This window comes from Sparus aurata, chromosome 14 (assembly GCF_900880675.1).
Source record: "Sparus aurata chromosome 14, fSpaAur1.1, whole genome shotgun sequence".
In the NCBI taxonomy this organism is placed as follows: domain Eukaryota; kingdom Metazoa; phylum Chordata; class Actinopteri; order Spariformes; family Sparidae; genus Sparus; species Sparus aurata.
Genome location: NC_044200.1, coordinates 15818919 through 16972351, shown reverse-complemented (window position 1 = coordinate 16972351; position 1153433 = coordinate 15818919). Strand labels below are relative to the sequence as shown.

The following is a 1153433-nucleotide window of genomic DNA, read 5'->3' as shown; positions in this document are numbered from 1 at the left end:
TTTCACTTTTACAGCCGGGCGAAGGAGCGCGCAGACGGACCGCCCTTCAACCATCATCAAACGAGCTGCTACATGATAGTATGATGGCAATGATTTCACAGGCTTTCTGGATGTATGTTTTCCTCGCAGCAGTGTGAAAGTCTTGCATCGGACACCTCCGGCATACCAAACGTTATAGATTTCACTGCATCTCTTGCTTTGAACGTTTTTTCCCCAGATAGTGAGTAAAAAAAACAGCCACAATGTCAGAGGGGTCACACTTCAGGGGCTAGATAATGTATCACAAAGTCATTAGGGAGGTTAAAGTGTCATATTATGCAACCACCCTCATTAAAATGGTGTCGTAAGCACCTTTTGTGCATTTTTTAATTTTAGACTCAAAGTTGGAACAGAGGCAAATCCAATAAACTCTCACTTAGCAACAGTTGTTGCCACAATGATGTAAGTCGTTACTGCAGAGAGAAACATCACATACTGTTCTTCAGTTACCTTTGCTAAGGGGGCGACCGTTATGTCATCATTACCTGAGTCATGTTTTATTATACCTCAGTGTTTTCAAAGCAGGCTGTATAAAAGGGGAACAAAAAGGTAAAGCGAGATGCCAACTGACTAACACTGGCATTTTTTCAGAAGTTACAGTCACCATCTCTGTGATCGTGCGGTGATTTGAAGCAGCGTATTTGTTATGTTTTTTTTCTCATGTCTTAGTATATCTCAGCAACTCTCCGAAAACTCTCGGTGCCAAAGTACTGTGAATGTAACACCTCTGTAGAGGTGTGAGCATCAGAGCAGATCTTACTGGGTCAGAGTCAGATGAAGTCGGAACACAGCATGAATAAAATATTTAAATCTCCGCCTCGCAAAAGTTTGCATTTGTCAGAGAGAAAACGCCCTCGGACTGATGCAGTGGCGGCCCAAAACCTCTAGTAAACCACGACGCAACATCTGAACGTTCCATCTGTGAGAATTGATGCAAATAAAGTGTGGCAGAGAGAAGTTTGGGATTTTTAGAGACATATTTGGGCAAAATCTCCAAATGTGACATTATAGCACATTTATGCACCATCTGTGCCATTTTAGATTGCTCATCACAGCCACTCAAAACTTTCTTACATTTCACTTTAGGTTTTCATTCCATCTAAATACCACTGTGTTTGGCCTTGAATCTGTGGTGTCAGCTCTTATATGTCAAATCTATTGTACTGTTAGCATGTATTACTAGTATATACCGTTTTTGTTGCTTCAGTTGCTCGGTGATGGAATTGCGTTTCATTGAGGTACACATTCTTCTTATATGCTTTTACCTGAGCTCCTTCCTGTTATGTGGATATTCAGCTTGACTATGTTGTGACCATGCCGTATCCCGGTTCTAGAGGTTGATTTGTCTCCAAGTAATGCTGTTATTTCTTCGTGTTCATCTTTCTGACATGCAGTCAGTTTTTCTTCTAATGGATTTATCTTACCAACTCTGTTTGCTTTAGCTTTTGTTTGATCATAATCTCGGTCAGATTGCACCTGATGAGCCCTGCGCCGCTGACACGCATTCGTTGTGACTTACAGATGGAGAAAAGAAAAAGAAAAAGAAAGTGTGCTCTTGTTGTAAATTTCTGTTTTTTTTACGAGCTCGTTCCGTATCCCTCAGAAGTCTTTGTAATTTTCCGCTGCAGCGTTGCAGGATGGCACATCAACATAAATGCAGCGTTGTGACACCACGCCTCTGCAGGGGCCTAGGTAGCGTGCGAAACCCTGAGACGGCTACTCTGAGCGGGGAATTACATGCCTGGTCACACACTGCACATGCTGCACACACACACGAGCTCACCGAGGAGTCCGCTAGCGTGTTTTGAATATGCATACAGAGTGCGTGGGACACCTACACCGCGTCCTGCCGCACCGTGTCAGACAGCAACTTAGAACAAAAGGTAATTCAATCACAGGCCTGCCGATTTGAAAAGCCTCCTAGAGTCTTACTGAGAAAACAGCAGGTCCACGCGCCTGTAATCCAATTGTATTACTGACAAAAGATGCCTTGGCTTCACACGACTACATACACGCACGGACATTTGCATACACACACTGATTTTGTGCAAGCGAAACACACAATCTCCTGCACACAAAGCCACATTTTCTGGCCAAAACCATCTATTTTCTCAGCCTGTGGCGGAGAGGAAGGGGAGATAAGCGTACAGAAGAAGCGAGAGAAGGGAGGGGAAAGAGAGCGAGAAGGGGGTGGCAGCGGCCCAGCGAGAAAAGGGAAAGTTGTTCTGTTGGTATTACAAAGTATTAGGACTCAAATTAGAAGACGAAGGAGAGGGATTTCGCCACATATGTGTGTACAGTTTTGTTCCGTGCACCAGTATTCCTTCAGCTGTGCATGTTTTTTTTATAGAGATTTGGGATTTGAGGCCCTGGTACATTTCAAACCATTGAAATCTGAGGGGGAAAAAAAGACCTCTGACATGGAAAAGTGCTGCAATATGGCGGCACGCACTGTCGACAGTTGTTACTTCTCCTTTTCCAGTCAGCTTGTGCTTGATGTTAGTCTTTGAGCCTGCAGTACTACCCTACCCCTCCTGCCTCTTAAAGTTTACTGTATGTTTGTGAAGTTCAGAGACTTGCCGTGCAAGCATCAGATTGCTGGAGACCTCCAGATGCTCCACAGCAGATGCACTGGGACGCGTTTCGTGTCGGAGGTCAAGGGAACCTGACTTGAAACGATCGATTTCTGACTTGCAATGCAGTGAGCTGATTTTCACCGCTCTCTGCAGCCAAATGTTTTTTCCTTTGTGATTCTCTCTTTTTTCTCTCATTCAACCATCTTGGCGAGAGTAAAACTTTATCCAGCCACCTCATCTACAGGTAACAAACCTCCAGTGGGAAAACCGACTCCGCTCCCCCTCCTACTGTTTCTGTCGTTTGACTGCGGTCGCCACTGTCACAAAGACAGCATTAGCAACATGGCTACGTAATAATAATCCTAAAAGAGTGGAACATCCAGTTGTATTTATGAGTAAGCAGGTCTCAATCCTTGCTGATTAAGTGGAAAGAATAGCATTTTTGGATCATCTAGAGTCACAACAGTAAGGGGAAACCATTGAGTGAAAGCTGATTTTACCTCAGTTTCTGTCACTCACCCTCTTCGCTTTCTATGCCTCCTCCATCAGCGGGATTCACAGTTCTTCCAGCTGTAATTGTAATTTAACCTTCAGCCCAGTGGCAGACCAAATAGCAGAGCAAGAGTGGGTTAAAGCAAACATGTTGCCAGTTTAAGGTGCAGACAGAGATTTCAGTCTGTCAGATTTCTTCCTGACATGCTCTTATTTTTGGCGAAACTTTGGTCAACCAAACTTTCTCTACTGCCAATTAATTTTCCCAGGGTACTTCTCACTCTTTCTTTCTGATTTCTGATCCCATCAAAACGTGTTAGAGTGCGTCTTTTATCTTTGTCTATCTTTGTCAGCAGCCAAGTCAGTACGAACTAGGGAACAGTTCAAACACATCGAATCTTACCTTATATCACCCGTTTGCTCAGAAGTCTCAAAGGAAGAAAAAAATCAATTCCTGTGCATGAAGTGAAGCGCTCACTTTGTCCAAAGTACAAACAGACTCTTCGAAAATATACATGATTGGACAAACTACAGCACAAAGGACATTCTGATATTGACTTTCTGCGCTTCAGATGCCTCAACCCCGAGATGTATCCTTGAACTCTTCTGCTTTGCTTTATTCGCACCTTGCCTCTCTTCTAAATTGTGTAGATTTAGCAATGCAAAATAAACAGTATGTAATAGCTTTATCTGCAGCCGACTCCTCAATGTACTACTGCATTCAAGACTGGGGGATCTTTCTCTTCTTTCCATTTGCGGTCACAAAGTCACACTCAAGAAATGCGCAGACTTTCGACTAATTGACATGGAAGGAAAAACCAACCAACCCTACATACTGGAGCAGAACAAACCCCCACAACATGAGACACATAAACAAACACACACCTGCCCCCTGAGGGGATGCACTGGGGGCTGATGGTCAGCATGGATGGCAGCTGTAATTACACCGGAGCTTTGTGTGAGAAGTGTGTCTGAGAGATGAGATCAAGCCTCTGCCCTTATCTACTAGGCTGCTCCCTCAACCAAGGAACACCATTGTCCCAGGGAGAAAGACACTGTGTGTGTATACGTACGCACGTGCATGTGATCTGATGCTGAGATAACACAAAAAGGGCTCCGATACAGAGAAAAGGCTTGAGATACATACACCTGGAGCCTAAGATAAAGGAAATTGAAGGAGAGCAAGTGTGTGCAGAAGACTGGGGGAGACGCGGAAGGATAGACTGTCCATTTACAAAAGGGATTGCACAGGTAATTTTGCCGTTTCCCCTTGCTTTCGCACAGAGAGCCGCACATGCTCAAGCACAATGTCTGGCATTTGTGCAAACAGATTTCATTTCACAGAGCTTGTTTGCCCGACCAAATCCAGCTTAGAGGACCCTGCTTGAATTCTTTGTGTGAATATAGACAGATTAACAGCGTGCTGGTTCCTTATATTTACCTGCTGTTATGAACAAGAATGCACAAGTTTAGAAAGGCCTGTCCAACCTGAGAAACGGAATAAGTGACCGGCTAATTTCTGCTGCTGTCTGTGTGAGAGTGGAGAGGCTTGGAAGGTTCCCTGTGGCGTTTGGAGTGCGTCCACTGACAGCGCACGGGGCCAGAGGTTGAGCCAAGGTGACATCAGAACTATAATGAGGTGCCATCTTTTCCAGGCACAGTGTGGCGCAGACACACTCGGACACATATAATTTTCATGCCTGTTTCTAGGTTTCGCGACAGCGGCAAGTGGCGGTAGCGGCACCGGGACGGATGAGTGTTCATCCTGACAGAAGTTTGCAAATGTTGCATATTTGAGCATCCTGCACTCAACGTCTCATCAATAATAAAGCCAAACACTGGGAGAAGTTTAAGTAAAGAGCCGGGACAGCCCGCTGAATCATTTAACGGCCGGTCCCGAAGCAGTGACACGGTTAACTGAAGGACACTGAGTATATCGGGTAGCTGGGCTGCTGTGGATGTACAGTAGCTGTAACTGTAACATGAACTCGAGTGCTGCGGTTGTTCGGGAGTTGAACTGTTGAAATGAAAATGTTGTATGATGGGTAGAGTCTTGTTTGTTATGACGCCGACGTTTCCTGTGGGAGTGCGGCCCACAGGCCAATGGCGGCCCTCAGGAATTATGTATGAAGGGATTGCGATCTTTTTGGCTGACTTGCCGACTGCAGATTTAGATTCAGAAATCAATGTATGGATTAGAACATGTCAGGAATTCAGATGAGGGGCGATACTCCTTTCCCAATTGTGCTGTCAGGTCCTCAATTTAGCTGACAGTCATTGTCTTGCAAAAAGAAGGGCGACGTCAGTACATCTCCAAAGAATCAGTTATCTCTGACACTGACTGGCCGGTCGTTAGTCATGGCCAGTGAGGCCTAATACCAACCAATTCTCGTCCCAGGCCATTCAATTGATCGAAGCCACTGAGAAAAGACGCCGTATGGCAAATGGATCAACCCTTCCTTGTCGGATGATCTGCCTTAACTGCAACCCTATGAAATTGGTGGTCAAGGAATTTATTGTTAAATGCCATTACGAGACGGATCGCTAATCCTACAACCAGGTCACAGGTTTTTCCTTCTTCTCTCACGCTGGCTCCCTGAATTGTCACTCAGTCATCAAAACTTTGAGAACCCCCCCGTTGCAGATCATTCATGTGGTAAATGACAAAGTGTGGAAACTCATGTCCATTTCATCCCTGCGGAGCCCGCTCTGTTATCTACTGTACATATTTTACTCTGGCTACCATCCTGATAATATGACACTACATTTTGCCATTTGTGAAAAATGTTCTGCATGGTAGTTTTCTCAAGTTTTAAACAGAGTTTATCTTATCCCCAGGTTTCCACTAGAGATAGCCTCACCAAACTTATTCCACCACATGCCTCTCCCTGGATCAAGTTTTTGATGAGTTGGCCCTGGCGAGGTGCTGTGCAATCAAATGCATCACTGCGTAAGCCAGCGTAAAATGTCCTAGGAGAGAGGGAGGGGAAGCAGGGAGAGGCAGGAAGAGAGAGAGAGGGGGTGTGCGTGGATCGATCACACCACAGCATTTGGAGAGGCTAGAGTGACCAGCCATGAAATGGCTGCTGTCCCCCGGAGTAGGTGCCACCATTACCCATAGTTCCCCTCACCCCGGCTCACAGATATGCATACAATACATGATGGTTGGTGTCAGTATTTGTGTGTGTTTGTGTCCTAACTTGAGAGTCCGTGTGATCCTGCCTCAGGATGCAGAGCCCCGCTGGTTTTAATTGTAGCAGGATGAGGTCTAATCAAATCAGGATTAGTTTAACACCTGGGGTTTCAGGTGAATGCAATTAAGTGTAATTAACCGAGTCACCTCATAGATGTTACATGGATGATGCTGCATACTGGTAGTTATCTCCTCAGTTGTGGGCGCAAATGTAATCGCCTCCAGATGGAAGAAACCCGCATGTTCAATCAGTGGTGAGTGCACATACTGCTGTTTGCAATGTATGCCTGACCTCCACTAATGCCCATGTGTGTGTAAAGTCTCAGTGTGCTGTCAGGAGTATCCGTGGAGATCTTCTGTCTTGATCTGACAATAAGCAGGCACTGTGGAGTGGGACTACGGTTTGAGTCCCGCGTTCTCTGCACTGATCAGCCTCAGTCTGTATTGTTGTTTGCATGTGTATTTTGAGATTGGGTGTTGCATCTCAGATGGATCTGTTACAGAAACCTTCCAAACCATTGAATCTTCATCAGGAATGTGGAGGCTGATATCATGACTTAGAAATGCTGCCTGGATATAGTGGTGCAATAGAATTTCTTTGCATTTCCTTCCCTTTGCACATTTTTTGTTTTACATTTCTTTACAAATCACTCCACCAGTCATGGGTGGATCTGTCCATGCCGCCAATTATACACCAACCATCAGAAGTACTTGGTTTCCAGTCTACAAACAGAGTTATCTACGGGGCAGGGACGGCCTTACAAAAACTTGCCATTGGTTGCATTGTGGGATATTTCGGATCCAGTATTTTTGGCCCATTGCAGGGACTACAATTTGATTTTGACAAGAGGACTGCATGACTCTCTTAGTCTGTCAGTCTGTGATTGGGTCAGCACTTTGGTAACTGGACACGCCAGATGGTAATTGGTTTGTTGCACAGAACCACCTGGAAAGGAGCTCCTAGAAACAGTTTCGAAAAAAGGGCAGGCGCTTTTAAGAAATATTCGGCAGGTGATTTGTTGAGCCATCTTAGTATCACGGTCTTACGCGGAGTAACTTTGACCAATCGGGTCAACAGTACCAGGACAATTTATCTAAGCAGTCAAGAGAAAAATCTAAAAACATGTCTGGGCAAACAGCCTTCAGTGCTATTCTTTGATCCTCTCTCAACAGAATATACTCTCTAGTTCTGATATAACAGACGCTTCAGCAGCATCTATGATGGCCTCTTGAGGAGCTGCTCCTCTCAAGAGTCGTCACACTTAAACCCAGCCACTGATAACTGTTCAACACCTGTGTGCTCAGCCACAAGCACAAAGCTTGAAGCGTAGCAGGATGTGTTTGCAGGATCAAATGATCTCTTAAGTCCTATTGGACAGATTGCTATGAGATTTTGTTCATTGTCCCCCCAGAGGATGAAACCTAATTATTTTGGGACCATGGGGATTGCCCTTTTACATTAAGGATGACTTTGTTAAGCTTTTAACTTCTAGGATGAAATGTTGTCCAACTCCTGATAAACTACTGATATTTCCACCATCCTCAGCTGTAATTTGCGATAAAATGTAAGCATGTCACGAGCTTAACATCAACATGTGAGCATTTTCAGTCAGTATGCTGACCGCGGTGCCGAGGTACAGCCTCACAGAGCTCCTACATGACTGTAGCCTTCTTGCGAATTTCCAAAACTTAATGGAATTGTAATTCTGACTTCCTGCTTTAACCCCATAACACTCCTTTTGCTGTTTTATCTCTGTAGCCTATCTACATAGCCCGTGGTACCAGTTTTAAAAGAAAAAAAGTACAGACGAAAGTCTTTGTCTTCTACGTATCTCTTTCTTTTGTTTGCATGAACTGAAGCTTCGGGCGGCACATAATAATGTGCTATACCACACGTTAACATTTCTTTTAGAATGCCCTTGGTGGGAGGCCGGGCCTCATGTGTAGATAATCTTCCCCTGGTACGCGCACTATGCTATGAATAAGTCATCTCTCGCCAGGACACAACCCTCAAGTTCAAATGATTGAGTTTTCACCCGCCTGCTGTAGCACAGGAACGACTTCTTGGAGCAATTCTGATGCATATTATAGCAGCGAGCTTTAATGGAATGAAGGAGAGGCGGTGGAGGAGAAGCCGTGGTGGTAGGAGTATTTTTAATACCACAGAAGCCCCCCCCCCCCCTTCCCACAATCATACACTCGCTATCAATAATCTTCCCCCGGCGGAGGTGTATTAGAAGATATTCACCCTGATGGGAACATTTGCGTTCCCTTCTGTTCGCTCCTCTTTCCAATGCCTCCCATTTTGCCTCGCTCTCTCGTGCTTTTTTCTCTCACTGTCTGAGGTCATTGTAATGAACATTTCATTTTTTCAATCATTTCATATTATTTATTGTAAAGAGGCTCTCAGGGGCAAAGTGGGGCCACATGAAGGGGGTATTCTGCCCTTTATTCTCCCGTGTGTTGTCGATGTATTTGTTCTGGCCGCCGTCAGTGTCTTCAGGACCGTGGGCTCATAGTTATTCACGTCATCGTGTTGTGGAAATTACAAGCCCGGCCGAGTCCCCGAGCGAATCACCACCAAACTTTTCATTAAAATAAGCCCGCAGAAAAGAATGAGGACCACAAAAGAAAAGGGGGAGATAGCGCGAGAAGAGGGGGGGGAGACAGTGAAATAGTCTTTCCATCAGCGGGAGTTCTCATAAATATTGTAATTGTGTGGTTATAGAAAAGGAGCGGTTGTGAGCCGCCGCGCTGTGATTGACTTTGAGTGAATGCTGTCTCACCTTTTTGAACGAATTGAACATGAACGCTGGTGACGGAAGGAAGAAAAATAAATAAAGGCCTTTGTGAATATGACATGAAAGTCATCAGATTTCAGAAACAAAACACACATCTTCTTTTTTCTGCCTCTTCCAGAGCTCCCAGCATCATTACTTGCTGATCTCTGCTGTTTTTTTTTTTCCCCCCCCAGCCCAGTCTTAACAACATGAACTGTGTGAACCCCATGAGAGGGCTGTTCATGTAATGGAACGCAGTAATGCAGCACTCCTGAGGCAAATTAATCAGACCGAGCCAGCTGGGTTCCCAAGGAGAAGCCAGAGAGTCCGGTTGTTCTTCCCCGGCCATCTCGACTCCTAATGTGGCTTAAATTCGTACCAAGGGCCTCTCCAGTGTCAGGGAGCCTCGGGCGCCGGCAATTGCCTGAATGAAGCCCCAGTCACCCAATTTCTTTTCTCTCCTGCAGGGCTCTGCTTTCACACCACTCCGGCATGTTATTTGCCCGCTGACGAGCCAAGCCCCGGTGAGTTTCAGCCACAGAACAAGAGACGGAGAAAAGGGCTCGACTTGAAACTTTTTTTTTTCCTCCAAAACAGACATTGCTCTACTATGTCACACTGTCAAGCACTTGTTTTTGTACATTTCCTCAGAAGCGCCCCAAGAGTTTAAGAGTTTAATGGTTGACTTTGGGGCAGAATAAAAAGACATACAAAATTTAAACACTACAGCTCATTGTGGGCAGTGTTCAGCAGCTGTGTGACATCCGTATGTGTTTCGTTTTACAGTGCAACGTGCTTTATGTAACTTCAGTAGCTGCTTATTTCTCTACTGTGTGTATGTGTGTGTGCTACTGTGTGAGTGTGTGTTAATGCAGCACTGATTAATGAAACCCATTAATAAACCAATTAAGATAAAAAATGCTCATTTAACCAGTTTGTGGCAAACATGTAAACCAGTAACACTGCTTATAAAGCACCTTCAGATGGGTGATCTGAATAAATGAGTGGAGAAACATTACAAATGGTCGCTCTGTATGCTACAGGGCATGTTAAACCAAGAATGTCTCATATACATGTCGCCTATTAAATATTTAGCAGCGTTTCCTTCACATATACACTACTTATTATTAAATACGTGCAGGTCTAAAGGACTAATAGGTACAAATAGGCAGCCACGCAACAAGATGCAGTGTTTCCCACACATAGACTTTACTCATGCAGTCCGCCCAGGTACAGTAACGGCTGCCAAGTACATATTGTGACCCATTTTCGCATTTTACACTTTCATATTATTCTTTGTCTGTCCAAGAGAACAACGCCGTCCTCAATCGCTTTACTGGTGGTCAGTCTGCCCTCACTCGGTCCCTCCCATCTACTGTCAATCACACACACTCTGCAGAGAGACAGTCTGTTATCACGTCCCTCCTCTAAATGCACTGGTTGTGATGTGACCTATTTAATGCAGGCCTAATTATGCCTATTGTGCAAACTTGTACGTGCACCTAGTTGGTGAGATGTCGTTGCTGATGCATGTCTGGCTGCTGATTAAAGACTAGCTTCTTCTACTTTAAGCAAACTCTTAAAGCAATTCTAATTCCAGTTCTTAATATTGGAGAGTCTTTCTCAGGTCTTCCCTCCAGTGGAATTCTAGAGACATCTAGAGTCAGTTCCGGTTGCACATGGAGGCCCAATACCCAATTTAAAATCTTTTTTAGTTTTTTTCCCTTTAATTTGTCACCTTCATATTGAGAAATAACAATTCAGACCATGTTCAAAGTGCACAGAGCAAGAAGAGATGAAACAAAACAAAGCAGAATTCCTTGTTAACCTAATCGAAAGTACTGTTGAGCTTGAACACAGTGATGTCAACGCTTCTTAATTGACAGCTTGGCGACATTCATGACACTAACGTTACGAAAAAGAACAGCCGCAACAGGAAAATAAGTGGCGACATTAACTCTAATGACAGTAATCATCAATTTGACGAGAACAGCACTCCAGTCGAAGAGGGCAAAGTCCACGATTAAAGGTAGAAATTCAACTTTTGATAAAAAAATATTTCATTTTTAATCGTTGTCCCTTTGGATTAGACACACAAAGGCTTAGCCAAAGATAAAACAAATTAAAAGATTCAAAGGATGACCCCAGAGCATGACATGACAACCTTATTTCTCTAAAATAATTGGACTACAAGAGCCCAAGAGAGGGGCAAACAAATAAACATAACTGAGGCACATAGCTACTCATCGTCGTGGTGGGTCTTAGAAGTCTTCGCTAACACAGGCTGCAAATTGCTTGAGAAACTTCTCATACAAAATTGATTACATTTCTTTCTGACTAATGCAGAGTCTGATTGCTTATGCTCTTTGATATATTTTCATCCATATTTAAATCTCTCCATTCCTAAATTATGCTCTGATGTCATGACAGGGACCGATTAAGAAAAAAACCTTCAGATTTCAACCCAGTTGCTTCATCTGCGACCTACTCCCCTTAAAGAGCATCACAAACCGTCAATTTGCAGGATCTTAGCCAATTTAGCATCAAGTGAATTTGACTCCGGGCCCATGAATATTGCACGCGCGTGTTAGGGAACCGCGTGAAATGCCGTTTCGTCGTGGCGCGCGCTTATTAATCCAAACATCCGTGTCAGTGTCCCGGAGGTCTTGAGGTCCGGACTCAACGAAACATGCAGGCGAGGACACGTGTTGGTACAAACAAGACGCAAATCCACCCAGGCGCACGCTTAATCATGAAAAAAACACATAGACAGACGCTCAGAAGTTCGTACATGTATGTGCAATATTAAATAAAAGCACATATATACATAAACATTGGCATATCTACGCGAGCAGAAAGTGTTTTGATGTTTACATGCCCTCCCCGTTGAATCTGCGGATCCACCATTCTTAATTATTTTAATATCCACCACTGCGAGGCTCCGAGTAAAGCTCCATGTCTGTGCTTAGTGTCTGCACCCTGCATGACAATTAGCGCCTTACATAACCACGAGCCGGCCACACGCCCACATGTGTGCGCCGCGCAACATGCACCCGCACACTTCCCCATGCAGAAATGCAAAATGGGAGATAAAAAAACCACAAACATTCAAACTACAAACCCACTTCACGCCTTCTCCTATCCCGTGGGGACATTTCAGTGGAATTACCTCATACTCCTGCTCCTCAAACCTCCATTCCATTCCTTTAATCACCTTTCCTGCAAATATGTGCGTGTGTCCCATCTCTGTGAATTACCACCGGCGACCCCGCGACATCACAAAATATGAATGTATTTGTTGACTTGTAAACACCTTCACTTAGTCCTGCCTCTCTGTCCTTGGTGCCTGCCGCGGTAATGGCCGAGGTGATGAGATGCTCGACTTTCTAAACACAAACGGCGCAGCCCATCACAAACACCAATAAAAACGGAGAGCGGTAAATCCGGCGACGGGCCTCACCCTTGCCCCAGGCCAGCCATCAGCATATTAGCACAAATGCATGTGGGTATACGTATATATATACCATGTATATGTATGGGTGCATGTTAGGAATGTGCGTTTTTCCCAGCCCCGTCAAGCGTTTCCACGCAATCCTGCCATTAAGGCGCGGTCGCTTCTTCTGAGAGGATTCCGATAGGTTTACTTAGATGAGGGGGGCTTGATGGGGTGCGACGGCGAGGGGGGAAGGGGGGCTACTGATGGACACAAAGGCAGCCAGAGGTAATGAAAAGAGGGAAAATGGAGGCAAGGACAGGACGAACTTGTGGAGAGACAGTCAGAGAGGATTCGAGCAGGGAAAAAAAAAAAAAATTGAGATCTGCTCTGTTCCCTTGGTGATCTGAGTCATCTCCACTGGCTGGGTACGCCGCTATGTTAGTGATGATTAGTCTCGCTGTGAGACTCCGAGGTGTGTGTGTGTGTGTGTGTTTGATATAGCAGGAAACCAATATTAGATGTATAATCACCTCCAAAATTACCGCAGGAACCGTTCGCACACATCCACAAGCTTCTTTTCCCACTCGAGGACGTGTGTGGCCGCGCACGCCCGTTGGCGCCGCATCCTCCGATAATACCCTATCAGGCGACCGTCTTACCTTTTAACCAGGAGATCTGCAGTCAAAAAGCCCCGTTGCTATTTTGGGTTTCGCCAATAAGTTTTGCTGAAAATTGGATCCAGGGCTAAAGAATTGAATGTGATGAGCGCCACAGCTGAAGCAATCCGCGGGGCCTTGAATGAACGTATTTACGGGAAAATGACAGATCAAATCCAATTGCCTCTTCTCTGACTTTAGACAGTCCCTTATTCACGTCAAAGAGGTAGGAGTTTAATGAGGTTTTTGACTGCCGGATGATTTTTCACAGATGAATGAGTTACAGAATGTAGAGGCGCTGCGGTATGCGAGGCTCAAGAGCGCGGAGCACGGTGATTCAGCGTGTATACATTAACACAGCTCGCTCTGCCTCGATCGCAGCGAGTCCCTTCCTGTCTACAGAACAGGAGATAGCGCGCCGGAACATGAGGTCAGCGTGCGTTTTAGCTTCTGACTCCCAACAATCGCCGTTTGGGTAAACAATGCGAGGGGTCTTTCCCTCGCTCTATCTCCGTCCCTCCAGCGGCTTACTGTCAACCGGCTCTCCCAAATAGGATTGTCTTAGTTTGGGAAAAAAAAACAAGTTGCGTGATGAAGCCAGACGCAGAGAACAACAACCAAAAGGATAAAAGAAACAAAGTGAAAATAACTTTGCCGGTTTGACGCCCACCCTCTGCTCCTCTCCTCTCTTTTCTCCTCTCTGAACATAAAGTAGGTCTAATAGGAAAATCAGCTCAGCCCCCTTCATCCTTTCGGAATTCATTTTCTTTGCGGACTGAATTATTCTTTCTTTTTTTTTTTTTGCCTACCGCTGCACTCTTTGACCAGGAGCAGAGGGAAATAAGAAAACTTTATCTCATATATCTACATCCCAGCTTGTCTTTTTAAACTGTTTTTTTTTCTATAAGGGCTCTAGAAAGTTTAATCTGCATCAGCTGCGAAGCAGAAACGGTTTAATCTTTGTCATCTAATAGGTCTTGCCTTTTGAACGCTTTAACATATATTGCGGAGCTGACTGTTGTGTTTTTTCTGGCCTGGCAAAAAAAACAACAACAAAAAAAAAACCATTTGAAATGCAAATCGATGTTTTTCAAATGAAGCAGGCCCCTTTCATATTTAGCGCACACATTATCTGATAGCTATTTGATTTCACATGCAGGGGCATATCTAAGTGAAATCAAATAATCTTTTTTAAACTCCCCCACCACCCCAAACATGAGCCATTGGATTCTACGGCAGGGGGGCTGAGTGGACTACTAATGGGCAAGCAATTGAGATCTTAAGTGTCCTTTCACACTCTAATCAAATTGATAAGGTGGTCCTATTGCAAGGGCAATCTGGCCGTCCTCTGCTTTGAAAAATCCTTTAGCCTTTAGTTTTCCCCGTCTCTTCTTCTCTGTAAATCTCTCTCTCAGTGTGTCAGTTCCATTCAACTTCAGTCAGATTCAATTCAATTACGTTTTAATTCCGTTGAGGCTAGTAGCCTTTGATGCTAAAGCGATGACACACACTAGTAACGACACAATGCCGAGATATGACAGCTTAAGCCAACTATAAAAAAATGACTGGAGATGGCGATCAAATAGATAAGATATGATAATGGAGCAAATACGTGCCTATAGTGGAGAACTTCAGTGGTCTTGATGTGTTGCCGTTGAGAATCTGGGTTCATTTTCGGTCAGTTTGAACAAAAACAAAGTATCCGCAATCTGTGGGGAAAGCAGATATTATTCACCTAATTTGTCTTTGGAGCCAGTAATTCAGTGGTTAGGGCTTCTGTGTGAAGCTGTAATCAATATCTATCTATTGAAAGTAGATTGGGCCGATGGGGTAGAAGTGGCCTCTCAAGCTCAGGAGCCCACAGAGAATTTCTACCCATTCCTGCAGTTCCTCCTAATCTTTATGGACAGTTTTAGTGTCTTTCAGCTCATTATTTTGATTTTCTGCCCACTGCATTGCTGTTTTTCATTTGCTTAATCCAACAAGTAACTCCATAACTAAACGACAGAATAGGTCAGTGACTCCCAAAATTACATTTATGCAACAACGAACAGCATTGTTACTGTTTTGAAACAGTTCCAGTTTTGGTTACTTGTTGGTGAGATTAAGACTAAATCACGTTTTGGGTTAACATAAGGATGGTTGTTGCTTTTGTTAGATCATGTGCATCAGTTCAAAGAGGTACACAATAAGTTTTGGTTTCATGTGGGAGATAAACAGCGGTCTCATGGTGGGTTAAAGAACTTTCCATCCTTCTTCCATCTTTATACTTCCTCAACTGACTTCCTCCTCTGCTCTTGTCATAATCACTACAGCCACTAGAGGTCGCCGCCTGACAATAAACGTAAAAATGGGACGCAATGTCTTGCTAGCACGCTCACACGGGCTGTACGACAATGTGTTTGGGGAGAGTAGGCTGAACTATTGACAGGAAAACCGCAACAGTGAATAATAGACTTACATGTCTTAATTGTGGACTGCCTGAAACTTTTGGATTCTGGATGTGTAAATAGGCAACTGTTTGCTAACACATTAAAAAAAGTTGATATTTCAGAGTTGGGTACACAGCTTGCATCTGCTGCCCACAAATGGCCTTAAAATCGTAAGTTACTATACGGATCAGCACCTTTAACCTTCCTTCTGGCGCACAAATTGACGACTGAGCCCGCCTTCCGCTGTGACGCGCCAGGTATGCGGAGGTTTGACCCTTAAGGCAGGTTTTGATCCTCCCACTCAAGCTCTTTTTTATTCCTCACTGCTCTCAACATTTTCCAACACGTGAATTCCTTTTGAATTGCTGTCAAAACGCGTGCGCTGTTCTGCCCATTTGAATGATTCATCGCGTCAAGGCCAACGAGACCTCCGAAATACAAAGACTCCTTGCATGGTAGCTCAGGTAGGCAGCGTGATGCAGCCAGGAGGAGGCTATTTGACGATTTGAATCTCTCTGTCTCAATTCATATAATTCAATTTGTCAGCCCTATAGTTGGTGCATGATTCATATTTTCTCTTGAATACAAGTGAATGAGGATCTTTTCTGACTTACCATTTATATTAAGAGTTATGTTTCAGTGTTGCTATGAATTCGAATGCAGTGCTCTCGAGATACGTGTACACTATAGATGTAATATTCTTGTTTGAACACCTCGGTAAATATAATGTTTTTGAGCCAGGTGTATAGCACACTCCCTTTCTTCCCTCCTTCAAGGGCTGACTAATTTCTTTCAGTTACTGTATGCACCCACCCCGCCACCCCCCGCCTCCATCTTTTTCTATTCTCATCCGGATTTCTCTGAGGTCTACCAAGTCTCTGATCGCCTGTCTCTGTGTTGTTCTAAGATAAAGCCACCTTTCACTGTTTGAGATCAAAGACCGAGTTTGCATAATGGGAAGGGAGAACGGTGAGAGTGGTGGTGTAAAGCGGAGAAGGGAGGGGACTGTGGATTCAGTTGAATAATCTAAAATGGAATCCTGACACTTTCCCTGAACCCTCGCTTTTAAGACTCTTTTTTATGCGCCACCCCAACCATGACCAAGTAAATCTTACAGGCAGTTAGGATTTTATACTCATTCACTCCCTCCTGTATTTAGAGCATTTGGCGGGAAAAATAACTCTTCCATTTGATATCACAGACCTCACAATTTTGTGCATAGCATCATTTTTTCTTCATTGGGGATTTGCTTTGTCAATCTGTCAAATATCTCAAGCATATACAACTTTATCAAAGGCTATACAGTAACACATTAATTTCTGTTCCATGTACAGCAACATAAATACAATCAGGGCTAGCTGAAAAGCTTGTAACACATTTCCATGTATGCTTAACACAGTCAATTACCACAGGTTAGCACTCGATGCTAATTACCAATAAATCAGCAATTTCCCCATGGGACTTTTGTATTGCGGCAAGCGCTATGCCAACAGGACCAACGCAAGCAAATTACACCACAAGGTATGCTAACAGGACTTCTTTAATATCACTGCAAGACAAATATAAGAACAATACATGCACAACTCACCGATGAGAGCAGAGAATCTCGAGAAATTGTTATTTTTTTGAGGCCGACCACAGAGAGTAGGAAGAGAAGTGATCTCGCCTCACCCAGATATTTATGTTTTGCAACCTCTCCAGGATTGGATAGGTGGTTCAGGTCACCTGAATGTTATTGGTCAATAGTTCTGATTATCTCTCTCATACTGACTGATTTTTCTGTTTCTGTTCTATGAGACGGATCATATTCCAGCTAATTGTGAATACCTGCCATTTGGATCAATGGCTGCTGAAGCTTCTGATATTGTTTTCTTGAAGTTGAAAAAAATGTCTCTCACTGCGAGATCTCAATGCGGGAGCATCACTTTGGAGAGAAGTTGTTGTTCTACAGCAAATGCAAATTAGAATTGAGTCACGTAGGGAATCAAAGAGTGAATTAGTAAATAAACGTGGGTTAACAGGTTTTATTCCGCCTCGCCGTTGTCTATCTGTCGACCTTGGCAGGCATTCACAGCATGCTGACGGTATTAGCACTTGTGTGGCTGCGTGAGTGCTTTTGTACTTTGAGGACGTTGAGCACAAACCCTCTGTGCACAACAAGCAGACGTGCAAAAACTCGGAACAAAAAAGCTTTTGTGGAATATTTCATTATATCACTCAACACTTTAATTACAACATTGTGCTTCATAGTTGATCATACTGCTCGTTTATTATTTGTTCACTTCTTGAAGGTTTTCACCAGTTTTCACCAACGTCCGGGTTTTTCGTTCAGTCATTTCCTGTTTTTATTTTATTATTTCATTTTGTAAGTCCCTCCTCGTGTCATGTCTTCATTTCCACTTCCTGCCTTTTTTGATTGCCCTATTAGTTTCATCAGTGTATTATTAGTCGTCCCTCTCTTGTGTACTGAAGTCTGTCATTTCCTCCATCTTTGGCAGTTTGTCAGTCCTGTGTTCCTTGTGGTCCTGCCTGTGTCCCCAGTTTCCAAGCAAAAACTTTTGTTTTTTATTTGACGGTTTGTTGAACAAAAAGAACCAACTAGCTGTTTTACTTTTCCCCGCTGAACTTTGTCGAACTAATTCTTTCTCATCAACTGAAGGTAGTATTTATCGGATGGATTTCCTTGAAGAGGTGCAGCCATTATTGCTCACTGTTCTGTTAATATCGGCTGACCAAGACAAGTGGGCAATTTCCTGCGAAGCTGCCTTCAGTCAGCAAAAGATCAAGGTGTCCAAGGTCGCTGCTGAATTATTTGTCTGAAGAATCTGTGCAACCTCCCCCTCCCCCTCGCGATTTTGGCTCGTTTCTTTATCCTGATAGAAAAATAGTTTTTGAGCAATTTATTGTCAAATCTGTGTTATGAATTGGAGACCTCTTGAAAGGGGTCAGTTTTCCTCAAACAAAACAGTAAATGCAACATTTTGCCTTGCTACATCGGAAGGCACTCGAAGGCAGAATGAAAAGCCTGGCGTCACGGCCTCATCCTGAGTCATACTTCCTCCCGTCTTTCACGGATTTCTGTTTCTTTTTAGTCTTGATGGGACAAATTGTACAAGCGGGCGCAAGGGTGCAAAACTTTAGTACCCGTGTCTCCCCTTGGGTGTTCATCAGGAAATGAATTCAGCATATCATCTGAAACCTGTTGGGCCATACGGAGGAATCATGAAACCGCAGAACTATGAATAACTCAACGCGCACCTTGGGGACGTCACAATGGAATCGTTTTCATTCTGCAGCAAAAACCTAATAAAGTAATTGAGACTTTAATATTTCCTGGCAAGCCTAATCATGGTATAATGAATTATAAAGGTGCCGGAGGCAGTCAGGTATCGCCAATAAACACAGTGGACAGGAAAGGACGCGGCTCACGCTGCCACGAGCAATATTTCAAGGCAGATTTCAATCTCAACTGAGCTTTATGGGATCCAGGCTGTTAAAAATGTACTTATTTAATTTCACTTACCTGCAAATATATTTTCTGTGTGATTTACTGGCCCATAAAAACTGTAAGGCATCACATTCTTATACCGAAGTAAAAAAAACCACGGAGGCCGCTTCGGATTTTGATTGTGCTGCGATGTGTCATTCACGTCTCAATGCGACAACGAACACGGTGTGATCGTTCCAGCACTGAATATAGGGTTAAAGTCCGATGGTAGTTCAACGCCTACAGCGCATGACGAGGTTTGTCTCTTCTCTGCCATTGGAAGTGCCGTGAACCGTATTTCTTAATTGTTAATGGGCCACTGTCAGACATTTTGGAAAGGGGAAAGTCATAAGTCTCTCAGGGCAATGAGCGGCGGGATGATTAAGAATGCGATGTGCCGAGAAACATTTCCGTCCTTGGTTTAGGCCCGTAGCCTCCATAATGGGGGTCAATCAGCAAAACATTTAAATTCACAGTTTAGAGTAATGCCCAAGGAAGGCAAGCACAGCTGTCTTTAGATGTTAAACCCCCCCCAAAAAATCCTCACACCTCCCTCCCTTGCACAACCTTCGCGTGAAAGACTTTCGAAGTTTGTAACTGAATATCACTTCTGACTCCAGACCGGCTTATTTACCTTCACCTAATCTCACATCTTCACCTTCCTCGGCAAGGAAAAAAAAAAAAAAGCCACTTACAGCAAATAGATGACGAGCTGTGTGCGGCTCAGCGGAGTGGTTTATTTTCGATTCATTGGCACTGAAGCAAGAGTGATGTGCAGAGTAATACCTGTTATGGGATACGGCTGTTTTCCCCTAGTCCGACACTAAAGTGACTTCGCAGCTGAATGTCAGCCACCCTGCCAGACGCGTAGTGGCACAGACAGCAGCAGTGAAAGTAGGGAGAGAAAAGGCTGCTGCTGTGGATAGAGCTTGATAGGGAATAAAAAAAAAAAAAAAGAAGGAAACCAGCATCCAGATGCCTCATCCGAATGAGCGCGAACGGGTAAAATATCTCATATTTCTGCACCCGGCGGTATTCTGACATCAAGACAGGTTTATGCGAGGGGGAAAGGACCGCAATAACAGTACAGTAACTCCCCTACCACATTTCAAAAAAACAACTCCCAATTCCCTTCCTCCCCTACTCTCATCCTCCCTCGCTTATCTCCCTTTTTAAAGCACTAATAACTAGGTCTGCGGGCACATCAGCAACCCACACTCTGACATTAGCCCCAACAAATCTTATCTCCGTTTTTTTGCTAGTGGGGATTTTGCACTGATCATTGGGCGTGTTTATTGTTTATCCCAGTTTGGAGGGCGGGGGCTGCTTGTATACACTCGCGTTAGCATGTTCGAGTGTGTGTGACATGTGTGCGCAGGTCCTCACGTGTCAGCTTCATTGCTCTTGGCGGACGCTACCGGAGCGATTTACAACTCTGGTGGGACAAGGTACTGGAGGGGGGAGGGGCGAGTCGGTGGGGAGGGGAGAGGGGGAAAAAAAGGGAGGAGGGGTGAAGCAGAGTAGTAGAGACAATCCCCGGGCCCGCTATCAGCAAGGCAGAGTTATGGGCCGCGTGCGTAGATGCCTGAGACACTTAGAGCCGGAGCCCCGGGGGCCGCTCAGCGCTGCAGCGGGTGTCTCTGAATGTCGTCATCCTCTGCAGTAGTGCGGAAGTGTCACTGCTCTGCGTATGTATGTGCAGTTGACATTCGCTTGACAACGTTTAGCGACGCTCTAGCCTCGAACAAAATAACTTTAATACGTCTACGTGCGCGTGGCCGTACACGGCGGACTGTAATCAAAAACGTCGCCACAGAGAGTAAAGCTCAATGTAGCGCAGGGTAGATTATTCAGCATACTTGCCTGCCTGACACAGAGAATTGCAGTCATCAATAATAACAGCCACATACCTTTACAGGAAGTGTTTATTGTGACAGGAAGTCGGCCGAAGTGAGTGGCACTGAAATGACAATTTCCAGTGAATGCATCATTTTGCCCTTGTTGATCCAGCGTAGACATTCATCGTGCATCGTGTGTAAGGGCAGAGACCAATCAGGCGACACGATGGGGCAATGTTAACTTCATTATTAAAGGTTCTATTTGAAAGAAAAGTTGTCGTTTTTTTCTCTGAATACTTACGGATGCAGACAAACAGAGCAGTGACACTGGAAATCGCGGGGCGAGTGCTTCCGATAGTTCACGCGAGATCACTATAGGAAGCAAGAAGAGGTTTGAACAATGGCGGACATCCAAACGTACTTGGAATGACGTTCATTGACACAGTGTTATATGATTATTGGCCTCGCAGATCACGTCTGTCTACAATGTGACGTCAACATCATTCTTTTAATAGGTAGACTGTCACAACATCCTCCACCGTCGCCATGTTAGTTGGTGTCAGACGCTCCCTCTTCTGGATGTTTTAATCAAGATCCATTCTAACATGAAGGATGCGTGCAAGTTTGTAGGCACGTGTTCCATTTTTTCAGATGGACATGTTTTTTTTGTACGTAAATGGGGCATAAATGAGCCTCAACTGTCCTGTCAGCAGTCCGCCTCTCCTCATCCTGCCCTCCTGCTGGCACCGAACAAGGCCCGCCCGTCGAGCGCAACAGCTCAACCCAGGATGTTGCGATGAAGGCAGGTCTCTGTAAAGACGTGGGCACGCCAGTCTCTGATTTCTCGTCGCTTGGCCAGCCAAAAAGAGTCACATTTCATCCATTTATTTTCTCCTGCGACCAGACAATAGCCAGGAGCAGCCTTAAATCCAAGCTGCATTAGTATTGCTCTCATCCCAGATCCCTCCTTCCCCTCTCCGGGGTGGGCCGGCTCGTCAGGTTTAGATGGTTAGAGAGTTGCCGTGGGCAGTGGTAATCACAAAGGCTGCTGCTTTTAATCCAAAAGCTGAAAAAAAAGAACAGCTGAAAGAACAAAAAATGTAGCAAAATGTGTTCATCTGCATGCGCCGCCGTTCTGACAAGACAAAAGGGTCATGCAGTTGCAGAAATAAACGTACATTTATTGTTGAACAATATCTGTGGCCGTAAACCAACGCCATTTAACAGGAAAGGGAAGGAAGCCTCGCAGACCATTCTGCCAGGCGGAAATCGAAATGGACTCTGTCACAAACACAAGCTGTTGCCGCAGAGAGCAGACGGTTCTTGCCCTCAATTGTTGTTTTTCCCCTCAATCAGACCAGACCAGACATACCTGAGGGGAGAACACAAGCACATCATAAACGGCAGTGTGACGGTGATTCAGCTTCGTTTCACCGAGTTACCAATGTAACTTTTTCACATTACGTCCGAAAACACAGCCATAATTTAACTTGCATAGCCGGTGCGAGGCTCTGGTTGGCTCTAATTTACAACGCTACCTGCCAACGTGGACTGGGTCCCTGTAATCCTGCAGAAGCACCGAGCTTATCTGAATGGTTAAAATGTAAAATGTCAGTGCTCTCCAATTATCCGGACCTATTGCCACGGTGTGATCGCTGCTACGTGTACAGTAGTTAGCATTTTTAGCCCCGGGGCAAAAAAACACCCCCACCTGCCTCTGTTCCACGGGAGCGGCTCCATCAGTCGCCGAGAAAGTATATGAGAGGCATCGGTGCCAGATCTGATTAGATCGCCTTCTAACTGCTCACCTTTTGGATTTGATAAGCTCACCTTTATGTTTATCCAGTTCCGCCACCTATAGATAAAAAGATCTGTTATTTACTTGACACCGGTTTTAACGAGGGAGCCCATTTGGCTTTAACAGCCTCTTACAGGGGATCAGATGGATGGGGTGGAGTGTCATTGATGGTAATCAGAGCTCTCCAGCCAGCTTCCCGCAGCTGCGAAAAGGAGGTGCGAGATTTGATGACACGCTTTAATCACCTGCCTCTTTGACTCTGAGAGGCTTTTGGGTTTTAGCTTCTCATCGAACCCCGCAGTTAAATAATCTCGAAGGTTCTCTCTCAGCCTCTCCCCTCCTCTTCACAATCGAATTTGAGCTGATTGCCTTACGGCCCTTTTAAATGAATGTTCGCGCCGTGAAGTGAGCCAAAGGTCAAGGAGGCGTCGCGGCGATCTTGGGATGCTGATGTCTATGCGCGTGATCGTGGCTGCGATTGCATCTTGCAGTATTCACGAGCGCGGACGCAGCAGCGAGCTCGACCCGAAAAGCAGCGAGGCGACGATGACACAATCAAATGAAGACAGAGACAACTGTTTTTTTTTTTTTTTTGGGAGGGGGACAGGGGGCTGAAAGTGTCTGACAGGAAAATCAAAGACTCCAGTTCTTCTGAGTTCACACCGCTTGTCTGTCTCTCTTGGGATTCCGGTGGGACAAGCTTACCGCCGAGTGTCAGAACCCAGTCGGAGTGGAAGAAGAAGAAAAAAAAAGTCGCTCTCTTTCAACACATGAGTGGGCGGCGTGCACGAGCGTGCGCGCCTGTATATGTGACATTGTGCGTGCGGCTTTTGTATTGGCGCCGCGGCGTGATTTTTGACAGTAATGATGTGGGGCCTTTACAAATTGACAGACGGGGAAGGACAGAATGAGAATGGGAGACGAGGCAAGAGGAAAATGAGAGCGACGGAGTCTGAGAGGAAGAATTGTCACACAGCGAAGCGGTGGACAATGGGAGACTATAGTTCTGTAGACTACATTTCCTGCTCCATCTGTCTCTTTCCCTTTCTCTCTCCCAGCCTGTCTCTTCCACTCCTCTCTCTCCATCCATCATCCGTCTTTCAATCCGGGGTCACGGGCCGGTGTCATTTAACACGGCGGGTGCCGGGTTTGCCCTCGCTGAGGAAATGGGGTCAGGTACCTTTAACCTGCGCCTGGAGACAATCCACCGTCCAAAATAAACACCATTCATACAATTACAAATGAGATACACAGCCATCTTTTCTTCCCCCCCCCTTACAGTCTACAGGTTAAGAAACACACCCATTATTCCATGTAATGTGTTCGGAGAAAAAGAACACATTACATTTTCTTTGCTTCCTGGAAGAGCCTGGAAAGGCGCCGCACTGACACTTCCATTGTTGTCAAGGTGGCGCGGTGTAATGGGGAATTTTGCACAATGGCGCCATTGACTTGACTGAGATTAATAGGCGACCCAAAGAAGGCGATAGAGTGACTTTACCATAACAATGGCTGTTATCCATCAGTAACGCAGCCCAATTGCATGTTTGTATGAAATAATCCATTACAGGCAACAAAGGGAGAGCCACGGGGACGCTCTCATCCCTGAGTGCATCCCCGGGGACCTAAATACTTCCCTCCCCCCCCCCCCCCCCCCCACTTGCGCGAAAGACAGAAACATGTCGCGGACAAGGACGATCGTGTACCCCCGACGTGCTCCGTCGCCTCGTCTCTCGCAGCAGATTACAGCACTGCATCAGTTGTGACGTCCGTAGGTGTAATGGATTAGCTTGTCGTGGCGTATTATCAGGCTTGTCTATGCACATGAGATGTGCACACATGACCTTTTATGATCATACTTTAGCATAAGGATGAAAAATAGCAACCTTCCCCCAGTGATGCAAAGCTAAATTGCTCCTTTCCTGACATTTTTATTTTTTATTTGCTGCCTCTCCCACCAGGCTGACGTACCCTATGAATAAGAGATTGTGAAGAACACCGACATTCTCTGGAGGATTACGGTGCTGGATTAACCTGCTGACCAGTTTGGGCAGGAATGGTTGATGCAGTATGTGACAGGATAAGAGGAACCTAGTATAGATAGTTGATAATAATGTAAGCTGATATCATACAAAATAATTGATGAAAGGTGATGATGAATTATTGTATGTTTCTTCTAAAAGGGACAGCATGTACTGTACGTAAAATGTATACAAAGACTTGACTTGAGTAAAAGAAAATATATTGTGTTAAAGGGGCAATATGTAGTTTTGGAGAAACAATTCAAACTAAGAATTTTTACATTTAGAATATTAATGAGTTAATAATGCAAACTCACAGATATTTATTTTTTTCCATAACTGAATCAACAAGCTGTTCTCAGAGAAAAAATAAGGTCTCCAGAACACTGTTTGAAGCTAGAAAGGTGGCAGGGTCCGCCACATACAAACAAAGTAAAGCAGCATGAAACTGTGTCGTCCTTTATGGTCATTTTGTTTATTTAGTTTGTTTAGGAAAAAAAACAGGCGATGAAGATCTTTCTCTTCTGATGAAAATGTATTCCCATAAACTACATAATGCACCTTTAACATGTTACTTTGGTAAAAGTCAAAGTCACCCACATGAAAGTATCTGATGAATTATCTGATATGAAATGTACTTATGTCTACTTAAGTTAAATAAATTAATATTTACATGTATTTTTTGTAAATTGTGTACTTGGTGTTGGCGTTATCCGCATTGGCGTTCAATATTCACATTGTCCTTCGATATCGGAGTCAGTTTTTATGTATTAATTGAAAAAATGTACCACTCTGGCTCTGATGCAGCATGTAATCTGCAAGTAACTAGTAACTAATGTTACAGTAGATTAAAAAGTACAATATTTGCCCCTATATTTAGTGGAGTGGAGGTATAAAGTAGAGGGAAAATTGATATACCTAAAAGTAAAGGACTTGAGTAAATATACTTCTTCACACTATAGTATAGACTATTACTGTTTTGATCCACACGCCAATCCATGAAGTGGAAAATTCAAACTAGAACCTACTTCTTCAGTGAAATACGACACGATGAGACGATGAGAAAAATAAAAACATGATCAAATTCTGATTTCATTACTTTTATTTTCAAAGCAGGCAGGCAGAAACCATGTGATGCATTTTCTTTTGGATTCCATTTTTTTTTATACATATATATATAAATAACCTCGCCAGTGCTTCAAGTGGATGCCAGTTTGTTTACACTGGAGAAGAGGCTTACGGGCAGGAAGCCGTGTGTGTTTGCTGGGTTCGGGGGTTGTCTTTTTGGAGAGGGTTTCTGTCTGTGAGGTGCCTGGGCTCTGGAGAGCTCTTAATGAGAGCTGATCGTGTTAGGCATGGCGTCATGAGAAAAAAAAAAAGGGGGGGGGGGGGGGGGGGCGCTTTTTCGCTGCTATGTATTCTCGCCCACATGCGCGGGGAAAAAAAAAACAGACGTTACCGAAATACACATGCAGATATGCGTTTTAAAAATGTTGCGACACTGTACGTCCTCACATCTGTGCGGGGCCGCCAGACGGAGCAAAACTCTCGCGCCCTACTAATAATTACATTTCGCCTCTTTTTTAGGTGTGTGTGTGTGTGTGTGTACCTTAAAGGGGAATGCTGAAGCTTTTATATCCCTACAAATCCCTCCCAATCCTTTCTCCCTGGGTCCTTTCTGCTCATATCTCTTACCAACCTCCTCCTTCAAACGGCTCGTATCTCCCACACTGTCGATCTCTATCTGTGTTCACTTTGCTTCATCTTCCCTTCTCATTTGTCTTTCGTGTGCTCTTGTTTTTTCCCCCCGCCTCCCCTCCCCTCCCACATCTGTCTCGTTATCAGTGTGCTTCTGTAAACCCCCTCTGTACTTCCCAATTGTTGCATTAATTTCACAAATACGAGAGAGGGGAGAAAGGTTTTAAAAGGGAAAGGAAGAAACCTCAAGCGCCACTGTCTCTTGGGGGGGGGGGGGTTTCTCCCAGTTGTTGCCTGAGTTCCAGAATGCATCTGTTTCACTAAACGCCGGCGCCCAAAGTAATTAAAATGTTGCTGGAACAAGTGAAGTCCTTGAACCTCCGCCTCTCTCAATCCTTTTCTCTCTCCCTGTTGCCATGGTGCTCCAGGCGAGTGCAACGTGTGGTAAGCCACCCGCCACAGCGTTCCATTACAGAATGAGAGCCGCCGCTTTTGCGCTCTCTCCGTTTCACTCCCCGCTCCCTCTCTCCGCTGCTCTTCAGAAAGTGTGTCATGATTTCTCTCTCAGTAGCCCCCCCCCCCCAACACCTCCTTGACTTCAAACGTGGCATCACAACTCGCGTGCTTATTCAAGCACCTCGTTTCCGAAGAGCCAATATTGTCCTAACCTTAACGCGGTTGAAAGGTTACCTCCCTTGTATGTGCGCTTGGAGATGCACTCCAATTAACACGTGGGAAAATAGAGAAACAAACCAGACCGCCGTTCTCAAGGGCTGTTGCGCAGACGGGCGGGTCGGATCACGTCTTTTTGTATTTAGTTTTCTTAGATAAATCCTCAGACGGTTATCAAAGTTGAACCGAAAGTGATGCAATAATTCTGCTTTTAACAGTAGTGTCTTGAAACAGGTAGAGCACACAAGCTTCTGTTTTCAATAGTACTGAAATCAAAATTGAGTTGGAGTTTTGTATATGTCTAATTATAGACAGGTGTGACCAATTTAAGTCTAAGTAAGGAGTGGGGTCACCCTGAGCTGCCATGACAGCTTCAGTTCTCATTACACACTAATTCTAAGAGCATGTAACCCTACTGGAGGAATAAACACAGTTTTTCACAAGAAGTGGTGTGTGGTGTCTTGGTGATGGGGTTAAAGAGTCCTCTCTTACTTGTCAGCCCAAAATCTCCCAAAAGTGTTCATTTGGATTGAGATCTGGTGGCTGAAAATGGCCATTCCGTATGAATCACACTCTTTTTTATTTCCATTATCGTAAAAAAAGTTGTGTGGGAACACTTTTGGCCAACCACAGAGGAAATTCTACAACTTTTGCAGGAAATAAGCAAAAATAACTACCTAAATCCATGAGCATCGTAATAAACATGTGGCCCCTTAGCAAAAAGTAGTTTATTCAAGTGTACTACAAGTATACTTATTTTATACTAAAACTGAGGCAGCATACTTGAAGTGTACTTTTTATATACTACATTTTATATACTTAAGAAAAGTATAGTGAAGTATACTTGGCTTAGTACATTAATACTTAGACTTATACTTTAATACTAAAGCTTATACCTGTACTTTAGTATACTGTGGACTGTGGCGCAAAGACTTGGTATTCTGTTGTTGTTGGTGTAATTATGGTTGTGAATGTGTTTGTGAATAAAATGATGTGTAAGACGGTTGTGGGTTAATTCACATCCTTGTTCTGTGGTTAAATTGTGTCGAATTAACAAAGACGATAAAAATGTTGGCACCGTGAGTGAAGGGGTGTTTTCCGGGAGAGACTTCCCGTCTCTAAAACTGTGGGGATGTATGATAATAAATGGTGAATCTCTTGCTAGAGCTTGTACTACAAGTACTAATACTTACAATATCTTGATGTAAGTACAGAAAAAGGTTGAGTCATTGAGTTGTGCTTACATATAATTTAGCGGAATAAAAATGTTTTTCACTACACACATTTGCTTTGAGATGTTACTCCTGTTATAAACTTACATGTTAATAAACTAAAATGTGGACTAGAAGTATATACTTAGTATACTAGTAGTATATAGATGAGTGTACTTGTTGTATACTTGAAAGTGTACTTCTGTAAACTTAAAATGACCTTATAAAGTATACTTTTTTAAACTTAAAATGTTCCAATTTAGTCCGAAGAAGTATTAAATTAGTATACTTTCTCGTATGCTACAAGTACATGGTCCATAGTATACTTGCTATACTTGTACTTATACTAAAGCATACTTAATAAAATGAACTTCAAGTATACTACTTTTTGCTAAGGGGCAGTTCAGTACTTTTGTTTGTTCACCAAATATACATTTTTGCACGAAAAAAAAAATGTCTGCCTGGTTCGGTTTGTCCACCAAATCCAGCCCTGCCCACTATTAAACACCGTGACGTTGCTACGATTCAGAAAGTGCGTCGGCAAACTTGTAGCAACACTTTGAGGCTTAAGCTTTGAATTAACCCCCCCACCCACCGTCTTCCATTCAGCCCCTCTGTAAACCCAGCGAGCACCACTGCACCCACATGGACTGATGACTTCGCGAAGGTAACGCCACTAATGAGCTGACATCAGCAACCTACGAGCATATAGCTACATAAGGGATCCACTCCTAATACCCATAAGATAAAATACACAGCCATTTACCCCATGACCCACTTTGACCTGAGAACATCCCTCTTCAAACACCCACAAAGCACATGACTCATCATCCCCCTCCGAAGCGGCATCTGATTAACTCCCATACAGCAGCCACGGATGCTGGCAATGAGAGGAGCCTGTAACTCTTACAGCCTTGGGCACGCTTTCCACTACCTAGAGTTAGATTTGGGAGCGCTAGCCAAGCCTGCTTCTGTTGGTATTTTATGGCAGTGCTGGCCTCTTGATCATGGGCTGGGTGCAGCCGAGCAGCCTGCCAACGGCCCGCGTACGACGCCCAGAGCTTGGAATCTGCACGCGAAGCTCCACTTGGCAGCATTTAATTGAAAGCAGAAAGCATATTCTCCTGTGAGCTCTCTCGGCTGTCCGCGGGGGGTCCGTTACCTCGGGACGATCTCTGTTTTTATTTCTCCGCAGAATGAATCTGAACTGTACCTGCAGAAAGGAAATGGTGACACTCTTAGTACGATGCAGAATAAACCAAACAGGGGCCAGTTGTTTTCACGCATTTGCTTCATAATGTACTGATTGTCTGAATTGCAGCATTTCCTGTCTTTGTCCCCTGTTTGCCTGGGGAGATTTTAGACCACCACTTGCCTCTCTCAGATGTGTCACCAGTTGCCGAGCCAAACTGGCGGCGCCATTCCTAAAATGAGATTGTTTCTCTGTGGTGGTTTGCCCGTAATCCACCTGGATGTCCGTTTGTTAATGACTTTTGAATTTGTCATTGGAGACGTTTAAAATGTAGCGTATTAGCATCAATAAATCACTACCACATTAATTTTGAGAAATTGGTATAATTACTGTGAACGAGTGAGAACATCACAGAGAGAGCTGGCTGAAAGGCCGGCCGTTAGACTGTATTTGCATTCCTCAAGACATCAACTGGATTGCTTAACAGCATGAGACAGAAACCATTACAGTTAGCGAATAAAACCAGCTGAGTTTGTTTTATTAATTTTCAAAGCACCGCACACACACGCCGGCTCCGCAGAGGGAGGACAAGCAGCTACATCCTCGTCAACAGCAACAGTTGACGGGAAACGTGGTCGTGATTTCGAGAAATCAAGCTCTTCTCTTGCCGAAAGCGATGTAAATTTGAGCCCGCCTAATCACAAGCCTCGCTACACACTTGCAGGCCACGGCCAGGTGTGTGGAGTGTGCGATGTCAACCAATTTGAAGACGAGGTCAGGGGTTGATGCAGTACAAAGACGTAGCTGTCTCATTTTGGTCGGCGCGGCCCTATTGAGGGCTCCTCATGTTTTATTCACCGCGCTGTCGGTTCACCTCTCACTTTCCTCCATTCAAGTGCCACTCATTCCAGCCACCTTATCTGCAGTCTGACTTTGCTGTATATCTAGTTTCAGTAGATGTGGTCGGTTCTTGTTAAAGCAGTAATTGAGACAGGGATATTCAGATCGCCAGAGCTGAATTGACATAGTTTTATATCTGCGAGCTCATTCTCCAAAAACTGTACATTTAAAAAAATGGCTATACAACTATCCTAAAATGCCTTTTCCAGTTGAGCCCAAAGGGTATTTCTGATGACCTGTAACTGCCCCGATTTGCTGGAAAAGAAAATGGGTCCACATTATATAGCCTCATATTTCCAAGTTCAATTTTAATAACAATATCACTGAAAATGGTTAATTAACACTTTTTTCTGAGGAAATATTCACGCGCCTGGCAAGAAAATGCCAATTTATTACCTAAAAAAATACCCCTGCCTGAGACTAATGGGGACAAAAACTCATTATAGTTATTTATATCCTTATTTACTTTGTGCATATATGTAATAGTCACAAACAAGTACTCTTAGGTGGAACGGCCTGTTTAAAAAGGACATTGGACAACTTGAACTTGCATCATTTCTAAGTTTATTGCTCTAAAAAGGTAATAAAGGATATTGCACTGGATTTGAAATCTCATTGGTTACACGATGCAACAGTCATCCCAGTCACTTGTCTTCATTGGCTGTTGTAGGCTCTAGAACAGGCATAGAAGCTCCTATCCGCTCAAATGAGCTATTATTCAAACGGCTCCCATCTCAGGATCTCCAGTGTAGAAATATAATAGCATCTGCTGTGAGATACAAGGAGTTTTTTCACAGGCAAAAGCACGAAAAAGCATCGGAGTTTGCCATTTTGTCACCATTCAATCAGTAAAACATGAGCAGATTTTCTTGAATATAAAACATTCGAGGCAGATTATCAAACACCCTGACAGAAAAGGCACTTTATGGCTGAAAGGCGTTTACCCCCCCTGAGAAAAACTCTTAATGGCAGGCTTGGTATCCGTATGTGCCTCCCAGATATGAGTCCCGGTGCACCGCCATCCTGCTGCTGCTGCCTCCCCTGGCCCTCCGCTGCCCAATCCACTGAGCTCGTAAACCTCCGTCTCCCAATTTACTTTCCCTTTATGAGCCATTACCATGTCACGTTATCTGCGAAAAGAAAAAAGAAGTTTTAGCGGCTCCCTCCCTTTATCTCTTGTGTGCTCCCCCCAATATATGGCACAAATCAAATATCTGCCTTCCTGCATGCCTGCCCACTCACCCAGCTTCTCTCACAACGTCTCTTGAATATGTAAAGAGGGGTATATACTGGATCTCGTGTAACACGGAGCACACAGTGGTTCCTTGAGCAAAGTCAATGTTCTGTACAGTATTATTTCCTGACTGTCACAGAGAGGACCCCAGACACAACGTGAGAGAGAAAATACTGAGAAAGAAAATACACAGACTAAGGTTTCAGTTGGCTTGTAGAACTCACACAAGGGAGTGTTTGCTTAAATGTGTCTGGTCTGCCTTTTTTCGTAGCGAAGCTCCCGGAAGGAGGGTGTTTTTATTTTTTCTTGTTCGGGCCTCCAGCTTGCTTTTCCATCAGGTCTGCTTTCTTTTGTGAGATGTTTTCTGCTGTGCTGTGAGACTGTGAATGGGTAGGTTATACAATCTGAACTGCATTGAATAGGAACTGTTCCACGTGGACCTTTCTTGCGGATGTAGCAGAGGTTATCTTTTAAAGTACAGAACAACAAAAGGCGCCTCTCACCTCCGTCTCCAATCTCCGTGCCTTAACTTGTATCCAATTCTGCCCACGCCTTCACTTCACCTCCTTCACTCGCTTCTCCTCCGTGTTTTCTGGTTTTCCCTTGCGTTTGTTTTGTTTTTCAGACCATCTTTTTTTTTTGTGGTGAGCGCCAACCGCCCCTGCCGTAGATGGGGTCCACGCCTGCAATGACACGAACATCGATTTAATTATAATAAACAGGTAGGGGAGCTTGCCAGTGACTAATCTTAGTCAGCTTGATTAATGATGTTTGTGTAGCCAGGGTCTGAAATTAGCCAGAGATATAGAAGAGTGGTTCTCTCTGTGCATGTGCGCGCATACATATGTGTTCGGTCTACTGTAAGTGTTGCGCCTCTAAAATGGGTGCACTGTAGTTGAGTGCGCACGGGCGACTCCCCTCCCCAATCACAATACAATCTTTGTGCATCACCGATCTCTGAAAAACAATCCATGAATCATCATTAGTTATTAGGATAATTATGCCCAGCCGCTACCAAAAAGGCAGTCGTGGCTCTCCCGATGCCTCATAAATTCTCCTCTCAGTGTAACCAAAGTGTTGACAATGATTTTTTTTTTTTATTCCCTGTCATGCACAACTCTCACCTCTCGTGCTACATTCCCTCAGAGATGATTTTTTTTTCGTAAACATTTGTATTTTCATGCAAATGAAAAGCTCTTCCTTTCCAGCGACTCATCTACTTATGTAAATGATACATAATTGCGGCACACATTTATTGTTCCTTCCATTCATTTCTTTTCAGCATTCAGTCTTCTACTCTCCCTCTTGGTATTCAAGAGTTTTGAATGATCTTTAAATAGCGTGGAACTGGAAACAGTAAGAACCTGAAGAGGATAACAAATAACATATTGCAAGTTACCGAAGTGAAAACTTGTTTGCCGTGAGCAAAATATGGATTTGAACTTTCTTTTTTGAACGCGTGTGAGAGGACAGTTCTGTTGAGCAGCACCGTGTTAAATTGGATAATGAATAATAAGGTGGTCTCTCTAATAACTAGCAGCTCCTGTTGATGTCCACAAGCTGAGTGCAAGGTATCAGCACTCAAATTTGAAACTAGAAACTCGGTACAGCTGCTCTTTTGAATTACAATAATCACTATCACTATGGCAAAACGCAATATAGAATAGAATAGAAGAACAGAAGAATATGCCTTTATTGTCACTATACATATGTACAATGAAATGAAATTATCTTACTAGGTTTCATATATGCAGATGATGCAGTGGCATGTTTTAGAGTTGGGTAGGTTTTCCGGTTGTGCAGGTCGGGCCTTAATGCCAAATGACAGCATTTCAGGTTAAGGTGGAGAAAGCTAGCAGCATACACCGAGCTAGCAGGAGTCCATCGATAGCCAGCTAGCTTAGTGCCACGGGGGGGGGTCCTTCCATATGTTTTGTTGAGAATTGCTAGAGTTAAGAATTGTGCACACCAAACTGCTATACTACTCTTCCGGGAATGGCTAAATTAGGCTAGAATTTTGTATTACCAGTCCTACCCAACGCTTGGGTTAATGTCAAACCATTTTGAAAGTTTGTACAGGTATGTGTATGTACAATGAATGTAGGCAGGTGCATGTTTTTTTTTAATATATGCAAATGGAAGCCCATATGATCTCATGTTCTGTATATAAAGAACAGCAAATGGTACTCAGTGGGTACACTCATGCCTGGTGGAAGGCCTGCACATGTGCTTATGCTCAGCAGCCTGCACACATCCGTGCTGTTCATGTGCACTTTTAGTAGCACTTGAATTATCCTCCCAGGGCAGTTAATGGAGGAAGAAAGTCAAAGAGAGGACGACCCATCCTGTCTCTCTCCCTCTCTTGTCCTACAGTAAGATAAGGAGATGCTGTACGCCAGCCTAATGTAAGCCCTCAAGATATACTCACCATTTCCCGCTAATGTTCCACCTATTAGTTATTAATGGAGGCGCTACACACACTGAAAGTGAGCTAGTGAGCCCTGGGATTGGCTGCTGTGTCCCAGCCCTGGCTGCGTTTTCACTCTGTGAAGCGGGAAGAACAGATTACATCCCCTGATCCTAATCCTTCACATTAGTACAGCCATTTGACAAAAACAGTTTGAGCCCAAGTTCATGTTCGCCGCGCTCTAAAATGCTACATGATAAATACTTTATTCTGTGCGCTACATGTACGGCCTCAAACAGCACCATTACCACTCCACTCTTGGTCCGTCTCTGTTTCTGCATCACTCTGTCGCTCTCTGAAAAAGAAGAATCTGCCTTGCTGAGTGGGGAAGATTATAGCTTTTAGAGATGCGAAGCAGTCTTTTTTGTTTTCCGCTCCCCGGAGGATTCCATCTGTGTACAATAATGTGAATGAAGGTCAGTCTCAAGCCACAATGGACCTCCGTATCTCTTTGCCACCTACCGCCCTGCCCTTCACCCACTGCCTCCTCTCCGAGCCTCCCTTTGCTTATCAGAAGCGCTCACACCTGTGGCGAGCCGGCTGCTCTCTCCAACTCTCGCCAGAGGCCCCAGACAGGATGGTTGCAGATAACCTTTAAATCCAAGAAAAAAATATGGTGGGGACAGAGTTGGAGGGAGAAAGCTCTCCATCCATTGCTAGGGATTGTGGGGCCTGCTGGCAGGCGGCCTGGCTGGGGATATGCCCAGGCTTAGCTTCATCCCAGAGACTTGGGCCATGGGCCAGCCCTGTCGCTTGACCTAGCAGTATAAGAAGGGCCAGAAAATAAAGGGGCTGGACTCTGTCTTCCAGCTTTTAGAGTGCAGTGTTCGAGATGGTAAGCTCGTGCATCACATGCATTAAGGGAGTTGTGAAGATGGGACTGTGTGTTCATCTCTGCTGGCCTTTGTGTGGAGCACGGCGCCCTGTGGTTCTCTGTGCAGCACCAAACAATCTGTTTCAATTGTCAGCATCCACTTAGCCCATACCTGGCCAGGCAGGAGGGGAGAAACAAATGAGAGAGCGAGAGCGAGAGGAAAGGAAAAGAGAAGTTAAGGGATGCAAAGAGCAGTTTCTTTGGCCCCTTGCTTTAGAATTACTTGACTTTTTCAGCAGGAGGTACAGGCAGCAGCATCATACATTTTCGGAGGAAGGGTTGCTGTGATGACAGCCCCAGGGTGAAATGTCCAATAGAAACAACAGCCCAGTGTGTTTACTTCCTCCGCCTCTCAATTTGGCGCCATTACTCATCCTTCTCAGCGTGCGCCTGCCAGCCTCACCACCTCCAAACTCGCACAGAAAAATGCAGATGCTCATGAAATTCTAACCAGTGATTTATCAGGCCCTCCAGAACACATCCATATACTGCTGCTCTTATTTAACTTGAATGAGACAAATTGATCAGGATGTGTGAAGGACATAATCATATGTTACAGCGGATACGGCGGATGTGAAGGTGCAATTTTTTATCTGTTTACGGAAAAGGTCTCCGTTAGCAGCCGAATTGACCCTGGACTGTGAACATCAGGGATGCAGCCTACAGACTGCCACAGGCTGCAACATACAGCAATGTGGGAAGTGGCTGCACGCCAGGAGAAGGCTACCAAATATTGATTCACTACAAATAAATCAAGTCGGTGACAGCTCCTCGTGTCTTATATCATTATGGTGCCTTTTTAATAATCCGTTTAATTAAAAAGCCATCCCGGATTAGCTCCTCCAAAATAATTAATGCGTGTGTGTGTGTACACCAAGTAGCACACACGTCAGTGTCTATTCACATTGATCCTAAGCATACCGTGGCAATGAAAGCTTTTGTTGACATGTCCCCCCGCTGAAATGTAATGAATACATGTTTGTGCATGGGCTTTCCAGCACATCATGTGTGACCGAATGTTTCATAATTCGACGACAGATTCTTAAATTATTCATCCGCCCGAAAAACTAATTATGCAGAACACTTGAAGTGTTAAGGACAGTCCTCCAGGCACCGCGTCTTCCCTGTGTCCTTCCAACGAGGTTTACAGGTGCTTGAATGGCGGCTCATGTTTGCTCATTAAGCACCGACGTGTCGACATAGCAAGGGCTAAGTGAGTCCCAAAACAGCGGAATTGAATCGGGGCGAAATCAGGCGGCAACCTCCGTCGTGTAGCATCAATATGCACGGTGAAGTGAGGCCACCAGGTGATGGCGAATGGCTAATGAGCACTGCGGCTGAACCTTGAAGCAAACTTAACAAGTTGTTGCCAGACTCGACGGGGGCTCAGCGTGCCGCCACTCTCCGCTGTGGGAGGGATGAAAGAATCTGCTCGGGGGAGGAAAAGATGGCAGCGACGTCTCTGTGTACAAGCCCTAATGAATAGAAAAATACAGGGAGTAGGATGGGGAAGATAAGAGCGCCCAGACTGTCGGCATATATGTATGACAGAGTGCATGTGCACAGACTGAACAATCATAACGTTTTCTTCAGCACACGGCTTCATTTAAAAGATCCCGTCAGACATTTATCAAGGTATACACAAGTATTTCTTAAGTGAGTCTGACATGTTGTTTTTTTACAAGAAAACAGTATAGTCACCAAATTAAAAGCCTTAAAATGGCACCTTCTCCTTCTACCTTATTAAAAATGAATATGTAAATACACACAATGTGTCTCCTACTTTGCTGCAAAATCCATTCTTGGTGTATGTGGTGAAATTGACACGTTAAGCAATAAATACAAAAACACCATCTAGTAAAACTCTGCACACACATCATTCTGCACAGTGAACATTCAATCGCAGGAACAAGAAGACACACATTTTTGACTGGTGGGGGACTCAGAGGAACAAGAACAGTTTTGTGTATAATGTATCTGTTATAGTAGGAAGGATGTGTACTGAAATATCATGTTTCAATAGCTACAGTGAGTATGTGTCACAGTTCAAAAATAGTACCCAAATGCAGACACAGAGGCAGGCAGGTTGGAAACAAAAAGTGAGCTTTGATGCGCTGATCAAAAATCCAAAGCCCCAAAACCAAAAAGCACATAACAATGGACAGGTGAAAGAAAGTCCAAGGAAAAAACTAAAGAGAAATACACATCTGAGGACAATATACAAACATGTATACGTATATATTCATTGCAGCAGCTTGAAGAGTGCCATGGTGAAAAATTCAGTATGTGTTGATTGTGTGCTCATTGAGCCAGTCCACAATTTTGTCCACACAGGGCTCCCCTTGTAACAGGCTCTGTAGCAGGGGTGCCTAAACCTTTTCCCCTTGGATGGCCAAAACTTAAAAACAACATTGGACCACAGCCCAAAAGCAGACACCAATTGTACTGTATTGTTAAGAGAAACAATTGTGCTAGGACAGTCCTGCTCTATAGGCTCACCGGGGCATAGCTGTATACTTTCGCTCCTTGCTGTAACACTAACATGTCAAAATAATGGATTGAAACAAGGGGACCTACAACTAAAGCACCTGTAACGAGCTCTAAGCTCCAGCGGGCTGATTTTCCTGCTTCCACCAAGCTCGGTGGCTGGAAGCCAGTCAGAGATTACAGTGTCCTCCACCCACAGCAACCTAACAGCATAGCCACAGGTGGGAAAAAGTGGTACCATGTTGCCTCACTCTGATCCACACCTGGATGACCCAAGTCTGCTGACCCATAGGTGCATGAAAATGCCATAACGCAGCCAATGACCATTTTGCTATCGGCCCATAATCATACTCCCGCTGTGAGCATCTCAAACTGATTGGATCTGCCACATGCCCGAGCACACAGCAGACACAAACAATCCAGACCCCCACCACCTACTGCAGAATGAGGCACTGATTTAAAAAAGAATCGCTGTGCTGCACCACCCTGAGCCCAAAATTCAGGTGTATTTGATCTGCCCAACACCACAAGGTCACTGTGGTCTTTACAGGGCCAGGATGATTACAGTTCTCAAGCCAGGTCAAGCTATCTGGAGACGAAAAGGAAAACTCAGAGACCTTTGCACACAAGAAAGAAAAAGAAAATGGGATGTTCTTATTTACTCTACAAACAAGGGGCTGGGCCAAAGCAAATCCCCAAGTTAGTTCTAAAACAAGCGGACGGCCAGAGTTGACCATCAAGGCACTTAAATCACTCACCCAGTGAACTGGAGTCAATGGTAACTACAGTGCTATCTTCAAACACTGCAGATTAGAGGAAATCCCCTCAATGGACTCAAACAGCTCATGGGAGAGTCCTGAGCTCCACAGGAGGCTTGTGTTGAGGCACAGATAGACAGCTGGTGTGGATCATCATGATGATTGAGGAAAATCTGCAGGGAGGTGAATGTTCTGCCCCGAGGAGAATAGATCCACTCCTGCTCGCCTGTTTCCACATCTAGTTCTCATCTGGGGGGGATGTTTGGCCTCTGGGCACGTCAGCGCTAACCAGATAACCTGAAGTCCCCGAGCGCAAATCATGCAGAACGTGAATGAATTCCGGGAAACTGAAGAATACAGAGTCTTAACCTAAGAGGCACTCAGCTTGTCTGTCACCGGCCTTGGGGTTTGGCCTTGGTGGAGAACTGGGCAGCAGCACAGGGAGGCTTAGTGTCAGACTGGACCATCTGACATGAGGATTATTTAAACACAAGGAAGAGACTGCATTTGTAGAATTGGGTTAATGTTGGACAAGGTTAGACGGCTAGAAAAAAAAACATCGGATGGCTGGCCAGCCACCAAATCATTTAGTTCATATCCAGCCTTGTTTATCCTTCGCTGTTTTGTCTCAGATGCTCTTGTTTTTCACACGACTACTCAATTTCCTGGCAATACCGGCACAATGAAGAGGGGGAAACCCTGTGCCAAACCAATATGAATCCTCACAGGATTAATTTGCAGCTGATCATGTCTGTAGCTTGGCAAACGGTCACATAATCTTCCAACTTCCAAACAAACAACAAAACATAATTGACTTTGCTGATTTGGCAGCAGTCAACGTATATTGGACCATGCTTTGCTTATACAGGCTACGTCATTCCAGCGAGGACAGGGGGAGACGGGAGTGAAACAGTCATAAAGCAGCCACAAATAAAACCGTAAACAGATGGAGGTTGTCAAAACCGCAGTGACCGCCGTTAATGGGACACTCTCATGCACCATTCAAGGCTGTTGGTTAATATTAATGAAAGGTGCGTGCTGTGCAAGAGGCCATATTTATTCTCATATTTACGCGGTGAACCAGGCAACTGTGGACGAGCCTCCATCAATATCACTTTGCCCCACCCGCAGGGCTCCGCTCTCTTCTTATTGGATGTTAACGACGTCTACACCTGCGCCTGTGGCGGACGGACCCCCGCTTTGGACCGCGGCCATCGCTCATGATGGTGCTGGCCCACAGGCCGGGGGAACGCAACTGGCAGGCCAAAACTAGCCAGCATCTGTTGGGGGTCGGCTGGGCCACAGCTCCGAAGAGCCCGGCTGCCTGTGGCGATTTATTACTGGACACAAGTCGCCTCTCAGCCCCCCCCCCCCCACTCCACCCCTGCCCAGGAGCTCTATTCTACAGGCTGAGTGCAGGCTTAATCAGAGCTGACATGCTGAGTGTCCTTGGGTGGACTGACATAGCTACTGCAGGTGTGTGTGTGTGTGTGTGTGTGCGTGTGTGTGTACGTTGCTGTGGCAGTCTGGAGGCAGTGAGAGACACTTTGTGTATTATAAGCAGCAGTGTGAGGTGGGTACAGCAACAAATGCCTCCTCGGCCGAGCCAGGAACGCAGCAAGCGGAGTTATGGCCTGAAACACTATGCGATGCAAATCAGACCGCTTTTTGCGCCCGCGTTTGTGTGAATAACCCGCGTTTGAGCCCGCGCAATGTAAACACGCATGCAAATATATTTATAGCTCCGAATTAGCATAAATGCGCGCGCTTAATTGATGGCTGCGCTCTGCCTCCATCCGAGTATTTCCTTCCTGTCTGTTATTGTTGCGCTTCCTCCTCCCCGCCCCCCCCCCTCGCAGAAAATCACACACTGCAGCAGAGAGAATACTTCTGGGACGTCTTCTAACATCTGCCTGCGTTTCTCTGACCTTCCCCTCAGCGCTCGAGGACTTTCTCTCTTCTGTCATTACTCTACTTCCCTCCCTTCCCCCCCCTTTTTTTTCTCCGTCACCGTCCGTAATTGAGTGTTTAGTCAGAAACATTCTAAAAAATTCATTTGCTATCCATTTTTTTTTTCCATCCAATTTGATCTCCGAATCATGTTTTTATTGTCTGACAAGTGGAAAAGTTTGCGTTTTTTAAACTTTTTTTTTCTCCTCTCACCTCCACGTGAGATAACATGGGAAAATGAGTCAAAGTGAGTTTTGTGACTGTGGTCCCAGAGGAGTTGCTTCCCCAGTTTAAAGGACAAGTTCAAGAAAAGTTCATTATGTACTCATCCCCAATGCAGATGGAAGGTCGGGGAAATGTGGTAAGACCCAAAACATTTCTGGAGCTTCAGAGCGAAACGGCGCTGTGGCCCACGAGATAACGCATTGATTTGACCGGATGTCACACCATCAAAACGTGGGCAAGCTCCTTCCTCAGATATGGCTTTTAGCTTTGCATCTACAGTGAAGGTTTCGGCTTAAAAAAGGGCGCACAAGACATCGTTTCAAATCAGTGTGCGATCTCAGGGATTCTGGAGACCTGACTTGACAAGCTGTATGGAGCCATGACACGTTCTTCTTCTTTGTTTCTTTAGATTAAAACAAAACAAAAGTCTTTATCTACTTGAGCTGGTTGGGAGAATGCTGCTAAGCTGTTGTGCTGTGAAGCTTCTGAAATGTTTAATGGATTTCGAAACTTTACACAACTTTCCATCGGCGTGGGGGTGAGTAGACAATGACTGAATTCTCATTTAAGTTGCAGGAGTTGCTGTTGCATGCCAGTCGAGTCGCCTGCTGTTTCTGGCATTTGCTCAAGCACGTCGAGTGTGGGCTCTGCACTCCGACAAGGGTGCGGCCCGTGTCACCTTTTATGCTCAGGATATTAACACACAGGAAATCAAAGTTTTTCTGACAAGACACTGTCTCTACCCCTGAGCCACAGCCGGCCACATCACAGCTCAGACAAGGCTGACGACATTGACATTTTCATATGTAACGTCGCGAGCCAGAGCCTCTCGTCCGTCCCTTAAAACTCTGCAGCTGGCGGCGAAACGCTCTAGATGGATAAACAGCACTAGAGGTGAATGGAAATATGTGTATTTTTTATTTTGGTGTTGAACTGTTTCATCATGCCAGAGAGCCAATTAGCGTCTCGCGGTTTGACTGGACAGTGTCCAGTTGGATGACATTAAGGCGTCTCTGTTGTTTGTTCGATGCTGTCCTTTCTGGCTCCGTCAGATCGTCACCTTCAAACATGGTGAGCCGGCTCTGGGTGGTTTACAGAGCGGGATGCAGTCAGCATTAGAACAAGCCCCTGCAAGTCTGAGATCACAGTTCTGTCACCTGGAAAGGGGTGCATCGCTCGGTCCTCCACGTTGGAAATCTTCAATCAAGCTTTTTTCTTATATGTGCATCACTGTTGGAGACGTTTTCGCTTTAATAAACTTCCTGCAATGCTGTGCTTCTCCTCTCACGTCCAGTCTAATTAGTTTTGCCATCTAATCTCACACGATGAGCCACTTTACGTCTGGATGTTTCTTCTCCAGAGACTCCGTCCTCTTACATCCAATTCACTCCAGTAACAACTGTGACCAACCATTTTCAATAGACCAGTCCGATGTTCACACCTTGAATCAAAGCGCCTTTTTTGTAGCTCTAATGGCAGGCATGTAAGAGTCAAGAATTACCTGGCGTCCAGGCAGCTAGCTTTTGGGCTCAACATTGTATAATTTAGTTAAACCTTTTTTTTTTTTTTTCTTTTTTTTTTTTACAAGGCAGTGACTTGAAAGTGCCCTCAATACAGATTTCAGATTTCTTTCATCTTATTTGAACTCTGAATACTCTCTCCGTTATCCTTTTACGTCTGAGTTGTAGTTCTACATCCAACTGCTAACTTCTTTTGCTCCTTCCCTGCGTGACCTCATGTCCCATCCCTTCCCGACGTCATCACTCGCGTTCCTGTTCCTCCTGCCAACATCCACATATGTTCTCGTCTTTTCTTTTACATCGTGTTCGTCACTTTTATTAAAGTCTGTCATTGTTGCCTCTGCTTCCCCGACTTGTTTTCTCCCCAGTGCCCCTCTGCTCTGCTCTCTCTCTCTCTACTCTTGTGGCGTTTCGCTGATGTTGCAAGTGTTCCCTGCCAATATGGGGGCACAGCTATCAGCACAGCTTGATCGCACTCATCTGTTGTTGTTCTTTTTTTTTTTTTTTTTTTACTAAGATTACCAAGATGTGCCAGTGTAACAGAATATATCAAGTGTTTTTCAGACATCTACAATGTACTTTTCAGGCAAACTGTAGACGTTACGATATTTTGTCCTCTGACTTCTGTTTCCACAATTTACAGAACCTCATTAACAAGTAGATCTGCGCAATGCCAACAGAGCGATCTAGCCAACTAGACGGCCGTGCTGTTACCATGGATTGCCAAGTCTCTTACGAGATAAGTTCAGGATGACCTGGAGGCAGCGTTTGTGTTTTCCAAGTGGCGGCCTACTCAGTTCTTTCATTTCATTATCGATCAGCTTTTACTAGAGGGTCATTCCTTACCGGGTTGCTACCCACCGACTGCGGGCCGGATGGAGTGAGAGAGAGAACAGGTGCCTCTGAGAGGTAGGGACAGTGGGTGGGGTTGAGTGGGTGACTCTGACATTCTGCCAAATCAGCCCCCTGATTGTTAGCTGCATGTTGTCGCTGTAATGAGGCGGCTGAATCCTCCACGGCTGTTAAAAAGGACCACGATTAACATGTGTGAGCGCGCTGGTCGTGACGAGACGGGTGTCAAACCGGGAGACGCTAATTGGCTCCCTGGCATAATGAAACAGTTCAAGCCCCAAATCAAAAATACACATATTTCTATTCACCTCTAGTGCTGTTGATCCATCTAGGGTGTTTCGGTGCAAGCTGCAGCGTTTTAAGGGACAGACGAGAGGCTCTGGCTCGTAACGTTACGTATGAAAACGTAAATGTCGCCAGCCTTGTCTGAGCTGTAATGGGGAAGGTTGCTGGTTCGAGTCCCCTGTTCTGCATGTGTATGTGTCCTTGAACCCCAAACTGCTCCTGGTGTGTTGGCCGGCACCTTGCATGGCAGCCACCGCCATCAGTGTATGAATTCCTGTAAGTTGCTTTGGACAAAAGCATCTGCTAAGTAAGTAGGTTAGTTAGCGGGGCGCTGTTTAGCTCAGTTGGTAGAGCGTGCGCCCCATGTGCCGAGGCTCTGCAGCAGACCTGGGTTCGACTCCTGGCCCGGGTCCCTTTGCTGCGTGTCACTCCCCTTCTCTCTCCCCCTGTTTCCTGTCACATCTTCAGCTGTACTTTCAATAAAAAGTCAAAAAATATATATATATTAAAAAAAAAAGTAGGTTAGTTAGCTAGTCTGTTGTGAGTTTTGGGTGAACTGTCCCTTTAAAAAAATCTCAAAATAATCATTGCCTCCTCTCACCCAAAAATTAGCTAGTAATACATTGTCTAATCTAATATGGGTACAGGTTAGCTCGGAAGAACACCTTCAAGTTGGGTATAAGGGCATAATAGTTGCAGCGGATGTCGGAAATAGTTAAAGCTCCGTTAAAATCCACCAGCAATTGCCTGCCATAACCCCAGGCTGTTTTGTATGCACACTGGGAGCAGCTCCATCATCAAATCTGGCCTCAGCACAACCGACTCAGCACAAACAATGAAAAAGGTACTCCGGTGGGTGACCCCTGGACAGCGCGTAAGGGTTTTGGGGACGAGGGGGTTTGGCAGTTTAGATTTAAAATGGGTCTTGAATCGCATTAATAATCAAAAGGTCTGCACAGTGTATTCAAATGTCGGTTGCACGTGTTTCTATTAGTCAGTGTTTGTGCGTGCACCAGTTCAGGGAGTCTCCCTTAACCCACCTCCGCTCATATTTATGGCGCCGGGCAATCCTCCATTAATTAGAAAGAGTGTATCACCAGGATTAATGCCGCTGATAAAGGAGTTAAGCTGATGACTCTGTGCGCGAGGGAGGCAACGTGGGTTTACACGGGGCTTGAACTACACCCCTGAGATAAATGAGTATTACCAACTCGGAGCTGAATACGCCAACAGCAACAAATCAAGGCATTTTCTTATTTAGCTTATTTTGGGAGTGAGGGGGGGAAAAAAAAATGTTTACACAGTTTCAACTGTGATGAAAAGCTGCGGTGTGACATGAAACCAGTTGCTCCAGGTTAAGGTGACATTCCTCTAAGCTCACGGGGAGAGATATTGTGCCTGCTGGTGGATTCGACTGAATATAGCAGAAAAAAAATACATATATTCAGTTTGTGTTTTCACAGGTTTTGGATGCTTTCCAGTTTTGAGAGCAGGGGCAGCGCGCTGAGAAGTCAGGGAGAGTTTTGGCGTAAACAGACGTGACTCTCTCTCTGACTTCTTCTCCTGTTTTTGTTTTCATTCGGATTTGAATGTTTATCCTTTTGTCGAATGTATTTTTACCCTCAGCCGTGCCACGAGGTCAGGCTTTTTCAAATTACCGGTTCGAGCTGGAATTTTTCGAGGGACGGGCGGTCGACGCACTATCTGCGCGCACAGATTGGGCTTACAATTTATGCGTGCGTGTGTGTGTATTCACGTTTGTGGGTGCGAGGCAGAGTATGTATCTGTGTAAGGCAGCGGTGGCGGCGGCGGCGTGCCTGTTTGTGCGCTGCTCGTCCATCTATAAAAGAGACAGACGGCGTGGTAAAGAGAGCTGGGAAAATGAAAAGTGGCCTATCAAATGTTTTCAGTCATCCATTTCCAAATTGTTGCATGCTTTGATGCCTCACCAATCCCCCCTTTCGAAAAAAAATAAATAAATAAATATGAAAAGACAGGCACAGAAATTCAACATTTACTTTTATGGAGGCCATTACGAGCCGATACATTTTTGTGACTGTGATACATTTTGATGTATTGTTTTATTTCCTGTTGTACTTCTCACACCCTCTCTTTTTTTTTTTTCATATTCTCAGTCGCACAGCAAGTGTCCACTTATCTGATCCTTCCTCCCCCTCCACATTTATCTCATCTCTCCCTCTCTCTTCTTCCCCCTGTTCCTTCCCAGAAGCCGGGGCGCCCTCTCTCCTGCTCCTGTGCCTCCGTGGAGTTTTAAACAGATCGCTAAGGAAAAGTTTAGCGTGCCTTTAAGGGATAATTATCAAACAGTAAAACTCCCACGCAGCTCTCGCTGGGTAATTACATTTCCCCCATCTCTCCTCTGTTTTTTGTTCTTTTCCTCAAATGAAACTATCAGTTTTTTAAAGCCTTGGCAATCGACAATTCCCCGGCGCCGTCGCCCCTCAGACTTCTGAATGAAAACTGTAAGTGTTGCCCATTATGTCGCGGCTTAAAAGTTTCCCTCCACTCGCACATTTTTTGTTTTTCTCTCGCTCTTTCTCTCTCTCCCTCTCGCCCAGTCTCACATTCGCACAACACAGCAGCCCGGCCCATTTGCATTCTGGCCAATTACATTCAATTTGTAAAGCGGCGCTGAACTTTAGTAGAATTAGATTTTGCTAACAGGCCTAATGACATTTAATGGAGCATGATTTATTCATTTTCTCTTTTTCGTCAGGTCAAGATAACGCCCCAACTGGGAATTGAATGATAGCAGATGTTTTTGTTTGTGGTATTTTTCTCAGCCGTCAGGCGCTCGGCAACGTTGTTCACGGACCAGCGAACTCGGAGCTACCGAGACTTTTACCCAGGCTGCGCCCCGATAACCTCCCATTGTTTATTGATCGTGGCGATCCAATACGGAGTAATTAATTAACTGCAAAATGAATCTCAGTGGCCTCGTAAATCGTTGAAACCTTGAGGGAAAGGCTTCAAAAAGTCTGCCAGCTGAACCCTGGTATTATTTTTTTCACTTCCTCTCCGTAGTTACGATCTATGACGAGGCCGCTGTTTGTGGCGCCACGTGTGTTATTAGCGACGTTCAGATCTTTCCGAGCACTCGCGGTTCCTTCGCTCGCTCCTCTGTTGTCTTTAACTTCAGGTATCAATTTTGCCCGTTCAGCACGGCCTTTTGAAGAAAACGGTTATTTGATATTTTTGCCTCTTTTTAAATTGACTCAGTGTGTCATTATTCATAGATCTGTGTGATCTATCATTCCCTCTGAAGAAGTTTGTTTTTTTCCCACTTTCTCTCACACTGTCACATTGTCTTCATCCTGAAGGACTCGTTCTGTTAAGCCTTGCGAAGAAGACAACAGGTGATCGTACAGCAACGCCCCCTCCCCCATCCCGGATCTCAAGGCTGCTTCCTCAAGCACATTTCTAGCGAACAGATGGACCAAAGTGCTGTTTAAAGAAGAGAGAGAAAACACAATAAACCAAAGGAAAACATGACAGATTGATGATGGAGCCGGGATGAAACAACGCAGTGATCAGGTGATTCTTGTTGCCTCGGCCCGGCAACAAGAGCCAGGCCAGTCAGCACACAAATGCATCCAGATTTTATTCTAGCATCTGTCTTTGAGATTTTTCCAGCACAAATCAAGTATATTAAAGAGCGATATGCCTCCCTCACTTCCTCTCATTCCCCCTGTGTGTGAGCCCCCCCACACACACACACACATATCCTCTGGTGTTTTGTATACACATTTCAATTTGGCGCAGCAGCTTTCCCTCTGAAACAATAGACTCTTTCAGATTCTTTTGCGTCCCCGCTCCCTCCCTCTCTCTCTCCCTCTCTCTCACTCCCCATCACCTGCACCCTCATTCATTTTCCAAGGTGTTCTTATTTAGGGAGACGATGGCGCCGTGGGACATAGTCGTGCAGGCTGCGAGACAGACAGAACAGGTGTTTTTTGTTTTTTTTCTTCTTTCCTCCACTTTCTACTGAATGAGTGAAGTTCCTCGCCACAGATCATCACAGCGCCTGTCAGCGTCGGCAGGATGATGAAGAGGCGTCGGGGGGTGGGGTTGTGTCTGCGGTTCGCTATCTCTATTGTGTTTTTCTGGGCCGTTTGTGGAACTTTGCCTATCAGATCGGAGAGCAGTACCCTGGCCGACGTCTTGGGCAAAAAAACTGCAAATTGATAGCCATCATAGCGGTAAGCGCGGCCTGGCAGGGTGGAGAAATGGTTGCGCTTACTGTCGGGAGGCGTACTGTGTGTTCTGCGCGTTCTCTTTGTCGTTTTTTTTCCCCCCGCTGATTGAAATTGCTTTTCTTTCTCATTCCCTTCAAGATTCACACTTTGTGTCCGTATCCACACACAGTCGTTCGTACGCTCTTGACTTCTTCACTTGAATCACGATGTCCCTCCCACACACGCGCTTCCATGCGCGCCTTTAATGCACATACATTAATTCTCTTCAGACTTTATCCCTGCAGCCTCTCATGCAGCAGTGCAGAACATTCATCTACACTGATCAAGGCGGCCTATCTGCGCCGCTCTTCGCCCTTCCCCTCTCATGCTGCTTAATGAACTTGCTGGGGCTTAATGCAGTCGAACGGCCCACTATGCTCATACCAATGAGACACCTATAGGCCCCTCCGCCATCAACTTTTTGATGTGGTTACGCCGAGATGTGCTCAGGTAGCCTCCTCCCGGGCCGAGAATTCAGCACCTTAAGGCGCCGTGATTGGCAGATGAATTTAAAGCTGCTCATTAAGTCCACATCAGCGTGATTGGGACAGTTTAGCTTTCGCTTCATTCCGTGGGATTGGGCAGACCTCCGTGGAGAGAATTCTTGATCGTGACTGAACTATTTTATCTCCACCTCCATCTGATTGTCTTGTCAGGAGTAGAGACGGCATCTCAGCCAAAATGTGAAAACCAGCAGCACTGTGTAGGGCGATATGACAGTTTGCTGTATATTGACAGTAGAGCTGAAACCACTGATCACTTCATCGATGGACGGAATATTAGCTGGCAACAATTCTGATAAATGATCTTCGATTCAGTCATGTATTATTTAGAAACACCTAATATCAACATGTTCCACCTCAAATCACTGTAAAGTGGATATCTTTGGGTATTGGACTGTTGGTAGGAGGAAATTGACTGTGCCCTTGGATCTTTGGAAATTGTGTTGGGCATGTTCACTATTTTTGACATTTTGTGACAAAACAATGATTCGATTACTTGAAAACAAATATGCAAAGTTGAAAATATGTTGGTTACAATCCCTCGCGAGAAACCCTAACTCCAACTGTTAGAAATTGTAATATTATTTAAAGGGGAGCTGTGTAGTTTTGTGGAAGGAATTCAAACTCCGAATTTTAATATTTACAATATTGATGAGGTAATAATGACATTTTTCCCCCAAAACAGAATAAAAAAGTTGTTCTCAGAGTAAAATAAGGTCCACAGAACCCTGTTTGAAGCCAGAAAGGTGGCAGGGTCTGCCACATAAAAACAAAATGAAACTGTGTTGTCCTTTAAAGTCAGTTTGTTTATTCAGTCAAGGAAATATTACATATAATATGTTTTACTTATTAGTTTGTTTTGGCAAAAAATATCAGTCAATGACAATCTTTTTCTTTGGATTAAAATTTCTTCATAGTGAACCTTTAAAATCTTTGTTATTGGGCCATCACGAAGAATATTGCTCCCTTTATCTTTCCTAATAAGTTCTCAAAAGTTTTCTGGAAAGACTTCTTTAAAAATAAAAACATGAATAGAAACTTCTGAGTTGTGAAAGTTCTGAGTCTTTAGTTTTAATGAGTTTCAGTCACTCATTTCCAGTGAACATCCTCAGAAGTTATTAGAGAATTTATGAGGAATAGAACAGTAAAAAGAAATATTCCCCAAAATTGAATGTTCATCAGCGAGATAATCTTCTTCGGCCTGTTTTTACGTGAATCTAAATCCCATAAAACATTAATTTGAATGTGATTATTTGATTTCGAAGCTGTTTCTCGAGTGATTTTGCAATTGAAATCGGTCGCAATATATTTCACATTGCTTGTGATTTATGAAATAACATATTCAGAAGATTACATGAATGATGATTCAGATGCAGATGACCTTCACCTGCATCAGTCACAGCCAGAAGGGGGCGATTGTGTCTGATTGAGGAAGGTTGGCAGGGAGGTGGATGAGGCCCACGGCAGCTCATCACTAAACCGGAGACATAATTACAACACATCTCCATTGCTCCCAAGGCCGTGGCAGTGTCCATTCACTCTGGTTATACAGTTGTCTGACCTCTCTATGTGCGTTCCTACCCAGGCATTCGTTATCTTTGACGTATCGCAATTAGCTTTGTCCACCGGAGTGATATTGATGACGCGCGCAGATGGAGGAGTCGGCGCTTTTTTTTTTTTTCACGCACAAAACAAATTGTACACGTGCGCCGAGACACAAATAACACATACAAACTGTGCTGTCAGTCTGTGGGCAGTAACTGCACCGGATGATGGGTCTTTCTTTCTCCCACTGTCTGCCTCTCCATTTATATCTCCCTCAAACACCACCTCATTCATCCATCTTTGACTTTTCTCCTCCCCGTCGTCTACTCAGTCACTCTCCCTTTGTCAGCCAACATGCAATAAGTCTAGCGTCCAGGTGTGGGGGAGATGAAAAAGCACTTCATAACTTTGGCAAATTAAATTGTGCAAATGCGTGTGCACACGCACCTGATTGATTGGCCGGCGTGTGTGCGAGCACACGGGGAAAGTTAAAAGAGAAGGGAGATTCACTCGGTTCCTTTTCCATTATCGCCTCATTACAAGGCTGTGGGGTTCTCCGAGTGTACGGATGAACTGCGGCGAGTATTCCATCTGAAAATGGAACTAATGCCCTGACTCAGACTGCAAATTACTCTGCAGATTCTCATCACTGCTGCCGAGCAGCCAAGATTTGAGGCAGTGAACTCTGGCCCGCTGGACAAGTCCACATTCCTGTCTTGTTTCAAGATGCATTGACATTTGATTCTTGCTGGAAAAAGTGGACAGCCTCCTAACGATGTCCCAGTCCAGTTAGGATACAGATCCTTAAGCAGAGTTTTCCTGGTAGACCTCTGCTGAAGCTTCTCTGATGCAGGTAGTCTTTTGTAACATATGAAAACAACGTGCTCTTTCATCTGCGAGTATTCACAAGTCCCATCGTTATTTGAGCCAGATTGTAAGTGAATGTTTGTAGATTTTTGATCCAGGAGACATGAGATCAGGCAAAGAGGCATTGTTGCCAGCATTCCTTTTTTATGTTTTTAATTGGCCATTTGTGTGTGACCCTCTTTTAAAGCTGAAATAATGAATGGTACGTACCATTGGTTGCATTTGTCAGCCAGATATTTTATTCCCTCTATTCGCTCTGTGCTTATCTATTTCCACGCTGTATCTATTCTTTTCTGCAGTAAGGACCTAATTTTCCCCACAGGGATCATTAGAGTTTAATCTAATCTCATCAAATACAGCCATTTAGATCCAAAGGTATTTAGTCCTAAACCGTTTGGGGCTCATCGCATGTTTTTCAGTTCTAATATCCACTGTGGGATAAACACAGTGAACGAATTGCCATCCAGAAACATACTCGACCATTTTGTTATGTGCTAACTGATCATGGAAGGTGAACGGTGCTGCGCATTATTCTCGTTTTAACTAAGCATCATCTGAGGTGATCCTGCTCACGCCCTGAGTACAAACTGATTTCCCCACCCGGACCGCTGTCTTTGTTTCTCTTACAAGCTCAACAAAGCGGCAGGAGGACCAGACGGTGAGAGGTAGAGTGGGAAAGAAAGATGAGGAATAACACAGGAGACAGCGAGTTAAAGTGCACGGCTGCAAGATAGCAGGAGGAAGATGACTGCGCGATAAAGACAAGTGAAAAGAGTGCCGGAGACGGACAGGAAGAGAAAGTGATGGCAAACACTAAAGCAAGCAGTGGAGCAAAGATAAGAGCAGACTGAATAAGCCAGCGCAGAAGTGTCTAAAACCTGCTTTCTTTCTAATAGCCATCAGGGGGCGACTCCACTGGTTGTATAGTAGGTATGCTTATGAGAAATTATCCTACTTATCAGATTTATTACATCAGAAAACAGATTTCTAATGAGTTTATGGTTTCGGTTGCTAGTTTCAAATCTTGGTGGGTTTCCTTTAGAGTGTGGCTACCTTGTGATTGAATACCATCTTGTATTTTCATTTAATTCCGGCTTCTGGGTAAGATCCATCAGGATATCTTCCGCAGCCCCACCCTCTCGTCAAAATATGGTCACTCCTGGCTCCAAAAAACCAAGATGGTGATGGCCAAAAGTCCAAACTCGGGGTTCAAAAACCCTAGTCCACTGGTTGTAAAAGAAGTTTGATTCTATGCAAGCTTATGAGAAATTACTTCCCACTTGATTTATTACCTGAGTAAATGATTTCCTGATGAGTTAATGGTCTCAAGTCTTCAATATAGCATAATATTCAATTTGACCAATTATGGTCCAATTCAGAGTCAAGTAAACAGAACAGCAGGGTTTGCTTTAGGCTCTAACTATCTTATAATTTACTACCATGTTGTGCTTTTTGGGTTTTCTGTCAGATCCAATCGCACTTATCCTCTCTCCAATATACGGTCACTTCTCGCTATAAAGGCCAAATTGACAAACTGGCAGCTCGAAAACCACAGTCTACTGGTTGCAAAAGAAGATTAATTGTATATAAGCTTATAAGAAAATGACCCTTCCTCTGTTTTGATTTATTACCCCAGCGAACAGTTTCCTAATGATTTTATGTTCTCTTTAGGATAGTGTGATGTTTATTTCATAAATGATGCTCCCATTTAGAGTGAGAAAGACGAAAAAGCAGGCCAAGCTTTTGGCCGTAGCTTTTTTATTATTGAACACCATGGTGTGTTTTGGGGTTTTCAGTCAACTCCAATCACGAGATCCTCCCCCAGCTCCATTCTCTTGTCCCAAGTATGGTTAATTCTCTTCTAAAAAACCTGGAGTACAATGACCAAAACCTCAAGGACCCAACCCATAGTCCACTGGTTGCAAAGAGCAGCCTGATTGTATGCAAGCTTATGCGAAAATTACTCTAGTTCTCACTTGATTTACTACCTCAGTAAACAGTTTAAGGTCTCGATCGCTAGTTTCAAGTCTTATTCAATACAGAATGTTGTAATTTTTGTAAATGATTGTCCCATAAACAGAAAAGCGGGGTATGTCTTACAGTGTCACAACCACGCCATATCCTCATATGGTCACTTCCAGCTCCAAAAAAACCAAGATGGTGACGCCTAACTTGAGGGTCAAAAAAAGTAGAACGCAAACCAAACGGTTATGTCATGGTGCCTGCAGTCCATGAGAAAGAGAGACGAGGCAACGAGGTGGTGAGGAAGGGGGAAAAAGCAGGCAGGTATGGACAGAGGCAGAGGAAAAAAGTGGAGGAAAATGGGGAAGAAGAAAGGGAGGGGTGAGAGGGAACAACAGTGAAATTCTGATTGGTTCAGAGACTTTTGACACGGGGGCGGTTGGGATGGCTGTGGGGACTTATCAGGTGATTTATGGCTAGGTAGCCAGGCACTCACAGTCAAGAGGCCTTACTCATTCCTCCTCTAATCTAGCTCACACCAGCCAGACGTGCTTAAGGTAATGGGCACAGCTTGCTGTCTGCAAGGCCACCGGCACCAACGCAGCCAGGCGAGACCTCTGCACACCGAGGCGAGGGGGGGAGGGATGAGACCCATATGAATAAAAGGCTATAAAACCACCTAACAATAAGTGCTTAAAACAAAGACAATGCATATACCGTTCCATCTCAATGTCGTTTGCATGTACAAACGCAGTAATCTCCTATCGCAGGTGTGTCAATGTGTACATATGAAATGTGTTCGGTGCAGGAGGGAGGTAACGGAGACCAAGAGGTGATAAAGGAGTATGACTCAGGAGAGAGGGAACCAATTTGAAGAATGGGGGTTTAGGTGGAGGCAGAAGAGGGCAAGGGAGTGAGAGATAGATTGAGGGTAGGCAGATAATCAGAACTGGAGGAGGTGGCAGAGGTTGCTCGGAGATGAATGCTTGCGGTTTCGAGATGCATGCAGATCCTAGAGAGGGTGTCAGGGGCCTATCTCTGCTGCTGCCGCTCATAAGCGATGATTCTCTGGCGTCTTTTTTTTTTGTTTTACTCGAGGCTTTCACTTTAACTCCGAGTGCATCTGTTCACCTGATTGAAGAGGTTGGCAAAAGAAGTCCTACTGTTTTTCCTCTTTGTTCCCCTTTTCTCCCCTTGTTTTTCCCCCCTCCTCGCTCTCCATTTGTCCTCTTGTTTGTTTGATTTGCTCCCCGCCAGAAGGAGGGACAATATTCTGGATGAGCCCAATGCTGATAAATTGATGCCAGCGGCCGCCCTGTAGAGCATACTCTTGTTCGGAGTGGCAGATCATTTTGTGCCACGGAGAGAGTGTGTGAGAGGAAGAGGAGAGTCGGGGGGAGGAGGGAGAGAGAGAGATGTTGGCTGCCTGTCCGTCCTTGCTTGTGGCATCTGTGATTGCAACAGCGAGCCATTTGCATCGATCCACTTCAGAGAAGGTCTGGCATCTGGGCGGTTATGTTTTCCAAATACTGCTGGAGAGACACATGTGCGGACACAAACACACATGCCGCGAAAGGGAGTGTGTGCCTACAGTACGATATACATACAGACTAAAGCCCATTTTATGGAAGAACTTCCCTAAAACCAATTAATTTTTTGTGATATTCCTATGAACCCAGCCGATTTTTTTCTTTGTGTTTTTAACAGGCTGCTGGGAGACAATAATGGATATGCAATTTGAGGCTCACAGTCAGAGATGAAGCTTGGTATTTCGATTACTTTGATTTCGGAAGGCCAGAACAATGCCACTGTCTGGATATTATTTATTGCACAGCGGGGCTCATTATACTGATTCTCAAGTGAAAAATAACAGTCTTTTCACAACAATGGAGCCGACACTAAATGTGCGCCTCCATTGTCTTCTTAATTATGATTTTTAACACAATTAACAACTAGAGATTGCATTAACGCGTTGCGGCTGCGTAGACAAATTATTGAGCTTAATCATTTGTAGCCGTGTGTGATTCATTTTTTTTTAACAATCTGCAATGTACACTTCTGATAAATCGTGTGTGGAAAACGCATTTGTGAATTTGCATTTGGACCGTAACTTGTAAATTGCCTCACGGACCTTTTGTGTGAGGTCAGTGAAAGATTGAGTTTGTACATCATTTACTCCAAATGTATACTCAATAATATGTGCTTGAGCAAATCCCTTGTGATAAAAAAAACGTTGTCGGTTCTGACTGAGCTTTGCTCTCTCTTGACTGAGTGCAGTTAGGAAGACTGCAGAAAAGAGACTTTTCCATTGTCTGTTGCCGAAAAACCTGGTATATTTTGAAAGGCTTTCTGTCTCTTTGTCATGCATTATTTAAAGCCCATCTCAGTGAGAATTATCCCTTAGAGTCCACTTATAAAGCTTTACGTCTTAAAGTATTACCCAAGAAGCAATTAAGGATTTGTTAGAAGAAAAAAAAAGGTTAGAGTTAAGGTTTTATCTTGCATGCCATTTTTTAAAAACACGGCCTTTCCATCACACTCCTAACCCAAAATGAACTGTATAGTAACACCCAAAGGGATGATGGGGAGGCGTGTCCCATCTTTTATATTTTGATCTAGGTACTGCTGGGCTACTAGGAATGAGAGCAAGTTTAAGAAGACCTCACCACCTCTTACTCAAGGTTAAACATACATCAATGTTTGGGTTAAACTGCTTTGTTAAGGTAAGTCGACCTTTGCCGCCATCGTTAAAACATTGAACACAGGGGTCGAGGTTGTGGAACAAACATGATCATACTTTCAGTAACAAAACATTGACTGACAGTTAAAAATGGTTGCAAACAGATGTTCTACCCATCAGCTCCAACCTTCCCCCCATGTGGTCTTTGTCGCTCTGTAACAACGTAACCTTACTTCTGCTATAGAGAACTCCTTCACTCAAATATTTAAAAAATAAAAACCTTTGGGACGCTTTTGTTTCTTATTGGCTGGACAGTCTTGGATTCCCCACGGCCACTTAGTCCAGACTTGTATTGATCCTGGTTTAGTTCAGACTTGTATTGATCCTGGTTTAGTTCAGACTTGTATTGACCCTGGTTTAGCGGTGGATTGAAACTAGAGTATCTGCCTGCCTCTGTTGCACACTGTTGCACAATGAACCTCATTGCACCAAAGGACCTGAGGCAGAATTCATCAAGTCAGTCACTTCAGAGTGATAAAAACAATATGATGGAAGTGTGTGTGCTCAAGCATCACGCAATCTTAGTGTTTGGGGTTGCAGCTGAAGTTATTGTTTTTGTCGGTCTGTCACAGTCTCTTGAGTCTTGAGTGGCATATGGACAAATTTTGTCTTCATTTGTCATTTATTCAAAAGTAACTGACCTTGCTGTTCGGTTTTGAAGGCACCGTGCCAGTCAAGAGGCTTAATCCTCTCTACTGGCTAATGGGAGAGTCCCAGACATTTTGTTCGAGGTCACATGCGAGTTGTCATGATGTCAAATGGCAGTTCATCAGAGTCGCATGGATTAAGGTGTGAATTGGTGTGAAACCACCTGGGAGTAGATGGCAGGAGAGCAATCTAAGTTGGTGATAAGTGGTGTTGCGGCCCCCCTCTTCTGTTCAGGAGTGGTTTGACGTAGATAGCCTCCTTTATTCCTTCAAGTCAGCTTTGTCTTCATTGCTTTTGACAGTGTTTACTACCTCGCCCTACCATCTGTTCGAGAGTTGTCTTTAAAGTGGATGGGTGAGGGTACGTTGATTCATTTATTGATGAGACTAGGATTGGATTCAAAAAGACGATGCCATTGGCTTACAGTCATCGACTTCTAAAGCCCTGTATCATTAAAACACCAGGATTTTGGCCACCAAGAGAGCACAAAAAAGCAGTGTGTCTCTGCAAAGAGTTGTTGGCTAACTTTGTTTCAAGTTTCTGAGGCTAAACACAGCTAAATTATGAACATGTGGTGCAGAGACAAGGACACTGTTCAACCTGTCATGGGGATGTATTTTGTTCTATCACTCGGCAGGGATGTTAGACTTGATCTGATTTCAGCTGTTGATGGGAGCCACCAGCAAGGGGAGCTGGGTGAGATCAGTGGGTCGGAGTGAAAACGATGTCATCGTCCGTCGTGATGTTTCACTGCAGACATCGCTGTATGCTAATTTGGTGGACATTGCCCAAGCCTAGGTGAATCTTGGTGAACGTCTGATCCATGGCACCACCACCCCACCAACTTACAGGCATGTATGGAATGACAACATTTTGGGGCTTTGTGTTTTGCTTCCCTTGTCCCGCCAAACTCTCATGTAAGCTCAATTCATGAATGACCCCTACTAGTTAAAACGCCTCCAACTCCAAACCAGTTTGTGGAACTGACACAGTGCTATGCGTTGGTTGTCTCTGTGGCTCTTTTCCACCCACTACAATCATGCAATGCAAAGCTTATATATAATGCCCAGCTTATTATCATGCCTTACACACCACAATAGTCTCTTCTCAGCCAATGAGCAGTTTTACTGCAGCAGCTGGGGGTTCAGTTTTTCCACTTGCGTTTATCAAGCGCTATTCATTCACTTCCTGAATTCTTTCTGGGCTGATTAAAACCATCAATCTTACAACAGCAAAAACAATTTCTATAATCTTCTTTCTTTCCTCGAATACACAGTACAGTAACTACAGCATTTGTGCTTTTTCCCCACATTCGCTGTCATGCCGGCATTCATATCTCATAAATGTGTTAACTCTGCCAATCATTTAATGTGTGTTGAAGGCTCATGTATCAGCCTTTAATGGGAAAGCAATATCCTCACTGTATGTACACATAAAGCGACAAGCATTTAGTATTACTGACATAATGGAAGTAACATTAAAAACCTTTTATGGAGCTTATATTTAATGCATATAGGATATGTGTCTATGCCTATCAAGTGTCAGCCTAGCTCATATCTCATCTGGAGCGCAATCACTGTTGACACTTGCCCTACGTTATTAATAATCCTTTTAAGCATCACCCATTTCACACTTTAACAGTCATCCATACTTTTGTTAAAAAACATCATCTTGACTCAAATGAAAGTTTGTAATTCCTGGAATGACGGTGACCCTCCGACTCACCCATTGTTCTCACAACACTGCCAAACAATTGCTCTGTCAGACTTTCCCTTTCCCCATTAGCCTTGCATGTCAATGTCTCTCAGCATGGTTTTCACCAACTGTATCGAAATTAGCTTTTTATGTCTTCTCCGCGTGATTTATTGTTTGAAGGAAAAAGCCGAGCTATGAGAGAACAAGAAACAAGAACAACTCTGTGCGCGAGCCGTGCAATGAAGGTAATGAATCTGAGATGCGTTTTCTTTGATAAACTTTAAAAGATTTGACGATTAGCGAGCACCCTGCCGAGCAGAAGGCTGACGAACGAGACAAAAGATGCATTAGGTTTGTATTCAGATGAGCCGGCTGAGAAGCTTTTGTACCTCTTTTCTCATTTTTCTGCTTCATTATGAAGGGGCTGATTTTCCGCACCGGCGTGAAAGAGAGAGAGGATGGATGCAGATTGGGCCCTGTTTGATAGTGAGCCACGAATCTCAAAGAAGTCATTTCAAAAAGTTTTTACCTTGGCATCCTTATCACAGGAAGACGAGGGAAGGGAAAGGGGGAGGAAAGTGAATACGATTAGTCATTCTATAATGGACTTGGAATGGGTATCATGGAGTATAGGGTCACGTCTCTTGTTCAACACACAAAGGACAATGTCACCTTTTCAAGAAAGAAGAAAAGAAGAAGTGAAAACCACTCACTGTTTTCCCCATCAAACAACACTTCTGCTACAGAATACACTTTAGGAGAAATTGCTGTTCAGAGGTACTTTATTATAATAAATGTGCTGCTTGTTATTCAACATCTTCTGAAGTAAAATAACATTCAATCATCTTCAGTTTGAAAGTTAAAGGTGTGTTTATGCTTTCACCGACGGGTCAGTCTTCTCAGATTTACATAATCATGTGATTTACATCCCGGTTTGCAGACACCGGCTTATTTTTAGCCGAAGCGTCGCCTCTCATCCTCTTCCGCACAATTAGACGAGCACGTAAAATGTATTTACTGTATAAGTATCTCTTTCTGGGTCGTAGATAAAAAGTGATGGCAGCTAATTAAACAGGACATGATTTCAGGATTGCCGCTTCCCTGACATAAAACTCTCCCGAAATACGACCATAAAAAGATTTCACTCAAGCAGCGGAGCAACAGAGGCTGTTTCAGGTTTGGCTGAGCCGGCGTTCTATGTTGAGGACAAGTTGTGAAATTTAATTAATTTGATTAATCGCATTCATTTTTTTACCTTAAGGCTGTCTATCTGCGGGCTGCGAAAACTGGATGTGTCATCAGACTTATCAGGTGTGACATGAAGGAGATCATTTGAGAGGAAATGATTAATCATGGAAACTACAAAAAGAGGGTGCAGATGAAGAGCACACACTGCTTCTTATTCGCACACTAGAGCTGCAACAATACCGACCAATGCTCAGTTTTTGGGGGCTAATACAGATATGAGGAAGTATGAAATGGAGGCAGGATATTTTACAGTTAAATAGTAAACTTTATTGTCGAGAAGGACATCAGTGTTTTAAAACAATGAACTTTGGGAATTTGATAATTAATAAGCACCCCTGCATATAATATAGAAGTTTTTATATCAGCACATATTGGGCAACATATACGCCTGTACTGATATATTTGTGATAGGCCAAAATGGGCCAATAAAATCATCCAACCAATATTTTTTTGATAAACATTTAATCATAATTTCTTAAATGTTAACTCCCTCAAGTTTCCACATAAAAGTGAGTTTACAGGTCTTGGCGAGTACTACTACTACAAATGTGGGAAAAAGTAGTGTAGAGTCTTTTGTGGCTCCAGAAGAAGCTACATGTAATCTGAGGAATTGCCTCCAGTGATGTCACTCACACGCTAAATTGCATTGTGGGTAATGTAGGCACCAGAATAAAGTACATCGATAGGTCTCGTTCTGCCGTATTGATTTTAAGGATTTGTTTATACGCTCTTCATAAAGGGTCCAACAGTGCTTTCAAAACATGGTGCCCACATTACCCACAATGCAACTTTCACTGAGTGACATTACTGGAGGCGATTTATCAGATTACATGCAGCTTCCTCTGGAGCCACAATAGGCTTTATGCTACTTTTTCCACATATGCAGTAGCACTCCCCAAGGTCTGTAAACACACCAAAATGTGGAGGAAAATTGGTGTAATTACCCTTTTAGGAGAAAAAACATTAAAACATCTGTGATTCCAGCATCTTGAATATAAATTTAGACATTTAAAAAAAAAAATGCACAAAAATAGACATTTCCTGGCCTTATTTTGGGCTCTGTGGAGCTCTGATTGATATTTTCCACCCTTGTTTGACATTATAAAACCAAACAACTTATCAATGCATTAATTAAAGAAACTAATCGACATATTAACTGACAATGAAAATAATTCTGCCACATCTGCTGCTGAGCGTTGCATGGTGCAGTGTTGCTCCGTGTCCTATTTCCAGACACATAGTGAGTATTATTATTATCACAGCCGTGCCATCCTTCACAACCCAAGAGGCTCCCATTTTGTCATAGGTACACAGCACATTCCATTACCTCCCTTAGCGCTGGCGCAAACACACCATCCGCGTTTCCCCATAGAGCACGCTGGCGGTGCGTTAGCGTTCCTGAATGTAACCTAGCCGGCCCGCTATCGCCTGTCTCATCCGTTACACTCTGCTCCCATTCAATCAGAGCCCCGTGCCTCAGAGGAGCTGCAGATAAAATTCTCATTATCTTAGCTCACAGAATTAAAGGGACCAGGACCGAGAGGGGGGGGGGGGGGCGAACACACATATACAAACACACTCACTCTCTGAACAACGCAAATCTCACAGAAAGAAGTACAGTACAGGCTGTTATCTCACTCCCGCAACCAAATGCACACACACATGCTCTGAACAGTGACGTCTAACTCATGCAGAGTCTCTTATTTTAATTTGTGCACCAAGGGAGGCTTTATTGCAGGAATAGTATGTTTCCACCTCGGTGCTCTCTTAAGGAAAAGTCTGCCTCAAATAGATTGTAACAAAGATCTCTGCTGCGGTGTACTTCCAGGCTGTTTGTGTTTCTCTCTCTCTCTGTGTATTGTGTGTGTGTGTGTGTGTGTGTGTGTGTGTGTGGCTGTATGTGTGTATTTGTGCGTAAGACCATTATCCAAATTTGTGTTCACAGCAGTTTTCACTGTGACACTATACTCTGCTGTGAGCAAGTAATTTTGTGCTCCCTATCACCCCCCATAAAACTATGTGGTTGGCGAAGTCTGTGAGACACTGTGTGTGTCACTGTGTGTGTGTCACTGTGTGTGTGTGTGTGTGTGTGTGTGTGTGTGTGTGTGTGTGTGTGAATGAAACCCAGGCAACATTTTTTTTCATTTTTACTTTATATGTGTCACCGTACCCCTGTAAGGGAAAGTTAGTGATTTGAGAGATTGCCTGCGTGTGTGTGTGCGTGCGTGTGTGTGCGTGTGTGTGTGTGCGCAGCTATATCACATCCAGTCAGTGTTTATGGGACCAAATATCTGTATCAGTATCTGTTCCACAGAGCCTCTGTGTGCGTCCCGCAGAGCCGGCGCGGAGTTCCACATGTACGCAAAGCGTATCGGCTATAGAGTGTGTGAACGAACGCCGCCAGGGGAAATTTCTGCAGCACATGGAAACCCCATTGTTTATTCATGCTTTCTAAATTGAAGTGTGCATCCCTGTATTCTCCAGGCTGTGCTCTCTTGTGTATAACAGACAGTGAAGGAGGGAGCAGGAGCAACACAGAGGAGGGGAGAGATGGAGAGGCGCTCTTGAATCAGATTTCCTTTCTTAAAGGCCCACTCCAGTCACTGGTATTCAATAGAGAAGAAGATAATGAGAGTCATTTGTCCATATTAAAGGTGATTCAGAGAAGTTCTCTCTACTCCAAATAAGAATCCAATCCAGGCTCCAATTCAGAGCGTGGCTCTTTAGCTCCTAAGCTCTCTATGGCTGCCGGTATTGGATTGGCACATACCTCAATAGCAATCTGAGCTAGACTGTGCATCGGATTACTTTCTCTCATGACCCCTCTTTCCAGAATGCTACGCGCAGTAGATTGTTTCCATTTGCAATCGTATCGATGCCTTGCCTTCCATTGTCTCCGTCCCACGTCATCTCCAATAGTCGATGTTCATGCTGTGCCAGGCCCTTGATTTCAAGCAGGGGCTGTTTTCCACTTGAATGTTCAATCAATTGACGATGGCTGCACTCATCAGCGGTTCAGCGATGGCGCTTTCAGAAGGTGTTAGGTGATGAAAATGTTCATCGGAAGACCATAATATGATTAGGGGTTATAAACATCGTCTGGTGCGACAGGGAGGCAAACTTGACTTGTTCACGGCGCTGAATGCAAATCAGGCGCTTCTGATGAATGCCTTTGTTACCGCAGCTGACGTGTGAATTAAATAAATCAGCCGGGGCCTAATTTAAAAGCACGGCTTTCACCTGGGGATACCGACGGGCTCTGTAATATTTGTGCCACGCTATCTTCTGAAGGCAGAGCAAGGACAAACAGCTCTCTTTGGCAAGGCCCCCCTAAAACCCTCCTCACATCCCCTCATTGCTCTATTCATTAAAACAGAAGTAGGTCACCTACAAAATGGCCGCCACTTGGCCACCCTCTCTGTCCCCCCATCCTGTCAGCATATGTTTCTCTCAGGCCTCGGCCAACAAGAGGGTCCTGAATAATACACTCAAACAAAGCACCCTAAAGACAGACAGGCAGGAGATTTATAGCCCATATTTGAGGCCCTTTTCAATATGCATTCCTCAGCCAATTTTCCTTTGCGCCGCCTTTAATTACCTGTCTTAATAGGATCCCTGTTAGAGTGGCGGGATGTCTTCACTAATGTCTACTTTAGAACGGAGGGATAATTACGCAGCCCTGAAATTCGCAGAGACGCCTTTCAAACGCGAGAGGAGAGGAGAGCAGCGAGGGGGGGGAGGGGGGTGTAGGAGGGCGAAAGTGTCCTCACAATTTGCATTGTCCAATTTGCTGAGCGTGGCGTTTAATTAGGTAAGTCATATTACTGGTGTTTGGCTCCGTGTTGCGCGAGTGCTTTTGGATGTGTGCAGTCTATCATTGTGCGTGTCTCCATATGTGTGTGTGTGTGTGTGTGTGTGTGTGTGTTTGTGTGTGTGTTTGTGTGCTATCGAGGATCTCTTGTGACTCTTTCTTAGATGCCCTCAAGCAATAACCTAAATTCAGACTCCAGCTAGCAGAAACATGGCACACAGGCCCTCTTGTTCATGTTTGTGTGTTGATTAATTTTTTATTTAATCGATAGCCACCTTCCTGACCCAGTTTCCTTTTCTCCGTAAGCTCCACTAGCATATATAACCGCCCACACATGGCAGACTACAAAGACGTGCCCTGAAAGGACTGTGTAGTTATTTCATCATCTGACCATACAGACTCTCTATCAATATGAGCTCAGACTCTACAGATAGAAACTGTCTTATTCAATTGCACACTTCGATGTAATAGGAGTCACAACTTCCCCCAAAGAGAAGTCTGCGGCGCAGTGGCAGGGCTCTGGTGGCACGCGGGAAGACAGAGGCAGCCTGTTGCCCTCATCCTGACCCGTTTTGGTTCTGTCATGGCTGTGACAAGCCCCAAATCCCCTCGCTGGTGTGATCCGACCATGACAGGCCTGACCTCTGTCTGACTGCTCTTCCCACTGGCAGGCTGACTGACTGACTGACTGACTGCCCGCCCACTGACTGAAACCAAAGCCCTTGTTTCCTGCCAAAGTATCCAGAACTTTTATTCCCAGGTGTCACTTTTCAAGGGAGTTAAAGGCTCCTTCAGCCCAATGTTGTCTACAACTCCACTGTGGTTGAAAGACCCATAGAGATTAGGCAAAACGGTTAATGGCAAATGAAAAAGCTAATTCTTACGCTACAATAGCGATGCTAGCCGGTCTATCTGTTGAACGATTTTGTTGATGTGTTTAAAAAAAGTATAAAAAGACAAAGAACAACCTGGGTTGTGGCTGCAGATTTTCAAAGATGGAGGCAAAACAAAAAGCTGTACTGGACTTGTGCAATCAGGAATGTTGGGTGCTTCAAGCCCCACACCTAAAGTTCCCGTCCTATTGAAAAGTTCTGCTCCCCTGAGCTTTGCATGCACCAACTCAGCAGCAACTTTCCGTTTGTTTAGTTTGAATTTTCCATTTGTCTCTTGTCACAATTCTGTACTTCTGCTCTGTTTAAGTTTAGGCACAAACTCCCCTTTGGTTAAGCCTAGTAAAGGATCCTGGCTAGGTTTGAAATACCCATCATGGTCGCCAGGCTGAGGGAAGCAGATGGTCCGACTTCCTGAGAAAAATAGTTGTTTTTTTTCAATGTCTCCAGGTGTCCTTAAAAACATCCAGTGTTGGGACTCAAGCTGCTGTCGCCCATCTGACAGAGCCCTTGTTGTCATGTGATACGTCCCCCCCCCCACACCTCCTGCTGAGACAGGTGGCTCATAATCATATACTGTGAACGTGATATGCCACATTTGGCTCACATGTCAAGCCTGGACAATATAATATTCTGGCGACTATGCTGCATGAATCCTTACTACTGTATGTTTCTATATATTATCTACATATGATTAATGCGAATGAGTCGTAGTATTTAAATATATGAAAAAAATATTTACACATACAGTAAAAGAAGATCAGGCATCATAACGAATGCTGAGTTGCTTCATTGCGAGTCATTTTCTCTTCGAGCCTCACCCTTGGAAAAAGCATCTCATCTGCCCGTGCATAATCACCCTGTCCTCCCTGCATATGCTCGACATTAACGCAGAGATTTAACGTAACCAGCCGGCCTGCAGACAGGTGCCATGTTCCTCCTGCAGCATGAATATGTATAAGACACTGTTGCGGCACTCAAACAATTTACATAAAAGATGATGGCCGCATAACGTAAGCATGATTTGCAATGCATAGGGAGCATATAGAGGTTGCGTGCTTCATCTCCCCTCAGCGCACTGAAGCGCACTCGTTTTTCTTTATATTCTACTTCCCCCACCTTCCCTTTTCCCTGTCGCTCCTCTTCTTCCTCTCCTCTTTCAAGCCTGTTGATAACAGCGAGCAGATGGACAGGGGGAATTAGTCTCGAATTGCGCTGTTTTGTTACATTTTCGATTTGTTTCGTTTTGCGTGCAGCGTCACAACTTCCTTCTGGTTAGATGTGGAAGCAAGGAGTTGTTTTTTTGTCTTATTTTCTGAGCACAGAAGTAGTTTATAAATGAAGAGAGGTGAAGAGCACCATTTGCAGTGTTCACCGGGGCCGCTGGCAGGACGGCGGGTAATAAATTGGGGTCTGAAGAAAGCCAGCCGACCTGCAGGGGATTAAATGTGCACGAATGGGAAAGCACATGTAGACCTGTATATATTGTATGTATTAGGGGTGTGAATATTCACAGATAGCACCTCAATGTGCAATGTGTGATGTGATCTTAAAGTTATTTATTGGTTGACTGAAGCATAGCTTCTAATTCTTCACTGCGTCCCCAGTCTGGTTTAAGGTTAAAGGTCAGAGCAAGACCCTCGTTCTTCTCTATCAAGAGTTACGTTGGCCCACCGCCTCCGTTACTGTTAGATCCATGCTTGCGAGGGATAAACCAAAAACAACATTTCAGACAATTCCAACTTGGTTTTTGGTTGGTCATTCGGGTTGGGCTTAGGGTTGGAGTTATTGATCGATTTACTGACGCTTAGCTGCTAATGCTGCACAGTGCTCTACTCAAATCTCATTTAAGGTTAAAGGTCAAAGCAAGACTCTCACAGTGTTCTTACAAGAGTTACATTAACGCACCGCCTCCATTGCTGTTAGTTCAATATTTGAGAGCGATAAACCAAAAAATAAATAAATCTGACAGTGTCAAAATGGTGTATAGTGCAATATCAAATACACAATTTGGAAGACATTTTGGATTTTTTTTTAAGAACGAAGGAAAAAGTGTGGGCATTTGTAAGGTCTGAAGAACAGTGATTAAGTGCTTTTGTAGTGACAAATGTTGAACACCGTATTAGATATATCACCTAATCGAATTGCATCGAATCTGCCCTGAACATATCGAAGCCCATGTATCTAGATCTGTACCTAGTCGTCTTGTAAGCTGCACACCTAGCTATAAGTGTGTGTCAGTGGATCTGACCAGAAGTCCCCACTGCTCCCCTGGGAGGGGAGCGCCTGATTTGAGCCGCACCATATCAGGAGTGGATGCACACCGAGGTGGAAGTGTGTGTGAGTGTCTCAGTTTGCTCGGATTTGATTTCTACTTTAGATGTATTGATTCTGTCAGAGCTCCAGAGACACACACAGAGGCTTGGTGCAATCACACCTCAGCTTTACAAAATAATCGCCTGTATCTGGAGCCGGAAACTGCAAAAGTACAAACACACAAATAACAATACACGTCAAGAATCCGATGACTCCTATCTGTTGAACACTGACTATTAAATAAATGTATTTACAAGGCAATATTCACACTAATATATGCTAACCAGTAGCTTCACAGTTACCAGAATACCTAATTTAAGGTCATGCACAGTCCCAGAGTGTTCTCCACAATTAGACAGAACAGCTGCAATTGTACAACAATTAGTTCTGAGTGCATGTTGTTGTTGACAGACGTTTCATTAGTGCCTGCGATCACAATAGAGCACCAATAGGTGACTCGAGTGCTATCACTCCCCTTTGTTTACATTTAATTAATACAATTCCTCAGGCTTGCTGCACATTTTGTGTCAGAGAGAAGCAGCCAAGATGGCTTCGTCAACATTACCACCTGGGTGTAACAGGAACGTATTTCCTGTCCCTTCCAGCCCCGATAATTGTCACTTCCTCCCTGTACTGATAATTGTAAACTGTGAGGACCGAGCGCACAACCAACAATCTGACAGTTAAATGACAGATAAATCTAACACAGGAGAATAAGCCAAAGGCGGGAAGAGGAAGAAAATGAACATGATTTTTTTTTTTTTCACAGCCACTTCTAAAGTTAGCCTGTTAGTAGACATCCCACAGTATCAGAGTTGGTCTTGGATGAACCTGAGCACATTCAAATAAATGTCAACAGTAAGCCGCAGGGCTGCAGGAACACAAAGGGATATTGCTCAGCATCAGGGAGCGTTTTTTTTTTTTATTATTTATTTATTTTTTTTCTCTGCATAGGATTTAAATAAATGTGTCAAAGGAATACCTTACCTCCTGTCTTTGCCTGGGTAAATGTTGGATAAATGCACAATTTTCAGGCAAGAAAAGTAAGTGAGCAGAATTAAATCTACTCAAGTATTGTACTGAAGTAAGATTTGGAGGTAGTTGTAGCTATACTTATGCTACCCTTTACTTCTACAGGTGAGAATATCTTACTTTTACTGTTACGCAGCTTATCTATGGTTTCATTAATAAAGCAACGATCACAGATCGTGGACACAGTGCCGATATGCTACTCAACCTGCATCCACAGGAGAAAACCTTCTTGTATCCATTTCAAATTAAAGGTCCCCTACCATTGCAGTGAACAAAGTTACTGCCTTTCTTAACAAGGCTTTTATTGTGAAACATTTGCAGGATTCACATATGTGGGTTACTATTCTCCAGTTTCAATAATTTCAACTCTTATTTTATTTATTATTTTGATATTGAATACAGGACTAAGAAAAGTTGAGTTGAATTGTTGTGAGAAATAAAAATGCATGGGCCACAGTTGGCATGATGGACTGTAGTGCTTCTACACTCTCATTCTTGGGCTTTTATTGTGTTCCTCTTTGGAGCGGCTGCCACACGTGCAACAGCTAATGGGTTTATTCATTATTACTGATCAGGTCTGGCGTTAAGCCTCGTATCAAACTGGTTTGAACATTTCTATACTGGCCCACCCCTATTCCCTACCTCATTAACCATCTCACAACCCCATTATCCTTTTCAGAGTTTTTATTAAAATTTAGGTTGGACCATTGGACTGAATTACCAAACTCTATATAAAGTAGTTTTAAACTAGCTTCACCTTGTCCAGCTGCAGCAGTCAGAGATTGCTTTTGCATGAATTAATTAATACCAGCTTGATTGATATGATACATTATAATTATAGGGCCATTTAGCTGCTGAAGAGCACTTATTCTAAGTACATTATGCTGTACCACTTAAGTAGGATTTTGAATTCAGGAAATTGTATTGGTAAGGTCTACCATAAGATATTGATATTGCTGTAATATGGCTGTGAGTTAAAGCAGCAGTAGGTCTCAAGCCTGTCGTCAATTTCTTATTAACATTCAAAGATTCAGCATCGGTGAACACTGCGAAGAGAACACAGGCCTCAGATGCAGCGTGTTAGCAATAACCACAAATATTTTAGCTATTCTTTCAGTCAGCACTGAGGGGTTCCTCCCATCCTGACGCAGCAAATCATTCGTTAATAAGAAAATATGTCAAATCATCGTCTCCATTTGGATCAGGGCCAGAAGGTTTTTTTTCTGTAGTTCTCCTCAGCTGCAGACGAGCTCCCTTGTGGGAAACTAATTTAGAGCTCACACAGTACGTATACGCTCTCCCACCAGGCTGTCTAAATTATTGGGTCTATTTTCTCTTCCTCACTCAGTCACTTTTTCTCTAACATGCTTCAGCGGTATCCAGCCTGTCTCTTTCATTCTTCTCTTGCTCTTTGTCTTCTCGTCATGGCATGTTGCTTTCTCTTCGTCTTGCTCAGAAGAAGTATTTTAAAAGCTATACTTATCAACACTCTTTCCTCGCTTTTGTCAAACTAGTACTTTACGTCTTACTTCAGTCATCTTGTCTCGTCTTTATGCCTCTCTTCATCTCTGCTTACTTTTTCCCATCCTGCAGTGGCTCCACCCACCATCTCTCGTCGTTCTTCTCACTTACTCAGTAAGCAGCTTGGGTTTTTAAACTCTAGGCTATGGCAATAGCACACTGCCCATCTGTCACGGCGGAGAGTTGCCATGAAATGGCCAACTCCTCAGCATCGCCGTGTGATCTTCTTATAGGCTGTGAGCATGGCACTCACCCATCTCCCTCTGGGAAGAGGGGGAAAAAATGCTTCCCCTCCTCACCCTGTAAGGCAAAGAGAGACTGTCAGATTTAGACTGAGCAGTGAGGAGATGGGCTTTCTCATCCTCTCAGGCTCATACTAGAGGGCACAGCTTAAGGGGAGCAGGCAGCCCACGGTTATGGAATTATAAGAAAGACACCCAGCACATCAGGTTAAGTCTTAGGCAGAGGATTATGGGTAAACAGGAAGTGTCTCTTTGCCACAGCGACCAGTCTTGAGTTTCATTCCCTGGCTGGCAGGCAAACTGAATGAACCCAACTGTAACTCATAAAGAACTGCATCCTTTACATAAATAATCTCAAAGTACACCCAAATAGACTTTAACACACACAAACGGACATTTAAATCCGAGATGTGGCAAATCTCACCACAGATAGCCCGCCGGGCTTGTCCCCTTGTGAGTAAATCTGACTGTTAGCATATGTTCCCGCAACTGACGGTTTATGGTTTATGACTTGAAAGTTTGCTCTCCGCTCACATCGCTAACAAAACATGATTACCCACTCATGTGTGGCTCGACTGGAATAAATTGAAGTCGTTTTTTCGTGCATGTGGAGAAAATGATTCAGAATCAAATTTGTTCCCTGATTTTTTCTTTCAGCACAAACATTATTCCCAGCTGGAATTCTGCACCATTTTAGATGATTATTCTTGTCCTACTTGCTTTCCATTTGAGTGGGCACCTGGGAGACGCTGGAAGCAGGTTTGTGTGACAGGGGACGAACAGAAATGTAGGGGAGATCAGAATGATTGGCAACGAGTTAGACGGTAAATACGACAAAAGATAATTGCCTGTTTGAGGCGCGGAGAGTTCGAGTTGGCATGCTTGCAAGGGCCTGTTTTCCATTTTCAATCTCTGCAAGCACACCCAGTGGCTTATTCAGGAGCCTAATAGAGTTTAAATTGTTTGTCCAGAGAAAATGGATATAAACACATTCAGTTAGCTCTGATTCATGTTCAAATGGCATTATGTGCCATATTTACAGGGAGCTGGATGAAAAAGGAACACTGGCTATGTGGCAGTTAAAATTACCGCTGTGTTTTAGCACACAAATCCACATTTACGAATAATTTCATTCAAGCTGATATTTACACAAGGTCAATAATATCCAGCTCCATGCTTTGGATGCCATTGACCTTTACATCAGTTTAAACTGTACATTGAATTCTACCATTAGGTACATTGCAAGTCTGCCCAGGAGATGCAAGTCTTCATTTGTTGGCTGCTCCATAATTTATAACACTTGTCTTGCCGTGAACTGTGGCTGCATCTGATGTGTAATCTAGGGAGGATCGATGCCTGACAGCAGAAGTTGGGGCAAAATACCTGTCCCGTCTAACCCTCAGACGTCCGGGGGGAAATACGCCGGAGACATTTTGAAACTGCAAATAAAATTTGTTGGCACCTTAATCAAAATGTCAGCTCGTCCCTCTCTGTCTGTCTATCTGTACGTCTGTCGCTCGCTTTAATTCTCTGCAATAAAATGTCCTGCAATAAACTGGGCAAACTGTAAGTGATGCTTAGCACGTACGCCTTAGTTGGATACAAGTATTAATAGAAGTGACTGCATGTGGAGGTATCACAAAATATCAATATGGCAATACATTGTATTACATCCTCTTGTGAGATATTATCGATACGCCAGTGCCAAATATCACATATTAAACATGCAGGTGCTTCAGACAGAGTCCCCTCAGTTTAACACATGGGAGTCATTCATGAATCCTCCTTAGGGTAAAGTGAATAAAGGTTAAAATAAAAATAATAATAATAATAATAATATTAATAATAATAATAATAATAATAGAAAATCTTGAACTATTGAACAAGTTATTGAAGAAGAAGAAACAAACAGTAGGACAAAAGCAGACAGTGCACAGTTACACAGATTGAAAAGATTAAACATGCGAACTCCCATAACTGTTCAGCTTTCTGGCAGTTCAACTTGGCTTGTCTCTCCACAACCACCTCATTTGGTCCAAATAAAGTCATCCATTCAACGAATGAGATGTGAAAATATTCCAGCTCTCCATGCCAATTTTCTCGTTTTGTCATCCCCCGAAGTCATAATCCTTTAAATCACCTCTGTACTGCATCCCCTGTTGTCAAACTGACCTCAGCAGTGTCTTGGAGGCTGTGGTCAGTCCCCGTTCAGTGTGCATCCGTGCGTACTCTAGTGTCGGACAGCCAAGTCCATCTTAGCTGAGTCCCATCGCCCATGGTGACTCCCCTAGGGATCCTGGTGCAGACAAACTCAACAGCTTTCCGGCAATTCAGTCTTTTGCCAGTTTCATGGCTATTTTACATGCACACGGACATGAGCAAGATGCAGTCAGCATTATAAAAAGGCACTATCCTAAGACTCATCTTGTTTCATGCTGTGTATAAATACATAATTCCTAATTGTACCTTCTTCTGTTACTGAGACATTGTGATGTATTGTGGATTATGGTCTTGCACTTATCAAGTTGGCCCTGCGATGAGCTGGCGACTCATCCAGGGAGTACCCTGGCCTTCGCCCATAGATTCACTGGATTTGGCCCCAGCAACCCCCGCTCTACCTTGAAAAAGGTGGCATAAAGCGGTAACATCGCCTGCAACCCGCATGGAGAAAGCGGAAGAAAACGAAACGAAACGAAAAACTTATCAAGTTTATCTGAATCGCTGTTTTGTTATACAATCCTTATCGTGGGCAATGAATCATGATAGTACTCTGTGAGCCCTACCTCTTATTGTATGTCATAAGCATGTAGCTGTAAGGGCATACACACTTCTTGCAGGTCCTTTTGCATGTTATAGGTGACACACTTTCAGAGTGGAAGACATGCACCATCAAGGGTTGATTTATGCTCAAAGTATAGTGCCAGGTTATCTGTTTTAAATACAATAGTTCTACGTCGAGGAAATGCTGTGCCCAGAGGACACACTGTTGTGTTTGTATTCACAGTTTTAAAGGAAAAAAATATAACTCGGTCATTGGAATTTATTACCGTAGACCATTTGTGGTATTTTCCCCTGTGTCCTAATTTGGTTCTGATGAAAAAGGGCTTGTGTGCCTCCACCATTTTGTTAGCACTGTTCAAAAGCAAAGTTTATCAGGTGGACTGGCAAGTTTGGGGAATTGGAGTGCTGCTTCTGCAGCTTCCAAACTCATGAAGAAAGCCTTGAAGCTAGAAGCGCTAACACTCAGCCTCCTTGCTGTGCTCACACATTCATATGTGAATCCATATTTTCCTTTGTTTTCTCTACCTGTGCAAATGTGTGCTGGTGCCCGGATTGGTTGATTTCTGAGGGAAAATTCTGGAAAATGACCAGAGAAGTTTTTACTATTTTCTACACTGACAGGCAGAGCTCTGTGTAGAAATGTCCTGTGAGGTGCTACAGTTAGTGTATTGTAATGCTTCCAAGCTTGGCAAGGTACTTTGTGCTCCCCTGGAGGGTGCGAAATTGCAGAGATAATATTGATATAATATTGCTATAACCTTAATTATGCCCAGGCTAATTCTTTAAAAAAAATTTCTGACAGGTATGTGATCTCATAAATTAATATCATGAGTATTGTATGTCCTGGCATCGTCGTTTTGTAAAAATGTTCTGTCGCTTTTACTGTTCGCCTGGCCTCATAGAAAACGCTGTCCAACATAATCCATACTTACACTGCTGCTTAGTCAAGAGTAAGCTGCGCCTTTGCTATAAACGCCGTCTTTCGACACAATAACCACAAGATTTTCTATCTCCAAAGCCCCTTAACGCCTCCTGCCATGTCTCTGTTTCAGCCCTAGTTGGCAAAGGGCTTGCACTCGTAGCTGCAGGCCACAACACACTGCAGCCATAATCTCCACGGTGGCCTGATCAAGCCCAATTTCAAAAACACCACGCTCTAAGATGCCACGCATTCATTGCCAAGCGTTTGTCCTGGGCGCAGAGCTCCTGATGTGGTGGAAATGAGAGGAGCAGAGCTAGTAGGGGGCTGAATATGTCCCCAGGTACTTCCTGGTCTTGTGGTTATCTAAGTTTGGTTTTTGCATCATTTCTATTTCTTCTATTGGTTCAAACTTTGGTCAAACTTATTTGTCCCAAACAAGAAAACTTGTATCATTACAATGTTAAGTATGACCCTTTTTGTACTCACACAGGCTGAGAAAAATCAAAGAACAAAACTGTGTTATTCAGCAGGGATTGAGCGCTCCATCCCGAGAAAGCTTGACTCGTCGTCATTACGATGTCTGTGTCTCATCTCTTTGGTGTCCTTTTGGTTTAAAACAATCAAAAGCTTAGCAACATGAACATGCTGTGAGCAGTTTACTGGTGTCAAATTACATGTTTTCTGGGTCTTGAAATTCAAAAGAAAGAAATTGGCAGCTTTTGCTGCACTAGTTAAAGGCCACTGTGCAGTCAGGGAGCGATGTCAGTCAGCGTTTTATCTGGGTATGTACTTAAAGAAGATTCTTTCAATGTATGATCAAAGGTAACATACATTTAAGTGGCTTTTTCTCTCCTGAAGCTAATTCCTTTATCTAAATTCTGACTACACATACTGGCCCAACATCACAGCTAACTTTTCCCAGATTTAACATACTAGTGTAGTGTCCATTTAAATCATGCTGTTTTGCAAAGATTATCTCGTAATGTGAGGGGTTTACAGATCCAGGCTTAAACCCCCTGATCAGATCAAGTCTTAAACCTCCTGAACTGCACACAGATTCAGGGCTGTCGCTATAAAATCAAACATATTTGATGTTATGATGTGAAAACTGGACGATTACTATAAGCACTTTCCAAGCCAGACCTCAACGATCAATGAGAGAGGGATTCTGGAGCAGCTTACAGCTGCCAGACAGTGGTAAACATTCAAGCCCTTGAGGCTAACAAAAACTAGCTTATTAATTTTGACAGTGACTTCAAATCTCACCTCAAGCTCTCGCTGAAGAATATAAAACCTGTGTTGACCGCTTCTCCTCACTCATCCAGTCTCATTAAACCTTCTGCTTTTGTTATTTCTCTTGCAAGTTGTTGCACCACGCTCATCTCCATTTTGTTTATGTCTGCTTCCCCATGAAATCACGTTAGAGGGATCACTTCTGTCTGCAGAGCACTGAAGCCCGGGCCCTGCTGCTGCACAGAGCTGACTTCGCTGTTTAGTCAAGATTTATTAATATTGAATGTGTTGCGTGTCCTGCACCGAATCTGACACTGCACTTCGTTGGGTCCTGTGTGAAGTGGAACAGACGAACTGTTCCTGAGATACAGAAAAACAGACAGACAGATTCCTTGCTTTATAATTATACTATCAGTGTAATGTGGATCAGCCTGGGTTTTGTTGGCGATACCCGCTCTTCCACAGTAAATTCAGTATCGCGCCTGATCCTGATCCAACAGATTGGAATCGGTGCATCCTTTGACTTTGTTCATGCATGTCATGATTAATTAATTTTAGGCTTTATTTTTTTGCAGTCTTTTTAAAGATTAATTTAGCTGCATATTTTTTTTGTTTAGTTGACGGTATACTGTTGAGAGGCAAACACTAAATGTGAGAAGAGAAACAGAGGCATGGCACGACAACAAAGGACCCCTGCTGTTTTCAAAACCCAGGAGATTACAGTTGATGTGATACATGTCTGAGCCCCAAGGCCACCGTGACATCCGCAATTCTTCCTTCATTTTATTTAGTTTCCTTGTGATTCTGTAACAGTCATTCTCTCTCCCCAACCCTGCCCCTCCACCTCCTTATCTTTTACCTTCCAACCTTCCAGTGTTACTGTAGCGCAGAGGGGTAACTGACCATGCCCTGTCTTACATGTGTGCCGCCTCACTCTGCAGTTTCTCCTCTCCCTCTTTTCTCTCCTCATTGCTCTCCTCTCCTCCCTCCTCTCCCTCCAAGCTAAACAGCCGCCACCTCCCTCCTCTCTCTCCAGCCTGCCATGCTTGGGTAGCTGCTTGTGTCCCCACGGGGTGGTCGATCAGCCCGCGTTGCTGAGCCCTGACTGGGCATCAGTGCCTGGATGCCTCACCAGTAGAGTTCAGGTATCATCTGTTAGCACATCAGAGCCAGAGTCACTCTCTCACAGTCCCACAGCTGCCGGCCCAGTGAATCAATAAGGAGACTGTGTCCTGGATCTGCTTTAGAGGGGCCAGTACCACACCGAGGATGGTTAAGTCCGAAACAGCTGTAGTTTGGCAGCCTAAATGTACATTTCTGCACATATAAGTTCAAGCTGTATGTTGCAACTTTGCGTTTGTTTAGGTTACATGTTCTATTTCTCTCTTGTGACAATGCTGTGTTATGCTCTGGTTAGGTTTAGGCACAAACACACTTGCTTGTGGATAGGAAAACATCATGCTTTTCTTTATTATACCTCTTCTGGTCACCACAAACACCACCGGAAATGTTCGAGGTTTCCTTCAAAACAGCCACTTTTGTCATAAAGACAGCTATGAATGTCATGAGGTCCCCTTCAGAAGACCAGCTGCTGTCGCCATGAGAACTGCTTGACATGGCCAAATTTTCTGGGAAAAATGTCCAGTTTCGGTTGCCACAAACATGGATGGAAATGTCCCGAGGTCTCCTTCAAAACACTGGCTTCTGCCACCACAAACATAGCTGGAGAGGGCTCAACTTTTGGTTTTGGTCGCTCTATTTCTAAGTTTGATGACACTGTGGATGAGTGTGGGATCATGGGGGAACACAGAATAACAGATTTCTCAGTAATTGTTTGAACATTTGGGATAACTTTAAGTACACAACTCAACAAAATGTAGTTGATTTTAGACACTATAGCGCTGAAATTCTTCATATTATATCTTTTTACACTGGACAGACTTTCATAATGAGACATGCACGGCTAAAGTAGAGTGCTGTGCAATCTTTTTTAACAAATTAAGTGTTCAAAATTCTGTCTGTTCCTTTGTGATTCGGAATAGTTTATGATTGCACTTTTACTCCTTTTGAGAAAATGCCAAAGGAAAACAGATCTTATTAGGACACCTACACATCATCATTGTTTATAATTTCTTGTATGCGATGTGATTCCCACTGTTTTCCTTTGATGACTTACAGTGCAATGACCCAATTTCCCCCAATAAATCATGCCAGCCCTCCCACACAAACACATACACACACACACACAATTTGTGTAAGCCTCGCTTTTAATAGAATCCACCGATGGAGTGTGGTGCATTTCATCTGCCACAGGACCCCGCTCTTGACCCAGAGTTAAAACATGAAGGTTGCCAAACAGGGTTGCCAATAACCTCACTGTATTAAAGCAGCAGCGCAGGTGGAAATTCCATATGAGCAGCGTCGTAGAAAGGTCTTAATCAAAAGCTGCCCTTCCTCAGACCTTGTCTGGTACCTCGCACTTTTCCCACAGTGCTCATACCATCCTGCTGTGCCCAGCTCCCCTTGACCCACAAAATCCACAGAGGCAGCACTAACACAGATCTGAAGGACTCTTGGATGCCTTTCACACTATTTGGCTGAGCAAAGTTGACCTGAATTGCATCAAAATTTGCACTTTTGGTCGCGGAGGAAATAAAATGTGTTTTCTTTGCTTTTTGGTGCAAAATGCACATTTTTTGGGGGGTACATTTCAAACTCTACGGACGCAAAATGCACAAACTAATTTTCCATCTCAGATCATCAAGAGCACCCACGACTCACATCTACAGGACTGTACAGACTGTACCGTAGCAAGGTTGTCCCCTGATTGATTCCTTCATGACCGCGTGTTCTGGTAAAACATTCAACACGGTCCATAAATTTCACTCACATTTACATGATTCCAGCAAACATATCCATCACTTTGGTTTAAACCGCCGCATGCCATTACTCTCTGCTTATTTAAGGGCTGCAGCAACAAAAACAAATCAGTTAAAACAATTGGAAATGATCCAAAGAATTGCATTCTTTGCTCTTTTCTCTCCTTTCCGCCGTCCTGAAAAATGATATTTCACGCATGATAAGCCCCAGCAAATGATATTATGTTTGTATATCATCTGTTTCTGGCGTGTGCTCAGATCATAATGACGGATAGCTCCTTAGGAATGCCAAGGCTCTCTCCCCTCTCGCCTATTCTCCAGGCTAAGGGATTTTTCTAACAGATTCATCTGCGGGTGTCAGTTTGTTGGCATTGATTGGGCCTAACGGGCTTTACGTGGAGCTAGAAGTTTGTTTGGTAAAATTGCAAATGCGGGCTGACAGTTTATGTTTACTGCCTGCTGAGGAAGAGTGTGAAGCCGTTTCCTTGGGGGAAATGAAAACAAGAAGAAATCACGGAGGGTGTAATTTTCTCAGAGTCGTTTGCACATTTGCGCGTCGAGAAAGAAAAAAAAAATTCAGAGATTCAGCCCTCAAATGATACTCAACATCATTCAGCTAAATGCAATAATACATTCAGCCCGTGCACATTATAATCAAGCCTCCTGAGATGAAAAACGCTTCTTCCTGCGAAAATTATCAGTGCAGATCATCTCACCTGACTTAATGTGCAGAGCTCAGCTCAATTAAGGGTGCATCCCATTTACCACATTAACCACATAGTATACCTCCCTGCTTATGAGAGGTCATTAAAACATTCACCTTCACAGGTCAATAAAGATTTTAAAAGCCCTGTAAGAACGCTGAAGGGGCCCACCACACACACACACTCACAGCCCAAAACAACACACACGGGCTCACTAAAACAATTACACTGGTCTTGCTGGGATCACCCCCCTGACCATTTCGGCTCCCCGTGGGAGGCTGTCCATTAGGCGAACAGGTTGATCTCATTAATACTGCTGGGATCAATGAAGTGTACGATTGGTGGCTCTAATGACCTGCCTTCTCATCTGCAATGCAGTAAATGATGGCAGATCTGATTTAAAGGCGCAGGCTGCGGAAAATTTAGATTGACTCCCTCGCACTGACACAGCGAGAGGGATGTAACGCGGCTCCCTCGCCTCCGAACACCTCCTCCATAATTCACTCAAACACTGTGTCGCCATGTATTTTTTATTTTTTATTGCATTTTTTAATAATCGCTAACGCTGATGAATGGCCTCCCATAAACATATTTAAGATTATGAGAAAATCATTGGATGTATTACACATTTTCTTTTTCTCTTTTTTTATCTTCAGGGCTTGTTATCTCCTCGGCAGTAATGCAGGCATGCATTTTTCATCTCCCTGCACAATGCCAAATAATAACCATCACAGGATAATAAGCGGCTTTGCAAGTCTTCTGTCTAGTGTGATATTAAAAATGCTCAAAATTGGCAGGATGCGATTATTCAGGTGTGGAAACATGGTGTGTTTGTTCACATTCATACTTCCTGTGATCATTTTTGGTGCACCGATATACTGTAATATCAGAACAGGTATGCTTACAGGTAGGCTGAACACCAGCCACAACTTATTTATCTTCTTTCTTCCGTCTGTCTCCTGCGTATATGCCGAGCTGGCTTGCTTGAGCCCCCGTGTGTGACTGCTAATGTTTTCGGTACCGCCAGGTTGTGACACCGGGGGAATCCATCATGCTTCTCTGTTTGTTTTACGTGGCCGGGCACCAACTAATCAATCACCCCACGTTTGTTCTCTAACCTTGGTGCAATTACCACACTTCCCACGAGAGACTTTAATTGATCCGAGGATATCAAAGAGAGATTGTGACAACACTTTCCAAAGGTCAAAGGCCATGGGCTTTGATCCCGAGACTAAAAATGCAGATCATGGAGGCTGCTGAGTTGGGTCTATGATTCTCAAGGTGATATCCATCTCACATGATGATGTTGTTTGCCATTAGCCATTAAAATGCAGATAGCATTAAATAACATTCTAATTATATTGCTTAAGGATAACTCATTTTACACATTAAAGTGTGTTTACAGGTAGTATAAAGTAGTATGAAACTTCTTGTGGCTCCTGAGGAAGCTGCATATAATCTGATAAATGGAGTGTGTTGAAGTTGCATCTTGGGTAATCATGATCACATAACTAAATATATACAATAGTCACAGATCAAAATTAAGACCAACTATAATGAAGATGGACCAAATCCCAAACTTTACCCCTCGCCACTGCTGCAACAACACAATTACAGAGAAAACACTGCGACTCTTACAAAAATAAGCCCTTCCGATGATCACTAATGAGCAACTAGAAGTGTGTGGCGGTATTGGCACAGTGTTGGCTGATAATGTATTCACCTCGTGAGTCTGTATGAGTCACCATGGCAAACTTTGAGCACTTTGCCTGGCGTTTGTGTGTTTTATGTATGTGTTTTTGTCAGCACAATTAAAACCAAGATTGGTTTGAAGATGGGTGCGGTCCTACCAAGTAGGTACTGAGTACTAACGTAATAATATAGTAATGACTATTGAGAAGTCATTGCTCAGAGCGTGATCATGTTGTAGTTGATTATTTTCTGTTGTTTGGAGGGTTTTTGTGCATCAGAATTTCCTGGAAAAAAATTGTTGATTGTTGAGTTGCAATCATGAGGACCTACAAACCCTCCTTAACTACTGACGCCTAAAGTCAATCGCTCACCAATCCAATTCTGATGACCTTGGAATGAGAATCCAACAAACCAAACTCCTCCACATTCTTATCTTTTTCACCTTGATACTGAAAGGCCAAACTCCTCCCAGCACTGGCACCGCACGTAGGACATCAGATTGAAAATCCTCAGGATATTTGGCAAGATTCATCATGTGTGGGTTTTGTGACTTTTGTTTACGGACAGAAAATTCCCCTGATTGACCAAAAAACCTTTGCTCAGGTTTTTCCAATTCACTGAACATCTTATTTTTCAACCAGCAACAATGAAGATGAAAACAATCTTTGAAATTAGACATTTTTTTTCCCGTGGCTCCTCCCACTCTTCTCAGACCTCTCTTTCATGGTTTCGACTCCTGTCCAATGGTCCTGACAAGCCCTGAAAAGAAGACCCCGCTAATCTCTCCTCTAGTGTCAGCTCCCTCCTCTGTTCTTCTTCTGAAAAGATGCTGTTTATCTGACCAAAGCCCTTCGCAGTGCCATTTGCGCTGTGGGGTGCTTATCGACCATGAGATAATTCAAAAAGCCCCTCAGCCCGCTTCTTGTTCATTAAAAGTTTCCTCAGACTCCTCTTCAAAAGTGCATCCATCTGTCTGGTAGGAGAGACGACGGAGGGGAATGTGAAGAAGGGATGTGTGTGTGGATGGGTGGAGGGGGGGTGCGGGCATTATCTCTCTATCTGAGTCTTTGTGTTGTTCCCTTTGATTTAATTTCCTTTGACGCTCCTCCTCTCGTCCTGTTTCGGATCCCTGATGGATTGGTTCTCGGCCCTTGTTTTAAGATTTGTTTCTCTCCTGCTCGAGTTGGCTCGTTATTTGATCAGCTTTGTTAACTCTGATCAAATAACGATGGTGGATGTTAAAAGGGTGTCTGTGACCTACATAGGCAGTTCCGCCACTAATTTGCCACGGTAGACCTGACCAGTTTTTTTTTACAGTCAAAACTTTGACTTTAAGGACGTTCTTCTGCATTAATTCCACTTCGATCCAGCGGGCTACATTTGATTGCAGCCAACCAAGACATCAAAGTGAGCTAAACACTGGCTCCGAGTTTAACAAGAAGTTCCAGTCCAGCGACTCTGTGAACTTTGAAAAAGGCTTGTTCTCATACGACCTTGAATTCTAATCCCGAAACCGATGTTTGTAGACGCCAGTAAAACAAACACAGACTTTGGTGGCTTAGAAGCTGACAGTTCTTCAAACCACCACTTCAGATTAGCCCCGAGGAATGCTCAAGGATGGGAAAAAAAAAAAGCTTGAAGAGGAGTTGAGAGATTTATGCTTTTCATGCGGCCATCTGTTTAATTTATCAATAAAGCTGTCAGGCCTCCACTAACCTGGGCGGGTGTGCCCTGGCATTAATCAACACACCAGCATCAATCTGTGGGTCCAGAGCTGCCGGCCGGCACTCCATTACATTGACCGTAGCAAGGTTGTCCCTAAGCCAAAGTTTGATGACTGATGTCTATCTTGCTGAACAAGATACAACGAGGGAAGCGTTTCGAGGGCTGCCCACGACTGCATCCACAGCGAGAGGAGGGCATAACGGAGACTGAGAAGCATGTTGGAGTGGAGGGGCTTCCTCCCTCGGTCCGCTGTGTTCTCTCCTGTTAACAAGCAGGTAATTATGGATAGTGGTTAGGGCCATCCGTCAGGGGCAGGCAGCGGGCAGATTGATACCAGCAGAGCCCCATCCTGTTTTCATCCCCCTTTGCTTTTAAGATCCTCAGGACGTGATTTGGGAAATGGCAAGCTTCGGCCCACTCATCCATCAATTTCCTGCTTGTTTCCCCAGTGGAGAGAACCGACATAACCCAACCTGCGCGCACAAGAGCCAAGAGGGCCGTGGGAGAAGTGGAGGAAATGGTTAAAGTGCGTAAAGCGGGGAGGAGGAGGAGGAGTGAGTTGATGTATTGTGATAGGATGTGCAGCACAGCCTCTCCGAAGGATTTAGGGCACAAAATGGGACAGTAACAGCGAAGAGAGACGGAGGCAAGAGGATGCTGCTGATGGTGGTGATGATGATGCAAGAGGAGAGGGGGAGGTGAACACTGACTTAAACTTAATTAGAAGATAATAACCAGTTGCAATTTGCTTTACTTAATTACTAGCGGTACACTAGCACGATAATGACTTCCTCTATCTTTCATAAGTGGATTTTGCACCAGGTTGACAGCCTTCCAGTGGGCTGTAATTGAAATAATGTCCAAGGCGCTGCTTTTAAACAATAATTGGGCTGTCACGCGGATTCCAGGCCGCGAAGACGTCAAGCAACGGCCGGTGTCAAGTTAATGTTTGTGTGACAGGATAAGCTTCTTACCTGTCATGTGAAAAACAATTAAGTCCCACCGAGTCTGGAAACAAACACGGCTCTGGCACAGTTTTTCAATTAACCGAAAAAAAGCAAATGAAACATTGTCCGTGTGCTTATTGTTGCCTTAACGCTACAGTTTTGGATCTCGACTGTCTCCAAGGCAACAGGTTGCGGTGAAGCCTCGGCGTGGAGGCTGGAGGGACACAAGGGAACGAGGGTTGATGAATAAACTGCACTTGAAAGCCATCATGTTCGAGGATTATCAGGCAGGTTTTTTGATTTATTTTTCCGATTCCAATCGTTGTCATTTCTGATAAGATACTTGTTTGTTCATCATCCGTCATTCCGCCGCATTAATTTCCTCGTCAAATAACGCAGATACCGGGACAACATTGTTTACTGGCAAGGCTTGTTAGCTCGCTGTGAGTCTTGGCATTCTCTCACATTTCACGCCTTTGTTGAGTGTCCTTTTTGTCCTTGTCAGTGTTGCTCGATTGATGACCAAGACAATTATAAGCCAGTCAATCACCACCTCGCACATGAAACCCATCCGAGAAGCTCCTGAGATCTATCTCATGAATATTGCATGTGCATTTCTGTCACCATGTTAAAGCTCCTTTGCACAAATATTACCACGGGTGAATTGTTTTGACACCGGCCTGTCATATTTCTGACTGTTGTTTCTTTTTCTGTTTTTTTTTTCCCTTTTCTTTTTGACATCTCTTTCATTCTGGAAATCTCTCCTCGAGCAAGAAAGCTGGGGGAGGAGGATGAGCGGGAAAAAGAGGGACAGTAAGGAAGATGGACTCTTGCTTTTCCAACCCATGAATCACCAGTGGGGGGGGTGAAAGAATGACGGCGTGACGAAAATTTAATTAATCGCAATATCTGGAGCCCCATGAACAAGTATTGGATTTTCAATTTGGAGGAGAAGTCCGCGGTTTGATAGACAGCAATGCATCGCGGCTCAAGCCGAAGCCCAGATTCTCTGCGAGTGCTGGCAGGTATCGATCAGTTATCATTTACATATGCCCTTAACTTCACCAGCCGTCAAAACAAGTCCACAACACAGCGCCGACACTGGGGAGCGGAGAAAAAAAACGCCAAAAATCTGTGGATGTCACGGCGGCCCCCGCATGTCTCGTTAACATCGCACTCATTTTCACAGTTTTCTCTGTCTGTGTGGGGCCCTCCTCTGCCAAGTGGATGTTGATGCACGAGCTCCAAACTTAACTAAGCCCAGACAGAAGTGTTGGCCCGCACCCAGGGGAGTCATGTCCAATTTTGCACTTCATAGCCAATAAGCTTCACAGATAAGGCTGTATTCAGAATATCTAATCGTCTGTCAAGAGACGACTTTGTGCTTCACGAAAACAACAAGCTGCAATAAAAGAGAGGCATGAAAAATCAAGACAAGTACAACATGGTGTAATCCAAAGAAATATGCCAATAGTTTGAGAAACAATTGACAGTTTTGGGTTTTTTTTCGCGGAGGCCCAATCTGTTTGGTGTAATGGAACTGCTTTACTGTAGTCCTTTTTAAATCATCTTATTTGTGGCATTACACTGTAAAAAAAAAAAACCTTGTGGAAATCCAGAACATTTCAATTAATCAAGCACAGCAGGTGCAGATTTTATCTGTCTTCCCTCCCAAAAAAAGTGCAGAGGTTGGATCTGGAGTGCTCATAGCAGTGGCCAGCTCACCTGCCAAAGAGCTAAGTGGAACTGAAAGCCTCTTGTTTTTTTATTTGATTATAGTCGAGGTTATTTCCCGATGGCTAGTCTCCCTGCACTTGTCAAACGCTTCATGAAATCTGCATTTAGAGTGGATCTCAGAAGTATCTTCACTGCTGACAACAATCCTCATTCGTAGAACGCAGCCCTCCTCCTAATGGCCAACAAATAATTCACACACCTTGGGGTATAGGAAGTGCTCGGTATACGAATGCGTGCTCAGTGATGATGAGGCATGACGGGAGAGTTCAGAGCAGGAAGTGTGTCAGAGGGCTCCTGTGTGCAGAGGCTATGGCGCGTGATGACGTCGACCATGTACACTGATTTTATTTTTACTCCTCACGGTGGGTGAATGAAACGGAGATATTTCTGGAAATGTGACTACCGACGTTAGCGTGTGGAGTCATTCTCCTAGGGGCATGTGAGGATGAGTCTCGCATTGGTACGAATGACTGGACAGTAAACGTAACATTTCCCCTAAAAAAAAAAAGTAAAAAAAAAAAAAAGAATCTGCACAAATTGCTGTTGAATCGCTGTCAATTCTCTCCTGGGCTTCTTTTGTAGGGATGCCACTCATAGCGGGTGACTCACTTTTCAGATGTCAGTAGCTGGACGAAATGCCATCACAAATTTGGGCACAGAGTCCTTAAACTCTTTAGGAGTGTTCCCTCCTCATGCTGCGGAGTCCTTCCCTGCAAACTTTTGCCCCAGTTTGTTCCTTTTATAGCATCGGGTTATGCAAGAGAGCTGCAGAGTCGCTTGACGACGTGGAGTGAGCTGATTGGCATGTTCCTCACAACCGCACAAAGTCGGGTGAAAAATAATGATGCACTGCGTAATGGCGTACTTACAATAATGCGTGGGTATCAGCTCCACTCGCCCGATTAATGAAAAACCATATGCACACATTGGGGATGAATGTACAGCCGACATTTTGTAGCAGAGCACTTAGTGCATGATTATGCAAATGAACCATGATCCCGACAATAAAATTACAACTTCGAGTTATTTAAGGTCTCCTAATCAATAAAGGAAACATCATTTTCATTCGCGACGAAGCCGAAGTCACCCATGCGAAACTGACTCTCGGCCGCGTCTTTTCAAAGTCCCACTGTAAAATGGCTGTCATTCATTTTCATTAACTGCTATAAATGAGGCTGACATCTGCTGTATTAAAAATGTAATTATCAGAATACATAAATATGTAATTGCTGCCACCTGCATAATTGATGTGCACTAATGCACAATGTTGAAGGTATAAACCTCCACTTAGCAGGCGCATGCCACCTGAACAATAGGTGGGCTCCTGAGTGATAATTGAACCCACAGACGATTCCCGGGCCTGGGAAAATGTTAATCACAGAAGATGGATCCTTCATTAGTCGGCTCATCCATAAAAGCACCATTCGTATCTGTGAAGTAGAGAGAAATGGAGGCAGAGAGAGGGAGCGCGGGAGTCATTCCCAGCGCAAGAAGAGGTGAGGGATAGCCCCGAACTCTTCCCCGAGAGCACATTCCTGCCGGGCGATCGGTGGAGAGAGATGACCTCAAATTCACACTGAGGAAAGTGAAACACCAAATCAGGCATGCACTGGGGGAAAGAAATCTAATTATATTTGAGTCATCTTTATGGTGATTAATATGTTAGGTAATGCATGATACATGACATCGCAACCAAAGGACAGCCGGTTCATACCGTAGAGATGTGTCTCTGTATCTAAATGCAACCAGGAACCAGGGCACGGAGTCTCTCCGGCTCTCAATTAATCATGCCATGCATTAAACTAATATCACTCCATGTGCTTGATGGTTGCGCTGGTAAGCATTTTTGAGGCTTTTGCGGAGATCTGCAAGAAGCTCTAGGTTATAAATGTGTGCATGCTTGCAAGATCCTATCACTGAGTGAGGAGAAGGGCATGTACAGTGAAGGGTGACCAAGGACCAAAAAGTATATTTTCTTGGCATGGATGTTTTAGAAATTGCATTTTTTAACCTTGGGCCCAATTCCAGTGTGCCCCCTTTCCCCTTAGAACAGTTACAAGGGGTAATGGATGAAATGGTAAATGGACTCATCAACGGTCTTTACGTAAACAGACACAACCGGACATTTCCAGTATGCCATATGACAATGCCGTTTGACATTTATCTGACAGAGATAGAGACGAATGGACCCTTGCAATCTGTTCACAACTTCACATTATCGATCAAGTCATCAAAGAAACAAGAACACTGATTAACAGTCGGCCCTGCGCTACCGAGTGCAATAACTTTGCTGCTGAACTTTAGTTAAATTTCAGCCGTGGTATGCTATCAAAGGGGGGAAATGCACTCTGAAACACATCAAAATGCACCCTGTCGTTTGAAAGTATTACGCTCCTTTCTTGAGGGGTTGTCTTATTGCATAAGGGGGGATATCAACCACTGCCCCTTGTCACTGGGGCAAGGAGTTTCCAGTGGTAGTAAAATTGGGAAATGGTATTGCGCCGGGAGCAAGGTGATCAGCTCGGCATTCCTAAAAGAATTGATATACATAAATGCATTCACACAATCACAAATAAACACAAATAAAACACATGCTGCCACAATTGCCTGGAGGCTTTTATTGGAGAGATAAGAGGATTTGTGTAATGACTGCAGATGATGCCTTCACGTAATGATGGTGTTAATTTCATCAAATTATCATGGTGACACACAGACCTGAACCTGTTGACTTTATAATCTTGCAAAAAAAAACAAAAAAAAAACAAAAAACATCCTCAGTTAAAATGACAGCCTGAAGTGAAATAGTAAGATTTTGCAGGGAGACAAAAGACAGTTTGTCTGTTTGGAGACGGAAGACAAGATCTTGTCCAAATTTAGTGTGGGAATGAGCCCGCGCTATCGCCCTGCTGTTGATAAATACCGTGTAGCTTACTTTCAGATGCTTATCGACCTCAGTCTGAGGACAAACCTACATAAGCTGCGATCTCACAGGCTGCCTCCAGAAAACGCCGCGGCCAATCAGGAGCCTCTGTCGCGACCCATCCCCCCCCCCCCCCGCGAGCTCGTCGGGCCCAATCAGAGCAGCCAGTCAGGGGGCCAGTGAGCTGTGGCATGTCGGACCGCATTACCCAAAATTCCCTGTGTATCCCCAAGGCTGTGCTGTGTTGGGAGTGTGTGGTGTCGTCTGAGGCCTGTCTGCTAGGAAGCCTCATTTTTCATCTGGTGTTCTCACTTTCTCTCCCGCTCCATCCCTTTTTTTTCTCCCCCTCTGTCCCTCTCCCCCTCTCTCCCTCTCTCTCTGTTGCCTCTCAGCCTGCATCCCTCTCGCTAACTTTGGCATATATCCCTTATGCACATGCCTTCGTGTCCCGGTGTGTATGTTCGTCTGTGGCCTGTTGTCCTTTCGCATTCCCCTACAGTACATTTCTGCTCTTCCGTCTGACCCCCCATGGGACGCCATTGTTGGTGTTTGTGCGCATGTTCTGCCGCTCTGAGTACGCGAGCATCTCTTTGAAATAAACATAGCCACACACACATACATTGACCCCCCCCCTCTGCTTCCCAATTATCTGTGTCTTAATTAGACCCTCATACTGTGCGGAGACGCTCCCCCGGTGACTGTGTGTATGTTTGCAGGAGCAGCTTCCCTGGTCTAATTCAGCCAGTTGTCCTCACATGCCATGGGACGTTCTGTCAGGCTGACTAATTACCAACTGGTACATGCGTGTGCGTATGTGTGTGTCTCCGTTCTTGTCTATGTTTGTGCACGCGCCGGGCAGTAATGCAATTCAAGGCACCCACTCCGCATTAGCGAGCTCTGCTCTCACTGTAGCCCGGGACATCAATATTGATCACTGTCCTGTCAACACAGCCACTCAACTTGGCCGCAGTCAATGATTTCTTATATTTTAAGAATTAATGCACAATTGAAATGTGCACGCGGGTGTGTGTGTGTGTGTGCTTTTGTGACATGCAAACTTAGCAGTAGACACGCGTTTTGCAGTGTGCAAAAGTGTCTGTGAATGTATGGCCCTTAGTGGTTTTTGCTCTTCGATACAGCACTCCCCCAGGCAGCTGATTGACAGCAAGTCGCCTCCGTGGCAGAAAATCCATGGCCTTCTAGCCTCACCTTTACTCTGGCTGCTGTCTCTCCACTGCTGATTTATTGTGATGCTAATTTGATTTTGGCTCCTTGGCCTCCCACTCCGTCTGCTTTCACCTTCAGGATGCTCAGATAAGGCTCCTTGGGCTGGTTGAGATATCATATTTGTACAGGGTAGCCTGAGAGTTTTGGGAAAGTGACTTGTATTTGTACTTGAATTCAACAAGGATTTAGTTTAAGTGAATTCGCGAAGTTGAAGGTGTTGCCATTACAACTGTAGTCCCTTTATGCAGAGATTTCCAATCAGGGGTGGTTATGCTGTTACTAGTGGGTACGTAGGGGATTGTAGGATAGCTCAACTAATTTGGAAAAATTGTAGTTAATGACTTGAGTATTAAACACATCCACATATTGAGTCAGCTATAACAATTAATTTAGGTGTTATTGCAATTTAGAGTGCAATAAAACTAGTTAGCAACACCAGTTAGAAATTAGGGATGTAAGATAAATATCAGACGGATTAATTAACCAGCCTGATATTGGGAAAGTGATATTATCAGATCATCTTCGGTATTGTTGAAATTACAGCTGCTACAAAGAGCCAATAATATGAGGCCATTAGTTTAATTGACTTAAACAGGGGAGCATTTACAAAGTCCAGCACAGTAAGTGACTCGTTGCACCTTTATTAACTTCTTTTTAAAAGAAGAGACAGACAATTATCGGTTATCAGTACCACTTCCTGTGCTTGTCTTTTTCCCGCCCTATTCCCTGTTCACCTGCCTCTCATTATTTAAGTTCAGTTATACGCTCATGTCCTGCATGTTTAAGCCTTACCCTTACTTTTTGTTGGTTTGTGTTTCAGCCCTGTTCCCTGGTCTTGTGCTTCTCAGGTCTCCTTGGTCTGTACTGCTTTGTTTAGTTATTTGCGCCCTTGGATTCCTAATTTTGCTGCCAGACTTTTATTGCCTGCCTTCTGTTTTGTGGACTACAGCTTTAGTTGATTAAAGCTTGCCGTCTGTTTTTCAACCTGCCTGCCTTTGTGTCTTGCATTTGGGTCCTTTTTTAATGAACCACGGCCAATATATCAATAGTATATTGTTATCCTCATAATAGACTATATGCAGGCTTTTGGTCTATCTTGGGAAATATACTAGTGTCTTTTCCTGGTTTTAAAAGCTGCATTATTATAAAGTGACATTGTTTCCTGAAATGTAACACACTGTTTGACCGGTTCTAAAACTTGTCTTTGCCCACTTAGTCATTCTGTCCACGTTACTGATGATTACTGATCAAAAATCTTAATGTCATTATATTGTGTAGTACCAATAGTCATCCCTACAGTATGTCACTATGTCGATGTAGAGGTATTTGGTAAGTAAATATCAAGATATTTGATTTTTTCACCCAGTCCTGAGGAGAAAATATTAAGACATATATTGGCGATATAGTCTAAAAATACTGAAATATTGTTTTGAGCCCTATAAACACATAGGGTGCATAAATGGTGGTGTTGATGAGGGGCACTTGAGTTCATCTGCCTTGGCTCCAGAGGTACATCTTACAAACAAAGTTGGGAACCACTATTTTAAGGGATCGAAAGTTAGAAAATAAAAAAATGTTCTATAAAGTCATACCATTTTATGGTTTGATGGACAAAAGTAGAAAAATGACAGGAAGCAATGGGAGAAGTATGGGGAAAGACATGCACCAAAGGGTAACCAGCCAGACACAAACTAGGTGTGCTGCAGTTTAACGTCTGCATGTTAACCCCAAGGTCACCAGGGTGCCCCGTAAGTCATGATATTTAATATTTGCTTGCAAACCCCTAGCTGGAGTCTGTGACCCCGAAACATCAGCGGATAATTGCTATTGCGCTTGGCGAGGCTCAGCTGGGCCAGCACAGTCACCGTGCACTTATTGTGTTAACTTCAGACGTAAGGGAGCGAAACACATGCCCAGTCGGACATGAGGTCAGAAGAATTACTGGGCCAGTCAGCTGTACATTCTACTGATGACTCTGAATGCTTTGGATTTATTTAGGATCATTGTTCTGCTGCCTTTTTCCCTCCAGTGGGAGTCAGTGCACAAAAATGCCACAAGTCCTCCAGTCTTCATTTAATATGGATGTGAACACCCTCCAACACCCTCGAAGCTTAAAGTCGGCAGTTTAACCTCATTGTCATTGTTACATTTCAAATCCAGTGAGCTGGATTGAAGCCAAGACAGTGAAAGGAAGAAAAATGTTTCACTGTTCAAATACTTACAGTCTGCACTGTATATCCAAGGAACACATTAGTAAATAACAAAAAAAAATGAATTATGTTCCAGCTGGCTGCAACATAACTTTGTAATCTGTGGTATTGTGCTTTTAAGGGGGCTCTCTTTCACCAATGGTAAAATGGTGACATGTGACCAATGGTATAAGTACTTCTACTTCGGTAAAGGCTCTGAATACCTCCACCAGTATTCTTCCAGTGGTGGTACGCCCTCCTTGGTGATCCTTTGCCCTCTATGCATCATGTGTGTTGCATCATGTAGCTCAAAATTCCCACTGGGTGACAGACCTGTGTGATATTATTCATGACTGTCCCATTTGTATTCCGTGCCATCAGAGCCATGCGACTGTAGTGCTGCCGTTTTTTAGATAAGTACATCCATGATGGGGGTCCCATATAAGAGGCAACTGCAGGGTTCCTCCTCTCCCTCTCCATCACCCAGTATCGCACTCAATCTTTCTCCCACCCTCTTTGTCAGTCTTCCAGTGGTTTGATGGTCATAGCTGACAGATGACAATCTCATTTTCATTCAGGCGTGGTTCCCTGCTATCTGGGGGCTAAGCCATGCAATAGCTATAAGTGTCACATTAAATCCCAGCCAGGGAGATGGGGATGGCAGAGTGACAGAGAAGCCATTCACAACCGCCATTATCTGCGTCTCTGTGGGTGACACCCACAGATAGAAATGTGCAGCTGTAGTGTGCCTGTGTGGAAGCTAAGACATGTTTAGGTAGCCATGATCTTTACAATGTCCCAGAGCAATCTCCTGGCTGACACTGACTGTGATTCGCTTCACAAGTTTAAAGTGATGCGAGTCCAACACTTGACAGCAGCAGCGATGGTGACAGCAGCAATGATGGTGACAGCGGCGACAATGACAATAATTATGATGGTCATACCAATACTGATCAATGAGGACGATGATTACAGGACAAAATATGGTGATCACGGTAACAGGAATGATCAATGTTGGTGGCCGTGCTCGGAATAATGACCGTGACGTATGTACATATTAATCGTGATGGATTTGACTGGAAAATTGCCCCCAACCATCAAGGGGGTGAAAATAAGTTTGAACATGTTCAATCCACGTCCATTACATCAACAGTACAGTGCGATTACCTTTGCTCAGATGCACAGATAAGAGGAGGCATCAAGCAATTGAATGAACTCATTCACACAATGGGCGACTGTGATTAAAGCCACCATCCAAGTGACGAAACGGAAGACCTGCTATAATTATTCCAGCTGGCTCACATGGAGATCCAGGTCCACTTACGGGCTGCACGCATTAGGTTTCCAGACCTCTAATAGGCTTCATTATAGCAGTGGGGATAAATAGCATGCCACCCTTGTTGTCTGGCACCCATACACTCATCTCCTTCTCCCCCAAATTAACCGGCCCAAAAGAACAATACCAGCACCTGGAAAAGGGCAGCGAAAACTTCACATGGCAGTCGAAGTCAATTACCCCAAGAAGAATGCTCTCCTCTGCATTTAGCTGATGAGGTTTTGGTGAGGTGCAAAAAAAAAAAAGAAGAAGAAGAAGTGGAGGGCTAAGGAAAAAAAAAATCCCAGTCCAATTACTGCGACCCTGAAGAGATTTGGAGGCCCTCTCGATAGCGTGTGAGGGGTTGTTTGAATGGAACGGTGGCAGAAAAGGGGAAAATGAATTATCGATTCTAATTACACAGGCCTGCGATTCTGCGCTCGCCGTGTGACAGGCCCCTCTTCGGCTCTGTCAGTGTAGACCCTGTTTATGGGAGAGGCTGAGACATTAACATTGTGCTCTGATTGGGGTTGTTAAGTGACTGAAGTTGTTAACATTGATTATTTGGTTAGTGTTTGAGTTGCTTGATGGTCCGGGGTTTTTAGGGTTAACCTGCAAGAGCAGTCCTTAAATTCTCCAGTGACACATTTTCCGATACTGTCACGGTGGGTGTTTTAAACAGGACTCCACACGAACGTTTTTCACAGAACCGCCCCGAAAAAAGATTTTACATATCCTGGAAATCAAAATCTTTACATTATCATTTCTAGTTTTTTGTTAAAAGTATTAGTAATTTTAAAAAGTAATGTACTTTTACATCAAAACTCAGCTGATGTATTTAGGAACATTCATTTACAGTAAAATTGTTGTCTTGTCACATTAAACTGCAGTTCAGTACAATTTGTAGCAATACATTCACTTTCCTGTTGGCTAGGTGAGCAGATTGTAGCGTCACAATTATAACAGTGTTTAAGTTGTTTAATGCTAGTGGACTGGACAACAATCAACAAGCCAAAAGACGTGACTTTACCACATTCTCAAGTGACTCGTCTCAGTGCCGCTTTCCGGTCCGCTAACAGAGAGCAACAACAGCTAACGTTGGAGTCGTTTAGCATAGAGTAACAACCAGTTTACAGCACAAGTGCTTATGCTTTGTGTTACTCATAACAATATCTCTCAGTCCTGCTGTGTGTCTAGCTCCGTTAACTGTGTACTCAGTGAGCTCTATAAGCTCAGTTAGCTGTGAGCTATTAGCTCGAGAGATGTTAGCCTCCTTTGCGAAATCCGTCGCCAGACTCTGCTGCTAACTAGCCTCTGATGTCAACACAGATTTGTTGTTTGCGATGTAACGTTGTCGGGGCAGAAACACGTTGTGTACTCTGTCGATAGCGACTTTACTGCGTTTTTTTTTCTTCCGATTTTAACGCGTAATAAGGTCCCACGTTGAGCAGCTAGGCAGTGTTGACCCAGAGCTGTGGAGAGAACGACAGTACAGAAAGAGAAGACGTGCTCTGTTGTAGTCGGCCCTTGTTTCATTTTGACATTTGTTAAGTGATCGTCACACATACCCGTACTTACAAAAATCCTTTTCATCCCACAGGGGTCCGGTAGAGGATCTCTGTTCATCCCAAACACATTCTCTGTTGCTGACACCATTTGTCTCGGCGCCCGGGTTTAACCACAGAGAAAACACTGCTGGTACAGTGCAGCACTTCCTCTTTGTAAAGAATACAGCATTTCTGCAAATAACTGGTTAGAGATATAACGGCAGTTTGAGCATCAGGGTTCTGAGCTTTTACAGCTGAGCTCAGCTGTGTCTGCCTTGTATATGTTATTAGCATATGTATGGTACATATTTGCATGCTGTGCCTTTCAAAAAAGTTTACCAACAAACTGCTGGGAACTCTACCTGGGTGTGTGTTATATAATCCTCAGGCTGAATCTGAAAGTGAGAGATTTAAATGCAGTCGTCTACAGGTTTCAGATCCATGGCGTTTTTTAGGCACAATAAAACCTCAACACAATATTTCTTCAGCTGCAGACAACGAATGCAACATCGGCTTTCCCTAATGTCTTAGTTATAATCGCTTTGCGGGTATAAATTACAGCCATACTTTGTGCTTAAAGGCCTCATTACTGCCTTCATCATATTATAGTTTTTGCACTCATCTCAAAGCCGACTTTTAAGCACACTTTCCGTGTGTGTTTCTTTCCGAGCATGGACACACACGTGCTTTGCATCCTTGAGATGGGAGCTCGGGGTGGGCAGGAGGCGTCTGATGGAAACAGGACGCACTCATTCAGAATACTGATGAGACGCGGTGCAGATTACTCAGATGCGCGATTCAGACACACACACGCGGTCATCGGCACATATACACAACCTCCACCTTTGTGATCCCTGTCACGACTTGCTCTCGCTTGCATTTATCGCTAATATACTTTGACACAAAGTCCATTGTGGTCATGTGAATGCCGACTAAACTCAGAATGCCTGCAGTAGTAGCCTCCCACACCGGAGATAAAAGAGAAGACGGTTTTACTTCCTCTATTCACCATAGTGTGATAGAGCTTTCACCGCTGAAGTCTTGTTGGATGTGTGCTGAATGGGGGCGGTTATATTTTACAAGCCGGTAGAAGTTATCCTTATATTTTATTATGAGTCCTGATCATATTTCCTTTCACAAAGAGCAGTGTTTTAGAGCAGATGAATAATATGAAGCCATTAATATTATCTCGGTGGAGACATATATGCTGTTTCGTAGGCTTTACAGTAAATCCTCTTTGCCTGCCTTTATAAGTGCGAAAGATTAAACCAAGTTTCTGTGTTTGCTGCACGACCAAGGTTTCTTTGAACGCCCAAATGAAACTGTTTAGACTGACTGAGATAAATGAAGGCAGAGATCAGTATGCAGTGCAAGACACTTCAGTATGTTGGTATCGATTAACTCTTTTCCAAATAGGAACTTTTTTCAGGAGCCCAGAAACCTTTTGAGGTATTCAGCAACTCTCTGAATGTTTACTTTGGAGAAATATGGCTGGAAAAAACATTCCCTGTTCTGCAATTTCTGACAATTTGGGTATGATTTGCAGTGCTACTGATCAGCCACAACCTTAACATTTCAAACAGGTAAGTGATAACGTTGATCAGCTTGTTGCAATTCAACCCTTCAGTCCTGGCATTCACGTGACAGCCACTTGACTTGCAGAAGCCACTCAAACACCAGTGGTAATGGCGTTCCCTGACTACAGTGGCCTTCTCCAGCAGGACGGCGCGCCCTGCCACACAGACAAAAATTGCTCAGGAGTGACTCGGGAAACACGAAAAAAAAGATCTCAAGACTCCATCAGATTCTTGATGAGACTCCTCAGACCTCAGATTATCTGTGGGACATGCTGGAACAATCCATGGATGCCCAAACTCACTACCCTTAGGAATCAAAGAATTGGATCGGGTTGTGATCAAGGGATTTTGGAGGCTATTGCTATGGGGAAGTGTACTCAGTCTGCAACAGTGATACACATTACTCCTGTAAGACATTTAATGTTGAGAGTGACTGGTGCATACCCTTCACCATCTTCAGTGTGTAATTTCTTGAAGCGGAGGCAGAGTTTACTTTTGCCGAAAACTTGCCGAAATGGATGCGACAGTGTCTGAGACTCTTGCTTTTGGAATTTGTTTGAGGTGTTAGTCAAGGAGTGGAGTTTCGGTCATTGGTCAGGAGGGTCAGCATGCTGCTGTTTTTTCAATCAGCCCTTTTGTCTTTGCAGGAGCCCTTTACAATATCAGCCAAACCTCCCGTTGTCTTTTTTTAATGTATTGCATAAATAAAAAAAGAGAGACAACAAAGTCTTCGGGGTGATACAAAAAACGCCTCAGATAAAGTTTTAACAGAACACTGTGCTGTATATCTAAGCCAGTTAGATGTTTGATTCATCCCAATTTGTAACATATGTGAAAGTATGAATAATATATATCATATCTGCATACCATCATTTACTGTAAATAATTGTAGTCTAGATGACCTCTGCAGTAACATAGTCAATAGTATACTGTTTTTTTAAGAGATTTTTAAATCGAATGCTGGGTCCTATCTGTGGTTTACACCCCTACATTGTGAGGACCCCAGTGAGATTCTCTCTTCATCCTGTATGAAAATTACCTCTGAAATAGATGTTGCTTTTTCACTGTCATAAAAATGGGGGATAGGAGACCTGATTTATTTCCTTAATAACGCGTTTCTGCCGGATTTACTGTTATGCTCATTCGCGTCTTGGCTGTCCTGACAGTAGATGCACTGATTCGGTCACAGTTGTAAGCATGTGCTCTGATGCATGTGTGTGTGTGTATGAATAAGAGTGTGTTGCTGTAGCTGTGTGATTCCAGACAGCGCATGGAACAGTAGGGGCACAGAAACAACCAATACAGAACAGAATGTGTGTGCGCAGTTGTGTGCGACTAACACAAGAGGAGCCATAATGGAGAACACCATGCAATGATAGGTGGGACGGAATTGTGTGTGTGTGTGTGTCTTCGGGGCTATATGATGGGATAGGGTGGATAAGATCTCATTTCTATTTCTTGGCAGAGCATTGGTAGAGATTGAGCAGAGCGAGCGGTGCGGGGATGTAGCCGGGGGTTTGTCAGGTTGCCAAGCACAATTCCAATCCCATATTTACTGTACCCACTGATTCATTACATCACATGCGGTACTGTATAATCTGAGAATGAAGGAAGGGGAGAGGAGAGGAGCACAGAGGAGGTAAAAAAGAAGTGAAGGGAGATACGAATGAGGAGCAGCAGCCCCTCTGTATCTCTGTGACGGCACTTTTGAAATGGGGGGGAAAAGAAGACGCTCCTTTAAAAAGCATTCAAGACATATTGAATATCAGCAGTGCGGGGCTCTTGTCAGATTGAATGTTTCCTTATTATTTCATTTTCTGTCTCTTTTTCTCTCAGTGTATCTGTCCTCACATATCAATTCCCCGAAGAAAATGTGCAGAAGGGGCTGGCATATGAAAAGAAATCAGACGTCCCCCGTGCCAGTGCGCTTACATGAACAGATTTACTAGTTTCATGACCTCCCCTCCACCCCCCCACCCCTCACCACCTACCGCTTGCTCTCTCACTCTGTCTTGCTCAATCTTTCTATCTCTCTCTCTCTCTCTCCCTGCCCCTTCTCTCCCCCAAAATTCAATCTTGTATTTGCTAGTGATGGAGAGGAGCTCGGCAGTTTTATGCCAGGCGCAGTAGAATATATTAAACTGCAGGGGGAAATATATATATATATTTTTATATATATATATATATATATATATATATATATATATATATATATATATATATATATATATATATATATATATATATATATATATATATATATATAGAGAGAGAGAGAGAGAGAGGGGTCTATCGGTCCTAGTTTCTCTTCATTGAATGAGCATGATTTGGTCAAGCATGCGGTTTCATTTACTTTATTTATTTTTTCTGGCTCCCTCCGAATGCAATGCGGTGTTCACTACAGTTTGGAGACAAATATTGATATTGACCACCTGAGGCTTGTGTGGAAGGTGATGATGATGGGGGGGGTGTCACTATGCTGTCGAGTAAGTAAGGACTTTAAGTTATGTAACGTAATCTCTGCCTCTGAGCAGCCTGAGAACCAGACGAGTCTGTTAGCTCACGCTTCATTTGCTCTGGCAGATACGTTTGCGACAGTTGCACCAACAGTGTGTTGCATAGATTGATAGCAGTGATGTGCACAAGGGGGGGGCAAGGGGGGCAGTCACCCCCCCTCGTGGCTCAATTGTTAAAAAACACGCGCTAAAGTGCCCTCCTGGGAGCCAAAACGTGTGCTAAAGTGCCCTCTTGGGAGCCAAAAAAGCGTGTCAAAGTGCCCTCTTTGTTGGCAAAACACACTAAACTGCCCCCTTGGCTGGTTAAAACATGATAAACTGCCCCCTTGGGAGCCAAAACTCATGCTAAAGTGCCCTCTTGGGAGCCAAAACTCGCGCTAAAGTGCCCTCTTGGGAGCCAAAACACGCGCTAAAGTGCCCTCTTGGGAGCCAAAACGCGTGTTAAAGTGCCCTTCTTTTCGCCCCTGCCCTTCAAAAAGTCTGTGCACGCCACTGATTGATAGACAGCGAGACTGTAACACTAACCCCACCATATCTTAGTGTTCATAACTACTTTAATTTGCTAAAATCGGCTGCCAACTGTACTTCGGTGGCCGTGAATATATCTCTGCAGCTGGCCAAGGGACAGTCATGTCGGAAACACTATGTCACGAGCGCCCAACAAAGGGAGAGCGCGCGGCTAAATGAACGGGAAATCAATACGTGACGGCCGATGTTGATATTGTGGTGGGTCGCCACAAATAAATTAATGTAGCCTCTCTGTACTGTGACTCAGTGGAAGCTAACAGGTTTACATTTCATCTGCGCCCTCTTGCCGTCAAGTTCACTACCTGAGCGCTACGTCACACGTTTCACGGCTCTGACTGGTTTTAGTTCCTTCAAATTGCATTTAGCTGATATTACCGAATACACTTTATATCTAATAAACTTTTTCTTTTACAGGCTAGAGTCAAAGTAAGGTTTCTCAATATGAGAATCATTCCTCCCATGTCTTTTGTAAGGTAGGTGATACATTTTTCAGGAAACCGAGGATCAGGATACTGCATCTTTCCCCACACTTAGTGTAACTGTATGGACAATTGACATAGACTGCCTCAGACTTGTAATAGGGTTCCAACTATTGATCATTTTTATCAGCGATTCATTTAGCGATTGTTTAAATAGTTCTATCTGTAAAATGGCAAAACAAAGTGAACAATGCCCATCGTAATTTCCCATAAGCCAAATAGGTTTTTGCTTGCCGGGCCAGCGGTTCAAGACCCCTAAAACACTGACTTTTAGTCCAAAGATTGATGTCAGTGTTACACATTTTCCCTGTCTCTATATGATATATTTATGTCCACAAACCACCACTAAAAAATGATCCCACCGACAACCGTTAACTGTGTAGGCAAAGCCCGGATATAGCTCATTCCCTTTGCACCACCGACCTCCAGTGTTGTCGAAATACTATTAAAGAAACACATCAGTGAGACACACTGGTTCACCGGCTGGCATGTTTCTTTTTGACGATGAACATGGGCGCCGTAGTTTATTTTGAGTCCGTCCCACACACATCCTCCTGCTGCCCTGAATACTCGCTGGAGCACCAAATCCTCGGCTGAAAATAATCTCCAACAAAATGCATTATTTACACCGATTTGAGTGACATTTGCTTAGAGTCTACAGTGGCCAGCTCCTTTTAAAAATTGAAAGTTGGTAACCTGTGGTAGTAGGGGAAATGGATTTTGGCCCACCAACAGGGTTAATTTGCAAGCTTTGGCCTTGAAGCGATTGGTTATCAGCTGGACGTGACCTTTCAACATCCGGCCTGTTAAACCAGAGTGTTTGGCGTTACCTAGCTTGCCACAGCACACTGGCACCTGTCCAAGCAAGACCGGTGACGTGGCGACACCTCTTCTGAGTGAGATTATAACCCTTACTTACGCAGCGGAGTTAGAAAAAGGATCACCTTGACTCCGTGTTTTTTCGAGGCTTTCAGAGGATTCGCTTTGGCACAATGCAGCGCTTCTTCTCACGCTTTGTGAAGGCATGAATGAACAGGTCACTTCTGCGTGGGCCACTGTCTCTCTGGCAACAAGCGCCGAGCTTCACAGAATCTTTCTTTTCGCCGTGGATTGGACTGGCGGATGCAGCCGATGGAGAGATGAAAAAGAGGGGGAGGAGGGGAGAGAGCAGGAGGGGAAAGAGATTGAATAAGGGTGTGAAAGCCAGACGGCAAGGGGAGAGGGAAAGGAAGCTTCTGAAGCAGGCTGAAAATCAGGTGCGTGCGTCTGATATGTGTTACGGATGATGGAGGGAGAGAGAGAGGGCGAAAGAAAAAGAAAGGGAGAAAAAAGAGAAGAGGCAGAAACAAACGGGCGAAAAGTACAAAAACTCGGCTGACGGAGCTGATTGATGGAGACGTGCTAGTGGGAGATGGGTAGCGGTTATCGAAGGAGAGTGCAGGCAATAACCTCCCGTGGGTCTGTTGTGTCAAGCCCATATCCACAGCCAGCAAGGCAGCAACTGTAATAGGAATTCCCTATTGACCGCTAGACGGGGAGGCAGGTGGGAGGCCCGGGATCTATTCTCCTAGCCCTGGTAGGAGGATACCACCAGCTGACAGCAACTGAATTTATCAGATTTTCCAATCTAGCCTTCCTTTTTTTTTTTCCCTTTTCCTCTTTCTCCCTGTCATCCCTTCTCCTCGTTTCCCTTCCCCTCTCGCACCTGACAGGCCCCGCTCCTCCCTTTTCGCCGCCGACACGCAGCCACGGCGAGAGGCTGTGATCAGTACCTCGTGCGTCTTTTGCCGCCTTGACACCGCTGCAAAATGGAGGGAAGCGGCGAGAAGCCAGACAACGAGAAGACAGACAATAGCTGGCGGGTGAAGAGTTGAGGGTGTCCGTAAAAGGTGTCACGGCTCCGAACCATACTTCGGCGTTTTGATCTACCTCCATTCCTGGAAATCCAACCCCCTTTTTTTCATTTTTTTAATGCGCTGCATCCAACTGAATGTTTCATGAATCCCCTAAGTTGACTGTCAGTCAAACGTCAATACATGCCCACTCACTCCTCCCTCCATCCTTTTCTCCTCTTTACTTGACACAGAAACCTGCCGTCCTACGCGTGTATACATGCAAACGCAATTCCTCGTCGTGCTCAAAAAGTCCGCCAAACTTCCGGCGCTCTCTAGTGTCAGCTCTCCCGGATGCGGAGATCGGTGATTGACGCGCTGGGAGTATCATGGCTGACATGACAAGTGACACTCTGACACCCAACTCTCACGCCAGCCATGACAGGGGCTTCATAGATGACAGCACACTCTTGCCCAAAAGTCTTTACACGCTGAGACACAGGCACGAATGTAGATATTTTTGTTTAAAGCGTATATATCATTGGTATCATACAGAGCCCAGTACTCCCTGTGGAACAGTCTCTGATGCTCATATGCACAAGTCATCTCTCTTTCATATACTCGCACACACACACACACACACACATAGGAACACACACACGCAAACACCATCCCATCTTCCAAATCCGTCTTTTGCACGGCTCATTTCCTCCCTCCTCTCCGCTAAAAATGACAGTGGCAGATATTTCCACTCACTCGGAAGGAAAAAGAGGAGATATATCTAGTTGAGTCACAAAATTGGGTTCAAATTATATTGCTCTGTCAAGGCAGCCTTGACTTCTTCTTACCAGACCTGACATTTGGAGTGTATCCGCAGGATACCAATTTTGGTCTCTTCCTCCCATTCAACACTGGGCTGACTCACTTTGTTATGTATTTTCGATGCTCTCACGGCCTATTAGATATTGTTTCACTGGCAGGATGTTTTCTTCGAGCGGATACTAGACTGGTTCACACCTCTCCTGAGGTCATAGGTAGGTAGTACATCTCATAGACTGCAGATTGCTGCAATGGTGAATAATCTGGCTTTTTTTTTTTTTTTGCTTTGCTGTCTTTTCTGTCAAGGTGTATGTCATGTAGAGCATTTTACTGTCTATACAACGTTTGATAAGATCAGATTTGATTAAAGCGCATTGATCTTAGTGGGTTTTTGCAGCTGCAAAGGCAAGGATATAACAATAGTTAAGGTATATTACCCAGCCCGAGCTTGGGGAAGATTTTAAAGGTCATATCTTATGCTCTTGTCCAGGTCCATACTTTGATTTCTTAAAAAAACACATTATTTTTCTCATTGTCCATTGCTGCATCACCTCTATTCACCCTCTGTCTGAATGCTCTGTTTCAGAGCCTGTCTCTTTAAGGCCCCCCCTCACAAAAAGCCAAGCCTGCTCTGATAGGTCAGCTCTCACAGGCCTGAGCAGCATTTGCTAATAGATAGATAGAGTTAGCTGGCTTGATTCTCTTTGTGGAATAACAATTGGGGTTCTTCACTTCACAGACTTTCAGCACTTTGGACACAGATGTTCATACTGCCTTGCTAACCTGCAGGGCTGCAGCATGTCACCAACTTTTCTCTAACTTCCTTCCAGTTCAAACCACCGCTAAATACTCTTTTCCTAAGCTAAGATTAGCGTCAGTGACACTCCTGAGCCTGTTTGACAACACCTAAAGGAAGGAGCCCAAGAGAGACAGGCTAATTGAGAAAAAGCAGATCCCCTCCTCGGGATAGGCTAATGCTAATTCTTGCGGTTTGAGTTCAGAAAGGGAACAGATGACATTACAGAACTGATTCCTCCCTATCTCCTACCCTTTCTACCACTCCTCTAGCTGTGTCAGTATTATATGGTGAACTCGAACTCATTGAATTGATAATAACAATCATGTTATATCATGTGATATCCAAAGAGACAAGGGAAAGGAAACAGAGAACATGCGTTGCAAATGGATGGATACACAGAGGCGCTTTTGTTTTTATTTTTATTCTTTTAAGGACAAGGATCAAAACAAGCTGCTGAAGTGGTGAAAAACCACCTTATATAAAACCAGCAGGCTTTAGCCCGGTATTGAGAGGATGCAGGGACTTACTATACAGCACCAAAGCTGTAGGCGAAACCATACATTTACTTTGATTTTAGATCCGCTCCTCATAAAAACCAAACTTAAAGTTAAGTAGGTAATAGGGTTTATACCAATCTTTCCACTATTACCTTCAGACAGTCTTTGCATTCTATATCGAAACCTCCAGCCCTCGTCCTCCTCCTGTGGAACGAACCGGTCATAACCCAGGAACAATTTAAATGTTGCTCGTAGAAGGCAGTCTCAGAGGCAAAGTAAAAAATACTAGCAGTGAAATCTCAGCTCTGTAAAGTGTCTGTGGCTCAGCGAAACTCTCTGTTGCGCTGCCTTTCACGACCTTTCCAGATTCTCAAGGTCAAAGCGTTGAACACATGATGGCAGATTTAAACAGCTCCATTTGCCTTTGAACGTCACTCTATTTTTGCATCCCCGCCGAGATGACAATGTTTCGCCTGTCCGACACAGTTGTGCCTTTGAACTCTCTCTGGTACTGACTCCAGCTGAGGAGAAAACTGCTGAGTCGTCGAGACCCGGTAAACAGTGTGTGTGCGTGCGTGCGTGATCTGTGTGTGATGTGTGTGTGACAGCAGAGGAGGCTGTTGGACAGCAAGGACGTGGCATAATGACAGCTCCATTAGTGGCCCTCCTGGGGCTCTATAGGGGCCTTTTGATCAATCTGGACCCTGCTTGGCCCTTGGCCTGGCTCTATCTGTGGCCCTGGACTCACTGCTGCACGCACACACACACTTTATTGGCAAGCGTTATTGATACAAGGGCAAACACACACGCACACACACAGCGATACAGATGCATTATGCATGCATAGGCAGGCACTTAAAGGCACCTGTGTACGTGCAGACACAATCGGTATTATGAATATGCACATATACATTTCCATGGTAATTATCATGCGCAAACGCAGGCTTTTAGATGCACACACACACACACACACTCACATCTGCACACATAGAAACGTACACAAACAAATAGCCGACAGCATTCCCTCGTGGCTGAGCTAGTATGATAGAAGGTTATTCGCACGGTTGCCCATTCTTACACACACTCACACACACCTCTTACTGTCAGCGTGAGGCATTCACAAATGAATTGTGGCTGAATCATTTGCATCGTACGTGATTCACTGGCGGGGCTGTTGTTGAAGGGAACTCGCGTGGGATTCACTTACAAACACATCTTTTCCTTTTTGTGTGAATTGTAGTAACCAGCCATCAGGTGCTGTTTCCCCACGTGAGTATTTTTAGTACCCTGTATCCAACCATCAGTTGTTCGTACGGATCAATCAGTCTTTCCCTGTTTGACACCATGTATCATAAATTTGGTTATAATGATGTACATTGATTGAGGCTATGACTTGTAATGGTTGTAGAGTAATGACACCATCTGTGTTAAAGGTCCTTTTTTGATAATAGTATATTTTTTAGGCATTTCCAACCAGTCAAATAGTGACGCCATGGAACGGCGACCGACCCGACCTACAATCCTAAAGCGCCAGTATTTAACGAGGTCAGAAAACCCATAGCGTCAGTTTTTGAATAGTTCTGAATGAGGCCTTCTTACAAATAGGACCTTTAAGATCGGTTACCTATAACCCCGCTTCGCAGTTTTTGAAGTCTCCCAGGAAAGATAAAAGCTGACTGGTGATCCAGTCTGACTGGCAGCTTGGCACCATTACCACTTCTATAAGCTCAGCTTTTATGTCCTGTCTTGTTGGAAGTTGCTTCTCTGAGGTAAACAGGAATGGTTCAGTTGTATTTGCGACAACAGCGCCACTGATAATAACACTTGGAAGGGTTAGGGTCGGAAGTTGTCTTTTTCTACTGCAGTATAAGTGAATGTAGCAATACCACGCTTTAAAAGCCAAGTACTGTACCATTACAGATAAAATACCTCCAGTCTTACCCAACTTAAAGACTGACTGTGGTAGTTTAATTTCTACACATGCATCACATTTTACACACTCATCATATGATCTGTATCTAAAATCTTAATTTGAGGGGTAACTAGTAACTGTCGGTGTCAATAAACATTCTGGTGTCATCCACGTATACGTTTTCCGCCACTTATCCAGGGCCAGGTCACGATGACAGCATGCCAAGCAAGAAAGCCCAGATGTTCCTCTCGCCAACAACATTTTACAGCTACCTTGGGGGATGAGATATATAACCTCTCCAGCATGTTCTGTGTCCACCCGTGGTGCTCCTTCTGGTTGTACGTGCCTGGAAAACCTGTTTACCCCGTGTGTGAGGGAGAAGCCCAGCCACCCTATGGAGGGAAAACTCATTTCGGGCCACATTCTTTCGGTCACTACCCAAAGCTCATGACCACAGGGGAGAGTTGGAGCATCGATCATATGATAAATCGAAAGCCAACGCCTTCCAGTTCATCTCTGTCTTCACCACAACCAGCATAACGTCCGCATTCCTGCTGATATCGCACTAATACGCCTGTGCAACATTTTTGCCGTATTGTCATGGGATGGAGGTGAAGAAAATGAGTGAAGCGAAGTAGAAATTCCTCATCAAAGAGGCGCTTGCGACACACTGGCCATTTGACCAGAAGTGTGACTCTGGAAAGCGACAGGAGATGATCTACCAGCTTGCTCTGACCCCACATTTGTCAAGCTACACTGTGTGCTAACAAGGTCAAAAAGCACAGGTCAAATGTCACCTGGATCGATAACAATGTGGATTCCTGTCCCTGTCTCATTGTTTGGCACATGTTCGGCCGCTGTGTGTGTGTGTGTGTGTGTGTGTGTGTGTGTGTGGGTGTGTGGCAGATTGATCCCCAGAAAATGTGAAGTTGTCAACCGCTGCGTCCGTCAAATTGCCTGTTAGAGCCATTTGTCTTGTTTTTATGTGTCAACAGGGGACACTTGTAGACATAGGCATACTCGCAGTCTCTGAATTGCTTGAGTTCCGGGATTTCCTGCGGTGGACGGCTGTTTGCCGATGTATTTGTATCGATCATACCTGCGCCCGGATTGGTCAGTTTATGTGAGCGCTAATACCGAGTCAATAAATAAACACAAATCCTGCTGTTTACTCGCAGGAAAGGGTATAATGTTCTCAGCAGGTATATGCATGATGTATTCGCAGCCTTATCACATCTATATCAGCCCAAAACTCGGCTGTTTGTGCACTAAATCCCTCGAGGGGCTTACTCTCTCATTACATTTGCTTCCCCCCATTCCCACGTCTTTCCCAGGTTACGGGGCTAATTCCTCACGTCTCCCCCTATATCTCCAATCTGCTTTCCCCGGGTGTTAAATTATGGATGAAACTTACCTGACAAGGCACCGAGTTACATAAGCCTCCTTCCGTCCTCTCACCTGGATCCCAGCGGCTTCATTATTCTGTGTGAGGATCATTTGGCTGTGAGTAAGCCCTGCCCCGCCACATGGGAGCTGACATTAATATTTATTAGAAAGGGCTTTTTGGAGAGAGAGGAGATACGGGGGGGACACAGAATAGATGGGCAGGAAAGAGAGAAAGAAAGAGAAAGTGTGTACAAGAGAGAGACATATGCAGTGTGTGCGCACATGTACAGGCAGTTGCTGTAAGGTTCAGGCCGCAGCCAAAGGTTGTGAGAGCCGGACAGACCTGACATATAGAGGACGATGCAGCCATCTGTTTCAGGGAATGGTGAATAACATAATGGTTCTTTTTTTTCTGCTTTTTTTGGGGGGGAAGATAGCTAATAGTGTGTGTTTTATCCCCAGGCTAACAGCATGTTGGGTTATTTATTCATAATTTGATGCCGTGCGCCAAGAGTTTACCCCATTTTTTTTCTGCAGAGGCCGGCACTATCTTTTGGCTTTTCTCCTTGAGCCGAGCATATGGAATAATGAAATTTGGTGCCGGCGAGATTAAAACGTAAAGTGACATTAAATTAAGATAAAATAGAATGAAACACGGGGTGGGGGAATAGAAATTGATTTTCCTGTTTTAAACGACCGCCTTGCCTCGCATGTGCGTTAAAGCTCTGTTAATCTTATCTCGACTTTAAATTATTTAGCCCAACACATAATGAAAGCTTACATCTCCTTTATGTATCATCAAAGATGTATTAATATGAATCCCAATTCATTCGTTTTTCTTTATACCAGTCGTGTTTAATAGAAGCCTCGCCGAGGGATCTGGTCTTGTTTCGTCTTGTCTGAACATTTGGTTTTCATCGAGGTCTTGGATGACAAAATCACGGACAATCACTTTAGCATCTCTCGGCCCTGCCTCTCCGCGATTCATAATCACCTCATGTTGGGAGGCATAATCGCCTGTTTAACCGCAACGGCATTAAGTCTCGCCCCAATGTGTTCGCGGTGGCTCCACACCGTGTAATCCCATTTGTTGTTCGGGCCCATCGGCTCTCCGGCCAGCACATATCCAAAGCAGACCTCGTTTTAGGCCTGTTGTGCTTCCCTTTGCATTAACAAGGTTCAATTGCCGTTCACAGAGAGCATGATTACATTTGAGTATGTTGGTCGGGAGCTCATGTTGTTGCTGTTTCTCAACCAGGTGAATGTGTTTATGCATATCCGGTCAAGGTAACCTTCAAAAAAGATTGGATGTTAGACGGAAACAAAGAAACCAAGAGTTCCTGTCGCAAACTCCATAAACAAAGGAATCATGCAAATTAGCCTACAAAACAATCTGTGAACAAATGTGATGTATTAGACAATTGTGACTCAACTCTACAGCTCCCCTGAGTTCTTTGCATTGCCTCAGTGTCTTTCAGCGCATTGTTTTGATTTTCTGGCCTGCAACTATACCGTTTTGGTTCATTCTCATCTTTTAGCCTCATTTTCTGCTGTAGCAGGCGGCTGTTTTCAGCAAGAGAGCTATGAAAAACACACTCTGCGCTACCTGACGTCCTCCAAAGAGCAGATAAAAGTCGCTGAAGAACACAGGGGTTTGACTTTAAATTTTTTAAGAGGTCCTCATTTAAACCGTCCAACTGGACAGATTCTCTTTTTAGTTTTACTTCAGTTCTCATCAATTTAAAAACCTTGCTGGGCAAATTTGAAAAAAAACAAGAAATTCCTCACTTGGATCACAAAGCCTCTGAACATTACTATAAATGCGAGTGATGACTCATTGGGAAGCCAACGGGGGGAGTACAGCAGGACAGCTTTTAAATTGAGTCTCTGGACCAAACTCTGGCAGCGGCATTGAACTGAATTCATATAAATTGATACGACACTTCCGACCCCGCTGGTGTAACATTCATATCAAAACAACATGAAATATTCAAGACGTAAGCTATCGGATCTAAATTCTACCAGGGTCATGGAATAGTTCAGTTTAAAATCAATATGTAATGTATGTGAAAACACCAACACTAATCTGTTAAAGAGCAATCTGTGCTGGAAGACGTTTTTTGAGGTATTTGCAAGCAAAAGAGAGAACTGGTCATTGGGATTTTTTTTGTCATACACAGAGGCATTCGTCCTCCCTCACAGATGCCGGGACATATGGCCGACCCAAGCAACAGCCATCTTTTCTCAGGAGTGATGTGTTTCCTCTCTCCCAGCTGCTTGGCGTAGCACTCTCCCCCCCAAAAAAAGATGACAACAAATCAACACTGAATCGGCTCTTACGGAGCAACCCTTGTCAAGCAGCCTTCAAAGAGACTGCTGAAAAAAGCCATTTTACCACTTTACCTGTAATTCCAGGTCCATTTGTGCTTACCTTTAAAATTCTGACACTCAAACAGATTGATTGCATTTCGAAAGTTTATATTTTATCTGTTTTTCAGCCCATGTGAGTCACAGATGATTGCAAACAACGAGCACTCAGGTTCGTGGATGCCGATGCATGACTCATAGTTTAGCAGGGTGATTTGCTTGATAATTGGCTGGATATACAGTAAGGCAGCCGGCACATAGACCTGGCAGAGAAAACAAGCTTGTTCTACACAAATTACATTAGCATCCACCCCGGAGCTGTTTATCTTTTTTGAGTGACACTTGTAGCTGTAATTAGGGCTGTTAACCAATGATGTTCTACAACACGTCCCGCACTAACGAGGTAGAAACGATAGAGACTCGTTGGTACAGTGCTGTATTTACCACCTGTCTTTGGCTGGATCCATTTTAAATCATTTTACAACCCAGATTCTAAAAACGTTGCTGTGTAAAACCAGAAAATAATGTAAGCACTTGGAGTGGCTGTGGCTCAGGGTTAGAGCCACAGTCTTGTTATTAGAAGGTTGCTGGTTTGATTCCCCTGGTCGAAGGGCTAGATACTGAAACCCCAAACTGCTCCTGGTTGGCACATTGCATGGTAGGTCCATGAATGTATGTATGAAATACTGTAAGTCACTTTGGACTAAAGCGTCTGATAAATGCCCTAAATGTAAATTTGCAAATGAACGCCAAAGTCCAATGTTTGAGTATATGTCAAAAAGGATTAACACTTTATCACAATTTGTCAGCAGGATTACACAGAAACTACTAAATGTATTTCTTAGAAACTCAAATTGAGGATGTGTCTCGACCAAGAATAGACCCCATTAACTTTTGGTGCAGCTCCAGGTTAAGGGACGGACCAATGAATTTCTTTAACATTGCGATTTTGGACATTTTCATAAATTTCTAAGGGAATAATGCATGTGCCTTGATTTAAAAAAAATCAGGTGTATGAAGGTGTCCTGTATCAATGAGTCAGTACCACTTGATGGAAATAAAAATGACACTTGGCCCTCTGCCGAGTACCATTCTCGTTGTATTAATGTTTGTTTTTGGAAATGGGGTTGTATTTTATATAGAGTAGAAAAATTCCAACTTTTCTTGAGGTTGAGATGGTTCAGCAGTACTATGATATAAAGTTTGTTAAAGTGACAAAGTTTCCTGTCACTGTATTCAGTCTTCCTTGGTCGATATGCTGAGCTTTTTTTATGCTTTGTTACTCATTATGCTATGTTTTTATCATTTCACAGATCAGCATTAAAATAGTTTTATCACAAGAAGAAACACTGAAATGTTAAAGGGGCTCTGTGACATTTTTAAACTACCATTAAACCTCAATTGCTCTCCGTTAGTGGAGCGGGTAGAGGCACCAAGGCGAGGCAATTGATAAAGCTGTGAAAAATCCGTCACTACAGCAGCATTAACAGACGTGAACAAATCGTCCACAGGCTTGTATAGACAGTAAGCAGGGACGAGGAAGGTCTCATTTTTTACGTCCCATTACAATCCGCTAATATTGCTAATAAAAAGTGAATAATTCAATTAAATTGCAGCAAATTGTAACATAAAGCCCCTGTCATCTATGGCATCCTAACATGTAGTGTGATCGTAAAGAGGAGTCATAAACTTATCTTAATAATCCATCAATATTAGTTGCACAGAAATATCTATCCCACAGTACGTTCGCCGACATTATCTTATATTAGCACCAAAAGCTACTGTAGTGAAAGTAAAGGAGTGCATTGACTTGACGAATTTTGCGATTTGTCACTTATGAAGTCAACTTTAGATTTATAAAAGGAATAAAGTGTTATTTCATATTTTTAAAAATGACAGTATTGCTTTGAAAAAACATTCTCAACCTAATCTCATGCCCAACAATTTTCTCAACTCTGAGACTACCTTGGGGAAAGTTGCTAATTAATTCTGATGCTCGCTGCTTTACTAGTTCTGTAATGTATAAAAGAGCTGTACCACCTTGGGGTTCAACCCATATTTATGCAATACGAAGAAGAGAAATTATTATGGATTTGACACCAACCTGACAGATTGAGGTTAGACCTTAAGCTATGGCTGGGCTAAAGACTCGTGCAGAACTTGCAGTTCAATTACTCGTATGGAGCGACGCTGTCACAGATGAAAATAGGATTTCCGGGGAGTGTTTACATTACCGAATCGACTCCGCTGTGCTACAACTTGATAAAATGTATATTGCCTATTCCATAAAAATCCCTCGAGCAAGTGGGGGGAGTGAATGCAATATGCGCTCAAACACCTTTTTTGCCAGGTGGAAATGAATACAGATGCAGTGTGGCGTGTTGGTTCAAAGGCCCCTCTGTTGATAACTAGTGGCTTGTGTCAGCGCACCATCCGAAGTCCTTTCACTCGCACATATGTCGGGCCGATCTCTGGAAAACTCCTTCCCCTGCAGTCACCAGCCTGGAGGCCTGTAACACTCAGAGTCTCATTAAAAAGATATAGTAGGTTCACGCCACCGGGGTTAGGGGAGCACTCGCTCCACTTTAGGACTATAAACATCCAGTTCGTCCCTGTGAGCCCTCTGCCGATTGCTTTGGGACGGTCGTGCCAGGTTTTGCCTTCGAAAACACTGGCAAACACCTGCGAGGGGGATGTGTGGAGAGAGGTACAAAGGAGGGAAATGAAACAAAAAAAGAAATAAACACGTTTGAGATCAACGAGGCTTTTGGTGGGTGGTGCGAGCTTTAGAGGAAAAGTTTTTTGTCCAAAGTAACTCAGACAGTCCTCTGAAATAAAATGAAACCCCAGTGGAAAAAAAAACAAAAACATGTTAATGTATGTACTGCACACACACACACACACACAGACACACATCCATACTTCACTCACACTGATGAGCTTACAAATTGATAATTTGTGGCTTTCTGTTCAAGCTGCTCATCAGCACCTGTGGGTTTGTTATGCAGGTGCTTTCCTCTTCAATCAGCTCCCTTCCTGTCAGATATCCTGCAAAAGTTTCTTTTTTTTTTTTCAACTGAGGATTCATCATTTCGTTTTCTTACATGTTCCTGCAGCAGCCTGTGGTGCAAATGTATAGAGAAAAAAAAAAAAACTCTGGAGGCTATCGGTTGTACCAGACTTCGAGGAAAAGATGTAAACACACGTATTTGAATGGGCGCGATGTAAATCTGTCCGCCTTCAACCCTTTCTTTTCGACGCTGTTTTCATTTCAAACAACTGACCATGAAAAGCTCTATGAAAGCATTATATACTCCACTGTGCCACAGCCAAAAAAAGGCACCTTATTGTTGTTCATCAGCATGTAGATGAGAGTTAAATGTATTCATCTCCTACCGAGAAGAAGCCTGATCTGTATTCATACCCCGATTTGCATATTTCCCAATGATGTCTCTTCATCTACTCCCTCCTCCTCCTCCTCCTCTCCTCTCTCGCTCTCTGTTTGTTTTATCACAGAGGACTGACAGTGAATGTGCTTTTTCCTCATTTTACCCTATTTAAAAAGTAATAAAGTTTGATATCCGGGGGGCATGGAGTTTCTCTGATAGAATACATGTTAATTAAAGTGGAAACATTCGTAGTCCAGTGGACTGGTGGACGTGGAGGGACGAGGGTGTCACGGTTCTGCCTTTTAATTTCAGCGGGGCAGGCGAATTCGATCAGGCGTCCGTCAAATAGAAATTGTAGCATTAAAGCCACTACGGGCATATAAATTCACAAGCTGAGGTCTGGTTTGTGCGTCATTACATATATATGATTTCCTTTATGTTCTTGTTTTAGATACTGGATCGATAAAGGCCATTTCTACCTGATGGATCTATATACTTACCACCTTTTCTTCCGTTCCTCCTCTTCTGCTCCACTTTGAGGTACAGTACTAGTCTTAACACATTCTTCTTAACTTCTTATCTCCGTTATTTCGCTATTAATAAATGCATGCAGTCAGGTGACACCACAAAACTCCAACTGCTCCCACGTCTGTGGATTTTTTTTAACATATGAGAGGCTCTGGATTCACATCAAAGATTTGCCACTGTGCCCGACAATGGGAGCTCCGCCACCACCACCACCACCACCACTAGCACTATCACAGTGAATGTACCTGAGTCCGATACATTATTCAAGACCCACACTTATACATATTCACCAAACTGGAGTCAATTGAGCAGCAATGCGTGTGCGATTGCAGAGATGTTCCCAGTCAAGCAAATGAAAGAAAAGTGCAGACAATCGGAGACGAGCTCGCCGCGAACAGTCAAACAGTGAAATGTTTCGACTGTTGCGTGAAATTCTATTCAGAAGTGGTGTGTGTGTGTGTGTGTGTGTGTGTGTGTGTGTGTTTTGTGAGGCTTTTCTTCAACTACTGGCCATGAAATATTTTCATTTAAACTTTTAAAAGCTTCAGTTATGTAGTCAGGAACGGCTTTCATAAGCTATCCTTGAAGGCGTTTATCCACTGTACACTTTCTCTTCACCTTTGTGTGCAGTACAAGGCACAACACATTCCAGAGGTAAGTAAAGAGTCATTTGTGATCCTTCTTTCCAGGACGGATGAGACTTTAAACGAAAAGCCCCTAACTTTAAATAAATAAATAAATGCAGATCCGCTGACTGCAGTTTGTTCCCATTTTGCACCTTCTACCTCACACTTGAAGTGGCCGCGTATACCCGCTCCACTTCCCGGCATAAATCAATATACTTTGAGCCAAATGTCAACATTGGTTCGGGAGGAAAGCGGCAGGCAGAGGAGACAAAAATACAGAGAGGGCACATTGATTCATTATATAAGGTGGTTTGTGACATTATACAGTGTATCTGTGGTCAAAAGTGTAAGTCTCTGAAAGGGCATTCCGATTCATTTACCGGTGAGACAGGAAAACTTCTGGTTATTTTGGTCCGTGTGTCTCATACATCATATATCACATCCGTCTGTATGTTTCTGAGCTTCTATCTTTACCTGGAAGGGGCACTGTGTAGTTCTGAAGAAAGAATTCAAACTCACAATTTTAATATTGATAGTATTAATGAGGTAATAATAAAAAATCTGAAATATTTATTTCTTCCATAACTGAATAAACAAGCTGTTCTCGGAGGATAATAAGGTCCCCAGAACACTGTTTGAAGCTGGAGAGGTGGCAGAGTCCGCCAAATATAAACAAAGTGAAATAGCATGAAATTGTGTCAGTTTGTTTATTCAGTCACGAAAAAAAAGAGTTTGTGTATCCAGTTTGTTTGGGCATCAGTCAATGACAGTCTTTCTCCTCTGGTTAACATTTCCTTTTCCAAAACCACACAGCGCCCCTTTAAATATCTCAGACTCCGGCCTATCGATCGCCTCGTCTTCAGTCGACTTCATTAAGGCACTGCTTACTCGAAGAAGCGTGTTTTCGTTTGATCAGTCATTAGCGACTAATCATTAATGTGTCTGAACATTTCCCCTTTATCTTTTTTGGACGGACTTATCCGGGGAGACGTCCAATAAGTTGAACCTGTGCTTGTGCTTTCTTTTTGTTGGTATCAGAACGTATTATCTCCCATCCTTGCGCATCCTTTCCGAGTGCGCTCTTGCAGGAGAGATCTTAAGCTGGTTGAGATAGAGCCAGTCAATGAAAAGGTGTTGAGAATCAAAGATTATTTAGTTGGGAGTGGAAGAGACGGAGGCTCTTTGTGTGTCTTATCAGCGGAGGATGAAATCTTTTTTTCCGTGTGCCATCAGATTTCGCAAATGGCGCTTGTGAGCCCAGACAATTGATTTGTATCATAAACCTCTTCTTCCCCGTTGTACACGGCAGATCGCAGATCAGTTATGCATGGTTTCTGTTCCATATGTGTCGAATGTTCTTTTGAATAAATCATTTTTTGCGGTGAGGTGAGGCAGACAGAGAGAAAGACGTGGGGGTAATTAATTAACTCACTTGTAGTTGACATTGACACACCAGTAATGCTCAGCATTAGTAATGTGATGTTTAACATTTGTAGCAGGATCATGCATGCGTTATTGCATGTTGACTACATCTACCCCACCTTAATTGGCTTATGTTTCAAAATGACAGCATCTGGAGCACTGTGTTGTATCAAATGCATTCACAAATTGCTTCCTTTAATGATTTTTCTCTCTGGCTATTTCTGTCTTCTTTCTCTCCAAACATTTTTCTTTCCTCTGCAATCCTTCCTCCTCTCTTGCAGCTTAGTCCCCCCCACACCTTCTTTCATCATGCCTCCCCCGACCCCCCCCCACCACCACCACCACCACCACCCATCCATCCATCCATCCAAAGATATTTCCCAGATATTTAAATCTCTGTTTACTCTCCCGTTTTCTTCATCACATCGTTCTCCATTTTTAGAAAAAGCACAGGCAGGCTAAGTGAGCAAAAGCTGCAGCCAGAGACTCTGTGATTGATAAATCCCTCTTTGCCGGTGACAGGGGGCTCCTCAGCTCCAATCACTGTACAAATTGGCTAAAATGCCTGCTGGTGTTTATGCGCAGCCGGAGAGCGAGTCAGAGGCTAAGAACGAATGGGAACCTGAGCCAGTAATGTCGAAAGGTTTGACCGGCTAGAAATCTCCATTCGAAAATAACTCTAAATGCATGGTTGACTTGGGGTTGAGTGTTGATAAGCATGCAATCACAGCGCAGTATATTTGATGGGGCATCATTAATAAGGCCGCGGCAACACAAAGAAGACACACTTTCCATGGTGAGAGCCCATATCAGAACAATTGCCACGCATCCGTAAACTGGCATGTTAACAGAAAGCCCTCTGCTCTGCCACACAGTGATAGGCTTTATGGGAAATTTAATAAGCCCCTATCCGTGTATTGCCCACATGCCTTATCGCCGCCAATAGAAAAATATCCATTTGGCCTCTGACATCTTCAGAATTATGAGCCCGCGCTATTTATGAGCCCATCACTATTCTTCACCCCACATCCTGCACTGCCACCCGTCCAAATCACATCCTGACGCATTGCATCTGTCCTCCAGAACCATTCTTTTTTTCTCCTCCCTAGTGGTGTAAGGGGCCAAACAGCAGCATTAGCTGTTTGGCCAGTTCGGCCGAGGGCCCTCAAAGTGGGGTGCCTCTGATCTGGATCTGCTTTGGAAGATGTGGTTTATAATATCTTTTGAGAACAGTCGCTACCAGCAGGACCTGGCACGGCCTCTTCCACTGATCAGCGTCGTGGGGGGGGGTTTGGGCGAGGTGAAGCAGGCATGAGCGCAGGCAGGGAAGCAGCATTTAAATACGTGTGTGCCAAGAGCTGATATTTAATTACCAGCCTGCCAAGATGGTGGGATCGCTTCTCGTGTTGTTCCATTTCTGATCGTTGCCATCTCGTGGGACCTGCTGCCTTGCAGGAAGGTCCAAGGACTCTGGCAAGCAGAACACCACAGCAGGCATGAGCTGCTGGTGCGCACATGTGTATGTACCCAACACAGCGATTTTGTAGCAGTTATATAATTATGAATCATTCCAGACCCGAGCTTTCAGTTCTGTTCCATTATTGGAGCACGGTCTTTATTCCCTTCCACTCATGTGTCACTATGCGTTTTGTCCCCCAGTCCTGAAAAAGTAATGAAAATAGTCTCCGGTATTTTGAATACAATTTCACAAGCTCTATGTCATTGTCAGTTCATCAAATCAGGTCCCATTGTTTATATGTGACAGCAGCAGGTTTGAGTTGTTGCCTTCAGGGCAGAGTCTTCTCTTTGGATGAAAATATACACATTCACACACTCACACACACACACACACTCTCACTCACTCTTTCCTCTGTCTCGCTCGGCTCCTTTGCCTGTGCAATGACGCACAGAGCCAAAAATGCCAAGAATAGAACAGATCAGTTGCATTCTCCCACAGTCCTACCGGGGTTAATGGACTCAATTGGGCAAAAACAATGATGTTATGTAGTTCACGATAGTTAGCCAGCTTTGTTTTTTGCCTGGGTGGCACTAGTATCGAGCACAGGCTCACACAGAAGCATGAATTCACTGACTTCAGTTGCTAAAAGAGTTGATAAGAGGTAAGTCATTTAGTGCTAATTGCTCCTTCTACCTGAGAAAGGAAACAATCTAAACTTTGCTACAAGCTAAACTGTTTCCTCGGAGTAAATGTTATTCATCAACAAAATAGTTGCAGTGCTAAACTCTTCCTTTCCCCATGAATGCCTTTGGATCCTGGCGACATTGGGACGATCACATCAAAATCACTTCAAATAGCTCTACCGCTCTGTTCTCATTGGCTTCTGTTTCCCCTGAGCGGAGAGACAATCAACCATTCAGGGCAACCAAGCTACAATCCTGAAAAACCACCACAAATAATGTGAAAAGTTTGGAGTTCTATACATAACTACTCTTAAACTGCCCTATAACTGTCATATATGCCTAATGAAAACATTAAGTTAACTGCTCCTAGCAACCACTAAGGCTGCTTCCATGGTAAATCAAAATGAAGGTGGTGGAATATGTCACTTACCGCTGATTTCTTGTGGGCTAGGCCATAAAGAAATCATTTAACAGGATCTCATTGTCAAGCTGAATGTAGTGAAATGAAACGAAATGGGAAAAGGGAGCGCAGCCAAAGTGCCGCTGCTTCCTGTACCGCGGATTCACCAAAACCTCAATGAGACGATCACTTTTTCCAAAGAAACCTTTTAAAATGCTTTTAGAGATGAAACTCTGCCTCGTAGGTTCAATAACGCTTTTTCTTTGTCTTCTTAGGACATCATTTTGATGGTGCTGTGTCTTGTAATAGGATGAACGGTGCCTCTGTCTCAGCCACTCCAGCCCCTATCAGTTATTTCTGCACTATGTAACTCCAGTGAGAGTTTAGTGTCACAGCATTACACACGTTTACTTCAACACAGTTTTCAACATATACCATTGTTATGACGTAATGGGTTTTGTACATGGTTAGCACCTACATTATGTCTGACAAGTTGTTACAGACCTGGGATTTGTATTTATGACAGTGGTGTTGCACTCAGAAACTGTGGGAGGGTGCAAAATCACACAAAAAGTCCAATTTCTACATAATGTTGCTTTTCATGACAGAGGAGATGAGTTGATAAAAATCTGTCCTTCTGTGATGCCATTTGTTGTCACTGTGGGCTCATAGCAACGAGCTTTAAGAGCAGAGCACCTTATTTGCCCTGGGCTTTGCCTCTCAGGTTATACAGAGGATTTAGCTCTCTCCTCTTGTTGCTGGAGATTATTAGGGCCATATGGAGCCTTAGAGGAGGACTGTCATTACTACTCTGGGCTGTGCAGAACTACTGCAGCATCTTCTGCAGGTTTTTTTTTAATAAACAAATGCATTTCTAAGATAGGAAGAGATGGTAAAGGCCCTGTTCTTCTGGATTAAAAGCAAACACATTATTTATCTATCATAAAAATCCAATTTCACTTTACACTTGAAGTCCATCAATTTCCATTCCATTCCAATCATTAGTTCTGAATGTCAGTGTTGAATACTGACATTCTCTTGCCTTGCTCTTGCCTGTCATCAGTTTGGTCATTTGGCAGTCAAAGATGTGTTTCATTCGGTTGATCGTCGCCAAAACTTTTGCTAGGGAGTCAGAGGGTGAGGGGAGATGTTGGCTGATGTGACTAAATTGTAACGTGAGTGAAACTTTAAATCATTTTCCTCGTCTAGGAACGTTTCTGCCGCTGGCGCCTAGACATATCTTCATCAGCGGTAGTGGCTGTTTAACGATGAAGATACCACGTTACTCACGACTTACGTCTTGTTTTGATTGAAAGAACCCATCGCCGTAGAAATTAAATACTCTGCATGCACAACTTTTCTTTTTCTTTTTCTTTTTCTTTTTTTTTTTTACCTGATCCCATGTCACGACAAGCCGTAGACAAACCTCAGCAGTGTCCAATTAATTTTTTCGTCAGGAGCTGATACATTTTGGAAGCAATGAGGGTAAAGGTCCTGTAATCAAGCAATAAAATCCGTCAAACAGGACTAGATGGAAAAATCGCTGGGGTAGAAGGGTCAGGAGGGCGAGAGGGAAGCAAGCTGGAATTGACGTCCTTACTCTCATTATACAAGGGTCTTTTTTTTTCCCCTTCCATCCAATGACATTAATGACTCCCCAAAGTCACAGCGAGAAATTCAATTAAAGTCCTTTTAATTTCGTAATTAAATGGAGATGTAAGCAGAGCTGGATTTAATTTGGCAGTCGAGTGAAAGTTCAGTCCAGAACCCAGAAGCACTACATCCGGGACGCGATGGGATGCAGATGGGGCTGGAGATGAAAATGCGGGGCGGCTGGGGAATTGTCCACTTTAAGCGACATTTATCATGATCAAAGTGGAAGATCTTTCATTAGCGTACTTATTTACTTTTCCATTACATCTTTTACTTCATTTTAGTAACCGAATTGTAGTGCCTTTTAGTGGGGAGATAAAATGCATAAAGTTGATTTGCGATTAATTATGTTGCATTTTTCAGAAAAAAGCACTGCTCCAGTTTAGTTTCCAGTTCTTTTACTTTTTTTGAGTAGGCAGAATTAAGCGCGTTGACCAGGACATGACAGCACACCTGCACTTTTCACAGAATAGTGAAATGTTTTTCATGCTCGGCACTAACAGCGAATAAATTGGAGGTTTTTCAAATGGAGTCTGGTATTGTTGCACCGCTGTGAAAGACTCCGCAGAAGGTACTTTGCCCCGATCAAAGGACTTTAAAGCAAGCGCTGTAAAGAAATAAATAAAATGTCGACATGTTTTTGTTTGGGAGTCTTCCACTGTATACTGAAGCCTACATTTCTAGCCTTTTGGGGGGGAAAAGCACCCGATGCTTCCTGGTAGAAGAGTAATTTAACACTTAATCACACAGGGTTGAATACTGATGCTGCACTGCTTTTTTTGGGAGTTTGAGCTTTCGAACAAAGTGGCGTTTGTGAATGTCCCAGCGCTTATTTTACCTTTGACATCACTGATTGGTTGGGTGTGTGGACGGATGCTAACGTGCTTAAAAGTTTCCAGAGTTGCAAAGCAGAGAATCAGCAGTTTTTTGCTGCTGTGATTCGTTTGCACTTCACACATGGTTAGCGTCATACTCTATGTTTCTTTGCTGATCATATTTCCCTTGGTGTAAAATAATGCACACTATGTTGTCTTGCTCCAATATGATGGCGGGAGAAATGGTTAGAAACTGGTATTAATATTGATTTCCGCCCCTAAAACCCACATGGGTTGAGCGCTGCTGCTCATTGATTTTGTGTATGCTTATTACGGCCATTTTCTTATTGGATTTTTGTGTGTTTTTCCACATGCATCCAGATGTTTTGTCCGTGCACACTTCACTTGTATCCGTGCCATCCGCTGTCTTGGGCGGTTTCTGTTATTTTATCCTGCAAAAACGTGAGTAGGCAGATCTGACGGGGCCGGACAGAGCTGGCAGCTAGCCCGTGTATCTTAGTTAAAGGGCAGTGTGTGCATAATGCTGGCGCGGTGGAGTATCAGGGTCTATAATCTCTTCTGGAGCTGTGTCATCATGGCGGGGTCAGAGTCCCCTCTCCCCGGCACAGAGGGAGAAGGAGAGCGGAGTGGAGTTGACAGTCTGGACACTGTGGGCCATGCTCAGCGGAGCTGCAGGCCAGCGAGGCACAAGGACAAATGACATATTGCAGCACACATTAGCATTTTTAGTCTGGCATAGCATTTAGTGTTAGGAGTTAGGAGATGATGCAAATTTGCCATATGCATGTGATTGGAGCGTCGGAATTAGCATATTAGCTTTGTATCGGGGTAGATTTCCAATGACAGTCGCTTTTCAAAAGTATCAAAAAGAATCAGTGACTTTTTCTCAGGTGGGCCCATTGTGAATGTTAAACCGGCGCACTGCTCAGGGTGGCGTTGAATAGGCTACTGCTACAGAGCTTACTCCAACAGCTTACTCTTGCACTTAGCTCAGCGCAACCCAAAAAGAAAGGCGGGGAAAAAAAAGAGGGCTCCGGAAATAGAACTGCAGCAACTGCAGATGTTCGAACAATGTCAAGAAACCGGCCCCCGGGTTGCCATATTTGTGTTTTCTCTTCTTCAAATGATTGCCCCAATAAGCTGATGGTGCACTCCGCCAGGAAGGGGAGGGTGGATGTACACAGAGGCAGGCTTGAACACATGCCGTCTGTTCATGTACTCTGAAAAACTCCCCTTTCTGCAAGTCAACAATTTGAGCCGTCGCTACTCGAGCTGCTTGTTTTTTTCCTCCTTACTCTCTCTTACTCGTCTTGCCCCTCCTTGAGAGAGCTTGCTTCTTAAAATATTCATCCCTTCTTCTTTTTTTCTCCCCCCTCTCTTACTTCTCAACTAACTTTTTGTCAGGAGAACAATTTTCAGAGCCCTTTTTTCTTCTCTGTCTTTACATCTCTATCTCTCTCTCTCTCTCTCTTTCTCTATCTTCTGTGTGGACTGTTTTGTTTGCCCCTCCAGACTTCAGCTTTTTTTTTCCTGTTGTTCTTATCTGGGTCAGTTTGCGAGTGGAGTTTCTCCTCTTGCTTTTTAGTTTTTCCCCCTTTATTTACCCACCCTCCCCAAAAAACAAAGGGGGCTACGTCTATTCTTAGCGCTACACCAGTAACAGGGGTTGTCCTCCTTTTCATTGTGCTAGGTGACATGAATATTGCAAACAAGAGGACTTACTGTGTGGGAAATGAATTAGCGCTATTTTTCCACATGAAAGGGGCCTGTCACTCTCTGTTACACATGTGCACCTGATTTTCTTGTGCTGCCTTTTTCCCTCTCCCCTCCTGCTCTCTCTTTCCGCTTTTTTCTTCAACCTCAGCATTACAAAATGAATGATGAATGTTTTATTATTTTGCCTGAACAGTTGCTCCCACAGTTGCCAGGAGGTACACGCGGGGAGGCATCTCGACAGTGCCTTTGTGACATTCCCCCAGGGTTCTGCCAAGGATTGAAGCATAGCAGAGAAGATTAATGCTTGCATGTTATGTATTATTCCGCTAAACCCTGGAAGGTGAATGCAGAAGGTCACCATTGTGTACTGTATAATACAAAGCACGCGTGCCATTGTCGAGGATTAGGGCCTGTCCAAAGGAATTGTAATGGTTGCCATAGTGTGACATACAATGTGATGTCTTAAAGACAGCAATCATGAGGTTGTGTGGCATCAGGGAATGCAAGTCGGTGTGGTTGTTGCTCACGCTGTGGTTCAGTTTCTGATTCTCTACTTACCGCTCGAGCACAAGTCCTGCACATGTAGGGCTCCACCTTAAAGTTAGCAATAAATATGCAACGTCAAGTTAGACTTTCTTTAATCATTTTTAATTACTTGGACTGTTAACTTTTACGATTGTCTTGACTTAAATCCTGTCACAGCAGGACATAGTCACAGTCACAAATTCAGGTGCTGTTCATGTCCCCCACCGAGCAACGGCCCTTTAAAGGTGCACCATGTAGTTTCAGATTGTCATCGACTGTTTTTTATTCCTTAAAAAATAAACAAACTCGAATACCGAACTGATAATTTCATGATGTTTTACTTTGTTTGTATGTGGCGGACCCTGCCATTTATATTTATATAAATTCAGTATTCAGACATGAGAAAAAAATATTCCTGAGTTTGTATTATAACGTGATAAATATTGTATATATAAAAATTCTGAGTTTGAATTTCTTCTCCAAAACCACATAGTGCCCCTTTAATGTTATGCGAGACAGCGGCTGTCAGCCGACTCTCGTCCGGCTTCCTCACGCCTCAAGCACAAAGAACATACATTGATTCCTAATCTAAACTGTCCATATACTGATTACTAAATCTAAAATGTTCAATTCCCACAGGGTTAAAATAAGTAAGTGAGTTTAGCTAAGCTGCAATTTTACGATTACTGCCAGTACCAATTAATCTGACACTCATTTTCTCAATTAATAGTTTTAATTAAGGTTGTTTGACCCATAAAATGTTTGAAAAAGATTAGAAAATGTTTACTTTCACTTTTTCCTAGCGCCAATGGGTTGTCCTCAAATGTCTTGTTTTGTTGCTTTAACCTCAGGGGGTAGAGTGGGTCGTCCAGCAATCAGAAGTGCACTGGTTCGAATCCCTGACTCCCCCCGGCTGCATGTCGAATCATCCTCGAGACAGATACTGGACCCCTGAATTGCTCCTGATGAGCGGTTGGCATCTTGCGCGGCAGCCTCTGCCATCAGTGTGTGAAAGTGTGTGTGAGTGGGTGAATGTGACAAGTGTTGCAAAGCGCTTTGAGTGGTCAGTAGACTAGAAAAGCGCTATAGAAATGCAAATCTGTTCCATTTGCCCTTTGACTGTTGGTTACACATGGGTCTTAAACTCAGGTCTCAGACATGGAAGTCCTCTGTTTGACCCAGCACAGCAACAAACCAACCACTGGAACTGTATCGTCCTTTATATTACCAAACAAGAGGGGCGCCTCTAGCATTGCCGAGCTGCTGTAATCGCTGCTCAACTGAGAACGGGTTGTATTTTTCATATATTGAAAGTGATGAATGCCTCGCCTGAGTGTTGGTTTGGTGAAGCTAATGGCATTTCAATCAAGGAAATTGGAAAACTCGATTTAAAAAACTGTTTTATCATCATTCCTCGTAATAATTTAGAGCCTGCGCAGATTTCTGGGATTAGCTTAATGAAAGGTCAGCCCTCAAGGTCAAACCATTTTAGATTAATCCCGCTCTGTTTCACTGCCTCACCTGCGCCGCGGCTGATCAAACGCCCACCCGACGCCTCGGCGCATCGCGTAAAAAAAAAACCCAGGGTGACGCCGTCCGATTGATTGTGCTTATCTCCTCTCCTTCGCTCTCGTTTTCTTTTTTCCTTTTTTTTATACTCCCGACACCTCCTCCCTTATTGCCTGATTGCCTCGCCTCACTTGATAGGTTCTGCGCACGTCAATATTTTAGTCAGAGATTAATTTCACCGCCGAATCTAGGCATTGGAAAGCTCTCAGCAATCAGATAACATTTATAAAGCCATGCTTGACCCTGAACGTGGAGGATGAAGGGAGAGAGAGGCGGAGAGGGCAGGAGAGTTGGGGAGGGAGGAGGAGGAGGAGGAGGAGGAGGGGGGCATTATTGAGTCTCGCAGCTCATCACATTCACCTCAGACTTTTTCAGGCTAATGGGCTCCTCATCGTCTGGTTTGACAGAATGACCCGCTCGTCCACGTTAACTCATTACAGCCGCAACCCCAACCTGTCTGGCCCTAAAGTTCCTGGTCGTGTCAGATCCCCAAAGCCCCCTCCACCCGCCCGGCGGTCCCCTCATCCCACGTCTGTTTCATACCTATAAGCATAATGTTGACTCCTCTCGTTGTCGGGGAGCATTAGGACAACATCGCGTTAATCCTTCGCTAAGACCGCACGTTCAATCATATTAAATCCTAATACTTTCAAGGTGACCCCGAGCTTGGATTCGCCGGGCATATGGTCCCGTTTTTTAAGCCTTGAAACAGCAACGTGCGTCGGAAGAGTGGAGGGGAGAGGACTTTATCTTTTCATTAAATTTAAATCAACACAATTTATGGACTTGGAGCTGCGGATCATTGTGAAACCACTTCTCTCTCCGTCTTTCTTCCCTCAGACTGAAAAAGCGGTCGCTCCGGTCGAGGGCTGCATTTATTTATTTATTTTTTGCCCCATTCTGCGTCTTTTGTTAATTGTTTTTCCCCCGAAAAAAATAAGTAGCGGGCGGATTAGCTCGAAGATCACACAATGTTGTTCGCTGATGGAAAAAAAAAAAAAAAAGGCGGTAAGCCAATAAACGAACACACCCTTCCAGCCACCACCATCAGCCTCAATTAGTTGGCTTTGAAATTGAGATTTTCCTCAATCACGGCTTTATTTGTCAACCTGGAGCGGAAGAAATGGGATTTCAAAGAGACCTATTATGGCAAGAGAGTGCATATCCAAACAGGCGAGCAAAATGTACCCCCATTACTGCTCTTTGACTCATTTATTATGGCTGCAAAGTGTTGTTAGCGCACCTCGCCCAACAAAAAATGCTATATGGCACTGTGAAGAAATATTGATTGCGTAGGCAGCTATACATCATCTAGTTTCATTATTGACAATTTTGTTCAAGGAGAATTGTCCATATTTGTGGAGTGTAAAGCCCAGTGTGGGGTCTTTATCCCATCGCGGTGTGGATGATTGAGGTGTTTTTCTGCACACAGTACAGCTGAAGCCCAGGGTGCTTCTACTGGCTGTGACTAAGATGATATGGTGTTGCAGAACGCAGTGTACCGTTGCTATATTCATTGATTTCCGAACATGATTTATGCTCATTCGGCCTTATATAATCGTTAGGAGACACTTGAACATTCGCAGCCTTTCAGGTCAGTAAATCAGTTCTCCTTGCAAGGAGGTGGCACCGTGCAACACAAGCTTGGGGTTGCTCTCCTCTCACAATAGGTGAGTGTTTGTGTTGCTGGGCACATTGCGTTCCAGTTCTTCCTTTGCATTTATTGTCTTCTCCTGCAAAAATGAACAGAGTTGTATTTTTGATGGGTTCATACTGTGGTCTTTTAGTTTTCATCTGTACAACAACAAATAAGGAGTTCATTGGACTTTATGGTTGCTTTGCCATCAATCAATCCAAAGATCACGATTGAAATAAAAAAACACTTAAAATAACCATCAGTTTCCACTAAAAAGAGAAAAAAACAGCACCTGTCTCTGTTGTGCAGGCAGCAATGCAGTCGCACTGCGGCGCTGCTGACAAAATGGACAGATATGGACGGTGATGAATCAATAGTGAGTTGACCACATCAGAACGCTGTCCCACTTATAAATCAATCAATGGCCTACAAAAAGGCCATCACACAGAGCCTCCACCATATAATAATACCCGGTCAACTCTCAGTACACTGGCTGATCAATCAGATTCCCTGCAGATGGAAGCAATGACCATTGAGATGATGACATTTGTTGTCCCAACAGACCACATTAGAGGAATTGAGGCGAGAGGCTCAAAAATGTATTATTCCAAACTATCGATGCACCGCTGACAGCCATGCCAGAGGTTATAATTTCACACCTTCACGCAGGTCTGTTGCCTTGGTATCGATCAGCTTTCATGTGCTACCAGTGGTTAAGTGCGAATACCTACATGTTTGAATCCTTGTCTGCGTTAAATAGCATCATTTTCATTGTTTTCTCTTCGTCAGATTGTACAGCAGATTTACTTTTTCTTATTACATTTTGTCTGAAACATAATCCTGGTTATCTGATTTTCCCGACCCCCATTTTTCCTGAATGTCATTGAAACTTTCCCCAACTTATTTACCTGATGAAATCAGCTCTTGACATTTTATTTCTTCAAAATCAATGAAGATAAGGCAGAGGAGATAAGTAAAATTACCCAATTTGACTACAGTGCAGTCGGGTGGGGACAGGAATTTATTAACATTTGGATACTTTATATTTGTCAAAGAACTCTTTGCTCCTTCTCTTTTGCTGATATTTTTGCTGAGGACTTTTTATGATATTTCCAGAAAGTTAGCCTTCAGGAACTGACTACTTGAATAGAATGGAACAAATAAAACAAAATGGTACAGAACAGAACGGGAAAAATTATTTGTAAAGGACAACCAAGAACAGAATGTAAAAATATAATCTCACCACAAGGCCCATTTGCAGCTGTTCTGGAGCTTTTCAAATTTACTTTCACGGTGAAGATGTATCTGATCTCCACAACAAGAACAAAGAACAAACTCTGAAAAAAGAATAGAAGCGTTTTATGACTTATGATTGGTTAAAATTCTAGTCAATGTGATGTCATAGTGATGTGAGAATGATATCAGCGCGATGACCGCTAGATGTCATGGTGATGTGAGAATGATGTCACGCTGATGTCAGGGTAATGTCATCTTAATGTCAGAATGATGTCAACATGATATCATAGTGATGCCATAGTAATGTCAGCTTGACGTCAGAGTGATGTCAGTGAAAATAGTTTTGGAGTAGAAATCCAAACGTGATAATTCCAATATGAATCAGGTAATAATACAAACTCATAACTGAATAAACAAGCTGTTCTCAGAGGAAAATAAGGTCCCCAGAACACTGAAGCTAGAAAGGTGGCAGGGTCTGCCAAATACAAACAAAGTAAAACAGGATGAAATTGTTGTTTGTTCAGTCACAAAAACACAGTTTTTAATTAAGTTTGTTTAGGCGTAAAAATCTATCACTGAAGATCTCTCTCTTTTGATTGTTGCCTCCCAAAACAACATAGTGCCCTTTTAAGTGTTCAGTTTCATCAATTAGTTCCATCTGTGAGCTGTAAGAACCGCCTCCAGAACTGATGCAGGGTTGAATGGGTTAAACGCCTAATGGCGGACAATTACAACAGCTACATCTGCACATAGTCCTGCGATCTTTCCAGGATGGATCGGGAATGATTGCCTTGGTGTAAAGGATTCTCGGGAGACCTTTTCATCATGCGCACACACACGGACTAATAGAGTAATCTACACCAGCAAGTAGATGACTGATTGGCCTTCCCATCTCCTCATCAGGCCTAAACAACAGCACATAACTCAGAAATCTCATACACGCCAGCTAAATAGCGGATGTACACGCCCATGATGCATTAGACAACCATTAATGATTACTGACCCACTGTGATTTAGATCGCTGAAAGAGTGATGAGTCATCACACTTTAGTATGATGGATTAACTAGTTGCATAGATCAGAGCATTGCTCGGCACTTAGCGTGCACACACCTTATGTTGCTGTGTTTAAATGAAATGTAATTGACTTTAAGAAATGTGATCCAAGTGGAGAAAGGAATTATGGGAAACAAAGATTTATCGTCTGCATGTGGTCGGAAGCTCAGAACTGTACGTGGGAAGAAACTTTTTAACACCATTAGATGCTTATTTCAGATGTTTCCGGGCATAGTTTTGTCCACCACATTGGTATTTAAGCTGCCACAGTTTAGGCAAAAGTGTCGTCACTTGGTTTACTTTAATGAATCACGCGGTGAAGCCAATTATGCACTGTGGTCGAGGCAAACTGTAGCTATACAAAACAGAGAGCTTTAGACTAGCACAGCTGGCAGGGAACCCACTACCCACTTCCCACTATGACTGGGCCGCCGCCGCCACCACCGACGCTGCTCCCCTCTCACTCTGAAACGCTGAAGATTGATGTGTTCATTTAACATTAGCCTCCAGCACCACAAAGAGGATAAGCACCTGGGCTCTAAAAATACCTCCTTTTCAGATTATGTGAGGGAAGAGAAAATCAGATGAGTGGAAATTACACTCCAAATGGAACCTCATTCATATTATGGCATGCTCCTTGCCAGAGATCCACTGTGTTCACAGAAACGCCTCACTTGCTGCTGAAATATTGATATTCATATGGAAATGCTACCCTTTATTAACATAGTAACATAAACAAATTGGGGATTTGATGTGGGTCCAGGGAAAGAGGCGATGGGGCACTTTTGGCAAGCTCACCAATCAACAGCTGTGCATCTCAACCTAGCGTGATGTGTGTTGATACAGCTTCAATCGGGAAGCTTTTATGGTTGTGTATTTGTCTATAAGTGAATACATACGTGTGTGTGTGTGTGTGTGTGTTGGTGGTTTCTTGTGGGGGTGAGTGGAGTGTGATTATATATCTATAAGCTTGTCGTCATAGTAACTGTGCCAGGCAGGGCTTACTCTCATAGTCTAAGAAAAACAGCCCCTGGGAATCAAAAGCCAACAATTAACCGAGCTGCGTCAGCCATTTGAGGCTCTTTTTAAATTGCGTGTTAATGAAAAAAACTATCAGAGGGGCTAACAAAAATGGCTACTGTTAAAGACTTGTCCTTTTGACTGCAAGGGATTTGCATTTATGCAAATAATCCTTCTTTTAATATCAACTCATTTACATTAACAATTTGCATATGTGTGTGTGGGTGATTATGGTGCATAGAATATTTTAACCGCAATTCAACAAGAGCACAAGTAGCCACTATATTGCTCAATAATCCTCGATTCCACTCACTCCACTGGAGATGAGGTAGCTGGTAAAGGTCACACACTTAAAATAGATCCTACCTAGTATGGGCAAACGGCGGCACAAAAAAAAAAAGGTTTAATGAGTCTAGTGTCGCTCCTTGAAACAGCGTGTTTTTATCTTTTTATGGAGATATTATTCGGCCGCCACGTCCCCTCTCATCACTCAGTGCTTCTCTCCATGTAAGTGAGATGGAAAGAATGGGGATGTGGTCAGTCAGTCATGTCTAAGAAGACCTTGGAGGACCAGAGAGCTTCACCGCCGGGACTTGACAGCACGCTGCTGATGGATTGGCTCGCCCAGCAGACAAGCTCAGGTAAAGAAAAAAAAAAAAAAGCAAGACACCATGACCACACCTGGGACATTAAATCACACTGGAATATCATTAGGTTGATTCCTCTTGGGGACGGATTGCTAATAGGTCCATTTCAAACTGAAACAACTTGTGGGAAGAGTGTCACATTGAGGTAAAATCAGAGGGAGCATGCCATATGGATTCCCGGAAAAAAAGGAAAAAGAAAACGCTGAAATGTAATCACACTGAAGATGCTCTGGGAGGACTGCATGTAGAGAAAGTGTGTCTGCATATGGCAACACCATGATGAATGTGCAGTCCCATTGGAACTGGGAATAGATTAGAATAGAGTGGTGAGGTTTCGGACTATTTCTCTTCATTAGGGCTGAATAAATCAGATGAATCCGTCAATTATTTTCTCGATTAATTGCTTAATCATTCTAAGTAGCAACCAGCAGCTCTATAGGTCGCTCTGTCGGTCCACAAAAAAAAACTCCCCACCCTCTGGCGGGCACGGTTTATGCTCTAGGAGGCGGAAATTTGGCACGGAGGTCAAGTGTGTGAGTGTGTGGAGGTGTGTTTGTGTTCATGCCAATTGGCTTGAAAGGGCTCATGGCAATGAAAGATGCCTATTGTAAAACCAGCATAACTTCAAATGGATTGCACAATTTTTTGTGGAGGGTTGCTAATAAACCAAAGGACAGCTAATAAATGTTAATGTCGATAAGCTACTTACATTAATTTCCTGAAGCCTTGACATAACCATAACCATAACAAATATGTGCCTAATTCTAACCCTAACATTAACCCAAGCCAAAACCACAGAATTAAATGAGTATGTTATGAGGTCCATTATTTTGGTCCCCACAAAGCTGTCAGACCCCACATCTTGAGCGGGCTTTGGGTATTTGGACCCCGCAAATATTGAAAACAAGACTACAAACACATACACACACACATAATTTTTTGCTGACACTTGTGTGATGCATCATTCAACTCAGCAGGGTTTCTTTTTTCTTTTTCCTTTTTGCTATATCTCTTACTGTTGTTCCATCGATTTATCGGTTCGCAAATCTCTATCTAGAGATGTGCCCACCCTACATCAACTGCAACTTCCTATCAGTGAGGCTGATGTTTGAGGAAGTGAGGAAGTGTTTGTGACTGCATGTACCTGGTTGCAGTTGTTGTAGATGTGCTCTTGTTCCTGTACAATGACAGACAGTCGTGAAATATGTCCATAATAATGTCTCGCAGGCCCCAGTAACGTCTTGAAATTGCTTCTTTTGTCCGAAAACCCAAGGATGTTCAGTTAAACGTGAGAGAATAACATAAAAACCTCCATAGATCAGCTGGAGCTACAGATTGCTTGACAGAAAAGTGACTGAGCAAATTAATTGATTGCGCATTATTAGACTGATTGGCCCATCAACTGGGTATGTGTCCTCGAGCAAGTTATTTGTTATGAGAATTCAAATCACCCAAAAATTACAGACTGGTTCTGAGCTTTCAAAGAGAGATCATTTCTTTGTTGCACATATGAAATGACACCAGTGACTTTGTAGTCAAGCCACCCCGCAGCTTCCTCTGTGTTCCCATCACTCTTGCATACCATCATTTGGCGGCCATCAAACAGGCAGCAACAGACGCAATTCCATCTGCCCCGATCGTGAAGGACAAATCACAGGGGTGCGTTTGATTCATGTGCCCTCTGGTGAAAGAAGCCCCTGCCGTTCCACCGTTTATCCCGAAATCTTTTCTGTGTCATGAGCTCCAGGGGTACCGCTGCTCCTTCTATACTCATCAACGCCTGTGGCGTCTAATAGAAGGAAGAAAAGTGAGGGATCAGATTAGCTAATTAGGCTGATTTTAGCATGTTCCTGTTAATCGAAGCAAACGCTGTGCTGCATGCTCCAACCAACAGCTAAATGACCTGTGCAGAGGTATTAATTGCAATCTCTGAGTTAAACATCTTAATTAACCCCCACCTCACGGTGCACCACCGCCACAACACACCCCTTTTCCTGATAAGACTGAATTTATGGCTGAGAGTGCCTCTTTTTATACTCAGAATGAGCATGTTTTCCAATTAATTGGGAGATGTTTGAGAGAGGCATCAAATCAGAACTAATAAATGTAACAGCAGGGAAGGCTTTACTCTATTTTCAAGAATTATTATGAATTTGACTATAAATGGGTAGAAAAACAAACTCATTTGGTTAATACAGAGATTTTGCTCTTAATCTGTCTGATTACTCTCTAATAAAGCATAAAATAGACTTCCTCCGTCACAAAATGCAAAACATACTTTGCATTCAGACATTGCTGTTGACTGAAGATGATCCTTGTAGCTGTGTAGAGTCTGAATGTCTCCAAAAGCGACTGAACTGAAGACGTTCTCCAACCAAAACTGGAGTAATTACTCGAGTTAGGAGTTGGCAACGCAAGAGCCAGATCATTTCAGATTTGGAGGATAATCAAAGGGCTGAAGAGATTAAGGATCCACTAACCTAACCTAATTATTCGTGACTCCGACAAGCAAGATGAGGCCTTAAGACTTAGGAGGAGAACAACAGAGTTATGCGGTGCGATTGCAAAAGAGATGTTTCCACATTCAGCTGTGTGGACAGGTCGAGGCCCCTGTCAAAACAGAACGCGAGGACTGGTATTCAGGCTGACAATATGAGGTCCTCTTGACATTTCTGATGGATCTGTGTTGTTCCCTGAATGTTTAATCACTCACCCACAGTGTGGCACAAAGTAGATGGATAACGGGCTCGCATTTCATTGAAGACTCTGTAGTTAAATATCAAAAGATTGATTCCGGCTGCGTGCTTGGAGATAATTAAATCTTAAAGAAAATAGCAGTGCGGGGCTGAATGACAAGCACCACATGGGTGCTGAGTTATTTGTAGCGGTCGCAATTTTCGTTCCGAAGCGTATTACTTGTAATGAAATATCTGAAATGAGAAAAGACATCACACAATGACAATGAAAGCATCTCTAAGTAAGAGGAGGAAGAGTTCCAGGTGAGACTAAAGCACAATATTCATGAGGGAGTGAATTTGTATGCAGAACGGTCAAAGAGCGTGGATAGAAAAACTGTAAGAAAAAAACAACAAAAAGTCAAAATCAATAAAAAAAACACTGCTGAAGGCTACATTCAGATGGGCCAACACAATATTTCAATATAAACCTCTTCTTCTAACAATATGAATAAACTGTGAGACTTTCCGAGTCTTACTCACCGCTGAAAGCACTTTACAACACAATTCGGCATTCAACGATTGACATACGTTCGCGGGGGGGGGGGGGGGGGTTTCTTGCTCAAGGTCACCCTAACATGGAGAGTGCAGGCACTGGAAAAGTAACTTAAGTATAATAAGGTAAGCATTGATAGTAGTAAGAGGTTATGATTTCATCCATTTGTTAGTTTGATTGGTTGGTTTTTCAGCAGGATTACACAGAAACTACTGGATGGATTTCCATGAAACGTGGATGGAGGATGGGTCTCAGCCCAGAATACCCCGTCAACTTTTGATCCAGGGTTTTTAAATTTTTTGTCTTTCACTGTCTTAAATATTGTGATTTTAGACATTTTTGTTAAGTTCTCATGGAGTTATGCATGGTGGCTGGTATCTATGTATCTGTGTATGTATATATAATATAATAATAATAAAATCTGGATCTAGGGGATTTTAATATGTTTTGTTTTTATATTAGATTATATTAGATTCGAGTAAAAGGTACTGTTGGGCCTTGGTGGAGGCTGAGTGCCATTCTAGTTACTGATACATTAACATGCAAGAAAGATTTTACTGTCGTTTTCACATTAAAGTAAACTTTAACCATGATGCCATATGTTTTGTTTGTACAATAATATTCTGTTATAACCACAGCTATATTGTTTCGGAAAAGAAGAATTGACTTGAAATGTAAATGTACTTCCACCGTTTCCCTTTCCCTACATAATGGACAGCTTTATGATGTAAATACATATATACAGAGACGTAAAACGTATACAGTGTAGCAGATAGAGCTGGTAAAGATAGTCTTATATTCTGTAAATCAGGTCACCCAAATGACAAACTTACAAATACAGGAAACAGCCTGAATTATTCAGACGACTCGCATTGGTGCGGCAGGGTTTTTTGGTTCAACCCACATTGGCATAAATCATCCCTGCATATGTGTCCTTGAGCAAGACACCGAATCTCTACTGGGGTCTGCTTGTGTACAGCTAAAGCTAGCCTCTAAAATCCCTGAGCAGGGAGGAAGTGGTAAGAGATTTTCTCAGTGGGATCAATACAGTATCACTTTATTTTTATGAAAGTTGCCCGGGGCTTTTACACTGGAAACTTGTTCTCAGCATCAGTCGTAATGGAATATTTGCTTGGTCGCTCGCATTCCTGTCGTATGCAACATTGGCATGCATGGCAAACTGCCCGACATAAATGATTCCATCAATTTCCCCTCTATTGCTGTGGAATTTTTGCTTAAAGAGTGCATAAACACGCTGTTTGTCAGCCGGCGTTTATCAAGTACATAATTGTGAAAGATGTAGAAAAGTGGAGTGGAGAGTTCGAGGGGTGTGCGGGGCTGTTTCTGTAAAAACAGATCAGTGGTGAAGTGAGTCTCCTGCAGTTCTCTGCCATCTCAGTAACACTGTGTAATTGAGAAGTGTTCACACGTTTAAGGCTCTGTCTCTTTTTGCCGTGTCGGGTCGTTGAATTCGAGGGAATTGGGAATGGAAAGCCGCCGAGAAGTCATTGAATTTAACGTGTTAGGAGGTGCGGGAGCCCTGTAAAGACACAAACAGAAACACGACAGCGACAACACTAACTATCATGGGACAAAATACAGAGTTGAGGCCTTTGCACATGAAGGATGTGACAAATAAACACCATGAAAATGCGATATACTCGCTTGCGTAAATGTCACACCACCGGTAGCGATGCAAATATGCTACAATGTGAGAATTTGTGACGCAGGTATATTCATCGCATTACAAGGATAGCAGGACAGGAGCTGGCAGGAAATATGGCGCATGCTTGCCGAGCTCAGAGAGGGCGCCGAGGGGAGAGAAGGTTCACATTCACCCGGGTCACCTCAGCTGCCTGTCCCAAGGCTCCAGTCTGGTGAGATGTATTGATACGTTAAAACACCAAAGTCACAAACAAACTCACCGATGGAGGCTCCTGTAGATAAGCTGCTCCCGCGTTCTCCGACTTAAAATTACTGTTTTTATCAAAGTAGTCTGGTGGATTCAAAGAGAAGCACAGATGGACACAACAGCTTCAGTTTTCCCTCAGTAAATCCCACGTATACTGTTTATAGCAGTCTGTCTGCGCAGAGAGCCACTGAGGTTACTCATCCCGTATCACAAATTTCTCACATTGTCTTTACAAATGTGCTACTTTTTTTATATATATATTACAGTGTGATGACAAACATAAAAATCAACAGGTCTACCTTAGAATAAACTTAATTGTCCAGCTGAAGTGGTAAAATGACGCGTGAATCAGTCGCAGAAGAAACACCTCCAGTGTATAAAGGCCTCTACAGACATCACGACAGATTGAAAGATGAGTTGGCCAAAAGACCGGTGCATGTAAACACGTCTTAAGCCGTGAACGTAGAGATGTCGACAAAACAGACAACACAGGAAACACAAGCGAACACAACACCGGACAAACACACCGTACCTGACGGGGCCGATGACAGACCAACAAACACACTGGCGCCATCTTGCACCATCATCCCCACTACTTGGGGGACAGAAAAACAGCTTTCTATTAGCTAAGTACAAAGCAAAACAGACCCTGGCAACACATCTTGACGCCGGGCCAGTTTCAGCCCACAGAGAGAAGTGTAACAATAATTTTCTAACCTTACAAGTAAAGGCTGGATGTAGAGGGATAAATTGTTTTGTTTTTTTTTAAGAAATGTGCTTGTTTTCTCAAGCAGTGGTTAAAATGAAGGGTTTTTCTTTACAAGAGCTTGTAATAAACAGTCAAATCTGTTATAAAACAGTGGCATAATTACAGTCCTTAATGCTTTAAGATGATGTTTACATTACTATCCTTCTGTGTTTGGTATACATAGAAATATGCCCTGATTAATGCACGGACCGGCTACACTACCTTAATTGTCCTCATTAGTATAAGTGGTTATGTTTAATGATGATTATGGCAGCACATCAGGCCCATTTTATTTTTTGTGAGTCATACCTTGAAGGTATCTCAACTCTGCCTTGTAGAAAAGAGAGCTTTTGTTGTTAGCTCGGGTTATTCTCAATGACACCTGATAGTAGAATAGATGGCGGTCGTGACTACTGTGTTGCAAAGAAAAATAAAGAATAATCATGTTCCCTGAAGATGGATCCATTTCTTCTAAACAGTGTTTATCTGTGGGCTGCCTGTTCCGTGTGTGTTTGGGCACTGGTGTCATGTGCACAAACGTGGGTGGATTCATGAGTTTGTGTGTGTTTTTCTCAAACGTGTGAGATTATTATTTTTTTTCTTCTTCATATCAGTCTGTAACTTAAGTTTGAGAAACTGACCTTCTCTTGCAATCGCTTTCCTTTTGTAGGGCCCGGGCTGTGTTCACAGTCTGTGTGGAGGGGTACGCATATGCGCATGGTTGAGCGTGTTGAAACGAGGACTCGTTGTCTCCTCGGCCGAGTGTCGCTCCTGCTTATACCCCATTTGAGCTCAATCCAAAGCGAGCAGTGCTGGCCCATTCTGCAGCCTCAGTTCCCGTGGTAAATGGCTGGCTGAGTGGCGGTAATTGCCTCCCGCCCCTGCCAGTTCACGCTCGGAGCAGCCTCACAGAATTTAGCGCTGAGATTCGAAACCCTAGCTCCCCTTTGGATTACACCGAGCAAGGTGGGGTGTCCCGGCTGCCACCCCATACCTCGCGCTCGCAGTCTGAGGCTCGGTATCCTAATGCGTGGAGACACAGGGCCGCAGACATCAGGCAAGGTCATTTTCCAATGAGACGCAGAGTAAGAAGAGAGATGTTTAGTTATTTAAACAGAAAGGTCATTAGCAGGAGACGTAAAGAAGCTCCGACAAATGAAGTCAAGCCCAGTTAATGTTCCGTTCTTGGAAAGAGGAGGAGGTCGCCGATAGAAGATGAAAAAATAAATGGAAAAATTGCCTTAACTGTATATCTCCATTTCGCTCAGTTAGAGAGGAGCCTCTGCACCAGAGCAGGCACCTTGAGAATGGAGGAAAAGAATAAACAGAAGTATAGAGCGTAAATACACAGTATTTTTCTTTCATATGCCTTAAACTGCCAGAATTTCACAAACAGCCCTCAGGCAACAACTCATTTGATTTCCCACCAATATTGCATTCTCAATATATGATGGTGTGATGCGTCTTTCTTGCAATTCCAGCTCAGACATCTGCTTGTATGGGCGAACAGATGGGGGGGCAAGAATACTCAAGAGGGTCGCGGCTATTGAGAAAAATGCTTGCGTGACTTCCCATCCCCCTAACACTCTTGCTTTCTCAGTACATCTTGCCCTGGAGGACAGAAGCACATAACTGGCACATGCGACTATCCCACCTACAGTGTTACACTGTAACACACGCGCACACACACACACACACACACACACACTTTCATACCGTATATGCACACACATACGTGGCTACACGCATGGACACACATATACAGGCTGCAGGCCAGACTCGCATGCTAGCTGGTGGCACTTGGTCACATGTGTGGTTCAGATATGTGTGAAAGGCACACGTGCATGTGTCAGTGTGATTTCTTAATTCGTGCAAAAAGATATGAAAGCGTGTGTGTGTGTCTGTGTGTGTGTGTGTGCATGTGCGTGTGTGCATGCATGTGCGTGTGTGACAGAGGGCAAAGACAAGAATGTGTGTACAGGAGGAGGAATAACCTCAGTGCACCAAAACGAGACATGCGTGATCCTGTTAATGTGCAGATCTGCAGTATAAGAAGTGGCTGCTAACCACATGTCGTAGTATATAAGAGAGCTGAGTGGAGATGGTCTCTGTGTGTGTGTGTGTGTGTGTGTGTGTAGTCTCAGGGGAGTCCCCCACCACCACCACCACCACCACCAGCTCATCAAAGTAGCATATTAAAATGAGATGACTCAGACTGATGATGACGCTGTGAGACCCGCTGCGCCAGCAGTGTAGCAAAGGATAACGTGTTTGTCTCATTCTTGTCTCCCTCTAACGCTGCTCTCATTCTTGGTCAAATGAGGAGAAGACATCGGTTCTAGTCGGACTCACACAATCACACACGCTCCGAGAGTAACAGGATATTCTGACGGTATGCGACCTGGCCTTTTGCTGCTCGGAGAATCACATCTGTACGGTTGTCAAAATTGGTGTTAGGCCAGCAGTCGAGGGTGAGAGGAGGGTGAACTGTGGCTTTATTATAGCTTTCAGTGAAAATACAGCCAGGGTTAAAGGCAGAATGTGCAGGATTTGATGGTTGTTGTTGGGTCTTATTCCCAATTTGTGGAATACTTTGGGTTGTATCCTACTTTCTGGGAATGGGACTCAACAATCGACTTTGTCTCTCCAGAATCGCTTGCCCTCAACACCCTCTCTGCAGACACCAACACACTTATAGGGGTCATCAGTGATGATGAATAGTATACCTTTAAATTGTTTTTGTATTTTTGCCAAGCTAATGGCAGGAAGCTCTATGTGTAATGCTGTGTTCTGGGTTGCAATTCCATTATACGTAGGGAATCTGAAAAATAGTTATCATTTGTATGTATCGCTTCCTGATTGCTCAACAACTGATATAAAATAGACGGTGAAAATCTGAAGGTACATCAAGCTATATGTCATGGTTAAACACCATATTTGAAAGCTAAGTAGCTTGCATTTGACAACAGCTAATGTTAGCTTTCATTGCATTCATTAGCGTTCACTTCCTAGCTAGAATTTCCATTTGATGCATAAAACAGAAATGTAATGTTTTATAGTAACTATCATTTAATAACCTTTACATTGATGTAACTTAAACTAGAGGTGTAGTTGAATGCTAACCTTAGCCAACGGGATATGTTGTTTTAACTCAAGTTTATCACTATGTTTTCTGATTCTGTTCATTTGGGAAGCTGAGAAATGATAACAATCTGCGAAAATGGTGCCATGTCAATATGGTCAAATAGGTCAGCGAGTTAGCTCGGTTATGATTAGAACTGCATGCAGCAAATATAACTAGTTGATCACTATGGCTAGCCAATATGAGCTAATTTCCTAAAATTTCTAAAATTTAACACTCATAATCATGCTGTCCATTGGAGCAAGACTAGTTATTTCCAGTTTGGTGCCGGGCTACACTAAGCATGCCTAGTACCACTGTACTGAAAGCACAGTATAAATGGCATAATGGTATCTTCTCCAACTTCGGCTAAGAAAGCAAACCAGCGTACTCCCCCCCTAATGTCAGGTTGTCCTTTAATGGTGTCTCTCACCACTTAATAGAATGTGTGCGAAACACAGAGAGTAAGCAACCATTACATAACAGCAGCTGCACGGCAGATGTTGTGACCCACTTTGTCAATTCACTTGAGTGTCACGGCAGTGATTGGTGTGGATTTAAAGCGATTATTCAATATTTAATCAGATTTGCATGTGCGATCGCAGACAGGTGTGAAAGAGAAATGGTCTGCCAGCGTTGAAGGTGGATCATATGTTTGCAGAAGCTGGAATGTGGCAGGATGAGTTGTGGGGATGCATGAGGGATTTCTCCCAGGATCAGTCAACCTTTGAATTGTTATTGTGCAAAAAATAAAAAATAATAAAACACCAAATTGTTTGACAGATGCTTTTGATGACTCTGAGAAACCTCTAACCATCACAGACCTGTCACGCTATCATTTCCTCCTGTTAAATCTGCACGCCTGGTAGCATCATGGCCTGGCAGAATGCTCATCTAGCACAAAAGAGAGCTCTCGCCGATACACATTCAAAAACAGCACTTTTCAAAGCGTAATTACATTTTCCTTTTGCAGTTTACAAAAGACAGTTGCCTAGTTATTGAGTGTGAACTTTAGCAGAAAGATTGTGCAAAGGGAAATCTTTAGTTTGAAGAAAAATACCAAGCAGGAGAGATCAGACCTGAAAAATTATATATATTTACATCTTTTTTTTTTGTATTTTCAACTCATCTGCCCTTCTGGAAAAATGCTTCAAAAATCAACTCTGACAACTTTATTTTTGTCTATTTTTCCGTGTGACTTCTGACGTTTGCCACCAGCATCGGGGCTCTCTAGCAAAGCCGTCACTGAAATAAATCGTTAATGACCTTTAGTGCCTGAGAGGGTTTCCTAACCACGGCCGGGGACCCAGGGTGATGGGCACTGAGCACCGGAGTGAGTGCAGCCGTTCCACACTGATAGTGCTGAATATATATGCCCTTGCCATGACAAAGAGAGGTGGAGGGCTGAACGTGGTCACATTGCATTAGCATCGAGCAAGCTTGACTGGCTGACAGGGCGGTCTGACTGGAGCCCAGTGGTGGTTAAGGCAGTGCCGAGGAGGTGAGGGGCAGAGGGGTCTACCATCCTTGGGGGCATTTCACAGGACAGTCAGATGGGGTCAGTCAGCAAAACCAAGCAGCCACCCATCAATAATTAAATCAGTCACAGTCAATATATTTTGGCATGAGCGCCTGAGCACTTTGATCACAACAGAGGACCCCACAACTGGCATCAAAGAGGAGAAATCAGGCTGCTTGTCTGACAGAAGTAGCTGCTACATGGACGCAGTGATCCGTGCACCTGCTTTAAGGAACATGTGCACATTTGGAGACACAAGCAGGGAAGGCCTTGTCTAGCTAGCTGCTTTTTTTTTCTTCTCATTTCAAAGTGAGAGTGTGCACAGCGAGCAGTCCATTGCTCTTTATGGAGAGGATGGCTTTTCAGCAGAGCTGTGGCCCCTCTGTCAAATTAGATTAAGGGCTGCTTACTCATTATTGACAGGAGCCGCTTGCAGTAATGACCCATAGTGAGAGAGTCATTTACTTTGATGGTAAGAACACAGGCTACACTGGACATTTCCCCCAGCACATCTCTTTAGGGGAAAAGGAGCCCTTTGATGGCCATTAGATTTTTTGTGAATTATTCCACATCGCAATCCTGTTTTCTGGCCAACTTTGATCTAAAAAGCATCTGTCTGATGTGTTTTTTTTTTTCCCACTCCTCTTTTTTTGGCCCACCCTAAAGTCAGTTGACAGGGAGGTTAGACTTCATAAAGGCCCCTCAGAGTGTGTGTTGGCGTTTCATTTGTTTGAGTTGGAAAGATGACAGAAGTCACATTTAATTACAGGGTTCTTGTGTCAACTGCAGAGATAAGGGGGTATGTTGTGAATGCATGCTGCATACAGAGCGAGCACGGTCTGTTCTCTTGCATTTTCAAAAAGATATCTGTCCATTAGACTGCACTGTAGAGCAAAGCATGAGTTTTTCTGTGCGCCGGCATTCATTTCTTTTCCCCACGCTGTATGCAGCTATGTTTGTGCAGCCATGCATTGTGTTCCCTCATGTGTATGTTTACAGTGTCTGTTTGCAAACCTGCTGCAGTATGTGTTGTGCAGTTCTGATTGTAGACCATTCCAGAGCCCCGGAGCTGTGCAGCACACCCTGTACAAATTGCAGTGTGCCCAATCAGATGCTAAAGAGAGAGAGCCTGATGTTGTGGGCAGCATTATATGATTAACATTAGCCAGACTGCCATAGCAGGCAGGCATCTGCCTCTGATTAGCTTTTACATGTTTGGAGCTCACACACAATCTGATATGACCGTGTTGGTGTGTTTCCTTAAACATCACAGTGAATGTTGCTCATTGAAACGGACCAATCACGTTTTGTAATGTCATAGTTAAGTGACTTGGGGGGAAGACCCGCAAAATCTGCACATGGGAGAAGTTATACTCAGCGTGATTTTTACGTTGTGAACCGGTCTATTAATCCAAACCATGTTTCTCTTAACCTAACCAAGTGTTTTAGTTCCCTGAACCTAACCAAGTATTTTTGTTGCTTAAAACTAACAAAGTGTTTTAGTTCCCTAAACCTAACCAAGTGTTTTAGTTCCTAAACCTAACCAAGTATTTTTGTTGCTTAAAACTAACCAAGTGTTTGAGCCCCCTAAGCCTAACCAGGTATTCCAGTTCACTAAACCAAACAGTGTTTTTGTTCCCTAAACCTAACCAATTATGTTTGTTGGCTAAACTTAACCAAGTATTTTAGTTCCCTTAAACCTAACTGGATATTTTTTGTTTCCTGAACCTAGCCAAAAACAGACACAAAAAATGTTAAAGGGATGTTCCGGTGTAAGTTTAATCCATGGTCTAACACACCGTGACACCGAGTAAGACCCACTATCGAGAGATCAAGTTTTCCGACCGCTAGCTTATGTAGTTTTGTAAAACTCAGAAAAGACTGCATGATAACAATACTCTGTAGTCTATGCCTCCAACAAGAAACCACCATCAAAAAAGCCACTCATAGCCACAAATAATGCTCAAAATGGTACCAAACTTCAGCAACAGTACAAATAGGGTCCCAGCACATAGTTTGAGGCATCAAACATCTGCTAGATTTGCAGATAGCTTTACAACTCACCACTCTCCTGCAGCAGCTTGCTCGTTGTGGGGAAGCCCTGATGAGTCGATTACCGAATGCAGTTAGAAATGCTCAATTCTGTTCTTTTCCCTGTCAGCTCTCGATAATAACTGTTATAAACTGGTAGGCAAGACACATATGAACTTTGATTGCATTTCCATGTAGTAATAATCATACATTTTCATCCTTGAGCTGCGGAACTCTACTGCACTCGGTAATCGACTCGTCAGGGCTTCCCCACGAGGAGAAGCTGCTGCAGGAGAGTGGTGAGTTGTGTTCTGTTTTCAATAGAAACCCGGCAAATCTAGCAGATGTTTGATGCCTCGAACTATGTGCTGGGACCCGATTTGTACTGTTGCTAAAGTTTGGCGCTGTCCTGAGCATTATTTGTGGCTATGAGTGGCTTTTTGATGGCGGTTTCTTGTTGGAGGCATAGACTGCAGTGTATTGTTATCGTGAGGTCTTTTCTAAGGCTGCTAGAACTACTTAAGCTAGCGGTTGGAAAACTTGATCCCTCGAGGGGGGGTCTTACTCGGTGTCACGGTGTGTTAGACCATGGATTAAATTTACGCCGGAATATACCTTTAAATACATGGAAAATAAGTTAGTTTAAAGTTAGTGTAAAAATAATAAGTGAACAGTATAATAATACGTCCCAAAGTCCCAAACATAACCCACTCTGCCACAATCTCCCTTGATTTAAGTTACAGTAATGGTCCTGGAACAACATTAAATGTGATGCTCACGGAACAACACCATCACAGCAATATCAGTTAAACTGGGAGTGCACTCTTAACAAACATACAGGCTCACATTTCCATTAGGAGCCAAGTTAAACGAGTGCAAAGTCATTTTCATCCTGTTGTTAAACTCCAAGTCAGATAAGATCTACAGAGAAAATAGTGCAGTATTGGTTCTGGCAGTTGGGCAGAAGAAGAAGTTGCTAATCACAGTCCGGCATCCAGAGCTGACAGAATGCTTTACTACCAGTGACAGAGACGGATCTGCTGTGCAGCCTTGGTACCGTACGTCTCTGCAGCTGTAGATTTAAATGTGAGATTTGAGACGACCTCCCTGTAAGCCCTTGGCCTGCCCAACCTGTCACGACAACTTCAACTCTGAGCCTTGAGTCATGTGCCATCTCTCCTCATCTCGGCACATATGCTATACCATTGACCTTTATAGGGCACGCGTGACGGAAACATTCCACAAGACAGCACGGTAACATTTTGCATGATTTATTATGCTTAGCAATAATGTCTGTCTTTTTGCCCCTAGGGTGTATTGATAAAAGCTAGTATGCACCTATAATCCCTCCGGTGGGATTTAGAAATTGGGTTTTGCCCTATTTATGTCCCCTACAGGAAAGCATGCTTAAATATTGCCCCAAGTGACAAATGGCAGTTAATAGGTGCTCTCAGGATTATGTAATCATCCGTATTTACTGAGTGGGTGTGTCCTGTGTGGCTGCTATAATCGCTGACCCACTTACATATCTCACCATGATAGTTGCAGGTGCTCATCCCACATTCAGTGGCTTGTTCCTTCACATTAAGAAGCAAATGAGGAACTGTACACAGCTGTTATGTCACTTAGCGCAAACATGACTTCTGGCAGTGTTAGACTTTGCAAGTTTCCCGTGTGCCGTCTGAGGCGGAAACAGATTCTGCAGGAAGAGTGGTGGTGGTGGTGGTGGTGGAAGGGTGGAGGTGGGGACCGGTCCACTGCAGCTATAGAACAAATGACCTCAGACCATTTCTCGCCCTCAAACCGCGGTAGCTGTATCCGGCCCCTATGTGGCCCAGTTCAAAGCAATCTGGCAGGTGGAGTTAGCAAAGAGCACAATGTTGTCAAACAGAAATCAGATTTGCTCCACTCTCCATTAGCCTTAGCCCCTTCACTCTCCCCCCTGGAGATCACATTAAATGACATCTGCTATCATCAGGATAACCTGTGTCAGCTCCGTGACGAGACTGCAGATGCCCGGCCCGCAGATTTTGAGACAGATGAAGGAAAGAGTATAGAGATGGAGGAGATACGGCGAGCTTAGGAGTCCTCACACTTACATTAAGGCTTGTTAAATCTGTCGCAGGATATAATTAACATATAAATCGATGCTGGTTCATAAACCAAGCATGGTGCAGTCGAGGGCAGCTTTACACCACTGGCAGGATAGAAACGAAAGGATGCATTCAGGGGCGTATGGCTGCAGCTCACATCACCGCTTTAATAACGTACTGTAGGACACGGAAAATGTGATCAGAAATCATGCATGTTTCACAGGAGCGTCTCCGGGAAAATGTGGTGGGCTTCCACAGACGAGCTTACTTCCCGATAAGGAAGTCCGCTGAGTGACAGCGGACTGAGTGGTTGTCAAAAGTAGCGATGCGTGACCCCGGCTCTGGAGCATCAGCCACAACCAAATAGCTCTCCTTATCTCGTGACAGTACCATTTGGAGAGCTCGCACTCTTCTATCTGCCTCTTATTCACGCTCTTTCATTGCCATCGCCCCTCCCCTTTCCTCTTGGCAGTGCAAACGGGCCACTTCTGTTGACTCGATAATTAGAAGATGGGTCTCTTTGTCACGCCGCTCCTTTAGCTTCCACTGCTATTTAAGCTGCTCCCCTTTGTTGGCTTTTTGAACATCTGTTTTCTTTCTTTTTCCGCCTCTCAAAGGAGCGTTTGTGATCCAGCGTCACCTCTTTGACATCAGTGGCTATCTTAGCCAAGCACATTTTTTCATCTTTGAAACATGTATGCGTTGGGTTTTCTGTTGAATCATCCAAGCCGCTAACCTCTTGAAGCCCTCTTTGAGCAAGTCCATGCAAACGCTCCCTAATTGTATGTATTGTGCGATATGGTATGCACGCTTTGTGGCTCTCTGCCGGATGTAACACTACCTCCAGGCTCCTGTCCAAGATGGTCCCATTGAGTACTAATCATCTTGCAGAATGCGAATTCTGCTTTTCTGGAGGAAATCATTATAGAGCCTTTACAAAAAAGGCAGCCTCCGAATAGGGCCCAGATATTGTTGGACTGAGGCGTCTGCACAGGCGCCTGATTAAAAAAGAAGCATGGGCATTAATTGGCCAGCTGATGTTAGGTTGTCAGCAGTAGCTGATGGCTCATTATGCTGCCTGAGCAGAATAGGAGGATGAGAGATGAGCGCGCCCCCTCACACATTCCATTTTGGCCATCCTTAAACCGCACACACCCTGTAATTTCAGCATCAACACATCACTCAGAGGGTCTGGGGTATTAGATAAATAAAATCTGTCATTCCTTTAGATACAGAATCGGTGGGCGCTGCGATGGAGAGATTGCTATGATTGTGCGTGTGTGTCTGTTTGTTTGTGATGCAGGGATTCATGGGGACAGTTTGCTTGGCTAATGGGGTTGGCGGGCAGCACAGTGCTCTCTCAGGCGAACAGCTAATTATCAGGAGCAGATGAGAACATGGCGAGTGTGTGTCCAGGATCCGAAGACACACTGCTCGACCAACCAGGAGCACTTTGTTCCCCCGTCTGTCCAATCAGAGGCTCGGAGCGAATACCTCCTTTCCTTGTTCAGTGTCCATCCAGCCAATCGCTGACATCTTAACCTTTAACGGACTCTCCCACCTTTCCAGCAAGGCTTCAATTTACCATGGCAACGGCATGTGTCAAATGGCTACTTAGCCCGGAGGGAATCTCACAAAAACAGAATCCATCAAGTTCAGGGTCATTTAACGTTCATGTTCCCCATTGCCGCTGCTGCAGATGAACAATTGGAGTGTGAGGAGGACTGTCCTTGAGATGGAATTGAGATTTTTTGTGCAATAAGAGAGCATGTAGGAGCACAAAGGCTGCATCTCTTTGGCAGCACATGGCCATGATGGACTCCTTTCCTTTTACATATGAGATAAACAAGACCTTGTAGCTCCAGGCAGGAAATATTCTTCCAGTAGCAATGGAAAATATTTTATCACTAAAGATTTTAGTGATACAGTGCCATTATCAAATCTGTTTTCTGGTCCAATTCTTTACCAATTCTTTTATTTATTGCTGTTGAATTTGCTCCGTGGAGGCCTAGACAAGTTTTTCAGGGCGGGCACAACTGTTTATTCCTTATTACTAGAATTCCTTATTACTAGAATTTGGTATTCAAAGGCCTCTGTCACCTCATGAAACCATAACCCAAGAATTCATGCGATAACTGAGACACATTTTCACACAAACGTCTATTAAGATGAATTAATAAAGTGATAACAATTTATGTCCTAAAAAGGTCAAAGGTCAGCCTCCATGTGGCATCGCGGTGTTCTGCAAAATCAATTTCCTGGCCGTTATTCAACCCATAACATAGAAAGAGAAAGGGAGGATATGACCATATTTCACATATTGGACAGATGCTCAATTGGTGACACTTATCGTGGCTTGCCATCTTGAAACTGAGGTGATTGAACAGATCTTCTGCTCTGCTGTGTTGAACCGCGAGGTGGCGATTTCGTCATTATCTCTGAGTCTGAACAAAGTGTTCTTTTTGAGAAAAGACGATGCAAATTAATAGAGCAAGTGGTAATAAAGTAGTAAAGATGCCAGACTTTTTCCATAACATTTATATTATTTTTGTCACTTTCTTAGGGAAATCCATGTTTTTCCCCTAAGAAATTGACACAAATAGTGAAAAAACATCAGTCCTATATAGGTGGATTGAGCACTGAAGAGGACGGTTTTGTCGTCGCAAAGAAAAGAATTATAGTTTTAGCATGATTTGGAATTGCATTCCACTCTCTAGAACCTGCGTGAGACCAGCTCGACTGACTAAAGATAAAAATCCGTATCTGATACAAAGCAGAACAAAAGGCACCCTTCTGACTCAGGTAGCTAGCTGTTGCAACAGTCTGAGTCATCATGTGAATTGGATGAAACGAGAATATTTTGTAAAGCATTGTTTTCATTTAAGAAGCAGGGGTACACCACGGTGAATAGAGAGATGATTCAGCGCATTGCTTGCGAGAAATCATCATTTTGCAGACATAACAACCGGCACTGTTGCCATCACTTGAGACTTCTTCCTGTCCACCTCTCCTTTTTGATGCGAACGTTGTTGCGTAAGTTTGACGCGCAGCTGTCAGAAAGTAAACAACCACCTGCACTGATTGATACTGTAAGCTCTGGGGAGTATGCTTTCTGTTGATCAGAACTTGATCCTCGATCCCCATCCCTTATTAAATTTGGCTTGTGCCTTTGAAATAAATGAACTGCGCTCACTAAAACAGCAAAATGCCAATTATAAAATCTTCCGAGATCAGGTCTCCACACTGAACCATAGGATTCCACTCTGCCGCCACTCCCCGAACTCACTGCTCGAGGAGATACAGTATTTTTAAACTAGACTTCTTATACTGTCACAGCACCGAGATGGTGGGTCACATCTCAGCATCTTTCCAGACAGTGATTATACCGACACGGGAACGGAAAAAGGTAGAATATGTCTCACATTTCTTGGGTAACCATGGCAATGACTGCTGTTTCTATGAAAAGGCTGAACAGTCTGTACAGACCAGCATCTGCTGCAGACATACATCATCACTTATTAGCAAAGGAGATGCTGGTGCTGAATGGTTTAATTACAATGATTGCTGTGATTGTAAAGACCTTTTATGGACGAGGAAGTGAGAAGTTCTGTGTTGTTAGTCGTGTACAGCTGTTCTTTGTATGTGGGGAAAAAATTACCTCTGGAGGTTTTAGTGTTTTGTTTTCCGCACAACAAACCTGTGACAGTGGCTTACACGGACAGTTGTGATACGGGTGAAGGAGGTTGCACACAAGACCTCGGCTTTTCAACAGCTCGTTTGTCATTCGTCCGAGGTTGTCCCTCGGCCTCCCTGGCGCGCTATCTCGCCGCCGCGTGCACGTGCCGCCGCCAGCAACACCATTTTTATCCCCTCGCAGATACGAACATAGCTCAAAACTACACCTTTTATCGTGGAGCTCGCCCAGGCGTCGTCAAGCCGGCGCTTTTCCAGTTTTTTTGTATTTTTAGGTTCGCGCACATGGAACCCCCAGTGTTATCTGAAACAATAATCAGACCATTATTCTATCCGATGTTAAAGATAATGGGTGATAAGGGGTATAGTGCATGCTATGATTCACCGTGTTATCCGGGGATCCGCTGTTAAAAATAAGTTTGATGTGCTGGTTTGCTTTAAAATCACGAAAAACGGGTCCAATAGGGCGTTCAGCCTCTATAGCACACTACACTGGCCCAGGAGTAAAAATATCCCATCATTATTATTCTCTCCTGTGTCTGGCTCTGCTCGTTTTTCGTATGCCTCTCATCTTTTCCAACCATCTCGGCAAAGAGAGCATAGTTGAGCAGGTTATACTGTACTACCAACTGTACTGTGAAGGTAGCTTTGATTAGTGCAAGATCTGAAAAAAAAAAATACGACTTTGTTCGCGCTTCCCAAAACTTGCAAGTCGATGAAAAAAGTCTCGCATGTGAGGAAGTCCCAGTTTAGATGCGGACGAGATGAAGACGCATCAGCGAGCGATGGCCCACTCATGCAATCTGGAAGGTGACGCGTACTTGATGAGTGTGTAAGATCAGAGACAGCCTCGTTTCATTCACGGTAAACAAATCAGAGTACATGTCGGACTTTCCCCAACGGGGTACGGTGACTCTTACAGGAAACAGCGGTAAGTGCCACACACAACACACACGCACACACACACAGGGTGAACCACGCTGTCGTCACAAACCATCGTGTACGTTACATCTATATTTAACCGGCTGGAGATCATGATGTATATTTTAGCGCTGAGAGGTTTCTTGATGGTAACTTTTGCAGCACAGCGGTCAAAGCAGTTCAACAGTGTATCACCCAGCATGTCATCCAATCACGGAGCCGTTTTCCGTCCCCCCCCCTCCTGCTCACACGCCACGGGCCGAAAATCAGCGCCGCTTCATCCGCCCTGAAGACAGAGCAGGAGCGAGAGAGACGCACATCTATTATACATGGTATATGTGGCTGTGTGGAATGAACCGGCCGCAGCAAATTGGGCACATTTTGCTCCGACGCTGGCCGGTCTCCGAGGGGAGCCAATTACCACGTTTTCTCCTTCAGAGCGGGGCCAAAATAACCGAAATTCCCCCATCTTCCCTTGAGCACGGACAAGGAGCAGCGAGGAAAATGTCCACTCTCTAGTTCCCCATTCGCTTAGCCCTACAGACACTTGCTGAAATCACACACCCCCCCCTGCATTCATTACCTGCTAATGACTCTCTGTGCCTCAGAGACCATGTAGAGGGAGAAAAGTGAGGGGGGGGGGGGAAATGGTTTAGAGGTAAAAGAAGTATAGATGGAAGGAAGATGGGAAGGCCCATCATCACGGAAGATGGATGTGTCCCAGGAGCAGGTGATTTCCAGACTGGAACACTGAACATTGGAGACATGGAAATATCCGATACGGCTGGTTAGTCCGTGTCGGCTGGTGGCCGAGGAGCGTCCAGAGAGGCCTGGCACTGAAAACTGAACTGCCCACACACCTGCGCTGACCTTCACCTTGAGTGGTCAACGCGGCGAGCAGGTGCTTAGCTTAATGTCTCGAATCACACAGCAGTTTTATGTGTAATTACGGAGAACGCGCACCGGATTTACCAAACCAATTTCACCAATTTACCAACAACGCGGCCGGCGCAATCTGTTGGGAGAATCCATCCGTCGATAGCTGCTTTTTAATTCATACTCGGAGCGGACCGCTTCAGCCTCTTTTTCGAAATAATGATTCTGTAAAGTGCTTCCCACTTTGGCTGCGGCAAATGGAACCCTCAACACTCTGAGAGACCTAAAGACAAGCCAAACAGTGCGGTTAATCCTAATGGTTTGTATTGTGATCACACCACTACAAAGAGAATAACTGAACGGAAAGTTTGAAAGATGTACAATTTTGGCCTCGTGTCTGCCCCCCTATTAGTGGCGTTCTGCTCTTTTTTTCCCCCTTATCTGATAGATATTTATTCCAAGGGTGTCCGGTCCCATGATTTAATTTTTCCAGCCGTGGCAGCCAGCACTGCTCATGCTAATTATCCCTCCTCTCATCTTTGTATTCCAAACAAAAGAGCATGCCGTGAGAATATGTGTACCTCCGGGCATGCCTTACAGCGAGCATAAATGAGTTTACCAGAGCTGACGTGTGATTTTGAAATACAGCGACAGACGACAGGAGGCGGGGATAATGTCACGTCAAGTGTGAATTAAGGTGTTTTATTCAAAGTTCCAAATCATTTGAACTCATCGGTAGAAAGCGGCAGATCGTATTCGTCATCAGCTTGCACCCAGAAGACTGTCCTGTGATTAATAATGTTCTGAATAAGTAGTTTTTCAACGGAAGCAGCTAAGGAGTGAAAAAAAGGTTAGACTTGGGTTTGGATTCAGCGCTGGCTGGACGATGCTTGAACAGAATGACCTCAACATCAACACACTTCATAGCACCGTGCCCCCCCCCCCCCCCCATTTCCATCTTAGCAGATTGGAGCTTGAGCATTAAAGACAAAAGCCAGATTTAGTGGCTGGGGTGCATTTTTTTCTCCATTGTGAAAGGGGAAATAATTTGAATAATTTGAAGGTGTTGCTATATTTTAAAGATAATTGGGGACTTGTTGTTTCACTTTATAGCCCAGGAGCCGCATGCTCAGGAATTTATGAGTTGTTGTTTGTTTGGAGGCTGATCGATTTGAAAACTTTAGCAAGCTTTGAAGTTGGTAAGTTGAGTTCTTGAAGGGTCGTGTTGCTTTACCGATGATCACGGCTGCTGTGCCCGACCATGCTATCCTCGAACTCGGGCCACAACAACTGTTTTCATTATTGATTAATCTGCCATTCGTTTCCCTAATTAACAGTTTATGAGAAAAAAAAAAGTTGTTTAATGGCTGTTTAATCGGCTCATCAGTCCAAAATAACTGGTGAGGAAAAGCAGCAAATTCTCACACTGAAGAAAAAAAAACTGACATCAGATCTCATTTGGCATTTTTTCAGATGACTTCCTGTTGACCAGTGATGTGCACAAGGAGGGGGCAGTCGCCCCCTTTCATGGCCCAATTGTTGAAAAACACGCGTTAAAGTGCCCTCCTGAGAGCCAAAACACGCAATAAAGTGCCCTCCATAAATGAGTTTACCAGAGAGCCAAAAAAGCGTGCCAAAGTGCCCTCTTGGTTAGCAAAACACACTAAACTGCCCCCTTGGCTGGTTAAAACATGATAAACTGGCCTCTTGGGAGCCAAAACGTGCGCTAAAGTGCCCTTTTGGGAGCCAAAATGCGTGCTAAATTGCCCTCTTGGGAGCCAAAATGCGCGCTAAAGTGCCCTCTTGGGAGCCAAAACGCGCGCTAAAGTGCCCTCTTGGGAGCCAAAATGCGCGCCAAAGTGCCCTTCTTTTTGCCCCTGCCCTTCAAAAAGTCTGCGCACGCCACTGCTGTTGACCAATCAATCAATCGCTATATTGGCTAATTGTCTATTGATTCATCTTTAATGCCCACTTGCTTACATACACTGAAGAACATTACTGCCTAATGTGCTCACATATATACATTTCACTGTCCTTAAAAAGCAACGTAATTGTAATCCAGTCCCACCGCTGTCTGGCATTATGTGGCGAAAACAATTGTTTCTCTCCATTATCTCTATAGTAGTAAACTAAAAAGGAAGCCAGCGAGTGTTAAGCCCCGACAAATTGAAACACAGGCCGCGTCTCGAGCTAAAAAATCCAGCCAGCTGTGTGTTTCTGCAGGAGCCGAGATGAAACGCGCAGATTCTAATTACTCTGCGGCTTCACGGCAAGTATTAGCCTCTTTGCTCAAAATCATTGTCCCAAGTCCAAAACCACAGAGGGCGGAATTATTACCCGGGATTTTCTGTGTCATCAAATGAGTGTGTTTAGAGAGCAAAATGGTCTTCTTCTTTTTTTTTATTTTGGCGGGGCTGACTCACACCCCGTTCCCTTACAGCAGGAGATAAGGTGGGTGACTGCGACATGATGAAATGATTGTATCTTTCCTGTAAGAGGTCCGCAGGGTGACTCAGAAAGACATACGAGCATTTACTGTTTCGCTATCTGACTACCTTTTTTTTTTTTTCCTTTTCTTTGTGTTTCCTGCACACACGCAGCTGGAGCATGCGCAGAGAGAGAGAGAGAAAGTGTTTCTCCAGATCACCCCGTGGATGAAGTACAGAGACTGTGTGGTGTGAAACCGTGGCCGTCTCCAGACTGGAAAGTTTTGCCCCCCGGGCGTCTCTCTGTCCACTGTCACTCACAGAGCTCTAACCTCAGAGGACAGAGGCTTCTTCAGCCACGGGGCGCCCTTCACTACAAAACCCTCGGCTGATAAACTATGACTGCTTTCTTTGTGAACCGCTTCCGTGACATCACAAACAGTCATGCTTCACATTTTTACATTCCCTCGCCGCAATTGAGGGACCTGAACACCCTCTGTTTGTGTTCGCTGCGTCACAGCACCTCCGCTTTCTAAAGGAATGGCTCCATGTATCTGTTAAAGCGATGGTACTTTTGGCCTGTGTTTCCTGACGTTACGGTTTTATTCAGACATTTGCGAACATGTGAACAGTGGCAGTTAGTTAGAAAGACTTTCAAACGTGAGTTCTCAAAGTGAAAATTCTGCTACCTATATCACAATGTCACACGGTGCAAAGGCATAAACCAGTAAGACTAGAGCTGAAACCATAAGTTGATTAGAGCAAAATATAATCAGCGACAACACTGATAATCGAGGGATCACTGTCGGGAGTTTATTTAACAAAACAACAAAAGCTAAACATTGGAATCAATCCCAGCGCCGCAAAATCGAACATTTGCTCTGTTATAGCATTGAAAATAAAAACAAAGGAGATGCAAAGGAGTTCCAGTCATGTGACTCATTAAAGAAAAAGTTCACCCGAAAGTTAAAATTCCGTCATTATCTACTACATTATCTACCGATGGAAAGTCAGGTGGAGTTTTGTGGTTCAAATTTCTGGAGCTTCAGAGCAAAAAAGCGTTGCAGCCGTGTCCTCAACAAATGAAATAGATGGGGACTTGTTTCGAAACGTGAAAACAACTAAAAGAAAAGATAAAATCGCTGCTTTTACAGCCCGTTTGGCGAAAATCAAAGTCTCAGGAAGCCCAGAGACCAGAAATTGATTAGAAAAGACTGTATTTACACTCTTTTTAAGCCATGAGCTTCACTGTAGGTGCTAAACTTGAAGCGTATTTACCTTCTACTTCAGTTAAGAAGAATGCTGCAGCGCTGTTCTGCTGTGAAGCTCCAGCATTGCGGTGAGTACATAATGACTGAATCTAGATTTTTGGGTGAACTTACCCTTTTGGACTTCAACATTTGAGCGTAGTCATGCATCTGCTTTACAGACATACCGATCCCGCTCCATGCATAACAGAATTTGGTGTGCCTCTAACCGGTCAAACGCTACTGCATGTACCTCACTGTTAGTGCCGTCATTAATTCTTTGTTTCCCGTCCCCTCTCTTCTTTTACACAGTGGATTAAGGAAGTCACGATATGTCTTCAAATAGAGGATTACCTGGTCACGCTTTATTGATTAAGTGGAGAAGCTATCCCTCCCAGCAGTGTGAGCTCACGTGTTTGCCGGTTTTTCTCAGGCCTGATTGTAATCTGCTCTCATTTCTCCTCCCTCTTTTTCTTGACTGCGGATAACTTACATACGTCACCTTCACTTTATTAGTGTGTTTTTGTTCTTTGTGTTCTTTTTATGTTTTTTCTTTGTTCCTCTCCTTCCGCTTGTTTGTCCACCGTCGGGTTTTGATGATAACGCTACAAAGCTATTGTGGCTCGTTGCGCGGGGGAAAGTGTCTCAATCCCCGCTGGTTTGTTCATTTATTCATCTATTTATTTATTTATTTATTTATTTACGAGACAGTGAGAAAAGTCAATGTGCATTAGTTTTTTCATCTCTCAAATTAAGAAATCGAACATCTTCCGGCTTTGGTAGGGGGGAAATTCTGGCGGGACTCCTGAATTTCCGGAGACCGGATGATTTATAAAACCATCAGGCTGATCGATGATGAAACGCTAGATAAGACGTCGGGACTTGGCACCGCCACATTTGGCCTTGCTGCTATAATTCCAATCATTCTTTTATTTTTTTTTTATTAGCCTTGATGATGCGGAGCTGCTTTCTTAAAGGATTGCGGCGTGCGTCACTATGCGGCGCAGTTGCATAAAAGACATCTAACTTCCGTGACACCACTTTAACGGCCGAAAAAACCCCACCAATATCTTTTATTAAAGGCAGAGCGCATCTTCTATTCCCTTTTCAGTCTCTTCATCAGAGGGGGGGGGCCGCGGTTTCCGGGAGCAGCAGCCAAGGTGAAACAGAGAATGGACACAAAAAGAGAAATATCTTCCATTCCGGCTCACTCCTCTTGATTTTTTTTCAGCGAATCAAGGCTCCATCTGTTTAAACAATACGCAATTACCAGCATTTAAACAGCTAAACTTGTTAAAGTGATTAGCCGGTGTTTACCATAAGCAACATTTTGTACACAAGATAACGGCGCTCATTTGCATATGCTAATGCTCGGTAATTAGCCATGCTCCGCCGGGTAATTCATATTCAGCCCCAACCTACGGGCGATATTTAAAAAAAAATTTTTTTTGGAGCAGATAAAAAAAAAAGAAAAGCAAAATAATGAATTAATTCGATCAATCATGTAAAGGCTAATATATGCGCAACAAATGGCAAGGGGACAGTTTTAATGTCAGATATCAAAAAGGCAAAGATCCGAGGGTACTCTAAAGGCATGAAATACGGAGCCGCCGCCGCCAAAGGTAGATTTAATTGTGTTTCTTTGACAATTCACAATAGCACAAACACCTTGTTTTCCGGATTGTGGGATGGTGATTGTAATGCTCAGTATTCAGCGGGGGAACATCAACAGAAGCACTTCCTTCCCTGTAATCGCTTGCCCACACAAACCTGTTGATGTTGTTTTTTTTTTTTTTGTTTCTTTTTGTTTTTTTGTTTTTTTTAATACAACAGAAGAAGAAACAAAATGGCTTTTGGAATTAAGGTAAACCTCGTTCCCCCTCCAGGGAGACATGCCTTTCGAAAGTGGTGAGGAGCGGGAGAAGACGCTCATCTAATTTAGGTTTAATGTGTGTTTGCGCTCCCAATTTTCACCCCCTCTCTCTCCCTCTCTCTCCTCAGACATGGGAAGGCATGATAAACTCGGAGGCCGTCGGCCGTGAGGCGAGCAGGCGGCACCTCTGCTCGTCTCTCTTGTCCCATTACCTCAGACTGCGCAGGTGTATTAGGTCGCCCAGTAATATATCCATTCCCATCAAAGCTGGGGCCAGATAGAGGGCAGGAAATATTTTACCCCCGCAAAACAAATGCCGGCGACGTTTGTGTGCGCAGTTTATATTTAGCTCCGAGTTCCGCGGCGTCCTACCGAGACAGACAGAGGGTATAGAGGCCGCCGTGTCGTCAAACAGTCACTGTAATGATTTATAAAGGAGATTATCTGCCGCTAGATTGGAAATGCAAATTATTTCTCTTGTCGATTCACCACCTGGCGCTGTTGCAGTGACGTCTTTGGTTGTTGGGGTAACGTTACTGTTAGGAAATGTATTTTCAAAAGGCACCAAGCAGCCAAACTTTTGACCAAAGACTTCTTACGGCGTTGAATCCAAAATGTTTCCACGCGTCACATCCTGAACGGTTTGGTTTCATGATAAATCCGTTCAGCAGAGCGTGCTAGTTTCTAGGGCAATCATTTATCGCTGATCCCCCTGGTATCCTCACACTGTGATTTAAAAGGCCCGCACGCCCACTCTCAGTTGACCTAAGGTTGTTAATGCACTAACATTACGTCTCCATGTCCCGTTTATTGTTTTTCTTATTAAATCTGCACCAGTTTGGCAAACACACGACGCTCTGAGACTTGTGCCGGCTGTGTTTCTTATCTCCTGGCCGCTGTTAATGGGTTTCTCACAATCGCGCTGTTGTCAATGCGTTTTTTGGTTTGTTTGTTTTATTTTTTTACTTGCTAGTTGGCTCACTCTGTTTCTGAGCTTCTGAGGCTGAACACAGATAAATTACAGACATGTGGTGCGAAGACGAAGACGAAGACACTTTTGAACCCAGATGCTCGCCAGGCAGCGATGTGAGCCTTGATCTGACTCCATTCGCTAATGATGGGAGACGGTTTTCCCGGCTGAGTGAGACAACTGGAGGGTGACACCGGGAAACAGACGTGTCTACAGCGGTGTGGCCCCCCCACCAACAACAGTGTCACCGTCTATGCCGATGTTGGACTGTGGGTATCGCCATTTGTCAGCTTGGTAAATATCACCAAACCCTACAAGTTCTCAGTTTTGCGTCAACCCTCCGATACCTACGTGGTTAGAAATGATTGCATAACTCCGGATACGTTTATCATAGCGTCTGTAGAATTGTCATCGGAACTCAAGACTGCTATGATGATAGTACAGTACAAACAAATTGCCAAAGCAACAGGTGGCGATACAACCTCTGCCGCAAGGCCACGTTGGCCAATCAGAAGACCAACCAAACAAAGGAGACGAGCCAACAAAAACTCTCCCGTCAATACATAAACACTGAAAATGGTGTTTCTGAATACTTTCACGTGGAAGCTCCGAGTGCAGTGGACCTGAAAACGTAAAAGTTTCACACGAGAAGAAAAAGTTTGGAAGCTTCCAAAACACTGTGAGATCTGTTTTTCTCATATCAAATCTCCGCAGACCTTCATTCCTCTTCATCTTTTTCCCCTCCAGACTGTAAATAAGCAAAAATCCCATTTCTTTAAATATTCGAGACGAGAAAGACAAACTCTGTTGCCATGACAATGGACATGCCAGAAAACAGCCACACTCACAGTTTAAAACTTTTCCTCGGCGGAAAATATTCACTCCGCACTCTCGGCTCGACGAAACTCAGATTTACTCAGAAGTAGTTTGTTTTGTCACACACAACTTTCTGCCCGCTCGTCGTGTTCGAGACACACAGTGACATTTAGAGCCCTCGGCGAAAAATTAAACGGTGTATTGTATTTTCGTGGAAAGGCGTTTTAATCATTACCTTGACATCAAACCCGTCAAGCTTAATATTCACTTTCAGTCATATCAGGTCGCTAGCGTCTCTGCAGATGAAACCCTGTGCGTGTGTGTGCGTGTCTGTGTGTCTGTCTGTGTGTGTGTGTGTGTGTGCGAGCGTGTCTGTCTGTCTGTGATGGATATAATTGAGCACAAGAACAGAGGAATGCAGCAGACCTGCTCTGTGGGCGGAGGTTGCCTTGGAGAAACAGACAAGCTGGTGGACTTGCTATTTATGTAAATTGGTGATAGCCATGGGTGGGGTGTGTGTGTGTGAACTCGCACACACACACACACACACACACACACACACACAGACATACACCTGACAACAGAGCTTGTTGCCATGGTGACCAAGAATTAAAAGTGGATCAGGAGGGGGATTACTGCAGCCACGCAGGATCCAACAGAAAACACATGTGACCAGCTGTGGATGGTTACATCTTTAAGAGAGATTCTTTTTCAAAACTGTGAACTGGTGTGATCCGCTAGCCAGTATCAAGGAAAGGAGCAAATGAAGAATTGAAGACGCATCCAGAGTCGCTGCCTGGTTACCTGGGTCCCCGCTCAGTCAGAGATAACAGCCTCCGGTGTGCAATCACACATTCAGACAGCGAGGCAGGTCGCATTAGCAGACGGAGGAATTACAAGGAAGCCACCATGACAGGATAAATACAATAAATCTAATGCGCTCTTGTCAAATTCATGGCGGGCTAATGAGTTCTGGAGGCTTAAACAGTAAACAGCAACTTCTCATCTCAAACAAACGGAAGGGTATGTCCTCACATTACTGCCAAGGCACAGTGAGTGATACCACAGATGGGAAACCGTAAAGAAAAGTTGCAAATCGGCGTCAAGTCCGGAGATCAGAACATTGCCATGTGGGTGTTGGCATGGCGCTTATGAGGTGATAATGCTGGATTTTGAAAAAAAAAAAAAAAAAAAAAGGGTACGGTCTTCCAAGTTTTTACAGATCAGAAACTGGAAAAAAAAATTTAATAAATTGTAATAACTAGGAGCTACAAATCTGCTGCGTTCAGGTCACACTTCTTCGTGGAGTATCGCAGAAGAAGAGTGTGAATCAGAGCGTTTCTGCTGACAAGTGTTGTGGAGAACCTGTTATGCAATCGTACCATGTCGGCGCGCTACATTTCAACATGCAGACTTCCAACTAACAGGCTCACTTGAAGGCCTGTGATGTCCCCAGCTGCCACCTGCCGCGGCAAGCGCCATCTCCACAGTTGCGGGGCATTAGCATGGCATGAATCTGGCACAGCACAACAAGAACTCGCACACAACCCTCCCGGGGGGAGAGAGAGGGGTGTTTTTTCTTTTTCTTCTTTTTTTTTTTTTTTTTTTTGAAGGGGGTTGGGTGTGTTCCTGGGCAGGGGGCACCCTCAGAGCAGTAGGACGTACAACGGAAAACTTGCAAGGCACAGCAGGCAACTGAGGAGGTCTGGCGTAACGCTTGATAATGCTGTGTCCCTTGGGTGGACTGCGGGAGTCGGCGAGCTCATGCAAGCTTGAAGCGAAGGCACTCGTAGAAGGGATGTGGAGAAACAAACGCTGGCTGCGTACTTTGAGGTAGATGTGCGGTGAGGGTACGGCACCAGAATGTGAGCGTGTGGTGGACTGGAGTGAGAGGAGGCGAGCGTTAATGTACGTATGGTACAGTACATGTCAGTTAGAGCTGGAGGGCGGGCGGAGAGGGCGTATGTGTCCTTGTGCTGCGGTGTCATTGAGCGATACGCCTTCCTTCGTGTGTGTGCGAGCGCGTCCTGTACATGCAATTGTGCACGCCTGGCTTGCCAGTGTACCGGAAGTCCAAGGCTGGGGGAAACAGGCTGGCGTTGCGCTCTGGCGACGAGGCTCACACCCTCTGGTGTGTGCTGTCACTTCAGTGGAGGAGTTTCCTCCAACAAGGTGCAAAAGGGGGGAGACAGCAGAGGAGAACTGGCGCCGTTTCCACTGCGTGGGTTGGAGATGGGTCTCCTTTGTGCGCCAACCATGTCTTCTTCCTCCCGGTCCTCCCTCCTTCCTTCCTCATGTGTGTTTTAGTATTCAACACAGTACGCTTACAGCTCTCTAATCAAACAAAGGTTAATTTGTGTTCTCAAGCCTGAAAGTCTGTACAGCTGCTTAAGGTATATTCTTTTACATTATACATGAGGCAGATAATTACGTCTACCTCATGAGATGTCATGGAAACCTCTCTAATCAGCTGTGCTGCATATCAATACCCTCCTGTGGCCCTGAAGAATAAAGGTTTCAATCAATTGTAAAATCCGCCGTGATGTCACTCATTGGTCTGTGGTCTTCCGTTTTGAAGGCATCGGCGTCAGACACCATTTTGGGTTTGTAAATCCAACTATAGGATCCAAAAAAAAAGAACATTTGACACTTGGTGTGACTGGAATTTCCCAAAAAGTAGAAATATAACTAAATGTTTACCTGTGATAGCGTAAGACATCGGGAAGAAGATGCAAAGACATTGCTGAACCAACCTATGAAGGAAGTGATTCGACGTAAGGTCAAAGTCAGGATACTGAGTTTATTCATTTTTAGGTGATTTTGAGGTGAGATTTCTCCACATCTCTACAGTGAAAAGTGACCAGATGTGTACCTGTCATAGATTTAGACATTGGGAAGAAGATGGAATGATGATGAGGAACTAACCTATGAAGGAATTAGTTTGTGTCCCAATGCAAAGTGAATAGGATCGATCAGAGGTGAAATTTCAAATGTTCTATTTCCAAAAAATGCTCCTCCAGAAAGTTTTAGGAGTGTGTTTCAGACTGTTTGGAGTTGGCTGGTACGTTTTTGTAGTGACACGCTTTCAAAAGTCTCACATAGTTGGACATAGGGTTAGGGTTCGTTCTAGAGACAGGACCGCAAAGTGAATGGGGTGGATCAGATGTGAAATGTCAAATGTTCAGTTTCCAAAAAGTTCCTCCAGAAAGTGTTTAGCAGTCAGTGACTGAGGGTTGGAACTAAGATATTTGTGAAAAATAGAAATTCCAGCATAATCCAGTAAAAACAGGTGTGTCTCATTCAACTAGTAACCAAAGACGTTTTGGCATTGATTTTGCGTCAAAAGGTGAAAAGACCTAGAAGCAATTGAGTAAGACGTGTCCTTATGTAAAGTGAATGGGACACTTTTTCTTAAAGGTTTCACACAGCTGGTCTCAACTATGTTAGTTATTGACACATAAGAAATAAAGCACCAATATTTCTTTTCTCAAAAACATTACCATTTTTTTTTATATGCGTCAGGTTTTTTCATAAAAACAGTCAATGACAAGACATAAATTGAGCAATGACAAATCGTTTTCCTGTTCCATTCCTTCCCATCTGATGAATATTTGAAGCACATTTTATTCCTTACCAAACACATTTTCTTACAATAAACACTAGCGTCAATTCGAAACCCATCTCGTGGAGCAGTTCCTGGTCTCGGCGACACACAGAAACATCTCTTTAACTCGATGATTTGCACCGCTCTGTACCTGCGACAGCATTTCATCAGCCGGCAGCAGCTTGAAATCAAAATGCTGCAACCTCTCCTTGGCAGGACTCCCAGAGGCCCGGTTATCTGACCTGTGCTGGATCCAGCTGTTTGTGGCTGCCAGATCAAAGAAATGCAGGCTGGTGCGGACAGTCAACAGCTTTGTGTGGCTTGACACTGACATAATCTCCTCCTGCCTCACCCGGGGACCCTTTTCTTGAAGTATGGAAAATGGTTGACAGTGAGAATTAATTTACACTTCTTAAATCATAATCGGTCAAGACTCTCGTTAAAAGCAACAACGCGGCTGTTACGAAGAACAGACGTTTCTTTGTGAATTCGATCACCTGAGGCTCATACGGCCATTATGTGCGTTTGCTGTCATTGCTGCCATTTTGAAAATACACACTGGCCCCGTTGGCCATCTCCCCCATGTGTGTGTCCTGATTATGAAGTGCAGGATGTGCTTTTCACAGTACATTAGCACTTAATTAGACTGCATGTATAGTGTCTGACGTAAAGGCCTCGGTGTCATGTCACAGCGCAAATATGACAGCATTGTACAAAGAACGTATGTAAATCTGAACTGATTAAGTGAACGGTGAGTGAACATAATGTGCTCATACATTCAAGGGCGGCGCAACGCGATACATATTTATAGATAGATATTTTTCAATCGACATAAACGCGCAGTGATCTTTCTCATGGACATTTCATGTTATTGAGAGAGGAAAAAAAGCTCTCAGGGCCTTTGTTGAAGAGCTTTGTGTTCGTGGAATTCATTTAGCTTTCATTACGATTATGATTTGAAGAGTTCACGAGCCACCATGGCAGAAATTCTGAGAAAAAAAACATTACCCACTGTGCGACCGAGGGTGATGGTGGTCTTGTCTTTGTATTACACTGTTTGTCATCATGGCTCAGCTATTGTGTTCTTGAAGGCTGCACAAACTCTTGTGACAATCCACGAGTCATCCAAACCTACCAAGGTGAAACTTTCATACGACAGGAGTTCTCCTCACTCACCAACTCGATTTGCCATGTATTTCTGCTGATTTTTGCCATTTCTCCGTCCCTTTGGATACGCGGGATGTAGTCCACCATGTGCAAAACTAGCTTTGTCGTCCGTATTCATTATTGTTAAATGTATATATGTATTTAGAGACATAAAACCTGTTTTTAGATAATTTCCCCACACATTACTTCTCTGTGGACTCTGCTGTAAAGTTCAGATTTATTTAAATAAATTTCATTTTGATAAACATTTTTATGCAGACAAATCATTTTTTTAAACATCAACACATCGACGGAGCTTGCAGAAAGGTTCAGAAAAAAAGTATTATTAGTGAGTTAAAACGTTATAATGACTGTGAATTCAATCATTTAAAACATTTGTCTGGTCCAGAATTAATTTCTTTACGTCTGTGTAACAACTGGTTCCAGTTTTTAACAAGGTTTGTCAGCCAATAGTGTAACTCTGTTGGTATCACGTGCTCTCTGTGTTTCCTCAGTGATCTTAAAGTCTTGCCAGTTGGAAAAAAAAAACTGTAAAAATGGCAGAGTTCTTCAGTATGAATCCAGCATATTGTACTGCCCTAGTTAGCATTACTATGATTAACATTGGCGAGCTAGTCAGCCTCACCAATGTTAACAAATGCAAGCTAATGTTAGCAACATCAGCTGCATTAGCCAATGCAACAAACTGGCGACCACTTTGGGGGAGCAGATGTTTATTTTGTATACAACATTTGTGTGTCAATGAATAAAACCTAATATCGATATGTTGACATCACCTTCAGTGTTACCAAAATAAATAGAGAAGTATATTTGAATTAACACAGAACATCTATTTAGTACCAATCTATGAGTTTGATGATGTCTTTAAAAAAAAAAGTTTAAGTCACTTTTTTTTCATCACAAAAATATAATCAAAGCACATAAATGTACCAGACAGGACGACAAAAGGACAAAACTTTATTTTTTGGGGTTACAGAAAGTTCATAATAGGAAACATGCTGAAATAAATACTCGTGGACGTCGTGCTGGGTCGGGCAGAACAACAAACAACACAGTTCCCTCCCTTTTTAGTGCAGATACAGCACAGCGTGAGTCGCGTTCAAAGACGAGCCATGCTGCTGAAAAAATAACATGTCCGGGCAGAGATGTCCTGACATACAAGTACACACTCACACACACACACACACACACATATAAAAACACAAAAGAGTTCAACAAAGGTGTCTGGGAGACGTCCGCGGCGTCTGAAAAGCAGCGCAATCTGACAATTCTTATCAGGATTATTATTGCTTATCGGGGGCCCTCAGAGGAATCTTTGCCCTATTGGATACATGATTAATCTGTGAGCAAATTATCACTCAGCATCCTCGGAGGCTTCATTTTTAAATTGCAGCGCTGTGTCCCTCAAAGAATGCCAAAACCTGATAAGGCTTTCTTTATTCACCGTTTCTTTTCAGAAATAGAGTTATTCACTCGCCCACTGAAGACGTTCGGCGTATTCACAGTACAAAAGAACCAACACCTGTCTCGCTGACATTTCACTGACAGCTGATGGTATGTAAGCGTATTACGTAAAGTCCAAGACAAGCCGATGCGTTAGCTTCACGCGCATGCCGTGACAGACTGGTGTAACTGTATCATCTGAGTGGATCAATGTGTCTACGTGGCTCATAGCTTAATAGCTCGTTGAAGACTCCGAAGTTTCCCCCCCCCTCTTTAAATTCATGTCTAATTAATGCGGAGTGGGTTGGACTGACAGTGACAGCGTGGCTGTTTAAATCACTGGTTTCCTTCCCCCCTCTGACACTCGCCAAGCGGTTGTATTTTAGCAATACTCTGAGTTACAGTGATTAAATAAGTGCATGGCAGAAAAAAAACAAAAACATTTGCACCATGTAATGTCGGGCTATTTGTGCTCTTATCTTGCAAACAAGTACCAAGAAATACCAAGTGAGTACCAAGAAATAGTTCCTGGCATCAATTGTCTGGTCAGATCGAAGCAAGTGGGCAGTGCCTCAAACGTGCAGTTCTTCTAATGGCCACCAGGTTCCAAAAAAGAAGTCCAATTATATATAAGCTTATGAGAAAATGACCGTGCTTCTCATTTGATTTAGTGCCTCAGTGAACAGTTTCCTGGTGGGTTTACGGTCTCAGTTGCCAGTTTCCAGTCTTCTTCTATCCAGCATGATTTTCTTTTTTTTTTAAATGTTGATCCCATTTGGAGTAAATGAGCCATTTAATGTCTGGTTTCTTTTATTAAACGGAAAAAAGACATTTGTTTGAAAAATTTTAACCAGGCCCCTCACATGACAACTGCCCATAGTTGTCTATTCTCACCTCACACTTTTATAAACTGCCCGGAAATTAAACTCTGAATCGGAAAGTTCCCCTTGTATTATGTCAGTGGCACTAGCAGTCGCATTCCTGCTCCACATCATTCGCTCAATTATCTACTCTTTGGCTACCAGCCGATTGATAACATCCAATCATATTAAGCACGGCCATTATAACCCGCCACTTCCCAGCATTACTCCTCTGATGGGCTCATGCCAACACAATTTGTCTCTGCAGCTCCCACCTCCTCCTCCTCCTCTTCCTCCTCTCTGTGCGCCTTTTTTTTTTCTTTTTTGGCATTGTTGATTTTAACTTTGATTTAGTGCTCATGTGTGGTTTTTACAAACGGCCGGATTAGCTCCCCCCCCCCCCCCCCCGACTGAAATTTTTTCCGCTGCTCAGATCCTCGGAGAGCTTTCGCCTGCAAATCCGGCTGTATAACCGTCAATTCCTTGACACGAGTTTCTCTGCCAGAGCTGAGCATTTGCATCTAAAAGCCCTCAAACTGGACTTCCAGTTTCATCAAAAGCTACGCCCACACCGAGGCTCAACACCAACACAGCGATCGTTTGATTCCACGCCGCTGTCGGTTTGAACGTGGCCTTTGGTGGTAAGGGGGCACCCAGATGGGCCAGTTTACCGACTTCCCTGGTTCAGATGTCAGCGTCACACTGGGCAGCTGTGCTCTAACCCCCTCGTCTTTACTGTTCACTCGAAGAAAATACAGAAATATCTGCCTGACAACTCGCGCTGGAAGCCTTTGGTTTTGATCACTCGAGGTACAAATCACAATCACTGTCTGTGGGGAAAGGAAAAAGCCCCGAACGCAAATCTCAGATAGCTCAACCGCCTTAATTCAATTAGTCTGCAGGATCAAATCCCCTTATTTCTGTGTCCACTAACAATAACTTCATCGCTATCTGGAACCTACAATGGAGTGGACGGTTGTAATAGGAGCTTACAGGAGAAAAAAAAAAATACTCCAGGGTGCGGGAAATGTTAAGAAGCAGGATTACACTGAAAACGGGCAAAAAGGGAATTACATGTAAATCTATATATTCTGGACAATGTCTACCTAATTAAACTTGAATTCGTGCTCTCGGGGGTTTGAAAAAAAAAAACGAAAAAAAAAAACGGTAATTCTTCAAGTGCACAGTATTTTTAAGGATTATTTAAAGGCTTAAAATCTGCTCCTTCGCTTCCTTCCTTTGTGTTTTCAAAACAGTAAATTCGCCTTCATAATAGAATTAGGAGCGAGCGGCCTGCGAGGGGAGGGGAAAAAAAAAAGTGTGTCGTATTAATAAATCCACTTCTGTGAGCGGCAGTTAAGACCACTGCGGGTATGAATTTGTTTAAACATGATGAACGATAAGACGAGCGGCTGAAGTCTGCGGGCCGGATGTGGACAGTGACGGCCCGGTGGGATCATTAATAGCGGACTAGGATCCCGGGGGCTAAGACAAATACCTCGTCCTTTATTAACATCACGGCTGCGAGAGTGTTCAAATATAATGGCCGTCGTCGGGAGAAGTTCACAGATGGCGGAGTAATACTGATGAGATTGAAAAAGGCAAACACCTCTCGTGATTATTACGGATTTGACTCCCATATGTGCATCATTTAAAGCCAGTTTAATTAAATATTCAGTCGCTAATGATAAAGATACGGCCATGTTTGAAGCATTGACGACTTGAGTTAGTGTTTTTCAGGGAGATCATTTTTTTAATAATCCCATCACTTTCGGCCTCGCCGTTACAGAGCTGACACCAGTAACGCCGAGGGAAAGTTCAGCACCGTTTTTTTGGTTTTTATTAGCCGTGTCGAGATTTATCTTGAGAGCTAGCGGAAATATTAAGCGGCGAGTGTTGCCTGTAGACGCGCATCTAGGTGAGGTGGCGACAAGGTGTGTTTTTCCTCAGCGATCATAGTGAAGAGTCTGCTGGTTAATAAATGATCTAGCGACAGCTGTCTGCGCGCATTAGGGTCGACTGGCATGGATTTCTCACCGGCTGATACCGATATTGATTATTAGTAATCAAGGAGAGCGGTAATCTATGTTTGGAACTGATTTGCGTGTGCAGAAAAATGAAAAAAATGTTGTATCTAAATTTAAAATAACCAGCGATGGAATGTAATTATGTAAAACATTCAGTAGTTTCGAAGGGTCGGCCTAACAGCACCATAAATGACTTTAATGTAACCAGAATAACAACACTTTTGACTGAGAGCTGCGTACAGGATCAATTCAGAGGATATTAGGCTGTAATTGTCTGAGGTGGAGGACCAGCCGGCAGTCATCGCTTAACATTAATGCCACTTTGGAATGTGATGATTAGAATAATGAATAATGGAATCGAATCAAATGAAAAGCTCCTCTTCATGCATGCATTATGAAGATTAAAGGGACAAAAAGTATATATATGGCAAATGTAGCCGGTCACGATAGTCATAGTCACAATATAACACGCCCGAGCACGACCGGTGAGCCCGGAAATGAAATACCCAAAAGTTTACAGGTTAACTTTGGAGTTGATTTCAAGTGTATTTCTAATATCTAAATTGTTGTTTGATTTCACACTGTTCTGTAGCACCGTTTCACTTGAATGATGCAGTGACGACCTAGAAAAGTACCACTTGACCCCTTTGACCTTCTCCCAGGCAAAGATCTCAACCACTTAAAGATATAATATCTAATGATTTCTGCACGAGAATGTCTAAAAGTGACTTCACCAAGAGAAATCCACAAGTGTACTCAAGCTAACGGTGCGTTTCAGTTGGTTCTGAAACAGGCAAGTTGGTGAACAAGGCTAAACTTGATACAGATAAAACTTTTCTAAAAATGTCCATAGTTTGACCGCTGAATCATTTGTTTTGATTCACGTGACTGAATTCGCCCGATAACTTACCTGTGCAGCAGCCGTCAGCTTCCACTGAATTCAGCACTCACCAGAAACTCCGGTTCTCTGTCATCTTTTCGAAAATGTCGATGTGACTCTGGGTGTTTATTCTCCCAGGAGGTCTGGCTCTGCACCTGACTCGGCTCCCTCCCGCTCTGCCCAGCCCTCCCCCACACAACAAATTACACATTGTGCGTTTTAAGCGCTGCTTTAGCGACACGGGTTTGGTGCCAAAACGCTCTTTGTGGTTTGGCCCTCGTAGACATCGTCTGAGATGACGAATACCTGTGTTTGTTTGGACCCCACTGCCATCTAAATTGTCAGGATAGTGGAATACACAAGCTGAGGAACAGAGACCTCCTCTCAGAGGGACACAGTTTGTAATGTAACCACCGGACGCGGATTGTTTGCCGTCGGTAGAATAACTTCGAATCAGACGGCAATTTAATCTAAAGACACTGCGCTGTTTATGCAGGCGGGAGGACAGAAAAACATAAACAGGCACTTGAAGGCAGCTCGGTGACATGCTGAACTGCTCGCACAATACACAGGGGGGGAAGGCGGCTTGTATCTCTTCTGGTTTGTACAGCCGCGTGTCTTATCGTTGTCTGTGGCGTAATGTGATGAAGTCTAACGCTCCTGAAACCGCTCAGGGATGAAGCGGCTGGCGTCCCCTCCTCCCCCCCGTAAAAAAAAAAAAAGCTTTTTCAGGGTAGATTTCATCCGTGATGGTGGAAAAGTTATGTTGATAAAAAAACATTGTGTACTGCAAGTCAATAATATGCCACATTATGTTTTACTGCGCCGGCTTATAGCACACAAACACACACAGACACACACACACACACACACACACACACAGTATGCTCCAGATGTAGTAGATGTACAAAAGTGAACATTACACACACTCGCTCTTTATTCCTCCACCATGCAGAAGCTCATTAAAAAAATAACGATTTTAGACTTAATGCCTTTCTATTCTTAACCCTCTTGTGTGTGGAGCACGGAAAATTACACAACCATATTTAAAGAAAGGATAATCAGCAGCCGGCTGTAGAGTTTTTTCCGTTTTATGGCGGCGTTTTCCCCCCCCGAATGCTTTCAACGCTGGCTTTGGTGTTCGGTGGCTGTAAACCCGGAAATCGCCGTTCCAATCATCCGCTCGTACATAATGACTGTGACCTTCTCCTCTGCGAGTCCTTTTAGTCGTCCCTGCAGATGCCGGATGCTCTTGTAGTAAAAACCTTGTGAATCAGATTAACGCGACAAGCCGACGCTTTTCATCTCGGTGTGTCAGATTTTTTTAAACATTTTGGCATGATTTGTTAAAAGATTACTAACTTTTCTCTGGCAGGACTCACAGTTTGCACGTTCACTGTTCCCGTGTCGCTCTGCTCTGGAGTAGGAAAAATCTCTTTCCTTAATAAACACATTAGTCATCAACAGTTGAACCACAAGCTGTTGTTCTCACTCGGCTTTATTTTAGCTGCTCGTGTTTCACACAGCAGAGCAGAAGCTGTGCTCGCTAGTAAAAATACTCACCAGGATGTAAGGTCAGCAGTTAACGCCTTCGAACCCACTAATGCGTCCGAGGTTGACAATTTGTACAGAACGCTGCACGTCGTCTTCACATCGTATGCTTGTTAGCTCCTATTTCGAATCGGGAGGTGGCGGGGAAGGCAGCGGCTGGGGACATTTCCAGCTGTTTTGGTGCCGACCAAAGTTTTCTCCAGGTGTTTTTCTGGCGACTTAACAGGACAATTACGGACATTCTCGTGGCAACAACAACCAACTGATAAGTTTTAAACATATCTGTCGTTTGGCAGAAATGAATTCTACTGACATTTACTCCGAAAGTTGGGTTGAAATACTTTAACGTCCTGGGTTGAGCTCAGAAATGGATGAAGACTACACTAGTGCTGCGCTTGCTCAGCTCTCAACCTAATGTCTTCATACACGGCAGCATGTTGGCCGTCCTGTTTTCGTAGTTCGTCCAAGCTGCTGCATCTCTTTAAATATTCAGTGGGACTCTACAAGCATATCTGTTACTGCATTCCAAGACTGAAAAAAGGTTACCTCGGGTTTTGCTCCTGTCAGTGGCAGAAACGTAATGTTACGTAATGCTGCTTCACGAGGCCACAAGTCAAGCAGCAGTAACGGCAAAATCAGCCTCCGGAGAGAAGCTATCCGCGTCCGAAGATTCTCGCCACGTAACTAATTCCAGACAAGCCGGCGTGCATTTTTAAAAAACTTTTGATTTTCGAGTGCGCTGTTGATTGCCACTATTCTCCCACAAAGTGATTCCAAAAAGGAAATTGAGGAGCCGCTCACAGCGGGAAAGATATTAACCTGATTGTGGGTGGTGGTGGGAAAAAAAAAAAAACCAGCAGGAAACAAACAGAGCAGAACAATGTCATTTTCGGGGGGGAAAAAAACATCCGCTCCATGAAATATTTAATCATTCGAAGTTAATGTGAAACGGAGACATATTTCTTTTCTGATAACTTTCTGTCTGATAAAAAAAAAGTAGCATACGATATAAAGATAAACAGTTCTTGTTTTTAAAGATGACTTCTTATTCAGTTAATTTAGGTTGTTTTAATTATATATTTAGACATATTTCCACTGCAAATCAACAGAATAAATCAGCTTCTGCCTCCCAATAACTGAGTGATTGCTCTCCTCTGATTCAGAAGCACATGACGTTCATGTCGTTGAGGTTTTCAGTGCCAGACGTGTCTGCAGGACAGACGGGAAGAATCCCTTCCGGACAGGATTCCATCCCTGCAATTGTAATTGGAAATAACAAAGTAAGAGCTGACGGGACGTGTGCGTCGGCCTCGTGCGGGGGTGGTTTGGATCCTGTCGGAGGCTGAAGCAGGTACATTCTGGATTCAAACCGCACCAGCTGAGGACGGAGGGCAGGACGCGAGCGGGTGTTTGGAGAGATAAGGGAAGACAGGGGAGCGACGCCACGTTTTTTTTTTTTTTTTAGGGGAATTAAGTGAGCGTGAACGATAAATGAACAATTCAGAAGAGCTGATTGACATTATAAATGGAATAAAATTAACTTTGTCTGCCAAAAGTGCAAATTTTATCCCGCTGACCTCAGCCTGTTAAAATAGGAGTTGATTAAATACCCAGCCTGTAAACATTTAAAAGATTATCCGGCTTTGGAGCGATCCATGAAGAATTTTATATACGTTGGCATTGGACTTCAGAGCTATTACATATACACTTTTTCAAATATTAGTGCCGTCACCTGACTTTACCATATGGAAAATGTGTTGGTCACTGGTGCTTTCCCAAAAATTCCCAAACCAATTAAATTCAATATCGTGTCTTCACTGCTACCTTGCACCCAGAAGCAGCAGAGTCAAGCCGGGTCACATGCTGTCACCACAAAGCGCCTCGAACAAAGAGAGTGAACTAGTTGGGAAGAAGAGGAAACATGACAGGAAAGAGGAAAGTAAGATGGCAAACGTGAGAAAGAAATGAAGCAAATGAAGAAGGAACCAATGAGCTACAAAAGAAAGGATGGAGGACATTAAAGCAGAGGGAACCTCCAACTGTGAGCCTTTATTTTATTATTATCATCTCTTAATATCTCTACAGTCTTTTAATTGTAACTGCCGTGCCACCATGACATTAGTTGGTATAACCAGGCCCTCGATACGTGCCAGGTTATGTAATTAATTTAAGAGTCTTAAGTCTTTGTTGGTGAATAATTGTGCCACAGTAATTCAGATGTTTAATTAGATTTTCTTGTTCTTCCTCAGTGTTGGATTTTAAGTTATTTGCTTTTTGATAGCATTTATATTTTTAGCCAAAAAATGGTATATATCAGGGGCTCACACATAAATCTCTAGACTTTTAGCGTCTTTAATATCTTCAATTGTGTGTCTGGATGAAAATGCTCCCTTCTTTTCCCGTCCCTGTTTAAAGGACACGCTTCCTGTGCCCATGTGACTGTGGTTGCGTCTTATCTTTATAGAAAAAATACAATAAAATCCAAGAGAGGCTCAAAGCGGAGCGAACGGTAAAGAGCAATTCGACAATTCTGATCTGTGATCAGCGGTGCGGTCACTGATAAACTTTGTGCACACAAGCCTCTGAAATCAAGTCCTACGTTTTTTGGTGTTTTTTTTTTTTATCAGCTCTCAAATATGTTTTAAAGGGTTTTTTCTCTCTCTCTCTTCGGCTTTATGAATTATTGAGACGGGTTTCGTTTCCTCCTAGAAACCCTCGTCGGAAGCGATACATGCCTTGGGTTGAAAAAAAAAAAAAAAAAAGGTATTTCCTTTGCCGTTTCTTTTGTTCCCTACACATCGTGTTTTTTCTGGCAGTCTCGTAGCCGACACATGTAAACACGTGGATAGATCACAGGCGAACGGCGCTTTTCCTAATTGAGAAAAAGAAAGGGAAAAAAAAGGGAGCACGGGTGGCGGGTGCTTTTCTCTTACAAATCCCTCACAACGAGGCAACATTTCACGGTTTAATTGTTGTTGACACAGTTTTGATGCCGCGGAAATGGCCGCCGAATACATCGGCATTTCCAAAGCAAGCAATTTGCAGACAAACAGCGCTGTAATCAAAAAAACCCTGTCGGCTTTACAAACAAGTAGAGCAGATGACACCAGAAGGCCCCGCGCTTACGAGTCAAACAACCACTTTTCATATCGCCCACCGTCGCTGTCTTTCCCCGCGCCTTCTCTCTTCTGTCTCATCGGCTCGGAGAGGAGAAGCGATGAGAGAGCTCGGAGAGACGGGAGGACGATGGATCGCTTGTGACAAAAAAAGACAGAGAAAGGACGTGGATCTGTGAGACAAAGTCGTCTCACCGAGTCCATGAGTCGAGTGACAGGACAGACAGGGTTCTTAATTGCCTTTAGAGCATATTTCTCATCCAAAGCTCTGGTAATTGGACATGAACGTCGGTGATAAATTGCTCAGGGGGGCCATCTTTGATTCGGTGGCTCCCGACTGCTGCGTGGCACATGGAATTAAGATTGGCAAACCACGTGGGGGAGGGGTGTTTGCAAAAGTTTCTCTATTTTTTCTTTTTTTGTGTGTGTGTGTGTCTTACTTTAAATTCCAGAATCGCTTCACGACACCTTTTTTTTTTTTAACACCTTCATTTGAGTTTCATACCAGATAGGACACAAAGCTCCAGCAATGAATATTAATTCACGCCTCTGGTTCCCGACCGGGGTCATGCAAAAACCTCCTGTCATCTATCAACCGCGGAGAAGAGTCACGGAAAAAATAAAAGTCCTCCTGCCACTTCTAATTGAAAAACATGTCCTCGAGGTTGGAAAAGAAATAAAATAATCACAATTTGAATTTAAGTAGGTACATTTTCGTGTTGCTCCCACTCCTTTCAGTGCAGTTTGCAATAACAACCTCTGGTCACCTTCAGTGTTTAATTTCAAAAGGGAAAACAAACCAGGCTCTCCTTTTACCCTTGGCAGTTTTTGTTTTTTCCCTCCAAATTTCTTTCAGCTACCGGTCTTTAAATCGCACATCTTGTTCTCTCATTTGGTTAAAAAAAAGAAAGAAAAAAAGAAATCAGCACCAAAAGAGAGAAAGAGAACTTAATTTGTTTTTCTTGTTTTTCTTTTTCTTCTGTTTAAGCCTCCTCTCGTTGTATTAACCAGCCAGAAAGCACTTAGGTTACATTTCTCTAGATAGACAAAAAAAAAAAAAGAAATAAAAAAATCCAATCCCTTTCATTTAAACTGTTTTTGTACAAAGCAGTTCGTCGGCAGGCAATGACAAGTACTGCCAGGTAGCCTGCTACAATTTTTCACAAAAATCGAGTCCGTTTGAACTTGAATCCGTGCAGGTCCGTCGAGGGAGGACGCAGGAACGGTCGGCCTTCAGTGTCTCACTCTTACTGTATGTATAGTCTGCTTGCTTGTGTGGCTCCAGTTCTGCAGCCGTCCTAAACAAAGTAAATAAAGTTCTCCAATTTGCTGCTTTGAACCAAGTCGGTAATTTTGACGTCTACAGTACGGTGTAGATTGTGTGCTATGCCCCCCTCACTCCACCTGGTCCTTCCCACGCAATACTTCAGACCTTAGTGGCAGAAATTACACAATGTGTGTTTAAGATTGTCTTCTGCTAGCCCCGCAAAGCAAAGTACTTCAAATGGTCTCTTGCCGGTGCTCAGCCTGTCAATCACACGCTCAAACCAACACCACTCGTGTCAAGTTTTCTCAAGAACTTTAAGGTTATTTCCCCCCAAAGATTGCATTTCTTCCTTTATAGAAACAAAAAAAAACTTTTGAAAGTCCTCTAAAATTACTTTCTTTCAGTTAAATGTCGGCAGTCGGCCTCAACTTTTTGGGGTATTTTGCAATCCACAGGGTAGGATGTGTGCCATGCCCCCGTACTCCACCTGCCTCGTCCCAAACAGTGCTTGATATTTATTTTGATTTGTTTTGATAGAGACCCTAGCAGGTAAAAATTACATATTGTGTGTTTGAGATGGTCTTCTGCTGGACCACAAAGCAAAACACTTCAAATAGGCCTTAGCCACAGATTTTGGTATTGGTGTGTCTTTCAGTCCCTTGCCGTTGCTCAGCCTGTCAATCACACGCTTGAACCAACAACGCTCTTCTCAAGTTTTCTCAAGGACTTTTATGATATCTCCCCAAAGACCTCCTTTTTGTTCTTTTTTAAAAATAATTTTATGAAAACTTTCTTTTACTTTACTTTCTGTCCGATAAATGAAGGGCTGTCCTGGCTGCGCTGTATTTCGCAACGATGAGCGCCTTTGCTGTGCTAAATTGGCGGCTGATGTTCGTTCCATATGCTACGTAACATGGTGATTTGTTATGGTATGTGTAGCTCACTCGTCAACCCCGCTCTGAATCTTCCATCATGGGCAGAATTGCGTTATCTAATTGCCAGGCAGTGAATCCAGCGCGGTGTGTAAGCTGACTTTTAGACGTCTATTTTCGGAGACAGTCGCCGTGGCTGCCTCTCACGATGAGCTGTCATTCAACGTACTTTTGAACCGATAGATATCCGCCAAGGTTTAAAACATCTGCCGTATGTCACCCGACGTGAATGAAGCGTCGGCCTCACGCGTGCCAAAAATAACTCGAGTCGCAGAATCTGCCGGTTCTCTTTTCTATGCTGGTAAACACAACGTACGTATACGCGGGAGTCAGTTTTTCTTCAAGGTGACCCTGATGATGTGAGGCACTTATGAATACTGCAGTACGAGGCGGCATTGTTGTATTCTTTCGCCGCCGTATCCTCCACGGGTTCAACCGAGCGTGCACGGTTTCATGAAGCAAGCTTTAAACTGTATAAAAGTGACGATAACGAGGAGGCAGCGATGTGCTTCATGTCAGATTTGGCAAAGCTCGGTCGGCTCTATGTTTTTAAACAGTCATTTAACGTGGAACGGAGCATTTATTTATACGGCAGGAGGTGTTAAATGTTTATGAGCACTTCATTACAGCCCCCCCGAGTTTTCAACCGTACCGCGGCAGGATGCGACCGGCAAAGATCGTTGAAGACTATGACCCGGAAAACAAATCACAACCCGTGCTGCGGTATATTTAAACGCACGGCGAGCGAGAAGAAATCACAAGATGTACCTTACTACACTTTTAATGTGCAGCTGTAATGAGCAAACCCACTAAAGTAACGTTACTGTACACGCACATAAACTTCCAGCCGACGTAACATCCACATTTTAACTCCTCTACCTTAAAAGCAATGATCTAAATACACATAGTTCACGAGCTGACAGTGATGTTTCACTCTGCATATTTAAATCAACTTGGGGAATATAGAGCTTTGGCAAGTATTCGCTCGAGATCTGAAGACAAACTAGAAATATAAATGACTTCATTCCGTGTAAACAAGTTTGCCTTTTCTTTTAAACATCACCTTTGGTTGATCTCATTCCCCGAGAGTCATGTTTTATTTTGTTTCCTGGCACCGAGATCGCACAAACACATTTCAGACGTGCACTCTTCAAAAACACCCTCCATCCCCCCCCCGCCGAAAATGATCACCTCATGTAAATTCAGCAGTTTGCCCTTCTGCTCAACCCTCTATATTGAAAGTGAAAAGTGAAAGTAGTCTATTATACGCTTATTGTTTGGTCGAAGTAGATGATTAGAACTACTGCGAACTAGTGATAAATGTTTAAAGGTTTCAGAGGTGAAGGTTAAACTTTTTCAAAAACTGACACAGGCTTCTAAACATTATGTGCCAATTTCAGATTCTTTAAAAAAAACAACAAAAAAACCCCCAAAAAACAGGCCAAGCTTTTAGTCAAAGGCCTTCGTCAGAGTGTTTTGTTTTACAGGTAAAACAAAACCTTTTATCAGTGAAGAAGTACTCTCCTACTTTAGCGCAACTGCTTTGTTACAATCAAACTTGAATACTGATCAGAACTCAAAGACCTCGCTGTCGATCTGTACATTAACAATATTCCCCAGTTTTTAAAGCAAATAACGACAACAAAACACGTTTAGTTTGCTTATTTTTATTCAGCAGATTTTTAATAGAATGCAAAGGTCCATTATGTGGAAACAAATTCAAAAACACCGTTTCTGCTATGGCATACAGAGACAGAAAGAGAAGAGTCTGCCCGAGACAGGATCATAACCATTATTAGAATGTAAACTTTACAGAAGGAGATAGAGAGATGATAAAATGCCACGTGATGGCATCGATGTTTTTTTTTTTTTACTGGTCATAAAAGTGTGACATGGTGAATAAACGACAAAAACACTCCCCACAAAAACATCTGCAAATGTCATCATCACACAGATATACATCGAAAAAGACAAAAATAAACTCATCCTTTTTTTTTTTTCTTTTTTTTTGTCTGTGTGGCTCCACCTACAGTATTTCGCTAAAATAAATCCATTTACACTTTTCAACATATCCTCACATTTACATGAAATCTATAAGGGAAGCATTTGTTTGCAAAAAAAAAAAAAAAAAAAAAAAAATATCAAGCGTCTCCCCCAGAAACAACCAAGTCCCTTCCTGTACAGAGGAAAAAAAGCAGGGATTGGGCTATAGCATCAGAGAGCAGAAAGGATGATTGGCTGAAAACACGTACACATTATTAAGTATCATAATTATTATCATTCACACAGGAAGTCTGCTGAAAAGTTAACATGGCAAATAACAGATTGGCAATAGTGCAGGCTGCTTGAGCTGGCAGTGGCCCATCAGGAGAAAAAAAAAAAAAAAAGGATGAATAAAAAAGTGATTCTCAAATGATTTTTTTATTTTCTTATTGTTAGCATTTCTAGCATGCTCTATTTGGAGCGAGAGGGGCGAGCTTGAGGTGGGGGGGGGGGGGGGGGAAAGAAAAAGGATTAAGCAGAAGAAAAGTCAGGACCGGAGGGATGAAATGTCAAATATAAAGGAAAGTGAGTCAATGCTTGTCGTTAAGTTTTCTTTTATTTACTTTACGTTCTGTCCAATAGCTTCACTCGCCGTCCATGTTGGTCTTTGGAATGGTGTTGATAGGATGGTCGGTTTGTGTTTTTCTTCTTCTTCTTCTTTTGTTTTTTTATTTTTTAGCGCCTGTAACCAAACTCATCGGCGTCGTCTGCACGGAAGTCTCCGTAGCGCCAAATGTTGAGCTGTTGGAAAGACAGGAGACAGATTTTATTGTCCATAATGAAACAAATAACTAGATATGTTTCCCAATCGCTTTGAATGGGGGGGGGGACGACAATAACATCTCTAGTGCATTACATGTTAAATGGTCAAGAGAAAAAAGGGAGGGAGACGGAAAGTCATCATTGCACCGCGGAAAGAGAGAGAGATCACTGCTTTTACAGCCCGGTGTGAAGGCGACTGTGTCATCATCATCATCACCACCATTTTAATCCAACTCTTTGTGCTTGCCCATCCAAGCTGGAGGCCCCACAATGCCTCAGATACCACCCAGCCTATTACCTCTCCTATTCCATTACATTCACATTCCCGCGTCGCCTCATAAACCATCACATGGGTTACCCCGGCTAAATGCCGCCTTTATTACAATGCTGTTGGCAAAGTGTGTGTGTGTGTAGTTTGGATCAGCATCCAGTATGGCAATTGGTTATTTAAATGTGATGCAGTCTGAGGGGTGTGTATGTGTGTGTGTGTCTTTGTGTATGTATGAGGGTCTCCTGTGTGGGATGTTTCTTTTTTGGCTCTCGCAAAGCATGCGCGCTCAGCTGTTAATGCCGTGATTCATACCTAATTAGCGACTGTGCTAATTAGCACTAGTTATTAGGATGAATGAATGAATCAAGCCATTTGTACGCGTTGCCATTTCCCCGTCTCCCACCTCTTTTTTTTTTCTCTCCCCCTTTCCAACACCCTGAAAACAAGGTTGTAACTCCAATTATGATTGTTGAGTCAATACCACCTCTGACTGGCTCGGTGTCTGAGCGCGGCGTGTAACTACGGGGTAATAGCAGAAGAGCACAAGAGGGACGGCTTACGTTAGGATTTTGAGCCATCGTGCTTGACATTTACATGAGCAAAAAAAAGCCAAAACAAAATAGGATCTGATTGTTTGGAGCGTGTACGCAGGCTTGGCAGGGCTCTTGTGAAAGACGGCTTGGATATGAACAAAAACTTTCCTGTCAAAGTCTGAAGACAAAAACAAAAGAGATCCAGCAAACAAGGGTTTGACACTTAAGCTCAGGCTATTAGACAGTGACATCTATTGTTTTTTTCTTAGAGGATAAAGCGGGTGGTATTTCGATGTTTTTGTTATTGTCGAAATATCTCATGAAAAGACAAAAAACACCCATTTATTGATCCCATTCGCAATGATTTCTGCTTTCCTGGGCCTATTGTGGCACTAAGACCCAAGCCCAATGGTTCCTTTATGATTAACATCTTTAGGAACAGATAATAAAGCTATAGTTTTCTTAGACTTTTTTTTATATGTTTTTACATGTTTTTAATAGACTAATAAACTTTACCCAAATCAGGAGTTTATACAGCATTTGTTTTTAATAATAGCTCAGGCTATTCACCAATGACATATTTTGCTGCTAACAGCTGCTGATATTCTATATTTTTTACAGTTAAATGTCCCATGAAACGACCAAAAACACCAATATAGCCTGACTTTTTAAAAACACGTGACAAAAATGAAGTTTTATTTAACGGCGCAATATGTAAGAAATGCCCACCACAAACTGGCTAGAGGGAAGCTGACGGTTGGGCTAATTTTTAGTAGGTAGCTCTGCAGCACAGTACATAGATGTCTTCAACATTATGTCAAGTGTTATTTCTTCATATTGTGTTGATAATTGCAGTAAGTTTTTAAAAATTCTTACATATTCCACCTTTAAATAAGCCAAATGATGTCTAAAGAGAGCTGGATGTTGCAGTCTATAGGAAACGCCAGTCAAACAGGAATGAATACAACATTCACTGGGGACTATTTTCAGCGATGGATTTGGCACTAACGAGTATTTGTGATTGACACACTTGTTGATTCGTTAATTCGTCGACTCGTTGATGTTTTGTAACAGTGTTCGGAAAACAATGGAGCTAAATGAAAGCGAGGAATGAGCTATATCAAGCTTCGACTACACACTGGGATCAATTCAATGTTTGTTTAGTTTTGTTTTCATGGGATTTGTTGACAATAAGAAAAATGTATCCTTTAAACATGGCCCCGCTTTTTGTATAATGAAAATGACTAAATTCTTAATGACCCACATTATTAGATTCTTTCATGTGTTTGGTTTTTTAAATTCCATTATTTGCTGCCAGTTTCGCTCCGGCCAGACGGTTTTCTGGGCTTGAATAAAGTCATTTTCACTGGACAGTGTTGTGTTGGATCCCTGTGACTCGACTTATTGCGTCAAAAAAAATAATAAATAAAGCGGGCTCCCTGTGTGTTATATGGTGCTTTGTATTCACTCTCCATTTTCTCCCTTCTCTCTTTTTCTATCCCCCACTGTACACTTTTGCACACATCCCCTCCCCCCCTTTTTCACAGTATGGACCTGCACAGACTGTGGGCAGCAATCCATATGGGACAATGGTGACTGCCAATGTAATGTGTCACATCTTGAGAGAGAGTGAAAGAGAGGGAAGCCGCAAAAGAGAAAAGACGCTTTCTCCCTGGTAGTTGGTGTAGAAAAGTAATTAGTGTTGTAATGTATTCTTGTTTTGGCGATATTAGATTTCTCAGTGAGAGGCAGACAAACTAAAAATTGTAAAGAGGAGGCGGCGAGGGAGGAGCTGATGAAAAGAGAGAGGGGAAGACAATGAGTCGGGGACTGCCGGGTCTGGATGACTTACCCTGGCACTCTTGGCAGATTCTTGACTGTTCAGGTACTCTGTCACCTAGAGGCAAAAAGAGAAGAGCCATTAGCATATCACATCACTGCGTCACACACGGGATTTGAGAGGATTAAGGTGATTCAATGCATCCTTTCAACCTCCTCTGCCCCTCCAGACATTTCTTTTACCTGCTTACATGGAAATTCACAAGTTTTGTGGTTTTTTTGGACTAAGTTCACTTTTTTTTGTTTCTCCACTTGCTCACCCTCGCAGCAACACTAAATTTGTGAAAGAACACTGTGTTCTCTGAAGATCAACGGGATTCAAGATAACACACACGGACGCGTGGTGCTTATGTCACTGCAGGGGATGTGGAACACGAAAAAAACATGTGAAGGAAGCATACGGAGTGCGGTACGCCACATTATGGTTCGCCGTTTGGGGTCAGTGCTTTATCCGCCGCGTGCAGGGGCATCACTTCGCGCTTCATGCTACAGCTCACACTAGCGAAGCCACTCCAGCTGAGAGGTTCTCATGGCCCCTCGTGTCTGCTAGCCCCGGGGCCAACACCTCGCCAGTTTGTAGCAGCAATTTATAATCAAGTGCATTCACAGGACGCCTTAAGGGAGCCACTAGCTAAAAAGGGAATGAGCCCCAACTTCCGCCTGTGTTGATGGAAAAAAATTAGAGCGATGGTAAACAGTCACGTTGAACAGTTTGTCAAAGGGCTTTACATAGATGAGTACCATTTTTTTTAATGAATGGTATAGATGGTTGCCGATAATTTCCTTTTATAACTGCAGCCTTTCTAAATTGAAACCACCTTTGGACTTCTACAGCTGTGGCCTTACACGATTGGTTAAGGGCTGCGACTAATGAAACTTTCAGAACTGATTAACACAGACTGCTTTCTCGATTTGTCAATTAATCTGCCCGAAGTTAATAAAAAAAAACGCCTCTTTCGATTTACCACAGCCCGAGGTGACACCTTTAACTCACTGATACGCCAAGACTCAAACATGATCAATTTGCAAATGTATGAAACAAAGAGCAGAAAACTCTGAACATCTGAGATGTACCAGCGGGAAACAATTAATCTATCGGGAAGATGGTTGAGGATTATTTTTCTATCATTTCAAAAATTGGACTTTGAAAAAAATTGAACTTAATGTTTTACATGCACAAGAACATATAAAACGCACTAAAGGAAAGGAAATGATAAACTAACTATAATTGTATGATGTAGTAACTGAGTGACAACATCTATCTAATATTTCCTTATGTTGATCAAGTACAAAAGTAAAATCCTGCACACATTGAAATAAAACTGCAATCAAGAGACAAATAAGATTACAAGCAAAACTTTCTGATAAAGAAACTAATAGACAGTGGTAAACGCAGGAGTTTTTAATCTTAGTCACACTGCGCTGCCTCTGTACGCATCTATCACATGTCTAAAAATGTGATGCGTGGTACACATGCAGTTGTTTGATTTGCTTGACGCAAACAACTGGACATACTCAATATGGATGTATAGAGAGGATATAAAAGAGTTGGAGGGGGGGGAGAGAGAGAGGAGGGAAGCCAACGTGCAGAGTTGAGCATATTGACTGCTTCTGCTAGAACAGCCACTTAGCCTCATTGAATGAACCAGTGATGAGTCATAGGGCAGGGGAGGGAGGGGAGGGAGGGGAGGGAGGGGGGGAGGGAGCAGAGAGAGTGTGAGAGGCGGTGTTTGGATAGATGGGTACAGCGTAAGTGGATGTATAGACCTTGGAAAACTCAACGGGCAGACCAAATCTGAGTGGAGCTGGAGTGAGAACAGACTGATCAAGCTCTGCACGAGGCCTTCGCACACACACACACACACAGTTCACCTCACCTCCACCATGTTTAACCCCGCACACCCATACCATTCACATCCTGTCTGCACAAGGTGGAAATAAGGTTCTGTAAGTGAGTGTTGTGCGGCTAACACTTGAGTAAATTCTGCTGGATTTGGATTAGCGGAATAGATTTAAAACGGGGGAAATGTTCGCAATGGCGGTAAAAAAATAAAAACAAGTTGAAGACAAAGCACAAAGAAGGCTAAACTCGAAAGGAGGAGAAAGTGAAGAAGGGTCATTGTGTTCTCGTAATGGATTCATTGTGCGCCGTGTTTTGTAGCTTATTATAGTAGCAGATGAGCTGGCTTTCACACTCAGACGCACACAAACACACATACACACACACCAGAAACAAGGATGCCAGATGTTAAAACTGTCGAGTGTGGATGGGGCTCTGGAGTTTAATTGCTTTGCTAGCTCGTGCACGTAGGTTGATTTGATAGCTCCGCTGCACATGGCACCGCCAAGATAACAGACCCGCAGCTGGATGGTACAGCCACTCTGTCTGAGGCGGTGCACGTGCGAGCGTGTGGCTGAGGGGGGAAAGTGCAGTGGCTGCACAAGTCATCCATCAAAGCCAACTAAAGGAGAGATTTTTTTGGAAGGCGTCGGGATATGGCATCTCAGTCCCATCAGGCAGATGTCACCATATGGAGGAACCAGCCGACGATATTTCACCGACACAAAAGGCCAGTGATGCCATTTGGGCTTTGGAGGGGGACCTATCAGTGCCTGTAGCAGTTTTAGCTGTCTTTGCTAGTGCTGCATTTGGAAAAGCTCGAGGAAGACTAAAATGATGTGGAGGAGGGGGTTTCAAAGTGGCTCGAGCGATATTTGAGCAGAAAATTACATTTGTTGCGAACCTGAGCTCGACTTTAAAAGGGAAATAAAAAAATATATCCAGTCTTCACTTTTGCCAAACTCGACACAGCTGAGCGCCTCCATCCAAATGCAAAGCATTCTGTGAAAGATACCAAGTCAAGAGCACTACAGCACAATATGCACAGATGATACGCTGCCATATTGGAACTATCACGGTGAGCCTCTTTGTACTCTGGTCGGGAGGGGGCCTTTTCCCCGGCTCGCCCTCGTCTTTCACCGTTCTGCTCACTTCAGCTCGGTGTGACACAACAGCCAATCAGTGTGCAGCTGAACACCGATGATGACTGCCTACGGATTTCTGAACAGCTCCGCGTATCCTGTACCGGATCCCTCTTTCACAGCTTTTCTATTGGCTCCAGGGGGGAGGCATAATGGCTCATTTGCGACAAAAACAGAGGCAAAAAACTCATGTGGAGACTTCAAGTGGCAAAAGGAAAGGAATGTTTCTTGGGAAACAAGTACGATGTTAAATACGGGATGGAAAAAAGAGGGATGATGTGTGTTGCAGGAGTGTTAAGACAAAAATAAATAACGTTCAAGCAAAGGAGAAAGGCCAACAAGGATGGTGCTTGGAGCCGATTATGTGGAGGAGGAGTTGAATATGAAACACACCAAGAAGACGATAATGAATAAGGGGACAAGGAAAAGAAAATGCCATGTTTGGAGGGAGTTTGGGCGGCAGAAGGCAGCGGGTGACCGCGTGCTCGTCTGGATGACCCTACAGAGCTCCCATATGCCAGACAGATGCCATGTTTGGTAAGCAGTAGCCATGGACACTGGCAGAAGCAGAGAATATGCTGTTGGGCGAAGGAGGAAGCTGCATGTGGTGTGATTAGCATCCATTTAAACTCCACTCAGAGTCTGCAACGTGCAACGAAACAACTATCAGAGAGTTCACCGATTACAGAAGTCAATTTATTATAATTTCACGCCGACAGATCACGTTTGTGTGAATTTATCGGAGCATACTGAGAAAATAACTATCTGATACTCCAGGCACATTCAGGGAAAAACAAAGATATACAACTTCTGTCTGAGTCAATTTTATCGCATGCAGGTAAACTTTCTAGTTGGAGACTTGGAAGACTTCGTGTACGTGTGATGCTTTTCATAAGATGAACGACAGGTGGTGCGGGTCTGGTGTTTTGGCACTGGTCGGTGTGTCTGCCTGGCTGTGAATCTGTCTGCCTGAAGGCGAGAGAGTGAGACCGTGCATTTCCCAAGGATGGCCGGCACATGTCATGCCCAGGTGGCGTTCTGGTAAGCATGGTGCGAAAGTGACGGATCTGAGCGAGAGCTAACGTGGCAGCTTTCTGACAGGTTGTGCGCGTCTGGTGCGTAGGTGCGCTGCCTTTTTTTCCCCCTTATTTTTTCATTTCACAGTGCGCGAAAAAAAATTGCGAAGTGAAACCAGATTTCGGATGGAGTACACATCAAAAAGCAAGTGACTAATCAAAGTTTGAGCACTGGGTGGGCTCTCTTGGTCCTCTGATGCCGAGATGGGATGTCAGGCGACGTAAAACCACTCGAGTGGAAAGGGAACAATGAGGCTTGTCCTCCACGCATGTTGAGCTTTTCTCATTAACAGCAATGACTATCAGACGCACAGCCTCCCAGTCACACAACCACAAAAAGAAAGCGAAAATTCCACCAACTCTCTTTTGTTTCTGCATTCGTCTTGTTTTCTGTACTGCTCTCTCAATCCAAATGACATCTTGTTTCTCCCTCCGCCTGCCATCACCGTCTCCTTTTGACTCCACTGAAAGCAGATAACTGCGCAAGACAGGTTGTCGTCGGAGTATTTGCCGAAACATAATGGCTTTTATGTCTGTAACTCACACTGTTTCGAGTTGAGTGTACTTGGCTGAGCTACGGATCGTGGTCCTAAGAGATGTATCTCATTCAACATGTCAGTGCATGAATACTGCATGGCTGGTGGAGAGGAGGCCATGGTTTTGGGAAAGTCTCTTCAAAATGTTCGTGTACAAGTGGTCTGATAGGGAAAGGCTCATCACATGAGCGCCTTAGCAAACCTGGGAAGGAAAGGATCGTTGTGTGTAAGCGTGCAAAATAAAGTTAAGTGTGTTTGAGATAATGTAGGATGAAAAGTATGACATTGCCTTTGCTCATTTTACGGATGTAAAACGAACACATGTCCAAAAATGTGAAAATCCAGGAATAAACCTAACAAGGCTGAAAATCTAATTAAATCTAACAGAAATGTGTGAAAATCATCACAAATTCGTGTTTCTTTTTATTTACTTGTATAATCAGCAGCTGATTTGCATGTGCTCCCAATTTTTTCTCTTCACTTCAATTACTTGAAGCATTTTCTGAGTCCTCAATGATGCAAGAGAACCTTGTTTACTGTAAACTGCAGCAATCACTGTCTGCCTTTTGCATGAAACAACTTTTGGACAACAATTTGAGTTCAAATCGGTTCAAACCAATTTGTTCCTTTCATAAAAGATGTGGGTGTTTTTATTGAAATCTGTTTAAAAAATTTAAAAGACGAGCTTACGTGTACATCATGTGTGTGAGTGTCATTGTCCCTATCGGAGGTAAACTGGGATTGCGCCATGTTGCATGCTGGTTCCCCCCAGCATGGCTGTCGGAGGAGATCAGGCGCTCTGGCAGAACATGGCATGACAAGCCCACCAGCATGGGTTCATGGAGTTAAGGAGGATGCACACATGTGAAACATGTGCACACGCACACACAATAAATGGGAGGGCTAACAACAGATATCACAGAGAACATTCTCCAGTGCTCTCCCAGGGGCACTGGTAAGAAAACAAGTCTTACATAAACCACTAATGTATCATAGAAGTACATCACAAACACACACGCACGCACACACACACACTTTTATATAGGCTGTGTCAAGAGTTTGCCCTTCTTTTTCTCCAATATCTTTTTTTCTCTCTCCCGCGAGGTCACACAACTCAAAATAATCTAAGTTTGAACAACATGGTGTCTCTGCTCCCTTCCTGACTGTTCTCCACTCACCCCCAGGGTGTGTGTGAGAGGGAGGGTATAATGTGTGACTGTGTGTGTGTGTGTACATCCACAGAAGATGGAATGGCATTTGGGAAGTGGCGCGTGTCAGCTAGGACATGTCAAAGGGGCCCTCAGAGCAGTGGCAGCAGGGGAGGCAACTGCCTGTGCAAGTCTGTGTGTGTGTGTGAGAGAGTGTGTGAGTGTGAGTGTGTGTGAGTGTGTGTGTGCAGTCAATAACAGGGGAGCAGAAAATGTCCATTAAAAGGCTCCATCTCTAACTCTACTTGTAAATTAGGTATTGAGCCACTGGTGGGGAGCGGTCATGCTGTCACACTCCCATGAAGCTCAGTGTGTGTGTGTGTGTTTATATGCACCCTGTGGTGGGTTTTTGTGGGATGAGGTAGAGGGTTCTTGATGGGGTGTGACAGGCGTCGGGGTTGAACAGGGAGGGCAGCAAAGTCAGTCAATTGGTGGTCAGAATTCTGCTTAAAGCCATTTATAAATGACATGGTGAGGAATATTTTGGGTTGGGATCATGCCGATATTTGCTGGCTCTGCTCGGAGGCAAACACAAACCTCTTGTCGGTGTTGCTCTTTTACACACTGTTATTCTTGAGGGTGTCCTCTCACGTATTGTCTCATTTCTCGCTCTCTACATTTCAAAATAAATAGTTGAAAGCGAATGTGTGCCAAAGCTCATGAGGGACCCGCACACATGTTCCATGTCCGTCCTCCCTGCTTGGGGACAGCTCATAAGCAACAACAGTGGTGCTACAACATGATGTGTTGTTTGCCCACAAGGCCTCATTTTGTTAGAAGTGAACCTTCTGTATTGAAACACTGACACTCCCACGAGGCTCATCTTTGGAGTCCGAACCACTGGCTTACCAGTGTGACAGCATCCAACTGCATCCCATTAGCCACCTAACTTTAAAATATGTGTACCGTACAGCGCTACTGCACACTGATAAATGGAACAACCCATCCCTGGAGGCATCCTGTGTATGTGTGCAGCCCTCCTTCCTGGTTTCCTGTATGGATTCCCATCACACAGCTGAAGGTGAAACTACACCATTTCATCTTCATCTCCAGCTTCAACCCTCATTAACACAATTACTGCGCAACGTAGCCGCTGCAGTATCAACTACACACGGGGGTCTCCAACTGCAAGCTGTAAGAAAACTACACTACCCATGAGGATGCTTCTGTGAAAAGAATAAAAAAACAAAAACCTGCATCTCATGTGAGCCACCACTTAAAAGCTGCCCTTCTGGCCCGTCAAAGCTACTTGAAAGTCCTCTGCTCGACATTCATCCATGAAAAGCGAGGCCTCGCTGCGATATACAGCAACAATACAGGCAAAGAAGATAAAAGGAAGAAATAAAACTACATTTCCCAGGAGGCAGCTGGGTAATTAAAGATTCCAGGACTCTCATCTGCAGCTTTCTCTCTCAGGGAACCTCACAGCTGTTTTCCCCATAGCCTTCTGCTGAAACACACGCTCAAAGACACACTGTTAACATTTTAATAAAGATCTTTACAAACATTTGTGTGAGGTGTGTGAATTCTTTTATGACTTTATTTCTTCAGCAGGAGACGAGAAGGAAATCGGGCTTAGGTCGATACAGCGGGCCCTATTCCTGGTCGTGATTGATAATAATTGTGCCGGCGAGGGAGTGACAGAGACTTCGGTGTTTGTAATTGACTTGTAATTAGCAAACAGGAGATTATTAGCTTGTAACGCTAATGCACTTCGGGGGCTAGCTACGATGTCAGTTAGCAGAGGTGACTTGGCGAGACCGCTCTACCCCGGTGGCCTGCCAGAGTCAGAATCAGTCATGTTGTTTGGCGGCGGTGGCTGACAGAAAACACTGGTGGGAAGCAGCCGAGCACAAAGGATAGTGCTTCTAACCACACAGCCATCTTCCAATTGAGCTGTCATGACAGACTCATTTCAGCTACATCTGCGGTCACAAAGTATCACCCTGGGTGTGTACTTGTGTGGTGGTCAAAGATAGCAGCTGCAGGCACTTGTTACTTGTGGACCCAATCAGGTAGAAAAAAAAAATTTCTAGTGTATCTATTTATATGTTGAGCACTCTGCCTTCTTCACCTTCTCTTTCAAATATTAGCCTTCAGAAACACACACACACACACACACACACACACACACAGTATGCCTTCACAGAAAATTTGAAAAGACAGGCATTACTATCAACGCGCGGTTGGTTCACAGGGCAGAGCTGGCTGATGCAAGGTGCAAATGATTGCCGATAACAGCGTTTTAAATCACAGCTCATTATGAGGCCAACGGCAGGTCTGATCTGAGTGCCTCTCCACTTGAATTCTTTGGGATTATTGTTCATCGTGACCGAAAGACAAAAATGCAAATTGAGCAGTCACACACACACACACACACACACACACACACAGTGTGCCGCCTCCCCTACCGCTGCCTTTAGGAAGTGCTAGAGCTCAGTTTGAAGAACATGAATAGGAAAGGTAAAACAAAACAAAAAAAGGCAGGGAGAGGATGACAGCTGTATGAGTGAGTGAATGTCTGAGTGGAGAGAAAAGTAATAATGACAAGTAGGGTTGAAGCTGCGGGAGTGATGTGCAGAAGGCGGAGAAACGGAGAGTACAGAGGCAAGTAAACAAGAAAGAGGTGATGAAGAGGAGAGCGTTGGACAGATAAGAGGCGATAGGACCGGGAGATGGAAATAATGGTAGAAATCAGACTCTGAAAAATGAGCGGAGAGAGACATTCAGAGGGATGGAGGAAGAGCAAAAGTGCTTTAGTGAGTGAGTATGTGCCAGTGTGGCAACTTGCCATTCTAGCAGTGGATGGTTGATGGTGCCAGGACAATTTAAGGATGGCTTAGTATATCTACTGTGCCTGGAGGTGGAGAAGTCAGTGTGTGAGTCTTGAGAGGTCTGAGGAGGAAAGAAGAACTCCGAATGTGGTGTAAAAAAAAGACTACAGCTTGTTTGGAATCCAATAGAAGGTTTTACATTTCAAATCTGGCAAAAATTCATAACTTTTTGGTTGCCAAAGCTGGCAGAAATGCCATATGTTGTTGGCTGGTTACAACTGGAGTGGTAATATGTCAATACAAGTATCCTTAAATTATAAGATATACTTGGAGTTTTGATTATGTTTTCACTTCTCTTCTCTCTGGGCGAGATAATCTCAGCACTCTCCATGTGCATGCTGATGCCCTATTGATTAAATTCAACACTTACTTTCATTCTCGGGATTTGAGATGGAGAAAATCAATGCCCTCTTATTCACGCATTTGCTAGATTTGATACTGAGGGGAAGAAATACCGATCTTTTTCCCCCCCAATTTAAGAACAGGAGCTGCCAACTGGGGCAATCAGAGCAAATGACATGGTTGACACTGCTCTAAATCTGGCTGCCATTACCGTTTAGCTTTGCTAAAAGCTTTTTTTTCTTTTCTTTTCACCAACATGATGATAGCATGTACCTGACAATCGGCAGAGTAGAGCAGTGCCGAGCCTCAGGGACTGACAGGATGAAACATGATCATGCACTCTCTTTTGTTACAAGTTGATTTGCACAGAAATCAAGCCTCTTCCTCGAGCTCTGTATCTGAATTTAAAATGCCCGAGTGGTGACACATAAAGAGGAAGAGCAGACAGAGGAACAAAGATATTGGTAATGTGATTCTGTAAAACAGAAAAACACAGTAGAGAAAGAAGAAAACTAAAAAGCTCCAGGTTAGATTTGAAAACAGCGCAAGTAATAACTGGCCCATAATGCCTGATAAACTGTAGCTACTGTATATTATGTAATATTGTAGTTTATAATGTCCCTTCTGCTATCTAAGCTTTGCAGATGATAAATCAATGATATCACTCACAGATGAGGATCTAAATATCATAAACACTTGTGCAATTGGATTTCACATGATATGACAGATGCATGGCAGATTAAACTTTATACTATGACATTAAATCTGCCCGACTGTCGGTTATGCGTCTGAACACCCGGTATGTGTAATGAATCTACAGACATACAGTAACTATATGGGTGCTCTGATTCTGTGTTTTTGGGTCAATACATTCTATAGGACAAAGAGGTTATTTGTACTTTAATCCCACGCTGTGTTGTTCACTCACACATCTGGGTCACCCTCTAAGTTTCCCCTCACTAAGTACAGTAGGCTACATCAATCATAATTTGGCTTACTGGTTTTCCAGCCGCCTCCTGCTTCCTCTGTTCCGGCCTCCCTCTTAATATCCCACTCCCGTCCAATCAGATAACGACAGCTGGCAGGCATATGATCCATCTTTTCGCCTACACTTCCACAATGACTGCTTATCCCATACTATGATACTGCTGTATAGCCGCGACAGTAGCCAACCATATGGTGCACATAGTGGGCATTGGTGGATGTAGGGCTTAAGGCAGAAAAGCACTCAAAAAAAGAAATAAAATCTCCCAAATGGACTAATATCCCTCTCTGCTTTTCCTCTCTTGGGACAATGCCATCCTCAAAGACTGGTGTTAACCTTAACCTTATGACTGACTATTGACAGTCACTGAAGAGCCAGTGAACATTACAGCCCATCTGTTACAAAATGCTTAGCACTATAGTACAGATCACAATGACCATGTTCCAATCCCCCCAGAATGGATAATGAATAAAGAATAGAGCTAAAATGGAGAAGATAGGAAGGACAAAAGTCACTTTTACAAGGAGGCTGATAGGTTGGAGGAGCGAGAAGAGAGAAAGAGCTTGGGGTGAGCCTGCTAGGATACTGCACTGTCATGGGGAACTTTCTATAAAAGAGGGGGAAGAATAGGGGCAAGGATCCAGAGGTCAACAAAAGGTTGCACTTTAACATTTCTTGACAGTTCTGCCCTCGAAAGACAACATTTTCTGTTGTCACACTCAGCAGCTGCAGTGCTGCTCATGAATCTTTGAGCCAGAGATGCCTCTTGCTAACAAATGACTCTGATCCATTCGGGCTGGCAGCCTGGCGCCATTTCTATCTGCTTTTACATCTCAATTAGAGACTGAGTGAATGAATGGCCTCAGCCTGTGTTGCTGGTCTTTCATATTTTTAGTGCAGCAACTCAGTTAATCTTCCTATTATTCCCTTTATTAACCTTTTGTCTTGTTTTTTTTAAAATTTCAATGTCTGATAAAGGTCAAAAAGTCAAAGAAATTTAATTTGTGAGAGAAAGGATGTCAAATTTTAGATTTTTTTTTTTTTAATTTAGCTTAAAAAGTCATTAAAATGTTTAATTGATTACCAACATAGTGACAGTACCAAGTTAAAAATGTTGTATGATCTCCAATAAAACCTTTCAGACCAGAAAATAAATCATTTAAAAATCACTGTTGGATATAATCCACCTTATACTTGGTGAACTTGAATCAGCATCGAGCTCTGCAATTTAGTACCCGTATACTGCATAGAATAAGCCTACACATTCCATGAATCTGGAGCACATTAACTCTATTTCAAGGTTTGAAAAGTGGCCTAATCACACTTCAGCGCGTTCAGCTTTAAGCTGAAGCAGACTCGATGGCTGGAATCATCAACAAGAATTGCTTTAGAGATAACTTTAACACTCACTCTAAGCACAGTGGCAACACTGCTGCTTGTAAAGCTTTCTCCAGATCAAAATATTCCTCTGCAGACGCGAGGAACAAGCGGATGCTTGAGACGCAGCTGGTGAATACTAAAGAGAAACCGTTCGAGCCAACAAAACCTACATCTGTGCGGTCTATAAGCCTATTAAGGGTATGGCAAGAAGGTTTTAATCACTGTCCGTTGGCTATAGGGTCCATTACCCAGAGACTGCATTAAGGTCCTCGGCCACTCTTAAGAGGTCAAAGGTCAAAATGCTCTTACAATGATGCACAGTGCTTTATTGACCGAACTGGAGGCGCAAAGTGCTTTTATCGGTGTGGTTTAGTGTGTACAAAAATGAGCTTCCTCGTGCAAGGGAATAAATCGTGGGAAATAATGTCTCTACAAATGTGTTCTTCCCACCGAGGCCTCTCTACACTCTGATTATGTTCGGGAATTACACTTGTGTGGACATATTTCTCCATTGCTTTGTGCGTTTCAGTTTTTAAATAAAGAGCAGAGTGACTAATATCAGGGTTGTGTGGAAGCAGTAATTGCAGCAGGAATAAATATCCCCCATTTTTCTTTATCTTTCACATACAGAGCGGCTTTGAGTCTGCTGGGATGAATTAGTATAATGAGACGAAGAGTAAATGAGCGACGCTTCATGGTTTGACAAAATGGCCACCAAATTGTAGAGTAGCATAAGCGTATGTTGTGTGGTTGAAGATTGACAAGCAAGGAGAGGTATTATGTCTTTTGCGCCACAGTGTTAGTACATTAGAATACCTAGAGGCGGTCCGTGTAATGCTAGCTTCCATTTTTCAAAAAGAATCTATAAATGACAAATGCAGAGGAAATGAGTAGGTAGATGCATGCTAACATAGAAATGTGGCAATTATCGGACTGTCATAAAGCCATAGGCGGTAGATGGACCTTTTAACATTAAATAATACACAAGGGGTCCATTTGCCATTAAGAATGCGAAACATTTACCGTGTGCTTAGAGTTAAGTAGCACCTGCTACCGTTTGATCAACAGGCACCATTGTCTGTTTAGAACAGTGGTGGCACAAATAGCTATTGATCCATACTGTGCATCGAGCTGCTGAATAACAAGCGGTAGGTAGAGATAAGTATTTTCTAAGATTGATATTTGGATTTGCTGTTTGGCACTACAGTAAAATTCCAGCTTGGAAATCAATAAGAAATGTACTTAAACTGATATTATGACTCTTTAACCGACCTGTTTCCACAAATTAATTCTTTCACACTTCCCTTCAAAAGCGACTGGAATTAAAAACTACAATTCACATCTCAACCCAGGTACGAACAACAAATCACTGTCAGTCAGCATTATACTTTCTTGATCCAGTTTTGAGTGATATATTCAGCCACGACTGCCTCAGTGAGACCAGACAGTGTCATGGACTTGGACAGAGAAAGTTGTTTACAGATCTATTATGCTTTTTTTCTTTTCCTTTTGTTTTACATATGTTCTTCTGCATGTAAAAGCTCTTGAAAGTTAAAAAGGTCAAAGTCTGCACAAACAGAAGCTCCTCTCTCCCACAGAAAACACTGCTCTCGAAACGCCTCATCAGAAGCCCCATCCTCAAATTCCGTGACTTTGTGACATCATGCTATGTCACGTAGTCACAGAAACGGTTAGTTTGGCACCTGAGAATTGATTTAGTACAACTGCTCTGTTGTTTTTAGTGACGTTGGGTCAGGCATGTGTGAGCTGACCAATCAGAGGAGACTGGGTAGTAGTAACCCAAACCTGAAAATTAGTACAATATGTCTTCCTTTAAAAACAACCAAGCAGCTATAACAGGCTTCAAGATCTACCGTTTTAGGTCTTAAGAAAACTGAATTTCATGATTTCACTTCACTTACCATCTTCTGCAGGTGCTTCTCCTTGCGAACGTCTACCATCACCAGGCCCTCCTTGACCAGACCGAGACCCACGTCATCCTTGGTGTCCCCAAACTGTATTGTGACGAGTGGGCAGGTGGGGCCCTGGTACTCCACGTTCAACAGGCACTGGGTGTTCTGGATGTCCTTCACAATGCAGTCCACCACGTCCGCACGGGCATCCTCCTGAAGAGGCACGGGTTGATAAGGGAGGGAGAGAGAGGGGGTGAGGAGGAAGACAGGAAATGGGGCAGTAATGGATGGTGAGATCGAAGAAAGAACAAGATTGAGGAGATAATGGGGGAGAAAGGAAAGGGAGGGAAAAAAGGTGATAGGGATTATTAATATGTTGCTACTGATGGTTGCTAAACATATATGCATACACATACATATATGTCAAGAGGCTGATAAATACACCCCATCTTTGCATTCCTCTCCTCAAATTATTCACCGATCGATCGCAGTTACATGATCACTCACACAGTAATCTGTCAGTCATGTAGCAAAGCAATAATCAATTCAACCAGTTCAAGAGATTCTCATTTGACTGAACTATCTAATGGTCTGACTGTCATCCACCCTCCTCCTCCTTCACCCTTCCCCTTACTTCTCCTTTCTTCTCATTCTTCAGTTAGTTACCTCACTCTCTCTCATTCCTAACCTTCTCGAATGCGAAAGGGCAGCGTTTGATTGAACACACGGTGGAGAAAGGAGGTGGAACAGCTGCAATACAATCCTGACCTTACGTCCTCCCAGCAGTCAGGTCGAAAAAAGGAGGAGAAAAAAAAAGAAAAGGTAGCTGCATCTTGAGAGGTAGGGAGACACTTAAAAACAAAAAAAATAAAATCAGTCCCTGGCCATCATCCATCCCTCCCCTACACCATCCATCTCTTCGCTTCCCTTCTTTCTCGCCCTGGTCTTGTCTCCATGGCAACCCCCTTCGAGCTAGCCGCCCTTGGGTATGTGCGTGTCTGAGCGTGTGCGTGTGCGAGTCTGTGTGGGCAGGGAAGCTTGTTCAAGGCACAAAACTAAGGGCCTTTTTTGTCCCCGTGCTCCCCCTGGTCAACTTGTCACAGGCGCTGCAGGGGAGCTCAGGGCGAGAGAGAGAGGGGAGAGAACGAGAGAGAGAGAGTGTGTGTGTGTATGTGTGTGACAGTGAGAGTGAGAGAAAGGAAGGGGGTAAGAGAAGGTGGTGGAGAGATGAGACAGAAAGGCAGGGAGAGAGTATTACAGAACAAGAATGCCTTGACACTCGTGTGGGGGCAATACAAAATTAATGAGAGCCTTCTAGTGACCCTTTGCTTGTCTACCATATGTGCTGAACAGACCTGGTTCAATGTGTTAAGAACACGATGAAATATCTGCGTTTTGCTTACAGTAAGGCAATAAAGTTGGCTGTGCAGCGAAGTATTTAATTGCTGACTTTAAACACTACTTTTAAAATAAAAAATACATGTATATGGTCTTTTTTGGAATATGAATATTTTACTACAAAAACCTTTTTTTCCCAATTTAAGAGTATGAGCCAAAACTTCTGAAATGTGCATAAATGTTAATTTTGTCTTAACCACACAGGAACTTTGCCTACATAGAATACTGTCTGATATGAGAGAACTAGCATGATTAAATCAAGATTTTAACATTTCAGTAATCAATACTGTATGCTACAGACACATTTAAGAGGTCATACTCAAGACAAAATTACATTTGGTCAATAATATGTCAATTAGGGATGCAACAATAATGTGGAAAACACTCAGGATAAGTTGATTGTGTATAATTTCCATTATCTGAACAACTGTGATTCATGATTATTGTGAAAATCCTCACAAAAGACGTGTATAAAAGTGACTAGTTTGCTGATGTAAAGTTCTTTAAGCATATTTTGATGATTATAGGGGAAATATTGTGAATCGCAATTATTTTGGCTGTCATGGCATAAACGTTTCAAATCATCCCATGCCTAATATAAATAAAAATATGTTAATAGACACTACTATGAAAATGTCAGGATGGATGTGTCAAAAGGTGTTTTAAAGCCTTTACTTCAGCCAAATGGTAACAAGTAACCCCCTGCTGCCAGTGAACTTTTAACATGACCCATAATAAGTAATGCAATTAGGTAAAAAGGAATTGACACCTAACAAACACCTGGTGCAACCTTTTCATTTTCAATTGTCAACAAACCACTACCATGAGGGGAAGCGGGCATCAGGTGGCTCAACTTTTTGTGTGGCTTGTGTTTTTGTTTGTTTTTTTTCCAAGAATTTAATTTGTTGTTTACCGTTTTTTACAGGTGCACTTTTGGCATATACTACTTCCTTTAATTAGCTGTCCAGGCATTGTAAAGCGGTGGCAGAGTGCTGACAGCTTTGAGTTCACAACAGCTGCAATAAAACCGGATTAAATAGTGTTAAACACGTGGTAGCAGTTGTTGCTCTGTTGCAGATGTGATGGAGATAACATGTACAGTTTCTTCTACACGCATTTATTTTTTAGGATAGTGATTTTTTATTCTTTTTTTTTTTTTTAAGATATGGAACATTTACAAAAAACTGCACTGAAAAGCAGCAGAATGATTTCGTCCCACTGGCAGGATGTTGGTGTTTACCACTCACTATGAAGCCAAAGGAACTTGCGACGACAGACATTTTATGCAGGGCATCAGGTGGCAGGTTAGCGAGACAAAGCAACAACCTTTTCCGATGTGCAGCAGCAAAGGCGCAGTGCAAGTGGGGCACCGTGCTGTCAGCATGAGTGACACAGTAAAAAGCTTCAGAGGAAGCAGACAGAAAAAAAAAAACATGAGAGCAAAAGCGAGAGGAAAACAGAAGGAATCAGGAAAAAGGGTTAGAGGGATGCAGCATGACAGGGAGAGTGAGAATGACTGAGAGAATGAGAGTGTAAGGTGCCTGGCAGCTTCCAACATGTGGTAAAGCTGCGTGTCTGTGTGTCTCTGTCTGTGTGTGTGTGACTGGGGGCTGTAAAGTGTAGGTGATGCTTCTGTTTTCCTGGGTTGGACCAACAGATGGGCCACTTCATCCTTCAGGAGAGACTGACTCATGAGACAGGTGACAGCATTTGTTTAGGCACTACCAGCTCTGTCCTAGAGAATGGGCCAAAGTGCTGTAACATTTATACACTGCGCATTGCATTAACTATACCTGACATCATGTTTTCAAACAGAAGAAAATAAACATTACAATATTTAAGAAACTCATGTATGCAGCCGTGTTGAGCCGATGACATGACGGCCCAAGATTGCTGGTTGTCATAGAAACGCAACATGCTCTGCAGCTGGAAGGTGACAAAAAAATTCCTGTGAAGTGGTGGCATGGTTCTAAACCATTCTGGGAACCACTGCTAGACACAGAATACACTAAAACAAACACTTAAAATGAAAAAATCTGTAAGTATAATGCTGTTAATCCAACAGCACCACAGACTGCAGCCTCTAAACTAAATATAAGACTGTGTCAACACATGTCCAAACCATTTATCAACAGCAATTGAACATTATAACCTTAATCAAGGTTTACTGTAGAACTATTGTATTAAACTACATTAGCTTTAGTAAGATTTATCAATAGACTGTTTGTTTGTTGCGATCTATTAGATTAGATATATTAGATTGTTTATTTAGCTGCCAATGTCCGTTCCTGTTATTCATAAGGAACATATGACATTACAAACCTGCAGATGCTCTGCATCTTATCTATGTTAAGTGGAACAAATCTGCTTTATTAAACCAACACGCTCTCAAACACACACACACACACGCACACAAAACCAATTAATGATGGAGCTTAGGTATTGTGCCAATCAGGCACATACCAAAAGAAAACATGTTTTTATCTGCACAAACTATTCAGGGTGCTGCCGACTCAGGAGGCTACCAATGAGTTGACCCCACCTGACACACAGAAAACGCAGTGACTCGCATGAGCGCAAGCACGCATACACAAGTGGTCACCGGAGGTTGAGTAAACACACTCGGATGTAAACAAGAAGATTAGGGCTGCAGAAAAAACAGTAACTGCTGCTCGCCTATCAGATGGACGTTTATATGCACAGACACATGCACATAAAGTATCTGGATGGTTTGTATTCATCTTTAGAGTGTGTGGGCTGTAAAAGAAATATAGTTTACGTTATCAAATAGTTCCTAAAAAATTCATGTATATCTGCTACTATGTCAATTACCCTCTAATTTATTGCAGCCAAGTAAATCAATGGCTTAATGTTTGTCATTGCTCTGTCTTTCTCTGTTCCGCATGCATTATGTATGAGCATAATTTTCACTGGAACTTGCTTGGAATGAAAACTCGACCCCGTCTGTCAGTTACAGACTTATCACCTCATGCGATAAGTGAAACTCAAACAGTTTTTATGTCTTGCCAGAAAAGTCAACTTTCAAAAGCTGGCAGAAAATGAGACTGAAGATATCGCTAAAGTTAATTTTGAGGCTCTCCGCTGTGACACATATCTCTAACTCTGCACGTGTGCAACCCCCTTCCGTGCACTTACGTCCTGTGGGATCTGGATGAAGGCGAAGGCGTACTCGGTGGCCTGTGCTGGCAGGTTCCTGGTGCTGAAGGCTGGGGGGATGGCAGCCAGGCGAGTGGACGGCACAACTTCTCTCTGAGGGAGGATGAACGGAGGACAGAAATCAGACCCAATATAGGACATTTTCCCAGACAGTCTTCATGTTTTTTTATCTTTGCAACCACAAAAAGACACAGTGACATTTGTTTCTTTTTGATTATCAATTAAAAAGTCTGAATGTTGTAGTGTGTTTGTGACTATCCAAGCAGACATGACAGAGACATCATTTTAAATAAAGGAAGCCAGCAGAGAATAAGGCAGAAAATGTCTGGCTTGTTCAGTCATGATAAGGATACATTAAACAAGGTTGTTGAAAGCTTATGATGAAAGTTTACTTTCGGAATATTCCACACTACAGAGTCCGTCTCTCTCAAATCAAACGCCTCTCCAAGTGAAGGACATCCTCAAACAAAATGCAGCAAGTACTCAGGCTGCAAGTCCATTCTATTCCCTGTAATGTATTTCTATTTTTCCTCGATTCTGAATCAATTCTCAAATCTGGATGGCACTTTAACGGTAACAGTTTACACCTGGTCATGAGGGACAGATGCCATTTTGTAGCTTAAGGGCCGCATGCTTGGCTATGTCACCTTAACAATCATTTCACAGCTGTTTCTCCAGCAGTACTGAGGCCCCTTTCACTAAGCCCCATCTGCTCTTTAACTCAGCTAAAAGCCAAGAGTAAAGATGACAATAGGCATCAATCTGATAGTCTCCAGACTCTTGTCAGATTAGAAATACACAGCAAGACCAGTAAAATGTAGCAAAGGCAACACTGCTTGCCAGTGTGTACTGGGACAGAACGAGGTAGGGTTTTACTGCTACATTTTATCTCCTCATAGGGATCAGAGATGTGTTTTCCTGCTCTGACAACCTCATAATAAAAACAAAAAATGGTGCGGCAGCTAGCATTTTATTTCATTATTGACAAATCCAGAGATTTTTTAATAAAACCTAGCAAAAGTAATCGTCAAAAAAATTGTCATCAATTTCCTAGAGCCAAGAGTGAGATCTTCAAGTTGCTTCTTTTGTACAAAACCAAGACTCATTTACTTTTTTATAAATGACAAATACAACCTACAAATCCTTATATTCAAGAAGATGGATACATTATGGCTTTTTTGCTTGAAAAATGACTGAAGCAATAAATCCATCATCAAAAGTTTTGTAATAAAACTTCTTTCGATTTACTGATCAAACAAAAACATTTAAAAGTTGCAGCTCTAAACAAAGTAGTGCTGATTGCAAGTTCTGCTCTCTAGTTTGGCTGCGTTCCCAAATTTAAACAAAATACACAGTGTTATGTCTGAAAAGTATCTCTCACATTTCACAGATACGAGGCAATAAAGTTGAAGCTTCCTGACAGGTATAAAGCCAACGTGAGCATTGACCAATCAGTCATCGTGCACGGGCTGCCTCAAGGGAGAAACGCGCTGACGGAAAGTCAGACAAATACGGCCGTTAGAAGTGGGGAGTTAATTTAATGACCTCCATATCTTAGGTTAATGTGTTCATTGGACTGTACAGTCTAGACAGACAATACCTTGAACATTTATTATGGCCTTGAACGTTAAGATTTATCAGCGCCATATTAGATTTTGACGGCACTGTAAATGTGGGCTTTTAAAAATGAAAGACAAAAGTGTTCTGTGGTGTTTGCTAATGACCACATAATAATTCAGGTACTGACCTGTACTTGAGACAGGTGGCAATATGGCCGTCTAATAGCTGTGTCACACAGGCATGAAATCAGGGCCTGTAAGTGACTCGACCAGAACTGACGCAAAAACTACAAAGGGTGAGGTAAGATATCATTTCAATTTTTTTTGTGTGTGTATGCCAGGTCGGCCTCGGAGAATCACACTTTCAGCAACATGCCAGGACGCATCGCATCTGCCAGCCAAACCTCGAGCCGTACCTCACCCCCCCCCGCGCGTGCTCTAAGGTCAGTCACACACTGTGCCGCTCCACTGCATCATGGGAAATCTCCCGCGGGCCGGGGGGTTGGCTGCATGAGCCACTTGGTGATGCAAGCATGTGTACGCACGTGGGTAGACAAATAACGCACTCGCAATGATGTAGTGCTTTCGTCATCATGGGATTTTTTAAAAAAAAGAAAAAGAGATCTGGAGAGAGGGGGAGTTCTGCTTTTGTCGTAAAATGATGCACTCAGTTGCACTCTTTGCTTCAGTCACAAACAACAAAGGGAAAACAAACAAGCCTGCATCATATTTGTCCTAAAAACTGCAACTGAAAGGATACATTAAGGCTGTTTGGCTGCCCTGAACGTAGTAAAAACAGCAAACAACTGGTGTCTGAATAGGTGCAAGAAATCCCTCTTCAAATACAGATTAAAGGTGGGTCAAGTCAGGTCGAGTCCTTCGTAAACTCAGTCCGCCCCCCTACCCCCAAGACACTCGTCTTACTTCCAGTATTCAGTCTTTGTGTAGAAAAAAGACAAGATATTAGTACCTGTTTAAAAATTAGATTATTGGCCATTTTATCTAACCTGCTCAAAGAGCCTGACAAGGAATTTAATTTGGATTATAATCATTGATATTCAGTGAAATAAATTAAATCAAATAAATAACTTAAATCTATAATTTATACAACCTCCTCACTGATTTATTTCTTCGTCACTCCCAGTGACTTTTAAACTGAAAAAACTGAAACACTGAAAACAAGTCATCGACTCGAGTCACCGTGTCTCAAATTGAGTCACAAATATCTAACTTTGAAGCAGAGTCTTAAGTCATCCATTTCCTGTCAAGGAAAGTTGCAAATCATCATAACACGATCATTCAAGTCCATGTCTGGCAAAACTTGACTAATGAGTGTTTTTAACGTCTTAACAGTGACTAAGACTCATTCAACACTTCTATCACGAAGTCAAACTCCACAAAGTTACTCACGTTGCCGTAGTCGATGTAGAAGACGTGAACCTTCGCCGGTGACTCAACTTTCTCCACTCTGGCTCTGTACCTGCAGCAGCAAAAGAATAATTGAGAGAGAGACAAAGACAGTGAAAGGGGGGAAAGAAAGAGAGAGAGAGAATAGAGCAGTGGGAAAAAGAGATGAAGACAGAGGGCACAAGAGGAAAAGGAGATGAGTAAATGATTCCGTGCTTATTTCCCTGGGGAGAAGGTGTTGGAGGATCTGTCTGTTGTGATCGGGGGAGAGGAGCAGGAGAGGATGAGCAGGCTGGGGGAGTGGAAGGGGGGAGGGCAGTGGGGATCTATCAGGACATGGCAGGGCTGCAGAAATTGCACCGAGGCCTCCTTGCAATAAAGGACAGACATTTTAACCTATTTTTTCCTCGTAGCAAATAACTTTAGTGCATTAGCACTAATCAAAAAAAACAAAAAGCCAGCGGTTTTTACTTCATAAAGGTTTGATTTTTTCCAGCACATTTGACAGTTTGAGCGCAAGCAAAACGAGGAAGCACAGATCAGTGACAAATTAAAAGAAAAATCACAATATTATGTGTCTGAGCAGGAGCCCAATCCAACTCAAGAATTCTTATAGAAGCTACAGACGAGCATGTCCCTCCTCAGACTCAATTCAGGAAGTGTCTTTTTATCTGACCACCAGTCGTCTTGAGTCTCAACTCCAGTACAAAAGATGAGAGCGGGGAGAACAAATTGGCTGGGAACCAAGGATGGCATGAGAAAGCCAAATAATTAGAGGCACATGGGCAAAGAAAGAGACAGGAGAACAAAGTTAAAGCTAAATAAGTGATTAACAGGAATACGTAAAGAGCGTGCGACAAAGTGTGAGCGACTGATGAACAGAGGTTTTTCCTTTGTTTACTTTCTTTCTGTGGTGTTCTAAAAGGCCTTGAAAGGCAACGGATTTCTAATTAGCCCCCTTACGAAACAAGCCCACATTCCACATGCATCACAGAATACAAAGATATGGAACACAGAACAATGAGAACATGAACATAATTAGCTTGCTGAATAATATATGTCTGGTAAGGGGGGGGACAAAATCGCGAACATTTGCTACTTGGAGCAGGATTACAGGCAACACTTTCCTTTACAAAAACAGCAGAAGAAAGTGAAGGTTAACAACAGATGGTCTGTTTAAAAAAGCCCAGTGACTTGCGATGGTGGCTGGGGTAGGAGAATAACTTTGGTTTCGCCCCTTAAAAACCTGCAGAGGAGGATGGAGTGAAGGATGGAGGAGAAGAAGAAGAGCACCTGTGTCTTGGGAACATTTGGTTTTTTAATCAGTTTCCTGATCTTTTTTTCGCCGTCACCTCCTTGACATAGACACCCCCTCTTCCCTCCCTCGATCACTGTGACTTTTATCTGTCCCCACGACCATCTGTAAACTTCCACATCCGGTGCGGAGACAAGATGAAGAGAGGTGTGTGTGTGTGTGTGTGTGTGTGTGTGTGTGTGTGTGTGTGTTACTGTCAAGCGACTGCTGATTCTAAAAGGGCCAAAGCAATGGCAGTGAGCTAATTACACCCTGTGGGTGTCTGCAGTTAATGCATCACAGGCTTGAATAGAAAATGAAATGTCAGGTTTTCTTAAGAGGGGGAGGAAAAAAAAAAAACATGCAAACGTATATCTTAGAAATGATGCTCAAAGTGGTGGAAAATGTCCCAGTGGCAGTGGGGGTCGTTTCAGGTTTTCATAATTAACCATAAGAAACTTTGACTATTTGCCTTAAGAGAAGCTTCTTGATATGGGTTACGTATAGAATCTTGCTCATTAATTAAGGTCACACTAAGATAAATATCAACATTCCAATGTTTGCTTACCACTCGCCATCAGCAAACTTGGCTATGCAGTAGTCCCCTCGGCGTGGAGCGTAGGATCCTTCCACTGGTGGCTGGGATGCAATCTCTGCTCTCATGGTTTCCATCAAGCTCTCCAGCTGGCCTCCTGAAAAAAGACACAGACAATGAGTGAGATGTGGCAAAGCTCAGTCTACGATACCAGTGCAATTAGAGGTTTGGTTCATTAATTTATGTGTCATTTCATTACATCACTATGGGCTGTTTTCAGCTCACTTTTGACGCTGATGTGTTTGCTGTTTTTGACTGGGAGGAGTGATTGACGGAGGGTGGGTCCTGAGGCAGCAGCAAACAAGAACACCTTTGAGTCTTACCTCTGCAGAACTGCTAACTAACTGCATCAGTATAAATAAAATAAAATCTGATGCAACTTTGCAAAGTATGACTGTGTGCTTCAGAGTAAGGCCTTTTCTGAAGGTTGCTTATGTTTGTTGTTACTGAATGGGAGTGCTTCCCTTCTTTTTGTTATGAAAAAATAGGATTAATTACTGCATTGCATGCTGTAACATGGTTCATTATTAAAAAAAAAGGTTCAGGTTAAATTGCATCACTGCCTCAGAGAAGGTACTTCAAACCTTGACTAAACAAACGAAAAATACAAATCCTTGTTTGTAGGTCACACAGCTCTTATCACAAACTATAAAGGAATGATAAAGAACTTAAGATAAGAAGATCAGACAAAATTATTTACAGATGTTTTTTTCTCAAATGCTTCAGTGCCAATGGTATGCCACAGCCTACTCAAAAACATCAGTAAGCCGACAACCCTTTGGAGACTGAAACCAAAAATCACAATAATGTGTGGTTTTTCGTAGCTGTTAGCCCATTAGCACCCCACTGCTAATGCTGGTTTGACCCTGTCGGAGAAATGCAGCTGTGAGTAAAGCAGCTGCTCCAACGGACCTTCATGGCCTATCAAGCCATTATATCATGCGTGGCGGACCTATTATGGTGGATTCAAGGCGAGTATGTGGGCTGTCGATATGGCAGGAGTTGGGACAAATCAGATAGAGAGTCAGCGCTTCATGGAGTCAATGGCAGCGCTAAGTGGCAGCCTGATTTGTACCCATCAGTTGCAATTGGGGGGGTGATTGTGAGCGCTACTAAATTTGTGCATCTCCAAGAGAGCCACTTCTTGGTGTTTGTGTAATATCTACAGTATATTTGTTTGTGTATGGTTGAGTATGTTTAAGCACGCATGTCTATTCGGGCTTACAAGTGGCTATGTGCGTGTGTATGTGTGGGGCGTATGAAGTGTGCGGGTGCAATTATCTCAGCTAGTTCAGTAAAGTGGCCCACATGAAATCCCACAGCCGTCTTTTTAGGGGCTATTTTCACTGATTTACCACCTGGGGGAGGTTTAGTTGGCAGGCCAGGTCGATCAGTAATAGAGCACCTTTAACCGCACATATTAAAAAGGTGCTCCGTGGAACTTCTGTGTTGTCTTCTGTAACCCTGATGTTTGTTTGTGTTAACACACTCCATTTCTAAACTAATGTTAGATACTGTTGCCCTCACTGCATCTAGTGTCTTCCAGCAATAGGCAGATTTCTTAAACCCAAAGTCAAAGAAGAGTCTTTGTTTATCACACAGAATGTACAACGTAGTGAAACTGGTTCTCTACATCCCGGAGGAGTAGTGGGCAGCGTACGTCAAGCCCCCAGGGACCAACTCCTGATCATAGCCAGTGAAGGCAAACTCTGAGGAACCCACGCAAGCACAGGGAGAACATGCAAACTCCACACAGCCAGGATTCCCAGGATCTTCTTACTGCGAGGCAACAGAGAGAATCACTGCACCACTGTGCTGCTAAGTTCACAAGAATCCAGGTTTTCCCTAATTTCTCAGCCATGTAATACCACGCGGTTCCATACAGGGTTTTTAAAATGTTTTGTATGTTTTTGAAGACTTTGAAGTTTGGACTGGGCAAATATCACTGATGCAATGAACGGACATAAAGACATGGCGATGCTACTTTGAATAACAAAAAAAAAAAATCAGCTGCCTTCAAAAAGGCAGTAACTAAAACCAAGTGTAAAACAGAACCTACCACACTCAAAACAATTGATGGATATAGACAGGGAAACGCTTGTTAAGGCCAAATAGACTTAAACCTGAGGATAAGTCATCAGAAAATATGGATCTTAAGACAGTAAAAGAAGAGATTAATACACTTAAAGTCAAACTAAACTAAATGACACAAGATTAATGAGTCTAATTAAGTTGGTTTATGACAGATGAGCAGTGGAATATTTGTAAAATTCAAGTATGTGCAAATAGTAGGGAAACACTGTGTGCTCTCACACTACAGAGAGTCTGTCCTCTCACTGTGTCATCAGTCCAAATGCTCCAGCGAGGGGGAAAAAAGAAAAAAACAGCTCTTTAAGCTGCAGCTTGATGCATCACTAATACACTTTGAATATTCCATATTTGGAAAAAACCAAGAGCATCTGCATCTAAACTTGGTGTTTACAGTCACCAGGTTCTTGCAGCTCCAGTTTCCTGTGTTAACATGATTTCTCCCACTAACCTGGTTTCTACGCGCGAATGCAGTCAGTCTCAGTGTAAAATTAGCAAGTTCTGCTTACTATGCATGTTATTGCACTGTAAAGCAAACAGCTTGGAGGGAGGCAGTGCAGCACGACCGCCTCACCTCTGAATACACACCTTGCTTTGCTCCTTTACTGCTGTGGTGAGTCGCCTGTAACACCTAATATTATTTATGCTAATAGAAGAACAAGAAAACATAAATAACGATGCTGTTTTCCGAGGGTTATCTGTGCTGAGACAGCCGAGCAGCTGCCAACCAACATCAGACAGGCAACCTTCATTAGCACGATGTCAAACTTAAAGAAAAACACCGGCAAAGGGCACAAAGGGATTTATAGTGTGAATGAGAAGCTAGTTAGATTGTGAAGGGGGGGTCAGGGGCAGGAGGTATGGGGGTAGGGGGGCGTCCAAACACCTTATTGGCCACCCACTGCTCCACCAACTGCTGATGAATGCAGCGAGGGGAATATGGGTATAAATACACACACACACAAAAAACAGACTCATCCTCTGCGTTTTGTAGAGAAAGCAGTTTTGGGAAAAACATGTCAGATGAATTGCTTCCCGAACTCCTTGCCTCACATGCACGCACATACACGTGGAGGTTGTGTGGTTACATCATTATGCTCTAGCTTTTGCCACGGCGGCTTGGTGCAGACTTACTGGAATGGCGTTGGGCTATAGCCGTCACAGCCAGCCACCTCCTTGATTTATTAATCTAATTAAAAAAAGTTAGTGTATGCCTGCCTTCCTTCTCAGAGTGTGTGCATTTATGTGTGTATGTTTACACACCCACTTATATATTTATTTCCATTCCTGGGCCATGTTCCACTTACGGTCCGGAGAGAAATTAATAAATGACACATGAGCTTTGACACACACACACACACACACACACATATATATTTTAAAGCTTGTGTGTGTCAAGTAAGTATATATATTCACACGCACGAAGCCTTAATGGAGGGAGTCTCTTAGCTCAACCTAATTAAAATGCTTTATTCATGCAAATGGTAAAGCAGGACTGAGCGTCAGTATGGAGGTGCAGCTGTTATATCTGATACATTAAACGGGGGTAGATTTCTGACATGCCACATCAGGAACAGTGCCCTGATTAGCTGACGATGAGCTGATGTGACTGCCAAATCTCTGCATCTTACGCTCAGATCTCTCACTTTGAACTGCTTGCAGGATCTCCCAGGGCGTTCATTTCTACCTCCAGCCTGTGAATAAGGCTTGTTTACTCCATAGCAGACTTCTACTGAAAAAAGAACCTGGTTACTTAAAAAGAGCTGACCAGGATTGTACAGAATGTTCCCAAGCATCTAAAATATGTTGTTTACTCCTGCGAGGAGATACAAGATTTGTGGTTTTTAAAGATGCCTCCTTAAATAGAACAGCTAAAAACATTCTGGCAATGCATATTTGACATGTACAGGCTCGCTGGTGTAAAATGGTTAGCTAAGAAAAATATATCTCTATGATCTGATGCCTTAATGTCTACTGATGTTTGGTGCAGCTTGCATTACAAATCTTGAGAGTTCATTTTGTTCTGTCCGATTCAGTCTGTTTTTCTGATTTTATCTCTCACGTCTCACCGCAGGCTGATAAAAAAACAAGTCTGATTCAATGTGTGTTTGAGTGTTACTTCTCTATAGGTTTGCTTCGTGGTTGGGAATTATACGCCAGGTTCCCTATAGGCTCTGGCCGGGGTTATGCAGTCAAAGGGCACCGACAGTACAGTGTTATGGATCAGCAATTTTAACAAGCTGATTTATGATCTGCTGTGACCCATGGATTCACTCCAATTACTTCCAAGTCAAGTCCAGTCACACTTTAACAATAAATCCATGTCCATCCAGTGACTGACATGAATCCTGGCCTTTTTCAGGTTATTCTCCTCACGACCTTCAGTACCGTCTTTTATAATTTGTTTGTTTGATTATTACAATAATCTGCAATAGAAAAAAAATCAACTCCTGATGCTTCTAATGAAAATGTTAACGCTTTACACCAGGGTCTTTCTAATTAGTGGTAATTAATAGTTAATAAGGCCCTTTTAAGTCTTCTAAGATGCTTTTAACATTTTATATTGTTCATACTACCTTCATAGATACTTTAATTTTTAGATTAGACATTTATAAGCAATTATAAGAAGAATTTTAATAATTTATAGACTGCTAACAATTTTCAACATCTAAAAATAATGAGATTCCTAGTAATTACAAACACATCTAAGTGAAACTACCAAATCTATTATGTCACTGTTAAACCTTAATAAGCTTTTTTGTTACACTTATAAGATAAATTCACACTTAATTATACCACATATTGCATCTTTAACTCTGCTTTTTCCAGCTCCCCAACGTGAAATGAGGAATACATATGATCAAGGTTGACCGACTACATCTAATTCGCTAATCTATCGCTTCATCACATTCACCTCAATGGCAGCCCGACTCATGAAGTCTGGTAGTTATTGTTGCAGTGTTTTAATGTTGTTGTTGGGGCTGCTGATGTTGTTGTATAGTGATTATGTAATGTCTTGTAACCGTTCTTTATAGTGTGGTGTTAATTTCCTTTACAGAGCTTTGTCTCCGTCTCCTGCCCAGGGACTAGACATGTAAATTAGCTTATGGCACACTCTGGTACAGCTAAGCAGCTGTGCACTCTCCCTGTCAAACAAACAACTAAATAAATAAATAAACTTGTGGCCATGAAGTGTAATATAGCCTCAAACAGGCCCATGAAAAAACAGTACAATTATTAGCGAATCTTTGAGGTAAATTGTACAATCTCAAAGATATTCTGCAGCATGATATAAACATCACTTATTGCTTTCACACAAAAAATAGTGCTACTGTAGTATTATAATGAAGGTAGACAGCTTTAGCTCTTTCTGGTCTCAGGCAGCATCCTCATTGAAGTAAATTGACACATTTTAATTTATACATGTTTCCTCTCTGTGCGTTCCTGAGCATTTCATAACATGCACGACCACATTTGCAAGGTGCTTTTGATTTAGTATGCAGAGTGTGCTTCAAGGATTATCATTACTCTCTGCTGGGATTTACACATCCATTTTGCTGTGCAGGCCTCTTTGGTTGAACGTGAAGTGGCTTTGGGGTTACAAATTCATCAGACACTCATCATCCATGTGTGCAGGTATAAGTCTAGGTGGCTCCCTCTCTACAGAGCAATGGTCAGGGAACTATTTGTGTAAAAAAAAAAAAAAAAAAAAAAAAAAGCATATCACAACACAAAGAGTATCAGGGATGTGGAATCACACAGAAGAGACACTACACTGAATCAGCTTGGAAGAAAACTGAAATGAGCCTTTACATGCTGCAGGCGAGCTCAGAGAGAATATCTGGGCCCTCTGGGGTCAATTGAGCAAAATTGTATGCGAGCGCAGCCTCTAAGCAAAATTCTGAATGAATGTGAACATTAGGAAGGAAGTGGTGCTAGGACACTGTGCATTACAGAGGCAGAAACCTATTTAATGTTGGCATGAAGACAACTAAATATCTGCGTGCAGAAGGGGTAAACCATGTCGAGCGTGAGTGCTCATTTTGTGTTGAAGGCAGAGCCAAAGCAATGATCCAAAAAGCAGCCAAATCCACTGACTGTGTGTGATGCTGGCCAATTTCTCTCTGTCTTCATCTCTTTATTCTGTGTTCTCTCTCGTTCTGTAATTTGTTTATACACCATTATGGCTGCAGCTGTTTGTAAATCATATATAATTACATTGTGAATGCCCAGTGCAGAGTGAGCGAGCGATTAGGCTTAAAAACACAAAAACAATGGAGAAGGAGAGGGAGTGAGAACGAGGATAGGGAGACTGACAACATTTATACAGGTCGGTTATGATCATATTTGATTATATTGTGGCGCACGGTGTGTGAGCAGAGACAAGGGGGAAACGAAAAGCCAATGAAAACAGTGAATCATGTGCCCTTTCGCCACGCATCCCAAGGCCGAACCGAATTCTATTAAGCCGTTTACGAAAGCCATTAAAGCACAGAAGGGTAAATAATCACAATATGACAAAGGCAGAGGCCAAGAGAGCCCCGGTTGCTTTTGAAAGCATTCTAATTTTCTGGCTTATGAGAATGGAGAAATTAAGAGTTAAAGTGTAGTTCATCTATGAAAAGGACACCTGCCGAGGAAACATAAACCCGACTTTAACTGCAGATAATTTATGAAGGAGGAAGGCGACATTTAGAGGAGTGATAAAAATGCAAACCGGGGCAGATGCACAACCGTTTTTTGTGTCAACGTTGCCGTTCGTCTTTATATCGCAAAGCCTTTGCTGTACGCCCCGGCCGCCCGGTCAAAGACTGTGCGGACACACGGATGGCGCATCATCCACCATCTGAGAGTTTCAGAGCCGCTGAACAGAGCTTTGTGCTTCTGCTCACCTGTTAGTTCCGAGTGTTAAATATGCATAAGGTCTGGACGGGGGCTGTATTCTCTGGGGTAGAGGAATGGCTGCGTTTCAGGACATGCAAGCAACACTTCAAAGGTAAAAGGCCGCACTGACAGACAACAAAAACACAGGCGCAGGGTACAGTATGTGCTGGCTCGCGAGGGGCTGTGTTCGTGTGTGCAAACAAACACGCACAATAACACACAGACACACACACACACACCTCGTGCACCCTGTGGTTGGTCAACAAAGAACCTGGCGCTCACCTGGGGATATTTGTACACTTTCTGATGACAGTGTGACAAGGAGGGAGCTGAGACAAGAGGAAGGGCCATTTACTCCCCTTCCTGAGTGATGTTTAAAGTGGTGTCAGCATCTGCCGAGCATTAAGGGAGGCCACTATAAAAAACAAATGATCCCCCTGCTTGACTAATGCTGCTCCACTCCCACTGGAGAGTGATATGGATTATATCTCATGCGATGCCGCCCCAACCACCCACCACTGCCACCAATTACCCCGTTCCATTCTACCCTTCCCGGCAGTCTGGAACCTTTTACAGCAAATTACTGTTTCTGTAATTGGAAAAGCCATCAGTGAAAAATTTAAACAGAGATGGCATCTGTGGCTCTCTTTTTGCATCAGTCTCTCCTGCTCCTCTCTCTGCCACCTGTCGAGCCTCATTGACTGCAGCTAATGCCCTGTTTTGATTGTGAGGAGTCCAAATATATTCACAAGATGGCCCCGTGCAACATTTGGGGAAAAGAGGACCGCGGGGGGGTCGCTGAGCCTTGCCAATTTTGAAGAGAACCCCATTTGGACCTGTAAGTGGCTCACCACTGCGAAAAGTGTCGTTCAGCCATTCAGTATTAGGTAATAGACCGAGAAGTTTGACATTAGTGCAAATCATGCTCGCTGGGATGGTGAAGAATGCGGAGGACAGTGCTCATTTTCTGCCTGAAAATCAAAAGCACCCCGCCTCAAACCGACAGGTGAGCTGACCTTTTAGAAGCTAAGTTGCGTATCTGATTTAATAATGAATGCCTTGGGAGGGGTTGGGGGGGTGAAATCATGCGGGCAGGGTCTGACCTCTAAATATTGCATCTGCTGCAGTGGCAGGGAGATGGAAAAGTGAAAAACAGAAGCATTGACTGCAACTTTCACTTGCTTGTTTGATTACTTTGTTCACTGTAGGTATTTGGTCCGATGCCACCGCAAAGGATCGTACACACTTCACTTAATAAAACATGAGACAAAAAAGACTGATGGACAAAGCTGCATCTAGTTCAAGTACTTGTTTTTTTTTTTTTTGGCTTTCTTTGCCTTCTGTGAGAGACAGCAATTGTTGCGATGGTAACTCATTTTATTCGGGCTGAATGTAAAATTAGAAATAATATGGTGGCACAGACGAGCAGCTTTAGCTCTGAGATGATTGCATCCACACTGCGAGAATAGTATAGCAATTAAAACTGTTCTCCCCTAATCTGAAGAGGCCATTAAACTATTCAATATAATCATGAATACAATTGTCACATTTGGCATTTTGTTACACTTCTTTTGTCTTTTGCATGAAATGCGAGTTACTTTTTTTTCTCCTTTTCACAATCAGTTGCTTGGCTTCATTGTTTTAATTGGACGGTTCAACAAAGAACAGACATGATTAACAAAAAAGTACTTTCTGAAAAAAAAAAAGTGTTTCATAACCCACTGGTGTAGCAGTTACAGTAATTATCTCCACCCCTGACTGACTTTGGCTTGATGCCTACAGTGCCACAGACAGATAATTCAACCAAAATGGAAAAAAAAATAAAAGGAGCAGTGCAGGCAGCATTGTGACGATCGTTTCTAAATGTGCACCCTTGTTTTTCGTATTAAGCTCTATTGTATAAAGTAATCATCACTTGGCTGCCTTGACATGACATCCAATTAGTGGGCTACTCACCCGGATCAATATGAAATGCTGCAGTAATTCTCATGTCCTCTTATTAAAATCAGAACCCTAAATACCACTGTTACTGTGGCAAGTCGCCTCCACTTAAAATAGAGTTGGACTTGAAAAGAAAATAGATTATTGCTGTGATGCTATCAGATCACTGTAGGGAGGCCATATTGGCTGAAGTTGTCTTTGTGTGGGAAAGCATACATTAAAGAGGACTGCTACACGAAGAGAGAACAAGTAAATACGCCAACATGAATATATGAAAATCCTCTATTGGCAAAAAAACTGAAAAAAATAAGATTAAAACATTGCAACCTAATAGAATTAGATTTCAAAAGACAGAAAATGGCCTGGTTTGAAGTGTAGCCAGAGAGAGAACCGGTCCCTGCCCGCCTTGCTCCATCAGTAGCTGGGTCCAGCTTCATTAGGTGATGAACAGCTGCTGTGTGTAAAAGGTAGAAGTGTGAATAATGTGGACGGAGTGGCACCTGGTTGGGGGGAACGACTCCACTCATTATGAGTCTGTAAGGGTGCCAGGAAACAAGCAATAGACAGGATGTGCCGCCAACTGTGCCGCAGCTGAGGCTTGCGATGGGCGGAAAACGCGTGTTTGTCGTACGGGGCCGGGCTTAACAATCCAATCCCACGGAGGTGACAACTGAGTGGGGTCCAAATCAGAGGGAGCTGCTAGGACAGGGCAGCCGAGGCAGGCTGGATGCAACATGTTTTGCATGGTTAAAGAAGGGGATATGGAAAGGTCCAATGGTAATTGAGTAGCTGCCATTTTATTTCACACCTATCTCTATGATGACTCCACCCGCTGAGGAAGCTCATGAAATAAAGTTGAGAGCTCAGGTAGAAAGCTGGCAGGTAGACATTGGTTGAATACCTCATTTTCACTGGATAGAAATGTTCTTCAAAAGGGTAACGCCACCAATTTACACGTTTAATTTGTTTACAGATCTTAGGGAGTACTACGGCAAATGTGAAAAAAGGACTCCCCTCCAATGATGTAATTTAGTGGATTAAAAAGGTGATATCACAGGTTCTGCTATATCAATTTGTATCATTTGTTTTCAAACTGGCCATAATGAGTCCAACATCACCCACATTGCAGCTTAACCACGAGAGACATCACTCAAAGTAATTTATCAGACTACATGCAGTCTCCTCTAGAGCCACAAAAGGCTTTACAACCACTTGTTCCACACATGCACAAGACTTTTAAGGACACTTTAATGTTTTATTACATTGTATTTATTGTTGGAGTTAAACACTCTACATTTGGACTATTTTTACGTATACTTAACTCTGTCCAGATAAACATCTCAAATATTTAAAACGTGTGTTTTTGGCCAAGCAAATATCATTTGACTTCCAAAAATATCAATCAATATTAATTTCTTTACATAAACACATGACCAATATCTTGAGATTTTTTTTTAATTTTTTTAACAGTTGAAGGCTCCTTTATGTTACAATATTTTTCAAATGATCTTGAAACATGCAGTTTTTGGGCATTTCTGTACAGCAATTATCTGTTGCGTAAGTGCCAATATGTGGGTCGCAACCGTGTCTCCCCTCTAGGTTTATTCAAAACATTCCTTAACTACTACGTACTATGGAATTGGGACACAGTTAATGGGCTTTTAGGGAAACTAATACTCCCGTACTTTATGTCTTTGATTAAAAAACATTAGAAAAGTGGCAGTGCATCCAGTACTCAGGTTGCAGCCATTACAGCTACACACCCATAAAGACTTAAGGAATATATCTAGCAAGTTTTTAATTATGTCCACTTTCCAGTAAAGTGGTAAAGCAACAACAGTGTACAGACCAGAGTCACTTCCTCCCCCCTGTGCCTGGAGTGGCCTTTGTCTTTTAGTGTCCAAGGTCACACAGATCTATGCAGGTCCCCCTCTGACAGTAATTACATATAGCCTCCAGAGAGAGGGCAACACGCACAAGGAAAATAGGGAGAGGAAAAAGAGAAAGCGGTACGGCGAGGAGACAATGTGTGCAGGGAGAAAAGTGAGACAATGAGAGATAAACGCATACAGCAACAGATAAAGACCCTTAAAATAAACTGAGGATTAAAGAGCGCAATCCCTCAAGCTTCTCAGTGACTTGGAAAAAAGCGTTCCTAACGTGAAATTAATCACTTATCGAGCTGGTGTAAAGATATCCATATACGAAAAAACCCACACTTAGGAGTAATTAAATGTGAATAATTAAAATGGGAAAAGGGGTAAAATACAGAGCGCTTAGGACCCCCAGAGAATAAAAGATATTACAAACTGCATTTTCTCAACAAAGTATGAGAAACGCTTGGAAGATAAAAGCGTAGAGACCATTTCCTGGGCCCTTCATATGTTCGGCTAAGAGCAACAGCAGCTGTATGGACTTCTCAATCACTATTGCCCTCAGCAGACCACAATAAGTAAGTAAGTGTATCCTGTTCCAGGAGATAGCCAAAACTTTCACTGACTTAATGGTTTGGAAACACCATCTAAATATTAATAGATGTAACCATAATGTTTTTATAGGTTTTTTTGTATTCTTCCTCTTGTTTATTCTACTGTAACAGATGTACTGTTGGACTGTTTGCTATTTACAACATCTGGTGTCTTGCTCAGATGCACTGCTCATTGTAACTACATTGAGCTGCTGCCAACTGCCTTAAACTATATATGCTTGTATCAATTTTAAGGTCAGCTTTCATCATCCCTTTTGTTCTACTGTCGGTATATGGTATTAATTATACACACTTGACCCAATCTGCCATATCGCATTCTCACTGTGGAATAACTTTTTCGTTTCTTTTAGTGCCATAAAGCACACTCAAAAAAACACATTTTCTACCTCACGCTCCATATTGTTAGTATCATCCTGCTACCTGATATAATTCACAGCTTTTTTTTTTCTTGCTGCTGTGACACTTAATTTTCCCACATCGAATCAATTAAGTTAGTCTTATCTTACTGAAGCAATGGTGGAAAAAAAAATGTGTTCTTAACTGCAGACAGAAAAATGACTCTGCCAGTCCCAGCTGTATTTTAATCATTTTTGTTTCTATAAATACACTTTTATGATTCGTGTTACACCCACAATAAAGAGCTGTGGATTACAGAAGTTAAGTAAATGGGCTCGCACCTATCATCATTATGATGTCAAAAGCAAGGCCTCGGCGGTATAGACAAAGGAGAAATGTTCCCCCCTCCTTTTCCCCTCATGGCTACCTTATTTCAGAAAAAAATTAATGGTGTTTTTTGGTGAGAGACGAGTAATTTTCTGTCTTGTTTGAATTGTGCCATGAATTCCACATAACTGTTTATTTGAAGATGATACTGCAGGTCAGGAGAGTCACAGTTTTTTATAAAGTGCTGCGTGCTTTGAGTGAAACCTCTCAATGAACTACACTGCCTCGCATGAAAATGAGAAAAAGTATGAAAAAGAGGTCAAAATCACAACAAGTTAGGCCATGATGACGGCAGCAGTTATGTGAATGGAGGGTTAGATTCATGACCATGTTGTGGGTTTTGAGAGGATGTTACTTACACAACTGTTGGGTTTGTAGTCCTAATTGCTGTGTAATCAGACTTACACAGTTGTACGACAAATAACTTTCTTTGAAAGGTGAAAAATTATCTTTTGATTTGACAAGTCATATGGAAATTTAAGCCACAAAACCAAATGAGTTACCTCTTGCCATTAGCTACTGCACACAGTTTATTTTTCTCATGGTGGTCCACCAGAAGGGGAGGGTCTTCGGCTCTCCATAGTTAGACTCCCATGTTCAAGTTACTTCTAACGAGGCTTGTTCCTGGCTTTCAAGCTGAACATCAGGGAAAAGATGGACCAGGGGAATGCCAGTTAGCTTCCAAGGGTGTTACACCTCAATGATGGTCAAGGAGTACTCAATGAGTGTTTACTCCATCTGGCAAATTGAGAGCGAGCGATAGCTGCCAAAACACTGACTGAACTCTAATCCTATCGAGCAAAATTGCAACAGAAGAGGAGAAACTGGTTGTGTTAGTGAACAATCAAACTCCTGACATAATGTAGGACCATCATCAGGAGTGTTTAACATTGTTGGGACTTAAAATGAACTGTTTGGGGTTGAATGCTAATATATACACAGTACAAGGAGGGCAAATGTTCAAACAACACATTGAGTAGTGCAAAATTTCAACTAAACAATTGTAGGTGTCGCAGAGGTCATCAGTGCCACTGTATTGTTAAAGTTCCGTGATGTTCACAGTGTTGCATCCATCTCGTGCTGTGTGTACTTTGAGTGGAGAGTTTGAGCATTTGTTTCTGTTGTAACTCAACAAACTGACGTACACGATTTGTTAGAAGTTTATCCTCATGGTGCGGCACACATGGGATGCGATCAAATATCATATGCATTAAAATTTCACATGGCCTGGAACATTAACTGTGGCAATAAACACATTATAGCCACTCTATGGTTTATGTGAAGTGTTATGTTGTCACGAGGTGCAATCACAAGCTTATTTATAATATTCAGCCTCTGCTTCCAAGCTTATCTGACTATATAAATTCCTTCACTCCAGAAATTGGGGGAAAGGGAGGAGAGAAGTGGAGGGGGGGTTGAAACATGTAATGATATTGCAAAGCACCCTGCTTGTATGATTTTACAGGCAGTAACACTTTGATGTGCTCTTCAAGGGGCTGGTATGACTTAATGTAGCTTTGAGGAAGCGTCAGCAAAAATGAAAGAGACCAAGGGAGAAAAAGAGATGGTGGAAGTTGGGGAGGGGCAAACAAGGTGATAGAGAGGGAGATGAGGAGAGGGAGGCAAGGAGGTGAGGACCAGACAGGTTTTTACATCCCTGCTGAGAATAACACTTTTTTTTTTTTAACTGGCACGTGAGCCTCTTGGTGGAAGAACATGGCCCAATTAAAGGAAACAAAATGTGAAATAGAAAGGCTGCAGCCTTGCTGGATCATCTGAAATCAAGCCTTTATATGAGAAAGATTAAATAACGCACAGCTATCCTGTCAAAACACACTGAGAGCAGCATTATAAAAAATGCAGTTTGTGTACAATTTCTTTAAATGCAACACTTAAGTTGCTGCTGATAAAAACTTGTAAACGGTGTGCATATTGCTGTTTTCCCAGGTTCCTTATAGATATAACGGAGATTCCTGAAAGTCCCCACAACTCTGACTCCCTGAGATACTTCGAACAAAGGAACGATTTCACTCCACATCTCGCCCATACATTTTCTCTGCTGACAGTAAGTGATGCTGAAGGCATTAACCCCAGCCTCAGGTTAACACGTGCCATGTGCTGTACAGTTCAACCTCTACACAGTGACACGTGATTTCGATCAGTGATAAAACCTTGCACATAACCTCAACATCACTCCTCAACTTGCAGGGGAGTGAAGCTCAAGTAGCCAGCGGACATGTAAGGGCTTTAGATTTGAATCTACAGCTCATGGCAAAGACATGAATAGCAGATTGTCTGTGCACATTTCTTAACACCTGGAGCTTTCAAAGAAGAGCAGAGGAAAGAAAGGCCGGGGTCTTGAAAGAACAATTGAGGCCAAATGCTTTCCACACCCATATGTGATTGGATTATTATGGAGTGAGTGATGCTCAGGCTCAGATTGGCAGTAAATGAAGGCAAATTAATTAATTACGGCAGTGAGGCAAATTAAGAGGTGGCCAAAGTCAATTTCATGGCCGCTGACAGTCGACTGCCAGTGACGCCAGATGTGGGGGGCGGCTTTGAGGGGAAGACCTTCGCATCCCGCACTGCTCCCACACACAAACTGGCAGAAGATGAAGGGACGGTGACTGGCATGAAGGCTTTGGATCTGTTCCAGCCGGTTTGTGAATGCAGGTTTCGGTGTTATTGTGCCTTTCTGAATGTGTGATTTCGTCAGACAATAATTGTGTTACAAAATCAAGACAGATTGGGTCCAATTCTGGCAGATGGTGGTTCAAACAATTCAGTCAGGATGATTAAGAAAAGGTAAAAACCCACGCTTGGATTGTTTCTAAAAAGATGATTTCAATTAGTGATGTACTGATCAAATTCTTTCCATCACCTGAGTACAGGTATTGGATCAGATTGTTCATTCTCTAATTCTAGTCTCTCATTATTTGCACTGAAATAATGGCAAAGGTGTTGCTAAGCGCACTGGGGCCTAAGCATGAGATCTGTCTGGCCTTAGTTACTATTATTAGCCTCAGACATCTTAGTGGCGACAAACTGCTGCGTGTATTAGCTTGTAATTAAACACAGATACATATGTATACATATACACACACCTTGATATTGCAGAGGATGGCCCATTAAGTATACAACCTAAAAGATGGGCCGTTACTCTGCACAAGACAGAAGAGGGGGAGGTATTATGTGTGCATTCATTCACACACACTCGCAAACAGAGCTCGTCAGAGGGAGCAGCCATGCGGGAATACCAGGGATTGTTAGTTTTCCCATCTCCAAACTTTCCTCTCCCTTCCTCCCCCTGTCACTGGTGACAGGAGGGGATGGTGTGATTTATTCCCGTCATTCAGTAGTAATAACAAGTAGGACGTCCTTTGTTTTGTCTCTGTTGGTGGGAGGAATGCTGCAGCAAGGGATGAGGTGAATGTCAGAGTGGTAGAGATAATTGACATTCATAAAGTCAGTGTGGTGTTAAAAGGGAATAAAAAGTGAGAGAGCGAGAGCCCCTCGCTCGCACCTCCGTGTGAAGAGACTGTTGATGGTGGGTAATTTGTGTAGGAATGCTTAAGATGATGAAATAATCACTGTAGCATGAAGCAATACAGCCATTTCAAGTTTTGCTAATTCACATTTGATCTACCCATGTAGTCTGCATATGCTTAATGACTCCATCAGGCAACTGTCGTTCACGCATTCCTGCACGCACACGAGGCACGACCTCACGTTACCTGTCTCTACGTCCTGGGTGTAGAAGTGCAGGGTGTCGCAGATTTCGGTGACGTATACTGCTCTGTAGTTGGCCACTCGTTCCTTCTCCTCGGTGACATGCACGACCTCCTCAACGGGTTTCTCCTCATAATTGGCCCAGACCTACAATATGAACACAGGTGACAGAGACAGGTGAATGACTGCAAACAGACAACAGACCTTTGTACTAGCCATTAGAGCTTATTCTTTGTTTGATTCAAGAAAAAAATCATCTAAATAAGAACAGATGTGTGTCAGAGAGGAGAACTCTTGATACGTCCATATAGAAGTAACAGCAATTCAAACATTTTGCACTACTATCTGATTTGGTCACATATTCATGAGTGCCAGATAAAAAATGGAATAGACCTTAATATCATACAGAAAAAGGGGTAATAGCAAATAAGCATTATTTTTTCTCATCATCACCCATGCAAAGCCCAACCACCATGATGCTTCAACCATATTCCAATTCAGAGGAGATAAGTGTGAAGACCCTATGTGACAGTCTTATCAACATAGAGATATGAGTAATAATAAAAAAGTAATATGACAACCCACTGGTCCACCACTCATGATGTGAAAGCAATAATGGTTGTCACAGAACTTTCTATTAGTCATAGAAAATGAAGCCAAATGATATCATCTTAAAATGAATGATGAAACAGCAGACAGTGTGATAGAGCCAAAACATTCCATTAGTAGATGGACACAAATGTAACTGGCGACTACTTTGATATCCAAGTAACCAATTTAAGTAATAATAGCAGAGATTTCCTGGTTGAAGCGTCTTAAATGTGAGGATTCGCCTTTCTCTGTCCCACATGAAAGTAAACCAAGTATCTTCTTATTTTGTTTAAATCAAGTTGAGATTTAGACTTTTAAAGTGAGGACATTTTGGCTGGTCCTTGCATGTTACACGGCCAATTTGAGGGTTCAGTCCTGGGTTAAGGGTTAGAACTAGTTCAAGATAACAGTAAGACTGAGGTCAGACATGTGGTGTGGGGGAAAACATGACGTGTTTGGGAAATAATAATGTTTGTGTGTGTTCGAGCATAGTGTTTTGTGCTTGTGTTCGTATGTGTGTGTGTAAGCAGGTTTCATCCTTTCCATGCTGCATCAAGGTTAGTTCGCTTTCGGCTCCCCAGGAGAAACAGAGGGCAGGAGGCTCATTAGGGAGAAGTGCTTTGCCTTGGGCCACATATCAAACTGCATGGATGTCAGTAGATGTGTGTCGTGTGTGTGTGTGTGTGTGTGTGTGTGTGTGTGTGTGTGTGTGTGTGTGTGTGTGTGTGTGTGTGTGTGTTTACAGAGAGCAAGGGATGCGGAAGAAAGAGTGGGTGGTTGTCAAGACTGAAAGCAGCATGTTTGTATAGAGCTTCAAATATAGTAATAGTATTAAACACGGGCACCAACACAGGATGGTCAGGATGAAAGCAAGCTCATCAACTCCCTGCAGATGAAATACACAAGAGGGGGAGTGCAGGAGACATAAAGAAGAAGACAAGGAATCAGGGAGGGTTGGGGAGCTCAAAAAGTCAAAAAGTGCTCCAACTTCTTTTGCAGAAAACAGCAGCAGCGGGGGCACAGCTTGTTACCGCTCATTTCTGCAGGCTATTTGGGAAGTGTTTACTTTGAAAGGTTAGAGAAAGAGGAGGAAAAGAGGCAGACAGATTTTATAACAGCACAGTGATATTAGCCAATTAGGTTTTGGCTAATTATTTAACTGCATGGTATCATCGAGCTAATTAGATTAACTAGTTTTAGTGTTGTCATTTTTTTTTTCACTCGTGCCTTGGCTCATCTGCAGAGCTTCGCTAGTGTTAAGGCTCAGTTAATCATACCCCAGGCTTTCTTCTTCTTTTTTTTTTTTTAATATGCTGGCTCTTCAGCATGATTAGATTATCCTTTTACCTCATTGATGTGGTGATGTACACTGGTAAGAGTCTTACGGCAGTGAACTGAGTGTTCATGTGTGCGCATGTATGTCTGTGTGCAAGAGACGGAGCAATTGGTGAATGAGATTTGTTGGGGAAAAAAAACAATTGTCACCACCATGGAAGAAATGTTTCCAACTGTTAGCCACGAAACGAGTGACCGAAGAACTGAGCAGTGCTGCCCTGCTTACCCGCCAAGAAAAGACAGGGTCATACTACCCAATTACATTCAATTATTCATCCATCAAATGCTGCAAATAAAAGGAAAAAGAGCTGGAGAAGAGAAGGGGGAAAGGAGCGAAGAAGGGAGGAAAGGAAAGCAGGTAGATATTGTGGGGATTGAGGGCGAGCAAGGTTAATGAAGACCGAAAATACAGCCACGCTTCGTAAACCCCGAGATCAACCAGGATTTTTTATTTTTCTCTGTACGGGGTTAGACAGGCACGTGCATTATTAGCACATTCATATACAGCCACACGCTCATATTATATGCACAATCACAAATGCAGGAATACACAGCATCAGCTAATAAACATGCTTCCCACATTGCAACCGAGCTGACACGGCGTGGCTTTTAATCAAACCTGCAGCACCAATTAGGGATTACAGAGATTAGAGTGTCACCATTCATTAGCCTGGTGGGGTATCACTGTGCCACTTTTAGGGCTGTGGCAAGTGGGTTGGCTTATGGTGGGATTGGACACCAAGCACATCAACAAAGGAATGCCCTTGACCTCTGGCTTTGTGTCGAGTACGGATGTCACAGTGACAAGAGACGGTTGCGGAGACAGAAAAACACATTTGCCTCCCCTATGAAAGTTCTCTCATGTGCCGAAGACGCAGCTAGACTGCAGTCAAAGCAGTCGGTCAATTGTTGCAACCAACATGAGAGATATTGCTACATTTGAAGTCGAACCTTTTTTGCCATTTTCCATCTCCCCATCCCTGACACTGACTCCCTGTACAACCGCCTTCAACTGAAAATGACCGACATCCTGCTGCCTCTTCGGCTCCCTCTGTCACTGCAATTGTGTAAATCGGGGTTAATATTGCGTCTACACAGGAGGCGCAGTGTGAACAGCACATGAGCAGAGCAGCGGTTTCAGTCCTCTGACTGCACAGGATAAGTTCAGACACAGTTTTGAGGGGTAGGTTTATCCACATTTTGGCAGCGCACAGAGCCCAACAAGCAATGACTGTAGTTAAGGGCATACAAAAATGGAAGAAAGAAGACGTCAAGAGTAAATAAAAAAAAAAAAAATGCCATCTTGCATGGATTAAAAAAGAAGCATATTTGTTGTGTCAGACGTTGTAAAACATCTCTTGTATGTACACACTGTAAGATGCACACACTGAGTTTAGGTTGTCTATGCATGAGTTGATAATGTTTAAGCAAAGATTCTGTGGTAACCCCAAGATGAGCATTTGCTTTGCATTGTCTCCTACCACACTACAAATACTGGCGCTTCAACTGTTTTTAAAGCTCAAAAAAATGCGAAGACGCACGCACGCGCCTGCACACACACGTACATGGGCTGCGCCCAGGGCTGATGACCTTCCGTGAGCAGCCAACCATCCTGTTTGTTCCACTTGAATGCAGGTATGTGACTGCTGCTTCTGCTGCTGCTCTGCAACTGCAGCCAGACGCTAGAGCCACCAAGCTGCCAGAGACAATGAGAGCGAGGGCAAGCAAGAGAGAGAGAGGGGAAGGGGAGAGAGCGATGGAAAGATGGGAAAAAGGAAAAAGCGGCAGGCCATTAAGCTCAGGCTGAAAGGACAACAAGTCCTAATAATGGAGGCCAAGCTGAGAGAGATGGCAGGTTAGGCTGACCTTCACTCCTGAATGACAATACACAAATAGACCCAAAAGAAAGTTTGGAGACGTGCTGATGGGGCAGTGCTGCTCTATTGCTCCATCTGGTCACTACAGGAACCACATGGAAAAGGCTGAAAGAAGAATCTTCTCAAATCTGGTTTCTTGTCGTTCAAATTCTCTTAATCTTCTAATTCCTCTGCTGCCTTTCTCTAGCTAAACCTTTAATGCTCTCACTGTTTCATTCCATCTCTTTATCTGAATCTGAAATTATCTGAATTTTATTCTTCCAAGACTACAATGAGGAAAAAAGAAAAAAGAACAGTTAACAACCGAAAAAAATATTTTCCGTCTTAAAAAATTATGACAAAAACTTTCACACCAGCTGCTGCAACTTTTAACAGCCAAAGTGGTTTCAAGTGAGACTTGGAAGAAAATGGCTACCTCAGACGAAGAAATTTCTGGTTAGGGCCAATTTTTTTTTGCAGCAATTCACTGGTAGCGCGTCTTAATTACCCAGCCTGGCATGCCGAAACCTCGCTGATGGGAAGAGTAGCTCTCACACAGTTGGTAAGTGCAGCTCTGCTTTGGAGAGCTAAGTGGGCTGCTGATTAGCTTAGTGTTGATTTGTCTGAATATTTCTAATTTGATGAAGAGTGCGGCTGTTCAGAAAGACTGAGCAATTGTGCTACATTCGTAGATTCACACAGACAGGCACAGGTGGATGAATACACAGACAGATGGATGACTGAATACACACATAGTGCCAGAACGAGGGGGTGAGGGCTGGTTTGAACAGTGATTAAAGGTGGCAGTGTGTCAATTTGAGTAGTGTGTGTGTGTGTGTGTGTGTGTGTGTATGGTGTGTTAATACAAAAATTGTCACTGCCACCAAAAATACATGTTGAAAAGATTGTTAGCAGGGAAATTTGTATAAAATTTGGTTTGGTTTGAAAGGGGATCTGTGGAATGTGTGTGGTGCTGGGAATTTTTTAATCCTTATTAAAGTTTTAAGATTTTCGCCCTCACACACATTGTTATAGTTTTGTGTGGGATTTGTCAACCCACACAGGGGGGAATATATTGAGAAATCTGGCCTGACTAAGTGACTGGTATTGAACTTTAAATAATGTGTTATTCTGTACTGGAGCCTGAGACAAACAGAGATTGAGAAACACTGATAACATCATACACAATGTACACACACACACACACACACACAGTTAACCACATGGAGTTGCCAGAACTTTCCAACACCAAGTGACAAAAACAGGAAACCTACACACCAAACCAACCAGCAAACAGAACAGCACACACACATACATGTGTGAGTGAAACACGTATACATGCACACAAACTTTGGAACGATTACTGGAAGTTACATGATATTTAGAAAAGATAGAGAACTATAAGACACTCAACATCTTGACATTTTGGTGGTGGTCCAGATCATCACTAAGAAACTGTGTAAACAACTGAGGTATAAAGGCTTGGTAAGCCCAGCAATAAACGGAACCCACTTTTTGCAACCCTGTCTCTGTGTCGATTCTTCTCAGAGTTTTGCATGATATACATTTTGTATACATTATCTACCACATTTGCAGAACAAGAGTGAGAGGCACTGATTCGAGGCATTAGAGAACATGAAAAAGAAACATCCCTACGAGTCCTTCACAAAGCCAAGAGAGACGAACTTTAATAGATTACCTCATTCGTGAACATGTCATCGCCAGATATGTTTGCCTCGGCAGTGGTGGCAGCTTGACAACGAAGACGGCAATTCCCATCATTCCACACTGCTTCGATATATCTAACCATTTCTTTAATTTCATTTTTGTGGGATTGACAGTGTGGGCTTGAGTCTTGTTTTTTTAAAAGTTGTTTTTCATCTGAATCTCTAAAACTGTCTATGATTTGAGAAAGTGTGTCTTATTTTTACTCTATCAAATAAAGAACATATTTCATCCCTTCTCTGATTAATCCTACACCCTCAGAAGACAGTGCTCCCTGAAAAGAACATTATGAGCACTACTTTAAATACAGTCTGCCTTCACAATCTCTCATTAACCTGTCTTCGCATGCCACACCGACACCGACAGCTGCGGTATGCACATGTCGCTGCCCTCTGATTCAGGCACACCTCGGTGGACAAGGCTACTCAGTCCTCATACCCAGTCACAAATTCCAGTTCAGAAGCAATATCGCAGAGTCGCTGAAGCACTGATAATAGTAGCAGGATCATTTCGACTGATGGCTCTTCTTACATAGGATCTTGCATAGTCTCGTTGTTAATTCATTACCCAATCACACTTGGAGAACAACTGAAATCAATAAGAGCATGTTATTCATAAGAGTGCACTTTGTAAATCAATTTAGCCCCTATTACATCCCTGATGAAACCCCTTTAGAGAGAATTGTTAATTAATTCAATCGAGGGCATGTTTTTCTCTATTTGGTCCCACTGTGTTCACTTGAAGCCTATTTCTTTTTTTTTTTTAGAAACTAACATCAAAGGGCTTAAAGCTACACGTAAGGGTAGAAAGGGACCACATTTACTTGTGATTTATTTTTTTCTGTGTAGATGCTAGATGGGGGAGCTTCACTTAACTTCAACGATGATACAGCTGGTATCAAAGGGAAGAACTGGAATGCCCGTAAAGGATGCATACTCAATGAAAAGTTAAACACTGCCTGAACTCTTTTCGCTGTAAATCCAGTCTCTCTGGTACTCAATGCATGCTCGCCGTGAATGCTAAACTCTACCCAAAGGGTGCTGCCGTATAACTCTGCATTGATGTTCCATTTCAGTATTCCTCTGTACAATAATGTTCCCTTGTAAATAACACAAAGCTCTAGAAAGCAATTTGATTGGCATACAAAATGAGAAAGAGCTCATTAGAAATCTGCATCAGAGTCGAAAGGGGAAGGACAGGTTGGCGTGGCAGAGAGGTGGACGACCTGGATTTCCTGGTGCTTGACGATGTTGTCTGTATTGACGAAACCATTAGAGGTGGAGAGTGATCAACAAGACGGACAATTACTTCACTGAGGGCGAATCTGCCATATCGCAGCTTCTATGATCACGCTGCCTCCCCTTAAAGTCACATTACACGATATATGTTGTGATATCTTCTATTTAGCAATCTTCTCAAGAGCACTTAATGACTGGTTGGAAGAATCACTCTTCGCAATATTATTAACTCAATAGGCCCTACTTTGATTGATATTACAACAACAATGTACAGGTGACTATTGGTGCTTTGACAAAATATTAATAACAATGAGATCTTTGATAAACAATCATCAGTAATGTGGATATACATCAAGATCCCTTTACTGTATTGCAGCCTTTAACAGCACAAAAGACAACACTGATGACATAGCACCATATAGCGATATCCAAAATATGTTCCAGTAAAATTCCAGTGTCCTTGAAGGAAGGATGAATAACGGTTCACTGTTTTGGTTGGGTCAAAAGCAGCGAGAACTTCAGGGCCAAGCCCACAGAACAATGAAAATTCTCTAATTAGGGGCCAAATAATGTAGCATTAAGAGTTCTCAACCAACATTCAAAAGCCAAAACAAATCAATCTTACACACAATAAAAGTTTCATGGCTGATGAATGGTTGTGACTAAAATCATCATTTCTAAAAGATATAGGAAATATTCTCTTGTATTCATGTCACCATTTCAATAAAATTATACATCAGAGTGGTGAAAAAAGTGGTCTTTTCTCTGCCATGCTCCTAAGTGCATATGCTCCCTTTTCAACTCTGGCTTTTTAAACCAATTTGACTCACTGCCAATAACTGATATGAAAAAAGGTTGGTGTCAGGTAAATGCTTGGAGCTGATGGAAGGTACCACACAACTTGACTGACTGAATGGTGGACTACCAGTGTCCATTCATTTTGGTTTATTGACTGCCTGTTATACAACAGGCCAGAGGCCACTTCAGTTTTCTTGACAACCACCAAATCAAATTGAGTAACCTCTATGCGAAAAACAGTCATCTTTATTGATCTTGATTGGACAGCGAGTTAAGTGACAGGTGTCAGGGTGGTACAATCGCTCATGTACAGTAAAGTGAAAAGACATCAACACGATGCAATCGCCTGGCCCTTAAGGGCCCGCCTCCAAGGTTAAGAGGGGTTGTTGATGGTACATTAACCCTGATGGCTCACCTTGTCATAGTGGGAAAAGTAAAAGACGTGTCTGTGGTTGTGGAAGAACTGATTTACAGGGTCTGTGCGCAAGCTTCCTTCTCATTCCTTCCATGCTGTCCTCATATTCAGATTTAATGCATCATAAAACATACAGACTGGGCTTAGCACACACAAACATATATGTGCACAGAGGCAAGATTGTGGCCTTGGGAACAATTGGTCCAGGTTGAGCTACGATGTGATAGCGACATTGTCTCTGCCACAGTGGGCTAATAGAGTACGACTGCTTATGGGGCTGCAAGGCCACACATGCGGACATGGTAACAAAACATGTCAGCTGCACACAGGTATATTGGGCAAGCTGTAAAAACTGAAATCACACAACACCAGTATATCATGTTTGGGGAGGCAATTGGTTCAACACAACAAATTCCAGGGGAAATTCTGTTAGATAACATTTTTTTATCTTCAACCGTGTAAAACAGCCAAAAAAAACCCTAAAACATATGTATATAAATATATATAGTTTGCTAGGGATGTTTCAGAGGGAAAACAAAGCAAAGAAAAAAAAGGTTTCTTAATTTTTTTCCAATGACAGATACAAAAATAAAAAGGATCTAGGTTCAAACTGAGGCTACACTGACTGGGGATTTCAACTCTTGGACACACCGCTCACCACTGGAACCCAATCAAACCTAATCCTCTTAAATAAGAATATTAGAAAATAGGTGTCCACTTTCATGTCCCAAGCCAAACACTGAGAGGAGAGCGGGAAAAGCAGGAGAGGGGTGGAGGGATGAGTCTCTCGGATGTGGTTACTTAGCAGATAAATTATGCATTAAAACTGCACAGGTGGCGCGGGACAGGGTTTTTACGTGAAGGGAGGGAGCTGAGCAGCTGGGGATAACAGAAACGGGAGAGCAAGCGAAGGAGAGAGGGGGAAGAAGAAGAAGAGAGAAAGAGATACTCCCGAGCTTCATATCACAGCCAACAGATGTTCTCCCATCACAGAGGCGGCAGGCAGGCGGGGGGCGACTCAACCCCGGCTTACACGGCTAATATGACCCCCCTTTAAGCTGCCACACATACACGTACATGACAGTCGAGGGCTTGGAAACGACCTAAGGCCATCTTGGTGGATACTTGTTACACTTTTTAAATTGGCACAAATTGATCCACTTAGATGCGTTGATGTTGGGTGAGGGTGGAAGCAGGTCTGTCTGGCTATTAGCAACATGTACGTTATATCAGAGCAGACGTCCCAAAGTGCCCCACAGTGAAAAACACAAAAGAAAACGCAAGACGTAAAATGCAGACAAAAAAACCCAACTAAAAACATAAAAAGTGCTAAATTAAATAACAAGCGCTGACTTGCACCTGACAGAGATTGGTGGTATGTGCATGTGAACTGAAGGGGGGCATGGTGTTACCATGGAAACAGCAAATGTGGGCGCATATGTAATCGGGTCGATACGTGCGCACACAAACCTACACCTGTGCCCCCGTCCTCATGGGTGCCACCCTACTTGGCTGGTATGGAGAGCCAGAAGGCTGAATGTACGGACCAGGCATTGGTCCACACAAAACCACACACATCGTCCCTGGAGGCAGTCACTCCAGCATATGGAGACTTATGTCAAGTGGGCTGTTTTTTTTCTTCCTTCTTTTTTTTTTCCAAATCGAAGCAGTGACTCTGTCTGTCCACGGTCATTAAAAGAAGATCAAGCCGAGCGCGATGTCGTCGGATCAAAACAAATGCAGCGGTGTGGGAATAGGCGTGCAATTTAAGACGACCAGCTGCAAGTGCGAGGGCACACGATACCGACACTCTATCTTCAAATGGCTAAGACAGGGACAGAAAAGAGAAAATAACTAAGCTGTAGCCAGGAAAAACACTTTGTCTGATTGTGTATCTTGATAACCTTGATAAAAAATGAGGTGCTGCTCGATGGAGGGCTGCAGAGACGGACACAAGTACTTAGAGGTTCGCTTGATTTGCGTTTGATTACTATGCTTGTTTGTCCTACGCTGATTTTTGCATTTGTATGTGTGATCTGCTAGTGGACTCCCCCTCCCTCGCCGTCTTTGTCCTTCACAATTATTCTGTCTTGATTCTCCCTTCAAAATCTGCTGCTATGTCTCACCTGTATAAAAAGATAAAAGTGGGCTGCAACTGAAATGAAAGCACGGGATTCTAGCCCTCTGTTTTTCCTTTCATCCTCTATAAGATATGTTTATCAAATCGCGTGGATTACTGTCCATGAGAACACGTTCTGTGTCTGATCACTGGAAATTAGGGAGGAGCTTAAAGTAAGGAAGAGAAGAGCGGGTACAAAGTAGAGTGATTAAGAAATAGGCCTACCTCAATGCTACAATGTATAAGTATGCAATTAAAAGGCAATTAATCAACTTTTTAATTAACAGGCTAGTCTGTCCCACACAATGTTGCCATGACGACCGGTTTTCCAGGGTGGTGTTATCTCCTCTCTACCCTCCGTTTCTCCGTGAAGAAATCCTGATCATTTTTCTCACAAATCACACCTTTGATTCTTGTTCTTCCACTCCCTATTGCTTCCCTGCTTTAAGAAGAAGCCAAAATAATAAGAGGTATGAAAAGGAGGAGAATATTGAGTGATGGAGGGGATAAGGGGATGGGAGGGATGCAGGATAGAGAGTGGCAGAGAGGTTAATATAGATCTGGCGAGGAGCAGCGATGGGAAGCAGGAGGAAGAACTAGAGGGAAGAGGGGGAAACAGAGAGGGGGGAGGGGGAGAGAAGCAAGGGGAGAAAAAGATGGCAATATTATCACATCAGAGGTAAAGCCCCTTGAAGTTTTTTGAATCGCTTCCCACATGTCATAATTTGTAGTGTGATTCAAAGCCCTGGCGTTGCTCTTGAGAAAAGCTTCGTTCCCAGGTGAGGAACAAGTTTACTAATCAGCGTCCCTGTAGGAGGGACTAAGGTTGGCAGAGCACAGACACAAACTAATGTGGCGACAAAGGCATGAAACAGACAGGCTTCCAGCAGGCCAACTAATCAGAACGCAGAACACTTCAGGATATGTCTGTCAGTTTTGAAATATTTAAATTTACTTGGAGATGGTTCAGAGGGACTCTGTGCTTAATTCTTTGATTGGATTGATGGATGTGGAAATAAAGAAGGCCTGCAGTAGTAAAACAGTCAGTTGCAGCATGGGTACTGCTCAGCATGTTACATCTGGTAATTAGCAACTTATTTTCAAAGTAAACCAGTTCCCTGTTTGCTATGGGACTGAAGAATCATTCTCTATCGTTATATAACAGTGACTCAACTGTCTCAAGTGTCAATTATCTCAACGACTGTATATCCACATGCTGCACCCCCAAATGACACACTGGAAGCGAGCAAAAATGCTTTGGTGAGACTTATACTGACACGCAGAGGAAGAACGAGAAATAAGTGGCAAGTAATGTGGCAAATGTGGGGAAAAAGACAGAAACTAACAGAAAGAGAGAGACGAGGGCTGAGAGAGACCGGTACAACAGCGGGAATCGGAAGTGCAGTGATGACGAGAGCCTGTTTATGTAACTGTCTGCCTCTCCCTAAGGCATGTGAGAGAGAAGGGGGGAAGAGAGCGACTCTGTAAAATGCACAAAAACACACTAGCAAAACTAGCAGAGTGGTCCCATTCTGTAGATTGAGAGTGTTTTCTGCAGGCTACCCAACCAGGAGACTGAGAACAGTAAGAGGTGGAATGACCTAAATTACAAGAGGAGATTCTCCGAAACTAAAAATTTCTCTCAAGCCTGGCTTGTCACAAAAAAAAGTGTCATGATGGTGAACAAGAGATAATAGAGGAGGACATACGCAGAGTTATTTCGGCCACCTTGCCCGCCTTGTTAATAAACCCTTCCACTTCCCTCTTAGTTTGACTGATGAGATGGAATAGGCCAGCCACACCTCTAATGGCCAGTCAAAGACAAACACACAATGTGGAGAATACAGAGGTGAGCACATAAACAGCAACACGCATGCTCTCAACAACTATGGCAATACAATGATCTTTAAACCATGATGGCATCACTCACACACACACACACACGATCCAGTTGGCTAATCCTCATATATAAAGCAATCCCTCCAACCCTCTCCGTGCCTTATTCGTCTATTCCTCTTCCCACGTGTCATCGTGCTCCCAAGGTTGACAGCCCATGAAAAAGGACCCATCAGTTTTCCATTAAGGGCGAGCATTTCTTTGACAGTTTAACAAACATGGTGAATGCCATTCCACAAACCAACAATCTGCAGTGTTCTGGCATTTTATAGCTTAACTAGGGCCACGAAAACATATTTTATTTTGTTGGGACAGTGTGATGATCCCCGTAGGCCACTAAAGACACTAAAATATGAGTCCCACAGTTAAAAACTTGAGCTGACAGGTACGGTGCTTTGCAGTAGGCAGAAAACCATCCTCCAGCTGGTAGAATGCGGACTACAGGAAGCCACAAAAACAAGAATGTGAGCTACAGTACAGCGGCTTGCCATTGTTAACATGTGAGCAGGTACAGCGTCTGCTTTGTCAAACATCCACTTTAAGTTAAATGAGCAGAAGACGTTTCCTCATGCCAAAAATGTGAAAATGTCCTTTTTGAAAAACCTTTTTGAAAAAGGCACTTCGAAGAGGTGCCTTTAGAAAAACCAGGGGATAGTAGAGGAAAAAAAATGCATCAATGAATCAATGCACTTTACATTCTCCTCACACAGACAAAGCATTACAGAGCATGTAAAGTAAGGGGAGAATAACAAATACGACATCTAATTCAGGGCTTAGGTTTGGAAAAAGGCGGAGGGGAATTACGGGAGCCAGAAAAAGGTTGAATTAAAGAGCAGATGATGAGGAAAAAGAAAGATGGGGATGATGAGGTGAAGGTACCAGAGCAGGAGCAAATGAATGAGAGGGAGAGACAGTGGAACAGGGGGGAAAAGGTAAGAAGAGCGGGAGAATGAGAGGCCGTGGGGGAGCCGTCAGGAGACGGATGGAGGAGCAGAATAAGCAAATGAATTTAGGAGTAGAATTGGCTGCTCAACCAAGACCGGCCTGCCAATGTGAGGAGGATTCTGTGTCTGTGAGCAGGTAATAAAGAGAACTGATGAGGCGCTAGCTTCCGCACCGGTTATAAGCTTCTTCTCTCCATTCTGGCAAAGAGTACACTTAGCCTAATTTGCCTTTCTATAGTCGATGCTAGAAGACGGCATGCATAGTGCAGTAAACTGAATAACAGCAACATTACAATCAGAAATAATAAAGCATATTTGAAAAGGTCAGGGGTGTCAGAGGTAACCAGCACTTCATACCTCTTAGGTGACAACAGGCCAGTGAGGCAATGTCAACAAGGTCTGATCTTAATGCCTTGGAACTAATAAAATGGAAAGTCATTAAATGGGGCAAGGTTTGAACCGCCAACCAGTGGAGAGAGCATTTAAATGGTGCCCTCAAGAAACAAATATTTAGCATTTCATTAGACAGCAGAGAAAAGCGAGGGGAAGCAGGGAGGGGTATTTCACTGCCGACCCATATTAAATGGAGTTAAGTGTTGCTCCAAGCAGGGGCCCTAAAAAATGTCAAAGTGTGTGTAAATGACTGTAACTTCCGTGTGTCTTATTTTTAGTGCGAACGCGAATAGCACACGCCGTTTTCTTTTTTCCCCTGATTAAACAAGGACGATTAGAGAGGACACCTGAAGCAGGGTGAAAAGTGTGCAGACTTGACGCTTTCACAGCATCTGCCTGATGACTCCGAAAATAAATAAATGTCAGTTATCTGCGGGGGAAAATGTCATCACGGCTTCTAGCCGTAATGGATGTTCACATGAATGGCGTGGCCAATGCATCATGGCAGGGTTGTCTGTGCAAACTGCTGCAAGGTGACAGGAAAGTCAGCAATGCGAGCTCATTCAAGCCGAACTGATCAAATCCTTGAAGCCAACAAAAGCATTTAAAGACAATGTTAACTAAATGACATTTTATGAAGGATAAACAGGAATAAATACACACATAAAAGGGAACATTTTCAAGGATAAGTAGTTTTAGATTAATATGTTCTGCGTTTAAGTAAACACCCAGAATACTGCATCAATTAACAGCTGTTGCACAAGGTAATAACCTTTGCAGAGACTGACTAATCAAAGCTCTGCAGTGTGAGGTCAAATGTGTCCGTGTTAAAATTCAAGGCTCGCTGCTTGTATTCCATGCACTCCTTTCTTGTGGAGGTAGGAAGCAGTCAGCCACAACCAGTCCTCAGCAAACCAAGTGGAAAAGTGTCTCCTTACAGTGTCCCAGGAGGGACAAAACCATGGGAAGAAAAAAAGGAGAACAAATAATCCACCAACAAAACTCCAGTCAGTGCACGTCCTTCACACTCACTTTCATCAGCAGAGATAGTGGAGAAATTGGGGCAGAGGAGGAGAGAGAGAGAAAGGAAAAAAAAAAGAGGGAAGCCCCAAGATATAAGAGGCAGGGGGGGACGGAGAAAGGCACGCGGGCAGACCTAGAGGTTTGTGTTTTCTATTGCGGGTGGCGGGCTGAGCATGTGTTAATCAGCCATAATGCAACGCGCTATGTCATATCAAATTATGCTCTCTGCCAGCGTTTCACCTCCTTTTCACTCTTTTCAGCCCTCCCTCTCCTCCCGTGATCTCAGCCCATCCTTCCCCAGAGCAGGCCGAAGGGGCGGGGGGGTGTACGGTGGGGTGGGGTGTGCAGTGGAGGGGGGACTGCCTGAGTTTTTCTCCACTGATGAACCAGAAGCAGCCACAAACCTGCCCCTGAGGACCTCTGCTAAGAGCCCGCAAGAATCCTGTGCATGACTGGAGAAGGGAAAGCACAGGGCCAAGGACACAGACAAATGCATATGCGCAGGATGGTACACATAACAATGAACATGCGCAGAGAGCAAGTTAAACACGTAAATGCAAACATAACAACTTGGACGGTAAGGCAGCCCTAGTACACAGGCAGGATGTTGCGGCAAACAAAAAGGCCCACTTCCTGTTTTTATGCTTCATCAAGTAGAATATTTCATCTGAGAGTGTGTGTTCCTCAGGACTGTCCTCATGTCCTTGTGGCTGGATGCATTTTTCAGATGACATTTTCAAAGTCAGCGTGTAATCCTGCAACTCATGTAAATGTATAATTCAACATGCGTAAGGTGAGACTGCTGAGACGGACTCGCTCCGTTGAGTGTGTCTCGGTGTGTCTACTTTTTAAGTTTATTGCTCATCAAAAAGAGTTTGTATGCATCACTCCGCAGATGACCGGCATGCAGAGCCCGCGTGTCAGACGGAGAACGAAGCAAATAAAGATGGAAAGAATGTTTGCATGTGTATTCACAAGACTGAGAGAGGAGCTGACAGACTGCTGAATTTGCAGCTTGGAACCAGGAAAAAGGAGGATGAAGACAGAGAGGGAGAGAGAGAGAGAACTGGGGGTTGGGGTGTAAATAACACACACATCATTGGGTCCACTGATCTCTTTCTATGTCTTTCTGTCTCTCTGCCCTGGGGCACGTAGGGTCCAGCTTGCTGGCTACAGTGGGGGTGGGGGGTGGGGGTGTCGCCAGAGAGTGTGTGCGTCTGCACTGTCTGTCGGTCTGCACATGCTCAAAGTGTGTTTGAGTAAGCAGGAGGGAGACAGTGAGAGTATGGTGTGTGTGTGTGTGTATGGTGCCTCCCTCCATCTGCAACCCAAGTTTGTGTGTGTGCAGATGTGTACACAGCACACAGAGTCATATTATGTAATCTCTTAGCCATATGAAAAAAGCCTCCGTCAGCGCTTTGCTTTTGTGTGGTAGGTGGTTCATTTTGTGCACGCTGCGCTGAGAAGAAAGATGAAGGCAGGAGTAAACTCATGCACACGCGAGGAAGCGTACAGACATTATGGCATAATAAACAAAGAGAGAGTATGCAGTCGCACACACAAATACACGCCCATGTGCACATATAAATGCAAAGACACAATGCAGACACACAAACTGAAGCCAGGGAATCTGTGGTATATAAAAGAGCCGTACAGTCCCTCTCAATCTTTTCCAGTGATGTGAGGTCTCACACGGGTCACCTCTCTCATTGTGGCCACCCTGCAGGCAATAATGTCCCCTTGCTGTGATCCCGCTGTCCTCTCACACTTGCCAACAAACCCTGCAACCTTCATCTTGCTTGTGTATTGACACGCTAGCAATGGGGCCAAATGTTCTCGTACTGGATGTGTTGATGATTTCCAGCACGGGATAGGGTCCCCCGAGCCCCTGATATGAGAGGTGATCAAAAAAGTTTATCGATGCTAGGTACTCCCTACTTGAGTATATTTACATTGAGATTGGACTTTAATGAACCACTGCCAATATACTTATCTAGCAATGAATGAGTGGACAATTAACAAATCATATCACAGCTTTCTACTGCAGATTAAAAAGAACATATTAAGTACTTTATTAAACTAATGCAAAGTAATAACCCTGCCGTGGTATCACAATGTATCAAGCGCTTGAGGCAAATTCATTAACAGTTTTAATCGAACACACTGTTCGTTAGCTTGTGCTGCAGATGCATTGTGCCGTTTTGTGTTCTGGTGTCTGAAGCGGTTTCTGAGGATTAATACTGTAAAATACTAATCAGTAGTAGTGGTAGTATTAGTACTACATTGTTAAATATCTATAAAACATAGGGACCCTTGTTTTGAAAAACAGCATATAAATAGATGGTATCTCAACACCTGGGCAGGAAGGATAATTTGACCATAGTAGGCTGCGGACTGCTGCATCATGAGTCATCCATCTGTACTAACCTGTTCATTGCTACCCACAGCGACAACACTGTGCTCTAGTGTGCCAAAGAGAAAAATGTTGTCCAAAAAAGAAGCCAAGACCTTGGAGATTAGTGGTTATTTGACTAGTGATTGCTGTTGTGCCGCACTATGTCATACTGTGGACGATATATTCGGAATAAAAGCACGACTAGCATGAATAGATTGCCCATGGGTGAGGTGATGTACTGTGACTTTTGGCACAGTTTGAGCCACTCATCTCCTATAGGGCAAAAAAATGCAAATCAACCAGTGACATAATGATACTCCTGGCCCTCAATCTTTGAGGTGGTGGAGCAAAATGCTGCCACTGACACCATTTCATTCTTCCATAAGCTTCCTGGCATTTAAAAAGACTTCTGCACGTAAGCTGACAGTATACAGTATATCCCCTAAAACCGTTATGTAAAGAAATCAGATCACAAGAGAAACTAATAGGGGTTTTATCAATACATGAATAATGGCAGAATTCTAACCACTGATCTACAGGCAATTTAAAATATGTAGAAAATGTATTAATCAGCCCTGTCATTTACAGGTACATAAATGAACAACTACTGGATGGTGTGATATGAGTTACCTTCCATCAGCAGTTTTAAATACAACACCTGCATTATGCATGGTCTGGAAGATGCACGCAAATGCGTTCCACAAAGTCTTGAGCAGAAGTCCAGGTTTATCAAATTAAGATGAGGGAGTTTGCAGGAGTTGGCACAATATGACCAGACAAGTGCCTTTATGTTTTATCCAAAGTTCCCCCCATTTGAAGCATCACAATAGGCTGTTCTGAACTTGTTCCAAAAAAACAGCTGAAGAAATGCAAACAAGCTGTGCACGCTTGTGACCCTGAGAATATAACCAAAGCTGCAAAGATGTATTACAATATATTGAGTAAAGCTTTTCTATTATCTCATTATACCATTCAGAAACCTACAGGGGAGAGGGGTTTTGCACAGAAAGAAACAAAGCAGTAAAAGAAGCAAATAATTACAGACCAATACAAATCCATGTGTTGAGAAGGTTTTAAGGTATAATGGGTAATCAGAGAAACCTCTCCGGCATTTCCTGACTCATTTTAAAAAGGCAGCTGCTTCCACTTAGAAATAGGCCATGTGATCTCAATTTTTTTAAAAAGGTGACCAAGACTGGAGTTACAAAGGATTTGAAGATAATAAGATGAGACTTCTCCATGAAATTATGGAATGGCAGTAAAAGGGGAAAAGGGAAAAGCAGTGCCAAAGAAATCTCCAATATGGCTGGTAAGTCTAAAACCTAAGCACTTTGCTTTAGAATAACTTCCCTCCTTTCAAACATATCTGGGACATTTCATTTTCATCCAGGCATGAAAAGCAGTTTCCACAGCAGTTGTTCCTGTTACCTCTCAAATGGACTAGACATGTTTCTTGCTCAGTGATTAATTTAAAATCACTTTCTGTGATTGTCATGGACATTGCTCTTGTCTCAGCACCATAGAGCTTCCATTTGTTAAATCAAAAGGCAATGCCGAGAGCAGTAAGCAATAGATGGGTGAAATGGAAAGGGATGACGGAAATGGTAATACAGGCGCAATCATCCTGTTTGCCCCAGAACACTATTAGCGCTCAGTTCTTCACAAAGCCTAATGTAATTTGTGTGAGAAAAGTAATAAGGCAATGATTTCATTTTCGTCAAAACTGTCTCCACGGAGTGAGGACAGTCGGGGACCAACACCAAGTTAAGAGGAGATAATTTGCACAAGCAGCAATGGGTTTTGCCGAAAAGAAGGCTAAATTGGTGAAACAATGGGTTGAGTCAGAAACGGAATGAGTCAAATGTACCTTTGTTATTTCACTCGAAGCCTCTATAAATGATCTACTTTCATATTAATCCCCAGAATTGTTCCATGATATTGTCTGTGCCTACCACAGGTTATTTCACTGTAAGAGGCCAAGAGAAACAGGAAGGGAAGGAGAACAAAATTACAACCCTAAAAGCGTTTCAACGCCTCCAGGGCTTGGGAAAGCATCGAGCATGGGATTAATAGAAAAGGGACTGTCATCCGTGAAAACCAAACAAGCATGTATGTAATTCTACAAAGACCGTTTACAGCGGACCAAGAGTCAGCATGCCTTACACATAACATGAAAAGGTCCTTCACTTTACAAATTGTGCATTTCCTTGAAGTGTATTCAATGAAAATCGCTCCGGGTAATACATTCGGTACCATATAGATGTTAATAGAAATACTATAATTTTATCAGGACAGAATGCAAACCACAACTGACTCTTTGGGACTTTTCTACCTGCACTTGTGGGTCAAACGTTACCACCACAGTCACCCAATTGTTGGCTTTGTTAGCGCTGTTTCTACAATAACACTGGAGGAAGAGAAGGAGTATCTATAGCCACTATCAACCACTACTCACAAGTTTGTCATCGGTTAAAGACACACTTTTAAGCAGGAGGCCCTGTTGTAATGAAAATGCAAATCTCTGCCACGCTGGGCTGACGTGCCAGCTCAAACCAAGTAAAGCCGAGCCAGCACACATGTGTAGAAAAAGCCCCAGTTGAGATTGAAACCAGTCCACTAGTGGTAAACTTCCTTTACCCTCAACTGGGACACACAAGCCTATTAGCTTTGCTAAAAGACCAATTATCTCGATTCATCCACAGCGTGTTCCCGTTCAGCCAGGTGTGTGATGTGCTGACTGCTGAGACGACACAACTTAGATGGGAGGACAGGGAGATGTTTTCTCTTTTCGCACACTTTTTAAAAACAGTAGGGAATAGCTGATAACTAGAATTACTGCCTCAGGGTTGTTTACTTCCACCACCTAAGTCAAGCTGTGGTTTATATCCATGTCTGTCCAGTATTGAAGACTTTAAAATATTTTCATGAAAAGGTTTAATGGTGATTTTATAATTTTTTTTGCTAAATGGAAGTTATCACTATTCACATGTATGATTGCAGAAGAAGTGAGAAATATGCTACCTTTTCTTGGACACTATTCTACTGAATTTGATGTTAAAGCTAAAGATCTGTTATGTGAGGTCAGTGACCATGTTTTTTTTTTTTACATTTGACTATCAAGATCTACTTAGTTTATCTACTTTATCCAGCTTATCTACTCAGTCCAAGTGGACATTTTTTTACAAATTCAAAGAAATTTCTTGCAGGTTTTCATGAAATACGGCAGTCTAAGAAAATGGGACAGACATAAGGTCACAGTGACATTGACCTTTGACCACCAAGATCTAATCAGTTCGTCCTTGACTTAAGGTGGACTTCTGTGCAAAAAGTAATAACATTCCCTCCAGTTGTTACTGAGATATGGCGTTAATGAGACTGAGACAGACATAAGGTTACAGTGACCGTGAGCTTTGATAGCCAAAATCTAATCAGCTCATCCTTCACCCTAAGTTAAGGATTCTGATAAATTTGACCAAAGCCCCTTAAGGTGTTCGTGAGATATCCCTTTCACAAGAATCTGACGGATGGATTGAAATACGTACTTATGGATGGACAGACAGATGGAAAGTCAACCCAAAAGCATGATGCCTCCGGCCGGGGCTACCACTGTCGCAGAGGCATAAATAATGGGTGGGAATTCCTGTCTAGGTGTCAAAATGTTTGGCTTGCGAGACAAGCCACCAGACCCTTGAGAAAGCAAGCCAGGAGCAACTGAAGTGAAATGAAGGGGCAAAAATTGCCTATAATGCTTACAATGTGAGTAAGTCAATCATAGCAGATCCAAGTCCTTTGATTTGCCTTGCAGTACAAAAATGGTTGGTCTGGCCATGTGTAAATGTATCATTGTAAACGGGCCATTGGGGCCAAGTGAGAGTCAAGTTGGCTACTCTGGATTCCACCCAAAAAGTAGAGAAAGCTGAAACGAGATTTTGTACTTATGTACATGTACACGTCACAAAGCTAAAGGCTTAGACGAGTGTCGTTGATGGACGGGTCAAGTATACAGTAAGGAACAGCAGCACCGGATCCTGGGTTTACGGTTCAGAGGGATTCTTTGTCCTCTGATAAAGGGTACAAATGTTGCAGCTGCCTGACTCACTCTGACCACAGTCAAGGCCAAGGAAGGAGCTGTCCTGCACAATCCAAAAAACTGTAAAGCAGCAAAGGGGAACAAGGGCATGACTCAGGGCATCTGAGAAGACATTAATCCGGTTAATAAGAAAGGATTCAAAGACGATTAGTAGGAGGAGGAAAGAGAAAAGGAGAGGGGGAGCAGATGAAGAGGAGGCAGACTGAAGAGGTTAAAAGAAAGACCATGGTCTATAAGGAGGGCTGAACAAAATTGAAGGAAAGGGGCGGGCAGTGATAAAAGGAGGAGAGTCTCGTGACATGAAATATCTTTAACAGGGGTTGTCATATCCTCTTTCTTTCTCCACTCTCTCTTTTCCTCTCTCCCTCTCTCCCACTCTCCCACTCTGAGACCCATCAGAGTGTGTTAATCTCCTTCAAGGTTGGGTAATTATAGAAAAAAAGAAAAAAAAAACCCTTGCTCAACAGAAAGCGCACTCTGGTTATTATTAAGGGCCGATTGTTGATTCACCTCTTCATAATTGGGCTATTCCAATTACTAGAATGTTTCTTCCCTCTGTCTGCTTACAGCTATTAGGTTGCGATTCTTTTAAGTAGATACACAGTGCACAGATAGCATTCAGACCCCTTCACTTTTGTCCACAGTTTGTTATGTTGCAGCCTTATGCCAAAATCTTTTGAATTAATTGTTTCCCCTCATTAATCTACTCTCAGTACGGAAGGGCCTTTGTAAGAAAGGTGACCAAGAACCCAATGGCCACTCTGGCTGAGCTCAAAAGATCTTGTGTGAAGAGTGGGAGAAACTTCCAACCATCACTGCAACAATCCATCAATCTGGGCTTTATGGCAGAAATTTGCATTGGTGGATGGTTAAAGAAGCAAGAGTATTTTTTTTGTTTCTGAATTAAAAGAAAATGACAGTCTCTTGAGACCCAACCAAATATTGACAAACCACACCGGTTCACTCCTCGGGGAACTTAATTGAAAGCTATAGCCAATGTCTCTGCAGTACAAATCTCTGCTCCCAATCCACTTTGAGCCAAACTGCTGCTATCTTTTCAAATTTATTTCTCTCAGCAGCAGTTTGGGAATACTGGAACATCACATGAATAGCTGCATTGAGCTGTCTCATATTACAATGACAAAACACAGTGTTTTTACAACAAGTCTTGTTTACAGAGATGCCTGGTAAGCAAGAATTTGTTTTGCTACCCCTAGGAGGATCCAAATATACACAAGAATGCTTTGCAAAACCAGGCAAGAGATTTAAGAAGAGGGCATGAGCACTGCTTGGCAACTGTCGACTCATTGTTAAAACATGAAATAAGTATATACAGTGTTCCGAGTCTGTCTTACAGCTGAATCACGTAAATGTTATCGCTGAAAGCATGACAATAGGTGCTGACAGGGCGACACGAATTAAAGAGATTTATGTAAACAATAGCTTAGCCATAAATAACTAACTGGGAACGGAATTAAGAATGTGCGCAGGACTACAACTTGAGCCTTCTGCATGAGGGGAGAAATAGGTTTGCTGTGAGGACTGTTCCAAATATTGTTCTAAGAGATGCTGATACGCAAGATCAAAACATGCTGAGCTCTACAAAAGGCTCTTCTTCAAACCCTTTGGAATGCTTCATTTAGAACACAATCACTTTGTCCCACTGGTCTCATTGTAGCAAAAACTCATATTCACTTAAGTCACTCGAACTAAGCAGTTTTGGTCCAGGATGCTACTGCAGAAAGCCTCAATCCCCCTTGTTGTCCTGGGTCCCTGCTGGACCGCCAACGCAAAGTTTTCTTTAATGAGCATGCGTGTGCGAGTACACACACCCTCCGACTTCATTACGACAATCTTGTTTTTCTTGTAGGGGGCGCCTGACACAGCAGTATCCACTCATGTCTTCCATATCCACAGCCATAGGGACAATAAAGGGAGGGGGGAATGAGAAAAGAGGAAGAGGGGGGAAGGAGATGGGAGGAGATGCGATCTACCCTACCTAGCCTCAGCCTACACGTAGACAAAGACCAGCTATGACTTCAAAAGAGAGACAGAAAAAAAAAAGCCAAGCACTCAGCTTTTCTCAAGATGGTCTCTACGGGTTAATTAGAACACCAAGTCCCACCTCATCTGCCTTCAAGTTGCATACTATGCATTCACACACACATACACAACGCGTTGCCCTGTGCTCCATTAACGCAACACACTATCCACTACACACACCCACACACAAACAAATCAGGCTGTGGTTGATCTGTGCACCGGTGCCTGTGGCAAACTAACATCAAACATAATCACCGTCTGTCTGGTCTACTCAGGGCCCCATTCTGTCGTCTTTCCTCTCGGCCCTGTCCGCACTCAGGTTAGTTCAAGTCAAAACCTTGTGGTGAAAGTCAATCTGTCTCGACGCTGCAAAGGGGGTCAGAAAGCGGTAGTGAAATTGTCATCAGAGGTGTCAGGAATGTGCCTTCTTGCTGCGGTTAGATTTAACATGGCAGGGTCGGTGTGCTCACATCGCTGGCCAGATTGCTGCTTTTTTTTCTTCTTTCCAAGACAGAAAAGGTTCACCTGCGCGGTGGTCTCTCTTCAACCGCTTTGAGAAAAGGAAGACACAGATTGAGAGTATATGTGAAAAAAAGGCTGAAGCAAAGAGAAAGAAAAGACGGGCAGGAACGCACTGACTACAAACATGATAGATTCAGAGACGGGAAGAAGAACACAGCCCCCTCTTGGCTCCTGTAATACATCACGTTTATATGGGAAAAGAAGGCATTTGTGTCTCCTAAAGGACCCAAATAGGTAGAAGTGAGTTCTAAAGAGAGAGTAAGAGAGAAAGAGGGAGGTGGGGAGGGAGGGAGAGGGTAAAAGAAATAAGTAACAGAGATAGAGAGGAAAGAGGACAAGGATGACAGCTGGCCGGGCACTCCATGCATCTGGCAGGGGTGACTCGTGGAGCCATAATGAAAATGCAGGGCGAGATCAGGATCAGTGTGAGAGAGGCCTCCATCCATCAAAGGACTCCCATTGAGGAAAGGAAGCTTCAATGATAATGGCAAATATGTGGCTATTCTCCACCCCAGATGGAGCATTATTGTAGCTTTTACTAAAAGGTACAGCCTGCATGCTATTAATACATGAATACATGACTTGCTTTTGCTCATTGCTGAGTGGTGTGTCGTGATAGATATATCGACGTGTCCCTGTTCTACCTTCATACGGATGGACTTGCCGGTTTAGTAAAAAAGCTCAGTTTTGTATTCATGAAAGCCAAAGGTCATAGCACCACCTGTCCTTATTGGCTGTCAGGCTGGTGAGGGGGATGGGCTTTGCCTTTGACAAGGGCAGTGTGTGCAAGTTCAGGAGAGAGAATAGTGGAGTTGCTGTTGGGAGAAGAGTTGCATCTGGTAGCCAATGCCTGGAAGAATGTGTTTCTGTGTTCTCTCATTTGAACAAACAGCTTTTTATGTTTTCTCCTCCGAGTTTTCAAGGGTGGTCATTCCAGTTGACTGCATCTTTACGTCTACTGATGAACTACTAACAAGTACTGATTCTGAAGAGAGAAGTTACAAATAAGTTCAAAGGTCATCCGGTTTGTAAGGAATGGACCTGACCAAACCAAAGTAAAGCCTTTCTCAGGATGTACAGTTTTTGAGGCTCTGGCAGCGTAAAATGAGACCTACCTTTTCTTTCCTCTGTCGGCATCCCTCCTCTGCTGAAACCAAGGTTTTGTAGTAGGCGCTGCGCTCTGCTGTAAAGTGGACCTTGGACAGAGCATTTTCTACCAGCGCCACTGACAGATTCAGACCCTCGATGTGCAGCCAGCCAATGAAGTTCCCCGCTTTGTCCATGCTCTCCACTTCAACTTCCACCTGGTACAGAGGAATAGAAGGGGGGAGGGGAGGAGGGAAAGGGAGAAAAGAGTTAATGTTCTGTATCCAAGATTAGGTTACGAGATTCCATTATGGCAATAAAGTGAAGGTGTGTGGGGGCGGTCTTGTGAGGAGACACCACTGTTCTTCAATAGACACGTCAATGAAGGCCCTTGAGCTGTGTATTGATTTGGTAGGACACACACACACACACACACACACACACACACACACACACACACACACACACACACACAGATCCTGTTTCACTCCTCTTTTGTGGACTTCCCAATCAGTAGTATCTGGTCTTGGTCAGCATGGCACACCCCAGCAGTGTGTACATTAAAGCCAACTTGTCCTTGACATTCAGACTACTGTCACCTTTTATCAGATAAAAAGTGTACGTATATTTGCAAACAATAAGACTTTTAAATTCCAGGGCCAGCACAAAAAAAGTATGAGTGGCTTTAAATTAGTGTTGCGTTTGCACTTCAACCTTAATTAAGACTCTAAATATTGTCATCCTTCTTTTTTGCAATGTAAATCATTAGCAATTAGTGACACCCAAGTTGCAATTCCCTTAAGTTAACAAATGAGGGCACTGAAATAGCTAACCCTGCTGACAAAGTAGGAAAGATCTCACAACATTTCCCATGATGGACTATAACCAAATTCTGCCTATTCAGGCTAATTATCTATTCATTACATTTTGTTTCATAAGTGATGGACGACCGGGGAAAGAAGGGGAAAGGAAAAAAAAAAAAAAAAAAAATCAATCGATTTTTTTCCCTACTCTAAAGCCTCAGTCAGCGAGAAAGTGAGAGGGCAGGTGTGCTGAAGAGATAGGGAGAAGTCAAGCGATTAAGACTCGAGGCTGCTTAGCCCTGCAGCCACAAGGGAAATCTGAGGGGAATTAAGTTTGTAAACTGCTCTGCCTTGTTCTCAACTAAAGTCAAAAGCTTTTATTAATGAATGCATAATATGCTCTTTTATTAAGCAGAAAAATTGACAACCTTGGCATACAGTGCCAACATACATGTATTTCAACTTTCTGGACACGTTACCATTCCAAAGAAGCCATAGGCAGTACGGAAGGTGGACTGTGGCGCATTAATGCAACTCTGGCCAAAAGAAGACATGTCCCACAATTTATGTCATGTATAAAACTTGTTATTGTCTATTAAATAATAACAACCACTCTAATAATTACTCTACATATCTCTGACATGTAAATCGGTAATCAAAAGGCTCCATAAAAGGCATTTGTGTAGCCTTCCAAGACCCCACTGTGATACAATCATTCACTCGTAGCTCATCTGCTTTCTCTTACTCTCCATCTCTCTGCGCTATCTCAGATACTCACCCCATTTTATCTCTCTTCGTCTCTAAGTGCAGAAGCAGTTACGTAACTAGGCTATTAGAGCACCACTGGTCCTCTAAGCACACCCAAATGTCAAATGGGGAAGTGGGCGAGTGCTGGGAAAAGGCTAGAATGGCTGGAACTAACTTAACTGTCACAGCTACCACTAAGGATGCTCGAACGAACGCACAACAAAAATGAAACACTGACAACTAATAATAACACTCTTGTGCTGGGAAATTTCCAATTTGGAGAGAAAATTGAAAGCTACACTTCCTGACTAAATCTGTTCCACAAGATGTTATACAATTGTATGCACAAATTAGAACAATGCATTCTGCACACTGAAAGCTCTTGAACCATAACAGGGCTTTCCACTAACACACAGACTAGCCAGCCATAATACATAAGTAGCCAGCCGGGGGGGGGGGGGGGGGGGGGGGGGGGGGGTGGGTAGTACGATCTTATACACTGGTCTAATGTTACATTATTAATATTATTATTACATTATTATTATTATTATTAGCCTAAGTGTGCCTGCAGAACAGGCAGCCTATATTAATTTCTCAGACATTTGCTCTATTATTATTATTATTATTATTATTATTATTATTATTATTATTATTATTATGATCAGCATCAATATCTACTCTATATATTATATTATTATTATTACAAAATATCGCATCTTCTTTTATTCATTAGTGTAACTAAGTATGCCAGACGCTAATGCACCAATAAAAACTGTGATTTGCGCACTGAAAATAATGAATAATAGGCTATACAAGCTCACATAATATTGCATCATGAGGCGTTCTGGGCTTGTAAATATCTTATTGTCGGTGCATGACACCTTCACAGTCTGCAGTGGTGGCTACACAATTAAACACTCAGTGAACGTTCTCCCTTAGCAACTAATGAAAATACACTCTTAGAGTCCGTTTGGTTTCATTTGTACAACCGACAGTGTTTTTTGATGCCAGCACGTGTCGCAGGTATTGCTAAATGGACGCTGGAAGAGAAGAGTGGATTACCGGTGATAAAATAAACGTATTATGGTGAGCCCTGCTTCTCGCCTACGACGGCCGACACACTGACTCCGCTAAGTGCGCGCGCACACACACCGCGTGTCGGGGCCGCGGATGAGTTTCTCTCCCTTGTGATCAATGAAGTCGGCGATGATCGGAGTAATTTGTGATTATTATCAGTACAAGCACAGCGAATCACAATTTTAATGAGTGCGGTTCAGTTTGACACTATTGTCAGTCTGTTAGAAAAACATTTAACTTTATTAAAATCGAAAAATAATAGTCATTAAAGTAGCCGGCTGGAGTTAACTGTGTAGTCGGCTATATGGCCGGCAGCCGGCGCTTGTGGAAAGCACTGCATAAACTAGATAGGATAAATTCCTTTGTTAGACCTCCCATGCAAGGCAAAAGGCTGATCAGACTAAAAATAATTCCACAGTCATTCACTCGCTGAATAATACCTGAAAGACAAGAAATCACCTCAACACATCTCACGTGTCAGCCAGTCTCCACAGAGAATCATCTTGGGTGCAGAAAGCTATCTCGAGGTCAAGGAGACACTCTCTCACTCCCCGATATTTCTGTATACCAATCGTTTACTTGAGGAAAATACAATTCCCCTGCCCATGTAGCAACTAGATAAATTTGATTAATGTTACAACCATGTGGAGAAATCACAAAGCAGAGCAAGTCATATCAATCATGCCTTTATGAGGCGCCATGTAACCATGTGACCATCCAGAGATGGCAAGATAGGGAGGAAAAGATATGCTGGGGGTGATATTAAAGTTAAATAACAGGCATCACAGACATGTGGTCTTACACGCTTTTGATCATAACAGAACAAATTAGTCTGTGTTTTCCCAGATCACTTACAGAAGAAACCCCATTTACCACATACTGCCAACCTTATGGAAAGAAAAATTTGCCTGCTAACAGTACAATATTACCAGAGGACTGTCGTGACCGCACAGGCACTGTGATCCGATACAGTAAGATCAGCCAAAATTCAAACTAAAATAGTCACTAATCAAATCTGCTGTCATTGTTTTCATTATAGGGAGCGTGGGATACCGAGACTGAAGTCAAAAATATGTCCAAATTATTCACCTTAGGAGACCGAGATCTTGAACGCATCATTAAATAAAAAGAAACCTGGCATTTCACGGGCCAACGGGTAAGAGATGAAAGAGGCTAATAGAGAGGTCAAATGTGAAATTAAGAAGGACAAATTAATTCATAAAAAGAGAGCCGAGGCCCAATTTTACACTGGCAGAAAAAGATCAGCTTGGAGAGGCTTTAAATCCATGGCAGGATTGCAGAGTAATACCATCGTTGGTACAATATGTCGCACTTAATATGGAAAACGGACTGATAACAGCTCGTTTATCCAGTGAGCCATCATTGCCAATAATGAGAACTTCTCTGTCTTGGCGATTCAAATTATGCTTTATTTGATATGTTTTTCATATATTTTCAAGACATATTATTCTGCTGTTTAGGAACTGTGTATATGATCAAGTTACAGACTCTCTAGGAGGCAATATATATATATTGTGGCAATGTATTGTTAGCATTTGTCCAATGTGTGAATTGATAAAGAATAAAAAAATATTCAAGGAAATAAACAGATTAATCTATGTATACGATAATAATCATCAAGGATTATTGAAGCACAAGAGGATCTGCTCTAATATCATGTCCTTGTTTTCTAACTTTGAGTGTGCCACTTCAGAACCAAGGAGCTCGTCGTGCAGACTGAATTCTATAGCTTTACACATACACACATGAAATTTGAGTTCCTTCTCCCTTTAAAGTAAATAGCTTTGGTCACAATGTGGAGAGGACAGGGGAGGCGGAGTGGAAACTGCTTTGAGTAGAGCCCAGATGGTTCCCAGTGGAGGCCTCCTCCGAGCCAAGATGGCTCCCGCCGGAACACAAATGGGCTCTGGTAATCTCATAAACGCTGGGATTGTGTCGACACAGTGGACGGGAAAGAGAAAAAAGGCTAAAAAAACCCCACATACACTCAAAACCATGCGTGTGTATGCACAAGCACATACACATGCGTAGTCATTCAAGTACAAAAGACAAAGCCATTTGGTACCATTGAAGTGAAACCTGGCCCGAGGGTATGTTTTAAAACTGCAGCAGATTTAATTCACTTAGCTGTTTGAAAGTGAGCAAAAAAATCAAAAAGGCTGCGGTAGGTGACACGTCATGTCAGAACCAAACCCTGCACTAAAAGAAAATGAAAGAACACAGTGGGGTTGGCAATCTAAAAATTGGCAAGCAATAGGATTTCCTTTTATAACCACATCCAAACAAAACAAATATTGAATACCTGGAGGGGGAAGCAAATGGATATATGACCTAAAGTTACGGAGAACAGACTTGAGTGTCCGAGCCATTTCAGAACCCATGAGGTCCGACCTGGCATGCGGGTTCGAGGCTCGATTCAAGTATTGCCCTATGCATACATTACGCGCTATGCATTCTCTCATCGAGAAAAGAGAGCGGACTACATACATAATGCAAGGCTTGGAGGATATGAATCTGTCAGTCAGTGCTTTCAATCATCACGGACGGCAACTCTGCTGCTATTTAAATCTGAGTTTTACTGCGCACTCCAATTACTGGGATCGCGGTTATCACCATAGAGATTTAAGTTTGCATGAGTCAAATTACCAGGTCTGGTCGTAAAATTTTAAAGGCTTTGACGGTGGCAAACATAGCATTTGTTCAGAGTGCACTGCAGACTCCAGAAGGAGAGGGAGCGTGAAGAGAGATGGAGACATTTTGGCATGTCTTCATTCATTCTCATTAAGCAACAAGGAGGCAGCTGCTTTTATGGCTACTGTACTCCGTCACTTAGCTGGGCTCTTTCCAGTCTTTTGTCTGTCTGCGTATATAAAATCACATTAAAGTGTAAATATAAATAGTTTTTAAAGTAGCAAGTGAAAATATACTGCAGGATAATATCTATGTAGGTGCGTTTGTGCATTTGAGTGTTAATGGATTAAGCGTTCATTACATTATTGAAACAGGGTGCATCTGTGTAAGCGTATCATGTGTCAGCGCACACAGCTGAAATGACAAGGCAGGGGAAGGCCAGGCGGACCTTGATGTCACAGGGAACAAGCATCGGTTTGTTTTCTCTCCATTTCTGCCATACTATCTGCTCATCTCCCTCAACACCCTGACTCAGACAAAAACAAACAAGACTGGCAGATAGACGGACAGAAGAGAAATACAGACACAGAAAAAAGAAAGAAAAAGATAGAAAGACTTGAGTCACTCCCACCTATAGCCCTTTGCTCATCCAGCAGAATAAGCCATTTATCAAACTGAGCCTAGGAGAAGATTGAAGGAGTGATGTGGAGGTGTGGAGTGTGTGCGCTCTTTTGTGTGCTCTCGCATAGAGATCAAACCTCCTCTGAGCAATGAGTGATCCTAAGCCTTGGGTTGAGGTGCAAAGTGGGGGAGAAAGGCGAAAAAGAGTGAGAGCAATCAGATAATCTCCAAACCTTAATTCATATTCCTAACCTTCCCTATTCACTTAACAAAAATCAATGGATACTTAATTCAGAGTCATGAATGCCACATGAGAAGGACAGTTTGTCCCACATGAAAGAAAAAAGCTGAGCGTCGATGGGTCAGCCTCACTGCACTAAGACCAGTCTTGCGTGAAAACTCCATTTGGGGGTATGAACGGCCCCATCCAACAGAAGTCCATCATCTCTCAGCGCTGCCTGTGACACTGGCTTATATGGATCATTTTTCTAAGTGGACACGCAGAGTTCCTTCAAATGATACATCTGTATCCCCCAAGCAAGATGCACATCCACAACTTTGATCAGATCTCGACCAAAAATCAATATCTTGTGGAAGGTGTTCCTGGTGGGCGGAGATAATTAATCAAAGCCAAATTGAAAACTGAATCAAAGTGTCCGGGACGACAGATGAACGGGGAGCAAAAACAAATAAACTGACAACTACTGCTAGGTAATAAATATGCTATCAGTGTGACAGAGGTGCTTAAAGCCATGACAGCCATGTGCAAGACAGCTTATTACAGTGATCCTGTGATGTGTGTGTGCATACAAGAAAGGTATTTTAACGTGGACGTGTTTTAGATGTAGCACTGTATGGGACATTCTCTGTTTTATGTGTGTGTGCAGATAGGCATTTAGAGACAACTCCTGGACGTGTATGTTGGATAATATTTTGCTTACAAAAAAAAGGGCAGATAAGAAAAATGTCAAGCTGTTGAAGAAAAATGACTTGCTGAAAAAAAAAAAAGCCCCAAAGCTGTTTACGCAGAAGTAAAGAGTGCTGTCATTTGGTTGAAAACCACACATAAGGCACATGTTCTACGACTACCTTTCACCCTCTAAAAATCTCCCCACAGCCTATTATCAATAGTGCACCCATTACTAAGGTCCATAAACTGCTGTTAATGGAACACAGTAGAGCACAGCATGGCCAGAAAACCGGGTCATGTGCTGCATTTGTCAAAATAAACATTAGCTATTTGATTGTGGTAACAGGCACTTTTTCAGGTGACGTCCTAGATATAAAGAGACCTAACTCTAAGAAAGGAGCCCTCTCTCTCTTAAGTGCTACATTTGTTTAGCACATATCTCATTTCCCCAGAACAGGGATACCCAGGCATAAAACGGCAAAATGTGTTAGCATGTCACTTTGGTCGAATCGAGAGGGGAAAAGGCCACTCCATTCCGAGAAAAATCTATAAATATAGATCACCTTTAAAAAAAAAAGAGAGAGGGGGGGGAGACAGACAGAGAAGAATAAATGAATGAATTAAACAAACCGCTATTGATCCCTTAATGGCATAGATCAGGCAGGGATGTAAATAGTGTGTTAATGGGGCCGGTAATTAAAAAAAAAAAATGTTTGCATGGGGAGAACAGCTGCAGCCAGTGTTAAAGAGGTGTGAGCCAGCAAACTGGTGACCTGTGTAGTCTCCACCACAAAGGAGGGACAGAGTGGGTAAAACAGGTCACCAGTCATCGAACGGGAGTAAAAATGTGGGCAGTGAGACTGATCCTGTTTTTATTGATAACAGCTAAAATGATTGACCTATTTTTTCTTTCAAGCCCATATGAGAAAATATATAAGATCAGTGAGACATTTTCAATGTAACAGGTGCTGTTGAAAGATATTGGGTGTTCTCAAAAGCTTAGAAAGAAGTCAGTGACAAGCCTTGTCCGAGGCAAGAAAAAAAAAACATTCTCTCGATCAGATAAACACTGCAGGGAATTGTCTGCTGGCATTTTGATTCTTGGCTAGCTATGAGATTACGTTTATCACCATGTCCACACAAAACATATTTCAAAAGCCTGGAGGATACAGACTACAATATCAGCACCACCAAAACACAGGGACTTAAAGAAATGAAAAAGGTTGGGTGAGGTGACGCTTCCGTGTCTGTTATTCTAAGCCAGTAGGATACCTGGGTGTGCGGGTTATTGACTGTCCCCGCTTTGGTGAGCCAGCACAACAGCTAAGCTTCAGGCCAAGGGGCAAACCTCTGGCACCAGCCAATTCCAAACTAGGCTGGTTCATTAACTATCGGACCACGGGGTCAGGACAGACGGTTATTAGTCACATGTTGATCGAGTTAAGCATGAGCAGGGGAGGCTTTGATATAGTGGATACAAACATCTGTATAATACAAAAACAAGTATTTCTAGCAGTTATAAGCAGTTTACAAAATGTAATGTAGTTGAGTGGCAACAAAATATGCAGATGTTATAGTTGCTGATAATTACTGGTGTTACTAATTGTTTAAAAGTGTCCTAATATCTGTTTACAACTACATTACAGAGTGATGAATCAACTGACTTGATTATGTATACTGCCTATAGTGCAGATTGCAGTTGCATTAGAAAGACCTCTTCTTTTAAAGCGTGGTTTATGGTGAGGACTGACCTCACCCTGGCAAGATACTGCTGTCCACGGTGCTCACTGCAGCACTGAAGTGTGTCTCAATCTGGCTGTCCAAACACATTAGTGGCAAAAGGACAGTTTTGGGACCCACATCACTACCTCCATGCCCAGAGTCTGCAGTTACAGCAGCAGGTGCATTGAGCAAAACAAATCTTTTACTGGCACTACAGCAAACTAACTAAAGTACCCTCCAGTGTTGCAGATTTGGGGTGATTTATCTCAGCCTGTTCACCTGTTTCTGCTGCAAACAGTCCAGTTTTTAACATTCTTGCAAAATTTGAGAAGTTCTCAAAAAGACCTTTTATGAACTCTCCAAAAATTGATACACTATTACTCGGCTCTTACATAAGAGGTGAGATATTTTTTGAGAAAAACAAAATCTTAGGAATAAAAGACTAAATTGTTTTTCAAGATTTCAAGAGTTCTGACCAATTTCAGCGAAGGTTGATGTTGCTACCAATGGAGGACTACCATGTGCACTTGATAGGAATGTGGTTGTGTGGGTGCCTGTGTGTGTATGGACTCCCAGGGTGATCAATGTGACTCAGGGGGTCCCATGCATCACTGTCAGGGGCAGGCTGCTGTCTGTCGGTGGCAGGATGGGGAAAAGTCAAACGGCTTCTCTAATGGCCAGGGCCATTAACGGTGAAGCAAACAAGCATGATCTCCACCATTAAACCTGCCTGATGCCCATTAATGAGTTTTTCTTTTTATCAATAGATAATTGACGCTTGCCCTGCATCACTGTTGTGACAGAACAGGTGAATAAGGAGGGTTGGATGGAGAGGGTTAAGGGAAAGAGATGGAGCAGCGGGCAAAGACTGAATAAGTTGAATTCTAGTTAATGCAGCTGCAGGGGATAAAAATCCTCTGGCATTGTTATCTTCTAATCATTTTGAAGCTGTTACACTGGGTAATTGCAGAGAATATGGTAAACAAGTGACAACAGCAAAAACTGAAATAACTAACTTGTGGTCCTCATTATGAAGAGTTGAGATGTTGACATCTACAAATGATATAAATATTAGCTTTGTCAAACCTTGACAATGTGCCCTGTCCTCTCGCCCTCACCACATCCACTCGATTCTTATTGTAATGCATACGATGTCGATCCTCAGACAAGAGCTTTGAAAGACTTCTGAAGCCTTCGCAGAATACGAGTTAGAGCAAAGATGGAGAGGGAGCGAGAAAGCAGAGGTCAATAGTGAGTCGAAGCTGGCGTTGTCCTCTACAAACGACCTACAGCAGATTATCTAACTAAAGCAAAAAATGGAGAGATCTACTGCTGGAGGGGTTTCAAGACTGCACGAGGCAATTTAAGTGCCCTATTGTCAAAACAAATATATCCGTTTGGTGATGACATACAGTCTGAAACAAGCGAATGACTTTGCATGATTTTATGGCTGTTTATTGAGAGGTATGGACACTGGGAGTACTATCCATTAAAGCCAATGATCTAGTGAATTTACCCATTACACTCTAGGATTAAGCTTGCAATATTTTTTGGCATTGATCAGACACAGTTGTAGCCCATTAAAAAGAACACATGAGCAAGGTCATGCTGAATCATGTAAAAAATAAATGGACTCTGGTTGGAACCTGCAGGCCTCTGCGATGCTCACTGACCTTTGTGAGCTTACTTTTCTGTCATTTCTCCCCCAAAGCCACAACATGTACAACAATTGGACACCATAGGGGTTTTACAAGTCCCAACACAGTGAAAGGGTCAGTGACATCAAGTAATGCAGGACCTGTGGCGAAGTAATGACCGACTAGATTCAAAATCAGTCAGTCTCTTTCTATCTGCCCCAATGGATCAATACTGTTGTGATGAAGCTTGATCCTGTTACACACTGTGCCTTGCTAGGGCCTCCCATTTTAATCCATTACCCCAATAGTCCTGTGATCTTGCATCATATCAGCACTGTTTAATTTGATCGGGGAAGGGGTACAAAGCACATATCATAAAACTTACTATTTTAGGGAGGGTTGGAAGAAAAAAGAGAAAAACTGACAGAGTCAGCAAACCTAATCATGCTAAACCTGTAGTTAAATTAGTTTATAGATCCTTTGTTAGCCTGATGAAAGACTAGCTCAGCCCGCGCACACAGCACCAGAGGTAGCCGAGCGAGAGCAAGGATCTGCATCGGGCTTTAACAGCCTGGTTATTAAAATCAATAATGGCAATAACTACAATCCATCTCATTTTTAAGAGAAGGGTGACATGACACGCCGGTCGATGAATATTGAGCTACATTTGTAATATTACTAATATCAAATAATTCCCCTTAACTGGATGGTGTGGGGGTGAAGGTGGGAAAACACAAATTGAACGAGGCTGTAAGTTATTGAATGGCTGTTAAGAACAAATGTCACACAGCTCAGTGAAAGTTATTACTTTGAAACGGTTTTCATTTTTTGTCAATAGCAAAGCTTGCTACAACAAATCTAAATGGAAAAAAGTAGGAAAACCAAAAATTAATTGCAGCCCTTGACACATGAATGGAGACTGTAATTTGATTTTTAAGCATTTTTCACTTGGCTCCCAGAGGTACACTGTGTTCTAGGTTGAGACACCCAGCGTCTCGCGGCCCGAGGGTATTGGAAAGCAATGAGAGGTAAGAGTCCAAATCTTCAAATCGCTGCCTGGAGCACTGAATGCTTGGTGGGAGCAGTCAAGCCACATTGAGCACATTTAGGGGTGGTCAAAACGATTGGAGAGGGCATTGAGCCACATTACCTCTCAAAGTGACAGCGTTGCTTTCCTGCAGATCCATTTACAGTTATACCTTGGAGTACATGACCAATAAAGACCGGCCATTACTTTGCAGTCACTGTGCAGTACAGCAGCAATGCAAACATGGAGAAATATGAAATAACAATGACATGTTTTTACTACCAATTTTACAACCAACACAGCTTCACCTGGAAAGCAGCTATTCTCTGGATACCATGAGAATTGCTACTGTCATCAAATGGCCACTAGCGATTTATAGCATATTGTGGTGAGTTAAGTATTTTATTCATTTCTAGGTGTAGAAAATGGTCGCTATGCATGGTTCATACAAAAAGGATCCCAACAAACTGGGCAATTGCTGCTGCTGCAAAAAAGTGTGCGTTTCCTTTTAAATGCGGTTACCAGTTGGTACAGGCAGCCATATTGGTGGGGGAGAGAAAACCACACTGCCTCTCTGGTTTGGGGATATTAAAATAGTGTAGCTTACAAGGTGAACTCATAAACAACACTCTTACAAAAAACTAACTTTAAACGATTACCATCTAAATGAGGATTGTGACTGTTTAGGTGGTAAGACTAGTGCAGGTGTCTAGACACTTTCTGCCTGTCAAACCTTTCCAGAGTGATTCTCCATAGCGACATCCACCACATGAGCAGCTGTTTCTTCAATCATGCTTCATTTGCCACAGCATTATGAATCAATTTAAGATTTCATAATGGAATTTTAAATATTTATGATCCTATGGCTGCAATGACCAAACTATATTGGTGCTCCATAGATAGATACGTAGGGAAAACGGTGGAGTTGGATGATTTCTTACTGGACATTCCAGTGTGCTGACAGCAGTAGCTGATGAGGGTGCATAGAACCCTTTGGGTGGAGCTAGACAAAACCCAGCTGGAGATTTGTCAAAGACAGGAGAATGAGAAGTAAGGACTGACTCATAACATCAGAAACTGAATTAAGCTAAAAAGATTAAGATTTTTTTTCCCTCCATTTGAATTAAAATGCTCCCAAGAGAGGAATTAGGCAAAATACTCAAAATCTGGTATAAACGGACAGGAGCTGTGATGTGGACCGATTCGTTGTTGATCACTGACTTACAATATCTCCTCAACTTTCCACTCACTCCCAGAGATAATTCATTAACAAGGGAAATCTAAACACAGGCACTGTGTCTTTGGTGAAATAACTGTACAAAAAGAAGAATCATAGCACTGTGGAAAACATTTCCACAACTCCCTGCATTGTGGTAATGTTATTTGGACCTCAATGACCTCGGGGTGAAAAGATGGCGGGTGAAAGCGAGAGGGAGCACGGGACAATCATGGCCGGGCCATCATCATTTGTCTCCACCTCCTTTTCTATCCTCTTTCACCAGTTGACACTGCAAATGGCATAGCCAGCCTGTGTCACTCAAAAAGCCATTTCTGTCCTCCTAGACCCTGCCTGTGCTGACAGAGTGAGAGAATGAGGGGGGAGAAAAGAGGGAAGGAAAAGAGCCGACAGAGGCATTTTTCAACATGGCTTTTTGTCAATTTCTGTGTGCTTGTCAAAACGAGAGGCAGTGCCCAGTTGCTAGGCTAGTTGGAGAGTTGTTAGGCAGGGGTTGGAGCTGGAGTGTGGGAAAAGTGGTGGAGACAAACCACTGAAGAGGTCCTCCATGTTGCTAGAAAGTAGCAGTTATGGTAAAGAGTCTACATTGCAGGCTGGAAGCTGCCAAGCATCTGTTAGAAGCAAAAAACATTCAGACTCCACCCAACTGAACTCATTCTCAGTTAAATATGTAATTTCCAACATGGTTGGTTAAAGATATCAGATCCAGGAATCTAGAAGAATATGCCTCCTGGTTAAGTGGAACATTATGTACAAGACACCCAACAGGTACCACTAAGAGAGTATTACATTTAGCTGAAATGAATCTTTTAAGCCACCAGGTAGCTTGCAGATCATGTAATAGGTAAGGATGATATGACCCCAGTTGGCAGCAAATGGGATATAAAAAATCCTTGCGACAAATCATTGTATAATCATTCTTCAATTTTGGCAATCCAATTCAACCTCTCCACACGTTCAATCACATTAATGGCAGCCGACGATAAACAAATGAGATCTGGGATTGAGATGGGTGGTTGGTGTGTGTGTGTGTGTGTCTGTAAGGATGGAGAGGGCAGGCTGATTGAATCAAGTCATGCCAACTTAGGAGCCACACAGTCAGTCTGTTGTTGGACTACAAATGAAGATTCATTGGCAAATACAATTCCCCCCCCCCACTATATTTCTTCACCCGCAACACATTTTGACCAGTCACAAGCACATGATAGTTACTCTAATAAGTAGTGTAAAATAAATGGGATTATAGCCACCTTTTACCTGTCTTTGGTTGCGAGCCTACCTTTGGGAACATGCTATCAATGAAACACAGGTCTATTATAGGTTTGAGGAATGAAAAATTAGGTGGGTGGATGTTATCATCTCTTGCTAGTAATTTCCCTCAGCCAAGTGTGGGTATCCAAACTGAATATTTGGGCCACAGTCAGAGAGGCAAGGATACCTGGACCATAATGGACTGGTTAATGGAGTGCTGACTTTTAAACTAAAGAGAGTTTTCTTTTTGGCTTTAGCTTTTACTGCATTTTGGATAATGACAACACTTCTGGAGATACTACTTAAGCATCAGAAGATCACCTATACTGCATTTATTTCATTTGTCAAAGCAGCCATGCTAATGGAAGGCAGATTTGTTTTCCTTTATTGTTAATATTTGAAGTGAGCCTCTAGCTCACAACAAATTACAAGCATGACACCCTCAGTTTGTTTTCACTTTACTCTGTAACTTTGTTCCAATCATCCCTCTCCTTTGTTTTTCGCCCGCCATTCAGTGGGGAAACGGAATAAGAAAAAAAGAAAAATCAGTGTCAAAAACAAGACTGGGCCTCCAAACACCTCCATAATGAGGAGACAAGGGAGAGAAATGGGGCTAACATTTGCGGAATCAGATTGAAAGCAAGTAAGAGACAGACAGAGAGAGAACGCTAGAGGGGAGGGGGAGAAGACAACGAAAAATTAGAGGCCACAAATGACGAAAGAGTGTTGAAGGCGCACATTTGTTTTATTTTCTTCCCCGTTCCTCCTCCTCCTCTTTCTGCCCCACAAGACTCTGGAAAGGCAGATGCTGCTCATCAGCACTACCTCAGAGAGGACATGCTGCAACTAGGGAATCAGCACAGAGAGAGATGGAAGATGCGTTGAAACCAATGAAAGAAGCTCAATAATTTGGCAATTCATTTATCACACGGTAGGGCTCGGCTACATGACCTGAAATTCATATCAAGGTAAAATCTTAGAAAGTAAAATAATAAATCATGTTAGTTAAATCTAAATGTGTTACAAAACTCCAGAACAGAGGTAGCAATAAAAGGGACAGATGTCTGAACATGATTCAACATACTTCAAGTAAAAGCTGTTAAATAACATCCATTCTGTTACACCAAATAAGTTAATTCCACAGCTGGGTTCTCTTAGCATGAGCAGAGCGATGAGTCAGTCATGCATCAGTCAACGATGTCAGTATTGTGTTTTTTCAATTTCTTTTTACAGCATCTCTAGGGCGCGAGGGCTTGTGTTAGAATTGCAGCACATTCGTAACTGTTCTTTTTAATTGTGAACTAACCCAGGCAGGATCGTGAAGCATGTTCACAGTAGACGGTGGCTCATTCACAGCTCGATTCATCATACAACAACCAAGTACAATTGACAGGAAGTTGAGTCATTCATGAAGGCACATCAATAATAGTGGTGTCGATGTGCCAAGTGACGTCACCTAACGCTGTCAGTGTTGGTTAATAACAGTTTGATGGATACGTGCATGATCAGGTAAAAACTTTATATGGCGACCGCTGTCACTATCTTTGGCTGGCGCCGTCACTGTAACTATGGTTACAAGTGTTACTGTCTATCACAGCATCAGCTGGGAAGTAGCTTTTTTTTTGTAACTGGATCATATAAAGCCATTTTGGTGAAGAATGTCAAACACTTGTACAAATGTACATGCATGAGTGAACACAAGCACACAAAAAAATTGGCACACTTGCACTGTATCAGATAAGATCTCTTCAACCGACACAGCCATAGCAGAATACAAAAAGCATGAGATCATGTACTTGATACATTTGGCGTAGAACCCAGTTCCCTGCAGGAGGGCTTTTAACACCACCAGGTGTGTGATATGACAATTGTTCTTAGGATGGAAATAGGATGGATAACACTCACTTCAAAAACAGCCGCACACAGACTCTCTTCAAATTCAATTTCAACAATAAGGCCACAGGCAAAAGCAGATACCCCACTACTGTTCATGGAGTTACAAGCTACAGCAACCTTGTGGCCAGCTCAATGCTCCAGTTGCCCAGAGTTACTGCCTGGATACCCAGTGGGGCACCTTCAAGAAGTAAAAAACCTGCTGTCTAATGGAATTTCAACTGAATTAATAAGTGGAGAGCTCAATTATTTCCTCAAAAGAAGATTTAAACTAATGTGTCTCAGTGGTTTCATCAATTCTCAGTCATTTATTGCTGTGCACAGCTGAGCCACTAACAAATGGGTGGCAGAACAGTGATAGGCGACAGGAAAAACAAATGGCAGCCCTTGAACAAGAGGGTCTAGACAGTTAAGTCAGCAAAGCAATCTCCAGACAAAACATGCATATTAAAATGCGTACGCAGGCACTGCAAGTTTTGCGAGCACTGAGTGTAGCTGAAAAACAATCTGAATCAACTTGCAGCACATCTGAGTCAACACTTAAGAGACAGTATGTGTGGAGCAAAACATAAAACACCTGGCGGAATCACTGCATGTGTAATACATACTAATTTGACTGGATACGCTTCATGAATTTTGGCATTTTCACTCAGATTACAGGAGGCTCCATTATAAAGATATGTTAGAGAGGCACAGAATTACAAACTGTTACTGCATATAAAACTAAAAGTGCAATTCTTATTTGAGTACTATGGCAGCAATTGCAATCAATGTCATTTGTTGTTTTGCAAAATCACCACTCAACACCAACCCTAAATTTGGTTGCTTCATTGTTAGTTACTGTCGATCACTAGAAATAAGAAAGGCAAAATGAGCCATTGAGATACATAAAAGGCTTCCAAGTCAAAATAATAATTTTCAGCAGGATGTCAAACACTGAGTGGCAGGAAAATGAAAGTGAAATCAATGTCTGCCTTGGGAAATTACCACTGTTCATCCATGTGTCAAGCCGGTCCTATGTGTGGGGTGAGGGGTTATTATGGAAAAAAATAACCGGGCCACACGCCAATAAACACAACTAGAGTGCAAGTGACCTAGACTGATGCCATCAGTCAGAGAAGCGGGAAGCAGAGAGAACAGAGAGAGAGAGCACCAGCAGGAGCACCAGTAGGCAGCAGCAGCATGGATCTATAAAATATCTACCAGCAAACAATTACAGAAAGAACAGAGGCTCAAGAGACACAAAGACGAAACATATGGAATGCACTCAGCTACTAAACATAAAAGCCGACAGCTTTTAATGTGTCGTGACAATGCAAGGGGAATTTCTCCACATGTATGTTTAGGAAGTTAAAGAGTCCTGTGGATGAAGAATGGCTTCACGCTTCATTTAGTCCATTCCGTTGATATCATGTTAAATTTTAACAGCTCACAGCATCATAGTACACAACATTTATCTAAGTATAAACGTACAGCATGTGACTTAGTGTGCAGGTCTTTCTGCAGATAATGGGGTTTCAGTAGAAACAAAATGACAGGATAGTGTGTGACAGTAATGAATCCATCCCTTAGAAAATTTGCTGCAAAGAGACATATTCTCTTGCACAAATACTTAACAAGTAGCATTGACACACACACACAGGTGCTCAAAATCCTTGCATGGCAAGATCATAAAACTGCATTTGCCTTTGAAAAAACAACACACATGAGCGTGTCAGCACACTAGCGGGAACAGAGTATAAAACTGCAGCCGATTGACTTTTTTGGCATTCGGCTCAGCAGAAGTAAGCAAAAAGTGCTAGCTCCCCCAAACGAATCATGCCTGTTCCATGCTGTGCGGATGTGCCAGTAACAATTACCTAGTCGTCATCAGAATCAAATACAGTTTATGGAAGGTTCCCGCACATGCATCAAGACACAGGCAAACTCATGTCAGCCGGATGTCTACCGTCTACAAGTCACTAATTTCCTCCCCTACTCCTGGCTCAGGGCAGGCCAACCATACCAGTTTTAATCCCCAAAGCTATGTAGAATTGCTAACACGCAAAAAGGGATTAAAGGCAAAATAAGGCTGTGTCTGCATGTGTGTCTCAGATATGCCTGCATTAGCAAGATTTCATACAACAGCTAGATTTAGAAGAAAAGCACTTCTGTGTGGCAGGCTCAGGGCATTTGGTCAGGTTTGCTTAATTCATTCCAATCCCAATGTTTCCAAGAATGTATTTTTAATTTTATTCAGCTGCTTAAAATTCAGTTCTTGTTTTTGGATTGTCAACCAGACATGCACGTGGCAAAGAGAGTAAAAATTAATGTCCGGTCCTTTAAACACAGACGTTTAGAAGTACAAGTTTATGAGGTGTACAACCCCAATGCCACGCCTCCCTGCCCTGACACCGCTATTTCTCCTCGTGTGCGTTCACCCACACAAACACATGTTGCCATGTGTAGTGGTACTTTGGAGAACTCAATCGACATCCTACCCTCAGCTCTCCTTAGTGACTGTAAGCGGACTGTGTGGGAGGACTGGCTCTGATAGAATGGACTGCTGTGTTATTGACTTCAATTTAGAAAGTGCTGCCTGCTGCTTCCCCCCCTTGCTTGCCTTCATAGCCAGGACCCTGCTGGCCCCCAGCCGCAGTCGACCTCCGGGGGATATCCCTGATTGCACTGCCACAGAAAACACATTTAAGCAAGGTCACAGGGTCTGGACTTAAGCAGAGGGGGGGCGGTTACTGTTTTTCTTCAACCCATATTTCATATCCATCCTTCTTTGTGCTTTCCTTCAACCCAAAAGTGTGCTTTTCCCTCACATTACCGCCTTCCTCAAGTCTTTTCCATAGACATTTAGCAATATTGTCAACTTCCACTCGGGTGTGTTTCTCTCAGCCTCCAGCCCCATCCCTATCCTGCATTGTCTCCTACCTGCTTGGATGGACAGCTGCTGAAGTGTTGTATTGTTGGAAGCTGCAGGTACATCGGCACCAAACATTTGACGCTGTGCTGGCTGCGCACATAGATTAGACACACTTAGCTTGGCTTCTCAAATCCCCAGTATGGGGAGAAAAAAAAATGGAGGCAGAGAGACAGCGGATATTACACAGGAAAAATAACTGGCTGGGAGGCGAGTTTTCGCATTAGAGAATAGACACACACACACACCCACACACACACAGACACACTCCTACCCTTTCTCTGCACGTATACATATAATCATAGTTTCAGCAGTCACCCTACATACCTCAAAGTGTCTTTGACTGGTGAGTTTTTCTCTTTTTTAAGATCACACTGGAGAACAGATATCTCATTCGAACGCAGATAAGATAGAGAGGCAACTATCAGTAATGAAATCCAAATTGGAAGCATATTAAAAAAAAACACTGTAGGAAAACCATTGGAATGCAGTTTGAAAGATGTGTAGTGCCTCTTCTGAAATATCTGGCACAAGGAGAGGCAGGCAGTAAGACACAGAAATAGGCTTAAAAAACACACAAACACAAACAAAGATTATTGGCAAGCGGACAATCTATGTGCTGGACGATGCTGCTGTAATCTGGGTGTGGCCCGGTGGATTTGAAAAGATGAAAAGCTGTTTCATTCTTAGCTTCCATCCCTGGGTCTGTGCAGTAACAGGCCTCTGTAGGGCTAATCCTTCCCTACATGAAGCTTGATGGAGATTCTGGGATTAACAGTTTCACAGAAATAACATGGTAAAGAAGGTAATTGTTGCCGAGATTTTAGGGAGGGGAGGGTACTTGAAGGTCAGGGCATCATAGTTTAGAAAGAAAGGAAGAAAGAAAGACAGAAAGAAAGACAGAAAGAAAGACAGAAAGAAAGAAAGAAAGAAAGAAAGAAAGAAAGAAAGAAAGACTGGGAGTATGTTATGTCAGTTCACCACCCCGGGGATGGATAGTTTAAGATGGTCTACATAGGGAGATTTAGTTTTAGAGGCAAACTAAGAGCTTTTTGCAGTGCTACATGTTTGATCCAATTACCTCTAGCAGCAGAGCTTTCATATTTGTCACTGTATAAAGGCGACACAAAAAGCTAGCCAATAATATCAGTATCAAGTGAGACAAGACAAAGCTTTTTTTAGTATGCACAATAAATCACTGTTTCCTCTCCGATTCTATCCTATGCAAACATTTAGGTAGACGATGAGTGTGAGGATGAGGATTAAAGCAGCCGCCCAACATAGGACTAATGTTGCATAAAAATGTTGCAGAGTAAACAACTCAGTGGTTAGGAATTTTGTTTTGACCAAGCCAAGGACATTAAAGCAAAAGGAGAGGGAGGGGTGGATCTGAATGAAGACGGCATCTTTGCTCCCCAGGAGCTAAAAGTCCAGAAGATTTAGCTGCTCTCTCTGCGGTGAATTACTATGTTTTTACCTTCACATTGCTCAGAGAATGAGACATCCATTTCCTACGGCCTGGCAGTTGGCAAGGCAACATTGTGATGAACGCACATACAGGGATGCTCCATGAATCCTAATGAGGCCAGCTGACCAATGACGTGGCCGGGGACAGACGGGGGGAGCATTAGCATACGGTGAAAAAGGACTTTATTTCACATGCCTGGCCCATTAAAAGACAGTGTCTTGGGGTAACACTTGATTAAAATCCCATACTCAGAAAGGAACGAGGTAGTAATTGGTGAAAACTATGTTTAAAACATTCAAAAGACCAAAGTGAAAACACTCCTACTTCTCTAAATATGCATGGAGCACTTTCTCCTATCTAGCGATCTTGGCTCATGCTGATTGGGTTAACAGTGCTAACCTACTTGTATCTTTCTTCTGCTTCCAGCTAACACGGCGCTAGGGCTAATCCCTGCTCTGGCAGCCAGTTTGAACACAGCTCAACATAATGAAGCCCATTAGTCTGGAGACAATGGCTGGTAGCGAAGCTCAAACACTGAATAACACCGGATGAGAGAAAGAAAAAAAAAAACGCTCATCTTTTACTGTGTGTCTTTAGTTGCCATGGCCTAATATTTCCTTCATTTGAGAGCACACACAAAAACATATGGTGAATGAGCAAACACAATTAACTTGAGACTGGCCTGCAAATAGTAGACCAGAGGAACACTGTAGGAAGTAGCAATTTAGGGAATGAGAGTGAGGGCATGGAGACAGAGGGGAGGACAGAGGAAGAGAAAGCAAAAGAAAGAAGGGGAAATCTGTGCAGCAAGAGCAAAAGGGAAAAATGAGTAAAGAAAACATGAGTGGGAGAAACAATGAACGGGGACATGGACAAAGGCAAAGTAAGAAGAGTAACAAAAATGCAAAGAGGCCAAAAAGGAGGAGAGGGGGGACAAAGAGAAAAGAAGAAAAGAGATGAGTTTAGAGTAGGGAGAGGACAAAAAATAAATAAAGGTTACTACAAGACCACCACTCATTATCAGAGTCTAGATTAAAACAAATACTTAATTAGCATTAAACCCTGTTTATTGATTAATTGTTTGACAAACCTAACCGGCCAAAGCTGCTCTAAATAAACATGACTGTTGTAGTAATATCAGAATGCTCCATGAAGTAGAGGCCACACAAGGTCAGTGAAAGAAGACTAGCAGGGGTGAGCAGGTATTGGGATAAAACAACAACTGGACACACGGAGGCCACTAATATATCCTATTGCCTTTTATAATCCGTTGATATGCTGGCATATGATTGGTGTGTGTGTGTGTGTGTGTGTGTGTGTGTGTGTGTGTGTGTGTGTCTCTGTGTGAATGTGTGTGCGAGTGTGTGATGAGAAAAATGATAAACAGAAAAAATCCCTACCAAGCAGTTTAAGCCTTTACTGGGACACCGATAGCAGCTTGTCTGTGTGTCGGTGTGTGTGCGCGCGTTAGACGTAATCTCTTGCAGAATTAATTCCTGGAAATTGAAATGAAAATGGGAAAGAAAGTGTCCACTAGCAGGTCCTTTACCTCAAGGTCAGCATCATAGAGTTTGGGATGTCTGTGTTGGTGTGTGTACACATGTTTAAAGTACGGTGGCCTGGAGAAATTGGTTTAAGATAACATTTTGTCAGGATGGGGGACAGGTATGCAATCGGGCACTGGGACATTACAGGTTGCTTAGAGGGCATCCTCACTCACACATACACACATAACCACACATACAAATGCATACAATTTGTAATAGCTCTCAAAAGCACAAGACAAGCTCAAGAAAAGGGTGTCTCTTGTAAAGTATCGCTCCGTCTCTTTTAAACACAAACATGCGCACAAAAATACAGATACACACAAACACTAAAAAAAACAAAAAACATATATGGATTGCCAAAGGACATATGCTGTAAATCCTTGATCATGGCAATGGCAGAGGCAATGAAATTATCATTAGATCTATCATTCGATTGTTCATTCCACAACTCAGAGTGTCAGTGCTGCTATATCACACTGCAGGCTATTCACCCAAATGGAACTACTGACACGCACACACATGCAAACAGACACAGGCTGCTGACCTACATGTGACTGGCCGCAGCCCAGATTTGCTAGCATTCACCTCAGGGGATGGGTTCTGAAATGTTTGCATATACCCATTGAGCATGCTGGCTGAATGGCGGAAAGGCCGCACCGAAGTAGGTCGTCTGGTACCCCCAAACTACCCCCAGTGCCCTCCTGGCGTGATGCAGGAGGGGTGCCTCAATAAAGCCTTGGGTAAAGCAGAAAGGGCAGGGGTTGCACAGCAGGGGCAGAGGCTGGCATGACCGCATGAAGGTCCCACGAATCTGACAGCTCATCAAGCCGTCATTGGTGGGTACGTGCTGGAGGCAAAGCCTGACAACACTCTTCTTGTCAAGATAGTGTAGGGATATACTGGCATAATTTAAACCTAGAAAGACACTCCAAATCAAACAGTGAAGCCAGGTTTGCAAATTCTGCATTGGCCTGAAACACACAATCAGATTTGACTTCAGATACACCCCTAAAAGATGGCCACAAGCTGATGGCTTTTCTGGTTCACCTCACTGCCAATGTCAGGAATGTCATGTGAGCAGAGCACACACAGACACACAGACATATTGGACCTTGAGAAAACCTTGTCGTGATCACAGAGTTTGGCTGACCATCAAGCCATGTTGGCCATTCCGGGCCAGGATCAAACTATAACGCAAGGGGTTGACCACATTTGGTCAGTGGAGCATTACAGAGTTTGGCGGGCCGTGACCCAGGCTTCATCAGTAGTGGGAAAGCTGAGTGTCCACTGACAGACAAAAATAAAGTGGGAATGGAAAAGACAAGAAAGAGAGAAATGAACAGGGTGAGGGCCAAAATGAGAGAGCTACCCTGGCAGCGTCGGTCATGTTATGGGTCAGTGGATGATTTTGGTTAGATAGTGGTCTGGGATGCACTGTGCCGGGTGGGTAAAACACAACCTGAACTCATTCGGGGTCACTTGCTCATCAAATGGTGGCACAGCACACCGACAGAACAGTGCAATGGCACCATCTGACAGACAAACAAAGCTAGCAGTGCCAGTGAGCACACTGTACTAGATCGGATTTTGTGTATGATCAATAACCACACTGAGAACCACAAGCCTTCATTTGCAGCTGGCTTAACTGACAATAGATCAATAAAATGTTGATGTTGTTTTGAGCAGCTCGTTTTCCGCACATCCTGCATTTGTATAATAGCCTGCTTCTTCATGACTGCTTGAACATATGCCTGCATTATCTCATGGTTTCACATGCTTGGAGAATGCAGTGAGAAGGATGCAGCAGTGCAGCACACCTTTGATATCACTCTCAATTTGGACGCGGTGCTAGGGAATCCCTGTGGAAAGGAAAGGAAAGGAAAGGAAAGGAAAGGAAATAGCCTCTTTCTTAACAAAGGAAAATCCCCCCTATACTCCTGTGGCTGCCACCTCACTGTTACATGTGCTTCATTGAAGCCCATTCGTATTCAACCGCAGAGAAGTCAAGGAGAAAGTATGTGTGTGTATGTGTGTGTATAATATAGGAGTTGGCTCTATACTCCTGTGCCGGTGGGAATAACGTACTGCGCTACAGGCAGTGTGACCTTTTCTAGCTGCCGTGCTTTTTCTCCTCCCTCTCTCTTTCACATGCTTACTCTCTCGCTCAGACACAAAATCACACACACACACACAAAATCACACACAGACACACACGCAGCCCCGTCACAGCTAGCTTTACCTACCATCAATTACAGACAGTGCTTCCTAGTTTAATGGACATGAGGCTTGTACAAATCATTGGAGATAGAGGGGTGATGGGACAGTAGGGTGCATTTGTTTTGCCTATTCTCATGCGGCAGGAAGGTAAAGCATGTCTTGTTTTCTCCTGTTCTCCTTCCTCAGCATGACCTTTATGGTTGTGTGCTTCTTGAAGCGACAGCTTGTGCTCAAATTGAGGGTTAAGGCCCGCCTGTTTAGAGTGCTCTAACTACTTGCAAAGGCATACATGATGGAAGGGTGGGGGGACAGAGAGTGTAAAAAAGCCTAAGGTATAGACACAATATAATGGAAGGTATTAAAGCAGCTTTATGAAATTGTTACACTCTAAACTTTTAGTTCTGTTGCTCGGAGGAGAGATTTATATGGATATGGCCAAAAGTGCACTTAATGTCCTGGCAACCCCAAAAAACAAAACTGGATACTGGATTTGGTGAAGATACACCAGTGACAAAAGTGGCTGCAAAATGCAAGCTTGTAGTCACAAGGATATAAAGAGATAGTCAGAAAGAGATGAAGTAAGAGTGACACAGTGACGGATGAGAAGAGGAAGAGTGAGCAGAGAAGGAAAGACGGGGGGGGGGGGGGGGTTAATGCACAAAACACACTGCATCAAACCAAAGCACTGCTTGGAGCACGATGCGTCAGCAGCCCATTCATGCTCCTCTATTTTCCACTAAAGGACAAAACGGAGCAAAGGGAGATAAGGTGAAAGAAAATCCGCGAGAGAGAGAGAGAGAGAGAGAGAGAGAGAGAGAGAGAGAGAGAGAGAGAGAGAGAGAGAGAGAGAGAGAGAGAGAGAGAGAGAGAGAGAGAGAGAGAGAGAGAGAGAGAGCATAGAAGGGGAAGAGAGAGGGCATCATGAGAGAGTGGGGAAGCAATAGAGTGAGAAAAACAGTGTCCCATCTGCCTGCCTTTGCCACTACAGCAATGCTGGAAAGCTTTGCCAGACTCATTCGAATGGTTGGATTACTGCTGGGGAGGAGGGGGTTAAAATCTGGTTGCTGTGGGGATGCCACTGTCCATCTCTGTCTTTTGCTTGGATTGCCCGTCTATTCCCCTAAGCCACACAAAGCCCCAGAAAGCCACAGAACAAGAGACTGTGAGCATTAAAAAAAAGAGAGTAGAGGACAGCAAGAGCAAACTGGTTTTTGAAGAGGTAGATCTCTAAAAAGGTCTGAGTGCTTTGTGCTCACCCAACTACCTTAGGACACTGCAGAGAGAGCAGGAGGGAGGCAGGGAGAGAGAGAGCGAGAGAGAGAGAGAGAGAGCGAGAGAGAGAGAGAGAGAGAGAGAGAAGGAGGGAGGGAGGGAGGGAGGGAGAGGGAGAGAGAGAGAGAGAGAGAGAGAGAGAGAGAGAGGGATCCAAGCCGGCGCACGCTCTCTCTTTTGCTGCTACAACGGATCCTTTCCACATCGACGCTACTGTTAACGTCACGCCTGTAAGCCGCGCGCTCGGCCAGCGCTTGCCTTCCCTGTCTTGCTCCTCACCCCAGTCGGACGCTGCATTAGCAAGGGAGTACTGATCACCACGAGGAGAGGAGGAGGAAAAAAAGAAGTGGAAAACAAGAAGAAAAGAAGCCAGAGAGAGGAAGGAGAAACTGCGCACCACCCCTCCTCCCTCTAACCCACCTCGATCAACCCAGCTACAACACCCCCACTCCCCCCAGCACCCCCTTCCATCCCCCACCCCACTCCCTCTCTGAAGAAATTGACGGATTATTGGGAAGTGCAAGGGAGGCAGGCTGCAGCTGCTGCTGTGTGTGCTCGCTACTGCTGCTGTGTGCTTCGCAGGGATGGTGTGTGTGCATTCGCAATTGCTGCTGTTGCCACCGCGGTTGCCGAGGCTGGAGCGTGTGGCTAGTTAAGAGGAGGAAGAAGCTAATGAAGGCAGTGTGTGTCGCCTAGCCTTTTCAACCCCCGCCGAGCATTCCTGGAGGAAAAAAGAAAAAAAAAGAATTTAAAAATTCAAGCGGACACGACGCCACATTGAGAGGGGGAGCACGGGGAAGAGAGGGAGAAGGGCTGTCAGACTGACCAACCGACCAACTGATTGACCACTAAAAAGTGAACAGTGGAATACAGAGAGGAGGGGGGCTGTTTTTTATCACCGTTTGTCACTCTCTCCTCCTAACCGTTGCAAAGAAAAGGCAAAGAACATTGGAAAGGACTGTGGAATTTTCAATCAATCTTCTCCAATCCTACCCCCACCCACATCCCTCTTTTTGTCCTTTCAGTCTTGGCTTTTGGTGCACAAAAAATTGTGCATGTGTGTTTGTGTGGTCGCCTGTGCTATGGAGACCTGGGTAAGGTGTCTAGCAGGGGGATCAACTGTCGGATTCCAAGGACAAGCAAGAGAAGAGGAGCCGACAGCAAGAAGCGAGCAAGGGAGCACTGCTGCGTTGGGAGCCTGACTGGATTCCTATCTGCAATCTTTTTTTTTCTTTTTTCTTTTTTCTAATTAACAAGGAAAGGAAGAAAAAAAAAACATTCACAAAGGGCCTTTCGAACCTTTCTCTTTGGATGTGTGGATTTACAAAATAGCTCTGGTTAAGCTCTTTGGCATTGACGCCTGTTCTGACAGAGCAAATATAAAAAGGCTTTCTTTGCTGCTCTTGGGAATACATACATCTGATGTGAATACCACAGCTCTCTCTGGTTGCAAACAGGAGGGAAGTTATATATCTCAGTTCAAGGACCTGTAATAATAACTTGAGGTAGGTGTCTAGTGTTTCAACCCCTCTTTGCATCAATTTGTAACACCCTATCCTCCCTTCTGTCTTGTAATACGATTTTTGGTTGCTTAATTTACCATCATGTCCTTCTCATACACATGTTTCAGAAAAGGCAGCCCTGTTAACCCTCCCCTCTCTTTTTGCCCCTGAGCACAGTTCATGGAAATAAAGGCTTTGCTTAACTGAGGATAGGTGAAGCCCTATTGCCCCTTAGCAAGCACCCAAAACCCATATATCCTCCTTGACCTCTTCAGTTTCCTTAACCTCTTTATTCTGGTCCCCTTAACACCACAACCAGCAAACCAGCTACCTTTCCTGTCCCCCAAGCCCCCAAGCACCACCCCCAAACACCCCCAACCTCCCCCCCAGATGATGCTGAATTATGAACGTGCCACATCATGAGTCTCCTGGGGCGGGTAGCTGTGCATCGTGCCAGGAAAGCCGCCCTGCTCTGTGTAGTCTTCCTGATGGCGCGAGCGTGGAGCAGCGCCTCCCTGGCCTTGGCGGGGGCGGCGGTGTCTCAGGGACCCCAGGGCTGTCCACCGCAGTGTTCCTGCAGTAATCAGCAAGGGAAGGTGGTGTGCACCCGACGTGGCCTCACCCGTGTGCCCCCTGGCATTCCTGCCAACACGCGACACCTCAATCTAATGGAAAACGCCATCGAGGCGGTGCAGGCTGACTCCTTCCGCCACCTGCACCACCTTGAGGTGCTCCAGCTTGGGCGAAATGCCATACGGCAGATTGAGGTGGGCGCGTTTAATGGACTTACCAGCCTCAACACACTGGAGCTGTTCGACAACCGGTTGACGGTGGTGCCCAGTGGGGCCTTTGAGTACTTGTCTAAACTTAGAGAACTGTGGCTGAGGAATAACCCTATTGAAAGTATCCCCTCCTATGCCTTCAACCGGGTGCCCTCCCTCATGCGACTGGACCTTGGAGAGTTGCGAAAACTGGAGTACATCTCAGAAGGAGCTTTTGAGGGCCTACAAAATCTCAAGTACCTCAACCTGGGCATGTGCAACATAAAAGGTGATCTGCCAAACCTGAGTCCCCTCAAGGGTCTGGAGGAACTTGAGATCTCTGAAAATCAGTTCACAGAGATAAAGCCAGGCTCCTTCAAAGGCCTGCGCTCACTGAAAAAACTATGGGTGATGAACTCACAAATCACAGTGATAGAGCGCAATGCTTTCGACGACCTCTCTTTATTGGTGGAGCTAAATCTCGCCCATAATAATCTGAGCGCTGTGCCACATGATCTGTTCTCCCCGCTCAGGTACTTGGTGGAGCTCCATCTCCACCATAACCCTTGGAACTGTGGCTGTGATGCTGTATGGTTAGCACGCTGGCTAAGGGAGTACATCCCGACTAACTCAACATGCTGTGGACGCTGTCACTCACCTGCCAGCATGAGAGGTCGACAGATGGTGGAGGTGGACCGAGGTGAGGGCGCTGCAATCCAGTGTTCTGCCCCATTTATTGCTGATGCGCCAAGGGACTTGAACATCTCAGCAGGGCGAGTAGCCGAGCTCCGTTGCCGCACAGCCCCAATGTCTTCAGTGCGCTGGCTCCTACCTAATGGGACTATCCTGACACATGCCTCTGGACACCCAAGAATATCAGTGCTCAACGATGGTACCCTTAACTTCTCAAATGTCCTGGCAGTAGACACAGGCACTTACATCTGCATGGTGTCCAATGCAGCTGGGAACTCCAATGCCTCGGCCTACCTCAATGTGAGTGCAGCTGAGCTTAATACATCCAACTTGAGTTACTTCACCACAGTGACTGTGGAGGTCTTGGGGCCAACTACTGAGATGCCCAAACCTAAAACCACCACAAACACAGCTGCTGCTGCTGCTGCAGGAGCTGGAGTAGCTGGAGGAGGAGGAGGAGTAGGCATAGGGACAACAACGACAACAGCCTCTCCTTCCGTCTTTCAGCCAGTCTTTATCTCCACACCAACTGTGCTGCTGCAAAGCACTGATAGCCCACCAGGCGCAGCAAAGCCATCTGTGGCACCAGGACCCCAAGGTGCCACTGGCAAGCCAGCTAAATCTGGTCCAAGCCTGGACGAAGTGATGAAGACCACCAAGATCATAATTGGTTGCTTTGTGGCGGTGACTCTGCTGGCTGCTGTCATGCTCATCGCCTTCTACAAATTGAGAAAGCGCCACCAGCAGAGGAGCACAGTGGCAGCTGCTCGCACTGTGGAGATTATTCAGGTGGATGAGGAGGACCTTCCACCACCAGCGTCTGCAGCTCAAGAGACAGCTCTCACATTGCCTGAAATACGGGACCATAACAGCATACACAAACTGGACTTTATCAGCCACAAGACTGACTACAGCTTTCACAAACCCAAGGCTGAATACAAATCCCAGCCTGATTTCACCCTTCACAAGCCAAAGGCGGAGTACACCACATATAAGCCAAATATGGACTTCAGTAGCCACAAATTCATCCCAGATTACAGCACTCACAAATCTACACCAGATTTTAGCCTTCATAGACAAAAGCCTGACTACAGCCCATTTAGACAAGACTACAGTACTCACAAACCTAAAGCAGAATACAGTCCATTCAAACCAGACTTTGGCACTCACCCAAAAACTAGAACAGATTACAGCCCCTTCAAACCAGATTACAGCACTCATCCCAGGCAGAAATCTGAATTTAGTCCATTCAAACGAGATTACAGCACCCAACCAAAACCGAAACACGACTACAGCCCATTAAAATCGGACTACAACACACAGCATAAGCCCAAGGCTGAATACAGTCCATTCAAACCTGACTTTGGCACTCATCCAAGACCTAAACCCGATTACAGTCCATATAAGCCTGACTACAGCACTCAGCCTAAATCCAAAACAGACTACAGTGCCCAGAGATCTAAAACTGACATTACCTACAAACCCAAGGACCCTTACGCCCCCCATAAGACTGCAGCCGATTACAGCGCCTTCAAGACCGACTTCAGCCCTCACAAAGCGGATTACAGCGCCTTCAAGTCTGACTTCAGTCCACACACTCAGAGACCTAAACTTGACTACAGTCCACACAAAATGGACTACAGCCCGCATAAGGTGGACTACAGCACTCTAAAGCCCAAATACAACACCTACAAGCCAACTGGCCATGGGGCTAAATGGACAGAAAACAATGTTGGGAACTCTTTGCCTCGAACCTTGCCCAGCACCATCACAGCAATGGCTGAGCCCTTTGTCATAAAAACTCACACCAAGGAAAAGGTACAGGAGACTCAGATTTAAGAAGCCCCCCCCCCCCCCCCCCAAAAAAAAGACCCCCACTCCTTTCCCTAGGCCCCTAGCTCCCACCCACCCCTGTCCCACGCTCCCCTTTATCATTCCCTCATAAAATCATGCAATAGAATGCACAACGAAAAAAAGGACAGGAACTACTTTTTTGTACAGAGTGCAAACTTAAAAAGACTGATGATTTCTTGTTGTACATGCTTATAAATAAATATATATATATGGACAAATTGAAACTACCATGGGCTGGTGATAGAGAAACATATATTAAAAAGAAATTGAAACTATTTTCTAACTTGTAACTTCTATTTAAAACAATGAGTTGTTTAAGATGCTGTCTTGACTTTGACAAATGAGGGTAGTCTTGTTTTAAAAAGGGGCATTCTGTGTGATTTTTACACCATGCTACAGAGAATGCAGTGATGAGAAAATATTTATACTGAAAAGACTTTCTTTAACAAAAACCGAAAAAAGGTCAGTGTCGATCTTTACAGGTTTATCTTGTAAAAGCACCAAGAATTTGTACTGTGCCAAATGTTATAAAATGCAATAAAAAGGATTTTTGGAAGAAAAAAGGAAGTATTAGAGAGAGATGTTTTTTCCCCTTTGCTTCTTCTCCTAGCGTATACTGTAACGATCAGCCAAATGCTTTAGACACTGCAGTAAGACGCTGCAGCTATACTTTAACCCTACGTGTGCTGAATGACTCAGGCAGAATGAATCACAGTGCAGAAGTGGATGGTGCTTTTTTTTTTATCTCTTAACACTTTCTTTTACTATATTCTTTATCAGTAATACAATAGTTTGATCAGTTTTTATTTTACACCACCAGTGAGTGTCATGGTGCTTCATCAAGGTGTGGCTGATCAAAAGGATGTATTTAATCTAAGTTCTTGAGTTCTACAAATGCGTCAAGATGTTAAATTCTGGAGCAATGTTGTGCCCACAGCCAAGTATAGCAGTGCTATCATAACATCTAATGTTAACGGAAATGCTCATTACATAATGCTTTATAATGATGCAAGCTGATTGCGTTACCTAGCTCATTTTCCACATTATGAAATGGTATTATTAATCATGTATCTAATGAGTGAAAAAGGTGATAAATTAAGGTGAAATACTGTTTGGGTGTTAACACTGTCTTGCACTTTGCCAAAAAATATAGATCCTCATTTCACTTTTCATTGCATTGCCAGCTGTTGTGCCCTCATCAATCAGTATGGGGGCTTTTTATGGTGACAAATGCATTTGGGTCTCGCTGTTAACTCTGCATTTTTCATCTTTGACAATATCACCCCTCTCGATCATAATATAGCTTCACAGTTATCTGCCTAACAAAGGAAGATAACATACAACATACACAATGGTTAGCAGACATGTATTAGACAGGTAAGATTGTTATTTTTTTAAAACCATAGTATATGGGATTGACCAAGCAATGCTGTGCTGTCTACTATAACTCTCTCCACTCACTTAATAGGGGGCGGTTTTCCTTAAAATGCTAAATGAGACAGAAAGGTGATGTAAACTACCTAATAAAAATATTTGGAGTGGGCAACATATAGATGAGATGAAAAAGAGAACGCTACAAAAGAACTCCAGGGGAGTGATCGGAAGCTGTGTGGGCCATAATCATCAGAGCCAATGCGGATACTCCCTTCTCATTAACCTCAGTAAATCTGTACAATAAATTGACAATCAGAACACTCCTGTAACTAGCCTCGAGTCATCTATTACATTATCAGATCCACAATCACAGTCCTGTGCAGGCAGGCAACGCTCTGGCCTAGTAGTGTAGTTGACGACATCAGTTTACACAGCCAGTATTCAGTGTGGCAAATGGAGACCTGTGAGGGCTACAAGAACAATACCAATGTTTGCTTTTCCAATGCTGTAAAGTTTCAACATTTGAGACAGCAGGGAAGGAAGAAAAACTGGAGAACGCAAGGTTGACAGGGCACACCACAAAAAAAAAGTGTAGCAGGATATGTGTGCTTTTGAGGGTGACAGTACAGCTGAGAAATTAGGGATTGACAAAAAAAAAGGGAGTGAGAAAAATAGAGTAAGAGATGGAGGTTAAAGACGATAGCTGAAGAAGGAGAGTGAGTAAATCCATACATACTAAGTGGTCAAGACTGCAACATGTCTTGTCATCATCTCAGAAAGACAGTTCACCATCCTTCACCAACGGCTAGCAAATAAGGGTAAAAATAACTTACTGCAGTGAGCCAGGGTTGTCATAATTGGTCATTTTAGCAAAGAAATCAGACAAAATCAAATCAACTACAGCTCTCGTCATCCTCCTCTTTAAGCCGAATCTGTTGATGACTCTGCCTTCATTTTATATATTGAGCATTTTCTGTAGGTGCAAGAATGAGCTGGATAGATCACAAATGCAAGTCTGTCTGTCTGTATGTGTCCATGTACTGTCTTGTGCCAGTTATGCTTTCTGTTGTGCGTTGGGAAACATCGAGGATAGAAAACGATGACAGCTACACAGAGCAGGAGACGTAACGTGTTAAAAAGTGGAATAGAGGGCAGAATTCATATTCAAAGTGTACCCTGAATGGTCGAGGCTTGTACCACATAACTGCTTGTACCACATAACTGCAGCATTCATAGGTCCAGCCTGCCTGCCTCTCTACAAGCAGGCTTCAAATAAAGACATTTTTTCTTTTCTTTTTTTTTTTGAAGGGGGGGAATAAAAGGAAATGAGCCCATTTCATACTGTACTGACCATTTGTCACTACGCTGACTCATACATCAGGCAGCATGCCTTTGTCTCCCACTCCTGCTTACTTGTAATTGTTTTAATAACATAGATAAGCAAAGACAGGCGGTGGTTTTCCAATTGTCTCTAATCCGAAGCAGGTGAGAGGAATGTTCAAACAAGTGAAACTGAGTTGATATCAGTATGTTGCATCAAGATGGATAGTGTAAATGGGTTAGATGGAGTGGAGCAGTTGTATGAACAGATGTATGCACTGTATGGAGCATTACACTGTGTTATGGCATTCTAATGTAAGCTTCCCCGTACTTCCTTTGCCACAGTATGGTGTGTCTTGTGCTACGTGTATGTTGTGCTATGTGGGAGCTCATTAAGATGCACTATGGTATAAACGGCTCCTTCATACTAACCAGTCAACATGGCTACAGGGTCATCAGTCAGTCAATCAGCTAGCCAGCCGCTGAGGGGACCGTCTCCGTTTGAAACATTCCCTCCATCCCTGCCTCCTCCACATCATGGGGTTGTTTTTTTGTCTGTCTGTGCTTCATTAGCAATCATGAAGCCATTTGAAAGAGGAAGCAAGGCAAGATGGACCTACTCACTGACAGCTCATAGAGCCTGGGGAGGAAGGGAAAGGAAAGGACACAAGAAATATAGTTATATAGAAATGAAGATGTAGAAAAGAAACTTGGGAAGGAAAGGAAGGTAGATTAAAGATAGAAAGAAATTATTAGGGAGCAAGGAAAACAGTAGCAGACAGAGCAGATCTACGAAGGAGAGAGCAGTCAGCAATGGAGAAAAATAAAAAAAACAAGACATACACAGAAATGTGGCAGGCCTGAAAAAGGTAGCTAATGGTACAGAAGTGTTTCTGGAAGACTAAAAGAAAAAAGATATGATAAATGAGTGGTGAGGGAGAAGGGGGATGGAATTAAGGTAGGATCAGACTCGCAAGTAAAAGATAAGTATGAAGGGAGACGCAGAAAGAAAAAGGCAAAAAAAAACAAGTAAAAGAAAGAGACAGAAGTGAAAATTGGTTCAAATAAAACAAAATAGGAGAACAAATAAGAGCTGGAGCTACTAGAAGAGGGGAAAGAGACCTAGTGAGAGTGAAAGGAAGAGAGAGCAAAGGCGCTTAGTAGAGGAGTAAGCAGAGCAAATGTGATGCAAGAGTGCCAGCTACAGATGGAATGGGGGATATATAGCCAGGCCATCATGGCTCCTGCATGATTGGTGAATGGCCTATACTGCACCGCAAGGGGTGTGGTGGTAGTGGGGGGAGATAAAGTGTGATGTTACCACAGCACAGTGCCGCAGATAAGAAGCGCTGATACCAGTAATGGACTGGACTACTGGGGGTACTTCAGGAAGGGAGACCGGTGAATATGAAGGCAGGGAGGATGGGAGGATCAAAAGGTCAGCACAAATGGAACTGCAGGGACGATAACTGCCACAGTGCAAGCGTGTGCCTGCGTATGTGTTTTTTCGACGTGAGCAGGATGACACTGAATTTAACAGGCCAAAGCCCTCAAACCAGCAGCAAAAAAACAAACAATATTCTTTCCCCTTCCATTCAAAAGGAGCTCATTCTCAACTTAAAAGGGTTCGGAGGACATTTTGAAACCCAATTATTTTGATGCAATCTCTTAATTAGATTTTTTTTTTTCCCCCTCATTGTAAATTACTATGCACTGAGGCACAGAAGAAGGCTGTAATAAAATGTTATTACATTAAAACGACCTAGACCAATAGGCACTGTAATCTCAATTGCATCAGCCATTTATCAACTGTTTTACATTGTGCTAATCAGTGTCTCCTAAAATGTATATTAAAGTGCTAATGCTGGAATTTCAAAATCATGATTATACACATTATAAAAAAAGTGCTTCTTAGCCCATTATACATGCAGTTTTTTCGGGATGCTTATTCCATTAATTGGAAGTAGTACCTTGCATGTTGAATTTCATGTAATCTATGTTGAAAAGGAACGCTTGCAAGTTGTGCATAATCATGTTTAATGCTGGAACTTTCTTTAATGATTTTCTGAATATCTATGGAGAGTTTTGAGTGGCAACATTATATGTTGCCGCAAGAATATTGCCTTAATTGTGTTTTTATGCATTCGTATTTTCCAAACTTCTACTGATTTATTGATCATCAATAATTAACCCATTGTAGCCAGCAATCGATTACAGAAACCGCCTATATCCGCTTCCCTAATTCAACAAGGGATGTGTGTTACACAGTGCATGCAGTAGCATTTTTTGTGTGAGCACTAGCCAGTGTGCTAGTGGAGCAGACAGGAGGCTATTCTAAGCAGGCCTGGGAGCGTGCTGCCTTGTGAGTCAACATGAGTCAGGGCCAGAGTGTTGTTTGGTCCTAATGTCAAATAGAAGTACTGGACAAGATGCGGAGTCAAAGGTGGACACAGCGCATCATCTGTGCAGAGAGCGATGCAGTGCTCATTATGACGAAGCTGCTAACTCACCCCACCTTTAATATCTGGCACATTATCTTTACTAATTAAGTGATTAAATAGACCATCTTTTCTTTACATATAAATCATTTTAAATACACTGCATTATCCATGTGAATATCCTTTGGAATATCTAGAAACATAAATCAAAAAGATAAAGCTGCCGGAGGTGTTGGTGGACTGGAGGAAAAGGTGAAGGGCGAGTCCATGTTTGCTGTTGCATCTGACTTCGACCGTGTGAAAACCGATGCAAATAGCCATATTCAATGACCAGCTGGTGGTTAGATTTGTTGTTACCGGAGGTCAATAGAGGCAGAAGAAAAAATTTCATCACAGTACACTGTTGGCAATGAGCCCAGTGCCGTCAAGGCTGTAGTGTTGAATAGGTGCATGCCAACACATTTTATCGGATATATACCGTGGTCAACTATCAACATAGATTTTGTTGCTAAAACGGAGACTGAATGGCAGGTGGGCTGTGTGAGCTATTTCTGCCATGCAGAGGCGACCACTCGAGTGTGTTACTCCCTGTGAGACAGAGTTTATCGCCCTTTTGGTGGGTGAAAAACATCCATGTGTTTTTTTTAGCGGCCAGAGACGATGAAGCCTTACTTTTATGATCCCGTCCAGTAGTTGAGGGTGAGGTGTGTGTGTAGTAAATCAAGTCCACTGAGAGCAGCAAACAGGAGGGCTGAGGCAAACGTGTGGAGGGACAGTGTGTTGTTGTAGGTTTTGTGAGCACACAAACGTATAAAAATCTGACACGTGCATGTGCACACACAGAGCAAAAAATGAAGCCATTGACCATTAATTTCACTGCTTTTGTTGAGATTTACAGCCTGTGGAGAAATCATGATCACAGGCGCAGCATCACCTAGGATACTGTGCTCAAGCCACACGGTTAAAATCCACTGAATGCTGCCATTTCAAGTCAGAATGCATTTATATGTTTCTAAATAACTGAAAAAGCACACGCTGCCAAATTCTGCTTGCTTAATGAAACCTAGGCAGCTTATTAAGCCTTTAAAAAAGTACAATAAGCTAACTGCACCGACTATAAAAAACCATGACATCAGAGATGTCTATGTATGTTCTTCTGAAAATATCAATTTACATTGCCTTTATTGAGTGCGTCTTCTCGCCTCAGGTTTGAACTGCGTTTAAGCTGCCGCAGCTGAAACCAGGCTTTGTTACGCGCAATTATAAATATTTAAAAAGTAATACCTTAATAGGGTCCTGGAAGGAAAAAAGCAGTTAAGTAATCGTTGAATGATGTTACTGCTTCAAAAGTCTTATCACCTAGCCACAGAAATAGCAGTACGTGTGTGAAGTAAGTGTGAACCCCCACTACCATTTCTCTATTTCCTTCATTGTTCAAACATTTGCAGCCATGTTCTCATATACAAACTCCCGCTTGAAAAGAAGGTGCACAGAAGTGATTTCTCATACTACTCCTGCAGTTTCCATGGCACTCCTGCATGTTCCCATGCAAATGCAGGGTCCAAAAAAGATGTGAAAAGACATGTAGCGTGTGTGCTGATAAGAAAATCTTTGCTTCTATGGTGCATGTACAGTATAAGGAAAGAAGAGAGGAAAGGGAAGCTTTCCTACAAACACAGTGACTGATATTCCATGAAAAATGCAAGGGTGGGTGGACACAGGGAGTGATCTGGGATTTCATCTTTGCAAGGATGAGAATAAGTGTGTCTGGGTGTAGACATTTTGCTGATAGCGGAGGGGTGGAATTGGGGTGACAAAATGGCCTCCTGCATTGCTCAAGACATTACACAAAGGAGGCAGTGAGACACACGGACAAGGGTAAGAGAATTAACTGAGGTGTATGGCGAGGTCGACACATTATCTATGACACCCTGATTTAGAGTGTCAGCGGATGGCAGTGCTGGATGGAAAGAAGAAGGACACGTTGAGAGAGAAGTGGGCGAGAAAAGGAGAGTGAAGAAAGGGAGACGAGGGGGCAAGGATGAGGAAAAAAGCAATACAGACCAGAGAGAAAGAGAACTGAAAAGGTGATGGCCATAGATAAGAAGCCCCCAATCTGGCACATTAAGAGGAGCTCGGTATTCGTTCTGTATTAAGTGTAGGATCATGAATTTACACTGATGTGGACTTCCAGATGACAAGCAGTGCGCTAATGTCAAAGACTTGCTGAGAGAGTGTGCACCGTTGAGCACAGAATGGCACATGAAAGCAACGTCGAGATGAAAGCCCTGACGAGCTACGTAGAGCATCGACGGGTTGAAACAGTTTTCATGCGGTGGCAGAATTATTCAGCCGCTGCAGCAAACTGCTGTGTGTGTTTAAATGGGTGTGTGTGCAGTTGGGTCAGCAGTGATCTTTAAAGATCAAACAAATCAATAGCCAACTTCTGTTTGCTGTGGACAAACAAAGCCTTGCTGCGCTGTAGGTAGTCAAGTCGTTTTGCCCCCACTAGAGGTTTCATTATTTAGGGGGCATTTGGAGATCTGTTATTTAATCTAATCGGAATCAAATGCAGATGAAACTCTAGTATACTCAAAACAGAAAGGGAGGGGAAATACGCTCAAGGGCTGTTTTTACGAGGTGGAAGGGTCCTGGCGCTGATCCCTGCCACAAGTTTTAATGGATCCCAAATAAATGGCATCCTCAGAAGTGCCTGCTTAAAATACAGTCCTTATTTAATAGGAGAGGATGTGGGTTTGTTGGCAGATCTAAGGCAGCAGTGGAACAACAAGACTGTTGGTAAACATTTAGCTCGTTCCTTTTTAATTCCGTCTTCACATAAATCCGGTCGGACTTCATCATGAAGAGGAAAAGATGAGAGAAGTGCTGTGAAGTGCTCTGCTTGTGGATTTGTGTTTGGTGTAGGGCACGTAATTGTTTGAATTTTTGCATTGCACAAGTAGAAAAACAAACGTGTTCCCTTTGCAGACATATAGTAGTTACTGTTGTAGAGTTATTTTCCAGTGTCCAGTGGTTATTTTGGCAGTGTCTTTAGTTTGGATTCAACCTTGTTGAAAACACTTGGAACACAGATGTGTGACTGCATGCCATCTATGTGAAAGAGCTTGTGTAGGAGTCACTGCAGGTGACGCTGTGCCAGTCTATGCCACCTCCGCAGAAAAACTGATCAAAGCTACCCCAGAAAACAGACAGCAAAGAGCATTTAAATCCAGCAGCTGCTTATTTATGTCAGACAACTTTAACTTTGCAAGATTCTCTAGAGCTGCACCGGGACAACCTAAAAAGTAAGTCACTGGGAGCGGAGGAAGAAATTATAAATATGAAGATGTAGTTAATTAAATGGAAGTCGGAACTTTCAAAGTAAACAACGGCTGAAGGCCCCGCCGCAAGAAATTAAACTAGGTCGATTATAATTGTTTTTTTTTCAGAAAATTCAATCAACCAATCATTCAAGGTCAGGGCAGATCCCTCATCAAATCATGTTAATGCAGCGATGTGGGCATCAGGAGGGACTTATTCCAGACACTTATTATCATTAGAAGTGTTCTTTGAACAATAACTCCTTTCATGGCCCCCGCGTTTCAGAACCAAGAATTTTTCCGACAAGAGGTGAATCAGAGGCGCCGCGTGGCCCCAAGCTGAGCGCGACCTCGTCGGCCCGGCTGATATAAGAGTACCTGCCCAACGGGGGAGCCGATAATTAGACAGCCAGTTATACTGCTCCTCTCCCCTCACCGCTCTCTTGTCCCTCACTGCAGCTAATTAAACACGACCAGACACATCAAAGAAGTATATGTGCGAGCAGGCTTGTGTTTGTCCATCAATTACAGTTTTGTTGTTGCCGCGGCGGTGAAAACTACTTCAAACCAAGTTGCGGGGCCACAGTTTGGGATGTGCTGGAAGAGTGCAAACATGAGGGACCGGTGCCACAAGAAACAAGTAGGTGGTATCATGCACGAGGGATGTATACTATTGAGTATTGGGGAGGAAAGATGGATGTAAGGAGAGGAGAGGAGAGGAAAGATGGATGTAAGGAGAGGAGAGGAGAGGAAAGATGGATGTGAGGAGAGGAGAGGAGAGGAGGCTCATGGTAGAGGAGACTTGGCAAGCAGTCACCCTCCCACTCTGTTGGCAGCAGAGGCACGAACTGTTTGCTCACAGCAGTACATGCATCTATTAGTATTGTTCCAGGAGATAATAACTCTGTATGTGTGATTGTGCGAGTGTGTGCGTTTGTGTGGACGTACACGTGTGTTGGAGTATCCGTATCTCGGCCAAAAGTGGCCAACGAGTTGCTATGAGGTGGTAGACGAACAATATGGAGCAGCCACATAAAATGTATGAGGAAGCGAGCATTTAGTCTGTCTGTGGGTGTGTCAGACTTCGGTGCTAAATGTCAGCACTATACAAACACCAGGGCCCGTGGTGCCAACAACAACACAGCTTCTGACAACTACAGCTTCCATGAGTCTTAGCAGCAGAGGGCAACGCTATCACAACCTTACTTGTAGTTAAAAAGAAAGGTTAGAATGGTGATATCTGCTAAAATCTTGCACTCCTTGGCACTTCAAAGTTAATGAAATTTACCGAGGGCCTTGGAAGTATTGATCACTTAACTGAGCACACTTATACAGCAGCACACACTCTCGCTTTAAGAGAGATTCAGCTGGCAACGAAAGCATTTTTGAGAAACTGCAGTGCCCCGGCCAGCCTTTCTTGGAACTTCCCCTGCATACACCCCTGCACATTCAGAGAGAGATTCAGCCAGCAAAGGGGTTTAAAGAAACTACATTTCTATAGCTGGCCTCAATTGAAGCTATGCTCACGCACATACACACACACACAGACACACACACAGCTCCCTGCCTGTCGCCCACTTCTGCCATTAGCTTTATCTGTCTGAATTCAAAGCTGAGAGCCCAATCCCCGTTGGTTTTCAGAAAAGATTTTGCCAGGCTTGTTCTTCCCTTTATGCCCCCGACTCTCCTCTGGGAAAACATAGAAAAGCGGAGAGGGGAACGGCGGGGGGGTGGGGGGTAGTGAGACGAGATGCCGATCGCTGACACAGCCGCTGAGATAGCCTCTCTCTTGTTGGTGAGGGATATAAAGAATTGGAATGAGAGGAGAGGTGGATGGAAGCAGATGCTGAGATGGGGATAAGGGTGTGGGCGTGAGGACGTTGTGCTGGGGTAAGCTGGCGACGGATTACCGCCTCAAATCTCTCCTCGTTTTGGCCTTTACTCGGCTCTTATTTATTCAAATCTCTTAGGCTATATTCCCCTCCTCACACCAGGTACACTCTCTCACACACACAGACACACACACACACACACACACACACACACACACACACACAAAAGGCACATCTTGTGAAAGCAGAGGTAAAAAGGTGAGAGGAAAAAAGAAAAGGACAAGACAAGAGGAGATGGGAGGTCTAGGTGAGGCGTGCCCTCTACGAAGCACAGGCCACACGTTGACAACTCAATGGGCGAGCAAAGTGACGGAGGACTGACATGATACGCGGAGATGTGCACATGGACGACGCCAGGAAGGGGACAGGTGAAGACGTAGGGTGTATGTGCATGAATTGTATTTTAATTCTTCCATCACAGAAACAGAGGGGAGACCGGGAGCACGGGGCGGACACAGGCGACAACCGACTCATCTCATCGTGACAGCCGATTTCAGTGTGCTCATGTGCAAGCTCAAATGTGTGTGTCTGTGTGTGCGTCTTTGCGGTGCGTTTGAACCCTACAGCCAAGACAACACTGATGTGTAGCAACTGCTGTGTTGTCAAGGGAACCATTAGCACGACTGAAAGGCTGGTATCAGCTCTGTGACTGCCTGCACACACACACACACACACACACACAGACACACGCACACACACACGCACGCACACATGCACACACACACACACACAGACACAGACACACACACGTTGACCCTCTTGCATGTGTCTTTGCAGTGATGATAGAAATGCAGGATCCCAGGCTGTGAGAGGCTACAAGTGGAGCTACAATTAAGACTGATGTAAACAGCATCACTATACTGCTTAATCACATCCGGTATATCTATGCATTTGATGTCGTAGGGCGGAGACAAACAAAGAGAGATGAATGTGTGTTTGTCAGTTAAAACCGTTAATATGTTGTGTCCCAATCATCAACAGAATTGGATCAATGTAAGCATCAATAAAGCAGAGAGGCTTCCAGCTATTTCCTCAAGCGGGCTCATCAAAGATTCAACTACTCCACAAAAAGATCTACAGGGGATCTTTTGTTCGCAGTGTAATAGGAAAACAGCACATATCTGCACTCCTGTGCGTCAAATGTTTTTCTGCATTTTGTGTATGAGGTACAATAGTTGTGATACGATGTTTTTGAACTGTATCTGGTGAGAGCAAAGGTGATTTTCAAGAATGGATGGACAATAAAGTTGCACATATAGTGAAGGACAGACTATACACCACTTCTAGTACTGTGTACTATCTAGGTCAAGACTGGTTTCAGTGAAAAGGCATTCAAATCCAAGTGGCATTCAGGCCTTACATGTCAATAAATGGCTTGTCACCCAGTATTAATTTTTTAATTCTATTAATCAACGACAGCGTCTATTTAAACAGGTTCTTAATTGTACCTCTGCTGCCAGCTGCTGCAAGCAGTTCAGAAGGTGACGTAGCAGGGAGATTTGTTTGGGTATTGTGTTTGTGTGTGCAGCTAAGTGTAAGAATATTTTTTTTTTCCTGGAGGTTACTGAAAGTACAGAAAATGTACACAAACTCACACAGGGGGTTCACGCCATGGGTAACGAAAGCATGGAGAGGAGGACAGAAGTGTGCAAATACTCGCACTGATTTAGCGAGGAACATAAAAATGGCATTCGAATGGGAGGACTGGTGAGGCTTCACAGTAATAGCAAATTTAGAAATAAGCAATAAAAAGGAAGCCGCCTCATGTGGCAGAACAAGAAATGGAGGACCAGCTGACTGGATTAACATGATGACATTTGAGGAGTAAAAACAGCAGTGACAACATTTTTTCAGCCGATATTTAATTACCGAACAGAAATTAATTAGCACGATTTTAAGCAGCCCTTTAAGTAAGTAAGTAAGTAACTAACAAACTAACAGGGGCATTTAGTTTAGTGATAAAAAGCCAGCGCAGGACTAAACTTGGTCAGACTGTCAGGCGAAAATTGAGCTATTGCGCGTGCCCTACTAGACTGGCTTCATTCAATAGCCAAGTCGATATTTTCTCCCACCTCTCAATTTAACATTAATTATTTGTCCCAGCTTTCTCTGTCGTAATGCTCCATTTGTCAGCTCTGGTCAATTGCAAGCTGAGACTGTGCTGACTGATGGCATGAAGTAAACAGAAATGTTCTTTATTAGAACAACAGACTGGTAGAAAAACAGGAGAGCCAAAGGAAGAAAGAAGAGCAGCGGCCAAATAAAAAGACAGGTAATGACGTGTCCATTGACACAACCACTGGCTATCTGGCTGGATGCCTCCAGTACTCTCACATGGACCAGAATTTGATATGTAGTTTGGCTATTTCCTTTATAAGTGAGGGGGACCAGAGGATAATGGAGGAAAAGGCAGAAAAAGACACAGCAGAGACAATGCCTTTACTCCTTCTTCTGCTCCTTCAATCATTTATCAAACATGTTCAGTCTTCTTGCCTCAGGTTCCACAACAATTTAATAAATGTGTTTGTTGAAGAGTGTGAGCGCACATACTGATGTCCATCATTCTGCCCATTCTAAGTGAAAGTATTCCTCTTAAAAATCTAGTGGAGAAGCAGCAAAAATGTGGACCATTGGGGAAAAAAAGAAAAAAAAGAAAAAGAGTGGACTGCAAAAGAAAGACGGCGAAAGAAAGAGAATTAAAAATGAGATGAATCCGGTGAGTGATATACTGTGAGACAGTACAGTGCGAGTGCGTGAGAGCATTATACTATTGCCCTCATTGATGTGGAAGAGTACTGCAGTGCCCTTCATGTAGAGGAAAAGGCTAAGAGGATTCAGCTGGTCCCCAAGCACAGTGTGTGCCTGTGTCTGCACAGTTTCCAGGGTATGCTTATCAGTGTGGACGGTGAAGTTGCAATTCCATAACACACACACACGCATAAGCACAAACACGCGCACAAACACCAACACCGACACACACACACGCGTTAAGCACAAGGTCGCCCTCGTAAACGAGTTGGGGCGATAAAGCAGTGAGCAGGTTTCTCCCTTCCTCTCATCGCTCCATCTCTATTCAGGCCCATCTATCTCTCCGTCACTGCAATGGGGTGAATGCATTTATGTGGGTCGCTCTGTTCACCTTCGGGCTATAATTCACGATTTTCAAGGAACGGCTTTGCCCGACTGTGACACTGATACACACAAACAGGACTGAGCAGCCCCTTTATTTGCAAACTGACGTAAAAAAAAACTAACTCTACTTATGACACCAATTAGCCGAGTTATGTGGGCAGGCTTATTGTGAGCATCGCAAATTTATGGTCAGCTCTCGGCCCAAGCTACTATTAATGGCACCGTGCTCACAAGGTGGGTTTCAAGGTCAAACTTTGAATAACAAATTGAATCTATTTAAATTGCAAACTAGCATGCTTTGCCCGTTATACTGCCGCCAGTGCTCTATTAAGCGAGACACAAGTGATAAGATTATGTTTATTTTTTCCAGTCATGTGGTATGGAGGACAAACGCTCTTAAAGAAATTAATAAATACAAATAAATGGGGAAAAAAATAAATCAGTTAATTGAAATTAAGGAAATAAAACAAATATCCATTTATGTCACAAATTCTGAATAAATGAATGCCTTCATTTTTTTCACATTATTTTGGTGCATTTATTTGCAAATTGATTTGTTTATGGATTCATTAAAGCTGCTGCTCTTACTTCCTGTTTCTTCCTGTTCCAGTTAGTAATCCCTTCCTCCTCTCTACATCACCACATGAACACACTGTAATCGCCACGCATAGCAGCCAAGACCACCTCTTCAAGGGGTTCTCTGTCCTGATTGGATAAAGTGGGCAGGGATACTGGAAGATGTCAATTCTCTATAACTGCATGAGCAGCTGGAAGAGAGACATGGGTTACTGACCGAACACTCTATTGATGTTGGTATATAGAGCTATTTAAGACTCATCTAAAACATTTTAAAAATCACCTGCAGCAGCTTTAATTCTTCAAATGAAATATTCTTTATTTATATTTGATTCAGCAGTTTCAATCCTCTTTACACTGGAGTTTGGATGAACATCAGAATAAATGCGCAGATTAAGTCACATCTGTGACTGTTTGCGGTGGGGTGGGAGTCAACTGACAACGGGGCAACAAGAGACACGATTACAAATATCTTTATTTGCCAGTGAGGATTTATTTTAGTGTTGTAGCTCAATTGAAAATTATTAGAAGTCCCATCTGGGCCATAGTGCTCAAACACAGCAAACACACTTGTAACTGTTGGTAATATCATCAGAAGAATTAGTAACCATATGATGGTAAAAAGTATTAAATATTTCAGCTGCGGGTGTAATCCAAAGTGGTCATGCTGTTAAGCTGGTGCCGCAGTTATGAATGGATGGGGACTGATCCTGTCTGTGGCTATAAAGCAGCAGTAATGTGGATATGGGGCTGCTTCCTGCACTTGTGGTTTGTTTAACTACAGTGTGGTGGGGAAAAAAAAAAAGAAAAAAAAATGGACCCGAGGGGCAGTTAGCCGTCCCCACCGTCTGTCTCGCTGACCAGGAAACCACACCATGCATTATTCATCATGTGTACCCATTCTCTCTCCCCCCCCGCTCTCATACGTTCACACACATTCTGCATGCTGAAGTATGAGAGAGAAAACCAGAGTCAAAAATAGACGCAAAAAGCAAAGACACCCAAATGCATGTCGACGCAACGGAGCAACATGAACAACAGAATGTGAGGCGAGTGTGTGAGGGGGGCGCGGAGAGGAAGAGACGTGGTCAAAGACTGCGAAATGCGGTACTTGTGTAATCGGCCTCACGCCAAAATAATTCAAGCGTGATCGGAAATCAATGTGAGAGCATGGAAGCTGGGGAGAAATCCGATGCCGTCCTGCGGCCCTGAAAGGCAAAATAAGATGTATAAAAGAGTCTCAAATGCATGAGGGATGCTTTCTGCGTGCCTTTATGTGTGTGAAGAATGCTAAATGAATTGATCCGAGTCGCACTGACCACAGATGTGCACAGAAACAGATTGAGGAAAGGACAGACAACTAAACAACATTTGATTATCCAATTGTCAGTGTGCCTATTTATACTTGTGGCGGAGGTACAATAAGTACTACCGCATACAGACCAGCGAGCCAAATCCGCTTGATATTTCAAAAGGTGTTGAACGTATTAGCATTTAATTAAAATGCTCACCAAGAACAGTTATTAAAGAAGAGAGCGGGGCATCTGTGATGCCACGCCGGCACACTGACTCATCAACGCTCCAACAACACAACCTCCTGCAGGTCTGAAGACAGTCTGTGCCAACCTCCCCACCTATGGCAGTCTGGTGCACATAGTGTTCACGTCACAAGGTGGACTACGTGGGTGCGAGGTCCCATTTTAAGCACGTCTTGGCAGGGGAGCAACAAGCGGGACACATGACACTGAAAACTGACACTCCGAGACAGAGGTAAGTGCCTGGCTGTGCAAGCGTCTGTATTAAGACCATGGCAATTGTGTTTAAATGCTTATCATATGTTTATCATATATCTTTTTTCCTGATTACTGCAATTATCATTTCTTTCATCTTTTATTTTTGTTAACTACAGGTGGAATTTGAAAGAAAAATTAAGCATTTCTAAATTGTTTCAAAAGGATGGCATGACCTACAACCCATCCAACAAACTTAAAAATAGTAACTCCACCAAGGCTGCTCTTGCATTGTTTCCCTTCTAAATAGACTGTTGACATGTTTTCAGAGACTGGAGGACTTAGAACAATAAAGGCTGGCTACAAAACGCCATTTGTCGCTTTATTCCTCAGGTGCAGTCGAATGTAACATAATGCCTCACAAGTATATAAAATGCAATTTAAAGGCTGTTCAGACCTGCCATCAACATCTGCCTTGGGTGGTTTGATTATAATTTGGCAGCTTTAAGGAGAGATGAACACTTCCAAGGCACACTGAGGAAACATTTGTCTATTGAACACAATGTTTTAACCCATTTGATCATTTAAACAGTATTTATGAAAGAAAACATCATTTTATTGATAGCTAACATGTCAAATTTCACAAATACAGTCAACAGTAACCAATAAAGACAACTTCTTTGACGCCCGTGGAGACAGTCCCCAGACTCCCTTAAAAAAATTGCTTGATTTTGTGAGTTGTGGAATTGGGAGAAATGTTATAAACTTTATGAAAAGCTGTCGACACCAAATTCTTAACTAGTTGGGCCATATTGATAATTTGGCAAATGTTTCATAAAGATATTTCTTCATCAGTATTAAAAAAAACGAATTTAAACATAGTGCATCTTTTTGTTCCATCGATCTGTGTGTTTATTTGCATACAAGAGATTATGCTGAGACGCATTCTGTCCACGGATCACTCAGGATGGATGTAACTACCGAATGCGAGATCCCTTTTATCATCTGACACCAAGCTCAGTAAAGGAGCTCAAAATGCTTTACTTTAAATGCTAACAAGCAAGTAAGAGAATGTAAAAGACGAGCATCTCTGTGCGATATAGAGAGTGAAAACTGGCAGTGAGTAGGCAGTCGAGGCAGTACAGTAGATGAGAGACCACCCAGACTGAATGAGGTCAATAGGAGTGACAGCATACGTAGGTGGATCAGTACACCGCATATTACTGTCCACTTAGCCTGCTCTCGTCCCTGCTCAATCAAACACTCCATCCCTGCTTTACTCTTATTTCTTATTCTTGCATCCGCTGCGGCCGCGTGTGTATGTGCAGTTGTATAACCGATCACAAAACGGTGCTTCCAATTAGTGGACGGTTCAGATCAACGCAAACTGAAATAAGTTTAACCTAAAATACTAGATTCACAAGTAGATACAACTGGGAACTGTGTTTGAAAATCGCACTTTGTGATAAAACCATCCTGAGAACAACTATGTTTTAAAGCAAATGTCAGCTTGTAGCTTTTAAGTATGATGCACATCACTTAGCGGCCAGAATCATGCCGTTATCATGCGAGTCACCTTTTTCACTTCGCAGCCATCGCCTTTTGAGACGACGCTCATTAAAACAGAAACACATTTTAATAAGGATTTGGGACTACTTTAAATATTGTTTTACCGACTTTCTCTGCTTAACTAACACTCTGCCTATAATTACGTCCCATCTCTAGCTGACTCATCCCTGATAAACACGTCAATGCAGTAAGATTCTTCCCTCCTGGTTAGGCTGAGCTTTTGAAGTTGCCACCCAAAAGCATAAAGGGAAAATCAACAGAGAGGATCAGTGACTGAGAGTCTGAATGGATGTTTTTTTGTCAATGGAAGGTGGGAGGTGAGGGAAATTAAATGGAAGACATCAAAAAAAGAAAAGGGAACGTCTTGGGAGTGGTGTTTACCGATGTGTTTTCTTTTGCCTCAGAATTTAGTGCTGCTGTTTTCGGTTGCATGCTGGGATACGGGAGCAGTGTCTGTCAGAGATTAACACTACACAGGGAGAGAGCAGGGAGGAGAGAGAGAGGCAGACAGACAGTAAGAGAGAAGGGAGGATGGGAGGGAGGGAGGGAGGGATGAAGGAAGACAGAGCAGATAAACACAAAAGTGTTTGAGGGAGTCTGAAACTGAAAGAAAAATCTTTTGAAAAGCGGCAGAGAATCACCAGCGAGACAGAGAGAATGAGGGGTGCCAGGAGGGGAGGGGGGTTATAAATAGAGGAGACAGAAACCAGGGCCTCTCCCCTCACTGGATGCCACATTAATTATGTGTGTCTGCATCAGGAGAAATTAAGACGTGGCTGTGTGTCAGTTTAGAGGGAGAAATTGAGGAGGGAGGGGACGGGCAGAAATGGCAGGCGTGGAGGGAGCTAGAGAAGAGCAAATGTCAGTCAGAGATTTAAAACTGGACACCAAAGATGATGAGGGAGGCGAGGGAGAGGCACAAAGACAGAAAAGGCTATCAGACAAAGCAACTGAGGCGCAAATGGCAAAAAAAAAAAAACAAATGGAGAAAAGGGCGCTCAAGTCCGCATCCAAACTCCATGTCAATAGGAGACGAGAAAGACAGAACGGCTAATTACAGTGTAGTGAAATATGGAAGCGTGGTGAGGGGGATAAAGCATAGAGACCATTGAGTCAACATGTCATTAGATCAACAAAGCGAGAGCGGGAAAAATATTTTATGAATGCAAGTGAATACATAACCAAAACCCCAAATCAAATGTCATTCACGTGAAGCCATCTTAGGAACGTCTTCAAGAGCTCCCGCAATCAGACGCCATTCAGACGCAAATCAACGGCACAAATCTCATGCTCGTGAAATCAAATGATCCATATTCACGTTCGAGTGTGACACACCTAAATAACCCGTTTCGGTCACGCTCGCTATGCTGTGCGGGGGATGAGGGAGACACGGAGAGGAGGGATTGATTCGAGAGCACAGAGAAGTTTTCTTCGGCTCGAGTCTTTGATTCCGACGCCTCTCTCTCGCCGTCTTTCTTGTAAGAGCCTCTGAACTTCCCGTCACCTCTCTGCTCCGGCTTTCTCTCATGCAACTCTATCCCGTTTTAGCGTCAGGCATTGTATAACATTACACTATCATTTGACTAGATGTGTGGGTTTTCCCTTGTCGTGTTCCAATTTGTCTAGTGAGCATCTTAACAAAGCCAGTGAACCAGAGGGAATGATACACAACCACCAACTTTCTTTTTGGATAATCATGTAGGCTTTTTTTTTTTTTTTTTTTTTAAAACAGTGACAGCTCTCATGTGTGAACACTTAACTGTGTTATCATCATTAATGTGTCCGTTTGAGTGCATGTGTGTTTGTGTTCATATTAGCCCATAACAGCAGGTCAGTGCAGCTAGCCAAGCAGCCCCCGCACTGGGCTCGGGACTCATTATATGGCTCGGTTCTGCCTGCTAACTCCCACCTACCTGTGAAAAACTTGCTGACACCACTGATGACTGGCAAGGGAGAAAATGTGTGAGAAAGTGTGCGTGCGTCAGAGTGCGTATGGATGGAGGAGGTTATGTGCATGGTTATAAATTCTTAATTTAGTCTGCGCACGTACAGGAATCACTAAGACGAGTATGGTGAGGCACGAGTCATATAAGTCTGATTAATTATGCATTTTTGTTCGTATATGCATCTGTAAAAAATAATGAAAATTCATATTAACGTGCAAGTGCTGGAGAGAGACTGCACTGACTCATGAGGGGAGGTTTGCATGCCCTGTCAATCAAAATCCCCTGTTGCTTCCATCAATTATTTAACAGCCAGGGGTTTCTTGGTCCAACCTATAACCCTGGCTCGCCACACACATACACACACACAGACACACACACATTCTCTCTAACACTAGTCCACCTCCAACGCTGGCCAAGGCTACATTTCCATGACAATTAAACACCAGAGGACAGTGGAGTCAGCCACCCTACGCAAAAAAAAGCCCTTTTAAACGGAGATAGGAATGGAGAGGGGGAGTAAAGGAGAGCAAAGGAGAGGGAGTGTGTGGCCTGGATAAGTGGTGGCAGGATTATAGCTAGTTCCATCATGGCTTTGGTCCGTTCACTGCTTCTTATAAAAACCTATTAGCATGTGAATGAACAGGCACACAGTGGATGGGAGTTTTCTAAAGCCCAGGAGCACTGATCCACTATCAGGTGAGCTTTCTATAAACTGGGAGTAGGAGGGGGAGGATGGTGTGTGTGTGTGTGTGTGTATGTGTGTTGGGGTCTGCTTGATTGTGGCCCCTTTTGTCTGGATTTTTGTGGTGATTTCACAGCACACCAGGTACGAGTACAGTGCTTTAACTGCCGTAACAGAGCTCATTTGGGAGTCAACGATTTAATCAGCTTATAAAAGTCATTGACTCCATCTTTGTACAAACTGTCTTGACAATATAAACAAACAGAAATTTGGTTTGATGATTGTCTGTTTTCTCCCCTCCATTTATGCAAAAAAAAAGTCAAATCAAAAGGGGAACAATGTAGTTTTGGAAAAAGAATTTTAACACAGAGCTTTTATATGTACAATATTAAAAAGGTGATGATACAACTTTAGAAATATTTTTATTTCCATAACTGAATAATCAAGCTGTTTTCAGAGGAAAATAAGGTCCCCAGAACACTGTTTGAAGCTAGAAAAGTGGCAGGATTCGCCACACATACAGAAAGAGAAAACAGTATGAAACTGTGTTGTCTTTTAAGGTCAGTTTGTTTATTCAGTCACGGAAACGAAAAAGAGAGTTTGTTTATCTAGGCATAAAATTCAGTCGGTGAAAATCTCTCTTTTCTGATGTGTTTTTTTTTCTCAAAACGGCACACTGCACCTTCGAATAAGGGAGGTTTTTATGTTTTGCTCCGATAAAATGGATCTTCACAAAAATGAAGCCAGACTCTTTCAAGCAGCTTCTGTGGTTTATCAGTAACTAGTATTGAAAGTATAAAAGATGTTATTCTTCTCGCGTCTCTGAACCAAAACGATCTTGTGCTCAAAGAAGACTAAACTTGGACTGCGAGTGTGAAAATAAAATGCAGCGATGTGGGTGCCAAAATAGCAGAACACCAACGAAGTTACCAACACAGGAAGGGGGTACTGAAACACTTGGAAATGATGAAACCGGGGCCAGAATGCCCTGCTGTTTTACTTACCTCTCTTTGCAGCACCAGCTCTTTGGTGAACAGCATGGCCTCGTCACTGAAGGGCTCCGCCACCTGCATCCCTCCGGGCATATTCCTGGAACTGCGTGGACATTCAATACCTAACCAAAGACAACACAGTTGCAGGAGTTAAAGGTCAGCACAGCGGCTAATCAAAAGAACAGCAAGGCATCCCGAATAGTTTTAACTTTTGGCTTAGATAAATCCAAAAAGACCAGTACACACAACTCGGTATGCTTGTCAAAATAAATGCAGAAAACAATTTGAATTGATGTATATATATCCAAAAGACACGTATCAAGAATTTGGAGGACCTCCTGTGCTCCAAACCACATCGAGAATCCTCCTCATTCCTCTTAAAAGGTCAAGGTCACAATAGCTTAGCCACACTGTTTTACAAAAGGTACGTCAGTGGCTTGACACAGATTATCCCCGCTACATTATCATCTGCACTCAATGGATAATTGGTCATGAGGAGGTCAGTCCTGAGTGCGTAAAGTGCTTCTATATAACCCGTTTCCACACAAAACAAATCTTCGGAACCCTTCTACGTCAACTTTTGTTCGTTTTCAGAAGCTGCATGTAGAGTTCAGGGACGAATGGATAAGCTTCAGGGGAGAGGAATGAGTGGGAATAAAGGAGCTACGCGACTGTTACTTTTCTACATGTTCACCCTGTTTGAAAGAATATGCCGTGATAAAAGGAAGTGAACGCAATAGAGGTATATATGCATCACAGAGAAGAGAGTATTTCTGTATTCGACTGGGCTGTAAGGTAGTGCGAGTGCATGTGTCGATCTTAGAGAAAGTTTTGGGCTTGGAAACACAGTGTGAATTTTGCATGTAGAGACTATTGGAATTGTTGGAGCATACCTTACTTCAATAGAGACTCTCTTCTTTGTCTCCTACACCCCTCAGGAATTGATAGAAGGTGTGTTCATGCAATGTGTGCTAAGGTGTGTCCATGCCTGTAATAAAATGTTGAATATAAAGGACTAGTAGTGAAGTAGCCGTATGTTTATCCGTCGTGTTCTTGACCTCTTCACATTCTTGAATTAATAAGCGCGCTAGCAAGCCGGTTGGTGCTGTATAGATTTATGCAGAGACATTTAATGATAGTTTCGGTTGGGCAATAAACCCTGCGGCATTCTACTAATAAAGCTCTCTCTCTCGTTGGGTCTTCCTTTCCTCCATGTTGAATTTAATGACTCGTCCTGCCATTACAGATACATGCACATACTGCCTCCGGATGGATCCATGACAGAGGTATGATCAGGCGTGTTAGGGCATTCGGTTGGCTCACTGGTTAATGTGGTCATCCTGCAAGAAGATGATTGTGGTTTTGAAAATTGCCATGTTTTCAACTGAGGTTCGGCAACGTTCCACTAGGTTTCCTTGGACTGGTGATGTATTCATATACATAAAAAGTGCTTCCCGGACGTTTTGCTCAGGGGAATGCTGCTGAGCTCTGGCTCAGATGGGACATTGTGGTAGAAAAGAGTGCTTAACACAGATGTGTGTACCCAAGATCACATGAGTTGATGTGTTTCTTAGATTTGTGGATGACATTTCATTTCACATTATTACACCTTTAAACTCATCAATGTAGCAGAGCCCGACTATGACATTAATCTGGGACAATGTACCTGGTGATTAAACCTTGGCTGTCGTTTTCTCTAGCTGAGGATTTCTCTTTTGATCAGTTCTACATGCCACATTTGTATCATTATTGTTCTCTTTTTATTTAATTCCTGATGCAAAATTCTTGTAGGGGTCTTATTTCAGGCCTCTTCACATACGTAACTGGACTTTTAACCAAGCAGGTTAGGGTTAGGGGTTAGGGTAAGATGGGTAAGATGGGTTTTGAATGGTTCAATTCTTTTTAATCTTCTACAGAAATATGAACTCTTTGGAGTGATTTTCTGGGTTTTCTGTGCTCTAGATGTTTTGTCCTTTTTAGTTCATTAACAGTAATTAAAAGGATCTAGATTAAGTAACCATCAGTCCCAGGTGGTTACAAAAATACCACCAGGCCACCAGCTAACCTAACTGATAAACATTAGTTTCCTTGCATGGTTTCATAACCATCCAAAAGAACCTCCTGGCTTTTTTTTATTTTTTTTTTAGCTGTTTTTGTTTTGTACTTTCTGTTCCCTACGGAAACCTCTGCCGCCCATGTCTGTTCCATTTATGAGAACAAGAACAGGACACATCAGCGTATTCACACTGGCAGAGGAGAGAAAATGACCCAGGAAAGGCAAAAATGAGTTCACAGGACAGTCAGCAACACAGTTATGAAGAACTGTTGAGTCAACTGTCTGTAAGACATAAAGGTCCTCAGAAGACCACGGGGAGCATTAGAACAAATTAGTCATGCAAATTTCCATTTTGTGCTGAACTTTTTGCACCTTTTCACTCTAGCTGTAATATTTTTGCAAAGTGGGGAATGTAAAATGCCAAGGAGCTATAGAAAAGATTTGTGTGCACAGGAAATAAGAAAGAATTGGGGTAAAGAACAAGCCTCGTAGTAACAAACTGATTCAATAAAGAACTTCTATTTTAATAACTGACATAAAATGTGCAGAAAATGTTATTGCAAATGTTATATCAGACTATAATGAGTGTTATCTTATTGTAGATATTCGGTAATATACCCTACTATATTCAAACATTTAATAAAACATAAAAAAAAGGAGGAGCCGAGAGACTAAGGAGGAGGGGACACTGATGCCCAAGATCATCTGAAAGTATTTATAGAAGTGGACCAGGACAGGGCTTCCACGTGGGATACTGAGGCTTCAACCGTGCCAGAAGAAAGAGAAGGGGAGGATGCGAATAAGAGGAAAAGACGAGAGAGGAAAGATAATGGGAGAGGTAAATACTGCACGTGGCAAAAATGGTGTATGCGGTAATTGCAGAGAGGAAGATGGGTTGGCCAGAGCTATGATAAGCACTAGAATTGTGTTTTTTGAACAAATGCCACAGAAAAGACTACACGGGGATGCAACACAGAGAGAAGTCAAGTTTAATTGAGCAGCACATCCTGTAGAGTGTATCAAAAGGGTTTTCAGGCCCATGTCAGCAATAATTCATGAGCCAGGCCAAGCTCTCTTCAGACAAAAACATCCCAAATATACCAAAATGGGGTGATAACAGGTCAAATATGCTATATATAAAGTCTAATAAAACAAGTCAAAGATATAAGCCCAAATGCACATGGGAGCACTCTCCTCAGATGACCTACGGCTTTTCCTAACTGCACTTCCTGAAACTCACACACACACACACGCACGCACACACACACACACGCACACCCTTACTGCGCTGTACTGTGGCCTGCTCCCTGCAGCATTCAAATAACGCAGAGGAGTCAATTAGACAACCAATTTTAACCTGCACTACGACACATAACTCACTCCTGACACCGAGATAAACATCTGGGTCTAACAGCAGGATATTCATCTTATCTGGTGTCAGAGACTAACAAGACACACAGAGATTATTAACGACATCATACACACACACACACACACACACACACACACACACACACACACACACACACACACAAACAGGGCGCTGGTGTATAGCAACCCCAACCCTAGCACGTTCCCCAAACAAAAATATGCATGACCGAAAGATTAGAGAATCAATTTATGTTGTTTCCAAATTCTGCAAACCAGACTCCAAAAAGGCAGCAACCTAGCAAAAATAATTTGTTTGTCCCACCATGCTTTTTTTCCCCCCCCCAATTGCTCTGTGTGGATTCAAATCAATTTGGGATATCTGGGCTTCTTGCTTGGGTTATGCCAGACAACCTTAATGGAGCCATTACGTTTTTTTCCCCCTTTTTTTCCCTGTTGGTTTTGTTTACATTTTAGTCCCAAGCCAATTCAGTTTTGCTGTGAAGCTCGAGGAAAAGTTAAGTGGCCTACAAAAAATCACCTAACTTCATCTTCATTTGTGGGTGAATTTTACCTTCATTCTAAAGCTTCGAAACTTAACCTACCACTTTCTGGTATCTGAACGGATTCAATAAATTAAGATAACGTGAGCTTAAGAAGAAAGGCTAGCTGGAATTTTGGACAGTGGCCAGGCTAGCCTTTTCCCCCTGCTTTCAGTCATTGTGCTAAGCTAACCTCCTGATTCTCAAGCAAAAGAGCAAATGTTTATTTCCAAAAATGTCCAATTATTCTGCCAACTGTTGGCCGTAATAAACCTGTCATATTATTCAACAGGTACACCTAGTCATTAAGATGGAATGTCACAAACAATGTCAGTAAGTGCCATGCAAATACAAAAGCAACACACACGGAATGGATGTTTTCAGCGAGGACTGATTCTCACTCTAGTTGTAATTCTTCTCAGAAACCAGCACTAATTGGATGAATTCATATGCATTCACTTCCCGGCGCGGCTGTTTCTTTTCCAATACATTTTTCATACGACATAACTGAATATGTTTTCGTTCGGCCCGACATACAATCGGAACAGGGATTGAGTCGACCTCTCCTCCTCTTCCAACCATGCCGAGATAATGAGCTTCATCTCGTAGGAATGGGGTCTGGAGGGAGAAATGTGGCAACGTGTGGCTGCTGTGCATTAATGTCATCGCTGCAATTTATACATACACGCATCATGTCGCAAATTCCTATACTAATAATGTGCATATTGATTAGCCTCTGACTTTATGCTCATAACCTGCCAGACGCCTCGTGCTCCCAGTTCGGTATGTGTGCAGGTACACATGGATAGTTGCAGAATACAGTCAGCTCAGTATGAATGCCATTAGAGTCTATCTTTTTAATGTAATTAAGTTACTAATTCTTGATTTTTGACAGGCTGTCGACAGGGTGTAATTAGCGCTGCGACAGGAAAACAAATAAAGACTTAAAAGCTGGAGGAGGGAGTGAAAGTGTGCATATTTGTGTGTGACTTTAGCTCCAACACGGTCATTCCTCCATCACCCATATAATTTGATACTAAATTTGTTCCACCCCCGTGAATATCCGAGCAAGAAGTTCAACAGTGAGTTAAAGGTGCAGGTGGATATAGAAGCAAGAGCAAATTGGAGGCAGACGAAGAGAAAGCGCCGTTAGGGAAAATTCTAGGATTGTGCGACTACCCCCCCTTTTATCCTTTCAATCCATCCTTCCATCACACCATTATCTCGCCACGGATGTCTAATGCGAGGCCTCATTACCTCAGATGAGGCTTTCGGCAAAACTACTCCCATTTGTCCGAAGCAGACAAAAGTGCAGAAAGGAATGGTTCGAAACCACAGATTTGTAATATTTGATTTGCCAAAGCATGAATGAGGACTGTATGACTTTCATTGTGTCTGCCAATTTCGAGGATACTGTCCATGGCATAAAGAACTACCCAGTAGCATGGTCTGTTGTGTACAGTATATACACCAATAAGGCACAACATTAAAGTGAGTGACAGGTGAGGTAAATAACATCGATTATGTCCGTATGACAGAAAGTTCTGCTGGGAAACCCTGGGTCCAATGGAAATCTTTTCAGTAATTCTTTGTTTAATCCTGCTGACCCACCAACCAACAAATAAATAAACAATCAACGGACTTGGGTGAAAACATTACCTTCCTTGGCGGAGGTAACTTTAATCAGTTTTCTTGCAGGCCCCAATTCACTGCAGAACATGTCTGATGTAACTTTCACTAGACAGCAGCATAAGAATCAATAATGAAATTCACATTTCATTATTTCTCAAGAACAGCAAACTCAATTTCTTTATTTTTTTCAATTAAAGTATTTGTTATAGGTTAGATGTGAGAGCATTTTCCCCCTCCAGTAACAGCAGCTGTGGCTGATGACTGCTTTGTTGTAGGCTGATGCAGCTCATGCTTAGACGCAAGATTATGTCTTACAGTGTAAATATAACGGCAATAATGTTTTAATGACTTGATGAAGCTATTATTTCTCCTTACGGGGAACTTTATCATGTGGCGGGGCCTTAAAATGTGTCTCAAGGCCTCAAAACAACCCGGTCCGCCTGGATTCTAATAGATGTGTGAATCTCAATGAGATGCAGCACTGCAGTCACGCGCAAGGACAGCGATACGGCGGTCGTAGCAGAGCGCAGTAACATTTTATTTGCAGACTTTTCCTGACTGACTCGCTACGATGCTAAACTTGTTTGTTTTTCTTCCACAGACATATATTTTTAGCGAACAAGTCGACAAATTTTCTGCTCCACTTCACCGACTTTCCCCTCTCCTGCACTCACACACTGCAGGAAGCTGTGCCAGCACACAGATGTACACACACAGACACAAGCGTACACACACTCATATCAAAAATCAGACAAATGGCACCAAGCCACACACTGCGATTGCTAATGCGTCTCGCTGACACTGTAAATCTTTGTGTCCGAGTGATGGGCGTTTCATCTTTTTGACAGACTGCTGCTCGACATACCTTTCTGAGTAACTTTGAAAGTACACTTCACCTGCTGTGGCCTCTGTCTGAAACTCTGAAAGCTATTGGAGCTAGTAAACTTTTACAGCCTTTTCACTTCTTGGTGTCCCTTGGCTGCAACAGGCCTTTATACCCACGTACTGCACATCAATTGTACTTTTTTTTGTTTTCTCTTTACCCTCCCCTGTCCTTTCTGCCTCCACAGCTCTTACTTCACCTCCTCCTCCTTTCATCATCTTTCTACCCCCCTCCACTATGCTCTGAAATCCCTTTCCTGTGTGGAAGGGCATTTTTTCCATCTTCAGAAACCGGATGACTCCTTTACCCTTTATCAAACTTGCATACGGAAGTGACACCACGCAGGCCAGCAAGTGAGAGGAGAAGAAAGGGAAGGTGATGTGGGAGGAGAAGGAAGGTAACTTCCCTTCAACTCCTGAAGCACCTCCGGCCCTCTTTGAAGCACGGGCTTCCCTCGCTACCCTTTGTTTCCTCACTTTTTCTTTTTCTTAAAGCACTGTCTTTATAAATCAAGGAAACTCTGCGAAAGGAAGAAGAGTATGCACAGGGAAGATGCAGAGGCTTTGAGGTGCCTCGCTGGAGAAGAAACGTCTTTCCAATGGGAGGGGGGGAGTCAATTTAAATCAGGACAAATAACACGTCTAAGGCAAGGGGAGAAATGCTGCTCGCTAAGCAAAGCTAGTAGTTCAGATTCAGAGATGCCTGTTTTGTTTTTGTTTTTTTTGTCTGTTTTTTGGTATTATAATTTTGATTCACTGTGTTACATCACGTACCGCCTTGGGATTATTTCATTCGCAGCTCTACTGTAAACAATTTGTTCTTCAATGGCCTCCCACGACATTGTTTAAGAATAAAAATTTGGCCATGATGAATACAGTGTGAAGAGAACGCGACTAATGAAACGGATGACTAATGCGAGACTTGTTTTAACAGCAGCCTTTGAATACATTCTCCATTTGTCTGCATATTGTCAATATTTACTCAGAGACTGAGCTCAGCTTGTGGAAAACATTTTTTGACCTTTAATACAAAGTAAATTGCAAAACTACTGCTTGCCTGGGCTTGTTAAAGGGATTAAGATCATACATTACAACAATGTCCATTAGTCATTATGCATTATAAAGGCTTTTAACAACTATTCGGATGCATTCTGTAAGTATTAAATTCAGTATGACATAAACACAGTACTTCCAATGCTGCTATCTCTATAATGAGAGGCTTGGTTAACTTTAAAAAGTATCTGAGATCAGCTCTCTCAACTCACCTCATTATCTTTCAATGCTATGTGATAGTTTAAAGAAGACAAGGTCCAAAGGGTTTCTGCTGCTTTATATACAGATAAACACAAGAGGCTCGGGGCAGCCAATTTATCATGTATGTGTCATTTCAAAACACAGCCCATGGTGCAGATTGGTGAACAGAACATGGAAAGATAACTTTGACAGGGAAAAGAAAAGTGGAGAGAGATATGGAGCGCTCTGAGATTAGAGTCGGAGAGATAATAAGGGCCTGTTTGTGCCCGAGGGCTTCATTTCATGTGTGGTTAAAGGTTTAACATCACTTGTCGTGTGAAGAAAACTATGCATACAACAGCATACATGCACAGAAACACAGAAGCCGCGACCCACCAGACATCATATTTTTATCTCGTAAACATCCCATCTCTGAAAGAGCAATAACATGGAGGAAGCTATACAACAGGAAAAAGCACTCACATACCTGAAGAGAGACACACACGGGGGAACTCATCAAGTGATACAAAGAACTCGTATTGGAATAGGAGTTAAAATACACAAAACTGGAAAGGGGATCATTTGTATCAATCAGAGCTAATCCAGCCTAATGTGTATATTAAAGACGATACTTGTCGTCTCATTTCCAGCAGATGAATCTCTTCTTCTGGGGACGACTTTAATCAAATACGCTCAGGGGCCATCAGCTCTAATGTGCTTCTTACAATTTGCTAATAAACTTTGATTGAATAAAATCTGAAAGCAGGGCGACTATGTAAACACCATCTCGCACACACCTGACATCTCATTAGGGAGAATTGTCAAGCGCAAACCAGCGCCACAACAAAAAAAAAAGAACAGTCCTATATGCAGATTGCATATTGGCAGGGGTCATGTCAATACATCTTGTAGTAGACAGTGGACAAAAAAATGTAATTACAAAAACCATCAGTGGATAGCAAAGACAATCAGAGGCAAATTGCAAAATTAATTAATGCATCGACGATGCAACGCACCCAATTTAGCCACGCGTAATTAAACTGAATTTGAGTGTTTGTCAGAAATATATGGAGTTAGTCCAACTGGAAATGGAGAGGAACTGTATGGCTGGCAAGTGTCGCACTGAAATGGAGATGGATTGAAGCGGATTTTTATTGCAACTATAACAAAGAGTATCATCTGCTGTGGAGGGGATAAACATTCTCACCATTCCCATGATCTGGAAAGACGTGCAAATCATTGGTGGCTGCCAAAGATACAGTCTCAGTGTTTTTATTACTGGCGCAAACTGTCAAGACAGTCGGGGAGCGGAAATAAATGACTAGACCCGCTATCAAACAGTCCGTATTTCATCCCATCTGCATCTTGCCTGGAACTACTGCTGTTTTCTCATGCTGAAGGGGAAAGCTAAAAGAATAGATCCCTTCTCGAATGGATTTATTGTATTATCTATTAATCTGCCAATTGTTTTCTCTATTAATCGATTTGTCTAGGAAATAAAAAGGAAAATGGGAGGAAATGATCAATACAATATTCAACAAGCCCGGGTGTTGTATCCAACATTTTCAAAGCTGGAGCAAGTGCATGTTTGACCTTTTTTGCTTTGAACTAAAAAGGATGAATTGATTTGTATCCATATTAATTACTGTCATGTAAGTAATCAATTAATCAGCTTAAGGTTGCAGCTCTTTATATTTCCAATTCATTATCGGTCCTCTGTGCCCCTTTACCCATCAGATGGAACAACAAAAACAACCCAGGAAGGATAAAATGACTGGTGTCGACGGCAAAAGATCCAGCGTCACTTTCCGTGAACACACAGTTTTAACAATGTGACCTTGTCAGAAACTTTGTTTGAAAGAGAGATTGAGAAAAGGCAAAAAATACATTTCTTCTACCAAGTTCTACGACTATCTTGTTAAAAAACCTTACAATACCTGCCCATTCAATGGAGTTAAACCCTCCCTTTACCTCGACACAGTGTCCAGTTACTAATGAAGATGACTGCTGAGGTAGAACAGAAAAGACGTTGAGAGCAGAACGAGTCTATCTCAAACTTGGCAGAGAGCCACCGAGGGGGAAGGTGAGGTCAAAGGGGACACATGCTTCATGCCAACCCCAGCGTTTTGAAAGAGGGTGGGCTGTGGTTGGTGCAACATACCCAGTTACACCCTCGGCCCTGTCAGGGTTGCCTGCTGAGAGGTGTGAGCAGGGCTTAAACTCTGATCTCTAAGCTGGCAGGAGTCTCAATTTGGCAAATATGTCTTTGCTCCGATACACACAAACACTCTCAGGATATGCCAATTAACTTTCGCGTGGCAGCAGCTAATGCCTGTGCTGACACAGAAGTGAGCTGGTTAAAGGACACAGAAGGAAGCAACCTTCGCACCAGGAAGGGGAAAGAGCTCTACCCACCGGCAAGGAGGAATGTGATGAGGCAGGTTTCTTTTGGCATGTACAGCTTGAGGCGGGAGCCGCTGAAGACATATTCTACCACGGCTTCTGACCGGCCGGCCCTCTGCAGGAAGGGCAGGAACTGCTTGGCTTTCTGTGTCTCCTAATGGATGAAAAGAAAACATTAGGTTTGACAGTGATATAAACAGGTGATCCAAGTCTAATGATACAGTGGTTCAGTATTTGCTAACATAACAGCTGTAAAGTAAAGATGCCACCTATGCTCTATCAAAGAGGACCTGTTATGGTATCTGATGCATTATGGAGAGAACAAAATTGTGAGCGTTTTCATACCAATTTATTTCAAGTTAACTGCCTCGGTGAAATAAACCATTAAAATATCTGTTACAAAAAGTGTGACAAAATCATACTGGATGCAGCATGACAAATCTCAGCCAAATGAAAAGTAACCAAAATAGACAAGACAGACTAAATGGGTTTATTGACGGCAGAATCTGTGGGCTTTTTCCAGACATCTTTAAATCTCGGTCGGGCCTAATGAAGTCCGCTCCGCTTCTCCGTGACACGTCTGGAAACTCGTGCAATCAAAAATAATTCTCTCCCCTCCTTGCCTCCATCTCTGTCTGCAAAGGGTGAGTCACGAGCTTATTGTTGTGCCCGGGCCAAAATTACAAGCAGAGTTAAATCATGTGTATTCAAGCAGGGCTGGTGGTGCAGTGGCTGGGGAGGATTCGTAAACGATAAAAAAAATTATTTAATATGCGCCTACTCCAGGCAGGAGCGTGTAGGCACAACAGACCACTCGGTCAGTGTGTAGCATGTGTGTGAGTTGCAGCGTGGTCATTGGTGTAGGAAGGCGAAAGCTCGGAAGGAAATGATGGGAGTTCAAACAAGAAAGCATTCTCCATCTTCTACTGTGCGTAGATGCGAGTAGTGATGGCATGAGAACTCGTATACTCAGGGACTTGATTTGGTTGTCAGTATTCGTTAGACACAGAGTAAGCATGTTTCTTATAAAAGACATATAAAAGTAAATAGATTTTATATCATTTTATATCAAAAAATAAAACATTACTTGATCGAACCCCACAGTCAGAATAGTGACCGCCAGGTATAAGACTGTTGTTAGAAAGTGTTTTGACAAAATAGTGTTGAAAATACTGTCAAAGCTGTTTTCACAGGACATAGACAATGTGGTGGCAACTTTGGGTTCACAATGTCGCTAAAAACAGAATGTTAAATATGTTTCTGAGGGCACTTTTAGGTGAGAAATAGGCTGCGTATTAACAAAATCTTGGTTTATAGTTTGGTTTACACCATGTCTCCATGGATGCATGCTTAGAAAATGTGGAACCGCAATATTTGGTTGATGCAACAGACCCCAGCTGCCAGATGACACGTATTTGATGGATGGATTGTTGTTTTTTTTTTTTTTTATAAATACTTGAATATGGAAATCACTTAAGAATGCGTGTGTTCGGTGTTCAAGTTGAGACATGCGACACACAGCGTCGTCATCAGTGGGACTCAAGTGCATGTAGCTGTGAGTAAAGGGTATGTGCTTTAGCCATAAGATGCAGCACCTGAACTCCGCCCGCTACAGTCCAAAATAGCCCCTTGAGTGGGAGACAACAGAGCCAAACATTCTGTCGTTCACACAATAACATTTGCAGCACCTGCAGTGAGTGGGCTGTGCAGTCTAACTTGGTTCAGAAAAAAAAAAAAAAAAAAAAAAAAAAAAAAAAGAGACATGAGAGAGGACCTCATTATGCAACCTTTAGAGGTATGAGGTGAGTCAAGTGCTTTATCCACTATCCTCCCACCACCTCTGTTCATCTCCTACACTATATGTTTATAAACCTATCTCAGCTCTATTTGTGACTGCATCCCACTCAATGTACATAATCCCTTTCGGCAAACCTTTACCGGTGAGCTAAAGGGATGCTGACGTATAGAAGTGTGTGTTTCCATGTGTGTGCGGGGGGGGGGGGGGGGGTTGTACGCCTGTGCACGTGTACAGCTGTGTGTGGGTGTGTATCACAGAGGAGAAAAGATAATAAGGGAAGGGGAGAGAGGAATAATGCGAGGGGAGGGGGGCAATGTTGCTATTTTAGTCCTTTAGAATGCTCATTACATTAGCCTAGCCAAACAACTGGTGCATGCGCGTGCACACACGCCTACCGGCACTGACTGGCAACGATCCTGGACTGTGCTGAGAATTCTGTGTGTGTCCTTATTGGGACCTGCCAGAAATGCTAAGAGAGGGAGGGAGTCGCAGCTGCATGTACTGGCGCTGACCTAAACTACTGACACGGTGGCGCTAATAAGGGTGTGTTTAGAGGGGCTTCAGAGCGCTGATGTCACACACACAGATGACACAGCACAATGGTGTTTAAGTGCTAAAACCACCGTGGCCATTGCTGGGTTACTGGGACAGTTTTTAATAAGTGAGACGCGGAATCTCCAGTTGGAAGTGGGAAGTGACATATATTGCTGTTTTCTCATTTGTTATTAAACAAAATTAATTATTGAGCATCTCCCCCTCGAACAACTCCCAAGTCATTGCTGCACACAGAGCGGTCAATTTAGCCTTTTAAGTTCGGTGGGTTTATAAGTATAAAATGCAGTAAAGCCCCTGATGTAATAGCACAGGGCTGCTCGGTCAGCACAACAATTCCCTGTCATAATTATTTTTACAGGGTCCAATAGTTTATCTGTCCTGCTGACACAATAAGACGGAGGGAGGTTACGATGATGACAATGTGGAACAGCATCACATCTGAGAGTAGTTATGCAGAGGCAATGTCCGACTTATTAGCTCGACTCTAAAGTCCTGTTGGTGTTAAAGAGCTTTAATGACTTGGCTGAATGCCTCCGTTCAAATGCAAGTTTGTGACACTTCAAAGAAAGCATCTTACAGAGCTTGTCCAGGACCACCGGATCTGGTGGACCACTCCGAGCTACAAAAAAAAAAGGTTAACAGAAAAAGAGGGCTTGATTAATCTAATCAAATGTCTCTTTAGAGCACACAAGTACAAGTACAACAAGGGAGCTGAAGCGAGAGAGACAATGAGGTGCTAATGTTTCTGAAGTTCACAGAGGATCGTGTAATGGCATATTGAAATGTATAATGAGACGTCAAGTCGACAAGACCAGAGGTATATAGAGACACTAGAAGCATTTTGATGAAAGTGGTTTGACATTTTCAGCATTTTGAGTTGTGAGATTTTTTAAAACCTACCAAAGTGTTATGATGTGATTGTATATTAACATGGAGTTTTGATTTGTTTTTTTAGGGGGGGATATCAGTAAGGGACCATGTAGAAACTTGGCACAAAGGTCCCAAGGATCTTAAATGGGACTGGTTCAACAACAGAGGTGTGTGCCAGGTAGAAAGAGCAGCTGGAGTTACTTCAATCCAAGATTGTTATCCAAAGGTCACAGTGATTTGTAAATCAGCTATTCCAAATTGGAGTAAATAGAAACAAGCTAATGTAAAAACACATGATTAAAAAAATGAAAAGATCTAATCTGCAGTAAAGTTATGCAATGCATCATCACATTTTTCCCCTAGGTACAAAAGGGTGACTTCATCACCTGAATGACTGACCTCAATTTTCCTCTTGGGTGGCTTGAGAATAACACAGTATTAAAAATAAGCCAACAGCAAGAACACTACCTAGCATGAGACAGTGACCATCGCAGTGCCATCATTCAATCTTCGTATCAGTGCCATCGGCACACATTTCACTTGATCGCACTTTCCACTGCTCTGCTCTCCATGTGAGCTCATCAAACACAGCCACTCAGACTGAATACTTTGGACAGCTACAGCACTGCAGCGTACAGTGAGTTAATAAAGCCTGCACTTGGGCGTAGCAGTGCACTGTGACAGCCTGTGGTCATACAGGCCTGCATCTCTCGTGGTACGTAGGAGACGCTCAAGAGCTGGATTGGCAAGCAGCAACAGAAATCCCTTTTTAGAAAAAAACAGTCTAAATCAAAAATGCAAATGAAAGATGTCTGATTGAAGACGTAATCATAAGACACATAATGGGGATCAAATTTAAAAACACGCTTCTGGGGTAGTGAGAACAAAAACATGCTTTAAAAAAGGAACTTCTACCAATCGTCCATTACTCGTTACTGAGAGGTTTTATGGGTTCCCCACGCTAATGTTCATTTGCTGAGCACTCCCAATCAGGCTTCATTAGCCAAATGATGCCTCTATCAAGCCCCTGGGCACACGTAAACAAGCAAGGACCAAGCACTGCTGATGGTTTTATTAATGGCGCCGATTATTTTTAGAGGCCTCTTAAGTTTCTTTAAGATGGGGAAACTGGCTGTGAGGACCGGGGATTGGGAGGGGGGCTGTGTTAGAACAAGTCAGTGGCTCTTGGGCATTGTCGGCACCTCAGAGTGTCATGGGGGTTGTGTGTAAATTAGTCCACAGTTAACAATATTCAATTATATTAATGCATTTTGAGAGATGTTTGTCCTAATACCCTTGTGTATAGGATAACCATACAAAAGAAAAAAAAAAAAGAGATACCTACCCCAGAGATATCAGCCACTCTGTGGATTGGAACTTCCTTCTTGCTGTGCAGCCCCTTCCCGTTCTTAATGGCCCTACAATTCAGTGAAACCACAAATGCACATGTCACTAACAGAGCTAGAGCACAGTCATAATACACGGAGAAAAAGCATAAAGCCAGAGGCTTAAACAGACATGGAGAAATGGGAGCTCTTTTGAGGAATCACTGAAGATACAAAGAGGGAGGCATTGTGGCTTTGCGAAGTACGATGTAAATTCATACCAGTTTCTCTTCCATGAACTGCCATTACGGCTCAACTGGAAACACTAGAGGGAGTTTTTTTTTTTCACCACTGAGATAACCTAGAGGCTTTGATAAGTGGAAATGCTAGTAGAGAAAGAGAGATTGATGGAATGGAGGGATGGGGAGAAACCCGAGAGACAAGGGTTGCTTCTTTAGAGCCAGCTAGGGGGTTTAGCGATGATGACTGGTTATGGTGATCGCTGCTCTGAAAAGCCTCAAGGCCGAATTAGATGACCGCTGAGGTTGCGGCTGTGGAGTGGAATTATGCCACCTACAGGTCACCGCTCACTGCTTTCAGGATAAAGACCTCCAACATGCAAAGCATGTATACAGTGTATGTGCATTTAACAGCCAGGAGGAGTATTTCTTGAAGGCTGTGGGGCAATCAGCCTCGTGCACTGGGAACTAAAAATAAAACCAAGGCTAGAGACAGAAACCTCTCATCAACTCTAATAAGACCCCACCAGGGACACAGAGAGAAAGAGAGGGAGAGAGCGGGAGAGACAGAAAGGGAGAGGGAGGACAAGAGAGAGAAGCTGGAGGGGGGAGAAAGAGAAATGGGAGAATAGAAGACACAGAAGAGCAAGGCCAAAGAAGGACAAAACTGAAAACAGCTAAGGTGGAGAAAGAAGGACAAAATGTGCAAAAGAAAAAGAGGGCGGGTGGGCAGTGACACTGCAGGAGAGAAAGGGGAGTGAAAGAGTTAGTCCTATAAAAAGAGGCTGTGGCTGCATCTGCTCTACCTATAGCCAGCAGATCTTAATCTATGGCAGAGTAATAAAGCCCATACTAAATCTCTCCACTGCACCTCCATATAATTATATTCATAGGGCCCTGTGTAAAGAGAGCCTCTGATTTAGCATCCGGCGCTTGGGAAGGTGTATGTGTGTCCGGGCATGTATGTGAAAGACGGAAAGAAAAAAAAAATAAGCAGCCAATACACGTGTGAGAGCGATGACATGATTCTTGGGAAAAATGTAACAACATCTTGCAATGGTGTCACAGCTGAAAGAAATTCAGAAAATCATCGACATCCTGCACCGTGTTGCCTTTGACAGCAAACGCAAAAGCAATTTGATATTTTAAAAAAGCCTCAAGGTCATATTCAGTTCTCCACTTCCCAAGAGCAACATTTGTCAAGGTCATGCGCATCTCGTGGACCGCAGTGCGAGCGTGCGTAAGAAGGCTTTGTGTGAGACAGATTGAGTGTAGTGTGTGCAGACACATGTGCTTATTTGAAGGAACCAGTCTTTATGAGAAGAAACATCAGTTTGAGAGAGTCATTGTGCCAGGCCTGTAGCTGTGGAGGTTCATGTAAAAAAGGAGATGGAAGGAATGTGAAAGGGTTTTGTGTGAAAGAATGCGTGTGCACACGTGTGCTCCTCACCGTGCTTCTGCGGCAAGCAGCTCGTCGTAGTGGGAGGAGCGCTGGTCGTCGTCCTGTCTGTATCTGATGACTGTGGCCAGGCCTTTACTGACCAGAGCCTCTGCAATGTTACTGGAATCAGAGAGAGAAGAAAGAGATTAATAAAAACAACAAGCGAACTCCTCCTTCACACAGAATGCTAAGTGAGCTAACTCAAAAAATAAATAAATAAACAAGAGCATGACAAATCCCAAAGGTGGCTCTGCTGAGGAACAAAGGTCACTTAAATGCTGACATTGTACACTTGACTAACCACTTCCTGGCTGTGTTAGTGATGTACAGAAGAGAGGAAGAAGGGCAGAAAGAGGGGAGTATTGTTGTACTTAGTGCAGCACTTAGTAGATAGCCCTTGGTCATCGGTGTTCCAGTTGAAGTGTGGGAGAAAGAAATGAAGGGACAGGAAGGATAACTCGGGGAAAAAATATTTGCTTGTGTCATTAAGTACATTTGGCTGTCCTCATATTGCCCAATACTTGGATAAAAACTGAGGGAGAAATATGAGAGGAAAGAGGCAGAAGTTTACTTTATAAGTAAATCTTCAGATTTGTTCAGTTTTTTCCTAGATTCAGACACATTTGGTGTCGGATATCATGGGAGGACATTCAGTTTGCTCCAAGCTTGTTCACTTCATCACCCCCCACACAGTTTTAAGTATAGACCAAGTCACTGTTATGTTACACCAACAACAACACTCACTTAAGGTTGACAATTGGCGGTTGACTTGCAGTCCGGAGACATGTGAAATTGTTTATTTTCTTTTGTTGTTTTCAGCCATTACTGTAGCATTTACAGATATATTATGGTTAAAGACATAAGTTTGACCAATGTTGCATTTTATGCTGCACTTAGAGGTACTGTGTTGCTTTGCTAGCATCTTAAATCAACGAAAACTGACAGTGGCATCTACTGCCAACAGGACTAACTGCTACTGCTACCTCAAGCTGACATTTTCTTTAGTCTGTGGCCCGAAAAGGTAAATTAGATTTTCAACCTCATGGTGGTGAAAGTGTTGTTATAATGAGATATGAAAGCATCAAACAGATGAAAGAGAGGTATCTACCTTTGAATAACATTATGTAAAAAATGAAATTGTATTTAAGTGATTCAGGGGTATTCAACCTGGAAATTATTTTTACAACATATTGCCAATGGTCCTTTAGCAAATGTTTCCATCTTTATTAACTTTTATTTTACAAGAAATGTTCCCATTATGATTCGAAATCCCTTTTACCTCAGGGTCATGGCCGAGACAGCAGCATATGAAGTTTGACATCAAAGCGCAAACTGACTTAAACAACATTATTTCTTGCTTCCACCAAAGACTCTCATACAAAATCTCAAGCTGAGTCCGTTTCCTCTCTCACGACAAGTAGCAAAATTGGGAACAACACAATTAAACAAGGTCAGACAAGGTCAAAAACATCCACCCACTGACCACATCACCCCTCGACCTCGGCATTCACGGGGGGCCATGCCAACTGTTATCCGTGGAGCAGATCGGCTGGTGTAGTGGACTATCGCTGGGTTGTGATTGGCATGTCATGAGGTTGGGTTCTGACCTCTGTGCGCGCACATGTGCTGTCAGAACACAAGACTGTTGGTTTGATGGCAAAGAGGGATCCATGTGTTCAAGTATGCATGCGACTGCTTTGTGCCACAGAGAGTTATACAGACAGAGAAAACCCAGAGATAAGTGCAGCTTCCAACTGTTGTTTTGTTTTGTTTGGAGAGAACGGACTTCATTTCAGATCCTGCAGCAAGTAAAGCCCCTCTATCCGTTTTTTATTAAATATCCACTTCTGAGTCGTTTAATAACATTTATATCTGTGGTGCAGAATAAAATACACGTTTCAAACAGATAAACCGGATTTCTTCAAAGCAGCGTTTGTAGATAGAAAATAATTGCTTGTGCGGAGACGACCCTCCTCTTGGAAATTAAAACACAAAAGGGGCACTTTCAGGTTACTTTGTGATTCATGATGAGATTACAAGTTCTAAGCATTAACAAATGATGTCTGTGTCAGCTCGCGTCTGATGAACCTTACGTTTAAAGTTGTACGCAGGGAGACCAACCCGTGTAAAAAAATGAAATGTTATAGCGAGCGTCTCTCACGCTGACAAATTACATACTGTATGATCTGCCAGTGAGGGCTGCTTATTTGTAACAAACTCCTACGGGAGGCTTAGTAGTGTGTGGTACAAATAGAGAAATGAATGCCTCATTCATGTGGAAGCTCATCAAGGCAAATAAAACAGTCTGAAACGAAAGTAGACCATTCAGTTTGGTGTAATGCGGCTCATTACTTACATGCCGCCGATTGTGACTGTAGCACAGGTGCGTTCTGAGAAGGCGGGCGTGCTTTCTCCTGGACCGGTGGCTGCTCTGATGTAGTCGACCGTCACATTGACCTAAAAAGGGGCAAAGTAAGCGGGAGGAGAGGTCAAAAAAACACAGCAAGAGTACTGGGATGAACTGAAGGCAACAGCAGTTATGGTAATAATTAGTGTAGTGGGTGTCTGGACTCGTCTGTGTGTGTTTGTGTGTGTTTGTCCCAGTTGTCAAGGTCACCCCCAGTCGGTGTGAATCACATCAGGCAGCACTGTAGATCTCCCTAGAGGAGCAGTATTAACACACTGTGGGTGTTTGGGACAGTACAGGCACACAAGCACACACACACACATGCACACACACACACACAGAGAGAGCGAGAGAGAGAGGGACAGTGATAGAACCCAAATGACCCTACACTGTGTGTTCTCAAAATAGCCCCCTAAGGACAGACTCCAATCCACCCACCCTGAAGATACAATTTTGTCACTCAGCTGTGTGCGTGTGTGTGTGCTTGCATGTGTGTTGGCGCATGTCTACAGGCATGTGATGGGGAAAGCCTGCTTTGTGGGCCAGACGCAGGCAGGCAGACAGCGCCAGCAGCAGGGATGCAGCCGTACCAGTATACATGATCGGCAGTTTAAGAGCTACGCGTCAAAGTGTCAGACAAGTGTGATGGCATGAAGGGGGGTAAAAAAACCAAAAAAAAGTGGGGATCGGGCTCTACATCACAGTGTCATAGCGTAGACACAAGTCAAACAGAGACAATGCAGACAGGCCTATTACAGGGACATGAAAGAGACGCCAAACAGGACATGGAACAAACGCAGGCTTGTCATTAGATGGATGGGATGAGGACATGGTGACGTGAGGATGAGAGGGGCGTTTGTCAAGGCAGAATTGATGCATTGTAGTGTATTGTTTAAGCAGCGAGTGTCATCTGCATTTCAAATGAGGAGATGAAAAATAAAAAAGGATACCAGGGGATGGATTATGGTTTCTGGAGGCCACAGTTGGCTCCAATGTTAATACAGAAGACAATGTATCCAGTACTGCCACAGCGCTGCGTGTGAGGATTATTGAGAAGACGAAATAGATTTCAACCTAAATTAAATCATAAGAGTAGTTGGTCAGCAGTAGTGTTTGCACAACCAAGACACAAACTGTATCTGTCCTTTATGAGACACTATTTCCATTCCGCCTGTCAGATCAATTCAAAAATAAACATCCCGCTGCACCATACAAGTATATTAATAGTACCCGGGTCTCGACTAACAATCATATTATCAGCAATAGAATTGGTTTGGGATCCTCTCAACCGTAGAACATTATGCAAAATCCGCTTTTAAAACACCCCCAAATTCATCAAGTTTTGTAGCCATGCAACCCCGTGGAACCCATTCTTATTGTTTTGAAGGAAATTATTTTATCCTCACTCCCACATGGAAGCTTTTCATTTCCCTCGTAGCCTAGACATGACAGAGTTTCACGTCTATTCAGAGTGATTGAATAGTGAAGCCATTCAAAAGAGGCAAACAAACACAAAACCTTTTGCCTTGGTTACATTTTTTAAGGTCTGTTTAATGGCCAGGCATAGCCGGGCCTTTGTATTTTGAAAAATGGGGGTGAAACAAAGCAATGAAAAACAGGAAGAATTCAAGTTCAATTTTGAGGACACAAAATGAGATGAAATAAGTAAATGAGAAAGCCAATGCAAACAATGACTACACTTAAGGAGGAGATTGAATCACGCTAGCAAAATACAATGCTGTGTGCCATAAGCTGTGAAAGCACAACACCAGTAGTCCCCCTATTAAGCGAGATGATGATGGATTATAAACTTTGACCAAGCGATGTTAGATTAGAGGAGTTCCAGGACCATTGTCCACGGGCCATCTAACCGATCCACTGATAAGATGAAGCTATCTATAAGAATCCCTCCACCCTACACCAGAGGAGTGCGAGGCAGAGGGGGAAGGGCGGAGGATGGATTAGAAAATGGGGAGTGATAAGGACAAGGACGGCAGGAGCAGTGCGAGACGAAATGTTTTTGTTCTGCTGAGGCCACAAGCAGAGATTTGGTCTACTCTGCCAAAGGAATAATATTTGTCACATGTTAGTAGGTGTAATGGGAGTTTCTGTGATTGAATGCTGAAATATGATATGGTAAGGATGCTGTACTGTGCCACATTATGATTAACAGTAATCACAGCCTGCATGGGCAGTTTTCCATACAAGAACACAGTCAGAAAAAAAACAATGCTTTCTCTGGTATAGTGTAGGAGGCCATCACTTGTACCTCTATATCTAACTCAGCTTCAACAGCGGGGGGATTAAATATTCTAAAAAGGTCACATATTATACTCATGTTCAGGTTAATACTTTTACTATGGGGGCCTACTATATTATGTCTTACATAGGCCCACTTCGTAAAAACAGTCTTGAGTCCATGATTGGTCAGCTCTCACAGGCCTGAGCTACATCCACCCGCAGGGTTCTGCATCAGATCTGCCAGTGTTTTTGCAACTATTGTCTTGCTGGGGGGCATTGTTTGGCGGGGCAACTGGATAGCTGCGATATCATGATCTCGTGGAAGTGCTAAGGGCTCGTTTGAGGGCGCAGTTTCTGAATGTATCTGTTGTGATACAAGGAGAGATGCTTAAGTTGCTGTTGGGTTTTTAATGGGGTGTAATCACAGTCGTCTGTCAGTAAATGAAAAGAGCTGTGCTGGAAGGGAAAAAACCTCAACATTGAGACGAAAAGAAGGAGGAGAAGAAGGGAAAGGAGGGAGCCCCATCTGGATTTTCAAACACGGGACCTGGTGACGCTTAGGTCTACAAGCTTTGCATCGACTTGAACGCACACACCTCAAGCTTCCCCAAAAGTCAGGTCTCGCTCTCGCAAATACACACCACATCAAACACCGCGCTGCGCACACACGCCATTCTCAGTGCATGCACGCACTCGCATGCACACAAATAAGAGGGGAAAACTCTGGCGCTAACAGTACTACACAAGCAGCTGCATAACAGGAGCCACTTTGAGCATGCAGGATTATCCGAATGTGCTCAACCCTGATAAGTGGCTTAATGCAACATTTCCACTGGACTTTTTTTTCTGCTGAGGCTGAGACCCAGGCGCACAAGAAGCACTACTTATAAAGTTAGCCAAATCGAGCTTTTTGGGATTATGTCACCATGCAAGCGCTGCCATTTCAATGGGGGTGGGGATATATGCGAGAGAGGGAGAGAGAGGGGGGGAGACAGACAGACAGACGTGGAGTGACAGAGAGGAGAAAAGGGAAAATGCCTCAGTGCACATTTGGCTAACCGTAAAGGGACAGTTCACTGCAGGCATTTCTGTATGGGACTTAAAATGAGTTACTCAATGATAGTGACACATGACCAACCTGGTCAAAACAAAACTACCACTTTAATTCACTCCTTAACTCTTTAATTAACTGAGTTATGTCTCATGTAGCTCTTGGCTAGAGGAAAAATGCACAACATTATTAAAAAGAGTCAACTTGAAATTGATCAAGCATGTGCAGTCGTTTGAGCTGATGCTGTGAACAAAACCAAATTTGATCACCACCTTTAGCTGTGAAGTCCTCTTTGAAAGATCAGACCAGGTATTGCACCAATCCCTTTCTGCCACCGAGAGCTATCAAACACACACTGCTTTGCCAAATAAAAAAAAGAAGAAAAATGTCAGTCTTTTGAATATGGATATTAGATATGCTTATAAAAGATCAAAAGCACCGTGCTCTCCTTATAGAGATGAGGAATAGCTGGGTTTAATAGGGGGGAAAAAAGCATTTAATGTAGCTTTATTCTCCTAAAGTGGAGCAATGGCAATAGGGCTTTGAACTTTTGCTCAGCACACTGAAACTAGTAGCTGATGCCAAGTCACATCCTGGAAGGTTTAGTCAGGGGAAAATCTGCTTGTTTCCCAATTCAAGCAATGTATTGCACTCTTTGCCTGTCTGAGCTTTGATACGCAATGTTGTCGAGAAAAAGACCTGTAGGTCGATCTGACGACTCGTAATTTTGTGACCGGACGGAACGATTAGCTTAGGTCAAATCTAGTTGGATCTAGGTGATGCAGATATACACCTGCGATGTGATAATAGATCTGCAGTCATACCTCAGTAGGGGATTCATGTCTCTCTCTCTCTCTCTCCCCCCCCCCTTCTTTTTTTCAGGGTACACACAAACCACAGTATTTTCTTTTAAATCCACTGGGTCAAGGCCCAATTACCCCATTGTTGAGATAAAACCTTTGTCTCAACTTGTGTCGGAGAGGAAGAAGAAAAGGAAAGATAAAAGTGGAGCGCTCTGGAGCAGAATTTTCAGGAAAACCAGTGGTCTTAGAGTCTTCTACTAATGCTTACTGCTCCAAATCCGTCTCTATAGAGCTTAGTGTTCGGAGACAGGATGACAGTAAGTGGGTCGACTAAACTCCTCTTCTTGTTGAGAGTGCAACATGCATCTGTACGCTTGTGCGCCTACCTGCATCCAACTTGACAACTCAAGTAGGCCGAGGTAGCATGGATTAACAATAAAACCTTGAGGGTTAAGTATTGTGCTCGCAAATAAACATTCACCCACAGAGAGATGTGATTCTTTCATCCAAACTAATTTTTCTTGTTGCCAAGGCAGCAGAAGGATGATGCTTGTACCTTTGGAAAAAGGCTTTTTTTAGGGCCTCTAATTATCTAAAAAAAGAAAAAAGAAAAAAACAAGTATATGATACATGGCGACACAGGGTTTAATTTAAATCTTTACCCTTGTGTCCTAGCAACAATAAAGGAACGGGAGGGAAGCAGCATTCCACAGATCTTCCGTTATTGATTTTGCAGACTCAGGAAGAAGGAGACTGCGCTGCTGGCAAATGGGCAAGAGGTCTCCACTTAAACCTAACTCACTTGTAAGAACCTATAAGCACACACTTGGGAGACCAAACTTCAATACCAATATCAAATGTAGAGGCATAAAGCGGCCAAAAATATACGTGTATGAAGCACATATTACTGTGTATGCAGAATACATTCACAGACATTTACATATGGCATATCAAGTGACTGTTCATGCATACAAATTGCCATTGTAGACCTGTACATACTCTTTATATATAGCTTAATGGGTGGCATAGACTTTGGAAACACCCTTGAATCTAAGAAAGCAATACAGTAAGGATGTTGTTTGTGTGTGCCGAGGACAATAACACATAAAGCATGTTAAGGTACAGAGCAGAGAGGCTGCGCATGAATCCATAATTATTTTATCACAGCGTTCTTGTCCACTTCCTGTGGGTTGCATGTCGCTAACACTAGCATGAGTTAACAGCTAATGCTCATAGACAGGTGTGCGTTTGCATGTGTGTATGTTTCTGACTCTAAATGGCCATTTTTATGCATTACCACCCTCACCGAGATGGACAAACACAAGACGTTGTGTTTTATTGCGAAAATGCATCTCTGAAAACAAGCCCGGAATGGCACTTAACACTCATGTGGCTTAGCATGAATGTTGGGTGTTGAAAACATTCTATCATCAGACTAATGGCACATGTTGAACAGTATCTTTTACACCATAAAAAGGAAATGGTTGCTGCTGCAAAATTATGAGTGATGGTGCGTTATAACCATGACAAAAAGCGAATGGCAGAGAAAAAAGAGTAGGCCAGGTTGTCGTTCTAGCACTACATGTACAGTAAAAGCTGTTTCAGTTAGTAAATGCTGCAGCTTCTTAAGATCAAGAAATTGTCCTTTATTTTTTCCCAACTGCCGGATCAGCTAAGCAGGTTAGCCCTGGCAAACAGGTTCTGGTCCAGAAGCCGAGTCGTTACAACAGTATGCTTTTTAGCTAGTATGCAAATTTAGCTACATTTACAGGAAGTAACGTTAACTACTTAGCTACATGTCGTTACTACCAGTGTGTCCAGTGATGAGAACGTTGTTTGGAGTTTTTTCAGTGACAGAATCACACTCCAAAAGCTGTTCTTCTGTCGTGTCATTTATAAATAACCAGTGCTTATTCTCTTTACTCCTTGATTAACTTTGAAACTGGCCTAACTCCCATGCATTAACCGCTTTATTTTAAGATATTTCACTGCGTATGAGTAAGGGGCCAGCACACATGCCAAGCACCGCTGCTAAAAGAAGTTCAGGGGGAAACTGTGGTCACTCTATTCCAGTCACACAAACACACGCACACACTTGTAATCCCCAAACACAAACACCACAAATAAACAGCAGAATCATTATTCTCGCTTCACTCGTCAAAAGCCAGCTTACAGCTGAATTTTCTGTCATTAAAAAAACATTAATGAGGATGATTAAAATGACTGTGATGAGATGCTGGGACAGGGACATGAATCTCACTCCTGTACTGAATGCCAAAAGGAAGTCTCTTGGCTTTTGGCTTTGAGTGGGTGCATGTTTTTGTGTTTATCAGGCAGAGCTGAAAACGTTTTATTTTCTTTTAAACTCTGTACACTTATGAAAGTGAGTGAGATGGGAGTCTATCTATATTCGGGTGTTGTGCTTTGGACCCCAGAAATCTGCGCGTTCGTTTAGTACATTCAGAAACAGAGCGGAAACACTGGCTGAGATCCTAAAAAGCACACTGAGAATTGATTTGTGGAGGTCCGAGCACCAAAATCTAATTCTCAAAAGTCAGCAGCAAAACAGCGTTGAATTTATGAGATAACGTCTGACTGGGGAAGTCATTTTGTCAGAATGATTGTGCATAAATGCACCATATGACACAGCTTTCCATCAATCTGCACTTTCGACTGACATTCATGTGGATTGTTGCAAGATTCCAATCTTTTCCAGCGCGGTTTCATTATAATGTGGGCCCCTCTGAGCCTGACAAGTGTTAAATGTTCGCTTTTTAGAAAAAACATAAACCATCATTCAACTCATTCAGTGGACAACAGCCCTGGGCGTGCCTGAGAGCAACAGCCACCTTTTCTCCCTGTGCCATTACTGGCACTGCAGGCAGCCAAATTACCCCTATACAGTCAACAACAACAATTTAGGCATCTTACTGATTTATTGAGGGTTTAACCTAATGTGTATGTTGAAAGCTTTATTTTGATATGTAAGGCAAAGCTTGCTTCGTTTAAAACTTGACCGTGCTGGTTACAATTCAGCAGTTGCCTCTAAACCTGAACTTCTTGTAAAACTGAAGCTAATTTCAGTCAGTTGAAGTGTGCTCTTCCTCTCAAACTCACACAATAACCTCAATTCATAGTTCTATTCAAATTTAACACAAAAAAAAGCCAGATGTTCAAGCGGTGCTGTGCGTTTCGAGTGCCTTCTACAGTAGCTCAGTGCTGGGTTCTGCTGGGTCAGATGTGTGCAAATCATAGCAGCCCCCAAGGTGTACAGACCCAGTAGATCAATAGACACAAGAGGGGGGAAATCAACACTGCTTGTTTAAAGGGTGCGTCCGGGCCGATACCAAGCCCCAGGGCATCTACTGAGAGTACTTGGTATTCAAACAGAGAAGGAGAGGAATAGATATCTAGCTTAGGGCTTTAGAAATGTGTGTTTGTGTACCGGTGAGCGGGAGAAGGCTGTTGGAGCGCATGTAGTACAGCCACTGGGGGGAAATCTGTTTAGAGCTATTGTTTAATTCATTTAAATTAGAGGCAATCAAGTTGATTCACATGCTAGCACATTCACACAGAGCCGAAGAATGATTCACAGTCTGTCGCTGGTTCTTACCTTTTTACCGATGAGCTTCTTCCTCAGGAACTCACGGGCCTCGAACATGTAGGGGATATCGTAGAGCGGACGGAAACGTTTGTCTTTGTCCTTGTTCTTCTCCTGAATAGAGATGGAGGGAGGATGGAGGAGAGGATTGGGGAGGAGGGTTGGGAAGAGGAAGAAGGGGGAAGACGAGATGGAAAAAGAAAGTTATTCGCAATGCACTTTCAAAGCTGCGCTGCTGAACATATCCGCCCCAGATGCAGACCTCTGAAGCACACACACAAAACACCACCACTGCCACACACACACACACACACACACACACACACACACACACACACACACACACACACACACACACACACACACACGCACAGTCGGCTTGTTTGTTCCTTCTTTCCCCCTCTACTTTTGTCCTGCGACAGAAAGGATCTGGACTCTGAACTTCAAGTGAAACATTTTTCGTGTTAGCGACGGCGTGTCACGCGCACGCACGCACTTTCCTCAGACACAAACATCTCTGTTGCAGTCAATACTGACACATTGCGCCCATATATCAAAGCACACAGTTACCAAGGACACAGACGCAAACAGCCAAGGCAAAGACACTTTGTGTTAAACACATGCACAAAAGGCGAGCCGACACCTCGTGCGTACACAGATGTAGCCGCACGTACACACACAGCTGCACACAAAAACTTCCCTCAATATGCTCACCCACTCTCTGACAGGAGCAGGCCACAAATAGAACCTATTTGCATTTTCAAAGGAGGCTGAGGTTTTGTGTTGCTCCCAGTGTGAACAGACAAACACACACACATAAACACACACAGACAGTGACAGGTGCCGTTTTTGTAGGGGCGGGATTAAAAAAAAAAAGAAATTATACAGCAAATGACAATGACGCAGTGGGAAAATAAACGACAGGCGCTAACAGGAGGAATAAGGCTATGAATGACAATACCAGTGTGCTCGCCACCCCTGCCCCTCCCACGCTCTTCTATGAACGCCATCATTATCTGTCATACAAACAGAAGTAACACTCTTCAAAATGTACACACAGGGTTGGATTAACTCCTCATTTCCTCCTCTCTTCAATGGTTTCCATTCATTTTTAATGCCTCCCCAGTTGTTAGGAGCCGCCAGGTGTGGCACACAGCTGGGCAGATGGATGCGACTGAAACACATGGGGGAGGGGGCAAAGGGTGCGTGAGCGTGCGTCTTGATGTTTGCGCGTGTGTGTTTGTAGCTCCATTAAGAAGGTCTTTAAGACAAATCCTCACAGCAAAACTACACTTCAAACAGACAAATCCCCCTCAGCGACAATAACTTTTCCTTCCAAAGCGACGTCGATATTTTTAGTAAGTTCCAATGTGATTGCACCCGAGGCCTGTTGGATTGGCCCTGGTAAAGGAGGTCTGGAAACTGCCAAATCTACCAGCCAACAGAGTTCCTCTAACCTTGGCAGGAATGTAATAACCTTCGAGTTTAATAGCTTTCCGTCTTTCTTTTCTTACTCCCCCGTTCTCATCTCTTTCCACTCTCGCTGGCGGAGTCAGCGCAGCATGGAACCTCGGAGGTGAGTTAATCTCACACATGGCCAGTGGAAATCCCCCACCGTTCGAGCCAAGAGCCGATGTCCTCCATTTTGTGTCAGTCGGGGCTTATTGTCCGGGTCTTTCATCCCTACCAAGTCAGTTGTGGTGAGATGATGGGGCCTTTTAGAAGCATCACCAGCCAGGAATCCTCCATTTTGTACCTGAGCTGTGGACTTATCCGTCCACTGCTGGGAACGAGGATAACTTACACCAAACCGACAATGCTTGCAGCATACTTTTTTTAATCTTGTACATTGGGACATTTCCCCGATACTGAATGATAGTGTGCCCATCCTTAGGGGCTTTTACACACAGCCTATTAATGTTAGCACTCCATTTTGGAGGCCATTAGGATTCTGACAGACACAGGTTAAACCAACAGGACAAATTCCAACAGGGAATTAAAAAAAAAAACCATTTTTAACTAATAAGCTGGAAAGGGAGCCATGTCACTGAGGGCGAAGAGTGTAAATGTCAGCACTCCATGCCAATTAGGCACAAGGAGTGGAGAAGCACACAATGAGGACAAAAGGTACAACTCCTCAATCTTTTAGAAGGTCTACGGGGAATTCAGTGAGACGAGTAAAACACGGCAAGGTGAAAGAGTCAGAAAACAAGTAATTGAGACAGTGAGAGGAAATATACCACTACAACACATACCGCCTAGGTTTTAGTGGGAATAAAGGAAACCATGATGCCAGTTGATCGTCCAACATTTCACAGTGGGCCTGGTCATCTTTAAAATGACAAAAGAGTGCCACATCATTTGCAGTGCTACTAAATGGGACATTAAGGGCTAATTCAGACAAAATCAAACACCACGATTAGCAAAGGGTTGAGTGGTGGTGTGGGAGGGCACAACTGTGAGAGTATCATTGTCTGGTCCATGAACTCTGCCTGGTGCCAGCTTCCAGCTCCCGGCTGGGGAGGAAGAACTCTTGCAGCGAGGCTTTTTCCATCCCCAACAAGTTTGCAGAGTATTTCTCCTCCCCTGCTGGTGCCGTCTCCTGGCAGCACGATGTCATTTGAGGCACCATGCAACAACGAAACTCTGAGTAATTCGGTGGACATTTGAATGCTTGTTCGTACATCTTTTTTTGGCCTATGACAGTACCTGTGTTACTGTTAAGGTTCTTGTTATCTTTGGAAGCTTTGGCAGGGTAGAGTTTCGAATACACAGAGTTTCGGGAACTTATATGTCAACATATCACTGCTGTTTACACCCTAACTTGAAATGATCATTACAGTACAACTGGCACTGTTGTCATTGGACTATTTTTTCCTCTCCGCCATGTCTCCTTCTTGTCGCATGTGTTTGACGTCACTGATTTGCTATGAGCAACAGTCAGAAAAACATGGCAGAATTGACTGAATTAACTGATAAGCTCAAAGGCACACAATTCCAATGGGTCAATTTGTAACCAGTTCTCAATTTCCACACCTATCAGCAGTGTGACATCGTGTTGCATTTCTCCAAAAGTTAATGCAGAACTGTGGTGACCTTGGCACAGGTGGTAGAGCGGGTTGGCGGTTCGATCCCCGCCCTTGCCACTTGTGTCATGGTCATTGTGTCCTTGGGCAAGACACTTCACCCTCCTTGCCTCGTGTGAATCTGTCCAACTGCTGTATGTTTCAGGTGGTGGCCGGAGGGGCCGGAGGCGCTGAATGGCAGCCACGCTTCAGTCAGTCTGCCCCAGGGCAGCTGTGGCTACTATCGTAGTTTACCACCACCAGTATAACTGTGTGTGAATGAATGGAACCTGGAACCCTGTCAGGTGCTTTGGGTGTCTTGAAAAGCGCCATACAAATCCAATCCATTATTATTGTTATTACTATTAAACTTTTAGCCACAGGGCTGCTGCACCTGAATCAGTGTTTTATTAACCTGAACTTCAGTTAATTGTAATTCAACAATTAGAAAAATAAATGTGCCCCACTGCTATTCAAAATACACACAAGACTGTCCAACGTTGATGAATATTTGAAATCATAGACCAAGTAAATTCTATTGCCTAATGCCTATGAAGCCACATTCAACTTCAGTCCAGAGATGCAGATAAACTGGTATCTTGTGCGTCATTAAATTACAGAGACAAGACAACCTCTGTGCAGCAGCATCCTTAAACCATTATTGTGCAGTTGCATGAAGGTTACAGAAATAGAGGAGAGAGTCACTGTTATGTCTCAACCGTGACCCAATAACAACAGTTTGCTCTCACCTCGGGGGGAGTTCTGTTCTATTTGGGGTAAATTCCCTTCGTTCCAAATTACCGACTAAACCTCAGGAATCATCTTTGACTATTGCAGAGGCATGACGCTAGCTGGATTGTACAGTGTCGCAGGGCTGCAGGGGCTGCGCTGCAAATGTGTGGATGCTACTGCTGGGAGCATTTGCAGCTTCTGGAACTTCAAGGGTGAAATCATGAGTCAGGAGCACGTCATGCTTTCTGATGCGTAGCTGTGGTATCGGGTGGGAGTGTACAGTGTTAGGCCCTAAGTTTTGCAATTAACTGATTGAGACGAGTGTGTCATTCTGTTTAACCTATATTTGGAGAGAAATACACTGCTCTGTGCATCCCAGACAAAGTGGACATCACTTTTTGATTAAGCAATGCACTGGTAGCCTGAGACAGTCAACATTTACTATTGCACGCTAAATAACATTACTCATTCGTGCATGTGTAAACATTTAATGGCTGCAGAGGGTTGGGGTGAAGTGAGTGAGACGATGCAAGACAGAAAGGAAGCGAAGAACAGCGAGGGAAGGCATACACTTCCTGCAGCAAGAACATGCAGGATATAACGATTATGGTTTACAACACAAAATTTAATATATCAGATCTAATAATCCGACGTTCAGCATTATTGCTCATGCACCGGAATACAAATAAGTCACTGCTAAACTGACTGAAACTGATCCAGCAATAGACTCGAGAGAGAACTTGGATGAAATTACCTGTGGCACCGTAACGACGAGCAGCCACTCAATTTTGTGATTAGCTGCTACCAGACTGGCACAGGTAAATGTACCGAGACAGCTGTGACAGGTTGCAGGCCATGTCATGCTTGTGCACTCTCTAATAAGGATCATGGCATACAGGAAAATGTGAGCTAAACCACGTGAGTCGTTTTGAATATTTAGACCAGACGGTCAGACTGGCCCTGCAGACAGACACTGTGATGCAGTGCAGTGCAGCTAGAACACGAAGCCCCCCATTTCGAAATGTCCTATATCAGAACAATTTATTCTCAAAAAGATATTTCAGGTGGTGTGTACCGTTACCGCTACTTGTAATGCCACCCTATGCGTAACTTCCTCTCACTGCCCTAACACAAACGAAAGTAAGCCAAGTCCTTGCTTTTTCCAACCGTGTCAGCCAAACAGTGCACCGGGGCCAAAAATATTCATCCGGTAGTGTGGACGGATACTGGCTACAAATCTGCCTCGCCCAGCCAATGGTGCACAAGTGAATCATGGGGATGGGCGACCCTCCTCCCTAGTCATCGTCCTCCCAAAACTTGAGGTCAAAGCGTGTCTCGCCTGGGCTCGGGGCAAGCTCAGGGCATGCACATGGCCAGACATAAGACTTGAAGGGTGGGGAGCAAAGTGTGGAGGGAGGGAGGGAGGAAGGGAGAGAGAGAGGAGACGAAAAATGAAAAGGGGGGAGAAGTGAAGCTGCAAATGGAGAGAAGAGAGCAGATGGGTCCGTCTGCTTAAAGACTGACTTTCCTAAAACTGCATCCCTGCACATTTTTACAAGTTTTAACAGTACATAAACTTATAGTATTTTGTTCCAACTAAGACATCTGCATAATGAAAGGGGCCTGATTCGGTTGTAAAAAGCCTCTGAAAATCAACACAAATACCTTACACAAACTCCATTCATACAATCCCTGAGCTTCCTTCCAATTTTTTGTTACTTGCTTGTGAGCTGTCATCTTCTTATCCATCTGTTTGTCTTTTGGTCCCACGTTATTGTTTTTTTACTTAATACAGTGTGAGTTTTCTGTTTGACAGCATTTGGATGATGTCAGTTAATTCATTGTATTTGCAGCATCCTGCCCCACATTGCAGTTTATTAACATAATCTGACTAGGTTTAACAGCATTACAACACATTTTCTATCTCCATATTCTACCACCTTTTTTCAGACCTTGATGTTTCGACTGCAATTGTAGATGTGAGATAGAATTCATTATAATGTGCAGACAATAGCGGGGAAACCGTAGTACTGTATGGCAATTGTTCAAAATAACTGACACAATGGCAGCTCTGCAACAACAACAAAAATATGCAGTAATTTATTTTGTGACATGCCTTTCAGACTTATCTACACATTCTGACACACTTCACACAGTCGGGAAGATGTAGATCTGCCCACATACTTTGCCAGACTTTTCAGACCTGCGCTGAAAACTGCCGTATTTACAGAAATGCTAATCAACGTGCAGTGTTCCAGTGTAAAAATAAACCCGATAACGTGAAAGTAAAAATAAGACGGAGACAGACGAAAAGAAGGAGAGACGGAGAGACAGATGGTTTATGGTAGGCAGAGGCAGACAGGACACAGAGAGAGATGTATTGTGAGGCTAAATCATCTACAAAGTCAACACAAGCGCACACACAGGGGTGGACTGGAGAGAGGTTAGACGAGTAGGCAGGGCTGTATGGAGTAGCGTGGGGATGAGCCATTGTGTTGCCTTATATAAGGACAGCGAGTTGACCTCTCGATGTGCTTCATCAGCACCATCCTTAACCCTACTTAAACCACATAAGCACACAGATACATTACGATGCATGAGGAGACACACGCACACAAACACTCGAGACTCAACGCATGTGCATCGTCAAAGCAGATGCACACAAACACATCCAAACACGCAGAGTGCAAGCGAGCTAGTGAGTGGGTGTAACAGTGAGTCACTGAGTAGCAAAGACATCGCTCCCCACTCGTGTTTTACGCTGGGCTAGTCCTGATGCACACGAGAGACAGTAGAAAAGAAGAGGGGGGGAGAAAAGAGGGAGGGCGAGGATAGAGAAGAAAAAGCTGACTCCAACTCCCAAGCTCAAAATAACTCACATCTGAAGATGTGCCACAGCAGTAACACTGGGGAGGAGTGGAAACTCGTGTCCTATGTTTTGCTGCAGCCAACCACCATTGGCCCGCCAATCTGTCAGTCCGAGCACAATTAGTGCAGTCACGAGAGGGGAGGGCTGTGTGTGGTGTTGGGAGACTAAAAGGAACCAGAGGAGGGGGGCTTGGCAGAACAGTCACAGTTCATCAGTGCACTGATACACACACACCCAGACGCACCCGCACGCAAACATAAATGGCCTTGCTTGCAGAATTCGGACAAACAGCGCACAGACACGTCCAGACAGACATAGATAATAATGACGACTGGCAGAAGAAAATCCCTAAAGACCTCTAGAGACACACACACAACAAAGTTTGTTTTCTCTGGAGAGTTCCTGGGAGGTTCATGGATGGGCTAAAGCGCTAACATGAACACACCTAGAGTGTCTCTACAAAACATATACAGCACATGTCTCTACAATACATGTTTGTGCACGCGCTGACGCCAATTTCCAAGATGTTTCCTGACATAGGCTAATGCAGCTTAACCAAGCATGTCTCTGTATGTCTGTGTGTGTGTGTGTGTGTGTGTGTGTGTGTGTGTGTGTGTGTGTGTGTGTGTGTGTGTGTGTGTGTGTGTGTGTGGAAGCCGCGCTGTAAACTGTGACCGTGTCTTTGTGTCCGTCTGCTGCACTGTAAGCACGGAGCCAGCTCACTCGTGACAGTGTTAGCCAACATGATGTCAGATTGTGTAGAGCTTCTGGCTGAGAGATACCTGCTGTGACCTCTCACTCGCTTAACCTGAAAGTAGGAATCACCCCCGCTGCTTACAAGCTCACAAAAATCAGCCTCTTTCGATTTGTGCATGCTTTCACTGCACGTATGCTCCCTACATGTGTAGCACTTGTTTATTTTCATTTCGAACACAGCAGGCCAACACACCAACACTTGGAGGCGCTCGACGATACATCTGATCGCCCTCTCAAAGTAGTCCACGCACCAGTACTGAAAGATTGCAACTCCCAGAATGGCTTTCAGTAAAGTAATGTACACCAATATATCTATATCTGTAAAGGAGTGCAGACAGGGCATGAAATTAAGTTCGTCTGCTCGCCTAACAGTTCACTTGGCTTATTCAGTGATCAGACATGAGCCCAGCTGGCAAATGAGACTGGACATACACATCTAAACTCCCAGCACAAATGTAAAACAATATTTTGCGAAGACATTCAGAGAAATTTCACTGCTTCTCTGTCAGTTGCCTTTATTCTAGCACACAGTCCGAGGGCTCATCAGAACTCTGCATTGCTGCCATAGCGACAACACTCAAAGCTGAGCCAACGGCATTACAGACAGGCGGGCAGGCAAGGCAGCTCTTTAGCTCACAGACAGAAATAACTAGCTAACAAACAAAACCAGAAGCAGCACGATGAACAACCCTTATCCGAACACAGAATGCAGCAACAGTTTTTTTTTTATGTAACACCAAAATAAGACTGTCCTCCCACAGCAGTCACAAAGTGCTACAGGAAAAACTGGCTATGACATGACTCTGATCTTCTTATGTGTTTTAATTCAAATGATAAAAGCAGCTGCATGTTCTCTGTTGCTGTCATTTCACTCCCATTCAGGGTTCCCACACCTTCTAAAACATCGTATTTTAAGCCAGAGTCTCTCAAATTCAAGGGCCCTGCCCAGCATAGTCTGAGGCACATATCTGGGTTAATTACCATTACTATGCTGTCAATTTTATCATGAGTGCCAGCAGGCTTTACAGAAGCAGGCAGACAATGATTGAAAAGAAGGGGAGGCTTGAACGTGTGAACATTTTTCACTTTTGCTGCAAGAGACAGTGACACGTGCAGACAGCAGGACTCGGCCTGTAACTAAAGTTGAGAACTTAACTTTCTATTTTTGCAAAAAACAGAAAAAAAATTGAAGGAGTTGCAAGGATCCATGTCTTCTGTGTCATGTCCAAGTCAACAACTGGGAACCCTCCTCTCACTTTTTTTCCCCCTTAACTTGCTCATACTGTAAATTATGCAACCACATTAACAGCTAGTAGCAAAACGCCTATACATACAATTCACCACAATTGTTCTATCACATTATTGTGACAGGCCTTGTAATATTTTCTCCAGGCTACTACAAATTCAAGTAGCGCGACTGAGCCGGTAACCAGACACACTGATTTTGATCAAATATTCAAGATGTTTACATGAAAAATCAGACACACAACCACACAGGAGCAATACAATATGCATGAAGTGCAGGAAATAGCAGCAGAGCACCTTGCCAATATAACACCAATACAATACACACACAAACACTCACATCTGGGCTCACTGTCCCAGGCTCCCCGTAACATACGACAGTGTAATGAAGCACAAATCCCACACTGTTGAAGCATCTGGTGCAGGCAAAGACAGAGCGACGGACAGAAAACAGACGGGCACTGAATGACAGGACGGGCTGGACAAATATGGAGAAGAGAGACCAATACAAAAGTGGAAAATTAAGAGGAGGAAATGAGGCAGAAAAAGTAAATCAGGAAAAGTAACGTGGGTGAAAGAACCTCTAAAGGCAGGAAGGGATAAGGCCGGAAAGGAGTTGGGAGCTTAAGCTCTGTAGTGCAACGAACAAGAGAAAGGGCACGGAGACAAAATGGAGAGATGTTTTTGCCCACAAGCTTGTTACAAACACAGAGAGCTAAGGAGGATAAACACACAGGAAGGGCAACGGTGCAGGTCAACAATCTGACCACAGTGTGCACACCCGGAGGGAAAGGACGGCAGGAGAAAGTGACTGCAGGATAGGGGAGAGAAGGAGAGCAGAAGAAAGGAGGGAGGCAGAGAGAGAGATACCAAAGCAGTCTCTTAATGACGCGAGGCGCTAACGACACTGGGGGAGAAAGAGAGAGGGGAGACGTGGACCGAGGGAGGAGGCTGGAGAAGAGGAAAAGCTAGACACCAATAAAAGGGAAAAGGTAGGAAAGAGCAAACCATAAAGCAGAGAGAAGGAGTCAATAAAAGCAATCAAAACGGAAAAAAGTAAAGGGCTGTTGCAGACATTCTGCAGTCTGACTTTTACAAGGCTTTTCTACAACACCCTCTCTGTCTCACACCTCTGTGAACAGGGAGATGCGAGGCATGACTTGCTCATAAATGGGTATTACAGTAAACAGTGTGCTGACTGGAGGAATAGTTGTCAAACAGCCTCAGACATGTTCAACAAAAGGGAGAAAAGGGCTTCATTGAAAATATTGAACTGTGACAAGAAGAGAAAAATCCCTACTGTTGCGACAATAAAGGTTTTAATTAAAAGGGAGTGACATTTTCAGACATATTGAGTCTGTTATTTGCGAAATGGTAGGATTTTGGAGAATTCAGACACAGATGGTATTTGAAATGTATAAATTGATCACACGGTCTTCTAAAAGTAAAGATTCAAACAATTTATACTTGGTAACACATTAACCATTAAATAGTTGCTCAGTAGAATGCACATCAGTAGCATATTGGCTCTTTATTAGTCATTACAAAGCACTTATTAGGCCTAGCTACTCAACTAACAGGTAATTAACTAAGAAATTAAGAGATTTCCCTCAATAACCTACCAATCATTAACCCATAATTATTGGTAGTGAGTAAGGAGGTTCTTGGCCATGAACTGCGATCATGGCTCCATAAAGTCATTTTTAAGCAAGTCTCATCACTCAGGTATCTTGACTACGCCCCCAGGCAGTTCCTTTGGGCTAACTAGACCAGGCCCTTATCTGAATAGGAGGAGAGCTATAACACCACTTATAATGGTTACCAGCATAGAAAAGCTGCATGTATAGAATCACTTGTCAAGTTTAGTAAAACTGCTTTCAAAAAATGGAGTGACTTTGCCTTTTTCTACATGCTATACACATGAACAAGGCTTAACACTAATAAACATAAACAAGTGTCAATAGTGTTCAAATAACTCCATTATAGGTCTTTCTAACTCAGAATGCATTGCACATTCTAAAGTGAGGTCTCGCTCTTACCAATTCTCTGGTAGTTGGACATTATTAACCCACACAGGTTCTACTGGTGAATTAATAAGCATGGTGTTAAAACGAAAGCTTTCAGAGAAATGTGTTTCAAATGTGCCGTGATGAAAGGGGGCTTCTTTGGACCGATAAATTCTTTCATAATCAGAGTCAGTGGGGGTGAGGAGGTAGCGAGACAAGGACGGTGACATCCAGCACAGCACAACCATTCCCCCCCCCCCCCCCCCAGACAGTGCCTATTGCGTAGATAAATATGATGCATGTCTCCCTTGTTGTGACTAGGTACAAACATGTATATGTGTAGGTTTATGTTTTCACAGTCTCGAAGTGATTCTGAGGAAAAAAATTGGAGAGTGTGGAGGGAAAAGACAAAAAAAAAAAAGAAAATCGATCTGCCTCACTCTGCAGTGCTGCAACCACTGGGTGTGTGCAAGTGTCTCGCTGTGTTTGCATGTGCCCCCAACTGCAGGGGCGCCACCAAGTGGTCAAATTTATTCCCACTGTTGTTTTGGAGTGAGACAAGACTAATGTGTAATGGAAGAGAAGAGGGCACAGCAGAGGGAGGAGAGATGGCTAAATATTCAGAAATGTGTGGAGGGAGATGTAAACAGCTTGTGTTTGACTTCAAATGAAAATAAACCAACTCTGTCAAGACATCCGAGGCAGCAGTGACACGACTCATCTCCGCGGAGCTTCTAATTAATTGGCCGGCCGTGCAGGACCACAAGCTCTCCCACATATAAACATTCAGTCACTTATTCACACACGAGTAGCCGCTCGCTGTCTGCAAAACTGTGCACACACATACAAGCAGAGAGACACAGACACACAGGTTTTGTTTGTACCTCTCCCTCGATTCTGGGGGGCCTGATGCTGGACAGGTGGATGGTTTTGTATTCTCCAGAGTTCAGTTTAACCACCATGGCGTCAGCATTGACCACTTGCATCACCTAGAGGGACAGAGAAAGAGAGGAGAGCAAATCAGTAAATTGAATGCAGAGGGTAAACATAAAGAACCCCAAAACTCAATTTTAAATTCATTTAAGGGTGCTAAAACAAATAATCTTTAAGGGACAAAAAAAAAAATGTAAAAAAACTACACCCCTGCAGGATGCTGTTGCAAAAACAACTGGCACTGCATTTTGGTGAGTGAGCAGATGGAGTGAAAGAAAGATGGGAAGTGAAGGAGCAGGTAAAGGATAAATGGAGGGGAAGAGATCTATTCAAAGGCGGAAGGAGAGTGACAGTGCAGATCGTGTGCTGTCACAAGCGGAAGGCACCGAGAGCGAGGTAAGAAAGAGTGATCCTTGAGTGACTGAGTAAGTAAGCGAGCCAAGTCGTCCCCAGCAGGCCGGCAAAGGTTTGGAGGACAGAGCGAGGACGTTGCGCTATCTGGGGGATTGGCACCGGGAGGGGAAGAGGGAGGGTGGGGGAGGAAAAGGGAGACAGAGTGCAGGAGGGAAAGCTTTAAAACAAAAACATCCTGTTAAAGATAGACTGGTGGAGGTATTACACAGCCCGCTGTCCAACAACTGGCTGGCAGCACTTTGTTCTGGAGACATTTACAAGTGTAACTACAGACACAGACCAATTCCTGTTTGGCATTTAAATTCTATTTTTGTGTCGCAAAAGGTAGCAACCACATTTACAGCAGGTACTGTGTGAATGTTCAAGGCTGGAAAGTACACAAAGGAATTAAGACTCGTCTAAATAAATCATGAATAATGCCGTGGAAAAATCGATTATCAACTTGGCCAATTATTGTATTATCGGAATCAGTATTTCTTTTTGGTCCAATAGCTGATAAAATAACTTAACCTGGCAGCAGACAAGTTTTCTGCTTCAGCATATCATTATGAAGTAAATGCTGAATACAAAAAGGGATGTGAAACGATGTAACCATCAGTGTTTACAGTGTTCCCTCTAAAACTCATTACCTCTATGCAATTTTCTCTGCCAACAGGTACGCAGTCACCGGGTAAAACAAAGCCTAACTGTTGACCCATTTCTATTATAGACTGAATCAGGGCGGCCCAAAGTAGAGCCAACGGGCAAAAGTTGGCCTGCGGTAAGGTTTGATGTGGCCCTCCAGGTGTTTCTAGGTTGAGTCTGAGTCTGCCAAGTCATGAGTAACTTAACTTGTCAAATAAATGCAACAGAGTAGAAAGTACAACTTTTGCCTTCAAAATGTAGTTGAGTACAGTAAAGGTCTACCACTATAGCTAAGTACAAGTACCTTATATTTTACTAAAGTATAGTACTTACACTTACATAACAGCTTATCTAAAGTTTAAAACTCAAGTTTTTGTTTTTACTGTTAATTAAAATCATTTCCAACCATCAGTTATCAGCCTTCTTGATTCCCATTAATCAGTATGAGCCCTGATAAATGACAACATATCGGTCCATCCATAGTGTGGAATAAATATTTCTAACTCATCAACCCCGTCTTTATAAGTGCCTTTCAATGTGCCTGCGCCCTCCCAAGCAAGAAGACAGATTGGGGGTATAATGTGACTGAGATGGAGGAGGCATCCAAACCCAGAGCCTTTAAGTAGGCCGCTTGCAAGAGACAGAGAAATCAATCGCCCTACACATGTTGCCACCCACATGTGCATTAAATGGCCTCATCATCACTCAAACTGCGGTTCGTATGTAGGCTGTGCTCGAGCTCAAGTCCTAAAAAGTGAGGGAGGCGAGGGAGCCATGTTTTAAGCACAATTTGGACCGTGTGGGTGTTTGTGTGGCTGACTGTGTGGTGGAAAAAATACAAAACAACCACAAAAAAAATCCTTTCGAGATATTAAAGATCGAGTTGAGCATTTTTCATGTATGGTAAAAACACACATCCAGGTGTAGTGGGGCTCTTTGGGACATTTATTATGCCGTGAAAACAAATCAGCCACTGCATTTGCCACCAGAGAACAGAAATTAGACCAGCCCACATGCTAAATAGGCTGCCCACAACAGCAGCCAAAATACATCATATTCTAATCACTGAGCTGAGTGGGAGATGCAGAGACATGGGGAGCAAGAGGGAAGGGGGGGTGTAATGAGTTGAGTGTGAGGGGGAGCATGCATGCACACGGCAACATGGACGCATACACACACACACACCAGCCTACACAGATTCACACCCTAACAAGGTCATTTTGTGGTCTGCCCAAGTAAATAAAGTGCAAGAGAGGGAATGTGGCAGGAGCAGAGGAAAATGGCTCAGCGTTTACTGGCTAATTATCAGCCGGGGGAGGCGAGACGAAAGAGGCGAAGGAGCACAGATCAACACAAGACAGAGGGACGGGGAAGATGGAGCACGCCAGGAGGATGGAGTGTAATCTCTCTGCAAATATCACGAGAGGAGAGACAGAGGGAAAAAGGTGAGGAATAGATGGAAAAATAGAGCAAAAAGTCTTTGCAAAGTAGCTGCCATGAGGGTCGAGTGAGCAGGCAGAGAAGACAAATAGGCGGGCAAGCATGACTCACTGGTCTAATCTGACACTCTAGAGGTGGGGATCTACTGCCACCCTCTGTCTGCGGATGACACGACATCTGCAGTGGCCAAGATCAGTCACAGCGAAAAGGATGATCTTGGCTTCTGTCGGGGACTGCTGTTGGTTGTCAGTCGAATCCAGTAAGTTTGTTTTAACCACGGGGCCAAGGTGAGGGCTTAGCCAGGGACTTGCTCATTACTCATGTCAGATCATCTCTCAAAAGCGACACCTTTAGCAAGTGTTTTAGTGCTGGTGCCAGATGATATTTCACCCAAATTACATGGTTTCAAATAAACTTGTGGAGTTTCGAATGTTGTGAGAAACACCTTCAGCTGGCGTGTTGCCCCTGACAACCAAAAATTAAAAAAAAAGGGCAGCTAATGGGTATGTCGTGCTTTGTGAAGTTATTATCTGACAATCTACTGAGACTTTTTCACCTAGGCGCTTGACTGATTTTAACTGGGGCACGAACCAATATACCCTTCTCATCATCTTCCCCGAAATTGATTTTTTTTTATTTTTTCTTAAAGAAGATGTTTGACCTTGTAACCATTCTGTCTGACTTACATTAACTGGAGCATGAAGTAAACTAACAGCCAAAAGAGGCCTTCAGGTCATTGCTTTCCCTTTTCACCAGTGCTAAGATGCACTTTTCTCTCTCAGCCTAACAAGACCTTCAATTCCTTCTATACACCGGTGCACAAGGTTGCAAAAATACATTTATGCAAGTTCTAAACAAGCCAGAAGCATTCTCAGAGGTGGATTAGCATGTATCAAGGCTAACGATGAACTTCATATGGACTTTCATCCTAACAAACCCTTTCACACAGAAACAGCCCACTTATATATGGCTTTGATCTTCAGTGTGAAAGGTCACAATAGGCATTCTTTCCCGGTCAAATGACTCTGCAGTAGTATCGGGTATATATTGGCTCCAGCTCCGATTGGCAGTTATGGGAAAATGACACCCGATGGACCGAATTTTTCTGACCCCGGTGGAGCACATTGCTATGACGGGTGTTGAAGTTTCAGATGTCGGCGCATAAGTAGTTTTACATCCATCAATGTTCAAGGAGTGCTCAAAAATTGTTTAGTTGAAAGAGAGCCTGAAGTCAACCACCGGACCACTGTCACCGGCCTCTATAATGCTTTCCTAATGTTCCCGGAGTTTCAGAGTTGTCTACTTGCACTGGGAGAAGGAGCCAATTGCAACATATTTAAAAGAAAAAATATATATATTTACGATCAGTATAATGAGAAGAAGAAGAAATCTGACTTTGATCCTGTTGCTCTATTATCATGTCTGAAAATAATTCAAGTAAGAAGAAACACAAAATCTAACTTGTTTTGCATTTCCACGGGCACCATTTTAAAAATAGCACTCTGTTTTATCCTGTTCGGGTAGCATCCATATCTGCTCCACAAAAAACTGTTCTACAACTGCAGTAGACACTGTTACTTTTCATATAAGCCCCAGACATTACATAGACACACTAGCTTTGCATTTTAACTGTCATATTCTCATGGATTTGGTCAACCTAAAAGCAACGGCGTCAGTGTTCCTGACAAGCTAGCGAAGAGAGGCTTGTGAAGGGGTTTACACCACGTCACCTTTTATCCATCACCTCGCACGTCGGTGGTTACCCAGGGGAGAGGAGGGGAAGGGAGAGTATAGGAGGGCAGAGGAAGACTATTGGGACGTGGCCTACATCCACTTCTCTGGTCCCAGCAGAGGTTGGGAGGAGAGAGGCGAGACAGTCAAAAAGGAAGATGCGTCAGCAGGATTGACTTGTGGGGATTGGGCCCCGCACTGCTCTCTCCACTCTATCCATCACTCAGATAATAAGAAGTGAAAAGTGGAGTGGACGAGAAGAGGGGAGGAGTGTATGATGATGGGATTGATGGATAGACGTGTCTCTGGGAGAGTCGGTGCATTGAAGTATTAGGTGCCGACAAATGTCACAAGTATGGAGGAGCCGTGACAGGCCCGGGTAACCTTAGCCTGTCCGATATGTACTTGGCTTTATAATGGCTCAAGAAGTTGCAGGGTCAGCAGGCCGTTTCCCATCACAGCTGTCTGCTGCCTCTTTCTGAAAAGTTACGGGAGTCAGATGAAAGGTTATGATACCAGAATTTTAAACTTGATATAAAAAAGAACTATGCTCGACAACTCTTTCAATACCACAGCAAAACTAGAAGAAGTTGTCCCAGGAGCACAAAATTAGATTGAGTTTTTTCAATTGAATGCAGGTATTTTACCGTTTAAAACACATGGTATCAAAAACTATGACGTATTGATACATTATTAACATTATTTTAGAGTCCTTGCCCCTTCGATCAACAACCGTTGAAGCTACCATGGATCGTACTCCTGTGGTTCTATTTTTTTCAACATGAAGGTGATAATCTGGAGAAGTCTTTTGCTGAAGCCGTGGTGTCCGAGGAGCTTCTGGCTATTTTATACCCTGAACAAACCGACACTAACACAGCACCAGCTGAAACGAAGCAACCCTCTTCTGTGGCTCTTTGTGGGAGAGCAGTTGCAAGGGAAAAGACGACAGAGAAGAGTCCTACAGAGATCAAAAAGTGCGCCAAGGTTTAACTGCGGGCATCAGCAGTGCAGTAAAAAAAAAAAAACAAGGATACAAGAGAGAGGGCAAGCACAGTCCAAGGGATCTTGATTAGATATTTTTTGGCTTTCACCTCTCATGTCCTTTCATCCTTCCTCCCCTAAGCCTCTCTATACCCCTTTCACACAAACTCACTTTCAATTTCTTCTTCAACCCTCTACCTCCCTTTTTAGCCACAGTTCTGCCTCTTTTTCATACACCCTCCTTAGCTCCCCACCAAACATTCCCTCACTCCCCCCCACCCACACTCCCTGCATCCAGCCTTCTTTCATTGAGGGGGTTCAGAGAGATCAGAGAGCAGCTCACACTGATAACATAAATGTTTTATCCTTTCTCCAGCCTCCTTCCTCTGACTCAGGAAAAAATATATACATACACTAAGTTTCTTTTTTGCGCCTTCTTTATGCGTGTGCAGTTTAACGAATTCATTCTGTAAGCAAATTGTCAAAGCAACACCTTTTATGAAGCCCTTGGGCGAGCCGTGAATTTTTTTCAAGGTCTTAAAAGTTCAGGGTCTGCAGGGAGCAAACACAAACAAAAGTCAAACTTTCTTTCTCAAGAATTATATATCAGCTGGATGGCTCAAGGGAGGGATCGGGTGCAACTCATCATCGAAATGCACAGAGGGGACCAGATTTAAAGCTCATGTTTTGGGCCTAGAGTTTCTATATTGTGTTAAAGCTACAACTTGGACACTATAATATGTTATCCCATAGTATGACTGTATTACCAAAATGTATCGAGGAGTCCATCTCAACTGATTTGAACTAATGTGTTCTGACAACTGGGAGGGAGTGCAGTTCCCGTGTACTTGATATTAAAGACATTTCTTCCCCTGAGATCCCAGCCAATAACCTCCAAAGCCAATATCTCCAGTTCTTGGCTTTTGGGGATCGTTCTATGCTGCTGCTGCTGCTGCTCCTGCTACTACAGCATACGCCAGCGATTTGGCCCCAATTTGACATGGGAGTGCTTCAAGTTTGCTGTTAAGCATTCCTGCTCGTACCTTTAGTGAAGGGACTTTTATCTAATTATTTTGTTTAGGGTGGGGTGGGGTGCAAATGTGAAAATAAGAGGTGTCTGGAATTCGTTAGAGGCCTCTAAGTGGCTCTGATATTGCTGCAGTGCTGTGAGAAAATTAAAGATGACGCACATAACATCAAGTATTGGAAGCAGGGGGAGCAATCAACCCTCTTAGCACCGAAGCCAAGTCTTATTCATGCTGGATAATGTCTGCATGTCATACTTAAGGTTTTACACCTTAATCCGTTTTTTTTTCTCTGTGCTATAAAGAGAAGCACAGATGTTCAATGGAAGCAAGACGATCCAAATCGAAAGACATTATGTTCGGGGCCAAAGAAAGAGTGCGTTCACCAAATGGACACAGCTTATAAAAGCCACTTTAGGACCTCACCTTGGCAACAAATTGCCTGTCCTTCTGGTCCAAGTTGGCTGTGGGTGCCACGTAGTCCTTCCAGATGCGGACCTTTCGCTCTTTAGCGGACCTGGCCAAGAAAAAAAAATAAAATTATATCATCGTTAGCGGTAACATCAGGCAGACATTAAGACCTAAAGGGCTTGATCAAGTATCTAAAATTATCCATCTGGCTGGAAAAGGCTACAAAAGCTCATTAAAGTGAGACAATTCCTACATAATAAGCCCTTAGTCATTGCTGCAATTATTGAAGAGAAAGAATATCATTGCAGCAGAATAGAGTGATACTGTACAACTATTTCCAATACCTAGAATCTGCATGTATATTCTTTATTCATTATGGCTTGAATCAAATCAGTGATTTCCAGAACCCATCACATTGTAAATTAGGGTCTTCAAAATTCCTCTGTCTGAATTTAATAATAAAAGACTTCTTAATAAATCTCCTAAATTTCCCAGTGCATTTCTTTATATATTCAAGACCTCTGCACCATCAAATTAAGTTAAAAAAAATATATTTTTTTAAAAGTTGTGTTTTTTCTGTGTGTACAGCTGCGTACCTCTCAGCGGCTCTGAGTTTCTCAGCTCCCTGGGTATAGACAGCCATGGACCAGTCAACGCAGCGGGCGAAGCCTTCTTTCAGCAGGAGTTCTGTGATGTTGCCATTCTGTCACAGAGGGAACCAGAAAAGGACAATTAATGAGACAGAAAGCCTGAATTTTAATGTCAAGTTCACCAATGGGTGCCACCTCCTGAGTCCCTACCGGATGAAGGATGGTTCCCAGTATGATCTGATTGGGGCAGCTCTCCAGGATGATCTGAACGTCTCTCTGCAGAAGACGGGACTCGGTGAAGAACTTGGCCTCTGCTGCGAATGGCTCTGGTGACTCTGTACCATCTGCTTCCCGTTTGAACGTGGGACACTGAGGGAGAAAGAAAACTCAGATTAACACAATACTCTAGCTTCAATAAATGGGCGTTTTCGCAAGCATTGGGAAATGTGATCACATCTGTCCAATCCAAGGGAAGCACACATTCTTTTCTACTGCAAATCCCAGCAGTCAACCAGTGCCTCCAGGAGGGTTTTTCGATAAAATCTGTCTTTTCTATGTACTACTGTTATCCACTTTTAGCCGATGTCACCTTGCTGTATATGCTATCTGTATTCTCCTTAGAGTGTGGCAAAACACCAGACAGATACAAACACAACAGGCAGCATGAGCAGACAGGCCTTTGAACAACAAGACAAAGAACACCTTGAAATGGATGTAATATCCTCAAGTGGGAGATGAAAAAGATTAGTTATCTTGAGTGGCCCATTGGCAAAGCCGGGCTTGGTGAAAGAGATTGATGGGGAAATTTAGCGGAGCGGATATGACACTGGTGAAACAAACACAGATGGAGAGGAGTGACAAAAATGAGCCGTTACACTTTAAATGGCTTTCTTTTTAAATATGTATTCATTACAATACTGGACTGTCTACCTTAAAATACTTTAATAGTTTTTGTGACAGTAAAGTGAAGAAAATGATGTGGGTGTGGTGGAAACTGTCAAACCATAGCCAGTTTATTCACACGTAGTTGGCTATCTGTGACTTTATTCATTTGCTCACTACTCATTGTTAAAGCACCGTAGTCTGTCAACTATAAATACGTGTACCGGAATAAATAAATGAGCTCAGCAGTTCAGTTTACATTTCATCTGTAAGTGCAGCAAGTGAGAGGTGGTTACCTTGACTCCAGACAGCATGACAGTGACCAAGTAGTGGTCGGGGAGCAGCAAGGCACGAACTACACTGCCGTCACGCACATGTTCGATGATGGCTGAGGGGAGGAAGGAGAAGAACATGTTAAAAAGGTTCGAAGGAGAGTGCTGAATTACGATGACATATATTCAAATAGCGTCGCTCTCTGGTACTTCTCAAAGAGACGGAATTCATGTTAACACCAATTAAAGTGAATCTACGACCGAAATTTGTATCAAACACTTACTACCGTGGCCTTTAAAGGGAACTATGTAGTATCGGAGAAGAATTTCAAATTAATTGACAAGATTAATGACATAAAAATGCAAACTGAGAAATATTCATTTTTGTCAATAACTGAATAAATGAGCTGTTCTCAGAGTAAATTAAGACTGTAAAATTATTTGAAGCTAGAAAGGTGGCATGGAGCTCCAAATATAAAAAAGTAAACAGTATGATTTGCGTCGTTCTTTAAAGTCAGTTTACTTCATGAAAATGAAGAGTTTGTTTATTTAGGCATTAAAAAAAACAATCAATGAAGATCTTTCGCCTCTGATTAGATTTTATTTCCCCAAAACTACAAGGTGCACCTTTTAAAAGATGGCCGACTCCTCACATCATAATAGGCAGATTCAATTGATAAAAGCTATAACCACTTTTAAGGTTTTACAGCAGAAAAAATACAACAGATTGTCAATTGAACTTCTGAATCCACTCCTGAAGCATTATCAACTATTCTGCTGTCAGTATGTCAAGTATGCTTGAAACTAGCCAAAATACAGCTCCTTCAGTGTTCAGCTATTGCCATCAATACTCCAACAGTCAGATTCAAGTAGAGAATTTATCCACATTTTGAAAAACAAATCTGCAAATGCATTTTTTGATATGAGTCCAATATAAGCAGCATAAACTGACCACAGCCATTGTTCTCTGAAAAGGCAGAGCTATATATTTCTAGTGTTTGCTATTTCAGCCACTTCTCAAGCCAAAAGAAAGCAACTGATACTCCAATGATAGATTTCCGAGTATCACTTTAAAGTTCTGACTATGCTATATGCAACATATCAAGGCTAGAGATGAGGCCAATTTATTTTGAAAGCTTTTGAGGTATTACATTGGATTTTGCTCCAAAATCATATCACACAAATGTCGCTCCTGCCCTCTAAAGCACTTCAAGAAATTGGACAGGATGCGAGCCACCTGTGTGAGAGGCAATTCACGCCTAAATGGTATTCTGATGGTTCCTCTCTCAGTCTCTATATGCATTTCTTTCTTTGTGTGCGTGTATGGGTATGTGTTACTAACAGCAGATGAGAGAGAAATTGGTATTCCCAATTTTCAAACCACAGTGACTCTATGCACAATAAAAAGGGGCTTTGGCTGGATTGCTACCTCCAAATTTAAAACAACCCTAAGTGTGTCTCATGAATGGTAAGAACAAGGAATAAAGGAACGAAATAGCCTTCCCCTATTCATTTTCCCATTCAATTAAAGGGTAGTGAAATGAGCTGAGCCACCGTTAACAGCAGCCGCCTGGAAATGAATTGAGTGGCACATTACCACTCAGATGGGTCAGAGATGAGAGACTGAAGGAATGAGCCGGTGAAGGGTGATAGACTGTGTGCCATTACATGCTCTGAAGTGGATATTTAGAACAAGATATCTTCAACTGAAATGGCTGATGCCTGACACAGCCTGCAAATGTGGCTTTTAAGGGAAAATAGAGGCTTAGGTGACAATGTGTGTTTTTAAATGCCACTGTGTGAGTGAGGATGCTTGCAAGTCATTACCGTTGATGGGTTTCTGGTGCAGAGAGTCGACAAAGTTGCGGGGATTCTCTATGGTGTACTTCATGTCGCGGATGGTGTGCGTGCCGCCACCCTCACTCCACATGCCCTTCTTGGAAGCCTTAGCCTGGTCCTCCAATTCACAGAGTCTGGCCTGATCTGGACTGGTGACACACAAGAAAAGGACAGTTAAAAGGCACAATGAAATACAGACCAACAAACACATTTTAAACTCTAGACGACTGTCTAGGTGATAAAATCAATGTGTTGTTCTTTTCATGAAGTGAGCACGCTAACTGTGCTGACTTCTGACAAGATGATTGCTTGACGTCAATCCATTTGAGGTTCTTGGCTGCTCCCTTTTTTGCCGTGAGTATTTTTCTTGCTCTTTCCAAGCTATCTCCTTTAGAAGAAATGGAAGCTGCACATCAAGATGAGCGGTTTGGTTCATCTCATTTAATTCTAAAACACTGGGACATTTAAAAATGAATTTGACCGCCTAAAAAAAATGAGCCAAGATGAAATATCCACAGCAACTTAATTTAATTTACTTTAATGGATTAGTGGCGTAGCATGAAACCTGCGGCTGAGTGAAACCGATATTGAAACTTTTCGCAGATGGCTCCTTACAAGCTTTGAAGAACAAAAAACGCTGTTAAAGATCACTGCTGCACTTAATCCAACTAGGTTACAACAAATCTAGGATCCAAGAGTCCTTGCTATTACACTCATCTTGGAAAAGTCTCTGTACATAATGAGCAAAAAGTTTTTGCACCCATTGTTAACCACTTCTCATTGCTGTTATCCAGGCTGTGTTGAAACATGGGCTACCCAAATCCTTGTCCCAAAAAGGTCAATTTTAGCTTCACAAGAACTACAATTACAACTTGACGTAACCAAGGCAAAAGGACACAAGTGCTCTCATGTTGGGTTCATTACAGTTCACCAGACAGTTGCAGCTGAACAAAGCTGCCATTGGCTGTTAACTTCCAACATGTACAAAACAACTGCTCATTAAAGGAATAGGTCTGTATAAGTGAGGGTTTGGTGAGGCTCCAGCTTTGTTGAATTAAGTGATGCCTTAAGTGCTGTTCCTGACAAACTGCACTGCCGTTTCAGTGGAAACCAGCTGATGACCAGATTATCAGTGCTAAAAAAAAAAAAATGTAAAAAATGTATCCGAGCATTTTCTGAAGAGACAATAACAGAGTTTGACAGCTCCTTCAAAAGCGACCACGCAGCTGGCTACAAACGCCACAATTAATTCCATGCTGGCTCTCTAAATTGTGCAGCCTAATGCTTTTTGAGGGCCCTTGTACGATTTTAATTATTCATTACTTCAAATGGCCAACGGGCTTTTGTTTTCCAAGAAGTTAAGGCTGCCCGATTGATATGGGAGTCGCGATGGTGACTAAAACTTGGAGCGGCAACAAAGTGGGTCTCAATTAAAATGCCACACACACAAACACACATGTAGCCTGTTCTCCAGCTGTGTGTTCCTAATTGAGCTTCTGGACTTGTGCCCGAAAGCCGCCAACTTGTCTTTCCTCTCAACACCGATCTAGCTACCAACTTCAATTAAAATCAAAACAGTTTCTTGCTTACTGAGCAACAACAGTGCAACTTTCTGTAAGACGTCGATTATGTTTAAGCTACTTAGACTTTAAGCGCTAAACAGGAACAGAAAGCTACAAAGATAGAGTGGGAGAAACTAACAATGCAATCAAGGAGAGCAGACATTGTAAAGCCCCCAGAATAACTGGAAAGCAATTCACAAGCAGAGATAGGTGAAGATAGAAATAACTTCATCTGTGGGGGCAGATGATAGTGAACTTATCCGAGTCTCCCAAAAGACTGGATTCTTTTAGGTCAGCAACTCCTCCCAACCAACACATCGCTTCAAATCAAAAACAGATATTGATGGGGAAGAAAGTGCAACACTGAGCAAGACTGCTGGAGAAAGAAAGGGCTGTGAAGGAAAAAAAAACCTTTCCAATTCCCTCATGTTTGAACACGCTGTAGGCTACATCTTTCATCTCAATATGGCTCCCTTGTGCATCCAAAGAGACTTTAAATAGATACAAAATGTTGAACCTTAGCAAGGCATTTTAGAGCTCCCTGTTGTCTTTGTACAGTTTGAAGAGGACGTAGGAAGTCGTGTTCCCCAGTGTACTTGACTGGAAGGGTTCCACTTCTATTTAGCAGCGAGGCTCAAATGAGCGTAGTTCATTCCCCCCCACCAGACGGTTACACCCCTCAACCGGCCCTCCTCTGGGGCTCCAGTTAAAAAGGACCAATAGGGGTTATAAAGCACAGTCGGAGTCCTGCTCTGGTGGGTGGCATTACATAAGCCAATCATTCAAACCCCCTGCCAGTTGTTTTAATTCTCCAAAAAGACACAAGAAATCCTGTGAAATCTGACCAATTCTCTGGCTCCAGCCATATCAGTGAATTTTTAAAGAACAGCAGTCAGACTACTGCCTCCTTCAAAATCAGGGACCCGAGCCCAGATCCAAGAACATTCGACTCTAAAGCCCAGTTGCACCACACTCAGGCAAGGTATGAAATACTCACAGAGACAGAGACTGAGATGCAAGATTGAATAGACTGATACCCAAGGAAAGTATTATTCTATTTTTTTATTGAATTGGTATTTCTCATGCCTGACCATGTTAAAGTGAAACTCAGTCAAATGACCTCATCTAAGCCTCTAACGGCAAACCATTTAAAATCATCACTATGATTTAAATAAATGCAAATCTGAGACTGACAAGTAATATGAAGAAAAAGCTTAGGCTGGGATATGAATAAACAGCAGGTTACATTTTTTTATCAATTGGATGGACCATTAACATAAATTGAGATGACAAAAAAGAATCTAACCATTTAAATATAGAATAGCTGAGGAAAAAAATGAATATGCATATCTTTTGTGTTGTATTTATGTTACTGTCACATGTTCCAGAAGTACAACAAAAATCCATGTAAAAAGTTATTTGGGATCATTCCACTGTCTAAATGTGATACTCTAACCTGAAATTATTAAAATGTGGCTAAACAGCGCCACACAAAATGCCATTCATTTGCAAAAAGCACATCATTTTAATACATATTCATTATTTAGCTGAAATTAAATTTCAAATTACAATTCATGGAAGTATTTTAGCCTGATCTCCTAAAATAATAAATATGGATGGACACATTAATCTGCATATTTTCATTTTAAAAACAGTATCATCCAGACAATATTTAGCATGTTCAAAAGCCGAATACACAAATGGACAGAAGTGGGCATTCGATCCAACTTCCTTTTATTGTGTGTGCATGTGAGAGATGACCGATGCTTGTTCATTCTTGCTCCAATAAACCAATGAAAACCAGCCCCGGACAATTGTGCCCCAGCCTGCTGGTGCATGGCTGAGCGCTGGCCCTTAAATCTGTAAAGCAATTTTCCCCAATTCGTAGTCAGCTTCTGAACACATTTAACTGCACTGTCCAGAGCCATCATCATTATAACAACCCCCATAATTAAGATCACATCATTGTTAGTGTGATCAACGTGGCCGGTCACGAGGGGTAATGATATTGGAGGCTAGTGCGTTGCGGGAAAAACTAAGGCCTAAAGTCCTCACTGAGTAATGGGCCTACCCCCTTTGGCCAAATGAAGCCCGCTTACACTTAAAGCATCGTTTACATTAGTGCTTGTTCTGGGCCATTGCACAGAATGCTTAAAATGGGTCATTAGTGGCAAAATATTCCACATCATCTCCGTTCATGTTGGAAAATACAAATGTAGCAGCATGAGTCAAATTGCATGTAATGTGTGTAATGTGCAAATACTGCCACTGGGGGGGATATATGGTACTTTGTCATAAAGCACTGCATGTGCATGTGTATTTAGGGGATTGCTGCGTGAGTGCAATGTGGCAGAAAAGGGTTTCAGAGGGACATCACTGTAGCAGCAGGGTAATACTGCCACCATCTGGGACACCATGACTCTATATATCAATTCTCTACAGTCCACCAGATGAGGACTTATGTTTATCTCCCTGCAGATTTACCAGTGCTGTCCTGGTATAAGCTTTTGCAAGGAGAAAGATAACATCATGTTGCCAAAAGTGATGTCCTCATAATTCTGTCAAAACAATGGGCAGAGTTGAAAACTAAAATCGGCTTTGAAGTCCAAAATTGCACCGACCACACCAATTTTACGGAAAAGCACTCATGTCAGTCTCTTGTATATTGATGCACTCGACTTCAGTCATGCCAACGCAGCTGATTATGGCATAACCAATACAATACATACCACATAATATCAGTACACATCATTTTGTCTAAATGTTATTCCCTTCTGAGTCTTCGTACCGAAAAGACAGAATAAGAAGCAAAAATCTTACTTGTTCCCTCTGATTCCTTCCCTGCGAACTGTAGCGAGGCCCTCGTTCACCAAAGAATCAGCAATGTTCTCGCCTGTTGTGTCTAAAATGAAAAGGACAGGAAAAAAAAGATGTGAAGCATTTCATACAAAAACAGAACTCATTTCTTTTAGATTTTTGCTATTTCAGACCAGTACGATTACATATCAATTGGTTCTGGTCAGGTGACTTGATTAGACATGAGGGAACCAAAACAGATGATATTTAGGATAGAGGGAAATCTAACTTAGTTATTGTCATCTAAACCATACAGGAAGTTAATTAGCTAGCAGCAGGCAGAACCGAGTTTAAGACTAAGGTATTTCACAAATTGTAATTGTTTAGTACAGATTTTACATGATTGTTTTATAGTGTAATAATAACCCATAACTGTATAACTATATGATTTCCTCATCACATGCATGCTGAATTCAGTATAACAAGCCAAGTAAAGGGAAAAGGAACATTTATGGAGTGAGTATATTCCCCCCATTCCATGATGCATGTGGACATTGTTCAGATCACTTTGTGATTTAAGATTTGACTCAGTCCACTCACCTTTTCCCAGGTACACCATGCCGTACTCCCTGCCCAAAGCAGTCTTGATTTCCACAGTGAAGCACACTTCTTTGCCGATTAGCTTCTTCCGCAGGAACTCTCTGGCTTGAAAGGCCCATGGCTGCGATACGGACAGGAATATTAATGTTTACTTCCCTGCTAAAGGTTAATCACAAACAACTCATCAGAGCGTATTTGGACACATAAGTGTCATCAGGATTAAATAACTGATAGACACATACTACTGCAGAAACAAAAAAAATCCTTCATTTTAAATAAAATGTTATTATTGTCTGACAAAATGTAGAGTCTGATCACAGTTGGTGGCCCACACCGCAGGCACCAGGCAGACATATCAATCCACAGTAGTTAAGTGAAAATAGTACATTAATTAGAACTGTGATAATCATGTTGGCAAAATCTGCAATAAAGCTTTTTGATATGTTATTATCTTTGTAAAAGCAAACTATATCTGTGCACTGATTGAAATTGATTTTTCCCTCTTTCTTTTTTATCTGATAAACAAAAAAGGCACAACTGTCAAGGCCAAATTGAAAATGTATTCAAAAATAAAAAAGGACATTTTAGTCTTGCAGCCTTCAGATATGAATAGATTTTTTTCAAACAGGCAGTAGACCAGACAGTGGTCAAAGAAATTGATGGACTTTTCAAAGTCATGATAAGAAAATGTCAAATCACACCACTGGTGTCTTAAAGCTTTGAGTTCAATTGAGAATTGACATCTTTATCTCAAGGCTACATCACCATTAATACAAACAGGCATGGTCTGAATACAGAATATACATAAATATGTTACAACAGCTCACTGGAAATGAGGAAAGCAAAGCTGTCTGTTAAATAATCTCCCCAAAGTAAAAACAACGATGCACAAATCAGCATCGGATGCCCAAATAGAAATATCAAAGTGTGTGCTGGAGGGATACTTGGCAGGACCTTGTTCTGCCTTTGCCAAACACATACAAATGCAAACAAACAAACACAATGGGACAGGGCTGCTCTGCTCACCTCATCAGGGGTGTCCTTGGTGTCGGGCTGGCCCTGAGCCGCTCGGCGGGCCATGGCTCCAGCTCGGATATTACTGAGATTGATCTGACGCTCAGGGGGTGGGCCACCTCGAGGCTGGCCCCGAACAATGATGGCACAGCCCGACAAGACCTGTAGAGATGACAATAAAGACTGTCAATTGGACAATATAAAAATTAACAGTAAAAGAACTGACCACCTATGGAAGTAATATCTTAAAACATGACAAATCTTTTTGTCAGAATCGCACAAACAAAAACCAGAACACAAATCTATGATCACCTGGCTGAAATGAAAAAAAATACTGTAGCTTTCAGTTTCTATTTCCTCAGACACAATGCATGCGCTCTGGTATATTCAGTAAACTGCTGTTTTTGTATTTGCATTGAGGGATGAGTCAGTTAACCCCCAAGGGAGGGACATGCAGGATTAATTTAAAACGGGTGTAACATAAAAACGTTAAGTATCTAGACAAAGAGGAAAATCATCAGCGCAGTGAATTACATCCACACTCATGTTGTGTGGATGCAAATCAGTTGAGAATGTATTTATAATAGCAGAATATAATAAAATGTTTCAGGAGCCTGGGGTAAAGCGACTTCAACCTGCATGTTGCCATGGTGACAGTCTGTCATTCAAACGCAAGGTGAGATCAAGCCATCTGATAACGTAGCTAAATACAAAAAAAAGCCAAAAAAAAGCAGATAACCTGCTCTTGGGTTTGACAACCATGGCATTTACACGAATCTGAGCAAACACCTTTTATCTGCTGACTCTCCAGTGTGTCTGTGGGGAGCATCACTGGAGGCTGTTGATCTAAGATGTGGGCTAGATAAAGTCTTTCATCAAATCACAGAGGTCCCCCGCTATCTGTCTCAGGGCTTCCAAGTATAGGCGAGGCTGTAGTTTGTAGTGACCAGGCATGGAAAAAAAAAAGAGGCAAAGCGGCACCAACACCCCCCTCCCTTCTCTGTTTACAAAAGGGCCAAGTTCCACTTGGAATCTCCTACAATATGGCTTTGCCTTTTTCTCAAGGCACAGAGTTGACCGTATCAGATAAGGGCCAAGATTCTACTATTACTAAATTATGTATTCTGGGTGAATAATAAATCAAAGAAAGGGAATACGGATTTGTTGAAAGTGAATTTGAAATTCCTTTCATGCCAAAATCTTACTAATCTAACCACTCAGACTCTCCTGCACTGCAAGATGCTATAATTATTCCTTCACAAAATCCTCAATCCCTTTAGTAATAAACCCACAGGAGTGTAACCTCCCACACTTGTTTCTCGTGGGAGGACACCAGTCCTTACTTGTTTACAGGAGTTGCCACCGATCTAAAAACAGCCCTTGTTCAAACGCACCAGGGACTAGCGTACTTATGCGTCGCTCTCTGTGGTATAGTACATGTTGATGATGAGCATGAGTGTCAGGCACCTACGCCTAACTCCTTAAAACAACTCAACACACGCTGCAAGACGATGACTGTTTGCCAGCTTTGTTACATGTAGCTCACTTGGATCTAATGGGCGCCTTCCACAGGTCAAATTATGGCACACATTGACAAAATATGCAAACTCTGTCTAGATTAGTGTAGGTTAGGTTTTGATTGGAAGGAAGTGTCAGGTCAAATCTAGAAGTCCAAGGTGGCATGTGGACGTACACACAACTCAGATGAATGGGAGATTACAGGGGGCAACAGAGCTGTAGCTACGTGTCATTTTCCTGTGGTTGGGGAATGATCTGTCTGTGACTTGAAGGGGTCTGGACACATTAACCAGCCTGGCTACCACTGAGTTATTTCCTGGCCGTTATTACGGCTCCTTCAGCCGCTGAAATAAGACACTACGGAATTTATCGGAAACGCTGAGAGGGACGAAAACGAAAGGTTGTAACGTTAGTCAAAGAAGACGCTTTTGATGTTAGCTTCGAAGCTAGTTAGCTCAAGCACCACTGCACATGCCGACAATAGGTGGAATAAGTTCAATTTTGCGCACAAGCCGTCAAACTAAATGTCAAGCAGCACCCACAGACGACCGACTTTCTTCACTGAAGTCAACACTTTGTAGACAGCAAACGCTCGTTAGCTCACTCTTAGCTAGCCGTTAGCTGGGAAATTAAACATCTGTTAACGTTGTGGCTAACAAGTTACTCAACGACACCGGTTCCAAGTTAGCTTAGTTGTTAGCACGTCATAATAAAATATGTGCCTCGTCACAGTGGACTTTTTCGCTGCTTTATATTTGAAAAAACACAGCAAGTTACTTTTGCCAACTAGCAAGACAGCAGACATGTGAGAACGTCAAGTGGCTTTAGCTTATTAGCAGGCTAGCCAATTTCAGCTAATGTTAGCTGGCATGCTGCTACAGCCAGGTGAGGTGAATGGTAGTGACAGTTGTTATTGACAGAATGCCAACACTGTCACTCCACAGATACATGTATTTATATCCTTATATAAGTTATGTTAAAGTTGTATGACGAACGACAGCCTTCATTAACGTTAGCCCCTTGGCTCACTAGGCTAACTAGCTGTATCCCCAGACTCACGTAGTGAGCTCACATACTGATATGTCAGGCTTCTTACCATTTTTACAATCCCTCTTTGCAGAGCAGCAGTCGGAGAAGGGGCTGTCTGAGATGGTGCCGAAACAGATGCCATGTCCACCGGTATGAGATACAACGCCGTTAAGGGGTGACCAGGTAAGGGAGCTGGGACTCTGAAGTGAGTGCCTGTTCTACTGAAAGCCAAGAGAAAAAGGCTGAGCACCGATCAACACACACGTTATACCGGAAACACACTGTGCCATGCATACACACACGTCAAAATCTTTCCGGGTCCAGGGAGCGGAATGAATGGGAGCGAATGGAGCCGCTTCACGACCGCGCAGGCAAGTTGAACTAAAACCTTCCGGAGCAGGAGGTGCGACACGTCAGCATAGCGTTAACCAGGAGGGTGCTGCGTTCAAGGGCTGTCGGACATCTTTCAGTTTGGATCAGAGCCTCAAACAAACGAGCGTGCAGACTGAAAAAAATGGAGTTTAACGAGAATAACGTTCAGCATTATCAGATGATGTGCCAAGTGTTTATGTTAAAGCTGCACAATGTATTTTTAAACAAACTTAACAAACAAAGTCTCTGTGTGTAATTTATATTCATAGAGAGAGAGGCACTTGTTTTATTTATTTCTATTTTTGCATTACTTTGTTTCTTTTTTCTGTGATTTTGCCTGTTTTATTGCTTTCATTCCCTCCCTCATATTGACTTTTATTGCTCTAATATTTTCTGCCCTCATGTTTTAACTCACCCTCGACTCAGCCTCCATGTGTTCGGCCTGACTATTCAGGGATTACTCTGTAATATTGTCCTCTTCAGTTTCCTGCTTTTGCTTGATTCTCAAAACACTGTGAAATATAATCACTTATAGTAATATTATTGTATTATTATTATTATTATTATTATTATTATTATTGTTATTATTATTATTATCATTATTATTATTATTATCTTTATTATTATTATTATTATGTTATAGTATAAAATGGGCTTAAAAAAAGTTAAAGGTGCAGTATTCCTTTGGGGAAGAAACTTTAATCAAAGCAGAAAGATCTTCATTCACTGATTGTTATGCCTAAACAAACATAAAATTAAATAAATACAATCTCTTTGTTTTCATGACTGAATAAACAAACACAATTTCATACTGTTTTACTTCATTTATGTGTGGCGGACCCTGCCACCTTTCTAGCTCCAAACAGTGTTCTGGGGACCTTATTTTCCTCTGAGAACTCTGACAGCTGTTTATTCAGTTATGGGGAAATAAATATTGCTGGATTTGTATTGTTGCCAAAAAAATGTTTTGTTTCTAAGAAATAATTTTAACCAGCTCTCCTGCTTTTCATGTCTTCCTATTTTCTGCCTCTGCAGCACTGTGACTTCACAAAACAGGATTTCAAGCGTGAAACAATATGATATAAACCAAATGGGATCAAGTTTAGTTTTGCTGTCGAGTTATTATTGATTGACTAAATCAAACAGGATGTCACAGGAGCAAACACCACAGGCTGGTATGCGTGTGGTTCCCAGGCGAACTATGACGCAATCTTCAATGTTCTCTCCTCTGACGGACATGTCAAAGCAAGGAAAACACAATAATGCAGGGGCGGTTCTGGGGGGGGCCAACAGGGGCCAGTGCCCCTGTAACTCTGAGTCTGGACCCCCCTGTGGCCCCCCTGACAGGGAGTCTGCATTAATAATACAATGACAGATTTCTTGCAATGATTTTGTTCTGAAGGGAAAGGCAGAAATAAAGTGTCTCAGCAGTTTACTACCCAATCAAAATTGCTGAAATTGTAAACACTGCTTTGTCTGAATGAGGGATTTATCCTTTTTTCCGGGTTGTATGTGCACCCTAACAAAAAAGCCGGCCCCAACCTGGCCCCTCTAATAAAACTGGTCTAGAACCGCCACTGCAATGATGGCTTCCATTTAGGTGCCAACGCACTGTTATGGCATACTTGGTGACTACTGTTTCTATTGTTCTTGCTACCCTTGTGATTTTCCTGCTTTGACAGGTCAACATGTCTCCTGATAACAGGGTGTGCTCACCAATTGAGAGGTAACACGATACAACATGTATGCAGATGTGGCAATATGGGTGCAACAAGTGCATTCATTTTGAAGCGCCCCGGAGAAATTTCACTCGACTGACAAACATGTTGAGTAACTGTAGTGACGCAGAGAACGTGAGCGAGGTTTACGCTACAATCAACATAACACAACGATAAATCATGATTCGTGCCACCATCGACATTGTTTTGATACCAGTCAGGACGCGGATAATCTTGCATCAGATAAATGATTGTTTTTGCATGTTCTGCCTCGCTCAGTTGTGCTTGGCAGCTTGGCGACGTGAGCAACTGTGTGAGCGGGAAGCAGGCCACCGCTGTAGAAGAAACATTCATGCTCAGGGGGCCCCGAATATTTGCACGCAAAATGCCTCGAGATGTTCTGAACGCTCTTAATTCCCGAAAGGATGGACTTTTATGCCGTACAGGGAGAGACAGAGCGCAGGGAGCGAGAGAATGACATCAACATGTTTTACATGAATGATGCGCAAAAAGGTATCCAGACGACTCAAGACATTGTGAGAATGAGTCCATGGGGTACATGCATGGCACACGTGAACAGAGGCTGACTAGGAGCCTGGAATATTTCCACAAATCACAAGTTAGAGGGAAAATCCATTATGTCTGAATGTCTGAGTAAGGTGTTAGGTCCTAATGAGCTGCCAGAACACCTTCAAGGCTCTTTAGTAGAGGTTAACTCTCTCGTGGACACAGCATATGATTAGGTTTACATCATCAAAACCATCACCATATATTTAAATATATATCAAATCAGGTTATTGCGACAAAATAACAACCTTCCTGCACTCCGGCCACCTCCGTCCAATCAAATGTGAGCACACTAACATACATGCAATAAGCTGCAAATATGAATGCACTATAAATTTGGCAACATGGCTCTCTTGCAGCACAGACAAACAGCAAAACATTCTCCAACTAATACACTTTAAGATAAATCATGATACTCAAAGACACAGAATTACATAAAATTGTGCCATATCAAGCTTGGGCAATTCAAGCAGGCTGCCAGAACATCTTCCATTTTTACTTGCCAGTTTCCAGCTGACTGCTTTTTATGAATCGTTTTTATTTTATTTAAATTAAAAAAAGGACAAGTCATTCACTAGTCTTTTATGCGTCACTCACTTGTCCAAGCAGTCTCAGGAGAGAAGCAGGCACCCTGATATCACCTGTGGGGAAAAGAGAAGAGAAAAGAAAAGAAAAGGGTGAATTAGTGCCTGAAAAGTTGTGAATATGCAAACTGATGGAAGAAAATAATGAGGGGATTGCTTTGAAGAAGTTCCGGGCTCATCGTGCAGAATCAACACGACAGATAATCATCATTAACTTTCTTTGCAGCAGGGTGTAAGCTCCCCCTGCGAGTTTGCAACAAACGCTGGAGTAATTTCGGAGAGTTTTGTCCGCCGAGGAGTGTAAACATAAATCTCCAGAGGGATGCCATTATTAAGAAACCGTTGTTCCCTGCTCGAGGTTATAGCTCAGTCCCAAGTGGCTCACAAACTGAGAAAGCAGGGATTTGGCAGGTTTGGCATTCGGCGTAATTGTGCCAGTTTAATGCCGTTTTTTTAATGAGTTGCAGTGCGCAGTAAACACGTGCGTCATGCCCAAAGAAGTGGAGCGCATTTTCACCCAATTACGCATTTAATGCACATTTGGTTCAGAGGATCTCCGCCGTGAGCCTGCTGACTCTTGTGCTATGAGGCGTTATGGAGATTTCACGTCAATGAGAAAATAAAAAGATAGTATTAAAATTTTTCTCTTCAAACAGTTGAGGTTATTGGTTCAAGACGATGGCTGATGATTTGGCAATGTGTGAATATTAAGTATTGTGAACTTCGGCTTCATAAAAGGTGTGTTTGGCGCATTACTTATCCGAATTAGAATGTTTTGATCTTTTTAAAATGCGCGGAAAATCACCAACAATCGTGAGGAGACGTCTTTTTGCTTGTTTCGAAAACAAACAAAACATCCTAGTTTCAGTTAAAGTTGAATGGCGCGCGTCGCGTTTGGCCACGGGCGCAAATATGACCCACGTAAAGCTGTTCATCTTTAAGGACCGAAACAAGCGGCTGGTTCACAGAATATGAAAAAAAAACAACCACTCAAGAAAAAAACAAAAAAAACAAAATCACGGGCAATACATACATCTCATACCAAGGTGGAGAAAATTGCCGGGCAGGCGAGCACGGCGGCAGCTCCGTTGCGCACACGGCACCTCGGTGCGCTCTGGAGAGCTTTTGGTAACCCCTTTTACGCGGATGAATTACCCGCATTTCTCAACGCTTCGAGCCGCGGTAAAGCACCGCTACACGTGTTTTATGCACAAGACTATCACACAGGACGTGTCTGTGAAATGTGCACTCATTGTGTGGCACGTTTAAGCCACTTAAACTCCCGCTCCTTTCTTTGGCGAGCCCAGGCTGTAATTTACGCACCGCGAATATGTGGCACCGTCTTAAAAACACAAGCTAAGTACTTTAATCAACCTCGTTTGGCACACGCTGTGCGTGCAATAAAGTACTATAAATCAATGAGCACATCAGCCCCCCGGTAATAAATGAAAAAGAGGCTTGGCTTATTTGTCCTTTGTCTCGGTTGGCAAGGAGACGATGGTGTCCAAAAATGGCTGTCCTCTATCTAACCTGGCTGATTGTACACAGAGAGTGTTATTGTCCTCTAACGCATGGTTAATGTATAATTTGGGCCATATGGCATTTTAAAATCTGAGCCTTTATTTCGGTGGCACTTCGATCTGTGTGGACCCAACTAATGATATTCAATTAGTCATTAAACAGGCCAAAAGACGAGCCTCGTGTGGGTTTTAACATGGGCTAATATTTGCTCGTCAAATATTTCCCTTTGAAACGTTTACAACGCATTTTTATCTGCTGGCTGCCCAAGGAACATCTGTGAGGGTTATTTTAGCCTCCCTCTTCTGGATAAACCAGGTCCCCCAATTGGCCCTCGCCCTTGCGCCCATGCACGAGTCTATTTGTTCACGTTTTGAAAGAAAATGTAATAAAGAGAGACCGGGTGATGGATTTATGATTTATCAAAAGCACTTTACCATATGGCAGTCGTCATTGGCGCAGATTTCCAAATGTTTGCTTTATGGAAGGAGAGCAGGGATCCTTTTAATCTCGGCCACTTCACCTGGGAAAGGATGCTCGGGTCACGTGACCACAGGTAACCCCCCCTGTGAAGGATAAGAAACACGGCAGCGTCGATCGTTCAGCTTCTCTGAAAGATGGAGTCTTTCGGCTACGTATTTGGAGAACAGTGCACCGAGGCAGAACGTGTCAGAGCAGAATTCTCCTGCACCGACTCGTCTGGTCGTGGCTGTGGGGCGGCCACTGCGCAAAAAAAAAAAAAAAAAAAAAGGAAGCCAGCCTGAGTTCAGTGAGAATGTTGTCATGATGATGATGATGAGACAGACATTTTTTTAACTTAAAAAAACACCCAATTTCTAAGAATCCAGAGGTGGACATGTTTGTTTGTGGCGCCCAGGAAACTTGGTGTAGCCAAGAAATCAAGTCCAATCTGCGCAGGTTCTGTCCGCTCAGCAAAGCGACATCTACACGAGCAGTGTGTTAAATGGCACCAAAGCAAAGGTGATCCATCATCTATAGCACGCTTCTTTGTAAATTCTATCCGTTTTGACTGATTTTTTAGAAAGCAAATGCAACTTTTTTTGTGACTCCCGTTTCATTAATGACACAGTCGTTCAATTTCTAAATGTCTGATGCGCATAATAACGAGACGGCGCTCTAATCTGGACTTTCTTCACAGGAGGAATCGTTCTGATTTGACTCCTTTCCATGTCTCAGTCTTCTCCTACTTTCCTCCGCACAGTGTCTCCAAATCTAAACGCTGACACCTGTCTTTACACATCCCCGAAATAACTTTAAAAGACAAGTGGGATAATAAAAATAAAAAAAATATCGTGTCGTACTACAAATCCGAGGCCCCCCTTTTGAGTTTATAATGCTCACACTCACTTCCAGGCAGTGTTGACATTTCAGGCAACAGGCCCACCGCGTCATGTTGAGGTCTGCGGGCCTATAAATGTCTCCTGAAGGGCGTCGTCTCCCCTCACTGTCATTCACCAGAGATACGCGGAGTCACCTGGACGGTGTATTTTTCTGCGCTTTTCGTCTCACAAGGTAGTTTTTTTTTCCTCCCCTCTGGGATTCTGGGAACTTTAATTTCAGCATCAAGCCCGGGAGCAAGCAGAGATGTGCGGGATGAACGCTGATCTGCCACATAAAGGTGAATTTCACCATTTTATCTGCGCTTTTAGACTGTTATTAGATTTGGAGAAGCCTGTGTCCATGTGTGAACGCGTAATTTCTGTTTAAAAGGCAGATTTCAATAGTGTAGGCTGTCTTGTGATAAGGTGGTGGAAGTGTCAACCAGCTGGGAGGGATGTTTCTCAACGGCAGACCTCTCCCGGAGTCCAAGAGGAGGAAAATGATCGAGCTGGCCTCGGAGGGAGTCCGTCCAAGCCAGATCTCCAGGATACTCCGGGTACGCACAGATAAAGTGGCTCAGATTCTGGAGAGAGGAGCCGGAGTAAAAACTCTTGCTCAGGTCAGTTTCAGTAGATAGAGCATCTCTTTTTGTATGCAGATTTTAAGAAAGTGGATCCCTGTGCGTGTTTCAGGTTTCCAACGGGTGCGTCAGCAAGATCCTGAGCCGCTACCGCCGCACTGGACTCCTGGAGCCGAAGACCATCGGAGGGAGCCGACCCCGGCTCCTCACCCCGGGCGTCATCTCCACCATCATCCAGTGCAAGAGAGAGAATCCGACGATCTTTGCCTGGGAAATCAGAAAACGGCTCGCAGCAGCGCGTATATGCAAGGCCTCTAAAGTTCCCAGCGTGAGTGAGAGTACAACTTTAATGTTAGTGAGCGACTCTGAATGTGTGCCATGTGTGACGATGACGCTTCTCCGCACACAGGTGTCGTCTATAAATCGGATTTTGAGACGGATCCACCTGGACCACGGGCCGATGTGCATGGAGGTCAGTGCGCACATCAGGACTGAGCAGGGTGAGTCACCTGTGCGGGTCAGAGGGGCCGCTGGGAACACGTGGAAGAACAGAGAATAGATCAAAACTTATTTATTCAATTTTATTTCGTGAGATCATCTAGAATTATACAAGATTTCTGCTAATTAACAAAATAAACCTGTAACTACAGGTCACATCTAAATGTGAGTACAAAGTGGTGGATCCAGGTGTTTGAGCAGCAGGGGCGAAAAATAGAAAAAGGGCACCACATGTATGGAGGGGGGCACCCGTACAGAAAGTCCTGATATTTTTATAGCGAGGAGAGGGCACTTTACCACGTTTTGTCCACTGGAGGGGATGCTTCATCATGTTTATCTACCATGGGGCACAAAGAGGCCATTACATTTATAGTCAGTTTTTGTAATTTTATGGATATTTTAATGTGTTTCAAAATAGGTTTTACAGCATATGCATGGAGAGAATGCATCATTAACTAAAGAAGCTAATTAGACCATTTCGATGTCAGTTTATACGATAAAGCCTGATGATTTCCTGCATAAATGTACTATACAATAATATATCCGGGTGAAGTAAGCGTAACAACAAGCTAATGTGATGCATGTGTGTGTATTGTGCAGATTTCCATCCACTGATTCCAGAAGAAGCGAGCGACAGAAAGATGCTGGAGACAGTTTGCAGCCACGACCAGAAGCCCGGACGCGCCCAGCACCGGAACCGAACCACCTTCACCCCGGAGCAGAGTACGGCACTCGAGCAAGGTAGACTCAGAATCTAAAAAAAAAAAAAAAAAAAATGAAGTGTGTGTCTGCTGCATTTTTTCTTTTTTTTTGTTCACTTGAATTCGCGGTTCTGTCTCCCCGGATCAGAATTCTCTCACAGCCAGTACGCGGACATGTACACCCGAGAGAAACTGTCAGCGCAGATCAAGCTGCCAGAGGACACCATCAAGGTAGACCCATCATTTATCCTCTCCAGGACACTCACAGAGAATCACACATTTATTCTTTCTGCTCTTGACATGATTGACTCTCTCTCTCTCTCTCTGAATCTCTCTCTTGAAGGTCTGGTTTTCAAACAGACGGGCTAAATGGAGGAGGGAAGCCAAACACAGAGGTAGCACACAAAGTAAGTGTGTGTGTGTTTGTGTGTGTGAACGTACTTGGATTTGAGTGATCAAGCTCAAGATCAAAACAGATTGAAGTGAATGAAAAAGGCCCCTTCAGTCCATTCACACCCCACAGCTATCTGACAGTGTTTTCTCTCCCGCAGACCCTCAGGGGCAAAGAGACCCCGACCCCATGGGTTCATCGATGACCGGCAGCTCGGCGTCTCAACAGGTGCGGCAGGAGTTTGAATCTTTTGCCTGAGAGATTTCTGTATTTTCTTTGAAAACGGTGGTGTCACATATTAACACGCACCAATCAGAATCAAAATCAGACAGCAGTTGGTGGTTTGTTTGGTCAATAAAATGAGTTTTTGGCTCTAAAACTTGTAAATATTTAAAGTTATAGAGCAAAAAACTCAGTGGAATACAAAATGATTTTTGGTTTCTCACACTGTATGGTAACTTTTGGACCGTGCCTGTGTTGATTTGAAGGCGACAGGAGCGTCCGGAGTCGACTGTGAAAACTCGGACGCCTCCCCTACGTACAACACGGTTGCCAGGAAGCTGCAAAATGGCTACTTCTTCCCATCAGAAACATGTAAGATCCTGCGTAACGCCTCTGAAACGCCCACAGCAGCTCATCCATGTTGGCGGTACAGTGAGTTTACAGACGAGTGACTTCCGTTGTAGGTGTAAATCCAAGGTTAGCTGCGAGTACACTATAAAATATATATAAATATCTTCTGTAGGCATTTACTGCAAATAAACATTTTCTGCTAGGTCTATTTCATAAAAGGAGAATACACCTGTTAAATATGGGAAAATCAAACTGCATCTTTAAATGATAAGAATCCATCATCCATCAGAATCCAAATGTTAAGTTTGATATCTTGTAACTATAACGTTAATTTAGTGGTGAAATTCTGCTAACATTTGACTGATTGTATACAGGGAAAAGCTTTAATTTCACAGTAGGCAATTGTTGTTGTGTAGTATGTTGCTGTACTTTTATGGGAAACATTTATTACTACTTTTTGCTTTAATTTTGACTGTTGATTTACAGGATAATTGCTGGTGGAGATGTCGAATATTTTTTTTTTATATATATATTGGAACTTGTAGATGTAGGGTAAATCTTTGTGTCTGAGTGAATATTACCATCATAGGATCACTTCAGAGCTGCTGCTGTTCTTATTCCTGCTCCTTCCTGTAAACGTGCCTTTGTTTTTTGATTTTTAGAACATAACTATTTGACTCCTAAATGTGATTTAAGGGCATTTTTAAGTGTAATCCGTAAAAGGAAAACTATTCTTTCTTTCCTTCACTCTTATTTACAGGTATGGGAGCTTCTGAACACCTGACGTCCATCTCGGTGCCGGCCTCGTTCCTCCATCAGTCCAGTCAGACCCTGACGGACAAAACCTCACTGGATCTCCACAGAGACAGAATCACGTTCCCATCGTTTCACCCTCACCTGGACACGAGAGCGCCCCTCTCTTTGGCGCCTGAGCCAATCAGAGCAGAGCACCCCGTGACTCAGTGCTGGAACCAGCAGGGCGGTTCTTCTTTCTCGTTATCCTGGGGCCAGTTTCAGACAGATGAGCGGTTTCTGTTCGCCCAGCAGCCCTGGGACGTGAATCCACATCACCACCTGGACTGACTGGATCAGTTCCTGGACTGGACGGGGCGTACTCTGACCAGCAGAGGGCGACATATGACTGGAGTTCCGATCTTGTCCCTCCTTCCTCAGCCTCACTCATCACTTCCCCTCGCATCAGTACTCTTGATTTGCCATAAATAAGGAGCAACACAGAGATTAATATTTTTGAAATGGATTAAAAAACTCAAAACTTGATTGGTAACAAGTCTCTGATGTGTTGAATAAAGCTTGACAGAGAGCGTGGTAATGTATTTCCTCTTTTTAAGAAGTTTTATTCATGGGTTTCCAGGAAATATGGTGTTACACGCCCGGAACGGTTAAGCCCATAAACACAGGTTCCGTGTAGATTTTAAAGAGTACATTTATTGCTTATGGAGAGCATTCAAATGGACATTATATTTGGGTGTATGAGCGTAACCTTGACTGGATTCTTGACAGTATATCTTGTCAGTGATGTCCATGTAACATAAATCACAGCTCCATGGACCATTTGAGGTTACCGCTGCATAATGTTGATGTTATCTCTTTTATAGTCTTGGGCCCGCTGTTTGTGTAAGTGCAGATGGAGGCTAAGGTGTTCTTCCAAGAGTTCGTTTTTCCAGGGGCGAGCCGGCGGGGGAATCTATAAAAGTATAGCTTCAAAAAGTCTAAACATGACCTGATATCTGCTCCGCTCGGTATCAGTTTTTACGGGCTGCAACAGGGCAGAGGCATCGAGTTCCTTTATATCCCTTTACTACAGCGGGGAGACGGTAAGACTCGGAGTTTCTCGATAATTGGTCACCGGGGGAAAGGTCTGGGATCAGAAGGCAAACAGCTTGGCCAGCAGCAGAGGCAGCAGCGTGGAAGTGGCCTACTGGCAAAGTGACCTGTCGGAATTTAACACTGTGAGGCCAGGTAGGGAAATGACATCTCCACATGACGGTTTTGTGTCGTGATCCCCGCTGTGAAGCATCCATAAGCCCTTTTAAATAGCTTGAGTTCAGCCTTTTTCGAACATGGTGTTCTCCTCAGAAGCCTCTCTTCGGTCGAGGGCAGTTTTTAGTGTTAGTGGTAGTCAAGTTGGGGGTGGGGGAGGGGTGGGGTTACCAAGTGTGGCTGAGTTTATTCAAGAGCAAGGATGAAAATGGATGTTCAGTCACTATCTACTCACCCTCACGCTAACTGAACGTCAGGTTTTCTTAGACAGGGACTTGTTTTAAAAATAACAAACATAAAATGGCTCCATACAGCTGGTTCCAGTGTGATCAAAGTCTCCGGAAGCACCAAGATCCCAAATTGATTTAAAAAAAAACATTACTTGCACCCTCGCCATGCGGCCGAACTCCTGCACCCAGTTCCGACAGGGCGCATGCTAATGTTGTTAGCTGTTCAGCTTCCAAGTTTTTGGCCTTAAAAAGAGTGCAAATCAGGTCCAATCAAACCAATTTGGAATCTCAAGGCTTCAGGAGACTTTGATTACGCCAATGGAGTAATTTTATGTTTTAAAACAAGTCCACTTCTACCTCAGCTGTGTCGAAAAATGCTGCAATGAGCCCCTAAAATGTTGTGTGGTCTACACAACGTCACCCCCCGACTTTCGATGAGGGTGAGTAGATAATGACGGAATTTTTATTTTTGGGGTGAACTTATCCTTTAATAATAAAAATAACAATAGTGTGCAGGGCCATTTCAAAATGATGTATCTCTCAATATTTTTGCATTAAAGCTGCTGTAAGTGATATTTTGCTATATGTTAGTGTTAAGTTGTAAATAGCTCTATATTCCAACATTATTGTAAAAAAGAAAAAGAAACAGTACACAGAACAGTACGTGGGTAACTATACTTGGTACCCTCTGTGACTGGAGGCAAATATTGCACTATTTGACAGCAATAGTTAGTCTGCACGTTAAGATTTGCATTAATAAAAATCATAGGATAAGCTTCTAAAATCATATAAATAAACCAGTGGCTCTCAATTTTTTTTGGCTTGAGGCCCCATTCCAAAAAAAACCCAGCAGCGTCTTATTCGGGCTTCTAGTAAAGTTTCTCATGGTTTCGTAACTATCCAAGGCTCCAAGAGATAAAATTATCAAATTTTTCACACACACACACACACAAAAACACAAAGATTAGAGAACAAGGCCAAAACATTAATGCAGATATGTGTAGCAGAGCTTTCATTCCTTTTTAACATTTTCCCACCTCATCAATCATCCCACGACCCCTCGCATTTATCATGCCTCCCATTTTTAATTGCTTCCCTCACACGAGAGATCCGAGTGCTTCCCTCACTGCTGCCGAGCCGAAACCCCTGTTGTTTTTTTCACAACACAACAATTTGACACAAAAATGAATCCATCATTTGGAGCGCTGTCTAATCTCACATTGAGCAATTTAAAAAGCTTCGGAGCTGCTGAAATGCTTATCCGAGGGCTCAATTGTATCTCACTTAAGCACGGGATGTCCAAATGTGTTATCCAAATGTTATTATTTATCTCCCTCTATTGATGGCCCCTGCTGCTTTCAGCCACTTGAGAAGAGTTATCGCGCACTACGGTTTGCAGCTCGGGGTGATGTAGTGGGGAGTAAACTGCCAGAGATGGAGTAAACAGATTCTAAATACGAGCCGCTGGCTTATTCCTTTCAAGAAATTACACATGGGGTGGGGAAAAGAATCCCACAGGAAGAAAAGAAAGGTGCAAAATATAGCAAAATGTAATGTCAAGTTGTTTATTAAAATAGGAATAATACGAAGGCTACAGAATTCAGGAAAACGCTCATAGATATAAAAACAAGTCACTAACACAAAATAGCAGCTGTTATATTTAAAGTTTACAGTATACAAACATATAAAACAGACTGATCGGGATGCAAAAATACTTAGCGGGATATTTACAAAAAATTACAAATTGTAATTTACAGAATGCACTGGGCTATTTACAGAAGGGTAAATTAAATAACAGTCACGGCGCCAAGAGAAACAGACGACTGCTCGATCGCCAAGAATATGTGATATTTGGTTTCACCTTTCTTACACGTTAGTCACCGCTTTCCATCGCTTCAGCTTCTACTTCATGGACTCTCTCATCTGTGCAAGGCTGTGAAGAGGACTGCATTTGTCCTCAATGTACGATTAAGGCCACAGTTATAATTTAATTTTGTACAGTTGCACTCGAACCGAAAGGCGAAATGACCCCGAAGCTCACTGTATTAAAGCCCCAAATGTTAATGTTTGTTCCTTTGTTGTGATGACCTGTTTTTGGTGTGATATTCAGAGCAGGCATCTTCGAGCTGAGAATAGAAGACAAGGTTTAACTCTCACGCAGGAGCCACACAAACATGAGTAGATGACAAATGTATGGGGGAATCAAAGGGCTAAACTTCTGCTCATCATTCAGAAATGGTGACAGAAACAGACGTTTCTAAGTACTAATTCCCTAGTTGTAAGACGGCAGCAGGGTGAACAGACTGTGGCTGGGGTGGGTGCTACATTGGTTTGTTCACATCATACGTTTTATTTTGGCGGGACTAATTGCAAAACATGAGATGTAAGATGTTTCTGCACCAGCTTTTGTTTTATTTTTGTTAAAAAAACACATTCCTGTAATTTAGGTAAACACATATATTTGAACCGCTGTTTTGTAATATTTTTTTTTCAGGCCTATTACATGGAAGCCCATCATTGTGATATGAATCTAGGCCTGTCACAATAATACAAACAATAATAATTTTGCTAACCTCAGTACTGTCCGTTGAGTTTACATGCTTGTTTGTTTACATAACAATGTAACAATGTAAACATGAAGCCAAAATAGCTAGCAGGGCTTTCACTACTATTCAGAAGACTTGGGTTCACTTTTTTATTCATTGTTTTGGTTCTGGTGTTTTGTTTTTTTTTTAACTTTGCTAGTCGGTTGGTTGGTTTGTAGGCAGGATTGCACAAAAACTACTGAACGGATTTGGATCTCAGCCCAGAATAGACCCCATTAACTTTCGGTGAGGATCCGGACAAAGGAACGGATCCATGATATTTTCTCTCTACTCTCTACTGAATGCCATTGTCGGTTTTCTCATGTTTGATTTATTTAGGATACTCTGTTTGATTGAATATTTATAGTTACTTTAAAAGTGTGTACTTGCAATATTGTGCTATTATATTATCAGTATATATCGATGGCATACATTGGTTCTTAAAATGACAATAGCTTACCACAATCACAAAGGGGGACAACATGTTATCCAAGAGAAAACTAGTTGTCTTGGCCTGCACATATCTCACATATTTATGTGTGTTTGTGTCTTTATATTTACAGTCAATCCATGTTAAATCTCTGGGGCAGAATATAAGCACTCTTGAATAAGGACATTAAACCATATGAGGCATACTGTCGCCCAGCTTGTTGTGATATGTTTGTGTGGCTGTAACCGGTGAGTCAAAGTTATTCTGAGGTCATAAATACTCTCAGGTCGAAGAAACAATAAAAATCGAAACATCACATCAAAATCTGGATTCTTCTCAAATGACGTCTTCTGCTAATTTAAAAAAAAATAAATACCTAACTACTACTTACAAGCTACCAGTCTCTTTAAATATTCAAACATCATCACAGGCACAAAGGAGCCAATCTGACGTTGCTCAGTGAACCAAAGATATTCCAGATCTATAAGACCTATAAAATCTTACAGCACAGCAGAAACGTACTCAATAAATCTGCAGCTATGTACATAAGGAGTCACTTTCCATGAAACACAAAAAGTATAAAATATCCTACTGACCACACACAGCCCACCAGGGGCCAAAGTTCCCTCCAAACTGGAGACCAAATAGCCATGTTATATTTGGCATGGCTCTTCTCTCTCTCATGCTACAAATACAAGCATAAGATCTGGAGCAGTTTGCTCAGTCCTACTTAGACCCTCTCACGGGGAAACTAACAGTTACAGCTAACTGGGGAAAAGGTAGTCCAGCTACTGCACACAATTAGCACTGCATGGTTTGCCAAGGCTGCTGCAGTTAGCTTCTCAAGCAGCAATATTAAACACTAAACTACCGATGCACATGAAGCCAAATCTCAACCTCTGCCGGCTCGGCTTAATCACTTTTTTTCTCATGGGGGACCTTTACTGTCTGTGAAACCTAATAGTGAGTTTCTAGTGACCTTTTCATGCTCATGTTTTCCTCCTTTTTGGTATGAAAGAGCTTTCGGTTGGATTATTTACTAAGCGAATAAACATCTAGAGCTTTCGTTGCGATATATGTAACGTATCCTAAACGTTTGTTGACGTTGAGGAAATTTCCTAATTATCCTTCCGCATCATTTGCATTGCAGGTAAAAAATATAATGTTTTGCAGTCCAGCTCAGCACATAAAAAAAACAAGAAATCCCAGTCGCAGAAACCTCATGTGGTAACTGCCCTGGGCTCTGTTCGTATTCAAGTATATTCCAGGAGATAATACTGAGTCACAAGCGTCATTCTCGTCGTCTTTGATTGCATGGCTTCAGAATTTCTGAACACGTCAGACTATAGTTAGTATCCCGTCCACGTGCAGGAAACTTTGGTTGTAAAAATAGACATTAAGGACATAATGACCTGGATGTCTTCAAATGCAAAAGTGGAAGAATGGGTGACATTCCATTTGATTTATCCAGTCTTCGATCACTGATCTCTGTCCTCTCCGTCAGATGACCAATCAGCCCAAAAAAAAAATCCCCAAATGTCCACTTTCCATAAGGTCAGTTTCCTAATTTCTCCCCTATGGTCCACGCTGTCGAGGGTTTTAGCCATCCTTTCCTGATGGAGTTGATTTTTACACCACGCCATCAGTTCCTCTCCAAGCTGGGGTAAAGTTTGAACACTTTGTATATCCACTCAGAGTAGAACGCGACGTTCACGAAAAGCGCGGGCTGTGACGAGGCGCATTTTGTCCTTTGGATGCTCACGCCGATGATGACTTTGCGCTCGTGTTCCTGGCAGACCAGTGGACCGCCGTAGTCTTTCTGCAGGAGAAGGGCAGAGAACTTAATCAGAGGGACATTATACTGGGATGAAACATCATCCTAATGTCTCAAGTGCTGATAGTGTTTTAAAGGTTTGATATAGGACCTGGCCACCTGTCAAATTCATTCTCAAATAGGGGGCAACAAATAGCCAGATTGACTGCTAACTGTAGCTGCCATTCGGTAGTTAGCAAAGTTAGTTGTGCAGCTCTTGGCTCGGACTGGGAGCTCAGATTACTTGGGATATGTTGGTGTTTACGCCACTAGCACAGTAGCTTTGGACCAGTATGGGCTAGCTGGTTAGCATGCTAACTTCTGTAGATGTCTTGCAGCACAACAACATAAGTCATCATAATATCAAGAATGCTATGTCTTTTCTTTTAACGTTTTCAACTTAAAAATGTTGTACATACTTTCATACTTTACTGAAAATTATCAACAGAAGAAGAAATAACAGTTTCGACATTATGACATTGATGTATCATTGTGTTATCTACAGAAGTTAGCATGCTAGGCAGCTAGCTCATACTGATCCAAAGCTCCAGTTAGCGGAAGCTTGTGGTTATTCTGGTGATATGTTGCCCCCAGTTTGTTTCGAGCATTAATTTTGTCAGGATGCCAATTCTTAACGTAATGCACCTTTAAAGGTCAGTTCACACAAATATAACTGTCTGCCCGTCCGGCTTCACAACATTTATTCTGTGATCCTTACATCACATACGCCTTCTCCTCTCTTGCCGCCGGCACATATTCGGCTCTCCCCAGCGTCCCCTTTGATTTGCGAGCACATGTCGTTGTTGACCATGGGCATGGTCACTGCGTTCAGCGTCTCATCGTATGCTGTATCTGAACAGAGAAGGACAAACGGCATTAGTATAAAAGTATTCTTTTGGTTTAAATGATGGTTAAAATGCAAAAAAGTGCCGTGGCATGTGGGTGAAAGTAGGCAGTACTTTTGGTTTCCCCCCATCCGTACATGGTGCAGTTGGTGCCTTCGGGGATGTGACACTCTTTTACTGGAAGATGGATGGTGGATGCACCTTCGGCCACAGGGGCAGGACTACAACAAACAAAACATGAACCTAATGTAGTCACGATACAGTTATGACGATGCACAAAATCAAATACTTTCCCTCACCACTAGTTATGCTCTAACACCAGGATTTGAAATCAGTGGGAATTAGTGGGAGTATTCAACTTACTCTGCTAGTTTCAGCATAACCAGGTTGGATCCTTCAGGGCCACAGATCAGACGCGAGATGCGTAGTCTCGGGTGGCTGGAGGATTCATTGAGGTGGCGCAGACCAACCTGCACACTGTAGTCCTTGAGATCTGGAACACTGAAGACAACAAGGACGTGGAGGCGTAAACGGAGGATCCTTTGCGAGATCTACAGCGGTGGTCACAGAAACACCGGCACAGCTAGGGATCTACTATATTGGCTGTTTGCCGATATCCAATATTTCCCAAGTGATAATTTCCCACATAATTGCGGACGACATTAAGTCTCTCATGTAGTGGAAGAAACATTTTCACTAATATGCTAAATGTGAAGACAAGACGGACAAATACGAGCAACAATAAAAGCAAGGTCCTAAAGCTAGCTGAGATCTACTGATGTACACCATATGTAATACCTACAGTCCTGTGCATTAGTACAGAGATAGGGCCATTTTCTCTAAAGCCACTTCTTCAGATGTAGAGATACTCTATATATATATATGACTGACTCTGAAATGGACGACTGCAGCAGTTAAACAGATCTGCACGCCAAACATTTCTGTTGCATATCTCAGGTCAGGCCTGGGAGGGAGCATAAACAGGACAGCTTCCTGCATCTTCTCTTTAAACAATGTTAAAAATAGTCGGCAAGAAGAAAAGAGAGACAGTCAGAGGGAGGGGAAGTTGGAATTATTACCAGGAGGTGAAGCACTGTTGGTCGGTCAAAACCCAGTCTTCTCTGATCAACGAGCCTCCACACAGATGAACCTTCCTGAGACGATTAAAGACGACACATTTTTATTGTTAACGTAGGCATTAAAGCACACCAGGGGATGAACTGCGTTTTGTAACAAGCGCACATGTGAAAGGACTCACTCTCTCTGGATGCTTACAACCCAGCTGCCGTCCGTACCGCGCACCTGGTGTCCTCCAACAATCCTGGTGTTTATATGCACAAAGCATGATATCTTGGGCCTGGCTAGACCTAAACAGGGAGACATTTTTCATGCCGCATGTTAGATTTGTAGGTCTATTTACATTTCAATGGGAAAATGTTTATCGGAAACTTCAAAAGGCGACCGTAAAATCGGATTTGTTTAGTCAGGTGCGTGACAACAGACGGATTTGATACAAAGAGCAAAAAAGGGAAAGGGATGAGATTCGAGATAGGAGGAAGAGGAAGAGGACCAGATGAAAGTAAAAGGGAGATAAGCTAACGGTACTCACTGTTTGGTTGAGGAGCCGCTGTAGCTGATTCACCTGACAGATAGAAGTAAAGAAAAGGCACGACAGTAAGAAGTAGCACATAAGTCAGACCACTAACCACACGTTGACACATAAAGCATGAAACCTCATCGGAAAACACGCCCTTCTTCACTTTCGAAAGACTTATCTCTGACTCTGAATCAACGTCGGAGGCTATAGCAGTCGGCCACTGCAGCAAATAAATTTGCTCGAGACCTCAAAAACTTCACGGAAGATGTGTTTCACATTATGGAAATTATTGTGCTGCCATTTGAAAGAGGCTCTTCAATGCGACCCAGATTGAAACCAGCCAAAGTAAATGTTGGGTCCGGCTGCTCGTGTGTGTGTGTGTGTGTTTTCTCAAACAAAAGGATGGCAGCGCGGACCCGCATCTGTTTGCTGTTTGAACATTGTGTGTTCTCTGCCAATTGGACAAAACCGCGGCTAACGCATTACATAAACCGCCGGTCGTGCTGACGGAAAAGTAGCTGTGACGTTAAAGTGGGAATCAACAAAGGCCAAGGGGCTAAATCACTTGTGTTATTCAATGCTGCTCCACCCATACAGCAACACTGTCTTATTGTGCTTACTAAATGCCAGTCAAAGCTCTTTTCGAGGTCCCGTTTGCAGGGTCTGAGAGGAAACGCTTGTTTCTTTTCTTTCCTTCAAGCAGCTGGGATCTATGTGGCACTGTTCACACACTTGACTGGGTTCTTTGTGTGTACCTGAAGGATTAGAGAGGGAAGGGTTGCCGATGAGGATCAAATCATCCCCGGCTGACAGTGAAGTATCTCCCCAGAGAGCTTTTGCTCAATATACAGTCAATACAACAAAACTTGCTTTCGAGGCTGGCATCTGTCCCTCTGGTGTTGTCCAGATACCGCCTCAGAAACAACACTGCCAAGGTATGTGAATGCTTGACAGATGCTCACATAAAAAGAATCAGATCACTAAGGCAAGGGTGGTGTTTATGGCGCTTGAAACGCGTCTTAATCGACACCGAAACACACATCTTTTAATTCCAACGTGAAGGAAGTGATGGCATGCTGATCGAAGACATGGAGAACAACAAACAGGCTGCAAACAGCCAATAAAACCTGCCTCGGGAGAATGATCTCTAGGATGGAGATGTACTGACAGGACTGCTGCCAAGAAGGGGAGGACCATGTCAGTTATCCTGGGTGAGCCCAGAGGGTCCTCTAACCCTTAGAGTAATCTGCTGCCTTTGGAGATCATCTCATCCTGGGCACGAGCAAGACAAGACAGGTGCATAGACTCAGGTACTGGGCGATACAGGTTCCTGCATCTAAGGCAGTATCTGAGGCATATGGGATGCTGTTCTTGGTATTAGAACAACGCTATCAGGCACCCACTGACTCACAAATTCTAAAGAGAAAATGGCAGAAATGGCAGAAATGTCTGGGAGTCGGCTGAACTACGAAGATCTTGGAAAGGTTTTTTGTCAGTGGCTTATGCTTTCTAGACAAGCAAATGGGCTCAAGTGAGACAAAATATAATTAAACATGATGACAGCTGAGGAGGAGAAGCATTATCCCCAACATGCACCATCGGTTTCTTTTCAAAACGTTCTCCCACTGTTGTTGTCATCGGTTCAGAGTCAGTGGTTACAAGAATTTCCTTTGGGGTCAATAAAGTTCTGTCTTACCATAGCTTACCTTACTTCCAATCCTGACGTAGTGCGCTTTCCCTACTGTTCATTAGCTTAACTGCATGCAGACAAGTAGTCATAATTTCTGAGGACGAGCACAGGATGCAATCCAAGGGTATGCAGGATCCATGAGGCATCTGTCATCCTCATAGAGCACGAACGCACATTGAGGAGCAAGTATATCACGAGCGAAGTGATGAAAAGCTGCTCTCAATTGTTTGCACAGTGCCAATTTTTTGGACTGCCCAGAAAACAACCATCCAAATGTGCTTTACCGCAGCAATTAGCCAGATGCACACGTGTGAAAAAGAGCCTCAAACGCTCCCCTCGCGTTCACACTTTTCTCTGCTGCTCATGTGTGCGTGTGCATGTTGGCAGCAATAGAGACGCTGTGCCGTCAGATGTGACCAAAACAGGGATCAAGATCCAAAGACAACACTGACTGGAAATGAGCCGGTCTATGCATTTGAACTGAACTCTTGTATCAGGGCAAACATTAGCTAATCAGGGATCAAATATGTTGTTTAACCCTTAACTGTGTGTTAATATTTTAGAATTACTTTACACCGTTTCTGTGGTATAACGCTATCAAATAGTAAAAGTTGGCAAGGGAGTGGTTGTATGCTTACGTAGCCGTTGTCTAAAGTTAGCTAATGAGTTATTAAGTATGTTGTTTTACCTTAAATGATGACCCCAAATCTTCACTATCCATTGTCTTTTTAGTTGCAAATCAACAAGGAAGCATTGAAATGATAACGTCATGCAACCTGGAATACAGCAACGCAACCTCTGAGCGTCCCTCCCTAAGCGTCACGTCAAAGAAAAAAAAGTCCGCCGTGTGAATAAGGTCTTTAAAACGTATGCACCGGTCACATCCTTTCTGCTACGGGTCTGCTTATATTTACGGCTGATGTAAAACAGATGCATCTGCTGCCACAGAGAGGGACATTAAAAGAGACAAGGTTATCTGAGCTACTCACACTGCTTCAGTTTGCAGTAGTCCCAGACCAAACGGTTATTTGGATTGGTGTAACACCAGGGGCCGTGTTTGTCTCGGTCTGGGTTCCGGCAGTAGTTCTTCTCCAGGCCTACGTGGGATTCTGTAGAGTGAGAATCCCCACTGTAAAACACACAAATACAGATTCTCATATTCCGCTCGTTACTTTGCACACAGTGTATTAGAACTAACACTGGGTCACGTCTCATTAAGATTCATACACACTCTCACACTCTGAAAACATACGAACATGTGCGCACCGTCACGCACATACAGTACTTACACACCGTAAGTAACCATGGCATGCCTGGAAAGTCTGACTCTGGCCTTCCTATAGTGCAATGACTCCTCTGTATTTCGTGCACATAGCCCGTAGAAGGAAACGCAGAGTTTTGTGAAGAGTGCTCATGGGAATATGAAAGTATGCACTGTAAGATTTCAGCGGGGCTCAGACCAGCAGGAGCCTATGGAACGTTTCCCGATTTTGTAGGAATTCACATCTAACTGTGTCGTCTTCTTGCAGCGCTCCTCTTAGCTCCGAGAGAATTAAATGTAATCTTCTCAGATATCCCAAATATTACTGAAAAGCAATTACTGGGAAGAAGTCGGGACACACACACGCTAAAATAATACTAAAGCGTTGGGCAACAATTTGTCAGAGGGTGAAGATAATTCCTCTTCCCAGGAGAATGTTAAACAAGCTGTAGCTCTCAGCAGTTTTTCCTGGGGTGACCCTTGACCTTGAGCAGGGTAGACTCGCTGGCTGCAGTCTACGCGAGGGAGCTGATTGGCTTTGATCTACTTTCCTCAGAAAGCACTTCCTGGGGTCAGGGGTCGGCTCTGGAACATGTCCATCTGTCTGTGCCATTTTGGCTTTTAAAATTCCTGTAAATTAAGTAATTCCAACAGCCTGACTTAAGCATGAAGCAACAGCCCCGGAGTTGGCAACCTTTCCGTCAGGATGGGTCACTCGGAGAGCACCCCGGAGTTTCCTCTCGTCAGTTAGATGAATAATAATTGGGCCTGGTATTGACCCCTGAGGAACCCCTGATTTCCCTCTCGCTGTTTGTTTTCACTGCTTAGCTTCATTCATATGAAAGGGATTTTCGGAAGGCAATGGGAGCTAAGTTGTCAACAAACACTCATCAACCGAGCTGAGAAGAACGTCAGTCTCTCTAGGAAATACCTCCAGTGTTTCTTAGCACAGATTAAGGAGAAAAACAGCTAATTTTAATGCCGAATAAATGACTTTGTTACCTGTTTATGTGGTGTGACCAGTTTGCACAGGGAATCCCCGATCGAGTTGTGGACAACGTGCCTCGGAAACTCTCTCCGTTACCTTCATAACACTCTGAGGAAGAACAAGATGAAGTTATTATCAACCATCTTCTTAAATAGTCCTGTGAGAAATAGAATGACTGAGTTCAGCAGTTTGTCAAACGCCTAAATGCGATCTGTAAGTGGATATAGTCAAAGAACATAATCAGGGTGGTGGCTGTCTTTCTCATTGATGCAAACACAACATAATCAAGTTCAAAACTTCGGCTTCACTTTGCGGTTTGGATGAATTTAATGTCAAGGGCCCCTGTGTAACCGGCGGGGCTCAAGTTTAATAGAAAAATGAAACCTTACTATGTCTGTTAAACAGAATCAGAAGAGGGGCTTTAGTGACTAACAGACTGGCTGCACTTTGACTGTGTGGTTGTCTTACTGCAAATGTAAAGCAGAGAAACACGGGAAATGACAGCGAGCACTATTGCCAAAGTCTGATGTTTTTGTTCTTCCATGAAATGGAATTCATTGGGCAGCGTGCTGCCAAGCGGTCAGCCCTCTGGGAACAATATAGAAAGTGTCTGTGTAACTCCACTTTGCAAAAGCATGACATTTGTACGTCTGTATTTCAATCCCATTATTCAGAGAAACATGGAAAATTTCACAATCATTTACAAAAAAATTTGACATTCCCTTTGAAGTTTCAAGCCCTGAGAACACTTAAAGTAATTGACTGTCATTTTGGGAAAAGCAATTATTTGTTTTCTTGATGGAAGCACGAGTAGAAAATTGCTAACACTCTCACATCTGTACGATAAATATGCAGCAGCTGGGTAGCTTAGCTTAGCATAAGTGCTGAAAATGAGGGGAAACGACTAGCTTGCCTCTGTCCCAATGTAACAAAACCCTACTAAACATTTATATTGCGGTTGTTTAAACCATGCAAAATGTGTGATTATGGGGTGATGAACCAGAATATTTCCTGGCTAGGCAAAGTAACTTCCTGAAGTTTATTGCTAGTCTGCCCGTGGTCACAAACAGAAATGCGACCAATTATAAACCCACAAGTTGTCCTTTTTACATTTCTATTGCCATGGTGATTAGAAAATCAACAAATAGTGTGTTCATTTTAAAGTTTTGGGTTCTAGCTAGCATATTTTTGTACATATAGACTGAGCCAGGCTAGCCAAGTGTGCTAGGCTAAGCTAGCCAGCTGCTGGCCCTGGTTACACATTTGCTGTATAGATATGAGATGTGGTATCATTTTTATTATCTAACTCCTGAAAAGAAAACTTAATAAGCATATTTCCCAAAATGATAAACTGTTGTACAGTAATTTACCTATTTTTTGTGTGGCCTCAGCATCACACGTGGGGATGTGGGTGCAGTTGGCTATCCTCTGATTTGGGTCTGTAGTGAAGCACCATGGGTAATCTGCACCATCAGGGTTACGGCAGTAGTTCTCTCTGAGGTCTCTATAACACACACACAAACTACGATTTAAATGATGGTGCTGACGACTGTATCTTTTACAACAAGACTTTACTTGTTTAAATTGTATATTTACCACGGTTCGCTTTTTTGGCATTTCAACAGGGAAATGCACAAAATGTACAAATAAGACAGCCAAGAGAAACTGAATCCAAGCTGTCAGGGGCCTGGAAACAAACATCACTCACTTGCATTTGAAGTTCTGAGGGAGAAAGGAGTGGTTATGGGGAAACTGGGAGTCCCAGCGCTGACATGTCACACCCTCTGGAGTGACATTCATTGTGCCTCGGTAATCTGTGCCTTTTCCCTGGACACAGGATGTTGTTACATTGACATCTGTGTCCTCGCTTGAGTCAGAGTCTAGCAAAGACACACAAAAAGACGCCGAAAGTTATAATCGTGAGTGTGAGCAGGAGAAAGAGGGCACAGGAAAAAAATTCGCCGAGGAGAGTGAGATGTAGAAACCGAAAGGCAGGAAGGAGGGAGGGAGAGAAGGAGGGAGATATTAATCCCTAGAAGAATGTGTCATGTTTAACCTAGAGACAGATGATCAAAAACAGTAGCACTCCCCCCGCGTCCGAACTGCGATAGGAAACTTTCTGTGTGTTCATAACACTGGTTCTCCACATTCTTGCACGCAGGGACTTCCACAACAATATGCGGTATTTCGACTTGCACACAGTGTCACAGGTTGTTGTTCCTGGACGACAAATCCTGGAGCCGGGTCATATAATAATGAATACATCCTTGCCTCAATATCAAACATAAAAATTTCTGCTTCTGGTGAATTCTGTTTGTTGCAGCCTGACCAAAGATATCACATCAAACCCAGCCTGTCTGGGGCAACTTTATCCACCGTAAAACTATTCCAAACATCTTCAGATGGAATTCTGCTTTTCAGCGGTGCAGGGATTGCAGTGCACAGGGAGCGAATTCTCCCCCTCTGGATTTCTGTCTCTGTTTCTTTAGCCTTTGACAAATGAGATGGGAGAAGATGGAGGAGGAAAGGGAATGTTTTGAAGCAGAAATGAGAAGGCGGATGGAAAAGAGGGATTCCTTGGCTTGATGTAATGCATGCCAGTGTCTGTGTGCTCCGTGTAGCACAGGTCAGTGGTTTTTATTTTTCTGAGGGCAGGCATTGAGGGATGCACACATCTGGACAAATGCAGATCCTCCGCCCTCGCTGTAAATCATAACATGTACTGTAGAGTACATGTGTGTATGCGTCTGACAGAGACAAAGTGAGATGCTCTGTGTGTTTGCGGGTGCGCATGTGGGAATATTTCATTGTGCTCTCGATGAAAAAAACAAAAAACTAATGAGCTAAGTCTCCAAAGGTGTAACCTCTTTTCGGAGTCCGTTCTTTTTCTTTTCCCTTTCCCCCTTTGTGTTTTGTGTGAAGGCAAAAGTTATCTAAACTACAACTCTGTCAGAGTCTGCCAAATGTAACATGACTCAAGGAAAAGTTACATTGTTTAGCCTCTCAACGTATATCCTCACGGTGCCATTTCAAATACATTAGGGCTGCAACTACTGATTATTTTCATTTCTGCATATTATTTTTAGGATTAAGCAAGTTCTTGTTTTGTCTATGAAATGACACAATGTTTACACGGCTTCTATGGTCCGTCCATGATCTAAAGATAATCAATTTGCAGTGATATAATGCAGAGAAAGAGTCCAACTCCTCAAATCTCAAAGGTGGAACTGCAGAGAGTGCCTATTTTCTTTTGATAGAAACTTGACGTTACTTGCATAACCCGTGTCATCTAATTCTCTTAACACATTAAAGCTGCGATGACTTGATTAGATTCATTGTTACAGTCATTTTTCCAGTGAAAAATTCCAAACATTTGCTGGTTCCAGCTTCTTAAGTGTAAAGATCTGCTGCTTTTCTTTGTCATCCATGACAGTCATTGGCTTTGAGTGTTGGTTGGACCAAAGGAGTCATTTGAAGACGTCACTGCGGGCTCTGGGAAATTATGACGATAAACACTTTTTCCACAATAATCGTTGACAGTAAACAGCAGAATAATTGATGATGAAAACAATCCTCTGTTGCAGCCCTGATACAGACTGGTAAAAAAAAAGAAAAGAAAACACACAAATAAATAAATAAAGTTTCTCACTACCTGTGCCTCCAAGAACAGCTTTGACAAGGCTTTGGCGCTCAATCTGCACTTTTCTGGAGATTTACTGGAGCTATTAACACAATCGACCAACAAATATTCCCTCATTTAGTGTTTTTCATCGCACGCCAGCCCGAAACCTCTTAAAGGTTTTCATTTGGATTGAGATCTGTAGACATATGATTATGATTCGCATCATTTGATTCTCATCAAACAATTCACTGACTCCTCGGGCCCGGTACAGCAACATCTGCATTCATTATGTTTCCCCACTGCACTTTTCCTTTAATTTGTCGCTCGTTTGTACATATCGTGATTGTCGTACCACTAAAACAACTATCAGACCTTTGAGCAGCCTTGTGAGGCATCTCTGCATAGTAGCCTCTATTGTAACAGCCCTGTTGTCATCTGTAAGTGGTCTGAGTAAAACACTTCTGGCTCTGTGAAGTCAGAGCCTCCCCTTTACAAACAACCTATTTACTCTTCCTTGTTGAGGTAGAGGGATCTGAAGCCAGTCGCCACATGAAACACTCGACTGGGTAAACAAAAGTCTTACGAGACTCTGCAGGAGAGGAGAGGGGCTTTTTGAGTCAGCTCACCGCAACTGCCCTGAAAACCAGCCATGTCTTGTATGCAACAGCACCCCCTCCGGTGTCCTCAAACCACAGGCTGGTAGTGCCCAACCACAGTCGGGCTGTTCAGAAAACCAAGCTTCTCAAGAACTATGTCCACTTCTGGGTCCTTTATTGGATTTCTAACTGTGTGGTACTGTTATAATGTTGTAAGGGGATTAGTAGGAAAAACTAGCAACAGTCATGAATCACAGTTAAACAATAATTTGGCCTTATGTTGATTTGTTAAAGACTTTGCTCACAAAACCCCAAGCCGCAGATTTGAAGTATATACAGTAGATGGGCCTTACCACACACAGTGATGTTGCAGTACTCCCACGGAGTCTTGGGATCCATGGTGTAGCACCAGGGACGAAGACGATTATCCGGGTTACGACAGTAGTTGTCCCTTAAATCTCTGTCCCTATACCTAAGAGAGGACACAGAGGGGATACGGGAAGGAAGGAAAATAGAGGAGAGGGGGGGGGGAAGTAAGTCATAACAACTGGTGAGGTCTCCCTCTCCTGAGTGTTAGCGTCATTTCTGTAAGCATCTGTCTGTGGGCGTGTGCAGCACTGTCCGTGAGAAAGGTTAGTGTGTGATTATCAGCTTTGCAGCTTACTTTTTGGGCTGGAAGTGGTGTTTGTGCGGCTTTGCTGAGTCCCATCTCTGGCACTCCTTGCCGCTCTCTGTATGGTCCATATTGCCGCGGTAATCTTCCCCGTGACACGTCATACAGACTTCTGTCAACAAAGGAAACACCAGTCATCAAAACATTTTACCGGCAATGAATGCAAAACACACTTGTGACAGCGAGAGGGAAATAAACGACAGAGGTATAAGCTGTGTTAACATCGGACCGTCGAGCAAATGAGGTGGAGACCCTAACCCTAACCCCAACCCTAACCCCCACCCTAACCTCACAGGTAAAAACACTTCCCAGCCAACTTTTGTTCAATACTGAAGGACTTTTTTCAAGTTCTGAAAACACATGTTGAAAAGGCATTTGACATCTTTTTAGATGAGTTATTTTTTTTAATCATATCGCGCTGCCTAGTGATCCTGTTTGGCAGGGTCTTACCCTCTGAACACTGTGGTATGCCGCACTCCTCGGCGCGCACGTTGGGGTCAGTGGTGTAGCACCACGGACCACCGGGATCGTTGTTGGGATTCCGGCAGAAGTTCTCCCTCAGGTCTTGCGTTGGGTACCTATCAGGGTAAAACCTAGAGGAGAGTCGACAGACATTGTTGAAAGTGTTATCGGATACTGTAAGCTGTTTAAATAAATTTCAGGGAGTACTTGCACACATGGCTGCTCCGGTCGTGTATACAGTACCGTACCTGCCTGCTGGTGCTCTCAGTAACAAGCCAAATAAATTCAAAAGGGCATCTACATTACGATGTAAGCTCCATTCAGAGAAATTCTAGTGGCTGGAGTGCGACCGGGTTACATTTTAAATCTTGTCCCAGAACTCTTATGCAAAGTAAGTCATCAATACGTTTTTCTCCTCTCCGGCTTTGCACCTTTTGCATGATCGCCTTACTGATTCCTACCATACCCCAGGTCCCTCATGTGTGAAGCAGCCAGACTCTGTCACACCACAGTAACCACCAACAGTACAGAACAATGCCACGATCCACTTGGAGCAGCCCAAGCAGGTCTTTTGCTGGCAGCCTTTGAGCGCGTTTAAACCTAATCCCTCTCTGTCAACGGCTACGCTGTATCAGAGTGAACAAGGGACCTCAAGACTGTAAGGAAAAGAACCTGGCTCGTCCAAACATGTGGGCTGTAACAATGGGGAGCGGCATGAGATCCCCGTGCTAAATGGACAGTGCATGAAATCCGTCTTCTGTCAGGGCAGGATGATGAAAAGCTGGCATGTCAGCACCCCCTGATCCATGCTGACCACATTCCCCCCGACCCCTCCCACCCAGGCAGACACAGAGGGAAGACATGAGGAAAAGGTTGTGTGCACAGAAGAAGGGGGAAAAGAAACAAGTAAAAATGACTGACTTAAAGTGCTCGGAAAAGAAATAAGCGAGCGATAATAAGCGAAGTTGGGAGCTCAGTGTTTTAAACTGGTGATGTAAAAACAAACAACATGTGCAGGAAAAGTGAAAAAAGACGAGCGCAAAGAAAGAACCACCCTCCCTTCATCAGCTCGTCTGAACACTCTACCCCAGACAATGACTCTTTTCTTGGGGGAGTCCGATCGGCTCTCCCCTCCGTGCCCTGGGGCTTACACAAGGCCGCCACGCTAATGCACAACATCATTCAACCCAGGCTTCTAACTTAGCCCCGAAAAGAGAGAGAGAAACAAGGCGAAGGCCCCGAGCTGCAGATCACAGTCTCACCTACGGATAAAACACAACAGCAGAATGTCACTTGTGCATGTAACTAAGACAAAACACGCTCTCCCCTTCACTGCAGCAGCCTGCCAGGTGCCAAAACTCACATCTGCTGTGTGTAACTCACAAGCTCAATATATTTCCAACATCATACAGTATCCTTAATTTATAAATGGAATTACATGGCTCTTCACTTTAAAAAAAAAGAAAAGGTTGCATCTGGTGAGAGTCCGTAAAAAGGCCGCGGCATGGGAGCAAGTTAGCCATAATGATGCTGCGCTAACAGATGTTGGCCAGTTATTCATCTCCTTGCCAAAGTCTGTTCCCACCGGAGCGCAGGCAGACACTGTGCACACACATGCTCTGCTCTCTCCGGGCCGGCGAAACATACTGGCCAGATTTTTTGGGATATCACTAAAGACGAAACCTAGACCTGAAGTAACTGCTGCAAAATGTCAAGCAACATGCACCTGGGGGTGACGGAACAAACGCGGCCGTGCCTCAGTGCGACAGAGTCCGAAGGAATAAAAGAGTCGGAGGTTGAAGCAAGCAAGCAAGCAGGGATTTTATAAGTCTTATGACATTAATAAAGGTTTTTGGAAGCAGGGTGAGATGGCCGACAGCTGAAGACTTTGAAGTCACCTCAAAAGAATAGTTTGAAGTTCAGGAAATGTGCTAATTTACTTCATCCTGAAGGAGCTTATGTTTTCACTGGTGTGCATTTGTTGACTGGTTTGTCACACAGGATTACGAAATGGATCTCCACGAAACTTGGATGGAGGATGGGCCCAGAATAGACCCCAATAAATTCCTGTGTGGATCCCGATAAAAGGACGAATCCAGGAATGTCCTTCTCAGTTTCTTTAATATTGTGAGGCATTTTTCAGGGACTAATATAATATTTTGGTGGATTATATCTATGAGCGAGTACAAAAGGGGACTGTTGGGTCTTGGCGGAGGTATGTCCTCCACTGAGAGCCATTCTAGTGTGTTGGTTTGTGAGCAGTACTGAAAGAAAACGACTAAACAGATTTCCATGAAAACTTGAATAAAGGATAGGTCTTGGTCCAGAATAGAGCCCGTACGTATCCAAGATTTTTTGCTAACTTTCTTGAACACTTAGGATGGGGCTTTTTCCAACCTTTAGTTAATTTCTGTCAGCTAAAAATCCATGGATCTTAATGAAAATATTTGTGGTGAATTTTCGTAGATGGTTGGATTGAATTAAATGGGACTGCTGTGCTCTACTGAGTGCCGATCTAGTTGTCTTTTGAATGTCAATGGTAACAAAACCTGCAAACCTGCACCTCTAAAGCTCTCCAATTATCCTCCGACGAGCCATGCTAGCTGCGTCCCCTGTTTTGAGTCTTTATGCTAAGCTAAGCTAACTGGCTGTTTGTGGCAGCTTCACATTTGCTGTGCATTAAATCATGGCGAGAGGCTGCAGGGTCGTGTTTCTGCATCTGAGCGCGCTCGCGGACCTCCCAGTGGAAATGTGTGGAAAAATAAATGGGAAATGTCCCAATGGGAATAAATAAATTATTGCAGTGTTATCCAATATTATTAATATAAACAGAAACTTTCCATTCCACTTCATTCTCCATGCTCGGCTGGGCATTAATACATGCTTCTTTCAGAGCCTTGGTTCAAACACTAAATATAGACAACAGGTGGAAGTCCCATTCCTGGAAGGGAACCTCCTGAGAAATCACCCCTGGCCCACGGTGATCGGTCAAGCATGAAAATAATAGTTACCTGAAGCTCAAATGGTGCGTGGTTCATTACGGCGGTAATTCTCGCTCAGCGGGACAGTCCCATGTTAGGCAACCCCACAGTGGCACTAAATCTCCCTTAAGTAATGCTGCCTCTGACCCTTTGAAAGTTAAAAGTTGCTGACAAGCCGGGGCGATGTTGTCGGACGTTACATTTGCCATCTGGGACGGGGACTGGAACGGTGTGTCAAATAAACAATGACAAAGTATTCTTCATGTGGAGAGCTGCTCCTGGAAAGGGAAGGGAGGACGAGAGGAGAGGATGGGGACCGACACTGCCATGTGTTTTAATTGCGGGGGGATCGCTGAACATTTATTTTCTCTTAGCGCGTCTGTGGCTCTTTGAGCTCAGCTGGACAGAACATGACATCAGTCTATAAACTTTTTGCGCTTTCTTTCTTAAATTCCAAGTCCTTTCTGTCTATGTTTCTCTCTACACTTCTTCAAACCTCTCTCAACCATCCCCTGCCGCAGTTAAAATATCTTGCAACTAATGAGCCCCACTAATGAGATGCTGGCACAGAACCACGGTCCCAAATTCACGGATCTTTCCCCCCGCTTGCAGCCGAGAGAAACATCCCTGGGATACACCTGATGGCCTACAGTGCAGCAGAAAAACAGCCTCGACGGCGAAGGAAATCCTTGTATGTGTTGAAAGAAATCTGACTTAACTCTGGCTAAACGCTCTCTCGTCTCCGAGCCGCCGCCTTCCCGTAACCCCCCGAGGTGGAAGGGAATGATCTGTACGTCAATAAATCAGCCGCCGAGGCCTGTTCAATATCAGACACAGAGAAACTGAGAAGGAGCATCCAGGAAGTCAGTGGAAGCTTTGAGATTGGAGAAGGCTGCTGGTTCAAATGTACAGGAGCCCGGGGAGGTGAGCATTTAACACCTTGCACTTCTCGTAATGCGTCACGCAAGCAAAGCACTGACGCCCTCAAGGTGACGTTAAGCGCGTTCTCTTCTATGAAAAGCGAGGACTTACGTGTGCTCGTTGATGTTATTATCTGCCCAGGCTTGGCAAGTGATGTTTGTCTTCGTCCAAGACCTCCTCCCTCTGTAGTTGTCCTTGGTGCCGATGATGCACTCCCTTATATAATCTAAGTCAGGGCAAAGACATAAAAAACATCTGAAAACATCCATTCATGTTTTCACTTTGATACAAGCCGTCCCTGTGTACTCCTCGTGTGCCAATGTATACAGCGTTCAGTCAATTAAAAGTTGATTTGCGTTCGCTGCCTTGACCACCTGGAATACATTTTCCCATGTATGGTCAATGGGACGTTTTTACAGCGAGTGCTTTAGTGTGTCCCAGCTCTCGTGTGTTATTCCCAAAACAGACAACTCCCTGAAGTTCATTAAATGTCACCGAGGGGAGTTTCCATAAATTGCGCAGTAAATTCTAAAGTGCTAGATTCCACAGCCCATGGTGGAGAAAAGGGCCTTTGCGTTCTCACTGTAAACAATTAGGTTTTTTGTTTACTCTCCACTTAGGTCTGCCGCATGTTTATGCATGCGTCTCTCCCCGCGGGAGTGGTTAAACGGCAGGGGGGTGAGAGGTTGTTGGTTGCTTTCATTGTGTCAACAGAAAAAAAACAAAAAACGACGATGTTAAAAAAAAAAAACAGGGGAGCTGCCAAAGCGAGGCGCATAACCCGCAATCACGGACGAACAGCCGTGCCTAGTAAAACCCTCTCTACACCTGAGCACTCTCACGAGAAGCACACCAGAACTTCGAGAGAGAAAATTAGGAGGACGCTGACCTTTTTTTTCATACAAAGTAAAGCTGACGTTGGCCTGCTTCTGCACACCGTGGGTGAAGCGGTCGAAGGGAAGCAAGTGGCATTTCCTGTTGTGCCGCTGGAAGTTGAAAGCCCTGTCGAGAAAAAAAAACAAAACACACAGGAAGCGGTCGAGAGATTGACAAATGATAAACAGGACAGAAATGTAAATACTGTGTGCGCACAGTAGGAGAGGATGAGCGGGGGGGGGCGGTATTCATAATGATGAAACCATGTGCTGTGATTCCAGGAATACAGAGAGAGAGAGAGAGAGAGAAAGCGTAGCTCACCTGCAGCTGAAGTTTTTCTTGACCTTCTTGCACTTGCGGGCGCAGTGCTCCTGCGATCGGCTGTTTCGTACCAAGGGGGGCTGAGGGCAGTCTGTGCAAACCAGCATGTGATTCTCGGTCTTCTCATACTTCTGTAACGACTGATGAGTCTTTCTACAAAAACCTGCGAGGACACACGGAGACAACATGAGCAAAGGTGTGTGTGTGGTCCGGTGCAAAAAATGTATCGCGACTGATTTAAGCGCAATCGTGATTCCTGACCTAAATCTGAAAAGGTCGGAAGGAGACGGGGTGACTACCACTTTGAAGCTTCGCGTTTGGCATCGCGGCCGTCGCCATCTTTGTTTTATGGAGCCAGAAATTAGCCTAATTGGATGGGAGGGAAGAGCTGGGGAGGATATCCTGATTGGACCTGACAGCGAATACACGGCTGTAGCGCCTTGTCAATCGCAAGGTAGCCACATCTGAAACCCTTCTTTATCGTCTGGTCTGCTCTAAATGGTACCGCAATTTACAAAATGAACATCACGCTGTGTTGAAGAGGTCTCGAAACAAGCAACTGAGACCATAAACTCGTTAGGAAACTGTTTACTGGGGTGATAAATCAAGAGAGAAGGAGGGACATATCCTCGTGAGCTTCCACGGAATTGGACTTGTGGAGTCGCACCCCTGCTGGTCTTTAAAACAATGCCAGTCCAAAGAATTTATGCACTGGCTTCACTTATCGGACCCATCTGTCCATACTCAGTGGTTTTGTTCCTCTTCTCTATCATCCATCCCACATGGTCTGCACGTCTACAGTCAGCGGCTTCCTCTGCTAAGATGGCTCGTTTGACAGTGAAGGTGCCATTCAAGTTCCCACCCCACCAAGAGGACAGTCCTCCGAGTTCCCATCCGTCTCCATTGTGTGTTGTATTTCCTAATTGATCTGACCAGAGTTCCTTCGCTTTTCTTTGAAACCCCTTTCACAGGATCCATTGTTGGGGAGGGGCGTCCTGGTGGAGAGGTGCTTGAGGCACCTGATTTGGTCCGGTCCGAGGTTGCCTTTGCTGCCTGTTATGCCCCCTCCCCTCTGTCTCTTGGCTTGTTTCCTGTCTGTATCTACTGTCAGCTATTAAGTGAAGGCAGAATGACAGGAAGAAAAAAAAAAAAATGCGAACATTTCTAAGAAACGTTTTGGCTCCTCTTTACTGACAAAGCATCAAATGTTACTCAAATACTGCGAGACGTGGCCAGACGTTTCACTGCCGCTGTCAAGGCGCTGCGGATGAAGACGAACTTGTCAAATGGGAGAGAGTATTTCCGTGGGATTTTTCTCCTGCTGGTTTGATTATTAGAACAGCAGGACGCATATACGTCGGTGCCAGCGTCTTGGCATGGGGGGAAGTGGAGCATACATTGAACCGGGGGGCCAGCTGTCAGCGAACGCATCCTTCAACTGCAGTTTGCTTCAAGCTCCACTCTTGTTGACATGTTAGCGTCGGCACTGCTTAATCGTACCGAATTTGTGCGAGGCCCGAGCCCCCTCGGAAACTCGAAACATTTCTCCGGACCGTGCCTCGGCTGCTCGGTCAAACTAGTTTATGTGTCAGAGAAGCAAGTACGAAGTGTGTCCAGGATCAAAGCCTGGCTCAAAATGCCCCCCAGCACTTGTTCTTCAAACCAAGGAAGCTGCCTGAGTAATGCAGAGTGGGTGCTGAACTGTGAAGACGGCCAAGAGAACAGAATGATGTCCGTGCAGCAGGCTGATGTGCTCCAGTGCCTCGGTCGGAGATTTAATGCTCGTGAAAGCATATCTCATATTTTATTGCTTTCAGAAAGAGCCAAAAATCGGCCCTTTTTTTCGACAATTTTTACTACGTTGTGGTTCAGTTTTTATGTTATTATAGATACATCTTTGATTCCTGAAACCCATTTCACTGACTTAAACTCACATCCACGAGCTCCTGCTGTTTAAGTGCAGTGACACTGCGATTATTCCTTTTTTTTTTTTCATTTTTGAGCAACAAGGGGGTTGACCTTTGTTTTTCCAGGGAACAAAACAAGATGCCGTCAGGATTTCATCTTCCCGGGGAAAGCTTTAATGTCCCGCGTCAGTTTCATTGAATAACAAAAGTTTTACGAGTAGTCATCCAACACATACCGGAGACCGTATAGCGAGTGGGAAAATGGAAACCTGTCATTTGTTGAGAGCCATTTCTTGGGAAGAGGCACTTCAAAAGAGAAATTCTATAAATGCGAAGACATAGGATAATGTATATGAGATCCAAGTGGGTTCAAACGCAGGACAAAACCATATTTTATCTCCAAACCCTTTGTGATACAAATCATTCATTTTTTACCTTGTGGAAAGAGTTAAGAGCCCATCCTTCAGCAGAATGGAGCTCTACTGTAAATTCTGTCTCCGAGGACTACGGCAACATCTTTAGACGCACTGTGTGTTTAGTTACAATAGTTTTCCGTTTATAATTAGGGCCAAGTGTGATATAAATCACACAGGAAAATCTCATGCTACCGAGTTACAGCTACGTGCTCCGGTGCCAAGATCCGACACAAGACGTTGTGCGTGCACTTAGGATACTGTAAACTGTGGAGCGTTTAGAGGCTCCTCGTGGTTGAAAATGGTTTTTTTTTGGGGAGAACGTGTTATTAATGTTTGGGCTCCGCTGGACCACATCTGGCACTCATCACTATGTTGTTCCAGCCCTGATGTCTGGCCAGGCTGCTCAATTAGATTTCACTTAGTCTCTTCCTCTCCTTGCAGTCAGACTCCTGCTATCTCCAAATCCCAAACATTTTGCTGAAGTCGGAGATTGCGATAAAATGTGCTCGATGGGCGAGTGTGAGAGGGACGAGACTTAATGAGAAGAGGCAGCAATGGCTTAGAGGAACGGGGGTTTGAGACCCCGGTTCAGCTCGAAAAATGCAGAAGGGAAAGGTGAACAACCGAAACTCTGACACTTCCGCAGGAACCTCCGCTCAGGTGCCCTTGAGCAAAGAACCTAAGTGTCAGCTGGATAAGTATTTCCTGCAAGATAATCGGACGAAAAATGCTGCGTTTATAACCACCGCAATGTTGGGGAAACACTTTATTAAATGAACAACAGGAAAGTGGCAGGTTAAAGGTGCGCCTCTGTCTGGGAATTAAACAGACATTACATCTGCTTCAGAGAGCACAAAATGTGGATTTGGGCTCAGCAGCCAGATGTTACCCCGACTCCCTCCCTCTCTGTCCCTCACACACACACACACACACACACCCACGCGCACACACACACACACACACACACACACACACACACCCCTTTTCTTTCTCCCTACCGGGAGAAACGCACAAATACCACAGTCCGGGGCGCGCGTTTTATACTTTCCCCAACTGCAGGGCGGTCAGAGGTCAGGGTCGGCACCCCTGGAGGTGGTAACTATGGATTCAGTGCTTTAACTCGGTGACATGTCAGCGGGGCGGATGTAAGCCGGGACACTCTGTGCACCGCCAGATAATTTGCGCTTCATTTAAGGAGCAGCACGGGCTGAGCTCGTTTGAGGTTTAAAGGTGCAACATAAACAATTTGTAGTTTAACACGTGCAAAAAGTTTTAACCGAAAGGTGAAGCAACAGTTTTCAAGACAGCTCTGTGCCATTGTGCCGCAGAGACGTCTACTGACATTAGCATGCTAACCAGCTGGCCACATTGCAGCGAGAGGTGATAAGAGGTGATAGTCTGATAGTGAACAATGCAAAATTTAAGACATTGGTCAGAGCTCCCAGACCACAGTCAGCTAAGTGGTAGCTGAGCTAATTAGCTAATGGCCACTACAGTTAGCAGTTACTCTGCTGCTCCCTTCAGACAGAATCACTGTGACATCACGCAAACAACAATAGACACTTCCGAGTAGAAAAATGGCCATTTTCTAGCCGTAACTGTCACACTTATCATTAAACATGTTGACCTATTTGACATTCAGGTTTCCTCATTCCATGTATGGTACTATAAAGCATGGCTAGCGTTTTTAATAGCCCAGCTAACAGCGATATCTCATGTTAGCTGCTCATTTTGTGTAAACTGCTGCTTTCTTTAACACGTAAATTATGTATGCAAACTAACACCAATGTAAGTTTTGATATTAATGAGATATGACGGCAACAAACATACATATAAGATGAATTACTCGTATACAATTCTAAAATTGTAACATCGAAAGATAGTTAAACATGTCTGTTCAACACGACCCTCCTGTTGTGCTTATTTCATGTAAGCTAGCGTCTTTAATAGCTAGGCTAGCAGCAATATCTCCTGGTAACTGCTCGTTTGGGTGAACAAGCTTTCTTTACGCATAAATCATGTATACAAACTAATGTTAGCGAAAGCTTTGTTAACTAATGAGATACGACAGCATCACACGCACATTTTAGACTAAACAGATACACACAATTCGAAATAACATTATGGAAAAACACGAGTCAATTGTAGGATTACGTAAGCTGACGTGTGACGCTGGGGTTTTCTACTTGGAAGGGACTGACAAACACACATTGTGGCGTCTTTTTTCACAGGTGTCCACTTCTTACATATGGCACCTTTAAACGAGTGTGGTGCTGTGAGCCCCACCGGGGGCTGCGCTGCAACTTTACAAGTGCACTGCATCTTCCATGTAGCTGGCGTCCGTCCAACAGACGTAGGAGTGTCTGCGAACTGAAATCACCATGGCCTTTATAAAAGAAAGAGTTTAATGACATGCAGTAACGTCAGCACATGCAGTTCAAACTTTGGCAGGAGTTTCTCACCTCAGGCGGGTGTGTCTAAACTCTCTGTTTATCTGATATTGTTAAGACAACAGTCATGGCAGTGGTATCTGGATCTACTTGCTTACCGGCGATTAGAGCCAATGATAATAATTGGAAATGATGAAGGAGCCAGTGCCTTATTTTGCTGAACTGACCAATTACTTAATTCAAGGTTTTTGTTCTACAGAGCAGTAACTAAACGTTTGGTAAGAGGCTCCTTGTTCTTAGAAAAATACCCTTAAGTGTATTCTTCCCCCACCCACCTCTATGAATCACCACAGTAATTGATTGCCTAAGTAATTCATCAAGAAAGACAAGAGTGCAAGACAAGGCTTGAGAACATAAAAGTTCATTAGATGCAAATTAACCTCCAAAGATAAAGTGTGATCAGTTTTACCCAAGAGACAGAATCTGAATTTTATAATAAGAGAAATTATATTTTTTTGGCCAAATCTCTAATTTGATCTGCTCAATTTTCTTTACTGTGAATTTTAAAACTTTCTCCAGTGTCAGTTTCTCACTTCCCCTGCACACACGACAATTAAAATCTCCACTCTGAGTCACCACAGCATAAAAAAATAAAAAATAAAATAAAATAAACCATTCCAGCTCTCCAGTGTCTTACCTGTGTCCATTATAGTGACCACAACACACAGCAGAGCTTGGTAAATCCATACGTTTGTCCTCATGGTTAGGAACTTGGAAAAGCAGGTTAGTTTACAATCCGGATGAATTGAGCGACGGACTCGCAGCCTGTGTGAAGTCCAGAGTGGCTGATGAGCAGCAGAAGATGCCACTTTTCCAACAGAGCCACACGTCCTCGGTTCAACCCCCCCTTATCTGGAGTTTGTGCTCCTCTCTGTCAGCGGCTCCCTCTCCTCACCAGCGTCAAGTACCCTGTGATAAATACCCCGACTTCCGGCGCGTGTTTTCAAAATAAAACCGGATATGACTCATATTTCTTTTTTTTTTTTTTTATTTCTTTTTTTGTTGTTGCTATGACTGGTGATCCGACCAACAAATATTGTCTGATACAGCTCATTTATCATGACACATACGGAGCCGCCCAAAAGTTTTTGAAACACATTAATGGGCCACACATTTTGAGGCCAAACCACAAAACCACACTCCGGTGCGATAAAAATGCTGACTAAGGCACCAAAAATTTATTAATCCACATCTGAAAGTAGCGCCTGACAAAAGCTGGCTACTTTAATTAAAGAAAAATCCAGTTTAAAAAAAAAAAAAAAAAGTCTGAAGCAATCCCTTTGTGACCCCTTTTTAAAAAAATGTGTGTGTGTGTGTGTGTGTGTGTTTACTTGCATTAGGAGGTAATCTGTAATAACTGAAAACATAAATTGGTTTTGATTCAAATTCTCCCATCAAAAGCATTTTTAACATATTTCTATGAGCATGCCGGCTTAGGCTTGATTTTATTAATCAAACAAGTCAGCCATAATAAGCACTGGAATAATGGTTTAGTTGTTCTGTATAAATCATATTAATGCAGCTTTAAAATCAAACCTTGGTGATTTGCATTTATTTTAAAGGTAACATTTACCATTTTCTATTAACGGTATTTTGGCTAAACAAGACCACACTATAACTATAGTATTATAGTACTACATTACTATAAGAGTAGTAGTACTATTATACTATTGCACTATAGCATTATATACGCACATCCTTAATATGTCAGGCATTTTAAAGGTACAGTGTGTAGGATTTAAGGAGATCTATTGTTAGAAATGTAATGTAATATTCATAAATACATTTTCATTAGTGTGAAATCACCTGAAACCAAGAATAATCGTGAGTGGGTCCACAAACCACACAACAGTTTTTTCAGCGGTCAACGCAGATGAGGGATGTTCTGCGACCTCACAACTAGATGCTACTAAATCTTACACAGTGGACCTTTAACATCATCACACTGTGTCGATGGGCAAACATTGCCCAACTTTATAAAAAGGAATGTTTTATGACAGCGATTTATTGATTAACAAATTATCACAAAGACGTTGATAATAACACATTTTAGGTCATGAAAAATCTCTGTGGCTGTTTTTTTTTTTCTTGTGTTATCTTTTCAGCTCTCTAGCTCATCAGATCAACCCCTCCAGTGGGCCAATTAACCTCTGACCTATTGTTAAAAGGATCAGAATCTGTTTATTACCAGCCATGATAGCGAGCAGGTGCTATTGCTTTCACCTTGTTAGTCTGTGCGTGTGTCACCGTGACAGAATGCAATCTTGTAGACATGTATTGTATCGTAAATCCAACCCAAAAGCAGTATTCTTTTCTTTAACTGCGACAGCGTCAAAGCCTTACAAGTTGCCGTTATGACACTGAAACTGCACAGGTGTGTAAAAGGTGGATGTGGTCCAAGCAGGGATGTGGTAAGCTCCGTGTATATTTTATACAACCAATCATCTGGATTAACCATGAATCATAAAAGTAATTCTTAGGAACCCTGGGCATTGTTAAAGGCAATCACAATTTACCTGGGAAACATTTGCTATCTGATAACAAGTAGCATGTGCCCCTTCCCAAGATTTAGTCTGGAAAGTCAACATGTTGATGGGCATTGCGGCTCGTGTGATCCCATCGCAAGACGGTCTCTAGTCAACTACTTATGAACTTTAGCAATGAAATAAGAGACAGATTACTGTGAAACCCCCTTTTATTGTTATCTCATTAACAGTTTTTCCTCCACATGGCATATCAAACGTTGCTGTTGGCCGATTGTTGAGTGAGAAACCCTTGAGACTATAATTTTGACACTTCTCACCCGTTATTAATAACTTGACTTTTAATGACTCTCCAGGCATGGAGATTTTCAATGCAGGTCATCAAACAGGATCGTCTTGACAACATCCTCCTCTCTGTCTCTCCTCACTCGCCTCACTTTGGCCCAACTGAAAAGGCAGATGTGATTCTTTACATGGTGCGCCAGAGAGCATTTGGCACAAAACAGCGGCCCTGTCCTCAAAGGATTAGCCAGTTGCAAAATGCATAATGCAGCACCAGACAGAGTGCAAATATAAAACATACAAACAAGAAGACAAGAGCCTACTAGAGAACAAGACGCTGTGTCCTGTCGACACTGAACTCGGGTCCAACTGGACCCACTGACCTGAGACTGCACAAACCTGATCGAGTGATGGACTGCTACGCCGCACCATGAGACAGCGTCTTTTTTTTCCTCACATGACAAAGATGAAAAATATCTGTCAGGGACTGAGGGAATATTTGTCCTGCCGTGCAGACAATCCCTTTGAGAGAAAGAGGTATGGGTGGGAAACACAGTGCCAAGAGTCTATTCGTGGCTTATTCCAATTCCAATGGCACGTTTGAGACTGACCTTATAAAGCCCCCTTAAAGAGCAATAATGTTTATATCATATAAGGACACTCAGGGAAAGCGCACATTGCAGCATGCTACTTTATCAAATCCTACATCTTTATTATAGAAATAGTTAATTGATTATTGGAGTTTGAAAGTACCGCACAGGTGCAGTAGGGCCACCATAAAGACAACACTGAGCACCACAGACACTTTGTGTGTATGTGTGTGTGTGTGTTTAGGTGGGGCAGCTGGAAGTGATCCCATTTAGGTACCAGCGTACAGGACTTTTGTTGGGCCCTAACCCGCATTTGACAGGAAATCCACACTTTAGCCGTTAACGGGCGGCGGACTTAAAGCCCTCCAGAGAGAGCAGCGGGGGGAAGAAATGGTTTGAGGTAACTGCCAGACGCCCGGTCCTCCCTCATTAAGACGCGTGCAGGTCATTTCGTTTTTCTTTGGTCCCTTTTCCTCCCTTTGGTCTGCGTGGGTGTGTGTGTGTGTGTGTGTGTGTGTGCGCACAGGCAAGTACCGGCAGGTGTAGAGGTGTGTGTGCGAACAGCATTTTTTCTCGGCCTTGGCACTGTGCACACGTCGTACCCGCAATGTCAATCAGTGTCAGAGCAAAGATGAAAACCAGACGCTCGGAAAAACCTGTCTGGGAGCAAATTTTTTCGCAGATTGGTACCATTTTTTTTTGGACTACAGCTGGCCCTGTCCCATGTGCTTCGCAAGCATCAGGTAAATAAGTTAGCTTTGACAGCTGATTATGCATCAAGGGAGAAGATGTTGGAAGTGGGAGCGCTCTTTCATACACAGACCAAAGCAATGGGAGTATTAACTTCCATGATTTATTTTTGCACTCAAAGCCCCTCGGCCTATCGCTGAGGATTTCAAGATGTCAGTCATCCCGCCGCATTGTTAATTAGAGCATGGGAAGTTTGGTAGCGACGCGATGTAGGATACTGATGAGCAAATGTATTTAAACCCCAGTTTAAGATGTAATCAGCGTAACTGACATCAATTTCACAACTGCCAGTAACAACAGGGTCCAGATCTTGGGAAGCACAATTACAAGCAACTTCTCAGCAGATAACAAAGACATTCCCAGATGGTTTCCAGCTCATTTGTGATCGCCTCTAACAACGTCCAGCAGTCTTCTGTCATCACAGGGTTCATGAGAGTCACTTTCAAGAGTCGTGATTAATCCCTTTGTTTGTCCTTGTGTCAGCCATTCACCACGGGCTAAATTTTCTGGTATGAAAGGTGGAGCCGACGTGGAAGTGCCAAAAAAACCGCATTCTTCATAACGGCCAGAAGACGGCGATTCCACTGGTTTCTTAAGAAGAAGTCTGAATGTATGTAAGCCTATGAGGAAATGACCCCACTTCTCACTGGATTTATTACCTCAGTAAACAGTGTCCCAATGAGTTTATGGTCTCGATCACTAGTTTTGAGTCTTCTCCAATTGATCACGAAGCTCAGTTTGTAAATTAAGGTCCCATTTATGGTAAAAAAGACAAAAAGTGGAGTATGCTTTTGGGTGTGGTGTGGTTACCTTTTAACTGACATGTCTCTACCACGGCATGTCCTTAAGTTCTTAGTCAGAGCCGATCAGAATATCCTCTTTAAGTCCACCCTCTCATCCAATTATGGTTACTTCTTGTTCCAAAGAAACCAGAGTTATCTAGATGCTTCAAAATGGTAGTCTAGACACCAATTGGTGATGTCATGGCCAGTTGACATTGTAGACTAGGGATGGATTGGGCCTACGAGACTACAAGACAGCTGTAAAAATAGTAAAGGTCATCTTGTAATGACAGAAAAGAAAAACTCTGGTTAATGATCATATTGGGTTAGTATGTCTTGCCTTGTTTCTCTACAAATTATTTTGCAGTTTGTTGATGTTGCAGTACAATAACACATTAAAGCTCCGTTTTACTGCATAGTAAGGTTAAAGTAAGGTGCTATTTGTAAGTTAAGTTGAGCCTCATTCCCAACTCGTCAAATACTGGCCGCCATCCATAAGTGTCAGTACTTGACGCGCTGGGAATGAGACTCAAACATCAACTTCTCTTACAAATTAGACCTTTAAATGGAAGAAAAAATGGATAAGTTGATGGGGGTTTGTGGAAAAGCTTGCCTACAATATTCTCTCCGAACCATATATCCTGGTGGGTATGGCTCATTAAAATAAATGAAGAAACAAACCAAAGAAATCCACACATTATGCCTTTCAAGGCTCATTTTTGCATCTTATATTGTCCCTCGTTTTGGCTCAAGCTCTTTTCTGTGTTCGTCTTGTGCCCGTATAAACACACACCTATTTCATGGCCTGCTGAGCCACGTAAAGAGGTGTGGACAGGGGAAATGAGGAGGTGGAGGAGGGTGACCCAGAGAGATGGGTAATGTTCATTATCAGGAAGAGCTGGGAGATCGTCAACTCCCTAGGCCAGAACCTGTCAGCACTTCAGCCTCGTTCTCCAACACGTGTGACTCTGAAGATAAACAGTTTATTACACACAGCTGATGTTCGGCTGATGTTGTTATCCAGCTGGCGGCTTCAAGTCTTTGATCCCAGCAGTTTTTTTTAGAAAGTTGGACCAAAAAAGACCAAAACCAAAAATTTCCAAGCAACTGGTTTTAAAATTCTTAGTGGTGACTGAAAAGCCAGATCATGCACATGTATGCGTGCTGGGCCAAAATTGCAAATCTTGAGTTGCATTCCTGTTTGGAAAAGTAACTCCAGCTACATTCACACCGGTGTTAGTTACCAGAGTGGATCTTACCAGTCAAGACCTGTCCTTTCCTGATTCGTCACACCCATGGATCTGTATCAAACTCCAATACTTTTATGGCATCGACTGCACTGGCTCGATACTATCAAGTTCCAAAAATGTCTTGTGATTACCAAATTCTAATACCTAAGGAGTTAATTTCTTCCTTCCTGGTTGCATTTTCTTTAATGATACCCAGCCCTAGTCCCCATCCTATCAATTTGTCAAACTAACCCTTACCCTAGCTACCTGATCGATTTGCAAAGAGTCAGCCCTACATGAATTGCCCATCTTGGTAGATGCCAGTAAGGTGAAGTGCCTGGTGGAATAATTTGATCAATGAAGTCGTGGTTGTTAAAGGATGATGAGAAAACTTTTGAACATCCAGTTGGACCCTGATCAACTTAACCAAGAGACTATGCTTTAGAGACTTAATGGATTTAACCTGGACTCACCTTACCAGAGTCCAGGTGTCCATGACTTGACCCGGGGCATTATCATTAACAGCCCTGACCAATCTACATCAGATTTTTCCCCCTACCCCTTTAATTACTTTACACCCCAGCTGCCCAGCAAACGCTCCTCCTGTCCCTGCGTCCCACCACTCCTGCACATGAAGGAGGGTAATCACCGGTGTGATCTCCCCCTTTTCACCTCTGACCCCCCCGACACTAGAATAACAACCTCCATACCCGTCCACCCCCCCAACCCCTCGACGCTTCCTCCCCCCAATTAGGAGGGTGCTTTTCCCCTTGCAGATGACAGATGAGGGGTCAGGGGGTTGTCAGACCCCCTTGCTAGTTTCTCCCCGTGCCCACCGAGGGATGAAACAGGAGGACGTCCTTGCCTTGGGGAGTGACAGGGAAAAAGGTCTAGAGATGGAAGTTGTACTGACATAGATAGATGACTGTCGGAGAAATAGGCACCGGGGGGAAAGCTGGGGAAGGAAGCAGATGAGAAATTAGAGGAAGGCTATTCAAGGAAAAGCTGAAAGTTAGAACGGGGAAAGTGAGAGAGGAGAAGGAGTGCTGCAGCATACATAAAGTGAAATCGGAAGTTGGACAACAAGATAGTGAGTGGATGGAAGGATTAAATGGATGATAAGGGAGGAGGAAAACGACAGAGAGAGATAAGGCAGCGCTCGCTGTGCTGGAACACTGCGGCCAGCCTTTTTCCTCCGCTGCAATAAAAGCAGAGCTGCAGTCCAATGAATCAAGGCGTTGGGGGCTTTGCTCTCTCTGTTGTGTGTTATGTCCAGTGCTAATGGCCAGCAGATGTGGAGGTATTTCACAAGTGTGGCTTTGGAAAACATTCCCGCACATAAATCCAATTAGGTCGGACCCTGCACACGAGCTAGCTAGCGAAGCCTGGCGAGCGCGTCCACGACCGCCCATACGCTCCGCAGACACAGTTGACTTAAATAATCAGATTTCTCGGAGCAGGTAGAGGAAGGTGCAGACTTAGTAATGGTTAAATACGTTCTAAGCTTAAGTAAACCTGTGTGTTAATTCAGGATTTTGGCTGTTTGGGTTTGTCTGGTCGTGATGTTGTGGTGGGTGATTGCCTTCGACAGCTCACTGTTTGCTGTCGGGGTTTTCTTTACACAGGTGGTCTCAAAAACACAGTTAAACTCAACGAGAGAGAGAAGATCCATGAGACAATGTCTCAGATTGGAAGACGAATTGGAAGCTAGGACTTAATATCAGGCCAAAGTTGTATCATCAATTGGAAATGCTCCTTCTCCTCAGATCACCGGCCGTGGGATCAAACAATGGAGATTAAGTAACCACGCATGAAGTGGGTGCCAAGCTCATATACCTGGAGGCAGCAAAACTTCAACATAATCATGTTTCCTCTGGGAGCTGTTCTAGAAAAAAAAAACGTCACCCCTCAAAAGTAGGTTATTTGTTCCTGATTTATTTGGCAAAGCCTTGTTTGGAGAAGAGACTGGTGGCCAGACGGCCCCTGGCTCGAATCTGTGATTCCAATAAGAATTTAATTCCACGGGGTGAGGTAAAAGGCCTTGAAGCAAATCATTATTAAACACATAAATAAAATCACATAAGAGATAAAAAGAACATGTCTGTCATTGAGTCCTTCAGTCGCAAATCTAGCTCGCAAATCTTGCTTCATTCATTGTAGTCTGGAAAACATGAACACCGTCGACATGATCTTGTTGCCTTATTGAACTGGCTGAATGATAGAGTTACTGTTGCTGCACCTGTCAGACTACACTGTTTACAGTTATATTTACCTTTACCAAGACAACCAAGAGTTATCTTGGTAAAATAACAACCAAGACAGATGTTGACAGATTTGTTTGAAATGAGAACAAATGGCTTTTAATGTGCACTTCATCACCATTCTTTAAAGCTGAGTGTAAAGCAACATGAGTCAATATTCTCACTGGCTTATAATACATATAAATACACTCAAAGTTACAGATATTGGTGACTTCTTGCGTGACTCTGGCGAACATCCCCAGACTCCCTTAAAAAAAACCGCTCAATTCTGTGAGTTGCTGAGTTCGGAGAGACTTTGTAAACTTTGTGAAACACTCGCTACATCAAATTCTGAACTACTTGGGCCTTTTTGTTAATTCGGCAAATGTTATATGTGAAGATGATTCTTTTTTATGTGAAAAAACATTGTGACAGGCAGTCTGAGGTGCATCTTTATTTGCATATAGAGCAGGGAAGTGACAATCGCTGCTCAGTGCTGCTCAAACGGTCAAATGGCCGTCTTGCTTTTGTGTTTTTCTTTTTAAACATGGGAAAAACGTGATGGAACATCACGTTCTCTGTAGATTGTGCAACGATATACATTCATAAATAAAACCCCAAATCCCTTTTTATTGATTCACTTGAAAGTTTTAATGCTGAGATGGCAGGTGAAGTAATCACCATCAGAGAATTGCATCTGGCCTCCATCTGCCAGCCTCAGACGTGTCTCAGAGAGTGTTTTCCAGAATTGTATCTGATTTAAATCTAGCTTTTGATATCTGTCAAATAAAACTTTTTTTTGGAGCTTTCAGCGCGCCAGACTTTTACTTATCTTATCTTTTCCGACACACCTGTCCGTCAAGACTTTGATACAAGGCAGCGGGACACCTTTTGATTTAAAGCCGGCAATTAAGAGTAACAGCAAATGTTCTGTTTGCCGCGGCGAGCTTGGCTTACGTTGCCGCTGTGTCATACGGTCTGCATTCTTCTCAGGGCGCTTTATATGAAAGCCAGTCATTGTGCAAACACAGCCAGGTCATAAAAGACAGAGGACATGTTTTGTCCACATTTGGGCCTGACCACAGCCAAAAACTGGTATATCTAAAAAAAATCTGCAAACTTGACCACAGTTTACATGACCCGGACACTAACCATCATCCCGGCAATTAAAGCAGCACATACGTTCTGACCTGGAGTCAGCGCTCAGCAGCGACTGCAGCCTACTGTGTCTGGATCATGAGCTATTGTTTCGAGTGTGGCAGCTGCTGCATGCTTGTCTGGCACCTCATTCACTGCTAACTGGCTCCACGTGTGTGCAAAAGGACAGGTCCAGATACATTACAGGCACACACACACACACACACATACGCATACACACACACACACACACACTCCGAGGTCCACATATATACGGATGTAAATGCACACCTCGCCACACGCCACAGACGCACGCACGCACGCACACACACACACACTAACTAATCCCCTGGCTTTAGTGGCACAGCGGGAGTGTGGTGGTCTTGTGTGGCTTTATTAACTGGGGTGGGGCAAGGCGAGGTGAGATGGTCGAGCGAGGGATGGAAGGATGGAGGGTGGGGTGGGGGAGAGAGAGGACAGAATAAGGGGACCGTGGGGTGGGTGGGAGGGTGGTGGTGGTGGTGGTGGGGGGAGTAGTCCCACCAGGTGCTAATAGATTTCCTGCAGCTTTGAAACGTTTGCTCGCGCTGGTCTCCTGGAACGGAGTCGGGTTTCATCTGTGGCAAATTACCCGGACCGAGGATTGACCTCCCTTCAACACACACACACATCCCCAGACACACGCCTGCGACACACACTCTGACACACACACTTACCAAGTGCGACAGACGTGTGCGCACACCCACAGTTACGCCTACATAGCGCCAACGTACATCCTCAGAGGCGTAGAGATGCCTTCACAAACTCGTATGCATGTACTTTTCCCCCCCTTTGAAGGAAGGTTCAACAGCTTGTTTGTTTTCCTTAAAGGGTTAGTTCACCCAAAATCAACCTGCAGTGCCACTTATCCATCTAGATCATTTCGAGGTGAGTTGCTGAGAAGACGCCGCTGCCTCCAGCGTGGCAACATGAAAGGCAGACAGTACCGACATGCAACTGCCCACATCAAGTCTGTGGATTGTCTTGAGTCAGCTGATCATGATTTCAGGAGCGAGACACTGCTGTTGAGGTTTTCAAATGAATTTTTGCCGTTATGTCCAAAAGAGGGCAGACATCTCTAACGCCAACATCTCTCAAACTCAGCAACTCACACCAAAACAATCTCGATGGATGAACAGCACTACAGGTGCAGTAAGAGGTAAAGAAGGGATGTTTATCATGGAGGGAACTGTTCCGGATTGGTGTCATTTCATGTCTATAGCGTGTGGAAGCAGGAGGAAACAGCTCTCCGAAGTGAAGAAAAATACATATAACAATGCTGCACTTCTTTTGTTAAAGTTGTACAGAGCTGATTTGGTCTTAGGGGGGAGTTACACGCTGAAGCAATTTGTCTCGCCTTTCAGAGTAAGGGTGGCAAGTTTGTTTTCTTTCACTTACCTAAAAAATGCACTAACATCTGGGACACCGAGTACACACCATAATGGCCTTCAATATCAAACTCCACTCAAGTCTCGTCACAAAAGCGAGCCAAGATACATCTTCTAAATCCAGGTACGTGGGGGTTTTTTCACGTTGGACAGAGCTAAGCTAGTTTTTTTTTTTGTTAGAAGACTAAATTGTCCAGTTAAAAATGATGAGGAATATAATTATGAGTTAGAAGAGAAGATTACCCCACTCTCATGTCTGCGGGATAGCTAAATATGCCTAGATTTAGAGACCTAACCTCACAGAATACCAGCAGACACCTCATGAAACATATTTTAACTATTTAATCGGCACAAAAATCTGAATTTTTCACCAAACAATTCCCGTTTCCATTCTTAGCGCTAAGCTAAATGAACTGGCTGCTAGCTACAGCATTCACACATAGGCAGGAGCGCGGTGCCAATCTTTCTACTTCTTTACTTCTAACTAACTTCCCAAAAATGTCCAACGATTTCTTTAAGAAAGCCAAAGAATGGCGTATGTATAGCAACATTATGAACTGCTCCTTTAACTCGTCCACTGCACTAATTATGCGTTTACACACGTTTGCACTTACTCAGCAACTAATTACCCGTACAACCACACACACACACACACACACACAAACACACACACACACACACACACACACACAGGTTCACCGCACGACAACCCTTTGATAGTTGTGGTGGGAGAGGTGCAGCACCATGCCTGTGTTCATGCTTGTGATTCCGACTGTTTGTGTGTGTGTGTGTGTGTGTGTGTGTGTGTGTTTGTGGGTGGTTTGGGTTTGCACGCGTGGTCCCGACCGGCGATCAGGGCTTGTAAATGAGTCATTTTCGCTCAGTGAAGTATTATATGTAGTATAAGCGTGTACACATATATGTAGGTGTAGGCGTAAGGATTTACAAGTTTGTTTGTCCGTTGTGCGGCTGCAGTCTCACACAAACGCTTAAATGTGTATATATGTGTGTGTGTGTGTGTGTGTGTGTGTGTGGGCTGGCACCGTCGGATGCAGCTGCAGGTTAATTTAGCCACAGTAGACGGCGCTTAGCGTGTCAGAGGATCTTTAAGGGGATCTTTCTGTGTGTGTGTGCCAGACCGTGGAGCCTAATCACGCACTCTGTTATTACACAGCGACGAGATGCTGACTCGCCGTCCCGATTCGGACACCTGGGGCTCCCAGCAGAGGAAATAACTCACGCTCTAGCAGAGCAAAAGACGTCTGCCTGACTCCATGTCTGCGTTATGTAATTGACTTGTATCAGATCTCTCTGATATGAGTCTGCGGCTGTAACGAGAGGCTGCGAGACTCATCGAAAGTGTTTGTCTGCCGGCGTTAGTCATTGTTTGTGACTGTGAGCGTGAATCTGTTCGGTCTGAGGGCAGTCGGCTAACCAGTCAGCGGGGCAGCTAAAAATCTGGCAGCCACTGAGAGGGAACAATAGTCATAGCAGTGTGCTGATGAACACAATTTTAATAAGAATTTACTCAGTATTGCGTGATTCACCCTGCGTCACTGCTCTGTCAACATGTTATTCTTATCAACAGAGAAATAGTTGTTTCCTTGAAAGACTGGCTCATCCAGATGACCCACAATCATATTTCCTCACTTAGGTATCCAGTCATGTATGATGTTGTGTTCCAATTTAAAATATTTGCTTTTTTTAAAGAAGGTTTTAAAGATATGTCCCGGAGATTTCCTTTCCTTTCATTTCCTTTTCCCCAAGACAAAGAGGCAGAATTTAGTTTTTGTCTTGACCATCATTTGCAAGGCTTAAAAACCTTGGCGATGCAGCTGCATGCTGTTCTTGCCTGAAAATATTTTGAAATATTTATTTGACTGTGTCTTGTGTGTTTGTGATATTGCTTTACAAATAACAAAACTTTTAGAAATGGTGTCCCTTTGGAGACCTTGGTGCGACCAGTTCTTCAGTGGAGCTACTTACTACCAAAGAAATAGTCCCTATGGAAACTCTTCACTGTGTATTCCGTGGGTAACCCAAAGAGATGTGGACACTGCTTCTATGTAAAAAATTATAAATAATGTGCGAAACTGTAGACCACATTCACATTGCGGCCATTTTCCTCTCAGAGGGGGAGGCTACAAATGTTCTGCCGCAGGTTGCAATGCGTAAAATCTTCAAAAAATCTGACAAATTCAATTCATAGCTTCCTGATTGATCATCAACTGATTTAACAATGGATAATGGCCATATGTCAACGCGAAACAACATATTTCATAGCACCTTAACTACCACTGGACAACAGCTAATGTTAGCATTCAACCATTTCCTAGGTAACGTTTGTGTTAACATGTGTAATAAGTTACACTTAATTGGTTGTTGTCCCCATCGGTCATTAGCCCTGTAAAGGTGTACCCCGTCCAAAGTCAGCTGGGATTGGCTCCAGCTCAGCTCCGCGACGCCGAAAACAATGGACTCATTTATTCGCGGTCAGCTTACGCATGCTGTTTGCCAACAGATGTTGTTACCTTGAAATATGTCCTGTTTATGAGATGACTTTTTTCAACCTTCTCTCCAATTTTCCTCTTGGTCGCAGCGAAATGATAATGATTTGCAGGGTGAAAACAGCATTTGAGCTTCCAACACTGAGTGTAACACATCAGGGAAAATGGCTGCAATTTGAATTTGGTCTGTTTGTTTGCCAGGACCTGAAAGTCTGACAACCACTGAAGTTTTTATGGGGGGGGGGGGAATCTGACAAATGAGATGTGAAATACAAATTCAAGAGCTTCAGAGGCTTTTTTTGACAGCGAGAAAGTGAATTAACTTGTTTAACAAATTGCTGAACTCCTTTTTTAAAAGACTTGTAAGGACTATTAGTAAGTTACATTGATTTTTGCTGAATCAGTAAGAGTCCTTCCTGCTCAGGGCACCATCACTCAAAGACAAAAGTTTTGACATCTTGTTCTTTTTTCGCCTCGGCTCTGTCCGCAAATCTTTCCAAGTGCTCCTTTTGTTTTCGCCTCTCCTCTGCTCTCCTCTCCCCCGAGATAAGGACCACTCATATTTCCAGTCAAGGACAGCTGATACAAAACCGTGGGTGATGCCGGTGATTCAAAAACTACATCAAACCTCCGGTACTGGTCAGTGAGGGAAGCCGTCCCACATCTGCCCTGGGTGTTTTTTGTTTTTTTTTCTGTTTTCCCGATAGAGCCGGGGGCCTCCGCTTTAGCCTCACTTTCTCTGCGGCCAAAGGAACATAAAAGGGAACATGAAAAAGCCAACGCTACCAGACTGCAGCAATTACAACACATTGAGTGAATAAATGACCAGCAGATGAGCAACAAAGGGGGAAAAAAGGAGCTCCCAACAGCGAGCCGACGTGGTGCGGAGACGGGGGAGCAGGTGAGGTACATTTGGAAATCAGGCTGTTTTGGAAACACGAGAGAGATGCTTTGAGTTTGCCAAGACAATTGTATAAACCTCCGGTTTTCGTGAAGCCTTTTTTTCCGAGCTCACATGTGGCTCAAGTTGAACAAGGTCATGTAAATAATTTATTTTGTTAATTTCCAACTGCATCACGGCAGGGATGTTTGTACACACAAGTACTATTCTGACGCCAATTACACAATAATAGACGCCATCAGCATCCCTTTCATCGTGCAGACCGCTGCCGGAGAGCTGGAAAATACAAGGCACTCCTCTCTTCACATCCGTTGCGTAAAGGATTTATGATTCGATATTGTTCTTTTGCTCTAAATATTGAGTCGACGCCACATGTGGGGAGCACAACGTCCCTTTTCATGGCTGCTGTAATTTTTATGTAGTGATGCACACTGAAATGTGAAAATCCAATGCCATTAGTCAACGTCCAGAGTGGGCATGTGTGACAGATGTGAAGTGATCAGAACACAGAACACAGTGGCAAGCAGACCCAAGAATACTCTGCTGGGTTACACCGAAAGAGACGTCACGATGGACGATGTCCCACAGTCTGGGGTAAGAGTCCGGGCCTCAAAAAAGTCATTGTTGGACTGTTGTAACAGCCAATGAAAACCCTCTTACCCAACTCCTACTCCTCAGAATTTGGAGGGTTTGTGTGCGAAAACTATTAAACTGGCACTCTGACAAGAATCCCCATTTTACACAGTGTCCAGGTGTTTTGAGGTGTGAAATTTATATCCGTTGAGTTTTTTCAGTCTTCACGCCACAGCTTCTGTCCCTGTCTGCTCCTGTCTGATAACGCAAGAGTGTTTCGAAGATTTTTGTTCCCGTGGTCGAGAGTCACCAAAGAATCTTGACAACAGAGACCAGGTCGAGGGAAAGCGATGTGACGCAGCTAGCACAGCCCGTCCTTGTAGCAGCTTATCACGAGCAGTATTTCTGTTGATCGTTGGGTGATCGGCGACCTCTGGTGGCCGTTGTGGTTATCACGGCAGCAAATGAGGAGGGCAGGTGAGTATAAAGGGCGACGAAGAGATGAGGACGGGGAGGATGGATGGGTCAACAAATGGGTAAAATACTTTTACCCAGGAGGCCGCTCTTTAAGCATGTATTACTTATGTATAGTGTATGTATGTGTTATGTTTTGGGATATATATGCAATACTGTTATGTATATGTCAGTGATGGGATGGCTGATGATGTATTGTTTGTTGTCATTGTGGCTGTCAAGGCATTTAAGGCACAGCTGTTGAGTCCAAGACAAATTTCCCTGAACGGGACAATAAAGTATATCGTATCGTATCGTATCTTCATGTCCTGTGTGAAACCACAAGTCAAGTCACAGTCATGAAGTTCGCCAATTTGAAACAAGTGTCTTTGCCTCTAGTCTTTTGGTGTGCTACCTTGTTCGGTTTAAGCTGAACCCATCAGAAGTCTGGACAGAGCTGCTTATCTCAGAGTTACGCAGTGATCGAGAATTCATTATTTATCTCCATGTGGTTATCGTTGCCACGATAAAAGGGAAACTGATAAACAGGAATGGATGGTCAGGTCAGTACGTCACATTTTCCGGTAACAGTCTACCTGGAGCTCTTTACTCGATGTAATCTCCTTCATCGTGTTTTAGGGAGTTGATTGTGACCCTGGGGGTACAGACTTTCAGGATAAGAGATGTACATACCATCCCTCCATCCATCCCTCCATCCATCCCGCTTATCCTTTATACCCGAGGGTCGCGGGGAGCTGGAACCAATCCCAGCTGACACGCATGCAAACCCTTCACAGAGAGTTTGAACCTGCAGCCAGCGGTGCTAACTACACCATCTCCGCCAGAGAGGTACAGTGAAAAAAACAGAAATTCTGTGGGGGCGCACAACATAAACATATCAGTCTCAGCTTCCCCCCCCCCCGTCCTATAAGCATCACAAGATGTCTAATAGAGCAGTTGTGATTGGCTTTTGAGCCCGGGCCAAACAAATGCCTTTATGAGGTGTTTGAAATCTAAATGAAAGGGGACGAACTTAATTAGGGGTCGGGGGTGATTACACATCACACACAGCCAAGGGAGCAGAGCCAAAGTAACGGGGGGACGAAGGGAAAAGACAGGAGATGTGGAGACAAACAAAAACCTCAACAATGCCTTGGTGGTCTAATCTTTGCTCTTTGTCATCTGAATGCTTTTTTTGTTTTTTTTCCCCTGACCACAACCCCTCAAAGTTGTTCTTTCTTTCCAACTAACTACCGGATCCTTTGTAGGCCCGCGTCTGTGCAAAAACACAAAACTCTCGGCGGGTTTGTCCGCGGGACACGAAGCAGGTCTTCGTGAGGGGACGATGTACTCTTCAGTAACCCAAAACCCGGTCATACCGTAGGAATCGCTTCCACAGAATGAAGGAGGGGGAATGCAGAAACCATATCTATCTCATCTCGCAACGGTGAGGAATGCAAAGAGTAAGCATTTGCCGGGAAGAGGGAGAGCGAGGGTTTTTTTTTTTTTTTGAGAGGAGTGCATGCATATAAATGAAGTGGTGAGCATTCCTGGTCAACATATACGATCCTTTTTTATTATTATTACTATAATAATTATTATTATTACTATTAAGCCCTTCAAGGTTCAATCCGGTGCACAAACCAACGACATGTGACACCGTCCCTCCGCTTTTAGGAAAAACAAATCTCGGTGTAATGAGACTGTTAATGCTTACAAATGGAATTACTCACACAATAAACTTTTTTGTATTTACACTAGAGGCCGCTTACTTACGGGACTCGAGGCCTTGATATCAATCAGTGACGGGGGGGGGGGTTGCACAAGCCCGAAGACTTAGGATAACAATCGAAAACACAACAGGAGTTGACCTCTCTGTGTAAACCGAACTGGGTCATCTTGTTGCCAGACGCGAAATCCAGAGCCCCCTCAGCAGGAAATCCACCGTGTGCTGTTGACATCGCAGCTCATCCGTGACAGTCAAGGAATAACACTTTTGGAAAGGAAGAGTTCTTTTGGGGGGGTTGGGGGAGAATGATAGAGTCCAAGAGAGACAGGGTGCTGTCACCGGAACCCACGTGTTTTTTTCTTGTTTTTTTGTTTTTTTAAGCATGATTTAGATCTTTCATAGAATAATCGCTCAAAGAAAAGAGGATGCATGAAAAAAACAGAGATTGCACGCAGGGAGAATTATGATATGGTAACAAAATATGACAGATTTATGGGTCAAGAATCCAACCCGAGTTGAGGAATTTACTACGTCATTTCTTTGCATTACATCGCCTGAGTTGATAAATTATATTTTGAGTGGGCGTCCGGTTTCCTCACCGAGCTTGAGCTTCACTGAAATGGCAGTTTCACTAAGTTATAGCTGGTGGTGCTGTAATCAATTTGTGTCACATGGTCTGTAAAATATGTAATTTCATATTATTGGTCTCCGTATAGTCATTCACCAGCTGTGCTACCAACAATAAAGGCCATTTTTCATTAAAACGAAATACTAAAGACATTGTAATTGGTCTCATTTTTAAATGTCCCCAAGCACCTAAAGGATTTCACTTTTTTCCTTATATACCATACCAAGCTAGGGTTAGTTTTTAACGTCTATAATAAAGAGTAAAATGAGCCTGTAGTTTGTCTTTGGGGGGCAGTGTGTAAGAATCTGGGCTTGAGCACAGCTGGTTTCAGGTTCAAGTGTAAAGCGAACCGCGCTAACGAGAAAGTCACTTAGTATTTGATCAACATGCAACAGGGAAAACAGGAATTACGGCAAATTTACGACCAGAGAACATTACGGGTCGCTGTTAATGGACGTGTCCTTGAGCCAGATTCAATGTTGTAGAGAGATGTGGCTGGAGCTACGCCTCCAACGTTTCTTTTCCTGGACAGTGTTGATTTTGGCCGGACGTCAGTTTCTAGATGTTGGCTAGACACCGGGAGAGCAGACTCGGGGTGCTTCCTCCTCATTCTCACACACATTTGGATGGGAAATGTGCGCTGGCAATGGGACAGAAGTTAGTAACAGAAATCTGATCCGCTGTGGAAAAAAAACAGACATTTTGCAAGGGAAGGACATCAGCCAGTCGAGAAGTCTAGAAGTAATGCAACAGATAGTAATCATAAACTTTTATTCTGAATATACCTTATTTGCACATGAATAAACACGTTTTTTTTCCTCCCCAGGATTATAAACATTGTTCTTTTTTTCTTTTTTGTTGAGAACAACATCCGTTTTTTTTACAGTTTTTTTTTTTTTTTTTTACAGGACTGATTCTGGAGAATCGATTTCCACTAAAGTGTAACATATTAAAGCACAATCGAGGGAGACTGACAGAGAGGCCCACCGCCAAGTCTTCCCCAACGCGGAGTCTGGCGAGGGGGTGACTCGGTGGACGCTTCCATCAAGAGCCTGCCTTGAAACCGAAAAGGCAGAGAAAGATTGACTGACAGGCCCCCCGCCAATCGTCTGCCAAAGAGTGGCAGCGAAAGGTAACAGACACAAAAAGAAAAAAAACAAAAACACACAGTAAGCAATCCTCAAGATTCCAGAAATGAAAAAGGCCAACTTCACACAGTCCGTACAGAGAGCACCAACAGAATCAAAAAAACACTTCATATCACATCGAGAGAGTATTGTTCCTGAGGTGACAGCATCTGATTTTAGCACTTAAGAGTAGAACGGGACATCTGGACGAGTGTGAAGCTCGCGTTCATCTGTCCAGTGTTTTCTGTGCATTTCTATGCGATTAGGTTAGTTTTCATATCTGTACAATGTACATATCTGCCTCAAGTGACTTTGAGGACCATACCAGTGTTTTCGCAGGTTTATCCTCTTACCTACAATTCACGCATATTTCCAATTTTCTCCGCTACTTTTCAGGCAGCCGTTGACTTCCATTCATTTCTGTACAGCTTAAAATTCAATTGTCCTGACTCCATCTTTGTTAAGTACGGAAGCAGAGAACCGCATTTGCAATTTTTAATCCCGTTATCTTAAGCTCAGATGTTATTTTTTGTTGTTGTTATCTCGTGAAAACAGGCACATTTATACTAAGAAAACAAAATGCCCATTTATCGAGATAATTTATCACTGACTTAATAACATTCATGAGAAGTGAACCACGACGTGCCCACACTACTCTGTGGGCTGGTTCTGGGAGCTTTAAAAGCAAACCACATGAACTTTTAATTAGCTTTTGCCATTTGTTGTTAGAATGTTCGCCCTTGTGATTTGATATGAGGGTATTTACATTATAGCTAATCACTGTACGGGATAGACTTACATGTAGAGGTCAACCTAAAGCATATGTGGTGCCGTCCAGTAGGCTACAACATAAATAACTCTCGTTGGAACAAAGGATTAAAAAGAGGAAACAACCTTTTTCTCTATTTGCAATATTTCCGTAGTTTAGCATGTTATAATTTCCTTTCGTTTTCCTTGTTTTAGTGTTGACCACAGAGAACAGTTGCGGCTGAAGTCATTAGTTTTGCAGGTATGTAGTCCTAAACCAAATCACTGGCCACACTGAAGTACTGACCTGATGACGGCATGAGATTAAAGTCCAAGGATGGTTTAAAAAGTTATTAAAATTCCTACAAATTTCATGGCAATCCCCCCTAAAACCTGGGATATTTCCCTTCAAGGTGCAATATGTAAGTTATTTAGTCAAAAACATTTTTTAAAATTATCAAAAGTTTATCAACAGAACGTGAAAAACTGCTCTTTTGATGTCATGTCATCTATGCAGTGCGTTGCGGAGATTATCCGGCTAGCAGAAGAGAAGTCATTTGTCCATGTCTAGTCCAAAGACACAAAACCCCTCGTGCTCCGAGCTCGCTAAATGCACAGCTAATCGAGCTAACTAGCTAAGATCAGCGACATCTACCTGCAGTTAGAGGCTACTCTGGTGATGTGGAGTCTTTCTTTTTGTTTGGAGTAGACAGCTAGCCAATTCTTACATATTGCACCTTTAAAGCCACAAATCTGAAACTCATGGTGGCGCTACAGTACAACTACCAAAGTCATCAGGACATATGAACGTCTATCCACAGTTTTAATCCATCCACTGACTCACTGACGGGCCGCCTGAGAGGTCTCAAGTATTCATTATTTGGAGTAATCGGTCCAAACTTGCTGAGTCACTGGTATGGCCCTTCATACATTGCTCGAACCAATCAGACACATCGAGTCGTGCATTCAAACATCGCGCTGGCCAATCGGGTTCCTCTTCCCCCAGCTGACTCAGACCAGTGAGGAACCAAATGCTGTCCCCCCAAGAGAAAGGCAGTAGTAGCTGATCATACCATATCATATCATGAACAAACACCTGACACCCAGAATATGATGCTTCCCAACATTACACACTAAAGCAGGAGCACACCGGATATGTTTTTTTTTTTTCTTTTTTTTTTTTTTTTCTTCTTCTTCATCAAATTGTCAGCCACTACCATGCAGCACAGGGAAACGACTTATGAGACCTACATCTTGGTTAAATTGCATAAATGTTGTATTACGATAATAGGTTTCTCCACAAGAGAATAAGAGAGTCCTATATGGCACTTGATATTCTTGAGCATAAATACCGTTAGTTAGTTTCACCACATTGTCTTTAGTTGGAAGATGAAGACGAAGATGAAGAGAGAGAGAGAGAGAGCAAAAAGTGCACCTCAGACCACTTCGAAAGTTATGATGACGTTGATGTTGGCGGAGGAGGCTCGCCACAAAATGAGACCGACAAGACGGCACTCCTCAATCTGACTCAAGAGGAATGCTTATCATTTCAAAACTGACATTTTTTTTGTGTGTTGATACAGTAATTATTTATCAGAAAAGGGAGAGAGAGGGTATTGGTAAATGATGTGGTGCACACAACTTAAGAGATTTCTGTGTTTTTTTTTTCACTTCCCCACAGAATTAACGTAGTTTCCTGCAAACATGCGTCACTGTTTATTCGACTCATTCAAAAAATAAAAAAAGATGAACTTAGTGGTTTTGTCTTTCGTGCCATTTGTAACATGCCAAGTCCCCAATTTACTTCCTTTGTTGGCGTTGTGATTTGAAACAGTTGAAATTGGAAATGTACAACAGTGGCTTTGAGTGAAATTTGGTGATTTGGAGTGGCTATTCCGCAGTAAAACCATGAAGTTCATCCGTAAGCAGCTGAAAAATATTGGCAACCGTTTCAGTCTTCTCTGTGTGAGGTATCGCAAAAACAACTAAACGTACATGTGAATCATTTTAGCCTGCGATTGTCAGTTCTTGTCCGGAACCAAAAAAAAGCGGCGACATAATGATAACATTGTGGGATTGTTCAATGACAGCCGTGACAAACAAGCGCCAACTGCAGCTGGTTAAAGTAATTATATGATTTTTATATTACACAATCACACAAGTTTTCTGCTGGACAGATCATTTCCTGCCTCAATAAATGTGTCTCGTATTCCTCAATACATGCAGATATGCGTGTCAACGAACAACAACAAAGTGAAAGCATGTCCTGGATTTGTATTTTCATCGAGAAATCAACAAAGTGAGTTATTCACTTGCGCCCTTGCCCACAGAAGTATTATCACATGGAGATTTAGCGGCTTAAATTGTCCAGATTTGTTCCTGCAAAATGTGTTATGTGTTATTCTCTTCTATAATTATTGTGGCAGATGAGGTTTGCTCTGCAGAAGTGGCTGTGTAGCACATTCTTTCATAGAAACTTGACTGTTTTGCGCTCTGGCCAACAAGATGACACTATTTAAAGGAGACTTTATGCTGATTTTCAAAGTAACTTATAATGTTATAATTTCTTTAATAATAATAATAATAATAATAATAATAATGTATCAATTTTAATTAAGGTTTCTACTGGAATCAGTTTACATGCTTTGGTGTAAATGAAAACACATCAGTTTTACTCCTGTCTCCTTAAGGCCCCTCCTCCCAAATACCCAGTCTCCTCTGATTGGTCAGCTCACACACGCCTGAGCCAGCTGTGCTAAATCAATTCCTACGTTCCAAACTAGCCGCCAGGCATAAATAATGCAAATGTGTGACCTTGTGTGATGGGAGTTTAGGCGGGACGAGTGATGAGAGGTTTAAGGAGCAGTGTTTTCTGTGGGAGGGAGGAGCTTCTGTTGGTGCGGACCTTGACCTAAACTTTCAAGACCTTGCTACATGCACAAGAACCTTTACAAAACACTGAAAAAAAATGTAAAACAAAAAAGCATTATAGGTCTCCTTTAAATTAAACAATCAACAGAGAATCATCCGTCAGTTTTCACACTTAAGCTCGGTTGTTTTGTGTATGTAACTGGAACTGGAAAAATAAAGCACACAAAATGAACCAAGATGAACCGACATTGATTAAAATAAATACAGCAGTAGACAGGATCATCAGCGTGGACTGAGTGCAGTGATTTCTGCTGGGTTGATATCATACCACAGTATAAGACACTGAAAGAGGGAACCTCGCTACTACACGGACGGAGAGGTTGTTCTTCAGTCAGGAGATCAAACTGTAAAGACAAATCACAGCTGCACTTTGAAACACAGTGCAGATAGTAGTCATTTAATTCACAAAGTGACAGCAGTGAATACAAATGTATGGGTGTCCTGTTTTGCTGAGCAAAATGTCAAAACACAAATTCTGATACCCTCCTCGTTCGCTCACTTTTGTGAGTTGCGATAAATCAAACAGTAGCGCGCTAGCCACAGCCTGCGAAGCTAAAGGGTTCATCTGAGTCACGCACTCCACATGGCACTCGAGATTTTGTCCAATGAGCATGCATAGGACACCAGCCAGGCTCACCTGGTTAATACGCACTATGGCAACAACGTTTTCATTGGAGCAATCCAACACCAAGGTGGGAAATCCGGATCGTTCACCACTCTCGATCAGAGCTGATGGGTGGCTGATCAGCCACGAAGTTAAAATTCCGTACAGAAGAAGAAGTCGGGCGCTCTGTGGCAGTGGAAGGGGTGGTTTCTGTGCATAAATATGACAATGAACATGATTTCCACACTGCAAATACGGTATCTACATGAAAGAACACCGGGGTGAAAGTAAAACCGTTGTTATGTTGTGAGACACTGTGAAAGCGCTATCTAAAAAGCAGACCGCGACAACATCATCATCAACAACCCAACGGAGGCAAGTGAAGGGCGCGGGCTCCTGATGTAACAGTTTGGCGTATGTTACTGCAATCTTAGCCGAATTCTCAACCACAAAAAATAAATAAATACCTAAAAACTAGCCACGGCAAATCGATTTAAAATAAACGGTGCGCTCGCAAAGGGCAGCGCTGATTCTGGCAGTGGTGAATAAACCTGCTCAACATCTTCAATAAACACCAAGTCCCCCTCTTTGTGATGTGTTTAAAAACCCTCTGATACTATAAGACAGTCCGATCTCTTTCATCAATGACGTCGAGCCAGAGAAAGTTCAGAAGTTGCCAATCAATATTAATCTCTGGATTCCCTCTGATCTCAGCTGGCAGGGGGGGGGGGGACCACTGACCGGATGAACAACAGCCGAAGCTCAAGTTCTTTCTTATCTTTCTTCCAACAGTCACTTCTTTCTTCACTTGTTCCCCTCGCGTCTGGTGAAATCGCTTCGAGTGACCCCTGAAAATGAACGTGTCAAAAGAAGAGACAGGCGGAGTGTGGGCCTCACAGGTTGTTTTTTTTCTTTTTTTTGTTTGTTACAAGCGCTTCTCGTCCGCGTTCATCGTTTTCGGTGGCAGCGTTGCATGCTGGTTGCCATCTGGGAGATAACCGAGGGAGGGAGAGAGGGTGTGATCAGGATGTTTTTCGGAGGTCATGATGGGATGGCGTGGTGTCTGGAGCCGGTCAACACCCAGAGGAGCACCAGCTGAAGGGCCACCATTAGCCAGAGTGAGGGGCTCAGACCGGATGCACCGCCACAGTCAGGGTCCTCCTCCTGGTGCCGAGCAGGGAGGGACAGAAAGTGAAGTTAGCGATTGTTAAAGCCAACACATCACACATATCATACATACATATCATAATAACTCTATGTTGTTTTTTTGTTGTTATCTGTACTGTATGTCCACTATCTGTATTTGTTGACCCTCGTGGTGTGATGTACTTGTCCCCCATGTCACCTTGTCTTTCACCTAATTTCACCAATAAAGAAAAAATAAATAATAATAAAAAATAAAAAAAAAGTCAACACATCACACACTAAAGGCTTCAAAACTTCTTTTTAAGACTTGACTGGAAAACTCTGAGCCATTACTGATTGGATACTCGCACTCTCTCTGTGAATTTTTGCGTCTGGAGAAGGAAAGAATGTCTTTCCTTGATTTGCTCACCGAGAGGGAAAATGTTGAGAATCATTAAAAGAGACGTCGGAGCGTCTGGATGCAAATGACAAGTGAGCGATCTGTTTAAGCTAACGTCTGGCCACATCAGCGATCAGATGTCAGCAGAGATCGACACTTGGAGCCTATTGCCTGAGACGGACGATGATGGATGGGGAAAGATGCAAAGAGCGTGGCTTGAAGAACAAAGTCAGGTGGGATGGAGAGCATGTTGGCGAGCGGTGTGTGTGAGAGAGGTAAGCTGGGGGGAGGTGGAGACAGATGGCGGCAGAACACGAGAAAGAGGATGGACGGGTAAGGAAACGGTGGGAAAAGACGCGAAGTAGTGGAACAAAGCGGAGATGCGGGGAAAAAAGGAGGCGAGAAGGTGAGAGAAGTACACAAGGGTCACAATTGGGGGACAAGACAGTGGTATAAATGAATGAAAGAGAAAAGAGCTAGCGTTATGGGACTGACCCGAGACAGCACATGAACAGTGGCAGCAGTAACATGAGCAGAGAGGAGGCCAATGGGGAGCCTGCGCTCCTCCTTCGGCACATGGCCTCATCCTAACCATCAACAGCCAATCACAGAGCGGGAAACAGAGAGAGAAAACAGAGAGAGAGAGAGAGAGAGAGAGAGTCATGCAGCAAAAAGGTCCACACCGTTAGCAAGAAGTTAGAAAAGCAAAAAACATGAGCAAGAAAATTAGTTTCAACAATTACAGTAGTACAACAAAGATGCATTCACTTGCGAGATAAAGAATGTGAGAGAAAGAGTTAGTGTGTGTGCGTGTGTGTGTGCGCGCGCGTAAGTGTGCAAGACAGTGCAGGCGTAAGAGTTAATTCATAAAGCCGACAAACTTTGACACTGGAAAAAGACTATAGAGTGAAAACAAACAGAGCATTCAAGCGCAGAGGTTTCACACGCAGAGACTCATCAAGATGTTTGTTTAGCTTAGTCATTCATAGTGGAGCGACGACCCGCTGTTTGTCTCCGCGTGGGAAATCTGCGCACGTACGGCTTTTCCGGGGGATTGCAACAACACACACACAAAAAAAAGAGAGAGATGACATGCACCATGTAAAGATATTAGTGATGGAAAGGTGCCATGAGTAGAATTTCCTCGCTGATATACTGTTTCCATAACAGGAGCACGGCTTAAGGATCTTTGGGCTCCGGCCAGCGGGGCTAAAAATCCGACTGAAGCCCTCCCTTAATTTTTTATTGGTCCCTAACATGTTGCTGTTGCGTCTCCTTAGGTGAAGCGTCAAAACAGATCGAGTTTGTTTCATCTGGAGTATACATTTGGAGGGAATAATGAATAAAAAAGATACGAAAAATGCTCCCAATAGCCGGCTCTTGGATGATACACACTTCACATTAATATCACAATAAATTACCGCAACAACCTTGATAACATTTAATGTATTAACACAATATTGCCTCTCTTCATATTTCAGTCTGACCCGTTGAAAAGATTTGATTTGTTGGTTGAACGGTTACGTGTTAGCGGACGCTAATCAATATATTTACATTAACAATGGGTCAAATGACCCTGTGCTATGTGAAATGGGTCAAAACCCTGTAGAGGATTATCGCCCGACTGCAGTTCCCTCAAGCCGTTTTTAACATCTTTCATCTTATTCTTTTGTTTTTTTACAGCCTGCAGCTTTAACTGCCCTCATCGATCACATCTCAAGCAGCACGAGGCAGCTGTTTTCGGCAAAAAAAACAACAAAGAACTATTGTACGCTACTTGCCGAGCGCCAAACATCTGAAAAACACAGTTAGTGACGAGCTTGGTCAACAAAGTCTAGCATTTAGCGGCAAGAAGCCAAAAAAAAGTTAAAGAAATTGTGAATATTTGACTCCCATTCACAGGGGTGACCACACCGCTCCAAATAAACGCTTTTATTGTGAGTAAACAGGCAACCTCATGAGTCGGGGTTGAATTTTCATGCAGTGGCCCAAGCAGGCAAAAAAGTCTAACACGGGGCTTTAATTCTATTGGATTCAGTAGATTTATCCTGTTTATTGTCCGAGATGTGTTAGGGTTGGATCAACAGATGATTATCACAGAACTGCCAGCGCCGAAGTACTGAGAAATGCTCTGTTTCGCAAGCTGTAGCCAGGCCCAAATTGTCCTTGGCGTTAAACCCGAATGATTTTAGCAGTGAAACCCAAAACAGTAGCCCCGGGGCAGACGCTTTACTTCCAATGGCTTTTGCTGATTTCAGGCTCGATTTCAGACAAAATTTCTGCAATTCTTACGAGACTATTAAAGCAGGAATGGTACGTGAAACCCTACACAGAGCACCCTCGGCAACACATTTTGCGCAGTTAAAAATGTTGAGCAGCCCCGGTCTGATGAAAACGACTTACATGTTCGGTGTTATCAAAACAGACCGCAGGCCCTTTTCTGTAACGAGGGTTGTTTGACAGTATACACGGATCAGGGCCCTCAGCTGGATGAGTGTAGTCAGGAACATGACAGTTTCTGGGTGATTAGTAATGGCAGCAACAAATTATCCCTTTGTAAGTAGACATTTATATGTTTATTACACCATGGGAAGTTCTTGAACATAACACTTTCATTGATTGAATCACTATGATGTATCATATTACTGTCCAAATCGAGCGCATCCAACATCATTCTGCAATGACTATAAAACTTTTGGATTTCAAGCACATTGCTCGATGAAATGGCCGTCAGTGTGTTTTCCAAGAGGCCTAATCTGTAATTGACAACAGCCTTGTGTGCTGGAGAGACCATGACAATTTGTTTGTAAGCTATTCATCAGACATATTCAGCACTACCATCTGCTTTGCAGACACAGGGAGAGAAACCCAGTGTGTTTGTGTACTGAGTTCCGGGCAAGTTTTAAATGTCAACTACCATGGAAATGGTGGTTATTGAGAATTAGGCTTCATGAGGAACAGCCGCTAACAGAAGCACGACCAAAAAAACATATTCTGTGACTCTCTCTATGTAGCCCATGTCTCCAATGCGTTATAACACACTATGATAATACTGTTATGTGTTATACGTTAAAATGTACATATAGCACTCGTGAATATTCACAGTGCTTTGCAAAAATAATCAACTCATTATTACACCAGTGTCTATAATGCATTATAAACATAAGTGAATTAGTGAATAGATTACTGACTCTTTTTCACTTAACATAAAGCAAACAATGACCATTTATAGCTACTTTTAACCAGCTTGTAATGTGTTGCAGAGGGATTCATTAGTTTACTTAAAACACTCAGGGGCCACATACAGTAATCTCTAATCACATTATAATACATAGTGTTATGATTATCGTTATAAAGCATACTGAAACACTCTGTAACACATTATAAGAATGTTTTTAATGGATTGTTAACCAGCAGCATCATAAGTAGTTATGATTATTGATATAAAGCATTATGTGTATTATTAAGTGCTCATAACCTATTATAAAGACACTCTATAATGATTTTTTTAGGTTTTTTTTTAGATGAAAATCAAGAACGTACAGAATATCCTCAGACAAAAAGACTACAAGTGAAATAAAAACAATTTCGCGTGGAAATTATTCTTTTTTTTGTTTTTGAACTGAATTGAATGAATTATAAGTATGTTCGTCATAGTGCAGTATAGACACAGGCCTCATGGAAAGCGCTGGTGAATATTCTGCTGTCGTCAGCAGACATTGTCATAATTAGCCTTCGTCCACTGTTATCTTGTCAAAAACATCCACTTTTGAAAAACATCTGTTCGCTGGATCAAAACGCTCGTGCTCTGTGCCAGATGACAGCTGCATCAGCCAAAAGGATACACGGCTTTTCTTCCTGCGTTATCGGCTTGCTGGTACAGGCCAAGCATGAGCCTCTATTATCAGCGATGATAAAGACCAGGTTCGTCCTGGGCAGCTTTTCCGCGTGGTACATCCTGGAGAGGAGCAGACACAAGAGAGACACAAGAAGAGTTGTTGACACACGGGCTGGGGTCCAGGAAAGATGGAGATACAATTTCACCGAGACATGCTTCCAAGAGATAGAGTAGGAAGTTGAATATTTAACCAGAAGACGAAAATTGATTGTGTAACTGCTGCATAACAGAGGACACCAATTATTTCACATACACGGCTAAGCAAACACTCTTGTAATCCTTGACACAATGAAAAGCACACCGTGGATCGCTCAGTCGAGTCTATTCCCGAGGGGGGACGCGAACCTGCTGTGCCACCCCACCTCCAAGACCTTTACTGAGTCCCACATGTCGCTGGTGCACAAATGATTTTCTCTGCCTTTTTTTTTTTTTTTTTTTTTTTTTTTTATGGCGGTCGTTAAAAAGAAACGTGTGTGCTGCTAATGTGCAGGAACACCGCGCGGCATGCGGGCAGGCACTCCATTAGCCGGCACGAGGGGGCCTTAAAATGGCGTATGTACACACACATCTGCACAATCACACACGCGCGTGCCAAGACGGTGGTCCACACTGGTGACTTAACTTCACCTTCATGGCATGTGAATTTTTACAGCCCTCTCTTAGCACCGCCTCTGGGGACTTCATTTGTGTCTTATGGATGCAAAGGAATGGCTGCAGGTCAGGCAAAGTGCTGCGGACCCTAATGTATCCTCCATCATCTGCAGTACGTGCCCGGTGTGTCGCTGAGAAGGAGTGGGTGTTTTTTTTTTTTGTTTGTTTGTTTTTTTACCTGGAGCAGTTCAAACAGTCGATTTTGCCAGCGAACGTCACCCGGTCGTCGGCGAAGAAGTACTGTGTCTGCTCGGTGATGCAGGCCTGTTTGTGCTTGCCGTCCGACATCTCGTCCTCCATCTCGGCTGCGGGATGACATCAGGTGCATTCGCGTGAACAGACGCTTCAAAAATATACACATCTGACACCAGAACAGTTGAATCATTACAAGTGTAACACTGAGAAAATGTACTGGCGTGTGCCGTGTAGGTGTTTTTGTACTGAACAACTTAAAGCAGCTTCAATTGTTGTTTGCCCATTTAGCATCAAGAGGGGACGACAATTAGAGTGCAGGAATCTTAGAGCTGGCTGCCTGACACCTGGGGGAGGGCGCCAAAATCGCACAAAAATGCCAGATTCTGTACAATGTTGCTTTAGAGCGTTTAAAAACACAGTATGTAATTTCTGACAGCCTACCTCAAGACCAAGACGTAAGCAGCGTGGGATCATGGGTGTTTTACGTCTCCATCCTGAAGCGACCACCACTGCTAATAAACATCTATATAATGTGACTCGGGCCGAATTGCTCACAGACGAGGCAGCGTGGTAACGTTTCAGCCGCGTCACGTTTCAGCCGCGTCACGTTTCGTCTCGTTCACTACACTTCCTCCCTCACTCTCTGAATTCCCCCATGACCAAATGAAAGGCACCGTTTACAGACCAGAATTAGGATTTTTTTTTCCTGGGTTTGAACATTGCTGGAAACATTTGGGATGATGTAAGAGCACAAGTGTAATGGAAAATTACAAGAGCGAGATCGACAGCAGTGCACACATCACCGTGAGCTTCACTTCACTGGGCAGGATGGCCAGCTGCCGTTCGTGACCTCCCATCCTGCTGAATCTACCGTATTTATATTTCCCAGATCAGTGATGGGCAACTCTTTGCAGTAAAAGAACTTTTTTCTGTACAAACTGTTCACACAAAGGCTGGGAAAAGGGCTTTTATGTCATCTTGCACCCTCAGACTGGATTATGTTGCAATATCCTCCATAATTCAATGTCTTCGGTCGCCTTTAAATCAAACTCTACTAAAGTCTTGAGGACAGAATCGACGGGGCGCCGGTGTTTAAACTGGAATCTTTTACGACACATAGTTTGTACTGCACTTTGTTCTCGGGAACTACAGTGTTGTGTTATTGCTTGTTTTTTATTTTGTGGCTGTTGACAGTCATTTCTTTTTATTTTTGTGCTGCCGCCCAAGTTGGCAGGGACTCCCTTGAAAAGAGATTTGTGATTTCAGTGGGACCTTTTCCCGGGTAAATATTGAAAATTAAATTAAAACATTCCTGGATGTGTAATGTGTATGGAGGACCAAACCTGACATAAGTATAAATAAATAAATAAATAAATAAATGCATAAATAAATACATAAATAAATAAATAAATGCTGAAATAAATGTATAAATAAATAAATGCATAAATAAATACATGCATAAATAAATGAATAAATAAATAAATGCTGAAATAAATGTATAAATAAATAAATAAAAGTATAAATAAAAGAATAAATGCTTTTTATTTATTTATACATTTCTGTTCACCTACATTTATTTATTTCTGTATTTCTGTTCACCTACATTTATTTATTTCTGTATTTCTGTATTTCTGTTCACCTACATATATTTATTTCTGTATTTCTGTGTCCATATGTAAATGAGGAGGTAGGAGGTCCTAACCTCAGTCAAGAGCATGATTGGTCAAATCGGAGAGCCAGACAAAAGCAAACGATTCCTGATCTCAAGCCTCCCTCTCTGTAACGTTGTAAACAGCTCCAGTTAGCTTAATGGCCTCGACCAGTGTGACAGGTTAACTGGCGTTCATTTTAACTTGCGAGGGTCCCAGATGTGCTGGTGGTGTGGTTTGAGAATCCTGTCTGGAGAGCCATGTCCGCTAACCAGGAAAAACATTCTGCTCATCGCTCCAAGTCATGTATACGTGTATTCGTTTTGACGTAGCTTGAACACTTCTATCCACACGGAGAAGCCGGGGCTGCGACTTGCAAACCACTGCTAGACGAGCGCTACAGAGCACAAATCGTCCAAAAGTGCATGTTGTCGGTCTCATATCTTTGTCTTGAATCTCTGTACTCTTAAACAACTCATGTGTGGAACAGTATCAAGCATTTGTTCACGCCGAGCGGCTCGAGAGCGGCGTGGACACCGCTGTTAGCAGTTAGCTGCTAGTTAGCTTTTAGCTGCTCGCTGTAGCGCTAAGAGCGTAGCGTCCGGGTTAACTGTTGACACATGTTACCACCGAGAGTGAGATACATGTCTGGGCTTTCCTATGAACCATTGTCGCTACTGGTGTTTGTATCACAGGTTGATCTGGACGTCACACGATTTGCCACAGCTGATTGACCTGACGCTGAGCTCGGGCTGGATGTCAACGTTCTCTGCAGACTGTTTGACCAGCAGGCTGTATGACAGTGTACAGTTTTCACACTGACTTAGCTTCAGCTTAATAACGATGTATGCGGCTCGGAACGATGGCTTTAAGCGACCATTTGAACAGTGCGGAATGAAAAATACCCGATGGTAACCGGTGTCACAAGGTAGCCTGGACGCTGCGCTACAGCGAGCAGCTAACAGCTAACATAAGAGCTAAAAGGGGTCTCCACTCCGCTCTCGAGCTGCTCGGCGTGAACAAATGCCTCAGCCTGTTCCACCCATGAGTTATTTGAGAGTACAGACATTCACCACAAAGATATGAGACCGACAACATGCACTTTTGGACGATTTGTGCTCTGTAGCGCTCGTCTAGAATACACATATACATGACTTGGAGCGATGAGCAGAATGTTTTTCCTGGTTAGCGGACATGGCTGAGGACCCCTCTCTCTCCAGACGGGATTCTCAAACCACACCACCAGCACACCTGGGACCCTTGCAAGTTAAAATGAACGCCAGTCAAATTCATAACTATACCATAGCTACATGAACAAATGTCAACAACTGCAGCTAACAGTTAGCTGAGCGGGCTTGCTGGTAGCCAGCAACATTCCTGTACAGTGTACAGGAATCAGCGCTGCTAGTAAGGCAGAAGTAGTAGACCCTCATCGAGCACACTCCTGTAACCAATCATGCTCTTGACTGAGGTTAGGACCTCCTACCTCCTCATTTACATATGGACACAGAAATACAGAAATAAATATATGTAGGTGAACAGAAATACAGAAATAAATAAATGTAGGTGAACAGAAATACAGAAATAAATAAATGTAGGTGAACAGAAATGTATAAATAAATAAAAAGCATTTATTCTTTTATTTATACTTTTATTTATTTATTTATACATTTATTTCAGCATTTATTTATTTATTCATTTATTTATGCATGTATTTATTTATGCATTTATTTATTTATACATTTATTTCAGCATTTGTTTATTTATTTATGTATTTATTTATGCATTTATGCATTTATTTATTTATGCATTTATGCATTTATTTATTTATTTATTTATTTATTTATACTTATGTCAGGTTTGGTCCTCCATAAATGTGCAGGTTATAATACGCAGTTGTTTCCATTAGAACAAATGGTCGCCTCCAGTGAATTCAGATTCAGAATTTCAGAGAACGATCTTGCAAAACATGGAGGAATTAAACCCGGGTTTAATCTTCTTCTTTTAATACCAGCAGAGGTTAGCCAGCCAAAAATGTGTTTCGTGTGATCGGCCTGTTATTTTGTTTTGGATCCGCTCATAATCTGCATTTTCACGCACAAAAACAACTGTACATTCGGCGCGTCTGGGTCAGATGTGCAACGTGTTGCGCACATGAAATCCTCTGATGATGAATGGCCGCTCAACTGTTCCTGTGAAACAATATTGTTACTCACGCCATACTCTTGGCATGTGGCGGGCGTTGCGCTAGAATCTCAAGATAAAAGAAACAGTTGGAAAGTAGCGCGCTCAACATCTTTTCAGGCCTCGTCAATGAAACTAAAATGAGCATCGATTACTATTTCGTTTCCATAATGAGGCTATTTTTGGCTGGCTGGAGCTTGATCACGGTTGCACAAAAAAACCTTAAAAGCACTGTTGTTATTCACGTGTCAAATCGACAGGAACTCACCTGCGTCCAGGAAATTGGGGAATGTGATGCTGACCAGTAACTGTTGCAGTATCGACCTGAGAGCGAAAACAAACCCCGGAGATGAAAAGAAAAAAATGTCTGGAACATAATCTACAATAAATAATCTGTGTGAATGCTAATGCATCAATAAATCAAGAGGAGATCAGATGGAATGCTGACTGTCCTGGGAACAATTCAGCTTTTAAACAGATGCTATATGTCCATTCTGGAGGAACAAATCCTTGCCTGCTTTCCAGCAGTATATGAGGACTTAAATGCTTTAATAGTATATATTTTTCTTATTAATCATTTGAAAAACACCATCAGGAAAAAGCTCTAAAGAGGGACTCACCAGGCTGCAGCCGTCGCCCACCATCCTACATTCAACATATCAGCAATTGTGGGCTAAGAGACACAAAGGAAATACAAATTAATATCAGAAAAGGATTTAATCAAGTCCTCAAATCTTTCCGCAAATTCAGTTCTAAAGTGGTTGAGCCAGTCTGAACATCCTGCTGTTTTAACAGAGGCTGCAGACGCCGCAAAGACCAAAAAAGGTCCAGCCATAGACTTTCTTGTCCCTGTCTCTCAGAGCAAATTAGAACACTATCCTCCTCAACAGATGCGCACATAAATATGTAAACAAGGAACCAGTGAGAAAACAAAGCAGCACACGGTTCGAATCAGAGGCAACCAGCATGCTGCTTTGATTACGGCTAGCATGCGAGGGCCTTGTTTTGGTGAATCACGGCTGTGTCCTTTCTCTTCAGCTGATGGCGTGTTGAGTCATCGGGGAGCCTTAACTAACCGTGTTAGAGGCATCGTCTGCTATTGACGGCATCTTTGATCAAGAGATGTCTGCACCTTTCATCTCACCTTGATCACTCGAGCGTGCTGTACACATTTGCGGGAAATTACATGGTTTCCATTTCTACTAATGAGGGGATTTTTTTTTTGCATCTATGAATACCTCGGAGTAGCTTAACCTCTGTCTTAGGCATCAGCTTGTTACCTCTGCTTACCGCTTACCTGTAATTACCCCTCGGCATCCAAAACACATTTTTATCAGCACGGCTGAAACGCCTGCAGACGCGTTTGCGTCATTTTCGCCGTCCATTTTTCCAAGTGATGAAAAACAGCGCCTCTTTCTACATCACTCGCTGTGTTAGCCAAGCATGCTAGACCACCTAATCCTGTTACTGTTACTGCAACTCCCACTCTAACGCTTTCACCATACCCTCTGCTTCCCTTCTCATCTGCTCCATCCAGATTTATGGCTCCCCGGTGACTGAAGGTTAGTGTGTTTGTGTGAGTGCGTGTGTGTGTGTGTGTGTGTGTGTGTATGTGTGTGTGTGAGACCATTTGGAAGCAGGTAAGCATGGCTGCAAATGCATCTGTCTGTGCAGAGAAATTAGTTAATGTATATGTGTGGATATCAAAATGTGTGAACATGCATGTAAGTGTGGGTGTGCACATGTGGGTGGCTTTCTGTGTGTGTATGTGTGTGTGTGTGTGTGTGTTAGTGGTTGTGCGTGAATGGTCTCTGGCTTATGTAACTCACCACGTAGACGGATCGCAGGCCTGCAGCCGCCTTGCTCTCTTTCTTGGGATCACAGGTCGACTGGTAGTCGAAGGTCTTCTTAATGTCGAACAGAGACTCGTTGAGCAGTTCTGCCATGAGGGCCGGGTCGATGATACCGAAGAAGCGCCCGATCTAAGGACAGAAAATGTATCTTTTATAGCACTTTTGTATCACACTTAGCACTGAAACTGTTGAAATAGAGAAAGAACAGAGCCGTACTAGAAAAGCTCCTTAGCATGCTGTGATGAAATGATTCGTTGTCAAGTGGCAAATTCTTATTCACCAACTATCTTGATAATTGATTAATCGTTTGTTTTGTTTTTTATTTGTTTTTTTGTTTATTTTTTAAAGAAAAAGTTATCTAAGTTTTCTGATTCTAGCTTCTAAAATGTGAATATTTCCTTGTGTCTTTAGTCCTTTATGTACAGAAGGATATATGAGGATATATAATGTTTTTGTTGTTAATTGTTTTGTCTCCTGTGTTTATGACTTGATCCTTGGCGAAAAAAAATCTAAACCTTTTTCTTTCATGTACGAGAGTTTGAAAAAAATAATGTTTCTTCGGGAGATTTTTTTTTATTCAGGAGAACTTTTTTTTAAACCAAACAAGTAATTTTAATTTGGGTTTTCTTTCACCTTTTTAACAGCACCATGTATTGAACACATGCCTGCAGTTTCGTCTCGAGGCCACAGGACACAAAAATGCGACTGCTGAGATGATTTTAGCTCTCATCATTCGTTCTGTACATTATTCAAACAAATCCAGATTTGGCATGTTGTCAGGTTGAAGGTTTAGGTAATTATTAGCAAAATGACCACCAGGCAACTAACGTACGGTGAACCTGAGGGCCAATCCAGCCTTGACGATATGTTTAAAAAAGATTTCTAAATATGTTTTTGAATAGAATAGTTTGACGTTTCGGGAAAATATCAGGCACATATATCAGACTGTGCTTGACCTGACAACTTCAACTACAATTTCAGTAACAAGGGTGGGAGAAATGTTTGAACCCTCACTTCGTAGATGACACTGACGAGGTGTTCATTTACAGAGCACCTAAACACTTTTATACAGCCAGCTCCAGATTGTTAAGATTAAAGTCAAACACGTGCACAAAAAACAGTCAAGGACGCGTGTACATGGGTTAAAAGTGTTCAGAGCAAATTTACAAACGCACACCGACATGCACTCAGTAAATCACCCTCGAACCGGGATGATGGACTTCAGTATAATCTGATTAACACAGTCAACCAGGCGGCCATAAATTTTCTACTCAGAGGAAGTAGTATGTCTTGGGCATCTCGGAGGTGTGACATGACCGTGTGCACGGGAGTGTTTAAGTACTTGTGTATCCAGGAGGGAGTGTGTACAGTAAGTGGTGCTCATCTGTGTGTGTGTGTGTCTGCGCTGAGATGATATGTGTGTACGTGTGCGTGAGGAAATACGAACTATCCTTTTTTCCTTCCACTTTGTAAGGTCACCGTTAACAAGCCGTCCTGCGCGTATCCATTCCACTTTGGTCCAACAGCCAAAGGATATATAAATCTTCCAATCTATAAGGTAGAGGGAGCCTTCTCTCCTTTCCCCGTGCAATAACACAAATAATGAATTAACAGTCACAGCCCTGTTGGCTGCAGACTCCCTGAGGGTTTTCGGAGAAAGAAAAGGAATGAGCGAGCGGGAGAAAGACATAAAGCGAGAGAGAAAAGCGAGAAGCTTGTAGAGAGAGAGAGAGAGAGAGAGAGAGAAACGTTGCTCCTGTAGGAAATATGATTGAGGGCACACAGCCTTCTCCAAACAAGGCCTCAGGCCCCTGGGTTTTTAGTGCTGCTGCCAAACTTCAGAGGGCGACTGATTTATCCAGCGCACACCCAGGGCTGATTAGGAAGGAGCCGAGGCCGCATGAAAAAACATTTACTCAGATGACAGCAGGGGCCCGCTCTTAGCATTTAGCATAGGGCGAAGGGAGAAATGTGTGTGCCTACTGTGGATGTGTTTGTGTGTGTCTGTTAATGATATGTAAAGATGGGTCCGACTGTGTTTTGAGAGGCTTCATTCATTTTTTTTTCGGTTAAGGTTGTTGAGGGCCAGTTGAGACGGACTGAAGCTTCACAACAGGTTTGGCTGATCACGTTATATAGATGATTCATCAGAATTGTATGAGTATCCTGAGTTCTTCACATAGAACAAAGTAAACAAAAAAAATCTTAACTCTAGGTCAACTTACTAGCTTTTTCCAGAGCTTTCAACTGCATTTCGCATCTTACTCTAGTGCACGGTGTTCGGTCACAGGATTATATTTCGTCGTGAATGACTCTGATTCCTCCTCATTTGGAAAGCGGTAACAACTGAGCTAACTCCATTTCATTGAGGGTGGGAGACTGCGGACCATGTGCTAGTTGTTTTTTTCAATCAAAAAAATCTTTCTGTCATTTTTATTGCCCAATTTGCTTTTATTTCGCCATCCTTACAGATGGTAGACTCACACAGATCACACGGAACCCTTAATTGGTTTCCAGCAATATCAACACAAAACAAAATTATAGTGTCCTAAAATATGAATATTGGAACCATAAAATAGCTTTCATCAATCCATGATGTCGAGATATTTGGACAAAAACATCCACGTCTGCTCTCTTCTGATTTACAGCACCAAATGCAACTTGTAAATAGGGCCTCCTTTATAAACATTTGATAAGTTATTACTTGCTTTTGGAAAGTAAGCTAACCCATGAGAATTAACTAATGGATTCAAAACAATAAAAAATGCATTATCACCTCTGCCAAGATTGTTATACTTTTTGTTACGTTTGTTTGTTCGCCTGTTCGTTTGTTTGTCAGATGGACTACACATACACATATTGTCAACATATAGTGCATGCATTATACCTATAAAAGCAATGGCATTTGATGTATCAATCATTAACACTGAATATCAGTTGCCCTGCCTTGGTCTTTAGTATTTGTGAGTGAGAATAAAACACTGAGACCCACCTGAGAAATATCATCATCTTGATTGGACATCACCAGGAAGCCCCCGTCATCCAGAATGGAACAGTCTACATTCTGGAATCACAGAGAGATTAAACCAGCGCTGCATGCTGACGACTCTTGTCCACAAGTAATAGCTCAAAACATAAAAATATGCAATTAAACGTCTTACCTTACTGTTTCGCTCGCAGTCACAGATCTCATCATTGCACTAAAAACACAACAGAGCAATGATGAAGAGTGCGTGTCCTTGTGCAAACTGTATGTGCCATGCAGGTAGAGCTCTACTCACATCCATCCTGTAGGTGGTGTTGATAAAGCTCGCCATCCAGGCACTGATGTCCAACTTCACGCCGACCACTGAGATCAAACACAAAAAGCCAGACATCCTAGATCATGTTGGACCTCCGCGTCAACTTTACTCTCTGAACTTTTTTGAAAACGCAAACTTGGCCAATGATCACAGGAGACCAGACAACTTGATGTGTGGTTTGCGTGTGTGTGTGTGTGTGTTTGTGTGTATATGTCAGAGTGAGTGGGAGAAATAGACAAATGAGGAGTAGCGGCCTGTAAATATGAGCCGATCTGTGTGTGTGTGTGTGTGTGTGTGTGTGTGTGTGTGTGTGTGTGTGTGTGTGTGTTTCAGACTCTATAAAGGCATGAACCGGGTTAAGGCTATAGGGTTGCAAATGTAGGTGTGTAAATAAGAGACGTAGCTGTAAGTGTGTTTACATGTCGGTGACAGATTGAGAGGGACAACCTGAGGAATGAGAGGCGTAAATGTGTAAACACAAGCCCCTTTCTCTGTGTGTGTGTGTGTGTGTGTGTGTGTGTGTGTGTGTGTGTGTGTGTGTGTGTGTGTGTGTGACTGTGTCCTTACCAGCTGGCTTGAGTGCGATACCATTTGTCTCGATGTGTACCGCTTTGCTCACCAGGATCGAGTCGTCACTCGCTGCAAAAAAACATAATAAAGGGAATGTTTAGGTGCAAACACACTGAGACACAGGGAAACACACACACACACGCACAGGCACGCGTGTCGGCCTTCACTCACAGTTCTCTTTTGTGTAGGGAGTTGGAGTGAAGATGTACAGGTCGTTATCCAAACTCCGCTTGTAGAAGCTCGACTCGTACGTCTCTGCGTCTTCTTTCCAGGACAGCCCAGCACTGCCATACACGTTCATACAAAACAACACACACACACACACACACACACACACACACACACACACACACACACACACACACACAATTCATGATCCTTTTAGATCTATAGACCATTTGTAATATGCATGACTTTGTTATGTTCTAGTTGCAATTATTGATGCACTCCGATCTAATAATCAACTATAAATACGTTAGAGCCCCTTCAGTCAGGCTAATAGGAGTAATTTAATCAGAACTTCAAACTTCACTTATTAAGGTAGTTATCGATGTGCTGACTGCTGGCAAATGCTGGCAACTGTTGTCCTGCGTCAAACCCAATAGTCCAGATTGACGTGTGCCTTGCCCTCAACACCACAATCTTTCACACAAAGACTGTGCAAATAAGTAGCAACAAAGACCATTCTTTGAAATGTGTTTTGTGTGTGTTCACACCAGACCACATAATGGAGGCCCCGGTGTGGGATTTTGGTTGGCATGCCAGAAGAGCTGTGATGTTTGTGATATGTAAGTCTAGTGTGACGTTTACATACTTGTTGGACAGCGCTTTCTAAACAATAACACAGGCATACAATTGGCAACAACAAACATTTTCCATGTCTGTAGCATTGGGATTGATTGCATCCTCTGCTCAGAGGGTATGGATCTCCCGGACCTCATGTGTCCCCAATTTGAACACAATTTTGGTTGTTTTGTAGTTGCTGGTTGCTGCATCATTTACATCATAGAAGTACGCCGAGTCATTTTAATCAATAGCAGCTTTGGTCGCCATTATCTCTCCCCTGTGGTACCTCCAGAATCTTTACTGGGTTGTTTGTGCTTTCCCCTTATAAACTCCCAACTGCCAACCTCCTTTGTGAAAATGATGCTGGGTTACATTTTTATGCAGCTGATGCTCTTACATACACCCCTGTCTCTCAAGATGATCCTGATCAATTATCTGTGCTTGAAAACTCCCCATATGGTGGCAATCAATGGCTAACTTCACCCTCTCCAAATAACAAAAAATATTGTTCCCAAGGTAAATATATCTGTGTTGTTAAATACCATCTTCTGCCATTATATCTACAATATATCTCAAATATCAGATACTTTGTGACATGTAAGATGCCACTCGTTGACAATCTAAGACATCCAAAACCTTCCCAAGATCCATGCATGAAGATGTTTTCAATTGGGTACCAACTTCTGGTGTCCTGCCCCACCATTTTGGGTGAGAAGTTTGGCACATTGAACCACTGTTGCTTAATATTAAGAAGAACCATTTGAGGTGGTGTCGGTACCTGATTAGAATGGGCCTTGTAGAGGTATTCTAGTCACGTTTCACTAGGAGGATACAGGCCAGGCCCAGACCTCACTGTAAGGATTATATACTGTAATGCTATCTGGACAGGGAGACATTAAAGGATCTCCCAATAGTAATTAGTAGAAGTAGTTAGGGATATAGGGACAAGGGTCCTCAGACTTCTTTGCTTAGCCTGCTCCAACATGACTCAGACTCAAGCAATGGGTGGATAGATTAATGTTCAAAAGAACATAAAGCACTTTGTGGGTTAGCTGTAGCTAACAGACCATTATTCTTTATGAGATAATCCAGAACATACTATCTACTCCTTCCCATGCTTCTAAAAACCCTCTCCCTCCAGGATGATCTTGACAAGTACCTTTTGGGGTAGACCCGTGTGATCCCTCCATCGGTGGCAACAAATCTGGCCAAGACACCATCCCTGACAAGCAGAGAAGATTAAGCTATAAAATATACAGTTACACAAACCTGGACCATGCTTTATGCGTGAATGACATTTATTGGTGATGGTGAAATATTTAGCCATATGCACTCAATTCTTTCACTTGGATATTCATTACCAAATACCAATCAACAAATAACTGACGCTTTTTTTGTTTGTTTTGCTGGATCACGAAAAACAGTCATGGTAAGCTAGGCAACATGTTGGTGCTCCACTTACTGCAACCCGTTAGTTTTCCAAATCTTGATTAGCTCAGAGGTGATGCCAGCATCCAGCAGCAATCTGTTCACCAGCTCCACATTACCTAAACAGAAAAACATCACTTCAGTGTAAACATGTTATATCTGGATACCATTTGTGTGTCTGCTGACTAAATAAAAATGTAAAAGTCAAAGGTGCAATATTTAAGAATAGGATTGTTGAATCAATAGCCCCAACAAAAAGGGGCAGCCCATCACAGGTTTAGTCATAACTGCTGCCAACTGTATGTGCTGTTAGCTAGTTAGCTCACTTAGCTGTTTGCTTGCCGTCGGAGCATTGAGCTTGGAGCACTGGGGATGTGTTGGCGTTTGTGCCACTAACACAGGAGCTTTGATTGGGGACGGTACAGAGCTTAGTTAGCATCTAAACATTGCAACATGACACAGAATGTAGACGTCATGTCAAAACTGTTAGTCCGTCACATTCTGTTGACAATTATAGTTGTCAATGTTTCAACCAAAATTCTGACATATTGCAGCTTTAAAGCTGCTAACTTTCTAAGATGTGATGTTCTCCTTTTGTTTTCCCAGAATTTGTGGCCTGAAAGTTTTGAGAGAACAAGAATCTGCCTGAGGAGCATCAACAGCCAACAAGGAATGAATAATTATGTGAGAAACAAAGAGATGGACAGACATGTAACTCAGATCAGATCCCCAGAGTACATATGATACCAGAAAGACAAAGAAAAAAACAAAATAAGGAAAAATGTGGAATATTTCATCACATTTCAGGGTCCGCAATGAACGAGACAAGGTGGGAATAGGCTCCAACTGACATACTGCACCTAAAAGGTCCAAAATAGAAACTGCTAGGACTGATCTGGTCTGTGAAGAAATGGTTATCTCACAAAAATCTCTTATGCAGTAAGACTGAAAAAGACACAACCTTATGAACCCATTAAAATATGTATTTAAAGTCTGCTATTGGTGAATGTGCCTGATGCTGACGAGGTGTAGCTGGTGGGCTGGTATAGGTGCAACAAATTATTTTTCTAGACATTCAACAAGACCACATGACAAACGTAACAGGCGATAAAAGCCGTTCGCCCATTCTTTTGTCCATGCCCGCCACTTTGAACTCTCCGACGACCCGCTCCAGTCCATTAACATCGAGGCTCGTTGATATAGCCCCACCACCTCCTCCAACCTTTATGACACACCACACACATCAGAGAAAACAGCTGGTGTAACACTTTATTCTACCCCCCCACCCCACCTTCCCTCCTCGTGTGGTGGTTTTCATTAGGGATCCTTTATTGAAGTCAGCCCAGGAATTCCTAATGTACTTCAACTTCTTCGCCACTGCAGTGGCTTAACCAAGTAAACCGTGTAACGATACTCAAGCCGCCAATAGTCCACATGGGCCGTACTCCTCTCTCTCCCTCTCTGAACTCCCTGTGGACTCCATTAAACTAGCAGCTAATAACAGTGAAAGTAATATTTCAATTGGATGCAAAGTTTTATTGATCGTGTTTGAACCAAGTTCTCGTTAAAGTAAACTTAAAGGGAATCTTTTATAAATACCTGAGGACCCTTTTGTTTTACTCAGCGGGCACAATGCATATCAATGAGTGCATGCGAGAAATGGTAAGGATGTTAATGCATTGGTCAGATGTTTGGGAGAAGGTCCGCTGGCCCCTGATTTGTGTTTTATTGCTCCTCTCGTGCTCCTGGCTTGACGTGTCCTGCTCTTTCTCACAAACACACAGTAATTGGATGAGGTCGAGCGGCTATGGGTGGGGTGTGGAAGGCATATTACTGGTGAATATTGTGCGAGTGCGAGCGCGCGTGTGTCACATCTAAGCCGACGTGCCTCACACATGTGCACTCAGGCGTGTGATGGTCAGACTTTTAGAGTTAGCATCAAATGGGTAACACGAACACAGGGGTTCCACATCACAAAGCTTTGCCTGGTCATGCACACCAAACAGCCAGACCTGTATTTCACTGGAAAGAGAGAGACCTCTGGGAATACGTTTCAGTTGACGGTCTTCCATTAAATTTTCAATGCACACCTAATGCTAAGCCAGATGGCTGAGATTCATTCATATATACGTACAACGTCAAATACTGTAAAGCTTAGCAGCTCTTTGTGATGCAAATAAGAGTCTGTAGTGAGAATGAGGTCCAAGTGCCCTGCAGGGTACATTAAAATTAAAAAGGAGACGACTTCCAGTTCTCAAGAAAAAATGTTCAGAGATGATGGCACCAGGAGGATGTAGGTTGGAAAGAGGGCATTTCAGAGAATACTTCCTCGTTTTTGATACTCACACAATGGGTGGTTTGGAGTCTTAGTGTCGATGAAGTCGTTGAAATCCATGAGGAACTCGGTGTTGTTTTTCTTCTTGTCAGGCTTCAAGTCCTTGCAGTACATTCTGTGAGAAGCGAAAGTAATGGAGTAATGAAAAAAAAAGTGAATCACCAGGTTGAAATTTGGCTCTGTACTGAGTCATAGTCATCAGCGGGGGGGTTTCTACAAATCCACTTTCAGTTTCGCGGTCATGATTTAATTCAATTTTGGATTTAAACATTTCTTATTTTGAGCAATGACAGCAACTGTATGCCATAGTTGGACTATCGAGTAGAGATGTAACGTGACGTCACAGTAGCATGCGGTCATATGTAGGGTATTTTTGACTGTCATTGACTGTGGGGGAGAGGATAGCTGTTTTCAGCAACAACCCAATCCAGTAGGTGGGGGAAAAAAGGACTAATAGTGGTTTTCCAACTGCCATTTGACGTCGAAAGTAGAAGAAGACGCAATAAAACAAGCTGAATAAAGCGACACTGTGCCTGACTATTAACTGGGGCTATAGCCATATGCATTTGGGATTTTTGTTCGTCCTGTTGCACCGATGTGTGACACTAAAGAAGAGGTATGTACTGAAACCTGACTTCTGTATACCGTTACACCACAACTATCAGGTCTAGATCTGTCAAAATCAACTGACCATTGTTTTTATGCCCTGACAATTATTTCTATTATAGTTTCAGGTGTAATAACAATATTTCACAAGTCAATTAGGAGCAAACTTTTCAAGACAAACAGAGATGGAGAGTCACTTGATGGCAGAAGTTATACAATCTTGAGTTTCCTCGCTTTTTTTTCCTTTTTTTTTTGCATTTTGCAAGGCATGTGTTTAGAAGAACTCAAAGAAACATAAAATTGTAATCTAAATAAACGTCATGTCATCTTACCTCGGTGCGATAAATGTAAAGCCGTACTCATCGAACTTGTCTGCCAGCAGGCTTTCAGAAACTGGTGGAAGGAATGAAATAGCATGAATTTCCTTCCCCGTGCAGAATAATATCAGACAGGTTAAAATGAAACTGAGGTAATGATTGTATGCAGATGAGATGGTGTTCCACCGGGCAGAATGTGAACACCTGTTGAATATTTAACAGTGCAGCAATAAGATAGAAGTGCTACAGGGATCAAAAACGGAAATGAGTTTTTATCTCTCGACGGACTGAGCAGGGAAGACATTAGCAGCGTAGCTCGACATATTCATCATTAACACATCCCTCCTTTCAAAAAAAGTCATCACACGTCTACAAAACTGGACCAACTTAAGTAAAAATTACAGAAAGGTAACACTGTAAATAATACAGTCATACACAAACAGCTAGAAATCAGGTAAAATAAGAAGGACCAGAACAGACTTGGCCAGACATGCTGGGTAACGGACCCACAAGGCTCAAGAACACGAGGAGAGAGATGAAAGTAAAGGAAAAAATACTTGCCATTTTTCCCTGGAGTGGAAAAAAATCCCAGCAGAGAGAAAGGGAGCGAACGACAGAATCATCCCCCAGGGAGGAAAAGACGAGAGGGAAAAGAAGGGGGGGGGGGGAGAGGAAAAAAGGCAGGGTAAAACCACAGGGGTCAAAGGTGACACAATATTTTATTCACAGAACAAGTCCTGAATAGAAATATTGGATTCCAAACTAAAGGATTGAGGCCTTTGGATGTAAATGGAGACAGTGAGCAGAGAGAGGCTTACGATGCGGTCAGATGGTTTTTAAAAGTTGTGATTTGGATGTGCTTTTAGCGTTAGTATTAGCATTCTTTTGGTGATAGAGTGGCTGCACTCACTCCAGTGCATTTGCATTACAATGCAGCACGCAGGAATATCAACCACAGCTCGTAACCTTAACGCTCCTCTGACATTCTCCAAAGCATGTCGTGTCGACAGTTGATTATACTGTACAGCAACATTTCTCATGACGACATGGGCTACTCCTTGTCCTCTTCGGTGGTCGTGATTGGAAAATAATTGCACCCATGTGCTTTTTCTTTGATATTCGGTCACCACTTACTAATCCAACAAAGTATCTAGTAATGATGGATAGCAGGGAGATTTGGAGAGTGACGACTGCTTATATTTTCTGCTGTTTCGCACGCCTTTTCACACTGATGATGACAGTTTTGCGAAAAAACTGAATCGCTGCGATATCTAAGGTGCGCGGCTTGATTTCTTTCCAAGATTTGAACTGCCTTCAGGATTAATCAGTCTCACGCGTAGAAACATGTAAGACAAGAACCAGCATTGACAAATAGATGTGGGAAACGAAGACGTGATACATTTTTCACAAGTTCTCTTGGCTTTTTAAAAGAACGCTTATATCCACCATCTGAGTATGAAAACGATATAAATCGGGCTTCGGTTTCAGTCAAAACCACAGCACTTAAAAACACTTTTGAGTTTGATTCAGTGACCATAAACGAGTCAAAACTGATGACAAAGCACACAGAAGGACAAACAGAAGAGACGAGGCTCAGTGTGTTACCAGGGATCCTGTCTTTCATTAGCATTTGTTTAACAAGGTTGTAAAAAGTGAGTCAAAAAAGAGAAAACTAAAGAAAACAAAAAAGAAAAAAACACTACTCATGTTTTGGACGCACACTCACAGCTTTCTCCTTTATGGCTTCACCTTTAAATAATGCAAACATCCTGTCCCTCCCGCTACAGCGAGTTAGTGCCAAAACCACATCTGAGGGGCCGTTGGAACAGGTGGGGGGTTAAATACATACATGCGCACGCAGACGTACACACACACACCACCTGCGACACACTGTGTGGGCGCAAGTTGCATGCGAAGCGCTGCTTCTCAGAGCAGATGCCAGCTTGATTCAGCGTTACTGAATTGTCATTGTTAATCAGAAGCCGCTAAATGAAGTAAAACAGAAAACAAAATGCTTCTGTGCTCTGGAGTCTGGAACGCCACATGTGACGAAAGTTAGGGGGCGCAGTTACATCCAAAGTCTGCTGGTGGTGCGAGCATAAGGAGACGCGGGGTCGTGAGGTAAAGCACAGGAGGAGAATACTTGCCCAAAAAGGCTGCAGGGGGTCCAACAACACCAGGAATGGTCAAGAGATGAGGAGGTGGACGGGAGAAACCGGAGGAGGGAGGAGGGATAAAAGGGTGAGGAGAGGAAAGAGGGAATTGGGAAAGAGAGCGGTAAAGACAAAAAGAAGCCAACAGGGTTACGCAATATTTTATTCAAATGGACGTTGAATAAGAATATTGTACAGAGAAGTACAAAACACTTAGAGATAGAGTAAGTTACCACTTGAAGATACAGGCTGTCTTTAAGGAATAATATATGTGCATGTGTGTGTGGCTGTAAGTTTTGATGACATACTATGGCTGTTGCAGGCCTATAATAAGCTCATCCAAACCTTTTAGTTGGCCTATATGAAATGACTAGACAGGCTGCCAGAGTGAGTAAGCAGCAGCGGCAGTGACAGACTGTCGATCAGCCAAAAACTGAGTATCCCAAAGCACACAGCCCCTGAGATTAGGCTCAGGGGCTGTGTGCTTTGTGGTTTTGTTGAAGATCTGCAGAGAGCCGCAGCAGCAGCAACAGCCTTCTTCGGTGGCTAACGTTAGCATTAAGCATACACCCAGAGTAACTGTGTAGCTGTTTTTTGGACTGAGGTATATTTGTTGTGGGGCAGCTCTGGAGGAGTGGCTTGAAGGGAAGAAGTGGGATTGTTTTTTTGGCTGGATACTTTCAAAATGTAGCCGTCTTCTGCTGGTTTCCACAATCTTACCAATCCCAGCTTTAACACTTGATTTTTAGTTAAGGTTTCCATGTATAATATCAGTTGCAACCATTATACACTTTTACTTACTTTTATTTCCCTAACCAGTTTAAAAGTCCATTGCTTGACATTCATATCACTGTGGGAGTCAACTTGCATTTTGTTCAGCTTTATATTGTTATTTACTCTCTCTGTTAGTCAGCTGAGAAGGGCAAAACCAACAAAATTCACATTGTTTCATTGAAATAAGGCAAATCTCTCACAAAGTTGCTCATGCGCTCGGCTGCCTGGCCACAACCTACTCCTATGAGGCCGGGCAAACCATTAAAAAAACAGTTTCCAAACTGCGCTTCATGAAACTGCAAGAAAAATGAAGGCGATGAAATCTTCACCGTGATGGATTATCAATGTCAAGCAAGCTGCCTAAAGGTGTGAAATTTCAAGGCAGGATATGCATTGGGAAATGGTTGGTATTAATGTAAAGCTGCGTTAGGCAGATACACAACCTGTAATTTCGTGATGCCCATCGAACCGGTCTAGACAGCCATACGGCCGTATGTTACAATAGGCCCACTTTTGTCTACTGAGTGCAGCCAGGCGGACGGGCAAACATGGAGTCAGAGGGACAGACTCTAACAAGAGACGGCTCCATCTTAATTGAAGTGAACACACACACACACACACACACACACACACACAGTCACACTATAAAACCGTCCTTTGAGTAACACTATGAGTCAATGACATCTTTTACTAGTGGGAACAGACGTGGCTCAAAAGAGACGTGAGACGACATCGCCACACATATGGAACCTCTGATCCAATGTATGGTATCCAATAGGCTTGAGGATGAACACACACACACACACACACACACACTCAAACATAAACACACACGGACACACACACACACACATAGTGAGGAGCTGTAAATGAACTGATGAGTGCTATATGTGTGAAAGTGGACACTGGAGCCGCTCGTCTTGCTGTCTGGCGACAAAAACTTTGAACAGCACCACAACTGAGGGTGTGTGTTGCCATAGAGACAAGGAGAGGGTATGCAGGGGTGGCGTAGATTTCTTTTTTGGGGGGGGGGGTGTGTGTATGTACATGGGGCACTATAAGTGATGGACAGGAACCATAAGCTGAGGCAGGAGTGTTTCTCAGCCTTACATGGAGAGCAAAATACTGTCACTGGGGAACATTAGCAGTCATTTTCCAACCAGGATCGTTTGTCTTTCGTGTGTATAAATGGAGGGTGAAATGTTCCTGAGTGGAAAAGCTTAAAATGGAACGGGAGATTGAACTGATTTAGATGCCACTTACATTTCGCCTGGGTGATTGTGTCGCCGATTTTAGCCGCAATGTAATGCATACTGTAGTCGGGGAGGACCAGGGCCAGGCTGAGAGAGGACACACATGCCATCAGAAAAACACACAATCTCATCACAGCATTGTATTTGTGCTCTTACAAGTTTTGTTTTTGCAACGTTGAGCCACTTTTTTATCAAGTAAGCATTTAGAGGGTAACTGGAGTACTGCTGCAGATGTGAAAACATTGTAGTATGAAGCTTTTTGTGGCTCCAGAGGAAGCTGGATGTAATCGGATAAATAGCCTCCAGTGATTTCACCCAGTGGCCAAATTGCATTGTGGGTAATGTTGGCTCCAGGATTTGAAAAAGCTGTCCGCTGGTCTAACACTGCACTTTTATAACACTGTTTGACTCATTATGGACCTTTTAAAAACAAATGATCACAAGCGATACAGCAGAAACCTGGTGTCTACAATACCTTTATAATAATCTAGCCACTGAGTGACATTACTGGAGGCAATTTAAAGATTACATGTGGCTTTTCCTGGAGCCACGAAAGCCATTATACTACTTAATATTTAACATAACATATGCAGTAGTACTCCCCAAGAACTAGAGTTCACACAGTGTAATGTGAAAAAACACACAATAAAAAAGATTGCATCCACCCTTACAAATCATTTCAGTTCCAAAAAAACAATCTGTCAGTAAGTCCTGCTAAACATTTCTTAGCAGGAGTCTGAAATTTCCAAATCGTACACACAAGTTCTACATTTTCGCCTGGACTGTGTCCTGAACTTAACACCATCCTCTTGCTCCAGTCCCAATGAGAACAAAATGGTTTTCTTAACGTGATTATGAGGAACATTTTTCGAAGCATCTGGAGTTCCTCTACGTCGAGACTGAAGTTTGCTAAGAAAGTCTCTCACACATGCGATGGATTAATGGCTTCATGGCGATATTTACCTGTAGTCTGTCCCCTTCACTGGTGCAAAGGTGTACGTCCTCTTACCTACGTCAATGTAGCGCTTTGAGGGGCGACAGTTTGGTCAGTGCATTTTGCATTTTCTGAACAAATGTGTTAATAACCAACAACATCCTCCGAGCATAAAATTACCTCGTCTTGGGATTTCACCAAAGTATCTATCGTGTAACTTCCTGTTTCAGCGTCGATCATTTTCTTCCTTATCTGTGGACCAAATCATTATGAACAGTCGAATCAATTCATTCGTTTAAAAAAAAGAAAAAGAAAATAAAAATCAGTCATGCTACAGTCGAAAAATCCCAGTGCTGTTGATCTGTATATGAGCTCATGGGATCATGAGAGTTGAAGCAATCCATTTTCCAAACCTGCACTTTGATGTCATTCTCCAGCTCTGCATCCAGGAAGTCCAGCGTTACGGGGTCAGCAAACTCTAAAGTCTATGCGGAAGATTAGGCAATTAGTCTGTGGTAACACTACAATTCAGAATAACTTCAGAATTTGTGGGCTTTGAGCACAAAGCCCAGAGAAATACTGGGCAGCAGACCTCACTAAATGATCTTCTGTTTCCAAAACAGATTTTATTTTTTTCCCCTGTCTGTGAAAAGGGAACTAATTGTGGACTAATTTATCTGTTGTTGCTGACATTTGAACATTGTAATCATCTGTGACCAATCTGTGCATGTGTTATTTACAAGAAGAGCGCATATCTCAGGGGTCAACGAGAAACATCTTGTTGTGTTTCAACAAACATCGTGCCGGAGCCATCGGGACATTTTTGAAAAAAAAACAAAAAAAAACACGGAGATGTCGGCCAAGCGATACAAACAAAGTCAGTGTGGTCATTCAGGATAACACTGGGTATGCAGCAGAGAAGCTTGCAGATACAATGCCAGTTTTATACTAAAACCATATTTTCTATGCGGGACAACCAAGATATCAAATCTCCCTTCAAATATTTTGTAAAATGTGACAATGGGTTGGTAAATGTCAGCAATAAGTAATCGGAAAATCCTTTGACGATCAGGAATGTCATGTTTTTCTCAACCATTATTCATGTGTAACTAATGTTTTAACAAAGTAACAGATATTTGGAGCGACTTCAATTTTGACTTCCTTGAGAAAAAAGAAAAAAAACGTCTGGTTGCTCTGAATGAGATCCTTGCGATCTGACCTACCAGTGGCTGGAGATTAGGGTGGAGCAGCACGTATCCGTTGGGGTCGATGGCAAAGTAGTAGCCGTTTGGTCCAAACTGCAGAAAAAAAAAAGGGAACAGAGATGAACATATCTGGACCCCTTGTACCAAATATGACATCTGCTGTATGAATAAGGCTGGCTTCTCTACATGGTGTGTGCTCTTACAGTGAAACGAGGCGTCAGTCTCTTGATATCTTCCAGGGACACATCAATGGCCATGACCCCCAAGATGAGCTGGTTTTGATATTTTGGAGCTTTCTGGAAGAAAACCATGAGGGGAGAGAGAGTCACTGTGAGACCAGCAGAGGAGTGTAGCTGACAACGTTATACTTCAACTCCACAACATCTCAGAGACCGACACTGTGTCTCCATCCAGAAGAATGTTTTAGCCCAGTGTTAGAAATAATCTCCATCCATGAACACCTAAATACACACGTCACATTGACATTGATGTATGCTGGGCATCTCTTTTCCATTATTGTATTATCAGTGTCTGTTAGTGTCTTTCTTTCGGTATAACGAGAATATAACATCCATTCCGACACCGCACAAACTTAAATACTCCAGTGTCATAACAAATAGTCTTTTGAGTGACCTGTATTGCCATTTACCTGAGTACAGAAGGCCAAAACGCGTAGAAAAAGCTTAATTTTAAGATAATACATGTGTACGTTTGGACGGAGCCTTAGTCATTGTATGGCCTGACATGTACATGTGCACTTTTCCGTGAGCTGGTACACTGTTTTTTATACTCTGTCCCATCTATTTGTTTGCTTTTGTTGTTTTTTTTCCATGCTCTGTGTTGTGAAAAGGAACATTTCATAGATAAAATACGTTTTCAAGAGATTATTTTTCAACTTCTACAGTGGCAACAGGCTGAAGTGGACATAACAGGTAAGTGTTTGCAGTGCTATTAAATACTACTTAAATAACTCAAAGCTTTTATTACCATTCGAAAGCGATCTCTGAAGCATCAACAACTCAAAACACGACAAAAAAACATGTTCATAATGCTATTATTAACACTTATATAGTGTCATTAATGTGACTAAGCAGCTTATAAGGCCTTATAGGGGCGTTATTATCTATTAACTAATACTTTCTAATGTAAAGCATCACCAAAATTCCTCTTAAGCTAAATAAACTCTTTAAAAACCCCCTTGGATTAGCCGGAAAATTCAACGTCATATTAGTCAAAATAATACATCACGGACAGGGACTACTTTACTGCATAATAAATACTTTTACTTTACATTTTCAAGTACGTTTAGCCAAAATAACTTACATACTTCAGTAAGGTTTTGACTGCAGGGCTTGTATGTTTAGTGGACTATTTTCACAGATTGGTATAAGTACTTTTACATGAGCAATGGGTCAGAGTACTTGTTACACCACTGTGTAGGAGCTTAGTATGAGTCCTGTTGTTCTTTCTGGATGAGTCAAGTCCCTCTGTGCATTCTGAATGATTTCAAGGAAATGGGGTGCAATAGAAATCTGGACAGTCTCATTCCCAAAAGCTTTACATGCCGCCATGAGTCACTGACAAGGCATTTCCAGCCGTCGTACTCAGCCGTAGCGGAAGGTAACCCCAAGTCCTTCGAGATAGACATGTAAACTCATCTTGAAGCACTTAGCTACCGGGTCATTTGTCTCCCCGCTCTGCAGGTTTGATCTCTTTTTGATATTTGCTTTATGACGTCCCAGATCCTCTTCCTGTGGGGGCACGTGGGAGAGCTTTGAGGGACCTCAGCTTCGACAAAGGATATAAGGGAGACCCACAAGAAAGAGGGGGATAAAAGTAAAGGATGGGACGATAATTAAGATTATTCATGTCGCATGTTTATTTTTTTAGTCTGGTAAACATTATGGTGTGTCACGAAGCCCCAGACCTCAATTCTCTCGAGGGGTCAGAGTAAATTTATTCAGCCAGTCAACTGTAAACTAGAAGGATGCGAAAGATGATGAGTCAACAAACTGACATACAATCTAAGAATTATTATGTGTAATATGAAAAAAAGTACAAGTTATTATAATTTGTCTTTAAGTAAATTAGTACCAACCTTTGTGCCCATGCCTGTCTTGTTAAAGACTGGCAGAGTCCCAGTGATCACCAGGCCGAGCTCCTAGAGGACCAGATACACAACACATTTAATAAACATGAGGTCATCAGAAAGTGTTCATGGCCTAAATCAACAGAATACATCATTCTGTCTCATCCTTTTTTATGTGATTCCTCAGATTAAGGGATCAAACATAATTAAAAGTGATATATGTAAGAACTGGCTTGTCAAATTCCTACAAACAGATAGGGGGCAGCATATCACAAAAATGAAACAAGGAAATGCACTTTTCCTCAACTTAGTAAACACAATAAGCCAGTCAGTAACAATATACACTCATGCTACATATAAAGGTTGTTGCTAAATTACATATTAGCAGCTGTTTAGAAGAAACAGCATCAAACAATCCTGTATCTCACCAAGAGCTTCCTCCAGCAGTGGAAAGCAACACTAATGTGATGTGATCGTAAACAAAGTACAATAACTTGAGAACGTTTGGCATGACAGGAAACGGCAAACCCGGACCACAATATCAACAGCCACGTCGACAGTCAACGAGGAGATGAAGAAGGAGAGGAATTTTCCAGACTCTCGTACATCACTCACTCATCTTGTGAGTTGTTGAGTTTGGAGAACCTTCTTAAACTTTCTGAAAAGGTGCACAATTAAGCTAGGACTGGGAGCTCGGAGCTACAGAGAAGTGTTGGTGTTTACACTGTTAGCACAGGAGTTTTAGATCAGGGCTATCTAGTTACCATGCTAACTTCAGTAGATACCTCTGCAACACAATACCTAGACATTTCATCTTCTTCACATTCTGTTGAAAATTTTGGCTAATTTTTCAATGTTTATGACTAAAGTTCTTACATACTGCACCTTAAAGTCCTTTCTTGGGCAGAGTGGATGCTACAGTGACCCACTTTCGCCTCTTTAGGTAAAAAGTGATGTTACCAGCTAGAGCTAGGTGGTTAGCACGCTAACTTCAGTACTGTGGGTATGTCTTCAACACAAATATTGATGTCCTACACATATCATGTCAAAATATTTCTTCACTCTCTGTTGATATTTTGTGTACATTATTGAATGTTAAAACTTAAATTCTTGCATTTTGCACCTTTAAACGAGGTCCAACACTGAACCCACACACATCTCACAGGTGTCACAGGGTCATTAGAAAACTGATACTAAGATGTTTTTTCCCGTAACAAAAGGCAGAGACATTTCTGAGTTTGACCAGGTCACTACAGTCACAAAAGTTGACAGCGTCTTATCAGTAAACGGATGACAATATCCAAACCATTTGGCTCAGTTTACCAGACTGCTTCCTTATCTACACTGTCGCCTAAATGTTAATCTCCACAGAATCGTAATCATCACAAAAAAAAACAAAAAACGACTGATGCAACATTTTTCGAAGCAAAGTTCATCTGTCATTTCACAAACACTGCTGGAAGAGAGTTGAAGCTGAGTTTACCAGGATGACAAACAACAAATGCTGCAGATAATCGAACATGACTTATCTCAAATTCTTCATCTGACAGAAAACAGATTTCTTCTCATTCTAGCAGAACTTTGACTACAAATGCCAGTCTTTTTCCCACACTTGCCACGTGTTTGTCTTCATATAAATGTGTGTGCAACGAAACGCACCAGTGCGTCCAGGTAGACGTTGGTCCACTGAACCTGCTTGGCCTTCCTGCTTTCTTTAACCATGGGCCTGCCCAAAACATCCAGGTACTCCTGCAGAGACAGGAACAGAGGAGGGCTTCAGTTTGAATGTTCTGCACTTCAGCCTTTCCACCACAAGAGGGCACAACACACCGCTTGTTCAGTAAGCCATGGGCTAATGAGCTGAGACAGGTGGTGCTGTAGGGGTGAAGTTCAGTTTACCTGAGTGTTGATCCTAGTGGCACCTATAGACGGGATCTCATAGTAGTAGCCTGAGGCAAAGACATATCACAAGGACAAATCAGCCGCTGATAATCCAACATGTCCCCCCAAAAATGGAATTAATTACAGTAATTTTAGTAGCTGTAATTTGTTACTTCTACCCCTGCTTGAATGCAACCTTGTACCTTTGTTAGTGCAGGCCATCCACTGTATCGGCCCTTTGTCGTAGTTGTGCTGGCCGACGGAAAATGTAAAGATGCGCACCTGTGAGGAAGAGAACATAAGTAAACAAACAGATATATGTTTAAAAAAAAAGAAAAGACTGCTGTACTCTACTATCTGAGTATATCCAACCGCTTGATTAGGATTGTATTGCTTTGAAGATCTCCTCTGCCTTCTCCTCTCCTCCGTCAGTGAAAAGCATGATGATCTTGTTGCAGTTGGCCCGTGCCACATTTGTCTAAGTGAGAAGAAAGTAAATTATTTTTTTTTTATCTAAGGAGACTCAACGACAACTGGCAGAAGAAGTCCGTTGCGAGGGGGAAAACATGAACTCCTGCACTGATCTGTAGTGTCCAAAAACATCCAGAAGAGGTCGACACATACTCACTCTTCAGTAGAAACACCACCAGGATTGAGTTGCCAGTGTGTTCTCTGCTCCATCATTATTTTTTTTTCACAATTGAATGAAATTGATAAAGTAAATGAACATAAATTATATCAGACTGTTAAACAGGTTTTACGGGGTTTCGTCAAGCCTCTGGGTCAGTCTGCATATCTTAAGGGAGCATTAAACACAACAGATTGACGGCGATATCCTCAACGTTACCATCCCCGCACACACACACTCCTACGCCCTTATGTTAAGTCAAACAGCCCGCCACGCATGCCCACGCCGACACTTTACCTGCGCGAGCTGCTTGAACGCCATCTCGAAGCCTGCTTTGTAGTTGGTGATGCCCTTGGCGGTGATTTTGTTCACATCCGCTTTCAGCTTATTCTTGTTGCGGACGTTGGCCTGCACCAGGTTCTGAAAGCACGACGCGTTATTGGCGCCCTCGTTGAACTGGAAGGGGAAGAGGGAAGGAGGGATGATGGGAAGTGGAGGGAAGGCACTTGCACATATTTTTTTCTGTTAAATATGTGGCCCGGTTTCCCTTTGTTATGGATCATGCAGTGTCCCTGAACATATAGGATGCACTCTAAATATGGTGTTTAAAAGAGAGAGATTAAATTGATTCCATTTGAGATCACAAAGTAAATCGAATACTTCAACAACACTTTAACTTCTTGGGCTTTGCTGATGCAAAACTCTGTCGTGTGTTAAATGAAATCAGTTCTTAATCAAATCTGTACAGACCGAAGGGAGCTGTAGGAGCAGAAGGAAGGATTGGCAGGAGAACAGGTAGGGATGTGAAAACAGTGGCATAAGGAGGTAAAAAAAAAAAAAGAAACAACAGCAAAGCTTGATTATGGAAGAATTTTTAGAGACAGAAACCACTGGCAACTGGTTAAGGTACATTTAGATAGCTCTACATTTAAAATATCCTCGGATTAATATCGGTGAATAGTTAATGTGGAGGAACAGATGGGACCCGGTTACACGCAAATATAATCTTATACACACACACACACACACACACACACACACACACACACACACACACACACACACACACACACACACACACAGCATCTATGGAGGACTGGGACATGGCTCATTAATACCCAGCATCTGTTTTGGCCTTGACTGCAATCATGAGCATGTTCAAAACACACACAGTCTCAAACATGCGCACACACACACACACACACAAGAGGTGCACAAATATCGCCTTTACCATCTTCCTACTTAAGTTTTAATTTCGGTTTGTCTTTAGAGGGTAACTCTGCCAATTTTACACATTAAAGTGTGTTTACAGGTGTTGGGGAGTACTACTGTATATGAGGGAAAGTAGAATAAAGTCCTTATTTTGCCTCCAAAGCAAACTACATATCTAATAAACTGCCTCCAGTGATCTCACTGGGTGTTAAAGTTGCATTGTGGGTAATGTAGGCACACTGCACTCCTACACGGACAGCTTAATGACAAATGATCACAACCAATACAGCAGGACGAGAGATATCGTTTTTTTGTTTATTATTTCACGCCTACATTACCCACAATGCAACTCAGCCACTGAGTGACATCACTGGAGGCAATTTATCGGATTACAGGCTTGCTTCCTCTGGAGCCACAAAAGGCCTTACACTACTTTTTTCTTCACATATGCAGTAGAACTCCCCAAGACCTGTGGACACACCTTAATGTGTAAAACTGGTGGAGTTACCCTTTAATGACATTCAGCTTACATCTGCATAGGTGCTACACCTTTCTGCAGAGATCATCTAAAAGTTTAAGGGGAATTCTCAAGCTGAAAACTTAGATCTGACATAAAATGTAGAAACATAGGTGACAAAATGATAGAAGAAGCACCAGAAAGAGACTCCAGCTTCGTCGACTCCGAGTACAATGACGAGGGCAACTACAAAGACGAGTCATTTTCAGTTAACAGCAAGTGTTGTCAGCTAATAAAAGACAACCAGCACTTTTAAGTGGAACAGAGGCAAAGTAGTCCATATATTCGAGGTGCAGGCGCAAGAATTAATGTTGAATTGGAACAAAAAATTAAAAGATCACAGTGGTTAATCATCTCCGTTCAACTGAAATGATACATGATAAGAAGGAGCACAAAATCCAGGATCTGCAAGCGAGGGCCATGTGTCACCTCTTTCCTATTTTTCTCTCTATCTGATTGGGTTTATGTTGTTGGAACGCCAGAGGAGCTCACGATAACCGTTTCCAGCTAGTCAACATGTTGGCGGACGATTCAGGGCAAATACTGCCAAGACATCCGTCCTCTTAAGAGACACACGCCTACACACACACACACATGCTAACATAACCACGGTGAGTTAGAACTTCGTCTAACTCATAAAACACATCTTAAAAATATCTCAGACACAGTAATAAAAGCCCAGCGGAGCAACATACTGTATGTGGCAGCCATATGTTCTTCCCGGGCAAAACGTAGACATTGCTTATATACATTCACTCTGAAAACACACAGTAACGTGTCATCTTGGAGGGATCTGGCCAGAAATACATGAAACCACACACAACAAAACCCAATCGCTTTAATTACACTATTTGATTTTGAAAGGTCATCGCAGATGGTACCTTCAAAAGGCTTCTAAATGCTTCTAGAAGGCCCATAAACTGAGCTGGACGTCATCAATATATTTATTACGCTGCTGCCTGATTTCATTAACTTCAAAAGCCTGATCACTTAGCTGATTTGAAAGCTCCAAACAAAAACATAAACCACCGCTTTATTAAGGAAAGTGAAAGAAAATGCAATTAATGGTTCGTTTGGAAAAGTTAGGAGTGATTTATGTCCCCTCCCGTTGGGAGGAAGGACAGAAAGTAGGCAAATAAAGATTAAGGGGGAGATTTTGGAGAGCGCAGGCACATCCTGTGCCAAAGCAGCGAGCGACTGGAGCGAGACATTTCTTTGTAGCCGGATACCCACCTGTATGCTACAGGTTTGAAAATGCTTTCTAATAACAAAAACCACAGGACGGTTGTTTGTGCATTAAATATGAAGCTACATCCAGCAGCAAGTTATCTTAGCTTAGCATAAAGGCTAATAACAGGGGGGATGAGGTATTCTGGTACCATCCAGCTCTTGGCAAGAATGTGAAGAGGTTTTCAACTGCTGCTCAAAGTCCTTCTTGTCCGACAAGTGCGAGGCTGCCGCGACCGTCTGAGGTGAAGAGGAGGCTGGTTGAGCGCACGTAACGTAGGTTCCAAGCCACACAAGTTTAAAAAAGACGAGGTGAGACATAAAAGATGAGAAATGTAAAAGAGGAGGGAAACTGTCAATGTCAAAGTTCTCCATTTACTGGAATTGAGTGTCTGCTCCTTCTTGGCAGCACGTTATTGTTGTCGGTGATCGCCCAGTTGACCTCTCCTTTTAACAGCGATGGGGGACTTTTAATTCAGTTACACTGAAGGAATGTTATTTTGTTCTTGTGCAATCTAATTTCCCAGAGAAGGCACAAATGTTATCTACTGAGAGGGTGATGCAAGGACATTTCTGGCAGCAGGAGTCATCTCGTTTTCATTACTGTCAATGTGTTTGAGACTTTTTCTCCTCTGTCCAATCAGACTACAAAAAAAAAAAAATTATGTTACATTCAATGAAAACATGAAAACAAATGGTTGATTTGGCAGTGGTTAAAGTCTCACTTCATTTCACCGGAGACACAAAAAGTGTGTTTCTCAGATAGCTAACACCATTAACTAACAGGTCTTGCATAGCCAGACTCCACCACACCGTCTCAGCGCTTTAGAAACACATGGCTGAGCCAACTGTGCATTCTCAAGGCCCGCCCATTTTCGCTCTGTGGTCCAATAACAGCCGAGCGAACTTGGAACCAGGATGAACCTCAGTCAACTTTGTACAGACACATCACAATGGGAAAAGCCACATTTTGGGTTACCTAATGTTAGCAAAACAATAGCAATAACCGAGTTCTTGACTGATGCGTAGAAGGGGATAAGGGGACGTAACCAACAGTGGAGCAATGTTGACTGATAATCTTGTCATCTTTGGCCTCCACTCAAAATATCTAATAAAAACTGCGGCACCCTGCCAAACCAAACGGGATCGGACGTCACCATTTTTGTTATTGTCAAGCTTGTCTGACCTAGTAACAATAACTGAAGGGGGCGGGACATAGGATTGGTCAACTGTCATTCTGGAATAGGCTAGAAAAACAATCAGGCTTTGTTTACATTTCTTTAAAGCAATCACAATCATCTTGGGCGGCGCCAAGCACCGCATGGGGCGATGGCGCAAGGCGACTAGGTTGTTAGCCTGGGGGGTTGTTGTCGTGTCATGTAGCCACAGGGATGAGGGGGGGAATAACGCCTGAACTTGGCGCCCTGCGACAGGCTACATCCAGTAAATAAGACTAGCTACGCCCTCTAAGTGACAGACAGCAGCGTTTGGTGTGGGCTCAAAATCAAGTTAGACTGGCGCGCTACACATTTCAGCCCTGGAGATAATGTCCAGTGTGATTGCCTCTAATACGTCTTCTTCAGTACTCACAATTTCCTCCAAAGAGTTAAATAACCACTGAAACCAGTATGATTTCTCTTTCCGCGGCTAATATTGCTCGGAAGCATGAATATGCCCCTCGGCAGCCTGCTACTGAGCTTTAAATGATGATGGATGAATATTTCCTCAATCCCCCATGTCAGTGACTCCTTTGATGCCTCAGTTCCTAGGGGCTTTTTCCATAACCACGCCACTGATTCAAAGTGTGGGTCATAAATAAAGCACACAATCATTCGTCAAACTTATCTTGTGGCACTTCAGGGTTTCGCTCAAGCTGTGTCATCTGTTCGCTCTATTAGTCACACATACTCGGATGCGACTGTGATGCTCTTGAGACGTGCACCCCTACATAAGCATGCTACAATAAAGATTCATCCATGTGCAATACATTAAGTCGCTCAGAAGGTCACTGCCATGTTAAAACGGTGACGCAATCAACAGCCAGGCCACAAATACTGTAAGTCCACATTAACATTCAGCAACGTGTGCACCTGCGAATGCAATACATGAAAACAAATACGTACGTTGTGACTACAAGTGATATAAAGTTGAGTATTTCAACATTGAATATAATTTTACGTGTTCCTTACTGGTGATTAAAATAAATACTCACAAAGAGCACGTTGACGAAGTCGTCGTCGGAGAGCGTCTCTAGCATTTTGCCGACGGACTGTCGGATGAGTTTGAGGGTGAGGCCCGACACGCTGCCGCTCCTGCATTTCGAACAAAGATGCGTTTCACAACAACAAAAAATACATCACAGTATTAAAAAAGTAAAAAAAAAAAGAAAGAAAAAAGGGCCCCGCTGAATTAAATGGACATTAAAATCATACAGAAATTGAAATAATCAGAGCGTTTCAGGTGATTTTCTGGAAGTTCAAGCCTGCCCCAGCCAAAGAATGACATGAATAGATGGATAAATAAACCTTGCCCTTTGATTTATTTATTTTTTTGTGTGTGTGTGTGCAAGACAACTGGACATTTTGCTCAATCAGTGCGCTGAAGCACGGGGTCAGTCGCAACTGTCATTGCCATCTTTAAAGCCTTCGCTGCCTGCAGGGCAAAGAGACGATTCGTGAGCTATAAGCAGAAATATCACATGCCATCATCATGTCTCTGTCTCAGCTAATGACCTGTACACAAACTGTGAATGCTAGTATAAAATAAATAAAACAGCTAGAAAATGCATTTCCTGCTGAAAATGCAGCGAGCATGCTGAAATGCAGAAATTGCCTCATACTGCTTCACCAAAAGCCAGGATTTGAACTGGTGATCATCAGCATTGTCAAGGCTCTTTTAGTAGTTTTCTATATTAAACAAGATAACCTAGTGGATCTATCAATACACCTCTTACTTGGTTCCTGCAGAACGAAAAGGACGGACTGGATAAATGGGTAGTGGAGTTCCTTTAACGTTCTTTTCATCAGTGCTTTAAATGTCTAACAAGCCTCATCAATCCTCCGTCTGCCAATTACCGGAGCTGTGTTAAGAGCGGACTGCAAGTGGACAAATTCAGTTTTTCATTCATCGCAGAGCGTTGTCATCTAGCCCCGCTGCCGTTGCCAAGTGTGCCATTTGTCATGAAACACCACCTGAAACAATCCAGATGAATCACTCTGATGCCGCCAAGAAAAACAACCACACGCGCGATCACGTGTTCGTGCATGCAGCATGTTTCGTGTACTATAGCTCCACTGGTTGTGATCATGAGAACTGTTTTAAAAAATGAAATTAGAGAGGCTTGAAAAGGCTTGTGTAGACCTGATGTTCATCTTTAAAAATTGTAGACCGATACATATTATCAATTAAAACGAAACAAGCTAAGTAATTTCCTAAAAAAGCTGTGGGTTTCAGCAAACACGAGTCATTGGTGTATTTGTTAGGGACTACTGATACACTTCTACTTGTGTTAAAGTGAGTATTTCTCGATATACGACAGGCTTTGTTAACACCGGCAACACTTGTTACTGATATGAATTCATTGTTTATTTTGCCCTTTTCCGACAACTATATTGACGTTAATACAAATACTGGATTCTGCCAGCCTTACGTTTTAAGTTTCTCTCCCATAACTTCCCTCTTACTATGGAATCATTGACTGTATATAGACTGGCGACGTGACTTGAAGCCAAAACATTTCGATCGCCCCCTGGTGGCTGGCTGCAGTGTCAGTAGTAACTGCGCAGACTGGACAAATACAATTTCACCAAAGATGCCGTCATCATTTAAGGTAGTTCTCATTGTGCTAATGAATATTCAAATGTTTATTTTTCAGATAAGTTTGGTTTTTAAATTGGATGATATAAAAAAAAGGGGATGTGACATCATGATTGACAGCTGAGGCCTGCTTGTGTTCGATCGGGCTTTGCAGACATGATCGGGGATATTTTCGCTTTGTTTTTGTACACGTGGAGGAAGTGGAGACGCGTTGTGCATCTCGATGTATATCTGTGCACACAAGAAACTATTTGACGCTACTAAATGAGATGTAGACTCTGAACCTGTGGATTTATACTTCTACTTACTCTAGATCTGCAGATGTGCATAAACCTCTGGGTGTCAGTTTTGTACACGATACTGTGAAGTCAGAAAATCATGTGATTCTTAAAAACGATCCGATCACACTGCTGTTATGTCAGATATCACTTCAGAATCTTCTCTGAATATCTTATCCAAACCCCTAAAACCTTTAAGGCGAAAATCACAAGAAGAAACAAGTGGACCGGAACTGATGAAGTTGCCCGACACACTGGCTGCTTTTTGTTCATCAGTGTCACATGAGTGGCGGGCGCGTCGCTGCAGCGCCCAGCGGGGTGAGGGCGGTTCTCAGAGCTAGCATCAGGGCCTCCTGGCGCGCGAAAGCAAATAAAATCTGACTGTAACAGATGAATCATAGGGTTGTCACTCACGCATCCACCAGGATCAGCATGTCCTTGGGTGACGCTGCCCCCTGAATGTACCTGGTGAGTAATCACAGAAACACACAAAGGTTGTGGATATTGAGCAGCATAAAGCATTTACAAGTAACCCACAGACACACTGGCAGTTCTTATAATGCAGAAATCCTTTTTTGATCTAATTTATAAGGAATCAACACAACACAGACACAGAAATCAGCACACATAACAGTTATGAGACTGTTTTTCAGCCTCATTACTCTGATCTCTTGCAGAGCGAGTGAACAAATATCACTTTCTATCATCTGAATTCCAAATCAATCAGACCTTTGTATTCTCTCGTTAGCTAAACAAACAACTGCGTATCTTTGCTCAGAGTTTGAGTGCTAAGTAGCTGATGGGGCTTTTGAGGCCGATTAAATTTAATAACACGGTTAAAAGAATATTGGTGGCTTCCAGATGGATTTGAATCATTTTTAGGAGACTAATGAAGCTTTTGTGTTGGTACCCTTAGATCTGCAGCGGCTTCATCATCGCAGCGCTCTGATGTGTTTGTTTGAGTGGGTTTTTCCACTTTGTTCACAGTCCCGGATCTGATCGCTTTAAACTGGCCGTGTGTCCAGATGCTCCCATGTGCAATCATGTTTATGCATCATGCAAATACAGCTTCTTGTAAATGAATGTTTTCATATTATAACATTTACGCAGGTAGATCAAGGAGCCATCGTGTCTAACACTAGACAGAGGACTTGCAATGGAATGATTAGAGACACAGAAACAAGACTCACCACGGTCGTCTGCGCACGTCGTAGAGGTCGATCTTGTTGGGTAAATTGCTTGAGTTAGTCCAAGGGGATGCTGGGATTCCGCAGAAGGGGAAAAAAACAATAGTATGTTTACTTCACATTATGCTTGTGTTTAAGGCGTTTTGGGAAATATGCTTCATGTGTGGTCTGGCTAAAAGTTGGATGAGAAGGTCCACATGGTTGTCATTTGGTTAGCTTAGCTTAGCAAAGCATAAAATGGAAGCAGCTGGAAACAGCTAGCCTGGCTCATTTGTTTAACCCAACAGTTGTCATTTAATAAATACAAATACTTTTAGAGCCAGGCTAGGTATGTCCCAAATGGATGCAGTCTAAATGCTAAGCTAAGCTAACTGCCAACTGATGCTAGCTTGATATTTAGCACACAGAATTCCCCAAAGTTGTTGACCTATTCCTTTAATGCAAACTTATATAGATGATGATGAGTGGAGACTTTTGTGGTGATAAAGATAGTCGAAGATTTTTGAAAAAGAACATTATGAGAGTTAAAATGCTTGTTGCCAAATGCATGATTGCTGTCACAAGAAAGAATTCTTTATCAAAGTCTGAGCAACAGCAACACAGTGTGAAAGTCTGTCGGAGAACCCCCATTGGCTACTGGGCTGCTCACCTGGGTAGTACCGTGCCAATCCGGTTGCGGAGCCGAACACCTGCCAGAGGAGTGACGGATCTTCCTCTTTGTTTTTCCGGAAAACATCCTCCAAGGCCTCTGTCCAATTTAACTCATTCAAAATGATGGTAGCTGGAACACACACACACACACACACGGATAAAATGAGTCATACTGTATTTGCACAGAAGTACAGAATCATAAAAATCACACAAGCACAAAATGTCAAGGCTTTTCAAAAACCATTTACTCGGAAAAAGCTATTCTAAGGAAGGAGAAACCGTGCTTGAAGGTCTAAGACACACACACACACACACACACACACACACACAGACAGACACACACACACAGACATATTTGCCAGTATTAGGCTACTGACATTGACGGCTAAGAGGAAGCTTCCTCGGTGATATTGAAACTGACGTCAATCCGCTGTGATGAGACATTTCCATTTCTTTCACTCTTTTGCACTTTTGCTCTCAAAACACACAACAAAATGTTCAGAAAAAAAGGAGGGCGGCAAAAACAGAATTATTCAATTTGAGAGTGACAAAATCATCTACCGGGAACTCGGGGGGGGGGGGGCAGACGTACAGTAAACGTTCTGTTTACCTGTTTGTCTGCAGGAGCTCTTACTGGCTTAATGCTCCGACAATCTAGTTTGATCGAAAAAGGCAGCGCTCTGCCTGGGAGAGTGGGCTGCATGTCAAAGCGATGCCGTGCATGACTCATACTTGCGCGTGTGTACGTGTGTGTGCATGTGTGTGTCTAGTTCCCCCCATCAATTTGTGTGTGTGTGCTTTTGTTCGGGCAACCAGATTAAACGCACAACAAGCCACAGCAACAACAAAAAAAAACTGAAACAACCGGGCCGCGGCAGGAGGTCTGGGGGGTTTTGCTGAGGAGTCGTGTGTGACAGACGACTCGGGGCTGTGTGGTCGAAAGTGAGTTATGGCGAGTTAGTGCGAGGCACCTGTACTCATAACGCAGTTAGAGAATTAAATTGACAAGTCAGCAAGAACAGGAGAGAGAGAAGAGAGGGAGGCAACGCAGAGTGAGCGAGGGAGAGAGAAGAGATTTCATTCAACTCTTGGATAAAGTCCTTGTTGTTTTGTCATTTCAGTCAAATGAAAACACGCAGATGTCACAAACATGCTGTAAGAGTCACTGTCACTCAGCTCTCTATTCACGCTAACATAATTTGGACTTCTTTTGAGCATCGCCAGGAGAGTTTGGTCTGTAAATCTACAGCAAGCGAGAATGCATTTATAAATTAACACTTTTTTATGAACATACTGATGAAAAAAAAAAAGCTAAATATACTGTATATACATACATGTCAATATATGTATATTTTACTTTTAGGTGTTTATTGCCCAAAAAAGTTACTATTGACACTCAAAAACATTAATATCTGTTAATTATGTTTCTGATTTTTTTTTATCCCATTTATATGAATAAAGATATAATTCTCTTAAAGTGAACAGTGAGGCTGTTTAATACTGCCACCAGCCTCTGCTACGTGTACATGTCGCTGCAGCTGAGTGTTCAGTATTTGCTATGAAAGGTTTTAGACAAAAGAACAACATTCTCAAGTTTTGTCAGACTTTGATGCCAGTGTCCAATAATGACATTTCTGAGAACCCAGTAGGCGGCAATACGGGGCAGACAACACTCCGCAATCGTAACCAAAATCAACCACAAAAGACGCCTTTAAAAAGACCTATTAACTGATATTATAATTTGATTAATGTAAAGGACACCAAAACGACTTAGACGCTAAATCAAGAAGACAATAAGCTAAAGCGTAACAGAACAAAGTCCCAGGCTGAGAGCATGGACCAGCATAACGCTGAAGCTGGCACAGGAGCGTATAGGTGCCTCCTCTTCCATGCCACCAAGAAAAACTCAGTGTTCTCTTCTAACAGAGTAAATAAGCAATGTTCAGCCATACAGCCCAGAAAAACATCTCCCGACCTCCCCACCCTTCCCTTGCCAAGGTTCTATTTCCATGCTTTGTGGGATAAAGACAGAGTTTAGGCCCGGCCTTAAATGGCTCCCTGTGGTATTGTGGAGGAAAGCGTGTCCCAATGATAAGTGGCGGCAATTTGTTCAGGCCTGATCTGTCTTCTCCCCGAAGACGGCCCCTTAATGGATTAATCCAGCCGGTTTCCGTGACATCAGTTACAAGAAGTCTCACGGTAACAAGACCTCACACAGGAATCACTGGCATTTTCGCCCACCACACAACAAACAAGGAAAGAGCACATTCAGTATTTAATTGGCTCACCGGCTGCCACCATGGGAACCCAACGGAGCGACCGCACCATTAGGTGATGAGCGAGGAAGGGAGACAAAATGATAAATCTCTGTTTTTATGTGTTTCCGTCGCGTAAAATTGACAAACACGTTATAGTCTCCCACAGGAATTCTGATGCAGACACACATCACACACACCCCCAGATGAAGAGACCAGACATCATCGATGAGCCCTGAGCAACATTATCAAAAGGCGTGGCGAGGCAGCTTCCTCTCATCGCAGCCCAATGTGAAAACGAATCGCAGTTTCCGTTAACACATCCGTCTCTGTGGCGATGTGTCTGTTTTGCTCGAGGTCACCGTGACGAGGGGAAGAAATGAGAAGCATCACGGCAGCAACGCAAGCACCGGTCAGCTCCATTTGTCAGGGGTGTTATCATGGCCGGAGGGACTTTGTGTGTGTGTGTGTGTGTGTGTGTGTGTGTGTGTCTGCATACTTAGAGCAACAAACACGGATAAATTACCAGCGCTGTGAAGAAAATCTCGATTTCTGCGAAGCAGTTTTTCCTTCAAGGGTTGTAAAAATTAAATGATAAATAATAAAAGCAACGTCCATGAATTTTTGAATGTTCTACAAATTGGTCTCCTGCTTCGAGATTCTGTTTTCGCTTCTGATGAGAGCTGAGAAAAGACACAGCGTAACGAGTGATCAGAGGGAGAAAGACGATCAACTGAAGAAAGGAGTAAGGACGCCGCTGGCAGTCGTTTTTTTTTTTTTGTGATAAGGTCTTGTGAGACGCGGCAAAGGACCCCAGGCTGGGACTCGAACCCGGGGCCGCCGCAGCGAGGACAAAGCCTCTGTACATGGGACGCCTGCGCTACCAACTGAGCTAAACGGCGCCCCGGCCCAAGCTTATTTTTAATATTTAAAGGTAGCATTTGTCCTGGAGCAAATCTATTGAACTTGTGACAAATTAGCCTAGGTTTACTTTACTTCCAGTGATTCACCTAATTAGACTTGCCATCGTAAAAGGCGATAAGATATTTAGTCGACAGATTACAGGTATGCATTTTGTTTGGTACTTTTAATAACTGGTCGAGTCCAGTCGGATATTGTTTCAAAGATAATTGTTGGTAACAGATTGCCAACAGTATTGAGCATTTTACAGCTCAGACGACTGAAATATCATTGTTTCATTTGATTATAAATTCTGCAAAGATGCCCGGACGATGCCAGCCTCATAAATCACACTATTCAAATATCACATGGTTAACAAGTGGAGACAAGTGAGATAAAAAAAAAAAAATGAAAAAAAAAAAAATGAATGATTCATGGGGTGAGATGACTTGAGAGCTGAATATGGAAAAGAAGATACTAAATATTCCCTGCGAGGCATGTAGATGCTTCAAGAAACAAATCAAACCGGGTTCTGGCGGTGACTGATGAAGGTGACGGGCGGTGGGGAGGAGGTGAGGGCGAGGAGGGGGAAAGCTGCGCAGTGCCATGCCAAGTGATGCCCTGCGGCGTTCCCTGTCATCAGCTAGCTGGTGGCTGAAACCGCCGGTGCATTTGAAAGTAATTACACGGTGAAGGGCTGAAGTGGCGAGAACATGCAATCATCCTATCAGGAAGGGGCCCCTGTACCCGATGATACTTCACCGCGCACTTCTGATTGTGACGTGAGCGCCATCGCTGCCCGTTGCAGGCGTCCAACTCAGCGCTGACATCCACTTGGCTTCCTTCTCGAGATCATCGGGATAACAAAGACGTAGACACACATAATTCATCTTTCCACCAACACACAGTTTCTGGTGTCTTGTCAGATGTGTATGACGCACATCAAATCATTCTTTCTTATTGTTTTTTTTCCATGAATGCCCACAAGACACGACACTCTCCTACATCCCAGCATCAGAAACAATCCTGCCGCATTCACCTCCCCCCAAGATTGCGCGGCCCATCCACGATGCTACGTCATGCGGCCAGTGTGCGTAAGACTTTGCATTGCAGGGCACCTGGAAAAATCCTTACATAACACCAAGTTCACACCATTCATTTTCCGTAATTTGGATGAGATGTTGGATGGAGGGATGTGGGCAACAAGAGCACCAAACTCTGCAGAGAGAGCTGAGGGCGACAGGGCTTCACAAGAGCGAGGCGAGCTTCAGCAAACACAACACTACGCTACTGTGTGCTTGCTTCGCCCAGCTGATCCTGACTGGCAGGGATTCAATCCAAACATGATCTGTTTAGGCACGATGCGACAATCGCTGGTGTAATGTGCCTGAGAATCAAGATGAGGTCCCTGCAGTCACAAACACACAAGGGGGCAGAAGAGTTAAAGATGCCAGGAAATACGAAAGATGGAAAAGTGTTGCCAACTGTTGACGGCACCGCCTCGAAAAGTGCCCCAGAGTGTTCAGATGAGGTCAGATGAGGTTGCAGGGAGGGATCTTTTTAAGCCAAATCCTGTGAAATGGTGATGGAGAAATCTTTAGCCAAACAATCGTACAACAGAGAAAGCGCATATTTAAAGTAAAAACAAAAGCACAAACGGAGGGAGAAGATCAAACGTACTACTTGAATATTAACAAGATCAAACAAACTATTTACATATTCATCTGTGGAAAACCCTGATTCAGAGTGTAAGAGTGAGAACAAGGCTCAAACAAACTATTCACATATTTACAGGCTCCATTACAGGGAAAAGTTTCAGAGCGGGGGCGTCACGTAACCGTAGGAAGTCGCTGCAACTGAACTCACGCTCCTGCGGTGAGTCGTGTCGTCCCCCGCGCACCACACGTACTGAAAGCCTGCACACGGCGCAGGAGGGTGAGGGACCTTTTCATCAGTCATGAGGCAATACAAGCAGTCAGATACTGAACAACAGATTTTATTGGCTGCTATGTGTGTATTATCACTCTCCTGTTTCCCCAGGTGTTCCCCTGTTAATCCAAACCCGCGGACAGTTTATAATCATATAGATGCTGTTATAATGTGTAGTGATTGAGATCCTGACCCACCAAACATCCTGGAAAGTGACGAAGTTAAGTTTTTCACGTTAAATTACATAATTATACATAATCACCATCAGTAAACAGGACGCTGTCTGACTCGCGGGGACGGAGGCTGTTTTCTGGGGGAAAGTTCCCTGAAGTCTCGGGCCGGAGAGCTGACGGTCGCGGTGATTTATTTTCGTGAACAGTGACATAATCGGTGACATAATCAATTATGGCATGTTGCCGCATCGATACTGAATCGTGCATGCCCTGCATTGCGATGCATCGCCGAATCGTTTATTGTTGACACCACTAGTGAATATAATTGTCCACTTTTCCCTGATGTTCAGAATAAGTCGCCATATTTGTCTCCTGTGGGAGGGCCCCAAAAGTTGGTGGATCTAGTTGCAATTAGCAGCATAATGGCCATTTATTCATCACTTCCATGCACATATTAATGAAACTGCTAGCCTATCAATTAAGAGTTTCCCTCAATAACGTCCTTAGTATTTAATATTCATAGTAGGTAAGACAGTTGGAGTACACAAATTAGGGTCTTCATATGTTTTGCTTGTGCTCAGTTTGGGCCCATTAAGGCCATGGTACCATACGAATAATTATTTCCCTTCCTAATACTTAATGAACATGGTCTATAACCTGACCAGATGCATTGTTTTACCAGGTGGTTTGTTCCACAGGAACCATCTGCCACTACAAACTGTTTGAAAAAGAGCAAGCGCTTTCAAAAACAACCACGACGAACTATCTGCCTATCAAAGGCGACCTGTAACCAATCACATCAAGACGAGCGCAGTGGTAAATCCAACTTTTATCAAAGCCAGTGGGGATGACGGCGTAACGTCTCTCCATAGAGAGAAGCCTTCAGTGTTGAATAAACTCTCCTGTGAGTGATGCTAGCAGCAACGGCAATCTCTTGAGGTATTCACACCATAAACAAGGCCTTCTCCCGCTGCTGGTAATACCTAAAGGGAGCTGATTGGTTCAACGCCTTTGTTCGGCCACAGGTGCGTAGCTTGAAGCCTGGCGAGACATATTTCCAAGCTCACATAATTGCATGATCTCATGAATCCAACCAAAAAAAAAACTAGTTAAAGCTGCTACAGGGAACTTTTGTTGTTTGTTGATTCTGGCGGCCCCTGTGGGCAAAAGCGATATGCACACCACTGCCTCTTGTTACAAAGATCTTGATCTGGCAAGCCCTACTCTTTTTCTTTTGAAAAGAAAAACAGCTGCTTGCAGGATGTAAGTAATGTGGCGTTGTGTCTGTTTGCAGCTATGCAAAATTTATAACTGTAATATGACAATGACGAGACAAACCTTTTCGTGCCATACTATACAGGTCATCCTCAGCAGCAAGAGAAATAGTTTCAATCATATGACTTAATCGGCCCAGATGAGTCAGAATCCAACCGATTGTCAGGCATTATGAATACGTATAACCACAAAAAGAAACAGTCAATCTTCTCGCTGATGGTCTTGTTTGCTTGTAGGTCATACAGAGATGTCAGGATTAAATCGAGACTGTTTCACGACCAGTTTAAAGTTCCTTGTATCAGTGTACCCTAATGCAAAGTGTTACCCTTTAACCCAGTAAAAGCTGTGTGTAGTTATAAGTATGTACAGACAACAACACACTCACAGCAGCTACAGCTAGAGGTCCCAGCACTCACATGTACTTGAGCACCATAATTATTTGTGTAGCATGGCAAAGCTGTCGAGGTCATGAACGCGAGAAGAGCCCTCTCGGTAATCTCAAGTGCAATTACTCCCATAATACACACACCGACGGCCGTGCGACTGTACAGTGCGTGACATCGGTGAAATCTCTTTCATTACTTTCTGAGAAGTTTTACGGGTAGGTAAAAGTCATTTTGTCTGGAAAACCGTCTGGCATGGAGGGGAACCCAAGTGCGACTCCCAATCACCTGATTAAGAACATCCTGGGAAGGCGTCCAACGCGTCATAAGGACACAGGTCGCAGACGTAATGATGGTGAGAGAGGGGGTAGGAAGAGGGGAAGGAAGGAAGGAAGGAGGAGAGAGAGAGGTGGAGATGAAGATGCTTCAGAGTTTGGCAGCCGGCCCCGTAAAAAACGAAAACAGGACGCGTATCAAGTGGCACAAGAGTGCAAAAAGAAAAGGAAAAAAAATAAAAAATAGATCAATTCATACGCTGTGAGCTTTGCCACAGGGACCGCGACTTCAACACAAACACGCTCGCATACACAGTGTCACAGTATCTCAGCACGTCACACTGGGTGGGTGTCTCGGGCTGACAGGTGCCACACAGAGTCGATGCAAACGGGCATCAGATGAGCCTCGGATCTCCTGCCAAGGCGGCGACGCCCTCCTCTCATCTCCTCTCATCGCGTCCACGCCAATCTGCCTAATGAGCGAGAAGACACGCACACACGGGGACGGAATCCATATACAGTACAGTAGGTGCATGCGATGTGACACGCACATACGACGGCCCCTCGCACCCAAGTGTTTCTTCCTCTATCCATCGCTCTCTCACACAGATAAAAACACTGACTCATCTCTGGCGTGCATGCACACACACACCAACAGGATAATGAATCCCAGTCTGACCACCCACACTGGATCTGCGGGGAGAATAGACTTCAATCAGCAGGACTAATGCGGGGGAGAGAGATACAGTAGCACATTTGTCTCCACACACCCCGCTATTAATATGCCTAATAAAGTGGAGCAAGGGAGGAGGGGTGGGTGGAGTGAAGGGGTAGACGTGGAGGCAAAGACGGAAGGGATGAAAAAATTTGCAAATATGATCAAATAAGTAGAGACGAAGGGACGGTTAAGGAGGAACAGGGGAAAAAAGGAGGAGGCAGAACGGATGAAAGGGGGGTGGAGGTTGCGGAGAAAGTCCACAGCAATCAAAGAAGAAGAGGTGGATGACACATCTCTCCTTCAGCATCAGTATCCCCACAAGGACACCGTCACTGTCCAAACAATGACCCCTAAATTAAGTTACCAATCTCTCCCCCACACAACAAGATAGAACACCAGGGCGTGTCTCAGCGTGTGTGTCTCCTTCCCCCCCCCCCCCACACACACACACACACATATATTTGAATACACATCGCCATGGCAACGCCGACAGTGCCGGCCAGCCGGAGTGGCATCGATGTGGCAGCCCGTCCTCGGAGAAACAGAGAGAGAGAGAGAGAGAGAGAGAGAGAGAGAGAGAGAGAAAGAGAGAGAGAGAGAGAGAGAGAGAGAGAGAGAGAGAGAGAGAGAGAGAGAGAGAGAGAGAGGGAACACCAGCCTAGCTTTGCCACTTGTCTAATTAGAGCCCCACCTGGAGGCTGCACTCCTCCACCTGTCGGGGAGCTGGAAGAGACCAAACACCCAAACACAGCGAGAATGCCACAGGAAAGACAAGTTTAAATATTTTTTGCTTCTAGTAAATATATTACTGTTTTTTGTTTTTTAGTAAATATCTATTTTTTTCTATTTATTTTCTATTTAACTTTACGTATATTTGTTTGATTCTTGTTCCTGTACTTGTGCATCTCGGGCTGTTGTGACACGTGAATTTTCCCATTGTGGGATAAATGAAGCCCATCTAATCATCTAAAGCCCCTCTGCAAACAGGAAACAGCTGACCTGGTGCTTTCTTTAAAAAAAAAAAAAAAAAAAAAAAAAAAAGAGTCTGCCATTACATTTCATCTTGTTTGTTTAATCTGTGCACAAACCAAGATGTGTAAACAAAAGGTTGCGGTGCTAAAGGAGTTGGGTGCTGTCATTATTTCATGGCCCCAGGAGCAGTGCTGGCTTTAATCAATACAAGAGACCGTTGAATAATGAGCAGCAGCCACTAAGCTTAGCTTAGCGTAGCACACAGACTGGTCACTCATTTTGTTTTTTTTGTACTGAATAAAACACAAAATAGATCAACATAAAAAAGGGAATAAGTGAGCTTGAGAGCTTGACAGGCAGAAAGAAGGAGACAGAGGTCATATATAGCTGCAGAAGGAGAGAGAAATGACAGACGAATGAATCACATCAGGAAAAACCCCCTCCTCCACCACCCGAACCCAACCCCCCCCTGCCTTTTCATCATTATAACTGTTGCTTGTAAAAATAACTAAGTGCATTTGGCCATTTGGCAATGACAAAACTGTCTGCACAGTCAGAGGCCTCCCAGGCTCGTCGCTCTGCCTCCAAATTATGCGGAGTGAGTCACTGGATAGGAGCGCTGAAGTCACCGCATTTAGCAAACCCAGTGTGGCGATCGGTATGGAAATTGATATTGAATGCTCAATCAATGCCAGGGAGGAGATTAGCTTATGCCTGGGAATGAGGAATTCATTTAACTTCTTAAAAGCAGGCTAAATTCATTTCTTGTTAATGTCATGTGAAACATGTGAAATGTCTTCGTCCCTGTGTGTTTAGTATACGAAAGTGTGTCTGCATGGAAGGACGTGACCTGTACGTCATGGTTTTGTATGTATGTATGTATCAAGATATGCCTGAATCCTTATTTCCGTCCGTATGTGTGTGTGTGTGTCACTCTGTCCTTGCAATATATGTAGTGTCCTCGGACAAGAGGCGAATAACCCAGAGGATATGTTTGTGTGTGTGTGTGCATGTGTGTGAGGTCAAGTATGCTGCGCTTCGGTTAGGGCGTGTAGTCATCCATCCATACATCAGTCCAGTTTTTTTCTGCCAGGCCAAGCTTGTGCTTGTTTTACATATCGCCGTTGCCTGAACACTGTGAATTTTGTATAATGATGTCTCACATCCGACACCAGGAGGTCATAATGGATAACACTCCAATTATGTGTCCCGCAAATTTAGTCTAAAACAATTCAAGGCCGGGCTTCGTTCTGTAACAGCATTCTTTATTACATCAGATTTCATTACCGTAAGCCAAATCTAGTTTGAGTGGTGGCCTGACTAGTGCGTTGTCCTGCTTTATGTCCAATACATGCAGGGAGAGGCTGCAGGAGGAGTGGACGGACAATTATCCCGATGAAGTTAAAGCCCTGTATGTGATTAACTTTAGATCAGCTTCGAGTTAGAAAATGGCGCCAGCCGTATGGGAGTCAAGGAGGGTACGGCGGTCAGACCTTTAACTTAGTTAAAACTAGCACAGTGTAGATTCACTCTGTTACGTGGAAATCCATCGATCATCCTCATGGTGGCACTAAGAGTACAAGTCAGGGGATCGCCAAAGTCATTAGGATTCATCCTCTTGGGACCATGAATGCCTGTGGAGGTTTTCGAAGCAATACATCTGTCCCAATGCCATCTTTACTGAAATGCTACTGATGAGGCTACAACTTAATTTTGTACTTTGCGCAACTCTTGTTTTATAAGATGAAAAAGTGATAGTCCAAAAAGCAGTGACGGCGCCTCAAGCAAGCACAAATCACCCACAAAAGACCTTCCAATGCAACTGTCCCGAGAGGTCAGCAGGGTTAGCAATGAACGGGAGGGAAAGGAGCAGCTGGTGACCAGGGCAAAGAGGGTGCTGGCCAGTGGGGTTGTTGAAATCGGGGCTATATATAGAGTAAAATGGCCTGGCCTCGGTTATGGGACTGTACACCGCAGACAGCGCTGGGAGGCTGAGCTCCACATCACGGGGACGTACTGTAGATACTGGACATAGTGGTGACAGGGATAAAGAGAGGCAGATAGCAGGGTGGGAGGTTGTGGTGGCTACGTATTACTATTTATAACACATGGACGTGTGGATTTGGAAGAGAAACGAATATTAATGTGTTGCAACTTACAGCCTTCGTATATATCCGTAGGGATGTGGACGGCGGTGGTGTTGTACGAGACGAGTCGCTTGAAGTCTGGGTCTTCCTCAAAGTCATCTGGAATATATCGGTTCCTCTTTTTCTTCATTTCCTCTGTCTGATTAATCTGTACAAAAAAGCGAAAAACATTGCTTAATAAAGGTCTTTACGTGTGTTTATACCCTAGGTGTGGATACGCAGCTTCTTGCTTCTGTGAACGACAAGGTGTCGATGTCGAGTACTCACAGATATGTCACTGCAGACAGATAAAGATGGGGAAACAGAATTTTTAGGCAGTGAAACATTAACCCAGGCATCCAGATAGAAAACAGAAAGAGGGGGAGAGGGGCTGTCAGTCAAATACAGAGTGACATTAGTGTGCTGTGGGTGTGTGGCTCTTTCCCACCGGGACAGTGGAGGGGAATTAGATGCTGATCCCTGTTTATAAGAGCAGACAGATGAAGTCTGAGGCCTGGGGATGCATTCAGTGTCTCGTGGGTTCTCATGTGCTCCTGAGTATGGAGGTCCAAAAAAACACGTCCTAATCCTTACGCGCAAAAAAAAAAAGAAGTGTGGATTTAACATCAATAAATCCGATCCATGCAACACAAACACTGACTTCCTTTTGCGCTGATTCTAACAAGCTATCAATAAAACATACTATCAGGTTTGTTGCCATGGTAATAATCTCTAGAGGGCCTGATATGGGTTGCTGGGGGTTATAGTGACAGGAAATCAGAATAGCAGGAACAAGTTGTACTTACATCCTCTTTGGCATTGTAGTAAACGATGTTATCCACCTGCAAAAGAATTAGAGAGAAATCAGAATAGATGATCAAATAGATGAAGTACATATCATCAAAAAGTAACTTAATACCAGGCTAAAAAAACAAAAAAAACAGCATTTTACTGCCTTCTCTGGTTAAAAGTTTCAATGTTCTACCTCTGACTATAATCAACCTTTGCCATAGCAGAAATGATCTAGGAGCATCAGCAGGCTAAAATGTCCAGAGGGTTTGGAAAAAATGTCTTAATACCAATAAAAAGTTGTCCTGGGTGGATCCAATCAGCAAACTGGGTGTCATGTTGAGAAAAATCATACAAGCTACATCCGCAACTGTGGATCCAACCTGAATCTGGCAGGGCGCAACCCGCGTTTGACGCTGAGGATCAGCGACTTGGGTGGTGTTGTTTTGATCTCACACTGCTGCGCTTCCTGTCAGTACACATGCTAGCAGGGCGCTAACGAGCTAGCCATAGATGCCGACGTCAGGGTGACCCGGAGCCACGGAGCTGGTTCGCTGACTCCCACCACCTGCCTACCACTTCTGGAGCTGCAAACCAACTGGACGGCAACTCAAAAGGGACCTGTGTCTTTTTGTGCGACTGCCGCTGTTAACCTCAGCTTCTAACAGGTTGAAATTAGCGCACAATAAGCAATTAAGCCGTGTAAACCCTGCCAAACGCTAGCATCTGCTCTCTGTTTTGACTGTTGGCGTGTTATATCAGACGACGCTCAAGTTCAACTACATGTGTAATGACTAGGTGTGATGCACACGTGCAGATGCAGACGAAAAACATACACACAATTCAGCTGATAACAGGAGGCGTTCATGATGTTTACTGTCAGGTCAAGTCACTGCAAACAATGCACAGCTTCAGAGGTGATGATAACACTTAGGTCACACCATCACACCCTCCAGGGGAGGAGGCTACTGTGCGCAAGAAACACTTAATGTGTGAGAGACGGAGAGCAGCGTACAGGGAGGGGAAGGGTTGAGAAAATGAACGAAGCCATTACTTGTGTGTGGCATATTGTGGTGGGTGTGATGTGTGCTGCCAAATCAGTCTGGATGAGAAAATGCTTGTTAAAGTACTGCGATCCAGTGTCTGGCAGGTGTAACCGCAGTTCATGTCTACATTTGTGAAAACCCAGTGACTCATTCAATATGCCATCCACTCGCTGAAAACTGAAAACTCCGACAACAAGATCTGCAAACACCCCTTGCAGTTGCAGCGGCTGCAAACCTTTTATCATCAAATGAAACTCAACGCCGCCTTTAATGACTATCATTTTCGACAGCGCCACCTTCAAACTCACTCACGCATAAAAACTGAGATTGAATCAGAATGCAAACACGAAGAACTAATATAATCAAATACAAGAACAGCTCTGATTTTAATAAGTGTAAACAGGGCCAAAGTCGCTATGTTACACTGAACAGACGCACACAAGTGTGTGGTCCTCTTGCCGCAGTCACAACGTTAAAGTGTTTAAAAGTCAGCAGGGAGAGGTGCCCGGTGGTACTGACCCAGTTACTGAAGGTGACGTTGAGCAGAAGCATGCGAATAAATACACACACACACACACACGCTCCAGTAGTATCTTAAATACTCGTAAGATAAGTTTATATCTAAAATATTTCTAACATTATCAACTGAATGTGTAGAAATAAATGTTTTGATATCATGTCAAAGATGTCTGTGTACTAAGTTAGCATGCTAACCAGTTAGCCGTGTCCCATAATACCATACATGGGACTCAAGTCATTTTTACTTGATTAAGTAAAGTAGGGTCTTTGCTTGAGGAAAGTCAAGCATCAAATGAAGTCTTACTACTTTAGATAGTATAGCTCAGGTGGGCGCTACTCTCCTACTTCTCGTCTCCCCTATCCTATATGTTCTTATTCTTTGCCCCAAGAGTCAGACTCCTACTCAGAGCTGCTGTGAATCACTACAGTACTGTATTTCCTGTTGTCAAAGTGGCATTCGTAACGGCAGCCACAGTAAGCAGCTGTTAGTGCTTCCTTCGGGCTGTGAGACTCCTGAACATATCATACATGCATACATGTTATTCTTATGCAGCATAAATTAAATACAACTTGAATTTCTGAGTGCAACCATGTGTCGTAGAATGACAAATAAATGAACATTGAACCTTGAACATGTGCACAGCGTACACTGGCCTCTATTTCGAAAAGGCTAAAGGCTGATACAGAATGACACATACTCTGTGTGCAACGCACAGGTTCATGTGGGGCAAAGCTGAGCGTCAGAGACTAGCCTGAGGCAGACACAACAACGTCTGCAGGAACATGCTACGAACATGCCAGAGCTGTGTAGTGAGGAGATTTGTAGAGGCGACCGACCCTGCAAAACTGTTGTCACTATGACTACATTTGTCAAGACTGGTGTGTTAAACAACTTAACTTGGGCGCATCTATAGCAAAGCTACGTAGCAAGCAGCAGCACTGGCGCAAACCAGTAAGACTAGTAGGAACTTAACTTTGTATTTGAGTCATTATCACCAGTCTGTGGCAAATGGCCATAACATTAAAGGAGAAGTTCACCTGAAAATAAAAAGCCTGTCATTACCCGCTCACCACAAATGGAGAGTCGAGTACTGTAGTCCACAAAACTTGACAGCAAAACAGCATTGCTAGGAAACCTCACCTGCTATTTGAGTACATTTTAACTCATCATTTAACCAATTAATTGCATTCACTAGTAATACAGCAGATAGATGAATCCATCCCTAGAGAGGATATTTGGATAATGGGAAACTTCTAATGGAAAAGAATCATCACGGCTTGGCATACAAAGCTGAAGAGGTTTTTAAGTTAATATTCTAAATGGCCAGGTCGGATTTCTTTGAAGTCCTTCCACCGCAGTGTGCACACACACAATGTCATTTGTCATTTGTTAAACGGCTGCCAGGAGCGCCGGGCTTTTTTCCTCGTTGCAAAGCAGAGGGAAGGAAATATGCAATCTGCATTCATTATGAGAAGGCAGGAGAGAAAGCACAGAATGAGTGGATGTAAACAGCTGAAGAGTTGCGTTGTAATTTTTAAGACAGTGGAGCGGGGCACCGCGTTTATTGGACCAGTAACTGAATGTGTGAAATAATAGTGTGTTCATAGTATTTGCTGTACATTCTTCCTTAATATATTGTTAATACGGTGGTTAATGAGAGTGAGCACATGAGCATGCCTGGTTATTTTTTGCCTATTTTTTGTAAAATAATGAAATTCAATCTCATATAAAGTCATTACAGCACCGTTGTCATCATAATGAGATTTGCCATCCAATTATCAGGATCATATTGGATCATGAATAACACGTCCCTCCCCTCGGCTCCTCTTATGGAGTTCGCGGCACCGCTTGATCCGTGCGTAACGCAGCCGGCATTAATGAACTGATCAGCTCGCTCACCTCGCTGCCGTCCCTCCACACGTGCTCCATTTGGAACTTCTCTGCTTCTGCTGCCAGCCTCTGAGAGAAGAGAGAGAGAGGAGAGACATGCAATATGTTAAACCATGTTTTTACACCAGACTCTAACTTCGTCCAAGTGGAGGAGTCTTTTTGCATTAGCTGATGAAGAACCTTTGAAAGCCACAGGCGAGTCGGCAGCGCTTTTCATACAGAAGAAAATATGCAATCATTAGATATGAGTAACATGTAAATTAGGGCTGCTAGTTAGGCTCACCAGTTGAACAGCTAACCAGCTAACAGCAGCTACAGTTGGCAGTAGATTTGAAGGTATGATGTCTGTATATTTTGCTGCAGAGGTATCTACTGAAGTAAGCGTGCTAACCACTTAGCCTGGTCCCAGGATAAAGCCTCTCTGTTTGTGGTGTAAACACCGACATTCCCCTGTTGCTCCGACCCTACCTGCAGATCACCAGATGAATGGCTAACTGAGCTAACTAGCTGGCTGCACCTACGGTTGGCAGCAGTTAGCAGTTACCCTGGTGATAGGTTTGAAGTCATGTCTATGTATGTTGTTGCATAGATATCTACAGAAGTTAGCATGCTAACCAGTTATCCCCGTCCTGTCCTCGTCCAAAGCTTCTGTGCCAGCGATGTAAACACCAACACTTCCCTGGAGCACCGAGCTCCTAGTCTGGTTCACCAGATGAAAAGCTAACTGAGCTAACTAGCTAGCTGCAGCTACAGTTAGCAGCAGTCAGCAATTACCCTGGTGATATCGAGTTATAGACTAAATAATGAATTCATTCATCATGAAAACAACTAATGGATTATGAAAATAATCATGAGTTATAACCTTAATGTCAGGTCATGATATATAACCCTAAGGCAGCTCAAAGAGTGTGCTGCTCACGCAGGAACAGTGTGTCCTAGGGAGAATACCCTATTTCCTCCAAGCAGGTGTGAATCAGGACTGGCTGCAACGCTGTGCTAAAATTAGGCAGACACCTTTTCCATCTTTTCCCAGATCTGGTACTAATGACTAGGTTAATGGGTTTATAATGGGCCCAGCTTTTAATCTGTACCTGGTCCAGAAATGCACTGTACTATTAATTTCCCCAGGGAAATATCAAATCCAGCCCTTTCTGCTTACTCCTGGGTTTCAAGTCACACAGAAGGAGCAGATATTTGATTGGGGCAATGTGGTAAATTAATTTATGAAATGGGGGGGGGTGAAACAATGAAATATTTAACTAATTCTGCTGTGAAATTAAACAAGATGCTCGCAAGAAGCAGAGAGGCAGAACAAAGTCTGATTGTGAATCACATGCTGGGATATTAGTCGCAGTGTTTGGGTGCAAAATCAGACCTTTAACAAGACACCAACTGTGCTTATATATTTGTTTACACATTTGGAATCACTCATTCAAAAAGGCACTAAAAACCTTCAGCTACTTGGCCAATAGCGCTGCCTCACGATAAGATAACGTTCACGTGATTTCATCGGTCATCACAATATTTTTTTATCTCTTGTTCACTGCTCCCTCTTTGCGCAAACTGACACGGAGGCAACAATTTGATCATGAACCACCTTCCTGGAGATTTGGCTTCTGATGACTCGTTATGTCTGTACACCACCGCGCCCCATAATGCATGCCATGGGCTCTCGTGGCCTGGAACACAGTTACCACGACAGCCTCTCAGTTGTGTCTCATTAGTGAGGAAATCTAGCAGCAGGTGTCAGAGACGGCGGGAGCGTAGGAGCAAAGGTGGAGAGGAATTATGTGTGTTTTTGTGTGGTTAAGCCAGGAAATGAAAAAGCTTTGCCGCGGCTTGAATACTAAAAACATCTTTGCATGGGTTTGTGTGCACCGGCAAGAATGTCTCTTTCACATTTCTGGTTTACATCCTCCTAATGGGTCATCCTCCTACCTATGTCTATGTTAGCTTTTTCATATTTGTGAATTTCCTTACAGTATTTCATGTTTTATATACCAACACACAATGACTGTGCAGCTGCCAGTTACCGTTGGCTCCACAGCCGCTAATGAGAACCTACTGTCAGCTTCCAGTCAGGTCATTACTGGTGCAGATTGGAGTGTGCGTTTCAATCAATCTAATAAACTGCTTATCTGACGCTGTGGTCACAAACCTGTCGATGGTGATTTACTCGAAGCGTCATCAAAGGAATGAAATTTAAGAAGAGGTGAGGAGGTGTTTGAACTGCCGACATATTCACAGGCCAGTGTCTGTCACAGCAGTCCCATTTTCATCTTTTTTTTTAAGGAACAGACACAGTTAAAACAAATTAATTAATGTGCTGTATCACAGGAAACTGGACTTGTTCTAGTTTCTTGGAGATGTTTCACCTCTCATCCAAGAGGTTTCTTCATTTTTAACTAAGTGGAAGGGAGCTGTAGGCTACAGAGTCGTTAAGGACATATGGGAACAGTTAGAATGATGCAAGGTAAAGGAGACTAAGGTGACTCTTGAAATTAATAGACAAAGAAAGGTTTCACTGAGAAGGGTGCAACAAAGCGCTTGTTTGAAGACGATCGAGTCATTATCTGTGAAGTGAGCAAATTCTGTTGCTATAAATATTTACAAGACAGAAACTAATGATTACACCAGAGCATAGCACATAATGTGTGTGTATGCGTGTGTGGTTTACTCCTCTAAAGGGGCGCAAAACTCTGTTTATACAGTCTCACTGTGGGGATTAGCATCGGTTTTGGGGGCGACTCAGGTTTAAAAGTCAGGATGAAGGTTCGGCAGGAAGTGGCAGGGGCGGTTCTGGGGGGGGGGGGCAACAGGGGCCAGTGCCCCCGTAACTCTGAGTCTGGACCCCCATGTGGCCCCCCTGACAGTGAGTCTGCATCAATAATACAATGACAGATTTCTTGCAATGATTTTGTTCTGAAGGGAAAGGCAGAAATAAAGTGTCTCAGCAGTTTACTACCCAATCAAAATTGCTCAAATTGTAAACACTGCTTTGTCTGAATGAGGGATTTATCCTTTTTTCCGGGTTGTATATGCCCCCTAACAAAAAAGCCGGCCCCAACCTGGCCCCCCTATGAAAACTGGTCTAGAACCGCCACTGGGAAGTGGTTCTGGTTAGGATACAATGAATTTCAGCCAGTGCAATGTATTTAGTCGTTTAATTGTCGCGGAGGCTTACTGACACTTTCTTTGATGCCTCCAAACCAACAGTCACAGCTGTCAGCTCAGATTTCCAGCAGCTGTACACACCTGCCCGCGAACACACACACACACACACACATACATACACACACAAGTGCGCTCTGAGCGCAGAGAGGAAATCATTAATGAGTGTCTTTGCGGCAGTTCAAGAGGTCAAAGAGTCAGAGGCCAGCAGCTGTTTCAGTTTCCTCCACTGCTCTTTCATGTCAAAACCTCGGCCTCGGCGCATGATCTCGCCACACCTTTAAGTGGTGTCGGATCCACGGAGCTCTGCGGGTTTTACACCTGACAGCGTGCGTGAGCACAGGTCAGACGATAAGTTACAGAAACTGAACGTCGTGACGGATTCCGAGTTCAGGAAAAAACTACGACCCGACTCTGGAAAGTGCTGTAAGTAATGAGAATAAACAAGCGCGACAGAAATATGGAGTTGCTAATGAGCCGGTATTAAATTTTATGATGTCAGCAAGCTGCTATAGAATGACTAATGAGAGCATATTGCTGAGCTACAGAACAGATAATGAGGATGATCTGCTCCTGGTTCATGCAGCGTGACCGCCTGTGGTTTTATGTGTGGAAGTCAGGTACCGTCGCGCGTTTCGAGTCGATGCCGTTTCCTCGTGTGCAGCTGCTGTGGCAGAGGAGGTTTACTGCCCATGCACTACAACACAATGAGCAGTGGAACAGGATATTCAGCATATAAGCAATAAAGAAAACTGGGCTGGGGTACTAACAATGAGCAAAGTGGGAAAAAATGGTTAACAAGCTGCAAGTGCCTGCTTCATCGCAGATCTCCCATAAAATCCACTGGTGTGCACATGCAGAGACAGAGTGTGTGCTTGTATGTGTCTTCATCACGATCACTAGAACGCCTTCAATCTTCCTGCTGATGTTACTACACCAAGATCCAAACGGACACAAATAACAATGGTTTGTACACTGAATGTGCGCAAAAAACAAAAGCAAATACAAACTAGTCACGGACGAGGAAGTGTCCTTCACAGCTGGCATCGCATCACACTGCGTGACTGCACGTTCTCCTCGATCAGGCGCCATTAAACACTTCAACGTGAAGCGTCGCATCTCCCGGATCACCATTCTCACCTGGGTCAACTACAAAACACAAATTCATCAGCAAAAAAGGTCACATAAGTACGTTTTATACTTCTGTTCTGCAGCCTACATGCGGGAAGTCTCTTTTGTTCTCCTCTAAGCGCCTGCGACGACTCTTGAATGCAACTTTTTGCGGATTTATGACGTACGGTCTCTCACAGCTTTGTTCTCCGGCCCTCTTTCCGGAGAACTTCGCTGGCTCTCCGGTGATCAATCACGCCCGTCGCTGTAGTTGCAATGGAGGACAGACTTTGTCTAATTTAAACGCAAGCCCTGGGAGCTCAAAGGGATCGTAGAGAGGGAGGGCGGGAAGCGGTGAGAAATGAGATGGATGGATGAATGAAAGCAAACTCATACAGATATATGTACAATACGAAACCCAAACACCTTCTATCATGTCCGGGTGATTGATTTTTAATAACGCACGCGGAGATGTTCTGTGTAAACACGCCTGCTTTTCCTGACGGACGCGTTCCTGGCAGTCTGATTAGAGCGTCTAGTCTTGCCAGGACAGCACACACGCACACATACATACACACACACACACACAAACACACATGCACGCACACCTGCAATCTCACTGATGTGTAGGGAGGAACGGGAGAGCCGGGGAAACATGAGCATCTGCTGTTGTGACTGGCAGCACTTTAGTCAGATCTATCCTGCTCGGCCTGCAGGGAGCCAGGAGGAGAGTGGTGAGAAAGGAAAAGGGGGAGAGAGAGATTTTGCACTCTCTCTCTCTCTCTCTCTCTCTCACACACACACACACACACACACACACACACACACTCGCACAAACATGCTCAGGCAGATCGTCACAAGAAAGAACAACTGTGTACAGTAAGTTGACAAGTTATTTTATTTACTACACATGTTTTAGACGGGAAATGGCCCCTCAACAACACAGAAACTTTCCCAGGAAAAGACTCGTTAGAGGCTGCCGCCACAGTCTTGCCTTCCACTGCTGTGTGCTGGTTTGACAGCCCATCTCTCCTCCGGCAAACTCTATCTGTGCGCCAGCTGGCTGCGAACAGCTCCCAATTACAGCTGTACCTGGCTCCAGTGTTGACATGGCGCTTCTCGAAGTGGCGTCACAGTCTCTATCACCTTGGATTCGGCTTTTCATGTCACTCTTTTGTGATCGGGAGACGAGTTGGCTCGGCGCCCGCTTCCCTCAGCTCCCACTCACAGCCGAGACAGCGCTTTGGCATCGGCGTTTTGAGTGGATTTATTGTCAGCGATAATTTAACACGTCGATTTGTTTCAGTGCTCCATCGCACCAAGCTGTTGCCGGTGCGTCGAGCCGCCAAGAAGGAAGAGATCTGAAATCTGCAGCCAAAGACAATAGTCAACGGTGTCGGCGATCATTCTGCACGTCGCGCGATGACACATCTATCCCGTAGCACAGCTGCTGCCGTCTGGGGGCCATGTGTGATGGAGAGCAATAACGAGCCGAGACACATCAAATGTACACACCCTCTCTGTATGCATGTACTGTAAGTTTCATGTAGGTAGACAGAGAGATGACAGACACAAAGCTGGAGACGCACGGAGAGCGCGACAGCTGGGCTGACAAGGGAGCCAGACACACAACACACACACACACACACACACACACACAGACACACACTCGAGGAAGTGGTGAATAACGAGTCACTTGTGACCACGCTCTCCATCTCAAGCTCACCGATTCAACCTTTTCTGCGACATAATAGATATCAAATATTAATAGTTTCTGGTGAGAGCGACACAAATATGTTTGCACAATATTGCATCACACCAAACAAAAGATTCCTTGAACACTCTCGTCTTGCTGTGACCCTGGAGAACTAATTGGTGTGCAAAAGAAAATCTCTTTTTCCGTAAGCTGGTAACATAAAAAAAATAAATAAAAAATGCCTTGCAAAGGTTTTTTTCTGAATTCTCCTTTGAGCTGCTGTACACCGCCCCCTCACTGCTTACTGTATATACTGTACAATGTTGGCTAAAGCTGTCGTTTTTTTAAATATGTTTCATGGTCTTCTGGCACACAAGTGTAGAGCAGAGAAGCAGCCATTTTGGCTCAAAGCACAGCAGACGGAACTATGGTTGATTATGACTGACACATAGAGGAGTTAGCCATTTGGATTCAGGGTCTCCTTCAGTAAAAATTAAAATCGTTTCATGATTGTTATCTCACACTAATTCTTGACTTTATATACAAAGTTATCAGTGTAAGGTTTTAGTCATTGTTACAGTAGTTTAATTCTACCACTGCTCCTTGAGCAGGTGTGGAGATGATGTGAACTACTACAGAGTGAGGTAATTATGGCTTAAACGAGGGTCAGTGAGTGCCCATCCAGTGTGAGAAAGTCCTGGCAGCGCACTAATGGGTTCTCCTTAAAATTGAGAAAATTCAATGCAGCACCGTTTAAAATAAAAAATAGAGGCAGAGGGAAAATGGGAACTGCTTGTAGGCTTAAATGCTAAAAAACAAGTTTTCCTCCTTGTGACTGGTCAAGAGTTCCTTTTGTTGTTTCTAGATCTGACTCACATAATGAAACAAACCAGCATTTGGTTTATGGTTCCACCATAAAACCAACAGTTACAGCTGTTTATATCTTGCCTAAAATGTCTCCTCCAATAAACTGATATTAAAGATACATTAAAAATGAATAATTGATTGTTTAATAAGCACTACAAAAGGCAACCATGCAATGCAATCAGAAATCAGGTTGCAACAATGCCTGGTTACACAGCATACAGTATTATTTGGTGATATAATTAATATAGTGCTATTTAAAATGACTGTATGGGGAAAGAATGGTTGTGTTTTTTCGATGATACCGCAGCTTACGGATTCCTGAGGGAGTTTAGTCTCTGTCCCTGACAATATATTAAAAGAACTAACAAAACTAGATACTGTCTAGTCCAATAAATACATTCGAAATGACCCACAACTACTGAACTATAAATTGTGCTCACTCTTAAGATACCAGCCACCCTAGTAAACATGGTGTATCGTCATCAAGATCCAAACATTATTCCACGAGAAACTCAGGAAAATGTCAAAAGAAAAAGGTTCCGGTATCCGCACCGAATGGGATCGGGATGGTAAACTACAATTTGTATTGTTACTTTTAGTTTGTGTGTGTGTGTTCTGTAAATCAGCCCCCAATCCCATAATTGATCCAAGAAACTATAGTGCCTCTCAATCTCTCCTTCACTGCACTAATGTCTCAGGACTACTCACAATATTAGATCACTCTGCAAGGAGCCTGTTGCTGTGAGAGCCCCGCTGTGGACCGCACCGCCATCAGTATAAATCTGCCTGTAATAACTCCTCGCCATGTGACACTACAAGAAAATTGATGTTGCTCATTCAGCAATTATTATAGATTATATTATTTTCATACAGCAAATATTCCCCAGCGCTTAATTGAGAGAGATATTCTTGGAGAGGACTTCATCGAGTCTGAAGTAAAAATCTAAGCCATCACAGCGTTTTGATCTTCGAGCACTCATGGGAAACTGTTTTCTCTTATCGTACAACTTAATAAAATAACGTGTGAGCGAGGAGCCTAATGAGCATGTGTGTCCTTGTGTGTGTGTGTGTATGTGTTCCTAGTCTGTGATTAGGGCTTTAACAGCAGCGTCTAATGACTCACAGCATGTCAGCCAGTGTCGGTTTAATAACGCACTTCCAGACACTGGAGATCAGTGACTCCTCTGTAATTACGCACCACTACATAACACGGCGCTTTAAAGAGCTCTGTTCAAGAGCTCGCACTCTTTGCTCTCATCCTTTTTGGACGGTTTAAACGAACACGAGCGCCACTACAGAGGCAATTTAGTGTTTTAATGCATGCATAGGTTGGATTAATGCGAGGGGCACTTGAGTTAAAGTAGCCAATGCAGGAGAAGTGATTCATTTTGGGAGAGACCGATCTGTTTATGATGCCCACGTTGCCTAGCGACCGGGGTGTCATGGTAACCTGCTGCATCCGTGGTCCGTGCTCTGCGGAGAGCGAAAAAAGCTCCCATGCGATGACAACACAGGAGACCCAGAAAACATTTTGTTCATTATCTTGCCATTGTAGCGCGGGCCATCCTTCTCCCCGGCAATTAAGACCCGACTCAAACCTGCGTCTCTGTGCCAGCGCCAGCAGCCCACTCGCAATTAGGAAGGTTTTGGTTTCCTATCGACGGAAAAAACCCACACTGAGGGTGATTTAAACTGACGCAAGAAGCCAAGGTTGAAAAACAACTGTTGTTTTCTGCTTCCAAAATGGCTACCAACTGTGGCTCACACTTTGGTGGGCAGCCAAAGCCTTTTTTGGATCTGCTGCCAAGGCACTAATGCGATCCCAGGACTGAGATAACCCTGACCAATCAATATTCAAATAGCAAAGTCCTCAGCTGTCTGCTCTGTAGTCCTGTACCGTCTCATCCCCTTGTGCCCTCCCTCTCTTCATCTCTCTCTTTCACTTCGCTCAAGTAAAAAAGTCTCCGTAAAACAAAGAGGCCTCGCTCTCTCGTATTACTCATTCTTCCTTTTGTTCTCTCCTGTCTTTGATTTAAACCGCCACATCTTCTCTGCAGGTCAGTCCGCTCTCGTCTGTGCAGGCGGTCCGTCTGGGGGAGGTCTTGGCAGGCCGCCATGTCCCCCGAAGCCGGTGCTTCTTTGTCAACAAGCATCCCTCAAGGTGGGAACAAAGCATCGGAGGGAGTTCCTCGAAGGCACACACACACACAGAATAACCTTCCCCTCGTCCCAACAAGTCAGCCCTCTCTCACCAGTTTCAGGCCATCTCAAGACTAGCCATCAGCAAGGGAACTCCTCCTTGGCTTTTTAATGTCAAAAGTAACAACTGTGAGTTGTTTTTTTTTACATTTACAAGGACAAACGAAGGACGCGTCAGTACTTTTGCAGCCATATTACATTGAAACAACTGCAACATTGTAGAAGTTGGGTCAATTAAACAGTTGTAAGTCAGTAAAACTACATGTGATGAGAGCAACACTGTGAAATCTGACAAAGTGACTTTAATTTCTTTTTTAATATATCGATGAAATCTGTTATGTTAAAATGCCGAAGTAAGGTAGACCAACAGATTAATAGTCAACTTTACTAGGCAATCCTGAGGTCGTCACTTGCAGAAAAAGGAAAAAATTATCCACTAATAAAGAAAAGGACCCAAAATAACTTGGACAAAACACTCACACACAGCTTTTAGGTCATCTGAATCCAGCATGATAATAATAACTACACTATACTATACAGAGAGGTAAATACTGATATAGATACATTGAACGGCTGTTGCAGAAAAAATGCAGACCAAAAATTGTATTAAATGTGGTTGATTTCATGGAAAGACAATGGATTATAACTTTAATATCTCCCCCCTAAAACAAATCCTGTCAGCCCAAATGCTTTTATTCATTCATTTATTTATTTATTTATTTATTCTAAGATGACTCATGATTCATGTCATTATTTTCTTGTCCAGCTGGCTCATTAGACATGCTCTGAAAAATACCTCAAACTAAGACACAAAAGTTGGACTTCAGATCACATTTAGATCCCTTTTTCTTTTTTGTTTTTAAAGATATAAATGTTGTGATCAGCCTCTTTGGTAAACGGCTCCCAGTGCTGGAAACAAGTCGTTACCTCAACAAATAACCAGCGTTTCCTCTCAAGCTTTTGCAATTCAAAAGACTAAAACACAACTTGGTTAATTTGATTTTAGTGCATTTTATCTCAGATATTTAGCATAAGTCCCTGCTACATTTTGCACCAACGACTCCACCTTTTTTTTTTTTTTTTTTGATAAATGAACCCTTTGCCCGTGTCACTTTGGGCAAGACGAATGACCTATTCCTCTGGGGGAAGTTAACCACAGAGCTCCATCTAAGAGTATTGGTTAAGAGGAAAGATTCAATTATTGATGAGAACAGAGTCAGGAGTGGCCTGGATATCAGAGAGAGGCGATCTACTGTCAAGGCGGGGTTAAAAAAAGACACTCGGGTCGATGCAGCGGCCGCATGGACAAAAGGTGTCCTAGTATACGCGATGTCGGAGTTAATTTGCGATTAATCAACACGCCACGCCTTGGTGCACGTTGTAGCTCGGGGTCACAAATATGTGTGAGCTCAGGGTGGATGCAACGATGGAGGCAGCTGGAGGAAAGTACAGTGGAGGAGGATCTGAGTCATAGCCACACAAAGAGACAGAGACTGTGAGGAGGCAAACAGTGCAGGGAGGCAGATCTTCCTTCAGTCAGAATCTTCGATTACGTCAGGCAACTAAAATCTCTGTTGTGTGTAATGATGTATTAACGATGATTTTGGTCAGGCATGTCCATATTTTGAGGGCGCCATAAGTTCATTCTCAAAACGAATTTGGGGGCAGTGTTACACCGAGTCGGGACATCCAACCCTCTTGTCAGAAACAGGACAAATGCAGTCTGAACGCACATCAGGAATGCTACACAATAAGCTACCTTCATGAGCTAGTGCTACAAATATGGTAAAGAAAAACGAGATATGCTGGTTCCTTCTTAACACAATCTGCAGCAGTACAGCTAAAAAGACGGAATGGCCTGAAGAGAAAAGAGAAGTTGGAAATAGGGACGACAGGCAGGACAGAGAGAGGAGATCAAATTTTAAAGTGTAACGCTTCCTTACTTTCAGAAGAATTCATCATCCATATTCAAACTGTGCCACACACACACATACATGGAATCATACACCCACACACATGCATCCAACAGGGAAGAAATAAGAAAGGACAGAAACGGAGAGAAGAGGGAACAAGGGGAACACAAAAATGGGACAATGGGAATGAAGAGTGACAGAGAATTTGGGGTGAAGTTATGGGAAAGGAAGTTACAAGGGAGTTGTGAGCAATGAGGATGGAAGGACAGGGTTGGAGGGAGGAAGGAGAGAATAAAAAAAACCAAAACACAAAAAAGGGAGAAATGAAATACCATATGTGACAAGAACGGAGGTCCAGAGGTGGGACAGGATTTCAGGGATGTAAACAAAGGCTTGGAAAGGCTAGAGAGAAAAGGGAAGGTGACTGCACTCGCGTGTGTGAGCATATAGAAGTCCAGTGTGTGCAGCATGTGTAAAGGTTTCGGCGTCTGTAATCTCCAGACGTATCGGCAGTGAAACTAAGCTAAGAAAGCAGCCGCCCAAAGAATCTGACTCATCTTCAGAAGTATCAAAGAGATCTGGGAGACAACTCTCAGTCTGGCACACACACACACACACAAAGGAAATAATCAGCTACGGCACACTGCAGATGACAACGAGACTTTCAGGGGTTTTGTCTGAGGTAGAAAAGTTTCGCAGTTCTCTCGGCACTGATGGTTTCTTTCCTGTTGAGGATTCCCAGTTTCACTTGACATCCTTTTTTTAAGCACGACGTGAACCAAATGCAGAACATTGGGGCGCAACATGAAAGAGGGAAAAGTCTTTGATCGCCCATGAGCGGTCTGGAAACAAAACTATTTCCCCAGTCAGATCACCAGCACTTTGGGAACATTAACTTGAAATGGTTGAGACAGACAGAAGTGTGAGGACGGAGAGCTAGATATGGTTCCAGGCAACAGACCCACGAACTATCCATCTTGCAAAGAGGTCCCCTGGATACTGGCTACCACTACGGCTTCAAACCATGAAACAGTACGGATACATGGCAGATACAAATCTGTTTCTAGGACATCTTTGATGGACTCGAGAAGGAACTGACAGTCTGTCGAATTTTCTGAATGACATAAATTGAGAAAAGAAAATCTGCTTCCGCTACACCAGCATCACAAATCTGACATAAGTGGTACAAACTTAAAACACACTGGAATTATTCCTGAGGACTTGTGACACTTTACGAAGTTGTTTGCCGAGACTGATGACTATACCAACTGGGTGTATTTGTACAGCTGCCTGAGGGGATGTGGAAAGATTGTAGATGGTAGTTCTTCCAACTAATTAAAAAAAATAAAAAGCAGAAAGAATGATTTGGTATTATTATGTATCCATACATTTGTGTTTCGGAGGAAAATAATCAGCGGGTCGTTAACAGGAAACGTAAGTGCACCATAATGGATCTTATCTTCATAAGGCATTGTTCTCGCTTTAGATCAAGCGGCTGCAAGATCATAGTTAACTTTGAAAAAGTGACAATTGCCTTTAGCTAGCTACAGCTAACTGCTAGCACCCTGAAAGCAATGTGAGCAGGTGCTGTTTGGCTTGCTGCTATCTAGCTAACCTAGCTAACTTATGACCTTCAGAGCAATCATCGTTGCTAACATTAGACACTTTTTAGTCATGTCTGCTGCCGTACTTGCAGCAACCAGTTAGCTCTCAGGTAGCTGTGCTTTTGTCTGGCTAATCAACAACAACCATGTTGTTACTGTCATGTTAATCTTAAAGCGACAAGAAAACAAAAAAGTGTGTTTGTTATGCCATGATTAACAATTATAAAAACACTGTAACATGTAAGAATTGTCCACCTGTTACATTCGTACTCAAAACAAATAGGGGGCAGCATATCACCAGAGTAACCACTATCAGCTGCTAACTGTAGCTGCCTTCCCAAGTTAGCTTAATTAGCCGTGTAGCCAGCAGTTCAGTTCGGAAATGTGAGTGCTTTGGACCTGGACAGAGTGGGGGTAGCTGGTTAGCAGTGATGCTAGTGTGCCGAAAGACAGTCTCAGGAAAAGCGGCTCTTGTCTTGTTCACAGCACAAGACAGAATTAGACCCAATGTGAGTATAATAATAAACTACAATCTGTCTCCCTCTGAGTAGCCACAGCTGCCAACAGCTGAGAGATTGCATGTCGCGAGAGCACCAGCGTCAAACCCAGGCGCTTGAATTGAGGTGACAGGATGGGCAGATGTCAGATTGACAGACAGCAAATCCGAGCTGGGCCCTGATTAAGTTAATGACAGCAGCCATCATTATAATGGGATTGTGTTCCTTGACGCTGGCGAACACACATATGCACATGCACACAAAGAAAATAAACACTTGCGAAGCGTAGCCAGAAGAGACAAGTTGGCCTAGTGTAAAGAGAATTGCCACCAGTCAGAGAGGCGGTGTCCATTTGGCTTATTTCAAAAACAACAGCCTGAACTGTACAGCTGCAAGGGGAAGACATACAGACAATTTCAGTGGGGTTTAAGACTTCTTGCATGATGCCTTACAGTGTTTTGTTACAATTTCATTTCGCTGTGGTATTATTTAATTCTCTCCACAGATATACCTATAATGACATCATAATAAAAGATCCAACAGAAGCCTCTGTAATATATAATGCAGACTGGTTGCATTGTTGGACAGGCTGCAGTTGTTTGGTTAATAGCATGTGGCAATCTGCAAGTTTGCCTTTCTTATTTACTTTCCTCTGGTGTGTCACATTTGTCATCACAAACACACCGGAAAAACAGTAGAAATTAACAATCATACACCTCCATCAGGCTTCATCCATTTCATTCTGAACTAGACACAATGTTTTGTTTTCTGAACTGATTATGGAAGTAGCTAAGGAGTGAGACCTCTCTCTTCTTTCTCATCTCCGTTGAGAGTTGCACATATGCAGTACCGATCATGCAACTGAAAAGCTCTGCTTGAACAGAGAAAGATCTGGAGCTGGAGATGATAAACACCTATGACTATTGCCTGACACAGGAGTGAATGCAAGTTGTACACACTCCAATTAAAGACAAAAGTCAGATGTATGTGGCAGTTATTGTTAGTCAACTGTGCTTTTTTCCGCATTGAGAAGGGTCTTCCAGCAACTGTTTCTAAAGGTGGCGGAGATAATGCTTTGTTTCTGCTGCTTGGCTAATGGGTTAACTGTTACTCAAATGTGTCTTCCCTGCAGTGTTCAGCTGGATTCTGTGATACAGATCACAATATCAATTTAACATTACAGTAGAGGGGGCGGATTCGGGGAAGATGGGTCTACCGAAAATGCCATTAGCGGCAACTAATCACAAAAGAACCAGAATTCCGTGTAACAGTATCTGGAGGTGGAAACTTTCCCGTGTACAGCAGCACATAGCAGTGCCGCGCATGAACAAGAGGAGAGTGCTGCCTGTTGAATTGTGTACTCAGAGGAAAAGATCCTAATGGATGAGAGGTCTGTAATAGGCTTCTAGTCTTTTGTGCGCTGCCACATGGGAGGTGTGGCGTACTGCACTGATGGGCCTCTTACTGCTCACCCTCGACTCATCATCATATCTCTTCAGTGTCTCTCTTTCTCTTAGATAGAAAGCTATAACCTCTCACACAATTGCTCTCTTACGATGACTTCATGACGTGTGTAATCCATTGTGGAGTTGTTGGTAACTTGAAGGGAGGGGGATGAAACCAGTACAGAGAAATATTAGATTAGCGTGGGTCAGGTCGAGATCATTACAGATGCTGCAGTCATCCCTTCCCTATGCCCATTTCAATTCACGATTCAGCTAAGTGGACACGGCTACTATTTATGGTCCCTTACATAAATTGACCGCCATAAAGCTGGCTCAACTCCACTTCATTATACAGAACACCATTTGCAGTAGCTACCACACCACCGCGGGCCATCTCCTCTTCAATGCTAATGCGGTGTCAGGCAGATTTACTTTTTTGAGAGGAACAGAAGAAAAATCAGCATATGGTGTTCAGCTAAAATAAATAAATATATATATATATATATATATATATATATATATATATATATATATATATATATATATATATATATATATGTATATATATCATCCCCGTCTCCCTCGCCGTTTTCACACTTCCAGTAAAGAGCTCAACAACTGTCGTTAACTCACGCAGGTGAAACACACAGCAGATGGTGTTGATAAAATGGAAGGAAATAACTTGTAGTTCAACGTCTCTATTCCACCGCCATCAATCCACTCGACAGTCACGATTCTCTCCCAAGGTGCAACAGAACAACACCAAAAACTAATTGTCCCTCATCCCCTGGCAATTACTGGAACGTAAGAAAAAACAGAACGCTTGGGTAGATTGATGGGGTAATCAATGAGAACGTAACTATGGCAACGGGCTGTCTGGATTTAATTGGATATTTCTGACTCTCGGAGCCCGATTGATTGAGACCGGGAATGCCTGGAGACCTTAATTCAGTTGGCCATATGCTGTTGTGTTTAAACTAAGGAGCAGTGAAAGGTCGTATGATCAATTTAGCTCATTGCCCTTTGGAGCTAGATGGTGAGGCTTTCCTGGTAACATTAGCATGGTAATGCTCGCAGCAACAATGCTGAGATGCTGATGTGTAGCAGGTAATGTTTACCGTGTACCTCAAGATGTCAATCGCTCTGAAGTTATTTAGTAATAAACCAATATATATTGGAAAACTTAAAAATTTGACTTGAAAGTGGTGCAGAAAGGTTACAGCATAGCCAGAGTTATTGAAATTCATCTAGTCTTACAAAGCCAGACGTATCTCCACAGTCTAAAAAAGGTTTGGCTTTACAAATAATCATTCTGGCAATAGTTGAAGGAACAGAGGAATAGGTGCCCAAATACCTACTTATAAGACAAATGACATACCAACAGTCTACATTCAGTAAATCAGACTACAGCATCTTGATCATCTTACCAAATTTCATGCCAACCCACTAACAAATTGTTGAGGCATATCACCCAAAACCATAAATATGAACTTAACGGTGGCGCTAGAAGATGGAAAATAGTTCTGGGAATCATGCACAGGCTATCCAGTAGATGTTGAGATGGATATGTGAAAAAGGTTCTACCTGCGTGGCAATAGATGAAAAGTCAGGGGGTCTCTAATGTTACTGGGATTCATTCATCTGGTAACCCTGGATGGCTGGACAAAATTTATTGGCAATCTATTTGGTAGATGTTGAGATATTTCAGACTGGAACAAAGTGGTGGACCAGCCCGACCAATCGATAGTGTTATCCCTGCAGCAGGCCAACAAAGCCAACATGACGTAAGCTATGGTTTGCAAAATGTTATACATACTTTTTTCTGTCTGGATTACACATACGAAGGAACCAAATCCAATACAACCTCAGTGTTCTCCCAACCTTGAATTATCAGCAGTTTAAGAGTTCAGCTACATGTGGTCAACCCTGTCAGGAACACTTCATCGCAAAATGAATGCATTTGGCTAGCATAGCTTTTATAGCATTTTTTGTCAGCTCAGTTCAGTCCAGTGAGCCATGAGAAGAAGCCAGTATGAATTAGGTTTGAGGGCTCAGCCTCAGTGGTCAGAGGAAAGACCAAGGATTCCTGAAAGTTGGAACAAAACAGGGTCATCTGTAAAAAAAAAAAAAAATCGCCAAAAAGCAAACTGATACGACTCATACACCCAATGGTAATGTTTTAGCATTTTTTTTTTTTTTGGCATGTATCAACCCAGACTGGTAACTTTGAATTAAATCATCTAGCTGGAGGATGTCTGCTTATATTGTATCAGTGGATGGCCTGCAGCAGTGGCTGTGTTCCAGCCTCTGTTCTGACATGCAATGAGGAGAAGCAGACTGTTGCTGTGGGTTTTCTTGGGCTCTGCGCTCGGAGAGGCGCTGGACCTGATCTCAAAAAACAGACTCAAATTTGCATTTTATGTTTTCTTTCCCAAACTAAAAAAATAGCAGCTTTTAATGGCGAAGTTGATAACAGAAGAAGCAATAACCAAACTCCTTCTACCACTGAGAAGCAGGGTTATCCCAAGCTAACAGGAGGTCACACTCACCTTGAGGGCTTCAGAGCGGTTAGCCAGCAGTCTCTCTATATTCCCAGCAGCCGTCGCCACCAGTTCCGTCGCATTGTTGGTTTCCACGGTGAAGTGGGGTTCGTGTTTACGATATATCTGAGGCAATCAGAGGAGAAGGGAAGGGGTCAGAGGTGTCAGGTCACTATAGTTTTACTATCAGAACCTGATCCATTCAGTCCATAGTCAATAACATTTGTGGTTGGGTGGATTTAAACAATTTCACCACTAGATGTTGCAAGAGACTCAGCCACACCCAAGAGGAATGTACTGAGAGCAGCACTACAGTCCATCAGGACAACTGCGACACAACAAGAGTTCAATTTAACTTCCCTTCCTACATAGTTTACCATTACAATAATAAATAACTTCTGCTTGTGCTGAGTGAAACTGGACAGAAGATGGGAGCGAGTCAGTGAGTTTTACACAACAGGTTCCTGCAAATGTTTTGCAATAAAAGCCTTGTTAAGAAAGAAAACTTTTTATTTGATGAAACAGATACGAATATGAACACCGTAATAAAATAACTCAGGCTACAAAAACATTGTTTACACTAATAAGCTGCAGCATAACCTGTTACTGATTAGATTTTTATCTTGTGGGCTTCAGTCTGAGTAGTGTAGTTGTTTAATTATGACAACAGTGGCATTTTAGTGCATCATAACAATCCATAAGCACTGTATCTCCTACAATATGGCGCTGAGCTGATCGGCTATCCCTAGAATGGTGACATGTCCACACAATGATCAAACCTCTGTTTTCCAGTCAGACAATCACAGGATAACCACGTGGTCATGGGGTCATTATATACAAACATACTGTGCATATGTGATCAGTTCTCAATAGGACCTTGTGGAAATTCCCTCAATTTCAAGGTATTTTCCATCCACGAACACACTGTGTTCGAGGCTGACACTGCATCAGAGGCCATCTTCTATCCTTCACCAGACCTCACTGACCAAAGCACAATGACTCAAAGAAGATAAGGAAGCTGCATGTCCCCTGATTAAATTGCAATGTCAGGTTATGTAACAAGACCATTTACTGTGCTATGAAAAAAAAAAAAGGCTCCGGCAAAAAGAAATAAGAAAAACACAAATGCCAAACAGCCAATTATTTAGCAGCCTGGAGGGATTTCACTGTCCAACATTCAAAACACAGAGCTGAGGCGCGTGCGTGTGTTTGTCTTCATCCTCCAGGCGTCCGATGGATTTTGATTTAGTGCAAGAACAAATATTAAAGAGCAGTACTTTTTTGATTTTTAGATTTCTATATATAACCTGTATGCTGAAATTTGAATTTGGGCTTTCTTAGTTGAAAGCTGATATGATTTTGAGTGACTAAGGGAAAAACTGTGTGCATAAAAGTCTACTGTCTGTGTTTACCATTAACAATATTAGAAAAACATCCCAGTTTTAATTTACAGGATGAACCGCACAGGCAATCTGTATCTAATTTCTCCACATGTATTATTAACTCGCAAGCTGTGTAACACTCCCTTTTAAATTCTGCATGCTGTGTTACTGGACTTTGCCTTTGAACAAGGGCGTCGCCCAGCTCAAGATTCCAAGAGGATCCAGTTACACAAAAATATCGCTGTGTTTAATTCTTATTTTCTGGTAACGAGTCCAAATCCGCCACATCAAACACAAACATGTTTTGTAATGATTTCCCTGACACCCTTAATCCAACTGATATTATTCTCGAAGGAAGCGGGGGAACAAAAGTGCCAGATGCATTATGTCAATCAATGTGGATCTAAAAAGCTTCTTCTCCTTTGTCAGATGTGGGCTTTTGTGTGTGTGGGTGGGTGGGTGAGTGAGTGTGTGTGTGTGCCAGGACTAAAGCCATCACAGTATAGTCCTGATGCTGATTTTATCTGAGCGTGTACATCGGGGCTGGCGGGATGAAATGATGCAGCCTTATGTCTAATGAGAAGCCACTATATATAGAATGGTGATGTATCGTGACAGTTGAGGTCACGCAAGGAGGGTTAATGAGCGGAAAAGAAGTAAGTGACAAAGTACGCACGATAATTCTTATCAGTACTTAATCTGCGTAATGGGTTTTACTTAAAGCTGGACTGAAATTATAATTAGCCAGCTGGCCAGGGAAATCAATACATCCATTGTGTTTGTTTTCTGACTTGTGTACTTATTTGGTCTATAATTAGTGTTTTTCAGGAAGAAGACATTAAACTATTAATTATTTTAATCAGCACTGCCCCCTACGATAGTGCTCTCCAGTCTTCTTACTGACAACACTGGAACTCATAATTGATTGGGGCAAAATGTGAGGGCACTAAAAATAGTTTGCCAGATCACTGAAAGGCACGACGACAGTCAACCAGCTCGAGGCCGAAAAACAGAGCGCTGAAGGGTCACCATGTTTGTAGGCTAACCCCAAAAGTTAGCATCACACTGGTTTTCTTTACACAATTTTTCCACTGGATTTTGAAATATTGCAAGAGAATGAGTTATGTTGCGGCTAACACAGGTTTATGATACAAGTGTTGATCAGCAAGATAATCTCCAGACTTTTATGATTGCGGAAGCTTTAATGAAATCAAAAGGAGTAAAAAGTTAACTACAGTGTGGTCACGTCACTTTTACGTCACCACTAGGGGTCTTACTACACCATACTGTACATACTTTGCGATAAAATTGATCAATCGATGAGTTGAAAAAGTTAGATCTGTACAGACGGACTAGTGAGTATGAGTCTCCGTGTTTGTAATGAAAAATGCGATAATATCTTAAGCCTGTTGTGTTGACCACAGATCTGATTTAAGGCATTTAACAGAAAACCAATTTAAAAAAAACACTCAGTGATGTTGAGACAAGGGAACCAGAAGTGCAATATTGCTCACTTATGGTTCATCTCCAGCGCTCTTTAAAAAGTACCTTACCCTGTGAATTTGTACATTATTTACTTTTTACAGAACAAACGATTGTTACAAACCCTAACAGCACACTGGGTGATCAATCATGTTGCAGTTTCTAAAAGGGGCAGACAGGGTTACTGATACTGCTTTCAAATAAGGTTTTGTTTTACATGTTTACGAGAAGAGTCTATACGATGCCTCACCTTGTTATAGGTAAAGATTTTCTGAAAGCTCAGCATTCACAAGTTTATTCATGATTCCTGATGTTTTCGGAAATGGGAAGTATTTTTTGGTGGGCTTGAGTTCATATTTTGTAATTTAAGCAAACTACAGAGTTTTTCTCAATAATTTTAGAAAATATCTGAGTAAAATGTTGTTGTTTTTTATCTCCTGTATTTCATTACCCACTCGTTAGCTTGCTACGTTGCTAGTCTCGGCCAATTCTACCTGTAGATGCTGTAGCCTATTAGCGCTTTTCTCATGACTTAACCATTATAATACTAAACATATTGTGACTTCTCATGTCTTAACCACAAGCTCATGAGATCAAGTTGAAGGCACCATGAGCTAGTTACTTTGTTGGAATAAAATGTGCAAACAACAGGTATTCACAGTCAGTTAGAGCAACAGTTATAGTCAGTGTGTGTGACAGAGAGAGAGACAGAAAGTCATGCTTACCTGTATTAGGTGTTCCATACCGCTGGCTGTGTCTGTTAATGTGATCAGCTCTTTTTGCATCTGTTCCACCCATTCCTTTATTCTGAGAACACACACACACACAAAAAAAAACATTCAATTAGCCGACCAACCCTCACAAACTCATGGAAATCTTCTGATCGGCCTGGACAGTCTAATCAAATTTGCTGAGCTGCTCCAATCTCGTTCAGTTGGAATGCAGCCCACAGGGGTCACATGACCCCAACTGAGCTTACTATCACAATATCCTAAAAAAAAAAAAAAAGGGAGGGGCAGGCACGGAATAATAATGTTTAGCCAAGTGAATACATGGCTGTACTCTACACGAGCTGTGCATTGAGGCGAGAGAGACAAAAAGTTCATCAATTAGGGTTTAGACTTCGTTTTTAAATGCCTTAAATACACTTTAGTACGATCAGAGCATCCCTGAGACTCCTTTACTGAATCAAAATGATATGTTACTGATATTACAATTCAAAATACTCAGCATCAGCACCACCAGTAATACTCTGTGATTCCTTTTTTGAATGTGTGTGTATGTGATTGTGAACACATCTAAACAGCTCTCAACAGCATGTCCAAACCAAGAAATCAAGTTTACGCCTTGTAACGTAGCCATGGGGATTTTAAGGACACCGGTTCCTTATATGGTATCCTTGATATTCAGTTCAGTTCAGGTCGTGTGTGCACGTAGACGGTGTGTGTGTGTGTGTGTGGTTTCTATGTGAGACTGTATCCACTGTACCCCCTCATAGTCATAACACCAGTGGACATGTACATGCTTGACTGGCTGTTTTTTTAGGCTGTAATGAAAAAAACTGCTTGTTTTAGATAAGCTTCCTGATCATGCATTCAGTTGTTGTCAGTTTGTTTTGTTCTCATGTCTTTGTGTCCACATTCCCATGTTTTGTTCCTAGCTTTTATTCCTTTTTTTCTCCTGGTTTGAACTTTTGAGTTGTCTTTTCTTGGTCTATACTGTGTTTAAGCTTTTTTGTTTGTGTTTTGGTATTTTTGCACATTTAGGATTCAATGGCTTTTGGATTTTCATCTTCAGCTTCCTGTGGCTTAACTTAACAAAACAACACCAGCCTACCAGCACCTTTGTTTTAGTTTTTTGGTTTAGGCTAGCTGTTTGTCGTGTTTGAGCTAAGCTAAACTAACAGGCTGCTGCTGGTAGCTATACAAAGAGTCTAAAATAGTGGTATCAATCTTGTTTAATGTTTCCCAAAATGTCAACCTCCTTTTGAATTTAGCAAAATCATTGAAAGTTTCACAATAGCCTAGTAGGCCAACGCTTTAAGTGGAAACGGTCACAAAAGTATTTTAGCATAAAAGAATAGTTTTGGAAAATATTTAGAAGTGCTTATTCATTTTATTGCAGAGAATCAGATGAAAAGATTAATAACACCCTCTTTTGTGTACAGCAAACATGGAGCTAAAGCTAGAAGGCTAGCTTAGCTCAAACACTACAAACAGCTAGCCGGAACCAAAAAACAAAAACAATGTTGCTGGTAGGCTGATTATATCTATCTTACAGACGTGAGAGTGATATAAATCTTATAATTTGACTCTAAGCAGGAGACTAAATTAGCTTAATTTCCCAAAATGTCAAACTACCAACATTTAACCTGGAAAAAAATCATTGAAAGTTGGACATTTGTTCATACAAGTGCTGAGGTAGAACAACAAAAGCACATGTCCACAGTTAAAAAAAACCGACTGCAACCATAATACTTCCTTCTCTTGTTCAACTACACAACATGTTCTGAGCCCTCTGAACACAATACACTGTAAGTACACCAACAAACCCTCCCCCCCCTGCAAGCTCCTTTACAACAGCCAATAAAAAATACATGACATAATCCATAAAGAAAATTACCCTTTCTCCCCCACGGTGTGAACTATCCTATTCACCTTCCACGCCGCCGGGGGGGCCTTTGACATACGAACCCCGTCTCTGTTATCTTATTTAAAAAAAATACAGTGTAACGTGAGCATGGTTAGCTCACGCTGGAAAATGAGTAGCGTAGCAGCCACGCTGTATATTTAGCCTCCTGAGAGACAGCTGAGGGCAGATATAGAGCGGTCAGCACATAGCTCTTTCTTTATCCTCCTACAGCCATGTGCACATCTCTTATAAATTACATTAAAGTGAAGTCGAAGCTGTTCTGTGCGCCAATTACTGCATATGGAGCCAAATCCAGGGTCAAGATAAGGTCCGCTAACCGTAGCGAGCAGGTGTGTATTGTATTAGGGTTGTTGCACAGCTGACTTTTTCAAATAAGTTGGCCTGGAGAGAGAGAGGTGGTGGGGGTGGTGGTGGTGGTGGTGGGGGGGTCATAACAACAGGTGTCCGATGTGAAAATGTTGAGTGTGTGTGGGTGTGTGTTTATGCCCCTTCAAAGAGGAACTGGCGATCATTATCCATCCGCTGTTTCAACTAAAGCTCACTTTGTCCTCACACAAGGAAAATTAAATCCAATGTTTAATGCCCTATCAAAAACTAATCCTGTTCACCACATCCCTACCGCACATTCTCGTCACGTCTACTGTAAGTGCTGCGAGGCCGAACACGAGTCTAAAGCTGCCGATCCAACGTTGGGTGTCGAATTTGTAGGTACAGACAGCTCTGGTCATGAACCGGCTGACACTAATCCCGTGTTCGCGTTAGCGCTGGGTCGCTACAACAAGCGTGATCCAGGTGAAAGTGAATAGCTCGGATGTTCCTACGTGAGGTCAGCTCTGCGCCATCGGCTCACTACTTAGCGAGAATGTTGGAGATCTCTATGATCTTGGTTTGATAAAATCTCTTGGGGCAAAGCAGCGTTTCTGATAAGCCACGTCCACAAACAGCAATCTTCCTCTTATCAGCAGAGGGACATACATTCCTGCATAATGTCAGGATGTGCAGCTTCCATGGAGTGCTGAAAGAGTTTACCGTATGTTTCTGATTAGAAGCTCACTATGGAAAGGGTGTTTTACTGAAAAATAAAGTACAAAAACATTTGTTGGGAGAACGGAAACTTGGAGCAGTACATGGAAAAATTAGATAGCATCACCATCATCGCCCTCCCTTGCTCAGCAGCTCCTATTGTGCCCCCCCTGAACTTACTCGCTCCCTCCTCTTGGGAAAATTGGGAAAGAAGGGGGGGGGGTCAATGTGGGAAGGAAGGAAGCTTTCAAAATGGCTGGTGAGCCATGCAGAGCCGCTTATTCTTATTTGCTCACGCTGAAGATGAAGGACATTCTGTAAGAGCGGCTCACTACTTGGTACTTACTGGGTGAACTGCGCGATCCGTAAAAACTATTCAAAGAAAAGTGCAGTCTTCTTAGGATTCTACTGGTTTCATTGTCACTGCGTTGCTCTCTTGACTTCACTGCTGTGCCGCTGTGATGATTCAATTCAAGGGGCATTGATTTTCACACCTACTGCTACTACTATTACTACTTGGTACTATTCAGCCTGTGAAAACAGGTGAAATATGACTTCTGTGACTCGGGAAGGAGCTGCCAATCAATGCCAAGCATTTTCCAGGTGGAAAAGTCCCTATTGCATTATGGGAAATGTAGGATCCACTGGTTTTGGAGTTTTACCTGCACTTGAGACTAAAAATCAGGATTAGGAAGAGGAGGACGTGCAATTTTTCCAAGTATAAAAACACTCAAAAAAGTTGATCATGGTTCATTTCCATTATTGGGCTAACTGTACATCTAGATAATCGTATATATCCTCACCAGTGGCTTGATAAAGTAGCTCAATGTTTTTCATTCTGTCTCTGGACCTCCTGTTTCCATGCGCCAACACACCTGCTTCAAATGAAGGTTGTGTGTGTAACATAAGGATCTACAACTGGAGTTTTCTTAAATGATCTTTTAATTATTTCACAATATAATCTTCCTCATCTGTCGACTTTGTCTTCAGTAATTCAGGAATCATATAGTTGCACTATACGGTATGACACTTTGTTGGCACAAGATAAATACAATCTCAAAACATAAGGAAGTCTGTTGGGACTACAGGGCTTCCAGAGTCTCAATCTTTCAACCCTTAGGTTGTTGTTTAGACTAGCCAGGAAGTTGGCAGCATTATTGTTGTTATAATGTCAAAAACATTACATATTCCCGTCCTCAGTCCTCAGAACAACTACTAGTGCTCGCTGGAAGTCTGAAGGAACGCCCATATGTTGCAGCAGCAGTGAGGCTTGTGTTCGACCATTTGGTAATGTCTAGCGTCGCGAGCGCTACTGCGACGGTTCCAGGAAAATATTTTGTCGAAGTGGACAAGAAGACAGATCATCACGGGTCGACTGACTCTAGAGAGTTGGAGACGCACCCGGTTGGAGTTTAGGCAAACAGATCGTCTGATACGAGGGCTCCGCTGCTGAAAAGATTACATTAAAATTTCACCAAGTTCTTTCCAGTATCGTCAGTCACAGGCGGAAATGTGCCGGTGAGTTAAATGGTGTGAAATTAGATGGGGTTCTAGTGAGTGGTGTCGATACTGCGATGGATCGTGACACAGCACATCTCTGCAGCCAATTAAGAAAAACAGATAAACAGGAAACAATCAAGTCCGCGTGTAAGAAGGCGTGCACGCCGCAAAATCAGCTCATTCCACGACAAGTCGATGTGTGTCTTTAATTTGCGTTTGACCCATGTGTGGCTGACAGGTCAACAAAAGTCGCCCCTCCCCTCCTCCTGCAGCCTCCATCCCTCTAATGACTGGAAAGGAAGAAGCTGCCTCCGTTTGGCCAGCTGTCACGTGTACGCGTGTTCGTGTGGGTGTCGACGCCTGCATGTAACCAGAGCAGCAGGTCTTTCACAGGGCAGCGGAGGGGGTTGCCCGGGGTCAAAGGTCACCAGGACAGGTGCATCTCCTTTGCCGAAGCTCTTAATGTAATGAGGTGGGTGTTTTCCCATTTGTGCACATGCAACCCACCAGTCAGAGTGATGGACCGGAGCGTGGCAGAGCACTGGATAACAAAACAACAGTATAAGACTTACAAAAACTTGAAGCAGCACTTTTTGCATCAACAATGGGCTGAACTATTTTTAATGTGAGAGGTGTTGCTCGTAAGGAAAAGCCCACAGATAATTACCACCTGCCTCTGCAGCTCTGCTGTTCTCTTCAGCGTCTATCATCTCATTGTTTTGGTTTCACAGCCCACAACTTTGCTGTTATGGTACGGTCTCGCTGCTCAGATCTCTACCACTGTTTCCAGCAGGAGAAGGCAGCTGTTTTCAGCAAAGCAGCTCTGGCAAATAAAAAAAACCCACTGAAAAAGAACAGACAATAGAAAAGGCAAAGAAAGTGGCTAGCTGGTGAATGCAGTGAAAGATTTGGCTGCTGCAGAGCCAGATATTTCCCTCAGAAGTTGGTGGAGAGTAAATAGGGCCAAAAGGCGAGTGAATACTGGAGCTACATTCATCAGGTGGCCAGAAACACGACTCTTGCTTTTGATGTGTGATGAAAGTGTTTTGTGCGAGGTAAAATGACTGTTTCAGTCAATGGAGTCTGGTGGCCTTGAGGAGAGTGTCACAGCGATTTTATTTGGTTGAATAAAAACCGAAAAACCCTCTTACTCTTTCACAAAAATGTCTCAATGTGTGAGGATCTTTTCCATAGTGCTTCAGACACTTAGAATAAGCATCTGAGCCTGTCGGTGGCTAAAAAAAGCACTTTTAGTGGATGTAGTTTGACGGATCCAATTGCCTTTTACAGATTGTGTTGCAGCCACTGCAGCCCGTTTCGCTGCTGCCAGCAGAGGCCAGTTCCAAAGCTTTTTGTACGCATTGGTCATTAGGACACCGATTGTGTTAAAAATAGGGTCTAGCTTGGAAAAAACTACAATAACCCTATCATAACTGACATACAGCTTACAGACAGTCGAATCTGCAAGATGATAATCCTCAAATTCAAATCAGTTACTATGTTGACATTGTTAGTAGAAGTGCTAAGTTAGTGTGAAACTGTTTAATGGTGTACAACCAATAATTGTCTCATCAATTCAGAATTCAAAAATGTAAAAGGGTTAATTACACAAAGAAAACAAGATGCGTACGAAACAAATGTGAGTCTGTAGTACAACCTGTACGAGAGATGTTTGCATCACTATTTAGAGGGTGAGGATGAAAAAAAAGAAAAACCTGATCTGAACACTGATTTCTGAGAAACACCCTGAGTCATTATTAGAAAAAAAAACAAATAGCCTCGCTCAGCCAGTTGGGAGGCTGACTGCCCAATCTGAGGGGCAAACACAGAGAAGTGGACACAGTCCCAGAATAGAGAGCATGACTCAGCGTGGGAGCACTGTTGCCTCACTCATGACCACATTAACTCCTCCAGCCAGGCGCTGTGTGACTGTTGAGGAGGCCGTTTGTGTTCTCCTCTGCCTCTGTTTTTACGTTGCTGTTTTTTTAAAACCCCAGCCTCTGGTCTTTTCTCTGTCGTGCAGCTGTTTGGTACACTTTTAGCGGGGCTAATACACTTATAGGACAATCAGCTCAGGAAGTGAAAATGCTTCAACACTCAAAAACTATAAATATTAAAGCCTCTCGGGTGCTATTTATCAGGAATCCATTTAGACTGAAGGATAATTTGAGATCCTTACAGAAAAAGCATCGTCAATTCACATTCTGGATTGAATTATTTAAAGGATAATCTGGTTGATTACAATTTCGGGCCTATTTTGATAGCTTTGGCTAACAATCTTATTCTATTAATAAAGAAGTCAGATGGGGCAAGGAACCGACATCAGGTAGTCTTATTTAAGAATTACATAGGAAGAGAAAACAAAGGAAAACGCAAAAAAGTTTTTTGCCAACATGGGCGTAACTTAACTTACTGATTGCACAGTTTAATGGCTGTAAAAAATTTTTTTTAAAATTACACAAACTGTGTCCTTAAATCTCGCACTAACTTTGCTATTCAACCGGCCACTGGGTTCAAAATTTTAACGCAACAATTAAGGACAAGTTACGGCATAATGGAAAGCACATCCAAAACAGGAAGAGGCATAGTTCTCGCTGGTCACCATCCCAAGGTAACGGTGGAACAACTGGAATAACTGTGGAAACTGTGCACTGATACCCAGCTGATATGTGTTTCCTCTTACCACTGCGACTTGAGATGGTTCAAGTACATATACCTACCTACTTATTAACACAACCGGGTGTTTTACGCTGTTATTTCATCGCACTGAAATCAGGGTTTCAAGGTCATATTCGGATATTTGTTTTTCTCTCTATAACCAGGCTGCTAAAGCTAAATGTGGCTAACAGTGGCACCATAAAGGAATAGATCTAACAAGGGAAACGAGGGTACAGTGTCTGAGGTGGAGGTCAGTTTAATCCTATGCAATTTCACAAGGATTATGACACTAGATACGGATATTCATGGTTGCTTCTTTAAAAATGTAAGCTTATGGGAAAATGTTGGCATTGTTCCAGGGGACCTAGTCTGTAGTGACTTCCCGGGTTAAGGTGTTCTTCCTTTTCCTGTGCAATAAGGAATTATTAGCAACAGTTCAGATTAGGCTTATTTCTTGCCCCGTTGCCACAATTACTTGGTTGAGTACAATGTTATCACCAACAGAAATGATAAGATTATAACAACAGGGACGAAAGTTGTGAGCTTTTTGTCAGATACAAGTTGACCTCAAACTGTCCTCAACCAATACTTTATTTTTACTTTTACCTCCAACCAAGGTTTAGATAAAAAAGCTCACAGGCGGACTGTCACAAGGGGTTTGCCAGAGTTTGTAATCCAACTTTAAAACAGAGTTCCCCAATGGGGTTCACGGAGAGAAGATTGGGAAGATTTTACCTTCAAGCTTTTTCTGCCGAGTCCCGTCTAAAGTTTGATACCGAACTTATTTTCTGTGTCATTTGTAGAAAGAAAGCAGAGAGGGAACTTAAGATAAATACCCTGTAGACCATCATCTTATGCTGTGGGCTGTCAAAGTATTGGAACAGTTTGTCATAACACACTTTTTCACGTCTCGCTGGTTAGCAGGCAGCAGTTGCTTCGAGTCCTCTCATCTCCACTGAAACTTGCGGGTGTGAATGGGATAATTTCATGCGGCGTGCGTTGCATATCTTTAATCAACAGGGGGTTGAAAGGAGTACATATAGGGAGAAGTATTCATTTCTCTTTCAACGCAGTGACCTTATATTGTCAGTCAGCAGCAGAGGATTTCAAGCGCGCTCACATTATTCTCTAGCTTTAAAACTAGTCTTTGTATTTCCTGTCTCCTTTTTGTTTTTCACTGAAGGATAAACCGACGCCGTGTAAACACTCCGAGTTCACCCCCCCAGGCTCAGAAAATTGATCCGGCAATGTTGGACACTACATCATCAGACTGATTAGCCGAAAAGTTGTCAGTGACGAGCGGCCACAAGGAATCTGGAGCTCAATATCCAATCTCGGAGTTTCCGCTCCGGCTACCCCCTCGCCTTGTAAACATCCTCGTGTTTTTACACTCAGAACCAAGTATGTGAATCCACATTTGATCTCTTAATGCCATCGACAAAACCGTCACGGAGGAAGCATCCGACAGCAAACATTCTCTGCTTGTTGTGGAGTCATGGTCTCCGGCAACGGGAGACAGCTTGAAACCCTAAAATCCTTCTTCTGATAGTAGTAATTTGTGCCTCTAATCTGTTCTTAGAGAGAGACAAGGCTGGCATCATTACAGGAAGAAGAGGGGATACACAGAAAAGAAGACAGGGATGTTTGAGGACGGCGGTGTGGATGTAATTGAGCCACTGGGGGATAGATAATAAGAGCTCTGACTACGAGGCGAGGCATCTAATAAGCAACGAGCCTGACAGGAGCAGAAAAGTGACCGTCTCCCACAAAGCTCAGTCTTTTTTCCTTGATGCCTTTCCATACTTCCTCACACTCTTCAGTAAATCTATCACCGATTGCCTAGTTTATTTCTTTTTTCCCCTTCATCGCTTGGATCCTCCTGCCCATTCTTTCCTCTTCATGTCCTGCGTATCCCCTCTTTCCGTCCACCTCTCTTCCTCGACTCTCTGTTGCGTGGTTAATTCTACACTGCGTTTTCTTGTTTCCCTTTCTACCGCTGAAAGCTTACATTTTCATCTTGCAAAGCTCAACATGATTAATTGCCTTGTTTCGCCACCTAATGCTTCCCATTTTCTCTCTAAATGAACTCATAACGCTAGAAATCCTTTGTCCTCCTCCCCCCTCACAAAGGAGACAAGTGATGATATCCTCTCCTTTATTGAGGTCAATAGCGCCATAATTGCAGGCTTTGTAAATGTCTCGCGGCCTCATTATCTTCCATGTAAAGACGTTATTGATGTTTCTGCCGTGTTCCTCTTAGCAAGTCAGTCGGACCATTATCCCACAGCCCCCCCGCCTCGATCTGAAGAGCAGTGTTTAAGTGAAGCCTTGACAACAGTGTTTTCGGCGCTCTATCAAGCACTTATGTTCGGGGTGTATTACAGCTGTGGAGCTGACAAGACATTGTATGAGATCATTACCAAATGATGGGTTGGTGCCGGTGGGCAATCATGCGCTGATGGAGCAGGTGTGGGTTGCAGGAAGCAGATTATGGCCAAAAGACAAACGGCTTCGTATTGACTTGTTGTGCTCAGTTTAACTTTGAAGCGACACCACGAGCATCTACTATGAACAGAATATGGAGAGGCAAGTGCTCTGTCAGTTAGACACCATACTAGTCAAAATTTAAAGGATAAGCTCACCCAAAAATGAGTGTCATTATCTAGTCACTCTCGTGCTGATGGAAGAGTCATGTTAAGTTTCGAAAGTCCGCAAAACATTTGTTGAGTTTCAAGGGATAAATGACTGAACAATAACATAAAATTGCTCCATACAGTTCGTCCTACGTGATCTAAGTCTTCTGAAGCCCCAAGATCCCAAATTGATTTAAAAAACTTAATTTACAACCTTTTTTAAATCTTCAATGTAGCTGCTAAGCTAAAGTGTTAGCACACACCCCATGATCTAAGCTTAACTGCATATCGAGAGTGTAATACATTTTTTTTTCAAGTCAATTTGGGATCTCTGGACTGCTAGAGACTTGGATGACGTAGGACCAGCTGTATGAAGCCATTTTTTTTCAACTGTATTTTTACATTTATAAACAAGTCACCATCTATTCGTTAAGGGCAACGTTTTGCTTTCAACTTCCAGAAATGTATCATGGAAACTTCCACCATCGGCATGGGATACCCGACAGATAAAGACGGAATTTAGATTTTGGGGTGATCTTATCCTTTAAGCAAATTTATAGTCAGTGTTACTCTCATGTGAAGTCTGTTTGGTTCACCCAAAACAGTCTTTTAACATTTTCAGACTCTGTGGGAACATCGCTTAGATTACTGTGCTTTTATTTTTCCATCTATAAATAAATTGAATTGAATAAAAAAGCATTCAGTTATTCATCCGCAATAACATAAATTCAAAGAAATGTCTATTGAATGTCAGACCAGGACATGTGGTTATCTAAGCCCTGTGCTCTACAGCCTGTCCACTGGCAACAGAGGCTGCCACAGAGGACCGGTGGGGGGTCGGACTCTCTTCCTACCCTTGCCCACGTTTGACCTCACACTCTGGACCGACGGCTAGCTGGGAGTGACTCGCCGCCCCCCCTCCCCCAACGCCCCGTCTGCCTCGTCCACACCCTCCATGTCAAAAAGCATATACGTCGTGACAGACCTAACAGCTCCCATTGTATCACCTCTCCCAGCAGGTGTCTGGACACATTAAGTGGGCGGAAACAGAATGGTTGTGACACCTGCAAGTGTTTGTACTCGCTGCAGAGCAATCACACCTGCTGGTGAGATTCCAACACAAAATACTGGACTAAAGAACGACACCGGCAAAAAAGTAAGGCTTTGAAAAAGGGTTTTCCCTCACCCTTTGAGATTATTTAAACATATATCTTCTTTTCACTCCCCACGCCATTCATATTAATTCAGAAAATGATAAGTGTTTCTATTTAAAATGTCAGTTTTTCCTCCTCTTGCTCATCGTCGTCCCTCCAGCTGTCTTTCTCTCTGCTACATGTCATTTTGAGCTGCCCTCAAATGACTAAACCTCCACATCCCTGTCACCTTCACACTTCACGAGCAAACTCTCTACCCATCCACCCATACCATCAACCCTACTCTGCTGCCTCACTGCACACACACACATACACATTTATACACTTAATGCGATAAATAAGAGAGATTACAGAGCACCCCTCGGCCAAAATGTCCAATTAACGTCAATCGAGACGCCTACACAAGCAGACTACTGTTAGCGCTGAACTGAGTACCGGTCTTCCTGATGGCTACACACACGGCCCAGTGCAGTTTAGTAGTGTAGTGTAGTGTAGTCTGGCATTTACAGCCCTTCTGCTGCAATACGGCTCCATTAAGGGGCTCAAAGTAGCCATCACAGGCCATCATGGACTCACTTTTCTCTCTCAAAATATAACACATCAGATGGGCTTGTGGTGTCTCACTAGAGATATTTTAAGCTCTTCACAGCTGCAGTGTGTGATTAGCATAAGTTGGCTTGTTACCACCATTCTAGATATATCAGTGAGAAACTTTTCAAAATTGGCTGGTGATCAGTTTTCTACAAATACTGCAAGCTTGAACCAATCACAAAGTTTGTTTGAGTAGAAAACCCCTGCCTCACGTGCTAGCTTAGATACAATTGAATAAAAAAATAAATACATCTAATTCATCTTAAATGCATTTTTGACGCTTTCCTATATCATAAATAATAACTCTCTCATTAACTTTAGGTTGGAGATTTTATTTACCTTTAAATGCAAGCTTGCATTTACCCCAGACTAGCAGCTAGTCCACCATGTTGCTGCTGAGTAGATAGCCTATTAAAGATGCTAGTGAAGCGCAGCAGAAAAATACAAATGACAAACATACACCACCTGTCTACCAGGAAGTTGTTAGCACAATGTCACTGTGATTTGGTCTAAATAGTGAGCTTTATGTGCCGTAAAAACGAGTATTTGACACTAGTTATAAGAAGATTAATTCTGCTCTCATTCTTGTAGGCTACATGAAATATGAAGCTAGAGCTAACAGATGATTAGCTTAGCTTGGCATAAAGACTGCAAACAGTAACACTGTCTCAATTTGTGAGTTTTTGAGAGCTAGCAAGCACATTTTTCTTACCTTTAGAGAGAACCATGCTAGCTGTTTCCCTCAGTTTCTTGTCTTTATGTTAAGCTAAGCTAACTGGCTGCTGGCTGTATCTTCATAGTGAACAGACATAAGAATTGAAGCAATCTACTGTAACTTATTTACAAACTATTAAACCATATTCTTCACATGAATATAGTCTGACAATAAGTTCAAGCAAAATTGTACATTTTTAATAAGGCTCTTTTATGAAATGAGGCTAGAGCTAGAACACGATTAGCTTAGCTTTGCAAAAAGACTGCATACAGAAACACTGTCTCAATTGGTGTGTTTTTCAGATGCTAGTAGGCTATTTTTTCTTACCTTTTAAGAGAGAACCAAGTTAGCTGTTTCCAGTCTTTATGTTACACTAAGCTAAACTAACTGGCTGCTGGCTGTACATTCACATTTAGAGAGTGGTATCAAACTTCATCTAACTTTCTGTGAGAATGTGACTAAACAATGTCAAAGGACATTTTCTTCAGATGAATATAGTTGAGTGTCCAAGAAATGTTTAACAAGGCTATGTTATGAAATGCTCACATTGTTCTTGCCGTGTCGTGTTTTTGGCTTAACAAAACAATTCTGGCATATTTAGCAAGTCTTTATGAGTCCTAACAGTGGCAGTGGGTAGCATATTCTCTCAACCCACAGACAAATAATGTATGTGAACTTGAAGAGATGACAGCTACAGAGACTTATATGACAAAAAGCTACAGGGTTTGATTTTTTAACTTTCAGTCCCACACTACTTCTTTCTTCTAACCTTCCCTGTTATATCCCTACTACCACTTTCTCTTCAACATCCTCCACACTGTTTTACATTACAGAGTATTGATTAGTTTGGTAGGCTCTCAATGTCCTCAGAGCCTTACAAACAAGCTTATAAATAACTAAAACCAAATAAGGAAGGAGGTACACATGTCTGATTTACAGCGCCGCCTTAAAAACTACACTCCATGCGCTTTTATATTACAGTATACAGATGTGCTCTCTGCACCGGACAGGCCTCCCGACCAAACAGCTGTTAGCTATTCCCAAGGTTGCCTGGGAAACGCTGCAATGGAAAATTCTTGGGAATTTCCATGTGCCGAGCTATTGTGGGGAAGTAATACAACGCTGGGGCTGCCTCGATGGTCCCGGATTGTCCTTTCAGGGCACACATGTGACTTTTTTCTCAAGAGGAGAAACTAAGAAACAGACACTGAAGCAGAACTCGGAGGCCGCACATAAGCAAAATGGTCCACTAAATTACAAGCGGAGAGATTTATGGGAAGCTCCCTGCCACTCTCCACCCCCTCTGTCTTGTATCTTCACCTACGTCTGAGTAAGGACACGCAGCAACCCTTTTCCCAAAGACAGGAGCTAAAAATAGCGCGGGGGGTTGAGTTAGGGGTAAATGGGAGCGACTGGAAAAGAGGGATGAGGAGAAAACGGGGGAAGTGGGGGGGTGGGGGTGTGTTAAAAAAGTGTGAGAGAGAAGCAAAAGAAACTGTGAGAGGGGGTGAAAAAAAAATAATAAAGGGAGAGCAGAGAGCAAACGTTATCCACCGGCAAAGATCTTTCTACCCTTACATGTATGTTGTGTGTGCGACAGATATAGCCCGCCAGCTGCTCGAACTCAAGGCCTCCTGAAATATACCTGCGAGCAACTCCCTCGCGGCGGAGAGGTGCAAATCACAGCCAAGGAAACCCTAGACAGGCCGATCATTTCCATCTGCTCGTTACATTTGATTCATCCCCTTCAAACCTCCGGGTATTATCAGTGTCATGCTCCAAGTTAGATTTGACACCGGTATGAAAGTTGAGGGAAAATCTAAGTTTTTTTTTTTTTTCTTCTTCTTCTTCTTTACACCTCAATTATACTAGGTGAGACATTTTAAATCCCCCTGTCTCTCCCAGAGCAAGAAAAGCGATCAAGGCTCGATGATTCAATCAAGACACACAGCCTGGAGCTATTTCTTTTTTCTTTTCTTTTTTTAAATAACAAAAACATAATACGATTTTTTTTTTAAAACTGCAGCCAGGGTGATTATCTAGGGATGCAGGCACGTTTTCTGGTTCGAAACTTCCAGCACAGATGTGGATGTAAAGGCATTACAGAGTTTCATTGCTGCAAGCCAACTTCTACAATCATGACTCCGGTATTTGTTTGACCGCAGCACTGCAGATTAAAGGCGGGATTATCTAATTTAGTCTGTTTATCAGGAGCAGTGCATCCGGGGGAGCATCTGGGGTCCAGAGGAGGTTTAGCCGTGAAATAAGATGCATATGGTTGATCTCAAGTGGGAACTGAGACATCATGCGGGACAGAGTAAGGTTGCAAAGTAAACTACCATCAGGGAAATGACCAACGCATTAATGGCATGTTTTCTTGCTTGTTTAACCCTAACCCACCTACCAGTAGAGCGGCAATTGGTCGGTTAATCGATTAACCGATCACAAGAAGATTAGACGCCAACTACTTTGATAATGTAACACATTTAAGTATTTTTTCAAGCAAAAATATCAAGCATTTGCTGGTGTCAGGTGGTTAAATATAAGGATTTGCTGCTTTTCTTCATCATTCGTGACGGTAAAAGATCGTGAGCAGTCGTGAGTGGCAGCCCGACCTGGCAGCATCCCTGATCTTGCTAATTAATACGTTAGATCTGGTTTGATTAAACTGAAAAGCTGAAGTGTAAAAACAACAGTTTGTCAACGCATTTGTCCATGTAACCAGCCAAGTCAAGCCAAGCCACAGTTTGTAACAGGCACTTATCCGCTAGAAGTCGGCGTGTGAGGGTGACGGTTTGGCCCAATAACGACGGGAACAACAGACCAATGCAAAAGGCAAACAGCCAATGGTGACTATTTTGAAGAAGTAGGTATTTTAAGCGAATCTATGATCTTCTCCTAAACCTAACCAAGCAGTTTTGGTGACTTGATTTTGAAATGTATCTGTATCCCGTCATCACTGTGAGGTTCTCACCAACCAGTGGACGGACTTCAGGAAGTCGCTGCAACAGATCAAGAAATAGTCCCACACATTAACTTCCCCTAAAACCACTGACAATCGTATACACTGGTTGAAAGCAAATAAGATTATACTCCAACATGTCGAACTCTTCCTTTGAGGGATAAGTTCACCCAAAAAAATGTAAATTCAAACAAAACATTCCTGGAACTACAGACAAACAGAGTTGCGGCATTCTCCGAAACAACCGAAGCTGACAGGGACTTGTTTTACAATGTAAAAAAAATAAATAAAACAAAAGCATTAAAATGGCTGGCAAAATCAAAAGTGTGGACCTTCTCTGTTCAGACTTCACGCTGTTAATATCTTTACACTCTCCACGCTCACAACTGCCCATGTTGCTTTCTGTTCACATGAAGTGCCTCCTCACATTATGCCCGCTGATCGCCAGAGACGAGGCCGCGAACGCGAGAAGCACGGCTTTTTAGCTGGTTGAGCATGAAATCAAGTTAGCCTTAAATAAAAAAAGGAAAAAGAAAAAAGAAGCAAGTGAGAGTGAGAGAAATGGGGCAGAGGGTGACAGAAGCTGAGGATAAAAAGGGAGGACGGACATGAAATATGTCTTTTGGGTGACTGAGGCGAAAGCCAGAGAGAAGCATATGATCACGTCTTGGATTGGACGGCTGCATTCAGAGCAGTGCACAGACACAAGATGACAGTTGGACATTGGAGGATGTTAACAATAAACATTAAATACACACAAGCTACGCGGCAAAATGGCCATAAAAATGAGACGTATTGGTTCGAGAAGGCCAACAGTCTGGATTTCCCTGTTGTCTCTGTCTCCATCTCTTTTCTTTCTTATCTCCCCTCCTCTCTCAATGTTGGTAAGCTGGCGCCGAGATCTGCGGGGCACGGTCTATGACATCAGACTTTGCATTTCAGATTCGACGATGTTAATCATCCGCCCTCGGGGGATACGAAGAAGAGCAGAGAGGAGCAAGAGATAAAGAGATACATAGGGGGAGCCGGACGGATAGGGAGATGGACAGGGAATGAACATGACTGAAAGGGAGAGCGACGAGGAGGAGAGTGAGAAGGGATGGAGGGATGGAGGGAGGGAGGGGACATGAAGATCTGAAGCAGACAGATGCTGGCATGTGAGGTTAGAGATGGAGCCCAGAGATACAGTCACACTTCAGGCCATGAGACAGGGAGGTGAGAAAGAAAGACAGAAACATGTGCACATGTAAATGTCCGTTTTGAGTCAGAGAATATCGAGCTACTTCAGACCTCGCCTTCTCCACGTCTCCTGTAGAGGAACACGCTGGGTCGTGCTCTCGACCCCCTGCCCTTCTACTATCCCTGCTTCTCTCTGATACTTTCACCTCGAGGAGTCAAACTCAAGGAGGCTTGTCACTCAAAATCACCATCACCACAAACGGGAGGCATGACGAGAGCACGACCGGCCGCAGTCAAACACGGGAGCGCAAGCGAGAATGAGAGGTGTTGCGCAGAATTCCGGCCGACTTTTCTGTCGCTGTCACTGACGGCCAAGAAACAGATGTCACAATACAGACGACGTGAGCTGACGGAGTTTGTGTTTCTCGTTTTTTGAGCCGGGCGCCGTCTTTTCCTCCAAATTGAGTTTTCCTAATTCAAACAAAGAGCCCCTGCCAATCTCCGCTTTGAATTGTAAAATCGTTTCTCCTGCCAAACTGCCAGTTCTGCTCGGTAAGTCAACTGTGTCAGTGAAAGTGGGTCTGCAGCCCGACCAAGCCTGTGCGAATATCATGTACACAACCCACAGATCAATCCACTTAGTGCCCATGAAATATAGGGAGTGGGCAGGCCACTCTGCTAGTCTGACATCATTGTTCTCTGCCATTAGGCTGAGTGCCATCATGGCTCTCTGCGTCTCTCGGGGACCGTTCTTGGGCTGCGTTCAAAACCCCGTCGTCCAGCCTCCGCTAGAACCATCTGGAATATCTTAAACCTGTTGATGAAGTGTGAGGCGCAGCATCGCCCACCTACATGTTTGTTTCATTTAGGAACTTGTTTCATCCTGTGACTGTAGATGTATGTCATCTGCTGTATCTATTAATGTCGCACTGTAAATATAGAGGTCGGGAGTCAGATTTAGCTCGGGAGGGTGATACCTCAACTGTAGCTCGAGTTCATAATTCATCCTGCAAGTGGTGGAGAGTTTCAGCGCATTGCTGGGGGCAGAAATACTCAGAGTCTGGCGGCTGGGCTGCACGTTAGCGATGACAAATCACCCATATGGTGGATTTGAGTCTAAACAAATAAGTGAAATATTGCGTGCATACAGATTACTGTACATTGGCACCTATTAAGGAAGTAGTAGTCTTAGCAAACAGTAGTTTCTCAACACGACTCTTTCAATTTGTCCACGTGGTCTGCTGAAAATGTTGAAATACCTGTCTGAGTACAATTGTCCATTATTCTTCCTATGATTTTAATCAATTTGGTCTATAAAATTGTGAAAATGTCTACCACAAGCTGCCAACGCCCTTTTCATGTTGCTTATTTTGTCTCACAAACAGTCAAAAAATCCAAAAAAATATTCAATTCAACCATCATAGAAGTTAGAAAGTCCCCAAATATTCACACTTCAGCAGCCGGAACCAGTGAAAGAAATTACATCAAAGTGGGCACGATGCCGTTTTTGGAGAAGAAATTATGATACACAACTGAATCAACAAGCTGTTCTCAGGAGGGAAATAAGGTCGCACAACACCATCTGAAAGCTAGAAAGGTGGCAGGGTCCGCCACGTCTAAAACAGTATGAAGTCGTGTTGTCCTTTAAGGCCAGTTCGTTTATTCAGTCGTGTTAATCAAGTGAGTTTGATTATTTGGTTTGTTTAGGAAAAAAAATATCGGTCACTGAAGATCAAGGCTTCTTCCTTAAATTACATAGTGCACCTTGAACGATGAACTGATCATGGCTTCCCTTTGGACAGAACCATCCTGACGAGAGGAGCACCTGTTCTGACAGCTCCCCAGCAGACTCAGCATCAACTATCCTGTCCTCTACTGTAATAAATAAATAAATAAATAAAGCTTGTGTACAAAATTCTCCTATCGGAAAAAACTCCAGAGCTCATCTAATCTGATGTGTGTGAAATGCTACAGGGAAAAGTTTGGAAGCCCCTGAGCCAAATTCAGAGCTGGAATCTGGATTCCTGTGACAGCAAGACACACATCCGCCTGCTGCAGGCTGGCAACAACACGGAAAAAGCAGCTTTAAAGATCCTGTTTCACAAGGTGAAGCTGCATCCGAAGTAATGTGCAATCATCATCACTTGGCTGAGAAGGACACGCTGAGGCGCGCCGGGGATAATGTTTCACCAACTGCAATATAAACTGAATATAAATCATAGGTAGACATATTGAATATAACATCAGTGTTTCAGGGAACATCGCTTCTTGGGTGTGTGTGGAAGGAAGAAAAAAAAAAAAAACAGCCAGACACAGCGTATTATTCAGGACTTTTTATGAAAAGCCAACAGGCTGTTTCTGAAGCTGTACTCACATCTGAGCTGTTGGGAATCCGGCTCCGACCGACACAGACGAAATGCTTGACAGGAGTAAAAGTAGGCACACTGAGTAATCCATTGTTTATTATTTCCCCCCAAAACTCCTCAACCGGGATCCAGACAGGTAAAAAGATGCACAGCAAAAAAAAAATATGTAAGGTTCCCCAAAATCCACAGCGCCGTGCGTACTTCTCAGCGCAAAACACACACGCCTCACACCGCCATCGGTGCGCGCTTGGAAACAAATCTCATCTGGTATCTGTGTGTGTCCCCCCCCACCCCCCACACCACCACCGGTGGAGTTGAGGAGTGTGTGCTTTTTTTGGTGTGTGAGCGTGTGTGTGCGACTGTAAAGTGAGTGCCTCAAACTGCGATAGGCTCTTAGAGCAGATCTGACGGTGTGTGTCAAAAAATAAAAAAGGGAGAAAAAAGGGGGAGGGCGCATTCAGATCTCCTGCTCGGCCGGCAGAGCGGTGCCACTCCGCACACTGCAAGAAAACAGACAACAGCGTCCGAACCGTTAGTCTCCGGCGAGGTTTCAGCTGTTTAAACACGCGGGGAAGTGTGTTAAAGTGTTTCGACTCGGCTGTTCATTGATTTTAATTCACTTTAATTCTCCTTTTTTCCCCCCTGGATGTTCCTGATCTCTGCGCGATGGAGATTTGGATGAATATCCAGTAAAAAAGAAAAAAAAAAACAGACACACGTGGGATTATTTAACTCATTGAATCCACTGCTCAACATTCACTTTCAAGATAATTCAAAGTGACACCAGTTTGAAGTTGAAACGGTCGTAATTGATTTTGTGGGTGAGCGTTAATGACACTTTTTACAGTGTGTTCGCGTTCCTGACGCACGCACGGGTTTCCGGGCGCCCTCCCTGCCCGCCGCACGCAGCAACAGTCACCGCCGGCTTTTCTCGCCTGCCGGGAGTCTTATCAAGCCGCGGACACTCGGCACAATCAGCCGCCTCGGTGCAGCCACCTTTTACGCCCCGCTGTCTGCGCCTGGCGTTCAGATTTATGGGTCAGCGTCACACAGCAGACAGGGACTTTATGCAAAGAAGGATGCAAGATGGGAAACAATTGTGATAATGCCTTATGTTTTAAAGATGATCTGTAATGCTTTCATAACGCTTTATGGCTACACTGATGAACACACAGTGCTTCCTGTGGCACTACTAAAGGTTAAAGGTTAATTTATTTGTCGTTTTATAACAGCCAGGTTGGAAAATTACACTTACTTTGGCCTTAATTCTCTGAAGCAGTGAAGCTATGAAGAGTTGACCTTATGACACTGATGGCGGTGGCTGCCATGCAAGGTGCCGACCAGCACACCAGGAGCAGTTTTGGGGTTCAGTATCTTGCCCAAGGACGCTTTGACATGCAGACCAGGGGGAATCGAACCAGCCACCTTCCGCTAACAAGACGCTGGCTCTACCCCTGAAGCACAACCAAATGCTTTATAATGTGTTATGACTGCTGAAGCATTCACAATATTTGTATTTGTGTGTCATTGTTGTAAGTCCATTAGGAATATTCATGTCTGTGCATAACTATGATTATAAAGCACTTTAGGCACATTACAACACATTATATGCATGTTCACAACCTGCTGTGATGCATTATAGATGGGCCGACAGACGCGGTCGTACTAATGTGCACGCTTCGTCAGTACGTGGTTAATTTTAAGTGTCATCGTTAGTGCTGTGTGTGTGTTCATGTGGTGCAACAGGTACCTCGCGATACGATACTATCGCATCATTTTGCCCACGATAACGATAATATCACGATACAGTGATTCTGCGATAATCTAATATATTACAAGAAATTTCATCATCCACGATACATCACGATATCTGTGTCACTCAAGAAATTCAGAATTTATTGACTGCACTGAATCCATTTCACAGGAATTAGAAAACATTGTCAATCAATTTCACATGTATGACAGCCAAGTAAAACAAAGTGTATTCTGCATGGTGGCTCTTCTTAACACACACACTGACCGCAATTTAAATATTATTAAATATCGATATTTGGCGCCAGTGTATCGATAACACACCTCAAGATGAAATATCACGATATATCGTAGTATCAATATTTTGGTACACCCATACTCTATTATGACGTTATTCATTATAAGTGACCTTTATAATGTTTCATGACTGTTGATATTGTGCATCATAAAAGCATAATGTCCTCACCATATTACACTATAGATGTAGCTGTGATGATATTATAAGTCACGTCTATATTTTTTTATGACCGTAGGGCATCAGAAAGCATCATGTGTGTTTATTAGTGGTCTTTAAATACACTCTCAAACACTTTGCACGTCCCCATAACACACTATAGGTGGGATCTTCATAGATAGTCTTACATACATTTTCTATTTTTCTACGAAAGTCTGAATCCTCATAGTAATTCTTACCATGAGACATGCATTTTCCCCCTAAGTCTAGCTCCATTCTCCAAAGAATGAGGGGCTTTGTTGTTTTGATTTGACATTGTGTGGTCACATGTGTGCCGCTGAAAGCACTTTCAGGCCCCTTCAACTTGACTGCCTTCCCCCGTCAAATCCATTCGAGAGACTCAAAATCCTCATCTAATAAAGGATCCCCGTTTTATTATGTATATCATTATAATCCCTCATTTAATTTGTGCGGAGTGCGGCGTGTCTGCTTATGCAGAAACTCGATAATAAATTCCACTCGCTCCGAGGGGCTGTGGCAAAAACTCAATATGAAGTGACATTTCCCTTAGCTGGGATAATCAGCAAGGTAAATACCAGAAGAATATACTGTAGTTTTAATGAGTTTCCTCTTGCAAAGCCCCTTGTCAGACACAAAGCTAATCTCTTGCCTAATTTCCTCAAATCTCCTTAATTATTATGGAGCCCCAAAGTTATTATTCCAGAGTTTTAAATTTTGTGTGTTTGTTTGATCGTCGTTTGCCAAATATGAATAGAAGAAAATATATGTATGATACAAATAGCTGTCCATGTCCCACCTCCCCAGGTTTTACTCCAACTATGACCTTTTGACCGGGAGGTGGAGGCAGGGCAGTATCGGAGAGAGATTTCAGATACACTAGAAACACACAGAGGAAACAAGCTTTAGTGGAAGAATATTCAGTTAATAGATCACAAAATGCCACAAGCCAAATAAATCTAGAAAATAAAAAGCAAAAGGATAGTGGCCATGTGTCACCACTCGCCACATACCATAATCCAACACCAATCCCTTGTGCTGCTTCTGTTCTGGGAGCAGGCCGGCAAATGCAACACTCTCTCAAATAGGATTATGTGGGATTTTCACAGGGGATCGGTTTGTATGACAGAAGCTTCTTGATCCGATTCGAGTAAATGATCTTATTAATACACCCAGATCAGTTTCATGTGATTTTACAGTTTTGGTCCTCTCTCGCCTCCCTCATCAGCAAAAAATGCTCTGATTTAACCCTCTGTGTGTAACCTTCACAACACTATTTTGGTGAATAGCTATAAAGCTAACGGCTAACAAGCTAGAAAAGCCGGGTAAGTGCTAGTGCTGGTGCACTGCACCATGCCGCCAACTCCTCACCTGACATTCCTGTTCTCAGGAACTAAATGCAGACTTTCTGTTTTTTTATCTATTAATTTTTAATTGACAACAAAAATAATATAACAAACAAAAAAGGACGGTTCTGAAAATACAGTTGAATGCACGGTGCAATAAAGACTTTTTGAAGTAGGAGATGGTGAACATGCTAACTGTCAGCTACCTGGGCTAGCTAACTGAAAATAATTGACACAGAGACAAAAGTTTTCAAGCAAGCTGATGTGCTAACTAATAGTTGGGCTTTCTACTTGACAGTTAGCAGACATACTAGCTAACTGAAAATAAGTTGACACGAAGTTAAAACGTATCAGTCATTCATGTCTCATGTCCTCTTGTTTGGTAGAAAACTGCTTGTTAATAGATTTGACAATCAAGCAAAGACTTAACAAAGTTGGAGAATAACATATTCAAGCTAACAAACATGCTAACTATCAGTCGGGCTTTCTACTTGACAGTTAGCCAGCATGCCAGCCAACTAGCAGAAAGTTGACAAGTTGACAGTTAATTCAAGAGTGTTTGTACTATTGACCCATGCCTCATGCCCACTTGTTTTGAAAGGAATGCTCGTTAATTGATCAGACATTCGATCGCCCTTTTTTCACATCATACAGTTTGACTTGTCATAGCAGTAAAAGCAAAGATGAAACAATTTTGCTAAAGATGACTCAGTTCCATCAAGTGTCCCAGTAAGCTGTGACAGTGAGATACTATGAACAATAACAGCAGGATAACCTGAAATTGTCCCACCCGAGTGGAATGCAGTATTTTTTCAACATTATGAATAACACTTGTGACGTTCCCTGCCATGAAATGTCAAAATACTGCAGTGAAAAAGGTTTAAAATGCAGGTTTGCAACATTATTAAGGAGGAAATGGCTTTAATCCTTGAAGGTTTTAAATGCAGTTTTTTAAAGTCTGCTTCTAAGTGTGTCACAGTGCACACATAAGGTACCTGTGCAGCATATTCATGTCAAGCGCATCTGCAAATGAGTAAGAAAACTGGTTAAAAAACAGCTACAATAGGGCACAGATACTATAAAAGTGTTTTGTTTTTTTCCTTTCTTGAGGCATGTTAGATTCACTTTGGGTAAAGCTTGTGTGTTTCTCAGCTATGTGGTTCACTGCTCTTTTATTTGAACCTGTTGACCACTGAGGTACAGTTTTGCTCCCGGGCGTGTTTTTTTTTTTTTCTCCAGAAAAGAGCAGCTAAAACGATGAAATCAAAAGTGCAAGTGTGTGCGCAAGTGTGTGCGTGTGTTAACAGAGAGTGACACAGGAAGGGGGTGGTTGACGTAAAAGGTAGTGTTTCTGGGTGAATCGGGAATGTGTGTGTGTGTGTGTGTGTGTGTGTGCCTGGCAGGCAGCAGGTGTGGCCTCTCTCACCAGCCCACGACCCCACCCACCTGTCCAGGGAATTGCCCCGGCTGCCGTCGCCTGGCAACCCCGTAGCCGGCTCCTCACAACCGGAGCCACAGGGTTGTTGTTTTTCCCAGCCGGCCGTGAAACATGTTACGTGCATGCGTTCACAATGGGAGCAGCACGGAGAGGGCAGAACAAGGGGAAGGTAAACAGAGACATAAACCCCCTCGGTGCGCCGAAGGAGAAGATGGCAGCGTGACGATGGTTTTTTTATAAAAACCTGCTGAGAAAAGAAAAGACAAGCTTTACGATTGTTTTTTTTTTTGTCAATTTAAGGATTATTTCATGACTTTTTATTTGAGTCGAGGACGCCATCCTCGTTTTGTGTGAACTTTTCCCATTAAAGCTATTAATAATCAGTTTCAAGCAGCCCTCCTAACATCTCATTTTTTAACAAGAGCGCAGAGATGAGGAGGCAGTGGATCATAATGAGGTTTAATTTTCTAAAACTGTAGCAGCTCATTAAAGTACATTTTCGCAGGGCAAAAGGCTTTTTTGCATTTTATTCAGATGATATTTTTAAATGCACCCGTGGCTATTTTTCACTTCAAATTACACTTTACAGTGAAGTAAAGACGACAAAGATTGTTTTCTTCTTTGTACATGTTTTTAGGTTCGTTTTCTTAACGCTGACATCCCTGGGAAAAAAATCTAAGCTGTAAGCATTGGGAGAGCAGCCGATGCCTCATGACATGATACATTACGATGGAGCATCTGTCAAACCTGACTCCTGTCTGAAAAGCTGAAATATCGCTGTCACATCCTCTCATATTTTTTTCCGTATCTCGCAAGACAAACAAATCAATGCACATACTGCTGAGCCTTCACTAAAGAGGGAAACATTGTAGAAACTGCATAAATGCAAGAATCTTACATTATACTGTATCTCCCCCCCTCCCCGTCAACCCACCGGCTGCCAAAGCACAATTCATTTATTAAGTCTGCCGGGCGAGTGTGTTACCCTGGCAACAAATTGTTTCCACGTTTAAAGTTTAATCTGCATTTCCCCCCTTGCACAGTGTCTTCTTGGCTCGGATTATGGGACATGTGTTTTGTCTCGGCACACTCCAACACCAGCGCGTTCTTCATTGTCAAGTCCAACTGCTACGAGGAACATGATGGAAAATGGAAAAAAAAAATTGCGACAGGACGTCTGGATGTGATTTCGTTGGACATGATGTAGCTGGAGTGTAGTGCCTTTTTTGTTTGTTTGGTTTTTTTAAATATTTTTTTTGGCCTTTTTTGGCTTTATTGATAGGACAGCTGAAGACTCAGACAGGAAACAGGATTAGAGAAGGGGAGTGACATGCATCAAAGGGACCCGGGCCGGGAGTCAAACCCGGGTCCGCTGCAGCGAGGACAAAGCCTCTGCACATGGGACGCCCGCTCCACCCACCGAGCCAAACGGCACCCCAAGTGTAGTGCCTTTTGTGGAAATTGGTGTTTCGGTTTTATTTTTTAAAGGTACAGTCCAACATTTCTTTTTAGAATTAGGAAACTGCACTTTCTTGCTGAGAGCTGTACAAGATCTCTTTTATGTCTGTCTACTAAATATGAAGCTACAGCCTGAAGCTAGTTATCTTAGCATAGCTGAACTTTGCATAAAGAATGTCAACAGAGGGAAATTAGTGCGCTTAAGTGGTGCTAGTAGAGGGATTTATTTTAAATGTCAGACAAAGACATCCTAACCATTCCCTTTTCCACTCGTAATGTTAAGCTAAGTTAGCTTACTGTCGGTTTCTGCTTGACCTTTAGCCGAAATGAATGACAAATACTAAACTATTTTCGAAGTTATTAGGTGATTCATGAACTAGTCATGTTCTTGCCATGACGATGAAGCTACACAAAGCAGCTTACAGTAGCTAATCAGGTAGCGAAGAAGTAAGCGGCTAGCCTGGAGTGGTCCAAAGGTAACTAAATCCACCTGCATATGCCAGCACCTCTTAAACTCACAAATCAAATGCATAATATGTAACATCTTACCGTTAAAATGTCTGAAAGTGCCTTCATGTTGCTCTAACTTCTGGGAAAACACAAGGTGATTTGTCAGAGTGAGGAAGGAAGTAAGCTAACCAGCTAGCTAGAGAGCCTGTTGTTTACTCTCATTTGTGTTGCTCACCTAAGAGAGTCAGGTGATCACGTAGCCTATCAGCTAAAAAGGTTAGCTAAACTACAATATGCTGCTTTTACGCAGATTTGCTCAGACACTGTTACATTTGAAGCTGCTCTCACCTTTTCCTTTTTTGTATGACGTTAAGCTAATCGCCTGCTAGCAGTACCTTAGTATTTACTTATAGACATTCGAGCAGTATCAGTTTTCTCCTGTGATTCTGTGCATGAAAGAGAGTAAACTTATCCCCCAAAAAGACTGAGTGAAGCCTCATCTATCTACATCCTTCATGTCCATGTCTTTTTCCTTGCCGCTGGACATCTTTTGACATCTTTGTCTTTGACTGATCTTCATGAGCAATGGCACTCAAAGCTTTTGTAGGTCATCACAAAAAAACAAAAGAAAAAAAGTCTTGCACCACAGTCTCCTCCTTGGTGTGCCTTGTTGACTCAGTGGAAGGGAAGTGATGGCAAATGTGTATGATATGATGTCTCACTCTGGATGGGGGCAGCCTCAGTCCCCTCTGTGCACTGACTGATCACATTACTATTAGTGAAAGCTTTTCTGTCAGGAGGAGAAGTTATGGCCAAGTCAAGAAGGGCCTCAGGGAGAAACAGGCATCCAGTGACATGAAGAAGGCTTCGGGGGGGATCCGAGGTGATTGGACATGAAGGGTCTTAGCTGTCCGGTGCAATTCTTTTTTACTTGTAAAATCTTGTTTCCTTCCTACAAAATTACATTTTGCTTTCGTACGTATCGATGTTGTCATTTAATTCTCAAAGGAGTGATTGGTGGTACGACACAAAATGTGACCTTTTGCTTTAGCCATATGTCCAGCAGTAACACATCTAACAGGTGACTCTGATGGATGTTTTGTGCTACTGTTTATGTCACCAAATGTACTTTCAGCCACAAATGTATCCACTCTGATCAAACTTTACGATCCACAGCTCTATCTTTTGACATCCGCTCAGGTGTCTTGCTCAATACACATTTATGTTTCCAGACTCCAGCTTTATTTAATGTTACAACACTGGCATTAGTCACTGGTCAGTGACAGCACATCCCTGACTGTGAATCATCTGGACATCAGGACTTTCCCAGGTGACCGTTTCAGGGCTGGAGAACAAATTCAGGCCAATGGGAAAAAAAAACCTCTGGTCATTAAATCAAAGTCCAGATGTTTTTTACTAGCCTGCTATCTAACAGGTTTCTCTGTATTTGTAGTTTCATGTCAAATGATTTGATGCATGTAGTTAGCGCCGTAGAGGAGATATCATTTTGAAGATCAGTATCCAATAAAGGGCCAGATTATTTGGGATTTCTCTGAAAGTTTTGCGTACAAACAAGTTCAATACCTCCAAGTGTAAATATCTGATAATAAACCAAAGCATTGGACACATTGGAATTTTGACTAGATGATGGCAATGAATGAAAAGTAAAATAATATATATAATATATATTCTAGGGGCTAATGGTGCATCAAAACTAATGAAACTTTGCACATGGGCCGCAAAACCTAAAATCTCAACCCCAATATTGGCAATAGAAGAACAAATCAGGACCACCAAAGCTATGATGATTCATCTTCTGAGGACCATGAATATTTGTAACAAAGTGTGTGCCATTCTATCCAGTAAATCTTGAGATATTTCACAGTATGAGTAGAACATTTGACCTGCTGGTGACTTTGGAAAGAAAAAGTCCCCAGATAGTCAAAGTCAGTATGATTCATCCTCTGTTGACCACAAATATCTGCACAAAAGCAATCCAACTGAACAGCTGTTGAGGTATTTCAGGCTGGATAAAAGTGGCGTACCGTCAGATAGACTTGCCTCTCGCAGAAGAACCAAATCTCACAAACCATAATATTGAAAAGGTAGGGAAGGCAATTTTGGAGAAAGATAGTCGATTGCTGAGTCTCATCCCCAGGTTGTGAATAACCTCCACTTTTGCATTTGATAACTTGCAAATGAGACTCAACAGTTAACAATGTTTCTGCAGAATCATTTGATCTATTTTATTAGATTTCCTATCCACTCTAATTCCCTTTGAAACAAGAGACAAAGCCTCAAAGAACAAATAGCTGGAAACAGTCTCTCAGTTGAATATTGACGATGACCCCCCCCCCCCCCCCCCCCCCCCCCAGAGATAGAGAGATTCTTGATGGCTGTGTGAACCCTGTGTGACCTAAGGATAAGCTGATGCATGCGGCAACGTCGCCTGATGTGGCCTCCTCAAATCGCTGTCGTTTTGATCAGCCTCACCGCTCGGTGAATCACAGACACGGGCCGCTTGCAGGCCCCCGTCTGACACAGGCTCACATCTTTTGAAGGCAAAAGAGGGGGAACAAACACATCTTTAGAAGTGAAGGATCTGAGGGATCCACGATCACAAAGAGAGAGGGAGAAAACAGTAGGGGAGTTACTGAGAAGAGGGATGGAGGGGATGAACATGAAAGACAACACAGGGAACATAAAACGAGGAAGGGAGACAGAAAAGGTACAATGCAGACAACAGAATGGGATCTGGCAGGAGAGAGCCTGGCACCCTTTGATCAAACTGTGATGGTTTTTTTCTGCAAGAAGCACATGAGAAGTCAACCAAGGCGTGTCCTTCAACACTTAACACACTTTCTCTATCCCAAAAAGACTTCAAAAGACGGTCAGTGGGCAATGTTTGGAGCTTTTTAGTGTAGCCAGTGGATATCTGGTTACCTGGAGAACGGATATCTTCAGTCTTTGCTCACAGCCCGATAACAAACTTGAGACGTGACGCCTCTGCATATGAATTCAGATGAAGTTTTTTAAAAGCTACAGAGGCTAAAAAATTCTTAGACGACAGGTAATGGTCTCTGAGTTTTGCGTTTCAGCCACTGTGTTCTGCTTCTTTTGCTCTCACACGGACTATTTATCTGCCTGCAACCAAAGTCTGCTCAAGTGTGATCGGTCAATACCAAAATGGACTATAAACAGACGACAAACTGACTACAAATGGAATCTGTCAGAACTGTTCAGACACCAAAACTGTCCGCTTGCCTACTGCTTCTCCACACATATGCATTGTAGATATCCATTTATAGAGATTAGAAGAGTGATGAGTGAGTAAATGAAGCAAAATTAGGGTAAATTACTTCCCTAATTCACCAATAAACAGGATTCAATAGATACAAACTAATAGGTTAACTCTCATGTTGTTAGCCAAATATGAAGCTCTAGTCAGCACTGAGGTAGATTAACACTAACTGGCTGCTAGCTGTAGCTTCATATTTAGCATACAGCTATCTATTCTGCAAAAGCATTTTTCCCCAAGTATGCAGAATTTCACATGGAAGTAAATATAACCGGATGCAATGTGACTCTGCGAATATCTAAATACAGCCAGATGAGATTTCAAACTTTTCTGAATATAGCTTGTGTCAAGACCTCAGAGCTCTTCTATGTTTGTCCCGTTTTCTCTATTTAAAAGTACAGTTGAGTCTCGCTGCTGCCTACGAGGTCCTGTGCGGCAATCACAGCCGTTTATGGTCTCTAACAGGTGTCCATGCAAAGGTTAAAATTACACCAGAGATCATCGACCACGATGAAGACGCCCAACGTTAGTCCCCACCGTGCCTCACACGGGGATTAGTCGGTCACCAATTACATGACTCTATTCTAAAATGGGGAAAGTATATCCGCCCTCCACTCTGGTGCTTTTTTTTAAATGGCACATATGAACACAGGCTTATTGGGGCTGGCTCTCCCACGCAACCAATCGTCCGATTAACGCTTTACGCAAATAAAAAGACAACTATAAAAAATTATATTCCACCTCTAAAGCTGCATCCTACACGCTGGACCTTTTTAATACTTTATGGCGCTTTAAAAAATGTTTTAAATGTTAATATCATAGTGCAGCAGTGGTCTAAGGCTAGTATCATATAACTACAACGGCCCAGATTTGAGGTTGGCCGCTGACCTTTGTTGCATGTCATGCCCTTTCTCTGCTGCTATTTTTGCCATTTCTTTGTGCTGGCAAATTATCCGTAAGCAAAATGAGCATTCATACTCATCTGGATATTTGAAGACATAATTTGATGTCATATCTTGCGTTGTTATTTCTCACATAATCCTGCAGTTTTAGTGGGTATGCATCCGGAAACTTTCTACAGTTTTATGAGGATTATTGGATGATGAGCTTCATTTTATTGGTGGCGAGGAGGATAGAAGATTTAAAGGCTTTGGTTGATTTACAAAGCGTGGGGTAATAACCTTTATGACTTTCGATTCAAAAGTTGTCTGAGGTGTTGAAGTGATGTGTGTTTATAAAAAAAAATATATCTTCCCGACTCATTTTGAAACACTCAGAAGGCAGAAGCAGGTGGTTTGTAGCTGCAGCTGCAGAGTCACCGCCCAGCAGGTGCTGCCACACTTAATCCGTCCTCTCTGTAAACACACACACACACACACACACACACACACACACGTAACACATATCTCGTTCTTCTCTCTGCCTGTCCCTGCAGTTACAGATGCATCAACACATGAAACTGCATTCAAGCATTCATTGCCTCGTTTCCTTTGTGAACTCTGACTTTGTGTTTTTGACTGAAGGGGAACACATGGAGTCATGGGTCCAAAGCAAATCGTCGCAGCAAGAGCCCTACAGGGTGAGTCTGCAAAACGGGTCTCTCACTCCCCCTGCTGGCAGAATTTTATAAATGCTGGCTATGTTATATTTCAAACCAAACTTTAAAGCCTTGCCCGCATACCGGCTGTATACGCGTGTAGAGTGTGCAAATTGTTTTTAAAATTATTTCAATTGTTGTCTTTCAAAACATAACAATTTTAGAATCTCTCTTAACACACACAGAAATACACACGCACACACACACGCATGCACGCGCGCACACACACACACACACACATGCACACACACACACACACACACACACACACAGTGTTGGGGAGTAACGAATTACATGTAACGACGTTACGTAATTTAATTACAAAATGTACGTAATTGTAATCCGTTACATTACTGGGAGAAAATATGTTATTAAATTACAGTTGCTTTTGGAAATTTCAATGATTACGACTTAAGTTACATTTGAAAAATCGCCGCCAAAGCTCGGATTTATTAAATAGTTTTTCGCCCCCCTGGATTCATGTTTGTTTTTAGTTTTTTTCATATCAACATCCTCCTTCCAAAACTGACGCTTATGATTGGCTCTCTCTGGTCATGTGCCATTCGACTCAACCGACAAACTGTACAGCGGCAGTCAGACTCAGCAGCAACAGTGTCGGCGGCGCACAAGATGTTCCTGGGCTGGAAATACAAAAAACACTTAATACAGACAGAAGCCAGGCTTCCCCGTATTACAAAGGTGGCTCTCTTTTTACCCGGCTAGATCACCATGGTAACTTATGCTTAGCTCATAACCTGGTCCCGACCAGGTTCTGTTCAGAGTTCAATCATAAAATCGGTTATAAAAGCGCCGCTATTTCACTATTCAACTCATTTACAGCTGACGTCACCTTTACTTTGAAAGTCCAGTCGAGCTGGATCAGAACGGAGCATTTGTGCGGAGGGAGAGATCGCGCTGATCCGCTGCTGTTTACTTTCTCTCTGAGCGTCTCCGCCTACAGATGTTCAGCTGAGGGGATACGCTGCTCAGCTGTTGATCCGACTCGCGTCAGAAGGTCATTTATTTACTTTTATATACAGTCAGTCACCACTGAAAGAAGTTGTGCGCTCGCAGCGGGACAGATACTTTAACTTAATGTCGTGGCGATGAATAAATTAATTGTTTCGCCTGTTATGTGTTGCCCAAACGCAAATCTTGAGTAGGTCTACTCTGTTTTCTCACATTTAAGAAGGTCTTTGTACAGAGACAACATGAGATTTGCTTGTAGCTACAGCACCTAAAAAACCCACTGTAACCTATTTTCATACGCACACCCAGCCTCGCTTTCAATAAAACACACACTGGCATTTTATAATTGCGATCAGTGAAATATATGAAAACAATATAAAACACAGTTCAAAACAACAGTTGTTGTTGCTCTAAAGCTTCATATTTAAAAGCAGCTCAATGTAGAGCTGTCAGAAATTAAAATCAGCCTCCTCTTGTCATATTTGGAGCAACACTGTTGCTTCAGGCTGTGATCAGGCTTTTTTGTATCGCTCATACTCTCTCCATTAAAACAACCTGCTCCTCTTGGCTGAAATCAGCCTGTTGTCGCTCCACTTAGTGAGGAAGTGAGCCTCCTTCGCAGTACAGGCCTAAGGTCAGACTCATAATATATGGTTAAACCTTTGAACTGAAAGGTTTATCACACTATAGATCTTAAAATGTGAAAATGGTTAGCAGTTGAGAGATTTCATTCAAAATTAAGAAAAGTAATCAAAATGTAATCAAATGTAATTAGTTACATTACTTTGAGAAAGTAATTGAAATAGTTACACTACTATTACATTTTCAGCAGGGTAACTTGTAATTGTAACCAACTACATTTCCAAAGTAATCTTCCCAACACTGCGCACACACACACACACACACACACACAGTTTGAATGATGCTTCCATTCTGAGGCTTTGATCTAAAGCAACCTCGAGAATTCTGCTGTTGGAACACCAGAGAGTTTAGGGGAGGTCTGAGTTCACAGCTTCACATACGTGTTTTAGACCTCAGTCGAGAAACATTGTCCAGCCGATTTTCTATAGACCAGATCTGATATTCACAGCTTCACAGCCGTGTCTTGGACCACAGTCGAGGAGAATCATCCAGACGATCTTTAGAGACCAGAGCCAGTATTAACATCTTAAACACGTGTTTTGGACCACAGTTGAGGAGGATCAGCCTGCTGATTTTCTACAAACGACAGTCTACGACAGATATCCACACTTTTGAAGACTTCAGGGCCATTTCAACTTTGTGTAAGTACACTTTAAATATTTGAATTTACTTGATTAATTAGTTCAAAGTCTTGTTTTTAGTCTTTTTGTGATAAAACAATTGTTAAGTTAACTGAAGATGAGAAAACACTAGTTTGTTTAATCCACTGAATTCCTGCTAATTCCCCTTTCTTTGTGTTTACAGTCTACCACGATCACCGAAATGCATCGCCAGAACAAAAGTCGAAACAACCCAAAGAAGATGGAGCAGGTGGTTTACGCTGCTCCACAAGCTCATCCCGTATCTCACCAGGGCGAGGGCCCTCAGGTCAGCTCTGACTCTGAGCGTCCTCGTCGACCCTGGAGGGAAGAGAAAATGGCCATGAGCTACACCATCCACAACCTCAAGTATAAGCTTGAAAGACTTGAGGGTCTTATGGATCTCAGGGAGAAAGGGTTCAAGGCCGAGTACAAAAACAAGTATGAGATCATCGCATCTCACGAGGCCACGATCTCAAACCTGAAGAGGGATCTCCAGTTCCAGGTGGCGCAGGTGGAGAGCCTCAAGCACCGGAGCCATCAGGAGAAGGACGAAATGGCAGCGAGACTGGAGGCAGAAAAACAAAAGCTGTCCGAGCAAAACAATCAGATGCTCCAGCTAGACCTCGACAAACAAAAGAGTGTTCTGCTCCAGATCGACCTGCAGATGAAGCAGTTGCAGGAGTTGGAGCAGGAGCTCCAGCAGAAAGACGACGTAATCCTTCATCTCAGGAAGGAGAAGATGGGTCTCTCTAACAAGCTCACGGAGGCCACAGACCAGCTGACAAACAGCAAAGCTGAATTTCTCCAGAGCGACCAGGCTTGGCAGACAAGATATGAAGCTCTGCAGGAGAAGTACAGCGAGCTGGAGGTCAAAGAACAGAGCTGGAAGACGAGTGTTGAACAGGCGGAGGAACAAAAGAAAGAGCTGGAGGAGCTCTCCATGAAACTGAAGGCGAGCAAGAGAGAGACGGCGGAATGTCTGCTGCAAAACAACAAGGACTGGCAGGCAAAATACGACGCTTTGGAGGAGAGGTTCAGACAACAGCTAGAGAAAGAACTCAGCAGGGAGGAGAAAATAACACAGGTGGAGGAAACAACCGAGGAGCAGGAGGAGAATCAACAAATCCTGGAGGTAACAGTCAGCCAGGTGGACATTGAGAATACAGAACCAGAGGACATCTGCTTCAGTACGGAGGAGGAAACTGAGGTGAAAGAGCAAAGTACGACAGATAAGAAGATGAGGAAGAAAGAAAAGAAAGCAATGAAGAAGAAGCAAAAACAAGAAATGGAAGACCTGAAAAGGAAACAACAAGAAGAGCACAAGGACCTGAAAGGCAAACAGAAGCTGGAAAAGCTTCAGGAGAAGGAAATGAACAAGAAGGAAGCACAGATGAAGGCGGAGCTCCAAAAGAGAGCAAAGGAGGAGAAAAAGGAAAGGAAAAGAAAGGAGAAGGAAAGAAAGAACGGTGGAGATAAATGTGACAGCGACGCGAAGATGGAGCGGGCTGCTGGTTGTTCAATAGAATGCCAACAGTAGCTCCATCATCCCCTCCTTCACCTCTCCACCGTTGCTCCATCTTCCTCCCTCCTTCACCTCTCCACCATTTCTCCATCTTCCCCCCTTCGCCTCTCCACAGCTTCCCCATCTTCCCCTCCTTCGCCTCTCCAGCCCTTCTCCATCTTCCCCTCCTTCACCTCTCCACAGCTTCTCCATCTTCCCCTCCTTCACCTCTCAAACGCTTCTCCATCTTCCTCACTCCTTCACCTCTCCCCCTCGAACCTCATCCTCACCACCTCTCTTCCCACCTTTCTCCATCTCACTCTGAACCAACCTCCATCTGACTCACCCCATCTTACAAAAACTGAGAATATTTCTTGGCAATCAGTCGACAGTGGCTCCACAATCAGCCTCTAACAGAAGGGTTTTCGCCTGGTGCTCAGGTTTTTCCTAATGAAATCAATATTTCATTGAAAAAACACTGCTGAATTTCTGTCCACTGTCTCAACTGACTTGCCCAAGAAAACTGACTTGAGACACCACCCAAATGTCTCAAGTCAAATTGTGGGTTTTCCCCTGGTGCTCAGGTTCCCACAACCAATTAAAATTCAAAATAAAAAATGTTAAATTTGTATTCTGTCACATTCTCATTCTTTTCAAATGTGCCCCACCCTTTGGTGAAGGAGTAAAATGTCAAAAACGACAAACTTACCCTGTGTTATAGAGGCGCTGCAGACACACCTCATGGATAATGCTCTTAAGTTGTCGAGTTTTTCTGGTAAAGAGAGAAAAACATTTTCAGCAGTCAAAGAACTAATATTTCCACAGTGAAAAAGTACACAATAAATGTGAGGACTGTCGTGTTTGATTTACCCTTCAAATATAGGCCCAAAGATATAAAATACACTAAAGTGCACTCTTTTTACTTCTGACTTTAAGTATGCACTCTAAATGACTATTTGCAATTGAGTATCATTTTTAAAAGTACATTTGTGGTTCATTTACAACCCACTTTTTATAACTGTGATTAAATACCACTTATTGTGTTTTAGAGTAAGTAGTTTTATTTTCAGAACTCTAAAGTTGACCTTAATCAAATCTATTTTGAAGAGTGCTTTTTAAAAGTATACTTTCATTATATTTTAAATCAAGCATTAAGCTTTATTTACAGTATCCTGACCTTTGACCTCACATCAAATCAATTCCTTCGAGGTTAGTTAGTTAGGTTAGAAGTTAGTTATCTGAGTTTCAGGCCCTGTAAACATTAGCCAGAGAGCTAGCATTAATGTCAGTTTCCCCCAACTCATATTCACTAGAGCATGTTGGAATGTTGTTATTGCAGCAATGTGGAGAAATCTCACAAGCTATCGCTACGTTATATTACACATGTCCATGAACTTTGACTTTTGGCCGGCTAATATCAGCAGACACAAGTTATTTCTCCCCAGTCTGTTTCCAGCAGCGGACTCTGACTGAAACGTCTGTAAAATGATGGATGAAGTCTTTTGAGTGTTACAAACAGCGCAGAATGACTCACTCACTGTCATAAGTTAAGTCATTTCTTCTAATAACATTTGGAAAGTCTAAAAGAGCCGCACCATTGAATTGTTTTGTCCCCCGTCAAGCTAGCCGGGCGCTAAACCAGAAGTGCGGCCGGTGAAGCCAGTTGGCCAGTTACCGCTGTACGTCATTGCGTCTGCTACACGTCAGTACGTCCGTATTATATAATCATTTTTATACAACAAGTAGTTCCGACCAAGCAATCTGATTGGTCAACAAGACGTTTAGACCGTGCTCAAATCAGCATGACAGCACGCCTGACTCATTACTCAAAATATTACTCTGCCAAGTCTGTGGCAATAGTGTATCCATCTCCATGGCAACATAGTAACTGTCAGAGCTGGAGCAAAAAAAATTAAAAGTACGGCTTGAAATTCAAACTTTCTGCCAAAAACAAGACCCCAAGAGAGTGAGAGATTGGCGATGAAATACAACGGAGCTGTCCGAGGAGGACAGCAACAGAGTCACTATTAAGAACTTTTGGAAGAAAATGTGCTCATTCATTTATAGGCAAATATAAATCGCTATTTTCTTATATTTGTCTTAAATCCAGTTCCATTATATCAGGTAAATCACATCCTGACAGCTTGGAATATTACTGTCAGATACTGTTCCCCCTCTGTTCAGTATGAAAGGAGGCTCACACGTCTTTCAAATTCATACTCCTGACTTCTTTCCCCACAACAGATAAGTCCTGTGATTTTCAGGCTGATATAATGAAATCTGACCATTTAAACAGGGGGAACGCATCCTGACAGCTTGGAATATTACTGTCAGATAATGTTCCCCCTCTGTTCAGTATGAAAGGAGGCTCACACATTTTTCAAATTCATACTCCTGACTTCTTTCCCCACAACAGGTAAGTACTGTGATTTTCAGGCTGATATCATCAAATTTGACTATTTAAACAAGGGGAACGCATCCTGACAGCTTGGAATATTACTGTCAGATACTGTTCCCTCTCTGTTCAGTATGAAAGGAGGCTCACACATTTTTCAAATTCATACTCCTGACTTCTTTCCCCACAACAGGTAAGTCCTGTGATTTTCAGGCTGATATAATTAAATCTGACCATTTAAACAGGGGGAACGCATCCTGACAGCTTGGAATATTACTGTCAGATACTGTTCCCTCTCTGTTCAGTATGAAAGGAGGCTCACACATTTTTCAAATTCATACTCCTGACTTCTTTCCCCACAACAGGTAAGTCCTGTGATTTTCAGGCTGATATGATTAAATCTGACCATTTAAACAGGGGGAACGCATCCTGACAGCTTGGAATATTACTGTCAGATACTGTTCCCCCTCTGTTCAGTATGAAAGGAGACTCACACATCTTTCAAATTCATACTCCTGACTTCTTTCCCCACAACAGGTAAGTCCTGTGATTTTCAGGCTGATATCATTAAATTTGACCATTTAAACAGGGGGAACGCATCCTGACAGCTTGGAATATTACTGTCAGATACTGTTCCCCCTCTGTTCAGTATGAAAGGAGACTCACACATCTTTCAAATTCATACTCCTGACTTCTTTCCCCACAACAGATAAGTCCTGTGATTTTCAGGCTGATATAATGAAATCTGACCATTTAAACAGGGGGAACGCATCCTGACAGCTTGGAATATTACTGTCAGATACTGTTCCCCCTCTGTTCAGTATGAAAGGAGACTCACACATCTTTCAAATTCATACTCCTGACTTCTTTCCCCACAACAGATAAGTCCTGTGATTTTCAGGCTGATATCATCAAATTTGACCATTTAAACAGGGGAAACGCATCCTGACAGCTTGGAATATTACTGTCAGATACTGTTCCCCCTCTGTTCAGTATGAAAGGAGGCTCACACGTCTTTCAAATTCATACTCCTGACTTCAATCCCCACAATAGATATGTCCTGTGATTTTCAGGCAGATATCATTAAATTTGACCATTTAAACAGGGGGAACGCATCCTGACAGCTTGGAATATTACTGTCAGATACTGTTCCCCCTCTGTTCAGTATGAAAGGAGGCTCACACTTCTTTCAAATTCATACTCCTGACTTCTTTCCCCACAACAGATAAGTCCTGTGATTTTCAGGCTGATATCATCAAATCTGACCATTTAAACAGGGGGAACGCATCCTGACAGCTTGGAATACTACTTTCAGATACTGTTCCCCCTCTGTTCAGTATGAAAGGAGGCTCACACTTCTTTCAAATTCATATTCCTCACTTCTTTCCCCACAACAGATAAGTCCTGTGATTTTCAGGCTGATATCATTAAATTTGACCATTTAAACAGGGGGAACGCATCCTGACGGCTTGGAATATTACTGTCAGATACTGTTCCCCCTCTGTTCAGCATGAAAGGAGGCTCACACATTTTTCAAATTCATACTCCTGACTTCTTTCCCCACAACAGGTAAGTCCTGTGATTTTCAGGCTGATATCATCAAATTTGACCATTCAAACAGTAGGAACACATCCTGACAGCTTGGAATATTACTGTCAGATACTGTTCCCCCTCTGTTCAGCATGAAAGGAGGCTCACACATCTTTCAAATTCATACTCCTGACTTCTTTCCCCACAACAGGTAAGTCCTGTGATTTTCAGGCTGATATAATTAAATTTGACCATTTAAACAGGGGGAACGCATCCTGACAGCTTGGAATATTACTGTCAGATACTGTTCCCCCTCTGTTCAGCTGTCCAAGCTGTCAGGATGCGTTCCCCCTGTAACTGTACATTAAAATGGACTCACGCCCCTCTGCAACTTTGCTTCCACCATCACCACTATCCACTTTGCTTCCACCATCACCACTATCTACTATCACCACCTGTCTGGAGGAGATAAAAGCGTGGATGAAGCACAACTTCCTGCAGTTAAACAGCTCCAAAACAGAAGTCATACTTGTTGGCATCCCTCACCAGATCCAGTCATCCTCCATAACCAGCATCACGTTTTCCGGGCAGGTCATTCCCCTCTCCACATCCGTCACTAACCTTGGTGTCTTATTTGACCCTCACCTCACCTTTGAGGCTCACATCAAACGTCTCTGCAAAAACTCCTTCCGTCACCTCTGAAATATTGCCAAACTCCGACCCTCACTCTCCTTTCCTGACGCTGAAAAGCTCAGTAAGTAAAGTATGAACACATCACACCCATCCTCCATTCACTTCATTGGCTTCCCGTCTCCGCCAGGATTGATTACAAGGTCTCCCTCCTCACTCACCAGTGCGTCCATGGCAACGCCCCCTCCTATCTTAAAGAACTGCTAACCCCACAAACCTCATCTCGATCCCTCCGCTCGACCAACTCTCACCGTCTACATCCCCCCAGGACTAAGTTCTGCACCTTAGGGGACCGAGCATTCTGTTCTGCCGCCCCTCGTCTACGGAACAGCCTCCCTGAATACCAGAGGGCACCACAGACTGTTGAATGTTTTAAAAAAGGACTTAAAACTTTCCTTTATAGCAGATCCTATGACCTTGCTTTTGACTTTCAGGTGTTTTTCTTTTACTAATGTTTTGGTGCTTTTCCTGTAGCACTTTGAGATTTATTTAAATGTAAAGTGCTTTACAAATTGAATATATTGTTATTATTATTATTATCATTATTTATGACTGATCAGAATATTACGTCACTGACCTCATCATGCAATCCATGGATCGTGACTGACTCAGAATCAGAATTCCTTTATTGGTCCTGAAAACAAGAATATTTGTGTGTCAGAGCAGCCTAAGGACAGTTCAATTTAACAATAAACAATAATAATAGTACAAAATAAACAATAAAATAGAAAAGGTAAGAAATAGATTCTTATATACGGTACTTACTTACAAGTGCCCCGCCCCTTTCTGTGACATAACCCCTATGAAGTCGTAATTCACATTTAATTTAGTTAATTGTATGGTAAAAGTACAGAACAGAACTCAATAACACTTGAGCTGAGGTGTCCAGATTACCTGAATGTCTCATTTAATTGCTAAGTGTTGAGGTAAATTCCACTTGAACATAATCTTCTAACTACATCTAATTAAATCCGTGAAGGACGTTATGTTTTGCTCGGAGCTCCAAACTCCATTGTGATTTTGGTCAGTTTTTCCTGCAGTGTTTGTTACATGACAGCACAGTTAGCCAACAGGCCCCATGTGTTGTGTTTAATAATGTCTCAGTATGTTAGTATGTCAGCATCTAGAAGGTCATTTTGAGCAGCTTAAGTAGTTTATACACACGACATGCAGCCTCATTGTAGTCTGCACAGTATGGATTCAGTGTGTTTGTCTCAGTTCTGGTTTAATGTGTTATTTAAATCACTGCCTCTGTTTCATAAGATGGACTTTAAAATCACATTACTCATGTATAAAGCACTAAATGTTCTCAGGACTTAATACATTTGGTTTACTTTTGGTTGACCTTTAAAACCACATTTATTAAATCTGATTATAGTACATTTTACATTGCAGAGTGATGTGAGACTCCTGAAGTGATGTCATGCACATGGTTACAGACTGCTATATCATTCTTTATTATATTAATATTAAAACAGCTGACAAGTGAAGTGAGCATTGATCATATTTGATATATACAATTTTTTTTCTGCAATGGAGACCAAAAAAACGGGCTACCATCACCTTCATTATCTATTTCCATTTTAGGAACGACTGATTTAGAAACAAGACCCATGTGTTGTTTAATAATGTCTGAGTTGGTTCGCCTCTCTCCATTTTTTATCACATTAATGAAGCTAACAGCAGCTCAGTGAGAGGTTTGTAACATTTTACCAGCAGCTGATATGAAATATACCTGAAGTGCTGCCTGTAATATCAGGAATCAGGCAGATAAAAAGTCATTTTGAGCAGCTACAGTAGTTTATATGCTCATTATGCAGCCTCATTGTAGTCTGCACAGAATGGTTTCTGTGTGTCTGTCTCAGTTCTGGTTTAATGTGTTTTTTAAGTCGCTGCATTTACTCCCTGTGTGTCAAAAGATAGAATTTAAAATCCTATTACTGGTCTATAAAGCACTAAATGTTCTCAGAACTGAGCACATTTGGTTTACTTGTACGGGGGATTGGGGGGGTTATTTAAAAAGTTCGTTCGGATACAGTTACTTATTTAAAAAAGTAGTCAGTAACATAATCGAGGTAAAATTGTCAGCTCATCTAAACTGGAGAATAAAACACAACTGTTCACTGTGGCTTTCAAATCAGTATAATTTTTAACAAAACAAAATACAAACATGTTTCCACACTGGCCCGTGTCCAGTCTATCCATCAAGTTCTAAATGTATTTTCTTGTGTATGCTCTTGAGCTTATCATCAGTCTCTACTGCCACTTGGGTTTACCGGTAGCTCAGCTGCAGATCACATTTCACTTCTTCATGTGTAATCTGTTCAAAAAAACAACTCTCAACAACATAGTTCCAGCTAAAATATGAACAAATAAAGATATAACTAGGCCAAGTAAGGAAGCTGTGGTCTAATTTTCTTTTTAAATGACTTTGACTTGTTGACTGTTTGAAAATGAGAAGTAGATCCGGTAATCCGGAAACCCAGAAAATAAATCCAGTTAATTGCAGCTACTTTCTAATTCAAAGAGTTTTATTTTGACAATTCTTTAATCTGCATTTTTATTTTATTTTTTTAAATGGACCACGGCATCCTTATGTTGCCTCAAGAAACCAGGCCGGCATTTCTATTGGCGTCTTAGTCAAGTTAGCCAACGTTAGCCACACTAAGTGAGTCAATTAAAATGCCCTCCCACTCCCGTCATGTTTTATAATTAAACGTTTTAAGCTTTTGTACTTTCACAAGTCAAAGCAAACAGCAGGCCTCCACTGATACTCTAAACAAAGAGTGAATGAAAACACATCTGTGCATGTGTGCCACATCTGTGCAGGCCCCGGTAAGGATGTTACCTTGGACTTAAAAGTCTTTGGACATGCTCAAAGGGAAAACATGTGGTGCCATCTTGTGGTCATAAGCTGTTACTTCATCTCATTGCTGTAACATTATATGAGACCACCTATGCAAGCTATGATTTTTCAATGTATAACAAAGTCAAACCACAACAACACTTCATTTGTACTGATATTTAATATTTAGACATGGGGCAACAGCCATTTTTACAGCACAATTTGCATAATTTATCAATACCTCCTGTATACAATCACAAAACCATGACAGTAGATTTTATTTTTTTTATCTGTTTACTTACAAGTGAAAAACCAGACAGGTTTTACAAGCATAATCTTTGTACAGTCAGCATACATCATCAATAATTTGAATAGGTTTTCTTCATAATTTCCTCTTTCTATAACATTTTGTTCTATATCTTCCTCTACCTTACTCTTCTTCTTCTTTTTTTTTTTTTTTTTTAATCTTTAATAATATCTGGACACAAAAATAGTATGAACCACCAACAAAACATGCAACATCCAGTGTGAGCACATTTAAATTCTCCTGCAACTGCTTGAGCTGTTAAGATAGACTTGGGTGTAGTTAGACTCTGGTAAACCTTTAGTGTTTGGTGTAAAGGGTCGGGTAAATCTGGGTCCCTATAGGCAGACGTGAAGTCATTTCCACTGTACATTGATCGAGAGAAAAACAACTTCCTTTTTACTTCTATGATCACATACCGTTATTTGTCTGCTAAAAGACCTATTGCTCCCCAAACTCCAGTATAAAAAAGCTTTGTATTTACACGGTTGGAAATAGAGAGATGGCGTCTGTGTGTCTGTGTGTGTGTGTGTGTTTCTTGTGTGTTTTACGAGAGATTTTAAAGTTGTTAATTTTTTGACAGACAACACTTAAAAGAAGAGATATGCATCACAGCCAATGGCATGCATGGACCTGGTATGAAGATGCTACACGCACACGAGCACATGGGTATCAAAATAAGGCAAACAAAAACACACAGTGACCTCAAAACTACGATAATGTCAGGTAAATTCAGGTTCACTGATTACAATGTTGTCTTCTTTTTTTGGTCATTTCTCATACACGTACTGCAAAAAGGAAACTATCCAAAGAGAGGGGGTGCATTAGAAGATGTTATTTCTTATGATACTGACTCATAACTAGGTGAAGTTCAGGGATATGTGCGTGTTATTTTCAATATGTGAGCGTGTGTGTCGGTGCACAAGGGCAAAAATGTTGGTTCTCTGAGTTTCAGGCCCTCTAAACCTTGTAAACAAGCACTACATTGTGTATAAAAAACAAAAGTATCAACCCTTTTTTATGTACAACTGATATGTACTGTAAACAAATATGAAAAAGTCTCACAGGCAATAAATAAAGATTCTTATAGCAATACAAAAGAACATTAAATAAAATTAAAAAATTGACATATTAAAGCAATAACCATTCATGGAGGACATGAAAACACAAGGAAAAATGGATGCTAATGTGTTCTCTTCTGCAAAGTGTCACATTTCTGGCAAGTCAAGATGCAGTCACCACCTTTGAGACCGTAGATGTTGCATAGAAATCCCTTCAGATATTAAGTTTCACCGGAGAGTTTGTCTGAAAATGCTGAATTAACCAGCCTCTCAAACACACAGCATGACCTTTCTCAAGATTTTTGAAAGACGCAACGATGAAATGTAACACAAATATGTCGAAAAACAAATCCGGGACAAAACATCAGCATGCTACTGCGATAGCATTATTGTATCTCAGAGTGGTAATAGTGCTTCTTCGTGGATCTGATCTTTTTGTTCGCTGCAGTATCTCCTGATATTGTGTCTCTCTACCTCTCTACTCTCTCCCACTTGGAAAAAAACAAGAAAGCAAATCTCCCCTTTTCAGCCGGACTGTGACGTCAGTTTTACATTCTAAGCAGAAAAAAGTGCAAAATACCACAAAAAGCGTGCGTTGGCGAGTTGACTGCGATACAAGACTCGTAATGTGCTCGGGATCTCACAAAGAAAATAAACAGGAAATACTTCAAAATCTCATGTGGTGAGCGTGTCACATTCTAAGGGGCGTCGTGGATAAATAAAAACTCTATGTCACAATCATCAAGACTGGATTGTCTGTGATAAAGATATCTATATATCTATCTATATATGTTATAATTCATGTCCAGCTATGACACTTCACTATATACAAAGTGAACCTTGGAGGTGATTTTTTTTTGTTTTTTTTCATTATCGGTGCAGAACATGTAGCACTGCATACCAAATAGACTCATGCGCACAATATATAGTGTCCAATTTGATATATATATCAATATAGATCCTTTATCAAACAATAATAATCATTTGATAGAACTCGAGAAAAAAGATGGGGTCCGAAGTGAATGAAGTCATGCTTGCTGAGATTTTTTTTTCCCTCCTCAACTGGAATGCTAGGTAGTGTGTTTATAAAATATACTATGCGTCCTTCCCAGGATAGATTCTTAAGCACTTAAATAATTGAGGAGAAGACAAATGATAGAACTCTACGCTAATATCATAATACAAAAATAAATAAGAGCCCTCCATAGGCGGAGTCTTCAGTATTTCTTTTTCCCAAAATGCTTTGTAAATCAATAAAACTCTGCGGTCATAATAAAGCAATTTCATGGATAAAACATCTAAATAAATCTACGAGTGTGTCCATTCCCTGTAGAATTAAAATTTCTCTTCTGCTGTGAATGACTGTGTGCAAACTTGTCGTGTGTGTGAGCGTGTGTATCGTGAATTAAAGTGTGTAATACCTGGTTGATTCCGCACTTGACCTCCGAACTCTGTGTTCCCCTCAGCCTCAGCCTGGCCACACAACTGTACACTGTATGTCCTGTAAACTTGTGTTCGCTCCCTGCAAACACATTACTACTTCCTCCAGACTTCCTCGTGCGTGACAGAAATCATCATCGAGCTTACCAACGAAAGCATCCTCTAAAAACTATCCGAGCCCTGAAACAAAGATCGGAGAAAGAGATATTTTTGCCCCCCTCGCGCACACACAAACCACCCTACCCCCCTCGCCCGACAGGAGCGGATCAGTGTTACAGATGTTGAACCGAAGTGTCCCAAGATGTCAGAAACCTCCTCGTGTCCTCTCAGGTTTAGTTTTTTTTTTTTCTTTCGGATGGAGCCTCCTTCTATGAGTGGATCTGGGCGGTGCTGGCGAGCAGTTTGTGCCAGCTCACGACTCGCTTGCGTAGGTCGACTTTGTCCAGCCACACGTAAGCCTCCCCAATCAGGGTCTTCTTCACAAACTTGCCGCCATTGGACACCAGGAACAGCTGAGGTGAAGAGGACAGAAAGCAGTGTGTCTTATGATTAAAAGGTGCAATGTGTACGAATTTGAGTTAAAACGATTCCAAAATAAACATTATCAACAAAATGTGAAGAAATAACAGCTGCGACGTGTCAAAGATGTTTATTGTGTTGCAGAGACGTTTACTGGAGTTAGCATGCTAACCAGCTAGCAGTATAAACACCCACAATCTTCAGATAGAGTTGGCTAATAACACCACGACTAACTTATCTTCGACTCACACATTTCCTCTTTAAATATTCAAAGTAATTCACCAGGTTTGCTGGAGACTGGTGTGTGCTGAATGCTAAGACAGGCTTTATGCTAAGCTAGGTTAAATGTCTCCTGGTTCTAGCTTCATACTGAGCGTACATCCGCAAGAGTGGTATAGAACCTCCCACGTCACTCTCGGCTAGAAATCAAAATGAACAAATAATAAGCATGTTTTTTTTAGAGGTTCATGTTTAAATTATTACAAGGGGTATATATTATTTGAAATCTGATACTATCATACTGCTGTGTGAGTGTGTGTGTGTGTGTGTGTGTGTGTGTGTACAACCCAGTGTCACAAAAGACTTTCAAAATAAAGCTTTCTTAGAAACATTTCAGATTATGGTTGAAGTTTAGCCAAACATCATGTTTTGGGTTAAAATAACGTATGTTCATTATTTGTATCAAATAAAAGTCCTGTGTCTGACTCATCCATCCCCTCCCACCTATTCCCTATGTGGACCTCACTCATCATACTAAGTTCATCCTAGTTAGTTTGAAAGTTGTGTTTAGTGTCCTGTTACAGGACGTGTGTGTGTGTGTTAAGGACTGGGGGACTACCTGTAGAGAGTGTCCCGTGGGGTTCATACAGAAGCGGAAGGTTTCGTTAAACGACGGCTCGCGGTCATGACGACACACTCTGGTCTTCTTCTTGATGATCCTCTTCTGGGTGGCGATGTTCACCACATAGAGCTTCACATAGAGATCTGTGGACACAAACACACACAGAATAACCTACCTTGTATTTTGCACATGTGAAAAAGTAAATAAACTATATTTTTATATGTAGTTTAAGATGGTTTTGGTCATCAATATCTAAGATAGGTGGAGTTTTACTTTGTCTCCGGCCACTAGAGGGCAATAAGAGAGCTTCGATGCCAGACACGGTGTATTTTCAGTCAAAGCCTTTTAACATGGAGAGAATAAACTCTGAAGATACAAATAAACACCAAAACCAGCTCTAGAAAAAAACACACAGCTGCACATGGCCAACAATAAAGTGCTGGCTGCAGATCCCATCTGGAAGAAAATGCAAGTGGAACACGTGGCAGGTCTCTTGGGTATGAGGACGTAAATATTAGAAGAGGAGGGGAGGTGGGCGGCAATCTGTGTTTTATCAAGGAGTCTAATTTTTTCTGTGCACACCAGAGACACATCTGCCCAGTGTTTGGAACATTGGGTTCACCTGTTATCCACCTACATAATGATGTGCTGTGCATAAACACCACTGGTATGATCAGGGTGCTGCTAGTTTTCTATCCTACAAGACAGTTACACTAATAACACTAGTTTGTATCTTTTATTTAGTATTTTTAACAGTAAAATTGTGAAAAATTGCACTATAATCAACTGCGAAATATCTTTTGTTCCACACAGATCTGAACCTTAAATGTTTGTCTGCTATTTAGCTTAACTTTGCATCTAATATAGGTGATGAAACTGTTCGTAAATATGAAAAAAAACAAAAATTCCTTATTTTTTAAAAAAATTAACGCATATTTTAACTATAAAATTGAAAATGAATTATTTAAAAAGTATATCTATATAAAAAATAAATAATAACTACAATATTTGGCAGTCTTTACTGTCACTTAGTTTGGTTCGGTGCCCACTTTTGTCAGTTTTGTATCTAGAGCTGCAATGATCAGTCGATTAATTCAGTCGTTTTTCAAGCAAAGATTTACAACATTTGCTCGTTCCAGATTGTTAGATGTACGGATTCATTGCTTTTCATGTTCATTCGTGTGAGTAAATGAAGAGTCTTTGGGTTTTGGACTGTTGGTTAAAGAAGTCAGTTGTGATGATGTTCATTTTATTGACTGATAGATTAATTGACACACTAATTAATTGCTAGTTGTCTCTTAAGCATTTATTCGATGTTCACTGCTTGTAAAATGTGGACAGAGTGATGCATCGCACCCCTAACATGTCCATACTGTGCTCCTTATGTAAGAGGCATTTGTGTGTGAGCTACTCCTGTCTTAGCCGTGTTTTTAACCTTGCACATACAGTATATACATCACTGGAGGCTGGTAAATATATGCGTTATGCTCCACTCCCAGGGAATATTGGCCGTGAAACGCTATCGCAACACCTGTGGCTCCACATATCGAGGAAAAACTGGCACGGATTATGTCAGATGCCAGTCTTTCCACAAAACAAGTGTCTGTGTGGGCCTCCCTGCTGTCAAGTATTAAGAATGATATGCATCACATGACACTGTCTTCGAAGGCTGTGAATTCCTGCAACTGAACTAAAGCTCAAATGGGATGGTGTGTGTGCTGTCATGTGTGTGCTGTTTTCCATTACCAGGCAGGTGGTCTGGACTCTTGAACTTGTAGGTGATGTTGCGACATTGAAGAATCTCAAGGACCAGTTGCTCACCCTCCGTCTTCACCTCCTTCTTCAGGGCGATCTTTATCTCCCCTATTACCTGGGACTTACCTACATTCACACACACACACACACACACACACACACACACACACACACACACACACACACACACACACATTGGATCAGCTGAGCACAGTGAAATTATACCACATATGGGTTGCTCGGCTATAAATATTCAATGCCTGCTCTATGAATTTGCTCCCGCTGTCAGAATTCTCTCACTCCTTCTTTGAAATGAGGTGTCCTCTGTGTGTGCGACTCCCCTCTGCTGGGCACTAAGTGTACTCTCATGATGAGTAATATCAAACACGCCTGCAAGCAATCACATTTATTTGTTTAACAAGGATGGGGAGAAGTTATGAGGAGCTTTGCCTGGCTTCTGGTTGCCTTGGAAACTGAACTGAAATGACAGTTTTGAGAGCTGGGTCAACAAGACTCTGGTGCAGACTCTGTACAGTATTCAGCTTCAGTCTCACACCATGTTGTTGATGCGAAAGTCAAAAACTCAGCGTTTATAGCACTTAAAGGTCATCTTTGTGTCTAACTCAAATGGAGGGAGGCTCCGTCTGCCTGTGTCCTTTGATTTTCTCAACAGCAGTTCATCAGATCGACTCCACACTTGGCGGATGCATTGCTGAGGACCTGAGGAGGTGCAGCGTGCAGTGTGGACACTTGAGATCTACCGGACAGATTTATTAGTGGTGACATACTTATTAGTAGTCTGCCAGAAGTACACCCAGTGTAGCGCATTGAGATGAACCCGTATTAACTGCTACCCGAGTGAACGGCATGCTGGGTAACACTCACTATCAGTTGCTTGCTACAGGACATTTAAAAACCTATGAAGAAAGAGACACCAGAAAGACAAAAACCGGGTCCCAAATATCTAAATAACCTGGTCCTAAATAGCTAAATAACTCAGTTACAAATAGCTAAATAACCCAGCCTTAAATATCTTAATAACCCGGTCCCAAATAACTAAATAATCCGGTCCTAAATATCTAAATAACATAATAAATAGCCTGGCGCTAACGAGCTAGCTGATAGCAATGAAAGCGAGCAGATTGTCGCATGCTGGGGTTCATCCATAGACACTGTATTCACTGTGTTGGGCTTTGACCTCATTGAGGCCATAAAATGCTCGTGTGAGATTTCGCAGCCAAATAACGCCTATACTGTGACACTGCTAGGGGATGCAACTATGTCACAGGAGCCCCAAGGGAGTTCAGTGTCGAGCGTGAAGCCGTTTGGATGAGTGGTTTTGAATGGGCACTGCACTAGTTAGTAAAAAATAGATTGCCTCTGAACTTCACAGGCAGGAAAGAGAAATTTGAAAAATCATGAAGGATATATTGATGAAATAAACCCGTTTATTAATTTGTTAATTGGCCTAAATATCATGTGAATGATACATATAATCATTTTAATAATTGCTGTGGAGAAAGTCAAGTAAACATACAGAGCAATGAGATTTTAAAGATAAAGAAACCATCAAAATAAATAAGCAATGACATTAAAAGGGAGAATAAATGAATAATTAATCACTATTACTGTTCCCTGAGGCGGAACATCTGAGTCTACATTCTGTACTAGAAACTGCAATTATTAGTTTATTTACTGGTTTAAGGTTTTAATGACTGCAAGGCCCTCAAGAGAGAAATAATTCACACATACTGTACACAGCACATGTAGTGTACATCTAACCTTCAATGTCACCGTGTCCCATTGATGATTTCATCGCGTCCGTGCCGTTTGGGATCTTTCCACTAAAGGGGAAGAGAGAGAGAGATTTCAAAACTCCACAGCAACTAAACATATTGTACCACACATCCTCTGCTTTGAATGTCTATTAGTTTGGCTTTAAAAAAAACCCATTTAGAACTCATCTGAAGTGTGAAATGAGGCCTTTGTTTTTAGCACTGAATACTTACAATCGAGGCACCTGGAAGATGGCACTGTCCACCTCGTTCATCTCTCCGTCTTCGTCTAACAGGCTGTAGGCGCTGCCGCTCAGGCCGCTGTCCAGGGAGGCGGCTGTGACCGGGGCGTCGCTGGATCTGTAGCCCGACCGAGCTGTGCGGAGAAACAACCACACCCATCACGACAAAGAGACAGGAAGAAAAGACTGCACCTCTGCCGGGTCCAAGAAAGTAAAAACTACGGGCCAAGAAGGATTAGTTGATATCTGCAGCGGCTCAAATCCATCATCATCTTCATACTTAAAATAATTAATGTCGCAGTCGAATGGGAAGCTTATTCAGGACTTGTTTGTAATGAATTGCGCACAAAAACACTTGCGGACTAGCGAGAAGCACATGAACGTAGAGTCTTTCTTTCGGACAAAAACAGGACGGCAATAACTCACATATGAAGCTTTAACAGACAAATACATTCAGAATAATATCACATGGATATGCTTATGTAGACTAAACAAGAGGCACGTAGACCCTCGTAACATCGTTAGTCGTCTATATGAACTATTATTTATAATCTAGTATCTCAATCTCGGCATTAATTTAGTTTAAAAGCTACATGACTATACAGGAGTTTAAAGGATGTTTATGAGTGTACCTTGTCATAAATGTTCAACATATTTTAGATGTTACTCTTTAAGACAAACATTTTCATTACAACATTTGGTTCTCAGGTAGCTGATCAGGCAGTGTGATAGAGTATGAGCGATGTGAGATGCGTGGATGTGGTGCAGAACAGGATCCATGACGACACGTTTCTTTCCTTTCAGGCCACTCGACGCGGATTTTTTTAGTTTGTTGTTGTTGCAAAAGCTCACTAATACCAGTTCAATGAAGTGACGTGGGAGTCATGGCGCAGCGGATGTGTGGCAGTGTGGCACAGTGTTCACTCTCAATGAATCACATGACAGTTTGGGACATTCATTTCCTGGTATTAGTGAGCTGTGTCGGTGGCCGTAGAGAAAAGCGTGTCTCGCTGCATGAATCTCTGGTGATGTGCAACTTTCTCTCTGTCTTCCTGTAAAACTCCCCTCCCTCTTTCTGCAGGTGTGCGTTAGTAGTGTGGCATCCTCTCTTTCTCTCACTCTCTCTTTCTCCCCTTGCTCCATCTGTGCTTCAGTCACACGACAGAGAGGAGACTCTTGGGCAAACTCTCACCTCCGATGCTCTGCGGCCTTTCTTCTGACACGGCTTTCCTGAGGGTCAGGTGTCTGCCGTCTGCTCTGCTCCCTTTGGCCGACACAACCGATGGCAGGGCAGGCAGCCAATCGGACTGGGCCCTCTGAATGGTGAGCACGCCCACCACGCTGTGTCTCTGGTGCCTCAGTGAGAGGCGGCCTCTTTGGCCTGGACGTGTTTGTTTTCGCAGGCGCAGGTCAGATGTCAGGGGTGGGGGTGGGGGGGGTCAACGCCAGGAAACAAAGGTCATGAGGTCGCAGTTTAAGATGGAGGGAGGGAGGAGCGAGATGGAGATTCAGAGAGCGGTTCATCTTCACCATGTCAAGTCACATGCAGCCACAGTGTGCGGTGCACATTCGCCCCTCCTGCATGTCAAGAGGCGGGGTGTGCAGCATCTACTGAGGTGCATTGTGGGTCCGGTAGTTGTTCAAACAAAAAGTGTGTTTGGGGGGGGGGGGGGGGGGGGAGGTCGGGTTAGCGGACTGCATGCACAGCCATCTCAGTGGGGGAGCTTCAGAAAAGCTGGTCGTTGTTGGTTAACAGAAAGGAAATAAAAAAAGAAATTAAAACCAAAAGAGGTTAATGATATTTTAGGGAGGGGGAGGGATTACAACTTTCTTCTGTTTTACTGATCGGATCAATCAATCCAAAATATTTAACTGCTAGCTGATGACAGAAACATTTTCCCGGTGGAGCAACAGAGTTTATAATTTGCTCGTCTTGTTGTTTCAGAGAGCGTGGGTGACATTGTGCTGTGACAGTACTTTAGAATATGTGCTGCAACTCTGCTGTTACTTCTTCAGAATATACTTATTTTCCATACTGCCATACTCTCCTCAAGTAAAGTTAATCTATTTAAATTGCTTTTCAAAACAGCAAAACCTAACTCAAACCTAGGTACACGTTTTTATTTTTGTGAAACTTTATATCAAAATAAGATTTACTGCCTGTTTAGTTTGATTTTTTTTATCATTAAAAGGTTTTTGAGTAGTTACTTCTGGCCTTAAACACGCATGATTACGCCTCTTTGGGTTAATTAAAAAGGGTCAGTGTGCTGCAGTACAGGTGAGATGCTGGCTCTACACACTTGTGGGTACACACAGAAGAGAAGCGGTGAGGGGTTTGACACACTGCGAGTACAACGGAGGAGAGGAGGGCGTAAAGGGTGAGGGGAAACCAAGAATAGAAAAAGGAAATTAAAGGAACAGAAATAAACAAAAATAACTGAACAGAAGGTAGAACAGATGAGTGCGAGGAGGCCATGCTGCGTGGGCTTTATTTGCGTCTTGGTTTACTTGGTTGGAGGCGTTGCTGCGACTGCTGCGACTGCTGTGGGGCATCGCCCGCTGCTACGGCAGTGCCTCTGCCGCTTCCTGCGCCGCTGTCCTGATGGTGTTGCCGTGCAGCGCTTTTGCTGGAGCGTGAAGAGCCGTGCGAGCGAGAGTGTTGGCTGTGTCCGTGGCTGTGGCTTTGGCTCTGGCCCTCGGACGGGGAAGGCTTCGATGTGCCAGGGCTACTGTGAGATTTCTCGATAGTGGGCACCTGCGTGTCTAAAACAACCAGATTTACCAAATTACCAAAAAAAACTATCTTGAACTTAGAGGCTGTTACTTTTTGTGTACCACCTGGGGTGAATGACTAACTGGCTACTTAGAAAATCTATTTAGCCAGCATTGTAACTGCCTTATTAAGTCTACGATCTTGTAGTGTCCTCATTAAATTTGATGGTTATTTTGCTAAATTAGGGGAGCAGTCAAAGCCTTCCACGGCCATATTGCCTTCTGTGTTAGAGGGAAGATAGAGGGAAGCTAAGGCTAGGCCTCTGAGCTGGGTGACATCATGGCAACCAAGAAAACAGACCATGAGAAAGCAAAAAAGCATGGAGCTTAAGCTATGATTTGTGCGGAAAAATGGGCATAGGAAGGTGCTGGTATAAAGAAAAGAGAGTGAAACAGGTGGACAGAGGTAGACACCGAGATAGTGGGAGGAAACAGACCAGAGAAGCAGTGGCAGGAAGTAAAAAAGGAAGAGAGGAGTGAAGAAGAAAGAAGAGGGAACAGAAACAGTAGAGGCAGCAGAGTACAGAGGGCTGTTAAGGAGTGATGGTGGTAATGTCAAGCAGGTGAGGGAATTTCATTGCGTCCTACCCTTGGCCGGGTCTGGAAAGATCCCGTGGCTTCGGCTCTTGATGACGGACGATTTGGGGGAGTCCTGATTGTCGTGCGCGGAGCCGGTGGTTTTGGGGGAGGAGTGCTGGGAGGAGGGTTTAGAGGAACCGTGTCGGCCCTGGCCTGAGTGGGAGCGCCGGTGGTGGTCCCCCTCGCTCTGCTCCTTCAGGGGGAGCCACCGCGGGACGTTGTCCAGCTGGGCTGTGTTCGACAGGTCTATGAGGACCTGGGAGCAGACGCAGCCGTTTTATGGGCATGTGTATGAAAGCGTATTGGTACACAACTGAAGAAACTCTAGTATTCTCAAGGAGGTTTACCTCTCCTAAGAAATCGTTAGAGGAGCCTTTGTCGTAGTCCCACACGGTCACTTCCAGGGTCTTCTTCCTCAACTGACACACACACAAACACACACACAGTCGAAGAGTTAATGTATCTTTATGGCAACCTGTTTTGTCTGGGTAGAAGGAAGCAAGCACCTACTCATGGACGAGAGGCTAGCTAACTACGCTAGCTGACACTGCAGCTCAGCTGTGGAGGACGCCATCAATGTTTACATCCACTGCTATCTCCAGCTTTGAGCCACTCGCTCAGGAGTAGGCGCATGCTTCCTTCCACGCTTCCTGTTCAAATTTACGTCTTGGCACTTCGAGGCACCACAAGCCGAGTGCCATCTGGTTCCTCTATATTCCAGAGAAGGCAGAGATCTCCACAGCCGATATCTCCAGAACTCCAGGTGAGGGGAAAAAATATGTATTTTTGATTTGAAGGGTGAACTGTCTCTTTAAGGAAAAAAACACATGATCTTGGCTTAAAGAGGGGGCAGCCGTCCAAGCAGCTTAAAAAAACATAAAGTCCACAAATTTTGCTCTTATTGATGTCGTTCCAATGAATCTAAAAGAGGATCTAAAATGATCTAATTGAATCCCAAGTGCACATCCATCTGTGCTACTGAAACTAATGGCCAGAATGATCGTCAGCATGCCAGCAGACAAAAGACAATATTCTGTCTTGTGTTGTTTTGTATAATTTTAACATTGGAATCCTGTCAAGTTACAGAAGATAGTAGCGTAATTTAGTCTAGTTAAAAACACATAATCTTTAATTAGATCTATTAAAATGTCTTATAACTCCATGGAAGCCTTTAACCACGTCGAAGGGCTCAACATGTACATTTCCTTAGGACCACATACTTGCTCCAGGAGGATGTTTTTGTAGATGACAGTCTGGTTCCACTCAGGGTTGATACTCTTGCCCGCATGTTTGGATCTCCTCTTGTTTTCGGCACTGAGGGGGAACACATCACAAAAGAGATACACTTGGTCACGGACGCGCAAAAAAAGCCCTGCCGTTTCGGTGGACCACCACAATGCAGAGGATAAGGACACGACGTGGAAGGCAGAAGGGAGAGAATGAACGAGATGCACATTGTTTGGACGGGAACAATGTATGGGCCTACGTGCATGGGTACGATGTCGGGATGCGCTGCAAAAAAGTCCATTTTGATGTCCATCGAGTCGTTTGGTCTAATGAGATACTGATGTCCTAAAACAAGTGAAAATGTGTGGCAGTAGGTAACGAGAGGTTGAATTATTTCTGATGAAATTCTTGTTTTGTTAAGAGGCCAATGACACTACTGAGGGAACCATTCTGCCAATGACTGAATTACACAAAAAAAAAAGAAAAATATATTTGGAAAAAAGCCAATTTGCGCAAGAAACAATTGCATAATGTGACTGACTAATTATTTCACTTGTTTTAAGGAAAAAAAACAAACACTTTACGTCACAGAAGACTCACTTGAAAAGAATGAATGGCTTTTCTAAAGATGGATGTTTTTTGCAGTGTGTGGGGTTTGACTTCAGATTGTGGGGTATGAGTCAGTCTGTAAGAGTTAGTTTGGTCAAGACAAGGACTAAAATAATGGGATGAGTTAGGACTGCGGAGCAAATCAATGGGAGTGTGTAGTGAAAGTGGCGGGGCATCAGGGGCACGATGTAGGACATTACTGGGGGGATTTTAATCACAGAACAGGGACAAACTAAAGGGTGTCGGGTTCAATGTTAGGATTTCAAATTACAATGGAACAAAAACAGACCATCTACCAGGAAAACACAACGGTTAGCTGGGAAAATCAGCACAAAGGGGACCCCAAGTTTAGATGTGGTATGTTAAAAGAGATGGGAAGATGTTAATACTTAGGGGATTCAACTCCTCTAAAAATGCAATGCAAAGAGAATATTTAGCCTAAAAGGTGAGTGGAACATCATGAGAGTATGGGGACCGGGGGGGGGGGGAAAAAAGAACTGACTTGTATCAATAAGCTTCCAATCAGTTAGAAAACAACTTTTTTGTTACCTTCACCAAACTTCAACCAAAACAAACCAAAGAACCAAAGTGGGCAAGTCACATACCTGGCGTTCTGGACAACCATGACCTGACTGAGAGGGGGTCCAGCATGCATTAAATATAAAGAACAACATACAGAAACAATAGTCAGAGGGAGGGTGGGGGCGTCAGAGAGACAGTCTGTGGACTGTGAGTGTGTGCGTGGGAAGGGGAGATCACTGTATTTAGGCTTAGTGTGAGTTCTGTAGGGGTAGTGTGTGTTTAGTAAGAGGGGCAAGAGCTGAGGGGGGGAGTGTGGTGTGCTGCAGCAGCGGCGGTGGGTTGAATTTGTGCTTTTGTGTCTCATGAACAGCATGTATGTGTGCTGAGAGGGCTTTCAGGTGATGTAACGCATCCATTGGCAACCAGAGTGGAGATCTGCTGCTCATGGGCCCGAGTGAACAGCTGATTTAAGATTTAACTATAGATCTTTGTCAGATGAGAGGAATTCAGAGTGGTCGGTGCTAGGGCTATGACCTCATCTAGCTGCCATTAGCTTTTTAGCTCAGTTAGCTATGCGGCTAGCAGTCCTATCAGCCAGTGCCAACCACTGGAGGCCTGAACTATACTGTCAGACTATCGTATCTTGGGGAACAAAATAGTGAGGTGTTAGCTTGTTAACATGCTAACTTCAGTAGACATCTCCAAGTACATAGATATCTTTGGCTTCTCCTCAAGTAAAATAAAAGTACATATTCTGCACATTGTACAATATACCATTAACAACATCCAGATATATGACATACAATAGTGCAAATGGGCAGGTTGCAGCAAATGGGTCGTATAAATAAACTGGAGAGCAGGTCTTATATGTAGCAGGTGTTTCCTGATGCATTCATTCTGTGTTCAGTGGGGAATAAAAGACTTCTTACATATGTTCCGGCTGGCCCTTGGGACCCCGAATCGACTGCCAGACGGGAGCAACTCAAACTCTCGCTGCAGCTGGTGTGAGATATCTGCAGCAGTATGTTGAGCCTTTCCATGCACAGCACTGCCAAATACACTGCAAAGTTGTGCGGCTTGCCAATCACCTCCCCTGCAATGTCCACTTACAGCTTACAGTATGTTATGTGCAGCCTGGAGAAGCGTAATCCGCAGCTAAATACAAAGTGAAATGCAATGAATTTCCCCAAAACGCAACTATTTCTCCCACTTTTCCTGGTGAATCTAGATTAAAACTATTATTTATAACCACCTGTTTCACTGCGGGGGCTCCATGCGGTTGCCAGGAGATCTGTGATGCCACTGAAAAGCCTCTGATAGCTGCGAGCGTGTCCGTGTATACACACATGTAGCATATACACAAGTATGTGCGTCTTTCCATAACCACATTCAGTCGGGGCGCCACTCTTCCTATTCTTTTTGGATTAACCCCTAACCCCGTCTCAAACCCACAGTAGCGTTTGCACCTGCACATTTCAAACTTCAAGAGTGGCGTCTGCAAATCCCACAGCCATATATTATTGCTTTTATCTGAAACAATCCCAGTAAGGCTTCAACACTCTCTCCAGGGATCTCGAACAGCGGAGAAGGTGGGAGAGTAAATTACATTACAGCACAATCACAGTGAGACAGAGAGCCCTGGACTTATGAGGGAGTGTGGATCGTATTTCGCGTGAATATGAGAGCTATTGATTTTGACTGCACTCACACCTACAGGAGAACACCCATAAACACAAGAACACTAGCTACTTCATTTCATTTACATATTTCTTATGTCATCCAGCCGCGATAAGGAGCTGATGATGAGTGCCGTAACTAGGAGCCCATATCACAGGAAGCAACGTTATAAACGCTATGGAATTGATACCAAAGAAAGGTCATGTGCTGCACATTGAAAGATGTCATGGTAAGCCAAAATCAATTGTAAATCGATTTTAAAATGAATGGAAATTAGGTTTGAGCTTGACAAAGTGGCTGCATTCGTAGTCTGGGAATATCTCGGCAGGTATTTTTCTTCTAAAAGTGGCTAAACAGGACAGAAAAGCATAAAAACAGTGACTTCTAACATCATTTTTCTTCTTCTGTACTGCCTGTCCTACACTGTTCCTGTTCCTGTTCTGAGCTATTTAACGTGTGCTTGCAGTTTCCACACCCTTGACTCACCCTCTCCCTGGTAGAAGATAAACTTTAACAAATGGGTCAGAGTAGCCATTGTTGTCACGCGGGACAAGGTTTCTGGCCTGCAGGACATGAACGATCAAGTTGCCGAGCTGCTTGTCGTAGTGGATTTGAAGCTGCGAAAAGAAGCACACGGAATTACAATGGATTCAAATGCATTTGGGCAGAGAGACGATGCGAAAAAAAACTTACAACTTTGCAAAAAATTAACAGTTTTAAGAACTCGGTATATATTTTATCTGTACTCTTACATCTCGTCGTCCTACTGTTTAGTTTCACAGACCTGTATCTCTCCGGAGATGGGGTGGGACTGGATCTTTGTTCCCTCTGCAGTCTGTGAGAAATAAAAGCAACTTGCTTAGTTACTGCTGGCAACGATATGTAGGTGGATACGTTATGTTCAGAGGTGGGTGTTCACACTGTACAGTATGTACTGTGCTGCGCTGTGCTCATGCAGACCTTGAGGCTAAACTACGAGTTAAACTCTGGAAATTGATGCATCTGTTTTAGTATTCATCTCAGATGACTTACAAGTGGTAAATGTTTTATTTATAATGAAAGAAAAGCTTCCAAATGTAGGAGGACTTGGAAGTGGGAGACAAATCTCAAATCTATTTCTAAGATGAACATGACAATCTACATTCTGTGGACTCGCCTTGCTGCTGTGGCGTTTCTTGCTGACGGAGGGTGATCCTGGCTGACCGGGGCTGGAGGTCGCTGAGGTGGTGGCAGGCAAGGAAGAGGTGGAGGTGGAGGAGGGACCCTGCTGCTGGGACACCTTTTGCAGCTCAGCCGCCAGCTGCTTGGGGTCAACGCCGGGAGACCTGGGAGGTCTGTCACCTGGACACACACAAGAGCATTATCACGCAAAGGGAACCCACATGTAGTCGTGCATGAAGACAAAGAGGAGAGGTGGACGCTGTGTTCACGTGATTGATGCTTGGTGTTTATGTTTCTATATATTTATTCATTTATAAAACATAAACTCGTATTAACATTGGAAATAAGTATTTAAGCTAAAATCTACCTAATTAAAGTTAAAAGTGTAATGGTAATCGTCAAGTAACTCGGTTATTTTGTGTGTTTACCAAATAACAAAATGTGTAAACAGGAGGGGGCCTGAAAAACTACAGTCACCTACTGTAATCGATCATTTTAATCCGGCCCTGTACAGTCTCTCCTGGCTGAAAATAAACCGGCGGAAACACCAGAAACACCGTTACCACCTCATATTCTGGGTTTGTTTTGATTCAACATCGAGATTTTTTTTCATACGTGTGAAATGTTCTATATTTGTGCAGCACGGAGGAGTTACAAAATTTCCATTTTGTTATGCAACCGCCGTGTTGTATGATGACGAAGAAAACCACCCTGAACCTTGAGAAGTCTGATTCTTCTCCTTCCAGGCGTCATTCCATTGAAAAGGAACAAGGGAACAGAAAACAGTCATCCAATAGCGAGGTTTTACAGTGTCGTAGCTTTTCTGAGAACAATGTGATATTCCCAGTGTAATGCAGGCAGAGAGAGAAATGCTGGACTCAAGAAAAGAGAGAACGCAACTTAATTTGAGAACTCCGAGAAGGCAGAGGCGGGGGTGCGGACAAAGTGAGAAGCGGCACTGAACGTTGGGTGTTGGAGCTATAGAAATATTGCAGCTCACCTTTGCTGTGCTCCTGGAAATCCAGGTGGTCGGACCCTTCAGACTCAGCCAGCATGTTGAGGTCCCTGAAAGACCGACGAAAGAATAATGTGTCATATAACTCTGATTATTAAAACTCAAGTAGAAAAGAGAAAATGAATGATAGGACAATGCAGTGATAACGAAAATATGACTTATTACTTTCAATGTATTAATAACAAAACGCAGATTCTATTTAAAGGGGGGTGTCTTCTAGGATTTAATGTGTGCTTCGGGAGGAAATTGAGCTTTTCAGAATCACGGCAATGATGGGGAAAAAGGAAAAGAAGAATGGAGGTGGACATTCGGTAGATGAAGAGGCAGGAAATGTAAGAAGAGCAATGATTTGATTAGGAAGGCGATGGAGAGTTATGATTAAAGCATGATGACTTAAATTGAAAACTGAGGATGGCACGCTAACAATAGAACGCAGAGACACAAAGGTTATACTCACAGTCTGACGCACACTTCCGCTTCATTACACGGCTGTCCGACGAGCCCCTGTACCTCTTCGTAGGTTTTCCCCGTCAGAAGAACACCATTCCACTCCAGGACTTGCATTCCTGCACACAGGCACAAATTTGAACACGCAAACAAAAAAAAAAACAAATTAAGCGTCAGTGGCGTGTCTGTTGATTCGATTTTTTTTCCAATATCCAGTACAAACGTTTTCACCTCAAACCAAAAAAAGCAAATCAAAGCCTTGAAGTGAGTCGCACTTTAAAGGGATCAATTCGTTCTGAAACAAAATTCACATTGACCCGAACGAGGGATCAGTTCAGGGTCGCGCAGAGCGTTCGTTTTGAAAGAAAACAATCTTTGATTCTTGCACTCAGACAACGTGTGCGTCAGACTGCAGGCCAGAACTGGAGAGAATAACTGCTGGTGACAGCCCAAACAGCATCTGTGCGACGAAGACGCTTGCAGAGCACTCATGCACAGAACTGGGTTAAAAATGAACATGAACGCGGCCCCTTATTTTTATTTTAGCCTGGAAAGAACACAAAATCTAGTAAAATGAAACATTCTAAAATGTCTCGTAGAAGGAAGGAACTGAGTGAGCACTCATATAAATCCACACACCATCACGGCAAACCCACTGCAACCTACAACACACACCCCGCCTCACTGGCAGCACTTACACGGATTGAAGCAGCTCATCAGGAGGGTCTTGTGTTTGCGACGATACTCTCGAGCTGCATGTGTGAGCGACAGGCAAGACGTTGTAGTTTCACCCTGATATTAGTTACCGAATCATTCACACAGTCGCAGGTTGAGAGTTGAATTTCAGAGATCAGAGAAACAAGCGCGCATTCGTACACAAACTCCGTGACACTAAGCCTCTGCAGCTGTTGATTCTGACAATGTTTCCCCATATTTGCACTGTGGAGGGCGAGACGCCGCGTTCCCACTGGCGGAACCAAAGTACTTTGCAGCCATTCTGCTCAGTGCTGATGACAGGGTTATGGGTGTTATCGTGGTTGAGTTGTCCTCGCGGCTAACAACACCGCAGATGCATCTTGACTCTTGTACTGAGGCAATCGTCAACAGACTTTGTTCTGTTCTGTTCATAGAGGAATAATGCATTAGACTTGCATAGCAGGAGCTGGACAATGATGGTTGAGACAGGGTATGATTACAGTAATGGGTAGCACAGGGGTTACACATAAAGAGTACGATGGAATACAAGTGTACAGTACGTAAATGTGAATGAAAGAATCTAAGATAGTGTTCAGTCAATTACACAGCGAACTGAATCCTCTACTCTTTGACTTTTCCAAGATACAGCCCTTATTCAGAAACTATGCCTTCAAATGAGCTGTCAGGACGTCCGTAAGTTTGTGGTGTCACAACTACGGCCTGTGTCCTTCCAGATTTTACCTATCCACTGTCTTTTCAGTTGCTGATCAATCAGGGAGCAGTGAGTTGATTTGTCAGATTTTCAACATTTTCATACAGCTTGCAACCTGGATCACAGAAGCACGACATTTCTGGTTCCTACCCTGAATGTGATTTCATAAGAAAATGGCCGCCAAGTGGATATGGTCTATGGTTGCAAAAAACTGCCAGAGCTGGTGCCAAAACATGGTGAATGACACCTGCTCAGGCCTGTGAGAGCCGACCAATAAGAGCAGACTGGGCTAACATTGGGCTGTAGGGATGTTTAAGTCCAGCAGGTGTGGATTGCTGTGAAACTTGCTACAGATATTCAAGGTCCTTATAGAAAACATTCAAATGACTTTGGCGCTCCCAAGATGTACATCTAACGCCATCTTTGTCATTGGTTATTGTTTGCATGCTAACACGCTAAACTGAGAAGGCAACATGGTGAACATCACACAATGTTAGCATTTAGCTAGGAGCATTTTTGTGCCTAATTACTGTCTCACAGATTCGCTATCATGGCTGTAGACACTTAGTTTGTTTTTTTACATGATCCATGTTTATATTTCCCCTGCTCTGCAAATCAAATATGCATTTATTTTGTTGCAAGGAACGCTGGGGGTACATCAGCCCTCGCTTTGTTGTAAAGACAAAGTTTTTCAACTCAAGACAAATTCTGTGAGCCACATTAAGCACCAATTTCCCCACTATTGTTCCCGTCTGTGTTTGTTTTAATTGTGTTTTTTTAATTAAGCGGTTTCCACTGGCACTCTCTTAAGAAGGCCCTCAAAGAGAAGTTTAGAGAGGAAAAACACAGAGGAGACAGCAATGTTGGAGGGAGACACAAACAAGAACAGAAAGTACGGAAAAGGATTGCCCACACACACACACACACACACACACATCCACAGAGCACAGACAGATGGATAGCACAGTGCGCAAATCCAAACCGGGCAGTATTTCTCTCTCCCTATCTCGCCATCCATAGATCACCAGTGTGACAGCTTCAAAAAGGCCCGGCCCACGGCTTTACCGATTGTCAGACACCCTCAGCGTGGCTCAACACAGAGATTAAAGGGGACTATGAGGAGACAGATGGACTCAGGGGGTGAGAGGGTTAACTGCTCCCAGATTCCCACATGTGAAATCAATAGCACCTCATGAAATGTGTTCCTGTTAATATACCGCACACGGCAATTCATCCTGGGGTGGCGTCAGCGAGGGGCGTGTAACGGTGAAATCACAGGTCATATATCAGTGCGCAATGGTGACTTGAGCTCACTGTAGCATCTGTGCTGTAGCTGTTTCATCCTGCTGTATATGAACTGCTTCACCTCTACAATTTTTTTTAAGCATTTTTTTTTTTACTTCACTTGGGATAAACTGCCAATACTAATTGTTGACAGCGAGGGTGACATTATTTGTTGCTAGTTTTACAGAAATAGAATCTAAATCAGACTTAAGGGGTGCATCCTTCTTACTGCTAAAGCGATGTTGATGTCATCTGGCAGATTGCTGCGTGGATCATCACCCTACTTGACCCGTCTTTGACATTTAACAGTGGTTAACAAGTTGTGAAGGCAGGTAACACCAGGCCTGGTGATCCATACGTGGGTGTTTTATAAATATTCTGCCAACTCTGTTCCTGCAGGCAAATCTCCTCCCCCGTTCTCCCTGTGACAGTCCTGATAATGCAATACTAAAAAGTATACAAACCGGCTGTTGAGTCGATGAGCTGATAAAACAAGATGCAAGTAAATACTTAAACTTTGACAAATATGCAAGTGCAGCCAGCAGCCAGTTAGCTTAGCTTAGCACAAAGCCTGGAAATGGAGGAGATGGCTAGCTTTGTTTTGTCCAAAGGCGGCAAAAATCCACCCAGTAGCACATGTTAGCACCTCTGTCAGGAAATCATCAGGGTCATAACCCCTTGTACAACCACAGTGTGATGTTTTTAGACTTGTATGAATTTAACAAATGGGATATGACATGTTGCTCAAAGCAGTGTAGCCTCTGGTCACAGCCATGCTAGCTTCCCCCTGTTTACACCATGTACTAGGCTAAGCTAACTGGCTGCTGACAGCACATCATCTTCAATGTGCTTTTTACTTTATTCTCTTTAGGCCAACAAACAAACACTTGCAAGAATAGGTGGGTTTAATTTGGGAAAAGAGCTTACCTTCTAGAATCTTTCCTGTTTGTTCGGCAGCTCCACCAGGCAGGACTTTGGCAACGTAGGCCCCAATGTCTCCATTAGAGCCAGGCACCTCTTTCCCTCCAACCACACGGATACCCAGACCATTTCCTGGTAAGGACCAACAACAAACACTGGTGAGCGGCATTGTTAATTAGTCGGTGGTCTCAGTGGCATTCAACATCTATTTTGTTGTGAAGATACAAAGGGGATAAAGTGTGTGTGGACTCAAATTTAGCTACTGCGCTTCAGAGCCAAAATGTAGTAATTAAAGGAATTTGTCAATTTTAGCATCTGAAAATTATTTTGGCATTGAAATGTTTAATTTATGTGTTATAGAATCACAATTGTGACAGAGAGGCAGCCAAAAGGACAGCTAAGTATGAGGGATTTATAAAGCTAGCTAGACACTGTACCGGTGTTAGCTATAGCCTTAGCTTAACCTACAACTACATTTACTTAAAGGTGTTTCACTGCCTTTAATATGTCTTTGGTGAACTATATTCTTAGTTTATTTGTTAATTATATTAATTAATTATACGTATCTAAATGAGGTAGTGGCTTAATCAAATTATAATGTAATGTAATGTAACCTTCTAAAGGTAACTAATGTTAGCTTAGCAGGGTTAAAGTGTTGTCATCTCAGTTTCAATCAAGTCATTTAAATTACTTGTTTATATATATATATTAAATATTATATATGTAAGTAAATATTAGTAGTAGACATACCAGAACTAAATAGATTTAATCCCTAAATATGTACTGTAAACTGTTATTTTTTTTTTTCTGTTTGGTAGCTACTACAGCTTAAAGAGGTATAACAAAGAAGGCCAACAACCTTTATTTTTCTGAGTTTGATAGCCAGCGTAAAAGCTTGAAGTTTCACTACTGCTGTTGTTACCGCTCTCTACTCTACCTTTGTGGATGGCATACCAGCCAGCATCTCTGCCAACTATCTACAAACCACATATGGATCTGTTATCTCTCCTTCCAAAGGTCACGCATAAAAAGGCCTCCCTCTACGCAGAACCAGAAGTTCCCTCATTTAACAGAATTAAACACTGTAATATAGTTAAAATGGCTCAGCTCAGCACCAGGCCCTCATAAACAAAACGCTTCCTTTGTGGGCTGTTTGCTAATTGCATAAGATAATCCAGAGTGTGAGGGATACGCCATTTTGAGCATGGCAATGACTGATGAGCGTGGAGACGAGCCAAATCAAAAGGGAAGCCAGGAAATGAAATGTCTGCCTGCTTTGAGCCTGGAGGAATGGTGTGATGGAACGTAATGGCACGGGAAGTGACTCGCCAGTTTTCTTGAGATCTGCCATGAATATCAAGTAAATAGAATGCATGAAGCGCACTTGTCATGCTCTGTAAACCTAATGAGACGTTATGGCACGTATCAATATGTGCATTTCACTGTCTTTACACCTTCTTTTAATAATTTTGAATCTATTTTATAATCACTCATATTCACTCAGAGGAAAACAGTGCTGGGAGCAGTGCATATTTGATGCAGTCAGTAAGCAACGGGGTCAATAAATTCTGATGCATGCATTACAGTCAATAACACATTAGCTTGGCGCACATGCCTTTCTGAATGCATGTTATTCCTTGTTATTCCTAGTCTTAGCATTCTCTTTCGGTTTAGCATGCTGCTGTTGTTATTGAATAAAATGCAGAAAACTGTGTTACTTTACCTGAGACACTGCGGTCTTTGGGATCCCTCTGCAGTTTGACCCTGAGGTGAGGGAAGGGGTAGTACGGGCCTTTTCCCTGTGGCCCATACACAATGGTGAGATGTCATGTACGCACAGGGTAAATGGGAAACAGTTAGGTATGGATTCTTTGCAACGTGGACATATATGTGGCATTTAAGTGCCTTTCGTTACCATTTGAGCGAACATACCACATATAATTATCCAGGTGATCAGAGTGTGGGTGCATGCATTTCATTACAGCTTGGACTTGCTACACAGTACATGTGGGGGATTTGCTAACAGTGTCGGTGTTCAGTAAGTTGATGTGTTTGTCCCCGTTTCACCTGTCTCTTCTCTTGTCCGTTCTCTGACCATCCGTCCCTAGGTTTGTCAAACCAGTCGGTCTCCTCACGTCTAAGGTGGTAGGCTTCAGGGATAAAAACAAGCAGCACCAATCAGAACCAATCTGAGAACCTGGACCTTTGTTTAACCTACCACATCGAATTAATTTTTTCAGTTTTAAACAGGTGAGATAGGTATAAAGGTCCTAACGTATCATAAGCCAAATTATATTCACAAGAAGTCGATAATAATTATTGAAAAAGAAAAGAAAAGAAAAAAAAAATTATTTAACTTGCACGTGAAAAGGAGAAAGGATGCCAAACAACATTATAAGTATTATAAACTGAAGACGGAGTGAAATAAAAGCAGTATTAGTACATGATGTGTATTAGCATAATATAAACCAATAGTGTGGTCATTTTCTATGAATGTAAATGTTGGGTATGCACATATTATTGCATTATTTCTAATTTCGATTGTACGGAATATCTGAAACATGTATGTCTTTATATAACTTTGCATGAATTTTGCAATGTAAAGATCATTGAAAATTTCTTCCAGGAATTGTAAAAAATTAAATTGCTATTTATTTGCAATTTTATTAGTGTCCTAAAACCTCCCCAACATCTTAATATCTATAGATGCTATATATGGTGTGCAGGTTAATATGTTAGCTAATGGATGACTAGAAAACCGAACTAATACTCTACCATTGGTTGCATCGTCTCTGTTCAAAGCCATCAGGGAATCACTTAGCGCTGAAATCAAGGCAAATGTGTTTACATTGCAAAATGATGGGATCCAATATGAATTTATTAACAAGTAGTTATGCCACATTCAAGACAACTTAGAGCTAGAAACTATAAATGTTTAAACCAGAAAGATAAACAATAGTACCTCTTTGAGAACCTGAACTACTAAAACTGTAACATTTTGCATCCCCTTCTCATGAACAAATCCTCAGCCTGGAAATTGTCCAGGTCGTTGCTGCTTTTAAAGCACTCCCCAGAACACATGAACTACAGTGATTAAATGGTTTTAGTCAAAACTGGAAGAGTAGGCATTACCAATATATTGCTTATATATACACACCGTGATACAATATACTATTTATGGCTTTTGCCAAGCAAAAATAATCCAAGGGTTGTAAAAGCAGATGCTGCTTTAAACTAAAATGTATGTTATGTTCTTGCTTAAAAAAAAGTAATTATATCCCCTGTTGGAATAAGACACTGTTCAGAATACTTGATAATAATGGGGTCATCTTAAAGATGAAAGTTCAGACTACAATATGCTTTCAGTATTTGGAAGTGAAGAGAAAAATAGTTAATGTTTGTTGAGCAGTTAATTAAAATAATCAGGTCGGTAGTGTTCTTGCATTGTTGAGTCCTCAAGTTTTATGATCAAATATACAGGAAACAAGGGCTGTACTAATAGAATGTGTTCATTTTCACAAAAGTGAGGCAGCAATACTTTTAGGAAATGCAGTAAAAGAAAGGTTAATAGAACTAAATGTAGTCCATGCAACATAAAGTCACTGATGCATCACAATACAAGCAAGTATTTATGACAAGACATGCAAGTTAAAGTGTTGTATTTATTACATACATTCAAGTGTTGCAACCAAAGATCATGCAATTCAAAAAAATACAATCAAGGTCGCCCTACTGTAACGACTAAGTCTTTCTAAGGATGTCAGTATAATTTGGTAACATGATGATGTTGCCTTTAGTTTGGTATAAAGCTTTAAACCATAAATATATTATACACTTAAATACGATCATGAAGTACACCAATATTACCCACTATTCTCCATATACATCAACTGTTGGAGACTCCAAAAATATACTCTATGTACTATCAGCTATGTTATTATATTACAATGTCATTTTGAAGAGAAACTGCATAAGAACTGGTTCAACTGACAGAATTCGGTACCAATTATGCAAATTTTGCAAGTGGGGGAGGCACTTTTCAGTGTGTCATTTGTGGGAAGAAAAAGGTTTTCTGAATCTGACCTAAATTTTGAAGGATTATTATGTTATTGTGGCTCAAACCTTGTATGATTAACAAGCAGGAATACTTGAGAGAGTGAAAATCTTCTTCGAGAGTTGAAACATCAACAAATGACAGCATGCTCTAAATAGGTGTGCAATATCTAGTTGAGGAGGGAAACCTCTCACACAATGTAGCTGTAACAGACAGTTACACAGTACTGAGACATGCAGTGAACTAATATGGGAAAATGTGACATAATATCTAGAATACAGACAGAAACACTGTGCATGCATAAAGATACATTCGAGCAAACCCTATAAGACGTCAGAAAGATTTACAAAGGCATGCATGCATACCAGAAATCAACTGATCAACCAAAAGTACTGACACCAGAACACAAAAATAAGTTACATTCATCGAAGATAAGGTTAGATATGAAAACATGAAAAAGAGACACATGCAGACTTTCAGTGAATACACAAACACTAGTACACAGTAGTACTAATTGCAAGCAAGACAAACCAAAAAACAGACATTCTTAAGGATGAAACATTCAGAAGTAGAAGAGTGACGATGTGACAAGTCTGTTTTTTACCTTCACTATCTGACATGGTGCCCTGAAGGTCATCCATCAGCACATAACCCCTACCCCTGGTTGGTTCTTCCCTGATATGTTGCTGCTGCTGGGAGTCTTGCAAGGACAGACAGGAACCAAACTGGTCCCTTGAATCAGCAGAGATGGGCGGCAGAGGTCCTGCTGATGCACGGGCCATGCCCATAGGCTGACCCACAGGACTCAGGGGGCTTTCTTCCTCCGAGTTCTGGGCCACTATGGGTATTCGGCCACGTCCACTTTGCACGATGGGAAGGCTTGTTGGTTTGGTGCGACCAGAGGGAGTTTGGTAGCTTGGTACATCTCCAGATGCTTCACCGTCTCCTTTAAGCCTCAGTGAAGAGCTGGAAGGATCCCTTTTGATAGACAAGTCCAGACCATAGCATGATGTGGGCCTGGATGAGGGTCTTGAGCGACTACCACTTGGATAGGCAGAGTCCAAACCTAAGCTCTGGCCCAAGTTTAGAGACCCAGCCAAGTTGGCACCTAAGGTGGACCCCAGGTATTTTTGCTGCTCTGCAATATTCTTACGAAGGCCAAAGGTAATCTCATCCTGTGAGAGCCGGCTGGTTCTTGTAGATGCACTAGTAGAACCAAGATAGCTGGTGTAGTCTGTCTCCAGACCTCTGGTGTCTGTAATAGATGAATACTTGGAGGAGATCTTCGGATCTAACAACGGAGTTTTATGTTTTTGGTACAACATGGATGCTGGGAGATTTTTAGCTGCCTGCTTCTCTAGAGTAAGACGACTGATACTGTACTTATCTGTCTTTGGATAGTGTCTTTGGGAGTAACTAGAGACACCAGAGCTTGGAGTATAGTAGTGTTGGGAGGAGAGACCTGCCAACTGTTCTAGGTTTTCTGTCCCACCAGTACTTCTCCTAAATTCTTGCTTCAGCTGCTGCTTCAGGAGTTTAAGCTCATAGGGTTCCTCCATTGCATCCTCTTCATCAGGGGTCTTTCCATACGTATGGAGTCTAGAGGTGGATCCCAGATAGTCAGTAGAACCCAGATCGGCGGCACTCCTGCGTAGCAGCTTCTCTGCCTTGGCTAGCTCTCTTTCAGCCAAACTGTAAGATGAAGACAGACCTGTGGAGCTTTTAGCCAGTTCTGCAGCATCTTCCAGCAACATGTAACTCCGAGGTGTATGGTGATCTACATCTGTGTAATAGGAATCAGAGACAGTTGACATGGGGCTACGTGCTAGACTTCCCACCTCCAAGGCTCTGAGGTCAAGGTGGTTGCCATATTTGTCATACTTTACTCCCAGATAAGCTGATGATGTGGGATCAGGCTGGCGGCTAATGACATCATATTTAGTTGCATCTAGCTCTGAGAGAAGGGCTGCTTGTCTGGCTGCTTTTTGTTGCAACAGTAACATCTGGTGGTAACTCTGCTGCTGGGAGCTAGTCAGAGAAGGGACAGAGGAATAGAGAGAATGAGACTGGTAGGACTGAGGAGTCTGGTACAGTGACTGCTGGTATTGGCTTTGAGGATATTGGTATGAGTATTTTCCATAATCATGCTTGGTTTGCGGTGGGACAAATTCATCCAGTTCTGACTGTGGAGCTGTCCTAGGACGCTCAAGACCATGACCTTCAATCTCCTCATCCTCGCCATCTCCACGCCCACCTCTAGTCTCTCGGATGTTACTAACCTCACTGTCTGACATGTAGTCCCTGTCCTCAGCAACACTCTGCAAGTAGGCCCTTTCCCTCTTTTCTCTTTCCTTGAGTAGCACATCTTTTCGCCGATTAATGCCCATCTCCAAATACCTTAGTTTGGCATCAATCTCTTTCTCTTCCTCATCTAACTCTGCTTGTCTTTTGCGGAGTTTGGAGGACTCCCGTTCCACAAGATCTAGCTCACGATCAATATCTTGTAGGATCTTGGCACGTGCCATGTTGGAATTGCGGCACATTCTTCGGCGTGCAGAACCAGTACTGTATGCTGTTTGGCCAGTGGTTGTCGACTCATCCTCTGATGGTGGATTGGGGAGAGTCCTCTTCACCTTCTTCTGAGTGCCTGTTGATGTGCCACCTGAGCCTTTGCCCTGTATAAAAATTGAGCCAAAAACTACTGATCAGATATGCAGGAATTACAACACTTTTATTAATCACCAAAAATGAATCTGCTGGTTTTGACTTTCTGTGAAAGATACCATTCAGATAACATTAACTTGAGATAATTGATACATTTTACATGATTTTAATTATATAGTTTAAAAGGCAGAAAAGGACTTAATTCCAGTCTCTCTGTAGTGTTAATATAAAACAGTGATTTTCCATTAGGACATTTACATTGGGGAATTCGAGTGTATTAAAGGTTATTGGAAAACAGGGTTTATTGATCACCTTTTGTGCATCCCAATAAGATATGCGTTCTTTCCCATAAATTTGACTCACTAAATTGTAGACTCCTAAGCGTAGTTTCAAAAGAACTAATTTATTCATATTGAGCCTCTACGGATCTCTGACAGCTCAATATTTTCTTGCGAGCTCAGCTTATTTTCCATCCTTTTATGTATGTATGAGATTCTCAAGAGTGAATTGCCCAAGCAGAAAACTGACTTCCAGAACCCATGAGGGCCAGAAGGAGCAATACAGGAGGCCTAAATGAGAATGCATAACCCATCACAATGTGTTTCATTCATTTCCATGTATGTGTATATTTTACTATGTATGTCCACAGATCAAAATTATATCAGAGCTTTGCACATTACTTTGAATGTTTTCATAAAACACAATACAGTATTATTGTTGAAATACACACAGTAATACATGCACTGTAGAATTTAAATTTCAAGTAACTTTGCTAATGTCTCTATAGTAATAATGCAAATATAACCACATCCCTTGGGATAAGGTCACAGCAGTTTACAGGCCAGAAACAGCAGCATTATATATGAAGTTCAAGGAATGGGCTCCATCTGTATAACTTATATGACAAGCTGAATAAGAATGGTCGAAATATAAATGTCAAAATGAACCAAAGCTTAGAAAAACCACCAATATTGAAGTTGCGGCCAGAGTACTTCATCAAGAAATGGGCTGATGTTGGAAACACCTCTCCTAACACATCTTACTTATTACAGACCAAAATTACAGTTTAAATACAAATATCATCCTTATCTCCTTTGAGTTGAAATAAACCAACCTTTTGTGTTTTTGTTAGCCAGAACCTATGTTCTGTCTTACATTGATATAATTCAAAGTGATACTTATAGTACTCACAGTATAGCTATCCCCATACTGGGTGCCAGATGTTGCCTTATCCTCTCCTGTTGGACTCATGGGCTTAGGGTCAGACATGGATCTCTGCATGGCTTTTGGCCCTCTGGGACTTCCTGGAGAGGCTTTTAATGGGTCCTCGCTTCCTCTTAGCTTTTGTGGGCTTGTATCACCCAGAGATTTCTCATAGGACACAAACTCAAGGGATTTGCTTGGGGATATACAGGGGGATATGGGGGAATAGAGCACTTTGGGAGATTTAGGAGCATGAAGTGTAGAGGAATCAACTTTGAGGTTAGGAGTCTGACCTATCTCTAAGGGGGTAGGTCGTTTCTTTGGTGATGTCCTTTCAGAGTCAGACAGCTCCATCCTGGTGTCCATTCTAATGTTCCCATCTGTATCTGTTTGTATAGAAATCTCAGTGTGGGCTTGAAGAGACATCTCTGACTGCCCACTCCTATCACCTCTGGCAGTGCGTGGCCGGCTTTGTCGGCTTCTAGTCTGAGCCTCCCATTCATCTTGATCCTCATCATCAGTCTGCACACAACTGTCAACACTCTTTTTAGCACTTCTCTTTTTTCTCCCTGCTGTGTAGGCTTTGCTGACTGCCTCATCCTCTTCATCTGTCTGGCACCCACTATCCGTTATCTTTCGGGACAACACTGTGCCATCAGGTCCCAAGACAATTGCCTCCTGCACTCCATGTCCTGGTATGTCCCCACCTGGGTACATCTGACGAAGCTTTTGCTCTTCCAGTTGAAGGCGCAGTTGCTCTTGCAGTCTCTGAATCTGCTCAAGCTGCTGCTGTTGCTGGGCATAAGTTTCTTTCTGCATCATAAGGTGAGCCTGTCTTTCCTCTTCCTGTTGGTTCAAGATTTGCTGCTTCATAGACTGCAGCTCCTCCAGTTCCTTCTGGACCAGGAGCTGTTCATGCTCACGGAACCGCTGAATCTCCTGGCGCTCCCACTCTAATTCCTCTGCCAGGCGCTGTTGCTTGAGTTTCTCCATCTCTAGCCGCTCACGCTCTGCCTGATACTGGCCATCCCCAGGAACCATGGGTGAAGACAGAGCCTCAAGTGAAGCAGCTATGGCTTCCAGGGAGGCATCAGTGTAGGTGTCTAGGGATAAAGAAGCTGTAACTCTGGGGGCTTGGGCAGCTGTAGTACTGCCTCTAGAGATCTCCAGATTGAGTGGGGCATCGCCTTGCTCTTCTGTTGCATCAGTGGAGATAGTTGACAGGAAACTGTGCGACCGTGTGAGTGGTAAGTTCTGGAGGTTGGACAGGGAAGGCATGGTGTCGCTGGTATGCATACCTGACAGGGTGTTGTATGTTGTACTAAAGATGGACCCGGGTTGGGTAGTAATGGCATATGTAGATGGTATTGGTGCTGCAACAGAGGAATATACCACCCCATTTGATGATCTCAAAACGCTGCTTGTACCAAAGAGTGTACCAACAGCAGTTGTGACTCTGGCTTGAGAATAGGGTGGAATTGTCATTCCTGCGTAAGCCCCCTTCTTGGAGTAGTCAACAGCTTCACCTGTCAAAAGTCAAAAATATCAGTTGAGTCCAAATAATTCAGACTTATTCAATATGGAAGCAAGCCATGCCATATCCAAATTATGAAAAAAGGTGGAAAAAGAAAAACTCCAATGTTGAGATTTGCAACAAGCATAAACAGGATGTACAGTAAGAGCATGCAGGCACATGCAAAATTATTACGAAGAATGAACAAAAAAAAATAAGAAAATGAATTGTCCATGCAAACAAACAAAAACAAAAAAGCAAAAACAAACCAAAAATGCCACGTTAGCCATGAATGAGTGGAGGCAGTTCAAAGTGACATTTAAGTGACAGATCTGCAATGTCACCCCACTGACCTGCATCAGAAATCTTTGCAGAGGTAAGATCTACTGCACCATCTGTGGTACCACTGAAATTATAGCTGTTCTTACTCTTGTAAAAGAAGAGGCCAGCTTCTGCTAGGTTAGTGTCTGACATCGAGGGTTTTATTCCACCAAACCCTCTCATTCCATAAGGTGATCGGTCATACTGGTAATGGTCATCACGATAACCAAAACGGTCCTCAGGCAGGGGTGTGGTAGGTTGCTGAGTTGTGCAGCTTCCTGCAAATGGGAGCTTGTATACAACATCACAGCATACAGCTCTTTTTCCTGCAGTCAGATCCACTGGTTTGCCATCATCATCTCTGATCACAGCTGTGGCTACTTCTGCAGAAGCAGCATCGACTGATACCACAGTATTGAATGGTTTTGTTGTGGTAAGGTCAACAGCTCCTGCCACTGTTGGCGTACCTGTAGTTAATCCGTTAGCAACACTTGAAATACTAGTGGGTGCAATAGTGACAGGGGCAGTCTGGAAATTCCCTCCACCTGTGCCTGATCCAACTGAAAGGTTAATAGGGATCTCTGTACCAATATTAGTGGAAGGCTGAAAATCAATTGGGCGATATATAATTTGAGAAAGAGGCTCAAATGATTTATTTTTTGTTAGCTGAAGGGGAACTGAAGACGCTTGAGAGATATCAGCATTGTCACATTGCTGTATTGTGGCAGAACAGGTCACAATGGTGATACTATCAGTCACTATAGATACAGTGGATGATTCAGCACTGAGGTTGACCACAGATGACTGAACTGCACTGTTTTGACGACTGACATCAGTTGCAAAGGACTGTCGTCTTGGGTCAGGGCCAGAAGACAGGTCCACACCATTCAGGTCTGATCCTGCGTCCACTTTCATAGTCCTAAGATCCACCACCTCAGATGCTTGGAGGGCCTGTCCATTCTGTGCTGGCAATTGGGGCTTAGGTTTCTCCATCGAGATTGGGACACCATTTGCCCTTGGAGCTGGCACTGGCGGTGGTGTCCTTTCATGAACAACAGAAACCATGGTCCTTTGAACTTCTGTAGTGACCAGTTGAGAGATGAGATTAGGCATAACCACAGGCTGTGCTGAGGCGGATATGGCCTCAATTATGTGACAAGAACTAGAAACGTGTTTTTCTGGGCCACAAATCTCTTGACTTTCAATGGATTCTGTGACACGAGTGAATGCCAGAGGCACCCTGGTTGTTTGAGGAGGGGTTGGTTGTGGATGCTGCTGTAGATATGACTGAGTTTGAGGCTGTGGTTGGTAGTAACTTTGGGGCTGAGCTTGGCGCAAAGGTGATGCTGGGCCAGGGCTAGAGGGAGCTTGAGTTGAGACACTGTCTACTGGAGAGCTGGGCTGAGATGGCAGTGTGATGACCACATATGTGTCACGAAGATTGCTGGCATATCTTGGAGAAGAAGGGGACTTTGGTGAGGGTTGAAATGGCTTGCTCTCAGAAGAAGGGCTCAGATTCAGGGCTATGTCAGCAGGACTAGTGGGAAGTACAGATGGTCTTGGTGGTTGTGGGGCATGGGCGGGTGAGGAAGGCTGTGAGCCAGGTTTTGGTGCAATCGGTGGTTTGACTCCATGTCCTGGTCTGCTATCCCCAATCCCAGCAGGAATGGATGGCTTTGGGGGAACAGGAGGGGGGGCATGAGGTTTGTACATTGGTGTAACTGCTGGTCTTGTAGGTGCTCCTTGGGCTGCAGTCTCTGGTTTGATTGGAGTGGCTGAAGCCTGAGGAGGAAGTGGGACTGGAGGTTTCCTGGGAAAAACAGTAGGTTTTGGTGGAGTTGGAGGAGGCAGTGGTGGTGCAACAGGTACTTCTTCTATTTCCTGAGAATTAGCTCTACGTGGGACACTTGGCTTGGGGGGCACAGGTGGGGCAGTTGACACTACGCTAGGAATGCTGGGTGTGTACTGGGGAACTGTGGGCAAGGGCGATACATTAGCAATGACATGGGCTGATGTTCTTGGGAGTGTGCTAGATAAGTCCACAGCATCAGCCTGGGATGCTGTTACTGTGGTGTGAGGTTGCTGATCTGATGTGGATGATGGGGGATACTCAGAACACACTGTCCCAGCATCAGTTTCTCTAGCTGGTGTCGTATCTGATACTGCAGTTACCTCCTCTCCCTTTTTACTCATTGTCTCGTCATCAGAAGACAGTTCTCCTGAAGAGCACTGCGTCACCCTTAAGTCTGGGATGGGGTGGAGTGCCCTTCTAGATGCAGTGGCATCCACATCTGGCTCCAGCTGAGTTGGACTTGTTCCAGGAGTCAGCACTCTTTTCATTAGCTCCTCATAGGCAGTTTCAGCATCCAACAAAGGCTTCCCATCTTTGCCATATGTAACTGTACTGCTTTTGGTGACAGTGTTCTCAGCAGGTTCTAACACAATTTCTGGGGTAGTGATTTCTTTTTTTGGCTGCATATTTTGATATTCCTGCTCCAGCTTCATGAATTCTTTCCTCTTTTTTATCATGTCTTCATAAACTTCATCCGGTGATCTCAGTGTTTTGGGCTGAGCAGGAACAGCAATCTTCTCTGGCTCCCCCAAATCCCCTGTTGAATTGTCAATAAGAGACGCATAGGCATAGTCTTCAATGAGCATGCCTCCATAAAGGGACTCTTTTCCAGGTTGAATCTCACCTTTGTCAACTGTTGGAGATGTAGCCCTCAGCATTATTTCCTCATAAGCCTCATCAGCGGATTTGAGAGTTCTTCTCTGTTTTTTATCACTATTTTGATCATCTGTTGGCGAGTGAAGAGATACCGATGTAGGCAGTTGATACGTTTTCTGAACTGCTGCAATCTTTGCAGCATTTATTTCAAACCCTTCAGGATCTGAATCAATACTGGGGGAGAAATCAGAGCAGGACGATCGTCTAATCTCCTCCATTTCAGCTTCTTGCCTGAGTTCCTCGGTTGGTGAGGCATCTTCAATGGGTGACAGGTTGCTTGGTGGTGTCTTTGTATTATCTCGCCTCCTCTGGGCTCGAATTTCATCTTTGTCTTTCTTGGATTTTTTCCCTGAGCCCTTCTGTTTTTCTTGCTCCCTGAGGAGCTCCTCTTCTTCCCGTAACTCTTCTTCTTCAGAGGAGTCTTCAATAGTTGGCAGCATTTGACCAGGCTGTCTGTGTTTGGCTTTTCTGTGTTGTTTACCCTCACCAGAACGGATATGGCCGGGACTACTGCTGTCACTGTCTTCATCCAGTGATGACAGGGATGTTGGGGATGTCCCAGGTGTGAAGCTGGATGCATGTAGACTGGATGACCCCTCACCTCTTGACCGATCATCTGGGGAGTCAGTAAGGCTTTCCATTTCAGGCTCTCCATCATCATTAGGTATACGCATAGGGCTGCTGGTTGCATTCAGCTCCATAGTTTGGAATTTACGAACTGCAGTTCCAGTTTGACGTTCCTCTTCTTTTACTTCTGATCCTTCCTCTTTGTCTAGATCAGGTTTATCCAATGAGTCTCTGAGTTGCTTTTCTCCTTCATCATCTGGACTTATAGTGCTTTTCTTAGTAAGCCTCCTAGCTTTACCAGATGTGCTCCTCTCTACAGACCCTGTTTTCTTCTGTTCCATTTTTTTCTTCTCATCCTCCCTGATCTTTCGCCGAATTACATTTTCCTCATCAGACGGGGAAGCATCCTCGTTCTCACTCATTTCCATGATCTGTTTTCTGATAAAATCTTCATCATCCCCTGACATTGGGCTCTCTTTTCCAAAGCTTTCACTGCTATCATCCAGGGAATCTGCTCTGACATCCATGGGCACAAGGAGCTTTTTCTTCATGGTACCTTTGGCGTTCTTCTCAGAGAGTTCTCTGTCCTCTTCTGAGCTAGGTGAGTCAGGTGAGAGAGGTAGCACCTCTAATTTACGTCTGGTCTTTAGAGTGTCTGTTAGTTTCTCCTCATCCTTTGGTTGCGTGCTAGCCTGGGCCTCAAGAATGGGAAGAACAGTGCTTTCCAACTTTGCTAGGTCTGATGGGCTGGTGGGACTGCCATCCTTGGCAGCCATTTCTTTGTCTCCAAGCTCTTTCAAGGTCTCTACCTTTTTCACCTGTTGGATTAAAATAAGACACAATTAAGTTTTTGCAGGAAAAAAACTGTAAATACAAATTGTTGAGCAAACACAAATGGAGAAAAAAATTATCCATGAGTATTTGTCATACATGAAATGAAAAACTAATGATCATGTGACAACAAAAAAGTGAAACATACAGTATGTCATGAGAACATTCTTAAATATGGTAGAATATATAGTTTGGCTTTTTCCATTAGCCTCCATATGCCTTCATTTATTTCTGTATCTCTTTTTTTGATTATAGCAGAAATAAACCTAAAAAGATAATAATATAATCTACCACCACTTGTGCTAAATACTATGGTCACCTCAGCGACTGTATCTTCATCACTGGGCTTTCCCAGAGGCTCAGCATTAGCTTCCTTTGTCTCCTCCACGTTAGTGTTCTCCTCCTTTGGGCCTTTGTCCTGCTCACTAACTACAGACACTGGGATTTCAGGTTCTGCTACAGGGACAGCAGCTACTGATACAGACACACCTCCATTTTCAAAAGCTGTCTCTAACACTTCTTCCTTCTTTGATATTGAGTTATTTTCTACATCAAACTGTGCAGCACCATCTTTGTCACAGACTGTGCTCATCTCTGATACTGAAATAGGCTCCTGGATGTTGCCTGCAACAGGTTGTGACTCAACCTCTTTTTTGACGTTTTCTTCCTCCTCTTTGATTAGCACATTGTGCTCTGGGACTTTCTCAAGCTGTTCCCCATCACTGCCTGTTAGAGCGGATGTCTCTCTCTCTATTTCACATTGATCTTCAGCAGCAATGTTTGATTTTTTTGAACCAGCTTCGGTCTCATCCCGAATGAGTTTCTCCTCAATGTCTTTATCGCCGACTGGCGCCTCACTAGTGACACCTGACTCCTTCTCTACACTTGGCACTGACTCCTTGCCATCGACCTTTTCCTCAGATGTAACCACTGCGTTCTCAGATTTATCATCTGCCTTTAACATTGTATCTATAGGTGTCTGCTTTTCCTCTTGCTTGGCTTCACTCTCTGCTTCAACCATTGGCTTTTCTGTCTCCTCTGACAATGATACTGTCTTAACAAGGCTTTCCTCAGCAGGTGATGGTTCCTGCTTTGTTGCTGGTTCTATCTCTTTATGTGTCTCATCTTTGGGGATTTCTTCAGCAACAGGCGGAGGTAGCTCTGTTGTTGTTGTTTCTGATTCTTTTTTGTCAATTACAGGACAAATATTCTCTGTTTCAGCAGATGAGGGTGCAGGACTTGATTCTGCTTTAATAACCTCCTCCTCCAGAGGTTTCTGGTCATTAGCCTTCTCAACTGTTTTCTGTTCGGTTGCCTCTCCTTCTAAAGCTTTCCCTTCGTCAGCTTTTACCTCAATAGATCTCTCTGCAGCTGCATTATTCTGGACTTCTTCCCCTTCAAAGCCTTTGGTATTAGATAATTTATTCTCAGTGCCTGCCTCCTCAATAGCCCTCTCCTCAATAGTTCCTTTTTCAACAGCTTCCTTCTCAACATTTTTTTCTTCAGCAGTGTCCTTTATTGTTTTCATCTCAACTGATGTTTCCAAACCAGCCCTCTCTGATATTCTCTCCTTAGCCATTTCCTCTTCAATGGAAACTTTTTCAACTACTTTATTCTCAACAGTGCTCTCCTCTTTAGCTTTCTCCAGAGAACTGGTCTCTCCTTGAACTGGAGCAACAGGAGGTGACTTATCTTCTGGGCCAATTGGAACAGTCTCCTCCTCTTTTTCTACAGGTTTGTTTTCCTCTTTATTAGTTTGACTTTCCTCCACTGAAGCCGAGACAGGATGTTTGTTATCTGATACCTCTGGAGAACTTTCAGATTCTACACATTTTGCTGGCTCTGGTTTTAATTCTTGCTGGGTCTCCTTAGTTTTAGGGACCTCAGCATCATCAGCTGGAGTTACATTTTCTACAGCCTCAGCTGGAGGAGGAGGTGCACCTTCCTTGGATACCGGTGTCTCTATATTTGGTTCTGGTTCTACTTTTATTTCTGCAGTAACGTCATTCTTGACATCAGGTGCCACACTCTCGGCCTCTACTTTAGTAGCTGTATCCGTTTGCTCAACATTAACAGTGGTGTCTACTGTATCTGATGGAATCTGACCTGTCGCAGTTGTTTGCGGTTCATCTATCTGAGGTTTCTCACTTTGTTCAACCTCTGCTATTTTCTCGTCTTTTCCATTTGTAGCTGTGGAAACTGGATCAGGCTGAGGAGGAACTTCCTGCGATGCTGCTTCTGCTATCAAGTCAGGCTTTGGCTCAATCGGATCTGTTGTCACTTCTGGAGGCTTTTCTCGAGTGGGCTCCACTTTCTCATTATCTGTCAGGGGAGCTGCAGCCTCATTCTGAATAATCGGGGGATTTGGCTCTGTTTCTGCCTCAGCAGGGACTGCTTTATTGTCTAAACCTGTATTAGTCAATAGATTTTGTGTCTCACTTTCCGCAGGGAGAGAAAGGTCCTCTGTCGCAATCTTAGAGCTACTCTGCTGTTCACTGACAGTTGAACCCTGTGCTTGTTGCTCAGCATTAGATGGCTCCGTCTCAGAGTTAGGAGGATCCTCTGCTGCTTTCCCAGAGCTACTCTCTTGTTGCTCAACTGCTGCGATTTCACTGACAGGTGAACTCTGTGTTTGTTGATCAGCATCAGATGGCTCGGCCTCAAGTACAGGATGGCCCTCTGCTATTTTCTCAGAGCTGTTCTGCTGTTGATCAACTGCTGGGATACTCTCCGCTACACTCTCTGAAATTTGAGCCTCTTGTTCAGGATGTATTACAGGCTCAGACACTGGTTCAGCCGCTAACGGTTCTTTCTGATCCTCTGGCTGTGGCGTTTCCTGTGGGGTGCAATCAGGAGGTGGGGTACTAACAGAGAGAGGGGCATTGTGATCAGGTTCAGGAATGGCTTCGGGCACTACCTTGGCATCAGGAGCTGCTGGGGTTGGGTCTGCTGCTTCTACTACAGGTTTGCTATCTACAGCAGCGGGGGCAGGGGTGGAGGAGGGAGCGGGAGCAGGAGCCGATGGTTGCTTCTTTGGGGAAGCCATGGCTGGTGGTGGCATGTCTCCCAGCTGGCCTGACATGGCTCTTTGGGTCTGACAGTTGAGGCAAAGCCATTCTTTCTGTAAGACAAAGATAAGAACAAATAATTAATATAAATTAAACTTCATGTTTTTTTTTCCTAAACAAACTGAATAAACAAACCTTCTCTGTTTTCAGGACTGAATAGACAAACTGATCTTAAAGGACAACACAATTTCATACTGTTTTACTTTGTTTATATGTGGCGGACCCTGCCACCTTTCTTGCTACAAACATCCTCTTGATTTTGACCCACTTATGCGAAGAGAACATGCTTGTACGTAGTTAATACGTCACTGTGACAAGGGCGCCACTGTAACTTCTTCTATTTCAAGGGAAGCTTGTGCATTTATGAGACTTAAGAAATAGGCCCATGTATAATGCATGGTAATGGGACAGGGGTTTACCAGGGCATGTCAGAAAGGCTTGGGTGGCCTGTGCAGACATTTCAAGGAGCAGAAAAACAGAGAGACTGTCTTTGAACACTTCCATGTGTTTTTTTGATTGTATGACCTGGTGTTCATTTGTATATGCATGCTTTAAAACATGACAGTAGCATGTACGCACACATCCTAAAGCGGTTTTCCACCCTTGAAAAACATTCAAGACTGAAAAAAACGAGCTCTTTGTGAATGGCAACAGTTTTTTTTTTCCCCAAGACTCTGTGCTCCCCGAACATCTTATTTAGCTCCAATTACACCTCAATTCAAATGCTGAAGCCTGGCACAGGCCAATTTAAAGAATGTGTTCAGTGCAAAGTACAATAAATGACTATAATACGCTTGTTGAAATCACCTGGGAATGTTAACAGTGTTGCTACGCGCAGTGGGACAAGAAACAAACACACTGCTGGAACAGCTGTTCTAACCTGACATCTCAGAGCTCTGCTTAATCTGTCCTGTCATGCCATTTTTTTTTTAATTTTGTATATTTCCAGGTACCCACTTAAAACACAGGACTCAGAGGAACACAGCTAGGCCGAAAGCTCTGCAGGGGGTTATGATTCAAGAGCTGCAGCTATTATTGGAATTAGTATCCAGTATGGCTTTGCTTTAGCTAGAAATGAAAAGGGATGATAGACAATCCACATGTTGGGATTTCAGAAAACTGTAGCTATAAACGGTGCAAATGCATACACACACTTATCCAATTAGGGTACACTAGACCAGAACTCACTTAAACGCTCATCTACCTCACACACACACACACAAAAGAACCACAGTGGGTCTCAGAGGAAGTGATAGTCAGCAACTTTCCAACCATTCCTCCACTCTGACGTAAACACCTTGTTTCACACTGCACCGAGTGCTCCAACACTCCTCTGTGACACCCCTCTTGTGAATGCCTTCGCCTGGCTTAACAGGAGGGTTTATGCTAAATTCGGGCTTCAGAGAAGATCGCAGCCTGAATATTAAGCCATGCAGCAGACAGACAAGTCACCGCTCTCCAAGCACAGAGAGACACAAAGGAAGAAGGCAGGCAGGAGGAGGGTGGAAGAAGAGCACAGGGAGTGTCGCAGCAGCAAAGTAGGGTTAAATAAGGCATGAGCCACCCTGTTTCAGTCCGTGCTTAAACAGCAGGGAGAGGATGACACTCCTGCATACACATCTCAGTGGCATGCACCCAAATTTCAAAAGGCAGAAAAAGTGTTTTGACAGGGCAAATATTTTATAGTGTGTGAAGCTGCCACTCACAAGATCGGAAGAAATGGAAACAAAAGCGATGATCTCAATATCAGGAAGAGGAGACGGAAACAGACACACGTAAGGAGGCTAACAAACAAAACAACAACACACAGAGATGCCAGAGCTCCATCCATCACGAAGGTTTGCTGACGTCAGTGACATTCCCAGACAGAAATCTAGTAAAACCTCAGACACAAAGATGGACACAGTACAGACAGAGGTGCATTTGCATGTTTATGCATGCGCCGGAACAAGCAGCCGCTATCACCATGACCCATCCATCGCTGCTGGGAGGACTGGAGATGGGAGTTCCTCCAGCTTGACGGCTCCATCAGTTAAACGAGAGAGAGCAGGCACTGAGAGCCAGAGAGATGTCCGTCGATACGATAAGACAGTCGGTCAGCCTCAGCCTCTTCAGAGCCAGTCATCGCCGATGTTATCAGTGCACCGCAACAGGCACACTTAAAGCTTTAAATGCCAAAAACAGTCGGTCTGTGCGGAATCTAAAAAATGGAATAACCTCCCAGTGAAAACAGACACGTTAATCTAACTCACTACTGCTAAGTGACCACATCCAATGTATGTCCTGCTGACACGTGTTACACAAATCACCCCGAAAGGCCGGGAAGTCATAGAGTGTTTTCCTGGCCTCGGTTTAAAGCTGAATAAAGGAACCAACACATTTCAGATGTTTGTACACAGTGTACACTTTCTCATGTAGACTGGATCAGTTTACAGGAAGAATGTGGATGGATGGCTTCACTTTTGGGGAGCTGTTATGTCATCTGTCTATAGATAGTAAATGCCCTCAGCAATTAAAATGTGAGGATTTTCTGTGTAATGCTGTTCAAAAAAGTTGTATTTCTGACAGTGGGGCTCTTGGGCTCGGAAAACAACACAAGGAGTCTACAGTGCTTTTTGTATCTGACAACTTAAAAGAAGTGCTCCTGATGCATGATATGCGTATCTACAAAAAAAGAGGAATTCATTTGCAAGACTTTTCTCACATATTTTGACATGTGGGAGAAAATGTAAGAAAAGTTTGTTCCTGCTCCAGTTAGGCAAAACCCAAGATGCTTGGTTTCATCATTGGCATTGGTGTTTCTTTTCTGCAGGTGGCTGTTAATGTGTTTCTCTCCACCGTGCTGTTGTTATATGTGTTTTCATAGCTTCCTCTGTATAGTTAGACAGCTAACTTTGTATCAAGCTTCTGAGGCTGAACATAGAGACGGACAGGTTGGTGCGGAGATGATGATGAATACCTTTTTAACACAGCACGGGATGGTGAGAGGAGACAGTTTTCTCCTCTGGGTGAGATCTCCCCCTTCCCCCCATTCCCACCAACAATGATTTTATCGTTCATCATGATGTTACACTGTGGACGCAGATGCCAGTTTGGTAGACATCGCCCAACCCTTGTTACGAGCCTAATTAGGATTTTCCTCTCCTGAACCGTCTTCTTTTGCCGTCAGGGTAGATTTCTCACCTGTACCACCATACCCATCCCAAATTTATGGATCGAGTGCACAGGTAGTCGTACACACTTCACTTGCAGCCTAGACTTGTAATTAACACTAAGGAGACAGGTGTATTTTTAAATAATCTTTCCTGCTACAAGCTTTCAAATAAATGCGACACGCCTGAGTGTATTTCTGTCTTTCTGCCGTGACGAGCTCTGAGTGAACAGCAGCACGGATGATTCATAAAGCAGAGGAGTCACTCACTCATATTGCCAACTTTACAAGGACGTTTCTTAGCATCACATGTGTATGGATACTGGGAAGTTGACACACACCGACACCCACAGAGATGAGCTTGTGACGGTGTTGATGACTTACATACACTGAGATGAAAGGCACAAAATACCTTGGAAGGAAATGACAACCTGCTCTCCCTTCCTACATAACACTTCTCAAACAAGTACAAGATTATAAGTGAATGAATAGGGGCAGATTGAGTGTTTCCATCTCCAACTTAGCATCCTTTTCAAACTTCCTCCAAGGGCACAGAAAGAAGACTGACTGAAAACCGCAGACAGAAACCAGATCTTGTGACAAGATTGGCTGCAGCCATCTCTGTGTACGTTAATGTTTCCAACCGAGAGTTGGACTGTTGTGAAGGTCGGTGCAGCTCTTTGATTAAGACAAGGGATCCTATGAGGATTTTACCAATCTAAATATAGATAGAGCCTGGCATTGAGAGTGGTGGAACAAGAGGATCTGGAGGAGGATGGGACAGATGGATAAAGACAGATGAGAGGATGGAGAAAGAGACAGGTAGAAGCAATGTAAGGACATGAGAGAAAAAAGGGGTGATAATGTGTGTGAGGCAGAAAGGGAAAGAGGAGAAGAACAAACGAGAAGCAGGGACAATAAGTAAACAGGAAAGGCAGGAGAAAAGGAGCTGGATGAAAAGAGGGAAAGGGTGACGCAGTAGAAACGAGGGAGCTTAACGGTCATCGGAGGTGACTCAACATCAGCTCCTGCCAACAAGCTTAAAATGATCACCCTTTAAATCTGCTAATCAAGTCAGGAAAAGCTGCAGATCATGATGGATGCCAGGAAAGTCCTTTAAATGTTACAGTAAAGGTGGATAATGTATTTGATGTCGCTTACACTTCTAGTGGCATAACGACCAGCTCTGCTAACTCCTGAAAACGGAGGAAAGAGGTAGCTGTGCTCTACCTGCATGACTTTACAATCAGTATGTAGCAGTAAAGAAACTTTACTGCATTAAAGACCATTTAAATTCAGGTAAGTACAATACAAACCTCACTATGTGGAAATGTCCCTCCCAAATGTGTAAGATACGGCGAGAATTCCACTTTGAAGACAAAGTATGAAGTATGGAGGCGATTTACAGCAGTGCCGACCAGGACTATAACTCTTGGGGAAATAAGACACGGCAGGCAGGTTTTATTTGGTCTCTGTTGAGTTTTACAATGAGTTAGCAGAGCAATCAAGCTCATCTCAGTTCGATACAAGAAAGAATCTTCTATTATTCTGTTTAGTAAAGGGAGATTGGTGTAAAAAATAATTCCTTTTTTTACCATTTTGTTATTTTGTTTACTTAACAGACTAAGCAGTGAACTCAGTACCACCTCTTGATGTACAATGTGGTATTATTAGAAACAATACATTGGAGCTAGCTGGTTAGCATACCAACTTCTACAGACATCTCTTTGGTATAAGGGCAACACTGTCTGCTGATGACGTTAGTAAATTTTTTGAATGTTTTAAACTAAAATTCCGGCAATACCTTACATGTTTCCCCTTCAGTAATTAAGCTGTCGAAAGATAAGTGTCCTTTCTGCAAGCCCGCTCAAGCAAAGTCGTTGCCCTTTTCTCATTGGTGATCATTGCTGAGTGGCCAACTTAATTATAATGCACCAGACTGCAAATAGAACATCACAGCATCAGCTCCTTTGCAAGCCAAAAAAGATCTTTGTCCTAATAAATGTCCCACAGTTATATATGTTCCCATCTCAGGATCAAGGTGCAGTGTACAAGCATTTCAAGTGATCCATGCTCATGTGTTTATGTAATTGTCGTTTGAGTCATGAAACAAAATGTTGGGCGAGCCGTGATAGCCTTAAGGTTGCTGAGCTGGGCTTTGGACCAGAAGATTGCTGGCTTTAATCCCAAAATAAGCAGCGAAATCTGAGCAGGGGAAGTTGAATGAATCGAAAAACTGCTGTCAAAAAGCCTCGGAGAGAAGTTCTTTGAACCCTCAGCTGCTTTGTTACCAGCACTAGAGCACAGTGGCTGTTTTGGTCAGATCGTAGATGGAGAATGTGTGACTAATTTTGCGTGAAGCAGGAAACCTCAGCAAGCTTCCTGAGCAACGGTTCTCTGGGTAAATGAAGGTTGAACAAAAGTTAATTATCCAATTCTATATACTGATCTTTCACTCGACTCAAAGCTGACAGATTACAAACAAGAGCCTCAATGTTCCTGCTCTCTCTTGACAAGAGTGCCAGGCTGTGTCGCTCCCTTGTGGATTTATATCTGCCTGTTAGTGGGTGAGGAAGTGCCAGGAGAAAGAGAGAATGTGTGCTTTCACGAGTATGAGTTGATCTGACGTAGGTCTGGAAATAACTGTGAGACGTCGCCTATATGTTATGCCAAGGATTAAGGAGAGAGATTTGTTTCGGGGCAATTTCTGTCTGCGTTTGTTTATCTACAGTACAGCCCACATCATAATCTGTCTGCATGTGTCAGCTCCCCCATCCGAAACAGAGGAATCTTGATTCCTTTCATTTGTCTGCAAAAGGCTAGGAAATATATTTGGTTTTAAAAAATTGTTGGCTCAGAGTCAAAGTCCCTTTGTCATCATTGTTTAATATTAAAACACATTAGTCATATTAACTTTATATGGTAATAATATGTCAATTTTGTGTTCCACCATGTGTGTACTACTATCTGCTGCCATTAGTTAGTAAGCTCAGTTAACCGTGCAGCTAGCGGACACATTAGCTGACTCTACCTGGACTAGGAGCTCTCAGCACCTTGGGGAGTGTTTGTGTTGTTGCTATGGGACCTCTTGAGGTACAAACTGGAAAGGGGCTAGCTGGTTAGCATGCTAACCTCCATTGTAGTCTATGTAACACAATACTCTCAACGTATCTTCACATTCTGCTGAAAATTTCAGTTTATTTTTCAAAGTTGTGCCCACAATTCTCACATATTGCACCTTTAAACTAAATAACTACATACGATACTATAATGGTTGCTTGACAAATCCATAGGATTATTAGCCAATACCCCAGCTAGCCTCTGTTTGCTCACTGTTTGGGTTTAACAGCCTGTGACCACAGTTTCAGCAGTTTGCTGTTTTCAGCAAAAAAACTCAACATGAACCCAGTGTTGACTACTTGCTGAGCACCGAATGGCTAACAAACAAAGTTACCCACTAGCTAACGAACAAAGACAAACATATAGCAGCAAAAGAAAGACAAACAAAACCGCTAGCCATTCCAAAGAGATGAGAATATGTCTGGGCTGTGTCTGATATCGTGTCTTGTAGTTTTTCTGCCTCAAACTGATCACAGAGATACAGACACTCACATTAAACCACTGCTATGTTGCTTTCAAGCCTCAGCCGCTTCCTTTACTTGCACAAAATCTTGCATATTGTTACAATTCTTGCTTCATCAAATGTTTATGCCTGACAGTAAATTCTGCCTATAGGTGCTGCTGAAGTGACTCAGAGGCGTGAGTCACAAGCGCTCAAGCAAACCACAATAGTCAGGTTGTCATGGTCTACACTGCTCAGGGCAGCGTGGGCTGGCACCCATATCCTTTGTGACATCCTCCCCATCCTCTCCACTCCCCTGTTGGTCTCCTCTTTCTGTCACAGTATTCTCTCGTCTCGTCTCTTCTCTCCTCGGTTTTGGGCCTTCCCTCCCCTACTACTCCACATTCACTTCTGATTAGTCCGTATGGTTGTCTCTCAGTTCACAGCTGTTCTACAATATAAAGTCTGTGTTTTTCAGCTCGGCTCATGGATGTGTTAATTCGCTCACTTTACACTGTACAGTTTAAAGTATTAACGTAAAATCTGCAGCTAGGTGTGTCCTCAAAATAAAACAATATACTTAAATAGTGTGATAGACTGGTCACTAGGATATGTTAGCATTTAACATTTCTGCAAACCACAAATGCCTCCAAGGTTGACAAGTACGGAAGCACGTACAGATTCATAATGAGAGTGAGTCCAACCTAGGCACCATTCCCCACCTCTCTTAAACCTTAACAAAAGGACATCGTCACACCCTGATTGGCTGGGAGGGTACATTATAAGCTGTTTTTCGTGGCAACCAAAGCCCGCTCTTTTTCACAGGAAGACAGACCATCACCAGCTGTTTTTGCGGTGACACAACCAGGTGTATTTTAAGGAGACATGGAGCCGTTTTTGTAGTAACCAAACCGCAATATTTTTCACAGATGTCAGACGATGTCAGATGTGACGACCAAAACAGTTCATTTAAGGCAAACCATGAGGTCTGTCAACCCTACCCAAGTGTTGAATTGTGTCTAAACCTAAGCACAGTGTTGTGACAGGAGAAAACTGAAAATTGGACGTAAAAAATACATTTTAACAGTTATGCAGAAACAATGATTCTGCCGACGGGGGTGCGTGGGATCATGAAAGTTGTTGTCTTCATTGTTAAACAGCCATCACTGCTGCTGAAAATCTATCGACATGACTCGGGCCAGAACAACGGGGGAGTGAAGCTTTGTTCACATTTTGTTAACCCACGTCGCCAACTTCCCTCCTAACTCTCTCTGACTCTCTCCCAGAAGTTAAAGGATTGGGTGAGGTTACCTCGGGTACAATTACGATTTCTCTTAATTTGAACATCATTGGCAACATTTGGGATAATGTAAATACACAACTCAATAAATCAATATGTCTCTAACAAAGGTATTGTCGTTTTTTGGATGTTTTAATGCAGAAATGTTACATATATCTTTGACTGTGACCAGGATCTGTCAATCCAACAAGTGGCTTCCAGCTGCACTCCAGACACCACTTTCTACGTTCTCCAATAAGGATGAAAGGCCGACTTTAAACCTTGATAATGGCTGATCCACTTTCCTCTTCGGTTTTCTAATGCACGGAAATTATTTTTGAGAGGTGAAGCCATTTCCTAATCCAGGCTCTGCTGTTGGCCTCACCTATTGAATATCAATTTTAATGGGGGAAGTCAGAGTCAGACACTCCATCCAGAGAGCCGACTGACTTTTTCCACTCAAATCAGCAACTCTGCTGTCCGTCTAGTAAACCTTGTGTTACGAAGGGAGAGAGAGCAGGAAGTAAATACAACAGCCTGTGCTAACTGAGGCCGGTGCCAGAATGCGTGTGTTTTTCGAGAGTCTGTGTGTCTTTGCCTGCCTGTTCTTGCCTCTCTGTCTCATCAGGGCTCAGTGCTGGCACACACCAAGTCTTGGCTTTTGTCCCCCATCCCCCCTTACTTGGCACTAAAGGCTCAGTGGCTAAAATGCGGCCCTCGCTAAGCATGCAAGCACCAGTAAATTAGAAAGGGGGATAATTGGAGATCATTCTAGAGTGGAGCTGGAGGGCGAGCTGTATAAAAAAAAAAGGGAGAAGAGGAGGCAGTTTGCAGTGCCTGAGGACAGTTCATTTCAATCACAGCGGCTTCTAAAACAATGACAAAACCACTTCTAATAGCTGGAACGTGGCCCAGGAGCCGGTAAATACAGCAAACAAACATATGTAAAGTATATTCCTATTTATGTATCAGCAATTCACACTGCCAAAGTCATATAAACACTTTACTCCAGCAGACAGATCAAGCGTCGCGGACACAAAGGAACACCTCGATGTCTAAAAATACCCTCCATTTCAAGCCTTCCAAGGTGGCCATGGGGGGGTGGGACTCTATGGGTTGCCTGGTGCAGCCGAAAGACCCTTTTAAAAAGGAGGAAAATATGAAAGAGGGAACACAAAAGAAGCCTGGAGAGAGAGACCCGCAGAGAGAGAGAGCTGCCCTGCAGTAGCTTGTGTTCTCCCCTCTGTGGCTCTTTTGTGGCTGTAACTATTTTTGTACATTTCAGCCTCCTGGGCTAAGAGATGGCGAAGCTGTGAGGCAACTGGACTGCATGGGCCAGATAAACACTAACCTGAGTTAGACACAATTACGGTAAAAAAAAAACCTAAACATATTAATATCGCAACTGTGCATGTATGACAGATGATACCAAGAGGTGATGCTACTGTACCCTACACGCATATTTGTGTGTTGTATGTATGACCACGGAGGAAGCCTTTATCTGCCAGTGCATACTCAGGAGGGTTCAGACTGGTTGGGCATTGTGATTCTGTGTGCACGGCCATGGAATAACAATGAGGGGAAGACACAGGAAATACCATGTAGTGAGTGTGTGTTAGCGTATCAGGCCCCGCAGACGCGAGGATGCGCAGGACCTGGGCCTACCAATGAAAACATGCAGCAGAATTAGTTTTTGTTGTGAGGGCACTGGATATTTTCTTACATTCATTCACTGGACTCACACCTAACCTTAACAAACCTCAGAACCCATCGACAATTTAACTATTTAACCACTGTTGCGTGGCTGCTGCTGTAGCCAGTCAATATCTGGATAACGGATAACAGACATATCCAGGCCAAGACTTCCTCTACCATGCACTGGTCGTTGTGTACAAATTCTAGATTAATCGGCCTTAAATGCCTTAACGCAAGGCTTAACTCTTAACACCGAGGGGTTACAAGTTCCCACAATGTGATTATAACATGAACACAGTCTGATATGTTCAGAAAAGTATTTGTTTGGTAGTTTAACGAAGTTTGTAGTCTAGCTGAGCATGAGAAAACGGCTAGCTAACACCTACAACGCAATACACTTTATGTTTTCACTTTGTTTTAATTAATTTCCTTGCATGTGTTGAAAAACATTTTTAGTTTCCAAATTAAATCAAAGAAAAAGCACAACGATTGTAGTGATGACTAGCCTACATTGCTAGCTAAAGATGAGCTCCTTAAAAAATGTTTTTTTAAAAACATAGCCTAGGCTTCAGACTTAGTTCTTTGTCAAATTAAAACAAGACATAATGTGTTTATTAGCTTGTGACCTTCAGTGGTGATGGTAAGGGGAGTTGTGTTGCCACATCTTTATGCTAACTTAAGCTAACCAGCTACAAACTATAGCTTTATGTTTATCATACAGACACGAAAAAGGCAGCGATCTTCTCACGTCACTCTCGCCAAGAAAGCGGATAAGCACATTTCCCAACATGTAAACTAGTTTATGAAATAAATTAGCTTTGGTTAGAGCTTATGTTTTAACTTTGAATGTTGCTGGTTAGCATTTTCCTTTGCTTACAGTCTTTGAGGCGAAACAGGTGAGATGAAAGCGATGTCAGTGTTTGACCTGAATGACGGTTTGACAGCAAAATCACCCTTTCTCAAAATCTTGGACTATTACTCTACAGCGTTCAACACCAGCCACGTGTTTATAGATTATTTTTTAAGTCTTTAAATGAAAAATACAGCCAGCCAATAATAACTGAGGCATTTTGGACCGAAGCCTGCAAGGATCCTCCCGTGCCCACAGCCTTACAGCGTTTAACCCTCTAAGACCCACGGTTGTAATATTACAACGTTACCTTTAGCCACCCTAAAAAACAATCTGTTATATTTTATCTTGTTTTTTTACCACATTTACATAGTCATTGGGTCCTATTGTTCAGTCTCACGATGCTATTGGATAGTACATTTGTTAATAAGTCCCGCCTCATGGCCATGAACTCACACAACCTCTCATGGTTTCCTTCGGACAACATTGCTTTGTTTCATTGGACTAAATTCATCAGATTCAAGTAAGTAAAATGTCTTTTATATTTTTTTTTGTTGTTATTACAATGTCTAGAACATGTACATATGGAGTTTTTGTAGAACAGATTCATCAAATTTCATTTAGAGCTTGTTATATAATTGTTGTAATATTACAACGTTGGGTGAGTGTGGTAGTCAAAATAGCAGGCCTGTTGCAGTGGGAACAAACAGGTTGTATTCCCTCCACTACACCACTGCCTGAAACAGAGTGTTTTTTTATACACGGACAGTGTACATACTACCCTTGTATTGTGTTCTGATCAGATTTGACTGATTTAAAAGTTTTATCTCTAAAAAATGTAGGTAATTTGATCAAGCTGACCTAAAATTCCACAACTTTGTCCACAAAGAGGATATCAACAGACAATTCAGTTCTAAGAAAGGTGAACATTTTCCTGAATGTGGATGTGTGGATGTAAGTGGGGGTATGCATGTTTTCCTTTTAGTATGATAATTAGAGGGCATCACAAGCAGTATTGTCATGTCAAGGCAGTATTGTGTGACTTAATGGCTGGTGATTGGGATGCACATTTCTTTTAGCATGATAAGTAGAGAGCATAGGCTAAGCCATTTACATTTACATTTAGGGCATTTAGCAGATGCTTTTGTCCAAAGTGACTTACAATAAGCAGACATTATTGTCTGCCTGGTAAACATTGGGGAATTCACTATGTGGGAACAGCCAGGCAGGTGCGCCTGCCCAACTGTGACCTTGAAGACGAGAAGAGCTTGAAGAAAAAGGGGAGAGGAAGCGATGATGTCAGAGTGGAGGGGAATCACAACATCTGTGCTGTCAAATGGTCTGACAACAGGGCCATCACACTTGTGTTATCCTTTGCTGGACCTGAACCTGTGCAGAAGATTCAACGCTGGGACAAAGCCAGCAGAAGCTACACTGAACTTGAGAGGCCTTACATTGTTGGTGTCAACAACAAGTACATGGGAGTTGTGGATTTGTTGGACTCATTTACAGCCAAATAGAGGTCCCCCATCAAATCCCGTCGCTGGTACATGTACATCTTCTGGCACACCATCATCCTCTCTCAAGATGTCTAGCAAAGAGACAATGAACAGGAGACAGTTTCAGGCACAGCCAGCATCCTCTCTCATCCTGGTGAACATGGTGCTCCAAACTCCAAAGAGAGGATGACCATCTTCAGGCCAATGGAACCCAGCAACAGTGACATCAGGAAGCTCTCTGACTCCTCAGAAGAGACCATCCAAGAGAAGTGCACACCTCCCATTGCAAGGACCTAGTTGCGAATTTCCCAGTGAAGACAGGGAGAGGAAGCTGCAGACACTACACTCAAGGATACACTAACGTGCAATGCAGTAAGTGTGATGTTCACCTTCGCTTTTCATTGGACAAGAACTGTTTTTGGGACTTTCACTAGGAATGAAAGTCAGCCATGAAAAGAAAAAAAGGAATGAAGAAGTCACTAGAAAAAGCTATTTAATAAAAAAATAATAATAATTCTTCATAAAAATATGAATGTGTGATTATCATTAATGTTATATACCTTTATGGGGCTAAGTAAGCAATCAACTCTGCAAATGAACCCTTAGTTGTTCTGAATTGTTGTTCAGAGAACATGAGTACACATACAGAAATTCTGCTCCCACCTAAGCCCAACGTTGCAATATTACAACATTTCTCTAAAAACGTACATAAACATTTTTTAAAAAAAAAACTCTTTCATTTCTGCATCAGAGGCCTCCTACAACAACATCTGAAGGGTCAAAATTTTTTTTTTTTAGGTTTTTCTATATTTGGGTCTTACAGGGTTAATAATTAAGGGCAGGGAGACCATTTCATATATTACAGCAAAGCACGCTCTTCTGGTGAGTAAAACACCTTGTCGGCTGGCTACCTGTGATAATGTAGTGGTAAATATAAATGCCAGTAAACCTTCGATCAAACACCATTATAAATGTGTAATTTTTCATTTCAGTACACTTATATTTGAGGTGCACGTTTGCGATTGTTCAACTCAGAATTCACCTTGAACTATATCATTGTATCTATGATTGGATCTTAAGCTGCAGGCTATGCAATGAACCATATACTGTTATCAAGTTTCAAAACAAGGAAAAATAAACAGCTGCGACTCTCATTATCCCGCAGAGCTCGGTAAAAAAAAAAAAAAAAAAAACGTTGCAGGTGATGCGGCATGTAGCTCACAGCCTCCTCTCCCTTAGCTCGAATTCTTTGTTTTGTGCTTGTTAGCAAAGTGGCGCCTCTCCCATTTTACGTAAGACTCCACCGACGAGCGCACTCATTACTGATAAAGGGCAACGTGACATGGAGTCTGAGCCGTGGCAACATTCGCCGAGCGGCACTAGACGCAGACACACATCAACAGACTTTTCCCCGCATCAAAAGGGAGCGACGGTGAGAAAATGGCAAGGGATAGCACTGCTGAGGAAGAGTGTGACACGGAGAAGACGCCGTGTTTAAAAGGAGGAAAAGTGCCACAGACAACCCCAAAACACTGGCATTAAGTGAGTCTCCTCTAGGCCTTATTATATAGATTAAAGGGTGCAGGGAGTGGAAATGATAGAGAGATTCAGAGAAAGGGTGACAAAAAGTCAGCAGAGGGTAAAAGAAAGATGGAGGGCGGTGATGTGAAAAGAAGAGAAAGACCATTAAGGTGAGTCATTAGACATCTGAGTCCAGGATCAAGCCCTGAAAGAAAAAGACTTCCTGCTGCCCTTTAAATCCTTTTAGGAAACACAGATTAGTCCTACACACGGACACGTGTTGACACAAGCAGTGAGCAGACGCTCTCAACTTTTTAGGATTTCACAAAGGAAAGACGCGGAACACACCTACGATAGGTAAATTTGCAGCGGCCTGCATCATACTGAACAAGCTCAAATGAAACACACTGTCCAGCTTTCCACACACGACAAGTGACACACACTCTGACCCACTCGCATGCGTCAGCAAGTGAACCCCCACCGACCGCCGACCTGACAGCGAGTGACACAGAGGCGAGGCACAGTACGTAGGGGATAGATGACGCAGCCAAGGTGTGTGTGTGTGTGTGTGTGTGTGGGTGTGTGTGTGTCTCCTACAGCCATATATCACGAGGCGCTGCCGTTTGAAGATTTACCTTGCTCCATTAGTTCGACTATGTATTGTATTAGTCAGTAACAGATGAGTAAAAAAATGAGTCATCCTCCTCGTGAGCTTCCAACGTCTAGCTACATCATTCTTAAAAAACTAAACTGAGAGGACAATTCTGGCTTTAAGACAAGATGGTCGTTCAAAGGACTAATCTATATCCAATTACAGCATTGGTGGCTTGGATGCCCATCTCTCCGGCATAATTACATTTTTCCCCGCGCTCGGCCTCAATTAAGTGATTGTGCACTTCAGCTCCTCATTATCCCAGCGAGTGGCTGCAATCAAGGGCCGCAGAAAGGGACAAGAATCCAAAAAAAATTTAAGATAGTCTATAAGGGTGCCAACTGACTTTAAACAAATGGCGGCCATCTTCTTTTATAAAGCCATTTGTAGCAGTTGGGACAGTTTTGTCGTTAATGTGCTTTATTGTATCGCAGAGCGACGAATAAATAGACCGATGCGAAGTGTCACAACAATATAAGAGAGCGTGGAAGATCAAACTAACAAGCAAAATTGTACCCAGATACCATGTGGAATGATGGCACTCTGGGCGATTCGCTCTTGTGTGCCAGATGTGAGCTACAAGCAGTGCCAGAGGTCAACAACCCGAGTCCTATCATTCCACGCTGTATGCGGGCTGGAACGTGTCGGGTGTGGGCCGGGTCTGGGCCACAACAATGTTTCTATCTGGTGAGAAAGTCTCTCTAGCTCGTGGATACAACCTCTGCTCAAAAGGTCAGAAAGACAAAAAGTTTAAAGTTGAATAGTTTACATTATGGGCAATGTTTTTATTAACTTTCGGTATGAGAATTAGATATGAACAGTAATACCACCCTCATGTCTGTGGGGTAAATATGATCTGAGCTTAGTCCAAATACTAGAAAATGGGGAGCTAGCCCCAAAGTAATCCCACCAGCACCTCTACAGCTCACAAAATAACATGTTCAATCCTGTTTGTACAACACGTACAAAACACCAATACGCTGCTTTAAGGTTGGTTTTGTGTGACTCAAGAAAGTGAGCGTTACAAGCCGAGAAAAAGCTCTTTATCCCTCGTTTAAATCTTTATGCTAAGCTAACCAGCTGCTCATGTAGCTTGACGTTTAACAGACAGACGTTACAGTGGTATCAAACTTTTCATCTTACTTCCCAACGCTGCTGTAAACGTCCTCGTTTTAGCTACAGCAACTTCCTGTCTGTTTTGCAGTTAGCCATCCCTTCCCTCCTCTACACGTCACCACCCTTGCACAGCTTCTTTCTTTCCTTCAAGCGTCAGAAATGGTAGCTTTATGGAGTTCTCTATTCTGATTTGATAAAGTGTGTAGAGATGACAGAAAATATATTTTCTCTTTGAGCGCACAAGCAGGGGAAAGGAATGAAATGGATTACTGACCAACACTGTAACAGTGATTACTGTAGGAATAAAGAGCTATCAAACACTTATTCTACTTTTAAAAAAGTAACTTACAGCAGCTTTAATAGTTTGTTCTATAAAATGTCCCAAAAAATCGAAATCAAAATGGGTTAATTTCCCATGTTGTAGGCTTAACCTTCATATCGCAATCATACTTATAGAAATTATAGGAGAGTATATATTTCATCAATCCAAGAAGACACTTTCTGGCCAGACTTTTACAAAATAAACGAAAAAGAGAGGAAGAAAAAGAGCATTTCCTGTAAATAGTGTGGAGGCGGAGTTCAGTCCCGGCTTAGTTCCACTGGCGTATACAGAAGTCTCCTCAGAGAGCCAGAAATACACAGCAGATTACCAAAAACACTTAAACCACCGGCTAACAAAGTACCTAACACGTGAAGCCTGGATAGAGCTGCTGCTCAACAAACATGTGATCGTGAATCCCATGACCGTGTCAAGAGGATACAGTCAAAGATCTTACGTCAGTGACCTTTAGTTAGGCTACGACTGAGACAATTACGAGTGGCATATAGACAATAACTAGGACACCACTTCACATGGAATATTAGGTTGGTGAAGCATATGTGAGTATGTTGTGCCTGCATGCTGACAAACCACTCAACCGTGAGCACTTTTTGGCCTCTTTTCCTGTAATATACCGACGCTACACCATAGAGTGCCATCTGCTCTGTGGAACCCAGCACAGTCTTATGAGACAAAAACACCACGGTAACACCAGAAAACCAGTCCCCACACCTCGGGAGAGAAGCAGGCCAAAAGTGTTTGGTTTCCACGTCATCTCCAGGCGAGCGAAGACAATGAATGGACGCGTTCTCGGACTGACAAACACACACACACACACACACACACACACACAGGCAAACATTCGAGCTTCATGTAAATGATAGAATAATACGATGAAAGAAGGTTGTCAATATGAAGCAAATGTGTGCATTCTGTAAACAGGGTACACGCACAAGAAGACACATACTGTACCGTGCACACACATGTATGAGTATTAAGTTTCAGAGTCAAGTGTCAATTGTTTGAAGTGCTCTTCGGTGATGAGACGTCCATTTAAACAACCCCATTCATCTTCACATTTCTGGCTGCCCTCTCCACTACAGAAGGCTTGATACTAATGAAACCGGCATTTTAAAATGCACCATAATTGACCACATCCATTCATTCAGTGGTCAAACGTGCAGATGTCATGGCAGTGTCTGCACGGGTAAAAAGAATCATTCTGTCCTCCTTTCAGAGTACTTTGCTAGATGCTAGTGGGGAAAAACACGGAGCTGAGAACTCCTGATGGTATCTGTACAGTGACCTATTTCAATGAAACATCTAGAGGATGTTTGCGTTCTATTTATAAGCGACAGAATGCATAAATTACTGGTAGGTGCAGTGTGTTGAAAGCACAGGAAGCTGTGGGGGGGGAAGACAACTGTAGTTCCAATAAGGGTTCTTACCTCTCCTAGGTGGGGAGTCGGATTAAATCCACACAGATTGCACACTTTCTTCTTGCACTCGGTGCAAAGGCTGTAGTTGGGCGTGTCTGCTGATCCAACGTTCAGGTCCACGTTACAGAGAGGGCAGCTTTCCTTGGCTGCTGAAGCTGGGGCAGCTGCAGGTGCAGGTGCAGGTGCAGGTGCAGGTTTGGCTGCCGGGGCCTTCTCTTCCTTCTCCACGGAAATGGTTCTAAGGGGTTTCCTGGACCTAGCCGGCGGGGTGTCAGGAGCAGAGTCCGAATCAGGAGGAGACCCAGGAGCAGAGAAGGGGGAGTCAGGTGGCGAGCCGGGACCTGAGTCAGCAGGGGAGTCTGGTGGCGACCCTGGTGGAGAAGCCTTCTCATCCTCTCCGGTGACGATGTTAGTGGCTGAGCTCAAGAGCGACGATCCGAAGCTGAACATCTGAGAAGCAGCAGCGGGAGGTTTTGCTGATTCTGTTAACCCTCCGAAACCTCCAAACAACTTCCCAGCCACTGACTCCTCCTGCTTTGGCGCGGCCTGCGCTTGAGGCTTTGACGATTCCATCAAACCGCCAAACCCGCCGAATAGTTTCCCCGTAACAGACTCGGCAGCTTGTGAAGGCTTGGCCGTGTCTGTTAAGCCTCCCAGACTGATACCTCCCAACCCACCAAAGAAGCTGGACTCCTGTTTGGCTTTAGCCGGAGACGCCTGGGGACTGGACTTCGCCTGAATGGGCCGTCCTGTCTTGGGGTCAATTTTGGGGGAGCCTCCCATTGAGGAGCCTGGGGAGAGCGGTCCAGGGGAGCTAACACCCGGGGATTTCTGTCTTGGCGTGGTTGGAGGTGTCAGCCCTTGGTCGCTGGTACTCTGCTGCTTTATCAGCAGCTTGCCAGGCTTGCCAGGTGCCTGTCTCTGGGGCGAGGGCGGGGCCGAGCCTTGTTTGGGTTTTGTCATGCCAGGGGGATCCATACCTCCCATCGCTCGCTGCATCTGGCAGTTCAGACACAGCCATTCTTTACCCTGTGCAGGCAACAGAAGATGGGTTAGATCTGACTGGAACACATTTCTCCAATGTTCTGAGCACAGACATTAACGGCATGTGTAATTACAGTATGTACACAGGCAGGCAGAACCAATTAAATCCCCAAAATAACTGTTTTCTTTCTGTTTAGCGTAAAAAAAATAGACAAATTCAGAGACATGTCCATTAATTAGTGTTTCAAATGAGGCTGAATCCCATTTTCCCGAGCAAATTGCCTCTTATGACATGAGAGAATTCAAATTTGGCAACAGTAACATAAATACTAATCACCACATGAAAAAACAGCATTGGATGTTTATATTCAGATGATAATGACAATTAATTTATATTAAATGTTTCTTTCTAATTAAATTGCCATAATCCATCTGTTATTTCTACACGTTTGTTTGAATTCAGCATTCAGTGTTTACAGGTATAAAGCCTTTTGTGGCTCCAGAGGAAGCTGCATCTTGTCTCCAGTGATGTCACTCAGTAGTTAAGATGCATCATGGGTAATGTAGGCGCCAGGTTTTGAAAAGGAAGTGCATGGACTAAAAAAGGGCGATATCTCTGGTTCTGCTGCATCGATTTGGATCATTTGTCCAACAGTGTTACAGGAGCCCAATGCTAAACAAGTGGACTGCCTAGCCTACATTACCCACAATGCAACATAGCCACAGAGTGACACCTTGGACGCAATTTATCCGTTTAAATGAAGCTTTCCTCTGGAGCTACAAAAGGCTTTATACTACTTTTCACACACGCAGTAGCTCTCTCCAAACTATACTGAGACTATATATCGTCTTGGATTTTGGAGATGGTTATATCAAGATGTGACATACGTGTTTTCCCTGGTTTTAAAGGCTGCATTACAGAAAAGTGATGTTATTTTCTGAATGTACAGGACTGTTCTACCTCTAATAATATTTGACTTTACCAGCTTAGTCATCATATCCACATTAGTGACAATTGTTTATCAAGAATCTCATTGAGTTATCGACCAACATCACGTTATTCCTACAAGTTTCAATATTGCCGTCAAGGTATTTGGTCATTGTGTCATCCAGTCGTAGCAATTATGAGGTGCTTTTGAGGAGATTTCAACAGATTGAGATATAAATTCTATATCACAATATAGCTTAAAACATGTGTGGATATTATTCTAATGCCATTTCACCCAGCCCAAGTATTGTACACGTCTCATTGTCTGTTCTGACCATACAATATAACTCAACACCTGTTCCCAAAAAGCCTGACTCCACCGCAGTGCTGTTTGTTTGGTGTACAGGATATCTCCTTGGTTCCCACTGTGTGCAAACCGCACTAGTTAAAAGGGCCAATGTTGACAATTGGATCACTATCTACAACAGAACAATGTGTGTATTTTTGTGTGTATTTGCTCTTTTTGTATATGTAATCCAAACAGCGATATGGTCAATTCAACCAACCTGAAACATTAACTACCTAGTACACTGTGACTGCAAACAACACTTAAGCTCTACAGATGTTATTCTGAATTTAAGACCAAACAAAATCCACTTCCCGGACTGATCTGCTAAATAACTGACCCCGACTGCACAGTAACAAAACCCAATAAATAAGCCCAAGCAGAAGGACCCAGTCACTGTGCTGCGCTGTAGTCATGGCCCACCAGCATCTACTGTCCATGTGTGACGGAGTGGCCTCGCAGGCTGGCACAGTATCTTCCTGTGGCCATGACATGAGTCACCTTGATCAACATTCCCTGGGTCCATATGGTCCCTCTGTTCCACAAATTGTGTGTCACTCTTATGAGATACACTCCCTTCGCCAGGCACGGAGAGCACAATATGCTGCTGATGGGCCAGTGCTGGATTCAGCTATACAGTGTGCATCTTAACTAATCATTTGTTTTTATTTTTCATATCTCATTATTTTATCTAACTTCAATTCCTCTTCAGAACGTCCTCCCTAATCATCAAACAAATCAGCTTTGTGGATTACATTTTAGTGTGAATTGAGCAAACTGACTGGACATTTTGATATTTCCCAGCCTCTGCCATCAATAACATGAACTGTCTCCTGTATCAGTAGAAACATGTCAGTAAACCCAACAGAAAACTGACAAATGCACATTGCTCATCAAACGACCTTATTGGGGCCTTGTTTCAAACTTTAAAAAGAGAAGAGAAGAGAAAGTGATCACTGTCTTACCGCTGAGTCTGGGGGGCTGAAACCACACAGGCTGCAGACCTGGTTCTTACACTCCGTGCAATTATTGTAATTAGGCGGGTCTTTAGATCCAGTGTTCAGCTGGGTGGTCTTACACAGTGGACAGAGTCCACCTCCAGGTTTCCCAGCACCCTGCTGACCAGGAGGCCCTCCGCTCTTAGCTGGCTCTCCAGGATGAGCCCCAGGGCCTGGTGGCCCTTGCTGTTTGGGTCCAGGCTTACCAGGTCCTTGTTGGGGAGGCCCACCTTGTTTGGCGCCTGGACCTGGTGGTCCTTGACCTTGCCTGGGGGCCTGCCCAGGGGGTCCTTGGCCAGGGGGACCCTGGCCTGGTTTAGGCCCCTGGCCTGGTGGTCCCTGACCTTGCCTGGGTCCCTGCCCAGGCGGTCCTTGACCAGGGGGACCCTGGCCTGGTTTAGGCCCCTGGCCTGGAGGTCCCTGACCTTGCCTGGGTCCCTGCCCAGGGGGTCCTTGACCAGGGGGACCCTGGCCTGGTTTAGGCCCCTGGCCTGGTGGTCCCTGACCTTGCCTGGGTCCCTGCCCTGGAGGTCCTTGACCAGGGGGACCCTGGCCTGGTTTAGGTCCTTGGCCTGGTGGTCCCTGACCTTGCCTGGGTCCCTGCCCGGGGGGTCCTTGTCCTGGCTTTGGCCCCTGTCCAGGAGGGCCCTGACCCTGTTTCGGCGGTCCTCCCTGCTGTGGTCCCTTTGGACCGGGCCCTTGCTGGGGGCCCTTGCCTGGTGGCTTTCCTCCCTGCTTGGTCTCAGGTGCATCTCCATCCTCTTCATCCCCAAACAGTCCAAACTTGGGCACGCTGACAGTGTCGCCTATTGAGGATATGGACGAGGACACAGAGGAGGTCATAGATGACACGGCGCTGAGCGGGTTGGCCCCGCTAAGGAAGCTGGAGCCAAACATGCCGGACGACTTAGTCTCGGGGTCTTTTGGCTCCTGCCGGAATCGGTTTTCAAAAAGGCTGAGAGACGAGGGGCTGCGGCCCGGCGTGGGCCTGCCTGGTGGACCCTGGTTGAAGGCGTCTACAGTGCGGCTCTTACTGAGACCTGTAGGGCCCCTGGAGGCCCCTACCTGCTGGGAACGCTGCTGGGCATCAGATTCTGATGGTCTGGAAGGAGACACAGGGAAAAAGAGACATTTTTTGTTAGCACTGCTTTTTACTGCTGTTGTTCATTTGTGTTTGGCAGTGTGAGAAAATCTTATGAAGGTCCACACCAACCCGCAGCTGAACCAGCGCCAACATAAAAACCACAGACATGATTGTTAACAAGAGTTATAGGCTGTTCTAAAATATACTTTCTACTTTATTCCTGAATTTGATCTGTGATCAACTGACATTAAAAATAATGCAGACTGTAACCTTAACAGCTCTCTCCGCTGTTTTTCCATCTTGAACACTATCACTTAGCCTATTTACTGACCCCTCTGCCTTTACCATAGCTTCATTCTGCTAATAATAAAGATTAAGGCCACGGCGCTGTCTCTTTGTGATCACTGGGCCCTTTTCAACACATCAGCGAGCACAAAATGTGTAGCCAGCGGGCCCTCTGGTGAAGCTGACAGGAAAGTGAATGCCGCTGAATGACGCGGAGTGTAGATCACCGAGATAGAGAGGGAAATGCTCGGCTCCACGGGGGTAAGCCGAGACAGCTTTGTTAGCTCAGGCTGAGCAACGTACACACAACCTACACACACACACACACACACACCAATCCTCAGAGAAATGCATGGATAATGTTTCCTCTTCTGCCTTTATGTCTCAGATAAATTACATTCCCAGGCAATAAAGTTTAACGAGTACAGCATTTGATTGTTGTTTTTTTTACAATGCACACTGAGTAACGCATGATTTCTTGGGGGTTGAGAGAGCCGTTACAAGTAGAAGCAATCCACTGCAGCATGTGTGTGTGTGTGTCAGTATTTCAGCACCACGGACAGCAGCAGCAGCGGTGTGTTTTCAGACCCATGGACAGCGATCAGGCTCATCCGGAGACTCTCAGCAGATGGAAAAAAAAACCTACTTTTACATTTGGGGAGAATCAGAAAAAGCAGCAGGAGTGATGACATTAAGGCTGCTGTTCTATTTATAGCCATATTAATATTGATGCACCCCTCCCCCCATCTCCAGCTCAGATATAAATAACAATCCCCCCCTTCTCAAATTAGAGCCAATTAACAGCACCACACATGGCATTTATTTCCTGATTACATCCATGGGGTTGTTTTATCAGTATGAATCTGGAGCATGTTGTTTGTTACTAGCAGAGAATATCTGCTATACAGACCATTTTTAGCGAGATTACAGTCAAACTGGATATATTAGAGAGAGACAGCTGATTTAAAAAGAGGCGATTTTGTAGAGAGGAGGTGTCAAAGGCGTCGTTCATGAAGAAAAAGGAAAAAAAAAAACACTGGGCACGACAGATTTTTCTTTTCTTTCTTTTTTTTTTTTTTTACCCAGCAGGCATTTCGAAAATTTCGCACAAATACTGGAGGTGTGTCTCTGACGCTGTGATCTCACGCAGAGTCAAACAATCCCCCCAAATCAGACTAATTTCCAGATGTTACATGTGAGAGATCACACGCAGTTAATTGGCAGATTGTGCGTCCATGAAAGCAGCACACACACAAACACAAACACACACGTTCAAATCAGCTGTTCATAAATTTAAGGTGCCAATGTGAGAGCCGTGTTTAGACGAGGGAGAGAGAGAGAGAGTGATGCACATCATCAGATGTTAATGATGATCCATGACGGTGAGCTCTTGAGGATGGGGACTCGTTTCTCGGTGCGGTCGGGAGGATTAAGAAATGGGCGTTAACAGCATCTTCAACACAAACACAACACATCCTCTCTCACGTATCACCAGCCTGTCAGCCAGCCTGCCTGCTTGGATTGGATGGTGTTGGTATTTAAATGCATGAAAAAGCTGAAGAAGAAGTAGAAGAAGAAGAAGGAGAAGAAGAAGAAGAAGAAGAAGCCCTGCCTTCGTGCAGCTGCTGCGCCTCCGGGCTGCCTGCCTTGCGCCCTTGACATCGCCGCGGCGAGCTGCCTCCGCTGCTCCTCGCTGAGTTCGGCCAGGTTGACCGGAGTCCCTTCGGGCACCCGTACGAAGCCGCCCTTCCCGTCAGGTGCCAGCCCCTCTGGTAGCCCCGACAGCGGCCCTTCGCCTCCTTCCAGGCTCGCTTCGTTCCCCATGATCGACCCCTCCCGTACCCCCCGCCACCCCCGAATTCGGGATCAATGCGCGGATCCGAGCCCCCCCACCGTCCGCGGTTCTTTTATGTCCAACGAGCGCAGAGAAGACGGTGTCCCTCGGTGTCTCGGAGCATCTCAGACGATGTATTCTCTATTTTCCTCCGCCGTGATGTCTCTCCATCTCCGTCTCCATCGTTTCTCCTTGTTTTTCCGTGTCGCGCATCTCTGCAGCTGTACACCACAGTTAGCACAGTTCTCCGTGATGGGGGGGGGGTCTCTGTTTCACTACCGCTCACCGCCACAGAAGGTGGCTTCCGGTTGTTTTTACAAAATAAAACCCCAATTAACGGGCGTTCATGTGGCTTTTCAGCTCTTTGCTGTTAAAAAAAATGCCTCAACTACATTACACATTTCTTACAATTAATAAAAGAATGAAAACGGTGGTATTCACTCACATATTGGCTTTATAAAACAAAATATTATGTTAATAAGTCGCAGAAAAGATGAGTGGAAAATACATCTACAAGCATTCACTTGTCTTTACTGTTTTCACTCTTAAATATAACATTTAAAAGATTTTATGTTGAACACAAACTCGCGCTACTTCCGCAACGCCGGTTAGCTTGACGCACATCCTCCACAGCCTCTCCTCCTCACCGCGCATGCGCCGCCTCTGACAGGTGATCAGAAGACATCAGCAGCAGGAGGAGGAGGATGTGTTTTTAAAGGGGACCAACTCGACTAAAATGTGGCTTTGAGATGCGGTTTGATTGCGTAAAGATTTAAAGCTGGGAGGGAATGTAGGGGTCAGTGGTGCTTTTATTTTGGTGCTTCGTTCGTGATTGTGATTTTTGAAGGGGACAGAGTTGTGAATATTGTTTGTGGGTCAAGTATCTGGGGCTCCAGTGGAAGCTCATGGATACTGCATGAAGTCACATCGCACCTCTCCTCATAGAAAGTGTAAAAACACTTTTCAGGCATCATCCAGGCCAAGAATATGTGAGTGTGTGCATCTGTATCCATACACAGTGAGTCCAAAGACCAACAAAAAAATTAAAGAGTGATTCAAGACGACATATATCTAATTTCAAGTGAAGTTTCCAATGTGAAATATAAAAAAAAAACACAGATAAGACATCTGCCAAGGCCTCCAGATGACTCACACCATTAATAATATTGTATGCGCTTGTGCTTTTTATCAGCTGACAGTTATGGGATTGCATATCGGGGACCTTTATGTTCTCAGATATGTTAATGTGCGACTCAAGGCTGGCAGAAGCATGTGGGAATATCGGAAATAAATAAATAAATCACAGTGAATTCTTTGTTTCCTCTCCTCTCATGGAGGATTGATGGTTATCCTGGAGAACACACCGCATGTGATAGAATGAGTGTAATGAAAAGACAGTACAGAGGCTGCAGTGCGTTGCATCTCACATGCAACCAATATGCTGTATATGAAGCTGAAAACGATGCAGTACAATTGCATTACATCAGCCCACATGCTGAAAATGAAAACGAACCTACGGTGCATTTCAGCTGCGGCCCGCAAATGAGAATAACGCGACAGCCAGTCACCAGATCCGGCGAGTGGGATATTAAAATACGTCGCCTCGGCTGTACGTCAAGCAGATGTGTTGCAGTATGACGGCGAGTGCTCATTTGCTGTGTTGTCTGTGGGGCTCTGGGGCAGATGTGTCCTCTGTGCACCCGGCTCAGAGCCCTCAGTACCTGGGCAGGGGTGAAGAGAAGGACTGGGAGGCTAAAATCTTTCCACCAAGTGGAATACAGCCACCAATATGAATGCTTTCTCATCCTGTTTCACTTACACTACACAGAAAAGCTTCTGAATGTTATCATTGAGGACCATGTGCAGATGATCATTTAAATCAAAGTTTCATTTTGATGACATGCAGATACCAGGGAATTATCTGTCGGTCTTGTTTATTGTGAGTTTGACCACCGTACAAATCATCATAGCCAAACAGAAAATTGCTTAAAAGGGACTGATTATGAGTATCCCTTAGGTGTATGTGTCTTTTGTCAAGAAATAGTTTGACATTTTGCGAAAAGCACTTTTCAGTTTCTTGCAGACAGTTCAGATGAGAAGATTGCTATGGTTAGCTTAGCTTAGCATAAAGACAGGACACAGGTAACAGCTAGCCTGGCTCTATCCAAAAGATAACAACTCTAGCACATCTAGGCTATCATCCTCTGTACCAGTGTAAACACAACACAATCTGTACAATCTGTACTTCTTTGTAACCAACGCGGACTCAGGAAGTCATTTGACTGACATGCAGTCCATCGATTTCATCGAGTCCATCCATTTTGCACTCAGTGTGTAACTAAACTAAACTTCAATACATGATCCTGTCTGTAAACATTTTTGAGTTTGACTCACGTAGATAGATTTAAATCAGCAACAGTGCTGAAGTGTTGACAATGAAGACAACAATTCCCATGATCCCATGCTACTGTCAGGGTTCGTACACATTTTTCAAGGTCAAATTCAAGCACTTTTCAAGCACTTTTAAGGGTCATTTTTAAGATTTTCCAGCACCTTACTGCTGGGGTAAAATACGTATCTAAAGGAATACATATACTTGTGATTTTTTTCTTCACTTTTTATCACAATTATGTACATTGTATTATGCTGTAAACATCTAAAATTATATTCTATAATAGCAAAAACTTCAGAAATTAATTATCCAGTCTGATCCCAATTTTGTAAAAGACACAGAGTTATAATGTCAAGCACTTTCAAGCACTTAAACTAAAATCCACTTTTCAAGCACTTTTCAGACCTTGAAAACACAACATTGAAATTCAAGTACTTTCAAGGATTTCAAGCACCCGTACGAACCCTGTTTATGATGTCATCACACTACACATTCTTTTGACCGTGAGACTGCTAGTGGCAGAAGTTACATACTATGTGTCCGAATAAACATGATATGATATTAATAAGTTTTTGACCTCTTGATATAACCGGTGCTAGCTCTCCCCCCCCCCCCCCCCCCTGCTTCCAGTCTTTATGCTAAGCTAAGCTAACCGACCCCATGGCACATGCCGGGCATATCCTGATTTTCTTGCAAAGCTATATTCAACACTGTAAAATGAAAACGTTCTTGTGAGCTCAATCAGTGTAAAAAGAAGCATGTGTTGGTTTTTGAGTGGGTTTACGTGCAGGAGGACTGCCCCCCGCCAAAACATAGGCTAACTTAGCACAACGCCACAACATTGTGCAGTTCCCCTCTGGTTCCAGTCTATAAGCTAACATCTCCAAGCTCTGGCTTCATTTTTAGCTCAGTCTAAAGTGAATCTCGGCAAGAAAGACTGTCATAGTCCTAAACCATTTCTTTAATGCAGTAGAGGTAAATTCCTGTATATGTACATCCTGCTGACACCTGTAGGTGTTGCAGCCACAGGGTTCAAATCCCTCCTCCACATGCTTTTAGTTGCTCCTTCCGCATTTCTATTTTCTTCACTGCACATTTAGACTTTCTTCATCTCCTTGGCTCTCCTATGTATAGATACAACTCTTTCCGTTCAGTCTGTGTCCCTTCCATCTCCTCCTCCTCCTCCTCCTCCTCCTCACCTTAGTGTATGTGCATGTGTAGGCAGAGGTGAGTTTTGGTTTCCGTCTCCAGTGATGAACGATGGTAGTGTAGCGATTGCTCTGCTCCTCCCCTTCTTCCCACTGATCGCTGAGGCATGGCCTGATTGTCTGTACGCTGTGAGGCGGAAGCAGCTCGTACATGCACGCTCTCCCTCTCTCTATCTCACCCACACATTCGCATAAACACGCTGACCGAAGCGTCCAGTCATGCAAAGCAAACACAGCCACCCAGACAGGCAGAGGGACAGACGGACAGACACACAAACACACACAGGTGTGAACACACGACATCAAACACAGGCGCGGGGACAAGCAGCGCTCTCCGAGGGCATGTGCAAAGCCAGCAATTTGTACAGACACACACACACACCTGCATGCAGTGTACACAGTGTAGACCCACTGGCACGATGCCATCAGGGCCCTTCAGGCATATTTTGGTTATAAAGTAAACTAAATATTGAGTTTTCATCTGTTATTGAAACTTTATAGGGATGCACATATAGATTTTTTTCAGCTGATACAAATGTTCCCACACAAAAATCACCTGCCTCTCATGGCCAATGGCGATAAGATAACCAATGACTTGTGACTAGTTTATAGTTTGTGCATCAAACTGTGGCATCCTGGAAAAAGAGAGTTGTTGAGTTTCATCCTCAGATTATCAGATCCTGGCGCTTTGGGTTGGCAGCTCGGGTTGGATGCCTCACCCAGAGTGTCAGTATTTGATTTTGACTCATCAATCAAATAACTCTTTCCAGGAGCCACTTGTTAATTTTTTATAAATGGACTCAGGGATTACAATTTCCCATTTCCCTCAGAAATGTTGTCCCATAAAGGTCTAAGGTAGTATACAATTGGAAAGCTACAGTAAATACAAGTGGCTTAAAATAGTAATTAAAAGACCAGCATGGGGTATTTAGTGGTATCTAACAAATGTCTCACACTCTCCTATACGGTCGCTGCTAAAGACACAAAACGTGCTCTCTAAAGCCAGTGGTTTGGCTATTCTGGGCTACTGTAGCATGGTGGGCTTTGAATACCATTTTCCATTTGTGTCGATAGGTCTACCAGATTCCCTCTAAATTCTGCACGCTGCACCTGTAAAGTGACTCTGGAGACAGAAAGGTCGAGCCTGAGCCGTTAACCCAACGTGCCAGCATCAGACAACCAACCATCAATCGTCTTTCCAGAAAGTTACATACTGCTTTAAATTAAACCGCTGAGAGGTTTAGAAGGGACATGTCTCTTCCATGGGACATATATAGTCATCTGAAAACTGGAAAGGGGCCCCATGTAAACACTGCTTTACTGTAAGGTTTCACAAGCCGAAAAGATTGGGAACCACTGCTTAAATCTTCACTGATGGAAGTATTTCTTCAGCATCACCGTACAATCTTAATGTGAAATGTAACTACTGACTACAGCTGTGAGATAAATGTAGTGGAGTAAAAAGAACAGTATTTCTGTTTGAAATGTAGTGCAGCAGCAGTATAAAGTGGGATCAAATTGAAATCCTCAAGTAGAATGAAAGTACCTTAAAAACTGTACTTACACAGCCTATATGAGCTGTACCTAGTTACTCTTCCACCCTGTGCTTATGTACCAATCAGCTCCTCTCCTGGACATTTACAGTTTGTGTGAGGTGTCTTTGCTCTGTGCAGCCCGACCGACGTAACTTGACTCCTGTAACCAGATAACGCACGCTGCACTAGTTCATTAATTTTGAATACTCGGTTGGGGTATGAGGCGAAGATGAACAAAGGCAATTCATCTTCACCTGCAGTTGAGCCGCAAAACCCGTATTAACAGTATCTTCCTACATGCAACAAGTTGCACATTTACACAATGAGACAAAAAGACACCCCTGCAGATCTTTGGTACTTTTTTTCTGACACACAGAGACCACACACCACACACCAAAGCAGCTCATTTCCGGTTGAGTTCTTGTCCGAGCAAACTACTAGAAGCTTCCCCGGAGGGCTTTAACTCCATAATCTGCTCATATTTCCAGATCAGGTTCCTCCAAAAGGCACGCATAAGCAGAGTCACATACCTTTACTTTAATCTCAATGTGTGGGATCAGGTGGAATCCTTGAAGTTAGTGTGATGAGGTGAAGGTTAGCTCCCTCGGTGCCCCTGCAAGTGATGTTTCACTTCTAGTATATTATCACCTAGCCTTGTTCTCATCCCTATTAGCAGCACGGCACGCGTCTAATTCCGCCCTCAACGCCAGTTTCTCCTGACCGGCGAGACTCTGCGCAACTAAAAATACCTTTAAAGCCACGGAGGCACCCTTCCCTTTCCCTTTACGCTCAATCTTACTACACATGCACGCGCACCGCCGGCACACGGGTGGGCGTGCTCGGGTGCTGCACACAACACACAAACGCAAGCTCTGAAACCAGACAAAGACACACACTCGTGCACTGACATAAGAGGTCCTTCCTAATCCTCTTTTCTTCTGAGAGATAGGCCAATCACAGGCTGCTCTCTACTGTAAGCTGTTTTTCTTGTAGACACACACACACACACACACACACACACACACACAGTGAAGTCCTGCTGTATTCGTGGGGTCAAGTTAAACTCTCTGGCATTCATCTGAAACAACAGGAAAACAAACGAGCAGAAAAAAGAGCTCCCCGAATCAATTATTCATCCCCTCGCCAAACTCCATTTTACCCTCAGAAAACTCCCCCCCAACCCCCACCCACCCCTTCACCCTCCACCTCACAGACACCCAGAGAAGAGCCACGACACCACCACCACCATCTGTTGAAGCCCAGTCGACACAAACAACGGGAGGGAAGTGGATGACATAACTGAAAAAAAACAAAGAAAGAAAACGTATGATTTCTCCGCAAACGGACCGCGTTTCTTTTTTCTCGTGGCGCTTCGAGGCCGAATTCTCTGTGAATGCCGCTCCCTCGCTCCCTGAAGACACACACACAAAACCAAAAAAAAAGGGCGTCTGATTCAGAGACTTGACACAATGCCGGAGTTATACAAGTCTCCCTTTTGTTACATGCAAACACACAGACACAAAGCAGCTAGAGAGAGAGAGAGTCGAGACAAAAAAAAGCTAGATTTTATGTCTGAGATTTTAAGGCGTGAAATGTGGAAAAGATCGTGCTGAAATCACACACGCTCGTCTGAAGGGTTCGTTTCGGCGTCACCTGTCCTCGTTTGCATCTCGCTGAAGTGGATTCAGAAAGGTGCATTCAGGGACCGGAATGCTCTCCTGTCTGAATCCTGAGATGTTATCTTTCAGGAGTAAAAGATTAGGATTTTTTTTGGACAGTCAGACAGACCCGATTAGTGTCGGTAGGATTTATTTTAAGGGTGTTGTTATGGTGCTTTGGTGAAGGGTGTGGGAAGGAGACGCGGAACCGGTAAATAGGATTTACCGGACACTGTCCAGAAGCCGATCTCCAAAGCCACTAGTCCAGTGGCTGATTGATGTAACAGCAGCGTGAACTCCTGGCCAACGAATGGTGGAGGGCCAAGTGTGAGGCGATTACAAGAACAAACTGGCAACAAACAAGTAAAATCCAAAATCAAAAGGCATAGGAACCTCGATTTTAGCAATCTCTACTTTATGCTCAGTTTCCGTCTCTCAGGTCTTCACTCAGATAGCTCCACGGCTCTCTGATGTCTCGTTCCTTGGAAGTCTTCTTCCGTGTGAGCATAACAGTCATTGTCTTTGTCTGTTCGACGCTCATTAACAAGGTTTTTCTTTCCTCTGAAGCCGCTGCCAGAGAGGAAAACACATCACTGGAGAATATTTCAGGAGAGAGACCCACCTACGGTAAAACTGGCAGAACGACCCCATGAACAGACAAAGTACATATCCAGATATTTACGTTAAATTCATAGGTTGGTTGTTTTCTTGCATGGATCATATCACCCTCATATCTGTACATTAAATATGAAGCTATTACTAGCAGTAACTAGCTATTACTTGTTCCAGCGGTTCACTTTTCAAGCAGAAGTTAGCGCGTATGTGGAAAGTTGTCGATAGCTACATGGCTACCGCTAAGGACCTGGCTACTGCGACCGTAAGAATCCCAATGTAATCCCCTCGGTTGTATGAATAAATAGGCAGGTTTTGTTCCTTACTATTCTCGTTAAAATAATTTTGAAGCGTCTCAAGTCCAGTTGGTAAATGGAAACACATAAAGCTTTCCTTTATTATCAACTGGGAGGCTAACGTTACGTCTAGCATCACGGCGGGGCAAATAGCAGTTTCAACTCCCGACACACAACCCCACCATGGAACCACAACCTGTTTTTATTTCTTTTTTTGGACAGATTAAAATCTGCGTTTGCTTGTAGGCAGATGTTTTGGACAGAGCCAAGCTAGCTGTTTCCCTTCTCCCATCTTTATGCTAAGCTAAGCTAACCCTCTCCTGGCTCTAGCACAACATAAAGCGCACAGATGTTCTTGTATATTTCCAAAGATGTCAAACTACCCGTTTCAAAGAACATATCCTCATATCATGTAACTCCGCAGTACAGTTCTTGAACAGCAGCTCAACCGTGCGGTTGCTCATCAAAGCAGAACTGCCGGTGGTGATATGTAATTGCTATTAATATCTGAACTATCCGCTCACGACTCTACATTTGCCCTACATTTCTTCTTTTCCGTGTGAGATTTCCTGCAGAGAAACGTGACATTTGAGGGAGAAACCTTTCAGAAATGCACGGCTCACCGGTATAATTGATTTGTGTTATCTCCTCCTGCCCTCATCTCCCACTCTCCCTCCCCACTTTCAATTTTTCTTATTGAATTGACAGCAGCTGACATCTTAACTAATGCTGCTTCGGGATCTAATGGGCTGATTCATCAGCGGCGGATGAGCGCTGGGAGTAGTCCTTTAGAGAATAAAGAAGAGAGTGAGAAAAGGGCTCCAGAGATCGCGTCAGAGTGATGTGGGTTTGAATGCCAATCAAGTCACACGGACCCCCACGGTGGCTCATGAATCATTAACAGCACACACACTCACACACACCTGTTGTTAAGGTAGTGCGTCACTGTCGGTCGCGTCATCACTCCGCAGCGAAGGGGGGAAAGTCCCTTGAGTTCAGCCAGACTCAGCACAGATGAGTCACACTCAAGGCAAATTCAAATGTGCTCACGTACGTACGCGTACACAAACACAAACACGCCACATTATTATCAAGCTCACAAAGAGGTTACGTAAAATGCTCTCCTTGGGAAATGTTCCAAATACTGTCTCAGCTTTAATGAAACCTTTTCTTTTCTTGGCTCGCGGCGTTAAAGGTGGTTTAGGACCAGAAAAGCCTTGGCAGCCCTTCCTTGATGATTTACCAAGTCCTTGAACGTAACCCCGGCAGCACCGGTGTGCATCAGCGTTCTCTCTGGAGACAGACAGGAATAGGCCATTGATCACCTCATCAATCCCAAGCAATCAGTGAATGGAGGGTGTGTGAGGTCAAACCGGCGTGAGTCAGTTTTTTTTTTGTTTTTTTTTATCCGTGCAGCTGTGTGCAGGGCGTCTTCGTTTATGACTCCCAGCCATGAAGCCCGGTGCTGAGGAGGGCGGGATCGCAGCCATAAATCATGGCTTCTTAACAACAGACTGGGAGACAGCGTTCCCAGAGAGCACCGTGTATACACTGAAACCCAGAGGAATATAATGTGCAGAGGGAGGAAGTGCTCGGTTGTGTGATTAGCATCCCTCCTAATACTTTTCATACAGTCCCTATGTCCATCTGATGAGTGGCAGTGTGGAGTTTTAAAGGGGCAACACACCAATTTTACAAATGGAGTTCAGCTGATTCGCCATGTGGAGTTTATGTGGACCTGACCTGTAGTCTGAAAAAAAAGCCTGATGGAGTTAAAATAATTTAACAGGCAAGGAAAGTTAATAAAGTATGTTTTGGTTTTTTTTCTCAGTTGCATTATGGGAAATGTAGGATCCAGCATTTTTTGTTTCTTTTTGTTTTTATGTGTCTTAGCAATTTAAAGCTAAATGACCCACGGCTGCGTTGCTCAAAACAATCTCATGTTCTTCTGTTGACGCCGTTTAACCCCACAGAATCTTATTTTTAATTTCAGGGGAGCATCCAAAGCTTACAAAGGCTGAATTTTGGGTAAAATATGTCTAAAATGATGTACAAGAAACAAACCAAAAAACAAAACATGACTCTTTGTATATAATGAAACATTGATAATAACACAGTGGAATAATATGATTTGACCATCTAAAAGCTGTTAAAAGGGAAATAAAATGAGATTATATTCTATCCTTACACACTGTATTTTTTCTACAGTGCAATCAGTAGACAAGGAAGGGAAAAAAGGAAAGCTGCTGCTGCTGCTGGAGAACACAGTCGTGGCTCAGTGGGGTTCAGTCTTGATGCAAAATGTCACCTATCATCAAGGAGAAACGCTCTGAGTCTGATCCCTCCATTGCCGGTTGCCATGGTTTTCCGAAGCAGCTGCCACTCACCTGCAGTGTTCCTAATTACGGGATCACTCGAAGATTAGTGTCACGCGCTTTACAGGTCATTGCACGTATAGTGTGGCACGCCGACGAAGCCTGCAGCTGCAAGCTTTTCCCCCCGTACGTGTGTGAACACTGTGTGTGTTTTCGATGTGGTTTACTCGGCGGATATCATGGAAAAGGGTGGATGAGTTGGAGCTTTGCAGATGCTTCGACACCAGCTCAAAGGAGAGAGATGAGATGGAGCTGACGAGGGAAACAAGGATGCGTGGAGCTGAAAAAAAGACAGAAAGTCACAGCAACGTAACGGCAATTCACCCTCAATGTAGGAAAGTATACTCTGTATATTTAACAGAGCGAGGAGGGGGACTAGCAGCGAGTACAGCAGCCCGCTGGTGTGTTGTCCTGCCGTTGACCTAAATCTCCTCCTCTCTCCTTGCCCACAGACTTGATTTCCCACAATCCCTTGGGCTAGCTCCGGGGCAAGAAGGAATGAGTCAGAGCTTCTCAGGAGTCGCATGAAGCTCTGGATATGCACACACACACACATGCACACTCACGCACACAAATTCAAAGGTTTTAGCTGAAGGCAACATGAAGATATGTTAGATATCAATGTCTGCCTTCTCTCCAGTCTTGTTCCTCCTCCAGAACACAAACAGAGGCATAAACACACCTTGGCACGATGTAAACAGTGAGATATGAATAAGGGACTGAGGTTCTCTGACTCAGGGCGCTATCATGACGATGCACTTCAGCTAAAATGTTGACCTGTTTGAGCGCAGTGACTTGTTAAAGTTGCTATATGTAGGAATTCCTACTGAAGAAATTCACTAATATCAGCAACCGAATGTGAATGTGTTGCGAGAGATACACACTGAGCTTTCAGTCCGGAACGCTAGCTGCACGGCTAACTGAGCTAGCTGCACGGCTAACTGAGTTAGCTGATGAAAGCAGCTACAGTTGGTAGTTGGTTCTCTATTTTATGGTTGGAATGTACGTAGTTAATGTCATGTTTAGATTCAGTTTTATTGTTTCCTGTTTTAATTTGTAAGGTTCATCCTCATGTGTCACGTTGCGTTACTTCCTGTCTTTGTCTTGTTTTCCCTCCCTTGTGATTGCCAGGGTTAGTTTAGCCTGTCCCTGCGTGGAGTCTGCGATCTTTACCTCTTCTGGGCCGGAAAGAAAACTCACAAGAGACAGCCCTGATTTAATAAATCTGTCACGGCTCATTTTGTGAGTAAACAGACACAGCTTCATCTAATTGGAGTGAAATTTATGCAATATCTTTTCAAGAAAAGTCAGAATATTAAGTGACTTCCTACTAATTTATACTTTATTCTTTTTTTTTCTCGTAAATTCCAACTTAATTTACTAAATTAACTCCAGAATGGCTCCAATACTGAGCCGTACATGTCAGGTTGGGATTTATAAAACTATAAAGAAACACATTTCATTTGGAATGGATGTGACTATAAATGTAATCCCAGTTTGCTGTTATAAATAATGCCTCCAGAGAGCCGAACGTGTTTGTATTCATATTTGCAAATGTTGAGGACGAGGAGAAGAAAGTAGTCGAGACAGCGGCAAAGCTCCCCTGAAGCAAAGGACACAGCGATAAAACCCTCCAACATAATAGTCAAGACAAGTCTTTTTTTTTTCTACAGCTGAAAATGTGTATTTCTACAGACTCAGACAGACAAACACACACACACACACACACACAGGACATTCAAGGACAGTCGCCATGGTAACAGGACCAGCGAGTTCCCTAACACATGTGTGAGTGAAACTGGAGGGCAGGGAACATGATTGCAGCGCTCCTAATCACTTCAGCCGACATGTACATGTACTCTCACACACACACACACACACACACACACAGTTTCCTGAGAATAGGTAATTGTGTCCGACTGTGATAGAAAGGTATTTCTGTATAAACACCACATCATGTTAAGATGCTGCAGCTTCCACTCAGAGATCCGCACAGAGCGCCTCAGCTGGCCTGCTGAGAGTGAGGCAGTGAGACGACAGTGACCTCTGCTGGTTCATCCTGAGAATCATCATTTTCACATTCCCCCTAATTCTCTCAGAGCTGGAGTCAGTTTTGATCAATGACATTTAATTTCAGTACCTTTATTGGATATCTTCATTAGAATCACAAGCAGCTAATGTGCTTTTTACGGAGGTGAGGAAAATGTGTAATTTATTAGCTGAATGCATAATTTTGAAAGTATCTTACAACCAAATCATTTTTTTTAAAACAGCTATTTCATTGTTTTTTTTGTATTAACTGTTAATTAAAAGACAATTCCTAATGCTAAATTACAGATATATGAACTTTTTCATCTGCTGTTGCTGCACGTACTGATATTGAAACCAGTGTTGAGACTTTGGTAACCGATCCACCTACCAATAGTGCTGAATTTCCATTCTGCTGGCTCGGTTTCAGGGTGTTAACTCACACACTTCCTACACTGACAATTCAGAATATCTGCTGAGAAAAATAGCAACTATTCAATGCTGGACATAGAATATATATATATATATATATATATATATATATATACACACATGTATATACATGTATATACATATATATATATATACATATATATATTTACTGAGCAGGAACAGCAGCTGAGAAACACTTATAAGAACTATGAATAAGAATTGGCAAATTTAGAGTGAATCAAACTTTAGTTTTTTGTTATTTCACTGTCTTAAAATGCTTTAAAACAATTTACTAAACCGTTGATTATTGTTGGAACAGATGGCTACAATTTCATACTGTTTTACTTTGTTTATATGTGGCGGACCCTGCCACCTTTCCAGCCTCAAACAGGGTTCTGGGGACCTTATTTTCCTCCTAGAACAGCTTGTTTATTCACTTATGGAAAGGAGTTTGTATGATTACCTCATTAATATTGTAAATATTCAAATTCTGAGTTTGAGCTTCTCGAAAACCACATAGTGCCCCTTTAACAAATAATTACAAAAGATAACAGCAACGACTAACCTCATTTACCTCCAGTGGTATCTAGCGGTGCGGATTGTGTTACTGCCGCTCGTTTCTGCCCCCATCACAATTCAGTTTAAGTGAATCTAATCTCGCAGCGCCATCAAGATTACAATTTAAAACTGTAACACTTCACAGGTGAACAATGTCAGAACTACAACAGTGAGCCAGCACGTAACGAGTTGATCTTGATGAAATGCAGTCTGTGCTTTTTGCTGCTATCACACACCAAAACGTCTGCCGTGAAAAAAAAAAGGTCCATTCATCATGATTACGGTTGTGTTGATAAATTGCCTTTGGATCTACTTTAACTCAAACAAATAGTCTCCATATGAAAACAATTAACTGCATGTTCTGTGGATCATGCGAGGTGACTTGGACAGTGTTTTCTAGAGATACATTACTGGATACATTTTGGTGGTGCTTCATCTCAGCATCTATGGTTTGGCGCACATCTGTGCGCAGATGTTCGTGGATGGATGGATATCCCACAACTATCAGATGGACTGTCGTGAAATGTGTTGCACACTCTCATGTTCCTCCCGCAGGATGAACTGTAACAACTTTAGCCTACCCAAAACTTTTTGTATGGTCGAAATGAGATCACTTTTCAAATGTGTGTTTCTTGCTGATCTGCAAATATTATAGCTACAAAGAATATGGTAGATTTAAACACAAACAGGCTGAGGAATCTTTATACATCTGTCTATCCTTCTGCTAAACCAATCAGTGCACTGCTACGTTAGATCTGGATCTGAGGGTATAATGCGATATGGTCTATGGTCATGACTCTGTGTGTGTGTGTGTGTAAACCTCTTGAACAGAGCTGCCTAAGGATGCAAAATATTGCATCTGCTTACATTTATCTCAGACCTTTTTTCTTGCTGAACATGATCCTGTATGCGCAGCTGCGTTCTGTCACTGGACAAGAAGCTTCTTGTGTGAAAAAAACAAAACAGAAACACGAAATCCAGCGAGGCTGAGGACAGCATGTGCAGAAGGGTTTTTTGACAGAAATGAGAACAAAGGGACATCTTTTTTTTTTTTTTGTAACGGAGATGTTTATTTAGACAACTGAATGCATGCCAGAAAGAACTGTGTGTTACAGCAGCGGTAACTTTCAGCTCTCTCACTTTTCTAACTCTGAGGGAGAGACCCGAATCAGGGACACACCGAACTCTGGAGTGTTTGCAGAGAACACGATCTGCTCTAATTTATTGCATTGACACATTACTCTTGTCATGTATTAAGGGGACAGGGGGAGACGGGGGGGGGGGAATACCACTGTTGAGTTGAAGATTAAGGGAGCCTGGATCTTACACAGCTTCGGCCGGAGTATCGCGAGTTGTTAATATCACTGTTTTGGCGAAAAGGACAGAGGTAATTCACACCTTGCTTTAAGGGAACCTCTCACACAAAACACGTAAAGAGACGATAAAAAAGATGCACTTACTGTAGGTAGCATTCACATGCAAGTATAACGTGTCTTCTCCTTCAGACTAGATTTAACATTTTTCTCCACTATTTTCTTACAGAGATTCACAGCTAATGTTTTTTTTTTTTTTTTTCTCAGATTGGGGAATTATCTTACACGTAATGGCTACTGGATGAACGAAGACGTGTTGGATGGATGTGGGAGAAAGAAAGAAAAAAAAAAGAAGACAAAATTGTGCTTATCGTTGTACTCGTGCTCCAGTTCGACCCCTTTCGTCCACATACGGGGGGGGGGGACACGATTTCACCCAGTTGGTCCATCGAAAGTTTTCCTGTTGCCGTTGTTTTTCTCCAATATATTGATGAGCCGGAAATACCATAATATCAAAAATAAATGCAACCCTTTCACAAAACAATGCGCAATAAATAATAATCAAGTGGTGTTCTTGTACTGTATATGTACTGTATATACACAGAGAGTTACGTTTGTTGTATATATGTACACAAAAACAACTGGCAGTCTAGTTTTCAGACTGTTTTTTTTTTTTTTTTAGCGTTAGCCTACTACTGGAAAATTCGTGCCCAGATTTCTAGAAATTTCCAGAAATAAGCGACAAACATAATAACTTACACAGAAGTCCTCCAGAGAGCAGAAGGGGATAATGCACAATGAGACTACTATGTTGTGACTTTTTTTTTTTCTTTTTTTTTTGCCTCGCAAAAAAAAACAGAAGCACCGGTCTGGAAAAGGAAAAGTAAATACAAAAGAAAAAATGTAACTTTTTTTTTTTTTTTTCTTTTTAGGTAGGTTGTAAAAAAAAGAAAAAAAAAGAAAAAAAAAAAAGCCTCTAGAATTCCATAAAATAACTAGCTTATTAAAACATTGATGACAACAACATGCACGATGCTTTTTTCCCAGCCTCGAGGTGGAGAATGTTATGTTTTGCAGTTTTTTTGCATGTAATAATGCGTCTAACAACGTGAGGGCCACCGGTGCAAAGCTGTGCACGCCTCGAGGTTGAATCACAACCCTTTTCCCTTTTTTCTCCTGTAAGGGCAGCTGTTTGTCTGTCTCGACTTGCTCCTTTCCCCCCCTCAAACAGTTCCTCCAAAATAAGAGTTTTTTTTTGTTCCATGTACATCATCTTGCAGTTCACATGCTCAGGTCAAAGAGGGGGCAGCAGGATGCCGTAAATCCATAAATGTCCGCGCGTTTTTCCGTGTCTCTTGGCATTAAGTCTGTCTGCTCACCAACAAACACCTCTCGTAACATTTCTTTTCCGTCCCAGTCTTATTTTTAGTAGCTTATGTACAGGAGGCTGGAGTGTCTGCCAGGCAGCGTCCTCACACATTTACAGTTTGCATTCCAGTTTCTCAGTCCTCTGTTCCTCTTCACAGGTGCTTTTGTGTATGTGTCCATGACAGCTTTATTGTCGTTATGTATTTCTACCTAGGAGTGTGTGTTGCTGTGTTTTTTTGTTTTTTTTATGGGTTTTGTTCTGCTGCTGTGATGGCGAGGTCACTGAATCTATAGAATGTGCTTGTGTAGACATGTGTGGATGGTTTTTGTGCTTGTGTGTCGATCAGGTTGCATCATCTCTGTGCTTTTTGCTTTCTCCCTCAAACGCTACGTGGAGGTCTCTGAAGCTCATGGGTCCTCCTGTTGCGTCCCTTCTTATTGTCCTGCATCCGTCTCCACTTGGCCGCGTGCTGGCTGCTCGCCCGAGACCCCCCTACGACCTGAGAGCCGGCCGCGCTGCCCTGCCCCTTCTGGCCGTTTTGTGTCTTCTGGTTGTTTTTAGGAGCCTGGCCGCTCAACAAACCCAGATTCTGTTGAGCTCTCTGGGTGTTCTGGCCCCGTGCCGGCCCGTCCACTGTCGGAGCTCCGGCCTGCTGCCATGGCCTGCTCTGTGGTGGACTGGCCTGCTGCTTCTGGGTGTTCGGAGCTTTAGGCTGCAACGCAGAGTTGGTGCCGCTGGTGCTCTCAGGTCTACTCTGACCGTTGCTGTTCGGCGTCTTCACCCTCTTCTGTTTGCGCTCCTTCTTCCAAACTCGATCGCAGAACTCCTCCACGCTGTTGAGGTCCGGGTGGTCCAGGAGAGACAGGAAGTCGCGATACCACAGCCGGTGTTTGGGAGAGTGTCCGACCTCGCCCGCCGCGCCAGGGAGCCCGGGTAGGATGTCGCCGAGCTTCTGGGCGGGGATGACCTGGAGGTTTAGGCGCAGTAGAGGCTGGATGAAGCCGTGCTCGACAGCCTGGCAGTGGTAGATACCCGTGTCGGACTGGGCCAGACTCCGGATGAGCAGGCCCTGGTCTGTACGGAGCACCCGGTCATCGAGCTTGATCTGAAAAAAGACAGACAGAATGTAAATTAAGAGCAATCAGAATAACTGTTGTCTGCTTACACACTGAACACAAAACATCTGTTCTCAGTTTTTATGCACTGGAGGTTTTAAGTTGCCACATCACACATCTTACTATTCACACAGGCCTAAAAAATCATGCTTGTAAATATATGTCTTGAAGGAGCAATGTGACTTTAGTAGGAGTTTTGTTTATATAGTCCTACATTCACCCCACCATAACTCAAAGTAAATGCCTATCAAGCTCTGTTTTCCAAACGCGTGGCTTATCTCCCGTGTAAGTCTTAAAACAGCCTTCTGGGGTTGAAGCTCCACACATACATTATTCTTTACAGAAGTAAAACACTAGTCTGGACGGGGGGACGTTCAAGATAACAGAAAAACCCATAATCTTTAAAACTGGAGGGATGCCACTTGGATTTCATTACAAGCTAACACCGTGTTCAGACAGACCACATCACTGAGTGAATAATCGAGCCACAGGACTTTTGTTTTAAAGCAGCGAGGATGTTGAGGCATTGGCTAAAAAAGATGTTTATGCATGATACAATGATGGTCGCCATGAGAGTTAAAATCCTTCCCTTGTAGTATTAGAACCAGCTGTGCAGTTTGCGTTTGATAAACCCTGAAACTTCCCGGGTTGTATTTCTGCATTATCACAACCACACGCCCTGCTGCTCGTCCGGTTAGACAAATACAGCCACAGTGGAAAAGCGGGGAATAGTAACCGGTTACATCATGGGGCCAGAAGTCAATCTAAACATCCACACCCACGAGGTCACCGCCCTGTCTAAGTCGCTGAGGTCAGAGGTCAAAGAGGTCCTACCCCCATAACGCAGCCAGAGAAGGGGAAAGGTGTAGCCTTCAGCACAGAGATGTTTTGTTTGCATTGATTGTTTGTTTGATTTAATTAGCCTGAAATCGAGAAAAATCCCTCAAAGTGCAGTGTGTGTGGGACTTGGGCCGATACGCACCTCGTGCCTGCGGTCGTCGTTGGGCTTCTGCAGCTGCCAGTAGATGAGCGCTCTCTGAGACTTGGGGCTGCACTCCAGGAACATGCTGCTGTTCTCCACGCCGTACACGCTCCGGTCCTCCACGCTGCCTCCTAGGCCGTCCGTGTCTTCTGCAGGAAAACACAAACACAGACAGGATGAATGAGAAGTACGTGGCAAGGAGAGGGGAGACTGAAAGTGTATATGTGCGTGTGTGGTCATCAATGTACCATGATGCTGAAGGTCTGAGCACTGAGAAAGAGGGTCTCCGTTTCTGATGTCCTGTCGTCGGGTTCGCCTGAGAAGAAGAATGAAAGTTAATGAAAACATATTCTGTAGGCTCTCTGTACTGTTTAATTTCAACCACTAGGGGGCAATGTTACCCAACACCAATCCACACGGCTTCAGGACTAGAGAGTGAGTGTTTATTCAACCCTCAGCTCCACTGTTGAATCGCATATTAGGAAAAAAAAACCCTGAACCCTGGCTGAGCATAGAAATCATAAACCTGCCGAGCAGTGAAACGGCGTGCTTCATTTCCTTCTGATGAGCCGAGATTATGAAACACATGCGGTATTGTTTCGCCCTTGAAAAGCCTTGTAAAAAGCGGCCCCACTCATTGCGCTCGCAATATGAAAGTCCACTATGTCATCCGGCTTTTAGTGAGACGTTTTCACTGCCCGGATGAATACGTCTCCCCTGCTCCTGGTTGTCATGGTCATTTTTAAAAAGTCTCTAATGGTCGCTGTAAAAATCAAAGCGGGGAAGAAGAGGCGGGGTAAGCCAAAGGTGAGGCGAGGACTGGAAAGTACGTGGAACCATTAGATGTAAAAAGGGAAACAGATGGAGCGAAACGGTCAGTGCACCGAAAAACGTCCACAAACATCCCTCCTTCCTGAATTCAGTGTCGTATCTGCCGTCTTTCTGTCTCTTTTCTCACACGTGTACCTCCTCCTGGGCTACACATTCCTGTCTTTTTTGGCCGTCTGAGCATGTGCGGGGCCTGGGAGGGAAAATATTTGGAGGAAGAGCTGAGAGGAGCCGGTCCCGGCCTTAACCACGGGGTGTGCCACCTCCTCTGTAACCCCGCCAGGCTGGAGTATACCCACTGGCCTACTTCTGCTGGTGTGAGAAGTTCTGGATGAATGAGATGCAGGGGTGTAGTGCAGTGTGTGTGTGTTTGAGGGCTGTAGTGGTCAGCCTAATCCCGCTGGATACAGCAGAGGGTAATTTGAGGGCGTGTATGTTCGTACCTCCTGGCTGCAGGGTGAAGCGGTCAGACAGCTCCTGTTGGCTATAATTTAGAGTGTGTGTGGTTGTGTAGATGTACACACGTGTGTTTCTTTATAGCTCAGTGTGTGTGTGTGTGTGTGTGTGTGTGCATCTTGTGGGGCTGTAGGGTGATGGCATCGCAGCTCAGAACAACTGTTACTGGCAGAAGTTGCACCTCTGGAATGAGCCTCTGTCGATTTAATGACTGTATTTTCTGCCTGACTCTGGATTACTTCCACGTTTAGATGTCTTGGCCTCTGCCGTGTTCTTTTTGTCTCAATTGCACTTTGCTAATAAGCCAGTGGAGGTCTGAGGTCAGAGAAACAGGGTTGTAATATTGAGTTGCCCTTGAGCGAAAGCATTTAAAGCCAACTGCAGGTGCACTGATAACTCCCAGGTGTGTGTGTGACGGCAACACAAAGGCAGAACAGCATGCAGGCTCAGCAAACCCCCTCTGAGCATAAATAAAGGTCACAGGTTTGTTTGGTGTGTGTGTGCACGCTCCTACCTCTTGGCGGTAGGAAAGTATCTGGAGCACTCGGTGCCGTCCCAGGCGCAGTAAGGGTCTCTGGCCAGGCAGCACTCGGCGCAGGCTTTCCCATACACCTCGCAACGGTGTAAAGACATCTGCGATACGCCCAGGGCCGAGCCAAGGTACAGCTGTTGCTGTAGGAGTGAAAAAAAGAAAGAGTGAGGACGTTAAAATTTTATATTCCTGTGTGGAAAAAAGAAGGTGGTTGTGGGTTTGTTTCTCAGTAGGACCATTAGATATCATTGTTTTTCGGATATCAGTGTTTGCTTAAAGGCCCAGAGGTTAGCGCTTTCTGGTTTCGCGTGAACTCGCAGCCCTGTCGACAACTTTCAGATAAATGATTATGTGTGAAAACGAGTTTATACCTGCTTGGTGGACAGCTCCATGGCCGTTATGGGAGTGGGTTCCTGCGCAAAGCAAACACAGTACAGCTGTTTTTACAACCGCATTCAGACATCACGGGTGATTTTATAGGCTTTCGGATTCATTTATTGTTGTTAACACTCAGTGTTCATTGTAGTACCCTGAAGACAGTCATCTCCTCCAGCACCACCTCCTCCAGGTCATGCCAGCTCTCTCTGGGGATGGTTACTACCTTCAGCACTGTGCCCACGTCTGAAACAATATAGACATTCACATACGTTTATTTTGATTGTATATAAATAATCTTTACCAGAGATGCAATTTATTATAAAAAGTGTGAATGTGTGGCTACCATCTGGGGTATATTTACATTTATAAATATCTTCTATTTATGTTATTTTATTTTTTTTTCAGTACAGCTGCAACAGTGAAATGTTTGCTGAGCACTGTAATCTTTCTAACAGTAGATTAAACCATATTTCAAGGTGCAATATGCAAGAGTTGGTCAGCATGCTCCAAACAAATAGGGGGCAGTATACCACCAGAGTACTACCTGCTACCTGTTTCTAACTGTGGGAGCTCAGAGCACTGTGGGAGCGCTGCTGTTTACAGTGCCGGCTGGTTAGCATGCTAACTTTAGTGGATATCTCTGCGACACAATATAGAATGGAATTGGACCCACAAACAAAGTTTACATTTGTTTAAAGGTGCAATGTGTAAGTATTGGCCACCTGTTGAATTCATACTCCCGATACATGGGGGCAGGATATCACCAGAGTAACTGCTATCTGCTGCTAACTGCATTGTGTTTATACATTCATGACTGAGGCTACTGTTAGCTTGTTAGCTCAGCTAGCCGTGCAGCTCGCCAGACTGCGAGGGAAGCGTTGGTGTTTACACCGCTCGCACAGGCGCTTTGGACCGCTGGGAGAAAGACGTTTCAGGCTAGCTGGTTAGCATGCTAACTTGAGAGGACATCCTTGCAACAGCGTACGTAAACTTTTTACAAGGGGGAAGCGTAGCATGAAAAATGTGATGGTCGCATATTTTATGACAAGCTGTAAAGCTGTGTACCTGTCCCGATGAACATGACATCATACTGTCCGTCCTCCGCCTCCACTCTGTCCACCACCAGCTGGGAGAACTGGTAGTCCACGTCTGTCCGCACCATGATGGGACGCCCGCCTATCGGGTTCACTGGGTTGTACATGGCTGGATGACCTCTGGCAAAGGTGATGACGTCATCGGGGAGGTCCTTGGTGGAGTCGAATCCGCCGAATGTCTTACTGGGACACTGAGAATCAAATCAGAAAAAAATTATGAATTATTTGACAGTGGTGTGTTTTCTGTGTGCTAATTGTAAAAATCATTGAATTTGTGGACTGTTGTTAATGTGGACACTCACAGTGCCGGGGCGGGGATAGGGCACCCTCCCTTGGAAAGGCACCCACTGGTAGTTGGGTCCATCTCGATGAGCGTAGGGCCCCAGGAACACCCTCCTGATGTCCGCCATGTTGTACATACACACCGCTGAGCCTTTAAAGATGTTACTGTGGAGAAAGAGAGGGAGGGGGTGAGCGAGCGGTGAAACGAAGAAAGATGGCGCAGACAAACAGAAAGGGCTCAGAAATGATTGGTCACAAGACGGGGATTAGGGAGCTTGTGAAATACTGAAGAAAGACAACAAAATCGCCCTTCATCGCACAAAGACGGAGGGGAGCAAGGTTGTCATTACCTAAGTACAGGAATGACAGATTGGAACTTCACTCTGATTGCTTCCAGCCTCTTGAGAACAGACAGGAATTTGGGCACGCCACCAACAGAACGAGAGACCTGCTTCAGAGTATTTGAAATCCCCTTCAATATTTTTGCAAAAACGCTCCAGCCAAGACGGGTGGGTTTTTCTCTTTTGCTTTCACTGGCCAGGCGAAGTCCAAAGCAGGCGAAGGTCAATCAATCACGCCAAAAACAGAGGGAATGATGTGGATTTTATTTCTGTTCATGCTCCGTCCCAGGTCATCCAGGAGACAGCAATTTGAGTGGTGACTCATTAAAGTGGAGAATTTGACGAATATTCCATGATGTACATATTCCGAAAAGAGGTATTAAAATATTCATGTGGAGACTGTGACAAATAAGCTGTCTGCTTAAAGGGTAACTCCGCCAATTTTACACATTAAAGTGTGTTTACAGGTCTACAGGGGAGTAACTACTGCAAAAAGTAAAAAAAGCCTTTTGTGGCTCCAGAGGAAGCATCGTGCAATCTGTTAAATTGTCTCCAGTGATCTCACATTGGCTCCAAGTTGCATTATGGGTAATGTAGTGAAATGGTTTGCCGTTGTACTCCCATAACACTGTTAGACTCAATAAATCAATGAAGCAGAACGAGAGATATCACCTTTTTTATTTCACACATTCTTATTCCCTTTTCAGAACCTGGCGCCTACATTACCCATAATGCAACTTACCCACCAAGTGACATCACACGAGGCAATTTATCACATTACATGCAGCTTCTTCTGGAGCAACAAAAGGATTTAAAATACCTATTTTTTTCCACATACTGCATGCAATCATACTCCTCAAGACCTGTAAAGATACTTTATTGTGGAAAATTGGTAGAGTTACCCTTTAAATCTCTGAATCCATTAATTCCAGCCAACATAAAGGCGATCTGTTTCACCATTTTTAGAATTGTGTTTATTTGCTTAATTGTAGGTTAGACACTCATTCATCAGCTTCTATTACTTTCTACAGACAGATTTAAAAGGCAGATTTAAAATTTGTCGCTTGCATTTGCAGGATCTGAACGCTTCAATAAAGAATCGGGACGTCCTTTGTCTTGCTGACTGCGATGGGAAGTTGTACCAGACTAATTAGGGATGTGGCTGGCATACACGCAGCCGACAGTACGCGCTAAGGCGTGGAAGATGAATGGATTAGCATTTGAAAATGTTAATTACAGAGAAATTCAATTAACTCCAGGGGCACAGAAAAAAAAAAAAACAGACACTCCGATATATGTGCTTAAGAAGAAGAGGCCAACATGTGTTTGCACAGATACACACAGTTTGAGGGATTCAGTCGACCCCGGGAAATGCGCGTACACACACACACACACACACACACACACATGCGGGGCACAATCAAACATTGATCTGTCAGTGGCAGCTTCTTTGTGCCTCATTAAGCAGTGATATTAAAAGCCGGTCCCTCCGAGTCTCTGCTCTATTCATCTCTGAAAACCGGCCACTTAGAAAACCAATTAAACCACTCTAATTCCTCAATGCCCCATAATTGAATTTTAAAGCGTGCATGTGTGTGTGTGTGTGTGTGTGTGTAGAGACACACATGCGGGTACGTAGGTGCACACCGACCTCTTGCTTTGAATACGTTCCAGACAGCAGAGAAAAGCCGCACGGGTCTAGTGATGCAAGGGCGCGCTTGTCGGTACGCGTTAGCTTGCGCTGCCGTTCCATTCAGCCCGTCTTATCATTAGCAGTGATTGATGGTGAAGTGTTTGTCCTCCATTCAAAGCGAGTCAGAGACACTACTGGACACAAAATACCCACCCCACTCCCTCCTCCTTTTTCCAAAATGCAAATTCATCATCATCATGATAAGTGCCACCATCTGTGCCATTTCAACCCCGCTTATCTGCCTTCACCTCTCCGCATGCTTCAATAGAGCCACACCCGGCCTCTGAAAACCCCATTCAAGGCTGGGGCGGCGGCCAGGGGCGAGACGAGCGTTCCTGCTGAGTGAATATCGTGTTTCTCTCGCTCCCCTCCTGGCTCCATAATCTGATTTCCCTACAAGCTTCTGCCAAGGTTTCAATGAAAAAAAAAAAAATAAAAGAAGGAGGGGGGGACAGGTAGGCGGGGAAAAGGGGGGAATCGGCTAAAAGCAATCATGAGGAGGGGGAGCCATGCAACCATAAGACACCTGTAAGTGGATTACAGGACGGGGGAGCGCTGTCTGGGAATTTGACGGGGGCACGCTCAGTTGCCTGCATCCTGCCGTGTCATTTAAAGCGGTTAGGAAATTACAGATAAAGGGGAATAAAGGATGTGAATAGGAAGAATTCTTGAAAGGAAATATGAAGCGTGTGTTTTTCAAATGCGGAGGAAATAACTCGCGCAGGACAGTCGCTCGCTGAATATATATCATCTCCTCCTGATCTCCAGGCAACAACACAGCAACAAAACAAATGTGATTCCGCCCGCGTCTGTCAAGCTATTTGAGAGGTTTTTTTTTTTTTTGGAGGTCACCGTGAAAAGACCTGTATACCTGGATGTGGTGAATACAGCGTAGATAACTGGATTCTTCGGGTCCTTGGAGCTCATCAGAAACACGTCCTCTGCAATTGAAACACAAAGCAAAAAAAAAAATGGGCGAGGGTGAGCTGTGAGTCTGTGAGTTCAGCTTTTTCTCTTTGCGCGCACATAAAAGAAAACACAACTCACGCAGCTCGTCGAAGTGTGTGTCAATGCCGTTGACCCCCGGAACTGAACACATAAGCCGGGCCTTGAGGAAAGTGGTCCACTTGTTCACCAGACTCCTGTGACCTCCCATGTCATTCTGTAACACAAAACACACCAGAACTCAATGTTTCCACATAGTTATTTCTGTGAGCTCAGGCAGACTGGAGCTGCAACAATGAGTCGATTAATCAACAAGTCAATTGAAAGAAAATTTGTTGCCAACAACTTTGATAACTGATGACTCTTAACTGCCTAATGGGCCCTAAAGTTAGCAACAGGTAGCAGTTACTCTGCCCCCTATATGTTGGAGTATGAATCAGACAGGCGGCCAATTCTTCCAAACTGCACCTTTAAATTTAAGAATTTGCTGCCTCTCTCTTTGGAAGTGTGATCGGCATAGTTTCACAATTTTTCATCAATCCTGAAAATAATCATCAGATTTATGGATAATGAAGGTGAGCTTTGGTTGCAGCCCTAATGCAGATATGTAAGAGAAATGAATGTGAGTCTCCGTGGTAAGGATTTTTGTTTGTGTGTGTGTTGTTACCTTACACAGTTGTCCTATCCTGGCGATGGTAGCCTTGCCAGTGTGCTCTCCGTCCATGGCGTTCTCCTTGAAAAACAGGAAGATCTTGTCGTCTTCGGGGTTGTCGCTCTCTGGGATCAAGTTCACGCCGATGAACCTGGGGTCTGGAGGAGGAAAAGGCACAAACACACATTGTTCCTTTCACGCTTGAGTCGCACTGACAAACTCACAATATACTGTATAATGTACTTTACGATCCGACCTCTGCCCTCAATGGCAAATCCTCTCGCCCCTATTTTACACCTCTGAAACCAATCCCCCGTGATATTCTCCAGTCACGGCTCAGTAATAACAGCCATTCACTTTACACCCTGCTGTCACAGTATCTGACTTTACCCCAAGTGAGTGCTCCAAGTCCAAATCCCACATAACCCCTGTCTCTGGACCACATCCTCACAAAACACACATGGCTCTGATTGTCCCGGGTAGCGCTCGAATAAATTTATCCCGACTTTAGGCGCGAGAGGAAATCAAAGCTAAACGGGCGAGCTCGAGGCCTCGGGCCCGGGATAACTCTTCAAGAGGGGACCAAGGGGGAAAGTGGCCGCAGTCATCGAGGCGTCATCGGGCGTAAAACGAGCCCGTGTCTGAAGGCTCGGGGGGGTTTAGCTGCGGAGAAACAAGCAGTGCCATGTTACGCCTGCATGGTCGCTTAGGATATAGAGTAGCTGTGAAAAAGACAAGTGTGGCCAAAGTGGGAAGCAGATTTATAAGCACTGTGAGGGTGCGAGACCCTCTGGTATGAATCATGTGCACCCCACATGCGCTTTCGTACCTCTATTGTGAGTATACCGTTAAATCTACACGTTCGTAAATCTAACCTTGTGTGCGCTCGCATACGAAAGCAGGCTTCTGCCAGCGTCGCCGACCACTGAGGTCACACAATTCATTCCATTTAAATCCCGACAAAAGGCCACTTTATTCAGCGGAGGTTTAAATCCAACCTCAGCGTTGAGTGTGAGGGCATTAAAGGGTGTAGAGACGTGTATATAAATTGCTTGATTCAAGACCAGCAAAGCCAAAGCCACAGTTTAACCCTAAATCCTTTTTCAGTATCGACTGCTATTAAGGATTCATTCCCAAGTTTCTCTCTTGTTACATTTGAGTACCATGTAACCTTGTTGATAAAGGCTCAATAGAATATCCCCATCCCAGTAATCCATGCAATTACAATCCCCCCTTTGTGGAGAAGGAGCTGGATTTTGCCGGGCCGGATGGATACAATCCCCCATGTGTATTTGTTTGAGCAAGGTGAAAGATCAATGGGGATTAAGGGCACTAACAATGACTCCTCCTTTTTAAATCGCTCTTTATTAATATGTCACAGTAATCAGCGCTGCGGAGAGCAGTGTTTGTGATTTTTTTTTTGATGGCGCTCAGGGTGAGGAAGAAGAAGAGGGGGGCTGGTTGAGAGGAACTGAGCGGAATTTGACTCCACTACAGGAAAACAGCTGAGAGCGGATTAGTTCTGTGGGAAAGAGGGGGGAAAAGGGATGGCACGGCTCGAGGGAAAGGTTCAAACTGACCTTTTGTGGCTCCCTGAGTCCTCCGCGGTGCCGAAAGATAGCCAGACAGACTGAACGGTCAATAACCCCCTCACTGCCGCGCTAATCTTACCAGCACAGGCCAAATCCAGAGAGTTTGTGAATGGGCTCTGATATCTGATGTCTGCTCACGAACGGAAATGATTGGAGACTCGAGGCTTGTAAGAGAATTTAATGCTTCAAAAGCCTGTTGACAAGCTCAGTGGTGTTTCTTTCTTTAAAAATGCTCTGTGACAAGGGTTTACTTCATCCTTGTGCCAAGGTTTTTGCAGGCCACAAGTGTCCAATTTTACTTTACTAGTAAAGTTTGTTGGAGTTTGTGGGGTTTGGAAATGTATATTATCTAGCCATCACTGTCTGAACTCATTTGCAGCTGCCAGTAAAGGCAACATATTTGAGTAAACAAGTGACAGAACCCTGTTACGATATTAATTTACACTGTTACAATTTACAATTACATTTCAAAGAGAATAAAAACACCTCTTCATGAAGAAAAAAGTAGATGGGGCTAGCCGTTTCCCCGTTTCTAGTCTTTTTGCTAAAGTACGCTAACAAGCTGCCAGCTACAGCTTCAAATTGAATGCACAACCACGAGAGAGTGGTATTGATCTTCTTGTCTATCTCTGAAAAAGCTAATATACATATTTCCAAAATGGCCCAAAACCCAAAGAGGAAATGCATTCCTTCAGGACAAAAATACAACTTTTCCCATGCTAAATTCATTTATTTGTTTATTTTTTACCATTCAGCCATCTTGAATCATGCTGCTCCGTTCTGATTGGATGATGATCTCCCAGGGTACGGAAAATAGCAAAGTCCCTTCCCATGAAATCAGCAGATGTGCCAGAGTACAGCTCTCCATCTGCCAGTGAGAGAAGTAAACAGTTAGGAACAAATGACCGTCTCTGAATCGAATGTGTGCACTTCCTGGAACTAATCAAGGCAGGCAGGGATCAAACTCACCGATCAGAAGTGAGGCCGAGAGCATCTTGGGGTCGTAGGGGCTTTTCCCGCGGCCGTTCTCGAAATGCGAGGCCAGTCGAAAGATGTTGTCCTGCGGTGAAGAGGGTCAGAGTTCAACGTGAGGCCAATGAAAGCCACATTAGCCGGCTAAAGGTGCATTTATAGCCTATGCTTCAAATTACACCCAATCCTCATAATAGCGCACTGCACAACAACTTCGGGCCACACATGAGTTATAATACGTTTTCTTTTCATTGACAAACTTTCTGCTTTGGTGACAGAACAACTTTAGTCTCGGCGACTGTGCAACAGGAAGGAATGATGGGGGGTAAAGAAGCAGCGAATGCACCGCTCAAACTCAGATTCTTTGAATATATTTAAAAGAAAAGTTACAAAAGAAAGACCCAACTTCAAATCAATTACTGACAACACCACTTTAAACTCAAGTGAAGTCACGCAGGGTCTTCTTTACTCAAAACCCGCATGGTGCGAGCAGCCATTCCCCCTCACCATTGTCGGTCTGCAGAGCCCACGCTGGCTGCATTGATTAACCTGTAGACCTTCATCAAGATGACTGATTAAACTTTTATGTGGGGGAGAGGTTGTTTAATTTCCGAACCATGTTGTAACCGCTCCTTTCTACGTCTTCGCACAAAAGAAAACATTGATGGGGAGATAATCAATGTAAGGAATGATTACTGCTGCGCTCGACAGAAAAAAATGTGTGTGTGTGTGTGTGTGTGTGTGTGTGTGTGTGTGTGTGTGTGTGTGTTTGAGCAGCCTGTTCTTTGAAGGGGAAACACTATTGGACTTTTTCTCTGTCATTAGTTACTATAACACTGTTGTCACATTTCCAGACGCTTTAATGAAAGCTCCATTGAGATCTAAATGACCCTTTGCATATATATAACTGATTAAATAACCCCACATTTGAACGCATTACCTCTGCCCTCTTGCCCATTTCCAGAAAAGCACAGATGGGGTGGAAGGCTCCTGTGCCACAGATGTACAGATGGGTCTGGTTGTACGGCTGGAGGACCCGGATGAAGTTATTACACTCTTTCTGAAAAAAAGAAACGAGATAAGGAACATCAAAACCCCAACTAATGTCGAAGCTTATACTCTGAGACACACAGCTGGAAAAGAGATTTAAATACATTCATATACATTTCATGCGTCTGCAATATCCGTCTCTGTTTATGTGGTAATCCTACCAGCGTAATATGTTATATAGCCTTGTAAAGCAAGTTAAACTTTTAGGGATTTCTTTTTAGGAAAGAGATTGCACGTGTGAGCGTTAACCTCCACATATCATACAGTTTAAATTAAGTTTTATCCTTCATGAAAATAATGCTGACACTTTTAATAGAGAAGGAACTCTGACGTGATTCGACTGAAAATAAAGACTAATAGGAAGCAGAGGAAAGCTCCATTGGAATTCCCTTTTTAAAGCCGGGACTTTCCACTCGATTTGGAAAAAAGACTCGTTGTGTGAAACTGAGTCTCCTTCAAGGAAATCCCACCTGTAAGTCAAATCAGGTCTTTAATGATCCATATGTTTGAATTTACTGAGGGTATTTGGGTTGGCTCTCCGACACATGTTGATAGTCCCAGCGGCGTGAGACTGTTTATTAGAGTGCTAATCAACGGGATTGGTTAATGCAGGAGTGTTATTAGCGGCCTTGAGGAGTTGATTCGGCCACATGTGTTTAAAAGATTAGCCTGGGGTTTTGCCTTATTACAAATACACGCTGAACATCCCACCTAACAAATAGGAACACATTTGGTCGGGGATTTGGAAACGCAGCGCACACATCGCATCACATCACATGCAGACAGCCAAATGATCGCGCTTTATTCCTCTCTTTAACACGTGCGTCTCGTCAGGCTACTAAAAACCTCACTGACATCTCAGTTTGATGATTTGATGACGTCTCGCATATGAGACATTAATGGATACAACGGAGGTCAGGTTTGAGTGATGACATTTTCCAGTGCAACAACAAATTGATTCTGGCATCACACATTGCAGACTTTTTCCAAGAATCCAGAATTGTCCTGCTATTATTGAAAAAAAGTCAGAAACTCATGTTTAAGCTCTGAGTCTTTCTTCTCCTTCTTCTCCTTCATTGTTGTTTCTTGCTGAGACCTGTATGTTAGAATACACAGGCAGAGCTGGCTTAGCTCAGCTTAAAGAATGAAAACAGAGGGAAATAGCTACCCTGGCTCTGCCATGCTCTGACAAAATCCGATCAATATTATTATTTATGATTATTTTCTAAAAATAGGCTATTATCATTAGGACTATTTCTTTGCCGTGTATGGCGATTTCCAGTAAGTCACTGCACCCCGCCAATAAATAGTCCCGAACAAAAGACCCTGTGAAACTACAAATTCTGTAATTTCTGTACTTTGGTTTTTGTATATTTAAACAAACAAGAGTGTGTCGCCTTTGGACAGAGCCAGGCTAGCTGTTTTCCCCTGTTTCTAGTCTTTGTGCTAAGCTAGCTACAGCTTCAAATTAAAATGTACAGACACTCTTGGCTAGGTGCGGTGATTTCCTGCAAGTCACTGCATCCCGCCAAGAAATAGTGCCGAACAAAATAACCTGTACAGCCACAAATATGTAAATTCTCTATTTTCTTTTTTGTATAATTAAATGAACAAGATATCTGAGATATAGATCTAGTGCGTTATCTCTGTTTTGAAAGAGCCTGTTTAGCTGGTTCACCCAGTTTCAGGCCTTAAGCTAAGCTATGCTCACCAGCTGCCAGTTACAGCTTCAAAAAGAACATACAGAATCGAGAGTGGTATCGAAATTCTCGTCTAGCTCTCAAGAAGGCAAATAAGAACATTTTCCAAAATGTCCCAAATATTCTAGTGTTGGTTTTGTTGTAATACACATCGTGTTATACTGTAGCATGCTGGAAGCAATTCATGGGGTCAATTACAGCACTCAGCACCTTCTAACTGTAAATGTTATCATCAGCCCACTGCTTAACACATTTCAGAACCAGGGCTTTCTCTGAGTTCACAGGGGAAGAGTTAACTTGCATGATGTCTTGTGGCTGACCTCAACCCTGCACGTCTCCGTGTCTTTGTGACTGTGTAAGTTAACGACTTTACCCTCTGTGTTTCCTCCCGGTCGAACAGCAGGAGCGCAAGTCCCCCCACATCATTCTCACGCCCTTATTATATGCATTTCACCAGCTCCTATAATCCCTCCCCCGAATGTCAGCTCTGTTTAGGATTTTACACGGCTGTCTTCGAGTTAGACTCATTAGCTGTGTGGTAGGTAGGTCGCACCTAAACCACTGACAGACGTTAGTTACGCAGGTCACTCAAACATGCGGCCCTGTCTTGCCCTCCAGGTGAAAAACGGTTTCCCTGATCACAAACCATGTCATTATGTGAAAACCACAACACCCACAGAGGATAAATGAGTCATTATTGGATAAAATGAATGACTCTCTTTGGGCCGATGATGACTTCCAATGAGAGAAATGGGTGGACAGATTTGTGTGTGGGTTTGTGTATATTTGGAAGAGTTGAGTGAATTTTGAGATTATGCTGAGGCCCCTAATTGAATATGGAAAATGCATTGGAAATGTAGGATAACTTCGGACTATTATTTTCCCTTTTAATATCCGTAATAGCTGGAGAAATAATTGGAAATGACATCAGTGAATCTGCACTCCAGCATCTGAACCCTTTGTTCGCTGAATCAAATGCAACAACCTGGGCAGTGTTACACACTCGCCCCTGCCAAGGAGAATGATACAGCCATCAGGCATTTTGGAGGGCAGCTGTTACATTTGCTCTGCGGCTGTAAATTGTGGTTTTGGAGAAATGCATCACTTTGGGAGCTCTGAATGCTTTAGTAATGTCCTAATCAAGGTTCCTCCACGCTGCACTCTGTCTCCGCTCTCACCGCTTCATTTTAAGTGTAAACATTTTCACAGCACGCAAATACCTCATCATTGTGTTTCCTTGCAATTATCTGCTGCCAGAACATTTTTTTGTTCCACTGTGTGACGGAGCGAAGGTGTAGTGTAGTGAAAGAAGCTTGAGCTGGTCCTCGGTTTAAAAAAACTTCTGTGATTTTAAAAGGACGTTGTAATTCTGGATAATCCTAAAACCCTGCAGCCGCTGCACTCCAGACTCATCCAGCCATGAAATTAAGATCAGATACAACACAGAGAGGGCCTATCCAAACAGCAACACGAAGATAACACACCATCACCGCCACCATTCGTGCACACAAACATAGCTGGTGGCGTACAGTATGTGCTCAGCAAACTTGCGCCGAATGGCACATGTGAGCTAACACGCCGCGTTAGATAACGAGAACTCAAACAATGCACTCCCACATAAATATGCACATATGCGCACTCTCTGAGGCACATACATAAACAGACTCCCAACAGCAGCAAATAACCTCAGCGGTAATGTGTCACTGTACACCTTTCCGTGACCAAACATCTGTCGGACAAGCATGTTATTAGCGGGGGGAGGCCTACAGAGAGTACAGTCTACCGTTAAATCATTTTTATCTGAGCCGGGATCCTTGCTGGGTCCAGGCAACTTCTTCTCAGCTGTATTACTTCCATCAAAACATGCATCCCCGAGAAATGTAAAGAATTGCATGGAACTGCACAGGCCAGCCGTATAATTAGTGTAAAAATAGAAGAAAAAAATTGTAGAGCACAAATGATGATGCCATCTTGCGTGTGTGGACTTACCCCAAAGTCTTTCCCTGCCCACTTGCATTCGTCCCTCTTGGAGGGGGTGGCGGGCCACGCAATCTGTGCAAATGAGAGAGTGACAAAGTCATACTATGCCGGGGGAGGAGAGCACAGATTTATATGTCGGTTCATGAAACAGTGAGTCAATGCAGTGAATCAGAGGAAATCAGGATTTGTGGATTTTAGGGAGAGTGATTATGAATTCCTCATGTATTTATCAGGAAGATTCCTACGTTACTCACATCCTCATTTCTCTCTATACCCCTGGTCATACCTTCAGTGTTGAGGGTACATGAATATTAAGGGATGGAAACAGTGTAACGATGGACTGTAGGCACGGGACAAGGTGAAATATTAATATCATGATTATCATGTCCAGCATAATTGGGATTCATGAAATTAATCATCGAAATATTCTTAAGACTTTAAAATATAAACCAAAATGCGCTAAACATACTGGAATCACTTCAACCTTGTTCGGAAAGTAAAAATATTTTCATTGCATCACACGTTTTTTTGTAAATAAGAATCAATCAAAGAACCATAAATCATAAGGTCTTCCTAGACATCTAAAGGATAAATAAATAGTGGTAACCTCATCTCCCTGTTGTATTTAAGCTTCTAATCCAAAGTCTTTACATTGATCCAATTTCACTTGTTGTGGGGAATACAATGAAGAAGACGAAGAAGAAGAAGAAGAAGAAGAAAGTCTCCAAGTTTTAACGCAACAAATCTTTTTAGAGCTGTGGAATTCTTCTTTTAAAATGTAAAGATGTCAGTTATCTTATCTGCGTCGTCCATGAAAAGCAGACAATTATTGGTTATCAGTATCAGCTGAATGACATCCATAATATGCATCCCTACATTTATAGTCCAAACATGGCTTATGGTTCAAATTATGCTGTATGAAAGTTAAAGTCCTTTCTGCAGTTCAAATCCTGAGCATATGGTTCTGTTTTTCACTTCAAGTATGAGGAGAAATAAAAGCTTTTTGCTACTTTGTTTTGGAAGAATTGGGACTCATTGTGAAATAAATGACGGCTTTGTCCCGTCCTTAAGACAAATCCACCCTCGGCCCTTGGTGTCACGTAAATTATAAACACACGTACAAGTCTGCATGTGTGATCTGTCAGGAAGTGATTATGTACTCGAAAAATTGGGTGCGATAGAGCTCACTGTTTCGCTGGAGGCCACACAGATGTGAACGGACAAAGGAAATGTATGCACATGCATTATTGCGTCCACGTTCCCTCCTTCTATCCCTTGACTTTATCTCCTCCCCAAGATCAGCTGAGTTTTCCTCTCTTAGGAATCTGCGTTGTGCATTTCGGCGTAATTACATTAGATTTGCTTAATCACTGCTTTTTTCGTCTTTATCTCGTAATGACGCAAAGATCAGAACAAAGGAGCATAGACGGGAAAAAAATACACATCCGAGCCAAGGGCGAAAAAGAATTCAGAGACAAGCTCCCTCCCTCTCTCTCTCCCTCTCTCTCTCTGCATTGACTATGTATTTTTCAGCACTTTCATAGTCCTGCTCAGCTCTCGGCAGCCTGCAAGCAAGTCTGTGTCAGTCTTGTGTGTCTATGAAAGCAGTCCAATCTGATAAAAAAAAGACTGTTAACCTAGTCCAGGTGGTGTAATGAAATTATGGACAGCCCTGTCTGGACTGAGAGACAGTGGGAGGGGAGAAAGAAGTGGTGTAATGGACTCCAGAGGAGAGGAGAGGAGAGGAGAGGAGAGGAGAGGAGAGGAGAGGAGAACTGCATTCAACTCTTTTTAAAAAAACCCTACAAGATAAACCAAAACCTTTACCACGATTAACCTGCGTACATTTGACTTTTACCTGTTTCATGTCTCTGTTGATGTTGACGAGGTCGAACGAGAAGAGGTGGTCCTCGGCTCCGACCAGTAGCCTCCCTCGCTCCTCATCCAATAGGAACGCGTCGTAGCTCGAGCTGTTGGCCAGGCCGTTGAAGGTGACGAGGTTACTGGACTCTAACATCTCTGGAAGGGGAGGAGGAGGAAGAGTTAGTGTTGGCCGACAAATGACTAAAAGATCATTAAAGAAACTGTCTGACATTAAAGAAACAGACTCCACATTTGTATACTATAACATTACACCTCAAAACCTTGCATGAAAGTAAAGTGCGTGTACTAAAACTGAGGACTGTGTGCAAAGGAACGATGTAAAAAATACATCTGCAGCAAATTATTCAGACTTAAAATATGCAAGCCAGTGCTGCCAAAATGAATGGGGCTCTAATGAGTATTCTAGTTGAGGATGTTCGCAAAATAACGAAAATTCACGGTGGATTGTGAATAAATAGCAGAATTTGAGATTATGATGTTTATGTACTTTGTAGCCGGGATGTATCTACTGAAATGAGCTATTAGCAAAATAGCTAGCCACAGCCCCATCCTGATCCAAAGCTTCTGTGCTAGTGGTGTAAACACTGGTCTAGCTCCAAGTCTGAACCAGTAGCTGCGTTGCTTACCAAATAAGGGCAGCGAGAGTAAGCAGCGTGAGTAGGCAGCAGTTAGCGGTTAAAAAGTTGCTAAGTACACATGTCTCTCTCTGTCTCTCTATGTTAAAAGTGTAAATAACTGCAATTTGTATTTGCACTGACAGAGAATCCATGCTCGATAATTCAGGTGTCAGAAAAGAAAGGAATTCAAGTGCTTTTACATGATCAAGATGCCCTCTTGTATTAAAAAAATTCAAATTCTCCATGTTTCCCTAATTGCTTTTCCACACACACTTCCGCACAGACACACGTCAGTCAGGTATAGCGTGAGACATTTTGAAGTGAACACAGCATGTCCTAATCAGGGACACGGCTCAGACTGTTCAGCCGTGTGATTGGTTGAATAATTCATATTGAGTCAGGGCCAGGGGAGACGCTGTGTGTCAGTAAGTTATGAGTGTGTGGCATGTAGCCGTAGACGGGTTATTATAAATCAACACTGGAGCGTGTGGATTTCTGGTCCATTCAGGTGTACAAAGTCCTCAAGTGTGTAACAACATGCAGCCAATCTAGACCAGCACAAGCCTTTACATACAGGCTGAAGTCTGGGCCGACCGCTGACAGTCAGTTAACCTTTAATCACGGAAGATAAATTCCATCACCTCTGACATCAGCTGTGACAGTAATAGTATTGCATTAACAAAGAGACACACACTCCCTTCCTGAGACCAAGTTAACCCCCTGATTTTGTTTGTCACAGCACATGTAAGTACAACATAGCTCATTTATATTAGTTATAGTGTAACTGGTAAGGCTTCAGTGTTCAAGTGAATCTCTGGACAATCCAGAATCTTTATTTTCCTTCAATAATAGCGCTCAGACATCTACTGAATTCAGACTCCCAACAATGAGGGGCAGGAGTAACTGCTGACATTGTCTTACTGTATTCCATTTAAACATCCATGATTGCAGCTTCTCTTAGCTTGTTAGCTCAGTTAGCCGTGAGCTTGGCCAGACCACCTGAGGAGTGTTGGTTTACAGGCCCGGGGGCTAGCTGGTTAGCATGCTAAGTCCAGTAGATGTATTCATTTGTACATATTGCACCTTTAAAAGTGCTATAAGGAACTTTTTTTTTGTTGATTCTGACAACCCGGTGGCATTCATTAAGAAAACACTGTATATAAAAAGCCATCATTCCATGTCTCATTCGCTTATGTAAGTCACATAGAAGCGTTCCCATTAAACTGAGACTGTTTCATAACCAGTTTAAAGTTCCTTGTACTTGGTTAAATATTCTTATACTTATATTTTTTTCACTTTTTCATACATTTTGTAGGGGAAGGAAATAATCTTAAAAAAAAAATCCCCAATCCTTTCCTATACTTTCCTCTCACATCATCTTTATTTACAACATATTATAACAGAGAGCCTCACTTGACCAAATTCCTGTAAAGATTGTGGGTGTTTAATTATAATTAAGAACAAAAACAATCGTTTAGCAAATTGAACAGCAGCTCCTGCAATTAATGGGCTATTCGCCAGGCAATTTGTGTCGCTTTCTTTATAATATTATGATAATAACAGTAACATTTAGTTTAGAATTAAAAGAACCGAAATTTAATTAACCCCCCTCAAGCATCTGCCTCTGATTGATCCATTGCATACACAGCATGTGCTCTACGTTTGCATCGCAGGTACAGTCCTCAAAGAAGTCCTTCGCCATCCATCATCATCACTGTCACCGTACAGCATGGACACACGCAGGCACGCAATATAGAAACCAGCACGAGGCACACATGTGCACACAAACATGAATATACTGTATATATATATATATATATGTGTACACACACACACACACACACACACACAGTCCGGTGGATTGTGATCTCCCTGCTCTCCCCACAGAGCTCTGATTGACGGGCTGCTATAGGAGCCATCTGCGCCCACTCACACTGTGTAAGATCTTGGACATCTGTGTCTACATAAAAGAGGGGATTGATGGAAGGGGAGATGGAGGAAGTGGCGTGTCGGCCGTGTCTGTGTATCGAGTACCAGCGGGGTGGATGAGGGCCGTGAGAGGGAGTGGTCGTCACCTAATAAAGACGGTTGCAGCTCATCTGCGTCAGGCGGATCTCGGAGGCTAAGTCTGTAGGCTGAGGGAAATGGAGTGGGTGGGTGTGGGCATGAATGGAGGTCTGTGGATGTGTGTGAATTTGTAGTGTACCACAGATGGGTTGAGCGTATGTGTGTGGGTTTCAGTGAGCGTGTGTGTGTGTTTGTGTAGGTATCTTTTATCCATTCTGGCATTCACGTTCAGCAGTCAAACTACAATGGCAAAAATTGAATATCGAAGTCAAGAAGTGTGGTCAGAGCCATTCGCTTATCATGTGCGGCCAATCAGATAGCCCCATACTCTCAGTTTACCAATCAGATATGCCTCAGAGGAGGGAAGTAAGGAAATGTAATTTCCAGTCGACAGAACACCAGAGGAGGTCGTCTTATGTTTCAACGATGAAGCAACGGAAAAGAAATGGACTTGGCGGAGAGCCAAGTTGTTCATAAAAATGGAAATGAAATGGGAAAATAAACAGTTTAAGTCTCGGAAAGATAAAAATGTTTTAAAAAAAGACAGATACAAGGACTAAAAGCAATATCATCTGTCTGACAGATCTCAACTCCTCTTCACTGTCATCTTGGCTCCATTTGCGATGAACTGTGTCATCTGAAAGTGAGCGGCAGGAGCTGAACCCGAGATCCGAGAGGGAATGTGGGCCAAAATGGCAGCCGCAGAGGTCCGTCACGAAAGGTTTACCCCAGATGGGCCAGAGAAGGAAAAACACACGCGCTTATTTCAACACGTGGCGATCTCCGACAAAGACACGGTGGCCTGCGGGCGCACAAATACACACAGAGAGGCCTTTTTTATTTTATCTGAACTGGGATCTGCTGTGTGTGTTTGGAGAATCGGATGAACTTGGCGTGAGCACCGAAGGACCTCCAACCTAAACACAGACGCGCTCGTTTGGAAATGAGAGCGAGGGCAGATACGGAGCGCTTGACACAGCTCATACAAAATATAATAACCTGGTGAAGCAGGTCTGACACGAAGTCACTGTGCTCCGCTTTTAAAATGCAAACAAGTACACACACCCTTTAAACTGACATGCATATTATATTCATATTGACCTAAATGTTTACACCGCATCACTTCTCCCTGAACACACACACATGCACACAAACACACTCGCACACACACTTCTTCCCAGACTAAGTTGTAATCCAATCAGCATTTCTGCTTATGCAGCATGAACTAGTGGAACAGTGAGCACACTCAGCAGCTTCTACCTCGAACACACTCCCTGGCCCAGGACCCCCCAACACACATACACACACACTCACACAGAGACATTAAAACACACCTCCTCTTATGTACGTGTGTGCGCACATAGGCCACGAGCCTCCTCACCGCACACAGTCTGCTTACACTCGCCGCTGGACACATTTAAACACACACACACACACCCGTGTGTAAAAAATGCATTACACTCACTTCACACACACACGTCTACACACACACACACACACACACACACACACACACACACACTTTGTTCAGTCTCTGCCCACTTCCATCCCACTTTCTCTCTTACACACATTCTCTGTCTGCTCTTTTTCACTCGCACGTTCTGTCTTTTGCACATTAAAGGACACACATGTGGGTACAGTGGTGTTTGCAAACACACACACACACACACACACACGCATTCACAGATGCAAATATGTAGACTAACTTGTGTATTCAAAGATATAGTGAAATCATTGCCATGGCTCAATTTGTAGATTTGTTAAAGGGCATTACGCAGTTTTGGAGACGAAATTCAAACTCAGAAATGTAATATTCACAATGTTAATGAGGTAATAACACAAACTCAGAAATATCCGCTTTAACAATAACTGAATAAACAAGCTGTTCTCAGGAGGAAAATAAGGTCCCGGGACACTGTGCGAAGCTGGAGAGGCGGCAGGGTCCGCCAAATATAAACAAAGTAAAACAGCATGAAATTGGGTTGTCCTGTTTAGATCACCTTGATTATTCAGTCATGAAAACAAAGAGACTTTGTTTATTGAGTTGGTTTAGGCATAAATAAATACGCCAATGAACTTCTTTCTCTTCTTATTTAAAGTTCTTCCCCAAAACTATATAATGCACCTTTAATCATATGATTGAAAGACGGCTGTTTCCAGTTTTATCATATGCTAATCTACATAGGTTCATTTATATTCCACATATGCATTAACAGTAAGGTTATATGTCTTCATTTTTCATATTTGCTCCGTGATAAAAACACACTGTATATTCAAGGACACCCCTCGAAACAGGAGAAAACAAGCAATTCATTCAAATAAATTATCATTTGTCCCTCTGCCATACTCCATTATGGAAAATAACCTGCCTCTTGTCTTAAAAAGCCCAAGGGAGGAAAAACAAAAATGGGAAAAAAAAAAAAGAGCTACATTCAAAATTCAAGTGCAATTGTCTGTGGAGTACTCTTCACTCCCCCATTCTCCAAACAGCCAGGCGCTTTAGACGCCTACATGCCACGCAATAGCGGAATAATGAAACGGCATGAAAGAAAAAGGCGACGGGGCATTAAATTATGTTTATCTGGATGTGTGTACGTGCCGCTGTGTGAGCGAGCGGGCGAGGAGTGTGTGTTTGAGTGACACGGAACATAAAAGCCCGACGGAGGAAAACACTTGACTGAGATTCAACAGATGGGTAATATTCCATTAAAACTAATGCAACACTTGTGAAGTGTTCCTCGCGTTCATATATACGGCGAAAGGCTCATCGAGGGGGGGAGAGAGGTCTCGATATGTAAAAACGAGTGTTTGAATCACACATTTTACTTGTTAATTTCCTGTTGTTGACACTGCTCTCTCTCTTTCTCCCGCTGCTGGCAAAAGGGTGCAGGACTTGGACCGGAGGTGTGTTTTTGTGGTTTGTAAGTCTAAAGAGCGACAACATTCGGAGGCCGGGGGGAGAAAAAAAAGAAAAAGAAAAATAGCGTCTCAAAAGGAACTGGCGCGGAGAGTTACACATGTTTGTCTTTTAAATACAAGGCTGGCTTCAGAAAAACCAAAGGCACACAGTACTGTAATATCTGCAGCGGTTTGGTTTGGCATGTCAATCTCTCTGTCTTTCCCAGCCCTGCCTGCCTCCTTTCTTTCCCTCTCCGTGTGTGGCGCGGTGTGCGTTTTCTTCTCCGCCACAAAACACAGGTGTCAGGAAAAAAGACAGAAAGAAAGAGAGAAAGAAAAAAGGACGAGACAGCCGTCCGCCCCGTGAAAATTTGCAGAGAGCTTTGCTTAACAAAGTGTTCAAATATTATCCTAAGCTCAAGGATTTCCACACATGCCTCAAAAGTTCACCTCCCCTCCCTTTTTCTCTCTTTCTCTTTCTAAGCACAGTAGCAGGTGTGGGTTGGTTTCCATGGTGACCGTCTTGTACAGCACAACCTGGGGCCCCGTCGGGTTTTTTTTTTTTTTTTCCATTCAGGTGCGGCTGAGTGACAGCTCCGACAGGATATGTGCAACCTCGCGCGTGAACTCCGCGATTAGGAAGCGCTCCCTTGTGTGTGTTTCCGTCCAAAAGAACCGAGTGTGTGTGTGTGTGTGTGTGTGTGTGTGCTGATTGATTATTCGCCACAACCTCACTAATTACGTGACAAGTTTGCTGCTCAAGCCATCAGTTTGCAAAAAAAAGTGTTGCCTTCAATGCCAGCACAGTTTCAGTCGACATGGGAGCTTAATTTTTCTATTTTTCACTCAAAGTGACTCATAGCTGTAATTCACAGTCAAGCACTGTGTCTTATGGGACGTTTTTAATACCACATTCTGTCCTGTGAATGTGAGTACGTTCAACCAGAGGATCATATCAGAGGGACGAACAAGGAAAACGTGACCGCATCCCCAAACCGCACAGAATCTATAAGAGTGGCCTAAGTATGTGTTGAATTTCATCTCTCCCGGCCCAAATGCTAGACTCCCTCGTCGCCGCACGACATTCCTGCTCTCCCTCGAGGGGAGAGAGGGGAAGACGGGGAATGAGGAGGGAAACTGAATGCAAGAGAGCTGGAAGGAGTTGACAGCAGAGAAAGCGGCGTGATGAACGATAAAGTCGAGACAAAAAGAAAATCAAGGATAATGACAGCAAAAACCGAGGCAGGAACATGAGCGCGGCGGCAGAGGGAAATAAAAGCGCGCACAACAAAAAGTGGGTGAACGTGGAACCGTTTCATTAGCGTGCGTCTCCCTCCTGTCGTTTGGACGGCTGGACCGCAGAGAGCGGTTTTTTCCACCAGCGCCGCGGCCACAGACGGGCTCGAGGCCTGGCCGTGCCTACCGCAGAGAGCCCACTCACACACCACTAAATACTCATGGCGTAACCAGGCTCCTCAGCCTCCTCTGGTTCACATTACTTTTAAGGAAAACACACACAGACGCGCTCTCACTTTTGTATGCAAATGCAGCTGCAGACACGAACTTGTTTGAATATGTACAAATAGGGAAAGTGGGCCGTGTGTATCCAAGCACACACACACACAAATCACAGTATCACTCCTCTGCAGAGCCGTGCAGAGACAGTGCTATCGCCAGGCGGTTTGATGGATGGACTTTGAGAGGAACCAGGCTGTGGTTAGCGTGGTCATGTCTGGAGCCACTGCCTGTTAGTGCAGCCTGTCAGCTGCGCCGTGTAGCCGAATGTCAGCTCTGCCATTTTATTAGAAATTAATGAGGCAGGGCTACAAATCCGAGCGTGTCCCAGGCAAACTGTGACAGCGAACACGATGATGCCACGGAGACACAGACGCACATTTTTCAGCCTTGCACACCATTACGAGAGGAGCCGCTGTGACAAAACGAGGCTTCGCGTCATAAATGAATAAAGCGCCCGCTTTTTTTTTCACGTTTGCACGAGAAAGTGATCAGAAAACAACATCCCGAGCGCTCAAAAATCTTATAACGACGTGATTTATGTATGCCGTTCCCAGGCGTGGCAATGTAAAATACGACATTTGAGCAAAAAAGTGTTTTCAAAACCTTCCTCATTATATCTCAGGCTGCTGCTGACATTTATGACAGGGAGAGAGAAATAACAAGTCCAAGAGAAGGAGTGAAAAAAAATGACTCCGCAGCAAATTAAATCTTAAATTATAGAGATTTAGAGGGGACCGGTATTTCAAGCTGACCTTAAATTTTGACACCGAAACATTAAGAGGGGAAGAGTTGTGATTGAAACGACTCTACAATTATAAATCCCTGCACATTCTTAGCGGCATCAATCTTGGTTCCGCATTTCTGTTTTTTTTGTCCGCCGCTCCCCTGTCTCCGTTTGTGTGTCCGACTGTTGTCCATCAGTCGCTCAGTCCGTCTTTCTGTGGAGATGTCCCCCTCATTTGTAACACGACCCTGTTCGGATTGAACGGTGCACCCTTTCTCCATTTGACTGACAAGACTTAGCAGGTGGCGGGACCCATTCATACCCGCGGTTCAGCAATCCGCGCCACGCTGTAACCCAAGCCCCGCGTCCCAAACACAGATGCAAAGACACGGGATATTTTTCCTGTGTGCACGTCCATACAGTGCTTGTGTACACACAGACAAAAAAAAAAGTCCACTGAACATTCACGATTGCTGTGTGCACACACGTTAATCTGTGGGCAAACACACACTGCGCTCACTCTACTTTCTGTTTGCGGCCTACATGCGAACATCCGGATTGTTTTTGGTAATCGTTTTAGTGTAAATAAAATGTTCCAAAGTAAATAGCGGCGTAATTGGAGAACATTTTATAGACAGTGGAGAAATGCATGACATTCCAAAACATAAACCAACACGGAAAGCAAGCAGAAGACACACGCAATCGAATGGTGACAAAACTCACTGCCGATTTAGGCTATGACTAACGGGTATTTTCATTGTTGACTAAAGTGGTGACTAATTTCTTAATTCATCGATTAGTTGTTTGGTCTTTTGACTTAAAAAATTTAGAAAAATGTTGACCACTGTAACCCATTCATTTAGCTGCACCGGCACATCATTCAGTTGCGCCCAAAAACACAATTTAATTTAATATCTTGAGAATTTACATCACCAACCAACCCTACCCTCCATAGTAAACCCCCAAGTTATTCATTAAATCAGTTAAATTGGCCAAATACAAAACAATTTTTGCTTTAATGTTGTGACTGAAAGAAAAATATGGTTGCTTTTGTTCTTAAAAAATCATTCAAATCGGTTTATTGTTTATCAAAACTCCGGCCTTCCAGATAAACTTCATAGTGGTTGCACCGGTGCCCCTAAATGAAAAAGTAAGGTGCACCAGTGCAACCAGTATGAAGTTTATCTGGATTTTGGGATTTTTGGTTCTTGGTTCCAGCTTCTTCAGTACAAATCTTAGGTGCACCCCATAATCCATTTTAATTCAATTTCTTGAGATATTGTATTAACTATTGTAAACAGGAATACATTTGTTCAAAGGCAACTGTCTACACACCCTGCTGGTGTTTGTTATAGGCTACATTCTATTTCTAAATCTGACCTGATCTGATTTTTGGGTGCAAAACATTCTCACCCTGCAGCCCTGAGTTGACAACTAATCGATCAATCACTGCAGCTCTCGCTTATAGTCTTAAATAATCGATAATAAGATATTTTACATTTTTTTAGTATGAATGATGACATGATGATGAACAACATCACCCACTTCCTGTATTAGTAAGCAAGTGTAAAACTGCAACGACAGATTTTTCTTCATTCTTTTTTTTACGACCTGATGAATGGCTTTTTTGTTTTGCATGCAAGTTTGAGTCATGGCACAATTATCTGCGGTCCGACATAAATACACTCTTACGCACACTTCGCCGTGCCAGCCTTCATCGTGCGGAGGTCCAGTGATGGGAGCTCAGCAAACACTGCGGTCAGTTACGTGAGTCAGTGTGAGGAAATGTCATATATTTCGCGTGAAGCATGGGGGCTAAAAAAAAAAAAAAAAAAAAAAACCCAAAACACTGCAAAACATTGGCTTACACTGCTGGAATGTGACCGTGTGGGAAACAGAGATGAGGGTAGCTGAAACAGAAGGATAGCCGTAAGATATGTATCAACCGAGCTGCAATCAAAGAGACGGGAAAAGTAGACCATAGAGAAAAAGAAAAAAAAAAAATTACAAACACACACACACACACACACACACACACAGGGCACACAGACGAAGCCTTCTTGAAGATTGTACTTAGGGTCTGCGGTGTTGTGGTTCCTTGAGATGCGACTGAGCCGCAGGAGAGGGGGGAGGAGGAGGAGGGGAGGTAGGACGAAGAGAACGATGAGAACGAAAGAGAGGGAGAGCGGGAGATGGAGGCAGACATCTCCAAAGTTGGCGCGTTGGGAGAACACCTTATAATTATCAACATCCGCTCTGTCAGCCTCAGCCCGCAGAATGGACGGATACAACGAGAGGGAAAACAGAGAGAGAGAGAGAGAGAGAGAGAGAGAGAGAGTGAGAGAGAGAGAGAGAGAGACTCATTCACAGAGACTGCACAGACAAAGATACCCTGATAAACCGACACACATGCAAACACCCACAAACATACAAACAAGTATGTATTTTCATAGTCAGGCGCGCCCACACACACACACACACACACTCACACACGCGCGCATGGACACACTCGCACAACACGGGGCTTATTATGGGGCTGAGTCCAGACTGCGTTGAGTGCGGTTCCACACCAAGTGTCTATTTCGAAGGCTTGCAAGCCAACTCCAGATTCCCCGTCTCTTTCTCAGTCTCGCTCCGTCTTTTCCTCCGCAGTTCCACCCAACCATACATCCAGCCAGCCAGCCAGCCAGCAAGCCAGCCAGCATGGAGTGGCCGCGATGGCATTAAGAGGTCATACAGTAGGCTCCGTAATTACCCACCGCCGAGGGTAATTATCAGGTTGTTTAACGAGACCTTTTAAGTTTGAGAGTGCGGCTCGCTGGCTCCTTTTTAGGGATCACAATAGGGTCAAGTTTTGCAGTCGCACGCCCCTGTGCTGTGTTTCTGTTCGACTGTGCGGTATGTGCATCGACCGCCCTTTAGGGGTCAGTGTTCCTCCTGATGGAATGCCCACAGTGCAGAGTGCTGTGGCTGGATTGTGTTCAGGAATGTGATTGTGTGCAGATATGCATTGATCCGTGGGAGCGTATCATCGTTTCATCCGTTGCAATTCACGCCGTTGCTGTATTGCAGCAGAGCATTGGTCTCACTTGTGCAACATTAAAGCTCGAAGATGACGGTTTCAATATGTCCAGTTCCCTAGAAATTCTGGCTGATGATGACTCACTTTGAAGAGGACAACTGAGTCACATTTGTAACCTTCAAATATTACAAAACAGCACTGATCTCAATCGGTTGTTTGAACGAAATCCGGCTTTGATGAAATGATCTTCACTAAGCAAGATTATTTTATAACTTGGACTTGGAGTTTCACCTTTCGTCTCGCTCTCCTTAAGTTACTGGTCCCGGCGAGGAAAAGTGAGAGCTATTCTAGTCTCAAGGAGAAGAGAAAATCATTAACTCCTGTGATCATAGTTCTGTCCCCATCAAGCCATGTCCTTTTAGCCGAATGTCTAACTGACCCCGCTGGGAAATCATTCACTCCGCACTTGCTGCGCCAGCCGTCCCACGAGAGGTCATTTTATCTACCTGCCTCCGTTTCTCACTCGTTCTGCCTCTCGAACTGCTCGCTCTGCAGTCGCTCGACTGTCCTTTCCGGGCAGAGGAACATAACTCACTCTTTTTTTTTTTCTAACTATCCGTCCCTGGAGGTGTGTCGTCAGCGCTCATTTGAGAATGATTTCACGGGACCCTCCTTGCATGCTTGCTGTTTATCCGACTTCGCCGGATCACAGGCCCTTCCTTGTTCTTGCGACCGTCCTCCTCCCGGGGCCCCAGTCTGTCTTTGGCTCTAGATCGTCCCACTCGAGGACCCGCTCTTGTTTGACTGTCCTTCCCAGGAGGATTCCTCCTTGTCGTTTATTTGACTTAATTACTATGCCGGCTTCGCGGAGGGAGAGGAGATGACTGACACTTCACTGAACGATCGGCCTCCCTTCCCTCGGCGTCATCTGCCGTTTGTCTGCCAGTTTTTCCTTCATTAAACGCAAATCTCCTCCCCTCCACCGTCGCCCCCAACATGCCTCCATCCCTCTCCTCCCCCTCCTCACTCCACCACAGTGTGGGTGTTAACCGAGAATCATCCTCCCGAGAGGCATCAAGAGAGCCACCAAACACCTGTGGGTCCGAGACACCGGCATACAATGACAGTGGCACATACACACACACATACACGTAATTATAGAAACAGTGATTCCACGGCACAAAAAGAGATACCGATTTGTGAGCTTATGCATACAAAAACAGGTGTCTAATTATATGAGTTTAGCCAGACCTGACACATTCTTGCCTCGCTAAGAGACGCACAAAGTCGCACGCCGAGCCACCACTTACAGTCTAAGGGGAGGAAATAACAAGAGCGGGTGTTGAGTCCTCACACCAAGACGTGGCAAGAACATTCACACGCGCACATACACATAAACAACCAGGCTCTGATGCACTTTTTAGCAAAGAAAATAACTGTACATCCACCAAAGTGCATCCGTCATGACAGGCCACAAGACCTTCTCGCTACATCGCGTGTCCATCACTCGCGCAGACAGTCAATACACACTTTGATGCTCGATGACATATCTCTTGTCTCATATTGTTGTCAGCAACATGTTCACTTGTCAGCCTGAGCGGTGAGGAGGATCACAGGGGGGGCAGCAGGGAACTGTATTCACATTCTTTAAACAGATGGCTTTGTAAAGGAGGGGATGACATTTTCCCATCATGCCTTGAGGCTCCGTTTTTGTGTGAACTGACATGATGGTGCCCAGGGGATGTGTGACCTGGAGCAGGTAAGTTCACACTATGATCCTTTCCAGATTTTCTTTTTTGTTGTTCATGAGGTAAATGTGTGTCATCGCCCTTTAAAATCTTACAGGGGCACCGTGTAGTTCCGGGGGAATCATTTCAATATTTACAACATTAATGAGGTAATAATACAATCTCAGAAATATTTATTTTTTCCAGACATGAATAATCAAGCTGTTCTCAGAGGAAAATAACGTCCCCCAGAACACTGTTTGAAGCTAGAAAGGTGGCAGGGTCCAGCACACATAAAACAGCATTAAACTGTGTTGTCCCTTATGGTCAGTTTGTTTATTTAGTTTGTTTAGGCATAACAAATCACTCACTGAAGATCTTTCTCTTCTGATTCCCCAGAACTACACAGTGCACCTTTAAATCATGATTCGCCCAACACGCAAAATTACAGAGCCGCCAAAGACGCACTGAAAAAGCGTATTAAAACACAAAAAGTCACATTTTTTACTCCAGATTTAGATCACAGACAATCGCCATACACACTTTGGAAGTTGACAGGGTGATAAAGGCAAAATATACTATCCCAAAATTACAAGTTGCGCTCCATCTAAAGAATAAAGCATGTCATATAGCAGGCCTCTAAACATAAGTTACACCAAGCGTCTCAGCTAAAGATAGAAAATGAATTGGAGTGACAAACATCACATTTCAGCCCCCTTCGAGACTGAAAATGTCCCCCCCCCCCGTCAAAGATTGAAATTATCCCGAGCGACCAAAGCTTTGGGTGACAGTCAAACACACCGGGCGACTAAAAACGACGGCAAAATCAGCCTCTTTGCATTTTACGAGAGAAAACGGGACTAAAATAAGGAATCGGGAGACCACACTCCCGGCCATATACTTTCGGTCATGTTTCAGGACAAAGAACCACAATGGCCTCCCTCACTGACATTAAAAAAAGGGAAGAAGAGAAAAAAAAAAACAGAAAACATCCCAAAATATGCCAAAAATGCTGCCAGTTATTTCTAGCTGAGATGAAAAGTCTGCTATTACAAAGAGCCTGATTTAATGTAGGGTGTGAGAGACGAGACAGGGAGAGAGAGAGAGAGGGAGGGAGAGAGAGGGAGGAGGAGGAGGAGGAGGAGGAGGGGAGGAAGAGCCGGCGCTCCGCAGTCTCCCCTCAAAATAACACAGAACGAGAGGGAATAACATGTTTGCTGTATACGTCAAAAACTTACACGTGCACGTTATAAAAATAAACGGCGAGACTCCCTCCGCTGTGAATGCATTACTCAAAGCGCACATTAAAACCAAACACTGTAGTATAGTTGTTTGTTTGTTTTTTATATTTTTAAACAAAACTCTACAACTGTTGGATCCATTTGGGATAGAGTAATGAGAAGGTCTTAAAAGAAAAAGGCTCTGTATCATGACCGAAAGTTTTTTGGGACAGAAGCCATCAAAACAGAGGCTCCGCTGCCTGTTCGCAGCACTTAACAGGGGCTGTACAGTACTAGCAGAAGGGGACAGCACAAGGGGAAAATTGGTACAGGGGCCAATATATACATTTAAGCCCCTTCCTCAGCATATGGAACCAATCTGACTATTTGTAAGAATAGTGAATTCTGAAGAGACAGGCAGGCAGGGCCGGCGAAGAAAGGAGAGGAGAGGACTGAGTTAATGTGAGAGAAGGGTTAAGCAGGGGAGTTTAGATGCTGTGTGCTGACCAGGAGGGAAGAAAGAGTGAATGAGAGAGACACAGAGGCAGAAAATAGATTCACAGAAATAGAAAGAGGAGCAAAAAAAAAAGAAAGAAAGAAAGAAAGAAGAAGAAGAAAGAATGGATGAAAAGAAAAAGCATGAAAGAGCACCCACGGGCAAGAGCAAACAAGCAGACGAGCGAAGTCTACGTTAAAAGCACCAGCGCCCGGCCGCGGTTCTACCCTGGAGTCGTCAGAATGGAGAATGCACAGCGGGGCTTACCCTTGTATGACAGCTTTAGCCTGGGTACGTTGTGCTTGGGCTCAGCACCTCTTCCCGGCTGCACCGCCCCGCACAGCAGCACTACAATCCCAAACAGGTAATCCATGGTGCTGGAGTGCCGCTGGCTGGCCTCCAGACCAGGGGGCACTCACGACCCCTGACCAGTGCCCAGAGATGAGTGTCTCCTGCTGGGGTGGGTTGGTGGGGTGGTCTCCGTCGTGCCCTGGAGCGTCCCTCCACGCGAGCCCTGAGAGTGGTTCCAGGGAGAGAGGGGAAGGGGTAGCAAAATCCTGGTTGTGCTCCCCGGCTCAGAGTGCAGCCTGTTGGCAGGGGGGGGACTTCTGTAGTGTGAAGTGGGTGGAGGAAAGGTGGTGCCGCTCACATGGCTCCCCGTGTGGAGGTCCAGGCTACGTAGTCCCTTGGCTTGTCTGTTCTTCCCCCAGGTGAAGGCTCAGCAAGGCTTCAGCCTGAATGAGATAAAAGGTAGAGCCTGTGTAAAGGTAAATCAGATCCACAGCAGCGAGGCTATCCTTTCCTAGAGATCTGCTTCTTCTGCTTCTTCTTCTTCTTTCTTTTTTTGTCTTTATCTCTTTCTGTCTCCTGGCTTCTTCTCTTTGAGCAGACACTCACAGCAACCCTCTAATCCTTGTGTGCGGCTCCACCAGACTGCGAGGGAGAGAGAGAAGGAGAGAGAGAGCTACACCATCCACGGGAGGAGAGGGGAGGGGAGGGGAGGGAGAGCAGCTGAGAGCGAGCGAGAGAGGGAGAGAGAGAGAGAGAGAGAGAGAGAGAGAGAGAAGGGGGAGTGCTGGTGAGAGAGAGAACGAGAGAGGGGGGCGGGATGACACGAGAGCAGCAATGAAACCAGTATAGCGGATGGGAAGTGTGGTGGATGGTGAGGTTTTTATAGAGAGGTCTCTTCCGCCCTTATTTCCTCTTTTTCTGTTCGTCATTATTTCCTTGATTTCTGATCGCTGACACCACGACTCTGCCTTAAAAAAAAGGCGTGCGAGCACCTGTGAATCATTTCAGATGCGGACGCCCTACACAGTTTGTCTTCAGGGCTATTTTCTGAACTGAAATCCAGAGAGTCACCTGGCTAATGATTGATACTCAAATGTCCTTGTGTACTTTGCTGTGCACCAAGTTCTTTAAGTTACTTGAGCCAATTTTTTCTTACTCAGTGGTAAAAAATTGGACCAAAAATACCTCAACACAAGACCCATTTAGAAGCTTCTCTGGAGTTCCTCTGTAGACCTGTAGATGTTACACTTGTTTTAGCTTTTAATTAGTTCCATTGCTTTGAGAACTTCTTGTCAGCGTTGTCTTAAATGTAGGGACTTCTTTGCCAGGCTTTCTTGAAGAAACAGCTTCTTCTCTTGATGGAAAAAGTAAATTAAAGGGATTATACTCTGTGTGATCAGAAGTGTGTTATTCCATTGTGTCTTCAGGATTCTGACAGGAAAAAATCATGTGTTACAGCTTTATAAAGGGGCACTATGTATGTTTGGAGAAGAAATTCCAACTCAGAATTTTAATATTCACAACATTAATGCGGTAAAAAAGCAAATTCAGAAATATCGGAGCTTGAAAGGTGGCAGGGTCCACCAAATATAAACAAAGAAACAGCATGAAACTGTGTTGTCCTTTAAGGTCAGTTTGTGTATTCAGTTTAATCAGTCATGCAAACAAAGAGGATTTGTTTATTTAGTTTGTTTAGGCAAAACAAATCAGCTGATGAAGATCTTGCTCTTCTTCCCCCAAACTGCAAAGTGTAACCAATGGATGGTTCCTTCATATGCTGCATATGTATGCTATTTTACATTTGAACTATTTTAGTTTTCTATCAAACTATTTCCTGTAATCTAATAGTTTTTAAAGGATGTTTATATGCACATTGTGGAACTGACTTTTCTTTGTCAATATATGTCCTTGTGGCTGTTTTTTCCCCTTTACTTTCCTTCTATAAGGTCACCCTTCGCTGATCTCTCTCCAGTATAAAAAAGGTTGATTGAAACATACAGAAAATGTATTGTCTTCCCAAACAGGTGTGCTGTACAGACGTGCAAGGCCATTTCTTTGAATTCTCAATGCATTGTGGATCTTCTTCATGACTTTTTCTGGCTCTTTAGGTTGAAACTGGGTGTTGAAGTGGGTTTGGTTGTTAGTAAAAAGCAGACTGGATAAAGGAAAACAGTTGTAGTCTTGGAAAAGGTTGAGAGAAATACATCATGGCCAGGCAAGATGGAACATTGGTGTCTAATTTCTATAACAGACAGTCTAACGCCTTCAGCAAAGACAATTATAAACATGACAACTTGTTAGAATAGCTTCAGTATTACTTTCCCACATTTGAGGACATATTTTTCAGAGAGTTATGAGGAACACTGTAATAAATTAATGGTCATTATTTTTCCCACAGAGTTTTTAGCCTCCCCGTCTGTCCCTCTACTTGTCCAGATGAAACCAGCCGATTCAGGGAAACACATGCCGGGGGGTTCGACCTGTATAGTCTGAGACGGATCCTGTATCTGGTTAAGTCGTTCACATAAGGTCAACAACGCCACCACCCACCCCCACCCCCCTCCACTGAACCCCCCATAGGTGTTTGTGTGTGAGTGGGCACCTCCTGCTTCCCCTCTGACGGGGGTGACGGAGCAGTGGTGAGGTGATAAAAGCTTTGATAAACAGGAGTGCTGATGTGTCGACTCACACACCTCAAGACACGAAAAGAAAACAACCCCAGAGCTGGGCTTGCTGTAGTGAGTGCAGTGAGTGTGTGCTTGTGATATAGGGGTACCCTCATATTCCAACACGCCCGCCAGGTCTTTCTATAGTGTAACTCTTGTTGCTGTGCAGCAGATCTGGTCTTGAATCTTGTGAGTGTTTGTTGTGTGTGTACAAAATTGCAAAAAAAAAATAAAAAAATGCTGGTTTCCCCAAACGTTCCTGGAAAAAGTTCAAGAAACGTTTGCATGCCAAAGCATGTTGGACGTCTGTCTCCTTAAAGGAACAACACCCAGCGTATCACAGATTAGATCTGTTTTTGTAGTTTCGGCCATCATTCCTATGGGTACAAGAAGGACTGCACTTGCTGCAGAGATCTGGAAAAACAGTGTAATTGCTAGGAGGTCAAAGGGAGGAAGAAAACCTCTGTTGAACTTCCAGTTTAGCTGAAGTTATCTGGAAGAGAAATTAAGGCATTTTAATCTGTTACAGTTATCCAAACTGTCCAATGTAAATATGCCTCACAGTTTAAGAGACCGACCTCCCTGTTTCAACTTTGACCTACAATGTATTTACCATAATTGTGGGCACCTAGATTGCATTTTCTTTCAGGTTTACTTCCAAAAATAGTGATTTAGATGATCTGGCTAACCAGTTGACTTGTTTACAATCAGTCTGATCATCGTATGACTCATATCTCCCGCCTTGTCGTAGGGTCTAGCCACGTCCCCAAGTTCCCAGATCTCAGCAACTGACTTTGTGAGGGACAATGATGTCATATCCATGGAAACAGTGGCTATGAAAATGAAACAAACAAAACCAATGATTATCTAAGTAATGTTGACGCTGTCCTGTTGTATTGTCAGACAAAATGATAAAAATTGATTCTAGAGACCCAGAGATCATTTCTGCTTCCACACATTCTAAATTCATGTCAAAATTAGATGCATACATTACCCACAATGCAACTCAATCACCAAGATTTCGGTCAGAGAATTTGGTGCGTTATGCTAGGAGCAGCTAATTTAGCCACGAACTGAAAGACTCAATCGAGTCTTTTTATGATTTTCAAGCAAACACTGAGTTGTGTGATGTCACTTGAGGCAGTTTATCAGGTTTCACACAGCTCTCTCTGGAGCCACAAACAGCTCCACACAACTTTTCTGTAGACCTCTAAAACAGACTGATATGTAAAATGAGCAGAATTCCCCTTTAAGAGTTAAGGAATATAAAAATTGCACTTCACCGCTTCCAGTTGTTTAAATTGTTCTGACTGATTCGTGATGTGTGCCTACATGCTTTCTATTGTGCATTGACTTCCACAACCGTGGCGCACACGTCCTCGTATCTCATCACCCCTTTAGTCTAAACGGCCTTTTTAGCTGTTTACCCCAAACAAAAAGATGTGTGGACAGACACGTGAAAGAACCCTCTTCTCACACTCGGCGTCTCTCCATCGACCTCTGCCTCGGTCAGCCATCTCCCTCCCCTTTATCTGCATTAGCCAAACTAATGGCAGCCCGGCTACCTGCATTGATCTTCACCGGCGGATTGAGATGTGCCCGAACACGCCTTTATGGCTTGCCCTTTAGGGAGTGCAGCAACAGTCCGACCTATCCTCGCCGATCTATTTGCGACACCCCCCGGCAACCGCGGCAGCCGGAGCGGCCCTGAGTAATGACGACTTAATAAATGGTGACACGCCGTTGGCGGCGGAATGAGATGCCCATTGACAAGGAGCTTCCAGAGGCTTTCAGCGCCTGCCGGTAAAAATAGAAGAGGACACGGGACACCCTGCTTATGAGGACACGGCGGATAGTGGATAGGCGTCAAACGGGTCCGTGTGTGTGGCAAGTGTCAAAGTGCTGTTACTGATATGATGGTGTATCTTCATCTGGAGGTATGGGAAGCTCTGTTAATGTCCTGCGTGTGTGTGTGTGTGTGTTAGAGAAAATGATTATCGTAACATGACGCCAGATGTCTGTTTTACAGAGAACATCGGAAATGTACCACCCTGAACTTTGACCTTTCCTCCCTTCAGCACACACCTACAAACTGCTCATATCCGAACTGACCCTACCGTTCCTGAGGCCATTGCCGCCGCCAGCACAGAGTAACTAATTGCTGTTTCGATAAAAGACATATGAAGTTCAAGGTAGGAGCAGCCATCTCTTCCTTTATGCCACAGGAGTTTCTCTTTCTATTCACTTCCTGTTCCCAGGGAGGTCACACGGCAAACCCTTACTCAGCAAGTGACATTTCCAGGATGAGGAAAAGGTGGGGGATAGTCAGGAAAGATGGGTGGAGGGACAGCGGAAGAACAGTAGCGCGTAGCATTTCCGTTTGTCTGGAGGTGAACTTCTTTCCAAGACCCTTAAAGCTGCTTATCTGACAGGTTAAAGCAAAGAGACTAGATTGTGGTTTTTGGAGGCCATGGGCCACATTAGGGAGGGGGGGGGAGGATGTATCCACGATCATATGACACCATAAAAGTTGCAATAACAGATGACAAGAGAGCAAAGTGAAACTGTAAAGCATCAGCACATGGCTGGGTTAAACCGAGGACGTTTATTGCAAAAGGGAGGCAAAGAGGGGGCATGATAGTTAAGGAGATAACTGCGCAACTCTGGACTCTCTCAACACACATTTGGCTGTAAAAAAGAAGAAGAAAAAAAAGCAGGATCGCCGTGTACATCACCGGTTGTGCAAGTGGTATGTCACAATTAAACATCTACCTGAACGTGTAGGCGTGGGAAAGGAGCGAAAAAGAAAGAAAAAAAAAAAACATCTGCGCAGGCAATCATTACAGTAACTCTGTAAACCTGTCTGTGTGAGCTGCACAATGACCTATATATCACGGTATATGGCGCCTGAAAGTGCGTCTCCGTTAGCATGTGAAAATGTCAGCTCGGGGTTTCCAAACGTTTCCGAAATCTAGACAAAGAGATAATTTTACCAGAGAGGACATCTGGAGCGCGATAGAAAGAAAGTCTGGCAGTTATGTGATTACAGACATATACTTTGACAAAAAAATATTAAATTATTCGTCCAGTCAAGTGCTGACACCTGTTTCTGCTCTTGCGTGCTCTTTTCGCCCTCCTCCGACCCTTCAAACAAAGTGGCGGCCGCATTGAAAAATCCCTTCTAGAGCTCATTAACAATGCTGCCTCTACACCAGAGGAGCTCTCAAACCCCGGTGGAGGGAAATGGGAGGTTTCCCTCCATTTCATCGCTTCTCAAAAGGTCAGAGGTCGGCCTCCAGGTTTACAATGGGGTCACGCAACCCCATCGTGTGCATGACGGCGGCTTGGGTAATCTCCTTCAGCGAGGCCCTCCACCTACACATACATACGCGCGAGCTCCACTGCGCGCAACATCCAGTATCCGCATCCACTCAAGACAAGTACGGGAATGAGTGGATAAATAAACAAAAGTGGAACCACATTGCACCATGGGAGAGAAAACACGACCGAGCTGCAACATCTGTTGCGATGAGGGAGGGACGGAGGGAAGTTGTTGGGTGTATTTATTCAATGCTGATACATTTCCATCCATCTTCTGGTGACGGAAGTCTCCCGTGGAGCTTTGCCTCACGCAGATGTGTCCGCTCTGCTCCGAGGATGACGGTGGTACAAGGCAGAGCAGGAACCGTTTACAGGAAGCGGGGAGGTTTGACTGAAACGTAACACTGATTCATAAAGTCTGATAATTTCCTGCTGTGACTCGCTGCTGACGTCCGCGTGGGGGAGCAGGGACGGAGGAGTTGCTCTGTCTGACATCAGCTGGCGTGCACTTGTTGAGGAGAACATAACCATGTCCAGAGCAGAGGTGTAATCTCTTCTTCTGAAGTCAATTATAATAATATACACTACATGTGAACCAAGCGGCTGTTTAGATCAGAGCGGCTGAACAACAAGCACAGCGTTACAAATGAATGACTGAGCGACTTCCAACTCAAGGATGAAAGACTTTTTTTTTCTCGTTTGAGTCCAAAGAAAGCTCATCATGCGGCACCACTGATGCGGAAAGGACCAATAGAAATCTTGAAGCGGGGGGGGGGGGGGGGGGGGGGTGGCGCAGACCTAATCCAGGACCTGAAGGATTCCTTTAAATTGTATGTATATGTAAATGCAAAACACACCGTTTGTGAATGGAGGTTTGTTGGGGGAGGACTTAAGTCCCGGGTCGGGCTGAGACAACAGCGGAGGGGCTCATTATTCCCTCTATAAGGTCAAATCAGGGAGCTTATAGGCCTTGAAGAAATCTGCTTTCCCCTCGCCCCTGCCTCCCATCAAATAGGGCCTCTGAGAGATCTCTCGGAGAACATTAACTTCTCTGCCAGGTCGCCAAAATAAAGTGTAACCTAATTGAGTGGCGAGGAGCTGTTTAGGTGGAGGAGTAATGATGAGACTAAAAGCATTACGTTGAGACCTTGTTTACAGACGAGGGTGGAAAACGCCAATTTAGTTGAACTTTTTCTCGATGTTTCCTCAGAATCGCCCACGCTGAGACTGGAACAAATATATTTCTTCTCTCTCTGCTTCTCCAACCGTTGAAATCCTGCATTACTGCCCCCACCAGTTAATGAGTGCGGATGGATGAAGCCTTTCACTGTAACAAACGTGGTTTTATGTTGATGTCTACTCGGTTTTCAGCAAACACAGCTCTGTCTGCCTCCAACTTATTATCTTTTCCTTAGATTACAGGTATGGACGCTGTCAAAGCGTTCTATTTCTGAAGTTGCTCTTATCTTTCAGATCAACTGAGGGCATACTGTTAATCTTGGATAACAGCTGGCATTAATGACCATCGAGCAATAAAGTTTTTATACGTGTGCAGCCTCCTGACAACAGTAACTCAAAATAAAACATGACAAACAACACAGAGTATCACCAGTATTACATGAATGGCAAAACACAAAATAAAGGCCTGTTTACAACTAAAGACTTTTCCATATATTTTTCCCAAAAAATTGGAAAATGTGTAAATATATGCTTCTGAATTTGATGTTGAACAAGTCAGGACAGATTAGATAAGTTGTGGAATGCACCAAAAACACTTGTTTGGAACATTCCACTGGTAAACGGGTTCATTTGGCAGGTGAGAGTATCACGATTGGGTATGAAAGGATCGTCCTCGGAAGGCTCAGTCGTTCACATGCAAAGATGAGACGAGGTTCAACACTTTGTGAGACACATGGGTGTATAAAACATAACTACCAACTACAGAGGCTCAGGACACTTCCTTAAACTGTAATTTGGATTCTGCATTTATTTAAAAAATTTTCTGGCATAGATACCTTTATTAAGGTAGATAGATAGGAAATATGGGAGAGAGAGGGGGATGTGACATGCAGCAAAGGACCTCCGGCCGGAATCGAACCGGGGTCAGCTCGTTTATGGCATGCGCTCCAACCACTCGACCACCTGCGCACCCCGCATTTATTTTTTATTCAGTTATTTGCACAGCTCTCAGTTATTCTGGAATCAAGGTTGTAGATTGATTTACACTTAATCTGAAAGGATTGGCATGAGACTGATATGTGACCCTCATAACTATGACATGACAACTGTCAATTAAGTCCTTTTTAATGCAAAAAGGACTTAAAGAAGGAATCAATTATCAAAAATGTGGTTGCCCCTTCACCATGTAGCTGCCAGGGCAACCCTATGGAAATAGTTGTTTAATAATTCTCTGAAGATCGATTAATCAACAAATTGAGCCGCGGACCATAACGTGTCATTTTTTAACCCCTAGACCATCAGCACACCTTCTACAGAGCATTTTCAAAAAGCGTTTTCAAACTTTTCTGCAATGTGTCAACCAAAAAAAAACAATAATGGCCACAAAAACCACTAAGCAAGAAGATTTCTATAGGGAAAGTCAGTATTTGTTAATTCAGCTTGCATGATTTGTTTGAAATGGGATTGAAAGTGTGCAGGACCTGCACTGTTTCAAATATGTGAATGGCAAAATGCTACAAGACCCAAAAATGCATCTGAACTGGCACCAGACTACAGTATGCAGTCACAAAAATACCAAACAGACCCCCCAAACACACATCTCAAGTTTGGAATGCTGTTAGTCACCATCATGTTTCATACATATCAAGTTAGGTATCAACATCTATACCAACTGACATCTCCTGCACCATAAACAGCTTGTATATCCATGTCTGTGTCACAGGATCCAAGAATCCGACTGCGACGAAATACGGTTGAGAATAAGACTTCGTCTGTGAATCCTCTGGCTGCTCCATAAATTTCTCCTGTCAGGAAGAAATTCTCCCAGTATTCCTCTCTCTCTCTCTCTCTCTCTCTCTCCCTCTCTCTCTCTCTCTCCCTCTCTCTCCACGTCTGTATGGCTGACAGAGCAGTAACAGTGACACAGCACTCCATCCCGCTCTTCTATTAAATATTTACACACTTGTGAAACATATAAAACTAACCGCCGGCGCTCGCATTACCGCTCGGCAGAGGAGTCAGATTTAATACGGCTCACATTCGCTTCCAAGAATATGTGCGTTAAATAAGGAGAGGTAGCGAGACAGACGGACAGACAGACAAATGTTTCCGACTGCGCCGTGAGTCCGCTGGTGGAAATATTTTTTTTTTCTTTTTTTGAGATTTAAATCCCACATCCCAAACTTTTGACATCTCAACCCATTTTATTAAACCCATATCTGATTGGTATGATTTAGTTTTTTTTTTTTTTATATAGATTATGTGAAGAAAAGTTAGCTGAGGGGATTCAGGCTGCCACTTTCTGACACCATCACAAGTCCTTTTTGTATTTTTAATCATGAATCCAAATGCAATGGCAATGACTCAGGGCAATTAGCATTAATCATGTTGTCTTTTAGGGTTGGGAGACAACAGATTACTCAATAATCTTATCACTCCTTAGTCTTGTAAAGCATGAAAAATGGCGATTACTGTATATAACAGTTATGAAGTCTCATTTTGTTACATTTGTCACTTTAAGGGAGACATATTATGCTTATTTTTATGTTTTACAATCTAATTTTGTTACTACTAAAGAAAGTTTATGTTTTAATACTCAAAAAACACATTAGTCATAATGTGTAATGTGTAATGTTCTATTTTAGCTCCTGTCTCTTTAAGGCCCCGCCTACTGAATACCCAGTCTGCACTGATTAGTCAGCTCACACATGTCTGAGCCGGCACCACACACTGTGACTCTGGTCGGCTCTGTCTTGTTTTCAGCTTCCAGCTAGCTTCATTTCGACTGTGAATACAAGCATATATTGTACAAATGTGTGACATGGTGACGCCACAAAGTCATTGAATTAAAGGCAGGACAACCTTTAAAGGCGCTGGCGCGGTTTCAAGACCTTTAGATGCACAAGAAACTCTATAAAACACTAAAGTAAAGGAAAAAAAAAAACATAATGCATCTTTAAGACTTACACAGATTAATTAGGCAAGGCATGACACCACACCATCCAACTTATCACTCGCCGCTTCCTTTCACATATCTTTTAAGGATAAGTTACAGACACTTGACTTCTTTTCTCATCTTGGAAGTATTTCCACTCTTTCAGTTCTTGGATCAGCGTAATATTGGATTTTCTACACTCTTACATTTCATTTTTATCTGTAATCACTCACAGGCAAGAGAGGAGACGAAGCTGAATCGTCCTCATTCTTGGAAGTAGGAAAAGATTGCCAATTTGTGGTGTATAACTAAAAAGTGAAGTAAAAAGTACAATAAATCACAGCTTCCAGGGAGTCATAAGTAAAGTGATGATATTCCTTCTGAAATGATGAATGAGAACAATATATTTTTTGAGACTTGGGCCCAACATTGATCGCTACCATATGATTTCAGCGCAAGCTATCTGAGAGTGAACTTATGCATTTTAGCTTGGTTGGTGAATGTCTCCTTTTAATATACTCGATGTGTTGTGGCATGTGGGTGACTCAGTCGCTACATATTCCTCCACAGTGATTTGCCCCAGCTGTGTGAACAGGCTAACACTTCCACGCCAAGGGAAAACATTTCTGTGTTTTATCAAGAGAGGAAAACTCATCGCAGATACGCGGCAGTCTCGCTCGGCTGGCACCAGACTTCATCACCTCTCATTACTAAGCTCTGTTTTTCCTCCAGATAAAAGCCCCTTACTCCCAAAACAGAGTTACAGGTCCCATTTTTTACAACGTAATTACCTTTTTTTATTTATTGACTCAGCCCTCTCCTGAAGCCATTAGCACAATATTATCAGTTCAAATGTATCAGGGCCCGTAATGCAACCTTCAGGCAACCTTTGTGCCCCAGTCGGTCTGGGGAAAGTGGTTCATGTCCATCGCCTTTAAGTTTTTATGAGACCCCGTGTCATGTAACCCTGAGAACAAAACTGTCATGTACTCTATTCATTACTCCATGCAGACAAAGTCCTCGTATTCTGCTACCTTTACAGTGTTCATATATAGGGCCCTGGGTGAATACAAACCATCTGTGTCAACAGACTTCTGACAGGGCCGGTATGGTGAGCGATGACTCCCACCTGTACACGAGCACAATAGCTCTGGAAAAGTCTGGAACGGTTGTGTGGCTTCTTATACAAGTCACACAAGCCGGTGCACACTCATGCAGACTTTCGCTTGTACACCTGGGAGAGGTCGTTTCTGATAAGAGTAATGACCCAAATGACTCACTCCAATTCGACAAGGGATAATTGAAGGACATCCTGCCATGTTAGTGAATGATATATCCCGCCATCTCCCTCTCTCCAGTGCAATCACCCACTCACAAATTGATGCTTCACATTCTCTGTCCCTTAGATACCTTGTAAATCAAGTATAATTGACAGACAGAAGTGATGAAATGCAAAGCGCTGCAACTAAATGACTCCATCAAAGCGGCTCCATTAAAAACCTCCTAGGTGACCAATTATCTTTCACACTCGCTTGGCAAATAACACAGGCAGGCAGATACTAAATAGCCAACTTATACCTGTACACTACAGACAAGTTGTATGCAGGAAAGAGCTGTTCGGAAAAGAGGAGCAAACAATTCAATGTGAATTTATGGTAGCAAAGATTCCCCCCACTGTATTTAACAATCCTTTTGAGAGATCTGTGTACATTTGAATCTCCAGGCCTGTTCACACTTGAAAATCTAGAGTGAAGTGTATCCAGATGTGTAATATGTGGTGACCACTGGCCAGTTCATAAACTAATACTTTACATTTAAACCAAAATTAGCATGTTTATGCAGGTTTTGTAGCTGCAGGTAAGTCTGACAAATAGCTAATTGTCTCCTTTCACATGACTGCAGACAAATGTAAAGTCCAACATCACCAATGTAAAAAAAACAGAGAACAGTACATAGTGGCATGAAGACCAGAAAATGGTACAGAGGTTACTGTCTTAAATACAGTTTGGGGGTGTTGAGAACAGAGGAAGCAAGGGGAGGGGACAGGCGCCTAATGACATACTTCATACCAATAGTCTACATCTGGTAATTTAGACTAGATCGACAGAGGAGGGCTCAATAAAAATGCTTCTATGATGCCATGATTCCTCTGTTTAGCTTTTTTTTTTTAATGCACGTGCTGGCTTGGCTCGACACCGTTTGAGTTGGCGCGTCAGTCCCGTGCAAGGAATTGGCATCTCCATTACAACAGGGCGACTTGTTTTAACCTGTGCCTTCGAATGATGACGCGCTTCTCTTGAGTCAGTGACATGCTGTTAAGCTTTCACTTGGCATTAAAGGCTTAAACAACGTAGGCAGGATGACGAAATGGATCTAGAAGAGAAAGCGGAAGCTACCATTTGTCCAAGAATGATGCCAAGGCCCATCTGACGTAACCGCAACCCGCTTGGAGGCGGTCAGGCGTGCTTTGAACAGTGCGGTCTGTCCTGGGCACAGCTTGGGCACAACTCAGAGCATTGAAACTGGTAATTCAAATACAAATTTCTGTGGCATTGTTTGACATATGGTTTAGTTTTTATAAAAGCCCTACAACTCTCTGCCTTGTCGAGGCAGCTTCCTTAAACATTCTTAAGGTTAGGGATAGAGTTTTAAAATTTTGGTGTGACCAGGCCCTGAAATCATTCACTGGACCGTAGCTGTGCAGCGCAGTATAACAGTATAATGGATGGTGTCATTTCCTCCTGACAAATCCCATTGAGAATTGGCTTCAAGGCTTCGCGAGCATCTGTCAGAATCCATCGGTTCCCAATGGGTGAAAAAGGGTCCAACTACTCATCTCATCATCATCCGCACACTTGAATCCTTTAAGATTCCTTCCCTCAACTGCTTTCCCCGACAGCCTGCAGATCTAGGGTCGTTCTGTTCGCCGTCTCGACTTGGACTATAAAACCACTGGACAGATGGATTCAAAGCACTGTCCACAGGGTGATTAGGTTTCATTATGGCAAATGAAACACCCCATTACTCTTTACTGTCTTTTAATAAATGTCTTTAAAGAATGCCTCCATGAGATGAGGAGGAGTGACCGTGATGCATACTTTTGAGGACTCTTCTTTAGACAAGAGAAAACGAGAGAGACAGAGGAGGACGGGAATATAAATGTCAGCAGTTTGCGTCTGCTACAACAAGCCTTGTTAAAATAAATAAGTCAGTGTGTCATGTGTATGTTCTGTTCAGCCGACACAGCACAGTCCATCTGGGCCCTGAGAGACTATATCTGGAGCTCAACCATAAAGATTCAACAGCCGTGTACGGAGCAATTCAGCAGAGACGGCTGAAACACAATTCATTCAAAAGGACAAATATCAAGCTGTGGTTTGCTCTACTACTCAAAATCACAAGTGGGAACTTTCTTTCCCCTGCTAAAACGCTGACAGAGCAAAAGCAACCGATACCCATCTAATGGTGTAATCCCCATTTTGCGCCATGCCCAAAACACAACACGCAGCGCACATTGCAACGCAGGGCAGTCTGTTTGGACAGTTCCCCGGAAATTCTGTTATCAGTGCACGGCCAGAAATGAATGCGGGGAGGGTGGACGGTGGGTGGACAGTGGGTGGAGGGTATTGCGGGGGCGGGAACTCATGTGGATGGTTGGATGGTGGCCCCCAGCTGAGGCTGTCTGGCAGAGGATCAGTCTCATTCCTCTCCAGTCGAAGGCTTCTTTTCTCCGACCCGTCAGTCCTGACGTCTCCGAGAACTGACGCAAGAAATGCAGCTATGAAACAGCTTCTGGTCCTGCTGGTGAGAACTGGGCAGAGCTTCGCACCGCGCATTCTTAAGCACACACACACACACACAAACACACACAATCACATCGAAAGTCACTGTAGCCATCTTGCATTTTAATAGGGAGAGCTGGCAAGACAGTGTGCATGAGTGGGGGGGTGAACGTTGATGATAAAAAGTCGAGATAAAGATGATACCGATGTATTATGTGTTTCAAGCAGCTGAAATGCATGTGTTCTGGCACTGAACCAGGCCTTTGAACTGAAGCCTTTGTGATGATTGTAAAATAAGATGTAGGGTACTGACAGTGTAAGAAACCACATCAGTCACCTGAGCAGTGAATGGTGCACAATGGTGCACTGTTCAAATTAGCACAGTTCTTCTTCAGCCGCACTGCCCTGGAGCCTGATGTCTACAGAGCTCCATTCCAGTGCTCATCTCAAAGGTAAAGCTGCCAACTTTTTATGCACTTGTCCGCCTCAAAGAAAGAGATTTATTTTTTTTGGTGAACATGAATAAATGCAGCCACTGTTTGCTTCTGGGCTGGTGGCACAGCGGTTCACCAGTCACCTCGGGCGTAGATACTCATCACACATCCTGTTTTTCCCGTGCCAGCCAGGTTGGACAATAGCGGCGCGCATCTCGTCCCTGTGTTTTCCTTCGGGGCGGATTCTTGTTGGATGATAGACGAAGCAGTGTCCTCCTGTTTCCCTCTGATGTTTGGGCTCTGGATTATCCCACAGCTCAGTGTGGTTGTTTTGGGTGGATTCTGCCTCTAATCTCGTGGGCTTCTGTCACACTGCGATGAAAGACAGCCTGTTGGTATTGGCTCAATGCTGAGGCTGACTCACAGGCACAGGTGCACCACGAGAGAGGAAGAGGTCACACTACTAGCTGAGCCTGACGGTGCATTTTTTTTTTACATCCGCAATAATAATCAGCCAAAATGCAAAACAACACAAAATAATATGGTGCTCATCCAAGGAACATTCTCAAAACAAATCACACAAATTAGCTGACTAATAGGGATGCCTCATGCAGCCTCAGCCTGTAAATACATACTGGTTTGAACTTGTAAAACCTAATATTGCACTGACTAATCTGACAATTTACAGAATTCAGCTTTTTCTTCCTCCCTTAATCCTTTAAAAAGGCTGAAGGATTTAAAACAAACCACTCACTGCGTTCTTTGTTGTAGGATTTTGCCAAGCTGACAAGTTTAGCCTACACAGATAAGCTATTTGTGATTAACATGTCTTCGTTTTCTATATGCAGGATTACCTTACAACAACAGTTGTCAGGGGAAAAATGTGAGGCAAAAGCCACATCACGAAACAAGACATGTCCTCTGACAAAATGCCTGCCCTTTGAAACATGTCTCATCATACTGTACAGCGAGAACATGTCAGGTAACACCACAGGTGTGTTTGAAGGCTTCTGAGATTCAGTATCAGTTAGTCTTCTCCTATATTCACCCATTTATAGTTGGGGATCATTTGATATGTATGAAACACATTCTTGTGCGATTCATGTCTAAAAAGCTCAATAAGTTGACTATGTTTGTGGAATTCAAGTCAAATTCTGTGTTTGTGTGTGCTATCTTGTGTTTTCATGTCAATATCCATTTTTAAAGCTGCTAGTTGATCATATAAATACTCTAGTAGTAATGCACGTGTCAAACCAAATCCCAGAGGACGAGGTGGGTTTCACAACCTGCTGCTCCTCAGTGTGAAGCCTCTAATCCTGCCAGACAACTCCTATATTTTACGCTTGGCCAGGGGACAACATGTTTTGATAACAGACTCTGAACATGACCCTTGGAAACATACATTAATTCCTGTGGGGGGGGGGGGGGAGTCTCCTTTGGCCTTCTACCTGCTGGGGTGTGATGGGTAAACAGTGGTTCTGATAGTGGTTGGTGGTCTACAGTGTTCAGTGGTTTACAGAGGATTCGCTCCTCTGGGGAGCAGTCCTGAAGAGTAGGGGATTACCTCAATCCTTCTCCCTGCTTCACCCCTTCCAACTCGACACTTCAGATTCAAACAAAAGCTCAGGGGCTGTGGGCCTCAGGCCCCTGGCGGGCTGCTAATCCCATTCCAGCTGGACAACAATCCGTCTGGCCGGTGGCCCCTGTGGGGCTGTAAGCCCCCAGTAAGAGGCTTGGAGGAGAAGTCAGACAGCTCATCAAGGATGAGGACTTAATTAGCCTTGCAAAGTCAACCTGGCTAATTGAAAAGATTCGACCTGCCACAGGAGCAGACAAGTGGATGAGAGCATTTTTTACGTTTTTTGTCCAGCATTCTTCAAGGTGTTCTGTTGCCAGGCGAAGAAAAGATGCCAGGGATGAGGTGCCCCTGCTGCTTCAGAGTTGGCAACGTGAAAAAGGGCTTGCTTGTAAGGTTAATTGGGCTGGACACAGTGCCAAGATAAAGTATGGGGGAACATGTCTTGAAGTGTTTTGCTGCATCTGAGCTTAATCTTTCATGACGGGCTTTATCGGCTGGGTCAGGAGGGTAGTTCTGGAAGTGATTCTACATGCTGGCTTTATTGGATGCCTCAAGTTTGGGGGAAAAAAAAACAAAAAAAAAACACAAGAAAGAACTTCACATATGCATCCCTGTCTACATCCATGTGTATGTGTGTGTTTGTCAGCTCATGTGTGCGCCAATAAACCCTCATATGTGCCTTACGTGAGACGAATCTCTCTGGTAAGTTTGTGTACCCAGGCTGAGCCGATGTCAAAACTCAGTCAGCACTCACCGGGCAGACAAAGCACACACACCTTGCCGAAATAAAACAGAAACTCTCTTGACCTCCTCTCTCTCTCCGCCCTCCATCAACACTCTGTGTAAGCATGCCATCGCCGCTCCGGCATAATGTGTTTAGAAATGTTGCACTCCCTCAACCTCTCCGACTCCGTAATGCATTTTGCTACGCGACCCCCATCTCTCTTATCCGTGTGTTTGAATACGCCACTTCTTCCCGAGCGCGGTGTGTTTAAAGAATGCCACACTCTAACTCTCGAGCTCAATCACTTGTTTGAGAGCGCGGGCTGCCTCTCTTTTTCTGTCGTTTGTTTGACGATGCTAGCCTCTCCGACGCCACTTACACTAATGTGTTCGAGCATTCACAGCATTGCACACACACACACACACACACACACACACACACACACACTCAAATGCATAAATTGTTTTTACTTTGAGCGCACAACTGATTAAGCTGAATGCAGGGAAAATAACTCATTTCATACCTCGATTCATGAGGCGAGGCAGCAGCCGCTTGTGCCACCAATTACAATCTGGGGTTTAATTAAACATTATGATAAGATGTGAATACTTAAAAGCACTGAATAGAAAGAAATACATTTAAAATAAATAATTAACATTTAATGGACCTTTTGAATTTAATGCATCTATGAGGCTGAATATAATATTAGATTTTTCTTCAATTTACAGGCTTGATAGCAGAATGGCTCTACGGATGGGAGTGACGGTCGATCGGCTTGTCCACCACTTTGGTCTAGAATGAAATATCTCAACAACTACTAAGTGATTTGCTATGATTTCTGTACAGACATTCATATTTCCCAGACGATGAACATTCCCAACTTTGGTGATCCTTGGACGTTTCCTCTCGTATCACCATGGGGTTCACATCTGACATTCCCATAATCCTTAGCAGCACTTTGCCTTTAGTGCTAATTAACAAATGTTAGCATAACATAGCTGAACTACCATGGTGACCCAAGAATTTTATATTAAATCTATATCTGTGTTAATTCTTATGAAAGCTGCTCAGTGGCATTTTGAAGCCAAAAAAACTTGATAAGCTATGAAAAAACCCAGACCACAGAGCGTGGGCACTAGAGACTTTCACCAACCGAGCTAGCTAACTTCCTGTTTAGCACCCTGCTAACTTGAATAGGGATGAAATAATCTAATTGTGCAGTTCTTTGACAATTTTATTGGACTGAATGGCTCAAATTATGACAGTCAAATGAGTCATTTTGAGGAGTTTGTGACACTCAAAAAATGGGAAAATGTCTTTTTTGGCTGCAGTGTATCACGTGAGTGACAATGTAATAACATGACCATGTACATGCATCCTTTGGACTATAATCAGTAACAGTCTCAAGAACTGCTGTGACACTCACTGTGTTGTGATATCAGTCAATTTTTTTTTTTTTTTAAATGTACAATATAATGCAGCCTTAGTTATTTTATTTTTTAAAAACTGTCTTTGGTTAGATTTCAACTTGTGCTGTATTTTATTTCAAATGTACAGTGGTTCAGTTCCTGGTTGTACAGTGTTTGACATGCTGTAGATTTATTTCAATGTCTTGTTTTGATCGTTCTGAAATGATATTGTATAAATGGAACCTTAAAGCTTGTCACAACCTGTCAAAACCACTTATCTTCCAAAATGTGAACATTTAATGAGTTAACAAAAGCAGCCATGCTTCCATGCATTCTTCAGATGATTCAATGACTTTGTAAAGGGTTTGTTTGGCTTAAAAAATATGAGAATTGAGCACTCCTTCATTTACCACTAATGTTGTGCACTCTTAACATCAGTTAAGTTATTTTTATAGTTAAAGTATTCTTTCAGAAGTGATGAACTATGCTGTAGCATACAGTAGGAGATTTAGGTGATCAGTTCATCTTAAATCAGAGAGGAGTAACTAATTGGCAAATTAGTAAATCGCCTGTCAACGCTTTCCAGGACGGGTCTTTCTTTCACAACAACATTTTTCCGCTTTGTCAAATCAAATGTATCTTTTCGGTTAATCCCCCTCTGTCTCCGTCTGTCTGACTCCTCTGAAAATCCTCACTTTGATCCACATCTTTCTTTCTTCCGGGGGCTACCTCAAAGTAAGCCCGGCGCTGACCCTGAGCTGTAGAAACCGATCACCCACAGCTATGATGCTAATGGTCCTCATTGGGTGACGATACTGCGCACAATGTGGTCATAAGGGATTAGCGCAGCTCTCTGCACATGGAGCCATCACTCACGGGCGAGGACAGCTGAGAGTAGAGGCAGATTCAACTGAAAATGATTTAACAACTTTAGAGATGCCTTGAATTCTCTTTCTCTCTGTCGGAGTATGTGGTTTTATTGTGCTACTGTCTGTCACATTCAAGAAAAAAAAAAAAAAAAGAATATCTCCGTAACGTATCCCAAGAATGAGAGCGTATCCCATTCGCATGTGCAAATAATCTGTTGGCACGCGGTTTGTTATCATCACAGTAATCTCTTGTCTGTTTAATATCAAATGCAATGCTTCTGGATTCAGCTGAAATAACACCGCTGGTGTTTCAAGCAATTAACCTTTTCCACTGTGTAAATGGCTCTGGGGGCGCAGGAGAAAGAGGAACTCGAGTGGGAATGAATGTCTGCCTGTGCGCTTCATCCACTCGGGGAGAATACATGGCACGTTTCAGGGAGGCCCCAGCTCAGTCGGGCAAGAACTATGCACAGTGCGTGTGTGTGTGTGTGTGTGTGTGTGTGTATGTGTGTGTCTGTGTGTGTGTGTTGAGACAAATGCAAAAAAGAAAATCAGTGTGGTTTTCTGGAGTTAATATAATGGGGGAAGGGGGAGTGATGTGTGGAAGCTGATGGCGGTGGGGGAGAAAAAAAGGGAGGTAAGACATTAATAAAAACTAAATCAGTCAGGCTTGACATAAACACCCCTTTGTTCTTTGATGTGACGGCAGCAGCCACGCAGTCGCAACGTGATACATCATGCACAGGAACCCCCCCCCCAGACACACACACACACACACACACACCCCCATCCGACCACCACTACTCTTCATGAAGACCACATTTACACATGCGCTCATTTTGAAGCTTAATACCTCCCTCCACCTCCGTCCCACTACCTAGGAGCCTAATATCCAGGGCTTGATAATAGTGCGCTGTGTCTGATTCGTGTCTGCAGGAAGGAGCCATGAAATTACCTTCCTTTGCATCAAGGGCAGTAGTGCAAAGCCGCACCTCAATCACCAAGAGAATAAGGCCTATTGTTACAAGCCGGAGCTTTTACGAAAAGTAAGCGATCCTACTTAAAGGGGGAAAAAAAAGAGATGATGATAAGACTTGATATCCCTGAATAGTATGACTGTCGCCTGGAGTTAGAGCTTTACAGAAATCCAGGTCAAGCCCCCTCTGTGTCTTAGAGATCTTGGAAGAAAACTCTTGAGTGTGTGATTATATATTAACCCCCAAGTGCAAGGAGAAGCTCTGTCCTTATGTTCAGGGATGTTTAAAGTTCTGAATTCAGCGGGGGGTTATCTCGCTTTTGTCTCCCTGGAAGTTCGGCTGAGGCCATTATCCTCTTTTCAAATCATAAAATGGCATGTTGCATTTGAAACAGTGGCATTCACTGACCCCGAGCGCCACAGGTAAAAAGGGGTCATGGCTTCCCCTTTTTTTTTCCGCTTGAAAGGTCTCTAATGGCCAGAGGTCAGCGAGTCATGTTTGTCCTGCCTGGAGTGAATAACAATAGGGGAGGGTGGCGATGGACAGAGGCAGGCAGGTAGACAGATAATTAGATGGATGAGCAGACGGAGCTGAATGTTATCAGTGACGAACAACAGGGGAGCGGGCGATACTGGATCGGCATGTCCTAGTCTCTTTGTTGGGCCCACAGAGGCACATGCTCATTAGAAGTTTTGTCCCACATTCATTCACAGTGTGACAAAACAGTTTAGCGAATCCAAACAAATATCTTTAACATGTCTCGGATGAATCCTCGTTAGTCGAGCTGTAGACATTTCCTCCTCTACTCCGCACGTGACTAAAGGAATGTTGTTTTAACTGCCTATCTAAATGTAAACTAAATTATTTAGGCATTTAAGCATCGACCACAGCATGATAATTCAGTCCCGGAGAGGATCAGGATGATTTTTTGATGGGATGAAATGCATTAACAGGGACAGAGCCATCATTTATTTCATTTCAGGGAAGAGGATGAATGAACCAAGAGGCTGATTTCAGGGGGAAGCTATTCTCGTCTCTAGAACTGAAGAAGAGCAGCTCATTTTGATGAATAATAACGAGGCCAAAACTCGGTAAAAGCAGTAAACATTTGTCACATTCCATTAAACGTACCATAACATCTTTTTTAATCTCTGTCGTATTCAAATGAAAATAATGGATTACAGATTTCAAGCGGTGACGCCGAAACAAGTGATTTAAAATTCATAAATCTTAGTCGTGCAACATGCAATCATTGATGCTATTTCATACGTTTTGACAGAAATGTGGCTGCACACAGGCGCGATCCAAGCGGCAGTGTTGTTGTTAGTCTGTCACCAGTTTTAGTAATTTATCTCTTTGCCTCGATTAGGTCATACATAATTATGTGAAACTGTAAAAAAAAAATGTTTTGCAGCCTCCGAGCGGAAAAACCGCCAGGGAAAAAAGCTGGAGAGCAAAGATTTATGATGAGTACCGAGGCCCGGATTGTCGTCCCGGGAACTGAAGAGTAAGGCTCAAATAAATGTTTACTTAATTACTAGAGCAGGGAACGATAACGCCATCAATGGTCAATGACTTTAGCAGAACTGATGAGTTCTGTTGTAGTGGCAGGATTGTGCACGATGATCGATCCGGGACTTTCATTAACACAGAGTGACGGGCACCCGAGACGGGTCGATCCCGAACCGGGATGACATTGACCCAGTTCCCTCCCCTGTATGAGCTCTGCGTCTGCCCAAGTCCATCATCGCTGCCATCAATAGCCGAAGCCCTCCGGGGCAAAAATGTGAGTGAATTGATTGCGGAGAGCACATGCAGAGTATTACTTGTGGAGGCACTGGTCCTTATCCAAAAAGCCACATCCATCACCGGGCTGCCTCTGTTATCAATTCTCCATTATGGCTATATTAAAGCTCAGCAGATCCAAACATTTCGCCTCATTAGCTGTGCGGTTGTTCTTTAATTTGAGCGATAACGTTGTAGAAAAGTGGACGAGTGGAAGCGTTTGTTGCTTCGTGGGTTAAAGTAAATCCAGCTCCTCAGCGGCTCCGATTGTTCTGCGAGCGTCAATTTCCTGCATTCTTTCACCTCTGTCACCCCTTTTCTGTTTGCTTACAGGCCTAACCAACCCCGTCCCTTAGGATCTCTGTTGACATACTAGAGATTTACAGAAAAGGCAATGCAGCAAGGATTACATTTTTCTCAACGGAGTGTTCGTGTTCATACGGAGCATATCTGCAAACTGTTTCCTGACAACTTATTTTGTCTTTTTTCCCACAATATCCAATGTCTGTTCTTGCGACACAGTTCACACTCAACAACTAAGACATAATAAAACCTTTTTTATGGTTATGTTTCAGCGCTCACAGCACTTACTGGGGAGTATTAAGATGATGGTTGTTTATTTAAAATTCGAACAGCAATTTTGAGCCTCCCAAGTCCTGGAATTATTATTTTCTCTCTTGTTCACACAATAATAACATCTGCCTACAAATCATATTCTTGTGTGCATAACATAAAAAGATAAAATATATTACTTTTGATACTACATTATGCCGGAAAAATGTATGTACTTTTAATCAAGTAGAATTTTTGAATGCAGAGTTTTTAGCTGTTAGAGAGTATTTTTACATGGGTGTTGTTCATTTTTATTGTTCTAGTTATAAATCATAACTGTTCCGTATTAAAATGTTGAAAAAAAAAAGTTGTGTACCTACATACTCCCAAATGTTTCCAATAATGTAAAAAAAAACTCAAGTTATCAAGGTAAAGTCGCATTTCATTTGGTCACCTGTCACCTGTAACTTTCAGGATAGAGTCAGAGAGCTAAGAAATCGGCCAACATCACTCAATGCAATGTGAATAAAACAGTACCTCTTCTCTTCTGAGTCACATCAGATTTTTGTCAGCAGTATGGGTTGTTTCAAAAGGGACAGCACGTCCAGTGACTCACATCCCACAATGATTCACTTCATCGTCAAACTATGTCTCTGTTTGATTGAAACACTCCTAGCGACAGAAGAAAAGGATCTAAGTACTTCATCCACCACTTATGACTTCTGTGTAGTACAAGACCGGTGCATTTACTTCATTAGAAAAAATATTGCCACTGAAAATACTGCATATAAATGTACCTTTTTCTGAAAATTTTGACTGAGATGGACAGGCAGTTTTTCCCATCTGGAAACATCCGCTTTGCATTTCAGTCCGAATGAGGACAACAGAAAGGGAGAAACAATGACATACGCCCTCTCTGACACAACAGGGTGCTGTGTGCTCATAAAGCTATTGTAAAACTTCCTAACTCTCTGTGAAGACTACTTTTTGAAGGGAAAATACATATTTTTGGTGCTCACAGCGCCAAAAAAATCCATATGAAAAAAATAAACACTGTGTCTTTTTAAAAAACCATGAGCTGGGTGCTCGAGACCATCCACACACCTTGTTAGCAGCAATTTCATCGAGAAACTTCTTTCTTTCAAGCCAAGTGCCATCTAGATCCATCATATCTGAGGAAAACGACATGGTTCGACTTGGTTAACAGGCAGCATTTATGAATCTCAAGGTAATCGTTGTTTTCATTATTTATGTGGGTTTGGGCTGAAACAAGAAAAGAATCCACTGCTTTCTGAGAGAATCTTCCCACATTTCTCACACATATCACACATGTTTAGGTCTGTTTAACCTTGCTCGTTCCATCATCACTGCGATCTATTTTTGCCTTTTTAATTCAACATGGTCGACCGTCTCACACTGTTTCCAGTTCGCGCACTGTAATGTGACAATCTGTGCAGAGTTTTACCCTCTCTCTCCGTCTCTGTTTCTCTCAGCAACGGCCCCCACCCGCCTCTCCCTCCTCCCAAGGGAGTCACTCCAACAGACAGGACCAATTTTCTGCTAATTGGGCCTCAGGAAATTGCTCCTCATTTTAATTTACTGTTGGACAGCCATGAAGACATGTGATCTGCCGCTGCTTTTTCTCTCTCCCTCCCTCCTTTCCTTCCCCACAGTGGGTGCAGGTGTGAGGATGAGAGAGGTACGCCGCGCTGCCCGTTCTCCGCCCCTCCCTTCGCTCTCTCTTTCGGAGAATGAAATAGCACGCAAAAGGCGCTGGGTTGAAGGGTTAACTCACCGTGGCAACCAGATGCATTAAATATGACACGGTCCATGTTTGTAGGTCAGATACACACACGGTGGAGAAGCTCAAACGTATTTAAAGTTTTTCAAGACAAGAGTGAGCTTGGAGAGAAAATAATCAACGCGGTTTCAGTTCAGTCGGAACATTTTTCATGCGCACGGCCTGTCACAATATTATTCAAACCGCCGGGGTCTGTTGTACACTCTATCCAAACAGGAACTGTACTCATTGGAAAGAGTATTAACCTTTGCAATCGGGGCGATGACGGGACGGACTGTGAGATCACCAGGATCGAATGACGATATCTGACAGAGCACCGCGTCTGGAGGATTGTCCAGATAAGATTAATTGCCATATAGTGACAAAACTAACACGATAACCGTAACATTAGTAACTGAGATTACCCTGTTAGCAATTACTGAACATATATCAGAGGAAATCTACACCACGCTCAAGATTCACAGACCTTGATAGTGATGGACGGGTGAGACAGGTGTTCCCTCCTCTTTGGCCATGAAATGTTCAGAGAGCCATTAGCTTTAGGAAATCATAAAAATATGTACAAGAGAAATGCAGGGATACATTCTTCCCAATTATTTCACATGTTTCACAGAAGGGTACACATGCATGCACTTTCCATTTCACAAATCTACACCAACAAATTTGGAACATTTTAAACACTTTTATAAACTAAAGTGGCACTCATAGAGCGTATACCTCCACCAAGGGCCCCATTCGTACTCTTTGTAGGTACCAGCCACCTAAATACGCCTGATTTATCTCATTAAGATCCACACGTTATTCACAAAAATGTTTTAAAACACCCTATCTCACCTTGTTGAAGAAACCAACCAACCAACTAACCAACCAACCAACCAACCAATATTTTTTGCTGATGGTGGGAAACTTGGACGTCCACCTTTTCAGCACATTTATGGGGAATTTCAAAGTAGAACAGGGTATTTACAAACAAAAAAACATACAACAGCTGGTCATATGGCTTTCATTTTGGCAACTTCAAATTCACAGACTGCAGTTTATCAAACTGGTTGGTTTTTGTTTGCGGATTGGAAAATGATTTCGAATACCACAAATTACTCCCAGATCATCACACACATTTGTAAATGTTTTATTTTTTTTTTTTTTATATTTGCTTATCTTGAGACCAGAATTTAGGTTAATATCAGTGTTGAACTGTTCACATATCTCAATGAATTTTACTGGGCTGAGTTTGACATGCCCTGTAGCAACAGAAGACGTTTCTCCTGGGCTACACATTTGACTATTTATTTTACCAAATGAAAGTGTCAGCCTTCCTCCTGACAGAAGGCATGCCCATTTCAGCTTGAAGTGCTCATGAATCAGGGAACAATCCGGGCTGTCTGCAGAAGTCAAGGAGAAATGCCTTCACTCTCTACGACACTTAAATGAGAATTCCCCTGTGGTCTTGTTTCCCCCCCCTCGCTTATTTAGTTTCTCTGACAGCATCTATTATTTTCAGTTCTACCTATTGTTTTTTGCCAAGATAAGCAAAGTAAGAAACACTGGTTTGAAAACTGCGAGGCTTACTACTTCACTGACAATGTATAAACTGTGAGAATATTGCAACTTTTACCAGATTTTGAGGGCTCACATTAAATCACATTTTAAGTACAGTGAATACAATTGAACAACCTGTAACAATCTCTCTTGCAAATCTGTCTTGGTATGGCTGTGTGCCACAGGACTGATGTGCAATGCAATTACATTTATTTCCTATGTTTACTGCACATGTTTGGCACTGACCAAGGAGATGTGTCAGAAAAACAGTTGAAGAAATTGGACAATTTTGGTCTCACAGACAAACCCTGTACTGCTGCACTAACACACAGCCCTGAGCCCTTCCTAAACACACGTGTTGCGGAATGACTGGATCCAACCTTGGTTGACATTCACACCGACACATCCACGGCCCCCGAGGGCCCGCTCTGACCCTCGCGGAGGGTTCATCTGCATCCGCCAATCAATACGCACGCATGTTTTAGCACAGAATCCCTCCATCCCTGCCTATCAATACTGATATGCTACCCAGGCCAAACATCCATCAGGCAGCCCGACATGTTTTTGAGTCAAGCACCGCCATCCATCAGCGCTGGACTTTTATAAACCTAACGACCTAATATGAATCAATAAGTCACGTTTTCAAACATTCGGCTGAGTCGATATGCAAAAGCTGCACCCCAGCACCAGCAGTGACCTCCGTTCAAGGACCTCAAAAACAATCATAACACAGGCCGACCTCTGTGGAAAGATGGCCTTGAAGTGGACTGGTATTGACGCCGCTGTAAACAAGCAGGAAATGAAGTTTAGCATGACTTGTAATAGCGTTCATTGATCCCGTATTTGCAGGGATTAGTGAGCTAACAAAGCCCCTGTAAAGGAGTCAAGCTTGATAAATCTGCGGTGTCTGGTAAGCTATTTTCTACTCTTTGTACCTGTGTGACCGTGTGTGTAAAGGATATATAAGTGGAGAAAAGGGGAGGAAAAAGGAAAATAATCAAAAACACTCTTGCTCTCAAACACACACACACACACACACATCCATGTGCACCCTGAGCTCATTACATCCACCCTGCTGCCTGATGCCTGCTTGACAACTTAGCACCTTCAACTTACTTTCACACTTTTCCAAACTTCCTAACTGCTCGGCCTCTGCGCACAGTGGGGCTCATTCACTCGAATCCTTGGTGGACGGAGAGAGGAGACAAGCAACCCTGCGAAAAAACCTGTCTGCCCACCGAATCCTCAACATCTTATCAGCTTGAACTCCAGACTTCCCACTTTAATTGTTCACACACCGGCCGAACAGTGCTTTTTTTTAAAAAACACACCTCAATAAAGGTGAGAAACTTTTGCGGGGGACTAAAATCTCCATCCATCACGCAGATAGTATGTGTCCCTCGAGGGGACTTGAGCACTCTCTGGCTGTTGTAATAAAGTGGACCTATCAGTCAGAATGGAGCAGACTTATTACTGTCTGTGTGGCCTCCTAATGCCTTACACACTCTTTAAAACCTCCTGCTGCTCCTGCTCACTGTGCAATAACACCACTGCTTCAAACATGGGTTAAGAAGCAGCGGGAGGCGAACCGCGGGGTAAAACAGAGCAGGGTTAAAACATATATATATATTTGGATCACTAATGATAATGGTCAGCGGTGACAAATTGCACCCAAAAAAACAGCTCTCAGAGTCACATTTAATATTCATAGAGTCATTAATAATGTAAATAATAATGAATTACACAAAGAGCCTTTTATCTCTGCTTTAAGTAACTTTGTTCTCTTTCTGTTTTTATGTTGGATTAATTAACTGGGAGGACAATGGCCGAACACAATCCGCAACAAAAGAGGAAAACAAAACAATGTGCTGCACTGCGGCCACCACAGAAAGGCTGCAGCGACAACACAAGGACATCAAGGATGCGGCAGCGCTGCAAAGGCAACTGGGACTTCTTTTTTGTGCTCTGACATCCCACCCACCACCACCAGCACCAGAACTGTGGTCTCAGCCCACCATGAGCTGTTACATCAAAGCTACAGTGCAGTGAGACAAATCAGCCTCTGGTTTCTGCTCGACAGAGATGCATCAATCTTTTCAAGTATTCCGCAAGCGAGCCAAAAGGTTAAGTCTTGGAAAATAACTAATTTATTTGAATGACACAGTTAACACCCCAAAAGCCAAATGCATCAGGGCAGGTTGGAGTAAATCATGGCGTGCTCCTTGACACAGTGCACCTGAACGTGGCTTTTGAAGGCTTGCTGAGTTTAATGGTGTGGCAGGTCATCTGCACTATGTTGAAACACCCTCGGGGCAAAGGAGAGTGAGAGCACTCGCTCAAAGACCTCCAATACGTACAGCTACATATTCCACCTGGGTGGCGAGTAGTAAAGATACAGTGGGAGATCAGCGGGAAGGAATGTTATGGATTTATGCATGTCAGGTATCACCTGTCAGAAAGTGGGGAAGATATACAGGCTGTGATCTATAATGAAGAGGCCAGGGCTTGTAAATGAGGTTTCCATGTTTGTGGGTTTCTTTTTTCCACCTCATCACACCTGTTTTCTCCATCAGTGTCTACGTTTGCTCAGGTCTTAAGAGGTGAGATGTTTCTATGAACCCCAGGAACCCAGGAGTTCACCAGCAGCTATCTTACAATGGTCTTTATACATCTGTCCAAAACTCTTTACGTTTTTACACCTGTTATTTCAAACATTCGATTATTTCTTATTAGCCATGATTTTTTAGTGACCAAACTAGCCCATAACGTAACCATTTTTTATTTCCCATGACTGCAAAGTTTCCTGAACCTTAACCATACGCACTATCTGAGGATTTGTAGAATCAAACAATATCCGCATCGTTGTATGTTGGAGTACACTGTCTCTCAAAGTCCATCACAGGAAGAGGAAGGCCGTAGGTTCTGTGGTAAGCCATTATCCCTATTCATCTCCTGGGCCTCTCATTTCTTGCAGGGAATGATCTGCAATTTCCAACCCCAACCAGAAGCAGCTATTTCAGGTCATCTTCTGAAGGACTGCCCCCTTTTCCCCTTGCACCATCGACTACAGTCTCTTATCCACCTGAGAGATTTGGAGGAGCAGAGCAGCACGGGTCAAAAAAAATGCAACAGCCCCATCTAGAAACCCATCACCTGTCATGATGTGACCCAGGTAATGCACTTAAGGCGGCCCTCTGAGCCTTGAGGGTATTTCTTTTGCTTTAAGTATCCACAATCAAAACTCCCTAAAACATCACTGGGTCCCCCTAAGGCTCGAAGCACCGGCGACCTCTGACCTCAAGGGCCACGTGACTAATTAGCCAACACCTCTCCAGAGCTGTGGAATGCTCCGTGGCCGAGGGAGGGAAAAAGTGAAGTGGGATCTGTCAGTTCCCTTCTCTGGAACTATAAACACTTAGAAACAGCCGATAATTGTGTGTGTACAGTCATGTGCACCATACAGCAGTGGCACCAAGTGTCGAACGAGAGTGACGAACGAGATAGAGGAGGTGGTTGTGGTTTGCGTTGACGGGAAATTTGGTGCAAACATCACCAGCTAAAGCTAAAGCTTTTGAACATATGTGATGTAATTAGCTAACTTTAAGCTTTTCTTTTACATGGAAGCAGCCTTTTGTTCTCAAAGAGTGTGTGCATGCCGAAGGGGTACTGTATAATTTAACGTGTTTAGATGAAGGGTATGAGCTGGGTTCTAATGACATATAATGGTCTGTGTCCTACAGCAGTTTATTGGCTTTTCAAGGGCATAATGATAGTCAATGGCCATGCATTACATTTCAGACCATGGCCCCCATTAGGTCCAATAGGATCTTTCATCTTCTACGTTCCTGCTTGTAGCCGATAGAAGATCCTATGTCATTGTCAGAACGATGTCCCCACGGTACAGGAATCAACTCCAGGCCACCTTGACACAGAATTCAACATGATTGATGGTAATTGCCTTCTGTGAAATGCCACCGCCACTCTTTATTTTCCTCCCTGCCTTTCATAAAGAGCGACTAAAATACTTCACCTGATCTATATGTGGAAATGTTCGGCACCGTACGAAACGCATGACACATTCGGCTCTCTGTCCTAAATGGCTTAATTATGCTGATGACATGTTGCGATTCATTGGCCTATTTGGACGCGGTGACTGTGGTCGAGCGTCGCCAGATTTAGAACGGATAAAAAGACTATTGTGTGTGTGAGGATGGACGGGGGAAAATATATAAGGAAAGGCATTTGAAACTGAAACCAGATGTGTGCGTGAGTGCATCTGTGTGTGCGTGTGCAAAGGCAGTGCTTGTTTCAAGACTGCCGGCCATGCCGTTTTCTTGGCCAGTGAAATTTTTTTTTAAAGAGTTTGTGGTTTTGAAGAAGTATGTTTGGTACAATTAAAGGAAAGAATAAAATGAGTAACACGGTAGGGTAAGAAACTGCCTAAGGAAAGGGGAAAGCGTGGAGGATGATTTGAGCAGAATATGTCTAAAAATGCTCTCTTGACTCAGCGAAACAGATCACGCTGGAGAAAGAGAATATGACATCCTGGATTCACATCACTGCAACAAAGGATGGGCACAAAATCTCACCCAGGGATGACCTGCATGAAACAGCCGTCCAAAAAAAGACAACTCTCCCACAGCAGCTACACAATGTCCAGTCTATTCAGAGCTAGTCACCCTGTTAGCAACAGAAACTAATTTCTGTTTCGGGGAGTAATGAAACAAAGTGCTCTGGCATTGCTCGAGAACAATTTAAGCCAAGAGACTCATTCCACCACAGCTCCACAAATGTCCTCTTTCCTTGCACCTTGAATATTTCCAGCCGCGCCAAATAAAATTGTTCCAGGTGCACCAATGAAAAGGACGGGCCCGGTTTCCCCAAAAAGTGGGGCCAAGAGCTGTTAAACGGAGAGGCGTGAATTCAGCCAGGCTTTGTAATGGCTTGAAGTAGTGGCCAGTGGCCTCTGTAAAGGTTGAGTGCCCTCTCTCACAGTACAGAGTGGTGTTATACTGACAGGTGTCTGCTAACCATTATAACACATGGCAGATTAATTCAGCCAGTAACCTGACAGGAATAAGATACATAAGCCAGAATGTATTATCATAATGACAATGTTCATTTACTCAACGTTGTGGTATCTGGCTGGAAAGAGATCTCTGGTAACCCAATAAAGAATGATAATATCAAACGGAGACAGATCATATCGTATCTACCACAGCAAAAATCCTGAGAAATCAGCAAATTTAACTCAACTGAAAAATATTTTCACAGTCCGATAACCATCTCAGGAAATATCGGTTTCATGGTATACAGTGTTACATAGTTATTTTTTCTATGAGCTTTTACTTTTGGTTTAATAAACACTTTGCTATAATTTCACAAAATACTATACACATGAAACTTAATATAAACATGACATTCACGGTAGGTATAAGAGGTTATATAATATATATAGGCTTTCCTGCATGATAAAAGGTCTTGAAAGTTAAAAAGGTCACAGTCCACATCAACAGAAACTCGTCTCTCCCGCAGAAAACACTGCCCCTGAAATGCCTCGCCAGTAGTCCAGCCTTTATTTGCGTGACTGTGTGACATCACACCTATGTCACCATGTTGCACTTTTGCATAATTTGTGCCCAGAGGCTAGTTTGGCACATAATATTTTATTTGATTAGTTAGCAGTAATGGGTCAAGCATGTGTGAGTTGACCAATCAGAGAAGACTTAGTAATCAGGAGGTGGGGCATTAAATAGAGACAGTAGCTAAAACATGTCAGGCAAGTAAATTGTGTGTGCAGACAGCTAGTGCAAAATCATCATCTGCTGGTGTTTCTGAACAGCAGAAATACTCAAATGACTTTTTTAGAAAACAGAGAGCGTTTTTCTCTCTATCTCTCTCTCTGAGTATGACATTAGATTGTAAATCTAAGAATGAGAAGCCCGCTACCAGCTTCGATCACGCCCTTGATTTTATGGGGACGATTGGGTGCTGGTACGTTGTAGCGACGGGACATTTAATGTTTAATGGGGACATTGTTCTTGAAGGAGAAGATGGTGCAGAGAGACAGTACAGGTCTTTTTATGTTTGGATACCAGAGTTATTTACAGGTTCCAGTACTCAGTTTGTCAAGAACCATGTCTGATATATGAGAGGCATTTTATCAGGCTACTTTATAATTTCTCCACTACATTCTGGACATTCTCGCCAACATTCATTTGATAACTTTGGTTACTCTGCAGAAAACATGCTGCATCAGAGCCAAATATATTATCATTGTTCTTCTTTTTATACTTAACATTTCATATCAGATATTTTAAGACTTTTACTCAAGTTATATTCACTTATAGCAAATTAATAATCTAATTCTTTACTTTTACTCAAGAATTACTTTTGAGTACAACACTGGTGAGAGACGACAGAGAAGTGAGTGAGTGAGGCAGTGGAGCGGGACAGGACTCATTACTAACTCCAAACAGCTCCTTCTTCTGTGTTTCATTTCTCTGTGAAGCCCTAACAAACTCCAAGTGTAAAAGAGCGGAGCTTTCTGTCCGAGGTTCATCAGCGCCCAGTAAGCTGAAACCTGAGCAGAGGAAAAAGGGCACCTCTACGTATGGAAAGGTTTAGGTGAGTAGTAAACTCCCTCCTACGGAACTGATGAGAAACACCTGGATGTCTGAGCAGCAACATCGGCCAGACGAATCAAAGCCAGGGTAGATGATTGAGAGCGAGGCGGCACAGCTCAGGACCTCTGATCACACAGTCCAGACCTATGAAAACGCTCAGAAAACGGCTGGAAGGAAACCTGAAACATGCCTTCAAATACACAAACAAAAATATGAATCACCGAAAAATACACACATTAATCAAATACTGTAATAAACATTCAATAAACAAGTGGAAGTCTGCATAAATAACCGGGATCCGAGCTCTAATCCACAGAGGACTTCGCATTAACAAACTGCGACTGTATGCAACACACACGGACGCATTAGAAGAGGCTTTAGCACAAACAAAAATCAAACCTACAAACCGCCTGCATCATTTAAATCTATGTGTGTGGTTCCAAGTGGCGGTCTCTCGCCACTTGATTAAAATTGGGCGCTGGGTTCTTTTCTCGCTTTGGCCGCACAATATTTGAAGTCATTAAAGGGGCGCCCGTTGAAAACAATTGCACAAGGGCAGAGGAAATGCTGGAAGCTCTAAACCTCGCTGACAAGCGGTTCTCCCTCCATGTGAAAAAAGAAGTGTGTTGGGTAAAACCAAGATTTTCAAAGTGCCACGGGTAATTTTAGCCAACTGCCCTCAGTTGCAAGCTATTTTGGATCGCGCAACCTGATATTTCTTAATTTGTGCTGTCTTCATGAAACCCACTTGCACCTCAACCAAGAGTGACCACTCTCAATGTTGTACATCAATTGAAAATAATTATGTTCTGGATAATCGCATGGATTGGACGGTTCAATTTCCTCTTTGGGGGGAGGCGCGGTCGTTGGCAAGCTGTTTATGAGCGGAAATGAAACACAAATGTCTCTCACCCTGTGGTCTGAGATTTGTGATGTGTTTAAGAACGTAGTATGTGAAATGTGCCCCTTCGCTGCCCACCGGTGATGCGATGTGTCTATGTGAGGGTAATGTGGAGAGGGCGGACATCAAAGTTTTTGCCAGTAGCGCGGCTTCTCCCAACTGTACTCTATGTTTGTACTCTTGTGTGTCCGTTCGCCGTTCCCGTGCATGTGTGTTGGCGTCAGTACTAATAGGTCTGTCAGATGAGATGCTGCTGAGAGCAGTTGTCATAGCCCAATGTCCAAACTGGCAGCATTCACTTTCCACTTCCAGTCCCCGGAGAGAGTTTGACCTGAGTGGAGTCACCACAATGTGCTTTCACGCTGCCCAGTCGGTCATCTAAACCCTGCATGCACACACACGCTCTCTCAAACACACACTCACAAACACAGCTGACACTTAGCGCGTCTGTTACTAAAACATCTACTGAGACCTAATCCAACAGTCAATACTTAATTGTTCTAATTAGCCATATAAACAGTTCAGGACAGAGATTTACAAGGACATGGGCACATTTGCATTTCCTAAATGGTAAAATGTTAACATGCCTTGAACAAAAGAACAAACAAACATTTAATTTCTTTTTTTAAACAACAACAGTGTGAAATCGTGAATCTATAGGTTGAGTGTACATGGGCATGTATCTTTCATGAAAAGTTTAACCCTTTCAATAATTGAGTATGAAAAGGGCATGATGTAGTTTTGAAGGAGAAATTCAAACTCAGAATTTCAAAATGTAAAATATTAACGAGGTAATAATACAAACTTAGAAATAATAATTTTTTCCATAACTGAATAAACAAGCTGTTCTCAGATTAGAATAAAGTCCCCAGATCGCTGTTTGAAGCCAGAAAGGTGGCTGGGTCAGCAGGGCCTGCCACATATAAAAAAGTAAAACAGAATGAAACTGTGTTATCCTTTAAAGTCATGAAACAAATAGAGTTTGTTTATTTGGTTTGTTTAAGCATAAAAATAAACCAGTCATTGAAGATATTCCTCTTCTGATTAAAATGTACTTTTTACATTTAAATAACAAAGTAATAATGATTTTAATGGTTCTTTTTGCTCTCAAAGGTGCAATGGGTTTTTATTTTGGGATGTCTCTTTATTGTTGCAAAGATATTTCATAAAGATGGCAAGCTAACAAGCTAGCCCTGGCCTGTCATAGTCCAAAACTACTGAACTTAACACCTAGAAACACACGTCCAGACCCCTAGCTACATGGCTAACTGAAATAGCTAGCTAACAGCAGCTCCAGTTAGCAGTGTTGACTCTTGGGATATGCTGCCTGTTGGACTTCACAATCTTTCTCTCACCCTAATCAAAGTCAGTCTTATAAATCACATTTTGTGACTGTTTGATGAACTGAGTGTATACCAAAAGTACCAAAGTGCTTATGTTGCCTAAACCTAAACACAGACCGGATTCTGGTCCTGGACTTTGTACACCCACCATCCACCCTGAGAACCCTCCGGCATGGATCATGAATGCCGAGAGTCATGAAAACAATTTGAAACTGTCCATGAACATGAATCCAGTAGATTATATTTCATCACAATTTGACGCACTATGCTCTGAGGAAATATCTCTCTGTGGTAAATATACTGTCACTGCACACCAACAGTGTCATCTGAATATCAGAAGCAGATGGTTGATTTGAAAACAACATATTGGTCAGAGGGTCTTGGACTTCTTCCATTTTCCTAGTTTTAACAGAAACCACTTTAAAGTTGAATGATAAAAGAATCTGTTGATTCTTTTGTCAAAGTCTCAAGTGTGACAGAAATGTCATTCAGGTTAAAATTAGAGTCTTATTCTTAGTATCACTATAGGTTATCTCCCTTGAAGCTTTTTCTCATAAATCCCAACTTCCTGAGAAAATGTCAGAACAACAATAGCTCTTCCTGCACAGGGGTCAGGCTTTGGCCTACAACACACGCAGATATACGATTCTCCCTGCGCATGCAAATCTTTAAGGTCACATACTCGTGCACACACAGAAAATCTCTGCAGACTACACACGGCTTATGAAAAACTCCCACTGTGCTCACAGATGAGGCTGAGTATACAATGGAGCCAGAGGACAGAGACCTCAACCGAGATTTAACAGGAAAACAGCGTGCCAGCGCGTCGGCCAGCCAGCGGAGATCTCACAAAGAAAACAGTCCCGTATTATTCCACCCAGAGGAGCCTGTATTGGCCATTCTGCCTGTTCAACAGCGAGACCTGTTTAGTCTTTGACTGATTTTACAGTAACTACTACTGTCTGTGGTCCACAATAACCACACCACACATGCTTTCATTGGAGATGAATGAAAGCAGCGACCTCAGCGCATTCAACTCGACCACCCTTAAGTGAAAGCTCCCAGAGAAAATCAAAGTGTCGGAGTTTGAGCCCCTTATATGAAACAAATCTCCTCGCCGGGCGCCTATTTTGAGATTTCCCATACTGAAACGCTGTTTTGCGCATCCAGCTGCGGAACCTCCATGTGCTGATGTTTATGAGCGAACCTGGAAATCCAGCAGAGCTCTGTCACCACTTTTTAACAAGCCTCTGCAGAACGCAAACACACAAACATGCACAGCGGCGGCGTGCAAACAAACACACACGCTGAGAGGGACAGAAATGACGACAATGCACTACGGTCCAAGTGACCTCAACCTGCAAATGCCTCCATGTTTTTCTACTCAAACAGCACTTCCATAAGCATGAAAAAAAAAAATGTTTTCTTTTCCCGCTGCAGCCCTTTTTCCTCTCAAATAAAAACTGCATTGAAATCAAAATGGAGTTCATCCATCTCTGTCTCCGAGGCTCTTATTAATAAATACAGGCAGGCTGTGGTTTGAAGAGAGAAGAGTTGGGTGCATGTGCTTGGAGGAGATTAACTGCGGGAGAAAAAAGTGAAAGGCTTGTGGCGCTGCTTGTAGCTTTGTTGTGTTTGCCGCCCAGAGGACAAGTAGAAGGCACCCAGTTCCAAATGACTCTGTGTGTGTGTGTGTGTGTGCATTGGTGCTGGCTCAGCAGGCTTCCAGTCCGCTTCATTCGGCTCCCTGATTGCATTGGCCTTCTGTCCAACCTAGCCATTGATTCCCGTGCCCCAGCCAAGCACTTTTCTGTTTGCCTCGCTTCTCCTCTCAATACTACAACCAAAGCTGCCTCAGTGCTGGTATTACCACGGTGTTACCTGTATTAGTGCCGAGGTCAACGGGTTTGAGAGGGGACGGTTCATGTGTAGCGGAAGATGCATGGACCCCGGCTTAGGGAGGCTGACATTATGACTTACACCCTGCTGCACTGGTAAAACGGAGACAATCCCATAGGTCAGAAGGTGCTGTTTCATCATTCTGCTTAAGAGGTCTATCACTTTGACTTGAGTCCAGTTATTGGTATTTGAAGCCCTGAGAGGAAACACTTCAGGAAAGGTTAAAGAGGTTAGAGGTAAAGAACATAAACACCTTTTTTTGAATCTAAGGTCCAAAACATCCTATTCAGGGTGATATCTTGGTTACTGAAATATCAATTTCACCCAAAAACTCCTCATAAGCTTCAGCTGCAGTTGGATCAAAATCACGCAGAGTGAGCCTGCTGTGAAACCGAAGGAGATCTCTTCAGGCAGGCCGACGTACAGAGGGCACATTGTATTGTGTAATAGCTCTTTATCTTACAAACATGTCTTTGATAATAATATGTCCAATCGTACAATGAAGACATTTCAAGACTCTGATGTGCGCCGTCTATGACACAGTGAGATTCGATCCGGCTTCAGTATGAGCAACCCCGCGTTCGCACTGTCCCGTCATTCATGTTCGGCTACGAGGGAGGTTTCATAATGGAGGGAAACATGAAACCGGACGCAGAGGTGGGAATGCTTGCAGACAGAAAATATTCTCGAAAAACACAAAAGGAATGCAAGCCAAGCCTTTGAAGATTAGAAACCGAAGCAGGCTGTCTGATTACGCTGTCTGACAGGAGAGTTTTACAAAGAAAGCTTCTGAAATTCCTTGTGTAATTTTTGTCTTTTAGACAACCACACTGTATTTAGCTGTGTGACTTGAATGGAGAGCACTTAAGGAGAGCTAGGAAGGCTGTATACATCTTAATTTTATTTTCACAAGCAACTGAATACCTAATAATTCAAATAACAACCATAGCACTGAAACAATACCATCAATCTGAATATATCTGGTTTGAACCTGATAGGACAGACTGATTCCATTCAGGCTCAACCTTCAGTGCCATTTCTCTGATCTCCTAACATAGAGCAAGACCAGCTAACGTTGGTTTAGATATTGAGTCCGCTAACCTAAACTAACAACCCACAACTACACAGAAACAGCCTGTTTTCAGCTTTGTGACTTTGTGTTTTCCAGCTAGACTGAAATACCTCAGTCAAGGAGGCTATGTTTTCAACTGTGTCCCTTTGTTGGTTGGTTGGTTTGTCAGCAGGATTACACAAAAACTACTTAACGGATTTACACGAAACTTGGATGGGAGATGGTGCGGATCCAGAAGAAGGGATGGATACAGGAATCTTTTTCGTTTTCAGGGAATTATGCATGGATCTAGATGAAAATATCAGACACTTTGATGTAAATGTACTTAGTTACATTCTGATGATAAATTGAAGTCTTACAGCATCCATTTGCTTCCACATTACTATCAAACTATAACCCATGAAAAAAGACAAAACAACAAGTACACAAAGAAAAAGACGATGTGAGGAGAGAACAATGTGCCGACAGTCAGACCTCAAGAATTCCTCTTAATGAATTCACTTTCACAAGAGGCCAGGCGCTTTAATGAAAATCAATAGTGTAATTTTCTACTTAGATAACCCAATCCCTCGAAACTGATTCCCTCATTTCCTCCCGGTGCATCTTCGATTATTCAATCAGGAAGCCGACCCCAACAGCACCTTGGTATGGAGATTATAGTTTTAAAGTCAGTCGACTCCAGCCCTCGGGTCAATCTCCCACAAAGTTCATGGCTATTTCATCCGCCCGCTTCAAACGCTCAAATTCAGAAGCTGTTTGTTGTATAACCCCTCTCGCTAAGACATGCCTCTTATTTATGACTTAATCAATGACGCCCCTCAGACCTGGACGCCGATCGATATGATTACAGGGCTGTTAAAAATCTGTTAAGACTTGCCAAGTCCCAGCAGATTTTGTGATGATCGGGCAGCTTGAGAAGGTTGTCGGTCATCGAGGTCTCGCTCACATCCAGAGATTTTGCAGGAGGCTAATTGGGGGGGGGAACTTGTCATGTTAGTGTAAGTTAACCACAATCACAAAATGTGTCTTATTGAGCTCCTACCAAGCCGAGCCTGACTCCTCAATCTCTGTGTGCTCGTGTTTTCCCGTGGGACATTTAAAGACCTTTAGCACTAAGCAACGCTGGAGCTATGGAGCACCTTCTGTGTTACATCCTTATTTTCACATTGTTAAACTGTTTAGATTTGGGTGGGCCTAGTTGTTTTGGGCAGATTTCATTGTGCCACGCTGTTGGGTTGGCATTTCAGCTCCCGTTTCCTGCCAGGAAAGAGCTAATGCTAGTTGTAAATGGAAGGTACTGCGAACCATTATGATTGTGTCTAGACACATAAACAGTGCTGTTAAGGGAGACACAGAAAAGTTGTGGAAACAGTCAGAGTGTAAATTTAAACCTGGTATATATAAGGAAACTTTAGTATCAAGCATCTTGTAATCTATTCATACATAGACTGGAGGATAGTGAAAATTATGTCATGGTACCAATTTACAGTAAAGAAAGGAATGATTCAAGAAAGACTTGATAGTTAATGATTTGTTATTGAGTAATTACTAAGTTACTAGAGAAGACTGGGAGATACTTTATTAATGAATCATTAGGTAATGCTTAGTTCATAAATATCTGTGAATTGACAGACTGACCACTTTCTTCGTAAGGTCTTCTTCATTAACCATCAAGTAATGACTCAGTAATTATTAATGACTGGATCATTAGTTATTCTTTTTGTGCACCTTCAAGTAAAAGTCTTCAATGAGTCTACTGGGTAACGACTCAATATTATGTTTTACTTTACTTGAAGGTGCATTAAAAGAGCAACTAATGATTAAGTAATTAGTAATAAACTACACTCAGCGACTTGTTCAGGAATGACTCAAGATAAAAATGTCATGTCTCTCAGTCAGTAACTCATCATTCTCTACTATACAGTCCTGAAATCACAGTTATTAGGATTTACTCATTAACGACTCATTAACTATCCCTAACTCATTCCATACTCGCTCCTCAGTAACTGCTCACATTTTTGTGTAGGTTATTGTGAAGTGTTTCCTATGATATTTCTGAAGTGATCTGTATTTCACAATCTGTACCTGCCGAAGTCTATAGATCAACTTTTATCATGTGCTGGAACTTCATAAATCTCAATATGTACATGAAAGTGAGGCCTCCGCTGATGGCGTGCCAAAAGCGATTCGGACTCTCATGAAAAGGACTCAGCATCCAGATGCAGTAAGCATGAGTCTCTGTTTTGTATTTAATCTGTGGTCCGATCTGGGACTGAGGTAAGCGTGAGCTGATCGCTACCAACAGCTGGTATGTGCTCATTTCCATTGTCTGGATCATCTTTCTCTTTTGGACAAGCAGGAAAAAAATGGAGTCTGATGAGGTGGCCATGTAAAGTTTCTCACTGGGAGAAGACGGGAAGACGGAAGGTGAGACAGGAAAAGGTGGTATGAAAGGAAAGTAAGAAGGAGAGAGAGTGTGAGACAAAAAGAGATGGACAGAAAGAGATTTCGGGCCTCGTGGTACCTGATCAAACAACTTGACAGTATGTCAACACACATCTGGAGCAGATATACCGCCTGCCTCCCATTATGAAACCAACTCCTCCCTCCTCTTCATTCCCTTCTGGCACAGTGATCCTATTAAAACAGGAAAACATATTTGATATCAGTGCCGTCATACTTCATTTCCAAACATATTGATAAAGAAAAACACTGACCAAGAGGACAGAAATATGCATATAACTATGTTAATCACATAAGAGTTTAACTTCTCCAAAGACTCCTTGCAGTCTCTGAGCACTTGGCACAGATCCCCCGTCCTTTCATTCCCTTGTTTGCTCTTGGCAGCCTCCCCTTGTTTTTACGAACTGGCCCTTTAATCCTATCCGACCACAATTGATGCAAACAACACAGGGCATTGGAGTACACAGCAGGCAATTGCACAAACACAAACATGTCCTAACATTTACAGCAATGATTGAAGTGGAGGCCTGAAACCTTGGAGAGTCAGAATGAGCCCATTTCCCAAGGGCAGGCAGGGATGCATGTGTGCAGGCCTGAGCAGTGACCATGTGTGATTCAAGGCATGTTCGGGGCATTATTCTTGGCGTGTGGACACGTCGCATCTGATATTACTTCCGTACTGTAATAATAAACCGCTTCATATCTTCGGAAAAATGAGGGATAGAGTGTTCTGGACGGCTCAGCCCTTCCTGAAATTACATACCAGATGCTGAGGGGCATCTCTCCTGCCTGATATGTACAGAAATGAGGGCCAGTAATGAATGTCCTCCCTCACTCCTCCACATACAAAAAGGTTTGACACAAGGCTGAATTTAAAGGAGGAGAAATAAATCAGATGAGTCATCAAAGAGAACTCACACCGTGGATGTTTGCAGAATGAGCTGCACACATGGCATGAAGACAACATATATACAAACACACACAAACAATCTGCCCTGAAAGCCCCTGTGACATAACCGTGTGTGTGTGTGTGTGTGATCATTAAGTGACTGTGGCAGGTTGTTTTTGCCCAGGCTGCCCTCTCCGCATCTGTTCCCCATAGTGCCTCATTAGTTGCATTCCTCTGGGAGAAGATGGGCAGGTCAGGAAGAGGGTCCCAGACCTCCGCTGTCTGTGAATCTGACAGAGCTGATAACGCAGAGGTCCGGACAGGACCGGGGAGAACGAAGGAGGAGGGGGAGCGGGGTTTCTGATCCAGGAACCCGTGACCTCGTCGGGCCATGATCTGATGAGAAGAGGAGGCTGAGGAGGCATGTGGAGAAGGCATCCCAGCATGCTACCTCAGCTCTTTGTTGCATCCAATCAAAGGTTTGCTGTTGTATCCTCGAGCCTATAAGCTTTAATATGAGCAACAGATGTAAGATCTACAGATCATAAGATGTGGTAGCTGAATTATTAAAGTGTCACATCAAACAGATAAACAACATTTTTGTCTTCTTATTTGATTTGGTTATTTTATTTTTATTATCACTTTTATTGCCCATTAATATTCACATCGTGTTGATATTATTCTTTTGTAGACAAATAGTATATAGTTATAATACACAATACATCCTCAGAGCTTGTAGAAAGGTGCAGAAAAAAAGTTATTTTTTTCCCTAAAAACATTGTGAATTGATCTTTTTAAAATGTTTGTTGGGTCCAAAATGATTTATTTTGTTTATTTCGGTGTAAGAAATCTGACAGCTGGTTCCAGCTTCTAACCAGGTTTGTAAGCCAATAGTATAACCATGTTGGAATCACATGGTCTCTGTGTTTCATCAGAGATCAAGAGTTCCAGTAGTTGCCAGTTCAGGGGGAAAAAAAATTTATAAAAAGGCTGAGTTCTAAATTACGCGGCCAGCATACTAGCGCCCAGCTAGTGTTAGCAACATAAACATTAGCGTGCATTAGAATCTTTAACGCAGCTGTAAGTTAAAATCCTTAATGGTTTTTCATTTGATCCAGTGCGTATTGTTCTGTTCTATGTTTCATTATTGTCTTTCAGGACATGTGCGCCTATAAACGGGTGACTAAAGTAAAATAACAACATCAAGTGTCTTGTAAAGTTAGTACTTTGACATGTTTTCTGTAATAATATTTTTCTGGACAGGGTTCCCTCTTCTTACAGCCTTTCAGGGTAATTGTAAGCGTGTAAACTTTTTTGAACACTGTAGGCATATAAACATCCGTGTCATCCCATCTCTTATCATTTCATTGTTTCGTTATTATGGAATTGTTTCACTTGCTATCGTCATTATCTGGGTCATGTGAATTCCTCCTTTCTTCAGGCCACACCATGTTGTTTTTTGTTGTTTAGAATAAAGGTTTTATATACTTTTGCTTCCTCGTTTTGGTACTTTTTCTAGTTTGGAGTGCCTGGATTGCCTGTGCTATTTGAAGTTTGTCTTAATAAGGTGTTGGGCCACCACATGCTGCCAGAATTAACTTCAATGTGCCTTGGCGTTGATTCCTTAAGTCTCTGGAACTCCACCAGAGGGATGGAAGATATTCCCTCATCTGTTATTTGGATGATAGTGGTGGGAAAACACTCTTGGACATGTTGGTCTGAAAAATCTCAAGTTGACAAAGGGACCCAAACCATGCCACCATGAGTCAATCAAGTAAATCAGTTGGTTTACTACTTTTAAGAATGGTATTTATCTATTTTTGTACATTATGCCTTAGTATTTGAGCCATTGGCCCAGTGCACATTTTCCAGAGCCTGACGAAGCACTGAGTGAAACCCGTTGTCCATGTCAGTGTTGATAAAAGCTCCTTGATTATATTTTTACGGATTGAGAGGGCGGTCTGTAGATTACCACAAAGATACTTTTGGCTTCCTGTCTATCTGCTGCTTGCCCAGTGCAACTGAGGTGAAAGGAATGTTGTTCAAAGCAGAGACCTTTTTTAAAAAAAGATATATATTTATATTTATGATTTGAATAACAACTTGTCTTTCCAGAGGAAATATACTTGTTATTCGAGAAAATCCACAGACCACCCTGTCAACAATTTTCATTGGAAGAACTTTAAATCCTGACAAAATGCTGATTACCTCCATTCCATTGGGCTGTGGCACAAATATCAGTGAGGAATATCTCAAAATATCAGCAGATGAAACAAAAACTACATGGGTAATTTGGGTGAACCGACCGTATCACCTCCATCATCTCTCACGCTGATCCCTCTGCCAACTCTCTGCTCCCCTATTTCCTTTTCACTCACTGTTTATTTCAACAAATCCTTCCTGTCGGGTACCTTTTTCTCTCACTGACTCGTTCCATTCACCGGGCTCACAATTCCTTTGCTCGCGTAATCAGTGTGAGGAACAGATAAATATCAGTAAACAGTGAGTGACATCTCCCAGCTGGTTTTGATTTTTCTGCTGTCTTAGCGGGTCAGTCAGCGCCTTACACCGGATCAAAAAACCTGAATATGATACCTCGCAAATCCCAGTAGACCGCTGGGGTTTGACCACTGATGTCCCGGAATTATACACTTGCATGAGTGCACCGATCTACACACAAACACATACATTCATGGCAAACACCTTTGTGACACTAATGGGGTGCATATGTCTTGGTAGACTCCCACAAACTAAAGTGCATGAAGAACAATCGCAGATCAACACCGTATTCTTTATATTCTTTCATTGCTCAGTAGTCAGTGTTACAGGACATGACAGGTATATTCTTTTCCATATTAGACGGATTTTCACCTTAACTCAATACCTCTATTTGAAGTGAACGGCAGATACATTCTTTAGCTCTCTGGTCCAAGGGGTGAGGGGAAGTTCACAGCCCATCAATGCAAATGAAGAGCTTTCACAAGCAATCTAACTCAGCTACTGAGTAGCTATAGGCTCCTGTGAGAACTTGGCAACAATATCAGTTTGATCTATTGGGAGCACAAAATAACCAGTTAATCAGATAATTCCAAATAAATCAGAGTGAGAATCAAGCTTTGTGTAATAACATATCTGTTTTACAAGAAGGCCGGCCGACGAAATAAGCTACAGATGTGAATGTGAACCATTCAGGATAGCCTCTCCAGCTTCACCCTCTTGTCCGAGTATGGTAACTAAAAACCAAGTTGGGTATGGCCATGATGCCAAACTTCCACAAACAAACCGATGATTGTATGGAAGCTTATGAGAAAACGACCCCACTTCTCACTTGATTCATTACCTTATTAAACTGTTCTTTAATAAGTTGATGGTCTCAGTCACTAGTTCAAGTCTTTATTAGCATTATTATGATCCTATTTACAGTAAAACAGACAATAAGGCAGGGTATTCTTTGGGATATGGCGACCTTGTGACTGACAAGTTTCAACCAAAATGTGTTCTTGGGTTTTCTGTCAGATCCAATCAGGATATAAAAACCAAGATGGCGACAGCCACAGTGCCAAACTTGAGTCGACAAACCAGCGGGTGATGTCATGGTGGGTTTGCATTCGGTTTTGGAAAGATGTAAGCAGAGCAAAACTAAAACAGTAAGACCTTTACTGGGTGAAGCTTTTTCTATCATGTGTTGGTTGATTGAAATGTATGTCCCTCTCCTCTGTTTTTATAAGTGAAATATGTGACATTACAAGCAAACTAATAGCACTACATTCTCTCTAAACTTATATATGTCTATTTTCATTCATACCTCATACTGAGTTCAGTGAATAATATTTTGTTACTGACACAAACTGGTGCAAAATATAAAATTTAATGAGAAACTGTAGACCATACGACAAATTGCCACTAACCTCATGGTGAATGGAATGTTTCAGATTCTTAATGGTGAACACATTTCTCATTTTTGTGGCCCCACTTCTCTTCCAACTATTGATAAAATGTGAAGCTAACAGCCTAATAGATCGTGGTTGGGCTTATATTGCAGACGACTGCCAAGCCTTTGCTGAGGATCTTACACTGCCTTTATTGTAGTTAAGCCATGGTCCAGAACGCTGCATAGAAAAACTAGTCAAACATACATTCGGTTGCCATATTCTGCTTGTCACATGCATGGTCTGTTTCCCCATTGCATCACTCACAGAAAAGAGTAGTTAACTATTGGCAGGTACTCCAAAATCTGGTTGGATTTAATGAAATGTGACTGCTCATTTCAAACAGGCCTCCAATGTGAAACTGTGCTCCCTCCACCTAATCCCACAAGGCTACGATATATCCATATAAATATGTCACATTTGTCTAAATCCACAGATTTGACAGGCCACAGTACAAGCAATCGTTTAGGGCTGACAGACACCATGGTCCACTGAAATATAAATAAATAAAGAAAATAAAACAGCAGTTCCATTTTACTATTTCATCCTCCTTCCATTTTGGTTATATTAAAATCCCCCTGCTTTCCCTCAGGCTGAAGAGTTTCAGTAGGATTTTTCAGCGTCAGCTTAACAGGGAATTGCATCCAGATGTGGCCTGAGCCACGCTCACGGTCAGTCCGGGCTGGAGACGCAGCTTCGGTGAAAGAGCTAAAGGGGACAAGGTGGAACCACGTGGTTTTAGGCACACTCCAAGATTCACTGAATAAACATGACCCTGCTGTGACCCTCGCTAGCCGGCGTCGTCCTTAGGGGGCTCCTGCAGGTCCATTAAACCTGTTCAGATACCTCAGGGCTAACCTGCCCTATTTCAAACTCAATCAGTGTCCCACAGGAGATTGGCTCTATTGCTGTGCGCCTTTAACACAGCAAATACACCACAACAAGGGCCTCAATTGCTACAGTTAACCCATATACCTACAGGAAAGAATCTGGCTGCACCAGAGAAAAACAATTCAAGCAAAAAATTGAGTTTTGATTCTTTTCCTAACAATATCCAGCTCACATACAATGGCGGCGTTGGGGTAAGTCCCAGAGGATAACATGCATGGCTTCTAAAAGGTTATTTTTCATCAATGCGTCGCAGAGCCATGTTTAAAATCAGCCTTTCCTCCTCTGTAATGGGTTCCTGTGGCTGCACTTGGCCGTCATGCTCAAGTTGACGGGTTGCATCATGAAAACAGTGTGTGTGTGTGTGTTTAGCTGACGTCCTCTCGTTCCGTCATGTGTAAAACAAAGCAGATCTGCGGCATCGACCGCTGATCACAAAAGCCAATAACTGCAATTTCTAATACCACCCATGGTTACACATGGGGGATTTTTGGTGAGTAATGGCACATTGTTCAGTCCTACCTCATTGCTCACCCCTGAATCACCCCTTCTGGAGGATAGAGGGTGTGGTCAAGGATGCACCGACTGTTGTATTCAAGCAAAGAGCAAAAAAAAAAAAAAAGATGAACAGATGAAACCATACTCTTGCATTTTACATCAGGATATGTGGAAGATAACTTCAGAATAAATCGGAGCAGGAAGATTAATTAGTAAGATTAAAAAGTCGTCTCAGTGTTGCTTTCACTCCATAATGTGCTAGAATACAGTATCGTCACCTCAGCAGCTCTTCCTCACATTTTAAGTCTGTAACCTACTTTTGTTTCACAGCTAGCGGTGACTCTGCAGGCATTATCAGCTCCTTTTAACACCAACTCTCGCAGCACTGGAATCAGCACTGCAGGCATTTATTTTCACATGCCGAAGAGTAATTACGGAAAGCTTGCAACTCATTGGCCTTCTCCCTGTGCCATACTGACTATAATTATCTATTCATGCATCACATTCCCAGGAAAAGTGTATCGATTCCAGCTGTGATGGGGGGCTCTCCACTGCTGAGAGAAAAACGAAGAGCCAGCAGAAGAAGACAGGAAGTTTCTATATTTGATTAACAGATTCATCATTGACCAGTAAACTAAAATAGTTTTTTTAATCTTAATACATTTATGATCCTTTTTTTTTACAGGTCACAAAAAAAGACACTACACAAATACAGAGGTGGCTTTGATGCTTTCATGTATCTATTTTTGGTAATTACTTTCATAACTTTTGAGGAGGCCAGAGGAACAAGAGCAAGAGCCAGCATTCTACACAATTAGTGTTTTCATTCTGTTTTCTCTGTTTGCTAAATGCTTTTAGTAATATATGATGATTTATTTTGAATTCATTAAAGGCTGGTTAATTTTTGTTATTGTTGAGATTGCACAAAAAACATATGGGAAGTGGAATTGACACCACAGACACAGGTTTTCTCTTAATCATCTTTTAATTGAGTGATTTGATTTCCCCAGTATATTATATGTTAAACTAGAATGACACAGTAGAGTGCATACCTCCGCCAAAGGCCCAAAAAGTCAATCAAGCCTAATCCAACATAAAGTAAAACCTGTTTTTTAATTTGGATCTGCATGATCTATACGCCTTTTTTCATCAAGATGTATGCATCATTCCCTGAGAAATGTAGAAAGTGCTGTAGATAAACAAAAGAAAGTAAGACAAAGATCCTGGATCTGTCCCTTAATCCAGATCCGCAACAAAATTTAAGGGGGTCTATTTTGTGCCGAGATCCAGCTTCCATCCAAATTTTGTGGAAACCGACCGACGGACCGACCGCACACTGCAAAAACAATCCTCCTTGGTAATGAGCAATAACACGCATGTTAATCTTCACTTCTTGATCTGAATAACAGACAATTTTATACATTCTTTTACTGTTTGAAGCTTTGCAGATGTTTATAGAGGACACAGAAGCTGGCTGGGGGAGACGCAAGAACAAAACTGTTCATCTCACTGTATTATGAAGATGTGATCTCTGGCTTCAGTTTATCTTCAGGTGTGTCTTTATGTTTATGATGTTCCAGGGTTTTATTTCCACCTAAAGTGTCATGATCTGGGTCTTGGCAGTGTCTTCTCTCCCTGTGTTGTCTCTCTCCCTGTGTCTGTCTGATCCTCCTGTGTCCCCCTCCCCTGTCTGTGTTGTCTGTGCATGGGCGTGGCTACTCTCTCCTGCAGGAAGCACCAGGTGGGACACATCCAGCAATCAACTTCTCCATAAAGCCTCTGGACCTTCAGTCACTCATCACCAGATCCTACTATCAGTCATAGCGGTATACTGAGTTCTCGATCCTGGCTCCTCGTGTTGAGTTCTGCTCAATCGAGTCATTAGCTTGTGCAGCTTTGTTTGCTGACCTGCATCTCCTTGTGTCCCAGTGTTTCTACTGCTCCTTCCTGCCCGCCTGCCTGCCTACCTGCCTGCCTGCCTGCCTGCCTGCCAGTCTACAGCCCCTGCCTAAGTTTTGGTCGAGTCATCGACATCTACGTGCCCGCCCGGGCTCCTGTGCTTCCCTACCCAGCCGTGAAGGCTCCACCGCCCACCGGACCAACAGCGGGATGCGAACCGCGTGGCTACGTGGCGCCGCCATTGCCTCAAGGGACGCCAAGCCAGGAGTCGTCGTTTCTACTACCCACTACGATTCCTCATATTACAATAAATATTGACTTTACTATAGCTGCCTGAGTCTCGAGTCGTGCATTTTGGGTTCGGCCTCTGTTGATATCATAACATAAAGGCCCTAACATACCAGGCCAACGGTCGGCCATTTGACATGGAAGGGCAGACGGCGCCTGTTGGCTTCTCTTTGGCCAATTGTGCATGTAGAATCGGTTGCAGCTCATCGGTGAGAGAAGTCGCTCTGAAGCCCCTCGAGCCTGTCGCTGTAGCATCCATCCATTTTGCCCATTTATTTATCTATTTTCATCTTATTTTTCTCCTCTGCCTCTTCACCAATACCATTTCCAACTTTTAGTCAGCTAACAGCTCGATTCTAATTTACTTTATTACCGAGGGTGGTGTCTAAAATTGCTGGTTAATCATAACAATGCTTTATATATCAAGAGAAGGTATGAACTTGTTGGTGTGTTCAAGTGCAGCTTTCTGGCAGTTCTTTCTAGCTGCTAGTTATTCGTTTTTTTTTTTCAGTTTGATGTGTCAGGGCCTCAAGTGGTATCAGCCAACCAGTGGTGGACTGGCAATCCAATATTTACAATATCTAATGTTGCAAAAGGCTTTCCCAGTTTAAAAATAGTAACAACCTGAGGATACCTTTTCATGTAACCTGAATTAATCACAACGTCAAAACTGTTTGTGCTTGGAGTTAGATTAAACACAACCTGACAGGAGGAAACTATCTGAAGTTTTTGGCTCTCAGAAGTTAGGTTGCTGCACAGAAAGAAAGTGTTTACTTTTCCCATGGCTCATCACTGACTGTGATTGGTTAATCACACGAGGGGCATGAAATCAACCACTGGACGTCTCTGCTTCCACATTCCAGTTTTCGCCAAGCGGAGAAGTTATTCTGGGGCTGCCACAAGATTATTTGGATGCTTTTCAAGGCCTTAAATTGAAAACCACAAGCATTCAGAGGGCTCACCCCAAACCCTTGACTAATCAGGCTTGGAGTACAGTGAGTGGTTTTCTCACAGGTACCAGAGCAGCAGTTAACCCCCCCAAAGTGGATTTGACTCATTCACAAGTCACCCTTTGCTATAAAATCAAGCCATCTGCCAAGAAGAATTCCAGTCGCTGGTTCTCTGATTTTACCCATATCCTCGTGAGCTGGAAATGAAGCCTTTTTTTTTTTTTTTTTTTTCTAATTGTGGATGTGTTGCAAGTTTAGACTGACCACTATGTGACTGCTTCACTATGCTGCGAGAGTGTTAAAAGAGAAATGTTTGGCTTTTTTCAAGGGCGGCTCTGCCCACATATAAAAACATCCACAAAAATGTTATGAGGATTTCATGATATCACATTGGGATATCACAATAACAAGAAATAACAGCCAGACAATAAATTAGATCTTTTCATCTCCCTGATATTGCATCTTAAGATGGTCATAAAAGCTAACGAACAGATACGCTTCTGTTGGCAAACAATGAACATGTAATCAGAACTGTGGTGACTTCTTTTATTGTTCTTGTTTAAGTGTTTTAGGGAAGAAATGTTTACTGAGGCCAGAAAAAGAAGCATCAGGTTCCCAGATTTTTTGTTTCAATACTTTAGACAGGGACCCAGAGTTAACATTCATTATGTCCAAATAATGTAATGAACTCCAGACGGTGGAAACATTTAATTAACTTAGCATTGTTGAAAATCAGCACCAGCTAATCAGACATTAATTTTAGACTCTACAAATGCCTAAGTTAATCTCGTCAATTAAACACAAATAAAGCACTTTATAAATCAGATTTCTTTCACCTAATCCTTATTCATTTACGATAATATAACTACCCTGCTGGTATAATTGCCAAAGGGTTTGTGTGTCTGTTTGTGATTAAAGTTATTCCTGAAAGCCCCTCTAAATTGCCCCAAAAAGGTTCAAGGATGCAGCTTTTGCACACTTCCACACCTTCCTGGTGCTTCCAGCTCCAGTCTGCACCATGAGATGCACAGCTAACTGAGCTAACCAGCTAACAGCAGCTGCCGTTTCTTCTGAGTGTTGAGTAAGTGCACCTTTAATATTACAGAGATACTCGCCAGGTACAAGTTCCACCAGTTCACTTTTAAATGTGGAACTGCTGTCATCCAGAAGTACTACTTCCATCTTACCTCACCAAGCCATATCCATCTAATGTCTACTAGAATTATAAGAAGGACAAGATGTAGGACAACAACAACAACAACAAAAACAATGACTACAGACATTTGGATCACATCAAAAATTATTGTTGGCAAATTGTGATACCACCAAATACCTGAGATTTGGCGTTGACATGCTAATACTAGCTAGATAACTGCGCATTCATCTTTCATACTTCTAGCAGCCACTGCAACCGACTAAGCAGGGTGCCAACTGAATGCACTTACATTATGATCTCTTTCCTGTATGTTTTTGACATCTAGTTCAAGCTGAGAGCCTACTAACCTTTACAGTTTAAATTCTAGGTGGGAGTTAATGAGTTACAGTGAGAAGTATGTATTTTCTGCTTTTGGGCTTCTCTCAATCAAAAGTATGAGACAAAAAGGTTTCAGTTGCCATCTTAAAAAAATCTGATGTGACTCAGGCAGAAAAGTTCATCGGATTGTATTCTAATGCCTGAGTGGAAGGCAAGCACATGAAATGCATGGTTACCTTGAATAACACAAAGGATTTCGCTGTGTTCAAACATCATTGGAAACATTTGGAATAACGTTAGTACAAACTCAATACATATGTAACAACGTCTGGTCGGGTTTTTTTTAGACATTTTAGTGGAAATGTTACATATTATATCTTTAAGGACTACAGATGTTTTTTTAAAGGGTGAGGTCCACTGACAAAACCCTGCATAAAAAGATTATGACGAAAACATAAACTGCATCTGCACAAGTGATTGATGCTTGAACTCAGGCTGAGCCCTCAGTTGATTCCGGCTTCTCTGTTTCTGCTATTTGAGAAGGACATTTTCATGGCGTCCAGCCGCACTGAGTCTGCTGGACAAACTGAGTCTCTTCATAAAGTACTGTATTCTTAACATTCACTGGTTATCTTGAAGCATAAAGCACATTATTGTACTCTACTAACTAACACTGATTCCCTGCCCCATTAGAACAAAACCACTAATTGAGCTACCACAGTCATTCTTGCCAGCTTCCCCCCAAAACTAGCAACGAGCTGAACCCTCAACAGTAATTCTGCCAACAAGGACGACAGCCAACAATGTGTAGTTGCTGTCAGAGGTCATTGAAATTATCTGTCTACAAATTACTTTGTGGGCTCATGGTAATGTGAGGCCTCAAGCAGAGGGGGCGGGGAGCGGCAAATTCAAGTCTCATGGATAATGCAGAGTTGGTCCAAGCCCAGGAAAGCATCATCGGAGTTCAGATGATCTCTCTGCGATCCTAACCGCTGACATAGAGGAAAGACGCATCACTGCAAAACACCGGATACACAGCCACAGCTCTCATATCAGATTCCTGACATAGTTTGTGTTATTGAAACAAGGCCAGATGGAAGTGATACAGCTGGTCTTTTGTCATGTTGCGATTTAGGATGGATTTACACAGATTTTTTTGATTTATTTTCAGGCTGTGAACAGCCAGCCAGCACCAACATTAACATTTAATTGCTCTCCTACTGACAGTATTTTGTCCTGGCGAGTTTATCAAACTGACACAGTAAAAAGTTTCTACATGCAAAGCTGTAGGCCTAACAAGTATTAATATAGAAATCTACACTATGTGACGTGCTCGCTGACATGTCGGCACCTGTGTCATCAAGTCAGCAGGTGTTTGCCCCGTCTGTTCCTTACAAAACAAGACCAGCACTATTCTCCCACCGAAGACACTGACCTACAGTGAAAGTTCAACCATCCTCCGCCCTCTAAGGCAGTTAAGGTCATACAAGTGGGGCACAAGTGGCAAAGTAATCACTATAAAGTAAGAGTTGAGAAGGGGGGGAGGAAGAGCAGGTTTCTCTTCAGACAAACAGGGTCATTAGCACTTTCAGAGGGAGTCCCAGCGAGGGGTCTCCACTTTGGGAGTTTGATCTCAGTGAGAGTGTCTGAAGCCGTGAAATGTGGGGGCAAACCCAAACCATGGGGAAGGGCACAAATGGTAGAGCGATCACAGGACTGCAAGCGGAGCTCCACTTTAAAAGGGGTCAGATGGCTTTTTCATCTCCGCTAAAGGCGCTCGGCAAAAGTGACGCGATGTACAAAGGACAGGCACTGTGTTGATTGACAGACACTAGAGGACAGGGTCAATGCTATTCTGCATACGTCCATACAGCCTAAACAAAGGGACAACGGAGCAGAAATCGCAAGAGAAAGTAGACATGTCTCAGAGTCTCAGAGAAATTGTGGACATTAAGTGATGGATGCCAAACTGTCAGTTCTAATAGGCAGCAAGGCAGTAGCACTGTACTGCTGCTTCAGGAGTCCAGGAGAGAACAGTCCAATGATCAACACAAGGGAGCCAATTAAAAACTAGACTTTGGCAGCAAACTGCATTACACCGACCCTAGTGTGACGCTGGAAACACATCAGAATCCGCGTAGAGGGGCTCTTTATTTTATTTTTATTTTCTGCAAAAAACCTACCCAGCATTTTCAGTCTGCAGGCCATTATCGATCGGTGGTCTCCTGTTAAATCACTGAGCCTCCACTTTAATTATTTCTAACCGACTGGCTGCGGGAGAGTCTGGTTTCACCCCTTGTTATGGTGAAGAAGGGATGAGTGCTGACATCACTCCCTCCTCTGATAAACTGGAGAGCCAAATGACAAGGTCACTGAGGTGGAGGAGGTGAGGCTGCAGTCTATTCTAAAGATAACACATTTCAGTGAAGGTTTCTTTATACTGTTGCCTGCAGAGATCAAACACCGAGGCTGCTTTTTTTCACTCCGCGATTGAATTTGTCTCAGTCCTCTGAGCTAGGTTGTTTTTCTCTCGCTAATTGGAGAGAAGACTCACAGGCGGATGCAGGATATAGCTGGAACTGAGGAAGGTCACTGATTCTGTTCCTCTCCCTCTTTCAAATGCTTTGAAATTGCTTCGAAAGAAGTGTGTTTTGTTTAAAAATAAATCCCATGAGACAGCAAGGCGCTATTGAACTTGGAGAAATCTGCCAGGTGACCATACGTAAGCAGCAAACATGTTGGCAAAAGAGTTCTGCTCTAAATAGAGTCGAGTTATTTCTGTATGGGAACTTCGACACTGAAAGAGTAATTATGCTGGAAGCGACTAATTATATGTTGAGCGATCAATCCTCAGCCAATCAAAGCAAACAAACAGCTTTACAACTCCTCTGTTCACAATGCTTTTTACACAAGCACGGGAGTTCAATCAAATTCAAGCAGTTTCACAGTCAAATTCAACGGATATTTTCACACATGGAAAACGCATCAGAGGTAATCCAGAACACACGGACAGTCCCTCGCAGAAAAAAGTGCTTGTTGTTCCTGTATCCTCCCTCAGAAATAAACCTGAACACCGTGCGAACAAAGTCTAAAAATGACTCCCGAGTGTACCTGGGCCAAATTGTAACGTCTCTACATCCTTGAAGAAACATTAGCAGACTTGGTGACAGAGATAGTGAGTGCAGAGTGTCAAAGATGTTTGAGGTCGTCCATCCGACCCAGCGTCGTAACCGCCAAGGAGGGCGAGGCCATCTGGAAATAGCACTTCCCAACAAGCCTTTGGTGTCTCCTCTCTTTACACTCATATGACCGATGGTTCCACCTGACGGGCGTTCATGGAGTGTTAATATACACTCACTGAAAACAAATAAAAGCTCAGTGAGCTATTGAGTGGGTCACGGGTTTAAGGTCTTGTGGTTTTTACCATAAGGGTGCCACAGTCAGTCATCCTTGTCCTCTCACAGGGGTGATTCCTGTGGTTCATCAGCAGCCTGTTCATTTATCACCATCCTCTCCCGATGGTATTCCACTGTCATGCTGTAACATCTGCCGAGCATCATGGCAAATATCCTAAAGAGTGATAGCATGTCACATGTGTAACTGTAACTCTTCTGTTTGAAGATCAGGATATGAAACACATGCCTGTCATTCAAACCTCAGAAAGACCGCAGTTGAGCTTAAATGTTGCTTCACCTAACACTTCCTGCAACCAACACAAAAATACCAACAGGGCACTAAAAAAGAGGGTCAAAGCCACTAAACCGAGTGGTATGAGAGGAGGAGGTCGAGGTTCAAAAGGTCAAAGGGCCACTGTCAATCGACACATCTGTCAGGAAATATTTTCTGCCTTTACATCTCCATCTGGTGTTTTGAGTTACAAGGGGTCTCCGGTACAGTGGAAATACAAACACAGCGCACATGCAACTCGTTGGAATCCGAACAAAGATTTAATCGGCCATCGCGCCATCAAAGACGCTCTCAATCACCGGTCGTAAAGATCATACATTTGGAGAGGTTGGTGTTTAGTAAACACTAATGCAAAAATATGTCCCGCAGATCCTTTCAATTGCGGACCACACCGGACTTAAATGTTGGATGAGTATGGACTAAATCAAAAACTGGTCCGCTGCCTTCTGGTAGGTGTGTGTGGTCAAAATGTAAAAACATGGTTTTAACCATGTGCGTAACCGGCGAGAATTGTAGGTGGCGGGAAACATCTGACCACAAACTATTTTGGGATCAGTCCAAGACACTTTGCAGACAGAGTCGTCTTTCCATTTGGGGGGAATGTCAGGCCGCCTGGGTGAATTCCTCTCCCCTAGTTTGGGGAGTGACCCCATGCCCTTTGCCCCACAAATCCTTAGGTCCACAGGTTCTTTACTGTTGGAGTCCAAAAGGCCGTCCTTAGACGTCATGGCCCATTGGAAGAGACGACAGGGAGGCCCCGGTGTTCTCGGTCACGTTCATGTGTGGGTCTTTCAGAAGTAACCTGTCGCGCTGCCAATGGGACACCTGTTTGCCATGTTGCCCTCTAATGGCCACCAACATGAATTACAAGTTTATACATTTTAAGTTTAACAAACTAGGGCCTAAAACAAACTGCAAAGTGACTAATGTAATAATGTAATGTAAAACCACTGAAACTGCCAACATTTACTGTCTTTCTTCCCTTGTTACCATCAAATTGATCTACAAATACAAAAACGTAGAGTAACAACTAGTGATTATTTTCATTATAGATTTATCCGTCAATTATCTTTCTAATTATTGAATTAACTACATCTCAAATATATCAGTAAACGTCCAGTGTAGGTCAAAAACAGAGATTAGCCTCTGCCAGAAGCCAAGATGAGATCTTCAAGTTGCTGTATTTCTAAATACAAAAACAAACAAAATAACATTAGCTCACTTCTGAGGAGCTAAAACCAATCTTTCAATCGTCTTTCAGTTGTCGCCTCTGCCCCGGCAAGTTTTCAGGTTGTCTATCTGTCCGGCCCTTCTTATGACTGCGATATCTCAATAACACTTTGACAGAATTTCTTCAAATTTGGTACAAACATCCACTTGGACTCAAGGAAGAACTCAATGGATTTTGGTGGTCAAATGTGACCTGTGACCTCAAAACAAATTTTTTCAAGAGTTTTTGATTATTTCCTTGTATTGTCCTTTTCACTTCCTTTATCCTTTTCCCGCCTTTATTCCTGTTTGACTGTGTTTCATTTGTTAATAAGTCTCTGTCTATTTAAGCCTGTGTTTTTTCAATGACTTGTTATCAGTTCGTCTGTCCTGGGTGCCTTAATCAGTCCTGGGTCTCCTGTGTTCCTTGTGTTCCCTAGTGCTTCTTTGGTTTATACCTTTTTGAGTTTATGTAGTATTTGGATCTATTAATTCTTGGATGTGCCTTCTTCCTCTGTTTTTATTTCTTTCTGTTGGCAGCCTTTTGTTGACTTCCTGTTATGCTTTTGATTTCTGGATTTTGTGTTTGGCCTTCAGCTTTGTTATTCGAGCTCACCTTTTGTTTGTCTACCTGCCTGTCTCCTTGTATCTTGCATTTGGATTCCTTTTTGTGTTAACATAGCAGGGTACTCGAACAGTCTATATGATAATTATGACATAGTTTAGATAAATGTATATCCAAAAGGTAAAATTTCAACTACACATCATATTGTTCTACAAAAAATGTTCTGGCCTTTATTCAACAACATAGCTCGGGAACAACATACAACCAGGAGACGGTCACACTAGTTTTCAGTTTTTTCTGTTTGCGTGTTATATGCAAGTGAACCGTGCATCATCTCAGCTGCTCTACCATATTTTTTTGATGATTCAAAGTAATGAGGAGCTCTAATAAATCATGTGAGGAATAATAATAAGAACAAATACCAGCAGAAAACAGCCCAGCTGAAATACATCACACAACCGTGCACTGCTGCTCAGAAATGAACTCCGCTTTGCTTTGTTATACATCGCCTCGCCTCTCTATTGTTGACATGTACATTTATCAACCCTGGATCTTTTGCTTTTTGCTCACACCTCTCACTCTCCCTCTCAATTTACCTCCCGCGATCCCTCCCACTCACGCCCACTCGTTCTATCACAGAGTCTCCTCTCTCGCATGTGCCTCACATGCTGCTGCAGTCAAGAGGATGAAATCACTCCATCAGTGAGTGGAGCCTCTACTGTCACTGGCATCAGACAGCTCCAGACAAGGCCGTAATTAAACAACTCAAGCTCTGGTAATTACCCTACAGTGGCCCTAATTACCCCATTCTCAGGGTGATTACAGCCTATAGGGGGAGGGGACGGACTAGAATAGGCCCTCCCTCTATGGGTGAAGAGGGGTGGGAATGATTGTGGTGAAATCGTGAGCCTTTAATCTGGTGTCGCTGTGGAAATGAAGGAAATGAGCAGGTACTGCTGAGAGAAAGGGGGTTGAGGTGACAGTAAAAAAAGAGGCTGTAATGCACCCATGGAGGACAGGTAGCGTTAAAATAGACCACACAATCCTTCAGGGAGTAAACAGGGCGGCAGGATGCAGCTGTTTGGACTGTCAGAATAAAGGCTTTGTGCCCTCCATACACAGATTACAACCGCAACAAGAGCCACAACAAGATAGAAAGCTGTTCGCGCTGATGTACCGAACACCTTGAAACTTTGCCAAAAGGTTACAGTCTATCGCGTCTATCATGCGGTGTTCAGGAGTGTATCTTACACAGATCAGCGCATCTCCTCTCTGTCTCAGCATTTTTAGTAGAAGAGGGGCTATGCTGCTCTAAGCATATCGCTCTCTTCCCTCTCTCCTTCCCCCCCGAGGACGTGCTGACTGGGGGAGGGATCGATGCTCCGCTCCAACAGACACCGGTGTGTCGATTCAGCACCTGGCCAGAGGGACAAAGTAGCGGGGAGAGAATAAAGTGACATCTCGGCTAACTCCGTAGAACTTGTGGCCTCCTTTGTGAAGGTGAGTCATTTTAGTGCGTACAGGAACCCCTTGGGACCCCCACAAACTGGCCGCTGTCCTCTGGTGGAACAATGCAGTAAGGTGAGCCAAAGTGGGATATGTGCTCCATCGCAAAGACAACTGCAACCAGCCTTTTAAGTGGGGATGATTAAGCATGAATCTACCATTTATAATAGTAGGTAATTGTTCTTTATTGTAAGCTATTGACTATATATTATACTCATTAGGTTTGCCTACATGCCACCTACCCACCAATTCCCACCAACTCCCACCAACAATCAGACAACATGATTTGCATGCTTTTGTTTGCTATAAGAGCGAAAATAGCGCACACCGTGGTTAAAAGCACCTAGTTCAGCTTTTGAAACGTAGTAGTAGTAGCACATTTTGCACAAAATTCCAATGATCTACAGGTGGTGGTAACACACCATGAAATGCAGCAATGTGCCAACAACAGCAGGGAAAAAGAAAACAGAACGCTGGTAAACAGGGATGTAAAAAAACTGCAGGTTTCGACACTGTAAAATCTGTTTTGCAAATGTGTTATGAAGCAGGAAAGGCATTCAATGAGTTTGTTTGACCTCAAGGACAAACGCCTCCTGCTTTTGCTTTATATTAAAAGCCTTTCACAGGGAAAACCACTGTAATGCTTTTATTAAGAAACAGCAACAGATGAGGCCTAACGGGGCTTTCCATACACATGTGCTGGCCCGGTTTGCCTCAGTTTGACTTGTGGATGTGTCTTTAACTTATGACACACTAAAATCTTGAATAGTGGTCACCGGAATGGCCGTAAATACTCAAAGAATAGCTAAACAAAGCTCCACTAAATCAGTATCAAACATGTTTCCTTTCCTGTTAATTCTTTCACAATAAAGTCCTCAGTTATTTAGTTATTTTAAACGCTTTTACGTTGACGTAGCAACACCAGGACATGTTGAGATTTCACCAACACTAACTTAAAGCTCTTATTTGTAAGATAATTGATTTATAAGTCTCATTTCCAACTCATCGCATACGTTTTTTGGATGGACCAACCAGACCGAAAGTCCTAATGCTGGGAAAACCAAAGCATCAGTGTCACTCAGTGCCTTTACATGCACAGCTTAGTCGGCTTAAAGCCATAGTTCGACTATGCCACTCAACCAGACAACTGCAATTATCCGAGTATACATGCTGGTGAGAAAATCGGATTATTGGGCCGAAGCACGTCATACCCCGGTACGCTAGGTGGCGGTGTACCCATTTCAGCTAGTGGTAACAGAGCCCCCTCCGGCTGACCTCTTTACGTCACCAGCTGCCTCGGCATTCAAGAAAGATGGCGTACGAAGTGCGAAATGAAGCTACATCTTTGTACATTTCGTATATGGTGTACATGATAATTACACAAACTAGGTGGACAATGGCACTCTTTCTCGCGGTGATTTCGGAGGAAAGACGCTGCCGCCGTCCTACTACTTTCGGCTCACGGCCCCGGGGAAAAAATCTCGTGCCTTCGCAGAACGCAAAATCCAATCCAATCTGATGGAACGTATACATGCAGGAGTAATGCAACTATCAATCGAATAATCTGGGTGCTTTAATTCGACTATGAGAAATCCGATCCGGTCCGATTTTAGTCAGACTAAGGTGTATACATGCATCTTAAAGATCCAATCATTGTCAGACTAACCCAGTAATTCGGTTTTCTTGAGTGTCATGTAAACGCACTGACTATCTTACAAACAACAGCTTTAACTTGATTCCCAAAACAGCTGAAGGTGAATGAAACAGTAAAATACAGAAGATGTCTAATGCAAGATGGTGGAGCAGACACACTTTGGTCGCACTTTGGAAACGGTCCATCCCAGGCCTGGGAAAAGTGGCATGGAAAGGCCACGTTAGACAGCTTCTGTGTTAATGGTGCAGATAAAGGAGAGGTGACAAAGCACTGAGATGGAGAATGACACATAACAACGGTCCACGATGCCAGAGGCGGACGTTGCAGTTCATGATTGCCACCTTGATTATTAGGTATTCAGCATGTCGTGCTATGGCCCGCCCTCCGTGAATTACCATTGTCCCAATATCACAGGCTCTGACGATGGTGAGTCATTATATAGCGAGATGCAGGTCGCTCTACCAAACACATTTTATCTCAAAGCAAACGCATGCTAAACACTCCCAACAGGAATGAATATTTAAACTTAACAGGAAAACAAACACCACTGTTCTGAACTCCTACTTATTCCAATAAACCACTTAATCTGTCAACAACTAATACGGTGCACAGTCCTCTGGGGTTTCATTTCAAACAGACAAATATAAAAACTGCAGAGGAAACTCTGAATTCTCCTGAAACAGCGTTGGAAGGAATGCAGGACCACACCCAACACCTTGCAGCCATTTGTAGCCATAATGGGGAATTGTTTTGTCAAAGCAACAGACCAACATCATTAGCATGCATTTGGCATTATTTATGCCGTGTGCTGGAGGATCAGACTGGGACATCTGCTATGTGTTGAGTGAGTGAGGAGGGCCATTTGAGTGAGCATGCTGAGGACCCTGATTGATGTCACACACAGCGGAAAGTCCCTGCGGTCCCATTAGCAGCTACAGTCTGCATTACTGTCACACCCGTCAGCCGTGATGGAGAACGGCTCCGCCGCTACAGCCATCAGTAACCTGCCCTGTCTGTGAAACGACACATAGGGACAAATGAATCGAATGCAGCGCTTCCCAGATGAACACTGGTTGAAACCAGAGACACACCGTGCTTTAATGCAGCCCTCGGCTCTTGTGAAATTGCTCCCATTTCCAGCAGCGCGCATTTGGCATTCATCAAAATCGATATCACCTTTCATGCGCGGAGTTGCCTCTGTGGCCGGTTCTCAGTCATAACCATTCACTTGGGATTAATAAAAGAGGAATACTGCTGGATTACTTGAAAATATTTACATGACAACACGATGTGATATTATGTATGTGCAGCAGGTTCGGTGCTTTGTTTTGCTAGAATTGTCCAGATGCAAGATTTCATTACTTCCCTTTTCTCTTGGGTGAGTAACGATATTGGCCTTACACACAGGTGCAACGCGGATATGATATGAATCACCTCACAAGTGGTGCTTCAAAGGTCACTCTAACATATATACGTCTGTCTGCTGCACCAGAGTATGCTACCACAACTGGGAAAAAAAAGTTCTACAGAGAGAAGATGTGTCAGTGTTGAACATTCCTGATTGGCAATTCCCATAGCTTCTGGCATGTCTGAATTACCCACAAAGCCCCGAGGATCAAGCCATATGTCATACTAGTACTTTTAAACTGAAATCAAATGTCTCTGGCAGTTTAAACAGCTCCGCGTTTGACTTCACCAGACAACGCAGTAAAACAAAAGGCTTCTTGTACCCAAAGTAGTATGTCTCTTGCTCCCAGAACAATTAGCTTCATACATGACAACAGCACTGTGATGTGTTTAAAAAAAAATAATTTCCCCTTTCAATCTAATTACCCTGATCCCTCCTGCCCCCAAAAGGCTTCCAACTCACAATGGAGCTGTTTGTAGAGGAGCTGTGTCGGGACTGTAAGATGACATAATTGTGATGAATATGTAACTCAACCAAGACAAACAAGCACGGATGTTTAGGATTCCACAATAATTCAATTAAGACATGACAAGATGTATCTTTGGTGCCGGCATGTTCCCTTACAGAAGCACCAGTTATTGAGAATCAACAGACCGGGCTACGTAACACTTGTGTCTTGTCTGCAGCTGAACATCTGCAGGCTATAGTAGATGCACATATAGGCTCATTGTACGAAGCCCCTTTGTGTTGCGAATGTATATCCATACGCCTCCGTGCCTGTATACACACAAACATATGTGTGTACGTGCGCTCCGCATACATGTGTGCATCACATGCAATTACTCGCGATGTGACACAGATGACTTCATGGAATCTGGGGAAAACAGAATTTAATCAGCGGGACTCTGCTTACTTCAGACAGCTCCAAAGACGAAGGGGGAATGTTTGTTACAGAGGGGCTGACGATAATCTGAACTCCGCAGGACTTCACTGGACAAGCACAAAAGGCCACTTAAGTCGTGCCATTCAGGCTCATTGCATGCCCTCGCTCTAGTTTTCAGTGTTGGAGATACTGTACAACAGATACACAAAGACTAACCTATAAACACATACAGACACTACAGGTGGGCGGTATCCCGGTGTCATCAGTCACAGATGTCCCATTCGGCCATGACATTTTTTGCAACACCGTTTTAAATGTTTCAGCATATCAAAAATTATGTGGTTCACTGTTGATGCGATAACATTCAGCTAGAGGGCTAAACACGTGCTCACAGAACCAGTGTTACATCCAGTGACATCCAGTTTTCCTCGTGAATCCCGATTTCGGTAACAAAAACCCCTGTCATCTGTCTTCATGTGTCACCGTCTTCATCCTCTCCCACCATTCGAGGAGGTGAAGACCAGCTGGAATCGACTTTACTATTGATGGAAATGTCCAGACAGCAACTGGGAAACTCTCACGGGCCTAGCGTGTGCTAACCGTTTTACTTAAGACTGCTTTCTCAACGAAGGCCAGCGACATAAAAAGCCAGATTTAAAACTCAAACACAAACAAAGGATGATCATAACCAGGGTGAAACCTCAACGCTAAGTGGGGACATACACCCCATTTTTTCCCCCCCTATTTCCAGGCAATAAACACATATATTTTGTTTTGTTTGTGTTTTCACTTTGCTTATACAATGTAAAGAGACAGAATCATGTTTGAAGGGAGTCTATTTAAATTTTTGTAATATTGTGATAAACCCCGGAACTGGAGGTTCAATCCTTGTACATACCATATCTTGAAATGTACGTACACTGGGAATGCATCCTAGATTTAGCGCATCGAAAAGGAATGTACGGTATGAGAGGGAAAGTTTTATCCTCAGTGATGCTCGTGCAAACACAACCGTGCAGGTTCCTCACTACTCGCTGAAGACACATATAAGTTCAGTCAGAGGCCGCACAGTAAAAGGCGCTAATTCCACTGCGAAGAACATGGCAACTTAAAGCCTTCCTTCAGCACGACTGCAAATCCACTCGACAGCGCCTTCTGACAGCCTCTCTCCCTCTCAGCCTCTGGCGGACAGCGGGGAGAAAGCAGCAGTGGACAGCGGTGTCAGTAATGAGAATGGATAGCAGCTTGGCTACACCGCCTCGGCCCCCATTGATCACGCGGCCGTGAAGAGTGATGGAGCTCGACGCGGTGAGAGAGCCGTGTGCATGTTCTTACTCTTCTCAGATCCATTCTCATTTGGCTCTATATTGATAACTTCTCCCCTGGATGGCTTCTGTAGCAATGCGTTACGCATGTTATAGTGCAGAATAGAGTAAACATGCTTTAACGGCCATTGAGCGGTATTCATCATTCTGTGGAAGGCGGATATAATTGGAGACATTTATGGATGCATTCATGACTGCTGTGTGTGCGTTCAGTTATGATTTCTAACTGAAGGCTGTGTCGATACATGTATTAATGGTTACTCTGGGCAAACAGCCGAGAAATGAATTATTTGATTGAGTTACTTTAACACTCGGCTGGCTCAGAGTTTGTCGCCATCAATCAGAGTGACCACTCGCAGATGCAAGGATGGTGACTTCATTTTACGCATAGATGTGGCCTCTTTCTCCGACCCACAAACACACTTTAGTCCTAATTCTGTCTCTCAAAAGGTTTCTTTCTGAAGTGGCTGTGTGTGTTAGAAAAGGGTCACATTTGATCCAACACCACTACCCATACTGTTTCCCCGTCTTCTATCCTCCAGTCCATGGCTCATAAATGTCATCCCAGTCCTTCTGACGATTAATCTCTATGAGGCCGGGGCCCAGTGACTCTCCAAAACAAACCAGTCTTGTTGAACTGCTCCCCTGCTGAACAGTAGAAGCTTGGCAGAGCCACAGGAAACAGAGAAGTATGGATCTGGAGGGAGGGAGGAGGGGTGTCTCTGTCCTTTTTTTTTTTTTTTTTTTTTTTTATTTAACGGATGCAGGGGAGTGCAGCAGCAGCAACAGTGGGGTCTCCAGTGGGAAAAATATCAGCAGCATTATGGAGTGGGGTTGAGCCTGCCATCACTATCAATGAGAGGAAGAGGCCTGTCAGAGCACACAAAGGGGAAAAAGACACAATCCCAGACAAAGAATAACGGGAGGGATGGATGGAAGGAGAGAGGAGGAGAGAGAGAGAGAGAGAGAGAGAGAGAGAGAGAGGGAAACAACACACGAGGAGCTGAGAGAAGGACAAAGGGAGGGATTAAAAAGCATTCAAATTAGAAATGGAGGAGACAGTCGCAGGAGCTACAGAGAGCACTGATGAGAGACTCAGATAAACCACCACAAACACGCCGGCAAATTGAAAGAGATAGAGGAAAGACAGCGAGGAAGACAAAGAAAGAGAGACAAAGAACAAGCAAGAGTGAGCAAAAAAAAAAGACACAGGCCAAAAAGAAATTAATTAATGACTTTATAGAGAGGAGGTACAATAGGGAAAAGAATAGACAATAGGAGACTAAATTAGATGAAAGGAAGAAAAACGTCCTGTCACAATGGCGCATCAGAGCCGCATGTGGCACCACTTGATAAGACGCGTCTTTGCCACCTTCCATGCTGGCACCCATGTCCCCCCGTCCACCTCCCCCTCTCCCGTCCCCAACCATCTGTGCCATACAAACACACCAAGCTGTCCGTCAGCGGCTCGAGCTGCCGACAACGCCAGTTTTGTGTGACATCAGCCCGGAGTCCGGCTCCCGATGACAACCAGGGGCCGCAGGGATCCGTGACATCACCAACCCACAAGTGCAACGTGCCAAACAGTTAGCTCCCACAGAGGAGGACTTAAGTCATGTGAGCTGGGACTCCAACCACAGCAAGCTAATGGTTATTCTGGACGGAGCACAGAGACACACGGAGGGAAGAGTTTGCTGAGACTTTTGAGAAGCCGATCAAGTTCCGCTCTCCTCCCCTCTCGCTCCCTCTCCCTCCATCTTTCCATCTGTGAACAGCTGTGGGTATTAGAGTGCGGCTTACACACCACCCAGCGGGGTGGCAGCCGCTGGCCAGGAATGACTGACATCTGACAAAGAGGAGATAGGCGTGGAACACAGGGTGGCAAAGTTCAACACGAGGATGAATGACTAGTAGAAATCCACTCACAAAGAATTAAACCTTGTGCCCTCGGTGTTGCCCATTGATGCCTCGAAGGAAATGTGTTCATTCATCAGTGGAGGGTGGAGTGCTGAAAATCTGTCCTCGAGCAAAAGAACAATTACTCACAGAAAACTTACTCAAGTCACAGAGAAAATTTATATTTAAGAAACCTTGCAATTGCAATTATGAAAGCTGTGTTAGCTGATTTAAAAGCCCAATAGACCACTACTTACAAGAAAAGTTATTATCATAAAATTATACATGAAAAATGAACATGTTAAAATGTTCTTGCATTGGTTACAAGTGTTTTTCATGAGGCACACCAAGCCTTTCATTATGTAACTGTTGTGTTTTTTAGGATTTGGTGTAAAAAGTGTGGCCAGATGTGGCAGAAGAATGTTGCTGGAAGCTGCGATTGTTCTGGAGTTTCTTCCACCATCAATTGCCCTTCCTTTTCTGGCATGCAGCTGGCAATTCAGCCTCAGTAGTCGAGGTAGCCCTCGCATGTTCTCCCCCGCTTACACTCAATCTCTGCATTCAGAGCAGACCAGTTATAATTAAGTTTTGAATATTAAATATTGCAAAGTAGAAAGTCGCTGAAAAATATACTCAAGTAAGGAGAAGTACCGTTTCAATACAGCCACCAAACTTTCATCGGTTCGTCCAGAAATTCGCTGTTTCGTATTCCTGAGATATCGCATTTAAATGATGAAAAATGGTAATCGATGCATCTTCAAATTGCTTGCTTGTGTGGAAAACAGTCAAAACCCCAAAGGTAGTTACTTTACATTCATATGAAGAGAGTAAAGCAGCAGATTCTCACATTTAAGAAACTGAAATCAGTAAATATTTGGACTGTTTTCCATCTCCTGACTAGTTGATTATTGAATAACTGTTTCAGCTCTCATGTCATCAAATTAAAGTTGCAATATGTAAGAATTTGCCACCTGATAGAGCGCAGCATATCACCAGGGTAACTGCTAACTGCTGCTAACTTTAGCAGATAGCTAGTAAGCACAGTTAACTATGCAGTTAGCAGTTGTATAACTTAACTCTGCCCGGTCTGGGAACTCTGAGCACTGGGGTGGATGTTGGTGTTGTTTTGATTGGACTGTCGCCCTGTGAGGTGGCTGTAGACTAGCTGGTTAGCATGCTAACTTCAATAGTTCATTTCACATTCTTACATATTGCACCTTTAATACTTATTTAATACAGTGTAATTACTCCATTTCATTTCATGAGGAAAAGTCTTGTTTCACCTCGAGTAGTAAAAGAAGAGACTAAATACTTCGACTAAATCAGTCCTTTCCTGTATAATCATTCCTCCTGTTAGAGCGTTGCCATGTGTGTGTGTTGTGTGTGTGTGTGTGCGCGCGCGTGCATATGGTGTGCTTGTGACTCGAGGAGCTTTTTAGAGAAAAACACACTCCAAAAGTAAGAGGGGGCAAAAAGTAACATCACATCCATGGCAACAAATCAATTATACCAGACGAAGAGCGAAAGGGGTGACAGGTAATGGAAAAAGATTAAATGTCTACAAGTTACCCTCAATTGGTCAGAGTTAAAGAGAATGGCTATACTTTGTCTCTCTCCCTCTCTCACACACACACAGACACGCACACACACTCATATTACATGACCTATCACAATCTCGATATCCGGTGAAGTGGAGAGAGTTCCTGCTCCGCCTGGCAGTATATAGGAGAAGCTATAACAGTTCTTCCTTAGCCCGGGCAGGTATCCAAACAGCCTCTGCAGGCTTTGATGAAGTGTCCTGTCATGATGTCAGCCTGCATCGGTCTCCAGCTCACCTGGGACCTCCCTCACTCTTAACAACTCCTGGCTGGGAGGACAAAAAGGAAGAAAAAGGAGCAAAGAACTGGCCTCCTCATCTGAAGCTTCTCACATACTTTACTAACCCTGCATTTTCGACAAATAATAACAATGAAAACTCAAGATATGGATTCATTAATCTCATATCTTCTCTCTCCTTCCTCCTCCTCCTCCTCCTAGCTTGCTGGCTGTCAGCAGGTTAAAAAATGGCTCGGCACTAGCGAGGGAGAAACAATTACTCATGGTGCGGGCTGCATAGACATTAGGAGCTCTGTACTCCTCTGCGATCTCAGGGCCATGTGTTTCTAATTAAACGGTGCACTGGTGGAATTATCAAAGCTTAGGATTGCATAATGAGCACTGGCAGAAATCTGCAGCAGGCTGTGACACTCTTTGTCTCAAGAGGCACACTGTCGTTTTATTGAAATAAAATGGAAGCGTGTCAATAAGTGTCTGGGAGAAGCCATCATTTACCCAGATTGTGTCTTAGCTACAGAATGATCGCTTTGTAGAATCAGTTTATTTAGCAAGATTAAGGAATTCATTCAAAGGAGCTTGTCTCTATTCATAAAGACTATTCTGCCTTCAGATCTCGATGCTTGCGTGATGATCGCTAACACCTACCCCAGAGTGTTCCTCTATCATCACACAGCACCAGTTGGCCAGAGACGGACGCGGTCGATTTAGCTCGCCAAATGGAGGCATGTTCGTCCTTACGCAGAGAGAGACACACTTCGGTAATAGACGTCGGGTCAGCTTTTGTGAAACATCACACATGAGCCTGCATGCGCTCACCGCACAAAGCACACATACGCACTTAAATCCTGGTCTCCATGGTGATTGTTTTAGTGCCCATGTGAACTTGCCCCCTGCATCTGTTTCTCGGTTTGTTCGTCGTGTAAAAGAAAAAAAGAGAAGAAAAAAAGCACAATTACTTATTCATGACCACATGATTATTTTCATTTTCTACAGCGTTCTCTGGGCACCATTAAAACCACAGGAAAGAAGAAGAGGGAACAAACAGTCCCTAATTTCTTTGTTTTGTAAAAGCCTGTTCTTGTTTTATTGACGATCGCTGAAGACACAATTCAAATGTTTGCCATCGATGCATCCAAGTTGAAGGTTTACACTTCTAACAAGGAGGGAGTCCTGCCTGCTCAGAGCCAAAGTGGCCGTTTAGAGCACCGAGTCCATCTGGTGGACGACAGGAGAAACGCATTTCGGTAACGTTGGATTCTTCAGTCATCCTAATCCTGTTATCTTAATGTTTAATGTCGACTCCAGCCAGCACTTTAGTGGAAGTAAGCAAATTGGATTCTCAGAGGGGAACGCCTCTCAATAGATAAGCCTGGAAACGCACACAAAAACCTCTGCAGCTCACTACGAAAAAGCGAGGAAGACGCCAAGAGTAATGCGAGGCATGTGTGTCACAGACAGTCTCCTAACTCTGTGTTACGTGAGGCGTGGATTCTATCCTGGCAGAGGAATAGAAGTGTGGGTCTATGAGTTTAAGTGTCTGCGTGATGGTCTAGAGTCATCCAGAGTTTCCTTCACACACACACTCTTGTGGTCACAGCATTGATGGTTGTTTCCCTGCCACACAGAAGAAACAACTTACCAATGTCTGCTGAACTGTCTGAACACCAAACCACACGCAGAGTTCAAACCGTCACCAGTAAATCTTCTGCCAGCTTAAATTTCAAGTCACCTGAGAGCAAAACCAAAAGGAATCTGCATTAAAATGTGTTCAACTTTCAGAGATTAGCTTTATTAAGGCATAAAAACTCAGACTATATTTACATATTTTGAAGTTCACACAAGATATAGCACAAAAGTATGCCCAAAGTTGATTTTTTTGGCATCTACAGGCTCCGACATCCTCACTGCCGACAAACACATGACAAAATCAGCACAGCAGAGAATGGGAAGTGATCAATTCTCTGACATTTTATGTTGCAGGCCCCTTTTACTGTTTGAATTAGACTGTGAACATGCATGGTGAAGATGAGAAAGCCCTTTTCTCTGCAACTTTACTTGGTTTGCAATTTGTTCATCCTAAACTTTCCTAAAATGGGTAAAGAAATGGAACTTAATCCTAAAAATGGTCTGGTGTAGTGTGTTGTTAGAGGAGTTATCATCTACTTTAACTAAAACAACCTTAAGGTTATTCAAACAGTTCTTCTAGGTAACAATACACTAATATATTATAAATACTATATTCAATTTCCACAGAGACAGAAGTCATGACACAAGGAATGGAAGTTTGCAAGAGCAAAACTTCCATTCCTTGGCTCCAACTACAGGAGTTAAAGACCAATTGAATCCTAAATTTCTCCAACTGAAGGAGAATTTTGTTCTGGAACCTCAGTTGGTACCATTGTTTGGCCCAGATTATCTTTTAATGTGAGTCTTAAAACTTCAGAACATGAGTTTCCAGATGTATTTGAAAGTCTTATGTTTACATTTGTATTGATATATTTGAATTTTTACGGGGTGAGATCACAAAGAGCTAAATGTCTGTCGAGAGGTATTACAGTTCAAGAATATAGGTTGAAAAACAGTAACATAGTGCCCCTCTAAATGACCAAAACTGCTTTAGGGAAATGTATGAACAAAAAAAACACCAGTCTTAATTCAATCCCACACTGAATTACTGAAATGACAAATGATGTTGTTTTAGGATCACTTATTGAGTGTTGGCAGCACAGACTTTACTCCCATTTGCAGGAATTAATGGTGCGTGCGATTCAAGGTCAGCCCACGCATTTTGTTCTGGTCAAACCATCAGGTGGGTAAACTCAAAGCTCACAAAGCGATACAGTACTGAGTTTCTTCATAGAGGCACACTTTTTTTTTTTTTTTGAGAGCTACATTACATGAAAACCCCCCGGAACGTTAAGCTATCTTTGTTTATAAATGACATCAACTTGTAATCATTTAATTTGGAGACATGCTTCACAGATGGGACGCAGCAGCCGCGAGGACCGACGACTACAACACTCAAAATCATGTTCGCTGGATAAACGCTGATTTACTGAGACACGTTTCATCCTTCCCTGGTGTTGAAAAGGATATCCAGATGTAAAGCCTGTAAAGCTCCCACAGCTGCACACCTTAAGGCCCGACACGCACCTTCCTGTCCGCAGAGAACCAAATGAAGGTTGACGCTTCAAGAGCCGCATAAACACTATCACACTCCCATGAAACGGCAGACGCTGTTTATGTTTCCAAACCTGCATTACAGCTTCACAAATGTCAAAATCATGCTGGTGTATAAAGATAAATACCTGAGTGCCCTGCTGCCGTGAAACTGTCAATTAGAACATTAGTTTTTGTAAACAGGTAATTTCCTGGCAAGCCATGGAATGAAGACATCCATGTGCTTGGTTTACATTCTTCTGACTGGATCAGTGGTATTGAGAGCTAAAGACTACAGGATAATTCAGGCAGCATTGACTGATATGAGCGATGACAGATGCTGCTGGAGAGGAAGAAGTAGAAAAAAAATGTTGGGAGCAATGTCACAACACATCTGCATTCAGGTTGGTAAGAGGCTAACATTTTAGACTAAAGAGATTAAAACTAAAGGTCGTGATTTTGCGGTGTAGACAGAAGACATTTTGATGCCGAAATTTTGACGAGTGGCCAAATAATTTAAGCAAATCCCTTTTTGTAGCGCATTCACATGGTGTCGGACAATCAGAAAAAGAGATTCCAGCTGGGAAAATTCATGCGTCACCTCAAGTCATAACAATGTCCCACAAGTCTGTTAAAAATTTGCTTCATAACTTGTGGACTATAACATCAAATACACAGAAACATGGCGGACAATAGTACATTTTTGCCTGCCAACAATTTAACGACTGGTTAGTTTTTCCACGGCCTTGAGAGTCACTGTGGTATCACATCGTTCAGTCAGTGAGTACACCTACAACTTCCCAGCATTTCCACAAACAGCTACGGACTACAAGTGTTGCTCCTGGCTGTACAGGCCGACACTGGCATCCAAACATGGTAATCCTCAGACTACTGTTGCTTCAAATCGGCATCCACACTGAAAATCTTTTGTTTATTCTCCCATGGCTGAGTCACAACATCTATACTGGCTCTGGTTTTTAAGATTGGCAGTGATAAACGATTTTGGTTGGTTCTTGGTTATGATAACCTCCCAGCCCCTGACTTAAGCAGTTCTTTGTTCTAGACCGGCAAAGTGTTGATGCCACTCTGGAACCAGTTATGCGAGCCAAGAGCCAGGTCTTTGGCTGTTGAAATGCAAAGAACTGGTTCCAGGGTAGGTGCTTGCCCCGAACAAGCACCTGAACACTTGACTGCAGGGTTAATATGATGTTGTGATGATGTAAGATCAAACCAAAAAAGTACTGTCTCAGTAGGAAAGTTAAGTTTTAAGAGCTGTTATATATATAAACTATGCATGAATCTTTGGGAAGTTGTTTCACAAGCTGTCTATAGTTACGCTTAAACACCATTCAGCAGATGAGTCTCCTCTCTGAAAACAAAGAACGTTCCTCACAGTGTGATGCCTGTGCTCATTTAGTCTAAATTCTCTACTGAATTTTGCACATTTCGAAGTCCAAACATCCTTTTTCTCCCTTTCAACCAATTTGCCATCTGTCTTCATTGCCTCTATCTTACCTCTCAAGGCCATTCGCTCTAATAGCACAGCGCCTCATTGTTTAAGTGTTTACTTCCCAAAGGGCACTCCAGAGCCTGTTTACTGATTACTGACTCTCCCTCTCCCTTTCTTTCTCCCAGCTCACGCCACTCTCATGACCAAGTCAAGGTCGCTCCCATGCTCCCCTCCATGCCATCAATCTCATACGGAGAAGCAAAACTTCCTCTCACGCTATTTTCTTCCACCACCATCCCCCCACCCCCTTGTTTTCTGCATATGATAAATACACTTTCCCTCCAAATATCATATCCGATACTTCCTCTCCTATTCATCTCGCAGCATAAACAAACACAGGTTGACAGAATAATCTGTTTTCATACAAAAGTCTCATCCTTTCCAGCTCGAAGCTATGGCTTTAAACCACTGTCGCTGCTCCTCATTTGGGAGAAACTGTCATGTCATGTTTTTCATTTGCCGGAAAAAGGTAGATATTGATATCGGGTGGAGTTCTCACAAGCAAACACAAAACCACATATGTGTGTCACTTGTACACATAACTCCAAACGCCAAACACACAAAGTCCAAACATACAAAGTTCTGTTTGTTGTAATCAAACTATTTTTGCACTTAGGTTGTTGTGGGTTTTTTTGCCTTGTTGCAGCTTTTCCATTTTTAACCTGTTAAAGTCAGCGTTCAGCTAGTTCGCCAAACTTTACAAACCCAGCTAAGCAAATAATAAGCTAAAAATGTAAGTGTATAGTCATGACATAGATCGTTAGAAAGCTTAGATTGTCATGATTCTAATCATGCCAACCATTTCAAGATAAAGCCACATCAGCGTAGTACAATCAACAAACAAACAATTAAATGGATGTAGTTTTATGCTTTTTTCTCTTTGAAAAAGCTGTTTTTTCACCTAACAGTTGTTTCTGACTATTATATATGCATAAAGGTACATAACGAAATAAAGAATTATTATAACTTTCTGCCCCGTTACTCATAGGAAGGGGTATTTTAATGTCAACCCACTACATTTTCCAGCTAATAGGGGCAGTTACAGGTAATCTGCAGGCTTATTTATGCATCAAGAAATTAAATCAATTAAAATTACAGTGTATTTAAACTCCTATTAATTCATGTCAAAAGCCATTACAGAGCTCTTGACAGGTTGGGGAAAAAAATGATCTGATTATAATTTTTCACAAGAGCCCAAAAACCGTGCCTGAACTACAAATCGTTCAACAACAGTCTTGACTGTACTATGGGCTAGACTGTGATAGCCGTTTCAGGATAACGTTTCATAAATGTCCAGGAATGAGAAAGGGTTAAGAGGTTTTTCATACAGGAAACACAACAAAGCCGGGTATGTAGTTTTTCTTTTGCGCATGCTAACAAACTGACAGAGCAATGCATAGGGTGCAGAGACAGACTGCAGCCAGCTTGTAAAAGTTTACAGACTCCAACCGTCGCTTTAAACAGAAACACCACTCGGCCCGTATAAATTACAGTGTAACGACACCATCAGTGAATGCCGAGGAAGCCATGTTAAAGTCCGGCGCTGCTGACATACTTCAAGCATGAAACTCCATAGCCTTGTTGGCCCGCTTTACCACATATAAGCAACGCCACATTCATCACTCGGAAACACATTCTTTTGACCCGACAGACACTTCTCATTGACTCACACTGGGGAAACAAGCACGACCGTAATGTAAGCAAATCTGATCACATACCACAAATCACAATCTGCTCAGCACAAAAAATGAGTGTTACACAAACACACTGATACACAAAGCTAGATTATGTAAGCACGCTCATTTAACTGTCAGTATTTATCAAAGTGGTTGATGTTGGTCAAGTACACAACAGGACATCACTCTTGGCTTTATTTTTCATATGGCGTGTCAGTCAGAGGACAGTGGTTATCAGTCTCACATTTCCTTGTTCCATACAAATTCCTGCTTTATCACCTGCTTTATCTGCTTTATCGCGATGCTCCCCGCCATCTGTTTGGTATCAATCAACACCCTCATCAACACGGCGCTCATCATCATTATCAGACAGCAGGCTTTTGAAATGCTGTCTTGAAACACTTTCTGAAGTTTGTTTCCATCTAAACTCATTCTCCCATGGACAAAGACCCTCCCACACACACTGGGATACACATACACACATACCTCCGAAACCACAGCTTTCTCAACTGTGGGGGTACTGGGAAGAGGGTGAGAAACATGTAAGGGTCTGGGGTATGCACTCAGCCCTCATTTCAAATCGCTAAAAGACATGTTATAGCTGTGTTTAAAGTCTTTCATCTTAATTTAGCATGTTGTGTTAGCATGCTACTACTTTCTGATAAGGATGGCGTTTCATTGCTAAGATGTTTCTGATTATTCTGATTAGGTCCTTGTTTTTTTCATACACAGAAACTGCACATTCAAGTCAAATTAAATCAACACTTACACTTACTCTGAGTGGCATGTTTGCTCCAAAATACAGTATAACTTCCAATTGTGTCATTTGTACACAAAAGTCTATCAAATGTCCGTTTAATGTAAGATGAAATTAATTATCCTGAGGAAATAATCACATTGGAAATAGGAATGCAGCGTTTCATTTATCGCAGACACAAAGAGACACTGAGCTTGAGAGGAGTCGGTGCTGGCGACTACAAAGAGAGGTAGAAATTAACTACTAACATCCTCACTTGTTGTGAAAAAGAAGGGTTGACTTTATATAGAAGAACCATACAATATCATGAATAACATAAGGACAATCAAGTTTAAAATATGGAGTAAAACACATGCCTGAAAGAGGCATACTGTTAGTGCCTACATTCATTTCCAAATGCCAAATAAAAGTATTTTTACTCTATCCGGACAGATATTAGGTTTCGATTTATGTTGCCGTGCTGCTCTTCAGGCTCCTATAAGCCTTGACGTCCAGTGCTGAAGTTATCTCCACACACGCCATCTCCTTCCCTTTGATCCCTATAGAAATCTGTCAAACACATTTATGGCCAGGGCTAATGTGTTGCAGGCCAGGCGCAAGTTTGTTGAGAGGTGAGTCAGAGGATGAAGGTAAACGTACGCTTATGAAACCAGATCTGATCTGGTAAAAAAAACTGGCTGTGTGTTGGACTTGAATTGCTATTTTATAATAAAACATAATTAACTAAAGGTGTTGTTTCGAGGGAAGGTATTTTAATCAGAGGAGAAAGATTTTCATCAACTTGATTCTTATGCCTAAACAAACTAAGTAAACAAACTCTCTTAGTTTCCATGACTGAATAAACTGAATGATCAAACTGACCTTAAAAGAACAACACTATTCATACTGTTTTATTTTGTTTATATTTGGCGGCCATCTTTCCAGCTTCAAACGGTGTTCTGGCAACCTTATTTTCCTCAGAGAACAGCTTGTTTATTTAGTTTGTTATTCAGAGTTTGTATTATTACCTCACTAATATTGTAAATATAAAAATTTCTTCTCCAAACTACAAAGTGCCTCTTTAATTCACAAATTTTAGCTACTTTATTGGTGCTGCTCAATGGCAAGCGATCACACATGGCCAACACTGGAAAGGTACTCTCCGTCAAAGTGTTTATTGATTTTCAACAAATGTGTAATTCTGCAGTTTTATTTTGGTAAACGCATCTGCATATTGTGTATGAAACTCTGTTGATTGTTGCGTTGCTTTGACGTCCATTTCCAGATCCCTTTAATGGCTAACAAATGCTAACTGACAATCAAACTAATCTGATCCACATTTGTACATTCTGCAATTGCAATGGATGTAACTTCAAAGTACTTCTCGGGCCAAGTGTTTGCAAACAGGAAGGTCTAGTCAGCTAAAGTGGCGGACCAGACAAAGACCCAATCCCGGACACTGATGTAATCATAGTTTTAGTTCGGCAAGACAACACACTTATTGTTTCCCTGATCTTGACGCAGATATGTAGACGGAGGCGGTTTTGAGACCCATTCGAACATGATGAATTCTCCACCACACTTGTGCACCTTCAGGCTTGTTACATTCAGCAGAAGATGTGTTACAGAAGTCCTTTCCCACACATCTATTATGCTTAAGGCGCCGGGCTGTTCAATCACCGCAACTGAGGCTTTAAGTTTTTTCTGCACATATTAAACACAGGTGCACTTACTGAGACAATAGCCAGTGATATGCCAGAATCTTGTTTTACGAGAGCTCAACAAATGTCTTATGACACAGCAAAACCCGTAATTTAACTGTTTGATAGCAGGCTGACATGCAAGGGGACAGAAAACAGTAAATACATTCTTTTAGAATTGAGACATGACTTCACTTCATTTGTTTTTGCTCTGTCCTCGCATGTTGTGCATAACACTTAAAATCTGCAGGTACTCATGTGTATTAGACTTAAAGTCTGCACATGCAAACACACGCTCATAGTCGACAGATAAATGATATCGCAACACATGTTCTTTGGTAACTTCTCGCGCTGTCCCATTGAAATACCACCCCTGTGGCTACAATGTGAAGAGGATGGAGGGTGTAAGTAATGTGTGTGTGTGTGTTGCAGAGAGGCCTCAACACATGGGAGTGCTGAATCTCCAGCTGCTCCTAATTCTGCCTCGTGGGTTTTTATTTTGGCAAAGGGTGTTAACCGCATGCTAATGTGTGCAACCTCCGAGTTGTGTGTGTGCGTGTCTCGTCAGTGTGCCCTTTTTCTTCATCGGAGTGTGTGTGACATCTGCAGGAAATGAGAGCCATCCTCCTATAGCTGATGAAGACAAAGGGACTGACAGATTCTATATGCTCGCTGAGGCCAAAACGTTGGAGAACATCCAAACTCTTTTAAAACTTTCTGCCCTTTTTCCCTAAATGGGTGACAATGATAGATCGCTCGGAACCGACACAGAGTCTTTTAAGGAATCTAGAGCTGTGGGGAAACAAAGAAAAATAAACGAAGTCGTGCTTCAAAGACAAATAGTTAGGTCATATGGCAACAATATAGCACAACAATAATGGACAATGTATGTGCATGGCATAGTGTTTGATATATGGAGACTTTGCCTCAACAAGGCTTTAAAACCACACAGAACTGCACCAGTGCTGCATCATGAATAAATGTGGTTTGAACTGGGGACCCTACAAGATTTTCCGATGTGGACTTGTGGGAGACCCCACACGTAACAAGTGTTTTCACAATGGTCTCCAACCAGCCCACACACTCCATGATAATGTGGCCAATCTCACCCCGAGATCTCACTGCAGCTTACATTACCCTGCAAACTGCAACACTGCTTATTCCGTATCCACTAAATACAAAGAGACGGATTTTAAAAGAGAAAAGATTTACGTGCAACTGCGGCTGTAAACACACGACAGAACACAGGATCTGATGTGTGTGTAATCAGTAGGCACTGTTTACGAAAAATAGACAAATGAATCATTTTATGGATGAATCAGTTGCGGCAGATTGTCATGCCAACTCACCAAGACTTCAAAACATTTCCCGGTTCATGTCGCAGACTTTCTCGAACAAATTCATGCTACAAACTGCAATGCACAATCCTACAGCGTGTAAGAATTGTCAGTATGTTCCATATAGGGCACTGTACCTGCAGCAGACTGAAGTTGTCGTTACCTTGTTAGCTCAGTTTGTCGTGCAGCTAGCCAGACAACTGTGGGAGTCTCGATGTCTACACCAATAGCGCAGGAGCGTTGGACCGCCAGGAGAAAAAGGTTTTCAGGCGAAGGGCTAACTGGTTAGCATGCTAACTTCAGTAGATATCTCTGCAACACAGTACATAGATGTTTTTGACATAACAAATGTGTCATTTATTCATATTGTGTGTTGATAATTAGTCTTTCATGTTTTAAACTAAAATTCTTACTTATTGCACCTGTAAGTTGTGATTTTTTTTAATTTATGTGGCACCTACATTACCCCCAATGAAACTAAGTCACTGAGTGACATACATGGAGGAAATTCATCAGATTGCACGCAGCTTCCTCTGGAGCCACTAAAGGCTTTATCCTACTTCATTACATATGCAGTAGTGCGACCCAAAACAAGTAAACACACTTTAATGTGTACTATTGGTGGTGTTACTCTTTAAAACAGTTGTTTTACATATTTCTACAGGATTATTTCAATTTATTTGACCCTCTTAAATTGGAGACACATGCTGATTATAGATAACAGTTGTGAGGCCGTTAACAGATCAGAAGTGTCAAAAGGGAATCTTTACAAACATAACACTAAAAAGGTAGTCAGGTAAGAGTATCCTCTGCTCTCAAGCCACTTACGGCTGTACCACTGCAAATGGAAAGACTTTGTCTCCCTCTACTGGTTTACTTCTCCAGCTGACACTCATCGGTCCATGTACACATGACAAATGATGAACAATCTGCCAAGTCCTACAGGACAAACTTGTGATTCTGGCCTCGATAAATAAACTGATTTAACTAGACTTAACGCTCCTCTGATCACAATCTCATCAACTACAGTACTGCTAAACACCATTCATGTCATCAGGTCGAGGACAACTCTTAAATATTTGTCTTACATTACCACACACAATTTCTTAATGCAACAATATTTAAACATTTATTTATGAGTTTCATATCAATATTTTGAATAACAGACAGTAGTTGGAGCACAGGCAAATGTTACATAATCATCTCATCGACAACCATTGACATACATTAGCACCCGTCATTTGTGAGTTCATCAGTGGGGAAAACAATTTCTAGGAGGTCCCTCCACAGAGTACTGGGTCTTGGCTATGATGTTGTACTATTGCAAGGATTTCAGTGAAAAATGTCAAATTGATATTCAGCTTTTTAAATTCCACAACGGCCAAGCCAAGTCTAATCACCTCTACAGTGTTCCATATGGAATATCTTTTGGAAACGGGAAGGCAAGTGATAGATTAGGCAGTAAAACAACACTTTCAACAGTTTTCTTTGGCTCTCAAAGATGTCAGCTTCCTCACTGTAGGGAATTGAAAACGTAGAGTGTCAAGGAAAGTGTGACAGTAAGCCCAAAATTCACAGAAGGTAATGTGTGTTAATGTTTAAGTCTACCATCTGACTTGTACTTTTAGGTGTCTTTACTGCAGCATATGGTTATAACAGCACACAGTATTGTATGCAACTTGTGCCAACCACTAGGTGGAGTTATAAATTAAGGGATCTGGAAACCACTGGAGAAAATGCCTTTGCCCCGTACTTCATGGGGAAAGTCTTTATGTTTGTAGGCATACATGTGTTCAGTTTATTTAAATACAGTTCAACATTCAGTGCTGCAATCTTCATGAATATAGACATAACTAAATATATATATATTAAGATAGTAAACTAGACTTCTTTTGCTGCCGTCTGTCACAGTGCATTGTCAGCTCCCTTTTAAAGATTTCAGGCACAAAATGAATGCAAATCAGTTACCAGCAGAAACGTGAAAGAGGCACAATGTGTTCTCAAAAGACACTAACATAAATTACATTTCAGTGGACACTGTGCCCTTACTCAGCTTACTCAAAGTACTGGAATGGCCAAAAAGACAAGATAAATCTTTGCACAGTGAAAATATGATAAATCTGTCTGTATCATCATTCATTGAACAAAGCAGAATACCTTATGAGAATATTTGTCCCTTTTCTTTTGTCCTGCCCAAACTTAAGCATACATCTAAGCCAAGGCAATGATGCAAGCAGACATGTTGTTCCAGAAGATCAAGGTCAGGTATGAGAGATGTATGAGCCTGGAAATAAATACACTCTAAAATAAGTGCAAAGCGGAACCAAAAGTAAGCCTGGCTGGTCAGTGTTACAATTTGTTTCTGAATGTTATAGACCTAAAATGTGCCTATGCGCTCGGTTAAGATCCACCAGTCAGAGTTCAAGATTCAGAGGTTGAAGGTTAGATATCAGCAGGTCATTGTTTCATCTGTCTGTCGAAGGTGGTGCGTTGAGGGTCCGGCCTGCTCAGTAAGGCTCTGTGTTGATCCTTCTGTACAAGCAGCTGGTGAACACCATTCCACAGATCTGAAAACAGGAAGTGTTAGGTCAAAAAGTACTGCTCAGTCACCATGGAGGACTGCAGGAAGCTCGGATGCTGTTGACTGTGAGGATAGAGAGGGGTTAAAGGTGATGGGGCTAGAATGGAGTTGGTTACTATGGGGATGTCAGGAGTCAAGCAGCCGTTATTGCAGCAGCATGTGTGTGCACAGGCTTGCACAAGCAGATGCACAATATTGGCACTGAGGGTGGGCTTAGAAAGAAGACGTATGCACAAATATGAATGTTAGTTATCCATTTTCTTTGCAGTGAAATGCTCCAGGAGTATTTCTGCTGACAAAAATCACAGCTACTACTATGAAAAGAATGACTCCGAATTTGTTTGTCGCTTTCGCCTTAAGGCTTATGTTGACGACAAAAACTCTTATCTGGCTATTATGTTGCCATCAGATAATAGGTTTAATTTTTTTCTCAAGAAAAGTTAAGATATACTTGCAATGTCCTTGACACACATGGTTTTAATCTGAAACAGCTTATTTCTAAATTCCCAAATATTTAACTGTAAGAAAAAAAGGAACATTTCAAAGAAAAAAAGAAAGAGGTCAAGTTTTTAACATCATAGTTGTATTCCAATATCAACAAAACAGTGTTCTATAAGCTGATCCTGTTATTTAAATTCATCTGGAGGTTTCTACATTAATAAGAACACATTATCAGACAGCACAGTCTTTTGGCACCAAGCTCATAGATGTATACAGAACCTTATCAATTCCATGAGATATGCTTCACAGAAGCACTTTGCTTTCACTACTATAGAAAAGGTCAATAATAAAGTAAGAACAGCAGGAACAGATAATGACCTACGCCACTGGGCCTGCCAGACTTGATGGATATACAGGCAAGTGCCAAGATTCAATCTTTGAGCCTCTAAAAGCCCTCTGAGAAACCCTTATCGAGCGAGTCAACATTGTGTATGGACTCATCACAATCTCTCTGCGGGCTAGTTTTTCTTTCCCATCTCCAACAGAACCAGTGATAGAGATGCAGAAACAGAAAAAAATTGGCTCAATGAGAAGAGAGGTGAGAAAAACAGCCTCTCTATATTTCTGTTTTCTGGAAGCCTAATTTCAGAAGACAGGAGAACTGAAAGGGAAAAAAAAACAATGATGTAACAGTGTAAAAAAAAGACAGACAGAAAGAAAGAAAACACTTATTCCCAGTTGGATGGCGGGTGTCTGTTAAGATTGCACAACTGGGCATCTAAAAAGAATTCAAGTCATTATTCCTTGAATTACTATTCAAGAAACTCAATTTCCATGATAGCCTAATTTATTTTGATTGCAAATAACTATAGAAACGACACTAATACTTTTCCTTAATACCAATGTACAAGGAGGTGTCTGAAAAAATAAAACCAAAATTAAGAAACATTTGTGAAATTCAGTTCAATTCAATTTTAGTCACTTGGAAAAATAAATAAATCAAAGTTAGGCAACCAATGTTTGTAAATATCAGAGTACAATAGAAATACATAAGAATTGCATATCAAATCCATCTCCACTCCTAGCTACGGTCTTACTACAAAAAAATCAAGAAAAGCTGATGTTAAGGTTTGAATTTAAAGGGTAACTCCACCAATTTTACACATTAAAGTGTGTTTACAGGTCTGTGAGTGCTACTGCATATGTGACAAAGTAGTATGAAACTTTTTGTGGCTCCAGAGGTAGCTGCATATAATCTGATAAATTGCCTCCAGTGATGTTACTCAGTTGTGAAGTTGCATTATGGCTTTAGCATTGCACTCCTAAAACGGCGTTGGACATCCTTTTTAAAACCTGGCACCTGCCTTAGTCACAATGCAACTTGGCCAATGAGTGACATCACTGGGGGCAATTTATCAAATTACATGTAGCTTCTTCTGGAGCCACAAAAAGGCTTTATACTACTTTTTTTCACATTCACGAAGTAGAACTATGTAAAAGCTGTAAATAGAATTTAATGCGGAAAATTGATGGAGTTACCTTTTAAAGGAAACTGCCATTAGGAATATATAGTACAACCTTGGTATACAATGTAAAACACACCATAGTTGTTGTTCCTTTTCTTGTCAACACAGGTACTTACAATAAGGCGCCACTGTTGCTGCATGAAGATAAAGAGCTGGGTTCTTGCTAACAACATTATTACGCAGAAGCAGTTTGATTAATCAAGCCATTCTCATGACGTGTTTGACCTTTATCACATCCTTCTCAGCCACAACAGTCCATCATCACAACATGCACACACAACAATCTGCAAAATAAAGCCAAAGCCAGGCAGGCAGATAGGCAAAGGGTACCGTTAGAAAGACATAAATATGTTCATTTAGTATGTGTAGCCCATAGATTTCACATTTAACATGGAGCCAACAGTCACACAGGGACAAACATGCAGTCAGATATCAAATTTTCACAATGCACTCCAACCTTGTCTCTCCAGTTGATTAAACTGCAAAGCTGCTCTAGAGCTAAATCACAATGTACCGAAGTCCTCTTCCTCTTCTTTATAGAGCAGATAGATAAAGCAGGCTGTCAAGACAGCCCCGGCCAGCTACAGCAACACCACACACACACACACACACACACACACACACACACACACACACACACACACACACACACACACACACACACACACACACACACACACACACACACACACACACACACAGACAAAGACACACAGTATAATGCACCATATATGGGTTAGTGTGGAACACATAAATTACAAATTTAAGCCACAGCTAGTCTAAATTAATATAAATTTGATTTCAGTGAATCTGACAGTTTCTAGAGAGAGAGACGTATACTTAAACAGTGGACAAAGACAAGACATACAGTAATAAGACATACAGTACAACAGGAAAGCGAACATGCTTGGATTGTAAAGTGTTAAATAAGAATTAACAGGCTCACGTGGCACTTTGGATCGTACATCCAATCTCCAGGTATGTTCCATATATTCAACATCTCATCTATATGTTAAACATAATCCCTTCAGATTTGGGGATTAAAAAAAACTGTTACCTGCCTCAAGGAGATTACAGTCTAGTGATCGCTCATCTTCCGCTGTTGCAAGCCTCAATTATTACAGAAGAGAACTTCTTGCCTCATGTCAGCAAGACGTCTGAATTTATTCTCAGCTCCAACATGTAAAATGTTGCCTATTATATGCCGCATCAGGTTTATGAATAGCACTGGGAAGAATCAGTGCAGGTTTGTTTGCTCTCAAGTTAATTTACAAAGAGGTGGTGCAGAGCTACAAGAGGACTGTCAGCCAGCACAGAATTGTAAAAAACACACCCCTCTGTAAGGCTTAAAAGCTTTAGTCCATCTCAGACTGGGAAAAATCAAATCACAGGATTGAATAAATCAGATAATGATGACAAAGAGGCTAGGGTGAGATGAAAAGAAGAGTCCATTTAGGGGTTGCTGACCTGTGAGGGTACATTTTCAGTAATGGAAACATTACAATCCATCTGTCGGGCGTTATTCAACAAAGGGCGGCACTTCATTCAAAGAGGTAAAAGCGGCGTCATTATGGCTAAAATAATAATCGGCTAACATAAAGAACAGCGGAATAGTATTCTGCTTCTTCAATACCTGTCCTAACTACATGTCATATTTTACCTACCTGCAGACAAGCCACTCCTATTCCCACAGCACCAATGACCAACAGGTGGTCCGCCAGAAACTGCTCCAGCTTAGTGATGCAGCCACCCTGCAGAGACAAAGGCTCAATGTTAAAAAAGTAATCACATAATAGATAATACACCCCATTGTACACATAGACATTAGGCTCCCACTCTCGATGGCTAATTTCATGAACATGCGGGTTTATTAAAGATGGTAAAGTCTAGTGGTGTCAACAATAATCGATTCGGCGATGCATCGCAATGCGGGGCATGCACGATTTAGCATCGATTCGGCAACGTGCCATAATCAATTATGTCACTGTTTATTTTCTGCCCTCGAGTGGACAATAAAGTTGTGAAGTTTCAATTACTTCTGGGGTCATTTCCGGAGCAATGTTGCAATGACATGCGCAGCCTGTAGCTACATGCTAAGTGGCAGCACTAGCTAGCATAACAACAACACTAAAGAATCAAGATGGCTGAGGCGGAGGGAGATGATCGCGATAGACAGGTAATTAATAACGCATCCAAAGCTTGGAAAGCGGACATCTGGACACATTTCGGATTCTATGAAATTAATGGGTAATTAGACAAGACTTACGCGGTGTGTAAAACCAGCCACACTAAAATCAAGCAAGTTGGCAATACAACTAACTTCACGAACCATGTTGATCATTGGCATACTGAGTTGGCTTCAACAACACAAAAAGTCGACACGTCCCAGCCAAGAATTGACGAGTCGCTAGTGTCAACGTTGCCACACAACTCCGAGAGAGCAAAGAGGATCACAGGTATATAATTGTCATTGTCTTAAAGCTGCTAAGCTGCTGTTTTGTTGAGAATAGCTGCACTTGACTTTACTACTTAAAAAAAAAGTTTCACAGTAATAAGTGGTTACTGTGTGTTGCACTGAATATTTTTATTGCTGGGTGCCTGGGTGGTTGTTGTTACAATAGCGTGACTGATTACTGATTAATGTTTGCACAGGAGTTCAGGAAGTGCCCTGTCTTAGAGCTGCTATTTTACTGTGTGTAAAAAAACACTTATGGTCACTGCAGGAAAAAGTTGGCTGTTATTGCTCTATTTAATTTCAAATGGTTCTAAAGCAGAGAAAAGAGAAACATTTCTCATTCAAAGCACTGAAATCAGTGATTTATGTTTTCTTTTTCAGGTTTGAAAATGCCATATCCAATACCCTGTACCATTCAATTTTATTTTATTTAATGACATTTATGTCAAAGATACAGGAGAGTGATAATACACACATAGCAGCCAATAAAATCTGTTGTTCAATATCTGACTGCTTGTATTACCTCATGACTGATGAAAAATGTGCCTTGTTGTGTGCAGTAGAATTTTGATGCATCGCAATGCAACGTAGAATCGAATTGAATCGAATCGTTACCTGGTGAATTGTAATCGAATCGTATTGTGAGGGCAGTGCCAATGCACACCCCTAGTAAAGTCCGGCCTATTTATCTTGAGTACATTTTCAGACCACTATCCCCCATAACTATCTTTCCTAACAGTTTCATTACATATATTTATATCTCCAATTAGACATAAATATACAACATAATACAGATAAATAGTGTTGTTTAAAAATGCACTAAATAGATATATTCGTAATCCATGTCATGTCCTATAATGTTTAAGGGTATAACTTCTTGTTTACGTCTTAGCACATGATGCAGGCATCTTAAACTGAGTGATATGAGTGTAAATTTAAGGGTTTGAGACAAGAAGCTGGAAAAACTTCACCTAAGCAGCACAGATAAGCACTCAAACCCTCATCTTTTATTCATTTCCAGAGAGTTCATTTTATCAGAGAACAGTTTCAACATATTTTCTCCGTTTCTGTCACTATTGCTATTATTACTTTGTTGATATTGTCTCATAGCAGCAGGAACATTTTGGTCTACTAATAGTAAATTCCATAAATGCTCTGTGATATTTACATTGTGTTAGACTTCAGATGGCGGCTGTCATTTAGAAATCCTCTCACCTCCACTTTGTAGATGTTGGAAGGGTGGTCTCTCTTGCCACAGTGAGGGGTGATGGTTTTACAGCAGCTGTCGGGCACCACCCTTCCGTCCGCCGGCTTAGACGAAATGTACACGCTCATCGTCCAATCATGGGAGTTGTTGCTGCCACAGCACTTGAACTGGAGAGGCAGAAAGAGGGAAGAAAAAGGGGTTTGGTTTCGTGATGCCATTGATGAAAAAGCACAAATCCATCCTCCTTCAGTTTCGAGTGGCTTAACTCAGATTAATTCATTTGGCTCAAACCACTTCCTCAAATCAGTCTTCTGTAAACTTTGACAATACTTACAGCTTAAGGGAGAGGCTGCTTTTATAAAACCCAAACCCAAATAAATAACACAGCAAAGAGCAACTTCTTCTACTGAATTTCTGCATAATTCAGAACTACTTGATATTTGGTAGCTGCAGACTGAGTCATGGGGAATCAACTTATAACAAGTGCAACTATACAATGCTAGCTGGAGAAAAGTGCAGCATATAATCTTACATAAATCAAACAAAACCTCAGAGGCTTTAACAAATATAGCCCGTACGTCCTGTTGTAGTCTGTCCACGGCTAATGTGATAGCCTCCTTCCCTGGCTGGGCGTAGTTCTCCGTCATAGTCTGATTTAGATGCTGCTTCAGTTCCTCGCTCAGCTGGAACGAAAACAGAGACAGCAGGCACACAGTGAGAAACAGTGTGCGTGAGATGGAGAAGATGGGGGGTATTTATGGGAAAGAACAAACTTTATTTTTTAACCACAAGCTGCTTCTTTGATCACACATGGGACACAAAAATGTACAGGAGCAAAGACTATAAGGTGAGAGAGATTCAGAGTGATACTCTTGACAAAAGGCAAAGAGTGGGAGGATTAGGGCAAGAGAGACAGATAGCTACTCCCACGCATCTGTGAGTGCTGTGATTGAAAAGACATAGCAAAAATAAGACTTTAACCATAGCCTGCGATGTGTGTATGTTTGTGCACACACACACGCAGGAGAGGGAAGAGAAACAGAGAGAAGATGAGAGCCCTTATCCTAAAGTGATTCTATCCTGTGCTGAACCCTTTTTCCATTATAATAAATCTCTGAGCTTGCCCGCAGATAGCACTTTGCTCTTTGCAGTCTTAGCTGACTGACAGGTGGATGTCTGTGAGATAACAAGATCCTAAGAGCTGTGTGTTAGATAAGACTCCAGAGGCTGAGCATAATGCTCAGTGCAGGTGGCAAACGGTGACAACCCACATTCATACAGAAAAAGGAAGAACGACAAAAAAAAAAAAAACACAGCTCAAAGATCGACTGTAGATTCTCCAGTGGCTCATCATTGTCTTTCATGTCCTTTGAGATGGAACAAAGACAACGAGAAGGGTTTTCTTATATGTAGAATTGGGACATCGTGTGAATTTAAGTAGGAAAAGACATCAGTAACATCCTCAATGATGCCATGAACTCAGTCATCAAAAATCACAGATGAGCTGTATGCTAATAAAGAGGCAAGTTAAAACCTGAACAAAGAAGAAAAGTCATAGAAGCATTTTTAATGTCCATCTTTAAACACTGTTAAATGTGTTTCTTTAACTTTTAGGCACCTCTGCCATTATAACAGTAAAGGTGGTGTACAGTGGTAATTACCTGATATGTCATTATCATAAGCTCATTAATTTAGTAAGGTATACATATTAGCGTAACTATTTATATTTCTGTATTCATTCGCAATTGTTTGGTGTTTTTTTATAGGAAATGTCTCAGCCTAAATAATAAATAAGCTAACCGCAGTTAGACATGACTGTGGCACAGTGGAAATTTAGTATCGTATTTAGCCCTCTGCCTGAGTGTGCACTACGCAACTATATCAAAATCAAGATGAGTCAGAAAATGATGATGCCACACATTCAGAGTAAGCCACCAGTGTATACTACACACCGTCAAATTATTGCATTGCGGGAATTTTTCACAACAATACTGTCTTTGATAATTCAGTTTTTTCTTGCCCTGCTGCATTTCTCAGAAGTGTCTCCACTGCAGAGCTTTAACAAGGTATTTTGTAGAAAGTGCTGCTCTTTAACACTAACCCAGAGGCCAAACTAAATCTGTAACACATGAAGCGTAATCAAAACCTTCTCTGAGAAAAACAGCCTCACTTTCTGAATCCCTGTCTGCATCCTACTTTCTATCTGCTAAATAAACATACAAATATTTTAATATAAGACACATCAGGACTATTGGGTCTCATGATGGTTATCTGGACAGAAATATTAAGGCTTTTAACTCTTTCTTCTAGTTCAGCTTGAGCACAGCAGAGGGCCTACAGGCAGCAGATCAAGTCTTCATGTGACCATTGTGGTGTAAAGTTAAATGCAGAGATCATCCATCACCACAACTAAATAATTATGCAGCACTTTTAACTTCATTAAGTAGTGATCACTTACCCTCTGGTAATAGACATAAGCCAGTACTCCAGCCACCAGTTCAATTAAGAAGATCACCAGCAGGCAGAAGAAGTACTGTGGATGAGAGAGAGGAAATTAAGAGAGGTATGCTGAGGACTGTGGTAACTGATTTGAGAAAGTTGCTCACACTCGTGACAGCTCAATAATAAAAACTTCCATCAACTGTCATCATGCTGCATCTGTCACTTCTAACACAGATGGCAATGCTGTGCAAAATGAGACAACCAAAAATCTATTTGACAGTCTGTGGAATCCCATTTCTCTCGGGCATCTTTAAGGAGCTCTCTGTGCTGCTTGAGAACAGCTCCATTATGTGTCATAATTAACTTCAAAAAGCCATCCTGCCAAAAACTACATAAAGGGCTTTAAATATCAATCACTGCAACATAAACATGAACAAAAACTTCTACGAAAAATAAACACTGATGGCTCTAATATAGGCTTCATCCTTCGTGATAAGCACTATTGTACATGTTGAAATGCAGAGCTTATGTAAACTTTAGTGAACACATCGCCCACACATGTAGAGTGCTCAGGCAGCAGTAAAATAATGCAAGCACAAACTTTCATTCTTTACAAAATGGTTCATATACCACACACACACAAACACACACACACAAACGGGCCATGCCATGCAATGCAAACACACACGTACAACTAATTAGGCCCACCTGTCGTGGAGCAGGACACAATAGTTTGACAGCAGCAACAGTACTGCTTTACTCGAGATCATTATGGAGAGACAGATGCTACTACCCATCCTGCGTGACGTGGGAAACAAAATGACGGCAAACTGATCAAACAAACAGCCACAGGAGAGCGATGATCTCACTGAATGAACGTATGACACTTGGCAAACATTTTCCTGTTTTGATGCTGTCACAGTAATTACATCATGCAGAAACGCCAGCCTGCTCTGTATCTCTTGGTTACAAGATTAAAAATAAATAAACAACCAACAGTCCAGTCTGTGTGCCTGCTGCCCACACAAAATGCCAACTTTCTTTACACACATCCATGCTGGCATCACTCATTAATCTCCCCAAACTAACCTATAAATAGCAAATCAGTACAGATAATATTCAACCAAAATGCACCACACAGACTCCAAATCTTCTAAGCATTTATTTCTTCACTCCTGCAAGCACGTTTCTCTTTCCTATTGCTCCATCCATCAACAGCAGATAGATGGACCTATAAATAGTCCTGCGGCAGTGAACGTTCACCTCCCGCCTGCCTCTCTCCCACTGGGCCCTGTCTCTGTAAAATAATGAGGACAGTAAGGGTCCTGTCAGAGCCATTTGTCAACATGCACTGATAGAACCTTCGACCAGAGAAGTTCAACATTATGTTGTTGCATGTAGTTGTGCAGAGAGAGTAAACCTTTGTGTACACGTAGGCGAGCGCCGAGGAATGACAATCTAGGACCACTTACAGGGACCATCAGCATTGTTGCCCACATGATCATCCATATTACATAATGTTTCAAACATGTGCAACATGAGGAGCAACCAACCTCTATCAGAAATATTTGATAAAAGCTAGCAGTGGTATGGCTTTGGAGAGTCCTTCAGTCCATGAGCGGCAAATTGTTTATTATCCTGTATCCTACTTTCACACACCTACACATAGAACATCTTTTCATCTTGAGTATCCAGTATGCATCCTGTGTCAATTCTTTTCATTACAAAAAAATGTAAAGTACATTAATTTCTTCAATACTAACTGAAAGAAAAGCATAATGAAAACAACTGTGTATAGTACTATACAGGACTTTACAACAAGACTTAGCACAGTAGGATGTGCTCCTGGATCAACATACATCCTGGATGAACACGGACATCAACCAATCACAGCTCTCTGACATCATCAGTAGGCTACTCCTGTGCTTCCTTCAAAATTCCTTTGTGCTTCTATGAAAGTAAGGTAACTTTCCTAAATGGAAGTACAAACAAAATACTCAATTGCAGCTTGAAATCCTTAAAGTGCGATCCCTATATTCTACTGCCTACTGTAGAGGTGTAGCTAAATGAGCAACTGTGGCATAAGCAAGTTGGCTTGATAATAAGCTAGCATATTGTTCACCAACATCAGCACTAGAATATCATTATTAAATATTAATGATTTAATGATATGCATTTAGTATGTTGTTCAATTGTACATACTACAATTAGGATAAGGTAACTTTCTTGTGAAGAACAACAAAAGACAGGAGCAGCACACTTGTCGTGCATTGTGATTACTGTGAAATTGAAACAAAAATAGAAAAGTGAATGGATTTTTTTAATTTTGCCAGATAAAAAACTAATATGGAAATGTCACTATAGCCAGACAGCCACTGTACAGATTCAGCTCAGTTTAAGCCCACACTGATTGCCCCTGGTTGGATTTATGTGCAGTTTGGGGGGTCAAGATGCTTGATCAATACCCCAAACAACAATCTCATAGATTTCTGGCATGTTATGTCAGACATTTAGATCTCCTGTCTTTGAGCAGTTCCACAGACCAATATCCTCCATGGCTGTTGTCAAAAGACCTATGATAAACCACAGGGAGCTCATTTTAACACTATTTGAGTATTTATTGACATGTTGTGGCTTAAAAGGAAGTCTTGAGACTGCTGAGATACTAAACTGATATTTGCTGCAAAACAGGCACCATATTCTCAATAATTTTCAGCCATCTGAGGCTCCATATTTTTTTCTTTTTTTTCCTCTTTAATTTCCATTCATAGTGGAATTGCCAAAGTACTGCTTACTTTCTCTCTTTGCCATCTTGTCTAAATAAACTTTAATGGAATTAGAAATGGACTGTCCTGGAATTCTTTGCTTACATTAAGTGAGGGCACGCATGATGTGGACGGTCAGCTAATGTGTACGGTGTGAGCATAGAGGTCAGATGGCATGTAGTCTGAGTTTACACAATGTCCAAGATCAATTAGAATTGCATTGTGTGTGCCCATCTTAAAAAAGAATCATCGTTTCAATCATCATTAGAGGTAAATGTGATATCACTTTCAAGTCATATCATTAGCGGACAGGGTGATATAATGAATCAGTCCTTAAACAAGATTCGATTTTGGGTTGATTAATTGTACACACACTCACACACATACACGCATACACGCACACACACACACACACACCTTAAACACATCTGTGTGCAAACAAAATTAATTAATGAAAATGAAAAGGTACTGTACCATCTACCCCACATTTTAACATCTACAAACACAAAGGCATGGGTCTACCATCTCACCGTGGAAAGACAGCTCCTCTGTTCCCGGATGACAGCACAGCAGCCCAAGAAGCCTGTAACCACTACCAGGCCGCCGGCCAGGATGAGGATATAAGCTGAGACAGCAAAAGTGCTGGAGGCCAGCAGACTCAAGTAGTCACTCTTCTCCAGCACAGTCCAAACTCCTACACCCAAAACCGCTGCTCCACCAACCTGGAAGAGAAGGGGATAGGGAGGGGGAGGAGGTGGTACAAAATTATTATTAGTGTATAAAGGTAAAGCATAAGATATTATAAAACTGATATGGGTGGAGAAAACAAGAAAAAAAAGGCATGAAAAAAGCAGGGTGAAAAATACTGATAAAAAAATGGATAAAGGAGACATGGATGACTTAAACACAGAAACAAAGTATGTCATGTCCATTCAATCTTACAGGAAGACAAATAAAAGACGAATAAAGCACAACACTTCACAAGGCAGGAAGTGACACATAGGAAGTGAGTACAGTACTATGAACTGAGTCATAAAAAGTGGGTGGAGGTGCACAGCAGTATAAGATAGGGGGGCATAAAGAAAAGTAAGGTAATAAAATAGAGAAAACGGGAGAAGTGGCCAAGCTTAAACATATATAACAGACGCAGAAGCAGTGGAAGTTCAGGGATTACATCAGGGCATAATGAGCACTCCCCTCACAAACAATCCTTGATAACAGACGCAGGGTGGCGTCTAGATCTGTTCCTCTCATTAGTTTCAAAGGCGCACAGAGAGGAAATGCCTCAGAAAGTCTCTCCCCTTCATCCTCCCATTCCATTTCCGTCAAAAGCAAGATCCACAAACTCACAACAACACATGCCCAACCAAGGAGGCACCACTTGGAAAAACACAGAGCCCAGAAGGAGATGATTCTTCCTGATTTATAGCATATTTAGGAATTTTATCCAATTCAAGTTAATACAAATACAGTATCAAAACCATTTACAGGGTTCAAATTCCTCATAGAATATGTCCTTGTTTGCAACAGATGTACTGCCCCGTACATGTTGTAATGGTGCAATGGTAAACAAAATAAAACAGACAAAAAAAGGAAAAAGAGGAAAAGCATGCCTGTGGTCCAAGGAGAAGGACAAAGTGTTTCCTCAAGCAGGGTCTCTGCAGGTTTGAACAAGTCAAATCTAAGACTTTTTAAGACCTTTTTAAGACCATTTTGAACTAAATTTAAGACCTACACGAAGTATGAAAAAGTAAGGAAAAATGTGGTCCCAGAATTGCTTTAAACAAATAACCACATTTATTGCCATTCACAGAGCAGCTCAAACAATGAAGAATGGAGTGAATTACTGTGTGTCAAGGTTATTATAGTTTTAACATTTTCATTAGTTTTTATTTTAATTTAGTTTTTCAGTTTGTTGTTTCATTTTAGTTTAGTTTCAATTAGTTTAACAAGTGATCTAAGTAGTTTAAGTATAGTTTTAACCAAGGAATTTATTTTGAGTTAACTATAATAATGTGTGCACACACACACACACACACACACACACACACACACACACACACACACACACACACACACACACACACACACAGTGTTCAAAATCGAAAGCACCTCTGCTTTCAACGTCGGAGTTGGCCAAAGATGGTTTGAATGTCGCTTGACTGTTAGGTGGCAGAGGCGGTGCAGAGTTCGGGTCGAGCAGAACTGGATGAAATTGGACCGGGAACTGGTGACAAAGGCGTACAGAAGTGTGTGATTACGTGACTTCGCTGGAGACTTTTAGAAGCTAACTGGTGTTTTTTCAGCGCTTTAACACCGAGTATGCCCAATTTGAGGGTCCTCTGGCAGATTCCGCTGTCGAAGTCGTTCCGGAACTGGCGAAGTGTGCGGCTATAAATTCCGACCGCGCTGTCGGCAAAATACTACTTGCGTTCCTGGATACTTCAGACAGAAGAACACACGGAGATGACTGTGAATCTCACCAACACATTTCCTCCAAAAAAAAAAAAAGGCGATGACGGAAGCGGTTAATGAACATACATATTTAAGACACGACTAAATGTAATTTAAGACCTATATGCAAAATATGAACGTATTTAAGACTTTTTAAGGCCTAAAATTGAGATTGTCAAATTTAAGACTTTTTAAGACTTTTTAAGACTCCGCGGATACCCTGTCAAGAGATTAATTTTAGGTTGGTGACTGAGCATTTACCTTAACCTTATGATTGATCCATCTTCTTTCTTTAACCTCTCCTGCAGACACAATACTCTCCTCACTTCAGACTTTGAAAATGTTTCAAAGTGAACCCAGTGATTCTGCACAGTAGCTGCAAGAGCTTACTCTTTTTGCAGCAATTGCAGTATCATAAAGTGCGGTGCCAGAGAGCCGGTCTGACACACTGTTCCCCTCCATATACTGACAAGCCCTAAATAATCTATGACTCACTTTGGGCCGAGTCCATAGTTTAGCCATTTCAGAATCAGAACTATCTTTAATCCTCTCTCTGTTCCTCCAAAACTCCTTCTCTGTCCGCAGTTTTCACAGGGACATAAAAGCACTTGATTTCCAGACAAAAAAGTAAATCTGCATATTTTTTTTATAGTTTTCTGCTGTGATCCAGAACAAAAACCTGCACAAGTCAGTGGAATATGTTTTTTTTTAAAGATGTTTTCGGCATAGACACCTTTATTAAGCAGTAGACAGAAATATGGGAGAGAGAGGGGGACGTGACATGCAGCAAAGGACCTCTGGCCGGAATCGAACCGGGGTCAGCTGCGTATATGGCATGCGCTCTAACCACTCGACCACCTGCGCGCCCGGAATATGTTTTTTACTTGTAAACTCGTACCTATTGGTTTTTGAGCAAAAATATACAAACGTAATAGTAGATGAGCAAGTGTAGAATACCCTAAAATTACCTCAAGCGGGTTTAAATAAATGTTGTGCACTTACTGCTGCTTTCACTTACCCAGAAGAGAAAGTTGAAAACAAAGAGCAGGTACTTCAGACACACCGTCAGCCAGTCCTCCTGGTCATCTTTATAAACCGCTGACATCTTTCTTCCTTCAGTTCAATTCTGAAAGTGCAAATTTTTTTTCAATTCATTAACAGGATAATGGAAAACATAAAATGTGATAGCAATACAAAAACATTTCACAACATTGAAACTCAAATTTGAACTAAATAATAGAGACAATAAAAGATTATTGTCTCGGTTTTGCTTCTACAAGCCAGAAGCCATATTCTATAATCATACTAAAAGGCAAATGAAAAGGATAATGCTGCTGACACACATACTGACACTAACAGGTGAATAAAGCCAGGCCAAATTAGTCAGGCAAAACAAACCTACACATGTCAAGGCTCAGCTTATTGTCATGAGACAGCTCTGCTTGAAATGTGAGCCACAGCGAGTGACAGTAATCACAGTGATTGTGTTTGCCACAGCTGCCTATCAAATGTCACAACAAAAGCAACATCTTTGCAGCAATGCTAAGTCGCCTTTTCAGCATGTACACTTTGCCTGCATCACCAAGTCAAGTAAGCTACAAATAAAATACATTTAGTTTTGTTTTCACAGCTGATCACACAGGAACAATCTCAAGGGCTTTTTGATTACAACTCAGAAAACTTGGATTGTACGAACAAGCAAAAATCACATTTCTGTCCAAAAAGAAAAGAAAAGTTTCACACTGCAATCTGAAACTCCTTCTGCTATAATTCTATCATAAAAGGTAAGATAATCTTACAAGTTATTATACATGTTCACAGTTTGAACTTCCTCTTGTTATATTCACAAACCTCATCTTTAAATTATTCATAGAATGGAACAGACCATAAATCTCTGAATCATTAATTGAGCTGAGCACAGTTTCCGTGATGTAAATAAAAGGCCAAGGGGTGGGAAGCACTTCGACCAGAAAATTGATCCATACTGTCCTCCAGTCAGTGAATAGCACCAAAGGAGATAGTGCAGGGTTTTTGTTTGTTGTCCAGGGAGTCATACACATACATATGTTGGATGACAGTATACAACAGTGGTAGAGTCTGTAAAGGAGGAAAGTTTGAAGTGTTATTCAGAAAACTTAACCAGGCCTAACATTCAGTATTGGATGTAACCTATTTGCCTTGTGAAGAAGGGTTAGTTCATTCACATTACTAAGGAAGATGTTTTTCACTCTTGTGGCACCGAGCCACGCAGGCAATTTTGGTTTTATTTGCCCAGGGGTTGAGATACTGTATCAGCCTTCACCCTGGTACAATGGAAGTGAATAGAGTTGCATCATGTGTGTTTACATAAAAATCTGCATTGTCTATTTCCATAAAGTTTTCCCATTGCCTCAGTATGAACCATTTTTACATGGCATTTCCTTAAGAAAAAAGTTGCTCCAATTGCAGATTCATCCACCCCTAATTTACAAGGGAGCAGTTGTCTGACGCCACACAACAATAAGAGCACCCATGTGGAGGGGATAGGGTGTATTTGTAGACCACAGTATTTCTATAAGGCTAGTGAATGAAGGGCTGAGACACATTTACAAGTATGAAAGTGTAGGAAAATAAAATGTGCAACAACGTCTGTAAACTTGTGTATTTTTCCTCCTACATTTCATGTTTAGCACAACGAGGGTGCACTGCTGAAGGTTCAATTCTGTGCACGCTTGTCAAAGAGGTGTCATTTTGTTACATAAGGCAACGTTTTTTGTTCACTTTGGCATCTTGCACCTGGAACGCTTGGAGACCAGAAGTTGGATGTTCAAACAAGGAAATTCCGATCTCTGACTTTTATCTGGGCTGCCCACTGCTACTCAAGGACTGGTTTAATGCAGAAAGTTGCACGACGTTGTACTGGGTAAGATTTTATGCGATATATAACGATTCTTAATGTACTTCATCTTGTTTAATGTATTTCAGGAAATGCATTGCTATGGATTTTTTTGAATGTAAATGTCAATGCTATTACTGACTGACCAGTATATCAGTTGGCTGATATTATCGATCAATATTGGCCTTTGTCCAGACGTGACTCAAGTTGTTTGGTCCATGTCGAGTCCAGCTCTTATTTAAGGCAGGTCAAGTCAATTTATTCCCCCGTCGAAATACTGCACTATTACCTGCAGTATCTGGTCTTTATGAAGAGAAACGATAAAGTGTGAGTTGCTGTCTAAAAAAGCAATTATTGGCCAATTGATCTCACCCGTTCAAAAAGAATAACAGTGAAATTAATTTGTACAACAATACCTGAGTCCACATCTCCCACTGAGAGATATATCCATATTAGCGTAGATGTTTCTCAATGTGCCCAGATGCTTGACGTCATTTAAAATTAGAATTCAGTTATTTTGGACGATAAAGTTCATTGTTAAAGTGTAAAATATCCTTCCACCATTACATATTCAATGGGTTTGATAATCACATTTGAGGGATCAATGCAAAAATCATGTGTTTATTGGCTGACATATCAATATAGAAAATACTAGAATCAGAACTGATTCTGGTTCCAAATGCTATGCAGCCAAAATCAAAACAATACTGCCCACATCTGTAACCTCATTCTTTTTTTAACCCACTTAAATTGTGCTATGATTGCTGTTTGTCAATTTCAAAGAAAGAAAGTCACAGCTTGTCGTTCATTTAGGAAAATATCACAACCCCATTTAATACACATCACCAACACCAATATGGCCACGATCTCGGCACAGTAAAGGTCCTAAAAAAAAAGGTGAAAATCACAATTACACTAGCCCCACTGATGGCTGCAGTGATGTGAAAGGGTAGTTCGTCCATTCTGTGAGGTGCTCTACAAGGTTTAAGTTAAGGGTTTTGAAGACCTTTGGATGAGATGATGTCACGATGGCTGTGTGGTCTTTATAATAGCGTATTTTCACAGACGTATATTTCATTAGTTTTATGACAATCCGTGACTTTATCTTTTAAAATGACAAACATTTTATATCATGTCGTTCATTTGCGCAATTCAAACGGGATCAAAACACTACTTGTCTTTCTTCATTCAATCCCATACAAAGTTCTCTCAAAAATAAGGTCCCGGAAGAAGCGTGACTTTGGCTCTCTATTGTCCACGACTAATCAAGTCACCTGTTATCGAAAATTACAAAGTAAGTTTTGAGGAATAAATTCAGAATTTTAATATTGACAACATGAAATAACACAAAATCCATTTCCATAACTTAATAAACAATTTTAAAAAAAGGTCCTGGAAAGGTGGCAGGGTCAGCCACGTAAAAAACAAAGTTAAACGGTATGAAAATGTGTTTGTCTTAAACAGTCAGTTTGTTTATTCACTTCAGTCATGAAAAAGAAGAGATTTAGTTTGTTTAGGCATACAAAAGTACTTTCGCCTCTGATTAAAATGTCTTCCCCAACTCGACATAGTGCATCTTTAAATACAGTCAACGGTTTCAACGGTCACCTCTGGTCAGTTAGTTTCAGCTGCTAGCTAAGTTAAGCTAGCGGCGGCTACACATTCTACCGTTGGTAGTCCAGATGCGTTGAGTGGCGGCGTAGGTGCTAAAAATGGTTTCTGCTCAGGATAACATACCCTACTCTCGGATATTTCGGACTCTAACCACTGCAGGTGTCCTTTTAACGTAACAAGCAGGCCCATAAATCTAGCAAATACACGTCCTTTACGGTTAAAGGAAAACTTTCTTGCCTCCCGTTTTATTCAGGATGGGGTGTAGGCTCGAGCATCCTGGGGGAAAAAAAGACACCTGCGTCGTTGATGCGCAGGGCAAAGTTTGACCAAATTATGTGGGCGTTACATCGAAAAACTCACAGTTTCGTCCCACAACCGAGAAAATACTCACCAGGCTGACGTTAAGTGAGGATAAACAACCTCCTTCTGATGCAATTACCGTCAAATGAGCGTGTACAGCACAGCAGCAGAGCGCGTTTCGTCCAGTCAGGCTTGTTGCTCTCAGGGCGTCCGACAGCAGGTTGGTGAGGATGCTGCTTTTGGGTGCAGCTCGTTTTTTTCGAGGTTGATATACATCGTGGGACTCTTACACTCATATAATAATAGAACAAAGTGTGAGAGGCCAAGCAGAATGTTTTTTCTTCAAATCTGCCAGTAGTGTATACTTTTGCACTTAAATTTATTTGTCAAGAAAACTGTACAGAGTCATCTCATTCAAAGACAGGAAGTGCTTTGTTGTAAAATAAGGACTGGGCCAAACCAGGTTGATTATTGAAGCCATACAAATTCATGATAACGATATTATCTCAACAGAAAAGAAAAGAAAAACAAGCTATCAGTTAAATTCATCTTTAACTTTGTTAAGTGTGTTTCATCTTTTTATTGACAAATAAATCACACTCAAAACACAATTGTAGGATGGTGGAAAGACAGTCTTCAATCATTACCATAAAAAAAGCATACAAAAGACCAATTATGATCAATGAATAATGAAAAGGCAACCAGATGAACTGATAAGCAAAAGATCCACAAGGCATAACATCTGCGCTCGATTATTCACACATGATACTATCAAATGTGTATAATCACCATGATCGTCACAAGTATATATTTTTTTTTTATCTGAATGTCAATATGGGTAGCCAACACACCTATAATATCAGATTTGGGCACCTACCTCCTATCTGTAGTCCACTGGCGGGTAGACACAAACACTACAAAGTACATTTAACGCGAATACACGGTATAAAATATAGTAACTATTAACTGCATGTATGATGAGTTTAATTTCAATAAATGTTGATTTTTTTTTCACTCATTGGCTGCTATAAGTGTTATCATATTCAATTTGTGAGAAGGTTGCAAATTACACAAAATGCTGGAAACATAACACAATTGTTCGTTCGCTTTTCTTACGATCGTTACTATGTTTCTGACAGTCCTTGAAGGCAGCGCGGTGCGAACTTGAGGAAAGGGGTCACAACTGACAGAGAAGGAAATGTTTCTGCTGCACTCCAACACGAGATAGGCTGAACAACACCGTGCCATTAACACATAACCCTGGTAACAATGTAACCACACAGCCCCTGAAGAATTTCACAATGAGGTGTACATGAATAAACAAAGATAAAGAGGAAAAAAGCACTGACTGCTGAGAACAAAGCCTCAAACTTATGTGTGGAGGCTTTTTTTTTTCTTTTTTTTTTTTTGCCAGGGCCTGTGAATGAATGTCTGTTAATGAATGTTCGATAGAAGCCTTCGCTGTCATTTTGAATTCCAGTCCAGTGAGAGTAGCAATAACTCTTCAAAAGGCTCTTCAGTATGCAAAGAAGGCTACGTAACGACCGAACAGAGCACCTCTGTGAACGAAAAGGGAGAGACGATCATTTTATTTTTCACCAGTAAGATAATCAGCGTCGATTTGATTGTCTGGACTTGGTTGGGATTGGAGTGATTTCCTTACCAAAGACGTGAAAAACAAGACTTAAATGTGAATGGGGAAAGGTCTGTGAGAGAAGAGAAAGACAACGAGGAACAGTGGCAGACTCAGGATGTTTGAGGGGCGAAAACATTTAAAAAGGGTACAGGGGGTCGGGGGGTGACATATTTCTAGCGAATTGGAAGGGCACCGTGGAGGGCACTTTTATCTACTATAGGAGCGTCCAAAAGGGATGTTTTTTCAGAATGCGTATATTAATTTTCATAGCATAAAAGCCAATAATGTCTTCTAAATAAAGTAGCAGACAGACCTGGTTGCTGCCCCTCTGTTGTTTCACAGCACTTACCGTGTCATTTTTATTTTCATCACAGCAGGACTTCCTCTCCGACCACAACAGACTATTCGCTCTGTTTGCACGTCAGAAATTCAATAAGCTCGCAAGCTATTAGGAGTAGATGATGAGCTGCAGGGGGGCTGGGGGTACTCAGCAGTGGTCACCTGGACCGGCGACAATCAGTCTACCAAAACAACATTACTTAGCGGGGGATGTCATCCGTCAGGTCAGCTTTTCGCCAATTAACATTATCCAACCAGGGCGTGGAAAGAAAACCGCAGGATATCATCGTTCCCTGGGTAGGAATTTGGAGTGTGCCTGTTTTCCATTTGCTCATATTTACCCAGGTGACACATGGTAGAACAAACAGAAATGCGTCCCCCCCCCCCCCCCTCTGTGTCCAGTCTCCTTCTGCTGCAGTTAGTTTATCACCTCTGGAGCTTTGTAGGCCCACTAAGCCACCTAATGCTTTCTCCCACAGGGAGAGTGGGAGCAGGGCATGACTGAGCATGCATGTCAAACACAACCTGGTTAAGAGGGCAAGCAAACATGATGTGCACCGGTGTGTGCATGCGCGATTGTGTGTGTGACAAAGAGAAAAGAGGCATGCTGTAAAAAAAAAAAAAAGAGAGAGAGACTAAAGACGAAGAGAACACTTGCTACTGCGGCGCTGTGCCTCCGTTCATTTAACATTTTGACATGTTTGCCAAGTCCTGGCATCTGTTTGTTTGGATGTACGCCTGTCTGCTTGGGCAGACAGCTGGGGGTTTGTCCCGTGATGAAATTGTGCACAGAGATAATGAGAATTAGCAAAGATGTGTGAAGGTTATTGGTAAAAGAATTGAATAAAATGATGAAAAAGTGTCTTGCTTGGACAATTTGTTTTAAAAACGCGATGAAATTATGTTAAATTACATGGATATCTGACTCTGTTTTAAGGCTTTTTCTATGTCTTCTCTTTTTTGGCAAAGTTCAATCAGTAATTTTGTGTAGCTTTCTACAGACTGGAGGTTCAACATCTAGCAGGGCCTTGTAAAAGTGCAAGGGAGCAAAGTCTGAGCCACTCCTGCTTGTCGTGCCTGACCTCTTGTGGTCATCCTCACCTGGAAGCCACATGACAGGCCGGCCTCTTCAAAGAGAACACAGCCGTGGTTAAACATGCTGACAAAGGCTGTGGTATCAAGAGATGCAAAACCATAAAAGGGATAACAGACTACAAAAAACTTATCAGTACATAGAGAAGTATCAGACAGTGCTCTCCTGCTTTAGTTTGCTTGAGTCATGATAATCTCTTGGACATTAACCAACAGCCAGGTTTACAGGTGAAGCAGGGAAGTGCCGCAGTTGAAGCTCAGGGCAGGTCGTCCTGTCTGAAAGCATAACCATACATGAAAAGATCTAGAGATGTACCAGTGGTGATTTTAACCTGCACATTCTGTTCATTAGTCACTCGTTACTTTCCAAATACAGATAATTAACACAGAGTATAAAACAAAAAATAAGTGTATCAGGTCTATAAATTGCAGGATATGTAGATTTACCTGTAAGATGACATTTGTTGGTGATGCATGGCAGTAATACACAAACTGATGAGTAACCTATATCTTTAGCTTCAGAATTGTCTCCAGTCTTGTAAATGGAGCTGAAAGAGTTAAATAGAACCAGGAAGTGTATCACAGAGCAGGGAGGAGCCCTTACTGATGTCAACATGCTGAAACGAAACTTAAGGCACAGACTGATAAAAGACGAGCTCTACAACACAAAGTCAAATTTGCTTTGAGTTTCTTGCGCAGCTGCTTTTGAAACTTGATGCTTCACAGGTCAGTAGTTGATGTGTTCTTGTTACACATGTGATAATTGAAGCTAACATATAGCCCACTGTCTCTACAGTAGTAGTTGAGTTGTGTGAGTCGTTGTAATTGTGTTTTTGCTTTTTCATTCTTGTCCAGACATGGCGACTGCCAGCAGTCTGCTATCAGAGGAGAAGTTCCTGTGCTCTGTGTGTCTGGATGTGTTCACTGAGCCAGTCTCAACACCATGTGGACACAACTTCTGCAGGCCATGTATCCACAAGTGTTGGGACAGCAGTGATGTTTGCCAGTGTCCATTGTGCAACAGAACATTTTCTCCCAGACCTGAACTCCATGTCAACACTTTTGTGTCTGAGTTAGCTGCTGAGTTTAAGACTCAAGTTCAAGTCAAAGCCTCGACTCCAGAGCCACAACTTCCTGAAACAGAAGATGTTCTCTGTGATTTCTGCTCTGAGATAAAGGAGAAGGCTGTTAAATCTTGCCTGATGTGTCTAATGTCTTTCTGTAAGTTGCACCTAGAGCCACATCAGAGAGTTGCTATTCTAAAGAGCCACACATTATTAGACCCTGTGAAGAATCTGGATGACAGGATGTGCAAGACGCACAACAAGATAACAGAACTGTACTGTCGGACTGACCAGGTCTGTGTTTGTGCGTTGTGTTTGAAAACTGATCACAAGGGTCACAATGTTGTCTCACTTGAGGAAGAATATGAAGCTGTGATGGCAAAAAAAGATGAGACAATAGCAAATATCCAGAAGATGATCCAATCACGGTCAGAGAAGATAGTTGAGATTGAAACCTCAGTTGATGTCGGGCAGAAAGAAGCTGAGAAAGAGAAAGACGCCAGTGTGCAGGTCTTCACCGACTTGATCTGCTCCATTCAGAGAAGCCAGACCGAGCTCGTCGAGATGATCGAGGAGAGGTACAGAGCAACAAAACTAAAGGCTGAAGGTTTTCTCACAGAGCTGAAGACAGAAATCTCTGAACTAGAAAGCAGAAGAAACCAGCTGGAGCAGCTGTCACAGTCTGAGGATCACCTGCATTTTGTCCAGAGCTTCCAAACATTGTGCTCTCCTGTAAACAAGGACTGGAGCAACACTGGTGTTCACAGTGACCTGTGTTTTGAGACACTGAGAGGTGCAGTGACTCGTCTCAAAGACAGAGTTGATGAAATAATGGAAGAGCTTCCTGACATCAGAATGAAAAGAATGAGAGAACATGCAGTGGACTTGACTTTTGACCCTGACACAGCTCACTGCTCACTTGCCATAAGCCAGGATGGAAAACAAGTGAAGAGTGGAAACATAGACCAGGAAGTTCCCGACAATCCAAAGAGATTTGAAACTAATTTGAATGTTTTGGCAAAGGAGGGGTTCACAACAGGGAAGTTTTACTATGAGGTGCAAGTGACAGGAAAGATTAAGTGGATCATTGGAGTGGTCAGAGAGTCTGTTGATAGAAAGAAGAACATACCTCTGTCAGTTAAAAATGGTTACTGGACCATTTGGCTTGATGAAGGTAAATATAAAGCATGTACAACATTTACTAATAAACTCACACTGACAGAAGAGCTACAGAAGGTTGCTGTCTTTGTAGACTGTAACAAGGGATCAGTTTCTTTCCATAATGCAGATTCTAAATCACACATCTATTCTTACACTGGCTACAAGTTTACAGAGAAACTGTATCCATACTTCTGCCTTCAGAGCTACATGAACGGAACAAACTCTGCCCCTCTCATCATATCACCTTTACCTCAAACACACTGAGTTTGTTCCTCTAAAGACCACAGAGAACTAACATGGCCTTTATTAATACTTTTAACAAATCTGCTGAAAGTATTAAGAGCCTCTCATTGTTTTGTTGGTGATCAAATATTTGAATCACCTTTTTAATGTCTGAAATGTTTTCGACACACATGGAAGTCTGATGCTGCATCATCATTGTGATTCTGTTCACTTCTCTGTTGTGTTCTTAATTGTATATAATTATAAACTGTTGATACTAATGTTGCAGAGTAATATTGTCAGAAGCTGCTGTTTAATGCTGGATGTCATTTATCATGATATAATGTACTATTACTTTAAAAAATGTTGTTCTCTCATGCAAACTTTGATTGTTGAAATAAGTCTGATGCAAAATGATGGTGAAAAAAATGTCTTGCTTTGAAATTTTGTTTTAAAAACTTAATAAAATTATATTAAATTCCATGGATATCTGACTCTCTTTTGAAGCTGTTTCTATGTTTTTGTAATGTTTTTTGGGAAAAGTTCAATCAGTAATTTTGTGTAGCTTTCTACAGACTGGAGGTTCAACTTCTAGCAGGGCCTTGTAAAAGTGCAAGGGAGCAAAGTCTGAGCCACTCCTGCTTGTCGTGCATGACCTCTTGTGGTCACACTCACCTGGAAGCCACATGACAGGCCGGCCTCTTCAAAGAGAACACAGCCGTGGTTTAACATGCTGACAAAGGCTGTGGTATCAACAGATGCAAAACCTTAACAGAGATAGCAGATTACAAGAATCGTATCAGTACATAGAGAAGTATCAGACAGTGCTCTCCTGCTTTAGTTTGCTGGAGTCATGATAATCTCTTGGACATTAACCAACAGCCAGGTTTACAGGTGAAGCAGGGAAGTGCCATAGTTGAAGCTCAGGGCAGGTCGTCCTGTCTGAAAGCATAACCATACATGAAAAGATCTAGAGATGGACCAGTGGTGATTTAAACCTTAGAATTCTGTTCATTAGTCGCTCGTTACTTTTCAAATACACATAATTAACACAAAATGTTAATACACATATAAGTGTATCAGGTCTATGAATTGCAGGATATGTAGATTTACCTGTAAGCTAACATTTGTTGGTGATACTTGACAGTAATACATAAACTGATGAGTAACCTATATCTTTAGCTTCAGAATTGTCTCCAGTCTTGTAAATGGAGCTGAAAGAGTTAAATGTGACCAGGAAGTGTATCACAGAGCAGGGAGGAGCCCTTACTGATGTCAACATGCTGAAATGAAACTTAAGGCACAGACTGATAAAAGACGAGCTCTACAACACAAAGTCAAATTTGCTTTGAGTTTCTTGCGCAGCTGCTTTTAAAACTTGAAGCTTCACAGGTAAGTAGTTGATGTGTTCTTGTTGCACATGTGATAATTGAAGCTAACATATAGCCCACTGTCTCTACAGTAGTAGCTGAGTTGTGTGAGTGGTTGTAATTGTGTTTTTGCTTTTTCATTCTTGTCCAGACATGGCGACTGCCAGCAGTCTGCTGTCAGAGGAGAAGTTCCTGTGCTCTGTGTGTCTGGATGTGTTCACTGAGCCAGTCTCAACACCATGTGGACACAACTTCTGCAGGCCATGTATCCACAAGTATTGGGACAGCAGTGACGTTTGCCAGTGTCCATTGTGCAACAGAACATTTTCTCCCAGACCTGAACTCCATGTCAACACTTTTGTGTCTGAGTTAGCTGCTGAGTTTAAGACTCAAATTCAAGTCAAAGCCTCGACTCCAGAGCCACAACTTCCTGAAACAGAAGATGTTCTCTGTGATATCTGCTCTGAGATAAAGGAGAAGGCTGTTAAATCTTGCCTGATGTGTCTAGTGTCTTTCTGTAAGGTGCACCTTGAGCCACATCAGAGAGTTGCTATTCTAAAGAGCCACACATTATTAGACCCTGTGAAGAATCTGGATGACAGGATGTGCAAGACGCACAACAAGATAACAGAACTGTACTGTCGGACTGACCAGGTCTGTGTTTGTGCGTTGTGTTTGAAAACTGATCACAAGGGTCACAATGTTGTCTCACTGGAGGAAGAATATGAAGCTGTGATGGCAAAAAAAGATGAAACGATAGCAAATATCCAGAAGATGATCCAATCACGGTCCAAGAAGATAGTTGAAATTGAAACCTCAGTTGATGTTGGGCAGAAAGAAGCTGAGAAAGAGAAAGACGCCAGTGTGCAGGTCTTCACCGACTTGATCCGCTCCATTCAGAGAAGCCAGGCCGAGCTCGTCGAGGCGATCGAGGAGAGGTACAGAGCAACAAAACTAAAGGCTGAAGGTTTTCTCACAGAGCTGAAGACAGAAATCTCTGAACTTGAAAGCAGAAGAAAGCAGCTGGAGCAGCTGTCACAGTCTGAGGATCACCTGCATTTTGTCCAGAGCTTCCAAACATTGTGCTCTCCTGTAAACAAGGACTGGAGCAACACTGGTGTTCACAGTGACCTGTGTTTTGAGACACTGAGAGGTGCAGTGACTCGTCTCAAAGAGAGAGTTGATGAAATAATGGAAGAGCTTCCTGACATCAGAATGAAAAGAATGAGAGAACATGCAGTGGACTTGACTTTTGACCCTGACACAGCATATTGCTCACTTGTCATAAGCCAGGATGGAAAACAAGTGAAGGATGGAGGCACAAAACAAAAAGTTCCCAACAATCCAAAGAGATTTGATACGTGTTCAGATCTTTTCGCTAAGGAGGGGTTCACAACAGGGAAGTTTTACTATGAAGTGCAACTAACAGGAAAATCCGAATGGGCTGTTGGAGTTGTCAAAGAATCTATTGATAGAAAGAAGAACATGCCTATGTCAGTTGAAAATGGTTCCTGGATCATTGGTCTTGATGAAGGTATATTCAGAGCATACACAAAACCAAATGTTAAACTCACACTGAAAGAAGAGCTTCAGAAGGTTGGTGTCTTTGTAGACTATGACAAGGGATCGGTTTCTTTCTATAATGCAGATTCTAAATCAAACATCTATTCTTACACTGGCTACAAGTTTACAGAGAAACTGTATCCATACTTTGGTCTTCAATGTGACTCCGCACCTTTCATCATTACACCTGTACCTCAAACACACTGAGGTTGATCCTTGTGGGTCTTTTTTTAAACCACAGAAAAAATAACTTCGATGTCTGATAACAAATTAAACAAATTTACTTTACAGCAACGGCAAAATGTTATAATCAAACTGACATCTTAAATATCTTAAACCTTTTCTACACATGCATGAAAGTAAAAAACTGCACCTGCAGGGGTATTCTGTTCCTTTCTCTACAGTGTGCTTTATTTTATGTCTAAATATAAACTGATGATATTAATGGTACACAGTAATATTGTCAGATGTTGTATTGAGGTTATCAGTATTACTTTGTAAGATTTTTTGTTGCTCAAGTATAATTTGAATGTTTAAATAGGTTATGTGCATCAAATTGTGACACCCCCTTGTAAATCCATCCACAGTTGTGATCTGTCAGTTACAGATTTACAGAAAGAGACTTTACTGGGAAGAGACGACCAGTTTGTGTAAATTCTTCATTTTGCTGGGTTGTTGTAATTCACGGTGTCTTGAAATGAAAAGCCTGAGTGAATTTGTCAAATGGGTGTAAATAAACTTCACATCTGGGCTGATTCCCTCGAGTCATTCTAGAGATTCTGTTACAATATTAAAGTCATAGCTGTAAAGCATTTGAACACCCCTTGAGTGTACAGGTAATGTTTGTGTAGCTCATGGAAATGTATCAGACAGTTACTGAGATGGTGGACGTGATGAATATTATACCTGCTAAACATCAGAATACTCGCTCTGTCATAGTGAGCATGTTAGCAGGCTGACGGAGGATTAAATCACCAATTCTACATCCATCTTCCTCTGAGGACACACACACCTGCACAGCTGCATGACATCCCTGTTAGCCTCTGTACATTATGTCTAATGCTTCTGTTAACATGCTAACACGCTAACTGAAGATGGTGGACAAAATTAACGTTTCACCTCCTAAACATCAACATGTTAGCTTTGTCATTGTGAGCATGTCAGCAGAGGTGGAAAAGTAACTAAGTACATTTATTAAAGTACTGCACTTGCACATAATATTGAGTTACTGACTTGAGTATATTTCATTTTAGGTAACTTGTACTTCTGCTGTACTACACTGACATTTTGTTTAAACACCTACAGTACATCATTTGACTTAAGTAAGAATTTAAAGGACTTTCATCTTTAATAGAGTAGTTTTTCATCTTGGTATTGTTACTTTTACTCATATAAAGGACCTGAGTAGACAATTTCTTCTTCCACCACTGCATGTTGAAGCACCACTGTGGTTAAATAGCCTCACAGAGCTGCTAGCATAACTTCCATCACAGTTTCTTCCCTTCTCATTGAAAACTTAGATGAAAGATGATATGAAAGTTTCCCTGTGGAGAAATTAGGATCTATGTCTTTAAAACTCCTTAAAAATTAATAAATAAAGACAACAATTTGTAAGATACAGACATTGATGAACACTTGTGGGTGATACTTGGCAGTAATACATAAATTGATCAGTAACCTATATCTTTAGCTGTTTAACTGTCACCAGTCTCGTAAATGGAGCTGAAAGAGTTAAATATGACCAGGAAGTGTATCACAGAGCAGGGAGGAGCCCTTACTGATGTCAACATGCTGAAATGAAACTTAAGACACAGACTGATAAAAGACGAGCTCTCCAACGCAAAGTAAAGTTTGCTTTGAGTTTCTTGTGCAGCTGCTTTTAAAACTTGATGCTTCACAGGTAAGTAGTTGATGTGTTCTTGTTGCACATGTGATAAAATGAAGCTAACATATAGCCCACTGTCTCTACATTAGTAGCTGAGTTGTGTGAGTCATTGTAATTGTGTTTTTGCTTCTTCATTCTTGTCCAGACATGGCGACTGCCAGCAGTCTGCTGTCAGAGGAGAAGTTCCTGTGCTCTGTGTGTCTGGATGTGTTCACTGAGCCAGTCTCAACGCCATGTGGACACAACTTCTGCAGGCCATGTATCCACAAGTATTGGGACAGCAGTGACGTTTGCCAGTGTCCATTGTGCAACAGAACATTTTCTTCCAGACCTGAACTCCATGTCAACACTTGTCATGTCTGAGTTAGCTGCTGAGTTTAAGACTCAAGTTCAAGTCAAAGCCTCGACTCCAGAGCCACAACTTCCTGAAACAGAAGATGTTCTCTGTGATTTCTGCTCTGAGATAAAGGAGAAGGCTGTTAAATCTTGCCTGATGTGTCTAATGTCTTTCTGTAAGTTGCACCTAGAGCCACATCAGAGAGTAGCTATTCTAAAGAGCCACACATTATTAGACCCTGTTAAGAATCTGGATGACAGGATGTGCAAGACGCACGATAAGATAACAGAACTGTACTGTCGGACTGACCAGGTCTGTGTTTGTGTCTTGTGTACGAGAACTGATCACAAGGGTCACAATGTTGTCTCACTTGAGGAAGAATATGAAGCAGTGATGGCAAAAAAAGATGCAACAATAGCAAATATCCAGAAGATGATCCAATCACGGTCCAAGAAGATAGTTGAAATTGAAACCTCAGTTGATGTCGGGCAGAAAGAAGCTGAGAAAGAGAAAGACGCCAGTGTGCAGGTCTTCACCGACTTGATCCGCTCCATTCAGAGAAGCCAGGCCGAGCTCGTCGAGGTGATCGAGGAGAGGTACAGAGCAACAAAACTAAAGGCTGAAGGTTTTCTCACAGAGCTGAAGACAGAAATCGCTGAACTAGAAAGCAGAAGAAAGCAGCTGGAGCAGCTGTCACAGTCTGAGGATCACCTGCATTTTGTCCAGAGCTTCCAAACATTGTGCTCTCCTGTAAACAAGGACTGGAGCAACACTGGTGTTCACAGTGACCTGTGTTTTGAGGCAGTGAGAGATGCAGTGACTCGTCTGAAAGACAGAGTCGATGAAATGATGGAAGAGCTTCCTGACATCAGAATGAAAAGAATGAGAGAACATGCAGTGGACTTGACTTTTGACCCTGACACAGCATATTGCTCACTTGTCATAAGCCAGGATGGAAAACAAGTGAAGGATGGAGACATAGACCAGAAAGTTCCCAACAATCCAAAGAGATTTGAAACATTTCCAGATGTTTTGGCAAAGGAGGGGTTCACAACAGGGAAGTTTTACTATGAAGTGCAAGTGACAGGAAAGATTAAGTGGATCATTGGAGTGGTCAGGGAGTCTGTTAATAGAAAGGAGGACGTATCTTCGTTAGTTAAAAGTGGTTACTGGACCATTGGGCTTGATGAAGGTCTATATAAAGCATATTCAAAACCAAATGTTAAACTCACACTGAAAGAAGAGCTTCAGAAGGTTGGTGTCTTTGTAGACTATGACAAGGGATCCGTTTCTTTCTATAATGCAGATTCTAAATCAAACATCTATTCTTACACTGGCTACAAGTTTACAGAGAAACTGTATCCATACTTTGGTCTTCAATGTGACTTCGCACCTTTCATCATTACACCTGTACCTCAAACACACTGAGGTTAATCCTTGTGGGTCTTTTTTTAAACCACAGAAAAAATAACTTTGATGTCTGATAACAAATTAAACAAATTTACTTTACAGCAACGGCAAAATGTTATAATCAAACTGACATCTTAAGTATCTTAAACCTTTTCTACACATGCATGAAAGTAAAAAACTGCACCTGCAGTGGTATTCTGTTCCTTTCTCTACAGTGTGCTTTATTTTATGTCTAAATGTAAACTGATGATATTAATGGTACACAGTAATATTGTCAGAATTTGTATTGAGGTTATCAGTATTACTTTGTAAGATTTTTTGTTGCTCAAGTATAATTTGAATGTTTAAATAGGTTATGTGCATCAAATTGTGACACCCCCTTGTAAATCCATCCACAATTGTGACCTGTCAGTTACAGATTTACAGAAAGAGACTTTACTGGGAAGAGACGACCAGTTTGTGTAAATTCTTCATTTTGCTGGGTTGTTGTAATTCATGGTGTCTTGAAATGAAAAGCCTTGAGTGAATTTGTCAAATGGGTGTAAATAAACTTCACATCTGGGCTGATTTCCTCGAGTCATTCTAGAGATTCTGTCACAATATTAAAGTCATAGCTGTAAAGCATTTGAACACCCCTTGACTGTACAAGTAATGTGTGTGTTACTCATGGAAATGTATCAGACAGTTACTGAGATGGTGGACATGATGAATATTATACCTGCTAAACATCAGAATACTCGCTCTGTCATAGTGAGCATGTTAGCAGGCTGACGGAGGATTAAATCACTAATTCTACATCCATCTTCCTCTGAGGACACACACACCTGCACAGCTGCATGACATCCCTGTTAGCCTCTGTACATTATGTCTAATGCTTCTGTTAACATGCTAACACGCTAAATGAAGATGGTGGACTTGGTTAACGTTTCACCTGCTAAACATCAACATGTTAGCTTTGTCATTGTGAGCATGTCAGCAGAGGTGGAAAAGTAACTAAGTACATTTATTAAAGTACTGCACTTGCTTACAATTTTTTGAGGTTCTTACTTGAGTATATTTCATTTTAGGTACCTTATACTTCTGCTGTACTACATTTACATTTTCGTTAAAATACCTACAGTTTGAAATCTGACTTAAGTAAGAATTTAAATGACTTTTACATGTAATAGAGTAGTATTTCATCTTGGTATTGTTACTTTTACTTATATAAAGTACCTGAGTAGACAACTTCTTCTTCCACCACTGCATGTTAGCATTTAGCTTGAAGCACCACTGTGATTAAATAGCATCACAGAGCTGCTAGCATAACTTCCATCACAGTTTCTTCCCTTCTCATTGAAAAATAAGATTAAAGATGATATGAAATGTTTCCGTGTAGAGAAATTAGAGCTTCCTCAAAAATCAATAAATAAAGACAATAATTTGTAAGATATGCAGACATCAGTGAACATTTGTGGGTGACTAATAAACTAATGAGTGACATATATCTTTAGCTTTATAATTGTCTCCAGCAGGTGCTGCCGTGGCTCCTCCCCCGTCCCAAAGCCCTCACACGCGGCCCAGTCCTCGCCGCAGCAGTCCCTCCCACCTGTATCCAGCTTCAGGAGATGTTCATCTCTCCAAGTCCAGACTACGAAATCGCGCGATATGCGGACATCAGTGAACATTGTGGGTGATACTTATAAGTAGTAACACCTAAATTGATCAGTAACCTATATCTTTAGCTTTATAGTTGTCTCCAGTCTTGTAAATGGAGCTGAAAGAGTTAAATATGACCAGGAAGTGTATCACAGAGCAGGGAGGAGCCCTTACTGATGTCAACATGCTGAAATGAAACTTAAGGCACAGACTGATAAAAGAGGAGCTCTCCAACACAAAGTCAAGTTTGCTTTGAGTTTCTTGTGCAGCTGCTTTTAAAACTTGATGCTTCACAGGTCAGTAGTTGATGTGTTCTTGTTGCACATGTGATAAAATGAAGCTAACATATAGCCCACTGTCTCTACAGTAGTAGTTGATTTATGTGAGTCGTTGTAATTGTGTTTTTGCTTCTTCATTCTTGTCCAGACATGGCGACTGCCAGCCGTCTGCTGTCAGAGGAGAAGTTTCTGTGCTCTGTGTGTCTGGATGTGTTCACTGAGCCAGTCTCAACACCATGTGGACACAACTTCTGCAGGCCATGTATCCACAAGTATTGGGACAGCAGTGACGTTTGCCAGTGTCCATTGTGCAACAGAACATTTTCTCCCAGACCTGAACTCCATGTCAACACTTTTGTGTCTGAGTTAGCTGCTGAGTTTAAGACTCAAGTTCAAGTTAAAGTCTCGACTCCAGAGCCACAACTTCCTGAAACAGAAGATGTTCTCTGTGATTTCTGCTCTGAGATAAAGGAGAAGGCTGTTAAATCTTGCCTGATGTGTCTATCATCTTTCTGTAAGGTGCACCTTGAGCCACATCAGAGAGTTTCTGGTCTCAAGAGCCACACATTATTAAACCCTGTGAAGAATCTGGATGACAGGATGTGCAAGACGCACAACAAGATAACAGAACTGTACTGTCGGACTGACCAGGTCTGTGTTTGTGCGTTGTGTTTGAAAACTGATCACAAGGGTCACAATGTTGTCTCACTTGAGGAAGAATATGAAGCTGTGATGGCAAAAAAAGATGCAACAATAGCAAATATCCAGAAGATGATCCAATCACGGTCCGAGAAGATAGTTGAGATTGAAACCTCAGTTGATGTCGGGCAGAAAGAAGCTGAGAAAGAGAAAGAGGCCAGTGTGCAGGTCTTCACAGACTTGATCCGCTCCATTCAGAGAAGCCAGGCCGAGCTCGTCGAGGCGATCGAGGAGAGTTACAGAGCAACAAAACTAAAGGCTGAAGGTTTTCTCACAGAGCTGAAGACAGAAATCTCTGAACTTGAAAGCAGAAGAAAGCAGCTGGAGCAGCTGTCACAGTCTGAGGATCACCTGCATTTTGTCCAGAGCTTCCAAACATTGTGCTCTCCTGTAAACAAGGACTGGAGCAACACTGGTGTTCACAGTGACCTGTGTTTTGAGACACTGAGAGGTGCAGTGACTCGTCTCAAAGAGAGAGTTGATGAAATAATGGAAGAGCTTCCTGACATCAGAATGAAAAGAATGAGAGAACATGCAGTGGACTTGACTTTTGACCCTGACACAGCATATTGCTCACTTGACATAAGCCAGGATGGAAAACAAGTGAAGGATGGAGGCAGAAAACAGAAAGTTCCCAACAATCCAAAGAGATTTGAAATGTATCCAGAGGTTTTGACAAAGGAGGGGTTCACAACAGGGAAGTTTTACTATGAAGTGCAAGTGACAGGAAAGAGTAAGTGGATCATTGGAGTGGTCAGAGAGTCTGTTGATAGAAAGAAGAACATGCCTCTGTCAGTTGAAGATGGTTACTGGACCTTTGTGCTTGATGAACGTCTATATAAAGCATGTACAACACCAAGTGTTAAACTCACACTGACAGAAGAGCTTCAGAATGTTGGCGTCTTTGTAGACTATGACAAGGGATCAGTCTCTTTCTATAATGCAGATTCTAAATCACACATCTATTCTTACACTGGCTACAAGTTTACAGAGAAACTGTATCCATACTTTGGTCTTCAACCTGACTCCGCCCCTTTCATCATTACACCTGTACCTGAAACACATTGAAGTTGACCCTTGTGGGCCTTTTTTTAGACCACAGAAAAAAGAAATTTGATGTCTGATAACAAATTCAGCAAACTGACTTTACAGTAATTTGAAAATGTTATAATCAAACTTAATCTGACATTTCAAAAATACTTTCTATACATGCATGAAAGCAAGAAACTTCACCTGCAGTGGTATTCTGTTAATTTCTCTAAAGTGTGCTTTATTTTAAATGTATGAATGTAAACTGATGATATTAATGTTGCACAGTAATATTGTGAGATGTTGGTGTATTGAGGTTTTCAATGTCATTTATCATGATATAATCAATGTCTCTCGTATGACGTTCTTTTATTTTGTAAGATATTTTGTTGCTCAAGTATAATTTGAATGTTTAAATAGGTTATGTGCATTAAATTGTGTCACATTCTTATAAATACATCCACAGTTGTGATCTGACAGTTACAGATTTACAGAAAGAGACTTTACTTGGAAGAGAAGACCAGTTTGTGTAAATTCTTCATTTTGCTGGGTTGTTGTTATTGACGGTGTCTTGAAATTAAAAGCCTAAGTGAATTTGACAAGTGGGTATAAATAAACTTCACATCTGGGCTGATTTCCTCGAGTCATTCTAGAGATTCTGTCACAATATTAAAGTCATAGCTGTAATGCATTTGAACACCACTTGAGTGTACAGGTAATGTTTGTGTAGCTCATGGAAATGTATCAGACAGTTACTGAGATGTAGGACATGATGAATATTATACCTGCTAAACATCAGAATACTCGCTCTGTCATAGTGAGCATGTTAGCAGGCTGACGGAGGATTAAATCACCAATTCTACATCCATCTTCCTCTGAGGACACACACACCAGCACAGCTGCATGACATCTCTGTTAGCCTCTGTATATTTTGTCTAATGCTTCTGTTAACATGCTAACTGAAGACGGTGGACATGAATAACGTTTCACCTGCTAAACATCAACATGTTAGCTTTGTCATTATGAGCATGTCAGCAGAGGTGGAAAAGTAACTAAGTACATTTATTAGAGTACTGCACTTGCTTACAATTTTTTGAGGTTCTTACTTGAGTATATTTCATTTTAGGTAACTTGTACTTCTGCTGTACTACATTTACATTTTCGTTAAAATACCTACAGTTTGAAATCTGACTTAAGTAAGAATTTAAATGACTTTTACATGTAATAGAGTAGTATTTCATCTTGGTATTGTTACTTTTACTCATATAAAGTACCTGAGTAGACAACTTCTTCTTCCACCACCGCATGTTAGCATTTAGCTTGAAGCACCATTGTGATTAAATAGCCTCACAGAGCTGCTAGCATAACTTCCATCACAGTTTCTTCCCTTCTCATTGAAAAATAAGATTAAAGATGATATGAAATGTTTCCCTGTAGAGAAATTAGAGCCTCCTCAAAAATCAATAAATAAAGACAATAATTTGTAAGATATGCAGACATCAGTGAAAATTTGTGGGTGACTCCTAAACTGGTGAGTGACGTATATCTTTAGCTTTATAATTGTCTCCAGCAGGTGCTGCCGTGGCTCCTCCCCCATCCCGAAGCCCTCACACGCGGCCCAGTCCTCGCGCAGCAGTCCCTCCCGCCTGTATCCAGCTTGAGGAGATGTTCATCTCTCCAAGTCCAGACTGCGAAATCGCGCGATATGCAGACATCAGTGAACATTTGTGGGTGATACTTATAAGTAGTAACACCTAAATTGATCAGTAACCTATATCTTTAGCTTTATAATTGTCTCCAGTCTTGTAAATGGAGCTGAAAGAGTTAAATATGACCAGGAAGTGTATCACAGAGCAGGGAGGAGCCCTTACTGATGTCAACATGCTGAAATGAAACTTAAGGCACAGACTGATAAAAGACAAGCTCTACAACACAAAGTTAAGTTTGCTTTGAGTTTCTTGCGCAGCTGCTTTTAAAACTTGATGCTTCATAGGTAAGTAGTTGATGTGTTTTTGTTGCACATGTGATAAATGAAGCTAACATATAGCCCACTGTCTCTACAGTAGTACTTGAGTTGTGTGAGTCGTTGTAATTGTGTTTTTGCTTCTTCATTCTTGCCCAGACATGGCGACTGCCAGCAGTCTGCTGTCAGAGGAGAAGTTCCTGTGCTCTGTGTGTCTGGATGTGTTCACTGAGCCAGTCTCAACGCCATGTGGACACAACTTCTGCAGGCCATGTATCCACAAGTGTTGGGACAGCAGTGATGTTTGCCAGTGTCCATTGTGCAACAGAACATTTTCTCCCAGACCTGAACTCCATGTCAACACTGTCATGTCTGAGTTAGCTGCTGAGTTTAAGACTCAAGTTCAAATCAAAGCCTCGACTCCAGAGCCACAACTTCCTGAAACAGAAAATGTTCTCTGTGATTTCTGCTGTGAGGTAAAGGAGAAGGCTGTTAAATCTTGCCTGATGTGTCTAGTGTCTTTCTGTAAGGTGCACCTTGAGCCACATCAGAGAGTTGCTATTCTAAAGAGCCACACATTATTAGACCCTGTGAAGAATCTGGACGACAGGATGTGCAAGACGCACAACAAGATAACAGAACTGTACTGTCGGACTGACCAGGTCTGTGTTTGTGTCTTGTGTACGAAAGCTGATCACAAGGGTCACAATGTTGTCTCACTTGAGGAGGAATATGAAGCAGTGATGGCAAAAAAAGATGAGACAATAGCAAATATCCAGATGATGATCCAATCACGGTCCAAGAAGATAGTTGAAATTGAAACCTCAGTTGATGTCGGGCAGAAAGAAGCTGAGAAAGAGAAAGACGCCAGTGTGCAGGTCTTCACCGACTTGATCCGCTCCATTCAGAGAAGCCAGGCCGAGCTCGTCGAGGCGATCGAGGAGAGGTACAGAGCAACAAAACTAAAGGCTGAAGGTTTTCTCACAGAGCTGAAGACAGAAATCTCTGAACTTGTAAAACGAAGAAAGCAGCTGGAGCAGCTGTCACAGTCTGAGGATCACCTGCATTTTGTCCAGAGCTTCCAAACATTGTGCTCTCCTGTAAACAAGGACTGGAGCAACACTGGTGTTCACAGTGACCTGTGTTTTGAGACACTGAGAGGTGCAGTGACTCGTCTCAAAGAGAGAGTCGATGAAATAATGGAAAAGCTTCCTGACATCAAAATGAAAAGAATGAGAGAACATGCAGTGGACTTGACTTTTGACCCTGACACAGCATATTGCTCACTTGTCATAAGCCAGAATGGAAAACGAGTGAAAAGTGGAGACATAGTCCAGGAAGTTCCCAACAATCCGAAGAGATTTGAAGTGTGTGCAGATGTTTTGACAAAGGAGGGGTTCACAACAGGGAAGTTTTACTATGAAGTGCAAGTGACAGAAAAAACTGAATGGACTGTTGGCGTTGTCAAAGAGTCCGTTGATAGAAAGAAGAACATACCTTCGTTAGTTAAAAATGGTTACTGGACCATTGGGCTTGATGAAGGTCTATATAAAGCATATACAAAACCAAATGTTAAACTCACACTGAAAGAAGATCTTCAGAAGGTTGGCGTCTTTGTAGACTATGACGAGGGATCCGTTTCTTACTATAATGCAGATTCTAAATCACACATCTATTCTCACACTGGCTACAAGTTTACAGAGACACTGTATCCATACTTTGGTTTTCAGTCCGACTCCGCACCTTTCACCATTACACCTGTACCTCAAACACACTGAAGTTGATCCTTGTGGGTCTTTTTTTAGACCACAGAAAAAAGAAGTTTGATGTCTGATAACAAACTTTACCAATTTACTTTACAGCATCTTGAAAATGTTACAATCATACCGACATATTTAATATCTTAAATGTTTTCTACTCATGCATGAAAGTATGAAACTGCACCTGCAGTGCTATTCTGTTCCTTTCCCTACAATGTGCTTTATTTTATATGTATACATGTAAACTGATGATGTTGCACAGTAATATCATCAGATGTTGTATTGAGCTATCAATGTCATTCATCACGATATAATCAATGTCTCTTGTATGACGTTCTATTATTTTGTAAGATATTCTGTTGCTCAAGTATCATTTGAATGTTTAAATACGTTATGTGCATTAAATTGTGAGACATTCTTGTATATCCATCCACAGTTGTGATCTGTCAGTTACAGATTTACAGAAAGAGACTTTACTGGGAAGAGACGACCAGTTTGTGTAAATTCTTAATTTTGCTGGGTTGTTGTAATTCATGGGGTCTTGAAATTAAAAGCCTGAGTGAATTTGACAAGTGGGTGTAAATAAACTTCACATCTGGGCTGATTTCCTCGAGTCATTCTAGAGATTCTGTTACAATATTAAAGTCATAGCTGTAAAGCATTTGAACACTACTTGAGTGTACAGGTAATGTTTGTGTAGCTCATGGAAATGTATCAGACAGTTACTGAGATGGTGGACATGATGAATATTATACCTGCTAAACATCAGAATACTCGCTCTGTCATAGTGAGCATGTTAGCAGGCTGACGGAGGATTAAATCACCAATTCTACATCCATCTTCCTCTGAGGACACACACACCTGCACAGCTGCATGACATCCCTGTTAGCCTCTGTACATTATGTCTAATGCTTCTGTTAACATGCTAACATGCTAACTGAAGATGGTGGACATGAATAACGTTTCACCTGCCTAAACATCAACATGTTAGCTTTGTCATTATGAGCATGTCAGCAGAGGTGGAAATGTAACTAAGTACATTTATTAAAGTACTGCACTTGCACATAATTATGAGTTACTGACTTGAGAAAATTTCGTTTCAGGTAACTTATACTTCTGCTGTACTACACTGACATTTTGTTGAAACACCTGCAGTGCATAATTTGACTTAAGTACGAATTTAAAGGACGTTCATCTTTAATAGAGTAGTTTTTCATCTTGGTATTGTTACTTTTACTCATATAAAGTACGTGAGTAGACAACTTCTTCTTCCACCACTGCATGTTGAAGCACCACTGTGGTTAAATAGCCTCACAGAGCTGCTAGCATAACTTCCATCACAGTTTCTTCCCTTCTCATTGAAAACTAAGATGAAAGATGATATGAAATGTTTCCCTGTGGAGAAATTAGAACCTATGTCTTTAAATCTCCTTAAAAAATAATAAATAAAGACAACAATTCGTAAGATATACAGACATTAATGATCATTTGTGGGTGATACTTGACAGTAATACATAAACTGATCAGTAACCTGTATGTTTAGCTTTATAGTTGTCTCCAGTCTTGTAAATGGAGCTGAAAGAGTTAAATATGGCCAGGAAGGGTATCACAGAGCAGGGAGGAGCCCTTACTGATGTCAACATGCTGAAAAGAAACTTAAGACACAGACTGATAAAAGACGAGCTCTACAACACAAAGTAAAGTTTGCTTTGAGTTTCTTGTGCAGCTGCTTTTAAAACTTGATGCTTCACAGGTAAGTAGTTGATGTGTTTTTGTTGCACATGTGATAAAATGAAGCTAACATATAGCCCACTGTCTCTACAGCAGTAGTTGAGTTGTGTGAGTCAGAATTGTGTTTTTGCTTCTTCATTCTTGTCCAGACATGGCGACTGCCAGCAGTCTGCTGTCAGAGGAGAAGTTCCTGTGCTCTGTGTGTCTGGATGTGTTCACTGAGCCAGTCTCAACACCATGTGGACACAACTTCTGCAGGCCATGTATCCACAAGTGTTGGGACAGCAGTGACGTTTGCCAGTGTCCATTGTGCAACAGAACATTTTCTCCCAGACCTGAACTCCATGTCAACACTGTCATGTCTGAGTTAGCTGCTGAGTTTAAGACTCAAGTTCAAGTCAAAGCCTCGACTCCAGAGCCACAACTTCCTGAAACAGAAGATGTTCTCTGTGATATCTGCTCTGAGATAAAGGAGAAGGCTGTTAAATCTTGCCTGATGTGTCTAATGTCTTTCTGTAAGTTGCACCTTGAGCCACATCAGAGAGTTGCTATTCTAAAGAGCCACACATTATTAGACCCTGTGAAGAATCTGGATGACAGGATGTGCAAGATGCACAACAAGATAACAGAACTGTACTGTCGGACTGACCAGGTCTGTGTTTGTGCACTGTGTTTGAAAACTGATCACAAGGGTCACAATGTTGTCTCACTGGAGGAAGAATATGAAGCTGTGATGGCAAAAAAGATGCAACAATAGCAAATATCCAGAAGATGATCCAATCACGGTCCAAGAAGATAGTTGAGATTGAAACCTCAGTTGATGTCGGGCAGAAAGAAGCTGAGAAAGAGAAAGATGCCAGTGTGCAGGTCTTCACCGACTTGATCCGCTCCATTCAGAGAAGCCAGGCCGAGCTCGTCGGGGCGATCGAGGAGAGGTACAGAGCAACAAAACTAAAGGCTGAAGGTTTTCTCACAGAGCTGAAGACAGAAATCTCTGAACTTGAAAGCAGAAGAAAGCAGCTGGAGCAGCTGTCACAGTCTGAGGATCACCTGCATTTTGTCCAGAGCTTCCAAACATTGTGCTCTCCTGTAAACAAGGACTGGAGCAACACTGGTGTTCACAGTGACCTGTGTTTTGAGACGGTCAGAAGTGCCATGACTCGACTCAAAGAGAGAGTTGATGAACTAGTAGGTGCTGACATCAGAATGAAAAGAATGAGAGAACATGCAGTGGACTTGACTTTTGACCCTGACACAGCATATTGCTCACTTGTCATAAGCCAGGATGGAAAACAAGTGAAGGCTCGAGGCACAAAACAGAAAGTTCCCGACAATCCAAAGAGATTTGAAACATGTGCAGAGGTTTTGGCAAAGGAGGGGTTCACAACAGGGAAGTTTTACTATGAAGTGCAAGTGAAAGGACAGATTAGCTGGTCCATTGGAGTGGTTAGGGAGTCCATTGATAGAAAGAAGGACATACCTATGTCAGATGATGATGGTTACTGGACCATTGGGCTTGATGAAGGTATATATGAAGCATGTACATCATCAAGTGTTAAACTCACACTGAAAGAAGAGCTTCAGAAGGTTGGCGTCTTTGTAGACTATAACAAGGGATCAGTTTCTTTCTATAATGCAGATTCTAAATCACACATCTATTCTTACACTGGCTACAAGTTTAAAGAGAAACTGTATCCATACTTTGGTCTTCAGTCCGACTCCACCCCTTTCATCATTACACCTTCACCTGAAACACATTGAAGTTGATCCTTGTTGGTCTTTTTTTAGAACACAGAAAAAAGAACTTTGATGTCTGATAACAAATTTAACAAATTTTACTTTACAGCAAAATGAAAATGTTATAATCAAACCGACATCTTTAATTTCTTAAATGTTTTCTTCACATGCATGAAAGTACCTGCAGTGGTATTCTGTTCCTTTCCCTACAATGTGCTTTATTTTATATGTATAAATGTAAACTGATGATATTGATGTTGAACAGTAATATTGTCAGATGTTGGTGTATTGAGGTTCTCAATGTCATTTATCACGATACAATGTCTCTTGTATGAAGTTCTATTATTTTGTAAGATATTCTGTTGCTCAAGTATAATTTGAATGTTTAAATAGGTTATGTGCATTAAATTGTGTCACATTCTTGTAAATCTTTCCACAGTTGTGATCTGTCGGATACAGATTTACAAAAATGGACTTTACTGAGAAGAGACGACCAGTTTGTGAAAATTCTTCATTTTGCTGGGATGTTGTAATGCATGGGGTCTTGAAATGAAAAGCCTGAGTGAATTTTTCAAATGGGTGTAAATAAACTTCACATCTGGGCTGATTTCCTCGTGATATTCTAGTGATACTGTCACAATATCAAAGTCTTGGCCGTAAAGCATTTGAACACTACTTGAGTGTAGAGGTAATGTGTGTGTAGCTCATGGAAATGTATCAGACAGTTACTGAGATGGTGGACATGATGAATATTATGCCTGCTAAACATCAACATGTTAGCTTTGTCATTGTGAGCATGTCAGCAGAGGTGGAAAGTGAATAAGTACATTTATTAAAGTACTGCACTTGCTGTCAATTTTTTGAGGTTAATACTTGAGTATATTTCATTTTAGGTAACTTATACTTCTGCTGTACTACATTTACATTTTGTTATAATACCTACAGTTTGTAATTTAACTCAAGTAATTTAAAGGACATTTACATGTAATAGAGTAGTTTTTCACCTTGGTATTGTTACTTTTACTCATATAAAGTACCTGAGTAGACAACTTCTTCTTCCTCCACTGCATGTTAGCATTTAGCTTGAAGCGACACTGTGATTAAATAGCCTCACAGAGCTGCTAGCATAACTTCCATCACAGTTTCTTCCCTTCTCATTGAAAAATAAGATGAAAGATGATATGAAATGTTTCCCTGTGGATAAATTAGAGCCTACGTCTTTAAATCTCCTCAAAAATCAATAAATTCACACAATAATTTGTAAGACATGCAGACATCAGTGAACATTAAGGTGATACTTGGCAGTGATACATAAACTGACGAGTGACGTGTATCTTTAGCTTTATAATTGTCTCAAGCAGGTGCTGCCGTGGCTCCTCCCCCGTCCCCGAAGCCCTCACACGCGGCCCAGTCCTCGCGCAGCAGTCCCTCCCACCTGTATCCAGCTGGAGGAGATGTTCACCTCTCTGCGTCCAGACTGCGAAATCGCTCGATATGCAGACATCAGTGAACATTTGTGGGTGATACCTATAAGTAGTAATACATAAACTGATGAGTAACCTATATCTTTAGCTTTATAATAGTCTCCAGTCTTGTAAATGGAGCTGAAAGAGTTAAATAGAACCAGGAAGTGTATCACGGAGCAGGGAGGAGCCCCTACTGATGTCAACATGCTGAAACGAAACATAAGGCACAGACTGATAAAAGAGGAGCTCTCCAACCTAAGTTTGCTTTGAGTTTCTCGTGCAGCTGCTTTTAAAACTTGATGCTTCACAGGTCAGTAGTTGATGTGTTCTTGTTGCACATGTGATAAATGAAGCTAACATATAGCCCACTGTCTCTACAGTAGTAGCTGAGTTGTGTGAGTCGTTGTAATTGTGTTTTTGCTTCTTCATTCTTGTCCAGACATGGCGACTGCCAGCAGTCTGCTGTCAGAGGAGAAGTTCCTGTGCTCTGTGTGTCTGGATGTGTTCACTGAGCCAGTCTCAACACCATGTGGACACAACTTCTGCAGGCCATGTATCCACAAGTGTTGGGACAGCAGTGACGTTTGCCAGTGTCCATTGTGCAACAGAACATTTTCTCCCAGACCTGAACTCCATGTCAACACTTTTGTGTCTGAGTTAGCTGCTGAGTTTAAGACTCACGTTCAAGTCAAAGCCTCGACTCCAGAGCCACAACTTCCTGAAACAGAAGATGTTCTCTGTGATTTCTGCTCTGAGATAAAGGAGAAGGCTGTTAAATCTTGCCTGATGTGTCTAATGTCTTTCTGTAAGGTGCACCTTGAGCCACATCAGAGAGTTGCTATTCTAAAGAGCCACACATTATCAAACCCTGTGAAGAATCTGGATGACAGGATGTGCAAGATGCACAACAAGATAACAGAACTGTACTGTCGGACTGACCAGGTCTGTGTTTGTCTCTTGTGTACGAAAACTGATCACAAGGGTCACAATGTTGTCTCACTTGAGGAAGAATATGAAGCTGTGATGGCAAAAAAAGATGAAACAATAGCAAATATCCAGAAGATGATCCAATCACGGTCCGAGAAGATAGTTGAGATTGAAACCTCAGTTGATGTCGGGCAGAAAGAAGCTGAGAAAGAGAAAGACGCCAGTGTGCAGGTCTTCACTGACCTGATCCTATCCATTCAGAGAAGCCAGGCCGAGCTCGTCAAGGCGATCGAGGAGAGGTACAGAGCAACAAAACTAAAGGCTGAAGGTTTTCTCACAGAGCTGAAGACAGAAATCTCTGAACTTGAAAGCAGAAGAAACCAGCTGGAGCAGCTGTCACAGTCTGAGGATCACCTGCATTTTGTCCAGAGCTTCCAAACATTGTGCTCTCCTGTAAACAAGGACTGGAGCAACACTGGTGTTCACAGTGACCTGTGTTTTGAGACACTGAGAGGTGCAGTGACTCGTCTCAAAGAGAGAGTTGATGAAATGATGGAAGAGCTTCCTGAGATCAGAATGAAAAGGATGAGAGAACATGCAGTAGACCTGACTTTTGACCCTGACACAGCATATTGCTCACTTGTCATAAGCCAGGATGGAAAACAAGTTATATATGGAGACATAGACCAGGAAGTTCCCAACAATCCAAAGAGATTTGAAACATGTTCGAATGTTTTGGCAAAGGAGGGGTTCACAACAGGGAAGTTTTACTATGAAGTGCAAGTGACAGGAAAGATTGAGTGGATCATTGGAGTGGTCAGAGAGTCTGTTGATAGAACGGGGAACACACCCGTGTCAGTTCACAATGGTTACTGGACCCTTGGGCTTGATGAAGGTATATATGAAGCATATTCAAAACAAATTGTTAAACTCACACTGACAGAAGAGCTTCAGAAGGTTGGCGTCTTTGTAGACTATGACAAGGGATCAGTTTCTTTCTATAATGCAGATTCTAAATCACACATCTATTCTCACACTGGCTACAAGTTTACAGAGAAACTGTATCCATACTTTGCTCTTCAAGGCAACTCCGCCCCTTTCATCATTACACCTGTACCTCAAACACACTGAGATTGATACTTGTTGGTCTTAGACCGCAGAAAAAGTACTTTGATATCTAATAACAAATTTAACCAATTAACTTTATAGCAACCTGAAATTGTTATAATCAAACTTAATTTTAAATTCCTAAAAATACTTTCTACACATGCATGAAAGTATGAAACTGCACCTGCAGTGGTATTCTGTTCATTTCTCTACAGTGTGCTTTATATTATATGTATGAATGTAAACTGATGATATTAATGATGCACAGTAATATTGTCAATGTTGTTGTACTTGAAGTTACCAATGTAATTTAGCACGATATAATCGATGTCTCTTGTATAACATACTATTACCTTGTAAGTGTTCTGTTGCTCAAGTATAATTTGATTGTTTGAATAGGATTTGTGCATTAAATTGTGACATTCTTGTGAATCCATCCACAGTTGTGATCAATCAGATAGTTTACAGAAAGTGACTATACTGAGAAGAGAAGACCAGTTTGTGTAGATTCGTCATTTTGCTGGTTTCTTGATATGACGAGACTTTGTGCGTTTGTCATGTGAGCATAAATAAACTTCACATCTGGGCTGATTTCCTCGAGTCATTATAGAGATACTGTCACAATATCAAAGTCAGAGCTGTAAAGTATTGAGTGTACAGGTAATGTGTGTGTAACTCATGGAAATGTATCCGACGTTTACTGAGATGATGGACTATATAAATATTATACCAGCTGAACATCAACATGTTAGCTTTGTCATTTTGAGCATGTCAGCAGAGGTGGAAAAGTAATTAAGTACCACTAATATATTATGATGCAGCCTTTTATTGTTGATTTAGCTTCCAGGCAGTATAAAAAATAGTTGATGCCAGCTCCAGAATTACGTGCTGTAACATTAGTGATGCAAACACATTAATGCATCACTAACAGTGATTAAATATACTGTGAAATGGTCCATTCTAATACTTTTACTTTTGATACTTGTTGTACATTATGTTAAAATACCTACAGTTTGTAATTTGTCTTAGGCAAGAATTTCTTTTTTTAGAACTTTTTATTTAAATATTTTAATCGTTTTCATAACATTTTACCAAACATTTCCTGACACATGACTTCATATAACAAAAATGAGAGACAGGCAGTATAGCGGTATTAATAATAGTAACAATACCAATAGAAATGTATCAGACAGTTACTGAGATGGTGGACATGATAAATATTATACCTGCTAAACATCAGAATACTCGCTCTGTCATAGTGAGCATGTTAGCAGGCTGACGGAGGATTAAATCACCAATTCTACATCCATCTTCCTCTGAGGACACACACACCTGCACAGCTGCATGACATCCCTGTTAGCCTCTGTACATTATGTCTAATCCTTCTGTTGACATGCTAACACGCTAACTGAAGATGGTGAACAAGATTAACGTTTCACCTGCTAAACATCAACGTGTTAGCTTTGTCATTGTGTGCATGTCAGCAGAGGTGGAAAAGTAATTAAGTACATTTATCAAAGTACTGGACTTTCTTACAATTTTTGAGGTTCTTACTTGCATGTATAACATCAAGTGTTAAACTCACACTGACAGAAGAGCTTCAGAAGGTTGGTGTCTTTGTAGACTATAACAAGGGATCAGTTTCTTTCTATAATGCAGATTCTAAATCACACATCTATTCTCACACTGGCTACAAGTTTACAGAGAAACTTTTTTTTGTGCTTGGAAAATTTGTTTTAAAAACTAAGTAAAATTATATTAAATTACATGGATATCTGAGTCTGTTTTGATGCTTTTTCTATGTTTTAATGGGGTTTTTTGGCACTTGTTGGTGATGCTTGGCAGTAATACACAAATTGAATAGTAACCTATATCTTTAGCTTTATAATTTTTTTAAGAGTTAAACATGACCAGGAAGTGTATCACAGAGCAGGGAGGAGCCCTTACTGATGTCAACATGCTGAAATGAAACTTAAGGCACAGACTGATAAAAGACGAGCTCTCCAACACAAAGTCAAGTTTGCTTTGAGTTTCTTGCGCAGCTGCTTTTAAAACTTGATGCTTCACAGGTAAGTAGTTGATGTGTTCTTGTTGCACATGTGATAAATGAAGCTAACATATAGCCCACTGTCTCTACAGTAGTAGTTGAGTTGTGTGAGTCGTCGTAATTGTGTTTTTGCTTCTTCATTCTTGTCCAGACATGGCGACTGCCAGCAGTCTGCTGTCAGAGGAGAAGTTCCTGTGCTCTGTGTGTCTGGATGTGTTCACTGAGCCAGTCTCAACACCATGTGGACACAACTTCTGCAGGCCATGTATCCACAAGTATTGGGACAGCAGTGATGTTTGCCAGTGTCCATTGTGCAACAGAACATTTTCTCCCAGACCTGAACTCCATGTCAACACTTTTGTGTCTGAGTTAGCTGCTGAGTTTAAGACTCAAGTTCAAGTCAAAGCCTCGACTCCAGAGCCACAACTTCCTGAAACAGAAGATGTTCTCTGTGATATCTGCTCTGAGATAAAGGAGAAGGCTGTTAAATCTTGCCTGATGTGTCTAATGTCTTTCTGTAAGGTGCACCTTGAGCCACATCAGAGAGTTGCTGGTCTCAAGAGCCACACATTATTAGACCCTGTGAAGAATCTGGATGACAGGATGTGCAAGACGCACAACAAGATAACAGAACTGTACTGTCGGACTGACCAGGTCTGTGTTTGTACTCTGTGTTTGAAAACTGATCACAAGGGTCACAATGTTGTCTCACTGGAGGAAGAATATGAAGCTGTGATGGCAAAAAAAGATGCGACAATAGCAAATATCCAGAAGATGATCCAATCACGGTCCAAGAAGATAGTTGAAATTGAAACCTCAGTTGATGTCGGGCAGAAAGAAGCTGAGAAAGAGAAAGACGCCAGTGTGGAGGTCTTCACCGACTTGATCCGCTCCATTCAGAGAAGCCAGGCCGAGCTCGTCGAGGTGATCGAGGAGAGGTACAGAGCAACAAAACTAAAGGCTGAAGGTTTTCTCACAGAGCTGAAGACAGAAATCTCTGAACTTTAAAGCAGAAGAAACCAGCTGGAGCAGCTGTCACAGTCTGAGGATCACCTGCATTTTGTCCAGAGCTTCCCAACATTGTGCTCTCCTGTAAACAAGGACTGGAGCAACACTGGTGTTCACAGTGATCTGTGTTTTGAGGCACTGAGAGGTGCAGTGACTCGTCTCAAAGAGAGACTCGATGAAATGATAAAGAGCTTCCTGAGATCAGAATGAAAAGTATGAGAGATGATGCAGTGGACTTGACTTTTGACCCTGACACAGCATATTGCTCACTTGTCATAAGCCAGGATGGAAAACAAGTTATATGTGGAGACATAGACCAGGAAGTTCCCAACAATCCAAAGAGATTTGAAATGTGTCCAGAGGTTTTGTCAAAGGAGGGGTTCACAACAGGGAAGTTTTACTATGAAGTGCAAGTGACAGAAAAGATTAAGTGGATCATTGGAGTGGTCAGAGAGTCTGTTGATAGAAAGGAGAACACACCTCTGTCAGTTCACAATGGTTACTGGACCATTGGGCTTCATGAAGGTATATATAAAGCATATTCAACATCAACTCTTAAACTCACACTGACAGAAGAGCTTCAGAAGGTTGGCGTCTTTGTAGACTATAACAAGGGATCAGTTTCTTTCTATAATGCAGATTCTAAATCACACATCTATTCTTACACTGGCTACAAGTTTACAGAGAAACTGTATCCATACTTTGGTCTTGAAAACGACTCCGCCCCTTTCATCATTACACCTGTACCTCAAACACACTGAAGTTGATCCTTGTGGGTCTTTTTATAGACCACAGAAAAAAGAAGTTTGATGTCTGATAACAAATTAAACAAATTTACTTCACAGCAATGGCAAAATGTTATAATCAAACTGACATCTTAAATATCTCAAACCTTTTCGGGCGCGCAGGTGGTCGAGTGGTTAGAGCGCATGCCAAATATGCAGCCGACTCTGGTCGATTCTGGCTGGAGGTCCTTTGCTGCATGTCACATCCCCCTCTCTCTCCTATCTGTCTACTGCTTAATAAAGGTGTCTATGCTGGATAAAATCTTTAAAAAATATCTTAAACCTTTTCTAGACATGCATGAAAGTAAAAAACTGCACCAGCAGTGGTATTCTGTTCCTTTCTCTACAGTGTGCTTTATTTTATGTCTAAATGTAAACTGATGATATTAATGGTATTGTCAGATGTTGTTGTATTGAGGTTATCAATGTTATATTTCACGATATCATCAATGTCTCTTGTATGACTATTACTTTGTAAGATTTTTTGTTGCTCAAGTATAATTTGAATGTTTAAATAGGATTTGTGCATCAAATTGTGACACCCCCTTGTAAATCCATCCACAGTTGTGACCTGTCAGATATAGATTTACAGAATGAGACTTTACTGGGAAGAGAAGACCAGTTTGTGTAAATTCTTCATTTTGCTGGGTTGTTGTAATTCACGGTGTCTCGAAATGAAAAGCCTGAGTGAATTTGTCAAATGGGTGTAAATAAACTTCATATCTGGGCTGATTTCCTCGTGTCATTCTAGAGATTCTGTTACAATATTAAAGTCATAGCCGTAAAGCATTTGAACACCACTTGAGTCTACAAGTAATGTGTGTGTAGCTCATGGAAATGTATCAGACAGTTACTGAGATGGTAGACATGATGAATATTATACCTGCTAAACATCAGAATACTCGCTCTGTCATAGTGAGCATGTTAGCAGGTTGACGGAGGATTAAATCACCAATTCTACATCCATCTTCCTCTGAGGACACACACACCTGCACAGCTGCATGACATTCCTTTAGCCTCTGTACATTATGTCTAATGCTTCTGTTAACATGCTAACTGAAGATGGTGCACATGATTAACATTTCACCTGCTAAACATCAACATGTTACCTTTGTCATTGTGAGCATGTCAGCAGAGGTGGACAAGTAACCAAGTACATTTATTAAAGTAATGCGCTTAGGTACAATTTTGAGGTACTTACTTGAGTACATTTCATTTTAGGTAACTTATACTTCTACTGTACTACATTTACATTTTGGTGAAAATACTTACAGTACATAATTTGACTTAAGTAAGAATTTAAATGACTTTCACCTGTAATATAGTTTTTAATCTTGGTATTGTTACTTTTACTCATATAAAGTACCTGAGTAGACAACTTCTTCTTCCACCACTGCATGTTTGCATTTAGCTTGAAGCAACACTGTGGTTAAATAGCCTCACAGAGCTGCTAGCATAACTTCCATCACAGTTTCTTCCCTTCTCATTGAAATATAAGATGAAAGATGATATGAAATGTTTTCCTGTGTATAAATTAGAGCCTACCTCTTCAAATCTCTTCAAAAATCAATAAATAAAAACAATAATTTGTAAGACATGCAGACATCAGTGAACATTTGTGGGTGATACTTGGCAGTAATACATAAACTGATGAGTGCCGTATATCTTTAGCTTTATAATTGTCTCCAGCAGGTGCTGCCATGGCTCCTCCCCCGTCCCGAAGCCCTCACACGTGGCCCAGTCCTCCCGCTGCAGTCCCTCCCACCTGTATCCAGCTGGAGGAGATGTTCACCTCTCTGCGTCCAGACTGCAAAATCGCTCCATATGCAGACATTAGTGAACATTTGTGGGTGATACCTATAAGTAGTAATACATAAACTGATGAGTAACCTATATCTTTAGCTTTATAATTTTCACCAGTCTTGTAAATGGAGCTGAAAGAGTTAAATAGAACCAGGAAGTGTATCACAGAGCAGGGAGGAGCCCTTACTGATGTCAACATGCTGAGACGAAACTTAAGGCACAGACTGATAAAAGACGAGCTCTCCAACTGAAGTTTGCTTTGAGTTTCTTGCGCAGCTGCTTTTAAAACTTGATGCTTCACAGGTCAGTAGTTGATGTGTTCTTGTTGCTCATCTATCTATAATACAAGGAATCTCTGTCTGTCTGTCTGTCTGTGTGTGTGTGCGAGTGTGTGTGTGTGTGTGTGTGTGTGTGTGTGTGTGTTCCTCAAATATCTCTGCGGATCAGGATCAGACTGACCGGAGACTTTCAACATGGCTGCTGCGTGGTTCAGTGGTGTGCAATAAGCATTTGCTTGGACTGCAATGATAGCGTGAATAAATTAATTCATAAATGCTTTACAAATTCTGTTAGCATTGTCCACCGGAGCCACCACAGTCACGTGGGCACCAGAGCCAATCACTGCAGAGCTCAAGCCCACGACATACCTTAAAAAAACAAGCGGATTTATATCTGCAGCGGTTTGAGCTGGACCAGGATTTTGCCGGCAGTTCGGTTCCATTCTGTGCATCTAAACTGACTGTTGTGGATTAATGAGATTAAACAAGTCCAAGTCTGTTCGGGTCTGAGGAGATCCGGAGACGCGCGGACAACAAAGTGGGATCGGAATCTATGGATGTTTGTGTATAGCTAGCGCTAGCCGCGCTAGCTACACGGCCCACCGCCTGAGTCGACGGAGCGGACGCACTGGCATGTCCAAAACCGGATTTAGGGTAAATAATGTCCAACACGCCTTTTCGCAAACATTGCCGTTACGTTTGCTTTGTGTCTGGTGCAGGAAGAAACAGTAAAAATGTGCTTGTCACAAGCGGATTTATACCTGCAGCGGCGCGAGCTGGACCGGGATTTTGCCGGCAGTTCGGTCCCATTCTGTTCTGTTCTGTTCATCTAAACTGACTGTTGTGGATTATAATGAGATTAAACAAGTCCAGACTGAGTCTGTTCGGGTCTGAGGAGATCCGGAGACGCGCGGTCAACAAAGTGGGATCGGAATCTGTGGATGTTTGTGTGTAGCTAGCTGCTAGCCGCTAGCCGACCCACACGGCCTAACGTTACCTACCGAGTTGACGGAGCGGGCGCACCGGCACGCCCAAAACCGGATTTAGGGTAAATAATGCTTTTTCGCGAACATTGCCGTTACGTTTGCTTTATGGCTGGTGCAGGAAGAAACAGTAAAAATGTGCTTTTGTCACGAAAGTGTCCAAGCAGCAAGTTTGGTTGTTGAGGAACAGGAAGACGTGGGAGGGACATCGGCGAATGATTGACAGCAGCAGTGATGTGTTGGAGACAGCGACAGAGATAGCGAGTTTTGAGAGTTGAGAGATTTGTGACATATAGCGTGTTTGGAGTGTATAGTTAGTGTGTTATGTAGTGTTTGGTGTAGTGTGTTTAGTGAGTAGTGGAGTCGTGTTGTGAGGCAAACCAAGGAGGAGACGGCTGAATGTGGAACAGGCAGGAATGAGCTGAGCCCTGAGCCTGAGGCATTGCCTGCATTTAAATGTAAATAGTTACAAATAGCTTTGTAAATTTCAAAAACGTATGCACCAATTTAGCAAACAACAATTTATATTTGCATTATAACTAATGCAATTGGTCCATTAAACATATTTGTGGTTTTCACAGTAAAAAAACTAACTTTTTCTACTCTGATGTTATGTTATTTTGTGATTTTGTGGTCCATAGTGTTAATATAGTACCTTAAAATGAAAAAATAACTGTACAGTCACACATGTGAGGTTGTGCTAAAAATAATTACACCAAGTAAGGCAAGGTAAATAGTTTTTAAGGTGACATATAATGGTATAATCAAAAACAGCCAATTATATCCCTGACATCCCACCTTCAAACACAGCCTCATTTGGCCATCCATGAAAAAGCTACTTAACCTCCCACTTTTCTATAGAAATACATGCTTCCTACGGGCAATGCACTAGTGTGATAAAATGAAGCTAACATATAGCCCACTGTCTCTACAGTAGTAGTTGAGTTGTGTGAGTCGTTGTAATTGTGTTTTTGCTTCTTCATTCTTGTCCAGACATGGCGACTGCCAGCAGTCTGCTGTCAGAGGAGAAGTTCCTGTGCTCTGTGTGTCTGGATGTGTTCACTGAGCCAGTCTCAACGCCATGTGGACACAACTTCTGCAGGCCATGTATCCACAAGTGTTGGGACAGCAGTGATGTTTGCTAGTGTCCATTGTGCAACAGAACATTTTCTCCCAGACCTGAACTCCATGTCAACACTGTCATGTCTGAGTTAGCTGCTGAGTTTAAGACTCACGTTCAAGTCAAAGCCTCGACTCCAGAGCCACAACTTCCTGAACCAGAAGATGTTCTCTGTGATTTCTGCTCTGAGGTAAAGGAGAAGGCTGTTAAATCTTGCCTGATGTGTCTAATGTCTTTCTGTAAGTTGCACCTTGAGCCACATCAGAGAGTTGCTATTCTAAAGAGCCACACATTATTAGACCCTGTGAAGAATCTGGATGACAGGATGTGCAAGACGCACAACAAGATAACAGAACTGTACTGTCGGACTGACCAGGTCTGTGTTTGTGTCTTGTGTTTGAAAACTGATCACAAGGGTCACAATGTTGTCTTACTTGAGGAAGAATATGAAGCTGTGATGGCAAAAAAAGATGCAACAATAGCAAATATCCAGAAGATGATCCAATCACGGTCCAAGAAGATAGTTGAAATTGAAACCTCAGTTGATGTCGGGCAGAAAGAAGCTGAGAAAGAGAAAGACGCCAGTGTGCAGGTCTTCACCGACTTGATCCGCTCCATTCAGAGAAGCCAGGCCGAGCTCGTTGAGGCGATCGAGGAGAGGTACAGAGCAACAAAACTGAAGGCTGAAGGTTTTCTCACAGAGCTGAAGACAGAAATCGCTTAACTTGAAAGCAGAAGAAACCAGCTGGAGCAGCTGTCACAGTCTGAGGATCACCTGCATTTTGTCCAGAGCTTCCCAACATTGTGCTCTCCTGTAAACAAGGACTGGAGCAACACTGGTGTTCACAGTGACCTGTGTTTTGAGACACTGAGAGGTGCAGTGACTCGTCTCAAAGAGAGACTCGATGAAATGATGGAAGAGCTTCCTGAGATCAGAATGAAAAGAATGAGAGAACATGCAGTGGACTTGACTTTTGACCCTGACACAGCATAATGCTCACTTGTCATAAGCCAGGATGGAAAACAAGTGAAGGATGGAGACATAGTCCAGGAAGTTCCCAACAATCCAAAGAGATTTGAAACATGTTCAGAGGTTTTGGCAAAGGAGGGGTTCACAACAGGGAAGTTTTACTATGAAGTGCAAGTGACAGAAAAGATTAACTGGATCATTGGAGTGGTCAGAGAGTCTGTTGATAGAAAGGAGAACATACCTCTGTCAGTTCACAATGGTTACTGGACCATTGGGCTTGACGAAGGTATATATAAAGCATATTCAACATCAACTCTTAAACTCACACTGACAGAAGAGCTTCAGAAGGTTGGCGTCTTTGTAGACTATGACAAGGGATCAGTTTCTCTCTATAATGCAGATTCTAAATCACACATCTATTCTTACACTGGCTACAAGTTTACAGAGAAAATGTTTCCATACTTCTGCCTTCAAAGCACCAAGAACGGAACAAACTCTGCCCCTCTCATCATATCACCTATACCCCAAACACACAGGGTTTGTTCCTCTAAAGACCACAGAGAACTGACATGGCCTTTATTAATACTTTAAACAAATTTGCTTAAAGTATTTAGAGCCACTTGTCAATGTTTTTTGGTAATCAAATATTCTAATCATCTTTACTATCTGAAATGTTTCTGACACACATGGACTCTGACGCGGCATCATCAGTGTGATTCTGTTCACTTCTCTGTTGTGTTCTTAACTGTATATAAATATAAACTGTTGATACTAATGTTGCAGAGTCATATTGTCAGAAGCTGCTGTTTAATGCTAAATGAGGTTATCAGTGTCATTTATCATGATATCATGTAGTTACTTTGTTAAGATATTCTGTTGATCTCTCATGCAAACTTTGATTGTTAAAGTAAGTCTAAATAATGTTAAAATAATGTCTTGCTTGGAAAATTTGTTTTAAAAACTTAATTAAATTATATTAAATTCCATGGATATCTGACTCTCTTTTGAAGCTTTTTCTATGTTTTTGTAATGTTTTTTGGGAAAAGTTCAATCAGTAATTTTGTGTAGCTCTCTACAGACTGGAGGTTCAACATCTACCAGGGCCTTGTAAAAGTGCAAGGGAGCAAAGTCTGAGCCACTCCTGCTTGTCGTGCCTGACCTCTTGTGGTCACACTCACCTGGAAGCCACATGACAGGACGGCCTCTTCAAAGAGAACACAGCCGTGGTGACAAAGGCTGTCGTATCAACAGATGCAAAACCTTAACAGAGATAGCTGATTACAAGAATCATATCAATACATAGAGAAGTTTTGGACAGTGCTCTCCTGCTTTAGTTTGCTGGAGTCATGATAATCTCTTGGACATTAACCAACAGCCAGTTTTACAGGTGAAGCAGGGAAGTGCTGCAGTGAAAGCTCAGGACAGGTCATTCTGTCTGAAAGCATAACCATACATGAAAAGACCTAGAGATGGACCAGTGGTGATTTAAACCTTAGAATTCTGTTCATTAGTCACTCGTTACTTTCCAAATACAGAAATTAACACAAAGTATAAAACAAAAAATAAGTGTATCAGGTCTATAAATTGCAGGATATGTAGATTTACCTGTAAGATGACATTTGTTGGTGATGCATGGCAGTAATACACAAACTGATGAGTAACCTATATCTTTAGATTTATAATTGTCTCCAGTCTTGTAAATGGAGCTGAAAGAGTTAAATATGACCAGGAAGTGTATCACAGAGCAGGGAGGAGCCCTTACTGATGTCAACATGCTGAAATTAAACTTAAGGCACAGACTGATAAAAGACGAGCTCTACAACACAAAGTCAAGTTTGCTTTGAGTTTCTTGCGCAGCTGCTTTTAAAACTTGATGCTTCACAGGTCAGTAGCTGATGTGTTCTTGTTGCACATGTGATAAATGAAGCTAACATATAGCCCACTGTCTCATATTGTCAGAAGCTGCTGTTTAATGCTGGATGTCATTTATCAAGATATAATGTACTATTACTTTAAAAAATGTTGTTCTCTCATGCAAACTTTGATTGTTGAAATAAGTCTGATGCAAAATGATGGTGACTCTCTTTTGAAGCTGTTTCTATGTTTTTGTAATGTTTTTTGGGAAAAGTTCAATCAGTAATTTTGTTTAGCTTTGTACAGACCAGAGGTTCAACTTCTAGCAGGGCCTTGTAAAAGTGCAAGGGAGCAAAGTCTGAGCCACTCCTGCTTGTCGTGCCTGACCTCTTGTGGTCACACTCACCTGGAACCCACATGACAGGACGGCCTCTTCAAAGAGAACACAGCCGTGGTTTAACATGCTGACAAAGGCTGTGGTATCAACAGATGCATAACCTTAACAGAGATAGCAGACTACAAGAATTGTATCAGTACATAGAGAAGTATCGGACAGTGCTCTCCTGCTTTAGTTTGCTGGAGTCATGATAATCTCTTGGACATTAACCAACAGCCAGTTTTACAGGTGAAGCAGGGAAGTGCTGCAGTTGAAGCTCAGGGCAGGTCATCCCGTCTCAAAGCATAACCATACATGAAAAGATCTAGAGATGTACCAGTGGTGATTTTAACCATGGAATTCTGTTCATTAGTCACTCGGTACTTTTCAAATACATTTTATTAACACAAAGTATGAAACAAAACATTTGTGTATCAGGTATATAAATTGCAGGATATGTAGATGTTCCTGTAAAATGACATTTGTTGGTGACACATGGAAGTAATACATAATCTGATGAGTAACCTATATCTTTAGCTTTATAAATGTCTCCACTCTTGTAAATGGAGCTGAAAGAGTTCAATGTGACCAGGAAGTGTATCACAGAGCAGGGAGGAGCCCTTACTGATGTCAACATGCTGAAATTAAACTTAAGGCACAGACTGATAAAAGACGAGCTCTACAACGCAAAGTCAAGTTTGCTTTGAGTTTCTTGCGCAGCTTATTTTAAAACTTGATGCTTCACAGATAAGTAGTTGATGTGTTCTTGTTGCACATGTGATAAAATGAAGCTAACATATAGCCCACTGTCTCTACAGTAGTAGTTGAGTTGTGTGAGTGGTTGTAATTGTGTTTTTGCTTCTTCATTCTTGTCCAGACATGGCGACTGCCAGCAGTCTGCTGTCAGAGGAGAAGTTCCTGTGCTCTGTGTGTCTGGATGTGTTCACTGAGCCAGTCTCAACACCATGTGGACACAACTTCTGCAGGCCATGTATCCACAAGTGTTGGGACAGCAGTGATGTTTGCCAGTGTCCATTGTGCAACAGAACATTTTCTCCCAGACCTGAACTCCATGTCAACACTTTTGTGTCTGAGTTAGCTGCTGAGTTTAAGACTCAAGTTCAAGTCAAAGCCTCGACTCCAGAGCCACAACTTCCTGAAACAGAAGATGTTCTCTGTGATTTCTGCTCTGAGATAAAGGAGAAGGCTGTTAAATCTTGCCTGATGTGTCTAATGTCTTTCTGTAAGTTGCACCTAGAGCCACATCAGAGAGTTGCTATTCTAAAGAGCCACACATTATTAGACCCTGTGAAGAATCTGGATGACAGGATGTGCAAGACGCACAACAAGATAACAGAACTGTACTGTCGGACTGACCAGGTCTGTGTTTGTGCGTTGTGTTTGAAAACTGATCACAAGGGTCACAATGTTGTCTCACTTGAGGAAGAATATGAAGCTGTGATGGCAAAAAAAGATGAGACAATAGCAAATATCCAGAAGATGATCCAATCACGGTCAGAGAAGATAGTTGAGATTGAAACCTCAGTTGATGTCGGGCAGAAAGAAGCTGAGAAAGAGAAAGACGCCAGTGTGCAGGTCTTCACCGACTTGATCTGCTCCATTCAGAGAAGCCAGACCGAGCTCGTCGAGATGATCGAGGAGAGGTACAGAGCAACAAAACTAAAGGCTGAAGGTTTTCTCACAGAGCTGAAGACAGAAATCTCTGAACTAGAAAGCAGAAGAAACCAGCTGGAGCAGCTGTCACAGTCTGAGGATCACCTGCATTTTGTCCAGAGCTTCCAAACATTGTGCTCTCCTGTAAACAAGGACTGGAGCAACACTGGTGTTCACAGTGACCTGTGTTTTGAGACACTGAGAGGTGCAGTGACTCGTCTCAAAGACAGAGTTGATGAAATAATGGAAGAGCTTCCTGACATCAGAATGAAAAGAATGAGAGAACATGCAGTGGACTTGACTTTTGACCCTGACACAGCTCACTGCTCACTTGCCATAAGCCAGGATGGAAAACAAGTGAAGAGTGGAAACATAGACCAGGAAGTTCCCGACAATCCAAAGAGATTTGAAACTAATTTGAATGTTTTGGCAAAGGAGGGGTTCACAACAGGGAAGTTTTACTATGAGGTGCAAGTGACAGGAAAGATTAAGTGGATCATTGGAGTGGTCAGAGAGTCTGTTGATAGAAAGAAGAACATACCTCTGTCAGTTAAAAATGGTTACTGGACCATTTGGCTTGATGAAGGTAAATATAAAGCATGTACAACATTTACTAATAAACTCACACTGACAGAAGAGCTTCAGAAGGTTGCTGTCTTTGTAGACTGTAACAAGGGATCAGTTTCTTTCCATAATGCAGATTCTAAATCACACATCTATTCTTACACTGGCTACAAGTTTACAGAGAAACTGTATCCATACTTCTGCCTTCAGAGCTACATGAACGGAACAAACTCTGCCCCTCTCATCATATCACCTTTACCTCAAACACACTGAGTTTGTTCCTCTAAAGACCACAGAGAACTAACATGGCCTTTATTAATACTTTTAACAAATCTGCTGAAAGTATTAAGAGCCTCTCATTGTTTTGTTGGTGATCAAATATTTGAATCACCTTTTTAATGTCTGAAATGTTTTCGACACACATGGAAGTCTGATGCTGCATCATCATTGTGATTCTGTTCACTTCTCTGTTGTGTTCTTAATTGTATATAATTATAAACTGTTGATACTAATGTTGCAGAGTAATATTGTCAGAAGCTGCTGTTTAATGCTGGATGTCATTTATCATGATATAATGTACTATTACTTTAAAAAATGTTGTTCTCTCATGCAAACTTTGATTGTTGAAATAAGTCTGATGCAAAATGATGGTGAAAAAAATGTCTTGCTTTGAAATTTTGTTTTAAAAACTTAATAAAATTATATTAAATTCCATGGATATCTGACTCTCTTTTGAAGCTGTTTCTATGTTTTTGTAATGTTTTTTGGGAAAAGTTCAATCAGTAATTTTGTGTAGCTTTCTACAGACTGGAGGTTCAACTTCTAGCAGGGCCTTGTAAAAGTGCAAGGGAGCAAAGTCTTAGCCACTCCTGCTTGTCGTGCATGACCTCTTGTGGTCACACTCACCTGGAAGCCACATGACAGGCCGGCCTCTTCAAAGAGAACACAGCCGTGGTTTAACATGCTGACAAAGGCTGTGGTATCAACAGATGCAAAACCTTAACAGAGATAGCAGATTACAAGAATCGTATCAGTACATAGAGAAGTATCAGACAGTGCTCTCCTGCTTTAGTTTGCTGGAGTCATGATAATCTCTTGGACATTAACCAACAGCCAGGTTTACAGGTGAAGCAGGGAAGTGCCATAGTTGAAGCTCAGGGCAGGTCGTCCTGTCTGAAAGCATAACCATACATGAAAAGATCTAGAGATGGACCAGTGGTGATTTAAACCTTAGAATTCTGTTCATTAGTCGCTCGTTACTTTTCAAATACACATAATTAACACAAAATGTTAATACACATATAAGTGTATCAGGTCTATGAATTGCAGGATATGTAGATTTACCTGTAAGCTAACATTTGTTGGTGATACTTGACAGTAATACATAAACTGATGAGTAACCTATATCTTTAGCTTCAGAATTGTCTCCAGTCTTGTAAATGGAGCTGAAAGAGTTAAATGTGACCAGGAAGTGTATCACAGAGCAGGGAGGAGCCCTTACTGATGTCAACATGCTGAAATGAAACTTAAGGCACAGACTGATAAAAGACGAGCTCTACAACACAAAGTCAAATTTGCTTTGAGTTTCTTGCGCAGCTGCTTTTAAAACTTGAAGCTTCACAGGTAAGTAGTTGATGTGTTCTTGTTGCACATGTGATAATTGAAGCTAACATATAGCCCACTGTCTCTACAGTAGTAGCTGAGTTGTGTGAGTGGTTGTAATTGTGTTTTTGCTTCTTCATTCTTGTCCAGACATGGCGACTGCCAGCAGTCTGCTGTCAGAGGAGAAGTTCCTGTGCTCTGTGTGTCTGGATGTGTTCACTGAGCCAGTCTCAACACCATGTGGACACAACTTCTGCAGGCCATGTATCCACAAGTGTTGGGACAGCAGTGACGTTTGCCAGTGTCCATTGTGCAACAGAACATTTTCTCCCAGACCTGAACTCCATGTCAACACTTTTGTGTCTGAGTTAGCTGCTGAGTTTAAGACTCAAATTCAAGTCAAAGCCTCGACTCCAGAGCCACAACTTCCTGAAACAGAAGATGTTCTCTGTGATATCTGCTCTGAGATAAAGGAGAAGGCTGTTAAATCTTGCCTGATGTGTCTAGTGTCTTTCTGTAAGGTGCACCTTGAGCCACATCAGAGAGTTGCTATTCTAAAGAGCCACACATTATTAGACCCTGTGAAGAATCTGGATGACAGGATGTGCAAGACGCACAACAAGATAACAGAACTGTACTGTCGGACTGACCAGGTCTGTGTTTGTGCGTTGTGTTTGAAAACTGATCACAAGGGTCACAATGTTGTCTCACTGGAGGAAGAATATGAAGCTGTGATGGCAAAAAAAGATGCAACGATAGCAAATATCCAGATGATGATCCAATCACGGTCCAAGAAGATAGTTGAAATTGAAACCTCAGTTGATGTCGGGCAGAAAGAAGCTGAGAAAGAGAAAGACGCCAGTGTGCAGGTCTTCACCGACTTGATCCGCTCCATTCAGAGAAGCCAGGCCGAGCTCGTCGAGGCGATCGAGGAGAGGTACAGAGCAACAAAACTAAAGGCTGAAGGTTTTCTCACAGAGCTGAAGACAGAAATCTCTGAACTTGAAAGCAGAAGAAAGCAGCTGGAGCAGCTGTCACAGTCTGAGGATCACCTGCATTTTGTCCAGAGCTTCCAAACATTGTGCTCTCCTGTAAACAAGGACTGGAGCAACACTGGTGTTCACAGTGACCTGTGTTTTGAGACACTGAGAGGTGCAGTGACTCGTCTCAAAGAGAGAGTTGATGAAATAATGGAAGAGCTTCCTGACATCAGAATGAAAAGAATGAGAGAACATGCAGTGGACTTGACTTTTGACCCTGACACAGCATATTGCTCACTTGTCATAAGCCAGGATGGAAAACAAGTGAAGGATGGAGGCACAAAACAAAAAGTTCCCAACAATCCAAAGAGATTTGATACGTGTTCAGATCTTTTCGCTAAGGAGGGGTTCACAACAGGGAAGTTTTACTATGAAGTGCAACTAACAGGAAAATCCGAATGGGCTGTTGGAGTTGTCAAAGAATCTATTGATAGAAAGAAGAACATGCCTATGTCAGTTGAAAATGGTTCCTGGATCATTGGTCTTGATGAAGGTATATTCAGAGCATACACAAAACCAAATGTTAAACTCACACTGAAAGAAGAGCTTCAGAAGGTGGGTGTCTTTGTAGACTATGACAAGGGATCGGTTTCTTTCTATAATGCAGATTCTAAATCAAACATCTATTCTTACACTGGCTACAAGTTTACAGAGAAATTGTATCCATACTTTGGTCTTCAATGTGACTCCGCACCTTTCATCATTACACCTGTACCTCAAACACACTGAGGTTGATCCTTGTGGGTCTTTTTTTAAACCACAGAAAAAATAACTTCGATGTCTGATAACAAATTAAACAAATTTACTTTACAGCAACGGCAAAATGTTATAATCAAACTGACATCTTAAATATCTTAAACCTTTTCTACACATGCATGAAAGTAAAAAACTGCACCTGCAGGGGTATTCTGTTCCTTTCTCTACAGTGTGCTTTATTTTATGTCTAAATATAAACTGATGATATTAATGGTACACAGTAATATTGTCAGATGTTGTATTGAGGTTATCAGTATTACTTTGTAAGATTTTTTGTTGCTCAAGTATAATTTGAATGTTTAAATAGGTTATGTGCATCAAATTGTGACACCCCCTTGTAAATCCATCCACAATTGTGACCTGTCAGTTACAGATTTACAGAAAGAGACTTTACTGGGAAGAGACGACCAGTTTGTGTAAATTCTTCATTTTGCTGGGTTGTTGTAATTCATGGTGTCTTGAAATGAAAAGCCTTGAGTGAATTTGTCAAATGGGTGTAAATAAACTTCACATCTGGGCTGATTTCCTCGAGTCATTCTAGAGATTCTGTCACAATGTCAAAGTCACAGCTGGAAAGCATTTGAACACCACTTGACTGTACAAGTAATGTGTGTGTTACTCATGGAAATGTATCAGACAGTTACTGAGATGGTGGACATGATGAATATTATACCTGCTAAACATCAGAATACTCGCTCTGTCATAGTGAGCATGTTAGCAGGCTGACGGAGGATTAAATCACTAATTCTACATCCATCTTCCTCTGAGGACACACACACCTGCACAGCTGCATGACATCCCTGTTAGCCTCTGTACATTATGTCTAATGCTTCTGTTAACATGCTAACACGCTAAATGAAGATGGTGGACTTGGTTAACGTTTCACCTGCTAAACATCAACATGTTAGCTTTGTCATTGTGAGCATGTCAGCAGAGGTGGAAAAGTAACTAAGTACATTTGTTAAAGTACTGCACTTGCTTACAATTTTTTGAGGTTCTTACTTGAGTATATTTCATTTTAGGTACCTTATACTTCTGCTGTACTACATTTACATTTTCGTTAAAATACCTACAGTTTGAAATCTGACTTAAGTAAGAATTTAAATGACTTTTACATGTAATAGAGTAGTATTTCATCTTGGTATTGTTACTTTTACTTATATAAAGTACCTGAGTAGACAACTTCTTCTTCCACCACTGCATGTTAGCATTTAGCTAGAAGCACCACTGTGATTAAATAGCATCACAGAGCTGCTAGCATAACTTCCATCACAGTTTCTTCCCTTCTCATTGAAAAATAAGATTAAAGATGATATGAAATGTTTCCGTGTAGAGAAATTAGAGCTTCCTCAAAAATCAATAAATAAAGACAATAATTTGTAAGATATGCAGACATCAGTGAACATTTGTGGGTGACTCATAAACTAATGAGTGACATATATCTTTAGCTTTATAATTGTCTCCAGCAGGTGCTGCCGTGGCTCCTCCCCCGTCCCAAAGCCCTCACACGCGGCCCAGTCCTCGCCGCAGCAGTCCCTCCCACCTGTATCCAGCTTCAGGAGATGTTCATCTCTCCAAGTCCAGACTACGAAATCGCGCGATATGCGGACATCAGTGAACATTTGTGGGTGATACTTATAAGTAGTAACACCTAAATTGATCAGTAACCTATATCTTTAGCTTTATAGTTGTCTCCAGTCTTGTAAATGGAGCTGAAAGAGTTAAATATGACCAGGAAGTGTATCACAGAGCAGGGAGGAGCCCTTACTGATGTCAACATGCTGAAATGAAACTTAAGGCACAGACTGATAAAAGAGGAGCTCTCCAACACAAAGTCAAGTTTGCTTTGAGTTTCTTGTGCAGCTGCTTTTAAAACTTGATGCTTCACAGGTCAGTAGTTGATGTGTTCTTGTTGCACATGTGATAAAATGAAGCTAACATATAGCCCACTGTCTCTACAGTAGTAGTTGAGTTATGTGAGTCGTTGTAATTGTGTTTTTGCTTCTTCATTCTTGTCCAGACATGGCGACTGCCAGCCGTCTGCTGTCAGAGGAGAAGTTTCTGTGCTCTGTGTGTCTGGATGTGTTCACTGAGCCAGTCTCAACGCCATGTGGACACAACTTCTGCAGGCCATGTATCCACAAGTATTGGGACAGCAGTGACGTTTGCCAGTGTCCATTGTGCAACAGAACATTTTCTCCCAGACCTGAACTCCATGTCAACACTGTCATGTCTGAGTTAGCTGCTGAGTTTAAGACTCAAGTTCAAGTCAAAGCCTCGACTCCAGAGCCACAACTTCCTGAAACAGAAGATGTTCTCTGTGATATCTGCTCTGAGATAAAGGAGAAGGCTGTTAAATCTTGCCTGATGTGTCTAGTGTCTTTCTGTAAGGTGCACCTTGAGCCACATCACAGAGTTGCTGGTCTCAAGAGCCACACATTATTAGACCCTGTGAAGAATCTGGATGACAGGATGTGCAAGACGCACAACAAGATTACAGAACTGTACTGTCGGACTGACCAGGTCTGTGTTTGTGTCTTGTGTTTGAAAACTGATCACAAGGGTCACAATGTTGTCTCACTTGAGGAAGAATATGAAGCTGTGATGGCAAAAAAAGATGAAACAATAGCAAATCTCCAGAAGATGAGCCAATCACGGTCCGAGAAGATAGTTGAGATTGAAACCTCAGTTGATGTCGGGCAGAAAGAAGCTGAGAAAGAGAAAGATGCCAGTGTGCAGGTCTTCACTGACCCGATCCACTCCATTCAGAGAAGCCAGGCCGAGCTCGTCGCGGTGATCGATGAGAGGTACAGAGCAACAAAACTAAAGGCTGAAGGTTTTCTCACAGAGCTGAAGACAGAAATCTCTGAACTAGAAAGCAGAAGAAACCAACTGGACCAGCTGTCACAGTCTGAGGATCACCTGCATTTTGTCCAGAGCTTCCAAACATTGTGCTCTCCTGTAAACAAGGACTGGAGCAACACTGGTGTTCACAGTGACCTGTGTTTTGAGACACTGAGAGGTGCAGTGACTCGTCTCAAAGAGAGTTGATGAAATGATGGAAAAGCTTCCTGAGATCAGAATGAAAAGAATGAGAGATCATGCAGTGGACTTGTCTTTTGACCCTGACACAGCATATTGTTCACTTGTCATAAGCCAGGATGGAAAACAAGTGAAGGATGGAGGCACAACACAGAAAGTTCCCAACAATCCAAAGAGATTTGATAAGTGTACAGATCTTCTGGCAAAGGAGGGGTTCACAACAGGGAAGTTTTACTATGATGTGCAACTACCAGGAAAATCCAAATGGGCTGTTGGAGTTGTCAAAGAATCCATTGATAGAAAGAAGAACATGCCTATGTCAGTTGAAAATGGCTTCTGGATCATTGGTCTTGATGAAGGTATATTCAGAGCATACACAAAACCAAATGTTAAACTCACAGTGACAGAAGAGCTTCAGAAGGTTGGCGTCTTTGTAGACTATAACAAGGGATCAGTTTCTTTCTATAATGCAGATTCTAAATCACACATCTATTCTTACACTGGCTACAAGTTTACAGAGAAACTGTATCCATACTTTGGTCTTCAGTGTGACTCCGCCCCTTTCATCATTACACCTGTACCTCAAACACACTGAAGTTGATCCTTGAGGGTCTTTTTTTAGACCACAGGAGAAACTAACTTTGATGTCTGATAACAAATTTAAGAAATTTACTTTACAGCAACTTGAAAATGTTATGTTAAAATGTTATTCGAGCTTAATCTGACATTTCTAAACCTTTTCTACACGTGCATGAAACTATGAAACTGCCCCTGCAGTGATACTTTGTTCCTTTCTCTACAGTGTGCTTTATTTTCCATGTACATGTGAATGGTTGATACTAATGTTGCACAGTAATATTGTCATCTATCATAATGTGCCATTACTATGTTTAGATATTCTGTTGCTATCTCTCATACACTTTGATATTTTTTTTGAATAGGTTATTTGCATTGAAGAGTGAAGGACCTGTTTAACCATCCACAACCCTGACTATGATCTATCAAAAGAAACTTGTGAGCAAAGACGAGTGAGAACGAGTTTTTAATATTCTTATATTTTGTTTTGTAATTCACAGTGTCCTGAAATAAAGACGTATCGTACATTTGACAGCTAGCTACACATGTCGACTGATTTCCTACTAGATGCTCTGCCACAATATCAAACTCATGGCTGTAAAACATTTGAACATCTCTTTGGTCTGCAGGTAATTTGTGTAAAACTCAAAAATAAAGCCGGTGGTTGTTAAGATGGTGAACATGATTCGATCTGCTAACAAATCACAGTATTAGCCGTGTCAGTCTGTGCATGTTAGCATGCCAGGGTTAGCATTTTAGCTTAAATCACCACTGTTCTCCTACATAGCCTCAGAGCTGCTAGCATAACTTTAGTTTACCTCATGAAATAAAATGAGAGTTGAAATGAAATGCTTCTGTGTGGATAAAGCAACATCTCTACATGTCAAAAATCTATATCTAAAGACTATACATTGTAAGATGTGCACAAATTGGGTGTAAGCTAAAATGATTTGTGGCCATTACAAACTGGTGAGTGTATTTAACTTTGTAAATAATAATTAATGGAGTCATGAGAGTTCAATTTGGTCAAATTTGAGTGGAAGCAATATAAATGGAGAAGGATAATAACAATAACAATATTGATAATAATTATGCTCTGGGTAAATGTGACTATACAGGTAATGGTGGAGGATTTATTTTTACTCTGTCCGAGATGTGAACAGGAGAGACGGACGCAACGGTATCTTGAGGAAAAAAGAAGGTGCATTCAGGAAGTCAACAACTTATACATCTGTCGTGTTACCTGCTTTTAGAGGCCTGTAAATCAATCAATAGCAGCCTGCCCACTGTTTTCACTCCTGACTCCTGTCTATGCGCTCCTTCCCCCACACTGATTGTCTGTGTGTGTGTGTGTGTGTGTGTGTGTGTGTGTGTGCGCGCGTGTGTGTGCGTGCGATAGAGTGGATGCACACATTATCCTCAAGTGCGATGCGTGGGCCACCGTTCTTAAGCACCACTGATGGAGCTCATCCGCAACTGTGACTAAAACCTGGTGCGTTTCATTGTACTTGGATTTCATTAATGGGACACAAGCCCATTTTGCTTTGGTGACAGATATCTTGATATGTTTTTTAAAAAGCAGGTCACTACAGAATTTGATGTAGTGTGAAATTAGTGAGGGAGGAAGTAAAGAAAGACTAACATTACACCACTAGCATGGATGTCAAACATCCTGAAGGAGGAGATATTCTGACATTTTTTTATACAAGGAAGGTATTGTGTAGTGTGGATAGACTTTTATACGTTACACTATGTACATTTAAAATTGCCAAAAAAGTCAAATGTTTGGAATATGTTCCTTTTACGCTATCACTTTATATCACAATCTCCACAAAAGCCATCCATCATGTCTGAAGTCAGAGGCATTCCATTTTCCCTCCAGAGATACCAGACAGACGAGGGTCAGCTGTGTAAACAGGTTGAAATAGAGGGATTTTAGAATCGGGCCTATATGAGGTTGATGTCAAATATGAGCGACTGGAAGTAAAAGGGAGAATCTGTGACCTGAAGGAAAACCAGGAGGGGTCAGTGAATATCAGAGGACTCCTGGAAGAAGTATTGAAAAGGCCAATCACGGTGCTTTCTGTAGATTCGGAATGCAAACACTGCGATCAGTGATGAAACACACAATACGTGTATTGCCTTCAGCAGCCAATTAAAAGCTCCTGCTGCGACTTCACTGATGGGTATTAAGAAAGAAAGCAACATGCTTGAGAGTTAAAATTCAAGAAGAGGAGTTAGTGAAACAGTTTGGACAATCTCTCAGTACTCCATAAAGGGTGTGTGGTTTTTATTTATAATTTTAACATTTTGATAAACTCCTTTATTTTGGTCTTGAGCGTGAGAATCAACTCACAGGTGATAGGTTTTATCTTTTTAAAGGGCAACTTCAGTGGTGGAACAAACAAGTGGTTACAACACCGTGAAAATACTCAATCACAAATTGAGGTCATGCTGATTTTATGCATTAATATACCATCACTACTTAAAGTAATTTAAGGGTCAGCAATGACTGCAGCAGGTTCATGTGGTGAGGAGGAGGGAAGGAATTGCTGACTGCAAAACGGACAGGAAATAGCTAAAACAATGCTCACAGCGTATTTAAATATTGCAGCTGGAGTGGGGTTAATTCTACTGAATATACTGCTTGTTACGGTAACGTTTAATTTTAATTGTTCATATACCTATTTTTTATTTGACTATTTACTGAGGATGATGTATTGTTAAAAAAAGCCCTTCTTTGAGTTACTGTAGCCTACCATAACTTACTTTCTGTCACAACAATAAAACTAACTTTTAAACTCTATTAGACTAACAATGTAACTATGACATGAATATTAAAAAATGCGTATTTGCAGCTCATTGGTTCTTTAAGCAGTCCAGATAATTATACAGCACCAGTCCTTTTTTCTGATTGGCTGTGTTGAACTCTACCACTTATATTTAATTCAACGTGCCTTTTATTTGACTATTTACTAAAAATGAGAATGTTGAATTGTTTAGTTTTATCGTCCTTACTCTCTTGTGTAGTTCCTTTGTGATTTGTATTTGTACTAGGGACTCCATATTGTCAAAGTTACTGCAGATTAACTCCCTTAAACTAACAGTGTAAATATGACATGAATAAAATATTGCATATTTGGAACCTCATTGGTTCTTTACGTGGTCCAGATAATTCTAGAACGCTGGTCCTCTCTTCTGATTGGCTGAGGTGAATCCCATGCTACCTAGAAACCGCACACCTGTGATTGCGGTGACCCTTAATTCAAATATGAACTTGTCACCAGAAATGGGCTACTGGGAACTTCAAATATCACAGCATACAGGCTACTTTATTTACTGGAGAAAATGTATTACCGGATGAATGATAATAATAATAATATCGTGGAGTCGGCTGTCAAACATGTTATATAAGCGAGTGGCTGAGGAGCCTGGCTGTCAGAGAGCTGGTTTGCTGCCTGAGAGATATCCTTTTTTTCCCCTGTGGCTGTCTTTACAACATTTTTTTGTTGTTGTCACGATTCGTCTCCTGTCGAGGGGCTGGTGTGTAATGTCGTCGCGCGTCCGCACAGTTTGAAGCCCGCTTTTTAACTTTGTCTCTCTCTCCGGGATTTACGCGGAGGAGTTTCCCTGCGGCGCACACGGATTCGCGGACTGTGCGACTTTCACACAGAGCTGAGAGTAAAGGTGGAAGAGAGGAGGGTTTTTTTTTCCTATCTGGTGTGGAGTTTTGCTTCTCAACTGGGTGCCTTCTTTTTTTTATTTCTTCTTCTTCTTGAAAATGAGCAAGCAGGTGTCTTCACTGATTCCTGGACGGGTCGCCCGGGTGTTGACGGACACTCCTGTCGGTATCAAACCTGCAACCTTTTAAGCCGCAGCGCGAGCCCTCCTCCCCTCTCAAACACCTGTATCACATCCACAGTTATGGATTACTGTACGCTTTTTACCTCGCGCAAATCCATTTAACAACTTTTTTCTTTCTTTTTTTCCCCCGGGGAATGGATTTAAACTGGTGCCTCTCTACACGCCTGTTTCCACGACTTTCCTCTGTACATGTGTTTCCAGCCGTACATTCGGCGGCTTTGTGTTATTTTTGACACGTTTGGTCCTTGAAGGTCTTCACACAAATCCTCGGTCACACTTCAAAGAGTTGTAGCCTTAAATCTCGCCGGCTCTCATGGGACTGAGGCATTCGTCGCGTTGTTTGCTGCTACGGCGGAAGATGGCGGAGGCGGACAGCTCGGAGGTAGGGGGGACCTTGTTGGTGTCCTGCAGCCCCGGTTGCAGCGGGACAGGGACACTCTCGCCGTGCTTATTCTGACCGTGACAACACATTCGACCTGCACGTTTACATGTTGGCTACGTTTTATTTTATTTTATTTTCCATTCTCTTATCGTCATTCCAGCCACGTTTAGGGTCGGTGCTGCACCGTGATGGCGCGCATTGCGATAGGGGGGGAAGTGTTATCTTCCAGTGTCCTGCAGATGTTGGACTCATAGGTAGACAGATGTACATGATGTTGGTAATGCACGCGGATTATTTTTTCGCAATTGAGGTTAAATATTCCGAATCCTAATTGAACGTGGCTGTGTTCCGCTGTCCTTGGTGCTGAAACCGGAACCTGCATCCTTTTTTTGCCGGCTCTTCTCTGAGCCTCCTCTCTGTCTAATGACAAAGACTATATTTTTTAAAATACATTTTATAACTTGGCTGTTTCCCCCCACCTTTGGTTTTGCTCATGCAGCAGGTCCACTGGTGTTGTAATGAGCTCTAAACACTATATAGGCTACATCTGGTGCTTGTGCATAATTTGCAGTGATGTATAGCAACAGTACATTTGAACAAACCTGCTCAAGAAGACACCTGTAATTCTGTCATTGCCGTCCCTCAAACCTCATGTGATTCATTTTTGTCTGTAATCTGCAAATCCTGACACACATCTCTTCCCTCTCCTGTCTCTTTCCTCCACAACAGCGGCAGCAGCCCGTCACGTCCCCCCTCTCTCAGTCAGCCCAGCCCTCCCCACTGCCCAAACCAGTGCCTACTGCCCACCATGTGCCCTGCATCCCCCACACGCCTCATGTAGCGGCCCTGGCCACCTGTCCCGGCCGAGGCAAGATCGCCAAGTTCATCAGCCCGGAGGAAATGACATCACGGGACTACTACTTCGACTCCTATGCTCACTTCGGCATCCACGAGGTAGGCAGGGTGAAAGAAAGACGCCACGCGCTTCCAGATGCACTTGAACTGGCTGAGGAGTTTCTCAACCCTGTTAGTCAGCAGGATATGTTAAAATCTGATTTAACACCAACAGATTGATATTGGCGGATAGGCTTTTCTTTCTGGCATAGATGATATTTTATCCATGATAAAGACTGTTGCATGCAGACACTTCATTAAAAAAATCGGTTGTGCTGTAGCTGTACAGATGCCAAATTTAAGCCCAAAACTATTGTGAAAAGCGACAAAACAAAGGTCCAGGCTACGACGGAGTACAAGGGCCACAGTAAGAGAAACATCTTGTTATATTAGGCTAGGTGTGATGTTAGAGGAGTAAAATCAGAAGAGCAGTTAAGGACATTGTGAACTTCATTATCGGTTTCACAAAAAAAGAAATACTTAACCTTTTGGCACATCGGCAATATAAGTATCAGGAATATGCAAGAAACGTGTCTGCTCTGAAGAAAGAACATGGAGGATATTCATTCTCATTAAAGCTCCTGCCCGTTTCATAGGTTGCTGGTAACATATTTTCCCAAAAAATGTTGTTTTATTTATTTATTTTTTTCAGAGGCAACTGTCAAACTACTTTCAGTCCAAAAAATCTGGATTTTTTTTTCTCCAGAATTTGAATGTTGGAGCGTCAATGTGTTGAATTATGAATGTGTAGAGTTTGACACCAGAGGGCTGTTTCCACACTCATTACTGAAAGTGGAAAATATATTGTGCTCAATAAATATACCATATTTTAAGAGGCGGGGCTTACAGGCATGATTTGTGACATCACAAATCGTTTGGAAGACAATCCTGGTCCAGTGTTGAGCGCACACTATTGTTATGTGGAAACTTAAAGCCTCCAGTTTACATAAACTGAGAATGTACTATTTATAGATTCATATAATCTGGATTTTTGTTTTATGAGGGAGGTGCCATTTAAAAGATTTCAATGTGTTAATTCTGAAAAAAACATTATTATTATTATTATTATTATTATTATTATTTTATTATTATTTATGTATTTATGTATTTATTTATTTATTTGCTTTAATACATGCGTGGAGGGGATCTTTAGGTTATAAAAAAGATACTTTGTGGAGAAAGTAGCTGAATTATCAGCACTGGGTGAGAGTGTCTCCTAGCTGACAAAAGAGCAGACTTTTCCATTACCAACTGGCACAAAAGCGCGGTAATAGTCCATGTGCAGTGCTCTATATATGAACAGAATACATCTCTGCCTTTTACAGTCATCTACAGTGAGCTACTAAACTAAGCTATACCCCAGCTAATGACCTCGATCTTGTGTTGGAAAAGTTTGAGGACATATAGTCCTTTTTTAAATGTCCATATTTAGCATGTGGGTCAGGTTTTTTGTCACCTTGCAGACAAAGAGAGTGTCCTGATTATAGGAGTGAAAAGCAAGTCTTTCTTTCTTGAAAGTGGGATGTGTGAATAGGGCTCGGGGAGATGGATATCAGGTGGTCCCCAAAGGCTTTGTGTTGTACTCCTGTCTATTTCAAGAAGCTTCGCCAATGTCACAATGGCTTCTGGCCTAAATACTGCCCCATCTACCTCATTATACATGAAAACAAATGATGTGTGCACAGGCTGATGGAAGTGTGCAACTGTCTGCATTTAGCATAATGCACACACATTTGTATGTTCATTATGTATCATTATGTGTATTATGTTTCCCTTTGAGCTTTGTTATAATTCATGCTATTCTTCAGGTTGTCTGTACCGGTGCAGTGGAGGATCTATAAGTGGTTTAGATGTTATTCAAGACTGCAAAATTCTCTAAATCAAACAGGAGATGCTGAAAGACGAGGTGCGAACGCTGACCTACCGGAACGCCATGTACCACAACAAGCACGTGTTCAAAGATAAAATCGTCCTGGACGTCGGGAGCGGCACGGGGATCCTCTCGATGTTTGCCGCCAACGCCGGCGCCAAACACGTGTACGGGGTGAGTCAGACAGATACACCCTTCGACCACTCCACAGTTTAAATTCTTCATTATAATCGTCTCTGCCTCTGGTGAAATCTTCATGAGACAGAAAAAAGCAGCGCACCCGCTCAGTGTCCAAATTAATATCATATCTGGCTCCGTCGCACATCATCTCTCATCCACGCACACACGTACCCTGCCTTCTCTGAAAGCGGCATCTTGTGTTCAGTCAAGAAATCGGTAATCTCCCTCTCAGACAGTCTTACACACAGGAAATAAGAGACACTTTGGTCTCATTTGAGCACAGCTGTAAGTCACAGGTTATTCATTACCAGCAGCGTCTCCCGCAGTTATGTGTGATTCATATACTGTATTACACGTATGGATTGGAGGGCGAAAATGATGTATTAGTTTTCCTGCTGCACAAGGTCTGAGAGGAGCGATCAGGGACATTACGTTTAGATGGATCAGCAGGGTTTGATTAAATTTGTCCTTCCAATATCACCCCAAAGGTTAACCTACTGTGTACGGGGAGGGGAAATGGTAGCGAACACCGCTGCACTTCACTAAGGAGGAAATGTTTTTTCCAGCTCATGAATATATATATAAAATATGTTTTTAAGAATTATTAAGATAATGTGTCAAGAAGTCCCATTTCTTTTGTCCTTGTGTCAACAGATTGAATGTTCAAGTATCTCCGAATATTCAGAGAAGATCATCAAGTCGAATCACCTACACAACGGTAAGTCGAAGTGCTTTTTCCTTTCCCATAACTACTATATATCTTATATCCATCTGTCTGAGTGCAGCACTGCACAATGACATCTGGATAAGAAGGAGCGTGAAAAATCAGCATATTCCCATCATTGCCGTCACACCCCGACGATATTAGTCACAGCTCTGATGGTTAACTGGCACCTCGCCTCAGATGTCAAAAAACCATAATCTCTGCCATCAATCAGAATTCCTCTCAGTGGTGCTGATTGTGAAATGCCAGCCTGAACTTTGAAGATGGAGGGCTGGCAACAGATGCTGGGTTCCCTAACCTACACATTTGGTATCAGGCAGGTTTTTGTTGTCGTTTGTTATATTTATGCTTCATGCTTTTGATACTGATGGTGAGGCATATGAGAATTAACACCCACGTGTTAAAGTAACACTTTAACGTGTAGGCTGCTGTTTAAACAGTAATGGTTGCTTCTTGACCTAAACTCAGTTGAAATCATTACAAAGATAATACATGTAATGTTTTAAGTCATCAACTTCATCTTTTTTTAAGCAGGTTCAAAACTTGGTGCCTACGTTACCCACAATGCAGCTCAGCCAGTTAGTGACACCATTGAAGGCACTGTGTCAGATTATATGCAGCTTTCTGTATAGCCACTGAAAGCTTAATGTTACTTTTTCATATGTATTATAGTATTTCCCAAGACCTGTAGACACACTTTAATGTGAAAATTGGTGGAGTTACCCTTTAAACATTTAGTGGACATAGCACTGTCTCCTCTATTGAAGGTTGCTGGAAATATATTTTCCTATCATCCTAGACTTTTTTTTCAAAATATAACTTTTTCTCTTTTAAAATAATGACTTATTTTCGTAGTATTCCACCGTTTCTTGATGTTTTATAACTTTATTCTCATAATGTTCCGACTTGTTCTGCTAAATTCTGACTTTATATCCGTAATATCACAACTAGGTTTTCTAGGTTTTAAAAAAAGAATGAAAGTAAGAACCATCAAAAACATGTTCACATCACTTGAGCGTTTTAGTCTACTATTGTCTATTACAAGCTTATTAAGTTTTCAAAACAAAAGCATCACCTACACTTATTTTTTTACACAATTACAGATCAAAAAAGGCTGTTTATTTTTGAGTATTAGTATCTGATTAGCAGACACGAGAATTTGGAGCTCCCACTTGTTTTACATTCATACTACTTTGCCATATTTCCCTCCTAGTATCTCTGAATCGTGGCTTAAAGAGGCCAGAATAGAAAACAGAGAACAATTACAACCCAAATTGATGCGTAAAACACAGCGGCGTGCCACAAGCGCGGTAATTAAGCTCTACTAATTTACACCAAGGCATTAAAAAAAACAATGTCGCCTGAGAATAGAGCCAATGTCCAATTTGCATTAATGAAGATGATGAAGACGGCGTGTAGTAATTTGTCGCCTGCTGTTTTGTGACTCTCTTCCCGTCGCAGTCATTACCATCTTCAAGGGCAAGGTGGAGGAGGTGGAGCTGCCTGTGGAGAAGGTGGACATTATCATCTCGGAGTGGATGGGCTACTGCCTGTTCTACGAGTCCATGCTCAACACCGTCATCTTCGCCCGGGACAAGTGGCTGGTGAGACGGAGCTGCTGGAGTGTGTTTGTGTCGCTGGCTCTACAAATAAGGCTTTGACACATAAACACAGCAGGCAGTGATGAAGTAGAGGATTTACTGTACGCTTTTTGCTGCATGTGTCTGCTGTTGCTCAGATGTCGAGGTCAGACGTGAATGATTTGGCTTCTTACCTCAGTAGCCGCCTGCAGGCTTCAGACTCGGCACATGAGATCTTATATTACGTGCCAGGTGTGCGAATAATAAAAAGTGATGGATGGCCTGTGTGTGTGCGTGCAATGATTCCTGAGGCTTTTCTCTTCCATTCAGAAACCAGGAGGCCTGATGTTCCCTGACAGAGCAGCGCTCTACGTGGTGGCCATCGAAGACCGGCAGTACAAGGACTTCAAGATTCACTGTGAGTAATTACGACACATTTGTTAAGTTTTGCTCTCACGTTTTTGCCAAGTCATAGCATTCCATCTATCTCTCGCTGTCTCGCCTCTCAGCTGTGCAGTGCATAATTAATGACCACTTTGCAGATAAAGCAAAATGAAATTCAAGTTGGGTATAAAAAAAACTTTCTAATAAGGCATACTTTATAAAAACTTTAGCTAAAAGATTCATCAAGGTTTAATTAAAGTTGCATTAATTCATGTTTTAGCACCTTCGGGACAGGAAGAGGTCTTTGCCACGTTGACCTAAGATCTGATCACAATGCGAGACTACCTCCAGATGTGGTCAGGCAGATGTGATCACATCACGTTCCAGACACAGTTACACCTTGTATGAGCAGTCATTCTTCCTTAATCAAATAACATGTCTGGATATAGATGGCATTTTAATACCAGGTTTAAATTGTGTGTTAGAATCGCTAAATTTCAACACGACAACCAAGAATTTTGTACAACCTGGCAACCCAATATATCAGTACGAAGGGCTCGTTACAGTTATACAACATTAGTAAAGCCATAAGTTCCAATTTAAACCGGTTTGGTGCTTTTATCCGACAGCACATTCTCTCCTCTGTTTCTGTTCAAATAGCTATAACAGTAGGAGTGCTGAGCTTAACATTGTGATCCAGATCAAAGCAGCAATATTAAAGGTGCCTTTCACACTCATACTTAGACACTGAATCTGGGTTAATAACTCCTACCGAGTTTCCTTTTACTGCACAGGTGGGCCTCTCTGTTCTATTACATACATACTTTCACATAAAATCCCAGAGGAACCCAGTCAACCCAAACCCTCGCGCTCTTATTTTTAGTTTCCTGTTGCGTCGGTGGCATATTCCACCTTCTCATCGTTCAGGCATAGTGTTTGGCCCCCTGAAAAATAGATAGGTGGAGTGGAGGGACAGAGGGAATGGGGGAGGAAAGCCTGCACTGTGTGTTTTCAGTCCAAATTGTATTTTGAAAAAAAATAAAAAAGCCTGCCAGACATGGCGGAGGTGGTGGAGGAGGCCCGAGTCTATTTCCAGGAGGGCTTGTCTCTCTCCACGTAGGGGCTGGATAGACAGAAAGAGCGTGAGCACGGGACTCTTTTCCTGGCAGGGTTAAGCGCTTGTTGTACTTTCTCGTCTACCTGGTTTTTTTTTTGGTCATACTGACAGCTTGGCAGGAGCAGAGAGAGAATGAAAATTCAGAAAGTAAAAATCCACAAAACGCATACTGTGACGCACGTGTTTTCATGTGGGTGCTCCACTTCAAATGATTTTATGTGGTGTGTGTGTGCGCGCAGGGTGGGAAAACGTGTACGGCTTCGACATGAGCTGCATTCGCAATGTGGCCATCAAAGAGCCTCTGGTGGACGTGGTAGATCCCAAGCAGGTGGTGACTAACGCCTGCCTCCTAAAGGTTAGTGTGTGTGTGTGTGATGTGGTGCGATGAAGGAGTATGAACACACCTCAAGCATTTGCCCTTCATGCCTTGTTTTGAAAAAAATCAGTGTGTCGCTTTCTGCTGTGTGAATTCCTAAAACAAAGTCAGCTATCAGAATATTTTCTGGATGCCTGTAATAGTTTTCATGCTTGAAGACACAACAGAGGCTCGTCTCTCATCTCACAAATGAACAGAGGATAAGATGTTTCAGGGAGGCAATGGCGTCTCTCTTTGTTCCCCTCACCTCCACCTTTCATTATATTGCTTTTACCCTTTTCTCCATTCCTTCTCTCCTCTCCATACCCTGCTTTTTTTCTATTTTGAGCATCCAGTATCTTCATTCCTCTTGTGACTTTTAGGTCTTGTATCATTTCGCAGTCCCATTTCTCACTCCTTCCCCTCTCGCTGCTTCTTCCTCTTACCCATCATCTTCTGTCACATTGTCTGATTTAGACAATGTCAGGCCTCACTAGTCTAGGAGGTCTTTCCCTCCGTGCGATTATAAAATGTCACACGAGAGAAGGCATTGAGTCAACCGGCTCCCCATCACTCGCCACTAACCCTCCTTTTGTGCTCAAGAAAGTGATTTATGTGTCAGGTTGGAGGGTGGTTAGTAGTTAGTGACATGCTGGTCTGAAGATTAATTCTCACCTTCTGTATCTCTTTCACATGAACGTATTCAGGGCTTATTCACCCTTTTCCCCCGTCTTAATTCAAACTGCCACTCATTCCTCACACGCTAAAATTACAGAATCACTCCCAGGGACTTTTTTTTTTTCTCCCCTCCCACACGTTGCCGTATATGATACCGGCCTTGTATCACTGGAAAGGACAGAGGTGTTAAATCACAATCTGTCATGCTGACGCCACATGGCCGAGCAATCCGTAGCCCTATAGGCTGGGCGAGATGAACAGGTTGCAGTGTAAAATTCCCCCCCCCTCCCACACACACACACACACACACACACACACACACACACACACACACACACACACACACACCACACATGCACGTCCTTTTAAATACACAATCATCAACATGCAAAGCAGACACACACCTGCTCCTCTCCTATTTACGGACACACGGCGATTGCCTGCCAGGTAACAAAATGTGATACATGAATTTGTGGCCATATTCAAAAGGCGGTGCTTGATATAGACACGAGCAAACACACACACACACACACACACACACACACACACACACACACACACACACAGCCTCCCTCCCTTGTTGACTTGAGGGAGGACACCCACACAGCATGTGTACTGTGAGCAGGCTTCGTTTGCCAGCCGTGATTCAACCTGTGGGCTTTCACACACGCACACACGCACAATAATCATGGTGAATAATCAAGACGGATTGACACACACATGTATCGCGTGGGGATGACACCTTGTGTGTGTGTGTGTGTGTGTGTGTGTGTGTGTGTGTGTGTGTGTGTGTGTGTGTGTGTGTGCGTGCTTGTACATGTGGTGTGCTTCATCACATGGGACATTTCAAGAATTGGGCTGATATCTCTTGAAAAATATGAATTTGTTTTTTTCCAGGAAGTGGACATCTACACGGTGAAGCCAGAGGACCTGTCCTTCACCTCCGCCTTCTGTCTGCAGATCCAGCGCAACGACTACGTCCACGCCCTGGTCACCTACTTCAACATCGAGTTCACAAAGTGTCACAAGAAGACTGGCTTCTCCACTGGTGCGTTACGTCCCCCTGGTGGTCTCCAGCCACACAGTTAGTTTTGTTAGCTTACATTTTGAGATTTCTGCCTCCACCCTAAGACAGTGGAAGTGAAAGAAACCTGATATTAAGATTGAAATATCAATATTGCATAAATAATAGGATGATATTGTGTAAAAGCATCCCCTCTTTAATCATTTCTGTGTCGTTTTCGCTTAAAAAACACAACTACGAAAACAAAATGTAACTCTATATTACAAAAATAATGAATAGAAGCGCTGACAGACCTTTTGCCCTTATCAGCCAAGAGCTAAACGAAACAAAAATATGATGTATATGATGAGTAATTTGTATACTTTCACACGTTTTGTTCTCCTACCTTCAAAATAAAATCGCTAAACTTTTAAAAACACCCATGAACGAATATGCGTGAAAAATAACAGCTTATTTAGGTGATTTACACTGGAGGTAAAAGTGAGAATTTGAGCTTTGATCTCCGCCGAGGACATCATTAAAATGTAAGAATTAATAAAAAGGTACGAAAAGTACATGAAGTTTTCACACTCTACTTCCCCGACAGTGAAAAACCCAGCAAGTGTTCCCGATTTCTTTGAGATATAAAGTATAGAGCAGTGAAATCTATTTCGCACTTCAGGATCTCTGCTCTTGGCTACACTCTGCTGGCGTTACACGAGCCGCTGGAACCACCGAGCGCTTCTGACAACGTGGCGTCGAGGATGCCTATAATAGAGAGGATAGCTTAGCTGTTATGTAAGCTTATGTTAATACATTCATGCATCCAGCGCTTACATAATGTTGTGTAGAGGAGGTTCTATGTTTGGCCAAGACTGTTGAGCCTGAGGCTGAGCATCACTGAAGGAGTTCTCTCCTCTCAGCTTCTGTATTTCTCTGGATGAGTGAGTTTCAGCCACTTTGTTGTTCAGTTTATTCGCCCGAGGGAGCTGAGTGCCCATTTTGTAATTTTCATAATTTTACACCTTACTTTCCCTTCTACTCACTCTGTATCATGTTTCTTTCTTCAGCTCCAGATGCTGCCAGCACGCACTGGAAGCAGACAGTGTTTTACTTAGAGGACTACTTAACTGTCAAGAAGGGAGAAGAGATCTTTGGCAGTATTGCTGTGAGGCCCAATGAGAAGAATGTGGTAAGACTCGTAGGAAAGAGGCACTAAAGTTCACTACTTTTAGATTTTAACAGTGCTGGAAAAGTTGGACATTTAGAAAAAAAAATGCTTATGAACTTTTCTGGCGTACCGCTTTCATATCTGTCCATCAATTAAAAGGCTACAGCTGGCAGCTCAGCTTAGCACACAGACAGGAAACGGGGTAATTAGGCTGGCACTGTCTAAAGATAGAAAAATTGTAGAAAAACAAACTCTAACGCTCACCAATAAACATGTTAAAGCTTGTTTATGTGTCTGACTGTTTATCGGCTGCAATCAGTTGCCATGCAACCAGCAAAGACTCGATGTAAGAGCGTATTCACATTAACGTGGACGAACAGCTTTTGTGCACGGTGAGCTGAAAACGTATCAGCCTGCTCGTGTTTCTGCATTTTTCAGAGTTGCAACCTCAAACTGGTGAAAATATCTGCACACAGCCACAGGTTTGTAATGTGGACACCGTTTGAGTGTCTGAAATGTAGCAAAATGCTGCTAGCATTGTTAGCATTGTAGCTAACACCAATGCAGAACATGCAGTGGAAGACCATTATGCCACTGTAATGTATAAGCAGACACAAGTTGGGCCAGCAGTTTCCCCTGTTTCTAGGCTTTGGACTAACTTTAGCCAAGTGGCTGCTAGCGGTAGCTTCATATTTAAAAGAAAAGCATTCTTACAAATAGCGAAAATATACTTAAAAGTACTAATTTTGCTGAAAATGTCCCTTTTTACAGTATTATAGCTACCATGATTATAAACTTTAGAACAGTATACATTATTATAGCTTCATTGATCTATACATATACTTCTTGCAATGTCAGCTCTGTAGCTAAGCTAATCAGAGTAGTACTACTGGGAAGAATTGTTGTAAATGGGCAGAAATACGGCAGAACTGTGACCCTGGGAGGAAACTGGGAGAGAAAATGAGTGTTGGCAAGTATCCCTACTGACATAAAAGAAAGTATTATGCAAAATACTGTAGGTAAATATACTGAAAGTATTAAAAGTAACCTGAGAGTATTATTTCTACAATTAGACAGTATAAACACACATTATTATTATTATTATTATTATTACTGCATTAATCTATAGATTTACAGCCTAACCACAGGTTTATGGGGAGCTAATTGTTCTTTTTTTTTTTTACGTCTTTAATATATATAACATTGTGTTTTATTATTTGTCTTTAAGTACCATCTTCATTAGTACAATGTACAAGTACAATATGTGGGGTAGAAGTATATAATAAAATCAATTTTGTTTTTAAGTGTCAAATGGAAGTAAATGTACATACTTAAATACCACCAATACATTTTAACACCTTTTTTATAGCACAGTTTTTGTTTGTGTGGATATTTCCTGCCATTAATTTATTCATTTAAAAATCATTTCATATCTTTTGTAGCGTGACCTGGAGTTCACCATGGAGCTAGACTTCAAAGGCCAGCTATGTGAGGCGGCCATTTCCCATGACTATAAAATGCGTTAGGAGCACCAACAACCAACCGACTACCCTCAGCCCTTTCGGGACCCACTTGGAGAGGAGGGGCGGGCTCTCCAACAGGCATTCCAGTTGGCAGGCGAGGGGCGACCAGACGCGTCCGATCGGATGCCGTCATTGCCAGCACCTAAAGTGATGTCACCAGAATAGGCAAGTATCTATCAGCAATAGTGCCACCACCTGCACCAACTTGATCCACTCGGGCACATCGTTGAATGTAACATCCTAAACGAACTTGATTTTTTTTTTTTCCTCTCTCACCGTTCTCTGGAAGTATTGTTGTGTTGAGTATAAAATGAAAAGCATTTACGAGTCTTTATATTGTTGGTGCAGCTAATTGAAAAGTATTGATCTGGCTGATGTCGGGATGGTTACAGCACAGTCATTATCTGTTTTGCCTTTTACTCATTTGTCCAGATTTATTATGCACTGTGTATAGAGGGTACAGTAATCAATCGTGTTTTATTTCCTTATTTATTTTTTGCATGTGGGAGTTTGTTGCTTCATTGATTTCAGAGCGATGTGAGCTGTAATTTAATTTATTTCTTTTAATTGAAGATAATTCAGAGCAACTGTTCTTTGGTGCCAGAGTAAAAACAGAGCAATGCCTCAGAGAAGTCACAAACACAGATGCAATATGACGTGTACCAATTTGTTCTGGAGATCAGACAGACGAAGAATAAGTAAAAAGATGAACACGACGATGAATAAAAATGTCAAAGAATCAAGTCTGATTTTTCTCTCATGTGACTTTCATTCATACAGCTATTTAAATATTTCAGTTACAGCCTTAACATAAAATATCACTACATTAACATAAACACAGAGAAATTAAGACATGAAAGCTAACATTCAGTCATGAAAAAGCTACAGGATATGTCTGATTTTTATCTTGAGTGAAAGTAATTAGACTACAGTTTCTACTTTAAAGCTACTGTGATCAGGTAACATTATTTACAGGAAATGATGCAGCTTATTTTTTTCCTCCGGGTCTCATCATGTAAGCTTAACAGTAGGTTTCACGTCCATGTCGCCTTTTTGCGCGTTTCTGGGCCAAAACAAAGACACGCGGGTTCCATGATCATGATTTCAGTGTCGTCTTAAAAACACAAATCCAGCGTCCAGGAAGAACTCAGTAAATTGAGTTTACACTTCACTTGCAGCAGGCTTTCCTCCTCACGGGCTGAGCGCTGAGGACGACTGTCGTGTCTCTCACTGTGTCTTCCTGCTCCATCAGCACCCTGAGTGAAGACAGAGAACAGAGCACGGGCCAATCAGATTAATTTAAACTTCAAGTAAGTACAAAGAAGGCCATCTGTTCTGCATCTGATGACAAGTGTGCAGTGTTTTTTTTCCTTTATTATTACCTTTAATTATTTCACACACTTATTTTAGTCAAAGCCTTGTTCTTACCTGGCCAGGTGTGTCAGGGACTCGGTCACATTTTTGGCAGTGTAGGCACTGACCTCAGAGAACATCACCTTGCTTTCCTACACAGGATATTGAAAGGATGTCAACAAGAAGAGCAGCAACTTCCAGTTACTTTCAAGGTCGATAATCTTCAATATTAATTAGTTGTGTGGTCAATAAAATGTCAGAATGTTGAAAAAGATGGATCAGTGATTCCCAATGAGCAAGATGAGGTGCTATAATGACTTGCTTTGTGGTCAGCCTGGACGTATTCAGTTTATTGCCACAGAGGTGTAAACAAACCAGAAGATACTCACATTAAAGAAGCTGACATGAGGAAAAATTGGCTTTTTCTTCTTTAAAAATGACTTAAATTAGAGAATTGATCATCAAAATATTTGGTGATTAAGTGAATAGTTTAATTTCTTGTCATCGGTTTTTGATAAAATGGTTCTGAAGCTGCGTCACTGCACATAAAATGAAATGAAGACGCTTTGGATGAAAACTCACATAAGCCAGCTGCTCAGCCTCTTTGAAAGACACCTGTCTTTCTTCATCCATGTCCATTTTGTTGCCCAAAAGGAGGATGGGGATCCCCTCTCCTGCTGCTTCCTGAAAAACGGTAGTCACATCTCTTAGCTCAGCCTTTTTTTTCCACAGAAGATATCGATCAGAACAGACTGTGCTTTTCTTCCAATAACAAGTAAAAACGTCTGGCAAATAAAAGGCTGTATCGTCACTAGTATACACGTGAAAAATAAGGAGTCGCAGAGGGCTTCCTGGGTCAAAGGTCAGACCTGGACGTTGGTGAGCCAGGGTTTCACAGCTCTGAAGCTCTCCTCCACGGTGACGTCGTACATTAGCACCACGCCGTCTGCCTTACGGAAGAACTGCTTGGTTATGCTGCGGAACCTGCGGCAACGACAGAGTTTGACCGTCACCACCGGGGTCGCAGAGGTTTGAGATATTTCTGTTGTTACACAATTATTTTTTATTACTATCAGATATAAGCATTGTTGTGTTGGCAAACTTGCAAATCCAAGCTCCGTCTTAGGTTAAATATCCTTTTTTTTTTGTCTATAAAATAAATAGAAACTCACCTCTCTTGACCTGCTGTGTCCCAGAGCTGCATTGCAACCTGCATATTGTCCAGGGTTAGTGTCTTCACACTGTAATCAATACCTGATCAAGATCAACACAGTATAAACAGGGCGTATTATAGCAGAAGAATGTGGCTGCACTTCTCGTATTAAGCTTAAATCCACAGTTTTTTCACAGAGCGACAAAGACAGAAATGACAACTAGGGGGCACCATTTTAGAGTAAAAGGCAGGGGAACAAAGTGGAGACAGCAAGGCTTTGGTGAATGGTTGGGGGGAAAGATGAAAGCGAGGAGAAAAATTCATCAGAAGTGACATAATCTGCAGTACAATGTGTGCCAGGGCTCTCAGACAGGCAGTGTGACTTCACAAGCCCTTTCATGTGATGCTAAGTCGCCACCACGATCTTCCGCGTTAGCATCCACAAACACACATATGCACACACGCGCCGCTCGGATTCGGCTTTTGTACACACAACACAACATCATGACAGTGTTTTTTCTTTCTCACCCACAGTAGCGATTGTGGAAGGGTGGAAGCGGCCCTCACAGAAGGAGCGGAGCAGCGACGTCTTGCCTACGCTCGAGTTGCCGACCAGGACGACTTTGAACAGACGGTCCGGGGCAAACAGCGAGCCTTCGTTTGGCTTCTGGAGAAGATAAAACAGGAAATGGTTCATTTATCTGGCAAATTTTATAACATGTTTTCATTAAAGGGTAACTCCACCAGTTTTACAGATTCAAGTGTGTTTACCGGTCTTGGGAAGCTCTACTGCATGTGTGGAAAGTAGTAGTAGTTGAAGCCTTTAGTGGCTCCAGAGGAAGCTGCATGTAATCTGATAAACTGCCTCCAGTGATGTCACTCTGTTGCACTGTGGGTAATGTAGGCGACAGGTTTTGAAAAGGAAGACGAATGCCTGGAATAAAAAGCGGATACCTCTGGTTGCGATCATTTGTGTTCTGGCTGCAATGCTAGACCTGGACTGCACCTGCATTACCCACAATGCAACTGAATGACATCACTTGCAGCTTCCTCTGGAGCAACAAAAGCCACATGCAGTAGTGCTCCCCAAGACCTGTAAACACACTTTAAAAGGTGCATTATGTAGTTTTAGAGAAGAAAATGTGATCAGAAGAGAAAGATCGTCACTGACTTATTGTTATGCCTAAACAAACTGAATAAACAAACTGACACAATTACATTCTGTTTTACTTTGTTTATATGTGGCGGACCCTGCTACCTGTCTATCTTAAAATAGTGTTCCTCGACTTTATTTTCCTCTGAGAACGGCTTGTTTATTCAGAAAACATACATATTTCTGAGATTGAATTTCTTCTCCAAAACTACAGAGTGCTCCTTTATTGTGTGAGACTGGCGGGTGCCCTTTAAGATGGAAACTGATAGTGAGCATACGTGCTGGGTCTCCTTCCCGACAGGCTGCCTTCTCGGAGACATCCTGAAGCGGGATTTCCTCGCCACAGAAGCTTCTCCCAACACAGGGACGACAGCCCGACTAGAAGGCGGCGTAGCAGCCATGACAACACTTGTTTCACTGTCACTCTGAGCTTCCTCTTCCTCCTCTTCCTCCGCCTCGTCGTCCTCCTCGCTGAGCTGATGCAGCAGAAGTTGCGGCCCTCCTTGGAGCAGGTGGGGCAGGTGGTCCTCCTCGATGGAGATGACTCGACGGAGGGGCCACCCGTCTGGAGGGCCGTCCAGGACCTCGTCTTCTACCCCTGCCTTCTTCTCCATTTCGGCTTTCTTTGCCCTAACTCTGTCTTTCCCTGTCACCCTCTTCGCGGCGGACGTCTTGCTGGGCGATCTTTTAGCCTTTGCTCTCACATCGTACACTCTGGGCGGAGCAGGACTTGTGTAACCGTTTGCCAAGTTTTTCTTTGCCGCAGGGCGCTGCTGACATGCAGGGGCGCTTACGGTGGTGGCTGAGGAGGACGGGGCGGTTGGGGTGTCATCCTCACTGCAGGAGGAGGAAGCAACAAACACGATTTGAAGGTGCTCTATAGGCAAAGCCTCCAAAGACTGGTAGGACCCGTCCACCAACAGTGGGGCTCTTTGAAAAACAGAGCAGAAACAGAGGATATACTGGATCAATCCACTTGACTGAGATGAAAATCTGGAGGCCAAAAGCACTCAAATGTTTCTGATTTGGGTCTAAAAAACTAGAAGTGTTAATTCAGTTGATTTTTGTAAGGGAATAGAATCAGATATCCTCTGTTTTTTTTCCTCCTCTGAAACATGATTTTCACATCACAGCGAGGCCGAAATTCCTTCTCACGCTCTGACGGAGATGATTTGTGTTAAAGAGAGCTGAGAAGATAAATGAATCACCTTTTCGCCGGCTGGCTGGTGTCATCGAATAAGTTGGCGAGGCCTGCTCTCTGCTTCTGCTTCTTCCTGAGCGACGTCCGCGGCTTATTTAAACAAAAGGGAATGTATGTTTGCGTTAAAGAGGTATTTTATCAATGACAGATGCAGCTGCAGTGCAGTTAGATCAGACGTATACTCACTACACCGGCGCATATGTCGCGCTCGTCCTTTAAATGTTTGTTCATCTCTCTGGAAGGATCGAAAAGGGGAATTAATGAAAAAAGATGCTGGAAAAGGGTGCACTGAAGCATGAGAAGCGCAGACTCTTTCAATTATTCTGCAACCAGGTTTGGGAGGTTTGCCAATTAGGACCGAACCAGAAGCCAAAAAGATTAATTCCTACCCAGGTTTGATCTGTTTTCTCTGGGGATGTTATAACGTTACCTGAGGAGATCGAGCTGCTTCATGAGACTCTGCTTCTCCCTCTGCAGTCCCTCAGTCACTCTGTACATTTCCCTGAAAACCAAGAAAAACAAAGTGAGCGCGTGTGTTTGCGGTCGTAGAGATCTCTTCACTTCAGCGGGCGCCTACATCTCTTTCTCCTGTTGCAGCCGGGCTGCCTGGTCCTGCAGCATGGCCAGCTGGTCCTGGGCCAGCGACAGCTCCTGGCTGGTGTTCTCCAGCGCCCGGGACAGCTCGTCGTTGGTCATCTTCAGCTTGACGTTCTCCACGTAGCTCTCCTGCTTCTCGCTGTTCAGCTCGCGGCACTGGAGCTCTAACTGGAGAGAAATGCACTGATGCTGGGTGAGTGTACTTGTAGAGGAAACGAGGCCGAATGACTGCTCTTTAAAACACTTAACCGCGTTAATATCATATGATAAAGAGTTAATATCATCTGGACAGTTTAGCACAAACTGCATATCATCCATTAGTTCATGTCTCTGTGTGACATCATTATACTCACTCCTTTCTGCTTCTGGAAAAGATGTTCCAGCTCTTTCTCCTTCGATGACAGCTGGTGCTGCAAGTCGTGGCTGCGCAGCTGAAGACGCTCAGAGTCCTGAGGGAAAGGTTAAAGGTCAAAGTGTTGACCAGCAGGAACAAAGATCCCCTCAGGACATGTTCTAAGAAAAATACTCGGCTTTGAATAGTAGCTTGTTTGATATGATTTTAAAACTTCAACTACCTACTTCTGTCTACTCCTCTCCCTCATTGAAAAATAAGGGTTAGACAGTATGTAAACTTTTACTGGTACTTTTGATACTTAAGTAAATTTGATATCACACAATTTAAAGGAGACCTATTATGCTTTTTAGTTTTTTCTTTTCCTTCAGTGTTTTTTTTTGTAGGTTCTTGTGCATGTAACAGATCTTGAAAGATAAAAAAAAAAAAAAAGTCTGGACCAACAGAAGCTCCTCTCTCCCACACAAAACACTGCTCCTGAAATGCCTCGTCAGTAGTCCCGCCTTTTAATTCCGTGACCCCAAGCTGCATCACCATGTCCCACATTTGCATAATTTATTGCCTCGCGGCTAGTTTGGCACGTGAGAATCAATTTAGCACGGCTGCTCTGTTGCTGTTAGCAGTTCTGTGCTGGCTCAGGCGTGTGTGGGCTGACCAATCAGAGGAGACTGGGAGCTGCAGCTCTGGACAGCATGAGAAAACTGATGTGTACTAACTAACATTCTAGCAGTAACCCAAAATAGAATTATGACCCTAAAAATGAGCATAAAATGTCTCCTTAACGACTTTCGCTTTTACCATAGTCACATTTCAACACAATATATTTACTTTTTTCACTGTGCAGAGTGAAATCCAAACATCCAACAAGCAAGTTTTTGAGTAAACACCGACAACATTTTGTAAAGAACAGGAAGTGACTCCTCTGACGTTATTCCGTCGCTCAAAGAGGCGCCACTCTGTCCGGCTCTGTTGGCATCGAGCTCCCGTACCTTCAGCAGCAGCCTGTCCTTCTCGTTGTTGATCTGCGCCTCCATCTCTTCGTACAAGTGGCGGATCTCGCTGTCGTGCGTCGCAGCTTTCCTGCAAAAAAGGGTCGTTACCAGATATCAGACATACCGCGGTTATCAGGGCTCGTGGTGAATCGATGATCCGGGGAACAGAACAGCATTGTTGTCTACGTTGATTTAAAGATTATATTACTCCCTCTGCATCTGCAATAACCCATGTAAATACTTAAAAACACACACACACACGCACACACACACACACGGCAGCTGACTACACTTTCAAAAGAATACTGAGTGGTATTTACATTCCCTCTGACACTTGCTAAGACCCCAACAGCCAATTAGTAAAGTCTAGAGGAATAACAAGCTGTTGCACAGTACCATGCAGTGCCGTGAGAAAACCACCGTGCACACCAAATCACACTGGTTCAAGCTGCAATTTGGCATCATCTCCAAACATGCTTCTCTGCGTGTCATGGGAGTAAATCTACGCCGACCAACACGCATTACACTATATATTTCTCACTGCTTTTCACGCCCCCGTCATGCAGAATATTAATGGATTTCCACAACAGCAGACCTCAGATTAGTGGTCATTTGACACGGATAAAGGGGGTCGTTCTATAGAGACTTACAGGTAAATCCTTGCACACACTCTCGGCGTGGCGCAGTAGTGCAAACACACACGCACGTAAACCCAGCGTTATGTCACCGATTCTTTAGGCAGCCGATTAGACAGCAGAAGCATTTGCCGTATGTGGCACAGAAAGTACGGTTCTTGAACACTTTAAGTGTGGGAAACCAATTGAGAATTGTGGCCTTTTTTAACCCAGGATCCACTCTCGCCGCTGCAGCGCCACGTTTTCTTAATCCCTGCGATTTCGGTTTGATTCTACAGCCTGCGTTCCGTATATTAAAGTTTTCCTCCTCTCTTCATTCCCCCGCTTCCCGCTTCTTCCTGTCCTTTTGTTTTTAATCTCGCTTCATCGCCCGCCAAGGCAAAGAAGAGCTCCATTGATTAAAAAGCCACAAAAATACGTTTTAAAGCGGTGAATCCGAGGTGTTTCTTGCTTGTGATAATAAAAAAAAAAACATTAACTGTTAACCGGTTTTCACAGATGAAAATAACATTGAAGAACTTAGAAAGATTATTCTGGCAAAAGCTTCTGTTTCACCGGTTCCCCAGTCACAAACACAGGAGAGAAATCAAACTTGGATCACGAGAGAAAAAAATACTCACTTGCCCCTCAGGGACTTAAACTGTAAAACTGAATAGAAACAAGTCACATTCATCTCACTACAATAAGGCTTTCTAGGTATATGTTGTGCTCTGGAGGATATACAGCCTTAGCAGTGAGAGTATGTGCGCTACCTCTGGAGGGCGCTCTCCATCTCCTTCTTCTCCTGGTGGGCCTCCTTGATCTGGTAGGTGACCCTGGCCAGGAACTCCTCAAAATTGGACAGGAGGTGAGGCTCGTCTCGCCTGAGCTGGGCCCAGAGACTGCGCACCTCGTCTGCCCTGGAGAGAGGGGGGGGGGGGGGGGGGGGGGGGGGTAAACCACATGTCAGGTACGGATTATGGCCGTCAAACAACAGATTCTCAAGTGCAGAAAACACCAGAAAATCACAGGGATTTGCAGGGATCACACTCACTCCTCGAACACGTTGCTGGCCCCCAGGCTGTCCAGCAGCATGCAGAAGTGCCTCTCCTCCTCCTCATCAACTCCTGACAGCTTGGCCTCCCATTGGCTCTGATAAAGAGCCTCCTTGGCCCTAAACACAGGACCGGGAGCCTGGTTCTGGTCGTCAGCCACAGAGATCCTCCGTCCATGCAGGAACTGACCTGAGATGAGGCCACATGGCATTTTCAGATCTTCAGCTTGGTGTTCAAGTTCCGTAAACATGTCTTGCTGTCATCTTTCCTGATTAGCACTTATACAGAGTGACTTGTAAAGGGAAACTGAATGAAGCAGGAGAGTGATAGGAACACTAGGAACAGACCAGACTCCTTTGACAAAAACACTCATTTTACTTTGCAGAGTTCAGGAGTTGCTGTTGTACTACTGCCTTGATTGGTCAGTTTGTCTGTATTATTATGTGACATGTGTCTTAAAGGGTTGGTGTGGATCTGATCTAACTCGCCAAAATAAAATACCATAATGTTGAACACCAATCAGAGCCTGTCAGTGACAAAATCAAGCATGTTAAGTGGGATATACTTTGGCGGGCACAGTTGCCTCTAAGTTTTAAGGTGCGGCCATTGCAGCCCATTTTACTGCTGTTAGCTGAAGTCATAAAAAAAAAATGGTGTACCTATTATTTATTATGACCCCAAAATATGTGAAAAGAGGGCATAACCCTTTAAGTCTAAAACACATACAAATGGCATCCATGAAAGTGATTATCCGAGTTGAATTCAACCGTTACTTGTTGTTTTGGTTCTGCTTTAAACAAATTTAACGGTCATTTACCCCACGTTCGATTGACAGGAAGCTGTTTAAACCTAAATCAAACGCAGCTTCATGAACCAAACTAACAGCCTCTGACAGCAGGACACCTACTGAATCCAGAGGAGAATGCCTCCAGTGTGAGGTAACCGCTGCCGGCTGTATCCAGAGAGTCAAACACGTCCTCCAGCTCCTCCGCAGACAGAGGCAGCTCTCTGTGGAGCCTCTGCCGTGAAGACATAAACACACAGGACGTCTCAGTGCAGCTGTTCTGAGCTGAACCCAACAGAATTACCATCAATAAGAAACACAGCACAGTTTACTATGGATGTGGTCAGGAGTTTAGAGATTAAAAGCAATTTAATGAAACTACAACAAACCACACGGATTTCACATCTATTCAACAACACAGTACAAATGCTAGATCATGTGTATATTTTCAGAAAATATATAGTGTTCAAACAGCAATAGCTGGTTTGTCAATATATGAAGAATATATACTTGTATTATTATTTGAGAGAATATATTGTTTTATAAAATACATTTTGCATGTATTATTAAACATACTAATATTACATATGTAATTTTTACAAAAACACTGCAATATTTGGTATGTTCATTTGTCAACATATACAGAATATATTATTTCACATAATATTTAAGGAAGGATATACTGGATGATATGTCTTTTTTTGGAAAATATATGGTAATTTTTCATTATATATATATATTTAAATGGAAATAATTGGTACATTCATTTGTCAACATACAGAGAATATAGTATTTTATATAATATTTATTTTGAAAAATATTTCTAAATGTTGCTAAATAATATGTATATATTTTAGAAAATACATGCTATTTGTTTTACAATTATACACATAATGGCACTAGCTGGTACATTAATTTGTCAGTATATAGAGAATATATTATTTGACATGTAGAACAGTACATTATTAAATATATATTTCAATACATAAGAAGACACTATTTCAAACAAAAGCTTCTTCATAACACTGTAATATTTAATTACAAGCTGAAAATACTGTCATACAGCAATACTGTTTGACATCAATAATAAACTAGAATTTTAATATATACGCTCTAAATGAATGGAGGATGTCTTTCTGTTAAATCTCTTAGATCTGGCTCTGTGTTGTCAGAACTGAGGCGCAGAGCCAACACTGGAACAATGAGGCTGCTTTATGTGTCACTGTACAAAGCTTTTCTTGGAAACCCTCGACACAAACAACAGCAACAAAAGGCCCCGCGCTCACAGGGGCCCCGTCCTAATTAACTGACAACACAGCTCGGACAGTGCTCGCGCTTTGAAGAGGCTCGTGTGTTTTTGTTCCTGCCCTCGTCCTTCGTTAAAGCAAGTGAAACGATGAGAGTGCGTGTGTGTGTGTGTGTGTGTGTGAGCTGAACCCGCATTACACTCTAACATTTCCATCAATGGTGCCACTCTGCCACTTCACTGGCTGTTTGAGCGTGTTGAGTGGGTGAAGTGCTTCTTTAACGGTGATATAACACAGGAGAAAATATATAAATATATATCAGAAGCAAGTAGTTTCCTGCTCGCCGCCGTTACAGCGCGGCGCGATGCTGAATTATACCGCAGGTAAAAGCGTATCCTCTTCACCCGTTCTTCTTCCTAGTGGAGGCTTAATGCATTCACAGAGCGTGCATGTATTTAAAAAGGACAGACTGGAAACACTGAACAATGAGACCGTGTGGGAAAAACAGACCTCTCTTAAAGAATAATTTAAATCATTAAAGGAAAAGTTCACCTACATATCAAAAAAATGTCACGATCTACTCACAGCTGAAGTAGATGGGGACTTGTTCTAAAATGGTTAAAGGGGCAATTCATATTCCAAACAAAAGGGGGCAGTATATCACCATAGTAACCATTAAATGCAGCTAACTGTAGCTGCTGTTAGCAAGTAAGCTCACTTAGCAATGCAGCTAGCACCCTGGACGGTGAGCTTGGACCACCAGAAGGAGGGAGGGGGGCTAGCTGGTTAGCATGCTAACTAGCCATCCCTGCAACACAATCCTCTTAAAGACTTTTAGTTTAGCAGCTACAGTGAAGATTGCAATAGGCTGTAAATGACATATTGTCAAGTTAATTTGTGTATCAATATTGTCAATCAGTATTTAGTTTCAAACTTCATCTGGCTTTTTAATCGGTATGGACGTGAGTACATAATGACTACTGATGACAAAATTTCAGCATAGGACTGCCCAATTGATTGAAATGTTGGTAGAACGTCCAAATAAAAGAAGCTGCAATTTTTTGCTAAAGCTCAAACGTGTGACATCAGTACAGTGAAGTACTGTTTGTCTGCGAAGACGCCCTGGCCTACAGATGTTGTTCTCCAGATGTTTGTTGTTGTGCATATACCAACACAAGCCACATCATCACGATTTTACAATAGTTTCTATCTGCAAAAAGGAAAATTGTGATGTAAAAAGGATCATTTCCAATAATTGGGAACAATTCTTAATATCAGTGTCAAATAATTGCAATGTTTTTTTTTTGTGTTTTTTTTTTACTTTACTTTTCCTTGCAGCCCCACTTTAACAACAATTTTGGTAACAAATTAGCGGGTTCCACACTCTAATAGGGGAATATTTCTACTTTGTCTTATATGCTAGTTAATTTGAATATCTTTGCATATAGAACTGTTGTTCCGACATAAGTTTTTTAAACTTAAACACTTTTAAAACAGTACTTTGAGCTCCAAGAACACTTGATCGTTTTTTTTTTTCCCACAAATCTTTGAATAATTTACAGATTATTCTTTAAGAAAATAATCCCAAGTTGCAGCTTTAAAATCACGCCATCAATATCTCTCCAGTTCACAGCTCAGATAGTTCACAGACTGTACTTTTAGAAGTAACCACTCCGCCCCACTTAAATCTAACACACACATTTTAACAACACACACACAGTTTTCTTCTTCTAACCCTCATATCTGTGCGGGTGATGAAGCCTTTGCCCTCCACATCGCAGGTCCTGAAGAACTCCTTGGTCTTGTCCAACAGGGTGATCCGTCCCCAGTCCGAGCCCCTCTGCCCCGCACTCAGTCGGAGGCCGTTCACCCTGCCCTGCTCCTCCATGTCTGGGACTCTGCTCGGGCAGCACGGTCTCTCGCATGTACTTCAACGGCAGTCAGGGGTGGGATCAGACATCAGGCCTCCTCACTGGCCTCGCATCCAGCGCTCTGGGGCACTCGCAGTCGCCATGACGACACAGACAGGAAGCAGCATCAGATGATGAGATGGCTGATAACTTTGTGTCTTAGGACTCCACTCGAAACTAAGTGCAAGCTCCTGCGAAAAAGCGTCGATAGGGTGTGATTCTTTTTCTTTTTTTTATATATATATATATAAAGAAAACTAGACGGGAAATGTTTCACCAGCGCCTATTGCAACAGTGCCACACTTGTTACGACTTTACAGTACTTCCCTTTCCTATTAAGCCAACTCACAAAAGGTATGTAAACACACTGTAAAGGATTATCTTAATACCCAGCCCTACAGAACACATGACAGCGTAATGCCTGCAAGACTGCAGGGGCCGTAACCTGTCCCCCCCTCTGGGCTCAAGCAGCCGTTTTTTTTTTTTTTTGTGCTTTCAAGACAACTTCATGACCCACATAAAGATTTGAAGGACTGTTTTGTTTGCGCAATTAAGAGCTGAGCTGAAGTTTGTCTTGTCTGAAAGTAGCAGGAAGAAAAGACACATGAGAGGAAGAGGTTTGATTATGAAGACAAGATAGAGCGGCCTCTCCGGGGGATGGAGGAGATGTTTTATTTTCTAAGAAAGACTTTAAATAAACACAAAATTGGACATTAAAATACACAACACTCCTTTTAGTATCCCTAAACACTCTCCCTTTATCCACAGGCCTCGCACCAGCAGTTTAACACAACTGTCAAAAGCTGTTACACTCTTCTAAACACCAAAGATTAAGAAAAAGCTTTGGGCCTTACTTTAAAAGCAAAACACAGCTTTGGCGGACTTTGCGTTGAACTACAAATCACTCCTTTACATAAACGAGAAGCAGAAGGAACCCTCTTACCTTTCTCACGAGTGGCAGGCTCGACACATTGAATGGAGCCTTTTTTTTTCCGCTCCAAGTATCAACAGAGCGGTGACCGCGCTCTCTGTTTAGGAAGTCTCGCCCTCGCTCGGATGAAATGCTGGAGAAGTCATTCTGCAACCATGTGATGTCATGAGGAAGCGGCCTGAGGCTTTGCAGGCACGCTGCTCACACAGAGAGAGAGCGAGAGAGAGAGGGGGCGGCAGGTTGAACTCTCTTTATAGGGGCTACATGTACGCGACATGTTTACATTGCCTGTTACCATGACGACAGCGGCCCCAAGACCAGCACTTAACATCCTGAACGTAAATCTGTTGTTTTTAAAATGGCTGCCCTGCATTGCAAAAGTCTAAACACATTTCTTGGTTCTTTTAAGGTTTAACGAAACCATGATTGCCTCACCGTTGCCAAATTAGCGATTGCTGAATGACTCTTTTGTGACGTGGCAATCAGGCTGCAACTGTAAATAACTGGGGTCTTTTTGAAAATAACAGCACCTTGACGGGAACTCTTTCATTTATTGGTCGAAATGTCTTACATGAGCATATTTTCCAGTCTCTTCATATCTTACAATGCCATCTTGTGGTGTGAGATTAAAATGGGGCACAGTATTAGATTTTCATGGACAAACTACAGGGGAAAAGAATAAAATAAAAAAAAAACACCACCGAAAAGAGAATCTCTCTGTAGTCCTGATCGTCCTCTGGGTTTTTTTTTTTTTTAAAAAAAACAGTCAATTAAGTCCAGTCTTTTTCTGATTTGGGTGTCATTTCCCGGTTCCTTGGATCTTTTGGAGCAAATACTCCATCTGGAGGTTCAGGTTGGGCTGTCCTTTCCTCGTCTTCTTGCTGAGCATCTGAAACGTCTCCACCTTTTTCTGCTTGTACTTCTCAATGGCTTCCTCTCTTTGCTTCTTGCTCTTCAGGAACTCCTGGGATTAAACACACACACACACACACACACACACACACAAAAAAAAGAAGTTAAAATCGACATCACGTTGTTGTTGTTTTTTTATCCTCACATGTAATCGTTGACGATAAAGAAAACGGTCACCTCTTTCTTTTTTCTCCGTTTCTCTTTCATTGACTCAAATTCCTCTTTGGTCCTCTGATACGACGTCTTCTTCAGCAGCTTCTTCCTCATCCGGTTGCTCATTGGAAGACTGTGGAAGAGAAGATTATGAAGGCATTATTGCTCTGTGTTTCCCGCTCTTAAACACTGGATACCCTAACCACACTCCACTTTATGCTGCCGACATTTACAGTGAAATCTCAAAAATAGACAGCTATAATATAACAAGATAATTAATGAATCAGTTATTGTTGTCAGAACCTTGATGGACAGTTGTTTTGCTTGTTCTGAAGCTGCCAGAGTCCAGACTTTTCCTCACCTTTCTTTCTCTGTGGCTGATGTTACTTCAGGGTTCTCCATGACAGAACCAGTCACCTCTGGATCTGGATCAGCAGCTTCACTCTGGAGTGATGCAGCAGCTCCATCATCATCATCATCATCATCATCACCTTCCCCTCCTTCTTCTCCCCTCTCCTTCCCTTTCATCCTCAGCTTACTCCTGTTCATCCTGTGGGTCCAGGCCTCGTTCTTCAGCTTCTCCGCCTCGGCCATGTACAGATGCCTGAGGTGTTCTGGGTACTCCTCCTTGTAGAGTGATTTAGACACTGGGTTCTTCCTCCTCTCCTTCCGCAGCAGCTTGTTGTACTCATGTTTGACTTTTTCCCTCCTCTTAAAAGCAAATCCTTGACCTTAAGAGAGAAAACAAAGACATGGCATGAAATTAAAGGGATATTTTGTTTAAACTGGCTGCTACTTGGTGGACCTGTGTGTGCCGAATTCATTAGAAGACTCTGATATTTAGTAAAATCCAAGAAAATATATTTTTATTTTGAATCAAAGTGCGTCACGTAGAAATAAAAACTTAAATTGAATGATTTCTTAATTGAGTTTGGCATAATGTTTATCAAGAGGAAAATTATATTGCTATATTTATATTATATTTCAATACAGCTGAACGAATTAACCAAAATCGCATTAAGTACCCATCTACGGCTCCTTCACTACTTGAACAGCCAAGCTATCAGTTGTGTTTAGAAAGAACTTACCTTCTTTAAGATTTCCTTCGAATACTTTGTGCTCGGGGACCCATTTCTTCTTCTTGACACCCTGTAAGTTAGTTTGAGATTTTTTCCAGTTGCCTTCTTTCCCTGTAAACTTCTTATTCTTCATTTTTTGATCTGTCGGTGCCATTTTTGCGTAGTCTTCTCGGCAAAAGCGAAATGTTTACAACACTCATGTGTGATTCACTTCGGCCTGCGTGCCATCTCCTTACGGACGCGGCGTGATGACGTATACAAGCCATGAAAATCGATAACGGAGCATTCAAACGGGGAAAATATACATTAAATTTACATTTCTGAGTCGGTTCATTGGATGCGTAGTCATTTTTTGCAGTCATGCCATTTTGGACAACTGTGCACACCAACCTTTTCCTTAAAATCTGACCAAACGGCTGGAATTAAATACATTTACACAGTTTTTTATTAACGTTTCTAATCAATGACAAACCAGGTAGGGGTATCGGTTTTTATTAGTCTTCATAACGGGACAGCAGCTTTTCAAAAGAAGTGTAATTTGGTACACCCTCAATATTTTCAACTCAATGTATGCTAACGTGTATTTCATATATAAAAAAGTCAGAATATATCGTGATCTCATCGAGCAGTTTGCTCGATTGCTTACGCCTTGAGCGCACATCAGCAAGTGGACGTCTTCCTTCATGCTTCACTCAGGTCCTCTTTAGACAGCTTTTAAACATGATGTCCTCGTCATGCAGCCTCACAGAAATTCAACGACGGATAGATGAAGTCAAGAGGTTTCTGTCCGTGACGCTCAGCATCGCCAATGCCCACACGGTGGAGTTTTACACCCACGACGTGTGGAAGCGGTTCATGGCCGTGTCGCCTCAGGAGGTCCTGTCAACGGTGAGCTCCTGCAGCGACCAGCAGAGGGCGCAACAACACAAAGAGAGAGGTAAACACACACGCGATAAACATGAGAGTTAGTGTGAAAGCAGTGTTGGTGCCACTTTCTGTTAGTGCATAATGGATTGACATGAGAAGTCGTAACAACTAGATTTGTCCTGGCTAATAAATAACTCACTAATGCTTTATAGATGTGTTAAAGACATTAACAGCCTTTGGGTTGCCAGGTTGGCATGAGCACTGCAGCATCTTCATCAAAATCCACTTATAAACAAGCATTTATAAATGGATTAGCAACATTTATCACTGCATTATAACCACATTTAAAGCGTAAACACCTCTAAGAAGATTAAAGACTAAATACAGTTTCTTAGTTTCAATTTTATCTGTTTTCAATTCCTCTGATGTAATGTCATCTTCTTATTCATTTTATTAATTTATTTTTTTGCTGTTACTCCCTTTACTTCTATTTACTAATATTGACATTTTGTGTTTTGCCTTTTTGTGTTACCTTACCTTGGACTAGGCGTACTTGATTGACTTGACTGTTGAGCGTTCATTATGTAACATTGTCGTCCAGGCTTTCCTTTTCCATTTTCTTGTCCGTCAAAGCACTTTGCAAACACTGAATTTAAGTTAATTATAGATTTTTACTATTATTACCATCGTCAGATAATTTTTTACTGCATGGCTGAAAAACGTGTCACCCAATGAACAAACGGAGAACAAAATCTTGCTAACCAGCCATGCAGGTAAGTTGTTTCTCTTTATTTCTTAAGAACTGTAGGCAAGCAGATATTACGAGGACTATTCCTTTAATAGAAGCTGCTCACGGTGAGGTGTGTGTCTCATCCATCTCGCTGTTGAATTTTTAAAAATCAAATATTTCTATTAATGCGCCACAAACTGTACTGCATTCCCTCTCCTTAAGTGCAGCGGGAAGCCAAACTATCTGCACATGTTCTTGTTTGTGTGTTTCTTCATTCCAGGCACTAAAATCTGCTGAAATTGAGTGTGTTTTGTGCAACTCTGCTATTATTTCCCCCTCTGTTTCCCCTGAACAGAGCCATCCGAGACCACATTTGGGTTTTGCAGGGACACAAACCGGCTGGTCGACACGTGGGAACTGCTGCGGGCGGCCAAGGCGCACTCTCTGCCGGGCCTGGGAGTGTGTCTGAGCAGGGACGAGCTGCTGCAGGCTCTCAGAGAGAACAGGGACGACACAGGTGGGGAAACATAGATGGTTTCACGCTGAGACCTGTCAAGAATTCTCCAGTTTTTTTTTTTTTAAACTTGTATTATTCTTACACAGACGCTGAGCTGGAGCCAGATGAGTTTATGAACTCTAAGAAATCTCACGAGGTCCAGTCCATGTCTGAGGTGGTGGCCTGTCTGGCCGAGCGCTGTCGAGTCAAGCAGGTAGAGCGAAGCTGCAGTGAACACCTTCATGACCTGGTTTCGGATTCGATGTGTGACTTCACTCTTATCTCACCCAGGTGATCGATGTGGGCTCAGGGAAGGGCTACCTGAGCTCCTTCCTGTCGCTGCAGTACGGCCTGCGGGTCTACGGCATCGACTCGTCCAGCACCAACACCCTCGGTGCCCAGGAGAGAAACAGGAAGCTCAAGAAGTTCTCCAGGGTGTACCAGAAGCACAGCAAGGCAGTGAGGGCGCGGGGGGAGTCGGTTGAAATAAAGCCCGAAATTAACGGAGGCGATGATGTTTTATACGGAGGTAGGGCGGGTGTGTTGCAGGAGGAGGAGGAGAAGGCGTTAATTGGCTTGTCAGATGTCGACCTCTCAGCGGAAAAAGACCCGGAGCCACAAACAGACCAACTCTTCCTCAGTGCCCTATCCGTGGATGCGATCCACACTCCGTCCCCCAGAGTTCCCCCGGGCCAACTGACCGCTGAGGAGAGGGAGAGGAGGAAGAGGGAGAACCTGGAGAGGAAAGCGCAGAACAGAACCGAAGGCGCCGGCGCCGTGTTCTCCCCGCTCACCTCTTACGTTACTGCGGAAACGGAGCTGCGAGAGCTCATCGACGAGCTGGAGGTGAGAGAATCCGAAGTACCAAAAAAAAAAAATGTTGAGAATAGATTTACTGTGAGCTTGGCGGGCGCTGATAGGAGGCCGCTGCAGCGCGTAGCAGCTGAAATTCCCACAGCAGCTCCTAGAATTACAAGTCCGTCACAGCAGCTGGAGTTCGCATCAAGCGCGGCATGCGGCTGCGGTGCCAGCGCGTCATCATCAATAAATTTTACCATCGATCACCCCCCCCTTCCCGTCCTCTCTTTTCTTCTGTTCTCTCCTTTCTCCGCGTGCTTTTCTCCCCAAAAAAATTCCAGGACGCCATCGTGGTCGGCCTGCACACGTGTGGCGACTTGGCTCCCAGCACCCTGAGGATGTTTGTGGCTAAAGCGGAGCTGGCGGCCGTCTGCAGTGTGGGCTGCTGCTATCACCTGCTGTCTGAGGAGTTTGACCCCGCCGGACGGGGTAAGCACACACACACACACACTCCACCCATTTTTTAGGAAGAACACATGGTTTCCTGTCTCGCTCCTTATCTCTATTGCTGTGTCTCAGTTCAGGGTCTGCATCCTTTGGAGGCCGCATTTGAAGGCCAATTACGTCACAACGCCACTCGAAGGCTGTCCCAATTTGAAGGCTCCTCCAAATGCGGCCTTCTGTTCCCTCTTTGTGGAGGATGCACCGCTAGTGTCCCTCGCCGCCTCCCATTCCTCCGATTCTTTGCGTGCCCGTAAAAGAAGAAAGAAAGAGAGAAAAGCGACATTGCATAGCGTGGATCGTCACTTTCGTTGACCTGGGCAGCAGAAATTGCGACGTAATGGTAAAACATCTGGTGACGCAACCAGGAAGTGCTCCAAAGGCTTGACCGTCCCATTTAACAACGGTTGACGTTGTTAACAAGGTCTCTCCGAAGGACTCGCCTTCGAAGACCGCAAAGGCCGGGTCCTTCGAAGGACGCAGACCCTGAACTGAGACACAGCATGTTTCTGCCTCTCACCTCCCATGATCCCACCTCAAACACCTGCAGGGCGCGCTCCATCACTCCGAGCCCACATCGCCATCTTCCCACGTAAACGCTTTTGATTCCGATTTTATAGTAAACAAGTCAAATGTTCCGCTGAGAGTCTGGGAAAACTCCGCCAAGTCACCCTTCTGGAGATTGAGTTGAGCCCAGAAATGCGCTGCTGGAGCCATTAGAGCGGATTTATGGATTTAGGATGGCTGTTTAAGGCTGCCGAAAATGAGATTTCTTTTCTCTGACCTTTAAATTTAGTGGGGAATCAATTTAGGAGTGATTGATTTTTCCAACCAGTGTGCAGTATTTAATCCTGGTTAACAGGCTGTTATGTAGTTATTTAGCGAGGGATGTCTGCGCCGTCGACTTCAGGTGCTGAAACCTTCGGCTAAGACGCTGATATCATCCTCGTTTCGTGCTCCTTTCACTGCTCGCTTCTTACGAGGTATGAAATCGTCTACATGTGTCCTCATGCTGTCTGCGTGTCCATAAGTCGATACCCCCCACCCCCCCCTTTCGCCGCAGCCGATACAGAATCGCGTCATCTCTTGTTAACGGCGTGACCTTCGACCCCCCTGCGTCATCGGGGGCCCGGTCGGATGCTTCGGCCAAGAGTGGAAAAATGATATCACGGCAGCTGATTGAAAACACTCCTTGTTTCTCCAACTTGATCTTTTAAAGAAAGTGAACAAAGGCGCACATACACACACACATACATACTCTGCATCCCCTGTTGGCCTTAAAGTGCAGTCTGGGATGCAGGCCAGCTCCTGTGGTGGCCTGCCTCACCCGAAAAAAGGAGCCGCGGAGCTGAAAAGCGTTATTATTCTGGAGAAAACAGCCACGCATTGATGTAATCTGCTCGTTTAAATCCACGTTTAGAACCGTATGTGGAACGCGGGGTCCCGTCTCACGTTGTTTACCCGCAACAACAACATCTGCTCTAAGGCGAGTACGTTCTGGCGTCATCACAAGTGTTTGACTTCCTGAACGTATGCAGCCACTTCAGTCGTGAACTCTGTGGCCCTCGAAAGGCATCGCTGCTCCAAACAACTCCGTGTCCCCGTCAGTGACCCCCGAGGGACCCTCCGTCAGCAGAACCTGACTGCTAACGTGTTAGCCGTGTTATAAGGCCTGCGGCAGCTGCGCATGTTATCACGGCTTCTTTTGACCCGTATCCCCTCTGGACTCGCTGCACCTCTGGCCTCAGTCTCTGACCCTTTGTAGAAAATGACATGAAAAGGATGGCAGGCCGTCAAGTAGTCGCCGTCGGCGCCCTCCCACTGCGAGTCCGTGTGTGTGTGAATCTTTGCTTTTTTTTATGGCCAGATATATTCTAAACTTAATTCTAGGTCTGTTCCTAATGACTAAGTTCTTTGACATTTAAAGTTCATAAGAGATGTAAGTAAAATGTTTTCCCACTCCTGCTACCTTTAAGTCTCAAAGTTCATACCCACTGATTGCGGTTGTGTAAAAAAACCGTTCAGTCAAACTAACCCATATGATGTCTGGGTGTTCCCTTTGCAGAGTGTGTAAGTCGCGGCGTGTGTGGTTTCCCTCTGAGTCAGTACCTCCGCGACCAGTCCTGGTTCTGCGGCAGAAACGCCAGGATGTCTGCGTGCTTGGTGAGTCTGAACGGGGGCCGCTTTCCCTACGTAAACATGCTGCTGTTACCGTGACATCTTCACAGCGTCTGTGATGATTTTTTCTCTTTTTTTCTACAAAAACAGGCACTCGAGAGAGTCGCGCTCGGCCAAGGGGTGAGTAAAGCATGCATACTGATGGTAATCGATACCGCGAATGTACAGTCGTCACCGCGCAAGAATGGGATTCAAACGTCTTCTCCAAACAGTCTTTTATCGAAAATGTTCCCGCGGATACTCGTAATCACAATCACTCAAGTGTGTTCTTTTAATCTCCTCCGTAGATCTCTCCTCATGCATTCGAACAACCAGCCCATTAATTCTGCTATTGTTGCGAGGCCCTGATTGACTGCAGCGTATTTATTCGAAAATGCAGAGAGCTCGCGGGGCTCCGGGCCAACGCTGACACACAATACCAGCAGCCATTAATACGGAATGTTTGTAAATATTAATGCAATCACGGAAAGATTGATTGCTCGTTGGAACCGGTGGTGGTGGTGGGGGGGGGGCCTGATTGCTCGCCAGTGTTGCATCAGTCTTTGGAAAAGCGTTGGAAATGTTCATCAAGCCGCTCGTACGCGCGCCGGATGAGTCGCATCTGTAATTTTGCATTTACAGTTTTTTTTTTTTTTTTTGCATCGTGTTGAATCGAGTTCTGTTTGACCCCGCTTTTTTTTTCCCCCTGCAGATTCAGATGGAGTCTCTGTTTTACCGGGCGGTCCTGCACGTTATTCTGAGGGATCACTACAGCGCCTTTAAAAGGTAACGCGCAGCGGTCAACATCTGGCTTCACTTTCATTGTGAGCAGGTTAAATATTTTCTGTTTGTTATTGTAATTATTTCACAGCGTCGAACATAAAGTTTCTCTCTCACTGTTCTGTTTTCTCCGAACCAGAAAGCGTTTCGGTTTCGGGGTTCCTTTACGGTTCCGAGTGAACCAGATCTGGCAAACGAACGTGACGTTTACTGAGAAGTAGAGATGGTCTTACATGACAGGTTTAAGTGGTATAAATGAGTCATTATCAATACTTATCAAGCTGTACACTAATTTGATAATCCTGATAGTGATTGAAGCCTGAAGAAACCTTAATATAGAACATAGAATAACAGAAACGTGACGCAAACATTCAACTCTCAAACATGTTTTTCATCTGCGTAAACAAACAATACACATTAGCCTGCCCTGGAGCTTATCTGATGTGTTTCCCATCATGCACGTCGCCAAGTGAGGACAAATTTGCAGGCACTTTCATCTGCTCCGCATCGCTTTTTAGATATCCACTACACACTTCTATGTAATTGAGGTCGTGTTGACAGCAATTTCCACCGCTGGAGGATAACTTGAGTTCACTTTCACCAGCAGTTTTGGCGCTCCTCTTCTTTTAGAGAGCATCCACATTCACGTAGATTGTAAATGACCTCTCGCAGCCCACCTGCAGTGCGCCGTGGCCCACATTTAGGGGAATCACTGGTCTGTAGCCGTACGTTTTTACACAATCCTGTATCCAGATTGTTGTATCCCCCAGCCGTAGACGATCCAAAAAAAATATTTTGATCTGGGACGGTATTGATAATTGTCGTTTTTGTTTTATTTTGTAAAATTAACCGTTTTCTTAGCTGGTCATGACAAGCAATCAGCCGACCAGGAATATTAATAATAATCATACAATATAAACGGGACCTGTGGCCTGCAGAAAAGTGAAGAAATGAGCTGATGATGATAAATATGTACAGAGATAGGCACTTAATGGCATAGAAGATTCTTTGAGGATTCTTGATTTTATTGACCAACAATCAAAGGAAAATAAACCAAAAATAATGAACAAAAACTTGAATTGCTCCTTTAAATGCACAGTATGTAATGTCTGCCACAAGGGGTCTCACAATCAAAACAATAGTGGGATCATGGGAGTTGTTGTCTTCATTGTTAAACGACCATCATTGCCTTTATCCTCACTCACTCACTCACTCACTCACTGTGTCGTGTTTCCTGTTTTTCCCCGCAACTTGAGGGGGTAAAGGGGACATGAAGCCGATTTCTCCAGGAAATCCTTCGAAACATTCGGGGTATTGTGAGTGCACAACCCAACAAAATATCAGCCGCTATCGATCTACTCGGTTCTACATTTTAATGCAGAAATGATTCATGACCCCTGCCTGGACTCGCTCCTTTTTCTGCTCATACAGCACCTCGCAGAACACGAGGAAAAGGCCGAATGGACTTCAGTTTGGCCTCGGTTCAGCTTGTGGTGTTTTACTTTCCAAACATGAGCAACTGCTGGCTCCTAAAAGTCAAAAACCTGCTGGTTTACACCTGTAAAATCCTCGGTTCGCGGGGTCATTTGCAGCTGTTATTTGCAGGCATTTCCAGCCTTCACAGGATGACGTTTTTTTTTCTTCTCTTTTCTATCTAAATGAGCTGATGTCTAAAAGAAGGGAATCCTGCAGGTCTTAATCAGCCCTTATCAGATGTGCTCGGCGCAGACACGATCAAAGTCGCTGATCGCTGCCTGCCCCCCTCCCGCTCGGTGACCTTCAGCGTAACGACTAACATCACATCAGGATCGAACACCCATTACTTCTCTCCCAGCAGCACCTATTCATCACCGCTTAGTCCCTTTTAGAAGTGTTTTGCTTCTGGTTGCTAGGGCGAGATTTGAAACAAAACCCCCCCCAAAAAAATCGGGAGACACAACATGAGAGCGAAGGAGTGAGTGTCGTATATTTCCAATCGAGCAGGGAGACATGACGGATGTTCTCTGTGTGTGTGTGTATGTTTTGCTCTGCAGTGAGAAGCGAGTTGGGAACGTCTACTCCAAGGCTAAATCATTCGTGGACTACGTTCGCCGAGCCCTGCGCCGCCTGGAGCTGGATGAATCGCAGGTCGGGAGCAGAATAACGCAGAACACCTTCCCAGAGACGAGCTGTGGAAAAAAAAAATTAAAAAGTTGACAGCGGTGTAGGAGAAAAACGCTCGTGTTGTTGGCTGGACCGGAGGGGGAAAATGTGTCCTCGTTGGGTGTTTATTGAAATATTCCAACTCGTGTCAGGCTAGTTAACGGTACAGGTGCCTGAGATAGCAGCGCTCAAGTAGCGGAGGATGTTGCCAGGCACCGGGACGTTAAACACTGTGTGTCCATCGGAATAAAGTGTGTGTCGCTTACATTTCACTCCTGTAATCATATTCAGATCCTTCACATATGACAGTTTCTTCTCTTCCTCCTCAGCTTCCTGACAGCAACATCCAGCATTACCACGACACGTACCGGCTGCGAATGGACGAGATGCACGCGTTTAACATGGTAGGCCCGTCGTCCGCGCCTGGACGTCTGTTTTTGCTTGTGGATTTGTCTGCAGTTGAAAAGAGAAACTGTAAATCCTTAATCCACTACTTCCAGCCACAACAACCTGTTAAAACTCAGCGTTGTGTTTAAAACATTTTCATTCCAGTAAAACGAGATGTATAATTCCAATAACCAAGACCATTAAGTGAGATCATTTGTATTCTGCGGGGGAAGTAATACAGGAATGAGAGGAAAACCAGCCTCTGGTTTCAGCCGAGGCCGCTAATCGTCGTGTCAACCGACATTCAAGTTTTGTTCCGTGACATAGAGCAGTAAAAATGGGTTTTTTGAGGATCGACCACCAGCTACTGGGAAGACACTAGTCATGGTGGGTTTTTTTTTCATTTAGTGCAGCAGTAAAGAAGAAAAAGTACCAGAAGTAACCTCAAATAGATGTTTTCCTCTCTCGTGTCGTCTTCTTTGCACAGCTGAAGGTGGCCCTGGCTCCGTGTATCGAAGGCCTGATTCTCCTCGATCGCCTCTGCTACCTGAAAGAACAGGTAAAGTCATTTCACAGTCATTAATCATTACTGCAAAGGGAGAAGGGAACTCATTTTGCAGGTGTGGCTCTGCTCCCACAATGCTTCAGAACACCACTTGGACTTCCAAGGACTGAACGTCTGAATTTGGCAGAACCGCTCCTGCTCAAACAGTCAGGTGGAAGTGTAGCAATACAGAAAATAGACATAAAGCCAAGACGAGGCTGGCCACCCACTGTAGAGTTTGATTGTATGTGATGAAAAATATATGAAACAGTTGACTTCAAAACAACATCTACGCCAACAAGGGCTCCAGAGTTTTGTAGGATGGATGCATGGATGCAGGAGCTAGGGGTGCTGAGGAGGCTGCAGCACCCCCTGAAACACGGCTTTAACATATGCCGAATTCACAGGAGGGCCAATATAATTAAGAATTTGTCAGAAACAGCGCTTCACAAAGTTTATAAAGTCACTCCGAACTTAACAGCCCACAAAATCGATAGATTTTATAAGGGAGTCTGGGGAATTTCTCTCCCTCTTAATGTCCTTGCGCTCCTCGACTGTAGTTGATGGGGCTGTTCTGACCTGTAATCTGTAGGTGTTTAAGTTTGTTCACATTCAGGGGCATTAGTTTTCACTATCAATAGAATAAATTGGTTTGTAAAATGTCTGCAAATGGTTGAAACCTTGAAAAATAACACATCACTGTAGGTAACCAGGAAATATTTACATCTCTGAAGCTGAAAAAGCTGTGTGTTGTTGATTTTATCTTCTTCTTATTATCTTCTTATTTCATTTACGTTAAAACATCCAACAGTAGCAATAAATCGAAGAAATGTAAGATTTTATATTGTTTATATACTCTCATTTTATAAGTTTTATACCCTCAAACTCTTTAAAAAAAGTAAGAAAATAAAAAAAAAACCACACCAATAAATCCTGAAAACTGTCCTGACATTGACGCGGTTGCACTCCTAACTCCCAGTGATTTAAACCAGCAGCCAGGCGACACACAGGCTTCACTTCTGCTCCTCTGTCAGCTGAACCTGTCCTCATAATTTGCTTGTACAGCTCGTTGATTGGGATTTGAAATTTGCTTCCCCCACATGATGAAAGCGCAAAATCTGGAAACCTTTGGATTCAGACCACTGACGATAATATAGGTGTCGGCTAAATTAAAGCCAGCCTGCGATTTAACGCGCGATGCTTCTGCGGCCAAATGCAACAGGCTAATCTTTAGCCTGAGTCACAGCGATGACATATGTACAAGACCAAGAGCTTTGAAGTCCTGATCACATGTGTCAGATGGACTTCCTTAATAGGGTCGTGCAATCAAACCACATAACGTCAAGAGCGCTGGTGATCTTATGAGTGATCTCCCTGGAGGAGGAGCAGTGGGGGGGAGAAGGAGGAGGTGATGGATGGATGTGAATATGATCCACATGATGATAAGTGTGCTGGAGTTCAGCCCTTAAAGACGATTTAAACACGCCAGATCAGGTTGTTTCAGTTCTGAGCACGAGCTGTGATTACTGGGAACATACTGTTGATTTATGTTCTCGGAGAGACGTCAGGTTCCTCGGTTCAGTGTTGATAGCCAAACAGTGATGCACTTATTAAGCAATGTGTACATTCACTGTGCCTCCGTGTGGACGTGAGGTCTGCTGGAGGGTCAAAGAAACACAATGTGCATATGGAAATATCTTGACAACTATTGGATGTATTGCCATGACATTTTGCACAGACATGCATGGTCCCCAGAGGACGACTGCTCCCGACTCTTGTGATCCCCTGACTTTTCACTTAGCTCCACCATACCGTTGACTTTTGTGAGTTTTTAGTCTGAACTAACAAGAGGATGGCATTTGCGGTTTTAAGTATAATGTCTCAACAGCTCCTGAAAGACCTTATGCCATTTTTGACAGTAATCGTGGTCTCCAGAGGATGAATCCAACTGACTTTTGTGGTCCCCTGACTGTTTGTCTGGTGCCACTGTGAGGGTGACATCTCTTCAACAACTTCTGGAAGGTTTATCATGACATTTAGTACAGACATTCATGCTCCCCAGAGGAACATCTCTTTCATTTAGCACCATCATCAAGTCAGCATTTTAGTTTGTCCAATATTTTGGCTCATGCAAATGATAGCATGCTAACATGCTAAACTTACCTGGTACACAAAATGATGCGTGCTAAATGTTATATCTGCTATGGTAATGAACATGGTAAACCTTATACATGATAAGCATTAGCATGTTAGCATGCCAACATCACCCTGAGTGCCCCGATACACCAGGCCAACCGTCGCCTGTCGGTGAATGTCTGTGCGTTTAGTTTTTGTTGGCAGTACTCGGCCCTTGTTGGCGGCTTTTCAGTCAACTGAGCATGTTGAGTGGCCGATGGAGCCCGTTGATAAGAGAAACCCCTTTGGTTGGCTGTTCAGCTGAGCAAATCAGTCCGTGGGAAGAAAAACAGACAAAAGAAAGCCCTTGATTTTTGCCCTTTAAGCTTGGTTTCTCCTTATTTTTTAACTTTTCTCATGTGCGATTTGCAACTTTTTGGGAGTGATTTCCTTGATGGCCCATTGCATCGTATTTCCAAATCGAGTGGAAAGAACTACACAGGTGCCAACAAACTGGTCCCAATATGGCTGCAAAGCCTTTATCAATAGATGCAGTTAGATCTGATTTTTTTTTAATTTTTTTTTGTAATTTAACTCAAATGTAATCAATCAAGATAATTCACAAGCAGCTTTACACTGTTTGCAACTGGTCTCACCTGTTAATGAACTCGTCCAAATACGTAATTCAGTGAAAGTAGCTCATAGGCTATTCCAGTAAGATAATGGATTAATGTATGAACAGTCTAAAGTTGGGAGGGTTTCCTGTTCTTCCCGTTCTGGCGACGTGGTATGTATGCAGCAAAAACACAGCCTTATAAAGCCGCTAGTGTGGCTGAAGACTAAATCTTTTAAAATGACCTGTAACAAAACAGCTAGCCGTCAAAGAAGACAAACTTGTTTTAGACATGAAGGAGAGTCCACCTGACACAATATTTATACAGATGTTTCTTCTCCGGGGATTCAATAGAGAAATCTTCTATAGCGAGAACAGAAGATGCCAGGGGTCACGAAGCCGAACAGGGAGGAGAATCCAGATTTTTTTTTATGTCCATGTGTTTTTTATTCAGTTCTTTGTGTGTCTTATTGTTTTCTGGGTGTGTGTCTGTGTGTGTCCTGCAGGAAGATTTATCATTCTCTGCACTCGTGCAACTCTTTGATCCCCTGCTGTCACCAAGATGTTATGCTGTCGTGGGACTGAAGAATAATGAAGACGGGACACGATCATACACGTGCACATGATTATAATACGCCGGTCTTCATTATAGCAGCAATCATACTACAGGAGCCATTGGTTTATGTATGTATTCTCTCCTGCTTGCTTTAACTATATGTATGATTTCATCTAAATTGTAATTTATTCTTGCAGCCTCTGAGTTGCGTTAAGTCACATCTTGTTCTGTTTTATGTATTTTACTATTTTTTTAAAATGCAAAATAAATATTTTTTGCCTCCACCTTGTGCTTGTCTCGCTCAAAACACACCTGGAAAACCTGCCAGGCCTGTCTGATCGATCCAGATTGTGTCCGTCTCTGCCTTTTGTCTTTAAGCTTGGCAACTCTTGAGAAAACACTTGTTTTTAAGGGCCGTTCAGGGAGCCAGGGGCATTGTGGGATTTTGAGATGCTTGGATCACCGTCTGTTGACAGGTCTGGAAAACCCATTTCTAGGCTCCCAAACCACAGGAAGTAGGGGAATAGACAGAGGGCAAGAGGCGCCCTTGACACTGTTTGAATCTTTACTTTTGTTTTGCTCTGTCCTTGGTCATTCAATAAATCATGCTCTTCTTACATGTTTGCTAACAAATGTTAAAGTCTTAAGCACAAACGTGAGTTATGGTTGTGGGAACTCAAGTTGATAGAAAGCAGACACAAGAGCGAAGGTGGGAAACTGAGCACCAAGGGGAACGAAAACAAAGTATTGTACAGTGGGATTGTTATTAACTTCATTTATAAACTCAAATATTCTTTTAGAAATGTGTTATAATTACAGATGCTTTGAGACATTTTGAGACTAGAGAATAACTATTCACTCCTCCGTCATCATCTGTTATACTGTGAGGAAATGAGATTCATGATTTGATTGAGAAAATATATCCACATAAGTCAGCTAATTGACCCTCTGCGAATTGATGCATGGTTGAAATAGCTAAAAGTGACAGATAAATGGTTAAAGTAGTTAGCTAGAAGCAACAAACAATTTGAAAGGTTAGCTTAAAGTAAAGCATTAGCAGCAAATACAGTTAGCTAAAAGTATGGATTAATGGTTAAATGATCACCATTGTCCAGCGTCCAGATGAAGTAGTTGGGGAAAGCACTGGATAAATGGTTGAAGTGATTAGCTAAGCAATAAACAATTTAAATAGTTAGCTAAAAGATAGCTAATATGTAAAATGGTGAAATGGTTAGCGAAAGGATCAGTGGTCGAAAAAGTTAGCTAAAAGCATTGAATGAATTAAGTAGTTAGCTAAAGCAATGGATAAACAAATCAATGCTAAGTAGTTAGCTAAAAACAAAGTCAATAAACTTGTCAAAAAGAAATGTATGAATGAGCTGAAATAGTTAGCGTTAGTTAGAGTTAGCTAGTTTGCTAAGAACAGCAGCTAGCTGTAAGAACAGGGAGCTTTCTAGCACAGGTTGTGTGTTGGTGTTGTTCAGATTGCTAGCATAGGAGCTTTGGACTGCTAGAATGAGGTTTTACAGGCTAGTAAGAAATGTTAGCGTGTAAAAACTGTTATTTCTTTCATGGATTATTGACGAAACTGATCTAAACAATAAAGATCAATCGCATGAAAAAAAAATTATATTTTTTAAACACCCAGTTTTAAATCAATTAAAATGTTATTTAGATCACAACATGACAAGCAGTGACACAAGACTCTGGAAACCACCGGACCGAGTTATCTTTCTCATGATGAACATTCATCATATCATATTCATGTGATTCTGTCTCACCACTGAGTCAGTAATAGTCAAGGCAGCTGTGCATGTGAACAGAGCTGATTAAAACCCAGTGGGAGTGAGAACGTCTCTTTTGCTAAATCATGGAGACGATCTTTGACAAAATTAGAAATGAAATGAAGGCTATGCGATGTAGCTCTCCCACTGCGCCGTGCTCTACCTATCACAATTTAAATAATTTGTCACTATAGCTGCGGCAGCCTGCACATCTGTGGGCCATCCTTAGGTCTGCCGAAAACCTTTTTTTTTTCAACCTTGGTACAGACGGATTCGGGGGGGGGGGGGGGGGGGGCTCTCTGCTGCGTCTGCACCGCGTTTGGATCCGGCACCGGCAAGCTCTGCTCCGGCCAAACCGGACTGACACGAATGCAAGCAGTTCAAGATGTGAGCGATTCTTGTTTTGGGACATGGGTTTCTTGTTGTGGGCACGTGAGTCACGTCCTGTCGACCTGTCCTGTCCTTGATGCTCGCACGCATGTTTTGCGCGCCATCTATGTGTACACAAACACACCCCGGCACGGTCACTTTCATGTGCCCACATGGAAGACAATGGAAAATGACACGATTAAAAGACCGTCTCCTTCCAGAGATGCACACAAACAAGCACACGGGGAGAACAGGATATGATGAAGGCTGGTGCCGGGGGGACAGAAATAGATTGCATGGGGGATATCGTGCCATTCCACCTTAAGCTGTCTTTTTCATTGCAAGGTAGGAATGTGAGGAAGTGACGAGGAAGAGAGGGGAGTGCGTCAAACACTTGCATAGCCCCCTTCGGGCTGTGATTGCCGTTTTCTCACGGTGGTGTTGGGATATGATTCAATTTCCTGCTCCTTGATCTGAAAAAATCATCTCATGGTTCCTCCGACTTCACGGACAGGAAGGGACATTTCCTGATTGTACACTTCATCCATTAACATCTACGAAATTAGTCCGCAGCTGGTGAATGGTGTGTTTTCGTGAATGGCTCTTGATTAATGAACACTGGAGCATCAAGGGCCGAAGGGAACTGGCAGACTTTATCAAGCCTCCGCACAACTTAAAAAACAGGGGAAAGGGAGTGACAGCACACCCAATCATAATGTCTTCCATCTGAGAATAATCACCATGTTGTCCTGTTTTGACTGTCCCGAGTGCAAACTGGGATTTTCTTTTTTTTCTGGCTTGGGCAGGCCGCCATCCGAGAGAAGGGTGCCAGGAAGTGGTCCTGGCTGCCATCGTCGTGCCCCTCCAGTGAGGAGCGGTGTTCATTTCCCTGCCAGATGCCCTGCTTGTGAGAAAGAGGGGATTTGGCTGGACGTTGATCTGGGCACACACTGCTTGTTTTCTGTTTTTTTTTTTTTTTTTCCTAGATTAAAATCGCTGTTATCGCTTCAAGTCATTGCAGATCCATCCTCTGAAGAGTAAGTGGACGAAAAAATGCATTTCACACCTGTCAGGGACGTTTCTGAAGATGTGTAAACCGCCACGTCAAGCCGCGAAAGATGTTTGACACCGAGCTTCAAACAATGTTACACTCAAGGAGCGGACAGATGCTGTTTTTCACCATGAAACGGAGTCATCACATACTTCCAAGCCTTGTCCCTCTGATTCATGTTTTCCGTTTATCTTGCCCATTCTTTTGCAATGTTATCCAGATTAATTTCAAATTAGATCAATCGAAAACATCTGCCAAGTCAACGAAAACGGTCAGAGAAAACTGGAGAACACTGTTTTGTTTGACTTCTAAAGAGTTTTACTCCAGTTCTAAAGCTTTGGCCCTTTGATTAAATGGCTTTATTCTCCTGTCTTAATATGGTGTTACATGATTCCAACACCGAGCTGCTTTGTTTGTGTATCAATCTAGAAAATATCTGTTGGTCTGTTTGTTATTTGCATATGTTGAGAACCGTTCATCTGATCCACTTCACACTTGGCAGGTCCCAAGGACCCAAGGAAGTGCAGTCCAAGCACAGAGAGTTGAATTTGGTGCAATTTGGACAAGTTAGATATAGATAAGTTCTGAATAAAAAGGGGGGCGTGGCATCTGTGCACTGGCTTCACAGCTCAGCAGACTGAAGCTGGGCCCACACGTCCTCCCTCTCATGTGGTCTCATGGGGAAGCAGACATAAACAAAGTGGCGATTAGTATGGTGCAACAACAAGTCTGGATGAGTTGGGAGAGGCGGTCAACATGGGTTTTCTATTATTTAGAGGGAACTGGAAGTGTGATATTAAGTTTCTGTTGTCAGTAGTATGCTAGCTAATGTTGGAAAGATCACCAATGGAATGATTACCACTGCTGGCAGCAGGAGGCTTACAACTGGATCTGTAAACAGATAATATGTGCCATGTTTTGAACAGGCACTGCCCTAGTTAATTAAATATAAAGGTGCATTGAGTAACTTTTTTAGCAACCATTTTGGTTATAAATACAGTATTCTTGAATAACAAGACTTCTTCTCCTTTACTTCCGTTCTATTTCTACCTTTTTAATCATATTGTTTATTTTTGCCATTGGTTTTGTCTTTCGTAATATTATGTTGTTTTGCTGCTGGGACCAACAAATGTCCCCCGTTTGCAGGACATTAAAGAGTTTCTGATTCGGATTCTGGTTCTAGATCAGCAATTTGGGGTTTGTGTTCTCCCTTGACGATAACTCTTTCGAAAAGAAAAGTAAACATAAGACTTTAAAGTACATCTATGTATCAAGGGCTCCGTCTCTGTCTGTTTATAGGCCTGTAAGAAAAAGTTGCATAGTGCACCTTTAAAGGCAGGATACCGCCAGTATAACTGCACACTGCTGCTGACTGTGAGCTGTCATTAGCTAGTTAGCTCAGTTAGCCATGCAGCTAGGGATCTGGACTGGGAGTTTGGAGCAGCAGGGGAGTGTAGGTGTTAGTTAGAATGCTTTCTTTAATCTAACCACAATACATCAATTTCATAATGTCAAAACATTTTTTAAAATTCTAATTAATTGGTTAATTTTTTTAATGTTTTCACCTAAATTTCTTACATATTGCAGCTTTAATGTCCTGTTTAAATCCTCAGTCTGTGGGCTGAGATTTCAGGGATGTTAAAGTAAAAAAAAACAAAAAACACAACATTTCATTGTACTTACATCATGTTTTCACAAACTGCAATGTTTAATGGATGTGACAGAAGGAAAAGTTTTTCTCTGTCATGTAGAATAAACCCCTGAGTATTCGTACTGTCTTTTACCGTCAGCGGGTTTAAAGACTTCCCCGAGGTTCAGTTGAATAAATTGGATTTATTTTACGGTAGCTGTGCACTCAGGAAGCGTCGGCAGAAGAGCCTCCAAGGTAATTTAACAGGTTTAGCTTCCCTCCCTTTTTTTTTTATTCCAGCGGCTTCACACTCCAAAGCTCATCAAATTTATTGTACAGGGTAATGATAACAGTAAAGGTTAGCCTGAGCTGCTGCTCTTTACGGTTATGGTAATCTCTTTCAGTTTTCATTTTATTTGAACAATCTGTGTTTTCTTTTTCTTTTTTTTTTTTTTGGAACAAACCCACTGAACCCTTTTAAACACTATTCTACAATACATCATTAGTGCGGTTTAACAGTATACTTACAATAACAAACACTCATCATCTTAACATCTAAATCTAGAGCCGAACCCAAACAACCAGCAAACCGCCAGTTTTGTTCAGAGTTATATTTCTGATGGAGGGGGGTTGTTCCATAAAAAACCAGGGTGGATTTGATCTGATGTGTGATATCGTCGCTGGGCTTCACTGTTGATATTAATACCATGAGAGTTATTTCTGTGAGGGCAGGGCCCAGGCCCGGTCCCTCCAGCTGTGATTATCTGTTTCCTGTGCGATGGTTATCAGCTGGGGTGATGAAGCAGTGGTTCCGGAGTATTTAGCACAGGGAAATTACCATTACTCGCCTTGTGTGGCTCAAAGGGTAGCGGAAATCTCTCAATAACAGCATCAGTGGAAGTTGACTTTGTTGGAAAGGATTGTCCTGTTGGTCAGTTTTGTCTCTTGGATTGGATATGTAAACTCAAATAACCCCGTAAACATAAGAAACAACATATCAAAGCCACACAATTTGACAGTTATGAACAATAACCTGTGCACAAGGTGTTGATTTTCTCTTGGTATCTGTTTTTTCACATGTAAATCAAACATTTGAACATGTAAATCTGAAAAGAAAGTGTGGCTTCTTCACAGATTAATGAAAATGTCCCCATGTGTAGATTAAAATTGTCACATGTAGCAACAAAACATAAAAAAGCTCAAGAAAAGAAATCACCTGTTACTTCACATGTGAATTAGGTGATGTCACAATATCAGATAGAGGATGCAAAGGTGCCACTTGCTCATCAGGATCATAATCGTCCATATCCCATGATTCCATTGGTTTCCCTTGTAATCCCATAAATTTCACCTGTTACTTTATAGGTTTCGCATGTAATCCCATAGGTTTTACCTGTCATTCAGTGGGTTTTCTATGTAATCCCATAGGTTTAATTTATAACCGCATAGGATTCACCTGAAATCCTATGGGTTTCACATGTAATCCCATAAATTTAACATGTAATCCCATAGGTTTTACATGTAAACTCATAGGTTTTACCTGAAATCCCATAGGTTTCACATGTAATCCCATAGGTTTCACCTGAAATGCTATAGGTTTCACATGTTATTCCATATATTTCTCCTCTAATTTCATGAATTTCACCTGTAATCCCATAGATTTCACGTGAAAACCCATAGGATTTACATGTGATCCCATAGGTTTCACAAATAATCCCATAGGTTTCGTCCCATTAAATCCCTTTAACTCCATGGATTTCACCTGTAATTTTATAGGTTTAATTTGTAATTCCATAAATTTCACATGTAATCCCATAGCCCTCACATGGGCTGTGACATGGGATTCACATATTATACCATGAAAATGTTCTAAAGCCACGTTTCCCATGTGCAAAGTACATGTTTAATCTGTGCTGGGCACATGTTACACATATGTCACATGTGATTCTAACACGATTTCACCTGTGCATGTGTACACATCCGACCACATGTGTGTTTCTACACATGTGAAACTGAATGTTTTTGTTCTGTAAGGGCAGGAAGAAGAGAAGAAAAATATGCAAGCATTTGTCAGTGAAAAGAACAGGAATGTGTTTTTAATGAGCGCCTCCATGCAGTTTAAATTACAAGCCCCATAAATGATTGTCACTTCCTAAAACAGACAAAAACCAAATAGGAAGCGGAGGAAGAAAAATACATTCATCAAAAACGACAAATATTTAGACTTTTATTTTTGAAATGCGGAGGGGGAAAAAAAAGAGCAAACACCGCACGCATGTTGAGTGATTCCTCGTCGTCCGTTTCCCAGAGCCCTCAGCTGCCCTTCCACAAACCTAAACCAAGAAGTGGTGTTTTTATGTAGGACTGTTGCTTGTTTACACGTAAAGGGCGAGCAGTATATTCATTATGCTCGGCCACGGTGAGGACGGAGCAGGTAATCAGTCAGAGGGAGTAAACACTTTTTCCCCTGCAATGTGTTTATTTTGCCCCGGGGCCTGTTTGCACACTCTCTACAGGAATATTCCCCCCTCTTTTTTCCTTTGCTAATCCCTTAATCACTTGTGACGACTGCGAGACAGAGCAGCCCTTGTCCCCACGGGGGCAGAGTGAGGGCGCCGTGTGCGTCCCGAAGGCTTTTGTGTTTGCATGTGAGCAAAAAGTGTGTGTTTTGATGAAGACCTGACAAAAAACAAAACAAAAAAAAAACCCAAAAACAAACGAGAAGGTCAGATTTGTGAGGTTGTGTTGAAAGGGCCGAGTGTCTCCTTATCCAAACACACGCTCTCATCTCGACACTGATGAACGCAGCAGAAGAGGAAGCTCCTCAACATCGGTCTCAGGTACAAAAACACAGCCGTCCGCCTTCTCTAAACAGTCAAGCAGGTTCCGTGAGGACAAGGTCAAGTCTTGTCCGCCGTCGGGGTCACCGGGTGCCACTGTTACAAACGACTCCATCCACCGTCTCACCCATCATCAGATGACACCCTCACACGCTATACATCCTTCTCCAACCATCTGGTTTTGTGGATTTCTTCGCTCTGAGCTCCGACCAGGAGACAGGCGTCGGTCCAGCTGGTAGTCAGCAGGACCGGGCCTCAAAAACTGACTGCCATATGCATCCTCGCCGTAGGATGAGGCAAAGAAGTTCATCAATCACACCTCCTCTCTCTGTATAGACAGCAGGGGGGTTGGTGTAAAGCAAATCAATCAATATTTTTAATTCAGGGTCAGAATGAGAAGGTATGATATGAACAGCAGCAGCAGCAGCACCATGTTGGGTATTTAGCAGGACACCTCACATCCTCGCCTAACACTGTATCAGTATCGGCGTATATGTTGCCTTTCTTTTAGAGGTTATATCAGAAAAAGACGCTTGCCATGACTTTTCATTATTACATTTCCAGTGTATTGTTCTGTAAATTTCCATAAGAATTTGACAACTTCATTTGAGAGATTGGTAGTCTGGAGAACATTTGCATATTGTACATTGTAGTTGTTCTTCTTGATATCTTTTTTCTTTATCTTATTAGTCTTATCATTTCTTATATTCTTAATAAATATGTATTTTTTATCTTTTTACCTTGCGCTTTATTGTAAAACGGCATTCAGTGTGGGAGGCAAAGGAAGACTTTCACTGTTAATTTTAACATTTGACATGAAGGTATTTTGATTTTACAGATTATTGATTATTGGTAAAACGCAGTTTGTTGTTGGGAAATTACTATATAAAAAGAGATTTTGTAATAAAACACCCATCAGATTCTTGTTATGAGTATGTTGCTATAGAATTGTTGCATTGTACTTAAAATTGAATTATTGATGTTACAGTAAAATGCACGTTACTTTGCTCATATTTGGGAGAAATGACATTTTTTTCTAAAGTTCTTGGCAGAATATGTTTTAAACCTTATATCAAACATTTTTACTGTGTATTTGTACTGAACAGTCCATACATCGGCTGTATTCAAAAAAAGAAAATGCAGTTAAATCAACATGGCAAACGTTCATAAATATAAATATGAATATAAATGTTCCTCTTCGCCTGCCTGTGCAGCCTGATTCTTATTCCACTCCATCACTAATGCGTAAAAACACATTTACTCATCTCCACCACTCGCCACCTCTTCCCCCCCCCCCATCCCCCCCACCAGTGCGGAGCCCGGTGCGCATGCGCGGCCTGGGTGGAAAAACCACATGCGTCTCCCCGCTCCGCTCTCTCCAGTGCCGAGGCGGAGAGATGCGCACACCCAGGACGCCGCAGCACAGAAATGCGCACAGCTCCCCGAACCGGGACCCGGCGGCAGCTTCGCCTCCTCCACAGCCTCGACCCGCCTCTCAGCGCCATGGGTTAGAGGGGAACATGGCAAACTTTGACACACTTTGCACGTCACGGGAGATAAAACCCTGCGTTGTCTGGAGAGCTGCGCCGGCGAGCGGCTGAATCGAGAGCACAATAACAGAGAGACTTTGACAGAGCCGGTGGTGCTGGTGGTCGTGGACCGTGCTGGTGGTGGTGTTGGTGTTGGTGGCGTGGCGGGGAGGGGGAGACCTGATTACCAGTCATCATTTCTACCCCGGCTCCTCTCCCACTCCGCCTTTGAGAGATGATCACGGAGCTGGTGTGCACCGCCGTGGCTGTGGGTCTCTATCTGAACACGCTGGACGCAGATTTCTGCTACGATGACAGGTAAGGTTTCGCCATCCCCAGCACCATCACCATCCACTGCTGCTCCCTCCACCTGTCAGCTCCTCTCCTCACCTCCACGCCTTCCCCGCGCGTTTTGCATGTGCTTTTGTCCGCAGCCTGTCATGAATCACCGCTCATCCTCCAGATGTAGAGAAAGCCACACAGACAGACAGGCAGAGGGAAGGAAGAGGGGAGTGTAGGGAAACCCGAACAGAGAGGATGTTATAATAGATGGTGGGTTCTTCTAAGTTGGACCGGTATCTTCTCATGGTCCACCAGCTGCGGAGGTGAAGTTCAACACGTTGTGAGGTGAAGAGCAGCCCGCTGAGCGCATCAAGTGCCTCAGATGCTCTTTGTGTGGATGAAGCGGCACAATGCCGAGAGCCGCACCGGGTGGGAGTCACAGCTCGTTTGACCCGGGCAGTTTTCATTTTGCAAACAGCTGAACAAACATGTCAACACCAGAATCTGTGCAGGAGCTGATGGACTGTGGTGTGATGTGGGGTAGAGGTGTAGAGGTGGAGGGAAAGGTGGAGAAGACATGACTTTAAAACTTATTCTGCTGATTTAAAGGGGCACTGTGTAGTTTTAGAGATGGAATTTTGATATTTACATGTATTTATCTATTGCAAACTCAGAAAACTTTGTCTTTTGCATAACACTGCACTGTGTGAAGCCAGAAAGGTGGCAGGGTCTGCCATGTGTGTTGACCTTTAAGGTCAGTTTGTTTGCTGAGTTTATTCAGTCAAGTTTGTTTCTTTAGTTTGTTAAGGCTTAAAAATATCAGTCGATGAAGGCCTTTCTCTTTTGATTGAACTGTCTTCCACAAAAACTGCGAAGTGCACCTTTAAGTCCACAGAATGTCAAAAGAAAGATAGTGAAAAAGACTCAACGCTGTTCTTCATTTACTGTCATACATGACGAAGAAAAGCAGCGAGTCCTCGTGTTTAAGAATCCGGAACGCGCTAACGTTTGACACATTTCTTCATAGAATGACTGAAACGATTAATCCATAATAAAAATTTGGCGGTTCGTTATTCCGTTCGACTAAACGATTAAGGGACTGATAGCTGCAGCTCCGCTCCTGCGAATATACATCGGTGAGATCAATATCGAGACAAAAGAGAAAACCATACCAAGGCTGCAACGGACCATTATTTGAATTAACTAATTAATTGATCTGCAGATTATTTTACCCATAAATCAATGTCATCTAGTCTTTGAAGGGGCACTATGTAGTTTTGGGGAAGAGAAAGATCGTCTAACAAACTGTCTTTGTTTGATGACTGAACGAACACACTGATCTTAAAGAACAACACAAATTCATATGGTTTTACTTTGTTTATGTGGCGGACCCTGCCACCTTTCCAGCTTCAAACAGTGTTCTGGGGACCTCTGAGCATAGCTTGTTTATTCACTTATGGCAAAGACTTTGTATTATTACCTCATTAATATTGTAAATATTAAAATTCTGGGTTTGAATCTATTCTCCAAAGCTACATAGTGCCCCTTTAACATGTCAGAAAACTTTAATATCACAAAAAAATGTTTACTCTCTGACTTTTTCCTCAAATATTTGGCCTTTTTCTTCTTCTTAAACGTTCCACACTTTCTTCTAAGGCTGCGACTAATTATTACTTTCATCGCTGATTGATCTGTTGATTGTTTTCTTGATTCATCGATGAGCTGTTCGGTCTATAAATGTCCGAAAAATGTGAAAAATGTCGTTCTGTTCCACAACCCAGCGATAACGAATTGATGAATCGCCGCAGCTCTACTCTCATCTCCCTCTTTCTTCTTCTCATCAGTCTGATGTGTTTCATCTGCGCTGGCGAGAGTGATCGCCCTTTGTGTAAACTCTCACTAGTTGCACCGCAGCTGCTCCTCTTATAAAACAGAGCGAGGGGAACAGGTAGTTCTTCTTTCGCCCCGGGAAGCCATGCATGTACGTACAGGATTTTGGCTCCCGCTTACAGTTCTGTCAAAATTGATGATAATTAGTCTTCCATTATCGAGGGTGAAGACCACTGATATGCGCGGTATGTGGTAGATTTCTCCCGGGATTAAAAAAGAATGACGAGGCAGCGAGCAGGTCGCCTCCCCCAGTCAGTGGCTGCTGGTCTGGCATGCATCTCCAGACACCCGTGGGAGGTCAAAGGTCCCCCCACTTTACTTTTCAGCACCACCAGTGACCCCTCTGTCAGAGGAAAGATGGAGTGTGTGTGGAGGTGAAGGCAGCGGAGAAACGTAGAAATGAGCTCCGTGTTGCCCGCGTCTCCAGTTCTGTCCCAGCGGCTCTTCATCCATCAGCCTCGTCTCCACATGTGACCGTGACACTGCGAGGTTGTCAGAAAATTTTTAAAAAAGGCTTCTCGGTGACATATTGCCCCGCGGCGCTTGCCCCGCCCGCTCCGGCCTACGCTCGCACTCCATCCCCTCGGTGAAAGTTCAGTATCCTCCGACGCCGTGTATCTATCAAAGTCACCATGGTAATTTGCACTCTGGGGGACACGGGCTGGCGTTTTGGTTCAGCGCCCTCAGATGGAGGAGGTTGAATACCAATCAGAGGTCTGACCTTCTCTGGTCGTTTATCAAACGGCGTCGTCTCTCGGGGTCAAGAGCCGTGTGCTCTCGGCCTCCTCCCTCGGGAATCAGGAGAGAGTTACGAGCGAGGAGGGAAGGGCCGCAGTGCGGGGAGGGCTGAAGTGATCGTTCTGGTCTGGAGATGTCTGAAAAAGATTGTCTCGCATGTAGACAAATTTGTGGGTTTTTTTTTTTTTCGAGCTGGGGACGATCTTATCCCACCTTTCACCCTATAATCAAATTGCGGGAGGATTTCACATGCGGTTCTCGAGCGCGGAAGACGAGATGGCGAGGCCGATAGTTTCGTCCAGTGTCGAGGGCCCCTTCAAGTCGCGGGGATGTTCTGGCCGCTCTCTGCTTTTCCAATCATGTCAAGTGTTTTTCCTGGGCACTGCTCAGGGCCCGGCCGAGCGCTCCCTCTCTCTCTCTTGGCTCAGCGGTAATCCCAATGAAAAGCCTCTGCGTGTGAAATGACTAAGTTTTACAGGAGCTGGGAGAGGACTTGAGCCAGGCCATTTTTGATCTGCGGGGGGAAAAAAATGAAGACGTGATCTGTTGGGTTGTGGTCGGGCTTTTTCTTGGGTTAAGGAAGAAGTATTCACAGTGCTGATGTGTTCATGTCTGCACAGGCTGATAGGCTGATTACTTTGAGCGTTTGATTGGAAATGAATTTACCATCACCTCTGAACTCGCCTTTTGAATACCCGTCACCGAGGCTCTGACAGCTTAACAAATGAGGCTCCGCATGACGCGGACATTTCGGTGATATCGCTTTTAAACAACACGTTCTGACAAATGGACCCAGTAATGGACGTCCTCACCGAGAAGACGAGGAACGTTAGTCCGTAGACACAGAGAATAAAGCACGGGACGGGAGATGAAAGGGGCGTCAGGGCGAAATGAAATGCATCCTAAGTGGCTTTCAGCATTCACAGTCACGCATCCCAACGCATCTGTGACCCCGATCACGTCACAGACGCCGCGGCGAACTCAGAAATGCATTATGGTCCCTCTGGGGTTTGATGCGAAAAACATCTTCCCCCTCTTTGTTTCAAGAGCAAAACAATATCATCTTCCGAGCGAGGGGGCTCGTTCTGGTGGAGTCGGGTGAGGTTTTGGATTTCACTGACGGGCACATTCCCTTCACAGTTTCAGCCTCGTTCTGTAATTGAAATGTCCTTACCATTCGAACCGAAAAACAATTAGACAGACCGCAGAAATTACACGGAGGTGACACAGAGCTGTGACGCCGGAGAAGAAAGAAAGACCACAGAGCCCGGTCGCTGCAACATCTGTTACTTTTCTAGCTCGGTTTCTGAGGTTGACCCATAAATGCATCAATATGGGATTGTCTTTAAGAAGTGCCCCTTTCATCACGGTTCAAACCAGAGCGCTGCCTTTATGTATGTTAATGCTGCACACATTGTTTAACCCCCCCCGGGATCACCTATAAATTTGAACAGTACCTCTGCGAAAGCCTCCATATAGCCTTCAACAAAAACACGGAACGAACTGTTTGAGCCCCCTCTCGTTTTTGTTCCTCGCGTCGCTTGCGAGTCGTTCCATGTGTGAATCTCTGCGTAGCGAGCGCGTGGAGGTACGCTCGGTTAAGAAGGAGCATTGTTGGGTCAGGAATGTTCATGCGCTTGTATCAACTGAGATAAGAGAAGCAGTAAATTCAGTTTCAAGCGGGAGGCCGGTGTTTTCTGGTTTTGGAGGGGGGGCAGCACGGTGGCGCAGTGGTTGGCGCTCGTTGCCTCACAGGAAGAAGGTCCTGGGCTCATGAACTGAGGTACTGTGGCTTCCTCCCACGATCCAAAAGACATGCAAGTCAAGTCGATTGGTCACTCTGAATTGCCCGTGAGTGTGAATGGTTGTTTGTCCCTGTACGCCGGCCCTGTGATGAACAGGCGACTTGTCCGCTGTCGGCTGGGATCGGCTCCATCCCCCCCCGTGACTCTGTAAAACAGATGGATGTTTCTGGTGTCTTTGCTATTGACTACTAACTTATTGTACCGTGACCAGTGTATCTAATCAATTTGTCGTTACTTGTTGCTAATTGAAAAGGCAGTTACATCATGAACAACAAACTCCAACACATGCAGGTTTTAATGTGACGTCCTCAGGCTCAGCCTCATGAACTATTTTCCTAGCATGCAACCAAAAGTTACTCCGGTAGCTGACCAAAATCTTGTCCCTCGTCCACAGATTCTGCGGAACAAATAGCGGGTGCGTTTGATGCGTTGTGTTCCGTCCAAAGGAGCCGTGTCATCTCTGAATCGTCCCTGTTTTTTGATGACTGCTCATAATTGATATCTCTTTTGGTTTGGCACTCCCAAGGCTCGCCGTGACGAGCCTCAGCCTACTGTAGTAAACGGTGCCAGGAATATCTGTGCCTCCAGTGGGGCAATTATCTAAAACATGTGCCCTAGTTGTGTTGAGGCTGTTTAAGTTGCAGTATGTTGCCTGGAGCAGATAAATATTGAGGGGTGGGAAAATGTGGGCCAATGAAGTGAGCGAGCGAAATCTCCTCGGCGGAGGTGTGAGCAACACAGCCGAGGTGGAAACGCATGTCTGGCTGTCAGGATGAATATTCAGTGTAAGCTTTGCTAGAAACGACGAGCGCTGCCCACAGACACGAAGAGAATTAAAAGCGAACAATGCGGCGAGTTAAGCTCGTGCAAAAAAAGTGTTTATGAATAGTAATTTGAGACGAGGCAAGAGGCTTTTAGCTAGATTTGCGTACATAAGGGATTATGTGTTTTCAGGGAGGAACAGGCAAACCTCATAAAAAGTGTGGTTTTGGTGGCGAAAAAAAAAAAAAAAGTATTTCGCCATCTCGTGCACCACCCCAGTGTGTTTTTAACATGTTTTTTTACTTATTGACCATGAAAGGAGTTCTGGTATTGATGTCTTGTTTTTGCACTCCGCAGCCTCCTTAGATTCGGCGGCGGCGGAGGGGCCGGGGCCATCAGTCAAACAATAGGAAGGCAGCAGCAGAGAGTCCCATTTTGATTACTAGCACATTTCATTCACGAAAGCACTTAGTGGTCAACGCTGCAGATGTTGTGGCTTTGAAACTGCTCTCAAGCCACAAATGAAGGCTTAAACCCACTCAATATGTTGAATGGGGGTGAATTAGAAGCTCTTCTCGGGTTTATAACGGTGTCCGGTTCAATGTTTTTAAGGAAAGAAACGGCGGTGGATGTGCTGAGGACAGAGAATGAACTGTAAAAGCCCATCTCATCCCGGGATGTGCTCCAGCTTTCACAATCCTTAAAGGGGCAGGGAAAACAGTCTTCTGGCAAACGGAGGAGCTCGCGTGGCTTGCTCTTCATAATGAAAGGGTATGGAGGCACGCACAGGGCAGGTTTTCATAATCAGAAACATTTTGTGAGGGGGTATTGTCATAACAAACAAAATCTCCTTCACGTGCGGCGCTAAGCCGGCGTGAACTTGACTTGAGGCTTCCTCTCACTTCTCTGTCCTTGCGGTTTGACATCTTTCCCCCGCTGCCGGCTTTCAACTGATCTGAGTCATCTTTTGTAACACCTACAATAACCTTCAGTGGGTTTTGAAACAGACAGATCACCACAGCACTTGCCAGTGACCTTCGCTGCTGCTTCTCCACAACAGAGAAACTTTATACCTCAGATATCGTGTGATGCAGGTTGAAATAAATGACTACTCAAGGCGTGAATGTGCCTCTGGCCTTGTCAGTGTCATCGTGGTTACTTGTGACGGATGGTTGAATGTTTTTTTGTGGATAAAGCAGAAATACACAACCTTTCAACTTTCTGTCCTCACGTCTCCCTGTGGTGTAACTCTTAGTGCCGATATTGCAAAGACAGCCTTAGAGACATGGCTAAAACTAGCATCCCGACTAGAAAATAACTGCAAGAATCCCAGGTTGACCTTGGAACCCTGATCTCAGTGTAGGCTGTTTTAAACCGTCTCATGTCCTGGTGGTAAAACACATATCAGCGATTGTGTATTGTATTGTAAGTTCCGTATTGCAAGTTTAAGATGCAGATAAATAAATCTGTCTGGACCTTATTTGAAGAATTCACTACTTTTGGACTCACGTACTAAAATAGTCACAAAGATATCGGAGCCTTGTAATATTAACTCAGACACAATTCGGACCAGACATTGTATGTGATTGTCAACTTGATATCAACTTGAAAGAACAAGAACGCCCTAAAGCTAATATCAGGAGCGACTGTTCATTTCCGCTTTGGTTCATTCGGCTGTTCTCTGCCAGTAGCAGGCCTTCATGACAGGCTCAATAACTATGGTGGTTCATACCACCCCAGTCTCTGAAACCACTTCTCATAAGAACCGGATAAGAAATAGGTTTGTTTATTTTTAGGAAGTCCTTCCATGTCCCATTAGGTCCATACGATGCAGGACGCTGGTTGAGGCTGCATCTGTTAACCCTTGGCCGGCCCTTGTGCTTCACAGGCCGCAGTCTACCCGCCCGTCTGCCAAGACATGACCGCCAAACCTCCGTCCCACGACCCTCCCTGTAAACACACCATATGTGGATCCCAAAACACTGGTATCCACTGACAACAGGGCTTATAAGTTCGCCAGCGCCCTTTTAAAATACACATGCCAAAGCTGTAGGTTCGTCAAGTAACACCCGTGCTGGATTTGGGAGGATGACAACCTCAAACCAAAGATAAAGGGGTGCAAACATCTCACAAGTTTCTTTTCTTGCTAACCACATGCGTGTCCATCACGCTCTTCCCTAACGGAGACCTCTCACAACTGTGCTCGGCAGCTCGGGGTTGAATTTCTCCCTCAGCGCACTAAACTCACTTTGTAAGCAAAGCTCCTTTTTGTGGCGTTGGATTACACTTAGAAGCTGGCGTCCACTTTCTCTCTTCAAACCACGAGGTGGACTTCTGAGACAACTTACAGCAGTTGTGGCGTAATACAAAACCAAACCCAAGCTTGGGATCACACGGATTGCAGGCAGTTACCCTCTCTACCTTTTGTAATCAATAGCCGTTGAGTATCATCTTTCAGTGACTGCCGAGGTTTTTTTTTGTCTGGAGCCCAGAACAGCTGTCAGAACAGAAAATCAAACGTGTTTTTTTCCCCTGCTGCACTTGACAAAGCGCTCACATTTCACTACAGCTCGTAGCAGCTCTGAGTGTGGATACACGCTGACGTGAGCTCTGACTTTCCTCTGAATCTGAAGAGGTCTTGTTTGTGCATGTGGAGGGTGTTCGTGGGTTTCATGTGCACTGACAGCTGTCAGTAGATCAGAACGATGGAGCCGGTGGGAGGTTCTCCACCTAATGGGGCTACTGTTCATTTAATTGCACAGTTCAAAACATTTTTTTCGGGGGGGGGGCAGGTTGTTATGATTTGGCCTACTTTTTGGAACATGTCGACAGTTTCCACCATCAAAACGAGAGGCTGGGTCCAAAAATTAGCCCTCTCTTCTGAGCCCAGCAATGTGATTGAGTCTAACAGAGCGCTGAGTTCAGTGGGCTCACTGGAGGCTCAGCGGGCTCTGGTTTCATGCATGGCGGTTGTGCGATCATCGAGCGGTGCATGCAGGCGAGCGAACGATGCTGACACAAGTTGAACTTTAAGAAAACTGCTTCTTTGACATTTTGGGAAACTCTTAATAGCTTTCTTTCGATCATATCAGATCCCTGACTAAAAGGAGCCAGGAGCAGGGGGCGATTATTAGCCTAGCTTAGCATAAAGACTGGAAGCAGAGGAACATCTAGCTTAGCATTCCCAGTAATGTTCTAACGCTAGAGACAAGCAGCCTTGCATAGTGAAGTGCTTGGATCTTTTCATCACTGCAAGATGGCTAGCAAGCAGTAAGGACTCCACTGGTTGCAGAGCTAATTTAGCCGTTTCTTGCTACCTTCAGTCTTGATGCTAAAATGAGCAAAAAGGAACTACATCTAAAACTGCAACCTGTTGTTTTGCCTCCTTGGTTTTTGTATGGCTTAAACAGATCAACACAAAGTCTAATATGCAAATTCGTTAGCTTTGTATCGGCTGCTAGGCAAATTTTGGGACCTTCAGCCCGAGCAAAGCCAGCTGATTCTTTCCGTTTCCACCTTGTATGGAAAGCTAAACTCACAGACCGTTGGCTGTAGTTTTATTATTATTACCCTACAGACACTGCAGTGATATCCACCTCCCAAAACAAATAAAAATATTACCCCAAATATTCAATAGCTCCTTTAATCTTGCCACTTATCATATTCAAAGATTCGCAAATGAAGACCTCAGTGTAAGCTCCAGCCTTTGGGATTCTTTGAACTTTGGTATGCAAATAAAGTGCACACATAGCAGCTGGCTGAAGCGAGCCGCACTAACATCTTAAACTGCCTGCTGCCATCGTCACCTGAAGCTTTTAGCTGAGTTTGAGAGAAATTGCTTCTGAAGATCAAGTAAGGAATAAATCTTTTTCTTTTGCAAAAAAACAAGCAATTTGTTGGACAAATACCTGTAATGTGACGAGGTGAAAATCGCTGCGCTGTGCGGGCTGCGATGAAACGCCCCTTCATCCCAGCATGGCATTCTGACACTGCGCTGTGCCTTAATTATTATATAAGTGCCAGGCGCTTCACAAAGCCAATAGGGATTCATTAGCTGGGCAACCTTGGCACTGAACCCTGGCTGAGCGCTGCGCACACTCTTTCCCTTCTTCACGCCCGGCTACCCCAGCTAACTCTTGTAAAATATACGAATATGCTTAAGTCTTTCTGGGTCAGAACTGGGCCAACTCTAGATTACCTGATGTGTGGGGGGGGGGGGGGGGGGGGGGGATAAAATTGGTTTGTGCCTCTCACCTCATAAAAACCTGAGCGGGGGAGATTGAGAGACTTGGTGTGAGGGCTTTGAGAGATTTAAGATTCAGGAGAGATCAGATGACAGCCCTCTGCTACCTTTACTCAAGGGCGCAGTGTTTGGTGTTGTGATGTAGGGGGAGTGAAGTGATTATACTTGAAGCTTTGTCGCTCAAGTGTGCTACAGTTGGGGTTTGTTTGCCTTCCATGTCTTTGCGGCACGACATCAGGGACTCTCTGAAGAAAGAAATGTGGAAATAGAACCTGGAGGAGGACATCAAAATGTCCCAAAATCAAAATGTAGTCTCTTCACTTTATCATCTATAGTTATGAGTTTAAAGTATCGGCATTCAAAGTACTTTTACCTCCAAACTACGCTCAATTGAAGTACTCGAGTACATTTATTTTGCTGCATTAGCTGGAGGCTATTAGCTCCATCAGCCAAACACAAGCAGGACATTGCTGTCCACCGGCTGCTAACAGCTAACTAGCTTTCCTCCTGCTGATTTCAACATTGATTTGTTGCATTGTATGGGGAAAAAGACAATTTTGATAATGATTTAACTGCATCCTTTTAATTTAAACGCATTATATTTAGGAAGGTCTTGTGCTACGAAGCCCGTCAGTCCAAAATCAAAATATTGTGTCTTTACTTTGATATTTATCATCTTCAGTTGTTAGTTGGAAGTGTTGGCATCAAAGTACTTTTGTCTTCAAAATATACTCAGCAAGTGCTTTTATTTTTTATTTTTTAGCTGTGTTAGCTGTGGCTATTAGCTCTGTAGCTGTTAGCTCTGTTAGCCTGATACACTGGACACTGCTGTCCACGGGCTGCTAACACAAATACCTCTCCTCCTGCAGATTTGTTTTTCCACAACGTAGCATTATCTGGGAGCAAATAGGATGTTTCCCCTTTCGATAATGAGTTGACTGCCGCCATCGGATTTTAACGTGCTGTATTTTCGTAGCGCTTACGCTAAGTAGCCAGCCAGTGAAAGTAACTGTAGGAAAGGCTTTAGAAGAGACATGCTCATTGTGGATAGCGCTCAGTTCAGTTTGTCGTTTGCTAAGTGATAGTTATACATACATAGAAAAATCTAAATTGGATTGGGGGAAAATCTCAGCTCATCACAAAGACATTTTGTTGTGACAACAACATGACATTAATCTTAGGTCTTGATTTTAGTAATGTATTTTCGAATGTCTTAATTTCTACATGTATAAAACTTTTTTCTAAAGTTTCAGCTTTGCATATAACATAAATCTTTTGTCATCCGTCCACATTCTGTTGAATGAGCTGAGTTTATATGTGTTTAGAAGGAATCAAGTGAGTTCATTTCTCATTCCCATCCACATGATTTACACTGCGGAGGGAGATAGCCTTTCTCCTTTTCCTGTTTCCTCCTGATAAGCGCCTAAAAGCGCAGAACCGCACTTGATAATACAGATAGAGGAAGTGTGGAGGTCCCAGTGCAGCTGTGTTGTTTAGAGGTTCTCCTCATTGTGGCACAATGGGAGGCTATTTAGAGGAGTGAGGAGAGATGATAGTGATTATTATATATAGAAATAGAAGGAATTGGCAACCGTGGTGGGAAAAAAATGTACAAAATGGAGAGAATCTGCGTGGTTTGAGTTGGATTTGAAATTGTAATTTCCTGCTTCACCATATAGCTGCAGTTTTTGGTTCTGTGGTACGTCATTTCCAGCCCAATCGAAAAACACCAGCTCACTCACTCTTGGCTCGACTGGAAGGTAATTATCCCGTGTTTAGAGCCATAAAACACATCATCCTTCAAGCTAACTATCCTCCTTAATTTTCTAAACAGGGCCGGGAAACATTTAAACCAATTTCCCCATCTTGATGGACTGCCCTTTTAAGCATTGCTCAATGGTCCGCTCGCCCATCTCACGGAGGCTGATTTGAACGCCCCATTTCAGCAGAGTTAGGCTTGTGATGGGATCCGCGGCTGGTTTTTTCAGGTACTCTGAGCTCGCTGGAGATAAGGTGAATCGCTGGTTACGTAAACATGGCAGCTCTGACTGTCGGCAAGCCCCAGAGGAAGTGAGCTTTGATAAATGGGAGAAATCTGCATTAGATAACGGCTGTTTTCCCGCCTCAGTCAGCTCGAGATAAACCAGCCACCGTATTTATCTTTTCCACAGAATGTAATTTTGTTGATATTCATGGATCAATGGATATGGGAAAGGGCTGTATTGTTACTGTGCTTTCCTGATGAGCTATGACAACACTTTCATTTATTTCTGATGCGTATTGGTGGAAATCTACCACACCACAGTTCTATCTCCTTCACAGTTCATGCCTTCAATTTACTATTTTCATCTTTTTATCTGGTGGACTGTGCTGAAGGTCACTGAATTATGCATGTTCTGCTTTTGATAGTTTATACGAGCGCTGTGATGCATTTTTCACTTTCATTTTGATAAGAGACACGCCGCGGGGAGCTTGGACTCTGTCAATACTTTGACTGGTTGCCCCCTGCCGGAAAGAAATCCAGTATCCCGGCCAATTAATCAGTCTTTTTCATGTGAATTTGATCTTCCACAGACACTGTCCTGCTGTAGATTGGTATCTGTGCTCTGTAGATATGGACAGCCGACAGATTAGGGGTCACTACAGAGTGCGACGGTGGCAGCTCATCCACCACACTGTGCACTACATCACAAAATCCGCACAGACATTTTCCCCCAAGGCTTGCTCATTACCGTGATACCACATCCAGTCAATCCATTACAGAGGTGGCTGACAACGACAATTTAATCCACACACCGCAGCCTCTCTCGCTTCCCCCTGCGAGGACCAGCAGGATCTACTCGCTGAGTGTTATCAACACAAGGAACATGTGACATCCCTCATGCAGACAGGAAAAAAATGTATCTAAACGTGAAATGAATTTATCCTGGTGTATTTTTTTCTCTTTGATACACACGAACATATGGAACACATGCTATCATTAGCATAGCATTTTAAAGGAAAGGTTTTGGATATTGTACGCTAATTTTCTTTTTGTAGAGGGCGAGATGAGAAAACTGATACCACTGTCTGTCTTTTATCATAAGTATGAAGCTACCACCAGTAGCTAACTAAGTTAGCTTAGCACAGAGGCTGGAAACATGGAAGGAGCTAGCTTGTTTCTGTCCAAAGGTAACAAAATATGACCACCAGCACCTCTGAAGCTCACTGACTAACATGCCAGTTCTACTTTGTTTCGAAACCAAAGAGTAAAAATAAAAATGGCACTTTGCTATTTTATGAAGAGGACAGATGATATCATTAACATAGTTAACAGCTCAAGTTTTGGGAAATACATTCTTATTCAGTTCCTTGTTGAGAGTTAGATGAGCAGATTGCTTCCGCTGTAACGTCTTTACTGTAAATATGAAGATACTGCCAGTAGCTGGCCAAGTTAGCTTACCTAATTTAAGTTAGCTTAAACTGTAAACAAGGGGAAAAACAGACGTCAGAAGGCAACAAAGTCTATCTACTGCTCACCTATAAACATGCTGTATCTGTTTTGTTTCATTTGTGCCATAAACAAAATGTTAAAATGAGAATTTGCTGTTTTATATGTGTTTTTTACAATTGCAATACGAGTGGTGAAATACCTCCAGTACTGCCTAAAATACATGAGATGAGATCGTAACGGCAAGTGACTATATATCATTTTTTCAGTGCAGTGGTATCAGATTGGTTCTTGGTATCAGCCAATACACAAAGTTCAGGTATTGGAACAACAAATTGGAAAAACAATTTTCCTTTTTAAGTGAGCTTTGGATGTTCTTGTTGGTGGATTTTGTGACCTTCAGACATGCTATGCTACGCTAACTGGCTGTTGAACTTCTCCTTCGAGCGTACAGCCTCATGTCAGTGCTTTTGTCTTTTTTTTTTCACAGTGGAAATGAGGAGGGAAGTGATCTGTTTCTTTCCATCAGTGCTTTTCTCTCGCTGTGATTTATGTGTATATATTGAATAACAAAAAGAAACAACTTGGCCACACTCAACTTGTAACCCAGTCTTCCATACAAATGTCATGACGTTGTGGCATGACATCATGTCTGCTTGTCCCTGCAGTCCATCTCAGAAGGGAATATGGTACTTTTATGATGTTATACGATGCGTTTTATGGTTTCATAATGGAGTTTCCTGCAGCATTTTAAAGAGGGCCATATATTTTGGAACCCCCGCTGATAGTTTGACAAACTTGGATTATGTTAAACCTCCTGCAGGGAAATACATCTGACATATTTTAATGTTGCACTGAAGTCTGTTGGTGTCATAATTCAAAGGCCATTGATAGAATTTGTGTTGCTCAGGTGTTTCGCAGCTGAACGGAAAAGTACCTTTGAACCACTTGAGACAACTTTTGCCTTGTCCTATACGTTAAGGGTCAAACGGATGGGGTTTGCGCTAAAGCGATGACTTCATTGAGAGTCGAGTTGCGGCAAATGGTTTCGTTGTACCAGCCGTGTTCAACAGATCACAGATCAGAATTTGAAAAGATCTCAGATAATTAGCGCAGATCCTTGAAAAGAAGACAGATTTGGTTTGGGTTGGCCCCGGTGGTCGCCCTCTATAGCTGCCGTTTCTCTCTCCCTAATGCTGGAATGTGACAACTGGTCACGGCAGAAGAAAGGAAGGCCTATTCCGGATTGGATACAGTGCTGTACGGTCGGTTAGTGCAGCATACTTGGCCATTACAAATGCTGCATGCGAATCTGACCAGTGAAAGCGGTCAAAGCAGGAAGAAGCCGGAGTGTGACACCGCGGGGTGTTTTTTTCCCTGTACGACTCTCGCCCGCTCTTTACATGCACCACAACGGCACAAATCCTCTACATTCTTAAACGAGCTGCATATTTAAAATTGATTTTATGATCAGATTACAAACTAATTCTGATGGAGCATTAAAGTGTTTTTTTTTTGTTTAATCAGAGACAGAAGGCTTTTGAGCAGAAACAGAATGCTGCTTTGTTTCTCCAGCTGCTCCCTTGGCAGTGCTGCAGCACTCAGATCCTCCGCTGGCTCCGTGATTTGTCATCAGCAATTGAAGTTGTCCTTATTATAATCGCCGCAGCAGATCAAAAATGATACGGTTTCCTAAAAGAATTCCGAAGTTTGAACAGAAGTTCGGTTTCTACGGAACAGATCGGTACCACAAACTATGGACTCTTCATATCCACTCTTGATTAGCCTTTAGTGAAAGTACTCTTTCCTGTGAGCAACTCTACAGCAGAACAAGTTCAGTACTTCAAGTTTCAGTGGTTTTCATGGTCTGCTACATAATTATTTGGTGCAGACTATAGAAAAGAAACTTTTTTTCCTTGGAACGGGATAGTACACCCAGCTTGCCAAGGTCCGCCATGCTGTTAATTCCAGTGAATTTACTGGGCTGCAGCACCCTGGAGAGGGTGCTGGTGGGTATTGTTGATGCAGTGCGTCCACACCTGGTGCTCTGCATGAGTGCATTCAAAATAATACAGCTGAACTAAGGTGAAAAGTGAGCAGAGAACATTGGCAGCTCCGAGCCGTGACTTCTTCGCGACCCATCGACATTCGTCTGTCCCCTGCGCAGACAAATCGATGCCCCGGACGTGTTTTTGTCCTCGGTGTTCAAGTCAAATTTGAATTCACGTGTGGAAGGGGTGCTTCCATAATGATGAGTTCAGGTGACGGGAGGTGCACGTTTTTTATAGGTCACTGTGCCAACACCCGCTGCTTTTCTGGAAGTAGGCCAGTGGAATTGATTGTAGCAGCAGAAGGTTCAGTGAATTAAAGAGTCGAGGGAAGAAGGGAAAAAGGGAGTACCTGGTGCTAAAAAAAAAAAAAGAAATGCATGATCACACGCTGGTGATAGCGAGACAGTCATCCAACTGGGGATGGAATAGTAACCATGGTTACCTCAGCAGAGTATTTGGGCAGGAGAACGACTGCTCTTTGGTCACTTTTTCAAAAAGAATCCAACAAAGTAGGACATGTTTTTTTTTTTTATTTATGTGAACACAACCAACATGGCTCAATCCTGAAGTGTGACTGTCTGAAATCACTCTGTTCACTTTAGAATTTGCTGTCATTGATTTAATTTGAGTGTCTGAAGTAAGAGTGTGAAATGTATACACTATGTAGTGCCCTCGAAAATTCAATCACGGAACAATACTGTCCCACAATGCAGTGTGCTGCATTTATTGATTACATTGTACAACTTTGCACCTGTCAGTGATGATGCAAAAATGATAAATAATGGTCCGAGATCAATACATGTGATGCCAAAAAAGGCAACTGTGTTCCTCAAAAAAAAATATTTGGAATTCTGAATAACGTCACGGCCCTGTTGCTTGTTTTTTAAATGTGTTTTATTTGAGACACTAAAATTGGCAAGCAGCACATCACAAATTAATTTGGTTCAAATTCCTGCAGAAGCAACGATGTTATCTGTCGCAGCGAGCCGGGACGCGTCAACATCTGTCTGCCATTTTGAATCATCCCCCCCTCGCCTGCACACAGATGTGATTTATGCATTGTTTGGCGAAGTCGGAGAACGGCACTTTGTCCGTTTTTTTTAATCAAGCATCGCATTTATCACTGTTGATGCAGGCGACTCGGGGAGGCCACCGTAATTACCCGTCCACTGTCAGACGCTGTAATCAGCCGTCGAGACCGCGTAGCATGCAGAACTGACGGACTGATTGGCTGCTCGTTTGTTTTCCTCGTACGCGCTCAGAGGTGGTTTTTCTGGTTGGATGGAGGGTGTTAAAGTTGGCCGCCGTTTGGCTGATAAGAGCTGGATGTGTGGGGAAGCCAAGACTTTTAGAAAAACCCTATAAAACTCTCAGCGTGCACTGCTCCTGGACATTGGCTAATTTAAATACTCTCACTGTGAAAGCCGTCGGGCACGGTACCACACTGTAGGCATGTGGCATATTTATTGGGTGTTTTTTAAAATACAACGGAATTTTACAATAAGAGCTCCTATCTTGAAGTAAGAGGGAGAAAGTTCCTGGTGGTCTTTTGGGGCGTTCATGGAGGTGTGAAATTGTAATTTGCTGTTGAACTGGACTGTAAACTCCTCAAACCTCGGTCTCGAGTGTTTTTTTTATTTTTCATTTGATTGCATTCACACTTTTGGCTTTATTTATAGCGCAAACACTCCATGTGGCAGGTCCGCTCGAAAAACTTGCGAAACATGCTTCGACAAGCAGCCGCGAAGACTTCTTGCACATCCGCTGCTGTCATGTTCATCATACTTTGTAAAACTCATTTAATTCCACATCTGTTTGGAGACGCGAGTTTTGACCTCCTCAAATCCCAACCCAGTCTTTTTCTTTTACAGCGTCCGCTACATTTAAACCCTGCGGGAGAGCAAAGCATTAGTTTTATTAGCCATTGATTTCCCATAGCCTTTCCTCCTGGTTGAGACAGGATTCATCACGGCCTTTTATTGACACCATCGCTCAGGGGACGCGGCGGTGGGCTCGGCCCTCCGTTTTTTAGCTGAGGCGGCAGCGGTGCCGGCGCTTGTTGTCAGATCGCCTCTATTTTGTGCGGCCAGCTAATGGGAAGTGATCAATCAATCGCTTAGATGGAGATAAAGACTCTGCGATCAATCTGCTGAAAAATAGATGAAGGAGTCGCACTCCCAGTGACGGGGTTCATAATTTTTTTAACCACAAGAAGTGTAAGCCTCCACCGACAGTTTTAAATGATCAGGAAAAATGATGATAGATTACACTCTCATGTCTGAAGCTAGAGCCAGGAAGCCGTCAGCTTAGATTAGCATAAAGACAGGTAGCAGTGGGAAAGTGTTGCTGGGCAGTAAACTGACTCCCTGGAAAAAAAAACACAACTTCTTGGGTTTATTTTTGTGTTTGTGTACAGATTAAATAAATAGGATTTAACATGTTAACTGGTTGGGCTTTTAGAGCTGTTGTGTGAACTTTGGACAGAGCTACAGTAAATGTTTGCTTTTAGCCCTTTGTAAGCTAAACTAATCAGGGTTGCCAGGTCTGGGGGACAAAACCAGCCCAATGGCCAAAACCAACTCGAACCAGCACAGCGGCTAATAACACCATTGTAATCCCTGAAATTATAAATATTCACTTTCCTAACCAACTTTTATCCTTTTCTCTTCACTTTCCCCTCTTCATCCCTGCCTAGAAAACATGAATGTAATGTTATTATATTCCTCTAACTGGCCTTTGTATTTTCTGATAGTAGTTTTGTTTACCTTATTCCAACTAATACACGCTATCCTGTAAATCTGCAACTTTTTTGTAATATACACAACACATTATTAGGTTGTGTATTGACTGAATTAAAATGGTTAAATTAAATTAAGTTTAACTGAAAAACCTGCTTTCTCTGGGCACTTCATTTCCCCAAGGGGTTGCAGGCTAGCTAGCTAGTTGTGAAATTGTTAGCTTCACTAACTAGCAGATGAAGAAGAGGTCTACATAACCAGTCGATGAGAAGTTCAACCTGTGGCAACACTTCAAAAGTAGCACAATTTCATGCACAAATAGCAGACCTGGCAACCCTGCACCTGCTTCGATAGATCATGTAGACATTTTCCGTTGCAGTTTGACATGAGGTATGTTAGGATCAGTCGTCGGTGGGGATTAAACAAAATGAGTCTGGAGCTCAGACGTGAACCAGTCAACAGATGATGGAGGAGTTCTGTCTCTTTGTTTGAAACACTCTTCCTGCACCTGACACGATGAACATGATAAAGGCTCTGCTGGGTGTGTGCCCCCATTCTGCCAATGTTCTCCAATTTCAAGTATCTCTAGAAGTTGAATCATGCCAGATATTTAGATCTATAATATCTATTTGAAGCTGCATTATATTTTGGACTTGTGTCGTGTGTCAATAATCGTCACAGGTTCCAAATACAACACTGGGCATCATCAATACGCTCCATTTAATGATTGGTTTGGCTTCTTGCTGCCAAACTCACTGGCTCACAGTCGATGCTTCTGAGACTAATATGCTGTAAACAGCTCGTAGGATGGCAAGTGAGGCAATCTTTGATGTTCAGGTAATGAACATATAAGCAGCCACACTATTATTTATTCATCAATCAGCGTGTATGTTATGTGTGCCCATGTTATGTACAATCGGTTGACCCTGGTGTATTTTGGAGTTTCTGCTAATCAGGAAACCGGCTTCACAGGGGACATGAAAGCAAGTCCTTGGCCTGACAAAAGGGAGACGGCCAACTTCCTGACGCTTTGCTCAGGCTGTTTCAGCCTCTTTGAAGCCCGGAGCCCCCGGAAGAAATCTGTTTCTCCTGATTGGCTGCTTGGAGAGACTGGGGATGTAGAGGAGACTTTATCTTAATCAGGTTTGAGGTGACTGTTGGGTCGCTGCTTGATGATGAAGCTAAAACAGCTGGACTCCAGTGATGATGAGGAGAAACTATCATGAAGTCTTTTGATCACACCAATTAAAGTCGTGAATACTTAAAGGCCCTGTGACTTTGTTGGACTTTGATAGTCAGATATTGATGTGAGTGAAACATAACAAAGTTTGCAATTATCCCCAGTCTTTAATCAAGATGAGAAGTGTTTTATTTGCCTTTTTGGAGCATCGCTGTGTGTTTGATATAGTTTTTATGTAGGGTTGGATGCCAAAACTCTGTACTTTTAAGGGTAGCAATCAAATTACCACAGAGCTAATACGTACCAGTTCACAGGAAATCAAACTGTGCCATCTTCCAAGTATAGAAAGGAAGTATTGAAGCTGAAACGTGGACATTGTTTGACTGCCTTAACAGCCAGTTCCTCGCAGCGCCCACAGCTGATGTTAGTTAGCATGTATTCGAGAGACGGTGAAACCTTAAGTGAGGCATCAACATCTTCATCGTTATCATGAAGTAATTAATAAGCTAGCTGGAGAAGTTCTTGCTGGAGATTACTGGGCTCTTTCCACTGTCTTGGTTGATGTTATCTTAGCATTTTTTTTTACTAGCGTTAGCCAAAACTCAGCTACTGGCTGCGTCTTAACAAACTAAACAGCATGTTGTTTCAATCAGTTTTGTGGTGTGTGTGTGTGTGTGTGTGTGTGTGTGTGCAAATACTATAGATTATATTTACATGGCGGCCATTTTCCTCAGGCTGGGACACAAAATGTGTACTGCTGTGTTTCAGCTTACAAGTCCTATAAACGTAGGAAACCTGACAATTTTTTTATCATTTCACTGATTCCTGATTGATTAGCAAATGAAAAGAGAATGGATATTGAACATCTGTAGGGACATCGGGCCATATTATATCGTAAAACAACATATTTCATAACCTGTTAGCTTCTATTAGACGCCAGCTAACGCTAGCGTCGAGCGTCTCCCCAGCTAACGTGACAGTTGATAGTGTGACATGCTGCAATGGAAAAAGGCATGAATTCATTCTTAAATGTGAAAATACATCGAAGCCAGAAAGTGAAAAGATGTTATCAGACAGTAGCGTTAGCTAGGTTGAATGCTAACGTTAGCATGCGGCATGGAGTAAAAACATTTAGTCCAGCTGCTGCAGGTCCTTGAACAGGTTCCCTATTTTAAAGAAATAAATGCAACTGTTATTACAGAGAGAATAAGGTGCCAAAGAAAAGGTTATGTTGGGTATCAGCACCAAATTCCAGGTACCGGTATCGGTAACATATTGGTCGTAATGTCAACAGTACCCAGTGCTGTGTCTGTGTGTGTGCTACTCTTTGTCAACATGAATCATAGGCCGTGTTTACCCGCTCACGTGTCTGTGTTCAAGGGATGTAAACAAATATTTGTGTAAGACTTACCACATACCGTACAGACTGTTGATTTCCATAAGCCACCATAGTGTGCTCAAGCAAGAATGAATACATGCACATTTTCTCACAGTAAACATACATCGACTGCACGGATCTGTGAGCAACACACATGCTGTAAATATGAACATTTACTGTACACGCTAACAAGTCCGTAGTAGTCTTAAATAGGCTGCTGTGTGCGCTGTGTTTGTCTGCGCCTTCACACTAATCTCTGCATGCAAGTGTTAAAATAAGTCATTTATCCGGCCCCTTTCATTCCACCAAACTTCTGGCTGGTTATTGTGCACCCTTGGGAAAAATGCTTGGAGCTGCAGGATGGGCTATTTTTAATCAATGAAAAGATAGATCCAGTGAACTGAGCAGGAGCAGGAGGGGAGGGGGGAAAATGTAGGTTAGTGCCTTGAATACAAAGTAAGTTTCATCCTGTGTGTCTGGTTTATTTTCAGTAATATGTGTGTATATATAAAAAAGATGAAAATGATGCCAGCTTTTTTTTGTTTTTTTTCTTCTTTCACCTCATCAGTGCTCTGCTGAACGCCATCCAGCAGCCGTTTATCACTGTTCAAACATTTCAAATGAGGCTGAGAAAGAAATAATTGCGCCTGAGCTGGACATAAAAATCTGCCAAATGAATGTCAAACTTCGCCGTACGCACCAGGGGAAAAAAAAGGAAGAGCCTCCATAGGCGTAAATCTTTCACAACTAGGCCGTTGGCAGCATGACAGAGTTTTATGAATGCTATCTGGACATTTATGCATTTTCCCCCTCTCCTCCCCTATTTCGTGTCAGTTTGGCGTGGGACGGAGTGTGGGAAAAGCAGTGGTGCCACTTCTGGCCGGGGGTATTGTTCTGCCAGTGGCGTCGTTGGAGTGCGGTGTTTAAACACACCCTTAATGCTCACTTCCTGACCCTTTAGCCTACAGATATACAAACTAAACATACAAAAAAAAAGAGAGGAAATATTCTATTAAAGCCGTTCTGTCTGTGTCGTCAAGCACAACCGTTCAGTGGGGAGAAATTTGAATTTGAATATGAAAAGTCAGTCTGAGGAATACTGATGAGGACGTAGCTCTAGTGTCTTCCTCCCCCTCAGCCTCCCTCTCTTTCATCTTCATCACCATCTCCTCATTTGCCTGCCATCGCCGCTGCGGCCACATGCTGACAGGATTATAGCAGCTGATAATCAGCCAATGAGTGAATCACTCAGGCCCGGCCAGCCAGCGTAATGGCTTCACACATGATCGTCCAACCCTCGCACTGTGATGGATGGGTAGGCACCTCTCGGGATTATAACCAGCAGATCACCGTCTCCACGTGTTCCGTCGCCTCATGTGGTGCAGCACAATGCTCTCCCCCTCTGCCGGGGTGACCATTGAGGTGAAATTTATGGTTCTTTTTTTTCCCCTCTTTTTTTTCCCCTCAACCAGCTGCGCCGTTCACTGGGAACGAAGCCACTAGTGGTGTTTTCCCTGCCAACTGTAACACCACATGAAATTAGGACACTGTTTCGTATAGATCGCATATGGTGTCATTCAACATGTGTGAAGAGTGTGGAGCCCCGAGCGCACACACATACACGCAATCTTTAATCAGATTAGCGGTTGACCCCCGACCTCTGCGTATGTCTCAGAAACTCTGTGCACTCTATGATCACTTTCTAATCCTGTTAGTATGGGATTAACACGAAGGTGATCTGGACCCTGACACCCACCCACCCACTCTTACACACTCGCTCCGTAATACACTGCCCCTTATCCCGCTGCCGGTGAATGTGAGGCAGAATGTAAATGAAGATGAAATCAATAATCTGTGTGTAGGTTGCGGTGAGAGCCTCCTCTTCCAATGCAAATTGTTTTGTGTGAGCTCAGAAAAACTTGATGCCAAAATCAATCCGTTTGATTTATTGTCATTAAATCAGCAAGCATTTGTCCTTAACTTAATCAGGGATCAGTGGAAGCATAATTATTAACGATAAATCAGAAGAGCAGAGGGACTGATAGGTGGCCTTAAAAGGTCCTGTACAGTGCTCATTTTCAGGGTAATGCTTTTATTTTGGAAATGAAAATGTGTTTTTTTTCATAGTCTCCATTGCTGCAGCACCTCTATTCACACTCAGTCTGAACACTCCGCTTCTCGAAAAAAAAGGCCAGTCTGCCCTGATTGGTCAGCTCTCACAAGCCTGAGCAAAAAGATTTGACACTTTCTACAATTTGGGACCTTTTTAAATGACTTATTTAAACATGTTCTCCACAATGTTTGCAGTCCTGTAATAATAGAGCTGCAAAACAATTTTCATTATCAGTCAGGAAAATATCAGAAAAAATGCCTAAAATATGTTTTCAATTTGTTTTGTTAGAACAATTTGTCCAAATGTCTTAAATATTTAAGTTTGCAATGATATAAGACACAAAAAAACATCAAACCCTGAAACTTGAGAAGCTTAACACAGAAAAACATGGCCCCTCCACACTGCTGTTTTGGGCTTTCTTAGGCAAAAAATGGACAGTTGTGACTGAAGTATGATGAAATCCTTACTCAGCAGTCCAAAACAATGGTCCTACCCCAGAATGCACTGTGATACATGTCCACCCACCACTGATTTAGTGCTTACAGTGTAGCTGCTACTATGACCCACATTCACTGCACTCACCAACCAAAACAGAATCCAGCATTGATATGATGAACTACACACAAGCTGATTCTACACTGGAGCAGACAGTTAAAAAAAATCATTGTAAAGGAAAGCACGAAGTTTCAGCTGATGGCGGATGCTCCATTTTCGAGCATATTTTTCAGACATAAGTTGCAAAATCTGTTATTCATGCACCAAACTGTTCCCTGAAAAAAAACGTTTTTCTGATGAATTACAGCAGCACATGAACGCTCCATGAGCTCTGTTACCAGTACTGACTGCCCCCGTGATCTGAGGTTGGGGTCCAAACAAACTCCAGTCAGCTTAAGGGACCACTTAGCTAGATAACTGAGCTAATTAGCAAAGGTCAGCTGGCTGCTTAGCCAAAGTAAGCAACAGCAAAGTGAGCAACAGCAAAGTGAGCAACAGCAAAGTGAGCAACAGCAAGGTGAATTAGCAGTGATGCTGCCCCCTATAGATCTGGAGCTACCTTTGAGAGGTGGCCATATCTCACATGCTGCACCCTTAACTCTGTTTTTGAGAGTTCCTCTGTGACTCTTGTTGATTTTCCTTAACTTTTAAAGAACAAAATGTTCAAATATGTGTTGATCCAGGCATATTCCATTTGTTTATAAAGGTGGCAGCTTTGTAATCGCGCCGCTCAACACATTTTCCTCTGTGCTGCTGTGATACAGGTTGGCATTGTCCCTTCGGCGCGGAGGCCTTTTCTTCTCGCGGACTCTTAATCATCTGCGTTCCTGTTACTCCTGCACAAAGCCGGCAGCATCAGCGGCGTGTTTACTTCAGCGGAGCGCCAGCCTGAGATTAGCATTGTGTGAATAGGCCTGTCTGCAGCAGCTCTTCTGTCAGCGTGTTTAATTAGTTCTCAGATTGCTCTGCAAAAAGATGGAAATTTAATAAATCCTGGCCCAGACAAGGGGTATTGAAAAGGACTTGGTTGCTAAAGAATATCGGCTCGGAGGAGTAATTAAGGCGAAGCAGAAAGATATGAGCGATAAAGAGCAGAGAGGAAGAAAGTAAAGGTGACATGTTGGGGGAGTTAGACGATGATGATGATGACATTAACTAAAGAAATTCCAGAGAGAGACGTAATGGCAGCAAATGGAAGAGAGAAATTAAGGAAAATGAACAAAGAGGTGGTGATATCTATGAAATAACATCCAGGCCAGAAACCATTAAAGGCACTTTTTTTCATGATGATTGGCTAATCCATCTCATTACTGCCACGAGGAAGCAGGAGGATGCACTCTGCTACAAAAGGTTGTAATTCAGTCCAAATTATGTTAAGTGATGGCAGCAGTTTATACTGCAGATGTTTATTAGAGCGGAGCGGGCAGGCCAGCGCGCACACTGCAGAAGGACAGGCTGGACCAGAGCCCAAATATTTAAAAGAGACTCAAGTGTGGTGTTTTGCAGTGCAGTTAATATTGCTGTTTGGAGCTCATAGAAACATATAAACCTACGGTCGGTTTATTCAGTCGGACAACAGAGTGGGAGAGAGAGTAATGTGCTGCAGTGTGCGCACAAACTTGTCATTGGAAATGTGTAAACTGAACTTCGTGAAGATGCAATCGAGGAAACAACTGTTTTTACAGGATGCAGGTTTGGACTCTGGGGATTTTTAGGCTTTTAGCCGAGAGAGATATATAGATCTCTCCGAGGCCCCTCCGCCCTCATGAGAGTTGCTCAGAGAGGATCAGCAGGGCAGGAGTGATTGGAACTGTAGCTGCAGCACTGAGTAAATAGCTTCATGCATTCGGTAAAGAGGCAAGAAAGACTTTTATTAAAACTGCACCGATAATGGAGAGACATCCAGACTGTAAACACACATACATAGCCAGATTTGAATATGCCTTTAAAGGTCCAGTGTGTAGGATTTAGTGGCAGGTTGCAACCAGTTGAATACTGCTCACCTCACCCTTCCCCAGGGTGGCTAGAGGGCCGATGAGCCAGTATCTTTGTTCTACGCTGCTGTCGACCCAGGAAATGTCATAGTGACAAACTTAGATGAGGGAAATGCACATTAGGGACTAACTAGCAATTAAAACACAAGTGAAAAGAAGAAGGCAAGAAAAAAGACAAAGACAGGAAGTGCAAAGCAAAACGTGACGTGACTTACAAAATAAAACAGGACGTAACTGAACCAAAAGCTCAAAGCATGACACGCTGCAATCTAGCCAAAAGGCAAAAGAAAATGCATACAACATGGATGAATGCATCTGTTCTGGAGAAAAACACTAAATTTAAACAACATTTTTGTAGAAGAAACCTTCAAGTGGCACTTTTAATTTCAGTTTTCCGTAAAGACGCCTGTTTTAAGAGGTGATTAACAGCATGTGTCGGTGACTCAACCCAAATCTGTGCTAAATCTGTGCATTTTATTGCCTTTTTTTGCTGAGCATAGAACCTGAATATTTTTAATTAAAACAGTATCCTGACAGATTAGGATGTGCCAAATGTTTTCATTGTTGCTGCACAATAAATACTACAAACTGTTGCAATGTTTGCCAGTAGATTACGCTCCAATTTTGGGAAAAAGCAATTATTTTCTGTCCCTCCCACACAAACTCATGAAATCATCTCTGATCATCATTGTCCACATCTCCTCCTTTGTGACGGACGCAGTGTAATAATGAGGAGCGGCTTTTTTACTCGGAAGACGTCAGTTAGCTCTTTATATTTTTTAATGTATTTTCCCCCGCTCTCCCTAAAGAGGCCTATGGTGTTTATTGTGAGCGGCCGCGGCGCATAAAAAAAAAAAAAAAAAAGCAAATCTGTGCTGGTGAGATCACTGTTGGGGAGGTGGTGGAGTGCTGCATTTGCATATTCAAAAGACACATACCCAAACACTGAAAGACGGCCAATTTTCTCCTCAGCCAAAAAGCAGCGGACAGGTGAAAGAAGACCTCAACCTATTACCTAAAAAAAAAAAAAATCCTCACCCCTTACCTATAATGTGTCTTTTCAGGCTCTGATGGAAATTCTTTCGATTTTACCTCCAACCCCCCCCCCCCCCCTTTTTTTTTTTAAAAAGGAAGGAAATTGAAAAGAGCGAGCCCGTCCTGTACTTTGAGGATTGTGAATAGAGTGCCCCACATACGGCGACTGAATACAAAAGACCCCCCTCTGTAAGAGCGATCACTACGGGAGACCACTCTATCTGCACGGCTGCAGCGGCGACGGGCCTCAATGAAGCCGTCAGCGTGCACCCTCACACATGTGCTCACACTCGGGGGACATAAAAGACGGACACCTTCGCATGTATCTATTTACTCCCCACACACACACACACACACACACAGTGCTGCTCCCCTCGAACCCCTCGTGGCTAATGCATTCTTTTCATCCTCCAGTGGCAGGCAGGAGCAGGGGAGGGAGATGAGTGGTTGGCTGCTGATTTGAATATTTAAATTATTTATCACCGGAGAGTATTGGGATCCGAGCCGAGTGGGGGACGCGAGGGAGCCGGGCCGAGTGGTGAACCCGGCCATGTTTGGGTTTGATAGTGTGCTGTTTTTTTGCCCGAGGGGGGTCAGAAAAGTGGACAAAACACGGACATTCTGCTTATTGTGTTTCAGTGTGGTAATGCGAGATTGTAGTCAGGACGCTCGAGTAATTTACAGCGTCAATAAAACTTTCAATGTCGATAATTCTGCTATTTTAAAGCACGTTTATTGCTCACGTATCCTCCCACCAGCGGATCATACTCCGCACCGTGCTGGGGCTGTTAAAACTTTTTATAAATACAGTTTAAGCGGAGTGATGTAATGCAGCCGGGTCCACTCTGAGTTCCACTTTGGCCTGAGAAAAACACAAGCATGCCTTTCGCCTGGCCGAGAACAATCCTGGGAAATGGAGGAACTTACTATACGGCTCACGCGATGACAGGGCCGCAGCCTTGAAGGAAAAAACACTGAAGTTCGGATTAACACATCGAGCAATTTATCGCTTTGACACCGGATTCATAGTCCAATGTGTTTTTGTCTTTCCCCCCCTTCTACCTTCCCCGCGCTCATGCTGGGTACACGCTGGCAGCTCCGTCTCCCCACTTCTCCCCCTCCCTCTCCTTTATGCTAGCAGCTCTGAGTTACAATCTCCAGACAAAGGAAGTCCTCGGCTGCCCCCCCCCCCCCCCCCCCCCCGTCGCTGTCCTTTTCCTTCTCTGGTGTACGCCATGTTCAAGCTCAGAAAAACCGCGCCAATCGCAACCGAGCCCTGAGACAGAAGACTGCCATCAGGGCCAGTGAGGTCAAAATCTTGCAAGTTTGTGATGTTAATTCTCGCATAACCCAAGTTTGGATACAGCAAACATGCAAACACCACATGTGACCCGACACCAGAGGAGAGGAGAGGACGAGGTGTCGGCAGTCTGCTTACTGTCCTTGCCGGCTTGTAATTGGCTTGTCAGCACGCACAGCGGCAGATCTGGCAGATCTTATCTCCTGACGTTCTCCTCTGCGTTGCATGGTCTTCTTCTCTCATGGGTTTCTCTTTATACGTCTGGTGGCATTGTCTACTTCTGAGTATAGTTTTCAGAACCCACAAGCTGCCTTATGTCCTGTCCACACATACTGTGCAAGGCTTTTTCTCAATTGCCCTTTCGTACATAGGTAAAAGGCGCTTTAGGCCGCTGAAAATTGAGCGTTTGGAAAACTGGGATGAAGATATTTAGTCACTTTTCAGTGCTTACGTCTGGAGGGACAGAAACATGGACCATCATATCTACGTTGCATGAGAGGGTCAACAAATATTTTTTTCATCAACAAGTTCGACTGATTGCAGCCTCATCGGCGATATTTGGTCGAAGGTTTGGTCACACCATCCTCATCAGCCCTGTCAATCATTTAGAAAACAAAATAGTCTCTGAAGTGTGTTCCGTCACTTCCTGGAGGCATTTCTTCATCAGAAGTCACATGACGTAGATATGTTGGGATTTATAGCTTTTTCCTCCATGCGTCGCCCATAGACTTCAATACAGCCGTCACCACTGGCACCAAAGCAGTGACATAAAGAACCGTCCCTCTTTTTTTTTTTTAAGGTTCCTTGTTTACAACAGTAGACAGTGTACATAAATGAGTATAGGATGTGTGTTGATATTTGTGAAACTGAGCTAAAATGCTTGTCTGATGAGAGGTCTTAAAAAACAACACAAAAACAAACCTGTTTTCAAAAATGCCTGTGTACGTGTGGAGTAGGAATCTTAATCTAGGAAATAATCTAATGGAAATACATCATTCAGCTAATTTTCTCTGAATGACCATCATGATTCAACTATTTAGTTTGTTCACATAAGTTTGAAATTGTGTGAAGAGTAAAATACATGCTTTTATTTTAGTTCTGACGGTGACCTCTCTGTGGAACCCCAGACATTAAAGATGTATGGGAAACACTGGTTTCCTTTTCGCTTTGTTTTGTTCTTGGTTGTTAGTTCTGCTCCCTGGGACCTGCTTCCGGCAGAGTCAGGAAAACAAAAATCTAGCTGTTTTTGTTATTGACAGCCAGGGTGTGATATCCGTGCTGGCTTCATTTTAGATCGGATCTGAGATTTTTTTAAATTTTTTTTTACACGTTTTCATGGGGATCTCCCTCTCTGCTCTGAGCTTCCATTCATCACTGGTGATCCCTGTGGTGAACCTCATTTGTTGCAGTCTGCGCATGTACATGAATGCAGTAATGATCCCCTAATTACGAGAATCCACAGCAGCCTCGGGGGTGTGAAACCACCTGCCTATGTGTGTGTGTGGGCGCAGGTACCTGTGACATATGTACATGCTGCGTGTGTGTAAGAGAGCAACAATGCAGCCGTCTGTATTTTTAATTACGCACTCTGTGGCCTGTTTATTGCATTTGTCGATTAAATCTCACTTATGACGATCAGCAGTATGGAACGCTGAGAGATGCCTTGTGCATGTGTGTCAAGATGTAACATGTGTTTTAGGAATAAATGTTTTATTCATTTTCATGTTAAAAAACTTAGTGTCACAATATGTTTTTACTGAGATTAAATGGGGTTTTGTCTGTTAATATATTAACAATATCACAGGACTATGTTAAAGGTGTTTTTTTGTTTTCCTAATATCTCGTTATAATTGATTAATTTATCTCATTATCTTGGGGTAACGAAGCTTGTTTTCGCGAGATCTTGAGAAAATTACTCATTATGTCAGGAAAACAACACCTGATTTTCTGTGATAATGCTGTAAATAATTTGTGATCTTGAGAAAACAAATAAAATTCAGTTTCAAGGTAAAATGGAGGAAATAATATGATTGACCCATGACCGTTTGAGGCTTCCGTAGTTGGGAAACAATTTCTCCATATCTGTTAAGTTGGGAAAAGGATACAAGGCCTAATGACATGAATGCAGCACAAGTGTAAGCAGAAAAAAGCAGGAAAAAGACAAAGACAGGAAGTGGAAAGTCATAAGACACACAAGGATGAATTTACAAAATAAAACAGGAAATGACTAACCAAAAACCCAAATCATGAAAATATCTGCTTCTTAAATGTTTAAATGTTAAATAAAGAGATAATAATGTCTTCTCCTTTCCTCTCTTCCTTTTAGCCGAGCCATCAAGACCAACCAGGACCTCCTCCCTGAGACTCCGTGGTCCAACATCCTGTATGATGACTTCTGGGGCACCCTGCTCACCCACAGCGGCAGCCACAAGTCCTTCCGCCCGCTCTGCACCCTCTCCTTCCGCCTCAACTACACCCTGCACGGCCTGCGTCCCTGGGGCTACCACCTGCTGAACCTGGTTCTCCACGGCCTCGTCACCGCCCTCTTCACCGCCTTCAGTCGCACGCTCCTCGGCGGCGGACTGTGGAGCCTGCTGGCCGGCCTTCTTTTCGCCTCTCACCCAGTTCACACCGAGGCAGTCGCTGGCGTGGTCGGGAGGGCGGACGTCGGCGCGGCAATGTTTTTTCTGCTGTCTCTTCTCTGCTATATGAGGCACTGTGGACTTCGTAGGGACCCTCGTGGGAGCTTTCAGAGCAGCTCGGCTGTCTGCTGCTGGGGCTGGATGCTGGGCAGCCTGTGGTGTGCGGCAGCCAGTATGCTGTGGAAGGAGCAGGGGGTGACAGTGCTGGCCGTGTCGGCCGTGTACGACCTCTTCGTGTTCCAGAGACTCCGGTTTCGCCAGGCGCTCCTCAGCCTGTTAGGAAAGGTAAATGAATGCACGCCAAAGGGGGCCGGTGTGTTCACTGGCTCTTGTTCTTGGAGTCTCCACACACATCCCACTTCCTTCCCTCAGAGGCAAACCCTCATCCAGCCAGCTGTTAATGGTTCCTGCATGGTGGATTGAGTTTTGTGTGTGTGTACCATGTGGAAATTGTGTGTGTCGCATGCTGTTTGCTTTTCATTAGGAGTGTAATTAGGAGAGCTGGTTGCCGGTGAACAGTTGGTGCATGAAAAGTAAGCCATACTCATTTGTCATCTGCTAAACAGGAAGTAACTATATGCGGGGGGGGGGGGCTGCTTCAGTTTGCTGCAGTAAATAGATGCACATTAATGCAAGGAAATTTAGATTAGGATCTCAGCCTCATTATGTGTGTGTGTGTGTGTATGTGTCAGTGTTTCGGGAAAGAGAGCAATTGCAGGGGAAAAGCTATTTTCAGGGTGAGTTGTTTTTCTTTTTTCTTTCAATTTGAAGGTGGCAAAAGGCATGTGCAGAACAACAATAACACATCCTACCCGCCTTGGTCCACTGGTCAAGTCAGCTGTCCAAACATACACAAATGTACGCACCAGTACACTTCCTCTGCAAGACTCCCGTTTAACCCTTTTAACCCGAGAGGTTCTTCTCAATATGCTAACGCTTTCCCCTCCGCTTCATTCATCTAGGATGTCAGACAAAGATCCGGGAAGGAAGCGATGAAACACCTGCGTCACCTCACGCCAAATCTCCTGCAAATAGAAACACGAGTTAGAATAAATGCTTGCGTCGCTTTTGATGCAGGCTGCATGAAATTAGCCACAGTTTCTCAGTATCGACTTTGAAGATGGTTATTTGGTCGAGTTTTTGCCTGCTTTCGCTGCCCCCAAGTGGACAAAAAAAAATCAGCAACTGTATTATGGGTGTTGCAATATCGCGATGTTCACGAAAAGTGTGATAATAAATTGTTTCGAATTGTTTGATATTGTGTTGATAACACACATAGAATAACATAGTCTTAATAATCAAACACATATGTACTGTATGCCAAAAAAGAGACAAAACACAAAGTATACAGAGTTAAAGATCGATTTGAGGAACAGTGCTTGGTAAAAAGCTACTTAAAGATAGCCCATGTAACATTTCTGCGTGAACATTTCTTTCGACTAGACCTTTGTTTTACACTTTCTTGAGTTGTGTACTTCGATGACTCATTTGTTTGCTTGTTTCTCCAACTTCCGGTAGAAAGTGAGTCCGCGAATGACACTTAAAATAACGCAAATTAAACTTTCACCTCATCCATGATCATTTCTGTCTGAATTGCGTTAGATAGATTTTCACTTGCGATGGTGGTCGTTTTTTATTTAAAATAAAAAGTTATTTAAAAATAACTCCCAAGATCCCAAGCTGCTTATGTCTTTTGTTTTGTTTCGATCGAGACACCTAGTGGCAGAAATTACATACTGCGTGCTTAAGTCAAAGTAAAAGTATGACTGGCACTACAAGCGCAAAAAATGACTTTGTTAAGTTAACTCGAGTAAACATCATCTGTTACTTCCATCCCTGCATTAAAGGGATCGGGAGAACGATCACGGGAGGATGCATACGTTAGATTCGTGAAAAGCGGCGAAGTGACCCGAGGACGACAACCTTGACACGGTGACTCATCCGATAGTGAGGATTGGCGCTTGACTGGAAAAAGCTCCTCTCACAGGCACTCTACATTTGATTAGAGGAACTGCTCCTTAGCCAACATGATGGTGCTCGTAAAGTGCGTTACTGCCATAATAAAAAGTCCCCTTGGGTTTTGCTGAGCAAGGGCAGACTGGCTCTCTGTATTGTGTGTGTGTATGTGTGTGTGTGTGTGTGTGTGTGTGTGTGTGTGTGTGTGTGTGTGTGTGTGTGTGAAGCTTTTTATAGAGGTTTCTTTTTCAGGAAACGTCTATAAATACCTCTGTTTGTTGCAACATTTGTGGTGTAACCTCACAAATGTCCTCTGGAACTTTTCTGTTGGGCCTCCATCGCAAAACTCGTTCGTGACTCTCTTATTTACCCAGCCAGCGTCCTCATGAAAACACTCTCCCCCTGCGAGTGCGCAAGGCTTTACCGTACCTGAGGGGCAGCTTCTCCGGTAGTCGTTTCTGGCAGAGCGATAACCCCCGCGACTGTTATGAGAGGGCTTGCGGTGAGCAGGCCCAGGGAGATCAGAGAGGGGGGGGAAGAAATATGATGTTTTTTTTCTTCGCAGGGCTCGGGCGGGAGCAGGAGCAACTCGTGCAAGGGAGTGTGTGTGTGCGCTTCCATGATTGCTCGAGCTTAGCAGATGCAAAACAACACCTGTCTTTCAGATTCGAACCAGCGCATCTATTAAAGCTGCTAAATCGTGTTAGAGGAGCTAGCTGGCAAGGAAAAAAGGGGATGTAACTCATTTGCAGGTGATGAAACAGACAAATATATAATCATAAACGCAAACCGAGAGACAAGAGAAGGCAGAATAGAATAACAATATGATGCAATACCACAACACAAACAATAACGTAACCTCCGAAAATCCAGGTTTGGCCTTTTTATTTACCCTTTTAGGTATAGAAAATTCATTTTGCACGCTGTCAGAGCGTATAATATGTTCTGGATCAGATTGTTCCACTTTGTCTTTGAGGCTGTATCAGGTTTCCTTCAAACAAATTGGAAGTCATTTCGGCAATAAATGGATTCTTCTTCTTCCTCGATGAGAAAAGTCAGAATGGGAAGGCGAGGCGGCACCAAACGAAGAAATGTTGAAAGAAAAAAAAGTATACACAAAATGTGGATTTGTATTTTATTATCTGGCGTTCCCACTATTCCGTCTGCGCCCTATACGAACACAAACCGTATAGAGACAAAGCTCCGGAAATGAAACCTGAAAGACATCGAGCACTTCTTGTTCCAGTGAGTTGCCTTATGAGAGAGAGATTTCATCAGCCTCGGCGCTTGACTTGTCAGGCGGCGTTATGAAAAATCCCATTACCTTGTGTATTTATCAGGAGCGCGGGGCTATCACCAGCAGCCGCCACCTCTCTGCCCAGACACAATAGTCCTGGCCAGCGTTCCCCGTGCCAGCCCGTCTGCTCCAGCTGCCAGCTCCCCCACCCTCCTCCTCCGCCCTGCCACCAGCAGCACATCTGGCTCGTTTATCACTCTGGCAATGCCCTCCTCTATTGCCCCAGTCGCGGTTATCTTGGCGGGGAGCTCGTTACGTGCCGAGGGCCAGCCACGGGGGCAATCGTTTCCTCGATTACGAGCCAGACGTCTCTGGACGCATGGGAACACAAAAGGGAGAGGAGGGAATAAGCGAGGGAGAGGGGAAACCATGCTCTCACTTCCTTTCTATTATCTTTTTTTGTTTTCTCACCCACTGTGCCCCTAAAAGCACTTTGGGAATGGACGACCGAGTCAGGCAGATCTGCAAACAAAGCAGCGTTTTTCAGTTTTTTTTCTTCCCACCCTTAGATCAAAAATATTCAATTTCTTCCACAATGAGGCGAAAAAGATTGAAAAATCCCTCCCCATCACATTACCTGACCACAGCCACAGGCGATGAGGGAAAATGCAAATCAGCCGCGGTGTAGCAGAGGAGACAGATGCGCTTCGGCCAGCACTCCATTTCTCATCCTATTAACTCCCTAATCAGACTGAGATGAGATTTCAAATGGGACAAGGTAGGACGGAGAGGGGGAGACGGAGAAAGTGATAGATGGAGACAAAGGGGAAGGTGTGGCGCCCGTTGAGGAGGCAGAATGAGTCTCACGTGCCGGAATCATACGGAAACGTAATGTCTTTGTTCTTTCCAATCTCCGTTTTGTCAGTGACCGAAATAAACAGGTTGATGAATGAGGCAGAGTGAAAACGGTTAGCTCTTGTTGGTGATGGGAAAAGTCAGAGATCCTTCCCGCTGATCTTGAGCTACACTTGCCTTTGTGCAAATGTTGCGCAAGGATTTGAAGCTTTTTACTCGCCTGAATAACAGATACGCCCCGTGATTACACCTTTCAGATAAAGGTGTGAAACTAAATACAGTCCCCTCTGTTGAAAATAAAGCTGGATTTACCCTCCCTGATCCTCCGTATTCCACGCCTTGCTGAAACTTTCAATGTGTGCACCTGGAGTCAAATAAAAGGTGAGACTGAGAGGTCGCGTTTTACGAGCCGGACAACAGAGAGGATCTGATCGTGTTCCTTCAGTTAAAATGTTATCGACTCCTCCTCCTCGTTTGTCTCCATGAGCGCTGCAGGCACGCACGTTAAGTTCAGTGTAACCAGCCGACGGCTTGATGAATGTCGTGCCAGTTATCTTGAAGCAGAAGCGTTCAGCCGCGTAATGATGCCCTCTGTAGCGAGTTCTGCAGCGTGCTCTTTACCTTGCTCGCGTTAAAGAGTAATGCAAGTTTAGGCTTTCTGGCACGTCTTCTTCGGTGACACAGTTTTTTTGGGCCAGAATTGACCATAACAGGGTGAAGCTCATGGACAGTTAAAGTCTGGATACAGCGTCAGAGTCGGAACCTTGTTCATTCATGTGAAAGTTGCTCAGTAGCGCGCAAGGCTAAAAAAGCTCAACTTCCTGAGTATGCGTTGTGGGGCCCAAACAGCGCCCACAATAGACTTCCGTCAATTGAGCCAGCTAACTTCCAGTTTAGCGCCTGGCAAAATTGAATGGGAATGAACTGAATCAATTGCACAGCAGTCCTAGACCTAATGTTACTGAACCGAATGGCTTAAATTTTGAGTTAATCTGAGTCATTGGGCCAGGGTTGTGACTCTCACAACACAGTGTAAGCTTTGGATTAAATCTGACTGAGAACAAGTTACAAGGTAGCCACGCCATAGAGCATACAGTACCCTGCTTTATCGTTGATTTTACTCTAAATGGAACCTAAATTTACAAACTGAGCATCATGCTGTGTTGAAGAAGATTTGAAACCAGCAACTGAGACCATAAACTCATTCGGAAACTGTTTACTGAGGCGGTAAATCAAGTGAGAAGTCGGCTCATTTTCTCATAAGCTTACATACTTGATTAAAGACTTATTTTTGAAACCAACAGAGTTGCCCCCTGCTGGGCGTTAGAAACAAATGCTCCGTCATTTTTTTACACCGTCAATGGTTGCATGACAAAACCGAGGTCAAATTTGTTATTTAGGAAAGGTTGATGAAAGTCATTGTGAAAATGCACAGGGACTTTTTTGGAAACATTAGATGTAACGACAGCAAATGAGGCCCTAAATCACTCCCCAATTAACAACAAATCTGCTTGTGAGAGTGATTGCTGTATATCTGTACCCGGAGCGAGCATTTTAGCTGTTCATAATTAATTTAAACACTGCGAATCAACTGACGAAAGTCTTTCAAGTAACTTAATAAGTATGAAATGGCGCCAGTAACACTAAATCAGATGTGTGACATCTCATCAAGAGCATCAAGAGATTCTGTGTTGTATTAAAATCCCTTTCATGCCTGGTGTCCCTACATTGCTCTTAACAGGAGGCTCTCTAAATGTCAAGCTAACACCGCCGGCGCCCTTCCCTTTGATCAGCTGTCTCGGTGGCTTCAACCTGTGGCCCGTCTCATTACAGGTCTCTGTGCCGGCAGCAGTGCGGCTTTCACGGAGAGAACTATGGGGTAATTAGGTCACTCTATCAAAGTCAACCCTCTCAATGCCAGCCAGCCAGCCACGCTTGCTGCTGTCTGATGACTTGGGTGAGTTGAGCCAAGTCAGCAGAATCCAGAACGCATTAGAGGGGCTTGGAAAAAGAGCTGGACGCATGCCTCATTGTACCTTTCAACACAGTTTAGCATGTCACTGGTAATGCATCAAATATGAGCTCCGCTGGATGTGTGTTGCGCAAACACAGAGTATCCAAAACGCCTTTTCCATACGCATGTCATGGAGAAAGTGGGATGATGTATCTCCTGCTAGATTTTCTGAAAAATATTCTGATACGAAAAACATCTTTTTAAAAGAATAGCTTGTGATTAAAACTCCGTGGTTGGCATCATACTTTGCTTAAAAAAAACAAACAGATTTTGTGGGGGAAAACAAGAAAACAATTTAATTAGAATTTCTCAGCGAACATTCAGCAAAACATGCCATACACGATCAGCCCCAGTCTGCTGGAAAAAGAGTTATGGGCGGCTCAAATTGGAAATGACTTTAACAAGTAAAGTCCGGAAGATTGATCCCCCGCTGTCTTGCGTCAGTCCACGGCAGCTTTAAACAGCACTCGTATGAAGTCAGCTGTGTCCCGCTGTTTCTTCAGACATGTTTTAAACACTCTGCACGCTACAGTGTCAACAGGCAGACCACACACTTCTGGGATTAATAAAAACGAGAGCTAATAATGAATGGCACCGTTAAAAGATGAAGGCTCGGGAGTTTTAATACTGTAATGTTTATGTGCGGAAAGAGCGCGGCGGAGGGAATGAGAGACGGGTAAAATTCAGGGAAGAGAGAGTAATAAACCGAGGGTGAACAAAAACGAGGAGAGAGGGGGGGAAAAGCCACAAAAATTGATGCTGAATTTCCAAATGAGGATCCAAAGTGGAGGAGATATGTGGAAGATCGTCGGGTTCAAAGGCTTGGAGCGAGCGGGATGCCGCGTTCTTGACAGTTGGCGGGGGATTACGCCAGCCGTCCTCCATGGATACGCTGATCTCAAGGCTAGTCAATCACAGCTAGAAGCAGTTCCCAGGAATTGAAGTCAATCTGCAGGAAAGATGAAAACAGTTAAATCAGAGGTCACTTTGGAAAAACAGACGGTGGTGATACATCTGGTATTAGTGGGGCTATTTTGTTTTTTTTTGGTGGTGCATTCTTTATTTTTTTCCCACCTTTTTCTCACATGGAAGCGAGCAAAAACATGCTAACATGTAGAAATTTGAGAAACACAAATGCCAAGTGAAGAAAACATTGTTAACTGGCAGCAGAGCCGCACATTGTTGGAACAGGAGGCTCTTTAAATGTGAAGTTAACACGACTGACACCCTGTATTTGATCAGCATGTTTCATTGTGTGTGAACAGTTTCATTACAGCACATGCAGAGCTTTTATGAAGAATGCTAGGTCCAATGCTAATTTTGCATCTGCTATAATGTTAGACATTCAGTAAAATTGACTCCAACAAAATGAGTAATGTAATGTAAAGTAATGTTTGATTTAATGTCGGACTAGAAGTAAACACAGGAAGCACCTTGGATTAGCTAGTGTGGCTAACTGCGTTTGCATTTAAATTAATACGATACATTTTTTCTGCTGGACTTCACATTACGTTAGCATTAGCCACAAATATGAGAATATGGATTTCAGTCATTCTCTCAGTGTCCAACTGAAAGTAAACACAGAAAGCACCCTCTCGGATCAGCTAGTGTGGCTAACTGCGTTCCGATTTAAGGCAACGTAAGTTTTGCAGGACCTTACCTTGCGTAAGATTGAGAAATACCTGAATTATACTTGATTTGAGTTCTCGCATTGAAACAAAGAAATGGGTCTAATCATGCAAGGTCGGTGTAAAGAGATAAGTTGTTATGATGACTGTTACACAAGGTGGTTATTGTTCCAACTCTGTCAGTTTGTAGGTTGGTTTGTCAGCAGGATTACACAAAAACCACTGAACAGAGTTCCACGAAACTGAGATGGAGGAAGGGTCTCGGACCAGAATAGACCCTGTTGCGGATCTGGATAAAAGGAACTTTTCTCACTTTCTTTAACATCATGAGACGGGATGTTTTTTTTTTCCTTTAATTTATCAGGGAATAATGCATCTGGGAAAGAACCTGGTGTATCTAGGTGGCTGTTAACTGAGTGATTGCGATTTGATGTGGATAAAGGGGACTTTTGAGCCTTGGCGGAGGCGCGCTGAAGGAAAAACTCAGCTGCAATGGAATTTGTCAGATTTTCTTTCTTGCGTACACGGACGCGCTGTATAAACACAGTAAAGACCTTTCTGGTAGCAGCAGTTTGGCTTGTCAAACACAGGTGTAGCTCGTAAACTTAATTAGCTCTGTCCGCGTGCTGAGCGTGCTAGCTTACTGGCACACTTGAATGTAACAGCACCATTGTTAACGTGATTAGTTACACCTGTGCGCTCCTCGGAGTCAAATCGTGCACCGTGAGGCTCAACAGATGTCCAGAATTTTGTCTAAGATTGCTGTGAAATGAATATTTTTCATTTTAGGCATTCATCCACTGTTCTTGCTCAAAATGTATGTGCTGTTAGCACAAAGTAGCTCATATTATGGGCTCTATTAGTAAGGATAGCACCCTGCTAATATTCCTTTTTCCTGTTAGGAAAATCAATCAATCAACAGCTCAATCAGAAGGTTAAAAGAGTTTTTGGAGCAATTACAAGCTGTTATTGATTAGGAGTGATTCAGTTGTTGGAGGTGATTGAAGATCTATTTTCAAACGGCCACAGAAGACTCGGGCGTGAAGACTGAAGGTCAAACCAGACTCCAGCGGTCCTGGTTCCACTTTTTACAGAAAAATAAAACCTTGCGATGCTTCCACTTCGTGCCCGCTTCGATAACTAACAGGTTGTTTGTTGCTGACTTTGTTGAATTCGTAATCGTCCATCATTAAAAAGCAGAGCCAGCCTCCGCTCCGGCACGCTTGCGGTTTGAGTTGTGAGTTTGTGATTGATCGGGCAGTCAATTAAGGAACGATTTAGAAATAGACGAGGCAGCGAGGGGTAAAATGAAGCTCATTCACCTAAATACCACAAATGACTCTCTCACTGGAATTGGCTTATCTTTGGGATACCAAGCAGAATTGGATTTCTCAGACAGTTTCCTCCCTTGACAGCTGATACGGGCTCATCCATCAATAAGCACTCCGCCTCCTCCCCCTCTTTTTGTGTAAAAGGCACTCTCTCTCATCCTTTGTGTACCACCTTTCAGCATCCGAATCAATATCCAATTTTTTTTTTTCCACCCTCACTTCCTCTCAGAGTGCTCCAAAGTGTTGAACTCCTTGAACTGGCCCTTTTCCATCTTACTAATGACGAGCGACTTTCTGTAACTAGCTGAGCCGACTCTCCCTACCTCAGCTAAACTCTTAAGGGGAACGAATGCTTTTCCATTTCAGGTCTGGAGAAATCAACTGGAGCCAATAGGTCAGGCAAGTTGATGCTTAAACCTCTTATTCTAATCCGAACATGGAGAACTTTTGTTTTCCGTCATGGTTCATGAAAGTGCTCAAATGAGCTTAATCAAGCACTGCCTGTATTCCAAAAAGACAATATTCCTACTAATATGGAGCAAGATAGAAATAAATAGACCATTTTAAATTATGTCAGCAATAAAAATGAGTATGAACAAAACTCTGAGTTCAGTCATTGGGAAGAAAATACTGAATAACACTAATGATAATTGACATGGGCGATAACTGGTGGACCAATAGTATACAGCATAGATTAACAATGTATAACCTCATATTACTTGTACATTTGATACTTTAGTACATTTGATATCAGACACTTTGAAGACTTTTACTTAAGTAACACAATGTCTTTACTTTTCCTCCAGTATGCTTGAGGTTCTTTGTCCAATTAGACCGCTAGGAGCCATCTGTCGGTTAGCATCTATTGCCTGCCTACCATTCAAACCATTCAGATCAACATTGGGATGACGCTACCAGTTGTTAAATCAATCCTGAGAGAAGAGAGTAGCGAAAATATCTTTTCCATTGAGAAAAATCCTTTAGTGCAGTTCTGTGCTCTTCTTTCAATTAAATATACTCTCCAGTTCTTATAAAACTGATGCTAGCAGCATCTACGCTAACCGTTTGAGGAGCCACCATAGATCTTATTCACACGGCGGCCATTTTCCTCCATTGTCAGGGTGGGAAACTTGAAGGTGGTTGAATGAATGTAGTATAAACGTTGGCAATTCTAAGTAATTGTTGTCATTTCACAGCTTCCCAATTGACCAGCAACTGAATGTTAGCTGATGTTAGCATCCAACAACTTCCTAGCTAACATTATTTGATTACATCCTTTGTGTTTCACTTCCAGGTTTAGACTCCAAAGTGTGTGTTTAATAATCGTATCCCATCAAAACAGTATGGTTAGCTAGAATGTGGTTGACTGCTAATGCTAGCTGTTGTCTGATGGAAGCTAATCAGTTATCAAACCTGTAGTTTTACCTTGAAATATGGTCCGATGTCCTCCTGATTAAACTGTCCGTTGTCTTTACAGTTGCTAATCGATCAGGAAGCAGCGAAATGATAACAGTTTGTCTGATTGCCTGCGTTTATAAAAGAGGGAGTAATCCTCACTGAAGTTTATTAGTGATACAAATAAAAGCTTGTTCCTCGTGCTTTGTGTAGCCTTTTGAAAAAATACTTTATCTGCCTGTTGTGCAGTTCATTCAGGGCGGATTATACTGAGAGTCTAAATCATTACTATAGTAGAGTAAACTCACTTAGGAGATAAGAGCGTAAGTAGGGCTACACTGGATCAACACTTTGAGTTATAGATGCCCTGATGGTGATTATTCATATCAAAGCCAACACTGAACCACAAAAACTAGACCACCGATATATAAACTCCTCCTGTCCTCAGCAATAATACCACACGAGATAAACAGCATTTACAGTGTAAGCGTGCAGCAGCTCTTAATTCCCTTTGGACAGGTTCAAACAGAGTTCATATTACACTGCTGCTCGGAAAAGAACAAATGGGCTCAGAAAAAAGGAAGTGTGCAGCATCTCTGTGATCATCGCTCATGATGTTATGTCGTATTCGGCCCATGAGGTAAAGAGAAACATGAATAACAAGCGCTTTTTGGTCTGGACTGCGCCGCGCTGTCTCTCTCAGTAAAGTCTTTGCTTGTATGACGTTCCAGTTGCACCAGTCTTTTAAACGAAAGGAAAAAAAGAACTCAGATTTTTAGCCGTGATTGATTTCAGAAAGCATCATCGCAGAATGTGGCATTGAGGACGTTTGACATCGAAACATCTGAAAGGTGAGACAACAAAAAAATGGCATCAGTCTTACGGAGACGCCTTCACATATTTGTCTCAGCTGACACTGAGGAATGTCATTTAACAAGCTGGCGATCAAAGGTCAAGGATGTGATTATACAACCCTGTCATGTCTTAGTAACTGAGATTGCAGATCATTGTAATGCTACTGAAATGAGTTACACTTTTGGCCCTGCAGCGTAACCCATACTTCCTGTCTCTTGCTTTGAGTCTAATTTATGCATCAAAGTCCAATTTTTTAACTGAATGGCCTTCCAAGTATCACTACAGCTGTTGTAACGAGTTTAACATGATTTCAAGTTTCTAAGGGGACCATTCAGTTGACACTGGCGTGTGGCACTTCTCCTTAAAGGTGTTGCGTGACAGAGGACCCTAATGGTGATCATGCTGCAGATTTAATGCTCTTATGAGATGTAAACAGCATCTACATGCCAACACAATGAGCCCTAAGCTGATTAGCAGTCACACTCACTGCAACCCTGACAGGCACCAAGGAAAGACTTATGGAGAAAGTCCCTCACGCTCTAAGTTCACTTCAAAGTTGACCCCGGATAGGTCAGAACTGAGGGGGAGGGTGGTTTAATTGTATACGGAGAATGGCGGGTAGCGGTTAGCTAGCTAGCGTCAGTCTTGTGGTGTGCTTTGTGGAGGTGAAGAGACGGACAGGACTTCTTTACCGCATCTGTAACAAAACCGGGTCGTGTTCGGGAGGATTATGTCTCATGGACATGGATGATCAGGGCGGGGTAATGAAAGCATTTTATTTCTTAGACCCAGAAGCAAAATTATCACTGTAAAGCGTATATATGCATATTTTCTACGGATTTCTACGTCATTTTTCTCCTTACTGATATCAGTTTGTCGTCAACCTGCAAGTTTAACAGAGTACGTTGTCTATTCTTACATTTTCTTTTGGGTTTTTCCCCTGTTACCCTCAATAAAACGTTCTTGACATTTACGTACTTGCTGCCAAACCAAATGTGAAATTCATCTCTCACCAGTTTGAAAACGACGTATTCCATTAAAAATGACTATTTCGTGATTTGAGCCGTCACATCGCTGCTGACAGAAAGTGACACCCGTTACGGTGCACAGCTGTCCAAAGTCCCAGTGCGTCTTTCACCAGTTTGAAAATGTCATATTTCACTATTATCATGTAAACAGAGCTGTGTTGTTTCTGGCCATGGCGCATTTTAATTTTAAGAACAGTGCTAGTGTTACAGAGGAACTGTATAATTGTACGTGAGTGCGGTCTCAGCCCCGGGCGGCTATCAAAAACATTCCAGAGATTGCTTTGCATAGTTTCTCTTTTCTATATAGCTTTTCTGTGATAAATCAAACCCTAACAGCTCATCATGAAAAAACTGACCATCCCTCTTAATAACTTCGTTGTCTACAGAGGCTATAAATAAGTTTACAGGATGGTAGTTGCTCTGATTCAGCTCTGATCCAAACCTTGAATAGCTTGACAGGTATTAAAATAGCCTCTAAAAATGAAAACTAATTCATGTGCTCTGGCGCGGGGACAAAATATTGCGGCTTTGACTAAGCTCTTCTGGACTGAGATGTTGATTTAGGTGTTTTCCTTTAGCTTGATGTTTTTTTTTTTTTTTTTTTATTTCCTCCTCTCTTGCAGAAAAAGAACATCGGTGTTTTGCTGAGTCTCGGCGTGCTGGCTTCCTGGGGAGTGTTTCTGCTGTCAGCTCGCCTCCACTGGATGGGCAATAAGCCTCCCAATTTCTCCAACTCTGACAACCCCGCAGCTGACTCGCCGCATTTGCTCACACGGACGCTGACATTCCTCCACCTGCCCGCCGCCAACGCCTGGCTCCTGCTCTGCCCCGACAGGCTCAGTTTCGATTGGTCCATGGACGCCGTGCCCTTGGTCAGGTCTCTGGCCGACTGGAGGAACCTTCACACCGTTGCCTTTTATGGTGGATTTATCCTGCTGGCTTTGTTTGGCCTTCGCAGCCCCACCTGCAAAGCCAAGGAGACCAATGGGAAAGCTTACATCACTAATGGGAAATCAATCACTAACGGGAATGGTTACCATGCCCCTGACACAAACCATAACACAGACCAGGGGCCGCCAAAGACCACTCTGAATGGCTCAGGTGGACTCCACCAATGCCCTCCACAGACATCCCTGCCCCCCACAGAAAACCTAGTACTGTTATCATTAGGCATCATGTCACTGCCTTTCATCCCGGCCACTAACCTGTTCTTCTACGTAGGTTTTGTAATAGCAGAGAGGGTTCTGTACATCCCCAGTATAGGCTTCTGTTTACTGGTCGCGACCGGTGCAAGAACCTTGTACGTCAGACTGAGGACTAAAGGCTGTAAGGCCTTACTGTTGTGTCTCTGTGCGGGACTAGTGCTGCTGAACGGGCTCAGAACTGTTCAGAGGAACAGGGACTGGAGCAACGAGGAGAATCTCTACAAGTCTGGGATCAGTGTGAATCCTGCTAAAGGTAAGAGAAGAGCACCAACTGTCATTAGAGAGCTTACTTTACCATATGGCTAGTAGCTAATTGTGGCTAATGTTAGCTAATATTATCATAGTTCAGATACTGCTGTACAACTAATGCTACCAAGTCACTTTGCTGGTTTAATGCCCTGTCCTTACTTATGCTACATTAACAACGTGTGTTAGCATTTATCATTAGGCACTAGTGTCACTAGAGGTCACAGTGCTGGCATTCACAAAAATGTACAAGCTTTAATTTTGCTAACTTAAACATACATATTCACATTATTCACATTATTCCAGTTACTGACATTTGGTGACAATGTAACATGGAATGAAGCATAGTGATGTGTCAGCAAAGGCCGTGAAGAAGACTGCTAGCAAGTAAATGTTCTGAAAATGGAGGTTTAACTGTTGGCACAATAAGAAAGGAACAAAGTACGTTATGTAGTTAAACGCTTGGTTAAAGCTGCTGAGAGCTTTATTTTCTCATTAATAAAGGTGTGTTAATTAACTCTATATTCCTATACTCTATATAAGTATTAAAAAAGGACAGGAAGTTAGCTTAAACGATGACAACGCTTACAGCAGATTCAAGTTTTGCTTTAGTTGAGGCACCATACTACTTGGTTAGGTTTAGGAAAATATAGTTTGGTTTAAATAAGTGAATTTATGACAAGTTAAGTTAAGTTACATAAGTATTTACGTACAAGTAAGCAATGAAGAAAGGATGAGGTTGGAGTAGGTTGGTGCGTGACTCCTGGGACCTTGAATCAGGAGATCGGGGTTTGCATCCCGTGTAGAGCAAAGCTATTTTAACTCAAACCATGATTTTTCTTTCTCTCCTGCCACTCTTTAATATCCTACGACTGCCTGAGGAAACAGAAACACAAAGCTGCTGCGTGTTGAACCAATAACCAACAATGCTTTCTCGAGTATAACTTGGGTTTGTTCGCAAGAAAAGTCCGGCAACCACATTTGACGCTGCATTTTCTTAAATTAACTTTAAGTTCTTGAAACACTGACAAAGTCATTCAAGCACAATTGAATTTGAATGAATCAAACGAGAACCAGCCCATCCTAATAAGACTTATTCCCATGCGCTGGCTGTCTCCACGCTGTTGCGCAGCCTTGTTCGTGATCTGAAAAGAACAGAACATCTCTGCACCACAGTTCAGCCCACAGAGACATCCACAGTGTGACTTTCAGGCTCCTTCATGAAAGATTTGCTTTGAAAAAGTTAAATTTGAACACAGGAGTAATTCTACAGCACATCCCAACTTGAACATAAGCAGAATAACCATGTTCACAGTTATATAAAGGATTCTGTATTTGTTCAACTAACTGGTGCCAGTTTTTTTTTTTGAGACTTGACAGTGATAACACAATCTCTGAATGTGTTTTCTCCCCTCTGAAAGTGCAACTTTTGACTGACACTTGTCTCCCGTAGCCTGGGGAAACTTGGGGAACGTACTGAAGAACCAGGGCAAAATGGCGGAGGCGGAGAGGGCGTACAGAAACGCTCTGCACCACCGAGGGAACATGGCTGACATGCTGTATAACCTGTGAGTGTTAAAGATCTGAGTTCCTGCTACCCCGCTGTTTGCAAAGAAAAGTCTCGACACTGAACGAGTTCTGATTCCTCCCATCCATCAGCTTGAGATCGCGGCGGCAGAACAAGAAAGGCAAAACGACGGGGCGAGAGTGACAGACAGCGAGAACTTGAAGAAGCTAAAACAAAAATAGATCTGATACAGCGGTGTGATGCGCGGCACCGAGCGTGATGCAAAGAGTGTGACAAAGAGGAAATAACTTTTTTTGTGTGTCCCCTCGTGGCTCTTCGTAGCTCGCGCTTCTGATTTGATTAGCCGTGGGTTTTTTTTGCAGGGGCCTGTGGGAGAAAGGAGCCCCTCCAAATCCTGCAACACAGGGGTGTCAAAGGTGCCAAAACCTCACAGCAGACCCGTGTCTCTCCCCTCGCTCTCATGCTGACACTGTTTTTCTCTCGACTTCTCGGCTGCCTCTCAAGTTACGGGTGTCAGGAAGCTGGCAGAGCAACATAGGGAGAAGGGAGGAGGGAGAAAACCAAACGATGTGTTTTTGAACTCCTTGAAACGGAGGTGCTGTGTAGATGTGATTGATGGTCGGGTATATTGGGGTTATGTGTTGGTATATTGGGTAAAGGGATACAGAAGCCGCTACTTTTTTGTTTTGTTTTCATTAGCTGAGCTTTTACCCAGAGTGCCCTCATCATTTTGACATTCTGGTTAAGCTTTCTTTACATCCACAGATTAAAAATAACAAGACAAATGCTCTGTTTTTATAAAAATGTCTCAGATTTTTGCTCTTTTTTTGTGTGTCTTTTAGCGGCTTGCTGCTGCAGGAGAGCGAGCGGTTCACCGAAGCGCTGCATTATTACAAACTGGCCATCGGGAGCCGGCCAACACTGGCATGTAAGTCAACTTTAAGAGTCTCCTTTTTATGGCTGCTCCTTGATGACTGGCGCAATTAGATGTCCTTCCTTTGGGCTGATTCTTGGTATGGATTAATTAAATGTGAGCTAAGGGGCCATTATTAGATCACCATTATGGTCCGACTTTAATGCTGAATTAGATGTTCCTTTGCCACGTGGTCATTTAAAGGGTCATATTCGGGCGACTTGAGCGTGACGGTGAAGTGATGAGATTCAATCTCACACTTGGTTGCTCACTTGTGAGATGAGGGGCAGTTTTTTACAGTACCAAGGACAATTTTATGAGGAAGGACAGGTTTCCAGACTCCTTTTTTTAATACTTGATAAGCTATCTTCAATTCGCCCTCAGTTTAATCTCCTTTTAGTTTAATTTATTTCTATTTCTTACCTACTTACGTCTTATGGTAGTTTTATCTGCCTTTGAGCTCTGTCCTGAATCCTTTTGGCTTAATTATAAGTAGAGCCCGACCAATATATCGTCCGATATTGGCCTTTTACAGATATATTGGTATCTATGTAAATTATATCTAATATGAAAACTCCTTTTTTAAAGATGATGATGCAGAAAAAGGGGCTTGGGGTAAATTATGATGATTAAATTCCCAGTGACAAAAACTTAAACCTGTTAAATGATCTGTATTTTAGAGTTTTCCAACAGATCGTGAATGAAAAGCTTTCAAGGAAAAAGGCAATCTTGCAACTCTAAATGCAAGAAAATGGAACAAACAAGGAAGGAAATGTTAAAAAGACAAAAGAACAAAAGGAAAAAACCTTTTATTATAGTGGCTAAGAAAAAAAGAACATTATCAAACACCCAAATTACACGAAATGAGATTAATATAGATAACAACATGTACATAATCATATATTATTTTACAATAGGCTATGATGAAAATGAGCTCATGCAGACAATATTTGGTTTATTTTGCTCATGCCATGAATAAAAGTGGAGCCTGAGCAAGATAGACTTATATAACCAATAAACTTTTATTATTCATATTATATTAATTTAATATCCCCTCCTCCTCTTCTTCATAGCGGCATACTTGAACACAGGAATCATCCTGATGAACCAGGGCAGCCTGGAGGAGGCCAAACGCACCTTCCTGACCTGCGCCGACATTCCAGACGAGAACCTGAAGGACCCCCACGCCCACAAGAGCTCCGTCACCAGCTGCCTGTACAACCTGGGGAAGCTGCTCCATGAACAGGGCCAGCAGGAGGTTAGATCATGCTGAGAGAACCAAAGAAACCATTGAGAAGCTTTTATAAAAAACTACTTTATGATTTAACCACTTACTACTAGCTCAACCATTTAGATCTGAACAGGAAAGTGTGGAGTTAGTCCTGTATTATGCTGATTCAAAGCTGGACTAACGTGTTTCCCTCCCCTACAGGAGGCCCTGTCTATATATAAGGAAGCGGTACAGAAAATGCCCCGACAGTTTGCACCACACAGCCTTTTCAACATGATGGGTGAGTTATTGTGTCTGTGTTCGTGATGCAGAAACTGAAATTCTAGGATTATTATATTATTATTCAGCTGTACCAAATGCCAGTGTGTTTTTAGTTTTTTACATTCAAATCTTCGGTTAAGGTTTTTTATTATAAACAATATCAATATCATCATATATGATGCTATCACCCGAAAGATAATAAATAAATCCTCACAAACAAAAAATCACGGTCCTGTATCGTCTGGCAAACTTTCAGTTTCTTGAAAACGCCCCGAAACTAAGTGATTTATTAAAGGTGCACAATGTAATTTTGGGGAAGAATCTTAATCAGTGGAGAAAAAAAAACATTATAGACTGATCTAACATGCTTTAACAAACTACATCAACAAGCTGCCTTTGTTTTTTAGGGCTGAAATAATTGTATAAACAAAATGGCCTTAAAGGACAACACAGTTTGACTTTGTTTATATTTGCCGGACTCCGCCACCCTGTGCAGAAATAACAGATTTAAAACAGAATAAATAGATGTGTGTAGCGTTTGATATGAATGGCAGTGTTGACACATACTTTGAAATGTTTATCAGGATTTGATGAGGTAACAAAAACCATCTGCGTGTGGTTAAATTTGAACAACAACGTCATGATTGTGAGTTAAAAACGTGTAGTCCTCGGACGAGTCTGGCCCGAACTTTAGCAATCGATTTCCTGTGTTTGTTTCCATTTCATCCGAGCTTTGAAGGAATTTGACAAATTGAAATGAACACATTTTCCCAGAAAAAAACAAGAGGAGAGTCCAGAGGACTTGAACCACCTGTTTGATTCCAACACGGCTCATCAGTGTGTGCACAGACTCTGTGTCCTCTCGCAGAGGATCCAACCTAATCCCCGTAATAAATCACATCCATTCCTTTGTTATTGTAACACTAATTACATTATTGGAAGCTCATCCTGACGGCATGCTTGACATTGCAGGAAGATGTGCGCGAGAAAATTCTCCCCCCCCCTCCGACAAGCTAGCTGAGAGTAGGAAGTGTGTTTTGTCAGGTGGAGGGAGGGGTTGGAGGAGGGCGGTGTTTGCATTAGGGCGATGTCCGGGGGGATTCTTTGTTCAGACTGATGTCATTTCACCCCGGAGGGCTGACGGCGTGTTCTCAGATCAAACGGGATCTCATAGAGTTTCAAACACAACAGTTGTTCTTTCGGAGATTGAGCTACATCGGCGTATTTATGCTGCGTGTGAGGAATGCTGACACTTTGGATAAGAGTTCAAGATGGTTTATTTACCCGGCACCTGTTAGAACAAAAAAAGAAAAGACTGGAGGAATTTTTTGAGATACAGTTATACTAAGTCTTTAATTATGCACTGGGGTGGGGAGATTTAAAGGGACAGTTCATCCCTAAAATCAAAGCACCAACAAAAAAATTGACTGGTGTAGTTCAGTAGAAAGAAAATAGTCCGCATATCAAGCTGCTGTGGATAATCCTGAGTAACCGGGTCATGGTTTCTGGGAAATGACATTGTTGTTTAAAAAAATGGTTTGGTACTTTGAGCACCAGTGCCACCTAATTCCATCTACTGCCAAATTATCACAAAGAGACATAAAACAATGACAGAGACATGAAGAGAGGGATAAAACTATCTGAAGTGGACAAAAAAACAACCATGAAGAGGCACAAAATATGACAAAGAGACACAAAAATACCACAAAGAGACATAAAACAACTACAAAAAGACACAAAATAATCACAGAGTGACACAATTACTACAAAGAGGCAAACATCCTACAGAGACACAAAATAAAATAAAATATGACACAAATGTCCCACAAGTAATTATTAAACATCATATAGAGACGCACAGCTACCAAAGGTGCACAAAATGACAACAAATTAAATTTTTTCGACAGAAGGCAGACATCTCTACATCAAAACAATCTAAAAAATATATTTTTGGTATTGGGATGAACTGTTCCTTCCAAAATGTAAACTTAAATAAATTAATTGGTATACCAGCATCCAAACACTGCGATGACTGGGGAGCTGAGAGCTTCGCCTAATGTGATTTAAACAGGTGGTTCGACGCATGTCTGTGTGCTCAGGCAGACTAAGACAGCAGCAGCCTTAAACCATGACAGCTGCTGACTTCGTGTCACTGCCAAAACCTTTCCAAGTAAACCAATTTTTTAAGTAATTAAATGGCCAACATGGCCTCAGGAAACTAAAGCAACAAAACACGAGTTCTGTCAGTAACTAGTGTGCCAATAATAAACGTAAGTCATGTTTTAGTTGCTTCATTTTGGCCTTCATTGATAATATTCTTGAAAAATATAGGTATAAAATGCACGGAAATGTTCTGTAAAAGAGCATCACTGCTTTAAAACACTCTCCTGCACTGTGCTGTGAGAAGCTTTTGATTTCTAATGTCTCTAACCTTGACTCCTGATCGGTGTCCTGTTTCAGGAGAGGCCTACATGAGGCTGAACAGACTGGAGGAAGCAGGCCACTGGTACAGAGAGTCCCTCAGGAGCAAGCCTGACCACATCCCTGCCCACCTCACATATGGAAAACTCCTGTCCATCATCGTAAGTCCCATTACTGAGATGCACACGCACACACATGAAGACCCGCGAGGCGGGCCAAAGCATTATCTTAGTAACGATTGCAGTGGTTAACTACCTGGCCGAGTGTAATTAAACGGCACCTGAAGTGGCAGAGTGTTGAAATGAATAATGCATATGAAGTGACTTATGAGCCAACGGCGCGAGGCGAAGCCATCCTATCGATTCCCCTGCACAGCCTGAAGTAGTGCGATAATTTGTTATGAGCTGTAAGTGTCTGACTCTGCAAGGTGCATGCTAAACGAACTCCCCCGATCGGACGTCAACGAGAGGAATAGTGATGCGTTCAGGAACGTGGTGTTTGACCTCTGGCAGTACTAGCTGGATCAAACAAGGAACACGCACTGTGAAAGACAGAATTAAGACAGAAACGTTTGGATGCAAAGACCTTTTTCTTTGACTTTGGATTGACCCTGATCCAGGAACGATGCCAAATAGCAGGGGGAAGAAACCTCTTCATAGTAGCTGCATAAATTCATGTGTGATATCTGAAGGTTACAGACATGGGGAGTTTGTCTGGTGTGGATGAAAGCTAACCCTCTGTGATTGGATGAGTTCCAGATTATCCGTGTGTTGTCTGTCCCTCACTGTGTGTTTCATGTGAGTGTTAGGAGACGTGAAGGGCATACAAGTTTGTTCATGGATGGATTAATGAACAGGCCTCCTGGGCACAGGCCCCGGGGCCCCCTGATACCTAGGGCTCCTATTTGAAGTGACGGTTCACTTTTCATTGCAAAAATCAATCACTAGAAACTACCACAAAGAGACAGAACAACTACAAATAGAGTGAAAACAACTACAGTGAGGCAAAAAACAATCAAAGAGTGACAAAATGACTACAAAGAGGCAAAAGCATTACACAAAGAGACATGCATCTAACACAAGGAGGCAGAAAACAAAAACTAGAAGATACAAAATCACCACAAAGGGATGCAAATGTCCCGCAAAGAAACATTAAACAACACAGACACACAAAACAACTACAAAGGTACACCAAACAACTACAAAGGTACACCAAACAACTACAAAGACACACAAAACTACTTCAAAGAGACACAAAACAACTGTAATGAGACAAACCAACTACTGTCAAAAACAATTCATATGCAAAGAGACACAAAACAACTACAAAGAAACACAAAACAACTAAAAAGGGACCCAAAACAAACACGAGCGTTAAAGTTAATATAAAGAGTCTCTTTCAATCTGTCTGTGTTCCTTTAAAAGAGATGTGGTTGGCCTTTAACATGACTGTGTCCAGGGGCCCATTGTCTCAATCTGCCCATGAGTTTGCCCAACTTCTGTTTTTGCTGGACAAAACCCACACTTCCTGTCCTCCCACCTCCTCTCCCTTTCCATAAAAACATAAACACACTCATGTGACAACAGATGTGCTCACAGCTGAGTCAAGTTTAGATGTGGGGGTTGAGCTGTGTGTCCTCTGTAACCCCTCGGACCTCCTTCCTTCCGAAGCCTTGGGTGCTGAGTAAAGACGCTACCAAACCTGCAGCGCCGAACGCACTCGCAGCTGCAACGCTCACAGGCTTTAAACCGTAGTTCTGATCATTTCCGCTTTTTGTTGAAAGATTTGAAGATACACACACACCTAAAGCGCAGGTTCATGTTGGAGTCGTCCGGCGTGGCTGGACATCTGCTGTGCTCCCTCAGGCTCAGGGCTGCAGAGCCACACGGGGCCCTGCCTCACAGAGAGGCCCCCCTCCACTACTACGGGGCTTTAGGAACAGGAGATTGGATGGACCCTGGACAATGGGTCAGTAGACAGGCTTATAATTCAATTACTCTCCTTCCTTATTGAATCACTCCATCGGCTACATTTTTGGCCGTCCTGCCGGAGTCAATCGACAATACAGACACAGGGAAGAGAGGTCGAACTGAAGTCTTGTACCGTGTTTCACCCCGATATGTGCTGCTTCCCCTTGAAAGCTGATGAATCGTAGTACTTCAACTTTCAAAGTGACCCTTCCTTTCGATCCATGCAATTACAAAGCAGGAACATGATAGTCTTGTACCCATCCACATCCCTCAGCAAATACGAGTGCAACTCCTAAAGCCACTAATTGGCCTTATACTTCCCAAAGGTCAGAGAGTTTCTAAAGAAGTCCAGTGTAACATTAGAGCCTTGCTGCAGGACTCAAACGGGGGTGGTTTGCCTCCGAAAAAATTGTGGTCAGTCAACACGAAGATGATTTATGAATTTAAACTATGTATTTAGATATTATAGTGGAAGACTGTTCAGTAATCCATGAGATATGTAGAATGGAGAAGTGCATCAACAGTAATAAATCATTTAAAAAGCATGCCATAATGTTGTCTTTTGATTAATTACGGTTTTATTAAATAGGGCCTGAGCACCAAACAGTGCAAATTAAAATACGTATTTTATGAGGTTCTGCAGGCGGCAGGGCAAAATGGCTCACTAGCACTACCTATAGCACAGCCACTGGGACTTTATTCACCTATATGTATGATAATTGGTAGATATGTGATCACGCCTAGACCAACAAAAAAAGTCTCCAATTTTTTTCAGGGTAATATTAACAACTTTACAATTAAAAGTTCTTAAAAGCTTATCTTTTCCTTGATGGGCGTGGCTGTGTCGGGGCCGCAGATCTCAATGATTCGCTATTGAACAGGAAGTTGTTCGAACTCAAGTGTTCATTCGTTAAATCGTCCTAGCCTGAACATGTTAGCATGCCAGATTTAGCTGACAGTCATAGCGCCACCTTGTTGGAAATAACATGTTTTTGTACTTCTATGTCGTTGACATCTTTAAACATGTAATTAGTCCATTTTCTCAAGTGTCATGTAGTGGACACAGGAAGTTGCATTAACCTCCTCTGCACAGTGACTAAACACATGGAAAATCAGAGACGTGTCGAACAGTCAAAGTCCATCAACAATGTTAATACAAAATTAAAACTGCAAGCAGTGATATCCCCGACACACGCGGCCCAGTTCATTACTGCGTGCGGTTTCACTATTAGACCAAAGCCTTTCATAAATCTGCTAAATGATGACATCCTTCAACCTCTTTAAACTGAGCCGCCCCACTTTCAGTTTTGATGGATGGCCGGGGAAAAGGTTTAATTGAATGTAAAGACAAAAGAGCCAAAGAAAATGTGAAATAAGCCATCCAGGCTCCGATATTCGCTCATTCAATCGGAGCGATGGCGGGCATGGGAGAAAGCTAATGAAGCAAACATAATATGCCCACTCCTCTCATTTATTGTTGAATGGCAAGTATATTGGCAATATGGAAGCAATCAGTGCTGAAGCCTGAAACAAAAGAGGTGGAGAAATCGAGCTGCGTGCACACAGAAGCAATATCTTTCTCCTCGTGCGCACGCACACCTTTTAGAGGTTTTTCTTTTTAAGGTGCAGCATGGGAGGTGGAGCACTGTGTTCTTTATGAGCCTCGGCTTCCTGCTGAAACTGAACAGCAGGGTTACCGCGCTTCAACCGATGCATGTCAGTGCTCTGAAATAACAGGAACATACAAGTGATGTTTGCAGCTGTGTGTGATGAAAACTGTCTTGGAACACATTTGTATCCAGATATATTGTATATATATTATATATTTACATTGTATATATTGTTATTGCCCAAAATAAATCATAATTTTTTTCCCTTTTTTCTCGTTATTTATTAATCTAAAGTATTGTCTCCTGTTAAATAATCCCATAAGCCTCTACCTCATCCACGCCCATTGAATGTCTCTCTACTTTTGCTACTTTTATGAATCCGCCTGTATAATAGTTCTTTTTATTCCGAGTTTATGAACTCTCTATCTCTTCGGATAGTTTTTCTTTTGTGTTTTGTTGTTAATGCCATTTTCAAAGCACTTTGAACTGAATTTGGTGAAAGGTGCTGATAATAATAGTAACATTAAAAATGACAACCAACAATAACGAGTACAGTAACAGTAACAATAACAACAGTGATGATGACGACAACAATAACGAGAAAAATAGTGACAAGAATGGCAACAAAAATGACAATAATGACAAGAATAACGATGGCAACAACAACGTGTTTTTCTGCCCTTGCAATATAACTAAATATGAATGTTAAAAAATATTACAGAAGCACAATCACAGTATAATTATATATCAGGTGTGATCAATTATTTGTTTTCCATTTTTGCTTTCAGGGGCAGAAGACAGAAGCAGAGAAGTATTATCTCAGAGCCATTCAACTGGACCCGATGAAAGGAAACTGCTACATGCACTATGGTGAGAAGAGGAGTGTTTGAAACTGACATCAGAAACGTGTCTCCGCGTTCAAAGGAGCTATGAAAAAATATCATTTGAAGTCATTTTCTACCGACTTTAACTGGCATGATTCCTCTGACCGCTCTGAAACGCATACAGTATGTGTCAGGGGATGCATGTGTGTGAAACAAGAAGGGATGTGTGAAACTAAAAAAATGATCAGGCTTATAATGATCAGGCTTTGCTGCATGAAGCTGCATCAGGATCATTATTAGGCAGGGCGTTTAGTTTACCAGGAGCTGTTAAATATTCCTGGTCCTCTTACAGTTCTTGTGGTAAGCCACCCTGGATCTGAGCTCATAGCTTTTGTAACCTGATAAAGGTTGTGGAAAGAAGCGAAGCAGCATGGGTAATCATTTGGAAAGCGTCAAATACATTACTATTTTTATAATCCCCTTCCTAAAATAATCACAGTATGTTTAACAACCCCTGCGCCACAGTGACTCATTTGAAACGTTCTGTCATTTAGCTCACCGTCGGTATCGGTGCTGGCAGTGCTGGAGCTGTATGAGGTTTTGCAGATGGTGCACACGCAAACAGGCATGTATGCCACGTTTATCTAAGTGAGGAGACAGGACCGTGGAACACTGTTTACCGTTCGCAAACAGAAGAGTAAAACATGATACCACGCTCTGCCTGCGCTGCTGTTGATGCGGCGTTTCATATCGGTTTGGAGGAGCCGGCTCCTTGCTGCTCCGCGTCGCTATCTTTAGGATATTCATAGGAAATTAAATCTGTCCAGGCCTCGCTGAAAGCACCATTGTGCGTCGTCTCTTTCTCCTCTTCCTTATCTCTCTCTGTTCCTCCTGGTGCTTTTCTCTGCACTGGATATCTTTGGGTTGGAGTTTGGTTTGGTCCCTGGTGAGGGGCTGCCTTGCTGTCTTTGGACCGAGCCGCTTCCCCTTACACTCTTTTCTCCGACTCTGCCTATCTGGCTGTTTTCTTTTTATCAATGTTATCTTGTAGCTTCTTGCTATAGGTGATGTTTATTTGGGCTGGACCTCTCCCTTATCGCAAATCTGGCTGCTTTAGCTATCCGGGGTTCTCTGGAGGAGCTCCAGGTGCGAGTGTGTAACGAGTGATGATATCTGGCCACATTGAGACACAACGGAAAGACACACACTAGAGAGGGCGCAAGGAAGTGACTGCTTAGACGAGGCCCCCCTTTTCCTGCCATTGTTCACAGTAACACGTTTTAATGCAAACTGTCCCTCGCACAACACAGTTACGAGCATTCTGATGTGGTGATTTGAGTTTGGAGGCTGCGCTTCCAAAATCACCTCAACGGCGCCTCCCCACAATCCCGTCTCCCTCCACTCAGTAACATCTGCGGCGGATAATTTATAGCCACTGAGGCAGGCACTTGTGGGTGCCGCGCCAGGTGGCCAGACTCCCACAGGAAAACACATGAAATACCTCCGTCTCATCTGTGTTCTCGCAGAGCAAAACAACAATCCTTTCACCGTCTCACTTTCTGCCTCCTTGTTGCATTTCCGGTGGTGCTGTTCTGTCTCGCTGCCTCCATACTTTTCCCTTTGTTTCACCACTGATCTCCATCTTTTATCTGTCAGAGCGTCTTTGCCTTCTGCACCACTTCTACAACTTCCACAACATGACGCTGAAGCATAAACTTGTGATTGACAGCGAAGAGACAAAACCCAAACCCCCCATTTGCAAGAGTACTGGCTCCGTATGTCCTTAAGTAGACACAGCAGGACGTTCATGACTGCACCATTTTATTTTTTTCATCCAATAACAATGCTGAATTCTTGTCAAAAAGTTCTCAACCAATAAAGGGGTAATTAATGTAGGCTGGACCAACCTAGAGGTAGGTGAGTCCTCGATTGGCTCTGAGAGGCTGTTTACAAATAAGTCACAATCTGATTGGATGAATCCCCCAGTTTAGTACAATTAAATGCTAACATGCTCGCAATAACAATGTTACAACATGCTGATTTCTTAGCACGTGTTCTGTTTAGCCTGCTAAAATTTACTGATTATCGAATTTTGACCTGATCATGGTGCTTGATAAAATGTCATGGACCGTCGAATTATTACAGTACTTGTGTCACTTGTCATTTCCCTGAGTAATCTGCATACACATAATTAAATGAAATACTGTTTTAACCGGATACACACTGGAGCTAGTGGAAACAGTATTGTTTCATTTTGTGCATGCAAATATTCAGGGAAATGACAATAAAGTGAATCTGATAAATGGTGTCCATCCTCTTGGCACCCTGAATATCTGTAGTATCAGTAGTTATTGAGATACTTCAATAAAAATCAAAAATGTCAACCTCTTGATTCCCCTAGAGAAAAAGTCAGTGATAACAAAAGTCAACAGGGTTCATCCTCTGGGGACCACCGATATCTGTCCACACTTTCATCCTAATCGGTCCTATAGTTGTTGAGATATTCCAGTCTGGACCAAAGTGGTGGACTGACCAACAAACCAACAGACCACCAGCACGGATAAAAAGTCCTAAACTGCCCTTCCCTGTCTTCCCCCTCCCTCCAGGTCAGTTTCTTCTGGAGCAGTCTCGTCTTGGCGAGGCTGCGGAGATGGCGGAGAGAGCTGCAGAGCTGGACAGCTCAGAGTTTGATGTGGTCTTCAGCGCTGCTCACATGCTCAGGTTGGCCAAACTGCTGACAACAGTTCACTACTTGAAAAAAAGCCCACCGTAAAGAAAATGAAATGGACATATATATCCAAAGAAGTGTCGAGGTTTTCGAAATCCTATTGCTGCTGCGCTGCTTTACCAATTGTGGGTTTATTCTGTACCGCTGCCATTTAATAACCATCCATAAGATATAAATTATACCAGTGTTATAGAAGCAGTAAATGTCCTCCCCGTGGAAATAGCTGTTGTAAAAGCTGTTATGTATAACGTTTATAAACAGCAGTACCCAGTTTCTGTCCATCGTAGTGATGTTGCGTCCAGGGCTTGTAAAGAAGCCATTGGAGAATTTTCCCCTCGAAGTTTGGCAAGCACATTCATATAAGTCTTAAAGGGACTGCAAAATGCCCTCTTCTCCCAGCCACTCAAGGAAATATTGGAGCGATGTGCCTTCTTCCCTCTTTGCTCTACATATCTGGAAAAGTCATCACTGCTCTCCAGCATCCTTCTAAATGCAACACCACAGAGGATGTGTAAAAAAAGTTGAAAGTCTTAGGTTTGGCAGACGTTTCGCTTTTCGTAAGAGTAAATCTAAATGACAGATCAGTCTGCTGCATTGTGGTCTAACTGGTTATTTTCTGCCGGGACTGACTGTGACATAAATCCAGTCTGATTGGGATTTAATGAATGGGACACCCACCTGTCATGAGTTGGATTTAAAACTCAAGCTGCTCCAGTTATAATAATGGTGAGCTACTAATCCTGTCTTTTTTTAATCTACAAATATTGACCAAAACAGGAGTATGATAATGACCTGATAATCCCGTTTGATGGAAGGTTTTTCCTTTAAATGTTTTGTTATGTGTTATGTTACGATGTCGCCAATAAAGAAGTTGGTTTTTACATCACATTATTAAGTAGGGCTTGTTATGTGGATAAAAAAAACACAAAGGCAGGCAGGTAGGAAAACAACTACCAAGCTTTGATAAAGTATGCAGTAATCAAAAGAACAAAACTGTCTGGCAACGAAAACAGAAGAAGCAGAGGGGCTAATCCAAGCTAATGAAGCACAAAAATACAAAAACCAAAAAAAGTACAAAGGAATGAAGCCGTGGGAGCACAAGCAAGAATACGAAGAGCAAAACAGGATGGGAGAAGGCTAAAATACACAGCAATTAATTCACTAAAGTAACACGTGACGTATACAGAAAGACAGTGGGAAAAAGACAAAGACAGGAAGTGGAAAGTAAAATGTGACACAAACCATAATCATGACTAAGGACTATTTTAATTTTTGATAATCATTTGATTCGTTGTTTGGTCTGTAAAAAGTCTGAAAAGCCCTCTTCGAGTCAGCATTTCTTACTGTTTAATGGTCAAAGATCTTTCTCAAACAGAGAGTGGTGGCGTGGTTAATAGTCATTATGTATTTATTGCCATCGCAACCAGACTTCTCACAAAATGAACAAAACTAACACGAGTTAGCGATAGCATCCATATTTGCATGTACAAGCAATAGCCATGAGTCATTATTCTATATTAGCAACAGCTGAATGTTACATCTTAAAGCTATTTGGCAAAGAATATCTGGTAAACGTTATGGCTCATCAGCAAAGGCTTTCAGAAAAATATGAAATATCACGTGTACACAGAAAAAGGGCGGGAAAAAGACAAAGACAGGAAGTGGAAAGCAAACTGTGACACACAAGGATATAATCTTCAAAAAAATCTACTAAAGCATGAAACCAAAACCATGACAGGGCTCCAACCAATGATTATTTTCATTTTTGACTAACTGCTGATTTTCCTTAATAATTAGTCGTTTTGTCCTTAAAAAGACAGAAAATGGTGATAGGTGTCCTTCAGTGTTTCCCAAAGCCCAAGATGAAATCCTCAAGTGTCTTGTTTTGTCCACGACTGGAAGATATTCATAGTCTTTATCTGTCCTCTGTGTTGACCAAACAAAACAAAGACTAAGCTTATACGATGATGAAGATGAACTCCGGACAACCCTGATAAAATGCTGCTTGTATTCTCAAGGAATATTTCACTCTAGTCACAGTCTTATAAATATTAATTGCCATGTCGGGGAAAGAAGGGTTTCCTTGACTTTATTAACTTTGGCACTGCAAAGTCCGGTTCGTGCACTCTTTGGATGAAATCGTATGTATGGAGCAGATTAACTGCTGCCATTTTAGAAACCCAGCTGTACGATGTACGAAGGGAGGACTGGCTGGTGGAGTGTTTCTGGCATTTGAGAAACATTCGTCTCTCTTCAGAGAGAGAGTGAGCTAGTCATCATCCTTAGGTCATTGCTGCATTATCATAGTTATTACACAGCTAAGAGATGAATCACTCGACAAAGAACATTCTTTCTTAATGACTTTATTGGAAACTAAAGCATGTTGTAAGCTTCTATCAAAAATATTTCAAACGTTGCTGAAGGCGAAGAAGGATCTGTACCTTCCGTTGGCTATGATCTTACACTATTCAGCGACTCCATGTTTGTTAGAAATATCTTTGTCTGCAGGAACAAAGATCATTTTGACATGAATTATTGTTATTAATTAGAAAATGATGACTTGCTCAAAAGAATATGATATCTTAATGTAGAATTAAAAGGTACGATGTGAAACAATTGCATGCCAGGTGATACGGCCTTAAGATTAAAGTCCTGATATTTTAAGGCTGTATTGCGACTCACATTTTTTATCTTCTTGCTTTGAAATTTCCTCAAAGGCACTTCATGTATACTAGAGCTGGGCGACAAAATCACATTATCAAAACATTTCTGACCATATACCTTGAAATCGAGATGGGACAGTATTGTATGGATGACTATTGATACTTTTACTGAATATTAACACAATGAGATAATCAGTAATGTGGATTCAAGGACTACAATGAGAGCACAAATCGTACAAATACTTGGCCAGTACAGCCGATGTAGTGTAGTATAGTCAGGTAGTTCTTCCAGTGGAGCCTTGTAGATGAATAATGTTCACTGCTGCCATCTTACCTTTTCATCCAACATACAGTGGCGGGTGAGACGAGATGTTTTAAATTAACACACGCACTGTTTGCTTGATTCCCGACCATTTTAATACGGTTAACATAATCTTAACATGCAATGAAGCCGACCAATCCGACGAGTTCTACAGCAGTTTACACAGTTAATAAATGAAAAACTCTCATTACAGTAAATAACTCATTAGCTGTGAAATAACGAATGATTACAGTTATGATCAGCCATTTGTATCGGTGCAGTGTTATTCATATAAACTGTAATGTCACATCTTTTTTCTTTCTGTTCTCTCTCTTCAGACAGGCCAGTCTGAACGAGGCAGCAGAGAGGCAGTACAAGCGTGCGGCCGGCCTCAGACCAGATGTGAGTACCTGGGCTGGTGGGCCTGTTAGCACTTATCATGGAAATGCGCACACACGCCCGTACTGTAAATTCAATTTACAACATACTAAGTGTTACCCATCATTCTGACATTATGTTATAGTGCTGTTGTTCCTGGCAAACAGTTACACAGCTGAATATAAAAATGGAAAACTGTGTCCTGTCCGTGGCTGGGAACCTGGCGCTTTCGATGTGCTTATGCAAACACGAAAATCCCACAGCGAGAGGAGCTCGGCGGTTACTGTCTCCTTATTGAATTCACACATACAGCTTGATGATCACAGTTAAACAGACCAAGCCTTGTGGGATGCAGTGTCTCTCGCTGTCAGCACATGCGGTTGAGGAAGTTGAGGGCTGTCATATCCTGTTTCAGCATTGCGTGAATCAGTCGCTTCAAAGGGGAGAGGCAGCGTGGACTGATCCAGGGGAGGTAACTTGGAGTCACAGGAGCTCATGTGTTTTTAGACGAGACCTAGAAGGAGCTTCCAGCTGTTATTTGTCCTGTTACTTGTCTGCTCTGTGACTTACGCTGTCAGTTCAGTCAGGAGAGACTTTCGCCTTCATGTCCTTCACTGGAGTAGCTACAAGTGTTATAGTGCTACAACTTTCCTAGCATTGTGTATTATTACATTAAACTGTTTTAAGTATATTTCCATTTAGCCACGACCTACAGCAAACTTTTTCACCCATTAATCCGATAGCGACACTTAGCTGTTTGCTATCCTACTGTTGATCTGCTACTTTGTGCTAACTTTATTTTAAACTAGATGTTATTTAACATTAATGACATGAAGGAATTGTAGGTATTTCCCCAATAAGGTAACCTTTTCAACCATGTATCTATTACATCTTATTGTTAGCCAGGCCTATTGTTTGTTGGTTACTTTATGCTAACTATTTTAAGCCTTTATTTTCTATCTCTCCATTGCATTTAGTTAACTGATTCTACTGTTAATCCTTCACTCGGCCATCTCAATCTAATCCTTTCCCAACCACTTAAAATTTCTTCAGTCTACTTTTCATTTATTCATATTAGACATCTTTTAAGCATGCTATTTAAACCCGTTACCTATGTCTTTTAGCTTTAAAGCTAATTATGGATGGTTGCATTCTCTATGCTTCACTCACAATGTGGCGCTAGTGATTCTGTTTTTCTTGCTGTTCTCTTGGAACAGACCTTCTTTGCTGCCTGCTGCCAGAGTGTCTCTGGGCTCATTCGGCAGAGCGGACAGGCCCAGAGACACTGCTGCAGGTCCGCTCTGCCACTGCTACTTATTTTTGAGGACTTCAAAATATCAAGATATATATTGTGTATCATGATAGAACCTGATAATTACCCAAGCTACAACCGTATGATACAAGCTTTTTTATTTTTAACTCGATCTCAGTGGCAGCACGTCGTGTTCAGGTGTTCATTTTAAATTAGCTGAGCTGCTCTTCAATTTTTACACGCACCCCCAGGTAACTGCAGATCCGCCCCATGGGGAACAAGCACTGGCTGGGAATCACTGCTTCGTAGCACATGCCCCGTTTTTGATAAGGTCTGTCTGTTTATATCCAATTGGAGTCCTAAAAGCTGAGTAAAACCAGAGAAGAGAAGAATGCTGGTTGTCCATTTTAATTTGGAAAGCCATGCGTATAAATTTTATTCTGCAGAAATAAGCCACCTCAAAGTCACCGTAATTACAATTCACAGTCTGGAGCCCTTCATGTGCACATTCAGACAAGCTGACTGCTTCTCTTGTCATTTGTCACGAGCAAAGCGCTTCTCGTCTTTGACATTTTCCCTGCTCAGTGAAAGACAGTCTCTCGAATATCAACTTAATCCAATAGCTTTCAGGTCATGAAAGATTCAGCTCTGGCTCTTCGTGCCAAGAAAGGCGATGATTGTGTGCCGTGAGAGGAAGGTACGAGTGCAGTCTTTCAGTTCGCACGCACAGACTGAATTGCTTTATTTACACCACTCGGGTAGAGGTAAGATTTTCAGTGACTGGAAATTACTGTACATATTTTGTATGAGTAATTAGGCCACGGCATCTTCCTCACAATAACAGCCAGCCTGTGTTTCCCCAGTTGAGTTCTTGAATATGAAGCAGCATTTGTTAGATGTTGGTTTTGCATTAACAGCACATTTATACAGACAGTGGGATGAAAAATACATTTTCTGACATCTCAATTTGCGAATGTAACTCTTGCTACATTCCATACATGTGTCATACATGGCATGTAAATATATATATATATGGCGTATATCCCTCTCTTTTTACTTCCTGTAGAACATAAACATATTTATTGATTAATTGTTAACCAGATCAGAGTGTTTATATATTATATTTAAAGGAGACATGCACATTTTCAGGTTAACAGTTGTATTTACATTACAACTACAACAGATTAACATGATTTAGTGGCAAAAAAAACACATCCACTCTTGCAGTACTGTATCCCTCTTCTGTCTGAAACACTCTGTTTTAGCTCCTGTCTCTTTAAGGCCCGCCCTCCTGAATACTTGGTCTGCTCTGATTGGTCAGCGCCAGTGTTGGGGAGTAACGAATTACATGTAACGACGTTACGTAATTTAATTACAAAATGTACGTAATTGTAATCCGTTACATTACTGGGAGAAAATATGTAATTAAATTACAGTTGCTTTTGGAAATTTCAATGATTACAACTTAAGTTACATTTGAAAAATCGCCGCAAAAGCTCGGATTTATCAAATAGTTTTTCGCCCCCCTGGATTCATGTTTGTTTTTAGTTTTTTTCATATTAACATCCTCCTTCCAAAACTGACGCTTGTGATTGGCTCTCTCTGGTCATGTGCCATTCGACTCAACCGACAAACCGTACAGTGGCAGTCTCAGCAGCATCAGTGTCGGCGGCGCACAAGATGTTCCTGGGCTGGAAATACGAAAAACACTTAATACAGACAACCCAGCTAGATCAACATGATAACTTATGCTTAGCTCATAACCTGGTCCCGACCAGGTTCTGTTCAGAGTTTGAAAAAAAATCGGCTATAAAAGCGCCGCTGTTTCACTATTTAACTCATTTACAGCTGACGTCACCTTTACTTTGAAAGTCCAGTGGAGCTGGATCAGAACGGAGCATTTGTACGGAGGGAGAGATCGCGCAGATCCGCTGCTGTTTACTTTCTCTCTGAGGTCTCCGCCTACAGATGTTCAGCTGAGGGGATACGCTGCTCAGCTGATGATCCGACTCGCGTCAGGAGGTCATTTATTAGGCTATAGCCTATTTACTTTTATATACAGTCAGTCACCACTGAAAGAAGTTGTGTGCTCGCAGCAGGACAGATAATTTAACTTCATGTGGCCATGAATAAATTAATTGTTTTACCTGTTATGTGTTGCCCAAACGCAAATCTTGAGTAGGTCTACTCTGTTTTCTCACATTTAAAAAGGTCTTTGTACAGAGACAACATGAGATTTGCTTGTAGCTACAGCACCTAAAAAACCCACTGTAACCTATTTTCAAAGGCAAACCCAGCCTCGCTTTCAATAAAACACACACTGGCATTTTATAATTGCGATCAGTGAAATATATATGAAAACAACATAAAACACAGTTTAAAACAACAGTTGTTGTTGCTCTAAAGCTTCATATTTAAAAGCAGCTCAATGTAGAGCTGTCAGAAATTAAAATCAGCCTCCTCTTGTCATATTTGCAGCAAGACTGTTGCTTCAGGCTGTGATCAGGCTTTTTTGTATCGCTCATACTCTCTCCATTAAAACAACCTGCTCCTCATGGCTGAAATCAGCCAGTTGTCGCTCCATTTAGTGAGGAAGTGAGCCTCCTTCACAGCACAGGCCTAAGGTCAGACTCATAATATATGGTTAAACCTTTGAACTGAAAGGTCTATCACACTATAGGTCTTAAAATGTGAAAATGGTTAGCAGTTGAGAGATTTCATTCAAAATTAAGAAAAGTAATCAAAATGTAATCAAATGTAATTAGTTACATTACTTTGAGAAAGTAATTGAAATAGTTACACTACGATTACATTTTCAACAAGGTAACTTGTAATTGTAACCAACTAACTTTCCAAAGTAATCTTCCCAACACTGGTCAGCGCACACACACCTGACCCAGCACCACTAACAACAACAGAGCAGCTGTGCTAAATCAACTCTTACGTGCCAAACTATCTGAAAATAATGCAAATGTACGACATGGTGATGTAGCGTGATGTCACAAAGTCACAGAATTAAAGGCGGGACTGCTGACGAGGCGTTTGGGGAGCAGTGTTTTCTGTAGGAGAGGGGAGCTTCTGTTGAGTGCCGACTTTGACCTTTTTAACTTTCAATATCTTTTACATCCGCAAGAATGTATATAAATAAAATAGAATATGCATAATATATCTCCTTTAAAGCATGGAGGGGATCTTTTAAGGATTAGAGCTGTACTTGATGGGAGCCCCGTGGATCTAAAAAGAGCGGAGGGAGATGCTATCTTTAAAATACTCTATATCCAACTGGTTGAAGGTCGAGAGATTACATCCTTTCCTTACCTGAGTGTGGCAGAGCCGACCCAACTTCAGAATTAGTTGTTGCTGAAAAATGGAATTGCTGACGGACTTGGCTGCCTTCCTGTGCACAGAACCCACGTAAACAGAGCTCAGTTTCTAACGATTTAGATCATTCTGCATCTTGAGAATCCACTGCTTGTTTAGAATGACAAAGGGACCCTAATTTCTCAAGCTTTGCATGCCTCAACTGCTCACAAAGCTCCTCAACGGTACAAGAACAGAACAACACACTGATATGTAACCGCTACATTAATTTGTTGCACTTGGTGAGAAAAAAAAACAAACCGCACTGGCTGCTAATTAATTAATTTCCCTTGAAACAACCCAGCTCCGTTGATACATTAGGTGAGTAAAACAAGCCCCCCTACTCCCGACGCTGGTCTTTTAACACTGCCTGAGAGGTGGAATGTAAACAAGCGAAGTATCAGTGTTGAGTGGAAGCGAACAGTCGTGTTTGGGGAGAGGAAAACTGTGAACTTGTTGCCAAGTTGCTAACAATATGTCATGCAGCGAGGACGTGGGTCTGGGAACAGGGCCAGGACTGGGGGATGAGGTGCCGATGACTCTAAGGATGAGATCTGGGTGTGGTTGTTGGTTATGGATTTCTGGATATTTTTTTTTTTCCACGAGTGGTACATGACTCAGGGGGCCAGATGGTTTCACTTTGCGGCTTTAAAAGATATTTTATTAAAAACGCACCTTTTTCTAAGTGGGTAATACTTCACACACACCCACACACAACCTGCTACCTATTTCTTTTCCACAGTGGCACTCTTAAAGGACGTGTTTTTTGTCTTCTCTGACCAGGGCTGCTACTGTGCTGTGAGATTCTATTAGGGCTAATTTAATGCATATTTGATTTTTCTAGCCTTAAGCAAATTTCACCAGAGCCCCTTTGCCTTAATCCTTCATCCATAAAAATAAATCTGGCAAGCTCCCTAAAAGGCCTAAACCTCTCACATAACTGTGTCAAATGTAGAACTGAGAAGGGCAATTTTAAAATAGTTTGTCCAGATAGATGAAATCCAAGGTCGACACAGTTGCGGCAATACTGTAAGTCGACACCCTAAAACCTCAGAACTCAGTTTAATTATGGCACAAAGCCCCGCTCTGCCTCCTTTTCCTTACTGTGTCTCTGCCCTCTCCTAGTACCCCGCTGCTCTGATGAACCTCGGTGCCATCCTCCACCTGAATGGGAAGCTCCCTGAAGCCGAGGCCAACTACCTGCGAGCGCTGCAGCTCAAACCTGACGACGCCATCACCCAGTCCAACCTGCGCAAGCTGTGGAACATCATGGAGAGGCAGGGGCTCAGGATAAGGCAGACGCAGAGGAGCGACCTTTGAACTGAGAGAGCCGCTGCACTCTTTTCTTTAACGCTGACATAGCGTCCTCCAGAGAATGAAGCAGGAGAGGACGTGAAAGAGCTGGAGGCTACAAGCTGTCGCTACAAGACGACAAGAGAGACAGATTCTGTAGAGTTGTGGCCTGTGATGCTCGCAGAAGTCAGTTTGAGGCTCGGCATGTTCTGGATTTAAAGGTGTTCGGCCTTGAAGTCACCAACAGTGCTGCACGGTGGCTGAAAAGACTACAACTAATGTCACCTTTTATTATGAAATTTTATAAAATGATGCTTAATGATGCATTGAAGTCAAAGGCTAATAAGTAAAAAAAAAAAAACAATCTTGACAACAAAGGTCTGGAAAATCAATTATTATTTCAATATCATTAAAAATGATGTAAAGCACTTAATTTGAATGAGGATGTAGCTAATGTATTTAGATAATAATTCCTGCAGAATGGGTTTTGAAGTTGTCAGCACTATTTGTTCGTTCAGGACGCCGGCTGGTTTGTGTTAAAGGGGAACATCACCCTAGTCTTATAAATTGCCTCAAGTGATGTCACTTGAGTCAGCATCCGTTGGGACTGAAGTCTACAAATTTGAAAACGAAAGATTTTGGAGGTCTAGAGTTAAAAAAGAAGTGAGCCAGAGTCTACATTAGCTGCTACTAGCATAACAGAACATTTGTAGACAAATCGCCTAAAGTGATGTCATTTGAGTCAGTGATGTCACTTGAGTCAGTGATGTCATTTGAGTCAGTAATGTCACTCGAGTCAGTGATGTCACTCAAGTCAGCATCCGTTGGGACTGAAGTCTACGAATTTGAATATGAACGATTTTTGAGGTCTAGAGTTAGAAAAGAAGTGAGCCAGAGTCTACATTAGCGGCTACTAGCATAACACAACAGAACATTTGTAGATAAATTGCCTAAAGTGATGTCACTTGAGTCAGTGATGTCACTTGAGTCAGTGATGTCACTTGAGTCATTGATGTCACTCGAGTCAACATCCATTGGAGCTTAAGACTACAAGTTTGAAGGTGAAAGAAACATGGGGGAGTGGCATTAGAGAGAAGAGAGCTAGTGGTTCGAGGCCACATTAACTGTCACTAGCGCAACACATCAGAATCTCTGTCCAAATTGCTGTTGGTCGAGTTGCATTATGGGTAACACAAGATAATATATGGCCTCTATTGATGTCACTTGAGTCAGCATCCATTTGGACAGAAGACTAAAAGTTTTACGAAGGAAAAAAGGTATGTGGGTTTTGGGTCCGGAAGAAGTAAGCAAGAGGCTTGAGGCTACATTAGTCGCTACTAGCATAACATACCAGAGTTTTGCAGATAAATGGCCTCAAGCGATGTCACTTGAGCCATGTGATGTAACTGGAGTCAGTATCTGTTGGGGAGTTAAAAAGAAGTGAACTAGTGGTTTGAGGATACATTAGCTGCTACTAGCATGACACACCAGAATCTGTTTAAACTGCTGGCAGTCGAGTTGCATTGTATCTCATCTGATAAACTGTCAGCATCAATCGGGTCTCATTAAAAATATATTTGCGGATGTGGCGCTTTATCTGTCCAAACTGCTGCCGATCTACTTGCATGGTGGGCAATGTCGGCTGATAAATTGCCTTAAGTGATGTCACTTGAGTAAACATCAGAAGACCACAAGTTTGAAAATTAACAAAAAAAGGGGGTTTGGAGTTGGACAGAAGTGAGCTAGTGGTTTGATGAAACATTGGCCGCTACTAGCATAACACACCAGAAACCGTTATTAGCGGAGTGGCATTGGGGGTAATGTAGGCACCAGTCTGTGACAAGAAAGAAGACAGGATTTGAAAGGCGTTCTGTCTGGTTATGCTGCATTGATTTTGGTTTTGCTTTACTTTTTTGACTGTCAATCACAAGTCCAACAGTTTTGTAGGAGTGCTATGCTAAATGAGTAGAGTACTCTTATAAGAAAATAAAACATTGAACCCTGATTTATTACCCTCAGGGTGCTCTCGCCTTCAACTTTTGCTCTTAAGACAGTAAATGCATAACTTTAAAAGCATGCCAGTGCGAAGACATCTTCAGGTACCACCCTCTAATACAGTGCTGTCTTGTAAATTGCTCCAACAAATGAAAAAATAACAGGTCAAAATATAGAGTAATGCATTGCCAAACACATTCTGTTGTCCGTGTCACTGAAGATTGTTTTGCACCTGGTGCATTTTAAACCCTTGTGACTCTAAACAGATCATGAGAAAAACTCCTCAGCGGTGCCAAAGCTTGTCCTGAGTCTCTACGCCTCTCGTGCCAAGCAAAGAACTGTCCTCACTTATGTGTTGTGCTCCGTGTGTCAAATGTGTCACTTTCATGTGATCAAACTTAATTTATTAATACATGTTGTTTTATGTGGAAAAGCCAATACTGTGCAGGCACTGTCACATTAGCCCTCCCTCCCTGGGTTCTCCACATAGATGGGCTTCAGTAGGCAACATGACAACTACATTCAAATGTGTTTTTGTTTTTTTTATGTTTTTTTTTTCTCTCTGCTCAGGGACATCAGGTTGTGTTTCCTGTCACAGATATGGGGGTTTGTGACACAGAGAGAGCTCCTTAAAAAAGACGTTAGATGTTTTTTGCTGATTGTGATGTTTTGGTTAAATTATAGAAGAAAAAAAAACATGTAGCTGAAAACGTGTCGTGTTTTGTAAAGAAAAGTGAACCTTTTTTCCATAATAAAGAAAAAAACATGGATTTTGCTCTCAGCTGTGTGATGTCCTCTGGGAAAAGCCTGTGGCCGCCCGTACAATGTAAATCCAGCGAGCCAGCCAACATGTATATTTATGTGAATACAGAGTGTGCAGCGAGTTGGCTTTGAATCCTGTCTCTGCACGCAAGCGTACACCTCCACCTCCTTCTCAGCGATATCAAAGTGATGTGCCACGTTGCACACTCGATACCCTAACGTAAGTTTAGTTCACAACTGTAAAAACTCTGGCATGAAAATTTGCCAAAAACATCCAAGAGAAAACAAAGGACACTCTCAGCCTCTAGAAACATGAGATCACAGGTTTAATTGATAACACTAACGGTAGCTGCTGGGAACTGAGCCATCGTTAACATCGTTAATTACACCTGCACTCATCCTGCTATGACAAGTCAAAGTGTCTGCTTTGAAAAAAATGTCAAGTGTCTACAGCACACATACAGCAGAAAAAAAGCAATCGTCTACTCGTCTTAGGGCTTCATCAAAAACACCAGTAAATTACCATAAAGAATTGTGTCAGCAAATAAGAAAATATGTCATGCTGCATTTGTTAAATTGGATATTTATTAACAAATGATGTATATGTAACGTGTATAATTGTCAAAATGGACAGAGATGTTTGTAAGCATGTCATCTTAAATTATATTACTTATTTCTGGGGTCAGTCGGAGGTGGAAAAGTAAACACATTCTTTACTCAAGTACAAATACTTGTGTAAAAGAAATACTCTGGTAAAAGTAGATGCACTTTTATACTCAAGGGAAGGTATGACAGTGCAGGCTCTGAAAAAAGTGTAAAAGTCAAACATGTCCCTTCATATTAATAATTCAACATATGATCGTCAAATTAGATTATAGTGTATATATTTGACATCGATGAGTCTTTATTGACCCCCGCAGGGAAAATTACGATCAACCCTGAGTCCCAAAAAATGTGCCGGCTACGACTGAAAAGTGACGAGCAGCACATTAATGCATTAATAATTACAATCCATTGATTCAATATTTATAATTCTGAAAGGGCCGTCCTGCATAACAAGCAGCCTGTTTTTACTTTTGAGGCTAAAAGTTTTATACTTTCACTTAATTTGAAATTCTAAATTCAGGACTTTTACACTTTGTTACAGAGTTATACACTGCAGTGTAGAACTGTGTAGCTACTTTTAATTAAAGGTCCAGTTTGTAAGAAAGTTGATTTTTGAGTCTTTTGATCTTTCTTACAAACGGTACCTTTAAGTAGAAGAGCTGAGGAATTCCCCCGACATGGACATTTCATTCACAAATATAAATCCATTGTCCACATTCAGGATCATTTACGTTTAGGGCATTTGTCCAAAGCAACTTACAGTAATTCATACATACATTCACACACTGAGGGGGTTGCTGCCATGCAAGGTGCCAACCAGCACATCAGGAGCAGTTTTTGGGGTTCAGTATCTTGCCCAAGGACACTCTGACATGCAGACCAGGGAGAATCGAACCAGCGACCTGCCAATAACAAGATGCTGGCTCTACCCCTGAGCCACAGCCGGAACATGGATTGCACAAAAAGGGGCCATTCAAAACCTCACAGGCTATGATAGTTACATGTCAGAGGCAAGAGATCGACCTACGTAGGTCAAAACAAGAAAACAACGGCAAAAATGTAAAGTTCATAATCGCATCAATATCTTATAATTGTATTTAAAGCAACGAGGGAAAAAGAGTCTCATGCATTATTTTCTGCACTGGTTCAAAATCATGTTTGTAAGCAATTCTCATAAGATTAGGGAACGTCATGAAGCATCCAGCTGATAAAACAATGTTAAGTATGTGTTAAAGAGGAGCAGAGACCCTCAGGCCTAAACAAACCATCCTGTGTGAGGGCTGCGTTGGATAAACACTGAGAGGAATGTGTCAGTTATGAATCGTCCTCCTGGACCGGCCTCGCAGGCTTTTAATTGAAATTCCCAAATACATTTATGAGTGTTTCAAATGTTACATCATTTAAAAAGGAGGTAATTTTCTCTCGCGCGCTGTTACCTCGTTGTTGGTTTCATTAGAGACGGAGAAGGAAAGCAGTGCCATGCTCGTCTCATCGCTCTCTAAATGACACAACACACACACACACACACACACACACAGAAAGCCTTCTGAGGGAGCCACTAATTAGACTTGGTTTCTGTACAAACTCACCACGTTGATATGATCTGATGAAGCAGACATCAAAGAGGTTCTAATCAGAACTCTGAGCACGCCGGGCCCTAAATATTTAAGGAGGTATCAAACTCGACTTACTTACCGACTCCGAGGACACCCCAGTTTTCAAACATTTTCTAACTGTGCGCGAGGAGTCGGCGTAAATCTGTGAGGACAGATTTCGTTATGCAATGATGATAATGACTCTGAATTAAGAATGTGTTTGTTATGCATGGAAAAATATCTTGTTTTGAAAAACGCCATCTGCTAAACACAACACCCTCACGACCAATTAAATCATTTACGACTGCGAAAAAAAACAACAACAATACCACGGCAAAGAACCGCCACATACACCTGAGTCATGCAAAGTGCTGAGCTCAAATAATAAAGAATGATTACAAATTCAAACAAGGGTTCGTTGTTGTTATGGATGAAACAGTGGTGAGGCCTGAAAGTTTTTACTGGGGGTGCCATGAATTATGCACACATGTTGGAATTGCATTAATTATAAAAACATTACATTCAAACAGTTGAAACATGGATTCACAAGAACAGTGACACCATACACGTACACAAATCCACAAAAGTAAAATGTATCTCCAAAGGCAAAAAGAAAACAATGCAAATTGGAAAATACTCTCAAACAGTTGGTTTGTATTGACATCTCGCTTCTCACCGGCAAATAGTAATAATAATAATAATAATAATACTTTTATAAGCATAGCACTTATCAAAACCAGCATAACAAAGGGCTTTACAATATACAGACAAATTATAACAAAGTACAAAGTACTAAAATAAAAATAAAACAATAAATAGCCAATCATACTGCAAGAAGATTGAACAAAACGGGACGCAAACACAAGACACAAGAAGCCAGGTAGAAACGAAAAGCGAGTTTTAATAACAAACCTAAACAATACAAAATCCAAGATCCAAAAGGAATATAAAAAACAGAGAAGGCAGGCAGGAGCAAATCCAGAAATAATAACAGAATAAAAAACACAAAAGGGAACAAACCAAATGCGGAGCTGAGATCAGGTGGAAGAGGACTGACTCAGGGATGCAGACAGGAACAGGAGACAAAAGGGGCGGGGAAACAAACAAAGGGAGGAAATGAAAAACAAAATATGACACACATTGGTAGAACTTCAAAGTAAAACAGGAAATAAGAAAATAAATACTCAAACTCTTCTGGACACGACCATGGATGGGATTATTTTAAGTCAAAAAAACTATTAAATAAAAGAACAATAAAACAATTAGTGTGTCTGTGCGAGTGTGTGTATGTGGAATTATGATGTTATGATATTTCTTATCATGAATACAGTCAACCAGACACTTATTTTTATTACCGTTTTTATCTTTTCTCAAAAAAAAACAACAACTATGACTTCTCCATCATCTGGAAATTATTTCAATATTGGCAAAACAAATAATAGTGATGAAGTTTACTTATTGTCCATTGATAAAATAACGTGTAACAGGACTTTTCTTTTCATATCTTTGTAAACCTGGCTTCATCTTGCCTCCTTCTATCTCAGGTCACACTGGCTTGGCACCCAATGAGGAAGCACTTTGACGGCCTCTCATCAGTGGAGCAAGTACAACATGAAAAATCTGCCATTGTCCTTCAGAAGATGAATGATGACTCACACATGATCGCTACACGCATGTTCGAGTTCTTCCCACATATCCGGCAGATGCGACTCCCGTCAGCGGGTCAACACCTGGGCCCACATGTTAAAGTAAACCACCGAAACTGCACAATAGGGAAGGAAGTTCAGCGGGCCCGTGACAAGATAAAGGAATTCCTCTCACCGCTCGATGCAATGCCTTCAAGGTGAGCATGTGAGAGTAGTGGAAGCACATGGCTAGGGCCATCTGTGAAGGGCCTTAGATATGGTTTGAATACATCAAATAATTGTTTAGCTGATCAAGAAATTGGTGAAAGATCAATTATTTGCCAGTTATTTGGCCCTTATTGTTGCCCCAGTCTTTATATCAATATGTGAGGTTTAATTAACATACTGAATAATAATTGTGTGGAACTGTTTCATTGAACTTTAATTTTTTATATATATAACCAGTAGTGGAAGACTACATAGACTCAGATCCTTCAGTAAATACCAATATAACAATGCAAAAATAATCTTTATTACCTATAGTACAGAAGAAATGTATACCAAAGTATCAGAAGTCAAAGTTACTCATAATACATCTGAGCAGCCTCTGTGACTGATGTGATTAACACTGATGCGTGACTGTGTAAGTAGCCTTTTACCGTGGTAGCTTATTGAAGTGGAGCTCGTTTTAAACACTTTAGGACCTCACCCAAACGGTCACGAGATTAATCTGAGAGGTCATGAGGCGTTTAATCAGGGAGGAAAGTAAAAAAGAGTTTAAGGCCTTTATAGACTTTTACCTCTTTCACCAGTTATTTCTAGTAGAAGTATTTGATATGCTTTGTAACTTTCCATCCATAGATACAATTTTTTTTTTAAAAAGTGCAAAAAAGTAGAGATATTGAGTATGACATTATGTTTTCTTGTGTTTTTTTGGGTCCAATATGCTAATACAATATGTCAAAGTAAATAAATTGACATATAGATGGTGATGTGCTGCAACAAAAGACACCAAATATTGTCATGGTAAGCTTTCTTTAAATATGGTATATGGAGGCAGGACCAAAAGTATTCTAGTTGGAATCATACTCAAGTATCAAATGTCATTTTCTGGAGATAAATGTACTTTCTAGCTATCAAAAGTACGAGTAAAAGTCAATTGTACATATAATTACTGTTAACTGTGGGTCAACCTGGCCAATTATGAAATCCAGTATTCAGTTTTTCTTATTGTCTCCATCTGCAAAGTAATTGGACGCTATCAAAGCAATAAAATAACGCTGGAGATGTGGTGGAGTAGAAGTATAAGTATAAAGTAACAGAAAAACAAGTACAAATACTTCAAAATTGGAGGTAAGAAAATGCACTGTGTTACTGTAATGTGTCTTCCATCAGTTTGTGGATGTAGCCACCAGCTGGCACCCTGGGGTTAACTAATGATAATGTCTCTGGGAGGAGGGCTGCAGCGAGAACAGAATAATGAGCTGCTGACTCACTCTGAAGGAGTTTTGAGCAGAAGTGATGGCAGAAATGTGCCAGTAGAAAAAAAAAAAACATAATGTGAAGCAGCCAGCGCTGATCAGTGCCAACAGTTTAACCTCCAGCTCTAAAATGTGACGTGTGTCAACAGCGACCTCTGCTGACGGTTTCTATCAAGTACAGTTAGCCCATTTTTAATTCTTATCTCCTCAGAATTAAAGCCATTTGACAAGCCTATGTTAACCCACTAAGGTCAATCATATATGAAAGAAACACTGATGTATGAAATGGTCTTTCTATATTTGTTTACTTTACTGATGTTGCTGGGCAGCAGGACTGCGGTTGAAACCCACTGAAGCAACACTTCCCGTATGGAAAACGCCCCACAGCCAGTGATGTCAGAGCAGGTGTGTGGGAGGAGGGAGGACACCACCTGTCATCTGGACGTCACTGACGTGGGCGTGTTGAAAACTAACACCTGCAGGGAGCGGCGCAGCCAGTCAGGTTTCATTTCTCTCGCCGCTGGAAGCGCTTGTTGGTGGTTTTGGCGCAGAGTCGTCACTGCACTGGCAAAACTGAAGCAGTCTGACTTGTAATCTGAGCTGGTGACCTTGTGCATTTGGTTTATACTCAATGTAAAGTGTAACATAATCCTCTGACATCCAAGCGTATTTGTTTGTTTTTGAATGGTAGGTGTGGTTCTCTCATTCATTCTCTTGTTTGTGGACTATCTCAACATGGCTCCTTACATGCCTCTTTAGATAAATATTCAAAGACACCTTATAATGTTGAAAAAAATAAACAGACACACAAGCTTTCAAAATAGTGCATATTAAAGGGGTACTATGTAGTTTTGGAGAAGAAATTCAAACTCAGAATTTTAATTTGTATGATAACTCCTTTCCATAACTGAATAAACAAGCTGCTGTCAGAGGAAAATAAGGTCCCAGAACACCGTTTGAAGCTAGAAAGGTGGCAGGGTCCGCCACGTATAAATAAAGTTGTGTTGTCCTTTAAAATCAGCTTGTTTATTTAGTTTATTCACTCATGAAAACAAAGACATCTGTTTATCTAGTTTGTTTAAAGATAAACAATTATTAAAAAAACAGTCAATGAAGATTTGTGTGTTCTGATTAAAACTTACACAATGCATTGATTATTAGTTCAGTTGGTAGAGTGTCCTGGGATCAATTTTTACAATTTTTACCCTGAAGTGATTCACACGTTGAAGAGCTGAAAGAGGAATAAACACACGAAGCCTTTTGGTTTGGTTCTGCCACGAAATTTATTTCCGGAGCTCTTCAAAGAGAAATCTGTGAAACGTGTTCATAAATGCTGAAAATGAAGAATGCATTTTATAAACAGCACTAAACCTAAACTAGTATCATTTGTAAGATTTCTTTGTTTCGCAAATAGAAACGGATGTAAACATTCATGTAAGTGCTGATTTTAGGTCCTCTTTTAAAAATGTAGACAAAAGTTTTTTCAAAATGAATTATGCTACTGTAGAAAAAATATAAATACATATGTTGATTTTGCTCAGGATCCCCTTTGGACTTCATCTGTACTGGATCAGGTACTCTGGATATATTTGATTCGGATCAAAAATAACAAAAATATTGGGGTGCTTGACATCATCCACACAGCTGTAGTGAGTGTTTTCTTTCTTTCCATGATCAGGTTTTTGGTAATGTTTTTGTCCATCGACTGATTTTCCAACCATCACTCGCGCCACAAATATTATTTTGGTGTATTCACCGTTTACCCCTCGCGTTTCTCCGCCATACAGAGGCAACAGATCCGTGCTGCCGTGGCTGTAATTGTCTGCGTACGTGGCGTATTTCGCAAAATATATTCCTGAAAAAAAAAGAAGGAAATGAGATTAAACTCTGGCAAACAAACAAAACCTACATTACAATCATTAGGTGCAAAGATAGCTATTACTGTATTGTTTCACTCACCTTTGCCGTACACGTGGGCATGTTTTCCAGCTAACCGTAAATCAAAGTTAAACTTGCAAATGCTGTCGACATTTTGGTTTTCAGTCCCATGAAAGAGTCTCCTCTCCTCAATTTCCTTGACGCCATGAATTCTCATGAGCTGTGACTTTTTCCTTTAAGACAGAGATCAGTTTGATTACAAAGACTGTTGAGGGGGATGAGGAGACCTCAGAGACCTGTATACACACCTGCAATAGATTTCCCACAGGTCCAGATTCTGTATCCTGCTGATGGATACGATGGGTTTGTCCAGCAGCCCGTCCTTCCTCACGTAACTTGCCACACAGTGATATTCAGGGGTGAGTTCATTCAGAGGGATTAACTGTGAGATATATTAAGAAAATAAAAACTTTATAGAGTTAACCATACCAGTATAAACGTTAAATGGTGATATTTTTATCAGACTTTTGGGGTAAAAAATGTGTTTCCCTATTCATATGGCAATGTTTTTTTATAAGTTTTTTTTTTATTAATTTATTTTTAATGTTTTTTACATATCCCTATTTTGAGTTTATTTTTTGTTTTATGTATTAATGGCCGTGAAATTCTACAGGAAAGATCTCCACTGTCGTTCTCTGGCAAGGGTCTAACTCGAAAGCACCAATCAGTGCTCGGAATTCACATGGGAGGACCAATCAAATGCAACCTTTGAACGAGCTTAAATTCATGAAATATTAGTACTATATCAGTCCAAGGTTTCAAAACATCAAACACCGATGATGTTATTAGCACACGCTGTTAGGAAAAGGGGAATTAATATTACTATTAGCTAACATGCTACTCCGCTCAATCCTGTATAGGCCTCTCACGACAGTGGCAAGTTGTGTTTTTAAAAAGATGATAACCAAGTGACTCCTCTAAGTCTCTGAATTAACATTTTTTCATCAACTGCACAATAAAAAATATTTTTTCTCCACTTTTTCAAGTTGTAGTCATTTTTCCTAACCCAAGGAAAGATGCTAGCCACTAATGACTTATGTTTTTGCTGAATTTAGAAAACACGGATCCAAATTTTGAATATTGCTATTTGTCAATATTGATGTTACTTTCTATGATTTTATATTTTCATACAAAATAATGTGTTTATATTTTTCTTGGGTTGTACAACCACTTTACACCTTTCCAGCAAGCTAACTGCTGAGCATTTGGCTAATGCTAAGCTGTATTTGTGGAGGATTAAGGCACATTTTCATTTTGAACTTTAAATGTCAATACATCCAACCCGCTCACATCCCAGCTGAACAGTTTTAAACACATTCCTGTTGTCGTCACCTGATATGGATGGGCGGGATCGACCTTTTCCCAGAAGACAGGAGCAGCACTGAAGCAGGAACAGCTGGAGGGAGGGAAGAGTAAACAGTGCTAAGTTTCACTTTCATTTCTGCAGAAAACAATACTGACACATCCTCGACTGCTGTGAGCTTACATTTTTGTATTATTTATTAGTTTTCACTTGTTCATTTTACCCTCTGTCGATGTTAAAGCTCCGCTGGATTCGTCTTTGCCTTCCTGTCTTGAGGTCAGTCTGTAACATTGCTGTGTAAGAACACAGAAGTCATGTCAGACCAAGTTCCTTAAAGGCGGACGAGGACGTAGTGTGAACAAGACTGTGCAGTCAAGGTACCTGAGAAATCTACGTTGCCTTGACAGTTTGCTGTTGATGTATTTAAAACTGCTTTTGAGTTCCTTTGATAGTAGTTTTCAATATCCTGACTGCTGAGCGGGTTGTCTGGGTCGTCCTGCGAAAGGACAGGAAGCAATGAAAAGTTAGTTTTGCATCAGACATTTTGCTCTACGAATGTTTTTAGTGAAATAAATGTTAAAGACAGTTTACCTCAAATCGGTGCCACCTTCCACAGTCTGCCAGGTAATACCAACACCACGGGATGTCTGATGTGTCCATGTCTTCCATCTCTTCATTGTGCCACATTGTCCTGATGGGGGGGGAAAGAAAAGTTTTATCACAGCAAAAAGCTAAAATATATATGATTTATACCTGACCTTCCTCTCTCTGATTCACTCTGGTAATTATAAATGTTGACTCTGGTGCCTCTGACTGGATCAAAGGTCTGTGAAGCCACACCTCTGAGGGAGGCGGCTGTCTCTCACTCAAAAGTGGAAGATCATGTGACATTGTTAAAAGTTTTGCCAAGCCCCTCTCAGATTTAATCTGTATGCCTGACTCATAGCAAAGTCAGTTTTCACTTAAAATGTTATTTTAAGGTATCTGCTAAGCAATTTTGTGGTTTTGTGGTCAGATTATAGATATTAGTCCTTCCTGAACAGATATCTAAAGATGAACTGACACAAATTGAAAAAGCAAAAGTGTAACCACGACAACTTTTTTGGATGATCAAAAATGCGAATTTTAAAGTTAATTTCAGGTATGTACATCATTTTAGACATTTTTTTCAATACTGAAATTCAATTATAGTTATAAAAGGATGTTTTATCAACTGTTCATTAGCAATTGTTTATTGGAAAGTTGCGGTTGATGTTCATCATACTTTGCAAATTGTTAATAAAGACTTTGTAGTTAATTTATAAACATTATGTGGCCGCCATTAAAGAGCTGTGACTGATGTTTTTAACCTTTACTATTGCTTGATAAATGTTTTATGAACCATTTTTATGGTTTATGAACAGTGAAATTACCGAACTAATAAACTAAACACTTACCATTTATTAATGATGCTTATTGTAAAGTGTTACCCATGTCACTAAGTTCTTTTTTTAGCACAGAAATAAGTTTAATACATTTAAGTTCAAATTAACCATATTTGTTTACTTTGTTTCTCCTTCTGTTGGAATTTGAGTCGATTTTTCTTCTATTTGCTGCCACTGATGTTGTTTCCTGAGTGATTTTTGGCCCTGTCAAAATGCAGAGATTCATATATCTTCAAACTTTCCTTGATGGTTCGGTGGGGGGCATAAAATTCGGCCCCGATTGTAGATATCGCCTCATTGCCACTGGTCAAAAATGCATTATGGGGGCGCCCATTAGCTCAGTTACTAGAGCGGGCGTCCCTTGTAGGGAGGCTTTGTCCTCGCTGCAGCGGCTCTGGATTCAAGTCCCGGCCTGGGGCCCTTTGCTGCGTGTCACCACCCTCTCTCTCATCCTTTTTCCTGTCATCTCTCTAAGCTGTCCTAACAATAAAGCCATACAAAGACTAACAAAAATGCATGATGACCAACTTGTCAAAAAGCAACTGTTATTTACAACTGCAAACAGCACTACTGAATAAATGAATCAACAGCATTCCTCTCTGAAATTCTGAAAGTTCTGAAAGAGAAAACTGAACACGTGTACTTTGAAAAGTTTATTAGTTACATGTGCAAACTACAGACACACACATATAGCTTCACACACTCCTCCACTCTCACACAGCTGTAGTGTTAAGACTAAAGACATCGGGGTTGTTTCCCTCGTCCGCATTTACTAAATGCAAGAGTTGCTTGAGATCCATTCTTGTACTGTTGCACCACCTTGTGGCAAACTGAAGTAGTCTGAATGCTTTTCTTATTCTTGATCAACACACACACACACACGCACACACACACACACGGACACAATCATACATTGTATTCAACAAACGCACACAGCAAAGCAATATAACATTAATTTACAATTACAGTACTATACATGTGCTGGCTACATTCATTTATTTCTTTTTTTGTACATTTACACCAGGTGCAAACATAACCTGCTTATTCCTGTAAAGAAAGATGTTAGCAGGTGGTGACATCACACGGGTGATTTTTTTTTAAGTCGTCTGTGATGCTGGAGCTGATCTTCTGGGCTGAACTACAATATTCAACTTCGGCCGTTGTCACGTCCTTTTGAAGACTGAAGTCAATGGACAGAAAAGGATACACCGACACATATTGCTTAAGGACCACAAATGAACGACGACATCAAGTTTGTGTCACTGTGACACAGATACGAAACCTTTCACGGAAAGGGGGGGAAAGTGCACTGATGCATGGTTTAAAAAAAGAGGTAGAAGCGTTTTTTTTTTTTTTAAATTAAAAACAATAAAATAAATCCATGCCTACGTAATACATTGTACTAGGCACACACAGATGTCGATGTCGCTAACTGACGGATCACGGCGCTAAATGAGCGAGCGGGAACGTGTTGTGGTTTTTGGTATTGTCATTGAGAATAATTTGTGAAACATGACTTGTAAGTAAGCTCATGCGTGGCACTGTGGATGTGAGGGAGTAATGGCGGGACGTCACCTATAACCTACAGGCTGCAATGAGACAGCTGTGCACGGATATTGAACGAGCAAGCAGAGATTCTGCGGTTAATACAAAATTGCCACAAATAGTGATCTCTACTCAGCACTTTTTTTCTTTTTTTACATCACAGAAACGTTCAAACCATAAGGGCCTCTTAGTATATACTGTACAGTGTAGAGACTGTACACAAAGCTTTGACTGTCTTTTCCGTTTCCCCCAAAGGCACTTTAGATGACTCATGCTCCAGTTAGGCACCGGATCTGACCGAAAAAGAAGATTTCCACTGCATCCTCCTGTCATCTGTTTCTGCATCCACATTATTTCCATGTTTGAGAGAGAGAAAAAAAAAGTACATATCTTCTTGTCTCTGGCTTCAGTAGAACTCAATCAGATACTCTGGATAAATCTGATTGCTGTCAAAAATGACATAAATCTTTGGATTGGCCATATCGTCCACACAGCTGTCGTAAAAGTTAGTGAAGCTGGCGTCCTTCGAAGGCGGTCTGCAGTACATCGGATGGCCGACTGTGTATTCCCCGACGAGCACTCTGGCCAGGAACATGGTCTTGTAGGGCGGCTCGCTGGCAAATATCGGCGGGGCGAGTCCGTGTCTCTGCAGGGTGGTGTTGTGCTTCCCCGTGGTGTGACAGAACTTACTCGAGTACTTGGCATCCCGGGCGAAGTAGCTCCCTGCAGGGAAAGGCAAGTTGAATGAGATGTCAAAATACAGACCAAATGAAGTGCAGTGAATTTGTTCATGATGTTGCATCACAACAACACAGAAGGGTCTACCTTTGCCATAGACATCGCCATGGCTCCCAGTGAGCCGCCAGTCAAAGTTAAATGTACATATAGCTTGTATGTTGCTGTGTCCTGTGCCATGAAACAGCATTCTCTCCTCAATATCCAATGTGCGCTTGACTTTTCGCAACTGTGTTTTCTTCCTTAGGGGAGAACCAAGGAACGACAACACAACACAGAGCACTGATCACTTTTTTACAAAGTGCATTTTTCAAGTTACAAAAAGGCAACAGGGGTGTCTGACTGACTTTAAAGGAAGAAGACAAACAATAAAACAATTCAGTAATAGAGAGAAGGCTCCTGATTGGGTCTCATTCTGCTGATTTACTTTAAGAGAAGAAGCTTTGAAAAAGGGGAAAAGAAAAAACTAATAAGAAAACCTCATTGTGAATTCATATATATATTGCAAAAAATAATGATTCAACCAACAGCAGGATCATCTGCTAACACGAGAGCACTTTACACACGCCCCTCAACTACACAACAATTGTCTACCTGCAAAAGAATTCCCACAAGTCCAAGTTCTGAATCCTCTGGATGGATTTGATCGGATGATCCATTGTCCTTTCATACAGTCTCGCAACTTCTTTAAACTCATAGGTGTCTCTTCCAAGCTGGATGAGCTGCAGAAACACAGTGGGTGAAACAGGAAAATGATTAATTACAATGTCGAAGAATGATTATGTATATGGATTATACAAATGCAGTTGTTTCTTTAGGTCTTGTTGGTCAGATTTCGTTGCCATTGTGTCTTATGGATTTGAATGATGTTAAAAAAATTACGCATTGATGGAAACGTAACCTGTGCGAACTTGAAGGCATCTTTCTTAATCAAACACCCGCACAGTTCCCAAACATCATCTCTACCGCGTGCCTGTGGTGAGATTTTGACAATGTGAATGAACAGCCGCATTTTGTAACGCCCTCCAGTCAGCAAGGACCAAAGATCCATGTGTTTAACTTTAAAATAATCTGACTTCTGGGGGCAAAACTCTGATTCTACCATGAGTCTGAGTCTATCCACTCACCTGATAGGGCTCATCGGTATTGATTCTCTCCCAATGACAGGGAACAGGCAGGGCGAGATTATCACATATAAACCTAAGAGAAGAGAAAAGGAAGAATAAGACACAAGAACTACACAAGAAAAAAAACACCCTCTTCTAACATATCTGTGCCTCGTCTCTCTCTGCTCCTGTGTTTTTTGGAGAAAGCAAAGTTCAGGGTCAGCTTCAGGGCAGCTCCCTGCGGAGCTCGTAGGAATTTATGGTTTACTTCAGGGATTCTTAACGCCAGCAAACGCTCGACTTCTGACCTTTGCTTTAAAGTATGGTCTCCACATACACAAGCTCATCCTGCTCCATCCTAGATATTTTCTTTGTTCGATGAGTAAATGGAGAAAAAGGGTTAAAAGGATGTCACCAAATCATACCTAAAGCCAGTTGCGGAGTGGAGGGAGCGTTTGATTGGCCGCTGCTTCCCTGTCGTTACGTTTATCTGCCGCATGACTGGTGAGGAAAAATAAAAAGAAGAAGCCACAGGAAGTCATGCACAATTTCTGAAACAGGAAAAAGTCTTACTCAACATCTTAACCACAATTCTTGACAACTTCTCTGTCGGATTCTGTGGGCTGAATATTGTCTGTCTGATGAAGTAGCTTTAATGTTACTTTACCTGAGAAGTCCAGTCTGTAGGTGTACTTGGCCGTGTAGAATTCCATGACACCTCGCTGGTTTCTGTTGTAGCACTGCTCGATCTGAGCACTCGTCACCGAGCAGGCTGCACTGGGATCAATCTGACAAGGACGTTGAGAAAGATAAATTAGTCTGTGTAAGTCTTCATCAATCAGCCAATTGACAGAGAGTTGAGTAGCAAGTACATAGATAGTTAGATTTATTAGTTCCAGCCTCTTTGTTGTAAGCATCTGCTTTTTTTTGTCTTTATGTGCTGGTAAATTTATTATCCTTGAGTTTTTTGTTTTTTTGTTCTAAAGCTGCAACTATTAGATATTTCAATTTTCATCCAAAAAGAAAAAATATTAAATTTGCAACAAATAAGAAGAGAACAAGTCAGTGACAAGCAGTGAATGCTCACATTTGTTTGGCATTTTGGCTTCAGAAAGACCTGAAATGATTAACTGACTCTCTAATGATTTAGAGCTTCAACGAGTAATTGATGGTCAACTACTGAAATAATTGTTTTGAGTAATTTTCGGGTGAAAAAAGTCAAAATTCTTTGCTTTCAGCTTCTTCAATGTGAATATTTTCTGGTTTCTTTACTCCTCTGCTCTATTTTCTTTTTGTCCTTAGGACTAAAAACAAGACATTTGATTATTACTTAATTGCTGATATTATTGTAATGTGACTTTATTATTTTCTAAAAGGTGCACTTTGTAGTTTTGGAGAATACATTTTAATCAGAAGAGAAAGATCTTCATTGGCTGATGTCCAAACAAACTAAATAAACACACTTTTGGTTTTCACGATTGAATGAACAATCTCACCTCAAAGGATAACACAGCTTCATACTGTTTTATTTTATTTGTATGTGGCGGACCCTGCCACCTTTCTAGCTTTAAACACTGTTCTGGGGACCTTATTTTCCTCCGAGAACAGCTTGTTCATTCGGATATGGAAAAGGGCTTCTCCATCACCTCATTAATAATGTAAATATTAAAATTCTGAGTTTAAATTTCCTCTCTAGAACTACACAGTGCCCCTTCAACTCCCATGCAAAGCTTATGTGTGAAGGGAAATTAATAATGCAATAGGATTGACAGTAATAGCCTCTAATCATTCGCCTCTCGCTGCCATTATTCAAGCCAGCCAAAGAGCCAACTAAGCTGAAGGGGGACTTTACTGACTAATGGACTTTTGTCCCTCAGTGGCACACAATTAGAGGCAAGGCTACCTCTGAGGGAGGAGCAGGAGGCGGGGAATACAGTATAAGGACTGCTGTAAAGTGTATTGTGATGTGCAAAGTTGCCATGTCCCGTGAACTACCTCAAACATGTGCCACACTCCACACTCAGCCAGGTAGAACCAGCACCAGTTGGGCTCTGAGGTGTCCATCTCCTCAGTCTCAGTGGACTCCTCCTCGGACGATCTGATGGCTAACATTGCTAAATCTGAAAATTAATAAGTGACAACACGCCGACACACTTAGGCAAAATAGCAACGAAGATACAGTCAAGCAAAAAGGGAAGCTAAGGTGGTGTTTTATTCGTGTGACAAACCTAACGTCAAGGAGATGTTTTTAAGCCATGGTCGTGAGGGCATTTCATCCTGTAAACAAAATCAAATAATACAGGAAATGGCCATATCGAGCTAGCTATCATTAGCGGCTGCCGCACCCGACTCTCCGCGGCTACACGGCTGTCTTACCGGTCTCCAGCCTGTCTCTAACCGGCTCTCTGTCCTTATCGGCATATAAATCCTTCATGCGTCCTCAATAAATCTCCACAGAGAAACGAAAGTGGATGACTAACGCTACATAACATTTTCGTTCTTCCTGTACGTTGTTTACTTTTATTTCCTGGTTCGTCACGCACGGGACGTCACTGCGTCATCGTCCTGGGGGTCACTGGAGCTGGAGAGCCCTGAGTTTGTCCTGGCAGGTGTCCCATAAAGTAAAAACACTGTATGTATATATGTAAAGATGTCTGCATTACAGATAGTTATGACATAAAAGATTTAGAATAATCCAGGTAGAAAGAGAGAGTGTTAGTAGACCTCACTGAAAGCTGGTTCAGGTTCAGGTTTGACATGTTCCAGCTTGCAAATGAAACAAGTTTTCCAGGTTATAGATATATCATCAGTCAACTACTGTTGAATATGCTTTTGTACGTAATGTAATCCTCTACCTCTCAGAGAGGAATGTCTTTCTCCTGTACTTTTCTACACACAGTGTTGTAAAAAGTATCCAAAAATCATCATCATACTACAGTAAAATTGAAATTGTCCTTACAAACAGTTCTTGAGTAAAAGTCTTATAAGTAGCAAAGTAATTACAGTATCTTTCTGGCAATAAATGTACATAACATACTCAGATTATAGTAATAATTTAATCAAAAGTCAAAATGAGCAGGTTAAAAAAAATCGGGATTATGACATAAAACATTTTTAATTATGAGATAAAAATCACAAGTAGGGGATAAACAAGCAAAAATGTTGAGAGTGAAGTCATAATTAAACGATTGAAGAAAAAAAAATCTGTGTATGAGATTTAAATCATTATGAGATTAAAAAAAGTCTGATAAAAGTCAATTGTGAAATACAAGTCAAAATAATGAGATTCAAAATCGTAATAATGACAAAAGAAATGTGAATGGTGAGCTAAAAGTTGTGATTGTGAAGTAAACAGTCAACATTTGTCTCATAATTTGGATTCTATATAAACCCATAATTATGACTTATATTATTTACTTAGAAATATAGAGCCTATATATTATAGTCCTACTTTAATGAGGTATTTAACAACGCTTTTTTCATGGGGACAGTCTGTGTGCGGGTGAGCGTGTGTGCGTGCGGTATCCTCCAGGACACACCCCTCCTTAGAATAAAGCTTTTCTGCAAACCCCGCTCAGTCAGTCGCGATACTTTCACTGTTGGAACAGACTCCAGGCTGCTCACGGGTGAGTTTTATGCGTTCAAATCCCCCTTCTTGTTTTTTTTAAGACGCTGCTTGCCTCATCATGTTTATGTTCAGGTTGGTTCAGTTAATCGATCAGTTATTTGAAGTAATTTGCATTTGGGCTTTTGGTTGTTTTGTCAGAGCCTCTTTCACTGTGCCCTGACTTTAATCTGCTCCAGAGGGAGCTATAAATATGAAGGCTGCCAAGTGAGATTTGCGATCGCTTCCTCTCTGTACCTGCACACGGAGGAGAGCTGACATGATCCGCATGTTTTTGTGTTTTTCTACAACAGACTTGAGAGATCATGACTGAAGAAGCGGCCAGAGGGGCTCCTGATGGAGACCCCAAGTCAGATAATGGGATTCCCGAGGAAGGGGGTCACCCGAGGAGGAAATGGGCCAACAAAATGGAGTTCTTATTCTCCGTGGCAGGACAGATAATTGGGTTTGCAAATATTTGGAGCTTCCCATTTCTGTGCTACGTGAACGGAGGAGGTGAGGGAGAGCAGTGTGGATGTATGGGGGATCCTTGCTGCAATATGTGCACAGAAACGTGTTTTTGGTTATGGGGATTAAATATTAAAATAAAAGAAATGTCATCAGTCAACGCCTGTTGAACATACTTTAGTACTTCTCTACCAAAATCATACTTAAGTATTAAAAAAATTAGTTAAAATTAGTCAATTAATAATTGAGTAAAAATAAATACACTTATACTTTGCTACACTACACTAAGTACTTATGTATCGAAAGTAAAGATAAAATAAACACTTTGAATAAGTTTATTATTATTATGACAGAACAAAAGTTTATATTATGAGATTAAAATTTTCAGTGTGGGATAAAAAAAACCCTAAAACATTATAAGATTAAAAATCACTATTCTGAGAATATAGTAAGAATTATGTGATATAAAGTCCAAATAACTACAATAAAAAAAATGTAATTATGAGATGGTTGTAGATAAAAGCTATGTAGCTGGATTAAAAAAAGGATAATTTCTATATTGCTCATATGTGCACAAACAAGTTTTCATTGTCTTAGTAGCATGAAATAGTTTGCAATCACTTTAAATTCCTTCATTACAAATGACTCCACTGAGTTTGTAACTGGTTATGAAACAATGTCAATTTAATTCTGATCCCTCCGACATAAACAATATAAAGAGACCACCAGTAAGATGGACTTGATTTCTGAATAGTTATTATAATTATTCTAAATTACTGTTACTGGGTCTTATTCCAGCTTATTCAGGTTGGATATATCATAAAATAAAATAAAAAATAAATCCTGAATGTCTTTAAACCCAGGAATAAGTCAGCTTGAAATAAGATCTGTGCTGAAGATCGTAAAATCAAAATTAAATTGTATTTAAAGCCGTTTATGTGTCTTAAAATTGTTAACAAGTGGCTAAATGAGACTACAGAAGTTGTCATCATACCGAACACGGGGACTCATCAACTGACGTGTCGGTCTTTACAGGCCAACCTTAGCTGCAAACCATTCTAACTCCAAATTTACATTTTGTAAATTGATCAATTTATAGCAACGTCTGAGCAGTATTTTTTTTATTAAAATAATTCAAATCCCAAAAGTTCTCTAAAAAAAAGCCTGAGGAAAGACGCAGCTCTGTCGTCCGGTGGTACGGCATCAAGTAAAAACTTTATTTCATCATCATATTACAGTTATCAATCTTACAGAACCACAAATAAGTACATTACCTCATTGATGTACATCCTGCAAACAGTTGCATTAAAAAAATATAAATAGCTTTATAATTATGAAGGCGGGGTATGGGTGCACATCCCACTCTTGTCCACAGGAGGCGCCAGAATCAAAATAATCAAAGTTCCTTGCAGCTGCTTTAATATGTATCTGCCAACATTTGCCCTCCGTCTCAACTGTGTGACTCTTCTTCATGTCTGTCAATATTTCCAGGTGCCTTCTTTATCCCGTACTTTATCCTCCTCTTCTTCTGTGGTATGCCCTTGTTTGTCCTGGAGACGGCGTTGGGCCAGTACACCAGCGAGGGCGGGGTGACCGCCTGGAGGAAGATTTGCCCCATGTTTGAGGGTGAGAACACAGCTCCGACCGACAGGCAGCTGCAGAATTGCACAAGAGTCAGTCAGTTGACGTGCGGGAAATGCATGTTTCTCATTGTTAGTGAAAAGACACAGCTGTTTGCACGCTCTTATATCATCCACTGAGGACACGTCCAGATCCCTTTAAACAGAGAGGCCACATCAACCTTTTTTAAGAGGCTTGTAGAGTTATTCTCTGAGTTGAAGAGCTAGTTTTAAAATATGGTGCAGCACTTTTTTTACCACCTCTACAGAAAGTTTAGCTGCCTTGTGCATCTGCTTATCTCTTGGCGTTGCTGTAAAACAAAGATGTGGTTTGCACTAATCCATCACTTCTCATGGTGGGATTTTATATTTCCTTTACAGCGCTTAAAGTACTAGCTGGAAGCGCAACATTTTCAGTAAAGTATTTCTCCTTTTTTCTTCTCCCTCTGAAAAATGACATAAATGAGCATCTCCATAGGACACAAAACTACAAACTACAAAAACTACAAGGAGCTATATTAAATGTCCGACACCATTTGATCCACAATAACTTGAATTCAATAATCTGGGCTTTGATCCAGTGTGAATTGGATATTTAGCATGTCAAGTGAATGTTAAAGGAGACTAATACTGCTCATTTCATGCTTCATAATTTCATTTTGGATTACTACCAAAATAAGAAAACCCATCAGTTTTCTCATACTGTCCAGTGCGGCTCTGTATTTCCTCCCCCTGTCTGAGATGCTCTGTTTCAAAAATGGTTGTGGTTTTCACAGTAAAAAAAAAAATCTAACTTTTTCCTACTCTGATTTTATGTTTTGTGTGATTTTAGGTCCAATGTGTTGATACAGTATGTCAAAATTAATAAATAACTATACAGTCACACAGGTGAGGTTGTGCTGAAAAAAATGACACCAAACAAGGCAAGGTAAATTGTTTTTAAGGTGAAATATAATGGTAAAATCAAAAGTATCAATTACACCCTGGACCCCAGAGGATTAAGTGTTGTCAGTCAAAAAAAAACAACTTAAAAAATATCTTAACACACCAAGAAATACACGCACACACGTGTGCGCGCGCGCACACACACACACACACACACACACACACACACACACAGTTTGAATGATGCTTCAGAATGAAAGCAACCTCGAGAATTCTGCTTGTGGAACACCAGAGAGTTTAGGGGAGGTCTGAGTTCACAGCTTCACATACGTGTTATAGACCTCAGTCGAGAAACATTGTCCAGCCGATTTTCTATAGACCAGATCTGATATTCACAGCTTCACAGCCGTGTCTTGGACCACAGTCGAGGAGAATCATCCAGACGATCTTTAGAGAGCACAGCCAGTATTAACATCTTAAACACGTGTTTTGGACCACAGTTGAGGAGGATCAGCCTGCTGATTTTCTACAAACGACAGTCTACGACAGATATCCACACTTTTGAAGACTTCAGGGCCATTTCAACTTTGTGTAAGTACACTTTAAATATTTTAATTAACTTGATTAATTAGTTCAAAGTCTTGTTTTTAGTCTTTTGTGATAAAACAATTGTTAAGTTAACTGAAGATGAGAAAACACTAGTTTGTTTAATCCACTAAATTCCTGCTAATTCCCCTTCCTTTGTGTTTACAGTCTACCACGATCACCGAAATGCATCGCCAGAACAAAAGGAGAAACAACCCAAAGAAGATGGAGCAGGTGGTTCACGCTGCTCCACAAGCTCATCCCGTATCTCACCAGGGCGAGGGCCCTCAGGTCAGCTCTGACTCTGAGCGTCCTTGTCGACCCTGGAGGGAAGAGAAAATGGCTATGAGCTACACCATCCACAACCTCAAGTATAAGCTTGAAAGACTTGAGGGTCTTATGGATCTCAGGGAGAAAGGGTTCAAGGCCGAGTACAAAAACAAGTATGAGATCATCGCATCTCACGAGGCCACGATCTCAAACCTGAAGAGGGATCTCCAGTTCCAGGTGGCGCAGGTGGAGAGCCTCAAGCACCGGAGCAATCAGGAGAAGGACGACATGGCAGCGAGACTGGAGGCAGAAAAACAAAAGCTGTCCGAGCAAAACAATCAGATGCTCCAGCTAGACCTCGACAAACAGAAGAGTGTTCTACTCCAGATCGACCTGCAGATGAAGCAGTTGGAGGAGTTGGAGCAGGAGTTCCAGCAGAAAGAAGACGTAATCCTTCATCTCAGGAAGGAGAAGATGGGTCTCTCTAACAAGCTGACGGAGGCCACAGACCAGCTGACAAACAGCAAAGCTGAATTTCTCCAGAGCGACCAGGCTTGGCAGACAAGATATGAGGCTCTGCAGGAGAAGTTCAGCAAGCTGGAGGTCAAAGAACAGACCTGGAAGACGAGTGTTGAACAGGTGGAGGAACAAAAGAAAGAGCTGGAGGAGCTCTCCATGAAACTGAAGGCGAGCGAGAAAGAGACGGCGGAATGTCTGCTGCAAAACAACAAGGACTGGGAGGCAAAATACGACGCTTTGGAGGAGAAGTTCAGACAGCAGCTAGAGAAAGAACACAGCAGGGAGGAGAAAATAACACAGGTGGAGGAAACAACCGAGGAGCAGGAGGAGAATGTACAAATCCTGGAGGTAAGAGTAAGCCAGGTGGACGTGGAGAAGACAGAACCAGAGGACATCTGCTTCAGTACAGAGGAGGAAACTGAGGTGAAAGAGCAAAGTACAACAGATAAGAAGATGAGGAAGAAAGAAAAGAAAGCAATGAAGAAGAAGCAAAAACAAGAAATGGAAGACCTGAAAAGGAAACAACAAGAAGAGCACAAGGACCTGAAAGGCAAACAGAAGCTGGAAAAGCTTCAGGAGAAGGAAATAAACAAGAAAGAAGCACAGATGAAGGCGGAGCTCCAAAAGAGAGCAAAGGAGGAGAAAAAGGAAAGGAAAAGAAAGGAGAAGGAAAGAAAGAACCGCGGAGATAAATGTGACAGCGACGCGAAGATGGAGCGGGCGGCTGGTTGTTCTATAGAATGCCAACAGTAGCTCCATCATCCCCTCCTTCACCTCTCCACCGTTGCTCCACCTTCCTCCCTCCTTCACCTCTCCACCGTTGCTCCACCTTCCTCCCTCCTTCACCTCTCCACCATTTCTCCATCTTCCCCTCCTTCACCTCTCCACTGCTTCTCCATCTTCCTCACTCCTTCACCTCTCCCCCTCGAACCTCATCCTCACCACCTCTCTTCCCACCTTTCTCCATCTCTCTCCCTCCATCTGACTCACCCCATCTTACAAAAACTGAGAACATTTCTTGGCAATCAGTCGACAGTGGCTCCACAATCAGCCTCTAACAGAAGGGTTTTCGCCTGGTGCTCAGGTTTTTCCTAATGAAATCAATATTTCATTGAAAAAACACTGCTGAATTTCTGTCCACTGTCTCAACATGACTTGACTTGCCCAAAAAAACTGACTTGAGACACCACCCAAATGTCTCAAGTCAAATTGTGGGTTTTCCCCTGGTGCTCAGGTTCCCACAACCAATTAAAATTCGAAATAAAAAATGTTAAATTTGGATTCTGTCACATTCTCATTCTTTTCAAAGGTGCCACACCCTTTGGTGAAGTAAAATGTCAAAAACAATAAACTTACCCTGTGTTATAGAGGCGCTGCAAGTTCATTTGTGGCTCATTTAAAACTCACTTACAAAAAAACACACTTTTTAGAAGTGTAATGAAATATTACTTACGGTGTTGTAGAATAAGTGGATTTATTTTCAAAACACTAAAATTGAGCAAGGCTAGGCAGCTATTTGTGATTTTTCTCTGAAGTGCTACGTTGCACGTAAATGACGTCACCCTTTCCGTCACGAATGCGCCGGAAACGGTCGTAACAGGCGAGAAAATAACAATACACCCATCGTAATAGAATAAAAATCACGCTAACGTTTACTTTTAACTGATTTTGATGAATTGTTTTATTATTCAATGATTTATATTCATTTAAGGTCTAATACTGACATTCAATGAGACATGAAAGTGAACAAAGTCTAAAAGTTAAAAAAACTGCAAACGACAGTGAGTCTGCTTGCTTCTCTTTCAGCCATGAATTGCTAAATTCCATGACAGACTAAGACACTTGTTTCATTCTACGCAATAACCTTTCATGGTAACAAATGTGAAGTTGTCCATATTTTGTTTGATCAATATCAGCAGAGACATGCAACAGTGAGGATGAGTATCAGATGCCATAAACTGAACCATTAAGGGTCTGCTTGTTTACAAGGTTTAGAAGGCCAGAAACTCAGGGAACCAACTTTTTTTGGCCTTGTGCATCGACACACTCTCACATACTGAAAATAACCTGCTCATGTCCCCAATTTTGAGACTGATGTCTTTGGCGTCTCTGACCGAACATCAAAACTGTTATTCTTTTCACATTCTGTTGATATTCTTAGTTATTTTGAAGTGAAACTCTCCCATACTGCACCTTTACACTTACTTTGGTGATACTTTTTTTGGTTTTTTTTGCATTTTTTTTAAAGACTACAACTTTGTCTACAGTATAAGACACACTAAACATGTGTAATCAAAACATTGGATTTTGTCATGTGTAAACGCATCTTGGCAGTTTCCACAGCAACGATTGTGCATCCACTTCTAACAGATAAACAGCTGTGAGTCATTTAATAAGTGGAAGGGAACGTTTTATTTCTGGCGGTCAGTTAAACAACAGTGAGAATATAAGGCCAGTGTGTCCACTGTATGCATTATGCGCTGAAAATCCAGCAGGCGCGCCGCCGCCGCAAAAAAAACAAAACATGATTTTTGTAGGCTTAATATCACGGGCGAATGGCTGCAACAGGCGACTCATTGAACCGGGGTGAAGTTAGTTTTAGGTTGGACATTCGACGGATATTCACTTGGGTCCAGCCGCGACTTTACTGAGGTTCGCCCAGTGTCAGGAGCAGGAGGAAGGTTGGCTCACCTCCCAGAGCCTCACACTGAACCACTGGAAACTGATTTAGGGATCATCATTAAATTACTTAGCATAAATATATTAAGTAAGAGATAATGCCTGACGAGGTGTCCATGAACAGGAGTTAATGGACGATGCGGAGGCCTAAGAACTGTCCGACGCGCAGCGGAGGACAGTTGCCTCCGCGAAGTCCATTAACTCCTGTTTATGGACACCTCGAAGGGCATTATCCCGCTTATACCATGGTCACTTGCCAAAGAAAAGAAATTCGGACCATTAATTTACATTTTCATGCGTTTTACAATCAAAATATAAAGTTTTTTACAAGCCATAACTTAGTTTCCCTGGTAACGCCCGAGGGTTTGACTAATACCTGGAACAATTTACTGTTTTTATTGTACTTTAGTGCTTCCTCTATTTTATATGAATATTAATATGCAGAAATTATGATTTTTTTCTTCGGTGTCATGTGGCCATCTGACTTCTGACACAGGTTCTGTTTCCATAAAAAATATATAACAATAAAGAAAACAATGGTAAAAAAGTTCTCTAATGCTCAAGAGGAAGCAACATATTTTCAAGCAGCAACGTCAACTTCTAAACTATTTTGTCTCATGTCTTAGATTCTGATTGTGAAATTCTGAAAAATAAAAATATTATTTTTCACAATTTTTTTCTGGGGCGGGATCATGTCCCTGGGGCCCCCCCCTAGTGTTGCTAGGTTACCGACTCAGAGCACCGCTGCTATAGAAACAAATCTAGGCGAAACACTGATAAGGCTGATATGTTCGTATAAGTCAGTGTTGCTGATGCTGTTTGTTGGTTGCTCTTAGCTGTTACTGTTGCGTAACACAGGAAGAGGACAGCCGTTAGAAACTTTCACTCACTGTGTGAAAACTCATTGTTCCCTGCAGGGCTGGGGATGGCGTCCCAAGTGCTTGTGATGTATCTGAACATCTACTACATCGTGATTTTGGCGTGGACTATCTTCTACTTGTTCAGCAGTATCAAAAGCCCGCTGCCCTGGACCACATGTGAAAACTGGTGGAACACTGGTGAGACCTGCTTTGTGTTGAATTGCTGCTGGCTTGTTCGTGCACATCTGTGTTTGATTAGCATTGTGCTTACAGGATTTCTCGTAGATTGAAGAGGAGGCACAAGAGGACTTGACATTTTAGAGATGCAACATCCAACTCTTCTTCTTCTCTCTCTTTTCCTCAACCTCTTAGAGCAATGTTTCAGTACATTTAGCGTCGCTGCTGACCCCCATCTTACTCAGCCTGACGCAGACTGGTCGTTCCTTCACAACATCACCACCACATCCGACTTCCCTGACAACTTCAGTTACGCGTAAGTTACTATCGAGCCAGGTCAGCTATAACAACTTGTCATTTTGTGACACACTGAATGCGCAGCAGGAATCCCTAATATGACTGATAAGAAGTCTGAGTTAGTCTTGGCTCATGCAGATAAAGCAACATCGGGAAACACCCGTGCTTTTATGTGTTCAGAGCAGCAGGTTCTGACATGTGCTGCTCTTATAAAAAAACAATCACAATTGATTGCTGCCGTGGGACGAGCTGACGATGAAAAGAACTACTATAAATCTGAATGACTAATTGGGCGTTAATAGCTGAATAATGGCTGAAAACAAATGTCATATGGTTGAAGAACACCATGAGAAAGTAGACAATTCTGAAAAAAAAAGCTTATTTGCTTTGAGTCAGATGAGAAGTTTCATACCACTCTGACACGGTAATGAAGCTCTAGCCGGCAGGGAAAGCAGACCGCCAATCACAGGCTTTATACTAACAGTCTATATCTGGTAAGTCAGACTAGTTAGTAGCTATCTAGCTGTTTATAAGCCCCCAGGATGAGCACTAGGCTTTGAAGCCCTGCATAATAACTCATTTCACAATCACAATTTGATCCATTTGATCTGAAAACCAGGGGTGACCCTAGAAATACGTCATGGGTGTAGTGGCCACTGACAATCGTGGAATGGCCAATAAGGATTTGTATTTCTTGTTTTTTTCTTATTTCTTCTCTTCTTTTACAGTAAATAAATCGTTTCTTATGTAAGTCTTGTGTCGTGGGGGCGCCACAAAATCATTTTTTGTGTTTAATCCAGGTTGTCAAACTTTTTTTCTGGCCTCATCCGGTAAAGTCAATAAACCAGAACCTCTCATCTTTGACTTTTCTCCATCAGAGAGCACCGTACAGTTGAATTTTCAACCATAAAATGTTGCCATTAGCTGGTGTATCATTGTCAGATTTCTCCCAACAATCAATGTCGCTGTCTGCTTCAAAAGTCCAGCATCAGTTGGGCTTTAATGTACTGGGACTGTTTCCTCCACCAGATCTACCTTTTGGTATCGATCCTCTCATCTGACTCTCAGCAAGAAAGTAGATAAACGTATTTAAGTGATAATCATCAGTAAAAAAACTGTGACAGTAACATCCCTTTAAACATTTCTGATAAGTTACCTGTGTGATATTGTTTAGAAAATCAAACCTTTACTGAAAAGAGCTTGTCTGTGTATTTTTTTTATTCCAGTCTTGACCACAAGTTACCGGAGAACGAGTTCTATACGTGAGAACCACACACACACTCACACACACTTACCTTCTTAAAAAAAAAGTTTTTGACAGCTATGTTGTCCTCCCCAATGTGCTCATCCTTGGGTGGAGCAGGATTTGGAAAAAAACTCTTGATGCAACTCCAAGATGACTTAAAAGTGATCTTGTACTCTCGGGGGTTGCCGAGTGAACGTGATGTTACTTGTGCCAACAAAAGGTGAACGGAGGCCACCCGAACACGGCACGATAAATGAGCCGGTTACATTCCTCGGGAGCCACGGTTGACTAATCACACCACCCAACTCCACCGCCAACTTTGACTGGAAGCATTTTGCCTCCTAATGTTTTTGCTCATGTTTAGATAATTGGGTCAGGGTTCGGTGTAACAGATATTGAGAAGCGGCTCAGCTACATAAGCTGCATAATGAGAACAATGTGTTCTCTTATCCCAGCAGCTTTTATTACATAAACTGAAGCCGAAGTCCAAAATCAACTAAAACCGATTTAAACATCTGTATTCTATGACGCAGATGTTTGCTGTATTCATTTCCACCCTCGTGCACACACAAAAAGGAGATGACACATTTAAAGTGGGCTGTGTTTATTTGCGGTGGGAGAACGCTTCCAAAAGAAGAAACAGAATGCGATTGTACGCTTTTGCACATCTGTTCAGCCATTGTTCTGTGTTTATATACAGTACGTATCTGATCTTTTCCCCCACAGTAACCGTGTGTTAGGAATGTCAGGGGACATGTACCTGACTAATGTACACTGGGACGTGGCTCTGTGTCTCCTGATCGCCTGGATTATGTGTTACTTCTGCGTCTGGAAGGGAATCAGATCCACAGGAAAGGCCAGTACTCCTATAGGATACATATACAGTACTATCGCCTATATATTGGGTTGCATTCCTTTAATGCAGTGGTTTCCAATCAGGACAGAAAAAAGCTTGGAATGTAATTTTAATTCATGTTAAGGGTACGCACGCTATTCCAAATTGTCTGGAAGCTGCCTCAGTTAAAGTGGAAACAGTTTTCCTCATCAGGACAACACCTGAGTTTATTCATTCATTTAGTCTGTAATGGAGATGTGAACGCAGACAGAGATGGTGCCTGGCTGCTTCATTTTGTCCACGGTAGCAGACGGAATGGCAATAGCAATCTCGTGTCATTATTCAAAAGCTCTTACGTTGTGCAATCAACATTTACTTCATAATGACAATTTAAAGCAAATAACTTGTCTATAAGCTACATTCACATGGTGGCCATTTTTTGATGATGGGATGATGTTATGCTGCTGTGTTCAAGGGTTCAGGTTGTACAAACATTGGGAATTTGACAAACTGTTATAAATTCACCACTTTGCCAAATGATCAGCAATTAAAAAAGAAGATTGATAGTGAAAATCACGAAAACACGTTTTTTATAACCTATTAGCTAACATTAGCTTTCAGCCACTTCCCGGCTAACATTACTGTTTGATTACATGCATTTTGTTTCACATACAGGCTTAAATAAATGTTTCCAAGATGTGCGTTGAAGTTTTAGAGTTAATTTACAGCTGTTCTTTCAACACTGCCTACCACTAACACTAGTGTTAGTGGTAGGGTGGTTGGAGAGCACGGATCGCCGTGGAGAGTCCGGTCAGGGCTCTGGTGGGTCTCAATAACCAGGCCGTGGAGTGCAGAGAGAGTTCTTTATTTTCTAGTAACATTGTTGGCTCTTACACGGACTTTGTTGTGTGTGTGTGGTTTCTAGGATATACACAGAACAAACAGGGTGAAAATCACACTACTGTTAACATTTTCATACAGCAAAAAGGGTAATAACCAATAGCAACTTAAAGGTTTACCACATTAACACACTGCTTATTACTTAACTCAAGGTAATTGCAATACACAAGGTAATTATTATTAATATCAAACTGAGATCTACTTACAGGACAAATGGACGCACACATCCCTCTTAAACTGAAAAAACTAGACCTGGAACACCAAAAAAACCGACTGAAAACGGCCAGAAACAACTTTTAGTGACCTTTTAGTCCTCTCTCCTTTTTTGCAGCTAGCAAACTAGTCCAAACTGGTTCCTGTTGCTATGCAGAACAGCAACAGTGCGCCCTCTAGTGGTCAATGATGAGCCACTCTCTTCTCAGCTCCTGGTGACAGACAGCCTTTTCAACAAACACCATCAACACTTACATTAGCTAGCTGTTAGTTGTTGTTGAACAGAACCTAAAAGGCAATCAAATATGTTATTTTACCTTGAAATATGGCCCAATGGCCCTCTGGATTTTCATTAGCCACAGTCTTTTCAGTGGCTGATTAGTCAGGAAGCGGTGAAATTACTGATTTTCTACGTTTATACAACTTGAGACCCAGAAGACAGCGGAACGCCATTGAACTCCCCACCCTAACTGTGATGTCAGAGGAAAATGGCTGCTGTGTGAAAACGGTCACATTTTCTTTTATGTTTTTTATTTTGATTTATGGTCATTCACTTATCTATTTGTATGCATTCACCTGTGTTTAGGCGGTGTACTTCACTGTCACGTTCCCCTACCTGTTGCTGGTCATCCTCTTCTTCCGTGGAGTGACCCTTCCAGGAGCCTGGGAAGGACTGAAGTATTACCTCTTGCCTGACGTGGCAATGCTCGCACGGCCACGAGTAAGAACTGCAGCGAAATACAACATGACAAACACAATGCACAGCACTCCAAAGAAAACACGCAGGAAGAGTCTTTAAACCTTGAGCACTGGCCTAAAAAAACCAACCCAGGCATCGTTTGACTCTTTATTTCACAATACTTCTCTCTTCCTGCAAGAATCCTCTGTCTTTTAACAGGATGAATCTAGTGTCCTGTTACTCTCATCCCCCCCTTCCTCCCTCCTTCCCTCTCTCTTTGCCTTCACTCCTGTTTCCGGTCCCAGGACAGAGTCTTAACAAGAAAAGCAAACCCAGATCCCTTTTTTTTTCCACTGAGAAGCCTGTCAAAGAAAACGTTTCCCCTTGAGTACACAGTAACATCTTCACACATGAGTAAAAACAGCGCGCTCCATTGGGAATTTCTCACACATTTTGGGGATATATTTACCTCATAAAAAGTTGGTATGATCTGCTTTAAACTGAAACTGAATTCATTGTAGACCGTGTGTATATGCCTGTTATTAACTGTAATTTCTAAACTGTATAGAGAGTCAAACAGAGGGTGAACTCTGGATGCTCTCGCACAATGACCGCTTCTGTTTCTGCCAACAAGTACAACTTAAGAAAAGGGCTCCTTCTTGATCCTCACCCCTCTCCCCTCTCCCTCCTCTGGCTTCTCCCTCATTCTCTCTGTCTTTCCCTTGAAAGGTCACAGCATGACTCTCAGCTCCGGGGTATAAATGTGATCACTGGTCTGTTAATTCTTGAGACTTGTTGTGTGAAGGACTTCCAAAACACAAGGCGGTCAGGCGCTTCTCAGGACGCCTAGGGGACCGTCCAGTGAGGGCCTGCTCCTGTTGGTTTGGTGCTCCTGTGCTCCTTGAGGCTGCTTGAAGCTTGAGTTACCAGGACCGATACGCTTCTTCACTGCCGATCAGCTAGGTTGCCGTGTTGCTCCCCTTAGATGCTTTAGCTATGTACGCAAGCTTAACAACAAGAAACATGGTGACGCCTGTAGCTAAATACTGCAGTGTTGGTATCAAGATGATGACAGAAGGACTACGGTACGCGATAGAAGGATATATTCATGATGTTTAGGCAAATCATAAGTGTGTTTCGGGACAGTGTTGATGTTCAGATGATGGTGAGGTCGACCAAACAGCGCATTCCACTCTTTACATCAGACAAAATTTAGCTTGAGTTGACTAAAAGTATTTATTTCTGAAGATAAAGCTAGTCCTGTTTCCTTTTCAAGAGTTTCCCCTGTCCTGTCAAGTTTACAACGGAAGCTTTTAGATTTGCTGCTTCAACATGACATTGCTGTGCACATAGTAACATTTGATATAACTGATAGCGGCTGCTCTGATAAGTAATCCAGAGTGCACACATGCTTTGTGAAGCCACCTGTGCAGACGCATCTCACTGTCTGAATAATGCACCCTTTGAATAACAGGAAAAATGCTGCGCTGTGACTTTAGACCAGGTCTCTGCTGGTCTAGGGCAACAGTTGCTTTCTGCTGCCTTAAGATAGCAACGCACCATCAATGTACCTGACAACACCTCATTTTAGATCAACATGCCCTACGGTGCAAGTACATTTGCTTCTTACACAACGTGGGTACTGGGCGTGAAAATGACAACTACGTAAGACAGAAACTAGCAGTGACATTACTTCTCAAAGAACGCCTTCAGTTCATATTAAACATAATACATGTTGGGACACGTGCAAGCAAACTGACAGTATCACACGGAGAAGGTATTCATGGCTCCACAGTCGCAGTTTGTCTGCCACATTTAAGAAAGGGCCCTTGATGTCAGCTTCACTCTTGCACAGCTACCTTCCCCTTTCCTCCCGTGGTGTCTCCAGATGGAGCGAGTGCAACGGACCGGTCTTTCAGTTCCCCTTTGACTGCCGGCTGGTTGGGTAGCATCAGCATAACGCGGCCTTTGCCCTCTCCCAACACTTGTCATTTGGAGGGAGTCACATCCTCTTCTTCTGTGGGACGTACGCACGTGTTTGTTTGGACATTCTTGATCAGATTAGTTGTGTTCCCTGTCTTCGTCAGATTGTCTGGAATCCTGTGTTCCTTTCTCATACACCATGCAACTCAACTACAGTATCTAAGTAACTTTTTTCCTGTTTGAAGGCAAAATGTGGCTTCACCCTGTAAGAACCCCCAAAAAAAGAAGGCTTCTCGTATATCAGCTCACGCCAGCTCTGAACCGTTGCTGGAATCTTACAGTGTAACCATGAAAAACAACAGAAGACGAAAAACCGTGAGAGAATTATCCGGAGTAATGTCGAAAGCAGGTGAAAGCAGTTATGGGTCAGAGAGCGGAGTTATGCAATGCCAGATGCTATTAAATGCAGATCTGTTTCTAATGAGTCCTGCTTTGGCATGCAAGTGTCTGCATTCCCTTGAACCACAAAAGGAAATCTTAATCAAGCTCTGGTCTGCATCTGGGGTTTTGAATGTGTCTCCCATTGTCCTCGTGTCAGTGTGCATGTGTGTAAATCTGTATCCAGAGCAGCCGAGAGGACTTTTACTACAGCGCATGCTTCTAACGACACAACTGCTTCATCTTGGTCCACTTTGAAATGAGAAGATCCTTTGAGATGGACTTCACCACCATTTCTGACCCTGAGGCTGGGGATCAGTCTGACATACCATGGGGCCAGAGTAGGGGCCTGTACATCCCCCTTGGAGCCTTGCCAGCTCTATCTTTTAGTGGGGGGCGAGGCTCACAGCACTGTGGTGGCGCTAATGTTAACCAGATGCTGTCAGAACGAAGGCCGGCTGACAGACATTCCTGTAAACAAAGCCGCCTACACCCATAAACCTGAATTCACACAAATACACAAAGGGCGCACGATCACTAACATGTTGCTAAAGCAGTGACACGGAAAGAACCGAAGGACGCACGCTTGTATAATGCACATTTCAACGCACTTTTATTAAGATCATATCATTATTGACGCTGGCATAAAGCACAGCCGTGTGTTATTGTGCACTTAGGCTAATTGTTTCAACCTGATGAAAGATTTTTTTACTACTTTGTACCAAAAGACAATGATGGAAAGTGTACTGTGGGTTGTGTAACAATGTCGGCTTTGAGGGACATCAAATCAAACCCAGTGGTGCTAGGGTGGGCAGACATCTCTATGGATTTTATGTCCAAAACTCTGCAACTCAACACTCAACATAGCAGTCGGCCACTAAACAATACTTTGATTTCGGGGTGAACTAGCCCTTCAAGTCCCCTCTTAAGTCTTCTTCACCATGTGTCAGGGAGTGCTGACCTCTCTGGGAAGCCCTCCTCTTGAGAGTTTCCCCTGTAAGGTCAAGTTTATAACTGATTTAGAATTTTTGATTATACTATCATTTCGGGTTGAACGGTCCCTTTAACTTCCCTTTCATACCCTGTCAATCTCTCGCCCCGTGCTGTAGATATGGTGTGATGCAGCGTCTCATGTGATCCACTCCTACGCCCTGAGTCTAGGAGTGCTGACCTCTCTGGGAAGCTACAACAAATACAACAACGACTGCTACAGGTCAGCGTCCTGACGCACAGACGCGTCGCTGTCAGTACATCATCACATTTACCGTTTTTTACATTCATGTGTTCCGTTTGTGGTCTGTTGTAGGGATTGCTTGGCGCTATGCGCTCTGAACAGTGCCACCAGTGTCTTTGCTGGTGTGGTTGTGTTCTCTTTTCTGGGATTCATGGTTCAATTATACGACATCCCCATAGAAGAGTTTGCTTCAGGCGGTGAGTTAATTTCCCCTTTTTCCTCACCTGCATCCTTCATTTGACTGCTCTCATTGTTTATTTATTAAATGTCAGTCCTGAAACGTCTCAGAACAGCTGCTGTGTTTATTTTTTGTGCAAATCAGGAAGATGAAAAATAAGGGGACATCTTTAAATTCATCACTTTTTATCTCCAACCAATGATCCAAAAGCCCCAAATATATTCAGTTCAGCATTCATGTGGCAATTAATTAACCTAAAAGCAAAACAATCAGCTATTAAGTGATTAACTGATAGTCGTTGCAGCTTTGATGCACAGTGGCTTTCAATTCTTGCGGTGGTGACAACAACCAACCACCTCCACAAGATGGCATGTTAGGTTCACATACAGTTGAAAGATTTTCACACAAAAGTCTCTTTTCTGTAGTCAGTGACATGTTTTCAATTTATGTTTTTAAACATTATTGTTTTGTCTTTGTTTCTTTTCCTAGTTCACTTCTCAACCCTGTTCTGAAAAGTTGTATGAAAGGACTTTAAATCCTGGTCTTGAAGATTGTTCCACACTAACATGTGATGAACTCATGTGCACTGTACAGGGGTTGGAATGGCCTTTATAAGCTTTCCAAAAATCCTGTCGTCGATGCCCGTCTCATCCTTCTGGGCTGTGGTCTTCTTCCTCATGATCCTTTTCCTTGGGCTGGACACTCAGGTATTGTACGTCACCATATAAAGTGTTACAGTGTCATGACGTATTTTACGAATAAGCTAAGCGTTTTTTGCTCTGTACTCACAGTTTGTGTTTGTGGAGAGCCTGGCCACGTCCATCACCGACATGTTCCCACATCACCTGAGGAGGCCGCATGCGCGAGAGCTGCTGGTCCTGGTCATTGCTGTGGTTTGTTTCCTGCTGGGGCTGCCACTCCTGACTGACGTAAGCAGCCGAAAGACTAAGTTATAAATTCTGTATAAGTATATTAATATAGCTTACTATGCACATAAGTTATTTAAGTGTTTATATTCACAATGTAGGCCTATGTCAAATACGGGGAATGTCACCGTCCGTAACAGGAAGTTGCTGTATTGGGAAGGATATTGTTTAGGAAGTCAAAAAGAAAAACACAGCTTAACCTCTTTCTGACAGACAATCTCTTCCTGCCTGCCGTGACTTTTTTCCCTGAATGTTATCTGCTCGTGTTTCAGGGAGGGATAGTCCTCTTTCATATGGTTGACGCATACGGGCTCAGTAGAATCACACTTTTCATCATTGCCTGTTTGGAGACCATTGTCATCGCCTGGGTGTACGGTAAGTCACACCATTAGGACTACGTGATGCTTTTTATTATGCACTTTAAATAGCTGAAGCCCTTTTTTTTGTGTTTACATATACAAGCTTTGCTATCTACACAATATAAACCTCATCAGCAATGCACAGCAGTCACACCACTAAAAGGGACCTTATTATATATCTTGAGCTCATGAAATCATGACATAATCTAATCTGTAAGAAACCAGCGTTGGAAATAAACTATGATATTCACACACGCTTTTATTTTATCCTGAGTTACAATAAAATAGCTCTACTCACAATAACAAAAGAGGACAATTTTGATGAGCTTAAAGAGATAACAGGATTCTGTGGACATTTATTTCTCACTCCGTTTGCACTTTCGTTGTTCAATAAATCTTTTTCAAGTCCTTCAGAACTTTTAAATTTTTTTATTTTTTTTACCTCAAACAGTAAAACAAACAACTCAATGTGTTATGATTGGGGGTCGGCTCATCTTAACGACTATTGAACCTCAATAAATAATTTGTTGCCTAAACCTAACCAACTATTTAATTCCCAAAAGCTAATTATGTATTTTAGTTCCCAAAACCTTGCTCAATATTTTTGCTTGGCTTATCCTAACCAAGTGATTTAGTTCCCTAAACCTCACCAAGTGTTTTAGTATCCTAACATAAACTTTCTATTCCCTAAACGTAACCAAATATTATTGTTGCCTAAACCCAGCCACATATTTTAGTTCCCTAATCCAAACCAAGTATTTTTGTTCCCTAAATATAAACAGATATTTTCACTAGCAAGGACCGCACCGTCAACGAGTTGCGTTTAAGGATTTATTAGTGACAAAGGAAAACGAAGTGTTGAAGATCTTGGTTCTTTTGAGTTCTTCGAGTGCGTTGTGGGGATTCTTGTAGAGAATCCGCCGCCGCTCCTGGGCAGTGACGGACCCCCTCATGGACCTACGAAGGAGAGAAGAGAAAGAAGAAACAGGCAGAGAGAAATGGGGTAGGGGGGAGGGGCGCAGAATAAGAGAGCGAAGCAGAGGAGAGGGTCAGGTGGTTATTTATAGAAATGCGGAAGTTGGCGCTGTTGAGGTGTGGTCCTGCTCCTGAAACTTCGCCAATTAAGCTTCAATTATCGAAACAAAACAAAACAAAACACAAAAAAAAACCCCAGAAAGAATAGGTGAACTTTGTACATAAGAATATGAATATGAACCCCAATCTCCTGAGTGGGAGTCCTTTACCTATAACTCCTTCAGCCACAACAGCTTGCTCCAGATGTTGACTTTGTCAAACAGATACATTTCTGCTGTGAAAACAGAAATCTGAAACAGGCCTTTTTTGCCTCACTCAAACACAAACACAGGATAATGAGGGCTTCTTGCTCCTTTTGCATTCCCATTTTCTTCTCTTGTTGTTCTGTTCCTGGCATGGTCTGTGTTCTGATGCTATTCCTCTCCCTCTCCCTTGTTTATACAGTTTGTATATGTATACAGAATTGTTTTTAATCCTTCAGATGTGTCGGGATTTGTCCTTTGCATGTACCACAAATGTTAATCTACCATTTTCTTCTGCCATAAATTTAGATAAATCCTCTGAGCTCCCAGCACTTCCCACACCTTCATTATCAGCAGTATTACAGGCTAAATTACAACATGTGGGTGGAGAGTTCCTGTGTTCTCATATTTGTCTTAAACATCTCAACTCTCAGAGCATCTGTATCCACGTATTAAACTTGGTATTCCATTTTGGCTCACTGAAAAGCTCATTTGTATTTCCAAAAAGCACTTGCTCTATAGATCCAGGGTCCAGCTCAATATCTCCTGCTGCAAACGGATGCAAAGTGAGATAAGGATCAGTTTTCTGCAGCTGCTTCCTCTCCACAGTTTGAGTTGTTTGGCCATTAGTTGGACATGTCTTCCTCTTCGGAGTCAGTCCTATGTTATGTGTGGAAAAACCTCCTGAACCAAAATTGAAATAAGGGCTGTTCACTTTCCTCCTCCACGTAAATCTAGTTCGTTTCAGGGTTGATTACTGTGTCATTTACGTAGCCGTGTCTGCTACCACGATTTATCCCGTTATTGGCCATTTGCAGAAATCAATCTGTGGATGTTGCTTCATCAGGCAGGTCGTGCACTTGACCAATCTCATAATGGTTTCCTCCTATTTTTTAATGTCTCTCCTCCTTTCTATAGTTCTCTTCTCCTCCTCTTTTTGGCAGCTCAAGGTGAGCAACTTTCTCATCTCCATCTCCATCCTCCTCTTCCTCTTCGTTTGCCTCCTTACCTCAACTTTTCCTCCTCCTTGAGATTCAACTGTAGTTTGGTTTCCCTGGACACATGCTCACTTGTTCATTCACTGTGCATTCAAACGACAGTTACATTCAGATTTTGCGCAACTAAGATAAAACCAAAATGAGATCTTGAAGTGTGTTACCAATACTCTATTTCTAAAAACATACATTTATTAGATAACTTTGATGTGATGCTGTGACAGTGCTGTGCTCATTCTCTGTTTACGTTGGCCACAAAAAAACATACGGGTAGGGTCGGAAAATAAGATCTCGTCTTGGCTTAAAATATCTGGTTTGGTCGCCACAAACACATCTGGAGAATTCCCCAAGGTCTCCTTAAAATTATCAAGTCGATTGGGATTGTACTTATGGCATGGGAAAAACTTTTGATATTTGAAAAAGAAATATATATATTAAAAGTCTTTTCTGGCAAGTGACTGTGGTTTTAACGGAATATTACACTTTGTGGTGTCCAATCAGCAATCAATAGACTAAACTAACCATAGCTATTAGACAAATGTAGTCAAGTATAAAGTGAACGTAGTGGAGTAGAGGTTTAAAGCTGAAATACAAATTATAATGGTTGAAATAATCAACAACATAAACAACATTAGTCTGTATTTTGATTACGCTGGATGTCACAGAGTCGAGGCATCGCCATCTCATTGTGTCCTCAGTCAAGAGCCCCATGTGTTTGAGAGTGTGTTCCCTTTAAAACCTGTCAATTCCCTTAGATTGATCGACTCCTCCCTTCTGTGACTTTGCAGGTGCGGACCGTTTCTGTGACAACATTGAGGACATGATCGGGTACCGACCGTTCCCCGTGCTGAAGTACTGCTGGCTGTTCATCACGCCGCTCATCTGTGGAGTGAGATACCCGCACGTGCATCACATCTCTTCATTCATCTACTTGGCTCTCTGCTCAAACGTCTATTTCCTCTCATGTTTCCATTTGTATTCATTATTTTCCAACCTTTTTCTGCCCACCATCACTCCTTATCTCTGCCCCTTCCTGTTCCCTCCTCTCCTGGCCTTTCATCTCTGACATATTTTCCACATGGGTAATTATGCTTAATCTCACGTATTGGAGAAAAGAGGAGAGACTGCTGCCTTAACCTGAAAGATGTGCACTCATTTAAAAAACAAGGTGTTGCTTATAATCATGAACCCACAGAGAATTATCCCCCAACTGTCATTTCCTTCGGCTCTAATTGAGTGGTTTTTTTTTCTTGTTATGATGAACCTGTTGTGCTCACAGCCAAAACGCAGACGTGTTTGAAGAAAGGGAAATACCTTGAAGCTAAAGAGCCAGTTATTTACCTTTGTTGGTGGAGACCAAAACAGAGTGAAAAGATGAGAAAACACTAAACTCAAATTCGCCAGGTGGCTTTTTTGTCTGCTGTATGTGTAAATAAGGAGCTAGATGTTCACAATAACGGCATAAGTTGACAATATGATGCATTTGCAGCTTGTTGTGCTCCCTCCAAGTGGTTAATAATCAATTAATTAAAAACTCCACTGGTGCCACACATTAAAGTGTGTTCACAGGTCTTGTGGAGTACTACTGCATAAAAAAAAGTAGTGTAAAGGCCTTTGTGGCTCCAGAGAAAGCTGAATGTAATCTGATAAATTGCCCCCAGGAATGTCATTCAGTGGCTCAAGTTGCATTGTGGGTAATGTAGGTGCTAGTTTTATATTCATTAGTGTGAACACATGTAAATGTTTAAAACCGGTGGCATTACCCTTTAAAAGTGGAAAAACACTGGCGCTGTCCTCCAATAAACACCACCAATAAAAGTAAAATAATACATGATATACAAAAATAATTTTATCTACTTAAAGACAATAATAATCTCTCTAACTTTATCATGTTCTGTCTCCTAGCTCTTGTTGCTGTACAGCCTGACAGAAAAAATATACTTAAACGTGTATGGTTATGAACCTGGTGAGTCGTGGATCATACTGGGCCGTCTGCTCATCATCACTCCTCTGTTGTGCATCCCAGTTTATATTTTGATTGCCGTGTGGCGGGTGAGTGAATTCAAAAGTTGAATCAGTCATTTTCAGATCTTATTTATATCTTTTTGTGACACTTTGCAATTCTCTTCTCACAACAAGGATGTCAATAACATGACCACACCGTCCAGCGCTCTGCGTCAGGCCCGACCACACAAGCCGATTCTCACGCTGTGTAAATGTGTCATCTTCAAGGCGCAGGGGCTGCCGAGCCGGAGCGTGGACAACAGAAATGAGAAGATGATGATGGAGGAGCACGGTGGAGTTTGATGGTCAATGATGACACCTACACAGACCTGCAGCACATTATTGTGCACAAATGGTTGAATTGTACAAGTCTGTACAACTTTTTTAATATCAAAATGCAAACTTGTATAAATCTTTACACATTTTCATGAGTATTCATGGAAATCCTGTTAAGGGTTTTGTTGTTGGTATATAAATCTTTACCTTATTTTTGCTTGTTTGAAAAATGAATAATGAAGTGAAAGTCACACACACAATGTACACTTATAATCCTTTATACTGTAATTGCCTTAAGAAAGTACCCCACAGATTTAGTATTGCCATATTATGGCTGAATTTACAATAGGTAATTCAAAAAAAGGTATCAATCATCATCATTGTTTCTTGCATTCTTCTTTACGCACAGTGCAGTTAGGTTGGAATTTCAGGTGCCTAATGCTAACAGCTAATGTAGCCTTGAGCTGCTAGCTTCAAGACACTGACAAAGATGTATGACGTGTCTCCACTTCCTCCCCGATCATGAGTAGGGTCGAATCAAACATGAGCAGGGCTCAGCTGAAAATCATGAAGTTTTTACCCTCTTTTATAACATCAGTTACCAACTGATGAGAAACAACTTATGAGAAAACCGAGCGCCTGAGCATAGGTCAATTTGCTAAAACCACTTAAAATTACAGAAAACATATCTGACATGTACTTAAGACTTTTTTAGTTTGGCACATGACCTATTTGATAACATGATGGGGGGCAAGATGTATGACCAATACAGCAGCTAGCCACCAGGGGTTGATCAAGATGTTTTGGCCTATATACACCGCATGTCACTGACCAGCCTCTGGCTACAGAGATCTGGTGAGCTCACCTCTCAACTCCACACCTCTTGATTTTTTTTGTTTTCAATCCCGCAGTCAGGCCCAACAGTCGCTGCCTCAAGTGACATCGATTTAGGCGATTTATCAGACCTCGCACAGCTCCCGTCTGGAGCCTGAGGGGCTTCACGCATATATTAACAGATCCAGTTGAATTTTGAAATACCTATAAATGGATTATCATGTTTAAAAAAAAGTGAATTTCAGCTTTAGTACATTATCAGGGTCAAAATTGTTACATCCTCCAGAATGATGTTGATCTTGATCAAAGAACATTTTAACATGCATTGCTGAATGTGTTATTTGCCTGTTATTGTGCTATTAAATGTTTTTGTACTACCCAATTTATTCTGAAAATTATTGACTGATCCTATAATTGTTGTAGCTCTAACTGATACATCTCTATTCAAACCAAACAGGAGTGGATTTTGTTTGGGGTTCAGTTCATCCTGTCTCTGTGCAAGCTATGGTGCTACACTTTCTAAATTAGATACATTAGAATATCAGTATGCTAAACATCCCAGTGCAGTGTGTCTCTTCTGAAACTGTCCGTATCGATTACTCGCCAACAGAGGACAAACATTCAATACAATGATCAGCTTGTCAGTTCAGTGAGCCAGTCTCATGGTTCCCCGTTTTATAACATGACAACAAGAAGTATTCCACAGGTCTGTGTTCCTGCCTCCTGAAAAGCAACCATACACTGTTGTGTATCTGTGATGTCACAGGACATGTGAGTGTGATTGGTGAACATGAACTTGCACCATCATAATGCCAAGTTCAGTCATCTGTGTAATCCGAGCTGGCATTCAATTAACAGGCAGTTCCGCCCAATCGCCTCCACCCTCTCCTCGCTTCCCGACCTCCTCCACTCAACCCCACATGACACAAATTGACCCTCGGTCCTAAAAATCGGTTGAAAGATCAAAAATCCCACCATTGGGTCAGGTGTGTCTTCAAACTCACATTTTTAATATGAAGATGTCAGAGGTCCACTGGCTGTTGACCAAAAACAGTGGCAGCAATACAAAAGGTCGTTACACCATTTCATACATTGACGATTCTTGGCTTAAATGAAAAGCTGCAGGTTGCTTGAGGGGGAATATATAACTATGTTCTCACACGTGGTGGAGCGCTTCCAGCCTTCATAATTAGAGCATCTACCCATCAGCCTTTACGTAACCGGCCACTAACCATCCGTACAACATAAAGTCACTGTAATGGAAAACCCCAAACCATTCAGTACCAGACATTTACAAACACAGAAAGCAACAAGGTGAACAAAATAAGACCAGTGGGCTGCTATCAGATGTGATGAAGTTCATTTAAAAATCACTGGGTTCAAAATTGACCCACTTTGCGTCAATGTTGGCCACGCAATTGTGTGTTACCCAGAACCACTAGGGCTGTTTGTTTGATTTGATTGGATACATCAAGCTCAAGCTTCACCTTAAAATTCTCACAAATATATTTTTACATCGACATTGTTATTTTAGAAGAGCTAGACCACATTATGATCAAGAACTTAAAAGGTGCAATATGTAAGAATTGGCCTTTTTGTTGTAGTCATACTCTACCCATCTCACCAGAGAGACTACTATCTGTGGCTAACTGTAACTGCCATTAGCCAGTTAGCTGAGTTAGCCGTGCAGCTAGCGGCCCGGACTGGGAGCTCCAAGAACTGGGGGAGTGTTGGTCTTTACACTGCTTGTTCAGGAGCTTTGGACTGTGACAGGCCAGGAATAGCTGGTTAGCACGCTAACTTCAGTAAATATCTTTGCAATATCGAAACTGTCATTTCTTCACATTATTTTTATAACTGTAGTTAATTATTGGATATTGTCAACTACAATTCTTACATATTGTACCTTTAACTCTCCCACAGCCAGCTTTCTCTCCACAGCGCTGGGTCAGCTGGGGAAAGGAAACAACTGCTAGCCCATTTAGGTTTGTACTGTTAGCAAAAGTTGGTTGCTAGCTCAGAGGAGCGAAAAACACACCTTAAATTGACAACCATTGGAAGGCATATACCCACAGTCTACATCCAGCGAGTCAGGCTACTAACAACTAAATCTGGTCCAGTAACTCAACAGTAACACTGGGTTCATAACAACCCCATGTCTCGGATGGTCCTCTATGCATTACCACTGGGTAAAGTGAAGACACTTGTGCGTTTTTAACAATACTATAGAGTTGGTACATAAACAGGAGGACTTACAGATTTCAAACAGAAACGGTAAAAAACGTAGCAATGGATGAGGAGATATTTGAACTTTTAGGCCCTACATTAGAATCCTACATTTCCCATAATCCAACAGTGTCTTCAGTATCTTTTGTAACGCCTCCCCCCAGTGACATAACTGACATTGTTTGAACTCCATATTTCCAGTTTTTAATGCAGGCTGTCTAATAAAAAATCTGATGACCACTCTATGACATCATCAGGGTTGTTTTCTCTGTAGGACGCTCCATCCTGAGCCACAGAGGACATAATACAACTGTTTTCAACTATTTACCCTTTAAAATACCCAAATAGTTAAAACTGAGCTTTAAAAAAAATCAGAGAGAACAAAACCAAGACAAAAAATAATGAAGTATGAATTAAAGATCAGATTCAAAACAGCTAAACGCTTCGTGTTTGTCAGGCGCATGTTTGGGCTTATAGACTGGAAATCACCTGGCAAGTCTGGGCATGCTGGGATAACGCATTGAGATAATTCTGCTGCATCATTAACTCGCTCTGCTAATGAGCCAGGATCTTCCCCCAAATGATACCGGATATCTTTGTGTTCCCTCCCCTCGTTCTGTCTCATAAAAGGCGAAAGAGAAAGGAACAGGAGCGGTTGCCAACTCTGCTGGAGAGCGAGCGAAGATAAGAAAAAAAATAGGGCTCGTAAAAATGCTCAGAAGATATTTCAAGACTGGAAGGAAAATTCCTCTATTAAGTTAAAAGTGGAAAGAAGATTACAGAGTGTAGACTGACACTGAGCTGGTATAAAGACACACGCTGTAATTTTTTTATATTATTTTCCACATTTTAATGTCTTGCAATATACTTAAAGCTGTGATGACCCACTGACAGGTTACTGAAGGAGGGTGGAGGAGAGTAATCAGCTCCTCTGGACTCACTGCCTTGCCACCTTAAATTTGGCTTAACTACCTAATTTATTATTACTTAATAACTTTTAGCAATTATAAGTTACTGCATGAGAAAACATTGGATAAATCTTTTTGTATGTAGTCTGATATCTTTGCCTCCAGTGAGGTTGCATTGTGGGTAATGTAGGCGCCAGGTTTTGGAAAGCATTCCAATAGTCTAGCAACACCTGGCGCCTACATTACCCACAATGCAACTTAGTCACTGGGTGACATCCCTGGAGGCAATTGATCAGAACACATGCAGTTTCCTCTGGAGCCGAAAAAAGGCTTTAAATTACTTTGTTTCACATATGCAGTTGTACTCAAGACCTGTAAACACTCTTTAATGTGAACAACTGGTGAAGGTTCCCTTTAAGTCAATGTGTGACAACTGTGACCGTCTTTGGTGCTGATAAGTGCACAGAAATAAAGACTAAATGAAACCAGGAAATATTCATCTAAATTAATCCGTAGACATCGTCGTAATTCCCTGGCAACAGTTTCACAAGCTACAAAACACTTAAAACTGAACAACTTACCAGTCCAGACAACATTCACTTGGTTCTGATCCAAGTCGACATCCGTCATGTGTGAAAATAATGAGGAACCCAATGCAAGACGCTCAGGAAGCAGGCGGGTCGGAAAGAACAAAGTCAGCAGTGATAGGTAAGAAATAAAATGGCAGGTAGTAAAAAACACACACAAGAAGCAGGCAGGGGCAAAAATACAAAAACTAAATAAGGTGCAAACAGAATAAACACAGGACCGAAGTGGGTGAATCGCAACTGACAAAAGAACAACAACTAATTGACCGCGAAGAGCAGGAAGGAAAACACCTGGACCAATTATACACGAGACTAATCAGTGACAGGTGAAACTAATCAGGACGACCGAGGGCGGGAAGAAACACAACACGGCACACGAGGAGGAAACTTTGCACAGTCTTCAAGCTCAAAACACGTCCAAACTGAGCATATGACTTCCTATCAGAACAAAAAAACCAACAACTTCTGGCTTGTTGGCGCTCCCCCCCTGAAGCAGCGGTCATGATCACTGGCCTGTCTCTGGCGCTGAAGACCCCCCTGCAACAGCACTGTGTTAGCTTAAGTGTTGATGTTATCGTCTCCTCTTAAAAGAACAACTTCCCCTCAGTCTGGTTCTGGGCCCCTTTCCAAAAAAAAAAAAAAAAACCTTTCAGAGGCAGAGATCATACAGCAAATCCATTTTATGAATTATTAAAAATATTCCATATGTATGAAACGAAGGATATCCTCCTGTAGTCAGCGCATGAAAACATCCGCTAACTCGGCCTGTTGGAGTGGGTGTATTATTTGTGTGTGTTTGTGCTTTCCCTTATGTTGTCTCATCTGTTTCTGGCGGCCCCTCACTGACTCCCGTCTGCCGTCAGCTGGCGTTTTTTCCGGTGGTGCTCCTGCTTCATCTGTCGGCGCGTCGAAGAAGCCAGAGATGGTGAGATGACACGGTGCATCTGAAGCATACTGCTCGCCTGTATCCACAGGCCCAGAAAGCAGGAGGATTTCCCGCACACATATGGATTATGTAACAGAGTGGAGGGACGGTCTCTTCACTCGGAGAACCGTGGTTACAATATAATGTTGGTCACCTTGAGCAGTCACTGTGAATAAACGGTGTTAAGTAGTTTATAGCTTTATTGTGTTTATTCCAATTTTTCGGCCAATAGCGTTACCACTGACAGTTCTTTCTGCTGTTCAATGCAACATGAGCTTATATTTTTCATTAATTTCCCCCTTTTGTTAGAGGGCTTATAATACAGCATAAAAGTCTCACTGTCTTCCTCCTCTGTGATCAGATGATGGATTTTTTGTAATAGGCGGTGTGATATTATCAGCGGCTCATTACTGGCATGGAGCTGAATGGGAATTGTCTTGTCAGGTAATTACTGACATCTTTAACCAGACCTTTTAATTATGTATATATACAGTGGGCAGTCTGATGAGAGGAAATTGAATTGTTCAGTATAGGCCTTATCAGATGTGACCGGGTCAGGTAGAGATGATTTGCCGGTGTGCGCCGCTGCTCGCTAACGTTAGCTCACAGCTAACGCGCAGTAAAGTGATGTCGCTGGGTAAGAACTTTTTTGGAAACATCCGGTTATCAGATATATTTTAGACGTCTTTAATGCAGAATTGTTACATATTATAAGTCTGTTTCCATTCCACCTTGTCGCTTTTTTGCTTTTATCGGTGCCTCACCTCTTTCAGCTCAGCCAAGTGAAACTCTTTAGTGCATTATCTCAACCCCTTTTTTTCAAACTTGCTGCATTTCCACTCTCAATTAGAAATGTGAATAAAAGCAGCCAGACGGAGAGACTCTTTACGTCTGAAACATTTCTCACTGAGCACAGGGCGGTGAATGACATTGTCGTTGACAGGATGTGCATCACCATTGCACATAAACGTGTCTCATTTACAGCCGTCAGTCCCCGCTTGTATATCTTCATCAATGTTTAATGAAGCTTTTGATTGTTTGCTGCGCTCAGCAACAATTCCTCAGGGGGGGCAAGATGTGAGAACAAAAAAGGAAAAAACGTCTGACCTTAGCGTTCAGTCAGCTGTTTGATCAAAACCGCTAACACTGAACGCATCAAGGTAACAGATTGTTCCACGCAATGGGTTGTATTTCTGCTTGATTGCTCCTTTATGGTGACAGTGCGTTGGACTTTATTGCGGGGGCAGATCAAGGACAATGACTTTGCATAACAGCAAGGTCACGAGGATTTGAGACAGTTGCGGTGATGAAACATGACTCAGGGGTAATGGAACAGGGAGGGGCCGAATGAAATGGAGAATGAGGCGGTTGATAGATCTCTGGGAAGGAATCACACACTCTGCGGCGACGCCAGCGAAACTGCTGGATTCATGTATCAGGCGTACTGTAAATGAAGACATTTCAATGCCCTCTGTCACTTCTCTTATCTGATGTTCTCTCTCTTTCACTTTTTTTCCTTCCATCTCCGGCGATGGAACAATCTCACTCGGTGTCTCGCAGTCATTTTCCGTTTTTTCTATGTATCTTTTCATCTCATTGCCCTCTTATCTACCCAGGCACGGCCGCATCGTATCAACTTTCCCCCACTTTTTTTTTTATCTTCGCTATCTTTTCATTCAGCCTCCCGACTCATATCTATACCTTTTTCGCTGATTTCTCCTTCCCTGCCTCCCTCATCACCTTTCATCTTTTCACTTTTCCTCTCTCATTAACACAATCACGGCGCCTCTGATGTGCGCCTCGCCCAGCGTTTGTCCTTAACCTGTCGAAATTTATGCGGCGCGCATCGTCCCACCGCATTACTGGATGAAAATGTTGGTAATATTAGCCTCCTATCTATGCATGCCAATCGCCTCTGGGTGTTCCTTGCTTTATAATAACCCATGCATTGATTCACAAAGCGCGACACGTGCTGTGAATTGAAGGCAGCTCACAATGAGGCCTCAGAGGCAGCAGCCTTCCCTTCAAACAGTGGCCCGTTTCTATTCAGCATGGAATAGTTTTATAAATCCGTCACTTTTATGATGAATCGACTCCAAAGTGAAGTTGAAACGGTCGTAATTATTAGGTTGCTAATTGCACTTTCCAGTCCACCAAGATGAGCGCGAGCTTTAGTCGTCGGCTCGTCTTATTGCCGAGCAATTTAATTAAGAATTTGGATCCACTCATAAATCTGTTCTGACGCTCTGCACTCTAAAATGAGAGCGTGGCTGTTCAAAGCGTGGTACAGCGTGTGCTCTCCGTGTGAATTAACAAACGGATCGACTGTCACAAAAAGGGGTGAAAAAGAAAAAAATCTCCTTTTGATACGTACTATGATACAAAATGTGCCGCCTCTTGTGCAAGAGCTCGTGGACAGTGAGGGCGACATACAAATGTGACGAAATCCCTACGAGAGCCAGTTTTAGAAAAGCAGGCTACTAGCTAGCAGTTAGCTAATGTTCCACACACAAACAGCTCATCACTGTCAACGCATGTCACACGTCGCTCCACAGTTGGCTACATTTAGCTAGAACTGCCATTTTTACTACGGTTGATGAAACCCCGCCACTCTCGACCACTAAAGGCGTTTGGAGTCGCATGTTAGCTCATGTCACTTGGAATGCAACACAGGTATCCGGTCATTAACAAAAGAACTGGCAGTCATGTGATAATGTAATATTTATTCTGGACATTGGGTTGGAACTGGACAAGTTGAGGTGAGTCAAGGGACAAAGTCTCATGAGAAAACTGTCTTCGTCAAACCAAGAGTCAACTTTGACTCAGTTTAATTTAAATCAACTTAAAAGCCTCATACACGCAATATGATGTACTGATTTTAACCCAAAGTATGATCTTCTCCTAAACCTAACCTCGTAGTTTAAGTGCCAAACCCCAACCAAACTTCAACTGTTTCACAACATTGACCGGCTGTTAGAAAGGATTTCTGGGAGTGTCATACAGACACTTAAGGTGACCTTGCTCATCTATATGAGACGCAGAAGGCTGTTTACAGTCAAAAACACTATTTAACCACCAGAATATACAAGATGTCAATAAAGTAGTGCGAAAATTGAATGTCTGTGAAAAATTTTATGACAATCCATCCACCAACCAACCGACATTGACATCCACAGAGTCGCGATGCTAGCAAGGCTGGAACATGAAAACTGCAACCATGATTTATTCTGTTTGTTGCGTTTGTGAGCCATTACTCTGCTTTTTAAGAACTTCCTGGATATACTGGCCTGTTTTGCTTTTCTGCAACTGAACAACATCTGGATGTGCTCCGTCATTTATCATACGTATACGTGCAGGGCAGTCCTCCTCTGACTGATCTGACGAGGAAAAATGCATCAAGTGTTCTTCACTGGCAACAGGGTAGCTGCAGAGACATTTGTCAATGTTAACGTTCTGCATTTATTGTAAAAAAATGAATATATTAAACTGGCCTTGAATATTGAATTCAGTAAGTACACAGCAACTTCCAGTAGGCTCATATTTTAAACATCGGTGCAAAGAAAAATTGAGAATTTGATGTTTTAAAAACTGCACACATGATTTATTTCTAAATATGTGAGCCATTACTTTGCTTTTTTGAGGAATTGTTTGGATGTTGCTACAGGCACTCATTACGCGGTGACAGGACCGGAGCTCATGCATACAAATGACTGCGCTGCCAAATCTCTGGGCGCGCAGACTCAGCGAATCCCGGAGGTATTTGTACCGAGTCAAGCTGTTGTTACAAAGTAAAGAAAATGAGATATCAGAATAGATTTAACAGTGGCCTGAACACAACTCGCCGTAACTCACAAATTGGCGCAAAATGTGTTTGAAGCTCACAACAAAGTGGTCGTAAAAATAGTTTCATGTTATATCACTGTGAAGAAATTTTGTAATGTGGCTGAATAAGGCTCCAATCTGCAACAAAGAAGATTTTAAATTTGGACCGAGCTTTACAAGAGCCAACAAGCTTCACTGCAGGATTTTTTGCTGTGAAACAGGACTGTGAATTTCTATATTTATTCCTTTCTGTGCTTTTTCTTTCATCCTCTGTTTTTTTCGATCTTCTATCCCCGTCCCAACGTAAATCTTCTAAGATGAAAACAGGTCCAACATTCTGACATAATCTTCAAAACTCTGACAAACCAAACTTTCTTCTTCACGCCATCCAATCTCTCTGTCATTCTGCCTGCGTCACCTACATAATCGCTCTCTATTATTCTTGGGCCGTGGACACTCTGGAATCATAATTAGGCTGCATTGATCGAGGGGGACGCTGTAAACACATTGATGAAAACCAGCTTTGACATCTCCAATCCAACCGGCCTTCATCATTTCGGGTCCACGTGGACAATGAACCTCACCAGAGATTACACCGAATCTGCTTTTGATAGCAGCTGCTTGCCACGGGTGTAATTAAGCCACTAATGTAATCTAATCTCACACTTTCGAGACCCAGCATCTATCAAGTGTCCCCGCCCACCAGTGCACCAATAGGACGTTAGGCACAGTGCTACCCGGGTCGTTGTGGGGATGTTCATTAGTCTTTCTTATTGGCTGGTGATAAAATATCTGAAGCAGATATTAACACTGGGAGGTTACTTGCCAGGTTGATCTCTCATATCTAATTCCATCAATATAAATGAAGACATTGTCTTATGGCCACTAGAGAAATACAAAGACAATATACACATGGTCGGTCCATCCATTATGCCTCTTTCTTTTATATTACGAACTTTTAAAAAGTAGTTAAACAGTCTAACAAGCAATAAAGTAAAACTGGATGTGCCGGAAACTACAAAAATAACTAAAGGTGAAGAAACCATGTCCATGTAGTGTGGTGTTGAGATATCTACTGATGTTAGCATGCTAACCAGCTAGCCCTGGTCTGTCCAGGTCCAATAGATCCTGCTAGCTACACAGCAAGCTGCAGTTAGCAGCAGTTAGCGGAAACTCTGGTGATAATTGTTTTGAGCCAAATCAAGTCAATCACCTCTGAGGTCACTTGGTAAATCAAACTCTCCCCAAACCCAGTTTGGAGAAGAGTGAACTAATCTTTTAGTGAAATGTACATTTCAGTTCTGGTGACTGATGTTATTTCATCATCGAGGCATCGTTGTCGCTGATCCATGCACGAAGCTGCAAGCAGTTCCTCATCAGGATGCTGATTGGTTCGACCGGACAGAAGTGCACAGCTTGAAGCCTGGCGAGATGGATTTGCGGGATCACTAATGTTCAGCAAAAGATATTAAGTCAAAGTCTTGCTTGGATGCACCTTTGAGGCACCAGTTGGGACTATCTGGCACCTAGATGCTTAAAACAGTTTAGTGAAGATCTAGTGACCATTTCAGAGGCATAATATGGCAGATAGTTCAGATTGAGTGAATCTCTGGACGGCTTTCTTTTAATTTCCTGTCTCTGTCTGTGTATACATGTGTTGGTCTGCATTGCATGCAGGGCACAACTGTCCATCTGGCATCTGAAACCCAGCAGACGGCGCTGCTATATGTCTGCACATGCAGGCCAAAGAAGGAGCATTGCTTGTGATTGCAGGCATATTGCATAATTATGGATTGCGTTTGAAGCCGAAGAGAAATTAAGATTATTTTGCACTCATCCACTTTGATCCGTCCTACATTTCCCTCCGATCATTTGAGCGAGGGGGGACACTGCGGATAAATATTTGGTCACTCTGTGTGCTGATCTCTGAGTCTGAAGCTGGCATGACTGCGTTTGTGGTCATACATTTCCAGGGTCTTTGCCAGCAGTCATCCCTCGTTTCATTTTCCAAAACTCCACGAGCTTTTTCACTGATCCGGCCCTTCTCTGTTGGGAAACACCATGGTTACGGCGCTGGCAAGAGCTGACCTCGGCCGCTGCAAACAAACACATGCACACGGAGCACAAACACACACTGCTGCTGCAGCTACAGTTCCCCCACCAGAATTGGGCGATTGACATATCCCCCACGGCCTCTGGGCCTCACTAGTCAGAGCTAAGCAGTAATCAAAGCAGACACACAGGTCGAACTTTATTATGAACACTCGATACCAGCTGCAGGAACAGCCACAGGTCCTCCGAAAACACAGCAGACAGGAAAGAGCAGGGAAATCAAAAACGGGCAGCAGATACATTGCGGCTTCGCTTGGGCCTGGAGTGCTGCTTTGAAGCTTTGGACTCAATGATGATCTTTTTTCTCGGATATTAAGTTGAACTTTCAGGACTTTCGTGGCGCCGGCGTGATGCTGATGATTTGACGAAGGAGAATCTCCCTCAGGTAGGATTCACCTCGTTCCCCTTCTTCCTCCTCATCGTCTCTCATCAAGTGGATTGGATTTGATCAGTGACAGGGTTGTCAACACAAAGATAATGAAGTTGTGGGTGTAGGGGTTACTGGATGAAACTCTTTGCCAATGGTTTTTGCTGTAATTGTTGAGAGGGACAAAACTTTTTCTGGAGCCCAAGAAAGAAAAAGAAAATGGCTCCGTAAAAGTGTCTGCTGCCATAAACAGCCTGATTTACTTTGAAACTAAATGGACGACATCCTCAAAGGGAATCTCTGATGTGTTCCGTATTATTGGTATTCCTTTGAAGCCGATACCCCGACTCACCTAGACAACAATTTGAAAGCACATTTTTGATCATTTCCCAGCGTGATGCCCAATTGAAGTTGATTGCTTTTTTACACAGTGTGGCTCATTTTACAGAAAGGGGAGTATTTGTTTGATTGACACTGATTATACTGAAGATCACACTGAAACACCGTCGCCGTTTCAAACATATCACTACGACTTTTCCCAATGCTTTGCTCTTTTGTTTTTACATTTTTCAATAAGGGTCAACAGTGTCCGCCGCATATATAATGACCACTTCTTTTCATCAACACCATCAAAAGCTGGTAGACATGATAAATGATGCATCTATTAAATCATTCAAAGGCATTTTCGTCGCGGGACGCTGATTGAACATGAGTACGCATTTCACATTTCAGCCAGCTTTTTAAATCAGTGGTTGACGATTAAGTATGCTGAATACAATGACAAAGCTCAGTGTGATCCGTCTGTTCCAAAGCTTCTCTGTGGGTGAGAATAAACAGTGAAGAAAATGACTGAAAAATATCGGAGTTGAGCGGAGGATTTGCTGGTGTCGAGTGTCAGGCGGGGGCGTAAAGGGGATCTGGCCGATTTCTGGGTCAGTCAATATTTGCTAATCATGAGCAGCTTCCTCCCAATTAACTTCCCGGCCATGTGATATCCTCCAGTCATGAGATTATTCCAGAAGCAACTAATTGCAAAATAATTACCTATAAGATGCTTCACTCTATGTTTAAATTCCTAAACAGCAGGACAAGCAGGTGTTGGCAAGACATGAAGTGTCTAATTTGCGGGCAGCACGTAGCGGAGCCTTTGTGGTGTTTCCGTCAGTGTTGGGGTATTTTCGTCGGCTTTTTCCCCTTCTTTTTGGTATTGTGCTGACTCAGCGTGAGCTCGACCGTGGTGGACCGGAATGAAAGGCGAGGAAGGGATGTGTGAGAAGTGATTAAGATGCACAGTGCAGTGTTCACAAGGTTTTATGCCACCTGCCTGCTCAGACTGTGGTGCTCGTTCTTGACTTTTTCTTTGCTTTGAAATCCTGTTGACGGTACAGTTGTCTTGTGACAGGGTGAATGACGTCTCTGTCGCAGCCACTTCGCAACACGATCACTTGTTTCGGCACTATGTAACTTCAGTGAGAGTTTAGGATCACAGACATGTTTACTCCAACCTCCAAGTTTACAACACATAACATTGTTATTACGTCGTGAGTTTTATTTGTCGTTAACACCTATATTATGTCTGACAAATAGTTACAGACCTGAAATTTGTATTTATGTCAGTAGTGTTACACTCAGAAACTGTGGGGGAATTTTAACAAAATGCTATTTTATTTTATTCCAATTTCTAAATACTATAGCTTTAAAGAACAATTGTATTATTGTTGATGTTATTGAATAAGTGGCTTATCTGTGGTCAAAGGTGCAGTACATAATAATTAGTCACCTTGAATCGATATTCCGTCCAAATAGGGGCAGCAGAGCGACTGCTAACTGTATTCTATATATACATTCATGAGTGTAGCTACTGTTAGCTTGTTATCTAAGTTAGCTGTGCAGCTAGTCCATCCACCAGGGGAGTGTTGGTTTCAACCACAGGAGCTTTGTACTGCTCGGAAAAAGACATGTCAGGCTAGCTGGTTAGCAAACTAACTTCGGTAGATATCTCTTCAATGCAACACAAAGGTGCTAACATAACGACAAAACTGTTCTTTCCTAATATTCTCGCGTACTGCACCTTTCTGGGCTGGAAATGGTGGCCATCTTGAAAAAGTTTCAAGGCAGTGGTTTTCACATGTTTTTGTTTTGGTAACAATACAACAGTAGCTGACCTGTAGGAGTTACTCTCCTCACGTTGAAGTCAGGGAAGTGTAGTCTCCCTAACCAACAAGTCCGCCTGAGTCTTGACCCTTTTGATATTATGTTGTCAGCTTTGATGTTATGTTTTGTAGCTGGCAGACCCAGAAGCAGAAAAGAGAAGGCTGGAGTAAAGTTTGACAGGTTTATTTCACAAAAAGGGATTCTGACGAGGACGAGGGCAGGCAGGTGAATTGCTTGAGCCAGAACTGCAAACAACCAACTGTCCCGGTACACACCACGACATCTGAACCATAAAATATGTCCTATGCGGCCCTCGCCCTTTTCTTTACTCCTTACTCAAATTTACTTCTGCAGGTTTTTTATATTCTCTCACCGATTTATGTGATGGACATTTAGTTTTGGGAGCCGTATAGTTGCTCATGTTATTAAAAGGGCTGTAAAAAAGACTGTAAAAATGCCACAACATCATTAAATAGTAATTTGAGTAGTATTCCCACTACATCAGTCCCAAACACAACAACAAAGCTTTTAGTATGGCCCGTAGATAAGTATAATAACACTTCTTTATAAACTGTGTTCTCCTTCTTTCGACAGATTTTCTGTACATCCAGTGTCAGCACACTGTCCTGAAACTGTTGAGTCAAGAACCAAACTCAGTGTGAGAGCCTCATCCGGACAGGAACAGAGACTTGAAGTCGTCACCATTACAGGCTGTGAGGACCGAGTGACTTCCTGACCCCACTGGTCTGTAGTGGTCCCACCACCATGGGGAAGACTGGGCGGAGCACAGTGGATTTAAACTCCCCGACGGAGGTCAAACAAGCAGTTCCCTTCGAGGAGCTGGATCCTGTAGCGCCCCCTGCAGATGAAAAGAAGAAAGAAGAGCCACCCGACAGGGGGAGCTGGAAGGGAAAGTTTGATTTCTTGCTGTCGTGTGTGGGATACGCCATTGGTCTCGGAAATGTCTGGAGGTTCCCTTATCTGTGCGGCAAGAATGGTGGAGGTAAGTACTGTCATGAGGCTGACAGACACAAACAACCTTCAGGCAGTATAACGTTAGTTCCGATGAAATACTTTTTACTCTGCCTAAACAACATTGTATATGCTCAGGCTGAACCGCCATGGCTGCCCCACTGGCTTGATAGGCAGTATGATCCTAACTCTCAGTAGTCAAGCCGTCTGCCTATCTAGTTCTAGTTTTGTAAATGGTAATTACGATTTTACACAACGTTCTCTGACCCACTGCAACTTTTAAAGTACTTTGAATTGTATCCTTACCTGAGCAAAGAGTAGACACCTGACCTTATATCTACACAGTATCTACTCAGAGAAAGCTGATTTTCTTAGTCTTAATACTGATTGTAGGTTGGGTCGGCTGCCATCCCAAGGCATCAGTAGTTAATGAGTTGTGAATTCTTACAAATTGGACTTTTAAACTACAGAGGCTGGTCCAAATGGCTTGTCCAAGTTCATCTGACTGCCATGACCTGTCTAGTTCTCCACCGCTTAGCAACCTCTTTGATATTAGAAACATGTCTTTTATTATGTCTCTTCACCTGCCTGGCATCAAAGGCACAAACCTCGAACCAGTTTTGTTCCGGTTTGCGCACTTAATTTCAAACAGTTAGGTACCCTTTGTCCAACAATAGCCTGGACCGGGACAGGAAAGTGTTGTGTACCCAAACACCAGACAATAAGGCAGGCAGGAAGACAAGCGAGCTTTGATGAACTAAAGCTGTGGCGCACATACTGAAGGCAGGCAAGAAAGGGCTGGCAGCAAAAAGCAACCACAGTACCATCCAGTTGGAAAGTATCATCAGATAACTTTTGTTGTGAACTGGCGCAATGCAAATAAAGGAACAACGTGAGCACCGCAGGGAAAAAAGCAGAAAAAACAGGACCGGGGAACGGACGTGGAAACACAGACGGACCAACAAAGAGTGAAGGACAAACACATACTTAAATAAACAGGGGCTAAACAACAAATGAAACATGGTTGAACTGGAAAAGCTCATAATATCTCAGAATAGCTTGCACTAAGCCATTGAATGAACCAGACAACATTTTAAACTACAGCCTGCCAATATATCTAGGCTGCTAACAGTACAACACGCCAGCTAACATGCTGTCTGAGCCATCATGTATCCAAACAATTGTCTGCAGCTACCCAACAAAGCACTTCATTTCAGCAGCATCTGAATCGCCTCCACAGACCGTTTTTTTCCTGCCAATTGCCGTTGCTTTGCTTCATGGAGGCTGTGCTACGCTTAGTCCAAACCTCCCAGACACATACTGTATCGGCCCTTCAATACCCCAATGAGTTAGTGCTGCCTGAGCCTGTAAAACTGCCTCGCTTGGACTCCACTTCCTCCCTGGTGAGAGTGTTGGCGCTCCACTCCATACTGCTAAATCCCTAGACTAATCATGCACATTTTAACTTCTCTGTTCAGACTGGTTTCCCATGTAAGAGCTCATCATTCTCTCTAGCGTGTCTACCCTACATCATACACTGGGGCCCCAACAATGGTGGCTTAAGTGCGGATACCTCGGTTTCAGTTTGCCTACAAGGCCTGACGTCTCTTTCTCTTCACACCATCTACCTCCTGTCACAACAACAACAACAACTGGGTGTGCTCCTCACCACTAAGCATTCAAACTTTTAACCGGTCTCTTTATCTATTTCAAACCTGAACCTCGCACTTGAAACCATGCCCCCATTTCCACCTTGATCAAAGAGGGTGAACTCCCAGTCCCTTCAGAGTGCCACTTTTTCCTTTTAAACATGTACACATCTTTATAAAAAGCTGCCCTAGCTTGTTATTTTTTCTCCGTCTGCAGACTTCAGCTGTCTAACCAAGATGCCAACTCAGATTTGAAGTCACTCCATTGCACTTACACTTACTCACTTGTTGTTTCAGTGAATCTTGGACGAGCCTTTCTATCTCTTGTTTTCCTCCTTGACTTTACGACCTTCAGAGTGAACTTTTTCCTTGTCATACAAACCCCAAACTTCCAGTGCCCCTAGACATGAATTAAGTTAGTTGACCCTTCTTACAAGTGTTATTGATTAATAATACTAATAGAGGAACATGCTTCATGGGGTCTTTGACTGATGTTGCCCTTTAAGGAACACCTTTTGAGTTGTAAATGCAAAACTGTGATATTTAAACAAGACTGGATTCAAACATTTTTCATAAATAGATCTTTAGGTTCAGAAAGGGACACTTGATTTGTTCGGATCAAATATTAAATTATATAATGAGCTGTAAGTCAGTTCCATCAGTATCAGTATTACTCATGCCATGTTTATGACAGTATTCTGATAAAAAAACTTCAATCCTTCTGATTGCCATCTAAATCATCGAACCTAACATCTTTTGTCAATCATCTTTGTTTTAATCTGTTTAGGGGCCTTTCTGATCCCATATTTTTTGACCCTGGTGTTTGCTGGGATACCTCTCTTCTTGTTGGAGACGTCTCTGGGACAGTTCACCTCAGTTGGAGGGCTCGGGGTGTGGAAGCTTTTGCCCATGATGAAAGGTAAGATGTGGGTATAAATAGTAAGATATGGATGTTCAAACTGTTGTCATATATACATTTGCGCATATAATTTTAGCTACTGACATGATCTTCCTTCGTGGAAAAAACATATTTGATTGGAAACTCAAATTCTTCCTTTTTCAACATAGTTTATTCTCCAGGCAGAAACAAAAAAAAGGACATTTTCATTTAAGACCCAGTGCTTGTTGGTGGCAGATGCCTCTGAGCTCAAAGAGCTCGAGTGAAGCACATTTAATCTCCTGCCAGCACAGACGGCGACAGTGATAGTCAGTGTGCCGCTGTGCCAACTGATATTCAAACTCAAGGGCAAGCAAACAATAAAAAAATGGGAACAGTGACGAGGATGATGATGATTGTCACTAACTGCTCTGGTGTTCGTTGCCACCTTCATGTTACATTGATCCATAAGATATTTAACTGTAAATGCCGACTTCCTCCTCCTTCCTCAGGTGTCGGTTTGGCTGCAGTGGTCCTGTCCTTCTGGCTCAACATCTACTATATTATCATCATTGCCTGGGCACTCTACTACTTATTCAACTCCTTCGGTTCGGTATGTCACATAATGAATCATGAAGAAGTAGACCTGAACTAGAAATATGCATTTCTGACCTTTATATAGGCTTCAAAGCAATTTATTGATGTCTCTGTGGAAGCTGTTTTTTTTTAGGTGACGTTAGCGGACACCGTTTCTACGTTGGCTACTTTTGCTTTCTGTTAGCGGAGTGCAGAGAGACACAAAGACGAGGCACTCCGAAAATCACATCCTTCACAAAGAAATCCACAGTCCAGCAGCATTAAACAACTTTAAAAAATCGTGGACAGGCCTGTATAGGTAACCAAGCAGGGGCGGTTCTAGGGGGGGGGGCCAACAGGGGCCAGTGCCCCCGTAACTCTGAGTCTGGACCCCCCTGTGGCCCCCCTGACGGGGAGTCTGCATTAATAATACAATGACAGATTTCTTGCAATAATTTTGTTCTGAAGGGAAAGGCAGAAATAAAGTGTCTCAGCAGTTTACTACCCAATCAAAATTGCTGAAATTGTAAACACTGCTTTGCCTGAATGAGGGATTTATCCTTTTTTCTGGGTTGTATGTGCCCCCTAACAAAAAAGCCGGCCCCAACCTGGCCCCCCTATTAAAACTGGTCTAGAACCGCCACTGTAACCAAGAGAAACAGGGAAGGTCTCCTTGTTCACGTCACATTATAATTTGCCCTCATATGGCCAATAAAAATGTAAGTAATACAGGTAAATTGCTACAAATTCTTACACAGAGCGCCTTCGAACGATGAGACCTTCTTGACTGTCTTGGTTGCCTATAACAGCCTATGGACTGATTTCTCTGTAAAGGACTTGTGACAGTTTTCTGTTTTTCCACCAGGAAAATAGCTAACATCAGCTTAGAAATTGAGTTTGCCAACGTCAACAAACTAAACCAATGGACCTCAACGAAGAGTCCAACACAAAGTCCAAAGTCGAAGAAAAATCTTTGCAAGACTTGAAATGCATGTGAAATTGTGGTTTTAATTGACTAATGTTAGCTAGAGTTAGCTTGGAAATGGAGTCTGCTAATGTTCATAAATAACCGGCACCCACAACAATACAGTCCAACACAAAGTCCAACGTCAAGGCTAACATTACAGCAAAGCCTCTGAAATATATTGTGATACTGTGGTCATAGCTGGCTAGGGTTAGTAAGTGTTAGCTTGCGGATGAATTGCTAATTTTTCTTAACCAACTGGACTTAATATTGGACTTGCATCCCCCAGGTGGAAGCAATCAATGCTAATGCTAATTGAGAATGCTAATTTTGCTCTGTGCCTGCTGGAACTAAAGGCCCACTACCTCAAATCCATACTAATAAGTTGATTCATTGTCGGTGTTTCCCCTACCCTGAAGTGGCCAAAACATCAACAGGTTCATGTCAAAACAGAAAAGTACATTTAGGAAAATGATTGTAGACATCTTCTAAATTCTGCTTTTGTACCCAAGTACTGCCAGTCATGCCTTCGTCACCTTATGTACATGAAGAAAAAATGCTCGAGACTTGTTTATCACCTCGACAAGGTTTTTCTCTCTCCGTCTCGGGTTTTCTCACTCTGCGTTTGCACGTCTCCGCATGACTGCCCGTCTCCGCGAAGCCTGGTGGAAGAAACTGAAAGACTTTGCAGGCCTTAGGCTTGAGGATTGAGAGGCAGGGATCAAAAAATATATATTTTAAATTGTTGTGTTATTATCTGAAGGCTGAATAAACACGATTGGCTCATTAAAATTGGGGACTGCGGAGGGTCAAAGATACAGATGGCAGAAGATAATGTTTTTTTGTTCTAATGCAAATCCCCTCGGTTCACATCTGATAAACATCATTGTTTTGTGCCAAAGCCGAGAAATGTTTTATCGTATTCCTGAGCTGCTGGAGCCATGTTTTGTTTACACGTGTGTTTTTGTGTGCAGGAGCTGCCTTGGCAAAGCTGCGATAACCCCTGGAACACGGATAAATGTTTTTGTAACTACAGTCTGACAGACACCACCAACCTGACCAGCGCCGTCACCGAGTTCTGGGAGTAAGTCAGCCAGAAATGTTGCTGCCATACAGTATGTGAATGTGCGAGTGAGCATTGGGGCTATTTCTGGAGGCTATTTGTGCTTATCTGCATCTGAATTCGGTGTGTATGTGTGTGTTCCTGTAGGCGTAACATGCACCAGCTGTCTAGCGGTCTGGAGGAGCCAGGGGAGCTTCGCTGGCCCTTGGTGGGCACTCTGGCTCTGGCCTGGGTGCTCGTCTATTTTTCCATCTGGAAAGGAGTGGAGTGGACGGGGAAGGTCAGACTTTTCAGCTTTACTCCCTGCTCTCTCTGGCTGCATCACATCAGAGAGTCTGCTTTATCTGAATCTCTTCTCCTCTTTTGCATATTTTAATGTCGTATCATTCAAACATGACACGATGTTGTTGTTGGCTGAGACCATTCTTGATTGGCGGAGCCGATTAAAGAGAAAAATTGATCCGGGAGAGCCAGACTGAAAAATGTCAACAAGATTGATTTTCATGATAATTCATCACGGCGCCCAGATGATGAGGCCCAGAAACAGTGGCGATCCCATGAGTTTTCCTGAGGCACTTTTTAGTCGCATGTCTGGTCAACTAGTGGATGGATTGATCCTTTCAGCCTCACCCTCAGTTGTACATTGGGTTCCGTGCGTTAGCGTGGTAGCATACTGAACTGAACTGTTACAAAGCACAAAGTAGGCAGTGAAAGAATAACTGAAATTGAAATGAGCAGGTGGGTAAGAAAGATGTGACATACTTCAGCCCCTTCTTGTTTTCAGTTTATCTCCAAAGCACACCTGGCATGAGTCACAGTGCTCAGGTTATTGATCTGTCCCCCAGATTAGCAGGGGGATTTCATTCATTGATCCAAATACTCACATTCACATAAATTACTGATTTGTTGGACTTGGAGTTTAAAGCTGTGATGACATTTAGGCCCGTTGTCCACTGAAATGTTACAATAAAAACTTTATTGATATTTAAATTTCATAGTTGTTGATCGTTGAGTCGTGATGTAAATTGTTTTTTATCTGCACTGTTGCTCTGGAGTGAGTGCTGGCTAATTAATCCTTTGTGTTTATGGGCCATCATTAAGGCTCCAGCCATTTTCCCGTGCTCTGTGCTCTGAGCTTTGAGCTCCGAAGGTTCTTCTGGCATTAATCTATATGAGTTTGAACAAACTTAATTATTTATTTATATTTCACATCTTAATTTCTTAATGCAGAAATAAGCCTGCAGATGTCCTGTCGCTGCCCCTTTTAGCTTATTACTCTAACATTGTCCAAGTCCAAATTTAATAAGAATATCAGTGAAAATGACAAGAAACATCAGCGCCTGGCAAAAAAATATTTATTTATAATTTTATTCTGATAGTAACAGAAGAGAAACTCATTACGCAGCTTTATTTTTTAATCATTTATATTATCTATCAAAAATAAATGCTTGTGTGGAACTGTGTGGAGCCTAATTAAAGGGCAAAACTACCTAAACAATCCCCAGTTTTCAAGCTTTATCACTTTAAAAAGTGCAATAAACTATATATTGCTGGATTTTAAGTCTCATTGGCTACTTGATGCGTCAGTCATCCGGAGGCCGGTGTGTATGTGGCTCAGGCGAGAGGAGAAAGAAGAGAGATTGGGCCACATGTCTACACAATCACTCATCGGCTGTTGTATACTTTCCTGATTAGAGGGTTTTAATTGTCTTTATCAACCGGCTCTCGTCGCTTATACCCAAAATAAGCATGAATTCTTCCTTGTTTTAATTTGATAGTTACGTGTCTTAATACTCAGTTATTCTTCTCAGACTCTGACTCTGTTCGCATCTGCTGTCCACGTTTCACTCAGGTGGAGAAATAGAGTCGGTGCTAAAAATTATTATTTAATCCCAAACTGCTGAACTGATCACGGAGGTGATAGGTAAAGAAAGAAATCACTCTGCCTGCTGCCTCGGATTTTTTAAATTACAGCAAGTCGAAGCGATATGTGCGCGCAGAGACACATTTACACATCGACTGCCAGGGATAATTGGATTTTAATGTGTGCGAGAAAAATGAATTCCCCTAAAGCCCTGGCCTTGACGGACATTACCGATTAAGCATCATCATTATGCTACAGAACTGCCGGCCACATCCCCTCTGCAAAAAGAAGCGATGGAAGTATTCCACCAACATACTTTACTCTTCGTAGACTGTGGCGACACAAGTTGATGCATCTCTTTTTTTACTTTAGTTACTCAAGAGAAACTTATACATTCACTCATTTCTTAATTCTGCGTAAATCAAATGTGCGTCTGGCTCTGACAGAATGGAAATCGTATGTTCATTTTCTCTCTCTCTCTTTCTCTTTCCTAGGTGGTGTATTTCTCAGCCACCTATCCCTACTTCATGCTGTTCATCCTGTTCTTCCGCGGGGTCACCCTGCCCGGAGCCATCGATGGGATCCGCTTCTACATCACCCCTGACTTCAATAAGCTCATCAGCTCCGAGGTAGACAGTCCTGCACACATCCAGTTTCATGACACACAATCAAACAGACATGAATATGGGAGCACGCTCACGCATCTGTTGTCTTGACAGGTGTGGCTGGATGCAGCAACTCAGATCTTCTTCTCCTACGGGCTCGGCCTGGGCTCGCTCATCGCACTGGGGAGCTACAACTCTTACAACAACGATGTTTACAAGTAGGAAACATGCGGTCACAAACTTTGTGTACACATTGATATGTTGGTCGTATTCAATTCGAATTGTTTATCCCTTTCTTTTTCAGGGACTCCATCATAGTGTGCTGCATCAACTCCTGCACCAGCATGTTTGCCGGCTTCGTCATCTTCTCCATTGTAGGCTTCATGTCCTATATCACCAAGAAACCTGTGCAGGAGTTGGCGGCATCAGGTGCAGATGCAATACAGAACAGGAACACAGGAGTATAATCAGAAAAAAAAACTTCTGACACTTCTAAGGCATATGGTTAAAGAGATTCTCTTCCCATCCTTTCAGTACTTCAGATAGGCAAGACACACCAATGTTGTTGTTTTTATAAACCGGAGAGAAATATTGTCAGACTGGGGACGCGTGTATTTGACCTTTACACAAAGTCCTCTCTGACAAATTGACCGGCTTTCAGTCCTTCGCTGCACATATACGTGAACACGTTTGGCAGCCTTGGAAATGTTTTCAAATGTGAGCGGCTGTCTCATTCAGTTCAAGTCAAATTCAAAAGAAAAAACAAAGTAAAAAGTATGGCGCTGTTTGTGTTTCTGATGCATGTAAATATGTTAATGCTTACGAATTTGAGGAGGCTGCAGTATAATGTGATCAGACAAGTTAAAATGTGTCTCTTCTGTGTGGCATTTAGGTCCAGGTCTGGCGTTTTTAGCTTACCCTCAGGCCGTTACCCAGCTGCCCATGTCGTCTCTGTGGGCCATCCTCTTCTTCTCCATGCTCATGATGCTGGGCCTGGACAGTCAGGTACAAGCAGCACACTCTTCACTTGTTGCTGAACATTATTTAGTGGAGTAGTTTTTGGTCTCATCCATTGTTCTTCATTGATGCTGTGGGAGTTTGTTACTCTGAAATACCAGCATCAGCTACTGTGTAAATGAATTATTCATTAATAATTGATTTGGATCATGATGTCCTGTTCAAGATAATACCGAAACCTTAACTTCTGACTAACAATGAAGAGTCTCTACAGTGGTGAGATGAGATGTTCTCAACTTCCGTGATCGTTAACCACAATTGAACAAATAATGGAAAAGAATACTAATGTTACACCCAAATATCCGATATCCCGTCAGATAACACATCCAATATCCAACTTCTTGCAAGATAACTCACCCAAATATCCAAATTCCTGCCAGAAAAGACACCTAAATATCTGACTCCCTTCTCGGTAACGTGCAAATATCCGACTTCCTGGCAGATAAAACACCCCAAAATCCAACTTCCTGTCAAATAACACATCCAATATACAACTTCCTGTCAGATAACACATCCAATATCCAACTTCCTGTCAGATAACACATCCAATATCCAACTTCTTGCAAGGTAACACACCCAAAAATCCAACTTCCTGTCAGATAACACACCCAAAAATCCGACTTTCTGTCAGATAACACATCCAATATCCAAATTCCTGCCAGATAACTCACCCAAATATACAACTTCCTGTCAGATAACACATCCAATATCCAACTTCTTGCAAGGTAACACACCCAAAAATCCGACCTCCTGTCAGATAACACACCCAAAAATCCGACTTCCTGTCAGATAACACATCCAGTATCCAACTTCCTGCCAGATAACTCACCCAAAAATCCGACTTCCTGTCAGTGGTTGTATTGCATTGTGGGAAATTTAGGCGGCAGGTTTTGACAAAGAAAAATATGCTTGGAATAAAAAAGATCTGCTGCATTAGTTTTCAAAGTTCTGACTCACGTCTCTTAATATTGCCCTGTGTTAGTTCTGCACAGTGGAAGGCTTCATCACCGCCCTGATGGATGAATATCCCATGGTGCTGAGGAAGAGGAAGAAGGTCTTCATCCTCATCGTCTGTCTCATCTCCTTCATCATCGGCTTCTCCAACATCACACAGGTATATAGTTGAGTTTACACAGTTTCGTACAAAAAAACTGCTCTTAACATGCCGGGCGGTATAGTGCACGTAGTTTTATATGGAAGTCTCAAAGCTAAATCTGCATAAATTTTTCGAACACGAGGAAGAAGAGCCCGCTCCTGCATTAAACATAATGACAAAACGATCTCACAGCAACCTGCGCTGTACATTCATCATGCATATTTTATATAAAAAAGACAGTGGTGTTAATATTGAGCCTATAAAGCAGATATGTGTTTCCGTATGTGCGTTGAAATCCCCCAGGGTGGTCTCTACGTGTTCAAGCTGTTTGATTACTACTCCGCCAGCGGGATGTGCCTTCTCTATCTCGTCTTCTTCGAAACCGTCTCCATATCCTGGTTTTATGGTAAGAAATGTATTTTAATGGAGTCAAGAGTGAAATCAAACGTTACCACAGCTGAAATAAGTCGAACAAGCCGGTTAGAAAAGGATGATATCGCGCCGAGTCGCCTCATGAATCAGGCATGTAGATTCACTATATAAACTGTAGCTGTCCAACAGGAAATTACACTTATCTGCTCCACTTCCTGTGATAAGACCTTCTCTTTCAACATGAAATGATTTGTTCTGGTAGTCGTTATCTCCACACTAACAGACACACACACACACACTTCTTCTTTGTCCTCCTGTCTCTATGCCACAGGAGCTGAAAGGTTTTATAAGGACATCGAGGACATGATCGGCTACAGGCCATGTGGCTGGTGGAAGCTCTGCTGGAAGTTCTTCACGCCGCTCATCTGCCTGGTAGGCGGCGAGTGATTGTCGATTTGACCCCCATACCATGCCTTTTTTCCAAGTCGAATGTGCGCTTCCATCTCCCTCGTGGAGATCTATGAACCCATCGAGCCAGACGAAGTGCCGATAGGTGGAGAATTGATGACGTTGCTTAATCGGTTTCCTTTAGCTTCAACTCGTGGGCTTGTCAGGCCCTCGGGGAAATCACGGCAACGTCTTCATCTTCACTAATGAAGTGATAAAAGAAGTCTAACGTTACATAGGCGAAATGGAAAATTATGGATATTCTGCCAAAAATTGAAGTACAGCTTATTCATCACTGATTGGCAAATGACATCCAGGCTAGACAAATAGGTTAAACTGGGCTGAATGGTCTGGTGTTAAATAGCTACACAACTAATGGATGGATTGCCATAAAATTTGTCACGCACATTAATGACTTCATGGTCAGGTTTGAAATTTTCCTTTATGGTTTAAAGGAAAAGTTCTCCTGCAAATGAAAATCTAGTTATTATCTAGTCACCGTCATGCCTAAGGGAAAGTCAGGTGAAGTTTTGTAGTCCAACAAGACATTTGTGGAGCTTCACATCAAAACGGCATTCTCCTAAACAACTGAAGTGGATGGGGATTTGCTTTAAGGCATTAAAAAACAACCAAAAAATACAAAAAATGGAGCCATTCTATGTATTTGTTAGCTCATCTGGTGTAATCCAAGTCTTTTGAAGCCTTGAGAACCCCAAAAGATATTATTTTCATCAGTCCTAAGGTGCACCTAAGCTAAGCTAGCTGTTGTTTTTGAGCAACAGGTCCATAAAAATATAATAATCTCTACATCTTTAAACATACAGAAAACCATCCTGTAGCTTCATATTCAGCAAGACTAAATGAACTTAATGTACCGAATTATCATTGCAGGGGGTGTTTACCTTCAGTGCCATCGAGATGACCCCCCTCACCTTGGGGAAGTATGTGTACCCGCTGTGGGGCCAAGTGATCGGCTGGTTCATGGCGCTGTCCTCCATGGTATTGATCCCCGGTTACGTCATCTACATGTTCTGCACCACCAAGGGCAGCATCAAACAGGTACGGACCTCTTCCACGACTCACTGTTCAGCCTGTTGTTAATGTCTTTTAGCTGCAGTTAAGGAGTGCTGATCGTTAATCATTTGTTATTGTTTGTTTCACACAAAATCAGATTTTGTTGATTTAAGAGACCATCTTAAAATGTCTTGTTATGAACATTTAGTTCCATCAAACATTCCTGATCTTAGAGATTCACCTTTGAGCGTTAAACACTGATTCCAAGACTGACGAAGCCCTCTCTTTACTTGACCAGCGTTGGCGGAAGATGACAACCGCCCTGGAGGATGAGAAGTCATCGAGGCATGAAGAATTTACACGCACGGGGAGCGTGGGCGAAGCTCGCGTCTAACCAGGACTGTTCAGGTCGAAATAATCTGACTGCCATTTTCTCCCCTCTGCCTTGATCTGCTGTAGCTGACATTTGAAATTTTGACAATTGGACAGACGGGATCTTGTACAGTAGTTTACGACAGTGTTTTTTTTCTCCATCTTAAATTGTGCCGAAAAATCAGGAAAGGATTGGGGGGGGGGGGACACACGTAAGGCTAGAACATTTCCTTTTGCTGAATGAATTGATGCTATAAATCAGCACTGAAATGATATGCATACACCACATATATACCACAATGTCACCCTACTTGTATATTTTCTCAACTTCTCAACAAAATCACTGTTTATAAGGCCACAAATGTCATAAATGTTGTTGTACAGAGGCATTAAAAAATCTGGTAAAACTTGATTCTAGGTGTGAAACTGTGATGCGTCAGATATAATTTGCTTGTGGTAGCTTAAAGAACAGACAAACCAGCCACTGTGATGTTTTTGACTATATTATTAATGTCATTTAAAGGTGTACAGGCTGTTTGTCGCTCTCAATTAACCCCCGCTTGGAGATATGTTATAAATGATGTTGTTGTGTAATCGAAAGTATTAGAAGACTGTAAATATAATCGTGTCATTACGTCGAGTATGTTTATTTTTTAAGTTGTTTCATACCGTGGATTGCGTTCAGTGCGATAAAACGCTCTGATTGGTCGGTTGTGGGGCGGATTATGTCAAATGATGATGTATGAAGGATTTTATGTCAGTTTTTAATGTGTTAAAAACTAAAAATAAACTGCAGCTGGTAACTCATTTCCTTTCTCCATCAGCATCTCACAGTGTAGTGCCTGGTAAGTCCAGTGATGGAGTGTAACTGAGTTTTACACATTTTTTTATTGTACGAGTCCAGAAAATGTTTTGTGATTACTGAAAACGGGTCCATTACACAAGCGAGCTGGTGGCAAAGTGCTGTAACGTAATGCATCAGCCGCAGCGCTGTGGAAAGGTTGCCCTGTTCTTCTTTGAGGTAAGTGATGAAATACTGAACACAATCATTCATCACCGGTGGGGAAAGCGACTGCGGTAAAGGCCAAGTTTGAGAGAAAAATCATCTGTTAAACCTGAGCTAACATTTCTTTTCTTTTTTTTTGGGCCACCAGGGGGCAGCAGAAACAAGCTGTACACAAACCACTGACACAATATATCTTAAAGTCGTCTTTAACAAGGAATGTCAAAGTCATGTGTCTGGTGACCTCATAAATGAAACCCCCCAATAGTCACTTACCTTTTAGCTCTGGTTTCCTCTCCTGCAGCTTCAGTGGGAAATATTTGTCTCTTTAGGCGCTTGCTGTTCCATCACAATCACCAGCTAATTACCAACACTGTCTTTCTGCTGTGTGTTGCCGGCTGATGCACAGTTTGTTTTGTGAGCCTATTAACTGAAAACAGCAGCTGCTGGAAACACACTGGTGAGAGCAGAGATTTACTAAAACTTTAAAGCTGCGGGATGGAAAAAAAAAACAAAACGATGAGCTGATAGACTCTGTGACAGCTCACAGAGAGAGAGAGTAACACTTTATATTATCCTTGCAATAAGTTTTAGCAGATAATAAGGCTTATTAACATTAATTTTAATGTACAATATGTAACTTCTGCCACTAGGGGGCTCTCTATCAAAACAAAACAAAAGACATTTGCAGCTCTGATGCTCTGTTGAGTGCTTAATTCACTGAGAGTTGACCCCAGGTGTATGTCACCGCTAATGTACATTAGAGTGATCTGGCTGTTTGGGGCAGATGAGTTTTGTCTTTCCGTCTCGTTCCCCAACTTCTCTATCCTGGAAGTAGTGACGGCCAGCCGAACACGTTAACTTGAGTAAACATGGGGATTTCTCTGGGTTTGAACTTTGTTGGAAACATTCGGGATAATGTCAAGTACACAACTCAAAATATGTCACAATGGCCTGATCATTTTAATACATTATAACCTGAAATTCCTACATGTCATATCTTTAAGTGTATAATAAAGAATGTATTAATCTTAATGAGATATGTGTCTGTTCAGCTGCTGTTAAATGTCTAATTATTCATCAGTCTTAAAAAAGCTTATTAAAGGTTTAACAATGATGTAATAGATGGGTGTTTGAAATCCTGTTATAAACAATAATACCTCTTTTATTAATGTGTTAAAGCATCTACAAGGAAAGTGCAAATAACTGTCTTATAGTGTAAAATTTAAATGTTAGCTTCACGGTGTAATGAATGATAAAATGCGGCGTGATATATGAACTATATTCCCACAGCGGCTCCACACTGACGGTGGCTCAGAAGTTTCGAAAGAATCAAGTCACTGAATCCAAAGAACCAAAGCAACTCAATGTGGTGAATAGACTTAAATCATCTTTAATAGCATGTTGATATACTGCAAAGACTGGTAGAGAGGGGCTCAAAGCCAACTGAGGGAGGTGATGGTTCATGTTACACTCAGTTTCCCGCCTGTCTTTCCCTAAATATGTCCACTTTTTGTAATATATTTTTTAAACTAGTATGAGCAAACACAGTGTTGAAGAGCCAGACGAAAGATCCACATGTCATTCATGAAGCAGTGCACTGGTATGGCAGAGCCCTTTTTTTTTTTTCTTTTCAGTTTCTTTAAGAAAGTTCGCCACGACTCCCACATCATATGCTGCACTCTCGAAATGCTACATTTGCTTTCTTTCAAACATGAACTCGTGATTTCAAGCGTGCCTCGTAATTCACATTTATTGCACACGCAGCATGTCTTAACACCCAAAGTAGGAAAATCTGCATGACCATAGACAAAAGGGTAGTGAAAGACACGGGGGAACAAAGATGGCCACTGTTTGGCAAAGTAGAGGCCTCACTTTGACTGTCTGAAGGGCTGTTTGCTGTCATAAATGTTTCATTGTTTTTCGGTTCCATTACGAACTCTTTCATAGCATAACAAAACAAAAAAAAATATGTCTTCTTCTTCGTCTCCCACTGGTGCGCTCGCAGCTTATTCAGTCATGCACGAACAAATTCAAGACTTTTTTGGGGGGGAATCGGAGTTCAATCGGCCTCCAAACTGACGCCATGCATGGGAGGAGGACTACATAACAATATTCGGATCGCTGGTTTTAAACAAATAAATGAGCAGTCGTACAATCATCACCCAGCAACATAGAGAGCAGAAGTCTGTTTATGACCAGGTAGAACATTTTTGTAAAGGGGCAGGACGTAGTTTGGGAGAAGAAACAATATTAATGAGGTCATAATACAAACTAATAATAAAAAAAAAACAATCACAAAAAAGTTGTTCTCAGAGGACAATATGAACAACGTTTGAAGCTAGAAATGTGGCAGGGTCCGCCAGATATAAACAAAGTAAATAACAGTTTGTTTTATTCAGCCATGAAAACGAAGAGAGTTTGTTTATTTAGTGACGATCTTAAAACTTCCTCCCCAAAACAGCGAACTGCACCTTTAAGAAACGTAATTCATTCATCTCGAAAGCGCTGATTCTTTCCCGTCGTCTCGTGAAGTAATGCCAAAAAAAAAAGAAAGAGAGGTGGGATCTGTTCGGGGGAAAGTCAGGATGCTACTGTGAGCTGCTCACACACACACACACACACACACACACACACACAAACTCACAAACAAATACACACACTCTCATCATCCCTGCCAAAACAACAGCCTGTTTTTTTTTCTGTAACCTCCATCTTTCCACTGGGTGAAGTTGTGAGTGGGAAAAGGACAGAAGAGATGAGATAGAGACCTCCCTGCGGTGGCTCCGTGATTATAAATCAACAAATCGGACAGATGGGGGTCAGATGGGGAGCAGTACCTGGTGGGGCTTATGTTTTAAAGATTGACGCAGTCGAGGCCGGGGCTGACCTATTTCAGAGTGAAGGACGCGTGGCAGGGCAATAGCATTTTGAAGGAGGGCTAAAGGTAGCTTCGCTTGTCCTTTCCCCGACACTGCTCGAATGTGATATTTACAGTCCGGGCTGGGGTGACAGAGAAGCAGATCAGATAATGCATTCTTTTTGTCCCATTCTTATTTAAAGCAGCCGACGGCGCAAACAAAAAAAAAAAAACATTAATGCCAGCATTTGCAATGTAAGCTGTGTGTGTTTTTTTTTTTTTGAAAATGTCAGACTGAAAGGTTAGGAAGGGAGGAGAAACACAGTCACAAGGAGCCCAAACCGAACCAGGGAGTCGTACCGACATGGAGAGACAGCGTCTGGATGTGTCGAGGTCCGACTCGACGGGGGGAAAAACACAAACACACACACACACACACGAGGTGGAACATTTTTACGCAACTGAAAATAGACACAGATCTGGACTTTGCAGCAGAAGCAATCTTCATGGAAAATATCCTGATAAAAGCGAAGATCATACACAACAAGGTGACAGCGTTGCACATTTATCACATGTGAGAACTAATAGTTCGAGAGCGGCTCAATTAAAAATAAGAAAAACTTCAGTGGATACATGTGGCATGAAGACAAAACGACAATCAACACGACCATCCTGGGCTGACTTTTTTGGTTTTTGGCGAGCAATCCACGTGATCGGTCGCCTTTGTTTCCTGCCATCCTCCGCTGTAGGACGATCTACGGAGAGCAACGACTGAGCGAGAGTGTTTTTTGATGATAGAGAGCCACAGCACAACAGAGGAGCGGATGACAAACACAGCTTATCGGAGGATGTCGGGATGTTTTTTTTGTTTTGTTTTGTTTTGTTTTAATCCAGGGGAGCAGAGACGGAGAGAGAGAAGGCTCTCCATCACATAAATAAATCAGCAAGAGCGCAAACAGGGAAATAGTTTCTTTTTGTTTTTTTTATGAAATATCAGTTTTTGCGATTCATTTTTTCTGCGCTCCTTTGAGGGAGAAGCGTGAAAGGACTATTTTCTCAAAGCAAAAAGAAGGAGTTTTTTTTTGTTGTTTCTTTCTTTTTCTTCTAGCCCTAGCGTTTAGTCAAGTGCAAAGGAGTCAGTGTTTAGTGGAAGCGTATGTATTTTGGCACACGTTTTTTTTTTTCTTTGTGTTTTTTCTTCAGTTAAGTGTCAACTGTGCACGCACGCGCACATACAGCACAGTAGGCATGAGGTCTGGGATGAGAGAAGCGAAACAGAAGCTGGAAGGAAGGTCCTTGTCCATCCATCACGGTCCAAAAACAAAAGAAAGTTTGAGGGATTCACATATTTCTGTTTGTTGTTGTTGTTGGTGGTGGTGGTGCTGAACACTGGAACTACAATCTGGATCCATCCAGAAAACGGAATATCTGTGTTTTTTTTTTTTTTCTCTAGCAAGAGTTAAAACTGACAAAAAGTTATAGAAATTTGTTAAAACTACATAATATTTCAAAATACATGTGGAATCAAGTAAAACTTTTATATATGCACTTCATTCCTCCGTATCTCTTTTAAAACCTTGATTTTCTTTTTGTTTCTTGTTTTTTTTCCTTAAATATATGCATATAAGTGAGATTTCATTTTTTTTTCATTATAGCTCTTTCTGTATGTATATATGTACATTATGTACTTTTTAAATAGTGTGGGAGTGTGTATATATATGTGTGTGTGTGTGTGTGTGTGTGTGTGTGTGTGTGTGAAAGTGTGTGTTTCAGGGGAAGGGAATACTAATATATTTACACCATGCTCCGAGAGCCACTTGGGGTCCGGTGTAGACTGAGGCGGGGGTCCGGGGGTATATACTGGTGCGGGTGGTTGTAAGGCGGAGGTGGAGGAGGCAGCGGGGGCTGGTGGCCGTCGTTGCCATGGGAGCCGTCCGGCGAGCGGACCGGGGTGGACATGGCCGACTGACTGAGCTGGTGGTGGCTGTGGTGGTGGTGGTGGTGGTGCTGGTAGTGGTGGTGGGTGGGCGTCTGGCTGAGGAAGGCCTCCATGTGCCCGTGGCCGCTGTTGTCCAGCATGATGACCTTGACGATCTGCTGACACTGGATGAGTGTCTCGGGCCGCAGGTCAGCCATGCTGACGGCGGGCTGGTGGTGCTGCTGGAGGTGGAGGTGGTGGGCTGGGGTGCTTGCCGCTGACTGCAGCTGAGGGTGCTGAGGTGGAGGCGCCGGCCCCTGGGTTAGCACCTGGGGGCCCTGCTGGAAAAGCAGCTCCCCCCGGTGGTTAAGAAGGGCCACGCTCTCGGGACTCCGAGCCGTGCTGCTGCTGAGCTGGTACGTCTGAAGCCTGTTGTGAATTGACACCTAGTTTAGAAAACAGCCAAGAGAACAGCATCAAATGTTATAAAACTGGTCCTCCTCTACAATCCGTCAAGCCCTCTTTTTGTTTTTTTTTTATACTTTTTAGGGGGTGGGGGTGGTGAATGCACAGCACACACACACACAGGGCATGCGTGGGGGCTTAGGTGTTGGGTTTCGGTGGAGGTGTAAGATCATCGTGACTCCCGCACACTCCCCTCCCTCCACCCCTGCATGGGGTCAGTGTAGCTCGGATGCTGGGAACACCGGTGTGAGGACAGTGGTGGGGGAATGTGGGATTAGAAAAATTTGGTTGAGACGCTAACAGAAGGGGCCCGGTGGTTCCAAAGGCGACACTGAGGGCCCCTGTGTCTCCCTTCCAAACCACTGTGTGGCGCTATGGGGACAGTGGACACGAGGGAGATTTTTGAAGGGGGGGGGGGGTGTAGGAGGGGTAAACCAGAACATAGACGGAGGTCATACGAAGAAGAGGGAGAGGTGGAAGAAGAGGAGGAGAGGAGGTGAGCAGACTGACAAACCACAGACGTCCACAGGCAACACTCATCAGAATGCAAACCTCCACATGTCACATTTTACATCAACCCTCTGCCGTTGACTTCCTTCCCTCACAGCTACCTCTCTCTGCTACGTCCCGTCTGCAAGTCACCGGAATGCATACCGTATGCTAAAAACACACTATTTTGTGTGGCACATTATTATCATTTTTCTCACAAGCTAACGGCTGCAATGGCTAAAAAAAAACAAAAAACGATGTGTCTAATTCAAAAATTCAAAAAAGATCTGCCACTTTCTGCTGTTCCCTTCTGCCGGGCTCGTGATGAGGATCGTGACCACGCCTCCTTGAAATGCTTGTTTGAATGATGCGACCCAGATGAGACGGAATTCAACCCGGCAACAGGCATTAAGAGTAACTATAATAATTATACAAAAATAAGCCATCTTCTCTCTAATGGTCTTACGGCAATATTAAATTGAGACTTTGACAACCAGTTTAAAGTTCCTTGAAAACCTCCAAGTGGATTATGACCTGCCAACACTCCATTTCTATACTCTAATTTCTCTAATTTCTCCCCTACATCATGCTTTTCGTCATGATTTCAAACAACAGTCGAGCCAATGGGAGTCTTTAAGTCTTATTAACGATGCTGAGTGATCGTCTTGTCATTTTAATGCCCTTAAACACACATTAGAGCCCAGAGAGTCAGGAATGTAAAAGCTTCTGCCTTTCCGGTTGCTAACTTTTTCTTAATCTACCACACAAGAGAAAGTTCTCGGTGAAAGTTGGAAGTGTTTTTATCGGCTGTAAGCGCGCCAATCAGAGAAAGAGTTCCCGACCAAAAAAATGGCACCTGCGTCGAACGAGGTCAACAGTAATTCACCTGCAGCATAATGGACCTGTAATGTGAAGTACCTGAGGTAAGAGAGAGCTCGCAGCAGCTTTCTGTGACGGGAGGCCGACGTGAAAGAACTCCATTAACATTTGCTCCTGCTCTATCTGCCAGCCACCGTTACTCCTCGAAGACTGAGCACATGTACGTAAGGGTAGAGCGTCAATGAGCTCCGGAGCGCTCGAGATAACGAATGAAGGATTTCTTTGACTTTTTCGGTGCCTTTCAAAAGTTAGGATTTATGAGCAGGAGGAACTCGTTTGCTCCACAGCGATCAAAATGAATTCAGCGATTGTGATAAAGTGACCTCCACTGTTACATCGGGTGAGGACCGATTGGCTTGTTTGGCTGCTAAAATTCAGAAGAATAAAAGTCATTCATGTATATTTGCATCCGCCTATGCTTTATGTTGATTTTAGCTGGGAGAGAACATAAATGACGATAAATAAATGACAAATATGCCTACCTACATTAGAGCACTCTATTGGAGATTCTCATTAAGTTACGTTAAAGAGGGTACATATTTACTAAAATATTGTTTGCTTTGAATGTGTGTTCACACTTTTTTTTCAGCGATGGAGTATGATAAAATTAAATACTTTGTCAACTATAACTCTGAGAGTAAGTCCACCATTCAGTGTGTAACGTTGCGATCATCGACAGAGCTTTCTTGATTTGCAAGTGTCTCCAATTCACTGTGCTCGAGTCTGATATCTTTCATTGAAGCGCATCGCAGTCGTTATGTCTACAGGATTAGATTTGGCAGTAGCCAGCTGATGCCACTTCGCTCTCTCGTTGCGACGCCTCCCTCTCCGCACGGTGCCTCGGCCCTGCGCGGCGGCGGAAGTGGACGGAGTGGGCGGCTTGTTAGCCGGATTGGCTGCACCTGAGGAGAATCTGGCAGAGCTTTATAAAGGCGAAACACTCACAGCCGTCTCTGTTTACCTCTGCGCTCAGCGAGGATGGCTCTCTTTGTGTCTGTTGGTTTTTTTTCGAGCATTTGCTCGTCGTGTCAGACACACAGCCCGCACTTGTGTTTTCACAAACACGCTCCGCCACGCGAGTCGTAAATTACACCCTTGGCTGTCTTTAGCCACTTTGAGACTCAAGCCAAGACGAGCGCGTTTTCTCCAAGGAAGACTGCACAAATGTCGACACCTTCCTTTATCAAACTCTGATTAAACGCCCGCTGTGGGCTTCTGTCATCTCTCTATTCGAGCCTCTAGTATGAGCAGGATTCTCGGCCTGACCCTCCCTGGTTTCTGAGATAAATGTGTTTCGACAGCTAACGGCTCCCCACCAGCCACTGACATTTACCGCAGGCGGAGAGGAAGACGGCCGGTGAAGGTAGCTCAGACAACCATGAAGACTGACCTGATCATAACTCCCTATTATCAGAACCCAAAGGCGAGCAGGCGAGACAGAGCTTGTGTGCAAACAAAAACACTGTATTTTTGTGCTGCACTGAATGTATGTAAAGATTTACGGTGCAGCTTCGGCGCACCAGCGAGCTGTGTGGACTTAAACAGCCACTACGCGTCGAGTTGACCCCGCGCGTTCGCCTTCTCATCTCCGACGCCATGGAAAAGGACTAGGAAAGGTTATCCGCCACCTCTAGGACTGTTATTGCAAAGCCCCATGGGTACTGTAGTTCAGCTCGCTCTCTCTCGCTCACACGAAATGTTCGCACGGGAGGTTTCCCCCGGAGGTCTCGGGAAAGGGGGGTGAGGAGGCGTCGACTCCGGGTCAAATGAGCGATAAATTTATCCGCCTGCATGTTACCGTGTTAATTAAGGTCTCAGGTCTCAGTGCTGCATGTGAGCACACGCACCCACACCGTATATTTGCATTCCACACTTGCCCTCCGCTACTTTTAGCAACGCCTGCTTCCTCATGTTCCCTTTAAAGGCCCTGAAGGAGTCGTCATGTTTTTGCCCGAGCTTGTGAAACTAATTACAACCTCTTTCTTTTTTAGGCTCGCAGATGATATCCAAGCCTCTGAGTCTGATGCATTTTCTGTGACTAGAAAACCAAGAACTATGATGTTCTTAATTTCCCCCCGAACGGCAAAGATGTCCTTTTTATCTAATATTTTGTTTGGTTGGGTTACCTCGCATGCCCGCAGCGTTCTACCCCGCAGCACTCGTTCTCTCATCCACTCTTCACCCACTCCCGCTTGACGCCTCTAGCCTCTAAAAAGATACAACTAGTCCTGAGTTTTTCATCTGATCTATCTCATCCTGCGGTAACTTGATAGTGAAACATTGACTGGCTGACTTACCTGTTGTTTGGGACATGGCCCTAACACTGAGCACTTACCTCTACTGCATTGTGTCCACTTCTTTCATCTATCTCCTGGTTTCCTGGACAGAGGAAAACATGGAGGGAAGAGGGACAGAGGTGGCCACAAAATGCCTGTGTCAAACAATATTCAAGCTTTTAATTGCATCTTTAAGAAGCAAGAAATACACTAATAGAGTGATAATAGAGCTTCAGCTTTCTTTGAACAATATCCTCAATGCTGAGTGATAAAGACAAATGTCCCTGATAATTAAATGCTCCTAGGTTTACTGGAGGTGGAGCCCCAGCTTCAGTTCAATTTTGTTTTTGTTTTTTCAAGGTGGACGGATCTAAATGCTACAACACCCACCAGCCTCAGCTGCTGTTGCCATGGAGAAGATACAAATCCAGTCAGAGGTGCAAATCACAGCAGCGGTATCATAACAACAAAAAGTCAGGGCCACAAGTTGCTGAGTTAAACTTGAAATTGAGCCCAGAATTAAGTGAAATTATTAAATGGTCAGTTTTCTCTACAGCATCTTTAGCTTTTGCTAGCCGTTAGCGGCACACGTGGCAGGATTTACAGCCGTGTTTGGATGTTTCCTGTCAAAATGCACCTTTGCTGTAGCTGTAGTTGTAGTTGACTTCTCCGCCAACATTTGTATCGTACACAAGCAAGCAACTTAACACACTATTTACAAGGGTTTACAAGGGGCAGACGATGTTTATAGCACTTGACCATTCGCTCAACCCCTTTCCCTGAAGCACTTATAGTCCAATCGTAGGTTAGCAACCATTGCTAGTCATCACAGGCATGTCAGGCTTGAGAAATCAGAACAGCAAACATCCCTGAAAAGAATGTGTTTATTCGGTCTCACAAAAGCCGCAAACATTAGCCTGTCCACCAAAGTAGTAACGCTAATGTCGTGCAGCTGTAGGTTATATTAGTGTTTGTGTTCTGCCCTTTATTCAAGTTCTAAGACATAGCTTCACATATGTAAAACTTGTGAGGTGAAAATACTCACACTAAAGCATTACTCTAAACTGTGTTTTCTACAGTGAGCTAGCACTAAACATCAAACAGGGATTGTGTCTGAGCGAAACAACAGTCTGATATTACATCATCTGTATCACACTGCATTATGCTAGGGTTATAAACCTTGTATAAAAGAGCAAGAACAACATTGTTACTTTATTTCCATGTCCTCTTCATGTATCACCATTTGGTTAGCGCCAATGTATTCTCGTGTGACAGTTTTAAACCAATTCTTTGAGTTAACATGCACTAAAAGTTGATAAATCGGCAGCTAGAAACGAGAAGCCTGCTTTCGTGTGATATTAGTTTAACCTTGTTTAAAAAATTATGAAGATATTAGATTGTGAATTGCTGCTGTTATCATTTAATTATTTACAGTTTTTTATAAATCCTCAGTAATCAAAATGTATCTCATGCTACAGGTCGCACCTTCTTGTGAAAGCATAACTTTTCCTTCTTTTTCCAATTGATCCAATTAGTAAAACCAGCAGTGGTTCAAGTTTATCTCGACAGCAGGTAAATTAAAGCAAGCGGAGGAAAAGGTCTCCGCAGTGGGCTTTAAAAATTAAAATACATCAGAGCACACACACACACGCGCTCTCTCTCTCACACACACACACCTGATGGGGAGCCCTGTTTGCCGCGCAGCTCGAGCTGTGTACCGTTGTTCTTTACCGAGTGAGTCTTGGCTCCCTGCTGCTTCTCCAGCTCCCCTGCAGAGAACAGAGGACAAAAATGATCATCATCGTAATCATCGCGGCAGAGAGCATAATAGGCCGACACAGGTAGAGTTAGGTGGGTTATTTCAAATGTATTTCAGAAAACATAACGTACACACACTCGCTGCTGTCGCCTTCCCCTCCCACTCTCTTCTCTAAGCTGGAAACACGACTCTCCATCTCTCTAATTAAACTTCACACCTGATGGTAATTGCATGTCATTTCCAATCATGATGACTAAATGTTGTTTCGTCGCCAATGCTGCGCTGCATTCTAATTTTGAACCAGAGAAACCACCAGGTGAGACCTCAAAGGTAAGGTACACAGGGTCCTCACATTTGTTTTGGGCCAAGTGTGGCAAAAAAATCTGGCAAAATGAACAGAAAATCTCCTGTTTTGTAGTTTGTCTTCTGGAAAATGGGTCAGATTCATCTAAAAATAAAGAGCAGCATCCCTTTATTTAACCAGTCTGTATTTTGCTAACAATTTCCTAATAATGTTCATTATCTAGAAGTTTCCTGGAAAGTACACTGCATGTTGGCACTAATTATAGGGAAAAACGATAATAATTTACAACTGACACACTCCAGCATAACCTAAAGAGACTTTTAGTCAGTGAACAGCAGGTCAGGCTGAACATGATGAAATGTGAGATTTCTCATGAGCGAGGCCTTCAATTCAACATATATGAACAATAAAGTTATAATAAATTAATATGTGGTGGCTAAAATAATTGGTTGGATTTAGGGGACAAAAATGCATGCGTAATTTAAGGGGAACAGATGTATCTAGTTAGGTTGAGGGAACTAACATACCTGGTTAGGTTGAGGTGACAAAAATACATGTTTAGGTTTAGGGAACTATAATACTTGGCTAGGAAGAGGTAACAAAAATACTAAGGTTTAGGGAACCAAATACAGGTTTAGGTTTACAGGACACAAATACTTGGTTAGGATTAGGGAACTAAAATACTTGGTTGCATTTAGGCAACTATATTATTTAGTTAGGTTTAGGGAACAACTTGGTTAGTTTAAGGGAACTAAAATACTTGGTTGGGCATTTGTTCGGTTGCAAACAATTACATAACAAAAAAGGGACGGAGCAACATTATTTATAAAGTTCTAGTTAGTGTAGGGCGGAATTAAAATGAGTAACTCTGTTATGGATTTTCCTCATTATGAACATTCAGATGCAAGAAAATGAAAATGCACCTCCAGATAAAAAGACATTTCTCCTTTCTATCTCAAAGAGGGAAAGCCCAAACACAAGTGAGTCAGCCGCAGGCATGTTTACTAATGTGCCAACAATACAAAGCACTTAGAGGAGAAACACAAGATGTGTTTGTCTTCGTGAGAGCCTACAATCATTCCTGCTCCAAGTTTTGTTCCTATATAAAGTCTTGAGAGAAGTGAGCGAGTGCTGTTCGTGCGTTTGCATGTTTTTGTTATTTGTATGTGTGTGTTTTGGCTTGTGTGTGTTTTTGTGGGCTGTAGCTGTCTCTAGCTCCACTTTGGAGAGAGAAATAACTTCCTTCTGTCAACCTCTGCCTGTCTCCATATGTTGTTGCCTGCTCTCCACGGGCTGCTGGCCCTCCCTCTCTGTGAAGGGTAATGCGGTTGCATCAAATCCCAGCAGGGAGCCTCTCTTTGATGCCCACTGGCAGGAGCCTGGGCTCTGGATACTCTGGGTTTTTCCATGTGTGTCTAAGTATGTGCGTGCGTTATTGTCTGGAGACTTTCGCATGCACATAGGCCCAAACAACGCAGATGCCTGGCTGCTTTTAGGAACAGTGGCCTCTTTTCACCTCCAGTTCGCTGCCCTCCTGCAGTCTGTTTGAGCTGCAGTGCACCAAAAGGAAACAAGATGCAAAAGTCATTCTGCACCGACACAAACGGGGATGCTGACTACGAGTTGGCAAATAACACAAGAGGGAGAGGACCGCTTCTGACTCATGTGTACTATCTGCGGACCTATTGATTCCCACACGGAGGATCTGAGAATCCACTGCAGCCTCCCACTTCCCAAGATGTGAGATTATCGATTTAGTCCGCAATGTAATGGGATGTCGACCCTTTCTTTTGTTGCCGGGTGCATTGCCACGAGAGGAACACACACAAACGTGATGGATGCAAGCCAAACAAGTATATGGAGCGTGCATGCAGCCACGAGACCTGCGTCAAATAGAGAACGCAGACATCATAATTAAGTGAATCCACATCTTTAAAGCAGTTGCAACAAATACTCTCAATTATTTGACCGTCTTATGACATATACCCATGATTCTTATCCTCGTTATTTGGTAGCCTCTGGTCTGCACTTTGTTTGTTGTTCATTATAAAAATCTCTGCTTAACAAGGATAACAGTGACAATGTACACATGCACAAAATATTTCATTATTTGCCCTTATTCTGAAAAAATTAATATTCACCAATATTTCCGTTTACAGACACAGTCCATACTCCAATTAAAAAGCAAAGCCTAGGGAGTTTGTTAATTGGAGTATGGACTGCTTCATTCAATCTTTCTAAAAAGGTCAGCGTGGTGAGATTTGTGCGTGCCCAAAAATCTACTGACGTCCACGTCCTACTTGTTAATAAGTGGGTGTGTTGCTCCTTCCGACTAGAAATGTGTGGAGGCTGCTGCCTGACAACCTGTTCGCTACAATGCATTCAAAACTCGAAACAGTGACTTTTCCTTCTAACCTTCGAACCGACGTTTGGAATATAACCTTATAGTAAATATAAAAACAGAATTTGCTGTTGACATGACCTGTGTCAAATTTCAAATATTGTCCTAAATGGAAAAATAGTGGAATATGATGCATGCATGGTGCATGTAGTGCAGAAAGTCCTAGATGACATGGGCGAGTACGAGCACAAAACTGTGTGACATGAACAAGCAGTGAAGTCTGTCCCTGTATTATCAGGGGATTGACAGCTACAGATGGACTGACACTCACATTCAATGCGTATCTGCTCCATCTCTGACACCTCTGCAATCGATTCCTTCAGGTCTTCTAGAAACTTGAGCAGCTCTTCAGCACTTTGGGCACAGAAGTTAAGGACCTGCTTCTTGTCTGAGCCGAAAGGTGAGAGGATGGTGATGCCGTGAGGATAGTCTGGGGGAGAGCAGAGGACATTGTGTCGTCGAGACAAAAAGTATAAAGGGAGAAATTGAACAAACCTTTTTTGAAAATGGCATTTTAATCTCCCTTTGTTCTCTTTTTGCAGATATTTTTATGAGATGATTTTTTTTCCAGCAATGTGAGCTGAGGAGTTTGGTACAATTACTTTTTTGAAAAAGTGCAAAGGCGGAACTAATGTGAAACTACTATGCATTTATGGGACCGAACAAATCCAGGATGATGAATTTCTGGCAACATGAATATAAAAAAACAGAAACACAGAGTAACTGAAAGCTACAAAACGAGTTTAATACAACATGTTTTTCTAATGCAGCCATAACTCTTACACTTCTTAGTTTGGTTTAGGGAAAAAAAACACTTGGTCAGGTTCAGGGAAGAAAAATTCTTTGTTAGTTTGGGGAATAAAATAATTGGTTGGTTTTGGGAAGCAAAATACTAGGTAAGGTTAAGGCAACAAATAACTTGGTATGGTTGAGGGAACTAAAACACTTGATTATGTGTAGGGAGCTAAAATACTTGGTTGTTTTGGGAACTAAAAGACTTGGTTAGGTTGAGGGAACTAAAATTCTTGGTTAAGTTAAGGCAAAAATCAACTTGGTATGGCTGAGGGAACTAAAACACTTGATTATGTGTAGGGAACTAAAATACTTGGTTTGTTTTGGGAAATAAAAATACTGGGTTGGGATTAGGCAACAATAAATACTTCATAAAAAAATGGTTAGCTTCAGGAAAACCTGGTTTGGGTTCAGATACACCCTTTCAAAACATGTTTTTGAAAGCACAACTTCTCCCATGTGCGTATTTTTCCGATCTTTTCCCCCGCCCTTTCAAAGAGCTATGACTCCTACAACTTGGAGGTTCTTTCCTCTGTTTTCTGTTCACTTACATTCATTTTCAAACAGGTGAAACTGCATTCCCAGTAGGCCCATGGCTTTGCAGAAAGTGTAGGCTGCAGAACTCTTCTTCTTTGGACAAAGCTTCAAGATCTACACACAATGAGAAAACGGTGAGAATTCAGCGTTAGAGTAACATTGTTTAAATAAAAGGAAGAGCCTGAAATCTTTTTGATTGTCACTGGAGATTTCCATATCACAGAGAAATCTCAGAGAAAGCTCGGAAGGAATAAACTATTTGATAATCTAAAATACATTTAAAGGGCAGATGGAGTCAATATTAACAAACACTACATCCCTCAAAGTGTTCCAGTTTGTGTGCCATTGCTCTAATTCGTATGAAAAATAACACCTTGGCGTGCCTTTATCAGGATGTATTAGAGATGTTATGCTTCTTCACTGAGTGACCTTCCAGCTGGAAAGAAGACAAGGAGAATCTGTTTTCGCGGCGTTATCTGGGGCCATAATTTACCAGGCAGGGCATATTAAAACAATACATCACACTGGCACTTTAAACACTCCTTGACATGTTCAGGATGCTAGAACGGGGGCCCAAATTTGAAGAGAGGAGTCCCCATCACTTTAATTTCGCGCTAAAATCTCCCAAAAACAAATTCTGTCCCGCTTTCAATGCTGTCAGGATGAAACGTCTTGCTGGAACTTATCAGAGCGCTCACTTTAAGTGCCAAATGAACACCGTTCAACTGTGACATTGGACGATGACTTCTTTCGACTCCTTCTTCAAAATCAGCCTTTTTAACCTCCTTTTCCTGCAGCTACCAATTACTTTCATGCTCCAGCATAAAAAAAGGGAAGGGGAATAGCCCTGCTGCTTCTTCTTTTACTGTGTTTAGTTGGAACGAGATCAACATTTGACATAATTATGAGTGCAGTTAAACACTTCGGATGGATGACCCCTATGTGGCTCCTAATGAGCACATTAATTATCGCCAACATTATCCCTTTGATAATTCTCCAATCTACACGACTTTGGACCAAAATGAACAACTCATGTGAGCTGTGGCCCCAGTGAAACACCACTTTATTACCGGCCCTTAAAAGTGCTCTGCAGAGGACAGATCTTTTGCTGCTGCAACACTGCATTTGCTATTATCTATTATTAAAAGCGGCGGCCAGAGAGCCCTGAGTTACGAAACAACATAACAGAAGAGAGGGGAGCTCACAGTGGAAGTAGGTGCTGGTTCATTGTAGCTGTCACAACAAAAATAAGCTGCTTTAAAGCCTAAAAAAAACAAAAAAAAAACTAAATCAGACTGAATCTTCTCTGATTCTTCTTCTATACACGTACCACAATGAGATCATTGAACAGGAAGACTTCTCTCTGGTGCGCGGCCTGTTTTTGGGCCTTGTTGACGTCTGTCACCTCAAAAAGTCGACTACAGCACACCAGTCTTCGGTGAGGGACGGAGAGAACCTGCAGAGAAACAGAAGAAGAGCTTTAATCACTCAGATGAGGCGACTGAGAGGCTTCAAAGTCATGAAAAAAGACAAAGAGACGAGGAGGAAATGTAAGACCCATAATACAGATGACCTCTGGCTGGAGTTGAGACTGAAGTATTAACAGGAAACCCATTAAACACAGTGTGCTGAGTCTTAAAAGAGATATTCAAACAGGAATTAGAGCAACAGATAAGACTGAGTGTTGTTTCAAGGTTATCCAAGTATTAACTTGGTTGCCCTGAGCAGAATACGGGCGATGCAGCTTTTTAATTTGTATTTGCTTGTGCTGAAATTTGAGGCGAACCATTCTTTATATCACATTTCTCTGAACTGTATCGTGTGTAAGTAATTGTTTCCCCCCCTATAAATAATAACAATGTAATGTAATAATAAGTCAATTTTGAGTCTTTGACTAGAGCAGAGAGAAAGTTTAACAGTGACAAAAAACGGAGGATTTTCTGCCACCGAACGAGCACTTTCTTCATGTGCTTATCGACAGATTGTTAGCTGTGACAGGTGTGGTGTGCCAGTTTAAATTTGCTGCTCGCTGTGGCCAAAAATGACCCTATAAGCCCTTTCACACTGAACAGAAAGCCCACATCTGGGTTGTGTCTTCAATCGGAAAGGATAAGCGTTTGTAAGCGCTGTTCACAACTGGCAATTGTATTATTATTTAGATGCGTGGTGTCAGTTTCTGGGTCACTGTGAGTATTGTATTGTAATTTTTTGACTTATGTGAATATATGTGGCCACCCTGTAGCCTACCCTTGTCACAAATCTGACAGGAAGAGTAACTTTATTGTCGTTGTTCTGCACCATCTGTATCGCCACCACGCGTAAAAGCAGTCGCGTGTCATCCATGTGTGAGATGAAGGTTAAAGCTGCCGTGAGTGTTGTCATCATTTTAGCTAATTTCCAGACTGTTTTGCAGCACTCAAACATTGTGGCAATGTGAAGGAGTCGAATGCATATTTTTGTTTAAAAAATGAAACATACTTCCTAATTTTGCTCTAAAACTGTCTGAGATTGAACCCAAACAGTCAAACATGGAGCTGACTTTCACTATAAAGCTCCGTAAAGCCATGGGGAGCTGCACATGCAGGTGATTGCTGTTCAGTTCTTCGCTTCTGACATTAAACCAAATTGGATTAGCAAAGGTGATAACACTACACTTGGTGGAGGTCTGAAGTTCTTGTTTTTTTCCTTCCTGTTTTCACAAAATGCTGCAGGCGTGTGTCCCTTGAGGCCCGGCTTCTCCTCTTGGACTTAAGTGCTTTTCCCCATTTAAGCTGATTACACCACAAAAATGGCTCATGCCTCCGTCGGCTGATCTAATCACGTCCTCGCCCCCTTCACACTCCCGTCTCCCCCCCCAGTGCTCGTCTCGTTCGGCTCTGGCGTGCGCCGCTAACCCGAACAGCAGCTGGGCGACGTATAGTTGATCCCCTCTTCATGATAACATGCAAATATTCAGTTTTCCTCTCTGCGCTATTCACATTTTTTCATTCCCTGATCCCTGTGGACTATTTGCGATGCAGCGAGTCCACGCAGAGCTTCTGTCTCTTGTTCTCTCATCTCTCATCACTGCAGGGTAACACAGACTTCCGCCCCAGCTGGCCACAGCCGGCCTGCTTTCTCATTACACTAATGTCAGAAACATGTAAAGACATCATTAGCTTGAAATGCCTCTTGCTTGTTGAGAAAAAAAAACAAAAAAAAACACAATCCTTTCCTGACGGGATTATTAAGAAGCAGTGTGACGGGAGAGAGTTTAGTCACACAATTAACAAATTAAATGTACGCCTCAAGAATAAAATGCACCCTTAAATGTTGTCCATATCAAATATTTAAAGTCATTTTAACAAAACTGTGGCTTTAATCACATGATATACACCTAGCAAACTCCTAACTTCTTGGCTACTCCCTCACAGCCTGATAGAAAGAGAAGAAGAACTCTGAAATCCACAATACTTGACTAGACCCCTGACACCTGCCGGGACAGTATCTATGGGGAAGTAACTTTTATCAAAAGTCTTTCTTTTTATGGCAGATGGTGCCCAAGGGACAGGAATAGGCACTTCCTGTCACAACAATCCATCATTGTTTTGGCTATGACAACACTCCTTCTGTCATCTTATGGCCACTCATCAATCACTGAGACACTTAAAGGCACCAGCCCTAAAAAAAACCCACACACAAAAAAGAAGGCGGCGGCGGCAACTCTTTAATGTCAGAGTTCCAATGTCATTCTGGAAGTTAACAAGATACAACAGAGATTAAAATCTCAAAGTAATTCAAGGGTATTATTTACTTATTAGCACGAACACACAATGTGGCTTATTTAATCAATTTTGCCTGTTTTTAGTTGAACTGTTGCTCCTTATTTTCAAAGAGAGAAGCTAAAGCATGTGAAAGGTTACTTGAAGTTGCTATGTTAACATATATGCAAATTGATTTGCATTCAAAAATCCACTTAAACTTAAAACATTTAGAACAAAGGACAAGTTTCCTGGAAAAGAACACTGTGCATCAAGGTCCAATCATTATTGAAGGCATTGCACTACAAAACCACACATGTCAATGTCATGGTTGCACTCATTTAAAAGTCTTCATCCTCTTGGGACCATGAATGTCTTAAAAGAAAAGACCTTCTTACCAAGTGACCGACAAAGAAACATCTGCATCCCTAGATCCACGCTGTTAGCATTACAAGAAGAAATCTCAAATCACTTAGATTTCAGTTTCAAAGAATCTGCAGGGACTTGAATGCAGCATTATGCGGAAGCTAAATGTGTTTTGCAAAGTTAAATTCCAGAGTATATTTATATATATATATATATATATATATATATATATATAACAAACAAAAAAATAATCATTCTCTTATCAACTCATATCAATATTTCATGAATAAAGTATTCAAACTGAATTCCCTGAACTGTAGAAGCATTTTTAAAAAATCCCTCTCGGCGTTGCGAGTGGGCACACTCAGCACACTCCCACATGAATCAGTGTAATCAGTCAATTATGACTACCTCTGCCTCTGTGTCTATCACAAACAAACAATTTCTCACAGAAATATATTCGTAATGGGAATGAAAGCGATTTCTGTCTCCGACTCTCGACTAAAGAAAACTTCCATGCTGGCTCGTGTGCGGTGACCAAGCCTTAACCTTACACAGTGTAAAAAAAGACTGTGGTTAATGACTTATCTAGCTCGAGTAACGACCTGAGGTAATGATCGCGCTGCTGATGAGACATTTAATGGCTAATAAATATGCTCTGCTAGCGCTACTAAGGCTAGGTGATGGTGATAAGGCCTTGACTAATGACCGAGTTACTCGGCGAAGAGTTGGCAAAGAGTGGGAGTGGGTGCGTGGTCACAGTCGTGGTTTTGTTTTTTTCATTGTTTTAATTTCTTCTCCAAAACTACGTAGTGCCCCTTTTAAGGTGACAGTGGAAGCATCGATCAGGGTTTGCTACTGTGTGTACTTGTGGTTAAGGCCTAAGGAATACAAGTGCTCATGTGCATCCTCACCGTTTTCATGCCTACGATGGACTGCTCGACCTTGGAGACGTAGGTGACGTGGTCTTCGTTGGAGCGCAACTCCCTCAGCTGTATCCTCTCGTAGATCCCCACCACCATGTCTCTGGGGATGTCTGCTCCGTCATCCACACCTGAGATGGGAATAGGCTTGATTACACACAAGTAAACACACACGACAGGGTGGAGGGTTTAATTGTAGCACTCCGTCAGAGGGGAATATGGAGCGACTGCTGTTCTGAAGGACATGTGACGTCTCTTCTCTTGCTTAAGTAGATGCAGACATATTATATATTTTGTACTGACGCAGAGACCGGGAGGAAGAAATCAATATTTGGAGCAAAGGAGCTCTTTTCTCTCAGCCTCCTCGTCCGCCCTTCTTTGACTTTCTGTCTTTCGCGGTCTCCATTAAGTAATGACAGAAGGCGATGCGAGAGGAGGTTAATTGGCGAGTAAAAGGTTAACAGCCCGCCTCACTGCGAGAAGATTTTCTGTCTGGAAACGCGCCGCAGTTCAAGGCCGTGGCATTTTGCGACGCAGGTAGGGCCGCGTGTCATTAGGCTGAAAGGTTGCCCTCGAGACGCCTCTTCCCCGTTATATCTGCACAGCTGTACCGCGCCGTGTGGTACATTGAGTCTTCAATGGGGCAGGATGTGCTGGAGGAAAATGAAGCCGCCACAAGCGATGGAGCTGACAGTGAGGCACCCTGGGACACCGCTGAGACATCGCTGCACATTACGGAGTCAGGGGTAGCGGAGGAGATGTCCAGGGGGGAATGCGTGTTAAGTGTCAGATTAATAAGTTACATCTTTGTGCTGCTTTCGTCTCTTGATGACTTTGCTGCTTTTTATGCCAGCCCTGCTGGCTGCATGGCCATTTTGGTCCAGACCGGAGCATCTCAGTAATTATCATGTGGACATTCGTGGTGCGCAGAGGATGAACCCTGGCTTTGGTGATTCTCTTGCTCTTCATTTAGCCGTGCCAGCAGGTCAAACGTCTTAAGGTTTTCTCTGCCAGCAGCTTTTTTGGATGACACAGACATTCATGAGCCCCTGATGATTAATCCCATTGCTTCGGTGATCCCCTAGTCTGATTTACCAGATGTAGGTTGTGGGTATAAGTCTGCCATTGGCTTGCATTCTCCTCCTTTCTGCTACCTGCCTGTTAGCGTTTTCAAAATCCCTGTTGCTACGGGAGAAACAACAACGACCTCTGAGCTAGCAACCTATTTCTGACTACCTGAGAATGAGACTGAAACATCAACTACACTTTATCATCCACGGTGGTTTTGTGTTTGTAAAGCTTTCCTTTAGCCGAGAAAAGCAATTTTAAAAATCATCACGATTGTAAAAATCTATTGGCCGAGCGGGAACTTGTGTTCGCTGGGCAACTGCACTGCTTCTCATTGCAACAAATAGGCTCCATCTTTGGACTAGTTGAGCTATAAATCTATGATGTAAACTCTCTTTTGTGGGATCTCAGATTTACACAAAGCACCCAGTAACTGAGACACAACAATTTTCCCGTTCTCAGTAAGCTGACACACTGGCTTAATTTATGTTGGAAGCTGGTTCGGATTATGTTGTGGGGAAAGCGTTGACACTGACAGTCGGTTTTAATTGAGATAATGAATGTTCTGCGGCTCTTCATTACTATTGGTTTCTGGTGCATAATTGCATTTCACCTCAGCCAATTATTTGAGTGAGCCGAGTTTCTGTCAGTGTGTGCGAGCGGCGCGGGGTGAGGAGAAACGGAAAGGGGGAGAGAATACCAACAAGGAAAAGACAGATGAATAAACAGACAAAATAACAGTCCGACGGAGACAAAACAAGATAAGGGAGCGGAGAGGGAGAGAGAGAGAGACGGAGAAAATGTCGTAAACTGAGCAGAAGACAAATAGAGACGCCAAGAGAGAGTGGCATATTTTAATTTGCATAAGATGCAGAAATTGATTTTCCAACTTAATTTAATTGCGGGGAACAGTCTGGATGAATCTATTAAAGTTGCTCTGCATCGACCTCAGTGTTCGCTGATTGATTGCGCAGAGGGAGAGCATAACGGCGACGCTCCCCGTCTCTCCCGCCGAACGAGCATCTGTCTGCATGCAGGGAGACAAGAATTACAGGTGCTTTCTGTCGGCGTCGCCGTGAGTTGTGAGCGCGTGAAGGAGATAGAAATGTAACCCAATTTTTTTTTTTTATCACCTGAATATATGCAGGGGGGGGTTTTGATTTGATGCAGATCCAAACACCGCACGACACCGACTGACTCAAAATGATCCACTGCCTTTCTTATGTATTTACAATCTACATTAAAGTACAGTCAATCATATGTAGCACTTGGTGACATCTCGTCTTGGGGTTAAATTAAATTAAATACCATATACTATGATTATGGTATGTTTTTTGGGTCTTGAGTCAAAAGTTCTTCACTCTGCATCTTTGTCTGTGGCTTAAATACATTTTAGGGGATTTATCAGACTCTTTTGTCCAAAGCAACTTACAGTAATTCATACATACATTCATACACTGATGGTGATGGAATCACACCAGCGACCTTCCAATAACAAGACCCTGGCTCGACCCCTGAGCCACAGCAGGGAACAGCCCAGCACTGACGGTCAAAGAAAACATATTTTTATTCCGTACTTTGGTCAGCCAGTCGGAGGTATCAGTCCAGACTCTAATATCTCGACTATTAGACGGACTGGCGTGACATTTTGCGCAGACATCCATTGTCCCCGGAGAAGAAAGGATGGAAGGAGGAAGCTGACTGACTTCGGTGAACTTTTGGTGAGGTAGTTTTTAGCAATCTTGATGGATCACCATGAAATTTGCGTCTGATATATCACGATCCCCACCAGACTGAATGTAATAACTGAGATGATTCTCTGACTTTTTCATCTAGCACCAGTTTCGGGTAAAACATTTAATCTAATACTCTGGTTTATGGGAAATATGGACGTTGGCATTTTCTCGCTCAGATCGTAAAAGCAACAGTTTGACAGCTGTTTACAGTATTTCAGTGACAAGGAAACGCAAAGGAAACGATACCATACATGACTTCGGTCAAAGTTTCATCCCATCAACTGAATGTTTGCTTTCATCCGCCATGTTTCACTGTCAAGTCTGCAACTTGTGCACCAAAATGTTCTCGTTTGTTGATGTTCCCACTTGAGAGGGCATCACGTAATTTTTCCCAGTCGGAAAAATGTTCTTCCGATCATCCCGACAGCACATGAAGGCACAGTGAATTCAAGTCCTTTAATTAATATTTCACCACTAAGTGAAGACCACTAAGTCGTTCTGTTCCTCTATCTTTCTGCGATTATGTCGACTCATTAACGCCACTTTACCTCCCTTAATTTGCCGTACCTCTTGATTTACTTACCTCTTAGATTGCGTATGAAATCCTCCAGCAGCATCTTGCGGTCGGGTTTGATGTTGGGACTGTACATGTCGGTGTTGAGCAGAATGATGGCGAAGGCCAGGATGAAGATGGTGTCTGGGTTGTGGAACTGCTGCACCACGTCAGGGTTACACATGCAGTAGCGCTGACTGTTGGTGAGAGGGAGGGAGGGAGAGAGAGAGGAGGACGACGAGGGTAAAAACACGAGAAACAAGAAACATTTTATCAAAGTCGGAGGAAAGGAGAGGGATGAAATAGAACATTTTAAGTGACAGGTATTGGCAGGGACAACGGATCAGGGAAAAGACTTTATCCTTAGACACTAAAGGCATAAATGCCTCAACACAAGCGCGAGCGTGTCGCAGCGAAATAAGAGTTATGGCTTTAATTTAGCCCGTGGCTTCATCTGGAGCTGTTCGCTGCCCCTCGGCAACAGTGAACCTCACAGCGGGCGCTCTGCTGATGCTCTGTATGAACACATTTGTACAGAGGTCTAAGGGGGACTTTAATAAAATGATTATGTAAACTTGAAAATTAAAATGTAATTCCACGAAAAGCATTATACAATCCTGGGCCTGTGTGGGATTTACTCAGGTTGTTGTTGTGCCGGTGGAGAAGAAATATGAGGTTTGAACTGTGAAAGCCCTTAGTTGGCACATCTCTGCAAAAAAGAAGGCGACAGAGGCGCGGCTCAGTTTGATGTAGTTCCCCCTGAAAAACAGCCCTGTGCGTAAGAGGTGGAAAGCTGAAATGCCTTTGAGTCCTGTGGTTATGGAAAAGACTAAAAGATATGTAGACACCTGCTTTTGTGTGTGAGTGTGTGTGTGTGTGTTTGAGAAAGCAGCGCCTAAAGGAAAGAGATAAATAGTTTTTTATGTCTCCGTCAGGTGCACGGATACTTCCTGGTTATGGGATGAATAATACAACAGAACAACATCTACAGTGAATAAGTAATCAGAGACGGCAATATAGAGAGTGGAAGGAGAATAAGAAGATACGTGTGTGTGTGTGTGTGTGTGTGTGTGTGTGTGTGTGTGAGAGAGAGAGAGAGAGAGAGAGAGAAGCCTGTGGGCTCTGTGTTTACTGTAATCATTACTTTAATCAGTCATCATTTCCACATTGGGGCTGTAGCACCGTTTCACAGACCCACTGAGCCGCATGATTGGAAACTAATGTCTCCGTGGGGCCGAGTAAAGACACACATATTATATTGGTATGCATACAGTAGGTTCATACCTTGTCACACACACAGAGTTGAGTTTTAATGTGCGTTACACTGCTGAAGCCTTCCAATTAGGGCTTGGCGATTTATTGATTTATCATTATCATTTACTTTATTGTTAGATGAGACTATATATCGTCTGAGTTTGTGGATATCGTTATATAGTGATTAAAGGCTGTATTACAGGAGAATTATGCAGTTTTCTGAACTTACCAGACTGTTCTACTTGTTCTAATACTCATTATATTGTCGCAATATCGATGTTTGTTATCGTTATTTGAAAGATTATCCTGTGCAACTGTCTTTCTTTGTCATATCTGTATGTGAAAGGTTAAAGAAGCATATAAAGTCTTTATTTTGTGTTATTGTTTCTACATTATTAGGGCCCCGAAACGCTATTTTTAGGGAAAACTCATGGCTTACTGACTTACAAAATGCAGCACCCATGAATACTTCTATGTGCACGAGTTGTCTATTTTGAATTTTGTGCTGATTTATGGTGATTTACAGTTCTGTAACAAGTGACAAGTGAAGAGATTTACAAATAAGATGTGCATTGTGTTACTCAATATATAGCCTTGAACTGTAAAATCTAAACTGATTACCCCCAAAATGACCACACTGAGTAGATTAATTATTCTATGTTGTTAAAACTTTTTAGCTCGCACAATTTAAATTTCTACTTTACTACTTTGGTATTTCCTCGATAACTGGATAGTCGTCCGGTCCTACTTCCAAGATTATCTAAAGGAAAAATAAAGCTTCACAAGAGAATGATGTCTGGATGTCTTTCTTGCCTTTCTTTCCTGGAGGTTATTGGGGCTGTACACATGAACGTATCAAGAAACCTGGATACGGTGCTGGAGATGGAGCCCCATCCATTACTGTGAAAGCTGGCACATGAAGCCAAATAACTTCCCGGGCATGAAAACACCAGAATTTCCTGTGCTGTGTGGCCAATAGAGAGACTTCGGCCGACTTGTACATTAATCTTGTACGATGTAGTGAAACCTGTTCACCGCCTTTAAGCCATCCCTGAGGTGGGCACTGGGCAGCCCAACGTACTGCGCCTCGGGACCAAGTCCAGATTGAAGCCAGCGCCTTGGTCGAGGGCACTGACCGGAGAATTAACCCGATATCCACGCAGCCCCAGCTGGGTTTTGAACCCAGGACCTTCACATAAACAACATTCATGTCACTTGTACTCGCGAGAGTTATTTGTGGTGAAGAACCTCTGGCTTTATCACACCCTCCCCACTTAAGCAGCAGCGCTTTTCATGTGTTTGTCATCATACATTATCTGTGTAAGCATGATAATCACAGGGCTGCGCAGATACTTATTCACCATCTCGGCGTCTGAAAACCGTGACTCGACAGCAACCAGTAATTATGCCCTTTTTCTGTAAATCCTAATGCACTGTAGCACCATGCAGTGAAAAAAACCTCAATTTGTGCTGCTTCCTGCCTGATGCCTGAGTGTGCTCTTACTCTCTGCAGAAAGAAAACACACACACACACACACACACACACACACAAACGAGAGGGTAAAACAACACATGGTGCCGCTCACTGAAATGGATTTGGCAGTCTTGAAGTTTGGCATTTGCCGCTGTCTTCCAAACCAGTTTCTTTTTTTTTTTTTTTGGTTACAGATGGATAAACACTGGCGTTCTCCAAGTCATTATGTACTCTGCGAGGATGGATTTCTGGTGCGAGATTATACAAGTTGCGTGATGTTTATCGATTACAGCCATCGCGGAAAATGCAGCGATGGTGTGTGACTGTGGCGTGAGTAAATTAGAGGGTGCGTGGATACTACGCCGTTAATGCCGACGTGGATGTATAAAAATCCGCAGCATTGGTAGCTGGCTCATATTTTGCCCATTCATTAGCACACTGACGCAGCAGATACCGAGGCTGCTGGCTGCTTTTTCACTTTCCCCCCTCGCTCTCTCTCACTGCTGCTTCAAATCCCCTTCACTTACTTTAGAGATTTCTCTCTTTCCGTGTGTGTGTGTGTGTGTGTGTGTGTGTGTGTGTGTGTGTGTGTGTGTGTGTGTGTGTGTGTGTGTGTGTGTTTGGAGGCATATCAAAGCCCAGGAGCAGGGGAGGCAGGCGCAGAGAGGCAGTGGCGGTTATGCAACGCCGGTTATTTATAAACCCTCCTCCCTCTCTCCGTTTCTCCCCTTCCTTCCTTCCTTCCTTTCTTCTTTCCTTCCTTTTTCCCAGTTTGTGTCTCCACCCAGCCAAGCCTGATGTCCAAACATCACCGGCGCCAAACCCTCTCTGCCCGCTGACTACGACAATGCCGCCGTTTTTGTCCTCATTGGGCGCCTCAGCAACTGTGACAGGTGGTTGTTACTCCAGAGGGGCCACGGCGAAGCAGTTAGCGTTAACACACAGAGCCGCAGCTGCACTGCAAATTGTCTCCCCGTCGCAAATTGTGGCCAGAAATTACACGCTGCCTGGCGACTCGGAAGGGGCGGGGGCCACATTGTCATCATTTTATTGTAGGACAGACGGCGGTGTGGCTCGCCCGTCGTGATCATGTGTGTGTTATCAAGATGTTCACATATGTTTATGGCCCATTACCACTGATTACATCTACTCACACTAGCTTGTTAATGTTCTCTATTTGTGTAGGAGTCCATCACAGCGTCAACGGTACTCCTGAGCTCACAACTCACTCACACACAAACAAACAAACAAACAAAAAATCACATTTGTACCTCTCAGCACATCTCTTAAACTGGATGTTGGCATATTTCATGATCAAAAAACCCGTGAATTGCATTTAAAAGGCACCGTAAGACAGGTTTGGCCCAGAGGCACTTCCCGAGTGACAGTATTTCATTGCACTTTTTTACGCCCACTCAAATACCAACACATCCAGAGATACGTTGCCGAAGAAAAGAAATAAAAGAAATGACACTGGCAAAATGAGGGATATTTTGCATAACTTACAATATTTTAAGTATTCATATCCATCTCCTTCAGTTCAACTGTTCTCTCTGCCCAATGACATTTCAGAACGTTTATGTGATAAACGATATGTGTTCACTGGCGACCAGTGTTTATAAAAGCTGTAATTGAGTAAAGTGAATATATCATGTTAAAAGATTCCTAAAGTGAAAGTCATGCATATGAATAGCACTTGAGTAAAAGTCTTCAAGCATCTGATGTCAGAGTTATCTAAATATTAAAGCAATTTCCTTGCAATACATTTCTTAAATATCAAAAGTACAAAAGCTGATTGCTGGTTTCGCCATCAAGCATTTTTCTGGGTGTTGGAAAAATGTGTTACTTTAGTTCTGATGCAGCACGAAATATACAAAGTAACTAGTAACTAAAGTTACAAAATAAATGTAGTGAGGTAAGAGTACAATATTTGCCTCAAATCTAGTGGAGTGGAAATATAAAGTAGCAGAAAATGTAAATACTCAAGAACGGCAAAATTGTACTTTTGTGCAGTACTGCTAGCTAACTAGCCATTGAAGCAAACGATTGCCTCATGAGTTGGTTAAAAACGCTGCGTTCAGCCGACTTTATAATATTTCGTCAAAAGGACATTTAAACATGCTCTCGAACACTTTTATGACGTATTTAGGACACGTGTTAGGGGCACGACGCCATCTTGTTAGGGGTTCCTGTTACTTTGGTCGTAAACATCCCCAAATCTAACAGAGCTGCCGACGTTAGCTTACACTCTGATATAGCATTGGTTTTTAACAGCGTGGAAACATTCGACTGATGTGCTTGTTGTGCTTTTTTAAAAACATTTCCAGTCACAAAATAGTATTTAAAACACATCCCAGCGGTGGAAGAGAAGCAGGGTTGTATACTGTATTTCGTTAGCTATTTACTGGATATGCTAACGTTTGCAACCTACGTTAGCTTTGAAAGCTATTCGACAGTTTTGCTCTTACATTTTTGGTTTTGGAGAGAGTTACAAGGTAAAGAGAAGAAAAGAATCCACTGTCCTAACTGTTAAATTAGTAAAAGTCACTCTTGCTATCTTGCTTGAAGTACCTAGTCACGGTAAAGCTAGACAATCTGGGGAGAAGCGTTCTGTGGAATTCAGTAAAAAACGGAAGCGCTCCACTTAAAATACCGGCGAGAATACTGCGAGATGAACCCAGACTCTCACAGCAATATTTGCTTTTTTTAATTACCTGAAGGCCTCGATAAGACGTTCCACCTTCTGGGCTTCTCCCTGGACACGAATGTGGGCCTGAAATTTCCTCAGCGCCTCATCCAGTTCCATGCCCGAGAAGTCCATCTCGTCCACCACACAACTGTTGTGCACCGTGACGGAGGGGTGAGATGGAGAAAGAGCAGAGAGAGAAGGAAAATACATAAAAATTCACAGCAACATTATTTATCGTTGTATCAATACGATGCTGGAGGCTGTCCCTTCGGTGACGGCAATGGGTGGATCTGAGGATGTACACGCAAGATAAAACCCTTCCCGGTCACAGCAGGCACTCTGCTTGCTGCAGGTATTAGCCACGCACGGACACCAGGGATAAGACCAGGCCCGGCTATCTTCTCCGTGCCGTGGACTCGCTTACGTAGACGCACACAGTCCCTCCGAGCAGAAAATCCCTCTATTACCTGACAACCCCGGCTTAATGACTTTAATTAAAAAAAGCTAAATATCCCGTCCAATGAGTTCAGGGGGGGATAAGTACAACGTGGGGGTGACTCAGAGGTGGAATGAGGTTTTGAAGTAAAAGGTGACTTTGGAAGCGAGTTGGGGAGGTTTTAAAGTTTCCCACGCTTTGATGTGAGATGTTCCGTCGAGGTACAAAGCGGAATGATAATCGAACTATGAAATTAAATGTCTTTTTGACACATTCCTATAGGCTTTCATGTGGTTTACTCAGAAACCATTGGCGCCAGATCTATATAGCATTAATAGGCAATCTGAGACGACGCCGTTGATCTCCCAATCCCTCAAAACACGCAGTTTCTAGCGCTGTCGAGGCATCTAGTTCTGCTTCAGATCTCTCGGGTTTGTTGTACTATAGGAAACACGTGGGAGCAGGCACGTACACACTCGCGCTACATGAAGATGGATTACTGTGAACAAAGCGAGTTAATGAGGTGAGTACTTGACTGTGACACATGCTGCTCCAGCAGAAACGAGTCAGAGAGCTGAGTCTACACACTGCTGCCTGACACCGCGCTACAATGCAGCACAAGATCATCACCGAACCTCTTCACAGTAACGAGACCAGGTGCTGTTTGTTATTTAGGGCAATTGAGTGGTCGACCAATACGGCTTTTACAGGGCCAATACCGATTATCTGCAATCAAGGAGACTGAAAAACATTTTCAACAACCAGTGACGGAATAAAGTACAATTTACTCAAGCACTGTTCTTAAAAATGTTTTTCAGGTAATTTACTTGCCGCTTTATACTTTATACACTGCATTTATTTGAATCACTGAGATACTAGTTTCTGATCATTCAGTGTTGATAGGCTATAAACTGTGCCGTGTTACCAATCAGATATTGCTGTGGGTGGGACATTGTGTGAGAGGATTCTGCATCACAGCCAAATCAGCACATTTTTAAATTAGCTAATTTGTGGGTAATCTGACAAAAAAAAAGAAAACCGGAAAAAATGCTGAATATCGGCCCCGATAATAGCTGAAAAATGGTTACTGTATCGTAACATCTAGTTGATGGACGATCACTCTACCAGCCACAACAGCCACGTACACTTCAGTGATGAGGATCTCACATTTATTTCTTCGGCTTAAGCACTTCGCTTCGACAAGTCTAGGTTCAGCGTAGTCAAAGCTGTTACCCTCCGAAGTACTTGCGCATGTGCTTTATAGCACATTACTTTACATTAATGTCTAAAACTGCTCTCATTCAGACGTCCTAGAAGCCTCTCGTTTGCGGTTCAGAGCTTATAGAGTTCAACATTTGGGACATTTTGCATAGCACATTGAAATTATGCCCTCATGCAGACCAGGTTTCAGCCACCAGTGCAATATGACTTTGGAGAGATACCGTCACATTAATCAATATTAGTCTTTCAACCTATAAATGAACAAATTATTAAGATAATGACACAAATCTGTGTAGTGATATAACCTCATGTTAGCTGCGAGAAAAGAGGCTGAAAATACGTCCTGGACATAACGACCAAATATCACCCAGTTTCCAGAAACGTTCTAGAAATCAATGTGCCCACTGGGTTGCTACAGATTCTGCTACTACTTTTACTAATTTGTTTGACTAATTACACTACAGACATTACTAATTTAACTACTCCTACTAGTACTGCTATATCTCCAACTTCAGAGTAATATCATAACTATTAATACAAGTGCTGAACGTCTACTTTATGTTTACTACAACAGATACAATAGTATTTGTAGTATCTACTACCTATAGTTTCACTTCTACTTGTACTACGTCCACAAACACTATTTCTCCAGTCACTACTTGTAGTTTGAACCTAATCGTCCAATTTGATTGATTTCTAGTACCTTCTTCTGTGGTGAATTATTGTTTAGAGCCTGACTACTGCTCCATCTATTACTGTGACAACCACCACAATCCCTATTATTGCAGCGGCAACATCCAATATTGTACTAGTAACACACACTCAACGCTAACCGTCCATTATCTCTAACAACTGCGTGTTATTTCCTGCCAGTGATTAGATTTAGAGACCGCTTTCGACACAATGCTCATGAAGGTAAAGCTTATAGTGCACATCGACTCTGACTTGTTCCCTACCCCCCACCTCTCGATCAACTCTCTTGACTGGCAAGCCTCTCTTATCGCCCTATTCATGACTCACTTCCTCGGTCCGCCACCCCTCTCTCCCTTCCTCCCCGGCTGTCACTCCTTGTTTGTGTAACGTCTGACGAGATGCTCTCTAGCCTAAGTACATCAGCCCGGCTCTCCCACCCCCCCCCCCCCTCCCGTCTCCTTTCCAACGTTATAACGCACACACATGGGCGAACACACGTGCGCACGCGTTGCTGATCTGTATACAGTACTTGGCGGGGAAATAAGACACATCTGTCTGCACGGCGTCGCATGATGTTTACGCACACACGCGTGTGACGCACATAAAGAGAAACAGCAGGCCAGATGGAACCATATTTCCCACAGCCAATGAGGAGATGACAAGACTGAAAACTGCCCTCATTTCTCCTGCCTAACAAGTACACTACATTATCGGTAAACGAGTCCTCCGGGGTGCCACAGCTCCTGGACCCCAAATCTATAACCACAATTTGGCTTAATTGACTTGAGACGCTTTCACTATTGTTGTTTATGCTTGAGGAGATGTGAAAGGGGAATAAAGAGAATAAGCCTTTATGGGGGGGGAGGGTGTAGATTTAGGGAATACAGAAGGCGAAGCAGACAAAACGAAAATACAAATAAATAAGTGCATCCACACCCTGCACACACAGGGAGAAGTCATGCGCTATCACATACACACACACACACACACACACACACACACACAGAGACAGGCAGACAGACAAAGGCTCGGTAAATCACCACAAGTGATTTTCACATTAGACTGCAATCCCTCAGCCGCTCTCCTGTGACTACACTTTATCGAAAAGTGCTCTAACACACTCTTTGCACTCTCCTATCATGTTCCCCTTCACCATCACTTCCACTCAGAGTGCAGCTGTGTGACTGCTCTGTCAGAAAACGGGGGGAGGGGGATATGCATCCATATGTCACCTGTAACTGTGCGAAGCCCTAAAAGCAGAATCCTGTCGATGCGACGCGTTTCGAAAAAAAGCCGCGCCGGTGTCCATTTAAGAAAATATGGATATTAAATGAGGGGTGACCCGGGGTGAACAATTTGGTAGAGTGCTGTGTCGTGTCTGTCTGACCTTGCGAAGACTAAAAGTGCGTTCTCTGCTTGAATACTCGGAAGTAAAAAAAAAGGGAGGATGAAAAGGAAGATCTGCAGCATCTCCTCCAGCTGATATGCAAATCTAGAGGTAATTGGTGGATCGGAGGAATGTAATAGAATAAAAAGACGATTACCGAGACAAAGTGAGGGGGCGATGTCGAAAGATGAAAATAGAATAAGAAAAGAGAAAGTGAAAATACCTCTGCAGTCTCAAAGCAAATAAAAGCCAATTAGGTTAATGACCTGGAACTGAAGGGGTGAGTGAGTCATATATGCACATGTGTGTCACGCTTTAATTGATGAGTAATACAAGAAGGACACATCCTCGTTCTCGAAGCACATCGGGTTCATTTTTTTTCCGCCCTTTTATTTTTACTCTGCTGTCAAGAACAGACTGTACAGCAAAGTTGAACGAGTGATCAACGCTTGTTTTGAACACAGCTTTGAATGGATTTTGGATCAGTTAACACGAGCTGATAAATGTGGCTCCCTTTCCTCAAAATGAAAATTCGTGCATTTTCTTTATATCTTTCAGGAATTGTAGATGAGACAAATATTTATCTTGACCGCCAGAACACCTTATGATGACTCAACATAAAGTTAAATAAGGTATTAAAGACAAAGCAGATGATTTTTGTAGCTGAAGGTCCCTCAAGCAAAAGAACAACAACAAAAGAAAAAGCAGAGTGGGTTCGTGGGAGTTGCTGTCTTCATCGACACGACTGCCTTTGTTGATGAAAATCTATCAGGCAGACATGTTCACGGACAAGGTTAACTACTAAGGCTTTGTTCACATTACTTTCAGTCTTCTCTGCAGACTTACTTCTGAGTCTCTCTCAGACGTGTAAGTGAAAGGGGACAAAATAAAACAAGCCTTTAGCCCTATCTATCTGGAGAAATTAGGGTTTTAGTTTACTTTTGTGACTAATTCTGAAGGACGTATCTGAAGTCCCATCAAATTAATTTGATTGTTATTATTAGTATTATTATCCTTATCATTATTTAATAGGGTAATATTTGGTTGGGCTAATGAAAAGCATATTATTATTTGCATTCTGGGAGTTGTTGGAGCTAGTAAGTTTTAAAAAGACCTCACACTAGAGATTAAATCATCATCTCAAATATTTCAGGATATTTAAAGGGCCAGATTTTACGCTTGGGCTGGTAATTTGAGACCACTACTCGGACCAAGGGTACTGCTGAGGTGCATTATGGGAAGTGTAGGATTCAACGTTTTTGTCGCTTGCCCCATACTGTCCACTAAAAGTATGGACAGCTGGGCATCTGCTGTTTTATTTACAACCATCCTTTTATGAATATCGATCATATGAAATCAGCGAAAGAAAGATGTTGTCAACCAACTAAAACTAATGATTTGAAAAGCAGTTTATAATACATAGCTTAAGCTAGTTAAAGAAAAAGATCGAAAAAGATAATATCCTTTCATCTACACTCCTGGTTTAGAGCTCATTTAAGATGGCGGGGGACAAAACCAAAGGTCAAGGTGCAAAGAGTAGGAGCTCAACTTCCCCTTATCCTGCTGTTTAAGGTAATGAAATCTCAAAAATATTTACAGCGAAATTGCTTTCTACTTGTCTGATAGAATAATGCCAATACAATGGCAAGTGTGGCTTTGACATCGGTGCGATAAAAGAAGCTGACAAAAAAAAAAAAAAAATAGGGCAAGAGAAAGGTTTTTAATTTCATTTTTGTTTTATCAGCTCCTAATCCGACCTCTAAAATTGTGCCTCGCAAGTCAACCCAGATATACAATCCGAAGAGTCAGATGAGGGCTTATTTGTTGGATCGTGACACTTCAATTTCAGCCTGCTCTCAGTTTGTTTACTCTGATGGAAAATAAAAATGAAACGTCAATGCCTGCAGAAGTAACAGCTTTGACATTAGTGGATACTGAAGTTATAATTTACGTGTCATATTTCGTTTTCATAAAACCTGTGCACAGTTGCCTCAGATATCAGGACGGCTCGCAGCCACTATACTGAGGCTACTAAAGCTGAGGATTTTTCCTCGTGCTATAAGTCCCCTATCGAATCCAGTCCTGTAGCTGACCCCGACCCCTGATCGCCCAGAAAATGGACGGATTACAAAGGAGAATCACCTTAAGAAGACCGAAATTATCCTAAGACGGTTTCAGGAAATAATGCGTGCCACTCACTCTAAGACATCTCTGTTGAAGGGCTTCTTGCTGTTGCCCAAGAACTCTCCTATCATCTGTCGACTCAGGCCCTTTCTCTGTAGCAGGAAGTGGGCCACGCCGATGGGTGTGTCCGGGATGAAGCCTCGAGAGATCAGGAACTGAAGGCCCTTGTCCGGGTTCCTGAGACAAAGAAAAGGAGAAGAAAGGAAGAGGCTTGGTTAGTAAAGGGAAGTCTTAGTCTGTGTTATAAAACTGCAGAGATGCAGTTCTAGGTCCTGTGACAGATGATCCGCTCTTTTACCTACTTAACCACACTTAGCAGCGGTAATGCGTCAATTTATTCTGGTTAACAATGTCTAAGGGGCGAGTTTAAGTGTGACACACACGGCAACCACACCAACAGAAACTGCAGCGACATCCTTTATTCGTTGTTTATTTATTTATTTACTGTAATGATTGCCGAGAGACCATTAAAAGTAAAAAAAACAAAAATAATAACCCAACGATGCACTGCAGTAATGACTCTGAAAATCTAGGTTGGGTGCTTACGCTGCACACCTGCACAGCGGGCTCGAAGTGATAAAACACACAGGGTGGACTCCTGTTCCGTATTCATTCCCACACTGAATTACAACATTCGACAACAACTATTAAACGGTGCGACACTCTAAATTCAGAGGACATTGCGGAAATCATAATGGCTGCTCAGGGATGCAGCTTTAAATCCCTGCTTTTATGTACATTTGTTGGATGGGGCATGTCTGAACCTAGCTGGAGTTTGAGTCTTTTGTTTGTATCTTTTTTTTTTACTACTTTAGTGGATTGCATTGAATTGTTTACTGTGACAGACTCCCTTTTGTCGTAGATCAATGGAGACACATGGCTGCCTGGGAGATTGTATATCAAGCTAAAAGAAATGGTGGTATGGTTTTGAAAACATAGTCAACGGAGGACAATGCAGCTTTCGGAGGAAGGAATAACACATTCTTTCTCTGACAGACAAAAGGTTTCATTCACGAGCAATAACACACTTTTGGGTTTCGCTGCTATAACCAGAAGCTCTTGTTCTGTATTATGGTTCCCACTGGTTTTCTTGTAAGACTCACCCTAGTCTGCTTCTGATTGGGTTTCCTCTATCGGTTATGTATGACTAAAGTCTTGATGGCTTCGTGGTCCTGCAACTCCGTCCTTAATAGATCCCAAGAACCCAAGAAAAGCAACTGTTCAACTGAACGTTTTTTGAGGCCCTGGTAGTCCAACGAAAAAACAGAACAAGGGTGATTGATGGGCAGCTAGCTGGCGAGCTGTTTCTTAACTGCATGTTCAATGGTTGTCTGGGGTTAATGGGTTGTGATTTTCTTGTCATTGCTTTGTAAAGCGAACAGTCAGTGGCAGAGCTCTAACAGCAGATTCTGAGCTGTTGTTTCCCAGGAAAACACAGCAACCTCTTCAGCTGTTGCTGCTTCAGTGTCACTGAACCAGTAACGGCAGGGCAACATGGTGAAATCAGAGCATGAATTTGATACATTTTCTGCAATCATGCCAAGTTAGCTATCTAGGGACAGGTGGCCTTACTTTTAAACGCCAAACGTTATCATTTTTGCTGTGAAATGAGCGTGGATAATTATCAGAATCATTATAGGCGTTTAGCAAGCTAAAACAATCTCAGCAGGATCCTATAGATACAGACATAAAGCTCGCTGGAGATTGTGTATTTCTAAGTGTAAATAGTCTAAGTAAAGATCTATTTGTCTGGATAATGAGGTGTACTTTCATGCTCATGATTTCAGAAAATTGTCTCAACATCTCATTGGTTTTTATGAATGATTTGTTTTTTGAAAATCATCTTTTTTTCTTCCGGTGAGCTTGTCATGCACATAGTGTTCAGCTGACTGCGTGGCAGAAGTTATTTATGTATGAACAACGGGGTAATATCTCAACTATTTATAACCCTATTAGACACAGAGGATAGTTGCTCCAGGGAGGCTACCATATTACTGCCACAGCTTTCCCGCTCTGGTCTCTATACAGTGTTTAAACCACAGCTTTTACATAACAGAGCAGTGTGTGTGTGTGTACCATAGCTAATGGGTTTAGTAAGGCGAGGGTGGGACAGAGGGGAGGATAAAGGGCAGGATATAAGGGGGGAGGCTGGAAGGCGACCAGACAGAGCAGATGTGCGGGAATGGGAACGTGAGGACAGCGAGGGAGGACGATGAGTGCTGGACTGCCTGAAAGCATCTGCTGCGACAGCCTCTGCACACTCTCAGCTTCGAGTTCGCCCTCTCAGCTGAAGGTGATGTCTCGCCAAACGAATTTGGCAGCTATCACTCATTTGATGTTTGTCCAACAACAGATGGACCACACATGGCGATTATTATTCGTAATCAGGAGTCGATGGTGGCATGAAAACAGGGAAGGGAAAGGGAGGAAATGAAGCAGGAGATCCGAGAGGGATAGATTCAGACGACCGGTGCAGAGCGAGACCGGCCTTCGTCAGACAGTCACGAGCACAGGCTGTTTGTTCAGAGGCCTATTTACGTTTTCCATGATGCTGAACTGTTTGTACAGTAACCTCTCGAGCTACCTCCCCAGGAAACTCTTGGATACAGCACCTTATTTCTAGGTCGCCTTCAACATTGTTTACTAGTTCCCCGATCTTAACCAAACCTCCCCCGTATCGCCTGGCAGATCAGAAAACGTGAATCGTACTTGTGAAGGTCATTTGCAGCATTCTGGAGGACACAGACAAACTGCCTCTTTTGCCCATTTTTGTGTGTGAAGACTCGAGGATGGAGCAGGTGATTCGCAGCTGGCAGAGGGAAAACTGAGTTCCTACAAGGTCGAAGTGTGACAGGAAACAAGCAATTTAAAGACGCACGCTCTAAAAAAAAACCCAAAAGAAAACAGGCGAGGAATAGCAGGCGACAGTGCCAGACAGGACCCAGATGTCATGCTAAAATGACAGCTCCCACGTAACCTGCTACATGCCCCGACGTCTCTCTCCTCCAGACATACTTCACATGCCTCCTTGCTGCACACACACACTTTGCTTTTTTTTTTTCGTATCTTGGACTCACACCCTAATATAAATACACGCTTCCCCTCACCACCTTGATATCCACTTTTATTGGCCCTCTATCTCAGATCTATTTCAGATGTGCACAGTGGCAGTAGAGCTGTGTTTTATAGCCTTTACGAGTGCTTAACTGTCGGCACTGCATGTTGCCTTTTTTCTCCAGATACGCACATTTCTGTTTCATTACTAGCCACTGATAGATGGATGGCTGGTTGGCGCCCCTGTACATTATTCTGAGTGGAATCATGACTGTGTGGTGCAACTGTAAACGCTTCAAAGTCCCAAATCACGTGTGAGTTGGCTTCTGCTGAAAGGCAAGAATATGAATATATAGGAAATACAGACATACAAATCAGTAATTTATCCATTAGTTCAAGTTGACTATCTTTACCATTTGTGCTTTACTTTCAGTTTACTATCTCAGCCATGTATTCATTACTATTAGCTAACTGTCTTGGCTATTGTTCTCCATTACTTTTTAGCTATTTACTTTCAGTGAACTTTCCCAGCCATCCACTACTTTTAGCTAACTAGCTATCTCAGCGATTTATCGATAACTATAAGCAGAATATATCAGTCTTTTCTCCATTACTTCAGGCTAACTATCTTAGTTATTTATCAAGTATTTTAAGCTAACTGTCTTAGCCATGTATCCATTACCTTTAGCTTACTTTCTTAAGAAATTAGCTATTACTTTTAGCTAACTAGCTTGATAATTTATCCATTTATTTTAGCTATCTTTCTCAGCCATTTATCGATTACTATAAGCAGAATATATCAGTCATTTATCCTATTACTTCAAGATAACTATCTCTGCCATTTATGCTTTACTTTTAGCTAACTATCTCAATCATGTATCCATAATTATTAGCTTACTATCTTAGCCATTTATCCATTACTTCTTAGCGAATCATTATCTATCTATCTATCTATCTAATTATAATTGTTATTGTTTTAAACCGGTGCAGCTTCTCTACAGTCTCTGTACCACCTGTCATCAGCCGAGGAGAAATAAGAAATGCTTCCTCTGTTCGCCATCTGGAATTCAGAGTTTCTAATTATGTGCTGGGTCATTTAGCTCCGAGGGCAGAGTGTTAACACAGGAGAGGATTGTGTATGCACAAACAGGCACAAATTGTATCTACACTGAGTTTTTTTTCTTTGTCCAGCTCTCTCCTCCTGGCGTCAGGTTATCTCTCTCGAGGAGTTGGCCGGGCTTTCGCCAATCCGCTCCGTTAAACAGCCTTCCTGGACATATGTATTCAGATCTCACTCGCTCCCACTCTTTCTTCACACTTCTACATCTCTAATCCCACCTTTTATTTAATTCATACGGCTCTGATGGTGCTCCCATTTTAATGCGTGGTGAGAAGTCGGCCTGATTCCGCCGCGAGCCGCCCTGATGCCTAATCAATGCTTTCACTACGCCGCGATGAGGAAAGTGAATTAAGGATACGTCCAACCTGGTAGTCAAGATGGAAAAGTCATGCATACAAAAAGAGGAATCTACTCAGAGATCTGTCATTAACCGGCCCACATCCTCCTCTCTCTCTCTCTTTCTTTCTGCCCGTTCCCTGCTGAAGGTCTGGTTCCAGCTCCCTTGTGTGATGGCAGTGTCCTTGACACACTCTCTCCTCCTATAATGGACTCATTGTCATTCCATCCACACTCAAGGTGGAAACTTTTATCAAGTGGTCTCTCTCTCTCTCTCTCTCTCAACCTTTTCCCCTGCTCCCCTGTCTCTTTCGGGTTGCTCTCTCTTGGTTTTGCACTCCATTTCCATCACTCACCGCTCTGTCGCTTCTTGCCGGTGCACGCCCAAAAACTTCTCACTTCCCCCTCCCTCGCTTTAAGCTACTTTTTCTCCTCTGTCCGTCTTGCCTCGTCCTGCCGAGCTGGTGCAGAGATCACCTGCCGCACGACGAACACACTCTTGTGCAAGACGCGCCTGCAGTTGGGTAATGTAATGCGTGAGTGTTTGAGCTTTTTTGTTCGCATGATCAAGCAATACCCAAGTTTTAGCCCAAAGCAAACAGCCCTGTTTAAGATGCAAAGGATACAACGGTGCAGGTATTAGAGGGAGGATATGAAATGGTGGAACTAATAAGCCCCAAGCTTGATTGCCCCCCCCCTCTCTCTCCACTTTCTCTTACCCTCCCTCTTCCTCGTTCTGTCTCTCTCTTCCCTCGTAGCCAATTTATTAAAAGTCAGCTTATCTTTCAAGGTGTTTGATCGGGGGGAATGAGAAGAGGGGATTGCAAATAGACTGAAAACGCCCTGAAACCTGTCATTTCTATCTCCAAAGATTCACAGAACCTCGTAATCAAACCGGGATGAAACAGTCACCGCGGACGGACGTGTACAGTCCTCACGTCCCTCTCATAGGATTTGTATTAAAAAACTGCTGAGTGTTTCAAATGCAATCTGAACAAACAGATAAATGCTACAGCCACTCTCTCTCCGACACTCCCAGCTGCCTTTCAGACCGACACTATCAAAGCGGACATGTTTGAAAAACTAATTGTACGGAGGACGGTAAATATAGAGTCTGACAGAGTGGTTCTTTTTTCTTAGAATTGGCAGGAGCTAGGTGAAAGGCTTTGAGTACAGTTCGTTGATGATGGTGTAGTTATGTGCTGTTGACGTATGAAGAAAGTCAGTATCGGGTAGAAATACGACAGTCCAATATAGACAAAATGTTTGGAAATTCAGCTCTTAATTCTTGCAGGTTTCTTTCCTGACATGAACTTGAATCGCAGCTGTTTTAGTTGTCAAACAATACGCCTTGTTTTTCTGCTCACGAATCTGAATATTCAACACGTCCTTTCAAATTAAACGACAAAAACAAGCCTACATTGTTCGACCGTGCCCTCCGCCCACCATCGGCAGGATAGCATCATTTGTTTTGTGCCTTTCAAAATCTGTTACAAGAAAAGAAAAAACTAAATTTGATTCATGGTGATGTAAAGCTGTGGTTTTGTGATGTTCAGGCACAAAGACAGGCCGTCCTCATCGGAAAAAATGACTACACAGTTCGACTGTGAAAGCAGCTTATTATGACCCATATTTACATTTCTTGTTAGGCGGTGACTTCTAGTGGGTTAAATAGTAAATATTACGGCAGCAAAGGAGGAAGTCAGGAGAAGTTTCCCTTATTCTAACTTACTAACATGGCTAAGGTACATCATGTACGTAACGTAACTGAAGTTATGTAGGTACATTCGTAACTGAAGTAACAGAAGCCAAACCACCATGTTTTCCCAACCCTAACAAACTAATCTTCTCGCCTAAACCTGGTCAAATTGCTAACATGTGCCAAAGGTTCTTTACACCCGTTGTTGCTACACTGCAAGGGTCATGTTGTTTTGGCAACGGTGACATAAGCCCTATTCGCACGGGACTAGTATCACCTGGGGACCTCTGGTTATTTGTAATAATTACATGTCCATAATTTGTAAAGTAAAAATTCCACCGCAAATTACCCACCATATTTCGCCAAACACAGAGGTCATGTGATAATATTAGTCCCGTGCGAATCAGCATCTCTTTGATTTGGAGTTGTTTTTTGTTTTTTTAAGGTGTTTTGTGTTTTCTGATTTCGACAATGCACAAAAGACATATTCACAATTTTGTTGGCTGAAAAACTGAAAAGGCTATAACAAATTGGAACTGATGATGTGACAATGGCATAACATAATTCTGATACCTTTTCTCTCTGCTCTTTAGGAGATTTCCTTAACAGATGTGTAATATTTCCTTCATCTAAGCAGAAGAGGTCCCCTTGAAATACTAGATCTCTTCTTCCAAGGAGTACTCAGCATAAGCAGTTTTACGAAGACACAGATGTGTGACGAGTTATCTCATTTAAAATGTACTTTTTATTGCAATTTCTATATAATCCATCTCCCTGCTTGCTTTTGACAATGGGCCATCCTCAAATTCACTTGAAATCACAACTCTTTCTTTGGCATTGAATTTTTTTTCTCTTTAATTTTCTCTATTTTGTACACTTCCTCTGGTGATTATGCCCTCTGAATCTTCCATCCAGTGATTGCACGGCTCGTTCTCGCTCCCTTTTGTTTCCCAGTGTCACGCTCCAGCATTGAGTCGTAGTTAATCGGCTTAATTGTGCACTTTTTATTGCGCTGCAGAGCTTGGCAGCAAGCAAAAAACAAAAAAAAAAAAGATAATGTGTGTTTATGCGCTCCAATCTTCTAAATTTGTATGAAGTGGCTTAATTGGGGCAATATCTTAACTAAATCTTGTAGCGCGTTTGCACCCAAGGGGACGCTGTGTATTTTGGAAAGCAAGGAGAGCTTCTACAGGAACAGTTGAGATTGGAGGGGGAGAGAGCGAAAAAAACAGAAAAAAACCTGCTTGAATTGAAATGTTAACAAATTTTTCATTCCAGTTCCCAAGGTGCTGGTTCACACAGTGCTGAAGGAACTTTTAATTACATTCACGACTCGCAGCAGAATGACTAATGAGAATTTAAGGCTTTGTGGATAGTTGCCATTATATTTTTGCATTCACCGCTCATGTATTTCCAACTAATTGTACCCTGCTACTCCATCAGCGGTCGAGCTGTATGCGAGCGAGCACACTACATCTATTAGAATATGTGGGCTGTTTAGGCGCTTTAGGGTAAGCTCTGGGTGAAAAGCTCACAGAGCATATGGTAAATCTCCCCACTTAAAGATTCCTTCCAAGTGTGCTGATGGCTGCAGGAGTCATGTGGTTAGAAACCATTTCTTAAAGGACTTAAAGTCGAACTGTTAAAAAACCTTAAGTCAGGCCCCCACGCAGGGTTGAGCATTGCATTTAAAGTTTAAAATAGACATTAACATAAATGTGAATATAATAATTTAAAATTATAAGTAGTTGCACCGAAGCTTTAACTTTTCTGCTGCATAACTGAGTGAGTTTGACAAACATCTTGAGCATTCAGGGTTTCTCCCAACAAGTCAACACAACAGATTCAGTCTTGCGGTTGCCTCCCCGGTGCGCCGTTGTCGCCATGCCAACGCCTTTTCTTCCTATCTCTCGCTGCCATGTTACCACCTTGCACCTGTCTGGAGCGAGTCTTGGAAAGGTCTTATTTGGTTCTGACTTTGTCACTCTTCACTAGGCACACCGTTGGGGGGGGGGGACTGAATTCACAATGACTGAAAAGCTGCAACCAGCAAACACAAACAAGCTTTTTTGAGACAGACGTGTTTTTCTTCTGCTGACAATTTGTGAAGCCACAGAGGAAAATGCGATGGGAGTTGGGTAGTGGCATGAATACAAGAGGCACCCGCATCAGGTTTTTCACTTGGGTTTCTTGGCATGAAAGATGCACTTTGAGATCGGCACGTCGTACCTGACACGAATGTCAAATCAATTGGAACATCAACTTTTTAAATATAAAATGGGAATCTATTGGGCACAAACCACCTTCATTTAGCAGGTATTGTCAAATCATAGCTTTGCTAGCAGAGACATTATGAGAAAGGAGACTGTATAACATGTATAAGCCGGACCGTACCTTACCCCCAAAGCCAATAATCTATGACTTCCATACATCAATGATCACAGCTGAACCAGTGCACACTTGATTGACAATTTCAAGCACTTTGGTGCAGCCGCAGGACTTCTAATGGAAGAGGAAGATATCATTAAAGCTGTGTTTGTTCAAGCGCTCTGGTGGGATGAGCTGATGTTGTCACATTACGGTAAAAGATGTTGGTGTTTAACTGGTGATTCAATACAAGTAGTTTTTGACCTGGTGACCATTAAAAGTGATTTATGGCTCCCTCTCCATTTATTTAGACAGGAGCCGAGTCTTGTTAGCCTGAAACAACCGGGGACGTTGCCAAGATGGCTGCCAAGTGGCGAGACGCTGACGTCAGGCACACAACTCGTCTGTCTAGGTTTTGATTTTTCTACATTTTAAAGCACTGTGCATTGCTTCCAAGACCAAGGGGCATATCCCGCAACCACAGTCAAGGTTATTGTAGACAACGTAAGCATTATAGATATTGGTTAGTCCTTATCCTAAAAGCCTTCTCTTTCTTTCTTTTAACAACAAAAGTTTAAATGTTTAGCTTGAAAATACATAGGCTGAACAATGCTGTTTATCTAGCAACATGTATTTAATTCAACTAGGGGGGATGCTAACTTTTAGCATGGGACATGTAGCTTTAGCCCTGTGGCCATCTTATTTAAAGGGACTGTTGAACTTTTGTGCTGAGCTGGAAGCCGGTCATAAGCTTAGCGGACTCCATTTCTAAACTAACGTTAACTAGTGTTGCTTTCCGTTAGCAGGGCGGAGACAGCCACCGAGATGAGGTTTTCGAGAACATGAATCATATCACATGTTTTAGACTAAAAAACAAACAGACAGTTGACAACTAGAAAAGAGAAGTTGGACTTTGTCTAGACCTACCTATTTCTGAAAGCAAGGGCCAGTTGTTTTTCAAAAACTACAAAGCATCTTTAAGTGATAACTCCTTTTATCATTGTAAAGTGCATTGTGCTGTAACTGTATCACTGTCTCATCTCCGCCGGGCTTTTTCTTCATTTCCTCTTACAGATCAATCTTCACACACTTCTCTCCCTTCCTCCCTGTTCTGATTTGTCTTTCTGAGAAGAAAGAGAGCACCTCAGATCTGGCTTGGGGTTTGGGCTTCATTCTGTTTGTTCTTTCAACACAATGGGGACCAGTGAGGAAAAGTGCTTTTCTTTGTTTTTTGAGTCCAGAGGGCCCCATCAAACTTCAGGTACACTTACAGGAGTTACAGACTGTTTCATAAATCTCACTGTGCTTATGGTAATCTATCCATTCCAATAAAACCACTGTCCTTTCGTCACAATTCAAATAGTAATCACGATATTATAAGCTTGTTTTAAACAGAAAGAAAAAGGAGTGAGTCATTTTACTCCTCTAAAACCTACCTAAGAAAAAAATCTGAACAGATCAAGAAAACAAGTCATCTTTGGGATCATTCATTGTCTGTTTCACTGCAGTTCATCATTTCAATGCACAAAGAATGAAAATGCAGCGGCTACTCACACATTGAAGAGGTTGAGGCCGATGCGGTAGAGGCGTTTTCGCATGACATCAGTGGACAGCGTGGGTGACTTACAGCTGGCGGGGTTCTCACAGTGGTAGCGTGGCAGGCTGAGGATCATGGCCTGCAGGGCTTCCTTGGACGAGGCTTCAGATGTGGAGCGTGCCTCTGTCGACGTACTGCTGCTGCTCATCTGCTCTGAGCTGTTGTCTGCTGTCTCCGAGCCAGACCTCTTGACCTCCAGCGGCTCCACCATGGACGTGCTCCCCATCACTACAGCCTCCTGTGATGGAGGCGCGTAAGGGGGTTCTGTGGGTGGTGGTACCACCATCACAACCTCCTCTGGGCTTTGAGGGGCTGCCATTTTATCCAGAGGGGTTAGGGGAGGTTGATCATCCTCCCCTAGCTCTTCTTCACTCGGAGGAGGAGCAGGGAATTCAACATCCTGCTCGCCTTCTTCTATATCTGATTCAGGGGGCGGTGGGGGTTCTTGAGGGGGCGGTGGGGGATCTATAGGTACAGCTGGGACCTCTGCAGGAGGAGGAGGTGGATCATGTGAGGGGACAGAAGGAATAAAGGCTGGAGTGGAGTTTGTTGTTGTGGAAGTAGATGCCACAGTGGTGTAGGCCCCTTCTTGGGCACAGCTTCCGATCGTGACAGAAGTGGATGACTCCAAGACTGACGACGAAACTCGGAAGTTCTGGCTGTCGATCTGCACTGTCACATCCCGGAACGCCATCATTAACTTGCTTGCGCTTCTTGACAGATCACTTGGGTCCAGCGGGCCTTGAGGAGTCGTTGACTCTCCCACACCACCTGCCTCTCCCACACCACCTCCTACTCCTGCTGCTGCTGCTGCTGCTGCACTGAAGGAGTCGGCACTGAACTGATAGCCGCCACCTTCTTGCAGCGAACACATGGTCTTCAGGCTCCAGTTGCTGAGTGCATCATCTATGGACTTTGCCAGCGACTGGACCTGTTCAGTGAATGAGTCTTCCAGGTCGGTCAGGCTGCTACCAACCGTGGCAGGCAGAGAAGGTGAGCGCACCAATGGGATGCCTGCCAAGTTGCAGCCTTCTGCCAGGGCCCGTTCAGCGGAGAAACCTTCCGTGTTTTGCACACGGACCTTGCGCAGGGAGATTCGTCGAGGGAGACGACTCTCGAGCAGTGAGTTGCGGATCTTCTCGAAGTTCTTGCTGAGCTGGTACTGGCGGAAGGCGGTCTGGATCTTGCAGGCGGCACGGCGGGAGATGAGGTGTCCACCGTATTTGAGCTCTAGCATTTCGATCTAGAAATAGAAGAAAGAACACAGAGGGAAAAAGATTGATTGCCAGAAATTCAAGAAAGAGATGTCATCAAATTCGGACACACTGCAGTCACAGATAACTGCCAGGACTCAATCATATTTGACAGTTACAGCTGCATGTTTCTTTGAAATTGCAGAACAAACACGGATACACAAAGATAAGTAATAGGACAAACTCCCATAATCCCCTGGTAGCATGCATGTCATGCCACTACCAGTTTTCCCCTATTTTTAACGTTATCTTGCTTGCCGCGATGGTGCATGGAAGATGAATATGGTATATGAGTTGAAAAGCAGCTCAACATTAATAGAGGAATGGGATAATTGTGCTGGGGAAAAGAAAATAACTCAAATCCCTGAGGATGAAAAGGGTTGTAAAGTCCAATTTTTGGAAGAAGTAGGCAAAATTCACACATTGAAGTGCTCCAAATTCAAATTATCACACTCTCAGATAGTTCAGTGGTTCTATTTTGCAGGCTGGCTTTGTGATGTGTGTATTGAAACCATATACAGCTCGGTCAAAGCCACAGTTTAAACGAGAGAGCACAGCAAAGGCTGACTCATGGCATTTGGACAAACTGTTCATTTCCTCAGCAAATAGAACTCATAATCTCTGCGAATTCCATAGAGGGGCCCTCCACGCAACTTTAAATTGTCTGAAACTGAACAAGCCATTAATCTTGCCTGTGAAAAATTGCTCAAATACTGTGGGAAATAGATAGAGATGTAATATAGCCATCCTCATCTGGCAGCAGCTCAAACACTAGCTGAGACCTCTTTGAGTTTCCCAGAACAATCAGGGTGTGGGTATCTTTGGAAGTGCCCAGAAAGAGCTCTTATCTTCTCGAGTCACTCTGAAATCCCTTTCATTCAGAGTAAATCAATGAATATAATTCTCTTTCTGTTCTAACTTTATCAAGGGCACGAGAGCGGAGGAGGATTCAGTTTTGAAAGAAGAGCAGTGTCACATTTCACAAACATGAATAAATGTACATGTTCTATATATAATTCACAGACCGCGCACATTAAAAATAGCGTGGCATTCAATTCTCGGAAATAGAAATCCTTTGCTGTTCTCTCCCTCAGTGTTTTGTTGTATCAGGGTTATGTGTGCCTCCCCTGTAAATTCAAATGCAGCAAACGATGGCCACAGAGGCCAGGAAGGATCAAAATGTGACTTTTAGCCGCTAATCTCCTCTCGCTTTAGCTCTGGACAAAGTCACCCAGCCACCTTGTATGGTCTCCTGATAGGCCGTAATGCCTCAAGGGTTTGCAATTTGTGATAAGTGGTTGGTTCAACAAGATGCAGCCTCTGCCGTTGTCACTGGAGGATTGGAATCACATACAAAGCTCTTTAGAAAAGTGGAATGACACTGAAAATCCATCTTATCTACTCCATTTACATTTCACTGCAGAGCCTCTGCGAGCAAAGTGAGACGTACGGAGAATATTAAGGTGGTCGCTGAATAGGACGCTGGTTTGGAGCTCTACTGTATCTGCGGATGGCGACTACTCTTGCAGGCTGGTTGAACTCAGCCTGAATACTCATCACTCTTTAACTGGGTTGTTCTGTGACTGCAGTGCGATGACAAGGTTAGCCTTATCGCCACGGCTGCGCTCCTAAATAGACTTTGTTTAGGTTTAGACGCAGTGGTAATATGATTGACCTCATTACTCGGAAAGGTGTCCCTCATCAAAACAAATTTGGCAGAGAGTTCCACTGCAGAGGTGCCCTTGAGTGTGAGAAAGGGCCGTCAGCGAGGCTGCGTTTGATTAAATGTGGCAGTCGAGCTTGTTTGTTTTGCCTTCTGCGTAAGCCGGGTCGGGGATGATGAATAAAGCATTTGGGTCACGTTGTTTTCTTTATCAGAGCGTGTATCTGATACACTTTTGCCATTCAGATGGAATTACAGCCACCAGGCCGAGCTGGGACATGATTACGGAGGAAAGGGATCATGGAGAAGAGGAACAGAGTAAGAAAAAAGAGACAGGATTTGATGCCAGTCTAGCCAGTGTGCAGACCCGAGATGTGCTGTTATACTTTAGTTAAACCCCTCTATTTGTAAAATGTATGCTGACATTATCAAGTGGACCTAGTCAGGCGTGGCAAGTTTATCGGTGGGAGAGAGTACACAACTTCCATGCATAAAGAAAACAGATTGCAGACAAGTTTTAGTTTTATCTCTGTCCGTGGTATTTGTTCGCAGTGGTGAGGGGGATGTGTGAGGGATGCTAGTGGCTTGTAACGGCCCAGTGTAACTGTCCATAGCTATCATGTTCTAACTTTAAGCCTTTTAAGTATTTATGCCAAGCGGGAAAATGCACCAAAAGATTTTTCGGGATCCACCTGGTGAATGTAAATCCAATATTCACTTTGTTTTTGCTCCATGTTTGGTCTCCACCTCCTCCTGAGGGAGTGATCTGGCTCTTAAGCTGCTAAATCTTGGAAAGCCCCTGCATCAGAAACCGTGGCCCTCCCAACAATATAACAGACTCCATATTTCCACCTACAAATCTGTGCCAAGATTCATTACATTCCTTACATGGGTGATGCTCAGACACTTACTGAAATCAACAACTAACAAACGAGAACTTGGAGAGAAAGAATCCGCTGCTAGAATACGAACCAAAACTATACATTTTGATCATATTTCCCCAGTCCTTCTTGTACAAAGCAGATGTGACTTTAAGATTTTTACTGTTAAAGGGGCTCTTTGCAACATCTGTGTTGTTCAATTTACGTTAGCGCAATCCATATATAAACTGATGTTAGCTAATGTTGCTTCCTGTTAGCAAAGCAGAGAGACTAACCGAAATGAGGCACTGTTGTGGAAAGTCCATCACAAAGAAATCCACAGTCCAGCAGCATTAAACAGCTTTGCGATTGAAAGAGATGGAAACAGTCTCATTTTTCACACCATATTAAAATACGCTCAGATTAATGCAAATTGCTCCAAATTGTTACGTAGAGAGCTTTCAAACAAACCGGAAACTGCTTTTGTTTGTCGTGTAATTGATGTCAGTTGAGTTGCAAGAAAGGTCTCTCACTGTTTAAATCAGAGGTGATCACGGTGTGGTCATTTCACTGTAAATCAGCCAGCCAGCTCATGTGGAATAGAATGTTATGTAAATGTAGAACATGTACGGCATTAATGTTTGGCATCGAGGCTCTGATGTCAGCGATGACGCATACCCTCCCAGGAGGAGAGCTAAACTCAGAGCCTACAGGTGGATACTGGGGTGGAGGTGGTGAAACGCTGACAGCAGCAGCGGCAGCACGCAGCGGTGTAGCTTCCAGCTGAAGGCTTAAATACACCACTGTGATTAAAACGGTGCACTGGATATGTGTTGTGAATGACGTTTCAGTGTGGCTGCCTGAACTGGCTCGAGGTATTTCAGGGATGATTATCGTGTAAGATATTTATGGCGACAATAATCGGAGCATGAAAACTTCATACGGGTACATCCTTAGTTGGGACTCGACAACTGCACAGAGAGCTTAACATGCGTAAAAAAACAGGAGGACATAGTACAGCTAAAAGATAGATGAGCAGAGCACTGAAGAAACAAGAAACAAGAAAACAAGCGGCTCGGGCTATTGAGGAGAAGGTAAGATATAGAAGGAGCTGCTGGAGTGGCACTGCTGAAAATCCCCCCCATTAGCCGACTGTCAGTTCTACCTCTGATCACTTCACTAAGCGCTGATGGAGAGAGATTATGGCGGTTGGGAGAACGGTGATGGCATTGCTCTGTTCCACCAGGGTCTCTAAATCGATTTTGACGGGCAGATCAGCACCATGCTGACCTCGCGTTCCCATTTGAATGAGATGGAAAAAGGTGGAAAACGAATCAGCACAAATAGGCACGACAATGCAGTATGTGGTTCGACGTGAATGTAGAACATGCAGGATAATACAGAGAGGAAAAGGTGGATTCTTCTATAAAGGATGGATGAAAGCTAGTAAATAGGACATGTACATGAGGGATGAGCACATACACCATTATCCGTATGTGTTTAACCAACTAAATCTTGTTGACAGGCTGTTTTCATGTCCGTCTCTGCAAGGGGGGACTACCGGAAGTTGTAACTTTAAGCCTGAAATCAATGTGGGTTGATCGAAGTTTCTATATTTGTCATCTGAAACCTATTTAAGAAATAGCATCAGAAGTGAGCTTCAGATCGATATTTTTCATCACAAGAGGAAGAAAACAATTTACAGACGTAAGACAAAGTTTTTATAAACTTGAATGAATAAACTTTGGTCAGCTACCCAATGAGGATTTTTCTTCATCACACCTTTAAACTCATATGATACTTGTAGTCTGTATACTCATTTAAGCTCATTACTTCCCCAAACCTAATGTAGACTTAGTGTTAAGTTGAACCTTTTAAAACTGGTTGAATTATCTAAAAATATCACAAAACTGAAACCAGAGTTGTTTTTCTTCACTCTTGGTTAGGCATGTATGCTCATCTTTAAAAATGTGACTTTAAATAAAGCCCTCTGTTATTATAACTACTACACTTAACTTTATAAATCACTCTAGCTGTAAATCTATCCCTATCGGAGTCTCCCGCTAGCAGGAAAAGACTGATATGCGTGAGAAAAAAAAGCAGATTATCAGATCTCACATGCTGCAGAAATAAGGGGCAAAAATGCAAAACCGTGATTATTAGCTTTCATGCTCATGCACACTGTCTTACAGCACAGAAACATCTGCATGATTAATGAGATGATTATATAACAGCAAAACTGGGACACAACTAATGCTGACTGCATTACAAAATGAGGATGACAATAAAAGACTTGATGTCATCAGAAGATGGTGATCCGTTAAGCTGATTCATCCTTGACCAAAGTCAGTTACTGAAAAAAGGGCAGCGGTTACCAATTTTGAGTCATTCCCATCTTCCAATGATCCTTGGTTTAACAGTTATACATACTGTATGTGCTTTTCCAGGGCCCTATGTTCCCAAGATGTATATGATACATAATGAGCACATGACAAGGGGCTCTTATGTTCCCAGCAGTGTTGTCAAAAATATCGTTGTTTTGATGCATAATGATTCAGAATATTTGAAAGGTTTGATGAGATGCGCTGCCACAGGCTTAGGTTGGAATGGAAACGGCAGGAGTGTTGTTTGGATACTCTACATTTGAGGCAAATGAACAGGGAAAGACAAAAGGATACAAACATGCCCCATATGCAAGTGTCGCTACACACTAGTGCTAACGAAAGGTGCTAATGTAACCCAAATTCGGCACTTGAAGGACCAACTCTAAAGAAATGGATTATGGTCAGAAGTAAATTCACTTAGATGCTGTTTTACTCATTAACCTTTTAACAGAAATCTAAAATGTTATGGTGGAAAATGTGTTGGTGTCATACCAAAGATAGAAATTTCAGTCTCGTAACTGTACTAGTTCTTAGGGTCCTATGTTCCCCAGATTTTAGCCCATCCTGACGGGTATGTAGGTCGACTGTGAAAGAAGCCTATCACAACCCATATTGACCTTTTTTGGTTAGCGGTGACCTTTTGTAGCCGTGGTAATTATATCAGCAATAAAGGAGGGAGTCAGGCGATGTACTTTAAAGAGCGACAAAGTCCATATTAGGAGGTAATCAACTTATTAACTTAGGTTTAACTTAGTTATACCCAAAAACTACTAAGTAGTCTTGGTGCCTTAGCCTAAGCGAACAGCGAGCACACGCCGAACGTCTCAGTAGGGTAAAACAGTCATGTTGTTTTAAGAACGGTGATATATGTCATTTGGGAGGGACTGGTAATTGACATGTTGGGTCTTTTATGTATTTATATGACACAAAATGGCATGATTACGAAGGTTCCTATGGCCAAAAGATCCTTTGTTATTAGGGAACTACTTGGAAGACTTTATCGACTCCTCTCAGTCAAACAAAAACCTAGAATCTCATTAGAGTGGCAAAAAACTATGAGGTGATACATTTTCACTGTTCTCAGCACCGACCTATTGAATAACTGCCCTCACATTTGCTTATCCATGCCTTTTTGCATCAGCAGTTTTAAGACAAGCCACTGAACATATTGAACATCTTGATGTAAATCAGAAAAAGAAGTTCTCAACTGTTACCCTGGCCCTTGTTTGAATACAAGCCATCAAATGAAACTTTTCATTGCTGAATGTTTAATTTTATGGATATGCCTTGAAGTGCCCTTTCATGGGAACCACATCTACTCCAGCAGAAATTAGCAGCAATTACAGAGCAGGAGGAGTCGTTTAAAGTAAAGTCTCATCACCGATCACTTCAGCAAAGACTGAACTTGCATTAATTACTTTTCCAAGACCTCTCCATTTGATGAGCAAATATAGAGTCAATTTGTTAGAGCTATATCAACAGGGGGGGAGTGTGGTGTTCCTAAGGCTTTCGATTAGAGAATTGTTAAAATAACATTGTGACATTGAGACTAACCTGTGTGACACTGGTGGCATTGGGTTTGTGTACTCATGGTCAACTCATGTTACAAACTAAAGTCATGTGCTAGTGATGTATCAGTGTACCAATGAAATATAAACATGAAAAAAAGGTAATTCAGGCACCTCATGGTGATGGGAGCAGCAAGGATATCTCCAATCAGAGATTAAACAAACTCTTCTCTATAAGGATATGTTACTAAATGTCCACCTACCAAAAAAGGAACTACATTGATAAATGGTAGTATGAATTTTGGAAATGTGTTTATGATTTTCTCAAGACCCATACTAGTCAATTAATATTTTGGAAACTGGCTCTGAAAATTACATTTTTCAAATGAAGTTAAGGACTTTCATCTATTTTAAAATAAGCTATAGGTTGGTTGGTTGGTTGGTTGGTTGTGGATGGATGGATGGATGGATGGATGGATGGGTCGGTCGGTCGGTCGGTCGGTCGGTTGGTTGGTTGTTGGTTGGATGGAGGGCACAAGGAGGGATTACACAAAAACTAATAAACGGATTTCCACAAAACGTTGTCATCTTACTTCTGTAAAACACAAATTGTATACTTAAATGAATGAATGTGTGTTTCTATATATAAAAAGCCACAAAATATTGCCAATGAAACAGGAATCAAATGCTAATTTACCAGCTTTTTACAATAAAGCAAAATGTGAAAGATTTGCTTTAAAAAATTGAACCGGAGGATGAACGCTCAATTTAAAGCAGGTTAGCTCTCAAATAATTCATCACAAGGTTTTTCCAGAGCAATAAAGGTATCACCCCGATCCAATTACCCTGACATTGATCTGTAGACGCATCAAGCCCCTGCAAGCGCAACTGCACAGACAGAAGATCAATCTAGCTGATCACGTATCTCCAGCATTGTTGACAGGGAGATAGTGGGAGAGGAGTGAGATTTAAAGAGTAAGACTACAGATGTGAGGGAGACACAGGTTAGAAATTGAAGTTAAAAGAAGCTTTAATTTTAAATATGGAAGTGATGAGTGAGGACATGAAGTCAAAACGGAGTGAAAATGGAGCCGACAGAGAGTGAAACAACGCTCAAACTCAAATAGATTTGGCCAATCGCTCGGAAAATGGATTTTGGTAAACACCCACCATAATGCTTCAGTAGCTTATCTTGTAGTTTTTTATTTTCTCTTCTTGTTCACAGAATTTAAACAAATATTGGCATGAGACAAATGACTCTGACAGTGTCACCTCTGAATAGATTTTCCTCACACTCAACGGACGATGCCCTGAGACCGAGAAACACTTAACACCAGGGCGACTTTTGTAACCGATTGTTCTTGGTTATTGATTAAGTGTGGCCAAGTGTGACGCACCACGCTTACAGGGACAGTTATGGAAGTCAAGACTTAAGGGAGGGAACTCAGCAACCTTTTGTGCCTCATAAGAAACCAATTGACCTTTATACATTGTAAAAGCATGCATGATTTGTACTTGTTATATTAAGGTCTGCAACAAATGAATATTTTCCTAAATTGTATAAGTGACATCTACAAGTGACTTGTTTTGTCCGATCAACAGTCCATCAGGGTATAAAAAGACAAAAATGCGGCAAATCCACAATCTGTATCTCTCATGGATCTGAATCTAATGATTCTGGATTTAATGATTAACAAATCAATACCATCGATGCCAGATGCTGTAAGGAGTACTTGTTGTTTTATGTGTGTTTGTGGAGTCAGTTTAAAGTGAACTTAAACGTCCAATATGTAACGCTAGCTGTAGCTGCCGTTAGCTAGTTAGCTTGGTTGGCCGTGCATCTAGCTGTCTAGACTAAGAGTTCTGAGCAACGAGGTAGAGTTGGTGTTTACACTGGTAGCGATTTGGACAGAGTGGCCTAAGGCTAGCTAGTTAGCACGCTAACTTCAGTAGACATCTCCGCAACATGATACATACTGTAGATGTCATAACATGAAACTGGTGACACCCATAAAATCCTTACAATTGAAAAGCTGCAATCAGGAAAAGTTAGATATCCAGAATTGTAGTCCCTTGCATGGATCAAGCTCCAAAACCACTAGATCCTACATTTCCCACAAAGCAACTTTCATTAGACCCTATTCTCTTTCCAAACACTCTCTTCTTTCAAACCCTACACCTCCAGCTAGTAGTACAAACTGTATGGTACACATTTTAGGTCTCAATCCTAGGTGGAGATAACCCGGATGACATCAGCGTGACATCATTAGGGTTATTTCTTCAAACATCAGAAAGCTCCCCTTCAGAGCCAAAGAGGATATCATATGGGACAACCGTTTCTAAACTGCAGCCGCAGAAAACCAATCAGGAGCTCCACACGTTAGACACAAACTGTGCTGCCTTACCTGGTCGAAGATCCATGGACTGGAGGATGGTGATTGGATGCATGACAATGAAAAACGGATGGCGAATGTTTGATGGCTCTTGAAATGGAGATGATTATGTAATGACTTCCAAGCCCCTGATGAACAGCGTGATAAAGAGCACAGACATGAGAACATGAAAACGCATGTTTAAAATACAGTCACAGTTCAGAGACACATCAGTTTCGGACAAAATTGGTTTAGCTGGCTGTAAAAAGATAAGAACAGATAACAGTCACATGCTTCTCCTCAGAGGAAACGGGGGGCTTTTCATCATCGAGAGCATCTCGTAAAGCAGCAGAGAAAAAGACAAATTAATTCATGCAATACAAACTCAACTTGTTTGCACATTTTCTTTATTTTACCCTGATGTGTGTGCGTGAGCGTGTGCGTCCTTGCCAAAAAAAGATTAATTTCCACACAAGTTGCTCTGCTTGCATCGGATTACAACACAACAGTGAAATACTTGCAGATAAAAATGTTTTTAAAAAAAGCACTCTTAGAAAACAACTTTTACAATCCAGATTCGGTGACAGACAAAACCATGTGACGATGTGGATGAAATGACGACATGGCGATGACAATGACGGTTCAATGACGATGAAGAAAAGGAAGCTCATCATTAGTTGACACAGTTTCGGAAAAAAGTTTAGAAGCGCCGTTAGGGATCAATACGACGGACAAACAGGAAATAAAAAATCTCTTTAGAGAAAAAAAAAAAGAAAACAAAGTCCTCCTCCTCAGACGGAACAGCACAAACATGTCAGACCACAAGACGTACAGTACACACAAGCCTCCCCCTCCCCCGACCCCAACACAACCCTACCTGCTTATTTTTGAGGTCAAGCGAGAGCTCATAGTCGGAGGTGGTGGAGTGCGAGCCGGCCCCGTTGCTTCGCACCCTCAAGGGCGAGGCCGTGTGGTGCAGGCTGGCTCTCCTCCCCGCCCCACCTCCTTTTGCTCCTCCCCCTTCCTCCTCCTCCTCTTCTTCCTGTGCTGCCTCGGCCTCAAGCCGCTCGGCCCACTGTGCCTCCTCTCCTCCTCCCTCTTGCTTTCCCTTTGCCTCAACGACTTCTTCCGGCTTTTCCTTCTCTTGCTCCACCACTGTCTGCTCCTCTCTGCAAGGCGAAGGGGGTTTAGGGGCGTCCGCTGCTGGTTCCTCAATCGGAGCCTCGACTTGGGGCTGAGGCTCGGGCACGGGCTCGGGCACGGGTACGTGTTCGGGTTTGGGTTCAGGTTGAGGCTCGGGCTGAGGCTCGGGCTCCGGTGCAGACTGGGGTTCCGGATCAGGCTCGGGCTGAGGTTTGGTTTCAGGTGTCTGTGGTCGGGGCTCCGACTGTGGCTGTGGCGGTTGAGTCTGTGGCTGAGCCTCTTGCTGCTGTTGCTGGGGCTGTGGTTGTGGTTGTGGCTGTGGTTGTGACTCGACCTCACTCTGCAGCTCCCCCTCTCCTCCCTTCCCTTCCTCCCCCAAAGACGAGGAGTCTGGAGGAAGGTCATCGCTGCAGAAAGGAGGAGAAAACGCAGAGTGAGGTTGCTGCTGCATCCGTGGTGAGCTCTGACCTCTTCTCCAGGCTGCCTGGGTTAGTGGTAAGAAGTTGACCCTTTTTTCTTTTCTTTTCTTTTCTTTTTTTGTATGATCTCACTCAATCAGCTACCAGTTCATCATCTGTCTACCTGCACTGTTCTGTCTGCTCCTCTTGTCTGTCTACACACTGACAGACAATGAAAAGAAGTAAAAAAAAAACAAAAAACGTACAGCACAGAACAGCTGACAAAAAGCACAGTGTGTACAAGAGTGAAGAAAAGATCAAAAAACGGTTATTTATTTCAGAAATCTTCAGAGGAGAAAAAAGGTGGAAAAACAAGAACGTTGACAGCCAGTAGTGACACACACCCAACGCACTCACACACACGCACACACACACATACACACACACACAGACATGGGGGACAGTCATGCAGCTAATGTCCCTACGCCTCGTAGACCATACTGTATGTGTGCTCGTATACGTGAACATATGAGTGTTAGTGTGGGAGGTGGCTTTCTATGGTGTGATAACAACAACAGGTGCAACGTGAAACACACGGGGGAAGGTGGCAATCTGGGTTTTGGTTTCATCTGTTTCTGAAAACCAGCAAGGACCTCATCTTACTCTCTTTTATTTTGTTAGTTTTAGTCCAAAAAACGACCTATTTGACTCTTTCTTTGTCTCGATTTTTGGCATTTTTGAGACACTTGAGTCCCGCTCAGGTATAGGCTGGTATTATCTCGATGAAGCAAGCCTTTAATCACCTGAGTCGAAAGCTTTGAAATGGTTTAAAATGGCTCGGACCTTATCCTTTAGGGTAAACGTGCCTGTCAAATGACGTTCATTAAAAGGGCTTTAAAGGTCCAATTTGTAAGTTAGATGATTGTTGAGTCTGGGTCCCAACCCGCTGGTGGCCAGACCAACCAACCCAAGTCACAACACAAGCATCAGTTTTGGACGACCTGGGAAACCCAAAGCAGTATACAACAGCTGTTTAAGGTCAAACAAAAAAGAGTTTACTCTTTACCACTAAGCTTCCATCTCTGTAGGAATCCTTTCCAAAATGTTGTCAGACATTTCTGCGCAACAGTGGTAAAACAGTGGCAAAATCAAGCCCTTTTTGGTGGGTGTTCTTTGATGGGTGCATTTGCCCCAATGGATTACATTGCAGCCACTGCAGCACGTTTCATGGCTTTTGTACATACTCGTCATTTACGCACCAGAATATGAAAAAAATTGGACCGATATAAATAGAATTGCTGCCTCTGTGTACCAGTCAAGTCTCTGTCCCTGAGCTATTGGGGCTGAGTAATGGCCAGAGCATTGTTCACATAACATTATGACGTCACACTGACGTACCATTTTATGTGTAAAGATTTGCTGTATGTATCATTTGAATTGTTGAGTGATTGTTGAGCCACAATGTCATTTGTGACCTTGACCTTTGACCTTCAAACACCAAAATCTAATCAGTCCATCTTTGAGTTCAAGTGGATGTTAGAGACAAATTTAAAGAAATTCCTTGAAGGCGTTCTTGAGATAATCTCCCTCACAAGAATGACAACCTGAAAACACAATCCAGCTGTGCAAAAGCATAAGATTACTCTCTATGGTTTCACTGTCATTGTTACAATTCATCCTAGCGGCAAAGGTTTTTTCTAAAGCTCATGAATCACAACAAAAGTTAAATTCAGGGGGAATGTCATGATAAGTATCAGCTGATCTCCTTGAAAGATCTTTCTGATCCTGAGTAGGAGCAAGGTTTACACTCTATCTGACAGAGGTTGTACTAAGTGTTGGCATGATAAAGACATGATATTACCCTGAGAGAGACTTTATTTTTTGCTCTTACATTGAAACCAGGACAGTCAGGCTGGCATATGCAGAGCGCTGCAGATGAAAATCGGCATGATTCCCTCCCGAGCGGGGGGAGGAGGCTTCAGAGAGACGACAAACTTTTGGTCTCAATTGCGGAAATCTGTGTGTTTGCAGAAGTTGCAGAGATTCGGGGAAAGGGGAGAAAAATGTTACCTCGACATACCTCCAAAAATGTATGCTGGTATTTCTGCCTAAACTTTTGCAATCCTTCATAAAAGTGTGCTTCAGTCCAAGACCAGAGTACATTTCTGTGTGCAAGCAGTCAAAGATTCGAACAGATTCGTGCTCGGCAGAAAGAAAGAAAAAGAAATCCCGTCTGCTTCCTCTTCCTGCACAGGAGGCTCGCTTCTCATTTTCCTCACACATGGCGGCACATAAGCTCGAGCAGAAAGTATCTTTGGCGGGGATATAGCTGGGTGTGCAGCTTCAAAAATAGAGCTCGTATGAGTAATGAATAATGAATAGAGAAATAAAGTCTGCTGCTCCGTCGCTCAGCTGCAGGTGAGCGCTTTTTTTTTCCCACTCTTTTGTGCGAAAAATAGACCTGCCTGGAAAAACAGAAGACGTCTTTTAGGAGGAGAGTGTCGCCCGCCGTCTCTGCTCGCAATGAATCTAAATGTAGTCCTCTCCCATTTGCATTTTTCGCAGGAGCGCTTGTTCTGCTGAGAGATAATCTGACGACCAATAGGCTTCTTGTGGCCGGATTTGGGCCTAAACTCCGATAAGGGAGCCAAAAAAAGTTACACAAACTTTGGATAAAGTGTTTCCAAGGGGGATTATTTGAGAAGGGACACCATGAGTCTGATAGTATAATATATGCGTGTGTGTATGTTTATGTAAAGCATAAGAGTTATTGTAAACAACTTCAGCAGCTTCGGTCTGTCACTCACACTCCCTCTCTGCATATCATCCCCACTCCTTTCATCCGTTCCTGTCATGCTCTCCGTCCGAACGTCTCTTCCTGACACTCTCGTCCTCCACCAGGTAAGGAGATTGAGCGGTTCCAGGTGTCAGCGGGACTGACGAGGCGGAGACAAGCCTCTGGATGCTGCCTCTCTCTCTCTCTCTGACTCTCATCTTCTGAAGCGTCAGTATCCAAGACGGATGAGCGCGGCGGCCTCCACGCGCTCCATCCAGAATGTAATTACAGTGTCCGCTGACGTCTCCTGCCCCCTCTGCCATGATCGCTAACAGGATGGTGCTGAAGTCTGACACGAGGTGAGCTCAGGTGCGGTCCTGTTGGTGCGTGCTGTGTAGTGAGTTTACCACCCAGGCAACAACTCACAATAGCAGACCTGCAAAGTATCTGTCTGCTAGAGTAATGTTAATCAAGGACTCTTAATTAAAGGGCAGCACAATTGATTTACAGCTCTGAAGTTCAGAAAGAAAGCTGGTATGTAAAAACCTGCCATTTGGTCAGAGGAGGAAGAAATGTTTAACTTCTTAAGCAAAAGGTAAATCCACTACAAACAAAAGTCAGATGTTTTATTATTATGTTTTATTATGCAGTTTCTACCACTACGGGTCTCACATTCAATACTGAATAACAAAACTTGGTAGCCTGGGATCATGGGAGTTGTAGTCTTCATTGCTAAACAATCAAAATTGCCAATGAATGATCAAAGTATGTTACTCAGTCAGATATGTTCATGTCTGGTCGAGGGGAAAGCGACATGCTAACTGAATGTTACTTTGAATTCTCTGGTTCGAACTTTGTTGGACATATTGGAGATGATGTAAGTACACAAATCAGCAAGATATATAGCATTTTAAAGCAACGTTATGTAACATTCATTTTACCCTGATTCCTGCTTAAAGCTACATTAGCTGCTACTACAGTAGTATAAAACACACAAATCTCTGACCGAACTGTCAATGTTCCAGTTGCATGGTTGGTAAATGTTTTGACTTGACCCTTGTGAGTCTAACACTGTAATGCTAACTCTTTTAACAGTGACATCAGAGTAGTATTGATCTACATAGCTTATTCTTGACTAGAAAATGAGTACACATACTTCCTTTAATGTCTCCCTATTCCTGTAAAGGGGAATTTCACCAAATTGAAACTGTAAGACAACACTTTGGAAATGATTCCTTTAGAGATTAAACTTTTTTTGTGTTTAGAAAGTAATAGCTGTTTTATTGCTCTTTTCAAAGCCACCAGACTCCATTGACAAAAACAGTAATTTTGCCTCAATCAATAAACACGTTTTGTATGTGTTTGTCATTTGGAATATAGGGTCTAGGTTTAAAATATTGTAATTAACCTTTATATATAATACAATTTGTCCAAGGACTAAATGGGCAGATAGCTGTGCTTCGATTGTTTTGCCTTGTATATAAAAATGTATTCAACAACCAGGGTGAATGGTTCCATTGGGGGGAGAGTAAAATTATGATAAACCCGAGTCCCGGTGCTGACTACAGCCACCGAGCATCTGGTGCACCATCTGTAAAGGTGATGACATCCGACAGGAAGACCACCGCGGTTATGCAGGAGGTTCCACTGATTATGTCTTCAGCGTGAACCTTGTCGCTGTGGGATAACTTTGACTTTCATTAACCTTGATCGCAGCGCTTTTGCTGCATCATCAACATCGTGGAGGTGTGCAGCGGCAGCAGCAGGGATGAGATATCGGCCCGTGCGACCAGGGGGGTTCAAAGGGTCTGTACTCTGGTGGACTGCAGCCAGAGAGTTGCTGAAGAGGGCATTATGGGAGGAGAACCGCATCAGCAGAAGTCAAATGAGATCCCGGAAGAAGCTTCTTGCTCGCTCGAGAAAGCAGTCTTCTTTCAATCTTAGACGTGGATTTTATAGAGAAATATTTGCAGCAACAACAACTTGTTTCACTTTCTGTCTTATTTCCTGCCTCTCGAATTCTTTTTCTCCCAAAAACCAGGCAGGAATCAGTCTCCTTGTCACTTATACTGAATTCCTCTTCCTCTCCCGCTTCCCCTATATCTGTTTCTCGTACTGCTCATAGAGAATTAATCAGTTCATCAGGCAGAACACAAGGGCAGACTGGAGAGCAGAAGCTCCTGCATAAATAAGCGTATTTCTTTCTTCCGACACATGCGGAGGGTAATGTATGGGGGTAGATTTGCTGAATACATCACTCGGGTGTATTTGAAATTCATTACAGTCGCTGCAAGGGGGAAAAACATGACTGAGTGCCACGTGGACTGAAGAGCATTCAGACTGTCAACATGTTACAATGCTGAATTGTTTTAAAGGAGTAAAACTTTGAAGAAAAACGCAAAAGACATTGAAAAAAAAAAGTCACTGTATTTCAGCAAATTCGCTCCAATCTCACAGTCAAGCTGCAAGAAATACAGAGACACAGAGAAGACCGGCTGCCCTGATGCTGTCACAAGTTCAGCTCTGCACCATTTCTCTCCAGACTGGAAATCATCTTCATTCCAGTTCATTTAAGAAGCTCTCACCATGATAAAGAAATGCACAATGTAGCTTCAAATTAGCATTAAGGAAACTGCGGCTCTCGCTAATCACGGGGTCAAGTCGAGTCATTTCTTTTCTGGCCACAATAAATTCTACATAACATGATTTCCTCCCTCTCTTCATTAATCTCTGAGGCGGCTCTTGTTAACCTCCCTGTGAACATGTATTTGCGGCGGTTAAGGATGCGACACTCCATTGACTTTCACGTATTTTGGGTCGTATAATATAATAAGCTGGTGTGAGTGGTCAGGGCTACAATGGGAGACCCTGAGTGTGTGTGTGTGTGTGTGGGAGGTGGGGGAGAGCGAACTGGGAGATGTGGTGTGACGGAGGGCTGCATTGGGAATGAGGAGATGAGGCAGAGTGTGACAGCATGAGTGACAGTCTGATCACACCAAATAATATAAATGTGCAAAAGATCCATGAAGTTAAAGACTTGAGATGTGGGGAGTGTCTAAAGAAAGACAGCTGCATTGTGGGCAATGTAGGATCCGCGAGTCAGGATGTGTTAGACACTGCTGCATTGATTACGACCAATATATGAAAAAAAAAATACTCTCAGCACGTCTGTAGAAAACATTTCTGATCAATAGGAGCTAGTATTAATTAAAGCAACATTATGTAGAAACTGGCATTTTGTGTGATTTGGTGCCCCCATCTTTAACCGGTTTGGAATTAAACATTTTAAAACACTCCTTGGGAATGACGGCCTTGCGAGTCTCTCTGTGTGACTGTCCTTTGAATTAGAGCTTGCTTACGTCAGCTTGCTAACATGCTAATTGTGCTGAGCTGATGTTTTGCAGATGTAATGTTTACCATGTAAATGTAATTCACCAAATACCGTATTGACCCAACTATAGGACAACCCTGATTATAAGGCGACCCCTTTTTTCAAGACTAATCTTCAGAAAAAGACTCTGATAACCAAAATTCGTTTCTCAATAACAAACTCACACACCCTCCTGTCAATCTCTTGGAAGCGGCCGCTTAGAGGACCACGATAAGCTTTTCTCTTACTGTTAGCGTTTTCAGACGTCTTTTTGGACCCACCATCTTCGGACATTACACTCCGTAACTCCATATTTCTTGGCTGGCTGACAGTTGTTTGGCGCCTTCGCTGCATTGATCACTATTATCTTAAAATTAGCATCATAGCTCTGCCTCAGATGTCTGTTAACTTGCCCCACTTTTGATCCACTTTGCTCTGTACAATCACAGCGTCTCTCCATTTTTCATCTCCTGTCACTTCTTCTCCGCTGTGATTGACAGATAACCCCAGCCACAGTGTCAGTGACGTCTCTACAATAAACTGGCGCCCTCTGCCGTTGCGGTCGTGTAGCGACCCAGACAACTATCAGCATGTGTCAACGGTTAGACCCCGATTATAAGACGACCCCACTTTTTCACATAATTTTCATAGAAAAAAACCTCGTCCTATATTCGGGTCAATACGGTACTTGTATAAGCAACATTGTGTAACTTTCTGGTGAAATAAAGCTGATTGTTGAGTGTCTTTCCATCCATCCATCTATTTAATACTATAACCACTTGTCATTTGATGGGTTGCGGGGCGCTGGAGTCAATCCAATCTAAAAAGTGGCGTGGTACGCTGGCCTTGTGCCCAAATCATTCAATACCAATCAAAATCAAATACCAAATGGGGTCTTTGGACCCGAACCATTGACCATAAAGCTTTGGTATTTGTCAATCTGGGAATGAAACTGAACCATCAACTGTCTTTCCCAGAACTCTTGTATATCACAATTTGGTCTGATGAAAAACAAAGGAATCAAATGTTGTTGCAATTATTCCTGAGAGGGGCGTGAATGTGTCATCCGAGAGCTTTTCAGAAAGCCCACAGTGCGGTACAAGAGAACCCCAACTCTATGGAGAATAAAAGCCTAGCATCTAAATGAAATAGTACAATATCTCTCTGGAATCCAACACATCCTTCTGGGCCTCCTTTCATCACCAGATGAAGAGCCATATATCTTGTCTTTGAGTGTCGACTGTTTGCAGTGATCAAGGTCAAACATACAGCAGCTACCCACATACATCTGCAGCACCGTCACTCCCATAAGAGCCACCATCACCCTCTTGTTTCCAAGCAGACAATGAAGTCCCGGAGAGGACTGAGAAAACCATTTCACGTATGCTTTCTGCATATTGTGTAATCTCCTGAGGGCTTGCAGCACATTCTTGGCCACGTTTACCGCAGCTTTAGTGTGGAATGGTGAACAAATATAGCCATGACATGTTTAAATCATGTGGATGAGTCACATGGCCAACAGCATTTTTGCTTTTTTTCCTTCCCCCAAAGACAGAAAGTCGAGGCCGGTGCACTTGTGTATGACTTAGAGTATTCTGGGAAAGGTCATTTTTAGTATTGATCTGGAAAATGGTCTAAAATATTACACAAAATCTGGAAAAGTGGTTAAATAAGCATTAAAAAAAGGCCTGCAGTGAGTCTGGTAGCAATAGCAAACTATGGCTTCCTCTGCTCGGAGAATGTAACCTTGAGTGGACATGCAGTGATGCATGGGACGTGGCGCCCTCTCTCTGCTTTCTGCTCACCCCATGTGATCAATCCTGGAGTGATGGATCGTTTATGGAGATGCCAATCAATACTGCGCTCAGAGACAGCGCCGCTATTTAGCAAGAAGTAGGCACAGAGTAGAGAAGGAAACCTGGCATAAAAGCGAGGCAGTTTGTAAATTCTGTATTTTTATATGTAATCCATACATTCATTCTGAGCACGGGGGGGGGGGAGCCGACTGAGATCAATGTCGACGAGTTTATGTCTCTGAAAGAGCAGAGAGTCAGCCCTCGGCTCTTCTTAAATCCAATGCAGAAATTCAGTTCTCTTTATGGAGGGTCAGATATCGAGATCACAGGCTGAGCAGGTAGAGAGCGAGGATACAAAACAAGAAGCGGCAGACTCAAGACTCTTGCCTCCCGCTGTGAAAGAGTAGGCTTTTTATTTATCGTGTTGAATTTTAAGAGCGAGCGAGAATAGTCACCCTCGAGGATTAAGGAGCAAACTGCTTGCACGTAGAAGCACGCAAGTCTGTAGACACAGACCAGTACCACCACGGGCGTTCCCATGCAATGTCAATGAAACATCTTTTCCAGCGAACAACAGAGTACAGGGTATAAAAAAAACCAAAACAGGTTGGGCTCGTGAAATATGCAAGGCAGGATTTCAAATTGAATCTCTTCAAAAGCCGATGCCCGGGGATGTGGATAAAATGGAAGGAGAGATATAAAGAGAAGGAGAGGCAGTGAGCGGCAGTGGAAATTGCATTGTAGATTTATGGTTGACATACTGCAAATACACAGATATATACAGAGCGAAGTACGCACGGGCAGGACTGCCAGGATGGGAACTGACGGATAGTCAATGTCACAGAATGTCATTTAAAAACCTGGCTGCAAATCTACCTATCTGTGTAAATGAATATGTTTCTATATGACTATACTATACTATACAACGTTTTCTTTCAAATTGAGGAGGTAGGACAAGTAACAATAAGTCCCAGGTCAAGTCCATGTCCTTATACACCAAATTTAGTGTCATATATAAAACCTAAACAGATACAAAGTGGGGTTTTAACATGGTTCTTGCATATCTTGAAGTCAAATTTAATGCTTTTTAAAACATCAATAAATATACTTTAATATCTCAAATTTGACCGGAATATAGTGACATCTTTTCAACATTTAAACTATTAAAAGATGATCCACACTGGATTGTTAACTCTATCAAAAAAATCCACCTTTTTGACCAGAACTCATTATTTGCTAATTATCATTGAACACTAACTACAACTGAGGATGGTGGGAGTGGGAGTAACTTTGTAGGAATTAGGTCATCAACCAAATAACAAGATGGAAAGAACTAAAAAATCAGGGGCTCACCAAAGTATTATAATTCATCTTAAGCAGACAATATTTTTCATGGCAATATACCCAGGAGTTATTGAGTCATTTCACTCGAAACCACAAACATCAACCTCATGTTGCCACCACAGGAAAAATCAGGGGAAAACCAAAATCACGAGGATGAAACTGGATCTCAATCCATCCAAAACCCATCGAGACATTTTCAGTCTGACAGACACTCCCAGCCAGCATGCCTCCGTTTGTTGTTTGTTGGACTCCACACTCGTCATCATGTCCAAAGGCTTGAGTCCAAGTGAAGTCACGACTCACTGCTGTCAAAGTCCTTTTCGATGTTGTTTAGTGAAGCACAAGTCATCAGATTCATGATTAGATGCTGACTCGAGTCGAGGTCATGTGACGCTGGAGAACTTTGTATCCTGCATCACAGATGTTGTTGGGTTTCGGGTCTGAAGACACAAACCTTATCCAAGTGTTTGAAGGCGCCTACATGTGACCATTGAAAAGTTTGAACGTTTTCCAGTATGGACACTGTGCAATTTTCGGAGACAGTGGTGGAAATTGTGACAGCTCCTCTGCCATTTCAACATTTGGAAAACACATGCATAAGTGGACTTTCTGCTTTGGCAAACCTTACAATACCATGTACAGTGTGTTACAGTAGGTAGGTTAAAGCTTGCTTTCGGTTGTCATCGTCTCTTCTCATGCTCGTCTTCTTGCTTCTTACTCACATCTTGTCACACATAAGAACCACAATGCTATTTTTATACCTCTCGGCAAAAGGAAGCTTTTTTTATGGGTGCCTAACAGTGAGGCAGAGAGAAAAGGTTGCGTTCAAGATCAACAATGCCCGAAGAAAAGATCCGGCTGCTGCTTCTCCTTGCTGTGAGTGGAACAAACAATCGAGGCCCCCCCCCCCCAAACACAGATGATTTCACAAGCTAATTGCCTATTATGTGTCCCATCAGGGGGAAGTAACTGTGTTTCTTCCTTATTTGGATCACTTCCTTTCTCACATACTTAAAAATACCCCCCAGGAAGCTTCCCAACACACAAGTCTCTTGTTTGAATTTGACTCTTTTCTATGTCGCTTACTCTTTTAGGCAACATCGTTCAGGACCTAAAGAATCACATCACAGGAGCTTGGGAAATACTTGAGACAGTGAAGAAATAGCTAAGAAAAAAAGTCTGACATTTTGAAGCAAACAAAAAGATATTAAACTAAACTACTGCGCACACGGAGCATCGGCGTATCGATTCCACTGCTCAGCAATAACTTGCTGCAATGGGCTCGTTGACGTTTTCAAGTTGTTGGCTCAAAAAAATATATCTTAAAGCAAATTCGCATTTACTATGTTTAATATCTTTGACAAATCTTAGGGGACTTATACAGCAAATCTACTATTCTATGGGTATTTTTATGTCATACATGCTCAAATCAAGTTTTCACAGGCTTTAAAGAAAGTATATACAGCGATAATATGCTGCAGTATTTTCCACATTCAAAACCACACAGATAACAGATACCAGACAGCTAACGGAGGAGAAGGAACTATCTGAAACTTTTGGAAAATTTGGCCGGAGAGATTGAGACATAGTCAGGATTCATCAAAGGATGGCAAGCCGGGACAGTTGTGGAGGTGGCTGTTGGTTCGTTACATGGGACGGAGTTAAAAATCTTCACGCAAACACTGAGTAAAGTAAAATAAATTACATAAATCACCAAAGGTTGCCCTGTTCACATCTCCCACAGTCACGATATCTGTCACATTCAAGACCAAATTCCCTCTGCAAAAAGGCACAGATTAAACTTTTGATAGGCTGAACTCTGAACTATCATGAGTTCACTTCAGTGCTTTCTACTGAAGTGACTCCTTTATTACTCATGGGCTTATTAAATGGGAGAAGACAAGCCGCCCACCATGGTCTCCAATCTGCCGGGAGCTGCTTCATGTCATGTGGGCGACCATGCAGATATATAACACTTTCACATAAAATGAAATCTCTCTTGGAATTAGCAAGTTTATTCTGGTTAAGGTGCATATGTCAGCCATTTTTTCTGATTAAATTAAAGGCTCCACTTCAAACCTCACATTTAGAGCTGGCTTTAGATTTAGTTGTTTCATAATTTCAAAAAATAATGGTGAAGTGTTACTCCAAGTTACTGTTTCCTAAACCCAGTTCAAGAACAGTTATTGTCAATGCATTCAAAGCTTAGCTAGCCTACCAGCCTATAGCTAGATAGGTTAGCTTTAACCTGAATCAATCACGCTATCATGTATGTAGCCATCATGTGGATATTTAAGAAACCTTTACATGGTTCTCATCCTAAAACAAATAAGCAAATGAATTAAAAAATCATCTTGAAACCGACAACCAAGGAGATGTATGGTAGTATTAGCTTACACTAGCTAAGCTACAGCTAATAATATCCACGGTTTGGGGTTACACCCCGCCTTTCCGAAACCCCGCTGTTCTGAACATAGACTTCAATTCATCGTAATGGCGGGGTTTCCCTCTTTTTTCAAAGACCCCGCTATTCCGAAAAGTCTATTTGGGAAACCCCTTCATTCCGAAACCCCCCACTCCGAACTAACCCTTACCTTAACCCACTTCAGAAATGTGTGGGCGGCTGGAAGTGGGGATGTCAGCACCACGGATAACGGTGTTTAATTTCGGAACAGCAGTGTTTTGGGGGGAGGGTCGGAACAGCGGTGTGTCGGAGTGGGGGGGTTTCGGAATTGAGGGGTGTCGCAATGGAGGTGTGTCGGAATGTCACGGCGTCCCCACGGTTTGGCTAGAAATGGGGAGAATACTTTTGTTTACTACCCCATTTTGTTTTTAGCCTGCCAAAATCAAAAAGTTAGCATGGCGACTCAGCCAACTAGCATAGTAGCAACACTAGCAGCCCTGCATTATTTTCAAGCTAATTTTAATACTTAGTTGGTTACAGGTCACGTTAGAACAACGGGTAACACTAAATCAGGCAATCTTACCACAATGTTGAAGTAACTTTTTTCCATAATTGTTGCCCAGCAGCTTAGCTTTAGCCTGAGTCAAGAATGCTAACAACTAGTAGCCCATAGTGTGGATATTAAAGAAGCTTTTACATTGTTCTCATTCAAAAACAATTAAGCTGAAAACGTTGGCTTGAGACAAACGACCAGGGAGTTTTAACGTTAGCATTAGCTTACACTGCTTAAGCTACGGTTGATGACACAGCTGTATATTTTTGCCTAGCAGATTTAGCTTGAGCCTGAGTCAAGCAAGCTAACATACAAGTAGCCATCATGTGGATATTTAAGACCCTTTAACATGGTTCTCATTCTAAAACAAATAAGCTTAAAATGCTAAAAACTTTTGTTTGAAACAACATAACAACCAAAGAGTTGTAACGTTAGCATTTGCTTACAGGAGTGGAGTTATAACTTATCACTCTACACGACATCCCAGAAAGCTAGAGAGACAATAAGCTAACAAGAATTGGTCTCAGCTAATGTTCAGCTCAGTGTATGATATTCAGATGAAGGAGAAAACAAGCCTGGCATCATGGTGGCGGTGGAAAACTCTATTGTAAACAGGTAAACACCGAACAAAGAGCGAGAGGAGTAAAGCTGCCCATCACGAGCTGGAAAAGGTGGAGGGAAAGATGGGAAGACAGGTGGACAAGAAGATGAGTTGTGTATGTAACACGGAAGAAATACGCATCGAGTGATTCTACAAATGGCTGAGGGAGTTGTCAGACCATCCAGGGAAATCAGAGGCAGCTGCATGGAGATAAATCCAGACTTTCATTACAGCCAGGTGGAGAGAGCGAACGAGCGGTCTAATTTATGTTTGGAGTTGCTTAAGAATATCCACAAAGTCACTGTGATATTTCAGAATGGGGGCAGTGAGAGGATGAAGACTGCTCAGGAGCGGAAAAGACAGATTCATGACGGGAACAGAAAAGGCTCGCTGACATGTTGTGAGAAATGAAAATGAAATGACTGCTTAGTGTGGCGGTGACGGCGGGACGACACATTAACGTTGAGCGAGATGCCGCGAGTGACGAATCTTCACTTGTGTTGAGGGATGACTTTGCTGCACGGAGGATAAAAAGTTCTGAGAGGATTATCAATACGGTACTGAAACTGATTGTCTCGGAGATTATAGCCAAAACCCACAGAGGACAGACAAGTGGTGGAGCGGGACCAATTTCCAGAATGGTTCTGGCAGGAATTGATGGAAGTGCAGGCCGAGACAATAGAATGGAAGATGAAGTGGTGCTGTTTGGCAAGATGTGAACTCTAGCTAGCATGCTAACGTTCCATTGTTATTGCTGGTTTGTTTATGACGTTCCCACATTTTGCTGTATTTCAGTGTTGCATTCCCCCTCCGTTTTGATGCGTGACATCTGAAGTGGTGCCCAGATTTTGACTTAAGTCCAGCAGCAAAGTTCCTCACACGTGTTGCTAATGTTAGCATATAAAGCCATGTAATAAGTGTTATTTTATATTTCACGGCTTGATTGATACCATGAAGTTGAACCTTATCTGAAATACTCCCTGGACAATCCAATTGTCAGCTTGAACAGCTGCGAGAGAAACGAGAATAAACAATGTGAGATGTGTTAAAAACTGCATCAAATCTTTTTTTGATTACTCAGAGAGGTTCAACACGCTGTCGCCACATCAACGGCATATCAACATGTGAATTCAGTATGGCAAGTGACAGAGCTACATCCTCTAGAAAGAAGTTTCTGGCCATCTTGTGAGTGCAAGTGCAACATTTACTGTCCTCTGTAGCTCCAGTTTGGGTTAATAACGCCTGAGGGAGACATCTGGCTATTTAGCTATCAAATGCGCTACGATGTTAACCAGCTAATTGCTAACCCAACTCAATTTGTACTAAAGTTGATTTTAGAGTCTCACTCCCAGCTCGTCAAGTACTAAGGCTTTGGGATTTCAGTTCCCAAAGCATGAATGAGACTCAAAAATCTACTTTTCTTAATAAAAGGACTTTTAATAAAGTATAGTGGGTTCATATGAGTTGAAAAAAGAAGTTGACGAGGGGAAGATTTGGGCTGTAAATCTAAAACCTTGCTTTGAAACGCTTCATCGCCGACGACAACCGCAGAGCCTGATGACAATTCTTAGCGCAACGGGTGATTTATTGGCAGCGGTGGCTGACAATGGCTTGAAATATATGGATATTGGAAAAAGCCGAATGTGAAGTTCTGAATTTTGTCATTCAAGCTGAATTACAATCCTTCACGAAACAAATGGTAATCATCAATCCGCTGAACGTTACGGCTTCTACGCTGCAGTATTTGTGATGCGATTTTCAAAAAAAGTGCTAATATAACAGAAATGGGAGACATCAGTTCTCTTCCTTACGCTACAGTTCACCTTCAGCAGCTTTGAAAACCTGCTCATGATCACTCACACACACACACACACACGCACACAAAGCACGCACACACACACACAACTCCGTCAGTAAAGAAAGCATACATAACACCGTCAGGGCTGAACGCTGTCCCGTACATACAGAGTGATCTGTTTGATCCACGTTTGATGGAGAGATAAGAGGAAACGACAGCACATTTGGCGTCTGATGAAACGCGGCGTGCGCTCTTCGGTGTTTTATACCAGAGTGGGCCTCGACGCTCGTAAACACAAACACACGCTTTCACGCACGGACCGGGAGACTGTAATGCATCCACAAACAGGTTTGGAGGCTGAGGGCTTGTCAAACGTTAACGAATACAGCGTGAGATGTCGATGCAGCAGTGGCCTGGAACATAATACGATACATCATCTTCACACACGATAGAGAGGAAAGGTCAGCATTTAGACATTTAGACTAATAAGCTTTAATTTAAGGGGGCTTGAAAGTTATTTCGCTACATATTGTTTTACATACTGATAAGAGAAAGGATGCAAAATACACCAGTCTCTACTGGTGAAAATAAAAATATCATGATTTCCACTAAGGTTGGGTGGGTTAGTGCCAAAACACTTTTCGAATAAAAGGAGCCGCTTAACACTAATTTTAATAAGAAAATAACGATTACGGCAGCTTTAGGTAAAACATGTTAAATGTTGGACTTTTCATCTTGTAACCAACTATTCTTACTTTCAAACACAATACGTTTGCTTCCTGCTTTTGGGACAGTTTGATGAAACAACCGATGCCGTCGATTCTTCTTGGGACGACAGTCGCCGAATTATGTGCACATGCTTACAGTGAGAAGTTATTTATTCTCCCTCCTACGGGCTTTATTTGTCACCAGCGTTCGGCACCACAAAGAGAACAAATCGAGAGGGGAGGTTGTTTATCGTAAACACCGGAGCTGAGGCAGGAGAGGCATGGCCTGGCATCGGGCGGCACTATTCACTCTCTGTCACGTTCTCCATTATCTGTCACTGTTCTCACACACACACACACACACACGCCAACGCTCGTACACACCCATATAATCCGAATCAGTCTCCCCTCATCGGTGAAATTGCTTTCAAAGGGAGAGTAAAAAAATATATATACTTCACTCTGTTTATTCTATGGCAGAAAAATAAAGTTAAGGCGGGAGGTGCCCGCCGCTTGTGCTTCCATCGACCTCCGCTAGAAAAGTGGTTAGATGTGATCCCATCACAGGGCAGATAAGAGCGAGAGGAAAATTCAATTACATCTCAGTGAAATGTGAAAGGTTTCTCTTCCAGAGTGAGAGTCCCGTCCATGGCTGCGTGGACCCCTCACGTTTAATCTTCTCTCCGACATCAGTCCTCGTTGGAGGTGATGCGGGCCGTTACGGAGCCACCAGACTGGCGGGCAATGTCAAAGCAAAGGGTCTATCTGGGGGAAAAAAAAACTCGGGCTTAGCGGGGGCTACTGTAGAAGCAGACTAATGGTGCGTTTTATGGTTACCAAATGGGGTGAAAGAGTGGAGTCAGATGGAACTGGTGTGCAATAACAAGTCTGACTTCACCAACGACGTCTTCTGATATTAAAGAGGTCAAAACTAAGTCCTGCGAAGAGAAGCCACATTAACTTTGAATGATCATGAGTCACCGACACCATCATCTTTCTCTCTCTTTATGTCCAGGGTCTCTTCAGGTTTCTTCTGGTCCACATAAAAGGAGAGTTTGCGTGTGTGTGTGTGTGATCTGGCACCACCAGTCATTTTTTTAACAAGTAACTTATTTTGACCACCCGTCACCTCGTCAAACAGAAGGCTTGAACTGACAGGGGGGATGACACAGCCTGACATGCACACTGCAAAGATGACTCACCACAAAATAAAAAAAAAAAAAGAAATAAAGAAATAAAAAAGTAACACGGTTGAAGTCATGGTAACGGCTGCACAGTGTGCACAAAAGCATGACTGAGTAAAAAAAGAAAGGGATGAAACATTTTTTACTCTCATCAGCATTCAGCCCGTCATTCGTCTGAGTGTAATGAAGGCGCACAAAACAGCAGTTTTTAAGTAGATTTATCTTTCTCATCCTAAATACACTCTGCGTGCTGAACGGGAGACAAATAGCGACATCATTAAATCTCACCGTCTTTCCCCGTCCTCTAATCTAAACCTCAACCACGCTTCCTTCCCTCCTTCGTCTTCCTCCTCATCGTCGCTGTCTCTCATTACAGTCAGCAGGGCGACGGCGGAGGAAGGTCGCCCTGTCAGCAGTTTTTTTTTTTTTCTTTTTTTCCCCGTCGTCCTCCTCCACCTCCTCCTCCTCTCCGCTCATTTCCTTGTTGATCTACCGTCGCGAGGCTGTCGGCGAGCTGTCAGGACAAGGACTCTACCCGGTGATGAACGCTGAACCTGACAGTGTCACCCCACGCCTGAGACACCTAATGTCCCATCACAGGGAGCAGAAGGGAACAACCTGTACCCGTGAGATCTCAAGTGTGTGTGTGTGTGTGTGTGTGTCTGTGTGTGTGAGACGGCAGGTGTGTGGGATAAAGGCAACACGTTTTCCCGTTTTTCTCTTTTTTTTTTTAGAAACCGCCGAATCTCTCACTCTCTCGCACTCCCGCAGTTATTTATTTAAATGAAGTTCTTGCTTGTGGTGAGGATTAAGATAAACACAGAGGGATGATCTGGCACCAACTGCAAACCCCACATGTTCAATACGGCACCCAGCTGCGCGCAGGCAATAAACAATCACGTCGGCCGGGGCCGGTGTGAGATTTAGCAGTCAAAAATGTGACGTGCAAGCTGGCAAAACTGTCACTGTGTATTTCAGGTAAGTCCCGATCAAGCTCATTACATTTTGCTAAACATGGAGGGGACGCTGAACATATGCGATATAGTTGATCAGCTTTAAAGTGCAATATAATGTTAGCATGCTAACCAGCTAGCCCCCAGCCCATCGTGGTCCAACATTCCGGTGCTGGTGGTGTAAAAACACAGCTGGATGCACGGCTAACAGATCGACCTAGCAAACGATAGCTACAGTTAGCGGCTACTCTGGAGATGCGCTGACCCCTGTTTGAGTATGAATTTGACAGGTGGCTAATTCTTCTTATGTTGCACCGTTAAATTATTCAAATAATACGAATTAACACAACACAAAAGCCTCTATTCTCAAGCAGTGCTGATGAAACTGAAACTGAATCAAGCACGACTGCTAGTGGCCACTTAGGCTTAACAGTGCCTGCTAACATTAGCAGAAAATGGTGCCAAACAGTTTGCTGAATAAAGTGAGCCAACGCTACTCCATTTTTACGTCGGTCAAAAAATGTATGAGGTGGTAGACGGTGTGTAAAGTTTGAGAGACGCTGATCTACAGAGAAGACCGATCACTCTGTTGGTTAGCTTAGCTTTACACAAAGACACAAATCAGAAGGAAACAATGTGTCTGACTCTCTAAAGGAAACAAATGTAACCTACCAGGTCCTCTATAGCCCCCTAATAAACACATAATGTCTTGTTTTTAATCGGTGTACAATAGGCGAAGCTAATTAGCTGCTAGCCCCATCTTAGCTCTTTAGCTTTGAGTGTAAGAAAATGGGAGCAACTCTTTAGTCATCAACTCTCTGCCAGACAGTGACTCAGTGTACTATTACTTTCAGCCACTATCTTCAAACTATGTTAACAACAAAAAGAGGTGCGTCACGATCTGGCTGATTCATATTAAAGTTACTGAGAGGAGAAGTACATGCAAGGCAAGTAGCGTTAGAAGCTAACGCTACGACCCCACCTTTTAATGGAAGCCATGTGCTGTTTTAATTACAGGGACCTGCATTCATACATTATTATTCTAGAGGGGGAAGCTGATCTAAGAAATGAGGTGAAACTCATCCCTCCAGTGGGATTAGGTTATCCGGGGCATCACTGCCTGTTTAACATTGTTTGTGTGGGAAAGGACATCATTTTCTCCGGTGCTTCTGAATCACCGCTTGAGATGTGAAACTGCGATGACGGAGGGAGGAGGCCGTGACTGTTTAACCATGTAAAAGTGATTCACACACGGTGAAGATGTGAGTAATTTGTAGCTATTTAAAAAGGTCGGACACAGAGCCACACATCGCAGAGCTCTTAGTTCCTCTCCTGTTATCTGCTGTGCGCGGCAGAACGAAGCAGATTGTTAATTCTCCCCTCCGTTTGAACCCGCAGTAGATTTACAGATCACACCCTGGCCTCTCAACTACCTCTGGAGCTGATGGGAAGTGCAGCTGAGGCCACCAGATGCCTGATTCTGGGGCATTTGGCCCCGGCTTGGCTCCACAACGAGGCACACTGTTACACATTTGCACCGGCTCACATGATACGGCCTTTGCTTGGGGGGGCGAAAAAAGCGATGGTCATTGGGCTCGAATTTTAAATCTGCAGTCATTGACTTCTTCACAGTTTAATAGGAAGAGCAACGATAGATGACTAGGTGGAGGGACGGGAGGATGGATATTCAGGCTGACGGCCAGCAGCAGAAAGGTCAGGACAAAATGTGCAGGCGGCGTGTCGACGGACGGACAGACATCTCTTCCTGCCAGGACCTCTGTTCCTTATTAGCACCCCCTGCTGTCCAGAAGAGACTTAATTTTGTCCATTTGTGGAGCTGCAAGCTGTTCAGAAACAGGAACACAAACAAGACACTCATCCCCAGGCATTACGCTGCTCTTTCTTGGCACACCCCCCTCTCTCTTGCATACACTCAGCCTCACCCACACACGGCACGGGGGACGTTTTATCGCAGCGCAGTCAGGCAGGAGTTGAGCTATCGACCGGCCCCGCAGAAAGGGACTATGGGTATTCTGGGACCCACGAGATGATGGAGACTAATAAGATGGCAGACCATTAACGAAGGCCAGAGAAAAAAAGAACAAAAGAGTAGAATGGGAAGGGCATTAATACTACCTTGGCACGTCGCGAGCGTGTGTGTGTGCTTGCAGGTGTGTGTGAGGGGAACGGGCGAGATAACGAGAAAGAGAAGGATGCTTACTGTAAGTCAATGAGCCCATATATCACACACGGCTCCGCCAGTGGACTCGAAGCCGTCATTATGTGAAATCATAGCTGGTCGCAGGCAGCAAAAAGAGGCGTTCGTTTTTTGAGCCGTTAGCGAATCGAAAGATCTGCATTCAGGCCGAGAACAAAGAGAGTCGTAATCAGAACAGGACCGCGGCTCTAAATGATCACCTCATTTTCTCTGAAACATGGAAAACATAACGGTGAGAAAAGGCACATTTATTGTTTTATTTCTTTCGGTGCACAGAATGGTTATTACCGCATAATAAGCTTTCCTGCGGCGCATTCCAGTGGATATTGTCACGCCCTCGGGGACAAGCGAGTCGGTTCCTCGAAACGGCCCGAACCATTGTTTAACATGGCGCAGCAAAGGATGAGAAATGATCATAAATCCCAAATAGAGTAAGAAAAACTGCATGCATTAGGAGGTTCATGTGTTTTTTTCTTACTGCAGAAAATTCGAATCATTTTGCTTTATTCATGGTTTTGTCATTACTTCCCGCAGCATTTTTCAGTGGATAGAGATGTCAGCACTTGTGCCTCCAGGGACAAGGGAGTCAGTTAAATGACCAAAACTATTGTTTAACATGGTGCAGTGTTATATATAATATAAGAGTAGAATGTGATTCAGAAAAGCTGCACGCACTGGTAATTTCATATATCCTGCCCCTGTCACAGCCCGGGCGCCGGGAGACGTGTTCCAGCTGTGTTTGTGGAGACCAAAACCGGATATTTTTCATGGGAAGTCAGGCCATCTCAAGCCATCATTGGTGACCAATCTAGGTGTTTGGAAAGGAGACCTTGTGACATTTCAAGGGATGTTTGTGGAGACCAAAACCGGATATTTCTAATGGGAAGTCGTGCCATCTTCGGCAAATTTTCTTGTGTTTGTAGGGAGACCTGGAGACATCTTCAGCTGCGTTTGTGGTGACCAAAACAGGTATCTTAAGCCAGACCATGATGTTTTTCTAACCATGAGTAGGTGGCCTAAACCTAACCAGAGCATAAGCACAGCATTGTGACAAAAGAGAAATAAGGAAATGTAGCCCAAACAAATATAAAGTTGCAACCCACTGCACTCTGCTGCTGATTGGCTCACCCCAATATCCTTATGCTAACCCAACCGGCAGCGGCTACGAGTGCTGGCCAATCAGAATAAGGAGTGCCATTCCTTTGACGTCCGAGGAAGGAAATGTCTCCTCTCCTAGCAACTTTAAACACAAGTATTTTTACATTTCTAATACCAAGTTTGTAACACATACTTTCTGTTTGTGTGTCAACAAAAAGCCCAAAGTCGTAAACCCTGATGATTCCGACTTTATTCGGGGTAACTTTCTTTATAAGACAAAGCTCCTCCAAAGCCACAGAAGACATTAAACACACAGGCTAAGTGGCAGTCCTTACAACCATTCAACCCGCTGTGACATTTTAAATCGCTGGAGCGCTCCTTTTTATAAATATAAATAATCTGCGTTGCCATCAACAGCTTTTATTCTGCCTCTGAAGGCAGTTTGTGTGCGTCAAAGAAGATCTGAGCACCAGGCCCTGACATTTATACAGAGGCTGGAACTTAAAAGAGCGCTGATACTGACGCGCGCACACACACACACACACACAGAGGAACATTTGAAAGTGCACACACGGGAGAGCTGCTGCGGCGAAGTCATCAAAATGTTGTGCTTTTATTAAATCTCCTCTGTATTAAAAATAAAAAAAAAACTCCGCTTGCTTCACAATGCTGAGATAAGCTGCAGACCAGAGAGAGGGAAGAGGAGGAGAAGCTCTCAGATCTGAACATTTGACGCCTCACCACGGTGCCACGGACGCCACAGAGAAGAAATGCTGCGACGCACAAAGTCCAGAGCGTCGTGGTGGGCCTTTTTTTTTTTTTTCATGTGTCGCACGTCTCGTCTCGTCAGGATCAACACGCCGCCGAAAAAGGACGGAGCGGTGAATGACGTCTATGATGATGCGGCCGAGCACGAGCAGATTCGCTGTGGCGTCGCTGTGGCGGAGTGTCTTGCATAAAGCGGGCCTTGGGGGGGTGAAAATAAATTAGTCGCAGCATCACTTTAATTAGAAATTACTCCCAGCACCCGCGCTCTTTAAAAGCCCCTTTCATTCATTCACAATGCCGCCGAGTGCCGATTTCAATTTTCGAGTGAGAATTTAGGCTACTCGAATCCCAGAGGACGTGTTTAAAGCTGGAACAAAGAAGAAGAAAAAAAAAACAACAACAGCTGAATGGACGAACCCCTTGAGGAGGATGACAGTGAGCACTCCTCTGGTTGGCTCAGATGGGAAAAAAAACCTCTGGACCAATAGGAGGACGACGTGGGAATAAAACATATTGGTGCGATTATTAGGAGCGACAAGAGGGAAAAGGAACCATCATACATGTGCACACACTCCTGACTCGGCCCTCTGGATGTGACGCCGTCTCTTTCCCGCTGTGGTCCCTGTTCCCATGACAACAGAGCGGCAAGCCGACAAGGTCACTCTCTCCAGCTGAGGCAGCACGATAGCACGGCCACGTCGTGCAACGGAGAGAGACGGAGAGGGGCGGGAGATTACGGTGAACATTCAATCATGGGGTGAGGCGGTGAAAACAAGAAAAACCACATGTGCGCGAATTTAATTTGCGGATTTTACAGGTGAGAACTAAAAGAAGACTCAGGTACACTTTTGCCCGTGAACGTCCTCCAGGAGAAACAGATCGATCATCCCATCAGTTCCTCCCGTCCGCCTCAATGCATCATGGTCCCCGTAGTCCCAACCCAGCAGCTTCAACCTCTGTTCGTCTCAGCTCGTACCCCAAAGTGACAGAGCGCCTCCAGCTGTGTCCTTACTCATCCCGCGTCACCTTTGCATTTGGCAGCCAGCATGACTCCGCTAATTAGTGGAGTTTATTATTAATTCCGGTGATTAATTACAGAAAAAGGTGTCTTGGCGCGACGACGCAGCTGTCTTACCCATGCCTTCGACCAGAGGTGAATTAATTTCCTGCAGAAACGCCATCAATCTCCCCGCTGCGATCCGTCGAGGTGTCACTTTCATCGAAATTTGAACTCGTGATCAAGGACGCTTTTCAAGGTGCGCGAGAAAAAGCGATGACACAAGCCTCCTAAATCTGCTCTGGCAGCGGCCCAAATGTGTTGTCCTTCTCTTTATATGTTCTTTTAAAAGTCGTATGCTCCACCAGATGCGCGGCGTAAACCTCCCTCTCCTCTACTTTAGCAATCTTTACGGCCTATCGTAAAAGGCGGGGCTGTAAACTTTGATTGCACCGCGTGTTAAAAAGCGGGGATAACCTCTAATTTGCTCTGATTGGAGGAGCCAAAAATGCACCAACAAATCTCACCCTTAACTTTCATATGGTCTTCCTGCCCAGCGACTAAAAAAAATACCCCCAAAACAAACCTCTGTTATCAGGTGTGCATGAAAACGGAAGTGATTCTCTGTCACACAAAAAATGGCAAAATCTCGTGAACGTGACAACTTATTTCCTCCCTGACAAGGTAAATTATTCTGGCAGATTGGGTGAGCTAATTAGCATAACATACCTCATTAAGGCGTCGATGTGTGTGTGTGTGTGTGTGTGTGTGCAGGAGTCATTTGTCAGGAGCGCAGCGGGAGGACTGATTTAAAGGGGGTTTGTAGATGGTGAGCAAGATGTCTATCTTTCTGACGCACTGCGAGCCGGTGGCGGGGGGGAGAGCGGTCGGTTTGGCAGCTAAATCACCGACAGGCTCGAGGTTTCGAGCCAAAAATATGTGCAGTCACCTGCCAACAGCTGACTGGTCAGTTTATATTTAACTCTGTAGCCGAAAGAGTGAGTGTTTACTATCCGATTATGACTCAGCCATGAAGGGGACATTGTTTTACTTGAAGTGCTGTGTACAGTACATCGTGTCAAACTTTCCACTGTAAAGACACATTCAAACCCCAGATACTGAGACTCGGCACGACTCGGTCGTTTTTATGCAGATTTCGGTATATTGCTGTATATAGACGCCCACTTGAGACAGAGAGGTCTTTGATTAAAGGCTTCGCTCTGCAAGATGTTGCTGTGTGAGTCCGGGATGCTATTTCAGAAATGTGCTCCTATTTATAAGGCGTCTGTTCTCACTTTATTTATTGTGTCTGCATGTGAAGCAGCTCATACATTTATTCATTCAAATTAAAAAAAATATTAATTGTTTCTCACGAGAGATCATTCAGTCGTCGTCAGATAAGTTGTACACTTGCAGAAAAAAATGTTTTATGAGCTCCTTAATAACAGTATACCTTGTGCCCGCCAACCCGGTTCATTTCCTAACCTCCCTGTATGTGAAACACTCTGAATGTAAATAAAGGCTTTGAAACCAGTTGTCGTAGTGGCCAAACCGTGTAATCACATCGTCTCCTGATGCACTGGCGCCCGAAAAAGACTTATTCCCGCAAACTAACACTGTGAAAGAAGCGGCTGTTTAAAAGGTAGATACATTTTTCTGAGCGTCACCATAACTTTATTTTAAAGGTCTAACTGGACGTTGTGTATAGCACGTTGCTGCTAACTCGACTGCCGATGCCTTCACATGCAAAACTGCTGCTAGAGGGGGAGGTACAGCGTCATAGTTTGAAGCTTACGGGCTTTGACCAAGCTAAAAGGCTACATTTTTGACTCTCCGGCTCGCCGTCCCCCAAAGGTCAGCACTGTCAGGATGGTGTGCTATTGTTTATTCGCCTCGCCCTGCAGAGTGAATCCACTAATTGAAGGCCCGAACCACCTGAGCTGTGGCTCAGCTACCTCAGATATGTCGGCCGAGCCTTGTTTTTAGTCTTTTGCATCTTTCACTTAATGTGCTTTCTTTATCTTTAGACGTAATGAAATGTGAACATGACTAATGAACATCTCGACAGAGGGGATATCTCTGATGCTGATTTGTATTCGCACCCTGTGTCTGCACCTCCTCTTCTGTGACTGATGTAAATGTAATCAGACAAACCAATAAACGGCTGTGACTTTACTACTTCGCTAATATTTTATAAACTCAGTCCATATGGCAGTAATTTCTGCTTTATCCTGTTCTATCAGCGCAAGATACTGCACCAGTGACCTTGCGAGTTTAAAGTGACAACTCTAATGAACCTCGGCCAATTTATCGGCTACTCCGCTGGACGAGAGCAGCTGTATTTCCCTGTTCCGCTGTTAGAAACTACAGCTTACATTGTTCAAACTGCTCACGCACACTGCGCACATCGGTTTACGTTGGAAAGCGACAGTGCAGTAATCGCTGTTTTGAAAGAAAACGTGAGCATGTGTACGTGAATCTTGCGGAGTTAAACAGTCAAACAGAGTTCAATGGCTGCACTTCTGTTCACCCTAAACGCTGGAGAGGCATTTTGTTCTAAAAGCGGACTCACAAAAAAACACATAGCAGCGGTTTTTAAAAAGGTAAAAACTGTACCTGGAAGTTGTCCACCAGGCATCTTCCCTGAGTGTCATTATTTATAGTTCTCCATGCTAGAATATTCAACTTCCATTTATTAGGTTTCTGGGGCCCCGTGTGTTGACCACAGCAGTTTTGCTGCAGAGCGGAAAGTTAAACTTCGGGTCCCCTATGGAACTGTAAAAAGTAACAAAACTCCCGAGTGCAATTTCAACACACAGCAGCCGAGGATGGCTCGCACTGCTAATTGAAAGGCCGGTGCCATCCCGCACAATCAGCCCATTCCACGAGTGATTATAGATCTGACTCGATGACCCCGAATACAAATCACCTGTGGTCCCTAAAACCCTCCGGCGCCTCCCTGAAGCCTGGCAGGAGTGACCGGACTTTCAGGGTGAGTTTCCAGCCTCCGTAGGGTCCTCATTAAATGTGACAGTGAAATCCTCCCTTCTCCTTTGAGTTCACAACTTCCTAACTTTCTCCTCATTTAAATGATCCCACATACACCGTGTTATTACGTGCCTTGTTTTTTTTTTTTTCCACACTCCGACCCGATCGGCTAAAGCTCCCCAGGTTGCAGACAGATACAAGGCCGACAGAACAAGCGCGGCTTCAAATTAGCACAATGAGTTCTTGTGAAAACTCACGCCGCTGCCCTTTTCTGAGCTGACCCCTCTGACACGCAGGCTTGAATTACTCTCAGTAGAAGGAGCGGCGCAAATGAAATATCAATGATTGCACTTTGTCCGTCAGGTTCAGTGTCTGAAATGAGGCTTCATTACATCCTGAAGTGGAGGCAGTGCACAAAGAGGCGCCGCGTTGTCCTTTTTATATGTTAATCAGGCTTTCTCTGGTGGCAAAGGGAGCTCTAAATCATGCAAGGCAACAAAATCCACTCATATTTATGTTTATGGAAGGCTTTTGTAGAATTTGCAAGGTTTAGGTCATTTGCACCCACACTCAGCAGTTTAAATGAGAAAGCGCCATTCAAAATTGAATATGAATATTCAGTGCAACTTACACTTTCCGAGGATGTTGTTATCACCGATGTCCGTTGCACATGAATGGCCATTAATCCTTTTGGAAATCATAAAAAGAAAAACCACCAGAGCTTGCCTAAGAATTATCGTGTTTTTAAGTTCACTTCAATATCAAAGTAATACACTGGTAGGCGTCAGTACATCTGTGGGCACATGGCAAACGGGAACTGCTAACTGCTCATTCGGCATATGTTTAATGTTGCCAAAATGTAGATAATTATAGGCAAAACACAAAAAGAAACCGGGACTCAAGCTGTAGCCTACACTCAACAATCTACTTCCTGTTTACATCTCCCAGAGCATTATGGGAGTTTAAGGCTCTACTTCTATAATTAATTGTCTTGACATCCATTTAATGAACTGTTTACTTCCTGTCAACTCCACCATAACGGTACCTTACCTCTAACCTCAGTGCTCACAGTGCTTTGTCAACCTTAAGTTAGTTATTTCACCAAACACAGTTACCTTTGTACAACTTGTGAACAGTTTTTGCCAATTTGTTTGTATACATACGTTTGTTGGAGTGATAATCACCTAAGTCACTTTAATTCTTCGTAGATCTTCCAAGGAGTACGAAATCATCTACAGTGACCTCAAATAAGCTAAGCTCTGACCATGAGGTCAACGTTGGTGCTACACTGAGTGACTAGCTACGTCACTAATGGTTATCTAGGACACTGGAGTGATAAACAAAATTATCAGACACACTACATACAAATAAATGGTAAATACTATGATTGAAAACAGATAAAACAGCATTGTAACGTGATCGTTAGGAAAAATGGGAAAAGACATTAGTTTAGCTTTTAAAATTCAAGATAACATTGGTGCTACACTGAGTGACTAGCTAACATTGCTAATGCTTATGTAGGATACTGAGTGATTTTCAAAATGTTTAGAAACACAAAAGATGAATAATACTATTACTTAAAGGTGTTTTTAAGTAAACAGATGTAAGCGTTGAGTCTGATCGGGCTAATGTTTATGCTACTATACTAGCTAACGTCTACTGTTTATTAAAAGTGAAGTGACCATAGGTGATCAAAAGGTTGGAGGTGTAATGTTAAGTTGGATTGTAGAGCTGACAGGAAGTGAACAGCAAAAAAGAGCCACAGCGAGCTAATGTTAGCTAAGCTCTGACGTTGGTGCTACACTGAGTGAGCAGCCGACGTTGCTAACGCTTCTTCTAAGACAACGAGGTGATCGTCAAAATGATTTCAGAATCCCTTTACACAAAAACAAAAAGCAAACGCTAATAATTAAAGTGAAGTCACCTGCTTAGTGGTAAAAAGCAACGTAAAGGTTATCATAAGATTTGAGGCATAACGTTACGGGGGGAGCTGACAGGAAGTAAACAGAACGCAGTTTAACACATTACACTATATTGGGCAAACAAGGAAGAACGATAAATGAAAGGAGGAATAAAAAAAGGGATTATGCTGCATTATTGACATTTCTTTTTTACTCAACGTGGTAATAATATTCCTGGGACACCGACGCACTCCTCTCCGCACTTATTTGCCCCTTCAAATAACAATATGCGGCATCGCTGACTGAGAAATGTGGTGACTCTGCTAAAAGCCTGTAAATAACGAGAGAGAGAGAGAGAAAAAAAAAAACAGCCTACAGGGTTCAATAAGGTGATGTGACTCACCCGTCTCTCTTGGCTGACCTATCATTATGGATTCCCCCGCTGATCTGCTGGTGTGTGTGCGCAGGGCTTGCGAGTGTAAATTGCCTAACATATGCCGCCGTGACACACTGGCACACACACACACACACACACGTACATTAACACACACACGCACAGAGATAGACAGGGAGCTATGTTCTGATCACTGCCAAGCCAAAGCATGCAACATGATACGAACTTTTTCTTTTTTTTTTTTTCACATGAACACAGATGCATTACATGTGTCAACAAGGAAGGCTCACCAGTTTCCAGCATGGGAAAAAAAAAGACCCTACAGTACACACATCAATGCATTATGGTATTTTCTTTTTTGTATTTTTTTTACATTGCATAAAATAAATTACACTTTTTTTGGTTTGTTTACATGGTAATATTCATACATGGCTCTTTCAAACTTAACGTGACCACAGTGGAGAGACAAGCCCGAATGAAGTGGACATGGGTGGATGATGGATGCGATGGGGAACGTGGGGTGTGGGGGGGGGTGCTTATGTGGAGTTGTGTTTTTTCGCCGTGATGTGATGCAGTGATGCCAACGTGAGTAAAAATGACCAACGAATCACTGACAACAATGCGGAAGTACAGAAAATCAACAACAACATAATAACAGCTCTCGGAAAAAAGACGCGACAAGAAAACGGAAAGTAAAAAGACAAAACCACAAGCTGCTTTCTGTTTCGGCCCCAGAGAGTCATCCTTTGAAGTGGTTTCGCTTCGGCGATATGGTGGGGAGGGGGAGGCAAGGAGCGGAGGGTGTGTCGGGAAGGGGGTTGACGAGTTAGCGAGGACCTTCCGTTGCACACTTTGTTTTGTGCCTTTTTGCTAATGGTCCCTAAGCACAAAGCAATCACACAACACAACAGCACCTAACGGCTTCTATCAAGCAAAGTTCAAGCTGCTGAACTCCGATCGATTCCGGTTGTTGTTGCTGTTGTTTTTTTTGTCTACCTTTTCCAATTTCCCCTCCAGCTTTGATTTTTTTATGAAAGTCACTCCCAGTTTTTTCACCACACCGCCACATGTATTTAATCGATGGATACTGTTAGAGACTTGGGTTTTGAGTCAGTCTGACAATGTGCTTTATTTTGCAGCATGTGAGAAAGTTGCTTTAAATCCCTCTAAAATAAACTTAAATCATGAACATGTGAGGAGATAGCAGTGTTTATGTTATGTCATAGGCGTCTACGTCTAAAGCCGACCTGCTCCCGAGCTCCTAGCCCAGCTAATACGACCGCTAGCTGCACGGCTAATTGAGCTCACTAGCTAATGGCAGCTAAAGTTGTTGACAGGTGGCCAATTCTTACAAAACAAATCCAATCCCACTCCCCCTCACTTAGTCCTCCATCCTTCAGGTCTGTCCATGTGGCTGATCGAATCCACAAGAGGCGTTTAAAGTTTGATTTTATCGGCCTGCACTCATTATGTCCCGCACGTCCAGGGTTATGATTTGCCATCAGCAAACGCGCTTTGCTTATCTCCTATTCTTCTGCCAAGCTCAGACAATGCGGCAAAACAACCCTGCAGAAACGCGCAGCGACACAACAAACAAACCATTTTTATTTTCGGGTGGGGGCGGATGGCTTAATTGCTACTGATGCGCCTCGGCCAGATGAATGCCGTAATTACAGTGACACTCCGGCACCGGAGTGCACTTTGGGTAAATAAAAGCGAGAGGCCGACACAACATTTATGTGCTGTCATTTTCTGCTCAAAGGCGTGTCTAATTCTATGTTTTGTAGACTGCCTATTCAACGCTAAATATCAATTATTAAACTCCCTCAAAGCTGTCGCGCAAAAGGTACAGTTATTACAGCCGTTAATTATCAGCTGCTGTATTTTTCATATTCCCCAGGACAGTGGGTGCAAAATTACCACATCAGACTAACATTAGGGCTTTTTAAATTAGCTGACTTGAAAAACTTTTATGCGAGTTGCACACCAGCGTTTGTGCACAGCTGGATTTCCGACTGGCAGCATCAGCTCGACCGCCGCGACTTGCCAATCTGACATTAAAAGATAACAGCGCTGTCATCCCGCTTTGCTCGCTAAACTCAGTGTAATGTTTTTCCAATTATTCAAAGCTCCACCAAGGACTTGACGACTGTCCAGGACACAGGATCTTGATATGATTGATTTGGATATTGTGCTTGTGTTCGAGCGGATTCATCCCGATAGCCCGACAAACACTCGCTCTTGAAAAGACAAATCGTGCCCCATCTGTCTCAGTCTCGCAATCTCGACACGACCCAAAACCCAAGCTGATGTCACAGGAGTCCTCTCGTGGGGCTCGCTGACATCACGGAGGGGGGAGGAAATTCGAATCGAACCGAAGCATTTACAACCACTTCAATGCAGATAACACTGCTGGGGTAGTTGTGTTGCCTAAAGTAGCTACTGCAGCACCGCTACGACTAAACAGGATGCATGGCACGTGGCTGCAATCAAACTTTACAGAAAATAAAAATAAAATTGTTCAAAGTAAATAAATAAGTAAAAAAAGAAAAAAAAAAGAAAAGAAAAAAAGAAATATTTGTGCAGATGTTACAAGGATGCAGTGGTCTTACCTGGGGACACAGGCGGTGGAGGTCTCCCCCTCGGGGGCCTCTGGGGCCGGGCAGCAGAACTGGTGGAGCACCGTCTGGTTGCTGTGTGAAGAAGAGCAGACACAGAATAACAGGGTAAATATATAAAAAACGGTTTCATTATGCACTTAAAGGTAAAAGTCAGGTTGTATCTCCTTTTTTTTTTTTTTTTAGTCTTCCGAGCTGACCGTTCGCTGAACCCACGCTCGCCCCAAACCGTTGAGCACAGCTCAGAGGCTGCACACAGCAGCTGTCGAGCTCTGGACGTCTCCACATGTTTGTGCATGGAGCTGAAGCGAGACACTACAAAGGTTCAGGACGGCTCTTTTTCTTGTTCCCCTACACCCTCAAAAACACACAAAAACAACAAGTTCAAGTGGTGAAGAATGGATTAAACTGCTTGTTCGTTTGCTAGCTAACGTCAGCCCGACGGAAGTGTTTCCCTCTGCTCGTGAATTGCGATTAACTCCTTTTGATTGACCATAACCGATCTTCTCATACCTCAATCTTGACTTTGTATCACAACCACACCCGTATTTTGTCTTCCTTCTCAACAATCTTATCACTTAAACGTTAAAGACCGTAGCATCATAGCTGTCGTGAAGAAGAACTGCTGGCAATGGACGTTAAAATGTAATCTGGCATTTAATCTATAAAGGGCAATGATTACATCGACACCTCCTTGATATTCCTGCCTCCAAACCCAGAATTTGTGTCACCCTCCAGAGAAAGGAATACGTACAACTGATTCTGCTAACCTCCTGGGCGAAACTACGTCTCGTTGTTATACTTCATCCGTCAGAGTCAACACCCTGCTCACACCTCATGGCTGTAGCTCTTTCCCTGTTTTGCCTCCCTCTCTATTTGACCCCTCGTCTGTGTTTTTTGACTCTCTCTCGCCTTGGACGCTCGTCAGCCTTCCTCTGTGATCTCCCCGACACAACTCTCTTTTCTGATTATCGATCAAGGGAAGGCTGTCTTACCCAACACAGCATCTTCCTGTGTTCTGAGTCCGTGTTTTCAGAGCGGTTCTCTCTCGCATCGCTTCACTCCACCCAGACACGACGCTGCTACAAAGTTCATTTATAGGTGGATTATCCTTTGCATGAAAACGCTGGCTCGGTGTCGGTTGGGTTGAGAGCGGCTGCCTCACTTTGAGCCATTGACAGCTTTGTTGCCCGGTTCACAACAGTCCCACTTACACTGGGGCCAGATGTCTTTCACATTCTCAAACAGTCACAGCTGCCACTGATGGTTGCCAGACTGTCAGTAACAACACCTCAAGGCATTATGTAACAGCCCTTCACGTCAGGAAACAAGTCAGCGAAGGCTCATTTATGCTCGACGTTTAAAAAAAAAATGGCTTTGAGGAGAGGTTAGGTGAGTTGGTGAGAGGTTTCAAGCATCTGTATGATGTTACTCCACCAGAGCAAGGAACACTTAATGATCTTTAAGACGTTTCCGTCGACCGCGTTTTTCTATATTTTGCCATTTGAAGTACTGCAGTAGAAGATGTCGAAGGAAAGAGCAACATTTTTATGCTCGGTTGATGGTTTCACATTTTTCAGACGCCCTTTGTTCCAATGATCCTGATGATTAATAGTCCCCTAATCGCTCGCCACGGATCTGATGTAGCCTTCCTCACATCAATGTATGACACAATCTGAAATGTCATATTCCCATTGTCTTTTCTACGTTGTTTTTCATCGTCTCAGGTTTGACAGGCGCTCTTTTAATCACATAATCCTGTTTCACTCTCTACTTCTGCAATGGTACGACGGATTTCCGACTCAAGAACTGGTGACGCTGATTCCTAATGATCGCACAGCGGTAATGGATGGAAAGAAGCATTCTTTTGCACTGTCTTATGCCGTTTCTATCAGAATTCAGTAAAGATGTGCGATACCTTTGGACAGAAATACCGACTTTAATGTCAAACATCACCACTGACACTGCTCGCTCGTCTTTATTCTCTGCTCATTTCCAAAAGCAGGACTAAAAGTTCCGCAGTGTGAAAGTCATCATATTCTTTTACTGTTTGGTAACGTTTCCTTAATGAATACTGCCGACAAATGGTGTGGAACAGGAACGGGGAACATTATATGGAAATTTTTATGGGTGTCGATTATGCTAATGACGGAATCTTACGAGGCACGGACCTCCTCGTGTACAGGTGGCACTCCTCGGGCTGAGTTCGAGCCGTTAAAAGAGTTCCGGCGGATCTGACTCGGAACACAAACCCTCAGGAGTTCTAGCATGAGAGTACAATAAGGCTCTCACATGGGAGCCGACACACTAAAGGTCACCATTAACTAGATGATATCAATGTGAAGTGCCGTGTGTCTGTAGTCTTTAAAAGTAGAGAGGGAACGGCGTCTCGTGGTCTTGGATTTTGGAAAAAGAACAGGAACAAAAGCTGCAGATGAAGTGAAAAGGCCACATTTAACACGCTTCGCTTTTGATGTATGTTTTTCGTCTTTGTTCAGTTGATCTGAAAAATGACATAAAGAGAGGAACCAGACAGAGGATGTGAGGGTTTCGAGTGTTTGATCACCAAGGAGATAGACAGAGAGAGACTCTCGCTCTGAGTGCTTCAGCACCACGGAGAGAGACTCGCACAGAGTGGATGTGTCGGCACTGTGGACAGAGGAAGAGGAAGAGGAAGAGGAAGAGGAAGAGGAAGGTTGAGGTTCCCAATTAAAAAATGCTCTGCTTCACCCCTGTTACCACACTACTGTCTTGTTAAACGTGCCAGAAAGAGAGTTTGTGTTTCGCGGGATGTCCGATTGCATGTGGTTTAAATTTTGCAGCATCCATTTCTGGCTTTACTGACCCACAATCCTTTGTGTGGCGGGAGATTCGTCGTATAGACTGTGCCGCAGAGACAGCATAGACGGAGGACGGCTCATTGGCTCGCCTCCAAATTGCAGACTTTTTCTTTTTTGCTTTAAATTTTGGGTTCCAAGATATCAAAGCTGTATAAGCAAATAGAAAAAGAAGAAAGTGTGCGATTTGGAACGCAGCCTGTGATTCTTGAAAGTTTTGAAGAACTTCTCCGACTAAGGATCATCTTCATCATCGATTAATGACTAACCCCTATTGTTTTATTGATTCATTGTTTTGTCGATGGAATGTTAACAAAATAGAGAAAAATGCCTCCCCAACCCCGACCTGTATGCACAAAACATCTGGCGCACATGTGGCACGTGTCCAAACAAAGTATGTAACAAACAACTGGTTCAAAAGTTACTCTGACACCTTGAAAGTGTTTCAAAGATCCTTTATTGATTGTTTTGAAAGAGGGTTTACTCGTGGGGGAGGAACTGAACTGAACTGATAATTATCACCAGAGATCCTTTATTGATTTGCCTTGGAAGATGTTTCACTCGTGGCAGGATTCAGAAACCAAACTTGAATTTCCGTCGAGTGCTGTCATTGTTGAATCAGTGAAGGGCAGTCTTTGTTTATGAACGCTAGAATCTTATTTGAACTTGCCAAGGGGTTACACAAACACAATGATCTGAGGCTTAAACACAGTGATCTGTTGATCTTTACAAATCCAGATAGTAAAGCCGTCAGCGCTGAAAAATAGTTGCAACTGAAAACCAAATCAATTCGCGAGCTTAAAATCAAAGTCAAACACCCCCATGCAGTTTCCTATATACAACCAGCACGTTTCCCGCTGATTGATTAATCAATTAGTAGTTGGCCGACTGTAGTGATATCTTCACCTGTTCTCTTATTTTTTTTCCTCCCTTCAAGCAATGGTATAAAACGCTGCCAAAGCAAAGTTTCATTACACGATCAAGAATGATGCTGTGTTTAATGAAGTATGACTCGTTTCCAGCTTTCCACCTCCGGTAACTGACTGTGGAGCAGAACTGTTCTCATGCACGTTTAACGGAAATACTGCAAAACTAATGGCAACGTTTCAAAACAAACAAAAAAATACATACAGATAACAGTCTTCCTTCAAAATCGTGTCCTCCTCTTTCACTGTGGATAAACAGTCACAGGTGAAGGCTGATACTGAAATACAGCAAGGAGAGAGCAAGGATATCAAACTTTAATGCGCATGTGAGAGCGCCGTGAGTGCCTTCGCTTCCCTCCATCAGCACGTCCTCTCCTTCAACCTGGCCGCTCACGTTCCTCACACTCTTGACTCGGAGGCTTCATCCATCTCACCCCTCACTATCCTCCCTTCCCCCCACTTCTCTCCTCTCCTTCTGTCCCTTTTACACCGATTTTCCATCACTCTTCACGACTCCCCATCCCCCTATTCCGGGGTCCTACGGGCACAGTGTGTTATGCAAGGAGAGGAATTCGCTCAATTACTCTTGCTGTCAGAAGACGTGGCCGGTAAAAACGAGCAGCCGCTTCCCCCACATGTCCTCTCCCTGGACACGGGACACGGGAGAAGGACGGAGAGCCGAGAGGTGAGACGTAAAAAGATGAGAAAGCGAGGCTGATACTCCCAGCAGCAGCAGCAGCCACCCTCCTCCATCCTTCATCACCCCTCCGTTGCCTCTTTATCTTGTGCCCCGAAGCCCTCCTCTCTTTCCCCTATCCCCCTGGGAGAGGGCAGAGAAAACAAGGAGACCCGTATGTCTTCTTATATCCCTCCTTTACAAGCGTGACTGCCGGTTCACCTCAGCAGCACTTCAATCTGCTCAGTCCTCTCTCTGCGCCGTGAAAGGCGATAGTTTATCACACGACGCACAGGGTCGGTTTGGAGCGAGAGTGTTGTTTTTTTTAAGCCTCGTCAGAAAACAGAGAGAAAGACCTTAAAAGGGAGGTTGGGGGGTATTTGACGGCGACAATAGCAGACAGCACAGGGAGAGCATGACAGCTAATTAATTCCCATTGTTAATGCCTCCTCCTAATTGTGATCGCCTTAACGACCGTGACTCCGCTGCGGCCGTTTTTCTAATAGGTCGAGAACACAGGCGGTCTCTGAGGGGAACGCAGATTAGCACGAGCATCGGAGGCTGTAGAGCCACTTGTTCGCACAGATAACGGGCGTGTATTCTGCAGGACAAGGTGTGAAAAAGAAAAACATCGGAGGTAATGAAGGGAGAATCAGCTGCGTCGCATCGGAAACCGCTGTGATTTACGGCGGGCACACAGCACGCAACTCATATGAAAGGCTGTGAATCAACACCGTGCCACGAGTGAAAGCAGGGATTTACCAGGACATGACATAAATATAAACGTGATGATGGACTATATTAATGGTCTTTCGGCTGTAATGGATTTTTATAGAGTCACACAACCAGTTTCTTCGAATAGTAACATTGCCAAGAGTTGGGATGAGAGGATCGATGCCATTTTAATGGCCGTACACTAAATACGGGGCTATAGCTTCACTAATCATCTCATTAGCTTAGCATAAAGTCTGGGAACAGGAGAATACACCTACCGTAGAAGTAACATGATCAACCAACCAGTCACCTCTAAAAGTCGCTCATTTAGCAACCAAGTTGCCATCCCTATGGTGATGATGTCTCTAGTTATCCAGTGTTTATGCTAAGCTAACAGGCTAACACCATATTAAGCACACAGCTATGAGAGTGGTAGCTGCAGCTTTGTGGTCATGTCGTTTTCGTACCAAAATGCCAAAATGCCAAAATATTTCTTAAAACGCACAGGATGTCAATTCTGCGGCTAGTCTCTCAATCAAAACAAAACAAAAGACACAAGTTGCATGGTATCATGGGAGTTGCTGCGTTTGCTGTTAATAAGCACCACTGCAAAAGCAAATCTATCTCTCCATGATCGTAGCAGAAATGTTCATGGATGAGGTAATGTTTTAAAATTGTATTCAACTCACTCTCGGACGTGTCGCCTGATGTTTCCGGAAGTCTTTGTAAGAAGGGTCAGTACTTATTCTACTCATTTATAGCTTACCTCGCATTTTACTCGGACGCGGCCTCTGCTTTTCAGTGCAGGCAGCATGTATGAATAAAGACGCCATAATGTCAGGCACTTCCAGACCCGCTGAGTCGTCCTTTTGCGTGATGGAGAAAATGTGAGGGCTCATTTGAATTCAATCAATGGATGCTATTGGCGAGGGGGGTGAAGCGTGGCACGGGGGGTTAGATGCCTCCGATGATGAGACACTTTCAGGCAATGCGCAGACGCATCCACAACTGACACATCTCCAAAACGGGGTCATAAATAAAATAGCGTGGTTACATTTGATTGATTTCACCGCATTTTGAGAAAAATCCCCTCGCAGGGAAGTAGCTCCATTGTGGAGAATGAACTCCTTTTATCTTTTAAAGCACCTTCCTTTAGATTCATCTTCACCATCTGTCCTTTTTTTCCCGCTTTGATCTCTGGCGTCTCACATTTTTTTCTTTCCCCCTATTATTTTTGCCATCAGTCTGCTCATTTTTACTATCACCTCCATCTCCGCCGCTCCAGAAAACAGCTTGCAAAAGCATTTTAGAACAGTTTTTGGTTTATGAGGGCGCCTTTTTAAAAATGCAACCGCTGTGCTGCGGAGATAGCAACGTACCCGACTGCGACCGCACAAAAGTCACCTCTCGTGCATCTGTTCGCGCCAGAAACACGACCCGGAGCTGCGATCACCTAATTAATCTCTGCACGACAATCTCCCCTTTCCCCCGTGTTCAAACACACGCTCACATTTCTTCTACATCAACGCAAATTCTCCTCATCTGATTTTAAAAAACGTGCACCTTCCTCTTGAACAGCGCTCACGCTTCTTTCCGATCGTCGTGGGCACCGAAGATTAAACTGAACTCACACGACCTGCTTTCTGATCTTCCACACCACTGACTCAGCTCCCCTCACGGTCTAAACTCCCATAATGCCACCTATAAAAAAAAAAAAATCTATAAGCTTTTATAAGCTCTTCCACACACTGGGTCTGTTTGAGGAGGAGTGTAATCTTCACACCATGGGTTTCATTGTATTTTGTTTTAACTTCTCGCGTCTAATGTGTTTGTCGATCGCGCCCCCCCCCCCCCCTCGCGTCGAATTCAGCTCCACTGTGTCAATAGCTCTCCGGCTGATTCAACTCGGCTCAAGACGGAAAAAAAAAGACCCTGTGCACAGCGGAGTGATACAATTTCAAGCATGGGACAGAGAGAGAGAGAGAGAGAGAGAGAGAGGAAGAGGGGGGAGGGGATCAAAGCTCGCAGTAATTGATGGATTAGTTTTCACAGACCATTTCCTCGGCGGTCGGGGGGGGAAAAATGGCTGTGAACATGTTCGCTCATTGAAATAGAATCATACTTAGTATTAGATGCTGCCACTGAAGGCCAAACCTGGTAAATACAAACACAGTCGACCTTGGAGGAAGCAAACATATTAACAACAGCGGTGCGGCTGAGGCGTCGCTGCTCGCTTTAAAGAAAGGGTTTTATTGTGTGTGTTTGCTGCCATTATTTCATTTCCATGTTTGTTTTGATGCAGCTGTTTAGAATGAATGAATTTCAGAGTCAAGGTCAAAGTCAAAGTAAGAGAAAAACCTATATTTTAACAGCCCGCTCTCACTTCAAACACTTCAAATACAGCATTTGGCTTATGCTATCATGTTTAATACCATTGGTAACCACTTCTGGAGGTGTCCATCTAGTGCAGAAGGGGTGGGTTGGATGGGTCATCACTTCAAACACTTCAAATACAGCATTTGGCTTATGCTATCATGTTTAATACCATTGGTAACCACTTCTGGAGGTGTCCATCTAGTGCAGAAGGGGTGGGTTGGATGGGTCATATCAGACTTTCCCCCTCAAGACCAGGGTTCCCATCCAGTCGGTGGCCTAAATATCTTGAGGTATGTTACATGGATAAGTTAACGTATGTACATAACTTAAGCTCCGCGAGTGACAGTCCATAAATGATGTACTTAAATCATTTACCTGACGTGAGGTGAGTCACTTGCAAAACATGTGCGTTACGGGACTGAATGCACTCATTTTAAGCCAAAGTATGATCGCTTTCTGAATCTAACCAAGTAGTTTTGCAGCCTAAATCTAGCCAAACATTTTCTTGTTTTAGCCTTACCAAGTATTGTTCTTTGCTAAACTTATGAATTTAGGAGATTAAAGCTAACCAACTACCTCTGGGGCTTAAACATAACAAAGTAGTTTTGGTGCCTCAACTTAACCAAGTAGTTTTTGTGCCTAAACCTAACTGTGTAGTTTAGGAGATTAAACCTAGCCATGTACCTCTGGGGCCTAAACCTAACCAAAACGCAACCACGTCATAGCATTAACAACAGTACAAAAGTCACAATATGTCATAAAATGTGAACTTTTTGTCCTTAAGTTATACTTTCCGAGTCTAACTGGACATGTTACTCATTATTGCTAACTTGCTGCAGAGCCCTTCACATGCAAGACTGAAGCTAGAGGGTTAGGGTGAGTGTCACATTGATATACTGATAGTAAGGTGGGTTAAAAATACTACACATCCTCTGCAAAGTAACGTATTCAAACTCAGCCGGTCGCGCATATTTCACGCCTAGAAAAAGGTTTTAAAGACGGAGAACAAGATGAGCCACATCAGCAAAGACATCATCACAATCCTTAGGACTGCTCATATACTGTATGCATTCCACAAGCCGGCTCCTCTCATGGCGGTATTACTACAAGCACTCTGATAATGTTAAATCAAAAAAAGACACTTGAATGTTTCTGTAATACTTCACTTCCATTTGGCAAATTGGCTGTCGCTGTAAGTGCTAGTTTATCACTGTGTTTTACAGGCTGAAAGTGTGTTAAGCTTTCTGGGAGGAATCAAATTTAAATGCATACCCACAGCTTCCCGGCGCTGTGTGCTTGTCGACATGAGGTTAAAATGACGCATCAAACGTGACTGTGCAGTGGATTATTAACTAAAACGTATATGAGCATTGCAGCCACACACCTCAGAATTCGGTCCTGAAAGCCTGTATCAGTTCCTTCACACACACACACACACACACACACACACACACACAGTGAATTAAAAAAAGCTTCCTTGAAAGGTCTACGTCAGCACGGGCCATCCCAAGCGGCTTAGCTCGCCTTCTGCAAGCGAAACCGAGAGAGCTGGAGACGGACGAGAGAGCAGGACCACTTCTTCCCCAAGAGGGAAGTAAACAATGGAGGAAGGAAAAACATTTTGTCCTTGTATTCAATCCTTTAAGAAAAAAAAAAAAGAAAAACTCCTGACGTTGGCAGTGCCAGGAAAGCTGCATCATTCGAGCTGTATTTACACTTTCCTCGTCTCTCGGTGGCCTACTTGATTCCCCCGAGGCACCCGAAGGCACATATGAAACCGTTTCACTGCTGCGTCACGTCTGTCTGAACACCTTTTGGGCATCACAGTTAAGGCTATCACATTTAAGCTGGTGGCAACTGAGCTATCAACAGCGTGTCGCTGATTTTTTTTTTTTATATTTTCAGCAGTGATACGAGTTCTGTGGAGACACTAAAATATCTCAAATATCAAACGTAAATGTCAAGTTTTGATATCATCTCCTGGAAATCAAAGGAAGTTCTTTCTAGGCTTTAACATTTTTACGCTCTTTTTCCACTCAAGTCCCAACCGTTGATCTCTCCTTCAATACGACTTAAAAGAGAATTTCTTTGACGAAGGAGGAAAACAAGCAGAGAAGACCGAAGGGGGAGGAACAGGACTGAGAGATCTATGTCAGCTGAAGACACTGAGCCTGATTCATCTCTACTGGACAACTTTGTGAGAATATGTTGTTCTTTAAGCAAATGGTTGCAGAATTATGACTGTGGTGATGGTCTTTTGTCTGAAAGAAATAGAACCAAAGAGTTAAAAATTTAAAAAATGTGATGTGAGCGGGACAGATACGCCGCAACGAAAAAGAGGTTAGCATGAACGCAGTGTCGAGCTGAATAAATGCCGTACAGAGACAGTTTCTGTCTCTGAATCGGTGGAAATGCTGATGCCAACTTCCACAATGTGTGCTGATTATGATTCTGCCTTTGACTGGAGGTGAAATATAAAGCCACAAAAATTTTACTAGGGAGAAAAATGGTGCAAAAGTTAAGTTTGTGAATCTCCGAATGGCTGGAGGTCTTTAACTCGACACTCTCGAGCCCACTGGGACTTGATGGCAGAATTTATCAGACAAGTCGAGGATGCAGGGTTAGAAAATGTATATATGTCAAGCTCTTGTGCGTTAGTCTCACAGACATTTTTTACGAGATGGAAATGTGTTGCCATCGTCTTCAAGGGAACACCAGAAATGGATGAATCTCAGAAAAAAAATCAAGTCGTGCATTTTCCCATGAAAGCAGAAGTTTTTCCTACTGTTTTCATCTGATTTCCAGCTGGTGCCTCCACTATTGAGCGGTTTTATCAGCTCATATCGAGCATCACGCTACGCTGTGCTGCCGCAGGGCCATCTGCCGAAGACTTGGCAGTGGGTCAAGTTTTTACAGATATTTTCCACGCTTCACGCTGACGCTTGACAGCTATCAAACTGACAGGGTTGTCATACATCAGCCGGGGCTCGGACTGATGAGGAGAATCCCATCAACCAGATCAGCGATAGCAGCTTTACATTCCGAGTTACACTATTTTTCATTTGCCCGTTTAAAGGAGACGGAACCTGAGCGCCTGTGACGGGTTCTGGAAAAATTGTGCGTGACAAGTAAAAGAACAAGGAAGACATGTGGGCGGACGATGTGGGATTCGTCATGACAGGAAACGAAAAAGCTTATTTTCACCACATCATCCACATACAGTAACTTCTTTACTTCACTTCCCACACGTATGACTCATCCAGTGTTCATGTCTTGCCCATGTTGCCTCTTCCCAGGGTGAAATCTCTGATGACATCACTGCCAGAGCCATTAGCTCCTCCCCCTGGCACTGTGTACCTGATGATGTAATCCTGGTAGGGGTTGACAGACGGGGCGTTGATGATGTAACCACCCAAGATGCTTTTTATGGTTATCTGAATGCGAAGACAATCTACTATGTGGAAAACCCAAACGCATTTTGCAGATGGTGCCCTCAACCAGGCATTTAATGCAAGGTAACAAAGCCTCCCCTATGGTATAACGACAGGTGAGCACACATGAGTAAGAATTTTTAGCAACAAAGGAAGGACAAGTAATTGGATTGGTGTGTCCACAGGTGTGAAAAATGGAAAATAAATGATCAGCTGTGGGTGTAAATTAGCGGCCAAATGGATGCATCCCCTGTTACTACAATAAAATCACAGTTGATCCTCGGTTGAGGCTTTTGTATGATGTGCTGAAATGACCAGGAAAGTCAATTGGACATGCCGTGCCTGTTCCGATCAGCTCTCCGATGCCTCGCGGCCTGAGGTGGATGGCTTTGAACATTACTCTGGGTCGTAAAGTTAACCATACTTGACATTTCCCAAGGGCAAGAGTGTGCCTGTGCACGGGTGTGTTTGTTGGAGTATACGATGTAACAGCGCACATGGAGATTAGGTTTGATAGAGAGCAACGGCCAACAACTGAACCCCAATAATACTCAGGTAAAGCAATACAAACCAACATTGCAGATGAAAAGCAATATGTTAACCTTAAACTTTAAATTATACATAAGCCTTGTTGTTGTTACACGAGTTAGGGATGAACAACTATATATTTTTATATCAAAACGGAAATAGATCCCTGTTCATAAAAGCCCAATAGCGTTGTCTTTTTATAACTTACATAAAAAAGCAGGTAGCCTGGCTGTTGTTTGATGTAAATAACGGACACCTGATGGACAGATGTGTCTGAATCCAAGCTAAACTGTCAAGCATCCTCCAGGATATTGTGCTGTGAAGGAGTCTTTTCCTTTCACTCTGTGGAGCTAACGTTGACGTTAGCTTGTACAGTTTGTTCCGTCTGTCTGTGAAGCTAACATTAATATTATTTCAAGCCGCTAAATTGTAGTCCTGTCTGTAAAACTAACATTTAAGTGAGCTCAAATTGCTAAAGTGCATATTCAGGGCTGTGAAGTAGTTTGTCCCATCTGTGAAAAGCTAAACAGCTAAAGTCAGTCTGTAAAGCCAACATTTAAGTTAGCTCAAGATGCCTAATTGCAGATTTGAGGCTGTGAAGCAGTTTGTTCTTTCATTCTTTGTAGCTAACGTTTTGTCACACTAAGCAGCTAAATTGTGTCCTGTCCATCTCTAAAGCTCACATTTAAGCTAGCTCACGCAGCCAAAGTGTGGTGTCATTCTGTGACGCAACTAAGCTCCAGTCTGTGAAGTCACGATGTTGTTGTTAGCTCAAGCAGCTATAAAGTGAAGTTTTCTGACATCAAGCGCTTATTTCAAAACATTGTCAAATCAGTCTTACCCGAAGTGATCAAAAAATACAGAGAAAAATACTATCTCAAAATGTTGCAGCCACTAACACAAGGCTAAAATTTAACCATTGTCGGACACAAATGCACACACACACACATACACACAAATGCACACTGGTACACATTGTCCAAAACAATTAGGATTGTCTGGTGAGGGATTTTCAGGGCTAAGCTCTCAGGAGGTGAAATCTCTGCGACAGATGGGTGGACTTTTTTTTTCCCACAACTGCACATGGTTCCTTCTCTCAAAGATCCCTTTTCCCTCAGCTACAGAGGTCATTAGCTTATACAGACCATTGAGAGTCGAGCCACCGCATCATCTGCCCTTGAGACATCCTCCCCCATCCTATAAGGACAAACACTGGAGCAGCACACATTTAAATAGTGCCTTGTTTTAAGACATCTGTTGGTGTTAGTCTATGGTCAACACGTTTGTTTAATTGCAACACAACATACGTTAGCATCCACTAACTGCCAGCTAATAGCACATTATGTGTTGAGATATTAAACTGGCTGCGATACATTACAGATCCACGAGGAGAGTGTGATATGAGGGTGTATCATCAAGTGCTACACTTATCACCTCCACATACTATCACCGTTTTCTTCCTTCCACAATGAAAAGCTGTGCCGTTATTAAACTGTATTGCTGGTGAGCAGCCGACAAAGTGGCCGGCTTCTTGGTAATAATGATAAAACTATGATCTGCAGAGAGTTTTGATTAGTTCGAATCAAATTGTCTGCTTATATTACGCCGTCAGATTGAGTGATGCCAGATGACAACGCTGATGTCTCTCCCATTTGCAGCCCCAACTCTGAAATATGGCCACTGCATACTAATGTCATACACACACACTCACTCTTGATTGCTCATTAGGCGTACTGTTCATTTGCATGAGGAAGAATCGAAATGCATCAGTCCTATGTGTGAATAATTTACCTCCAACCATGAAGGAGGCGACTCACCAGGCAGATAGCGTGAAATGACTAACAGCAACAACAACAACAAAAAAAACATATTCAAATTGAACGCACAGCCGTAATGTGGGAGCGCGGTATTTACATATAAAAGATGATGTCATCCGAAGGCATCTGGAAGTGTCAAGGGCGAGGATGACTCGTCTGTCTCTCAGTGAGACGGGCACGCTGCCTAAGTGACGGAGGACTGCCAGTCGGGAGCCATGTTTGAAAGGAAAGAAATCACGGTCGGGCCAAACTTCGTCACTTTGATTGAGCGGGCATCAAAGAGGCAGAGGACACGGAAAAGAAACTGCTTTGCATTTTAGCCAAGTTATGAGGAAAGTGGGGCAACATTTGGACTCGTCAGCCCTGTGGGGCTAATCAGTATTAAATTATTTAGTCCTCTGTCCTATTCTTTAATCTGTCTAATTATTTAGCCTGTCCGTCATTCTGTGTTTGTCGCGACAGTATTTACCTTTTCGCCACGTGCTCCATAATCTTCCCATCTGGTTTTGAGCAAGGCAGCCAAAAGATACCATCAATCATGAGCTGCTGGCTGGAAGTGACACTCCACGGAAAGACGATTTTGTTATTGTCTTTTTATTTATGCATGAAGACTGTAAAAGAGATAGTGTTTGCAAGGGATTCATAAGGATGTAGGTCAAGGATCTGTTCAGAATATAACAACATCATTTGTGACTTTCGATTAAGAGATTGTCTCGCGTTGTTCCAGAAGCCATTTGTTTGTTTACGTAAGACTTCTTAAGTTAGCTACTGTTGCTATCTGTTAGTGGAGTGGAGTCACTGAGAGAAGTCTCATCCTTTGGACTGTCGCTGTAAAATCAACCTTAGTCCTTCTCAAAGACAGTCCAGCGGCATTAAACAACTTAAACAAATCAACTACAGGATTGTATGGGCAACCGAGAGAGACGCGGAAGGGACCACTAGATGCACAGCCAACCAAGCTAACTAGCTAACAGCAGCCACAGTTAGCAGCACATGGCTGTTACTCTGGTGACCCCTATTTGTTTTGAGTATGACATCCGCTGCTCAATTCTTACATATTGCATCTTTAATCAATTCTGTGGGCATAATCCTAAATTGTCTTCCTGTTCTTCTGGCCAAAGTCCTTCGAAATACACACTCAGGTTACTGGAAGTTTAAACCATTTGCAAACAAACTGTGTCGTTCAAACTCATTTATTTATACTGTGTTCCGAGCAATGGGTGCACGGTGACTAAATTGGATCCCACCAATGCCTTAGAGGTGCACAAAAACCCAGAGCTGAGCAAGTTATGTCCTTGATTACCATAAACCCACCACATAAATAAAAAAAGACAGAAAACGATCCCATATATCCCCCTACAACAGTGCCTCTCTTGTCCTTTTAAGACCAAACACAATCCTGAACACACACACATGCACACACACATGAACACACACACACACAGCTGGATTACTGACAACTGGGACTGTCTTTGCTCAACTTGCGCATGAAAACAGCTAATATTCTACGAGGGAGTCAGGAATCACCCGGCAGCTACGTCCTCCGAGAAATGAAGCAATTTAAAAGCACTACGCACCAAATGTGATATTCATGATTTGGATTCCAGCAGCAGCCGAGCCGAGCCATCCTGTCATAACTGAGCAGACGTGACTCCCATTCAGACCGAGGGGAGGGGAAGCGAAGTGAAGAGCGGGGAGGAGGTTCCAACTCTCCACTAATGGTGGCAGGAAGGGAATGAAAGGAGGTCAGAGAGAGAGCAAGAGAATATAGTGGGAGCTGATATGTCCATTTTAACTCCTTGCAATCATCATCCACCCGTTCTCATTCTCCTCTCTTAATCCACCCGACTGTTTTCAGAGACAAATATGCAGAGAAGCAGTGGTGACACTTTTCCTTCAGGCTGCAGAGACAGGAAACCATTATTGCTACTGAGCTACACTGATTGTTTCTGTTTTCATGCCACTGAAACATGTTCCACCACATGTAAAGCCTTGTTTGACATGTAAAATATCAGTGGCCTTGAAACTATAGTTACAGCTGTGCAAACCACTATCTTTATATATATATTTTTGCGTGTTTTAGCATCTTTCAGCTCAATGTTTTGGTTTTCTGGCCCTCAACTTTTCGTGGCAACTTTTTCACTCTTGTGACTCTCATTAGCTTAATTTCCATTAGCAGACAGATTTCCTAACCCTAACCCAAAATATAAAGGCTTTCACATGCAATAACTCTCTTACCAACACCTGAGGGTTTGACTAATACCTGGAGCAATCATTACAAACCCATAAGGTTCTTGTGTCATGTTCATTGCTCCAGTAAATAGAAGTAACCATAGACATGACTTTCCAGCTAGTGATAAACTAGTCCATTAGCTCACTGAACCATTTGGCTCAGTCAGTAGCCTTAAAGCTAACGTGATGCTAGCAAGAATTAAAGTCAATAGCTTTGTGTACAGTCATCAAACAGTAAATATAACTTGGCAGGATGTCCAACAACAAAATTAGCTAGTTTTGGTTTTAATACCTGGTTAAGTTGAGCCAACCTATTGGTTAGGATAGAGAAACATGATTTAATTTGTTAAAATAACTGATGGGGTAAGGTTAGAAACGATGGCTGTCATGGTTAAACAAACCAAAGTTGACTTTTCGTAAGAGATGAGACACAAACTGTGTGTAAAGAGATTTATACTGAGATAAAAGGTAGTTTGACTTCAAGATGAGGATGTATCACCTGGAGAATAAGGCTTGAGTGGCACCGAGGGGTTAGCTTAGCTGGTTGAGCCTGTGCGGGCGAACGCTCGTGGCTCCTTGATCTAAGAGCATAAGAACAAGGAGAGACAGCAGCATCCAGCAGGCGCTCAGCAGGGTCACTCCGTAATATATGTATGTGTGAGAGCTCCTGTGTGTGCTGAACTCCCCTTCTCTAAGCGCTATCTGTACATCCCAGTTTGTCCCCGAAAGAGACCGGGGAGGTGGCATATGAGATGGCACACAGTCGGTGGCGCTTCGGCTGACACGAGGCCAACGGGATGAAAACCAGGGCATGGCGGGCGCAGGGGAGAGTCACAGCCAAATGCGGAAACAACATGCTGCCAGGTGGCATGTGGCATGTTGGGAGGTTTGTGTGTGAGAGCGAGAGCTTAATATATCTGCGGTGGGAGTGTGTGGGAGGCAGCAGAGAACCACCTGGAGCTATATGAGAACCCTGGGAGTTCCACCTCGGGCAATAGGATTGACATGCACGAGTCCTCCATGCTCCCCACCGCCCCCTCGCCCAGTCCTGTTGTCACTCTACTCGACTCCCGCCTGAACACCTGCTTGTTTTAACACACTACTTTGTAGCCCAGAGAACCAAAGGATAGGGTGGACGTTGGAGGTGGGTTAAGTGGTGGGATAGCCTGACGGGGGGAAAAGAATGTGACTGAGTACTGGTGGAGACTGCGGTCGGCTACTGAGGCATCGGCTGCTGATTACGGGGGAAGGAGAATACAGAGGTGGGGAGGGGATGGCGGCAGAGAAGAAGAGGAAGAGGAAGAAGAAATGCGTTTAGAGGAAGGAGAGCAGAGACGAGGTAAGTCAAGGAGAGAGAGGCAATAATGAGGTAGGGGGGGTACAAAGGTATCATTTAGCACCAACGATCGAGAGAAAATGAGAATCCGAACAATGGAAGCCGAGAGTGGGAGGCGCAGTTGACAGAGAGCGGAGGAAGAAAAGACGAGTAGACGGGATTGCTGAAGGCTTCCCTCTCATCACACGAGCCCCCCCGAAGAATCCTCCTCAGACTGAGCAACACAACTGCAACACTCTCTCCCGTCTGAGAAGTTTGAGCTCGTGTACCAGAGAAGCAACTTTTTTTTTTAACCACAATTTACTGTTTCGAAAACGCTGAAGGCTGCCTCGATTTGCATTCTTCAAATTATGCCACTGGAAGAGGCGCGGAATGCGTGATGTGAGCAAGCGAGCGAGCATTTAATTTTTCATTTAAAAGCTCTGCAAATGGATTCTCTGCCTCCTTTCAATCATGTAAATACATAGATGAGCCGGGGGAATGATGGTTATGTTGGAAATCCAGTACATCCCAGTATTAAGGAGATTAATTGTTTACTCGCTTCCTTGTTTTGCTCACTTCACCAATAAAACACAAGAACCTATCCGCGATATTATTCCTAGCCCTCTGATCTTGCACGGATTATGGACAGTTATTTTCTTGCGAGAGCTAGCAGTGTGCTACAGGCCTGTCATCCCTTTTCTTAAAGAGATTTTAGGGGAAATAAATGATGTGGTAACACAGCCTGTCAAACCTTAAACTGGATAACAGACAGGATTATACCTCTGCCCGTCAATATCAAATGATGGAAGGACGACCTGAAGAGGTGGCCTCGGATAACGGCCAGTAGCACGTTAAGCTAATTCTGTTGTAACGAAAGGGAAAAGGCTGACCAATCTGAAAAGTTCTGAAGCTTATCGTTGTTTCCATAGAAATCAAGTCAGGCATATTTTATCAAAAGGACAGGGAACAGATACTTATCTGTATCCAAGTAGAGGTCTAAGTGCTGCATCGCTCAGCTAACGCTAAGCTAACATAGTTTCTACTAATTGAGGCCATTTCTTCAGGTTGTCCGATTTCTCGAAAGTAGAGGGCAGCGGTATGATCACATTATCTCAGTCTGAAGAAACCATTTGGGAAATAATGCCCTGTTGCTGAGAGTTGGATGAGATCAATACCAATTTCACGTGAGCTAAGTATGAAGGAGCCAAAAAAAAAGAAAAGAAAAAAAAAGTATGAAGGAGCTGCTAGGTTAGCTTAGCTGGAAATGGTGAAACATCTTGATTGGCTCTGTCCACAGGTAACAAAATCTACCTCTAAAGTTGGCTATTTACTTGTTTAATACATACAAAAACAAACAGAACTTGTACTGAATACGTCATAATTAACCCTGCAAACTTACTTGGTTTGTTACGACTTATTCATGCCACTTCTTAAGGTTGTCCTACGGTAGTAACCTGGCTGCTAGCGTTAATATGAATAGCTGCAAGGCCATCTTAGCTGGAAAAGGGGAAGAGCTAGCTCCGTTCTAACCACAGGCAATAAAATCTACCTATCAAAGCCTCTAAAGTTCACTAATTAACCCATTAGAACGTTACTGTACAAACAAATTTTCTTTGTACAAAACTTCTTACTTGGTTTCTGTCTGGATTTAGCAAAGTTAGCCGGCTGCTAGCTGTAGCTTCGTATTTACTGTAACACAGACGTAAGGTTGTAGCATTTATCTTCTCATTTAAGTGTGGGTTAAAGAAAGCTAGTAGTCAAACATTCCTTCAATAGTGACCGACTGTGATGCTGCATCAATTATTAGCATAATAGCTGTAGCATACGGGCGCCAACCCTTGAAGACTGGTTTGGTAACGGGAGTGAGTACAAGTCGCGCCCGTGAATTCAATCATAAAGTATCACGACTGGTTTGAAGTACAGTGGATAAATATGCAGACACAAAAGCACACAACGCTCATTAGTACGTTTCGGACACTTCCCCTGTCATCCACCCGCTAATGGAAACGCATCGCTTCTCTGACAGCGCGGCGCTACACCATCTTGTCCAGCCACGATCAACGTTACAAGTGAAAAATACAAGGCGTCTTCGCGTCTCCTGCCTTTCATGTACCACTGCTTTTACATCAAGGATAACATGGTGTACAGTGTGTCCTCTCCCTCCAGTTGTCCTCCTCTCTCTCATCACTTTGCAAAACTGTCAGCGCTGCACGGTTGGTAAATCACGAATGAGCCCACGTATTGAATCCCCCCTCAACAGCTCATATCTTTCTGGGTATTGCATGTGTTTGCCTGTCCGTGTGAATCTCCATCCAAACAGTTAGCTTCCACGTATACGATTTCCTGACCTGTGCTCTTTAGGAATTATGTCTTAATGGCACCATAAATCAATCTGGATTAACAAACACAATGCAGATGCAGCCGAGTGGAACAGATGGGGCTCAGTGCGCTGCGTCGTGTGTGTGTATGTGTGTGTGTCACCGTATGCATGTGTGCGTTTCCGGCTGAGGCAAATTCATGTGACCTTGATACGGTCCTGGCGAGGCAAAGAGGAGTCAGTGCTCAGGACGGCGCAGACAAGAAGTAGATTTCTTGTTTACATCGTTCTACGTCGTTGAATCAGAGCGGATGTAGCGTGAGGTTTTTGAAACTGATGCCGTGGATGCTTGTGTGTGGCAGGTTCTTTGTGTGTAAATGAATGCAGCAGAGTGCAATCGTGGAGAACAACCTGATGCAGTCTGCTAATACGCCGCAACTCCCTGGAAGAGTTTAGTTTTTTCCAGCCAAAGTATCAAGTATTTCAAATGTGTTAGTTCAGACCAATGTAGATATGATTTCACTTTGACGTTTAAGGGTCTTTTTTCTTTCAATCGGTGTAAAAAAACAAACAAATAAAGCCATTATATCTACTCTGAAGACAATAAAATATGACTGTAGTCAATTTTAAAAGTTAATGGTGATTAAATTCAGTAAGGAGGCTCACTAAGGACATTTCTTTAAACCTTTTTATAAGTTTAATTTTAGGAACATCCGTAGATATACGTGAATGCTTACATCACAATTATAAAGCGAAACTCTGATGTTTGAGAAATGGTTCTTCTATCTACCCGTATATTCTCTATACTGCCGACAGTATCAATCACTTTCTCAAGTAATGGATTAATCGTTTGGCCTAAAAAATGCTGTAATAATCCAAGTTCCTGTCTTCAGTTAGCTTGTTGTGTCCATTCAACAGCCCTGAACCTCAAAACTGTTTGTCAGTGTCACATAAGATGAAGAAAATAAGCAAAATTGAGGAACTAGAACTCGGGATCATCTGATGTTTCTGCTCAAAAAGTGGCTCTTTTAAGAAAATAGTTTCTGATTACACACTTTCAATCCTTCAGTCCACGAATCCTCTCAGTGCTACATTTCTTTTTGCGTTAAAAAAACGGTCCTAACTCTGTTTAAACACCACCGACTCACGACACATCTCCCCGAAAAGTCGACTCAAACTTATCAGGGCTCATTAGTGACTCTGTCAAAGGCTTTAAGAGTGTGTTTATACCCATAATACCTCTCTGTCTGTCCTTTAATTCCCCCCTGATACGTTCCTCTCGGCGGAACGTCTTTCAGCTTGTGCCTTAATGAGGAACAAGCTGTTACAGTTCTCTGCAGTCGAACCCTTTTCAATCGTAGGTGTTTATTTTTATACAGAAGTGCTGACAAGTCTGTGATGCGGCTTTAGGAGTTGGGTGTTTTGCTTAGTTTTGGAAGAAAAGCGTGTCTAAAATTGTCACCACGCTCTCCTGGCACCTGTGAAAACGCTTCCTCAGCCAAGCCTTTAAAAAAAGAAAAACTCTTTTATCGAGTGCATCGTTTAACCAAGGCCTCTGTTCCCACAAACCCTCTTCATCCCAAGTGTTTAGACAGTCTACCTTGGTGCAGAATTAATAAACCACCAGCGTTGGAAACGCCGGCCTGGCACCCACCCTCCCCAGAAATCAATATCCATTAAGCATGTCATTGATTTAACCGGGCAACAACCCAGTGAATAATGTGAAAATACAGGGGGAGCCTGAATTACCTGTCAGAAAATTAAGCCCCGGCTTGTCAGGAGGATGTGGAGTTAATCAAAGGCGAATCATGGTTCTTACCATTTACACCAACCCCCTTTTTAAACCTGGATTGTGGTGTTTCATAATTAAAAAATGAAGTGTCAGCTCGGGTGGCAGCAGGTCATGGCATCACATCTGACAGCCCCCCCCCCCCCCCACCCCCGAGGGTGTCACATTGTTTTCTATCCAAACACATTTGCTATAATTAGACAGAAGAGGAGAAAAACAAAAAAAGTACACAGCGAAAATATGCATCTTATTAGGGTCAGTGAACGCAACTCTGTGGAAGATGGAGCCGGTGGCATGTGAGGGGAAAAAAAAAACAAACTGAGCACTTTTTTCCCAGCAATTTTATCAAGAAAGGACGCGCTGGAGGAACATTTGTGTGTTTCTGATTCATGATTTTCCGGTGAAGGTGGAGATTGTTTTGGAGCTACTTACTCCGCTTTCCTGGCCAACCCCACCGAGCGGCACAGCGCGGTGGGAGTCTGCGGGACCAGAGACTTGCAGCAGGGGCTCCTCTTGTCCTCCTCGGCGGAGTCCGGGCTCGCTTGGCTCGCTTTGGGCGACTGCGGCGAGGTGGGGACGAGCTGCAGCTGCTGCGGGTGGTGGGAGGACGGAGCAGGAGGGGTCTGGTGGTGGTGCTGCTGCTGCTGCTGCTGAGGCTGGGCCGATAGACCGGGAATCTGCTGCTGCTGCTGTTGATGCTGATGCTGCTGCTGAGGTGGAGGAGGAGGCTGCTGCTGCTGCTGCTGCGCCTGATGCTGCTGCTGCTGCTGCTGCGCCTGCTGGCCGAGGTGAGCCGCGGCTTTGTTGCTCCCCGGGTGCTGATGGAGGTGGGCCGGCGCCTGGGGACTGGCGCTGCGGTGAGTCGGGTGGTGGTGGTGGTGGGGGTGGTGGTGGTGAGTGTGTGGCGGCGGCGGAGCGGGCTGCTGGACGTACTGGTGGGGGTCCCGCAGCTGTCGGTTCTCCCCGATCAGGTCCTCCACCTTTCGCTCGAGCTCGTCGATGCGCTGGCGCTGCGTCTGGATCAGGCTCTGCTGGTTCTGGACGATGGTGGTGAGCTCCTTCAGGTAAAGAACGGCTTTCATTGGATTATCCAGCAGGCTCTCCATCACTGACGGTGGCTGTGGCCGTGTGCCCGGCGGGGGTGACTTCTCCTTCAGCTGGTTTTTCTGGCGCTGCAAAAGCCGTCGACGAGGCCTCTGAACACGGTGCGTAACCGGGATGATCTGGCGGCCGTCTGACGCCTGTACGCTCTGCTGGGGCTGGGTAGTCTCTCTCTCTCTCTCTCTCTCTCTCTCTCTCTCTCTCTCAGAAATGGTGCTGATGCAGGAGGTGGGGTTGGGGGTGGGGTTGTGGAGGGGGATCAGCATCAGTGTGCGGAGGCGGAGCTGTAGTGGACCAGTGATGTCAACACGCAGGGGGAAAGAGTGAGGCTGGTGTGCACGTTGGTACATGTTTAATCCACAGTTGTGCATCTCACAGAACAAAGTGTTCCGGCCCAGGAGCTTCTAATCTCGTCCGACTCGCCTCTGAATGTGTCCTTGCTCGACACAGATGAGTTCAGGTCACCAAACTGTCTTTCGCGAGAGGTCGAGAACCTTAAATGATCCTAAAATAACTGTTAAAGACTGATTGTGGAATTTTATCAAACATTTGATTTTGTATCTTGTATCTTGTGTATTCTCTTTGTATTTACTTGTTTTTTTAATTCAAACTATGAAGTCAAACTCAGAATTTTCCATCCTAACTGGCATCAGGCGAGCGGTGGGAGTCAAAACAACCATTCGTGCTCACATCTGCACCGATTAACAACCTCTTGGTCATGTCTTTGGATTGCAGGAGGAGGCTCCCCACAGGAAGCCGGGTCTCGAACCCAGGACTTCGTCGCTGTGAGGTAAAATAATGATGTCACGATACGAACTCAGAAATATTTATCTTCTCCATAACTGCATAAACAAGTTGTTCTCAGAAGAAAACAAGGTCCCCAGGACACTGTTTGAAGCTAGAAAGGTGGCAGGGTCTGCCACATATAGACAAAGTGAAACAGCATGACTGTGATTTATTTTGTTTATAGGCACAAAGTGATCAGTCGAACCCAGTCTGTGGATTCATACTGACTGACCGCGGCGTCATAATAGCTGGGATATAGACTCATCCGAAACTGTGTTTTTCCCAAAATGGTGAAAGTTGCTTTCGCTGTTCTGGATGCGTTGAGTTGAAGCTCAGGACGTCGTCTCCGTAGAAATCTGTGATGTTATTAAAATTGCTTGTGGTGCTCTTCTTTTTATTTATTTTTTTTGGGGGGGGGGGGTCCTACAGAAGTCTTTGTGTGTTGGATAGGAACTCTATTTTTTTTTTTTTTTCAACTGAGATGTTGCCCTGCAGGGTTGGAAAAATAATGGCATGGTGGAGAATGTAATAGCTTTCCTCCTAATGCCGCTCCCTTAGCAGCACAGTATGAAGATGATTCGATGAATAGATGACGGGTCTCCACAATCAGACAAATGAAAAGTTCTGTGGGAAAGAAAACTCCACTTTTGGTGAGATAGCGATAGTGATTATTTATTTATTTTTTTCTTTTTTAGCAAATTGAATCAAGCGAAGGAGGCCGCACCTCGGCCCGTTGCTTTGGTGTCTCTGACTTTACCAAAAGGGAAATAAAAAGCAAGTCAACCCGACAGATAGCATGCAGGCAGAGCACGGAGAGGAAATGGGTTCTAGGTTTGCAGAGATGATCCCTCCTGATACCGACCCAGGTGATATCTTACTGAGAGAGAGAGAGCTTGGCTGTTTCTGCCCACTGCGCTGTGATGCTTCTTTAGATTCGCACTTTCATCCAGTTTACTTATCATTAGTTTGTTTGGCAAATGAATAGTTTTCACGTCAAATGGGCCTTTGTGTTTCCTGTGTCGGACTCTGACAAGATAATCTTGAAGGCAAACTGATGTGGTGTCCTTTAAAAAAAAAAATCCTTATTGTTTATTCAAGATCGGTCTTGGTGAAATCCTCATTCAGTGTGAGTAAATCACTGTTAATTAGCGTCAAAGTGTAATGAAGCAAACGACAGTCTGCCAGATCAATCCAGAGCAAGAGTGGCATTAATGATAGGCTGTGATTAAATCTGTTTTTTGTTTTTGTTGTTGTTGTTGTGGTGAGAACGGAGAAGAGAAAAGAGAAATGGATCTGTTCAAAGTTTCATGCAACTTTTTTTTTTTTTCAAAAAACAGCTCAGAGGAAACATAAATATCGCGTGACCTTGAGACGATTAAGTATTGGGACCACAGCAGCGAGCCGGTGTGGGTGCAGCCGGGTCCGTCCTTCCATATGGCTGCTTCACAAGCTGCATGAAGTGAAAAATGACTCGCAAAAATGAGTTTTTGCAAGAGAAAAAAAAAAAAAAGAAAAAGGGTTCCAGCAGTGACTTTGGCGCCGGGGTGGCATCTGCAGAGTCCAGACGCACTTATTACGGACCCGCTGCTGGATGTGGCGAAACCAACCTTTAACACCAATTACCTCGCAGAGGAGTCTGAGGCCTCAGAGGGTCACACATCCTTGATGAGAAACGACAAGGATGGGGCATGAAGTGTGATAAAATAATCACGTTTTTTTACCTTGGTACCGCGCATCTGCAGGAAACTTTGAGTGCCCTTCACGAGGAGTCGACATGAGGCTGTAACACAGACAGTATCGATAGTGCACGGAGATTCCAAGTATGAAAAGGTCTTAAACTTGCAGTTTTGCGTTACAGTACGGTCATCACAGCAAGACATCACTGGTTCAGGGTTACACAACCCTCAAGAGATCATTGATATTAAAATTCATATTTCAAATTTCCCCACTCCTGAAAGAGAGAAGTTTTGAAAGTTGTCTGGCAACGTTGAAGTTTTGCCCCGTCTTCGCGTCCTCCTCCAGAACTGTGTTATATCAATATAGGCTCACTCCCCAGAGTAATGTATCTCGGGGTTTGTTGCTAAGTTGAAAGTAGACCAGCTGGATTCTTCTCTCTCATTATTCGGCTGCGTTTGATGCCGACAGTAACACACTGAGGCTGACGGCGGTGTTGTGAACCCAATGCAGCAATTGGGAGAAAACACAAATTTGCGGTTGGAAACAATCGTGCCTTTGTTTTAAAAAAATCGCCACGGCACTCGGCACCTATATGTGAAATGTTTCTACTTGAAGTTATAGCTCACATTCATGCAGCATTGAGAGAGATTTCTCACTTTGACACTGAGCAGTGAAAGCAAAGCGCTCTGTTCTTAAGGTCTTCTGGGGGGCAGCTCTTCTTATTAAAACTGATGAATGGCTTGTTTCGCGCACCAGACTTGACTTACGATATGAGAGATTTTAGGCCCTAGAAATGACTCGTTGGTAATAGATGTTTTATGTGTCATCACTATCCCGCTGGCACGAAAAGTTTAAGAAATAAAACACAATGAGAAATGGAAGATTTATAAAAAACGGAGCCGTCATTGTCGTCTTCTGCTCATGAGTGATGCCAGAGAAGTCGAGCGAGTTCATCGGAGAGGGGAAAGTTAAAAACCTGATGTAATGGAGAAATCAATTCAACACTTTTTTTTCCCAAGGACTTTGGCGCATTAATGACATTAAGAGACGCGATAAGAGCAGACGACACGATAAAGCAATTAACGTCAGGTAGAGATGAATCACTCGCGACGCTACACTTCATTAGCGACGCTGCAGCGGTGCCCGCCGAGACGAGGAGTCATTGACATCACGAGCATCTGGCGAGAACAGGACTTTAAATGATTCAACCAAGTAGCAACAAGGATTGTTTGGTGTTTACACAGCATGCAGCTGTCCTAATACAACATTTGGAGGGGTTTTAATTCCATCATGAATGTCAGGACGGGAAATCTTTGGGTTTCTAAAGGTCATCTTTCAACATAAGAGTAAGAGTGTGGTTCAGAGCTCAGTGCTGAATGTCAGCATGCTATTATGCTAATGTTAAAGCTAACATGCAGACATAATGTTCACCATCTTAGTTGAGTTTGTTAGCACGACAAAATTTATAAATTGTCGGCAGTTAGGATTTCATGTCTGGAGGTGGAGAGGATGGTGGTGGAGTCACAGGTGAGAAGTGCTGCTGAGCCAGTGACCACTGTTCAAGACTGTGTTTCAACATTCGGGAGTGAGAAACCACTGGATATTTCTCAGGAAACCTCGGGACAATTTCCAGCTGTGTTCGTGGCAATGAAACAGGTGTTTTAACCCAAAGGTTTTTGGGCATTGGGCAGAACAGCATTGCCACAACATAAATGACAAAACAAAAATTGCAACATAAGGAGACACCGATTGGGTTAGAGGAACTGCTGAGAAGAATGAGATTGTCATTAGCTTTTAAGATATTGATTAGAAACAAAACGATTGGTCAAATTTAATGATGGAAAAGTCAGAGGAACACCAAAGTTATTATATTTCAACCTGAGGGAGACATTAGTGTTGATGACAATCCATTCAGTAGTTGTCGAGACATGATAGTCGTTATCAAAACTCTCAATCTGATGCTTGTTTTGGATAAAAAATTGGGATCATCAGTCATTAAGATCAATCCTTTGGAGAATATGAATGCCTGTACCAACATGCATGCATGCCAACCCATCGAGTCGTTGTTGAGATACATGCAATGTCAGATGGGCGCCACTGTTATTACCAAATTTAATGGCAATCCCTCAGATAATTGTTGAGAGATTTCACTCTGAAACAAAGATAAAGAGGTTTTAGTGGTTCTAGATGAAAATCCATATTGGCAAAGTCCCAATCAAAGATTCATATATAGTTTGGGAACCATGAACATCTGCGCGAAATTCAATGCCAGTCCTTCAAGAGGATGTGAAGGTATTCCATTGGAATAGTAACATCTTTTAACTGCTGGTGGCGTTCAGTGAAAACACAGAACATGAATATCTGTGCGAACCTTCATGGTAATCCATCCTGTGGTTGTTCGGGACATTTGACTAACAACCAAAATCCCTTTCAAGATATTTCAGTCTGGATCAAAGTGATCGACATCACATGAGCTGCGCCGCTAAAGTACCCTAAAAACTCAAAATCAGACAGAGAGGCAGCCGCTGACTGTAGAAAATACTGCAGACACTTTTCATGATGCGCCCTGCCGAGGTGAGTCCAGGTAAAAGTCATTATTCTTCATTGATTTTCCCGAGTATCTCTACGCCGAGGAGGAGATGGTGATAAAAGAGAAGCCGACAAGTAACAGAACGAGCGTTAAGGCTTTGGTACGAGTGAGATGTGAGTTATGGAAAAAGCAGCTGCACCCACAGAAGACAGTTCAGCCCTGTTGAGTGTGGGCAGTGTCAGAGGTTTCCGGACCAGGAAGCAGCGTTTTGAAGATTCGGAAAAAAACAATAGCTTACATAATGTTCGGCGCTGTTTGTGCAAACCTGTACCTCCACAGCTGCACTTACTTTTCCCAACATCTTCTGTGGTGGCAAATTCCAACATCACTAATTAATTATTTACAGAGACAGGCTGTTCACACGGTCACTCCGGGGAGACCTGAGGCGAGAGAGGATCAGCTGAGCCAGTTCCTCACTTCGGGTCGCGTGGAGGGTTTTGATTCAATTCTGAAAATAATGAAATGCAGTTAAATTAAAACTAAAATAAAGCTGGATTTAAGATCATGTGCTGTATGTCTGTCGCCCTTTTGAAAACTTCCGCCTGATTAAAGCAAGGGGGAATATTTAAAGGCTGCATCTTGTTGACCCCTGACCGGCATTACAATCCAAATCCAATACCAATCAGCCCTGTTCCTCCCTATTGGCTCGCGGGGGATCAATAATGAGAGGGGGAGCGAGGCCACGGGCACCTATTGTAGATTACCTTTAGCAATCCGAGGTGTTGGGTGTAAAAGTATGGATGGTGCAGTGCTGTTCATGTAGATCGACTGACTTCTCTCCTTCTTCTTCGCACATTTCCTCTGGCATTGTTCTGCGAGGTGAATGTACTGTATCAGAGGAACAAAGGCAGACCAAAGCCCCTTCACAGGTGGGCGGGAAGAAGCCCCGACCTGCTGTGAACCTCCAGTGAAGCTGATGAAACAGCTGTGAAACAGCTTTTTAATGCGTGAGAATCACACAACACACAGAAAAATACTCAAATGTGGAAAGAGCCTCTCATTCTCTAATGTTTCACCTCGTATAACTCACAAAGTGTGTGACCTCAGAAAACCGTGGGGTTGATTTATGTGAACGAAGTGGGCCAACTCACAAAGATTTATCAAGAAATGTATCAATTACCCTCAGGTTGATGAAGCAGTTTAGCATCTTTTAGAGGTTTGTTTTGGTTTTACAGCCAGTTTAGTGTTTTTGTTCACTCTCCCAGCTCTCTACCTGCTGTTTTTAGCAATAACAGCTCGGATAAACACACTGTACACCGACTCAGAGCATCAAATTGCAGAGAGTCACAGTAAGCCATTAGCTGGTGAATATAATGAAGCATTTAGTGGCCAACAAGCCAGACATGTCCTGCAGGAGTTGGTGGAGACCAAAAATGGAGCAAAAATTGGAGTGAATATTTGATTTATATTCACCAGATGACCAGAAAGACAACTCCAAACAAATGCTAATGTTACTTTATGTGTGATGAATGATATCTGCCCGTCGCCAGACAGCAAAAAGATAGTTAGCAACAAGCCTCTGAACAAAGTGGAGCATTTAGCAGCTAATGTTTCCCTCAGGAGTTGGTGGAGACCAAAAACAGAGCTAAAATTTGAGTAGAATATAAGATTCAGATTCACCGGGTGACAAAAACACAACTCCAACTAAATGCTAATGTTGCTCCCTGTCTTCTGGATGTGTAAACAGCTTGTTCAATTGCACCCACATTTGTAGCCTCTGCCTGGTGTTTTTGGCAGAAAAAGCTCTGATAAACACACTGTGTGCTACCTGCCCAACACCAAACAGCAGAAAGACAAAATGAGCAACTATTGTATTTAGTATTTATCAGCTAAATTGGCAGATATTTCCCTCAGGAGCTGATGGAGACCAACAACCAAGCAAAATATGTTGTTGTACTCTCTGTATCTGATCCTGACTACAGTCCAACATTCGATAACACAGCCTGATCCACTTTTTACATGCCGTGCCTGCCAACAAAATTTGAAAAATCGGCAACACCTTTTAACCATCTTGTTAACTTGTTTTCTCTTTTCAATATAGATAATTCAGCTCATACTACATAGAAAATGGGGAAGTTCATCAGGGTGCCAGGCTTGGTCCACTGTTATTGGACAACAGAGTGAAATTGGGTGGGACTTAGACATATTTATTTTCTGTTTCCTGTCTGCTGTCCAGCTAAAAAAATCTCTCTCTCAATGCATCTTTGCTACATAACTTGAGAAGCATGATAATATGGCTATTTAAATACCAGGGGTGTTCGCACATCGTTGCCGGATATGGATTAATTGATTGGGAAACCTCAGTTATCGTGCAAACGATTAAAATAAGTCTGGCTCATTAGGCGACTTGTAGTTTCAGCTTGAGTGAGGCGAAGTTAACCCCTCGAACTTTGAGGCGGGTCAAAATGAATCAGCGACGAATAACAGATGAGAGTCTTCGTCACTTTGTTTTCCAGTCGTTCCTTCGATCCGCTGCTCTTGAGTGTTTCATCGAGGCTGAAAAAGAGATTCACCTCTCGCTCCGAAATCCAATTAACACGTTTTGACTGAGAGAGACGAGCACCACTGCCCGTTGTGCGTGGGCGTGCGTGCGTGCATGTGTGTTTTCCTTTCTGTTTAAAACCCTTGAATCCACCAGTCTAATGCCTTTTTAAAGCTCCTTTTCCGTGTCATTACCTCCAAATATAGATGAATATTTAGAGGGGGAACAGGATTTACCTCAAGCTGCTTATTTGACACCTCGCAACAGAAAAGCTGTAAACATATACAACACTGTAGTTACTGCGGCACAGGTCACAGGAAAGAGGTCGTTGCAGGAAGGTGGAAAGTTAGCCGACCAGAACCAACAAAGGGATGTGACAGTGGAGGAGTTAATAAATAAATGTTTCCTTGCCTTCTTAGATAAACAGTTTTTAGCAGAAGAGAAAGAACCTCTTCTCCTCAAACTACAAACATTTAAAAGAGCGTTTTTATTTGGTTCTCACTCATGAGCTCAACTATAAAAATTAGAAAACTGGTTTAAAAGGTTATAGAGTGCAGCAGAGATTCGGTGTTTTTGCACCCTGGTTCCATCGACAAAAAGACTACTGGGATTTTGCCACTGGATTTTGGATTATGGAGAAAAGAAACTGTGGCACACGAACGTTTAGGATACTTACATGTTCTGCGAAACACCGCTTTTATGATTTTCAAAATGTAAATCTGATCACGGGATGTAAAAATCTAACGTGAGGCTGAACAAACTACAACAAGTTGGGAAATTTGAGTTACGGTTGTTTCCGTGTTCAAGGTGATGATGTTTAATAACCTCTTGGACTTCATTTGGCCACATGTGAGCATCTGCATTTATTTTTAAGACACGTAAAAGCCAAAAAATTCACATGTGGGTAGTGGCTTGTGTCCTTTAGCCAGAGAACCCATCGACTTGACACAAGGGGACCTGAAAAGTGAAAATGCTAGCCCCTTTCCGTGCCGTAGGACTCTATAGCAGCGTTCTTCACTCCTGATTCAAATTACTGCGTCATTATCAGGCTTCAGCGGGGCTTGATGACGAGCTGATCACTGGAGTCAGGCCTAGGTGGGCCCCCGAGGACCGGGATTGGCGAATGCTGCTGCTCCACAGGATAAATGTCACTGTAATGCACTTCTGTATCGTCTGCCAAAGCTCCTTTTCCTAACTGCTTATAATCTTATAACAGTGAGTCACATTCATCCCGCCTCATAAAGAGGCCGCAACTGTGAGCTAAGTTGAAGGTGAAGTTGTAAAAAATGCAAAAGACTATGATGAATCAGCCCTCTTTCCAATTTTTACCGCGCACCTGTTCCTCGGTTCTTTGTTAGCCGATGTGTCGCCTTTACCGCAAGCCGCTTTCTCACTTTCTGTTTCCAGAGTATGTTGCCAACCTCTCACAGCGTGTCGGCCTGTTACCTGATGGTTTGAACCGCTCCGGTGTACACTCATCTCACTCACTCGAGGACATTTTGACAAGACACACGATGCCACACGAGAGCCGAGGCCGGAGCTCGCAGATGCGGGGCATCCTGTCTAATCACCGGGACAGCCTTTTGTCGCTGTCAGATATATTCCAATATCGTACAGCCCCCCCCCCCCCCCCCACCTCCCCCTCGAGTCCTTGCAGCAATAAATACTCTCGCTCGTGCCGCATGTGGAAGATTAATGACATCAATCACACGTCCTCATCAGGCCACACACATACACGCCGCCAACACTGTAATCTGCTCCGGTTGTTTTTCTTTGCAGACTAGTGCTCATTTTTCTTCCTCTTTGGGTTACTCCATGAGTGAAATGAACCGGCGCTGTTCGGAGCCGCAGCAGTAATTATTTATTGTCAGGCTCGGCTTCTTCCGTCTCACAACTCGTGGAAAATATGGTGTGTGTTCTCCTCTAAGACCGAAGAGTCGGGGTTTTTTTAAACATGAAGGAATACAGGGAGGGAGCTTCTTTAATGTTGAGTCAAGTCAGGTTTAGTTTGAAAGGTCAGAATCACAAATCATGGACCCGAGGATACTTCACACATCTTCCAAGTGCCACAGAAAACAGGAAGGACCTCCGTTCTAACGCTGTGAAGCGAGCACAGCACACAAAGTTATTACGATTTGCTTTTAAATGGGCAGAAAGTGACCCAACTGTCTCCCTACAAATATTTTCAATTGATGAAATTGTGGATGGAATGTAACTTGGTACTCTATTAAGTACAATTTTGAGGCTCTTGTACTCCCATTATATGTTACTTTAAACTTCCACTCCACTACATTTTGCACTTTTTACTCCACTTGACCTTGAGTCACTAGATTGCATGCTGCATCAGAGCCAAAGTAGTGCATTTCTGGAATTGAATGGCGGCAGAGAGATTCCTATACTCAGTCGACCCACAGTGTACACTATAAACATGAAGTGTTGTAAAAGGTACCCAAAAGTGTAGATATCATGTTAAAATATTACTTCAAAGTGAGTAAAAGTGAAAGTCCCCCGCTATTCAGTAAAAGTGTTAAAATATCTGATATTCAGTGTACTTAGTTACATTGCATTACTGCATACATGTAAATGTATGTATAATTTAATTTAATTGTACTTTTGACACTTAATTACAATTAATACCAGATACTTTAAGTACTATTCGTAGGGGTGACCTTTGCTTTTCCAAAGTTGTATTTTAATATTATACATTTTCTTTTACTCAAGCATGACTTCTGGGTTCTTTCTACAACACTGCTGAACTCAAACCTTTAGACATTCATCTGGGATTTTTCCCAATACATCCACTTTTCAGTCGCCTTGGTAATGTTTATAGCAGTAGATGTTTGTTGACTGCCACCAAGTGGCTCCGACGTCAAAGCACAGCGTGTTACATCCCATGAGGAATAGTGACTGTGATCAAACTTGATCCACACTTGGATGTGTGTTTGTCATCTGAACGAGACTCCGGCGTCCTGACCTTTGCGGTTAACAGTCACTCTGTGGTGGTGACATGAACGAACTCTGGAAAGCACATCTGGAGCATTCGTTCTCTGGGAACGTCGCTCTCATCAGCGTCTATTTATAGTTACAGAATGTGTATCCAGACCTGGGTTGCTTTTCATTATCAGCCTGAGTGGATGGGCGGACAAGAGGCCGAACACACACACACATATACAGGAAGGAGAAGTGACTCCTCACCATCTATACTCCACACAATCATCAGAAAGTCACTGCGGACCCCGATGTGTGTGATCATCAGCTGTTTAAACACACCCCTCCATAACCAGCCCATAAAAAGCATACGATACACCATCTGATGTGCGCTTTCAGGGATGTTGGAGCTATTGTTGGTGTTACTGTCATACTTGGAATAACAATGGCGTGGCGACAGCAGCCAGTCTTCCCACTGACACACACAGAGGGGAGCACATGCATGCGGGCAATGCCTGGGACCACAATGCCGCTGGGTTTTGCATCCGGCTCAAGTTTTGCTTTCAGAGACAGGGGAGTTATATGGAGGACAATCACCGTGGCTAAAAATACTCGGCCCAGGTGTTCTGGAGTCTTTCGCCATCTGCTGCTCTGGATATCAAGACGTATTCCTACTGTGTGAAAGTAAATGTGAAAGATTCAAGTCTGAAAACATAATTTTGATGATTGAAAGCATCTATTTTCTTTTGTGCTTATTAGCTCAATGCTTATTTGTTCAAAATGTCTGCAGTTTTATCTCAATTATGCAAAGATTTCAACAATCTGGTAAAAGAACATTTTCAATTTGAGTTAAACAGAAACAGAAAATGAGTTCTGACTATTCTTTCCCCCCACAAGTCTGATTTTAATCTCTTTTTTGCAGACCTTTTAAGAGTTTAAAGTAAAAAAATCGGAGAAAACACTTAAAAAAATTAGGAGAAAAAAGCCAGGGATTGTACGCATATTGTCAGAATTCAGAGTCTAAAGACAGAATTTGAAGCTCAATTTTAGAAGTCTGCAAAAAAAAAAAAAGGCAAATTTTAATTGCAAGGTCTGAAATTTAGCTCAGAATTCAGACATTTTTCTCAACAAAGTCAGTACAGTGTGGAGAAAAAAAGTTTAACTCGGTTATGTTTTTTTTTTTGTTTTTTTTACCACAGCACTACTCGTCTTCTGTATTTATGGACGGGTCTGAGAGATCTATTTAAACATCGTGAGGTTAAGTTTAAGTAGGCACCACCTGTCGTGCCTCCCCCCTCCCATCTTCCTTTTTAATCCACCGTGAGTCAGGCTGCTTTCCATTCTCTAACCCTAACACTTACCGCTGCCAGTAAAATGAAACGCGATAAAGTCAAGTACAGATATGGAACATGAAAGACTGAAGCTGTTTATTCGTAGCCACTTTTAATTGTCTGAATATGTCATAACAAAACATCTCTGGTAATAAAAAAAGAAACAATGGGTCTCTACTCATCCTACACTTTTTCTTTAAGTGCTTCGAGTCATTGCACAGAAAAATGGCCGTCAAACAAATCAAGCAGCTGACAGACTGGGGGAGGGGGGGGTCAAACATGCTTTTTGTGATCTATAATGCTTAATTCCTACAGCTTTCAAGTCATTTAGCCCTTCAGGTTCCATATTTTCTGTCTACGCAACTTCCTCTTCCCTCGCTCCTCGTCGACCGGCCTCGTCATCTGCAGGACTCCTCACTGGCCTCCGCCGCCTGTGTCGAACATCTTCTTGCGGCCCTCCATGCCCGACATGGCCTCCACATTCTTACGCCAGTCACCCACTTCCGAAGTGAGCACCTGGGGTTGAGGAGAAAGTCATAAATATTAAAGCACATCACCTCCCTGAGAGTGTTTTATCTACATCTGCATCCTGGATGAACCTCAGGGATGTTCTGAAACTGCCTTAACGTTCGGGAGTTTTGATACCTTGTCCTGTTTGACGTCCTCCTTCTTCACAGACTTGAGGTTGGCTCTGAGGTCCATGGAGCCCTTGTGTTTGGAGCCCAGCAGAGCTCGCATCATCTCGTCTGCCGACACCCTCACCTTCCTCAGGGCGGGCTTCTTGAACTTGCCTCCGAGGTCCTGGACCTTCAGCTTCAGCTCATGGATCTAAGACGTGCAAAAGTAAAAACATGAAATAAACACGCAGTTCTGACTTTCACTGACCGAGCTAATATATATGCTAAAACCGAAACATTAAATAATTTCAAGATGATTTTTGCTTGATTATGGACATACAGTCATGCAAACTTTCCACTAGTCAATAGAGGATTTCTTCCTTTCTTTCTTTCTCTATAACCTCTGGCTGCAAGCAAGAGAATACAACTTTTTTCATTTCTTTTTTTCATTTTAAAATATTGACTGAACTGTGCACGATGATGAGAGGAATCTGTGCCGGGTGCTGGAGGCTACTTACATCTTTGTTGTGTTTGCTCACTTTGGATTCACAGTCATATCTCTCCTCATCCGTGACGTCAATCTTTGAGTGAAGCTGTTTGCAAAGAGTCTGAGGAGGGGGAGGATAGACGGTTTTAATATTGCATTTTTCGTACATCTTCTGCAGCAGACAAAGCTCTTCTCCTGAGGTTTATGAACCTTACTTGTAGCTCCGCCATTGATAATCCAGACAGTTGCAAAGGGGGCAGCTTCTCTCCTAGATAGCGCACCTTCTCTTCCTCCCTGTCCTGTGTCTCCTTCTCCAAATCATCACATGCTCTTTGGAGTAGGAGCATCTGATTGGACAAAACAGATAACAATCAATATTTTGATTAAAGGCCCGATATAGTGAATGTACATCGTCACATAGCAAAAAAAGTGTCTTGGTTCTATATACTGTACAAATAATCACAATATACTGTATGGCTAATGTATGGAGAGTAGGTCAACTAATTTGGATGAAGTAGAACTTACATTTTGATAAGAAAACAATATCCACATGACTTCAGACAACTTTGTGTCTCAGTTGATGGTGAGTGAACTAGTCAGCAAGTGAGCGAAAGGCCTAATGGTTAATGAATTAATGGTTGAAATAGGATAGTGAGTAACAACAGATAAGTAGCTAAAATAGTTAACTAAAGTATCAGCCTGAATAGCTCAAAAAGTTAGCTAAAGTATCAGATTGCCTAAATAGCTCCAACAGTTAGCTAAGAAATAGGCCTAGTAAGCCATAGGCCAATGGACAAACGTTTTTTTGAATAGTTAATTAATAGCCCAAATAGTTAGCCACAGTAACCGATAGCTCAAATAATTTACTAAAAGTAGTGGATAAATGGTTGATATTTGGCCTCGTAGCTAAGTTAAAGTTGAAGCTAACAAATAAAAGAATGGAAAAATAAGCTAAAATTATTCATTAAATAGTTTACAAAGTAGAAAATACATGAATAAATTGTTAGAATAGTGAGCTAAAAGTCATGAATAAATGGTTTGAATTGTAAGTTAAAAGTAATAAGCTAAGTAGCTGGATCAGTTAATAGTTAGCTTATAGTAACTGATAAATGGTTGACAAAGTTAGCTAGGCTAATGGATAAATGGCTAGTCCAGTCTTCCTCCACTCCACACTGTAGTATTAAAAATGGCCATGACAGTTTGACTCAAGTTTCAAATTCATTCAAGGAACAAATTTAGAAAATTACGGATGGCAATGCTTTAGGTAGCCTGCTGGACTTCCTTTGACAGAGCTAAAGGGCTAAATAATGATTAGTGAGGCCACTCACCTTGAGGGAGAGCTTGCGCGAAGCCGAAATCTTCGACTTCGGCTGTGGAGAACAACATTTGTCAATATTAATTCACAGCACAACAGACTTTAATAATTCAATAATCATTAATCAGGAGAACAATAAGATTGTAAAGGGGCACATATACAGATGATTGGATAAAATCATAAATACACTTTGCAATATATCATCATAAACTTGAGAAAATGGAATTCACTTGTCATGTTTCAACTCAACTCGAACATAATGAACTTGTTTGTGGCTCAAGTCGTATGGAAAGACTTGTGAGCATCAAACTGGCCAACACTTAGCATACTCTGGATGCTTGTAAAAAGATAATGCTTTATTATTAGGATGAAGTCAAGGGGAAAGCTCTCAGTGATGCTGATAACAACTCTGACAGATAACCACTGCCAGCTCAGCCATGTGCAAGAGGACAATGTGCCCCCCTTGTCGTGCACAGAGGATTAACACTGTATAAAGCAGGCTCACCTTATCTTTGAGATTCATGGCTCCTGGTCTGTCGGACTCCTGAAACCCCCAAATAGGGACAAATGAGGGTGATGATGCTTTAAGCGATCGTAATTACTTTTATGTAAGAGTATTATAAAGAAATGCTGCATTAGCTATTTTAAGAAAGTGAATACCAGCTTCCACATAACACAAATATGAACCAGTAGCAGTCAGGGACAGAGGATTAACATGAATTTTCTTACCTCGCTGCAACTGTGATCACACGAACAAACACATACAGTGAGAGAGAGTCAGAGGTGTGCATTAGTACAGTTTAGGGGTAATGCATCACCTCAGTGAACCACGATGAAATCTGACCTATAAAAAGGCACCACATAGCTAACAGTCCTCCGCATCATTTGACAAGAGGATTAAATGGAGGACAAGAAGAGAACAATCCCCTCCACCATATTCAGCATCATCAAGTTTTTTATAACACCCCAAAGGACAAAAATGACAGAAATCTAATTTAACAAATCAAACTTTAGGATTAGACTGACGTATTTTTCAAAGTTGTCATAACTGATATAACATTTAATAATACAGTTGAGAAATACTTTTTAAAAAATAGTCATATTGTCAATAATAACAGTGTTAGTTTATTGTTCTGACAACTTAAAGTAAGGCTCTAAGAGAACATAGTTAAATAGATCTGTAAACTTTTCCTCTCCTTTTTTCTTTCCACATTTTCTCGGTCTATCAGAGCAAACAAAAAACAAGCAATTTTCCAAAACACTATTAGAAAAGCCAAATAAAATGTGCTAACTTGACTGAGAGCCTTAAATACCTAAAACACACAGACCCAGTGGTGGTTTTACCTGAGATGTGGTGTCTGCAGAGTCGAAACAGCGGCTGCCAGAGACAATGGGCAGCTTTTTATGTGAGTGGTGTGGCGCGTGGACAGCAGATATAACGTCTGGTCCCAAGAATGTGCTGGCATGGGACCAAGCATTAAATATCACCTCCCCCAACACTGCCACAACACCAGGACAGTGTAATAATACATCATGAGCCTCACCTTCATCGTACTGTCCTGTGAAATAAACTTATTGTAACTTGGAACAGTAAAAAAAAAAATAATAATACACATCAAGTATATAATACTCATAAATATTGACACCATTTTATCTTTTACATTTAGAAGTATAACTTCAACGAGACAAAAAAAAAATGGTGGGAAAAATATTCTAATTTCCTTTATTGCCAAGAGTTTATTAATATGCAGCTGGAGCCAGCAGATGGTTAGCCTAGCTTAGAATAAAGACTGGAAGCAAGGGCAAACAGTTAGCCTGTTCTTACAGGGTTCACCTGTTTTCTTGCATTACTACAGCAAGAAGTTTCACCATGCTAATCTCCATTAAGTTTATGTCTGCTTCCCAAAGATTATCTTTTTAACTCACAAACGTATGTATTGTTCAAGCTGGATAAAACAAATGTATTTGTCTTTCTTCATTCACGACTATACAAAGTTTTTCCCAAATAAGTTCCCACAAGATCCACTGGAAGTGTGACTTCGGCCGTCTTTGTAGGCTGAGCACTGATGCTACGCCCCTCTGCTTCATGAAGTTGTTTTCCCTGTCCGTCTTGACCTAATATCACCAAATTTGACACCGTACTTCCTCGGGTCCTCAGCAACAAACCTGCCAAGTGTGAAGTAAACCAGGTAAAGGGTTCTTGAGATATGTGAATGACAGAGAAACAGTTTTGTTTTAAAGTTCCATTTTCCCTCAGCTAACTGCTCAGTAAAGCTAAATATTTGTAGCACCAACACAATAGTGGTATTTCTCATCTTACTGCGGGTTTAAAAGTAAACCTCAGGGTGTAATTCATGCGTGTAATTACATGAATGAGTTAATGTAAGAATAATAATAAACCACAGCAGGGCCAGGAGTTAAAATAGCTAAGTATTAATGCATTGATGGGTACAATACACACCCAAAGCCTTCAGGCATGACAAAAGCACACAATCATAATCTAAGAATAGGTCAGACCCCTTCTCCCATCATCATGTAACCGTGGTAACATGGATTCAGTGACGCTATCAACACGCAAGATAAGATTCAAGGAAGCTCACATCATTTTTGTAATTTTTTTCACCTTTTCTGGGTATTCAGTCAAACATGTCATCAAGTACAAAGGTTAATCACATGCAGGCGCGCGGTGACTGTTAGCTCCTGTCATTACCAGCCTGATTTATCCGCGGGGCGTGCGGGGAGTGACATTATCAAGGTTAAATAACGGGCATCAGCTCCTGTGACATTTGATCTATTCTGATCACAGTTATTATGATAAAAATAGTGGTTGGATTATGCTACAAACTCGAAATAACAAGACGTGGTTCCACTTTTGCTGCATTGGCTCCGAGTTCATCAGAAAGAGGAGGAGGAGGTGGAGCAGCAGGTTTAAATAGCTGCTACAGTCACATATTGTCTCAACAGTGTCAGTAAGAAGATTTAAAACACATCTATAAAACTGAAGACGTTCTCAGCCTCACCGCCGATTTGTGTATAGTGCTGGTTAGCAAAAATTAACATGCTAACATGCTTTACTGTGAAAGTGGTTGTCAACATGCCTGCTGAATATTAGCATTATGACCTCCGTACTTCATCTTTGTCCTGTTTGGACATGTTTGTTTTCCTATTTACATCTGCTGTCAACAATCGCTTGACCTGACTTTATCAAGAGTTCAAAGCACGCACGCTAATCCCAGCCTGAGCCCTGACACTTACTGCAGATCACTTAACCCCCCAGCATCAAGTTTCTCTTCTTTCCACTGGCTTACACTGGAATACGGCTGATGCATGTGCTAAGATGTTTTTGGTCAGCCGAGCATTAGCAACAAGGACGTCGTTTCGGAAGAGTCGCATGAAACAAGGAAGAGTCTTCTCCTGAAGGCTTCTCAGAGATTAGAAGCCAGGGTGAAAATAAAGGAGATCATTCACCTGCAACAGGACAAGTACGTTGAAAGTTCTCAAGTCTGATTCTCTGCATAACTGATTGATCTTGGAATTTCACCCCTGCCAAGAAGATCTCAAACTCACAGATATACTGTAGGTAGGAGCTGGTGGCAGCGCTCTGGGCCAGCAACAGTTTATGGATATTACGCCTGCTAATTTCAGAAGTGCGTTGCAGTAGTAGAGTCTGGAAGAGATGAAAGTGTGGATCAACTTTTCCACATCTGCAAAAGAAAGGAATGAGCTGATCTTGGTCGGCAGGACTGAACCACTTTGGTCAGCTTGGTATCAAAAGTCAAAGATGAGCCCAAGGTTTGCGGGCCTCTTGACAAACATTATTAGATCGGTCACTCAGATTATTGGAGAGGTTATTAATGTAATTAATGTGAAAGGTAATTATAATTCTAAAGCAATTAAAATCAATGGTATGTCTACACAACGTTTTTCCCGGGGGTAGCATGTAAATGTAAATAAGAGGGGACCCAACACTGATCCTTGGGGAACCCCACAGAATAAAAGGAGCATCTCTAAATAGAGAGTTAGCAAATTCAGCCCCACGTCCCTGAAACCAACATTACTTTTCAGACCGGTCGATTTAGACATTGTGGTCTGGGTGGGATCTTCTTCCGGGTCGCTGCTCGTGCAGTGGACCGGTTAGCACGTAGAGTTGTTGATTTGTACGGTTTGTTTATTTTGTGTAATATTCGTGTGTGTTTTCGTCCGTCAGTGGACAAACTAGACACCCACCAACTGGGTTAACGGCGTCTGGCTGCCTTTTTCTTTGCTATCTGACTTGTTTTGTCTTTGTAACACATAACGTTAGCTATATTGCTTCACACTAATTCCTGAAGAACTGTATATGAATATCAAAATACACACAGATAAGCTAAAACATATTCCTGACTAAATAAATGAGGACGATACATGTGCACACACAGGAACAAGTGATTCCTTGGTGTCTTTTTCTTTCTTTTTCTACAATACCCGCCTCTTAAAAACACGGTATATAATTTCTTTTCGACATATGCCGTGAAATATCCTGTTGGATTAGCGCTGCAGTGTCCAACACGGGGCCATAACAACACAGGAGCTAAAGAGACAATACTTCAGTGAGCACTGAGAGGCAATAAAAGAAGGAAGACGCAGGGGGGGACAACAAATGTTCTGTCATCATCTATTTTTTTTTTCAGTGATCCTCAGCAGGTGGAGGAGCTATTTCTGATGCAACCCAACTCCCTCCTGTCTCCACACACACACACACACACACCACACAAAGAGAAAAAGATAGGGAGGCCTTGGTATCAGGGAAGTGCTTGTAATGCACTTTCTACTGTCGTTGCTCTAATAAATAGGTGGGTGACAGCTCAATGTGTCGCCTCGTAGTTCTCCGTATGCGGTCGTAAATCTGAACAACTGAGCTCAACTCTGAACCTTTTGGGTTTGGAGAAAGTAAAAAAGGACGACATCATTCTCTTTAACGCTGTTGATGCGTAGGACTCAAGGATTGCCGTCCGTCCTCACCTGCTCTTTGAGGTGTCATTCGTTTTGTCAGTTGCCGGCTGCATAATCCATCTGAACCCATCGTCACGACCCAGCCAGCTCAGCCAGGAGCTGACTAGGTGTTCAGTTTAAAGGCCCCCTGTGTCTTCAGTTGAAAGCATTCAGGATTGTACATACAGTGTTTGTAAAAAAATACTCAAAATCATAGCAAAGATAGTGTGTTGAAATATTTCTTAGTCACCCATATAGATATGAGTAAAAGTCGTAAAGTATCTTACATTAAAGGCACTTAGTGGAGGGGAAGTATGCGGGGGGAGCAGATGAAACCAGAGCCACTTCGAACTTGTACTTAAGTGAATGGTCCATTTTGTTCAGAATAACTATACATCACAATCTCTTCTTTAAGTAAAGAATCTGAATGCTTAATTACTCGCACTTTTTTTTGATGAACAATCTTCTGTTCAATCACAACATTATAGAATCATTCTCAAGTCTCCTCCTCCATCTTCCTGACCATCTGCCTGACTCCTCGCACTTCCTGGATCTCGTACAGACTTCCCTGGGGGCGGCTTTGTTTGGACGCCGGGTGCGGGGAGCAGCTGACGCAGGACCGCAGCCAAGTGGCCTGCCATGGCATCCCTCTGCCCGCTGCTGTAACCTTGACTCTGCAGCACCGGGTGATCTGAGCGGGCCAACATTTCTCAGCCGCCCGCACTGCTGTCGACCCTTTTTATCCAGAGAAAAGGTTAGTTGGGAGGGGGGGGGTACTGTGAGATCACTGTGGGGTGGTTTCTTGTGATTGTGTGTAAAACTGTGGTGGGATTTCACTGAATGAGTGAAGGGCAGTGAGTTTTGGGAATCTGGGAGACGTGTCTACTGTCACATGCCTTTTTTTGGTAGTTGTAACTATTATAGTATGAGCCTTCCCAGCTGTTCTTCACCTCTGCCAAGGCGATTATGTTTTTCTCACGTCTGTTGTTTGTTTGTTAGTTTGTCAGCACGATTAGACAAGAACTGATGAACACATTTCCATGAAAAGTTGGATGGAGGGTGGCTCTCAGCCAAGAACAGACCCTGTTAACTTTCAGTGGGGATCCGAATAAAGGGACGGATCCAGGAACTCTCACTTTGATCGAGTACAGAAGGGGACTGTTCGGCCCTATGGAGGAGTTATACGCTCTACTGAGTGGCACTATATAGTTTTGGAGAAGAAATTCAAATGCAGATTTTCAGTATTTACAATATTAATGAGGTAATAATGCAAACAATTTATTTCATAACCGAATAAAAAGTCCCACTCACAGGAAATAAGGTCACCAGAAGCAAACATTTAATGTATTGCAAACATGAATGTCTGAACCAAATTTCTCTGCAGTCACCCAGTAGCCGGTGAGGTATCCCACTGAAAACCACAAACAATGGCCTCATGGCGGCGCCAGAGGAAAAGCCAGAGGACTCCACCTGTCCCTGTGATACAGAATGAGCAATGACTGAACTCACCTGAACCTTATATCTAATCAGAATCTAATCAGACTGTAAACAAAAGAACTACAGTCAAATATGACGTCACAGGTGAGCTGACACCCCTTGGATCTGAACCTGCCCTGAACAAAACCAATCTCATCTGGCCTGTTCATGAAGACAACTCAAGAAATGTTATATTTTTTATGTTAAGAAATGTGGATATGTATTATCTGAATACAACTGGAACAGTGAAGAAATAATATTTAACTAGCACCTTTATTGACCGTTTGGCAGAAGATAAATGTCACTTTCACATCTGTTCAGTATATGTTAAACCACATTCAGAAGCCAGTTAGCCTAGCTTAGCACAAAGACTTGATACGGGGGGAATTACCTCCCAGCAACTTGAATGCTCATTTACTGTAAACGTGTGTACTGCAATAAATCATTGAAAGAGGTTAGGGGTTATATTTGGGGTTTTTAAATGTACCTTGGTATTAGAATTTCATTATATAGACTCCCGTGGCTCTTACACAGAATGAACTGTTTGTGACATTTGGCCCTGATGAAAACCGCCCTGTAGGCACCACGTTCTCCCCACAGAGAAACAAGTTACTAAAAATGTGTCTGCATCTGCCTCCACTCACACCTGGCAGGGCGACAAAGCAGTCATATTGTGTCCACACGAGGTCAGCAGAGGGTTATTATTAGGCAGCACCGCAGCTGCCTGTGTGCAGAAGAAAAGAGCAGAAAACAATTTAATATTGTGAGGCAGGATATGAGTGTATATATTAATATTATTTTCAACTTTCACTGGGTTACAGTTTTCAACCAGCATCAGTCCTGATAATAACGACCAAATATTTATTCATTTTCAGGATTTTAACCCTTTAAATACCGATTTGTTTACATGATGCCACTGTTTTTTAAATGAAATAACCAAAAAAGTTGTTATTTTTCATATATACTTAATATTTAATTCATGTATTGATATTAACATTTGCACTAAATGTGGTCTTTTAACAGTTGCATGAGGATCAAGTTTCATTATGAGGCAAAGCCGCCTATTGAGATTGAGGAGTCACGTGCTGATTTGGGTTGATTTGGGTGGGGTCTGAGCCGGTCGGCCATGATGGTAGGAGACGCTATCGGTTGTCAGGGGCAACGCCTGCAGAACTTCACAGAGGCGCGACTAAACAGTCCAGAGCTCTTTAATTTCTGCGCATTTATTATTTCGGCGGGACAGAGACGGATCTACGAATACGAGAAAGAAAAGGAAGAAAGTAAAGCAATGCAAAAAGATAAGGCGAAAGAAAAGGGACCTTACAGGAACAAGCTCACGCCAAGCGCATAACAGCGGTATTTGGAGAAGCTCTCGGACATCCAAAATATCGACCCATACGAGCTCCCTGCAGAGGAATGGCACAGAGACCTGGATCATTTACCTCCATGCACATACATGGACATCGTCAGTTACCTTGTTTTTGGTGTAAGTTACTACACAATGCAGGAGTTTAAAAGCCACAAGTCTTTGGAAAGTTACGAGACTTTCTGCTGTGGCTGGGTGCAGGACTTGGCCATCTACAAGCCTCCAGGTGGTGAAAACAGCGTTGTACTGACAAAAAGACATGTTTAGAGAACGTACCCGAGTGTAAATGCAGAGGCAATACTGAAGCAGTTTTTAACGCAGCAGTGACTACCAGGCATGGTAAAACAGTGCGGAATTGTAAAAACCTCCTCTACTACAGAGTTAAGAACACACGTAAACAATCGTGTTTTGCCGGTGGCATCCTGCCATCATGGCGGAGAGGCGGAAGATCCCGCGAGATCGAGGGAGGGGCTTTGTACCATGACGACAACTCCTCACTCTCAATAGGACACAAGGGAAATAGCATGTATTTGATGTGTGGGCCAAAATACAGGGAAAAGCCCCTTATCTAGTGAAAAATAGTAAACAAACTAATTACAAAAACTCCTCAAGGACCGCAGCATGAAAGTCTGATAACATGTGTTTTAGTTTTAATGGGGCATAATATCAATCAGTCAATCAAACTTTATGTATAACATCATTCTAACAGATCAAAATGCAATCTAAAGTGATTGAAACAAGAAAAAACATTAAATAACAAAAGATAAAAGAATCAAAGAAAGAATAAGCAATGGAAATAATGATGGAAATAGAATATTACATGTAAAAGGTTTTTATTTATTTATAAGAATGAGAATGATGTGACCAGCTAAATGTAAATAAAATGCACATGAAATATAGTATAAAGAATATAGGGCTATGATAAAAACAAAATAGATTAGAATAAGTATCAACATTAAAACCATAAACATTATACAAAAAAATATATCTATATATGCACAACAGTTTAAGCTGTCTGCTGTAATATACACAATGTATTATAGACATATTACACGAGCTCAGGAGAAATTTAAAATAAGGTAAATAAACAAATAAAAACACCATAGCCTAACTGTTTGCAGTCTGCATTAATACAGTCAAAATGATCAAAAAATTACAGTACAAAACTGTACAATAAGATTTTAAGGTGACCAGTGTGGCGTTAGGGTGTGGTCCTGTGTCTGACAGCAGCAGCAGCGTCTCCATCAATCATCCTCCGGTAGTTTTTCTCCTGCAGTGCAGACTCTGTCCAGCAGGGGGCGGCAGCTCCTCACACCACACATCTCAGCGGGGAGCCGAGACCAGACGTCTTCCAATTCTGCAGCAGCCAGAGTCAAGTCAGCAGCAGCAGCAACAGGAACATGGAATGTCAAAATAATACACAGGGTTATATTTTATTAGCAGCAAATTTAAATTGGTCTAAAGTGATACATCTGTTTAGATACCTGGGCTCAGACACATAAAGGGCCCCTCCTACCTTTCACAATAATAGAAAGAAAGAAGAAAGATAAATGAATTTGATCAACATCAGGATCAAATATCATGACCTCTACTGCTGACTGCTATTTCCCTTGACTTTCTGACTCCAGAAGAGTCAAATCTATCCATTTCTCTTACAAATAAATCTGTGTATCTTGCACTAGTGTATGTTCTACTTAAGCAAATTAAATCACTTGTAGTTGATTTGTGTGTGTGTGTGTGTGTGTGTGTGTGTGTGTGTGTGTGTGTATACATATATATGTATATATATATATATATATATATATATATATATATATATATATACATATATATATATATATATATATTAGAGCTGTCAAACGATTAATTTTTTTTAATCGCGTCAGCTTTTGGTGGGGGGAGGGCGGTGGGCTCTCTTCATCTGCCATGTGTTTGGCTTGCAAATGATATTTGAGACTCGACTTACTTCAATGGTAACTCATTTCATGTCGATGTTTTGATCCCATTTAGGGTGAGGGGATATTTTTTGAGCCTTTTATTTGAAGTGCATGATTTGAAGTGAATTAACATTTTACTAAAGCAAGCATATTTGCCATTTCTTATGATGTTAAAAGTATTAAGAACATGAAAAAACTACATTAAGGTACATTTAGAACAGGAAAAAATGTGCCAAAAAAATGTGCCAAAAAAATGTGCCAAAAAAATTGCGATTAATTTGTGATCATTCGCGAGTTAACTATGGACAAAATGTCCATCGTTTGACAGCTCTAATATATATATATATATATATATATATATATATATATATACGTATATATATATACGTGTGTATATATATACGTGTGTATGTATATATATACATATATATATATATATATATATACATATATATATATATATATATATATATATATATATATATATATATATATATATTCACTTTAAGTACCATGATTTAAGTACCATCCTTGATGACTGAGTTTTCATTGTTGGGTGAAATTGAAGATCTCTGTCTCAAAATCTACTGTTTCTTTTAATGATAAATTCGATTTTAGTCATTAACTTGCATTTGTTTAAAGTTTGAAAGGTGTAGCAACAGTAAAAGGTGGAAGGTTTTAAGCTGCATCAAGTTACCTATAAAAAATAATAGTACATACATCAATTAATAAATAATAATAATAATAATAATAATAATAATAATAATAATAATAAAGACAAATAGACTTTCTTTGCCAAACAAGAGGAAGACTTGAGTGTTCTGTCTTCGTGCTTTTATTTTGAAGCACAACTTCCGCTCCGGCTCTTGCTGCTTGACGCCATCTTGTCGCTCCTGCTTTCAGCACAGGCAGCACTTTGTCTCAGCCAGGGGAGAGAAGGGGGGAGGTGGAGGGAGTCTCAATTGGACTGGCCCGGTCTCACACTCGCACCGCAGACCCTGCAGCAGGACGCAGACAGCGGAGGCCCCGAGGAGAGGCGGGGGACACAAGCTCGAGGTGGAGCGGACGGGGGGGACGCACGGAGACCCCTTTCAGACTAGTATAGAGCGGGACACCGGGCGGGGAGGGGGCCCCGCATGATTCCTCGCTATCCGCGGGCTGTGATGATGGTGGTGATGCACCGAGAGCACAGATTCCTGCAGAGCCCGACACACTGCACCACGACCCCGCAACCGAGCGAGAGCCGCTGCAGGGGCTCCTGCCGCCCTCCATCAGAGCCCGAAACTGGATTTCCAGACCGATGCTCGAGCCGAACAACCGGGTAACGGACTACCCTGCGAGCTCCATTCATACTCCGCCCCGCCGCGGGATGAGACGGGGATTTGTAGCGGACGCAGACACCAGCTTTGAACCGAGCCTGCGTTTGACCGGGTCCAGGTGCGCGCACCGGATTTTGTTTTGAGCTGTGCAGCAAGACGAGGGAGGGGGGAAGATGTTGGTGCGATGCTACCGGGGCAAGCTGTCGGTGTGGGCCGCTCTGTGCGTGCTGGTGCTCGGATGGTTTTACATCTACCCGGGCTACAAGCTCCCCCAAGATAAAGAGATCGTGGAGGAGGTGCTGAGGCAGGGGGATGCATGGCAGAAGAACCAGACGGGCATCGATCTGTACAGGTTGGTGTCAGGGATCACATCACATTTATGTGTTTGCCAAAGGTGCGGCCCGGTGCACTCACCTGTCCTAAACTGGGCTCCCGTAGGTCTCTGATATGTACACTGTAGATCATGAGTTAATGTTTAATTTGTCATATTTAAGCAACACACATGTCAACAGTAGGGATGAGTTGAGAACAAAATAAGCCGCTGATCACAATCTGAACCCAACAAATGTAATTGGCACAGATAAGTTTCCTATCTTTCTGTCATCACAACAAATCCACTTGGTTAGGATGAGTAAAATGTCATGTTCTGGTTTCTCGTTTAAAAACACCTGGTTTGTCTCCACGTGCACGCCTGGAGTTTGTCTGACTTCCTGCAAAAAGTAAACCGTTGTCATCTAACGAAATTGTCGCCACAAGCAAATATCACTTTTGTCGCCACCAACAGGGCTGGAAATGTCCTGAGATGATTTTCCTTACACATTATTTTGTCGCCAGTAACATAGCTGGAGATTCTCCCAAGGTTTGCTTTATAAATTTTTTTTTTAAAAGTCCACTGGTGTGACCTTTACAAAAGTTGAAACGCTGTCACTCGTCAGAACCTATGCTGTGGTTTCAGATTACAAATGTTGAAACACAGACCTGATGTAACGTCACTGGGTAATCAAAACATTCGTAAAACGTTTGCATGTGTCAACACTTCACTGCAACACTACAGAGGACACAAACACATCATAAATTCCCCTTATTTAGTCCCACATTCAAATCATCAGGGCATGTGAGTCGCCCCATGTGGTATTATCTAAATGTTATTCACTTGAGAATGCAGACGACTCTCCGAGGCAAAGCCGATTAGGATCATGAGGGAAGGTGACACCTGCAGAGCAGTGGACAGGGTCTGCGGCAGGATGTGATGCTCACTTAGAGCTGTGGTTTTACTTAAACAGCGCTTTGTTTTATCAGGTTTTTGTCCAGTCAGTTATTAAGACAGAGTAATAAAAGCTGAGTATAGTCCTCACACTCATAAACAAATTTAAACTTTGTCCCGTTATAATGATACATATCGCGTTCCGGCCGCCTCCTGGAAAATAATTAAGCCAATATTCCAGCTCATCTCTCGCCAGACTCCCAGATGTCCTGTTGATGCAATTTATGTAGAGCCATCCTGAGACAAGACTCATAATATCCTACATCCTCTCTGCACAGGAAGTTGCTGACGGAGTGCTGCGATCCCAGGAGGATGTTTGCAGTGACCAAGGAGAACTCGCCGATGGGCAAGGTCCTGTGGTACGACGGCGAGTTTTACCACTCGCACACCGTCAACAATGAGACCTACTCGCTCTTTGTGCAGGTACGTAGGAAAAGGCCGCAATTATAACATGTCACAAAAGAGCAGCATCTACATGCCTCTGTTATTCCTCTGCTCTGTGATGGGAGGTTTTTCCCCCTCAGGGAGCCACAAGACTTCTCTTTCACCACATGACTTTGAGAAATGCCGCTGTGTTCTTGAGAAGCTGCTCAGACCAGACGATGGAAAGCGCTTTTTCGTCCCACTCAGCGCAATTCGACACTGTTGTGGCGACTCTGTGGGATTCAACGTGGATCCTTTGCTGATCCATGATGGAGACGGGGAGGTGGGCAGCGTAGGAGGCAGTGTTCTGCAGTGAGAGGGGAGTCGGTGTTAAGATGTGATATAAGAGCAACAAGACACCTTTTAAGAGATGCTGCAAACATCAGTTGTAAGGATGAAAGACACGACACAGTCCTCTTTCATTTTAAGATTTTCGTCACTTTAGGACCAATACATCTGAGTTTTTATAGGAACAGAATATAGTTGGAGATGTTTAGATGAAGATATATTTGAAGTGTTTATGTATCTTGTATGCTCTGGTTAGGTTTTGGCACAGAAAAAACTTGGTTACGGTTTCGGAAAACATCATGATTTGGCTTAAAATTAATCTTGTGGTCACCACAAACACGTAGATGGCTCAGCATCACATGAAAAATATCCAGTTTTGAGCACCACAAAAACAGCTGGAAATGTTCGGAGGTCTCCTGAAAAGTAGCCAGTTCTGTGCCCACAAGCACAGCTGGAGATTGGCCAGACTTCCACTAGGTTTGGTCACCACAAACACAGCTGGAAATGTCCCAAAGTCTCCTTAAGAAACAGCCAGTTCTGTCACCACAAACACTGCTGGAGATTTGCCCGACTGCCCTTGAAAAATATTTGAATTCTTTCACCACAAACATGGTTGGAAATGTCCCAAGGTTTTCTTAGTTCTGTCGCCACAAACACAGCAAGAGATGGCCTGACTTCCCATGCAAAATGTCCAGGTTTGGTCTCCACAAACACGGTTGGAAATCTCCTTAAAAACACCTGGTTCTGTAGCCACACTCGCAGCCTAAGATTTGCCGGACTTCCCTTGGAGAATATCTGGTTTTGATCACCACAAAAATGTCTGGAAATGTCCAGAGGTTCCCTTCAAAACACCCTTATCAGCCTCATCGCTTGTAACTCCACCATCCCCTCCACCTCCCAATGTGGAAGTCAGTTAATAAACATGAAATGTGAACGTGACGTGGCACGTTTTTTTCAAATGTCAATACGTAAGCCTACGCCACGTACAAACATGGACTAATCTGGGGCTTGCAGAAACATTGACTGCTCACATTATATCCTGGCGACTGGGCTGTTTTTTTTCCTCTTGTGTCTAATCTAAGAAAGGGATGTTTAAAGCACGAGTAAAAGCTGGTGGAGGATGTGCATCTCCCCCCTGAGTTACTTCCCATTTCCTTTCTCATGTAGAGAATATAGCGCAGGGCAAGAATGGACCTGGACTGGGTATTTATGCCTGTGTGCGGGTGTGTGTGTGCATGTGGATGAGGGTATTTGTGCTTGGAAACAGGACGAAATGAGAAATTCTGGTCTGAGTGCTGTTGCTGTGGTTTTTGTAACCAGGGGCGGCGCATCTCACTAATAATCAAGATTGGATCCCTATTAGCGCCGCAGCAGATCCGCAGTTTAATATCCTGGTTTGGTAAATGCGATGAATATCTGACCCTAATTTGCAGGCGTGAACGGGTGCGTGTTCATTCATGAGCGATGGGGGAGGTGGATTAAAAAAAAATTTGAATATGAATTGTAGCCAAGCTGAGGCACAGTGTGGTGTGTGTGAAGTGGAATACACACAATGTTTTAGCCAATAAGTATCTATGCTCTAGAGTATGAGCACGTTGGTTCATCAAAATTAGAGCAAAAGCAATGAGTTTAATCATTGTGTAGCCATTAATTTGTAGATAATTAATTAGTCTTTTTTTTAAGCAGCTGTCCCAAAGATGTGCTGGTTTACTTTGTTTTACATGATTATACAAGTACTGGGCAATCTATCGATATTATGCTGTTATTGTGATACAAGCCTATTTTTTGCCTTTCAAAATATCAAAACTAAGGCTAAAATAAACGAACCAGTACGATAAAGCGAAAAAGGAAAGTGAACTCAACATATTGTACTATTTAAAGTGGTTTCAAGATACTGTATCCATGGCTGAGATATCACCACCACCCCATTTAAGATCAGGTAAATATGACAGAAATGTTTCTTCCCAGATGCAATGTCCTGGTTTCTTGATCTACATTATTTGGGGTGGCTGATATCTCTACACCTAAGTCCAAAAATATTTGAATGGCTGGATCCCAGTGGAGAATAGGAGGATGATGAGGCATTTTTTGGTGATTTGGTTGAACTATCCCTGTAAAACCAGTCGTAAAAAGCTGTCTTGTCTCTATCTTATGCAGCATTTCCTTATATAAGTGACTGTATTTGTTTGTCACGTCTCTGTGTCACTGAAATGTGGCTGATGGTTATTTTTCTGCCCCTGACCAAGGTTATGATGACACCCTGTTGCATTGTATAACTTTGAACTTTCGCTTGTATCTCCCTCGAACGCTGGCATGGCCTATTTCTAGTGGGGCGGTTGCATTTCCTCTACAGGCCTATATTGAGGCCAGTTATATGTGTTTCTCGGAAGGAAGGTAACTAGTAGTTAGGTGGGATGGACAAAGCGCAAGCTCCCACACAAACCGTTATTCACTGCCTTCTCAACTACCAGTACTGTGATTGCAGGTCTGAACACAGACAACCAAGTTGGCAACAGCTACAGTAGCATCAGAGCATCTGCCAGGGAATGTGCCAATTAGGGCTTTGACGGTTAATTGCTGGTTAGTTCAATGGCTCAAACAGAGCTTCCATACACACAGTTCACTGGACTGTACAGTAGATTCCTGTTGTCTGGTGTTCACTTTATGAAGTCCTGCTCTTTGTTGTCCCATGCAATAGAAATTGCTGTTGAAAAGGTTGTGTTGTGTGAAAAAACCCTCTTTTACTGATCTTAGACGTAAACGAAAGAGGACATAATCAAAATTAAACACAATCAGGGTTTGTCTTTCAACGATCACCTCTGCTTTAATCTAAATAAATCATCTATTCACAGAGTAAAATGTTAAAATATTGTTCAGAGCCATTGTAAATCGCCTCCATACAGTATCCCCTGTCTTCAAACTGACCTCTGTCAGGCTTGGGTGTGTATTAAGCCTTGTTCATTCTCACATAAGGCTGCCCAATCCAGATGAGCTGGGCCCTGTTGCTCATGGTTACTTCACAGCTAAGTGAACCATGAGCTAATTAGCTAATGTAAGCTAGCTACAGCCAAGGATAGCCAGCAAAGAGCAGCAGTAGTTGGTTACTCTGGTTATATGCTGCCCTTTATTTTTGTTTTTTGGGGCTACCTTTTAATTCTAGCCATATTCTTCCAATTACACCTTTAGATAAATTCAAAACTATCTCAAATCTTTTAGCTGTTGTCCCACACAGAACAAGAATTGTTACAATGAATTAATGATTTCCCAGACATATTGGTAAAATAAACCAAAAAAAAACAAAAAATTGGATTTCTAACTTTCCAGAAATAGCGGGACCACCAGCTACAGTTATAAGTGTCCCCCTCTCAAGTTTTAGTGGTGGTAGCTGGTTTCCCTCCCCAGCTTGATGTGGTGTTATTAGGGTATTGTCCTCTGACTCAACTCCCTGTCACAGTATAAAAGAGACCCTGAGGCAAGGAGGGGTGCGTTTTTGTGTGTGTGTGTGTGTGTGTGTGTGTGTATTCTCAAGTGTGCACACTCCAAGGGGAATAATGAGCACAATTGTTTCCGCCATCTCGCTTAATCCATGCCTCCAACTTAAAGGCAGCCAAGGCAAAGAGAAAGGACATTTTTGGCTCTTGCCTCGTGAAGCGTGGTATTTCAGTGTTCTCAGTGGTGGCTTTGATACTGTCCTAAGCCAGGCTTTAATATAGATGATGATAGGGTACTGAATCCCAAGCACGGGTACTAGTACCCCAGAGGGGAGCCTACTTTTGCAGTTGCCAGCGTGTATGTGGAAAGATTATAGAGTAGCTCAATTATTTTAAAAATAAATTGATAAAGAAAATAACCACAAATACGGATTTAATGCTTCTTAATTAAACCCCTGTGTTATGATTTTGAAGTGTGTGAAAACCAATTAGCAAGCAAGTAGAGATCAACCTTCTTCAGAAAAAGGTTGTTAAAAATTATTAATTATTATTTAAGTTATTAGCTTAAAATAAGTCTAAATGGTAAATGGGTGTAAAAGTAAGCTAAATGTAGTGAAGAGTTGTTATTGTTAGCTAATAGATACACAGTTGAAAAAGTTAGCTAACAATAGGCTAATGCATAGCCTTAACTGTTGAAATAGTTAGCAAAAACCAATGGATAAACAGTAGAAACAGTTAACTAAGATTAGGTTAATGGATAGCCTAAACCATTGCAATTACATTGCAAAACTAATGGGTAAACAGTAGAAATAGTTAGCTACAACCAGTGGATTTAATCAGTGGTTTAATCACCCAGTGCTGCCATGCCTCGATCCAACTCTGTATCATCAATAATTATGTTATATCCTGTTTAAACTGTAAATAAGGGAACACATTTGGAGCAGCTATGAAAAGGTACTTGAGTTCATTTGACAGGACTATGTGGAGACCAGACACAAACACTGTGCAGAGTCTGAAGAACAGACATTAACCAGAGCGCACACCACAGGTTTGATTATGGAAGAGCAGAGATAACAACTGTATAAAGTGTGTGTTTCCATCTTTGAAATTTGTTTTCTGCCAGAGGTTATGTGATTACATTTGGCTCAGATTTATATTTTGTTTTATGCGTGGCAGTATCTCCTTTATTGCCTTTCTGTTGGTCTATGCCTGCTAGGTTTTTATGATTAAAGAATCTCACAGTGTATAATAAAGACTTTGTTCTGGGAGCATATGCCAGAAATGTAATCTGATTCACAAGCTGCGTGACCTCGGCTGCCTTTTGTTGACCTCCTCGCTGCATACATCCGAGCTCGTGTCCGTCAGCACACGAGGCTGTGAAGGGAAATTAGCAGGTCTGCTCGTGCTCTGGCCTCAATTTTGGGATCTGAGTTGACAGAAAATTAATATTTGTTTATGTGCATGTGTGTAAGCGGCTCTGTGTGTTTACGTCCAGGTGGTTGTGTCTGCGTGTAGACTAAACAGAGCTGCATGTTCTCTCCTGCCCAGGAAAACCCTCTGCAGCTGCCCCTGAAGAAGTGTGCGGTGGTGGGCAACGGTGGCATTCTCCGGCACAGCAAATGCGGACGGGACATCGACCAGGCCGACTTCATCATGAGGTGAGAAACAACAGAACCCTGTGGGGCTGCGAGCGCAGGTCCGTGCACGTATATCACTTCCCCGCTGTTCCCTCCAAATGTGAATCCGCCGTGCCCAGGGGAAGCAGCGAAACACCATCAGCCATCAGTGTTAATGAGCGCCGGTGTCGACTGTAGCCAGGAGAGAAAGACAGAGACAGAAAAATAAATGGGCCACGGTGAGAGCAGGAGAGAAAAGAGGTTAAGCATGAGAAAGCAAAAATGGGAATGATAATGGAGGAAGGGAGCATGAGCAGGAAAGAAGAATAGAACTATCTGATTTGAAGCAAACTACGGTAGATGCTAGATAAGGAAATGTGAGGCGACTGGGGCTTCACACGAGGGGAATCATTTACGTGTCGTGAACAAGAGATAATGGTGTTTTTCCGTTTGAAAGAAGTAATCAGAGAGGCGTCTGTAGTTTTGACGGAGGAAGAAACCATCTCTGAAGGAAGCTGTAATCCTCCTCAAGAGACTGACAACTACACTGAGTGTTGAAGCAGAACGAGCTGAAATCTACAGTTAAAGTTAGATGAGATCTCGAGCACGAGGAAATGATCACACTCTTTATATCCCGGCTGGTCGGTTGCATGTAGATCATACATGGTTTCGTAATAAGATCTGTCAGGTTATAGTTTCGAAACATGAAACTCTTGATGCTCGAAGTGTGTCTCAATCCAGAGTAGCTGGTGAGCCGAGCCCTCTCTCTGTGTTCTTCATGGCATTTGGTTCCCTGTGTTTGCGCACATATTGAGTATAATGAGTAGCGTCACTCTGGAGGCTTTTTCTCACCTGTTTCCTTTAATTGTCGGTTTATGCCGCCACATGACGGTTTGAACAGGCCGTCGTTTCATTCCATCGTGGTGAAAGCGTTGCAGGAAACCCAAGATAATGCAACTTCAAATGAATGAATGTAACCGTTTCCATGAGAGCAGATGCGCCATCACCACGCTGTCAGTGCAGAGAGAGAGAGCGGCACTCTGATGATGAGAGGAGTTGATGTGATTAGACCTTGATTGCTAACAGCTCCTCAACAGACCCACCGATAATGACTGACAGATTCTTCCCAACTCTACCCTGCTTTTGCCGCCATCTGAGTCTCTGACTATTAAATGAATCACCAACAAGTTTTATAATCCCTAAAAAATCCCCAAAAAAGTGAATATTTTCTGGTTCTTTACTCCTCTAGGACAGCAAACTACTGTAAGAAAAAGTCGTTTTGGGGCTCTCGGAAAGACATTTCTAACCATTTTTATGACCTTTTATGGACAAAACAAGTAATCCATTAATCCAGAAAATGATCACAGATTAATCACCAATGAATTTCAATGTTAGATGGTTAGTTTATTAGTTAATTCTTTAACATCAGTCACAAACTTACCACCTTAAAATGGCTTGGATGGACAGATTGCACTCTGGATATGAGGAAAATGTGCGTCTGTATATTTGATGCACAGCAGGGTGCGCCTATATTTATAACTAAGGTTCAGGAACTGGACCACGCCACGTCACCTCCAGCCAATTAAACCACCTGTGTCTCATCAACTCAACCACCTGTGACTCGTTAAATAGACCACCCATGTCGCCCCGATTCAGTCACCTGTGAAACCTATAGAGGCGAGCCTAATCATGTCTCTCCCGTTCGTTTCAAGTTCTGACATCCGTCCACGCTAAGACGAGCACATTTGAAAACCTGACCACCTTCCAATGAATCAAGAGGATTATAACATTATGCGAAGATCTCCTTGGGTTTCTTAAGGGTTTTCTGGGTTCCTCCCCCAGTTTAAAGACTTAATTAACAGGAAAAGTCTAAATCATCCAGATAGGGACATGTATAATTCTCACCTCACCCTGTGCTTGGTAGCTTAAGACCCTGCAGCCGGCGAACAGATGAATCGATGGACTTGACGCAATAAAAGCAATTTACTACAAATCCGAGTCACGAGGCTTGAGTGGAATATTTGAATAAGATACCAGCCAGTTACCACGTGTCTTGCCTATCAGAGATAAGAAAACATCTGGTCATCATTTATGCCTGCTTCTCCTAAACTGTGACATGATGAGGCTGGTTGGAGTAGTTCCACACCGACATGAATCATTGGGATTTTTACTCCACTTTTATAAAGCAGAGACACATTGTCCTACAAATATGAAATTAGATTTTAGAATAATTACATCAGCCTCCGGACCTTTGACACATTGATACCTTTGATACATTGAGACCTTTGACACATTGTTTCCATTGCCACAATCACAACAGCTTTAATCAGGAAGTAAACGGCCACAATGACTGTAAATCTCGATAACAATTTTATGAATCGGCAAAGGGGATTTATGCTCCGTGTGTATGCAGCGCGCGCCAATGTAGAGTATGTGAAATAATGGCAAGTGTATCATATGTGCTTTGTTCTTTTTTAAGGTGTAACCTTCCACCGCTTTCGAAGAAATATGTGGAGGATGTTGGAACCAGGACCCATCTGGTGACGGCCAACCCCAGCATCATCGAGAAGAGGTAATCCTCTTGGGAGGAAGAAGCTGATGGGTTATGTTGTGTAATCATTGTGGTGATGAGAGGTAATGCAGAGCTGAAATGTGATATAGATTTTTTTAATGGGACAATTAAATCTTTGGCTAACATTTACATATAACCTTTCAGGGTTACATGAATGGATTTTGAAATGTGCATTAGGTGAGGGAAGCATGTGTGGAGCAAATACACAAATAATATTTATTTATTTGTGTATTTATCTAAAAGGATCCCCCATAAGCCAAACGCCCCTTGGCACCAGGTAGTCTTTCTGTGGTCCAAACGCCAGTTCATCATCATTACAATAAAAACTGTAACATTTTGTGCACATTCAGTTGTGTTACATCAAGAAATTGTCATAAAATCAATTATAAATATTAGGGCTGTCAAAATTAGCGCATTAATAACGCGTTAACGCAACATCCTCTTAACGCCGTTAATTATTTTATCGCGCGATTAACGCTCGGTAAAAAAAAAAAAAGAAATGCGCATTGCATGATTTATGGCCGTCGGTGGCACCTGTAGTCTTGATCCAAAGGGTGGCAGAAGAAATAAGAAAGGGAATCAGAAGAAGAAGAAGCAGGGTTGGCGGTTCGGTAAAAAAACCGGTGGAATGAAAAGCGAAAGTGAAAGTAAATGGAGAAAGGACTTATGAACGGCAAATTCACTTTCAAAACACTGCCAGATGGTTCGGTTGATAGGACAAAATTTATCTGCACGTACTGTTGACATGAAATGAGTTACCATTGAAGTACGTCGAGTCTCAGGTATCATTTGCAAGCCAAACACATGGCAGATGTACCGGCCCCCCTCGCCAAAAGCAGACATCAACATGTTTTGATCCCATTTAGGGTGAGGGGATATTTTTTGAGCCTTTTACTTTCCTGCATGATTTGAAGTGTTGAATAAACATTTTCATAAAGCAAGCATATTTGCCTAACCCTAACTCTAACACTTTCTTATGTTGTTAAAAGTATCAAGAACATGAAAAAAATACATTAAGTTACATTTAGAACAGAAAAAAATCTGCCAAAAAAATTGCGAGTTAACTATGGACAAAATGGGATTAATCGCGATTAAAAAATGAATTGTTTGACAGCCCTAATAAATATACATTGAGGAGAGAATGGACTCCTTTATGTCAAAATTCTAACACAGAGATAAGCAAAACAATCATTTTGGACCCAAAAAACATTTTAAATGTATTAATTTGCAGTCATAATGCTATTTTTAAGGAATAGATACCTTTATTCTACACCTTTCTACAAACTCTGTAGGATTTTAATAAATGACGTGTCCACAGAAGAATGTTATCAATATAACCTTGAAATAAAATCTATAAGGAACACAAGGCAATATGAAATTACACTCCTCAATAAGATTTTAAAGAAGGGAAATAAATTCCTCTCAGGCTGCTCAGTCTGAGCTGCAAACTGTCCACTTTATCTTATATGTGTCAGACCGAAACTTATTTCCTCTCTAGAGCTCAGAAAAGGGAAGAGGGAGCAGACAGCTCTGCAGTTGACTCAACCACATACATTGTATGGTTGCTTGAAACACGCAATCGCAGTCGCTACACCACAACTGGTAGAATAACTCTTCTTTCTTTCCACCCTCAGATTTCAGAACCTTCTGTGGTCGAGGAAAGCTTTCGTGGACAGTATGAAGGTCTACGGCTCCAGCTACATCTACATGCCAGCCTTCTCCATGAAGCCTGGCACCGACCTGTCGCTGCGGGCGTACTACGCCCTGGCAGACACCTCCTCCAACCTCACCATGCTCTTTGCCAACCCAGAATTCTTGCGCTCAGTGGGAAAATTCTGGAAATCCCGCAGCGTGCACGCCAAGCGCCTCTCCACGGGGCTCTTCCTGGTCAGCTTGGCCTTGGGGCTGTGCGAGGAAGTGACGGCCTACGGCTTCTGGCCGTTCTCCGTGGGCCTGGACGAGCAGCCGGTCAGCCACCACTACTACGACAACATCCTGCCATACAAGTGGTTCCACGCAATGCCCGAGGAGTTCGTCCAGCTTTGGCATCTGCACAAAAGCGGCACGCTGCGCATGAGAGTGGGACACTGCCCACCTCAGGAAGGACGCAGCTAGAGCTGACGGTGACGGTGGTCAGTTGAAGTTCAGCAGGCTTTGCGGGAAACAGACAAAGACATTTTTTTCGGCAGGAAGAATGGGTGCGCGTATTTCCTCTGAGGAGCCTCGGCACTGCGTCTGTGTCCACACACACACACTCCTGCTGTCCCCAAGCAGCTAATCCTTAATTATCATGAGAATGTCCTCCACACAGACCAGACCAGACCAGACCAGCAGCACCAGGGACAGAAGACACACCGACACACAAACACACACATGTAAAATAATCATACATTCCCAAAAACTTGCCACATTTCCTCCCTTTTTTTCTGAAATGTGTGTGTGTGTGCATGGATGCATGTTGGGACTGATGAGATGAAGTCTGGATGGATGGGGGATGTTTTTTTTTTGTTTTCTTGTCCTTGTATGGTGGCTACTGTATCTGAGTGACATATGGGGCAGCTGGACCAAACCCCCCTCTGGGTCTTTGTTAAACAGAGACAGGAGGAGCGGAGGACTGGGGGGAATAATAAAACGCACTGAAAGACCGGTGAAATGAGAGGAACAAGGGAGAGATAATGGCGTCGCGGTACCTCGTAGCTTGAATAGGACTGAAATTTAATGGAGGAAAAAAAAGAGACTGGCAGGGGGGAGAAGAGTGAAAGCTGGCTGGTGTGTGTCTGAAAGGACTTTTTTCCTCTGCTTTTCTTCAACCGAGCGCTTGATTGGCATTCTCTGGTGCCAAATGGAGCTTTAGTTGAAAGCAGGAGCCATTAGAAATGGAGTCTTAACTACTGCATACCCCAGAATGTTTAGCCGAGTTGCATCTTAACCCTTTCAAGCGAAAAGGGAAAACGAGTACACCCCCCCCCCCCCCCCCCCCCCCTTGTCTGCGTATTGTTTCCGTTTGCCAAATGTGATTTTCGGGATTAATGTGAATTCTTTTTTTTTTTTTAGGTTCATCAGTGGCCATGGAGAAAAGGGAGCAAGCGTAATCGATGTATTTAATCAGAAATTGAACATTTGGTGCAAAAAAACAAACAAACATTACACATTGGTACCTCGCCTCGAAGCGGACATCATCGCAGACTGACCAGTTGGTATGTTTTCACTCACAGACAGGCTCCTCAACCTGCTTCTTTAGAGTGGAAGTTAAGAAGTCGATTCTTGGTATCTGTACTATACTTGCCAAGTGCCATGCCAAGGGGAACAGTGGTCTCTTTGATACTCTGGCACCGTCTCTGTGCTCTCAAATGGCGAGGCGCCGATATAAAGAGATGTACTGAGAGGAAGACTTAAGGACTCCACGTCACGAAGAAGTGGCATTTTACAGGAACGGGTGACTTTTGTTTCTTTAGACGCTGACTTGTGACGTATTGTTTTGCATCCGAGCACAGGAGAAGTGAAGCATCTTTCCCCGTGCTCCTTTTTTTTTTTATAATTGTGTTCTTGATTTTTCCGTGGGCAAGGGAAAAATAACTCGCCAACACGAAAGGACATGTCAGTTTGATTTATTTTGTACTTGCAGGCCTTGAAGAAGGAAAAAAAAAACAATGTACTTGATTTGAAGTTTCTTTTTGAGATGTAATTTCAGAGTGATAAATGTTACCGTGCCATATTGTCAGCACTGCAAACTCTGCATGCAAAGTGCATCAAAACACTCCTCGGGACTCAAGGTACAGAACCTGTCGATAGTTTTTAGTGCTTCATGCTTCATGCCACCTCCTTGTCTGTCAAACTGAATGAGGTCCAGTGCCTTTGAGATGTGTCGAGGCAAAAAGATCATTCAAACGAGGGATATTTCTGACTCCGTTCACGCTCTTCGCTGTGTTTGATTTGTGATCGTGACCCTTGATGTCATGTAACATTAACTTAAAAGAGAGCTACATGTCGGACGGAGTTAATGAAGCGAAACGAACTCAAATCATTTTCCGGTCCAGACGCACGCGTGGCTCCTCGAGACAGAACTTGACGAACACTTTGACCAATTTGTTTTACGTACTGTGACGTTTCTGATTTGCACCTTTTTTGTTTGGGTTTTTTCCTCCTCTCCCGCCCAGTATTGTGAATGAATGAGATGTGACATAGTGTGAATTTTAAGTAAGCATGACGATTTTTAATGTATATGTGCTTTTTGGTACACAGATTTGTATCTTTTATGCTCGGATTCATGCCCTCATTCCATCCTGTCCGAGCGATAGAAGAACCAGATTTCTTATTGAAAGGGAGATGGATCTGTCATGTAAATATTGTTCCGTTAGCAGAATGACCAGTTAGTTTTAGTTCTCCGGTCCGTCTTCATAGGTATACTTTTTTCAAACAGCCACATGTGGACTTCATTGAGCCAAACAGGTCTAAATAAATTGCAGATGTTGCTAACAGAAAACATCTGAATCTCTCGCACTGTGCTCTTCCTGCTACTGCTTACATTCACATATCTTGTGCGACATTTAAAACGCAGTGACATCATAGTTTTTTTTTTAACAATGTCCGTTATTGATCTGGCATGCACATGTAATGCAAATTTTCAATTATTTTTTTACATTCCAGTCAAACAGTTTCATATCATGTGGTTGAACATACTAAACTCGTGTTTTATTACATATTAAACGCAAATTTAGGTAAATTTGAACCTGGGCCCTATTTTTACTTAGTTTTGGAGCCCGGGTTTAAAAATGACGTAACTACTCTTTAATAAAATGTGTATGAAAAGTTTCATCTTTTGGGGAAATTTTCCTGAGAGCTAGATGAGAAGATTGATATCAATCACATGCTTTGCCTTTGATGTTAAAGCTACAGCTAACAGCTGGTTAGCATAGCTTAGCAGAAGTACTGCTAGCCTACCAGTACCTCTACAGCTTGCTAATCATCCAGTATATCTGTTGTGTTGAATTCATGACATTTTACTGGGGAATTTATTTAAAAGCAGGATGTAAACAGGTGGATTTTCAAAACAGGGAAACAGCTAGCTCTATCTAGAAGTAGCAGCTATGTGCTAAGCTATGCTAAGCTAAAGTACGTGACCGTGTGTGTGTTTCTTAATAATTAGCACACGGATATGAGTGTCATATCAATATTCTTATCTAGCTTATCAAATAACTGCATCTCCCAAAATGTTAAACTTACAAAGCATTTTATTAAAGGATAATTCCGGTATTTTTTTTTATCCGAACCTCTTGAACCTATATATTTACATTATTTCAGAGGCCAGGTTTGAAAATGACGGAGTTACCCTTTTTAAAAAAAAAAAAAAAAAGGTGTATGAATATTTTTGTAGTTTCATATTTTGGGAAATGCATGAAAAGATTGGTACCACTCTCAAGTATTTCTGTTAAATTTAGAGCTACAGCTGGTTAGCTGACTGCAAACAGGAGGAAACTATTATCCTACCAGCACCTCCACAGCTTGGTAATCATCCAACATATCTCTTGTGTTAAATCTTTACTGAGGAATTAACTTAAAAAGCAAGATTCAAACTTTAGAGGACAGGTGGATTTTTTTGGTTGCTGCTTTATATTTAGCGTACAGATATGAGTCCGACGCCTCGGACAGAAACAAACAAGCCTACATCCCAAAATGTCAAACTATCTCATTGAAGCTGCCAGTGCTAACACGAGGCCCGTGAAAAAAGGGGGACAGGAAAAAAAAGATCATGGCACGTACACAATGGCAGCATTGTCGTCCATTTCCTTTCCTCTTTTCCTGCCAACAGGTCACATTTATCAAAGCTCAAGTATGCGTGGCTGCAGGGTGACAAATTGGTTAACGTCTGATCGTGGAAACGGTCACATGTTTGATTGGCTGCGGTGTCTTTTAGCAAGACACTGAAATACCGGCCGCAGAGTTTGTGTCAAACTACGGGTCCTTTGCCCAGTGATGACAATATCTGCTATGATTTTGGCCCTGTGAGTATGAAAACACATAGTTGTGGATGCCAATGTCTTTATCAGGTTTAACACAGAAAGTCTCAGATGGAGAGATGTAATTGAAGTTATGTTTTTCTGATGTGTCTCCACCTACAGAGCGTGAGGATATGCTTTATCACAAGTGACGTGACAAACTCAATGTAAAGTGGGTCAAACAGTGGAAGCAAATACATGTTGGCGTTCGCTTCAATCTGATGAAACTGTTGAACGTTAAGCAGGAAAAAAAAGTCAAAGCCACAGTGTTTTTATGCGATTATAGCACCTTTCAAATTATTCTTTTTGCCACTGTAAAGAACATAAGTTGCTGTCAGCCCCTTGGGATAAATTGGTAGAGCAGACAGCGGTGTACATTGCTACCTTTTTTTATTGTGCCACAGGGGGCGCCATAGTCAAGATTTTTTTTTTATTCAACACAGCAGCTTTCAAAATTTTAATCAAATAAAAACATATATTTTTAATGACACCGTACCATGATTCTGTGGTTGTGGTGATGCAGTAAATTAGGCTAAAACAAATAGAACTGACCATTTGTAAACACTGTTTGACTCATCTTTTGATCCATACCGGTCCAGAGGGCTCAACTTTCTTACATATTTAAATATTTGATGTTATGCCAAACTTTGTTCTTTTAAATACCAGATGTAAATGTGCTTTATTTGCCTTGAATGATTGAATTTGTTTAGAAAAAAAGAAAGAAAAAAAACCTTGGAGAAAACCTTACAGAGGCATTGCTCTTTTGCGCCACCTCGACCATCACCTCCTCTTGCTCATTCGAGTCGTCTGATGTGAACAATCCTGCTTGAGCATGTTAAAAAAAATAAATCAGAAGTGCAGTTTAAAAATGGAGTAAACCAACTGTATGTGCCACCTTGATTAAAATGTGAAGGATACATGAGAAAAAGAAAACCATATCCATATACAAGGCGAACACTGGTGTCCAATAAAAGAAAAAAAAATGATGTATCGCTGTCAGCTGTGTTGTTTTTCTTCCACGTGACGGAGCGCCAGATGTTGCTCTGTAACGTTAACTCACTCATTTTTAGGTGACAAGACAAATGTAGCGCACATGTGCTCGAAAGTGTCGAAACTTTCTCCTGACTATAAGCACAACTTGTTTAAATGTTAAACCTGTCTTGTTTTCCAGGCTTTTCATACCATTCCTCTGGTTTTCCCCTTCTGTGTGGGCACACAGGAATCTCCGCTGCCCATATAGTTTGTTTAGTGGTTATGAAAATGTTCTGCTCCCGGGAGGAATGGCAGCGGATAAACCCCTCTGCTTGCCACAGCCGTGTCTGCATGGCCTGTTTTTCTGGGCCATGAATTTTTAAAGATGTGTCAGCAAAAGCTGCACCGCTGTCTTGCAGGCCGCTGTTCCCAGCTGGACTGTTCAGCTTCACCTGTGCTGTATTTATGACCGAGGTCCTAATTTGACGATCTGGTGCGAAGAGATAGCTAATAGGGCGGAGCATATTAAGGAAGATGGAGATTTAATTATGAAGGCTGTGTGCTTGTGTGTGTGGTCTGTTGTTGTGGTGTCATGCTGACTAACTCGTTTTCTGGATGTGTTAGCAAAAGGATGAATTCAACTAAACTACATGTCATAAATAAGGTTTCTAACTTGCATAAATAGTGGACAGAGCTTTCATATCTGTAAAAGTGAAGCTAATGCAGAAGTGCCTTAACTCTGCAGGGGGCAACACCACTGGTTTCAAAAAGAAGTCCGATTGTATGTAATCTTATGAAGAATCACTCCACTTCTCTCTTGATTAAAGAGTAAAGAGTTTCTTAATGAGTTTATGGTCTCAATTGCTAGTTTCAAGTCTTCTTCAACACAACATTGGTGTACATTTTTTAAACTATGCTCCCATTGACAGTAAAATAGACAATAAAGCAGAATATGCTCAATGCACATAACATTGTTACGTTATTTCATGACAAATCCAGTGGTGGTATATATCGTATGGCCTAATGAAGACTCTTGGGGGAGAAGCCGAACCAATTTGGTTGACAGACGAAGCCAAAGCCATCATTGGACTGTCAGCAGGTGGCTAACAATCATGCTAACAGCAGCAAAAACATTTGTCAATATGGAAAATGGATAAATAATCACAACAGACATTCAGCGTTTGGATTTAGTACAATTTCTATAGAAGACACTGAAGTTCGAGGCTGGATTACAGTCACACAGGTATGAGCAAAATAAAGTTGCTAAGTCTCTAAAGATTTCCAGAGATGTTTGGTATGTCATATATCATTGACAACGAGGTCCTAATGTGTTTCCTCACAAAGTAAATGTAGTAATTTCACCAACACCCTTTTTGTAATGCGTCAGTATTACTTTATTTACCTCTAACAGTGTATGTATTGCGTTACGTTACTGTTAAAACGCTCTACCCCCAACAATATTGAGGACTGGGAATGGATAGGTGAGAGGTCTATTGAGAAAGAATAGCATGTAGCATCTCATTGATAAGGTAAAACAATTTAAAAACAGAGGAAGTGAACGTCAGCTAGTTAATGTTTGGAACTGTGAACTTGGTTCAAAATTCATACATGACCTATGAACATGAACTGGTTTATTTTGGGGACTGTGTGAACTGAACTTTGAATTAGTTCTTGTGACGTGTGAATGTGCACAACACTGGCTGTAAGGCTGTAGTCCTACTTTATGACTGACGAGTCGTGACCACAGCTTAACCTCGGGTTCTCGGTCAGATTCACCATTTCTTTTTCAAATATAGTCACTTCTGGCCTCAAAAAAATACACAACAACAACAACAAGATGGCGATCACCATAACGGCAAACTCATGTCTTTTTTCAGTGGTAGTCCACAAACCAGTCGCTGACATCACAATGATCCTCACTGCAATTTGCATGGATTGGAATGACCAGATGCCAGCGCACTAAACTAAGATAATTAACAAAGCAATCATTATCTCTTAAATATCAGCGTGTTAGCCACGTCCTTGTCAGTATGTTAGCATGGCTGTAAACCCTTACTCATGTTTTCTTTTTTACCCAGGAGCAGACAAATTCACATCATGTCTGCGTGGTCATAGTTGAGATTAGCTAGAATACTGAATTAGCTTAACCGACCTGCTGATTGTTACTTTCAAGATATCGCTGTTTGGCTACATCTGTTTAAGACGAGCTGAAGTTGACAACACTAATCAAAATGTCATTTGCACTGCCCCATTTGATTGTATGTGGAGCATCATCATTTTAGCCATTAGCACACTGTTTGATGAAGCTAATTCAGTCTGAATGAAAAACAAATAATTCAGAGGCCATTTCTGACACATTTGTTGTGTTTACGCATTTTGACATTCAGTCATTTCCCACCTATTTATATATTCGAGGCAAGAAGCGGAGCAGTCAGGGAGCAGACATGCCTCACTTGGCAAGTCTGTCTCCTATTTCTATTTCTGGCACGTAGGCAACCTGCCCATAGAAAGGAGCAAATGTTGAAAACTTGAGTAGGATTAAGAAACTCTCCGTCTCTCTGGCATGCTCGCAGCCTCTGCACCATTAAAGCCCATAATAGCAGCTCCGGACATGGATGACATGTTTTTGCCTTTTGCCGCAGCAGAACTCGCTCAACATGTTGGACGGTTCGGCTCGAGAAAAAAAAATGCACATGACATTTAAACCGAATATAATGGATTGTGTGCGTCGTGAAATGCTTACATGTGGTAAAACCAGAAGGAGGTGGTGTTAATGTTCAGTTTGCTCTGTGACAAAATTCAATTACTTATGCTTCGTTTTCCTGGTTAATTCATATGTGGTGCATAGCGAACACAGCCCGGAGGACACTCATGCGCTTCTGTGAGTGGTGACTGGACAGCGAACCAGCTGTAAACACTATTTTGGACGATCAGATGATCTGCTTTAAGTCAATAATGAAAGAGGTACTGAGCAACTGTCTGGCTGTGTCTTTGCTTTTATTTGCTTGCATGGCATCGCCGGTGCTCTTGTGGCTGACTGTGCGTGTCTTTAGATCAATATTGTCGGTGTTCATTTAACAAATATTCAGGCTTTCCAGTCCAATTGGTCTTGCCAGTGATGCCAGCAGATATTCATCTTTAAATGGGCCTTTCCTCTAACCGTTGTGAGACTGCATGTGAGAACTGTGCATTAAATCCATCTCCTACTTTAGATGCACTAATGTGGTAATCTCATAGTGTGGGTCAACTGTTTATGTTGAGGATCAGTGATTTTATCAAGTACTCTGAGAACCTGCACCTTCACCCACTTTGTTTCTATCTTGAGTCAGTCTTATATGTGACACACCATCAGGTTGAGCTTCAAGTCATTTGGTTTAGGGGAGCCTGCAGAAATCAATCAATGCCGCATTACATGGCTGCTTTATGGCTGCCGGGCAAACAGCTGCCTCCTCTGCTGTGAGTATACCTTTGTTGCAGGAAAACTGAACGGTGCCTCAAGAGCCAAATATTGTATTTTTTATTTATGTGCAGTTTGTGCTTCATAGTTTGAAATATAAGTTATTGAACTATATATATATATATATATATATATATATATATATATATATATATATATATATATATATATATATATATATATGTGTATATATATATATATATATATATATATATATATATATATATATATATATATATATATAACCTCAACATTGATAGACTCCTGTGTGTTTAACACCAATGTCAAAACTTAAATTGCAACATGCTAACACACTGATGTTTAGCAGCATTTATCATGTTTTTCACCTTTCTTGGGTGTATTAGCATACATTTGTTTATTAGCGCTAAACCCAATGGCGGAGGCTGATGGAATGATGCTAGTTTGCAGGCAGGACGCCCATCCATCCATCCATCCATCCATCCATCCATCTTCTTCCGCTTATCCGGGGCCGGGTCGCGGGGGCAGCTGTCTGAGCAGGGACATCCAGACTTCCCTCTCCCTGGACACTTCCTCTAGCTCCTCCGGGAGGATCTCAAGGCGTTCCCAAGCCAACTGAGTGACATAGTCATAGTCAGTGCACATGGCAGGACGCCACAGTCACCAAATGTTCCCACCTGTTAAGCTGCACTGTCCGGTTAGTTCGTCAAACCATACATACAGTACATCAATTTCCATAACATTTATTCCAAAAGTATTCCACAATTAAATGGTGACAAAGTGGAAATACAGTGTTGTTGTTTTTATGATTTTTTCTGAAAAAAAAGTCTCTTTCCCTCTTTACCAGAGATCCTGAGATTGCATTTGATTGACAGCTCATTTGAGCAGAGAGGAACTTCTATGCCTGCCCTAGATCCCACAACAGCCAGGTGAGTGCTCGTGTAGACAAGTGAGCCACTCTCTCTTCTTTCCCCTCTGTCCTGAGCCACTATCACACCAGCCTTTGGATGGTTGATGCATCCTGTAAGCATTGAGATTTCAAATACAGTAATATATAGTTTATATACATTTTTCAAGCTCTACACTTGGAAATGATGCAAGCTTATGCAGTTTAATGCGTTTATATGCATAAAGTAAGTGTAAATATGGAAATAAAGAACTATAATGAGTCTCTGCCCGTTACTCTCAGACAATCAATACGCAAGTTGTAGAAATAGTTTGCAACTGAAGAAGACGGACTGTGGACTAGTGAGTGACTCAGTGTCCCACGTCATTTAATGTCCCCGACAACCTCTGTCATCTCATTTAGCCGCTCCTAAGCGACCGCAGGACTCTTTAAAATTCACAAGTGGAGTGCAAAATCTCTTAAGCTTGTGTTAACCTCAGACCTTACTTCAGGCATCTTACCAAAAACCCTCTAAAAAAAAAACTATTGACTTGGCAGGGGTACTGCAAGTGCTAAAATGCTAACTGATTCAGGGATTTAGGACTCCTTTCTGCAGCACTCCACCGAGTCATATCACTAACATGGGCAAATAACACAAACGTTCATCAAAAAGTTAAGATGCACAAAATCAACTTAAAAGCGCTCTAATCAAGTCAATTGCTACGCGATAGTCTCCATCATCCCTGGAAAAGTGCATTATGCAGTCGACCATAATGTGGCCCGGGCCTTTTAGTGCCAGGTCAGAGGTGTTCTGGTGCTATTAGGTATCAGCGGCTCAGCACAGACGGAGGCTGCCTGAAGGATGTCCGTGGAGCTGGTCAATAGTGTAATGCCACTTTTACGGCGCACGCTAACATGTTTCTGGATAATATTCTGTTACAGGCAAAAACACGTCACTCCATTTCTGCGTCAAACTGCCCACGCGGAGTTCTGACCATAAACAATGAGGTCTGGACGTGCGCCCATGGATTTCCCCTTAAATTCCACCACTCTGCTTTCTCCTAATCTGACTGAGCCGGAGAAAATCTGACCAGCCAGCGGTTATCCTCATTCGTCCGCCGCACTGATACGAGCGCTGTGTCCCTGTCGTGGTTCACGTCACGTGTTCTGTTGGCCTGTGGTTTGCTCATCCGTTTGCAAGCGCTAGAACAGGAAATGGCTTTTGCTGCTATATATAAGAGCATAAAACTCAGGTGTTTTTTAAAGCAATACTGGAACGAGCAGATGGTCGCAGATGAAAAATAGACATAAATGACATAAATGAAGTGTGTACAGAGTGCAGGGGTTCAAGAAGAGACACATTAAGTCGATAATCATCGAGACCCCTGACATGGAAACAGACTAAAACTGAATTTTAATCATCATTTTTAAAAGTTAATAGGGCATAAAATGTCGAATTAGATTTGTTTGAAAAAAAAAAAGGCAGAATGGCAGATGTGTGGCAGCTGATAGATCCATCTTATTCAACTGATTTTATTCCGAGCAATGTCTGAAGGAAAATGTTCATTTACTGGATTAAAGTTATATCTCAAAGTTGATTTTTGCACCTGCTGCTTTAAGAATTTCTTGAATCTTTATTAATCAACAAAGTGGTCCAACAGACCTCCATCTGTTTTGGACCTGTGGAGTCTGTATGGATCCATGGTGTCTATGCCATTAAGCACTAAATCTGAGCTGCTCGTCATTTCTGGCTGATGGTATACACTTTATTGATCGGTCCAACTAGTCAATCAATTCATAAAGATAGATGTTTCCCTGTATACATATGTCCAACATTTATGATATTGTTTGCACGCGCTGTGCGACTGGCAAAGGTTGTGCAGTGTGTCCTCCTTTCCTCATGTTGAATAAAAGATGAGAGGGCTAGCACAGGGAAAACAAATTAAAGCAGTGTTTGTGCAGGGTCACCTCAATGTTCTCAGTTTATGTTAATTCATTGCTCACTGCGAATCAATCTCACAAAGCTTTGTCGTGAAGTTCTCAGACAATCACAAGCTGAGCTGCATTTACTCTGCCACACGAAAGTGTTTCCAAGCTTTCCAGATGCGCAACGCCTAAAATTGTGCATACACACCATGTGCATTGAGCTAAAGGGACTCAGATTTATTGTTATGTCTACGTATACGGAACAGGATGGCATCACCTGTATGCAACAAACGACGGCATTTCAAGCTGGACCCAATGAAAAACAGGCTCAATAGGTATCAGACCAATAGAGCACCTTGACGTCAACGCGGTGAAAATATTTACAGATGAAATAAAAACAATGAATGGTGAATTACAGCCAAAAAAAAGGTTGAAAAACTAGCCAATTAAAAAACAATACGTGAAGGATGAAGGAGTAATATAACATATTTGAGTTTTTATCTATATACAATCGAAATCAACGCTTTCACATACAAAGTTTCAAGGACATTTTTAAAATCTGCAGTCAAAACAACACAAATAGAAGCTAATATTAAGACTTCCTGTCATGAGTTTGTTTACTATAACCATCAGCAACAACTACATAAATGATTGAATGTTGCCAAGTTAGGTCGTTAGGGTCTCGTGGACGCTCCAGGCAAATTTCAACCCAATCAAGTGAAAAATAAGTGATTGCGAGGTTAACTCAAAAAAGTATGTCGAGCTACAGGCTTTCGCAAGGTCCCATGGATTTAATAGAAGGTTCAAATTCCATGACACGAACTGGGAAAAGTTCTAGATTTGGGGTGAGTTAGGGCACGGAACGACCCATTTTGTACACTGATGATGTGACTATACATATTTAAAGAAGATCCCATGTTGCTGCATGAAAATGTGCCTCATTTTGTTTGTTTGTTTATTCCATTATACGCAGAATCATATTATCTGTTGGTCCGATCCATTATCGCCGTGCCGCCAAATAAAACCTTGCTTCCTAATGACATGGCCGCCTTTCCATTTTTCATGCCTCCTCATCTATATTTAATTTTCACTGTTGACATGGGGCAGTACTCCCGCCCCCCCAACCCCCTCTCATATTATGCGCACACATGTTCCCTCGCTCACATGCACAGTGGCCTTGCCCGAGCACTCTGGCAGCCCATAAATGCTTGGGGGGGGGAGGCAGAGGGAGAGACACAGACCCAAAGAGAGGCCGCTGGGACATGCAAATGCAAACATGTTTCCCCACCGGTGCCCAATGTCAGCTCTCATTACATCCAGCTGCCAACTCCCCTGGTCCAATTAGGGTACAGCGCTGCTCTCCCTAAAAGCTATGGGATTGGCCTGTCACTGTAACCCCCTCCCTGGTGTTGACATTATGGAGGAATAATAAGGGAGACTAGTGGGAGGTGAGCGGGTGCAGGAATGTTTCAATTAGCGAACCGAGAGAGTTAAAGGAGCAACACTTCGGGAGCGACTCCGCGAGCTGCTTTAAATATGATTTCAGGGAAAAAGTGAGGAGGAAAATCAAGATCAAAGCACTCAGAGTCATCCATGAGCATCCATCATATATTCATATTCATATTCATATTCATCCAAACTTGAAATTGAATTTCCCCCTTCACGCAGAAAGCACAGGCAAAAACTGGGTTAGAGTAAATCCAAGGGAGGAAGGCTGAGAGCGCCTTTCAGAGGGCTTTCTGTTTTTTTACCTAAAGATCCTTCAAAAAGCGGCCCCAGTGAGCGACCAAAATGACCCAAATCGATATGAGATGCAGCAAAAAAGGACGATTGATGATGTCGCCAGGATATTTCATGATGCAGCTATTACACTTGACTTTATAAAAACAAGAAAATGGAGCACCGTTAAAACGCTGACAAATGGTCCAATCAAGGAAGCACCAGAAAACATAACCCAACATAAATGTGCAATGATAAATCTAATGAATTCAGAGTAATGTTTTATGAAAGAAAGTCTAACTTAACTGAACTCAGGACCGTTGTTATGTTCAATAACTCTGAAACAGCGCGTCAAACCAACAACTGTTCATTCACACGTATGTTATATTTTCTCAGTCTGAAGAGTCGGGTCTTCATCTCACACACTGAACAGCTGCTGCTGCTCCGATGGAACAAAGACGATATGTGACGTTGCTCCGACTGAATGTTTCGGGAGGAAAGACAAGTTACGAGGGGTTCGAGGCTGAATCCAAAACTCCTTCATTATGGTTTTGCAATGTTTTCATTATTGTGAAATCAAACAACCAAGACATACCACGAAAGACACAGCGAGCATGATGTGTTCTTCAAACTGTGAGAACGAAGAGCCTCAGGAAAGTCTGAACTCTCTCTGGGTTTATTCTGATCAAGTCTGCTGACGTGTTGATCGTGTCTCTTTCCGAGGAAACAGTGTGAAGAAAAAAAAGGAAACGAGACACATCCTCTCCCGTGAATCGTGACACGACTTGACTTCCAGAGGAGTCAGGAGAGATAAAGAAGCCGGTGCAGAGTTAGGGTTTTCTAGCACGGGGCTAGCTAGCTAGCATCCTGACATTAGTAAATAACTTTAAAACGGTACACAGACGTATTTGAAATAATGCCTAAACTGTTATTTTCGTATTGATCATTTCTGTTCATTTCTGAACGTTAATGACTAATATTCTCACATATTGCAGCTTGAACTTTAAAATTCTACCAGAAATGTAAAAGAAAATGGATTTCATAAATGTTTGCTTGGTGTCTTTATTATTGTTATTATCTATAACATCATAGGGATGAACGCTGGGCCCCCTTTGGAGTTGATTAAAAAACAGCTGTACGGAGTTTTTCGTCAAACTTTATTTTGTTGTGTTATAACGCAGTAAACGCGTGGACACGTAGTTACACTAAAAGATAAATACAGCTGGGGTTCATCATGAAACATGGCCAGGTTCTCAGCCACCTCAAAGAAGTCACTGAAAAAGGGAAGACACATAAAATCATAGCAGCCAAAACCACAGCTTTCTGTTTGACAGGTCAGGCTGAGGATAATACGCACTTCCTCCTACGATGTCAAGACATGTAGTCAAATCAGAACTTCTCCTTCGTGTTCCAAATTTCACTTTGTATTTTCAGATACGATCAAACCCTTTGATTCAGTCGAGCCCTTTGGTCCGAAATGAGTCGAAGTTCGGTTTTAAAAAAAATGCTTTGATACAAATATTTATGCCATACATTGATTGAATCTTGGATCACAGACTGGAGAGGCAAACAAAATCAGAATCTCACTGTAGTATCCTTGTCTTGTTCCTGTTTGTTTAATGCCTGGTGGGTCGCGGGCTAATGTCTTCGGCGTCTCCGCAAGATAAACGAGGGGATTTTGGCGAAATGAAAAAAACAATAATGTTGTCTCGGCTCGAAAAGAAAAAAAAGCAAAACGCGAACAAAGAAGAAGAAAAGAGCTATCATCTGTCACTCCCTCGCTCCCTGGTGGCATGCCATTTTCTCCCCCATCCAATCCATAATGTATCACATAGCCAACAGGGGAGGGAGAGCAGAAAGCCTCTGGGATGTTTTCCAAAGAATGGAGGGTAATTTGGAGATGGCCCATGTGGTCCATTTGAATTGACTGAAGGGGGGGGGGGCGGAGATTTAAAGAATGCAGTACGACTCAGACCACTTTGGAACGGAGCTGATTTAGCAGATTGTGATTCTAGGGTTAATAATTTAAACCAACAGGGGTCTAATAAAGGAACCTATGCACCCTGCATACACAAATAAATCAGTTCAAGCTATTTTCATAACAGCAATGGATCAAATGACTGCGCGTGACGTGAAAAGAGTCGCTGGCGGTGAAGAAACGTTGGCATTTTACGAGTCGGCTCAACACATATACATTCAAATGTGTGCATGTCATACCCACCGCATCGCATTGCATGTGTGTGGGTTAACTTTGAAGCCAGAGACCACTGTTCAAGACTGCGTTTTAACCACCAGGTATTTTTAACAAGCTACTGTGTCATGTGCCGTAGTGTTGATGGGAGCTCTGGAATATTTCTAGCCGAGTTTGCGGCATCAAAATTTTTGACGAGGCGTGAGGAAAATTTACTGCTTTATTTCTCTTCTTTCTTTTATTTGTTATGGTGCTCTGTTGGGTCTCATCTAAAGGTTAAACATGTCCAGACAGTCTGTGCTTTTTTTGCTACTGTAGAAAAAGAAAAAGATGAGACAATCAAGGGCCTCCCGGGACAATCGCGATGGATATACTGCTCTTCCTGGACCAAGACTGACCGTATCTGAGTAAAAACTACCTGGCGTGGCGCCGTTCGTTGGCAGACACTAGACACTGGAGGAGAGATTTGCTAATTCGATTAAGGTCCAGTTTGACCTTTCTTTGGGGCCAAAAAGAATGAAAGAAAAAAATCAATGTGGTTAAAAGCATTGGTAATTTGGAGGAAGGAAGATGAATGCGGCAGCTGACACCCAAGCCGTGCGTCAGAGATCTTTACCGGTTAATCAATGAGTGGCACTCTGAGTCAGAGGGAGAGGCAGACGGAAAAGTGGCTGTAGGTTATCCATCATCAGTGCGCGTTATCTTTCATCTGAGCATAAAAGCCAAGGAGTGCTTTAGGTAAATTGTTCACCATTGTTGTGATGTCACTGAGGGGTAGAGAGGCTATTTAAGCTATTTTTAGATACTTTCACGACGCCTGGACAGCTTTTCAGTTTTGCATGGCACAGTGGCAGATTTGATTACATTTAAATCAATAACAAGCCCATCATTTCCACCAATAACACCTACAGCGGCGATGAGGACTCTTGCTAGCAGGTGTTTTTAGCTTTTGTTAGCATGCTAGGTAGCCAAAACTCACTTTGTTGGTTCAATTTTGTGATGTTTAAAAGATAAATCAAATGAAAGAAAGAAAGAACTGTGCCAATGTGAAGATAAAAAAATACATTCTAATAATATTTAGCCCTCAACGGTCAAACATTTTCTCTGTTTTCCCACGACAAGTTGCATTTTATTTATTCCCTCGAGGTCACGAGTTATTTATGTCGTTAACACAGAATAACAGACTTTGTTTTTTCAAGGAAACTGGACAGTTTCCTTGAGATATCGAGGAAACACATTTGTTTATGTAATAACCCCCATACCCCCAAAAAAAGAAAAACAAATGTTGTTTTCCTAGGATAATAAGATAATTAATCATGAGAAAATGACTGCACGCGATTCATAAGGGTAGACCATTATGGCGACTGTAGGGAAAGATATAACAACAGAATTGTAATGTAGTGCTTCAGTGCTACTGCTGTGGGGCAGTAAGCTAGTTAGCCTGGCATGCTAACAGTCTTGGCTTACATTAGAGCAGATAAAGAGCACAGTTTATCCATTTCTCACACTTTTGGTCTCAGAGAAGTGAAAACAAAGACTTAATCCGAACCAGCACCCCAAAGTCTTCAGACACAGTATCGCTCCTATTAAAGCCCCATTCACACGTGCCTAGTTTCAATGGGTGAGCTGTGACTGGGGGAGGGGCTTAGGGAGCAATCAGCTGTGGTTAAACTTTATAATAAGCATCATAAATAAACAGTCACTGTTGACTGTTAACCAACATGTGAAAAAACATTTAATAAGCATCTATAAAGGTTTTTAAACATCAGCTGCAACTTAACAATAAAAGAAAATTGCTTGATAAACGGTTTAAAATGCATTTTATTGTTTGTTAAAGGTGTACCACATAGTTTTAGGGAAGAACTTATAATCAGAAGAGAAAGATCTTTATTGACTGTTTTTGTTTTGTTTTTTTTATGCCCAACAAACAAACTTGACTTAATAAACTGAAATAACAAACTGACCTTAAAGGACAACACATTTTAATGCTGTGGCGGACCCTGCTGCCTTTCCAGCTTCAAACAGTGTTCTAAGGGACATTATTTTCCTCTGAGAACCGCTTGTTTATTCAGATATTGAAAAAAATAAATATGTCAGAGTTTGTATTATTACCTCATTAACAGTGTAAATATTAAAATTCTGAATCTTCAATCTTCAAAATCTCCAGAACTACACATCTAACAGTGAAATAATTGCGAACTAAATTTTGATTATTGACAGTTACTGTAAAACGTTACCTCAGTTTTTAATAAAGCAGATCATTTGAAGGGGACATTTCAGATGAAATGGGTCTTCTTCTGGGAAATGACAGGGACGTTATAATAAAGAGAGCGTTCTAGATGGTTACATAAAGCTCACTGTAAACGGGTCATTTGGTGCTTTCAGTTTCCGTGAAATTAAAAGCCTGAATGGACCGAAATACTGGAGTTTGTTTATAGAGAAAGTCTGCTCTGTGTTTCCAGAATAGTTTCCATTAAATGTAGCTCAATTGAGCAGAAACCATGTAATATTCTCTCTGCCAATATTGGTCATAACTGGGTTAAAGGCGAGGCGGATGTCTCAGCGTGGAGTGGCAACAGCCTTACCACAATATCCCCTTTCTTTTAATCTGGCCTCAAACTTCCATAACATGCCCTCTGCTCCATTTCCGCCAGAATATTTGGCCTTGTTCAGACCAGTTTATCAAATAAGTGCAAAAAGAAAAGAAAAAAAACAAGTCACAGAAAATAATCTTAAAACCAACAACAGTGATTCAGAAAACTCAGTTTATGTGGTGATTAGATATAATCCGATCCAGGATCACTCTGATTTTAAATGGATTACTGTGGCATGCAGATACAGCGTCACTCTTCCTCTCTCGCAGAGGCTTGTGCAGCATCACGGGTCTCGCTGTGATGTCCACAGAGTGAGCAGTGATCACCGTTTCCTTCCAGAGCATAAGAACGTGGTGTGAATTCTGATTTACCAACATGGAGTTAACCCTATCTGTCTCTATCTTGTGACTTAAAGGTCGAACATGTAGTTCCTCTTTGAGTCACGCTCCCTGATGTGACCCTGTTTGAATCATTTGGACACACTCAGTTCCATTTTTATGACAGTATACCGGCTGTGACTCCATAGCAGGATCATTGTTTACATACATGAAAGCTGATGATTAGAGCCAGTAAATACCTTTTTTTTTTTTTAGTTACTGGCTTCAACTTGTAATGTCCTTTTAAGTGAGGTTAAGTTAAATGTAACAACAGGAAGAGGAGAAAACACCTTCGCTTCCTGGCAACACCCAACAGTCCGTCAGGTGGTTAAACAAAAATTTTCCACTTTGGGAAATATATTTACCTATCTTATTTTACATTGTTCAATGGGCATAGGGAACGTTTGCCTTTAGATTTCGGTGAATCTGTGCAGTTCGGTCAAAGTAATGAGGAGTTTGAAAGCAACAAAATGTAAACTTCTGGCGAAAGACAGCTGATGGTTGACACTTTTAAGTAGGAAGAATACTTCCTACTCATCCAAAACTACTCAACAGTACACTTCCAGTATGTCAATGATAAGTTGACTCACAGTTTGCTATTTTGGAACAACTCATTTTTTAGTAGTTTTAAGTATATTTGAGTTGTGACTTCGCGGGAGAAAAAGCACAATTTGAAGTGAATTTAGTGTGCTATGTATTTGACAGTTTGAGTATATTTCTGTGCACTGATATACATGCTTGATGATATCATTTAAAATCTATCTTAGTGGCGTGTTAACATTTATTGTGGGTCTCTTGCAAATATACACCTATCAGCCTATTATAAACAACATGAACATGAGCACACTTCCATATCCAAGTACGCTTCGTCACTACTATTTGGAATTTAGTATCACTTTAACGAGTAAACAATCGAAGGAGTTTGCTTATTAAACCCAAATGTTATTTGTAAGAGAATGATGAACAGTTTTTTTTTCCCCATCCCAAGAGTAGCAAGGCTGATAAATCAAATCTTCCAGCCCGTCCCGTGAACATGCTGTCATCAGACCGTTATAAAGTGAGTCATGTGTGTTTTTTCTTGACCTCGACTACAGTGGTGCGGTTTGGCCTTGTCATTAAACCGCCAGTGAGTTATTTACGGTGACATGCTTCTGTAACAGAGTCGAAAGTAATTTTCCTGACCTCAGCTAAAGTGGCATAATTTGGATTCGTCATTGAGATGTCACTGGATGTTGAATTGGACAGTTTGATGAAGGGGGAATGAGCACTGAGGTGATTTAAGCTGTTTTACTTGTTGCTAAATGGAGCTTCGAATGCAAAGTGTGACCAAAATTTCACAACAACAACTGTTCCGCTTCAGTGGAAAAATTGGGAGAGCCCTGCCTTTCGTATGACAACAATGTGACAACCATGCCTCTTTGCAACTGTGCAATTAAACACCACAGAATGAGACCACGTGACGAACTCTTTCTTCTGAGCTTTCTTCGGTGAGCCACAGAACGTAACCGCAAAAATTAAGCAAATCTAGACTTTGCTCGAGGAGCGTTAGTATATTCAGTGGCCCGGCATTGATCTTGTAATCCTCCAAATTGGTTATCAGGCTGAAAACGTAACACACATGCGCAAAGCGAGGCCGTGTCGCCACAGCTCACACGAGGACAGTTAGTGTTAGACAGTTAGTAATCAGTTAGTAAGTCTAAGGGTTTTGCAAAAACCATTGTCGTGTAAACAGCCCCTAAATTGTGGGGATACGTGCTTTTTTTCTGTTCTTTGATGGTGATATCAGTGGCAGCCACAGTCGGGTGAAAGCAACAACGGGGGGGGGAGGGAGCAGTGAGTTCGGAGCTTCTTGTCTGAAAAGGTTACAGCCGGCTGCCCCCGCTGTTTGTTTGTGACCACAGGGCTCAGCTACAGCCAACAGCAGAAAAGCGAAGCCCCCTTAATCATAATTACACTGACCCTCTGTGAAAGTGTGTGTGTGTGTGTGCGGTATGCATCGATTGACAAAATGGGGAGGGCCCTCCTCCCTCTCCCCTCGTTGAATTTCTGTTGAATCGCTTGTATTGACGGGGAAATTTCGACTCCCACATAGGCTGCTGTGACTCATAACGTTGAAGCTGGGAGGCTTGCGGGCAGAGTTTGTAGAAGAGAAAAGCGAGTGGGCGGAAAGAAGAATAGGTGGGAGGGCAGGCAGGGGGTCTGCGTCTGCCTGTGCTGGAGAGCCTTTGTTCATAATTTATTTGTTTCTCCCTCTCTTTCTCTCTACATTCTCCTTCCTGTCATCGTCTGTGGGAGGAGTGATGGGAACCAGTACATTTGAGTGTGTGTGTGTGTAAGTGTGTGTGTGTGTGTGTGTGTGTGTGTGTGTGTGTGTGTGCAGAGGTTGCAGTCTTGCGAGCGCCGGCCAGGTCGGTTCACAAGATATTTATAGCTCTCATTAGACACATCCCGCTAGAGCCAGGGTCACAGCGCAGAGAGGTAAACACTGAGAGAGACTACATTTGTCTCACACCAGTAAAACACGCACATGCACATACACGTACACACAGACACACACAGCATCTGATTTGAGTGTGTACAGACGCAGGAACAGAATGTACAATGTGACGTTGCTAGCGTCTACCTCGTAAAAACACACACAAAAAAAACCTTTTACCCAGAATTCCTATCTGCAGAATTAGAAGCTTCCTCCGAACCCATTACTTTAAGCCCGTTTTTGGCGCGTCAGCAGATGCACACATTAAACGCACTGTCTGAGCCGATCATCTGTTCAATCTGTCCGGTCGAAGGGATCCCAGCGAGCATTCGGTGCAGCAGGTGGCCAGTGGGCGTAGGGAGCTGGGAAAGCGTGCCTCGGCCCAAAAAAATACGGTGGAGTGAATGGAACAAAAAAAAAAAGAACTGTGTTGTGCACACATACACACCCCACACATGAGGCAGTGGTGTAAATCCTGTGTGGAAAAGACACAAAGGGTGATGATGAAGATGTCCCTCTGCTTTTACACTGAGGGGATGAGATGACTTCCTGCGTCGATCAACGGGCCTTTGTCTTTGGACACATGTTGGCCCTGGAGCAATGAAAAAAATTATCTGCACAGAAAAATGTCAACATAGAAGGCAATGTCTTTTAACAAGCATTCAGTCTATAAAACAGTCGTGCCCAACATAATTTCTATGAGATGATGCCTCCAACCAACAGTCCAAAACCCCAAAAGGTTCAGACCACCATCACAAAAGACAAAGAAAAGCAACAAATCCTCATAGCTGAGAAGCTGAAACTGGAGAATCTGGGGCATTTTGAGATAAAAGATGATCAAAACAGTTGTCAGTTATTAGTAGATTTTCTGATCAGCTGCGATAATAGACTAAATCTTTTCAAAGAAAACAGAGAAATATTCAAATCTTTTTATCTACCTCAAATACAGAAAAAAAACAATGTATATTCTCATTTCTTCCATTAAAGGTGCACTATATAGTTTCAGAGATTATATTTTATTTCATTTTATATCTGCCTAAACAAACTCTCTTTGTTTTCATGACTGGTGACTGAATACACAAACTGATCTTAAAGGGCAATCTCATACCATTTTACTATGTTTATATTTGGCGGACCCTGCCACCTTGCTTCCTTATTTTCCTCTGAGAACAGCGTGTTCATTCAGTTAGGGTAAATAATTTTATTTTCTGAATTTGCATTATTACCTCATTGATATTGTAACTATTCAAATTGTGAGTTTGAATTTCACACAGTGCCCCTTTAAAGGGATATTCTGGTGTAAATTTAATCCATGGTCTAACACACCGTGAAACTGTGTTATCCCTCTCTAGAGAGATCAAGTTAGCAGACCACTAATTTTAAGGAGTTTTATCAACCTCAGAAACGACCACACGACAACAATACACTGCAGTAAATTGACCCAAATATAAACCGCCACCAAAAAGCCACAAATAATGCTCAGAACAGCACCAAACTTCAGCAACAGTACAAATAGGGTCTCAGCACATAGTCTGGGGCATCTAACCTCCGCTAGCTTAGCTGGATTTCTATCTAACACAGTTTCATGGTGATTTAGACCATGGATTAAATTTACACCGGAATATCCCTTTAACATGAACATGCTGTATTTATGGTCTCTGATGTCAGGAGGCACACGTACACTCATTAACTTAACCATGGCAGCTGATCAGAGAGCGGTGAATATGGTCTTTCTTTGGACTGTAAATCTGCAAATCCAATTTTCATGACGAACAACGAACATGCTCTTTAAAATCCCCCTTAGCCCGTTTACCTTTCAAATACATAAAACAGGCAGATATGCAAACTATAAATATAACTATAATAGCTATAACAAACACACTCTGTAAAAATCCCCTTTGGTCTGTTTGCCTTGCAAATACATAAAACAGGCAGTTATGTGAACAATCTTGAAGCACAGAATATAAAAGCACTTGTGTAATATCTATATATATATATATTGTTATGTAATATCTATAAGACAGAATCCAATTGGTTTGTGAGCTAAACCCGCCACCATCTTGTTTTTTTTTCTTTTGTTTTTTGCCGGAAGTGACCATATTTGGATGAAATGGAGGAGCAGGGCAGGATGTCTGTCTACTTTACTAGGTAATTTCGAGGTAATCGTTTCCTCCATTTTTAAAGTAAAGTCATTTTGTCAGATTTTACAGTGTGGCTGAAAAGTGAAAATAGAAAATAAAAGCCATGAGCGGTGAGTCTAGATTCAACCCGTCCATTATCAACGGGAGGAGGCGGCGCACTGGGCACAAAATTAAAGCAGTGAGCAGGATCTGAGTAGCACTTGTGGTGCCCTCTATGGGCCGGGCTTAAAATGTTTTGGTAGACTTGTTCCCAAACAAGGACTGAAGGTATTAGGCAAGATTTTTAATGATTGGACTAATTGTTAATGATTTATGGCCAATTTCCTGTGAGGCTCTGCCCAAAGCAAACTGTTTTGGGTGATGGTCGCCATGTTGTTCCTTAATGGACTCTAATGTTTCTCGGGAGGCTTTCAAAAATCCTCTCATGTTACATGACTGAATGTCATGTTTAAGACTCATTCCAGCTCACTGCAGTTTAAGAAGCCACAGAAGATATGCGATCATAATAACGCGTCGCAAACACCTTGGGGCCTCAGCTCTTATGAGAAATAACACTGAACGACTCAGCTTCAAGTGGCCCTGCGTTATGGCAACACTTTCTTTCAGCTATGCAAATGTTTATTCTGTCCTGTCTTTCTAATCTGTACAAACAGTGTCTTCTGGGAAGTGACCAAAAAACGAAGGGAGTGATGCCAATCTGACGCTGCACGGAAATAAAATATCATGTTCTTGTTTTCAATCACAACCATTCCTTCGTCAGTTGTAGTTCTTCGTCCGAACACCAGGCCGACTGTCCGTCTCTGTCACTGTGTAATTAAATGAGAGGTGCTTATGCTGGACTGGAAAACTCCCCGCATGTCATTCAGTTTGCTAGCGATGAAAAATGCTGCTCCAGGCTTACATCCTACAAATCATTCATTCCCATAATCACATAACCTGTCTGGTCTGTGGAGGAACAGGTCAGCTGTACGCTGCCTGGGACCAGTAATGATGTCCATCCTCTTGTGGACAGAAATCAAGATTAATTTTTTTTGTGTGTGACTTGGCCTCGGAGATGCAAGCAATTTGCGAAAATTTCCAGTCGAATTTGGTGGCGGGCGCGTCCCCAACATCACATCAAATGATACGACTGTACGCTTGATGGAGCTGCTGGTGGTGTGTGTGTGTGCGTGTGTGTGATTTTAGCCGAGCGTCACCTCTCTCTCTCTCTCTCTCCTTCAGCTGTCTGTCCTTCCCCCCGCTCTCTCTCTCTCCCCACAGAGCCTCTGCACTGCGGAGGAAACTTGAACTGTGCCCAGCTCCCGTGAATATCACTCACACACAGCCCTGCACACACACACACACACACGCATCCTACAAACAACATGCAGAAAAAGTGTTTGAGATGCATTTTCTCAAACCGAAATGCATTAATCTAACTTTTTCGACCTTTTTAACAATTACCCCGGCCAAAACAATCACGGTTTATAATATAATCCCGTTAATCACCACAGTATGCTTTAAAGCAGTGGTGTTAAACTGATCCAGTAAAGGGCCGTCAGGTGTGTTCTTGCTTGGAACACAAGCAAGAACACACCTGATCCAAATCAGGTGTGTTCTTGCTTGGTTGGAATGAAAACCTGCAGCCACACGGCCCTTTACTGGATCAGTTTGACACCACTGCTTTAAAGTCTAACACACACAGGAATCACATTACATTACATTTTGTTAAGAAAGTCAAGCCAGGACTGTACTTCCATCAAGCTAGACACCTCTTTCAAGTCACTCGTGAGAGGAATTTTATGATTATCTCAAGAAATAATTTACCCAATAATGGAAATATACCGCAATCAGCTTATCGTGAGGATTATTTATCGCGATCCATGACAAAAACATATCCAAAAGATGTCATTCGTAGTCCAGTGGAGGGCCAGAATGAACATTTTTCCTTTACCAGTAGAGCTACTCATCAGCGTTAAACACAAAAGGCACCCACAAATAGCAATGTGGTCATTAAAAAAAACAAAACAATTAAAGGTATTATTATAAATGAATCCTCAAAACAATGCCTTCCATTTCACGTTAATGTAGCCTCTGCTTTAACGTTCCCCCTGCGTGGTGCCGAAACCACATTATAGAAAGCGGTGTGCTCCTGCTGCACAAAAAATGAGACATGTAGACATGAAGTCATGCAACTTTCTGCTGACACACATAAGCACTCGCAGACTCTCTGTTTCAAATGATGAGCATAAAATCCAGGGACACAGCAGCTGTCAGTCATCGCTCTGCGAAGCCGACGATGTTCATGAGCACTCGTCTCCCTCCATCTATTATTCAGTGGGTAGTATTTGGATATTCTTTACGCAACAGTGTTTGAATATCGGGGGGCAATCTGTGTTTGCGGGGAACCTTCAAAGTCAGGACGAGGACAAAGAGAAAACAAAAGTGGAGTTGGAGGGTGGAGGGGGAGCCTGGCAAGAAGGACGGGTTTTTATTCAAAGCAGTTGAACCTTTCGGTCGAGTATGAACCGTTGAGTCAGATGACGTGCGACAACGAGGAAGAAAGGCAAAGCGTCTGCGGTCTAAAGGGAGAGACTGCATGATGTGCTGTAAATGAGCCGAACGCTGAGGCCACAAAAGGAAAGTCAGCGAGCAGCAGTCGGTGTGTGTGTGTGTGTGTGTGTGTGTGTGTGTGGTGATGGGGCTGCTCAGAGAAATATACTCTGATCCTCTGTAAATCCCCGGGGGAGATATTTATCTTTTGGCTGTTTGCCCAGCACCAACTACAGGGTCAGCCGCAGAACAGCAGTGATAAGTATTCCACGTAGTGCTCAAGATATCATCAGTCTTTTCGGTAAAAAAACCCTCCCCAAAAAAAGAATGGGTTTAAATGACAGCCTTAGCAACAACAGCGAGGCACAGCAGACACAGCCTATAGCTTCCTCTGAGTGCTTAAACATGTGTTTTAAAAGTGCAGGACATCTAGTTGAGTGGTTGCTGATTGGAACCAACTGAACACCCCTCGTCTCACCCGCGTCCCCTCTAGACCCGGTGTTTCTGTCAAAAGTAGCACATAGTGCAGCTTTTAAGATGCTTGAGAGTCTAAAACACATCTGTTCAACTTGAGGTTCGCAGACCAGCTCCTGCCCACCAATCAAATCAGACCAGCCCGCTGATCAGTAAAAAAGAAATCAGGCCAGTAGCTGAATTTTTTTGCCTTGGGTGAACAGACATCCCAAAAAAATTCTGCACAGCCCTGAATTTCAAGCAGTTGTCCCAAATACTGAGTTCTGATTATAGCCTGAGAGTGATCATTGTCAAACATTCTTTTGGTTTTGCCCACAGATAGGCAACGTTCCTGCCCTCCAGTGGTCACAACAGGGACAAAAGAGGAGCCTTTTCTCATTTAAAATGTAAAAGTCCGTGTTCCCACATGACTTATGGCCTGAGATTTGACTTTCACATGTTGTTCTGTTCACTGACGCTGCACCAGAGGCAGCGCGACCCCAGTCACAAAGTTCACCTATTCTCATCTGGTCACCCGATGTTTCCCACGATGAATACTTAAAAATCGGCTGAGAAAAAAAAGATCAGTACAACAGAAACTGGACTAAGAGGCTTGTAGGCCTGCAGGGAAAACTGAAGGCAAGCCTGTGTGTTTTGTGTTTCCTCTGTCGCAAAGGAATATTATCTAAGAGCCCTCATCCCCACGCAGCCTGTAATTATAACTCTCACTCTGTCCTGGTGACATAGGTGGACAAATACAAGTCACACACATCGTACAGAATGTTTCCGGGTGTACAATAACATTAAAATCAGTTCAAGTGTCCCTTTACAATCGACATACAGATACGCTGGCTGAGTGAGGAGATCACTTGTTCAAAGACACTCAGAGCCCTTCGAGAGATGATGAGGGGAGCAGACGTCCACAAGAGACTAAGTGTCCTTACAACACAATGAGTGCTCTGTCATCCACATGCTGCCCCCTGGGGGTCTTTAAAAAAGCTGCTCTGTGTGTGAAAGGCTTTTTATGTTGGAGTCTGCCATCTAGTGGAAGAAAAGCATGTCATCTACTCATAAATTCTGTCAATGATTAAAAAATCACTTTAATACCCCTGTCATAAATAACCACACTCAGTGTGAAGTGCTCTTTTGTGCCCACAGCCTAATGGCGTGACTTTGAATTTGATCCCTGGACGTTCATTATGTTTCCATAAGACGTCTGCTGTGGAGGGATTGAGTGTTTCATGTGCTGTTGTGTTTCTTCAGTTACTCAATAAAGAAAAGAGACCACATCTAGTATATTGTGTGGTGAAATACAGTTGGTTATGTTCCCATCCGGGCTAATTGGTAACTTTATTTTGTCGTTCCTGTGTGCGGTTTGATTATACAACGGATAGCACAAGTGTTATTTTTCAGCCCCAGGGGAAATTATCAGCATAAATCTTACTGTAATGTGTAATAGAATCGTGAGTGGCTCTCTAGGTATTGCTCCACAAACAAACAAAACCAGATTTCATTAATGTACTTGGTTATATGATTGCACTCGAGAGCATTAATAATTTATGAAAAGACTAGACAGCTACACTCCTGGATGAGTGCAAGATGACTGTGCTTATCATTTGAAAAGGTCAGGGCTCTTTTCAACCCATTTAGTACTTAACTTTACATTGCTGTACACAAAGCTTCGCCCGCCGTGATTACAGAGGGGGGTTAGAAAAACATCCAGACATTCCTCTCTTGATTGTTCAGTGTAGACTGCGGGGTAGAGCTTTTATAATAAAGATAAATAAAAAGAGAGGGTTATCAACCGTTCTTTCATGTTATTTTTTAATCGCATGGGCTATATAACTTGTGTTCTGTTTGACTATTACTGATTGAATCAAAGAAGGGCCAACAGTAATAAAAAAAAAAGACAACATGAAAAAGTAATTAAAATGAATTACATTTATATGATTTTGCAACTGGGGCTGGGGATATGTGATAAAGGGTTGACTTACTGTCAAGAGCTGTAGCGTGAAAAGTGAAGTGATGCCATAAAAGTGTAAAATATCAAGAAAATACCAGTTTAGACAACATTAAATCCTAACTCCTTTGGTGAAATAAAATGCTCTAACATAGAGTTGCACTTCATTATAACATTGATTTATTGGCTTTTCACACCGTTTTCCCGTATATATGTGATATCTCACTATAAAACAAACATATCTGATGTTGACCACATCAACAGCAACAAAACACCACAGAGCAGAAGTACGGAGACCCAAAGTGTTCCAATGAAATAAATTAGACAATATGAAATGAAAAGTTCATACAAATATATATAAAATACTTACAGTGGGTTGGACTGTTGCCGCACAGCAAGAAGGGCTCTGGGTTCAATTCTCAGATGTGTGGAGTTTACACGTTCTCCACCACCCCCGGGTTCCCTCTCGGTTCCTCCCACAGTACAAATTAATGCAAGTTAGGTTATTGCTGTAGGTGTGAATGTGAGTGTGATGTCAGCTCTTTTACCAGTTTGACCTGCCTCTCGCCAATCAGCCTTCCAGATGGGATCGGCTCCAGCCCCACCAATGGTTGTGAAATTTAACAAAGGGCTTTGAAATGAGGACACATTGAAACAAAAACTAGGGCCTTGTTGTAATGTAAAATAAAAGAAATTGCCTTATTTTGACAGATTTTATTTTCAATTTGCGATTGGTATGTATTAACATGTTTACATCAATTTTCCTTTTCACTGGGAAACTATTAAAATCCTGCCGATGGGCATTTGTTGAGGTCTGTACCAAACAAACTTACATCTGGAATACAGGATTTATTGGTCAGGGTGGCTCTGTTGCACTATAGTAGTCAGTGCTGGAATGTAACTAAGTACATTTACTTGAGTATTATACTTAAGTGCAATTTTGAGATACATGTGCTGATTATTCCCATTTTCTCCACCACATTTTGCTGAGCTAAATATTGTACTTTTGATTCACTACATTAATTCAATAAACTTTAATACTAGTTACTTCTCAGATAAAAAGACAGTTGTTCCATAAATAAATAAAAATGCTGAATATCGGATCTGTTAATTCATATTCATACATGTGAATATATGTATGATTTACTTTTACTTTTGATACTAAAGTACATTAAACATCAGATGCTTCAAGACTTTTACCCACGTAATATCTAATTTTAACCAGAGTAATATTTTAACATGATATCTTTACTTTTATTCACGTAAGACCTGGCAGTACTTGATTATAATGCTGTTTTGTAACACATTTTGCCTTTTTTGCAGCTTCTTTTTGGTTATATTGCAATTTTGATAACATTTTGATGGCCTGATGGTTATAGAAATATTAGGCTATTTCTCCACGTCGTGCTCATATGATACATTCTGTCTCTATAATGTTTTATTCATCTAATTTTGAACACTTTCCTTACAGAAGTATCACTAAAGGGTTTTTGCATGTGTTATTCCACACCAGTAGGTGGCAGCACCGCCGCGCAGCTCTTCCGGGAAGCAAAGGATTGTGGGTATTTTCGGTCATATAATGCAACGTGCGCCCTGCGTAGTAACGTACTTTTCATAGGAAGTTAGTTCGGTAGAGACGTATCGATCGAGCTCCTGATATCTTTGAAAATATTGTTTTTTTTTTAAAGTTTGAGTTTTTACAGAAGGTAGTTTGTTGTAGAAGGCAATCCCTGCCACTTTTTTCACCTTTTTAAACTCGAGAAGGCACTTAAGTGTTGTTTCTAAGCGAGAAGAAGCGAAAACTGCCGAGTCACTCGACTTTTTTTTTCTCTCAAGTTATTTTTCGGACAGATATGTGTTTAGAAACGATGGATAACAACACGAAATACATGAAGACCGACTGCCTGCGTAAAAGCATGAAGCCCGGATCGAAGATGAGATGGCGGCAGCTCCACGTCTCCACGGAGGAGGCCTTGAAGCCGTGTCCACCCGGCGCCATGAAGGGGAACCTCACAAAATGCCACCGGCGGGAACAGAGGCGGGCGCATTTCGCTAAACTGTCCAAAATCCTGGGGGTTATGGGGAAGAAGGAGAAAATGGAGGCCGTGTTTAAGGGAAGGCCCGCTGCGGCCTGTGTTGAGCGTCCCCAAGCAGGAGCAATGGCGCCCAGAAACACCACGCAGTACCTGATGAGTAACGTCTACGAAGACATGGAGACAAGCGGCCACACGGCTCCAGTTCAACAGGAGACATCCGCACATCTGTATGCTGAGTGTCTTTCACCCAGCAGTGTTTATTCTGCTTTGGACTCTGGTTACGAGAGCTGCCTCGCCTTCCAGCAGAGGGACTTTGAGGAAGTGTTCGCCCTGTGTTGGTAACTGGAATGAACTGGTCTACGTGGCCTTGTTAAACTGGTCTGACGTCGTGTCCAGCCCGAGACTCTCTGATAAGGACAAATGCAAAAGGTGTGAATATTACAGTGTGAATGCTTAACATGAGTGTTTTATATTGTGATATTTCTACTAGCGGCCCTTTTTTTATATTGTGTGATTCTTGTGTCGCATGATTCATGGTTGGGCTTTATTTGTCTCACAGCGGCGCACTGGATGGTGCCCGCCCGCCCGTCCGGCAGGGAGCGCCCCTGAGCTCCGCCCAGAGGAACGAATCAAACGCACCTCAAGCTCCGGCCCGGCTACGGATTGTGAAATCCAGGTAAACCCGGGCAGGTATTGTTATGCACTGCATTGTCGGTACGTTGTGATGCGATCCACAGTCACTGTTGTCTGAGAGTTTTCCAGGTCACCCCTGCCTACCTGCCTGCCTACAGGCTCCACTGTGAGGAACAGGAGACCGAGGAGGTTACATGACTGCTTCACATGACTGGCACAAAGGTGACATTTACTGTCCACTGGTTATCTTGACTGTTTGAAGAAGATTAAAGGTTCAAATAAGAGTGTTGATAATCCTGATGAAAGAGCTGTCATTTAATTAGTGTGGCACTGTATGTAAATTGTAAGATTATAAAATGAGTAATGAATTTAAAGGATAGGTTGCTCAATAAAAGTTGTTATATGCAAAATTATTGCCCCTTTGTGTTTTGTGTATTTTTCATATTAACCACAGGTATGGTGTATTTTGAACTAGGCATAAACCTGTGTGATTTTTGTAAGAAAATACAAACACTTTATATATGAACTGACATTTTAAGCCATTAATATTGGTTGGGTTTTGATTATGGTTAGTTGAAAAACAATTGATAGCCCACAGATAAAACTGAACATGTTACTTTAGCAGTCATATAAGTTGGTGTACATGCTTTATAAATGGTTCTTTTCCTATCTAATGTAGCCAACATCTAGCATCAAAAAGATCATGTCTAGGTGAACATAATTTTCTAATGGAAAACATCCATCAAAATTCTATACATTTGATTAAGACATGATACCATTTCAAGAAATTGCAAACACTATGATCAGATCACAAAGTACTGATATTTAATATATACAACACTAACTCTGATTTCACTGTTGTTCAAGATTTTATATCAATGTATTTCTTACTATTACTGTATAATGACCATATTTAATGATTATCAGATGAGGGCACATCCCAAATGTTTGATACATTTGATTAAATAAGACAACTTTATATGTGAATGTTTTCTGCATTGTGGTCAAAACAAGATTTTTGAGGATGTAATAATGGGAGACACTGACAGTTTTCACCATTTTCTTATGTTTTAGAAGCCAAAAGATTGATCAAGACAATAAACAATCAATAGAATCACGAGCTGCAGCCCTATTTTTTCATCTTACACAAGATCATTGGGTCAAATGTCTTTCTCACTATAAATCACACGTCAAAAACCAATTTTAAAACCTGTTTTAAACCCACTGTGGATACACATAAGAATATATGCTTTAAGCGACTTCAAATCATTCCCAGCATACATCCACGCGTCTTAACCAAAGCAGAGGTATACACAATTAAATTATTTAAAGAAATTTCAAGCACGTATGTTAGCTCTCTTCATTCCTCACAATTTAGCAGTGTGACCCTCAATACTGACTAATTTTAGTAATAAAAGCCAGATGAGAACCAGCAGTAGCAATACAGTGGAAGGAGACACACAGTAAAAGGATGTTGCTATATAAGTGAGTCCCCACAATGTTGCATAAAAACTGTAACCCAGCCACGTGTAACCACGCTCACCAAAAAACCCCTTGAAATTTCCCTTTCTACCTCAAACTCCCCCCACCTCCTCACTAAAACTGTCATAATTAGGACCACCACATGGTGGCAGTAGTGTCCAACAAACAGAGGAGAGAGCTCATGCAGGTCACTCAAGAGTTGATGCCAGAGGCAGAGGTGTTGATCATGGTGGTCCGCTTTTAGACCATGTCGCATAGCATTTGTTTCAGTGAGGGGCCACACTGCGGCTCTGATTTAGATTAAGTTTTATAGCAGCAGGCTGGCCGGGATAAACGACTCATGTTACCAGTCGAGCAAGATTAGACCTTTCCATAGTGCAAAGGCATCGTTAAATTATGATATACTCTATGACTGTTCATTAATCTATGTCCGATATGAGGGGTTTTTAATGTAGAGGCTATTATAGCCTCTTTACTGAGCTCCTAAAGCTGAAAGTTTCATGTCTTTTTAAGGGAGAAAACACAGTGGGGGAAAAGAGCTGCAGTGCAGTTATCTTGATTCTCCTTCAGTCTGTCTGATTCGCAGGCTGATAGCTCTTGAGAAATGGCCACAGTTGTTTTTGTGGAGTGACGCACTGGCTTCACCTTCTATTATTGCTCCTGGGCCCAGATCCTCTATGTGTGTGTGTGCGTTTGGATTCAGTACCTGTCAATCTAAAAGGCTCACCCTGTGGTCCGACTGCCAAGCGTGATGGTCAGCAATTACACCTGAAGGTGCAGTGTGTGTGTGCGTGTGTGTGGGCAGAGAATTGGACAGGACTGCTGCCGGCTGATTAATGGATACTCCTGTGGGCTGCCACCGCATCGATCTGTGTGTGATTGGTGCAGTGCCGTGGACAGGTCCAGGTGTTAGCCCGTCTCACTTCTGTGTCCATGCGACTGTTTGGAACAATAGTTTACTCTCTGCAAACTCACTGCCAACAGCCAACTTCAGTTACATTTCATCCGACGACACTAGGATGGAAGCAGACTGAGAATAGCCTCGTAAATAAGAATATGCCAACGGTGGACGAGGCAGGCCATCCAACAAGGAGAACATAAAGAGAGCAATGGTGAGTAATGGCTTTAACCGCTGTAGTTTATCTCAGCACATACATTCAGGTGGCAGCAACAAGTCTCCTTTAGGCCTCGACGGAAAAGCAAGACTTGTTTCTTAAGTAGAAATCACATTTCAGCTTAAGTTGACAAGATGTGAGGCTGGAATGAGAGACAATCTTCAAGTACAATCCCAAGATATACCTGTGTTCAGATACAGCCTCGATCTCAGATCCCTGGTTAGTTCTTTCTGTCGCCACAAAGCATGTTATACAGTATTATATGCAAGTTGAAGCTGACAAAGAAAAAATTTACGGTCATATATCACAGAATATCCCCAAAAATGACCGAATTTTTGTAGCAGAGCTTCGTTATTGGGAATCATGAGTTAAGATGGCGATCATGAACCACAAGGTCCTACTCCGGAGTCTTGCCGGGGACTTGTTACTTGTCTCATGCTGGCCTTGTAAAGCCATAAAATGCCGGTCCAACCTTTTGACCACATAAAAAGTGTTAAAGGTCCCATGACTGCAGCCGTTCTGACACTGAAGGACCCTTGAGTGGGCTATTATACCACATCCCCACCAGCACCATCACTGCCGACCTCCCATCTTTCTCTCGAGGAGACAAGTGAAAAGGAAATGTGTCCACAGAGATCATTATGTGTCTTATTATTTTCTTTCCGGAGAGTGGTTTTCAGCAGTAGTCTGTCCCCACCTCGGCAGAGATACTCACCCCAGGGAGGAAGTTTGGGTACTTGGCAGCACATTAAAAGAGAAGGAAGCTGGCCAAGAGTTGGGATTTGGCTCCAACCGGACTTTGGACACGGCCTCCGTTTAATTGGAGCTGTTAAAAGAACCCGTGTGTGTGTGTGTGTGTGAGCGAATGTGTTTGTGTGAGTGTGAGCCCTACTTAAAGTGTGAAAACACATCAAGGATAAATGTCAGACTACAGTATGTGTGGAGGGAATTAAGGGGTAATCTTCATCTTCTAGTCCTTCTCGACACCCCACATGAAGGCAAAAAAAAATTACTGAGCTGACGGCCGCCGATGACTATCTGTCCGCGGCGACGTGCGTTTTCGGTGTAAACTTTCACGACCCACCCCGGAGAAATCAGATTAGAAAAAGTTCTTCGTACAAATCAAAACAAAGGAAGTGGCAGCAATTTGACCCCGCTCCCACGAGAAGGAATTCTGGCGGAGCTCCTTTGTTGAGAGGAGTGACTAAAGTGTAAATATTTTCGGCATTTTTTCCACTCATGGGTGGAACTTCAAAGAGATTTCTGACCAGAATATGGGGAGCAGTGGGGGTGGGCTGTAGGTGAGTAATCAGCATGCTGAATGATTAGCATTAAGAGCACACCCTTGTCATGTAAACACTTGGGCGAGAATGGGCGTCAATAGGCTTAGCACCCGGTCTTAAGCACCCTGATTTAAATAGCTTTAGCTTCGGAAAAAAGATACCGTCCACGACATCCTGAGACGTTCAGGGATATTTGAGGACTATCTAAATACTATTAGGTCTATTTACCATTTAAATCTATGGGTTTACCTGTTGTGGAGCCATTTTAATCCCCCCCCCCCCCCAAAAAAAAAGCGCTGTCTTAGGTTGACCGGAATGTTTGAACAGTTTTTCCTGAACAGTAGGTGGCAGCAGAAAGATGGCCACAGCAGCCATCTTGTGGTAAACAAGCAGACAGGATCCTGTTTTTTTTCCCCCTACAGAACTGAATGATGAGTGTCTGAATCTCTGCGGTTGAGTTCTCATTTTCTGGCACATGGTCCTCCAACCGTCTGATCTATTTGATTTAACCACATGTGATGATTTTGGTGGGAACTGTGCACGAGAACCACAGAGGACTGTTCAAAACAATTAGAACAGTATGTGTAGACTACAAAAATAACACTTTTAGAGATATAGATTCACATTACATTATAATCCACTCACATATTGCATATTCTTTAACTGTGGTCATCTTTTTTTCTTTTTTTTTTATCCCCACCGCCATCTCCTCCACCTCCTGATATGAAAGTCAAGTCATAGACATGCAATGTGAATGTGACATGACACGTTTTATAGAAATGTCAATATGGTGCCTAGCTTACCACATACAAATGTAAAGGTGTTTACTATATATTTATGCATTGTGACAGGGGATAACAGCAAGAAGACTGGAAGTTACATTTCATTGGATGTACTGGTACCCTGGTTGAAATTTACCTCAAAGCCGAGGTTTGCTGTCACGAACAAAAAGTGACAGATTTATATGTCGTGCTTGCTGCTGTCAACCGAGAATATACTCAGCACACCGGAAATCTCACTAGGAACTGTAAGAGTGTCTAGCGGGGGAAAGGGAGGGGGAATGAAGGGGAGGTCATGACTTGTTCAAGGGCGCTCCGGTGGTCATGTTAACCTGCTGGCACTCAGGGTGACCACACAGTCACACGCAAACACTCATATCCAGTACCCTCAGGAAACACCTGACTGTGAGTGCATGTAGAGAAACTCACACAGGCACACAAAAACAAGTTTTTATACATGTACTGTTCACAACATGGTGTGCAGGAATATTCTGGTCGTCGCCCCTGTTTGAAAGCCTTAGGATACTGTATGTAATGCTCCATTGTAATGCTCCATTCTACACTTGTAGACATCAATGTAAACCACCCTTTGCTGAGATTTGTAGTGTTCATCAGCATTGATTTCTCAGATTGTGTACAATGTATGCTTGGGGGAAAATTACCCTGAATATCAATAGCAAGTTAGAACTATGGATTTCCTATGTCCTTTGTCGGGCAAGATACTTTAAACACATAATCAATTAATAATTTAATTATCAGTATTGACGTTATATGTTACAACACTTTCATTAGCCAGCCATAATCTTGATTATAAAATTTTTTTATCACCAATGTTGAGAAAGGTTGAGTGAAATATCTGTAATAAAATCATCATGGGATCTTTGTGTACATTCATCTTTTCTTAAACATTTTCAGAATTCAATGTGTGTATAATGAGAAGAAGACATTGTGGTTAAACGAGCAGATTTATTGGTACAAAGTGACCATTACAAGCTAACGTTAACTTAGCCCCATTAACTGTTCTGCATGCTGCACTCCAGCAAAATCCTGTTTTAACCACTATATGTAGGCTACGTTAACACTGACTAGCAAGCATGCCAGAAAACACAACATGGAAAAGAGACAACCTTTGTTTGGCGAAGTGATGCCTTTTCTTTTGGTACGAGCTAACTTCAAGCTGACGCGTCAACTCAAGCTAAAGTGCCAAGCTACTGACTACTAACAGCTAACGTTTGCTTAGCCTTAGCGACTGACAGCATGCTGCCCTCCAGAGAAGTCCTGTCCTCAACTGAAGACTTCAGAGCTAATTGTAGGTTGAGCTAACAGTGACTAGCCAACAGGTGTGAAGACTCAACATGGCAATAACACATCTGACTAACACAGAGATGCATTTGTCATTAGGTACACACTAATTTCCAGCCCCCGCGATTCAAGCTAACGTGTCCTATGCTGTATGTAGCATGTGCTGTGATAAAACCACTGAGCTTGTGTGTGGTCATCCTTTTGTTGACATCTTTGTGTCCCATGTGCAATATTATCCTTTAATCCCTCCAACAGGACTCAAGGGTAGGTGTTTGTTTGGCATCGATGCTCTTTTCAAGGAACACCTGGTGGCACGCTAACATACATTCACACCTGGAAAATGGCCAGTACAACAACAATGTTATTGAGAAGAGAATGGGG

At 42.8% G+C, this 1153433-nt stretch overlaps 28 protein-coding genes, 2 long non-coding RNA genes and 4 pseudogenes across 56 annotated transcripts; 22 read left to right on the top strand and 12 right to left on the bottom strand.

Moving 5' to 3' along the window:
• Positions 1 to 173253: 173253 nt before the first annotated feature.
• On the bottom strand, positions 173254 to 347904 carry snd1 (staphylococcal nuclease and tudor domain containing 1). The gene is made up of 24 exons (XM_030439353.1): positions 347683 to 347904; positions 345081 to 345230; positions 344055 to 344175; positions 343479 to 343560; positions 339085 to 339245; positions 337282 to 337373; positions 336314 to 336472; positions 336110 to 336216; positions 335529 to 335619; positions 328839 to 328943; positions 317294 to 317395; positions 309535 to 309635; positions 307188 to 307298; positions 305519 to 305591; positions 300963 to 301104; positions 290847 to 290956; positions 240091 to 240279; positions 215598 to 215739; positions 199710 to 199833; positions 197851 to 197920; positions 194861 to 194974; positions 190316 to 190519; positions 177064 to 177108; positions 173254 to 174386 (listed from the first exon to the last, which is right to left on the bottom strand). The coding sequence occupies exons 1-24, from the start codon at positions 347755 to 347757 to the stop codon at positions 174321 to 174323; spliced, it is 2736 nt and encodes a 911-aa protein (XP_030295213.1). The 5' UTR covers positions 347758 to 347904; the 3' UTR covers positions 173254 to 174320.
• On the top strand, positions 265183 to 270442 carry lrrc4.1 (leucine rich repeat containing 4.1). Its single transcript, XM_030439352.1, has one exon. It carries the CDS (start codon positions 266975 to 266977, stop codon positions 269846 to 269848), a length of 2874 nt encoding a protein of 957 aa, XP_030295212.1. The 5' UTR covers positions 265183 to 266974; the 3' UTR covers positions 269849 to 270442.
• A 5979-nt stretch (positions 347905 to 353883) lies between the features above and the next one.
• Positions 353884 to 357666, top strand: pax4 (paired box 4). Its single transcript, XM_030440510.1, has 10 exons — positions 353884 to 354013; positions 354141 to 354271; positions 354408 to 354623; positions 354705 to 354795; positions 355394 to 355534; positions 355643 to 355725; positions 355838 to 355901; positions 356046 to 356113; positions 356374 to 356479; positions 357219 to 357666. The coding sequence occupies exons 1-10, from the start codon at positions 353980 to 353982 to the stop codon at positions 357539 to 357541; spliced, it is 1257 nt and encodes a 418-aa protein (XP_030296370.1). The 5' UTR covers positions 353884 to 353979; the 3' UTR covers positions 357542 to 357666.
• Positions 357667 to 360240: 2574 nt separating this feature from the next.
• hgfa (hepatocyte growth factor a) lies at positions 360241 to 386022 on the bottom strand. Of its 2 annotated transcripts, none has more exons than XM_030439337.1 (18): positions 385761 to 386022; positions 380351 to 380513; positions 380043 to 380155; positions 379265 to 379379; positions 375240 to 375382; positions 374781 to 374901; positions 374470 to 374588; positions 371607 to 371778; positions 371269 to 371420; positions 369913 to 370006; positions 368639 to 368778; positions 365972 to 366004; positions 365621 to 365729; positions 365442 to 365516; positions 364726 to 364863; positions 364477 to 364583; positions 364236 to 364369; positions 360241 to 363523 (listed from the first exon to the last, which is right to left on the bottom strand). In XM_030439337.1, exons 1-18 carry the CDS (start codon positions 385822 to 385824, stop codon positions 363347 to 363349), a joined length of 2169 nt encoding a protein of 722 aa, XP_030295197.1. In that variant the 5' UTR covers positions 385825 to 386022; the 3' UTR covers positions 360241 to 363346. The 2 variants fall into 2 exon arrangements, with proteins under 2 accessions (XP_030295197.1, XP_030295198.1); XM_030439338.1 differs by having other exon boundaries at positions 371269 to 371402.
• A 17569-nt stretch (positions 386023 to 403591) lies between these two features.
• On the bottom strand, positions 403592 to 504359 carry LOC115595376 (voltage-dependent calcium channel subunit alpha-2/delta-1). The gene is given in 42 exon segments (XM_075488195.1): positions 403592 to 409407; positions 410264 to 410355; positions 412172 to 412254; positions 413614 to 413726; positions 414496 to 414622; positions 418614 to 418669; positions 418966 to 419018; positions 420175 to 420327; positions 423191 to 423262; positions 423360 to 423398; positions 423480 to 423547; positions 424068 to 424139; positions 424242 to 424354; positions 426016 to 426078; positions 426319 to 426403; positions 428631 to 428734; positions 429558 to 429618; positions 430104 to 430112; positions 431690 to 431698; positions 433733 to 433809; positions 434686 to 434747; positions 434837 to 434908; positions 435070 to 435141; positions 435880 to 435954; positions 436065 to 436157; positions 437960 to 438022; positions 439610 to 439699; positions 439850 to 439899; positions 440035 to 440113; positions 440204 to 440227; positions 440229 to 440309; positions 440757 to 440915; positions 445628 to 445727; positions 447924 to 447974; positions 448700 to 448769; positions 449346 to 449477; positions 460387 to 460522; positions 461160 to 461195; positions 464608 to 464667; positions 481650 to 481766; positions 485230 to 485311; positions 503946 to 504359. Coding segments are annotated over 42 exon segments (3273 nt in total). The 5' UTR covers positions 504029 to 504359; the 3' UTR covers positions 403592 to 409370.
• Positions 504360 to 517710: 13351 nt separating this feature from the next.
• Positions 517711 to 520130, top strand: LOC115595495 (trichohyalin-like). Its single transcript, XM_030440077.1, has 2 exons — positions 517711 to 518000; positions 518164 to 520130. Exon 2 carries the CDS (start codon positions 518182 to 518184, stop codon positions 519535 to 519537), a length of 1356 nt encoding a protein of 451 aa, XP_030295937.1. The 5' UTR covers positions 517711 to 518000; positions 518164 to 518181; the 3' UTR covers positions 519538 to 520130.
• Positions 520131 to 527123: 6993 nt separating this feature from the next.
• On the bottom strand, positions 527124 to 589275 carry pcloa (piccolo presynaptic cytomatrix protein a). Of its 6 annotated transcripts, XM_030440071.1 has the most exons (27): positions 588790 to 589275; positions 585776 to 586910; positions 582562 to 583581; positions 565319 to 565522; positions 558308 to 562388; positions 556430 to 557967; positions 553179 to 555249; positions 551296 to 551343; positions 550588 to 550670; positions 550244 to 550319; positions 548527 to 548652; positions 544918 to 545026; positions 544446 to 544510; positions 543441 to 543625; positions 543069 to 543119; positions 542771 to 542901; positions 540691 to 540717; positions 539470 to 539563; positions 538597 to 538668; positions 538259 to 538505; positions 537407 to 537661; positions 536091 to 536279; positions 534891 to 535032; positions 534664 to 534725; positions 532873 to 533007; positions 531124 to 531269; positions 527124 to 530278 (listed from the first exon to the last, which is right to left on the bottom strand). In XM_030440071.1, exons 1-27 carry the CDS (start codon positions 588999 to 589001, stop codon positions 530135 to 530137), a joined length of 12648 nt encoding a protein of 4215 aa, XP_030295931.1. In that variant the 5' UTR covers positions 589002 to 589275; the 3' UTR covers positions 527124 to 530134. The 6 variants fall into 6 exon arrangements, with proteins under 6 accessions (XP_030295931.1, XP_030295934.1, XP_030295935.1 ...); XM_030440074.1 differs by lacking the exon at positions 536091 to 536279; XM_030440075.1 differs by lacking the exon at positions 537407 to 537661.
• A 14366-nt stretch (positions 589276 to 603641) lies between these two features.
• Positions 603642 to 720900, bottom strand: sema3aa (sema domain, immunoglobulin domain (Ig), short basic domain, secreted, (semaphorin) 3Aa). 5 transcript variants are annotated; one of them, XM_030439683.1, is made up of 18 exons: positions 705129 to 705239; positions 677761 to 677873; positions 623238 to 623398; positions 621389 to 621451; positions 617590 to 617709; positions 616647 to 616737; positions 616426 to 616545; positions 614101 to 614243; positions 613536 to 613650; positions 613360 to 613429; positions 610475 to 610619; positions 610144 to 610363; positions 609230 to 609321; positions 609072 to 609113; positions 608683 to 608840; positions 607133 to 607200; positions 606885 to 607033; positions 603642 to 605892 (listed from the first exon to the last, which is right to left on the bottom strand). In XM_030439683.1, exons 3-18 carry the CDS (start codon positions 623394 to 623396, stop codon positions 605167 to 605169), a joined length of 2481 nt encoding a protein of 826 aa, XP_030295543.1. In that variant the 5' UTR covers positions 623397 to 623398; positions 677761 to 677873; positions 705129 to 705239; the 3' UTR covers positions 603642 to 605166. The 5 variants fall into 5 exon arrangements, with proteins under 5 accessions (XP_030295543.1, XP_030295544.1, XP_030295545.1 ...); XM_030439684.1 differs by lacking the exons at positions 677761 to 677873; positions 705129 to 705239 and adding an exon at positions 720814 to 720900; XM_030439685.1 differs by lacking the exon at positions 677761 to 677873 and having other exon boundaries at positions 705129 to 705267.
• On the bottom strand, positions 715704 to 735499 carry tspan11 (tetraspanin 11). Its single transcript, XM_030439686.1, has 8 exons — positions 735353 to 735499; positions 731491 to 731598; positions 728549 to 728740; positions 725270 to 725344; positions 723390 to 723494; positions 722820 to 722978; positions 720814 to 720900; positions 715704 to 717168 (listed from the first exon to the last, which is right to left on the bottom strand). Exons 2-8 carry the CDS (start codon positions 731575 to 731577, stop codon positions 717109 to 717111), a joined length of 765 nt encoding a protein of 254 aa, XP_030295546.1. The 5' UTR covers positions 731578 to 731598; positions 735353 to 735499; the 3' UTR covers positions 715704 to 717108.
• Positions 735500 to 738873: 3374 nt separating this feature from the next.
• LOC115595151 (zinc finger protein RFP-like) lies at positions 738874 to 741262 on the top strand. Its single transcript, XM_030439287.1, has 2 exons — positions 738874 to 739054; positions 739184 to 741262. Exon 2 carries the CDS (start codon positions 739186 to 739188, stop codon positions 740815 to 740817), a length of 1632 nt encoding a protein of 543 aa, XP_030295147.1. The 5' UTR covers positions 738874 to 739054; positions 739184 to 739185; the 3' UTR covers positions 740818 to 741262.
• Positions 741263 to 742016: 754 nt separating this feature from the next.
• Positions 742017 to 751777, top strand: LOC115595496 (probable E3 ubiquitin-protein ligase TRIML1). 3 transcript variants are annotated; one of them, XM_030440081.1, is made up of 3 exons: positions 742017 to 742167; positions 742297 to 743533; positions 750642 to 751777. In XM_030440081.1, exons 2-3 carry the CDS (start codon positions 742299 to 742301, stop codon positions 751021 to 751023), a joined length of 1617 nt encoding a protein of 538 aa, XP_030295941.1. In that variant the 5' UTR covers positions 742017 to 742167; positions 742297 to 742298; the 3' UTR covers positions 751024 to 751777. The 3 variants fall into 3 exon arrangements, with proteins under 3 accessions (XP_030295941.1, XP_030295940.1, XP_030295938.1); XM_030440080.1 differs by lacking the exon at positions 750642 to 751777 and having other exon boundaries at positions 742018 to 742167; positions 742297 to 744464; XM_030440078.1 differs by lacking the exons at positions 742017 to 742167; positions 742297 to 743533 and adding an exon at positions 749090 to 749274 and having other exon boundaries at positions 749405 to 751777.
• On the top strand, positions 745740 to 762266 carry LOC115595497 (probable E3 ubiquitin-protein ligase TRIML1; annotated as a pseudogene).
• LOC115595498 (probable E3 ubiquitin-protein ligase TRIML1) lies at positions 752619 to 755312 on the top strand. The gene is made up of 2 exons (XM_030440082.1): positions 752619 to 752977; positions 753107 to 755312. Exon 2 carries the CDS (start codon positions 753109 to 753111, stop codon positions 754723 to 754725), a length of 1617 nt encoding a protein of 538 aa, XP_030295942.1. The 5' UTR covers positions 752619 to 752977; positions 753107 to 753108; the 3' UTR covers positions 754726 to 755312.
• On the top strand, positions 756330 to 759031 carry LOC115595499 (zinc finger protein RFP-like; annotated as a pseudogene).
• Positions 762267 to 763576: 1310 nt separating the features above from the next.
• LOC115595500 (E3 ubiquitin-protein ligase TRIM47-like) lies at positions 763577 to 765830 on the top strand. Its single transcript, XM_030440083.1, has 2 exons — positions 763577 to 763744; positions 763874 to 765830. Exon 2 carries the CDS (start codon positions 763876 to 763878, stop codon positions 764728 to 764730), a length of 855 nt encoding a protein of 284 aa, XP_030295943.1. The 5' UTR covers positions 763577 to 763744; positions 763874 to 763875; the 3' UTR covers positions 764731 to 765830.
• Positions 765831 to 769573: 3743 nt separating this feature from the next.
• On the top strand, positions 769574 to 771607 carry LOC115595095 (probable E3 ubiquitin-protein ligase TRIML1; annotated as a pseudogene).
• A 759-nt stretch (positions 771608 to 772366) lies between these two features.
• On the top strand, positions 772367 to 775855 carry LOC115595094 (zinc finger protein RFP-like). Of its 2 annotated transcripts, none has more exons than XM_030439193.1 (2): positions 772367 to 772553; positions 773777 to 775855. In XM_030439193.1, exon 2 carries the CDS (start codon positions 773779 to 773781, stop codon positions 775408 to 775410), a length of 1632 nt encoding a protein of 543 aa, XP_030295053.1. In that variant the 5' UTR covers positions 772367 to 772553; positions 773777 to 773778; the 3' UTR covers positions 775411 to 775855. The 2 variants fall into 2 exon arrangements, with proteins under 2 accessions (XP_030295053.1, XP_030295054.1); XM_030439194.1 differs by lacking the exon at positions 772367 to 772553 and adding an exon at positions 773425 to 773646.
• Positions 775856 to 776610: 755 nt separating this feature from the next.
• On the top strand, positions 776611 to 779058 carry LOC115595193 (zinc finger protein RFP-like). The gene is made up of 2 exons (XM_030439358.1): positions 776611 to 776760; positions 776890 to 779058. Exon 2 carries the CDS (start codon positions 776892 to 776894, stop codon positions 778506 to 778508), a length of 1617 nt encoding a protein of 538 aa, XP_030295218.1. The 5' UTR covers positions 776611 to 776760; positions 776890 to 776891; the 3' UTR covers positions 778509 to 779058.
• Positions 779059 to 780222: 1164 nt separating this feature from the next.
• Positions 780223 to 782695, top strand: LOC115595257 (zinc finger protein RFP-like; annotated as a pseudogene).
• Positions 782696 to 785400: 2705 nt separating this feature from the next.
• prmt8b (protein arginine methyltransferase 8b) lies at positions 785401 to 798621 on the top strand. Of its 2 annotated transcripts, none has more exons than XM_030439770.1 (10): positions 785401 to 786399; positions 787129 to 787353; positions 789182 to 789337; positions 789998 to 790061; positions 791529 to 791671; positions 791978 to 792065; positions 793388 to 793503; positions 795079 to 795229; positions 796255 to 796376; positions 797798 to 798621. In XM_030439770.1, the coding sequence occupies exons 1-10, from the start codon at positions 786331 to 786333 to the stop codon at positions 797879 to 797881; spliced, it is 1218 nt and encodes a 405-aa protein (XP_030295630.1). In that variant the 5' UTR covers positions 785401 to 786330; the 3' UTR covers positions 797882 to 798621. The 2 variants fall into 2 exon arrangements, with proteins under 2 accessions (XP_030295630.1, XP_030295631.1); XM_030439771.1 differs by having other exon boundaries at positions 785402 to 785696.
• Positions 798622 to 798624: 3 nt separating this feature from the next.
• cracr2ab (calcium release activated channel regulator 2Ab) lies at positions 798625 to 811600 on the bottom strand. Of its 4 annotated transcripts, none has more exons than XM_030439764.1 (18): positions 811233 to 811600; positions 810115 to 810480; positions 807256 to 807367; positions 806348 to 806537; positions 806067 to 806213; positions 804677 to 804767; positions 803689 to 803784; positions 803316 to 803518; positions 803169 to 803240; positions 802925 to 802973; positions 802746 to 802828; positions 801816 to 802467; positions 800913 to 801051; positions 800404 to 800485; positions 800101 to 800215; positions 799814 to 799915; positions 799307 to 799383; positions 798625 to 799134 (listed from the first exon to the last, which is right to left on the bottom strand). In XM_030439764.1, exons 2-18 carry the CDS (start codon positions 810265 to 810267, stop codon positions 799047 to 799049), a joined length of 2451 nt encoding a protein of 816 aa, XP_030295624.1. In that variant the 5' UTR covers positions 810268 to 810480; positions 811233 to 811600; the 3' UTR covers positions 798625 to 799046. The 4 variants fall into 4 exon arrangements, 3 of the variants coding, with proteins under 3 accessions (XP_030295624.1, XP_030295626.1, XP_030295625.1); XM_030439766.1 differs by having other exon boundaries at positions 801816 to 802374; XM_030439765.1 differs by having other exon boundaries at positions 803316 to 803503.
• On the top strand, positions 799095 to 804018 carry LOC115595374 (uncharacterized). The gene is made up of 2 exons (XR_003986692.1): positions 799095 to 799188; positions 800919 to 804018. It is a non-coding gene; the product is annotated as an uncharacterized LOC115595374 (long non-coding RNA).
• Positions 811601 to 811751: 151 nt separating the features above from the next.
• On the bottom strand, positions 811752 to 813636 carry ccdc59 (coiled-coil domain containing 59). Its single transcript, XM_030439772.1, has 4 exons — positions 813374 to 813636; positions 812647 to 813016; positions 812310 to 812418; positions 811752 to 812184 (listed from the first exon to the last, which is right to left on the bottom strand). Exons 1-4 carry the CDS (start codon positions 813516 to 813518, stop codon positions 812020 to 812022), a joined length of 789 nt encoding a protein of 262 aa, XP_030295632.1. The 5' UTR covers positions 813519 to 813636; the 3' UTR covers positions 811752 to 812019.
• Positions 813637 to 814005: 369 nt separating this feature from the next.
• On the top strand, positions 814006 to 826334 carry mettl25 (methyltransferase like 25). 3 transcript variants are annotated; one of them, XR_003986691.1, is made up of 13 exons: positions 814006 to 814301; positions 815317 to 815478; positions 815565 to 815671; positions 815749 to 816303; positions 816597 to 816744; positions 818822 to 818919; positions 819025 to 819054; positions 819626 to 819699; positions 821727 to 821820; positions 822165 to 822239; positions 822456 to 822609; positions 822710 to 822781; positions 826001 to 826017. XR_003986691.1 is itself a non-coding variant. In XM_030439769.1 (13 exons), the coding sequence occupies exons 1-13, from the start codon at positions 814085 to 814087 to the stop codon at positions 826118 to 826120; spliced, it is 1662 nt and encodes a 553-aa protein (XP_030295629.1). In that variant the 5' UTR covers positions 814006 to 814084; the 3' UTR covers positions 826121 to 826334. The 3 variants fall into 3 exon arrangements, 2 of the variants coding, with proteins under 2 accessions (XP_030295629.1, XP_030295627.1); XM_030439769.1 differs by lacking the exon at positions 822456 to 822609 and having other exon boundaries at positions 815749 to 815916; positions 816007 to 816303; positions 826001 to 826334; XM_030439767.1 differs by lacking the exon at positions 822456 to 822609 and having other exon boundaries at positions 826001 to 826334.
• Positions 826335 to 835087: 8753 nt separating this feature from the next.
• On the top strand, positions 835088 to 904577 carry LOC115595587 (protein O-mannosyl-transferase TMTC2-like). Of its 2 annotated transcripts, XM_030440242.1 has the most exons (13): positions 835088 to 835571; positions 865014 to 865614; positions 866022 to 866066; positions 878252 to 879086; positions 880533 to 880647; positions 881450 to 881535; positions 882594 to 882778; positions 882953 to 883031; positions 885473 to 885594; positions 889802 to 889883; positions 892444 to 892558; positions 895868 to 895931; positions 901645 to 904577. In XM_030440242.1, the coding sequence occupies exons 1-13, from the start codon at positions 835489 to 835491 to the stop codon at positions 901837 to 901839; spliced, it is 2607 nt and encodes an 868-aa protein (XP_030296102.1). In that variant the 5' UTR covers positions 835088 to 835488; the 3' UTR covers positions 901840 to 904577. The 2 variants fall into 2 exon arrangements, with proteins under 2 accessions (XP_030296102.1, XP_030296103.1); XM_030440243.1 differs by lacking the exon at positions 866022 to 866066 and having other exon boundaries at positions 835089 to 835571.
• Positions 904578 to 911140: 6563 nt separating this feature from the next.
• Positions 911141 to 914018, bottom strand: parp11 (poly(ADP-ribose) polymerase family member 11). The gene is made up of 7 exons (XM_030439500.1): positions 913709 to 914018; positions 913499 to 913613; positions 913341 to 913410; positions 913147 to 913210; positions 912063 to 912196; positions 911836 to 911987; positions 911141 to 911731 (listed from the first exon to the last, which is right to left on the bottom strand). The coding sequence occupies exons 1-7, from the start codon at positions 913802 to 913804 to the stop codon at positions 911433 to 911435; spliced, it is 930 nt and encodes a 309-aa protein (XP_030295360.1). The 5' UTR covers positions 913805 to 914018; the 3' UTR covers positions 911141 to 911432.
• A 1163-nt stretch (positions 914019 to 915181) lies between these two features.
• On the bottom strand, positions 915182 to 920491 carry LOC115595969 (protein mono-ADP-ribosyltransferase PARP11). Of its 3 annotated transcripts, none has more exons than XM_030440824.1 (9): positions 920304 to 920480; positions 920156 to 920204; positions 919923 to 920047; positions 918595 to 918715; positions 918353 to 918428; positions 917949 to 918021; positions 917416 to 917543; positions 916912 to 917063; positions 915182 to 916809 (listed from the first exon to the last, which is right to left on the bottom strand). In XM_030440824.1, the coding sequence occupies exons 1-9, from the start codon at positions 920346 to 920348 to the stop codon at positions 916493 to 916495; spliced, it is 1086 nt and encodes a 361-aa protein (XP_030296684.1). In that variant the 5' UTR covers positions 920349 to 920480; the 3' UTR covers positions 915182 to 916492. The 3 variants fall into 3 exon arrangements, with proteins under 3 accessions (XP_030296684.1, XP_030296685.1, XP_030296687.1); XM_030440825.1 differs by having other exon boundaries at positions 916912 to 917059; XM_030440827.1 differs by lacking the exon at positions 920156 to 920204 and having other exon boundaries at positions 920304 to 920491.
• Positions 920492 to 921418: 927 nt separating this feature from the next.
• LOC115595890 (sodium- and chloride-dependent betaine transporter-like) lies at positions 921419 to 944589 on the top strand. 2 transcript variants are annotated; one of them, XM_030440737.1, is made up of 16 exons: positions 921419 to 921553; positions 921846 to 922047; positions 923491 to 923625; positions 929474 to 929614; positions 929789 to 929909; positions 931117 to 931152; positions 931863 to 931992; positions 933671 to 933805; positions 937234 to 937337; positions 937431 to 937555; positions 938131 to 938243; positions 938328 to 938465; positions 938735 to 938837; positions 941882 to 941982; positions 942999 to 943145; positions 943233 to 944589. In XM_030440737.1, the coding sequence occupies exons 2-16, from the start codon at positions 921858 to 921860 to the stop codon at positions 943398 to 943400; spliced, it is 1887 nt and encodes a 628-aa protein (XP_030296597.1). In that variant the 5' UTR covers positions 921419 to 921553; positions 921846 to 921857; the 3' UTR covers positions 943401 to 944589. The 2 variants fall into 2 exon arrangements, with proteins under 2 accessions (XP_030296597.1, XP_030296598.1); XM_030440738.1 differs by lacking the exons at positions 941882 to 941982; positions 942999 to 943145; positions 943233 to 944589 and adding an exon at positions 941017 to 941868.
• Positions 924821 to 927156, top strand: LOC115595892 (trichohyalin-like). 2 transcript variants are annotated; one of them, XM_030440742.1, is made up of 3 exons: positions 924821 to 925094; positions 925257 to 926640; positions 926677 to 927156. In XM_030440742.1, exon 2 carries the CDS (start codon positions 925275 to 925277, stop codon positions 926628 to 926630), a length of 1356 nt encoding a protein of 451 aa, XP_030296602.1. In that variant the 5' UTR covers positions 924821 to 925094; positions 925257 to 925274; the 3' UTR covers positions 926631 to 926640; positions 926677 to 927156. The 2 variants fall into 2 exon arrangements, with proteins under 2 accessions (XP_030296602.1, XP_030296601.1); XM_030440741.1 differs by having other exon boundaries at positions 925257 to 927156.
• Positions 944590 to 954805: 10216 nt separating the features above from the next.
• Positions 954806 to 971005, top strand: slc6a1l (solute carrier family 6 member 1, like). Its single transcript, XM_030440740.1, has 15 exons — positions 954806 to 955172; positions 957903 to 958311; positions 960717 to 960848; positions 961319 to 961419; positions 963321 to 963430; positions 963557 to 963689; positions 965768 to 965902; positions 965993 to 966096; positions 966183 to 966307; positions 966771 to 966883; positions 967878 to 968009; positions 968295 to 968397; positions 968695 to 968795; positions 969702 to 969869; positions 970123 to 971005. Exons 2-15 carry the CDS (start codon positions 958074 to 958076, stop codon positions 970216 to 970218), a joined length of 1791 nt encoding a protein of 596 aa, XP_030296600.1. The 5' UTR covers positions 954806 to 955172; positions 957903 to 958073; the 3' UTR covers positions 970219 to 971005.
• Positions 971006 to 972571: 1566 nt separating this feature from the next.
• On the bottom strand, positions 972572 to 1080089 carry iqsec3a (IQ motif and Sec7 domain ArfGEF 3a). Of its 2 annotated transcripts, none has more exons than XM_030440735.1 (14): positions 1079219 to 1080089; positions 1057820 to 1057900; positions 1026694 to 1027366; positions 1015734 to 1017019; positions 1005619 to 1005780; positions 999708 to 999830; positions 994296 to 994462; positions 990900 to 991039; positions 987210 to 987335; positions 985894 to 985993; positions 984822 to 984980; positions 981763 to 981855; positions 980146 to 980189; positions 972572 to 976423 (listed from the first exon to the last, which is right to left on the bottom strand). In XM_030440735.1, exons 1-14 carry the CDS (start codon positions 1079890 to 1079892, stop codon positions 975854 to 975856), a joined length of 4398 nt encoding a protein of 1465 aa, XP_030296595.1. In that variant the 5' UTR covers positions 1079893 to 1080089; the 3' UTR covers positions 972572 to 975853. The 2 variants fall into 2 exon arrangements, with proteins under 2 accessions (XP_030296595.1, XP_030296596.1); XM_030440736.1 differs by having other exon boundaries at positions 976202 to 976406.
• An 11664-nt stretch (positions 1080090 to 1091753) lies between these two features.
• On the bottom strand, positions 1091754 to 1095601 carry LOC115595138 (troponin I, slow skeletal muscle-like). The gene is made up of 8 exons (XM_030439276.1): positions 1095445 to 1095601; positions 1094830 to 1094839; positions 1094606 to 1094644; positions 1094114 to 1094155; positions 1093001 to 1093132; positions 1092817 to 1092906; positions 1092327 to 1092509; positions 1091754 to 1092197 (listed from the first exon to the last, which is right to left on the bottom strand). Exons 1-8 carry the CDS (start codon positions 1095576 to 1095578, stop codon positions 1092096 to 1092098), a joined length of 732 nt encoding a protein of 243 aa, XP_030295136.1. The 5' UTR covers positions 1095579 to 1095601; the 3' UTR covers positions 1091754 to 1092095.
• Positions 1095602 to 1098888: 3287 nt separating this feature from the next.
• Positions 1098889 to 1101001, top strand: LOC115595650 (uncharacterized). Its single transcript, XR_003986742.1, has 2 exons — positions 1098889 to 1099825; positions 1100456 to 1101001. It is a non-coding gene; the product is annotated as an uncharacterized LOC115595650 (long non-coding RNA).
• Positions 1101002 to 1104723: 3722 nt separating this feature from the next.
• Positions 1104724 to 1121747, top strand: st8sia1 (ST8 alpha-N-acetyl-neuraminide alpha-2,8-sialyltransferase 1). Of its 2 annotated transcripts, XR_003986714.1 has the most exons (6): positions 1104724 to 1105521; positions 1106712 to 1106856; positions 1112124 to 1112233; positions 1114671 to 1114763; positions 1116398 to 1117138; positions 1117818 to 1121747. XR_003986714.1 is itself a non-coding variant. In XM_030440134.1 (5 exons), the coding sequence occupies exons 1-5, from the start codon at positions 1105343 to 1105345 to the stop codon at positions 1116876 to 1116878; spliced, it is 1008 nt and encodes a 335-aa protein (XP_030295994.1). In that variant the 5' UTR covers positions 1104724 to 1105342; the 3' UTR covers positions 1116879 to 1121747. The 2 variants fall into 2 exon arrangements, 1 of the variants encoding a protein (XP_030295994.1); XM_030440134.1 differs by having other exon boundaries at positions 1116398 to 1121747.
• The last annotated feature ends 31686 nt before the right edge of the window (positions 1121748 to 1153433 follow it).

What these genes read in the sequence shown, in the direction of transcription:
- LOC115595498 (XM_030440082.1), top strand. Translation starts at nt 753,109, where the DNA reads ATGGCGACTGCCAGCAGTCTGCTGTCAGAGGAGAAGTTCCTGTGCTCT.
- snd1 (XM_030439353.1), bottom strand. Translation starts at nt 347,757, where the DNA reads ATGGCATCTGTTTCGGCACCATCTCAGACAGCCCCTTCTCCGACTGCT. An exon ending in CATGGTGTACCTGGGAAAAG is followed by an intron (nt 343,561 to 344,054) that starts GTGAGTGGACTG and finishes TTTTCATTTTAG; the next exon opens with ACACAACAGGCGAGAACATT. An exon ending in TCATCCAGATCCCACAGGAC is followed by an intron (nt 190,520 to 194,860) that starts GTAAGTGCACGG and finishes GTGCCTCTTCAG; the next exon opens with GAGGATGCCCGTGCGGACGT.
- LOC115595496 (XM_030440081.1), top strand. Translation starts at nt 742,299, where the DNA reads ATGGCGACTGCCAGCAGTCTGCTGTCAGAGGAGAAGTTCCTGTGCTCT. An exon ending in GATCTTTTCGCTAAGGAGGG is followed by an intron (nt 743,534 to 750,641) that starts GTTCACAACAGG and finishes GACAAAGGAGGG; the next exon opens with GTTCACAACAGGGAAGTTTT.
- LOC115595890 (XM_030440737.1), top strand. Translation starts at nt 921,858, where the DNA reads ATGACTGAAGAAGCGGCCAGAGGGGCTCCTGATGGAGACCCCAAGTCA. An exon ending in CCGGAGAACGAGTTCTATAC is followed by an intron (nt 931,153 to 931,862) that starts GTGAGAACCACA and finishes TTTCCCCCACAG; the next exon opens with TAACCGTGTGTTAGGAATGT. An exon ending in GAATCAGATCCACAGGAAAG is followed by an intron (nt 931,993 to 933,670) that starts GCCAGTACTCCT and finishes ACCTGTGTTTAG; the next exon opens with GCGGTGTACTTCACTGTCAC.
- hgfa (XM_030439337.1), bottom strand. Translation starts at nt 385,824, where the DNA reads ATGAGGACAAACGTATGGATTTACCAAGCTCTGCTGTGTGTTGTGGTC. An exon ending in CTACTGCAAACTGAAGCAGT is followed by an intron (nt 366,005 to 368,638) that starts GTGAGTAGCTCA and finishes TCTATCTGTCAG; the next exon opens with GTGAATCAGCTACAGCGGCT. An exon ending in GTTGTAAGCATCCAGAGAGA is followed by an intron (nt 365,517 to 365,620) that starts GTGAGTCCTTTC and finishes TAATCGTCTCAG; the next exon opens with GAAGGTTCATCTGTGTGGAG.
- ccdc59 (XM_030439772.1), bottom strand. Translation starts at nt 813,518, where the DNA reads ATGGCACCGACAGATCAAAAAATGAAGAATAAGAAGTTTACAGGGAAA. An exon ending in TCAGCCACAGAGAAAGAAAG is followed by an intron (nt 812,419 to 812,646) that starts GTGAGGAAAAGT and finishes TCTCTTCCACAG; the next exon opens with TCTTCCAATGAGCAACCGGA. An exon ending in AACGGAGAAAAAAGAAAGAG is followed by an intron (nt 812,185 to 812,309) that starts GTGACCGTTTTC and finishes GTTTAATCCCAG; the next exon opens with GAGTTCCTGAAGAGCAAGAA.
- LOC115595587 (XM_030440242.1), top strand. Translation starts at nt 835,489, where the DNA reads ATGATCACGGAGCTGGTGTGCACCGCCGTGGCTGTGGGTCTCTATCTG. An exon ending in ATGAACAGGGCCAGCAGGAG is followed by an intron (nt 882,779 to 882,952) that starts GTTAGATCATGC and finishes CCTCCCCTACAG; the next exon opens with GAGGCCCTGTCTATATATAA. An exon ending in GAAAACTCCTGTCCATCATC is followed by an intron (nt 885,595 to 889,801) that starts GTAAGTCCCATT and finishes TTTTGCTTTCAG; the next exon opens with GGGCAGAAGACAGAAGCAGA.
- LOC115595969 (XM_030440824.1), bottom strand. Translation starts at nt 920,348, where the DNA reads ATGCCGATAAGGACAGAGAGCCGGTTAGAGACAGGCTGGAGACCG. An exon ending in AAACATCTCCTTGACGTTAG is followed by an intron (nt 920,048 to 920,155) that starts GTTTGTCACACG and finishes ATTAATTTTCAG; the next exon opens with ATTTAGCAATGTTAGCCATC. An exon ending in ATACCGATGAGCCCTATCAG is followed by an intron (nt 917,544 to 917,948) that starts GTGAGTGGATAG and finishes GTGTTTCTGCAG; the next exon opens with CTCATCCAGCTTGGAAGAGA.
- LOC115595151 (XM_030439287.1), top strand. Translation starts at nt 739,186, where the DNA reads ATGGCGACTGCCAGCAGTCTGCTATCAGAGGAGAAGTTCCTGTGCTCT.
- LOC115595892 (XM_030440742.1), top strand. Translation starts at nt 925,275, where the DNA reads ATGCATCGCCAGAACAAAAGGAGAAACAACCCAAAGAAGATGGAGCAG.
- LOC115595500 (XM_030440083.1), top strand. Translation starts at nt 763,876, where the DNA reads ATGGCGACTGCCAGCAGTCTGCTGTCAGAGGAGAAGTTCCTGTGCTCT.
- prmt8b (XM_030439770.1), top strand. Translation starts at nt 786,331, where the DNA reads ATGGGACTGAGGCATTCGTCGCGTTGTTTGCTGCTACGGCGGAAGATG. An exon ending in CGGAGGCGGACAGCTCGGAG is followed by an intron (nt 786,400 to 787,128) that starts GTAGGGGGGACC and finishes CCTCCACAACAG; the next exon opens with CGGCAGCAGCCCGTCACGTC. An exon ending in GGCCCAATGAGAAGAATGTG is followed by an intron (nt 796,377 to 797,797) that starts GTAAGACTCGTA and finishes TATCTTTTGTAG; the next exon opens with CGTGACCTGGAGTTCACCAT.
- pax4 (XM_030440510.1), top strand. Translation starts at nt 353,980, where the DNA reads ATGTGCGGGATGAACGCTGATCTGCCACATAAAG. An exon ending in GCACATCAGGACTGAGCAGG is followed by an intron (nt 354,796 to 355,393) that starts GTGAGTCACCTG and finishes TGTATTGTGCAG; the next exon opens with ATTTCCATCCACTGATTCCA. An exon ending in GCAGCTCGGCGTCTCAACAG is followed by an intron (nt 356,114 to 356,373) that starts GTGCGGCAGGAG and finishes GTTGATTTGAAG; the next exon opens with GCGACAGGAGCGTCCGGAGT.
- LOC115595138 (XM_030439276.1), bottom strand. Translation starts at nt 1,095,578, where the DNA reads ATGCTTGGTCCCATGCCAGCACATTCTTGGGACCAGACGTTATATCTG. An exon ending in CCATGAATCTCAAAGATAAG is followed by an intron (nt 1,094,156 to 1,094,605) that starts GTGAGCCTGCTT and finishes TGTTCTCCACAG; the next exon opens with CCGAAGTCGAAGATTTCGGC. An exon ending in AGGACGTCAAACAGGACAAG is followed by an intron (nt 1,092,198 to 1,092,326) that starts GTATCAAAACTC and finishes CCTCAACCCCAG; the next exon opens with GTGCTCACTTCGGAAGTGGG.
- mettl25 (XM_030439767.1), top strand. Translation starts at nt 814,085, where the DNA reads ATGATGTCCTCGTCATGCAGCCTCACAGAAATTCAACGACGGATAGAT. An exon ending in CCAGGATGTCTGCGTGCTTG is followed by an intron (nt 818,920 to 819,024) that starts GTGAGTCTGAAC and finishes CTACAAAAACAG; the next exon opens with GCACTCGAGAGAGTCGCGCT. An exon ending in AGATGCACGCGTTTAACATG is followed by an intron (nt 822,240 to 822,709) that starts GTAGGCCCGTCG and finishes TTCTTTGCACAG; the next exon opens with CTGAAGGTGGCCCTGGCTCC.
- lrrc4.1 (XM_030439352.1), top strand. Translation starts at nt 266,975, where the DNA reads ATGAGTCTCCTGGGGCGGGTAGCTGTGCATCGTGCCAGGAAAGCCGCC.
- iqsec3a (XM_030440735.1), bottom strand. Translation starts at nt 1,079,892, where the DNA reads ATGGAGAGCCTGCTGGATAATCCAATGAAAGCCGTTCTTTACCTGAAG. An exon ending in GGGTTGGCCAGGAAAGCGGA is followed by an intron (nt 1,057,901 to 1,079,218) that starts GTAAGTAGCTCC and finishes TTCTTCACACAG; the next exon opens with CAACCAGACGGTGCTCCACC. An exon ending in TCCACCGCCTGTGTCCCCAG is followed by an intron (nt 1,027,367 to 1,057,819) that starts GTAAGACCACTG and finishes TCCTTTCTGCAG; the next exon opens with CGATGACCTTCCTCCAGACT.
- cracr2ab (XM_030439764.1), bottom strand. Translation starts at nt 810,267, where the DNA reads ATGGAGGAGCAGGGCAGGGTGAACGGCCTCCGACTGAGTGCGGGGCAG. An exon ending in TTTTCCAGAAGCAGAAAGGA is followed by an intron (nt 803,519 to 803,688) that starts GTGAGTATAATG and finishes ACCCAGCATCAG; the next exon opens with TGCATTTCTCTCCAGTTAGA. An exon ending in TTCCACAATCGCTACTGTGG is followed by an intron (nt 800,486 to 800,912) that starts GTGAGAAAGAAA and finishes GATCTTGATCAG; the next exon opens with GTATTGATTACAGTGTGAAG.
- slc6a1l (XM_030440740.1), top strand. Translation starts at nt 958,074, where the DNA reads ATGGGGAAGACTGGGCGGAGCACAGTGGATTTAAACTCCCCGACGGAG. An exon ending in GCTTTTGCCCATGATGAAAG is followed by an intron (nt 960,849 to 961,318) that starts GTAAGATGTGGG and finishes CTCCTTCCTCAG; the next exon opens with GTGTCGGTTTGGCTGCAGTG. An exon ending in TATTCAACTCCTTCGGTTCG is followed by an intron (nt 961,420 to 963,320) that starts GTATGTCACATA and finishes TTTTGTGTGCAG; the next exon opens with GAGCTGCCTTGGCAAAGCTG.
- tspan11 (XM_030439686.1), bottom strand. Translation starts at nt 731,577, where the DNA reads ATGTCAGCGGTTTATAAAGATGACCAGGAGGACTGGCTGACGGTGTGT. An exon ending in TTTTCAACTTTCTCTTCTGG is followed by an intron (nt 728,741 to 731,490) that starts GTAAGTGAAAGC and finishes CTTCTCTTCCAG; the next exon opens with GTTGGTGGAGCAGCGGTTTT. An exon ending in AGAGGAGCTGTCTTTCCACG is followed by an intron (nt 725,345 to 728,548) that starts GTGAGATGGTAG and finishes TCTCATCCACAG; the next exon opens with TACTTCTTCTGCCTGCTGGT.
- sema3aa (XM_030439681.1), bottom strand. Translation starts at nt 637,925, where the DNA reads ATGGATTACCTGTTTGGGATTGTAGTGCTGCTGTGCGGGGCGGTGCAG. An exon ending in GGGCAGGGAAAGACTTTGGG is followed by an intron (nt 617,710 to 621,388) that starts GTAAGTCCACAC and finishes TCTTTTTTTCAG; the next exon opens with AAAGAGTGTAATAACTTCAT. An exon ending in CACACACTTCGACGAGCTGC is followed by an intron (nt 613,430 to 613,535) that starts GTGAGTTGTGTT and finishes TTTCAATTGCAG; the next exon opens with AGGACGTGTTTCTGATGAGC.
- pcloa (XM_030440071.1), bottom strand. Translation starts at nt 589,001, where the DNA reads ATGGGGAACGAAGCGAGCCTGGAAGGAGGCGAAGGGCCGCTGTCGGGG. An exon ending in ACGGACAAGAGAAGAGACAG is followed by an intron (nt 550,320 to 550,587) that starts GTGAAACGGGGA and finishes TATGGGCCACAG; the next exon opens with GGAAAAGGCCCGTACTACCC. An exon ending in CCACGGGACACTCTCTACAG is followed by an intron (nt 530,279 to 531,123) that starts GTAGTCCCCCAG and finishes TCTTCACCTCAG; the next exon opens with CTGTTCCTGGTGTCCAATGG.
- st8sia1 (XM_030440134.1), top strand. Translation starts at nt 1,105,343, where the DNA reads ATGTTGGTGCGATGCTACCGGGGCAAGCTGTCGGTGTGGGCCGCTCTG. An exon ending in ACGGGCATCGATCTGTACAG is followed by an intron (nt 1,105,522 to 1,106,711) that starts GTTGGTGTCAGG and finishes CTCTCTGCACAG; the next exon opens with GAAGTTGCTGACGGAGTGCT. An exon ending in CCTACTCGCTCTTTGTGCAG is followed by an intron (nt 1,106,857 to 1,112,123) that starts GTACGTAGGAAA and finishes TCTCCTGCCCAG; the next exon opens with GAAAACCCTCTGCAGCTGCC.
- parp11 (XM_030439500.1), bottom strand. Translation starts at nt 913,804, where the DNA reads ATGTGGCACAATGAAGAGATGGAAGACATGGACACATCAGACATCCCG. An exon ending in GAAGGTGGCACCGATTTGAG is followed by an intron (nt 913,614 to 913,708) that starts GTAAACTGTCTT and finishes GTCCTTTCGCAG; the next exon opens with GACGACCCAGACAACCCGCT. An exon ending in CTGTGGGAAATCTATTGCAG is followed by an intron (nt 911,988 to 912,062) that starts GTGTGTATACAG and finishes TCTGTCTTAAAG; the next exon opens with GAAAAAGTCACAGCTCATGA.
- LOC115595495 (XM_030440077.1), top strand. Translation starts at nt 518,182, where the DNA reads ATGCATCGCCAGAACAAAAGTCGAAACAACCCAAAGAAGATGGAGCAG.
- LOC115595193 (XM_030439358.1), top strand. Translation starts at nt 776,892, where the DNA reads ATGGCGACTGCCAGCAGTCTGCTGTCAGAGGAGAAGTTCCTGTGCTCT.
- LOC115595094 (XM_030439193.1), top strand. Translation starts at nt 773,779, where the DNA reads ATGGCGACTGCCAGCAGTCTGCTGTCAGAGGAGAAGTTCCTGTGCTCT.